The sequence below is a fragment of the Dendrobates tinctorius genome, unplaced genomic scaffold (assembly GCF_039654945.1).
Source record: "Dendrobates tinctorius isolate UK_male_01 unplaced genomic scaffold, ASM3965494v1 ptg000045l, whole genome shotgun sequence".
NCBI lineage: Eukaryota > Metazoa > Chordata > Amphibia > Anura > Dendrobatidae > Dendrobates > Dendrobates tinctorius.
This window is the reverse complement of record NW_027361713.1, coordinates 1,816,797-2,970,229: the sequence shown is the minus strand read 5'-3', so window position 1 is coordinate 2,970,229 and position 1,153,433 is coordinate 1,816,797. Positions and strand designations below refer to the sequence as shown.

Below are 1,153,433 nucleotides of genomic sequence, written 5' to 3'. Positions count from 1 at the left end.
AGAGTCCCTCCACAGCTGCTGATAGACGGCCCGACCAATCCAATCCACGGTGCGGCAAGAGTTTCAGCGCCACTCTTCCCCTGCAGCCGCGCGGCCGTGTCACTCACCGCGGTCTCCTGGCTTTCTTCACTTGTTGCGACCAGGACCGCGCTGAGCCCAGGGGACCCCTCCGCTAATGTCCGACTAGCCTGCCGGACACCAGAAGCTTTCTTCATCCTCCTCCCGCTGCATGGATCATCACGGAGCGGAGTCCTGCTTTGTTTATCTTCAGCCGGAGTTAGGCCTATACCGGACCCTCTCCCGGAGCTTCTTGGTCCTGCCGAGCGATCCTTCTCCACAGGAGCTGCTTTTTTCTTCTTGTATCTCCTTCTTGGCATGTTCACCTTGGTCTTTAGTGCAAATATTCCACGATTCAGCAATCTTTTGAAAGCTTAAGTTAGGGAAACGCAGGAGCTCCCGAGAAACAGGACCGCTCTGCTCCCCTGCAAGCCACGCCCCTCCATATGCTGCTCCATAGTTTATGCCCCCATATATTGCTGCTTCATAGTTCTGATATCACCGCTGGCTCAGGACCCCGGCACTGGCGATATTTACGATCCCTGCTCCATTGCTGCGCGTCGCTCTGCCAGGTCCCTCTGTCAGTGACGTTCAGGCAGAGGGCGCGGTGTGCACTAACTACGTCGTCGCGTCCTCTGACCTGAACATCACAGAGGACGCGGAGAGGACAGAGCAGCGCACAGCGATGGACCCGGGCCAGGTGAATATAGCTTATACTTACCCCCTCCTGGCGTGGTCTCTGCAGCCACGCTTATCCCGGTCTCAAGCTCCTTCCTTCAGCGGTCACGTGGTTCCGCTCATTAAAGTAAGAAATATGCGCATATTCATGACTTTAATGAGCGGTACCATGTGACCGCTGAAGGAAGGAGCCTGAGACCGGGAGAAGCAGGGGGGCTGCAGAGACCGCGCCAGGAGGGGGTAAGTATGACCTGACACCCCCCCTCCACCGCCGACTCGAGTATAAGCCGAGAGGGGGACTTTCAGCCCAAAAAAATGGACTGTAAATCTCGGCTTATACGCGAGTATATACGGTGTATATATATACAAATTTACACTGCACAGCAACACTCATCCTGTCCTGTATACTGGATGTAATCCTCAGTATCTGTATTATTCTGTATATATACTCTGCACAGTACCACTACTCCTGTCCTGTTGTCAGAGATGTGACATTGGACTTTAGATTCTCATTATTGGTTTATTATTTTCTACATTCCTATGGGAAAATAAAAATAAATCTAAAAAAAACTGTTTAAATGGAATCTGTCACCCCCTAGTCTAACCTTTTTATTACCTGTATGCCCATATTAATAGGTCATATACATCCCAGGGGGTGATAGATTCCCTTTAAATGGGTTAGCACTAGTGTTGAGCATTCCGATACCGCAAGTATCGGGTATCGGCCGATACTTGCTGTATCGGAATTCCGATACCGACTTCCGATATTTTTTCAATATCGGAATTCGGCATCGGAATCGGAAGTTCAAAATGATTGACAGCCTGACGTCATCATGATGCGCGGTGTGTGCGCATCATGATGCGCCGTCATTTCGGGCCTTCCGGGGGTCTCTGCCGGCCTGCCGGGGGGCTGTGTGGACTGCCCGGGGTCTGTACCGGCCTGCCGGGGGGCTGTGCCGGCCTGCCGGTGGTCTGTGCACCCTGTGGGGGTCTGTACCGGCCTGCCGGGGGGCTGTGCCGGCCTGCCGGTGGTCTGTGCACCCTGTGGGGGTCTGTACCGGCCTGCCGGGGGGCTGTGCCGGCCTGCCGGGGGGCTGTGCTGATGTCCGGGGGTCTGTGCAAGCATCGTCCGATGGGACAACAAGTCCCATCTGGCGATGCCTGCTACCATGACAGTGATTGACACATTAGCCAATGATGGGACAGTAGTAGTCCCATCATCCGGCTAATGTGTTAAATGTTAAAAAAAAAAAAAATACTACATACATACTACATACATACTACATGCATGCTACATACATACTACATGCTACATACATACTACATATATACTACATGCATGCTACATACATACTACATGCTACATACATACTACATATATACTACATGCATGCTACATACATACTGCATGCTACATACATACTACATGCTACATACATACTACATGCTACATACATACTACATATATACTACATACATACTACATACATGCTACATACTGCATGCTACATACATACTACATACATACTACATACATACTACATGCATGCTACATACATACTACATACATACTACATGCATGCTACATACATACTACATACATACTACATGCATACTACATGCATGCTACATACATACTACATGCTACATACATACCACATACATACTACATGCTACATACATACCACATACATACTACATACATACTACATGCTACATACATACTACATATATACTACATGCATGCTACATGCTACATACATACCACATACATACTACATGCATGCTACATGCTACATACATACTACATATATACTACATACATACTACATACATACTACATGCATGCTACATACATACTACATACATACTACATACATACTACATGCATGCTACATAAATACTACATGCATGCTACATGCATGCTACATACATACTACATGCTAGCTACATGCATGCTACATACATACTACATGCTACATACATACCACATACATACTACATACATACTACATGCTACATACATACTACATGCATGCTACATACATACTACATGCTACATACATACCACATACATACTACATACATACTACATGCTACATACATACTACATGCATGCTACATACATACTACATGCTACATACATACCACATACATACTACATACATGCTACATACATACTACATATATACTACATGCATGCTACATACATACTGCATGCTACATGCATGCTACATACATACTACATACATACTACATGCTACATACATACCACATATATACTACATACATACAATACATTCATACAATACATACATAGACATACAGTACATATAACATAGAGTAACATACTTACCAATACTTGTCACATTGTTCCCCGAAGCCATTGTCTTTTCCGGAATAAATATTAACATAACAAACCACAAAAATACTCACCCACGATCCGAAGCAGTCCACGAGTGTGTCCCACGACGATCTTGGGTAGAGAACTGCAGCATCAGATGATGCTGCCGTTCTCTACGGGCTGCAGGAATCCAATGACGGAAGGTAGGTATCCTTCCGCAATGTATTCCTCCGCCACTTAAAAAAAAAAAAGTCCCTAGTCTCACTTTATGCCATTGCTGCGTGGGAAATTCCCACACAGCAATGGCATAAAGTGAGACTAGGGACTTTTTTTTTTTTAAGTGGCGGAGGAATACAGTGCGGAAGGATACCTACCTTCCGTCATTGGATTCCTGCAGCCCGTAGAGAACGGCAGCAACAGCTGATGCTGCAGTTCTCTACCCAAGATCGTCGTGGGACACACTCGTGGACTGCTTCGGATCGTGGGTGAGTATTTTTGTGGTTTGTTATGTTAATATTTATTCCGGAAAAGACAATGGCTTCGGGGAACAATGTGACAAGTATTGGTAAGTATGTTACTCTATGTTATATGTACTGTATGTCTATGTATGTATTGTATGAATGTATTGTATGTATGTAGTATATATGTGGTATGTATGTAGCATGTAGTATGTATGTAGTATGTATGTAGCATGCATGTAGCATGCAGTATGTATGTAGCATGCATGTAGTATATATGTAGTATGTATGTAGTATGTATGTAGCATGTAGTATGTATGTAGCATGCATGTAGTATATATGTAGTATGTATGTAGCATGTAGTATGTATGTAGCATGCATGTAGTATATATGTGGTATGTATGTGGTATGTATGTAGCATGTAGTATGTATGTAGCATGCATGTAGTATGTATGTATGTATGTAGCATGCATGTAGTATATATGTAGTATGTATGTAGCATGTAGTATGTAGCATGCATGTAGTATATATGTAGTATGTATGTAGCATGTAGTATGTATGTAGCATGCATGTAGTATATATGTAGTATGTATGTAGCATGTAGTATGTATGTAGCATGCATGTAGTATATATGTAGTATGTATGTAGCATGTAGTATGTATGTAGCATGCATGTAGTATATATGTAGTATGTATGTAGCATGTAGTATGTATGTAGCATGCATGTAGTATATATGTAGTATGTATGTAGCATGTAGTATGTATGTAGCATGCATGTAGTATATATGTAGTATGTAGCATATAGTATGTATGTAGCATGCATGTAGTATGTATGTAGCATGCATGTAGTATGTATGTGGTATGTATGTAGCATGTAGTATGTATGTAGCATGCAAGTAGTATATATGTGTTATGTATGTAGCATGTAGCATGCATGTAGTATGTATGTAGTATGTATGTAGTATGTATGTAGCATGCATGTAGTATGTATGTAGTATATATGTGGTATGTATGTAGCATGTAGTATGTATGTAGCATGCAGTATGTATGTAGCATGCATGTAGTATATATGTAGTATGTATGTAGTATATATGTAGTATGTATGTTGCATGTAGTATTTATGTAGTATGAATGTAGCATGTATGTAGTATGTAGTATGAATGTAGCATGTATGTAGTATGCATGTTGTATGTATGTAGCATGTATGTAGCATGTAATTTTTTTTTTTTTATTTTTACATTCAACACATTAGCCGGATGATGGGACTACTACTGTCCCATCATTGGCTAATGTGTCAATCACTGTCATGGTAGCAGGCATCGCCCGATGGGACTTGTAGTCCCATCGGACGATGCCTGCACAGACCCCCGAAGCCTGCACAGCCCCCCGGCAGGCCGGCACAGCCCCCCGGCAGGCCGGCACAGCCCCCCGGAGCCTGCACAGACCACCGGCAGGCCGGCACAGCCCCCCGGAGCCTGCACAGACCACCGGCAGGCCGGCTCAGCCCCCCGGCAGGCCGGCACAGACCACCGGAGCCTGCACAGACCCCCTGGCAGGCCGGCACAGCCCCCCGAAAGGCCCGTACAGACCCCAGAGAGGCTGTACAAGGCAAAAACAGGGTTTTTCTTATTCCGATACCGGAAGTCCCATAGACTTGAATGGGACTTCCGGTATCGGAAATACCGATACTTTTTTTAAAGATCGGCCGATCCATTCCGATCCGATACTTTGAAGTATCGGACGGTATCGCTCAACTCTAGTTAGCACAAGTTTGGAAGTTATTTCCTTTCTTATGAAAAGGTGATGACTTTCTGTTCACTGCAGATCTGACCCCAGGGAACCCTACAATCCCGAGAAACGTAGCTTTGAAGATCAGTATGTAAATAGAGCTGTGTGGTCAATCATACCGGTGAAGGGCATGACTGGGTAAAGCAAAATTCGCTGGTTGGGTCTGTATGCCAGCACTGCTTGTTTGCCCCAGTCTGGCCGAAGGACTGTAGTGACTCCTTAACACAATATGATGCCTCCAGCTAAGGCCTCTTTCACACTTCAGTTTTTTACAATCAGTCACAATCCGCCAGGTTTTGAAAAAAACGGATCCTCAATTTTCTTTTGAGGATCCGTTTTTTTCCCCCATTGACTTCCATTAATGGCGGATTGTGACGGATTGCAGTCTGTTTCATCCGTTTTTTTTGAGGATCCGCCAAAAGTTGCTGTCCGTCACCATCCTCAAAGATTTGAAAACGGAGCTTGCAACGTTTTTTTTTTTGGCGGATCCTCCACTCATTTAACCCGAAATTCTATCTGGGTGCCGGACTCTCTCTCTCCAGGCTGCGATTCCATTAAAATTCTTCATTTTGCGGATCCGTCAAAAAAACGGACAGGTGGCATCCGTTGTCATCAGTACTAAAACGGATCCGCCATCCGTCCTTTTGGCGGATTTTGACTGATGCAAAAAACTGACGTGTGAAAGAGGCCTAATCTATAGTAGACGCCCCGCTAGCCATAATGTCCATACAGTTCACACTATGATCTCCCCTGCAAAGGTTTATGCCCACTAGTGTCTTTGATTTTTAGGATACAAAGACGGGGACATCGAGCCGTCTCCCCAAACTCATGCACCCCATAGCAGCCAGTCACTATGCCTCCATGTATCATTGTAGTGTCTGGTGACCGTATGTGAATTTATTTCACGGTTAAGTATAATGGTCGTCTTCGCTGTACTATACTGAGGACACTGAGTGCTAAATGGCTGACATCTGCTTGTCACCATCCTCATACGCAGGCATAACACAAATGTGCCTTTTGTGCTATCTCCTGTTTACCTAGAGGATAAGACCACACGTACATACACGCTGTGGGAGCAGGTCGTCACCACATGGCCATAGTCTGGGCGACAGCGCGGGAACAAGGGAGGAGGATGTCCCATTGTCAGGAGTAGCTCTGAGGTGATTTCCCGCGTCACCTGATGTGCGGCCTATGGAGGCGCCGTCACGTGTCCCACACGGCCCCTGATAATAATAGCAGGTTGGCGCGGAGGATTAGACGACGCCTTCCTTTCCTCCTTCAGATGACATCGCAGGACACAATCCCGCCCTCCAAGCCTTTAATCTTCTCCGCTACTATAAATATAGGTGCGGGGGAGGGGCAGGGGTAATTGTCCTTTCCTGCACAGATAGGGTAAGCATTGTGTTCTGCGGCTACTTAGCGCCGAGCTGGCGGTGTGGCATAATGGCGCATAGGACGATGCCGGGGGTTCCGTGCACTGGCCGCGGGTTCTGTGCTGGGAGCAATAGCTCGGTGGCGTGCACAGAGAGCTGGCTGCGGTATCGGGGGAGGGAAGCCCGACCCCTTGGCTGCATGGCGGTGCCTCTGTGCGGCGGGAGATGAATGGGTGCAGCTCGCGTGCTGAGCAATGGCTTCCTGGTGCCCAAACGAGGGACGTGATTGGGACTAGTCAGCTGAAGTAGCCGGCCACTTCTGTGGGGGTTCTAGGCCAGCCAGGTATTCGTGCTCTTCCTGCCCTGGGGGATGTTACATTACTAGCTATATGCCTAACAATAAATAGAGCAGGTGTCCTCAGCTACTTTGTAGCATTTTCTCCATTTTGAGATCTGTTGAGACATAGCTGTTTTGTGGAGGTCCAGGACTTCTGGTAGCTAGAGACCCCTCATCAGACTCACATGAAAGGGGTTATCTTTGGCTGTGTCTAACTTGCCAGCAGGTAGTTGCTGATTGCCTGATTTACCTCGCTGTTTCCTCTCACAGGACGATTCTCCAGCCTCATTTTCCCTTTATGGACTATACACAATATGTTCCAAAGTATCCACAGCTATCCCAAAGTACTGTGAATAGAGAGGCGGAAATTGGTTTCTTACTCGGCAATTTTTTTTCTGTTTTTTTTTTTACAGGTTTAATAACAAAAAATAAATATCACAATAATAACATACAATGCAGCGAGGCGCCCTGATGTGAATACACTTTAAAACGGCTACAAAAACTGTAAAACTGGCACAATAATGGGTATCAAAGTGGGCACCTAAGGGCGTTAATAAAAGGGTTAAGTGACTTTGGGCCACTGTTGTCACACTGCATATATATAGAACAGGGAGCCGCACATCAAACCCAGGTCTCCAGCCTAGTCCAAATTATTATTATTTATTTATATAGCACCATTAATTCCATGGTGCTGTACATAAGACGGGGGGGGGTACATACAAAGTTATAAACATACAAATGGGTTATGGGCATCAGAACTGGCATCAAAGTGGACAAACAGACCTTTTCCAAAAATTTGAATAAACCTGTTTATAAGGGGTTAAATGACTTGGGGCCAATGATATCACACTAAGAATACACAGTGATGCCCAGCATCAAACCCAGGTCTCTCCAGCCTGGCCTAAATGGGTTCTGGGCATTAGAACTGGCATCAAAGTGGGCAAGCAGCCAATTTTCACAGATTTAAATAAGTAAGCCTAAGTTCACACTTGCGTTTGGGTGCTCTGCGTATGGCTGCATACTTCCTCCCTTAAGTTCCGCCTACTTTCACATGCGTCCTGTTGTCTTTAACATTAGGTACGCAGGGACGTGCGTTGTATGTGGATGCGTCCGCATGCATCGTTTTGACGTGCCCACCGACCGCACGGGAATGCAACATGTTGCATGTTAAAGATAGGTACGCAGGATGCATGCGGAAGTAGGCGGAGCCATTGGGCCATTGATCTCACACTTAGGTCTGGATCACACATGAGAGGAATACGGCCGAGTCTCACATTTTAATACCCGGCACTCAGGAGCGGAGTTTACGGCTCCATGTATTGCTATGCGGCCGCACGCTCCGCTCCTGAGAGCCAAGTATTAACGTGAGATTCTGCCGTATTCCTCGCATGTGTGATCCCAGCCTAAAGCCCCGTCTCACATAGCGAGATCACTGAAGCGTCACCCATTTTGTGACGCGCCAGCGATCTCGCTACATGTGACGCAGCGGCGACTGGCCCCCCTGCTGGATATCACTGATCGTGCTCAAATGTCTTGGGCCATTTTTTCATCGTCAGCGTCCCGCTGGCCAACGCGCATCGCTGTGTTTTACCGCCGCCGAGCGACCTCGTTGGCAACGCAGAACTCAGGGACGCAGACGGGAATCGTCAGAAAAGCTGCTGTGTGACAAGGTACCAACGACCGCCGAGGTTGTTCTACAGATCGCTGGATGGTTGCTGCGTCGCTGAAGAGATCTGCCTGTTTGGCAGCTTACTAGCGACCATTTAGCGACGCACCAGCGATCCTTACCAGGTCGTATGGTTGTCGGGATCGCTGGTGCGTCGCTAAGTGAAACGGGACCTTAAGAATGCTCATCTGTGTGTTCTTGGTGTGAGATCAGTGGTCCAAAGTCATTTAACCCCTTAAAACCACCAGTTACTTATTCAAATCTGTGAAAATGGTCTGTCTGCACACTTTGATGCCAGTTCTGATGCCCAGAAACCATTTGGGCCAGGCTACAGGGACCTGTGTTTGATGCAGGGCATCACTATCTGTATATTCTTAGTGTGAGATCAGTGGCCCAAAGTCATTTAACCCCTTAAAAACACCAGTTACTTATTCAAATGGCCAAAATCGACTGCCCACTTTGATGCCAGTTCTGATGCCCAGAACCCATTTGGACCAGGCTGGAAAGACCTGGTTTTGATGTGGGGCTCCCTGTTCTATTTGTCTGCAGTGTGATATCAGTGGCCTAAAGTCATTTAACCCTTTCATTAACGCTCTTTGGTGCCCACGTTGATGCCCGTTTTTGCAGCTGTTTTTAAGTGTATTCACATTGATTTACAGTAGCCCTAGATTGGGCCCCATTTTTTACAAAGCAAATTGAAATATCCCTAAATGATATACCGTATATACTCATGTATAAGCCGACCTCCCCTAATTTTGCCACAAAAAACTGGGAAAACTTGACTCATGTATAAGCCGAGGGTTAATGGTGGTCCAATAAGATGCTCCATAGATAAAACCCCACATACTCTGCTGCACAAGGGTTAATGCTGGCCCAAGAAGATGCTCCATAAATACCCCCATATGCTGCTGCACAAGGGTTAATGCTGCCCCATAAGATGCTCCATAAATACCCCCATATTCTGCTGCACAAGGGTTAATGCTGCCCCGTAAGATGCTCCATAAATACCCCCCATATGCTGCTGCACAAGGATTAATACTGCCCCATAAGATGCTTCATAAATACCCCCATGTGCTGCTGCACAAGGGTTAATGCTGCCCCGTAAGGTGCTCCATAAATACCCCCCATATGCTGCTGCACAAGGGTTAATGCTGCCCCATAAGATGCTCCATAAATACCCCCCATATGCTGCTGCACAAGGGTTAATGCTGCCTTGTAAGATGCTCCATAAATACCCCCCATATGCTGCTGCACAAGGGTTAATGCTGCCCCATAAGATGCTCCATAAATACCCCCCATATACTGCCGCACAAGGGTTAATGCTGCCCCGTAAGAAGCTCCATAAATACCCCCCATATGCTGTTGCACAAGGGTTAATGCTGCCCCATAAGATGCTCTATAAATACCCCCCATAATATGCTGCTGCACAAGGGTTAATGCTGCCCCATAACGTCACAGCAGGAGGGCCCGGAGACACAGCGGTGCACGGCGATGGAACGGGGACAGGTGAATATTGCTCTGCCCCCGTCATACTCATCACCTCCTGGCGCATGATCTTCTCTGCAGCCCCGACTTCTCCCTTGGTTGTCTTCTTCCTTCAGCGGTCACATGGTACCGCTCATTAAACTCATGAATATGCGCATATTCATTAGTTTAATGAGCGGTACCACTTGACCGCTGAACGCAGGGAGAAGCCGGAGCTGCAGAGACGTGCCAGGAGAGGGTGAGTATGGTCTCTTACACCCCCGCTTCCCATTCCCCCGCCCACACCCGGTATATGACTCGCGTATAAGCCGAAAGGGGGACTTTCAGCCCAAAAAAATGGGCTGAAAATTTCGGCTTATACACGAGTATATACAGTAGATGTCGGCAGGGTTTCACCCACCCTACCCCCCCCCCCCCCCCCCAACTATTTGTTGCTCTTTCAAAATTCAGTTCAATCTGTGATTTTTGGCTCTGCATGCTACTATTTTTTGTTTTTTTTTAAATGAAACACAAGTCATGTGTAGACTTTCAGGTTCAATTAAAGGAATTGAGCAAAAATATCCTGTGAAATGTTTAGGAATTGCAGCCGTTTTTCTACAGTCTCCTCACATCAGAGGCTTAAAAGTACCGTAATTGGACAAATTACCTTTCTTATGAATGAAATGTTCATCTTAAATACTTTGTAGAGAAACCTTTGCCGGTAATGACTGCCTGAAGTCTGGAAGCCACGGATGTCATCAAATGCTGGGTTTCCTCTTTTGTGATGCTTTGCCAGGCATTTACTGCAGCTGACTTTAGTTGTTTGTGGGTCTTTCTGCCTCAAGCTTTTTCTTGGAGACCCTATCAGCAGGATATAGCCCTATAAATTAAAGGCATGGCAATAATGGCACTGTGATGCTCAATAATATGATCCCTGATGTGAAGGGATCTGCTTAATGGCTGCTGAATACTCATGAAGTTTTCAGAAAATGAGTAGTGATGGGTGAACCCGAACAGTTAAGTTACGGGGTCCATACCGAATACCTAATGTTCTGGCACGGATCCCGAACACTGACTTTTCCAGGAAATCCGTGTTACTTTTAGGGTGTGTTTCCATGGCCAGTAAACGCTGCAGGTTGGACGCTGTGTACATCTGCAGTGTTGAACGCGCAGAGGCCAGATGTTACAGCATAGTGGAGGGAATTTAATGAAATCCCATCTCCACTATGCGTACAGGGACGCCTCCGGCTTCCCTGCGTAACCAGACATGCGGCGCGTCTTTCCAGACTGCAGCATGTCTATTTATCTTGTGGAGTCACCTTTTCAGTGTATTGGATGCAGTGATTCCGCACGGTTCAATGAACATATGCGGAATCACCTGCGTTCAAAAGCCGGCAGCGCGTTGGATGGAGCGGACATGTGCTGCGTCCAAAGCGCTGCTGGATACTGACCACGAAAACATTCCCTTAGAGTTAGGCAGCCAGAACATCGGCTGTTTCCCATGCGGTCAGCTGCATGACAGCGCAAGAAACGCTGATTGGCGGTAAGTTAATTACTGCTAGTCAGAGATCTGCGGTTTCCACGCTGTCCGAAGACTGGGTGTGAGCCACTAACTGTGACCGGCGGTCACAGGTGTCGGCTGATGAATATGGCACTCATCATCCTACACCTGTTCTTGCTGATGGCAGTGAGAGTACTCAACAGCTGGCACCTGTGCAATAAAAAAAATGCTGTGGTTTCCCTCTGTATTGTATTTGGACAGGTGAGGAAATAAGGTGTTTGATTATTTTTACTTTAAGTAAATGGGTAAAAGGGTGAGGGGTTTGATTTCAAAGAAAAATATTTTTGTTGCCTTTATTACAATCTTACTATTGTGTTACTAACCTGTGAGCTTTAGGCCAGCGGCCATAAAATAGCGGACATCAACCCCACAACAGTAAGGTTGTTTCAGTTCACAGCGGCCCTGACCTCGTGCTAAGCGGGCACTGTCAATTGAGATAAACTTACAGACATAAAAAATAAAGCTTGTTACCCGAGTTTTTTTTTCTTTAATTATTTAAATAAAAAAAGCGTGTGGTCTCACCTATTTTTTATAACCAGCCAAGCTAAAGCAGACAGCTGTGAACTGGTATTCTGACTGGGAAAGGGTCATAGATATTGTCTCTCCTCAGCCTAAAAATAGAAGCCCACAGCTGCCGAAGAAAAGGAGTATCTACTAGATGTGCCAATTTTGGTGCTTTCCCAGCTCTCTTCACATGCCCTAGTGCGGTGGCAAGTGGGGTAATAGTTGTGGGGTTGATGTCAGCTGTTTTATGGCCGCTGACATCAAGCCCACAGGTTAATAATGAAGACGCATTTATAAGATGCCACCATTACTAACCCCGGTTTCTTATGTCACAAAGACGGAGACAAGTAAAGTCCTTTATTTGACATAAGCACTCCTCCTCTTCTTTACCCATTTATTCATCAAAGATTAAAATAAAAAGTCATGGTTAAGAGGTTCTGTGATTTTTTTTTTTTAAATGTATTTTTATTTCAATTAACGGACTTTACTTTGTCTTTATTTCATTAAACTATGGGTTATTAATGGGGGATTCTGATAGATTCCTCTCCATTACTGACTTACCCTACTTGCCACCGCACCAGGGCAAGTAGGAAGAGCTAGGCAAAGCGCAAGAATTTTCTGAGATGGCTGCGGGCTGCTATTTTTAGGCTGGCGAGGGCCAATATCCATGGCCCCTTCCTAGTCTTAGAATACCAGCTCCCAGCTGTCTGTTTTTAGCTTGTCTGCTTGTCAAAAATTATGGGGACCCCATGCATTTTTTTTTTACTATTTATTTAAATTAAAAAATGACATGTGGACCACTCTAATTAACCAGTCAATATAAAGCTGACATCTTTGGGTTGTAATTTTTTTAAGGCTCTGTGCCCACGTTGCGTTTTTTAAGCGTTTCCGCCGCGTTTTTCCCGCAGCGGAAACGCTTAAAAAACGCATCCCCATGGATTCCTATGGGATTCTGCAGTTGCTGTGTCCATGCTGCGGATTTTACAGCTACGGAATCGCATAGCGGTAAAATCCGCAGCATGTTCATTATTTCTGCGGAATCGCGGCGATTCCGTTGCCATAGGATTGCATTGAAACGCTCACTTTACGCATGTGGCTATGCCCACCATGCGTAAAGTGAGCCCTTCATCTGCGGATGGTACCCAGGGTCTGGAGGAGAGTTTCCTCCATGCCCTGGCTACCATAATCCTGTTAAAAATAGAATTAAAATAAAAAATCGGGATATACTCGCCCCCGGGAGTCCTCCCACGTCTCGGCCACGCTGCCAGCATCTTCCGTTCCCAGGGATGCATTGCTCGCATCACCTGAGATGATGTTGCGGTCTCGCAAGCATGACGTCACAAAGGTCCTTCGCGCAAAGCATCCCTGGGAACGGAACGTACCTTGAGCACCGCTGAGGAGATCGGGGGCTGTCAGAAGGTGAGAATAACAATATTTTTTATTTTTTTAAATTATTTTTAACATCCTATCTTTTACTACTGATGCTGCATAGGCAGCATCAATAGTAAAAAGTTGGTCACACTTGTCGAATTCCACATGCATTTTATCCGCAGCAGGGAGTTGGGGAAATGCTGCGGACATTTCCCCAGCATTTCTGCAATGTGGGCACTTAGCCTTAAAATGGATGCAATCAGCGAGAGCAACTGAAGGATGATGAGTAGTACTCTCATCAGGTGACGCCTGTGACCAGCTGTAACTTTTAACTCTAGTCAGAGCTGCTGGCCCACATGCTGATCTTGCTGTCTATCAGAACTGGTGCTTCCTGTGATGTCACACAGATCACAGCCTTGGAAATGATGGAAGTTAGTTCGGGTCCCCTATTCATTTGAATCTGGTTTGAGTACCATTCTGGTACTCGAACCAAAATTTTTTAAAATGTTTGACCGGACTCAAATATCCACAAGTTCACCCACCTCGAAAATTGACATCTTCTGTGCTACCATGTGCTTAGCAGTTGGACATGGGGGAAGAGTCTTCTCGTTCTCCACGCCCCTCCACCTCCTGTTTCTCATGCAACTCACTGGTTCAGTAACCTGCCTCCTTTTTAAAATTCCGTGCTGTCATCATTGTGTGGGCGTCGCATACCCAGTCGGAGCTGGCGTCCTGTGTGCAGGACTTCAATAAAATGAAACAGGTGGCAGCGCATATCGAGATTTCAGCTCTGCGTATGCTACCACTGTGCACGTGCTGCCCTTGTAGTCACAGCAACGCAGAATTTGAAAGAAAAAAAAAGAAAAAGGCAGGTCACTGAAAAATCAGTGACCTGCACAAAAAACAAAGGAGGCTGGTTGGGGGACCGAGAACGATAAGAATATTCTGCCCCTATGTCCCGCCCCAAAGCACACGTCATTTTCAGAAAACTTCATAAGGCCGGTTTCACATGTCAGTGTCTTCGGTACGTATAGTGACAGTCTTCTCACGTACTGTAGACACTGACACACGTAGTCCCATTCAAATGAATGGATCTATGCAGATGTCAGCGTGTTTTCACGGACTGGTGTCCATGTGCAAAACACGGAGACATGTCCATTTTAACACGGACACACGGCCCGCAACATGTGCTGCACACTGAGAACTGTTCACACAGTCCTCCGTGCTCATGAACCGCCGGGAAGAAGTCATTTACAGTCGGGAGCGCAGCTGTATTAGCAGCGCTCCGACTGTAAATGTATTAACCCCTGAGATGGATTTACGCCGCGGGACGTGACTGAGCCACCGGACAGGTAATGTATATACAGTATTTGCTTTATTATTTTCAACTTTTTTTTCAGAAGATCGAGGGCTTCACTAAGGAATTACCAGTGCAATAAAGATTATAAAAATGTGTGTGTTGTATTCTTTCATTAAAAGAATGTATTCTTATTGTGTGTGTGTGTGTGTGTGTGTGTTTATTTAACCCTTTATTTACTGTAAAAGAAAAAAGAGAAATTCCAGCGCCAGAAATGGAAAATTAAAAATCCATTTTATTGTGCCAATGTATATTAAAATTCCAGCAGGTACAGCATATCAGTCGGATGACTGCAGAACAACGCGTTTCGACGCCTCAAGTCTTAATCATGTACATGATTAAGACCTGAGGCATCGAAACGCGTTGTTCTGCAGTCATCCGACTGATATGCTGTACCTGCTGGAATTTTAATATACGGTACATTGGCACAATAAAATGGATTTTTAATTTTCCATTTCTGGCGCTGGAATTTCTCTTTTTTATTTTCCACTATTGATTGACTGCCTAGTCAAATCTGTGCGCAGGATTTGGATTCTACCAGCAAGGCAGTACGGTGAGCTGGATTATTTTCTCTCTTTTTTCTACCTTTATTTACTGTAGGATTAGTAATGGATAGGTGTCTTATTGACACCTCGCTATTACTAATCTGGGCTTAATGTCACCTTATAATAGAAAGGTGGCATTAACCCCTTTATTACCCCACTTGCCACAGCTACAGGGCAAGTGGGAAGAACGGGGCAAAGCTCCAGATTAGATGCATCTAATAGATGCGCCTTTTCTGTGCAGCTGGGGGGGGGGCCAAGATCAATGGCCCTTTATCAGCCTGAGAATATCAGCCCTCAGCTGTTGGCTTCAGTCAGGTTGGTTGTCAAAAATAGGGGGTACCTAATTTATTTAAATAATTTAAAAAAACAGCGTGGGGTTCCCTCTATTCTTCACAACCAACCTGGCTGAAGCTGACTGCTGAGGGATGCAGCCCCCAGCTGTAAGTTTTGTCTGGATGGTTCAGAGAATGAGGGGGACCCCACATCGGGTTTTCATTCATTCTGCTCTCCTGCCGGCAAAGCAGGAGAGGAGAATTACAGCCGCGGTCAGCACCAGACGCCGTGAACAGCGCTTACTGTAGCGCTTCTTCCCGGCGCCGTCCATGTGGTCCTGATGCGGCACGTGTGCCACACGTACACGGATAGCTCCGGTACTGGTTTTTCCGGTACTATCTGGACGTGTGAAACTGCCCTAAAGTGAGTATTTAGCAGCCACTGAGAGGATCGCTTCACATCAGGTATCCTATTAATCAGCATCACAGCTCCACTCCTTTTAGTTTATAGGGCTAAATCCTGCTGACAGGTTCTCTTATTTAAAATGCATGGTCAATGGTGTTGAGATCTGATGACTGACTCTGTCATTGCAGAATATTCCACTTCTTTGCCAGTAAATGCCTGGTTGTTTTTACAGAATATTTTTTGTTCCTTATCTATCTGTACTGTGCAGTGCCCTCTAATCAACCTTGATGCATTTGGTTGAATCTGAGCAGTTAGATCAATAAGCCCTAATGACCCCGTGATATTGGAAGCCATTCATTCCCTCATCACACTGACTTCACCATGTTTTACAGAGGATGTTGTGTGCTTTGGATTATGATCTGTTCCAATCCTTCTCCATACTTTCATCTTGCCTTCATCCTGCTTTCCCAGAACAGGGCTGAATTCTTCAGATTTTTATCTTTTGACAAAGTCTAATCTGCCCTTTATACCCTTATATTTTTAAGGCTGGGGTCACACTTGTGAGAAACTCACACAAGTCTCGCATCTCAATACCCGGACTTCCGCCAACATTCTGGACGGGAGTCTGTGGCTGCATAGAAATACATGCAGCTGCACACTCCGGTCCCGCCGGGTATTGAGACACGAGACTTGTCAGAGTTTCTCGCAAGTGTGACCCGGCCTAAAGGTATGTGCACACGTTGCAGATTTTGCTAAATCCGCAGGTAAAATGACCTGCGAATTTAGTGCGGATTTTCTGCAGATTTTGTGCGAATTTCACCTGCGTTTTTACACCTGCGGATTCCTATAATGGAGCAGGTGTAGAATGCTGTGGAATCCGCACAAAAAATTGACATGCTGCGGAAATGAACTTGCAGCGTTTCTGCTGCGGATTTTTCCGCAGCATGTGCACAGCGTTTATTTTACATAGGATATAATGGTACTGTACAATGCAGGAGAATCTGCTGCGGATTCGAAGTAGAATCCGCAACATGTGTACAGACCCTCAGGCTGATTATTGTTTTGCACCTTGTGGTGAACCCTCTGTATTTGCTTTCATGGAGAGTTCTCTTTATGGTAGACTTTGATACTGAAACATCTAATCCTGGAGAGTAGAGATGAGCGACTTTAGTCGGATCGGGTTTCATGAAACAAAATTTGTTTCGGATGAAACTGGTCCGACTAGGGCAAAAAAAGTCGGAGTTTCGTCCAAAACCTGACCTCAATGCAAGTTAATGGGGAATAAAAGTCGGCATTGAGTGGATGAATGTCATCCGCTCAATGCCGACTTTTATTTCCCATTGACTTGCATTGGGGTCGGATTTCGGACGAAACTCCAACTTTTTTTGCCCTAGTCGGACCAGTTTCATCTGAAACAAATTTTGTTTCATGAAACCCGAACCGACCAAAGTCGCTCAACTCTACTGGAGAGTGTTGTTCATTTTGGTAGATGTTGTGAAGTTTTTTTTTCTTGAGCATAGAAAGGATTCTGCAATCATCCCCTACTGTTGTTTTCCATGGACATGCATGCCTTTTTTTCTTAACCCCTTAACGACCAGAGGTATTTTTGTTTTTGCGTTTAAGTTTTTTACTCCCCTTCTTCCCAGAGCCATAACTTTTTAATTTTTTTTTGGTCAAAATGGCCATGTGAGGGCTTGTTTTTTGTGGGACAAGTTGTACTTTTGAACAACACCATTGGTTTTAACATAACTTGTACTGGAAAATGAGAAAAAAATTCCAAGTATTGTGAAATTGCAAAAAAGTGCAATTCCATGGTTGTTTTTTTTTTTTACCATGTTCACAAAATGGTAAAACCGACTTGACATTATGATTATCCAGGTCATTATGAGTTCACAGACACCAAACATGTCTAGGTTCTTGTTTAATTGGTGAAAAGAAATTCCAAAGTTTGTTTAAAAAGAAAAATACATTTTTCAATACCCGTAGCGTCTCTATTTTTCGTGATCCGGGGCTGACTGAGGGCTTATTAGCATGCTGAGCCGGTGTTTTTAACTATATCATTTTGGTGCAGATACAATCTTTTGATCACCTGTTATTTCATTTTAATGCAATGTTACAAAAAAAAAACAAACGCTCTAGCGTTTCAACTTTTTTTTTTCTCCTCTTCCGCCATGTAGCAATCGGGTTAATTCTTTTTTTCATATTGATGGGGTGATTCTGAACGTGACAATACCACATATGTGTATATTTGTTTTGTTTTGTTTTTTTTTGAATGGGGCGAAATGGGAGTGATTTGAACATTACATATATACAGTCATATGTTAAAGTTTGGGCACCCCTATTAATGTTATCCTTTTTTCTTTATAACAATTTTGGTTTTTGCAACCGCTATTTTAGTTTCATATATCTAATAACTGATGGACTCGGTTATATTTCTGGATTCAAATGAGGTTTATTGTACTAACAGAAAATGCGCAATCTGCATTTAAACAAAATTTGACCGGTGCAAAAGTATGGGCACCTCAACATAAAAGTGACATTAATATTTCGCAGATCCTCCTTTTGCAAAAATAACAGCCTCTAGTCGCTTCCTGTAGCTATTAATGAGTTCCTGGATCCTGGATGAAGGTATTTGTGACCATTCCTTTTTACAAAACAATTCCAGTTCAGTTAAGTTTGATGGTCGCTGAGCATGGACAGCCCGCTTCAAATCATCCCACAGATGTTCAATGATATTCAGGTCTGGGGACTGGGATGGCCATTCCAGAACATTGTAATTGTTCCTTTGCATGAATGCCTGAGTAGATTTGGAGCAGTGTTTTGGATCATTGTCTTGCTGAAATATCCATCCCCTGTGTAACTTCAACTTCGTCACTGATTCTTGCACATTATTGTCAAGAATCTGCTGATACTGAGTTGAATCCATGCGACCCTCAACTTTAACAAGATTCCCGGTGCTGGCATTGGCCACACAGCCCCAAAGCATGATGGAACCTCCACCAAATTTTACTGTGGGTAGCAAGTGTTTTTCTTGGAATGCTGTGTTTTTTAGCCTCCATGCATAACGCCTTTTTGTATGACCAAACAACTCAATCTTTGTTTCATCAGTCCACAGGACCTTCTTCCAAAATGTAACTGGCTTGTCCACATGTGCTTTTGCATACGTCAGGCGACTCTGTTTGTGGCGTACTTGCAGAAATGGCTTCTTTCGCATCACTCTCCCATACAGCTTCTCCTTGTGCAAAGTGCGCTGTATTGTTGACCGATGCACAGTGAATCCATCTGCAGCAAGATGATGCTGCAGGTCTTTGGAGGTGGTCTGTGGATTGTCCTTGACTGTTCTCACCATTCTTCTTCTCTGCCTTTCTGATATTTTTCTTGGCCTGCCACTTCTGGGCTTAACAGGAACTGTACCTGTGTTCTTCCATTTCCTTACTATGTTCCTCACAGTGGAAACTGACAGGTTAAATCTCTGAGACAACTTTTTGTATCCTTCCCCTGAAAAGCTATGTTGAATAATCTTTGTTTTCAGATCATTTGAGAGTTGTTTTGAGGAGCCCATGATGCCACTCTTCATAGGAGAATCAAATAGGAGAACTACTTGCAAGTGGCCACCTTAAATACCTTTTCTCATGATTTGATACACCTGGCTATGAAGTTCAAAGCTCAATGAGGTTATAAAACCAATTTAGTGCTTCAGGAAGTCAGTAAAAAGTAGTTAGGAGTGTTCAAATCAAGAAAATGATAAGGGTGTCCATACTTTTGCACCGGTCAAATTTTGTTTAAATGCAGATTGCACATTTTCTGTTAGTACAATAAACCTCATTTGAATCCAGAAATATAACTGAGTCCATCAGTTATTAGATATATGAAACTGAAATAGCTGTTGCAAAAAAACAAAATTGTTATAAAGAAAAAAGGTTAACATTAATAGGGGTGCCCAAACTTTAACATATGACTGTATTTTCTCAAAATACTACAGTACCATGGAGACTATTGAAGCATGCAAAATATAGAAATATACCGTTATTTTTCAGATTATAAGACGCACTTTTGTTCCACCACAATTTGGGGGGAAAGTGGGGGGTGCGTCTCATAATCCGAATCTGTGTGCTGCTGTGCTATAGAGTAGGGGGGGCGGCTCTGGCATGGTGTCAGGGGGCTGGGGTGGGCGGGCTGCAGAGACAGCGGGTGGTCAGTGCTCTCGTTCATTAGGCTCATGTAATATTCACTGCACCCGCTGTCCATCACTTCAATGCTGAAGCCGTGCCGAGTTGGTAGACGGGAGCGGCGCATATTGCATGTGCCTGCACTCTTCCACTCCCCCCGTCCCGTCACTATATTCACCTTCCGATGATGGCTCCTGCTTCCAGCTCCCCCTTGGCTCTTCCTGTGTCTATGCCGACATCCTCCTGCGAGGGAGCGCGGCAGCAGCTGCTCATTCAGGCACTTCATTGTAGCTTCAGGACCTTCCATGATGTGACCAATAGGACCTGCGGTCACGTGACTCAGAGTTCACTGCGAGTCACGTGACCGCAGGTCCTATTGGTCACGTGAAGGAAGGTCCTGAAGCTACAATGAAGTGCCTGAATGAGCAGCTGCTGCCGCGTGCCCTCGCAGGAGGAGGATGTCGACACAGGAAGAGCCACTGGGGAACTGGGAGCATGGAGCCATCATCGAAAGATGAATTAAGAGTTTGTTATTTTATCATGTGCTTGCCAACAAGGGAATATAGGGACGGGGGGCCCTGTGCATGCCAACGGAGGGGAATATAGGGACGGGGGGCCCTGTACATGCCAGCGGAGGGGAATATAGGGACGGGGGGCCCTGTGCATGCCAGCAGAGGGGAATATAGGGACGGGGGGCCCTTGTGCATGCCAGCAGAGGGGAATATAGGGACGGGAGGCCCTTGTGCATGCCAGCAGAGGGGAATCTAGGGACGGGGGGCCCTTGTGCATGCCAGCAGGGGGGAATATAGGGACGGGGGGCCCTTGTGCATGCCAGCAGGGGGGAATATAGGGACGGGGGGCCCGTGCGCATGCCAGCAGGGGGGAATATAGGGACGGGGCCGTGCGCATGCCAGCAGGGGTGAATATAGGGACGGGGGGCCGTGTGCATGCCAGCAGGAGGGCATATAGAGAGAGGGGGGCCATATCTGGGATGGGGGGACTATGTGCCAGCACAAGGGGGCAATGTGCCAGGGTGGGGGTTATATAGATACCAAGATGAGGGACATATATATGATTTGAAAGACGGGACACTGGCATTATAAGACACACCTCCATTTAACATAAAAACAATTTTTTTCTCTTTTTCTTCACCAAATTTGGGGGTGCATCTTATAATCAGGTGCGTCTTATAAAGCGAAAAATTCGGGTATACAGTGCCTTGCGAAAGTATTTGGCCCCCTGGAACTTTTCAACGTTTTTCCACATATCATGCTTCAAACATAAAGATACCAAATGTAAATTTTTGGTGAAGAATCAACAAGAGGGACACAATTGTGAAGTTGAATGAAATTTATTGGTTATTTTCAATTTTTGTGGAAATTCAAAAACTGAAAAGTGGGGCGTGCAATATTATTTGGCCCCTTTAACTTAATACTTTGTTGCGCCACCTTTTGCTGCGATTACAGCTGCAAGTCGCTTGGGGTATGTCTCTATCAGTTTTGTACATCGAGAGACTGAAATTCTTGCCTATTCTTCCTTGGCAAACAGCTCGAGCTCAGTGAGGTCTGATGGAGATCATTTGTGAACCGCTCTTCAGCTCTTTCCACAGATTCTTGATTGGATTCAGGTCTGGACTTTGACTTGGCCATTCTAACACCTGGATACATTTATTTGTGAACCATTCCATTGTAGATTTTGCTTTATGTTTTGGATCATTGTCTTGTTGGAAGACAAATCTCTGTCCCAGTCTCAGGTCTTTTGCAGACTCCAACAGGTTTTCTTCAACAATGGTCCTGTATTTGGCTCCATCAATCTTCCCATCAATTTTAACCATCTTCCCTGTCCCTGCTGAAGAAAAGCAGGCCCAAACCATGATGCTGCCACCACCATGTTTGACAGTGGTGATGGTGTGTTCAGGGTGAAGAGCTGTGTTGCCTTTATGCCAAACATATCGTTTTGTTGCCAAAAAGTTCGATTTTGGTTTAATCTGACCAGAGTACCTTCTTCCACATGTTTGGTGTGTCTCCCAGGTGGCTTGTTGCAAACTTTAAACATCACTTTTTATGGATATCTTTGAGAAATGGCTTTCTTCTTGCCACTCTTCCATAAACGCCAGATTTGTGCAGTGTACGACTGATTGTTGTCCTATGGACAGACTGTCCCACCTCAGCTGTAGATCTCTGCAGTCCATTCAGAGTGATCATGGGCCTCTTGGTTGCATCTCTGATCAGTCTTCTCCTTTTTTGAGATGAAAATTTAGAGGGACGGCTGGGCCTTGGTAGATTTGCAGTGGTATGATACTCCTTCCATTTCAATGGGATCGCTTGCACAGTGCTCCTTGGGATGTTTAAAGTTTTGGAAAACATTTTGTATCCAAATCTGGTTTTAAACTTCTCAACAACAGTATCATGGACCTGCCTGTTGTGTTCCTTGGTCTTCATGATACTCTCTGTGCTTCAAACAGAACCCTGTGCACACGGTGCGGATTCTGCTGTGGATCCTCAGCGGATTTGCAGCTGCGGATCTGCAGCAGAACTGCAGGTGATGTACAGTACCATTAAAGCCTATGTAAAAAAAAACCGCTGTGCACATGCTGCGTTTTTTTCTGCGCGGTTTTTGTGCGGGAAAAAAAAAGCAGCATGTGACTTATTTTGTGCGGTTTTGCTGCAGTTTTCCACCTGCTCCATTCTACAAATCCGCAGGTGGAAAACCGCACAAAAACCACAGTAAAACCACAAAAAAAGGAAGAAATCCGCAGGAAAAATGCAGGTCATTTGACCTGCGGATTTAGTAAAATCCGCGGGAGGATCCGCACTGTGTGCACATAGCCTGAGACTATCACAGAGCAGGTACATTTGTACGGAGACTTGATTGCACACAGGTGGATCATATTTATCATCATTAGTCATTTAGGACAACATTGGATCATTCAGAGATCCACAATGAACTTCTGGAGTGAGTTTGCTGCACTGAAAGTCAGGGCTGTGGAGTCGGTAAGCCAAACCTGCAACTCCGACTCCGACTCCTCAATTTCTCTTACACCGACTCCGACTCCAACTCCGACTCCACGACTCCGACTCCCACACATATTGCTTATATTTAAGTGAAAAATTTATTGTAGTACAATGTGAACCTCAGACATTTAATCATTTTTATGATCCCATAATCAAGATATTTAGATAGAACAGAATATATATTGGTGTACTACCCGGTTTTCATTCTTTTTGGTACAGATACGATATGGATAGACAGATATGGATAAATGGATAGAGCAGATTTCTAATCTGCTTTTGCTATTGAAAACATTATCTATGAGCTCAAAAACCTTTCAGGTGATGCAGTTTTTTAAAAAGATGATCAGCTTTTGCAGCTGAAAAACGTATCCTCAAAAAACACAGGAAAAACGCTGTGTGTGAATGTAGCCTTAGATCAGGAATAGAACAGCCATTTATAGGACATTTCATAACTTTCCCAAATTCCTATGAAAAAATATTCAGCACATCCTGCATTGAATTACTGTACCCAATTTATTATATATTTTAGGAGTCGGAGTCGGTCCATTTTATACCGACTCCGACTCCACCAAAATGAGCACCGACTCCCGACTCCACGACTCCGACTCCACAGCCCTGCTGAAAGTAAAGGGGCCGAATAATATTGCATGCCCCACTTTTCAGTTTTTGAATTTCCACAAAAATTTAAAATAACCAATAAATTTCGTTTAACTTCACAATTGTGTCCCACTTGTTGTTGATTCTTCACCAAAAAATTACATTTGGTATCTTTAGGTTTGAAGCATGATATGTGGGAAAAGGTTGAAAAGTTCCAGGGGGCCGAATACTTTCGCAAAGCACTGTATATACAGTATATTTCTATATTTTGCATGCTTCAATAGTCTCCATAGGAGACTAGAAGCTGCAGTATTTTGATGATACTCTGCTACACAAAAGTGCTGATCAGATCACCTGTGTGAAGCATAAATGCTCACTTGCCGGGCGGTGGTCATAGCAATCCGGTAATGACAACCGTAGAGGTCTACTGGAGATCTCTGGTTGTCATGCCGACTTATCGGTGACCTGCGATCATGTGTCTGGGTCACCGATGGGCGGGATATCCGACGCATTTCCGGTATGCGCAAGTTAAATGCCGCTGACAGAGATTGTCGGTGGCATTTATCTAGTTAACAGCCACCAGTGGATTGCAATTTGTGAGACACTTCCAGCGGGTGAGTGTTAAATCCTGCTGTCGGCGATTGTTAAATCCCGCTGTCGGTGATTGATAGCAGAATTTACCAGGATAACAGGCCTTGGTGCTCCACATGTGGCTGTTAAAGGCACTTGATGGCTGATTAAATCATCAAGTGCAGAGAAAAATGCAGGCTACGATGAACCTGCATCAAAGGCAGAGTTAAAACCTTTGACATGCGTATATGTCAATGGTCGTGAAAGGGTTGAAGGTTGTAGACAGTTATGTGACTGTTGGTAGACAGTGAAAACGTAGCCGCACACCTTGTTAAGGGCCTATCAGAAAACTTTGCAGACAGTTATTTTAGCTTTATAAAAACGATTTAGACGGAGCCAGACGCTGAGCTCAGTAATTTCTCTGCAGCACTGAAAACTTGATGCCCGCACTGCAACCAAACATAATTGGGGGCAGCGACGAAGATACAGCACTGGACCCAGGGTTCTTGCTGAGCTGTCAGGTAAAAATAAATGTTATTCAATTAAGGCTTTCGTTACATTCCAGTCTGTTGCAGATTGTGAGCATGAGTGAATCAAAGGCTAAAACTACTGTAAAAGGGACTTCTGCAGAGCAGACTGAGAAACGAGGTAGAGGTCGTCCTCGAAAAAAGCCACAGGTAAGTGCTACAGTGCAAGCTTTTATTTTTCTTCTTCCTCTGTCTAAAATAAAGAGGGGGGGGGAAACTGAACCACTTGTGACTACAGACTTAGGAATCCCCTCAGGGTACACACTGTGCGCTGAAGGGGTTCGCCAGTTTGTGCCGAAACCAGAGGGTATGTATGCGTTTTACATACTCCCGGTCAGAGCCAGACCATTGGACAGAGCCTCACTCCATTCACTTGCTGCTCATGGGCAAGCTGTGTAACTAGATGGGGCATAGTCTCGCTCAATACAAATGTATGGAGTGAGGCCTCGCTCACTGGACGTGCCTTATGGTTTCAGCTCCGTAACCGGCTAAACCCGCGGCACGCAGTGCATGCCCTGGGAGATTCCTAAGTCTGCAGTCACAGACTCGTCGATTTGGACAAGATAACCGCCTTAACACTCAGCCTGTTTTTTGCCCCTATGCTACCAAACTACAACTGTAAAGTATAAGTGATAACCTTTGACAGTAGGTTACGCTATTTTGTGTTGAGTCATTTAAAGAATTCAGGCTATTAGGACTCATTCCCATCAGTGTTAATACAATCGGTCCAATGTTCCTGAAAAGTTGGGCGTGTGCCATGCGATTTCTCACCTTGCATCAGTATGACATCCGCATGACACGCGTATACAATGCGATTTTTAACATCAGCTTTTACATAGAGTAATTCTGTTATTTAAAGACTTTGATAATACATATTTTTTGGTAGCGGGAGATGAGTGACCTAATTAGTACACTGTGTTTGTAACTTAATGTACATGTATTTCAATAAATCAATAAACTACAGGAAAAAATGGCGTTGGAGCTTTGCCTCTGCTGGTTAACAATATTTCTGGTGCCAACAGCTGGAGACTGATGTTTCTAGCCTGGAAAGGGGTTAATACACAGAGCTTCCCAGGCTATTAATATCAGCTCACAATTGTATACTTAGTTTTTACTGGTTATTAAAATAGGATCTCAGTTTAAGTGATAGCCAGCTTTGGCTGTTACAGCCAGGTGCGGTGCCTGCACTGCCCTGGCTGTTTATTCCTGGTAAACGTTGCGATCGCAGCATTTAGAAGGCTAGGAGAGGGAGTGAGCTTCCTCACCCACCCGATTGGCACCCCCGTGATGTAATCTTTGGCTGTTGATGATAGTCATGGCAACCAGAGGTTAAATGTATGGGGGTTTGCCAGCTACGATGGTCTGTTACGCCATGCTCTAAAGGGTATGTGCACACGTTGCGGATTTGTGTGCCGATCCGCAGCGGATATGGTCCTGCGGATCCTCTGCAGATTCGCTAGTGATGTACAGTACTATGTTATCCTATGGAGAAAAAAATCGCATGTCAATTCTTTGTGCGAGTTCTGCAGCGTTTTTACACCCATTTCATTATAGGAATACACAGTTGTAAAAACGCAGGTGAAATCCTCAGTAAAAATGCGGGTATTTAGACCTGCGGATTCTGCAGATTCCGCAAAGAAATCTGCAATGTGTGCACATACCCAAAAGTTGTTTTGTCAATGAAATGCATGACATGTGAATTGCAATGCATTACAACAGTGATCAAAGTAGTAAAAGTTTGAGTTCCATGGAGGGACTTGGGGTATGTTTCCACGGTCATTATAAACGCTGTGAATTCGACGTAGCGTACAGTCGCAGCGTCAAATCCGCAGCGTCCAGATGTTGCAGCATAGTGAAGAGGATTTTATGAAATCCCATCTCCACTATGTCCAAACGCGCAGGTGGCACACCCACGTATATGGACATGCGGCACGTCTTTATAGACGCAGCATGTCTATTTATCCTGCGGAGACGCTCCATCTCCGCAAGATAAATAGCACCGTTCTAAAAGTAGGATGCAGTGATTCCGCATGTGTTTAATTAACACATGTGGAATCGCCGCGCGTACAAAAGAGGGCAACGCTTTGGGCGGAGCTGCGTCCAAAGCGCTGCCAATACGCCCTGTTGGAAACATACCCTAAGTAAAATAGTTGTGTGTTGTTTTTTTAATAAAAAAATTACACCAAATTCCATTTATAAATGTGCATATTTATGTAAAGAAAAAAAATGAAAGTACACACTTGGTATTGCTTTGTTCAAAACAACCTGATCAATTAATCTGTCACATTTAACACCTTCAGTGAACACCGTAAAAGAAATAAAAAAAAATCCTCAATTGTTTTAATCAAAACCGAAATAAAGGTAGAGTAAAACGCTATCAAAAAGATGTATGGAAATAAAAAAAATGTAATTTTCTCCTGCAAAAATCAAACCTCTGATTCAGCTCAGTTATAGGAAAAAGAAAAAAAATACAGCTGTCAAAATAACGCCATGCAAAAACTTTTTTTTTTTTTCTTAGAAAAAAAAAAACTGTTGGTACTGACCCAAAGAATAGAGCAGTCATCACTTCTACCATATGGTGAAGGCATGAAAAAAACTATTCCTAACTTGCTAGGGTTTTTTTTTTTTTTTGCTAATGGTTTCCCAAAAATCAGAATAGAAAGTGATCAAAAGGTTATTTGCTGAAAAATGGTGCCAATGGTGACCGTCCAAAGAAAAATGGAGAAATTATAAAATTATAGCTGTCAAAATGTGGTCGAGCAATAGTTTGTGTGATGGTAGCAAATCCTAAAAAAAAATATGTATATATAGTTTTGTTGTAATTGTAGTGGCCTGAAAAATAAGTCTCTTTTATCACTTAAGGTACTGTCACACTTAGCGATGCACCAGCGATCCTGACCAGCGATATGACGCGGTCAGGATCGCTGGTACATCACTAACTGGTCGCTAGTGAGCTGCCACATAGGCAGATCTCACCAGCGACATCGCAGGGGTCGGGGGTCGCTACTTGCCTGTCAGACGAGGCGATCCTGACGTCCTCCCGCCCGCGTCCACGCGTCGCTCGTCTCCACAGCAGGAAGCCCAGCAGGAAGCTGACGACGAGAAACGGTCCAGGCCGTTCTCGCTTGATCAGCGATAACCAGCGGGGAGCCGGTCGGAGGTAAGTATCACACATAGCGATATCGCTAGCAATATCGCTATAACGTTACAAAAACCAGTGACGTTATAGCAATATTGCTAGCGATATCGCTTAGTGTGACAGGCCCTTTAAACCACAAGGTGTGTGTAAAAATAAAACAAATTTCTTAATCTGCCACTTAGAGGCAGAATGAACAATCGCAGTAAGGGCTCATACTCGCATGCGAGAAACCCGAACGGTCCTATCCGAGTGCCGGGTATTGATGAGCGAGACTCGTCCGAGTTTCTCGCATGTCAGTATGAGCCCTAAGGCTCATTTCATTCACATGTGGCCTGCTCTCTACGCTGACCACTTAAATCAGGTTTCGTTGAAAATCTCTTGAAATGTGCAATTCACACACAATCCCCAAGGTTCCAATGAATTTGGTGGGGTCTTTTTAAACTTCGTCTGGCTTATGACCCAGTGGTGTTTTGTCTCTAGGAGTGCACAAAAGCACAGTAGGCTACAGTTTTTGCACCTCTGAAAAGACTGACACCGCTAAAGAGGCCAAACACAGTAAGGCTGGGGTCACACTAACCCAGGGCTGTGGAGTCGGAGTCGTGGAGTCGGAGTCGGTGCTCATTTTGGTGGAGTCGGAGTTGGAGTCGGTATAAAATGGACCGACTCCTAAAATATATAATAAATTGGGTACAGTAATTCAATGCAGGATGTGCTGAATATTTTTTCATAGGAGTTTGGGAAAGTTATGAAATGTCCTATAAATGGCTGTTCTATTCCTGATCTAAGGCTACATTCACACACAGCGTTTTTCCTGTGTTTTTTGAGGATACGTTTTTCAGCTGCAAAAGCTGATCATCTTTTTAAAAAACCGCATCACCTGAAAGGTTTTTGAGCTCATAGATAATGTTTTCAATAGCAAAAGCAGATTAGAAATCTGCTCTATCTATCCATTTATCCATATCTGTCTATCCATATCGTATCTGTACCAAAAAGAATGAAAACCGGGTAGTACACCAATATATATTCTGTTCTATCTAAATATCTTGATTATTGGATCATAAAAATGATTAAATGTCTGAGGTTCACATTGTACTACAATAAATTTTTCATTTAAATATAAGCAATATGTGTGGGAGTCGGAGTCGTGGAGTTGGAGTCGGAGTCGGTGTAAGGGAAATTGAGGAGTCGGAGTCGCAGGTTTGGCTTACCGACTCCACAGCCCTGCACTAACCGACGCAAAATACGGTCAGTATTTTACATGCGTAATACGGATGAATGGCCCCTAAACATTGCTCCGTATGTCATCCGTGATCAAGGTGTGGTCGCGTATTTTGCGCATGTCAGCATCCGTATGTAATCCGTATGGCGAGATTTTCTCGCAGGCTTGCAAAATGGACATATAATGGAGCCCTATGACAGGGTTTCTAACAGAAACCAAAGAATAGATATAGACACATAGAATGCATATATATATATATATATATATATATATATATATATATATATATATATATATGTATTCTATGTGTCTATATCAATTCTTTCGTTTCTTTATTAAACCTGTCAGTGTGAGTTTACTGTATAGCGCACTGAATTGCCGCCTTTGCTAAAAGACACCGGGTGCGTATTTCTCGCAAGTCACATGTGTGGTCCGTGTGTAATCCGTATTTTTTTGCGCACCCATAGACTTGCATTGGCGTACTACGGCCGTAGTACGCTGACAATCGCAGCATGCTGCGATTAGCACTGACCGTAGAATACGCCCGAGAAATATACGGCTGGTGCGAGGGACCCCATAGAGAATCATTGGTCCGTGTCTAATGCGTGCTTTTAGCGCCTCTCACTCGGCCGTATTCCTCGCCAGTGTGACCCCGGCCTAACTCTGCTGCCTTGTTATAGTGAATGGATTTATTGGAGGTTTCATCTGAATCGTGTATTTCAGAGATTTATGTGGAAACCCTGATGTAAGTGCTCAATAAAGCACAGGATAAATGTGAACTGATTCAAAATTTTGTGTACCCTAGCGTTAGTTCAGCACACAAAAAACAAGTTCCCACTCAAGTACGTCAGCTGTTGGAGAAATATAGGAGTCCATGTTACTGGTAGCACAAAGGCTCTAGAAAGACTGTCTTCCACCAAAAGAAATCCAGCGACATTTCTTCTCCCAAATCAAATCACAAAATTACACCCCTCCCCTTTTTTGAGCCCCACAATGTGCCTAAGGCTGGGTTCACATTGCGATGTGGGCAATGCGCTGACGGCATCCGTGACATAGCGGCAGTAACGCTATGTAACAGAAGCGTTAACGCCCCCATTGCCCGCAATAATAGTACCGCATCCTAACACATGCCAAAATCGGCGTGCGTTAGCGATGATGCGTTACTTCATAACGCACCCTCGAACGCGGTCTGCAGCGTCCGAGGGTGTGTCGAGTCTAGCGCACAGCGAACGGACACGTTCGCTGTGCATAGACCTGTATGGGCTATTGCATGGTAACGAAAAGCTACCATGCGTTAGCGCATATGTTAGCACTAGGTCACAAAAGATGTCAAAAATGACATCTGCGTTAGCGCATCCGTTAAACGGATGCCCCTAACGCAATACGAACCTAGCCTAAACTGCATTTAGTGTCCACATGTTTCCCATTAAAACAGTGAGGAGAGGCCGCTTAATTTACTGGTATGTGGCGCCAGAAGCACAAACTGGGCACCATCATGGCATATTTGCAATTTTCACTCTGCAACTTCCACTGCAGGTCTGTTTCTGGAAAATGCCCATACTCAGTGGGGCTCTGCTCACCCATGGTTGTTAAAGGCACATGGTGACTGATTAAAGAGAACCTGTCAGCAGAATTTATCCCAATATACTAAAGGCATGGCTGTTATGATGAGTCACCGAAGGAGGAAAAAACAAAATGCCAGCTAAGTCCAGAAAAACCAGAGAGGTTGGCAGCTATCGGATTGCAGACCCCTGAACCTATCCACAACAACTAGCAGTAGCCGTGGGGGGTTCCTACGGTGCCCTAGACCCCTCGATCACAGCTGGAGAGCTACATAGCCTAAAGACAGAAAGGGGAAAAACTAAACTGCCCCAGAGCAGACCCCAAAGCAATAAGCAGCCCCCAACATATGACGGTGAAGCAAGATGAAAACACTAACACAGATAGAAAGATAGGTTGAGCAAATGATGGGGCCCAAGCTAACTACATAGGACAGGATAGGAAAGCTGCTGTCTGCCATCCGCAAAAACCCTATCAAAATGAGCCAACCGACTGAAAGGAAAAACAGGCCCTGAAGTCGCTAGGCTTCAAAAGACTATATCAGCACTCAGGTATATTCTGAAGACAGAGCAAAAGATCAACAGATCAGAGACAAAAATGGAATTCAGCTTACCCCCGGCCAGGGATGGCAGAACTCCCAAAAAACAAGGCAAAACAAAAACAAAACTGAAGAGTACAAAGCAGAGCAGAAAAACTTAGCTTTGAGACGCAGGAATCAGACTGGTCTCCAAGAATCCAGCAGGAAAATCACCAGCCAGGAAGAAGGGCGTCGGCAGCCTTATATCCAGTCCTCAATTCCAGCCACCCAGTCATCATCTAGCTGCCCAGGTGTTTGGTAATCAGCCTCACTACCTTCCTTCACCAGAGGAGGGAGTTCATCAGACCTCAATGATGAAGGGAAAAATGAACTCACAACACATGGCTGTAATGGCACTGTGATGCTGAGTAATATGATACCAGATGTGAAGGGATCCGCTCAGTGGCTGGTGAATACTCATCTTATGAAGTTTTCAGAAAATGACGTCTTCTGTGCTCTAGTGCACTGTGGGGTGGGTTGTGGGGCCCGTGTGGAGTGGGAGCCGGCATCCTGCATGCAGTACTCAGTCATCCTGAATTAATATTGTGAAGAAAGAGGGAGACACAGGCGCAATATAGGGTCTTATCCCACAAATAAAGTAAGCGGTTTGACAAAAAACTGCTCACCTGGTAGTAGGTATTCAAAGCAAGTATAGATAAGGGCTGCTGCAGATCCACAAGTCGGTCACTGACTATCTGAAACAGAGCTCTGCAAAAGAATACATGGATTTCGTCCGCACTGCCCAAATGATGAAATTCCAGAAGGTTATTAAAGTTTAACAGTGGTTTATTCTACGCGTTTCAAGGTTTTTTGCAACCTCTTCTTCAGGAAATACCACCAATCCTGAACTAATGACATACGTCATATGTCGTGAAGGGGCCAACAATGAAAATTAATGGCTAATAGGTCTTTGGGCTCCATTAGGATGCTGGAGTGCAAACTGTAGCAACCCTTGCACCTACTATTGTTAAGTTCCTAACCATGAGGCCCAAATTAAAGAGTGCTCTCTTGCCTCTTCTAGCCCCGTCAGACAGCATGACAGTTGACATGTTTCTTGCATTTGACTGGGAAGTGCAATTTTGATCGTGTACAGCTTCTAACATTTCTATTTGAATTGTGTATTGACCCAGTGTTTACCTTACTTAGGAGCCGCCTTCACATCAACCGACTAAACTGTCCTCCCAATCAGAGGCAGTGATTGATTCCAAGGAAAGCAGGGTAAGATCATTTGATGGTGTATCTTCTGAGTATACTATGTAATTATAAAATCCTCTTCGTTCAAGAGTGGAAGGATTTAATAGGGTTTAAACTGTAAGTGCAAGTAAGAAAAAAAAAAAACCTTTATAAAGGGATGTTAATGTTTCACTACAGTTGTCTGCCTTGTGCTGCACAGTCTAGTACAGAAAACTGCGCGCATCTGGGGTGGAGAACACCTGTAAAGTGAATCTGTCACGAGGGTCTTGCTACTTCATCTGTGAGCAGCATGATGTAGGGCTAGAGACCCTGGTTCCAGCGGTGTGGGACTTGCTAGGCTGCTTGCTGTCATTTTAATACTGTTTTATCTGCTGCAGATCTACTAGTTATCAAAATGTTGAGCTCTGTATAAGCCATCCCACACCACTGACAGCTTTCTGCCCATGTACTGTGTGGTTTGGCTGGGGTTATACAAAGTTGATGAATATGCTTGACTGCCTGACTGGTTTACTAGTCCTCTAGTGATAATCTACTGATTAGTGTAGTTCTTTTATAAAATCACTGTTTTAAACAGTTGAGTAAGTGACACATTGCTGGAATCGGGTCACTACATTATGCTGTTTTAAGATTAAAGGGAATCTGTCACCCTTTTTTTGAATGTGAGCTGCCGGCACCCCGATGTAACCTGAAAGATAAGAAAAAGGAGTTATATTTTCTATACTCCACTGGGAGGGAGGGGCGGTCCGGTCTTGGTCTAATGGGTGTTGCGGTCCGGCGCCTCCCTTCTTCATACAATGCCGTCCTCTTCTTTCCTTTCTGTCGTGGCTCCAGCGCCTGCGCACTGCAGGACTCTGCTCTGCCCTCAAGAGGGCAGAGCAGTGCGCCTGCGCAGGAGCCATGACAGGAAGGAAAGAAGAGGACGGCATCATATGAAGATGGGAGGCGTCGGACAGGACGGCGACACCCATCGGACTGGACCGGACGCCGGGGTGAGTATAATCTAACTCCTTTTTCTCATCTTTCAGGTTACATCAGGGGCTTATCTACAGCATTACAGAATGCTGTAGATAAGCCCCTGATGTCGGTGCCGGCAACTCCTATTCGAAAGAAGGGGTGACAAATTCTCTTTAAGTGGCAAATATCTGACAGATTCTCTTTAATGTAGAAAAGACTGAGTTATCTTTATTAAATAAGCACCTTTTTATCTATACTAGCACTTAACTAGATATTCTTTCCATGGGTGCTACTATCTATATTCCAATATGTTTGAGACAATCGTGTATATTGGACTCTTAATTTCTTGCTTTGCACTTTTTTTTTCTTCTAATAAAATGACTTTCGTTATTAATTGCCCTGCTATGCCTTCCTAGTTACTCTGATGTCTTATCTATTATGGGTTTCTTTTTATGCGCCTATGAACTAATCTTCAGGAGTTAATTAAATTCACTGCACACTCAAACTGACGCCACCTCTGACAGGCGCGGGAGCGCTTCCTTCTCTCAGCACACATCAGCCATTTATCTTGGTATTTCTTCTTGAGAGATTCTCCTCTCCTTCTGCACCCTATACAAACCTCCAATATTGGAATAAGCGATCATATGATAAAGGTTCGGGCTGAGCCGAAACGTCTTTTATTTATCTCGCTTCCACTGTGTGCTATATTCCTGTTTGGCTCCCACATATAATAAAATGAACACCTATTTGCATAAAGTCTGTTTGAGTGTGCAGTGAATTTAATTAACTTGTAATTAGGACCTACTGGTCCGTTGCACCTGCACCTCGTCTATATTTGACTAGAGTGCACGCTAACTACCCAGTTTATGGACTAATCTTTGTCAGGATAATCTGATGTTTTGAGTTTGCACTTTAATACATACTACTTACAAAAATTAGGGATATTTGACTTTCGGGCAAAATTTATGGAAAATGGATAAGTTTACGCTACAATGATGGTTTAAATAGATAGATGCAGTGGTGATTTCTTCATTAGAAACGATTTATTGAAACAAAAGCCAACAGTGGTGGGTATACTCCAACAAAAATATCAATGTCTCAGTAACTTGTGATGTGGCCTTGAGCATCAATTACAATTTGACTAGGATTCCTGCTGTTCCCAAGTTGAATTGTATGGTATCCCACTCTTGAAGGGCAGCCTTCAGGTTATTGAGGTTCTGGGATACAGAGTTACGAGCCTTTACATGGCGACTCAGCTGATCCCATAGTTTTCCTATGAGATTCAGGTCTGGAGAAGATGCAGGCCACTCCATTTGAGATACCCCAGTCTCCAGCAGCTGTTGGTTAATACAACCTCGATGAGCTGGAGCATTGTCATCCATGAAGATGAAGTTAGGCCTGTGTTCGTGCAGAGGCCCAATGAGTGGATTAATTATGTTCAAGTAGTGGGGGATTGTCCCTGTACCATTCACAACGTGAAGGTGAGTTCTGTATTGACTAGACACACCTGCTCAACGTTGTTGGTGGCCATCATTTCTTCACAGCGTGAACAGACTTTCATCAGTGAACAGATCTGAGGCCCACTGGTCCCTTGTCCAGCATAGATGCTACCTGCTGCCCCATGAAGATGATGCTTGTGCCTGGTGGTGTGCTTGGTTACCCTTACAGGTTGTCTTGCAAACAGACAACGCTGATATAAATGGTTTCGAATGATCTGACATGACACTTGGGTGCCTCTCACCTTTAAATGTGCATGCAGTTGTGGTGTTCATAATCCGGTTCCAAAGGGCATTGTTCACAATGAAACAGTCATCAGTCTGTGATGTGACCAAAGGATGTCCACTGATCTGCCTTTCTGTGACTCTTCCAGTCTCTCTGTATAGGCTCATTCACACGTCAGTATTTGGTCAGTATTTAGCATCAGTGTTTGTATGCCAAAGCCAGGAATGGAACTTACCGAGAAAAAAATATAATTGAAAGACTGACTCCTGTTCCTTATTTTGGAGACATTCCTGGTTTGGGCATACAAATACTGATGAAACACTGATCAAAAATACTGATGTGTGAAAGAGGCCTATCTCTGTTGCAACCTGCTGATGGCACTCTAGTTCAGTGCGCCCTTCCGTCTGAAAACATCCTGCTTGAAGCCTATCAAGCAGGTGCTGTTTATCAATTGTTAGGTGTTGTCTTGGTCTCATGATGTCAAAAACAGCATGATGTGAAGGACTATTAAAAACCTGAAATTTTTTGGGCGATTCCTGTATCAAACACCTATTGTGAATTTTACCATTCGATTCCTTGTTAGAAAAAAGCAGGTTGTGCATAAAGTACTGAAACATTAAACAATTTGACATATGCATTTGGAAGTTTAGATGTCACATTAAGTTAACCATAAAGTTGGATTGCATTTTAGGTTTATCCTGAAAGTTTGCCCTGAAAGCCAAATATGGCCACATTGAGTATTTGGTGAGTTTTTTACCTTAGTATTTGTAAGCCATAACCAGGAGTGGAACGGTCAGAGGTAAAGCATAATAGAAACACTTGCACCACTTCTGTATTTTTCACCCACTCCTGGTTTTGGCTTACAAAGGTAAAAAACTCACCAAATACGGATGTGTGCATGTGGCCTATCCCTAACTTTTGTGAGGTGTGTGTATTTTTTTTTTCAAACGGATGGCAGCAGTTCATGGCTTGGATTTCAGGCTATGTGCACACCTTGCGGAATTGCCTCGGGAATTCCGCAACTCCCTGCCGCGGGAAATATGCTAGAATTCCTCATGCGTAATTCCCGTAAAAAAATAGCGTTTTGCAAGCGTAATTAGCTTGCAGAATACTAGCGTTTTCCAAGCGATATGTAGCATCGCTTGGAAAAGTGACAGGTTGGTCACACTTGTCAAACATAGTGTTTGACTAGTATGACCAACTTTTTACTATTGAAGCTGCCTATGCAGCATCAATAGTAAAAAGATATAATGTTAAAAATAATAAAAAAAATAAAAAATGGCTGTTATGCTCACCTTCCGTCGTCCCCAGACCTCAGCGATGCTCCCGGCATCTTCTGGTCCCAGTGATGCCTTGTGACAATGACTTTTGATGGCGTAGCGGTCTCGCGAGACTATGTCATCTCGGGTCATTGTCGCAAGGCATCACTGGGACCGGAAGATGCCGGCAGCATCGCTGAGGCTTTGGGGACGCTGCGTGGGACGCCAGAAGTTGACAATAACGCCATTTTTTATTTTAATTCTTTTTTTTACAGGGATATGGTCCCTAGGGCCTGGAGGACAGTCTCCTCTCCTCCAGACCGTGGGTACCATCCGCACATTTTCCATAGCCACATGCGGAAAGTAAGCGGAACAATGCATTCCTATGTGCACGGAATTCCCATGATTCCGCACAAAGAATGAGCCTGCTGTGTATTTTTCCGGGATGCGATTTTTGCCGCGGAAAAGTACGCAGCATTAACACAGCATGTGCGGAATGCCATTGAATTCAATGGACTGCTTATTTTATGCATTTTTTTAAGTGTTTTCGCCGCGTTTTCACGGCAATAAAACGCATAAAATCCACGGGAATTCCGGACGTGTGTACACAGCCTCAATGTAGAGAAGGTAAATATGCTGTAACAGAATACAGTTTATAGAAATTCACCACTTATTCTTAAACAGCAGTCACTGGCAATATAATAATTTTAGGTAGCGAATTATGCAAAACACAAACATAAGTGATCGCATAGATTTTCTTCTAAGATGTCCCTGTTTGACCTCCACATCTAATGGTGAGAATAACCCTACTTTCTGGCACTAATGGTCATGGGTTGAGTTACTAATTTCTTTTTGTACAAGTAGACTAGTATTTGGCTTTTCTGCATTGGATTGCAGAATTGTGCACTTCATTGTCGGGCAACTGTGAATCGTTTTACATGATGCATAATTTCAAGCAACTAGTGTCTAAATGTTTAAAATCTGTGTGCAGGAGCCAAGTGGTTCTCCTACTACAAAGCGTCCACGTGGTCGTCCTAAAGGCAGTACAAAGAAGGGAAAGGCAAACCAACAAACTGCAAATAGTAAGGTGGGTATAAAACTAGGTGGATCACCACTTTATCCATGTATAGAACTTGCATGTCTTATCTCAGAACTTTTATTCAAAGGTCACTATTTTTTCAGACACTGCCACTGGATCACAAAGGGAAGGGTGGCCTGCAAGCTTCTACTGCCAGCAGGAGCTGATGTGTCACTTCCCTGTCTGCGAGACGCTGATCTGATGCCCTATCAGGGCAGGGAAAGCTTATGTTCCATCCTGGGTGTCAGGAAATATGAAGTTTTCTCTATCGCTTCATTGGGGGACACAGAGACCATGGGTGTATGCTGCTGCCACTAGGAGGCTGACACTATGCACAAAAAAAGGTTAGCTCCTCCTCCGCAGTGTACACCCCACCGACCGGCAGGAAATTCCTCAGTTTAGCTTAGTGTCAGTAGGAGGTGGACACGGGTCTTTCATTAGACCCATATCTACATCGATGTGCGTCGTTCCTTTTCAGGTTTCCGGAGGGATACAGTGTGAAGAGTCACAACTGTACTCCCACAAAGAGGCTATGAGTATGGCGTGTACTGCCACCCCGTGTCCTCATAGGTCTCCTTGCAGACCAGAAGCTCAGCACAGGTGCGTGCCAGCAACGGATGGTCCTTGCCCCCCGCCTCCCACCCACTCGCCCACCAGAGCCTGTCGGTCGGACGAGGCGCGGACACGGGAAAGATTACAGACAGCATTGGATAAAGAAGGTACCTTTTATGGAGCGGCGTAAAGGCAGCGCCGCAGGTTCTTATACGCTGCCCGCACGTCCCGACGGTCGCCACATTTCATCTAGGCCCAGGCTGCAGTGCGGGCATTGTCCCCCCACGCCTGTATTCATCGGGGGCTTCATCTTAGAGCACGGTTCTGGCGGCGTCTTTGTGGGTGGCCGCGGCAGCGTTGCGGGACTTCCGCGCCGCCCCGTGCTGACAGGCGGCCGCCGTCTCAAATTTACAGTAGTCCCGGCTTCATTTTGGGCCTTCGCGCTCGTCGCGGCCACGCCCCCCCGTTCACTCACATAGGCTGGCTGCGCTCCTGCCCGTTCCTAGGCTCTCCCACCGCCTCTCTTGACCTGTGGCTGGGTAGGGGGGCGGTTTCCCTTGGTTCAGGCGGCTAGCTCCGCCTTTCTTCTTGTCCCTCCTGAACCGCGCTTTTTCCTTCACCTCAGGCTGCCGCCATCTTTGCAGCCTGTCGGCCGGAGACGAAAAACGGATGTCAGTTACCCCCTGCTGGGGCCCTGCAATTTTCACGAGCCTGGTACATCGCTTTGGGGACACCGGACCGTGAGTAGTTCTGCAACTGCAGACTGACACCCTCCTCTGCCTTTCTGTCCCCCAACCTTCCGGCATTTCTTCAGGGTCCTTCTTTTCTTCCTTCATTATGCCTAACTCTAAGGCTGAGCGTGGCCATCCGCCGGCCCCCACGGGCTCTCTAGTCCAGTTCTTCGCATGCTCCTCTTGCAATCGCAAACTTCCCTCAGGTCAGCCTACTCCCCTCTGCCTGGACTGCAGCAATCCCATTCAGCATGACCCCGTCCAGGAGCCATCTATTGCGCCACGTGAAAGCGAACCCCCCATTCCTGGTTGGGCTTCGTCTCTTTCACAATCTGTGGCAGACTTCACCAGGGTGTCTCTGTCCCTAGTAGCCGTCCTTGATAAGTTTCCCCTGGACACCTCTTCAGGGTCCAGCAGGTCACATAAAGCTCCATCTGAGCCAGCCAGCAGAAGCCGCAAAAGGCCCAGACAGGATCTCCGGCCGGGATCCTCTCCTAGCCTCCCATCCCCACATAGTCCTTCCCAGCAGTCGACCTCCCGTGCCTCCTCACCCGAGTCAGGTGAAGCGTTCTCAGATGTGTCATCCGAAGAGATCTTAGAGCTGGTTTCGGACCAGGACGCGGACATGAAGGTTACGGTACAGAACCTCATTGCTGCGATTAACCACACCTTCGAAATCTCAGACTCCCGTGCGAAATCCTCAGAACAGGAGGTTTCGTTCAGACGGGCAGAAACACCTTCCAGGGTCTTCGCCTCCCACTCTGAGTTTGGCAAGATCCTTACCAGGGAAAGAGAGAAAATCCGACCAGGCGCTTTCAGAGAGGGAAGCGCCTCGGCGTGCTGTACCCGTTTGCCAAAGAACTTACCGACAACTGGTCTGCTTCCCCCTCGGTAGACGCACCCGTGTCCAGACTTTCTAACAACACGGTCCTCCCGATTTCAGGTGTGGCGTCACTAAAGGATTCTAATGATAGAATTATAGAATCTTTAGCAAAGTCAACATTCGAAGCGGCTGCAGCGGTGCTAAGCCCAGCCTTCTCTTCATCTTGGGTAGCGAAAGCCATAGCCACTTGGGCAGAGGATCTCCGCAAGGACATCCTAGATAAGGCCCAACCAGAGCAATTGGCCGAACTGGCCAACCAGATCTCCCATGCAGGTGATTATCTGCTCTCTGCCTCCTTGGATGCCGCGTCTTGCGCAGTTCAAGCATCAAGCAATGTGGTGGCAATCCGACGTACAATTTGGCTCAAGGCTTGGCAGGCGGATCTGTCTTCAAAAAAGTTCCTTACCAATCTGCCTTTTCAGGAAACGCGTCTCTTTGGATCCCAGCTGGACCAGATTATTAAGGACGCCACTGAAGGCACAAGTTCCCTCCTACCTCAGTCCAAGCCTCGCAGACCTCCGCTAAGACGTCAGTTTCGGACCTTTCGGACTTTCCGCTGCTTCAATACGGCAGACAACTTCTCTAACCAACAGAGAGCGCAGGCACGCCAGGATAGAAAGAAGGTGTCTTTCAGACCCACTCCCTCCTGGCAATCTCACTCCTCCCAGGGCAGATCCTCCAGGTCCAGATCTGGACGGTCTACATCAGCATGACTATCAACGAACTCCCGAGTGTCCTTCCCAATTGAGAGGTCGACTCATTTTCTTCAGAGACGTCTGGCTTGCCTCAGTAGAGGACGCTTGGGTCAGGGAAGTTGTATCATCAGGATACAAGATAGAGTTTGTTTCTCGTCCCCGGGATCGTTTCTTCGAAGATCCTGCCTTAGTTCCGGGGTTCTTTGCGTCCATTGCCTCTCTCCTCAGTTCCGGAGTGATTGTGCCCGTTCCGGAATCAGAACGTTTCACAGGGTTTTATTCAAACCTGTTTGTGGTGCCGAAAAAAGGCGGTACAGTTTGCCCCATCTTGGACCTCAAGTTTCTCAACAAGAGAGTCCGACTGCGTCATTTCCGAATGGAGTCTCTTCGGTCGGTAATCGCTTCCATGGAGACGCAGGAGTTCATGTGTTCAATAGACATTCAAGATGCCTATCTACATGTTCCCATATTCTCCGGGCATCAGAAATTCCTGCGTTTCGCGATTCGCCAGGAACATTACCAGTTCGTTGCACTGCCGTTCGGTCTCGCCACCGCACCCAGAGTATTTACAAAGATCATGGCGGTGTTGATGGCCTTGTTGAGACTCAGAGGTCTTGTTCTTTTTCCGTACCTCGACGACATTCTGATCAAAGCTCCATCCTTTCATCAAGCTCGCCAAAGTCTTACCATCGTCCTCGACATCCTGTCCAATTTCGAGTGGCTCATCAGCAAAAAGAAGTCCTGCCTTGTTCCGACACAACATCTTGTGTTTCTGGGTCTATAGTTCGACACTCGTCGATCGAGGGTTTTTCTCCCACAAGAGAAGATTGTCTCACTGCAGCGGGATGTACGATCGCTGCAGATCGTACATCCATCTCTCCGGACAACCATGAAAGTCCTGGGAAAGATGGTGGTGGCGATAGAGGCGGTTCCCTTTGCCCAATTTCACTCCAGACCTCTCCAACACGCCATCCTTTCTCGGTGGAACAGGCCTGTTCTTTCCCTGGATCGCCCATTTCGTCTTTCATACCGGGTCAAGAAGTCCCTCAATTGGTGGCTGACGTCTCCTCTCATCTCCCTAGGACGGTCATTCCTTCCCATTCACTGGCAGATTGTGACAACGGATGCCAGCCTCCTCGGCTGGGGGGCAGTATTCCGCAATCACACTGTTCAGGGTGAATGGTCGACTCAGGAGTCAGCCCTGCCGATCAACGTCCTCGAGATACGAGCGATTTATCTGTCTCTCGTTCACTGGGATAGACTTCTCAGGGGCCTGCCTATCCGGATTCAGACAGACAATGCCACAGCGGTGGCATATGTCAACCGCCAGGGGGGGGACACGGAGTGTCTCAGCCCTGGCAGAAGTGTCCAAGATTCTTCATTGGGCAGAGGTTTCAGTCCCGGCAATATCCGCGGTGCACATTCCCGGCGTGGACAACTGGGCCGCCGATTTTCTCAGCCGTGAGGGTCTCGCGGCGGGAGAGTGGTCCCTACATCCGGAGGTATTTCTTCAGCTTTGCCGTCGTTGGGGAAGCCGGGACGTAGATCTGCTAGCTTCTCGGTTTAACAGGAAAGTCCCACAGTTTGTATCCAGGGCTCAAGATCCTCTTGCAGTGGGCGCCGACGCTCTGGCCATTCCTTGGTCGCAGTTCGAGCTCCCCTACCTGTTCCCTCCCCTGCCTCTTCTTCCCAGGCTGTTGAAGAAAATCAAGGCGGAAGGAATTCCAGTCATCCTCATCGCCCCGAATTGGCCCAGAAGGTCTTGGTTTGCGGACATCGTCAACCTTCTCGCGGACGCCCCCTGGAAGCTTCCAGACAGGGCAGATCTGCTGTGAGGTCCGATTTGCCACCCCAATTCTCGGCCGCTCAATTTAACGGCGTGGCTGTTGAGACCGAGGTTTTGAAACGATCAGGCTTTTCGGATCGAGTTATTCATATCATGATCCAGGCCAGAAAGCCATCGTCTTCCAAAATTTATTACCGTACTTGGAAGGCCTATTTTGCTTGGTGCGAGGCCAACGACATTCCGCCCATGCGTTTTTCGCTCCCTTCTGTCCTGGCGTTTCTTCAGGCAGGGCTTGATCCAGGCCTTGCCCTCAGCTCTTTAAAAGGTCAGGTTTCGGCGCTGTCTATTTTATTTCAGAAGACGTTGGCCTCCTGTCCTCAGGTCAAAACCTTCCTTCAAGGAGTGGCTCATACGGCTCCTCCGTACCGAGCGCCCGTAGATTCTTGGGATCTTAATCTGGTTCTCGAGGTTCTGCAAGGTCCTCCCTTTGAACCTCTCAGGGAATTTTCCCTATCTCTCCTTTCATGGAAAGTAGCCTTCCTAGTAGCCATCACCTCCATTCAGCGCGTGTCGGAATTGGCGGCCCTCTCTTGCCGCTCTCGTTTCTTGGTACTCCACCAGGACAAGGTAGTTCTGCGGCCTCCGCCCTCTTTCCTTCCTAAAGTGGTGTCCACTTTCCACCTGAATGAGGATATTGTTCTCCCGTCCTTTTGTCCGTGTCCAACTCACCCTCTGGAGCGCTCCTTGAACAAGCTGGACTTGGTCAGGGCAATGAAGGTCTACCTAGCTAGGACGACTCCTTAGCGGAAGACAGACTCTCTTCATCATTCCAGATGGGGCGCGGAAAGGTCAGCCGGCCTCCAAAGCTACTATTGCTCACTGGATCAGCTCGGCAATTTTGGAGGCCTACCGGGTCAAACATCGATTGGCCCCTCCAGGAATTAGAGATCACTCTACCCGGGCAGTGGGTGCCTACTGGGCGGTGCGCCACAGAGCTTCCGCGCTGCAGCTTTGCAAAGCTGCAACCTGGTCATCGGTTCACACGTTTGTGAAATTCTACAAAGTCCACACCTACGCTTCGGCGGATGCCAGCCTAGGTAGAAGGATCCTGCAGGCAACGGTGGTGAGTCCGCTAGCCTGATGAAAGTTTGTTCTCCCTCCCCAGGGACTACTTTGGGACGTCCCATGGTCTCTGTGTCCCCCAATGAAGCGATAAAGAAAACAGGATTTTTGAGTTGCTTACCGTAAAATCTGTTTCTCGGAGCCTTCATTGGGGGACGCAGCACCCTCCCATGTTCTACAACTCCTGTTCTTATGTTTGTTGGTTATTTACAGTTGAGATGTCTGTTCTGTTTTTCAATCTATTCTGTTACTTCTCCAACTGCTTTCTCACTAACTGAGGAATTTCCTGCCGGTCGGTGGGGTGTACACTGCGGAGGAGGAGCTAACCTTTTTTTGTGCATAGTGTCAGCCTCCTAGTGGCAGCAGCATACACCCATGGTCTCTGTGTCCCCCATTGAAGGCTCCGAGAAACAGATTTTATGGTAAGCAACCCAAAAATCCTGTTTTTCCTATTATTTTAGTTACACATACAGATCCCTGGTGCTCCTACCTCAAGTTGGTTCGTGTATTCTAACACTGAGCCTCTCAAGCTGCAGCCCCCTCTGCCCCTCTCCCTCTTTCTTCCTGTTGGAATGGCACATAGCTGCAGTCTCTCTACCTGTGGGTATTTCAATGCCACTCCCCCCCACCCCACCCCTTGGGAATGTGGCTTATGACCAGCAAACTCGGGCTTTGTTTAAAAGCACATGGTTCATTGTATATTTAGGATCAACTACAGTAACACAGAATATTCATAGATGCAGGAAACTTATATTTTTAGAAACTGCGTGGTTAGAGCTATCCACAGGTGGGTTTTGAAGCTTTGGAGCCCACCAGAAATCGATAAGCGGGTATATGCTTCACAGTAATACCTAGATATATGATGCGTGGTCTTAAATGAAAGATAATTTTGTAAGAAGACATAATACTCCTGTCGTCACTCTGGGAGCCTCGCAGCCAGAATTATGGCACTTATAAGTTTGTTTTTTTTTAGTAACTTTCTAAAGGAGTATATTCTCTAGCTCCTCCCACCCAGTGATGTCAGCCAGGAAAAGACATATCTTGTCTTTTTGTAACATCTTTTATATTTTTGTAAACACTGCCTATCCTTTCTGAAGTAAATCTATAAATTTACTAGTTTTGTTTCTCCTTGCTCTATAACGTACCGCCACCACCTCCGCGCTAATTACGCTACCGTGTGGGTTGGCTCCTGACCTGATATTGAGTTTAATGTAGAACGAGGAGCTGGTGGCAGCACAGTGTTCTGGGGATTTGGGAGACTCTGGCAGTGACAGAATGGAGATTTTATGTGTGTATTACCCACCCTGGGTCTGGGGACATACCTACCACCCTCACTGCAGAGTGCCCAATAGCCAGTACATGGCAAGGCAGCCTTTCTGGCGACGACTTATCCTAGGTGTAGTTCCTTGACTGAGCTGAGGGTAAGGGGGGCCCCAGAGAGCTGCAAGTTCCAGAACTGAAGGTGGAAACAAAAGTTGTGGGTGGTTATAGAACCCACGACCACTAATAAATAGTTAATTTGTGACAATTATGGGATATAGTAAATCCTTGACAACTGGGGGCAATGCCACACCCCCAGTTCATGACACTGGGATGTAATTAAAAAAAGCAAACTAAAAAATAATCTAAAAAAAAAAATCACCAAGATGAAGAACAAAGGAACATTTTAAGGCAATAACTACAAATATTTATGTAAAAGGAAAAATAAACAAAAGTATACAATTAGTAATGCCACGTTCGGAACGACCTGACTTGTAAAACTGTCCCACTAGTTAACCCACTTCAGTGAACACCGGGGGAGAGAGAAAAAAGTAGCAAAAAGATTCCAACTTTTTCACCGTACCGTCGAATAAAAGCTATCAAAAAGTCAAGTTTAAATATGGTATAGCTGCAATACTTAAACCACCTTACAGCTCCGTTGATGCATAAAGTTATAGCTCTCAGAATAAAGTGGTGCAGAAACAATTGTTTCCTGTAAAATAGATCGTAAAGAGCCAAAACATAAAGTGGTATCGCGGAAATCATACTGCCCCGAAGAATAAAGCTGCCTTATTTTTACCACATGAATGGCTTGATAAAAATCATGTTCTCGAAAATGATACAAATAAAAATGTCATGTTTTCCTGCTAAAACAAGCTCCCGCATGACTACGTGACTTGTTCATTCCCAAAGATTGCAGTACGGTCCGGCTCAGATATATCATGCGCTCTACGCTGAGTGCTTACATCTGGGTTTCCATGTAAATCTCTGAAATACGTGATTCAGATGGAATCCCTGGCTGAAGATTCCCGATAAGACAGATATAGGCACTGGATTATGATCCAGTGGTGTCCCTCTTTTTAAGCATGCCCATAAGTGTGGTCGACCACTTTTGGACACTGCTAAACAGAGGCCGAACTGAGTCCAGTCACTCTGATGCCTCATTATAGTGAATGGATCTCTCGGGAGTTTCATTTAAATCGAGTCACTCTGAGACTTAGATGGAAACTCCAATGTAAGTGCCCAGCGTAGAGCGCCGTATAAATGTGATCCAAAATGTTATTTAATATAATCCCAGTAAAAGCTTCAACTCAGTCTACAAAAAAGTCCCCACTCGAATCCTTCATCTGTCAATGGAAATATAGGGGGATTCCATGTTGCTGGTAGTACAAAGGCTATGGAAAAGTGTTATGGCTCCTTGCCCCCAAAACAAATCCAGAGAATTTTGTGCTCCCAAATCCTAATGCCCCCCTCCCTTTTGAGCCCCACAGTGTGTGTAAACGAGAGACCACAGTTAGTGTCCGTATTTGGCATTTTTGTAGTGATGAGAGCCCACTTTAAGGCTAAGTGCACACGTTGCGGAACTCCTGCGGAAGTTACCGCGGGAATTCCGGAATTCCATTCCGCGGGAAGACCGCATTTTAAATTCCATCGATTTTCCCACGGAAAAACTAACAATTTGCAAGCGTAATTAGCTTGCAGAATGCTAGCGTTTTCCAAGCAATCTGTAGCATCGCTTAGAGAACTGATTGACAGGTGGGTCACACTCGTCAAACACAGTGTTTGACTAGTGTGACCAACCTTTTACTGTTGAGGCTGCCTATGCAGCATCAGTAGTAAAAAGATCTAATATTAAAAATAGTTAAAAAAAAATAAAGAATCGTGTTTTTTCTCACCTTCCGACGTCCCGCGCAGCGTTCCCGATCATTGCGATGCTCCCGTTCCCAGTAACGCCTTGCGAGACCTTTGATGATGTAGCGGTCTCGCGAAACTGTAGCGGTCTCGCGATACTGTAGCGGTCTCGCGAGACCGCTACGTCATCACAGTTCCTTGCCGCAAGGCATTACTGGGAACGGGAGTTGGCGGGAGCATTGGTAAGGCTGTGCGGGACGCCGGAAGGTGAATATAACCCGATTTTTTTTTTTTTTTTTTTTAAATTCTATTTTTTACAGGGATATGGTACCCAGAGCCTGGAGGAGAGTGTCCTCTCCTCCACCCCCTGGGTACCATCCACAAATGTTCTGCTTACTTTTCGTATGGTGGGCACAGCCACATGCGAAAAGTAAGCAGAACAATGCATTCCTATGTGGGCGGAATCGCCGTGATTCCGCAAAATTAATGAGCATGCTGCATATTTTTCCGCTATGCGATTCCACCGCGGGAAAATCCGCAGCATTTGCACAGCATTGTGGAATCTCATAGGATTGCATGGGATGCTGTTTTTTTGCGTTTTCGCAGCAAAATTGCGCATTGTGGTTATGAGCACCTTGAGGGGTGCAGTTTTTAGAATGGTGTCACTTTTGGGTATTTTCTATCATATAGACCCCTCAAAGTGGCTTCAAATGTGATGTGGTCCGTAAAAATAAAATGGTGTTGCAAAAATGAGAAATCGCTGGTCAATTTTTAACCCTTATAACTTCCTAACGAAAAAAAATTTTGGTTCCAAAATTGTGCTGATGTAAACATGTGGGAAATGTTACTTATCAAGTTTTTTGTGTGCCGTATCTCTGTGATTTAAGGGCATAAAAATTCAAAGTTGGAAAATTTGCGAAATTTTCAAAATTTTTGCCAAATTTCCATTTTTTTCACAAATAAACGCAAGTTATTTGAATGAAATTTTACCACTAACATGAAGTACAATATGTCACGAGAAAACTGTCAGAATCACCGGGATCCATGGAAGCGTTTCAGAGTTATTACCTCATAAAGGGACAGTGGTCAGAATTGTAAAAATTGGCCCGGTCATGAATGTGCAAACCACCCTTGGGGCTTACGGGGTTAAAGATTGCGGGGTGTCACACACTTCTCAGTACGTGACCTGGAGTGTGGCCTGCATGGATTAATTTATCTCCCATCTGTCAATGCAGCTCTCAACATCTGTTTTAGGCTATAAAGTGAGCATAAATCCCACCCTGACACATTCAAAACACCCTGATTTCTCAACTTGCTGCCACCACTCAAACACATGGGGTGAGGGGTCTCCAAAATTTTGCGGTCAGACAATCAAAGGGTTAAACACTCTGAAGGGCTATTGGTTTCTTTCAGAGCATACAAGGTCAAACTTATTAAAGATTTTAAGCTTTAATGTAAACATATACAGTGCTTACAATAAATATTTTAAAACCCCTTGCTGCCATTGGACGCAATAGTACATCCAATGGCAGTACCCCCACTTTGATGAGGGCTCCGGCGGTGAGCCCGCATCAAAGCCGGGACATGTCAACTGTTTTGAACAGCTGACATGTGCCTGCAATAGGCGCAGGTGGAATCGCGATCCACTCGCGTCTATTAACTAGTTAAATGCTGCTGCCAAACGCTGACAGCGGCATTTAGGCTGTGTGCACACGTTTTTTGTTGGGTTTTTTTGCGTGGCATTTTTCCGCAGTGGAATCGCCGTGAAAACGCATCCCATGCAATCCTATGGGATTCCGCAATGCTCTGCTAATGCGGATTTTTCCACTGCGGAACCGCATAGCGGAAGAATCCGCAGCATGCCCATTCTTTTTGCGGAATCGCGGCGATTCCGTACCCATAGGAATGCATTGATCCGCTTACTTTCCGCATGTGGCTATGCCCACCATGTGCAAAGCAAGCGGATCATGTGCGGATGGTACCCAGGGCCTGGGGGAGAGGAGACTGTCCTCCAGGCCCTGGGTACCATAATCCTGTAAAAAATAGAATAAAAAAAAAATATATAATCACCCTCCGTCGACCCCCGAAGTCCTTCCTGCCTGTCACCACACTCCCGGAATCTTCTGGTGCCAGTACTGCTTTGCACGAATGACCGCTGATGACGTCGCGCTTAGCATTACTGGGATCGGAAGATGCCGGGAGCGCCGCAGAGCAGATCGGGGGCCGTCGGAAGGTGAGAATAACAATATTTTTATTTTTTTTATTTTAACATCCTATATATCACATTTCCAAGCGATGCCTTTTGCTTGGAATGCACAAGCATTCGCAAAGCAAAAAACTCTTTGTTTTCCGTGGGAAAAACGCATGCGAATTCGCATGCGTTTTACCCGTGGCGGGAGGGCGGAAATGTTGCAGAAATTTCCGCAGCACTTCTACAACGTGGATACATAGCCTTAACAAGCGCTTCCGGCCGCCGGGCCGGAAATGCTTGCATCGCCGACCCCCGTCACATGATCGGGTTATGTGTTGGCATAACAACCAGAGGTGGTTGCTGCCGGATTGCTATGAGCGCCACCCGATGGTCGGCGCTTATAGTGATGCTGTAATTCTGCTACATATAGGCGATCTGCTCATCGCCTATATGTAGCAGAGCCAATTAAGTTGTGGCAGCTTCTAGTCTCCCATGGAGGATATTGAAGCATGCCAAAATTAAAAAAAAAGTTTTAAAAAGTATGAAAAAAATAAAGTTAAAATCACCCCCCCCTTTCGCCCCGTTCAAAATAAAACAACAACAAAAAAAATCACACATACATTAGGTATCGCCGCATTCAGAATCGCCCGATCTATCAATAACAAAAAGTGTTAACCCGATCGTTAAAACGGCGTAGCGGAAGAATCTAAATGCCAGAATTATGGGGTTTTTTGGCCGCCACAACATTGCATTAAAATTCAATAACGGATGATCAAAAGATCGTATCTGCACATAAATGGTATCCTTAAAAACATCAGCTCAGCATACAAAAAATAAGCCTTACGGGTATCGGAAAGTGGCGCAATTTTTTTTTTGTTTTGGGGCAAACTTTGGATTTTTTTTTCACCACTTAGATAAAAAAAGAACCTTGACATGTTTGGGGTCTATGAACTCGTAATGACCTGGAGATTCATAATGGCAGCTCAGTTTTAGCATTTAGTGAACATAGCAAAAAAGCCAAATAAAAAGCTTGAAGATTGCACTTTTTTTTGCAATTTCACTGCACTTGGAATTTGTTTCCCATTTTCGAGTACACGACATGCTAAAACCAATGAGGTCTTTCAAATGTACACATGACCATATTGATGGAAAAATAAAGTTATGGCTCTGGGAAGAAGGGGAGCGAAAAACAAAAACGCAAAACCGAAAAAAGCTACTGTCATTAAGGGGTTAAAATAAAAGGACACACAAATATGCAAAACAGTAAATTAATAAAATAAATAATTAATAAAATAAAAAGGGATAAATAACTAGACAGAAACATTATAAAAAGGTATCATCTGTTTTCCTGAGGGGAGGAGAAATTAATTATGGATCGTATCAGTCCTTGACCAGCCCTCACATGTGAACACTTCTTGGTGTATACCCAGCTTTTTATAGTCTGAACCTTAGGCTCATACATACAGCATTCCATTCCAGTGTCAGTTGAACTCCAACCAGAGTACACCTCATTCTACTTCATGTGCTTCTGATTAGGTGATCACCTGAACCAAATCCTATTTAACGAAGGAAAGTATAAAAAACCCTGCTGTGGTGTCCACAATCCTCTTGCAATAGGACAAGCTGGATGGCAAAACAAGTGCTAGTAATATCCCAAAAGTAATAGGAATGAAAAATAACTTTTAACCATTCCAAAGGAGTTGAAAAGAAAAGTCTTGAGTGAGGAAAGAAGGGCTCAATTCTGGCTTTACTAGCAGAGGGCAGGGCCGTTTTTAGGGGGGGACGGGGGTGCGATTGCCCGGGGCGCCACCCAAGCCAGGGGGCGCCTGCCCAGGGCCGCCATCAGGGCATGACAGCCCTTTCTGCTGTATGGGGCCCGATGAACAGCAGTACAGAAGGGGGCCCCACAGATCAGGGGCCCCGCTCCTGTGCTTACAGTCATCGGGCCCCAAGTGCTGCATGTCATGGGACGCCAGGCGGGCCCCAAGTGTGCGCTGCAGCCGGGCCTGCAGCGCACACATCCGACATCAGAGGTACAGAAGAGCTGAAGGATCAGTGGTGACGTCATCATTACCACAGTCCTTCACCATTGATCAGCCCGCCCCCTGATCACATGACAATGACGTCACCACTGGTCCTTTCAGCTCAGCAGCTCCAACTTCAACGCAGGAGCGCGGTCAGGTAAGAAAAAAGTTTTTATTTTATTTTATTATTGAAAGGGGCAATATGTTTCCCTGGCAGAATGGAGACTCGGGGGCAGGACTGGAGACATACAGGGGCAAATATGGAGAAATGGGGCAGAATGCAGACATGATGGGGCAGAATGCAGACATGATGGGGCAGAATGCAGACATGATGGGGCAGAATGCAAGACATGATGGGGGCAGAATGCAAGACATGATGGGGGCAGAATGCAGACATGATGGGGCAGAATGCAGATATGATGGGAGCAGAATGCAAGACATGGGGCAGAATGCAAGACATAATGGGGGCAGAATGCTGGACATGATGGGGGCAGAATGCAAGACATGATGGGGCAGAATGCAAGACATGATGGGGGCAGAATGCAAGACATGATGGGGGCAGAATGCTGGACATGATGGGGGCAGAATGCTGGACATGATGGGGACAGAATGCAAGACTTGATGGGGGCAGAATGCAGACATGATGGGAGCAGAATGCAAGACATGGGGCAGAATGCACGACATGATTGAGGCAGAATGCAAGACATGATGGTGCAGAATGCAGATATGATGGCAGAATGCAAGACATGATGGTGGCAGAATGCAAGACATGATGGGGCAGAACGCAGATATGATGGCAGAATGCATGACATGATGGTGGCAGAATGCAAGACATGATGGTGGCAGAATGCAGATATGATGGGGCAGAATGCAAGACATGATGGGGCAGAATGCAAGACATGATGGGGCAGAATGCAGATATGATGGCAGAATGCAAGACATGATGGGGCAGAATGCAGATATGATGGCAGAATGCAAGACATGATGGTGGCAGAATGCAAGACATGATGGTGGCAGAATGCAAGACATGATGGGGCAGAATGCAGATATGATGGCAGAATGCAAGACATGATGGGGGCAGAATGCAAGACATGATGGGGCAGAATGCAGATATGGCAGAATGCAAGACATGATGGTGGCAGAATGCAAGACATGATGGGTGCAGAATGCAAGACATGATGGGGGCAGAATGCAAGACATGGGGGCAGAATGCAAGACATGATGGGGGCAGAATGCAGATATAATGGGGGCAGAATGCAGACATGATGGGGCAGAATGCAAGACATGATGGGGCAGAATGCAAGACATGATGGGGGCAGAATGCAAGACATGATGGGGGCAAAATGCAAGACATGATGGGGACAGAATGCAAGACATGATGGGGACAGAATGCAAGACATGATGGGGACAGAATGCAAGACATGATGGGGGCAGAATGCAAGACATGATGGGGGCAGAATGCAAGACATGATGGGGGCAGAATGCAAGACATGATGGGGGCAGAATGCAAGACATGATGGGGGCAGAATGCAAGACATGATGGGGCAGAATGTAAGACATGATGGGGGCAGAATGCAAGACATGATGGGGGCAGATTGCAAGACATGATGGGGGCAGATTGCAAGACATGATGGGGGCAGAATGCAAGACATGATGGGGCAAAATGTAAGACATGATGGGGGCAGATTGCAAGACATGATGGGGGCAGATTGCAAGACATGATGGGGGCAGATTGCAAGACATGATGGGGGCAGATTGCAAGACATGATGGGGGCAGATTGCAAGACATGATGGGGGCAGATTGCAAGACATGATGGGGGCAGATTGCAAGACATGATGGGGGCAGAATGCAAGACATGGGGGCAGAATGCAAGACATGGGGGCAGAATGCAGACATGGGGGCAGAATGCAAGACATGGGGGCAGAAGGCAGACATGGGGGCAGAATGTGCCAGTAAGACAGGATGGGGCAGAATGTGACAGTGAGACACAGGAGGATGCAGAAAGTGAGACATGGGGCAGAATGCAAGACATGGGGGCAAAATGGGACAGTAAGACACAGCAGGGGGCAGAATGTGACAGTGAGACAGGAGGGGGCAGAATGCGAGACATGGGGGCAGAATGCGAGACATGGGGGCAGAATATGACAGTGAGACACAGGAGGGGGCAGAATGCGAGACATGGGGGCAGAATGCAAGACATGGGGGCAGAATGCAGACATGAGGGGGCAGGATGCAAGACATGGGGGCAGAATGCAGATATGATGGGGGCAGAATGCAGACATGGGGGCAGAATGTGCCAGTAAGACAGGATGGGGCAGAATGTGACAGTGAGACACAGGAGGGGGCAGAAAGTGAGACATGGGGGGCAGAATGCAAGACATGGGGGCAGAATGTGACAGTAAGACACAGCAGGGGGCAGAATGTGACAGTGAGACACAGGAGGGGGCAGAATGCGAGACACAGGAGGGGGCAGAATGCGAGACATGGGGGCAGAATGCGAGACATGGGGGCAGAATGTGAGACATGGGGGCAGAATGTGACAGTGAGACACAGGAGGGGGCAGAATGTGACAGTAATGACACAGGAGGGGGCAAAATGTGAGATATGGGGCAGAATGGACATGGGGCAGAATGTGACAGTAAGACACAGGAGGGGGCAGAATGTGACAGTGAGACACAGGAGGGGGTAGAATGTGACAGTAATGACACAGGAGGGGGCAGAATGTGAGACATTGGGGCAGAATGGACATGGGGCAGAATGTGACAGTAAGACACAGGAGGGGGCAGAATGTGACAGTGAGACACAAGAGGGGGCAGAATGTGACAGTAAGACACAGGAGGGGGCAGAATGTGACAGTGAGACGCAGGAGGGGGCAGAATGTGAGGCACAGGGGCAGAATGTGACAGTAAGACACAGGAAGGGGCAGAATGTGAAAGTAGGAGACAGGAGAGGGCAGAATGTGACAGTGAGACACAGGAGGGGCAGAATGTGACAGTGAGACACAGGAGGGGGCAGAATGTGACAGTAAGACAAAGGAGGGGCAGAATATGACAGTGAGACACAGGAGGGGGCAGAATGTGACAGTGAGGCACGGGGGCAGAATGTGACAGTAAGACACAGGAGGGGGCAGAATCTGAAAGTGAGACACAGGACGGGGCAGAATGTGAGACACGGGGCAGGATGGGAGACACATGGTGCAGGATCATGGGGCAGGATGGATACGATGTAGACGGGGCAGGATCGGGAGATTATATGGGGGCAGAATGGATACTCATGAGGGCAGGATGAGAGAGAATATGGCTGAAGTCAGGAATGAGACACACAGGGTCAGGATGGGGGATATTATTACCATAGGGGCTAATTAAGGGATATTATTACTTCAGTGATGTATTTATTTTATTTTTTTGAGGATACTGTGGGGCTTAGCCTGCTGTCTTTGTGTGTAATATCGGGGGGGGGGGGGGTGATGCCTTCGAGGATTGGATTGATGCAAAGGTAAGACACGTTTATCTAAGTTTATCTAAAGTATTCAGCATGTTAATGTTCGGGGGGGGGAGGGGGGCTCTTTTTCGATGTTTGCCCTGTTGGCAAAATTCCCTAGAAACTGCCCTGGCAGAGGGATACAGTGAGCATCATGTTGCCTCCATCACTAAAATTTCTAAGACGGCAGTCCATTAAAACAAGGTCAAGCAGCAGACATTGGGGACAACGAAGCTACAGATCGGCAGAGGGCGAAAACGACTCTCCACTGATCGGTATGACCGTCATCTTATTCGAATGTCGCTCTGCATCCGCAGGATGACATCGTGACCTACAAAAGGAATGGCAAATGGCAGCTGGGGAGACGTGCATGGCCAGAACAGTTCGTAACAGGCTCCTAGAGGCAGGGCTCAAGCCATGTAAAGGTAGAAAAAAGCCTTTGATCAATGAGAAACAAAGGAGAGCCAGGCTGAAGTTTGCCAAAGACCATAAGGATTGGACCATAGAGGACTGGAGTAAGGTAATCTTCTGAGTCTAATTTTCAGCTTTGCCCAACACCTGGTCATCTAATGGTTAGAAGGAGACTTGGAAAGGCATACAAGCCACAGTGTCTTGCACCCACTGTGAAATTTGGTAGAGGATCTGTAACGATCTGGGTATGCTTCAGCAAGGCTGGAATTGGGCAGGTTAATCTTTGCGAAGGACGTATGAATCAAGCCGCATACAAGGTTATCCTGGAAAAACAATTGATTCCTTCTGCTCAGGCAATGTTCCCCAACTCTGAGGACTGTTCTTTCCAGCAGGACAATGCGCCATGCCACACAGCTAGGTCAGTCAGTGTGTGGATGAAGGACCACCACATCAAATCCCTGTCATGGCCAGCCCAAACTCCAGACCTGAACCCCATTGAAAACCTCTGGAATGTAATCAAGAGGAAGATGAGTAGTCACAAGCCATCAAACAAAGAACTGCTTAATTTTTTATACCAGGATTGGCATAAGGTCACCCAAAAGCAGTGTGAAAGACTGGTAGAAAGCGTGCCAAGACGCATGAAAGCTGTATATAAAAATTGTGGTTATTCCACAAAACTGATTTCTGAACTCATCCGGAGTTAAAACGTTAGTATTGTTTCTAAATGATTTATGAACTTGTTTTTAGCAATATTTGAGGTCTGCAAAAAAAATTCTCTCTCTCCTCGGGCAGCGGTTCCTTTAAAAATCTTCATTCGGCGGATCCGTCAAAAAAAACGGTCCGGTGGCATCCGTTCACTTCAGTTTGCAACGGATCCGCTTTCCGCCGTTTTGGCAGATTTTAACTGACACAAAAAAAATGATGTGTGAAACAGGCCTTAACGAGTCAGTCGTTGTGTTCAACCTCTCTACTGCCTCCTAATGGTGTTAGCTCTGCTACTGCAGGTCCTCACTTACAGTGAGCTTCTGTTCTTCTCACTTTCTCGCCCTCTGGTGGTGGTACCTGGAATTACGTTCCAGGTACCTACGACACAGCTGACATTGATTTTTTTTTAATGGATAAGGTTAAAGATACTCTACTACCATTGATAAATTTAGTGAACACTCTGGGCTCTTTATAAACTGGGATAAGTCATCGCTTATGCCTCGTATACTGTAATCGATGGTCTGGAAACATCACCTTTACCAGTGGTGCCCAACTTTAAATATTTGGGAATTGTTATTCAAAAACCCTGCAGAAGGGACTGTTTCCCTTATTAGCTTATGTAAAACTTAAATTTTCTATGTGGGGGAAATGACTGTGATCTGGGCCAGAGCAGAGAAACCAATCCTGCCCCCTAAATTTAATTATATTGCAAAATAGCACTGTAATAGTCCCTAAGTTCTTTAAGGCTGTGTGCCCACGATGCGATTGTTAAGCGTTTTTGCCGCAATTTTCGGCATGAAAAAGCTGCGAAAATGTTTAAAAATCGTGTATAGAACGCCCCCCCATGCATTCCTATGGCATTCCGCACATGCTGTGCTAATGCTGCGCTTTTTTCCGCGGCAGAATCGCATCGCGGAGAAAATCGCAGCATGATCATTCTTTTGTGCGGAATCGCAAAGAATTGCCGCGATTCTGCACCCATAGGATGCATGAGAATCGCTTACTTCCCGCATGTGGCTATGCCCACCATGCGGGAAGTTAAGCGTCTCGTGCGGTTGGTACCCACGGTGTGGAGGAGAGGAGACTGTCCTCCAGGCCCTGGGTACCATACCCCTGTAAAAAAAAGAATAAAAAATCGGGGTATATTTACCTTCCGACGTCCCGCTCTGCATTCCCGGCCTAAGCGTTCCCAGTAATGCCTTGCGGCACGGTCCAGTGATGACGTAGTCTTGCGTGACTCTAGTGGCCTCGCGAGATCGCTATAGTAACGCGACACCAACGTCATCACAGGTCTCGCAAGGCATTACTGGGAACGCTGAGGCCCGGGAATGCAGCGCGGGACGTCGGAAGGTAAATATACCCTGATTTTTTATTTTTTTTCTATCATTTTTAACATTTTATCTTTTACTATTGATGCCGCATAGGCGGCCTCAATAGTAAAAAGCTGCTCACACTTGTCAAACACTATGTTTGACGAGTGTGACCAACCTGTCAATCACTTTCCAAGCGATGCTTCAAATCGCTTGGAAAGTGCTTGAGAAAATCGCGGCAAAATCGCGAACAGAATCGCGGTTAAATTATGCGGGGAAAAACCGTGCGATTTCTGGGAAGGAGTCCGGATTTCAGTGTGCGTTTTAACACGCAACGTGGGCACATAGCCTTAATGTCTTAAACGTGTGTTTATTTGGAGTAATTCCAAACCAAATCTTAAATTATCCACTCTAGAGACCAAAAAATGACTGTTCTACCTAATTTTTATTTGTACTATCTGACTTGTCAACTTGAGGCAATCCATAGCTGAATGCCTAATTTTTACTTACCAGAAAAACATTTGGCATGTGCGGCTGGAACTGACTGTTTACTAGACTTTTTGGAATTAAATGATTTATTACCCACGTGCCCCCAAACCACTGTCTTTACTTAAATTAGCTTCTTCACTCTGGAGACAGGCTAACTTTTTCTTCAAAGAGGAAGAGGACTAGAACTCTAGTGCCACCTATTGGAAGTAGCACGAGCCTTGTTACATGACTTAGGATAGAAGCCAAGCCAGAATCTCAATTTGCAGACCCTGTGTTTCGGGGTACTGCCCCTCATCAGTGCAAAGTGTGAGATCTGGTTTGGCTGTGTGAGAGGCGTCCCAGATGAGCATTGCGGCTTTAAGTCTCCTCACCTTGACATGCTTGGCATGTCATTCTCCATAAGGAGAAATTATACTTCTTGGATATCGGTCAGACGCCTCTCACACAGCCAAACCAGATCTTCTCCCACTTTGCACTGACGAGGGGCAGTACCACAAAACACAGTGTCTGAAAATTGAGATTCTGGCTTGGCTTCTATCCTAAGTCATGTAACAAGGCTCGTTAAAGGGTCAACATTGACTTCTAAGATTGCTACTTCCAATAGATGGCACTAGAGTTCTAGTCCTCTTCCTCTCTGAAGAGACAATTTGCATGGTTGGACATGAGACATGCACTTTTTTTTTTTTTCATTTTCCATCCTATATTGACATTGTATTCTTTAGTGAAAAACAATTGTCACAAATTACTTTGTAGCGTGCTGCAGTCTGAATGATTTGTGACTTTATACTTGTTTGAAAAATATTTAAGACCAATTTAAAAAATACACCTACCGTATTTAGCAAGTAAAATAAAGTAACAAAATATGGACATTTTGTGACAGCAGCAGTTCATGCACTCTAAGGCCTGTTTCACATTTCAGTTATTTGACGTCAGTCCAAATCCGCCAGGTTGTGAAAAAAACGGATCCGTCAGAGTTGTGACAAAAACAGATAACACTGGATCCGTTTTTGGACGGATCCGCTTTAGCAGTTAGTGACCGTCAGTCAAGATCCGCCACTAATGTAAGTCTATAGGGGAAGAAAACGGATCTGCCCCTTTTTTTGGCGGATCCGTTTTTTTTCGAAAATTGGCGGATTTTGACTGATGTCAAAAAACGGAAGTGTGAAAGAGGCCTAAGCTTTCAGGTTTATACAGGAAAGTCTGGAGAAAAACTTGAAAAGAATCAGGGAATGCTAGTCGTTTTGAGATTTGACGTATGGACAAAATGTGACTTTTTTTTTTTTTTTTTTAATCTTACCAACTGTAGCAGCTGTTGCTAAAATGAAAACTTACAATGCTGGCTACTGTAAGAAAAAGCAAGTCTGAACTTCCGCAAAGTATGTTTGGTAAAAGATATTCAGGGCGGCACGGTGGCTCAGTGGTTAGCACTGCAGCCTTGCAAGGCTGGGGTCCTAGGTTCAAATCCCACCAAGGACAGCATCTGTAAGGAGTTTGTATGTTCTCCCCATGTTTGTGTGGGCTTCCTCCCACATTCCAAAGATATACTGATAGGGAATCTAGATTTGGCCCCATCGGGGACAACGATGTGTGCAAACTGTAAAGCGCTGTGGAATATGTTAGTGCTATATAAAGATTATCATTATTTATTATAGTTCATCATTTTACTTGAGATACGACAGTGGTTTATTACTTTCCCCCAAAATCAAACCGGTCAGTCTGAAGCGCATGATGCACCATGACAATGCAGTGAGTAGTCGAGATGACCAAGCCACAGATGACATTGGATTATAATTCCACCAAAGGAGCAGTTGATAAACAAGATCAGCTAATAGCTATTTATACAAATAAAAGCAAAACCAATCTGTGAACAATGGTTTTATTTTAGAACGTTGATGTACAGTATCTGCCTGCAATGCATTTGTTTTATGCTGTGAAGTGAACCCCGATCCTAATGCCAATAAACTGCATAAACTGAGACTTCCTGCAAGAATTAGAAAAGTCAATTATTGAGCCGTCTATCATAGGAAGAAACCTAAAACCTCAGCGTGAAGGAGCAGCAGCCACAGTAAACAGTATCCAGCCTAAAAAAATGTAGCATTTGTCCATCTTCCTGTGATAAAAATGTGCTTTAGATAAATATTTACTACAGCATGTAATGTGAGTTATTTCTGTGCAGAATCTAAGAATGCATGAATATAGCAATAAGTGAATCTGTACAACACTTTGCTTTATTTTCTTTAGAAAACTTACCTTTTTTTTATTTTTCATTTGTTTTTGACCAATCATGTTCACATACTTAAATGCAGCTGGTATTCAAATAATACACTTAGAGTAGCCAAATTTCAAAATTAACAGACATTAGTAGGTCATATTGACCCAAACTGTACAAGTGTATAGCCAAGATGAATAGAACGACAGGTTTAAAAACTAAATCCAAATGTACTGTGTGACTTCAGTCTCTCTACTAATTGGAGGTTTGTGTTGTATTTCTTTTCCCTTCAGAAATCTGAAAGTGGGAAAAATAAAGCACCCAAAAAGCAGGTGAGTGTCTTTAAAGCACAGTAAGATTTTAAAAATTTATTTTAAAAAATTTGAATCTTTGTGTGCAGCTTCTATCTGTAGACATTTCTGTGTTAAAGAAGCACTCCAATAATTTAATGCTTTCACACATAATGCCTTCTCGTCATCAAAATTCTCTATTTACTTTTTAATATCACTTCTTACATCCCTCTCATTATATGAAGGTGGGCAAAATGAACCTTAGTGTGACAACCAAACACATACACTAATGTCTAGCCAGGATATTAGGCTTTGGTCCTGTACAGCTCACCAGATGTCAAAACCTGTTAACTCCCTCCTGGCAGACGACTTTTTTTCTTTTGCTTGCCCAATGGTGTCCTTGTCCTTCAGTATGTTCTCCCATGTAGCTAAATATCTTTATTCTAAATCGGATTAGAAGGTGGTACAAATTAAGAAACACTTGGTGTTGTCCCCTGACATCAGTGATGGGTAAAAGGACTTTGGCTAAAATTATAATGCCGCAGCTCTAGTCTTTTTCATAGTACCCCTATGGCAGCTGAATTTTTTATTTTGCGAGAGATTGACTTTATAGAACTCATTTGGGGACAAAGAACCTATTTTGGAGACCTTACAGTGGGGCAGGGACTCATTGCCACTGCAGAAATAACCAGGTGCCTAATGTCTGCCATTTATAAACCATTACTATCCTCACATCTAAAGAGGTTGTCCTGGCTTGGAGTTCTATGTCTGCAGTTCCTACATGACTTGTGAGTCCTCACAGCGCGCACTGTGTTCAGTCGGGATTCTCCAGGCCTTGGGAGTGTGCGGGTGCGTGGCTGCAAGTATGCGATTTGCATAGATGCAGTCACGTGTCGACTAAAGTGTGGCCTTTCTCAATACAAGTGAATTGAGGGAAGCCAGACATGTCTAGTTGGAATGTGGCCAAAACTATGCAAATCATGCTTCCAGTCACATGATCGCCAGATCCTGACTGTTTGCATTGTTTATGCTGTGAGGGATTCACAAGTCTGCCGTCTTATTGACAGACTTGAGCCCAAGCCTGGATAACCCCTTTTAAGAATTTTCTGTGGAGGCAAGGGCAAAGTGGCAAAGGGATGTGGAACACCTGTCTACACCTGTGGGTTAGTTCTTGAACTTAAATTCACTTGCAGTCAAGTTCACTGTCTGACACACAGACGCTCAGATATTTTCTCTACAGGGCTTATAAAACTCAGAATTACTCTGTAAGGGTATGTGCACACTAGTATTTTTGCGGAGTTTTTGGCACACAAACTAGCCAGAACCACCACATTTTTGAAATGTTGGAGAGCTTCTGCTCCAAAACCTATAAAGAAAAAAAAACCCTCTGTATTTGTACGTGCAGTAAAATAGTTAGCCCACATGTGCTCCGGAAAATAACTTTGTCTTGTCCACATGTGGGATCGTGTAAACATTGGGGCCTTTTGGAGCAGCGTTCTAGATTTGATTTAACCCCTTGGTGACAGCCAATTTGCTACTTAATGACCAGGCCAAACTTTACAATTTTGACCACTGTCACTTTTAGGTTATAACTCTGGAAAGCTATAATGGATCCCTCTGATTCCGAGACTGTTTTGTTCGTGACATATTGTACTTCATGTTAGTGGTAAAATTTATTCGATATGACTTGCGTTTATTTATGGAAAAAAAAGGAAATATGGTGAATATTTTTAAAATTTCACAACTTTATAACTTCTAATTTTTATATCCTTAAATCAGAGAGAGATGTCACACAAAATACCGTATATACGCGAGTATAAGCCGAGACCACTAATTTTGCCACAAAAAAGTGGGAAAACTTATTGACTCGAGTATAAGCCTAGGGTGGGAAATGCAGCAGCTACTGGTAAATTTCAAAAATTAAAAATAAATACTAATAAAAGTAAAACTAATTGAGACATCAGTAGGTTAAATGTTTTTGAATATCCATATTGAATCAGGAGCCCCATATAATGTTCCATACAGTTCATGATGGGCCCCATAAGGCTATGTGCACACGTAGTGAAAGGTGCTGCCGATTTTTCCACGCGGATTTGGAAAAATCCGCAGGTCAAAAGACCTGCGGATTAGCCTGCGGTTTAGCCCTGCCGTTTCACACCTCTACAATGGAGAAGGTGTGAAACCGCTGCGGATTCCACACAAAGAATTGACATGCTGCGGATTTGAACCCACAGCAAATCCGCGCTGAAAAATCTGCAGCATGTGCACACTGTTTTTCATTTTACCATTGAAAACAATGGTACTGTACAACACAGCTAAATCTGCGGCGGTTCCACAGAGCCAAAAACGCTAAGGATCCACAGCAGAATCCGCAACGTGTGCACATAGCCTTAGATGGTCCATACTAAAATATGCCCCATATAATGCTCCATAAAGGTTAATGATGGCCCCATAAGATGTTCCATATTAAAATATGCCCCATATAATGCTGCACAAAGGATAATGATGGTCCCATAAGATGCTCCGTACAAAAATATGCCCCATATAATGCTTCATAAAGGTTGATGAGCTTCATAAAGGTTGATGATAGCCCCATAAGATGCCCCATATAATACTGCGTAAAGGTTAATGATGGCCCCATAAGATGCTCCATATTAAAATGTGCCCCATATAATGCTGCTGCTAAAAGGTGCCAGTGTCCTGAGCAGGCGGGGACACTGTCGCACTATGGGGGCCAGGTGCCGGTGTTGCCGCTGGCTCGGCCCCAGCACTTGTGATATTCTCCTGTCCCCGTTCCACCGCTGCACGCCGCTGTGACTTCCATCTCTCTGCAGTGAATGTTCAGGCAGAGGGCATGCAATAACCATGTCATCGCGCCCTATGATCTGAACGTTACAGCCAGACAACTCGGAAGACAGAGCGCGGCGGTGGAACGGGGACAGGCAGTGGCGTAACAACAAAGTTATGGGCCCGGTGCGAACTTTGAAATGGGGGGGCCCCCCATGCCAAAATACACGCACATCTATTGCTCTGTACACCTCGTACGCGCACGGCTCTGCTCCGTACACCTCGTACGCGCACGGCTCTGCTCCGTACACCTCGTACGCGCACGGCTGTGTTCCGTACACCCTGTAAACCCCTCCTGACCCCACACATAAACTTACCGTCATCCAGCTAGCACCATGACAACCAGGTCAGCAGAGTCCTGCATACATGAGGCTCCTGATCATGTGACCCCTGACTCCTCCCCTCCTGTGACCTCATCACAGGTCCTGTGCTCAGCCATCGCACACAGCCACTCAATGCACAGAGCCGCACAACTAATGAGCAGCTTCAGCTCCGCGATCGGGCTCCTAAAAATTCCGGGCCCCGTCGCAGCTGCGACTCCTGCGACCGCGGTAGTCCCGCCCCTGGGGACAGGTGAATATCGCATGGCTCATCCTCCCCCAGTGCTACACACCCTCCTGGCGATGCACCTCAGTCCCTGCATCTCGGGCGCCGGCATCTCTCCCTGTCGTCTTTCCTGTGCTGAGCGGTCCGTGATACCGCTCATTAAAGTAATGAATATGCGTTCCACGCCTATGGGAGTGGAAACGCGTTCATATTCATTACTTTAATAAGTGGTACCACGTGACCGCACAGGAAGAGAGATTGCCGGCGCCCGAGATGCAGGGACTGATATGCAGCGATGACACCAGCAGAGTGAGTATGAGGTCTTCTGCTCCCCCACCCCCCCTCACCGTCGGCAATGACTCGTGTATAAGCCGAGAGGGGCGTTTTCAGCACAAAAAATGTGCAGAAACTCTTGGTTTATACAAGAGTATATGCGATAATAAATAACATTTCCCACATGTCTGCATCAGCTCAATTTTGGAAACAAAAATGTTTTTGTTTGGAAGTTATAAGGGTTAAAAGTTGACCAGCGATTTCTCATTTTTACAACAAAATTTATCAAACCGTTTTTTCTAGGGATCACCTCACATTTGAAGTCGCTTTGAGGGGGTGTACATGACAGAAAATACGCAAAAGTGACATCATTCAAAAAAACTGCACCCCTCAAGGTGCTCAAAACCACATTCAAGACCACTCTGAAAAAAGCCAAGTGTAACGCTCGCGCCCAGACTGGATGGCGCGAGCAAGGATTGTGGCCCCACTGTGCAATAAACCAGACTGCCCTGGAGGGTTGTGACTAAGCAGCTACCTTGGTGTTCACTGGAGACTCTAGTGGTGAGGTCAGGCATGTGCAGCAGGTAGCTGTCAGGTACCACTCCAGGGCTGTGTCTGGCAGTAGCAGCTGATCCCACAGGGGACAGAACACTAATGACAGGTGCGGGCAAGTACTGACTGGGCACGGCTGTCACTCTGGTAGGCTGGCGGGCACGGCTGTCACTCTGGCAGGTGGGCAGGCACGGCTATCACTCTGGCAGGTGGGCGGGCACGACTCAGACTGGAGGAACGGAACCGTTTCGGGTAGGGCAGGAACAAAGGCAGGTACGAATAGGATATGGGACCAGGTAGGAACCAGTTCAGACTAGAGGAACAAAGAACCGCAGGGTGCGAGACGGGAGCTGAGCAGAACCGCAGGGTGCGGGACAGGAGCTGAGCAGAGACGAAGGGTGTGGGACAGTAGCAGAGCAGAAGGAGAAGGAGTGGACACAAAGATGCACACAGCTGAGTAGGGAAGGCAGCAGACAAGGATACAAACAGGTACAGGAAAAGGACTTGGTTCAGATAAGGACAGACACGTGAACAAGTTCAGGATGAAGGATTCAGGCTTGGGTATATGGTCCCCAGGGTGGCAGGAACAAGACACAAAGCACAGAAACAGACCTGGGTTTACAGCCCCCAAGAAGGCAAAAACAGGACAGGACCTGGCAACTCAGTAGCAGAACCAGAGAATTTGTTGCTCAGGCATCTTCCTATTGGTGGAGATGCCTTAAGTACCCGTTACCTCTTGGCAATAGGCTGGGGACACATTAGGAATGTGCACACTTTCTCTATAAGACTCAGGAAGTGTAGGCCCGGCCACACTAAGCATACAGCCAGGAAGTATGCACACAGCAACCAAAGGACATGAGGTTCACGGCATGGAGCAGGCAGAGGACAGAACTCACAGCATGGCCCGGAGTGGTGAGTAAGATGATGTATCAGCCTGATGGGAGATGGGAAGCCATGCAGTGATGCCGGCAGGGATATTACACCAAGAAACGCCATCTGGAAAGTGCCAGAGCTTCACGACCTAACTCTTCCGAAACGTTTCCAGTGCTTGACGAACCAAAAAATCTTTGGTTACATCCTTCTAACCCATTAAGCTAAAGAAAATTGCCTATCCTGCTGAAACCAATGACAAACCTTTTTTCAAATGCTTTCCTGATCATAGAAAACACCTAAACCCGGTCAACCTCCTCAACTTGCTCCCGCCACTGACACTGCATTCAAGTGCCCGGCGAGAACAAATTCCTAACCAATTTCATGGCTCAACTGAAACCAGATGCCGCAACTGATAAGGCCAAACAAGTTTCTTGCTGCTCTGCATTCAGTGGCAGCTCCTGAAACCATTGCCATTGGAAGCAAGACAAAGCGCCGAATCTGTATACCAGGTGCATGGCCAGTACAAAACCAGACATTAAATTCTATGCACTTCAAAACCAGGTAACTCAATAAAGCAACCACTGTTGGCGATGCTACCAACATGTATTTATACTATGAACCAAGCTTCAGTGTTGCAAATAAAAACCATGCGCGTCCACTCGACTGCCTTATCAAAATGTACATGGAAATCTGACACAAACTCAGGGCTTATACTGTCATCAACCAACGAACCAGTTAGATGTGACGATGCATTAGCTTAAACTTTTTGGGCTTTTTATTAGGAACCACTCACAAGGGGGAACCTGCAAATCGCACCATCCTACCAAGCAACTTGTTCCTAACATGCCCATGCGTAACTGCCGACCATAAATTGTTTTACTGCATAGTACACAATTCAACCAAAGATGGGATCTTAAAACCCAAACTGAAACTCTTGCATAACAAACAAGCCACCTCCCTAACCAGATACTACATTTAAAAAATAAAAAAAGCATCTGATCTTATCTCACCTGAGACTTTGTTAAAGACTTGCTGACTTTGGTCTTTCGTTTCTTAAAACTTTTGGTGTGGCTGTGGGATCCCCCACCTCCGGAGCATTCATGCTTAAACATCCCTGTAGACTGTGAGCTCTCGCGGGCAGGGTCCTCTCTCCTTCTGTACTTGTGTGTCCCTTGTCTTAGGCTACTTTCACACATCAGGTTTTCGGCGTCAGGCGCGATCCGGCGTCGTGCCAGAGCGCCGGATCCGGCAAATATTTCGTAAAACCGGATGTGACGGATCCGTTTTTCTGCCGGATCTGTCTTGTTCTTGACAGACAAAACCGGATCCGTCTCATCCGGTTAATCCGGTTTTTGTTCCGTTTTTTGACGGATTATGCCGGATCCGGTTTTTAAAATTGACCCTTGTGGCCTTCCGAACGGGATTGGCTACTGAAAAACTATATATAGCGTGTTCCTACAGCCCTTCTTTGACAGGTTGTAGAGGAGAAAGTGCAGGTTGGAAAGAAGAGCAAGTTACTGGCGAAGATGGATGTTGTGATTGGAAATATTTTGAAGAATTTGGCGGATTTTACAGCGGAGGCGAATCGTTTGAGGGTGATTGTTCTGGAGAAGGAGAGAGCGAGACAGCAGCACATCAGGCATCGTAGACGACGTTTGTGGATCCACCCCATCACAGCCAAGAGAATGACGCGTGGGGTCTATTCTACACTCTGCATGGACCTTAGACGAAACCCGGATAAATTTTTTGGATATGTTCGGATGAAAATGGAAAATTTTGATTACTTGGTGGAGCGCATTGCACACCTCATAAGAAAAGCAGACACCTATTGCCGCTTCTCTGTTTCACCCGCAGAGCGTCTGATGGTGACTTTAAGGTAAGCCACATTTATTGGATATGCTCGCATCAGAGCACACTTTCACTGCAATCTTGTTGGTGGTAGTTTGTATCTACAAGTGTTATAGCTGAGTTTTGGTATGTAATGCTGTGATTTTAAACTAATTGATTGTTTTTTAATTCCCCACAGATTTCTTGCAACTGGAGAATCCCTTTCGTCACTGCATTTCCAGTACAGACTCGGGATTTCCACCATATCTGGAATAGTGAAGTACACATGCCGTGCACTGTGGGACTCCTTAGCTGAAGAGTTTTTATCAGAGCCCACAACAGAGAGGTGGATTGAAATTTCTGAAAAGTTTCAACAGATATGTCAGTTTCCGAACTGCTTGGGCGCTGTGGACGGGAAACATATCCGCATTGTAAAGCCAGCCGGATCGGGATCGGAATATTTCAATTACAAGAAATATTTTTCCATTGTCCTCATGGCCATCGCTGACGCGGAATACAAATTTATTGCTGTTGATATTCGGGCCTATGGCCGCTCCAATGACTCTCAAGTTTTCAAACTGTCTGCCATGGGGCGTAAACTGTATGGAAACACCTTCCAGTTCCCACCCCCTAGACCGCTGCCGCAAACATCTGGTCCACCTATGCCATTTGTCTGTGTAGGGGATGAAGCCTTCCAGCTGTCAGAACACCTTTTGAAACCGTACTCTAGCAGAGGATTGACAAGAACAAACGCATTTTTAATTACCGCCTCACAAGAGCAAGAAGAATGGTTGAATGTACCTTTGGTATTCTGACAGCCAAATGGCGGGTCCTATTGACTGCGATCAACCTCAAGACAGAAACTGTGAACGAGGTGATCAAAGCTTGCGTGGTACTCCACAATTTTGTTATCTGCAAGGAACCCATTTCCATTGAGGACACCTCTGAAGAAACCACCTTGCAAGATTACCATGTCATTACCACTAGAAGTTCTGTGACGGTTTCAGTAATGAGGGAAAATTTTGCACTATACTTTATGTCACCTCAAGGCAGAGTAAACTGGCAGGATGACAGAGTGTGAAAGATTTGTGCCCTTAACCAAACTTGTGTACCTTTTGTACCAACAGTATATACCTTTGCCAACCAAAGTTGGCTATCTTGTCATGGTCTTACTATTTTTACCTTTAGGCCACAGGTGTGTACCTGGTTGTGTTTTATGCAAAGTATTTCACCTTGTAACAAAAGTTGTGTACATTGTTAGGAAATCACCAACAATAAACACAACTTTTTAGGTGAAATACTTTGCTTCAAACACAACCAGGAACACAACTGTGGCAAAAAGGTAAAATGTACCCACAGTTATATACCTGGTTTTGAATACCTTTTTACCTTTGAAATACCCTGTATTTAACCTTTTGTTTAAACATAGTTCGCCGCAGAAAGAAATGACAGACAACCATTGTGAAACGATAATTTAACTTTTATTTAAAATATTTTTTTTTTGTAAAATGTTTTTAATGTGCAAAAAACTTTTTTAATAAAGGTTTTAAAAACAATAGCCATTTTTATTAAAAAACACATTACAAATCTGTGTAGTGTGGGGTGGAAATACTGCTGGAGGGGCTGCGGGACACTTCGACACTGGGAGTGTGGAGAGAGGACTGGGATCGTGGTGGGGAAGGAACAGTTAGAGGTGAAGGTGTGGAAAAAGCTACAGAATGGGTGGACATGTGGGAGGCAGAAGAGGTGGTGGGCGGTGGAGTGGAGGGTTGGGCAGGGACTGTAGGAGCAGATGATGTTGATGGCAAGTTGTATGGGGAAGGAGTTTGGTAGGGGGAAGGAGTTTGGTACGGGGCAGGTTGCTGGAAGTGGGGAGATGTCTGGTACTGGGGAGGTTGCTGGTACTGGGGAGGTTGCTGGTACTGGGGAGGTGGCTGGTGCTGGGGAGGTGGATAGTATGTAATAGGAGGGGGAGGATGGAAAGTGGCTGGAGGGGGTGCAGGTGGAGGAACTACTGTGGTGGGAGGAGGAGGTTGGGAGGTAACGTGCTCGAGAGCACCGTGGCATGAATGCATTACATGCATCTGCTGGGTAGGAGAGAGCGTTTCCATGCGCTCCACAACAGACCTGAAAAAGGTGTGGTTTGGCGAAGATCTTGCTTCTGAATGCATGGTTTGCAGAAGTGTCTTCACCTCCAGAATGCTGGAGTTGATCTGCTGAAAGCCTGCGGAGATTTGCTCGGACAAGACTTTTAGACAGTTCTGGAAAGATGCATTCAGATGAAAGAACTCTGGCGCATAAGTCTTTTCCTGACCCCTCTGCCGCTGCCGCCCAGTACCCGCAGGTGTACTAGAGGTGGCAGGGGCAGAAGGGTGGGGTAAAGGGAAAGCGATCTCCTCACCAGCAGCTTCATGTAATGTAGGCAGCCACGATGCTCCTGTGCTGGTGGATGGGACAGATGGGTCGAATGTGTGGGAAGGCTGGGAAGGTGCAGATGTACCGGGGCGGTCGAAGTGTCCCTCGGTGCCGGTCTCCTTAGGGATCGCCTCAGAAGGGTCCAATCGTGCAGGCTCCCGAGTGCTGCTCACCGTGCTGTGGAATAAAGAGAAAAAAAAACAATTAAAATAGTGACATGGTATGGCCCTGGCTGAAAAAAAAAAGTTACATAGAAACATTTTTTTTCACATGTGCTGTGTAATATTTACCTTCTGGTGACCATTGTTTCCTGGAGGAACGACAGGGCTTGTGCGTACTTGTACTTGCTCCTGCGCCCTCCAGATCCATTCGGGGCCCGCATCTCTTTATTGAACTCCTTCTTGAAACGATCCCTCACAGACCGCCACCGCTTCACAATTCTGTCCCCTGAAACGAGAAAGGAGTGGTTAGTATACAACATCAGTGTTTCCCAAACTCCAGTCCTCATGGTCCCCAGGGGTCATGTTTTCAGGATTTCCATAGTAAATGGAAATCCTGAACACATGATCCGTGGGGACCACGAGGACTGGAGTTCGGGAAACACTGGTTTACATCAAGCAACCGGTACTGTATATACTTACGCTCTTTAATCTGGGCCCGAGCATCGAGGTCCTCCCAGCGGTCCACAAGGAGCGAACAGATTTCCTCCCAGAGTCGTCGGGTAACGATCAGGTCAGCATGGCGGCGGTCAGCCATATTCCATAGCGGCTCCCTTTCTCTGACGAGATCGATGAGGTGGTCCACGTCAATCCCTCCATCCTCACCGTCAGGGCTGTTGAAGGCTGTTAAAGAAAAAGACAAAAATAACATAATTAGCCTCCACAAAAAAAATGAAATAAAAAGTGCAAAAAAAAAAAGGAAAAATATTTATACTTACACGCTGGTGACCGCCGCGTTGCTGTCGCCGACGACCCTGGGAGGCACTGCGAGGACCTCTTGGCCGAGCACCAGATTGGGAAGACTAGAGAAGAAAACAAAAAATGTTATGTCTTTGGATGTAGGCATTTGTTTGCTGTGTGTGGTCTGCAGAACATTGTTTTCTATGTGTTGTGTGTAGTGTGATGTTGTGTTTCTGCGTTTGATGCAAAAAACTTACCAATTGTGAGCCCACTCCAGGTGTCTGTCCACCCCTTCCTTCTTCTTCTGGGAGCTCCTCTTCATCTTGTGATTCCTGTTTTGAAATAAAAGGCAATGAATAGACATGTATTACAGAGATGATGGATTTTGGAAATAAAAACTTACCGTCAAACGCTGACGATGCGAGGGAGGGCTCCCAGAAGATGATGTGCTGTCTTCCTGTTGGCCACACTCCATGCCTGTGGGTGGTGTTACTGCTGCTGCCAGTGCTGCCACTGTTGCTGCTGCTGCATCTCTTGGGCGGCTGTTGAATAAAGAGAAACAAAGGGCCAATGAATATCTTGATATTCCATGGCCCTAGTTTGGAGGAATGGGGGATTTGATAATTACCATCTCTCATCTGCTGCTGGACTCCCCTCCTGTTGTTCAGCATGCTGCTCCATTTGGGGTGGTGGTGGTGCTGATGGTGCTGCTGCAGTGGTCTCCTGCCTTCTCCTGCGCCTGATTCCTGTCTTGGGTGGCATGTTGGGTGTGGCTGAAGGTCCCACTGTCATGCTTTTATATATGTGTCTTGTGGGCAGAGCTACTGAGCATGCTCAGACCAAAAAAACCGGATCCGGCGCATTGCGGCGCTCATAGGCTTTCATTGTGTGAAAAAGCCGGACGCGCCGGATCCGGCGTGTCCGGCTTTTTCGCCGGAGACAAAAAACGTTACAGTAGCCGTTTTTTCCAGCCGCCGGATTGCGACACATTGCCGGATCTGGCGAAAACCGGATGAAACGCATGGCCATCCGGCGCAAATGCAAGTCAATGGGGGGGAAACCGGATCCGACATTGCAATTTAACGTCTCCGTTCCTCTTAGTTTTTCTTTGTCTTGTCTGGCTTAATCCCACCAAGACTGAATTTATCAAACTGTAATGGGGATAAAATCTCCACATATATTCGCTTTTCCGGATTTTCTTCCTGCTTCAAATGAGCCTTCATCCGACTGTCAAAACAAACAAACAAACTTCTGGTATAACTCTGTCGTCCACGCGAACCAAATCTACCGTGATGCTCTAAGTAGACTTTGAAGGAGGATCCACTGAGACAATTGTTCCAACTTTGGGAACAGTGCCTTGAAAAACACCACTAGGACCTGCACCCGTCACTGGGGATAACCATCTGAAAAAATTCTCCTGCCATCGGCCAAACTCAAACCCATCACACCACCCTCGCCAGCACTTACCCTTGAACGAAGATCCTCAACATTCTTTTGAAATACACGCAAACCATGTCTTACCAGGCTGACTACATGGGATCCCTGAATCGGTCGTCACCTCAATCACTGCTCCTGCCTCGCTGCCCTAGGACACCCTCTCCTTCTGATGCAGACTCGGGGCCCAGGGATATCTCCAGGAGAAGCTGGCGTATTCAACTTGCAGCCTGATCTGGTCATGCTGGTGTGAGTATCTTGCCATCCAGGTAAAGGAGCAGGGACTTCAGTTGCACTCCTGGAACCACCCTGCTGCTCCTTGACCCTGGTGTGCTGCTTTCTATCACCACTGGCTCCTGGCCCTTCAGCTAGTACACTCCGGTCTGCTGCTCTGCATCCCCTCCACCGATACCTACCACAAATCTCCCAATGTCTCTTGCTGTTAGGTTGTGTGTGGATGCACAGGACCACTTCCAGGTTCATGTCCAGCTCACGGGATGTTCCAGAGTGCCTCTTGCACCGAACACAAATCGCAACCCATAAGAGGGACAGTGACATCTCTCAATCACCTCCCTGGTACCGTGCTGGCTGTGAAGGCAGAGGCCATGCTGGAGGGTCTCCGTTGGGACTCTGGATCCTGCTTCTTGAACGAGCAGTCGCAACGCAGCGGAGTCTTCAGTCACCTCGCTGACTCCTCCGGTTATCGTCCACTGCAGACATCTGTTCTGCCAAAGACCTCTTCTTTTGAAACAAGGCCTCAATCTTCACAGATGTAAGTCCACAATGTAAGTTCGTCATCCAGGTGTAGAATTCTTGTCCCTTTCGTAACCCTAACCCATATATCCCCCAATTAGACCCTCCCATTAACCAATCCAAAAAGACCCTTAAAACCCACCACCACCACCCATTCCTTATGTCCCTCACTTAAGTTCACCCCCCACAAATCACTCCCAAAAAAATGTAATCTCTTATATACCGAACAGGGCCTAGCATCCCTCCTAAGTCATGGAGCCCCCCCTAAGCCCTATGGTTGGGATGCAGTCCGTGCTATTACTAGACTATTAAGGCATTCTGGAGCAAAATATTGTGCCTGCCCAGTGCCAGAAAGTTTGGTCTGAATAATGGATCCTCCAACAGGATAATGACCCAGAACTCATAGCTAAAAACATCCAGGAATGACTAAGAGAAAAGCATTGGGCTATTCAGAACTGGCCTCTATGATCCCTGATCTAAATTCTATTGAATATCTGTAGAAGGAACTGAAACATGCAGCCTGGAGAAGAGGTGCCTTCAGACCTGAGAAGTGGAGTAGTTTAACTCGTGAACAGTTGGCTAAAATACCTCTGGACATATGTAGAAGTCTCATTGAGAGTTGCATAAATTGTGTGTTAACAATGATTGCATCAAAAGATTGTGCAAAATAAAAGGTTAAAGGGGTTGTCCATTCTTGGTATTTACATACTTCTGGCCACATTCAGACAGTGTCTTGCCTCTCTTAATACACTTACATTGAGTAATTTATGCACCAAACTAGTTGGCTTATGACCACATCTAGGCACACTACATACTTGTGGTCACATGCTTGTTGCTTCCGGCACCGAAGAATCCTTGTAGTGCATGTGCTGTGAGGATTCACTTTTTTGTTTTTCTACCACAATGCAGAAGCAATGTCTGTGTTTTTTTTCATTAGGTTTATGTTCAGTAAATTTAAATTGAAATTTGCTTTTGCCAGTTTCAAGAGATTTTAGTGACCATTGTGGGTTGTTCTTTAACAGAAGGGTACCAACAATTTTGTCCGTGTGTAAGGTATTGAGTTGCAACCAGACTCCAGGATCTGCATATTAACTCTTTTAGGAAAGATACTTGCCATTGTAGAATCCAAAACATTGGACATTTCTCTTATTGTTTCAAGCCAGGAAGTTGCATGCCTATCATTAGTTGGATCCTTCACCTCCCTCCAATGCAGGGCTAAAGAATAAAATGAACAACCTTATAGACCTAGACAGGCCCAGGAGTCACATCCTTCGTTTTGCTTTCCAACTGTCCTTTTGATTTACAGTACTCATACAGTTCTTAATATAAATGAGTACACCCCTCTTACTCTATCTCTTTGAACACTAAAGTTTCTAAAATTTTTTACAAGACTGAGTTCCATAAAACATGTTTAACCCATAACATGAAAATAAAATTAATATATTATAAAAGCTTACATTTTGCTCTAAATCTGTTGTTGCAAAATGAATACACCCTACAACTACTAAATATAGTGTTTAAATTACGTCTGTGATTATAAAGGACAGCATCATTGAGGAGTACTCATTTGTGCTGATCACTGTTTGACCAAACTTGATGCTAAGAGGTTAAATGAGTGATCCAAAGGCAAATTTATCTACCAACTCCCTATCTATATAGTCCTATTATCTCAGACTAGCTGTTGAACCTGTTCTACGCCCTGCTGGTGAGTATTTTTATTGGTACACTTCCAGCAAGATTTTTTCCAGACTATACAATTTGCTTATACAGTGTCTTCAATAAAAAGTTGTTGGAATAGTGCTGTATGCATACTCGCTGGCTCCTCTGCCATTTTATTAAAGTAATGTACTACAATGTCAACATAGGAGTGCGCATGCACAGTCATAGGGATAATGGCAATGGGCAGTGCATGCACACTGCTTTGTTGCCTTTGGAGTTTATTACTTTAACCTCTTCCTGACATTAGACGTACTATTCTGTCCCTGTGCCTTAGGACTTAATGCCCATGGACGGAATAGTATGTCATCACCTATCAGCCGCATGAAAACCTGGGATTGCAGCCGGCACTGGGACCGGAGCGTGCGGCTGCATAGAAATACAAGCGAGTATGAGCCCTGAAGCTCTGTATTCTGCTCCTTCGGCCAGGGTTTTTGTGATTGATACCATGTCGGAGGCTTTCCCCATTACAAATGGCACTAGGCAGGGGTGTCCTCTTTTCCCCATAGTGTTCATTTTAGCTTTAGAACCACTTGCCCAAGCAATTGGACAAAGCCCAGATATCTGGGACATAGAGGTGGGGAAACAATCTCATTGCATCACGTTGGATGCTGATGATGTGATATTGACGTTAGCACGCTCCATGGAGTCTTTGCCGGCAGCTCTAGAGATTATTGAAAAGTTTGGCCTCCTATCTTACTACAAAATTAATGAGAATAAATCTCAAATTTTACCCATTAACGTACTATTACCACAGTTGAAGCGCCTTAAGGCCACTATGAGGATGGACTGGCAGATGGAGAAAATGTTATACCTGGGAACGTTGGTAACATCATCCTCCAATAATTTGTACAAAGGCAACTACCTCCCCCTATTAGCAGATATTGAGAATGAGATTAGCAGACTTTGGAAATTTGAAGTCTCTTGGGTGGGTCGTATTGCACTGTTTAAGATGTTATCACTGCCCAAAATGTTGTATTTATTCTGCACGGTGCTGATATCACCTCCAAAGGTGTTTTTTTTCAACGCTCTCATAAGCTCCTGAATGCCATCATCTGGGGAGGAAAACTGCCTTGGTTGTCGAAACCTTTGTTACAATGCGCAAAACCAGTGGGGGGGGGTGAGACTCCCTAATGTGAATGATTACTATATAGCAACTCAATTCAGCCGGTTGAAGAACTGGTGGAATTACGATCCCCCAAGTAGGTGGTCCCAAATAGAGGTACAGTTTGCACCCTCACACGATCTCAAGGCAGTGCTATAGCCAGCTCTGGTTAACCCATGGAACGTGGGGCCCTCCTCCCACTGACTAAGCATTCCCTGTCAAATTGGCTTTAGGTTCACTCCTCCAGCCAGACACACATCCCTTCGTTGCCTATGGAGGCACCTTTAGAACTTCTGGAGGTATTATCAGAGGACCTTGACCTGTACCAGTGGAAGATAGGCGGGATCACTGTATTAAGCTATATAATTGAAGATCGCACTCTTACCCTTTGCCCAATTGCAAAATAGGTTTGGCTTGACTTTTGAAGGTCATTGCTCATATCTTCGGGTACAACACATTTTAAAGATATATCAAAATTTCCCATATAGGGTCAATAGTGATATTATTAGGGCCCTATCTTCCTCATTCCTGGATATGGGTTTGAGACCCCTTTATGATTCCTTGGGACACGAGCAGATTCATAAAATCTATGCCCTTCATATTTTGGGAAAAAGACCTCGGTAGAGCCATACCTGACCAGGACTGGTTAAAAGTAATTAAATTAGCAGGGCGGATGTTTGGTTGTGCGGCCCACTTTGAATCACACTTGAAGCTGATACTGCGCTGGTATTTTACTCCCTTGAAGCTCCATTCCATGTTTCCCAACACCTCACACCTTTGTTGGCAAAACTGTTATCAGGTGGGGTCCTTATATCATATATTTTGGGATTGTCCGCTTATAACTTGTTTGTGGGACCACACTTTTAGACTTGTATTACTTGTGGTGGGACAGATCATTCAGCCGACTCACGAGATGGCGCTCCTCTTAAACCTACATGCATTCTCCCCGTGATCTGGAGTAGGAACAGCTCATATTGTGTTAAGGTACTGTCACACTTAGCGATGTAATAATAATAATAATAATAATAATCTTTATTTATATAGCGCCAACATATTCCGCAGCGCTTTACAGTTTAACAGTTTCAAAACACAAGTCATAAGTAACAACGCTAACAATACAATAATTAAAGCAAAATAAGACGAAATAAGACGACCCTGCTCGTGAGAGCTTACAATCTACAATGAGGTGAGGGAGATACAGAGTACAGGTGTGTATTTACAATGGTGTATTTACAATGAAAGTCCAGCCATCTTGCGGGAGTGAAGGATGGATGGAGATAGTGAATGGGCTACACACGCACACTTACACAGAGAATGACTTTGATTAGTGAATGTGATAGGCCGCTCTGAACAGGTGTGTTTTGAGGGAGCGCCTAAAACTATGCAAATTGTGGATAGTCCTGATTTCTTGGGGTAGAGCATTCCAGAGGATAGGAGCAGCACGGGAGAAGTCTTGGAGTCGGGACCAGCACCCTGCTCCTTCCACCATATATCTCCCTCTGTGTCCCCCCCATAGACCAGCACACTGCTCTCCTGAAATACTCCGTGCTACTGTCACCCTGCTCCCAAAATCCTTGCTGTGTCTACTTATCAGTAACTTTGCAGTCACCATCAAAATGGCTGCTCACTGTGTTCCTAAATGTCATCCTCTCTTTTCTCTTAGCAAACACCCAGAAGGGGAGGAGAGGAGTGACACCACACCCATGTCAGCAGATTCCGCCCATAATTACTGCAGGGCAGTAATGTGAGCTAGTTGTATACTACGTTTTTGTGCCAAATTTCAGTAGCTGCTCCCCCTAGTGTTAAAAAGTAGAAATGCCAAACTTTTTAAAATTATATTTCATATTCTGCAAAATTAAAAACAAATGATATTTTTTAAGAAAATGTAAACATTAATTCTTTACATTTCTTCAATTGCTGAAAAAATTTTTTTTGGATGGCACCTTCCCTTTAAATGTCGTTGACTTCTGAACAGGCCGCTAGAGCCAACAGACTCTAAGGCCATTTTTTGCTCATGAATTGCCATGGCAAATATCAGGACCATACAATCATGACCTCAGGATGTCGATGGGGATAAAGCGGGAGAAGCCACACTCTTTTAGATATTTATATGATATAGTCATTATTGACAGCAGCATCTAAAGGGTTAAAGATATATGGACAATGACAACACTGATCGCGGCTGATGCAGCAAGTTGTCAGCTATAGTGTACAGCCAACAGCCGCTGGATTGTCACCTGTATGGAGAGGCTATTCTCTTACAGTCACATGTTAAAGTTTGGGCACCCCTATTAATGTTAACCTTCTTTCTCTACAACAACCCTGGCCCCTGCAACAGCCACCCCAGCCCCATACATCCAACAACCGATGTACCAGCGATCCCGACCAGCGATATGACGTGGTCAGGATCGCTGGTACATCGCTAAGTGGTCGCTAGTGAGCTGCCACATAGGCAGATCTCACTAGCGACATCGCTGGGGACGGGGATCGCTACTTACCTGTCACACCAGGTGATCCTGCGTCCTCCTGCCCGGCTCCACGAGTCGCTCGTCCTCACAGCAGGAAGCGCCGCAGGAAGCTGACGACGAGAAACAGTCCTGAACGTTCTCGCGTGATCAGCGATAACCAGCGGGGGAGCCGGTCGTAGGTAAGTATCAGACACAGAGATATCGCTAGCAATATCGCTATAACGTCACTAGTTATAGCGATATTGCTAGCGATATCTCTTAGTGTGACATGCCCTTTAGAAACAAGACTTCTATTAGCTAAATATTGGAAAACAGATGTTTTTCCTAAGAAAGAGGCCATAGCTCAAGCGGTTAATACCACGTTTATTTTTGAAAAAATGTTAGCCCACAAAAACAACGTCTTACAGAAGTTCACCAGGGATTGGCAGGCTTGGATAGCCATACAGTCAGCGAGTCATAGTTAACCAATCAAATAAAGGTCGGGAATGAGTCCTGGGGATGAGAGCGTTGAGACCGGTGCTCTTTGTTTACACTGCAATGGTTGTATAATTACGTATTTATGTTATATTGACCTGTGTTGCACATTTGTGCTAATGTTGCATTATAATTTCAATAAAAACTAATAAAAAAGCGATAGTCATGTGCCTGAAAATGTTACCAATAAAAACGTCAACTCGTCCCGCAAAAAAACAAGACCTCACATGACTATGGGCGCCAAAATATGGAAAAATTATAGTTCTCAAAATGTGATGCAAAAACTATTTTTTGCAATAAAAAGCGTCTTTTAGTGTGTGACAGCTGCCAAACATAAAAACCTGGTATAAAACCCGCTATAAATAGTAAATCAAACCCCCCTTTATCACCCCCTTATTTAGGGAAAAATAATAAAAGTATATTTCCATTTTCCCATTAGGGTTATGGTTGGGGTTGGGGCTAAAGTTAGGGTTGGGGCCAAAGTTAGAGGTGTGTTGGGATTAGGGTTGGAGTTAGAATTGGGGGGGTCTCCACTGTTTAGGCACATCAGGGACTCTCTCAATTCTAGCCAATTCTGCATTGAAAAAGTCAAACGGTGCTCCTTCCCTTCTGAGCTCTGCTATGTGCCCAAACCAATATCCGATAATTTGGGTGAAAATATTAAGTTTCCCAACCAATAATTACACTATCCTACAAAAAAAATCTTAGGAAACTATTAAAAAATAAACAATTCTTTATTTAATGACATATAACAAAACATACACATTAAAAATGGTACATGATTAGACAACACGTGGTACGTCCTTTTAAAACGTGGTATCAATTATACAGATTTTTTCAGGATACAATTATCCTCTCAGTCGTCCTTAATTCAAATATATTAACCTCTAGAAATTATCCACATTAATTAATAGAAGGAAAAACCATGTGCATTTTATAAATATCTCTAGTTATTTGCATAGTTTTATTAACAATTATTTGAGAAAATGCATCACATGGTTTTATATATATTCTTTATTGTTATACTGCCACCAAGTGGTGCAAAAAATACATTATCCTTCTAAAAATTCATGAATATCCAGCTTCATTTATTTATCATCCTCATATATGGATTGTCAAGAGCGCCGGGAACTACTCAATTGCATAAAAATAAAAAATCAATAAAGTGCATAGTGCAAAAATAGTTTGTGGAAAAGTGCATGCATAGTGCAAAAGTGCCAGGCAGTCTTCACCACACAGACATACATGAGCCTCAGAACGACATACCACAGGTTAAATGCTGAAGGACCACGTGTAGGAATCCCCTTAACGCGCGTTTCGCGTTCTTGCTTCTTCCGAAGGGGTCATGTGCCCAAAGAGTGGTTTTCCCCCACATATGGGGTATCTGCATACTCAGGACAAATTGCACAACAACTTTTGGGGTCCAATTTCTCCTGTTACCCTTGGGGAAAATAAATTGGGGGCAAAAAGATCATTTTTGTGAAAAAAAATGATTTTTTATTTTTATAGCTCTACATTATAAACTTCTGTGCTCACCACACATCTAGATAAGTTCCTTAGGGATCTACTTTCCAAAATGGTGTGACTTGTGGGGAGTTTCGACTGTTTAGGCACATCAGGGGCTCTCCAAACGCAACATGGCGTCCCATCTCAATTCCAGCCAATTTTGCATTGAAAAGTCAAACGGCGCTCCTTCCCTTCCAAGCTCTGCCATGCGCCCAAACAGTGGTTTACCTTCCTATATGGGGTATCAGCGTACTCGGGACAAATTGTACAACAACTTTTGGGGTCCAATTTCTCCTGTTACCGTTGGTAAAATAAAACAAATTGGATCTGAAGGAAATTTTTTTGTGAAAAAAAGTTAAATGTTCATTTTTTTTAATCCCTTTACCCCCAAGTGTGGTTTGCACATTCATGACCGGGCCAATTTTTACAATTCTGACCACTGTCTGTGAGGTCATAACTCTGGAATGATTCCTTGGATCCTGGTGATTCTGACATTGTTTTCTCGTGACATATTGTACATCATGTTAGTGGTAAAATTTCATTGATATAACTTGAATTTATTTGTGAAAAAAATGGAAATTTGGCGAAAATGTTGAAAGTTTTGCAGTTTTCCAGCTTTGCATTTTTATGCCCTTAAATCACAGAGATATGACACACAAAAAACTTAATAAATAACATTTCCCACATGTTTACTTTACCTCATTTGGGAAACAACATTTTTTTGTTAGAACGTTATAAGAGTTAATAGTTGACCAGCGATTTCTCATTTTTACAACCCCATTTTATTTTTAGGGACCACATCACATTTGAAGTCACTTTGAGGGGTCTATATGATAGAAAATACCCAAAAGTGACACCATTCTAAAACCTGCACCCCTCAAGGTGCTGAAAACCACATACAAGAAGTTTATTAACCCTTCAAGTGCTTCACAGTAATTTTTTGAATGTTTAAAAAAATGAACATTTAACTTTTTTTCACAAAAAAATTACTTCAGGTCCAATTTTTTTTATTTTACCAAGGGTAACAGGAGAAACTGGACTGCAAAAATTATTGTGCAATTTGTCCTGGGTACGCTGATACCTGATATGTCGGAGGGAACCTCTGTTTCAGCGCATGGCAGGGCTCTGAAGGGAAGGAGTGCAATTTGACTTTTTCACTGCAAAATTGGCTGGAATTCAGATTGGACGCCATATCACGTTTGGAGAGCCCCTCATGTGCCTAAACAGTGGAAACCCCACAAGTGACCCTATTTTGGAAACTAGACCCCCCCAAGGAACTTATCTAGCTGTGTGGTGAGAACTTTGAACCCCTAAGGGCTTCACAGAGGTTTATAATGTTCAGCCATACAATTAAAAAATCATATTCCACAAAAATGATCTTTTCACCCCCAAATTTTATTTTCCCAAGGGTAACAGGAGCCCAAAAGTTATTGTGCAATTTGTCCTGAGTACGCTGATACCCCATATGTGGGGGTAAACCACTATTTGGGCGCATGGCAGAGCTCGGAAGGGAAGCAGGGCCATTTGACTTTTTTGGCTCGAATTGAGATCGGACGCCATGCCACGTTTGGAAAGCCCCTGATGTGCTTAAACAGTGGAAACCCCCCACAACTGACACCATTTTGGAAACTAGACCCCCCCCCAAGGAACTTATCTAAATGTGTGGTGAGCACTTTGAACCCCCAAGTGCTTCACAGAAGTTTATAACGCCCGGGCGTGAAAATAAAAGAAATAATTTTTTTCCACAAAAATGATATTTTTGCCCCCAATTTTTTATTTTCCCAATGGTAACAGGAGAAATTGGACCCCAAAAGTTGTAGTGCAATTTGTCCTGAGTAGGCTGATACCCCATATGTTGGGGTAAACTACTGTTTGGGCGCGTGGCAGAGATTGGAAGGGAAGGAGGCACCGTTTGACTTTTTCAACCCAGAATTGGCTGGAATTGAGATCAGACGCCATGTTGCGTTTGGAGAGCACCTGATGTGCCTAAACAGTGGAAACCCCCGATTCTAACTCCAACCCTAACCCGAACACACCACTGACCCTACTCTCAGCCCTAACCCTAATGGGAAAATGGAAATAAATACATTTTTTTAAATTTTATTATTTTTCCCTAACTAAGAAAGTTATAAAGGGGGGTTTGATTTACTATTTTTAGCGGGTTTTTATGTTTGGCAGCTGTCATACGCTAAAAGTAAAGTGCTGCAGAATATGTCGGCGCTATAGAAATAAAATTTTATTATGTTTCGCCTTCTTTTTACTATCACACCCATACTACTCTATTTCTCCCTAACTCCTGCAATCCCTCCACCCAGTAAGGAACTTGTCATTTCCCCCTCCATCCTTCCCAGCCATCTCACCTCTTCGTCACAACTGTTCCTCCACATACAATCCTTTTTATCCAGGCACACACGGCCACATCATGTCCTATTCTGCTCCCACCTTCTAATGCTTTGTCTATTACTCCTCATTGCTGGCGACGTATCCCCAAATCCTGGCCCTCCTCAACACATCCCTACACTCACTTCTATCACCCTGCCACGATCCTCTACACGTCTTCACAACCATGATAACCATATACCCATTCATCCAGCCCCCACTCCCCCGGTCCCCCTACCTGGAACCCTATGGAACGCACGCTCTGTCTGCAATAAGCTATCATTTATCCATGACCTTTTTATCACCAACAAACTCTCCTTCCTTGCCATCACTGAAACCTGGCTCACTCCCTCTGACACAGCCTCTCCAGCTGCACTCTCCTGTGGTGGATTCCATCTCACACCCCTCGCCCCAGCAACAAATGTGGTGGAGGAGTTGGCTTGCTCCTGTCTGATACCTGCTCCTTCACCCCAATTCCTCTGCCACCCTCCGCAACGTTTCCCTCGTTCGAAGTGCACTCCGTGCGCATCTATTCCCCCTCCAACCTCCAACTGGCTGTCATCTACCGCCCCTGAGGAACTAGCCATCTCCACCTTTCTCGACCACTTCACCACCTGGCTACTCCATTTCCTTTCTGCTGACATCCCCACCATCATGGGCGACTTCAACATCCCCATAGACACTTCCACTCTGGCTGCCTCTAAACTTCTATCGCTCACGGCTTCCCTCGACCTCACTCTATGGTCCTCTGCGGCCACTCACAAAGATGGTCACACGCTGGACCTTATCTTCACCCGTCTCTGTTCCCTCACTAATCTCAATAACTCACCCCTCCCCCTGTCTGACCACAACCTACTGACATTCTCTTCCCTCTCCTACTGCACAATCCCCGCTCCATAAACTCGCTCACCCTCGCAAGAATCTCAAACACCTCAATTTACAGTCACTCTCTGAGTCCCTTCTCCCTCTTACAGACATAGCTTCCCTTCATGACACAGATGCTGCTGCCACTTTTTATAACACCACAATAACCGCAACACTTGATTCAGCTGCCCCCCTCACGCAGAGCAAAACACCAACAATCAACAGGCAGCCCTGGCTGACCAGCCTGACCAAAGAACTGAGACTGGTTTCCAGGGTCGCTGAGCGGAGATGGAAGAGAACCCATTCTACTGAGCACTTCAGCGCATACAATCAGTCCCTTGCCAGCTTTAAGTCCGCGCTCTCTGCCGCAAAGCAAACTTCCTTTGAATCTTTCATATCCTCCCTGTCTCACAACCTTAAACAGCTCTTCAACACTTTCAATTCTCTACTCCGTCCCACAGCACCTCCTCCCACTCCTCTCATTTCTGCTGAAGACTTTGCCTCCTTCTTTAAGCAGAAGATCAACACGATTAGACAAAACTTTGGCCTGCAGCCCCCAATGCCCCTCTTAGCCACTCAGCCCTGTTCTGCAAAAGCCAGCTTCTCCACCAGGACAGAAGATCAGCTCTCCACCCTTCTGTCAAGATCACACCTCACCACGTGTGCCCTCGACCCACTCCCGTGTCACCTCATCCCTAACTTGGCCACAGTCTTCATCCCATCTCTAACACACCTCTTCAACCTTTCACTTACAAATGGTGCCTTTTCCTCATCCTTCAAACATGCCTCAATCACACCCATCCTCAAAAAGCCCTCCCTTGACCCATCCTCTGTGTCTAACTATCGTCCAATATCTCTTCTCCCTTACGCCTCAAAACTACTGGAACAGCATGTATATCTTGAACTGTCCTCCCACCTCTCCTCCTGTTCCCTCTTTGACTGGTTACAATCTGGCTTCCGACCGCATCACTCAACTGAAACTGCCCTAACTCAAGTCACTAACGACTTACTAACCGCCAAGAGCAAGCAACACTACTCTTTCCTCCTCCTGGATCTGTCCTCTGCCTTCGACACCGTAGACCATTCCCATCTGCTACAGACTCTCTCATCTCTTGGCATCACAGACTTGGCCCTATCCTGGATCTCATCATACCTAACAGACCGAACATTTAGTGTCTCCCTCTCACACATCACCTCCTCACCTCGCCTCCGTCTGTCGGTGTTCCTCATGACGATGACACGCAGATCTACCTATCTGGACCCAACCTCGCCTCCTTACTGAAATTCCACAATGTCTGTCTGCTATCTCAGCCTTCTTCTCTGCTCGCTTTCTGAAACTGAACATGGACAAAACAGAACTCATCATCTTTCCCCCATCTCACTCTACCCCTCCACCAGACCTATCCATCAATGTCAGTGGCTGCTCTCTTTCCCCAGTCCCGCACGCTCGGTGCCTTGGGGTGATCCTCGACTCTGCGCTCTCTTTCAAACCACATATCCAAGCCCTCGCCGCCTCAAACTCAAAAATATTTCCCAGATCCGCTCATTCCTCAACCACGAAACCAAAAAAACACTAGTGCATGCTTTTATCATCTCTCGCCTTGACTACTGCAACCTCCTACTCTCTGGCCTCCTCTCTAGCACTCTGGCACCGCTCCAGTCCATCCTACACTCTGCTGCCCGACTAATCCACCTGTCTCCACGCTATTCCCCAGCCTCTCCCCTATGCCATGCCCTTCACTGGCTCCCTATTGCCCAGAGGCTCCAATTCAAAACCCTAACCATGACATACAAAGCTATCCACAACCTGTCTCCTCCATACATCTGTGACATGGTCTCTAGGTACCTACCCGCATGCAACCTTCGATCATCTCAAGATCTCCTTCTCTACTCCCCCTTATCTCTTCTCACAACCGCATACAAGACTTCTCCCGTGCTTCCCCCATACTCTGGAACTCTCTGCCACAACACATCAGATTCTCACCATCAACGGAAACCTTCAAGAAGAACCTGAAGACCCACCTGTTCTGACAAGCCTACAGCCTGCAATGATCCTCGGTCTACTGAACCACCGCACGACCTGCTCTACCCTTTCCTACTGTATCCTCACCCATCCCTGTAGACTGTGAGCCCTTGCGGGCAGGGTCCCCTCTCATGTACTTGTGTGTCCCTTGTCTTACACATGTTTATTATACTTGTCTATATTTCCCCTTTTCACGTAAAGCGCCATGGAATAAATGGCGCTATATAAATGCATAATAATTATTATCAAAGACGCTTTTTATTGTAAAAATAGTTTTTGCATCACCACATTTTGAGAGCTATAATTTTGCCGTATTTTGACCCATCGAGTCATGTGAGGTCTTATTTTTTGCGGAACGAGTTGACGTTTTTATTGATACCATTTTCGGGCACGTGATATTTTTTGATCGCTTTTTATTCCGATTTTTGGGACAAAAATGAACAAAAAACAGCATTTCATGAATTTCTTTTGGGGGGTGCGTTTTCACCGCTCTGCGTGTGGTAAAATTGATAAAGCGGTTTTATTCTTCGGGTCAGTGGGACAGTTTTATAGGGCGGGTCGTTATGGACGCGGCAATACTAAATATGTGTACTTTTATTGTTTTTGGGTTTTTTTGATTTCCAAAAAATGAATTTTAGGGAATATTTTTTTTTTCACTTTATTTTATTGTCCCGGGGGGGGGGACATCACTGTTGTGTCAGATCGCTGATCTGACAGTGTGGACAGCACTCTGTCAGAGCAGCGATCTGACAGGCACTGCTGCAGGCTTCCTCGTGCCTGCTCTCTGCAGGCACTGAGTAAGCCGCCTCCCTGTTGGCCCACGGTCATCTTGGATCCGGGGGCCTGCAGGGAAGGAGGCCCCCAGAGCAGCGCAGCACATCGCGCTGCGGGTCTCAGGGAAGCACGGAGGGACCCCCCTCCCTGCCGATGCTTCCCTAATCCCCTGGTACACTGCGATCATGTTTGATCGCAGTGTGCCAGGGGTTAACATACCGGGGGCAGTTCGTGACCGCCCCTAACACATAGTGCCGGGTGTCAGCTGTGATAATCAGCTGACATCCGGCCGGCAGCGCCGCTGATCGCTGAGACGTATTATCCCGTCCCTGGTCATAGGGGCCCTGGTATCGTGGATGGGATGGTGCATCTCATGTCAGAAAGGGTTTAAACATTCCAAAAATTCCTGTGAAGCACCTGAAGGGTTAATAAACGTCCTGAATGATTTTGAGCACCTTCAGGGGTGCAGTTTTTAGAATGGTGTCACTTTTGGGTATTTTCTATCACATTGACTCCTCAAAGTGACTTCAAATGTGTTGTGGTCCCTAAAAAAAAAATGTTGTAAAAATGAGAAATCGCTGGTCAACTTTTAACCCTTATATCTTCCTAACAAAAAACAAATGTTGGTTCCAAAATTGTGCTGATGTAAAGTAGACATGTAGGAAATGTTATTTATTAACTACCGTATTTTTCGCTTTATATGACGCTCCGGATTATAAGACGCACCCCAAATTTTGAGGAGAAAAATAGGAAAAAAACTTTATTTTTAATAAAATGGTGGTGCATCTTATAATCCATGCGTCTTATTGCTTTCCAGGGGTGGTGATGGAGGAGGCCGGAGTGGAACATTGCTGCTGGGATGAGGGGGTGTTTTGATGTGCAGCGTGCCGCTGCCGGTGTCTGTTACTGCCGCCGCCCTCTGTCCCCTGATGCTTGCCACCACCGCCACGCTCTGTCCCCCGGTGCCTGCTTGCCACCACCGCCGCACTCTGTCCCCCAGTGCTTGCCACCACCGCCACGCTGTCCCCCGGTGCCTGCTTGCCACCACCGCCGCGCTCTCCCCCGGTTCTTACCGCCACCACCGCGCTCTGTCCCCCCGGTGTTTGCCGCCATCGCCGCGCTCTGTCCCGTTCTGAGGGTACTTGCCGCGGCACTCTGTGCCCTGATGCTGCCGCTGCGCTGTCCGCCACCGCCGCGCTCCTGTCCCCCGGTGGTTTCTTCCGCCCCACCGCCGCCGCCGCGCTCTGTCCCGTTCAGCGTGGGGGGGTCTCTGTCGCTCCATGCCTGCTTTCTTCCTGGAAAATGGCCGCCGCGCATGCGCAGACGGACATCTCGGCACTGAAATCTCGGGAGATTTTCTCGTTTTTTTTGTAAAACCGGATCCAGCAAAATGCAATGCCGGATCCAGTTTTTCCCCATTGACTTGCATTAGCGCCGGATCGCGCCGGATGGCATTGCGTTTCATCCGTTTTTTGCCGAAAACGGCTACTGTAACGTTTTTTGTCTCCGGCGAAAAAGCCGGAAGCGCCGGATCCGACGCTTCCGGCTTTTTGCTACAATGAAAGTCTATGGGCGCCGGAATGCGCCGGATCCAGAAAAAGACGGATCCAGCTACCGGATCCGTTTTTTTAAGTCTGCGCATGCTCAGATCCAATTGGCCAGCCCCCAGGAAACAGATATAACCTGCTAGACGGATCCAGCAGAAAAACGGATCCGTTTCTACAGTTCTCCAAAATTTATGCCGGATCCGTTTTTTCTAAAAATAGCCGGATCCTGCCTGACGGCAAAAAACTGATGTGTGAAAGTAGCCTTACTCACCTTTCTCCCTGCAGCGCGTCGTCTGCGTTCATTGAAATTGGCGCCGGAGTTGGTGCAAGCGCCTATCGTTCCATATGGCACATTTTGTTGAAGACATTACAATTTTGTCTTCAACAAAATGGCGCTGAGATCGCGCTATACGCAGGCGCTGACTCTGGCATCACACTACTCCTCCACCCTCACTGGAGATTGTGGTAGGTATGTCCTCATGGTGCCGGAGATTGCAATATGCAGTCATCGCATACGCATACCGCGATCTACGGCAACACACTTTTCCATCCTCATCCTCCTCCCTCTCACCGCTTGGATTTGTCAGAGTCCAGCCACACTGCCCAGGTGCAGTCTATAGATGCTTTGGACAGCAAGTCGCATCCAGCACTATATTATAGATCTATTTATATAAAAATGAGTGTATATATGTGTGTGTGTATCAGCCACGCCCACTCCACATGGCAACCAATCACTAAACATCTTTGATTTCACCAGAGCTGTTTAAAAGAAGCTGAGCTTTGATTGGTTGTTATGAGCAACAGTTTTCCTTATAGGCAGTTGTGGTAACTGAGGCCTATTATTCTTATCATTTCTATGGGGTTCTGTAAAGCTGGAAATAACACAATTTATTACCGTGCCGACACAGACCGACATCTGACACAGACTGCAGGGGGAAGCCAGTATCACACAGGATAGGATTAGATACACAGCTCAGCAGGCAGTATCACACAGGATAGGATTAGATACACAGCTCAGCAGACTATCACACAGCAGAGGATTAGATACACAGCTCAGCAGACAACACAGGACAGGATTAGATACATGGCTCAGCAGACAGTAACACACAGGATAGGATTAGATACACGGCTCAGCAGACTATCACACAGGAGAGGATTAGATACATGGCTCAGCAGACTGTATCACACAGGAGAAGATTAGATACACTGCGCAGCAGACAGTAACACACAGGATAGGATTGGATACACTGCTCAGCAGACAGTGTCACACAGGATAAGAGTAGATACATGGTTCAGCAGACTGAATCACACAGGATAGGATTAGATACACAGCCCAGTATCACATATATGTGTGTGTGTGTATCAGCCACGCCCACTCCACATGGCAACCAATCACTAAACATCTTTGATTTCACCAGAGCTGTTTAAAAGATGCTGAGCTTTGATTGGTTGTTATGAGCAACAGTTTTCCTTATAGGTTGTTGTGGTAACTGAGGCCTATTATTCTTATCATTTCTATGGGGTTCTGTAAAGCTGGAAATAACACAATTTATTACCGTGCCTACACAGACCACCCTCTGACAGACTGCAGGGGGAGCCCAGTATCACACGGGAGAGGATTAGATACACGGCTCAGTAGACAGTGTCACACAGGAGAGGATTAGATACACGGCTCAGCAGAGTTTATAACACAGGAGAGGATTAGATACACGGCTCAGCAGACTATCACACAGGAGAGGATAAGATACACGGCTCAGCAGACAGTAACACACGATAGGATTAGATACACGGCTCAGCAGACTGAATCACACGAGAGAATTGGATACATGGCTCAGCAGACTATCACACAGGAGAGGATTAGATACACTGCTCAGCAGACAGTCACACAGGATAAGAGTAGATACACGGCTCAGCAGACTGAATCACACAGAATAGGGATTAGATACAAAGCCCAGTATCACACAGGATAGGATTAGATACACAGCTCAGCAGACTATCACACAGGAGAGGATTAGATACATGGACCAGCAGACAGTAACACACAGGATCGGATTAGATACATGACTCAGCAGACAGGTGTTACACAGGATAGGATTAGATACACAGCACACGGCTCAGCAGACATTGTTACACAGGATAGGATTAGATACACAACCCAGTATCACAAAGGATAGGATTAGATACACAGCTCAGCAGGCAGTATCACACAGGATAGGATTAGATACACAGCTCAGCAGACTATCACACAGCAGAGGATTAGATACACAGCTCAGCAGACAACACAGGACAGGATTAGATACATGGCTCAGCAGACAGTAACACAGGATAGGATTAGATACACGGCTCAGCAGACTGTATAACAGGAGAGGATTAGATACACGGCTCAGCAGACTATCACACAGGAGAGGATTAGATACATGGCTCAGCAGACTGTATCACACAGGAGAGGATTAGATACACTGCTCAGCAGACAGTAACACACAGGATAGGATTGGATACACTGCTCAGCAGACAGTGTCTCACAGGATAAGAGTAGATACATGGTTCAGCAGACTGAATCACACAGGATAGGATTAGATACACAGCCCAGTATCACATATATGTGTGTGTGTATCAGCCACGCCCACTCCACATGGCAACCAATCACTAAACATCTTTGATTTCACCAGAGCTGTTTAAAAGATGCTGAGCTTTGATTGGTTGTTATGAGCAACAGTTTTCCTTATAGGTTGTTGTGGTAACTGAGGCCTATTATTCTTATCATTTCTATGGGGTTCTGTAAAGCTGGAAATAACACAATTTATTACCGTGCCTACACAGACCACCCTCTGACAGACTGCAGGGGGAGCCCAGTATCACACGGGAGAGGATTAGATACACGGCTCAGTAGACAGTGTCACACAGGAGAGGATTAGATACACGGCTCAGCAGAGTTTATAACACAGGAGAGGATTAGATACACGGCTCAGCAGACTATCACACAGGAGAGGATAAGATACACGGCTCAGCAGACAGTAACACACGATAGGATTAGATACACGGCTCAGCAGACTGAATCACACGAGAGGATTGGATACATGGCTCAGCAGACTATCACACAGGAGAGGATTAGATACACTGCTCAGCAGACAGTCACACAGGATAAGAGTAGATACACGGCTCAGCAGACTGAATCACACAGAATAGGGATTAGATACAAAGCCCAGTATCACACAGGATAGGATTAGATACACAGCTCAGCAGACTATCACACAGGAGAGGATTAGATACATGGACCAGCAGACAGTAACACACAGGATCGGATTAGATACATGACTCAGCAGACAGGTGTTACACAGGATAGGATTAGATACACAGCACACGGCTCAGCAGACATTGTTACACAGGATAGGATTAGATACACAACCCAGTATCACAAAGGATAGGATTAGATACACAGCTCAGCAGACTGTATCACACAGGATAGGATTAGATACACGACTCAGCAGACAGTGTTACACAGGATAAGATTAGATACACAGCCCAGTATCACACAGGATAGGATTAGATACACAGCTCAGCAGACTATATCACACAGGATAGGATTAGATACACAGCTCAGCAACAGGACATGCCCCCTATTTTACATGATTTTATATATATATATATACAGTATATATATATATTATATATATATATATAATATATATATATTCCTCTTTCTATCCCCTTCTGCAGGCATCTATAATGGGTATTTAATTCTTTTCTTTGGTATACATAAATTCATGAAAAGCAAAATCAGTTTGAAAATGGTGCCCGGCCACACCTGTGCAGTAACAGCTATTGGCGATCTGATAGCTGCTATTGTGCAGGTGCCGGCAGAGCCATCCTGCTAGAGAAGAATAAATTTGCCTCCAAGATGGCGACGCCTGCTGTGGCATCTATCGGATCGTCGATGGATGCTATTGTGCGGGTGCAGCCGGCGCCATCTTTGTGGATACATATTTTTTTCTCTAGCAAGATGGTGCCTCCTGCGCAGTAGCATCTATCAGCAATCCGATAGATTCTATTGCTCCGGTGGCGCCATCTTGGACGAGGCAATTTTTTTTTCTGCCCAGATGGAGCCGCCTGTGCAGTAGCAGCTATGGGATCGCCGATAGCTGCTACTGTGCAGGCCCGTCCAGCGCTATTATCAAACATTTTTTTTCCACAAATTTATGGATATCATCAAAGAAAATCATTTTTATTTTCCTCATTTATATAGCGCCATTAATTCCACAGCGCTTTAAAGACATTATTGGCACTGTCCCCGATTGGGCTCACAGTCTAGATTCCCTATCAGTATGCCTTTGGTGTGTGGGAGGAAATCGGAAGCACTCGGAGGAAGCCACGCAAACACGGGGAGAACATACAAATTCCTTGCAGATGTTGTCCTTGGTGGGAGTTGAACCCAGGACCCCAGTGCTGCAAGGCTGCAGTGTGAGCCACTGTGCCGCCCATAATTTATTTAATATAACGGCGCCAGCCTGACTCTGTAGGTTACTGTGCACAATCCTGCTGACCGGTTCTCTTTAGTAACAATGAGGGAAGCTCTAGATTTAATTTATTGTCTCAAATCTCGATTATTAAAAGCGCTTTTGCATCCCCAGAAAGTCAGGGCCGAAATTCAGAATTATGGGATTCCGGGTAGCAGAGCCAAATCCTGCAGCCCTCTGTGACCCTTTGGGTAGTGTAAAGGAGATCTTGGCAGTAACCCATCACTGCCACATACTTTACTAAGCCATTAACATTATTAGAGCAGTTCTCTCATTAAGACACCGATCGACGTGGAGGAGAGAGAAGTGCAGGAGAATCTAGTTGGAACATGATGGCAGGTATGCAGATTGCATACTTGTGCTCATGTTACTGCCCGCTCGCATCGTCTGTACTAGTGAGTTGTTACATGGCACATTGCAGTGCACTTTCAGCTTCAGCCACATTTGAACACTGTCATTTTACTCCCAGTGAGAGCCATTCGAAACATCAAGCCGCTCTCATTTGGGCGCTGGGTTCCATTTATAGAAGGGTGAATGCCCTTTTGTGCCTTGTCTGACACGAAAACCCAATACTACTGTCTAAGGATATGTCAGTTTCCAAACATGAGCCACTGAGATTAAGTGGTGCTAGCCTAGACTAGATTGTTAAAATTCACTAAAACTGGCAATGTTAGTAAATCTGCCCCAATATAATAAAAAAAAGCAATAGCAGCCTCATCTAACTGATGAGCTTAATATTAAAGCGGCTTTCCCACCAACAAAAGTTAATTTTAATATATAGATCTTGGAATAATAACTTCCACAATTGAATGTGTTTACAATGCTCCTGTGCGGAGTTAATCTTATAAGGCTATGTGCAGACAATGCGGATTTGTTGCGTTTTGCAGCGTTTTCTTTCCGCATAGAAATGCTCCAAGAACGCAGTGGAATACTAAAGCAAGGTTAATCAATGACAATCCTGAAGTGTTGTGTACATGATCCGGAAATTTCCGTCCTGATTTGCAGCGTTTTTCTGTAGCATGTCAATTCTTTTTGCGGATCTGCAGCGTTTTTCACCCATTGATTTCAATTGAGTCAGTCAAATCTGCAGCAAACATACAGGTGTAAAAACATTTGCAGCAAAAAATGCTGCAGAATTGTCAAAGGAAATGATGTCAGAAGGAGAGTGTGTGAGCGGAGAATGTGTATACCCATGCGATGAATAGCCCATAGTGATTGTGCTTAGGCGTCGTCTGATGGGAATACTACTCCCATCTGGCTACGTCTTTTGTCACATATACGGAGACCGTATGAGCTGATGATTGGAGAATAGTGTCATTGTTGTCCGGCGCCTAAGATCAATTGTAAAAAAACAAACCTAAACATTGACATAATCACATACAATATACCTTATTTATCGTACTATAAAGACGCACTTTTTTCCTTCCAAAATGTGCAGGAAAATGGGGAGTGCGTCTTATAGTCCGGATGTACCGGCTGCGGTGGGGATATGGGGGAGCTGTTTCAGTGGAGCAGCGGGTCACAGAGTCAGGAGCCGGTGGCTCTGGCTATCTCCTGTGCCCATTGCTAAAGAGGAATGAATATTCACTATATTCCACACCCATGTGTGTGGAGGGCAATAAATATTCATTTCTTTTTGGCATCCTGGTATGTTTGGTCCCATCTTTATTCTGGTATGCATGGTCCCATCCTTTTCTTGGTATAATTGGTCCCATCCGTATTCTGGTATGCTTGGTCCCATCCTTATCCTGGTATGATTGGCCCCATCCCAGTCCTGGTAGGTATGCATGGCCCCATCAGAAAAGATTAAAAACGCAAACCATTACTGTTATGTAGGAGTCACCGAAGGAGGAAAAAACAAAAATACAAGCTAAGTCCAGAAAACCGGAGAGGTTGGTAGCTATCGGATTGCAGACCCCTGATCCTATCCACAACAACTAACAGTAGCCGTGGGGGGTTCCTACGATGCCCTAGAACCCTCGATCACAGCCGGAGAACTAAATAGGCCTAAAGAAAGAAAGGGGAAATCTAAACTGCCCCAGAGCAGACCCCAAAGCAATAGGCAGCCCCCAACATATAATGACGGTGAAGCAAGATGAAAACACTAACACAGATAGAAAGATAGGTTGAGCAAACGATGGGGCCCAAGCTAACTAAAAAGGACAGGATAGAAAAGCTGCTGTCTGCAATCCGTAAAAAACCCTACCAAAAAATGTCCCAACCGTCTGATAGGAAAAACAGGCCCTGAAGTCGCTTGGACTTCAAAAAGACTATATCAGCATTCAGGTAAATTCTGAAGACAGAGCAAAGAGACAAACTGATCAGAGACAAAAATGAAACTCAGCACACCCCCAACCGGGGATGGCTGAACTCCAAAAAACAAGGTAAACAAAACAAAACTAACAAGTTCAATAGCAGAGCAAAAACTTATCTTTGGGAAGCAGGAATCAGACTGGTCTCCAGGAATCCAGCAGAGAAATCACCAGCGACTCAGAAGGGCGTCGGCTGCCTTATATCCAGTCAGAATTTCCTGTTACCCAGTCATCATCTACCAGATCAGGTGTTTGGTAATCAGCTTCACTACCTTCCTTCACCAGAAGAGGGAGTTCATCAGGCATCGACGGTGAAGGGGAAAATGAACTCACAACATATTACACTTGCCTTCCTCTGCTCCCTCTCAGTATCCTGCTCCGTTGCCAGCAGCTCTTCAGCGATTCATTGCTTTTCAGTAGCGCTCAGTGTCAGCCGGAGCCTTCCTGCTGCAGCCGGCGGTCACATGTGCCGATACTTACGAGAAATGAATATTCTGAATATTCGTTTCTCTTAAGTATCAGCGGACGTGACCGCCAGTAGCAGCAGGAAGATGGTGGCTGACACTGCGCGCTACTGAAGAGCAATGAATACTCGCTGCTATCTGCGATGAACAGTCCCAGTGAGTATTCCGGCTGTATGCAGATGCCTCCGCATGCATCGTTTTGACAGTGCGGCGACCGCAGCAAAATGCAACACGTTGCGTTTGGCGCAGGGCGCCGCACCGTCAAAACGACGCATGCGGAGGTATCCGCATACATTATTATGGCCTGCGTACCCAATGCTAGAAATAGGGTACGCAGGCCACATGCCGATGTAGGCGGAGCTGAACAAAGGTATGGCAGTGGGTGGAGCTTCACGGAGGAAGTCCGCATCCCTCTGCAGCTCTGCCCTACACTAGTGTGAAACTAGCCTGATGTGTTTAAAAAAAAAAAAAAATCTTTTCTGATGGGACCATCCATACCAGGATGGGGCCTAGGCATACCAGAATAAGGATGGGACTGTCACGGAGTGACTGGCCCAGTGTGACAAGACCCAACGATTGGTCAGTCACCAAGCAACACAACGCTGATAGAATAGGGGAGAAGGAGGCCCTGACAATAGGAATCAGGGATGGTCACCTCCTGAGCTCCAACCTGAGCCTGTCCCTGATCTCGCTTAACACCCTATGCAGGTCCATCCCCCTGCCGACTTCAGGATACCTCGGCTGCCTTATATCCAGTCAGAATTTCCTGTTACCCAGTCATCATCTACCAGATAAGGTGTTTGGTAATCAGCCTCACTACCTTCCTTCACCAGAAGAGGGAGTTCATCAGACATCGACGGTGAAGGGGAAAATGAACTCACAACAGTACCTCCCCCTTGAGGAGGGGTCACCGAACCTTCATCCACGCCACCAGGGCGATCAGGGTGGGCCCGATGAAAGGCACGAACCAATCTTTCGGCATGAATATCAGATGCAGGGACCCAAGAATTATCCTGGCCATAACCCTTCCATTTACCAAATACTGGAGTCTCCGTCTAGCCAGGCGAGAATCCAGTATCTTCTCAACCTCATATTCCACATTACCTTCAACCAATACCGGGTCAGGAGGTGCCACCACAGGAATTACTGGCTCAACAAACCTCTTTAACAGAGACTTATGAAACACGTTATGGATCTTAAATGTAACAGGAAGAGCCAATCGAAAAGAGACTGGATTAAGAATCTCCAAAATCTTGTAAGGTCCAATAAATCTAGGTTTAAACTTTGGAGAAGCCACCTTCATAGCGATATTCTTTGATGACAACCAAACCATATCACCCACCTTAAACTGGGGACCAATGGTCCTATGCCGGTTGGAAAACCGCTGGGCCTTTTCCTGTGAGAGAGACAACTTATCCACCACTTGGTCACAGATCTGGTGCATTCTCTCCACCACAGTGTCAACACCTGGGCAGGCAGAAGGCTCCACCTGCCCTGAAGAGAATCGAGGATGAAACCCAAAGTTACAAAAAAAAGGTGACATCAAAGTGGCAGAACTAGCTCTATTATTTAAAGCAAATTCGACCAAGGGCAAAAATGAAACCCAATCATCCTGATCAGCAGAAATAAAACATCTCAAATACGACTCCAAAGTCTGGTTTGTTCTCTCCGTCTTCCCATTGGTCTGAGGGTGAAACGCAGAGGAGAAGGACAACTGAATTCCCAGCTTGGAACAGAAAGTCCTCCAAAATCTAGACACAAACTGAACTCCTCTGTCAGATACAATGTTCTCAGGAATCCCGTGCAAGCGAACCACCTGTTGCAAAAACAAGGGGACCAACTCTGAGGAAGATGGCAAATTAGGGAGTGGTACAAGATGGACCATCTTAGAGAATCTATCACAAATCACCCAAATAACAGTCATTCTCTGAGAGACAGGCATATCAGAGATAAAATCCATTGAAATATGGGTCCATGGCCTCCTGGGCACCGGCAAAGGCATCAACAACCCACTAGAGCGAGAACAAGGTTTAGACCGAGAGCAAGTCCCACAGGACTGCACAAAATTCCTGACATCACGAGACAAGGCGGGCTACCAAAAAGACCGACTCACCAAATCTCTAGTACCAAAAATACCTGGATGACCAGCCAATGCAGAGCAATGAACTTCAGACATCACTCTCTTCCTCCACTGGTCAGGAACATACAATTTTCCAATGGGACAACGCTCAGGTTTGTCCTCCAGAAACTCTTCCAGAGCACGTCTCAAATCGGGCGAGATGGCAGAAAGAACTACCCCCTCACCTAAGATGGTAGCAGGCTTGGTCACAACAGGAGAATCAGCAAAGAAACTCCTAGAGAGGGCGTCTGCCTTGTCATTCTTAGTGCCCGGAAGAAAAGAGACCACAAAATCAAAACGTGTGAAAAACAAGGCCCACCTAGCCTGTCTAGGATTCAAGCGTTTGGCTGACTCCAGGTAACTCAAATTCTTGTGGTAAGGACCACGACTTGATGTTTAGCTCCCTCCAACCAATGTCTCCACTCCTCAAATGCCCATTTCATGGCTAACAGTTCCCAAATCCCCACATCATAGTTACGTTCGGATGGGGAGAACTTTCGGGAAAAGAAAGCACAGGGATTCATTTTAGATGTTACAGGATCTTTTTGGGACAAAACAGCTCCTGCACCAATCTCAGAAGCGTCCACCTCTACCTGAAACGGGAGTGAGACATCAGGTTGCCGCAAAACCGGAGCAGAAGTGAACCTTCGCTTCAGCTCCTGAAAGGAAGAAACAGCCTCCTGAGACCAATTCAGCACATCAGCACCCTTCTTAGTCAAATCAGTCAATGGTTTGGCAATACCAGAAAAATTAGCTATAAATTTACGATAAAAATTAGCAAAACCCAAAAACTTCTGGAGGGCCTTCAAAGAAGTGGGCTGAACCCAATCATAAATGGCCTGTACCTTGGCCGAGTCCATTTCAATAGTTGACGGAGACAAAATAAATCCCAAAAATGAAATCCTCTGTACACCAAAAAGGCATTTCGATCCCTTGACATACAGGGAATTCTCCCTCAAAATCCGGAACACAGTCCGAACATGTTCCACATGAGAGTCCCAATCCTTGGAAAAGATCAAAATATCATCCAGATAGATGATCAAAAATTTATCCTCCAAGTCTCGGAAAATATCATTCGTGAAGCACTGGAAGACAGAAGGCATCACCAGGTACTCAAAATGTCCCTCCGGAGTATTAAACGCCGTCTTCCATTCATCCCCATGCTTAATGCGAATAAGATTATACGCCCCACTGAGGTCAAGCTTTGTAAACCAGCAAGCACCTTTAACTCTGGAGAATAGATCAGAAATCAGGGGTAACGGATACTGATATTTAACTGTAATTTTGTTGAGGGAACGATAGTCAATACAAGGCCTTAATGACCCATCTTTCTTAGCCACGAAAAAAAAACCAGCACCTAAGGGTGAAGTGGATGGTCTAATATGACCCTTCTCCAACGACTCCTTAATATAGGATCGCATAGCCTCGTGCTCGGGTACAGATAAATTGAAAAGTCGACCCTTGGGAAATTTACACCCAGGGCTCAGCTCAATTGCACAGTCATAACTCCTATGAGGAGGCAAAGACGCAGACTCATTCTCACTAAATACATCATAATAATCAGCCAAATAGTCAGGAACATCATGCGACTGGGGAGAGGTGGAGAAAACAGGAGCATCACTAAGGGCACACTGACAACCCCAACTCACCACAGACACAGATTTCCAATCCAAAACTGGATTATGGATTTGCAACCAGGGAAACCCCAGAACGATGGTATCATGCAAATTATGCAACACCAAAAATCTGCAATTCTCTTGATGGTCTGGGGCGACCCGCCTTACCACCTGGGTCCAAAACTGAGGTTTATTCTTCACCAAAGGAGTAGCATCAATACCCCTCAAAGGGATAGGCGTCCGCAGAGGTGTCGTAGGAAATCCACAACGTTTAGCAAAATCCAAGTCCATCAGGTTCACAGCTGCTCCGGAATCCACAAAAGCCTTAGCGGAAAATGTGGACAGGGAGCAGATCAGAGTAATTGCCAGAAGAAACTTAGGTTGAACACCACCCACAGCAAATGTGTGTGCAAAACGTTTCTCTCGTTTAGGGCAGACAGAAATAATATGCGAGGCATCACCACAGAAGAAACACAGCTTATTACGCCTTCTGAACTCCTGACGTTGCGCCCTAGACAAAACTATCACATTGCATAGGTTCAGACATTTGTTCAACAGGTGGCAACACCTCTCGTGCGGTCTTGCGTTCACGCAAACGCCTATCAACCTGAATGGCTAAGGACATAGAATCGTCAAGACCAGAGGGAACAGGAAATCCCACCATAGTATCTTTTACGGTTTCTGACACCCTTCCGAAAGAGAGCTGCCAAGGCACCATCATTCCAGGTAGTAAGGACCGCCCACTTTTGGAATTTTTGACAGTACAACTCTGCAGAATCCCGACCCTGGCTCAATGCCAACAGGGCCTTTTCAGCCTGATCAATAGCATTAGATTCATCATACAACAACCCCAAGGCTTGAAAAAATGCGTTCACATTAGTAAGAATAGGATCATCAGGTTTCAAAGAAAACGCCCAATCCTGGGGATCACCACGCAGCAAAGAGATGACAATTTTAACCTGCTGCGCGGAGCTCCCCGACGAGTTAGGCTTCAAGGCAAAAAATAATTTGCAATTCTTAAAATTCAAAAATTTAGACCGATCCCCAAAAAACACATCAGGAGTAGGGATCTTTGGTTCAGCAGCATGTGAATGAGCAAGATAGGCAGAAATTCCCCGCACTTCAGCAGTGAGCTGCTCCTCACGATCAGACAATTGCTTCATCTCCATTGAGAAAGAAAAAAAAATTACCCCTACGGCCTCAGAGACATAGAGGAAAAAATATACACAAAAAAAAAAAAAATTCTGACAAACACTTTTTTTTTTTTACAATTCTTTCCTGCTATTGAGTACCCTAGGATCTGCAGTATGGCTGGTGATTCTGTTATGAATGAGTCACCGAAGGAGGAAAAAACAAAAATACAAGCTAAGTCCAGAAAACCGGAGAGGTTGGTAGCTATCGGATTGCAGACCCCTGATCCTATCCACAACAACTAACAGTAGCCGTGGGGGGTTCCTACGATGTCCTAGACCCCTCGATCACAGCCGGAGAACTAAATAGGCCTAAAGAAAGGGGAAATCTAAACTGCCCCAGAGCAGACCCCAAAGCAATAGGCAGCCCCCAACATATAATCATGGTGAAGCAAGATGAAAACATTAACACAGATAGAAAGATAGGTTGAGCAAACGATGGGGCCCAAGCTAACTAAAAAGGACAGGATAGAAAAGCTGCTGTCTGCAATCCGTAAAAAACCCTACCAAAAAATGTCCCAACCGTCTGATAGGAAAAACAGGCCCTGAAGTCGCTAGGACTTCAAAAAGACTATATCAGCACTCAGGTAAATTCTGAAGACAGAGCAAAGAGACAAACTGATCAGAGACAAAAATGAAACTCAGCACACCCCCAACCGGGGATGGCTGAACTCCAAAAAACAAGGTAAATAAAACAAAACTAATAAGTTCAATAGCAGAGCAAAAAATGATCTTTGGGAAGAAGGAATCAGACTGGTCTCCAGGAATCCAGCAGAGAAATCACCAGCGACTCTTATATCCAGTCAGAATTTCCTGTTACCCAGTCATCATCTACCAGATCAGGTGTTTGGTAAGCAGCCTCACTACCTTCCTTCACCAGAAGAGGGAGTTCATCAGACATCGACGGTGAAGGGGAAAATGAACTCACAACACATTACACTTGCCTTCGTCTGCTCCCTCTCAGTGTCCTGCTCCGTTGCCAGCAGCTCTTCAGCTATTCATTGCTTTTCAGTAGCGTTCAGTGTCAGCCGGAGCCTTCCTGCTGCAGCTGGCGGTCACATGTGCCGATACTTACGAGAAATGAATGTTCTGAATATTCGTTTCTCTTAAGTATCAGCGGACGTGACCGCCAGTAGCAGCAGGAAGATGGTGGCTGACACTGCGCGCTATTGAAGAGCAATGAATACTCGCTGCTATCTGCGATGAACAGTCCCAGTGAGTATTCCGGCTGTATGCAGATGCCTCCGCATGCATCGTTTTGACAGTGCAGCGACCGCAGCAAAATGCAACACGTTGCGTTTGGCGCAGGTCGCCGCACCGTCAAAACGACGCATGCGGAGGTATCCGCATACATCATTATGGCCTGCGTACCCAATGCTAAAAATAGGGTACGCAGGCCACATGCCGATGTAGGCGGAGGTGAACAAAGGAGGTGTGGCAGTGGGTGGAGCTTCACGGAGGAAGTCCGCATCCCTCTGCAGCTCTGCCCTACACAAGTGTGAAACTAGCGTGATGTGTTTAAAAAAAGAAAAATCTTTTCTGATGGGACCATCCATACCAGGATGGGGCCTATGCATACCAGAATAAGGATGGGACTGTCACGGAGTGACTGACCCAGTGTGACACGACCCAACGATTGGTCAGTCACCAAGCAACACAACGCTGATAGAATAGGGGAGAAGGAGGCCCTGACAATAGGGAATCAGGGATGGTCACCTCCTGAGCTCCAACCTGAGCCTGTCCCTGATCTCGCTTAACACCCTATGCAGGTCCATCCCCCTGCCGACTTCAGGATACCTCGTCCCTATCACCTTCAACTGCCCTCGTTAGTGCACTGATCAGCATAGGACGCTAGCCTAGCCACTACTGATAAGAAACACAGAGGGAGGGGAACAAACAGAAGGGACAAGGTAACAAAAATACAGCACTTACTGCAGATATCACGAACAACAGGACTCTTAACACCAAATGTGGTAGACACCAGAGAGCTGCTCCTGCTAGGTTGGTCTCCAGAAAGGACCTGTATCACCAACAGTCAGCTGATGCATCAGATTACCTTTTAAAGGATGTGGGAATGGTCACCAAACATCAGCAAACCCAGCAGCAATGCAATTACACCAGCAGGTCAGCAAGGGAAAAAACTGACATTAACCCCCGATGGCCTGAAAGGAAAGAAAGTTTTAAACTGAGAGGAACCAGAGCAGCCACAAATCCAAACATGGATCGGGATTGGGCCAATCATAACAGGATAAGGATGGGATCATGCATACCAGAACCGAGATGGGGCCAATCATACCAGGATAAGGATGGGATCATGCATACCAGGACCGGGATCGGGCCAATCATACCAAGATAAGGATGGGACCTTGCATACCAGGACCAGGATGGGGACATGCATACCAGGACTTGGATGGAGGCCAATCATACCAGGTTAAGGATTGGGACCCTGCATACCAGTATAGGGATGAGGGTGATCATTCCTGCCAGGATAGGAATGAGAGGGCCATCCATAACAGGCTAGGGATGAGGAGGCATGCATGCCAAGATGGGGATGAGGGTCCATGCATACCAGGTTAGGAATGTGGGAGCAATGCATACCAGGATGGGGATGAGGGGGCCAGGCATACCAGGGTAGGAATGAGGGGGCCAGACATACGAGGATAGGGCTGATGGGGGCCAGGCATACCAGGTTAGGGATGAGGGGGTCGTATATCAGGATGGGGATGAGGGGACCTATATTTACCAGGATAGATGATATTAAGTACAGAATTGACCACTTTTTTTGCTTCAGGTTTTTGTTTTCCTAATTTCCTCCTCTAAAACCTAGTTGCGTCTTATGGTCCGAAAAATACGGTACATACTCACCGAATACCTAATCCCCAACGCCCGCGTCTCCTGCAATGAAAAATAATAAACCAACATATACCATATTTTTCAGACTATAAGACGCACCCAGGTTTTAGAGGTGGAAAATAGAGAAAAAAATATTTGAAGCAAAAATGGTAAAATATTTAATAAAATAAATAATACTATTATATGTGGTGTTATATATAATAGTATGTTATGTTGGAAGTTATGGGTAGAAGATGGTGCTGCGGGACCAGTGTGGTGTCTGTAAAGTACTCTATGAAGATGCTTGAGGGTGAGTATAAAAAGAATGGGGGCACAGGGCTTATATTTAAAGCACCACTCCAGCACTGAAAAATAACATTGGAGTGCTGCTTTAAGATTCCATGAGAGAACTATAACTCCAAGCATGTCCTGCTGATCCTATGGCATGCTGGGAGTTATAGTTCACCATAGGAGTGGCAGAGTGCTTTATGTGTTGTAATTACTACACTTTTAATACAGGCTGTGCTCACATAAATGCAGGTCCTGCAGCCAGCCAGCCATGCTTGAAAACCAAAATTATCTCTCTACAGCTCACAGGACCTATGGTGAGGTAATGAAGGGCTGGAGCATTACATGACCGCACAGCGCCCTTCCTCTTATTGCCTCATCACAGGTCCTGAAAGAGGAAGCTGCATTGTTTCTAGTGCGGTGTCTGCAGGTCCTGTGGTGACATAATGAAGAGGGAGGGCTCTGTGCTGTCATGTGATGCTCCAGCCCGCCCTCTTCATTACTTCACCACAGGTCCCCTATACGGGAACAATCAGCACAGCCCGCGCTGTGCTGTCAGGTATGCAACTGCGATCCCTCCTGTGGCACCCTGCTACTGCCACCTCCTTCTCCACTGGACCTACATCTCCCCAGCCGCAGCAGGAATCCGGCGCTGGGGAAACCTTGTGGGTCTGCTGTTTAAAAGAATCCCATACTTGATTGGCTCTGATACTTATAGGCGATGAGCAGATCGGCTATATGTAGCAGAATTACTGCATTGCTATGAGCGACGACCACCGTGTGGCGCTCATAGCAGTGCGGCATCAATAGCCATAGAGGTCTCCAGGAGATCTCTGGTTGTTATGCCAACGCATCGCTGACCCCCGATCACATGACAGTGGTCAGCGATGCGCGCATTTCCGGCCGCGCAGCCGGCAGCGCGTGTTAGATGCCGCTGTCTGCGTTTGACAGCGGCGTTTAACTAGTTAATAGGCGCAGGTGGATCGCGATTCCACCTGCGCCTATTGTGGGCACATGTCAGCTGTTCAAAACATCTGACATGTCCCAGCTCTGATGCAGGCTCACCACCGGAGCCTGTTGTGAGTTCATTTTCTGGTCCACCAGTTGAGTTCTGACAGGCTCCCTCTGGAGGTAGCAGGAGGTAGTGAGGCTGATTTAATCAGTAGAGATCTGCCACCTGATAATGAGGATGACGATTGGACCTCAGGAATCTCAGACTGGATTTAAGACAACCGACTCCCTATTCTGGTGCTGGTGATTCCTTCTGGCTTGTCAGGTCTTGGTTTTCAGCTCTGTTCCAGTCATCTAAAGCTAAGTTTTTCTGCTAATGTTCACACTTGATTTTGTTGGTCTATTCAGTTTTTTGTGTGGTCAGCCAGCCCCGTCTAGGGCTGTGCTGAATTTCCACTCTTATTTACCTGTATTTGCCAATTTGATTTTTGTCCCTTATTAGATTGGCCTCTTTTTGCTCTGTCTCAGAATATTTCAGAGTGCTGATATAGTGGGAGAAGTCTAGTGACTTCAGGGTTAATTTTGCTATCAGAAGTGTTCGACATTATTTTTGTAGGGTTTTTTGCAGATTGCAGACAGTGTCTTTCCTTTCCTATCCTTTCTAGTTAGTAACTTTGGGCCCCATCGTTTGCTCAGCCTATTTTCCTGCCTGTGTTTGTGCTTTCATCTTGTTTCACCATCAATACATGTGTGGGGGCTGTCTTTCCTTTGGGGTCTGCTCTGGGGCAGTTAGTTTTCCCCTTTTCTTGCTTCAGGCTTATGTTGTTCTCCGGCTGTGACGAAGTGTCTAGGATCTTCGTAGGAACGCTCCACGGCTGCTGCTAGTTGTGTGGTTAGGATCAGGGATCTGCAATCTGCATAGTTACCAACCTCTCTGGTTTTCTGTGACTTAGCTTGTTATGTTTTTTTCCCCTCGGTGACCCATTCATAACAGGAGCCCTCATCAAAGCAGGGGAGACGTCCAGTGACGGGCTATGCCCATCATTGAACGTTAAGGTATTTAATGGAGAATGAAAAAGGTTGAACAAGGAAATTACATGACATCACATATTTTTTTTAATATATATATATATATATATATATATACAGTGGGGCAAAAAAGTATTTAGTCAGTCAGCAATAGTGCAAGTTCCACCACTTAAAAAGATGAGAGGCGTCTGTAATTTACATCATAGGTAGACCTCAACTATGGGAGACAAACTGTGAAAAAAAAATCCAGAAAATCACATTGTCTGTTTTTTTTTCATTTTATTTGCATATTATGGTGGAAAATAAGTATTTGGTCAGAAACAAAATTTCATCTCAATACTTTGTGATATATCCTTTGTTGGCAATGACAGAGGTCAAACGTTTTCTGTAAGTCTTCACAAGGTTGCCACACACTGTTGTTGGTATGTTGGCCCATTCCTCCATGCAGATCTCCTCCAAAGCAGTGATGTTTTTGGCTTTTCGCTTGGCAACACGGACTTTCAACTCCCTCCAAAGGTTTTCTATAGGGTTGAGATCTGGAGACTGGCTAGGTCACTCCAGGACCTTGAAATGCTTCTTACGAAGCCACTCCTTCGTTGCCCTGGCGGTGTGCTTTGGATCATTGTCATGTTGAAAGACCCAGCCACGTTTCATCTTCAATGCCCTTGCTGATGGAAGGAGGTTTTCACTCAAAATCTCACGATACATGGCCCCATTCATTCTTTCATGTACCCGGATCAGTCGTCCTGGCCCCTTTGCAGAGAAACAGCCCCAAAGCATGATGTTTCCACCACCATGCTTTACAGTAGGTATGGTGTTTGATGGATGCAACTCAGTATTCTTTTTCCTCCAAACACGACAAGTTGTGTTTCTACCAAACAGTTCCAGTTTGGTTTCATCAGACCATAGGACATTCTCCCAAAACTCCTCTGGATCATCCAAATGCTCTCTAGCAAACTTCAGACGGGCCCGGACATGTACAGGCTTTAGCAGTGGGACACGTCTGGCACTGCAGGATCTGAGTCCATGGTGGCGTAGTGTGTTACTTATGGTAGGCCTTGTTACATTGGTCCCAGCTCTCTGCAGTTCATTCACTAGGTCCCCCCGCGTGGTTCTGGGATTTTTGCTCACCGTTCTTGTGATCATTCTGACCCCACGGGGTGGGATTTTGCGTGGAGCACCAGATCGAGGGAGATTATCAGTGGTCTTGTATGTCTTCCATTTTCTAATTATTGCTCCCACAGTTGATTTCTTCACTCCAAGCTGGTTGGCTATTGCAGATTCAGTCTTCCCAGCCTGGTGCAGGGCTACAATTTTGTTTCTGGTGTCCTTTGACAGCTGTTTGGTCTTCACCATATTGGAGTTTGGAGTCAGACTGTTTGAGGGTGTGCACAGGTGTCTTTTTATACTGATAACAAGTTTAAACAGGTGCCATTACTACAGGTAATGAGTGGAGGAAAGAGGAGACTCTTAAAGAAGAAGTTACAGGTCTGTGAGAGCCAGAAATCTTGATTGCTTGTTTCTGACCAAATACTTATTTTCCACCATAATATGCAAATAAAATGAAAAAAAAACAGACAATGTGATTTTCTGGATTTTTTTTTCTCAGTTTGTCTCCCATAGTTGAGGTCTACCTATGATGTAAATTACAGACGCCTCTCATCTTTTTAAGTGGTGGAACTTGCACTATTGCTGACTGACTAAATACTTTTTTGCCCCACTGTATATATATGATGTGACCCGTGGAAGCGCCTTCTCCGCTCGAAACGATCGTCGTTACTTCCTTTCATCACCCGTTCTCCCGTTAACATGCTTTTACAATAAAGCCTTGACTACTTACCCGGTGAGTACCATTCTTTCTACATTTTTGCAATATATATATATATTTTATTTAGCTCTTTATTTAACTATTGATTTACAAAACCGCATGAAAAGCCACATAAAAAATGCATAAAAACAATACGGATTTTCAACTGCGGTTTTCTGACAAGAGTTACAGAAACTTTACAGAAATTTATGCAAGCAAATCTGCAACGTGTGCATATAGTCTAAAAGTGCCTCTGCTGTGCACTGTGTAATTGATGTGTCTGACCGTACAGGAACATGGTCTGATCATACCACAGCATCGGGGTGGGGTGGGGGAGCAAGAGTATGCAGAAATAGGACAGCAGGGGATCGCAGTTAATTCTTTTTGTGATGTAAAAACTTTCCCTGCCTATTTATAAACAATGTTTTACTGCAAAGAGAATAATTTGTGATCCGATACTGTCTAGTCTGTAAAATTTTTTTGCTTTCTCTCCTACCCAGAGGATGTGGTATGCTCAGACCATGTCCCTGCATGGTTAGACACAGCCATTACACAATACACAGCAGGGGCACATTTATAACATTATCAGTTATATTAGTCAGAACAGGAACATTTTATTTAAAGGGAATCTGTCACCTCATTTTTGTCCTATGAGATGCGGCCACTGCTATCATTCTATAATGCTGTAGATAAGCCCCCGATGCACTGCAGTACTCTGCTCTGCCCTCAACAGGGCAGAGAATTACACCTGTGCAGGAGCCGCGACAGAAGCAAGGAGGAGTACGTCATCGCTAGAAGATGTGAGGCGTCGGACCCGGACCTGCGACACCCATCAGACCGGACCGCCCCCCCGGGTGAGTATAATATAACTTGTTTTTCTTATCTTTCAGGTTACATCGGGGGCTTATTTACAGCATTATAGTGGCGGTGGCCACATCTCATAGGGCAAAAATGAAGTGACAAATTCCCTTTAAACACATCCAATTGTGGAAGTTATTATTATTCTCAGATCTATTGATTAAAATAAACTTTTGTTTGTGGGAAAAGGATTTGCTATGACTGAAATGGACACCAGAAAATTCATTAAATCAATGACTGGCTTTGGTAACTTCTGGTCTTTACTGTACTTTGTTGTCTGAAATGCTACACGGGCCATAATGAAAATCTGAAAAGCAAGACTTTAAACATTTTTTTTATCTTCTCAGGCAGACGATGAAGATGAGGGGGGTACAGCAGAAGAGTCTTCAGAAGATCAGTGACCTCACTACTTTCACCTCATCCTGTATCAACCTCAGCTTCTAACTCAAGCCCACATTTTATAGTCAGACTCATCTGTGTGACCCACTAAACTACAGACAGGACAAAAGAACTTATGCCTCCTGCCACAATACTCAGGTCTTTATTAGTGCTGGCAGTTCTGCTGCCAACTGCTGTGCTGGTACGTTTTATTGAATTTCTGCCTTCATTTAAGTTACTGCCAGCATTAATATAATCTCTAGATCATCAATTCTCATAATAGGAGCATGCAGTAGTAATGTCCATGCACAAACAAAGGAATATTTTTGTTGTTACGTAAAGTATCAAACATCTTATATTTCATATTCAACTTCCTGTGCAACAATTGCTCACTTTATATCTATGAATTGTGTATTGACTTTGCATTTATTTATCCACAGCAAATGGTTCTCAGGCAAAGCCCATCTTTTCACCAATAACTTAGTGTAAATCCATATGTGCCTGGGTTTCCATGAAAGTGGTGTGGCTATGTATGGGAACACTCAGTGCGAACTGTTTAAATGGTGCTAATTTTGCCCATATCTTTGCGTTTTGCACTGCTTTGCTAGACATTCTGTTTCCAAAAACATTATTTTCGGGTCCTTTTTCTAAATTTATGGCTGACTTTAAAGTTGAGTGTGTTACATCATGTGTTATTGGATTAAAGTGCTGTCAATAGATGAAACTGTGTGTATGTGTAGATGAACAAATTTTTACTATAGCTACAAGGATCGTAAATGTTAACTAGTAGTGAATCATGCTGATTGACAGTCTGTGCTTTTGTGTTCTGTCTGCAAATACAATGTGCTAGATGTCTTACAAAATTTTTGATTTCTAGTCCTATCATACTCTGGCTAAATGTCCCAAATGTGGCAAGAACTCTTGAGGTCTGATCTGAATACTGCACTAGATTATCATGTTTAATTAAAGTTACAATAAAGTACACTTTTTTTGTAGTGCAAATGTCATCCTTATTTTATTCAACCCACAGTAATTGTTAGGTTATCAAGGCCATATTTTTATAACATTCATTGGGAGGCATATTTATAACTTCTAACTATTCCATAAGATTAGTAAATGTAGATAAGACAGCCAAAATGTGTAAAATTTTATAGTGGCATGCGGGTCTAAGATAACCTGAAAAGATGTCTGGAACAGAGATTCTCTTTTCCTGTCTTCCATTCTGTGTACAATTTAGCCATGCAGGTTTTCTTGAATTTGTGCAGCCTCACCAGCACCTTGTTCTGACACTGCCAAAATTGTTTTGGGAGTATTTTCAAAGTTATCCAGGAAACTGTTACCATCAACCTGCTGTGGATGTTTGCCTTCTTCTGTCATCTGCTTCCAACAGGCTCCTACTCAACAGAGTGGGTAAGTGAGAGTAGGTTCCACACAAGGTTTTTATGCAAGCATCTGCCTCATGGCTCCATCCGTTCTCTTGGGTAGCACCAATTATTTCCAGCCATGTTATGCTCTGGCTCATGTTCCTGAGCACCATGTGCACCCTTGTTTTGGGAGCAACTCCTCTCCTTCTGCCACTTTGGCACCTATAGTAACTACTATACTAAGAGACTGTCTATTTCAGATGCTCCCTTTTAACATCCTGCCATATCTGACAAACTGATTTTCCTATCAGACTTGGTTAATTACTGTTGTGGATAGTTAGTGCTGTACCTTTGTTGCTGTGAATCTCCCTCCCTTTATGGAATCCCAGAGGCTACATAATATGAGAGCAGTAAATCACAAAAAATTTGGCCTTGCTCCAGCTCTCTAGATGGTCAATTTATACATATAATATATTTGCAGATTAGGTCCGCCTACCTATTTAGGTCCACCTACCTATCTTTAACATTGGGAACGCAGGACACATGCAGAAGTAGGCGGACCTAATCAGAAGTGTGGAAGTAGGCGGAGCTTCAGGGATGAAGTACGCAGCCGTCCACAAAGCCCAGGTATGCAAGTGTAAACTTAAGCTTAGTAAGTCATGTTAATATCTGCAGCCCCTGAGGTGGTAGAATCCTGAGATAGGAGCTGTGGGGAAAGTGCACACATAAAGGGAATGTCATGTAAAAAAAAACATAACATCGAAAATAGAAGCTTCACATACAGCCACATATCAATTAAAATAGTAAATTTTATTAAACAAATTCATAAATATATTAAAAAAAAGGCAGAATACCACAGATACAGAAGAGTTTGGGGAGAGTTCACCCAGAGATATTAGTGATTTTCACAGGATAATTTATTTATATAATTGCCTTGTAATGTTTTCATTTCCTGTTCTGTCCAGATGTCACCGTATCCCAGAATTCCAAGCGGAGGAAGTTCACCGAACCTCCATATTGGGACACCCAAGTAATGGGTGTCTCAATATGGAAACTGCTGCTGGTACCAACCTATTGCGTGGTACCACCAGCAGAACACCGTCGCACCACACACACATACTCTATACGCCATACGCACCACACACTCTCACACACACACTGACATTCACTCTCACATTCACACACTCAGACTCACATTCACACTCTATACGCCGTACACAATACACTCACATTCACACACACTCAGACACTCACTCTCACACACTCACTCACACACTCGCTCTCTCTCTCACACTCTCTCACTCACAGTCACACACACACACTCATACACTGACACACTCACGCAACCTCTTGTGCGGTATCACCAGCAGACCACTGTAGCATTGCGCCTGCGTGAATTCTGCGCAGGCACAGTGAATCATTCTCTCACACTCTATCACACACTCACTCTCACAGTCACACACACCCTTACACTCATACTCACACTGACACACGCAGCTTCTTGTGCGATATCACCAGCAGAACACTGTCGCACTGCGCCTGCGTGAATTCTGCGCAGGCACAGTGAATCATTCGGCTGATCCCGGCGTCAGATGCGTGACATGTCTACAGGCAGAGAAAGCTGGTCACATTAAAGCGGTTTTCCCACGAACGAAAGTTAATTTTAAAAATTGTTTGTGTCTGACCGAGTACAGAGCATACCACATCTCCTGGGCAGGGGAGGAAGCAAAAAACAATACTGACATTACAGCAGGGGATCACAGAGGATTCATTTTGTGAGGTATATTTCACTGACTGTTTTCAAACATTATTTTACCTCACAAAATGTATCCTCTGTGATCTGCTGTAATGTCAGTATTGTCTTTTGCTTCCTCCCCTGCCCAGGACCTGTGGTATGTTCTACGGTCAGACACAGGAGTGAGAGAGACAGAGCACAGGGGGGACACAGCTCAAACGGGACAGCACATGAGGGGAGAACACAGCACAGGAAGGAGAGAGACAGCAGATAAGGGGGATAGCACATGGGGTAGACAGGTCAAAGAAGAGAGCACAGACGGGAGAAGTCAGCACATGGGGATAGAGAGAGTGGATAGGTGGGTGAGCACATGGGGGCGAGAGATTCTCAATGCTGCAAAGCCTGCCCCCATCGTGACATTTACCGAAATCCCGATGTGATAGCATCGGGCCTCCATCTAGTATTACATAAGTAGATACATAAATTATCTGTAACATATACAGCTCTGGCAGAAATTAAGAGACCACTGCAAAATTTTCAGTTTGTCTAATTTTTCTCTTTTATGGGTATATTTTTGAGTAAAATGTAAATTGCTCTTTTATTCTATAAACTACTGACATCATGTCTTCATATTTCCAAGCACTAAATTTTGTATTTATTTTCAGAAAATGAGAAATTGTCAAGATAACAAAAATATGCAGTGCATGCGGACCTCAAATAATGCTAAGAAAACAAGTTGATAATCCTTTAGAAGCAGCAGTACTAATGTTTTAACTCAGGAAGAGTTCAGAAATCAATATTTTGTGAAATAACCATGATTTTTAATCACAGCTTTCATGCGTCTTGGCATGCTTTCCAGTAGTTCACACTGCTTTTGGGTGACCTTATACCACTCCTGGTAAAAAATTTAAGCAGTTCTTCTGTTTGATGGCTTATGACTATCCATCTTCCTCTTGATTGAATTCCAGAGATTTTCAATTGGGTTCAGGTCTGGAGATTAGGCTGACCATTTCAGGGATTTGATATGATGGTCCTTCATCCACACATTGATTGACCTAGCTATGTGGAATGGCACATGGCAGGCACGGCACTAATTAAGGAACGTGTCTCTGACTGCGGATCCCCCATATAGGTAAAATGCAGCATTGTGGTTCGCCATCAACAGCTAGAAGGGGATAATTCTGTACTGTTAAGACCAGATGGAATTCAACTGACTGACATTGGTCTTGACATTTTTTTTGTCCGACTTGCAGGATGGAGTCGAGCAGGCCCTATTGCTGATGAATGGGGGTCGGAGTCCTGTCAAGGTTATACACATCTGTGGTGGAAGTTATAGAGAGGGGCAAGGGTTCGTAACCGCTCATTGGCCGGCTCGCTTGTCGGTCGCAGACAGGGCCTTCGGCGATGAGCCCATTGCGAAAAGTAATTGCCTTTCTCTGCTTTTGTAATTAATAAACTGTGACCGACCTGTTTCAACCCATCTAGGCCTATCCGTGTTTTCATTGCGGGACTGGTGGGAGGGGAGAAGGCACTGTTTGAGACACACGGGTCTCCACAGTCTGCAGGCATGGTACTAATTAAGGAACGTGTCTCTGACTGCGGAGCCCCCATATGGGTAATGTTAGAGGAAAATACTGGTCAGTGCCATTCCCCACCCTTCCACCACTCTCCAGCTGATGCACTAATTGGACGCCCAACTGACCACACCTACATGGGTTAAATTCAGGTATCGGGGTCAGTGACTTCCTCTTTCCCCTTGGTTGACCCCTGGAAGCTGGTGTTTTGTTGTCTCCTGAGAACCCCTGTACCCCCTGCAGCCATGTCTCACCCCATGATTGAGGCCCTGCGGCAGAGAGTAGCACAGGAAGAATGCAAGAAAAAACGGAATGCCTCACCGTGTCAATGTGCTTGGTAGTCTTGAATTTGCCAGCAGCGATCCAAAAAATTCCGTCTGATCGTCGGATCACAATGAGAGGGAAAAAAAAAAGTCGGATCACACAGCTGAATAATAAAAAACAATTCTTTATTTCACACCATCATAAAAATGTGTAGATATATCCACAAATAGATAAAAACAGTCACATTTTTACGCGTTTCTGGCTATCAGCCCTTAGTCATAGAATGTATGTAGCCAGAAACGCGTAATAATGTGACTGTTTTTATCCGACAACTTTTTTTTTTCCTCTCAGTAGCACAGGAAGGTGAGCACTGGCTTCAAGCCCTTATTACTGTGCCCTCTCATGACCCCCTAATAGTGCCTCTGCCTCCGTCCTCGCCTGCCTCTCCTGACCTCTCACTGTACCGTGCCGCACAATCCCCTGCTGCCTCCCGTCCTATCATGGTCTCCCCTAAGACTGGGTTACCCATGGCCGTCACCTCACCTGTGTCGCTCCCATTGTTTGGCCCACCTGTCAGCTGCCATTATAGGTGATCCGTCCTAATCCTCCAGTCCGCCCGCGGTCCAGTCCGACCGATCTGCGTGCTCTGCAGCAGCAACAAGCCAGCAGTAGTACTCTGAATGTAATCACACCAATCACTGATGCACCACAAATACCCCCAATGACCGCCCGAACAGAAGCCAATAAAGATTGTACATTAACCCCTGCCCTCCCTTACATAGCCCATAATATCGATTATAGTGACGGAGCGCGACCTCCCATATTACACAGCACACCTCTACCAGCTACGGCCCTTAGCACACTTAATGAAACCATTATTGCTGACATGACTGCCCCCAACATGCCTCACAGCAGCAGTTTGCCCAGGCATAGATGCCGCGGGACCTCCTACTCAGACGATTCCTGTCACCATTCCCGCTATACCTCTAAAAGAAGTTCATCACGCTACCACCGCAGACACAGCTCACATAGGAGCTGCCACAGATCTCGTTCCTCTAGTTGGCACTCCCCATCCACATCAGAGTGGTCCGACGCATCTGAGAGTCACGATAGGCGGGCTCGGGCACATGACAGACTGCAGATGTCACATGCTCCATCACTGGCTGCCAGCCGGAGTGACTCATCACCCAGGGACTCCAGCCAATCCAACCACCAGATCAACGCTGGAGTTCCTCTGTCAACGAGAGTCACTTGGGCTCAGGCATATGACAGGTTAGACGTCACATGCTCCATCACTGGCTGTCAGCCGGGGAGACCCATCCCAGGGCCTCCGGCCATGTCAGACCAGAATCAACAATACAGCGGGAGTCGGATTTCCTCCATAACCTGGAGTCACTCGGCCCAAGTCAGATTGCGGTGAGCACTTTTAATCCAGCGGACACCAAGCTGTACATTACACAGGAAACAACGAACTAGCATCAGCTATTAAGGCGCTAGTTCAACACTTGACTCGCCTATGCAGGCCAACCGACAGCAAAGCTACACTTCAGCTAGTGAGCTTACACAAAGATGTATTTTTCTGCAGAATTAGCCCACTAGGTGCACACATAGACGAAGAGACTAGACATAAAATATGGAATAATGACTACGTCGACATATGGTCGTTATTATCTTCTGACCAACAGACGGTAGATAAGGAAAGGAGGACAAGTGAACAGGTATACGATAGAACAGACCAAAAATAGCGCAAGCGATGAATAACTCGCTACAGGCATTTGCTGTCCTAGGTTGTGTTATGGGCCAGAAGCATCCAGAACGCTGCTCCAAATTATATATCAGGACCTGATATATTATTCATATAAATCCCATGGCGGTTATGCCTGGTGGCGGTATGACGAGGAGCTCCGCAGGTGGCTCACCCTACAACCCAATCTAGGCTGGGGAGCTAAAGCGACATGTGGCTGCGACAGAAGCAGCCCCCCTTTTTATCCACGACTACTTACTGCTCCACAGCCGCAGGTCAACACTGGTCGTGCAAAAACCCGGGGCCTGCTGGCTATTTAATGAGGGAAGCTGTTGATTCTACGTGGCGTGCAGATATAGGCATGACTGATCAGCCTGCGGGGGGACACCCAGCAGCAAGATCTACTTGTCAGGCAAACAGCGCCTATGCGGCAAAACCCCGGTGAGTGTAACCGCTATGGGACCCTGGTTAAACCTTTATCCCAATCAAGAAGCAGCACAACAATTACAATACGGCTTTTCATAGGATTTTTTATCCCTTTTAAATTCAGTAGAAACCCAACCCTGGCCAATAACCTAAAATCCGCTTGCGAATTCCCAGAAATATTGCATCAAAAAATTGAAAAGGAGGTTGAATTAAGAAGAATGGTGGGCCCCTTTCAATCGTTGCAGTTCCAAAATATTAGAATTTTGCCGTTAGACATTATTCCTAAAAAGGAACCCGGGAAATATCGTCTGATCTATCACCTGTTACACCCAAAAGGTGAATCAGTTAACGACGCTATTCCCCCAGAGGAGGCTTCCGTCACATACGTGTTACCTTCTCGCTAGGCAAGGTGGAAGTCCCGGAGTGGACCCTCTGGACCGCGGCACCGAGGGGCCCCGGACGAGCAACCAGGTGGAGCCGACCCCTATACAGGGATCGTTAGGCGCAGGTCCAGGGGTTCGAATGCCACGGTAGCCGGAACCAAGAGGGGCGGCTCGGAGTGCACTGAGGAGCTAGGCACGGGTAGGCAAACGAGTAGGACTGCAGGAACGGACCACGGACAGCAGGACGGAGGCTGGAGCACGAACAACAGGACGGAAGCTGGAGCACGGACAACAGGACGGAGGCTGGAGCACGGACAACAGGACGGAGGCTGGAGCACGGACAACAGGACGGAGGCTGGAGCACGGACAACAGGAAGACAAGCAGGGCTGCAGGGAGCACAAGGCAGAGAGGTTAAATTACGGGGCCCAGGGAGCTAATGGAACATTAACAATCAGGCGCCTCCACTAAGGGAGGGCGGCCTGATATAGGTAAGGACCCGCCCCCATTGGCATGGCGGTGCTATCCGGTCAGGGCACCGCCGGTGTATAGAACCTGTCAGGGAGAGCCGGCCGCGGCCTAGGACACATGCGCAGGAGTCACAGTGACGTCAGGCCGCGGACCGGTCAGGGAAGGACGCCACCGCTGGACAGAGGGACGCAGAGGTACCGGCTGGTGAGTATGGCGTGCGGCAGAGTGCGCGGTGGAGGCCGGGGCAGGGTGCGCGGCAGTGACAGTACCCTCCCCCTTAAGCCGCCCCTTACTGCGATTGGCAAAAAATCTAAGAATGTGGGGAGCGTTAATGTTCTCTCGGGGTTCCCAGGATCTCTCCTCAGGACTAAAACCCCTCCAGTCAATAAGGAAAAAGGTCCTACCTCTAACCTTTTTCATGGCGAGGATGTCTCTTACCTCGAAGGTGTCGTCAGAACCCACCGGCCGAGGAGCAGGACAAGGTGAGGGTTGGAACTGATTCAGCACCACAGGTTTCAGGAGAGAGACGTGGAAGGTGTTCGGGATACGGAGCTAAGCAGGCAACCTCAGCTTGTAGGCGACTGCGTTGACACGTTCCAGAATCTCAAAAGGACCAATGTACCGGGGACCCAGCTTGTAAGAGGGTAATTTTAGCCGGATATACCTGGAGGAGAGCCAGACTTTATCTCCGATGCGAAATGGTGGAGGATCTAACCTCCTTTTGTCTGCGTGTCTCTTCATCCGTTCACTGGCCCTTTTGAGGGCTGAGTTGGTCTCGGACCAGACCTCCGAAAATTCTTGGGATAAGACGTTGGCTGCAGGTACCTCGGAAACCGGGACTACTGGAAGGGGCATACTAGGATGCTTGCCAAATACCACGAAGAACGGAGATTTAGTAGTGGCCTCGCCGGCATGATTGTTGTAGGCGAACTCTGCCCAGGGAAGCAGGTCCACCCAGTCATTCTGGTAGACGTTGGAAAAATGACGAAGAAATGCGATCAGCGTCTGGTTAGTTCGCTCTACTTGCCCATTGGTCTGTGGATGGTAGGCCAAAGAGAAATCCAGGAATATATCCAGAAGCCGGCATAGCGCTCTCCAAAACTTGGATGTAGACTGAACTCTACGATCTGACACAATACGACAGGGTAGACCGTGAAGCCTAAAAATGTGATGGACGAAGACTTTGGCTAATTCGGGCGCAGAGGGGAGACCGGTCAGGGGGATAAAATGCGCCATTTTGGAAAAGCAATCCACTACCACTAGGATCACCGTGCAGCCGGAGGAGCGGGGCAAGTCGGTGATAAAGTCCATGGCGATGCTTTCCCAAGGAGACGTAGGCACCGGCAAAGGTAGCAGCAGACCAAACGGAGACCAACGTGAGATTTTATTCCAGGCGCAGGAGGAACAGGAGGCAACAAAGTCTGCTACATCTTGGCGGAGGGTTGGCAACCAATAGTGCCGGGAAACGAGAGCAAGGGTCTTCTGTACTCCGGCATGGCCAGCCAATTTGGAGGAATGCCCCCACTGCAGGACTCTACTTTTGGCACTCTCCGGCACGAGAGTCTTGCCCGGCGGTGGAGAAAGCAAACTCAACGGAGCCACGGTGATCATCTCCGTAGGCTCGATGATTTGAGACAGTTCCTCCTGAGTCTCAGACGGTTGGAAGGCTCGGGACAGGGCATCGGCTTTGGTGTTTTTGTCTCCAGGACGAAAATGTAGCTCAAAGTCGAAGCAAGCAAAAAACAAGGACCACCTGGCCTGTCGAGGATTAAGTCTCTGAGCAGTCTGCAGGTAAGCCAGGTTCTTGTGGTCCGAGTAAATAATAAACGGGTGGACAGCTCCCTCCAGAAGATGGCACCACTCCTGCAGAGCCAATTTGATGGCCAAGAGCTCCCGGTCGCCAATCGAGTAATTGCACTCCGAAGCGGAGAAGGCTTTGGAAAAGAATCCACAGGGACGTAGGTGTCACGTCGCCGTCAGACTCGGGGCCTGCTGTTCCGCCCTCAGCCACTAGGAGGCGACGGACTGTCACGCCACCCTCGGGCTCAGGGCCTGCTGTCCAGGCCTCGGCTACCAGGAGGCGCCGGACTGACATGTCGTTGTCGAATTCAGGGCCTGCTGTCCCGCCCTCAGCCACTATGAGGCGCCGTGGCTCGCGCCCGAGTGATGGTGGCAACAGTGAAAGGGCTTCTGCGCAGGCGTCTGGTGGACGCAGACTCCGCTCCTCTGTCAGTCATGAAGGGGTTGGTGCATCGTCATCAGGTCTGGTCCTGGGGGCGGTCCTGATGACATCATCAGCCCGGGAGCCTGTGAGGGATGACCTGATCCCTCAAATACCTTGGGACTGGGCTTGCAAGCCGCCGGATATATTCTTGGTTCCCCTGCGTGAATTGCTATAGCTGACTGACTCTGACCTTGGCCTGGACTTCTGACTCTGCTTCTGCCTAACGATTCTGTACCTCTGCTGCCCTCCTGGTTTATGACTCTGACCTTGGCCTGGACTTCTGACTCTGCTTCTGCCTAACGATTCCGTACCTCTGCTGCCCTCCTGGTTTATAACTCTGACCTTGGCCTGAATCTGACTCTGCTACTGTCTACTGTTTTTGTACCTTGCTGCCTGACTGGTTTAGACCCGGATACCACTACGTTTTTGTCTTGTTTTTGGAACACCTTTCTGGCGACCGTCCTGCTCTGGCCACTGCTCCTATTCAGACAGCGCCTCCTGGGCTCTGCTATAAATCCAGATCCCTGTATAGGGGTAAAGGGTATCAGTGTTTCTCGGGGTGTTGGCTGGCCGCAGCCCAGACCGCAGACGGACGCCACATTAGGCGACCAGAGGGGGTTTTCTGGGAGAGAACTGCCCCGGCGCCTGTTGAAGATGCATCCACTTCCAACACGAAGGGTTTGTTACTCTCCGGACGGGACAACACTGGAGCCATGGAGAAAGCCCGTTTTAACGAGTGGAAGGCCTCCTCGGCCTCCGATGGCCAGGAGTTAGAACTGACCCCCTTACGGGTAAGGGCGGAGATCGGCTTGGAGAGTGACGAGAAGTGCGGAATAAACTGTCTAATAGTTGGCGAATCCGAGGAATCGCTGGATAGCCTTTATGCCAACGGGACGGGGCCATTTGAGAATGGCAGACAGTTTCTCGGGATCCATCTGCAGCCCGGTGTCGGAGATATATCCTAGGAACGGTAGTGAGGTCTGCTCGAACAGGCATTTCTCCATCTTGGCATACAACCGATTCTCCCTGAGACGTTGCAAAACCAGACGAACAGTCCTCCTATGAGACGGAAGATCCGAGGAGAAGACAAGGATGTCGTCCAAGTACACCACGACACTGGAGTACAAGAGGTCTCAAAAGATCTCGTTAACGAATCCCTGAAATACAGCCGGGGCGTTGCATAGACCAAAGGGCATCACCAGGTACTCATAATGACCGTCTCGGGTGTTAAAGGCGGTCTTCCATTCATCACCGGCCCGGATACGGATAAGGTTGTAAGCTCCTCTGAGGTCCAACTTGGAGAAGATCCGTGAGGCGGTCAAACAGCTCCGGGATGAGAGGAAAAGGGTACCGATTCTTGATAGTGATGTTGTTGAGGACCCTATAGTCGATGCATGGGCGCAGCGAACCGTCCTTCTTCTTAACGAAGAAAAAACCGGCTCCCGTCGGCGGAGAGGAAGATTTCCGAATGAACCCTTTGGTGAGATTCTCCTGGACGTACTCGGACATAGCTGAGGTCTCTGCAGGAGACAGCGGGTAGATCCTACCCCTAGGAGGGGTGGAACCAGGGATTAAGTCGATTGGACAATCGAAAGGGTGGTGCGGTGGAAGGATCTCTGCCTCCTTTTTGTCAAAGACATCGGCATAGGACCAGTAGGCCGCAGGAAGCCCCGAGAGTCCCGGAGAGGGGCGTGCAGAGACGACAGGGCGAATGGAGCTCAGACACCGACCTTGACATGGATCACCCCAGCGCAAAACCTCCCCGGACGACCAGTCGAGGACCGGCTGATGAGTCCGAAGCCATGGAAGGCTAAGCAGAATAGCGTGAGACAAATCGGGTAACACGTAGAAGGCCACGCTCTCCCGATGGAGAGCACTGACTTGCAAGACAACCTCTTCCGTGACCATGGAAATGGGTTCCCGTAGTGGTCTGCCGTCAACGGAGGTGATCAAACGAGCATTCCTCAGGGCCACCAAGGGAATCCGGTATTTGTCCACCACTTCACGCCGGATGAAGTTGCCTGCCGAGCCCGAATCCACGTAGGCCACCTCGGACCCACGCCTCTCCCCTCAAAGCAAAAGAACAGATAACGTGAGTGGTTGAGAGGAATCACAATCACCTAGGGAGGCCTCTCTTACCTGGCCTAGGCGGAGGAGTTTCCCGTCCTCTCAAGGCAAGAACGGATAAAATGCGAGGCTCCTCCACAATAAAGACATAAACCTTGCGCCCGTCTCTCTCTCTGACGTGTCTCAGCTAACCGTACCCGGTCCACCTGCATGGGCTCGGGAGGAGGAGCGTGGGCAGAACTTGCTGGTCGTGGCGTAAAGGACCGATCAGAGGAGGGAGCTGGCCTGGTGGGTCTCCTATCCCTAGCAGACTCGCGCGCGCGCTCCTGGAAACGGAGGTCAATGCGGGTAGCCAGGGAGATGAGGTCCTCTAGCGTGGAGGAAGTACCCCGGCCCGCCAGTTCGTCCTTTATCCTGCCCGACAGCCCACGCCAAAAGGCTCCCACCAAATCCGCATTATTCCAACCCAATTCAGACGACATTGTGCGGAACCGGATGGCATACTGACCGACCGTCAGGGTGCCCTGGTGGAGGTTGAAAAGGGACTCGGTAAGAGAGGCTACCCGTCCTGGCTCATCAAATACCCTCCGAAAGGTATCCAAGAAAACCTGGATATTTAACACCACGGGATCATCCCTCTCCCAAAGAGGATTGACCCAAGACAGGGCCTCTCCCTCCAGATGGGACATGATAAAGGCCACCTTGGCCCTATCGGAGGGATACTGGAGGGGCAGAAGCTCGAAGTGCAGGCTACATTGGTTTAAGAACCCTCTACACTGCTTGGGGTCACCACTGAATCGGAGGGGTTTGGCAAGGCGAGAAGGAAACGGAGCGGGACCTGGGGGAGCGACAGCGGCCGCAGCGGCGGACTGAAGGGCCACCAAACGATTATCCACGGAAGCCATATAGGTCAAGATATGGGATTGAGCATCCCGCTGCTGACCCAGCTCCTGCTGGAGACTGGCCAGCTGGGCAGCATTCCCCGGATCGGCGGCCTGGAGAGCTGACAGACGTGACTCCATAGACTTCATTATGGACATGATCCGCCCCTGGTTCTCCCGTAGGAAGAGCAACTCTTTGAGCGGGAGCAGAGGTACCGGCGGGATCCATGGCCTGATTGTACTGTTACCTTCTCGCTAGGCAAGGTGGAAGTCCCGGAGTGGACCCTCTGGACCGTGGCACCGAGGGGCCCCGGAGGAGCAACCAGGTGGAACCGACCCCTATACAGGGATCGTTAGGCGCAGGTCCAGAGGTTCAAATGCCACGGTAGCCGGAACCAAGAGGGGCGGCTCGGAGTGCACTGAGGAGCTAGGCACGGGTAGGCAAACTGGAGTAGGACTGCAGGAACGGACCACGGACAGCAGGACGGAGGCTAGAGCACGGACAACAGGACGGAGGCTGGAGCACGGACAACAGGATGGAGGCTGGAGCATGGACAACAGGACGGAGGCTGGAGCACGGACAACAGGATGGAGGCTGGAGCACGGACAACAGGACGGAGGCTGGAGCACGGACAACAGGACGGAGGCTGGAGCACGGACAACAGGACGGAGGCTGGAGCACGGATAACAGGAAGGCAAGCAGGGCTGCAGGGAGCACAAGGCAGAGAGGTTAAACTACGGGGCCCAGGGAGCTAATGGAACATTAACAATCAAGCGCCTCCACTAAGGGAGGGCGGCCTGATATAGGTAAGGACCCGCCCCCATTGCCCCGGCAGTGCTATCCGGTCAGGGTACCGCCAGTGTATAGAACCTGTCAGGGAGAGCCGGCCGCGGCCTAGGACGCATGCGCAGGAGTCGCAGTGACGTCACAGGCCGCGGACCGGTCAGGGAAGGCCGCTGCCGCTGGAGAGAGTGACGCAGAGGTACCGGGTGGTGAGTATGGCGTGCGGCAGAGTGCGCGGTGGAGGCCGGGGCAGGGCGCGCGGCGGTGACCGTGACAATACGCGTCATTTGACAAGGCGGTAGAGTTAGTCTGCGCAGATGGGCACGGTGCCCTCCTAGCAAAATCTGACATAGAAGCAGCATTCCGCCTTTTACCCGTGCATCCCAACTGCTTCCACCTATAAAGGTTGCAAGGTGGACCAGCACTATTATTTTGACATGTGCTTGCCGATGGGATGCTCCATTTAGTCTCACTATTTCGAGCTATTCAGCACTTTCCTGGACTGGGTAGTCCAGTATGAAACAGGCAGCTCTGATTCACTACTTCGACGATTTTTTATTCATCGGCCCCAAAAATTCAAAACTCTCCTCCTTCCTTCTTGAAAAATTTAAATTTCTATCACGGCATTTCGGCGTAACGCTATCACCTGAAAAAAACAGTCGCACCTTGAAATGTATTGCCTTTCCTTGGCAACGAAATAGATAACAATTCGTAATTTTTCGCTTACCAGCTGAGAAAATACAGAAAACACTGCAGATGTTGGACGGTTTCTGTGAAGCTAAAAAAAATCACCTTCCAATAGATGCAGTCCTTGCTGGGTCTGCTAACATTCGCAAGCCAATTAATGCCAGTTGTCAGCCTTCTCTCACCGATTATCGTTGGCAGCAAAGGGCATTTCCCAGCCAGGACATAGGATTAGAATTACTCGCTCATTGAGGGCGGACTTACTAGTGTGAAAAACATTAATTCCTACAATGGCCATACCTGCGTCATGGCAAAAGTGATGACAAGCAAGGAACTAGGACTCGTGGTAGGAGGGCGTGTTAAAGAGGATTTTGCAGCAATATAAAAAAACCAATGGTCCAAAGTAAGCTGGTGACGCGATTCAGCCCTGTTAAGAATTTTACAATAGTATCATCAGTGGAGCTATGGGGTACTCAGAAAACACGAACATTCGATTTATATTGAAAAATCCTGGAACCGCAAAGAGATTAAACCATATGTCTTCTGCATCCCTGCCCATACTCGTGCTCTACTGTGCCTGAAACACAACATCTGGTGTCGCGCCAGATTAGTGTCGAACATAGACAATAATCTTGTTAACTCACTGTTATCTTCCGATTGGCAGGCCTTCAGAGACCTTCTCCCCAGTGCACAACCAGCAGGTATCCAGTGTCCTCCATCCCTATGGGACACAATGGCCAATCATTGATGCCATTAATACGCGCCTCAGTTACACCAGCTACCTGGCAGGTCTATGTTAAGGCATGGGACGAGTGGTGCGCTCTAATTCTAGTTAGGCCCATCGATAATTGTGACCGAGCAAGATGCGAGGTGTCTACAGAATTCTTGATTCGACTCAAAGAAAGAGGGGCGTCGGGTATATTAGCACAATGGCACTTATCCGGGAATAGCCTTTTTCTTCTAACCAATGGGGTGGGTGGACATTACTAAGTTCTTTTTCATCAAACAAGCCATTAAAGGCTGGAAAAGGCTTCAACGAGTCAGGAATGCCGTCGCCCCATTTCATTTAGATTATTGCATGGCATTATTTCAATATCCCCATCAGTATGCAAGTCACAATACGAGGTGATCCTCATATCAGCAGCTTTCGCTATCGCTTTTTTCGGTGCACTGTGCATTAGCAAGTTGTTGCTGAGGTCAAAGACGGCATCGGAAGGCAATTTGATCAATGAGGATATAGTCATATGCAACAACGCTCTGCACATTCGCATGCGTAAATCCAAGTGCGATCCTGCTGGTAGGGCACGTGTGTCCTAGTTAACTCATCAGATGGCCCAGTATGCCCGCTAAAAATAGTTAAACGCTCTGCGGTAATAAGGCATGCAAGCAGATTTTTTTCTCTCACATACAGACGGGTCCCCTCTTACGAAATATCAGTTTCAGGCAATTTTTGAGCAATGCTTAGAAAAAAGCAGTGCTAATCCGAAGGAGTACGGGACACATTCCTTTTGAATCGGGGAAGCCACCGAAGCAGCTAGGGCAGGAGTATCGGAGGCCGAAGTGCAGAGAATGGGTCGTTGGAAATCTGCATGTTTCGCCAGATGTACAGTTGTGGCCAAAAATATTGACACCCCTGCAATTCTGTCAGATAATACTCAGTTTCTTCCTGAAAATGACTGCAAACACAAATTCTTTGGTATTATCTTCATTTAATTTGTCTTAAATGAAAAAAACACAAAAGAGAATGAAGCAAAAAGCAAAACATTGATCATTTCACACAAAACTCCAAAAATGGTCCAGACAAAAGTATTGGCACCCTCAGCCTAATACTTGATTGCACAACCTTTAGCCAAAATAACTGCGACCAACCGCTTCCGGTAACCATCAAAGAGTTTCTTACAATGCTCTGCTGGAATTTTAGACCATTCTTCTTTGGCAATCTGCTCCAGGTCCCTGATATTTGAAGGGTGCCTTCTCCAAACTGCCATTTTTTGATCTCTCCACAGGTGTTCTATGGGATTCAGGTCTGGACTCATTGCTGGCCACCTTAGAAGTCTCCAGTGCTTTCTCTCAAACCATTTTCTAGTGCTTTTTGAAGTGTGTTTTGGGTCATTGTCCTACTGGAAGACCCATGACCTCTGAGGGAGACCCAGCTTTCTCACACTGGGCCCTACATTATGCTGCAAAATTTGTTGGTAGTCTTCAGACTTCATAATGTCATGCACACGGTCAAGCAGTCCAGTGCCAGAGGCAGCAAAGCAACCCCAAAACATCAGGGAACCTCCGCCATGTTTGACTGTAGGGACCGTGTTCTTTTCTTTGAATGCTTTTTTTCTCCTGTAAACTCTATGTTGATGCCTTTGCCCAAAAAGCTCTACTTTTGTATCATCTGACCAGAGAACATTCTTCCAAAACGTTTTAGGCTTTTTCAGGTAAGTTTTGGCAAACTCCAGCCTGGCTTTTTTATGTCTCGGGGTAAGATGTGGGGTCTTCCTGGGTCTCTTACCATACAGTCCCTTTTCATTCAGACGCCGACGGATAGTACGGGTTGACACTGTTGTACCCTCGGAATGCAGGGCAGCTTGAACTTGTTTGGATGTTAGTCGAGGTTCTTTATTCAACATCCGCAGAATCTTGCGTTGAAATCTCTTGTCAATTTTTCTTTTCTGTCCACATCTAGGGAGGTTAGCCACAGTGCCATGGGCTTTAAACTTCTTGGTGACACTGCGCACGGTAGACACAGGAACATTCAGGTCTTTGGAGAGGGACTTGTAGCCTTGAGATTGCTCATGCTTCCTCACAATTTGGTTTCTCAAGTCCTCACACAGCTCTTTGGTCTTCTTTCTTTTCTCTATGCTCAATGTGGTACATACAAGGACACAGGACAGAGGTTGAGTCAACTTTAATCCATGTCAACTGGCTGCAAGTGTGATTTAGTTATTGCCAACACGTGTTAGGTGCCACAGGTAAGTTACAGGTGCTGTTAATTACACAAATTAGAGAAGCATCACATGATTTTTCGAATAGTGCCAATACTTTTGTCCACCCTCTTTTTTTATGTTTGGTGTGGAATTATATCCAATTTGGCTTTAGGACAATTCTTTTTGTGTTTTTTCATTTAAGACAAATTAAATGAAGATAATAATACCAAAGAATTTGTGTTTGCAATCATTTTCAGGAAGAAACTGAGTATTATCTGACAGAATTGCAGGGGTGTCAATACTTTTGGCCACAACTGTTATGAGTGAGTCACCGTAGGAGGCAAAAACAGAAATGCTAGCTAAGTCCAGAAAACCAGAGAAGTTGGCAGCTATCGGATTGCAGACCCCTGAACCTATCAACACAACTAGCAGTAGCCGTGGGGGGTTCCTACGATGCCCTAGACCCCTCGATCACAGCCGGAGGACTATATAGCCTAAAGACAGAAAGGGAAATCTAAACTGCCCCAGAGCAGACCCCAAAGCAAAAGGCAGCCCCCAACATATGACGGTGAAGCAAGAAGAAAGACAGAAAGATAGACTGAGCAAAGACGGGGCCCAAGCTAACTAGATAGGAAAGGACAGGAAGGCTGCTGTCTGCAATCCGTGAAAAACCCTATGAAAATAAGAGCCAACAGACTGACAGTGAAAAAGGCCCTGAAGACGCTAGGCTTCAAAAAGGCTATGTCAGTACTCAGGAATATTCTGAAGACAGAGCAACAGGCGAAAGGAGATTCAGCTCACTCCAGCAGGGAATGGCAGAATCCAGAAAAGCAAGGCAAACAAAAACAAAACACAAATGCTAACAGGCAAAGCAGAAAACTTAGCTTTAGAGGAGCAGGAATCAGACTGGTCTCCTAGAAGTCCACAGAGAAATCACCCGCAGGGCAGAAGGGCGTCGGCAGCCTTATATCCAGTCCGTGACTCCACTCAGCCAGTCATCATCATTAGGCTCAGGTGCCTGATAATCAGGCTCATTACCTTCCTTTACCAGAATAGGGAGTTCACCAGACCTCAGTGACGAAGGGGAAAATGAACTCACAACAGTACCTCCCCCTTGAGGAGGGGTCACCGAACCCTCAACCACGCCACCAGGGCGATCAGGGTGAGCCCGATGAAAGGCACGCACCAATGTTTTGGCATGAATATCAGAGGCAGAGACCCAGGAATTATCCTCCTGACCATAACCCTTCCACTTAACCAAATACTAGAGTCTCCGTCTAGCCAGACGGGAATCCAGTATTTTCTCTACCTCATATTCCATGTTACCTTCAACCAATACAGGGTCCGGAGGTGCCACCCCAAGAACAACTGGTTCAACAAACCTCTTCAACAAGGACTTATGGAACACATTATGGATTTTAAATGTGACAGGAAGAGCCAAACGAAAAGAGACCGGATTAATTATCTCCAAAATCTTGTAAGGTCCAATAAATCTAGGCTTAAACTTAGGAGAAGCCACCTTCATAGCAATATTTTTTGATGATAACCACACCATATCACCAATCTTAAACTGGGGACCAATGGTCCTATGTCGATTGGAAAACCGCTGGGCCTTTTCCTGGGAGAGAGAGAAGTTATCCACCACTTGGTCCCAGATCTGGTGCATTCTCTCCACCACAGTGTCAACACCTGGGCAGGCAGAAGGCTCCACCTGCCCTGAAGAAAATCGAGGATGAAACCCAAAGTTACAAAAAAAAGGTGACATCAAAGTGGCAGAACTAGCTCTATTATTTAAAGCAAATTCGTCCAAGGGCAAAAATGAAACCCAATCATCCTGATCAGCGGAAATAAAACATCTCAAATACGACTCCAAGGTCTGGTTTGTTCTCTCTGTCTGCCCATTGGTCTGAGGGTGAAAAGCAGAGGAGAAGGACAACTGAATTCCCAGCTTGGAACAGAAAGTCCTCCAAAATCTAGACACAAACTGAACTCCTCTGTCAGATACAATGTTCTCAGGAATCCCGTGCAAGCGAACCACCTGCTGCAAAAACAGGGGCACCAACTCAGAGGAAAGCGGCAACTTAGGGAGTGGTACAAGATGAACCATCTTAGAGAACCTATCACAAATCACCCAAATAACAGTCATTCTTTGAGAGACCGGCATATCAGATGAAATACATAGAAATATGGGTCCATGGCCTCCTGGGGACCGGCAAAGGCATCAACAACCCACTAGGGCGAGAACAAGATTTAGACTGGGAGCAAGTTCCACAGGACTGCACAAAATTCCTGACATCATGAGACAAGGTGGGCCACCAAAAAGAGCGACTCACCAGATCTCTAGTTCCAAAAATACCTGGATGACCAGCCAAAGCAGAGCAATGAACTTCAGACATCACTCTCTTCTTCCATTGGTCAGGAACATACAACTTTCCACTGGGACAACGCTCCGGTTTGTCCTCCTGGAACTCTTGCAGAGCAAGTCTCAAATCGGGCGAGATGGCAGAAAGAACTACCCCTTCGCCTAAGATGGTAGCAGGCTTGGTCACCACAGGAGAATCAGCAAAGAAGCTCCTAGAGAGGGCGTCTGCCTTGACATTCTTAGTTCCAGGAAGAAAAGAGACCACAAAATCAAAACGTGTGAAAAACAAGGCCCACCTAGCCTGTCTAGGGTTCAAGCGTTTAGCCGACTCTAGGTAAATCAAATTCTTGTGGTCAGTGAGGACCACAACTTGATGTTTAGCTCCCTCCAACCAATGTCTCCACTCCTCAAATGCCCATTTCATGGCCAACAGTTCCCGATTCCCCACATCACAGTTACGTTCAGATGGAGAGAACTTTCGGGAAAAGAAAGCACAGGGATTCATTTTAGATGTTACAGGATCCTTTTGGGACAAAACAGCTCTTGCACCAATCTCAGAAGCATCCACCTCTACCTGGAACGGGAGTGAGACATCAGGTTGCCGCAAAACCGGGGCAAAAGTGAATCTTCGCTTCAGCTCCTGAAAGGAAGCAACAGCCTCAGGAGACCAATTCAACACATCAGCACCCTTCTTAGTCAGATCAGTCAATGGCTTGGCAATACTAGAAAATTTTGCTATAAATTTCCGATAAAAATTAGCAAAACCCAAAAACTTCTGGAGGGCCTTCAAAGAAGTGGGCTGAACCCAATCATAAATGGCCTGTACCTTGGCTGGGTCCATTTCAATAGTTGACGGAGACAAAATAAATCCCAAAAATGAAATCCTCTGTACTCCAAAAAGGCATTTCGATCCTTTGACATACAGGGAATTCTCCCTCAGGATCCAGAACACAGTCCGAATATGTTCCACATGAGAATCCCAATCCTTGGAGAAGATCAAAATATCATCCAGATAGATAATCAAAAATTTATCGACAAAGTCTCGGAAAATATCGTTCATGAAGCACTGGAAGACAGAAGGGGCATTAGTGAGCCCAAAAGGCATCACCAGGTACTCAAAATGTCCCTCCGGAGTATTAAACGCCGTCTTCCATTCATCCCCCTGCTTAATGCGGATAAGATTATACGCCCCCCTGAGGTTAAGCTTGGTAAACCAGCAAGCACCTCTAACTCTAGAGAATAGATCCGAAATCAGGGGTAACGGATACTGATATTTAATAGTAATTTTGTTGAGAGCACGATAATCAATACAAGGCCTTAAAGAACCATCCTTTTTGGCCACAAAAAAAAAAACCCAGCACCTAAGGGTGAAGAGGATGGTCTAATATGACCCTTCCCCCACGCCTCCTTAATATAGGATCGCATAGCCTCGTGCTCGGGTACAGATAAATTGAAGAGCCGACCCTTGGGAAATTTACACCCCGGGCTCAGTTCAATTGCAGTCATAACTCCTATGAGGAGGCAAAGATGCAGACTCATTCTCACTAAATACATCATAAAAGTCCGCCAAATAGTCAGGAACATCATGCGACTGAGGAGAGGTGGAAAAAAACGATGCCTCACTAAAGGCACACCGGCAACACCAACTCACCACAGACACAGATTTCCAATCCAAAACTGGATTATGAATTTGCAAAACCAGGGAAACCCCAGAACAACGGCATCATGCAGACCATGCAACACCAAAAATCTGCAATTTTCTTGATGGTCTGGGGCGACCCGCATGACCACCTGGGTCCAAAACTGAGGTTTATTTTTCGCCAAAGGAGTAGCATCAATCCCCCTCAAAGGGATAGGCGTCTGCAGAGGTGTCATCGGAAATCCACAACGTTTAGCAAAATCCAAGTCCATTAGGTTTAGCGCTGCTCCTGAATCCACAAAAGCCTTGGCGGAAAATGTGGACAGGGAGCAGATCAAAGTAATTGCCAGAAGAAACTTAGGTTGAACACCACCAACAGAAAACGTGTGTGCAAAGCGTTTCTCTCGTCTAGGACAAACAGAAATAATATGCGAGGCATCTCCACAGAAAAAACACAGCTTATTACGCCTTCTGAACTCCTGACGTTGCTCCCTAGACAAAACTCTATCACATTGCATAGGTTCAGACGTCTGTTCAACCGGTGGCAACACCTCTCGTGCAATCCTGCGTTCACGTAAACGCCGATCAACCTGAATGGCTAATGACATAGAATCGTCCAGACCAGAGGGAACAGGAAATCCCACCATAGTATCTTTTACGGCTTCTGACAAACCCTTCCGAAAGAGAGCAGCAAAGGCATTATCATTCCAGGTAGTAAGGACTGCCCACTTTCGGAACTTTTGACAGTACAACTCTGCAGAATCTCGACCCTGGTTCAATGCCAACAGGGTCTTTTCAGCCTGATCAATAGCATTAGGTTCGTCATACAACAACCCCAAGGCTTGAAAGAATGCATTCACATTAGTGAGAATAGGATCATCTGGTTTCAAAGAAAACGCCCAATCCTGGGGATCGCCACGCAGCAAAGAGATGACAATGTTAACCTGCTGCGCGGCGCTCCCTGACGAGTTAGGCTTCAAGGCAAAAAATAATTTACAATTATTTTTGAAACTAAAAAATTTAGATCGATCCCCAAAAAATACATCAGGTGTAGGGATCTTTGGTTCAACAGCATGCGAACGAGCATGGTAGGCGGAAATTCCCCGCACTTCCGCAGCGAGCTGCTCCACATGATCAGACAATTGCTTTATCTCCATTGAGAGAAAAAAAAAATTCCCCCTACGGCCTCAGAGATATAGAAGAAAGAATATACAGACTCTTTTTTTTTTTTTTTTTTTAAACACAATTCTTTCCTGCTATTGAGTACCCTAGGATCTGCGGTATGGCGGGTGATTCTGTTATGAGTGAGTCACCGTAGGAGGCAAAAACAGAAATGCTAGCTAAGTCCAGAAAACCAGAGAAGTTGGCAGCTATCGGATTGCAGACCCCTGAACCTATCAACACAACTAGCAGTAGCCGTGGGGGGTTCCTACGATGCCCTAGACCCCTCGATCACAGCCGGAGGACTATATAGCCTAAAGACAGAAGGGGAAATCTAAACTGCCCCAGAGCAGACCCCAAAGCATAAGGCAGCCCCCAACATATAATGACGGTGAAGCAAGAAGAAAGACAGAAAGATAGACTGAGCAAAGACGGGGCCCAAGCTAACTAGATAGGAAAGGACAGGAAGGCTGCTGTCTGCAATCCGTGAAAAACCCTATGAAAATAAGAGCCAACAGACTGACAATGAAAAAGGCCCTGAAGACGCTAGGCTTCAAAAAAGCTATGTCAGTACTCAGGAATATTCTGAAGACAGAGCAACAGGCAAAAGGAGATTCAGCTCACTCCAGCAGGGAATGGCAGAATCCAGAAAAGCAAGGCAAACAAAAACAAAACACAAATGCTAACAGGCAAAGCAGAAAACTTAGCTTTAGAGGAGCAGGAATCAGACTGGTCTCCTAGAAGTCCACAGAGAAATCACCCGCAGGGCAGAAGGGCGTCGGCAGCCTTATATCCAGTCCATGACTCCACTCAGCCAGTCATCATCATTAGGCTCAGGTGCCTGATAATCAGGCTCATTACCTTCCTTTACCAGAATAGGGAGTTCACCAGACCTCAGTGACGAAGGGGAAAATGAACTCACAACACACAACTGTGTAAGACCTGATTTGCTGAAGTAACACATCTTGTCTCTTACAGGCGTATGTAAGCCCACAGTCTATGTTTTAGGACATTCATATGTCTACTGGGTGGCTAAAAAGGACGAGCTTCAGCCATGGAGGAAAAAATCTAGGCTTCCTGGGGCTAGAGGTCACCTGGAGAGGTATCAGAAGGCTCCAATGGCAACAGATTTTTCAGGAACTAGTCATCATCGCTAAGAGGACCAAGGGGCCGGTGATATTAGTGTTACACGCTGATGGCAATGATTTGGGAAAACAAAAAAGCGCTGACCTCTGTACAGTGATGTCAACAGACATAGAGCGTTTCACATCTTTTACCGGAGATGATACTGGTGTGGTCGGAGATAATGCCATGAGCCATTTGGCATGGAGCAATGGACGCAAAAGCCATAGAGCGATCAAGAAGAAAGATCAATGCACAGATGGTGAAATTTGTGATGGGAAAATGCGGCATCGTGGTTCGCCACTACCAGCTGGAAGGAGATAATTTGCACTGTTAAGATCGGATGGAATTCACCTGATGGACATTGGTCTTGACATATTTTTGTCCGACTTGCAGGATGGAGTCGAGCAGGCCCTATTGCTGATGGGTGGGGGCGGAGTTCTGTGTAGGTTATACACATGATCCTCCGTGGTGGAAGTTGTAGAGAAGGGCAAAGGTTTATAACCGCTCATTGGCTGACTTGCTTGTCGGTCGTAGACAGGGCCTTCGGCGATGAGCCGGTTGCGAAATGTAATTGCCTTTCTCTGCTTTTGTAATTAATAAACTGACCGACCTGTTTCAACCCATCTAGGCCTATCCGTGTGTTCCATAGTTTCCCTTGGGATCAAAAAAGTGTATTGTATGGTATCGTATTACGGGACTGGTGAGAGGGGGAAGGCACTCTTTGAGACACACGGGTCTCCGCAGTCTGGCAGGTACGGTACTAATTAAGGAGCGTGCTTCTGACTGTGGAACCCCCATATGGATAACGTTAAAGGAAAATACTGGTCAGTGCCATTTACCCCCCTTCCACCACTCTCCAAGTTATGCACAAGTTGGGATGCACAACTGACCAATGGGATTATAGGGGAAGGGGCGTCCGGCACACCTACATGGGTTAAATTCAGGTGCCTGGGTCAGTGACTTCCTCTTTCCCCTTGGCTGACCCCTGGAAGCTGTTGTCCCACTCTAACTCCCTTTTATATTCAACTCTGTTTTATATTGCCATAATAAATGCAAAAAAATATGATATTAAGTCACAGTGGAAGTTGTAGAGAGGGACAAAGGTTTGTAACCGCTCATTGGCTGGCTCTCTTGTCGGTCGCAGACAGGGCCTTCAGCGATGAGCTCATTGCAAAATGATGTAATTGCCTTTCTCTGTTTTTGTAATTAATAAACTGTGACCTACCTGTTTCAACCCATCTAGGCCTGTGCATGTGTTCATTATGGGACTGGTGAGAGGGGGAAGGCTGTTGTGAGCTCATTTTCGGGTTTGCCTCTGGCTTCTGGTGAGGGTTATGGAGCTGGCTGTGCTGACAGAGGAGTAGTGAGTACTCTATCTGGACTCCCTCTGTTGGTGAAGGGAGGTAATGAAGCAGATCTAAATGGCAGAGACCGGCCACCTGAGGAAGAGGACTGTGATTGGACATCAGGAGTTTCTGATTGGATTTAAGGCAGCCGACTCCCTAGTTTCTTGCTGGTGATTTTTCCTGACTGTGGCTCCTGGTTTCCAGTTTGGTTCCTGCCTTCCTAAAGCTAAGTTTTCTCTGCTATTGTTCATATGAGTTTTTGTCTGGTTTACTTAGTTTTTGTGTTCAGCCAGTCCTGGCTGGGACTGGGCTGAAACCCCATTTTGTCTCTGATCAGTTGATCTCTTTTGCTCTGTCTTCAGAATATACCTGAGTGCTGATATAGTGATTTGAAGTCTAGAGACTTCAGGGCCTTTTTCTATCAGACGTGTTGGACATTCTTTTTGGCAGGGTTTTTGTGTGATTGCAGACAGCAGCTTTTCTTTCCTGTCCTTTCTAGTTAGCGAGGGCCCCATCGTTTGCTCAGCCTATCTTTCTACCTGTGTCTGTGTTTTCATCTTGTTTCACCGACAATACATTTTGGGGGCTGTCTATTGCTTCGGGGTCTGCTCTGGGGCAGTTTAGATTTTCCCTTTCTTTCTTTAGGCTTATTTAGTTCTCCGTCCGTGACGAGGCATCTAGGACCACTGTAGGCACGCTCCTCGGCTACTGCTAGTTGTTGTGGATAGGATCAGGGGTCTGCAATCCGCTAGTTTCCCACCTCTCCGGTTTCTGGGCTTAGCTTGCTTTTTGTTTTTTCCTCCTCGGTGACTCATTCATAACAGAAGGCACTGTTTAAGGCACACGGGTCTCCACAGTCTTGTTCTGCTGGAAAAAACAGTCCTCAGAGTTGTGGAACATTGCCTGAGCAGAAGGAATCAACTGTTTTTCCAGGATAACCTTGTATGCGGCTTGATTCATACATCATACGTCCTTTGCAAAGATTAACCTGCCCAATTCCAGCCTTGCTGAAACATCCTCAGATCATGACCGATCCTCCACTAAATTTCACAGTGAGTGCAAGACACTGTGGCTTGTATGCTTCTCCAGGTCTCTGTCTAACCATTAGATGACCAGGTGTTGGGCAAAGCTGAAAATGAGACTCATCAGAGAAGATTACCTTACTCCAGTCCTCTATCGTCCAATCCTTATGGTCTTTTTTTCAAACTTCAGCCTTGCTCTCCTTTGCTTCTCATTTATGAAAGGTTTTTTTCTAGCTTTACATGACTTGAACCCTGCCTCTAGGAGCCTGTTACGAACTGCCATTCCTTTTGTAGGTCACTTGATTTCATCCTGCGGCTGCCGAGTGACATTCGAATAAGATGACGGTGATCTCAGTCAGTGGAGAGTCGTTTTCGCCCTCTGTCGGTCTGTAGCTTTGTTGTCCCCAATGTCTGCTGCTTGACCTTGTTGTAATGGACTGCCGTCTTAGAAATTTTAACCCCTTTCCGACATATGACGTACTATCCCATCCATGTTCCCGGGCCTTAATGCCCATGGATGGGATAGTACGTCATACCAATCAGCCGCGATTATGGGGGGGGCACAGCTGATCGCGGCCGGGTGTCAGCTGATTTTCACAGACGGACCGCTCCTGACACTTTAACCCCCAGAACACTGCGATCAAACATGATCGCAGCATTCTGGGAGCAGACAGAGGGGCTGTCAGCCCCTCTTCCTTTGGATCGGAAACAACCTGGTGTCGTCATGGCGACATCCGGGTTACCAAAGCTCAGAGACTTCCTGTCATGATCAGTGCATGTCCGGAAGTCTCTTATGTCAGTGCACAGAAACTGCGGCGCTGACACCTTATATGGCATTCAGATGTGCATGCCATATAAGCGATCAGCCAGCACAAAATGAGTGTCCCATAGTGGGACACAGTGTAAAAGTATGGATGAAATTTAAAAAAAATCAAATAATTGTAAAGATATTTAAAAAAATAATAAAAATAAAAAAAAATCAATATTTATTCCATCATTAAATCAATTTTGAATAAAAAAATCTAAACAAAAGTACACATATTTAGTATCGCCACGTCCGTAACGACCCGACCTATAAAACTGTCCCACTAGTTAACCCCTTTAATGAACACCATTAAAAAACAAACAAACATTGCTTTATCGGGATTTGGATGTTTCGCCCCCAGCAGTTCGCCCCCGGGTACATTTGGCCCCCAGCATTTGGCCCCCAGGAGGTTTCGCCCCCGCATATTTCGCCCCCAGCAGTTCGCCCCCGGTTGTTTCGCCCCCAGCAGTTCGCCCCCGGATGTTTTGCCCCCGGATGTTTCGCCCCCAGCAGTTCGCCCCCGGATGTTTAGCCCCCAGCAGTTCACCAATGAATGTTTCGCCCCCAGCAGTTCGCCCCCGGATGTTTCGCCCCCAGCAGTTCGGCCCCCGGATGTTTCGCCCCCAGCAGTTCGCCCCCGAATGTTTCGCCCCAGCAGTTCGCCCCCGGATGTTTTGCCCCCAGCAGTTCGCCCCCGGATGTTTTGCCCCCAGCAGTTCGCCCCCGGATGTTTCGCCAACAGCAGTTCGACCCCGGATGTTTCGCCCCCAGCAGTTCGCCCCCGGATGTTTCGCCCGCAGCAGTTTGCCCCCGGATGTTTTGCCCCCAGCAGTTCGCCCCCGAATGTTTCGCCCCAGCAGTTCGCCCCCGGATGTTTTGCCCCCAGCAGTTCGCCCCCGGATGTTTTGCCCCCAGCAGTTCGCCCCCGGATGTTTCGCCAACAGCAGTTCGACCCCGGATGTTTCGCCCCCAGCAGTTCGCCACCGGATGTTTCGCCCGCAGCAGTTTGCCCCCAGATGTTTTGCCCCCAGCAGTTCGCCACCGGATGTTTCGCCCCAGATGTTTCGCCCCCAGCAGTTCTCCCCCAGCAGTTCGCCCCCAGATGTTTCGCCCCCCGAATGTTTCGCCCCCAGCGGTTCGCCCCCGGATGTTTTGCCCCCAGCAGTTTGCCCCCGAATGTTTCGCCCCCAGCAGTTTGCCCCCGGATGTTTCGCCCCCAGATGTTTCGCGCCTGGTTTTTTTGCCCCCAGCAGTTTGCCCCCAGATGTTTCACCTACAGCATTTTGTCCCTGGATGTGTCACCTCTATATAAGTTACTAGTGCGACCACACTTAGAATACTGTGTACAGTTCTGGTCTCCGGTGTATAAGAAAGACATAGCTGAACTGGAGCTGGTGCAGAGAAGAGCGACCAAGGTTATTAGGGAACTGGGGAGTCTGCAATACCAAGACAAGTTATTACACTTGGGGTTATTTAGTTTGGAGAATCGAAGGCTTAGGGGTGATCTTATTACAATGTATAAATATTTGTGGGGACAATACCAAGACCTTTCTAATGATCTTTTTACTCTTAGACCTGTGACGGGGACAAGGGGGCATCCTCTACGTCTGGAGAAAATAAGGTTTAAGCATAATAACAGACGCGGATTCTTTACTGTACGAGCAGTGAGACTATGGAACTCTCTGCCATATGATGTTGTAATGAGTGATTCCCTACTAAAATTTAAGAGTGGACTGGATGCCTTTCTTGAAAAGTATAATATTACAGGGTATATACACTAGTTTCCTTAGTGTTGCGTTGATCCAGGGAGCTAGTCTGATTGCCGTATGTGGAGTCGGGAAGGAATTTTTTTCCCCAATGTGAAGCTTACTGTTTGCCACATGGGTTTTTTTTTGCCTTCCTCTGGATCAACATGTTTGGGCAAGTTAGGATAGGATATGGGTTGAATTAGATGGACTTAAAGTCTCCCTTCAACCTTAATTACTATGTAAACCATCTGATGTTTTGCCCCTAGCATTTTGACCCCAGATGTTTCACCCTCAGCTTTTGGTGTCAACATGCAGGGAACAAAACATCTAGGGCTGAACATACCTGTGGGTAAAATATACAGGACCCCAATTGCTGGGGATTCTTGTGGCTGCCGTTTCAGCAGCTCTATTGGCTGGCCTTAAAGGAGTATTATCACCCTAGAACACAAAAAAACTGACATACTTACCTGTCACAGCTGCAGCTCCTTGGGTCCCGGAGTGCAGTCTAGCGGTTCCCCGTGAGGTCTTCTCCTGCTTCTGGCTGTCTTTTCATCTTGCCTGGATCACTGATCCATGAAGCATGAAGAATGCCGCAGCAGTGAGGCCGAATATCTCCTTTCCGCTCACTGACTTGATGTCACTCCTGCCCCATTCATCAGTCAATCCAGGGGGCAGGATGCCTCTCCTGTCACCAAAACACTGCTGCGCATGCGCAATGCCGCGATGAGATCAGACAGAAGAAGAGGACGCTGGGAAGAAGGCGAGGACTCGTGGTGGCCTCTGGATCCAGCATGGCGATCGCCAGCCCACACAGCCAGGAGAAGATCAGACAAAGATGAGCAGAAGAACCAGGAGGGGAAGATCAGCAGCATTCTTACCACAACATGATTGCTGAAAGTATGCTGCCCTATTTTGCTGTTCTGCATGAGAATACCCCCTTAATGCAGGCTATGTATGGAAGCAGCGGGACTGTTGACTGACTACAGGGTTAATCCCACCAACCATCTCTGCAGAACTGAGATATTGGCTTTGCTGAACTAAAGTGGTGGTTAACCAGCTTCTACAGAACCTCTTTATCAGGTCTTCAGAAGGGGGGTTTTGTGATTAGCCCTCACAGAACACTCTGCCAGTATACCAAAGAATGGAGCAGCAGATAAAAGTGGTATTCTCACTTCAGAATCCCTTTTTCTATTGATGCCCATTCCTCAGATTAGGCCAAGAATAGGGTCCAGTTGTATTCTGCATTGAACCAGCTGTTTATCAGCAGCTTTCAGCACCAACGACAAGGACAAGTGACTGGAAGCTGCAGCCATAGCTCTCCATGATTTCAGTGAGATCCAGGGAAGATGTGACAGCGCTTGGTAAAGAGCTGATCAAACCGTGACATGCCTTATACAGGGGCATGCACTGCTCTGTGCAGAGAAATGCATGTTCTGGAGGGGACTCGATTGTATGCATCTGGTCTTTCAGTAACAAACGGCCCTTTGGGGACAACCATTAAATTGGTGTGGCCCTTGGTGAATATGAGTTTGACACCCCTGATATAAGACAAGTGACCATCATTTTACTGTCATGTACTAGTGGTGTTACACTTAATGGCTTCTTTTTGTCATCCATTACATATCATACTATATCTAGTGATGAGCAAACCCGATCTGTAAAGTTCAGGTTTCGTATCGAACATTGCCTGCTCGGGTTCAACCACAGCGACCCAAAACAGGCAATGTTTGGAGTTTGCTCATCAGAAAATAAAAATCGCTTCTCTCCCCTTTGCCGTGGTCCCTACCTGTGTGGAGAGTCTTCTTGATCAAGGGAATCCCTAGCTAGGATTAATGAAAGGGATTCCCTCGGGAACGATGACAAATTCACACAATGTGGAAGTGCATGGAAGAGGACCGAAGAGGACCCTCCGCGTCTGTCGGTACCTCATAGAACCATAGGAAAAAGGATGATCACAAGGCAATTATTTGTGTGTATCAAAATATAATTTTTATTGAAACAAATTCATTAAAACCATACTGCCAAAACTGGGGAAGTAGGAGACTATAGATACACTCATTGCTCACAGTCACTCATTAATTCATAATTAACGCGCAAATCCAGGAAGAGACAGCTACCATGAAAACGAATAGACACAGGGACTGCCAGCAATATATTGCAGCTACGAGGGACAGAACTGAAAAAGCCCTAATAATAAACTACTACAAATATTAATATAGCCATAATTATATCGCAAGGTGTATAGGCCACATCACAGATTATGATCTAGATGTCCACCATAAAACAATGCCTCTTGCTTGGCAATAGCCCTCATACCCATAATTACAATAATACTCCGCAAATACAATCAGATAACGTGGTCACTTCTGGTCCGCGCGACTGGAAGTAACGCTTACCACCCGGATGTGACACATCACATCCGGGTGGTGAGTGTCATTTCCGGTCACGTGGTATACCACACTGTGGCTGGGAGATATAAATAATGGAGACACATGGTTGGTAGCAGGCCCCTTGAGAAAGGAGCTGAAACGTGCGTTGGGGCGGACGCACTAGTCCAGGAGGTAGCGGCACCCTGTATAAGAGATACCCAAAGGTAATTTTACCTGATTATATTAAAAACACACTCCCCTTGAAAAGGGAAATGCGAAAAGCACTATGGGGTACCGCCACTACTTAAGGTAATGTAGCAACACTTTCTTTTATATATCCTCCTTATACCTTAGCTTTCAAATCTCTAATATGTACTCTGGTCATTTCTGCCACATGGATTAACTTTTCTCTACCTGGAGTTGCATATTTTTTCTTGGACACTTAGGCTAGTTTCACCCTAGCATTACTGGGCGCAGCGCAGGGCCGCCGCTAAGCTCCTCCCCCGGCCGCGCCCCCTCCTGTCAGCTGCATGCGATCAGCATACCCTATACTTAGCGTTAGGTACGCTGGTCGTGCGCTGGTACACTTTTGCCCGTGCATCCGCCCTTTTTGCACTGCGCCAACGTGCGCCAAACGCACTGTGTTGCATTTTTGTGCGCTCGGTGCAGCGCAGAAAGGGCGGATGCACGACAGAGAATTTTGGGATGAATTCACAATAAATTTTCCTAAAGATAAAAGATGAAAGTAGCACACACCAACATAGCTAATGCAATGGGGCATAAAATGTAATATACGCTAATAGCAAAAAATAATAACCCCATAATTCTCATGGTGCTGTGGACTGGGAGGAGACCATTTGTCAAACAGACATATACAGGGGGGAGGAAGAAAGAAAAACTTCCTAACAACAAAAAGGTCAATTGATAAAATTGCTTTATTAGGATACAGGGCAAGGAACAATACAGATAAAAAATTGTATATAAGCTGGTAACTTGTCATAAGGTATAAAAAAGCACCAAAGTCCTCACATGTCACTGAAACATAACCCAAATAGGGGGGACAAAAAGAAAGGAAAAAACCAGACACAAGAATATTATGTCAGACATACAAAGTGTAGTATGGGGACATAGCCCACTCAGTATAACAAGTGATACCACCTAGATGCACTGCACAGAGTCATGTCACAAAAAATAAGTATGTCCTACATTACCTATTAAATGTCCGTGCACACAGACAAATGGGAGGACCAGGTACCCGCCCCGACGCGCGTTTCAGGAGCCTTCGTCAGGGGGCACTATGACAGAGTAATACTGGGTACTTTTTATAGTGCAGAGACGGGAAGAGCCCTTCAGTGTGCTGGGCGGAAGTCAATCGGCGCTGCCTGGGTAACCAGGGATCCACCCCCACGTACAGCAGATGAGCGGCCGTGACGTCCGGATGACGCTGGGCCCCACGTGACCGGACGCCCAAGGCTGCCATGCGCCGACCAGGAGGAGGATCCAGCTGGTCACACAAAGTAAACCGGGCATGCGCATGGAGAATATATGAGAGTAGACGCCATATTGATTGAGGGCAACAAGTCCCAAGTAACTGGAAAACAACAATAGCAGATCTAATAGATAACACTATGAATATATAATCCAAGATAACCCCAATTTGGATATTAATATCGAATACAGTGGAAAAGGCAAATGGTCCGTGAAACAATATTAATAGATAGACTAAATATGGCAGGCATACTAAAACGGACATGCGCTTAGAGAATATATGAGAGTGGATGCCATGTTACTTAGGGCAAAAAGTCCCAAGCAAATGGAAAAACAATAACAATCTAATACATGACACTGTGATAAAATAAATAAAATGTCAATATCATGTACAGTGAGAAGGGAAAAGATCCACGAAACAATGTTACTAGATATAATATACAGTGGGGCAAAAAAGTATTTAGTCAGTCAGCAATAGTGCAAGTTCCACCACTTAAAAAGATGAGAGGCGTCTGTAATTTACATCATAGGTAGACCTCAACTATGGGAGACAAACTGAGAAAAAAAAATCCAGAAAATCACATTGTCGGTTTTTTTTTTCATTTTATTTGCATATTATGGTGGAAAATAAGTATTTGGTCAGAAACAAGCAATCAAGATTTCTGGCTCTCACAGACCTGTAACTTCTTTAAGAGTCTCCTCTTTCCTCCACTCATTACCTGTAGTAATGGCACCTGTTTAAACTTGTTATCAGTATAAAAAGACACCTGTGCACACCCTCAAACAGTCTGACTCCAAACTCCACTATGGTGAAGACCAAAGAGCTGTCAAAGGACACCAGAAACAAAATTGTAGCCCTGCACCAGGCTGGGAAGACTGAATCTGCAATAGCCAACCAGCTTGGAGTGAAGAAATCAACTGTGGGAGCAATAATTAGAAAATGGAAGACATACAAGACCACTGATAATCTCCCTCGATCTGGTGCTCCACGCAAAATCCCACCCCGTGGGGTCAGAATGATCACAAGAACGGTGAGCAAAAATCCCAGAACCACGTGGGGGGACCTAGTGAATGAACTGCAGAGAGCTGGGACCAATGTAACAAGGCCTACCATAAGTAACACACTACGCCACCATGGACTCAGATCCTGCAGTGCCAGACGTGTCCCACTGCTTAAGCCTGTACATGTCCGGGCCCGTCTGAAGTTTGCTAGAGAGCATTTGGATGATCCAGAGGAGTTTTGGGAGAATGTCCTATGGTCTGATGAAACCAAACTGGAACTGTTTGGTAGAAACACAACTTGTCGTGTTTGGAGGAAAAAGAATACTGAGTTGCATCCATCAAACACCATACCTACTGTAAAGCATGGTGGTGGAAACATGCTTTGGGGCTGTTTCTCTGCAAAGGGGCCAGGACGACTGATCCGGGTACATGAAAGAATGAATGGGGCCATGTATCGTGAGATTTTGAGTGCAAACCTCCTTCCATCAGCAAGGGCATTGATGATGAAACGTGGCTGGGTCTTTCAACATGACAATGATCCAAAGCACACCGCCAGGGCAACGAAGGAGTGGCTTCGTAAGAAGCATTTCAAGGTCCTGGAGTGGCCTAGCCAGTCTCCAGATCTCAACCCTATCGAAAACCTTTGGAGGGAGTTAAAAGTCCGTGTTGCCAAGCGAAAAGCCAAAAACATCACTGCTCTAGAGGAGATCTGCATGGAGGAATGGGCCAACATACCAACAACAGTGTGTGGCAACCTTGTGAAGACTTACAGAAAACGTTTGACCTCTGTCATTGCCAACAAAGGATATATCACAAAGTATTGAGATGAAATTTTGTTTCTGACCAAATACTTATTTTCCACCATAATATGCAAATAAAATGAAAAAAACAACAGACAATGTGATTTTCTGGATTTTTTTTTCTCAGTTTGCCTCCCATAGTTGAGGTCTACCTATGATGTAAATTACAGACGCCTCTCATCTTTTTAAGTGGTGGAACTTGCACTTTTGCTGACTGACTAAATACTTTTTTGCCCCACTGTACATACCCATTACCCGCACTAAAGCAAAAATGCTAATGTTTTGTGGAGCTAGATGGTACCCTCTGGAATCAACCCGCAACTGTACCACAAATATATACTCAATATTACAAATATGTCTGAAGCGATCTTAATACATACAGCGGAGAAAAGTATATCTCCATAAGAGTATAAATATATATATATGACTATATGTACAGAACATTGAATATAACTAATTGGGATTGAATAAATGTCCAACAACCCATAATTATGGTTGATGGACCACAATATGATGTACTTTAGCAAACATAATGTCTAACAAAACAATCACTATATATATATAATATACAGTGGGGCAAAAAAGTATTTAGTCAGTCAGCAATAGTGCAAGTTCCACCACTTAAAAAGATGAGAGGCGTCTGTAATTTACATCATAGGTAGACCTCAACTATGGGAGACAAACTGAGAAAAAAAAATCCAGAAAATCACATTGTCGGTTTTTTTTTTCATTTTATTTGCATATTATGGTGGAAAATAAGTATTTGGTCAGAAACAAGCAATCAAGATTTCTGGCTCTCACAGACCTGTAACTTCTTTAAGAGTCTCCTCTTTCCTCCACTCATTACCTGTAGTAATGGCACCTGTTTAAACTTGTTATCAGTATAAAAAGACACCTGTGCACACCCTCAAACAGTCTGACTCCAAACTCCACTATGGTGAAGACCAAAGAGCTGTCAAAGGACACCAGAAACAAAATTGTAGCCCTGCACCAGGCTGGGAAGACTGAATCTGCAATAGCCAACCAGCTTGGAGTGAAGAAATCAACTGTGGGAGCAATAATTAGAAAATGGAAGACATACAAGACCACTGATAATCTCCCTCGATCTGGTGCTCCACGCAAAATCCCACCCCGTGGGGTCAGAATGATCACAAGAACGGTGAGCAAAAATCCCAGAACCACGTGGGGGGACCTAGTGAATGAACTGCAGAGAGCTGGGACCAATGTAACAAGGCCTACCATAAGTAACACACTACGCCACCATGGACTCAGATCCTGCAGTGCCAGACGTGTCCCACTGCTTAAGCCTGTACATGTCCGGGCCCGTCTGAAGTTTGCTAGAGAGCATTTGGATGATCCAGAGGAGTTTTGGGAGAATGTCCTATGGTCTGATGAAACCAAACTGGAACTGTTTGGTAGAAACACAACTTGTCGTGTTTGGAGGAAAAAGAATACTGAGTTGCATCCATCAAACACCATACCTACTGTAAAGCATGGTGGTGGAAACATGCTTTGGGGCTGTTTCTCTGCAAAGGGGCCAGGACGACTGATCCGGGTACATGAAAGAATGAATGGGGCCATGTATCGTGAGATTTTGAGTGCAAACCTCCTTCCATCAGCAAGGGCATTGATGATGAAACGTGGCTGGGTCTTTCAACATGACAATGATCCAAAGCACACCGCCAGGGCAACGAAGGAGTGGCTTCGTAAGAAGCATTTCAAGGTCCTGGAGTGGCCTAGCCAGTCTCCAGATCTCAACCCTATCGAAAACCTTTGGAGGGAGTTAAAAGTCCGTGTTGCCAAGCGAAAAGCCAAAAACATCACTGCTCTAGAGGAGATCTGCATGGAGGAATGGGCCAACATACCAACAACAGTGTGTGGCAACCTTGTGAAGACTTACAGAAAACGTTTGACCTCTGTCATTGCCAACAAAGGATATATCACAAAGTATTGAGATGAAATTTTGTTTCTGACCAAATACTTATTTTCCACCATAATATGCAAATAAAATGAAAAAAAAACAGACAATGTGATTTTCTGGATTTTTTTTTCTCAGTTTGCCTCCCATAGTTGAGGTCTACCTATGATGTAAATTACAGACGCCTCTCATCTTTTTAAGTGGTGGAACTTGCACTTTTGCTGACTGACTAAATACTTTTTTGCCCCACTGTACATATACGCTACGGTATTCATGATGTAAATACCTAATGTAAATGAGATTTTACATAGCTCATCTGACAAAACAAGGGTAATTAAAAGAAGGAAACCAAACATATCATGTAACATCTATATCAAACAGACATGTATCAAATCATAACAATCCGTAAGATATACCACTGTAACCCTATCTCATAAAACATACACAGTGTCTCATCATATCCATAGCATAAAGTTCGTCACATGACATTCTTCAATATGAAAATCCGAGGGATGAAATATGATCCTCTTCATCATAAATCCTCAAACACTCTGAAATCCACAGTACCCATCAATATAAATACAAAAAAGAGAAATTAAAAAAGGGGAAAATTAAAAACAAATGACAAGAGAGCAGCTTTTTACAGAAAATCATAGCATAGACACCTACTCCAAAAAAGGGGGCAAAACTCAAATTTTCATTCAACCCATGAGGGTGCACAGTTTTAAGAGTCCAGATCCACCTGGATTCGAGGCGCGCCAGTTTGGAGGACGTTCTACCACCCCTAATACCCGCATCGACCATATCAATACCTTTGAATCTAATCAGTTTACTGTCACTGTTATGAAACAATTTAAAATGACGTGGGATTGTTTTCAACGTGGATGCGTCCGTGTGGTCAGCTGCCACCTCAATGCCCAAAATGTGTTCACGTACACGCACCTTGAGTTGGCGCGATGTCAATCCCACATAGATGAGCCTACATGGGCAGGTGGCATAGTAAATCACGTGGCGGGTCTCACAAGTAATAGTTTTTTTAATACGAAAAACCTTGCCATTTGAGTCCACAAAAGTAGAGTCTCGATCGATGTTAGGGCAGGCGACGCAGTGACCACAGGGACGACATCCACGTCGATTAGGGGCAAAATCCAAGAATGTAGTCTTTGCCTCACCCACATATAGACTGTGGGTCAGATGATCCTTTAGATTTCTGGCTCCATGATATTGAATTAAAACCAGCGGACAAGGGGGGTAATGTGGTGATTTGGCCTAAGGCCATGTATGTAAAAGAAGCTTTGGGACAGCTGCACAATACAGTGTGCTACAAAAGACTAACATATAACCCCTTGTCCGCGTTCAATTCTCAACTGGATGATATCTTGACGCTATCAGTAGAAGCTAATGTTATCACCAAGGAATTGGCTGATGCATTAAAAGTCCCTGAACCGACCATCTCGACCTTTTACCTCCTCCCTAAAATTCATAAGGATGATAAGGTACCCCCAGGTAGACCAATCATTTCTGGTAGGGTCAACTTCCTGGAAAAAGTCAATCGATGGATTGACTTTCATCTTCAACCCCTTGTTGAGACCTTGCCTGTTATGAATGAGTCACCGTAGGAGGCAAAAACAGAAATACTAGCTAAGTCCAGAAAACCAGAGAAGTTGGCAGCTATCGGATTGCAGACCCCTGAACCTATCAACAACAACTAGCAGTAGCCGTGGGGGGTTCCTACGGTGCCCTAGACCCATCGATCACAGCCGGAGAACTAAATAGCCTAAAGACAGAAAGGGAAATCTAAACTGCCCCAGAGCAGACCCCAAAGCAATAGGCAGCCCCCAACATATAATGACGGTGAAGCAAGATGAAAAAACACTCACACAGATAGAAAGATAGGCTGAGCAAATGATAGGGCCCAAGCTAACTAAATAGGACAGGATAGAAAAGCTGCTGTCTGCAATCCGCCAAAACCCTATCAAAACAAGAGCCAACAGACTGATAGGGAAAAAAGCCTTAAAGACGCAAGGCTTCAAAAAGACTATATCAGTACTCAGGTATTTTCTGAAGACAGAGCAAAAAGAAATTCAGCTCACCCCAGCAGGGAATGGCAGAAATCCAGAAAAACAAGGCAAAACAAACCAAAACACAAATGCAAAAAGCAGAGCAGAAAACTTAGCTTTAGAGGAGCAGGAATCAGACTGGTCTCCTAGAATCCCTCTGAGATATCACCAGCAAGGCAGAAGGGCGTCGGCTGCCTTATATCCAGTCAGCAATTCCAGTCACCCAGTCATCATCATGCTCAGGTGCTTGGTAATCAGCCTCACTACCTTCCTTCACCAGAAGAGGGAGTTCATCAGACCTCAATGGTGAAGGGGAAAATGAACTCACAACAGTACCTCTCCCTTGAGGAGGGGTCACCGAACCCTCATCCACGCCACCAGGGCGATCAGTGTGAGCCCGATGAAAGGCACGCACCAATCTTTTGGCATGAATATCAGAGGCAGAGACCCAGGAATTATCCTCCTGACCATAACCCTTCCACTTAACCAAATACTGGAGTCTCCGTCTAGCCAGATGGGAATCCAGTATCTTCTCTACCTCATATTCCATGTTACCTTCAATCAATACAGGGTACGGAGGTGCCACCCCAGGAACAACTGGTTCAACAAACCTCTTCAACAAGGACTTATGAAACACATTATGGATTTTAAATGTGACAGGAAGAGCCAAACGAAAAGAGACCACAAAATCAAAACGTGTAAAAAACAAGGCCCAACTAGCCTGTCTAGGGTTCAAGCGTTTGGCCGACTCCAGGTAAATCAAATTCTTGTGGTCAGTGAGGACCACGACTTGATGTTTAGCTCTCTCCAACCAATGTCTCCACTCCTCAAATGCCCATTTCATGGCTAACAGTTCCCGATTCCCCACATCATAGTTACGTTCAGATGGAGAGAACTTTCGGGAAAAGAAAGCACAGGGATTCATTTTAGATGTTACAGGATCCTTTTGGGACAAAACAGCTCCTGCACCAATCTCAGAAGCGTCCACCTCTACCTGGAACGGGAGTGAGATATCAGGTTGCCGCAAAACCGGGCCAGAAGTGAATCTTCGCTTCAGCTCCTGAAAGGAAGAAACAGCCTCAGGAGACCAATTCAACACATCAGCACCCTTCTTAGTCAGATCAGTCAATGGCTTGGCAATACTAGAAAATTTTGCTATAAATTTCCGATAAAAATTAGCAAAACCCAAAAACTTCTTGAGGGCCTTCAAAGAAATGGGCTGAACCCAATCATAAATGGCCTGTACCTTGGCCGGGTCCATTTCAATAGTTGACGGAGACAAAATAAATCCCAAAAATGAAATCCTCTGTACCCCAAAAAGGCATTTCGATCCTTTGACATACAGGGAATTCTCCCTCAAGATCCGGAACACAGTCCGAACATGTTCCACATGAGAATCCCAATCCTTGGAGAAGATCAAAATATCATCCAGATAGATAATCAAAAATGTATCCACAAAGTCCCGGAAAATGTCGTTCATGAAGCACTGGAAGACAGAAGGGGCATTAGTGAGCCCAAAAGGCATCACCAGGTACTCAAAATGTCCCTCCGGAGTATTAAACGCCGTCATCCATTCATCCCCATGCTTAATGCGGATAAGATTATACGCCCCCCTGAGGTCAAGCTTGGTAAACCAGCAAGCACCTTTAACTCTGGAGAATAGATCCGAAATCAGGGGTAACAGATACGATATTTAATAGTAATTTTGTTGAGGGCACGATAATCAATACAAGGCCTTAATGAACCATCCTTTTTGGCCACGAACAAAAAAACGGCACCTAAGGGTGAAGAGGATGGTCTAATATGACCCTTCTCCAACGCCTCCTTAATATAGGATCGCATAGCCTCGTGCTTGGGTACAGATAAATTGAAGAGCCGACCCTTGGGAAATTTACACCCCGGGCTCAGTTCAATTGCACAGTCATAACTCCTATGAGGAGGCAAAGACGCAGACTCATTCTCACTAAATACATCATAAAAGTCCGCCAAATAGTCAGGAACATCATGCGACTGAGGAGAGGTGGAAAAAACCGGAGCCTCACTAAGGGCACACCGACAACCCCAACTCACCACAGACACAGATTTCCTATCCAAAACTGGATTATGAATTTGCAACCAGGGAAACCCCAGAACAATGGTATCATGCAAATTATGCAACACCAAAAATCTGCAATTTTCTTGATGGTCTGGGGCGACCCGCATTACCACCTGGGTCCAAAACTGAGGTTTATTTTTCGCCAAAGGAGTAGCATAAATCCCCCTCAAAGGGATAGGCGTCCGCAGAGGTGTCATCGGAAGTCCACAACGTTTAGCAAAAGCAAAGTCCATTAGGTTCAGGGCTGCTCCCGAATCCACAAAAGCCTTGGCGGAAAATGTGGACAGGGAGCAGATCAGAGTAATTGCCAGAAGAAACTTACGTTTAACACCACCCACAGAAAACGTGTGTGCACAACGTTTCTCTCGTTTAGGACAGACAGAAATAATATGCGAGGCATCTCCACAAAAAAAACACAGCTTATTACGCCTTCTGAACTCCTGACGTTGCTCCCTGGACAAAACTATCACATTGCATAGGTTCAGACACTTGTTCAACAGGTGGCAACACCTCTCGTGCAGTCCTGCGTTCACGTAAACGCCGATCAACCTGAATGGCTAAGGACATATAATCGTCAAGACCAGAGGGAACAGGAAATCCCACCATAGTATCTTTTACGGCTTCTGACAAACCCTTCCGAAAGAGAGCTGCCAAGGCATTATCATTCCAGGTAGTAAGGACCGCCCACTTTCGGAATTTTTGACAGTACAATTCTGCAGAATCTCGACCCTGGCTCAATGCCAACAGGGTCTTTTCAGCCTGATCAATAGCATTAGGTTCGTCATACAACAACCCCAAGGCTTGAAAAAATGCGTTCACATTAGTGAGAATAGGATCATCTGGTTTCAAAGAAAACGCCCAATCCTGGGGATCGCCACGCAGCAAAGAGATGACAATTTTAACCTGCTGCTCGGAGCTCCCTGACGAGTTAGGCTTTAAGGCAAAAAATAATTTACAATTATTTTTGAAATTCAAAAATTTAGACCGATCCCCAAAAAACATATCAGGAGTAGGGATCTTTGGTTCAGCAGCATGTGAATGAGCAAGGTAGGCGGAAATTCCCCACACTTCTGCAGCGAGCTGCTCCACACGATCAGACAATTGCTTTATCTCCATTGAGAGAAAAAAAAATTCTCCCTACGGCCTCAGAGATATAGAGGAAAAAATATACACACTCTTTTTTTTTTTCTTTTTTTTTTACTATTCTTTCCTGCTATAGAGTACCCTAGGATCTGCGGTATGGATGGTGATTGTGTTATGAATGAGTCACCGTAGGAGGCAAAAACAGAAATACTAGCTAAGTCCAGAAAACCAGAGAAGTTGGCAGCTATCGGATTGCAGACCCCTGAACCTATCAACAACAACTAGCAGGAGCCGTGGGGGGTTCCTACGGTGCCCTAGACCCCTCGATCACAGCCGGAGAACTAAATAGCCTAAAGACAGAAAGGGAAATCTAAACTGCCCCAGAGCAGACCCCAAAGCAATAGGCAGCCCCCAACATATAATGACGGTGAAGCAAGATGAAAAAACACTCACACAGATAGAAAGATAGGCTGAGCAAATGAAGGGGCCCAAGCTAACTAAATAGGACAGGATAGAAAAGCTACTGTCTGCAATTCGCCAAAACCCTATCAAAACAAGAGCCAACAGACTGATAGGGAAAAAAGCCCTGAAGACGTTAGGCTTCAAAAAGACTATATCAGTACTCAGGTATTTTCTGAAGACAGAGCAAAAAGAAATTCAGCTCACCCCAGCAGGGAATGGCAGAAATCCAGAAAAACAAGGCAAAACAAACCAAAACACAAATGCAAAAAGCAGAGCAGAAAACTTAGCTTTAGGGGAGCAGGAATCAGACTGGTCTCATAGAATCCCTCTGAGAAATCACCAGCTAGGCAGAAGGGCGTCGGCTGCCTTATATCCAGTCAGAAATTCCAGTCACCCAGTCATCATCATGCTCAGGTGCTTGGTAATCAGCCTCACTACCTTCCTTCACCAGAAGACGGAGTTCATCAGACCTCAATGGTGAAGGGGAAAATGAACTCACAACAATTGCCTCGTTCCTCAGGGACACTGGGGAGCTCCTCAAGAAGGTGGATGGTCTGAGTCTTGATGGCGACACGCTGTTGGCAACAGCTGATGTTGAGTCGCTATACACAAGCATCAGACACCAGGACGGGTTGAGAGCGGTACAATTTTTCTTGGATAAGTCCAGCCTGTCCCCTCAATTTGGTGAACTTATTTTGGAATTATTGGAATTTTCCTTAACGCATAATTTTTTTGGTTTTCAGGGGTCCTTCTTCCTGCAGCTCCAGGGTACAGCCATGGGGGCGTCCTTTGCGCCCTCATATGCCAACCTGTTCCTGGGGCTGTGGGAGAAGGACCTCTTCCTGTCAGATCATCAATTGTCAATGGACCGGGTCCTTTTGTGGACCCGCTTCATTGACGATATATTTTTGATCTGGCAGGGTTCATACTCTGATTTGGCTGGTTTGTTATCTGAGCTAAATAGGAATGATCTCAACATCCGGCTAACTTATTCATGGGATTCTAATAAAATTGAATTTCTTGATGTTCTTGTGAAGAAGGACACGACAGGGTTGCTGCAAACGGATATCTTTCGTAAACCCACGGCTACTAACTCTCTGTTATATGCTACGTCGTGCCACCCTCCACATGTTGTCAAGGCTGTTCCAGTGGGTCAGTTTCTTCGCCTTAGGCGAATTTGCTCTTCGGACTTTGATTTCGAGAGGCGTGCTGATTAACATTTTGATAGGTTTCTCTGTCGTGGCTATAGTCAGCATTCTCTTAAATGGGCATATAACAGAGCTAAATTCAGCTCGCGTGCTTCCCTTCTATATGGGAATAGACAGGGAGCCCTGTCGGCGAATTCACAACAGGTAAGATTCGTGACTAACTATAATTCTAAAGCCGACAGTATTCGTAGGGCCCTTTTAAAATCATGGCCCATTCTACAAGTGGACCCGATTATTTCTAAAATTCTACCTGAAAAGCCAGCTATGTCCTTCAGGAGAGCCAGAAATCTAAAGGATCATCTGACCCACAGTCTATATGTGGGTGAGGCAAAGACTACATTCCTGGATTTTGCCCCTAATCGACGTGGATGTCGTCCCTGTGGTCACTGCATCGCCTGCCCTAACATCGATCGAGACTCTACTTTTGTGGACTCAAATGGCAAGGTTTTTCGTATTAAAAAAACTATTACTTGTGAGACCCGCCACGTGATTTACTATGCCACCTGCCCATGTAGGCTCATCTATGTGGGATTGACATCGCACCAACTCAAGGTGCGTGTACGTGAACACATTTTGGGCATTGAGGCGGCAGCTGACCACACGGAGGCATCCACGTTGAAAACAATCCCACGTCATTTTAAATTGTTTCATAACAGTGACAGTAAACTGATTAGATTCAAAGGTATTGATATGGCCAATGCGGGTATTAGGGGTGGTAGAATGTCCTCCAGACTGGCGCGCCTCGAATCCAGGTGGATCTGGACTCTTAAAACTGTGCACCCTCATGGGTTGAATGAAAATTTGAGTTTTGCCCCTTTTTGGGAGTAGGTGTCTATGCTATGATTTTCTGTAAAAAGCTGCTCTCTTGTCATTTGTTTTTAATTTTCCCCTTTTTTAATTTCTCTTTTTAGTATTTATATTGATGGGTACTGTGGATTCCGGAGTGTTTGAGGATTTATGATGAAGAGGATCATATTTCATCCCTCGGATTTTCATATCGAAGAATGTCATGTGACGAACTTTATGCTATGGATACAGTCATATGTAAAAGTTTGGGCACCCCTATTAATGTTAACCTTTTTTCTTTATAACAATTTTGGTTTTTGCAACAGCTATTTTAGTTTCATATATCTAATAACTGATGGACTCAGTTATATTTCTGGATTCAAATGAGGTTTATTGTACTAACAGAAAATTGCCAATCTGCATTTTAATAAAATTTGACCGGTGCAAAAGTATGGGCACCTCAACATAAAAGTGACATTAATATTTCGTAGATCCTCCTTTTGCAAAAATAACAGCCTCTAGAGGCTTCCTGTAGCTATTAATGAGTTCCTGGATCCTAGATGAAGGTATTTGTGACCATTCCTGTTTACAAAACAATTCCAGTTCAGTTAAGTTTGATGGTCGCCGAGCATGGACAGCCCGCTTCAAATTATCCCACAGATGTTCAATGATATTCAGGTCTGGGGACTGGGATGGCCATTCCAGAACATTGTAATTATTCCTCTGCATGAATGCCTGAGTAGATTTGGAGCGGTGTTTTGGATCATTGTCTTGCTGAATTATCCATCCCCTGTGTAACTTCAACTTCGTCACTGATTCTTGCACATTATTGTCAAGAATCTGCTGATACTGAGTTGAATCCATGTGACCCTCAACTTTAACAAGATTCCCGGTGCCGGCATTGGCCACACAGCCCCAAAGCATGATGGAACCTGCACCAAATTTTACTTTGGGTAGCAAGTGTTTTTCTTGGAATGCTGTGTTTTTTAGCCTCCATGCATAACGCCTTTTTGTATGACCAAACAACTCAATCTTTGTTTCATTAGTCCACAGCACCTTCTTCAAAAATGTAACTGGCTTGTCCAAATGTGCTTTTGCATACCTCAGGCGACTCTGTTTGTGGCGTGCTTGTAGAAACGGCTTCTTTCGCATCACTCTCCCATACAGCTTCTTCTTGTGCAAAGTGCGCTGTATTGTTGACCGATGCACAGTGACACCATCTGCAGCAAGATGATGTTGCAGGTCTTTGGAGGTGGTCTGTGGATTGTCCTTGACTGTTCTCACCATTCTTCTTCTCTGCCATTCTGATATTTTTCTTGGCCTGCCACTTCTGGGCTTAACAAGGACTGTACCTGTGTTCTTCCATTTCCTTACTATGTTCCTCACAGTGGAAACTGACAGGTTAAATCTCTGAAACAACTTTTTGTATCCTTCCCCTGAAAAGCTATGTTGAATAATCTTTGTTTTCAGATCATTTGAGAGTTGTTTTGAGGAGCCCATGATGCCACTCTTCATAGGAGAATCAAAAAGGAGAACTACTTGCAAGTGGCCACCTTAAATACCTTTTCTCATGATTTGATACACGGCTATGAAGTTCAAAGCTCAATGAGGTTACAAAACCAATTTAGTGCTTCAGGAAGTCAGTAAAAAGTAGTTAGGAGTGTTCAAATCAAGAAAATGATAAGGGTGCCCATACTTTTGCACCGGTCAAATTTTGTTTAAATGCAGATTGCACATTTTCTGTTAGTACAATAAACCTCATTTGAATCCAGAAATATAACTGAGTCCATCAGTTATTAGATATATGAAACTGAAATAGCTGTTGCAAAAACCAAAATTGTTTTAAAGAAAAAAGGTTAACATTAATAAGGGTGCCCAAACTTTTACATATGACTGTATGATGAGACACTGTGTATGTTTTATGAGATAGGGTTACAGTGATATATCTTATGGATTGTTATGATTTGATACATGTCTGTTTGATATAGATGTTACATGATATGTTTGGTTTCCTTCTTTTAATTACCCTTGTTTTGTCAGATGAGCTATGTAAAATCTCTTTTACATTAGGTATTTACATCATGAATACTGTAGCGTATATATATATATATATATATATATATATACACTCACTGGCCACTTTATTAGGTACACCTGTCCAACTGTGTGTTAAGACTTAATTTCTAATCAGCCAATCACATGGCGGCAACTCAGTGCATTTAGGCATGTAGACATGGTCAAGACAATCTCCTGCAGTTCAAACCGAGCATCAGTATGGGGAAGAAAGGTGATTTGAGTGCCTTTGAACGTGGCATGATTGTTGGTGCCAGAAGGGCTGGTCTGAGAATTTCAGAAACTGCTGATCTACTGGGATTTTCACGCACAACCATCTCTAGGGTTTACAGAGAATGGTCCGAAAAAGAAAAAAAATCCAGTGAGCGGCAGTTCTGTGGCCGGAAATGCCTTGTTGATGCCAGAGGTCAGAGGAGAATGGGCAGACTGGTTCGAGCTGATAGAAAGGCAACAGTGACTCAAATTGCCACCCGTTACAACCAAGGTAGGCAGAAGAGCATCTCTGAACGCACAGTGCGTCGAACTTTGAGGCAGATGGGCTACAGCAGCAGAAGACCACACTGGGTACCACTCCTCTCAGCTAAGAACAGGAAACTGAGGCTACAATTTGCACAAGCTCATCGAAATTGGACAGTAGAAGATTGGAAAAACGTTGCCTGGTCTGATGAGTCTCGATTTCTGCTGAGACATTCGGATGGTAGGGTCAGAATTTGGCGTAAACAACATGAAAGCATGGATCCATCCTGCCTTGTATCAACGGTTCAGGGTGGTGGTGGTGGTGTCATGGTGTGGGGAATTTTTTCTGGGCACTCTTTGGGCCCCTTGGTACCAATTGAGCATCGTTGCAACGCCACAGCCTACCTGAGTATTGTTGTTGACCATGTCCATCCCTTTATGACCACAATGTACCCAACATCTGATGGCTACTTTCAGCAGGATAATGCGCCATGTCATAAAGCTCGAATCATCTCAGATTGGTTTCTTGAACATGACAATGAGTTTACTGTACTCAAATGGCCTCCTCAGTCACCAGATCTCAATCCAATAGAGCATCTTTGGGATGTGGTGGAACGGGAGATTCGCATCAGGGATGTGCAGCCGACAAATCTGCGCCAACTGTGTGATGCCATCATGTCAATATGGTCCAAAATCTCTGAGGAATGCTTCCAGCACCTTGTTGAATCTCTGCCACGAAGAATTGAGGCAGTTCTGAAGGCAAAAGGGGGTCCAACCCCTTACTAGCATGGTGTACCTAATAAAGTGGCCAGTGAGTGTATATATATATATATATATATATAGTGATTGTTTTGTTAGACATTATGTTTGCTAAAGTACATCATATTGTGGTCCATCAACCATAATTATGGGTTGTTGGACATTTATTCAATCCCAATTAGGTATATTCAATGTTCTGTACATATAGTCATATATATATATATATATATATATATATTTATACTCTTATGGAGATATACTTTTCTCCGTTGTATGTATTAAGATCGCTTCAGACATATTTGTAATATTGAGTATATATTTGTGGTACAGTTGCGGGTTGATTCCAGAGGGTACCATCTAGCTCCACAAAACATTAGCATTTTTGCTTTATTGTGGGTAATGGGTATATATTATATCTACTAACATTGTTTTGTGGATCTTTTCCCTTCTCACTGTACATGATATTGACATTTTATTTATTTTATCACAGTGTCATGTATTAGATTGTTATTGTTTTTCCATTTGCTTGGGACTTGTTGCTCCTAAGTAACATGGCATCCACTCTCATATATTCTCTATGCGCATGTCCGTTTTAGTATGCCTGCCATATTTAGTCTATCTATTAACCCCTTCACCCCCAAGGGTGGTTTGCACGTTCATGACCAGGCCAATTTTTACAATTCTGACCACTGTATCTTTATGAAGTCATAACTCTGGAATGCTTCCATGGATCCCGGTGATTCTGACATTGTTTTCTCATGACATATTGTACTTCATGTTAGTGGTAAAATTTCATTCAAATAACTTGCGTTTATTTGTGAAAAAAACGGAAATTTGGCAAAAATTTTGAAAATTTCGCAATTTTCCAACTTTGAATTTTTATGCCCTTAAATCACAGAGATATAGCACAAAAAAAACTTGATAACTAACATTTCCCACATGTTTACTTTACATCAGCACAATTTTGGAACCAAAATTTTTTTTTGTTAGGAAGTTATAAGGGTTAAAAGTTGACCAGCGATTTCTCATTTTTACAACACCATTTTATTTTTAGGACCACATCACATTTGAAGCCACTTTGAGGGGTCTATATGATAGAAAAACCCAAAAGTGACACCATTCTAAAAACTGCACCCCTTAAGGTGCTCAAAACCACATTCAAGAAGTTTATTAACCCTTTAGGTGCGTCACAGGAATTTTTTTGAATATTTAAGAAAAAATGAACATCTAACTTTTTTTCACAAAAAAAATACTTCAGGTTCAATTTTTTTTATTTTACCAAGGGTAACAGGAGAAATTGGACTGCAAAAGTTATTGTGCAATTTGTCCTGAGTACGCTGATACCTGATTTGTGGGGGGGAACGACTGTTTCGGCGCATGGCAGAGCTCAGAATGGAAGGAGCGCCGTTTGACTTTTTCTATGCAAAATTGGCTGGAATTCAGATCGGACGCCATGTCACGTTTGGAGAGTCCCTGATGTACCTAAACAGTGGACACCCCCTACATGTGACCCCATTTTGGAAACTAGACCCCCCAAGGAACTTATCTAGCTATGTGGTGAGAACTTTGAACCCATAAGGGCTTTACAAAAGTTTATAACGTACAGCGGTACAATTAAAAAATCATATTTTTTCCACAAAAATGATCTTTTCACCCCAATTTTTATTTTCCCAAGGGTAACAGGACCCTAAAATTTATTGTGCAATTTGTCCTGAGTATGCTGATACCCCACATGTGGGGGTAAACCACTATTTGGGCGCATGGCAGAGCTCGGAAGGGAAGCAGCGCCATTTGACGTTTTTGGCTGGAATTGAGATCGGACATCATGTCGCGATTGGAAAACCCCTGATGTACCAAAACAGTGGAAACCCCCCACAAATGACACCATTTTGGAAACTAGACCCCCTAAGGAACTTATCTAGATGTGTGGTGAGAACTTTGAACCCCCAAGGGCTTCACAGAAGTTTATAACATAAAGCCGTACAATTAAAAAATCATATTTTTTCCACAAAAATGATCTTTTCACCCTCAATTCTTATTTTTCCAAGGGTAACAGCACCCTAAAAGTTATTGTGCAATTTGTCCTGAGTACGCTGATACCCCAGATGTGGGGGTAAACCACTATTTGGGCCCATGGCAGAGCTCGGAAGGGAAGCAGTGCCATTTGACGTTTTTGGCTGGAATTGAGATCGGACACCATGTCGCGATTGGAAAACCCCTGATGTACCTAAACAGTGGAAACCCCCCACAAATGACACCATTTTGGAAACTAGACCCCCTAAGGAACTTATCTAGATGTGTGGTGAGAACTTTGAACCCCCAAGGGCTTCACAGAAGTTTATAACATAAAGCCTTACAATTAAAAAATCATATTTTTTCCACAAAAATGATCTTTTCACCCTCAATTCTTATTTTTCCAAGGGTAACAGCACCCTAAAAGTTATTGTGCAATTTGTCCTGAGTACGCTGATACCCCACATGTGGGGGTAAACCACTATTTGGGCGCATGGCAGAGCTCGGAAGGGAAGCAGCGCCATTTGACGTTTTTGGCTGGAATTGAGATCGGACACCATGTCGCGATTGGAATACCCCTGATGTACCTAAACAGTGGAAACCCCCACAAATGACACCATTTTGTAAACTAGACCCCCCAAGGAACTTATCTAGATGTGTGGTGAGCACTTTGAACCCCCCAGTGCTTCACAGAAGTTTATAACGCCCGGGCGTGAAAATAAATTCGTATTTTTTCCACAAACATGATCTTTTAGTCACCATTTTTTTTATTTTCCTAAGGGTAACAGGAGAAATTGGACCCCAAAAGTTGTTGTCCAATTTGTCCTGAGTATGCTGATACCCCATATGTGGGAGAAAACTACTGTATGGGCACGCGTCGGGGATCGGAAGGGAAGTAGTGACGTTTTGGAATGCAGACATTGATGGAATGGTCTGCGGGTGTCATGTTGCCTTTGGAGAGCCCCTAATGTACCTAAACAGTGGAAACCCCCCACAAATGACCCCATTTTGAAAACTAGACCCCCTAAGGAACTTATCTAGATGTGAGGTGAGCACTTTGAACCCCCAAGGGCTTCACAGAAGTTTATAATGCCAGGGCATGAAAATAAAAAAATCGTATTTTTTCCACAAACATGATCAATTATTCCCCAATTTTTTTATTTTCCCAAGGGTAACAGGAGAAATTGAACCCCAAAAGTTGTTGTCCAATTTGTCCTGAGTATGCTGATACCCCATATGTGGGAGAAAACTACTGTATGGACACACGTCAGGGCTCGGAAGGGAAGTAGTGACGTTTTGGAATGCAGACTTTGATGGAATGGTCTGCGGGTGTCATGTTGCCTTTGGAGAGCCCCTAATGTACCTAAACAGTGGAAACACCCACAAATGACCCCATTTTGGAAACTAGACCCCCTAAGGAACTTATCTAGATGTGTGGTGAGAACTTTGAACCCCCAAGGGCTTCACAGAAGTTTATAATGCCCGTGTATGAAAATAAAAAAATCGTATTTTTTCCACAAACATGATCAATTAGTCCCCAATTTTTTCATTTTCCCAAGGGTAACAGGAGAAATTGGACCGCAAAAGTTGTTGTCCAATTTGTCATGAGTACGCTGACACCCCATATGTGGGAGAAAGCTACTGTATGGACACACGTCGGGGCTCGGAAGGGAAGCAGTGCCATTTTGGAATGCAGACTTTGATGGAATGGTCTGCCGGTGTCATGTGCGTTTGGAGAGCCCATGATGTACCTAAACTATTGAAACTCCCCACAAGTGACCCCATTTTGGACACTAGACCCCCCACGGAACTTATCTAGATGTGTGGTGAGCACTTTGAACCCCCAAGTGCTTCACAGAAGTTTATAACGCTCGGACGTGAAAATAAAAAAATCATTTTTTTCCACAAAAATGATATTTTTGCCCCCAATTTTTTATTTTCCTAAGGGTAACAGGAGAAATTGGACCCCAAAAATTGTTTTGCAATTTGTCCTGAGTAGGCTGATACCCTACATGTGGGGGTAAAACACTGTTTGGGCGCATGGCAGAGCTTGGAAGGAAAGGAGCACCATATGTCTTTTTCAACTCAGAATTTGCTGGAATTGAGATCAGATGCAATGTTGCATTTGGAGAGCCCCTGATGTGCCCAAACAGTGGAAACCCCCAATTCTAACTCCAACCCGAACCCCAACACACCCCTAACCCTAATCTCAGCCCTAACCCTAGCCCTAACCCAAGCCCTAACCCTAGCCCTAACCCTAATGAAAAAATGGAAATAAATACATTTTTTTAATTTTATTATTTTTCCCTAACTAAGGGGGTGATAACGGGGGGTTTGATTTACTATTTATGGCGGTTTTTATTTTTGGCAGCTGTCGCACGCTAAAAGACGCTTTTTATTGTAAAAATAGTTTTTGCATCACCACATATTGAGAGCTATAATTTTTCCGTATTTTGACCCACCAAGTCATGTGAGGTCTTATTTTTTGCAGGACGAGTTGACGTTTTTATTGGTACCATTTTCGGGCACGTGACATTTTTTGATCGCTTTTTATTCCGATTTTTGGGACGCAAAATGAACAAAAACCAGCGTTTCATGAATTTCTTTTGGGGGAGTGCGTTTACACCGTTCCGCGTACGGTAAAATTGATAAAGCGTTTTTATTCTTTGGGTCAGTACGGTTACAGAGATACCTCATTTAGGTCGTTTTTTTATGTTTTGTCGGTTTTATGCAATGAAAACTATTTTATATAAAAAATAATTATTTTTGCATCGCTTTATTCTGCGAGCTATAACTTTTTTATTTTTTCGCTGATGATGCTGTGTGGTGGCTCGTTTTTTGCGGGACAAGATGACGTTTTCAGCGGTACCATGGATATTTATATGCGTCTTTTTGATCGCGCGTTATTACACTTTTTGTTTGGCGGTATGATAATAAATCATTATTTTTTGCTTCGTTTTTTATTTTTATTTTTTAAGGGGTTCGCTAAAGGGGTTAACTAATGGGACAGTTTTATAGGGCGGGTCGTTACGGACGCGGCGATACCTAATATGTGTACTTTTATTGTTTTGTTTTTTTTTTATTTTCAAAAAATGAATTTATTGGGGAATATTTTTTTTTTTTTTACTAATTAATTTGGCGATTTTTTTAAAATTATTTTTACACTTTTTTTTATTTTTTTTTTACTTTATTACATAGTCCCAGGTGGGACATCACTGTCCTGTGACAGATTGCTGATCTGTCACATCACAGATCACTGTGACAGATCAGCAATCTGTCACAGGCATTGAAGAAGACTTCCTCTTGCCTGCGCTTTGCAGGCACTGAGGAAGCCAGCTTCCTGCAGGCCCCCGAAGGCCCCCCGTTACCATCTTGGATTCGGGGGCCTGGAGGAAAGGAGCCCCCCACAGCAGCGCTGCACATTGCGCTGCCGTGGGGGGCTCAGGGAAGCACGGAGGGAGCCCCTTCCCTGCCGATGCTTCCCTTTAACTCCCGGTACACCGCGATCGTGTTTGATCGCGGTTTGCAAGGGGTTAACGTGTCGGGGGCGGTCCGTGACGCCCCTGACACATTGTGCCGGGTATCAGCTGTGATAATCAGCTGACACCCGGCCGCGATCAGCGGCACTCACCACGTGGGCGCCGCTAATCGCGGTAGACGTACTATCCCGTCCATGGGCATAGGGGCCCGGGTCCCATGGAAGGGATAGTACGTCGGATGTCAGGAAGGGGTTAATATTGTTTCACGGACCATTTGGCTTTTCCACTATATTCGATATTAATATCCCAATTTCCGTTATCTTGGATTATATATTCATAGTGTTATCTATTAGATCTGCTATTGTTGTTTTCCAGTTACTTGGGACTTGTTGCTCTCAATCAATATGGCGTCTGCTCTCATATATTCTCCATGCGCATGCCCGGTTTACTTTGTGTGACCAGCTGGATCCTCCTCCTGGTCGGCACATGGCAGTCTTGGGCGTCCGGTCACATGGGGCCCAGCGTCATCTGGACGTCACGGCCGCTCATCTGCTGTACGTGGGGGTGGATCCCTGGTTACCCAGGCAGTGCTGATTGACTTCCGCCCAGCACACTGAAGGGCTCTTCCGGTCTCTGCACTATAAAAAGTACCCAATATTACTCCGTCATAGCGCCCCCTGACGAAGGCTCCTGAAACGCGCGTCGGGTACCTGGTCCTCCCATTTGTCTGTGTGCACGGGCATTTAATAGGTAATGTAGGACATACTTATTTTTTGTGACATGACTCTGTGCAGTGCATCTAGATGGTATCACTGTTATACTGAGTGGGCTATGTCCCCATACTACACTTTGTATGTCTGACATAATATTCTTGTGTCTGGTTTTTTCCTTTCTTTTTGTCCCCCCTATTTGGGTTATGTTTCAGTGACATGTGAGGACTTTGGTGCTTTTTTATACCTTATGACAAGTTACCAGCTTATATACAATTTTTTATCTGTATTATTCCTTGCCCTGTATCCTAATAAAGCAATTTTATCAACTGACCTTTTTGTTGTTAGGAAGTTTTTCTTTCCTCCTCCCCCCTGAATAAATTTTCCTAATCAGAAGCATCCTTTGTTCATATCTCACATTAAAAACTCACATTTAGTTTCAGATTTTCTGATTTTATAACAAAAACATTAAATTGAAGCAAAATCTGGTGTGAAGGAGCTAAACAATAGTTTTTTCTACGACATGTATTGTCCCAGTGGAAAATGATATATTCCTGTTTAAAAATGCCTCCAAGATTCAAAAATGTCACATTTTCAAAGTCGTGAAAGGAATATCGGCGGCAGAAACTAGCAAAATGCAGAATTCCATGATAATAAAAGGTTTACATCAGGAAAAACAAGCAAACATGTAAGAAGTATTTGTGAATAAAGCATACTAACTCAACGGTTCATTAGGTCGGGGTCATATGCAGCGTAAATGTCTAAATCCCATCCACATGCTCATGAAAAAATGCACAGTTAAAAAAAATGACATGCAGTGCAGCAGTGGTGTACCTACCATGTAGGCAGGGGACGCCACTGCCCTCGGGCCGTCAGGGGCCTGCTGCCAAGGGGTGTAATGCGCCCATGAACAGCGGGCCCCCTGGATCTATCATGCTCTGGTATGTGCCTGTCTCCTCCTGAAGCATGGCAAAGATAAACTAATACTCACCGCCTGCTGCTGCGCTGCTTTCCTCTCTCTGCTTCGATGCAGATCCTGAGACGTGAGCGACCACATGATTGCATACATCATTCCATGTCCTGTATCAAAGCAGCGTGTGGCAGCAGGTGGTGAATATTACTTTACCTGCCATGTTCCGGTAAGTGACCGGCATCTACCGGGGCATGGTGTACCCTCTTCCCAGCACTAATTCAGCATTGGAACTTCATTTCAGGCTGTTGGCAGGGGGCATGGCTAAAGGGGCAGGGCAGAGGTTAGGAGACATGTTAATGAATCCTTAAGGTCCATTCACATGCACTAAGGAGTTGCAGCAGACAATCTGCAGCTAATTTATAGCAATAAATTCTACACTAAATTGACATCTAGTGATGTGGGTTTGATGCAACAACCTTGTCCTCTGGCTGTGATTGACAATGGCTGGATACCTGCAAATCATGGTTGGTGGCCAAGGTTACCACTCTGCTTATGAACATGGCAGACCACTGTATCTCAAAGGCAGGACTTCTACTTTGAAGCTGAGCAGAGAATCAGACTGCAACTAAAAAAGTGAGGCATAGTTGGAATCAGTAGGCCTCACCCTACATTACACTATCCTCAAAGTTTCCCTTTAAGGTAAAATAATCACATAGTATTCTATATCAGCACTTTGTAATAGATAATTTTTCACATTTGTGCAACATAAACTTTGCAATAATTCTATATAATGGAAATGTTAAATGCTCACCAGAGTCATGCAGAAGGAACTGCTGCTGGATACCATCAATATTGATCCCCTGGAACTCCTGGGGAATAAGAAGTTGATCAAGGGTTTGGGGCAACCTTGGGATATTGCCAAGTTGCCTTGCTAATCGTATTGCTCTCTTCAGTGATGCTTTCTTTGGGAGAAGTGCTACAACATTAGAATGGGCTCCTGAAATGACTTCTGTGAGAATCTGTGGTGGTGTCTCCTGTGTTGTCCTTGCCCTGGTGAGCGCCTCATTGACAAGTCGGATTGCTTCAGGTCTTGCTGCTTGTGCTGCGTGGTTGTGGGGATTGGTTACTTGCAAGTCAACCGTTTTTCACAGACCAGATGGAATGGACATCGTCAGCCGTCCGTTTGGAAAATACGTAAATGTGATTCTCGTAGACCAACTTCTTCTTCCCACGTTTGGATAGAACTGAATTCATACTTGTAGAAAGTGAATTGCTGTGGAAGCTGACTGATGTTTTCTGCTAGTACACCTCTCTCTTTGTAGAGATTTTAGATACTGCTATATTCTGATGTAAAGATGGAATAAGAGCTAGTCTAATGTAACTTGCAGGACACCTGACCTGAAAATTGTTACATCTGCAACAAAACTTGCAAAAAAGCAGCTCAGTGCTGGGTCAGGTAAAAGTTCACAAAATGTTTTGATTTTAGAGTGGTTTACATTCCCCACCTAAATCAGGCCTTATTCACACTACATTTTTTGAATCCATTTATTTTTTTCATGTTATGTTTATGTAACACAAAAACGTTTCAGAAACGTTTTGGAAAATGTCTTGTTAAAATTGCGGCAAAATGCTCTGACACTATAATGCAATCAATTGTGAGGTTTACAGATGGAAACAGTTGATTTAAAATGTCACAAAATTGCAGCACTCGGTACAGTACTTTTGGGACATGGGAATTGATGACGGACGGGAATTCATGAACCACATGGACAAACTGGCGAAACACCCAAACACAAAATTCTGGGGGCAAAACAGGGTACACACATCCGGGGCAAATTACCGGGGTGAACTGCTGGGGGCAAAACATCTGGGGGCGAACTTCCGGGGGTGAAACATCCGGGGGCGAAACATCCGGGGACGAACTGCTGGGGCGAAATATCCGGGGGTGAACTGTTGGGGGCGAAAAATCTGGGGGCGAAAAATCCAGGGGCGAACTGCTGGGGGCGAAACATCCAGGGGCGAACTGCTGGGGGCAAAACATCCGGGGGCGAAACATCCGGTGGGCGAACTGCTGGGGGTGAAACATCCAAGGGCAAACTGCTGGGGGCTAAACATCCAGGGGCGAACTGCTGGGGGCAAAAAATCCGGGGGTGAACTGCTGGGGGCGAACTGTTGGGGCGAAACATCCGGGGGCAAACTGCTGGGGGTGAAACATCCGGGGGAGAACTGCTGTGGGCGAACTGCTGGGGGCGAAATATCCGGGGACGAACTGCTGAGGGCGAAAAATCCGGGGGTGAACTGCTGGGGGCGAAACGTGCGGGGGCGAATACTCCTGGGGGCGAAATGATAGGGTGAAATGTACCTGGGGGCGAACTGCTGGGGGTGAACTGCTGGGGGCAAATTGCTGGGGGCGAAACTTCCTAAAACCGCTTTATCATCATACCGCCGAACAAAAAGTGGAATAACACAATCAAGAAGATGGATATAAATAAACGTGGTACCGCTGAAAACGGCATCTTGTCCTGCAAAAAACAAGCCACCAAATAGCTCCATCACTGGAAAAATAAAAAAGTTATAGCTCTCAGAATAAAGCGATGCAAAAATAATTATTCTTTCTATAAAATAGCTTTTATTGTATAAAAGCGCCAAAACATAAAAAAAATATATATGAGGTATCACTGTCATCGTATTGACCCCAAGAATAAAACTGCTTTATCAATTTTACCATGCACGGAATGGTATAAACGTTCCCCCAAAAGAAATTCATGAATTGCTGGTTTTTATACATTCTGCCTCCCACAAAATCCGAATAAAAAGCGATCAAAAAATGTCATGTGCCCGAAAATGGTATTAATAAAAATGTCAACTCATCCCGCAAAAAACAAGACCTCACTTGACTCACTCTGTGGGCCAATATATGGAAAAATTATAGCTCTCAAAATGTGGTGATGCAAAAACTTTTTTTGCAATAAAAAGCATCTTTTAGTGTTTGACTGCTGCCAAACATAAAAACCAGCTATGAATAGTAAAACAGACCCCCCTTTATCACCCACTTAGGGAAAAATAATAAAATTAAAAAAAATGTATTTATTTCCATTTTCCCATTAGGGTTGGGGCTAAAGATAGTGTTAGGGTTGGGATTAGGGCTAGTGGTGTGTTGGGGTTAGAGTTGGAGTTAGAAATGGGGGGTTTCCACTGTTTAGGCACATCAGGGGCTCTCCAAACGTGACATGCGTCTGATCTCAATTCCAGCCAATTCTGCGTCGAAAAAGTCAAACGGTGCTCTTTCCCTTCCAATCTCTGCCATGCGCCCAAACAGTGATTTACCCCCAGCATACAAAATTGCACAACAACTTTTGGGGTCCAATTTCTCCTGATAACCTTGGGAAAATAAAAAATTGGGAGGGAAAAGATCACTTTTGTGAAAAAAATAAGATTTTTTATTTTTACGGCTCTACATTATAAACTTCTGTGTAGCACTTTGGGGTTCAAAGTGCTCACCACACATCTAGATACGTTTGATAGGGGGTCTACTTTCCTAAATAGTGTCACTTGTGGGGGGTTTCCATTTTTAGGGACATCAGGGGCTCTCCAAACGCGACATGGCGTCCGATCTCAATTCCAGCCAATTTTGCATTGAAAAGTCAAACTGCGCTTTTTCCCTTCCGAGCTCTGCCGTGCGCCCAGACAGTGGTTTACTTGCATATAAGGGGTATCAGCGTAGGAGAGGGAGGACTGGGAGATTGCATCGCATCCAAATGGAAAACCACCCTGGGCTGAGTTCATTAATCCACAGATGGGTGCACGAATTCGCTGGTGAGTACAGCAGATATCCAAAAAGAGAAGAAAGTTCGTTCGGCACACCAGCATAAATGAGAAAACTTTATTAGGCTATTATGCCATTTTTAAAATGCAGAAAAACAACTGACGCGTTTCTGGTGCACAAAGGCACCCTTAGTCATAGGTAAATAAAAACAAAATGCATAGAAAAATATATACAGATTACAAACCAATCACAAAGCTTGCAATTAATTACAAAGAGTGGCAACACATGAAAGGAAGAGTGAGTGATTCCTTGCAACGATACAGATCACTCCAGGATTGAAGTTCCTAAGAAAAAAAAAAAAATTTAAATAAATAAATCATACAGTCAAACATATAATTAGTCGATATTAGATAGATCATACTTGAATTTTATACAACTGGAGAATTTAATTATTCATAGAAAACTTTTTTTTCTTTCTTTTTTCTCTCTCCTTTTCCTGCAATAATATAAATGGATATATCTAAAACTAGTTAGATTACTCCAAAATGATCTCCAATGGAAAATGGCTTTTCAGCACAGAAATAAATGGTTCCATGCGAAGGGTGTGAATGAGTGCCTACGAACAATATATAGAATTAGTCAGAATCAGAAGGAATTTTTTACACATCAAAAATAATTTATAGATACGCAGGAATAAATGGTTCCATGCAAGAGGTGTGAATGAGTGCCTACAAACAATATATAGAATAATTGACAATCAGATGGAGTTTTTTGCACATAAAATGGCTTTTCAGCTCAGAAATAAATGATTCCATACGAAGAGTGTGAATGAGTGCCTACGTACAATATATAGAATTAGTCACAATCAAAAAGAATTTTTTGGCACATGAAAAAAAAAACACCTTATAAATACGCAGGAATAAATGGCTCTATGCAAGAGGTGTGAATGAGTGCCTACAAACAATATATACAATTAGTGACAATCAGATGGAGTTTTTAGCACAGAAAAAGTAAGTTATAGACACATAGCAATCAATGGTGGAACTTTTCATGGAATTCATGCCGTTGGAGATTAAGCAGCATATGAAAAAACAATGCTTAATTCCCTTCAAAATCAATAAATGAATATAATAAATACATAATCCCTGGTAATATAAAAATAACTAATAAAGATAATATAGATAATATAAATATAACCATAATTAATAATAATAATAAATTTTATTTTTATAGCGCCGACATATTCCGCAGCACTTTACATTTCAGAGGGGATTTGTACAGACAATAGACATTACAGCATAACAATAATCACATACAGTAGATTATAACAAATACCAAGAGGAGTGAGGGCCCTGCTCGCAAGCTTACAGTCTATGAGGAAAGAGGTAGACACGAAAGGTGGGTGGTAACAGTTGCCCTGATTGTATGGACCAGCCATAATGTTAAGTGTGTAACAGTACAGACACAGAGGGCTAATGGATGCATAAAGCATGTGGGAACACGATGCTGGGAACCTGGTTATGGTAAAATTTTTGGCTCTGCCACACAGGGATAGGTTAGGTTAATGTGTTGAGGCGATAGGCCAGTCTGAATAAATGCGTTTTCAGGACACGCTTAAAATTGTGGGGACTGGGGACTAATCGTATTGACCTGGGAAGTGCATTCCAAAGAATTGGCGCGGCACGTGTAAAGTCTTGGAGACGGGAGTGGGAGGTTCTGACTATTGAGGATACTAACCTCAGGTCATCAGCAGAACGGAGGGCGCGGGTAGGGTGGTATACTGAAACAAGGGAGGAGATGTAGGGTGGTGCTGAGCCATGGAGGGCTTTGTGGGTGAGGGTAATAAGTTTATACTGAATTCTGGAGTGGATGGGTAGCCAGTGTAATGACTGGCACAAGGTAGAGGCATCGGTGTAACGATTGGTGAGGAATATGATCCTGGCTGCAGCATTCAAGACAGATTGGAGAGGGGAGAGTTTTGTAAGAGGGAGACCGATTAGAAGAGAGTTACAATAGTCGAGACGAGAATGAATAAGAGAAACAGTAAGAGTTTTTGCAGAGTCAAAAGTAAGAAAAGGTCGAATTAAATACTAATTAAATACTATAAAAAACATTCCGAAGTTACCTCTACTGAAAGTAGTTAATAACCATATAAAGAATTTCAACTACAATGCTGTAAGGATTCTCAAGTCAAATCATATATATATATCCCTTAAAAATGGTACTTTATTGTTTAAAAAACCACAAATGTGGTATACACCAGAAAAAACGTGACTAAAGATGAAAAACAAAAATTAAAGTGTTCAAACAAACAAGCCCATACTAAGGTGACACCTTGGAATCCCTCGTAAAGACTAAGCTGTATCCTGCCTATCCGCGGAGGTTGGCACCCTAGGGGGGAACGTTGTGGCGCCCCCGCTCAACGATGGCTGTCCCTAGGGGCCCTGATAAGCCCTACCGCCACTAGTGGTCCCTTCTACCCGATGCAAGATACGGGAACCCCTATCTCTAGACAGAGACCAAGCTGCTCTAAAGAGGACCCTGTGTCCCAAAGAAAAGAGGTTAAAATTAAATAGAACACATATGGCAATCGGTGGTCAGATTAGAGCAAGAGACATCATAATAGAAAAAAACAGTTTGTGAATAGTGCCTCAATCTCATGTAGAAGATCTCTTAATATATAGAAAAGGCACTGACTCTAATAAGTCATAACACACAGAACGGATAAAGGCTATATCCCATTGCTGTATAAATACAGAAAAATGCAGAACTGCCACAGCGATACTCATCTGCATTTTCTGCCACCTGCCAACAACCAGTTAACGCCTCAACGCGTTTCGCCTTATTAGGCTCATCAGGAGGCCCGATGCTGCGATATCTTGTGTCTCATAAAGGTGCAAATAGCTTACTGATACTCAGTGCAGCTCCCCTCTTTAAAGCCGCCGCGCAGAGCAAAAGCTCCGCCCACTCACGTTGCATGGCGTCTCTGAGCACCAATTGCCTCGACACCCATCCACTGTTGCTCCAATCAGCTAACCGGACTCTCCAGCAGCGTCATGGTGACCAATCCGATGTCCTCAGACAGAAAGTCTCCCAGCATTCACCAATCAGCAGAGCTGAAACTGTTTGCCACGTCTGACATACACGCAGCGTCACTGCTGGATCGCCAATCAGATGTCTGTGGATAAGCCATCTCACAGCGCTCTCAAAGCGCTGCGGCTTAGACTTGCTGTCCACTCCGAAGTGTATCACCCACATGTATAATACACTCTCCAAATAAATCCACAGTACAGCGCTATGTATGGCATATAGACCGATGCTCAGTAGTCTTAATATGTTTTTCTTTTTTCGGCATGATGATTAGCATGCAAGTACGCAAGTGTAAATCGCATCATAACCTTCAGCGGTGTGAACAGGAGTCAGTGGGCATGCCCCTCATTAAATGAATTGAACACTCTTTTATAATCAAAGTATATATACCTATAGGAAAAAAGCATTATAGCACATATATATAGATCCTATAGTTATTAATCTGATGTTAAATGATTTGCAAACATAGTTGGAGATAGTAATAAATATGCATCAATATATATATACAGCATCCCTAGCACACACCTGTTAAAAAATCACTGTGTATGCCAATGGAGCTGAAATTAATAAGAGCTGCTCAAATTCATTAGAGGGTGGATCTAGATACGGCAGTGAGGAGGGGAATTTTTTATATATATCCAATATTCCATGACAATGCATGGGGATCCCATTAAAAATGGGAAACACAAACAAAACCCAAAAGACCAATATCCTCAAAGCAGAACACATTATTCTACTGTGGCTCATAAGAAACAGGCAAACGACAGTTGCTCATTCAGTTGACCACCGATTGCCATATGTGTTCTATTTAATTTTAACCTCTTTTCTTTGGGACACAGGGTCCTCTTTAGAGCAGCTTGGTCTCTGTCTAGAGATAGGGGTTCCCGTATCTTGCATCGGGTAGAAGGGACCACTAGTGGCGGTAGGGCTTATCAGGGCCCCTAGGGACAGCCATCGTTGAGCGGGGGCGCCACAACGTTCCCCCCTAGGGTGCCAACCTCCGCGGATAGGCAGGATACAGCTTAGTCTTTACGAGGGATTCCAAGGTGTCACCTTAGTATGGGCTTGTTTGTTTGAACACTTTAATTTTTGTTTTTCATCTTTAGTCACGTTTTTTCTGGTGTATACCACATTTGTGGTTTTTTAAACAATAAAGTACCATTTTTAAGGGATATATATATATGATTTAATAACCATATAAAGACATCATTCTGTGCGGCGGTACTCAAAAACAAAAAAAAACACATGAAAATCATATTAAAATTATTACTACTAAAGAATGCTTGATAAACATATGAATGACATTAGGAAGTATAAGATAAATCCTATGCTTTACTACTATAACAAATTAAATGCACAAAAACTTAATGAAGATCACTTTGAACTTATTTTTGCTAGAAAGAACTAATAGGTACATGAGTTTCATTAATAAATATAGAACAAATTGTTCCTAAAAATCATACCATTTGGAGATTTAATGTCTAGTTTTAATATCCAAAAGACTTCACGTATATTTAATAGCTTATTTCTGTCACCACCTCGTGCAGGAGTTTTAACCTTTTCTAGACCATAGAAGGCAAATGAATCCATATTGCTATGATGAGCATGAACGAAGTGTTTTACCGCTCCTGAATAGGAAGCGTTTTTTGTTCTATATTTCTGATATGTTCAGCTATTCTTTTTTTATTTTGCGTATAGTACAGTCGATATACTGAATCTTGCATACTGTGCAACAAATGCAATAAACGACAAACTGGCTGTCACAATTAATGAAAGATGTAATTTGTTGGGAAAAGCCTTGGTATGAAAAAATAAATTTAGATTTGTCTATTGCATATGTCAAGTGACAAGTTTAAATTATTGGAGTTGAGATAAGAATGAAAAAGGGACAAATCTGTAGAATTACCTTTCCAAACAAACATCAGATCGTCCACATATCTACCGAACCAAAAAATGTCATCAAAGAATGGGTTAAGATCATGGAAAAGAAACTGTTCTTCCCACCAAGCCATATACAATATGGCTAAAGAAGGGGAGAAATTTAACCCCATAGGGGCACCCAAAATTTGAAGAAAAAATGATTTGTTAAACATAAAATAATTATGACTTAGTAGATATGTGGACGATCTGATGATGAATGATTTGAGTTCACTTGAATAATTACTGTGATTATCCATGTGATGTGACAAGGCCCGAATAGTAAGAGAATGAGGAATTGAGGAGTATAAGTTGGTTACATTACAGGTGAAAAAACTAAAATTATCCTGCCAAATTATCAAACGCATGGATCACAGATGAAGAATCTTTCAAATATCCTGGAATACGAAGGGTTAAAGGTTGCAAAAATTTGTCTACCCAGACACTCAAATTTTCGTTTAATGAACCAATACTAGAAATGATGGGACGAAGTGGAGGAGGGAATTGGTTTTTGTGGATTTTAGGTAATCCATGAAAAATAGGAATTATCGGATGGTCAGGTAACAGCCATTTGGCTATTTTTAAATTAAATATATTCATTTTAAGACCATCCTGTACCAAGTTGGTTAATTCACTGTGACAAAAGGAACGCCCAGCGCATCCCACCACTGCCACCAACTTGTGACGACGAGCGCAAAGCAAGCACCCTGTGCCACCAATATGCCACGATCCCACCACTGGCACGGGTATGTCAGCGGACGGAGGGATGCGACGCACTCCCAGCACACGGCTATCACAGGCACAGTGGGGGCTTATCTTAGTTATCCCGCCACTGGTACCATGTGACCAACATATACAGCAAGCTAATCTCGCTCTAACAATTTACCGCAGGGGGGTTATTTTGGATGCCCCACCACTGCTAACAACCTTCCAAGAACTGCGGGGATTTATGTATATCCCACTTTCTCAGTTCCACTTTGGAACTCGCAGCTCTCTGGCACCCCCCTTACCCTCAGGTCAGTCAGGGAACTGCACCTAGGATAATTAGTCACCAGATGGACTGCTTGTTGTGCACAGGTAATTAGACTACTGCAGTAAGGGAATTATCAATGCTTCGGCCTCTGCCTGACACTAATTCAGCAATATAAGACCCTTCCGTACTGCCAACTAGCCTAACCAACCACACACACCCCGCTGCCACCAGCCACGATTCACTTAATCAAAGAGTTAATTAAGAGGGTCCGTGGCAAACCCCCAAATTAGTAGCGATTATTTAACAAAGGCGCATAGTTCATTTCTTAGAGCATGAAGGCAGACTGATAATTTTATCATTTATTCCCAAAATGCGGGCAGTGATTACATAGATAAAAGTTGTTACAAAGTTGAGACATTAAATATGTATAATACAGTATAAAGCAACAAGGATTAAAACGAAGAGTAACACATTGTTATTGTTACCCAGGTTTCCCCTTTATTAGTTAAATTCGCCTTACTGGAGGTGGGGTTTCCAGACTACTGTATATATAACGTGTATTACCTAAATTCGCCAGTTGGAGGCGGTGTATCCAGCTGCACGTTTTATTATACAGTAGTCTAGAAACCCTGCCTCCAGTAAGGCGAATTTAAATAATAAAGGGGAAACCTGGGTAACAATGGTGGGCCCTGCAATAGGGAATAGGGACATGGAGACCTCCTGTACTCCCCTGAGCCAGTGTCCCTGCACTCCTAACGTTCCCTATGCCGGTTCCGCACCGGTGCGACGCACACATACCTCAAACCCTGACTCGCCCTGCACCTAAACCCTCACTAGGGAATTGGTCGGTGCGGAAACTAATCCCACCACTGCACTAAACACATAAGGGAAAATGACAATACAGGGGAACACCACTTAGCTTTGTTCTGTTGCGTACGCTCCTAGCAACAGAGCCCACCACCTGCGTGCATCTTCTCCTCCAACCGGATCCATCACCATAACCGGATCCATCACCCTAGTGCAGCCTTGGAGCAGAGTCCACCACCAGTTGCATCTGCCCAGTAAACAGTCCCAAAGATGAGTCCAGCTTCTGCCAAAAAGTCCAGCATGCTTGAGTCCAACTTTTCTGCCAATAAGTCCAGCATGCTTGAGTCCAGTTTTCAGCAACCAAGTCCAGCATGCTGAGTGCAACTCTCACCATAGTCGCCACTCCACCAAGCCATGCAAGCACCTCCTGCTGACACCATAAACTGCGACTCCACCACACCATGCCAGCCCTTCTTGCAGACCACATCGTTGGACTCCACTAATCCATGCCAGCACTCCTTGCAGACTCCAAAGCTGCCACTCATCCCCTCTGGTTGGGCTGCCAAGGACTCTTGCTCAGCTCCATCTTTCACCCAGGCTTCCTTGTAAATGACTATCACCAACAGTGATTGAACAGACCTGACACTCTTTTATAGAGCCTCACACCTGATTTGTAATTACGTGCACTTAACCAAGGAAACTAAAGTGCACTACCGCTCACCACCACCGGGGCAACTTAGAACAAACGACACCACAGTGCAATAATTCTAATGGCCACCGGGGGTAATCACACCACACTTTGGCACCCAGCCAAAGGAAAAAAAGTTCACTTGTGCATTTAACTGTCAGATCCAGCCTGGATCATGACACTCACACCCACTAACTCCTTACACAACCCACCTACACGCTTCCACACACTGCACGCGTAATCACAGTCCCACATAGTATGCCACACAGTCTCACATCCACCACATCCTTCCCTCGGGCACACAGCAGTTCTGGTCAGACCTTGTCTTTTCTGAACCTGTCGCATAGGCAAAATATTGTGCAAGGACATCCATACAATATCCCTTTGTCTATTAGACATCTCGTGCGTTCCCAAACTCTTCCATGCAACCGAAACTTCATTCCCTCTCAACCTCACAATATTACATTCCACATCATTCTTACGTATTATTTTCATCACATTCTTAGCCATTCTAAAATCATTCATCGGCACACTCAGCAAATCATGCTTCCTCACAAACTTCTCAATCACCTCATACCAGACCGGACACTTGAAAGCAACAGGCACTCTAGCATCCCTCTTCCTCCAACATAAGCCATATAATATCCAACCAGCAGAATAACTTGCCATATACGCTCCCTTATTTCCTTTATTCAGCAAAATAACAACAGTTTTGATATTCTGAAGCCCCAGAAAAATCTCAATGTTTGGTAAAGCCATGCCACCATGGTGACACGCCTTAAAAAGACTTTCTCTCTTAAGTTTCTCTATTTTACTGCTCCAGAAAAAAGTAAAAACTATGTTTTCCACTCTTTTTATTTTCCTACACGACGGTGGAAAAACTGTTGCAATAAAAAGCAAAATCGGAAGAATCACCGCTTTCATGACCAAAATCTTACCACTCAAGGTCAAGTCTCTCAGTCACCAAAAATTTTATTTACGCTCTAAGCGCAATCCACACTCCTCCCAGGTCTCCTTACCTTCCAAGTCCTTATTAAATAATACTCCCAGCACTTTGATAGCACCCTCCTCACACTTTACCCCCTCCATTTCAACCCTGTCATCCCCAAAACATTTAAAACTACATTTATTCTAATTCACTCTAAAGCCAGACGCACCACAGAAAAACTCCAGAAGCAACTTAACCCTACTTGTAGACGCAACACTTTCACTCACAGCCACAACATCATCCATATATCCAAGAACTTTCAGATGCTTTCCACCACTCCCAGGTACCAAAAAACCTTGCATCATTTTATCACGTCTCACCAAGCACAACAAAGGTTCAATCACACATACAAACAAGACAGGGTACATGGGACACCCCTGCCTTACACCAGACTTAATATCCACTTTCTCACTCCACCACCCATTAACAAGAAACTCACTTGACACACAATCATACAAAGACATTATCCCATTCACAAATTTTTGAGGAAATCCCATTCTCTCCAGAACTTTAAACAAAAACACATGTGAGACCCTATCAAACGCTTTCTCAAAATCAATTGACAGAACCATACACTTCCGTTTCCTTCCCATGCAGTCTCCAATCAAATCCCTTAATAACAATAAGTTATCACTCATACTTCTTCCAGGCACAGCACACACTTGATCCTTATCCACAACACTACCAATCACCTCACGCATACGATTCGCCAACAATTTGCTATAGATTTTGTAATCTGCATTCAACAATGTTATAGGTCTCCAATTCTCTAAACACTTTCTCTCACCTTCCTTATGCACAAGCACAACCTCCCCTCTTTCATTGATTCACACAACTTACCACTCTCCCACATATACTTACATATCGCAGTCAAATCAGCACCCAGAAAATCCCACGCCTTCACATAGAATTCTACCGGCAATCTGTCTTTACCTGGAGTCTTATTCTTTTTAGCACTCTTCATCACGTTTTCTACTTCTTCCATAATTACGTCCTGATTCAAAATATCACATTCTCCACTATCCAACTTGTTCTCTAACCCATTCAGCACATCTGAAACAAGACCAGAATCAATCCATTTTTTATCATATAACTTACTATAGAACCTATTCACCTCCTTTATCACATTCTCACCTGACACACACAAACCGTTCCTATCCAGGATTTTATCCATATCAACCTTTCTCCCATTCATTTTCTTAAAAAGAACCTCGTGCACTTTTCATCTTTCTCAAGATGTTCTATTTTGGTGTGATAGATGATTTCTTTCCCTTTTTCATCCATAACACTCTTTAATTCACTCTTTGTCTCAGCCAGCAGATCAGACACATCCATACCACTTTCTCCACACTTCCTTAACCAGTCTAAACGCTCATTTAAATCATTAAATCTACTCCGATAAATAGCAGCATTTTTATAGCCCAATTTTTTGAAGAATTTTTTGCAACACACTTTAACCCAGTCCCACCATTCCAGCACACACGCAAAATCCCTCTTACATACTCTCCACTCTTTATACTATATTTTTAATTCATTCATCACATCCTCATCTTCTAACAGTCTTACATTCAGCTTCCAAACCCCACCCCCATACACCTGGTCATCAATCGCACTAAACACATCTCTCAAACACTCATGATCAGAAAAAGGTACAGCATTTTGTTCAAAATTCATACACAACATATTTTTGGAAAACAACATTTTATCTATCCTGGATGCAATACCACCCCTATCAGCTTGGTACGTTGGTGGTGGTGGGATGTAAAATTTCAGAGCAGCATCTAGAAGGTCAAAATCAGAAATAAGATTGGAAAACATTTTACCAGTTATGTCACAATTCCCTTCTTTGACGTAATTAAAGTCTCCAACTAAAACTGTAGGCATTTTGCCCGGAAGAAACAAACTTAATTTTTCCAAAAGAGCCAGACGCACCTTTTTCCTGTCATGTCCTGATGGACAGTACACATTAATAATTCTAGCCCGCCACCCCTATAGCTAACATGTGCAATTATACATCTACCCACCTCTACCACCGTGTAGCTATCTAAACTAATCTCCCTGTTACCCATTAATATCCCTACACCATCATTCCTATTAACACATGAGCCAGACCATACATGCTGTCCGTAAGGCCAGTCCTTATCGCTTGGAGAGTCCACAATCCCACATTCCTGAAGACAAAAGATGTGAGTATTCATCTGTTTAATATAATCTAGAACGATTGCCCTCCTGAATTTGGATCTAATTTGCCTGACATTCAGGGGCGCAATGCCCCAACCAGCTTGGGGAGCCATACATGACTGTGTTATTTACATGACGACAAACACGCCACTTCTTCAGCCGTTTTTGTCTTCCATCTGGAACTGCAACTCCCTGAATCTGTTTACGTCTTCGGGAATGCCTAAAAAAGCATTGGTCTCAGGAGAGAAGACATTCTGAGGGTAATTACGTTCACTCACCGGACTTAAACCAACTTCACCGGGGTCTGCCCAATCTGTTCTGGGCTTCTTACAGGAAGTTCCAGGCTCCTCATCCTCAGAGGACCTTGCAAGAGTGAGGTCACCTTGATCTCTACAACTGGCCAACTCCTCCTCAGTAGCAAACCAAGATACACTGGGGGTATTGCCAAGTGTACTCTCCAACTCCCCCTCCCCACAGACATCAGACTGATGAGGGAGCTCACATTCAACATCAGCAAGTTCCAAAACTGCCACCTTTGGGCTGGGAGACTCCGTTTGGGGCAGGGCCTCCTCATGTGCATCCATGATTTCAGGTTCCTCATTAAGATCCGGGTCTGAAACCTGTGGAATGTCAACAACTGCAGCAGGGGGCGCAGCTGCCCCACCTGAAACGTCAGCGTAAGACCTAGGACTGATCCTGGCCTTACAGTCCCTATACTTATGGCCCTCCTCACCACAAGCATTACACATAACAGGATTTGTGCAGTCTTTTGCCATATGGCCAGAAGCATTGCAATTCCTGCAAGTTGGCATCTCCTTGCAACTATCCAGGGTATGCCGCAAATTTTTACACCTCCTGCAATACATCGGGGCATCTGGAAAGAACAAAAAAACCACACTATTTTTCCCAATTGAAAAATAAAGAGGGGGGTAATGGATGCCTCCCGGGCCTTGGGGATCCATCCCAAATCTCACAAAAAGTTTGTACTTCCCGGTCCAGAGCTATTCTCCATTCAGGACCCTGTGGGAGTACTGAACATAAATGCAATGTCTTTTCAAAAACAAAGCAATTTCCTCCAGGGAAACAAAAGGGTTGTGCATGAAAACTACAAGTGGGATATCTCCCTTAGAGTACAGCACAGTAAAGGTAAGACCTTCCAGCAAAGGATTTTCAACTCCATTTTTCAGGGCAGAGAACAAATTCTGGCAAGCCGCCATAGAAGATAGCACCAGTACATACCTGCCTTCTCTCCTAAACTCCTGCAGGCATATTATATCGGACTTCCGAATCTTCAGGATGTACTAAAACACCATGTTGACCAAATATCCCAGGGAAAAATGCAACTTCTTATCTTCAGCGATGTCAATCCTGAATCCATTTTTGACCCGGCTATCTCCGGTCCCAGAGAATTGAAGTTGGACTCACATCGTCCACAACTCCAAGGATCTCCTCCCCGAAACCTCCTGGCTATCTCCCAAAAGCAGTGACCAACTTAAGCCACCGAAGTGGCAATGCCGGAAGGCCAAGAGACAGCACTCAAGGTATTCAGGAAACTTTGTCCCTCATCAGTGCAAAATGTGAGATCTGGTTTGGCTGTGAGAGAGGCGTCTGACTGATATCCAAGAAGTATCATTTCTCCTTGCGGAGAATGACCTGCTAAGCATGTCGAGATGAGGAGAGCCGCAATGACCCTCTGGGAAATATGCTAATTATGCAAATTGTCTCTTCAGAGAGGAAGAGGACTAGAACTCTAGTGCCACCTATTGGAAGTAGCAATCCTAAAAGTCAATGTTGACTCTTTAACAAGCCTTGTTACATGACTTAGGATAAAAGCCAAGCCAGAATCTCAATTTGCAGACACTGTGTTTCGGGGTACTGCCCCTCGTCAGTGCAAAGTGTGAGATCTGGATTAGCTGTGAGAGAGCTCAGAGCACAGTAAAACAAGGTAAACATACACTAGTGAGCAAGAAGCTACAATTGGCACTAGTATGAGGCAGAGAGCGGGCTAAATAGTTAGGCGTTGGGTTCCTGTCGCTGCACAGCAGGAATCCTGAGTCTTGCATTCCGCAGTCTCCCATATCCCTCCTGCCGCAGAGGAGGCTGCTCAGCAGACTTGTCGATCCAGGCACTCTCCTCAGACCAGCTCTGTAGGTTTAGTTGCTGCTGCCACCTCTGGTCCAGTGATAGCAACGCATGCTGGTCAGCAGCGAGCTACTCCAGGGACTAAGTCCTTTTGGCCCACTGAGCATGCCCGTGGGATGAACTCTCATTGGAGATAGGAGGTCACATGCTCAGGTCCTTCTCCTGCTCGGATAGGACCATCTGGAAGGTCAGGAAGGTCCCTGAAGGATGCGGCTATAAAAGGTGCTAATATAGAGAAAGAGACCATGTAGAGTGAGAGTTGTATGCATGTCTCTGGTGAATGACTCATTGGAAACCCCTACCCTTGGTACGCATGTGTTGTGTAGCCTAGCCTGTTAGCGCCCAGGCTGAGGAGCAGGTAGGAGGCAGAGTCAGAGACTAGCATCAACGCCAAGTGGTAGCTTGGTCTGTACGTCACGGTTCTCTTGGTCGACACTCCACGGTCGCCAACGTCACTTACTGGCGTCCACAGTTGCAACGCCGCACGCTTAGTAGGTCTAGAGGGACTCTGACCCTGTGTCCTTGGAGCTGAGTTCTGTGACCTGATACTGAGCGTTTACCTTGCCAAGCTCTGTGAGCTTTAACAGGCTCCGGCATTTATGTTCAGCGGTAGTGCGGCTCTGTAAAGCAACAGAGTCCGCCTCTGTACACACCGGGTGACGTTAACCTGCATGTGTTCCCTTATTATACCGCCATATAGCGTTCACCATTACTAGCAGCAGTTTACCACCCCTGCACGGTGGACCCCAGGCTGCGATCGCACCTGTAACAACCCTGCTGGCGTCACTGCATGGCCTCCCATCCCCCGCACATCACCTTACTCACTGCTCTGGGTCATGCTGTGAATTCTGTCTGTTGCCAGTCCTGTGCTCTTTGCCTCTGCTCTCCTGTATGTTTCCTGGCTATGTGTGTATAGGGGGGCGATGCCAGAACTCTCTGGTTCTTATGCAGTCAGGGTGCACCTGTCTAATCTGTCCCTGACCAATCACCTAGAGCCCTTGACTATTTAGCTCCGCAACACCCACTGAAACATTGCCTGTGCAATGTCTAATCTCAGTTAGTATCTTGCTGCTGAGGAAGCCAGGCCCTATCCTCTGTATTTCCTCCTTCTCTGGAGGAATACGTCTTGCCTTGTACCTTGTCTGCCTGCCAGGAGGCTGAATATCCTGGCCCTTGAGTCTTGGCTCCAGTACCTTGTCTGTACTCTGTCCTACCTTAGTCTCCCTTTCTCCTTGTCTGTGGCTTCCTTCCCTGCTGTGTCTTTCCTTGTGTCCTCCCTGTCTGTGCATTTGCACCCTTGCAGCTCTGTCTGTGCATCTGCACCCTTGCAGCTCTGTCTGTGCATCTGCACCCTTGCAGCTCTGTCTGTGCATCTGCACCCTTGCAGCTCTGTCTGTGCATCTGCACCCTTGCAGCTCTGTCTGTGCATCTGCACCCTTGCAGTTCTGCCTGCTCAGCTCCCTAGCCGCTCTGTCTGCTCGGTTCCCTAGCCACTCTGCCTGCACGGCTCCCTAGCCGCTCTGCCTGCTCGGCTCCCTAGCCACTCTGCCTGCACGGCTCCCTAGCCGCTCTGCCTGCACGGCTCCCTAGCCACTGTGCCTGCCCGGCTCCCTTGCTCTGCCTGCTCGGCTCTCTTTCCGCCCAGCCTACTCCGCACTCCTGCAGCTCCGCCTACTCCACACTCCTGCCTATATCCATACCTGCACCTCCTGTGTGAACAGGTCCAAATCCTGTTCCAACATACACCACTCCCTCCTGCCTACACCTGCTGTGTGAACAGGTCCCTACCTGCCCCTTTTCATACCACGCCAGCCTGTCCGGTGTCTCCAAGCCATGCCCGCCTGTCCGGTGTCTCCAAGCCGTGACCGCCTGTCTGGTGTCTCCAAGCCGTGCCTGCCTGTCCGGTGTCTCCAAGCCGTGCCCGCCTGCCCTGTGTCTCCAAGCCGTGCCTGCCTGCCCTGTGTCTCCTAGCCACGCCTGCTTGCCCAGTGTCTCAGCCGTGCCTGTCGTGTCTACCTACCTGCCTGTCTATAGCTTCTGTCAAAGTGACTTGTCCCCGAGTAGGACCAGCAGCCACAGCCAGATACCACCCTGGAGTGGCACCCAACAGCTATCTGCCGCAGAAGCCTGACCTCACCATCAGAGGCTCCAGTGAAGACCGAGGTAGCTGTCGTAGTCACGCCCCTTCCAGGGTAGTCTGGTTTGTGCCACAGTGGGACCACAAACCCCCGGCTCGCTCCATTCAGCCAAGGCGCGAGCGTGACAGCACCTTATTACCATCTTTATTTGGTGCGTTCCGCCAGCCCAAACAGTAATTATTTATCCGAACAGGAGACACATGGATGAAGCTCAGGCAACACCCTATCTCTGATTGAAGAGCTAAACTGTAGTGATGAGCAAACGTGCTCGCCACTACTCATTACTCGCCCGAGTATCACTGTACTCGGTGAACTCGGTGAGCACCGAGCATTTCTGGAATTACTCTGTGGGAACTCAGGTCTCCACCCTGCATTTTTGGCGGTCTTTAGAGACCCAATCACCATGCAGGCACTGTAATGCCGCAGCCATCTTTGTTGTGGTCTTGAAGTGATTGGCTGGCCGCACAGCATCATCAGGGGTATAAGAGACCGGCCGCCGCCCTGCTCTGGATTGAGATAGTGTAGGGAGAGCTGCTGTCACAAGAGGGTCAGATTTGGGGAGTTATTAGTTAGTGTGGGGTCTACCATCCTAAACTACTCAAATCCAGCTAAACCAACAGTTCTTCTTAGGACTAACTCTGGAGTATATAGGTTGCAGTGTTAGGTAAGCAGGGGAGTGTAGGTCGCTCTATACATATCAGTGCAAGGCCTGCAGGCACTATATGTGTTTATATAGATACCATTGCACACATCAAGAGGGTCCATTTCTTTACTACCTGCTGCTGCTACCTATAGCATATATTGACCGTATATACCTAGACCCAGGTATAATTGGCTAGGAAATTTTTTTTTGCCAGGTTAATATAGATTATTTTATTGCAAAGCAATCCAGAGCTCTTTTTTTCTCCATTTGCTTTTTGACACTGCACAATTCAGCCAGATCCTTCTCCCAGCACAGCATGAAAATCCAGCTATTTTAAAGGAGTCCCAAAAATCACTTTTGAGTGAGCAGAGAAATCTTTCATTTTTATGTGGTACGGTAGAGTAGAAATTTTTTTCAGTGTCTTACACGATTTCTTGACACCATTTTGCTGAATCCCCAAAATAAATACATACAGGCCACATATTTTAGAGTGTGGTATATGTATGGCATGCCTCATACATCCGTGTGCTAAAAATTTGGGAATTTTAGGCCTAAATTCCATTTTTTTTGCTGTCAGTCACTCTAGTTATATACAGCACTATTTTGCATTTAAAAAAAAAACAGGCCACATATTTAGCAGTGTGGTATTTCCGTGCCAGGCCCCATATATCTGCGTGGTCCAAGTTTGGCCATTTTAGGACGGTATTCCACTGTTTTCCTGTGTCACTCTTGCTATATACAGCACTATTTTGCATTAAAAAAATACAGGCCACATATTTGGCATTGTGGTATCTCTGTGAAAGGCCTCATATATCTTTGTACTCTAAGTTTGGCATTTTAGGCCTGTATTCCAGTGTTTTCCTGTCAATCACTCTAGTTATATACAGCACTATTTTGCATTTAAAAAAACAAAACAGGCCACATATTTTGCAGTGTGGTATCTCCGTGTCAGGCCTCATATAACTGCATGCTCCAAGTTTGGGCATTTTAGGCTGATATTCCAGTGCTTTTCCTGTCTGTCACTCTAGTTATATACAGCACTATTTAGCATTTAAAAAAAAAAAAGAAACAGGCCAAATATTTGGCAGTGTGGTATCTCCATGACAGGCCTCATCTATCTGTGCAAAAAAAATTTTGGCCATTTTAGGCCTACATATTCTATTGCTTTTTCTGTCTGTTACGGTATTTATTAACACCAATTTGATAACCAAAAAAACATTTTTAACTACAGTCCAGATAGTTTAAAGTGTGGTTTTCCCACACACCTTCACATGCAAGTTTGCTCCCAATTCAGCCATTTGTAGTGAACGTGTGAAATATTCCAGTCCATTTACAATGGTCAAGGCGCGTGGCAAGGGACGGGGAAGTGGATGTGATGGTGATGGTGATTGTCGAGGCCAACGTCATGGGTAAGCTGAAATTGGGCCACAGAAAACACCCACACTTCTCGCTGGACCTTAGTGTCCGAAGTCCTAGGGGACCGAAGCAAGACAGCACTATTGAAGCCAGAGCAGTGTAAAAAGGTTGTTAGTTGGATAGCGGATAATACTTCCAGTTACATGGCCACAACCACCAGCACCCTGTCTTACACACGGTCAAGTCTGAGTAGCCATGAATCTGGATTGCATATTCATCACCCTGATCCTCCTTACTCCCACCATGCTGAGTGCATTGAGACAACTGATCACGCACTCGGACACTCTGAAGAGCTGTTCACTTTTCCATTTATAGTTTCGGGCCTCTCCCCGGTCCACTTGAAGCGGGGCAAGTTGAGATTCCATGTAGCGATGCCCAAATATTTGAGCAGCCGCAGTCCCAAGAAGTGGACGATGATGAGACACATTTGCTGGAAAGTCAGGAGGAGGACCAGGGTGCGGAAGTGGAAAATGAGGTGGTGGATGATATAGTAACTAACCCAACATGGCAGGAGGACATGCAGAGCGAAGACAGCAGCACATGGGTGGGAGGCAAAGCACCCCTTCAGGCAGGAAGAAGCCATGTGGTGGTTGCAGACAGAAGGCGGGCAACCATTCCCCGTAACACCAGCATGATGGAAGTAGCCAGTCCAACTGTTAGGTCTTCCCAAGTCTGGTTATTTTTTAAAGACTTTTTTAAAACGAAAAAATACAGGTCACATATTGAACAGTCTGGTATCGCTGGCAGACATCTGATGTATTTGTGGCCTACAAATTCTGGCAATTCAGACCTACATTCCACTGTATTTGCTGTCAGTTACCCTAGTTCTCTACACTATTTCTGGTAAAAATACAGGCCACATATTGAACAGTGTGATATCTCGGTAAAAATACTTCTGTTTCAAGTTGTTATGGCTGCTTCATGACTGTTTTAAATGCTCCAACTACTACCACCATCATCATCTTCTGCCTAGAGGCAGTCACTCCACAGATAGAAAGTCAGAGGAGCAGATGCTGAACGCTTGGGCGGTGTTGTACTCTGTCTCTGGATTACGAAGGCGAAATCTTCTAGATCAGTGGTCCCCAACCTTTTTTGCACCAGGGACCGGTTTCAAGCAAGACCATTCTTCCATGGCCCGGCAGGGCGGGGATGGAGGTGTGGCAGGGGCGGGGCTTTGGTCATAAGTGGGCGGGGCTATGGACACGGTTGTAGTGTAGCAGTGCATACTTATAATTAAATAACATTTATAATGTGACTCAACTCACCATAGGTTTTGAATAAGTGCTCCATCACCCCCTTCTCCCCATCATTGCCTTCACCCCATCATTCCCTTCTCCCCATCATTGCCTTCACCCCATCACTCCCTTCTCCCCATCATTGCCTTCACCCCATCACTGCCATCTCTCCATCATTGCCTTCACCCCATCACTGCCAGCTCTCCATCATTGCCTTCACCCCATCACTGCTGTCTCTCCATCATTGCCTTCACCCCATCACTGCCGTCTCTCCATCATTGCCTTCACCCCATCACTGCTGTCTCTCCATCATTGCCTTCACCCCATCACTGCTGTCTCTCCATCATTGCCTTCACCCCATCACTGCTGTCTCTCCATCATTGCCTTCACCCCATCACTCCCTTCTCCCCATCATTGCCTTCACCCCATCACTCCCTTCTGCCCATCATTGCCTTCACCCCATCACTCCCTTCTCCCCATCATTGCCTTCACCCCATCACTGCCATCTCTCCATCATTGCCTTCACCCCATCACTGCCATCTCTCCATCATTGCCTTCACCCCATCACTGCCATCTCTCCATCATTGCCTTCACCCCATCACTGCCGTCTCTCCATCATTGCCTTCACCCCATCACAGCTGTCTCTCCATCATTGCCTTCTCCCCATCACTCCCTTCTCCCCATCATTGCCTTCACCCCATCACTGCCATCTCCCCATCATTGCCTTCACCCCATCACTGCCGTCTCTCCATCACTCCCCTCATGGCCTTCTCCTCATGTCCCCATCTCCTCCAGGGCCAGGCTACACAAACACAGACCAACACACATACACACACACACAGACATACATACACAGACAGACAGACATACATACACACACACACACCACCTCTCTCCTCTCACCTGCCCGCCGCCCGCGCTTCCTCGCTCTGACACAGCAGCGGCCGCGCTCCTCTCTGTGTCAGTCAGAGACAGGAAGCGCGGGCGGCGGGAAGGAAGCTGGACGCAGTGGACGGGTCCTTGCAGCTCCGCTCCTGCTATTCCCTCTTGCAGGCAGCGGAGCTGCTTGATAGCTCCCTGGCCACCGCTAAGAACTGCTGCACGCCGCCACAGCCCCTGCTACGCCACTGACCTCCCCTGGCTCCCCTTGTGTCCGCGGACCGGCAAGGGCACTACAGTGGCCCGGTGCTGGGCCGCGGACCGGCGGTTGGGGACCCCTGTTCTAGATTAAATCATGACTGGGAGAGCCAGAGCAAGAGCACGTGGAAGAGCATGGGGCCAGGACTCACAACTACTGAAGCCTGGTGTTCCTGGGACGGATTCTGACAATCCATCACCAACTAATACTGAACTGATTGGACGATGACTTCAAAAAGGAGCCCCTGCATTTTCTATAACAGAAGCTAGAGATTTTGACATTTTGGCTGCATTTCAAGAGGTGTCAATTGGAGAGTGTGATGGTCATAGATGTGACTTCTACACCACCACCTGAGTTGCCACCTCTCCACCACCCTAGGCACCGCACCGCTGACCTTCTTCGGGGCGGCACGGTGGCTCAGTGGTTAGCGCTGGGTTCGAATCCCACCAAGGACAACATCTGCAAGGAGTTTGTATGTTCTCCCCGTGTTTGCGTGGGTTTCCTCCGGGTACTCCGGTTTCCTCCCACATTCCAAAGACATACTGATAGGGAATTTAGATTGTGAGACCCATCGGGGACAGTGATGATAATGTGTGCAAAACTGTAAAGTGCTGCAGAATTTGTTAGCGCTATATAAAAATAAAGATTATTATTCTGTCTCTTCCATATTATCCCATAGAATATAAGTCCGCAAGGACAAGGTCCTCTCCCCTCTGTACCAGTCTGTCATTGTAAATTTGTTGACTGTAAATGATATCTATTACTTTGTATGTAACCCCTTCTCATGTACAGCACCATGGAATTAATGGCACTATATAAATAAATAATAATAATGCTATGGGTGTTTCCACTAGACAATCCATCCAACATGTTATAGAATCAAGATCTTGCTTTTCTGACAAATCTGTTCAGCTGTGCACAAACTATGTCAAATTGGTAGCTAGACCCCAGTGGGTCTTAGCACAGTGTCATGTTGACTACAGTCTACAGTGTTATCTAGATCCCTAATCTCACCTATACTTTACCAGCATGATGAATTAATAGGAAAAACATGTGGTATTGATGGAGCTGTTGTTTTCTTGCCAAAGAAACTCAATAGCATCAATGAGGTGGTTAGCCGCACACGGAATGGAGAAATAGTAAAGATGACAATTAGTTTCACATTTGCGTTAAAACACACTTCACCAACTTGTTTTCACTTTTACAACATTACATTCCGAACCCTTGAAGAAAAAGATAAATATATTGTGAAGCAAATAGGTATGAGTAATTATTATTACCCAAATGATGTTACATAAGTCAGAACATACACAACCTATCAGTGGTGAAATGATTTACCACCGAAATTTTAAAGTATGAGACTAGTGTCATCTTGTGGATTGTTATGAGCCACAAAATCTTTCAAAGTGAAACTGTTCTGGATGTATTGTACAATTTTCTCTTGAAAATTGGAAGAACATGCCTTCTATGATGCTTGCATTAAAGAACTAATACCCCGAACAGTAGTTTTCGAAAGCAGTATAAATCACAAAGACATGTGAGTTTTTCGTCTACTGATAATACAGATGGGTGTACTGATCAGTCTGATGTAGACATAGAAGAACAGGCAGCGACTACTAGTTCTATCCTGACAAAAAACTTGGATTCACAGAACAAAGTATTGTCATCAAGAAAAAACGGAGGTGGGCAGGGCGAAAATATCGTAAGACGAAATTACTACACCAGGCACTACCAAAAGAGGAACAAACAGTTCTAAACCTGTCAGCCACAATTTATCAGATGCACAGGTGGAAGTTCTGGAGAAAGGACTGGCTTTTGTCCCAAATAAACAGTTTAATCTTTTTGACACAATTCTGGACATGAATAAATTTATCAGAGGTTTAACAACAAAGAAACATTTTTTTGATGAACAAGACTCTATTCATACTGTCCAAGATGAGATTCCACTTGTGAATGAATATTCAGAAAAAATTTTTTTCAGACCAGATTATTTTAAAAAATTTGTATGAAATGTCAGAAGAAGAAAAAAATTTTTTGGACATAAATGACCGTCTGTTTGGAAACAGGGTTCCCAATCCTACTTATTACCCAGTGCAGTCACGTAGCACAGTGATGGAGGAATTTCAAATAGTGGTGAAAAGTGAACTTACCAAATTGGCATTGGAAAATAAAAATCAGAACAATAAAAAAAACTTAACAAAAAAACAAAAAAATGCATTGGAGGAATTGAAGAAAAATTCTAATATTGTTATAAAAAATTCAGATAAAGGTGGATCTATTACTATACTGGATACTGGTCTTTATGAACAAGAAGTGCTTAAGTTGCTTCAAGACAGTGTTGTGTACAAGCCGTTAATAAAAGATCCTACAGAGGAGATAAGAGTTCTTTTAATGAAAATTTTGGAAGAAGGACATTTGAAGGGTTTTCTTACTAGTCAGCAATTGGAATTTATGAATCCACCTTTCCCCAAAATTCCTCTTTTCCATGCCTTGCCCAAGGTTCATAAGGGGGTTTTTCCCCCACCTATGCAGCCTATTGTACCTGGAATAGGGTCATTATTGGAGAATTTGGGGGATTGGTTGGATGCACGACTTCAACCACTAGTATTGAGATCACCCAGCTATATTAAGGATAGTAAGCATGTGTTACGTGTAATGAAGAACATTAAGTGGAATAGTAATTATACATGGGTTACTGCAGATATTGCTACACTGTATTCATCTATACCTCATCATCTAGCTATTCGTGCACTTCAGGATCAGTTGCTTAAATATACTAAATACAGTGTGGAATTGCAGCAATTTATTTTATCTGTAACTGAATTTTTGTTAAAAAACAACTACTTTATGTTTAAAAGGAAAAGCAATTTGTTCCTTCAATTACAAGGATGTGCGATGGGGGCGAAATTTTCCCCATCGCTTGCAAATATATTTGTTACTTGGTGGGAGGAAGAAAAAATTTATGGTCAGGAAAATATTTTTATGGATCATATAGAATTTTTTGGAAGATTCATTGATGATCTGATAATAATATGGAAGGGTGATCCAGATAATATAAAATAATTCATAAAATTCCTTAATATTAATAATCATAACTTAAAATTTACATATCATATGAATAAGGAACGAATTGCTTTTCTTGACATGATGTTGATTGGAAATGAAGCAGATTTTAGGGTTGAAGTATGTTTATATAGAAAACCACAATCAGGTTTTGTTGCATGCTAGCAGCAACCATCCCAAACACGTCATTAATAATCTCCCAGTAGGTGAATTTGTGCGTGCCAAGAGGTGCTGCACAACTGATTCATTTTACAGACAGGAATGTGAAGTAATTGACGAACGATTAAAGACTAGAGGTTATCGGAAGCATCAAATTAATAGGGGTAAAACTGTAGCAGAAAGAAAAACAAGAGATGATTATTTGGAAATAAAATCAAAATTTAGTAATTTTGAGGAGAAACCAGTTTTTATTACTAAATATAGTGATCAATTTAATCAAATAACGGAAATTATTAAATCAAATCTACCTATTTTACGGGTGGATCCAACTTTGAGAACTATATTGGATAAAGGCTGCAATTTTATTCCTAAAAAAGGAACTACAATTGCGAATATTTTGTCCCCCAGTGATCACAGTTTGCGTTTTTCATCAGAAAATAATTCAAGCTGGTTATCTGTCTCTGGTAGCTATCGTTGTGGAATAAGATCATGCGGTTTATGTAAATACATGTATAATACGTCTACATTTAAATCCACAGTTACAAAAAATGAATATGTCATAAATATGTTTGCCAACTGTAGTTCCACATATGTTATTTATTTAATAACATGTGAAACATGCTGTATTCAATATGTGGGCAACACCACACGTCCTCTTCGCAAAAGGATTTCTGAACATCTTTATGATTCATGTAATAAAACTACAAGGAGTCCCTCGGGAGCCTCTCAGCATTTTATTTCTGTACATGGAGGAGATGTCAGTACTTGTAGGGTTAATATAATAGAAACTGTCCCAAACCCCAAGAGGGGAGGTGGTAGAAAAAAACGAATTGCAGCGTAAAGAAGCAATGTGGATTTTTAAGTTAAAAACACGATATCCCGCAGGCATGAATTTAAAATCTGATCTTTTATATATATATAATTAAGATAATGTGGTGATTTCCTCCATGTTCAGATACTATGCTTTTTTTTTTTTTTTTTTTTTGTATGGTGGAGAAAATCCTCCCTTCCTGCTATTGTGGACCTCCGCCCATTTTGTTTCCCTCCCACTTTACTTCAGCCAGCTAGTGTATATAGGTATATGCTTATTTGTAAGATGTTAAGCTATGAGTAAGGACCCTCTAGTCCGAAACGTGTAAGCGTCTGTCACAATGGTGAACCATATGTTTTTTATGCTTCTATTCTGTTTTTAATCATTTTTTTGGAATAAAGTCTTTTGATTTTAACCATCCTTTGGTCGAAGTTGCTGGAACACCTCCTGAGTATTGTGAAGCAAATAGGTATGAGTAATTATTATTACCCAAATGATGTTACATAAGTCAGAACATACACAACCTATCAGTGGTGAAATGATTTACCACCGAAATTTTAAAGTATGAGACTAGTGTCATCTTGCGGATTGTTATGAGCCACAAAATCTTTCAAAGTGAAATTGTTCTGGATGTATTGTACAATTTTCTCTTGAAAATTGGAAGAACATGCCTTCTATGATGCTTGCATTAAAGAACTGATTGGCCAGATATGTACGGAGTCAAGATGACCAGGCTGCAGGTACCTGTGCTGCGCTGGGTCCGTAACTGTCAAGGCTGAGTCCCCTGTTTCCCAGGGAGGAAGGAGCAGGGGAGCGGGCAGGCCCCATTACCCAGGAAGAGGGGGCGTGTTTAGGCAGAGAACCTGGCCGGAAGCTGAGGGGTATAGTCAGCAAGCTACTCCCTCAGCATTTTCTCAAACTTTGCACTCCATGTGAGAGTACCCCACGCCTCAGGGCCAGGGTGATGGGAGGGTCTGAGAAAACTCTCTCCGAACTTTGGCAGTGTTCCACTGCCTCTGCTGGATTGGAGTTGTGTCTCTCTCACCTGTACTCCTTGCTTGGCCAATGAACTGTGACCTCTGCTGCCATCATTTTGATATGGGAATTTTTAAATAATTCCACACGAAGGGCCCTCTGTTCCTCCAACATTTTAGTACACCTGTCTGCCTCTGGAATAAGAAATATAAAGTTCTCCTTGTAGTGTGTTTCTAGAAGTGTCACCAATCAGTATTGCCCGTCACGCAAAATTTTGAGAACGTGAGGGTGACGGAAAAGGCAGCGTAACATAAACTCAGCCATGTGTTCAAGACTGCAAGCAGTCAATACTTCCGTGTCCTCACAAGAGGAAGACTGACCATGCTCTCCTACTCCTCCTTGTCCTCAGGCCTCTACGACTTTCGACTAACCTCAGTAATATCATTGTAAATGCATCATTGTAAATACAATATTGTAACTACACCCTTGTAGTTTTTATCTCCCCCACCTCATTGTACATTGTAAGGTGTCACGAGCAGGGTCATTTTATTTTGGTTTAATTATTGTATTATTGCTATCGTTGTTACTTAGGACTGTTGTGTTGGAAACTGTTAAACTGTAAATATGTTTGCGCTATATAAATAATTATAAATATTAATATTAGAACACAGAGAATCAGGTCATTGCCGCTCACCATCTTGGTGGATTCCTCAAAATTTTGGAGGATGGTACATATGTCTGACATCCATGTCGACGCCTGAGATCTTATGTGTGAAGTCAGAACTGAATACCGACAACCTTGTTGATGCTGTTAGACTAGTCATCAATTGCCCTCTTTTGCTCACAAATCCTTTCCAACATCTGCAGTGTAGAGTTCCAACGCCTGGGGACATCACACACCAGTCGGTGAGCCAGAAGCTGCAAGCGCTGCTGAAGCACAGCAAGGGCGGATGAAGCTGACGCTGACTTTCTAAAATGGGTACGCAGAACGTTGTACTTTTCCTAGCAGATCTGGCAGCTACATGTCACTTTTTTCCGAAAACGTTGACCAATGAGGTTAAGCGCATGAGCCAGGCATGGCACGTGTGTGAGCTCGACTCGTCATGGAGTAGCTACAAGGTTTCAGCAATTGTCACACACATACATGGCTCGCTGTGGGTTCAGTGGTCTCAGCCACAGATCTGCCTTCTCTTTCAGAGCTGTCCACAACTCTTCATCATTGAGCTGTTTGTCACCTAAGCATTTTAGCTTCAGCACATCCTGTTGCTGCTTTGATGAGGCAGTGCTGCAGTGCTTCCAGCTTGTGACTGATGTGCTACTTTTGGAGATGGAGGCTGAAGAGGAGGTGAAGGAGGAGAAGGAGGAGGTGCGGGAACTGTGGGAGCAACCCAGATTGACGTAGGGCCCGCAATACTCGGGGTTGGGAGGACGTGCACTGTTGTGAATTCGCTTTCTGGCCTCCCCCTGGTTATTACCGAAGGTAGAGGAGCTGGTCAGATTGACAGAGGGGTTGCGAGTTCTCTTTCTGGGCTCCCTCTGGTGGTTACCGGAGGTAATGGAGCTGATCTGATTGACAGAGGCTTGCCACCTGATAATGATGATGACAATTGGAGATCTGGGGTTTCAGATTGGGATTTAAGACAGCCGACTCCCTCTATCCCTGCTGGTGATTTGTTTCCTGTTCCTCCTGAGGTCTGATTTCTCCAGCTCTGGCCCTGCATGTTCAGCTAATTGGTTTATTTGCGATTCTGTTTGCATTTGATCTGGTTTTGTCTATTTCTTCTTGGTGCGGGTCAGCCAGCTCCGGCTGGGGCTGTGCTGAATCACCTCCCATATGTTACTGCTTGTGCCAGTTTGTTTTATCCCGTTAGATTGTTCTCTTTTTGCTCTGCATTCATAATATACTAGAGGGCTGATATAGTGGGGGGCGAAGTCGTGTGACTTCAGTGTTTTTTTGCATCAGACGTGTTGGACTTTTTGCAGGGTTTTTTGCGTGATTGCAGACAGTGTCTTTCCTTTCCTGTCCTGTCTAGTCAGTGTGGGCCCCATCATTTGCTCAGTCTATTTTCCTCCCTGTTTGTGTTTTCATCTTGTCTCACCGACAATATATGTTTGGGGGCTATCTATTCCTTTGGGGTCTGCTCTGGAGCAGTATAGATTTCCCCTTTCTTGCTTTAGGCTTAGTTAGCTCTCCGGCTGTGCCGAGGCGTCTAGGATCATCGTAGGTATGCTCCACGGCTACTGCTAGTTGTGTGGATAGGATCAGGGGTCTGCAATCTGCTTAGGTACCAACCTCTCTGGTTTTCTGTGGCTTAGCCTGGACCTGCTCTCCTCCTCGGTGACCCATTCATAACAGAATCACCAGCTTAACTGTAGACTCTAGGGTACTCCAAAGAAGAAAAGAATTTTAAAAAAAAAAGTGTCAGGATTTTTTTATATATATATTTTTTCCTCTATTTTTTCTGGGGCTGCAGGAGGAGATTTTGTTTTCTCTAAATAGAGACTAAGCAATTGTCTGAGCGTGTTGAGCAGCTCGCTGCTGAAGTGCGGGGAATTTCTGTCAGGAACACCACACTGCACTTGCTCACTGAGCCAGGGCGCGTGTCCTGAGTACAAAGACTGTGCACAAAGATACCTGCGGAGCGAGCAGCAGTGGTGACAATGCATGCTCCAGGACCTGAATCACGTGACTGCTGAGGGCGTGGCCTAAGCTCCACAGAGATAGGAGCTGCAGGGAAACTCCTAGAAGGGAAACTACAGGACAATGTTACCAAGGAGCATAGACAGAGACAGACACCAGATCAAGCCGGGTCAAAGCACGAGATAGCAGGACAGTACCAAAGGGCTTAGACAGAAAGAATAGTCAGGACGTAGCAATAGATCAGAAAACCAGAACAGGTATTAGACGGTACAATAGGGATAAACTGTAACGGAGTAACGATAGCCAAGCCAGGAGGTCAGAACCAGAAAAGACAATGGTACCAAAAACGAGAGACGGAGTACAGAGTGAAGGAACAAGCCGGGTCATACACGGGAAGCAAACAAACAATGCAGAGTACACACACACCAGGGGTCAGACACACCAGAATAGCAGTATAACTGACAGAGAATGCCAGTATGGAGTGAGCATAAATACCCCTCCCAGATCCAAAGAGAGGCCGGCAATGTTAACCCTGTCAGAACAGGACATTAACCATGTCCTAACCATGACAATTTCTGCCTATCTCGCTCAATCATCTGCTGTTGAACCAAAAATCCCTACTCCCGATGTGTTTTTGGGGATCGGTCTAAATTTTTGAATTTTAAGAATAATTGTAAACTATTTTTTGCTTTGAAACCTAACTCATCGGGGAGCTCTGTGCAGCAGGTTAAAATTGTCATCTCCCTGCTACGCGGCGATCCCCAGGATTGGGCTTTTTCTTTGACACCCGGAGATCCTATTCTGGCTAATGTGGACACGGTTTTTCAAGCCTTGGGGTTGTTGTATAATGAACCTAATGCTATTGATCAAGCTGAGAAAACCTTATTGGCATTGAACCAGGGTCAGAATTCCGCAGAGTTATATTGTCAAAAATTCCAAAAGTGGGGGGTCCTTACTAAATGGAATGACGATGCCCTAGCAGCTCTCTTTCGGAAGGGTTTGGCAGAAACCATAAAAGATGTTATGGTGGGTTTTCCTGTTCCCTCTGGTCTAGACGATTCTATGTCATTGGCCATTCAAATTGATCGGCGTTTACATGAACGTAAAACTACACGAGAGGCGTTTCCACCTTTCGAACGAACGTCTGAACCCATGCAATGTGATAGGGTTTTATCTAGGGCGCAACGTCAGGAGTTTAGAAGACGTAATAAGCTGTGTTTTTTCTGTGGAGATGCCTCTCATACTATTTCTGTCTGCCCTAAACGAGAAAAGCGTTTTGCTCACACATTTGCCGTGGGCAGTGTACAGCCTAAGTTTCTTTTGGCGATTACCCTGATCTGCTCCTTGTCTACATTTTCCGCTAAGGCTTTTGTAGATTCAGGAGCAGCTTTGAATCTAATGGATTTGGACTTTGCTAAATGTTGTGGTTTTCCCATGATACCCCCGTGGACCTCCTATCCCTTTGAGGGGTATTGATGCTACTCCTTTGGCGGAGAATAAACCCCAGTTTTGGACCCAGGTGATAATGCAGGTCACCCCGGACCACCGAGAAAACTGTACATTTTTGGTGTTGCACAATTTGCATGATACTATTGTTCTGGGTTTTCCTTGGTTGCAAACTCATAATCCTGTTTTGGATTGGAAATCTGTGTCTGTGGTGAGTTGGGGTTTTCAATGTGTTCTTAGTGACACTCCTGTTTTCTCTACCTCTCCCCAGTCTCATGATATTCCTGACTTTTTGGCTGATTTTTCTGATGTATTTAGTGAGAGTAAGTCTGCATCTTTGCCTCCTCATAGGAGTTATGACTGTGCAATTGAGTTAATGCCCGGGTGTAAATTTCCCAAGGGTCAGCTTTTCAATTTATCGGTACCCAAACATGATGCTATGCAATCTTATATCAAGGAGTCGCTGGAGAAGGGTCATATTAGACCATCCTCTTCACCTATAGGTGCTGGGTTTTTTTTTGTGGCCAAGAAAGATGGTTCATTAAGGCCATGTATTGACTATCGTTCCCTTAACAAAATCACTGTTAAATATCAGTACCCGTTACCCCTGATTTCTGATTTATTTTCCAGAGTTAAAAGTGCCTGCTGGTTTACCAAGCTTGACCTCAGGGGGGGTATAATCTTATTTGTATCAAGCACAGGGATAAATGGAAGACGTCGTTTAATACTCCGGAGGGACATTTTGAGTACCTGGTGATGCCTTTTGGGCTCACTAATGCCCCTTCTGTCTTCCAATCTTTTATGAACGATATTTTCCGGGACTTTGTGTATAAATTTTTTGACCATTTATCTTGATGATATTTTGATCTTTTCCAATGATTGGGATTCTCATGTGGAGCACGTCCAGACTGTGTTCCGGATTTTGAGGGAAAATTCTTTGTGTCATGATCCAAGGTGGATCTGGCAATTTAAATGGACAAAGTTGAACTTTTTTTCCTTTGGCTAGGTGCCAAAGTGATGTGATTGCCCCGGTGGCCATTAGAATTATTACACGTGGTATTTCATTCTAAGTTGCCCGGTGGTGGTGAAGGGTATCGCACCTTAATTTTAGGGTTAATGTGCACGCAATTACAAATCAGATGTTAGGCTCTATGAAAGGGAGCCAGGTGGGTTCAATCACTGTTGGTGATATTGATTGTGTGTTAGTCATTCACAAGGAAGCCTGGGTGAATGAAGGAGCTGAACATGAGTCCTGCGCAGCCCAGCCAGAGGGGACGAGTGGCAGCTAGGTGGTCTGCAAGAAGGGCTGGCATGGAGTGGTGGAGTCACAGTTTATGGTGTTTGCAGGAAGTGCTTGCATGGCTTGGTGGAGTGACGACTATGGAGAGAGTTGCACTCAGCATGCGGGACTTGGTTGCTGGGAGCTGGACTCAAGCATGCTGGACTTTTTGGGCCGGAGCTGATCTCATCTTTGGGACTCTGTTACTGGACAGCTGCATCTGGTGGTGGACTCTGCTCCAAGGCTGCACTATGGTGAAAGAACCAGACAGGTTATGGTGATGGATCCGGGTGGAGGAGAAGATGCACACAGGTGGTGGGCTCTGTTGCTAGGAGCGTACGCAACAGAGCAAAGCTAAGTGGTGTTTTCCCTGTTTTGTCATCTTTCCTCATGTGTGTTTTAGTGCAGTGGTGGGATTAGTTTCCGCACCGACCAATTTCCTAGTGAGGGTTTAGGTCGGGACGAGCTAGGGTTTTTAGGTTCCTGTTGCGCGCCTGGTGCGGAAGCGGCATAGAGAACATTAGGAGAGCAGGGACACTGGCTCAGGGGAGCTCAGGAGGTCTCCACTTCCCTATTCCCTATCGCAGGGCCCACCATTGTTATTATTTCCCAGGTTTCCCTTATTGATTAAATTCGCCTTACTGGAGGTGGGGTTTCCAGATTTACGTGTAATACCTAAATTCGCCTGTTGGAGGCGGCGTATCCAGCTGCACGTCTTATTATTTAAATTCGCCCCAGTGGAGGCGGTGTATCCAGGGTCACGTGTGTCATATGGGTTCGCCTAGCGGTACTCGCTGCGTCCAGACACACGTGACCGTGACATTATCACCAACCATATATTTTTTTTTCTCTGGTGAGCTTTGGCCATGTGGAGACCGCTGAGTAATTGCTGCCGAGCCTCACTGAGGTGAGTGGGGAGCGGCAAGGTGTTTAGAGCCGCTGCAGCAGCAGTTGTCAGGGTCTGGGGCCTCTGCTCAGGCAACCAGGAAATCAAAATAGCAGCTTTGGCAAATTGCGGGTCTGGCAAAAGCCCCCTAGAGTCGCTGCTGGGGAGCGGGACTTGTTCATACAGGTGGATGTAACGAGACAGGTGGGTGTAGTTGGTGATCCCCATAGTGCTGTCTGGGGTTCCCCGAGGTGAAGGTGTACGTCCCTGTAGTGAGCAGACTGGTGATAGTCCGCGGGGCTCACGCCAAATCTTCAAATATCACCGAAGTAACCGCCCCCTCCTGGTCGTGTGGAGGAAGGCGACCAGCGAGTGTATTTTTCCTCCATGTCCTTGCGGCTCTGGCAAAGTGCCCCCTAGAGTCGCTGCTGGGGAGCGGGACTTGTTCATACAGGTGGACATACCCAGACAGGTGGGTGGAGTTGGTGATCCCCATGGTGCTGTCTGGGGTTCCCCGAGGTGAAGGGGTACATCCCTGTAGTGAGCAGACTGGTGTTATAGTCCGCGGGGCTGACGCCAAATCTTCTGTACCACCGAAGAGGCCACCCCCTCCTGGTCGTTTGGAGGAAGGCGACCAGCGAGTATATATTTCCTCCATAGTGTGAGCGGCAGGTGTGCTGCGGGGGAGTAGGGACAAATCTCACCCCTCGCCATTAACCAAACCTAGGAGGTGCAGACCTCATGGTGAAAGGGTTGGAGGGTGGTGTCCCTTGGTGAATAGCAGGGGTGTGAGTGTGGACACAGGGGGACGCCTCTGTTGTCGAGTCCAGAATGAGTTCACCAAAATATGACAAATAAATGTGTGGCAATAAACGTTCAGGTCCGGACCTATGTGTGAACGAGCATGTATGGGTGGTCACCAAAAAACATCTTGTGGAAGTGTGTTGTGAAGTCTGATCAGCTCATAGCAAGCATACACATACATAAACTCGTTCCCCAGGTCGGCACTGTGGAGATGAGTGGTTCCTCCAAAACTAACATTTTTGCCAATACTAGCGGTGCGTTTGTCATTAACCTGAAGCGTCAGGTAGTGGTGGGGTGAAGTCAGGATCTGTGCGTCCCCGCTGTAGGTGTTTTCCTCATGAAGAGTGGTCTTGAGGGTCCAGAGGCCCCTCATTAAGGAGGGGGTACTGTCATGATCCAAGGTGGATCTGACAATTTAAATGGACAAAGTTGAACTTCTTTTCCTTTGGCTAGGTGCCAAAGTAATGTGATTGCCACTGGTGGCCATTAGAATTATTACACGTGGTGTTTCATTCTAAGCTGCCCAGTGGTGGTGAAGGGTATCGCACCTTAGTTTTAGGGTTAATGTGCACGCAAAAACAAATCAGGTGTTAGGCTCTATAAAAGGGAGCCAGGTGGGTTCAGTCACTGTTGGTGATATTGATTGTGTGTTAGTCATTCACATGGAAGCCTGGGTGAATGAAGGAGCTGAACATGAGTCCTGCGCAGCCCAGGCAGAGGGGAAGAGTGGCAGCTAGGTGGTCTGCAAGAAGGGCTGGCATGGCGTGGTGGAGTCACAGTTTATGGTGTTTGCAGGAAGTGCTTGCATGGCTTGGTGGAGTGACGACTATGGAGAGAGTTGCACTCAGCATGCGGGACTTGGTTGCTGGAAGCTGGACTCAAGCATGCTGGACTTTTTGGGCTGGAGCTGAACTCATCTTTGGGACTCTGTTACTGGACAGCTGCAACTGGTGGTGGACTCTGCTCCAAGGCTGCACTATGGAGAAGGATCCAGTTATGGTGATGGATCCGGGTGGAGGAGAAGATGCACACAGGTGGTGGGCTCTGTTGCTAGGAGCGTACGCAACAGAGCAAAGCTAAGTGGTGTTTCCCCTGTTTTGTCATCTTTCCTCATGTGTGTTTTAGTGCAGTGGTGGGATTAGTTTCCGCACCGACCAATTCCCTAGTGAGGGTTTAGGTCAGGGCGAGCTAGGGTTTTCAGGTTCCTGTTGCACGCCCGGTGCGGATCCGGCATAGGGAACGTTAGGAGTGCAGGGACACGGCTCATGGGAGCTCAGGAGGTCTCCACTTCCCTATTCCCTATCGCAGGGCCCACCATTGTTAATGTTTCCCAGGTTTCCCTTATTGTTTAAATTCGCCTTACTGGAGGCGGGGTTTCCAGACTTGTATATACGTGTAATGTCTAAATTCGCCAGTTGGAGGCGGTGTATCCAGCTGCTCGTGTTTATTATTTAAATTCTCCCCACTGGAGGCGGTGTATCCAGGGTCACATGCGTCACATGGGTTCGCCTTGCGGTACTCGCTGCGTCCAGACACACGTGACTGTGACACTCTGTATGTTAAGGAATCGAAGTGCCTTTTTGGTGTACAGAGGATTTCATTTTTGGGATTCATTTTGTCCCTGTCTGCTATTGAAATGGACCTGGCCAAGATAAAGGCCATTTATGATTGGGTTCAGCGCACTTCGTTAAAGGCTCTCCAGAAGTTTTTGGGTTGTGCCAATTTCTACCGTAAATTTATAAGTAATTTTTCTGGTATTGATAAACCACTGACTGATTTGACCAAAAAGGGCGCTGATGTGGTGAATTGGTCTCCAGAGGCAGTCTCGGCATTTCAGGAGCTTAAACGGAGATTCATTTCTGCTCCGATTCTGTGGCAACCTGACGTTTCACTCCCATTTCAAGTGGAGGTAGATTCTTCTGAGAATGGTGCAGGAGCTGTTATGTCCCAAAAAGATCCGGTGACTTCTAAGGTGAATCCCTGTGCCTTCTTTTCTCGAAAATTCTCCCCATCTGAGCGCAACTATGATGTGGGGAATCAGGAATTGTTGGCCATGAAATGGGCATTTGAATAGTGGAGACATTGGTTGGAGGGAGCTAGACATCAAGTTGTGGTCCTCACCGACCACAAAAATTTGATTTATCTTGAATCAGCCAAACACTTGAATCCTAGACAGGCTAGGTGGGCCTTGTTTTTCACGCGTTTTAATTTTGTGGTCTCTTTTCTTCCGGGCACTAAGAATGTTAAGGCGGACGCACTTTCTAGGAGTTTCTTTGCGGATTCTCTTGATGTGACCGAGCCTACTACCATTCAAAATGAGGGTGTAGTTCTTTCGGCTATTTCACCTGATTTGAGACGTGCCCTGGAGGAATTTCAGGAGTACAAACCTGAACGTTGCCCTATGGGAAAGTTGTATGACCAGTGGAGGAAGAAAGTAATGTCTGAAATTCATTGCTCCGCGTTGGCTGGTCATCCAGGTATTTTTGGTACCAGAGATTTGGTGAGTCGGTCTTTTTGGTGGCCTGCCTTATCTCGTGATGTCAGGAATTTTGTGCAGTCCTGTGGGACTTGTTCTCGGTCCAAGCCCTGTTTTCTTTCTAGTGGGCTGTTGATGCCCCTGCTATTGCCCTGGAGGCCATGGACCCATATCTCAATGGATTTTATTTCCGATCTTCCTGTCTCTCAGAGAATGACTGTTATCTGGGTGATTTGTGATAGATTTTCTAAGATGGGCCATCTTGTGCCACTCCCAAAGTTGCCATCTTCTTCTGAGTTGGTGCCCTTGTTTTTACAACAGGTGGTTCGGTTGCACAGGATTCCTGAGAACATTGTGTCGGACAGAGGAGTCCAGTTTGTTTCCAGATTTTGCAGAGCTTTTTGTTCCAAACTGGGAATTCAGTTATCTTTCTCCTCTGCATTTCATCCTCAGACCATTTGAGATGTTTCATATCTGCTGATCAGGATGACTGGGTCTCACTTTTGCCCTTGGCCGAATTCGCGCTAAACAGTAGAGCTAGTCCTGCCACTTTGATGTCGCCCTTTTTCTGTAACTTTGGGTTTCATCCTCGATTTTCTTCAGGGCAAGTGGAATCTTCGGCCTGCCCAAGTGTGGACTCTGTGGTAGAGAGAATGCAGCAGATTTGGGACCAAGTGGTGGATAAGTTGTCCCACTCTCAGGAAAAAGCCCAACGGTTTTCCAACCGGCATAGGATAATTGGTCCCCGGTTTAAAGTGGTTGATATGGTTTGGTTGTCTTCAAAGAATATTCCTATGAAGGTTGCGTCTCCAAAATTCAAGCCAAGATTCCCCCTGATGAAGAAGGCAGATTGGGCCTTTGAAACGCGTTGGTCAGCTTTTTGATCCTTGTGTTGCCCTGTACGGGCTGTGACGTCACACGCTCAGGTACTCTTGGGCGGCTGTTTCTAAGTGGGTATCCAGGGAAGCTTTCGGCCGAGTTTTCCCTGTTCTTACCTCGCAACATTCAATCTCCCGCCCCCCTTCTACTCTGTGCTAGCCAGTGTCTCTTGTCAGTTCGCTCCCTGTGCTGGGTCTCATTACAGCCTCATTGCCTTGGAGCGCTTCAGGCTTCAGGCCACTGCTAGCAGGGCTCACCCTCTTCAACTTTTACAAGCTGTCATTTGTACTGATAAGGAGCATGTCTGGCTCATTTAACTCCTTGCAGCGAGACACTTGCTGAGTGTCTTCTTATCACCATCCAAGATCAGCAGTCACGGCAGCCAATTTGTATTACATCTATCCATCTGCCTCCTATTGGTGAGTGACACGTTATACATATATGTTAATATTTTATATTGTAAGGTAGCGCTGTGATTCGGGTAGGGGATACTCGCTTGGCAGCCAATAAATCACATCCGGCACAGGTTTCTTAACATAACTCCAACAGTCCATGCGGTTTATTCAGGTATCATAAACGCACAGCAGCAACATAAAGTTCATATAATCAGCATAGCGTTCATGACAGAGCTTCCCTCTGTTAAGCCTGTGGTCACACAGGTTACGCAATGTCCAGTACTCAGGCTTTTCAGCCTCACAGATATATCCCCTGTCCGGGTTTACCTCATGGCTGCTTCACCACGCTGCAGATGTCCATTCCCTCCAAGGAACAATCAGGCACGTGCAGCCATTAAACACAGCATTAAATCACAGGTCCTTCAACCACTCATACACTGTTGTGAGTTCATTTTCCCCTTCACCGTTGATGTCTGATGAACTCCCTCTGCTGGTGAAGAGAGGTAGTGAAATTGATTGGGTTGGGAAGAACCTGTCATCTGAACAGGTGGAGCCTGATTGGACACCCGGAATCACTGAGTGGATATAAGGCAGCCGACGCCCTACAGGGGTGCTGGTGATCCTTTCTGCTCTGAGCTCTTGCAAACCAGTTCAGTACCTGTCTTCTGAAAGCTAAGTATTTGCTCTCTTATTTTTCCATGAGATATTGTCTGTTTACTTAGTGTTTGTGTTCTGCCTGCCCTTGTTGGTACAGGCTGAGCTCCATTTTTGTCTCTTGTCAAGTTGATCTTTTGCTCAGTCTTCAGAATATACCTGAGTGCTGATATAGTGATTTTGAAGTCTAGTGACTTCAGGGCCTCTTTTCTATCAGACGTGTTGGACATTATTTTGCCAGAATTTTTGCGGATTGCAGCCAGCATCTTTTCTGTCCTTTCCTATTTAGTTAGTTGGCCCCCATCGTTTGCTCAAACTGTCTTTCTGTCTGTGTTTGTGTTTTCATCTGCTTTTCACCGACAATACATGTTGGGGGCTGTCTATTGCTTTGGGGTCTGCTCTGGGGCAGTTTAGATTTCCCCTTTCTTTCTTTAGGCTTATTTAGTTCTCCGGCTGTGAACGAGGGGTCTAGGGCACCGTAGGAACCCCCCATGGCTACTGTTAGTTGTGTGAATAGGATCAGGGGTCTGCAATCCGATAGCTACCAACCTCTCCGGTTTTCTGGACTTAGCTTGTATTTTTGTTTTTTCCTCCTTCGATGACTCATTCATAACATACACACTTTATAATAGCGTTCGTAAGCACACCCCCTGGGTGGGTTTGTAGGTAACTGATCCAGCCCGTCTCACCAGCTACCTGGAGACTTCTCCCTGACACATTGGAATGAAAGATCAGCTCTGCTGATCAGCACATAAGCAAGCCTCCATCCCATTGTTCCTGTGGCATTGGCTGTGTATTTCTGCTTGCTTTCCAAGGACTGGGGTATGGACAACTGAACGCTGCGTTGGGGCAAGGACATGGACGTGCTTGTTAATGGTGCTAGTTGAGTTTGTGTGTAACTACAGATGCAGGGCAGGAGGCATCTTTGCATGCACCATGGACAGGAGATTGGCGTGCACGCACAATAGCGGAAGAAGCAGTGGTATCACCTTCAGACACTGTTCAGGGAGCCTGGTGTTCAACCAACAAAGTCAGGTGCTTAGCTGCCATGTGCCTGATCATGCTGGTGATGGTAAGGCTGGTAGTTTTGCTACCACTGCTGATGCGGGCATGGCCGGTGGTGCAAATGGCCTTTTTGGGGTTATCGGCAGAGTATTTAAAAACAACAAGACTGTTAGGGGGACATTCATTGTCTCCCTCTCCCACACCACCTCCTCACCTCGACACCTGTCTTTTGGTGTTCCCCAAGGCTCAGTTCTAGGACCCCTACTCTTCTCCATCTACACCTTCGGCCTGGGACAGCTGATGTAATGGCACATTTGCAATATCATCACTACGCCGATGACACGCAGATCTACCTATCTGTACCTGACATCACCTCCTTACTGACCAAAATCACATGTCTGCCCGCTATATCATCCTTCTTTTCTGCTTGCTTTCAAAAAGTGGACGTGGACAAATCAGAATACATCATCTTTCAAGCATCTCACGCTGAGTAGACATTAGAGCTGTGTATGCATCATTCAGTACCACTTTAGTAAGAGGGAAACTTTGCCCAAGAGAAAACGATTTTCCAGACATTCACAGCCTTTTTTGCACATTTTTTGCAGCTGTGATCTTCATCTTCTTAGTGTCGATGTGGTAAATTTCAAAGTCATCATCAATACTATCATCGTCTATATCTTGTAAAGAGGAAATCCGGTGTTTCCAAGGGTCGTGATTATGTACGTTTAGTGGCAATCCTTTAACAGTGTTTGTTACACTAGGACAAATAACTGTCAACTGGGACATTTGGATATTATTGGTAATATGTATAGGTGAAGATGAAGAAGCTTGTGCCACGGGTGTGTTTATAGTTACGGACGGTGCACTCCTCTTTTAACTTAGTTTTTCACGAGCATCCATCAGTTTGTTTGGTTTTCCTCCAACACTGATCTGCTTTCTCTAATTCAGCATCTCGCGAACATGTTGTACTTTACCCTTTACACTTACACAGACACGTGCGTCTTTGGCAACATATTTTGGACAGGCATTTTTTAGGCCGAGTCTCACACGCACATCTGTTACACCAATCTTCTGACAGGCATGAAACCCATTCTGGTAATTGATGGTGGCTAAACGTCGAATCATTGTAGGCTGTATCCTGGATCTCATACCTTCCATAGCCACTGCTGTTATTAATCATGTACGTTCCCATTCCTGTCATCACCATGCACCTTTTCCTGATCACTTCAACCAACGATTCATCTGCCATATTTTTACTAAAAGCCTGCACCTTCCCAGCAGCAATTGTGTAGAAAACCACGTTACAGTTTTGCAAGGTGTTTATGATGCCCCCCAAAAAAAAAAAACTTACACACTATGTTGATAGGTCCCCCCTAGGGGGAAATGTTTGTCAGCCCATACACTTAGTATATGGGCATTCCAAGTTTCTTCCAAGGGGGATTGTAATGTGTGCACAAAAGGGCCACACCATGCATTCACTTCATGGACAAACTTTATGGTAATAAAAAATAAAATAATAATGGAAACTTTTGTTTCATGTGGCCATCCAGTACGTGGTTTCAAAGGCTTATTGGGGTGCATATGACTTGGCAGCAGGGCAGGCCTTGCTGTCAATGCATAAGAAAAGAGTATTGGAGTACGAAATTAATAAGGTGAAGTGGATTTTCCTGGGCCCATCCAATATGCGGGTTCATAGGCTTATTGGGGTGCATATGACTTCTTAGCAGACCAGGCCTTACAGTCAATGCATAAGGAAAGAGTAGTGGAGTACAAAATGAATAATATGAATTTGATTTTCCTGTGCTCTTCCAGTACCGGTGTCCAAAGGCTTATTGGTGTGCATATGACTTGGCAGCAGGGCAGGCCTTGCAGTCTATGCATAAGAAAAAAGTATGGGAATACAAAATGAATAATGTGAAGTGGATTTACCAGTATGTGGCTTCAAAAGCTTATTGGGGTGCATGTAACGTTGGGGCAGGCCAGGCTTTGCATTCAATGCAACATTTTTCAGGAAGCACTCCTGTACCTCTCGTGAAAGGGGTATCGGGGTGCATTGTAATTCTTGGCAGCCCATCCATTCACTGCATAGGCAATAACAGCATAGGAGACCACTGTTTAGTAATGGCCCTTTAAGAAGATTAATGCCACCTGATGCCCCTCTAAAAATAGGCTCTGTGACTTTAAGAGTCCCTCCTTCATAAATGAAAGAAGATGTGTCTGCTCATGTGTCACACACCATATGGTTAGCTAGGGTTGTTAAATGTTATAATGATATTTCCCAGTGAATGCATTTGTATTGGTTGAAAGCAATGCTAAAGATGCAAAACGCCTCAAAAACGCTGTGTGTGAACATAGCCCAAGTGGTGGAGGAACATTTTTGTTTTGGGTTAATTATTTTGGCTTAGATAAAAGTCATTAACCTGAAAAGGATGTTCCTTAACATATTTCTCAGCAAAATCCATTTTGGTTTAGTTTTTGTAGGTTTTTGGGTTCGCCCAGGGCCATATTTCCCATTAGGCTCTCATGGGCTTGTGCCTGGGGCGGGACTCAGCAATTTTTTTTTCCCCTGTCGGTCCATCCCTCCTCCCCCCTCCTCCCTCCTCTCCCTCCCTCAATGACATCATACTCACCTCCTGCCAGGCTCCTCCAGTGGTACCTGCAGCTCCGATGATCTCTGGCGCCGCTATGCTTCCTGACTGTGCGGGGTCTCGTGGTACCGCTCATTACAGTAATGAATATGAATGCCACGCCACTCTCATAGACTCAGAGAGCCATGCATACAGGGGGGGAGAGGATGATCCCAGAGCCATGCATACAGGGGGGTGAGCCCAAAGCCATGCATACAGGGGGAGGGGTGAGCCTGGAGTCATGCATACAGGGGGGAGAGGATGAGCCCAGAGCCATGCATGCAGGGGGGAGAGGATGATCCCAGAGCCATGCATACAGGGGGAGATGATGATCCCGGAGCCATGCATACAGGGGGAGAGGATAATCCCGCAGCCATGCATACAGGGGGGAGAGGATGTTCCCGGAGCCATGCATACGTAGGGGGAGAGGATGATCCCGGAGCCATGCATACAGGCGGGGGAGAGGATGAGCCCAGAGTCATGCATACAGGATGGGAGGATGATCCCGGAGCCATGCATACGGGGGGAGAGGATCATCCCGGAGCCATGCATACAGGGGGGAGAGGATGATCCCAGAGCCATGCATACAGGGAGGGAGAGAGGATGAGCCCGGAGCCATGCATACAGGGGGGGAGAGGATGAGCCCGGAGCCATGCATACAGGGGGGGAGAGAGGATAAGCCTGGAGCCATGCATACAGGGGGGGAGGGGATGAGCCCAGAGCCATGCATACAGGGGGGAGAGGATGAGCCCGGAGCCATGCATACAGGGGGGGAGAGGATGATCCCGGAGCCATGCATACAGGGGGGAGGATGAGCCCAGAGCCATGCATACAGGGGGAGGGGAGAGGATGATCCCGGAGCCATGCATACGGGGGGGAGAGGATGAGCCCGGAGCCATGCATACAGGGGGGGAGAGTATGAGCCCAGAGCCATGCATACGGGGGGAGGAGAGGATGAGCCCGGAGCCATGCATACGGGGGGGAGAGGATGAGCCCAGAGCCATGCATACGGGGGGGGACCGGAGTGTGTGGTTGCATGAATTTCTACGTAGCTGACCGCTCTGGTCCCGAGTGCCAGCGGCAGTGCCGTGTATTGAGGTGCGAGACTCGTGCGAGTTTGTCGCAAGGGTGACCCCGGCCTAATGCAGATTTTATGTGTGTGTTTCTTTATTTAACTCTCTATGTACCATTTTATTATAAATATTACTAAACATCGGGCTTGGTATTATCTTGGTATTAGATATATACAGTGCCTTGCGAAAGTATTCGGCCCCCTGGAACTTTTCCCACATATTATGCTTCAAACATAAAAAGACCAAATGTAAATTTTTGGTGAAGAATCAACAAAAAGTGGGACACAATTGTGAAGTTGAACTAAATTTATTGGTTACCGTATTTTCCGGCGTATAAGACGACCGGGCGTATAAGACGACCCCCCAACTTTTCCAGTTAAAATAGAAAATCTTCTTAAAAGTTGGGGGGTCTTCTTATATGCAGTGTGTCATCCTATATGCCGGATCTGGAGCAATCTGCATATGGCGGGGGAGTGGTCCCGATTACGAAGGGAGGGTGTAAGTGGAGTTATCATCCCCCTTTTACCTCATTGGTGGCAGCAGTGCTTTCTGCGGGTCTCTGTGCTGGGGATCGGCGGCTCCTCCATCTGCAGTGTGGCGGCTCTGTGCTGGGGGTCGGCAGCGGAGGTGGCTCCTCTTTGTCCAGCGTGGGGGCTCTGTGCTGGGGGTGGCTGCGGCGGCTCTTGGGGCAGAATCGGGGCTCCTCTGGCATTTCCCCAAAGCCCGGAGACCCAGGCAGCTCCATTGCTGTGATGCGGTGGCCTCCGGGAAAATGGCCGCCGGAGCACATGTATGCTGATTCAGATCTCATCTCCCGAGATCTTGGGGCGAGATCTGAATCTGAGCATGCGTGGGCTTCGGCGGCCATTTTCCAGGAGGCCTCCGCATCGCAGCCATGGAGCTGCCTTGGGTGTTGTGAGTTTATTCTCTGGTTCACCAGTTGTGAGTTCTCCTTCCAGACTCCCTCTGGTGGTAACAGGAGGTAGTGAGGCTGATTTGATCGGTGGAGATCTGCCACCTGAGAATGAGGATGACGATTGGATCTCAGGAGTCTCAGATTGGATTTAAGACAGCCGACGCCCTATTCAGTTGCTGGAGATTCCTTCTGGCTGTTCAGCTCTTGGTTTTCAGCTTTGTTCCAGTCATCTAAAGCTAAGTTTTTCTGCTAATATTCACACTTGATTTTCATAGAATCATAGAATCGTAGAGTTGGAAGGGACCTCCTGGGCCATCTTGTCCAACCCTATGCTCAAAGCAGGATTCGCCAAATCATCCCAGTCAGATGTCTGTCCAGCCTCTGTTTGAAGACTTCCATTGAAAGAGAACTCACCACTTCTCGTGGCAGCTTGTTCCACTCATTGATCACTCTAACTGTCAAAACGTTTTTTCTAATATCTAATCTGTGTCTCCTCCCATTCAGTTTCATTCCATTGCTTCTAGTCTTTCCTTGTCCAAATGAGAATAAAGTTGATCCTTCTACAATGTGACAGCCCTTTAGATATTTGTAGACAGCTATTAAGTCTCCTCTCAGTCTTCTCTTTTGCAAACTAAACAATCCCAAAACCTGCAACCTTTCCTCATAAGACAGGGTTTGCAGACCGGTCACCATTCTGGTTGCTCTTTTCTGAACTTGCTCCAGTTTGTTGATGTCTTTTTTAAAATGTGGTGCCCAAAACTGGACACAATATTCCAGATGAGGTCTGACCAAAGAGGAGTAGAGGGAAATAATGACTTCACGAGATCTAGACTGTATGCTTCTGTCAATACATCCTAAAATTGCATTTGCCTTTTTTGCTGCTGCATCACACTGTTGACTCATATTCAGTCTGTGATCTATTAGTATGCCCAAGTCTTTTTCACATGTGCTGTTGCTTAGCCCTATTCCTCCCATTCTGTATATGCCTTTTTCATTTTTATTGCCCAGATTTTGTTGGTCTATTCAGTTTTTTGGTGTGGTCAGCCAGCCCCGGCTGGGGGCTGTGCTGAATTTCCACTCTTATTTATTAGTATTTTTCCAATTTTCTTTTTGTCCCTAGTTTGGTCTCTTTTTGCTCTGTCTCAGAATATTTCAGAGTGCTGATATAGTGGGAGAAGTCTAGTGACTTCAGGGTTAATTTTGCTATCAGAAGTGTTGGACATTATTTTTGTAAGGTTTTTTGCAGGTTGCAGACAGTGTCTTTCCTTTCCTCTCATTTGCTCAGCCTATTTTCCTGCCTGTGTTTGTGCCTTCATCTTGTTTCACCGTCAATACATGTGTGGGGGCTATATATTCTTTTGGGGTCTGCTCTGGGGCAGTTAGTTTTCCCCTTTTCATGCTTCAGGCTTATTTAGTCCTCCGGCTGTGACGAAGCGTCTAGGAACATCGTAGGTACGCTCCACGGCTGCTGCTAGTTGTGTGGTAGGATCAGGGATCTGCAATCTGCATAGTTACCAACCTCTCTGGTTTTCTGTGACTTAGCTTGTTTTGCCTTTTTCTCCTCGGTGACACTTTCATAACACCTGACCTTGGCATGCCCCTCTGCATGCGCAGGACTCTGTCTTGTATATTGAACCTGACCCTGGCATGCCCCTTGGCACGCACAGGACTTTGTCTTGTACCTTGGCGTGTCTCTACACACGTACCCTGTCTTGTTTGTTGAACTCTAAACCCTGGCGTGTCCCCTACACACGCACCTTGCCTTGCACCTTGCTTTGAACCCTGGCGTGTCCCCTACACATGCACCTTGTCTTGCACCTTGCTTTGAACCCTGGCATGTCCCCTACACACGCACCCTGCCTTGCACCTTGTCCTGTACCCTGGTGTGCCCCTAGCATGCACCCTGCCTGGAATCCTGCCTTCGACCTCGGCATGTTCCCTAACACGCACCATGTCTGGAGATCTGTCGAGCCTCCTTGCCTGAACCTTGGTTTGCCTGCCGGATACCCGGAACCTGCTGATCGCTGCCAGAGATTGTAAGCCTGATGACTGCGGCCTGATGTCCGGAGCTGATGTCCGCAGCCTGATGCCCTGATCATGTCAATCATGGCCAGCTGTCTGGAGTCCGATGCCATTGTGCCTTTGCCTGTACCCAGGCGTGCCACCTGGTACATACCATGCTATGGACCTTGGCGTGCCCACGCAAGCACTTTACCGTGTTTGCTTGTTCTCACCTTTGCACTGAATGTTATCCTGAAGTTGTCTTAATGAAGATACCTTGAACTTACGTCTTGTCTTGTTTTGCTTCCTGGTTCCCTGGTAGTCAGACACTCACATAGTGTCCCCCTGAGCCGGCCGTCTGGTCCCAGCAGTCGTGGTGGCTCACCCCCTTGGTCTTGCCCCTGACACTCCCTGTATAAGGGGTGGTTTCTCACAAGGTCAGCTCGCCCTCGGTGGGTGGGTGCCACGACCCAGAGGGTCCACTCAAAAAATCGACTCAGCAGAAGCTGAGTCCGTCACACTCTGCTTGTCTCAGCTTTAGACGAATCTTTCGTTCGGTGAAGGAGGATCTCGCTCTGTCTGCTTTGGCCTCGACATGAGCGACAGCAGTGAGCTCTGCTATTGACTACCTGCCAGAACTTGCTCGTGACCTCATTTTGAGTGAGGCATGCAAAACAGAAGCCGCGGAGACACCATCACGTGTTTCTCAACGCAAGCAATGACCAGCCAGGTCTTTGCCCGGGAAGGAACAACCACGGGAAGGGCAGTCTCCAATGAAGGAAACCACCTATGCCAAAACATGGTATCCATCCACATACAGCTGTTTCGGGGTATTGCCCCTCATCAGTGTGGAGTAGGAAACTGGCTGGTAGGAGCAATGCCTAGTAAAAAGACTATGAAGAGGAGGATGAATGAACTCATGGACATCAACATCCGACACTGCGGAGACACCATCACGTGTTTCTCAACGCAGTGATTCTAGAGCACTGCCCCCATCCCTTATGGGAAATATGTAAAACATGCAAAACAGAAGCCGCGGAGACACCATCACGTGTTTCTCAACGCAAGCAATGACCAAGGAACAACCACGGGAAGGGCAGTCTCCAATGAAGGAAACCACCTATGCCAAAACATGGTACACAGCTGTATGTGTATGGATACCATGTTTTGGCATAGGTGGTTTCCTTCATTGGAGACTGCCCTTCCCGTGGTTGTTCCTTCCGGGCAAAGACCTGGCTGGTCATTGCTTGCGTTGAGAAACACGTGATGGTGTCTCCGCGGCTTCTGTTTTGCATGTTTTACATATTTCCCATAAGGGATGGGGGCAGTGCTCTAGAATCACTGCGTTGAGAAACACGTGATGGTGTCTCCGCAGTGTCGGATGTTGATCTCCATGAGTTCATTCATCCTCCTCTTCATTTTGAGTGAGGATGTGCTGTTTCGAGACATTGTGCTCTTAGCTGCGTACTGCTGAGTATACTGGCGGGAAACAGTCTATGCGTGGCGGGCTTCCGCATGACTGGAAAGATGTAGCTCACGTGTGAAATCGGCCTCAGAATCAGTGGTATGCATTGAAGCGTTCCAGAGTTATGACCTCCTAAAGTGACGGTGGTCAAAATTGGCCTGGTCGGGAAGGTGAAAACAGGCTTTGTGAAGGGGTCAAAGTGCTATGAAAATTTTAATCTGCATTGATTTTTTCAAACCGAGCAAATTTAAAGACAAATATTGGCTGAGAAGTTCTGAAATAGGGTAAGGGTACCGTTACACCTAGCGATGCACCAGCGATCCCGACTAGCGATATGACGCAGTCAGGATCGCTGGTGCATCGCTAGGTGGTCGCTAGTGAGCTGCCACTCAGGCAGATCTCACCAGCGTCATCGCTGGGGACGGGGATCGCTACTTAACTGTCAGACGCCGCGATCCTGCGTCCTCCCGCCCGGCTCCACGCGTCGCTCGTCGTCACAGCAGGAAGTGCCGCAGGATGTGACCAACGAGGAATGGTCCAGGAGCTTCTCGCGTGACCAGCGATAACCAGCGGGGGAGCGGGTCGGAGGTAAGTATCACATGCAGCGATATCGCTAGCAATATCGCTGCAACGTCACAAAATCGGTGACTTTACAGCGATATTGCTAGCGATATCGCAGTGTGTAACGGGGGCTTAAGTCTTATTTATTTATCTTAACAGTGTTGTCAAAGATTAGGACAGCCCCTTCTTAACTACTTAATTTCCCCTTGTAATTAAAGGGAACCTGTGCTCAGTAACCTACAGACACTGTCAGGGTGGCGCCTTTATACTGATCAATGCCACTGGATATCTGATGATGTGTTGCCCTCTTTATGCACTGAAGATGGCACGTTCCCTGAGTTTTTCCAGCAAGATGGTGCACCACCACATTATGGGTGTCAGGTCCGAGCATTCCTACAATGAATCTGACCCCTTAGTCTAGCATTTCTTCTATGGTGTTACGATCAGTGTGTCAAGAGTGGGAGAAGAAGATTGCATTGACAATCCAACACAATGAGCAGCACTTTGAACACATTTTATAAGTGGTCATAAACTTGTAAATAAATCATGAAAGAATAAAGCTACGTTAAAACCAAGCACATCAGTTTTCCTTGTGAAATTCTCAATAAGTTTGATGTGTCACATGACCCTCTTCCCATTGAAAAAAAATAAAGTTGGATCCAAAATGGCTGACTTCAAAATGGCAGCCATGGTCATCACCCATCTTGAAAAGTTTCTCCCTCCCATATACTAATGTGCCACAAACAGGAAGTTGATATCACCAACCATTCCCATTTTATTTAGGTGTATCCATATAAACGGTCAACCCTGTATATTGAGAAAAACACCATTTACTCTTCTCCTGTACCTGTGTTGTTCCAGTGATATTAGCACAGGGTCTCCCGTGGATCAAAACTTGAGATATCCAGCTCAACAAACTAGTGAAAAAACTTCTTTATTCGCTAAAAAGTGAATTAAGTGAATCATGATTAAGGGTGTATAGCCACCTGAAACCCGTCGATGTCGCATATCATATAACTGACAACACTGATGTTGTTTTACCCTCTGCCGAGCACTTTTTGGTGAATAATAAGTTTTTTCACTAGCTCACTGAGCTGGCCTGAAGCATCTCCGGAATTGTCTCCTATTTAGCACATGATTAATCAGTAATTACACATGCAGCTGTCAGCAGTAGACCTTGATGGTTTAAATACCAAATAGCATTCAGTTAGACTGAATATCCCTTAACCTCATTGATAGTATGCCGAGGTATGGAAATGCATTTATATCTGCGTGTAGCAATATTGAATAAATTGAGATACTTTGAAAATTTTATTTCCATTTTTCATAATTGTCATGTTATTAACATGTCTATCAAGCTTATGATTTCATCATTCAATTACTTTTTCTTCTTACTCTTGCAATTTCAATGTTGAGGAGTGTAGTTAAACTTTCCTCTCTATATGAGGATGACCTCCATAAATTAAATGTCCTTGGAAAGATAATCATTGCTATTTTGGGAAGCATTTTTACATATAACCCGAGTGTACATTTTATAATGATTAAAAAAAGATTATATATGATTGGCATTCTGAAATATGAGATGTTCATGAATGCTGAGCACTATTTTACCTGGGCATTATCAAATTTAAGTGTAAATATATCTTATACTAAAAGTCCTGATAAATGAGGAAACAATAAATGCATGAATGTTATGATCAGTACATGTCTCTATAGATCTCCTGTAGCAGAGGATGCAGTGACGCGCTGGATTCTGTACGTTTTATACTCTGTACAAGCTCTGCATGCTCAGTCACCAGTTGACGCAGATCAGCCATCTTGTGTAAGAGTTTTGGAAACAGAAAAGGAGCAGCTGGGTGAGATGTCTGAAGATGACGCCTGAGAGCACTTAGAATTCTTTCTTGGATGTCTTCTACTTGGGATGGGCTCATGAGGCCTGGGCGGTCTAGATGCAAATATTGAAAAAAATTATTAGGACTTCTTGTAAAAATAAATAAATAATTAAATAAATTTAAAAAAAGCAATAATCAGAGGAAAAGTAAATAATGCAGATATTAGTTAAATGAGCATAGCTGCTATGTGAATTAGATTAATAGAATAGATGGCAGTGTAAGCTATATCTTGTAATAAATCATTGGGAGAAGAAAGGGTTTTATATAAGGGCCGTCACCAGCACTCAGATGACTACTAAACACTTTTCACCCTTAAGCTACCTTCCTCCAATGAGCTTCTGGTGAGTTTTTGGTGTTGCAGATTCTCTGCACGTTTCTGCACATATTATGTAAATTAGGTTACATGTGTTTTTTCCTTGCGTTTTTTTAGTGCATTATTTTTACATATATTGTTAATAGTGTTTTTGATGTTCTGCTTTTGTCTCTTATTGGCATGTCATGTTGTAAATAAAGCTGCTTTGCTTTGATACTTCCTGTATCTTTGCTTAAACTTTAATGATACAGTCATGTGTGGATTACATGTATATTTGATGGGACGTACTAAAAAGAATGAAGAAAATAAAATAAATGAAAAGAGTGAACATATTACTGTATATTGCGGATTACAATACGCACTGAAATATAAGACGCCCCCCAAATTTTGGGGAGAAAAATAAAACATTTTTTTAAATAAAATGGTGGTGCATGTTTGTCCGCTTTTATGGTAGCTTACCAGGGGGGCTTTGGTGGAGTAGTGTCCCTGGAGGCATGGACGATGCTGCAGAAAGCTGGTGGCAGGTGTGAGTCAATGCTGTGTGCACCTGGCAGGGAGGCAGGGGTGTTCGGTGGCGCGAGGTTGCTCTGCGCTTTCAGAAAATGTCAGCAGACCCCACACTTCCCAATTTGTTTCACTGCGGTGCAATTTAGAAAAATGTCTGCCGGAGGTGCCGCATGCACAAATTGAGATCTCGGGAGCCGAACACCCCCTCCGCCAAGCCCAGCGCCCATAGCATCGCCCCACTCATCCCGCCGCTGCCAGCTTCCTTTAGCACCAACCCTGCCTCCCAGGACTCCGTTTCACAGCAGCTGCCTCCCCCAAAACTGATCAGTTACATTTGGATCATAAAACACAGCCCAACTTTCACCCAAATTTTTTTGGGGAAAAAAGTGAATCTTAAAATCCGAAAAATAAATAAAAGTAATTTATTGGTCGAAAAATATGCTGAGGCATAATAGATTCCTTATGCATCTTATATATGAAATGAACATGGAAATATATAGATTAGAGGGGAAAGAACACATATTCTATATAAACAGCTGTATATTGTATGTCTTGTGCTTGTCAGGTGGGGGATGAACATGAAATATATGTAGATAATAGGGCAATGAACGTATTCCTTATAAACAGGTGAATGTTATATTCCCTGTGCTTCTTAGATGAGGAATGAACATGGAATAAATTAAGATAATAGGAATATAAATATATATTCCATATAAACACACTAAAAGTTAAATCATGGTAGTGATTAATAACAAGACCTTGTTGTGAAAAAAGCTAAGGCGAAAGGCGCATCACAAGGGGTCCTTTCCCGGTACCCATAGTAATAGTCTACCATGGGTAAGCTGTCTTGTTGTTTTACTAATGTGACTTAACTTGGGATGTGGCACAGTAAGTGTATGGATATTCACACCTGTTACTAATAAGATTAGCCCACATTAATAATCTTTATTTTTATATAGCGCTAACATATTTCGCAGCGCTTTACAGTTTGCATGCATTATCATCACTGTCCCCGATGGGGCTCACAATCTAAATTCCCTATTAGTATGTCTTTGGAATGTGGGAGGAAACCGGAGTACCCGGAGGAAACCCACACAAACATGGGGAGAACATACAAACTCCTTGCAGATGTTGTCCTTGGTGGGATTCGAACCCAGGACCCCAGCGCTGAGCCACCGTGCCGCCCACATTGATGCATATTGATTTTGTACAGTGTGATTTTCAACTTCACACCATTTTCGTGATTCCATCTAGCCTGTTGGGTAAACTAATTAACACATTAGGTATTAATTATTCAAGGGATATATACTGCTCAAAAAAATAAAGGGAACACTTAAAAATAAGATGGGCCTGGACATGTACTGGCTTAAGCAGGGGCACACGTTTGGCACTGCAGGATCTGAGTCCCTGGCGGCGTAGTGTGTTACTGATGGTAACCTTTGCTACGGTGGTCCCAGCTATATGCAGGTCATTCACTACGTCCCCCCTTGTGGTTCTGGGATTTTTGCTCACCGTTCTTGCGATCATTTTGACCCCACGGGGTGAGATCTTGGGTGGAACCCCAGATCGAGGGAGATTATCTGTGGTCTTGAATGTATTCCATTTTCTTATTGTTGCTCCCACAGTTGATTTCATCACACCAAGCTGCTTGCCAAATCTGATTCAGTCTTCCCAGCCTGGTGCAGGGCTACAATATTGCTTCTGGTGTCCTTCGACAACTCTTTGGTCTTCACCGTAAGGGAGTTTAGAGTGTGACTGTTTGAGGTTGTGGACAGGTATCTTTTATATTGATAACAAGTTCAAACAGGTGCCATTACTACAGGTAATGAGTGGAGGACAGAGGAGCCTCTTAAAGAAGAAGTTACAGGTCTGTGAGAGCCAGAAATCTTGCATGTTTTTAGGTGACCAAATACTTATTTTCTCCCATAATTTGAAAAATAAATCTTGCCAAATCAGACAAGGTGATTTTCTGGATTTGTTTTCTCATTTTGACTCATAGTTGCGGTCTACCAAAGATGTCAATTACAGGCCTTTCATCTTTTTAAGTAGGAGAACTTACACAATTGGTGGCTGAATAAATACTTTTTTCCCCACTGTATAGCTATGTTTGGTGGAATAAAGTGACAATAAAGGTTGTCTGATTGTTCAGCGATCTACCATCCCTGTGAGGTCTGTCACACACCCCATCACAAAAGTTATTAGTAAATAAGCTAGCCATTGGTTTTTGCCATCTCCCTCTCCTGACGGACTTTCACAAAGTGTGATCAGTAAGTAGTCAATGTAATGTAAATGTAACAATTGAAAACACTTTGCACATTTCATATTCATTCACCACCTAACAAGCCCAAGGAATATAATATACACCTGTTTATATGGGATATGTATTCATTCCCCTGTAAGCTACATGTATTTCATGTTCATTCCATATCTAAGATGCCCAATAAACCTATTATAAGTTTTCATATTTTTGGACCAGTAAGTTATTATGTTTATTCTTTTTATTTAATCATTTTCTTCATACTTTTAATATTTGATGAATTTCCACAGCGGAAATGCACTACTAATGCATGTGGGGCTTTTACCTGTGGATTTCCCACAATTAGTGCAAGTCTATGGGAAAAATCTGCACATAGAGTACCCACAAGAAAAACTGACATGTTGCGGATTTGAAACATGCACCACAGGTGACTTTATGCTGAGTAATAAAGAATCACAGTGGACAGGAAATTTCTACAAAGCCTCAGACTTTTTTAGGTGGTATTGAACTGATTTAAGACAAACTTGATAGTGGAACTAAATTTAACTCTAGAAAACCTTGTTTTATAATTGAGTGAATGATGCCATCTGTCAGAAGCATCTGTGACAGTAACCAAGAAAAAGAAAATATCTGTTTATATCTGTTAAACAGGCATAGTTTTTTTTAACATGGGAGCCTCTGGATGATGTCTGTGTCACTTTGGAAACAGTTATTTAGTTTATATTAAAAAAAGAGTAAACATTAATTTCTATGGGTGATAAGAAAGCAGCTTAGCTCATCAGATTTCAGCTTTTTCTAGGATTCCCACACCAGTTGGAGCCTTGTCAGAGTTATGAAAGGAGGAACAGGGAATAACACTTTCAATATTGTGTCATAGAGAAAAAATTAAAATCCATAAGACATCTCCAGAGAAGAGATGACTTGTCACATTAAACATATAGGGAAGAGCGGAAACTAGTTATAGCCAGGGAAAAGAAAACTAGTTGTAAAACCTTTGAAGCAGCAATCCCCTGCAGTGCAGAATCAAGGTAATTAAACAGGAGAATTGTGCTGGAAAGGGGGCAGCAAGACTGACATTTGTTTAGGAATACGGAAGGAACATCCTGGGTTCAATGGCAGTGTTCCAGCCTTTGTGTCTCCATTGCCCAGATATGAATATTTTGGTTTTGTATTGATGCAATACTTATGGTATATAGACTTCCGGCATTGAAGAGAAGGGACAGATGTGACACATTCATTCACATCGCCGTGGGACCACCAGAACTCCTGCAACTTAATAACTGCCCGCTAGATGATGCAAACAGGTCATATTTAGTCTATATAGAAAGGTAAAATCATGATAAAAAATATGATGACGATATTTCTCTGCTGGAATCCCCAGGGGCGAAGATATCTTGTAAGCTGGGGAGCTCATAAAATTCTGAAGGGGCGAGCACATTTCACAAACAGTCCATGACATCATCAAGCATTTTAGAGGTGCGAAATTAAAATGCAGAAATTTGGTTTGGGTCTTTGTCTTTCTGAGAAGACAGTTTTCTGTGTGAGTGTACATTTTACAACTCAGAAGTGCATCCCTCTGCTAAGTTCTGAGCCATTTCTGTCACTAGATTTAGTAGTTTTCTTTTGTTATTCCTTTTAATTTTATGTAATGCTGTATGTATCGTTTTGTTTGTTCCCATTTTGTATCTTGTATTTTTTTTATAAACACTGCCTCTCTTTCTGAATTAAATATAAAATGTAATAGCTTTGTTCCTCTTGCTCTTTAAACTGCACCCCTGAAGTCATATGCTACCTGTAATGGGTGTCCAATCGCCCTTTATAAACGATTGGTGGTGGCAGCGAGTGGCTCCTTTTGTTATTGTGGAGCTGGCAGGGACTGTATGGAGTATATATATTCCATGCGTTCGAATTGGAGGAGTATACATATTACAGGTTCAACATTTTTTAAATGAGGAAAATGATCCTGTATCACATATCTATGAGTGGCAAAAGTATGTGAACCTCTAAGTTTAGCAAATAATTTGAAGGTGAAATTAAAATCTTGTGTTTTCAATGAATGGGTTGACAATCAGGTGTGAATGCTCATACCAATATATTTAATGAAAAGAGATCTATCCAGTCTGAGCTTCACAACACATTAGGTTTGTCCCATGATACACTTCTCCTAAGGCTCTCAGAGATCTCCTTTGTGGAAGAGCTGTAGATGCTCATCAGGCTGGAAAAAGTTATAAATTCATTTCTAAATAGTTTCAGTTTGGATTGTTGGAGTCCAAATAGGATATGTGCAAATGGAAGGAATTCAAAACCACTTTTAAGCTACACAGGGGTGGCTGACCAACAAAGATCATTCTAAGACCCAGCTTTATAATATTTCTGTGATAACATAGTAACAAAAAGTAATTTCTTAGCATCTAAAGGCCTCTTTTACATTAGAATCCTTCTGCAGGTGGACTCAATGAGTATTGCAATAAAAAAGCCACTGCTCTTCAAGAAGAAAATTATTGCATAGCTGCAGTTTGGATCACCAGGACAAGCAAGAAGGCTATTGAAACAATGTTTTGTGGATGGAAAAGACCAAAATAGAGCTTTCTGGTTTGAATAACAAGTGTCATATTTAGAAAACAGAAAATAGTGCTTTAGAGTAGTAGTCCCCAACTTTACCGACCATGAGAGCCCCATTGAACTCTGACAGAGGGTCACCAGGCATATTCAGTTCTAAGAGAAAGTTGCAAACCCCATACAGCTCCTGCCTTCTTCACAGTAGTGGCAACCAAAGACTCCACTATGGGCATAATGATAACCAAAGATTTTCCGACAAAAATCACAGTGAAGCAGTACACAAAGATCATGGAGATCCAACAATACTCCCATTCAGTATTCTCACATCAAGCAACCCCAACACACTGTTGTATCCAGTTTCAAGTATGGTATCATCCTGTCTGCAGCTCGCCATACTTAAATTTACTCTAAACCCCTAAGACCAATATATGTGCATCCCAATCTGCTTTTCTGTGCAGGGCTACTCACAAAATCACCATCTTTAGATGTGCTCTTCATACCTGCTTGCTAGACTAATGCACCAACATGGTAGACAGCAGCGAGCCATAACACATGTGGCTCCCAAGCTACAGGTTGGGGACCTCTGCTCTACAGCATAAAAACCTCATACAATCTTGTGAAATATGGTGGTATCTTGGTTTGGGCCTGTTTCGCTACATCTAAGCCAGAACAGCTTGCCATCATTAATAGAACAATAAAATCTACATTCTAATAGCAAATTATAAAAAGGAAACATCATTATTTATGTTCATGAGCTGAATCTGAAGATAACATAGTTCATGCAGCAAGACAACAACCCAAAGCACACAAGCTGCCCTACAAAAAGAATAGTCAAAGAAGATTAAAGTTACAATTTTGGAATGGCTAAATTAAAGTCCTGACTTTAATCCAATAGAAATGTTGTGGTAGGACATGAAGTGAACAGTTCACGAAAGAATTTTAGTTCCTTTCTCCCTGTAAAACAGCTTCAGCTCTGGTATGTTAGTATTTTTTCTCCCAAGTCAATGTGCAGGTCTATCCTCTAATTATCCAGAATATCTAATGCAGCAATAACTGATTTTAAATAGTTACACCATATATTTAAAGCAAAGGTTCATATACTTTTTCCACTCAAACATGTGATTGTATAATTTTTATCACTTAAAAAATGACAATAATTCTAATTTTTTTGCCTTATCTTGTTTGATTTTTTCTTATATCTTGTGTGAAAATCTGATAAAGTGAAAATACAATAGCTTTAGGTCAAATTTATTCAAAAATATAGAAAATTCTGAAAGTCTGAAAAACTTTAAAACACCACTGTAAATATAGGATGATAAGTGTCTTGAGGCGGTACTAGCTATGAGATCCGTAGCTATCAATAATAAGAATAGGGATCCTGTGCTCCCAGTTGAAGCAGTGCTGCAGTCATGCAGAATTCAATGTCTGTGAAACTGACAAAGATAGCTAAATACCAGCGGTGGTCACTGGTCACCAAAGTTAAAAAATGCTATACTCTGAAGACAGGTATTTCTGTAATTGAGTTTGTTAATCTCATTAGTATTCTGTTGTAAAGGAGAGACCATATAGGGTGACAAGCAACATGCAGCTGGAACTAAGTTCAAGGGTGGTGGTCAATTGCCACATGATTTTGAAAGAAAACCATGTGGCCATGGGTCACTGGAGTGTGGCAGAGTTTTGTTTACATGCAACTAGCAACAATGTGAAATTGTATAGGCATGTTGGACATTTTGTACCCTGACAGTTGAAGTAGGTAGTCTGTCAACTTTTGCTTACTTTTAGGCAATTTAGATATTAATCATAAAATCCCTAGGGTACTAATATAAGTCACTGTTGATCTAAAGGGGGCTTTACACATAGCGATATCGCTAGCGATATCGCTAAAGCGTCACCGATTTTGTGATGCAGCAGCGATATCACTAGCGATATCGCTACATGTGATACTTACCTCCGACCGGCTCCCCCGCTGGCTATCGCTGATCACGCGAGATCGTCCACGTCCATTTCTCGTCGTCGGCTTCCTGCTGACGCCGACGAGTGAGCTATGGACACGGGCGGAAGACGGCGGTCATCGCTTCATCTGAAAGGTAAGTACGACCGCCGAGCACCGCTACATCGCTGGTGAGATCTGCCTGTGTGGCAGCTCGTGGTCGGGATTGCTGGTGCATCGCTAAATGTAAAGGGGCCTTTAGACATAGTTGGCTGGATTAGTGCATGGTTGATTTAGTCCTCTAAGTGCAAAAAAGCATTATATTAGCCATCAATCATTTTTAGAGAATTACAGTCAGATCTATCTACATGGATATTATTTTGAGTCAGTATATCAAAATAGTATATCAAAATATAGAGGGACATTTAAGACAGGAGACAACTGCAATTACTGTTAGTAGAAAATGTGATATGGAAAATAACCTTTTAATCAGCAATTACCTAGATTTAGACTTTAGCTTTTATGTAATATTATTTTGCGATGCAAAGGTTAGGAAAGAAGGCATTATAAGGCAAAGATTTAAAGTGATACAAAAAGGCATGAACAAATGTTGATAAGTCTCTAACCACCACAAAGGATGATAGCAGCCACAAAGAGCGCCAGGTCACTGTCGTTAAGTTCCAGTGCATTGAACTTAGAGGCAAAGTTGAACTTGGGTTCCATGATGTGACAGAAGGGAAGGCGAAGGCTGCGTAAAAATTCCCGAGTGACGAAGCCATGACCCCCAGCTACTAGTAGCCCATCTTTGTTCATGAGTGAGGCAAGCATGCAAAATATTGCTTCGTGGACTCCATATTTAAGTAGTGTGACCTGATCATTGAGGTAGAGTGTACTGAAACCTGGAATGCTCTTGGCAAAGTCAGTAAGTGCTCGAACAGTCTCCACAGAAGTGCACTGACATCGGTAATATACATGAACTCCAATCTCTGTTCCAGGAGGGTCCTGTGTTGGCAGTTGGTCCCAAACCGTTCCTTTTTCTGCCTCCCATAAGGTTTCCATGTCGTATATCACAAAGGGCTAAAGGAAAAGGATGATGCAAAGGATATTGCATTAAGTCATTGAACATCTTTCTGCTCAACATAAATTTTGACGTTGAAATGTATGATTAACACTCATTTGACAAAAAGCGATTCCAAACAAACTCACCATACATATCCAAACTAAAGCTGGAGTCACACATAGCGACTTACCAGCGATCCCGACAACGATATCAACATGTCAGGATCGCTGGTAAGTCGCTAGTCGCTATGTGATCATTGGTGAGCTGTCAAACCGACAGCTTCACCAGCGATTAGCACAGTGACGCCGCGCGCGCGGCATCGCTGTGTTCGTTAGCGCTGATGCCATATTCATGTCAAAAATAGAATTAAAATAAGAAATATTGTTATTCTCACCTTCCGGCGTCCCGTGCAGTCTTCCCGCCTCTCTCCACGCTCCGGTCCCAGTAATCCTTTGTGAGAATTACCGCGATGATGTCTGTTCTTGCGGGATCACGAAGTCTCGCGGTCATTCTTGCAAAGGATTACTGGGACTGGGAGCATGGAGAGAGGTGGGAAGACTGCACGGGACGCCGGAAGGTGAGAATAACAATATTTTTTATTTTTTTTATTATTTTACAGCTGATTGCTGGTCTCCCGCCTGTCACACACAGCGATGCGTGCTGGCCAGCGGGAGATCAGCGACGAAAAAAATGTCCTGAAGTTTCTTGCAGCGATCAGCGATACCGGCAGGGGGGCCGGTCGCTGATCGCTGTCACACACAGCGATCTCGCTGGTGAGATCGCTGTTGTGTCACAAAAGTTGTGACTCAGCAGCGATCTCGCTAGCGAGATTGCTATGTGTGACGGGGCCCTAAGTGTGCATGTGTTCTTAGTGGGAAGAGATAAGTAAACGTCTGCTAGAGGTGACTGCAGTGGATTATCTATCTGGAGAATATCAAATCGGTATGCTAAAATCCAACATGCATCCCCCAAACAGATGTCAGCTGATCATGAAATACAAGATTTGCAGAACTCCAAAAAGTGGTTTAAAGTTAGCAGTTTAATTATGAATAACCACCATATACTTTGAACTAGCTTGGAGTGCTGTGGATCTCCTTATACTTTATAGATTGTGAATATCATGTGCAGCTGGACCATATACTGCTTTGCAACCAATTATTGATGTTTGCTGATCACTTCCCAGTGAAAAGCATGTTAAAGGAGGGCAGGGCAAGTCATACACATTAGGTGATTGACGGGTTTTATTCACCTAAGTCTAATATGTATGGTAACCATTATTATGGGTTCTGTATTATTGCAAGCCCAATCAAAAGGTAATTCACTTAATCATCTGCTTTAAAGTTTGTAGTTGGATATTTACATAATTTGTCAGTATAATAAATAATTTCATTTTTAATTAACAACTTTTATATTGATTAGCAGTTTACTTTGTTTTTTTTTGCATTGCCACTTGGCCAGTATTATCACTTTCCTCACCGAAATGCTACTCTTTCCACTCAGAATATCCCGTGCCTTTTTCTTTGTCATGGTGAATGTATTCATATAAGAAGAGTGGATTCTCTCGGAAAGAGCCACCAAGTCAGACACTGGAGAATCTGTGTCTTCCATGAAAGGCTGTACAAGACGTCTCCTTTCCGCTTCTGGCATTCGACCAAACCTAATTGCTGAAGGGGTTTAAAGTAAAAAAAAGTAAAGAACTTTTTTTACCCATTGGTAAAAGTCAGTTAAAATCTAGAAGATTGGCATGTCTTTAAGAAGTTTTAACCAATTGTGTTAGCTAATAAATACATTATATAAATTTGACCATCTCCAGTAGTGAATACCTTTTTATTGCTGGCTGAAATAATAAAAAATAAAATAAAAAAAAAATAGAAGGAGTGTTAAAGTTTTATTGTACTCTGGCTGAAATCTGGTCCCACTTTAAGGACATGCCTTATTTGATGTAGAATTACATTAATCCATAGAAAAAAAGCTATTCCTGCTCTGAAGAAGTGTTTTATACTTTGGGGGAAATCTTGCTATTCTTAAAGCAAATCTGCCCTTGCATCATGCTGCTCTCAGATGGGGCAGCAAGATCCAAGGCACCAGATGTTCTCCTAGTTTTTTAAGGGGGAATTACCAATGTGAGACATGTATGTAACCAACACAGGACAATAGAACTGAAGTGTATCTCATAACAAACACGTTAGAAGCTGCAGCTCTACAGCTCTGCTGTATTGCAGCAATATTGCAACACTGGTTGCCTGTATGATGGATACTAAAACACTGAGAGGACACCTGCAGATTGTAGAACTGTGTAAGATTCTAAGCACAGAACAGCCATTACACATCACACTGGTATCTCCCACACTGGTCAACAAAAAAATCGTCAGCAAAGGAAATATGTCTGTTTTCTGGAGTTTGATGTGCCAATTCCAAAAATATGCTTAGTTTTGCTCTATCACATAAAATTTCTGAGATAGAAGTATTTGTGTTATTAAGTTATTTCTGCATTTTCAATGTATGTTGTTTTTCCTGTTATTCCCATTTCTTTGCTTGTCTTACTTAATTGTGAAATTTCTTACAGTGACAACATCAGTAAAGGTTTAAGGCCATGTGCACACGATGCAGATATCCTGCGGATCCGCAGCGGATTTTTCCACGCAGAAACGCTGCATATCCACATTGTGATGTACAGTAGCATGTTAGCCAATTGAAAAAAAAAAACGCTGTGCAGACGCTGCGGATTTTTCCTCACGGTTTTCTTGTGGTTCAAAATATGCAGCATGTCACTTCTTTTGTGCGGTTTTCCACCTGCTCCATTCTCCAAATCCGCAGGGGAAAACCGCAAGAAAACAGGAAGAAATCCACAGGAAAAATGCAGGTCATTTGACCTGCGGATTTCTTCAATTCTGTGTGGAAAAATCTGCAGGGCTAAAAAGTACGTCTGCACTTAGCCTTAGTGAGTTTTATGGGAAGGAGTATTGACAGTGCAGTCAACCAATGACTGCTTCTTGGAAAGTCACATGTTATGGGGAGGAGCTAACTGTTATGAGACGGTAAGATTTGAGTCAGTCAGAAAAGTATGGTGATGGCAGCAAGGACTGGCATGTGAGACTCTGACAGGAGACAGGCCTCTACAGGCATCTGAGCCCTGCCACTGGGAGATAAAAGGGAAAGCAGCAGAAAACAGCCATTGTGAGAGGATTTTCACTGCATTTCTGGGAGTGCAAGTCACCTCAGAGGGAAGAAAACAGCTCAGCCACTGAGGTGTAACTGAGGGTCTCCACAGAGAGAGAACCTGAAAGCAGCCAATATCACACTGAGAATCTGCCTGTCTGCAAATGTTCATCTGTAAAGGTACTGTCACACTTAGCGATGTACCAGCGATCCTGACCAGCGATATGTCGCGGTCAGGATCGCTGGTACATCGCTAAGTGGTCGCTAGTGAGCTGCCACACAGGCAGATCTCACCAGCGACATCGCTAGGGACGGGGGTCGCTACTTACCTGTCCCACTAGGCGATCCTGCGTCCTCCCGCCCGGCTCCACGCTCGTCTCTCCACAGGAAGCGCTGCAGGAAGCTGACGACGAGAAAGAGTCCTGGACGTTCTAGCGCGATCAGCGATAACCAGCGGGGGAGCGGGTCGTAAGTAAGTATCAGACACAGAGATATCACTAGCAATATCGCTATAGCGTCACAAGTTATAGCGATATTGCTAGTGATATCGCTTAAGGGGGTTTTACACTAAGCGATATCGCTAGCAATATCGCTAAAACGTCACTGGTTTTGTGATGTTATAGCGATATTGCTAGCGATATCGCTATGTGTGATACTTACCAACGACCGGCTCCCCCGCTGTTCATCGCTGATCGCGCGAGAATGTCCGGCTCCATTTCTCGTCGGGCGCTTCCTGCTGAGACTTCCTGCTGTGACGTGGACGCGGGCGGGAGGACGTCAGGATCGCTGTGTGTGAAAGGTGAGTATCGTGCGCTGCGTCGCTGCTGCATCGCTGTGAGATCTTTCTGTATGAAAGCTCACTAGCGATCATTTAGCGATGCACCAGCGATCCTGACCGGGTCGGATCGCTGGTCGGATCGCTGGTGCATCGCTAAATGTAAAAGGGCCATTAGTGTGACAGTACCTTTAGAAATAGGCTGACCCGTTTACCTCACAACTGTATATAGTTATCTACCAGATTACCTCCAGTATAATCAGTTCTAAATACAAGCTGCCTCTGTCATCTCTGGGAAAATATACATATAGTCGGTCGGCTCATCACATTCTTTTTTAGTTTGTAACCACTAATGAGCTGAACTTAGGGTACCGTTACACTTAGCGATGCACCAGCGATCCCGTCGATATGGATCGCTGGTGCATCGCTAAGTGGTCGCTAGTGAGCTGCCACGCAGGCAGATCTCACCAGCGACATAGCAGGGTCGGGGGTCGCTACTTACCTGTCAGATGCGGCGATCCTGACGTCCTCCCGCCCGCGTCCACGCGTCGCTCGTCGGCGCCACAGGAAGCGCCCGACGAGAAATGGTGCAGGACGTTCTCGCGTGACCAGCGATGAGCAGTGGGGGAGCCGGTCGGAGGTAAGTATCAGACATAGCGATATCGCTAGCAATATCGCTGCTACGTCACAAAATCGGTGACGTTACAGCGTTATTGCTAGCGATATCGCTATGTGTAACGGGGGCTTTACTCTACTGTTTGATCTGATTTAAAGGAGAAAAATGCCCCGACAGTGTATCAATCATCCGAACAGATTCTGCTATGTGTGTGGTTCTTTTACACCAAAAGACCAAGTACGTTCAATCACTCCTGATAATAAAAAGTGTACCAGATGTACTTTATGTGTCCACTTGGTGATCAAGACAAAAGCTGTGCCCCTCATGTGATATGCTCAAGTTCAAATGATCTTCGTGTCTGGTTGAATAGGAGGAAAGTGGCTATGCCATTTGCTGTCCCCATGATTTGGAGAGAACCCAAAAATCATAGTGATGACTCCTACTTTTGTTTTGTCAAACTGAAGAGCTTTTCTACAAAGAACAAACATAAAATTAATTACCATGAATGTGAATCTGTGCTAAGGCCAGTTCCACATAATGGTACTTTGCCAGTTCCTGTTCCACCATTGTCTGAATTGAATGAAAATCAAGTAGAATATGTAGACTATGGAGCTGAAGCTATTGGAAAAGACATGGAGACCTCAAATCAAGATGAGTATGTACCTGATGGAGCAGCCAGAAGGCTTTACTCAGCATGAATTAAATGATCTCATCAGAGACCTTTCATTGTCAAAAGATAAAGAGAGATCAGGGTGCAATATCAATTGTCAATATCATGGGTAAATAGTATGGTACAACACCTAGTCTGGATGACAGACTGTAAATAAGGGAGAGAAGAGACTAAGCAAATGATGGTGTGCACACCTAACATGAAATAATCATAAAATCGGGTAACTTATATTAAAGATTTTCAACACACACAAGAAATTGGGTTAAAAACATATGACAACATGGGAGACAAATCACACTCCTGCACAAAAAATGACCATGTGGGACAACAAGTAAATAAATAAATAAATATAGCTCCACAAATCAATAGGTTAGGCACAAAAAACATAAATAAACCCCGGTACACAGGTATAATATGGACGGATCAGAATCACTAGGTAATAAGGAGTACTCCTCAAAACATATGAACCATGTAAAGAGTGGCAATTCTGATCAGCCAGAAAATGAGAATATTCTGGAGTATTTATTTATTTACTTGTTGTCCCACATGGTTATTTTGTGTGCAGGAATGTGATTTGTCTCCCATGCTGTCATATGTTTTTAAGTGATTTTAAACCAATTTATTGTGTGTGTTGAAAATCTTTAATAAAACTTACCCGATTTTATGATTATTTCATGTTAGGTGTGCACACCATCATTTGTTTGGTCTCTTCTCTCCTTTATTTACTGATAAAAGATAAAGCTGAACTTCTTGCATCTAGGTTGAAACAGAAGAATCTTCTTCATGATGATGTCAAAGTGTGTTATTACTGAAACAGAAGTAACGCCTTAACACAATTTTTCACAGTTGATGGACCAATGGTTTACTGTAACAATGTGAATGGCCTCTTTGAAGAACTGAATCAATTTTGTTGCAGATTTGCGATTGTTTATTGACTCATCCCAGAGAAGTTTGAAAGCAGTGTTGCTTCACAAATATGAAACCATCAAATCCTATTGCTCACTCATGTCATCTAAAGGAAAGTTATGAAAATCTGCCAGTTGTATTGGATGCTATATAAAATAAGCATCATCAATGGAATATCTGTGGAGATTTGAAAGTTATTGGTCTGCTAATGGGAATGTAAGGAGGTTTCACAAAATATTGTTGCTTCTTGTGTTTATGGGACAGTAGAAATACAGTATAGCATTATGTTCATTGTGATTGGGGACAGAGAAACATCTATGCTCCAGGTAGAGACAATGTTCAACATAATCCTTTAGTTGCTCCAGCAAAAATCTTTCTTCCTCCACTTCATATAAAGTTGGGATTGATTAAAAACTTTGTGAAAGAAATGGCACAGACAAATTCACAAGGTTCAAGTACATTTCACAGAAATTCTCCAGCATTTCACCAGCAAAACTGAAGGAAGGGGTACTTGTTGGTCCTCAGATCAGAGAGCTTATGAGAGATGATGTGTCTGATGGAACTCTAAATGATAAGGAACTGAGATGTAGAAAAAACTTCAAGTGGATCTGTGAAAACTTCTTAGGGTATGTTCGCTCTGGGCATTTTTGCTTTGTATTTTGCTGAGTTTTTATGCTAGTTTCAGCTGCTTTTCACAGTACCAGTAGAGTTGAGCAAAACGGGTCGGTCAAATTGATAAGTCGCCGACTTTCGCTAAAGTCAGGTTTCGCCGATCGAAACCCGACCATAGCGTGAGGTCGGCCATGAGGTCGCCGACCCACGTGCTAAAGTCGCGTTTCCCATGATGCTTCCAGCGCCTTTTCTCAGCCAATCATCAAGGACGCACACTGTGGGCAACGCGATGACATCGGAAGCGGCCACCACCATCTTAGAGAAGGGCATTCGTGTGATTGGCTTGCTTTGTGTGGCGTCACAGTGGCTATAAAAGCCCTGACCGCCGACCGCCATTTTGCTTCTGCCGATCTTAGCATAGGGAGAGGTTGCTGCTGCTGATTATCAATAGGGAGAGCATTAGGCAACAAAGAAAAAAAACTGTGCTTCTTCTGATAGCGATTTCAACTGTACAGTTAGTGTGCGGTGACAGGGGAGGATTTTTGTGTGTGCAGCAGCGCTGGTGGTTATTAGGCTGCCTTATAAGGCTACCTGATAGCTACATTGCTGTGTGCACACTGCTGTGCAGACTGCTTTTTTAAAAGGAAAAAAACTTTTATTCTGATTTTCTGCACAGTTGGAGAGCGTTAATTTTTTCACACACCGTATAGAGGTGTACGCTCCTCACACACTACCGTGTATCGGCTGGTATCACGGACATATACATGCTATCTGTGTGTGACTCCGTAAAAAAATAGACAGAGATTTTAAATTTTCCATACATACACCGTATAGAGCTGTCCACTTCTCAAACAGTATTGTATATCTGCTGTTTGTATTGCGGTCAAATCTATACAGAGACAGCGTGTGTGTGTGAGTGCGTAAATACATAAAAGGACATTTCCATTTTTCCATACACCGTATAGAGCTGTCCGCTTCTCTAACAGTATCGTATATCTGCTGTTGACTCCGTCAAAAAATAGACGGAGATTTAAAATTTTCCATACATACATCGCATAGAGCTGTCCGCTTCTCAAAGAGTATCATATATCTGGCATTTGTCTTACTGTCAAATCTATACAGAGACAACGTGTGTGTGACTCCATAAAAAAATAGACAGAGATTTAAAATTTTCCATACATACACCGTATAGAGCTGTACGCTCCTCACACACTACCGTGTACCGGCTGGTATCACGGACAAATACATGCTATCTGGGTGTGACTCCGAAAAAAATAGACGGAGATTTTCATTTTTCTATACATACACCATATAGAGCTGTCCGCTTCTGATACAGTACCGTATATCTGCTGGTTGGATCACAGTCAAATACATACTGGGAGAGTGTCTGTGACTAAGGAAATATATATATGGAGATTTAAATTTTTACCTACACCTTATACAGCTGTACGCTCCTCATACAGTACCATATATCTGCTGGTATTTTTGTTACATTTTCACAAACATGAGGAAGTATGGTGGAAGAGGCCGCGAACGTGGGCGGGGGGCAGCTGGTACTGATGGTGGTGGTGATGCATCTGCTGGTTATGCCAAAAGAACAATAGCAGCTAAAGCAGGAGTTGTTGAGCCTGCGTCATCGTCTGGCACAAGAAGGCCTGTAAGGTTCCCTTTTCTGGGAGTAGGAAAACCACTTTTAAAGCCGGAGCATCAGGAACAGGTTTTGGCTTACATTGCCGATACAGCCACCAGCTCTATTACCTCCTCTTCTGAACTTTCAAAACCTGCAAGCACTGAGTCATCAGTGCAGGGTTCTGGTCAGGAAAAACACCTTTCCTTGTGTCCTTCACCCCCACCAAAAGTGAAGGATGCGGCAGCCCACACTTTAGATTACTCCATGGAGCTCTTTTCACATACCATGCCTGGGTTATCCAGTCAAATCCTGAATTTCCCAGTCCAAGATGGATCTGACATGGAGTGCACTGATGCACAGCCACTGCTAGATGATTCTGCTGATACACTGACCCACAGCACTACATTGCCCTCGCAGTCTACTGAGCCAGAATCTGACCCTGATGAAACTCAGGTGCCCCTTCCCGCATACTATACCACCTTACACGTTGACACAAAGGAAGGTGTAGATGAAATTGAAGAGGAAGTGATGGATGACCCAGTTGTTGACCCGGATTGGCATCCATTGGGGGAAGAGGGTGCTGCTGGCAATAGCTCAGATGAGGAGAAGGATGCGCAACAGGCATCGACATCGCAGCAGCAGTTATCTAGCAGGCCCATAGCTGTCCAAAAACGTGGAACAAAAACCAAATGAGGTGCAGGACAGCTTGGCCACACGGTCAAATTAGCACAGTGTGCAAGCCCTGAAAAGTTATACCATAGTAAGAAGAGTGCAGTGTGGCACTTCTTTGTCCAAAATCCTACTGATGAGGCAAAGGTTATCTTTAAAAAGTGAGGAAGGACCTTTAGCCGAGGGAAAAATCTCAGAAATTTGAATACCAGTTGCATGTTTAGACATTTAACCACCATGCACTTGCAAGCGTGGACGGACTACAAAACCTCAGGTACCACATGTGCACCTGCTCCGACTGAAGGTAGCTAGCAATGCTCCATCACTTCCCCCACTGTAAGTCCACCGGCACCACCAGCAATAAATGTTGAGGTGTCGTCGCAAGGCCAAAGCAGTCAGGGAATCACAATGGTTTTGCAGCGAAACACTGAATCTAGGCCATCACCACCAACACCATCACCAACCCCCTCTCAGTCCGTCCGGTCCACCTCTAGTTCCCCCATATGCAGCTCTCAACTCCAGCTCACCCTACCAGACACTCTGAGTAGGACAAGAAAGTACTCATCCTCTCATCCGCGTATACTGGCTTTGAACGCCTACATTGCCAAACTGATCTCATTAGAGATGATGCCCTTCCGTTTGGTTGAAAGCGAAGCTTTCCGAAAGCTCAAGGCCTACACTGTTCTACGCTATGACCTACCCAGTCATCACTTCTTTTCTCGAAAAGCCATCCCTGCCCTCCACCTGCATGTGAAACACTGCATTGTCCATGCACTCAAACAATCAGTGAGTGGAAAGGTGCACCTCACAACAGATGCATGGTCCAGTAGGCATGGCCAGGGCTGTTACGTGCCATCACTGCACACTGGGTTAATGTGGTGGATGCAGGCTCCACAGGGGACAGCGGTGGTGGAACAGTGCTGCCTAGCACACGATATAGGAAACAGTTGGCTGTAGGTGTTCAACCCTCCTCCTCCAGAAGCGAAAGCTCGTCCACAGAGCACAGTCGCACGAGCACTCCATCCGCAGCTGCCAGTGTTGCACACAAGGTGTCCCACTATCGAACAGCTAGTGGTAAGCGGCACAGCAGGCTGTTTTAAAGATGATCCCTTTGGGCGACAACAGACACACCGCGGAGGTACTGGCTGAATACTTGCAGCGACAAACTGAGTCATGGCTGGGCAGTCTACATCTTGAGCCAGGCAAGGTAGTCAGTGATAGCGGCCAGAACTTTGTGGCAGCCATAGCCCTTGCAAAACTCACACACATACCTTGCCTGGCTCACACTTTGAACCTGGTGGTGCAGTGCTTCCTAAATAATTATCCGGAAATAGCAGCCCTGCTCCAAAAGGTGCGAAGACTCTGCTCGCACATCCTTCGCTCGCCCGTACACTCCAGTCATATGCAGAAGCTGCAGCGATTGCACCACCTCCCCAAGCACCACCAAATCATAGATGTTGCAACAAGGTGGAACGCCACCCTTCACATGGTTGAGAGGCTGTGCAAACAGAGGCAGGCTGTAATGCATTTGTGGGAGGATACACGGGCAGCCAGTTTGAGGGCAGACATGGAGTTGTTGGGTGTGCAGTGGTCAAAGCTGAAAGACCTCTGTAAAGTCCTTCAGTGTTTTGAGGAATGCACATGGCTGGTAAGCGCAGATGACAACATCATAAGCATGAGCATCCCACTTATGCATCTGCTCATGCAAAGTTTGACACACATTAAGGATCAGGCGTCTGCAGTGGAGGAGGAACAGGAGGAGGAGGAGGAGAGAAGCCTTGATGACAGTCAGCCATTGTCTGGTCAGGGAACTGTCCTGGATGAAGTGGAGGAGGAAGAGGAAGAGGAGGAGGAGGATGAGGGGGATGATTATTTTGGGGAGGAGGATGCTTCTCTGGGGGCAAGAGAAAATGTTGGCGTGGCAAGGTCAGGTACAGGGTTTGTGCATGACTGGAGGGATGTGGATTTGCCAGAAAGTGCTCCTCCATCCACCACTGCCAGTGCATCATTGACACCTGGAACATTGGCCCACATGTGTGATTATGCTTTGGGGATCCTAAAAAGGGACCCCTGCATTGCCAAAATTATGAAGGATGATGACTACTGGTTGGCCAGCATCCTCGATCCACGCTATAAAGGCAAATTACACAACATCATGTCACAGGAGAACCTAGAGATAATATTGGTTAACAAGCAAGCAACTCTGGTGAACCGTTTGTTTGAGGCATTCCCAGCACACAGCAGCGGTGCTGGTTCTCCCACGAGCCAAAGTGGGCAAAATGGAAGAGGTGTTCGTGGTGCACACAGCCAAAGTGGCGTTGAAGACAGGGGTTTCATGACCATTTTGTGGACTGATTTCTCAAGTACCGCTCACACGATTGGTAATACTGCATCGATTGCAAGTGACAGGAGACAGCAGTTGTCAACTATGGTTACAAACTACTTTTCCCATATCGATGTTCTCCCTCACAGGTCATTCCCCTTTGACTATTGGGCCTGTAAACTGGACACCTGGCCTGAATTGGCACAATATGCCTTACAGGAGCTCGCTTGCCCTGCTGCTAGTGGGCTATCTGAAAGTCTTCAGTGCTGCTGGATCAATTCCTGACAGAAAAAAGGACCCGTCTGTCGACCCAAAATGTTGATGATCTAACCTTCATTAAAATGAACCATGCATGGGTTTCAAAGGATTTTGTCCCACCTTCCCCTGATGACACATAGGTTGCCAGAAATTTGGCCTCCTCTTCCTCGGACTTGTCAAATTCCTCCATTTGCAGCTGCTGAATGTACAGCCTACACATCAAGATATGCCATTTTTTAAACCTCCCTAACTGGGCTGCCCCCCAAGGGCTGGAGTCACCACCTGGCACACCCAGGCAAGTGCCGTTGCTCTGAACAGGTGGGTGGGCCCACTCTTGGCCGACGGCACTGGCACAGGGCCCCTCATAGTACAATACAGTGTCTCTGATGGTGAGGGGGCCCACTCACCGTCAGACACACCGGCGTACTATGAGGGGCCCTGTGCCAGTACCATCGCCCAGAAGTGGGCCCCCCCTGCTTGCTCATGGCCACAGCACTTGCAAGTTGCAATACTTACCTTTCCCTGCTCCACCGCTGTGTAGTCTGGGCCATTAAATCCTTCACAGGGACGGCCACTACAAATTTGGTGAACTGATCGATAATGGTTAAGATGTAGCTATGGCCTGTCCTGCTGGCCTCTACCTTCAGATGATCAATGGCTACCATTTGTAATGGACGTCAACTCACAATCGGATGCAGTAGTGCTTTATGATCAGCTTTCACAGTTTTCCCAGTCACAGATGTGTGACATTCCTGCCACCATTTTTCAATGTCTCCTCTCATGCCAATCCAATAGAATCACCTACAGCCTGTGGCTTCTGTCTTGTGCACTCCAAAGTGACCAGACACATCATGATAGGCAGTGAGGACCATGTCTACATCTCTCCCTGTGATCACAATTTGATGGAGACGAGTAACAGTGATAGGATCCACGCTACTGCGATACAGCAATCCTTTCTTCACAAATAACGATTTTCGCTATCTCCACAGACAAAGTAATTGAGGGTCAGAATCACCTCTGTGAAATCTACCGGGAGGTTTTCCCGTGATCACTAATTCCCAAATTTCTGCAAACACTTGACTTTCCGTCTGTACTTGTATCCATCTAGTTTCCAGTAACGGAGAGTCTGGACTGTCTTACTGAGACTGAAATATATACGAAGATTTAAAAGTACCCCAACAATGTATACTGGTGTACGCTTCAAATACATTTCCCTTTTTCTACTTTTTATATTCTGGTGTAATCCATAATGAGCCTGTGAGTGTCTGTGTCTGACTACGGAAATATGGACGGAAATTTACAATTACCCCTAGACTGGATACACCAGGTATCTGCTGATACAGTACCTTTGATCTAAATTTTTTATTACGGTATAATCCATACTGAGTGAGCATGTGTGGTTTCCTCCTTCTATATATACGGAGATAAAAATTTTACCCTATACTATATACAGCTTCTATCTTGTTATACAGTACCTTTGTTCGACATTAGTATTACGGTCAAATCCATACTGAGTGAGCGTCTGAGGGTGACTACGGGAATATCTATATGGAGATTTAAATTGTACCCTATTATGTATATACTTGCTATCTTGTTGTCCAGTACTTTTCTTTCAACATTTTGTATTATGGTCAAATCCAGACTGAGTGAGCGTCTGAGGGTGACTTTGGAAATATATACCGAGATTTCAAATTTGCCCAACACTGTATACAGCTCTACGCTTCTGGTACAGTACCCTTTTTTGCTATTTTGATTCTGGTTTAATCCATAATGAGCCTGTGAACGTCTGTCTGTTACTCTGGAAATATAGTTGGAGATTAAAGATTACACCAACACTGTATACAGCTGTACGCTTGTGATACATTACCCATTTACTGCTTTTCATATTCTTATCTAATCCATACTGGGCCTGAGAGCATTTGTGTCTGGCTCCTGAAATATATATGGAGATTCAGAATGTTTAAACTATACTATATATACCTTGTATCTGGTGATACTGAACCCTTTTTCAACTTTTTATATTATTGTGTAATCCATACTGAGCCTGTGAGCGCCTATGTATGACTCATGAAATATATACAGAGATTTACAATTATCCCTAGAAGCTGTACGCTTCTGATACAGTACCATATATCTGCTGGTATTTTGGGTACATTTTCACAAAAATTAGTAAGTATGGTGGAAGAGGCCATTGACGTGGGCGTGGGGGACCAGCTGGTACTGATGGTGGCGGTGGTGCATCTGCTGGTAGTGCCAAAAGCACAATAGCAGCTAAGGCAGGAGGTGTTGAGCCTGCATCATGGTCTGGCTCCGGAAGGCCTGTAAGGCTCCCTTTTCTGGGAATAGCTAAACTGCTTTTAAAGCCGGAGCATCAGGAACTGGTTTTGCCTTACATTGCTGAAACAGCCTCCAGCTCTATCGCCTCCTCTTCTGAAGTTTCAAAAAATGCAAGCACTGAGTCGTCAGTGCAGGCTTCTGGTATGGAGCAACCCCTTTCCTTGGGTCCTTCACCCACACCAAAAGTGAAGGATGCGGCAGGCCATATTTCAGATTACTCCATGGAGCTCTTTTCACATACCATGCTCGGGTTCATTCTAAATGGGGCACATTATATATGGAGCATTATTTGGGCCCATCATACACTGGAGCATCATCCATGAGGCCCATCATATACTGGAGCATTCCAAATGGGGGACATCAGACACTGGAGCAGCATTTACAGGGCCCATTATACACTGGAGCATTAGAAATGGGGCACATTATATATGGAGCATTATTTGGGCCCATAAGACACTGGAGCATCATCCATGAGGCCCATCATATACTGGAGCATTCCAAATGGGGGACATCAGACACTGGAGCAGCATTTACGGGGCCCATTATACACTGGAGCATTAGAAATAGGGCTCATTATATATGGAGCATTATTTGGGCCCATAAGACACTGGAGCATCATCCATGGGGCACATCATATACTGGAGCATTCTAAATGGGGCAGATCAGACACTGGAGCAGCATCTATGGGGCCCATTATACACTGCAGCATTAGAAATGGGGCCCATTATATATGGAGCATTATTTGGGCCCATAACACAATGGAGCATCATCCATGGGGCCCATCATATACTGGAGCATTCTAAATGGGGCAGATTATATATGGAGCATTACTTGGGCCCATCATACATTGGAGCATCATCCATGAGGCCCATCATATACTGGAGCATTCCAAATGGGGGACATCAGTCACTGGAGCAGCATTTACAGGGCCCATTATACACTGGAGCATTAGAAATGGGGCTCATTATATATGGAGCATTATTTTGGCCCATCATACACTGGAGCATCATCCACGGAGACCATCATATACTTTAGCATTATATGGAGCTCATCATATACTGTATGGAACATTATATGGGACCAGTTATTCTGCATGGAGAAATATATGGGGCTCATTATTCTGTATGGCGCACCATGTGGTGGCCATAATACTGTATGGAGTAATATACTGTCCGTTTATTGAGCTATTGTAGAATTTAAAATAGATATCAGTCATGTCATGTAAGAAGTGAAGTATTTTTCATTGTACTATACCTATATTTCTGTGCCGTATCGGAGCATCATGAATTGTGGCATGTGTTAAAGGGTCGCACTGACACTCTTTGACCCGGGGCAGACGAAAACCTGAAGCCAGCCCTACCCCCCCACAACTTTAGCCAAATAACCCCCAGTTTTCAATGCGTAACAGCTTAAGCAATAAGAATTGATGTTGTTGGCATTGAAATGGGCACTGTAGGTGTGTTTACTGTCCTCCACTCCCTGCCGACTTTGCTTCCCCATTGACTTGCATTGGGTTTCGTGTTTCAGTCGGACCTCCGACTTTTCACTATAGTCGGCCGATTTCGTTCGAGTCGACTTTTGAGAAAGTCGGGTTTCATGAAACCCGACTCGACCCTAAAAAAGGTAAAGTCGCTCATCTCTACCTATGAGATTTTAGAAATCTCATGCACACACATTTTTTTTGTGTGATCAGGATTTTGTGCTTTGCTGCGTTTTTTGGACATAGAGCATGTCACTTCTTTCAGTGTGTTTGCTGCGTTTTTGCAGCGTTTTTCACTCATTGGCTTGAATGGGTGTTGAAAAAAATGCTGCCAAAACGCAGGTATCATCATTTGCTGCTTTTTATCTGCAGGAAGTGATCTCACAGCCAACAGCTTGGGGTGTGGTTAGTGAAATGTCCATAGTGACAGTGAGGTAATGTCAGGCAGTAGTGAGGTGTTAAGAGCTATTGTGAGGTAGTGTCTTGTAGTAGTGAGGTGTTAAGAGCTATTGTGAGGTAGGGTCTGGTAGTAGTGAGGTGTTAAGAGCTATTGTGAGGTAGTGTCTGGTAGTGAGGTGTCCTGATAGTGAGGTATTGTGAGGGAGTGTTTGGTAGTAGCCATGTCCCTGGTGTTGTTGTCAGTGTGTCAAGAGTGGGAGAAGAGGGTTGCATTGACAATCCAACACAATGGGCAGCACTTTGAACACATTTTATAAGTGGTCATAAACTTGCAAATAACTCATGAAAGAATAAAGTTACGTTAAAACCAAGCACACCACTGTTTTTTCTTGTGAAATTTTCAATAAGTTTGATGTGTCACATGACCCTCTTCCCAATGAAAAAAATAAAGTTGGATCCAAAATGGCTGACTTCAAAATGGCCACAATGGTCACCACCCGTCTTGAAAAGTCCCCCCCCATATACTAATGTGCCGCAAACAGGAAGTTGCTATCACCAACCATTCCCTTTTTTATTTAGGTGTATCCATGTAAATGGCCCACCCTGTACTGACAGATTCCTTTTAAAGAGTTTTTCCCATTAGACAACTGATATTCAACTGATGAAGGGGTTATCCACACTTGGAGGTTCAACTTTGCAGTCACTCTATGCGACAGTAGACTTATGAATCCTCACAGCACTCGCTCCCAGTGCCGGTACCAGACGTGACCGAAAGTATGCGATCTGCATACATGCAGTCACGTGCCAACTAGACCTGCACGACCTCACTCAATAAAAGAAAATTGAGGCGAGACATGTTTAGATGGTATGTGACTGGAAGTATTCATATTGCATACTAGTGTTCACCTTGGCAGAGCTCACTGTGCTTGCTGTGAGGGTTCACAAGTCTGCAGCCCTTTAAGATTTTATGGTTGGACATACAAATGGTTTAACTGTCTACCACATGGAAATAAAGGAATTGGTATAATGAAAGTCATAATTCCCTAACTTTTTTTCTATTGACAAATGTCATCTGGGGAAGCTGTTAAGTGAACATACACGTAAAATTGTGATCCAATCCTGTCAGATAGTTACCGTTACTTTCTTCACACTTCACAACTGCATTTTTTCTTTACTGACATGACCATAAGGTAAAAAGCTAAAAAATACTCTTGTTGCCTACCATTGTGGGACATTCCCAGGTTCAGGCACTTATTGAAGCGACAATATTGACATTTATTTCGATTTTTCTTTTGTATTTTGCAGTTGCGGTCACAATGTTCATACTGGAGCCTCATCCGCAGAGTCCGTCGAAAAAAGCCCTGTACAAATGAGAATTATATTCATCTGATTCATACAATTATTAAAGATGAATTTACTAAATTAAAAACTAAACTCTTCACAAAAGGGAATCAGTGTAAAAATAATTATTTATCCAAAAATAAAAGACCTAAAAAAAATCACGCAATGTACAACAGTTAGAAAAGTTATCATATCACAAAAATGACATGATATCACAGTATAAACAGCCTAGGATTAGAAGTATAAAGTGCAGGTGTGTTAAGGCAATATCAATTGGCATAGTACAAACATGTTAAAAAGAGTAACAACGTTACAAAGCATGTTCTCCCTTACTCCTCATCTAGTCGCGTCACCTCTGGAAACCATACGTTGTTCTGGTTTACATGTTTCCACTCTCAAACGTAATAAAGACAACAACATTTGTCCATTTCTACATCTAATCCTAAGGCCACTGTAAGAGAATGGTCAGTCATAATATACTGAGCGGCCATGTTGTCTTTAGCAGCCATTTTGTTGAAAGTTAGAGAAGATTCAACTTTTACAAAAGAGCTGATAAAATGTATTAAATGGAGGATGGAAAATGAGATCATGTCTCCTAGCAACCTCAGCCGATGTGCGTAGAGGAAGATTGGATCAATCAATAGGATCACAGGTCACCAAATATATGGCCAGTATGCTTATACGTGATAGTGTGGTAGCGAAGTGTAGAGTAGTTAAAATGTCAGGATGTAAGAATTTAGGGACCTAGACTGGAGACAATGATAAGATTTTAGGACAGTAGCCATAGATACCAATGACTTATGGGTTTTAGTGTTGCTTGAAGAAATGTTAATTAATATCTTCGTATTATGTCATTATATTCTCTGTTCTAAACCACGTTTCTGTAGATTACCATGAAAACGACTTAGAATTATATTGTTAACGCCTTTCTGCGGCAAAATGCAGCTTTCTTTGTTCTGATAATGTATAAGAAGCCCCTGTTACTGTCGATCGGGGCCATTCCATCGCCATCATGCCACTGTGCCTCACCATGGCCAGGGCACAGAGCCTTATCATCGCCAGACTTCCTAGCGAATCTCTGCCTGTCTGAATTCCTGTTTTTGCCCGCATATTCCAACTCCTCTGTTATTCTGTATCTGTTTTGCCGTGTATCTCCGAATAAACCTTCAACCTCAGCTTGATAAGAGATCGTCTGTGGAACTTCTTCCCGACTCTTCCAGCTCTCAATAGAACTTTTTCTTACAAGTGGCGATTGCCAGCCAGGAGGAGCAGCTCTGGAGAGCTGCCTCCAGAAGAACCACCGGAAGAAGCCGCAGATGAGGGCTTGGAGGTGGGAAGAGAAAGAGAAAAAATAAAAGAAACGCGTGTGGCCACACGTGAAACCGATCAAAGTAAGCCAGCCTGAAGGAGAACCTCTCGTGATCGCTCCGAGACCGCCTGCCCGATTTTTTTTTATAAGAAAACCACGGACAAAGAAAAAGACTATAAAAAGATGAGTAACTAAGAAGAAGCTATCTACAAGGACGTGAGAATTTTTTTGTGCCCGGTAGCAAGAAGCTTTAAAAGGGCGTGGGGAGACGCCTGGCAAGCTAACGAGTGAGGCTGGAATCACGGCTGCACCTCTTTTGATATCTGGTCGACCCAGCCTGCAGGAGGTCTTCCATTCGAGAGAGGTGTGAGTATCTAACTTTGCTTAAATTGCATTTGTTGATACTAGAACAGAGTAAAACTCGTCCTTGTAGACCACTGTAAATATGGAGTGGTTACGGAAGCAGGCAGAGAAATATGCTGGCACACCCCAGCTGGAGGGGGTTAATGTGGAAACCACGTGGTTAAATTGTATGCGTTGGTTTACCACAGAGAACAGGGAACTAGATAGGAAAAAATTTGCTAGGTTAAGCTAATAGCCAAGTAGTGGCTTTGTGTAAGACAGTCATAACCTTTGATCAGGCTCTTGATAAATAGTCTACACAACAATATGTTAACATGATCACCCGGGGAGGGGCAGCGTATAGGGAGAGATCAGAAAAGCTCAGTGAGGTGCTGGAGCTAGCACGGAAGCACAGAGAGGAGGGGTGCGAGCAGCAGCAGCAGCTGAGAGCAGTTATGTCACAGATGGACACTGAAGCTTCAAGACACAGTGCTGATGTAAATACAGTTGTAGAATGGAGAAGAGTTAGGAGAATGAGTAAAGTAGTACATAACAAGATATAGTGTCCCAACAGCTCCAGCTTATGCAGACACAGTTGAGGAAAGATATATTGTCCCGACAGCTTCAGCACATGCAGACCCTAGGTTAGGTGTGATGCTGCTTCAACCCCGAGAGAAAAAAATCCCAGGCCAAATGTTCCTGGTCCATCTTAAATTTATTAAAAAAATGTTGCCTAATTGGGAGGAAAGTAAGTGAGTGTTTTGTTAGGACGATGCAATCCGAGGTGAGGGGTGATGAGTCTAATGTTTTTGCATACCATTCACCTCGGGGTGTATCTGCTGATTCGGGGAGGCCAGGGGTTTCGGGGGGGTATGGCCAGGTACCGAGAATGGGCAGGTCCCGTTCGGCAGAGCCCCCAAGGGATCCCATGAGAGGCCCCCCCCTTGTGTTATTTTTGTGGACATCTGGGACATGTTAGACGTTTTTGTCCCAGCCTTGTGCCAGGGATTGTTCCCCGAAACCCCGGGCACCATTTAACCCCCAACAGACCCGGGAGTTCTCTAGACCACCTTTCGGCATTAGACCTCCGTATCCAGCAGTGAATGACCCTAGGCAGTATCAGCAGTACAACGGTCTTCAAATGGTTAACCCAGTCTCACAGGAGCCTTCTGCTCCTGCTCCCTCCCCAATAGCTTTTACTCATCTGCACCAGGAGATCCAAGCTATTCAGGGAGGGGTCACTCCTCCTTGTCGCTATGCTCCGCTGATTAAGGAGCTGCGGGAACATGAGGACCGGACCCTGACTAAGGATCTCTTTGGGGCGGAGGTGGCAGCTGTTGGACGGAAGCCGAGTCCAGATGGGGATGATGGATTTTTCGGGCTTCCCACGGCAGGTAACACTGATTGATGGAGTGCTCCCCCTGTTCCCCTTACCCTCCTTGCCCCCCTTTCCCTGGGCAGGGACGGTAGACCTTATGTCAGAGGGAGAATGGAGGGGCTGCCTTGTGAAGACATCCTCATCGATACAGGAGCCTCAGTTTCAATAACACGACACAAATTGCAGTCACCCCCTGGACTGCCTGAGACTACCATTTTGGGTAGAATTTGGGGGCTCCTGTATTGAGGCAGTAAAAAGTCGTCCAGTAAACCTGAGATTTCAGGACACAGGGGGATCGAAGCAAAGGGGTCTTCGATGTGCTTTTTGGGTAAACCCACAGTTACGGTACACTATTTTGGGAACTGATGTTTTGGGAGCAATGGGAATTGTTGTTGATTTATGTAACAAAGTCTTGTGGCGGAACAAAGAAGCCACTATCTGTTCTGTAATTGTCCCTGTGGAGGAGGAGGAGGAGGAGAGTCATAAATTACCCATTGCTAGTTTCGGAGTATGTGCTGGTGAAAATGTTGAAAATGCTGACAATAATGCTTTAAAGAATGAATTGAAGCAAAAGTTCCCTGAATTGTGGATCTCAAAGAAAACTGATTGTGGGTTAATGCAAACTCAGGTTAAAATTGATGGTGAAAAACTGCCACCTTTCCAGCGTCAGTACCGTATTCCGGAGGACGCAATCCCTTACATAAGGGTAGCAGTCAGTGAATTGGAGAAACAAGGTGTTGTTGTGAAAGGTAATTCTCCATGTAACAGTCTTATTCTACCTGTAAAAAAGGAAGATGGCAGTTTTCGAATGGTAGTAGACCTGAGACTTGTAAATAAGTACACTCCCTCAGCTGCTCACCTTGTTGCATCTGTCCCTGAAGTTATGTCGCAGCTGAGGAGTGATTGTAAGGTATTTTCTTGTTTGGATATTGCAAATGGCTTTTTCTCAGTACCCCTAACACCTGAATCTGCACTCCGCTTCGCACGCGGTTGCCCATGGGATTTCACAGTTCTCCTGTGTATTTCCATCAGGCATTGGCTCAGATGTTAGAATCCCTTGGTTACGGAGACAAAGTCTTACAGCATGGGGATGATTTATTGATTCAAACTGTCGATGAATGTGAACACAGAGAAACCCTTGAAAATGTTTGTCAGGCTTTACAAGAGGCAGGACTCAAAATGAGTCTAGATAAAGTACAATTGATGAAATCAGAGGTTAAATTTCTGGGTGTGTCTGTCTCAGCAGAAGGAATGAAGCCCATGCATGATAGGGTTAAAGCTATTCAAGCTGTTCCCCTACCAACTAATATTACTGAACTCAGAAAATTTTTGGGTCTTATTAATTTTTCCAGAGAATTCATTGAAGATTTTGCTTATTTGGCTAAACCACTGTATGATTTATTGAAAAATGTTGATAATGACTTTGACCTTGTTAATGTAGAGGGAACCGCCTTACAGGCTTTTGAGGGATTGAAGCGCGCCCTTACGGCAGCTGCTGCATTGATTAACCCTGACCCTTCCCAGCCTTTCTACATTCAGACTCACACCGGTGATATCTCTATTTCTTCTGTGCTCCTACAAAAATGGCCCAAAGAAAGCCCAGAGGTGTCTAGTCAGTTGTATGCCCTAGGTTATTACTCCAGGTTGCTGACCCCCGTGGAAAAAGGATTCACTCAGTGCATGAAGCACCTACTGGGCGTGCACTGGACTATGAATCAAGTGAAGCATATAGTGGGATTTGCTCCTTTAATTCTACAAACCCTGCATGTCACTTTAAAAACTTTGCTGAAGGGAAAAGCTTCAGGTATTAATTCACAGAGAATGGCCCAATGGATCATTGATTTTGAGACTAGAGACTTACAAATCGAAGTGGGTGAGAAATATCACTTAGCCCAGATGATGCAATATGCAGGAAAAAGTCACGATTGTCAAATTGAACAGGCTAATGTTACTCCCTCTCCCTTCCGAGCAGACTTTCAAGAGGGAATCCCCTGTGCCTATATCGACGGAGCTCGCTATTGGCATGAGGGGCATTACGTCACAGGCTTCGCAGTGTGGTTTCCAGCTAAGCCATTGCTGCTGCAGTATAAACTCCCTGGTCATTGCTCCGCTCAAAGAGCTGAGTTGGAAGCAGCTCTACAGGTCATTCTCGTGTGTCCAGAGCCAATGAATATCTTCAGTAATAGCGCATATGTCGTGTCGTCACTCACTCTATATCTTAATGTATGGGCCCTTAGGGGGATGGTTGATTCTCAGAACAAGCCCTTGCAGCATGCAGATATTCTAAAACAAATTGAGCAACGGGGTAAAGAATTTCCAAAATTATGGTCCTTCTTCAAAATTAAAGGACACCAGAGGCTAATTCCTGACCCTCACATCCTTGGCAATGCATATGTAGATCACGCAGCCAGGGAAGCTGCACTCACAGGCGAGGACAAATATCCCCAAGAAGTCATCGCTGCAATTACTAAAAAAACCCCGAGAGCCCCCCCTTGTTTATTCTTCTCTTCAAGATCTCGTAAAAGCACAGGAGAAGGATGGAGACTCATCTCTGTTCAATTCCCTTGAGTCCCTGCCCATTGAGGGGGAGTGCTTGTACTACAAATGGGTTAATGATAGACTAGTGCTTTACATCCCAACAACAATGGTTAAGTCTTTGCTCAAATTTTCAAGCTAAAAAGGTGATTAAAATGGTTCATATCAATCAGTGTAGACTTCTTAATTATTTTACTGAGATTTCTGGTAAGGACTGATACTCCACTCTTTTTTTTCTATTTTCTCCAGGTCCGCTGAAGATTTTCATATTCGACTCCTGGGACCATGAACCTATTGGATGATCAGGAGAAGATGTTTCACACTATACAGTGGGACTCTGATAGTGTGAGAGGGGGAGAAGATCAGGGAAATCCATAAGACAAAGAATGAGAAGAAAAAGACCAAAAGAATTGACTATTGTGCAACTTATTTTTTCGGGACTATTTGTGCAACTTATTTTTTCGGGACTATTTGAATTATTTTTTTTATTATGTGTTTGTTCTATTTTTAGGGACATTTGCCTTACACACACACGTGCATAAAGTGCTGAATTACCTCAATATTCTTATTTTCAGTAATTCACCCATGAATATTACAGTACTGTATGTTGTACTCCGGATAGAGTACAAGAGGGGGACTTGTAAGAGAATGGTCAGTCATAATATACTGAGCGGCCATGTTGTCTTTAGCAGCCATTTTGTTGAAAGTTAGAGAAGATTCAACTTTTACAAAAGAGCTGATAAAATGTATTAAATGGAGGATGGAAAATGAGATCATGTCTCCTAGCAACCTCAGCCGATGTGCGTAGAGGAAGATTGGATCAATCAATAGGATCACAGGTCACCAAATATATGGCCAGTATGCTTATACGTGATAGTGTGGTAGCGAAGTGTAGAGTAGTTAAAATGTCAGGATGTAAGAATTTAGGGACCTAGACTGGAGACAATGATAAGATTTTAGGAAAGTAGCCATAGATACCAATGACTTATGGGTTTTAGTGTTGCTTGAAGAAATGTTAATTAATATCTTCGTATTATGTCATTATATTCTCTGTTCTAAACCACGTTTCTGTAGATTACCATGAAAACGCCTTAGAATTATAATGTTAACGCCTTTCTGCGGCAAAATGCAGCTTTCTTTGTTCTGATAATGTATAAGAAGCCCCTGTTACTGTCGATCGGGGCCATTCCATTGCCATCATGCCACTGTGCCTCACCATGGCCAGGGCACAGAGCCTTATCATCGCCAGACTTCCTAGCGAATCTCTGCCTGTCTGAATTCCTGTTTTTGCCCGCATATTCCAACTCCTCTGTTATTCTGTATCTGTTTTGCCGTGTATCTCCAAATAAACCTTCAACCTCAGCTTGATAAAAGATCGTCTGTGGAACTTCTTCCCGACTCTTCCAGCTCTCAATAGAACTTTTTCTTACAGCCACCTTCACACATCTGTTTTTTTATGTCGTATGCGGTCCGATTTTGAAGGACTGCAAATACGGACACACGCATACCCATTGTATTCAATCCTGGTGCGCCCTTGTCAGGTTTTTTCACACAGAACATGTGTTCATGTGAAAAACCCATAGAAATGTCCATTTATTCACGCACCACAAACGGAATGCGTGCTGCACATGTGCACACTGATGACACACGGATCACATCCGTGTGACACGTACTGGTGCCTAGAAAAAAGCAGTTCAGTTATCATTCCCAAGCAGCACGTGCTGAATTAAACTCATCATTGTTGCCTGGTCTCCCTGCAATCAGAGAGACCAGGTGATGTTGATGAGACTTGTAGTCAGCACATGCCACCCTGGGAACAATGCTAACTAAAAGTCTAATCATTGTCACCTGGTCTCCCTGCGATTAGCACTACCAGGCGACACTGATGAGACTTGAAGCCAGCACCTGCTGCGTAGCCTGTATTTGTAAGGAGACAGACCGGACCTCGGGTACCTGCATGCTGGGTCAGAAACTAGGAAGGCTGCATCCTCTGTTCCCAGGGGGAAGCCTGAGTGGGGCGGACCATCCTCTGCTGCATGAAGGAAGCATCAGTGAGACCGAGCTTCCTGCTGACAGGAGGGGATGGGGAGAGCCAGAAAAGGGCGCACAGCAGCAGAGAGGTAAAACGAGAAAGCGCGTGAAGGACGGAGGTTTTGGCACCAGGGCACAGCAGTGCGCAGAGCGGTGAGTGGCATGCTCTGCCTTCCCTTCCCTCAGAGAGTACCGGCGCTGTAGCAGGCGGTATAGAGAGTGCCCCGTCACCTGCAGAGCCAACTGTGTACAGTAGCACGCCGGAGACACTGCTGCGGAGCCGTGCAAAGCGGAGCAAAGCAGGGCTGAATACCCCGGGCAGAACCGTGCAGAACTGAGCCGTGTACATCGAGCTGAGATGTGCACACCGAGTAGAGCTGAGCCAGCCATGCAGCAGCCAGAGAGAGAAGTGCCAAGTCCTGAGAACATCAGCAGTGTGCAAGCTAGTGCCAGTTGTCGCCCGCCGCCAACAACGGGGACCAGAGAAAAAGGGACGTACAGCATGAGTCCATTGACTGTCAGAAAGCAAGGCACAGAATGCTCCGTGTCCGTGAGTATAACACACGTGCCCCATATGAGTGACCGAGGACAGGACAGACCCTTGTACCCTGACCATGCCGTTAAACAACTCCTGGGCCACGTGGGGCTCATACCGGATCGTGACCCCTTTTACCGTCAGCCACTTTGGGCTCGCTTCACTGAGACTGTAAGGAGAGTTGTGCAGGAGTCTCGTCGAGCTTAGACAGTAGTCGTGGCCCTTACATTTGTAGGAAACTACAGAATATGGACTAGGGGCAGTGGAAGGTACCGGAGACTGACCACTCTCACCAGAAGATGGGGGTATTGTCGTCTGTTTGACCCCATTAATGAGGACACTGTGTCGGCCGTTGCCAGCACCATTGAGCTCGCAGCAGGAGCTCAAGTATTAGGACTTCCTTATACGTTTGCTAATATTTGAAACGTATTGTACTGCGCACGGCAGGGCTTGGAACAGAAGGAGCGCCGTTTGACTTTTTCAATGCAGAATTGGCTGGAATTGAGATCGGTCGCCATGTTGCGTTTGGAGAGCCCTTAATGTGCCTAAACAGTGGAAACCCCCATCAAATGACAACATTTTGGATACTAGACTCATTAAGGAACTTATCTAGGTGTGTGGTAAGCACTTTGAACCTCCAAGTGCTTCATAGAAGTTTATAATGTAGAGCCATGAAAATAAAAAATCTAATTTTTTACACAAAAATGACTTTTCATCCCCAAATTTTTATTTTCACAAGGGTAACTGGAGAAATTAGATCCCCAAAGTTGTTGTGCTATTTGTCCTAGGTACGCCGATACCCCATATGTGGGGATAAACCACTGTTTGGGCGCACGGCAGAGCTTGGAAGGGAAAGAGCACCATTTGACTTTTTCAATGCAGAATTGGCTGGAAATGAGATTGAACGCCATGCGGAGAGCCCGTGATGTGCCTAAACAGTGGAAACCCCCCATAAGTGACACCATTTTGGAAACTACACCCCTTAAGGAACTTACCTAGATGTGTGGAGAGCACTTTGAACCCCCAAGTGATTCACAGAAGCTTATAACGCAGAGCCGTGAAAATAAAAAAGCATACTTTTTTCCTCAAAAATGATTTTTTAGCCTGCTATTTTTTATTTTTTACAAGCGTACCAGGAGAAATTGGACCACAAAAGTTGCTGTGCAATTTGTCCTGAGTACGCTGCTACCCCATATGTGGGGGAACCACTGTTTGAGCGCATGGCAGAGCTCAGAAGGGAAGGAGCGCTGTTTTAAAATGCAGACTTTGATGGAATGGTCTGAGGGCGTCATGTTGCATTTGCAGAGCGCCTGATGTGCCTAAACAGTAGAAACCCCCCACAAGTGACCCCATTTTGGAAACTAGACCCCCTCCAAGGAGCTTATCTAGATGTGTGGCGACCACTTTGAACCCCCAAGTGCTTCACGGAAGTTTATAAAGTAGAGCCATAAAAATAAAAAATCATATTTTTTCCACAAATATGTTTTCATCCCCAAATTTTTACTTTCACAAGGGTAACAGGAGAAACTGGACCCCAAAAGTTGTTGTCCAATTTGTCCTGAGTACCCTGGTACCCCATATGTGGGGGGAACTACTGTTGGGGCACACGTCGGGGCTTGAAAGGGAAGTAGTGATGTTTTGGAATGCAGACTTTGATGGAATGGTCTGCGGGCATCATGTTGCGTTCGCAGAGCCCATGATGTGCTTAAGCAGTAGAACCCCCCACATGTGACCCCATTTTGGAAACTAGACCCCCAAAAGGAGCTTATAATAATAAAATAAAAATGACCCTAACCTTAATCCCAACCCTAATCCCATCCCTAACTCAATCTCTAACTCTAATTCCAACTCTAACCCTAACCTTAATTACAACCCTAACCCTAATTCCAACCCTAATCCTAATTCCAACCCTAACCCTAATTCCAACCCTAACCCCAACAAATATTCTATCCTTTGCCTCCAAACATTTTATTTCCCAACATCACAGGAATACTGCGTCTTTGAGTATTATCGGCATAGAAAGACTGATGATATTACCAAGAGGTGGAGACATTAAGAGACTGCTGAGAACACGGGAGGCATTTTGGATTTTCTGTCTTGGAACTTGTTCTCCTGCAGGTCTTAATGCCCGTAGGGAGATAATGTACCATTATTAATGTGCAGCCTTTACATGTTTTTTTTTTTTATTGTTTTTGTCAATTTATTATTTTCCGAATATTTGTAAATTTGTTTCTTTATGCTTTATATTGGATTTTTCACATTTGGTGTTAATTATTATGTCGCGTCATTTGTGTCAATTATTTTTATTGGGTGGTTTTGGGTATAAAGTCACTTTGTACTCTGTGCCATGCATCTTTAAGAAAGAACACTGTCTGTGTTCGAAACGCGTAGCGCTGCTACCATCATTCATGTGTACTGTTTTTAATATGATTCTTTTTTAAATAATAAAAAAAATTATTTGGATCAATTGGGAAGCTGGAGCAAATTTTTTTTTTTTCATTTCTGACACATGAGACTGCATGAGCCCCGTGCTTCCACACACCACAGGCTGCTTCAGGTGAGCTGGTTTTTCCCTTTTCACATCTTATAGTAATGTCCCCATACTGGTCCCATCTTTAGGAATGTCCCAATCTTTGTCTCATCTTATAGAAAGGTTACCATCCTTGTGCTCTTTTTGCAACAATGTCCCCCATTCTGCTGCTCTTTGCATACACAATAAAAAAAAAAATTATTCTCTCCTGATTTTGCTCCCTTCGCAAACAATGTTCTCTTCCTCCTCAGTCAGGGTGCTTAGAAATAACGTCAGCTTGCTGGGCACGATTGCCTCAGGGGCCTGTTTACTGCACAGCCAATCCTCAGGGCCTGCATGTGGCTCGCAGGCAGCGCATTTGACACCCCTGCTCCTTACTATACTATATGGTAATTGCTTTTTGTGTCCTCTACTGAACCTTGGACTGCGCAAGGATACTTATTCTCATACCTTGAGAGTAGCTGATATGTTTGTATCCTTATTCCCTGTATATTAAATTATACTAGGGATTTTCATTTACCAACTATGTATATATACTTTCTTGCTTATCCCATTTGGGTATTCCTCTATTTGAGCCTTAACTGTGCACCTCACTTATTATTTTTTGTCACTATATATATATATATATATATATATATTTTATTTTTTTTTTGTCACTATATATATATATATATATATATACACACACATACATACACTAGCTGAAGAGCCCGGCGCTGCCCGGGCATAGTAACTAACTATGGTTAGTTATAACAAATTATGATGATTATATATATATATATATATATATATATATATATAGAGCTGAGTGTAGAGCCCTGCCCATTCCGCATAGCCACATTCACTATAATATCCCACATCATCCCATCAGCCAGAACTACCAGACTACTATCCATAATATCCTACATCATCCCATCAGCCAGAGCCAATGGACTATTACCCCTAATATCCCACATCATCCCATCAGCCAAAGCCACCGGACAACTACTACTAATATCCCAGATCATCCCGTCAGCCAGAGCTGCCAGACTACTACCCATAATATCCCACATCGTCCCATCAGCCAGAGCCACCGGACTACTACCACTGGTATCCCACATCATCCCATCAGCCAGAGCTACCAGACTACTACCCATTATATCCCACATCATCCCGTCAGCCAGAGCCACCGGACTACTACTCCTAATATCCCACATCATCCCATCAGCCAGGGCCACCAGACAACTACCACTAATATCCCACATCATCCCGTCAGCCTGGAGTCAGAACCAGAGCGCTGAGTGGTACGGTCCTAACTTCCATACTGAGGATCCCTTTAAAAGAGGCCTGGCGTCAGAACCAAAGCGCTGAGTGGATTTGCCCTGACTTCCATACCAAAGATCCCTTTAATAGAAGCCTGGGTTGAGAATCAGAGCGCTGAGGGATTTACCCTAACTTCCATACCGGAGATCCTTTTAAGAGAGGCCTGGGGTCAGTACCAAAGCGCAGAGTGTATTTGCCCTGACTTGCATACCAATGATCACTTTAATAGAACCCTGGGGTCAGAATCAGAACTCCGAGGGATTTGCCCTTACTTCCATACAGGAGATCCCTTTAAGAGAGCCTGGGGTCAGTACCAGAGCATTTGAAGGCAATTGCTGTGATTTCCATACTGGGGATCCCTTTAAGAGAGGCCTGGGGTCAGAATTAAAGCGCTGGATGGATTTGCCCTGACTTCCATACTGGAGATCCCTTTAAGAAGGGCCTGGGGTCAGTACCAAAGCGCAGAGTGGATTTGCCCTAAATTCCATACCAATGATCCCTTTAAGAGACCCTGGGGTCAGAACCACAGAGCTGAGTGGAACGGTCCTAACTTCCATACCGGGGATCCCTTTAAGAGAGGCCTGGGGTCAAAACCAAAGCGCTGGATGGATTTGCTTTGACTTCCATACCAATGGAAAAACAAAAACAAGCTAAGCTCCAGAAAACCAGAGAGGTTGGTAACTAAGCGGATTGCAGACCCCTGATCCTATGCACACAACTAGCAGTAGCCGTGGAGCGTACCTACGATGATCCTAGATGCCTCGTCACAGCCGGAGAACTAAATAAGCCTAAAGCAAGAAAAGGGGAAATCTAAACTGCCCCAGAGCAGACCCCAAAGCAATAGACAGCTCCCAAACATGTATTGTCGATGAGACAAGATGAAAACACAAACACAGATAGAAAAATAGGCTGAGCAAACGATGGGGCCCACACTAACTAGAAAGGACAGGCAAGGAAAGATGCTGTCTGCAATCACGCACAAAACCCTGCCAAAAAATGTCCAACACTTTCTGATAAAAAAAACCCTGAAGTCGCTAGACTTCAACTCCCTATATCAGCACTCTGGTATATTCTGAAGACAGAGCAAACAGACAAAAAGAAAACTGGCATAAACAGAGACATAAGAATGGAAATTCAGCACAGCCCCAGCAGGGGCTGGCTGACAACAAAAACTGAGTAAACCAGACCAAATCTCATGTGAAAAAATAGCAGAGCACACTTAGCTTGAGAAGGCAGGAACAGAACTGGAAACCAGAACCTCAGGGCAGGAAAAAATCACCAGCACAAAATTAGGGAGTCGGCTGTCTTAAATCCAGTCAGAGACTCCTGATGTCCAATCACAGTCCTCCTCCTCAGGTGGCAGGTCTCTGCCATTTAGATCAGCTTCATTACCTGCTGTCACCACCAGAGGGAGCCCGGATGGAGAACTCACGACTCCTCTGTCAACACAGCCAGCTCCACCACCCTCACCAGAAGCCAGAGGTAAACCAGAAAATGAGTTTGCAACACCAATGATCCCTTTAAGAGGGAAGATGTGCCTACGGGATGGAGGATGTGTGATGTGTATATAGGCACAAGAGGGGGGGTTTCATTTCTGTCATGTGCTCTCTGCTCCTTTCAGGGGGGCAGACAATAGCTGGGAGCTTATGTTCCCAGGGATGCTTGATTTCTCCCACCATGTCAGTGTCTGCTGAGGTGTTGTCAAGTGGGAAAACTGTTGGTCATAGCAGCCAATCACAGCTCAGCTTCTTTTAACCAGCTCTGGTGAAATGAGAGATGCTTAGTGATTGTTTGCAAGGAAAACTGTTGGTCATAGCAACCAACCACAGCTCAGCTTCTTTTGAAACAGCTCTAGTGAAATGAAAGATGCTTTGTGATTGGTGACACACACATTCACATATATATATATATATATATATATATATATCTCAAGAAAAAAGGGCAGCACTACCAAAATAATACAGCAGGTGCAAAACCTATTCAGCAGTGTCCAAACAGCCAAAATGACAAAAGGAAAAAAATAGGCAGCACTCAAATTAAATGTGAAAAAAGTGGATACTTTACTGATCCTCAGATGGCAACGTTTCAACGGTGACCCGTCTTTGTCAAGTGATGGGTCACCGTTGAAACGTTGCCATCTGAGGATCAGTAAAGTATCCACTTTTTCACATTTAATTTGAGTGCTGCCTATTTTTTTTCCATATATATATATATATATATATACACTCACTGGCCACTTTATTAGGTACACCATGCTAGTAAGGGGTTGGACCCCTTTTGCCTTCAGAACTGCCTCAATTCTTCGTGGCAGAGATTCAACAAGGTGCTGGAAGCATTCCTCAGAGATTTTGGACCATATTGACATGATGGCATCACACAGTTGGCGCAGATTTGTCGGCTGCACATCCCTGATGCGAATCTCCCGTTCCACCACATCCCAAAGATGCTCTATTGGATTGAGATCTGGTGACTGAGGAGGCCATTTGAGTACAGTAAACTCATTGTCATGTTCAAGAAACCAATCTGAGATGATTCGAGCTTTATGACATGGCGCATTATCCTGCTGAAAGTAGCCATCAGATGTTGGGTACATTGTGGTCATAAAGGGATGGACATGGTCAGCAACAATACTCAGGTAGGCTGTGGCGTTGCAACGATGCTCAATTGGTACCAAGGGGCCCAAAGAGTGCCCAGAAAAAATTCCCCACACCATGACACCACCACCACCAGCCTGAACCGTTGATACAAGGCAGGATGGATCCATGCTTTCATGTTGTTTACGCCAAATTCTGACCCTACCATCCGAATGTCGCAGCAGAAATCGAGACTCATCAGACCAGGCAACGTTTTTCCAATCTTCTACTGTCCAATTTCGATGAGCTTGTGCAAATTGTAGCCTCAGTTTCCTGTTCTTAGCTGAGAGGAGTGGTACCCAGTGTGGTCTTCTGCTGCTGTAGCCCATCTGCCTCAAAGTTCGACGCACTGTGCGTTCAGAGATGCTCTTCTGCCTACCTTGGTTGTAACGGGTGGCAATTTGAGTCACTGTTGCCTTTCTATCAGCTCGAACCAGTCTGCCCATTCTCCTCTGACCTCTGGCATCAACATGGCATTTCCGGCCACAGAACTGCCGCTCACTGGATTTTTTTTCTTTTTCGGACCATTCTCTGTAAACCCTAGAGATGGTTGTGCGTGAAAATCCCAGTAGATCAGCAGTTTCTGAAATTCTCAGACCAGCCCTTCTGGCACCAACAATCATGCCACGTTCAAAGGCACTCAAATCACCTTTCTTCCCCATACTGATGCTCGGTTTGAACTGCAGGAGATTGTCTTGACCATGTCTACATGCCTAAATGCACTGAGTTGCCGCCATGTGATTGGCTGATTAGAAATTAAGTCTTAACACACAGTTGGACAGGTGTACCTAATAAAGTGGCCAGTGAGTGTATATATATATATATATATATATATATATATATATATACACACTCTGGCAAAAATTAAGAGACCACTGCAAAATTTTCAGCTTGTCTGATTTTTCTCTTTATAACATGTCTTCAAATTTCCAAGCACTACATTTTGTATTTATTTTCAGAAAATGAGAAATGGTCAAAGTAACAAAAAAATGCAGTGCTTGAAGACCTCAAATAATGCTAAGAAAACAAGATCATAATCATTTAGAAACAACAATACTAATGTTTGAACTCTGGAAGAGATCAGAAATCAATATTTTGTGGAATAACCATGATTTTTCGTCACAGCTTTCATGCATCTTAGCATGCTTTCTACCAGTCTTTCACACTGCTTTTGGGTGACCTTATGCCACTCCTGGTACAAAACTTTAAGCAGTTCTTTGTTTGATGGCTTGTGACTATCCATCTTCCTCTTGATTACATTCCAGAGATTTTCAATGGGGTTCAGGTCTGGAGATTGGGCTGGGCATGACAGGGATTTGATGTGGTGGTCCTTCATCCACACATTGATTGACCTACCTGTGTGGCATGGCGCATTGTCCTGCTGGAAAAAACAGTCCTCGGAGTTGGGGAACATTGCCTGAGCAGAGGGAATCAACTGTTTTTCCAGGATAACCTTGTATATGGCTTGATACATACGTCCTTCGCAAAGATCAACCTGCCCAATTACAGCCTTGCTGAAGCATCCCCAGATCATCACCGATCCTCCACCAAATTTCACAGTGGATGCAAGACACTGTGGCTTGTACGCCTCTCCAGATCTCCGTCTAACCATTATACGACAAGGTGTTGGGCAAAGCTGAAAATTAGATGCATCAGAGAAGATTACCTTACTCCAGTCCTCTATGGTCCAATCCTTATGGCCTTTGGCAAACTTCAGCCTGGCTCTCCTTTGCTTCTCATTAATGAAAGGCTTATTTCTAACTTTACATGACTTGAGCCCTGCCTCTAGGAGCCTGTACGAACTGTTCTTGCCGTGCACTTCACCCAGCTGCCATTTGCCCTTCCTTTTGTAGGTCACTTAATGTCATCGTGCGGTTGCTGAGTGACTTTCGAATAAGATGACGGTCATTCTGGTCAGTGAAGAGTCGTTTTCTCCCTCTGCTGGTCTGTAGCTTTGTTGTTCCCAATGTCTGCTGCTGGACCTTGTGGGAATGGACTGTGGTCTTAGAAATTTTAAGGATGGAGGCAAAATGACGCTCACTGTATCCCTCTGCTAGTAAAGCCAGAATTGAGCCCTTCTTGTCCTCACTCAAGACTTTTCTTTTCAACTCCTTTGGCATGGTAAAAAGTTATTTTTCACGCCTATTACTTTTGGGATATTACTACCACTTGTTTTGCCATCCAGTTTGCCGTACGGCAAGAGGATTGTGAACACCACAATAGGGTTATTTATACTTTCCTTCATTAAATAAGATTTGGTCCAGGTGATCACCTAATAGTAGAATGAGGTGTACTCCTGTTGGATTCTAACTGACACCGGAATGGAATGGCTGTCAGACATGTATAGAAGCTGATTTTTATAAAACTGTGCAGTGGTCTCCTAATTTTTAAATATATACATATATATATATATATATATATACAGTCATATGTTAAAGTTTGGGCACCCCTATTAATGGTAACCTTTTTTCTTTATAACAATTTTGTTTTTTGCAACAGCTATTTCAGTTTCATATATCTAATAACTGATGGACTCAGTTATATTTCTGGATTCAAATGAGGTTTATTCTACTAACAGAAAATGTGCAATCTGCATTTAAACAAAATTTGACAGGTGCAAAAGTATGGGCACCCTTATCATTTTCTTGATTTGAACACTCCTAACTACTTTTTACTGACTTCCTGAAGCACTAAATTGGTTTTGTAACCTCATTGAGCTTTGAACTTCATAGCCAGGTGTATCAAATCATGAGAAAAGGTATTTAAGGTGGCCACTTGCAAGTAGTTCTCCTATTTGATTCTCGTATGAAGAGTGGCATCATGGGCTCCTCAAAACAACTCTCAAATTATCTGAAAACAAAGATTACTCAACATAGCTTTTCAGGGGAAGGATACAAAAAGTTGTCTCAGAGATTTAACCTGTCAGTTTCCACTGTGAGGAACATAGTAAGGAAATGGAAGAACACAGGTACAGTTCTTGTTAAGCCCAGAAGTGTCAGGCCAAGAAAAATATCAGAAAGGCAGAGAAGAAGAATGGTGAGAACAGTCAAGGACAATCCACAGACCACCTCCAAAGACCTGCAGCATCATCTTGCTGCAGATGGTGTCACTGTGCATCGGTCAACAATACAGCGCACTTTGCACAAGGAGAAGCTGTATGGGAGAGTGATGCGAAAGAATCCGTTTCTGCAAGCACGCCACAAACAGAGTCGCCTGAGGTATGCAAAAGCACATATGGACAAGCCAGTTACATTTTGGAAGAAGGTCCTGTGGACTGATGAAACAAAGATTGAGTTGTTTGGTCATACAAAAAGGCGTTATGCATGGAGGCTAAAAAACACAGCATTCCAAGAAAAACACTTGCTACCCAAAGTAAAATTTGGTGGAGGTTCCATCATGCTTTGGGGCTGTGTGGCCAATGCTGGCACCGGGAATCTTATTAAAGTTGAGGGTCGCATGGATTCAACTCAGTATCAGCAGATTCTTGACAATAATGTGCAAGAATCAGTGACAAAGTTGAAGTTATGCAGGGGATGGATATTTCAGCAAGACAATGATCCAAATCACCGCTCCAAATCTACTCAGGCATTCATGCAGAGGAACAATTACAATGTTCTGGAATGGCCATCCCAGTCCCCAGACCTGAATATCATTGAACATCTGTGGGATGATTTGAAGCAGGCTGTCCATGCTCGGCGACCATCAAACTTAACTGAACTGGAATTGTTTTGTAAACAGGAATGGTCACAAATACCTTCATCCAGGAACTCATTAATAGCTACAGGAAGCGACTAGAGGCTGTTATTTTTGCAAAAGGAGGATCTACGAAATATTAATGTCACTTTTATGTTGAGGTGCCCATACTTTTGCACCGGTCAAATTTTGTTAAAATGCAGATTGCACATTTTCTGTACAATAAACCTCATTTGAATCCAGAAATATAACTGAGTCTATCAGTTATTAGATATATGAAACTGAAATAGTTGTTGCAAAAACCAAAATTGTTATAAAGAAAAAAGGTTAACATTAATAGGGGTGCCCAAACTTTAACATATGACTATATATATATATATATATATATATATATATATATTAGATTAGACAGGTTGCTGTTTTGCAATTTTTTAAAATATTTTTCCCCAAAAAATTATATTTTTTATTTTTTGGAGGTTGTGACTTCATAATTTTGTAGGTAATATGATATATCCCTCGGTGACCCCATACATTATAGAGGGAGGAATTATACTATACAGGGTGCCACAGACATTATTACTATTTAAGGCTGGTTTCACATTTGCGTTTTTTAGCGCTGGAAAAAAACGCATATGTGCGCATGCGTTTTTTCCCCTATATTTAACATGGGTGCGCATACCTGCGCGCTTGTAAGCGCATGTATGCGACTTTCATGCGCTGCGTTTTTTTGGGGTGTGCGTTTGGATTTTCCAGACGCAGCATGTTGCATTTTTTGGCCCTGCAAAAAAGCGCATGCACACATATGCGCACGTTTTGCGCTAAAAATGGCCATTATAGCCTATGGATGCGCATATGTGCGCACTGGCATGCTCATGTATGCGTTTTTTTGCATATGTGTTTTTTTTTTTTAACCATGGAATTTAGGGGTTTGGGTTAGAGTTAGGGTTAGTTAAGGGGGTTTAGGGTTAGGGTTAGGGTCAGGGTCAGGGTTAGGGTTGGGGTTTGGGTCAGGGTTAGGGTTAAGTATGGTTTGGTTAAGGGTTAGGGTCAGGGTTAGGGTCAGGATTAGGGTTAAGTATGGTTTGGTTAAGGGTTAGGGTCAGGGTTAGGGTTAGGGTTAGGGTCAGGGTTAGGGTTAGGGTTAGGGTCAGGGTTAGGGTTAGGGTCAGGGTTAGGGTTAAGTATGGTTTTGTTAAGGGTTAGGGTCAGGGTTAGGGTCAGGATTAGGGTTAAGTATGGTTTGGTTAAGGGTTAGGGTCAGGGTTAGGGTTAGGGTTAGGGTTATGGTCAGGGTTAGGGTTAGGGTTATGGTCAGGGTTAGGGTTAGGGTCAGGGTTAGGGTTAAGTATGGTTTTGTTAAGGGTTAGGGTCAGGGTTAGGGTTAGGGTTAGGGTCAGGGTTAGGGTTAGGGTTAGGGTCAGGGTTAGGGTTAGGGTCAGGGTTAGGGTTAGGGTTAGGGTCAGGGTTAGGGTTAGGGTTAGTTAGGGTTTAGGGTTTGGGTTAGGGTTAAGTATGATTTGGTTAAGGGTTAGGGTCAGGGTTAGGGTTAGGGTTAGGGTTAGGGTCAGGGTTAGGGTTAGGGTTAGGGTCAGGGTTAGGGTTAGTAAAGTCATGGTTTGGGTTAGTGTGAGGGGCCACCTAATGTTGGAAAAAAACGCAAACGCGGTAAAAACGCACTAAAAACGCATACAAACGCATAAAAACGCTGCGTTTTTTTCATGCATGCTCATAAAAATGCTTGAAAAAAACGCAGCAGTTGTATGCTTTTGTATGCGTTTTTTCAATGCGTTTTTTTGCGGGAAAAACGCGCTGCAAAAAAAAGCAAGTGTGAAACTAGCCTAAGGCCCCAAAAAGGATATTATACGAGTACTGTCTGTAAGCCACAATGGGGGCCAATAAACTATATAGGGGGCCACATATAGTATAATGTCCCCCTCTGTGGTCCTCCATTCAGGAATATGTCCATTCTGTCAATCCCATAAAGTATAATGTACCCCACTGTGCTCCCCATACAGTATAATGTCCCTTTACAGTTGGTACGGAAAGTATTCAGACCCCTTTAAAATTTTCACTCTTTGTTTCATTGCAGCCATTTGGTAAATTCAAAAAAGTTCATTTTTTTCTCATTAATGTTCACTCTGCACCCCATCTTGACTGAAAAAACAGAAATGTAGCAATTTTTGCAAATTTATTAAAAAAGAAAAACTGAAATATCACATGGTGATAAGTATTCAGACCTTTTGCTCAGACACTCATATTTAAGTCATATGCTGTCCATTTCCTTGTGATCCTCCTTGAGATGGTTCTGCTCCTTCATTGGAGTCCAGCTATGTTTACTTAAACTTACAGGACTTGATTTGTAAAGGAATACACCTGTCTGTATAAGACCTCACAGGTCACAGTGCATGTCAGACCAAATGAGAATCATAAAGTCAAAGGAATTGGCCAAAGGACCTCAGAGACAAAATTGTGGCAAAGCACACATCTAGCCAAGGTTACAAAAGAAGTTCTGCAGTACTCAAGGTCCCTAACAGCACAGTGGCCTCCATAATCCTTAAATGGAAGAAGTTTGGGAGCACCTGAAGTCTTTCTAGACCTGGTCGTCCGGCCGAACTGAGCAATCATGGGAGAGGTAAAGAAGAACCCCAAGATCACTGTGGTTGAACTCCACAGATGGAGTAGGAAGATGGGAAAGTTCCACAAAGTCAACTATCACTGCAGCCCTTCACCAGTCGGGCCTTTATGGCAGAGTGAACAAACAAAAACAAAAAAAACAAACAAAAACAAAAAACGCCACTTGGCAAGTGAAAAGGTTTTAAATACTAGAGTAGGGACTGTCCCACAAGGGTTGCCGTGACGTGGCGGGATGGCTTGTACATTATTTTGATCAAAATTATGTTTACTAAATACCCTTATTATTATTACCTTTATGCATTATTTGCAGTATACTTTTTAGTTCAGGATATTTTTGTTTTCTCTGGTTAATGGTCATGTGCTAATATGCACTTACATTGTGCATACACATTAACTTACTTTTCTCAGTTCAGATTTGTTTTTTATTCTTTATGGCAGAGTGGCCCGACGGAAGGCTCTCTTCAGTGCAGGACATATGAAAGCCCGCATAGAGTTTGCTAAAAAACACATAAAGGACTCTCAGACTATGAGAAATAAGATTCTCTGGTCTGTTGAGACGAAGATAGAACTTTTTGGTGATAATTCTAACCGGTATTTGTTGTGAAAACCAGGGACTGCTCATCACCTGCCCAACACAATTCCCACAGTGAAACATGGTAGCGGCAGCATCAGGCTATGGAGGTGTTTTTCTGCTGCAGGGCAGGACAACTGGCTGCAATTGAAGGAAACATGAATGTGGCCAAGTACAGAGATATCCTGGATGAAAACCTCTTCCAGAGTGCTCTGGACCCCAGACTTGGCCGAAGGTTCACCTTCCAACAAGATAATGACCCTAAGCATAAAGCTAAAATAACAAAGGAGTGGCTTCAGAACAACTCTGTGACCATTCTTGCCTGGTCAAGCCAGAACCCTGACCTAAACCCAATTGAGCATCTCTGGAGACCTGAAAATGGCTGTCCACCAACGTTCACCATCCAACCTGACAGAACTGGAGAGGATCTACAAGGAACAATGGAAGTTTGCCTCATCACAGACCATAATGTTCTGTGTAAACTTAGGGTTCTGTTCCAATTTTTGTTTTGCCCATTCTGCAAATTCAGCACGTCAATCTGGGTTATCCTCGTTGAGATGCTGCAGCAGCTGGATTTTGTAAGGGTGCCATTTGTGAGTAGCTAATATCCGCTGAAGGGATGTTCGACTGATGTCAGATCGGTGCGCTGAATTTGCAGAATGGGCAAAGCAAAAATTGGAACAGGACCCTCAGTTTACACAGAACATTATGTTTAGTGAGAAGGCAAACTTTTTTGGGTGGGTCATTTATATAGATACACCTAAATAAAATGAGAATGGTGACAGTTTTCTTGCGTAGGGTGTCTTGCATTGAAATCTGCTGCAATGACCCGGGTACTGCATTCACCAGACATCAACAAAATTTCTATCTGCTCCTCATGTGTTAACCTCTGCGACATGTTAATGACTGTAAACAAAGAGAAACTTGTAAATTACTCATGAAAGAATAAAGTTATGTTAAAACCAAGCACACCATTGTTTTTCTTGTGAAATTCTCAATAAGTCTGATGTGTCACATGACCCTCTTCCAATTGGAAAAAATAAAGTTGGATCCAAAATGGCCAACTTCAAAATGGCCGCCGTGGTCACCACCCATCTTGAAAAGTTTTCCCCCTCCTATATATTAATGTGCCACAAACAGGATGTTGATATCACCAACCATTCCCAATTTATTTAGGTGAATCCATATAAATGCCCCCCCCCTGTATTGCTGCTGTTTCAATTAAGTCTTTCCTTTCTCACTTTGCTTTCATCTCTATCTCCTATAGCTCTTACTGTGCTGGTTTTCTCCATCTCTTCTCTGGCTATCACTGTGCTGTCATGTGTAAATTCTAGCTCTCCTCTGTGGAAGCTCATAGTAGAATATAGAGTTGAGATTTCTGTTTAGGGCTGGCATCTCACAAGTCATTGCACTAAGGCAGAAGTAGCAGCTTGTAAACTCCTAGCAGACTGCTCAGGTTTGGTACTTCGCCATTAACAGATCCTTTTTTTCTGTGGGATGTTCCCATTCAGATAGATAACATTCACCCCGGCTGTAATGTGATAAAAATAAAAAATAATCTGTGCTGTTTTGTCCTTAACCAAAGGCCACAGGCTACGCAACTGACAGCCAATCAGTGACCACTGCGACCCTGAATGGGCAATCCCATCTACAGCGGCAGGGCTCACTGTTTGCCTGGCAATGGCTGCATTACTTGCATCACGTCGACAACATGGCAGACACTGGGAGCAGTGGTGGAGACTCATCGGAGGTCCCAGGTAAACTGAGGACAGCGCAATTTGTTAATTTAACAAACTGCAGCCCGAGGTGACTAATACATGAAAAGCAATGACTCCTTAAGACTAGAGACTATCTGCATGTAGATAACATAGGTACTGTATTTTTCAGACTATAAAAAAGCACCGGACCTTAAGATGCACCCCAAATTTTTGGAAGGAAAATAGGAAAAAATACTTTTTAATAAAATGGTGGCGCGTCTTATAGTCCGCTATTATGATAGCTTTCCGGAGGTGGCTGCAGTGGAGCGGGGCCCCAGGAAGCAGGTTCGCTGCTGCAGGAAGCTGTCCGCAGGAGTGGAGCGATGCTGTGGGAACTGGGCTGTGAGACGAGGGGGTGTTCGGCAGTGCAAGGCTGCAACGGACTCTGGTCTTACAGAAAATGTCAGCGGAGAACCCGTACTTACCATCATTTTCACTGCAGTGGACTTTGTGAAAATGGACATCTCTGGTGGCACATGCGCAGACTGAGATTTTGGGAGCCGAGATCTCCATATGCAAATAAGCCACCACCCACCTCCTGGTAAAATACATTTGGATTATAAAACGCAGCCCCATTTTCATCTCCAAATTCTGGGGAAAAAAGAGCGTCTTATAATCCAAAAAATATGGTATGTTCTACGAAACCAGTCAAGACATTATAAGGAGCAAAAGAGCTACTAGTCATGCATTTATTTAATATTTTGATGAAATAAGTACACTTTAAATCCAAAAAATTATTGTTATGGAAGGTTATGGTAAGGACAATCTGTGTGCTTTCAGTTATCCTTGTACACTGCTCAAAAAAATAAAGGGAACACTAAAATACGACATCCTATATATCACTGAATGAAATATTCCAGTTGCAAATCTTTATTCATTATATAGTGGAATGCGTTGAGAACAATAAATCATAAAAATGATCAATGTAAATCCAAATTAACCCCTTCCTTACATTGGACGTACTATTCCGTCCATGTGGCCTGGGACTTAAGTGGATGGAATAGTACGTCACACGCGATCAGTGACGCTCACGATCGCGGCCAGGTGTCAACTGATTATCACAGCTGACACCCGGCACTATGTGTCAGGGGTGGTCACCGACCGCCCCCGGCACATTAACCCCTGGCACACTACGATCAAACATGATAGCAGTGCACTGGGGCAGAGGGAAGAATCGCGCAGTAAGGGGGCTCCCTGCGTGCTTCCCTGAGCCCCTCGGAACAGCACGATGTGATCACGCTGTTCCCAGGGCCTGCTCCCTGCAGGCCCCCGGATCCAATATGGCCGCGAGAGCCTTCGGAGTCCTGCAGGGAGGCGGCTTTCTCAGTGCCTGCTGAGAGCAGGCGCTGAGAAAGCCTCCAGCAGTGTATGTCAGATCACTGATCTGGCACAGTGCATTGCAAAGTGTCAGATCAGCTATCTGACACTTTACAGTGATGTCCCCACCTAGGACAAAGTAATAAAGTAAAAAAAAAAAACAAGCAAAAAAAAAATAAGTGTAAAAATATTTTTTTTAAAATTCCTAAATAAATAATAAAAAAAATATTCCCTAATAAATTCTTTTATTTGTAAATAAAAAAATAAATAAAAGTATACATATTTAGTATTGCCATATCTGTAACGACCTGCCCTATAAAACTGTCCCACTAATTAACCCCTTTAGTGAACCCCTTAAAAAAAAAACAAGGCAATAAACAATGCTTTATCATCATACCGCCGATCAAAAATTGCAATAACGCGCGATCAAAAAGACAGATATAAATTAACATGGCACCGCTGAAAACGTCATCTTGTCCCGCAAAAAGCGAGCCATGATACAGCGTCATCAGGAAAAAAATTAAAAAGTTATATCTCGCAGAATAAAGCAATGCAAAATAATTACTTTTTATATAAAATTGTTTTTATTGTATAAAAGTGCCAAAACATAAAAAAATGATATAAATGAGGCATCGCTGTAATCGTACTGACCCGAAAAATAAAACTGCTTTATCAATTTTACCACACGAGGAATGGTATAAACACCTCCCCCTCAAAAGAAAGTCATGAAATGCTGGTTTTTGTTCATTCTGCGTCCCAAAAATTGGAATAAAAAGCGATCAAAAAATGTCACGTGCCCGAAAATGGTACCAATAAAAGCATCAACTCGTCCTGCAAAAAATAAGAACTCACAAGACTCTGTGGGTCAAAATATGGAAAAATTAGCGCTTTCGTGGTGATGCAAAGACTATTTTTACAATAAAAAGCATCTTTTAGCGTGTGACAGCTGCCAAACATAAAAATCCGCCACAAATAGTAAATCAAACCCCCCTTTATCACTCCCTTAGTTAGGGAAAAATAATAACATAAATAAAAATGTATTTCTTTCCATTTTTTAATTAGGGTTAGGGTTAGGGCTAGAGATAGGGTTAGGGCAGAGATTAGGGTTAGGGGGTGTGTTGGGGTTAGGGTTGGAGTTAGAATTGGGGTGTTTACACTGTTTAGGCACATCAGGGTCTCTCCAAACAATGCTCCTTCTCTTCCAAGCTCTGCCATGCACCCAAACAGTGGTTTACCCCCACATACGGGGTATCAGCCTACTCAGGACAAATTGCACAACAACTTTGGGGTCCAATTTCTCCTGTTACCCTTGTGAAAATAAAAAATTGGGGGCAAAAATATCATTTTTGTGGAAAAAAATGATTTTTTTTATTTTTATGGCTCTACGTTATAAACTTCTGTAAAGCACTTGGGGGTTCAAAGTGCTCACCACACATCTAGGTAAGTTCCTTGGGGTGTCTAGTTTCCAAAATGGGTTCACTTGTGGGGGGTTCCTACAGTTTAGGCACATCAGGGGTTCTCCAAATGTGACATGACACCGGCAGGCCATTCCATCAAACTATGCAATCCAAAACGTCACTACTTCCCTTCCGAGCTCCGACGTGTGCCCATACAGTAGCTTTCTCCCATATATGGGGTACCAGCATACTCAGGACAAATTGGACAACAACATTTGGGGTCTAATTTCTCATGTTACCCTTGGGAAAAAAAAATTGGGGACTAAAAGATCATGTTTGTGGAAAAAATATGATTTTTTTTATTTTCATGCCCGGGCGTTATAAACTTCTGTGAAGCACTTGGGGGTTCAAAGTGCTCACCACACATCTAGATAAGCTCCATGGGGGTCTAGTTTCCAAAATGGGGTCACTTGTGGGGGGTTTCCACAGTTTAGGCACATAAGGGGTTCCCCAAACGCTACATGAGACCCGCAAACCATTCCATCAAAGTCTGCATTCCAAAACGTCACTACTTCCCTTCCGAACCCCGACGTGGTGCCCATACAGTAGTTTTCTCCCACATATGATGTATCAGCGTACTCAAGACAATTTGTACAACAACTTTTGGGGTCAAATTTCTCCTGTTACCCTTGGGAAAATAAAAAAATTGGGGACTAAAAGATCATGTTTGTGCAAAAAATATGATTTTTTAATTTTAAAGCTGTACGTTATAAAATGATGTGACGCCCACGGGGGTTCAAAGCTCTCACTACACATCGAGATAAGTTCCTTGGGGGGTCTAATTTCCAAAGTGGTGTCATTTGTGGGGGGTTTCCACTGTTTAAGCACATCAGAGGCTCTCCAAATGCGATATGGAGTCAAGCCAATTCTGTGTTGAAAAAGTCAAACGGCGCTCATTCCCTTCCGAGCTCTGCCATGCGCCCAAACAGTGGTTTACCCCCACATATGGGGTATCGGCGTTCTCAGAACAAATTGCACATTAACTTTTGGTGTCCTTTTGGGGGTGAAAAGATCATTTTTGTGGAAAAAATATGATTTTTTTAATTGTACGGATGTACGTTATAAACTTCTGTGAAGCCCTTGGGGGTTCAAAGTGCTCACCACATATCTAGATAAGTTCCTTGGGGGATCTAGTTTCCAAAATGGGGGGTTTCCACTGTTTAGGCATATCAGGGGATCTCCAAATGTGACATGGCGTCCAATCTCAATTCCTGCCAATTTTGCGTTGAAAAAGTCAAATGGCGCTCCTTCCTTTTCAAGCTCTGCCATGCACCGAAACAGTGGCCCCCCCACATATCAGGTATCAGCGTACTCAGGACAAATTGCGCAATGACTTTTGCAGTCCAATATCTCCTGTTACCCTTGGTAAAAAAAAATGAACCTGAAGTAATCTTTTTGTGAAAAAAAGTTAAATGTTAATTTTTTTTTCAAAAAATTCCTGTGAAGCACCTGAAGAGTTAATAAATTTCTTGAATGTGGTTTTCAGTACCGTCAGGGGTGCAGTTTTTAGAATGGCATCACTTTTGGGTATTTTTTATCATATAGACCCCTCAAAGTGACTTCAAATATGATGTGGTCTCTAAAAAAAATGGTGTAGTAAAAATGAGAAATCGATGGTCAACTTTTAACCCTTATAACTTCCTAACCACAAAAAAATTTGGTTCCAAAATTGTGCTGATGTAAAGTAGACATGTGAGAAATGTTATTTAGTAACTATTTTGTGTCACATAACTCTCTGGTAGAGTTGAGCGAAATGTGTCGGTCAAATTCAAAAGTCACCGACTTTCGCTAAAGTCGGGTTTCGCCGATCGATATGGGAAATATTACTTAGGGTGGTTTCACATTAGCGCTTTTTAAGCGCACGCACGGCCGGGGGTAGCTCTGCCCCCGAGCCGGCTCTCTGCCCAGCGTGCCCGCCCCTTGCTTGTAGCGCCGCCTCCTAGCGCACAGCGGCGCTTGCAATCGGCGCACCCTATCTTTAGCATAGGGTGCACAGATCGTGCGCAGGCCGTGCGCTAGTTGCGCTTTGACCTGCGCTGCGCACTTTTGACGGTGCGCCGTGCGCGCCAAAATCCGAAAAGTTTGATTTTGGCGCGCACGGCCGTGCGTGCGCTTAAAAAGCGCTAATGTGAAACCACCCTTATTAAGTTATTTTGTGTGCCATATCTCTGATTTAAGGGCATAAAAATTCAAAGTTGGAAAATTGAGAAATTTACAAAATTTTCCCCAAATTTCTGTTTTTTTTCACAAATAAACACAAGTTATATGAATTAAATTTTACCACTAACATGAAGTACAATATGTCATGAGAATACAATGTCAGAATCACCGGGATCCATGGAAGTGTTCCAGAGTTATTACCTCATAAAGGGACAGTGGTCAGAATTGTAAAAATTGGCCCGGTCATTAATGTACAAACCACACTAGGAGTAAAGGGGTTAATATCCCATGAAGGTCTGGATTTGGAATGATACTCAAAATCAAAGTGGAAAATCAAATTACAGATTGATCCAACTTCAGTGGACATGCCTCAAGACAAGGAAATTATGCTCAATAGTGTGTGTGGCCTCTCCACGTGCCTGTATGACCTCCCTACAACGCCTGGGCATGGTCCTGATGAGGTGGTAGATGTTCTCCTGAGGGATCTCTTCCAAGACCTGGACTAAAGTATCCTCCAGCTCCTGGACAGTCTGTAGCGCAACGTGACATTGGTGGATGGAGCGAGACATGATGCTCAATCGGATTCAGGTCTGGGAAACGGGCGGGCCAGTCCATAGCTTCCATGCCTTCATCTTGCAGAAACTGCTGACACATTCCAGCCACATGTGATCTAGTATTGTCCTGCATTAGGAGGAACCCAGGGCCAACCGCACCAGGATATGATCTTACAAGGGGTCTGAGGATTTCATCTCGGTACCTAATGGCAGTCAGGCTACCTCTGGCGAGCACATGGAGGATTGTGCGGCCCTCCAAAGAAATGCCACCCCACACCATTACTGATCCACTGCCAAACCGGTTATGCTGAAGGATGTAGCAGGCAGCAGATCGCTCTCCACGGCGTCTCCAGACTCTGTCACATCTGCTCAGTGTGAACCTGCTTTCATCTGTGAAGAGCACAGAGCGCCAGTGGCGAATTTGCCAATCCTGGTGTTCTGTGGCAAATGCCAAGTGTCCTGCACGGTGTTGGTCTGTGAGCACAACCCCCATCTGTGGACATTGGGCATTCAGACCATCCTCATGGAGTCGGTTTCTGACCGTTTGTGCAGACACATGCACATTTGTGGCCTGCTGGAGGTCATTTTACAGGACTCTGGCAGTGCTCCTCCTGTTCCTCCTTGCACAATGGCTGATGTGGCATTCCTGCTGCTGGGTTGTTGCCCTCCTATGGCCCTCTCCACGTCTCCTGGTAGCGCCTCCAGCCTCTTGCCTCTACACTGATAGACACAGCAAACCTTCTTGCCACAGCTTGTATTGATGTGCCATCCTAGATGAGCTGCACTACCTGAGCCACTTGTGTGGGTTGTAGAGTCCGTCTCATGCTACCACGAGTGTGAAAGCACAACCAACATTCAAAAGTGACCAAAGCATCAGCCAGAAAGCATTGGTACTGAGATGTGGTCTGTGGTCCCCACCTGCAGAACCACTCCTTTATTGAGTGTGTCTTGATAATTGCCAATAATTTCCATCTGTTGTCTATTCCATTTGCACAACAGCACTGATTGTCAATCAGTGTTGCTTCCTACGTGGACAGTTTGATTTCACAGAAGTTTGATTTACTTGGAGTTATATTCTGTTGTTTAAGTGTTTCCTTTATTTTTTTGAGCAGTGTATTTACTAAGACCAGGACACCTGACATGCAGATCTAATGTTTTAAATTGCTTCTTAGTGGTATAAACAAACTGCTTTTAGCTGTGTGAAAGGAATACAAGCACATCCATCCGTGGTTAAAAAAAAAAAATAAATCCACTTTATTAGTGGTTCATTAAAATATCAAAGAAGGAAAAAAATAGGAGAAAGATACATTTTAAAACTGACCTGTTTCTGGCAAATAACCGCCCTTAATCATAGCATGATAAGAATGGAATCAACAGGAAGTTTAAATAAGGATATGTAACCAATCATAGGCCAAAACAGAACAGCCAATTATGAACATTTTATACCATAGAAATTATCATACAAATTGGGAGAAAAACTTATAACTTAAATTATTTGAGAATATGATGGATATGTGCGCAAAAGTTATAAGATGAATTGATGTTTAAATTAGAGAATTACCGTACACACTCGAGTGTAAGCCGACCTGATTATAAGCCGAGGCACCTAATTTTGTCACAAAAAACTGGGAAAACTTATTGACTCGAGTATAAGCCTAGGGTGGAAAATGCAGCAGCTACTGGTAAATTTCAAAAATAAAAATAGATACCAATAAAAGTAAAATTAATTGAGACATCAGTAGGTTAAATGTTTTTGAATATCCATGTTGAGTCAGGAGCCCCATATAATGCTCCATACAGTTCATGATGGCCCCATAAGATGCTCCATACAAAATACACCACATATAATGCTCCATAAAGTTCATGATGGGCCCCATAAGATGCTCCATACAAAATGTGCCCCATATAATGCTGCACAAAGGTTAATAATGGCCCCATAAGATGCTCCATAGAATAATATGCCCCATAAGCTGCTCCATAAAGGTTGATGACCCCATAAGATGCCCTATATAATGCATAAAGGTTATGGCCCCATAAGATGCTCCATAGAATATGCCCCATATGCTGCTCCATAAAGGTTATGGCCCCATAAGATGCTCCATAGAATATGCCCCATATGCTGCTCCATATATCTTGATGGCCCCATAAGATGCTCCATAGAATATTTCCCATATGCTGCTCCATAAAGGTTATGGCCCCATAAGATGCTACATAGAATATGTCCCACATGCTGCTGCATAAAGTTTGATGGCCCCATAATATGGCCCATATGATGCTGCTGCTGTGAATAAAAAAATGACATACTCACCTCTCGTTGCTGGGGGCCAGGTGCCGGTGTCCTGAACAGGCGGGGACACTGGCGCGCTATGGGGGCCAGGTGCCGGTTTCACCGCTGGCTCAGGGCCCCGGCATCTGTGATATTCACCTGTCCCCGTTCCACCGCTGCTCTGTCTTCCTGGTCTCTGCATTGATTGTTCAGACAGAGGGCGCGCACTAACTACGTCATCGCACCCTCTGATCTGAACGTCACAGCCAGAGGATGCGGAGGACAGAGCGGCGTGAGGTAGTGGAACGGGGAGAGGTGAATATCGCATATGCTCCCCCAGTCCTCCCCATCATACTCACCCCCTCCTGGTGCGGTCTCTGTGGTCCCTGCTTCTCCGACGGTCTCCAGCAGCTCCTTTCAGTGTTCAGCTGTCACGTGGTACCGCTCATTAAAGTAATGAATATGGAGCATATTCATTACTTTAATGAGCGGTACCACGTGACCACTGAACACAGGAAGAGCTGAGGCGCCGGAGACATCTGAGAAGCAGGGGCTGCAGAGACTGTGCCAGGAGGGGTGTGCATGATCTGACAGCTGTGCTACCCCTCCCCGCCAACCCCCGGGACAATGACTTGAGTATAAGACGAGAAGGGCACCTTCAGCCTTAAAAAAAGAGCTGAAAATCCCAGCTTATACTCGAGTATATAAGATAAAGGGAGTATCTCACCACTTGGACAATTTTTATAAATTTCTATGGGAATAAAATGGTTAAACCAGTCTTACCTGTATGCTTCATAACTGCAGTGTAGATCTTGAGAAATTCATTTATAATGCTATATGCTAATGATTTCTTCCAGGCTCCAGGGCGTCACGGTGACCGTAGTTGAGACAGTCCTAACTCTAATATTAAAAACCTTACATGCTGCTTGCACACCAGTTTATATCCCGGTTCATACCTTTTGGGTTTTTTTTCTGTCTGTTTGCATCATGTGCATATAAAGGTGTGACCTGTCTTTCTTTTGAGCTGGGCAGTATTGATGTGGTCTCCCTTGACTGTGTGTCCACTAGCTGGGCTCAGTTAGGGTCCCGTTTCACATAGCGATGCAGCAGCAATCCCGACAACAATACGACCTGGTGAGGATCGCTGGTGCGTCGCTACATGGTCGCTAGTAAGCTGCCAAACAGGCAGATCTCTTCAACGACGCAGCAACGATACAGCGATCTGTATAACGACTTCGGCGGTCGTTGGTACCTTGTCACACAGCAGCTTATCTGACAACTTACGCTTGCATCCCTGAGTTCTGCGTCGCCAACGAGGTCGCTCATCGGCGTCAAACACAGCGATGCATGCTGGCCAGCGGGATGCCAGAAAAATTAAAAAATAGCCCAGGACATTCGAGCACGATCAGCGATATGCAATGGGGGGGCGGTCGCCGCTATGTGTCACACCGTAGCGAGATCGCTGGCGAGGTCGTTGTTGCGTCACAAAATCGGTGACTTTTCAGCGATCTTGCTAACAATCTTATTATGTGAGACGGGGCCTTTACTCTCAGCCATTATCTACATGCACGTCCCTTGACAAACGGTAAGGTTTTTAAAATTAGAGTTAGGACTGTCCCAACTATGGTCGCCATGACGAGGCAGGATGGCTTTTGCATTTTTTTGATCAAAAAACATGTTAACTAAGTATCGTATATTATTTTCATGCACTATGCAACTTATTTATTTAATGCAGGGTATTTAATCATTATGTTTCTGTGTGTTTTTTTCCGGGGCATGTGGTGCCTAGATTAAATCACTGCCTCCTGACAATTATAATGGTACCCCCTCCCATAAGCATCTGGCCTGTTTGTCGTTGTAATCCCACGCATGCGTTATGCATGCCCGCGGTTACGCGAGCCCTGTTCGCCCTCCTATAGGCAGTGTCGGCATTGATCTTCTGCACAGAGTCACGGTGAGTCACGGCGCAGAAGCAAAGACTTGCCTGGCAGAAGTTCAATGCAGACACTGCCCATATGAGGGCGGACAGAGTTCGCGAAATCGCACGCGTACATAACGCATGCGCGTGATTACAGCCTGAACAGGTCAATGTGACACTGATGGGAGGGGAGTACCAATATAGTGAAGTCAGGAGGCAGTGATTACTTCCAGGCACCGCACACCCCGGAGTCTGGATGAAATCATTACCATATAACATTATAAGGGTCCCGTTACTCTAAACGACGCACCAGTGATCCCGACAGCGATACGACCTGGTCAGGATCGCTGGTGCGTCGCTACATGATTGCTGGTGAACTCTCAAGCAGACAGACTCAGCAGCGATCAGGACCAGCGAGGACACTGGTAACCAGGATAAATAGCGGGTAACTAAGCGCGTGCGTCGCTTAGTTACCCGCTGTTTACCCTGGATACCAGCGTGCTCGCGCTGGGAGCTGGTATCCAAGGTAAACAGCAGGAACTAAGTGCGCCCTTTCTCCAAGTCTTTTTAGAGAACGCCCCTCTAGGGCCTCTTTCAGACATCAGTTTTTTAGAATCAGTGGCAATCCGTCAAAGTGTGCAAAAAACTTATCCTGCGCAGATTGTAAAAAACTGATGCACCGCATCAGGTTTTTGTTACGGATCCGTCGCAGCAGCTGTAGGAATTTTAAAGGAATAGAACTGTGGAGAGAGAGATATTCCAGAATGGAAAAGTGCACATACCCTTAAAAAAATGGAATCCTTCGCAGGATTCCGTCTTTTGACGTACAGAGACGGATCCTGCGCCCATAGGCTACCATTATAGCCAACGATGGACGGCGCTGGATCCGTCACTGTCCGACTTTTCGACGTAGACAAAAAAGTTACTTTATCTGTCGTCTCCGGCCGACGGACAAAGACTTTCCGACGGATGAAACGTGCGGCCATCCGTTGCAATCCGTCGCTAATACAAGTCTATGCGAAAAAAACAGATCCAGCGGCATCAAAAAATGACGGATTGTGACTGATGGCAAAAAACTGATGTGTGAAAGAGGCCTATTGTGTGCACACGCTGCGGATTCTGCTGCGGATCCACAGCGGTTTTGGTCCTGCGGATCCGCAGCAGTTTCTGCTGTGGTTTACAGTACCATATTATCCTATAGGAAATGGAAACCACAATGCAGACGGTGCAGATTTTTACACGCGAATTTGCTGTGGTTTCCAATCCGCAGAAAGAATTGACATGTCAATTCTTTCTGCGGATTCTGCTACGGTTTACCATCTCCTCCATTATAGAGGTGATAAACCGCAGGGCAAAACCACAGGCTAATCCGCAAATAAATCGCAGGTCTTTTGACCTGCGGATTTACCTTCGGATTTTGCTAAATCCGCGCAGATCAATCCGCAGCAGAATAATCAGTGTGTGCACACACCCTAACATTACCTGGCTTTCCCAAAAACTATTTTTTAAATGTGCCAGCAACATTTGTAATATCGGCTGTTTGGCTATAAATAAGAACATTTCATTTACATTACCTACTGGTGCCAGCCATATGATTGAGGTTTTCATCAATTGTGACTCGCACCACATTGTTTACTGCATTGAATGCACCATATGCCAGGTGCGATATGTGGGATGCACCATTCGTAAACTCAAAAGGTGCATCGCTGAGCTTAAGGCCCGTTATGCATACGATGTCTCAGCGATCCCACCAACGATCCGACATGATGAGATCGCTGGGACATCGTTAGGCTGATCGCTGGTGAGCTGTCACAAGACAACCCCTCCAGCGATCAGGACCAGTGACGCTGGACGCTGGTTTCTAATGTAAACATCTGGTATCCAGGAGCCGCGCAACTCCTGGATACCCGCTGTTTACCATGGAAACCAGCGTGTACGCCGGTTTCCAATGTAAACAGCGGGTATTCAGGAGCTGCAGCTCCTGGATACCGGATGTTTACATTAGAAACCAGCGTCCAGCGTCACTGATCGCTGGTCTCTCGCTGCCACACGCAGCTATGCGCGCTGGCCAGCGGGAGACCAGCGATCAAAAAACGGCCCAGGCCAATGCTGCACGATCAGCGATAACCGGCAGGGGGGCGGTTCGCTGATCCCCGTCACACACAGCGATCTCTGTTGTGAGTTCATTCTCTGGTTCACCAGTTGTGAGTTCTCCTTCCAGACTCCCTCTGGTGGTGACAGAAGGTAGTGAGGTTGATTTGATCGGTGGAGATCTGCCACCTGAGAATGGGGATAACGATTGGACCTCAGGAGTCTCAGATTGGATTTAAGACAGCCGACGCATTATTCTGTTGCTGGTGATTCCTTCTGGCTTTTCAGCTCTTGGTTTTCAGCTCTTTTCCAGTCATCTAAAGCTAAGTTTTTTCTGCTAATGTTCACACTTGATTTTGTTGGTCTATTCAGTTTTTTGTGTGGTCAGCCAGCCCCGGCTGGGGGCCGTGCTGAATTTCCACTCTTATTTATCTGTATTTGCCAATTTGCTTTTTGTCCCTTAATAGTTTGGCCTCTTTTTGCTCTGTCTCAGAATATTTCAGAGTGCTGATATAGTGGGAGAAGTCTAGTGACTTCGGGGTTAATTTTGCTATCAGAAGTGTTGAACATTATTTTTGTAGGATTTTTTGCAGGTTGCAGGCAGTGTCTTTCCCTTTCCTTTCTAGTTAGTTTGGGCCCCATCGTTTGCTCAGCCTATTTTCCTGCCTGTGTTTGTGCTTTCATCTTGTTTCACCGTCAATACATGTGTGGGGGCTGTCTTTCCTTTGGGGTCTGCTCTGGGGCAGTTAGTTTTCCCCTTTTCTAGCTTTAGGCTTATTTAGCCCTCCGGCCGTGACGAGGCGTCTAGGATCATTGTAGGTACGCTCCATGGCTACTGCTAGTTGTTGTGGTAGGATCAGGGATCTGCAATCTGCATAGTTACCAACCTCTCTGGTTTTCTGTGACTTAGCTTGTTTTGCTTTTTTCTCCTCGGTGACCCATTCATAACAGATCTCGCTGGCGAGATCTCTGATGCGTCACAAAGTCAGCTATCTCGTTATGTGTGATGGGGCCTTTACTGTTGACTCCATTCTTATCATGCTATGATTAACCGAGGTTATCCTACAGAAACGTGACAGTTTTAAAATCTTATCTTTCTCCTACTTTTTCTTTCTTTGATATTTTAATAAACCACTAAGAAAATGGATTATTATTTTTTTTTACCAACAGACTGATGTGCTTGGATTCCTTTTACTTACCTATTTGTGCTGACTGCTGGCTGAATTTGGCACCCCTTGTTGGACACATACAGCACGGACAGTATTAATCAGCAGTGCTGATAAGCTTTTTTCTTCCTTATGCCCCCGTTACACATAGCGATATCGCTAGCAATATCGCTGTAATGTCACTGATTTTGTGACGCACCAGCGATATTGCTAGCGATATTGCTATGTCTGATACTTACCTCCGACCGGCTCCCCCGCTGCTCATCGCTGGTCGCGCAAGAACATAATGGACCATTTCTCGTCGGGCGCTTCCTGCTGGGCTTCCTGTGGCGCCGACGAGCGACGTGTGGACGCGGGCGGGAGGACGTCAGGATCGAGGCGTCTGACAGGTAAGTAGCGACTCCCGACCCCTGCTATGTCGCTGGTGAGATCTGCCTGTGTGGCAGCTCACTAGCTACCACTTAGCGATGCACCAGCAATCCATATCGTTGTCAGGATTGCTGGTGCATCTCTAAGTTAACGGTACCCTTATTTTTAGCTTCCATCAAGTGCCCATGAATCACTGTTTTACTTATTTTCAGAAGTTTTTTTTTATGATTTTGATCTCCTGAAGTCAAATCTGACAAAGATTTTCAGTTGGCTCTTGCTTCTATGATATGAAAGAGTTTTCCTTTTACTGCTCCATAAAATTAATGCATAAAAAATTCAGTACTTTAAGCATTATTTTTGCAAATATAAAAATATAGAATATTCTGTAATGACAATGTTCTGATACTTATTTAGAAGAAACCACAACTATTTAAATAACTATAACATATCTAAACACTAATGTAAATTATAAACAGCTACAGAAATTGCACTACACAATCCACATTCAGTGACAACTCTTTTTAGCTTGTTTCTTGTACTCCTGTATTGGATCATCTCTTACAGTTGTCCAACTGTAATCTGCAAGCATTGATGGATTCAATTTTCCCTGATATCTTTTCTCCATAGCCACAATATCTTGGTGAAATCTCTCACCGTGCTCGTTGCTCACTGCTCTGCAATTTGGTGGAAAATAGTCTAGATGTGAATGTAAGAAATGGATCTTTAAGGACATGTTACAGCCAAGATCCTTAAATGTTTTGAGGATATTTTCCACCCACTCTTCATATTTATCTGCTCTTGAGTTTCCCACAAAGTTATTTACCACTAATGTGAATGCTACCCATGCAGGCTTTCCCATGCCCAGCAACAAATGGAGACATTCCTCATCTTGAAGAAGCTTACGAATCTGAGGTCCAATAAGGACGTTCACGTGGTGAGCGCCGCTGATCGCGGTCGGGTGTCAGTTGATTATCACAGCTGACACCCGGCTCTATGCGTTAGGGGTGGTCACGGACCGCCCCCGACACGTTAACCCCTGGCACACTGCGATCAAACACAATCGCAGTGTACCGGGGGTTTAGGGAAGCATCAGCAGGGAGGGGGCTCCCTCCGTGCTTCCCTGAGACCCCCGCAGCAGCGCAATGTGCAGCGCTGTTGCGGGGGCCTCTTTCCCTGCAGGTCCCCGGATCGAAAAAGGCAGCGGGGACCTTCAGGGGCCTGCAGGGAGGCGGCTTCCTCATGCCTGCAAAGCGCCGACATGAGGAAGCCTGCAGCACTGCCTTTGACTGATCGCTGATCTGTCACAGCGATCTGTGATGTGACAGATCAGGGATCTGTCACATGACCGTTATGTCCCCCGTGGGACATTGTAATAAAGTAAAAAAACAAAAAGTGTAAAAATAATATATAAAAAAAAATCGCTAAATAAATTAAAAAAAATATATATTCCCTATTTTTTGGAAATAAAAAAAAAAACAATAAAAGTACACATATTTAGTATCGCCGCGTCCGTAACGACCCGCCCTATAAAACTGTCCATTAGTTAACCCCTTTAGCAAACCCCTTAAAAAATAAAAATAAAAAACAAAGCAAAAAATAATGCTTTATTATCATACCGCCGAACAAAAAGTGCAATAACGCGCAGTCAAAAAGACGGATATAAATAACCATGGTACCGCTGAAAACGTCATCTTGTCCCGCAAAAAACGAGCCACAATATAGCATCATCAGTGAAAAAATATACAGCTCGCAGAATAAGGCGATGCAAAAATAATTATTTTTTATATAAAATTGTTTTTATTGCATAAAAGCGCCAAAACATAAAAAAAGTCATAAATGAGGTATCGCTGTAACCGTAGTGACCCGAAGAATAAAACTGCCTTATCAATTTTACCACACGCGGAACGGTGTAAACGCACCCCCCAAAAGAAATTTTTGAAATGCTGGTTTTTGTTCATTTTGCGTCCCAAAAATCGGAATAAAAAGCGATCAGAAAAAGTCACGTTCCCGAAAATGGTACCAATAAAAACGTCAACTCGTCCCGCAAAAAGTAAGACCTCACATGACTCGGTGGGTTAAAATATGGAAAAATTATAGCTCTCAAAATGTGGTGATGCAAAAACTATTTTTACAATAAAAAGCGTCTTTTAGTGTATGACAGCTGCCAAACATAAAAACCCGCCATATATAGTAAATCAAACCCCCCTTTATCACCCCCTTAGTTAGGGAAAAATAATAAAATGTAAAAAAATTATTTATTTCCATTTTCCCATTAGGGTTAGGGTTAGGGCTAGGGTTAGGGCTAGGGTTAGGGCTGAGATTAGGGTTAGGGGTGTGTTGGGGTTAGGGTTGGACTTAGAATTGGGGGGTTTCCACTGTTTGGGCACATCAGGTGCTCTCCAAATGCAACATGGCGTCTGATCTCAATTCCAGCCAATTCTGAAAAAGTCAGACGTGCTCCTTTCCCTTCCGAGCTCTGCTATGCTCCCAAACAGTGTTTTACCCCCACATAAGGGGTGTCAGCCTACTCAGGACAAATTGGACAACAACTTTTGGGGTCCAATTTCTCCTGCTGCCCTTGGGACAATAAAAAATTGGGGAGTAAAAGATCATGTTTGTGGAAAAAATATGATTTTTTTTATTTTCACGCCCGGGCGTTATAAACTTATGTGAAGCCCTTGGGGGTTCAAAGTGCTCACCACACATCTAGATAAGTTCCTTAGGGGGTCTAGTTTCCAAAATGGGGTCACTTGTGGGGGTTTCCACTGTTTAGGTACATTAGGGGCTCTCCAAAGGCAACATGACACCTGCAGACCATTACATCAAAGTCTGCATTCCAAAACGTCACTACTTCCCTTCCGAGCCCCGACGTGTGTCCATACAGTAGTTTTCTCCCACATATGGGGTATCAGCGTACTCAGGACAAATTGGACAACAACTTTTGGGCTCCAATTTCTCCTGTTACCCTTGGGAAAATAAAAAAATTGGGGACTAAAAGATCATGTCTGTGGAAAAAATATGATTTTTTTTATTTTCACGCCCGGGCGTTATAAACTTCTGTGAAGCCCTTGGGGGTTCAAAATGCTCACAACACATCTAGATGAGTTCCTTGGGGGGTATAGTTTCCAAAATGGTGTCATATGTAGGGGGTTTCCACTGTTTAGGCACATCAGGGGCTTTCCAAACGCGGCATGGCATCCAATCCCAATTCCAGCCAAAAAAATCAAATGGCGATGCCTCCCTTCCGAGCTCTGCTATGCGCCCAAATATATATAAGAAAATTCTGGTGAACATTATGGGTGAAGACAATCGATATGAAGATAGAGGTATCCTAGGTAACCACCCAAATTCAGGACAAATATGGACAACTGCATAGTGGATAGCAACAACTTTATTAGACATGTAACAAATAATACCAGACAGACTGCAAAAATTCTCCCCAGTACCATAACAGGAGATAGGCAGATGCCACTACTCTCGCCTGTTCGCAATAGTAAAACCGTCAGGGAAGCACAGAGTCATCATAAACTTGAAACCCTTAAACCAAGTAGTAAAGTACAGATGATTCAAAATGGAGTCGGTCAAGTCAGCAATCCCTCATAGGTTAGAATTGGGTTATGGCCACAATAGACCTGAGGGACGCCTACTATCATGTCCCGATTCATCTAGACCACAGGAAATTCCTCAGGTTTGCAGTTTTCCAGGGTCACCAGGTCAACCACTACCAATTCAATGTCCTGCCGTTCGGGATATCCTCAGCCCCTCGGGTGTTTACCAAGATAATGGCAGAGGCAATGATCTTCATTCGCCAGCAGGGGTTTTGATTGTCCCGTTCCCTAGACGACCTTCTATTTGTGGCTCCATCCATAGCTCGCCTGAACCAGGACGCATAGAGGTCCCTGGAGATTTTACAGTCCTTGGGTTGGATCCCAAACTTAGAAAAATCAGACCTTCACCCTTCACCAAGGAAGAAGTTCTTTGGGATACTCCTGGACTCAGAAAAGAGAACATCTTTTCTACCCAGGGTGCGACAGCTAGACCTTGTTCAAAGGATTTCCAGGTTCAGGGATCAGAGAGCACCAACCCTGAGGGACTCAATGTCCATCCTAGGTTCACTTACAGCGTGCATCCAAGCTGTCTCCTGGGCTCAAGCCCATACTCGGATTCTTCAGTCCTATGTACTCCGGTGTTCAAAGAAGTGTCGGAATACACTGACCAAGAGAACCCCCCTTCCGGGTCATGCGAAGGCTTCTCTCCTATGGTGGCTGGACTACCAGAATCTCCAGCGGGTGTCAGCTGGGATGAGCTCCCCCTAAAAATCATCACCACAGATGCCAGTCAGAGAGGCTGGGGTGCTATAGTGGAGAAATCACACTTCAAGGGGGTATGGACTCCAGACGTCAGAGCCAGCTCCTCAAATGTGAGAGAACGGAAAGCAGTAGAGGAGGCGTTGAAAGCAGCATCAACCCTTGTCTGAAATCATCATGTACGTATCTGCTCAGACAGTGTGACTACAGTGGCCTACCTCCGACACCAAGGAGGCACGAAATACTTCAACCTAAAATAAGTAGCAGCAAGAATTTTTTCCTGGGCAGAGAAACATCTGTTGTCCTTATCAGCAGTACATCTAAGGGCATCGGACAATGCAGAGGCGGACTTCCTCAGCAGGAAGGATGTTTATCCTGGGGAATGGTGCCTAGACCAAACAGTATTTTTGTCTCTGGTGTCAAGGTGGGGAAATCCCGATGTGGACCTTTTTGCCAGCAGCCAAAACGCGAAGGTGGAAACATTTTTTTCCCTCAGTCCTATCGACAGAGCATGGGGAGTGGATGCCCTCTCCCATCCTTGGCAGTTTGGGCTGGCTTATGCCTTCCCACCGATTCTTATGATAGTGAGAACACTGCAGAAGATACGGGCAGAGCAAGTCACTACAATCCTGGTGGCTCCCATGTGGCCAGGGAGAAGCTGGTACGGAGCTCTACGGAACATGGCTCAGGAAGGCCCAATACTTCTGCCCCAGAGGGTCGGCCTCCTTCACCAAGGCCCTTTACTGCACACAGACCCGCATAAGATGAACCTTGCAGCCTGGTTACTGTAGCCGGAATTCTAAAGGCTAAAGGCCTTTCCGAGAAAGTGATTCAAACGCTACAGAAAAGTAGAAAACCAGTGACTAACGCCATTTACGGAAAGGTTTGGAGAAAAATTTCATCTTGGTGTTCCCCAGATACTACAAACCCCTTCCATCCTACTATCACACAGATCTTAGAGTTTCTTCAAGATGGCTTAGATCTAGGACTCACACCTAGTACACTGAAGGTTCAGGTGTCAGCACTCAGTTCATTTTACGATCAAGATCTGGCGAGCCATCGATGGATCAAACGATTCATGACCTCAGCAACTAGAATCCGTCCTAGACTCCGTAGTCATGTCCCTCCCTGGGACTTGAACCTAGTTCTTAAAGGCATAACCAAGGAGCCGTTTGAGCCTCTGTCATCCATGACTCTAAAAAGCCTAACACTGAAAACTGTGTTTTTGGTAGCAATTACTACCGCAAGGTGCATAGGAGAATTACAGGCCCTGTCAATACAAGAGCCATACTTGACCATCACAGAGGATAGCATCATCCTAAGATTAGATCCGTCCTTTGTGCCTAAGGTAGTCTCGAACTTTCATAGGTTCCAGGACATTGTATTGCCTTCCTTCTGTCCAAACCCCTCCAACGCGAAATAAGAAGTCTTCTACACCATCGATGTCTGTAGGGTAGTTCTCTTCTACCTCCAGAAGACAGAAAGTTGAAAGATTGACCAGAATTTATTCATTCAATTTCCCGGTCGGAATAAAGGCAAAAAGGAGGCAAGAAATACAATTGCAAATTGGATCAGGCAAGCTATTAGCCTCACATACTCGTCACAGAATGTTCCTCCTCCTACATCTCTGAAAGCCCACGCTACTCGTTCAGTATCAACATCATGAGCAGGAAGAGGGGACGCATCTTCTGAGCAGATATGCAGACCCGCCACCTGGTCGTCTGTCCATACATTCACCAGACACTATAGACTAAATTTCAACAGGGATTTAACGTTTGGCAGACCTGTTCTGCAGGCTGTTGTCCCTCCCTAAGAAATTAGTTGTTGGTATTTCTCCGATATGGCTGTGGTGGAAGGTGACTAGAGAAAATAGATGCTGGCCCCCTATTTGACTGGTATTCCAGTCCTTCAGAACAAAAAGTCAAACTCGTTTATTATATAGAGTCATTACAAACAGATTGATCTATTTCAAGTGTTTATTTCTGTTAATGTTGATGATTATGGCTTACAGCCAATGAAATCCCAAAAGTCATTATCTCAGTAAATTAGAATACTTTATAACACCAGCTTGAAAAATTATTTTAGCATCAGAAATGTTGGCCTACTGAAATGTATGTTCAGTAAATGCACTCAATACTTGGTCAGGGCTCCTTTTGCATCAATTACTGCATCAATGTGGTGTGACATGGAGGCGGTCAGCCTGTGGCACTGATGAGGTGTTAAGGAAACCCAGGTTGCTTTGATAGTAGCTTTCAGCTCATCAGCATTGTTGGGGGTCTGGTGTCTCTCATCCTCCTCTCTTAACAATACCTTATTGGACAGGTGCCAAGTCTAATTTTGTGAGAAGCACCTGTGTGTGTGTATATATATATATATATATATATATATATATAATATACACACACAGTATATATGTATATTTTGAGGTCGTGCACTCACGTGGAGGCCCACAGAGGTAGGAAAAAATGGGACCACAGTCTCTTTAATCCTCATTGGTTTATTGTAAGGCAGCATAAAGCAACTCGTGGGGAAAACAAACTCAGCCTTTCTGGCTAAAACAGGAACAAAATAACAAAAGAAAGCAAAATGGTGCAACACAGTCCATATGTTGCGGGTGGCACCCCGCTCTGGAGCTGCACAGATTCAGTCTGCGCTCGACAATGCACAAAGCCTCTGGAGACTCCTCTATCCAGGCTAGCTGACCCCACACTGCCTGTAAAGCTCAGTTATTTAAACCAAAGCCTGTGTCTTTCCCCATTATGTGATTGATCACATGATCATGGCCTCACGCAGGTCCTGGTAGGTCTGCCAGGGGATATAAAGTGGACCTTCTCCCACCCTCTCTATGAAGGTTCATATAAAACCAGCCCTTTTAATGCAACTTATCTCCTCACAACATGAAGTGTGCTGGAGAAAAATGCTCTAGTTTCATATCACTGACGCTGTTAGGTGCAGTGACACATATGTCCCCTCTCTCACCTTACCAGTGACCCTGTCACATATTCTCCTCCTCTGTCCAAAGTCGGGGGTTTTGGCACCTTCACTCGCTAGGCAGGTGAGTCTGGACAGGACATCTGCATTCCTTTGCAACTTTCCTGGCTTATTATCTACGTGAAAAGTGAACTCTTGGAGGCCCAAAAACCATCCCGTCACCCGATCATTCTTACCCTTCTTTTCCTTCAACCACCTCAGAGGGGCATGGTCAGATACCAGCTTAAACCTACGGTCTAGCAGGTAGTACCTCAGGGTATCCACAGCCCATGTTATGGCTAAGCACTCCTTTTCGACGATGGCATAGTTTCTTTCACATGAAGAGAGCTTCCGGCTCAGATACAGAATGGGATGCTCCTCCCCATTCACCTCCTGAGACAGCACAGCTCCCAAGCCGACTTCTGATGCTTCTGTCTGGACGATGAACTCGTTGCTGAAGTTTGGTGCGACCAGAACTGGATGCTTACATAGAGCCTGCTTCAGCTCCTGGAATGCCATCTCAGTCTCTTCCGGCCAGTTAATTAACGTCGACCTTGTGCCTTGAAGGAGGTCCATCAATGATGTGGCAATCATGGCGTACCTTGGGATAAACCACCGGTAGTAAGCCACAATTCCAAAAAACGCTCTAATTCACTTCTTGGAAAGGGGTTGTGGCCATTTCTGTATCGCCTCAATTTTGTTTATCTGGGGCTTGAACTCTCCCCTCCTTATGACATAGCCCAGGTATTTGGCCTCTTCCTTTCCGATGGCACATTTCTTTGGGTTGATGTTGAACCCCGCATTCCTCAATGAATCCAGAACAGCCTGTACATTTGGTAGATGACTACCCCAGTCCGGGCTGAAGACTACAATGTCATCCAGGTAGGCGGCGCCTTACCTCTTATTTGGAGCCAGGACTCGATCCATAGCCCTCTGAAAGGTTTCTGTATCGGAAACACCTATCATGCGTCGAGAAAGCCGTCTTCTCCTTAGCACTCTGGGACATGGGGATCTGCCAGTATCCCTTCGTCAAGTCGAGGGTTGTAATGAACCTTGTGGTTCCCAGTCTCTCAATGAGTTCGTCTACCTGAGGCATCGGAAACGCATCACATTTGGAGGCCTCATTCAGTTTGCGGTAATCATTGCAGAATTGCCACTCATCGTTGGGTTTCTTCACGAGGACGATTGGACTCGACCATCCGCTTTTTGACTCCTCGATCACCTAACATCCTCTTCACCTCATTGTATATTACCTCCCAACGTGCTTCGGGAATTCTATTGGAATTCTATAGGGCTTGAGGTTCACCCTAACATGTGTCTATGTCAACACATCATGCTCGGTCACCTGCATATATATGCCCTGGCAACTCAGAAAACAGGTCACGGTTCTGCTGCAACAGTTCCTGACACTGTTGTCTCTGGGCCGGTGTGAGAGTCTCTACAACAGTGATGTCATCCACTATGGCTTGGCGACTGGCTCCTAGGCAAAAGGTTTCCAGCGGCTCTCGATCTCGCCATGGCTTGAGCAAGTTCAAGTGGTATATTTGGTGTTGCTTCCTTCGGCCTGCTGGTGTACCTTATAATTCACTTCGCTCAGTTTCTCCACCACCTCCTATGGGCCTTTCCACTTGGCTAGGAATTTACTCTCTTCTGTGGGAATAAACAGAAGCATGCGGTCCCCAAGCTGGAACTGCCTCACTCTCGCTGACCGGTTGTACACCCTTGCTTGGGCTTCCCGCGCCTGCAGAAGATGCTCCTTCACGATTGGCATCACCTTCGCAATCCTCTGCTGTAACTGGGCTACATGCTCTATGTTGTTCTGGTATGGCGTGACCTCAGCTTCCCAGGTTTCCTTGGCAATGTCCAAGAGCCATTTCGGATGTCGACTATACAGGAACTCGAACACTGAGAAGCCAGTAGAAGCTTGTGGCACTTCTCTGATTGAGAAGAGCAGGAACAGAAGCACATAGTCCCAGTCTTGGCCATCCTTATACGATATGATACGATACGATACACTTTATTGATCCCGAGGTATTATGGTATCACAGCAGCGTTACAACAGCAATAAAAACAAAACATTAAGAACAGCATTACTACATTACAAACAGCATTACATAGAGTAATTACCAGACACAGATCTTGCACATGACTAACCCCAATATGTAACAAGCAAAGGTACACATATCTCTGATCATTTCCATTAGTGTGCCAGCCCTAGCTCATAGCCATCTTTCACCCTTAGTGAATTATTATACATCCCCATAGCAGTAGGCACAAACGATTTCCTGAATTTCTCCTTCTTGCACTTTAGTAGGATTAGACGGCTACTGAATGTGCTCTTCTGATTCAAGAACAGCCCATATAGTGAGTGTGTATTATTGTGCATTATAGCCCTACACTTCTTCTGAATCCTATCCTCCAGGACCTCCTCAAAAGAGTCAAAATGGAGGCCAACAGCTGCACTTGCCTTCTTGATAAGTTTGTTGAGCTTATTAGCGTCAGCTAATCGCACACCGCTGCCCCAGCAGATGATAGCAAAAGAGATGGCGCTTGCTACAACAGACTGGTAGAACATTTCCAGCATTTTACAGCACACATTGACCGACCTGAGCTTCCGCAGAAAGTACAGTCTGCTCATTCCCTTCTTTTGAACCTTCTCTGTATGACACCTCCAATCAAGTTTGCTGTCAAGGTGAACCCCCAAATATTTGTAGCTCTCAACCCTCTCCACCTCCTGGCCAGCAATAGTGATCAGTAAGTAATCATCATTTCTCCATCTATAACTCACCACCATCTCCTTGGTTTTCTTTACATTTAGTTCTAGGCAGTTAGTCTGGCACCAATCCACGAAGTCAGAAACCACCCTTCTATATTCCTCCTCTCCCCAGTCCCCCACAATACCTTCTACATTCACTGAGTCATCTGAGAATTTTTGGAGGTGACAGAGATCGGATTTATACTGAAAGTCAGCTGTATACAATGTGAAGAGGAAGGGTGACATCACTGTACCCTGAGGGGCTCCCACCCTGCTCCATACTCTGCCAGATACCACCTCCCCCATCCTTACAAACTGCGGCCTGTCCGTCATGTCAGTTAGTCGCTTATCCAGTTCACCATCCCCTCATCCACTGCCATATCAGTCAACTTCCTGATTAGTTTTATTGTCACTGGTTGTTTGCTGACAGCAGGTTGGTAAGATGGAGACAATAGTATGAGATTGTGGTCGGATTTCCCCAGGGGGGGCAATGCAGATGATGAATAGGTGTCTTTAACATTTGCATAGAGGAGATCCAATATACTGCTGTCCCTTTGTGACGTCTGCCTGCGGTCTGGACTGCAGCCAGACAGCACCCCGAGAAACACTGATACCCTTTACCCCTATACAGGGATCTGGATTTATAGCAGAGCCCAGGAGGCACTGTCTGAATAGGAGCAATGACCAGAGCAGGACGGTCGCCAGAAAGGTGTTCCAATACAGGACACAGAGGCAATGATATCCGAGACTAAACCAGTCAGGCAGCAACGGTACAAAAACAGTAGACAGTAGCAGAGTCAGATTCCAGGCCGAAGCCAGAGTCATAAACCAGGAGAGTCGCAGAGGTACAGAATCGTTAGGCAGAAGCAGAGTCAGAATCCAGGCCGAAGTCAGAGTCATAAACCAGGAGAGTCGCAGAGGTACAGAATCGTTAGGCAGAAGCAGAGTCAGAATCCAGGCCGAAGTCAGAGTCATAAACCAGGAGAGTCGCAGAGGTACAGAATCGTTAGGCAGAAGCAGAGTCAGAAGTCCAGGCAAAAGTCAGAGTCAGTCAACAGCAATTCACACAGTAACACGCAGGGGAACCAAGAATATATCCGGCGGCTTGCAAGCCCAGTCCAAAGGTATTTGAGGGATCAGGTCATCCCTCACAGGCTCCCGGGCTGATGATGTCATCAGGACCGCCCCCAGGACCAGACCTGATGACGATGCACCAACCCCTTCATGACTGACAGAGGAGCGGAGTCTGTGTCCACTAGACGCCTGCGCAGAAGCCCTTTCACTGTTGCCGCCATTACTCGGGCGCGAGCCACGGCGCCTCACAGTGGGTGAGGGTGGAACAGCAGGCCCCGAATTCGACGAAGACATGTCAGTCCGGCGCCTCCTGGTAGCCGAGGCCTGGACAGCAGGCCCCGAGCCCGAGGGCGGCGTGACAGTCCGTCGCCTCCTAGTGGCTGAGGGCGGAACAGCAGGCCCCGAGTCTGACGGTGACGTGACACCCTTGTTGCACAATTAACATATTGATAGAACTTTGGAAGAGCCTTTGAGATCATGACTCTGTTAAAATCCACAGAGATTAATAATAACAAGTTTGGGTGCTTTGTCTGAAGGTGAGCCAAGACCCCCAGCAATACTTCCCTAGCTGCCTCTTGGCTAGCAGATGGAGGTATATACATGATTATTGCAATACAAATGGAGAATTCTCTAGGTAAATAGTAAGGCCTGAGGCCAACTGCTAAAAGTTCAACGTTTTGACAGCAATGACTTTCCTTAACAGTTATGTGCCGCTGATTACAAAATCTGTTATTAATATATAATATAACCCCCCACCCTTATATTTACCACACCTAGCCTTGTCTCTATCAGCCTGAACCATTTGAAACCCTGGAATCGAGACACTTGAATCAGGAACGTCCCCATGTAACCAGGTTTCTGTAAAGCACATAAGACTGCATTCCTTGAACTCCGTCTGGGTTTTACACAGAGCTAGCAGTTCATCTGTTTTATTCCCCAGCGAGCGCACATTGCCCATGATGATTGATGGTACTGTGGCGCCCCCAGGAGTATGGTCGCCACAGTGGCATTACCTTCCTCCTAGGGAGTGTGATGTCATGCTTGGAAGCAATAAAGGGTCTCTCTGTCAGGCAAATACAACACACAGCACAGTTCCCACTCCAGGCCAGCAGAGGGAGCTCTGAACCAAAATTGGGGGAAGAGCTGCTCTCTGGGGGCCAGGAAGGGGAAGTTTAGTTCAATTCGTGTGAGGAGGGAAAAGTGTGTGGACGTGGAAAGAAGAGCTGGAGGATTGAGCAGAGTTCGGGCTCACTCCTAGCGTAGCGCATGTTCCGGAGTCCGGTCTCCGAGGCTGTATGGATACTGATGGTCCTGCAGCAGAAACCGGAGGAATAAGCAGCTGTAAATGCTCTGTTCCCAACTAAGACTCAGAGGCACAACAGCAATGTGTGAGCCAGAAGAAGGAGGCTACAGCTGTCTGCCATACGAGGGGGTTCTAAAAGAGAGCAAGCAAGGGGAACTTCAGTGTAACTCAGTACTGCAAGTACCTCAGACAAGTGCTAGAAAGGAGACTACACAACCCATCTGGATAGAGAGATTCCTAAGTTGCTTCCAGGCTGATCAACCCCTGTTCCATCTGTAATCTGGGTCCTGGACTGCACTTACAAAGCAAAGTAAAGGTAACGGAAACTGCAGCCTGTTGTGTCATTGCCTTCTTCCTGCAACCCCTTCAGCACTACTACATCTCTGTGCCTAACACTGCACCCTCTTCCTCAACACCTATTTCTACTGCCCTGGGACTACAGCTCTACCTGTGGGGAGCTATTACATCTTGCTGCCTTATACCATCTGTCCCAGAGGATCTGCCTGCAGTGTCGGCTTAGCCCCTTCATTGCCGAGCACCACAGGTGGCATCACGTATCATCCATTTATAAACTTTAACCAGCCACGCTTAACCCCTTTTACATGGACGCCCAGGGCCACGGATCGGGTCACCGCTACTGTGATGCTTCCCTCTGAGATACCGGCCCGGTACCGAGTACCCCACTGCCCTGTCGGGCGATCCATTTTGGCGTCACGAACAGGATTTAAGAAGCCCGGTGTCCCCGGGTCCTGTGTGCCAGAGACTTTGTGTATGCCATAGGTCTATTGCGCCATTGCCGCCATATTGCGTGCGCAGGAAGCAAAAGGGGTGGGCCGTCATGGGCGGAGTCAGCCAGAGAGCGCGAAAAGTGAAGTGCTGCGTGGGAAGAGACCAGCGCGCAGGAAGTGAAAGCAGAGGCCTGCAGTCCCGGCATCCCCCCGATCATCCAGCCTGCGGAACGGTAACCGGTAAGCCAGCACATCCCAGGGCCTGGCCAACGTTAACTAGGGGGGAGGAGAATGTCAGAGGCAAGAGAAGATGCAGCAGTGAACGCCACCGCACCCCCCACAGCGCTGCAAGATGCAGGGGCCAGTGCAGCTGCGGCCCCAATGGTACCGCAGAATCCAGCGGCCAGCGCCGCTTCCAGAGCGCAGCAGGAACAAGCTCCCATCACAGCAGTCCCCATAATGCCGCTGTCCATGCCCTATATACCGGGAGCAGCCTGGTTACCGCAATACTCAGGGGAGTCACATACCCTGAGTGAATTTAAAGAGAGACTGTGCAGTTTGTTTGAGGTGTATCCTCTGTCTGAAAGCCAGAAAGTGAACATCCTTATTGGGCAGCTAACTGGTGCAGCGCAAAGGGAAGTAAAAGTCTGGCAGGACACTGATAAAGAGACTTAAAAAGATTCTGGCTAAGCTAAAGGCCCCGTCACACATAGCGATCTCGCTAGCGAGATCGCTGCTGAGTCACAATTTTTGTGACACAACAGCGATCTCACCAGCGAGATCGCTGTGTGTGACAGCGATCAGTGACCGGCCCCCCTGCCGGTATCGCTGATAGCTGCAGGAAAGGCCAGGACTTTTTTTGGGTCGCTGGTCTCCCGCTGGCCACCACGCATCGCTGCGTGTGACAGGCGGGAGACCAGTGATCTGCTGGTAACTAATGTACACATCGGGTATCCAAGGGATGTGCGTCCCTGAGATACCCGATGTGTACGTTAGTTACCAGCGCGCTGATGCAGGGAGCAGGTAACAAAAGTACACATCGGGTATCTAGGGACGCACGTCCCTTGGATACCCGATGTGTACGTTAGTTACCAGCTTCCTGCATCAGCGCGCTGGTTACTAACGTACACAGCGTCGCCGGGCGCTGGGCGTCGCTGTGCTGATCGCTGGTGAAGCTGTCTGTTTGACAGCTCACCAGCGATCACATAGTGATTCACCAGCGATCCTGACACATTGATATCGTTGTAAGGATCGCTGGTGAGTCGCTATGTGTGACTCCAGCCTAAGAAGCACCTTTGACACTGCAGCTGAAATAAAAATGAGATTCTTTGGGTGTAAGCAGAGAGCGCAGGACAGTATACGGGACTATGCTCTTAACCTGCAGGAGGCGCTGCGAGCCATAAAGCAGATTGACCCAGACAGTGTGAAAGATGGAGACAGACTGTTAAAGGAGCAGTTTATTGAGGGACTCCTATCCAGTACCCGCAGAGCACAGCTGCGCATCATAGCCCTACAAAACCCTGACCTAGACTTTGAAGACTTTAAAGACAGGGCTATCTGGGTGCTGCATGAACCAAATGTCAGCCGTCCAGCGCCCCCTAGGCGCCCAGCGATCACATACCACCAAGAAGCAGCATCTTTCCCACCCAGTCCTGTGGGGGCTGATGCACAGACTCTGGATAATGATCCAGCTACAGAACTGCACCTTCAGGTCCAAGAGCTGGCCAAAAGTATGGCTGCACTTGCCAAAACTGTGCAGTCCATGCAGGTGTCCTCAAAGGAGAAGATCCAGCTGGCCTCCAGTCCAGGGGATGTCCCGTGGATACAGAAGAAGTGGATCCCGCCACTCCGAGGGAGAGACAACGATCACTATGACCAGAATGGACGTCCCATCTGTTGTCGCTGCTGCAAGGCAGGCCACATCGCAAGATTCTGCCACCCTGGGGCAGAGGGCCAACCCCCAGGAGTAGGACCACAAGGCCCAAAGAACTGGCGAGCCAAGTATGTTGGAGGGCGACCGGTCCTCCCAGTGGTGATTGACGGCATCCCCATGAATGCTTTGCTGGACACTGGCTCTCAGGTGACAACTATGCCATATATCCTTTACAAGCGGTATTGGGCGGACTCTGAACTTACTCGCGGCCCAAGTGATAAACTGACAGTAGTTGCCAGCAATGGTCAGTCTTTGCCGCAAGTAGGATGTAAAGAGATTACCATTAAAGTGGGGCGAGTAGAGTTAAAATCTCAAGGTCTAATAGTTGTAGACATTGATGGACGAGAATGTAACCCAATGATGACCTTAGGTACTAATGTGATTGAAAATTGTCTTGCCGAGGTTATTATTTTGTTGCAACAGGTAGCCGAGACTGCAGGTTCCAGTGAACAACGAGTCCTGCAGAAGGAGATCAAGGCCCTGATGCAAAGACAGCAGGTAGAACTGTCTGGCGGAGAAATTGGCAGCGTCAGAGTGAGTGATTCTTTCCTCATTGCCATACCCCCCCAGATGTGAAATGTTAATTTGGTGTCGGGCAGCCATCGGCCTCAGAGTAAAGGATTACCAAGCATTGGTAGAGCCAGTGTACTCTGATAGCCGGCCCACTGTCCTGACAGCCAAAGGGGTAGTTGATGTCCACAAAGGGAGAGTACCTGTACGCCTTTTGAATTGTGGGGAAGAGGAGGCCACATTACCTCGGTATGCCACAGTTGCTAAGCTGCTTACCGTCAGTAACAACGCAATACAGGAAGCAAAGCCCTTGGTCTCATCCGACCAGGCAGGGGACAATGGCTCTGTAAAGCAGCTGGAGGAGTGGTGTCAGCAACTGCAGGTGGGAACTGACTCCACCCCTTCATACCAAAAGAGTGGGGTTTACCGAGTGACTCAGGAGTATGAACGGGAATTCAGTAAACACCCCCTAGACTTTGGAAAGGTAAAAGGGGTTCAACACCATATCCCCACTGGAGATCATCCACCCATTAAAGAAAGGTACCAACCTATACCCCCAACACAATATCAATGTGCCAAAAGTATGTTGCAGGAAATGAAGGAAGCTGGGGTGATCAGAGATAGTTGTAGCCCCTGGGCAGCCCCAATAGTCTTTGTGAAAAAGAAAGATGGTACCATGAGAATGTGTGTTGATTACCGAAAAATGAACAGCATTACACATAAAGATGCCTGCCCATTACCCAGAATTGAGGAGTCATTAGCCGCACTTAAAACTGCTAACTATTTTTCCACCTTAGATCCAACTAGTGGGTATTGGCAGGTTCCCGTGGCAGAGGCAGACAAGGAGAAAACAGCGTTTACTACACCAATGGGTCTCTGCGAGTTCAACTACATGCCGTTCGGGCTCTGCACCGCACCAGGGACATTCCAATGGCTAATGGAATGCTGTCTTGGACACAAGAACTTTGAGACAGTCCTGTTGTACCTTCATGATGTCATTGTTTTCTCCAAGACTTATGAAGACCATCTGAAGCACCTGCCTGAGGTGTTTGAAGCCTTGTCCAACTTTGGCCTGAAAGTGAAGCCTTCCAAATGCCACCTCCTGAAGCCCAAGGTACAGTACATCGGTCATGTAGTGAGTGCAGAAGGTGTGGGACCAGATCCTGACAAAGTTACTGTCATCCAGGACTGGTAGAAGCCCAGCAACCTCCATGAAGTACGTCAATTCCTCGGGTTGGTAGGCTACTACCGAAGGTTCATCAAAGGCTTCACTGAGATAGCCACCCCTATGCAAAATCGTCTGGTGGGCCAGCCCAAGAAAGCCAGGAAGAAGAGTCCTACATTTGAATGGAATGAGGAACTGGAGAGGTCCTTCACTCGACTGAAGATGGCTCTCACAGGAGATGAAGTTCTGGCCTACCCAGATTATGACCAACCATTTGTTCTGTATACTGATGCCAGCAACGTGGGACTGGGAGTAGTACTGTCACAGGTACAGAATGGCAAAGAAAGAGTGATCTCCTACGCCAGCAGGAAGCTTCGTCCTACTGAAAGGAAGCCTGACAACTACAGTTCCTTCAAACTGGAGTTCCTCGCCATAGTCTGGGCTGTGACTGAATGATTCAAGCATTACCTAGCTTCAGCCAAGTTTACCATCTTCACGGACAACAACCCGTTGACTCATTTGGAAACGTGGAGATCTTTGACGCAGGTTACGGGCTCACGTATTTTGGCCAAAATATCAGCTAATACTCCACATTTTTTGTAAATGTGTTTTTTGCACTTTTTTCAGGGTGCAGTTGGACCCATTTGGTCTTGTAAACTGCGGTGTCTGTCCCCATGGCATGCATTTTGATAGTGCTGGGCCAGCCCGCCTGAGCTAATAGAAGGGTGTCACTACTAGGCTGGCCTGGATGCTGTGCGGGCCATGGTGTGAACAGCGCCGCATACAAGTTTTTTGTGCATCAATATACCAGGCAACCGCCCCCTCCATTCATTGGTAGGCTGCGAGCGGGTGTTTTCATCGGTATTTTTGCACCTGTGTTATCTTAATTATATGGGTCCACTGCATCCTGATAGTGCATTTGTCTGGAGGCCTGTACGGGTAAACCTTGTTGCTTCATTGCTATTTTCTGTTATTGGAGGATTTTTAAGTCCTCTTTCTGTGCCGTGCTGTATTAGTATTTAGTATTTAGTGTTAGGTACCCGTAAACGTGGAGATCTTTGACGCAGGTTACGGGCTCACGTATTTTGGCCAAAATATCAGCTAATACTCCACATTTTTTGTAAATGTGCTTTTTGCACTTTTTTCAGGGTGCAGTTGGACCCATTTGGTCTTGTAAACTGCGGTGTCTGTCCCCATGGCATGCATTTTGATAGTGCTGGGCCAGCCCGCCTGAGCTAATAGAAGGGTGTCACTACTAGGCTGGCCTAGATGCTGTGCGGGCCATGGTGTGAACAGCGCCGCATACAAGTTTTTTGTGCATCAATATACCAGGCAACCGCCCCCTCCATTCATTGGTAGGCTGCGAGCGGGTGTTTTCATCGCTATTTTTGCACCTGTGTTATCTTAATTATATGGGTCCACTGCATCCTGATAGTGCATTTGTCTGGAGGCCTGTACGGGTAAACCTTGTTGCTTCATTGCTATTTTCTGTTATTGGAGGATTTTTAAGTCCTCTTTCTGTGCCGTGCTGTATTAGTATTTAGTATTTAGTGTTAGGTACCCGTAAACGTGGAGCTCTTTGACGCAGGTTACGGGCTCACGTATTTTGGCTAAAATATCAGCTAATACTCCACATTTTTTGTAAATGTGTTTTTTGCACTTTTTTCAGGGTGCAGTTGGACCCATTTGGTCTTGTAAACTGCGGTGTCTGTCCCCATGTCATGCATTTTGATAGTGCTGGGCCAGCCCGCCTGAGCTAATAGAAGGGTGTCACTACTAGGCTGGCCTGGATGCTGTGAGGGCCATGGTGTGAACAGCGCCGCATACAAGTTTTTTGTGCATCAATATACCAGGCAACCGCCCCCTCCATTCATTGGTAGGCTGCGAGCGGGTGTTTTCATCGGTATTTTTGCACCTGTGTTATCTTAATTATATGGGTCCACTGCATCCTGATAGTGCATTTGTCTGGAGGCCTGTACGGGTAAACCTTGTTGCTTCATTGCTATTCCCTCACTTGGAAACTGCCAAACTAGGTGCGCTGGAGCAGCGATGGATGGCCCGGCTGTCTAACTATGAATTCACCATCAAGTACCGAGCAGGGCACAAGAATGCTAATGCTGATGCGCTGTCCAGAATGCCCAATCTGCCAGATGTAGGAGAAGACCCTGAGGCACTCGAAGAAATAGAGTTACCTGCCTTCCACCGGCCAATTGCGGCCCAACGTGCCCAAGGAGTGAGGAAACAGACGGTCTATCGTGAAAGAGGCCACCCTAAATCCATTGCCTCATCATGACTGGGCAGAAACACAGGATAGTGACCCCACAGTCCGCCTGGTAACGGAGCTACTGTCACAAGCTGACTCATACCCAGGTCCAGATGCTCCTGAGGAAACCCAGCAGTTGTGGAAGGAAAGAGGCAGGCTGTTCCTCTATGAGGGAAAGCTGTGCCAGAGGAGTATCAATGCCCGCTCTCATGAGTTGGTCTGGCAGGTGGTAGTCCCAAAGAGGGAGGCATCAATGGTCTTGGAAGCATACCACAATGGAGCTGGACACTTCGGATGGAAGAAGTTGGAGGCCTTGCTCCAGGAGAGATTCTATTGGGCTGGTATGAGGAAGGTAATTGAAAATTGGTGCCGGGAGTGTGGACAATGCAACCTGCGCAGGAAGGACCGTAACAACCAGCGAGCTCATTTGCAGCCAATAATAACCAAACAACCACTTGAGATGGTCACCCTGGACCATGTGAAGCTGGTCCCAAGCCGTTCAGGCTACGCTTATGCTCTTACCATCGTTGACCACTTCTCGAGATTCCTGGTAGTCGTGCCTGTCAAGGATCAAACAGCCAGGACAGCAGCCAGAGCATTCCAACAGCACTTTTGTCGACCACACGGATATCCCGAGCTAGTGCTTACAGATCAAGGTCCAGCCTTTGAGGCAGAAGTGTTCCAGGAATTCTGTAACTTGTATGGTTGCAAGAAGATCAGGACAACACCGTACCATCCACAGACCAATGGCATGTGTGAAAAGATGAATCAGGTGGTAATCGATCTACTGAAGACCTTGCCTTTGGAAGAGAGGAATCTGTGGCCAGAGAAGTTGCCAGATCTGGAGACCTCTACAATCACATTCCTGTGAATTCCACCAACTGCACTCCAGCCTACCTAACGAGAGCAAGACCTGACAAGCTGCCTATTGATTTTGATATGGGAGTCCTTACACCTGAGGTGACATCACCAGATGCTGACTGGGACACAGAGAGGCAGCAGCAATACCGAAGAGTACAAGAGTTTGTAGAAAAGAGTCTAGCTCAGGCGAGCCAAAAACAAGAAAAGAACTACAATCAACATGCACCTGCATTTCCCTTGTCACCAGGAGAACAAGTCCTAAAGAGGAAACAGGAGGATGCATAAATTGGATGACCAATGGGAAGCTGAACCCTACACCGTCTTACCAAGTTTACTTTTCAAGTTTATGTGCCTACAGAGACTCTGTAAGAACCCTTTTCGAAGATCTTATTTTGTTTTGATGGACAATTGGACCACAAGACTATGTGTGGTCAAAACTCTACTTGTACATAGTTTACCAATTGCTCAGGAAATGGGCCATGGACATTGACGCATGGACTAATCGTCATCAGGACTATTTTTGAGCTTTGGGTTTTTGTAATTTTTCATTTTTGAAATCTTGTTACATTTACAATTGCTCATTTGTTAATATGTTCTGCATGTTTTCTTCAGTCCGGGAGAACTGAATTGCACTAGGGGGGAATGTGGCGGCCCCAGGAGTATGGTTGCCTGGTTGCCACAGTGGCATTACCTTCCTCCTAGGGAGTGTGATGTCATGCTTGGAAGCAATAAAGGGTCTCTCTGTCAGGTAAATACAACACACAGCACAGTTCCCACTCCAGGCCAGCAGAGGGAGCTCTGAACCAAAATTGGGGGAAGAGCTGCTCTCTGGGGCCAGGAAGGGGAAGTTTAGTTCAGTTCGTGTGAGGAGGGAAAAGTGTGTGGACGTGGAAAGAAGAGCTGGAGGATTGAGCAGAGTTCGGGCTCACTCCTAGCGTAGCGCATGTTCCGGAGTCCGGTCTCCGAGGCTGTATGGATACTGATGGTCCTGCAGCAGAAACCGGAGGAATAAGCAGCTGTAAATGCTCTGTTCTCAACTAAGACTCGGAGGCACAACAGCAATGTGTGAGCCAGAAGAAGGAGGCTACAGCTGTCTGCCATACGAGGGGGTTCTAAAAGAGAGCAAGCAAGGGGAACTTCAGTGCAACTCAGTACTGCAAGTACCTCAGACAAGCGCTAGAAAGGAGACTACACAACCCATCTGCATAGAGAGATTCCTAAGTTGCTTCCAGGCTGATCAACTCCTGCTCCATCTGTAATCTGGGTCCTGGACTGCACTTACAAAGCAAAGTAAAGGTAACGGAAACTGCAGCCTGTTGTGTCATTGCCTTCTTCCTGCAACCCCTTCAGCACTGCTACATCTCAGTGCCTAACACTGCACCCTCTTCCTCAACACCTATTACTAGAGTTGAGCGAAACTTGTTGGTCAAATTCATAAGTCGCCGACTTTCGCTAAAGTCGGGTTTCATGAAACGAAACCCGACCATAGCGTGAGGTCGGCCACGAGGTCAACGACCAGAGCGCCAAAGTCGCGCTTCAAATTATGCTTCCAGCGCCCTTTTTCAGCCAATGATGGACGCACACTGTGGGCAACATGATGACATGGGCATCGGTCACCACCATCTTTGAGAAGGGCATGCAAGTGATTGGATTGCTTTGTGTGGCGTCACAGGGGCTATAAAAGGTCGTGCACGCCACCGCCATCTTACTTCTGCCGATCTTAGCATAGGGAGAGGTTGCTGCTGCCATACTTGGACTGAGAGCATCTTTGTCAGCCTCCTAAAATCTCTAGGGAGCTTCCAATTCTCCCCAATACTATATACACACCTTGTGCATGGTCATACACCTGACTATTTCAGCCTGTTCAATTGAGGTGTAATCTATAGTGGGCCTGAGATAATAGTTCAGCCTCCTAAAATCTCTAGGGAGCTTCCAATTCTCCCCAATACTATATACACACCTTGTGCATGGTCATACACCTGCCTATTTCAGCCTGTTCAATTGAGGTGTAATCTATAGTGGGCCTGAGATAATAGTTCAGCCTCCTAAAATCTCTAGGGAGCTTCCAATTCTCCCCAATACTATATACACACCTTGTGCATGGTCATACACCTGCCTATTTCAGCCTGTTCAATTGAGGTGTAATCTATAGTGGGCCTGAGATAATAGTTCAGCCTCCTAAAATCTCTAGGGAGATTCAAGTTCTCCACAATACTATATACACCTTGTACCTTGATTTACAGTACCATATAGCTGGTGGTATTTTGGGTACATTTTTCCAAAAATGAGGAAGTATGGTGGAAGAGGCCGTGGAAGTGGGCGGGGGTTGCCAGCTGGTACTGATGGTGGTGGTGCATCTGCTGGTAGTGGCAAAAGCACAATAGCACCTAAGGCAGGAGGTGTTGAGCCTGCGTCATGGTCTGGTTCCACAAGGCCTCGAAGGCTCCCTTTTCTGGGAGTAGGTAAACCGCTTTTAAAGCCGGAGCTTCAGGAACAAGTTTTGGCTTACATTGCTGACACAGCCTCCAGCTCTATCGCCTCCTCTTCTGAAGTTTCAAAAAATAAAAGCACTGAGTCGTCAGTGGAGGCTCCTGGTCAGGAACAACACCTTTCCTTGTGTCCTTCACCCCTACCAAAAGTGAAGGATGCGGCAAGCCACACTACAGATTACTCCATGGAGCTCTTTTCACATACCATGCCTGGGTTATCAAGTCAAATCGTGAATTCCCCAGTCCAAGATGAATCTGACATGGAGTGCACTGATGCACAGCCACTGCTAGATTTTTCTGCTGGTACATTCACTCAGAGCACTATATTGTCCTCGCAGTGTACTGAGCCAGAATCTGACCCTGATGAAACTCAGGTGCCCCTTCCTGCATACTATTCCACCTTACACGGTGACACAGAGGAAGGTGCACATGAAATTGAAGAGGAGGTGATGGATGACCCAGTTGTTGACCCAGATTGGCATCCACTGGGGGAAGAGGGTGCCGCTGCCAATAGCTCAGAAGAGGAGGAGGAGGATCCGCAGCAGGCATCGACATCGCAACAGCTGTTATCTGGCAGGCCCGTAGCAGTCCAAAAACGGTTTACAAAAACCCAAAGAGTTGCAGGACAGCTTGGCCAGATGGTCAAATTAGCACAGCGTGCAAGGCCTCAAAATGTCTTCCATAGTAGGAAGAGTGCAGTGTGGCACTTTTTTGAACAAAATCCTAATGATCAGGCAAAGGTTATCTGTAAGAAGTGCGCAAAGACCTTTAGCCGAGGGAAAAATCTGAGAAATTTGAATACCAGTTGCATGCTTAGACATTTAACCACCATGCACTTGCAAGCGTGGACGGACTACCAAACCTCACGTACCACATGTGCACCTGCTCCGAATGACGGTAGTCAGCAACTCTACATCACTTCCCCCACTGTAAGCCCACCGGTTAGCACACCACCAGCAGCAAATGTTGAGGTGTCATCGCAAGGCCAAAGCAGTCAGGGAATCACAATGTTATTGCTACGAAAGACTGAATCTAGGCCATCAGCAAGATCACAAACACCATCACCAACCCTCTCTCAGTCCGCCATGTCCACCGCTAGTTCCACCATATGCAGCTCTCAAGTCCAGCTCACCCTACCAGGACTCTCAATAGGACAAGAAAGTACTCATCCTCACATCCGCGTACACAGTGTTTGAACGCCCACATTGCCAAACTAATCTCGTTAGAGATGATGCCTTACCGGTTGGTTGAAAGCGAATCTTTCCGCGAGCTCATGGCCTACGCAGTACCACGCTATGACCTACCCAGTGGGCACTTCTTTTCTCAAAAAGCCATCCCAGCCCTCCACCTGCATGTGAAAGACCGCATTGTCCATGTACTCAAGCAATCAGTGAGTGGAAAGGTGCACCTCACAACAGATGCATGGTCCAGTAGGCATGGCTAGGGCCGTTATGTGTCCATCACTGCGCACTGGGTTAATGTGGTGGATGCAGGGTCCACAGGGGACAGCAGCAGTGGGACAGTGCTGCCTAGCCCACTGTATAGGAAACAGTTGGCTGTAGGCGTTTGACCCTCCTCCTCCAGAAGCGAAAGCTCGTCCACAGAGAGCAGTCACACGAGCACTCCATCCGCAGCTGCCAGTGTTGCACACGAGGTGTCCCACTATAGAACAGCTAGTGGTAAGCGTCAGCAGGCTGTGTTGAAGATGATGTGTTTGGGCGACAACAGACCCACCGCGGAGGTACTAGCCGACTACTTGCAGCGACAAACTGAGTCATGGCTGGGCAGTCTACATCTTGAGGAAGGCAAGGTAGTTAGTGATAACGGCCGGAATTTTGTTTCAACCATAGCCCTTTCAAAACTCAGACACATACCTTGCCTGGCTCACACCTTGAACCTGGTGGTGCAGGGCTTCCTCAATAATTATCCAGAGTTAACAGCCCTGCTCTATAAGGTGCGAAGACTGTGCTCGCACATCTGCCGGTCGCCCGTACACTCCAGTCGTATGCAGAAGCTGCAGTGATTGCTCCACCTCCCCAAGCACTACCTAATTATCGACATTGCAACAAGGTTGAACTCCACCCTGTACATGGTTCAGAGGCTGTGCGAACAGAGGCAGGTTGTAATGCATTTGTGGGAGGATACACAGGCAGGCAGTTTGAAGGCAGACATGGAGTTGTCTGGTGTGCAGTGGTCAAAGCTGAAAGACCTCTGTAAAGTCCTTCAGTGTAGGTTGCCCGAAAAATGGATCGCTTTTTTCCAATTACTCCATTTTCAGCTGCTGAATGTCCAACATCAACATATGCCATTTTTTCAACGAACCGAACCGAACTCGAACACTAGCGGGGTGGCTCAACACTACTCCTGATATATAGACGTACATTTTTAATGTTTAAACTATGCTATATATACCTGGTATCTGGTGATACTGTACCCTTTCTGCCAGGAAGTCCTCCTCCACCCACCACTCTAAGTGTATCATTGACACCTGGAACATTGGCCCACATGTGTGATTATTTCTTGCGGATCTTCTTTTTATATTGTGGTGTGATCCATCCTGAGCATGTGAGAGTCCTGCAATTTATATGTAGATTTAAAAATTACCCCAACACTGTATACAGCTCTACGCTTGTGATATATTACCCATTTACTGCTTTTTATATTCTGGTCTAATCCAAACCGACCAAGTGAGAGTCTGTTTCTGACTGTGGAAATAAATACTGAGCTTGACAATGACCCCTACACTGTGTACAGCTGTACGCTTCAGATGCATTACTGTTTTTTGGCTTTTTATATTGTATTGTAATCCATACTGAGCCTGAGAGCGTCTGTGTCTGCCTCCTGAAATATATATGGAGATTTGGAATGTTTAAACTATACTATATATACCTGTATCTGATGATACTGTGCCCTTTTTCTACTTTTTATATTCTTGTCTAATCCATACTGAGACTGTGAGCGTCTCTGTGTGACTCTTGAAATATATAGGGAGATTGACAATTATCCTTTGACTGTTTAGAGCTGTACACTTGTGATACAGTACCATATATCTGATGTTATTTTGGGTACATTTTCTCCAAAATTTGAAAGTATGGTGGAAGAGGCCGTGGACGTGGACATGGGGAGGCCAGCTGGTACTGATGGTGGTGGTGCATCTGCTGGTAGTGGCAAAAGCACAATAGCAGCTAAAGCAGGAGGTGTTGAGCCTGCATCATGGTCTGGCTCCAGAACGCCTGGAAGGCTACATTTTCTGGGAGTAGGTTAACCGCTTTTAAAGCCGGAGCATCAGGAACTGGTTTTGGCTTACATTGCCGAAACAGATTCCAGCAAATATGCCCTCCTCTTCTGAAGTTTCGAAAAATGCAAGCACTGAGTCATCAAGTGCTGGCTCCTGGTCAGGAAGAACCCCTTTCCTTGTGTCCTTCACCCCCACCAAAAGTGAATGATGCAGCAGGCCACACTTCACATTAGTCCTTGTAGCTCTTTCCCACATACCATGCCTGGGTTATCAAGTCAAATCGTGAATTCCTCAGTCCAAGATGAATCTGACATCGAGTGTGGGTGGCCAGCCAGGGCAGTGGGGTTAATCGGTACCGGGCCAGTGTCTCAGAGGGATGTGTCACGGTGGTGGTGACCCGGTCCGTGGGCATGGGCGTCCATGCAAAGGGGTGAATAACGTCTATAAGTGAATGATACGTGACGCCACCTGTGGTTTCTGATCAGATTGACCAGCGCTGCAGTGTCACTTCTCTGGGACAGATGTTGTGGTGCAGCTAAGATGTAGAAGCCCTGCACAGGTAGGGCCGTAGTCGCAGGGCAGATGAAAGAGTTGGTAGATGGTGTGCAGTGCAGGATGTAGCAGAGCCATGCGCCAGGCGCAGGAGAAAGATGACAGACACAGTCGTGCAGTTCCTTTACCTGTACTTGGTAAGTGCCGTACAAGACCCAGAGTACAGATGGAGAAGGAGTTGGTCAGCCTGGAAGCAATTTAGGAATTCTCTCTCTGCAGATAGGTAGTGTGGCCTCCGTTCTAGCGCTTATCTGAGGTACTCGCAGTACTGAGTTCAATTAAGTTCCCCCTGTTGACTCTCTTTTGAAACTTTCTCGTATGGCAGGCAGCCTTAGCCTTTTCCTTCTGGCTCACACAAGTCGCTGCTGGGGCCTCAAAGCCTTAGTTGGGAACAGAGCATTTACAGCTGCTACTTCCTCCGGTTTCTGCTGCAGGACCGTCAGTGTCCCTACTGTTATGATCTCAGTGCGGGTTTGACTCGCACACGTGGGGTTAATGTCTGGAACCAGTGCTGATGACTGGCATTTCTGGGGTTAAAGGTTGTGATCCCAGTACAGGCTTACATGCACACCTGGGGCTATGATTGTGGCCTGGTTCTTGGAGAGGCTTCTTATAGCCTCAGGACGCTCCCATCCCCGTCAGTTAGACTTTCGCCCTTGGCATTGTGTGGTGACCCCTGAGTGTGTTTGTGCTGTGTTCTGGTTGCTTGATTCTCTGTGTACGACTTGGTCTGTTCTCTGGATATTGCTTTGGATTCTGCTTGGTACCTTCTATGCCTGTTTGATTTTGACTTCTGCTTGGCCCTGTCTATCCGTTCTGTCTCATCCCTGGTACTTTACTGATATCTCTGTGTATGACCTCCGTTTTGCCTGACTCTGAGTATTTCTGTACAGTGTCCTGCCATCTCTGAAAGTAGGATGCTAAGCCCCGCCCCCTTGCAGTCACATGACTGTAGGTCCTGTGACTGCTTGCTAAACTTCAGTGTCCACAGGTCCTGTGTATCTGTACTTTCCGGCTGTACCTGACCCCGGGCCCCCCTACAGTGCGGGTGAGTCCCTGCTCAGCGGAGGCTGCACGCCGGCGTTGACAGGATCCTGACACCTACAAGCTCGGAGACCGGAATCCAGACCATGCGCTCCAGCTAGGAGTGAGCCTTAACTCTGATCATCCTCCAGCTCCCCTTCTCACATCCAAACACTTCCCCTTCCCTTCACAGACTGCCCTAACTTCCCTCCTCCCGACCACAGAGAGCAGCTCCTCAGCAGTCAGGTTCAGAACTCTACCTGCTGGCCTGGAGTGGGAACTGTGTTGTGTGTTGGTTTAACTGCTAGAGAGATCCTTCGTTGCTCCCAAGCATGACATCACACTCCCTAGGAGGAAGGTAATTCCATTGTGGCGACCGTACTCCTGGGGGTGCCACAAGTGCACTAATGCCCAGCCACTGCTAGATGATTCTGCTGTTACATTGATCCAGACCACTACATTCCCCTCACACTCTACACAGCAAGAATCTGACCCTGATGAAACTCAGGTTCCCCTTCCTGCATACTATACCACCTTACACGGTGACAAAGAAGAAGATGCAGATGAAAGTGCAGGTTCCTTGAGCAGGTGGGGGGGCATACTCATGGGCGACGGTGCTGGTACAGGGCCCCTTATAGTACGCAAAAGTGTCTCTGCCGGTGGGAGGCCGTACTATGAGGGGCCCTGTGCCAGAGCCATCGCCAACGAGTGGGCCCCCCCTGCTTGCTCTGGATCACAGCACTTACAAAGTTGAAATACTTACCTCTCCCTGCTCCACCGCCGTGACGTCTTCCGCGTTTTCTGACAGTGACATTCTGGTCAGAGAGCGCAATGACATCTCGTCTGCCTAAACAGTCCAACTGCAGAGAGATGTAAGATGGGGACGACGAGGAGTCCCGACTAGTACAGGGATTCCCTAGCGAGGAGACTTATTTAATTGTTTTAAAGGTTGGGAGCAATTTTTGGGGAGCACTATACTCTGGAGAATGATATATGGGGCCCACCATACACTGGAGCATTCCAAAGGTGGACATCAGACACTGGAGCAGCATTTACAGGGCCCATTATACACTGGAGCATTATAAATGGGGCCCATTATATATGGAGCATTATTTGGGCCCATAAGACAGTGGAGCATCATCCATGGGGACCAACATATGCTGTAGCATTATGTGGAGCTCATCATATACTGTGTCGAACATTATATGGGACCAATGATTCTGTAAGGAGAAATATATGGGCCTCATTACTCTGTATGGCGCACTATGCGGTGGCCATAATACTGTATGGAGTAATATACTGTCCGTTTTTGGAGCTATTGGAGAATTTAAAATGGATATCAGTCATGTGATGTAAGAAGTGAAGCATTTTTCATTGTACTATACCGCTATTTCTCTGCCATATCAGAGGATCATGAATTGTGGCATGTGTTAAAGGAGCCTAAAGGAGCCCAGTGACATTCTTTGGCCCTGGGCCCACGAAAATCTGGAGCCAGCCCTACCCCCCCACAACTTTAGCCAAATAAACCCCAGTTTTCAATGCCTAACTATTATTATAAAGTAAATTAAGGTTGACAAGCTTAAGTAATAAGAATTGATGTTTTTGGCATTAAAATGGGCACTGTAGGTGTGTTTCCTATCCTCCACTCACTGCCGACTTTTTTTCCCCATTGACTTGCATTGGGTTTCGTGTTTCAGTCGGCCTTCGACTTTTCACGATAATCGGCTGATTTCGTTCGACCTGACTTTTGCGAAAGTCGGGTTTCATGAAACTCGACTCGACCCGAACAAAGGCAAAGTCGCTTATCTCTACCTATTACTGCTGCCCTTGGACTACAGCTCTACCTGTGGGGAGCTATTACATCTTGCTGCCTTATACCATCTGTCCCAGAGAATCTGCCTGCAGCGTCGGCTTAACCCCTTCATTGCCGAGCACCACAGGTGGCGTCACGTATCATCCACTTATAAACTTTAACCAGCCACGCTTAACCCCTTTTACATGGACGCCCAGGGCCACGGACCGGGTCACCGCTACTGTGACACTTCCCTCTGAGATACCGGCCCGGTACCGAGTACCCCACTGCCCTGTCGGGTGATCCAGTACTGCTGGTTTAAACCTTCTTCTCCTGGACTTCACCTTTTTTCCTGCTCTGCAGCCTCTGAAAGGTCTCCACACTTCACGAGGAACCTGTGGTATGGCCACAGCTGGAGAAGGCTTCAACCTGCTCAGCTCCAGAAGTCGATCTCTTGAATACACAACACATTTAGTGGTGGGCTTAGGGACTGCCAACAGATCAGTGACCCTGTCCTTCGCTCCAGTCCTCACCGTGACTGACTGTGTCCATTTTCCACCTCTGTACACAGTTGGCTGCTTCCGTAACGAACAAGGTAGAAGCTGTGTGTATTGTGGAACTATAGCTGACAGTGGCTGTATTAGATTCATGTCCATTGGTTCTAATAACTGCGCATCACATGTATCCATTTAGGAGTTGCATGTACCTGTGAGGGTGATGTACGTAGTAGTGGCAGATCCTGGTGCCGATCCAGAGCTGTGCGTCCAAGGACACCTTCCCTCAATGGTCCGTCATACAGGAACAGTGGGATCCGCAGGGTGTAAAATATTTATAGTGCAATCAGCAGGGTGTAAAACATCCAGGGTGTAAAACATCCATCAATCCAAGGTTAAAGTTAGGGGTCCATCAAAGTTCCCAGGGTCCAAAAGAAAGTCCAACAGAAACAAACAAACAAACTGAGTAGCTGCTGCTGCAATGGGCTGCCAGTAGCATGGCGCCAGTATTATCTCCTCTATCCCTCCATGTTGCAGAGAGCAGACAGGCACGTCTACTCTCTCTGGAGTCTAGAGGACTGTGCTGCCTGGGGCCCCTTGCGCTGCCTGGGACCCCGTTCGCTGTCTCTGCACCCGTGTGCTGACTGGGGCCCCTGTGCTCTGCCTGGGCCCCATGTGCTGCCAGGGGCCCCGTGTGCTGCCTGGGGCCCTGTGCGCTTCCTGGGGCCCCTGTATGCTGCCTGCGGCCCTGTGTACTGTCTGGGGCCAACATGTGCTGTCTGGGGCCCCTTGTGCTGCCTGGGGCCCCGTTCGCTGTCTCTGCCCCCCATGTGCTACCTGGGGCCCTGTGTGCTGCCTGGGGCCCTGTGCACTTCCTGGGGCACCACGTGTGCTGCCTGGGGACCCATGTGCTGCCTGTGGCCCCTGTGATCTGCCTGGTGCCCCATGTGCTGCCTGGGGCATCGAGTGTTCTGCCTGGGGCCCCTGTGCGCTGCCTGGGGCTCCTGTGTGCTGCTTGGGGCCCCGTGTGCTGCCTAGGGCCCCTGTGCAGTGCCTGGGGCCCTGTTCGCTGTCTCTGCCCCCCATGTGCTGCCTGGGGCCCCTGTGCTCTGTCTGGGGCCCCATGCACTGTCTGGGGACCCCTTGTGCTGCCTAGGGCCCCGTGTTCTGCCTGGGGCCCCTGTGTGCTACCTGGGGCCTCGTGTGCTGCCTGGGGCATCGAGTGTTCTGCCTGGGGGCCCCTGTGCACTGCCTGGGGCTCCTGTGTGCTGCTTGAGGCCCCGTGTGCTGCCTAGGGCCCCTGTGCAGTGCCTGGGGCCCTGTTCGCTGTCTCTGCCCCCCATGTGCTGCCTGGGGCCCCTGTGCTCTGTCTGGAGCCCCATGCACTGCCTGGGGACCCCGTGTGCTGCCTAGGGCCCCATGTTCTGCCTGGGGCCCCTGTGTGCTCCCTGGGGCCCCTGTGTGCTGCCTGGGGCCCCGTGTGCTGGCTGTGGCCCCTGTGATCTGCCTGGGGACCCATGTGCAGCCTGTGGCCCCTGTGATCTGCCTGGGGCCCCATGTGCTGCCTGTGGCCCCTGTGATCTGCCTGGGACCCCATGTGCTGCCTGGGGAGCCGTGTTCTGCCTGGGGCCCCTGTGCGCTGCCTGGGGCTCCTGTGTGCTGCTTGGGACCCCGTGTGCTGCCTGGGGCCCCGTGTGCTGCCTGTTGCCCCTGTGATCTGCCTGGGGCCCCATGTGCTGCCTGGGGCACCTGTTCTCTGCCTGGGGACCCGTGTACTGCCTGGAGCCATGTGTGCAGCCTGGGGCCTTGTGCGCTTCCTGGGGCAACTCAGTGTGCTTTCTGGGGCCCCCGTGCACTGCCTGGGGCCCTGTGCGCTTCCTGGGGCCCCGTGTGCTGCCTGGGAAACCCGTTGCTGCCTGGGGCCCTGTGTGCTGCCTGGGTCCCCCGTGTGCTGCCTAGGACCCCGTTCACTGTCTCTGCCCCCCGTGTGCTGCCTGAGGCCACGTGTACTTCCTGATCTACAGCAGCTGGGGTAGATTCTGACACGGAGGGGTATAATCTGGCCTAGGTCAATTTATACCCCGGGGTATAGTTTGACCTAGGCCAGAATATACCCGGGGTATAATCTGGCCTAGGCCACTTTAACCCCGGGTATATTCTAGGCGGGGGGGTTAATCTGGCCTGTTACACCAGTAACACTCCGGCCAATAGAACCTCTGCATTATTCGTTCCTGAGTTTTCTCAACCCCAAGATGTCCCCCAAAAACATGGGAATGGGCCATGTCTAACACCCTCCGTCGGTAGCGACCTGGAACCAAAAGGTGCTCCACTATCTCCCCTCTACTCAGTCTGGTTACCCGATATAGTAACTCGGCATTCACGGCAAAAAGGGGGGAACCTGGTGTCAGCCCCCGGCTCTTGAGCAACCCCATCAAATAAAGACACATTTTCGAATGCATTCTTTAGGGTAACATCCTGCATCTGAGAAGAGCCAAATTTTCACCAGAAAGCCCCAGATGAGGAACCTCAGCCTCACTGACCTCCGCCTCATCCTCGTCACCCACCATGACACGTAAGGGCTGTGACAGGAATTGAGCAGGGTTGGTCCGGCTTCTGTCTGAGTCACTTATCATTGCAGCCTTCCCACACAAGTCCCAAAACAGGCTGAAGTCCCGGCCGATTATCACGGGGTATAGTAAGTCTTTCATAACCCCAACCTAATAGGACTCAGTGCCACAGTTGGTTTTTATACAGATTCTGGCAATGGGGTAGTCCATGGCATCACCATGGATACAGCGGATGCCCATGTGCTTCCCTGGAATCAGCTGGTGGGGGAGTGTAGACCTTATGAGGGTTATCAAACTCCCCGAGTCCAATAATCCTGATGCCAGCGCCTCGTCTATGGTCACAGGACATGACGGAGGTCCCAGGCCGATGGTCCACACTGCAAGCAAGGTAAGTGAATCATGCACAGCGCTGGCCTAGACTGCAGTCCATCTGCTCAGAAGACAAAGGACAACGGGCAGCGACGTGTCCAGGATGTGACACCGCCAACAGATCAAGTCCTTACCCAGCAGTCTTTTGCACCCCTTCAATGGGACCTTGGGACTTTGGACCTCCCCCAGTGGTGGCTCTATTATCCCTCTTTTGGGACTCAGGCTCCCAGTATGGAGATGCACCACCCCTCGGCTTCTGTAGGGATCTCTTGACCACCTGGTATCTTTCTACTAGGCCAACCAGGTCATCCGCATTCGGAGGATCCCCCTGGCCCACACATGTCTGTACTAACCTAGGAAGGGAATGGATAAACCTGTCCATTACAACTCACTCCACCATCCGGGCTGGGGTGGAGGACTCCGGCTGTAACCATTTCTGTGTGGGGAGGTTGACCTGACAGAGGCACTGAGAAGAAAAAAGGGTGCCATATTGAGTATGACCATTAGAGGGCAGTGGGGAACACAGAAGAGAGTGGTTGCATAACTGCCACAGGTCAAGTTCACACTCATTGGTCAAAGGTGACTGTCAGGTGACAGTGGGCGGAGCTACTTAGGCTGGGATTATAAAGGCTGGGAGAAGCTTCCAGAAAGTCAGTCAGCCAGGGGAGCTCACTAGTAAGGAGGGTCTGCTACACATTGGAAAGCCCTCAGAGAGCACCAGACAGTAGAGACGGTCACGGGGGGTGACCAGGAACACAGAAGCATCAGAGGGAGACAGTCTAGGCGAATTAAGGGACAGTGTACTCTGATCGGGGAAACGCTGTGGTGGAAGTGCCTAGGGCAGCCACAGTGAGGAGAACCGCAGAGGACACCACGACGGTGACACAGACAGAAAAAGAAGGTACCCGGGTCTGTGTGAAAAGGGATTGCCAAAAGTCCTGTCAAGGTTTGTGGAAGTCATCAAGGAAGTTGGTGAATGAAACACGGACCTGTTGAATGCACTTTCCTGTCTCAGTCTCCAGTCTGTTTGCGTCAAGAAGTGGGTCACCTCCCAGCCCTGTTGGATCAACACACCTTCCCCGCCTATCAGTATCAGCAGCACCACCTAATTATCTCATCCTCACCACACCTAAATTTGCACCAGGCGGAGCAAGTCGAACAGTTGATTATCACCGCAATACGACCAGTGATGAACCCTTTGGGCTCGGAGAGACATAGTCAACCCTCAGCGTGCCAGGATCTCAGTTTTCAGCTTGACATATTCCCGGGCATCTTGTAAGGCCAGGTCATAATAATAAGCCTTCTGGGGCTTGCCGAGTGGATAGAGGGCCAACACCTCTGCCCATTAGTCTGGCGGCAGTCTCTCATGCTCCGCCACCCGCTCAAAAACAGTCAGAAATGCCTCTACATCATCACTCAAGGTCATTTTCTGCATTGCTCATCTTACCGCCTTCCGGATGTGCATGTCGTCACCTGGACTTCTGGGCTGGGCTTCCGGTCTTGCCCGAACTGCCTCGGCAAGCAACTCGATCTGCTGTTGCTGTCTGAACTGGTTCTGATGCTGCAGCTGCTGCTGCAGTTGCTGGATGAGCAACTTACTCGCCTCCTGATGGGCCAGTTGTTGTTGCTGCTACACGCTCACCAGATGCTTGAAGAGGTTCTCCATTTTCTGAAGTTTTGAAAACTTTTTAATGATTGGTCAATAAAGTATCTTTTAAGGATTGATTTTTTTGTATATGAGCCGTTGAATAATTAATCCAGAATTATATTTATTTAGAATTTTTGTGAGGTTCTCCATTTTGCCTGATGCTGTCCTCTGGCTTGTGGCCACCTTTACCTAGGACATGCGGTTTTGACCACGGCTGCTACTGGCGTTTCTGGAACGATGCCCGCAATCAAAACAAAACTTGTGGTTGTGCATTCACATGACGGGACACAGTGGTAGGAAAAAATGGGAACAACGTCTCTTTATTCCTCGTTGGTTTATTGTAAGGCAGCATAAACCAACTCATGGGGAAAACAAACTCAGCCTTTCTGGCTAAGGCTGGCGTCACACTAGAGAGGAATACGGACGAGTGAGAGGCGTTAAAAAAATGCATTGCACACGGACCAATAATTCTCTATGGGGTAGCTCCCATCAGCCGTATTTTTCTTGTGTATATTTTACGGTCCGTGCCAATCGTAGCATGCTGCGATTGTCAGGGTACTACGGCCGTAGTACGCCAATGCAAGTCTATGGGTGCGCTTAAAATACGCATTACACACGGACCACACGTGTGACTTGCGAGAAATACGCACCCGGTGTCTTTTAGAAAAGCTGGCAATTCAGTGCGCTATACAGTAAAATCACACTGACAGGTTTAATAAAGAAACGAAAGAATAGATCTAGACACATAGAATACATATATATATGTATATACATGTCATTGAGACACATATATATTTATATTTCACCGAGTTCTTCATAGCAGAATAGCCGCTAATTCAATTGCCGGCTTCTGTCAAATCATACCCCAACCCGACATGAAATGACACATGGTTTACATACAGTAAACCATTTCATTTCATGTTTTCTTTATATGTCCCTGACTAATAATTAGATGAGGGTTTGTGTGCCAAATTTGGGAGGTGTAAGTGTTAATTTAAGGGGTTAATTCGTTGCAAAAATGCATGTGCTCCCGCTGTAATTAGTCAACCAGAGAGGTAAAGCAGGTGAGTGAGGGCAGATTTTAATAGCCATGAGAGAGACCATTGTTTATGCTCCCCCCCCCCCGGCTACAAGAATCTGCCCCCAGACACCCCAGAAATGGCGCATCTATAAGATGTGCCAATTCTGGCACTTATCCTCTCTATTCCCATTGCCCTGTAGCAGTGGCGAATAGGTTAATATAACAAAGGGTTAATGTCACCATTCGACTGTAAGGTGACATTAAGCCGATTAATAAAGGAGAGGTGTCAATAAGACACCGATCCATTATTATCCCTATACTCAGTGATGTCAGCGGGAGTCCCCGGCTGATCTGTGAATGAACTAATGACCGTGGGAAAAAGTAAGAAACTTTCCCACGGTAATTAGTTCATCTACAGGCAGCCATCGAGGCTGCGCAGAGCTGAATAAATTCATTTTGTAATAGATTACAGTGAGGCTGGTCGCATTAGCATCGGTCCTCATTGTAAACTATTTAACCTCTTCTGATAGATTGCAGCGTGGGACATGACTGAACAGTGGAGAGGTAAGGATATTGGTGATTTTTTTATGTTATTTTTGTTGCAGGTTATGGTTTTATTTTGGATTACCAGACTAATAAAAACTTGTCAAAAACTTGGTGTATTTATTTCATTAGACTTTTTAATTAATGTATGTGTGTGGTTTTTAACCCTTTCTTAGTATAGGGTTAATAAAGGATTGGTGTCTTATTGACACCTCTCCATTATTAACCGGCTTAATGTCACCTTACAATCGAATGGTGACAGTAACCCTTTTGTTATATTAACCCATTCGCCACCGCTACAGGGCAATGGGAATAGAGAGGATAAGTGCCAGAATTGGCGCATCTTATAGATGCGCCATTTCTGGGGTGTCTGGGGGCAGATTTTTGTAGCCGGGGTGGGGGGGCAAAAACAATGGTCTCTCTCATGGCTATTAAAATCTGCCCTCACTCACCTGCTTTACCTCTCTGGTTGACAAATTACAGCGGGAGCACACGCATTTTTTTACAACGAATTAACCCCTTAAATTATCACCTACACCCAAATTTGGCACACAAACCCTCATCTAATTTAATAATTTGTTCAGTCAGGGACATATTAAAAAAAAAACTTGAAATGAAATGGTTTACTGTATGTAAACCATATGTCATTTCATGTCGGGTTGGGGAATGATTTAACAGAAGCCGGCAATTGAATTAGCGGCTATTCTGCTATGAAGAACTCTGTGAAATATAAATATATATATATGTGTCTCAATGACATGTATATGTATATATATATATATATATATATATATGTGCATTCTATGTGTATATATCTATTCTTTCGTTTGGATTTGAAAACCTGTCATTGGGCTCCATTATATGTCCGTTTTACAAGCCTGCAAGAAAAAAACGGTATACGGATGCCATACGGATTACATACGGATGCCATACGGATTACATACGGATGTTTACATGAGAAAAATATGCGGCCACACCCTGGCAACGGATGACATACGGAGCACTATTTGGGGTATCGGGCCGATCCAATCCGATTCGATATTTTCTGAATATCGGATGGTATCGCTCAACACTAGTTATAGTTTATTTGAATAGTTTGTGACGCCACCCGTGGTGTTTGGCAAGGGAGATGTTAAGCCAATGCTGCATGCAGATCCGCTGGGACTGATGGTGTGTTGTAGCAAAGATGGTGTATCTCCCCACAGGTGGAGCTGTAGTCCCAGGGCAGTGTAGGTGCAATGGACGAGGAGAGGCGCAGAATGGTATATATGCTGTCACCCAGATGTAGCGGTGCTGGAGGTGTTAGCGACGAATGAATGGAGGACACCAGGGCTTGTAGTTTCAAAGCTTTACTCACAGTTCTTGGTAACCACTGGTGCCCGCCTCCGTGCCGTGTCCTTCGGGGTAGAGACTCAATCAACCTCCCGGGCAAGTCAGGGTTCTCCTCTCCAACACTCCGCCAACATGTGCCTTTCCTGAACGACTCCTCTATTGCGCCTTTTAGTGTGAAGAACTCCAGTACCGTGGTTCTCTGAAGTTCCTCCTGTCAGATGCTAGAACCTTACTTGTATGACAGACAGCTGTAGCCTTTTCAGGGACCTCCTGGATCCCGGCTCTCTATCCGTGTTGCTGTTGTGTCCAAAGTCTTAGATGGGAGCAGTGCATTTACAGCCAACTACTCCACCGGTGTCTGCTGCAGAACCATAAGTGTCCATACAACCTCGGGGACCGGGCCCCGGCCTTGCGCTGAGAACCTATAGGCAGGGTTCCTCTTCCAACCCACAACTCCTCTCTGTTCTCCTACTCCTTCGGTCCATGCTGTTCCTTCTCTCTCTTATGGAAGCTTAGGTTGCAGTTCTACGTCTTTCTCCTTCTCTTCTCTTTCCCATGCCAGCTGGCTCAGATCACTGAGGCAGCTGCAGCACTCTTTCTAAACTGAACTCAAACTGAACTCAAAACTGAACTTCAGAACTGAACTCCTCTCGCCTGACCTCCTGTCAGACTGACCCGCAATTCTAAACCTTCCCACTCTTTTATATGGATCTCTACTCCACCCACCTCCCAGCACATCTTGTGTTTCGAAGCAAGGAATCACCAGAGGTGCTCTGCTACCCTCTAAGCATGAGCCGCAATGTGATCAGTGCTGAACTATCCTATGTGTGGGATGCAGGTGTTGGAGTGTGGAAAGGAGTTCCCAACTTACCTACCTGGTGGGGCACTACACCTTAGGAGAAGGTGCAGTACCTCTGTGGCGACTGAGCCTCAGGGGCGCCACATATACAGAGTGATCTATTTCAAGTGTTTATTTATGTTAATGTTGATGATTATGGCTTACAGCCAATGAAAACCCAAAAGTCATTATCTCAGTAATTTAGAATACTTTACAACACCAGCTTGAATAATGATTTTACAATCCGAAATGTTTGCCTACTGAAATGTATGTTCAGTAAATGCACTCAATACTTGGTCAGGGCTACTTTTGCATCAATTACTGCATCAATGCGGCGTGGCATGGAGGTGATCAGCCGGTGGCACTTCTGAGGTGTTATGGAAGCCCAGGTTGCTTTGATAGCAGCCTTCAGCTCGTCCGCATTGTTAGGTCTGGTGCCTCTCATCTTCCAATTGACAATATCCCATAGATTCTCTATGAGGTTAAAGTCAGGCGAATTTGCTGGACAATCAAGCACTGTTGTTTTTAAACCAGGTATTGGTACTTTTGGAAGTGTGGACAGGTGCCAAGTCCTGCTGGAAAATGAAATTTCCATCTCCATAAAACTTGGCGGCAGAGGGAAGCATGAAGTGCTCTAAAATTTCCTGGTAGACGGCTGTGCTGACTTTGGTCTTGATAAAACACAGTGGAGCTACACCAGCAGATGACATGGCTCCCCAAACCATCATTGACTGTGGAAACCTAATACTAGACATCAAGCAGCTTGGATTGTGTGCCTCTCCACTCTTCCTCCAGACTCTGGGACCTTGATTTCCAAATGAAATGCAAACTTTATTTTCATCTGAAAACAACACCTTGGACCACTGAGCAACAGTCCAGTTCTTTTTCTCCATGGCCCAGGTAAGACGCTCCTGAGTGGCTCGACACAAGGAATGTGACACTTGTAGCCCATGTCCTGGATACGTATGTGTGTGGTGGCTCTTGAAGCAATGACTCCAGCTGCAGTCAACTCCTTGTGAATCTCCCCAAAATTTTTGAATTGCCTTTTCTTAACAATCCTTTCAAGGCTGTCGTTATCCCGGTTGCTCGTGCACCTTTTTCTACCACACTTTTTCCTTCCATTCAACTGTCCATTAATATGCTTTTGTGGCTTACACTACTTGTGGAGTGTGTGAATAACTGCCTTCTGGACATCTGTCAAGTCAGCAGTCTTCCCCATGAATGTGGAGCCTACTGAAACAGACTAATGTACCTTTTTAAATGCTTAGGAAGCCTTTGCAGGTGTTTTTTGTTAATTATTCTAATTTCTGAGATAATGACTTTTGGTTTTCACTGGATGTAAGCCATATTCATCAACATTAACAGAAATACATACTTGAAATAGATCACTCTGTTTGTAATGACTCTATATAATATATGAGTTTCACTTTTTGTATTGAAGAACTTAAATAAAATAACTTTTTGATGATATTCTAATTTTGTGAGAAGCACCTGTATATATCTATAGAGAGAGATATTGAGCTAATAACAAAAATTTCCTTCTCATCCCCCAATGGGGGTGGTCTTTTTTGCTCTTTCTCATTCTTAAGTCCTCTACCAGAGGCCTGGATGTTTGAGGGTTCGGTACAGAATCTTAGTTGTTCTCAGCATTGCACTTTTCTGAAGAGAGAGTTCAAATGTTGCTCCTGAGATTTGTTGTCATGATCCAGGTTGGATGATGACAGTTAAAAGAAAATGTAACCTTTTTTTTCCTTAGGCTGTGTGCTTAAGTTTGGTTTTGCCCACGGTGGCCATTAGGATTATTACACAGTGGTGTCTTTTGTTCTAGTTTGCCCCCGGTGGTGGTTAGCGTTATTACATGGGAATCACTAACAGGTGTGATTCCTCTGGCTTAACTATAAAGGTGTGTCATGTGCTCTCACTGGGGTTGGTGATAGTGTTCATTTCCAGCCATCCTTGGTGGAGGAAGGAGCTGGAGAGAGTTACTGGCAGCACAGTCAGATCCCTGTGTGGAAAGGAGTCAGAGGGGATTTCCTTGCAGCTCTGGCAGAGCTTGGTGGCAGCTATTCAGGAAGAAGACTGCATTCTGGTGGTGGACTCTGTTGCTGGGAGCAGGAGCAACGGAGCAAAGCTAAGTGGTGTTTCCCTGTTTGAGCCTTTCCTTTAGGTGTGTTTCAGTGCAATGGTGGGTCTAGTCTCTGCACCGGCCATTTCACTAGAAAGGGGTAGGTGCAGGGTGAGCTAGGGTTTAAAGGTATCCTGAGCGGCGCCCGGTGCGGAACCGGCCTAGGGATTGGTAGGAGTGTAGAGACACTGACTCAGGGGAGTGCAGGAGGTCTCCACGTCCCCGTTCCCAATCGCAGGGCCACCATTGTAATTATTTCCCTGGTTTTTCCCCTTATTATTTAAATTCGCCCTGCTGGAGGTGGTGTATCCAGTTTCACGTGTATTTCTGAAATTAGCCTGCTGGAAGCGGTGTGTCCAGCTGCACGTCTTATTATTTAAATTCACCCTACTGGAGGCGGTGTATCCAGGGTCGCGTGTGTCATATAAATTCGCCCTACTGGAGGCGGTGTGTCCAGTCACACGTTGACCATTACATCTGTTGTAGCCATTTTCCCAACTTTGGTGTCACTGCTCCAAGTACTCCTATCACCACTCGAATCACTGTTGCCTTCACCTTCCACATCTTCTCCAGTTCTCCTTTGAGGCCCTGGTATTTCTCCTGCTTCTCAAATTCCTTATTTCTGATGTTGCTGTCACTTGGTACTGCCACATCTATTATCATTGCTGTCTTCTGATCCTTGTCTACTATCACAATGTCTGGTTGGTTAGCCAACAACTTCTTATCCATCTGGATCTTGAAGTCCCACAGGATTTTAGCCTTTTCATTCTCCACCACTTTCTCTGGGGTGCCCCACCTGAAATTAGGGGGACTTAGTCCTTACGCTGTGCAGATGTTCCTCTATACAATTCCCGTTCAGTATATGCTGTTCCTGCTTGCATTTTGCATCCCACCACTATGTGTTGGACTGTTTCTGAGGTTTCTTTACATAGTCTGCACCTTGGGTCTTGTCTTGTCTGGTATATTCCTGCTTCTATGGATCTGGTACTTAGTGCTTGCTCTTGAGTCACTATGATTAAGTGCCTCTGTGCTGTCTCGGTGTCCAGTTTTCTCCAGCCATTGGTAGGATTTCTACATGTCAGTCACTTCCATTATGTGTCGATGGTACATCTCATGCAGCGGCTTGTCTTGCCATGGTGCTTTATGTTCTTGTTCTTCCTTCCAGATCTGTTGTTGCTGCTGCCTTAGGCATCTTTTGGTGCCATTTTTCTGATGCATTCTTGGATACTTCTTGTTTCATCCGTGATGGTGGCTTGGATGCTTCTCAAGCCTCGACCACCCTCCTTTCTGTTGGTATACAATCTTTGCATGCTAGACTGGTGGAGATCTCTATGCATTGTGAGGAGCTTTCGTGTCTTCACATCTGCAGCTTCCATCTTTTCTTTTGGCCAGCACACTATGCCAGCAGGGTATCTGATAACTGGAAAGGCATATGTAAAGGAGCAGATTTTATTCTGCCCATTGTGCTGGCTCTTTGGGACCTGTCTTACCCTTTGATGGTATTTGGATGGTGCCGTTTCCTTGCCTCCTCTTCATGGTAACCGTGTCCCTGTAGGATGCGGAGGTACTTGTAGTATGTCTGTACATCTGCTATGTGCCCTGCTGGTAATTCCACTCCATCAGTCTTGACTACCTTGCCTCTCTTGATTACCAACTGGCTGTACTTCTCCAGTCTGAAGGACATCCCAATGTCTTTGCTGTAGATCCTTGTGTCACGGCCCCCACCTCGCGCCCTGTCACGGCCCCGTCGCACGCGCTCCTACGTACCTGCCTGCACCGCAGCCTTCCTCCCTCCAGCGCCGGCGGCGGCGTCCTCATCTGACCGGTCCGCGGCCTGTGACGTCTCTGCGACTCCTGCGCCATAGGCCGCGGCCGGCTCTCCCCGCCTGATCTTCTACTCTGGCAGTGCCCTGACCCGGTAGCACCGCCGGACCAATGGGGGCAGATCCTCACCTATATCAGGCCGCCCTCCCTTAGGGGAGGTGCCTGATCGTTGTTGTATCTTCAGCCTTAGGCCCCCGTGCCTTGTCTGTGCACGGCTCCTGCTCTCATCCCTCTGTGCTTCCTTGCAGCCCTGCTTCATTCCTGCCAGCCTGTGCCTTCCCGTGCCTGTTCCTTGCAGTCCTGCTTTGTTCCTGCCAGCCTCTGCCTTCCTGTACCTGTTCCAGCAGTCCTGCTCCGTTCCTACCTGCCTGTGCCTTCCTGTACCTGTTCCAGCAGTCCTGCTCCGGACATACCTGCCTGTGCCTTCCCGTTCCTGTTCCAGCAGTCCTGCCCCGGTCCTGCCTGCCTGTGCCTTCCCGTGCCTGTTCCAGCAGTTCTGCTCCGGTCCTGCCAGCCTGTGCCTGCCTGTACCTGTTCCAGCAGTCCTGCTCCGGTCCTGCCAGCCTGTGCCTTCCTGTACCTGCTCCGGCAGTCCTACTCCACTCCGCCTGCCTGTGCCTGGTGTCTGCAGTCCGGTTCCGGTCCTGTTTACCTGCGTTTCAGCCTCCTGCCTATCTCACTCCAGTCCAGTCTGAGCAGCCCCTCTTGGTTCTTGTTTGATAAGCCAGGATGGGTAGCCTCTCTGACTGAGTCGCTGTTCAACCTCCACCAGGGTGCTCTGAGTGTTGGTCAGTATGCCATTCGGTTCCGCACGCTGTCCTCAGAATTAGGTTGGAATAATGCGGCACTGGTAGGAGCCTTTTGGCGTGGGTTATCGAGTAGGATAAAGGATGAATTGGCGGGTCGGGATACTCCCACCACTCTCGAGGACCTCATCTCCCTAGCTACTCGCATAGACCTCCGGGTTCAGGAGCGCGCACGGGAATCAGCTAGGGATAGGAGACCCACCAGGCCAGTCCCATCCGCGAATCGGTCCTTTAGTCCACGACCAGCAGGGTCCGCTCATGCCCCTCCTCCCGAGCCCATGCACGTTGACCGCATCAGGTTGGCTGAGTCATGTCAGAGAGAGAGACGGGCGCAAGGTCTGTGTCTCTATTGTGGAGGAGCATCGCATTTCATCCGTTCTTGTCCAGAGAGACCGGGAAACTCTTCCACCTAAGCCAGGTAAGAGAGGCCTCCCTAGGTGTTAATGATTCCTCTCAAGCCCTCACGATCTCTGTTCTTTTGCTTTCAGGGGAGAGGCGTGGGTCCGAGGTGGCTTACGTGGATTTGGGCTCGGCAGGTAACGTCATCCGGCGTGAAGAGGTTGACAAATACCGGATTCCCGTGGTTACCCTGAAGAACCCCCAATTTATTGCTTCCGTTGACGGCATACCCTTACTGGAACCCATCACCATGGTAACCGAGGAGGTTGTGCTGCAAGTTGGCGCTCTCCACCGGGAGAGAGAGGCTTTCTACGTGCTACTCGCGTTGTCTCACGCCATCCTTCTTGGCCTCCCAAGGCTCTGGACTCATCAGCCTGTCCTCGACTGGTGCCGGGGCTGTGTTATCTCAGAAAACCGCCTCTGGTCGCCTGCGTCCTTGTGGATTCTTCTCCAAAGCCTTCTCCTCATCCGAGTGCAATTACTCGATTGGCGACCGTGAACTCTTGGCCATCAAGTTGGCATTGGAGGAGTGGCGTCATCTTCTGGAAGGAGCTGTCCATCCGTTTGTTATCTACTCGGACCACAAGAACCAGCCTACCTTCAGTCCACCCAGAGACTCAACCCTCGGCAGGCCAGGTGGTCCTTGATCTTCGCTCGCTTCGATTTTGAGCTCCACTTTCGCCCTGGACACAGAAACACCAAGGCCGATGCCTTATCCAGAGTCTTCCAACCGTCCGAGGTAGGGGAGGAACCGTCTCACATCATCGAACTCATGAAGATTATCACCGTGGCACTGCTGAGTTTGCTTTCTCCACCTCCTGGCAAGACCCTCGTGCCTGACAGTGCCAAAAGAAGAGTTCTACCTTGGGGGCATTCCTCCAAATTGGCAGGCCATGCTGGAATTCAGAAGACTCTTGCCCTCATATATCGGCACTATTGGTGGCCAGCTCTCCGCCAGGATGTGTCAGACTTCGTTGACTCCTGTCCCTCCTGCACTAGGAATAAAATAAGTCATGTCAGACTAACTTAATTTCCTTCTATGACGGTATCACTGATTGGGTGGATCAAGGAAATGCTGTAGATATAGTATATCTTGACTTCAGCAAAGCATTTGACAAAGTCTCTCATACAATCCTTATTGAAAAAATGACTAAGTATGGAATGGACAAGGCAACTGTTAGGTGGATTCATAACTGGCTTAGTGATCGGACCCAAAGAGTGGTCGTAAATGGCTGCACATCCAGTTGGAAGAATGTCTCAAGTGGGGTACCACAGGGCTCTGTCCTGGGCCCTGTATTGTTCAACATCTTTATCAACGATTTAGATGAAGGAATTGAGGGTAAACTGATTAAATTTGCTGATGACACAAAGCTAGGAGGGATAGCTAATACTAGAGAAGAGAGAGAGAGGATTCAAAAAGATTTAAATAAACTGGAGAAGTGGGCAGCAACTAACAGAATGGTTTTTAACAGGGAGAAATGCAAAGTACTACATCTGGGCAATAAAAATGAAAAAAGCATATATAGAATGGGAGGAATAGGGCTAAGTGACAGCACATGTGAAAAAGACTTGGGTATACTAATAGATCACAGACTGAATATGAGTCAACAGTGTGATGCAGCAGCAAAAAAGGCAAATGCAATTCTAGGATGTATTAACAGAAGCATACAGTCTAGATCACGTGAAGTCATTATTTCCCTCTACTCCTCTTTGGTCAGACCTCATCTGGAATATTGTGTCCAGTTTTGGGCACCACATTTTAAAAAAGACATCAACAAACTGGAGCAAGTTCAGAAAAGAGCGACCAGAATGGTGACCGGTCTGCAAACCCTGTCTTATGAGGAAAGGTTGCAGGATTTGGGAATGTTTAGTTTGCAAAAGAGAAGACTGAGAGGAGACTTAATAGCTGTCTACAAATATCTAAAGGGCTGTCACATTGTAGAAGGATCAACTTTATTCTCATTTGCACAAGGAAAGACTAGAAGCAATGGGATGAAACTGAATGGGAAGAGACACAGATTAGATATTAGAAAAAACTTTTTGACAGTTAGAGTGATCAATGAGTGGAACAGGCTGCCACGAGAAGTGGTGAGTTCTCCTTCAATGGAAGTCTTCAAACAGAGGCTGGACAGACATCTGACTGGGATGATTTAGCGAATCCTGCTTTGAGCAGGGGGTTGGACCAGATGGCCCAGGAGGTCCCTTCCAACTCTACGATTCTATGATTCTATGAAATACCTCATCGGTCTCTGTTTGGTCTGCTGCTCCCTCTGCCGGCTCCTACGTTGCCCTGGGAGAATATTGCCATGGACTTTATCACCGATTTGCACCGCTCTTCCGGTTGTACGGTGATTCTAGTAGTGGTGGACCGCTTTTCCAAAATGGCACACTTTATTCCTCTGAATGGTCTCCCCTCTGCCCCCGGATTAGCCAAGATCTTCATCCATCAGATTTTTAGGCTTCACGGGCTACCGCAACGTATCATATCTGACCGTGGAGTCCAGTTTACTTCCAAGTTTTGGAGAGCCCTTTGCAAACTCCTGGATATATCCCTAGATTTCTCATCCGCCTACCACCCGCAGACCAACGGACAAGTTGAGCGAACTAACCAGACGTTGACGGGATACCTTTGCCACTTCTCCAATGCCCACCAGGACGACTGGGTTGACCTGCTTCCCTGGGCGGAATTCGCCTACAATAATCATGCCGGCGAATCCTCTACCAAGTCGCCGTTATTTGTGGTGTTTGGCAGACATCGCAACATACCTCTTCCTGTAGCTCTGGCCTCTGAGGTACCTGCCGCCAACTCTTTGTCCCAAGAATTTTCTGGGATCTGGTCCGAGACCACCACGGCACTCAAGAGGGCTAGTGAGCGGATGAGAAATCATGCGGACAAGAGGAGGTTAGATCCTCTGCTGTTTCACATCGGGGATAAAGTCTGGCTCTCGTCCAGGTATATCCGGTTAAAGTTACCCTCTTACAAGCTGGGTCCTCGCGACATCGGTCCTTTTGAGATCCTGGAACGTGTCAATGAAGTCGCCTACAAGCTGAGGTTGCCTGCTTCGCTCCGCATCCCGAACACCTTCCACGTCTCTCTCCTGAAACCTGTGGTACTCAATCAGTTCCATCCCTCACTCTGTCCTGCTCCTCGACCAGTGGGTTCCGACAACGCCTTCCAGGTACGAGATATTCTCGCCATGAAAAGGGTCAGAGGGAGAACCTTTTTCCTGATTGACTGGAAGGGTTTTGGTCCTGAGGAAAGATCCTGGGAGCCTCGGGAGAACATCAATGCTCCCCGCATTCTCAGGAGATTTTTTGCCAATCGCAGTAGAGGGCGGCTTAAGGGGGAGGGTACTGTCACGGCCCCCACCTCGCGCCCTGTCACGGCCCCCGTCGCACGCGCTCCTACGTACCTGCCTGCATCACAGCCTTCCTTCCTCCAGCGCCGGCGGCGGCATCCTCATCTGACTGGTCCACGGCCTGTGACGACTCTGCGACTCCTGCGCATGCGCCATAGGCCGCGGCCGGCTCTCCCCGCCTGATCTTCTACTCCGGCGGTGCCCTGACCCGGTAGCACTGCCGGACCAATGGGGGCAGATCCTCACCTATATCAGGCCGTCCTCCCTTATGGGAGGCGCCTGATCGCTGTTGTATCTTCAGCCTTAGGCCCCCATGCCTTGCCTGTGCACAGCTCCTGCTCTCACTCCTCTGTGCTTCCTTGCAGCCCTGCTTCGTTCCTGCCAGCCTGTGCCTTCCCGTGCCTGTTCATTGCAGTCCTGCTTCGTTCCTGCCAGCCTCTGCCTTCCTGTACCTGTTCCAGCAGTCCTGCTCCGGTCCTACCTGCCTGTGCCTTCCTGTACCTGTTCCAGCAGTCCTGCTCCGGCCCTACCTGCCTGTGCCTTCCCGTTCCTTTTCCAGCAGTCCTGCCCCGGTCCTGCCTGCCTGTGCCTTCCCGTGCCTGTTCCAGCAGTCCTGCTCCTGTCCTGCCAGGCTGTGCCTGCCTGTACCTGTTCCAGCAGTCCTGCTCAGGTCCTGCCAGCTTGTGCCTTCCAGTACCTGCTCCGGCAGTCCTACTCCACTCCGCCTGCCTGTGCCTGGTTTCTGCAGTCTGGTTCCAGTCCTGTTTACCCGCGTTTCAGCCTCCTGTCTATCTCACTCCAGTCCAGTCCGAGCCACCCCTCTTGGTTCCGGCTACCGTGGTATTCGAACCCCTGGGCTTGCGCCTAACGCTCCCTGTATAGGGGGCGGTTCCACCAGGTTGCTCGTCCGGGGTGCCTCGGTGCCACGGTCCAGAGGGTCCACTCCGGGAAAACCCCTAGTCAAGCGCCTCGCTAACACCTTGTCAGGTGGACCAGTGAATTTATGTCTTATTCGTTTTTCACATACAGCTTGATGTCATCCATGTAGAGATACAAGTTCAAGAGAGGAAGCACCATCAGCCACCTCGATGGCGCTTCCACTCTTGAACTTGTATCCATAGCCAGACTCTAATTATATGGCTGAGGTGGTTCAAGCCTATGCAGAACAGTAATGAGGACAATGTATCACCTTGGTATATGCCGGATTTTGATGGTCACTTGTGATAGTTGTCTTGAGTTGACTTCCAATGTTCTCCATAGCCCCATTGAGTTTCTAAGGAAGGTTCTTAACTTTCTGTTGACATTGTAGAGAGCCAACAGATCCATGCGTGTTGCATTGAGTAATAGGCTTTCCTTTAGTCAATCCAGGCTGTGCTGAGATTAGTCTGTCTGGATCTCGAGGATTGAGCGACTGCTCTATCTATTAGGAGCTTGTGTTGATCCCACTGCCTTTCTGAGCTGGATTCATGTACTGGTTCATTTGATTCTGTAGCTTGGTGGCATGGTGGCTCAGTGGTTAGCACTGCAGCCTTGCAGCGCTGGGGTCCTGGGTTAAAATCCCACCAAGGACAACATCTGTAAGGAGTTTGTATGTTCGCCCTGTCTTTACGTGGGTTCCTCTGGGTACTCTGGATTCCTCCCACATTCCAAAGACATACTGATAGGGTGTTTAGATTGTGAGCTCCATGGGGGACAGTGCCAATAATGTCTGTAAAGCGCTGTGGAATAAATGGTGCTATATAAATGAGTAAAATAAATAAATAAAATTATGCCTGACAGGAGTTTCCATGTTGTTGTAATGCAGGTTATTGGGCAGTGGTTGGATTGAACTGTTCCTTTATGAAGATCCTTCAAGATCAGCACTGTTCTTCCTTGTGTTAGCCAAGATGGGTGGTGGCCTGCTTCAAGCAGTTGGTTCATCTGCTTTGGCATGCGTTCATGTACTGTTATTTTCTTTATCCAGTAGGTGTGGATCATGTCTTGGCCAGGTGCTGTCCAGCTCTTCATGTTCTTGACCTGTCTGCTTCTGTAAGGGCGGTTGCTGTGTTTCATTCTTGCACATTGCACTGGTGTTGTGAATTTTTTTCTCCTTCTCCCATTTCTTCCTCCAGTATTGTTCAGTCTCTATTGGTGGAGTTGCTACCTTTCTGTAGTTGAGAGTACACCTTGGATGGTTCTCAGCTCTTGCAGTGAGCCCTTATTTAGCAGCCTATAGGGTTGCTTCAGTTGGGGTCAGGCCATGTACTTGTCCAGCTTGGTCTTATTATTGATCTTTACATCGTTCTGTATTTCTGTTAGTTGGCTGACTTCCCTACGTGTCACCTTGATCTTTGTTTCCAGTCTTCTTTTCCAAGAGGGACACATACTTGTGGTTGTATACCCAAGCATTTGCTGAGGCAGTAGCATAGATAAGTTTATTAGTTTGAGTTATGGTGGTAGGTACGGATCCAAGTACTCTATTGGCATCTTCTTTGCTGAGCCTTGTTCTTGTTGTTCTTCCAGGTTGATTTGCAGTGCAGTTAATCCATCAAGTTGTGATAATAACTTTCTCAGTCTGCTCTTATAGACCAAATGAGATCATCAGATCCCATTTATCATCAGATTGTCCCAGTCCCTCAACATCTTACACGGACCTTGTTAATCTGGGCAACGTCCAAGCCGGCATGACGTTCTTTGTTCGTGACACTCTCATGTTTATTGAGGTAGTGTTAGTCGTCTTGCACAAGGACCACTACTGGCATATATAATTTCCAACAGGGCAGAGCCAGGATTTAAACCCTAGTCTCCCATGTCATAGGCTGTGCACTTAACCATTACACTATACCAGCCATATATATCTGTATTTCAGCCACATTGAAACGTTTGCAGAAATGCTTTTCAGCAGCTAAAATGATTTACTTACTGTGCTACGTTTGAATTTTAGCTTGTGAATTTTACTGCTGAGCAAGCTAAAATCTACTTTGAGATTTTGAAACATAATAGGCCTGCTATTCATTTGAAAATGCCATTTAAGTTTATTTTTTTGTAAATGGTTTCAACAATTATGCTACATCTAAACATGCCTCCTAGAGATGCCTCTGAGAGTATGAAAGCTGTATGTCTTACCTTACAGCCTTCACATGCATGCACCCCATAATGGAAGCCTGAAGCTTTGTCTCCACAGATCTTGCAGTCCACATTATGCACAGTTTGTTGATGCAGCGGAGAACCAGAAAGTCGCTCATATGAAGAGGGAGCTCTAAGTGGAATTTCTGCAATATTAAGAAGGCACTTGATGTTAAATGATTTTTTTCATAAAATTACAAAGATGTGACCAAGGATGAGTGTAAGTGAATGAATATTTTTTTTCTCTAAAGACATATACATCTTATTTTACATGCATTATATGGCATATAGAGAACTATTTATTTTCTTTAAGATTTCTCAAGTTTCCTCATGTAACAATGTTGAATCGTTTTTTATTAATTGAAAGGGAACCTGCCAAATTCACTAATGCTATTAACCTGCAAATAGAGGGTTAATCTGCAGGTTAATAGCATTATGAACCCTGTACTAAAAGTGCAGCACTTGGTGAAAATGAACTTTATTCCTTCTGGGAGCTGCCGACTTTCAGTCATAGAGGTGTGCCGCTGCAGCTTCCGTCACTGGACTATACACTGGGTGCAGAATTATTAGGCAAATTAGTATTTTGATCACATCATCCATTTTATACATGTTGTCCTACTCCAAGCTGTATAGGCTTGAAAGCCAACTGCCACTTATGTAAATCAGGTGATTTGCATCTCTGTAATGAGGAGGGGTGTGGTCTAATGACATCAACACCCTATATAAGGTGTGCTTAATTATTAGGCAACTTCCTTTCCTTTGGCAAAATGGGTCCGAAGAAAGATTTGACGGACTTTGAAAAGTCAAAAATTGTGAGATGTCTTGCAGAGGGATGCAGCAGTCTTGAAATTGGCAAACTTTTGAAGCGTGATCACCGAACAATCAAGTGTTTCATGGCAAATATCCAACAGGGTCACAAGAAGCGTGTTGATAAATAACTGCCCATGAATTGAGGAAAATCAAGCGTGAAACTGCCAAGATGCCATTTGCCACCAGTTTTGCCATATTTCAGAGCTGCAACGTTACTGGAGTATCAAAAAGCTCAAGGTGTGCCATACTCAGGGACATAGCCAAGCTAAGGAAGGCTGAAAAACGACCACCTCTGAACCTCATAGAGAACCTGTGGTCCATCATAAAATGTGAGATCTACAGGGAGTGAAAACATTACACCTCTCCGAACAGTGTCTGGGAGGCTGAGGCAGATAAAGCAACTGACAGAATCTATGGATAGAAGGCTTTTGAGTGTCATCGTAAAGAAAGGTGGCTATATTGGTCACTGATTTTTTTATTTTGTTTTTGAATGTCAGAAATGTTTATTTCTAAATTTTGTGTTGCTCTATTGGTTTACATGGTGAAAAGAAACAAGTGAGATGGGGATATATTTGGTTTTTATTAAGTTGCCAAATAATTCTGCACTGTAATAGTTACCTGCACAAACAGATATCCTCCTAAGATCTAAAAAACCCCACTCCAACTTCCAAAAATATTAAGCTTTGATATCTATGAGTCTTTTGGGTTGATTGAGAACATAGCTGTTATTCAATAATAAAAAGAATCCTCTCAAATACAACTTGCCTAATAATTCTGCACATGGTGTACTGTGAGCAGTTGCACACCCCAACACTTTGAACAACAGCTGGCTCTACAGTGCATCAGTGCACAGGAGTCCATTCCTGAGATAATTTTATTCACTTTCCATATTTTTCATGTACACCGCCACCCTCCCAACTAAGTTACGCACACCAAAAGCCACAACATTTTTGCAACATTTCTTATAGTTTTATGCCAGAATTCTTGCAAAACAGAGGAAATGGAACTTACAATGTCAAATTTTGCCTCTACTGCAATTAATAAAATAATGCATAGCTATGTACTCCCTTCTATTCGTTTATACGTTTATTTATTTACTAGAAGCAATAGTCAGAAATTACACTTGGTCTCAAAAAATTGTGTGACTTTTGAAGATTTTACTACACTTTTAACTACGGTCCTGCAGATAAGTGTATAGTTGAACACAATATCATAGTTTAACATAAGAGCATCATTTGGTGTTTTTCTTACTAGATTCCATAGTTTTTTTTTCTCCTTTTATCTGTATGGTTTATCCCCATTTAACATGTGTTGCATGGACAATGCTACCAGGTGTGCATCTTGTGAGATGTATGTGTTAGCAGGTTGCAGGATGAAGTGACAGACAGGAGGGAGAGCAAGGGTTAACAAGATGTAACAGTTTAATAGAACAAGGTATTCACTCCTTGCAGGGAGGTTAATGGTTAAAGGAGGGATAATAGGGAAAGCAAATGTAAAGCAATAGCAGCCCAATGAAGGAACTTATCATGTCCAGTATGCTCCTCTGCAGCAGATGATCCCACAGGGGAGTTGTAGAACCGGCAGCGGCCGGGGGGATGTCCTCAGATGGGGTCCTTTAAACGATGGTCCATCTTCTGGCGGCAGCGGTCGGTCTCCGGTACCTTCCGCTGAGACCCTAGTCCATAAGCATGTGCAGCCGAAGTAAACAAGGCCGTGGTACTCCCAGAGTCAACCGTAAATGGCCGGGAAGCAAGTGGCAGGGAAGGCCGCAAGAGTCTATCCGGTACTCCTCGTCCTTCTCTCCTCTGCACATGCGCGGTACTCACAGTCACTGAGCGCATGGTACCCCTGTCCCTGGTAACTACTAAGTGCATGGCACTTCTCTCCATGGTGGTCCCGCTGGAGGCGATGGGTACCAACCAACACAGCCTGTCGCGGCACAGGTACACAGGTACACAGCCTGGCTCGGTACAGGTACCCATGGCCCGGACTTCATCTTTATATATGCATGCCTTGAACAGCTGTTTGAGGATGAATTTATCTGTACTCGATGTCAGCGAGTTACATGTATAGAAGCCCAGGTTATGGATCTAAATGTGCAGCTTGCAACATTCAGAAGCATTGCAAACCTGGAGAGGAGTTTAGAGCTCACTGAAGTTGCTCTAGCTGGGGTCAGTGATGTGGAGGTGGGGAAGAACAGGACTCAGAAGAACGTAGCTGGGTAGCAGTTCCCGTACAAGAAGGAGTAGGGTGAAAAGTGCCAGGGAGGATAAGTCTTGATTTTACACAACATGTAATGACCAGAGGTCCTAATAAGATCCAGTGGGTAACAAACTGAGGCTGAGACGGAAATACCAAAACTCCCTTTACTGGGATAGGAATTGAAATGAAATTCAAGATTATCTGAAACAGTCAGAGATTTCCCAACTATTTACACTCAATCAGCCAAGGCTGAAATCAATGTGCCAATCCCAAAATCTCCAAACTGACTATAACTTATCAAATACTAACAATATGAATATATATATATATATATATATATATACACTCACTGGCCACTTTATTAGGTACACCATGCTAGTAAGGGGTTGGACCCCCTTTTGCCTTCAGAACTGCCTCAATTCTTCGTGGCAGAGATTCAACAAGGTGCTGGAAGCATTCCTCAGAGATTTTGGACCATATTGACATGATGGCATCACACAGTTGGCGCAGATTTGTCGGCTGCACATCCCTGATGCGAATCTCCCGTTCCACCACATCCCAAAGATGCTCTATTGGATTGAGATCTGGTGACTGAGGAGGCCATTTGATTACAGTAAACTCATTGTCATGTTCAAGAAACCAATCTGAGATGATTCGAGCTTTATGACATGGCGCATTATCCTGCTGAAAGTAGCCATCAGATGTTGGGTACATTGTGGTCATAAAGGGATGGACATGGTCAGCAACAATACTCAGGTAGGCTGTGGCGTTGCAACGATGCTCAATTGGTACCAAGGGGCCCAAAGAGTGCCCAGAAAAAATTCCCCACACCATGACACCACCACCACCAGCCTGAACCGTTGATACAAGGCAGGATGGATCCATGCTTTCATGTTGTTTACGCCAAATTCTGACCCTACCATCCCAATGTCGCAGCAGAAATCGAGACTCATCAGACCAGGCAACGTTTTTCCAATCTTCTACTGTCCAATTTCGATGAGCTTGTGCAAATTGTAGCCTCAGTTTCCTGTTCTTAGCTGAGAGGAGTGGTACCCAGTGTGGTCTTCTGCTGCTGTAGCCCATCTGCCTCAAAGTTCGACGCACTGTGCGTTCAGAGATGCTCTTCTGCCTACCTTGGTTGTAACGGGTGGCAATTTGAGTCACTGTTGCCTTTCTATCAGCTCGAACCAGTCTGCCCATTCTCCTCTGACCTCTGGCATCAACATGGCATTTCCAGCCACAGAACTGCCGCTCACTGGATTTTTTTTCTTTTTCGGAACATTCTCTGTAAACCCTAGAGATGGTTGTGCGTGAAAATCCCAGTAGATCAGCAGTTTCTGAAATTCTCAGACCAGCCCTTCTGGCACCAACAATCATGCCACGTTCAAAGGCACTCAAATCACCTTTCTTCCCCATACTGATGCTCGGTTTGAACTGCAGGAGATTGTCTTGACCATGTCTACATGCCTAAATGCACTGAGTTGCCGCCATGTGATTGGCTGATTAGAAATTAAGTCTTAACACACAGTTGGACAGGTGTACCTAATAAAGTGGCCAGTGAGTGTATATATATATATATATATACATATATATATATATAACAACTGTTCCTAAACAGTTAAACTAGGGACACCTGGGTATCTATTACTATGGTCCCATTGACCTGAGAGGAGTCTTTACTCAGGTATATATCTTGCATTGGCTGCAGCCAGTTCCAGAATCTTCGGTGCCAAACAGTTAAAGCAAAACAAAGCTCTGTGTCTTGTCGGCCGTTGCCGAGCCTACACACCGGGGACTTACAGTTCTGAAACCTCCACATATGATCTGGGATAGCACTTCAATGGGGCTTGTGGGGATCCCTCTCTATATGGATGATACAGGATACCGTCTCTCCTCTAACAGTCACCAGCAGCTTCCTCTGGGAGCAAACCGCCTAAATCTGCACAGAAAGGACGTCCTCAGTCCCCCCTCAGCTCAGCAGAGCATGGATTTCACGGAGCTCCACAGTCACACAGCTCTCAGAAATGCTCTGTCCTTGTTTCACAGCAGTATCACTGGTTCACAAGCAGAAGGGGTTAACACACTCACAATAACGCTGGCAGCAAACAGTCTTTACAGAATCCAGACTTCTCATCTCTCATGAGCTGTCTCACGCTGCGTCTCACATGGCAATCCCTCAGCTTCTGGAAGTTTCATCTCATAGCGTTCGAGACAGCAGACACTAGGCCCCACCCCCCAGCACACACAGCTTCAAGGGCAGTACCTGCTCTTAGCATCAACAGACAAACCTCGTAGGGTCCTAGTGCTTTCCTGATGTTATCACATTTCATCCTCTTACATGCCACCCCACTAGAGGTTGGCGTCCCCGACATACCTTCCCACTCAAAATCATCCTGAGCATAACGCTGGGGCGGCATTCCCGCAGTAGATCGAGTAGTTCTCCTGAGACCTACTCCCACAGGCTCCGTCCCAGAGGGAGTGGGAGCCTCTTCCATGACATCATCCGGAGGAAATAATGAGGTTGCTTTCTCCTGAGGTGCGGCACCCTGTGACACAACTCCCAGGTCAAGTAACTGATTTAACTCTCCCTCCTCAGCAGGACATACCACATTCTCCCCGCGCTCTCCACATGGGGACAGATTGATCACAAGAGGCAAGCAAGCAAGTGCGGGAGAAAGCACACCATCAAATTCAAGATCACTAGGAGTACCCATCCCTTGTGATGCGGCCTCTGGCTCTGTGGGAATGGGAAATGAATTTTCAAAACAGCACCATTGTAGCATGTTACGGTGCAGATTACGGGTTGGCCCCCCTGTCCTCACCGGCTCAACCTCATAGACTGGAATCTCAGGGTTCACTTGATTTTTAATCAGGTACGGAGTTTCCTCCCACTGGTCACTCAGCTTCCCTGACCGTCTTTTGGCTCTCACCAATACTCTATCCCTCGGATAAAACAGCTCTGTTTGAATGGGTCGCGTGTCCCTATGGGCCACCTGACGAAGGTGATCACCCACCACAGGGTCGGACTGGCCCACTGGAGAACCGGAGGATTCGCCAGTGGGCCCAGGCATAGGCAGCTGCTGGCATAATGGCCAGCAGCTGCATAGGGCCCCCACTGCTCCAGGGGCCCCCAGCCAGTGAGCAGCTGCTATTGGGCCCCCCAGTGCCAGTGAAGCAGCAGCGGGTGACAGGAAGTAGAAGCCCATGGGCGTGGAAAGGGGTGAATATTAATTTCACTTTAACAGCGGGCTGTGTTTGACACAGTCTGCAAAGTGAACAGAAGTCACGTGTGTCAGCATTGTGCATACTGACTGCTCTCCCCTAGCAGTGACAGAAAAAGCCATGAGAACACAAGTGCACTCTGTTACTTACAGTGTGCCGCAGTCTGCAGCAGCCAAGCATATCAGCTGTTATCAGTGATAATGGGAGGAGCCACAAGCAGGACGTCCTCCCAGTGTGACATCACCATTACTCCCAGCTCTGGTGCTCAGAGCTTCTCAAGAGAGCAGTGTGGGTGTCACTGATAGCAGCTGACATGTTTGGCTGCTGCAGACTGTGGCACACTGTAAGTAACAGAGCACTCTTCCGTTCTCATGAATTTTTATGTCACTCACCACTCTTCCCTGCAGGAGAGTGGAGCAGCTCTTGATAAGGCTAACACTGATTGGCCACAGCGCAGCCAATCAGTGTTAGCTTTGTTTGTGTCCTCTTCTCCGTGGCCTTACAGCACAGCTCAGGCTGTCATCTATAATGCACAGTCCACTCCCCCACAGTGTAAGCAGCAAAGGAAGATAGAGGACTCCCTGCTACAGCTACAAAAGGTTGAACAAGGGCCCCCTTCCAGCCTAAAAGTAAGTGTTAATAGAGGGCCTTTAGTCTGGGGTGATAGAGGGGGAGGGGCTAAGTTACTTATGGATAAATGAGGGCCTCATTACTTCATCTCTCTTTCACTCCTGACTGACTGCACCCCCTCCCTCTATATCACCCCTGACTGCACCCCATCGCCCTGGAATCACTCGAACTGCACCCTCCCCGAATCACCCCTGACTGAGCCCTCTCCCACTATATGACCCCTGAGTGAACCCCTTCCCTTGTATCACCCCCTGACTGCACCCCCTCCCCTGTATCACCCCTGCTGAACCCCCCTCTCCACAGAATCACCCTGACTGAGCCCCTCGCCCCCTGTACCACCCCTGACTGCACCCCCTCCTCCTGTGTCACCTCTGACTGCGCCACCTCCCCCTGTATCACCCTGACTGTGTGGCACCCCAGGAGTCCGGTTGCCACAATGGCCTTGCCTCCCTCCAGGGGGGAGTGATGTCATGCCTAGAAGCAAAGAAGGAATCCCCTTATCAGGTAGTTCCAGCATATAATACAGTTCCTGCTCCAAGCCAGCAGGGGGAGCTGTAAACCCAACTTCAGAGGAGCAGCTCTCTCTGGTCAGGAGGAGGAAGTTAGTAGAGTTAGAGCCTGAACAAGGTTGAGAGAGGATGTTTGGAGAGGAGCTGGGGATAGGAGCTCCATCTGAGCTCACCCCAGGCTTGAGCGCCAGTGACCGGGTACCGGAACCCGAGGCTGTGTGGGTACTAAAGCCCTGGCAGCAGAATCCGGAGGGCAGAAGACCGCAGATCCTCTGTCCCCTACTGATACTCAATGACACAGCAGCACGTGTGAGCCGGAGATGCCAGACAGGAGCGACCCCTGAAGCAGGCTCCAGCTGCCTGTCATGCGAGTGGAGTTCTACCTAAGCATCCGACAGAAAGAGGGACTTGAATAGAGTATACAGCAGCAAGTGCCTCGGAGAATAGCGCTAGAAAGGAGGCCTCATAACCCACCTTATTAAGGAAATTCCCAAATTGCTTCCAGGCTGATCGGCTCCAGAACCATCTGTAACCTGAGCCCCAGACTGTACCTTCACTGCTCAGTAAAAGGTAAAGGAAACTGCACCCTGCTGTGTCTTCTGAATCATTCCTGCGTCACCTGCCCAGCACCACACTCACTACCAACAGCACCTTTAATACCCTAACTGCCCTGGGATACAGCTCTACCCGTGAAGAGCTTAACTATCTTTGCTGCCCCATCACCATCTCAGAGGATCTGCATTAAAGCGTCAGTCCCCTGACCAAATACCATGAGTGGCGTTATGAACACTTTATTACAAACTTTATTATCCCTTTCATCATCAACCCCCTTTTTATTGGACGCCCAGGGCCACGGACTGGGTCACTGACTGACTGTGTTCCCATCCCCTGCATCACCCCTGACTGAACCCCTCTCCCCCTTTATCACCCCTGACTAAAACTTTTCTTCCCCTACTACTAACAAAATGAGGCCCTTCATAAAATGTTATGGCTGTATAGGTGGCAGAGAGATTTCTGTAAAAAGTGTATGGGGGATGTGAGGGAAAGCTCTTTCGATATTACTCCCAATGTCATACATAAGTGATCTAGGACCCCCACCACTAGAAGAGGGGGTATTCACATAATATATTTGCTGCAGAAATCAAACAGCAAATTAACAGCAGAAATAGCCACATAGACATTGTGCATTGTGCAGATATTGTGCAGATATTGCTGCGTTTACTACTATGTAATGTCAAAGGAGGCATGAGGAAGACTGTGAGAAATGTGCATCGGGGCTGCAGGCTGGGACTTACTCTACTTACTCTACTATTGTCATGTGAGTTTTAATTAGGTTTGGTAACTCTTGATTCATTGCTCAATTTGCACATTATGCATTGGGGCACTTTTTCATAGGAATACTATATTCTCATTATGCACTATAGCACTTTCCATACAGGATCACTGCATTTTAAGCGCCATCTTACTCAAGTATGATACCTCTATAGGCCTATTGGTTTGCTTATGCATATTAATCCTTTTTCTAATTTTTTCTTATTTTTGCATGCTTTACATTCTTTCTTACTTATATGCATATGAGGTGTTTTACTTGCTATTTAGTGCTCTCTTCCTCCATCAAGATTGGTTAGCAGACCATAGTTTTTTCTTCCATGTGAGATTGAATATCACAGATGTACTCTTATTTATTTCTCTATTGTACTGCCATGGTAGCTTTACTCTGAATTAATATGGATGTTATATGTGAGTAATTAATAAACTTTATACGTCTGTTCAAAAAACTCTTTGACCTCTTCTGTGTTTTTACACCCAGTGAGGCCTTTTTGTGATATTGAAACTTGGAGTTTTTCCAATTTAATGTAATTGACACCTATCTAGGGAAATTTTTGTGCTTAAGTGTACTACCTTATGTTATGCCCTGATATTAGTGTGTTATATCTCACAATTGGTGGTCTTGCATTTATTTCTATATAGCTACATAGTGGGCCCCAAGAATTATTTTCTCTGGTGGGCCCAAGGTGCTCCAGTCCGACGCTGGCCCACCACCTGATGCACCACCCTCAATCGCCGCCGGTGCTCTTGTACAAATTCGGATGCAGTCCGAGGGGGACTGGAGGAGGGATTCTGCATGCTCAAATCCTCAATGTCTCTGCCGGGCCTCCCAAACATCAGCATATGTGGTTCACATGCGCTCACATGCCCCATTACCCTGAAGGTGATAAGACCTTATTCTCGACTGTTTGATACCATACAGCTGGTGCAGCTCCTTTATCAGCATTCCTTGGAAGCATGCCCCTTGATCCAAGTGTATTCTCTGCGGACACCCAAACACTTGGAGGAAATGTCGACACACGGCCTCAGCCGCCGACTTTGCCATTTGGTCTCTTGTCGGCACCACTACAGCATACTTGGTAAAGTGATCTGTCATTGCCAGGCAATAGGAGTACCCAGACGTAGAGTACCCTATCAAAACATAGTCAATCATGAGTAGCTCTAACGGAGCGGAAGTCTTAATAGACTGTGTGGGAGCCTGCTACTCAGGGCTTTTACTGAGCCCACAAACCAGACACTGCTGACACGCATCTGCCACCATCCCTCCCAACTCAGGGCAATAGAGGACTCGCTGTAACCACTGAAGTGTCTTTTCACTTCCAAAGTGGGCTCCCTTCTCATGCGTCTCACGAACGACCACTAAACCCATCCATCTAGGAATTACCAGTTGGTACCGCTGCTGTTGCTCGGATGGAAGGTACACCTTACGATACAAAAGGCCTTGCTCCACAAACAATTACATGTAGTCCCACTGTCGCAGTAGTTTCATTCCTTCAGTGGACAGCTGAGCTTTGTCCTCTGCATGGGGCCAGACCCCATTTTGTACCCAATGGCGCACAAGTGCAATGTCTGGGCACTCGTCCTGGTCTTTTTTGCCCAATTTGAGATCGTTTTACCCAGGACTCAAGGCATCCCTGATGCCACCCCACTTGAGTGTGCCACACTTCAGAAAATAGGTACCTGCCCCAAGGCCGGAGTTCCAGTGTCTTCAAGTTGGTCATCAACATTTTCCCCCGAGGACTCAAGGGGTACCCTTGACAATGCATCTGCATTTCCATTTTCTTGACCAGAGCGAAACTTAATGCGATAGTTAAGTTTGGCAAGGCAGGCGACCCATCGCTGCTCCAATGCTCCCAGTTTTGCATTCTCTAAGTGAACCAGTGAGTTGTTATCTGTCATTACTAGCCCCTCAGCTCCTGTTAGATACTCGGCAAAGCATTCTGTCATTGCCCACCCCAGAGCCAGTAATTCCAGCTGGAATGAGCTGTAGTTAGCCGGATTACTCTTGCGGTCTCTTAAAGACCTGCTGCCATAGGCAATCACTCGCTCCCGACCATCATACACTTGTGGTAGTACCGCCCCCAACCCATGAAGGCTACCATCTGTGTACAACTGAAAAGGGGTGTCAAACCAGGCATATGCCAACAACGGGGAACTCGTTAGGGCGGTTTTCACTTTATCAAATGCCTTTTTCTGCTGGGGTCCCCATTGAATGGGGCGGTTTCGAGGACCCAGTGCTTTCCCTCTTAAAAGTTCATTCAGGGGACCCACCACTTGTGAGAATTTAGGCACAAATTGCCAATAGTACCCCGATAAGCCTAAGAAGGCTCACACCTCTCGCAGGTCAGTGGGTGGTAGACACTCTTATACAGCTTTCACCTTACTGGCCGCAGTTAGCACCCTGTCCAGGGTCAGCCATATCCCAAGTACTCAATCTGGCTCTGGAACAGTTGACTTTTTATGGCTTTATTTTCAGGCCATAGCTACTGAGCCGCCGGAGTACAGCTTCTCAAGATGATCTTCAAATGAGGTCCCAAACACCACGATGTCAACTTGATATATCAGGACTGAGTCAAAATTCAGATCAGCTAAGCAATGTTCCATCAGACTTTTGAAGGTCTCCGGTGTGTTAGTGAGTCCGAATGGCATCCGGTTGAATTCAAAGAGGCCCATCGGTAAGGCAAACGCCGTTTTGGCTAGATCTTTTTCGGCCATTGGTACCTGCCAGTAACCACTTGCCAAATCCAACGTCAAGAAATACTTGGCCCGCCCCAATGCCGACAGGGATTCTTCAATACGAGGTAAAGGATATCCGTCCCATACCATGTAGGCATTCAATTTTCAATAGTCCACCCAAAATCGAAGGGTCCCATCCTTCTTTCGGACCAAGACTACGGGAGCCACCCAGGGCTCTGGCTCTCTCTGATCACTTGATTGTCAAGCATACTGGCCACCATGCCTTCACCTCTTGATAGAGCGCTGGAGGAATTTAACGATATTGTTCCCTAATAGGAGGAGTATCCCCGGTGGGAATCTCATGCTCAATCGTCCGGGCATATCCAAAGTTCTCTGTCATGGTTAGGACATGGTTAATGTCCTGTTCTCACAGGGTTAACGTTTGCCAGCCTCTCTTTGGATCTGGGAGGGGTATTTATACTCACTCCAGACTAGCATTCTCTGTCAGCTATACTGTTATTCTGGCTGTGTGTCTGACCAACCCCCCTGGTGTGCGTCTATTCTGCATTGCTTGTTTGATTCCCGTGTATGACCCGGCCTGTTCCCTCTCTCTGTCCTCCGTCTCTCATTTTGGTACTATTGTCTTCTCCGGTTCTGACCTCCTGGCTTGGCTATTGTTACTCCATTGCAGTTTGTCCCTATTGTACCATCCATTGCCCGTTCTGGTTTTCTGATCTATTGCTACGTCCTGACTATTCGCTCTGTCTAACCCTTTTGTACTGTCCTGCTATCTCGTGCTTTGACCCGGCTTGATCTGGTTTCTGTCTCTGTCTATGCCCCTTGGTAACATTGTCCTGTAGTTACCTTTCTAGGAGTTTCCCTGCAGCTCCTAGCTCTGTGGAGCTTAGGCCACGCCCCCAGCAGTCACGTGCTTCAGGTCCTGGAGCATGCATGGTCACCGCTGCTGCCCGCTCCACAGGTATCTTTGAGCACTGTTTTTGTACTCAGGACACGCGCACTGGCTCAGTGAGCTAGTGCAGTGCGGTGTTCTTGACATTATAGCTGACCATTTCAGTTTTTTTCTCTGAAGAAAAAAAAAAAGTGTGTTATCCTCATGGATCCCATACAAGCTTTGACTGATCAGGTCAAGCACCTGACTCAAATGTTCCATAAACTTAATGTGGAACAGCGCACAATGGCTCATACCCAGCAACAGTTGATCGATACTGTGCAGGGGGCTGTCACTGCAGGGGCTTCTAGTGCTGGGGATAGAGATGTGTCATTGGCATCCCCCAAATCTCTGATCAAATTGCCAGACCCTTTCTGGGTTAAAAGGGAGTTCAGGTCTTTCAGAGAAGGATACAAGCTTTTTTTTTCTCTGAGACCCCGTTCCTCCGGGGATGAGTTCCAGAGGGTGGGGGTCATCATTTCTCTACTTCGGGGGGCTCCACAGGCATGGGCTTTCTCTCTCTCTTCCTCTGCTCCTGAACGTATGTCTGTGAATTTGTTCTTTGAGGCTCTGGGGCACATTTGTGATGAGCCAGATAGAGTGCGTCTGGCAGGGGATATGTTGATGAGTGTGACACAGGGGAGGCACTTTGCTGAATGGTTCTGCTCAGAGTTTAGACGTTGGACCGCCGAAGTATCCTGGAACGACTCCGCCCTGAGGGGGTTGTTCCGCAGGGGTCTGTCTGACCGTCTGCAGGACGCTCTGGCATTACATCCTCCCCCTGATACCCTGGAGGATGCCATGATGCAGGCAGTCCGTATGGACCGGAGACTCTGTGCTAGAGGAATGATGTAACAAGAGTCTCCCTTGTGCCCCAAATTGTGTGACACTGCACCTGTATCTGAGCCCATGGAGGTTGGGTCAGTCTTGGTTAAAGAGAAAGAGAGAAGGCACCATAGAGACAACCTACTATGCTTTTACTGTGGAGCCTCTGGACATTGGAAAAGGAATTGCCCCTCCTGCCCTTCTTCAGAGAAACCATCAGAGAAATGACTAAGTCTGGGCAACAATCGAGGAGGTTGTCCAGACTCCCAGGTACATTTTTTCTCATGTACAAAGATGGTGCTCCAGGTTGAATTGGAACTTGCTGGCGGTCCTGTTATGACCACCGCCTTTGTTGACTGCGGTTCCTCCATTAATCTGATTGATGCCCAAGTTGAGACTTAATAAGATAGGGACAGTCAGGTTAAAATACCCTTTTAAAATTGTGGCTGTTGATTCATCCCCTCTTACCCAGGATGGGATTTGCTTTATGCCTGAAGTTTTTTCTATGAAAATGGGTTCCACTCATGTGGAGAAGTTAAGTTGTTTTATTATGAATAATTTGCCTGCAGGACTGGTATTGGGGATGCCCTGGTTGCAACCCCACAATCCTCTCATTGATTGGGTGAAGGGGGAGATCATCAGATGGGGATGTAATGATAATGGCCTGTTGTTATGAATAAGTCAACGGAGGAGGAAAAAACAAAAATGCAAGCTAAGTCCAGAAAACCGGAGAGGATTCCAGACCCCTGATCCTATTCACAACAACTAACAGTAGCCATGGAGCGTTCCTATGGTGGTCCCAGACGCCTCTTCACAGCCGGAGAACTAAATAAGCCTAAAGAAAGAAAGGGGAAATCTAAACTGCCCCAGAGCAGACCCCAAAGCAATAGACAGCCCCCAACAAGTATTGTCGGTGAAAACAGATGAAAACACAAACACAGACAGAAAGACAGGCAGAGCAAACGATGGGGCCCAACCAACTAGATAGGAAAGGACAGAAAAGATGCTGGCTGCAATCCACAAAAACCCTACCAAAAATGTCTCAACACGTCTGATAAGAAAAACGGCCCTAAAGTCACTAGACTTCAAAATCCCAATATCAGCACTCCGATACATTCCGAAGACAGCGCAAAAGAGATTTAACCGATCAGGGACAAAAATGGAAATTCAGCAGAGCCCCAGCCGGGGCTGGCAGAACACAAAACTAAGCAAATCAGACAAAATCTCATGGAACAATAACAGAGCAAAACTTAGCTTTAGAAGACAGGAACTGAACTGGAGGCCAGAGCTCAGAGCAGAGAAATCACCAGCAACCCTACAGGGCATCGGCTGCCTTATATCCACTCAGAGATTCCGGATGTCCAATCGCCATCCACCTGTTCAGGTGACAGGTTTCTTCCATCCAAATCAGTTTCACCACCTCCTTTCACCAGCAGAGGGAGTTCATCGGACATCAAAGGTGAACGAGAAAATGAGCTCCCAACAGTCTGTGTTGTAACCCTGTTCCTTTTGTCAATCCGATAAGATCTGTATCTGTGTTGTCTGTCGGTCTGGAGGGTATTCCGGAGTAACTGAGAGACTTTGAAGACGTATTTTCCGAAAGCGAGGCTGAGGCACTCCCACCACATAGACCATTTGATTGTGCTTTTGATTTAGTACCTGGAGCCAAATTACCCAAGGATCATTTGTTTAATTTGTCCGGGCCTGAGCGCCAAGCTATGAAAGAGTACATCAAAGAAAACTTTCGCAAGGGGCATATTGAGCCCTCGGTCTCACCCGTGGCAGCGGGGTTTTTCTTTGTAAAGAAAAAAGATGGTGGGTTGCCTCGACTTTCGGTAACTGACCAAAATAACTGTTAAGAACACGTACCCTCTCCCGTTGATTCCGGATCTATGCAACCAACTCACTGGGGCCAAATGGCTTTCTAAGCTCGATCTACGAGGGCTTATAACCTGATAAAGATCCGGGAGGGGGACGAATGGAAAACAGCGTTCCTGACAACTGAGGGGCTGTTTGAAAATCTGGTTATGCCCTTCGGCCTCACTAACGCTCCTCCTGTTTTTCAGAACTTCATTAATGTTGTTTTTTCTGACTTGATTGGGCGTTATGTAGTCATCTACTTTGATGACATCTTGATATACTCTGAGGACAGTCAGTCACACTTACACCATTTACGTACAGTTCTTATGAGACTCCGGGAGAACCATTTGTATGCTAAGCTGGAGAAATGCTCATTTTTTATGCAAGAACTATCTTTTCTGGGTGTAATTGTATCCGGGGAGGGATTCCGCATGGATTCAGGGAAGGTTCAGGCCATTACCGATTGGGTGCAGCCTCATGACCTGAAGGGGTTGCAGCGATTTCTGGGCTTCGCTAATTATTATAGGAAGTTCATTAAAGGGTTCTCGCAGGTGGTGAAACCCTTGACGGACCTCACTCTTAAAGGGGCAGATGTAAAAAATTGGTCCGTGGCCGCAAAAAATTCCTTTCTTACACTAAAGAAGTGTTTTGCCACAACCACTGTGTTGGTACAACCCGATTCGTCAAGACCTTTTATCGTCGAATCGACGCTTCGGAGGTGGGGCAGTATTGTCACAGGGCCCCTCTACCCTGACTAACCTCGAACCCTGTGCCTTTTTCTCTAAGAAGTTCTCTTCGGCAGAGAGAAACTGTGATGTCGGTAACAGGGAATTGTTAGCGGTTAAATTGGCCTTCAAAGAATGGAGGCATTTTTTGGAGGGGGACGCTCATCCCATTACGGTCATCACTGATCATAAAAACCTGGCCTATTACGAGTCTCCTAAGAGATTGACCCCCAGACAGGCTCGGTGGGCACTTTTTTTTTCTCGATTTCATTTTACCATAACGTTCCGACCAGGGTCTAAAAATGTAAAGGCAGATGCCTTATCCCAAAGTTTTGATTCTGTGTCCCCTCCAGAACCTCCTTCCTCCATTCTTCATCCGGGAGTGGTTGTAGCTGAAATCTCCTGAGTTACAGAGAGAGATTCTGGAAGCACAAGCACAAGCTCCCAGAAATAAACCCCCAGGTAAATTGTTTGTACCCAAACAATTCCGTCTCAGACGCCTTCAAGAATTTCATGATTCTGTGTTAAGTGTACACCCTGGTATTGCAGCTACCCGGCGGGTAGTAGCTAGGGGTTTTTGGTGGCCCTCTATGGGTACTGATATAAAAAGGTTTGTATATTCTTGTGGGGTGTGCGCGTGCTCTAAAAGCTCTCAGGTCTGGCCGGCCAGGGAATTGGTGCCTTTGCCAATTCCGGATAAACCATGGACACACCTGTCCATGGACTTTATCACTAATCTTCCATCTTCCAAGGGCAACTCACTGGTATAGGTAGTGGTTGATAGATTTTCTAAGCAAGCTCACTTTGTGCCATTACCTGCGTTACCATCTGCTGAAACCTTGGCCCGCTTTTTTATGCAGCACATTGTTCGATTGCATGGAGTGCCCGTGAACGTGGTGTCGGACAGGGGTGTGCAATTTGTAGCCAGGTTTTGGAGAGCGTTTTGTATGAAGTTGGGGGTCACGTTGTCATTCTCCGCTGCCTATCACCCGGAATCCAATGGACAGACTGAACGCATCAACCAGTCGTTGGAGCAGATTCTGAGATGCCTGGCCTCCTCCAGACAGGAAGACTGGTATGAGGTATTGCCCATGGCAGAATTTGCATTCAACTGTCGTATTAATCAGTCTACCGGAAAGTCTCCCTTTCAGGTCAATTATGGCTTCGTTCCGCAGTTTGGGGAATTTTCCCGTATGGATTCGGATTGCCCTGGTGCCGAGGGGATGGTACAACAGTTGAAAACCCTCTGGAGGGAGGTGCAGGGGAACATCTCCAAAGCCCAGAAGAAGTATAAACATTTTGCGGACAGGAGGAGGGGGTTGGGTCCTGCGTTAACAGTGGGGGAAAAAGTCTGGTAGTCTACCCGTAACATCAAACTTAAAATACCCTCTGCGAAGTTAGGCCCAAAATTTATTGGCCCATACAAGATTGTAGAGGTGATCAACCCGGTGGCATACAGATTACAGTTGCCCACCTCCTTCAAAATATCTAACGTCTTCCACAGGTCCCTATTAAAACCTGTGGGGACAGTTAGAGAAGATCCCTCATCTGTGGCTCCACCAGTGTTGGTAGAGGGTCAACTGGAGTACGAGGTAGGGCGCATCATTGATTCACGGTGGGTGCGCCGGAGACTTCAGTACCTTATTCATTGGAAGGGATATTCCATGGAGGATCGGTCATGGGTTCCGGCCAGTTGGTGCATGCTGATCGACTGGTGCGGGTTTTTCATGCCAGATACCCTGAGAAACCTGGGGTCCAGTGGCCCCCCATTAAGAGGGGGGTACTGTCATGGTTAGGACATGGTTAATGTCCTGTTCTCACAGGGTTAACTTTTGCCTGCCTCTCTTTGGATCTGGGAGGGGTATTTATACTCACTCCAGACTAGCATTCTCTGTCAGCTATACTGTTATTCTGGCTGTGTGTCTGACAGACCCCCCTGGTGTGCGTGTATTCTGCATTGCTTGTTTGATTCCCGTGTATGACCCGGCCTGTTCCCTCACTCTGTCCTCCGTCTCTCGTTTTGGTACTATTGTCTTCTCCGGTTCAGACCTCCTGGCTTGGCTATTGTTACTCCGTTGCAGTTTGTCCCTATTGTACCGTCCTTTGCCCGTTCTGGTTTTCTGATCTATTGCTACGTCCTGACTATTTGCTCTGTCTAACCCTTTGGTACTGTCCTGCTATCTTGTGCTTTGACCCGGCTTGATCTGGTTTCTGTCTCTGTCTATGCCCCTTGGTAACATTGTCCTGTAGTTACCTTTCTAGGAGTTTCCCTGCAGCTCCTAGCTCTGTGGAGCTTAGGCCACGCCCCCAGCAGTCACGTGCTTCAGGTCCTGGAGCATGCATCGTCACCGCTGCTGCCCGCTCCACAGGTATCTTTGAGCACTGTTTTTGTACTCAGGACACGCGCACTGGCTCAGCGAGCAAGTGCAGTGCGGTGTTCCTGACATTCTCCCGATGTCGCAAGAAGGTCTCTTGATGCTCCCACAAAACTTTCTCCAACTGCACGGAGGTCAGTCTCTCCTGATCCACTCCCATCTGATCCATGATGACATGACCATTCCAATCTTCGGTAGGGGTTTCGGTCCGGTCTACCTCGACCCCATATATCCAGGATGACTGTTGGTCTGAATGCAGTTCAAATCCTGCTGTCACGTGTACCTGTCCTGTGTGACACGACCCGCAGGTCGGTAACTAAAACAACAAGACAAAAGGGGAACACTGGGGAAACAGTTACAATGGTGGGCCCTGCAATAGGGAACGGGGAAGTGGAGACCTCCTGCACTCTCCTGAGGCAGTGTCCCTAAACACTCCTAACGTTCCCTATACAGGCTCTTCACCTGTTGCCGAGCAGGATACCTGAATCCCTCACTATCCCTGCACCTATCCCTCGCTAGGGAACTGGACAGTGCGGACACTGGTCCCACCGCTGCACTAATACACACGAAGGAAAAAGGTAAAAACACCAAAACTTATCTTTCTCTGCTGCAGTCACCAGGCAGCAGAGTGCAGCACCAGATCAGCTTTCAGCAGTGGCTCGACACCTCAGAGCCAGCTGTTACTTTCACCATCTTTCTCTGCTGCAGTCACCAGGCAGCAGAGTTCATCACCGGAAAAACTTTCAGCAGTGGCTTGACACCTCAGAGCCAGCTGCCACCTTCACCAGGTGTCAGCAGTGGCTCAACACCTCAGAGCCAGCTGCTCATTTCACCGTGGTTGGAATCCAAAAAGAACCTGCTATCACCAACACTTGCTGATACACCATGTGACCTTATATAGCAAAGGAGGAGTGGTCACATCAGCAGGGAAACCAAAACAGACATGTAATAACACCTATGGCCACCAGGGGCAAAAACCCATATTAAGCTCCCAGGCCTGAAAGGAAAAAAAAGGTTTAACTGAGGGAATCCCGAATCTGACACAGATCCAAGAATTGGACTGTGACACCTGCCTTGTCAGATACGTTCCCCGCCGGCACAAACATTTCAGCCAGAATGGTCCCAGCGGGAATTGTAACAGCCTCATCTAGAACACTTATGCATTTGACTGCCACCCGTCCATTCTTCACAATCACCAGAGTCCGGGCCATGTGTACCTTGGCAAATGAGAACTTCTCTGGGGCAGGCTCGAGTAGTACTTCAAGCCCATTCAATCTCCACGCAGCCCCCCACCAGCAGCATTAATAGTTCGTCTTGTCTGGGTGCCAGCACGATTGTGGTCCGCGATGACACTCGAACCAGGCCCACCCGGCCCACTAGGATTGCACTCTTCAGTAGGTCACAGCTCAGCACTAGACGGTGTGACATTCTCTGTGTGGGTCGGTGGCTTGTAGCACGGGTCCAGTTTCGGGGTCCTTCACTGGCATACATCTGGTGGTTCAAATCTCGCAGCACGTTCATTCCGAGCGTCACCTCCATTCCTGTTCTAAGGGGGTTGTCCACCAGCACTATCCCTTTCTGACCCAGCTCCTGACCAAAGATTTTCAGCTGCATCCACACGATCCCTTAAATGTCAGTTGGCCATTGTTAGCAGCGGTAAATCGAATCACCCGGCCATCTTCCGGTACCACTAGTTGACTGAAGTATTTCTCATACACTTCTAAAGGCATTATGGTACATTCGGATCCTGTGTCGATCAAACACCTCATCTTCCTCCCTTTATACTCTGCTTCCAACACTGGACTGCATGCAAAAAAATCTTGTTCATCCCATCGAGGGCTTTGTGGGGGGTGGGCCGCTGCTGCTCACCCTCTCATGGCAGCGTTTGGAAGTTTAAAGCCGGCAAAGGGGCCTCTGGGGCTGCAGGCGTCCGAAAGTAATGAGAGATGTGTCCCCGGCATCCACACTTCCAGCAGGTGACTGCTCCTCATGGATGAAGACTTGACTCATTCAAGGAGGGCAACCTGGCCGCCTGCGGAACCACTGTTCCACGGGACACGGCAGATTGCCCAGCTCTAAGTTTGGACACCTCCAGCTTCAGCTCAGCACGCAGAGCTTGTACCACATTTACCAGCCCTTCCTCTCCTGACACTGACGACTGGTTTCCCTCCAGCTGTGCAATGTTCACTGACCCCTCGGCCAAAAGGGCAGACTCCTCCTCCCTTTCCACCGCAGCTCAATAAATCTGCCAGAAAGATAGTTCCAGCGCAGACCGGGCCATCTCCATCAGTTTGTCTCAGAGAAGTCTATTGACTAACCCGGTGATGAATTAATCCCGGAGCAAGCAGTCTACCTCTCGAAACGCCACCGTAGACCCTGGGTCTAGTCGCTGCACCTCATTCAATGTCTCCTGCAAGATATTAGAGTTCTGCATCAGAGACTCACATTCCTTTTGGGGGTGATTAAAGAACAATGGTCCGAAGCTGGGCCACATGAGATCAGCCTCCCGTATTCCCCTCTAACAGTTCCAAAATCTTTTCTAGCGTAACTCTCTTGGATTCTGGACATACCTTCACCATTCGCCTAGCGTCACCCTCTAGTGCATTTAATGCCAGCTCGACGCGTAATGCAGGGGCCAGATTACACATACTGAATAGAAAAAATGATTCAGCTCACCCCTTATAATAGTGTCCTCACAGCCATGAAAAGGTGTAATCCGAGCAAGGAAGCGTCTCTGCTTGACGTTGAGTACTTGTAGATAAGAAAAAGGGATCCAGCTCAGTGTAATCGCCAGTGTATACTGAAGGAAGGGATGTCTTAAGTAACTGGACGCGTTTCGAACACATATAGTGTTCTTAGTCCTCAGTTTCACAATGAGCAGTCTTGCAAAAGTTAAAATACACCCCAAACAGGTGGGGAACAAATGAAAATAATTGCTCCACAATAGAAAGTTAACACTTGAATGGCAAAACAGAAGAAACCAGAATACAGACATATTACACTTAAATTGCACCAATGCATAATATATACAAACAACAAATCAATCAATAGTGCAACATAATTTCTCTCTTCAGATTCAAACCCAAAGGTACTTGAGTATTTAATAAATAAATCCAAAAAGCTTCCCTATCCCGGAGTTTCTTTTCTCTATCTCCACCACGTATGTTACTATGCACCTGTTCTATTGCATAAACACTAAAATGTGCAATTTGTCTGTTATGTACATTTACAAAATGATTAGAGGCATTAGATATGTGGCGAGTTGTGGGCTGGATAATATCATAAAGATGCTCCCTAATTCTATCTTTTAGTTTTCTGATCGTGGAGCCCACATATAGTAATCTGCACACTGAACACTCTATTATGTATTGAACTCCATGAAGAAAAAAGGTCGCAGTCATCGGGATAATTATATTGCTGCTTTATTGACACATATATAACATGTCAGGTCGGGTTCGTGACAAAAAGAGTGCGAATTAGCTGACAACGGCCGTTTCGCGCTGCCTGAGCGCTTCTACGGGTTAATGAGTAGGAGGAAATGACGGCTTCATATGCTGATCACATCCTACTACCACAGCTGTTGTCTAAGTGACAAGTGATATAAAAACATGAGAAATGCATAAGATAAATTAAAAAATATATGAGAGACATACATATTCAACACCACATTGTCTAAAGAGATTAATAACCGTTATACTACTCCCTAATTGTTTAGTGCGAATATATTCCAATTTGCACTAAAAAACATTTACTTAAGATTCTCATCGAAAATTGACTGCATCCAGAAAGAGAATTCATCTTCTACTTCTGTGCAATCCCATACCTACTAAAATATTCGCTTATAAATGCTATCACTTTATTAACATAACTCCAACTAAGTTCAGCATATCATATTCAATTAAATAATACATCTTAAATCTTGTCAGGATTTTTCCAATATCAAATTTGATACAAAATTTATAAGAAAGGATGCTCCCTCCACATCTAATAAACTGTTGCTGAGAAACGATTACCAAATCGTATTCATTAATGCTTCCATGTGTACATGTATTTCCAATATTATTTTATACCAACTGGAAATCAACGGAAAAGGAAAGGTATAAAATTCTTCCAACAAACTAGTGGACAATAGACAAATAGACAAATATATGTCAGCTCTCTTAGGACAAAACACTCCCAAGACGTTATGCCTAAACCATCATTATAAGAAGATAGTCATATCAATTCTATCATTAAAACCTAAAGGGCCAGTCGCTTGTGTATTCAGAATCCATTTGGATTCCCTTCTTAACAAGATTTTATTGAGATTCCCCCCTTGTGGTGGTAACGTTACTTTTTCAATTCCCGCAAAGGAAAGAACTCCAGGATCCATTCCGTGAACATTCCTAACGTGGCTAATTAAGCGTGGAACGCCTTTCCCTGTCCTTATAGATTTAAAATGTTCCCGGAATCTAACGTACAGGGGGCGTATTGTTTTACCTACATAGAAAAAACGGCATGTACAGAAAATCACATAGACTACGTGATCTGTTTTACATGTGATGAAATATGTCACTGTATGTGTGACTGCACCTATCTGCAATGTCCGGTCAATACAATGGTATCTACAGTACTGACAATGCCCACACCTATAATTACCCTGTACCAAAATATCCCTAGTCTTAGTGCTGCTTTTGCACGAAATGAGAGGTCCTCTTGATACTACATCCAATAGGTCTCTATCTTGTTCCAAAATGTGCCAATTTTTTCTAATTGCCGATCTTATTTGCCGATCCATAGGACCATAGCGAAAACAAAAAGTGAATCTTTTTTCTTTTTTGTTCTGTCTATATTGCTGTAACATTGTACTATCTTGTTTATCTTTAATTTGAGATTTAACTTTATTTAGAGTGGTGTCCAACAATCTGTCCGGTTATCCTCATTGTTTTAATCTGTTGTACAGTTCTCTAGATTGTTTTTCAAAACCTTCTTTGGTATTATTTAAACGCTGCACTCTCAAAAATTGACTATAAGGTAACGCATTAACTGTGTGTGAGGGGTGAAAGCTGTCATATCGTAATATAGAACTAGTTGCCAACGGTTTCCTATACATTGATGTACAAATACTATCATCTTTAACTTCCAATTGTACATCAAGAAACTCTAAACTCGTACCCCCAAATATATATATGTGAAAGCCATATTCATTTGGTTCACTTCATTTAGATAGGTGACGAACTCCTCAAAAATTTCCTTTGTACCTTCCCAAATTATGAACACATCGTCCACATATCTGAGTTATAGTCTGATATGTCTAAGAAAAATTTTTGCATTATAAACATATCGCTCTTCAAAGGCTCCCAAAAACAGGTTCGCAAATGTACATGATACTGGCGTACCCATCGCTGTACCCACATTCTGACGGTACCACGTCGAATAGAATGTAAACGCATTATGGGTTAATATGAAGTTCAAGGCTTCACACACAAAGTCGACAAAACGCCATTCTTTTCCTGTAGTATAAAGTATCTCCCTTATGGTGTCAACGCCCAATTGTTGGGGAATTCTCGTGTAGAGACTCTCTACATCTGTAGATGTTAACATAAAACCTGATTGCCAACTAAAATCTTGTATTACTTGCAAAAAGGAATTGGTGTCTTTTATGTATGAAGGAATTTGATTTAATAACTGTCGTAACAGCCAGTCCGCATATTGAGAAAGTGGCTCTGTTACTGACCGTATCCCTGATACAATTAGACGTCCCGGAGGACAGGACAAAGATTTGTGTATCTTAGGGATAAGGTACCAATGGGGACGCGTGGGGAATTCTGGAAACAGTTTTTCTGCTTTCTTCTCAGAAATAACATTACTCATGACATATTTTCTGAGTAAAGATCTCAATTCTGTTATATACTTAGGGATGGGATCTGCCTTCAATTTCGTATATGTTATACTGTCAGATAACTGTCGATGTGCCTCTGCCAAATACATCTCCCTAGATAATAAAACCGTATTACCTCCTTTATCTGATGGTCTCACTACTGTATCTGTCCATTCCCTAATTTCTCTCATGGCTTGTCTTTCTGTCACCGTCAAATTTGAAGGAATCTCTGGATATAACAGCGATTCTACATCCTTTATAACTTGCATCTCAAACACATCAATAGGATTTCCAGGGGAAATTGGAGGCATATACTGCGATGACACCCCCCTTGTGAAAGGACTTTGTGTCTCCTGTACATTGTGACCCCCAATTTTATCAGATTTTGTAATCTTCAACAAAAGAGCGGCATCTTTATGGACATCTGACAATGTCCCTTTTCCAGCCATGAATCCAAGAGGACCCACCCCACACTGCTCTTCACCTGTCAAGACTATATCATGAGAAGAACTTGTTAGAAAATGTTTATGCAAATGTATTTTCCTAATGGACTTAAACAGATCAATTTTAAATTCTGTCAAATTAAACGTATGTGGTATACAATAATTAAGACCTTTCGCTAATAATGCCTGATGTGAATCTTTAAGGACATGTTCAGTTAAATTAATTATATTAAAAGACGGAATGTCCATTAATGCCTCGATCTCCACGAGACCTGCTTTCTCTTGCAATTCCGCCCGAACTGCCTTCCTCCTTCCTCGTCTGATTCTCCGCCTAAAGGGAAACTTGATCCAGGTACATTGGCGTCATGGGGTGATTGCTGATCTCGTGGGGCTGTGGACTGATTACTTCCCTCCCTCACACTTGAATCAGAGTCTGTGGTTAAATAATCTTTCTTAACCGGAGTTTGTTTTTTTTTTGTCTGATGAAAATACTTATACTTCCCTTTACCGAACTGTCCAGTATTCGTATTAAAGCGTTGTTTGTTCCAGTTAAATATCTGGCCACTGGCAAAATCAATCTTGTCTCGTAAAAATTTATCGCGTTTCCTTGATTTAATTTCTGCTTGTATCGGTAACAGTTTACTGTCCATCCTTTTATTAAACATAAGCCATTGGTTCTCCGTCAACCTCGATTTTAATTCTTCTTGTGATTTAGTCAGCTCATCTTTGACTGTGTCATAATTGCTCAAATTAGTAGCCAAAACCAGTTGCAGCAAATCCTGTGAGCATTTAAGGAGAATCTTCTCCCACTCAAGGCGAAAAGAAGCATTATCATGAAAGTTAGAGATATCTTTCCACACCCTCAATCCTCGGGGCACTCGTCCACAATCACTGTAGGACTTCAATGAATTATTTGTCCAAAACACTTTAATCTCCCTTTCAGCCAAATTCATTAACTTAAATTCCAAGGCTTTAGTGCTAAGAGTATGCACCTCATCACAAGTTTCACACTCTTTAAAATAATTTTCCACATTTACCCGACCCGCCTGTAGGCTGTTTCCAGGTGTAATTGCTTCTGTTTCCATGTTCGCCAACACGGCTACATATAATTACCAACAGCCCTCAAAATAACCCAACCAGTCTTGAAAACAAGTGTGCTCAGTCCAGAAACAAGTCCAATACCAAATGCTCAAAATGAGAGAAAGCGGACGGCACCGCTGTTACAATACCTTCACTGGCGGTTTGAGGCTGACAGGAGGAATACACGGAGACTCCTGGGTGCTGGACCATGTAGCAGTCAAATCTTGAACTCCATGAAGAAAAAAGGTCGCACTCATCGGGATAATTATATTGCTGCTTTATTGACACATATATAATATGTCAGGTCGGGATCGTGACAAAAAGAGTGCGAATTAGCTGACAACGGCCGTTTCGCGCTGCCTGAGCGCTTCTACGGGTCAATGAGTAGGAGGAAATGACGGCTTCATATGCTGATCACATCCTACTACCGCACCACCTACCACAGCTGTTGTCTAAGTGACAAGTGATATAAAAACATGAGAAATGCATAAGATAAATTAAAAAATATATGAGAGACATACATATTTAACACCACATTGTCTAAAGAGATTACTAACCGTTATACTACTCCCTAATTGTTTAGTGCGAATATATTCCAATTTGCACTAAAAAACATTTACTTAATATAAATGAAGGGAGTTATATTATAGGAAAGATTCTCATCGAAAATTGACTGCATCCAGAAAGAGAATTCATCTAATACTTCTGTGAAATCCCATACCTACTAAAATCCATACCTACTAAGATCGGCAATTAGAAAAAATTGGCACATTTTGGAACAAGATAGAGACCTATTGGATGTAGTATCAAGAGGACCTCTCATTTCGTGCAAACGCAGCACTAGGATTAGGGATATTTTGGTACAGAATAGATTTATGACGAAACGGGACACGTGGCTTAGTAGAGGAATTCCTGAGGGTAATTATAGGTGTGGGCATTGTCAGTACTGTAGATACCATTGTATTGACCGGACATTGCAGATAGGTGCAGTCACACATACAGTGACGTATTTCATCACATGTAAAACAGATCACGTAGTCTGTGTGATTTTCTGTACATGCCGTTTTTTCTATGTAGGTAAAACAATACACCCACTGTACGTTAGATTCCGGGAACATTTTAAATCTATAAGGACAGGGAAAGGCGTTCCACGCTTAATTAGCCACGTTAGGAATGTTCACAGAATGGATCCTGGAGTTCTTTCCTTTGCGGAAATTGAAAAAGTAACGTTACCCCCACAAGGGGGGAATCTCAATAAAATCTAGTTAAGAAGGGAATCCAAATGGATTCTGAATACACAAGCGACTGGCCCTTTAGGTTTTAATGATAGAATTGATATGGCTATCTACTTATAATGATGGTTTAGGCATAACGTCTTGGGTGTGTTTTGTCCTAAGAGAGCTGACATTTATTTGTCTATTGTCCACTAGTTTGTTGGAAGAATTTTATACCTTTCCTTTTCCGTTGATTTCCAGTTGGTATAAAATAATATTGGAAATACATGTACACATGGAAGCGTTAATGAATACGATTTGGTAATCGTTTCTCAGCAACAGTTTATTAGATGTGGAGCGAGCATCCTTTCTTATAAATTTTGCATCAAATTTGATATTGGATAAATCCTGACAAGATTTAAGATGTATTATTTAATTGAATTTGATATGCCGAACTTAGTTGGAGTTATGTTAATAAAGTGATAGCATTTGTAAGCGAATATTTTAGTAGGTATGGAATTGCACAGAAGTGTAAGATGAATTCTCTTTCTGGATGCAGTCAATTTTCAATGAGAATCTTTCCTATAATATAACTAACTTCATTTATATTAAGTAAATGAAAATTTGTTGTACAATTTCTCCTGAATACGCCGATACCCCATATGTGGGGGTAAACCACTTTTTCAGCACACGGCAGAGCTCACAAGGGATGGAGCGCCGTTTGACTTTTTCAACGCAGAATTGTCTGGAATTGAGATCGGATGCCATGTTGCGTTCGGAGAGCCCTTAATGTGCCTAAACAGTGGAAACCTAAAACAAGTGACCCCATTTTGGAAACTAGACCCATTAAGGAACTTATGTAGAGGTGTGGTGAGCACTTTGAACCTTCAAGTGCTTCACAGAAGTTTTTAACGTAGAGCCGTGAAAATAAGAAATCCATTTTTATTCCACAAAAATGATGTTTTCGCCCCCAAATTTTTATTTTTACAAGGGTAACAGGAGAAATCATACCCCCACACAGTTATTGTGCGATTTGTCCTGAGTAGGCTGATACCCCTTATGTGGGGGGAACCACTGTTTGGGCGCATCGGAGAGCTTGGAAGGGAAGGAGTGCCATTTTGGAATGCAGACTTTGATGGAATGGTCTGCAGGCATCATGTTGCGTTTGTAGAGTCCCTGGTGGGCCTAAACAGTGGAAACCCCCCACAAGTGACCCCATTTTGGAAATTAGACCCCCTAAGGAACTTATCTAGATGTGTGGTGAGCACTTTGAACCCCCAATTCGCTTCACAGAAGTTTATAAACACAGAGCCGTGAAAATAAAAAGTCTTTTTATTTCCACAAAAGTGATTTTTTAGACCCAATTTTTAGACCCTCAAAGTTGGTAAATAGTAAATTCTTGCTCCAACCCTACCCCCAACACACCCCTAACCCTAATCCCAACCCTAACCCTAATCTCAACCCTAATCCCAAATCCTAATTCTAACCCTATTCCTAGTTCGCCCTAACCCTAATTCAAACCCTAGCCCTAACCCGAGCCCTAGCCCTAACCCTAGCCCTAACCATAGTCCAACCCTAACCCTAGCCCTAACCCTAGTCCTAAACCTAACCCTGACCCTAACCCTAACCCAACCCTAACCCTAGCCCAACCCTAACCCTAACTCTAGCCCAACCCTAACTCTAGCCCAACCCTAACCCTAGCCCTAACCCTAATGGAAAACTGAAAAAAAAAATATTTTCTTTATTTCGTTATGTTGGCCTAACTAAGGGGGTGATAAACGGGGGGATTATGTACTATTTTGTTTATTTTGATCACGATGATAGTTTATCATCGTGATCAAAATGAACGAATGGAATCTGCCAGCCGGAGCCTGCAGATTCCCGGCGGGCGCACTGCGCATGCGCCCACCATTTTCTCTGGATCAAAGATGGCGGTGCCCACTGGAGGACGCCGGCGGGACGCGGGACCACCGGGAGGGGACCCTGGACAATGGAGAGGTACCGGGTGGAATCAGGGACCCTAGTTCTCTCTCCTCTGATGTGTGATCACGTCAGAGGAAACAGAAATTTAATGCACAATCGTGGCTTTTTTTTTTTGCGATCGCCGTTATAGGGTTAATAACGGCGATCGCAAAAGCGGGGTTGGTAAAAACCGACCGATTCATGATCTCTGGGGTCTCGGCTACCCCCGGCAGCCGAGACCCCGGAGAAAATCCGACACTGGGGGGCGCTATTCACTTTCTCCACGGCGTCGTGAATTAGCGGCGCTGTGGTTTTAGTACAGTTAAATACCGCCGTTAAAAGGCGTATCGGCGGTTGCTAAGGGGTTAAAAAAAAGCTGTAGTAGACAACCAAGTAAAGGAATTTTTTGTCTGAACAGCACCATAAAGGCTGGGAGATAATGAGTTGGCTAAAGTCGGAGCACGCCTAGATACAATCCTGATACCATCCTTTAATATAGTATCCATAATATCATCGTCTCTCAAAATGTTTAAATTTCGATAAACTATGTCAGAAATTGACTTAAAATGAGTGCTGTATGTGAGAGCCAAAACCGGCTGTTCTGAACGAAAATAAGTGTTATTACTTTTAGTTTGAATCTGACAATTAGGATTTGGTTCAACAGTCGGTGTGATAAGTTCAGCTCTCGATTTTTTATCAACTATGTTGAAGGCACAATTTACAGTCCAATCAGGATTTTTCCTATTTTTAAGACATTTTCCAATATTTCTTTTTTCACTATCAAAAGTTGCATTGTTGCTACAATTTCTTTTTGCTCTAATGACCTCACGCACTGGAATTGAATGAATCGTATGTGGTGGGTGGAAACTATGTGCGTGAAGTATGGTGTCTCCTGCGGTCTATTTGCGATAAGTGCAACTACTGATGGTATTAAAAGGAGTACCAGTCAAGCACAAATCCAAAAAATTAATACGTTTTTTGTCAAATGTATGGGTAAATTTGAGATTGAAAGGATTATTATTAATGTAAACTTGGAATAATTTTAAAGAAACTAAATCACCTTGCCACACTAGTAGCAGGTCATCAATGTACCTAGAGTACCATTTAATGTTAATAAAAAATGGATTATCTGTGCAAAAAAATATACTGTTCCTCCCACCACGCCATGACTAAATTCGCTACCGACGGGGAAAATTTAGCTCCCATTGAAACTCCGTTTTTCTGGAGAAAATTTTTTTTATCAAACAAAAAAAAGGTTGTGAGATAAAAGAAAAGCAAGAACTGAAATGATGTACATCTGTAACTCATAATTATATGAACTATATTTGTGTAAATGAAACTGAACAGCATGCAAGGCAATGTGGAATGGATGTATATAAGGCAACTATGTGGGGAAGGTGACTTGACGGACAGACGTGACTGGTAGTAGGAGGGGACGGTTTGTGCACAAGAGACGGAGATTGACAGGATAGAAGGATGACAGCTGGGAAAGGTGGATAGGAGAGTGCAGTACCTAGAAATGACCACAAGATGGCAGGGGGGAGTAGCTTAGGACTCAACATCTGTTTATGGCTTGAGAAATGCTTAGTCATGGGGGGCGGGGAGATAGGAACCAGGAATTCCTGGTGAGAGAGGGGATAAATAGAACAGGATAGGGTTCCAGGCAGGCTAGTCCAGGGAGGAGCTCGGTAGAAGACGGTGAAGAGAGAAGAGCTCGACCAGGGGACGGACAGCAAAGAGACAGTCGGGGGGGTGGCCTTGACCCGACGGACCGCAGGATAGCAGAGGCCCCGGGGGTACTGATTGGACGACGACCTCAGGCATGTGAAGCGCTGGCGGTAGATTGGTCTAGGACAGCCCCAGCGAAAGATTCGCGAGGGACGTTACTTCGACTGGAGCAAAGGTGCAGGTACCCGGGCCTGGAGACAGAGAACTGTAAAGAGGCTGCGGTGCTCGGCTGTGGTCGTCAGGAGGACGTCAAATAAATCCGGAATTGTTACTATTGAAATCTGTCTCCACCTCGTCCTTGCATCGCCTGGTGTCTGTGTCATCCGGACAGGGTAAGCAGTGGTCCACCCCCCCAATCCGGCCCCCTACCACAACTACATCACAAGTTAACCATGACCATTCAGAGTCCCAAATAACCCTGTTGAACATGTTTAATACATCTTTCGAATCCTTCAGGTAACCAGGAGTTCTTTGGACTAATGGCTGTAAAATTGTGTTTAGCCATTCTCCTAAATGTTCACTGAAGGATCCTATCCCCGATACAATGGGACGCATAGGGGGTGGGAAAATGTTTTTGTGCGTTTTTGGCAATGCGTGTAAAATCGGAATGACTGGATTTGATATATGCAAATATTCAGCTTGTTTTTCAGTGAGAAAACCCTGACTGAGTCCCTCATCGATTATACATTTACACACACAATGAAAAACATGCGCTACTGACGGGGAAAATTTAGCTCCCACTGAAACTCCGTTTTTCTGGAGAAAAAATGTTTTATCAAACAAAAAAAAGTTGTGAGATACATATAATTTGTCAAAAGATGAACAAAATGCTTTAATTAAACTTAAAACAAATACCGACATCATCATCAAGATGTCGGACAAAGGTGGATCTGTAGTGGTTCGCAATAAATCTGATTATGCAAATGCCATCCACAACATGCTATCAGATAGCGATATTTATCATTTTCTTGAACGGATCCCTCAGTAGAATTTTCAATAATGTGTAAATGTATAATCGATGAGGGACTCAGCCAAAAACGCACAAAAACATTTTCCCACCCCCCATGAGTCCCATTGTATCGGGGATAGGATCCTTCAGTGAACATTTAGGAGAATGAATAGACACAATTTTACAGCCATTAGTCCAAAGAACTTCTGGTTACCTGAAGGATTTGAAAGATGTGTTAAACATGTTCAATGGGGTTATTTAGGACTCTGAATGGTCATGGTTAACTTGTGATGTAGTTGCCTTATATACGTCCATTCCACATAGGATTGCCTTGCATGCTGTTCAGTTTCATTTACACAAATATAGTTCATATAATTATGAGTTACAGATGTACATCATTCCAGTTCTTGCTTTTCTTTTATCTCACAACCTTTTTTTGCTTGATAAAAAAAATTTTCTCCAGAAAAACGGAGTTTCAATGGGAGCTAAATTTTCCCCGTCGGTAGCGAATTTAGTCATGGCGTAGTGGGAGGAACAGTATATTTTTTGCACAGATAATCCATTTTTTATTAACATTAAATGGTACTCTAGGTACATTGATGACCTGCTACTAGTGTGGCAAGGTGATTTAGTTTCTTTAAAATTATTCCAAGTTTACATTAATAATAATCCTTTCAATCTGAAATTTACCCATACATTTGACAAAAAAAGTATTAATTTTTTGGATTTGTGCTTGACTGGTACTCCTTTTAATACCATCAGTAGTTGCACTTATCGCAAATAGATGGCAGGAAACACCATACTTCACGCACATAGTTTCCACCCACCACATATGATTCATTCAATTCCAGTGCATGAGGTCATTAGAGCAAAAAGAAATTGTAGCGACCATGGAACTTTTGATAGTGAAAAAAGAAATATTGGAAAACGTCTTAAAAATAGGAAATATCCTGATTGGACTGTAAATTGTGCCTTCAACATAGTTGATAAAAAATCGAGAGCTGAACTTATCACACCGACTGTTGAACCAAATCCTAATTGTCAGATTCAAACTAAAAGTAATAACACTTATTTTCGTTCAGAACAGCCGGTTTTGGCTCTCACATACAGCACTCATTTTAAGTCAATTTCTGACATAGTTTATCGAAATTTAAACATTTTGAGAGACGATGATATTATGGATACTATATTAAAGGATGGTATCAGGATTGCGTGCTCCGACTTTAGCCAACTCATTATCTCCCAGCCTTTATGGTGCTGTTCAGACAAAAAATTCCTCTACTTGGTTGTCCACTACAGGGTTTTTTTAAATGTGGGCAATCTCCCTGCAAAACATGTTTACGCTCCAAAAAAACATCAGTTTTTTCTTGTTCAAAAAACCAAAAAAAGTTTAAAATAAAGAGCTTTATACTCAGATTATGTGGTATACATAATAGAGTGTTCAGTGTGCAGATTACTATATGTGGGCTCCACGATCGGAAAACTAAAAGATAGAATTAGGGAGCATCTTTATGATATTATCCAGCCCACAACTCGCCACATATCTAATGCCTCTAATCATTTTGTAAATGTACATAACAGACAAATTGCACATTTTAGTGTTTATGCAATAGAACAGGTGCATAGTAACATACGTGGTGGAGATAGAGAAAAGAAACTCCGGGATAGGGAAGCTTTTTGGATATGTTTATTAAATACTCGAGTACCTTTGGGTTTGAATTCGAAGAGAGAAATTATGTTGCACTATTGATTGATTTGTTGTTTGTATATATTATGCATTGGTGCAATTTAAGTGTAATATGTCTGTATTCTGGTTTCTTCTGTTTTGCCATTCAAGTGTTAACTTCCTATTGTACAGCAATTATTTTCATTTGTTCCCCACCTGTTTGGGGTGTATTTTAACTTTTGCAAGACTGCTCATTGTGAAACTGAGGACTAAGAGCACTATATGTGTTCGAAACGCGTCCAATTACTTAAGACATCCCTTGCTTCAGTATGCACTGGCTATTAAGTAGCTTACTTTTTAATTTGTTTTCAATAAAGACTTTGGATTTTATTTCCTGAGCTGGATCCCTTTTTCTTATCTACCAGATTACACATACGCAGAATACTCAGAACCCTCTCAGCCCAATGTTACGCCCGTCGTATTTTGGCATGTGCTGAAGTAAAGCTCCTACCGGTACATACCCTCTCAGAGTTGCTGCGGCTGCCAGAGGATCTGCAACCACCGAGGGGGAGGCTGGTGCAGCGGGGCCATTTCTATCCTCGCCTCCATCCATGACAAACACTGGATCCTGCCGACTATGCCAAAAATGTAATGACCAGAGGCCCTAATAAGATCCAGAGGGTCACAAACTAAGGCGGAGATGGAAATATTAAAACACCCTTTACTGGAATATGAATTGAAATGAAATTCAAGATTATCTGAAACAGTCTGAGATTTCCCAATTATTTACACTCAATCTAGCCAAGGCTGAAATCAATGTGCCAATTCCAAAATCTCCAAATTATGTGTATTACACTGAAGTGACAAAATAATTTTACATAACCACTAGGATAAACAAAGTCTTATAGTGAACTATCTGAAAAGCAAGTGTAAATTTGATGGAGCGGTCTTATGGGAGCCTCTGGGATGGCACACTGACTATAACTTATCAAATACCAACAATATGAATATGTATGTAAATATAACAACTGTTCCTAAACAGTTAATCTAGGGACTAGGGATACCTGGGTATCTATTATTATGGTACCGTTAAACTAAGATGAGTCGCTACTCAGGTATATATCTTGCATCAGCTGCAGTTAGTCCCAAAATCTTCGGCGCCAAACAGTTACAGCAAAACAAAGCTCTGTGTCTTGTCGGCCGTTGCCGAGTCCACATGCCGGGGATTTACAGTTCTGAAGCCTCCAGATACGATCCAAGATAGCACTTCAATAGGGCTTGTGGGAATCCCTCTCAATATGGATGATACAGGATACGTCTCTCCTCTAACAGTCACCAGCAGCTTTCTCTGGGAGTAGAAAGGACATCCTCAGTCCCCCCTCAGCTCAGCAGAGCAGGGATTCCACGGAGCTCCACAGTCACACAGCTCTCAGAAATGCTCTGTCCTTGTTCCACAGCAGAACCACCAATTCACAAGCAGAAGGGGTTAACACTCTCACAAAAATGCTGGCAACAATCTTTACAGAGTCCAGACTTCTCACTTCTCATGAGCTGCCTCACGCTGCCACTCACATGGAAGTCTCTCAGCTTCTGGAAGTTTAATCTCCTGATGTTATCACAGTTCACCCTCTAAAGCCCCCTTCACACATAGCGAGATCGCTAGCGATATCGCTAAAGCGTCACCGATTTTGTGATGCAACAGCGATATCGCTAGCTATATCGCTACATGTGACACTTACCTCCGACCCGACTCCCCGCTGGATATCGCTGATCGTGCGAAGTTGGCCTGGTCCATTTCTCGTCACCGGCTTCCTGCTGGCACTGACGAGCGACTCCATGGACGCAGGCGGAAGACGTGACCCTCGCTGCGTGTGACAGGTAAGTGACGACCGCCGACTGCTGCTGCATCGCTAGTGAGATCTGCCTGTTTGGCAGCTCACTAGCGACCATTTAGCGATGCACCAGTGATCCTGACCGGGTCGTATCGTTGTCAGGATCGCTGGTGCATCGCTAAATGTAACGGGACCTTTACACAACCTAGTAACTATGCTAGTTTGGCTGATATTAGGAATGCAAGCCCAGGACTGGGATCACTACAGCAGGATGTAGCTCCTCAGTAGCCAGGAAAATGAATGCTGAAGGAAAGAGGGAGATAGGAGTGCAACAAAGAACACAACAGATGTTGGTGTTAGGGGACTCTATAACTAGGCGGATAGAGAGGGTCTTCTGCAGCTAAGACCGTGAATGTCGAACAGTGTGTTGCCTGCCGGGTGTTCAGGTTCGGCATATTGTGGATCGGATAGACAGATTGCTGTGTGGAGCTGGGGAAAACTCAATGGTCATGGTACACATCGGTACCAATGACAAAGTTAGAGGGAGGTGTAAATTCTTTAGAAAGGATTACAGGAAACTAGGAGAGAAGCTGTAGTCCAGGACCTCTAATATGGTGTTTTCAGAAATACTGCCAGTGCCACGATCGTCACTAGAAAGACAGCGGGAGCTTAGGGAGATAAATAAGTGGCTTAGAGATTTGTGCAGAAAGGAAGAGTTTGGGATCATGGAGAACTGGGCCGACTTCTCTATTGGCTACAATCTCTACGCTAGGGATGGGGTGCACGAAAATGGGGAGGGTGCAGCTGTGCTGGGGAAAAAAATGGTCAGACAGATGGAGGATCTTTTAAACTAGGATATGGGGGGTGGGAGGATAGTTGTGCTAATAAGAGGATAGATAGAGTAGACAGAGAGTGAGACAGTAAGGATCAATGAGGATTTAGGAGGGTTGGGACAGGCAAGGGAAGTAGGTAGGCTGGTAGGAATAATGTGATAATAGTATTAAATGTCTGCTGTCAAATGCAAAAAGTCTTGCAAGCCAAATGAATGAATTGACGATTCTTATGTAAGCCACAGATTACAATGTGGTGGGAATTATGGAAACCTGGATGGATGAGAGAGATGACTGAGTGACAAGCGTAGGGGATTACACTACATTATAAAAGGACAGGTAAGACAAAAAGATAGAAAGGTGGGTATTTTTATTAAATCCAACTTAAGACTTGTGCACAGTGACAACATTGGTGGGAGTAGTAACAATGTACAGTCAAGTATGGGTTATTGTACTTGGGGATAGCAATAATGGAAAGCTGTTAATTGAAGTTTGCTATAAGCCTCCTAATATACCTGAACTGGTAGAGGATGAAATGCTGCAACAAATTAAAATGGCAGCATATAATAATGTGGTCCTTATTAAGGGGAATTTTAACTATCCAGACATTCAATGGGACATGGAATCTTCAGGTTGTGCTAAAAGCTACAAGTTCTTATCCACATTTCAAGACAATTGCCTCTCACATGGTAAATTAACCAACCAGGGGAGGTAAGCTACTGGATCTGGTTTCTCAAATAGATCAGATACAATTTCAGATCTACAGGGAGATTTTGGGATACAGTGACCATAATATGGTAAGTTTCAATGTAATATTTAATAGAACATTTCAAAGGGGAAATGCAAAAACCTTGAACTTGAGGAAAGCTGATTTCAACAAATTAAGGGAGGAGCTTCATCGTGTAGACTGGGACCATGTCCTGATACCACTGAACATAAATGGGACATGTTTAAAGATATACTACTAGAATTCTGTAGAAAACTTATACCCTCTGTTAAAAAAATGTCCAGGAATTAAAAGAAACCATTATGGATAAATAAGACATTACAAAGTTTTGTAAGACCAAAACAAAGGGCATTCAAAATCTTGACGGCCAAAAATACAGAACTAGCAATTTAGGAGTATAAAAATCTCAATAAGTAGTGTAAAAAAGAAATCAAGCTAACAAAGTTATCTACTGAAACATAAATCACCAGCGACATTAAAACAAATCACAAAAATTTTAATAAATACATCAATGGCAAAGATAAAAGGGGGGGATCTGCCCCTTAAAAGATAATGCCAATAATTATAGAGGAAAAGGCTGAGATATTAAACAGGCACTTTTCATCCATGTTCACCAATGAACTGACTGTTCCAGGGATTATTCAACAAGGCAAAAATCAAAGTTCACCATCTGAGATAACTAGTTTTGCCCAGTTCTGACATAGTGGGTAGAGCTGACTGGGGTTAAGGGTGTGTAAACCCCCCTTAATGACAAGCGGCAGCTCTCCTAATGCCACAAATCTTATTCCAGTTCTCATCTAGACTAAGGTTAGTGCCGAGATGTTAGCCTCTTTCAGAGATATCAGAGTGAGGCCGGGGTCACACTAGAGAGGAATACGGACTAGTGAGAGGCGTTAAAAGCACGCATTACACACGGACAAATGATTCTCTGTGAGGTAGCTCCCAACAGCCGTATATTTCTTGCCCATATTGTACGGTCCGTGCCAATTGCAGCATGCTGCGATTGTCAGCGTACTACGCCCGTAGTACGCCAATGCAAGTCTATGGGTGCGCAAAAAATACGGATTACACACGGACCACACGTGTGACTTGCGAGAAATACGCAGGTCTTTTGGCAGGTGACGGGAAATGGGCCAATCCATGATCAGGAAGCTTAGAGATGCTAATTAGCTCAAAAAGCGCTCCAGACATCCAGGAAGTACGCCTCCACGGAGTCCTGCAGGGTCATGGCGCCATATTTCCTCAATCTGGAGATGCTGATTGTACTAGTGCAGGAGCGACCGGAAATCAGGGACCAAAGTGATGCCCATTATGCCAACTGGGCAAGAACGGAGGCGTCATGGAGGCACATATGTTGCCAGATGTTCCACGATTTTGGTGATCGGCCACGTGAGGAGCAGCAGCAAATGAGGAAGTACAACCCAAAAAGTGTTTAAAATTACCTCACATCAAAAAAGGCATTTAGAATCAGCCCCCCCCCCTTCCTGTGCTTGGACTTTTGTCTCATGAGGCGGGTAGATTTTTATGTGACCCATGGTTTTACAGTGACATAATTTGGCCCAGGCCACAAGCTCCTCATCCTCCTAGCCAACCAAGTTATTAAGTGTAGTTACTTGATACCTGAACTATTGTGACCCTGTATATCTGGCCTGGATGCCCCAATTATATATACCACCCTGGGTAGAAAGCACACCCTAGAAGGCCACATGCCTAGGCTACTGGTAGCAAATTTGACCTAGCAAATATGTGAAATTGAGAATATTTCCTGTCACATTGCAGTGGAAGATGTGATGAGATCCGTGACCAATACAGTTGGGAACGTCAGCAGCGGGCCAGGAGTGGTGATGCGGGCCACACAAAGCAAAAATATATTTATTATGATCGCCTCTCCTTCTTCGCTCCTATTCTGGGTCTGAGACCGTAAGTAGATACCTCACACCACATTACACAGATACTTTACAGGGCCAAAAAAATGTATTTATTTTTGGCTCTGTTCTATTTCATAACAGAACTCAGTCCAACCTTATGGAGAGAGAAACTGGCTAAGATACCGAGCCCATCATAGATCCTGGGTCTGTAGGGGAAGAGGTGGCTGGCCCATCTTCTCCCCCTCCAAGAAGCATGGGTGAAGATTCCTCTCAGGATAACCCAGTGCCTGCATCACAAACCCCACCACCAGGACCACATCCACAAGCAGGACCGTCTGCTGCTGCACCATCAGCCATACAGGAGGAGCAGAGCAACATCAGCAGCAGCCCAACTGCCCAGATCCGGGGCTCCCCACAGTCTGCTGGACCATCCCGGCGAGGAAGAAGAAGGCGCCATATCCCTGCCCAAGATACCCGTACCAATGTTGACACAGGGGTACTGAACTATCTGGCTAGAGTCAATAATGATGATGGCGAGGAGGCATACTCACGCAGCCTGGCCCTTTATCTTCGTGCCCTTTCCCATGAGGTGAGGCTACGTATTCAAGGATGTTTTCAGATCCTGCTTGATGCAAGCACACACCCCAATACCCCATATGAGTTATTTGAATATCTGGAGAGGTGGCAGCTTTCACCCAGGAATCTGATGCGCCTTAGACACCCCACACACATGCTTGCTAAAGCAGGCTGAGAATCCTCAAATACGTGGGCCTACAGCTCACCCCCTTCCTCCCCCTACCCAACCTTTCCAACAGCAGCCACATATGCCTGACTCTAGCCAACCTCACCAATATGGCCACTTGTTCCCACGCAGTGTTGGAGGCTGGTCCCAACCTGGTTGGGGACGACATGGCTATTTTGGTGGGTATGAGACATGGGCCTACCAGCCCCAACAAGAGGCCCCTCTCCAGTATCACTCTGGCCAGTACCACCCACAATCACAGGAGGCAGTACACTACTGACATCATGGGCAACAGTGTGCCCCCACACAGGGCGATCGCCAAGTTGGGCAAAGTAGCCAGCAGCAAACACAGGCTGGTCTTCCGCCTTCTCCTCCCTCGACCTACCAAAATTTATAATGTTGCCATTTGGTATTGCCTAATGGTTTTGTGGTTGTTTTGTTTGTCAGAAAATGTTATTTGTACCCAATTTTCACATCTGCACTAAGGCCAATTTGGCCCATTGCCACATTTATCATAAGGCAATAATATGTTTTTCTTAAAAAAAAAAAAAAAAAGAAAGGCAAAAGTAAACATTTGTCTACTACATTTTACGTCTGTCTCAATTCTAAAAAAAAAGGTGTCAGCATACAAACATACGCTTACCAATGCAATTAAACAGTCATAGAATCATAAGGGGTTTAAATATATATATTTAGACAGACACAAACCAAAAAATTATAACATAGACACAGCATGCTTTTGCCAAGACGTTTCCCCCTCAGGTGACATAAAGTAATTTGTGAAAATTTCACGCACTTTGAGCCCAGAGAGCGGTCTACGTTGAGGGTTGATAGGTGGTCTCGCCCTACGTACATTGTCCGACCCACGCACAACACCAGCAGAGGAGGAACAATCATGTATCCTGGTTGAAGTTATGAAGAACCACACAGGCTTTAACAACTTCATTAACATTTTGTTCACTCAGCTGAATGGCAGACTGGAGTACCCACCATTTGGCACAAAGAATGCCAAAGGAACACTCCACCAGCCGCCGAGCACTTGATAGGCGCAAGTTAAAAATTCTGCGCCAGTGGTCCAGGTTGCGCCGGGGATATGGCCTCATGACATTGCGCGATAACTGAAACGCCTCATCTGCCACAAGGACATAAGGGACTGATTCTTGAGTGGAGCCTGGTAGCTGGCGTGGTGGTAGATCCAACTGGTTGGTGCGTAGCCGCCGACCCATAATGGAAGTATTGAAGACTCGAGACTCTCCCGTCCTTCCATAGGCCCCAATGTCAACAATTATAAACTTGTATTGAGGGTCGGCCAGAGCCAACAATACAGCAGAAAAGTATTGTTTATAATTGAAGAATTGGGAACCAGAGTTCGGCGGCTTACGCACCCGGATATGTTTGCCATCAAGGGCCCCAATACAATTAGGAAACTGGCATTCCTCCTCAAAGTCCCTTGATATCCTCAACCAGTCTTCCATCCTGGGCTCGGGCATGATGAGTTGATGTAGTCATGACCATATTTCATTACATGTCGACCTGACTATGCCAGAAATGGTAGATCTTCCAATGAGAAACTCATGGTGGAGGGCGGCATAAGACAGGCCAGTGGACAGGAAGCTGAAGAACAACAGAAATGGAACATTTTAGAATGCACAAATTAACAAAACACCAGGTACATACATACCAAACTTGTTATTGATTCAGATCTACTAACACACATATATTTGGTCGCACAATGACTACATGATATTCAGTACATATTACATATAACATTCTGGTCTGTAAGTTTAAATATATCTGGAATAAGATGAGAGCATTAAACTTAGTCCAAAAAGCAAAAAATACATACTTTGGGCAACACATCTTGAACATAGAGAATGTGGTTGTGTAGTACATACCGTAATGTCAGTAGAAGTCGCTCCTCTGCAGATATAGCTTTGCGCATCCTTGTGTCCTGTAAGGTTATCCCAGGTCGCACTGTCTCCAAGAGTAGGTCAAATGTTGCAAGGCTCATGCGACAGTATTGGTAAAAAATTTTCCGGATGCTCCCGCAGAGAAGAATAGAGGCGGTGAAAATGACCTCTTGTGAGTCGTTGCCTCAAAAGTGAATGGACCCACATGCGTCTCCTCCTCCGCGGATCCACTATCACTGGGTATGGTTGACCAAAGCGGTGTGACAAAAGCCAGTTTAAGAGTACCTGCTCAGTTGTGTTGAAACTCAGACTGTCTGCCATGTTGCACATACAACACCAACACATCTAGTCAAGACAAGGTCACAAATGGACAGAATAGAGGCAGCCACCTGTTCCTGAGCCAGTAAACAGGGTGCAGGCTAATGATTTAAATAGTTTGCAGGCCTCAAAACCATTAAATGTCCATTTTGCAAGCCTGCGAGAAAATCTCGCCATACGGATTACATACGGATGCTGACATGTGCAAAATACGCGACCACACCTTGCTTACGGATAACATGCGGAGCACTATTTAGGGGTCATTCATCCGTATTACGCATGTAAAATACGGACCGTATTTTGCATCGGTTAGTGTGACCCCGGCCTAATTAAGAGTCATGTGCCTCTTAGTGAATCAGGAGAATCTGACTCCAGAAGTTGTACATAATGATCTTGATGAATCGGAGCCTATGGGGGGCAATTCATTAAGGTACTTACACCAGATTTCTGGCATAAACATCTTAATAAGTTGCAATATTTTTGTGCAAGTCTGCAATTGTGCAAAAATATTGCGACTTTTGGCATCCACATGGTAGTCCCAGACAGCTATGCTACAATATAATGCACCCCCATGGTCCTGCATACAATATAATGCAACCACCATGGTCCTTCATACAATATACTGAACTCCCCATAGTCTTCCATGCAATATAATGCACTTCCCATGGTCCTCCATACAATATAATGCAACCCCCATGGTCCTTCATACATTATAATGCATTCCTCATGATCCTCCATACAATATAATGCAACCCCCATGGTCCTTCATACAATATACTGAACTCCCCATAGTCTTCCATGCAATATAATGCACTCCCCATGGTTCTCCATACAATATAATTCCCCCCATAGTTCTCCTTACTCTATTATGGCCAACAGTCACAGATTTAAAAATAAATACAACACTGACATCTTCTCCTTCCACCAGATGCTCCTGTCTCCTGAGAGTGTGCTGTGAAGCAACGCACATCTCAGAACAGCGAGCGCGCTGTAATAACATCACCATGCCCCCTGCTCAGACACGTCAGACCACAAGGCAGAAGAATGGGGTTCGAACATCTGTTGAAGCTCCCGCCTCATTAATCATTGCTCATGGTGACGGCCGGAGAGGGGGCCCATTGCGGGTGCTGATGGTTGGAGAGGGGTCCCACTGCGGGCACTGACACCGGACCCCAGTTCATGGACCTCATAGCAGTCGAGTGGCCTGTCGCCATTGGTGGTACACCACTGGCTACAGGTTGAGGAGCCCTGTGCTATGGTATCAGGGTAAATTTATATTCTATTTATGGTCTGTGGGTACAATAATTAATTTCATTGTGCAGTGTATCAGATTATCTGGTTGTCATCTATGGCATTGTTCATCCTGAGATTGCAAATTGAGCTCTCACCTCTGGACAGGCAGATAGGGGGGAGGGGTAATATAGCAAAGCTGAAAGTGTCACACACTGAGAAACCTAATATGGTGAGGGGCATATTTTATCTCTAGTATGCTGCTTTCTTCTTAAGATTGGGCAGCTCATATAGGGAGAAGATGTATAGTCCCCAGTGAAAAGTAACTAATATCAACCACTTGGACTTGAAAAAAAAAGCTAATTCATTATTGTGCCAATATTTTGCTTCCTAATTAGAGATGGGCAAGCGTTAAAATGCTTGGGCGCTCATTACTCGAATCAAGCACTTCCTAATACTTGTATGCTCATTTCGAGTAACGAGTATAATAGGAGTCAATGGGAAGGCCAAGCTTTTTTCTGGCAGACTCCCAGATCGCTGCTGAGAACAATGGTGTCACACTTTTACTCGACTTTAGGACGGTTTTGACACGTCAATGTATTTCCGGTACCGGAAAAAACAGTACTGGAGATATCCAGGGAAGAAGCGCTACAGTAAGCGCTGTTTCCCGGCAGCAGATGCTGAAGACGGCTCTCATCATTTTCCCCTGCTCTGCCGGCGTTCAGCGCGAGCAGAGGAGAATGATGAGAGTTAGATTAAAGTCCGAAAGATGACAGCAGGTGGGGGCTTTTGGGACAATTACTCCCATCATCGGACACTGGCTGCCGCTGCTCGCGAGAGTGAGGTCATCTCCGGTCTAAGCCGCAAGGCATTACTGGGACCGCGAGGCCGGGCGCGTGCAAAGGAGATCGGACGCCGTCGGAAGGTGAGTATAAACTTTTTTTTAATTTTAATTCTATTTTTTACAGATTAAGCGCTGCTCCCGATTGAGCGCTGCGCCCGACTGCGCCTGCCGCTGATTGGTCATGGCCTGGCGGCCGCGACCTGTCAGCGGCAGGCACAGCTTACCGTTACAAACAGCTGCACCTGACGCTGATTGGTCGCGGTCTGGCGGCCATGACCAATCAACGCAGCGGGATTTCGGTTACAGACAGACACCATAAGACGATTATATATATAGATATAAAGCTGAGTGTATAGCCCCTACCACTCCCTTCAGCCAGAGCCAACGGACTACTACCACTAATATCCCACATCATCCCATCAGAGCCACTGGACTACTACCCTTAATATCCCACATTATCCTGTCAGCCAGAGCCACCGGACTACTACCACTAATATCCCACATCATCCTGTCAGCCAGAGCCACCGGACTACTACCACTAATATCTCACATCATCCCATCAGAGCCACTGGACTACTACTCCTAATATCCCACATCAGCCAGAGCCACCGGACTACTACCCCTAATATCCAAACATTATCCCGTCAGCCAGAGCCACCAGACTACTACCACTAATATCCCACATCATCCTGTCAGCCAGAGCCACCGGACTACTACCCCTAATATCCCACATCATCCCGTCAGAGCCACTGGACCACTACCCCTAATATCCCACATCATCCCATCAGCCAGAGCCACCGGACTACTACCCCTAATATCACACATCATCCCGTCAGCCAGAGCCACCGGACTACTACCCCTAATATCCCACATCATCCTGTCAGAGCCACAGGACTACTACCACTAATATCCCACATCATCCCATCAGAGCCACCGGATAACTACCCCTAATATCCCACATCATCCTGTCAGAGTCACTGGACTACTACCTCTAATATCCCACATCATCCTGTCAGCCAGAGCCACCGGACTACTACCCCTAATATCCCACATCATCCTGTCAGCCAGAGCTACAGGACTACTACCCATAATATCTCACATCATCCGGTCAGAGCCACCAGACTACTACTCCTAATATGCCACATCATCCCGTCAGCCTGGCGTCAGAACCAGAGGGCTGATTGGAACGGTCCTATCTTCCATACTGGGGATCCCTTTAAGACAGGCCTGGGGTCAGAACCAGAGCGCTGAGTGGATTTGCCCTGACTTCCATACTAATGATCCCTTTAATAGAAGCCTGGGGTCAGAATCAGAACACTGAGGGATTTGCCCTAATTTCCACACCGGAGATCCCTTTAAGAGAGGTCTGGTGTCAGTACCAGAGTGCAGAGTGTATTTGCCCTCACTTCCACACTGGAGATTCCTTTAAGAGAGGCCTGGGGTCAGAACCAGAGCGCTGAATGGATTTGCCCTCACTTCCATACCTGGGATCCCTTTAAGAGGTTCCTTGGGTCAGAACCAGAGTGCAGAGTGGAATTGCCCTGACTTCCATACCAATGATCCCTTTAATAGAATTCTGGGGTCAGAATCAGAGCACTGAGAGATTTGCCCTAACTTCCATACCGGAGATCCCTTTAAGATGGAAGATGTGCCTATGGGATGGAGGATGTGTGATGGGTATATGGGCAGGGAGGGGGTGATTCATTTCTGTCATATGCTCGCTGCTCCTTTCTGGGGGGCAGACAATGGCTGGGAGCTTATGTTCCCGGGGATGCTAGATTTCTCCCACCCGGTCACTGTCTGCTGAGGTCTTGTGGAGTGGGAAAACTATTGCTCATAGCAACCAATCACAGTTCAGCTTCTTTTAAACAGCTCTGGTGAAATAAAAGATGCTTAGTGATTGGGTGGTGCTATGTGGAGTGGGCATGGCTGATACACACATACATACTGTGATGCAGTGACCCTTGTGACAGCTAGGGGGCGCTGTATGGGTCATGCACACAGGCATATCCATTGTGGTAATGGAGATAGGATAAACGTCAGGATGGTAAATGACCGTTATGTATCCCAGGGTGGGTGGCCCTGGAATGGAAGCTTGAACGTGTGTTGATCAGGGATTGGAGAAGCAGGAAGCTCATCTGCATATTTCCGGTGCATTCTGGGAAGAGGAGAAGAGTCGCCTTAAGATGATCGATCGCTGGGACTTGCCGGGTCTCACTGTTTGAGGACATCGCAAAACCAGGTATTGGAGAAGCAGGAAGCTCATCTGCATATTTCTGGTGCATTCTGGGAAGAGGAGAAGAGTCGCCTTAAGCTGATCGATCGCTGGGACTTGCTGGGTCTCGCTGTTTGAGGACATTGCAAAACCAGGGATTGGAGAAGCAGGAAGCTCATCTGCTTATTTCCGGTGCATTCTGGGAAGAGGAGAAGTCACCTTAAGCTGATCGATCGCTGGGACTTGCCGGGTCTCGCTGTTTGAGGCCATCGCAAAACCGTGCGCCACCCATCATAGCCTGCATCAGCAATATGGAAGAGAAGAAAATCCACATGGTCACCTGCAACACATGCTACATGTTTACGGATGTTCCGGCCCAAAAACTCAACTTTAACTGTCAGAAGTGCAAACTTGTTGCCCTCTTAGAGGAAAAGGTGCAGGGACTAGAAGAAAGAATAGCAACATTGAAGGTAATTAAAGAACATGAGGACTTCTTGGATGAAGCAGAAGCAACCATTCAGGATTTGGGAAGTGAGAAAAACTTCAGAGCACATACAGAGGCTGAAAAGTGGAGCATGTGACGAAAAGAAGCAAACGGATCAAGTGGTCATCACCACCCACATAGCTTAGCAACCAATATGAAGCCCTCATGCTGGAGAACGAAAATGGCACAGCTCAGGATGATACTGTATCTACAAGAGAAGACGCACTATCAACAAAAGTTACTCTGTCAACAAAAGCGGAAACAAATGACACTCAAAAACACTCACGAGCAACAAGCAGTGCGTCCGGAAAGAAAAGAAGAGTGGTAGTTGTGGGCGACTCACTACTAAGGGGCACGGAGGCAACTATCTGCAGGCCGGACATAACCGCACGAGAAGTATGCTGCCTCCCAGGAGCAAAAATCAAGGATGTGGCCAACAGGATACCAACTATCCTCAAATCCAAGGACGACTACCCTTTCCTACTGATACATGTAGGCACAAACGACATAACAAGAAATGACCTACCAACTATCTGCGAAGACTTTGAAATTCTGGGGAAGAAAATAAAGGAATGGAACGTACAGGTTGTTTTCTCATCAATCCTCCCATTCAATGGCCATGGCATCAGAAGATGGAATAGGATACTAGAGGTGAACAACTGGCTCCGATGGTGGTGCAGGCAGCAAGGATTTGGATTCTTGGACCATGGCGTGAATTACCTCTACGATGGACTTCTCGCAAGAGATGGGATACACCTCACAAAACCCGGGAAACACGCATTCGCCAGAAGACTTGCCACACTCATCAGGAGGGCTTTAAACTAGAAGAGGGGATGGGAGGAAAAACAGCAGACAAGAACATGCAGCAGAAGGTCAAACTAATCAAGGATAATAGATGTGGTAAAGAGGACCCAAGACGGTACTCAGAAGGAAGCTAAGAAAAATGAAGCAAAACTTCTTTCCTGCATGCTGACCAACGCAAGAAGCCTGACCAATAAGATTGAAGATCTGGAGTTGGTAATGTATGAGGAAAAATACGACACAGTAGGAATAACTGAGACATGGTTAGACGACAGCTATGACTGGGCGGCTAACTTGCAAGGATATGATTTGTTTAGGAGGGATTGTAAAAAAAGGATCTAATCCTTACAAACAGGGAGGAAATGGTTGAGGAGGTAAAAGTGTCTGGGACCCTAGGAGATAGCGACCATGCTATTTTAGAATTTTGGATAACTAGAGGAGGAAGACCTGTGAAGACTCAGACGTCAAGGTTACATTTCAGAAAGGCAGATTTTAAGGGATTCAGAAAGAGAATTGGAGGGATCCAATGGCTGGATATCCTTAAAGACAAAAATGTCGAGGAAGGATGGGAAATCTTGAAAAATGAAATTCTCAAAGCACAATTGTTAACAATTCCGAAAAGAGGGAAGAATAGGAAGCATTTAAGGAAACCAGGATGGATGAACACAGAACTTAAGCACATGCTAAAAAGGAAGAAAAAAATGTTTATAAAATGGAAAGAGGGAGGCATATCTAAAGAAGAATATAATGCCGTCTACAGAACCTGCAGAGCACAAATCAGATTAGCTGAAGCTGACAATGAATTGAGGCTTGCAAGAGATGTCAAAAGCAATAATAAAGGATTTTGGGGATATGTCAAAAGTAAAAGAAAAGTCAAAGATGCTATAGGATTTTTACATGATGAAAATGATGAAATGGTAAGACAGGATGTTGAGAAGGCCGAACTTTTAAATTCCTATTTTGCATCTGTTTTCTCTCAGAAAGGAAATGTAACATCAACTGTTCTTCACTGTCCTATTAAGGGAATAGAAGAATCCAGGATATCTATAAACAGAAAGATAGTGAGGAAACACTTAGCTAACCTAAATGAATTCAAGTCTCCTGGTCCAGATGAATTACACCCCAGAGTACTGAAGGAGATAGCAGAAGAAATTTTTGAACCCCTCTCCATAATCTTTGAAAATTCTTGGAGAATAGGAGAAGTCCCAGAAGACTGGAGAAGAGCAAATGTTGTTCCTATCTTCAAAAAGGGGAAGAAGGTGGACCCAGGCAACTATAGGCCAGTGAGTCTGACTTCTATACCAGGAAAGATCTTGGAACAAATTATTAAACAACATGTATGTCAGTACCTGGATAAGAATGAAGTGATTAAACAGAGTCAGCATGGGTTTGTAACTAATAAGTCATGTCAGACTAACTTAATTTCCTTCTATGACGGTATCACTGATTGGGTGGATCAAGGAAATGCTGTAGATATAGTATATCTTGACTTCAGCAAAGCATTTGACAAAGTATCTCATACAATCCTTATTGAAAAAATGACTAAGTATGGAATGTACAAGGCAACTGTTAGGTGGATTCATAACTGGCTTAGTGATCGGACCCAAAGAGTGGTCGTAAATGGCTGCACATCCAGTTGGAAAAATGTCTCAAGTGGGGTACCACAGGGCCCTGTATTGTTCAACATCTTTATCAACGATTTAGATGAAGAAATTGAGGGTAAACTGATTAAATTTGCTGATGACACAAAGCTAGGAGGGATAGCTAATACTAGAGAAGAGAGAGAGGATTCAAAAAGATATAAATAAACTGGAGCAGTGGGCAGCAACTAACAGAATGGTTTTTAACGGAAAAATGCAAAGTACTACATCTGGGCAATAAAAATGAAAAAAGCATATACAGAATGGGAGGAATAGGGCTAAGCAACAGCACATGTGAAAAAGACTTGGGTATACTAATAGATCACAGACTGAATATGAGTCAACAGTGTGATGCAGCAGCAAAAAAGGCAAATGCAATTCTAGGATGTATTAACAGAAGCATACAGTCTAGATCACGTGAAGTCATTATTTCCCTCTACTCCTCTTTGGTCAGACCTCATCTTGAATATTGTGTCCAGTTTTGGGCACCACATTTTAAAAAAGACATCAACAAACTGGAGCAAGTTCAGAAAAGAGCGACCAGAATGGTGACCGGTCTGCAAACCCTGTCTTATGAGGAAAGGTTGCAGGATTTGGGAATGTTTAGTTTGCAAAAGAGAAGACTGAGAGGAGACTTAATAGCTGTCTACAAATATCTAAAGGGCTGTCACATTGTAGAAGGATCATCTTTATTCTCATTTGCACAAGGAAAGACTAGAAGCAATGGGATGAAACTGAATGGGAGGAGACACAGATTAGATATTAGAAAAAACTTTTTGACAGTTAGAGTGATCAATGAGTGGAACAGGCTGCCACGAGAAGTGGTGAGTTCTCCTTCAATGGAAGTCTTCCAACAGAGGCTGGACAGACATCTGACGGATGATTTAGCGAATCCTGCTTTGAGCAGGGGGTTGGACCAGATGGCCCAGGAGGTCCCTTCCAACTCTATGATTCTATGATTCTATGAAAGGGGGTGGAGTCTGTCTATATATAAAGTCCACTTTAAAGCCCACACTAAGAGAAGATATACAAGAGGGAAATGAAGAGATGGAGTCTCTATGGGTGGAGATACAAGGAGAGAAAAGTAATAAAATCCTCATAGGGATTTGTTATAAGCCACCAAATATAACAGAAGCCACTGAAAATGTATTATTGAAACAAATAGACAAAGCAGCAAATCACAATGAGGCGATTATTATGGGGGACTTCAACTACCCCGACATAGACTGGGAAACTGAAACCTGCGTATCTCAGAAAGGAAACCAATTTCTGTCAGTAACCAAGGATAATTATCTGTCACAACTTGTGCAGGGCCCAACTAGAGGGACAGCCCTTCTTGATTTAATTTTAAGCAACACGCCAGATAGAATAACAGAAGTACGAGTCGATGGGCACCTAGGGAACAGTGACCACAATATAATACAATTCCACTTGTCCTTCAGCAAGGTGCCCTGGAAGGAGGTTACGAAAACGCTGAATTTCAGGAAAGCAAAGTTTGATCAGCTTAGAGCGGACCTTCACTGAATTGATTGGGACAATGTCCTCAAAAATAGGAGCACAGAAAATAAATGGGAAATACTTAAATCAGTTTTACACACCCACTGCGAGCTAGCCATACCGTACAGAAATAAAAGGGCTAGGAACAGGAGAACACCAATGTGGCTAAATAAGGATGTAAAAAGGGCAATAAATAACAAGAACAAGGCATTTAGGAAGCTAAAACAAGAAGGCAATGAAGAAGCATTAAAAAGTTATAGAGAAAAAAATAAAATGTGTAAAAAAATAAATACATTTAGCAAAAGTGGAAACTGAGAGACTCATTGCTAAGGAAAGTAAAACAAACCTCAAACTATTCTTTAATTATATAAACAGTAAAAAGATTAAAATTGATGGTGTCTGCCATTTAAAGAACAATGAGGGTGAAATCATAGAGAGCGATGTGGGAAAAAGAAATGTTTTAAACACTTTTTTCTCAACAGTGTTCACACAGGAAAAGGATTTGCCAGGGGAAATGCAGAGTGATAATGTAAACTCCCCATTAAGTATTACCTGCCTAACCCAGGAAGAAGTGCAGAACCGCCTTAGTAAGATTAAAATTGACAAATCACCAAGCCCTGATGGCATTCACCCTCGGGTATTAAGGGAGTTAAGTAATGTGATAGACAGGCCTCTATTCCTTATATTTAAAGACTCTATAGAAACAGGGTCTGTTCCTTTTGATTGGCGGCAAGCAAATGTGGTACCAATATTCAAAAAGGGGTGTAAAAGGGAACCTGGAAACTATAGGCCGGTAAACTTAACATCTGTTGTGGGTAAAATTTTTGAAGGGTTTCTAAGGGATACCATTATGGAATATCTCAATGTTAATAAATGGTTAACTCCATATCAACATGGATTTATGAAGGATCACTCCTGTCAGACTAACCTGATCAGCTTCTATGAGGATGTAAGCTCTCAAATGGACCAAGGAGAATCATTGGATGTCATGCATCTCGACTTCTCTAAAGCATTTGACACTGTCCCACATAAAAGATTGGTAAGTAAGATGAGAAAGATTGGGCTAGGGGAAAATGTGTGTAGATGGGTAGGTAGCTGGCTTAGTGATAGGAAACAAAGAGTGGTTATTAATGGGGCATAGTCCGATTGGGCCAGGGTTACTAGTGGGGTACTACAGGGTTCTGTATTGGGCCCTCTACTATTTAATATATTTATTAATGATCAAGTGGATGGCTTACACAGTAAAATATCAGTATTTGCAGATGATACTCAACTATGTAAGGTAATTAACACAAAGGAGGACAGTTTGCAACTACAGACAGATGTGAGTAAATTGGAGAATTGGGCTGAAAAATGGCAAATGAGGTTTAACACAGATAAGTGTAAGGCTATGCACATGGGAAGGAGAAACAGATGCTATAATTACTTACTAAATGGGAAACTGCTGGGGAAATCAGACATGGAAAAAGACTTAGGCATCTTAGTCAATAAGGAGCTAAATTTGAGTGCCCAGTGTCAGGGAGCTGCCACCAAAGCAAATAGGGTCATTTGATGCATTAGAAGAGGTCTGGGGACACGAGATGAAAACATAATTCTCCCTCTGTACAAATCACTCGTCAGACCACACTTGGAGTATTGTGTGCAATTTTAGACGCCGGTGCTCAAGAAAGACATTACTGAACTTGAAAGGGTTCAAAGGCGGGCTACTAAAATGATAAATGGAGTTGGTTCACTACAATACCCAGAAAGGTTATCAAAATTAGGTCTATTTACTCTAGAAAAGAGAAGACTTAGGGGAGACTTAATATATATGTACAAGTATATCAGAGGGCTATACAGAGATCTCTCCAATGAACTGTTTGTACCAAGGACTGTGACAAGAACAAGGGGGCATTCTCTTCGATTGGAGGAAAGACAATTTCTTCACCAGCATAGAAGAGGGTTCTTCACGGTAAGAGCAGTGAGGCTCTGGAATTCTCTTCCTGAGGAAGTGGTGATGGCCAACTCACTGAATGAATTTAAGAAAGGAATGGATACTTTTCTTGTGAGTAATAGTATAGAAGGTTACGAATAACAGAATATTATAGGTAGATGATTGACCTAGCTTAGGAGAAGGAATTTTTTTCCCTATGGAGAAAATTGGCTTCTACTCTGTGGGTTTTTTGCCTTCTCCAGGATCAACACTTTCAGAACAGCTGCACTAAAAATAGGCTGAACTAGATGGACATAAGGTCTTCCTTCAGCCTTCAAAACTATGTTATGTTACTATGTTATGTTATCAGCAGAGGTACTGCTGAGGTTTTGTTACAGTGTATCAGGGAAAGCTTCCAGGTGGCTTGATGATACGGGTGGAACCAGTCACCTACAAACCCACCTAGGGGCGTGTGTCTGAACACCCATAGTAAGCCTGTATATGTGTGTGTATGGCTGGGTGTCTGGAAAGGACCTGCGATGAGGTCATAGCCATGTGATCCGTATCTCACCGGTGGGTGTGACTACGGACCATATAAGGTGACCAGGGTAGGTCACATGGGGGAGAGTGCTTGGATCTGATTGGTCCGTGTGGAAGGTCTCGGAAGGCCGACGTGCTGGAAGGTGTGCTGCCTTCCTGAAGAGCACGTGCTGAGGCCGCTGACTAGGTGAGGCCTGTGTGTAATGGCCTGTGTGTATCGGCCAGTCCCCAGGAGGGAATGGACGTCCGGAGTGAGAGGCAACCAAGAGGTAACCCCAGACAGAGGGAATTAACTGAGAGACTGTAGAGCCTGATTGCTGGACATAGCACAGCCTGTGTGAACACAGGGCTAAGGGAGCGGAGCTCCACTATGAACATTCGTTTGGTCTGGTGTAAGACTGTTATCGTTTCTTCATGCTGCTATGGTTTATGCCGTGTACAATAAACCGTATGGACTATGTTAGTGAAAAGCCTGTGCCGGACCTGGTTTATCTGCAGCCAAGTGAGTGTCCCCCAATACACTCAGTGAGCGCTACCTTACAATACACACATACATTCATTTTTATATAGATAGATAGACAGACAGACAGACAGACAGACAGACAGACAGACAGACAGATAGATAGATAGATAGATAGATAGATAGATAGATAGATAGATAGATTAAGTATACCCAAGAAAATAAAATACCCTATGGATGAGCAAAATAATACAGATTCATTTTTTAACACGTTTTTTAAGGGTTATATATCAACAAAACATACTCCAGACCATGAAATAGTCTATAGATGAGGAATATAATACCATTACATTTTTTTAACATTTTTTGAGGCTTATATAGCAACAAAATCTATCCAAGAACATGTAAAAGTCTATGGATGAGCAATATATTAGACCAATCAATAAGTTTTTGAAGCTTATATACCACTAAAATCTTCCCAAGAATATGTAAAAGTCTATGGATTAGAGCTAAATTACTGATTAATTTTTTAACAAGTTTTTTTGAAGCTTATATAGCAACAAAATGTATCCAAGAAAATGTAATTGTTAGAATCTGTTTAGTTTGTGACTATCCGCCATTTTCTTGTGGTGTTCTGGCTGCTGGTCTTTTTCCTCTGGTGCTGGGTTTGTCTTGGGTCAGGTGATTGTATCACTCTTTATTACCCAGCAGCTTTCTCCAGTCCTTGCTGGACAACAGTGTTAATTCCGCTTGAGTTTTGGCTTGGTGCTTTGCCTTCTGTGTGTGTAATTTGTGCAGTGCTGGGACCTCTGGTTCCACTATTCTTTCTTTCTGTATTCCGTTGGTTTCTGCAGCCTTCTCTGTGCTATCTATTAGGAGGTCACCCATTTTTGTGCCCAGTCCTTAGATCTTTCAGGGACTCCCTTCCCCCATCTATAGGTCTTCGCTTGAGATTAACCTAGGATCGTCGGTGGGTCTATTCGCAGGGAATGGGTCACCCACTCCATCTTAGGGTATCAGCCTAGTCATAGCGCAGAGTCAGTTTACCCCCTTCTACCCTAGTCCTGTGTTGCAGATTCGTATCAATAATATCCTATGAATGAGCAATATACAAGTGCTTCACACTAAATTGGAATATCATCAAAAAGTTATTTCTGTTTATGTTGAGGATTATGGCTTACAGCCAATGAAAACCCAAAAGTCATTATCTCAGTAAATTAGAATAATTAACAAAAAACACCTGCAAAGGCTTCCTAAGCGTTTAAAAAGGTCCCTTAGTCTGTTTCAGTAGGCTCCACAATCCTGGGGAAGACTGCTGATCTGACAGATGTCCAGAAGGCAGTCACTGACAAACTCCACAAGGAGAGTAAGCCACAAAAGGTCATTGCTAAAGAATCTGGCTGTTCACAGAGTGCTGTATCCAAGCATATTAATGGAAGGTTGAGTGGAAGGAAAAAGTGTGGTAGAAAAAGGTGCACAAGCAACCAGGATAACTGCAGTGATGGTTTGGGGAGCCATGTCATCTGTTGGTGTAGGTCCACTGTGTTTTATCAAGACCAAAGTCAGCGCAGCTGTCTACTAGGAAATTTTAGAGCATTTCATGCTTCCCTCTGCCGACAAGCTTTTTGGAGATGGAAATTTCATTTTCCAGCAGGACTTGGCACCTGTCCACACTGCCAAAAGTACCAATACCTGGTGTAATGATCAACGTGTGACTGGACACACCGCTTCCAGCAGGGCGAATTTATATGACACACGCGACCCTGGATACACCGCCTCCAGTAAGTCAAATTTAAATAATAAGACGTGCAGTCGGATACACCGCCTCCAGCAGGCGAATTTCAGAAATACACGTGAAACCGGATACACCGCCTCCAGCAGGGCGAATTTAAATAATAAGGGGAAAAACCAGGGAAACAATTACAATGGTGGGCCCTGAGATAGGGAACGGGGACGTGGAGACCTCCTGCACTCCCCTGAGTCAGTGTCTCTACTCTCCTACCGATCCCTAGGCCGATTCCGCACTGGGCGCCGATCTGGATACCTTTAAACCCTAGCTCACCCTGCACCTACCCCTTTCTAGTGAAATGGCCGGTGCAGAGACTAATCCCACCACTGCACTGAAACACATAAAGGAAAGGCACGAACAGGGAAACACCACTTAGCTTTGCTCTGTTGCTCTTGCTCCCAGCAACAGAGTCCACCACCAGAATGCAGCTTTCCTCCTGAATAGCTGCCACCAAGCTCTGTCAGAGCTGCAAGGAAATCCCCTCTGACTCCTTTCCACACAGGGATCTGACTGTGCTGCAAGGAACTCTCTCCAGCTCCTTTCTCCACAAAGGATGGTTGGAAATGAACACTATCACCAACAACAGTGAGAGCACATGACACACCTTTTTAGTTAAGCCAGAGGAATCACACCTGTTAGTGATTCCCGTGTAATAACGCTAACCACCACCGGGGGCAAACTAGAACAAAAGACACCACTGTGTAATAATCCTAATGGCCACCGGGGGCAAAACCAAACTTAAGCACACAGCTTAAGGAAAAAAAAGGTTACATGTGCTTTTAACTGTCATCATCTAACCTGGATCATGACACCTGGTTTAAAAACAACAGTATCACTGTGTTTGATTGGCCAGAAAACTCGCCTGACCTTAACCCCATAGAGAATCTATGGGGTATTGTCAAAAAGAAGATGAGAGACACCATACTCAACAATGCAGACAAGCTATCAAAGCTTCCATAACACCTCAGCAGTGCCACAGGCTGATCGCCTCCATGCCACGCCGCCATGGTGGTGATGGTGCGCATGACGCCATGGCCATCTGAGTCCCGCCTGTGTTGGGGCATCTTTACGCCCTGCGTCCTGTGTCTGGGGTTTATCCTCTGTGCAGACGCAGTGTGCGTGATGCCTTCCTCCACACGTAGGACCTTTTGGTTGCGGTGCGCATGCGTTGCTGGAGTCACCCAATCAGGACTGATGGGAACCTTACAAGAATGGGGCGAAGCTCAAAGATTCGTTCAGGCCATTGGGTGTTACTGTGTCCAAAAGGAAGATCCATCTAGTTTCTATTTGGGTGAGGAGTTTTTTGTTGTCCTCGCCCCTGATGCTAAGGTTGAGAGCATCAATCCCCCTCACCTTGAATAATTTGGCATCACAATTGTGTTGTGCCTTAAAATGGTGGGGGATCGCCTTTAGATCTGTTGTATCAGTCGCCGTTCTAGCCGCGCCAATGTCCCGCACAGGTTCCCATACCCTGATCCTCAGCTCTCTGGTGGTAAGACCAATGTATATCTTGGGGCATGGGCAAGTTGCATAGTATATAACGTTGGAAGTCCCACAAGATATACGTTGTCTGATGGTAAAATCCCTAGATCCATCTGCAGAGGAAAAGGTAGAGCAGTGCAAGACATTGGCACAGGACAGACAATGGCCGCAGGGAAAGAAGCCAGGCTGAGGAGCAGTGGTACCAAAAGGGTTACTAGGAGATGGAACATAATGACTCCTAACCAAGAAATCCCCAAGATTTTTGGATCTTCTGGATGTCATAGAGGACAGTACTCAGGGATGGATCAGACTCCAGGATGAGCCATTGTTTTTTAAGAATGGCACGCATACCGTGCCACTCATGGTTAAAGGTAGAAATAAACCTTATAGGTCCATCATGATCCACCTTAGTCCTTCTCTTGGTGGAATTTAGTAGGTGATTTCGAGGAGTCTTTCTTGCACGATCATACCCAGTTTTCACACACCTGCGGCTATAGCTGCGTGCATGAAAACGGTCCTTGAGATCCAAGGCCTGTGCCTCAAATCTGATGTCAGAGGAACAGATTCACCGCATCCTATGGAACTGTCCAATGGGGACGGCCCTTATGGAGGCTGGATCGTGAGCTGAGGACGCATGTAATAAAAAATTAACTGACGTTGGTTTCCTGAAGACATCCGTCTGGATGCACCGGTCCGAGTCGATCTCCAGAAGGACGTCCAGGAAATCAATCGTAGTGTCATTGGAGGTGTAAGTAAGCCTAATGTTAAGATTATTTTTGTTAAGCGTCCTCATGAACTCATCGAGCTGGCGAGCCCCCCCATCCCACAACAACAGGATGTCATCGATATAGCGATACCAGCACAGCACATGGCAAGCGGACTGAGGGCCCCCGTCACCAAAAATAGATCTCTCCCAGGCACCTAGGAAGAGATTGGCGTACGAGGGCGCACAGGCCACGCCCATGACTGTGCCGCGCCAATGCAGGTAAAAGGTGTCTTTAAAGACAAAAAAGTTGTGGGTGAGGATGTAATTCACCAGCTCGATGATCAGCTCACACAAAGGGCTGTCCAGGTCGGAGGCCCCCAGGAAGAGGCGAACTGCATCCAGGCCCTGGGAATGATCAATGCAAGTGTACAGGCTCTCTACATCAGCCATGACAAAAAGTGTGAGGGTCCACAAGGACACTATCGACGCGTGCCAAGACATCCGTGGTGTCACGGATATAGGAGGGTAAGGTCTCCAACAGGGGTTTTAAGTAAAAATCGATGAATTGACATACCAAGTCAGAAATACCTCCAATACCCGACACTATAGGACGTCCTGGTGGGTTGAGGGCGTCCTTGTGGACCATAGGTAATAAATAGAAGGTTGGAGCCCTGTGGGATCTGACCATTAGGCCATCAAAGATCTTTTTTTAAATTATATTACTTTCAACAGCCCTAATCAAAATTATATGGAGCTCCTGCAGGAAAGAAGACATAGGGTTGAAAGACAGTTTAGAATATGCATTGGGGTCTCTGAGTTGGCGGAAGACCTCCTTCTCACATTTTACGCTAGGCCAAATAACTATGTTCCCCCTTATCAGCTGGTTTTATCACGACGTCCCTCCAAGATTGTAACTGTCCAATGACTTGGCGTTGTATGTGTGTCAAATTATCAAATTTGCGCCTCGTTGATAGTTTTCTAAAGTCATCGCTAGCGATGAGTGAGTACTGAAGTATTCGGACTCGCTATACTCGTACCTAGTATACCCTAATACTTGGGTATTCGGTACGAATAGCGAGTCCAATGAAAGTCAATGGAAAATGCGAGTAATTGTCTGCTGGACCCTACAAAGCGGTCTGGGGGCTCAGGAAAAGGCTAAAAAATGTTTAAATGTTAAAAAATGTATGCTGTAAACAAATGTATATAAAATGGGGGCACCTGGTCAGGGGCTGCACGATTGTTTTTACACCACTGCTTCACTAGAATGCACAAACACTATTTGAAGCCCTGTGTTTTTTTGCTGGAAGAGCAGGACTCGTACGCCACTTTCGCTGTGCCAGTGATATATCAGAAGTGCCGTAAGAGCGACTGATGATGGAGGCGATCTTCTGACAGCTAAGTGTGTAAGTGGTGTAAGGAGAGCAATCTGCCCTAAGGACTGTGCTATTGTTAACGCAGGAAGAAGCCACCCATCATCATCATCATTACAATGGATTCACAATAATAAAGCTTGGACTACTGTCCTTGTTGTGCCACTACCCAATGTGTAGGCATAGATATAGTGTCTTCAAAACATTAGCCCTAGGGGCTGTATCATGGTTGATGAAGGAAGCAAGGCAGGTCTGAAGAGCCAAACAATTATGATAAAGCCAGGACTACTAGCATAGCGGTGGCCGTGCCCAGTGTCCAGGCATAGCCATAGTGTCTCCAAAAATTAGCCCTAGGGGCTGTATCATAGTTGATGAAGGAAGCAAGACAGGTCTGAAGGGTCAATCAATTGTGTTGAAGCTAGGACTACTAGCATAGAGGTGGCCATGCCCAGTGTCCAGGCATAGCAATAGTGTCTCCAAAAATTAGCCCTAGGGGCTGTATCATGGTTGATGAAGGAAGCAAGGCAGGTCTGAAGCGCCAAACAATTATACTGAAGCTAGGACTACTAGCATAGAGGTGGCAGTGCCCAGTAGCCAGGCATAGCCATAGTGTATCCAAAAATTAGCCCATGGGGCATGATACCATGGTTGATGAAGAAAGAAGGGTCTCACTCTCATCCCAAGTGCCTCCGATGGGAAATATTAATTTACATAACATTGGTTTTAGCTTATTGGCCATGAGGTACATGAGTCAGAAGCAGGTTTTGAAAACATGTGTAAGAAGAAGAAAAAGGGCTTGTATGGGAAGGGATGGATGTGATCACCAATTTTAAAAAAAAAAATGTGTTGGGTGACTTTAGGTTGGGATACTGTCATCTGGAGGGCTTAAATACTGTTGCGAAATCCAGTCCTTGTTAAATTTTATCAGAGTCAGCCTGTCTGCATTCTCTGTTGTCAACCGTGTGCGTATATCTGTGATGATTGCCCCAGCGGCACTGAAAACACGCTCTGACATCACACTAGCAGCAGGGCAGGCCAGCACCTCCAAGGCATAGAACAGTGTTTCTCAACTCCAGTCCTCAAGACCCACCAACAGGTCAAGTTTTCAGGATATCCTTAGCATTGCACAGGTGATTTCAACACCTGCTCAAGCATTAATTCCATCACCTGTGCAATACTAAGGAAATTCTGAAAACATGACCTGTTGGTGGGTCTTGAGGACTGGAGTTGAGAAACACTGGCATAGAAGGAGAGGTCAGGCCAACTCTGCAGCTTGGAAACACAGTAATTAAACGGTACAGAAGCGTCAGGAAGGACGCAGGTATGGTCACTTAGATAGTCGTTGACCATCTTGTTCAACTTCTCCCTCCTTGACATTGCTACTGTTCCAGCTATTCCTTGGTGATGAGCCGGTTTATTGAAGATAGCCCAGTTTGTGGGCATTTTACCACCACCTCTTTTGGACCTGCTTGGTGTATCTCTCCCCATTAATGCATGCTGTTGCACAGAGCTGGTATCTTTGCTAGCAGAGGTGTCTGAGGGTGCTGTTGCCATCAAATGATCGACAACGGTCTTCTTGAAGGGTTCCACTGTGAAACCCCTTGGTGACTGCAACAGTAGCAAAGGAAATTTGTCCTTGTACCGTGGATATAGAAAGGTGGCCAACCAGTATAGGTTGCTATTGAAAATGTGGATTACGCGAGGGTCTTGGTACAGACAGTCAGATATGAAGTGTGCCATGTGTGCCAAGCTGCAAAGAGGCAAATGTTCTGTGACCCCTGAAGGAGGAACAATACCCATCCTCACCTCACACTGACTCTCCTCCTCCACCTCCTCCTCTTCAGCCCACCCATGCTGGACAGACATGTACTATTCGCTGTGAACACAGCACTGGAGCAGCACAAAAAAACTGCCCTGAGGTTTAAGGCAAGAATACGCACCCCAGACACCACACAAGACAGCGGTGCTGGCTGCGTGTCAGTTGTGCAGTACCGTGCGTACTATTCGCTGTGAACACAGCACCGCAACTGCACAAAAAAACTGCCCTGAGGTTTAAGGCAAGAATACGCAGCCCAGACACCAAACAAGACAGCGGTGCTGGCTGCGTGTCAGTTGTGCAGTACTGTGCGTGCGTATTATTTGCTGTGAACACAGCACCGCAACAGCACAAAAAAACTGCCCTGAGGTTTAAGGCAAGAATACTCAGTCCAGACACCACACAAGACAGCAGTGCTGGCTGCGTGTCAGTTGTACAGTACTGTGCGTGCGTCCTATTCGCTGTGAACATAGCAGAGCAACTGCACAAAAAACCTGCCCTGCAGGGGTAAATGTGACCAAAAAAAAAGCTGGGAAAACGGTCACTACTTAGTCCCACCCTGACCTTATACTTTCAGCTCTGAAAAGAGCTTTTGGGTTTCACAGAGGATCTCTGGCTGATTTGAACCAAAAAATACAACTCTCCCTAGCAGTTGCTCACACTCTCCCTACACTAGCTGTGTTCTGCATGCAATGTGCAAAAAATGGCAGCGGCAGGGCTTAGTGCCAGGCTATGATGACTCATAGGACGCTGGGCGGTCAGCCAATCATAATAACGCCGCCCACAACCAAGAAGGGTGCGGCATTACTGTGATTGGCAACTGCTGGGCGGGAGAACCAAATAGCGAGGCGAGTAGTGAAATACTCGCTATTTTCCGAGTACCGCATTACTCGCCGAGTACCGAGTACCCACGAATATGCTCGCTCATCCCTAGTCATCGCTGACCAACTTGGTAAAAATTTCCACATTGGAACTTAGATACAAGGGGGGAACCTAGTTGACCTAGTCAAAACATGAGAAGGGAATCACTTGTTGGTGGCATTTCTTATTCTTCAAGGAGGTCCTCCAAATCACGAAACGCCTGTCTTTCAACCTCAGTCGTGGATTCTGGTGTTTGTTTCCTGCTGTGGAGTTTCCTTAGAACCAATTTACGTGAAAACAGGTGAAGGTCCTTTAGGGCTGTGAAATAATTAAAGTGATTAGTAGGTACAAACATCAGTCCCTTAGCCAGGAATTCCAACTGTGGGGCAGAGAGTATGTGGGAGGAAAGGACTGAGAACTAGCCTGGGGATTATTGGCACCAGAAGTCTTGTTTTTGGTGAACTGCCTAGTCGCAATCCTTTTATTGGAGGGCTCCGCAGTCGACTTGCCTCCAAATTGGGGCTTAGTAGATGCCATATCTTCCTCAAAGGTTGATATATTAGATCGTGTAGATGTGGATCTAGAGCGTGAATATGACCCGTTTCTGCTATGTATGTTGTCTGTTACTTTGTATCAGCCCATATGTTTGCCACATTACTGACTACTATATGATATGACCAGGGGCACTATATGAAGTTTTTGGGCACTCAGTGTTAGGTTTCTCTGCATTTTCACTGGTTTTGTTTATATTCGCTATTGTTGTTAGTATTTACTAAATAAAAATTGACTTTTTTACTCAACTTTTGAGGACACTATTTGGGTCTTTCTTTCTCCTGTCCACAATTTATTATTGGAGCTGGTGCTTTTTTGTCTGGATTTGGGATGTAACTTTACTCTGCCCTTCCAGTCATTTATGATGTTTGTGGGACTCTGTATTTTATGTTTGTGAGCAGTATGTAAGAAATGGAAAATTTGTGCTCTGTATCCACGCTGCTAGGTGATTTAGAAACATCAAATGCTAGAGATAATGTAAAAAAAAGTTTTTGTTTTTTCTTTCTACGAAGTGTAGTGCACTTCTTTAGGAAACAAGATGTTTTTTAAAATTATCTACGGGAAAGTCTGGGAAAACTGCACAAATGTCAAACATCGTTGCTCACTCTTCAGCGCATCGCACGCCAGTTGCTGCTGCAATACTGCCAGAGTGGCAGCAGCTGTAACCAACTTGCGGAAATAGGCGCAGACACGTTGTACCTTGACCAGAAACTCTGACAAATCTGGGTAGGTTTTCAGAAACCACTAAACTACCAAGTTTAGCACATGTGCCAAGCATGGTACGTGTGTGAGATTGCCAAGCATCACAGTCGCCACAGGGTTAAACTCATTATCATACATGAACGTGCTTGGTTGGAGGTTCAGCGGCATAAACCACTTATCTGTCTTGGATGTTATTTAAGTAATTATGTTGTGGTTTACGGTTTGTCTCATAGACACATTAACTTCAGCAGAGCCTGTTGCCGCTTCACTGATGCAATGCTGCAGAGCTTCCGGATGAAATAGCACAATGGAAATGGAGGATGAGCAGGAGGAGGAGGGGTGCAGGAACTGCTGTAGGAGATGAAGGAAACCTTGGTAGTAGTAGGGCCTGCAATCCTCGGCGTCGGTGGCACAGGTGCCATGCCAGGGTGTGACTCTGCCCCAGACTCCACAATGTTTACACACTGTGCCATCAGGGACATGTAACATCCCTGGCCACGCGCTTGTCCATGTGTTGGTCATTAAGTTAACAATCCCAGTAAGTGTGTTGTTAAGGGCATTGGTGATATTCCTGGATACGTGCTGGTGCACGGCGGGGATCCACACAGTGGTGTCACCCAGTGCCACTAATCATGGTCTAAGACATTCGGCCCACCGAGTCTGGTGCTCAGAAGTCATGTGCCTGATCGTGCTAGTGATTAGGTTCTTAGTGGTCAGGCCCCTGCTTATCTTGGCATGGCACAGTTTATAAATGGACTTTTTGATTGTCTCTGAACTCTCTTTAAAAATGTCTCAGACTGGGGAACACCTAACTCTTTGACGGAGAAATTCAGGAGTGTCAGTGCTATGCGGAACAGTTGCCTGCCTTCTCTCTATGGTCACCCCACTGCCTCTTCCTGTCTGTTTCGGTGCTGTTGATCGTTCCTCTTCGCGCTGCTGGCCTCTCTCTCCATGCCAGCTTCCCAGGTTGGGTTGATGACTTTGTCATCCACCAACTCGTCTTCCACCTCACACCCTGGTCCTCCTGACTTTGTGACTTAACAAAAACAAGACATAGCAGCAACTGTGTCTCATAATCATCTTCCTCCTTAACCAAAATTTGCCATTCCCCACTGTCAACTTCTTGTGGCCATGACTGCTCAAAGTTTTGTGCATCATTAAACAGTATGTCCTCCTGTCTCTCTTGGAACATGCAGGTTGAAATGCCACAATCAAGAAATGTTATTGTAAAGAGTTCCTTGGAGTGTCCTAGTGTGAGATCACTAGTGTCCTTAGACTTGACATGGTGGGAGAAAGGAAGATCAGGGTGAGGATTAAGTGATCCAAACAGTAGACTGGTGAGACTGGACCATGTGGAAGAATGGGTAGTACTGTCAAGCCTGCTGGAAGTAGTATCTGCTATTCAACCACCTGTTCTCACTGTTCTAGCTTCTTAAGTGGTGTACCTTGCTATCCTGCAAATTGGGACAGGAAACTGTGTTATAAATGGGCATGTTTCTTGTGCTACAGCAACAGGTGTAGTTGCACCTACCCCATGTCCTTGGCATCTGCGTGCACCATCATCAGCACTTCCACTTCTCCATTCTGTAATGCATGCCTTACGCATTTTGCAAATGCTAGTAGTGATGACTGAATAGCATTAATGCTTGGGTTTTCCCGAGCATGCTCGGGTGTCCTCCAAGTATTTTGGCGTGCTCGGAGATTTAGTTTTCGTCGTCTCAGCTGCATGATTTGCGATTGTTAGACAGGCTGAATACATGTGAGGAATGCCTGTTTGTTAGCGAATTCCCACATGTATTCAGCTTGTCCAGTAGCCATAAATCATGCAGCTGAGACGACAAAAACTAAATCTCCGAGCACGCCAAAATACTCGGAGACCACCCGAGCATGCTCAGGGAAACCCGAGCAACGAGTATACTCGCTCATCACTAATTGCTAGGTCTCTTGAAACCAAGTTTATTTTTAATAAAATTAAAAAAAAGTCAAAGAGGTTTTTGAGAGTTTATTACCACTGTAAGGTAACAGAAAGAATGCAAAAGGGCATGGATGACAATATAATTCAATCCAGAAAAATGTTTCAAAATCAAAACCTTTTTTGGAGTGATATATGCCACAGAAATGTACCACAAATCATGTAATAATGTATGGGTGAGAAATTTAGCCAAGCAAAATGTTGAAACTCTTTTTTGGAGTGTTATATATCACAAAAATATAACCCAGACCACATAATACTGTATAGCTGAGAAATGTAAGCTTGCAAAACTTGTTAACACTTTCTTTCAGTTTTATAGATCACAGGAAATGTCCCCCAGACCATGGAATCCTGTATAGATGAGAAATATATTCCAGCCAATTTTTTTAAAAGCTTTTTTTGTAGTGTTAGATAATATCACAGAAATTTACCACAAATCACAGAATAGTGCATAAGTGAGATGCAATCCAGCTAATTTTTTAATGCTTTTTTGGAGTGCTAGATATCACAGAACTGTATGGCTGAGAACTTTAACCCCTTTCTGACATCCAATGTCTATCTAACCAGGGATGGATTATTACGTCATTTTGATCGCCCGCGCACACAGATGGTGTGCGGCTGATCACTGCCAGTTGTCAGCTGATTCTGACAGCTGACACCCGGCAGTAAGTGCCAGGAGTAGTCACGCACCACTCCCGGACCTTTAACCCTCAAAATGCTACGATCGAACTCGATAGCAGAATTCCAAGAGCCAGCAGAGGGCTGACAGCTCCTCTGCCTTTGGATCGTAGACCCTGCGGCGTGACGTGGGGTCACTATCGTTGCCATGGTGACCCCAGGTCACCAGAGCTAGGAAAGTGGATGATCATGCAACGTGCATGATCAGTAACTTTCTCTGTCAGTGCAGAGCTGACAGTTTATACAGCATGGGGAAGCTGATGCATCCCCATGCTGTACAAGCGATCAGCCTGCAAATAATGTTTGTCCCATAGCGGGACAAAGTAAAAAAAGTTTAAAAAAATTTAAATAATTTTAAAAATATTTTTAAAAAAATGAAAATAATAAAAAAAAGAAAAGATATTTTATCTATAAATAAATATTTGTATGAAAAAATATAAACAATAAAAGTACACATATTTGGTATCACCGACCTATAAAACTGTCCCACTAGTTAACCCCTTTAGTGAACACAATAAAAAAATAAAAAACAAGGCAAAAAACAAAGCTTTATCATCATACCACCGAACAAAAAGTGGAATAAAACACAATAAAAAAATATAAATAAACATGGTCCTGCTGAAAACATCATCTTGTCCCACAAAAAACAAGCTGCCGTAGAGCTTCATCAGTGAAAAAAATAAAAAAGTTATAGCTCTCAGAATAAAGCGATGCAAAAAATTATTTTTCCTATAAAATAGTTTTTATTGTGTAAAAGCACCAAAACATAAAAAAAGATATAAATGAGGTATCGCTGTAATTGTACTGACCCGAAGAAAAAAACTGCCTTATAAATCTTACCACATACGGAACGGCATAAACCTACCCCCCCCCCCCAAAAAGAATTCCTGAATTGCTGTTTTTTGTTCATTCTGCCTCCCAAAAATCGGAATAGAAAGCAATCAAAAAATATAATGTGCCCGAAAATGGTACCAATAAAAACGACAACCCGTCCTTCAAAAAACAAGCCCTCACATGACTCTGTGAGCCAAAATATGGAACAATTATAGCTCTCAAAATGTGGTGATGCAAAAACTATTTTTTGCAATAAAAAGCATTTTTTAATAAGTGACAGCAGTCAAACATAAAAACCCGATATAAATCTGGTATAGCTGTAAATGCACCGACCTGAAGAATAAAGTCGCCTAATCACTCATACCGCTTAAGGAATGGCGTAAACAATCAAACCAATTATTCACCTTTTGTTGCTTTTTTCCTTCTGCCTCTCAAAGATCACAGTAAGGCTTGGCTCTCATTTATCCTGAGCTCTGCGCTGAGTGCTTATATTGGGGTCTCCATGTAAATCTCTGAAACACGTCATTCAGATGGAACCTCTGGCAGAAGATTCCCTAAAATGAGGCAGATGGAGGTACTGTGGACACTGTCTGACCTGTGATCCAGCGGTGTCCGTCTTTTTAGGATTGCATAAAAGTGCCGTTGGCCACAGTTTTGTGCACTTCTGAAAAGAAGGACACTGCTGAACAGAGGCCAGACAGAGTCCAGAATAATTCTGCTGCCTAATTGTAGTGAATGGATCCCTCAGCGTAGAGTGCCGGATAAATGTAATCCCAAATGTTATGTAAAATGTTCCCAATAAAAGCTTCAAGTCAATCCACAAAAAAAAGCAAGCCCCACTCAGGTCCGTCATCTGTTAACGAAACTATAGGGGACTTCCATGTAAATGGTAGCATAAAGGCTCTGGAAAAGCGAAATGTCTCCTTGTAAGGGGGTGAAGTGCAGGAAGAGCCGGGGGAGGGCTGCCTCCTCTGCTCCATGCCTGGAACCATTGAGCAGGGCAGCAGGTTCCCCGGGGGACAGAGAATGGGCTGAGCACAGGAAGCCAGCAGCGCAGAGAGCGGGAAAACAGCACAAAGCAGCCTGGGCAGCAGACGGGGGAGGACGCTGACGCAGACTGGGGGAGAGACAGAGCTCCCGGTCACAGAGTAAAGACCGGGGTACCACGCACAGAGACGGCAGACCGTGAGTACATGAGACTTTGTACTGCGGAGACTGCACAGGTGTGCCCTGACCCCTGTGGGAAGACTGAGACCCGCAGAGAAGCGGAGGCCTGTATAGAGACTGAGGCCAGAGCAGAGACTGTAGCCCGTGACTATATGAAGCTGGAATCTGCAGTGACAGATGTGTGTCCTGACCCCCGTGTGAAGTCTGTGTCCAGTGCAAAGACGGCAGCTAGTGCAAAGACAGCAGCTATTGTGGAGACAGAAGCACGTGTAGAGTCAGTGATCCGTGCTGAGAGATCTAACAGGGGACAGTGTGTTGATGAAGTAGGGGCCCGGATTGGGGGGTGGTCCACTGCTTACCACGACCAGACGATGCAAAGACGAGACGGAGGCAGATTCCAATTTGTAACAGGTCCGAGTTTATTGGCCGTCCTCCAGACGACCGTAGCCATACACCGCAGCACGTTTACAGCTCTCCGTTTCCAGGCCCGGGTACCTTCACATTTCCTTCAGTCATGATGACGTCCCTCGCGGATCTTTCGCTGGGGCTGTCCTAGACCAATCTACCGCCAGCGCTTCACCTGCCCGAGGTTGTCATTCAATCGGTACCCCCAGGGCCTCGTCTGTCCTGCAGTCCGTTGTGTCAGGGCCATCCCCCTGATTGTCTCTTCCTGTCAGTCCCCTGGTCGAGTTCTTCCACCGTTCTCAGTCTTCTGTCCTGAGTCTTCTCCTCCTGAGCTCCTCCCGGGACTAGCCTAGCCTGGAACCCTAACCTGTCCTAATTATCCCCTCTCTCACTGGGAATTTCCCTCCTGGGTTCCTATCTCCCTGCCCCCCATGACTAAGCAGTTTCTATAGCCGTAAGCTGATGTCAAGTCCTGAACTACACTCCCCCCTGCCATCTTGTGGTCAAATCCGGTACTGCAGTCCCTTTTCTGTCTTTCCCTGTTGTTACCTTTCTGTCATTGCCAATCTCCGTCTGTAGTGCACAAATCGTCCCCTCCTACTTCCAGTCAAGTCTGTCCGTCAAGTCACCTTCGCCACATTGTTTCCCCTGGGAGAGACTGTGTGCTGTGACAAGATGGTTCCCTGCAAAGAGATTGTGTGCTGCGATAAGACTTATCCCTGCAAGGAGACTGCGCCCAGTGACAGGGCTGTGACCTGCTTAGAGAGACTATACCACGTACAAAGTTCCGGTGACCCTTGTGTTAATGCAGAGCCCCTGATTCCGGTGGGAAAGCACCGCTGTGGAGTTGGAAAGAAGGACTTGGAGCATAGGGGATATCGTTTGTCTCATGCCCCTCTGGCTCCCGCAGCAACCCCACATATTTTGGCTGGACAGTGTTAAAGGAACAGGATACAGAGTACTTCAGACTACAAGCGCTGCTGGTGATTCGGTGATTTTGGCTGCTTGCCTAAATTGTTTTGATATTATATCAAGACTTCACCGTTATTTTGCCTGTATTATTCCCTGTAAATAAACCTCCCCTTTAACTGTTGGTCCATCTGTTCCGTGGTGACATACTCATCCCTGTATCCTTTTACACTTGGCGTAGTCGGCAGGATGTCACACAATGGAGCGGAAGGGGTGGACCAAGCAGTCAGGGAAGGCCCCAGTATTAGCATTCCACTGGGAGCCATGTTGAATAAGATGTCAAGGTTTAATGGGAGCAATGTGATGTGGGGCTGGATGGAGCGTATCCGGGGAATGATGCGAATGCATCCCATGACACCAGCCCTGGAGGCAGAGATAGCATTGATGACATTAGAGGGGGAGGCACGGGATTCTGTCATACATCGGTCCCCCTGGGAGAGAGATACCCTGGACAAAGTATTACGGATACTTGAGGAGACGCATGGGGACCCCACTGACGTCGGGGAGCTGCGCATGCTACTGTTTTGCCGGGTACAAAGAGAGGGGGAGACCATGACGCAGTTTATGAATGCCCTGCAGGAACTCCATACTACCATCATACGGAAGGACAGCGTAGGTGTAGGGCCAATTGACGTTGTGCTGCGAGACCAACTGGTGACGGGCTTGGGAGATGTGTTGATGAAGCAGGCCCTGCAAGAGTGCATGCGGGTAAAGCCAGACATGACTTTCTCTCAGGTTGGGAGTGAGGCGCGCACGCGTGAGCAGGAGCAGGGAGTGATAGCACTAGGGGGGGAAGGTATGGAGCAGGGAGGTAGCTTCCCTCAATGGGTGGAAGACTTGAAAGAAGAGATTAAGTGGGTCCGCGAGGAAATGGCTGAATATAAGAGAGCCCCTGCTGTAGAGACCGCCCCCACAATGTGAGACTAGTGGCGCTCAGCGAAGAAGACCATCTACATGCTACAACTGCGGAGTACTCAGCCCGAATGAAGAAGAGATGGCATGGACTCAGGATTCCCGGCTGAAGATAAGAAGAATCTGGAAGGAGACAGAGAGTCTGGGGAAGCCCTTACTGCTGTCTTGTGGACCAGCGGCATGTCCCGAGGGAACGTGTGGAAGCAGACATAGAAAGATAGAGAAGTGCGGAGCATGAAGAAGACTTCAGCGGCGGCTCAGGAGCATAACCATGTGTCCGGGAGTGAAGAGCAACCACCCATGAGAGACGCTTCCCACCAAGGTCGACGATCCAGACCAAAGCGCCCACCAGACAGATGCAGACGTGAGTGCTGAGTGTGCAGAAGAGTGGGACACCTGTCCAGAAATTGCCCTACCCGAGAAAGAAGGTGGGAGAGATCCGCTTACCCCTTCGAGGGTCCTGCTAATTGGAGGGAGCGTCGCCCCTGGAAGGAATGGTACAGCGGGAGATAGAGAGCCCCACTCAGAGCAAGACAGTGTTATGATGTCGGGCGCCGAGAAGAGGTGGAGAGGATGTCAACTGTCCACGAACAAATGTCTGTACTGCCCTGAAACGTGGAGGTGGGATTAGTGGAGCCCCGACCTGGGTCTAGAGGTCACAACGGTGAAGTTCGACCCGAAGAGGAGGAAGAAAAGATTGCCCAAGTGGTCCATCGAGATGAGTTACTATCAGGCCCGCCACAAGCTACTAGCAAAGGAGAAGAGGAGACAAGAGTTTCTGAGATACACGTTTCTGTGCTTCTGGTCAATGAGAAGATAGAACAGCTGAGTGAGACAGGGAGTGTGGCTGAGAAGCCCTGGGAAGTGACACCCGCAGAGCCCGGCGCGGATGATGAAGGTTCCACCTTGCATGGTCTTGTTCCTCTCGGTCCAAGTTTAGAAGATAGTGCCCCTGTCAAAAAGAGGGGAGCTGTGTATAAGAGTCACTCGTACTTAGCTTCCAGACCAAGGGACCCGAGCAAGGAACCCCTGAGGCTGAATCGTCTAGTCAGGCGGCTGCCAGCAGCAAGGCAAAAAAGAGGAGGAAAAAGAAGGAGAATAAGTCAAGTTCTTCCGAAGTATTCTCCTCTGTGGCTGATGAGGACGAAGACGAGGATATCTTCAACTGGCCTCACTTGAAGGATTTAAAGCCAGAAGAAAGAGAAGAGTTGCAAAGAATGTGGTCAGTTGTCCATTCTCGGCAGAACATGGTGGAGTACAAAGAACCCTCGTCCGTGGAATGGCAACCTAAAAGAGAGGAAGAATGTAAGGGGGTGAAGTGCAGGAAGAGTCGGGGGAGGGCTGCCACCTCTGCTCCATGCCCGTAACGATTGAGCAGGCCAGCAGGTTCCCTGGGGGACAGAGAATGGGCTGAGCACATGAAACCAGCAGAGCAGAGAGCAGGAAAACAGCACACGCTTTCCTCAGAGCAGCCTGGGCAGCAGACGGGGAAGGACGCTGATGCAGAGTGGGGGAGAGACAGAGCTCCCGGTCACAGAGTAAAGATCGGGGTACAGCGCACAGAGACGGCAGACCATGAGTACGTGAGACTGTGTACTGTGGAGACTGCAAAGGTGCGCCCTGACCCCTGTGGACAGACTGAGACCCGCAGAGAAGCGGAGGCCTGTATAGAGACTGAGGCCAGAGCAGAGACTGTAGCCCGTGACTATATGAAGCTGGAGTCTGCAGTGACAGATGAGGTGTGTCCTGACCCCCGTGTGAAGTCTGTGTCCAGTGCAAAGATGGCAGCTAGTGCAAAGACAGCAGCTATTGTGGAGACAGCAGCACATGTAGAGTCAGTGATCCGTGCTGAGAGATCTAACAGGGGATGGAGTGTTGTTTCCCCTGGAAGAGACTGTGTGCTGTGACAAGACGCTTCCCTGCAAAGAGACTGTGTGCTGCGATAAGACTTATCCCTGCAAGGAGACTGCGCCCAGTGACAGGGCTGCGATCTGCTTAGAGAGACTATACCACATACAAAGTTCCGGTGACCCTTGTGTTAATGCAGAGCCCCTGATTCCGGTGGGAAAGCACCGCTGTGGAGTTGGAAAGAAGGACTTGGAGCATAGGGGATATCGTTTGTCTCATGCCCCTCTGGCTCCCGCAGCAACCCCACATATTTCGGCTGGACATTGTTAAAGGCACAGGATACAGAGTACTTCAGACTACAAGCGCTGCTGGTGATTCGGCACCAACGTTGGAGAAAAGTGACCCCTCCAATCAAGACCTCTGCAGACTGATAAGTTCCCCATAGGAAAATTACCTTTATTGCTGTTTAATACTGTTCATGCTTTTTGGCTGCTTGCCTAAGGCTACTTTCACACTAGCGTTTTTTTGCGGTGCGTTTTTTGCTCACACAAACACATGAAAAAAACGCATCATGCGTTTGTGTGCATTTTTTTGCAGGTTTTGGTGCGTTTTTTTTAAAAAAGCATGCGTTTTTTTGTGCATAGGTGCGCACGTATGCACACCCATAGACTATAATGGGTGTTTTGCTGTAAAAACAACGCATTGCGTGCGCATGCGTTTTTTTGGGGCAAGTCGAACGCACAATAAATGCAACAGGATGCATTTTGTGTGCCCGAGTGCACACTACAAAAAAACGCATGTGCATACAAACGCGTACAAATGCATGTGTATGCGCACCTATGCGCACCCATGTAAAAGATAGGGGAAAAAAACGCATGCGTTTTTTTTCGCTAAAAAACAGCGCAAAAAACGCAAGTGTGAAACCAGCCTAACTTGTTTTCATATTATATCAAGACTTCACTGTTATTTTGCCTGTATTATTCCCTGTAAATAAACCTCCCCCCTAACTGTTGGTCCCGTCTGTTTCGTGGTGACATACTCATCCCTGCACCCTTTTACATCCTCACCCGCCAAAAAAAATTTAGCAAATTCTCCGCTCCCAAATACAAATGCCCCTCTCCCTTCTGAGCCCCACAGTGTACCTAAACCACATTTAGCGTCCTCGTTTGGCATTTCTGTAGCGATGAGAGCCTGCCTAATATACGGGTGTGTGTTTCCCAAACTATGAGCCAAGCACCACAACATACTGGTCACTACAGCGTACTTGTGACTACCATGGCTGTTTCCAATTTTCTCAGTAACATCGACTGCTGCTTGTTTCTGGAAGACACCCATGGAATCAAAATCATCACTACACGTGGATAAATTCCCAAAGGGGTATAATTTCCAAAAATAGGATCACTTGGGAGGAATGAATCTGCTCTTCTATCACTTAGGGACTCTGTATATGGAGTCCGCATACTATTCTAGGAAAATCTGCACTCCAAGAGACAAATAGCGCTCTGTTCCTCCTGAGTCTCTCTGTATGGCTAAGGCCTCTTTCACACATCAGGTTTTCTGCTTCAGGCGCGATCCGGCGCTTTTGACTAAAACCGGATCCGTCGAAATGCAATGCCGGATCCGGTTTCCCCCCCATTGACTTGCATTAGAGCCGGATCGAGCCGGATGGCCATGCGTTTCATCCGATTTTCTCCGGATCCGGCAATGTGACGCGATCCGGCGTCTGGAAAAAACGGTGACTATAACGTTTTTTGTATCCGTCGAAAAAGCCGGACACGCCGGATCCGGCGTGTCCGGCTTTTTCATACAATGAAAGCCTATGAGCGCCGCAATGCGCCGGATCCGGCGACAGCCGGATCCAGCGGCCGGATCCGGTTTTTTTGGTCTGAGCATGCTCAGTAGCTCTGCCCACAGGACATATATAAAAGCAAGACAATGGGACCCTCAGCCACACCCAACATGCCACCCAAGCCAAGAACCAGGAGCAGGAGAAGGCAGCAGACATCTGCAGCAGCAGCACCATCAGCACCACCCCAAATGGAGCAGCATGCTGAACAACGGGAGGGGAGTCCAGCAGCAGATGAGAGACGGTAATTATCAAATCCCTCATTCCTCCAAACTAGGGCTATGGAATATCAAGATATTCATTGGCCCTTTGTTTCTCTTTATTCAACAGCCGCCCAATAGATGCAGCAGCAGCAGCAATGGCAGCAGCAGAAACACCACCCACAGCCATGGAGTCTGGCCATGAGGAAGACAGCACATCTTCTGGGAGCCCTCCCTCGCATCGTCAGCGTTTGACGGTAAGTTTTTATTTCCAAAATCCATCATCTCTGTAATATATGTGTATTCATTGCCTTTTATTTCAAAACAGGAATCACAAGATGAAGAGGAGCTCCCAGAAGAAGAAGGAAGGGGTGGACAGACACTTGGAGTGGGCTCACAATTGGTAAGTTTTTTGCATCAAACGCAGAAACACAACATCACACTACACACAACACATAGAAAACAATGTTCTGCAGACCACACACAGCAAACAAATGCCTACATCCAAAGACATAACATTTTTTGTTTTCTTCTCTAGTCTTCCCAATCTGGTGCTCGGCCAAGAGGTCCTCGCAGTGCCTCCCAGGGTCGTCGGCGACAGCAACGCTGCGGTCACCAGCGTGTAAGTATAAATATTTTTGCTTTGTTTTTTTTGCACTTTTTATTTCATTTCTTTTGTGGAGGCTAATTATGTTATTTTTGTCTTTTTCTTTAACAGCCTTCACAGCGTGCTCCCGACTCTGACGGTGAGGATGGAGGGATTGATGTCGACCGCCTCATCGATCTCGTCAGAGAAAGGGAGCCGCTCTGGAATATGGCTGACCGACGCCACGCTGACCTGATCATTACCCGACGACTCTGGGAGGAAATCTGTTCGCTCCTTGTGGACCGCTGGGAGGACCTCGAAGCTCGGGCCCAGATTAAAGAGCGTAAGTATATACAGTACCGGTTGCTTGATTTAAACCTGTGTTTCCCGAACTCCAGTCCTCGTGGTCCCCACGGATCATGTGTTCAGGATTTCTATTTACTTTGGAAATCCTGAAAACATGACCCCTGGGGACCATGAGGACTGGAGTTTGGGAAACACTGATGTTGTATACTAACCACTTTGTCCTTTCTCGTTTCAGGGGAGAGAACTGTGAAGCGGTGGCGGTCTGTGAGGGATCGTTTCAAGAAGGAGTTCAATAAAGAGATGCGGGCCCCGAGTGGATCTGGAGGACGCAGGAGCAAGTACAAGTACGCACGAGCCCTGTCGTTCCTCCGGGAGACAATGCTCACCAGAAGGTAAATATTACACACCACATGTGACAAAAAAATGTTTAGATGTAACTTTTTTTTTTCAGCCAGGGCCATACCATGTCACTATTTTAATTGTTTTTTTTTTCTCTTTATTCCACAGCACGGTGAGCAGCACTCGGGAGCCTGCACGATTGGACCCTTCTGAGGCGATCCCTGAGGAGACCGGCACCGAGGGAGACTTCGACCGCCCCGGTACATCTGCACCTTCCCAGCCTTCCCACACATTCGACCCATCAGTCCCATCCACCAGCACAGGAGCATCGTGGCCGCCTACATTACATGAAGCTGCTGGTGAGGAGATCGCTTTCCCTTTACCCCACCCTTCTGCCCCTGCCACCTCTAGTACACCTGCGGGTACTGGGCGGCAGCGGCAGAGGGGTCAGGAAAAGACTTATGCGCCAGAGTTCTTGCATCTGAATGCATCTTTCCAGAACTGTCTAAAAGTCTTGTCAGAGCAAATCTCCGCAGGCTATCAGCAGATCAACTCCAGCATTCTGGAGGTGAAGACACTTCTGCAAACCATGCATTCAGAAGCAAGATCTTCGCCAAACCACACCTTTTTCAGGTCTGTTGTGGAGCGCATGGAAACGCTCTCTCCTGCCCAGCAGATGCATGTAATGCATTCATGCCACGCTGCTCTCCAGCAAGTTACCTCCCAACCTCCTCCTCCCACCACAGTAGTTCCTCCACCTGCACCCCCTCCAGCCACTTTCCATCCTCCCCCTCCTATTACATCTACACCCCCTCCAGCCACTTTCCATCCTCCCCCTCCTATTACATCTACACCCCCTCCAGCCACTTTCCATCCTCCCCCTCCTATTACATACCATCCACCTCCCCAGCACCATCCACCTCCCCAGCACCATCCACCTCCCCAGCACCATCAACCTCCACAGCACCAGCAACCTCCCCAGTACCAGCAACCTCCCCAGTACCAGCAACCTCCCCAGTACCAGCAACCTCCCCAGTACCTGCAAACTCCCCAGTACCAGCAACCTCCCCAGTACCAGACATCTCCCCACTTCCAGCAACCTGCCCCGTACCAGACATCTCCCCACTTCCAGCAACCTGCCCCGTACCAGACATCTCCCCACTTCCAGCAACCTGCCCCGTACCAGACATCTCCCCACTTCCAGCAACCTGCCCCGTACCAAACTCCTTCCTCATACAACTTGCCATCAACATCATCTGCTCCTACAGTCCCTGCCCAACCCTCCACTCCACCACCCACCACCTCTTCTGCTTCCCACATGTCCACCCATTCTGTAGTTTTTTCCACACCTTCACCTCTAACTGTTCCTTCCCCACCACGATCCCAGTCCTCTCTCCACACTCCCAGTGTCGAAGTGTCCCGCAGCCCCTACAGCAGTATTTCCACCACACACTACACAGATTTATAATGTGTGTATTTAAATAAAAATGACCAGTTTTATGGTTTCAGTTTTATAGTTTCAAAGCTTTATTAAACAAGTTTATTAAAATTTTAAAAAAGTTTACTAAAAAAAACATTTTTCAATAAAAGTTAAATTATTTTACACTGGTTGTCTGTCATTTCTTTCTGCGGCGAAAAAGGTTAAATACAGGGTATTTAAAAGGTGAAATGGTATTCAAAACTAGGTATATAACTGTGGGTAAATTTTAGCTTTTTGCCACAGTTGTGTTCCTGGTTGTGTTTGAAGCAAAGTATTTCACCTAAAAAGTTGTGTTTATTGTTGGTGATTTCCTAACAATGTACACAACTTTTGTTAAAAGGTGAAATACTTTGCATAAAACACAACCAGGTACACACCTGTGGCCTAAAGCTAAAAATAGAGACCATGACAAGATAGCCAACTTTGGTTGGCAAAGGTATATACTGTTGGTACAGAAGGTACACAAGTTTGGTTGGGCACAAATCTTTCACACTCTGTCATCCTGCCAGTGTACTCTGCCTTGAGGTGACATAAAGTATAGTGCAAAATTGTCCCTCATTACTGAAACCGTCACAGAACTTCTAGTGGTAATGTCATGGTAATCTTGCAAGGTGGTTTCTTCAGAGGTGTCCTCAATGGAAATGGGTTCCTTGCAGATAACAAAATTGTGGAGTACCACGCACGCTTTGATCACCTCGTCCACAGTTTCTGTCTTGAGGTTGATCGCAGTCAATAGGACCCGCCATTTGGCTGTCAGAATACCAAAGGTACATTCAACCATTCTTCTTGCTCTTGTGAGGCAGTAATTAAAAATGTGTTTTGGTCTTGTCAATCCTCTGCTAGAGTACGGTTTCAAAAGGTGTTCTGACAGCTGGAAGGCTTCATCCCCTACACAGACAAATGGCATAGGTGGACCAGATGTTTGCGGCAGCGGTCTAGGTGGTGGGAACTGGAAGGTGTTTCCATACAGTTTACGCCCCATGGCAGACAGTTTGAAAACTTGAGAGTCATTGGAGCGGCCATAGGCCCCAATATCAACCGCAATAAATTTGTATTCCGCGTCAGCGATGGCCATGAGGACAATTGAAAAATATTTCTTGTAATTGAAATATTCCGATCCCGATCCAGCTGGCTTTACAATGCGGATATGTTTCCCGTCCACAGCGCCCAAGCAGTTGGGAAACTGACATATCTGTTGAAACTTGTCAGCAATTTCAATCCACCTCTCTGTTGTGGGCTCTGGTAAAAACTCTTCAGCTAAGGAGTCCCACAGTGCACGGCATGTGTACTTCACTATTCCAGATATGGTGGAAATCCCGAGTCTGTACTGGAAATGCAGTGACGAAAGGGATTCTCCAGTTGCAAGAAATCTGTGGGGAATTAAAAAACAATAAATTAGTTTTAAATCACAGCATTACATACCAAAACTGAGCTATAACACTTGGAGATACAAACTACCACCAACAAGATTGCAGTGAAAGTGTGCTCTGATGCGATCACATCCAATAAATGTGGCTTACCTTAAAGTCACCATCAGACGCTCTGTGGGTGAAACAGAGAAGCGGCAACAGGTGTCCGCTTTTCTTATGAGGTGTGCAAAGCGCTCCACCAAGTAATCAAAATTCTCCATTTTCATCCTAACATATCCAAAAAATTTATCCGGGTTTCGTCGAAGGTCCATGCAGAGTGTAGAATAGACCCCACGCGTCATTCTCTTGGCTGTGATGGGGTGGATCCACAAACGTCGTCTACGATGCCTGATGCGCTGCTGTCTCGCTCTCTCCTTCTCCAGAACAATCACCCTCAAACGATTCGCCTCCGCTATAAAATCCGCCAAATTCTTCAAAATATTTCCAATGACAACATCCATCTTCGCCAATAACTTGCTCTTCTCTCCAACCTGCACTTTCTCCTCTACAACCTGTCAAAGAAGGGCTGTAGGAACATGGTATATATAGTTTTCCAGTAGCCAATCCCGTTCGGAAGGCCACAAGGGTCAATTTTAAAAACCGGATCCGGCGTAATCCGTCGAAAAACGGATAGAAAAACGGATGAACCGGATGAGACGGATCCGGTTTTGTCTGTCAAGAAAAAGACGGATCCGGCAGAAAAACGGATCCGTCACATCCGGTTTTACTAAACATTTGCCGGATCCAGCGTTCCGGCACGACGCCGGATCGCGCCTGACGCCGAAAACCTGAAGTGTGAAAGTAGCCTAAGAAGTACTGTGCAACCACGTACATGTTATTTCTACATTGAGCAGAAATTGTGGAAACATTTTTGGTGCCATTTTTTCCCATTTCTCCTTGTGAAAATGTAAAATCTAGGGCTAAAACAATTGTTTTGTGATAAAAATGTAATTATTTTTTCTTCACAGCCCAATTGTGTAACATTGACATGTTGGTGTCAATATGATTAATTCATCAAGAGGTGTATTTTGTAAAATGGGGCCACTTATGGTGGAGTTCTGCAGTTCTTGCACCTCAGGGGCTCTCCCAGTGGGTCATGGCACCTGCAAACCATAACAATTAAATCTGTGCTATAATATGGTGTACCTTCCCCTCTGAGCTTTGCACTGTACCACAGAACCAAAAACAAATAAAGTGAGGTCAAGGAAATTGAGCAAAAACCATGTGGAGAAAAAAAGACCCCTAAAATATAGCTTTTATTCAATGTGGTCTTAAAAATATTGCATGTTTAGACTAGTATACAGTATAATAAATCAATCAAACCATAGTGTATCCATTAATAGGGAAAAAAATGAAGAAAAAAAAAAGTGACAAAAATGGGATAATAGGGAAGAGGAGTTATCCATGAAGAAAAAAATAAATCACAGTATGTGGGCTAATATGCCCTAAGATTTCCTAATAGTTGCCTTACCTAGCAGTGGAGATTGGCACTCTAAGTTTCCACGGTATGGCGCCCCCACTCCTCCATGGCTATCCCTAAAATCCCTAGTGTATCCTAAACCTAATCTGTAGTTAAAAAAAATTATAGATGATTGAGCAATCTAGGACATCACTAATTACAAATGTTTCAACTTCTATCAATATCCAAACACAGTATATCAGAGGGGAAAAAAAGGGGAACTCTCCACTATTTATTCATTAAGGCTATGTGCCCACATATGCAGAAATTTCCTGAGAAAAACCAGACTCCTTCCCAGGAAATCCGCAATTTTTTATTCCCGTTTTTTTCCGGAGCATCCTAATACAATGAAATCCACAGATTTTCTGCAAAATTAATGAACATGCTGCGTTTTTTTCCGTAATGCGCTTTTTTTGCGGAAAAAAAACGCATCATGGGCACAAAAAATGCATGTAAAAGATAAAGATAAAACTTGGGGATATATCCTCATACTCGATTTAGTAGTTTAAATACTTGATGTTAGCTCTAAATTACTCGAGTGGGCTATGGTCACCGATCAGTAATCCACTAAATCACAGACAAATTGGTTTCAATTAACATGTCCCTAGAACATCCAAGTAAAAAGAAAATGGCCCAGAAAACATTGCATTCCAATATAGTGTTAAGGACCGCTCTCTAATCGGATCAAAAGAAGCATGCACACTTCACAATGCAACAGTAATCAGCTTTCCTATCAGCACATATGTAGACAATGCCAGCATATATAGCCCTGCTGGAGGCAAAAAGGCAGACAATGCTGGCATGCATAGTTCATATTGAAAACAGGAAGGATGGTACTCATCTGTAAAGTGTGGTACGCATGTTAGTCACAAAAAGCCCAGTGCATCACAAAAAGTCCCGTTTGCAGTGTTTCAATGCGTTTCCCCCCAGAAGCACTGGGGTTCATCAGGGGATTGCTGACCACAGATAATAGTGTGAGCTAGGTATGATACTTACCGCTGCTTTTTGAAGAAAAAGGGCCGTCTACCGGATCAGACTGAGGCCCCAAGAGTGCGTTCCATGATCCGGAAGTGACGTCATGGTGGAACACATCATGCGTTTCACACTGGGGTCCCAACAGGGCGGACTGGCCATCTGGCAATTTTGGCAAATGCCAGAATGGCCTGTCTGGTCGTGGACTGCCTTGTATGCTACATTGTTATCATAATCTGCATCCTGAAGATGCCAATACTGTTAACAGTTGTTACAGCACAAAGTTGCCGGCTTCGTCACTTGCCCCAGCAGGCTGCTGGTGTCCTTTCTGGCTGCGACCTGCCGAACGTCGGCGGTGCAATAATGTCACTGCATTGCACCACCAGCATCCACTACGAGAATAGATAGAAGAGGAGTCAGACGCTGCCGAGGATGAGATGTCTGAATTAGGTGAGTATAGGGATTTTTTTTAATCTTTGAGTGGTTGTGGGGGGCCATCACACTATATAGGGCACTGTGAGTTGGACCATCATAGTATATAAGGGGCTGTGGGATGGAACACCAAAGTAAATGAGAAGACTGTGAGGTGGACCATCATATTATGTAGAGGGCTACGAGGTGAACCATCATACTACATAGGAACTGTGAGGTGTACCATCATAATATATAAATAGGTGTGGGTTGTACTGTAACGGGGACCAGGGGGGTGGTCGTGGCAGAGGGTGGAAATAGTGGAACACCCTGGCTCTCCATCACATAAATACATTGTCCCTTTGGTTGTGCATTTGTTGGTTCACTTTCTTGCACATAAGAGTCCTCTCCAGTCTGCTGAGGGTTTCCTTTCCCACCAAATACCTTGCAAAGACAGGCAGAGTCTAGAACCAGTTTTAAACAAACAACTTTACTCAGTTCTTGTCTCAGCTCATCCAGATTAGTCATAGGTACAACACAGGATCCTTCACAAATCATAGCCTTTCCTTTCCCTGTGCTGTCACTTACGCCTCCAGGAATATCGCCACGGTCATACCGTCGTCTCCGGTACCGCAGCATTCTGTCTGGCCAGTCTAACTACCTTCAGGAGTTCCCTGTCTGTTTCGCCCCGACAATTTAGGCATCTTCCCACGTAGTTTACTGCAACCATGTTGAAGCTGCCTTGTATTCCTTCTCCTTCCAAGTGATTGTTACTCCTAGGCCCTGGACGAGCTGGGCTCCTTTACTTAAAAGTTGTATGGCACAACTGCCCTGTCCAGGCTCCCAGGCCCAACTACTCAAATGCAGGAAGCTCTCTATACCTTACACCAGTTGGCCCCTCCTAATTATAGTGGTTTGAAAAAACCACTATATTGTAATCCGAACGCTGCTAACTTATTCTTCTTATTATTATTATAGTGGTTTGAAAAAACCACTATATTGTAATCCGAACGCTGCTAACTTATTCTTCTTCTTATTATTCAGTTGATTTCCGCAATTAATGCGGCCCGAACCGCTACACGCACAGACTCCGTTGAGGTGTCGTTTCGAAGCCAGCGTCAATGAGAGGTGTGCTAAGTATTTTTCGTGTCGATCGGATTTGTAGTTTTTGCGCAATTTGCGTTTGAAAATTTTTTTTCCCGTCATTGGAATGCACTGTCTCCAATGCATTTGAATGGGGAAATTTTGCTATAGACAAAACATGCCCTGAGGCGATTGAAATGGCAGTTAAGCTCATTGATATGCGCAGGCAGACCCAGTTACTATGCCAACGCCTACGAACGTCACATGACCTCTCCAAGACAGAGCTTCTGCCATATAATATCAGCTCTTAAAGCAAAACCCACAGCACAAATGCAAATCTAGCTTCATCACATGACGTATGCCCCTGAGAGAGAATGTGCGCCAAAGTGGATTTAGAAGCCCAGTGAGCCACCTCTTAAAGGGCTGACGCGCCAAAGTGATTCTTAAAGAGCCGGCGCACCAAAATGAGTCTTAAAGGGCCGGCGCGCCAAATCGAAAGCTGAGTGACCCAAGGCTCCAAATCGGAGGCTGATAGACCCTGGCCTACAAAAAGGAGGCTGAGCCACCCTGGCATCCAAATTGGACCCAGAATGGCCCCGCCCACCAAATCAGACCCAGAGTGGCCCCGCCCACCAAATCAGACCCAGAGTGGCCCCACCCACCAAATTGGACCCTGAGGGGCCCCACCCACAAAATTGGACCCTGAGGGGCCCCGGCCACAAAATCGGACCCTGAGGGGCCCCAGCCACAAAATCGGACCCTGAAGGGATCCGGCCACAAAATCAGACCCTGAGGGGCCCCGGCCACAACATCGGACCCTGAGGGGCCCCACCCACAAAATCGGACCCTGAGGGGCCCCGGCCAAAAAACTGGACCCTGAGGGGCCCCACCCACAAAATTGGACCTGAGGGACCCCGGCCACAAATTCGGACCCTGAGGGACTCCGGCCACAACATCGGACCCTGAGGGGCCCCACCCACAAAATTGGACCCTGAGGGGCCCCGGCCAAAAAACTGGACCCTGAGGGGCCCCGGCCACAAATTCGGACCCTGAGGGGCTCCGGCCACAAAATCGGATCCTGAGGGGCCCCAACCACAAAATTGGACCCTGAGGGGCCCCGGCCACAAAATCGGACCCTGAGGGGCCCAACCCACAAATTCGGACCCTGAGGGGCTCCGGCCACAAAATCGGATCCTGAGGGGCCCCAACCACAAAATCGGACCCTGAGGGGCCCCGGCCACAAAATCGGACCCTGAGGGGCCCAACCCACAAAATCGGACCCTGAGGGGCCCCAACCACAAAATCGGACCCTGAGAGGCACCGGCCACAAAATCGGACCCTGAGGGGCCCCGGCCACAAAATCGGACCCTGAGGGGCCCAACCCACAAAATCAGACTCAGTGTCCCCACCCTCCAAATTGGACTCTGAAGTGCCCCGCCCCAAAATCGGACCCAGAGTGGCCCCGCCCACCAAATCAGACCCAGAGTGGCCCGGCCCACCAAATCGGACCCTGAGGGGCCCCGCCCACCAAATCGGACCCTGAGGGGCCCCGCCCACCAAATCAGACCCTGAAGGGCCCCGCCCACCAAATCGGACCCTCAGGGGCTCCGCCCACCAATTCAGAACCTGAGGGGCCCTGCCTACTAAATCGGATTCTGAAAGGACCCAACCACAAAATCGGACCCTGAGGGGCCCCACCCACAAAATCGGACCCTGAGGGGCCCCGCTGACCAAATTGAACTCTAAGGGGCCCCACTCACCAAATCGGACCCTGAGTGGCCCCGCCCACCAAATTGGTCCCTGAGTGGCCCCGCCCACCAAATTGGACCCTGAGTGGCCCCGGCCACAAAATCGGACCCTGAGTGGCCCCGGCCACAAAATCGGACCCTGAGGGGCCCCACCCACAAAATTGGACCCTGAGGGGCCCCACCCACAAAATTGGACCCTGAGGGGCCCCGGCCAAAAAACTGGACCCTGAGGGGCCCCACCCACAAAATTGGACCTGAGGGGCCCTGGCCACAAATTCGGACCCTGAGGGGCTCCGGCCACAAAATCGGATCCTGAGGGGCCCCAACCACAAAATCGGACCCTGAGGGGCCCCGGCCACAAAATCGGACCCTGAGGGGCCCAACCCACAAAATCAGACTCAGTGTCCCCGCCCTCCAAATTGGACTCTGAAGTGCCCCGCCCACCAGATCGGACCCAGAGTGGCCCCGCCCACCAAATCAGACCCAGAGTGGCCCCGCCCACCAAATCGGACCCAGAGTGGCCCCGCCCACCAAATCGGACCCTGAGGGGCCCCACCCACCAAATCAGACCCTGAAGGGCCCTGCCCACCAAATCAGACCCTGAGGGGCCCCACCCACCAAATTGGACCCTGAGGGCCCCCGCCCACCAAATCAGACCCTGAGGGCCCCCACCCACCAAATCGGACCCTGAGGGGCCCCGCCCACCAAATCGGACCCTGAGGGCCCCCGCCCACCAAATCAGACCCTGAGGGCCCCCGCCCACCAAATCGGACCCTGAGGGGCCCCGCCCACCAAATCGGACCCTGAGGGGCCCCACCCACCAAATCGGACCCAGAGTGGTCCCGCCCACCAAATCAGACCCTAAGGAGTCCCACCCACAAAATCGGACTCTGAGGGGCCCCTGCCACAAAATCAGACCCTGAGGGGCCCCAACAAAATCGGACCCTGAGAGGCCTCGGCCAGAAAATCGGACCCAGAGGGGCCCCGCCCACCAAATATAGACCCAGAGGGGCCCCGCCCACCAAATTGGACCCAGAGGGGCCCCACCCACCAAATCAGACCCTGTGGTGCCCCGCCCATCAAATCGGACCCTGTGGTGCCCCACCCACCAAATCGAACTCTGAGGGGCCCCGCCCACCAAATCGGACCCAGAGGGGTCCCACCCGCCAAATCAGACCCTGAGGGGCCGTGCCCACCAAACCGGACCCTGAGGGGCCTCGCCCACCAAATCGGCCCACCAATTCAAGCCCTGAGGATGGGCTGAATCGGATCCTGAGGGGCCCCACCCACCAAATCAGACCCTGAGGGGCCCCACAGGCCAAAGTGGCCCCTGAGAGGCACCCACAGGTAAAACGGATACTGAGTTGAAAGTCGTGCAGGGGCAGCAGGCAAGTCTCTCTTAAAGTCGCAGCCCGGGCACCATTTCAAACCACTATCTGTACTTCCTTCAGGAAATACACATCTAGTTATAGTGGTTTGAAAAAAACACTATATTGTAATCCGAACGCTGCTAACTTATTCTTCTTCTTATTATTAAGTTGATTTCCGCAATTAATGCGGCCCGAACCGCTACACGCACAGACTCCGTTGAGGTGTCGTTTCGAAGCCAGCGTCCACGAGAGGTGTGCTAAGTATTTTTCGTGTCGATCGGATTTGTAGTTTTTGCGCAATTTGCGTTTGAAAATTTTTTTTCCCGTCATTGGAATGCACTGTCTCCAATGCTTTTCAATAGGAAATGGCAAAACGTGCCCTGAGGCGATTGAAATGACAGTTGAGCTCATTGATATGCGCAGGCAGACCCAGTTACTATGCCAACGCCTACGAATGTCACATGACATCTCCAGAACAGAGATTCTGCCACATAATATCAGCTCTTAAAGTGAAACCCACAGCACAAATGCAAATCTAGCTTCATCACATGACACATGCCCCTGAGACAGAATGTGTGCGCCAAAGTGGATTTAAAAGAAGCCCAGTGAGCTAAACTAGCTCTTAAAGGGCCAACGCGCCAAAGTGATTGTTAAAGGGCCAGCGCACCCAAATGAGTCTTAAAGGGCCGACACACCAAATCGGAGACTGAGCCACCCTGGCCTCCAAATCGGAGGCTGAGCCACCCCGGCCTCCAAACCGGACGCTGAGCCACCCCGGCCTCCAAATCGGAGGCTGATCCACCCCGGCCTCCAATTCGGAGGCTGATCGACCCCGGCCTCCAAATCGGAGGCTGAGCCACCCCGGCCTCCAAATCGGAGGCTGAGCCACCCCGGCCTCCAAATCGGAGGCTAATCCACCCCGGCCTCCAAATCGGAGGCTAATCCACCCCGGCCTCCAAATCGGAGGCTGAGCCACCCCGGCCTCCAAATCGGAGGCTGAGCCACCCCGGCCTCCAAATCGGAGGCTGATCGACCCCCGGCCTCCAAATCGGAGGCTGAGCCACCCCGGCCTCCAAATCGGAGGCTGAGACACCCCGGCCTCCAAATCGGAGGCTGAGCGACCCCGGCCTCCAAATCGGAGGCTGAGCCACCCCGGCCTCCAAATCGGAGGCTGAGCCATCTCGGCCTCCAAATCGGTGGCTGATCCACCCCGGCCTCCAAATCGGAGGCTGAGCCACCCCGGCCTCCAAATCGGAGGCTGAGCCACCCCGGCCTCCAAATCGGAGGCTGAGCCACCCCGGCCTCCAAATCGGAGGCTGAGCCACCCCGGCCTCCAAATCGGAGTCTGAGCCACCCCGGCCTCCAAATCGGAGGCTGAGCCACCCCGGCCTCCAAATCGGAGGCTGAGCCACCCCGGCCTCCAAATCGGAGGCTGAGCCACCCCGGCCTCCAAATCGGAGGCTGATCGACCCCCGGCCTCCAAATCGGAGGCTGAGCCACCCCGGCCTCCAAATCGGAGGCTCAATGACCCCGGCCTCCAAATCGGAAGCTCATCGACCCCTGCCTCCAAATCGGAGGCTCTTTGACCTCGGCCTCCAAATCGGAAGCTCAACGACCCCGGCCTCCAAATTGGAGGCTGAGCGACCCCAGCCTCCAAATCTTACCCAGAGTGGCCCCACCCACCAAATCAGACCCAGAGAGGCCCTGCCCACCAAATCGGACCCTGAGGGGCCCCACCCACCAAATCGGACCCCGAGGGGCCCCGCCCACCAATTCGGACCCCGAGGGGCCCCGCCCACCAATTCTGACCCCGAAGGGCCCCGCCCACCAAATCGGACCCCGAGGCGCCCCGCCCACCAAATCGGACCCCGAGGGATCCCGCCCACCAAATCAGACCCCGAGGGTCCCCGCCAGCCAAATTGGACGCTGACGGCCCCGCCCACCAAATCGGACTCTGATAGATCCCGCCCACCAAATCAGACCCTGAGGGGCCCAGCTCACCAAATCGGACCCAGAGTGGCCCCGCCCACCAAATCGGACCCAGATTGGCCCCGCCCACCAAATTGTACCCTGAGGGGCCCCACCCACAAAATCAAATCCTAAGGGGCCCCACCCACAAAATTGGACCCTGAGGGGCCCCGGCCACAAAATTGGACCCTGAGGGGCCCCACCCACAAAATCGGACCCTGAGGGGATCCGGCCACAACATCGGACCCTGAGTGGCCCCACTCACAAAATCGGACCCTGAGGGGCCCTACCCACAAAATCGGACCCTGAGGGGCCCTACCCACAAAATCGGACCCTGAGAGCCCCAACCACAAAATCGGACCCTGACGGGCCCCGGCCACAAAATCGGACCCTGAGGGGCCCCGGCCACAAAATTGGACCCTGAGGGACCCCACCTACAAAATTGAACCCTGAGTGGCCCCTACCACAAAATCGGATCCTGAGGGGCCTCACCCACAAAATCGGACCCTGAGGGGCCCCACCCACAAAATTGGACCCTCAGGGGCCCCGGCAACAAAATCGGACCCTGAGGGACCCCGGCCACAAAATCACATCCTGAGGGGCCCCAACCACAAAATCGGACCCTGAGAGGCTCCGGCCGCAAAATCGGACCCTGAGGGGCCCCAACCACAAAATCGGACCCTGTGAGGCACCGGCCACAAAATCGGACCCTGAGGGGCCCCACCCACAAATCCAGACCCTGAGGGGACCCGGCCACAAAATCGGACCCTGAGGGGCCCCGCCCACCAAATCGGACCCCGAGGGTCCCCGCCCACCAAATCGGACCCCGAGGGGCCCCGCCCACCAAATTGGACCCTGAGGGGCCCCGCTCGCCAAATCGGACCCTGAGGGGCCCCGCTCGCCAAATCGGACCCTGAGGGGCCCCGGCCACAAAATCGGACCCTGAGGGGCCCCACCCACAAAATTGGACCCGAGGGGCCCCGGCCACAAGATTGGACCCGAGGGGCCCCAACCACCAAATCAGACCCTGAGGGGCCCCGGCCACAAAATCGGACCCTTAGGGGCCCCACCCACCAAATCAGCCCCTGAGGGGACCCGGCCACCAAATCAGACCCTGAGGGGCCCCACCCACCAAATCTGACCCTGAGGCCAAAGTGGCCCCTGAGAGGCACCCACAGTTAAAACGGATCCTGAGTTGAAAGTCTTGCAGGTGCAGCAGGCAAGTCTCTCTTAAAGGGGCAGCCTGGGCAGCATTTCAAACCACTATCTGTACTTCCTTCAGGAAATACACATCTAGTATTACAATTATAATGCGCCAATCACAAGTTATTCAGTTGATTTCCGCAATTAATGCGGCCCGAACCGCTACACGCATAGACTCCGTTGAGGTGTCGTTTCGAAGCCAGTGTCCACTAGAGGTGTGCTAAGTATTTTTCGTGTCGATTGAATTTGTAGTTTCTGTGCAATTTGTCTCAATGCTTTTCAATGGGAAACTTAAAACGTGCCCTGAGGCGATTGAAATGGCAGTAAAGCTCATTGATATGCGCAGGCACACCCAGTTACTATGCCAACGCCTATGAACGTCACATGACGCCCCCAGGACAGAGCTTCTGCCACATAATATCAGCTCTTAAAGCAAAACCCACAGCACAAATGCAAATCTAGCTTCATCACATGAAGCATGCCCCTGAGAGAGAATGTGCGCCAAAGTGTGCCCCCCGCCCACCAAATCGGACCCTGAGGGGCCCCGCCCACCAAATCGGACCCTGAGGTGCCCCGCCCACCAAATTGGACCCTGATGGGCCCCGCCCACCAAATCGGACCCTGATGGGCCCCGCCCACCAAATAGTACCCTGAGTGATCCCGCCCACCAAATCGGACCCTGAGGGGCCCCGCCCACCAAATTGGACCCTGAGGGGCCCCGCCCGCCAAATCGGACCCTGAGGGGCCCCGCCCGCCAAATCGGACCCTGAGGGGCCCCACCCACCAAATCATACTCAGAGATCCCGCCCACCAAATCAGACCCTGAGGGGCCCCGCTCACCAAATCGGACCCTAAGTGGCCCCGCTCACCAAATCGGACCCTGAGGAGCCCCGCCCAACAAATCAGACCCTGAGGGGCCCCACCCACCAAATCGGACCCTGAGGGTCCCCACTGACCAAATTGAACCCTGAGGGCCCCGCTCACCAAATTGAACTCTGAGGGGCCCCGCTCACCAAATTGGACCCTGAGGGGCCCCACCCACCAAATCGGACCCTTAGGGGCCCCGCCCACCAAATCGGTCCCTGAGTGGCCCTGCCCACCAAATCGGACCCTGAGGGGCCCCGCACACCAAATCAGATTCTGAACGGCCCCAACCACAAAATCGGACCCAGAGGGGCCCCGGACACAAAATCAGACCCTGAGGGGCCCCAACCACAAAGTCGGACACTGAGGAGCCCCACCCACCAAATTGGACCCTGATCGGCCCCGCCCACCAAATCGGACCCAGGGGACCCCACCCACAAAATCGGACCCTGAGGTGCCCCAGCCACCAAATCGGACACAGAGGGGCCCCAACCACAAAATTGGACCCTGAGGGGCCCCACCCACAAAATCGGACCCTGAGGGGTTCCGGCCACAAAATCGGACCCTGATGGGCCTCGGCCACAAAATCGGACCCTGAGGGGCCCCAACCACCAAATCGGACCCTGAGGGGCCCCGGCCACAAAATCGGACCCTGAGGGGCCCCACCCACCAAATCAAACCCTGAGGGGCCCCGGCCACCAAATCAGACCCTGAGGGGCCCCACCCACCAAATCGGACCCTGAGGGGTCCCGGCCACAAAATCGGACCCTGAGAGGCCCCACCCACAAAATCGGGCCCTGAGGGGTTCCGGCCACAAAATCGGACCCTGATGGGCCCCGTCCACAAAATCGGACCCTGAGGGGCCCCAACCACCAAATCGGACCCTGAGGGGCCCCGGCCACAAAATCAGACCCTGAGGGGCCCCACCCACCAAATCGGACCCTGAGGGGCCCCGGCCACAAAATCGGACCCAGAGAGGCCCCACCCACAAAATCGGCCCCTGAGGGGCCCCACCCACAAAATCAGACACTGAGGCCAAAGTGGCCCCTGAGAGGCACCCACAGTTAAAACGGATCCTGAGTTGAAAGTCTTGCAGGGGCAGCAGGCAAGTCTCTCTTAAAGGGGCAGCCCGGGCACCATTTCAAACCACTATCTGTACTTCCTTCAGGAAATACATATCTAGTGTTAATTTTGTTATCTTTATTCGGTTGATTTCCGCAATTAATGAGGCCCGAACCGCTACACGCACAGACTCCGTTGAGGCGTCGTTTCGAAGCCAGCATTCACAAGTGGTGTGCTAAGTATTTTTCGTGTCGATCGGATTTGTAGCTGTTGCGCAATATGCATTTGAAATTTTTTTTATTATCATTGGAATGCATTGTCTCAATGCATTGCCATAGGAATACATGGGGCAGGTGTGAGGCGATTCAAATTTGAGGATCAGTTGCAGCAGTTAAGCTTATTGATATGCGCAGGCAGACCCAGTTACTATGCCAACGCCTACGAACTTTACATGACCCCACCAGGACTCAGTTTCTGTCACATAATATCAGCTCTTAAAGCGAAACCCAATGCACAAATGCAAATCGAGCATCATCACATGACGCATGCCCCTGAGAGAGAATGTTCGCCAAAGTGGATTTAGAAACCCATTGTGCCAAACTGTCTCTTAAAGGGCTGATGCGCCAAAGTGATTCTTAAAGGCCGGTGCACCAAAATGAGTCTTTAAGGGCCGGCACGCCAAATCGAAAGATGGGTGACCCGAGGCTCCAAAACGGAGGCTGATTGACCCCGGCCTTCAAATCGGACCCAGAGGGGCCCCGCCCGCCAAATCGGACCCCGAGGGGCCCTCCCACCAAATCGGACCAAGAGTGGCCCCGCCCACCAAATCGGACCCTGAGGGGCCCCGCCCACTAAAACGGACCCTGGGGCCCGCTCACCAAAACAGACCGTGAGGGGCCCCGCCCACCAAATCGGACTCTGAGGGGCCCCAACTACAAAATCGGACTCTGAGGGGCCCCGGCCACCAAATCGGACCCAGAGTGGCCCTGCCCACCAAATCGGACCCAGAGTGGCCCGCCCACCAAATCGGACCCAGAGTGGCCCCGCCCACCCAATCTGACCCAGAGTGGCCCCGCCCACCAAATAGAACCCAGAGAGGCCCCGCCCACCCAATCAGACCCTGAGGGGCCCCACCCACCAAATCGGACTCTGAGGGGCCCTGCCCACCAAACCGAACCCTGAGGGGGCCCGGCCACAAAATTGGACCCAGAGGTGCCCTGCCCACCAAATTGGACCCATAGGGGTTCCGCCCACAAAATCGGACCCTAAAGGGCCCCACTCACAAAATCGGACCGAGAGGCCCCGGCCACATAATCTGACCCTGAGGGATCCCGTCCACCGTTTCAAGCCCCGAGGAGCCCAGGTCACCAAACTGGATCCTGAGGGGCCCCACCCACCAAATCAGACCCTGAGGGGCCCCACAAGCCAACGTGACCCCTGAGAGACCCCACAGTTAAAACGGATCCTGAGTTGAAAGTCTTGCAGGGCAGCAGGCAAGTCTCTCATAAAGGGGCAGCCCGGGCACCATTTCAGAGCACTATCTGTACTTCCTTCAGGAAATACACATCTAGTATTATTATTATTATTATTCAGTTGATTTCCGCAATTAATGCGGCCCGAACCGCTACACGCACAGACTCCATTGAGGCGTTGTTTCGAAGCCAGCATCCACGAGTGGTGACCTAAGTATTTTTCGTGTCGTTTGGATTTGTAGTTTTTGCGCTATTTACGTTTGAAAAACATTTTCCTCAATGCATTTCAATGGGAAAATTTTGCCATAGGAATACATTGGGCAGTTGTGAGGCGATACAAATGGCAGTTAAGCTCATTGATATGCGCAGGCAGATCCAGTTACTATGCCAATGCCTACGAACTTTACATGACCCCATAGGGTCGGCGCACCAAAATGAGTCTTAAAGGGCCGGCGCTCCAAGTCGAAAGCTTAGTGACTCCTGGCTCCAAATCGGAGGCTGATTGACAACGGCCTACAAATCGGACCTAGAGTGGGCCCTCCCACTAACTCGGACTCTGTGGGGCCCCGCCCACCAAATCGAACCCAGAGTGGCACCGCCCACCAAATCGCACTCACAGTGGCCTCGCCCACCAAATCGGACTCTGAGGGGCCCCGCCCAACAAATCGGACTCTGAGGGGCCCCACTCACAAAATTGGACTCAGTGAGGCCCTGCCCACCAAACCGGACCCTGAGAGGCCCCGCCCACCAAATCGGACACTGTGGGCCCCGCCCACTAAATCGGACCCAGATTGGCCCCGCCCACCAAATCGGACCCTAAGGGGCCCCGCCCACAAAATCGGACCCTGAGGGGCCCCACCCTCAAAATCGGACCCTGAGGGGCCCCACCCACAAAATCGGACCCTAAGGGGTCCCACCCACAAAATCGGACCCTGAGGGGCCCCGGCCACAAAATCGGACCCTGAGGGGCCCCGGCCACAAAATCGGACCCTGAGGGGCCCCGCTCGCCAAATCGGACCCTGAGGGGCCCCGCCAGCCAAATCGGACCCTGAGGGGCCCCAGCCACAAAATCGGACCCCTGAGTGGCCCCACCCACCAAATCGGACCCTGAGGGGCCCCACCCACAAAATCAGACCCTATGGGGCCCCACCTACCAAATCGGACCCAGAGGGTCCCCGATCACCAAATTAAACTCTGAGGGTCCCCGCTCACCAAATCGGACCAAGAGGGGCCCCACCCACCAAATCGGATTCTGAGAGGCCCCAACCACAAAATCGGACCCTGAGGGGCCCCTCACAAAATCGGACCCTGAGGGGCCCCTCACAAAATCGGACCCTGAGGGGCCCCACCCACAAAATCAGACCCTGAGGGGCCCCACCCACAAAATCAGACCCTAAGGGGCCCCAACTACAAAATCGGACTCTGAGGGGCCCCGGCCACCAAATCGGACCCAGAGTGGCCCTGCCCACCAAATCGGACCCAGAGTGGCCCGCCCACCAAATCGGACCCAGAGTGGCCCCGCCCACCCAATCTGACCCAGAGTGGCCCCGCCCACCAAATAGAACCCAGAGAGGCCCCGCCCACCCAATCAGACCCTGAGGGGCCCCACCCACCAAATCGGACTCTGAGGGGCCCTGCCCACCAAACCGAACCCTGAGGGGGCCCGGCCACAAAATCGGACCCAGAGGTGCCCTGCCCACCAAATTGGACCCATAGGGGCTCCGCCCACAAAATCAGACCCTAAAGGGCCCCACTCACAAAATCGGACCGAGAGGCCCCGGCCACATAATCTGACCCTGAGGGATCCCGTCCACCGTTTCAAGCCCCGAGGAGCCCAGGTCACCAAACTGGATCCTGAGGGGCCCCACCCACCAAATCAGACCCTGAGGGGCCCCACAAGCCAACGTGACCCCTGAGAGACCCCACAGTTAAAACGGATCCTGAGTTGAAAGTCTTGCAGGGCAGCAGGCAAGTCTCTCATAAAGGGGCAGCCCGGGCACCATTTCAGAGCACTATCTGTACTTCCTTCAGGAAATACACATCTAGTATTATTATTATTATTATTCAGTTGATTTCCGCAATTAATGCGGCCCGAACCGCTACACGCACAGACTCCATTGAGGCGTTGTCTCGAAGCCAGCATCCACGAGTGGTGACCTAAGTATTTTTTGTGTCGTTTGGATTTGTAGTTTTTGCGCTATTTACGTTTGAAAAACATTTTCCTCAATGCATTTCAATGGGAAAATTTTGCCATAGGAATACATTGGGCAGTTGTGAGGCGATACAAATGGCAGTTAAGCTCATTGATATGCGCAGGCAGATCCAGTTACTATGCCAATGCCTACGAACTTTACATGACCCCATAGGGTCGGCGCACCAAAATGAGTCTTAAAGGGCCGGCGCTCCAAGTCGAAAGCTTAGTGACTCCTGGCTCCAAATCGGAGGCTGATTGACAACGGCCTACAAATCGGACCTAGAGTGGGCCCTCCCACTAAATCGGACTCTGTGGGGCCCCGCCCACCAAATCGAACCCAGAGTGGCACCGCCCACCAAATCGCACTCACAGTGGCCTCGCCCACCAAATCGGACCCTAAGGGGCCCCGCCCACAAAATCGGACCCTGAGGGGCCCCACCCTCAAAATCGGACCCTGAGGGGCCCCACCCACAAAATCGGACCCTAAGGGGTCCCACCCACAAAATCGGACCCTGAGGGGCCCCGGCCACAAAATCGGACCCTGAGGGGCCCCGGCCACAAAATCGGACCCTGAGGGGCCCCGCTCGCCAAATCGGACCCTGAGGGGCCCCGCCAGCCAAATCGGACCCTGAGGGGCCCCAGCCACAAAATCGGACCCCTGAGTGGCCCCACCCACCAAATCGGACCCTGAGGGGCCCCACCCACAAAATCAGACCCTGAGGGGCCCCACCTACCAAATCGGACCCAGAGGGGCCCCACCCACAAAATCGGACCAAGAGGGGCCCCGCCCACCAAATCAGATTCTGAGAGGCCCCAACCACAAAATCGGACCCTGAGGGGCCCCTCACAAAATCGGACCCTGAGGGGCCCCTCACAAAATCGGACCCTGAGGGGCCCCACCCACAAAATCAGACCCTGAGGGGCCCCACCCACAAAATCAGACCCTAAGGGGCCCCACCCACAAAATCAGACCCTGAGGGGACCCACCCACAAAATTGGACTCAGAGAGGCCCTGCCCACCAAACCGGACCCTGAGAGGCCCCGCCCACCAAATCGGACCCTGTGGGCCCCGCCCACTAAATCGGACCCAGATTGGCCCCGCCCACCAAATCGGACCCTAAGGGGCCCCGCCCACAAAATCGGACCCTGAGGGGCCCCACCCTCAAAATCGGACCCTGAGGGGCCCCACCCACAAAATTGGACCCTAAGGGGTCCCACCCACAAAATCGGACACTGAGGGGCCCCGGCCACAAAATCGGACCCTGAGGGGCCCCGCTCGCCAAATCGGACCCTGAGGGGCCCCACCCACCAAATCAGACCCTGAGGGGCCCCACCCACCAAATCGGACCCTGAGGGGCTCCACCCACAAAATCAGACCCTGAAGGGCCCCGGCCACAAAATCGGACCCTGAGGGGACCCACCCTCCAAATCGGACCCTGATGGTCCCCGGCCACAAAATCCGACCCTGAGGGGCCCCACCCATAAAATCGGACCCTGAGGGGCCCCAGCCACAAAATCGGGCCCTGAGGGGCCCCGGCCACAAAATCGGACCCTGAGGGGCCGCAACCACAAAATCGGACCCTGAGGGGCCCCACCCACCAAATCGGACCCTGAGGTGCCTCGGCCACCAAATTGGACCATGAGGGGCCTCCCCACCAAATCGGACCCTGAGGAGCCCCACCTAAAAATTGGACCCTGAGGGGCCCCACCCACAAAATCGGACCCTTAGGCCAAAGTGGCCCCTGAGAGGCACTCACAGTTAAAACGGATCCTGAGTTGAAAGTCTTGCAGGGACGGCAGGCAAGTCTCTCTTAAAGGGGCAGCCCGGGCACCATTTCAAACCACTATCTGTACTTCCTTCAGGAAATACACATCTAGTATTATTATTATTATTCAGTTGATTTTCCGCAATTAATGCTGCCCGAACCACTACACGCACAGACTCCGCTGAGGTGTCGTTTCGAAGCCAGCATCCACGAGAGGTGTGCTAAGTATTTTTTGTGTTGATCGGATTCGTAGTTTTTGCGCAATTTGCATTAAAAAAAATTTTTCCCGTCATTGGAATGCATTGTCCCAATGCATTTGAATGGGGAAATTTTGCCATAGACAAAACATGCCCTGAGGCGATTGAAATGGCAGTTAAGCTCATTGATATGCGCAGGCACACCCAGTTACTATGCCAACGCCTACGAATGTCACATGACGCCCCAAGGACAGAGCTTCTGCCACATAATATCAGCTCTTAAAGCGAAACCCACAGCACAAATGCAAATCTAGCTTCATCACATGACGCATGCCCCTGAAAGAGAATGTGCGCCAAAGTGTATTTAGAAGCCCAGTGAGCCAAACTGGCTCTTAAAGGGCCGAAGCGCCAAAGTGATTCTTAAAGGGCCGACACGCCAAATCGAAAGCTGAGTGACCCCAAGCTCCAAATCGGAGGCTGATCCACCTTGGCCTCCAAATCGGACCCAGAGTGGCCCCGCCCACCAAAAACGGACCCAGAGTGGCACAGCCCACCAAATCGGACACTGAGGGGCCCCGCCCACCAAATCAGACTCAGAGTGGCCCCACCCACCAAATCGGACCCTGAGGAGCTCCGTCCACCAAATCGGACCCAGAGTGACCCCGCCCACCAAATCGGACCATGAAAGGGACCCGCCCACCAAATCGGACCCTGAGGGGCCCCGCCCACCAAATCGGACCCTGAGGGGCACTGCCCACTAAATCGGACCGAGAGACGACGCCCACCAAATCAGACCCTGAGGAGCCCCGCCCACCAAATCAGACCCCGAGGGGCCCCGCCCACCAAGTCAGACCCTGAGGGGCCCCGCCCACCAAATCGGACCCAGAGTGGCCCCGCCCACCAAAATGGACCCAGGGGGCCCCACCCACAAAATCGGACCCTGAGGGGCCCCGGCCACAAAATCGGACCCTGAGGGGCCCCGGCCACGAAATCGGACCCTGAGGGGCCCCGGCCTCAAAATCGTACCCTGAGGGGCCCCACCCACAAAATCGGACCATGAGGGTCCCCACCCACAAAATCGGACCCTGAGGGGCCCCACCCATAAAATCGGACCCTGAGGGGACCCACCCACAAAATCGGACCCTGAGGGGCCTCACCCACAAAATCGGACCCTGAGGGGCCACACCCACAAAATCAGACCCTGAGGGGCCCCACCCACAAAATTGGACCCTGAGGAATCCCAGCCACTAATTCAAATCCTGAGGATCCCAGGACACCGAATTGGATCCTGAGGGGCCCCACCACCAAATCAGACCCTGAGGCCAAAGTGGCCTCTGAGAGGCACCCACATTTAAAACATATCCTGAGTTGAAAGTCTTGCAGGGGCAGCAGGCAAGTCTCTCTTAAAGGGGTAGCCCAGGCACCATTTCAAACCACTATCTGTACTTCCTTCAGGAAATACACATCTAGTTATAGTGGTTTGAAAAAACCACTATATTGTAATCCGAACGCTGCTAACTTATTCTTCTTCTTCTTATTATTATTATTAAGTTGATTTCCGCAATTAATGCGGCCCGAACCGCTACACGCACAGACTCCGTTGAGGTGTCGTTTCGAAGCCAGCGTCCATGAGAAGTGTGCTAAGTATTTTTCGTGTCGATCGGATTTGTAGTTTTTGCGCAATTTGTGTTTGAAATTTGTTTTCCCGTCATTGGAATGCATGTCTCAATGCTTTTCAAGGGGCAACTTAAAACGTGCCCTGAGGCAATTCAAATGGCAGTAAAGCTCATTGATATGCACAGGCACACCCATTTACTATGCCAACGCCTACGAACGTCACATGACGCCCCCAGGACAGAGCTTCTGGCACATAATATCAGCTCTTAAAGCGAAACCCACAGCACAAATGCAAATCTAGCCTCATCACATGAATCATGCCCCTGAGAGAGAATGTGCGCCAAAGTGGATTTAGAAGCCCAGTGAGCCACCCTGTCTATAAAACGGCCGACGCGCCAAAGTGATTCTTAAAGGGCCAGTGCACCAAATCGAAAACTGAGTGACCCCAGGCTCCAAATCGGAGGCTTAGCCACCCCGACCTCCAAATTGGAGGCTGATCGACCCTGGCCTCCAAATCGGAGGCTGAGCCACCCTGGCCTCCAAATCGGAGGCTGATCGACCCTGGCCTACAAATCGGAGGCTGAGCCACCCTGGCCTCCAAATCGGACCCAGAGTGGCCCCGTCCACCAAATCAGACTCAGTGTCCCCGACCACCAAATCGGACCCAGAGTGGCCCCGCCCACCAAATCGGACCCTGAGGGGCCTCGCCCACTAAATCAGACTCAGAGTAGCCCCACTCAAGAAATCGGCCCCACCCACCAAATCGGCCCCCGAGTGGCCCCGCCCACCAAATTGGCCCCCAAGTGGCCCTGCCCACCAAATCGGCTCCCGAGTGGCCCTGCCCACCAAATCGGCCTCCGAGTGGCCCCGCCCACCAAATCGACCCCTGAATGGCCCCGCCCACCAAATCGGCCCCCGAGTGGCCTTGCCCACCAATTCGGCCCCCGAGTGGCCCCGCCCACCAAAACGGACCCAGAGTGGTCCCGCCCACCAAATTGGACCCAGAGGGACTCCGCCCACAAAATCAGACCCTAAGGGGCCCCACCCACAAAATCGGACCGAGGGGCCCCAGCCACAAAATCAGACCCTGAGGGGCCCCAACAAAATCAGACCCTGAGGGGCCTCGGCCACAAAATCGGACCCTGATGGGCTCCAGTCACAAAATCGGACCCTGAGGGGCCCCGGCCACAAAATCAGACCCTGAGGGGCCCCAACCACAAAATTGTACCCTGAGGGGTCCCCACCACAAAATCGGACCCTGAGGGGCCCAACCCACAAAATCGGACTCTGAGGGGCCCCAGCCAGAAAATCAGACCCTGAGGGGCCCCGCCCACCAAATCAGACCCAGAGCGGCCCCACCCACAAAATCGGAACCTGAGGGGCCCCAACCACAAAAATGGACCCTGAGGGGCCCTACCCACAAAATCAGACCCTGAGGGGATCCGGCCACAAAATCAGACCCTGAGGGGCCCCGGCCACAAAATCGGACCCTGAGGGGCCCCACTCACAAAATCGGACCCCGAGGGGCCCACCCACAAAATCGGACCCAGAGGGGCCACACCCACAAAATCAGACCCTGAGGGGCCACACCCACAAAATCGGACCCTGAGGGGCCCCGCCCACCAAATCAGACCCAGAGTGGCCCCACCCACAAAATCGGGCCCAGAGGGGCCACACCCACAAAATCAGACCCTGAGGGGCCACACCCACAAAATCGGACCCTGAGGGGCCCCGCCCACCAAATCAGACCCAGAGTGGCCCCACCCACAAAATCGGAACCTGAGGGGCCCCAACCACAAAATCGGACCCTGAGGAGCTCCGGCCACAAAATCGGGCCCTCCCACCCACAAAATTGGACCCTGAGGGGCCCCGGCCACAAAATCGGACACTGAGGGGCCCCACCAACAAAATCGGACCCTGAGGGGATCCGGCCACAAAATCAGAATCTGAGTGGCCCCGGCCACAAAATCGGACTCTGAGGGGCCCCATTCACAAAATCGAACCATGAGGGGCCACACCCACAAAATCAGACCCTGAGGGGCCACACCCACAAAATCAGACCCTGAGGGGCCACACCCACAAAATAGGAGCCTGAGGGGCCACACCCACAAAATAGGAGCCTGAGAGATCCCGGCCAACAATTCAAGCCCTGAGGAGCCCAGGCCAAGGAATCAGATCCTGAGGGGCCCCACCCACCAAATCAGACCCTGAGGCCAAAGTGGCCCCTGAGAGGCACATACAGTTAAAACGGATCCTGAGTTGAAAGTCTTGCAGGGGCAGCAGGCAAGTCTCTCTTAAAGGGGCAGCCCGGGCACCATTTCAAACCACTATCTGTACTTCCTTCAGGAAATACACATCTAGTATTAATGTTGTAATCCGACCGCTGCTAACTCATTCTTATTATTCAGTTGATTTCCGCAATTAATGCGGCCCGAACCGCTACACGCACAGACTCCCTTGAGGTGTCGTTTCGAAGCCAGCGTCCACGAGAGGTGTGCTAAGTAATTTTCGTGTCGATTGGATTTGTAGTTTTTGCGCAATTTGCATTAGAAAATTTTTTTCCCCGTCTTTTGAATGTATTGTCTCAATGCTTTTCCATGGGGAAATTTTGCCTTAGAGAAAATATGCCCTGAGGCGATTCAAATGGCAGTTTAGCTCATTGATATGCGCAGGCAGACCCAGTTACTATGCCAACGCCAAAGAACTTCACATGACCCCGTCAGGACACAGTTTCTGGCGATAATATCAGCTCTTAAAGCGAAACCCACAGCACAAATGCAAATCTAGCTTCATCACATGACGCGTGCCCCTGAGAGAGAATGTACGCCAAAGTGAATTTAGAAGCCCAGTGCGCCAAACTAGCTCTTAAACAGCCAACGCGCCTAAGTGAATCTTAAAGGGCCGGCGCACCAAAATGAGCCTTAAAGGGCCGGCGCGTCAAATCGAATGCTGAGTGACCCCAGGCTCCAAATCGGAGGCTGATCAACCCTGGCCTACAAATCGGAGGCTGAGCTACCCAGGCCAACAAATCGGCCCCGGAGTGGCCCCGCCCACCAAATCGGACCCAGAGAGGCCCCGCCCACCAAATTGGACCTGAGGGGCCCCGCTCACCAAATCAGACCCAGAGTGGCCCCGCCTACCAAATTGTACCCTGAAGGGCCCCGCCCATCAAATTGGACCCAGAGTGGCCCCGCCCACCACATCAGACCCTGAGGGGTCCCACCCACCAAATCTGACCCCAAGGGGCCCCGCCCACCTAATCAGACCCAGAGTGGCCCCGCCCACCAAATCAGGCCATGAGGGGCGCCGCCCACCAAATCAGACCCTCATGGGCCCCGCCTGCCAAATCATACCCTGAAGAGTCCCGCTCACCAAATCGGACCCTGAGAGGCCCCATCTACCAAATCGGAACCAGAGGAGCCCCGCCCACGAAATTGGACATGTGGGGCCCCACTCACCAAATCGGACCCTGTGGGGCCCCGCCCACCAAATTGGACCCAGAGTGGCCCCTCCCACCAAATCAGACCCTGTGAGGCCCCGCCCATCAAATCGGACCCTGTGGTGCCCCACCCACCAAATCAAACTTTTAGGGGCCCCGCCCACCCAGAGGGGTTCCACCCGCCAAATCAGACCCTGAGGGGCCGTGCCCACCAAACCGGACCCTGAGAGTCCTCGCCCACCAAATCGGCCCACCAATTAAAGCCCTGAGGAGCCCAGTCCACTGAATCAGATCCTGAGGGGCCCCACCCACCAAATCAGACCCTGAGGGGCCCCACAGGCCAAAGTGGCCCCTGAGAGGCACCCACAGGTAAAACGGATACTGAGTTGAAAGTCGTGCAGGGGCAGCAGGCAAGTCTCTCTTAAAGTGGCAGCCCGGGCACCATTTCAAACCACTATCTGTACTTCCTTCAGGAAATACACATCTAGTATTAATGTTGTAATCCGACCGCTGCTAACTTATTCTTATTATTCAGTTGATTTCCGCAATTAATGCGGCCCGAACCTCTACACGCACAGACTCCGCTGAGGTGTCGTTTCGAAGCCAGCGTCCACGAGAGGTGTGCTAAGTATTTTTTGTGTTGATCGGATTCGTAGTTTTTGCGCAATTTGCATTAGAATTTTTTTTTCCCGTCATTGGAATGCATTGTCCCAATGCATTTGAATGGGGAAATTTTGCCATAGACAAAACATGCCCTGAGGCGATTGAAATGGCAGTTAAGCTCATTGATATGCGCAGGCACACCCAGTTACTATGCCAACGCCTACGAACGTCACATGACGCCCCAAGGACAGAGCTTCTGCCACATAATATCAGCTCTTAAAGCGAAACCCACAGCACAAATGCAAATCTAGCTTCATCACATGACGCATGCCCCTGAAAGAGAATGTGCGCCAAAGTGTATTTAGAAGCCCAGTGAGCCAAACTGGCTCTTAAAGGTCCGAAGCGCCAAAGTGATTCTTAAAGGGCCGACACGCCAAATCGAAAGCTGAGTGACCCCAAGCTCCAAATCGGAGGCTGAGCCACCTTGGCCTCCAAATCGGACCCAGAGTGGCCCCGCCCACCAAAAACGGACCCAGAGTGGCACAGCCCACCAAATCGGACACTGAGGGGCCCCGCCCACCAAATCAGACTCAGAGTGGCCCCACCCACCAAATCGGACCCTGAGGAGCTCCGTCCACCAAATCGGACCCAGAGTGACCCCGCCCACCAAATCGGACCATGAAAGGGACCCGCCCACCAAATCGGACCCTGAGGGGCCCCGCCCACCAAATCGGACCCTGAGGGGCACTGCCCACTAAATCGGACCGAGAGACCACGCCCACCAAATCAGACCCTGAGGAGCCCCGCCCACCAAATCAGACCCCGAGGGGCCCCGCCCACCAAGTCAGACCCTGAGGGGCCCCGCCCACCAAATCGGACCCAGAGTGGCCCCGCCCACCAAAATGGACCCAGGGGGCCCCACCCACAAAATCGGACCCTGAGGGGCCCCGGCCACAAAATCGGACCCTGAGGGGCCCCGGCCACGAAATCGGACCCTGAGGGGCCCCGGCCTCAAAATCGTACCCTGAGGGGCCCCACCCACAAAATCGGACCATGAGGGTCCCCACCCACAAAATCGGACCCTGAGGGGCCCCACCCATAAAATCGGACCCTGAGGGGACCCACCCACAAAATCGGACCCTGAGGGGCCTCACCCACAAAATCGGACCCTGAGGGGCCACACCCACAAAATCAGACCCTGAGGGGCCCCACCCACAAAATTGGACCCTGAGGAATCCCAGCCACTAATTCAAATCCTGAGGATCCCAGGACACCGAATTGGATCCTGAGGGGCCCCACCACCAAATCAGACCCTGAGGCCAAAGTGGCCTCTGAGAGGCACCCACATTTAAAACATATCCTGAGTTGAAAGTCTTGCAGGGGCAGCAGGCAAGTCTCTCTTAAAGGGGTAGCCCAGGCACCATTTCAAACCACTATCTGTACTTCCTTCAGGAAATACACATCTAGTATTAATGTTGTAATCCGACCGCTGCTAACTTATTCTTATTATTCAGTTGATTTCCGCAATTAATGCGGCCCGAACCTCTACACGCACAGACTCCGTTGAGGTGTCGTTTCGAAGCCAGCATCCATGAGAGGTGTGCTAAGTAATTTTCGTGTCGATTGGATTTGTAGTTTTTGCGCAATTTGCATTAGAAATTTTTTTTTCCCGTCATTTGAATGTATTGTCTCAATGCTTTTCAATGGGGAAATTTTGCCTTAGAGAAAACATGCCCTGAGGCGATTCAAATGGCAGTTTAGCTCATTGATATGCGCAGGCAGACCCAGTTACTATGCCAGCGCCAAAGAACTTCACATGACCCCAGCAGGACACAGTTTCTGGCGATAATATCAGCTCTTAAAGCGAAACCCACAGCACAAATGCAAATCTAGCTTCATCACATGACGCGTGCCCCTGAGAGAGAATGTACGCCAAAGTGAATTTAGAAGCCCAGTGCGCCAAACTAGCTCTCAAACAGCCGACTCGCCTAAGTGAATCTTAAAGGGCCGGCGCACCAAAATGAGCCTTAAAGGGCTGGCGCGCCAAATCGAATGCTGAGTGACCCCAGGCTCCAAATCGGAGGCTGATCGAACCTGGCCTACAAATCGGAGGCTGAGCCACCCAGGCCAACAAATTGGCCCCGGAGTGGCCCCGCCCTCCAAATCAGACCCAGAGAGGCCCCGCCCACCAAATTGGACCCTGAGGGGCCCCGCTCACCAAATCAGACCCGTAGTGGCCCCGCCCTCCAAATCGGACCCAGAGTGGCCCGCCCACCAAATTGAACCCTGAGGGGCCCCTCCCCCCAAATCAGACTCAGAGTGGTCCCGCCTACCAAATTGTACCCTGAAGGGCCCCGCCCACCAAATTGGACCTAGAGTGGCCCCGCCCACCAAATCAGACCCTGAGGGGTCCCACCCACCAAATCTGACCCTAAGGGGCCCCACCCACCTAATCAGACCCAGAGTGGCCCCGCCCACCAAATCAGGCCATGAGGGGCACCGCCCACCAAATCAGACCCTCATGGGCCCCGCCTGCCAAATCATACCCTGAAGAGCCCCACCCACCAAATCGGATCCTGAGGGGACCCGCCCACCAAATCGGACCCTGAGAGGCCCCGTCTACCAAATCGGAACCAGAGGAGCTCTGCCCACGAAATTGGACCCTGTGGGGCCCCACTCACCAAATCGGACCATGTGGTGCCCCACCCACCAAATCGAACTCTGAGGGGCCCCGCCCACCAAATCGGACCCAGAGGGGTCCCACCCGCCAAATCAGACCCTGAGGGGCGGTGCCCACCAAACCGGACCCTGAGGGGCCTCGCCCACCAAATCGGCCCACCAATTCAAGCCCTGAGGAGCCCAGTCCACTGAATCGGATCCTGAGGGGCCCCACCCACCAAATCAGACCCTGAGGGGCCCCACAGGCCAAAGTGGCCCCTGAGAGGCACCCACAGGTAAAACGGATACTGAGTTGAAAGTCGTGCAGGGGCAGCAGGCAAGTCTCTCTTAAAGTCGCAGCCCGGGCACCATTTCAAACCACTATCTGTACTTCCTTCAGGAAATACACATCTAGTATTACAATTATAATGCGCCAATCACAAGTTATTCAGTTGATTTCCGCAATTAATGCGGCCCGAACCGCTACAGGCACAGACTCCGTTGAGGTGTCGTTTCGAAGCCAACGTCCACGAGAGGTGTGCTAAGTATTTTTCGTGTCGATCGGATTTGTAGTTTCTGTGCAATTTGCGTTTGAAAATTTTTTTTCCCGTCATTGGAATGCACTGTCTCAATGCTTTTCAATGGGAAACTTAAAACGTGCCCTGAGGCGATTGAAATGGCAGTTAAGCTCATTGATATGCGCAGGCACACCCAGTTACTATGCCAACGCCTACGAACGTCATATGACGTCCCCAGGACAGAGCTTCTGCCACATAATATCAGCTCTTAAAGCGAAATCCACAGCACAAATGCAAATCTAGCTTCATCACATGACACATGCCCCTGAGAGAGAATGTCCGCCAAAGTTGATTTAGAAGAAGCCCAGTGAGCCAAACTAGCTCTTAAAGGGCCGACGCGCCAAAGTGATTGTTAAAAGGCCGGCGCACCGAAATGAGTCTTAAAGGGCCGACACGCCAAATCGAAAGCTGAGTGACCCCAGGCTCCAAATCGGAGGCTGAGCCACCCCAGGCTCCAAATCGGAGGCTGATCGACCCCAGACTCCAAATCGGAGGCTGATCGACCCCGGCTTCCAAATCGGAGGCTGATCGACCCCGGCCTCCAAATCGGAGGCTGATCGACCCCGGCCTCCAAATCGGAGGCTGATCGACCCCGGCCTCCAAATCGGAGCCTGAGCGACCCTGGCCTCCAAACCGGAGGCTGATCGACCACTGCCTCCAAATCGGAGCCTGAGCGACGCCGGCCTCCAATTCGGAGCCTGAGCGACCCCGGCCTCCAAATCGGAGGCTGAGCCACCCCGGCCTCCAAATCGGAGGCTGAGCCACCCCGGCCTCCAAATCGGAGGCTGAGCCACCCCGGCCTCCAAATCGGAGGCTGAGCCACCCCGGCCTCCAAATCGGAGGCTGAGCCACCCCGGCCTCCAAATCGGAGGCTGAGACACTCCGGCCTCCAAATCGGAGGCTGAGCCAAACCGTCCTCCAGATCGGAAGCTGATCGACCCTGGGGTCCAAATCGGAGGCTGAGCGACCCCGGCCTCCAAATCGGAGGCTGAGTCACTCCGGCCTCCAAATCGGAGGCTGAGCCAAACCGTCCTCCAGATCGGAAGCTGATCGACCCTGGGGTCCAAATCGGAGGCTCAACGACCCCGGCCTCCAAATCGGAGGCTCAACGACCCCGGCCTCCAAATCGGAGGCTCAACGACCCCGGCCTCCAAATCGGAGGCTCGACGACCCCGGCCTCCAAATCGGAAGCTCATCGACCCCGGCCTCCAAATCGGAGGCTCTTTGACCTCGGCCCCAGCCTCCAAATCTTACCCAGAGTGACCCCACCCACCAAATCAAACCCAGAGAGGCCCTGCCCACCAAACCGGACCCTGAGGGGCCCCGCCCACCAAATCGGACCCAGAGTGGCCCCGCCCACCAAATCGGACCCTGAGAGGTCCCGCCCACCAAATTGGACCCAGAGTGGTCCTGCCCACCAAATCGGACCCAGAGTGGTCCCGCCCACCAAATCATACCCTAAGGGGCCCCGCCCAACAAAACGGACCCAGAGTGGCCCCACCCACCAAATCGGACCCAGAGTGGCCCCACCCACCAAATCGGACCCAGAGTGGCCCCACCCACCAAATCGGACCCAGAGTGGCCCCACCCACAAAATTGGACCCTGAGGGGCCCTGGCCACAAAATCGGACCCTGAGGGGCCCCACCCACAAAATCGGACCCTGAGGGGATCCGGCCACAAAATCAGACCCTGAGGGGCCCCACCCACAAAATCGGACCCTGAGGGGCCCCACCCACAAAATCGGAGCCTGAGGGATCCCCGCCAACAATTCAAGCCCTGAGGAGCCCAGGCCAAGGAATCAGATCCTGAGGCGCCCCACCCACCAAATCAGACCCTGAGGCCAAAGTGGCCCCTGAGAGGCACTCACAGTTAAAACGGATCCTGAGTTGAAAGTCTTGCAGAGGCAGCAGGCAAGTCTCTCTTAAAGGGGCAGCCCGGGCACCATTTCAAACCACTATCTGTACTTCCTTCAGGAAATACACATCTAGTTATTATTATTAAGTTGATTTCCGCAATTAATGCGGCCCGAACCGCTACACGCACAGACTCCGTTGAGGTGTCGTTTCGAAGCCAGCGTCCATGAGAGGTGTGCTAAGTATTTTTCGTGTCGATCGGATTTGTAGTTTTTGCGCAATTTGCGTTTGAAAATTTTTTTTCCCGTCATTGGAATGCACTGTCTCCAATGCTTTTCAATGGGTAATGGCAAAACGTGCCCTGAGGCGATTGAAATGACAGTTGAGCTCATTGATATGCGCAGGCAGACCCAGTTACTATGCCAACGCCTACGAACTTCACTTGAACCCCAGCACAGAGCCTCTGCCACATAATATCAGCTCTTAAAGCGAAACCCACAGCACAAATGCAAATCTAGCTTCATCACATGACACATGCCCCTGAGAGAGAATGTGTGCGCCAAAGTGGATTTAAAAGAAGCCCAGTCAGCCAAACTAGCTCTTAAAGGGCCAACGCGCCAAAGTGATTGTTAAAGGGCCAGCGCACCCAAATGAGTCTTAAAGGGCCGACACACCAAATCGGAGACTGAGCCACCCCGGCCTCCAAATCGGAGGCTGAGCCACCCCGGCCTCCAAATCGGAGGCTGAGCCACCCCGGCCTCCAAATCGGAGGTTTTTTGACCTCGGCCTCCAAATCGGAAGCTCAACGACCCCGGCCTCCAAATTGGAGGCTGAGCGACCCCAGCCTCCAAATCTTACCCAGAGTGGCCCCGCCCACCAAATCGGACCCTGTGGGGCCCCGCCCACCAAATCGGACCCTGAGAGGCCCCGCCCACCAAATCGGACCCAGAGTGGTCCCGCCCACCAAATTGGACCCAGAGTGGTCCCGCCCACCAAATTGGACCCAGAGGGGCTCCGCCCACAAAATCAGACCCAGAGGGGCCCCTGCCACAAAATCAGACCCTGAGGGGCCGCGGCCACAAAATCGGACCCTGAGGGGCCCCAGTCACAAAATCAGACCCTGAGGGGCCCCAGTCACAAAATCAGACCCTGAGGGGCCCCTGCCACAAAATCAGACCCTGAAGGGCCCCTGCCACAAAATCGGACCCTGAGGGTGCCCAGCCACAAAATCCGACCCTGCGGGGCCCCACCCACAAAGTCGGATACTGAGGGGCCCCAACCACAAAATCTGAACCTGAGGGGCCCCACCCACAAAATCGGACCCTGAGGGTCCCCACCCACAAAATCAGACCCTGAGGGGCCCCACCCACAAAATCAGACCCTGAGGGGCCCCACCCACAAAATCAGACCCTGAGGGGCCCCACCCACAAAATCAGACCCTGAGGGGCCCCACCCACAAAATCAGACCCTGAGGGGGCCCGGCCACAAAATTAGGCCCTGAGGGGACCCACCCACAAAATCGGACCCTGAGGGGACCCACCCACAAAATCGGACCCTGAGGGGACCCACCCACAAAATCGGACCCTGAGGGTCCACACCCACAAAATCGGACCCTGAGGGTCCACACCCACAAAATCGGACCCTGAGGGTCCACACCCACAAAATTGGACCCTGAGGGATCCCGGCCACCAATTCAAACCCTGAGGAGCCCAGGCCACCGAATCGGATCCTGAGGGGCTCCACCCACCAAATCAGACCCTGAGGCCAAAGTGGCCCCTGAGAGGCACCCACACTTAAAATGGATCCTGAGTTGAAAGTCTTGCAGGGGCAGCAGGCAAGTCTCTCTTAAAGGTGCAGCCCAGGCACCATTTCAAACCACTATCTGTACTTCCTTCAGGAAATACACATCTAGTTATAGTGGTTTGAAAAAAACACTATATTGTAATCCGAACGCTGCTAACTTATTCTTCTTCTTATTATTCAGTTGATTTCCGCAATTAATGCGGCCCGAACCGCTACACGCACAGACTCCGTTGAGGTGTCGTTTCGAAGCCAGCGTCCATGAGAGGTGTGCTAAGTATTTTTCGTGTCGATCGGATTTGTAGTTTTTGCGCAATTTGCGTTTGAAAATTTTTTTTCCCGTCATTGGAATGCACTGTCTCCAATGCATTTGAATGGGGAAATTTTGCTATAGACAAAAAATGCCCTGAGGCGATTGAAATGGCAGTTAAGCTCATTGATATGCGCAGGCAGACCCAGTTACTATGCCAACGCCTACGAACGTCACATGACCTCTCCAAGACAGAGCTTCTGCCATATAATATCAGCTCTTAAAGCAAAACCCACAGCACAAATGCAAATCTAGCTTCATCACATGACGTATGCCCCTGAGAGAGAATGTGCGCCAAAGTGGATTTAGAAGCCCAGTGAGCCACCCTGGCTCTTAAAGGGCCGACGCGCCAAAGTGATTCTTAAAGAGCCGGCGCACCAAAATGAGTCTTAAAGGGCCGGCGCGCCAAATCGAAAGCTGAGTGACCCAAGGCTCCAAATCGGAGGCTGATAGACCCTGGCCTACAAAAAGGAGGCTGAGCCACCCTGGCATCCAAATTGGACCCAGAATGGCCCCGCCCACCAAATCAGACCCAGAGTGGCCCCGCCCACCAAATCAGACCCAGAGTGGCCCCACCCACCAAATTGAACCCTGAGGGGCCCCACCCACAAAATCGGACCCTGAGGGGCCCCGGCCACAAAATCGGACCCTGAGGGGCCCCAGCCACAAAATCGGACCCTGAGGGGATCCGGCCACAAAATCAGACCCTGAGGGGCCCCGGCCACAACATCGGACCCTGAGGGGCCCCACCCACAAAATCGGACCCTGAGGGGCCCCAACCACAAAATTGGACCCTGAGGGGCCCCGGCCACAAAATCGGACCCTCACGGACCCCGGCCACAAAATCGGACCCTGAGGGGATCCGGCCACAAAATCAGACCCTGAGGGGCCCCGGCCACAACATCGGACCCTGAGGGGCTCCACCCACAAAATCGGACCCTGAGGGGCCCCGCCTACAAAATTGAACCCTGAGGGGCCCCACCCACAAAATCGGATCCTGAGGGGCCCCAACCACAATATCGGACCCTGAGGGGCCCCACCCACAAAATCAGACCCTGAGGGCCCCGGTCACAAAATTGGATCCTGAGGGGCCCCAACCACAAAATCGAACCCTGAGGGGCCCCAACCACAAAATCGAACCCTAAGGGGCCCCACCCACAAGATTGGACCCTGAGGGGCCCCACCCACAAAATTGGACCCTGAGGGGCCCCGGCCAAAAAACTGGACCCTGAGGGGCCCCACCCACAAAATTGGACCTGAGGGTCCCCGGCCACAAATTCGGACCCTGAGGGGCTCCGGCCACAAAATCGGATCCTGAGGGGCCCCAACCACAAAATCGGACCCTGAGGGACCCCGGCCACAAAATCGGACCCTGAGGGGCCCAACCCACAAAATCGGACCCTGAGGGGCTCCAACCACAAAATCGGACCCTGAGAGGCACCGGCCACAAAATCGGACCCTGATGGGCCCCGGACACAAAATCAGACCCTGAGGGGCCCCGGCCACAAAATCGGACCCTGAGGGGCCCAACCCGCAAAATCAGACTCAGTGTCCCCACCCTCCAAATTGGACTCTGAAGTGCCCCGCCCCAAAATCAGACCCAGAGTGGCCCCGCCCACCAAATCAGACCCAGAGTGGCCCGGCCCACCAAATCGGACCCTGAGGGGCCCCGCCCACCAAATCGGACCCTGAGGGGCCCCGCCCACCAAATCAGACCCTGAAGGGCCCCGCCCACCAAATCGGACCCTGAGGGGCTCCGCCCACCAATTCAGAACCTGAGGGGCCCCGCCTACTAAATCGGATTCTGAAAGGACCCAACCACAAAATCGGACCCTGAGGGGCCCCACCCACAAAATCGGACCCTGAGGGGCCCCGCTGACCAAATTGAACTCTAAGGGGCCCCACTCACCAAATCGGACCCTGAGTGGCCCCGCCCACCAAATTGGTCCCTGAGTGGCCCCGCCCACCAAATTGGACCCTGAGTGGCCCCGGCCACAAAATCGGACCCTGAGGGGCCCCACCCACAAAATTGGACCCTGAGGGGCCCCACCCACAAAATTGGACCCTGAGGGGCCCCAGCCAAAAAACTGGACCCTGAGGGGCCCCACCCACAAAATTGGACCTGAGGGGCCCCGGCCACAAATTCGGACCCTGAGGGGCTCCGGCCACAAAATCGGATCCTGAGGGGCCCCAACCACAAAATCGGACCCTGAGGGGGCCCGGCCACAAAATCGGACCCTGAGGGGCCCAACCCACAAAATCAGACTCAGTGTCCCCGCCCTCCAAATTGGACTCTGAAGTGCCCCGCCCACCAGATCGGACCCAGAGTGGCCCCGCCCACCAAATCAGACCCAGAGTGGCCCCGCCCACCAAATCGGACCCAGAGTGGCCCCGCCCACCAAATCGGACCCTGAGGGGCCCCGCCCACCAAATCAGACCCTGAAGGGCCCCGCCCACCAAATCGGACCCTGAGGGCCCCCGCCCACCAAATCAGACCCTGAGGGCCCCCGCCCACCAAATCGGACCCTGAGGGGCCCCGCCCACCAAATCGGACCCTGAGGGCCCCCGCCCACCAAATCAGACCCTGAGGGCCCCCGCCCACCAAATCGGACCCTGAGGGGCCCCGCCCACCAAATTGGACCCTGAGGGGCCTCACCCACCAAATCGGACCCAGAGTGGTCCCGCCCACCAAATCAGACCCTAAGGAGTCCCACCCACAAAATCGGACTCTGAGGGGCCCCTGCCACAAAATCAGACCCTGAGGGGCCCCAACAAAATCGGACCCTGAGAGGCCTCGGCCAGAAAATCGGACCCAGAGGGGCCCCGCCCACCAAATATAGACCCAGAGGGTCCCCGCCCACCAAATTGGACCCAGAGGGGCCCCACCCACCAAATCAGACCCTGTGGTGCCCCGCCCATCAAATCGGACCCTGTGGTGCCCCACCCACCAAATCGAACTCTGAGGGGCCCCGCCCACCAAATCGGACCCAGAGGGGTCCCACCCGCCAAATCAGACCCTGAGGGGCCGTGCCCACCAAACCGGACCCTGAGGGGCCTCGCCCACCAAATCGGCCCACCAATTCAAGCCCTGAGGATGGGCTGAATCGGATCCTGAGGGGCCCCACCCACCAAATCAGACCCTGAGGGGCCCCACAGGCCAAAGTGGCCCCTGAGAGGCACCCACAGGTAAAACGGATACTGAGTTGAAAGTCGTGCAGGGGCAGCAGGCAAGTCTCTCTTAAAGTCGCAGCCCGGGCACCATTTCAAACCACTATCTGTACTTCCTTCAGGAAATACACATCTAGTTCTTCTTCTTCTTATTATTATTATTAAGTTGATTTCCGCAATTAATACAGCCCGAACCGCTACACGCACAGACGCCGTTGAGGTGTTGTTTCGAAGCCAGCGTCCACGAGAGGTGTGCTAAGTATTTTTCGTGTCGATCGGATTTGTAGTTTTTGCGCAATTTGCGTTTGAAATTTTTTTTTCCCGTCATTGGAATGCACTGTCTCCAATGCTTTTCAATGGGTAATGGCAAAACGTGCCCTGAGGCGATTGAAATGGCAGTTGAGCTCATTGATATGGGCAGGCAGACCCAGTTACTATGCCAACGCCTACGAACGTCACATGACATCCCAAGGACAGAGCTTCTGCCACATAATATCAGCTCTTAAAGTGAAACCCACAGCACAAATGCAAATCTAGCTTCATCACATGACACATGCCCCTGAGAGAGAATGTGCGACAAAGTGGATTTAGAAGCCCAGTGAGCCACCCTGGCTCTTAAAGGGCCGACGTGCCACAGTGATTCTTAAAGGGCCAGCACACCGAAAGGAGTCTTAAAGGGCCGGCGCGCCAAATCGAAAGCTGAGTGACCCCAGCCTCCAAAACGGAGGCTGAGCCACCCCGACCTCCAAATCGGAGGCTGAACCACCCCGGCCTCCAAATCGGAGGCTGAGCCACCCCGGCCTCCAAATCGGACCCAGTGTGGCCCCGCTCAAAAAATCAGACCCAGAGTAGCACAGCCCACCAAATCGGATCCTGAGTGGCCCCGCCCACCAAATCGGACCCTGAAGGGCCCCGTCCACCAAATCGAACCCTGAGGAGCCCCGCCCACCAAATCAGACCCTGAGAAGCTCCGCCCACCAAATCGGACCCAGAGTGACCCCGCCCACCAAATCGGACCCTGAAGGGCCCCGCCCATCAAATCGGACCCTGAGGGGCCCCGCCCACCAAATCGGACCCTGAGGGGCCCCGCCCACCAAATCATATCCTGAGGAGCCCCGCCCACCAAATCGGACCCAGATTGACCCCGCCCACCAAACCGGACCCTAAGGGGCCCCACCCACAAAATCGGACCCTGAGTGGGCCTGGCCACAAAATCAGACCCTGAGGGGCCCCAACCACATAATCGGACCCTGAGAGACCCCGGCCACAAAATCGAACCTAGAGGGGCCCCCGTCCACAAAATCAGATCCTGAAGGGCCCCAACCACAAAATCGGACCCTGAGAGGCTCCGGCCGCAAAATCGGACCCTAAGGGGCCCCAACCACAAAATCGGACCCTGAGAGGCACCGGCCACAAAATCGGACCCTGAGGGGCCCCGGACACAAAATCGGACCCTGAGGGGCCCCGGCCACAAAATCGGACCCTGAGGGGCCCAACCCACAAAATCAGACCCTGAGGGGCCCCGCCCACCAAATTAGACCCTGAGGGGCCCCACCCTCAAAATCGGACCCTGAGGGGCCCCAGCCACAAAATCAGACCCTGAGGGGCCCCAGCCACAAAATCGGACTCTGAGGGGCCCCACCCACAAAATCAGACCCTGAGGGTCCCCACCCACAAATCCAGACCCTGAGGGGACCCGGCCACAAAATCGGACCCTGAGGGGCCCCGCCCACCAAATCGGACCCTGAAAGGCCCCAACCACAAAATCGGACCCTGAGGGGCCCCGCTGACCAAATTGAACTCTGAGGGGCCCCGCCCGCCAAAATGGGACCCAGAGTGGCCCGCCTACCAAATCAGACCTAGAGTGGCCCCGCTCACCAAATCGGACCCCGAGGGGCCCCACCCACCAAATCGGACCCCGAGGGTCCCCGCTCTCCAAATCGGACCCCGAGGGGCCCCACCCACCAAATCGGACCCCGAGGGATCAGCCCACCAAATCGGACCCCAAGGGTCCCCGCCCACCAAATTGGACCCCGGGGGGCCCCGCCCACCAAATCGGACTCTAATAGATCCCGCCCACCAAATCAGACCCTGAGGGGCCCCGCTCACCAAATCGGACCCTGAGGGGCCCCGCTCACCAAATCGGACCCTGAGGGGCCCCGCTCACCAAATCGGACCCTGAGGGTCCCCACCCACCAAATCGGACCCTGAGGGGCCCCGGCCACAAAATCGGACCCTGAGGGGCCCCACCCACAAAATCGGACCCTGAGGGGCCCCGGCCACAAGATTGGACCCTCAGGGGCCCCAACCACCAAATCAGACCCTGAGGGGCCCCGGCCACAAAATCGGACCCTTAGGGGCCCCACCCACCAAATCAGCCCCTGAGGGGACCCGGCCACCAAATCGGACCCTGAGGGGCCCCACCCACCAAATCGGACCCTGAGGTGCCCCACCCACAAAATCGGGCCCTGAGGGCCCCACCCACAAAATCGGACCCTGAGGCCAAAGTGGCCCCTGAGAGGCACCCACAGTTAAAACGGATCCTGAGTTGAAAGTCTTGCAGGTGCAGCAGGCAAGTCTCTCTTAAAGGGGCAGCCTGGGCAGCATTTCAAACCACTATCTGTACTTCCTTCAGGAAATACACATCTAGTTAACTAATTCCTATCCTATTGCTATTTTATATTATTGTGCCCCCTCTAGTGGGCTACTCTGAATACTACACTTTCCCTACACAATAACATATGTATATTGCGTTACGCAGCATCGCAACCTTATAATACACATAACATTTAACAGTCATATACAATATAGCAGCATTATAGAGTTCACAGTATAACGTATTAAATATACCAGCTTGTCAGGGACGTAAAAACACGGGCGAGGGAGAGTGGGCACAACTAGTCCTTGTACACCCCTTACAGTACCATCATACTATATAGGAGGTGTTGTCAAGGGGACCATCATACTATATAGGGGGCTGTTGGAGGGATCATCATACTATATGGGGGGCTATGATGTGGACCATCATACTATATAGGGGGCTATGAGGTGAAACATCATAACATATGGGGTGGTACCATCATACTATATAGGAACTTTGAAGTGTACCATCCTACTATATGGGAGTGTTGGGAGACCATCATACTATATAGGGGGCTGTTGGAGGGCCCATCATACTTTATGGGGGACTGTGAGGTGGATCATCATACTATACAGGGTGCTATGACGGGACCATTATTCTATGTAGGGGCCTGTGGGGGGACCGTCATACAGTATTTTGGCTATGTGTATCTCAGTAGTGCATGACAGATCTTTCATACGGTGTGAGGTAGCTGTTAGGAGGATCAGCTTACTGTGTAGGGTGGTTGTGGTGGACATCATACTGTGTGGGGTGGCTGTAGTGGACATTATCCTTCTGGAGGTCTATGAAGTACATTATACTATGTTGGGGGCTGTGGTGACCATCATGCTGTATGGGATGGTTATGGAGGGCATCATACTGTACATGGGCTGTGGGGTCCTCATACTGTCTGGGGGGCTTTGGTGGACAACATACTGTGTGGGGGTCTGTGGTGCCAATCCTACTGTATATTGGGGGCTATGATGGATACCATACTGTATGGAAGGCTGTAGTGGCAATCTTATTGTGTGCTGTGCAGTGGGACATCATACTTTGTGTAAGATTTGTGGGACAATCATACAGTGTGGGGTCAACACACTTTATGGGGGCATGATATTCTACAGGGGTCATGAATGGGGTATCATAGTGAGTGAGACCACGCAAGGGCTCCAGTAGGAACAAAATACCTGTCTAAGTGCTGCAATACACTTCCTTCTACGTTTCTTAAAATGTTGGGAGATATGCACTTCTTTACTGTGACATGATAGGACTTTTTCTAAGGGGCGCCTGTTTTACGCCCCTGCTCAGGAGCATTATTACCATATAGAGGCGCTGAGGGTCATTATGACTAGGAGGCACAATGGGGGATTGTTATCATTTTGGGGAAGCAAAAAGTCATTATTATCATCATATATATATATATATATATATATATATATATAAAAATGAGTGTATGTATGTGTGCATGTATCGGCCACGCCTAATCCACATAGCAACCAATCAATAAGCATCTTTAATTTCACCAGAGCTGTTTAAAAGAAGTTGAGTTGTGATTGCTATGAGCAACAGTTTTCCTTGTAGACAGTTGTGGTAACTGAGGCCAATTATTCTTATAATTTCTATGGTATAATTGTCCTTCTGTGAAGCTGCAAATAACACAATTTATTACCATGCTGACACAGACCACCCTCTGACACAGACTGCAGGGGGAGCCCAGTATCACACAGGATAGGATTAGATACACAGCCAGTATCACACAGGATAGGATTAGATACACAGCTCAGCAGACTGTATCACACAGGATAAGGTTAGATACACAGCTCAGCAAACTGTATCACACAGGATAGGATTAGATACACAGCTCAGCAGACAGTTTCACACAGGATAGGATTAGATACACGGCTCAGCAGACTGTATCATACAGGATAGGATTAGATACACAGCTCAGTATCACACAGAATAGGATTAGATACACAGCTCAGCAGACAGTATCACACAGGTTAGGATTAGATACACGGCTCAGCAGACAGTATCACACAGGATAGGATTAGATACACGGCTCAGCAGACTGTATCACATAGGATAGGTTAGATACACAGCTCAGAAGTCAGTAACACAGGATAGGATTAGATAAATGGCTCAGCAGACAGTATCCAATGACCTGGGGGCGGCGTACTGCACCAGAGTATCCTAGAGAGCAGGTGAGCGGGCACCAACCAAATAAATGCTCATGCAGGGATCACCACATGCAAGTTAACTAGACAATTGTACAAAAAAGAGAAAGGGACTATGCATAAATGTGGGATCACCACGCCAAAACCAAGTATTTATAAAAATATAATTTTTATTATGAAATACAAAAAGCAGCAAGGAAGCAGTAAAAAACACCACACATAAAAACAATTAAAAAAATCTGATCAACATGTAGACCGCTGGCTGCAGAATGTAAAGGCACCAATATCGAATAATAACATTCTCAATATCATAACATCTAATACAGACAATATGATGGAGATGAAAACAACACACTGATGACTGGCCAGTTCAATAAGATCCTATACCAACATGTAAAGTGCATAGCACATAACCCAGAATATCAATCAAACCTTCCTGAAAGGAGCCCTGTAATGCTTGAAAAATATATCTAATATGAGGAATATGAATAACAGATGTAACTCCTCATAGAATAAAGTCAGTAGCCCAAAAAAAGTGGAGGAGGGCTAGTAATGTATGGCAATTGAAGATCCCAAACAGGCATAAAATACATCACCCAAAGGCACAGTCAGTAAGTCCAGTCAAAGGTCGCCCCAGCGTCTGTGTATTGTGCCAGCAGCCACCGCGGTATACAAGGACCCACGCGTTCCGACACCGCTAGGTGTCTTTCTCAAGGTGAGTGCTATTACAGCCTCTAAGCGCCGCTTATTTAAGTCAGAGAAATCACAAATAAATCCAAACCAGGTGACGGCTGGCGGCGTACAGGGAGAATCATGAAGGCGGATGTGACCTAACAGCTTGATACGTATCTATTGCGCAGGCGCCGTCGCGCGGCAACCAGAGCGTATAGGTTGAAGTCTCATGAGACTAGAGTATCCCGCGCGTGCAGGGAGAATCATGAAGGCGGATGTGACCTCACAGGTTGACACATATCTATTGCGCAGGCGCCGTCGCGTGGCAACCAAAGCATATAGGTTGAAGTCTCATGAGACTGGAGTCTCCCACGCCTGCGCAGTACGGTCAAACGGATAACCACAACCAATCTTGTGAGCGCTATCAGCGTCCATCAAGGGTCAACGTCTCATAAGATTAGCGAATCACACGCATGCGCAATTCATCCCTTAGATGGCCATGATGAGAGGGCAAGCAAAGTATCAAACATACATATGCGTAAACACCCTTGCAGCATGATGAGTAAATGTTAAAATAGTACACATTCAAAACCTGTGGGGGATGTGTATCCCACAGAAACACACTGCAGCAAGATGGGCACTAAGTTAATTATTTATGGGTAATAGCATTTATAAGTGTAACAGCAATTTATTGAAACACAGGAACCCACACCTGTTTGGTGAAGCACACGCATGCACACTCCCCCACAAGAATGTTTATCAAGACAATAAAGACAAGTATTATTCCATCAGCCAGATCCGCATTTGAAGTGGACTGAACCATACAAGCAACATAAGTAATAGTAGCTAGGCACCAATCAGGGTGTATACTAGTTGGCCCTAGATCAGGGTGTCAAGAAAGACACACATAGTGCACCGGTGCTACTGTATCAAAGGGGCAGCGCTTAATGAGATGTTCACCTAGATCTATACACTCAAAAAGGTAGTGGTCAAAAACGCCACACCAAGATGTCATATAGAACAGCAACAGTATGGAGCGCATTAGAGTTGATCTAAAACGACGGAAGACCGAACATCGTTATAATGACAAAAACGGAAAATCCCAAAGAAAAAAAGGGGGGGGGGGGGAAAGCAGCCACGTTATAATGCAGTCCTCATGATTTTTTCTCTCATAAGATTTTCTTTTTTCACAGGGTGAATTGTAGCATCATGGCAAGGGAGTATTGCTAGAAGACAGCCACATAAAGGAGAATTGAAAATCCAAAACCCGAGAGCAGTCACAGGCTCCAGTATAAGGGAAATCCCGGACCTAAAACCTGGGGGAGGAAGAACAAAAAAAGGGCGGCAGAAAAAGTTAGTAAATGAGATGCAACAGCCCAATCTATAGTTTCTTATAGAAGCCATTATACAGCAGCTCCTCGTTAAGACCACGTGGTGAAAGGCAATCCAGGTCATATATCCATCTCGCTTCCCGCCGGAGGAGTTCTTCTGAGATGTTACCCCCCCTAATGTTAACACGAACCCCATCCAGACCCATAACCCTAAGGGAGTCAGGGGAGCCACCATGGTTGTCAAGAAAATGGGTGGCCACAGAGGTCAGCGGTTTCCCCTTACCTCTGTCAGCCCTTGCTGTCATAATATTTGAGAGATGCTGCTGTGTCCTGCGTCGTAGTTCCTGCGTTGTCTGCCCCACATACAATTTCTTGCATCCGCAAACCAGGGCGTAGACCATGTTGCGAGAACGGCAGTTGAAATACGCCTTCGGCTGTATCTGTGAGGGCAGACAAAGCGCCGACAAAAATCTGTTAGTCAAAATTCGAGGACAGATGGAACAGTCCCCACATGGAAACGTACCCCTAGTGTCATTACCAGTACGAATCTTGGTAATTGGGCGTCTGAAATGGCTATTGGATAGAATATCCTTAAGGTTCTGCGCCCTTCTAGCCACCACACTTGGGCGTTCATCTATAAAGCGACGTAACTTAGAGTCACTCAACAGGATGCCCCAATTGTTCCCAAGAATTTGGTAAACATCATTCCACTGATTGTGGAATCTCGTGATGAGACTAACTCGATTGCGCCCTCCCCTTACCCGTGGATTGAGGAATTCCTCCCTGGGTCTGTTCCTGGAAAACTCAAAGGCCCCAGATACAATCCTCCTTGGATACCCTCTCTCACGAAATCTGTTGGATAATTGTCGTGATTCCCTCAAAAAATCTTCCGTACAGCTGCAATTTCTCCTAATGCGAATAAATTGTCCTTTCGGGATTCCCTTGCGTAAATGTGCAGGGTGAAAACTCTCAAAGTGTAATACGTTATTAGTTGCCGTTGTTTTACGGAACAGCGTTGTAGTAATGCGATTTTGGCACACTCCAATCCTAAGATCCAAAAAATCCACCGAGCTGGAAGAGAAGGTGCAGGTAAGCCTGATGTTCCAACAATTCTCATTTAGCGTTGCTATAAAATCCATTAACTGGGTTTCAGATCCCAGCCAGATGATAACAATGTCATCTATATACCTAAACCACTTGAAGACCCATTTAGAAAAGCCATCTTGTTGATAAACGTGTGTCTCCTCCGACCAACCCAAAAAGAGGTTGGCATAGGAGGGCGCACACTTAGCCCCCATGGCTGTCCCAGATATTTGCCTAAAGAAAGCCCTGTCAAAAACAAAATAGTTTTTTTCGAGGACAAACTTTAGGAGCTCCAGAATGAACGTGTCATGACCTCTGTCACCCGTAGTGTGTTGATTTAAAAAATAAGAGGCGGCCTCCATACCAAGATTGTGACTGATATTCGTGTAAAGCGCCTCCACATCAAGGGTGACCAGAATGGTACCATCGGGGATTTCCAGATCCTTCAAAAGCAATAACAAATGAGTGGTATCTCTGACGAAGGACTCCAACCGTTGGGCCATGGGCTGCAGAAAGAAGTCAAGAAAAGCACAAGGTTTCTCATATAAACCCCCCAGCCCAGAGACTATGGGTCTGCCCGGAGGCTCTATAATCGATTTATGTACCTTGGGTAACAAATAAAAAGTTGGTACAACCGGGTGATTTGTAGTTAGAAAATCTAGCTCTTTTTTGTTGATAATACCATTCAGGAATGCCCTAGAAAGTAATCTATCTAGCTGACCTTTAAAAATAGTGGTTGGATCTGAGGGTAAGATTAAATAATACTGAGCATTACCAAGCTGACGGCGGACTTCCAGGCAATACATGTCTTTAGGCCAAAGAACGATGTTACCGCCTTTGTCAGCTTCCTTAATTTCGAAGGAATCATTGTTTTTCAAGCTCTTTAATGCCAGTTTTTCCCCTCTACTCAAATTGTTGTGACGAAACTTATCAATCCTAAGTCTCTTAATGTCCCCACATGTCTTGTCGAAAAATATCTGAATTGTTGGGACTAGAGAAAAGCTCGGGGAAGCTTGAGATGGCAATTTACCGGTAAATCTCTTACGCCCAGTACCAGCCTCATTTTCTGCCAACAAATCTAACAAGTCACGTAATACTTGTCTGTCCTGTTCAGGTAATTCCTCAATAAGAGAGGGTTGTTGGTACAACATTTTGAACATCAATTGACGACAAAAAAGATATAGATCCTTTGTGAGCTCAAACTTATCCAAACAATTCATGGGTGAAAAGGAGAGACCCTTGGACAGAAGTTTGGTTTCTATTTCTGATAATGCATATGAAGATAGATTAATTGCAATCCCACCCCATCTGATAAAGGGCTAGAGTGGGAGGTGACCTCTAATAGCGTCTCCTGTTGTTGAGTCTCGTCTCCCTCCTCGAGTTCGGAGACCAAACTCGTGAGTTCCTGTTTCTTTTGGACCGCTGTCTTAGGTTTCCTTCTCCCCCTTCTAGACTGCTTTCTCTGTCGCTTGTGTCGGTAGATAAAAAATCACTATTTTGTGTAGTTGCACCTAAATTGGTGGTAACATTACTGTCATTATTAGCGGTCATTGGTGTCCGAAACCTCACATTGCCCTGATGGGTCCATTTAAAGACCCGTTGTCTGTCAGAGTCTAGTTTGTCTCGTTGGAATTTATTCTTTTTGCCTCTAATAATATCCTTCTCATACCGATCAACCACTTCCTTAAGTTGATTCCTAAATGGATCAACCAACGTTTTCTTGTCAAAGACGTCAAGTTTGAGTTCCTTATCCCTAATCTCATCCTTGATCCTAGACAACAAAGCTTTATCCTGCTCAATCAGCATATCAATTATTATATAAGAGCATTTCTTCAGGCCTGTTTCCCACGTCAGTGTAAACTCATAATCAACTTCCCAAGCCGGGAAGATTTGGACTCTCAGTCCACGTGGGATAAGGCCTAGTCTCTTATATTCTTCCAAGCTCTTAATGTTCCACCAAATTTTGGTCAATTTCTTGTGTAAACCCAACAAATCAGAAGACAGACTCTGAAAACCCGTATCAATAACCGTATTGGAGGTCATGACCCCACCGTCTCCACCAAAAATTTCCCTGACTTGTTCCTGCCAAGCCGCCTCTCTGGCATTTAGATCCATCAAAAGAATAATAATAACAGGGTGTGCCACCGCTCTATGGAAACCTCATGAAAAATGAGTACAACAAGCTAATTAGAGAGCAGGTGAGCGGGCACCAACCAAATAAATGCTCATGCAGGGATCACCACATGCAAGTTAACTAGACAATTGTACAAAAAAGAGAAAGGGACTATGCATAAATGTGGGATCACCACGCCAAAACCAAGTATTTATAAAAATATAATTTTTATTATGAAATACAAAAAGCAGCAAGGAAGCAGCAAAAAACACCACACATAAAAACAATTAAAAAAATCTGATCAACATGTAGACCGCTGGCTGCAGAATGTAAAGGCACCAATATCGAATAATAACGTTCTCAATATCATAACATATAATACAGACAATATGATGGAGACGAAAACAACACACTGATGACTGGCCAGTTCAATAAGATCCTATACCAACATGTAAAGTGCATAGCACATAACCCAGAATATCAATCAAACCTTCCTGAAAGGAGCCCTGTAATGCTTGAAAAATATATCTAATATGCGGAATATGAATAACAGATGTAACTCCCCATAGAATAAAGTCAGTAGCCCAAAAAAAGTGGAGGAGGGCTAGTAATGTATGGCAATTGAAGATCCCAAACAGGCATAAAATACATCACCCAAAGGCACAGTCAGTAAGTCCAGTCAAAGGTCGCCCCAGCGTCTGTGTATTGTGCCAGCAGCCACCGCGGTATACAAGGACCCACGCGTTCCGACACCGCTAGGTGTCTTTCTACAGCCTCTAAGCGCCGCTTATTTAAGTCAGAGAAATCACAAATAAATCCAAACCAGGTGACGGCTGGCGGCGTACAGGGAGAATCATGAAGGCGGATGTGACCTAACAGCTTGATACGCATCTATTGCGCAGGCGCCGTCGCGCGGCAACCAGAGCGTATAGGTTGAAGTCTCATGAGACTAGAGTATCCCGCGCGTGCAGGGAGAATCATGAAGGCGGATGTGACCTCACAGGTTGACACATATCTATTGCGCAGGCGCCGTCGCGTGGCAACCAAAGCATATAGGTTGAAGTCTCATGAGACTGGAGTCTCCCGCGCCTGCGCAGTACGGTCAAACGGATAACCGGTGCACTATGTGTGTCTTTCTTGACACCCTGATCTAGGGCCAACTAGTATACACCCTGATTGGTGCCTAGCTACTATTACTTATGTTGCTTGTATGGTTCAGTCCACTTCAAATGCGGATCTGGCTGATGGAATAATACTTGTCTTTATTGTCTTGATAAACATTCTTGTGGGGGAGTGTGCATGCGTGTGCTTCACCAAACAGGTGTGGGTTCCTGTGTTTCAATAAATTGCTGTTACACTTATAAATGCTATTACCCATAAATAATTAACTTAGTGCCCATCTTGCTGCAGTGTGTTTCTGTGGGATACACATCCCCCACAGGTTTTGAATGTGTACTATTTTAACATTTACTCATCATGCTGCAAGGGTGTTTACGCATATGTATGTTTGATACTTTGCTTGCCCTCTCATCATGGCCATCTAAGGGTTGAATTGCGCATGCGTGTGATTCGCTAATCTTATGAGACGTTGACCCTTGATGGACGCTGATAGCGCTCACAAGATTGGTTGTGGTTATCCGTTTGACCGTACTGCGCAGGCGCGGGAGACTCCAGTCTCATGAGACTTCAACCTATATGCTTTGGTTGCCACGCGACGGCGCCTGCGCAATAGATATGTGTCAACCTGTGAGGTCACATCCGCCTTCATGATTCTCCCTGCACGCGCGGGATACTCTAGTCTCATGAGACTTCAACCTATACGCTCTGGTTGCCGCGCGACGGCGCCTGCGCAATAGATACGTATCAAGCTGTTAGGTCACATCCGCCTTCATGATTCTCCCTGTACGCCGCCAGCCGTCACCTGGTTTGGATTTATTTGTGATTTCTCTGACTTAAATAAGCGGCGCTTAGAGGCTGTAATAGCACTCACCTTGAGAAAGACACCTAGCGGTGTCGGAACGCGTGGGTCCTTGTATACCGCGGTGGCTGCTGGCACAATACACAGACGCTGGGGCAACCTTTGACTGGACTTACTGACTGTGCCTTTGGGTGATGTATTTTATGCCTGTTTGGGATCTTCAATTGCCATACATTACTAGCCCTCCTCCACTTTTTTTGGGCTACTGACTTTATTCTATGGGGAGTTACATCTGTTATTCATATTCCTCATATTAGATACATTTTTCAACCATTACAGGGCTCCTTTCAGGAAGGTTTGATTGATATTCTGGGTTATGTGCTATGCACTTTACATGTTGGTATAGGATCTTATTGAACTGGCCAGTCATCAGTGTGTTGTTTTCGTCTCCATCATATTGTCTGTATTATATGTTATGATATTGAGAACGTTATTATTCGATATTGGTGCCTTTACATTCTGCAGCCAGCGGTCTACATGTTGATCAGATTTTTTTAATTGTTTTTATGTGTGGTGTTTTTTGCTGCTTCCTTGCTGCTTTTTGTATTTCATAATAAAAATTATATTTTTATAAATACTTGGTTTTGGCGTGGTGATCCCACATTTATGCATAGTCCCTTTCTCTTTTTTGTACAATTGTCTAGTTAACTTGCATGTGGTGATCCCTGAATGAGCATTTATTTGGTTGGTGCCCGCTCACCTGCTCTCTAATTAGCTTGTTGTACTCATTTTTCATGAGGTTTCCATAGAGCGGTGGCACACCCTGTTATTATTATTCTTTTGATGGATCTAAATGCCAGAGAGGCGGCTTGGCAGGAACAAGTCAGGGAAATTTTTGGTGGAGACGGTGGGGTCATGACCTCCAATACGGTTATTGATACGGGTTTTCAGAGTCTGTCTTCTGATTTGTTGGGTTTACACAAGAAATTGACCAAAATTTGGTGGAACATTAAGAGCTTGGAAGAATATAAGAGACTAGGCCTTATCCCACGTGGACTGAGAGTCCAAATCTTCCCGGCTTGGGAAGTTGATCATGAGTTTAAACTGACGTGGGAAACAGGCCTGAAGAAATGCTCTTATATAATAATTGATATGCTGATTGAGCAGGATAAAGCTTTGTTGTCTAGGATCAAGGATGAGATTAGGGATAAGGAACTCAAACTTGACGTCTTTGACAAGAAAACGTTGGTTGATCCATTTAGGAATCAACTTAAGGAAGTGGTTGATCAGTATGAGAAGGACATTATTAGAGGCAAAAAGAATAAATTCCAACGAGACAAACTAGACTCTGACAGACAACGGGTCTTTAAATGGACCCATCAGGGCAATGTGAGGTTTCGGACACCAATGACCGCTAATAATGACAGTAATGTTACCACCAATTTAGGTGCAACTACACAAAATAGTGATTTTTTATCTACCGACACAAGCGACAGAGAAAGCAGTCTAGAAGGGGGAGAAGGAAACCTAAGACAGCGGTCCAAAAGAAACAGGAACTCACGAGTTTGGTCTCCGAACTCGAGGAGGGAGACGAGACTCAACAACAGGAGACGCTATTAGAGGTCACCTCCCACTCTAGCCCTTTATCAGATGGGGTGGGATTGCAGATAATTAATCTATCTTCATATGCATTATCAGAAATAGAAACCAAACTTCTGTCCAAGGGTCTCTCCTTTTCACCCATGAATTGTTTGGATAAGTTTGAGCTCACAAAGGATCTATATCTTTTTTGTCGTCAATTGATGTTCAAAATGTTGTACCAACAACCCTCTCTTATTGAGGAATTACCTGAACAGGACAGACAAGTATTACGTGACTTGTTAGATTTGTTGGCAGAAAATGAGGCTGGTACTGGGCGTAAGAGATTTACCGGTAAATTGCCATCTCAAGCTTCCCCGAGCTTTTCTCTAGTCCCAACAATTCAGATATTTTTCGACAAGACATGTGGGGACATTAAGAGACTTAGGATTGATAAGTTTCGTCACAACAATTTGAGTAGAGGGGAAAAACTGGCATTAAAGAGCTTGAAAAACAATGATTCCTTCGAAATTAAGGAAGCTGACAAAGGCGGTAACATCGTTCTTTGGCCTAAAGACATGTATTGCCTGGAAGTCCGCCGTCAGCTTGGTAATGCTCAGTATTATTTAATCTTACCCTCAGATCCAACCACTATTTTTAAAGGTCAGCTAGATAGATTACTTTCTAGGGCATTCCTGAATGGTATTATCAACAAAAAAGAGCTAGATTTTCTAACTACAAATCACCCGGTTGTACCAACTTTTTATTTGTTACCCAAGGTACATAAATCGATTATCGAGCCTCCGGGCAGACCCATTGTCTCTGGGCTGGGGGGTTTATATGAGAAACCTTGTGCTTATCTTGACTTCTTTCTGCAGCCCATGGCCCAACGGTTGGAGTCCTTCGTCAGAGATACCACTCATTTGTTATTGCTTTTGAAGGATCTGGAAATCCCCGATGGTACCATTCTGGTCACCCTTGATGTGGAGGCGCTTTACACGAATATCAGTCACAATCTTGGTATGGAGGCCGTCTCTTATTTTTTAAATCAACACACTACGGGTGACAGAGGTCATGACACGTTCATTCTGGAGCTCCTAAAGTTTGTCCTCGAAAAAAACTATTTTGTTTTTGACAGGGCTTTCTTTAGGCAAATATCTGGGACAGCCATGGGGGCTAAGTGTGCGCCCTCCTATGCCAACCTCTTTTTGGGTTGGTGGGAGGAGACACACGTTTATCAACAAGATGGCTTTTCTAAATGGGTCTTCAAGTGGTTTAGGTATATAGATGACATTGTTATCATCTGGCTGGGATCTGAAACCCAGTTAATGGATTTTATAGCAACGCTAAATGAGAATTGTTGGAACATCAGGCTTACCTGCACCTTCTCTTCCAGCTCGGTGGATTTTTTGGATCTTAGGATTGGAGTGTGCCAAAATCGCATTACTACAACGCTGTTCCGTAAAACAACGGCAACTAATAACGTATTACACTTTGAGAGTTTTCACCCTGCACATTTACGCAAGGGAATCCCGAAAGGACAATTTATTCGCATTAGGAGAAATTGCAGCTGTACGGAAGATTTTTTGAGGGAATCACGACAATTATCCAACAGATTTCGTGAGAGAGGGTATCCAAGGAGGATTGTATCTGGGGCCTTTGAGTTTTCCAGGAACAGACCCAGGGAGGAATTCCTCAATCCACGGGTAAGGGGAGTGCGCAATCGAGTTAGTCTCATCACGAGATTCCACAATCAGTGGAATGATGTTTACCAAATTCTTGGGAACAATTGGGGCATCCTGTTGAGTGACTCTAAGTTACGTCGCTTTATAGATGAACGCCCAAGTGTGGTGGCTAGAAGGGCGCAGAACCTTAAGGATATTCTGTCCAATAGCCATTTCAGACGCCCAATTACCAAGATTCGTACTGGTAATGACACTAGGGGTACGTTTCCATGTGGGGACTGTTCCATCTGTCCTCGAATTTTGACTAACAGATTTTTGTCGGCGCTTTGTCTGCCCTCACAGATACAGCCGAAGGCGTATTTCAACTGCCGTTCTTGCAACATGGTCTACACCCTGGTTTGCGGATGCAAGAAATTGTATGTGGGGCAGACAACGCAGGAACTACGACGCAGGACACAGCAGCATCTCTCGAATATTATGACAGCAAGGGCTGACAGAGGTAAGGGGAAACCGCTGACCTCTGTGGCCACCCATTTTCTTGACAACCATGGTGGCTCCCCTGACTCCCTTAGGGTTATGGGTCTGGAGGGGGTTCGTGTTAACATTAGGGGGGGTAACATCTCAGAAGAACTCCTCCGGCGGGAAGCGAGATGGATATATGACCTGGATTGCCTTTCACCACGTGGTCTTAACGAGGAGCTGCTGTATAATGGCTTCTATAAGAAACTATAGATTGGGCTGTTGCATCTCATTTACTAACTTTTTCTGCCGCCCTTTTTTTGTTCTTCCTCCCCCAGGTTTTAGGTCCGGGATTTCCCTTATACTGGAGCCTGTGACTGCTCTCGGGTTTTGGATTTTCAATTCTCCTTTATGTGGCTGTCTTCTAGCAATACTCCCTTGCCATGATGCTACAATTCACCCTGTGAAAAAAGAAAATCTTATGAGAGAAAAAATCATGAGGACTGCATTATAACGTGGCTGCTTCCCCCCCCCCCCCCTTTTTTTCTTTGGGATTTTCCGTTTTTGTCATTATAACGATGTTCGGTCTTCCGTCGTTTTAGATCAATTCTAATGCGCTCCATACTGTTGCTGTTCTATATGACATCTTGGTGTGGCGTTTTTGACCACTACCTTTTTGAGTGTATAGATCTAGGTGAACATCTCATTAAGCGCTGCCCCTTTGATACAGTAGCACCGGTGCACTATGTGTGTCTTTCTTGACACCCTGATCTAGGGCCAACTAGTATACACCCTGATTGGTGCCTAGCTACTATTACTTATGTTGCTTGTATGGTTCAGTCCACTTCAAATGCGGATCTGGCTGATGGAATAATACTTGTCTTTATTGTCTTGATAAACATTCTTGTGGGGGAGTGTGCATGCGTGTGCTTCACCAAACAGGTGTGGGTTCCTGTGTTTCAATAAATTGCTGTTACACTTATAAATGCTATTACCCATAAATAATTAACTTAGTGCCCATCTTGCTGCAGTGTGTTTCTGTGGGATACACATCCCCCACAGGTTTTGAGTGTGTACTATTTTAACATTTACTCATCATGCTGGAAGGGTGTTTACGCATATGTATGTTTGATACTTTGCTTGCCCTCTCATCATGGCCATCTAAGGGTTGAATTGCGCATGCGTGTGATGGACGCTGATAGCGCTCACAAGATTGGTTGTGGTTATCCGTTTGACCGTACTGCGCAGGCGCGGGAGACTCCAGTCTCATGAGACTTCAACCTATATGCTTTGGTTGCCACGTGACGGCGCCTGCGCAATAGATATGTGTCAACCTGTGAGGTCACATCCGCCTTCATGATTCTCCCTGCACGCGCGGGATACTCTAGTCTCATGAGACTTCAACCTATACGCTCTGGTTGCCGCGCGACGGCGCCTGCGCAATAGATACGTATCAAGCTGTTAGGTCACATCCGCCTTCATGATTCTCCCTGTACGCCGCCAGCCGTCACCTGGTTTGGATTTATTTGTGATTTCTCTGACTTAAATAAGCGGCGCTTAGAGGCTGTAATAGCACTCACCTTGAGAAAGACACCTAGCAGTGTCGGAACGCGTGGGTCCTTGTATACCGCGGTGGCTGCTGGCACAATACACAGACGCTGGGGCGACCTTTGACTGGACTTACTGACTGTGCCTTTGGGTGATGTATTTTATGCCTGTTTGGGATCTTCAATTGCCATACATTACTAGCCCTCCTCCACTTTTTTTGGGCTACTGACTTTATTCTATGGGGAGTTACATCTGTTATTCATATTCCTCATATTAGATATATTTTTCAAGCATTACAGGGCTCCTTTCAGGAAGGTTTGATTGATATTCTGGGTTATGTGCTATGCACTTTACATGTTGGTATAGGATCTTATTGAACTGGCCAGTCATCAGTGTGTTGTTTTCATCTCCATCATATTGTCTGTATTATATGTTATGATATTGAGAACGTTATTATTCGATATTGGTGCCTTTACATTCTGCAGCCAGCGGTCTACATGTTGATCAGATTTTTTTAATTGTTTTTATGTGTGGTGTTTTTTGCTGCTTCCTTGCTGCTTTTTGTATTTCATAATAAAAATTATATTTTTATAAATACTTGGTTTTGGCGTGGTGATCCCACATTTATGCATAGTCCTTTTCTCTTTTTTGTGCACCAGAGTATCCTGCAACCTTGTAGACAGACCCTGTATAAAATGTCTCCTAAGAGCAGGGTTATTCCACTGCGTGTCAGTGGCCCACCTCCGGAACTCTGAGCAGTACTCCTCAGCCGGCCAGACCCCTACTTTACGCAGTTGGGATTCCGCCAGGGAGACGCCATCAGGATCTCCATATACAGTACAAATGCCAATGCAGCAAAAAACTCATCCACTGACCGCAGAGATGGTGAATCGGCTGGCAGGGAGAAGGCCCAGGATTGGGGATCACCCTTAAAAAGGGATATGATGATTCCCACCCGTTATTCCTCACTCCATGCTGACCGAGGGCGGAGCCTGATGTACAACTGGCAGGCCTCCTGAAAAACCAAAAATGTATCTCTTCCTCCTGAAAACCTGTCAGGAAGAGATACCTTGGGTTCTGGTTGAGGCTGCACCTGAGCCAAGGCTCTGAACCCCACCAACTGCTGCAGCTGCTGCACCACCTCACCACGCAGCACCCTAAGTTCATTAGTGAGGATCTGAAGCAGTTGGGCAAAGACCTGCATTTGTGCCATGGCTCACCAGAAAAAAAAATGGGCAGGTTGGTGATAATGTCATGGAGTGACTGGTCCAATCAGTGTGACACGAACCACCAATCGGTCGGTCACTAAATGGGAAAACGAAAAACACATCAGGAAACACTTTAACAACGGTGGGCCCTGCGATAGGGAACTTGGAAATGGACACCTCCTGCACTCACCTGAGGATGTGCCCTGCTCTTTCTAACATCCCTATATGGGCGTTTTCAACCCGTCACCGAGCAGGATACCTAAACCCTCACTTGCCCTGCTCCTATCCCTAAATAGGGAATTGGCAAGTGAAGACACTGCTCCCACCGCTGCACTAAGACAACACAAGGTAAGGTAAAACAAATACCACAGGGAATAGGAAACACAAAAACATCACTTAGCTTTCTCTGCTGTAATGCACCGCACAGCAGAGTAAGACGCCAGATCACAGCATTCAGCTGGAGCACCACTGCACCAGCAACCTTCTGTCTTCAGCACGGTTGGTATCCAAAAGGACCTGTATCACCAACAATCAGCTGATGCATCAACTTGTGCTAGTTGCATTGAGTTCTTGTTCTCCATAGCCACATTGAGTTTCTGAGGAAGGTTCTTAATTTCCTGTTGACATTGTAGAGAGCCAACAGATCCATGTGTGTGGCATTGAGTCATAGGCTGGGTGGTGGCCTTCTTCTAGCAGTTGGTTCATCTGCTTTGCCATGCGTTCATGTACCGCTGTTAATTTCTTTAGCCAATAGGTGTGGATCATGTCTGGGCCAGGTGCTGCCGAGCTCTGTATGTTCATGACCCACTGTTGGATGTCTGCTTCTGTAATGGTGACTGGTTATTGTGCTAGGTGGTTGCTGTGTTTCATTCTCAGATCTTGCAGCCACATTGCACTGGTGTTGTGTGTTTTCTCCTTCTCCCATATGTCCCTCCAGTATTTTTCAGTCTCTGCTATTGGTGGAGTTGCTGCTTTTGTGCTGTTGTTCTGTAGTTGGGAGTACATTTTGGATGGTTCTTTGGAGAGGAGAATAGGTCATTTATCTTCTTGGCCTGGTTGTCACCTTTTCCAAGTGAAAAGCACATAGTTCTGTTGTTCTTGCTGGTTGTATAGCATGATTGCTGAGGCAGTAGCATAGATCAGTTTATTTATCATCAGATTGGACCTTGTTAATCCAGGTGACATCCAAGCCGGCAAGACTCTCTTTGTTCGTGACACTTTCATGTTTATTGAGGTAGGTCCAAGCAGGGGCGTATCTGGGGGGGGCAGCCGGGGCAGTTACCCTGGGCACAGCCGGCAGGGGGCGCAGTCCGGGCCGCCTAATGCAGCGGTCCGCAGTGTCCTCCCTGGCGGCTGCGTTCTGCAGCCCCCCCCTGGCCTGAGAGTCGGCGGTTCTCTGTGTCAGCTGTCAAGCTGACAGCTGGCGCAGAGAAGGTGCGCGTGCCGGCTCCCAGGGAACAATTGACAATTGCAGCTCTGACCGCCGGGCCAGAGCGACGTCAGCAGCGTGACATGTCATGTGATCACGCTGCTGACGTCACTCCCCGGCGCCCAGAGTGAACGCTCAGCGCTGGTGGTAAGTGTGCTCCAATATGGAGCTGAAGAAACCACCGAAGATGGGGGGTGTTAATGTGTGGCGATGGGGGTTAATGAGTGGGGATGGGGTTAATGCGTGGGGGGGTTAATGAGTGGAGACAAGGTTAATGTGGGGATGGGGATTAATGTGTGGGGGGGTTAAAGAGTGGGGACGGGGTTAATGTGTGGGGGTTAATGAGTGGGGATGGGGGTTAATGTGTGGGGATGGGGTTAATGGGGGGGTTAATGAGTGGGGATGGGGTTAATGTGTAGTGGGGTTAATAAGTGGGGATGGGGGTTACTGTGTGGGGGGTAAAGAGTGGGGATGGGGTTAATATGTGGGGGGTTAATGAGTGGGGATGGGGTTAATGTGTGGCGGGTTAATGTGTGGCGGGTTAATGAGTGGGGATGGGGGTTAATGTGTGGCAGGTTAATGAGTGGGGATGGGGGTTATTGAGTGGGGATGGAATTAATTTGTGGAGGGTTAATGAGTTGGGGATGGAATTAATGTGTGGGGGGTTAATGAGTGGGGATGGGAGTTAATGTGTGGGGGATTTGGAGTGGTGGGTACATAATGTGTTAGGGGATTTGGGAGTATGGACGGGGGGGTTAATGAGTGGGGATGGAATTAATGAGTGGGGATGGGGGTTATTGTTTGGGGGTTAATGAGTAGGGATGGGGTTAATATATGGGGGATTTGGAGTGGGGGTACATAATGTGTGGGGGGGATTTGGGAGTGGAGATGGGGGTTATTTAATGTGTGGGGGATTTGGAGTGGGGGTACATAATGTGTGGGGGGGATTTGGGAGTGGGGATGGGGGGTTATTCAATGTGTGTGAGGGATTTGGAGTGTGGATGGGGGGTATTTAATGTGTCTGAGGGATTTGGAGTGTGGATGGGGGGTTATTTAATGTGTGTGAGGGATTTGGAGTGGGGATGGGGGGATTTAATGTGTTTGGGGAGATTTGAGGACACAGAGTATGCATGAGGAAACAGTATGGGGGTTTGGTGCAGACAGTATGGGGAGCGAACGGGTTAATGTATGTGGACACAGTATGGGGAGTCAGGGGTATGTGTGAGCAGACAGTATAGAGAGTGAGGGGGTAAATATGTGAGGAGACAGTATGGTGAACAGGTGGGATGTTAGAGGAGACAGTATGAGGAAGGAGGGGAATAGTGTGAGGTGACAGTATATTGCAGATATTTGTATTTAGGGGCATTATAATGACACTTCTATCTTTAAGGGGATCGTGTGGAGATTTGCTGGAGAAGAGGCCGCTGTGGATGAGAAAACTCATCATGGGGTTTGGACAAGAAGAAGAAAAGGAGAACGACTCCAGAAATGTCATCTATAAGGTACCTGGATGTAAATGTTATTTGTGACACTGACTTGTTTTCATGTTTTTATTTGTTAGGAGCATTAAAGGGGTTGTCCAGGTTTGTACGGAGTCTGCAGTCATTCTATGTGACTGCAGACTTCTGAATTCTCACAGTGCTCACTGAACGCTGTCAGGATTCTCTCGTGCCGGTAATATACATACATGCGGTCACATGCTGACTAGACATGTGTGGCCTCACTCAATGAAAATGAACGGAGCGAGGCCGGACACGTCTAGTCGATATGTGGCCAGAAGTATATAAATCACATACTTGTGCTGACATGACTGTATATCGGCAAGGGAGAATCCTAAATGTGTGCAGTGCATTCGTTGTGAGAATTCAGAAGCTGCAATGTCAGGATTCAGCTCTTCAGGTTCCAGTAGTCATCACATGGACACTTCACTCATATGCGATTTTCATACTTGACAATGAGCTTCTCTTCCTGCTTTCAGTTTTTTACTGAACATTGAGAGCATTAGGGAGAGCAGCTCATGGGTACATGGCTAAGTGTGCATGTCGCATATGTACTTGGTGTGGGGGGAGGCGCCGAACCAAATTCTTGCCCCGGGTGCCAGGAAGGCTAGATACGCCTCTGGGTCCAAGAACCACTACTGGTATATATTATTACGTAATGCAGAGCCAGGATATGAACCCCTATAATAGCCACGAATTGAGCAGAAATGGATATATAAAAGCGCAAAAACGTCCAAAATAGAAAAACGTCCAAAAAAGAAGGACAATGAGTGACCACAATGCAATACTCAAAAATACATAAAAATGCATAAATACATTTATTGTCCTTCTTTTTTGGACGTTTTTCTTTTTTGGATGTTTTAGCACTTTTATATATCCATTTCTGCTCAATTCGTGGAATTGAACTCTCATGTTCCATTCATCAGCAGCTTGTATTATAACACTTATTCCTCGCCTTCCATTTTGATGCCTCCCCGTCTGTCAGCATATGGGCAGTGCGGTTGTGTCTGACCTCAAGGGGCCCCGTCTGTGTCGGGCATATACCGCCGTGTCCAGTGCTGAAGACAAGGTGGGCATTTTTGCAGCGCTGCAGCTTGCTACTTAGATATAAGCTGTAGGAAAAGAGAGCGCAATAGGGTCTTATCCGGGTAAACCCTTGAGAGAAACTCAGGCAATTATACTCACCCTTTGCAGGAGAGATTCAGGCACGTAAGATCAAAGGTCAGCTTTCTGCACGTCCAAAGGTCCACTCAGTGACCGCCAAAACATTAGTTTTAAAAGGAATAAATTTATGGACTTTTGTGCGTTGCTTGACAAATTACCACATCAGAGTTGTATTGATGGATTAACCATTTAATTCCAATGCGTTTCGAAGTATACAGCACTCCTTCTTCAGGGATAGACATATATCATAAGACTGCCGGGCAAAGAATAATTTACGTTTCGTCTTGGTGTCAGTGTATTGAGCATATAACCTTTGAGCGGTCAGCCATTCTACCCTATTACTGTTAGTTTGTTCCGATATATAGGCTGCCTCCGAGTCTTTCAGACGTAGCTCCATCTCGCCATCCTCCTCCGATGTCACCCGCTAAATGTGAGAGATCGTTCAGTATAAACAACACCGTAAGTAGGCTTTAAGAGCATCCCAAAATACATTAATATTTCGGGGTTCGGGATGGGACGAGACGAAGCAACGTAGCTGATCTATCGTTCTATCAGGGGATGTTATCAACTTCAGCCAAAAAGGATTCAGCTTCCATGTTATCCTATTAGTCAATGGCCCATATTTAAGCTTGAGAATAACTGGACTATGATCCGATATCCCCCTATTTCCAAGTTTAATATCATCCACCCACGCCGCCAGACTGCTGGACCCAAATATATAATCTATGCGAGACATAGAGCGTTTAGTGGAGGAATGACAAGTATACTCCCTTGTCTCTGGATGGCGCACTCTCCATAGATCCAGCCACCCACTACCTGCCATGAATTGTGACAGTTGGGATGTACCCGGGGGGGACTCCACCCTGTATTCCATATTCCATCGCCCAGTCTCAATTTATCAAGATGGCTATTCATAACCAAATTAAAATCTCCCATACAGATAACACGTGCGTCTGGGTAATTTAAAGCAAAGCTCAATACCTTCTGAATAATTGATATATTGGCCGGAGGGGGATTAGGAATACAAAGAATGACATATTTCACATAGACCGGACATTCAGCGTCTCCCACTCACACACCACCTCCTCACCTCGCCCCCTATCTGTCGGAGTCCCACAAGGTTCAGTCCTTGGGCCCCTGCTGTTCTCTATTTACACCTTTGGCCTGGGACAGCTCATAGAATCTCATGGCTTTCAGTATCATCTTTATGCTGATGACACACAGATCTACATCTCTGGACCAGATATCACCTCCCTACTAACCAGAATCCCTCAATGTCTGTCCACTATTTCATCCTTCTTCTCCACTAGATATCTGAAACTCAACATGGACAAAACAGAATTCATCATCTTTCCCCCATCTCACGTGACCCCCCCTATGAACCTATCAATTACAGTAAATGACTGCCCACTCTCCCCAGTCCCACAAGCTCGCTGCCTCGGAGTAATCCTTGACGCTGATCTCTCCTTCAAACCACATATCCAAACCCTTTCCACTTCCTGCTGACTTCAACTCAAAAATATTTCACGCATCCGTTCATTCCTCACCCAAGAATCTGCAAAAACCCTAGTCCATGCCCTCATCATCTCTCGCCTTGACTACTGCAACCTCATGCTCTGTGGCCTCCCCTCAAACACTCTCGCACCCCTCCAATCTATTCTAAACTCTGCTGCCCGACTAATCCACCTGTCCCCCCGCTATTCCCCAGCTTCTCCCCTCTGTCAATCCCTTCACTGGCTCCCAATTGCCCAGAGACTCCATTACAAAACCCTAACCATGACATACAAAGCCATCCACAACTTGTCTCCTCCATACATCTGTGACCTCGTCTCCCGGTACTTTCCTGCACGCAACCTCCGATCCTCACAAGATCTCCTTCTCTACTCCCGTCTTATCTCCTCTTCCCACAATCGCATACAAGATTTCTCTCGCGCATCACCCCTACTCTGGAACTCTCTACCACAACATATCAGACTCTCACCTACCATCGAAACCTTCAAAAAGAGCCTGAAGACCCACCTCTTCCGACAAGCCTATAACCTGCAGTAACCACCGATCGACCAAACCGCTGCACGACCAGCTCTACCCTCGCCTACTGTATTATCACCCATCCCTTGAAGATTGTGAGCCCTCGCGGGCAGGGTCCTCTCTCCTCCTGTACCAGTTATGACTTGTATTGTTTAAGATTATTGTACTTGTTTTTATGTATACCGCTCCTCACATGTAAAGCGCCATGGAATAAATGGCGCTAGAACAATAAATAATAATAATAATAATATTTCTGAGAGTTAATCAGCGCATGAACGAACACAAATCGTCCCTCGGGGTCCCTCCTGGCCTCCCTGACCTCCCACCGAACATCCTTATGAATTAGCAGCGAGACTCCCCTTGAGTAGCTAGTGTGAAAAGCATGTACAAACCATTGTACCCACGGTTTCTGTACCCACCGAACCGTATCTCTGGTCAGGTGTGTCTCTACCAGAGCCACAATGTGAGGACGGTAGTGTCTAATTTGTGAGAACACCTTAATTTTTTTTCGAGGGGTTTTTATGCCTCCTACATTTCAGGTCATACAAATCAGTTCAGAACCCATTCCCGTCTATCTGGATATGATGCATAATGGTGCCCGATCCAAGTGCATAGATCCCAGGCAAATAGCAGAATTTGACGTCGGCTGCGGCCTCCATCTAAACAACTATAAAAATTAAAACTTTTGAAACAGTGAAAGCAAAACAGAAACCTAGTAACATAGGCGTACAGTCTTACGCCCCCATTAAAAGATAAACAAGGGGATACCATCACTGAGTACAGAGTCCGGTATAGCTGGTATCTGGGAACTCGCCGAGAGAGCTCCAATTAGACCGTCGATTGGAAGGATCTGAAGTAACAGCCGCCACATTAGGGTTCTTTCGTAGGGGACCCCTTATAGGACCGCAGCCACTCAGTCGCCTCCGCTGGATCTGTAAAAAATATGGAGGAACCTCCATGAACAACCCGGAGCCGGGCCAGATATAACATCGAATACACAATGTTCCTGTCTCTGAGTCGCCTCTTGACCTCGACGAACTGCGCCCGCTGCTTCTGCAGTTCCATGGAGAAATCCGGAAAGATGGAAACAACAGCATTGTTGAACTTAATAGGACTTTTCAGGCGTGCAAGATGCAGAATGGTATCTCTGTCCTTACAATTGAGCAGGCATGCCAGCAACGGTCGAGGTGGGGCCCCCGGAGGCAAGGGTCTTGTAGGGACCCTGTGAGCTCTTTCAACAGCGAACATTGAGGAGAATTCGTCCCCCAGGGAGGTCTTAAGCCAATCCTCCAGAAACTGCTCAGGATGCTGACCTTCCAAGCGCTCAGGTAGTCCAACAATACGGATATTATTCCGGCGCATTCTATTTTCCAAATCGTCCGCCTTCTGCTTCCAAGCATTCATGGAGCCTGCCACCTTCGTTAATGTAGCCTCCATAGGTGTAATGGTATCTTCCACCTTGGACACCCTCGCCTCCACCTCCGTAATACATCCCTTCATGGCCTGCATATCCTGACTGAGTCTTCCCACCTCCGTATAAACATCCTCAATTTTCTCCATCAGGGACGTCCTGGTCAATGAGATAGCCTGCATCAATTGCTCAGATGCTTGTTTAAGCGTCAATTCCTCCTGTTCCGTCTCCTCTTCACCCCCAGAATGGCGATTTTTGCGCTGAACTTGAGAGGATGTGCTCTTATTGTATCGCGCACTTTCAGCGGGGTCAGGTCTAGCAAACTCCTTCAATTTTTCCGCTGCCACTCCTGACCCTTTTAGCCGGCTCATGATTGTCTGCAGTATGGTCTGATGAGACAACTGAAACGTACGGTCCAGGTATTACCCACTACAGGTGGGAATCACAGTCAGGCTGGTAATCATAGATTAGACTACAAAGGGATGCCTGATAGATTATAGGGACGGCAGCCAGGTACAGTTCAAATCTTTATGGCCCAGGGAGGGGGGGGGGCCCCGCAGAGGCAGCTGCAGTGGGGGAGGGCGCACAGAGCCTCTCTTAGTAATGGCGCCGGCCGGCACAGTGAGCGGATAGTGGGAGATGGATACCACGCGGGGCCTGTTTTTCTAGGGCACTCACCGCACGCTCCCTCAGATAATCAGCCGGTTTCTTCACTGCCCGGCGGCGGTGCAGCAATGGGAGCCGGCGCTGCAGCTCTCAGCAGCTGAGCTGCGCGCCCAAGATGGGGAACCGTGTGGAACCAGCCGCCCGCTCTTATCTTGCCTGCCGCCCGCTCCCAGAAGCCGTCTCCCGACCTGCCATGGAGTTCCCAGGGGGTCCCGGTGTCCAAAGAGGTCTGGTCAGCTAAGTGAGTCGCCAGAAAGGGGTCCAGGGACCAGGATTCAACAGGATAATGAGGAGCTCTCCTTATTAGCGTCCTCTCCCATTCACGGCATAGTCACGCCCCTCAAGCAAGGAAACTTTACACAACATCGCCATCTATTGTCAGATCAGCATAAAGTCCTCCTTTACATGAACGAAGAAGTCCTTAACTGTTGCCTATGCCAACACTCCCCAGTGTGGCTCCAGCCTTCTGGAACAAACACACATGGCAGCTCTCTCTGGGGCTTCAGGCTAAAGGCTTCCTACCTCCAAACAGGCCAGACAGAAAAAAAACAATTAATCCCTCCAACCACACCCTTGAGGTGGAGATATGGTGAGTAGGCATCCCGCCCATCTCTTACTCCTACTCACCATGAAACCCTGACCCTGAAAACGACTGATTTACTCTCAGCACATATCATGCTGCAGGGAAGCTTATGGGTTTCACATCACGCAGGATAACAACCTTTGCGACAAATATCTCCCTTCACATACAGCACCAGTGAACCTGTCACAAAAGTATATATATACACTACCGTTCAAAAGTTTAGGGTCACTTAGAAATTTCCTTATTTTGGAAAGAAAATCACAGTTTTTTCCAATGAAGCTAACATTAAATGATTCAGAAATATGCTCGATACATTGTTAATGTGGTAAATGACTATTCTAGCTGCAAAAGTCTGCAATATCTTCATAGGTGTATAGAGGCCCATTTCCAACAACCATCACTCCAGTGTTCTTATGGTACTTTGTGTTTGCTAACTGTGTAAGAAGGCTAATGAATGGTTAGAATACCTTTGAAAACCCTTGTGCAAGTATGTTAGCACAGCTGAAAACAGTTTACTGATTAGAGAAGTTATAAACATTACCTTCCTTTGAGCTAGTTGAAAATCTGGAGCATTACATTTGCTGGTTCCATTAAACTCTCAAAATAGCCAGAAAAAAAGAACTTTCATGTGAAACTCGACAGTCTATTCTTGTTCTGAGAAATGAAGGCTATTCCATGCGAGAAATTGCCAAGAAACTTAAGATTTCCTACAACGGTGTGTACTACTCCCTTCAGAGGAGAGCAAAAACAGGCTCTAACCAGAGTAGAAAGAGAAGTGGGAGGCCCCGCTGCACCACTGAGCAACAAAACAAGTACATTAGTTTGAGAAATCGACGCCTCACAGATCCTCAACTGGCAGCTTCATTAAATAGTACACGCAAAACGCCAGTGTCAAAGTCTACAGTGAAGAGGCGACTCCGGGATGCTGGCCTTCAGGGCAGAGTGGCAAAGAAAAAGCCATATCTGAGACTGGCTAATAAAAGGAAAAGATTAATATGGGGAAAAGAACACAGACATTGGACAGAAGAAGATTGGTAAAAAGTGTTATCGATATATACACTGTAATTTGTAGGTTTAGAAGCTTGGATTAGCACCATCTTTTTCACACCACCAGATGACAGCAACACATAAAATATTTTTGATCTTCAATAGTTCAATGATGCCTGCGAGTTGTTACCTTCGAGGGTCTATTGATGACTGGGTGACGATACTTATAACCATACTTATAATTTTTACTGTCTTCGCACTTTATGCGTGTACATCAACTACCCATTCTGATTGTTTTAATAAGGACCGCAAGTTATTGCCTTCAAGGGTCTATGGATGAGTCCTTATACCGTTTTTTTTTTCATGGCTTTGTACTGTGTGCAGAGCCTTTATGAGTGTAGAAATGCCACATCTACACTTTCTTAATTTTTTTTATGAGGCACTACAGTTGGTGCTTTCATGAATGACCCTGATTGTAATTTTTGGCATACCACAACTACACTTTGTTCACAATATTTCAATGAGATACTACAGTTGGTGCCGTCAAGGGTGTATGAAAGACCCTGCTGTAATTTATTGCAGGATTTCCACTTAATGCAAAGCCTTTATGAGGCTAGGAGTACCACTACATGACAATTTGTACAGAATGAGTATGAGGCCCTCATCTATCTCTAAAGCGCGGTGTATCTGAGTCCCTCTTTCTTCATATTTTTGGCAATTCTTGCTTCCTTCATAAATTACACTGAAATTTCCATTTTTTTAATAAAAATTTCACTTTTGGTTTACTTAAATTATTATTTTTTTAAACTTTTTTTAAGTTTTGCCTTATATACAAGATTTTGAATGTTTTATTGTCAGTCCTTAAAGTAGAGTAAAAGTGTGACTCCATTGTTCGCAGCAGCGATCTGGGAGTCAGAGATGCTTCCCAACGGTGTTCTCCTTCCATTCACCACTTTTTCCACCCATTTCAACATTTTTACTGCCACCCAGATCTCCTTGTAGGGTCTGCCAGAAAAATACTCGGATTTCCCATTGAGTCCCATTATCTCGTTACTCGAAATGAGTATCCAAGCATTAGCAATTGTTCAGTTCGAGTAATGAGCATCCGAGCATTTTAGTGCTAGCTCATTTCTACAGAAAATGCTAACAGAATGTTGTAGTGAATCCAGCACTATTTGGCTCATATGATAAGGATGCCTTGAATTGCACCCTGGTCACTAGAATACACATCATAAGATGGTCATGATGCATACAAAAAATGATTTTCATTATACTACTTGGAAAACCCCAAATACTATATTCCCAAGTGAAGAATAGAAATAACCAATAGTCACCTCCCTCACTGGCACCATTCCAGCAATGATGGCGTAGGGTCTCTCAGAGTCCACGTGACATTGTTAAGACATGCAGTACTACAGTCAATGAGTGGTCGCTAATGGGCTGTTTCACTCATGATTCCTTCAGACGAACCTTGGACGTACGGTGTGAGTACTGCAACCCATTAGCGACTGCCACTAATTATTATGCAATGTAAGCTCTGTAGCCAATTGTTAGGCATCAGATTCCTGGCACTGCACAGCAGGAATCCAGAGCCAGACATCCTGCAGTCTCCCATTCTCCTCCAACCGCTCGGCAATCACAGCGAACCAGACATTCTCCTCAGACTCGTTCTGCGAGCCTGGATGTTGCTGCCACCTCCGGTGCAGCAATGGTAGCGCAACCTGCTTTGCAGGGAACCGCTCCAGAGGCTAAGTCCTCGTGCCGTGCTACTGGGCATGCCCGCAACGTGCCCTCTCACTGGAGAGCAGGGGTCACATGTGCAGGTCCTGTGTCGGATCTGATTGGTCCTTCCTAAAGTATTGGAAGTTCCTGGAAGTGCATGGCTATAAAAGCCCCGCATGGCGGCTCGGCCATGCGCTAGTGTAGCATATTATTCTGTGTGTGTATGGTGATGGATGCATGGACTGGTGTCTGACTCATTATGAAACCCCTACCCTCTGATATTACGAGTGGTGACTGAGTGTGCATAGTCAGCTCCAGGGTTGTGGCAAGCTACACGCCACTTGCTCCTCGCCTACACTAGCGTCCGTCGGCGCCCGATTCTCGGCGCCGACGCTTGCGGCCTTAGCTGCCGCTGCGCTGCAATATCAGCAAATATTGGTGTTCGCGGCTGCGACGCCACACGCCGGCTCCTGTGACGTTAACAGGGCCAGCGTCTTTGCATATATTTTTGCCAAGCGACTCTGAACAGAGCCGCTCCTAGCGTTCGGGTGACGTTAACCCGTGCGCACTACGGCACCTTCTGGTGCATCTGCCATTGTCCAGCAGCGGTCTAGTCACCTACCGCACGGTGGACCCCGGGCGGCGAACGCACCTCCTATTATTTATATTCGGTGCGTTCCGCCGTCCCTAACACCAATATTATCATTAGAATGGCGCTGATGCAGGCTTGCCCATTTACTATTTTTATTCTACAGTTGGGAGAATAGTTGTCCAAGTAGTGGGAAACCAAATGATGCCTACAATTATCATATTTACAGACATATTTAACCTTTAATTTGTATAAAGGAAATTCAAATTATTGTTTAAATCATCATCTACTAATCAGTAAATTTGTCTAAAAACACATTACACCAAGTGCTCTTCTATATCAAAGTGATTGAAACTTTTCCTGCTAGCTTTATCTGCAGTAAACTTCTTAAAGTGACACAGTCACATGCAATCCTGGATTGCACAGTTGTTGTGACTGCTGTCCACTAACCACAAATTCACACTCACTTGGTTTTCGCTAAGCAAGCACTGACATAGGGATACAAAAGAACAAAAAAGCAAAATTAGGCTAAAGGAGGTAAATGAACAATTACTTACCGTCTTTCATCTGTATGCTCTGTGACAGGATTTTTGATTCCTGATTTAAAGAACCCCACCACCTCCTTCCTGCTGTAACACTTCCTGTGACTCAGAAGAAATCACAGCAGGCTGCTGGAATGTAAGTGATGTGGGGGCTGAGTGTGGAAAGCATTCCTTGCAAACTCTTTGACCCCTTCCCCTCACCCAGGCTTCTACTCTTTCTGTACACTTTACTCTTAACCTCTTCAGTCTGTTGCTTTGCATAACCGGACATTGTACATTGCATAAAAATACAGAATTATTACTTTTAACAAACTAAGACGTAAAATAAAGTCTTGCTTCAATCAAGTGACATAACTATAAGAGAAGATAATGTAGAAATCGCAAGAACGCGGGATGTCGCCACCGGCAGTAGACAGATCAAGAGTTACAAGATGGTATTAACAACAAATACACTCCACGCAGGGAGTAGCAGGGCACAGAGGGGTAGTAATAGGACAAAGCACGGGATAGAGTTTGGACGGAGTAGAACTGGTAGCATGACAGGGGTGGTAAGGGACGAACGAGAGTTCAGTAAGACAGAGTTTAAACTTATCGGCATGTAGTCTTCAGACGGGAGGAGGTTCTTGGTTCCAACGGTGGCACCAACAACAGCAACGCAGATCGTCTTGTCGGAGTCTCTGAGTGACAGGCAGTTTTCCTGTGCCTTATAATATCTGGCACGAGAGTACCACTGCAGGGGGTCTGTCAGGATGCTCGGCACCCACAAGATACTCTGTCGTTTCAGCAGTGGCAGCACTCGTTCCTCCACTCAGCTTTCCCTCGCGGGCTCTACTTGTTTTCCCGCACAGTACTCTATATCTGCCCACTTTCCTCAAGTCAGTTACATGACCCAGTCTGTCCTGCACTATTAGATTCCCCCCCTGCAACAACGGTGACAGTCCTGACAGTTCCGGTAAAGGCGTGCAAAAGGCACCCCAGCTCCGGCACTTCTCCTTACATTCTCCCCCCTTTTAGCTCGCCATTCCACAGGCAAGAGTTTCTCTATTTCACGCTGGCATTCTTCCAAAACTTGGACTATCTGTTGCCATACAAATTGATCTTGATTGTAGTGAACAGGGGGTATGCCTGCGGTGGAGCGTTCGGAGCGCTGTAAAGTAGAAGAAGCAGTAGATCCTCTGGGTACACCTGGTTCAGTTTGTTCTTGAGGACTGGTGGACGTGTTTCCCCCGGCCAGGCTTTCAATGTCAGTCTCTTCCTCCTCATCTGTTACAAGGATGGCTGCAGCTTCACTTGAGGTATCTGACAACTCTTGCACTGGGTTAGAATCCCTTGACTCACAGGGTCGTAGCATGTTCCTGTGTACAATGTGAGTGGGAACTCCATCTATCCCTTCAAGCTGGATTTCGTATACTGGCCCCTTGGCATCTACTCTTCGCTTCACCCGACAGAAGTGTTTCTCCCACCGGGTCGCCAATTTGTTTTGAGTGTGTTTTCCCCTTACCAGAACATGATCTCCGGCACGCAGAGCTGTCCCTCGCAGTGGAGCGGTTCAAGGATGTTCCAGCTCCTGAAGCTTGGTCTGCACCAGACGATGTAGGGTCTGTAACCAATAGCTATGTTCATGAACCCAGGAAGACATGTGGTGCCCCTGAGGGTTCAGTCGCCACAGAGGTACTGCACCTCCTCCTGAGGTGTGGTACCCCACTATCCAGGTAAGGTGGAGACACCTGGCACACTCCAACACTCGCATCCCACACACACACCAGTAGTGTAGCAGAGCAAGCTTTTTGGAACACGAAGAGTGCTGGGAGGTGGGTGGAGCTTAGACTGCACAAGAGAGCGGGAGAATATTAGGAAAAGGTCAGTCTGTGAATGAAGATCCCCTGAGAGGGATAAAGTGAAGGAAGTGCTGCAGCAGACTCCTGTGACCTGGAGCTGCTGGCACAGGAAAGAGCCATAGAAAGCCTGATTCTTCAGAAGGAAGATAGTTTAGTACGGAGCATAAGGAGAAGAAGAGAACTAAGGACTAGGGTCAGAGCAGAGCCCTTCCTCAAGTTTGAAGCGCATGACCAGGGTACGGTCCCCGAGGTTGTATGGATACTAATGTTCCTGCAGCAGAAACCGGAGCAATAGAAGTCGTCACCACTTTATTCCCATCTAAGACTTGGGGGCACAACAGCAACGTGGGTGAGCCGGGACATGATAGCAAGGAGTCCCCGAAGCAGGCTACAGCTGTCTGCCATACAAGTAGAGTTCTAAGTAACATCAAGAAGGGGGAACTTGAGTTTAATACGCAACTACAAGTACTTCAGAATAGGCGCTAGTGTGGAGACGTTCAGAGAAGGCACATGTTGGAGGAGTGCTGGAAAGGTGTACTTTACCTTGCCTGGGAGTTGGCTAAGCCCCTGACCTGGAGGACACGGCACCGAAGCGGGCATCTATGTGCACCAGACTGTGAGTAAAGCCTTGGAACTACATGCCCTTGTGTCCTCCACATATTCTTGCGCTTTACACCCGGCTCTGCTACATCTACTTCTTTACACCATCTACCCACTTGCCAACCTCATCTACTCTGCCCTGGGACTACAGCTCCACCTGTGGGGAGCTTCAACATCATTGCTGCACCACATCATCTGTCCCAGAGAAGCAACCCTGCAGCGCTGGTCAAACTGACCAGAAACCACAGGTGGCGTCACGAATAATTTCAACAACTTTATCCCCATCACTCTACCCCCTTTTACATTGACCGCCTGAGGCCACGGACCGGGTCACTGCCACTGCGACATCTCCCATTGAAGTCAACGGGCCCGGTACCGAGTACCCCACGGCCTCTGGGGCGAGTCAGACACCCCCATCCATGGGTAGTCCTCCTCAGGCTCCAGCTCCAATTCAGTGATTCCTTTCCCTGTACGACCAAACAGGAGAGAGTAAAGGGTATAACCAGTGGCACTATGTCTTCTGTTATTATAGACCCACACCAACTCAGCTACATATTCGGGCCACCAGGCCTTCCTGTCCTCTTCCAAAATTCTTAACATCTGTATTAGTGTACGGATAAATTGCTCACAAGATCCATTCCCTTGGGGATGATAAGGTGCCGTCCGAGACTTTTCGATCCGGTATAGACTGTGAAGTTCTTCCATCACTTTCCAAAGGAAGCAGGCTCCCTGATCTGAATGTATGCATTTCGGACACCCGTACACCTCAATGAAGTTCTTACAGATGGCATAGGCACAACTGCAAACTTCAAGAAATGATCTATCATCACTAAGTAGTGTTCATACCCTTGATGTGCTGTGCCAATGGTGAGATAGTTTATCATCAGAAGTTCCAATGGAGCAGATGTCACTATGGCTTGCGTAGGAGCCCTCTGTTCGGGTGGCTTAGCCAATTCACAGGCTCGACAACGTCGGCAAGCCTCTTCCACGGCTGACTTAAGCTGGGGGTGATAAAGCAGGCGCTGCAGCCACTGATAGGTTTTCTCCGGCCTGAGGTGAGCTCCTCGCTCATGTGCCTCTGTAGCCACCTGGGATAATATCTTTTTAGGAATCACCGTCTGCCAGATACTCACCAGTTCCTATGATAGCAGTGCTCTCCAGTATAGGATTCCATCACTTAACTGCTAATTTTCCCAGTGGCACAGCATCTGTAGACCACTAGGGGACAGAGATTCCATCTCTTTTTGACTGGGAAACTGCTCAGAAGACACCCATCACCTGAGTAAAGCCAATTCTTCATCTTCCTGTTGCACCTGGACCCACTCGTCCCAGGACTGGTCCAATAGACAGGCTTGGTCCGTTGTCTGGGTTTGCTCCCACGTGGCTGCCACCATCCTAGCAGAGTCTTGAAACACTGGAACCTCTTCAGCTTCCAAGTCTTCATCATGGTTGTGTCCAGGCTTCCCATTGTTCACTTAGAACAGGGCATCAGCATGGGTATTCTCTGCCCCTCTTTTATAGGTAATCTTGTAATGGAACTTCGCCATCCGAGCCAACCAGCGCTGCTCCAGGGCCCACAACTTTGCTTTCTCCAAATGAGCCAGAGGATTATTGTCCGTGCGCACATGAACTTCAGACCCAGACAGATATTCAGCAAATTTCTCTGTCATGGCCCAGACCAATGCCAACAGCTCCAGGTTTCACGAACTATAGTTGTCTGGATTCCTTTCCGAATCATGTAAAGAACGTCTAGCATAGGCGGTCACGCGCTCTTCTCCCTTCTGAATCTGAGACAACACGGCCCCAAGTCCGTGCAAACTTCCATCCGTGTTCAGAATGAACGGCTGCGTAAAATCAGCATAGGCCAACACAGGTGCCTCCATCAGAGCCCGTTTCAGAGCTTGAAATGCCTCTTCTTGTCTCTTTCCCCACTCTACGGCTCAGTACCCCTTTCAACAGCTCCTGCAACGGGTTCGCAATATGGGTGAACTTCTTGACAAAATGCCTGAAATATCCTGTGCGTACCAGAAAAGCTCTCACATCCTTCGAGGTCTTCGAGGTAGGCCTCACTCCCACTGTGGAGACAACATGCCCCAGGTACTCAATCTGAGTGCGGAACAGATGACACTTCTGGGGCTTCACTTTTAGCCCATGTTGTTGTAGGTGACTCAGCACTTGTTCTAGCCTCCGTAGATGCTCTTCAAATGAGGGAGCAAAGACGATGATGTCATCCAGATAAATCAGGCTGGCCTCAAAGTTCAAATCCCCTAAACATCTCTCCATGAGCTGCTGAAACGTGCCAGGAGCATTGGCCAGTCCAACTGGCATCCGATTAAACTTGAATAATCCAATAGGAAGTATGAAGGCCGTTTTAGCTTGATCCTGTTCAGACATGGGCATTTGACAGCAGCCACTCTCGAGGTCTAGAGTGGAGAAATATTTAGCATTCCCCAAAGCAGAAAGGGACTCTTCAATCCTTGGCAACGGGTACGAATCTCGCACCATACAGGCGTTGAGCTTGCGATAGTCGACACAGAAACGTAGCGTTCCATCTTTCTTTCGGACCAGCACAATGGGGGCAGCCCAGGGGCTTTGGCTTTCTCAAATCACCCATCTGCAGCATCTGAGATAACATCCCCTTCACGTCCTGATACATTTGAGGAGGAATTTGATGGTAATGTTCTCTGATAGGCATGGCGTTTCCAGTGGGTATCTCATGCGTAATTGCTGTGGTGCATCCAAAATCATCTTCATGCTTTGCAAACACCTCCTGATAGTTCCCTAGCAGTGTCTCCACCTGTTTAATCTGCTGAGGTGCATGGTCAATCAGCTCGGCTCTCATTTGATCTAAAATACGACGTCCCTCCTGCAAATGAAGCGGATCAGGTGATAACGTTGTTTCCACGGTCACCATCCAGGGATCCCCTTGTTTGATGGAATGCTGTATGGCCTGGGGCGGACCAATTATTCTGGCATGCACATGACCTGGGCCACCTCACACCTGTGCGGTAAAGTGACGTCCTTCTCCCCCAGATTTACACAGCATACGAGCACTGTTCTGTCCTGTACTGTAGCCAAAGTTCTTGCCACCAGGATTCCTGTTAGCAGCTGATTGGGATTGCTCAGGTCAATCTGGACCTCTACTCCATCCAGAGGGACACAGGCCTGAACGGGGAGAGTCAGCACTGTTTGACCAGCGGTAAGACTCTGTTTGAAGCAGAGCTTGGGCCACTCTTATCAGCTGTTGAAAGATCTGTTATCTTTGCGGCATTTGGGTACTCCATTGTCTCAAAAATCTTTCGGCGGACTCATCATTAAGAAGGTTTCCAAACTCCTTCAGTACATTCATGCCCAACGTGACGGTGTGCGCTTTATGTACTTCTCCAGCCGTCAGCACCCCTTTTTGCCCCAAGTCCTTAGAGCACAGATCACAATATTCATCCATACTACCCCGGCAACCGGGATGGGCAACTGATTGGCCGCCATGAGCCTAATCACTGGTCCCCATGCAGGCCGCAATGCCACAGTAAAGTGGCGGCGGAAATATACTTCGGGCATAGTGGTCACTTGGGAGCCCATGTCAGCTAAACAACGTATGGCTCACCCGTCCATCTCCGCCCAGACCAGGGGGCACGTGGACACCATACTGGTGGGACTTCTAGTGCTCCTTCTAGACAAAACGGGCTCTGGGCGGCATCCACTAAGCTCGGAGCCAGCTAGTTTAACGGACGGCACTGAAGGGTTCTTCCCCTCCGCATACACCACCGAGATACATGTCCTAATTCTCCACAATTGTAACACACAGGGAGTCCTCTGCGGCACATTCTCATCTCTCTCCTGGGAGCGGGACCTGTTCGGCTTTCAGGTAGGCTGACAGCTACGGCAGGGGTTTTCTTTGTGTATCTGCTGTATCTCTTTGCGCAAATCTTCTGCCCATTGGGGCACAGCAAATGCAGTGGCGGACACCTCTCCACTCCAGACCTTCCCACCGGAAACATCACCCCCTGCTCTTGCTCACGTGAGCGCGCCTCACTTCCTATCTCTAAGAAAGTCATACTGGGTTTGACTCTTAGGTGCTCTTGCAAGGCTTGCTTTAACAGAACGTCACGCAATCACGTCACCAACTGGTCCTGCAACACTGTGTCTATAGTGCCTACACCTACTCCTTCTTTGCAAGCAATAGCAGTGTGAAGCTCCTGCAGTGCATTCATAAACTGAGTCAACGTCTCCCCCTCTCTTTGAATATATCTGAACAGACACATGCGCAACTCTCCCACGTCAGTCGGGTCCCCGTGCGTCTCCTCGAGTATCAGTAGGACCTTATCTAACGTGTATCTCGCCTGGGGGGTCAAAGCATGGCAGAGTCCCGGGCCTCCCCATCTAGAGCCATCATAGCCACTTCTGCTTCAAGGGCTGGAGTCATGGGATGCATCTGCATCATCCCCTTTATACGTTCAGTCCAACTCCAGAGCATGGTATTGCTCCTGGTGAATTTGGGGAGGTTGTTCAACATAGCCCCCAGGGAGATGGTGGATTTGGGGCCCCTCTACAACTGCTTGATCTGCCGCCTCCACACCATTGTGTGACATCCTGCCCACTACGCCAAGTGTAGAAATCTCAGGAACGCGCGATGTCACCACGGACAGGATCCAGATCGAGAGTCACCAGATTTTATTAACAACAAATATACTCAGTGTCGCATCTTTATTTGCTTCATCGAGTTTATTGAACTCCTGTACGGATGTTGAAAATGGGATATGCTAGAAAGACTGATTGTTGGAAGAGTGGAATGCCCAATGTGGATCTGATACAAATGACCTGGAACTGTCCCCTGTTACGTAGGTTTTGGGGGGATGTGACTGATTTACTTAATACTGTCTATCAATGTCAAATGGTATTAGACCTCAAAATGGTTTTCCTGGGTCGGGTGGAGAATTTGCCGCTCTCGGAGGGACACCTGCAGGTAGGTTCACAAATATATCAGGCTTGTAAGAGACTGGATTGTACCCACAATCACAGAAGTTACTGATGCAGTTAATAATAATATAGATATGGAGAAATATGTGTACCAAAAGAGAAGAACAATTAAGAAATGGGAGGATATGTGGGCGCCTTGGTAAGACACACCCGGGTTGGCTCCTTCTAGATAAACATGGATGAGAGCGTTGAGGAGGATATAACCGGAAAACTCTGGCTGTGATAGACCAAATGCATTGGGAGAGAAGAGAGTTTTTTGTCGGGTGAGGGTGGGGGGGTAAGATGGGAGGGATTTTTGTGGGGTTCTATTGTGTTTATGTTTTTTCAGTTTTTGAAAATGTTTAATAAAAAATTACCTGATAAAAAAACAACAAATATTTTCCACGCAGGGAGCAGCAGGGCACGGAGGGGTAATAATAGGACAAAGGACGGGAAAGGGAGTTTGGACGGGGTAGAACTGGGAGTATGACAGGGTTGGTAAGGAACGAGCGAGAGTTCAGTAAGAAAGAAAAAAAAAACCCAAAAGGATAGGACCAAGGTAAAGGAGAAAACAAGAGGAACTGCTACCTTGGATCTAATCCTTATAAACAGGGAGGAAATGGTTGAGGAGGTAAAAGTGGCTGGGACCCTAGGAGGTAGCGACCATGCTATTTTAGAATTTTGGATAACTAGAGGCGGAAGACCTGTGAAGACTCAGACGTCAAGGTTAGATTTCAGAAAGGCAGATTTTAAGGGATTCAGAAAGAGAATTGGAGGGATCCAATGGCTGGATATCCTTAAAGACAAAAATGTCCAGGAAGGATGGGAAATCTTGAAAAATGAAATTCTCAAAGCACAGTTGTTAACAATTCCGAAAAGAGGGAAGAATAGGAAGCATTTAAGGAAACCAGGATGGATGAACACAGAACTTAAGCACATGCTAAAAAGGAAGCAAAAAATGTTTATAAAATGGAAAGAAGGAGGCATATCTAAAGAAGAATATAATGCTGTCTGCAGAACCTGCAAGGCACAAATCAGATTATCTAAAGCTGAAAATGAATTGAGGCTTGCAAGAGATGTCAAAAGCAATAATAAAGGATTTTGGGGATATGTCAAAAGTAAAAGAAAAGTCAAAGATGCTATAGGATTTTTACAGGATGAAAATGATGAAATGGTAAGACAGGATGTTGAGAAGGCTGAACTTTTAAATTCCTATTTTGCATCTGTTTTCTCTCAGAAAGGAAATGTAACATCAACTGTTATTCACTGTCCTATTAAGGGAATAGAAGAATCCAGGATATCTATAAACAGAAAGATAGTGAGGAAACACTTAGCTAACCTAAATGTATTCAAGTCTCCAGGTCCAGATGAATTATACCCCAGAGTACTGAAGGAGATAGCAGAAGAAATTTTTGAACCCCTCTCCATAATCTTTGAAAATTCTTGGAGAACAGGAGAAGTGCCAGAAGACTGGAGAAGAGCAAATGTTGTTCCTATCTTCAAAAAGGGGAAGAAGGTGGACCCAGGCAACTATAGGCCGGTGAGTCTGACTTCTATACCAGGAAAGATCTTTGAACAAATTATTAAACAACATGTATGTCAATACCTGGATAAGAATGAAGTGATTAAACAGAGTCAGCATGGGTTTGTAACTAATAAGTCATGTCAGACTAATTTAATTTCCTTCTATGATGGTATTACTGATTGGGTGGATCAAGGAAATGCTGTAGATATAGTATATCTTGACTTCAGCAAAGCATTTGACAAAGTCTCTCATACAATCCTTATTGAAAAAATGACTAAGTATGGAATGGACAAGGCAACTGTTAGGTGGATTCATAACTGGCTTAGTGATCGGACCCAAAGAGTGGTCGTAAATGGCTGCACATCCAGTTGGAAGAATGTCTCAAGTGGGGTACCACAGGGCTCTGTCCTGGGCCCTGTATTGTTCAACATCTTTATCAACGATTTAGATGAAGGAATTGAGGGTAAACTGATTAAATTTGCTGATGACACAAAGCTAGGAGGGATAGCTAATACTAGAGAAGAGAGAGAGAGGATTCAAAAAGATTTAAATAAACTGGAGAAGTGGGCAGCAACTAACAGAATGGTTTTTAACAGGGAGAAATGCAAAGTACTACATCTGGGCAATAAAAATGAAAAAAGCATATATAGAATGGGAGGAATAGGGCTAAGTGACAGCACATGTGAAAAAGACTTGGGTATACTAATAGATCACAGACTGAATATGAGTCAACAGTGTGATGCAGCAGCAAAAAAGGCAAATGCAATTCTAGGATGTATTAACAGAAGCATACAGTCTAGATCACGTGAAGTAATTATTTCCCTCTACTCCTCTTTGGTCAGACCTCATCTGGAATATTGTGTCCAATTTTGGGCACCACATTTTAAAAAAGACATCAACAAACTGGAGCAAGTTCAGAAAAGAGCGACCAGAATGGTGACCGGTCTGCAAACCCTGTCTTATGAGGAAAGGTTGCAGGATTTGGGAATGTTTAGTTTGCAAAAGAGAAGACTGAGAGGAGACTTAATAGCTGTCTACAAATATCTAAAGGGCTGTCACATTGTAGAAGGATCAACTTTATTCTCATTTGCACAAGGAAAGACTAGAAGCAATGGGATGAAGCTGAATGGGAGGAGACACAGATTAGATATTAGAAAAAACTTTTTGACAGTTAGAGTGATCAATGAGTGGAACAGGCTGCCACGAGAAGTGGTGAGTTCTCCTTCAATGGAAGTCTTCAAACAGAGGCTGGACAGACATCTAACTGGGATGATTTAGCGAATCCTGCTTTGAGCAGGGGGTTGGACCAGATGGCCCAGGAGGTCCCTTCCAACTCTACGATTCTATGATTCTATGATTCTAAGGAGCAGTACAAAAATTGTATCAATTTTATTCAGCAGTTCAAAAAGTACTGGCCATAATGATACATAAGTAAAAGTATATATAGATATATCAAACAGTGCATATACTGTATATCAAAGACCAACCTGGCTAAAGTGTGGGTAGAGAGACTGCTAAACTTTATTGCCAGTCTACATATCTTTTTGCAAACTTCTAAGTAGGTCCATTTATTTGGTCCACATATATTGCACTAGTGCACTTTATACTTGCCATTATTCATTTATTTGAGAGATATTTGTTTGCTCACTTGTGTGTGTGTGTATATATATATATATATTTTATGTAGGTCTTTTATGACCACATATATTATTCACATTGTGGTGTAGTGACCACTGTGTCCGCTAGAGGGCGCTGTGTGGGTGTCCTAGGACAGGCGTATAAGCATTTCCAGTGCCCTGATAGGTGTAGGATGCTGAATGATCGTAATGTATCTCAAGGTGGGTGGCCTTGAGATGAAGACTTGTGTATGTGTTGATCAGCAGTGATACTGCTGAGGTTTCGTGCCAATGGGTTAGGGAGAGCTGCCTACAAATCTACCCAGGGGTATGGCTAGAACGCCATAGTAAAGAATGCTTGTAGGACTTGTGATGAGGTCGTAGCCATGTGACCCGGTGGGCGTGGCTACGGACCATATAAGGTGGCCAGGGTAGGTCAAATGAGTGAATGCTGGGACCCAGTTGGTCCGTATGAAAGGTCTCGTCTGGGCTGACGTGAGACCGACTGAAGGAAGATGGGTCTGCCTTCCTGTACACGTTATACGTGTGTGTGAGAGTTCCCTGGAGGGAATGAATGTCTGCACTGAGAAGCAGCCATAAGGTAAACCCGGACAGGGGATATAACTCTGAGACTAGAGAGCCTGTGTACTGGACCTTGCACAACCTGTGTGACCACAGGATAAGCAGAGTGAAGCTCTGTCATGGACGCTATGCTGTTTATATGAACTTTCTGTTGCTGTGGGTTTATGATGCCTAATAAACCGCATGGACTGTTGGAGTTATGTTATGAAACCTATGCCGGATGTGATTTATTGGCTGCCAAGCAAGTGTCCCCTATCTGAATAACAAGCGCTACCTTAAAATTGGTGGAGAATGCTATGGGCAGTGTTGTAGCCTTGTTGCTAGGAGCAACGGAAGAGGACTGCAAAATTCGGTTGTTAAGGGCAACGGTTTCCAAAGGCACATAGTGCAATGCTGGCAACGCTGAGCCAGGAGGGCTGACGGTCTAGAAAGCCGTGTGATATACTGACCGGGGTCATTGGAAAAGACTTATAGGACATCTCTGCGGTAGAGGGGTCCGAGAACCTGCGTGGCCAGCTGATGACAGTTGTGAAAGCCGTGTGATGTGCTGACCGGGGTCAGAGAAAGAGACTATGGATTGTGATAGTGCCTCCGTGGATATGAGGTACCCGAGGACCTGTGTGGCCGACACAGGTAACGGACAGGTGTTCGTGTTGTACTGACCTGGGTCAGTGAGAAAGACTGTGTACCTGGAGGGTTCAGTGAGCAAGGTCCTGGAGGGTCAGTGTTGGGAGCTTCTGGGAGAAAAATCGGATCCCTGGAGCACGTGGTATGACCTTGGACCTGGTGAGGCTGGTGTTTTGGGAAACCCTGGGAGGAGGGTCGGCTCCCTGAATAGCATCCGGTGCGCCCTGTGTGTTGGACTGTCTCAGGAGAGGAGACGGACATCCTGAAGAGCACACAGACAGGACACGTGAGTTTTGTGTTGCATGTGTGTTTTTTTTCTTTTCCCTTTCAAGTCAGCCTGCGGTGGCTCAGTGGGGGTCAAGAAGGTGACAAGCGGCTTGCTGTAACTCGGCGGGGTTACCAAGGTGGCAAGCGGCTTGCTGTAGCTTGGCAGGGTTACGAAGGGGACAAGCGCGTTCCTGTAACTCAGTGGGGTTACGAAGGTGACACCAGCAGCTGTGTGTGAACAGCAGCCAGAGGTGTCAGAGATCAGTGACAGCAGGAGCTGTGGTGGTGCCAGCAAGGACTTGTGTGGTATCGTAAAGAGACATAAACTGTGTTGTGTGAACTGTGGTCTAAGAAGACCTGTAGAACGGACATGGGAAAATCCAGAAAGGAGGTGGTGGCCCAAATCAGGGTGGTAGCCCAAAAGGGGGTGGAGTCCCAGAGGGGGGCGGTGACCCAAATCGGGGTGGTTCAGGAAATGGTAGCACTGGTTGCCTCAGTGGGTATGTCTGGGGAACCGCAGTGTGTGTGTATGACTTTTGAAGAATCGGGGACAGTCTTTCCGGATAATGATGGGCTGAAGGTGTGTACCGTGATGTTGCACCGAGAAGGAGTCTCTGGACGGTTGGACCCAAAGAGTCAAGTGACTCTGACAGGAACTCCTCTCGTTTTCTCTCTGACCGACAAAAACGTCAGGATTCGCTGTAAACACGGGGTCACGGTGGACTATGCAGTAGCCAGAGTAATGTTTGAGGGGACGAAAGGTGGTGAGTGTCAAGGGGGCGGGATTCCACGTGACTTAGTGTATGCCTTGGAGAGGGGCCGGGACTTTGTTTTGTTTGATGACGTATGGTCGGATGATGGAGACGTTTCTAATGTTGGGCTTGCAGACATTGAGATGGTGACACCTCCTAAAGTGGACAGGTCAAATGTAGAAGTGACCAGAAGAAGGAGTATGTCTGCCCAACTGACGGACCTGACGTCTCATGACATGACTGATGTTGACTTGATTGATAAGACGGCTGAAGTATTCTCACGGTTAGTGGGTAACTGGAAGGATTACTCGACAGATCGGGGTGACTCAGACTCTGGGGGTGACTATGGCTCTGAGAGAGACGGAGCACAGAATAGAAGAGCTAGAGAAAGAAGTCTCTGAGCTCAAAGGTCACCTGTCAACGTGGCAAAACGTGAACAAGACCCTTAGGGTACGAGGCTGAGAGACCTTAGTTCCTGTGAGATGCTGAATGGGTCAGACTCAGGCCAGACAGTAGGCGCTATTAAGACTTATGACCGCACCAACCCGGGAGAGCCGGTCAGTGAGAGAAAGGAGTGTGGTGACTAAACAGTGTCTGATGACGCAGACAGACTGTGACTGGAGGGCCAAAGATCAGGGCCGATATTCTGACCGCTGGGGGCGGGGGAGGCCTAACGTAGAGATGAGGCCAGATGACAGACGAAGTGCCCGGTCTCGAGATCCCGGGGTAATGTTGTGTGTTCAACCCCACAAGTTTGAACAGAGGGGGGAGGTATGTGGTGTAGTGACCACTGTGTCTGCTAGGGGGCGCTGTGTGGGTGTCCCAGGACAGGCATATAAGCATTTCCAGTGTCCTGATAGGTGTACGATGCTGAATGATCGTAATGTATCTCAAGGTGGGTGGCCTTGAGATGAAAACTTGTGTATGTGTTGATCAGCAGTGATACTGCTGAGGTTTTGTGCCAATGGGTTAGGGAGAGCTACCTACAAATCCACCCAGGGGTGTGGCTAGAACGCCATAGTAAAGAATGTATGAATGCTTGTAGGACTTGTGATGAGGTCATAGCCATGTGACCCGGTGGGCGTGGCTACGGACCATATAAGGTGGCCAGGGTAGGTCAAATGAGTGAATGCTGGGACCCAGTTGGTCCGTATGAAAGGTCTCGTCTGGGCTGACGTGAGACCGACTGAAGGAAGATGGGTCTGCCTTCCTGTACACGTTATACGTGTGTGTGAGAGTTCCCTGGAGGGAATGAATGCACTGAGAAGCAGCCATGAGCTAAACCCGGACAGGGGATATAACTCTGAGACTAGAGAGCCTGTGTACTGGACCTTGCTCAACCTGTGTGACCACAGGATAAGCAGAGTGAAGCTCTGTCATGGACGCTATGCTGTTTATATGAACTTTCTGTTGCTGTGGGTTTATGATGCCTAATAAACCGCATGGACTGTTGGAGTTATGTTAAGAAACCTATGCCGGATGTGATTTATTGGCTGCCAAGCGAGTGTCCCCTATCTGAATAACAAGCGCTACCTTACAATATATATACTGTATATATATATATATATATATATATATATATATATATATATACACATTTTATTGCACTTTATATCTGGCTGTTACTTCCATTTGTATTTTTTACACTGGTGGTTCATTATATATATGGCTTATTATTAATGTATAATTGTTATGGTCATATGTGATGTATATGGATTTTATTAGTCAATTTATACCGACCTGTTTTTAGTGTGGCATCTAGGTGTCACTGATTCCCTCACTAACAATTGCTGTATTATATATTAATTTTATATTTAGTTTGTAATAATAACATTTATACAATTTTTGTACTGCTCCTTGGTCCTATTCTTTTAGGTTTTGTTGTATCATTATGGATGAGCTATTGCTTGTTTCGCCTTTTTTTGGGATTATTTCAGTAAGAAAGAATTTAAACTTATCGGCATGTAGTCTTCAGATGGGAGGAGGTTCAGGGTTCCAACGGTGGCACCGACAACAGCGGCGCAGGTCATCTCGTCGCAGTCTGAGTGATGGGCAGTTTTCCCATGCCTTATGATATCTGGCATGGTACTGAGTCCAACGTGAGATGCCCCTTGAACAAGCCTTTGCTCTGCGGCATATCACAGTTCTTGCTTATCAAGAATTGGCCCTGACTGGCGTCTCTCTTGGAGTTTGGTCAATGGTCCGGTCAGTGACTTCAGTTCGGAAGCTGTCAGGGAGGAGGTCTGTCTGCGGCTCGCCTATCAACCGAGAGTACCGCTGCAGGGGGTCTGCCAGGGTGCTTGGCACCCACGAGATACTCTGTCTTCTCAGCAGTGGCAGCACTCGATCCGCCACTCAGCTTTCCCACGCGGGCGCCGCTTGTTTTCCCGCACAGTGCGCTATATCTGCCCGCATTCCTCAAGTCAGTCACATGACACGGTCTGTCCTGCATTTTTAATCTCCCCCCAGCAACACGGGTGACAGTCCCAGCAGTTCCGGCATTGGCGTGCAAAAGGAACCCCGGCTCCAGCACTTCTCCTTACATACTTGTCAACACTAAAGGGAGAAATGCAACCGGTCAAAGCGTACCACGCATACCACGAAAGGGGGGTGAGGGGACCATGCATACCACGAAAGGAGGGTGAGGGGACCATGCATACCAGGATTGGGGGGTGAGGGGACCATGCATACCAGGAAAGGCGGGTGAGGGGACCATGCATACCAGGAAAGGGGGGTGAGGGGACCATGCATACCAGGAAAGGGGGGTGAGGGGACCATGCATACCAGGATTGGGGGGTGAGAGGACCATGCATACCAGGAAGAGGGAGTGAGGGGACCATGCATACCACGAAAGGGGAGTGAGGGGACCATGCATACCACGAAAGGGGGGTGAGCGGACCATGTATGCCAGGATTGGGGGGTGAGAGGACCATGCATACCACGAAAGGGGAGTGAGCGGACCATGCATACCACGAAAGGAGGGTAAGGGAACCATGCATACCACGAAGAGGGAGTGAGGGGACCATGCGTATCACAAAAGGGGGGTGAGGGGACCATGCATACCATGAAAGGGGGGTGAGGGGACCATGCATACCATGAAAGGCGAGTGAGAGGACCATGCATACCACAAAAGGGGGGTGAGGGGACCATGCATACAACGAAAGGGGAGTGAGGGGACCATGCATACCATGAAAGGGGGGGTGAGGGGACCATGCATACCACGAAAGAGGGCTGAGAGGACCATGCATACCACAAAAGGGGGGTGAGCGGACCATGTATACCAGGATTGGGGGGTGAGAGGACCGTGCATACCAGGATTGGGGGGTGAGAGGACCATGCATACCAGGATTGGGGGGTGAGGGGTAGCATGGATACCAGGATTGGGGGGTGAGGGGACCATGCATACCAGGATTGGGGGGTGAAGGGACCATGCATACCACGAAAGGGGATTGAGGGGACCATGCATACCATGAAAGGAGGGTGAGGGACCATGCATACCACGAAAGGGGGGTGAGGGGAGCATGCATACCACGAAAGGAGGGTGAGGGGACCATGCATACCACGAAAAGCGGTGAGGGGACCATGCATACCACAAAAGCAGGGTGAGGGGACCATGCATACCACGAAAGGGGAGTGAGGCGACCATGCACACCATGAAAGGGGAGTGAGGGGACCATGCATACCACGAAAGAAGGGTGAGGAGACCATGCATACCACGAAAAGAGGGTGAGGGGACCATGCATACCATGAAAGGGGAGTGAGGGGACCATGCATACCACGAAAGGGGAGTGAAGGGACCATGCATACCACGAAAGGGGGGTGAGGGGACCATGCATACCACGAAAGGGGTTTGAGGGGACCATGCATACCAGGATTGGGGGGTGAGGGAACCATGCATACTAGGATTGGGGGGTGAGGGGACCATGCATACCAGGATTGGGGGGTGAGAATACCATGCATACCAGGATAGGGGGAGTGAGAGGACCATGCATACCAGGATAGCAGGGTGAGAGGACCATGCATACCAGGATAGGGGGGGTGAGAGGACCATGCATACCAGGATGCGGGAGTGAGAGGACCATGCACACCACGAAAGGGGAGTGAGGGGCCCATGCATACCACGAAAGAAGGGTGAGGAGACCATCATGCATACCACGAAAAGAGGGTGAGGGGACCATGCATACCATGAAAGGGGAGTGAGGGGACCATGCATACCACGAAAGGGAGGTGAGGGGACCATGCATACCACGAAAGGGGTGTGAGGGGACCATGCATACCACGAAAGGGGGGTGAGGGGACCATGTATACCAGGATTGGGGGGTGAGGGGACCATGCATACCAGGATTGGGGGGTGAGAATACCATGCATACCAGGATAGGGGGAGTGAGAGGACCATGTATACCAGGATAGCGGGGTGAGAGGACCATGCATACCAGGATAGGTGGGGGTGAGAGGACCATGCATACCAGGATAGGGGGGTGAGAGGACCATGCATACCAGGACAGGGGGGTGAGAGGACCATGCATACCAGGATACGGGAGTTAGAGGACCATGCATTCCAGGATAGGGGGGTGAGGGGCCCATGCATACCAGTATTGGGGGTTGAGGGGGGCCATGCATACCAGCACAGGGGGGTGAGGGGACCATACATCGCAGGATAGGGATAAGGGGGTACCATGCATACCAGTATTGGGGGGTGAGGGGACCATGCATACCAGGATGAGGAATAGGGTGCCATGCTTACCAGGATTGGGGGGGGGTGTGGGTGCCATGCCCAGGATAGGAGGGGGGCAGCACATACCAGGATGGGAGACCATATACCAATAAAAATGCTCACCACCCTGGCGTAGAACGGATTCATAGCTAGTATATATATATATATATATATATATATATACAGCATACTATATATATATATATATATATATATATATATATACACTGCGGCTGGCCTATATGGGCTATACACTGCGGTCGCAGTATGTATGCACATAGTGGTATCACCTACAGTACATAACATATATACACATCACTAGCAGTTTCACCTATATAATGTATATCCACTGCTGTACATGCATTATTTACTGTAGGTGATACAGTGATTATATACAGCAGTATCACCTATATATTGTACATACATTATATAGATGAAACTGCAAATGCTGTATATACATAAAAAAGCTTTTATCTTGATACTCACCTGAGATGGGGGGGATGAGGTGGGTCCACTGTCCAGTTAGTGTCGGAGGTGCTGAGGACTTGGAGCGGAAGCCGGTCGGGAATTGGTGAGGAGAGTCCGTGTTCTCTGTCTTTGTCGTGTGGTACTGGCCTGCGTCAGACAGAGTAAGGCTCAGGTGGGCGTCCTGTGCGTGCCACGGCGGCGGCCTTTTCAAAGTTCTGCACGGGCCCTGTGTGCGCGCGCTCTTCTGCTTGCCTGCACTGATGAGGCCCTCGCTCACGCAGGCCGACGTGTCACTTGTCGGCTCGTGCACCGAGAAAACGCGCACCAGGGCCTGTGCAGAAGATTTAAAGGGTCGGCGGCCCATTTTGTATCTCAGAGCCGCCAACCCAGCAGGCATCTGCCACCTGGGCAGATAGCCAATCCGGGCCTGCTTTGCAGGTGTTTTGTGGTGCCCCTGAGGCTTCAGTCGCCACAGAGGTACTGCACCTTCCCGTAAGGTGTAGTGCCCCACCATCCGGGTAAGGTGGGAACTCCTGACCATGCTCCACACCTGCACCCCACACACAGGATAGTTCAGCAGGGACCCATCCATGCTTTATGCTGGAAAGGTCATAGGGTGCCTTTTGTGGTCCCTGGCTTTGTAACACGAGAGGTGCTGGGGAGGCGGGTGGAGTTAGATATAAAAGAGAGGGAAGGTGTAGGATTTCAAGTCAGTCTGACAGAAGGTCAGTCTGGGGTGAGTCCCAGAGAGAGAGCAGGCTGACAGCAGGTCAGCCTGGGAGGAGCTCAAGGCGGAGGGAGGCAGTCAGTCGGGAGAGGCTGAGGACTGGTCTTAATGGAACGAGCTCCTCAGGGAAGGAAGAGAAGGAGAAAGAGACGTAGACTGAAGACTGAAGACTAGTGTTGAGCATTCCGATACCGCAAGTATCGGGTATCGGCCGATATTAGCGGTATCGGAATTCCGATACTGACTTCCGATACTTTTGTCATATCGGATACCGGAATCGGAAGTTCCCATCATGCTATGAGCCTGCTTGCTTTGATTAAGCCAATGGGAATCCTCCGAAGTGTGGGCACATCCTGTTAGGCATGTAGGCATGTTAACTATTGGCATGGCTGTAATTGGCTGCCGAAATGATGTCATGATGCACTATAAAAGCCACCGCAGCCGCCATTTCTGGTTCACTCTGCTGTGAATTCAGTTAGGGACAGGCTGCTGTAGAAGACTGTGAGGGACAGTTAGAAATAGCGATTCCACCAAACATCTAGTGCTTTACCCAGGCTACATAAACCACCACTGTAGCCTTCTTTGCCCTAGCAGCAGTGTTCACAGCTGTCTGCAAGGGCTGTGTGAGTGCAGCTCACGCTGTGGAGTGGGTCCTGCAGCCACGTCAGGTTGTAGGCTGCCCAGCGTGCCTCACTGCTGCCTCATACATCTTTTAATTTTTGAGCTGCATTTTTTACATAATTTCAATCTAGTGTGCTTCCATCCGTATCCATATACGTTGGTTGCAAACACTAGTAGTAGACAGCGGAGCCTTTCTGCAGCCTTTCAGTGCTAGTGTCCACTTTGCTGCACTGTTCACGGCTGTCTGAGAGGTCTCTGACTGTGTGTGAGTGCAGCTCACGCTGAGTAGTGTGTCCTGCAGCTACGTCTGGTTGTAGGACGCTCAGCGTGCGTCAGTGCCTCACACATATTTTTATTTGAGTGCAGCTCATTTTTTCTTCTATTAGTGTGCATCCATCCGTCTCCATCTACGGTGGTTGCAAACACTATATAGGAGTACACAGCGGAGCCTTTCTGCAGCCTGTCAGTGCCAGTGCCCACTTAGCTGCACTGTTCACAGCTGTCTGAGAGGTCTCTGACTGTGTGTGAGTGCAGCTCACGCTGAGTAGAGTGTCCTGCAGCTATGTCTGGTTGTAGGACGCTCAACGTGCGTCACTGCCTCACACATATTTGTCTTTGAGTGCAGCTCATTTTTTCTTCTCCTATTAGTGTGCATCCATCCGTATCCATCAACATTGGTTGGTTGCAAACACTATATAGGAGTAGATAGAGGAGCCTTTTTTTCTGGCTTGTGCCCTGCCGGCGCAGCCAGATTAGTATTACCCAATTTTTTTGGAGCCTCATCTTTTGCATTGTAGGTTACCTGCCTGCATTGTAATAGCTCCAAAAAGCTAGTATCACCACGATAGTTGCTGATACTATCAGTTTCAATTCTTTGTTCACATACTTTGAGTTTGTTTCCAACAAAGAAACCACAAAAAAAAGTTCACCAAACACTACATTTGGAACTTATGTAGGCCACATCAGCTCCTATTAAAGTGTAGTCCACACACACACACTTCATAAAATTAGTGTTTCTTGCACCTGTAACCAGCTGTTCAGGAATAAGCACACTAAGGCCCCCCTTTGTTCTTTTCTGCCTATCTTAAGCAGTCTGGCAAGAGGAAGAAGGCAGGGAGTAAGGCACGTGGGCGTGGGCGTGGGCGTGGAGTTTCAGCAGAGAGAGGACGTGGGGATTCTGCAGGGAGAGGACGTGGGGATTCTGGGCCTGCTGCGGGCACCAGTGGATCAGCATCCCCCAGTTTTAGCAGGCAACAGTCCTTTATGCGCAGCTTTGTAGGACCTCAACGTACCCCACTGCTGCGGGAGGAACAAATTGAAGCCGTTGTCGGATGGATGGCAGCTAACGCATCGACTTCAATTACTTCCACAGCCTCTCAGGACCAGAGCACCGAACAGCAACCATCTGTCTCTTCACCACCTGCCAAAGTGCCCAGGCAGTCAGAGACATGGACAGGAGCCATCACAGTCTCTACTTCTGTTCTCGGAATCTGTTGGCTTGGAAAGAGGGGGCCAGCCAAGCAGCATTCCTGAATGTGAAGAAGAGGGAGTATGCAGTGATGCGCAACTTCTTTGTCCCTCTGAATCTGAAGAGGCGAGTGGGCCAGTGCCTATGGTCAGCACACCTCAGTACGCATCAGATGATGACGAGACTCAGTTGCCACTTTCTGGTGCGTACGGTGCTGGCGAGACAACCCCGGAGAAGCAGCTGTTTGAAGAGGGGAGGGAAGATGATGAGGTCCTTGACCCATCATGGCGTGAGGAACAGGAAGGTGGTGGGAGCAGCTCGGAGGAAGAGATTCCCCTACCGGCCAAAACAGGAGGCAGAGGGAGGGGGAAGACTTGGTTGCCTGTACCCTCCACTTCGGCACCCGTTAGGAGCATTCCTCATTCCAAAGGCAAAACGGGCGCTCCCAAGACTTGTAGTGCGTGGTCCTTTTTTGACACAGTTGCAGATGACATTTGCTTTGTCAAATGCAAGCTGTGTCATCAGAAAGTCAAAAGAGGGAGAAATGTCAGCAACCTCAATACCACAAATATGTGGAAACATGTGCGCACCAAGCACGAGTTGGAGTTGCAGAGACACCCTGAAGACGTAGGCCAACGTACAGCACCACCTACCACCTCTTCAGTTCGTGTTGGGGCCTCTTCCTCCAGCTCACACACTGCTGGTTCGGCTTCCTCACAGGATCGCCAAGGAAGAACCTCTGCCACTGTTGTCCGGAGACCCTGTCAGATTCCACCCATAGCAGCACGTTCCCATCCATCACAGCCATCGGTAGCACAGGCATGGGATAAAAGGCGCCCTTACTCGGCAAACCATCCCCGAGCACAGTCTCTGAATGCTGGCATTGCCAAACTTCTGGCAGTTGAAATGCTGTCATTCAGGCTGGTGGACACTGACACCTTCCGGGACTTAATGGCATTGGCAGTCCCCCAATACAACGTGCCCAGCCGCTTTTATTTCAGCAGGCGAGCCGTCCCTGCCCTGCAGAAACATGTTGAGGGCAAAATAAAACATGGCTACTAAACGCCGTTAGTAGCAAGGTCCACCTGACCACCGATGCGTGGACCAGTAACCAAGGACAGGGACGATACCTTTCCCTCACTGCCCACTGGGTCAATGTTGTGGAGCCGGGTACAGATCTGGAGAGTGGCGCTGTACGTGTTCTTCCAACGCCACGGATTGCAGGACTCCAGTCTGTACACATAGACTCCTCCTCCTACTCAAGTTCCTCAGAAACAGCAGAGCAGGAGCCTGTTACGACCGATATGAGCACAGCCGTGGCCAAACGTCAACAGGCCATACTGAAATTAATTTCTTTGGGGAATCGAAGCCACACAGCGCAGGAGCTCTGGAATGCTATCAAGCAGGAGAGCGATGTGTGGTTTGGGCCAGCGAATCTCCAGCCGGGCTTGGTAGTGTGTGACAATGGCCGAAATCTGGTGGCAGCTCTTGGCCTAGGCAACCTCACACACATCCCATGTCTGGCACATGTGCTTAACTTGGTCGTGCAGAGCTTTCTGAGGGACTATCCGGATCTTGATGCACTGTTGCACAAGGTCCGCATAGAGTGCGCTCACTTGCGGCGTTCCAGCACGGCAAGATCGCGCCTCGCTGCTCTGCAGCGACGATTTGGCCTTCCGGAACATCGCATCATATGTGACCTACCCACCCGGTGGAATTCAACGTTACATATGTTGGAGCGGTTGTGTGAGCAGCAGGCAGCAGTCATGGAGTACCAGCTGCATCAGGCGCAAACAAGTCGCACTGTGCGCCGTTCACACTTCAGCACCATTGAGTGGGCCTCTATGAAGGACATCTGCCTCGTTTTGCGTGCCTTCGATGAATCCACGCGGATGGCGAGTGCAGATGATGCACTAGTCAGCATGACTGTCCCCCTTATCTGCCTGCTTCAACAAACACTGCAAGCACTAAGGGATGAGATTTCGGAAGAGATGGAGGATGAGGAGTCCCAAATGCCATCTGCTTCTGGACAGTGTGCGCTACGTGTTTCCTCACAAAGGCCTAGGCAGGGGACACTTTGTGAGGAGGATGAGGAGGAGTCGATGGAGGAGGAAGACATCTCTCCAGAGGAGGGAGGTACACAAACCTCTACTCAGTATGTACAGCGAGGGTGGGGTGATGCAGAGCAGGCCGAGGTCACGCCTCAAACAGGGGACAGCGGTTCTTTGGCAGTTGGGAGTCTGCAGCACATGGTTGATTTCATGCTGCAGTGCCTGAGAAACGACCGCCGCATCGCCCACATTCTCGTCTCGGCTGATTATTGGGTGTACATCCTCCTAGATCCTCGCTACCGGGACAGCGTACAAAGGCTCATACCAACGTTGAACCGGGAGCGTAAACTGCGGGAGTACGAAGAGTCACTGGTGCAGTCCATAATGTTTTCCATTCCACCCGACAGCATTGTTGCTAGTGCTTTACAAAGCAGCTCTGTGCGTCGAGGCAGTGGAGGAAACTGCACAAAGAGGGAGCAGAGGCAGCGCCGCAGCACAAGGCAAGACCACTATGGCCCAAATGTGGCAAAGTTTTGTGTGTCCACCACAATTGTCTACACCATCAGCGACGCCTCGAGTCAGCAGGAGGCAACGCTTCCGTCAGATGGTGTCAGACTACATGTCTTGCCCTGTCACTGTACTCCCAGATGGCTCTTCCCCCTTCAAGTTTTGGGTCTCTAAGCTGGATACATGGCCAGAGCTTAGCCAGTATGCATTGGAGGTGCTGGCTTGCCCTGCTGCCAGTGTATTATCGGAACGCGTCTTTAGTGCCGCAGGTGGTGTACTAACAGACCGTCGCACGCGACTATCTTCCGATAATGTTGACCGGCTGACTTTTCTGAAAATGAACAAGGCCTGGATCTCCAAAGACTTTGCCATTCCTCTTACAGACTAAATTAGTGGTTGGCAACTGTATCCAGGTCTGCTGGTGTGTTCATTTTTCTACCACCTGAACTATAATCCCTGTGCTTCAACACAGCCAGTTGTCGCTCAGATGTGTCGTCTGCACAGAGAAACACATTAGCTCCTGTGTTAGTGGGGTTCAGTAACGCCAGCTGATCCCTGCTGTGTGGACGGCAAAGTCACCAGCTCCATCAACATTCAAACCACTACTGATTTTTAACCGTGCCCAACTTAGGTCTCTGGCTCCACTGTCTCTACTATTTCCCCTGGCCTCCAACCCCGCCATCTACATCTCTGAAGTGGCGTCAGCACAATCTACACTTGTTCCTGTGTTCCTGTGGCTCAGTCCCATCAGTTTATCCCCTGATGTGTGTCCGGCAAGGTCTCCTGCTCTGTCCACATTCCCATAACCAGTAGTGGGAATGAGGACAGAGCTGGCGAACTTGCCGGACAAACATCAGGGGATCAACTGACGGGACTGAGCACCAGTAACACAGGAACAAGTGTAGATTGTGCTGACGCCACTTCAGAGATGTAGCTGGCGGGGTTGGAGGCCAGGGTAAATAGTAGAGACAGTAGAGCCAGAGGCCTAAGTGGAGCATGGTTAGAATCAGTAGTAGTCAACAACCTCCATAAAAACCGCTGCCCATTGGCCTCTGCATGCGGCATGCGTAATCCTGGGCTCCAACAGCGTCAGTTGGTGTTCAGAAGTGTCATCTCCACAGAGCCAAACACATTCGTTCAAGTGTTAGTGGGGTTCAGCACTGCCAGCTGTTCCCCTGCTGTGGAGATGGCAAGTCTCCTGCTGCCTACACCTGCCAAAATCCAGTAGGCCCCAGCCTGCTCCACGCCTGATCCTGGGCTCCAACAGCGTCAGTTGGTGTTCAGAAGTGTCGTCTCCACAGAGCCAAACACATTCATTTAAGTGTTAGTGGGGTTCAGCACTGCCAGCTGTTCCCCTGCTGTGGAGATGGCAAGTCTCCTGCTGCCTACACCTGCCAAAATCCAGTAGGCCCCAGCCTGCTCCACGCCTGATCCTGGGCTCCAACAGCGTCAGTTGGTGTTCAGAAGTGTCATCTCCACAGAGCCAAACACATTCGTTCAAGTGTTAGTGGGGTTCAGCACTGCCAGCTGTTCCCCTGCTGTGGAGATGGCAAGTCTCCTGCTGCCTACACCTGCCAAAATCCAGTAGGCCCCAGCCTGCTCCACACCTGATCCTGGGCTCCAACTCCTGGGCTCCAACAGCGTCAGTTGGTGTTCAGAAGTGTCGTCTCCACAGAGCCAAACACATTCGTTCAAGTGTTAGTGGGGTTCAGCACTGCCAGCTGTTCCCCTGCTGTGGAGATGGCAAGTCTCTTGCTGCCTACACCAGCCAAAATCCAGTAGGACCCAGCCTGCTCCACGCCTGATCCTGGGCTCCAACAGCGTCAGTTGGTGTTCAGAAGTGTCATCTCCACAGAGCCAAACACATTCGTTCAAGTGATAGTGGGGTTCAGCACTGCCAGCTGTTCCCCTGCTGTGGAGATGGCAGTCTCTCCTGCTGTCTCCGCATTCCAAAGACAGTAGGCCTCTGCCTACACCCTCCTATTTCCTGGGCTTCAACACAGCCAGTTGTAGCTCGGAAGTGCCGTCCACATGGAAAGAGACACTTGCTGCCGTGTCTCAGTGGGGTTCAGTAACGCCAGCTGTTCCCCTGCTGTGTGGATGGCAGTCTCTCCTGCTGTCTCCGCATTCCAAAGACAGTAGGCCTCTGCCTACACCCTCCTATTTCCTGGGCTTCAACACAGCCAGTTGTAGCTCGGAAGTGCCATCCACACGGAAAGAGACACTTGCTGCCGTGTCTCAGTGGGGTTCAGTAACGCTAGCTGATCCCCTGCTGTGTGGATGGCAGTCTCTCCTGCTGTCTCCGCATTCCAAAGACAGTAGGCCTCTGCCTACACCCTCCTATTTCCTGGGCTTCAACACAGCCAGTTGTAGCTCGGAAGTGCCGTCCACACGGAAAGAGACACTTGCTCCCGTGTCTCAGTGGGGTTCAGTAACGCTAGCTGATCCCCTGCTGTGTGGATGGCAGTCTCTCCTGCTGTCTCCGCATTCCAAAGACAGTAGGCCTCTGCCTACACCCTCCTATTTCCTGGGCTTCAACACAGCCAGTTGTAGCTCGGAAGTGCCATCCACACGGAAAGAGACACTTGCTCCCGTGTCTCAGTGGGGTTCAGTAACGCTAGCTGATCCCCTGCTGTGTGGATGGCAGTCTCTCCTGCTGTCTCCGCATTCCAAAGACAGTAGGCCTCTGCCTACACCCTCCTATTTCCTGGGCTTCAACACAGCCAGTTGTAGCTCGGAAGTGCCGTCCACACGGAAAGAAACACAGTGTCAGCTGTTCCCCTGCTGTTTTGATGGCAATCTGTCCTGCTGCCTCCCAATTGACAGCACATCAGGCCTCAGCCTGCTAAGTGCTTGTCCCTGGGTTCCAACATCGCCAGTTGCTGCTCATAACTGACTTTGGCACGGGTACTCCCTCCTGCCCAGCTTGGTTCCAGCCCTGCCTGCTGTTTCCGGGAAGTGTCAATGTCAGTTTGCCACCCCAAGTTGCCATGTCGTGTTGCGGTTGGGTTAGCCGAGGCTAGGGTGCCAGCAGTTTAGGTGCTTCCTATGTGGACTGCGGGTTCTGGTAAGAAAGGCTTGTTCCGTAGTGCCAGTAGGACAAGCACCCCCTGTAGGACTGTGTGATTCGGTAACTGCGGCCAGCTTGCGGCATGCCAACTTTGCTTTTCATGGGTAACTTCAGCTGCCCCTCCGGGTTCCAGCACCGTCAGCTGGTTCTCGGCAGAGCCTTTGGCCTAGGTGCCTCCATCTCGGTATCCGAGTTCCGGCAACGTCTGCTGGTCCTTGGTAGTGCTTTGTAGCACAGGTACCTCCTGCTTAGTAACCGGGTTCCAGCACCATCAGCTGGTCCTCGGTTGTGCCATTGGCTCTTATTCCTTCTGCTGCCCCTCCGGGTGCCAGCACTGTCAGCTGGTCCTCGCTATTTCCATTTGCTCTTGCAGCTTATGCTACCCATCCGGGTTCCAGCACCGTCAGCTGGTTCTCGGCAGAGCCTTTGGCCTAGGTGCCTCCATATCGGTATCCGAGTTCCGGCAACGTCTGCTGGTCCTTGGTAGTGCTTTGTAGCACAGGTACCTCCTGCTTAGTAACCGTGTTCCAGCACCGTCAGCTGGTCCTCGGTTGTGCCATTGGCTCTTATTCCTTCTGCTGCCCCTCCGGGTGCCAGCACTGTCAGCTGGTCCTCGCTATTTCCATTTGCTCTTGCAGCTTATGCTACCCATCCGGGTTCCAGCACCGTCAGCTGGTTCTCGGCAAAGCCTTTGGCCTAGGTGCCTCCATCTCGGTATCCGAGTTCCGGCAACGTCTGCTGGTCCTTGGTAGTGCTTTGTAGCACAGGTACCTCCTGCTTAGTAACCGGGTTCCAGCACCGTCAGCTGGTCCTCGGTAGTGCCATTGGCTCTTGTTCCTTCTGCTGCCCCTCCGGGTGCCAGTACCGTCAGCTGGTTCAAGAGGACAAAGAACAGGAAGACAACCACCAAGATGCAGAACAACAAGAGAGAGAAGACAAAGAAGCATAAAAAAACAAAGCAGAAGAACATTAAGCATAAGACTAATACTCTGAGCAAATGATATTATCTTATTTATAAGTAGAAGAAGACTAAGCAGTGTATGGGGGTGAGTCCGTTCCTCCTCGTGGTGCCCCTGGAAAAGGCCTGCTGCTGCAGGCCAAACTGAACGCGGACAAATCCTGTTGTAAATCTTTTGTGACAGGCAGAACGGAAGGTGTAAACTTCTAACTTTTCTAGATAACAACTACAGGAATGCCTGACACAAATAAGAATATGATGAAGAAGAATAGGAAGAAGATGAAGAAGTTGAATATGTAGAATAATAATTGTTGAATAAGAAGAATATGAAGAATGTAAGAAAAGGAAGAAGAAGAAGAATGTAAAAAAAGGAAGTAGAAGAATTTAAAAAAAGGAAGAAGAAGAAGAATGTAAAAAAAGGAATAAGAAGAAGAATGTAAAAAAAGGAAGTAGAAGAATGTAAAAAAAGGAAGAAGAAGAAGAAGAAGAAGAATGTAAAAAAAGGAATAAGAAGAAGAAGAAGAAGAAGGTAAAAAAAGGAAGAAGAATAAGAAAGAAGAAGAAAGAAGAAAGAAGAAGAAGACATACATGTCTGGAAAAATATAAATGAGGCTAACATAGTCAATATCTTTGTAACTCCTAACGTCTTTAAAAAAAAAGTTTAATTCCTGCTATTCCATTTGATTGGGCTAAACCTCTATGGCTTTAATGTCTCCTCCACCTCCCACAATACATTCTACATTATTCTTAGTTGTTTTTCTTCATGTAGAATTAACCTACAAGGAAAGAAAGGGTTTTTTTTAATTCCGATATTTTGGCCCCATTGACCTGCATTGGTTCCCGGTATCGGAATCGGCGATACCGATACTTTTTTTTAAGATCGGCCGATCCATTCCGATCCGATATTTTCAAGTATCGGCTGGTATCGCTCAACTCTACTGAAGACTACAGATTCCATAAGAGAGAGATAGAACAGAACGGAACGAAGGAGAATAGAAGGACGGTGGGAAGCAGGTTGAGAAAGAGAGAGAACCCTTCCAGTCCAGAGAGCGCAAAGGCCGGGGCCCGGTCCCCGAGGTTGATTGGAACTTTATGTCCGGCAACAGACACCGGAGGAGTAGTGAGCCGCTAACGCCTTGCTCCCATCATAGACTTGGGACACAACAGCAACTGAATAGAGAGCCGGGACGTAGTGAGGAGTCCCCGAGCAGGCTACAGCTGTCTGTCATACAAGTAAAGACTAGGAACACCTAGAGAGTGGCATTCCAGGGTAACTAAGTACTGGAGTGCTTCGCACCTAAAGGCGCATTGGAGGAGTCGTTCAGTAAGGTACATGTTGGCGGAGTGTGGAAGGGAGAATCCTATCCTGACTGGAGGTTGGCTGGAGCCCTGACCTGGAGAACACAGTACGGAGGCAGGCAGTTGTGTGAACTGCAAACAGTGAGTAAAGCTTTGGAACCGCATACTCTGTTGTCCTCCAGTTATTCCAGCACCACAACACCTGGGCACCAGCCTCCATACCATTCTGCGCCTCTCCTCATCCATTGCACCTACACTGCCCTGGGACTACAGCTCCACCTGTGGGGAGCAATACCATCTCTGCTGCACCACACCATCAGTCCCAGCGGATCTGTATGCAGCGTTGGCTTACCATCTTACTTGCCAAACACCACGGGTGGCGTCACGATCTACCTAATAAACTTTACCATTAACATCACCGCCATTGATATTGGGCGCCCAGGGCCACGGACCGGGTCACCGCTGCTGTGACACATTCCCGCCTTGACACCGGCCCGGTACCGAGTACCCCGCTGCCCTGGGTGAAGCCCGCGGGGGCGACCCAGTTTTCTGTTAATTGTTCTAATTTACTGGGATAATGACTTTTGGGTTTTTATCGTCTGTAAGCCATAATCATCAACATTAACAGAAATAAACACTTGAAATAGATCACTCTGTAATGACTCTAAATAATATGAGTTTCACTTTTTGTATTGAAGAACTGAAATAAATTAACTTTTTGATGCTATTCTAGTTTTGTGAGAAGCACCTGTACAATACGCAGACATGCACAGACACACAGACCTGCACACAGATGCAGACCTATACACATACTGTACAATAAACTGCCAAGCCCATACATATGACATGCACACATTCGGTATGCAGACATGTACAGTGGGGGAAATAATTATTTGATCCCTTGCTGATTTTGTAAGTCTGCCCACTGACAAAGACATGAACAGTCTATAATTTTAAGGGTAGGTTAGTTTTAACATTGAGAGATAGAATATTAAAAAAAATAAAGAAAATCACAAAGTATGAAGTATATACATTTATTTGCATTTTGCAGTGAGACATAAGTATTTGATCCCTCTGGCAAAACAAGACTTAATACTTTGTGGCAAAACCCTTGTTGGCAAGCACAGCAGTCAGACGTTTTTTGTAGTTGATGATGAGTTTTGCGCACATGTCAGGAGGAATTTTGGTCCACTCCTCTTTGCAGATCATCTGTAAATCGTTAAGATTTTGAGGCTGTCGTTTGGCAACTCAGAGCTTCAACTCCCTCCAAAAGTTTCTATGGGATTAAGGTCTGGAAACTGGCTAGGCCACTCCTTAATGTGCTTCTTTTTGAGCCACTCCTTTGTTGCCTTAGCTGTATGTTTTGAGTCATTGTCTTGTCAGAAGACTCAGCCATGACCCATTTGTATGTCCTGGTGGAGGGAAGGAGGTTGTCACTCAGGATTTTATGCTACATGGCTCCATCCATTCTCCCATTGATGAAGTTAAGTAGTCCTGTGCCCATAGCAGAGAAAAACACACCCGAAACAAAATGCTTCCACCTCCATGCTTGACAGTGGGGACAGTGTTCTTTGGGTCATAGGCAGCATTTCTCTTCCTCCAAACATGGTGAGTTAATGCTAAAGAGCTCAATTTTTGTCTCATCTGACCACAGCATCTTCACACAATCACTCACAGAATCATCCAGTCCAGATGTTCATTGGCAAACTTCAGTCGGGCCTGCTCATGTGTCTTCTTGAGCAGGGGGACCTTGTGGGCACTGCTGGATTTTAAACCTTTATGGCGTAATGTGTTACCAATGGTTTTCTTGGTGACTGTGGTCCCAGCTGCCTTGAGATCATTAACAAGCTCCCCCCGTTTAGTTTTATGCTGATCTCTCACCTTCCTCATGATCAAAGGTACCCCACAAGGTGAGATTTGCATGGTGCCCCAGATCAATGTCGATTGACAATCATTTTGTATTTCTTCCATTTTCTTACTATTGCACTTACAGTTGTCTCCTTCTCACCCAGCGCCTTACGTATGGTTTTGTAGCCCACAGTGCCGGTTTTAGGCAAAGTGCGACCCTAGGCAAAGTTTAAAATGGGGCCCCAAATGCTAACATATTGCACATCACAGCATTTCTGTTGTAGTTCCATATGCTGAGTTCAGGCCACTAAATGAGTGTGATCGACAATACTGAAGTCGTTCAACACTTGTTTCCCAGCCTCTTTCCACCGTCTGAGAAAGAATAATGGGGAGAGAACTATCACTAATGGATCACTAATAGATCACCATACAGTATCATGTTATCAGCAGCACATCTACAGTTTACACCGGCGATGTGCTGCTGAGAACAATGATTTTTCTTCCGGCATAAACAATCCAATCACTCGATGAATATGCAGCATTTTGATTGTTTTGTATAATACACCCCATAGGCCTCCACATAGTATAATGTGCACCACAGTCCTCCATATTGTAAAATGCACACCCCATAGTCATCCATATAGTATAATACACTCTCCATAGTCCTCCATATAGTATAATACGCTCCCTATAGTCCTCCATATATTAAAATACACTCCTCAGTCCTCCATATAGTATAATACACTCCTCATAGTCCTTCATATAGTATAACACACTCTCTATAGTCCTCCATATAGTATCATACACTCCTCATAGTCCTCCATATATTAAAATAGACTGCTCAGTCCTCCAAATAGTTTATTACACTCCTCATAGTGCTCCATATAGTATAATGCACCGCCATAGTCATCCATGTAGTACAATTCACTTCCCATAGTATAATGCACCCCATAGTTCTCCATACCGAAGAAGGTTGATGCATCTAGGTTCCTGGCAAAATTTCCCGGTCTGGAACATAAATGGTCTGGAAGCTAGAAGAACAAGAGCAGATACTGTCTTGGATGGCTGATAAGGTCTCAACGAAATGTTCTAGCAGCACCCAATCATCCATGACAAAACAGTCTACTGTCCATACAGAGAACGCTGGGTCATCCTATTCTCAACCTGTTCCTAGTTCATCACCCTGTCAGGAGTCAGAGGAAACATTTGACCCCAACCTTGGTCACTTGGAGGATCTGTTTGATCCATTTCCTTTTGTTGCCTCTGGCCTCTCACCGCTCAACATTGAAGAGAAACATGAGGAGGTATCGTCTGTTGATGATGGCCAAATATTTGAAACCCCACGGCCAGAAGAAAGCCACTTTCAACCACATGATATACTGGGTGAAGAGGTGGAGGCTGATGGTGATGACACACAGTTGCCATCTGGCCAGTCGCCAATATCAACAAGGAAGGAGGATGACATGGACGACGAGGTGGTCGATGATGAGACCACCAATCCGATCTGGACCGTTGGCATGCATAGCCAGCACAGCAGCACAGAGGAAGAAGGTGGATACATAGCACCAACAAAGGCACCAAGGGCTACCGGTTTGAGCAGAGTGCGAAGTGTATCAACTGTTGCCTAGAGCAATCCCTCTGTGCCCCAAGTCAAGGCAAGGGTGCGTTCAGCCGCTGTCTGGAAATTTTTTCCGATAGTCCTTCTGAACCAAATGTTGTCATCTGCAGCATCTGCCATACAAAGCTGAGCAGAGGCCAGGGCAAAGGCAACCAAAGCACCACCAGTATGGGGAAACACATGGCAGCCAAGCACCCTAGTCGGTGGGCTGAACAACAGGTTACCAAATCAGTGTCTGCGACTGCGGGTCAAACCACTGCCACGTAGCCTGTGATACGTCCTTTCCAATCTGCTGGGCAGGAAGCAGGTGATCATCATACCTCTTGCTCATTAGCTGCGGTTGCACAGACACAGGCCACAGCAAGCTCATACACTTGTTTGTCCCAGGAAAGCATCCAATTGTCCGTGACCCAGATGTATGAAAGGAGGCGTAAATACCAAACCACGCACCCACAAGCACAAATACTGAAAGCGCACATTGCAAAGTTGCTAGCTGTGGAGATGTTTCAGTTTAGGCTTGTGGGGACCCAGTCTTTCCATGATCTTTTGGCTGTGGCTGGCCCACGATACTCGGTTCCCAACCGGCACTATTTTTCCCGCTGTGCAGTCCCCGTGTTACACCAGCATGTCTTAAACAATCTAAAGTGTGCTCTCAACAACGCCGTAACTGGGAAGGTCCACCTTACTACAGACACGTGGACAAGTACTTGTGGCCAGGGACAATACATCTCTGTCACGGCACACTGGCTCAACCTGGTGGAGGGTGGGACAAAGTCTCAAACTGGACCATCACATATCCTACCCACGCCACGAATAGCGAGCCCAACCTCAATCAGGGTTTCCGCCTCATCATATACGTCCAGTCTCCCCTCTTCCTCCTCCACCTCGTCATCCTATGCTGAATTACCCTCCACATCACTCCCAAGTTCCACATCACTCCCAAGTTGGGAGCTGTGCAGCAGCGCATTGGCAAAGCGGCAATGCGCTCTGCTGAAGCTGATCTGCTTAGGTGAAACACCATACACTGCAGCAGAGCTGTGGCAAGGACTAAAACAACAGACCAATCAGTGGCTCTCCCCACTGCAACTCCAACCTGGTCTGGTTGTCTGCGACAATGGGCATAACCTGGTGGCGGCTGTAAAGCTCGGGAAGCTGGTACACGTGCCATGCATGGCTCACGTGCTGAACCTAGTGATGCAGAAATTTATAAAAACATACCCTGGCTACCCACTTGAGAAGGTGCGCCGTATTTGCGTCCATTTCCGCCATTCCTCAACCGCTGTTGCCGGTCTTGCAGCGCTTCAAAATCAATTTAATTTGCCAAACCACAGACTCATTTTCAACCTGTCAACACGGTGGAAATCAACATATCATATGTTGGCAAGGGTAAGTGAGCAGCAGAGGGCACTTGCTGAATACCAGCTTAAACATGCCCGTCAACAGTGGATGCTCATTAGATGCAATTTATACAAATGAGCAATTTGGGTCAATTTACCCACTGATCATTTAACTATACCTCTTGAAGGTGCACCCCAGTCTACACGGCTGGTTTCTATCCCAACATATTGCAGTGTGTTCACACTGAGCAGTCGGTACTTGATGAAGGTTCACTTTGGGACTGAAACGTTGTTGGTTTTGGACTGCATTAAAATTTTCATAATCATCAAAAGTTGAGTGGCAAGTTTTCTCTTGATACTGTCTGGCCTGAGTCTGACCCATTCAGCGTCTCACAGGAACTAAGGTCTTTCAGCCTCGTACGGCCCATCAAACTGCCACTTGCTGACATTCTTCGGCCACCTGCCATGCTACTACTTGGAGGAACCCGTCGGGTCCTTACATCTCGGGTTGAAGGCGGCCGCCACCTGGTGTTCCGTACCTCTTTATTGATCCGCCAACGGTTCAGCCTCAACTGCTCAATCTCTTGCAGGTACCCCACTCGATACTCCAAGAGCATCTGAAAGTTTCTCAGGCTTTCCACCGAGACAACCACCATGATGGGAATCCTACCCTCTTCAATGGATACCTGGTCTTCATCATCAGGAGGGATCCTCACCCTCACCACACCGGAGATATTCACAAGGTCTTGCATTACCTTCCCGAATCTTCCAGTGATTCTCCCAATCAGACCTTTGGGTACCGGAACTACATCTTTCTGCAAACCCAGCCAATCCATAGCCTCCCTTGCTAACTCTAGGTATCGAGTAGCTTTCACATTACTCCACCTGACCAACTGTTTGGCGTGAAGACATTGCAGATGCATGTTTTTCAGGACAGCTACCCGCTTTGCTGTGTCTTCCCTGGCTGATACTATCACCAACTGCCGAGTCTCAGGTCTCTAGTGCACCTTACACGCCTTGACCGCCTCTTTAAAAGCCTCATGCACACCTTCCTCAGCACAGGCTTCTTGTATGTCCTCGGGCACGTCAATCACAGACTTGCTCTCTTCCTGGCCAGGAGGCTCTGGCTTTGCCATGGACACTTCCCTCACTACAGTTGACCCGACCGGGTGACTGTCTTCTTCAGTTCTTAGCTCCCCAACTTCACGAGATCTCTGTTGTGAGTTCATTCTCCCCTTCACCTTTGATGTCTGATGAACTCCTTCTGCTGGTGAAGAGAGGTAGTGAAATTGATTGGGATGGGAAGAACCTGTCATCTGAACAGGCGGAGTGTGATTGGACATCTGGAGTTTCTGGGTGGATATAAGGCAGCCGACGCCCTGCAGGGCTGCTGGTGATCCTTTCTGCTCTGAGCTCTTGCATCCAGCTTAGTTCCTGTCTACTAAAAGCTAAGTTTTTTCCCTGCTATTATTCCATGAGATTTTGTCTGGTTTCCTTAGTGTTTGTATTCCGCCAGTCCTGGTTGAGACTGGCTGAATTCCATTTTTGTCTCTGATCAGTTGATCTCTTTGCTCTGTTTTCAGAATATACCCGAGTGCTGATATAGTGATTTTGAAGTCTAGCGACTTCAGGGCCTTTTTCCCTATCAGACGGTTGGGACATTTTTGGTAGGGTTTTTTGCGGATTGCAGCCAGCATCTTTTCTGTCCTGTCCTATCTAGTTAGTTGGGCCCCTTCGCTTGCTCAGCCTATCTTTCTGTCTGTGTTTATGTTTTCATCTGTTTTTCACCGACAATACATGTTGGGGGCTGTCTATTGCTTTGGGGTCTGCTCTGGGGCAGTTTAGATTTCCCCTTTCCTTCTTTAGGCTTATGTAGTTCTCCGGCTGTGACGAGGGGTCTAGGGCACCGTAGGAACCCCCCACGGCTACTGTTAGTTGTGGTGCATAGGATCAGGGGTCTGCAATCCGATAGCTACCAACCTCTCCGGTTTTCTGGACTTAGCTTGTATTTTTGTTTTCTCCTCCTCCGGTGACTCATTCATAGCAGAATCACCAGCCATACTGCAGATTCTAGGGTGCTCAATAGCAGGAAAGAATTGTAAAAAAAAAAAAAAAAAAAAAAAGTGTCAGAATTTTTTTTTTTTTTTTTTGTGTATATTTTTTCCTCTATTTCTCTGAGGCCGTAGGGGGAATTTTTTCTCAATGGAGATTAAGCAATTGTCTGATCGTGTGGAGCAGCTTACTGCTGAAGTGCGGGGAATTTCCGCCTATCTTGCTCATTCGCATGCTGCTGAACCAAAGATCCCTACTCCTGATGTGTTTTTTGGGGATCGGTCTAAATTTCTGAATTTTAAGAATAATTGTAAATTATGTTTTGCCTTGAAGCCTAACTCATCGGGGACCTCCACGCAGCAGGTTAAAATTGTCATCTCTTTGCTGCGCGGCGATCCCCAGGATTGGGCGTTTTCTTTGAAACCTGATGATCCTATTCTGACTGATGTGAATGCATTTTTTCAGGCCTTGGGGTTGTTGTATGATGAACCTAATGCTTTTGATCAGGCTGAAAAGGCCCTGTTGGCATTGAGCCAGGGTCAGGATTCTGCAGAGTTGTACTGTCAAAGATTCCAAAAGTGGGCGGTCCTTACTACCTGGAATGATGGTGCCTTGGCAGCTCTCTTTTGGAAGGGTTTGTCAGAAACCATAAAAGATACTATGGTGGGATTTCCTGTTCCCTCTGGTCTTGACGATTCTATGTCATTAGCCAATCAGGTTGATCGGCGTTTGCGTGAACGCAAAACTGCATGAGAGGTGTTGCCACCTGTTGAACAAATGTCTGAACCTATGCAATGTGATAGAGTTTTGTCTAGGGCGCAACGTCAGGAGTTCAGAAGGCGTAATAAGCTGTGTTTTTTCTGTGGAGATGCCTCTCATATTATTTCTGTCTGCCCTAAACGAGAGAAACATTTTGTACACACATTTGCTGTGGGTGGTGTTTAACCTAAGTTTCTTCTGGCAATTACTCAGATCTGCTCCCTGTCCACATTTTCCGCTAAGGCTTTTGTGGATTCGGGAGCAGCTCTGAACCTGATGGACTTGGATTTTGCTAAATGTTGTGGGTTTCCTATGACACCTCTGCGGACGCCTATCCCTTTGAGGGGTATTGATGCTACTCCTTTGGCGAAGAATAAACCTCAGTTTTGGACCCAGGTGGTAATGCGGGTCGCCCCAGACCAGCAAGAAAATTGCAGATTTTTGGTGTTGCATAATTTGCATGATACCATCGTTCTGGGGTTTCCCTGGTTGCAAATCCATAATCCAGTTTTGGATTGGAAATCTGTGTCTGTGGTGAGTTGGGGTTGCCGGTGTGTCCTTAGTGACGCTCCTATTTTCTCCACCTCTCCCCAGTCGCATGATGTTTCTGACTATTTGGCTGATTTTTATGATGGATTTAGTGAGAATGAGTCTGTGTCTTTGCCTCCTCATAGGAGTTATGACTGTGCAATTGAGCTGAGCCCTGGGTGTAAATTTCCCAAGGGTCGACTTTTCAATTTATCTGTACCCGAGCACGAGGCTATGCGATCCTATATTATGGAGTCGTTGGAGAAGGGTCATATTAGACCATCCTCTTCACCTTTAGGTGCTGTTTTTTTTTTTGTGGCCAAGAACGATGGTTCATTAAGGACTTGTATTGACTATCGTTCCCTCAACAAAATTACTGTTAAATATCAGTATCCGTTACCCCTGATTTCTGATCTATTCTCCAGAGTTAAAGGTGCTTGCTGGTTTACCAAGCTTGACCTCAGGGGGGGGCGTATAATCTTATTCGCAATAAGCAGGGGGATGAATGGAAGACGGCGTTTAATTCTCCGGAGGGACATTTTGAGTACCTGGTGATGCCTTTTGGGCTCACTAATGCCCCTTCTGTCTTCCAGTGCTTCATGAATGATATTTTCCGAGACTTTGTGGATACATTTTTGATCATCTATCTGGATGATATTTTGATCTTTTCCAAGGATTGGGACTCTCATGTGGAACATGTTCGGACTGTGTTCCGAATATTGAGGGAGAACTCCCTGTATGTCAAGGGATCGAAATGCCTTTTTGGTGTACAGAGGATTTCATTTTTGGGATTTATTTTGTCTCCGTCAACTATTGAAATGGACCCGGCCAAGGTACAGGCCATTTATGATTGGATCCAGCCCACTTCTTTGAAGGCCCTCCAGAAGTTTTTGGGTTTTGCTAATTTTTATCGTAAATTTATAGCTAATTTTTCTGGTATTGCCAAACCATTGACTGATTTGACTAAGAAGGGGGCTGATGTGCTGAATTGGTCTCCGGAGGCTGTTTCTTCTTTTCAGGAGCTGAAGCAAAGGTTCACTTCTGCTCTGGTTTTGCGGCAACCTGATGTCTCACTCCCGTTTCAGGTAGAGATGGACGCTTCTGAGATTGGTGCAGGAGCTGTTTTGTCCCAAAAAGATCCTGTAACATCTAAAATGAATCCCTATGCTTTCTTTTCCCGAAAGTTCTCCCCATCCGAACGTAACTATGATATGGGGAATCGGGAACTGTTAGCCATGAAGTGGGCATTTGAGGAGTGGAGACATTGGTTGGAGGGAGATAAACATCAAGTCGTGGTCCTTACTGACCACAAGAATTTGATTGACCTGGAGTCGGCCAAACGCTTGAATCCTAGACAGGCTAGGTGGGCCTTGTTTTTCACACGCTTTGATTTTGTGGTCTCTTTTCTTCTGGGCACTAAGAATGTCAAGGCAGACGCCCTCTCTAGGAGTTTCTTTGCTGATTCTCCTATTGTGACCAAGCCTGCTACCATCTTAGGTGAGGGGGTAGTTCTTTCTGCCATCTCGCCCGATTTGAGACGTGTTCTGGAAGAGTTTCAGGAGGACAAACCTGAGCGTTGTCCCATTGGAAAATTGTATGTTCCTGACCAGTGGAGGAAGAGAGTGATGTCTGAAGTTCATTGCTCCGTATTGGCTGGTCATCCAGGTATTTTTGGTACTAGAGATTTGGTGAGTCTGTCTTTTTGGTGGCCCGCCTTGTCTCGTGATGTCAGGAATTTTGTGCAGTCCTGTGCGACTTGCTCCCGGTCTAAACCTTGTCCTCGCTCTAGTGGGTTGTTGATGCCTTTGCCGGTGCCCAGGAGGCCATGGACCCATATTTCAATGGATTTTATCTCGGATATGCCTGTCTCTCAGAGAATGACTGTTATTTGGGTGATTTGTGATAGATTCTCTAAGATGGTCCATCTTGTACCACTCCCTAAGCTGCCATCTTCCTCAGAGTTGGTGCCCTTGTTTTTGCAACAGGTGGTTCGCTTGCACGGGATTCCTGAGAACATTGTATCTGACAGAGGAGTTCAGTTTGTTTCTAGATTTTGGAGGACTTTCTGTTCCAAGCTGGGAATTCAGTTGTCCTTCTCCTCTGCGTTTCACCCTCAGACCAATGGGCAGACGGAGAGAACAAACCAGACTTTGGAGTCATATTTGAGATGTTTTATTTCTGCTGATCAGGATGATTGGGTTTCATTTTTGCCCTTGGCCGAGTTTGCTTTAAATAATAGAGCTAGTTCTGCCACTTTGATGTCACCTTTTTTTTGTAACTTTGGGTTTCATCCTCGATTCTCTTCAGGGCAGGTGGAGTCTTCTGCCTGCCCAGGTGTTGACACTGTGGTGGAGAGAATGCACCAGATTTGGGACCAAGTGGTGGATAAGTTGTCTCTCTCCCAGGAAAAGGCCCAGCGATTTTCCAACCGGCATAGGACCATTGGTCCCCGGTTTAAGGTGGGTGATATGGTTTGGTTGTCATCAAAGAATATCTCTATGAAGGTGGCTTCTCCAAAGTTTAAACCTAGATTTATTGGACCTTACAAGATTTTGGAGATTCTTAATCCGGTCTCTTTTCGATTGGCTCTTCCTGTTACATTCAAGATCCATAACGTGTTTCATAAGTCTCTGTTAAAGAGGTTTGTTGAGCCAGTAGTTCCTGTGGTGGCACCTCCTGACCCTGTATTGGTTGAAGGTAATGTGGAATATGAGGTTGAGAAGATACTGGACTCTCGTCTGGCTAGACGGAAACTCCAGTATTTGGCTAAATGGAAGGGTTATGGCCAGGAGGATAATTCTTGGGTCCCTGCATCCGATATTCATGCCGAAAGATTGGTTCGTGCTTTTCATCGGGCCCATCCTGATCGCCCTGGTGACGTGGATGAGGGTTCAGTGACCCCTCCTCAAGGGGGAGGTACTGTTGTGAGTTCATTCTCCCCTTCACCTCTGATGTCTGATGAACTCCCTCTGCTGGTGAAGAGAGGTAGTGAAATTGATTGGGATGGGAAGAACCTGTCATCTGAACAGGCGGAGTGTGATTGGACATCTGGAGTTTCTGGGTGGATATCAGGCAGCCGACGTCCTGCAGGGCTGCTGGTGATCCTTTCTGCTCTGAGCTCTTGCATCCAGCTTAGTTCCTGTCTACTAAAAGCTAAGTTTTTTCCCTGCTATTATTCCATGAGATTTTGTCTGGTTTCCTTAGTGTTTGCATTCAGCCAGTCCTGGTTGGGACTGGCTGAATTCCATTTTTGTCTCTGATCAGTTGATCTCTTTGCTCTGTTTTCAGAATATACCTGAGTGCTGATATAGTGATTTTGAAGTCTTGCGACTTCAGGGCCCTTTTCCCTATCAGACGGTTGGGACATTTTTGGTAGGGTTTTTTGCGGATTGCAGCCAGCATCTTTTCTGTCCTGTCCTATCTAGTTAGTTGGGCCCCATCGTTTGCTCAGCCTATCTTTCTGTCTGTGTTTGTATTTTCATCTGTTTTTCACCGACAATACATGTTGGGGGCTGTCTATTGCTTTGGGGTCTGCTCTTGAGCAGTTTAGATTTCCCCTTTCCTTCTTTAGGCTTATGTAGTTCTCCGGCTGTGACGAGGGGTCTAGGGCACCGTAGGAACCCCCCACGGCTACTGTTAGTTGTGGTGCATAGGATCAGGGGTCTGCAATCCGATAGCTACCAACCTCTCCGGTTTTCTGGACTTAGCTTGTATTTTTGTTTTCTCCTCCTCCGGTGACTCATTCATAACAGATCTCATCTCTTCACGACCATCTGTCAAGACGGGAACCGGCAGCTCCGTCCTACCACCAGTTGGACCCGGCCGCTGTACATCTTCCTCCCGCTTCTTCTCCCGCAGAAGACCTCTTACAGTTTCTGTTAGTACTCCTACTTCTTCTCTGAGGGACTTATTCAGACCTTGCCACGATGCCAGGTGACCTTTGAGCTCGGAGACTTCTTTCTCTAGCTCTTCTAGTCTGTGCTCCTTTTCTCTCTCAGAGTCACAGTCACCCCTAGAGTCTGAGTCACGCCAATCATCCAGGAGAACCCTCCAGTTACCCTCTGGCCGTGTGTCCACTCCAGTCGTCTCATCTCCCAGCCAACCATCCATCATGTCACGAGACGTCAGGTCCGTAAGTTGGGCAGATGTACCCCGTCTTCTGGTCACTTCTACAACTGACCTGTCCACCTTAGCAGGCGTCACCGTCACAATGTCTGCTAACCCAACAGTAGGAACGTATCCATCCTCCTGCCATATATCATCAAACAAGACAAAGTCCCAGCCCCTCTCAAAGGGATGCACTAAGTTTGGTGGCATACTACCACCTTGGCACTCAACCCCCTTTGTCATTTCCATCATGACTCTGTCCACCGTATAGTTCACAATGACCCCATGGTCGCAGCGAACTCTGACGTTTTTCTCAGTCAGAGATAAAACGAACGGAGTTCCTGTCAGAGTCACCTGACTCTTTGAGTCCAGCCTACCAGAGACTCCTTCCCGGTGCAGCATCACGGTACACACTTGTGGCCCGTTGTTATCTGGAAAATACATGCCGCACTCCTCAAAAGATATTCACACACACTGCGGTTTCCCAGACATGTCCACTGAGGTACCCAGTGCTGCCCCTTTTGATAACTCGGCCCCTTTCTGGACCACCCCGATTTGGGTCACCGCCCCCTTTTGATATTTCCCCATGTCCATTCTACAGGTCTTCTTAGACCACAGTTCACACAACACAGTTTATGTCTCTTTTATGATACCACACAAGTCCTTGCTGGCACCACCACAGCTCCTGCTGTCACCGATCTCCGACACCACCGGCTGCCGTTCACACAGCTGCTGGTGTCACCTTCGTAACCCCGCCGAGTTAAGGAAAGCCGCTTGTCCCCTTCGTAACCCCGCCGAGTTACAGCAAGCTGCTTGTCACCTTCGTAACCCCGCTGAGTTACAGCAAGCCGCTTGTCACCTTCTTGACCCCCACTGAGCCACTGCAGGCTGACTTGAAAGGGAAAAGAAAAAAAACATACATGCAACACAAAACTCACGTGTCCTGTCTGTGTGCTCTTCAGGACATCCATCTCCTCTCCTGAGACCGTCAAACACACAGGGCGCACAGAGTGCTATTCAGGGAGCCGACCCTCCTCCCAGGGTTTCCCAACACACCGGCCTCACCAGGTCCAGGGGCTCGGCGGCTGCTATTCAGGACATCCGTCTCTGCCTGAGACTGTCCAACACTTACGCCTCACCAGGTCCAAGGTCATACCACGTGCTCCAGGGATCCGATTCTTCTCTCATAACCTCCCAACACTGACCCTCCAGGACCTTGCTCACTGAACGCTCCAGGTACACAGTCTTTCTCACTGACCCAGGTCAGTACAACACGAACACCTGTCCATTACCTGTATCGGCCACACAGGTCCTCGGGTACCTCATATCCACAGAGGCACCCTATCACAATCCACAGTCTCTTTCTCTGACCCCGGTCAGCATATCCCACGGTATTCACGACCGTCACCTGCTGGCCGTGCAGGTTCTCGGACCCTTCTACCGCAGAAGTGTCCTATAAGTCTCTTCCACTGACTCCGGTCAGCATATCACACGGCTTTCAAGACCTTCAGCCCTCCTGGCTCAGTGTTGCCAGCACTGTAACATGTGCTTTTGGAAACCGTTGCCTGTTATGAAGTGAGTCACCGTAGGAGGCAAAAACAGAAATACTAGCTAAGTCCAGAAAACCAGAGAAGTTGGCAGCTATCGGATTGCAGACCCCTGAACCTATCAACAACAACTAGCAGTAGCCGTGGGGGGTTCCTACAGTGCCCTAGACCCCTCGATCACAGCCGGAGAACTACATAGCCTAAAGACAGAAAAGGAAATCTAAACTGCCCCAGAGCAGACCCCAAAGCAATAGGCAGCCCCCAACATATAATGACGGTGAAGCAAGATGAAAAAACACTCACACAGATAGAAAGATAGGCTGAGCAAATGATGGGGCCCAAGCTAACTAGATAGGACAGGATAGAAAAAGCTGCTGTCTGTAATCCGCCAAAACCCTATCAAAACAAGAGCCAACAGCTGATAGGGAAAAAAAGCCCTGAAGACGCTAGGCTTCAAAAAGACTATATCAGTACTCAGGTATTTTCTGAAGACAGAGCAAAAAGGAATTCAGATCACCCCAGCAGGGAATGGCAGAAATCAAGGAAAACAATGCAAAACAAAACCACCTTGAGATACATTATGATCATTCTGCATCCTACACCTATCAGGACACTGGAAATGCTTATACACCTGTCCTGGGACACCCACACAGCGCCCCCTAGCGGACACAGTGGTCACTACACCACACACTGTATACTTCCTGTAATTTGTGTTAGCTGTGTGATCATCTGCCCAATACTTACCTATGTCGTTTGTATTCTTTATAGTTTTACCAAATGTTTTATACTCTTCACCAATAAACAAGTTAGACTACAGAAAACAGTCTGCTTATTTTGGAAGATAGAAGGTGGTTTATCCTGTATGGTGGATTGCACACCATGTCAGCGTGTATGAAGGCAGAACAGTAAAACAGATGCTAGACGCCTGTGATAGTAAATACGACTTAAGGAGCCGCTTGTACCCACGCCGCACTGCCTGCGGATACTGCAGCGACCGCCATACAGTCACAAGTACAGAGAGTGCAGCCCGCCAACAAGTGCTACATCTTTCCCGCCACACTGAAGCCCGCCAAGCATAGACTCAGTTTCCTGCCAGTATATTCAGCAGTACGCAGCTGAGCTCACAATGTCTCGACACAGCACATCCTCACTCAAAACGAGGTCACGAGCAAGTTCTGGCAGGTCATCAATAGCAGAGCTCGCTGCTGTCGCTCGTGCCGAGGCTGAGGCAGCCAAGGCAAGATCCTCCTTTGCTGAACGAGAGATGCATCTAAAGCTGAGACAAGCAGATCAAGATATGGAAACTGCACGTCTGCAAACCAAAACCGCATGTCTGCAAGCAGAGAGAGAGGCTGAAACCGCACATCTGCAAGCAGAAACCGCACGTCTGCAAGCAGAGAGAGAGGCCGAAACCGCATGCCTGCATGCAAAACTAGAAAGACTTGCTGCAGATATAGAGACAGTAGCTGCAATAGCTAAGGCTGAGTGTTTGGAAGCTATGAAGAATCCTGATTCTGAGAGACGCAGCAGCATTCTCGAACCAGATCTAGAGCAGCAAGATCCAGCGCAGCGCATAGCAGAATACGTCCGTCAACATTCCAGCGTGGATGACAGCCCTGACGCATCATGTCGATCAGCCCATGACAATTACCAGCGATCCAAATCCGAACCTCACTACCATAGGCGAGGAGACGTCCAGCACAGAGATGTCATTCCACTGAGAAGGTACAGCTCCCATCCTGCCTTAAAGAGACACCTTCTTCACCGACAAGGTACCGCACAGACTATCCAGAGTCAGAAGCATCTTACAGGTATGGTAATACACCACACACTTGACATGACTATAATACACTGGCTTGTGCCAGCACTGACCGAACCACCATGGATTTTGTAAAGTTCATGTCAGGAACACCGCACTGAACTTGCTCACTGAGCCAGTGCGCGTGTCCTGAGTAAAGCGAACAGTGCTCAAAGATACATGTGGAGCGGGCAGCAGCCGAGTAGATGCGCACTTCAGAGCCGCAGGACCTGAAGCACGTGACTGCTAGGGGCGTGGCCTAAACTCCACAGAGCTAGGAGCTGCAAGATAACTCCTAGCAGGGTAACTGCGAGACAAAGTTACCGGGGGGCATAGACAGGGAGAATAGTCAAGACGTAGCCAGTGAGTCACACACAGAGATAGCTGCAAAGGTACAAGAGGGGCGAGCAGAGAGTAGTCAGGTCACAGGCAATGAGTCATACACAGAGATAATAACGCAGTACAGAATCAAGAGGCAAACTCACAACGGGAAAGAGAACCGGGTCAGAACCATATAAACAAGCTATAGCAACAAACAGGCACACAGGGGTCAGTACACTAGGCCAAAGGCAAAAGTATAACTGGCAGGGATTGAAGCTTCCCAGGGGTTTAAGAAGCTCTCCCAGAACCAGAAAGAGGCCACAATCATTTACCCCAGGTGTGCAGGTCAAATCCTGCACCGAGCTCCAGACATTAACCCCAGACATTAACCCCAGGTGTGCAGCTCAAAAACCTGCACTGGGATCATGACAGTACCCCCCTCTCAACGGGGGGCCTCTGGACCCCCAGGCTTCCCCGGGTACTTGGCATGGAAAGCCCGAACCAGGCGATCTGCATGTACCGAGCGAGCAGGGACCCATGAGCGCTCCTCTGGTCCATATCCCTTCCAGTGGACCAGGTACTGCAAAGAGCGGCGCACACGCCGAGAGTCCACAATATGTCCGACCTCATACTCCAATTAACCCTCCACCAGCACTGGAGGAATAACAGACTCAGAGTTCTCTTTGACAGATCCTGCGGGTTTCAACAGAGATTTATGGAACACATTAGATATTTTTAAGGAGGCGGGGAGATGCAACCTATATGCCACTGGGTTGACTATCTCCATAATCTCGTACGGACCAATGAACTTTGGTCCCAACTTAGCTGATGGTACCTTTAAGTTGATGTTACGTGTGGAGAGCCAAACCTTCTCTCCCACCTGAAACATGTCTCCCGAGGCTCTCTTTTTGTCCGCAAAATATTTGTATCTCCCCTGGGCCCAAGAGATATTACACCGGACTTCAGCCAAGAGGTTTTTTAACCGTTGAACGTACCCCTCTGCCCCTGGACAACCGGAATCCACCCGAGAAAACTCCCCAAAATGCGGATTAAACCCATAGTTAATCAGGAATGGGGACATGTTGGTGGACTGACTCACCTGGTTGTTAAAAGCGAATTCAGCCAACGGTAACGCATCACACCAATCCTCCTATCTGGCGGAGGTCAGACACCTGAGAATTTGTTCCAGGGATTGATTGGTGCTTCTGTCTGACCATTACTCTCCGGGTGATATGCCGACGAGAAGGAGAATGAGATGCCCAATTTCATACAGAACGCCCTCCAAAATTTGGCCACAAACTGCACACCTCTGTCAGACACAACATTCAGGGGTACCCCATGCAATCGGACCACATGCTGCACAAACAACCTTGACAATGTTTCTGCTGAAGGTAATGATGCCAAGGGAATGAAATGGGCCTGTTTAGAAAACCTATCCACCACCACCCAGATCACGGTATTGCCCCTGGAAGGTGGAAGGCCGGTAATAAAATCCATGGAAAGATGAGTCAATGGCCTATCAGGAACCGGTAAAGGTATGAGTTCCCCAGCCGGTCGGTTATGCGAGCTTTTGGAACGGGCACACATGCCACAAGCAGAAACAAATTCCTTGATATCGGACCTTAATGAAGGCCACCAAAAATCCCTGGCTACTGCCTCTCTAGTGGCCGTGATACCTGGATGAGCACTCAGCCTAGACTCATGAAACTCCTGCAGAAGTCTAGGCCACAATGAATCTGGAACAAACAGTTTATCCTCTGGCCTGGTTGCCGGAGCTAGGGCCTGAGCCCTTAGAATTTCTTGTTCTAACTCAGTTGAGACCCCCGCCACTACCACCCCTGGGGGAAGAATGGAGGACGGCGGCTCAGGGGGAGACACTGGATCAAAACTTCTGGACAGGGCATCTGCTTTAACATTTTTGGACCCCGGTCGAAAAGTAATGGAGAACTGAAATCATGAAAATAAAGTGACCAATGGGCTTGTCTAGGAGTAAGCCACTTAGCAGATTCAAGGTACGCCAAATTTTTGTGATCCGTGACAACCATGATAGGGTGAGCCGCCCCTTCTAAAAAGTGCCTCCATTCCTCAAACGCCAGCTTGACCGCAAGAAGTTCCCTATTGCCTACATCATGGTTTTTCTCAGCTAAAGAGAACTTCTTGGAGAAGAAAGCACAGGGTTTGAGATTGGTAAGTGTGGCCGGACCCTGGGACAGCACAGCCCCCACCCCCACTTCAGAAGCATCCACCTCCACAATGAATGGTTTGGACGGGTCAGGTTGTACCAACACCGGGGCAGACATGAAACATTTCTTAATCACTGAGAAGGATTCCTTAGCGAGTACAGACCAATTTTTTACATCAGCGCCCTTCTGGGTAAGATCCGTGAGTGGTTTAACCACTTGTGAGAAACCTTTAATGAATCTCCGGTAATAATTCGCAAATCCTAAGAAGCGCTGGAGCCCCTTGAGATCTCGAGGCTGAGCCCAGTCAGAGATCGCTAGCACCTTCTTAGGATCCATACAAAACCCCTCACAGGACACAATCAACCCCAAAAAAGACAGCTCCTGTACAAAAAAACGAACATTTTTCCAATTTAGCGAACAATTGGTTCTCCCTGAGTCTCTGGAGAACTGTCTTTAGATGTTGCAAGTGAGATTGACTGTCCGGGGAATACACCAAAATATCATCCAAATAAATAATAACAAAACGGCCTATCAGATCAGAAAACACAACATTGATGACATTTTGGAAAATAGCGGGTGCATTAGTTAACCTAAACGGCATTACCAGGTTCTCAAAGAATCCTTCTGATGTGAGGAATGCCGTTTTCCACTCGTCCCCTTCCCGAACCCTTGTCAGATTGTATGCCCCCCGCAGATCTAACTTGGAGAACCATTGGGCCCCAGCTAACTGGTTACATAAGTCTGGGATGAGGGGAAGCGGGTAAGAGTTCCTAACCGTTTTTTTGTTCAGTTCCCGAAAGTCGAGGCACAGCCGCAAACCACCATCTTTTTTCTTCACAAAAAAGAACCCTGTTGCCACAGGTGACACAGAAGGCCTGATATGCCCTTTGCGGAGGCTCTCAGCTATGTACTCTTTCATGGCTTGGCGCTCAGGCCCAGACAAATTGAACAATCGAGCCTTACGCAACTTGGCTCCGGGTACTAAATCAATGGCACAATCGTAGGGTCTATGTGGTGGCAGCGCCTCAGCCTCACTTTCGGAAAAAACGTCTTCGAAATCCTTCAGGTACTCCGGAATACCTTCCAGACCGACAGACGACACAGACACGGATTTAACAGCGTTAAGAAGATGTCCCAGGTTACCACATTTATTATTGCATCCCCATTGAGTGATTTCCCTTGTAACCCAATCAATGATAGGATTATGGCATTGAAGCCAAGGCATCCCCAGTACCAGTCCTGCAGGCAAGTTATCTAGCACAAGACAACTTAGTTTTTCCACATGAGTGGAACCCACTTTTAGAGAAAAAAGTTCAGACCTGCAACAGATACCGTCTTGGGTAAGAGGAGACGAGTCAATTGCCACAAGTTTAACAGGATCGTGACACCTGACTGTCCCTATCTTATTAAGAGTCATAACCTTGGTATCAATCAGGTTCACAGCAGAACCGCAGTCAATAAAAGCAGTAGTCTGAACAGGACCATAACCAAGTTCCAGTTCCACCTGCAGCACCATTTTTGCACATGAGGAAAATTGTACCTGAAGGTCTGGGTAGCCTCCTCGACTACTACCCAGACCTAGTCGTTTCCCACCATCTTGGAGGATGACGGACAGGAGGGGCAGTCCTTCTTCCAATGTCCAGATTTCCCACAATAGAAGCACAACTGCTTTTCCCGGCGGCGTCTTCTTTCCTTTCCCTCACAGGTGACAGCGCTCACCTCCATAGCCATAGGAAGAGTCCGGGTCTCATCTCCACTGAAGAATAATGGTGTTTCCCGTTGCATAATGCCTCTAGCCCGCAGCCTGCGATCCATGTGAACCGCTTGGATCATGGCATCCTCCAGGGAGTCAGGCAGAGGATGAAGTGCCAAAGCATCCTTCAGACGTTCACACAGGCCTCTGTGGAACAGCCCCCGAAGGGCGGCATCACTCCAGAAAATCTCGGCTGCCCAACGTCTGAATTCAGTAAAGAACCATTCGGCCGAGTGATCCCCCTGACAGACACTCATCACCTTGTCCTCAGCCAACCGCACTCTATCAGGCTCATCATAAATAAGCCCTAAGGCTTCAAAAAACGCATCCACAGACATTCTCTCAGGGGCAGAAGAGGAAACCGAAAATGCCCAGGCTTCTGGGGACCCCCTAAGCAGGGACATCACCACCCCCACCCTCTGTTTCTCATCCCCAGAGGAGCGGGGTCTAAAGAGAAAAAGAGCTTACAGCCCTCCTTAAATGCCCTGAAATCATCCTTGTTACCAGAAAATGCATCTGGCAATTTAACCGGGGATTCGGATGAGACTAAAATGACATCTCTATTCCCCACCTGCTGGAAGCCTGCGGAAAGCACCCCCTGAACTGAGTCCTCTACTCGCCGTTGGGACTGGGCCAGAGCTTGGTGTTCCAAACTAAGCTTCTGCAGTGACTGAGTCAAGCATTTCACCTGCTCAGATAAAGCACACATTGGGTCCATGCTGCAGAAGTTAGGAGAGAAAAAAAAATTGTAGGCCAGTTATAATGTCAGGAACACCGCACTGAACTTGGTCACTGAGCCAGTGTGCGTGTCCTAAGTAAAGCGAACAGTGCTCAAAGATACCTGTGGAGCGGGCAGCAGCCGAGTAGATGCGCACTTCAGAGCCGCAGGACCTGAAGCACGTGACTGCTAGGGGCATGGCCTAAACTCAACAGAGCTAGGAGCTGCAAGATAACTCCTAGCAGGGTAACTGCGAGACAAAGTTACCAGGGGGCATAGACACGGAGAATAGTCAAGATGTAGCCAGTGAGTCACACATAGAGATAGCTGCAAAGGTACAAGAGGGGCGAGCAGAGAGTAGTCAGGTCACAGGCAATGAGTCATACACAGAGATAATAACGTAGTACAGAATCAGCAGGCAAACTCACAACGGGAAACAGAACCGGGTCAGAACCACATAAACAAGCTATAGCAACAAACAGGCACACAGGGGTCAGCACACTAGGCCAAAGGCAAAAGTATAACTGGCAGGGATTGAAGCTTCCCAGGGGTTTAAGAAGCTCTCCCAGAACCAGAAAGAGGCCACAATCATTAACCCCAGGTGTGCAGGTCAAAACCTGCACCGAGCTCCAGACATTAACCCCAGGTATGCAGCTCAAAAACCTGCACTGGGATCATGACAGTTCACTGACAAACCCGAGAACTATAGGTCATGGCGAGCCTCGCTCCAGAACGCCATTCTTGGCCTGGACCTTTCCTGTAGTGAGGAGTTAGATCTCTTGGTAAAGTGGCTCGGAAGTGAGATGGTCGAACATGCCAAAAGACTGAGAGACATTAATGTAAAGCATCCCTGCATAGGTCTACGTAAAGTGTGGGAAAGACTTGATGAATGCTATGGGACAGTAGAAGTCATAGAGAGTGCTTTATATAAAGCAATTGATGATTTTCCTAAGATAGGACCTAAAGGTTATCAAAAGGTTAGAGAACTGAGTGATTTATTGATTGAGTTACAGGTTGCCTAAAAGGAAGGAGACTTGCCCGGATTGGCATTCAATAGTACAGAAACTTCCTTACAACCTACAAGAAAAGTGGATTACAAGTGGTTCACGGTATAAACAAAATCATAATGTATTATTCCCTCCTTTCATTGTATTTGTTGATTTTGTCACCAAGCAATCTAGGATTAGAAATTACCCTAGTTTTGACTTTACTCTGTCGTGTTCCACTGCCCCCCTGTGTCAAACCCAGCGGGACACCCGTGGCAGTCCACGAAACTAACATTGTTTCCACAGGCCTTCCTCACAATGTGAATAAACCCCCTCCGGATGAGAGAAAGCCTCAGGATATCAGTAAACATTGTCCTCTACACAAGAAACCTCATCCTCTACTAAAATGCAGAGTCTTCAGGGTGAAGTCTTTAGAGGATCGCAAAGTTTTCTTCAAAGAGAACAATATCTGCTTCAAGTGTTGTGCCACAACCTCTCACTTCGCCAGGAACTGTGAAGCTAGCGTGAAATGTGCAGAATGCAGCAGCACGGATCACAATACAGCCAGGCACCCTGGATCAACTCCACGAGTGTTGTCACAAGCAGAGGAGCACGATGAGAAGCAGAAAGACACCAACGAAGACACCCCTGAGGTCAGCTCTAAATGTATGGAGATCTGTAAGGGACTCACAGGAGGAAGGTCCTGTTCAAAAATCTGTCTTGTCCGAGTCTATCCTGCAGGCCGCAAGGACGAAGCCCTCAAGATATACGCAATCTGGGATGACCAAAGTAACAGGTCCCTAGCCAGGTCCATCTTCTTTGACAACTTCAGCATTGTAGGCCCTGGTTCTCCCTACACCCTAAGGACGTGTTCAGGTACCGTTGAGACGGCAGGGAGAAAAGCTACTGCATACAAGGTGGAGTCCATATATGGCCAAACCTGCCTATCGTTACCGAGCATTCTGGAGTGCAACCAGATTCCTGACAACAGGTCAGAATTTCCTTCACGGGAGATGGTGACACATCACCCCCATCTAAAGCGTATAGCCCACCTGACACCTGAGATGGATCCAGGAACCCCAATAGCTCTACTTCTGGGAAGAGATATACTACAAGTCCACGAGGCTAGGAGAATGTATAAACGGCTCCAGGAACGCTCCGTACGCGCAGAGGCACGACCTTGGATGGGTCATCATAGGAGACGTCTGCCTAGGAGGAGCACACAAGCCGGCCTTAGTCAACAGCATGCTTACCAATACTCTTGAAAATGGACGTCCGTCTCTCTTCCAGCCATGTAAGAGTAGCTTCCTAGTAAAAGAGTTGCCACACAATGCTCCTCTACCTTGTCCGTTAGCTGATCCTTCCTGTGAAGACCACACATGTGACGGCGACCAAGATCACATAGGGTGCACAGTTTTCCACAGAACAAGAGAGGACAACAAGGTAGCAATGTCCATAGAAGACAGACTGTTTTTGGACATCATGGATCGAGAGATGGTAAGAGATGAGTCAAAGAGTTGGATGGCCCCTCTACCATTTAAACCCCAGAGGCAACGCTTACCCATCAACAGAGAACCTGTCTACGGTCGATTTGTCTCCCTCAAACGCAAATTTCAGAAGGCACCTGAAATGAGAGAGCAATTCTTTGCCTTCATGGAGAAAATACTTCAGAATGGCCATGCAGAAATTGCACCTGTACTTCAAGATTCCGAGGAATGTTGGTACCTACCCATTTTTGGTGTGTATCATCCTAAGAAACCTGTTCAGATAAGAGTAGTATTTGACTCAAGCGTCAGATATGAAGGTGTCTCGCTAAACGATGTCTTTTTGTCCTGCCCAGACCTCAACAACAGACTTCTAGGAGTACTTCTTCGCTTCCGCAAAGATGCAGTGGCATTCATGGCTGACATACAACAGATGTTTCATTGCTTCCTTGTCAAAAAAGAACATAGGAACTATTTGAGGTTTTTCTGGTACCGCGATAATGACCCCTACAAAGACATTGTGGAGTATCGGATGAAAGTACACATCTTCGGGAACGGCCCTTTCCCTGCTGCCGCCATCTATGGTCTTAGACATTCAGCCAGAGAGGGCGAAGCAAAGTATGGGTCGGATGTTAGATCGTTTGTGGAGAAGGATTTCTACGTGGACGATTGCTTGAAATCCACACCCACAGATGAATCAGCAGTCTCCTAAAGAGGACACAAGAAATGCTCGCTTTGTCCAATCTGAGGTTGCAAAAAATTGCTTTCAACAGCCGAAAAATGATGGCAGCTTTTCCCTCTCAAGATTGCTCAACTGATCTAAAAGACTTGGATTTAGACACAGACTCCCTTCCCATGCAACGGAGCCTTGGTTTGCTCTGGGATTTGAAGAGAGATGCATTTACCTTTCAGATCAACAAAGAAAAAGCTTTCACATGTAGAGGTGTCCTGTCCGTGATAAACAGCCTGTACAATCCTCTAGGATTTGCAACCCCTGTAACTATCCAAGGTAAAATTATGTTGAGAGACTTCACCCAAGAGATGTCTCAATGGGATGACCCACTTCCCATGGAGAAGAGAGATTTGTGGGTAAGATGGAAGAAATCTTTAGAAGCCTTGTCAGTTGTCTACGTGGCAAGACCATACGCTTCCGTGCCATCAGCAGAAATCAAGACGCAAAGGCTCTGTATCTTCTGCGATGCCTCAACCAAAGCGATTGCAGCAGTAGCGTATCTGAAAACAACTGATATCAAGGAACAATGCCATGTAAGGCTTGTTTTGAGCTGGGCAAAACTAGCGCCAGTCCAGGAGCACACAATAACCAGACTGGAACTCTGTACGGCTGTGCTAGCAGTAGAGTTAGCTGAACTTATCTCGACAGAGATTGACCTGGAAATCAAGGACGTTGAGTTCTACTTAGACAGCAAGGTAGTACTTAGGTACATTTGCAACAAAACTTGATGCTTTTATGTTTACTAACAGCATTCGGGTGCTATGGATCAGGAGGTCCACTTGCCCTTAACAGTGGCGCTATATGTCCCCACACCACAATCCTGCTGTCCACGCAACTATATCTGTTGAATCTAGACACCTTAAGGACACAACCTGGTTTACAGGTCCTGCATTCCAATACCGTTCAACGCCTTACAGTGATGAATCAGACACCTTTGAACTGGTAGATCCAGATGCAGATGAAGAAATCCGACCTCAGGTATCTGCTCTAAGTATGGTGACTTCAGACAATCACCTCAAATCCCACCATTTCAGCAGGTTTTCAACCTGGAACTCGCTTGTTCGTGCCATTGCTTGCTTAATTCATGTGGCTCAGTCTTTCAAGTCAACATCACCCACCAGTCAGAAGTCTTGTAAAGGTTGGCACCACTGCAAGCACGCCTTTACCACTCCAAACCTGGAAAATGAAGTGGCATCAGTTGATGCCAAGCGGAGAGTGTTCTGCCCTCTGAATATAGGGCAAATATGTTGCTGTGTTATGAATGAGTCACCGGAGGAGGAAAAAACAAAAATACAAGCTAAGTCCAGAAAACCGGAGAGGTTGGTAGCTAGCGGATTGCAGACCCCTGATCCTATTCACAACAACTAACAGTAGCCATGGGGTGTTCCTACGGTGGTCCTAGACACCTCGTTCACAGCCGGAGAACTAAATAAACCTAAAGAAAGAAAGGGGAAATCTAAACTGCCCCAGAGCAGACCCCAAAGCAATAGACAGCCCCCAACATGTAATGATGGTGAAAACAGATGAAAACACAAACACAGACAGAAAGATAGGCTGAGCAAACGATGGGGCCCTCACAACTAGATAGGACAGGAAAGAAAAGCAACTGTCTGCAATCACGCGAAAACCCTGCCAAAAATAATGTCCAACACGTCTGATAGAAAAGGCCCTGAAGTCACTAGACTTCAAAATCACTATATCAGCACTCAGGTATATTCTGAAAACAGAGCAAAGAGATCAACTGATCAGAGACAAAAATGGAGTTCAGCCAGTCCCAACCAGGGCTGGCTGAACACAAACACTAAGTAAACCAGACAAAATCTCATGGAACAATAGCAGAGCAAAAAGTTAGCTTTAGTAGACAGGATTAAACTGGAGGCCAGAGCTCAGAGCAGAGAGGATAACCAGCAACCCAGCAGGGCGTCGGCGGCCTTATATCCACTCAGAGATTCCGGATGTCCAATCACACTCCACCTGTTCAGATGACAGGTTTTTCCCATCCAAATCAATTTCACTACCTCCTTTCACCAGTAGAGGGAGTTCATCGGACATCAAAGGTGAAGGAGAAAATGAGCTCATAACAGTGCTGGTTTAGTTAGCACCATCTAGTGGTGGCTGAATTTATAGCTGTGTCTTAAATAGCATTTACAGCCTGTGTCTTTAACAGAGTGTTGCACTATGAGATTGAAGCAATGCATTGTGGGAATGAAGCAATGTATTCTGGGATAAAGAAGATGCCGTTTTCTTCTGTGTATTTCATAGGACGCACGTTGTTTACTTGTCCTCTTGTAACTCCCTACTTGAGTTTGTTATCCAGGTAAAGCATATTGGGTAATATTAACATCTTTTCTTGCAATGCAGTGTTACAGAGATGTTATTAACTGTATGGTAGTCAGAGCTCAGCAGATGTAATTAGACACCTGTGTGTTTCTATGTAAAGTTTGCATCACACTATGTACTTCCTGTATTTGTGTTAGCTGTGATCATCTGCAAAATATTTACCCATGTTGTTTGTATTCTTTATAGTTTGCATGTTCTATATTTTTCATCAATAAACAAGTTAGACTACAGAGAACAGTCTGCTTATTTTGGAAGATAGAAGGTGGTTTATGCTGTAAGCTAGAGTGCACACCGTGTCAGCGTGTATGAAGGCAGAACAATTACGGTATACTAAGTACGAGTATAGTGAGTCCGAATACTTCAGTACTCGCTCATTCCTAAGTATAATCTAAGGCTATGTGCCCACGTATGCAGAAATTTCCTGAGCAAAACCTGATTCCTTCCCAGGAAATCCGCATTTTTATTTTTCGCGTTGTTGTTGTGTTTTTTTGTGCATTTTTTCCGGACCATCCACATTCTCATTGAATATAGTTGGAAATGCGTTTTTGCCACAAAATTAATGAACATGCTGCGTTTTTTTCCGCAATGCGTTTTTTATGCGGAAAAAAACGCATCATGTGCACAAAAATTGCAGAATGCATTATAAGAATGGGATGCTTAATGTATGCATTTATTAAGCGTTTTTGCATGGAAAAAATGCTTAAAAAACGCAAAAAAACGCTTACGTGGGACACAGCATAACTCTTTTTTCTTTCAGGTTACATCGGGGGCTTATCTACAGCATTACGGAATGCTGTAGATAAGGCCTGTTTCACACATCCGTTTTTTCCCTTCAGTCAAAATCCGCCAAATTTTTTAAAAAACGGATCCACCAAAAAAGGGGCGGATCCGATTTTTCCCCCATAGACTTACATTATTGGCGGATGTTGAGTGACGGTCGTCCGTGCCACCCGTTTTTTTTACGGATCCGCCAAGATTTTAGCGGCTCCCAGGCGGATGAAACGGACCCTGCAATGTTTTTTTGCTTTGGCGGTCCGCTAATTTCAGCATTAACCCATAAATGCCGCCCCGGGAGCCGATAAAATCTCTCTCATCGCGCTCTAACTCACCCGTCCCTCCCGCGATATCCCTCTCCTGATCGTGCTCCACCTCCCGCGATATCCCTCTCCCGATTACGCTCCACCTCACGCGATATCCCTCTCCCGATCGCGCTGCACCTCCCACGATATCCCTCTCCCGATCATGCTCCACCTCCCGCGATATCCCTCTCCTGATCGCGCTACTCCAGCTCCCACGATGTCCCTCTCCCGGTCGCGCTCCACCTCACGCGATATCCCTCTCCCGATCACGCTCCACCTCCTGCGATATCCCTCTCCCGATCGCGCTCCACCTCCCGCGATATCCCTCTCCCGATCGCACTCCACCTCCCGCGATATCCCTCTCCCGATCGCGCTACTCCAGCTTCCGCGATGTCCCTCTCCCGGTCGCGCTCCACCTCACGTGATATCCCTCTCCCGATCGCGCTCCACCTCCCGCGATATCCCTCTCCCGATTGCGTTACTCCAGCTCCCGCAATGTCCCTCTCCCGGTCGCACTCCACCTCCCGCGATATCCCTCTCCCGATCACGCTCCACCTCCCGCGATATCCCTCTCCCGATCGCGCTCCACCTCCCGCGATATCCCTCTCCCGATCGCACTCCACCTCCCGCGATATCCCTCTCCCGATCGCGCTACTCCAGCTCCCGCGATGTCCCTCTCCCGGTCGCGCTCCACCTCACGTGATATCCCTCTCCCGATCGCGCTCCACCTCCCGCGATATCCCTCTCCCGATTGCGTTACTCCAGCTCCCGCAATGTCCCTCTCCCGGTCGCACTCCACCTCACGTGATATCCCTCTCCCGATCACGCTCCACCTCCCGCGATATCCCTCTCCCGATCGCGCTCCCCCTCCCGCGATATCCCTCTTCCGATCGCGCTCCACCTCCAGCGATATCCATCTCCCGATCGCGCTCCACCTCCCGCGATATCCCTCTCCCGATCGCGCTCCACCTCCCGCGATATCCCTCTCCCGATCGCGCTCCACTTCCCGCGATATCCCTCTCCCGATCGCGTTCCACCTCTCGCGATATCCCTCTTCCGATCGCGCTACTCCAGCTCCTGCGATGTCCCTCTCCTGATCGCGCTCCACCTCACGTGATATCCCTCTCCCGATCACGCTCCACCTCCCGCGATATCCCTCTCCCGATCGCGCTCCCCCTCCCGCGATATCCCTCTCCCGATCGCGCTCCACCTCCCGCGATATCCCTCTCCCGATCGCGCTCCACCTTCCGCGATATCCCTCTCCCGATCGCGCTCCACCTCCCGCGATATCCCTCTCCCGATCGCGCTCCACCTCCCGCGATATCCCTCTCCCGATCGCGCTCCACCTCCCGCGATATCCCTCTTCCGATCGCGCTACTCCAGCTTCCGCGATGTCCCTCTCCCGATCGCGCTCCACCTCCCGCGATATCCCTCTCCCGATCGCGCTACTCCAGCTCCTGCGATGTCCCTCTCCCGATCGCGCTCCACCTCCCGCGATATCCCTCTCCCGATCACGCTCCACCTCCCGCGATATCCCTCTCCTGATCGCGCTCCACCTCCCGCGATATCCCTCTCCCGATCGCGCTCCACCTCCCGCGATATCCCTCTCCCGATCGCGCTCCACCTCCCGCGATATCCCTCTTCCGATCGCGCAACTCCAGCTCCCGCGATGTCCCTCTCCCGATCGCGCTCCACCTCCCGCGATATCCCTCTCCCGATCGCGCTACTCCAGCTCCTGCGATGTCCCTCTCCCGATCGCGCTCCACCTCCCGCGATATCCCTCTCCCGATCACGCTCCATCTCCCGCGATATCCCTCTCCCGATCGCGCTCCACCTCCCGCGATATCCCTCTCCCGATCGCGCTGCACCTCCCGCGATATCCCTCTCCCGATCACGCTACACCTCCCGCGATATCCCTCTCCTGATCGCGCTCCACCTCCCGCGATATCCCTCTCCCGATCGCACTTCTCCAGCTCCCGCGATGTCCCTCTCCCAGTCGCGCTCCACCTCACGCGATATCCCTCTTCCGATCGCGCTACTCCAGCTCCCGCGATGTCCCTCTCCCGATCGCGCTCCACCTCCCGCGATATCCCTCTCCCGATCGCGCTACTCCAGCTCCTGCGATGTCCCTCACCCGATCGCGCTCCACCTCCCGCGATATCCCTCTCCCGATCACGCTCCACCTCCCGCGATATCCCTCTCCCGATCGCGCTCCACCTCCCGCGATATCCCTCTCCCGATCGCGCTCCACCTCCCGCGATATCCCTCTCCCGATCGCGCTCCACCTCCCGCGATATCCCTCTCCCGATCGCACTACTCCAGCTCCCGCGATGTCCCTCTCCCAGTCGCGCTCCACCTCACGCGATCTACATGCAATTCGCAAACGCCGCGGTCGCTTTAAATTTGGCCACATCGCTTCTCCCACGGATCCTTCATCCTACGTGCTCCGCTCACATCCATCCATCACGGATCAGCTGGTTTCAACCTTTGGCGGATTTCAACTGACCGCCGATGGCGGAGGTATGAAACAGGCCTAATCCCCTGATGGCGGTGGCCGCAGCTTATAGGCCAAAAATGGGGTGACAGATTCCCTTTAAAGGGGCCACTGAGATTATTTCGCCTGACGCCACAAAAACCTGGAGCCGGCCTTGATGACATCTACTACATGATCTGTACTCAGTTATCTGCATTTGGTATCTACAGTATCTGTTGTTCCTAGTTATCACTGTTATTACTGATATTACATAGGACTGCAGGTGACATATACTACATTATCTGTAAAGTTTTCACTGTGGAGTCACATTTTGTGTTTGTGGAGGGGGGTAGTCTGTAAGCTATATCCCTCAGGGCTACCGTCTGTTGTGACCATAGCAACACCCCTGCTGTGTGTATTCCGCATATCCGAGAGGCCAGAGAATCCTGCGCTCAGTGCGCTGGTACAAGCGAAAGTTTCAACAAACTTTATTGCACCCAGTCTGTGTGACAGTCTGTGAACACTAGAGCAGCGGGCATGCGTGTCACGGCATTACGTTGTCTGTACACAGACTATGGAATGTACGCGTGACGTCCTGACGTTCGCCTCGGAAGTGGCGGTGGGGGCGTGGTTGCCGGGGTGACGGCGGGATGGGGAAAGAGCAGGAGCTCCTAGAAGCCTCTCGTACCGGTAACCGGGCAGCGGTAGAGAGGTTGTTAGGGGGGAAGAGACTGAGTGGTGCCGGTGCTGGTGCAGCTTCTGGGGGCGGGACTGGAGCAAGTGGAGGAGGGTCTGGCAGTCACCCACTAAGTAGTCTGCTCAGGTAAGGTGCTCCTGCTTACTGTAACATGGGGGCTCCGTGTGGCGACTGTGGGGATGGCGCATTCATGTCAGTGCCTGCCCTCGCCCTGTCTGGGTGATCACATAGGCAGGCACGTAGTGGTGCAGGCACAAGGACCATGTCGGTGCTTCCCATCATTTAGGCTGTGCTCCTAGACTTCTGCATGGGGTTTGTGGAAGCTGGTGTACATGTTGTAGAGACAGCACATAGAATGTCAGACCCGCTTGTCTGTCATGGAAATGTTTCCCTTACTAGTATGGGTAAAGCGCTGGCACCTATGGTGGGTGCCAGGGGGTCCAGTGCGACTTGCCATTTGATGTGCACTACACGTAAGCTGTAACATTGTTCTAATCAGCTGTCTCGCCATACTTATGTCGGAAACCAGATTGTGACTTGTTAGGGGGAACCTGTCAGCAGGATTGTGCACAGTAACCGCTACAGTGTCAGGTTGGCGCCGTTATACTGATCGCTCACTGATCTGTCTCCTAGTTTACATATTGAAAAAAACAAACCAAAACCTCTTATGCAGTCAGGTGCCAGATGGTGCTGTATCAGCTATCAGTGATCGCCGTTGCACATGCGCCGGCGGCACCATCTTGGAAGAATTTTTTTTTTTTTTTTCCCCCCCTCTAGCAAAATGGCGCCGCCGGCGCAATAGCAACTATTGGCGATCACTGGTAGCTGCTACAGCAGGTGCCATTTCAAATGGATTTTTTAAATTTCAAACATATTACTTATATACACAGTACACATGCGATTATGCTGCAGCGCAGGTGCCATGGCTGGCGCATGTCTGCCGAAGGTTTTTTTTTTGTGTATATATATATATATATATATATATATATAGAATTGAGAGTCCTCAGTGATTGATACATTTTAATGGCTAACTGAAAAGATGGTAACACATGGCAAGCTTTTGTGACTACTCGGGTCTCTTCATCAGGCTTTGACTAATACAAAATCTGAAGAATCACCTATATATGCACAACACAGCACAGAGAAAATGCAATAGATGAGACAAGTGACATGAAGCAGAATTATCATTATGGGATAGGGAGAAACCTAAATATTGGACCAGTCCATAGATAAGGAGTCTGGATGTTTTACTGTCCTCTGATTGGGGTATCCTAATGTGTTGTGATGCCCCCACAAGGTCTTAGGAGCAAATTCCTTAATTGATGTAAAAATACATAAATCCTTGCGACATATTCCTTCCAGCACTGAGAGTGTCAAAGGTCATCATAAATTTATACTCCCAGACCCTCCTGTCTCTCTGAGACTTGAAGTTACTTTTCAATACCAGTAATTTCTACTGGCTAACACAGTACAAAGATATACATCTTTCCTGTGTGTGTGTGTGTATATATATATATATATATATATATATATATATAATGCATTTTGTAAACTAGGGGGCAGGTCAGTGAGGGAACAGTGACCTGTCAGCAGGCTGCCTTATGAATGCCTAATCGGAGCACCACATGAAGACCCCCCCACAGGCCACCCTAAAGCATGAACATACCTACAAACTGTAAATAAAGATTACACAACAACCACAAAACGGATTTCATCAACCAAGGTATCATTGTAATCGGTGTAACGGCGCCAACCTGACGCTGTGTGTAGGTTGCTGTGCACAATCCGTTTATCCCCTTTCCGACATCGGGCGTAAAATTTACACCGATGTCGGACTCCATCCCTTTGATGTGGTTTCCGACGGTGAGCCCACATCTTTCCTGGCACATATCAGCTGTGTTGAACAGCTGACATGCTGGGAATAACCGCGGGTGGATTCGCTCTCCACGCGCGGCTTTTAACCTGTTAAATGCTGCTGTGAGACTGACAGCGGCATTTAACCTATGCTTCCGGCCATCAGGACGGAAATCCGCCTATCGGTGACCCCCGTCACGTGATCGCAGGTCACCAATAGGTTGACATGACAACCAGAGGTCTCCTAGAGACCTCTATGGTTGTCACTGCTGGATTGCTAAACGGTGTTCAGAGAAAAAAAGTCAAAGCACCGGAATTAATTTTTTTTGGTTGCCGCAACATTGCAATAACAGCCAATCAAAAGAGCGTATCTGCACCAAAATGGCATAATTAAAAACGTCAGCCTGGCGCACAAAAAATAAACCCTCACCCAACCCCATATCACGAAAAATGGAGACGCTACGGGTCTCGGAAAATGCTGCAATTTTTTTGTAACAAAGTTTGGATTTTTTTTCACCACTTAGATAAAAAAAAAAAGCCTAGACATGTTTAGTGTCTATGAACTCGTAATGACCTGGAGAATCATAATGGCAGGTCAGTTTTAGCATTTACTGAACCTAGTAAAAAAGCAAAACAAAAAACAAGTGTGGGATTGCACTTTTTTGCAATTTCACCACACTTGGAATTTTTTTCCTGTTTTTCAGTACACGATTTGTTAAAACCTGTGATGTCGTTCAAAAGGACAACTCGTTCCGCAAAAAGCAAACCCTCACATAGCCATATTGACAGAAAAATAAAAAAGTTATAGCTCTGGGAAGAATGGGAGCAAAAAAAAACCCAGAAAAAGCTCTGGTCATGAAGGGGATGAAAAGACTGTCACTCCAGTACAGGGATGGCGTGCAAAATGGTGACTTGCTTCTAGATAGAAGTGTGATATCTATAGATGCAAAAGATTTATCAAACACTGTGAGACACTTTGGTAAATTTGGAGAAATAACGGCAATGCACGCGGTAACCAGCTGGAAGGGTCCTTGCTCTCCTCTAATACTGCAGATGGAACATTGCCTGTGCTTACAGCTTTGGAGAGCACAACTCAGGCCAGTGGTTCTATAGCGCTGCAGGTCCGAACGGCCATTCTTCAGGAGTGCGCTACCCTCAGAAAGCAGAAACAAGATGGAACAGCACACTTATAAATAATTTTTAAAATTCCACTCCCCCTCCATATTTGGTATCAATATCTGTTAACCCCTTCACATCTGGGCCATTTTCCGTTTTTTTCATTTTCGTCTTTATCTTCAAAAGCCACAACTTTATTTTTCTGTGTAGGGCTTTTTTTTAGCTGGACAAGTTGTACTGTTGGTTTTGAATGGCACCATTCTTTTTATTATGTGTTATGTTGAAATTGCGAAAAGAGTGCAATTCCAGAAATATTCACTATGCAGTAATACTGACCTGGCAACGTGATTTTCCAGGTTAGTACAATTACACAGATATAAAACATTTATATATTTTTTTTAAAGTGAAGGGAAAAAATTGGGACTTTGTAAAAAAAAATAAAAAAAAATAAAAAATGGCGACATAAGCACTTTTTTTCCCAAGACCCATAGCACTTTCAAATTTCTGGACATAGGGCTGGGCGATGGCTTATTTTTTGCAACATGAGTTGAAGTTTTTATTGATATAATTTTGGGGTAGATACAATGTTTTTATTGCAAGTTTGCAGCTGCCAAAAACAACCCTTTAGGCCTGTTTCACATTTCAGTTATTTGACGTCAGTCAAAAACCGCCAGGTTGTGAAAAAACGGATCCGTTTCTGTTGTGGCATAAACGGATGCCACCGGATCCGCTTTATCAGTTTAGGAGTGAAATTTAAAGGAACACGAGAGAGAGCTTTTTTTCCGCCAGAACGGAATTTGGGGTTAAATTTCTGGCAAGGAAATTTCTTCCGGGCATGCTCGGTGTGAAAAAGCGGATCCGTTGCCAGATTCCGTCAAAAAACGGTTGGCAATGGATCCGCCACCCATAGGCAACCATTATAATGAATGGCGGATAGTGACGGATCCGTTGATATCTGCGATTTTGACGTAGACAAAAAAACATTGTCCGGCCACTGAAGTCAGCGGACGCCAAAATTTTGGCGGATCCATCAAATGCAGAACGGCGGATTTTGACTGACGTCAAATAACTGAAGTGTGAAACAGGCCTTAAGGCTAAGTCCACACTGGGCATTTTTTATGCATTTTTATGCTAATTTTCAGCTGCGTTTTACAGTACCGGCAAAGCCTATGATATTTCAGAAATCTCATGCACACACTTTTTTTCATCAGTATTTTGTACTTTGCATGATTTTTTGGACATTTTTTGTCACTTCTTTCAGCGGATTTTCAGTGATTTTCACCCATTGACTTGAATCTAGCATGTCAAAAGAGCAGCAAAAAATGCACCAAAAGCGCAAGGAAAACGGGCTTTTTTTTTTTTCCCCGCAGCTTCTTTCCTGCCAAGAGATCAGGTTTTGCTGCTGAAAAAAAATGCGTACTGTTTACTTGCCCTAATTCTGACATTTTAATATTTTTTTCTCATTATGCCTTTTACTGATCAATTAATTTAATTTATATTTTGAGCAGACTTTTATGAACGCAGTGATAACAAATGTTTGTTTTTTTTTAATTTTCAGTGGGGAAAAAGGGAGGTGATTTGAGATTTTTTTTAAAAAATATTTTTCTCACTTTTTACTGTATTAGTCCTCTCAGGGTCATTCCATACTTGTGTTAGGGCTCATACTCATTTGCGAGAAGCATAGTGTGAGGGTACATACTCATTTGCGAGAAATTCCGCCAAGTGCAATCCGATAAAAATTTGGATTTCACTCTGACCAATGTTATTCAATGGGTGACATCTCATCTGCAATTTTTTTTTTTCTCAGCTGAAATCGGACTGAGAAAAAAACTGCAACATGCTGCATATCTCAGACGAGACTCGCCAATGCAAGTCAATGGTCGTGAGAAAAAAAATCGCACAGCACTCACACCATGCGAGTGCTGTCCGATTTTTATGCACTGGTGTCCTTTGAAAAGCCGACAATTCATGTGTGGTGTACAGTAAAATCACACTGACAGCTCACAAAACATTATATACACACACTGCTCAAAAAAATAAAGGGGAAACTCTAATAACACATCCTAGATCTGAATGAATGAAATATTCTCATTGAATACTTTGTTCTTTACAATGTTGAATGTACTGACAACAAAATCACACAAAAATCATCGATGGAAATCAAATTTATTAACCAATGGAGGCCTGGATTTGGAGTCACACACAAAATTAAAGTGGAATGTAATGTCCTTAACCCCTTCACCCCCAAGGGTGATTTGCACGTTCATGACCGGGCCAATTTTTACAATTCTGATCACTGTACCTTTATGAGGTCATAACTCTGGAACGCTTCCATGGATCCCGGTGATTCTGACATTGTTTTCTCGTGACATATTGTACTTCATGTTAGTGGTAAAATTTCATTCAAATAACTTGCGTTTATTTGTGAGAAAAATGGAAATTTGGCGAAAATTTTGAAAATTTCGCAATTTTCCAACTTTGAATTTTTATGCCCTTAAATCACAGAGATATGGCACCAAAAAAACTTGATAACTAACATTTCCCACATGTTTACTTTACATCAGCACAATTTTGGAACCAAAATTTTTTTCTGTTAGGAAGTTATAAGGGTTAAAAGTTGACCAGCGATTTCTCATTTTTACAACACCATTTTATTTTTACGGACCACATCACATTTGAAGCCACTTTGAGGGGTCTATATGATAGAAAATACCCAAAAGTGACACCATTCTAAAAACTGCACCCCTTAAGGTGCTCAAAACCACATTCAAGAAGTTTATTAACCCTCTCATACAATCCTTATTGAAAAAATGACTAAGTATGGAATGGACAAGGCAACTGTTAGGTGGATTCATAGCTGGCTTAGTGATCGGACCCAAAGAGTGGTCGTAAATGGCTGCACATCCAGTTGGAAGAATGTCTCAAGTGGGGTACCACAGGGCTCTGTCCTGGGCCCTGTATTGTTCAACATCTTTATCAACGATTTAGATGAAGGAATTGAGGGTAAACTGATTAAATTTGCTGATGACACAAAGCTAGGAGGGATAGCTAATACTAGAGAAGAGATAGAGAGGATTCAAAAAGATTTAAATAAACTGGAGAAGTGGACAGTAACTAACAGAATGGTTTTTAACAGGGAGAAATGCAAAGTACTACATCTGGGCAATAAAAATGAAAAAAGCATATATAGAATGGGAGGAATAGGGCTAAGTGACAGCACATGTGAAAAAGACTTGGGTATACTAATAGATCACAGACTGAATATGAGTCAACAGTGTGATGCAGCAGCAAAAAAGGCAAATGCAGTTCTAGGATGTATTAACAGAAGCATACAGTCTAGATCACGTGAAGTCATTATTTCCCTCTACTCCTCTTTGGTCAGACCTCATCTGGAATATTGTGTCCAGTTTTGGGCCCCACATTTTAAAAAAGACATCAACAAACTGGAGCAAGTTCAGAAAAGAGCGACCAGAATGGTGACCGGTCTGCAAACCCTGTCTTATGAGGAAAGGTTGCAGGATTTGGGAATGTTTAGTTTGCAAAAGAGAAGACTGAGAGGAGACTTAATTGCTGTCTACAAATATCTAAAGGGCTGTCACATTGTAGAAGGCTCAACTTTATTCTCATTTGCACAAGGAAAGACTAGAAGCAATGGGATGAAACTGAATGGGAGGAGACACAGATTAGATATTAGAAAAAACTTTTTGACAGTTAGAGTGATCAATGAGTGGAACAGGGTGCCACGAGAAGTGGTGAGTTCTCCTTCAATGGAAGTCTTCAAACAGAGGCTGGACAGACATCTGACTGGGATGATTTAGCGAATCCTGCTTTGAGCAGGGGGTTGGACCAGATGGCCCAGGAGGTCCCTTCCAACTCTACGATTCTATGATTCTATGATTAACCCTTTAGGTGAGTCACAGGAATTTTTTTGAATATTTAAAAAAAAAATGAACATCTAACTTTTCTTCACAAAAAAAGTACTTCAGGTTCAATTTTTTTTATTTTACCAAGGGTAACAGGAGAAATTGGACCCCAAAAGTTATTGTGCAATTTGTCCTGAGTACGCTGATCCCTGATATGTGGGGGGGAACGACTGTTTCGGCGCATGGCAGAGCTCAGAATGGAAGGAGCGCCGTTTGACTTTTTCAATGCAAAATTGGCTGGAATTCAGATCGGACGCCATGTCACGTTTGGAGAGTCCCTGATGTACCTAAACAGTGGAAACCCCCTACAAGTGACCCCATTTTGGAAACTAGACCACCCAAGGAACTTATCTAGATGTGTGGTGAGAACTTTGAACCCCCAAGGGCTTCACAGAAGTTTATAACATAAAGCCGTACAATTAAAAAATCATATTTTTTCCACAAAAATGATCGTTTCACCCTCAATTCTTATTTTTCCAAGGGTAACAGGACCCTAAAAGTTATTGTGCAATTTGTCCTGAGTACGCTGATACCCCACATGTGGGGGTAAACCACTATTTGGGCGCATGGCAGAGCTCGGAAGGGAAGCAGCGCCATTTGACGTTTTTGGCTGGAATTGAGATCGGACACCATGTCGCGATTGGAAAACCCCTGATGTACCTAAACAGTGGAAACCCCCCACAAATGACCCCATTTTGGAAACAAGACCCCCTAAGGAACTTATCTAGATGTGTGGTGAGCACTTTGAACCCCCAAGGGCTTCACAGAAGTTTATAATGCCCGGGCATGAAAATAAAAAAATCATATTTTTTCCACAAACATGATGAATTAGTCCCCAATTTTTTCATTTTCCCAAGGGTAACAGGAGAAATTGGACCCCAAAAGTTGTTGCCCAATTTGCCATGAGTACGCTGACACCCCATATGTGGGAGAAAACTACTGTAAAATTGATAGAGCGGTTTTATTCTTCGGGTCAGTACAGTTACAGCGATACCTCATTTAGGTTGTTTTTTTATGTTTTGTCGGTTTTATGCAATGAAAACTATTTTATATAAACAATAATTATTTTTGCATCGCTTTATTCTGCGAGCTATAACTTTATTTTTTTGCTGACGATGCTGTATGGCGGCTCGTTTTTTGCGGGACAAGATGAGGTTTTCAGCGGTACCATGGATATTTATATGCGTCTTTTTGATCGCGCGTTATTACACTTTTTGTTTGGCGGTATGATAAATAATTTTTTGCTTCGTTTTTTATTTTTATTTTTTAAGGGGTTCGCTAAAGGGGTTAACTAATGGGACAGTTTTATAGGGTGGGTCGTTACGGAAGCGGCGATACCTAATATGTGTACTTTTATTGTTTTTTTTTTTTTTTTTTTTTTTTTTCAAAAAATGGATTTATTTGGGGGAATATTTTTTTTTTTTTTTTTAAATTATTTTAACACTTTATTTTTATTTTTTTTTTACTTTATTAAATAGTCCCAGGTGGGACATCACTGTTCTGTGACAGATCGCTGATCTGTCACATCACAGATCACTGTGACAGATCAGCGATCTGTCACAGGCAGTGCACAAGGCTTCCTCATGCCTGCGCTTTGCAGGCACTGAGGAAGCCAGCTTCCTGCAGGCCCCCGAAGGCCCCCGTCGCCATCTTGGATTCGGGGGCCTGCAGGAAAGGAGCCCCCGGCAGCAGCGCTGCACATTGTGCTGCCGTGGGGGGCTCAGGGAAGCACGGAGGGAGCCCCCTCCCTGCCGATGCTTCCCTTTAACTCCCGGTACACCGCGATCATGTTTGATCGAGGTGTGCAAGGGGTTAACGTGTCGGGGGCGGTCCGTGACCGCCCCTGACACATTGTGCTGGGTGTCAGCTGTGATAATCAGCTGACACCCGGCCGCAATCAGCGGCGCTCACCACGTGGGCGCCGCTGATCGTGGTAGACGTACTATCCCGTCCATGGGCATAGGGTCCCATGGACGGGATAGTACGTCGGATGTCAGGAAGGGGTTAAAACAAGTCAAAATGAGGCTCAGTATTGTGTGTGGCCTCCAGGTACTTTTATGACCTCCCTACTGTACAACTCCTGGGCATGCTCCTGATGAGGCGGCGGATGGTCTCCTGAGGGATCTCCTAGATCTGGACTAAAGCATCTGCCAACTCACGGACAATCTGTGGTGCAATGTGACGGTGGATGGAGCGAGACATGATGTGCTCAATCGGATTCAGGTCTGGGGAACGGGCAGGTCCAGTCCATAGCTTCAATGCTTTCATCTTGCAGGAACTGCTGACACACTCCAGCCACATGAGGTCTGGCATTGTTCCGAATTAGGAGGAACCCAGGGCCAACCGCACCAGCATATGGCCTCACAACGGGTCTGAGGATCTCATCTCAGTACCTAATAGCAGTCTGGCTACCTCTGGCGAGCATATGGAGGGCTGTGCCGCGGTCCTCCAAAGAAATGCCACCCCACACCATTACTGACCCATTGCCAAACCGGTCATGCTGAAGGATGTTGCAGGCAGCAGATCGCTCTCCACGGCGTTTTCAGACTCTGTCATGTCTGTCACATGTGCTCTGTGTGAACCTGCTTTCATCTGTGAAGAGCACAGGGCGCCAGTGGCAAATTTGCCAATCCTGGTGTTCTGTGGCAAATGTCAAGCGTCCTGCTTGGTGTTGGGCTGTGAGCACAACCCCTATCTGTGGATGTCGGGCCCTCAGACCACCCTCATGGAGTCGGTTTCTAACTGTTTGTGCAGACACATGCACATTTGTGGACTGCTGGAGGTCATTTTGCAAGGCTCTGGCAGTGCTCCTCCTGTTCCTCCTTGCACAAAGGTGGAGGTAGCGGTCCTGCTGCTGGCTTGTTGGCCCCCTCCATGTCTCCTGGTGTACTGGCCTCTCTCCTAGTAGTGCCTCCAGCCTCTGGACACTACGCTGACAGACACAGCAAACCTTCTTGCCACAGCTCGCATTGATGTGCCATCCTGGATGAGCTGCACTACCTGAGTCACTTGTGTGGGTTGTATAGTCCGTCTCATGCTTCCACGAGTGTGAAAGCACAACCAATATTCAAAAGTGACCAAAACATCAGCCAGAAAGCATTGGTGCTGAGATGTGGTCTGTGGTCCCCACCTTCGGAACCACTACTTTAGCAGTGTATGTGTATATATACACACAATCAGTGACACACATATACGGTATATGTGCTATGAAGACACTGAGCTTGAACTGCCATGACCTCATCACTGGCATTTTCCCACGGTCCTGCGGTCACAGCAGTTCAGCCCGGCAGCGAGAACAGCTTCAGTGACAAGCGGTGATGGATTGCATAAGCATGTTCTGTTAAAAATCGCACAGAAATTACATGGCATTCGTTTTTTCGGTCCAGAAATCGGACTGTTTTTTTTTTCTTCTCGCATATGTGTATGTACCCTAAAGCTCAGAAGGGAATGAGCACCATAATTTGGTGCCGATTTTGCTATTATGGTTTCCAGGTTCCATGACTCACTGGGAGATCCACTGAGGTGCCAGAACAGCAGAACCCCCCTAGAGGTCACCCAATTTTACAAATTACTCCTCTTAATGAATTCATCTAAGGGTGCAGTAATCATATTGACTAGTGATGAGTGAACATGTACGCCACTACTTGTCTCGTTACTCACCCGAGTATTAGTGTACTCGGATGACTCGGCAAGCAGCAAGCATTTCCGGGATTGCTCGGTGGGAGCTCTGGTCTCCACCCAGCAATTTTGGCAGACTTTAGAGACCCAATCACGCTGCAGGGATTGTCTGCTAGGCCGCAGCCATCTTTGTTGTGGTCGTGCAGTGATTGGCTGGCCGCACAGCCTCATCAGGGGTATAAGAGACTGGACACCACCCTGCTCGGCACATTCACGTCCGGAATCAGAGAGAGTCGGGAGAGCTGCAGCCGATATAGGTTCAGAATTGGTGCTTTATTAGTTAGTGTGGGGTCTGCCATCCTATATCCTCAAATCCAGCTAAACCAACAGTCCTTCTAAGGACTAATTCTGGAGTATATAGGTTCCAGTGTTAGGCAGGCAGGGTAGTGTGCGTCGCTCTATACACATCAGTGCAAGGCCTGCAGGCACTGTATATGTGTATATAGAGCATTGCATACATCAAGAGGATCCATTCCCTTCCTGTGTTCTGGTGCTGCTGCTGTTACCTGTGGGCTATATTAGTCATACTGTATATAGCTAGCACCAGGTGCAATTGGAATACAGGCCACACATTTTTTGATGTGGTATCTCCATGCAGCTCATATCTGTGTGTGCTCAAACGTTGACCAGTTTACGGCTGTTTTATTTTTTTTGGCTAGATGTGACTTTTGTTTAAATACAGCAGTATTTAGCCCTCAAAATAAAAAAAACACACCACACATTCATTGTATTGGTATCTCCGTGCCAGCTCATATCTGTGCGTGTAGAAATTTTGGCCAGTTTATGGCTGTTTTTTTTGCCTTTTTTTTCCTGACTGTCATTATTTTTTTAAATACGGCATTATTTAGTTAAAAAAAAAAAAAAATACAGGCCACACATTGTTTGGTGTGGTGTGTCGTGACAGCTCATATCTGTGTGTGCAGCAATTTAGGCGAGTTTGCGGCTTATTTTTCTGTTTTTCCTGGCTCTCATTTTTGTCAAAATACAGTATTATTTAGGCAAAAAAAACATACAGGCCACACATTGTTTGGTGTGCTCTGTCTGTGCTATCTCCTATCTGTGTGTGCTCAAAGTTTGGCCAGTTTACGGCTTATTTCTTTTTGGCCTGGCTGTCATTGTTGCTATATCCAGCAGTCTTTTGTATCCAAAAAATAAAAAAAATTAAGGAATACAGTCTGTTATCTCAGGCTAAGGCCTGGTGTATCTGTGTTGAAAAAATCTTCGCTTTGCAGGCCTACTTACGACATCTAATTTTTCTCCAAAGACATCCATTTGTAGGCAGCTTTTCACATATTTCATTAGTCCATTTAAAATGGGCAAGGGATGGGGAAGTGGACATGATGGTGCATGCAGAGGACGAGGCCGTGGCCAAGCTGACATTGGGCCACAGCAAAGACCCACATCTTCGCGCTCGAAATTCCTGTCCCAGTTTCTAAGGGACCGCATCACACCACTATTGAAGCCAGAGCAGTGTGAAACGGTTGTTGGTTGGATAGCGGATAATGCTTCCAGTCACTTAGCCACCACCACCATGTCTTCAACATGGTCAAGTCTGAGCAGCCGTGAGTGTGGACCGGATATTACTAACCCTGATCCTCCTTCCTTTCACCATGCTGAGTGCCCTGAGACAACAGATCCCACACTCGGACACTCCAAAGAGCTGTTCAGTTTCTCATTTGCAGATTCTGGCCTCTCGCCTGCTCCACTTGAAGCATGGCAAGATGATATTCCATGTAGCGATGGCCAAATCTTTGAGCAGCCACGGTCACAAGAGGTGGATTATGATGAGAACCAATTGCCGGAAAGTCAGGAGGAGGAGCAGTGTGGTAGCTGCAGACAGAAGGCGTGCATCCGTTCCTCGTAACACCAACAGGCCGGAAGTTGGAAGTCTAACTGTGATCAAAATAGAATGAAAAGTAAATAAACCCCCCGTTTATCACCCCCATAGGCAGGATGAACTAATAAAATAAAGAAATTATTTTTATTTTTCCATGAGGGTTAGGGTTGCAAAGAGGGTTAGGGTTGCAAAGAGGGTTAGGGTTGCAAAGAGGGTTAGGGTTGCAAAGAGGGTTAGGGTTGCAAAGAGGGTTAGGGTTGCAAAGAGGGTTAGGGTTGGAAAGAGGCTGAGGGTTGGAAAGAGGCTGAGGGTTGGAAAGAGGCTGAGGGTTGGAAAGAGGCTGAGGGTTGGAAAGAGGGTTAGGGTTGGAAAGAGGGTTAGGGTTGGAAAGAGGCTAAGGCTTGTGGTTAGGGTTAAGGTTGGGATTAAGGTTAGGGATGTGGTTAGAGATGTGTTGGGGTTAGGGTTGAAGTTAGAATTGTGGGGTTTCCACTGTTTAGGCACATCAGGGGGTCTCCAAACGCGACATGGTGCAACCATTGATTCCAGCCAATTTTGCATTCAAAAAGTTAAACTGTGCTCCCTCCCTTCCAAGCCCCGACGTGTGCCCAAGCAGTGGTTTACCCCAACATATGGGGTATCAGCGTACTCAGGAAAAATTGCACAACAACTTTGGGGGTCTAATTTCTCCTGGTACCCTTGGGAAAATAAAAAATTGGGGGCTAAAAAACTATTTTTGTGTAAATTTTTTTTTTTTAATTTTCACGTCTCTGCGTTATAAACTTCTGTGAAGCACTTGGGGGTTCAAAGTGCTCACCAGGCATCTAGATAAGTTCCTTGGGGGGTCTAGTTTCCAAAATGGGGTCACTTGTGGGGGGTTTCTATTGTTTAGGCTCATCAGGGGCTCTGCAAACGTAACGACGACAGCAGACCATTCCATCAAAGTCTGCATTTCAAAACGTCACTACTTCCTTCCGAGCCCTTAGGTGTGCCCAAACAATGGTTTCCCCCCATATATGGGGCACCAGCGTACTCAGGACAAACTGGACAACAACTTTTGGGGTCCAATTTATCCTGCTACCCTTGTGAAAATAAAAAATTGCTGGCTGAAAATCATTTTTTTGAGGAAAAAAATTATTTTTTATTTTCACGAATCTGCGTTATAAACTTCTGTGAAGCACTTGGGGGTTCAAGGTGCTCAACACACATCTAGATAAGCTCCTTGGGGGGTCTAGTTTCCAAAATGGGGTCACTTGTGGGTGGGTTCCACAGTTTAGGTACATCAGGGGCTCTGCAAATGTTACATGATGCCCGCAGACCATTCCATCAAAGTCAGCATTTCATAATGTCACTACTTCCCTTCCGAACCCCGACGTGGGCCCATACAGTAGTTTTCTCCCACATATGGGGTATCCGTTCTCAGGACAAATTGGACAACAACTTTTGGGGTCCAATTTCTCCTGCTACCCTTGTGAAAATAAAAAATTGCGCACTAAAAAATAATTTTTTGAGGAAAAAAAAAATTTTATTCACGGCTCTGCGTTATAAACTTTTGTGAAGCACTTGGGGGTTCACAGTGCTCACTATGCATTTAGATAAGTTCCTTAGGGGTCTAGTTTCCAAAATGGGGTCATTTGTGGGGGAGCTCCAATGTTTAGACACACAGGGGCTCTCCAAACATGACATGGTGTCCACTAACGATTAGAAGTAATTTGCATTTCAAAAATTCAAATGGCGCTCCTTCCCTTCTGAGCCCTGCCGTGTGCCCAAACAGTGGTTCCCCCCCACATATGGGGTACCAGCGTACTCAGGACAAACTGGACAACAACTTTTGAGGTCCAATTTCTCCTGTTAGCCTTGTGAAAATTAAAAAGTGTGCTAAAAATCATTTTTGAGGAAAAAAAATATTTTTTTTATTTTCACTGCTCTGTGTTATAAACTTTTGTGAAGCACTTGGGGGATCAAAGTGCTCACTACACATCTAGATTAGTTCCTTAGGGGGTCTAGTTTCCAAAATGGGGTCACTTGTGGGGGAGCTCCAATGTTTAGGTGCACAGGGGCTCTCCAAACGCGACATGGTGTCCGATAACGATTAGAGCTAATTTTCCATTCAAAAAGTCAAATGGTGATCCTTCCCTTCCGGACCCTGCCGTGCACTCAAACAGTGGTTTATGACTACATATGAGGTATCGGTGTACTCAGGAGAAATTGCTCAACAAATTTTAGGATCAATTTTATCCTGTTGCCAATGTGAAAATGAAAAAACTGAGGCTAAAAGAAAATTTTTGTGAAAAGTACTTATTTATTTATTTTTTTTACAGATCAATTTGTGAAGTACCTGGGGGTTCAAAGTGATCACTATGCATCTAGAGAAGTTCCTTGGGGGGGTCTAGTTTCCAAAATCGGGTCACTTGTGGAGGAGCTCCAATGTTTATGCACACAGGGGCTCTCCAAACGTGACATGGCAACTGCTAAATATTCCAGCATATTTTCCATTCAAAAAGTCAAATGGCGCTCCTTCCCTTCTGAGCCCTGCCGTGCGCCCAAACAGTGGTTTATGACCACTTATGAGGTATCGGTGTACTCAGGAGAAATTGCCCAACAAATTTTAGGATCCATTTTATCCTGTTGCCCATGTGAAAATTTTTGTTGGAAAAACTAAAATGTCCATTTTTTCTTTCCACGTTGCTTTAGTTCCTGTGAAGCACCTGAAGGGTTAATAATCTTCTTGAATGTAGCTTGAGGGGTGCGGTTTTTAGAATGGTGTCACTTTTGGGTATTTTCTGCCATATAGACCCCTCAAAGTGACTTCAAATGTGAGGTGGTCCCTAAAAAAAAAAAAAAAAAAAAAAAGTTTTGTAAATTTTATTGTAAAAATGAGAAATCGCTGGTCAACTTTTAACCCTTATAACTTCCTAACAAAAAAATATTTTGTTTCCAAAATTGTGCTGATGTAAAGTAGACATGTGAGAAATGTTATTTAGTAACTTTTGTGTCACATAACTCTCTGGTTTAACGGAATAAAAATTCAAAATTTGAAAATTGCGAAATTTTCTAAATTTTCGCCAAATTTGATTTTTTCACAAATAAACGAAAAAATTATCGACCTAAATTTACCACTAGCATGAAGCCCAATATGTCACGAAAAAACAGTCTCAGAATCGCTAGGATCCGTTGAAGCGTTCCTGAGTTATTACCTCATAAAGGGACACTGTTCAGAATTGCAAAAAATGGCCTGGTCATTAAGGTCAAAATAGGCTTGGTCATGAAGGGGTTAATGTAATCAATTTTGGTGTAGATAACTTCTATGAGGGAGACTGCATGTTCCTTCTTTCCTGGTAATAAACTGTAATAATAATAAATGCTCTTTTTATCTGTTCAGTATTTTTTGGAAAGGATGTCAGATCATCTGTTGTATCTCCAATATTTACTACACAGCAGAACGGAACAGTTATGGAAAATTGAGCATATTTTAGAACATCTTCACATTCTTGCAGTTGTCTCTCTTATTTCCGGAATACATAGTAGCAGCTAGTTTTAACATTACTTACCTATATATACTGGTCAAGAACATTGTCATGATTATCCATAGTACTCAATAGGTTAAGCTTAAGTTTTTCTAGAAAGGCTGAATAAAGATATGATTGCTGGTAATAGTGTAGTGCGAATATACAAATGGCTATTTTGAGTCCATATTGAAATATACAGAATGCATTCAGACAATTACATGGCTGCATGCATTTCTGGTCAAACATTTGCAGATGTGACAGACAATGCTCACAGTGGCACAATCTTGAGAACTTTTTATTCACTTCACAAACAGTTCTAAGCTTCTATACATTTGTTTGTTATTGTAAAACATTAAGATCTACTTAACCTCTGTCTGTGGTGGTTTTATCTAAATCCTTGTGGCTTTTATATTCTAAAGGGCCTGTCACACTAAGCGATATCGCTAGCAATATCGCTATAACGTCACTGGTTTTGTGACGTTATAGCAATATTGCTAGCGATATCGCTATGTCTGATACTTACCTCCGACCGGCTCCCCCGCTGGTTATTGCTGATCGCGCGAGGGTTTATGGCCCCTTGTCTGATGACTCCATGATATTTGTTTCATCTGACCTTGAAAGCTGGCCACTTAAAGGGCTGGGTGAAACTAGAGTTACTACATAGTGTAAATCACTATATAAGGCCAGAGAAACATGACTAAGGCCTGTTTCACACATCAGATTTTTCAAATCAGTCAAAATCCGCCAAAAAGTGAAAATGGCGGATCCGCTAAAATGTGTAAAAACTGATGCAAGCAGATGGTACGGATCCGTTTTTTGACGGATCCGCTAGACTGATTTTTGTACGGATCCGTCAAAAACTGGATCCGTTCCATCCGCTGGCATCCGTTTTTGCCATCTGTTGGATCCGTTTTCTGACGGATCCGTTTTTCCACACCTCCAAAATGGGATGCTCCCAAATATGATTGGCTCTTGGAAAATGCTCCCAAATGTGATTGGACACTGGAAACTAGGGAAAACTATATCTATGGTGTTGTAAAGCATTATCTTTGAAAGATTGTAGAGCTAGTGGCAGCGATGGAAGGAGTTATTGCAAGTATTAACAGCTTCTGTGTGGAATTTGATCTTCACTGCAATCGGTTGGCAATTATTGCTCTCCAGAGGGAGAAAAGAAGACTGCAAATCCTGCGTTGGAGAAGGAAGAGACGACGGCAGTGGATTCATCCGATAAATGCACAGAGGATTACCCTTGGCGTGTTTTCTACACTGTATCTTGAATTGAGGGATAATCCGGACAAGTTCTTCGACTATGTGCGCATGAGACAGGACCTGTTTGAGATATTGGTGGAGCGCAAATCCGGAGAAGGGATACCTACATGCACTTTTCTATTTCACCGGCGGAGCGTTTGATGGTGACCCTTCGGTAAGTAATCTATTTTTTTAAATGTTTCAGATTCTGCAGACTTTTATTGTTATGTTATGGCTTGTAGTATGCATAAATTTTACTTTTTCCCCTTTTTTTTTACCAGATTCCTGGCAACTGGAGAATCCTTCACCTCCCTCCATTACCAGTTCCGGCTTGGGATTTCAACAATATCTGGAATTGTCCTACAGACCTGCCGGGCGTTGTGGGATTGTCTACATGAGGAATACATCCCACAGCCAACACAGGAGAGGTGGCTGGAGATTGCGGACAACTTTGAACAAATCTGCCAGTTTCCAAATTGCGTTGGTGCTGTGGATGGGAAGCATATTAGGATTGTGAAACCCATTGGATCTGGATCAGAATTTTTCAAATACAAGAAATTCTTTCCAATTGTACTTATGGCCATTGCAGATGTCAACTGCAAATTTATTGCTGTGGACATTGGTGCGTATGGTCGTTCAAATGATTCTCAGGTCTTGGGCCGTCGTTTGTATGGAGACAATTTTGATTTCCCACCTCCAAGACCACTCCCTGGAACAATAGGCCCACCAATGCCATTTGTGTGTGTTTGTGATGATGCATTTCAGCTGTCCAAACATCTTCTCAAGCCATATATGGTAGCCATGGATTGACACACGGGAAAGAAATATTTAACTATCGATTGACCAGAGCGCGAAGAGTGGTGGAGTGCGCTTTTGGGATTTTAACTGCAAAATGAAGAGTGCTGTTGACGGCCATAAAAATGAAAACTGGCACTGTGGATGAGGTGGTGAAGGCGTGTGTTATCCTGCACAACTTTGTACTTTCAAAGGAACCTGTTTCCATGGAAGAAAATGTTTGTGAAACCACCTTGTGGGATTATCAGCAGACAAGTGTTCGGAGTACTTGGTCAGTGTCAAGAATGAGGGACACATTTGCAGACTATTTTCTGTCACCAGAAGGAAGATTGGAGTGGCAAGATGACAAGGTATAATTTTTTTTTTTTTACCAAGGTTCCTTTTTTGGATAAGAAAAACTTTAGTAATTTTTCCTTTTTTAGTTTTTATACCTTTATGCAAATGTTTTTCCTTTTTTAGTTTTGATACCTTTACAAAAATTTTGGGTAATATCAGTGTTGTGTTTTATTACCTGTACACCAGTGTAATTTACCAAGTGTTGTGTATTTGTATCTCTACACCACCGGTGTACTTTGAAATGTTACCATGTGTTGTGTATTTGTATCTGTACACCACCGGTGTACTTTCAACCTTTTTCCAAGAACTTAAGAAAAAAAGAAAAATACACAATAAAATTAGTTTGAAACAGAAACATGTTTATTTTTCAATTTTTTTTCAAAATTATAAAATGTTTTATTATTTTTGAGAACCTTTTTTTTTTTTTTTTCTTCAGAAAACTGTTTATTTTTTTAAAAATAAAATTAAATGTATAACATTACAGATGCCGATTAGTGTTTGGTGGAGATATCAGCGGAGGGGTTAACAGGGTTGACCACATCGAGGGGGGGTGGAGGACTGGGAAGGGAGTTGCTGAGGATCAGAAGTGGAAGGGGGGTTGAAAACATGAGGTTGGGACGGGAGTTGATGGACAGAGGAGGTTTGTGGGAACATTGAAGGTGTGTGTGGGGGTGGGTATGGTGAGGGCATTGGGGTATAATGCAATGGGGAAGGAAGGTACTGGGAAGAATGGAATGGGGAACTAGAGAAAGGAGAGGGAGTGGTAGGATGATGGATGGTGGTAGGATGATGGATGGTGGTAGGATGATGGATGGTGGAGGGATGGATGGACGGTGGAAGGATGGATGGACTGTGGAAGGATGGACAGAGGGAGGATGTGATGGAATAGGTGCATGGGTAGAATGGGATGCTTCGGAGAGTACAGCCACTAGAGCATTGTGACAGGCTTGCATCACATGCATCTGCTGGTGAGTACTTAAACCTTCCATTTGCCGGACAACTGACTGAAAAAAAATGTCTCGGCATCTGGTTTGACTCTGCATTCATCCTTTCCATGTAGCTTCTGAGTTCCATGATACTTTGATTGATCATGTTCAACCCAAAAGCTAACTGTTGTCCATAAGTGTGGAAACCATTCTGGACGGATGAGTTCAGACTCAAACAGTCAGACAAGGTCATCCTTTCTTGACCTCTCAGACGCTGCCGACCAGAACCAAAAGTTGGTCGAGGTGTTGCGGCAGTGTCAGAGGGGTGGGGTAAAGGGTACTGTAAGTTGTCACCAGCAGTTTCATGTGATGAAGTCTGCCCTGCTGCTGCAGTGCTGGTGGAGGGGATAGAGGGACGAGACAAGAGGGAAGGTAGAGAGGGGTCGGATACCTCGATGTGGTCACCGGTGGCGGTCTCCGAAGGGATCCCTCCAGAGGGAGGCAACTCAGAAGCAGGCTCCCGAGTGCTGCAGATGGTGCAAAAAAAGAGAAAAAAAATATATATTAAGATATTTATATTTCATTTAACATTGCTGAAAAAAAAAATAGGTTAAACATGTAAACATTTGTACTACAGAAATGGTGTGTGGAATATTTACCTTCTGCTCACCATCGTTGACCGGAGGAACGCCAGGGCTCTGTAATGTTTATACGGGGTGCTCCTGCGTCCTCCCTATCCACTCGGGGCCTGCATCTCCTTGTTGAAGTCCCTCTTGAAGCAATCCCTGAGCGACCGCCACCGTATGATAACCCTGTCACCTGTGAAGGAAAAAAAAAAAAAGTGGTTAGTATTCAACACTTCACATGCTGGAATATAAGTTACTGAAATTGGAATATTTACGCACAAAATCCCTGGCCCTCGCATCGAGCTCCTCCCAGTTCTCTACAACCTCCGAACACACCTCATCCCATAGCCGTCGGGTGGTTGGTCGGCATGTAAGCGGTTTGCTATGTTCCACAGGGGCTCCTGTGGTTGGACAACCTCAATGAGGAGGTCGACATCAATAACAGCCTCTTCCACATGTCGTTGTGGAGCACGCTGTGAAACCTGTGAAGAAAATAAAATTTAAAAAAAAAATGATTGCATTCAAACACATGAGGTTCATTAATTAATCACCCAATTAAAGTGTTAGGCTGTGTGCACACGCTGCGGATTAGGTGCGGATTCATCCGCGCGGATTTTGTAAAATCCGCAGGTCAAAATACCTGCGGTTTTACCTGCGGATTGCTCTGCGGTTTTGCCCTGCGGTTTTTCATCTCAATGGAGGAGATGGCAAACCGCAGGGGAATCCGCAGAAAGAATTGACATGTCAATTCTTTCTGCGGATTGAAAACCGCAGATAATCTGCGCGGAAAATTCCGCACCGTCTGCATTGCGGTTTTTGATTCCCATAGGGAATAATGGTACTGTACACCGCAGCAAAAACTGCTGCGGGTCCGCAGCGGCCAAAACCGCTGCGGAACCGCTGCAAAATACGCAGCGTGTGCACACAGCCTTACCGCTCGCCGACCACCAGATGCAGCACCTCGACGACACTGGGATGTCCTGGGAGTCGCGCTAGTGCGGGCACCGGATTCTGAAGACTGTGGGGAAAAAATTTTTTTTTAGGGTTGTATGGATACGTAGTTATTGTGTGTGCTGTGATGAATGTTTGTGTTGGGTGTAGCATTATGTATGTATGTGTTTTTTTTATCTGCTAAACTTACACTCTGCGCACCCCCTCCTTGCATTTCTCCACCCTGCATATCTCCTCCTGGAAGCTCCTCAGATTCAGCTTCCTGTGAAAACATAATACATGCATATAAGGTTAAAAAAGAAAAAGAAAAAAAAGAATAAAAAAAATAAAATTTTTACCTCAGTTCGCTGATGCTGTGATGGGGAGCTCCCAGAAGAAGACATATTAAACTGCTGCGGTTTTGCTGGCGGGTCTGCTGCAGCGTTGCTGGCGGTTCTGCTGCAACCTTGCTGGCGGGTCTGCTGCGGAATTGCTGACGGTTCTGCTGCAACCTTGCTGGCTGGATCTGTAAGTATAAAGACACTTGTTTAGCTACTATACAAAGGATTAAATAAGCTTTCAGGCCTTTATACTTGGAAAACTGAAGTGTTTCCTAGGATGCTCTGCTGCAACCTTGCTGGCGGTTCTGCTGCAACCTTGCTGGCAAGTATAAAGAGAATTTTAGTAACATAAAAAAAAAATTCTTCATTGGTATTAATGTGTGTAATTCCCTGAAACTCTCACTGAGAGTATACCCAAGTGTTTGCATGTGTGTAATTCCCTGAAACTCTCACTGAGAGTATACCCAAGTGTTTGCATGTGTGTAATTCCCTGAAACTCTCACTGAGAGTATACCCAAGTGTTTGCATGTGTGTAATTCACTGAAACTCTCACTGAGAGTATACCCAAATGTGTTTGCATGTGTGTAATTCCCTGAAACTCTCACTGAGTATACCCAAGTGTTTGCATGTGTTAATTCCCTTACAATCTCTCACTTGAGAGTATAACCACACTTGTATACCAAAAACCAACACTTAATGTAACCTTTTTTACATGTATACCCATACTTAATTTTACCTGGTTTTAAAATAATACAACGGACAGTTTTTAAAAAGTTTTTATTAAATTTTTTTTTTATATATATTTTTTTCACAAGTAGGAGCTACTCTGCTCATTATTTTAAATACCACAATAAATGAAAAAAAAAAACAGTAATATTCAACAGAAACACCACATACAACACCACAGTTACACCACATACAATACACAACACAATTGCAAATATGGAAATAAAATTACAGTACTATGAAAATAAAATTCAGTACACATGCAACAGAAAAACAAAGTATGAAAAAACAGGCATAATAAAAAATATACACACGCACAGACATGCAACACTTGGAGGCCACGAACATACATGCAGGAAAGTAGACCACACACACACACACACACACACACACACACACACACACACACACACACACACACACACACGCAGACAAGCCACAGACATGCCCCACACAAATAGTTTAATACTCACACAATTGCAGGCTTTGCTAGCAGGCCTCTCCGTCCTGGCTTGGTGCTGGGCAGCTGGGCAGGTGCTGTCAGGCCTCTAGCTCCAGGAGTCTTGCAGCTGGGGGTCTTGCTGCTGGGCAGGTTTTATAGCGAAGCTGGGGGTCTTGCTGCTGGGCAGGTGCTGTCTGTCTGTCTGGCTCTGTCTCTTCAGTCTGGCTGGTGACGGATGTCTGGGCCCAATGATTAATTAGCCCACTTTATATAGTTTTTGGACTGTCTGGAAAAGTATCTTTTTTTCTGAGCATGCTCAGTGCGATTTAGCGGATTCCGCAAAATAGCGGATCCCGGTGGATCCGCCGCCCATAGGCGCCCATTCTACCGCATAGCGGACGGCGACGGATACGCCGTCTCCCGCCATTTTGACGGCGCCAAAAAACGTTGCAAAGTCCGTTCACCTCAGACAGAATCCGCCAGGAATCTGGAGGATCCGCCGAATAGCGGAAGTAACTGACGACCATCCGCCAAAATCCGCCACATTCTACAAACAGTTCTGCACTTTTAAAAACCGTGTCAAAACTACATCTGTCAACAGATATCCACTGTTTATAAGTTATATTATCTACCATAGCCTCTTCAAAATAACTTAATATTTTTTCTTTGAGAGCCAATACTGAAGGACATTTTTTGCAAATATTGAGATAACAACTCCAACTCTTTTCTGGACACAATATTTGAGACAGACATACTTTGTAATCGCCAAGGTTGGACTCGCCAATCTGAATATCTTTCAGCTTACCCCCTTCAATCATGAGCTTAGTGTTCTGGTGTGTTGTACATACGCATACTGAGTGTGTACCACTACCACCAGCCAGAACACAATTCTTCGGTCGCAGGTCAGCAAATTTTGAAAATCCTATTTTGGCAGAAGTGGAATTTTTTTCTTTAAAAAGTTCATAGGTTTCTTTCAAATTGGTAAGAAGCAGCCTCTTCTGGACAGAAGTTTTCTTACCGTTCACTTTTATAGACACACAATCTTTCTTGCCAGGCATAATTCGGCTCACTTCATCACTATTGTAAAAATCTTTCACTTTACCCACTATAGCTTCATCTAATGTTTTGCCTGGTTTAGGATCAGGACAAGACATGAAACCTTTTAGTTCAACTAGAGATTTGGCTTTTCTAGTCATTCTATTGCTAACGTTAAATTCATTTTCTATTCTTTTGCATGTCCAACTCTTCGGTAGTGTAGTCAGTATCATGAACTGTTCACTTCTGCTGTGGGTGGATTTAAATTTATCTTTAACCCCTTCCTGACATGAGACGTACTATCCTCCCAGTGGATGGCCATGGAACAAGGAGGTGGAATAAGATTCTGCAGGTGAACAACTGGCTACGTCGATGGTGCCGTCAGCAACGATTTGGATTTCTGGATCACGGAGTGAACTACTTATACGATGGACTACTTGCTAGAGATGGGGTGCACCTTACGAAGACTGGTAAGCATGTATTTGGAAGTCGCCTTGCTACACTTGTAAGGAGAGCTTTAAACTAGAACAACATGGGAAGGGAAGCAAAAGACCAGAAAAAGCCATACACCTGACAAATGCTATTGAGAACTCTGCTATTAGAAGTGGAAAGGAAGAACAAAGACGAAAGAATCTAATTAATAAAAATATTGGAGAAAGAGAAACCAATCACAAACTAAAATGTTTCTATACTAATGCACAAAGCATGGGCAACAAACAAGGAGAATTGGAACTACTAACACAGGAAAAGAAATATGATGTCATTGGAATCACTGAAACTTGGTGGGACAATACACATGATTGGAATACAAGACTAGAAGGATACAACTTATTTGCAAGAAACAGACTTGATAAACGAGGAGGTGGTGTCGCATTGTATGTTAGAAACGCGTATATCTGCACAGAGATTGAAGCTTCAGAGACTGGGAGTTATGTGGAAACTGTTTGGGTAAGAATACAAGGACAGAACAATGGAAAGGACACCATTGTAGGCATTTACTACAGGCCGCCTGTGCAAGCTGAAGCTATGGATGAACTCTTTATGCATCAAATGGCCAAGTTCTCCAAAAAATATGACATAGTTGTCATGGGAGATTTCAACTATCCAGACATTTGTTGGGAATCTCTCTCAGGCAAAACTAACAGGTCAAGGAAATTCTTATCCTCTCTTGCTGACAACCTTATCTTCCAAAAGGTAAGGGAGAAAACAAGGGGAACTGCTACCTTGGATCTAATCCTTATAAACAGGGAGGAAATGGTTGAGGAGGTAAAAGTGGCTGGGACCCTAGGAGGTAGCGACCATGCTATTTTAGAATTTTGGATAACTAGAGGCCGAAGACCTGTGAAGACTCAGACGTCAAGGTTAGATTTCAGAAAGGCAGATTTTAAGGGATTCAGAAAGAGAATTGGAGGGATCCAATGGCTGGATATCCTTAAAGACAAAAATGTCCAGGAAGGATGGGAAATCTTGAAAAATGAAATTCTCAAAGCACAGTTGTTAACAATTCCGAAAAGAGGGAAGAATAGGAAGCAGTTAAGGAAACCAGGATGGATGAACACAGAACTTAAGCACATGCTAAAAAGGAAGAAAAAAATGTTTATAAAATGGAAAGAGGGAGGCATATCTAAAGAAGAATATAATGCTGTCTGCAGAACCTGCAAGGCACAAATCAGATTAGCTAAAGCTGAAAATGAATTGAGGCTTGCAAGAGATGTCAAAAGCAATAATAAAGGATTTTGGGGATATGTCAAAAGTAAAAGAAAAGTCAAAGATGCTATAGGATTTTTACAGGATGAAAATGATGAAATGGTAAGACAGGATGTTGAGAAGGCTGAACTTTTAAATTCCTATTTTGCATCTGTTTTCTCTCAGAAAGGAAATGTAACATCAACTGTTATTCACTGTCCTATTAAGGGAATAGAAGAATCCAGGATATCTATAAACAGAAAGATAGTGAGGAAACACTTAGCTAGCCTAAATGAATTCAAGTCTCCAGGTCCAGATGAATTACACCCCAGAGTACTGAAGGAGATAGCAGAAGAAATTTTTGAACCCCTCTCTATAATCTTTGAAAATTCTTGGAGAACAGGAGAAGTGCCAGAAGACTGGAGAAGAGCAAATGTTGTTCCTATCTTCAAAAAGGGGAAGAAGGTGGACCCAGGTAACTATAGGCCGGTGAGTCTGACTTCTATACCAGGAAAGATCTTTGAACAAATTATTAAACAACATGTATGTCAATACCTGGATAAGAATGAAGTGATTAAACAGAGTCAGCATGGGTTTTTAACTAATAAGTCATGTCAGACTAACTTAATTTCCTTCTATGACGGTATCACTGATTGGGTGGATCAAGGAAATGCTGTAGATATAGTATATCTTGACTTCAGCAAAGCATTTGACAAAGTCTCTCATACAATCCTTATTGAAAAAATGATTAAGTATGGAATGGACAAGGCAACTGTTAGGTGGATTCATAACTGGCTTAGTGATCGGACCCAAAGAGTGGTCGTAAATGGCTGCACATCCAGTTGGAAGAATGTCTCAAGTGGGGTACCACAGGGCTCTGTCCTGGGCCCTGTATTGTTCAACATCTTTATCAACGATTTAGATGAAGGAATTGAGGGTAAACTGATTAAATTTGCTGATGACACAAAGCTAGGAGGGATAGCTAATACTAGAGAAGAGAGAGAGAGGATTCAAAAAGATTTAAATAAACTGGAGAAGTGGGCAGCAACTAACAGAATGGTTTTTAACAGGGAGAAATGCAAAGTACTACATCTGGGCAATAAAAATGGAAAAAGCATATATAGAATGGGAGGAATAGGGCTAAGTGACAGCACATGTGAAAAAGACTTGGGTATACTAATAGATCACAGACTGAATATGAGTCAACAGTGTGCTGCAGCAGCAAAAAAGGCAAATGCAATTCTAGGATGTATTAACAGAAGCATACAGTCTAGATCACGTGAAGTCATTATTTCCCTCTACTCCTCTTTGGTCAGACCTCATCTGGAATATTGTGTCCAGTTTTGGGCACCACATTTTAAAAAAGACATCAACAAACTGGAGCAAGTTCAGAAAAGAGCGACCAGAATGGTGACCGGTCTGCAAACCCTGTCTTATGAGGAAAGGTTGCAGGATTTGGGAATGTTTAGTTTGCAAAAGAGAAGACTGAGAGGAGACTTAATAGCTGTCTACAAATATCTAAAGGGCTGTCACATTGTAGAAGGATCAACTTTATTCTCATTTGCACAAGGAAAGACTAGAAGCAATGGGATGAAACTGAATGGGAGGAGACACAGATTAGATATTAGAAAAAACTTTTTGACAGAGTGATCAATGAGTGGAACAGGCTGCCACGAGAAGTGGTGAGTTCTCCTTCAATGGAAGTCTTCAAACAGAGGCTGGACAGACATCTGACTGGGATGATTTAGCGAATCCTGCTTTGAGCAGGGGGTTGGACCAGATGGCCCAGGAGGTCCCTTCCAACTCTACGATTCTATGATTCTATGATCCCGTCCATGGGACCCGGGCCCCTATGCCCATAGACGGGATAGTACGTCTACCGCGATCAGCGGCGCCCACGTGGTGAGCGCCGCTGATCGCGGCCGGGTGTCAGCTGATTATCACAGCTGACACCCGGCACAATGTGTCAGGGGCGGTCACGGACCGCCCCCCAACACGTTAACCCCTTGCACACCGCGATCAAACATGATCGCGGTGTACCGTGAGTTAAAGGGAAGCATCGGCAGGGAGGGGGCTCCCTCCGTGCTTCCCTGAGCCCCCCACGGCAGTGCAATGTGCAGCGCTGCTGCCGGGGGCTCCTTTCCTGCAGGCCCCCGAAGCCAAGATGGCGACGGGGGCCTGCAGGAAGCTGGCTTCCTCAGTGCCTGCAAAGCGCAGGCATGAGGAAGCCTTCTGCAGTGCCTGTGACAGATTGCTGATCTTTCACAGTGATCTGTGATGTGACAGATCAGCGATCTGTCACAGGACAGTGATGTCCCACCTGGGACTATTTAATAAAGTAAAAAAAAAAATAAAAGTGTTAAAATAAATAAAAAAAAATCGCCAAATAAATTAGAAAAAAAAAAAAAATATTCCCCCAAATAAAGCCATTTTTTAGAAATAAAAATAAAAAACAATAAAAGTACACATATTAGGTATTGCCGCGTCCGTAACGACCCGCCCTATAAAACTGTCCCATTAGTTAACCACTTTAGCGAACCCCTTAAAAAATAATAAAAAACGAAGCAAAAAATAATGATTTATTATCATACTGCCAAACAAAAAGTGTAATAACGCGCGATCAAAAAGACGCATGTAAATATCCATGGTACCGCTGAAAACGTCATCTTGTCCCGCAAATAACGAGCCGCCAAACAGCATCATCCGCAAAAAAATAAAAGTTATAGCTCGCAGAATAAAGCGATGCAAAAGTAATTATTTTTTATATAAAATAGTTTTCATTGCATAAAAGCGCCAAAACATAAAAAACGACCTAAATAAGGTATCTCTGTAAGCGTACTGACCCGAAGAATAAAACCGCTTTATCAATTTTATCGCACGCGGAACGGTGTAAACGCACCCCCCCAAAAGAAATTCATGAAACGCTGGTTTTTGTTCATTCTGCGTCCCAAAAATCGGAATAAAAAGCGATCAAAAAATGTCACGTGCCCGAAAATGGTACCAATAAAAATGTCAACTCGTCCCGCAAAAAATAAGACCTCACATGACTCGGTGGGTCAAAATACGGAAAAATTAGAGCTCTCAATATGTGGTGATACAAAAACTATTTTTACAATAAAAAGCGTCTTTTAGCGTGTGACAGCCGCCAAACATAAAAACCGCCATAAATAGTAAATCAAACCCCCCGTTATCACCCCCTTAGTTAGGGAAAAATAATAAAATAAAAAAAATGTATTTATTTCCATTTTTCCATTAGGGTTAGGGCTAGGGCTGAGATTAGGGTTAGGGGTGTGTTGGGGTTCGGGTTGGAGTTAGAATTGGGGGTTTCCACAGTTTGGGCACATCAGGGGCTCTTCAAATGCAACATGGCGTCTGATCTCAATTCCAGCCAATTCTGAGTTGAAAAAGTCAAATGGTGCTCCTTCCCTTCCAAGCTCTGCCATGCGCCCAAACAGTGTTTTACCCCCACATGTAGGGTATCAGCCTACTCAGGTCAAATTGCAAAACAATTTTTGGGGTCCAATTTCTCCTGTTACCCTTAGGAAAATAAAAAATTGGGGGCAAAAATATCATTTTTGTGGAAAAAAATGATTTTTTTATTTTCACGCCCGAGCGTTATAAACTTCTGTGAAGCACTTGGGGGTTCAAAGTGCTCACCACACATCTAGATAAGTTCCATGGGGGGCCTAGTGTCGAAAATGGGGTCACTTGTGGGGAGTTTCAATAGTTTAGGTACATCAGGGGCTCTCCAAACGCACATGACACCCGCAGACCATTCCATCAAAGTCTGCATTCCAAAATGTCACTGCTTCCCTTCCGAGCCCCGACGTGTGTCCATACAGTAGTTTTCTCCCACATATTGGGTGTCGGCGTACTCATGACAAATTGGACAACAACTTTTGGGGTCCAATTTCTCCTGTTACCCTTGGGAAAATAAAAAAATTGGGGACTAATTGATCATGTTTGTGGAAAAAATACGATTTTTTTATTTTCATGCCCGGGCATTATAAACTTCTGTGAAGCCTTTGGGGGTTCAAAGTGCTCACCTCACATCTAGATAAGTTCCTTAGGGGGTCTAGTTTTCAATATGGGGTCATTTGTGGGGGTTTTCCACTGTTTAGGTACATTAGGGGCTCTCCAAAGGCAACATGACACCCGCAGACCATTCCATCAAAGTCTGCATTCCAAAACGTCACTACTTCCCTTCCGAGCCCCGTCGTGTGCCCATACAGTAGTTTTCTCCCACATATGGGGTATCGGCATACTCAGGACAAATTGGACAACTACTTTTGGGGTCCAATTTCTCCTGGTACCCTTGGGAAAATAAAAAAATGGTGACTAAATGATCATGTTTGTGGAAAAAATACGATTTTTTTATTTTCACGCCCGGGCGTTATAAACGTCTGTGAAGCACTTGGGGGTTCAAAGTGCTCACCACACATCTAGATAAGTTCCTTGGGGGGTCTAGTTTACAAAATGGTGTTATTTGTGGGGGGTTTCCATTGTTTAGGTACATCAGGGGCTCTCCAAACGCGACATGGCGTCCGATCTCAATTCCAGCCAAAAGCGTGAAATGGCGCTGCTTCCCTTCCGAGCTCTGTCATGCTCCCAAATAGTGGTTTACCCCCACATATGGGGTATCAGCGTACTCAGGACAAATTGCACAATAACTTTTAGGGTCCTGTTACCCTTGGGAAAATAAAAATTGGGGTGAAAAGATCATTTTTGTGGAAAAAATATGATTTTTTAATTGTACCGCTGTACGTTATAAACTTCTGTAAAGCCCTTGTTGGTTCAAAGTTCTCACCACATATCTAGATAAGTTCCTTGGGGGGTCTAGTTTCCAAAATGGGGTCACTTGTAGGGGGTTTCCACTGTTTAGGTACATCAGGGACTCTCCAAACGTGACATGGCGTCCGATCTGAATTCCAGCCAATTTTGTATTGAAAAAGTCAAACGGCGCTCCTTCCATTCTGAGCTCTGCCATGCGCCGAAACAGTCGTTCCCCCCACATATCAGGTATCAGCGTACTCAGGACAAATTGCACAATAACTTTTGCATTCCAATTTCTCCTGTTACCCTTGGTAAAATAAAAAAAATTGAACCTGAAGTATTTTTTTTGTGAAAAAAAGTTAATGTTCATTTTTTTTAAATATTCAAAAAAATTCCTGTGACGCACCTAAAGGGTTAATAAACTTCTTGAATGTGGTTTTGAGCACCTTAAGGGGTGCAGTTTTTAGAATGGTGTCACTTTTGGGTATTTTCTATCATATAGACCCCTCAAAGTGACCTCAAATGTGATGTGGTCCTAAAAATAAAATGGTGTTGTAAAAATGAGAAATCGCTGGTCAACTTTTAACCCTTATAACTTCCTAACAAAAAAAAATTTTGGTTCCAAAATTGTGCTGATGTAAAGTAAACATGTGGGAAATGTTAGTTATCAAGTTTTTTGTGTGCTGTATCTCTGTGATTTAAGGGCATAAAAATTCAAAGTTGGAAAATTGCGAAATTTTCAAAATTTTCGCCAAATTTCCGTTTTTCTCACAAATAAACGCAAGTTATATGAATTAAATTTTACCACTAACATGAAGTACAATATGTCACGAGAAAACAATGTCAGAATCACCGGGATCCACGGAAGCGTTCCAGAGTTATGACCTCATAAAGGTACAGTGGTCAGAATTGTAAAAATTGGCCCGGTCATGAACGTGCAAACCACCCTTGGGGGTGAAGGGGTTAAGCTGCAGAATGATCTCTGAATCAGTGCCATTTTTTCCTTCACCTTCTACTGTTTCACCTGCCAGCTCAAGGGTCAATTTTTTTGTAACTTTATCTAATTTTTTTTGGCAATAACCTGGATAATGGATTCTTTTTTTTGCAATGGGTGATTCTTCAATGTTAGAAAGTGATTTATTCAAATACTCTATTGTGAAATCAGGATTGATAAAATCCCCTGTGTTGGAAGTTACAGGTACTTCGAAATTTCCTGCCTGCTGAGCATTTTTCTCTTTTGCAAGTTGCTTTCTACAACTGTCACAAATTTTCATGCCTGCATTGATTGATGGATTTATATGAAACATCCAATCTTGTACCGGCCTAAGATTTTTTTCTTGTTGTGTCCAGTTTTTTCAACAGGATTGCAACAGCATATATTATAAAATGCTGTTCTTTGAGAAGTAGCAGCCATTGCTGTGTGAGAAAAATACAGTTAATATTATGTAAGGAAGATGGGTAATAAAAATAAAGATTTACAGTACACTTGAGATATAACTGTGTTATGTGAGGTAGCGCTGTCATTCAGGGTTGGGGGACACTCGCTTGGCAGCGAATAATCACATCCGGCACAGGTTTCCATAAAGCAATATCACAGTCCATGAGGTTTATTCATTATCATAAACCAATCACGATATGCAACAGTCTTACAGCAGACAGCAGGGTATCTTCACACTGGAGCTCTGCTCCCCTATAGCCCTCCTAGTCACACAGGCTGTGCTTCATCTAGCCAGCAGGCTATACAGTCTCTCAGTTGTAGTCCCGTCTCCGGGTTACCTTGCATGCTGCTTTACACTGCTAACGTTCATTCCCTCTCCCTGGGAACTGTCAGGCACACATCGCCATTAGTCACAGCGTCCACACGTGCTGTTAGTGAAGAGATCCTTCTCCTCGCGGGACTTTCCAAACTGGACCAATCAGGTCCCAGCATTCACCCCTTGTGACCAGACCTCAGGTACCTTATATGGTCCATAACCACACCCACAGGTGATCACATGACTTTGACCTCACACAAGGTCCTATTGCACACACAGCCACACACAGGCTTCCCTGACACATTGTAACGGAACGTACTACTCAGCAGTACCTCTGCTGATCATTATGATCTTTCAGTATCCTACACCTATCAGGGTAATGGAAATGCTTATACTGCTGTCCTGGGACACCCACACAGCGCCTCCTAGCGGACACTGCACCACATACCTCCCCCCTATGTTCAAACCTGTGGGGTTGAACACACAGCATAACCCCCGGCTCTCGAGACTGGGCACTCACTACACCTTGCCCACCAGGTCGAGAGAACCGTCTCCATTTGTCATATGGCCTCATCTCTAGGTTAGGCCTCCCCCGCTCCCAGCGGTCATAATACCGGTCATTGTCTTTGACCCTCCCGTCACGGTTTGTCTGCATCATCAGACACACTCTAGTCTCCACCTGTCTGCAGTACGCTTCGTCACCTGATCTTTCGCTCACTGACCGTCTCTCTCGGTTGGTGCGGTCATAAGTCTTAGTAGAGCCTGCTGTCTGGTCTGAGTCTGACTCAGTCAGCGTCTCACAGGAACTATGGTCTTTCAACGTCATCCTGCCAGTCAAACTACCCCTTGCTGACACTCTTCTGCCATCTGCCCTGTCACTTCTTGGAGGAACCGTTCGGGTCCTTACATCTTGGGTTGGAGGCGGCCGCCACCTGGTATTTTGTATTTCTTTATTAATTCGCCGACGGTCCAGCCTCAACTGCTCAATTTCTTGCAGGTACTCCACTCGATACTCCACGAGCATCCGAAAGTCTCTCAGGCTCTCCACGGAGCCAACCACCATGATTGAAATTCTATCCACTTCCCTGGATACCTGGTCATCATCAGGAGGGATCCTCACCCTCACCACACCGGAGATATTCACAAGGTCTTGCATTACCTTCCCGGACCTTCCAATGATTCTCCCAATCAGAGCTTTGGGTACCGGGACCACATCTTTCCTCAAACCCAACCGATCCATAGCCTCTCTTGCTATCTCTAGGCGTCGAGCAGCCTTCATATTACTCTGCCTAACCAATTGTTTGACACGTAGACACTGCAAGTGGATCTCTTTCAGGACAGCTACTCGGTTTGATGTATCTTCCCTGGCTGATACTATCACCAATTGCCGAGTCTCAGGTGCCCAGTGTACCTCACACGCTTTGACCGCCTCTTTGAAAGCCTCATGTACCCCTTCCTTCGCACAGGCTTCTTGCATGTCTTTGGGTACCTCGATCACAGATTTGAAGGTCGAGGTCTTGCTCTCTTCCTGGACAGAAGACTCTGGCTTTAGCACGGACACTTCCCTCACTACAGTTGACCCGACCGGGTAACTGTCTTTGGCTCTTTGCTCACCAACTTCAGGAGATTTTATCTCTTCACGAGCCTTTGCCAAGATAGGTACCGGCAGTTCCGTCTTGTTATCACTCGGACCCAGCTGCTGCACATCTCCGTCCAAGCTCTTCTCCCGCAGAAGACCTTCTACTTCTCCTCTGAGTTCCTCAATCTCTTCCTTAAGGCTCTTGTTCACACTTTGCCAGGTGGACAGGTGACCTCTGAGCTCCAAGACTTCTTTCTCGAGCCCCTCCACCTTGTGCTCGGCCAATTGTCTCAAGATTCTTTCTTGTTTGACATGTTCTTCCACTGTCTCTTTTATTAGTTGTATCTCCTGATCTTGTTCTCTTTTGGCCAGCACGTGTCGCACCACTAATTCTTTAACTATATCGTCAAAGGGTACCACTGAGTCAGTCCTATCAGTCAAGTGAACCCCCCGGTTACCCTCTGACTGTGTTTCTATTCCAGTTATCCTCTCGATCAGGTTACCACCAGTCCTGTCATGAGTTTCAGTCAGCACATCATTAGATTCTGTCCTAGTGGTGGCTACTGGCAACAACACGTCACAGTCACACCACACCATACGGTGAACCCCCAAGACACTCTCTATCCGTGTGTCAGCTCCGCTCTTTTTGTTTACCACACCATTTTCATTCACACTGTGGTACGCTTCAGGTGACGTCAGTTCAGTAAATTCGTCTGACGCAATTCTTTCTCCGGTCGCCCTTACGTCTAGGCTGTCCACGTTAGGAGGCGTCAGCGTCTTAGTGTCTGCTAGCACTACCGTAGAAACGTCTCTATCCTCCTGCCCCACATCTTTAAACATGACAAAGTCCCGGCGCCTCTCAAAGGTATGCACTAAGTTTGGTGGCATACTACCACTTTGGCGCTCCCCTTTGTCATCTCAATTAGGACTCTGTCCACCTTTAAATTCACGATGACCCCGTGGAGGCAGCGAACTCTGACGTTTTTCTCGGTCAGAGTTAAAACGAGCGGAGTTCCTGTGAGAGTCACCTGACTCTGAGTCCAGCCTACCAGGGACTCCTTCCCGATGCAGCATCACAGTACACACCTGCGGCCCATCGTCACTATCCGGAAAGGATATCCCACATTCTGACCAAGTCATACACACACACTGCGATACTCCAGACATACCCACTGAGTCATCTAGTGCTGTCATTTCTTCAAACTTGGCCCTTTTCTGGACCACCACCCCACTTTGGGTTGCTGCCCCCTCCCGGGACTCCACCCCTTTTTGGGTTACCGCGCCAATTTGGGACTCCACCCCCTTTTGTGCTACTACCCCGATTTGGGTCACCGCTCCCTTTTGGGACTCCACCCCCTTTCGAGATCTCCCCATGTCTGTTATACCGGTCTTCTCAGACCACAGTTCACACCACACAGTTTGTGTCTCTTACGATACCACACAAGTCTTTGTTGGCACCACCACAGCTCCTGCTGTCACCGATCACCGGCACCACCGGCTGCTGTTCACACACAGCTGCTGGTGTCACTGCAGCTCCTGCTGCGCCGTCTTCGTGGACCCGCCGATCCACCGGAAGCCGCTTGTCCCCTTCGTAACCCCGCCGGGTTACCGGAAGCCGCTTGTCACCCTCGAAGATAAAAGAAACCACAAAAGCGCGCCCATAGGGCCTTACCAGTGCAGGTGTAATGGGTATAAAGAAATAATACAGGGTACTCACCCTTAATAGTTGTGTAAACTACTGTATCCGCTTAGTCACATGTAATAAAGCTGCAGCAGGATGGTGTAGACAGACAGCGTCTGCTACTAATAATGAAAGAGGAGATCCCAAAAACGGAAAAACACCAGGTCCCTGTGCTGCGAGATCTTCGTGACCCCACTGAGCCACAGCAAGCACCGTCAGGTTTTTTGCAGAGAAAAAAGAAAAAACACATGCACGGAAAAACTCCAAAAAAATCTCACGTATCCTGTCAGTGCGCTATCCAGGACGTACCGTCTCCGCCTGAGACCATCCAACACACAGGGCACTCCGGGTGCTATTCAGGGAGCCGACCCTCCTCCCAGGGTCTCCCAACACACTGGCTTCACCAGGTCCAAGGTCATATCACGTGTTCCAGGGATCCAATTCCTCTCCCAGAACCTCCCAACACTGACCCTCCAGGACCTTGCTCACTGATCCAGGTCAGTACAACAACGAACACCTGTCCGTTACCTGTGTCGGCCACACAGGTCCTCGGGTACCTCTTATCCGCAGAGGCACCCTAGCAATCACCAGTCTCTTTCACTGAGCTGCTGTCAGTATACGGCTTTCACAACAGGCAGCCCTCCTGGCTCAGCGTTGCCAGCACTGCAACATGTGCTGTTGGAACCGCAGCCCTTAGCAACAAAGTTTTTTTTTTTTTTTTTTTTGGCAGTCCTTTTCCGTTGCCCCCATCAACAAGGCTACTGTATTGCCCGCATTCTCCACCATTTGTGAGGTAGCGCTGTCATTCAGGGTTGGGGGACACTCGCTTGGCAGCGAATAATCACATCCGGCACAGGTTTCCATAAAGCAATATCACAGTCCATGAGGTTTATTCATTATCATAAACCAATCACGATATGCAACAGTCTTACAGCAGACAGCAGGGTATCTTCACACTGGAGCTCTGCTCCCCTATAGCCCTCCTAGTCACACAGGCTGTGCTTCATCTAGCCAGCAGGCTATACAGTCTCTCAGTTGTAGTCCCGTCTCCGGGTTACCTTGCATGCTGCTTTACACTGCTAACGTTCATTCCCTCTCCCGGGGAACGGTCAGGCACACATCGCCATTAGTCACAGCGTCCACACGTGCTGTTAGTGAAGAGATCCTTCTCCTCGCGGGACCTTCCAAATTGGACCAATCAGGTTCCAGCATTCACCCCCTGTGACCAGACCTCAGGTACCTGATATGGTCCATAACCACACCCACAGGTGATCACATGACTTTGTCCTCACACAAGGTCCTATTGCACACACAGCCACACACAGGCTTCCCTGACACATTGTAACGGAACGTACTACTCAGCAGTACCTCTGCTGATCATTATGATCTTTCAGTATCCTACACCTATCAGGGTAATGGAAATGCTTATACTGCTGTCCTGGGACACCCACACAGCGCCTCCTAGCGGACACTGCACGACAGTTACTATAAAGTGAGTATTAGGGCTAATGCACACACAGCTTTGTCTGTCTGCGGATAAACGCTGCGGTTTTGACACATTTTTCTACCTTGTTTTCACTATATCTGCATTAGTCTTTTTAATCGCTAGTGAAAACGATGGCAGCTTTTTATATAAATATTAATAAAGGCATTTATTGCAGATCAAAAAGTAGTGCAAGCAGTGATTTACTCACTCTGTGTTTCAAAAAAACACTCCATGTGTTAACCCCATTGAAATCAATCAGGCATTTTTCTGAACGATGATCACTCAGAATAGCGCTGTGTGTGTATTGGCCCTTAATAAGAAAAGCATTAAACTATTAATATAAGTTTACTCAAACTTTAAACACACTCACCAATATTGTAGCACACAGACTCCCTTGATGCCCTAGAGACTATTGTCTGTTCAAGAGTGAACATGTCAGGACATGAAAGCTCTGTCTTACTTCCTGACTCTGCAGTGGGCAGATACTCAACATGACTGACAGCTGCTGGCCTGTCATTTGCTCTGCATTCACTGTCTACCCCTGTTCATTCTCAGGTTGAGCCCTATCAAAGCTTTCTCTGTCCTCTCCTGCAGGGCTGTGGAGTCGGAGTCGTGGAGTCGGAGTCGGTGCTCATTTTGGTGGAGTCGGAGTTGGAGTCGGTATAAAATGGACCGACTCCGACTCCTAAAATATATAATAAATTGGGTACAGTAATTCAATGCAGGATGTGCTGAATATTTTTTCATAGGAGTTTGGGAAAGTTATGAAATGTCCTATAAATGGCTGTTATATTCCTGATCTAAGGCTACATTCACACACAGCGTTTTTCCTGTGTTTTTTGAGGATACGTTTTTCAGCTGCAAAAGCTGATCATCTTTTTAAAAAACTGCATCACCTGAAAGGTTTTTGAGCTCATAGATAATGTTTTCAATAGCAAAAGCAGATTAGAAATCTGCTCTATCTATCCATTTATCCATATCTGTCTATCCATATCGTATCTGTACCAAAAAGAATGAAAACCGGGTAGTACACCAATATATATTCTGTTCTATCTAAATATCTTGATTATTGGATCATAAAAATGATTAAATGTCTGAGGTTCACATTGTACTACAATAAATTTTTCACTTAAATATAAGCAATATGTGTGGGAGTCGGAGTCGGAGTTGGAGTCGGAGTCGGTGTAAGGGAAATTGAGGAGTCAGAGTCACAGGTTTGGCTTACCGACTCCACAACCCTGCTCTCCTGCTTCTAAGTTGTAACATAATAAAAAATACAGTAATATCTAAAAATCATGGATTATTTGGTAAATATAGACCCCACACTTCTAGACCACAGGCTGAACAGATCTGAATTCCAGATTTTGGAATTGACACTGTATAGTTTAATTTTTTAAAATATGATCCCATCATGATCCCAACTTGAATTTTGGTACAGATGTGGCTAGGAGCATAGCAGGTACATGTGCAGTTTTTGATATTTCTAAATTAAACATTTTTTTCAGAAATGTGTTTTAAACTTTTGCGTTTGCATTCGCATGGTTAAAATATTAACAAAGATACTCTTGTGACATATCTGGTCAAAGCTTGTACAGTTCTGGGTAGACTGGCGTTTATTTTGTTTGTCTATCTTTTTTCTAGCCTGAGTTATGAGGAGAAATGTTAAGGCAGGCAACACCGAAATTTGCACTTTTTCTGAACTTTGAAAATCAATAAAAAATAAAAAAAAACTAGAATTTTTTTCCTTCACATTTTGCATTCTCTGACACACTATTACCAAATAACAAAATCTCAAAAGAATTAAAAATATAGAGGTAAAAATCATTGGTTCACTTGACATGGAATGACCCGATACAATTCAAAGTACTTGTTCTCACCCACAAAGCTATCCACAGTGCGGCACCCCCTTACATCTCCTCCCTCATTTCTGTCTATCGGCCTAACCGACCACTGCGCTCTGCAAATGACTTTCGACTAACCTCTGCCCTAATCCGTACCTCCCACTCCCGACTCCAAGACTTCTCCCGTGCTGCGCCAATCCTCTGGAATGCTCTACCCCAAGATATTAGGACCATCCACAATTTGCATAGTTTTAGGCACTCGCTCAAAACACATTTGTTCAGAGCGGCCTATCACATTCAGTAATCAAAGTCATTTTATGCTTGTGTGTGTGTAGCCCATTCACTATCTCCATCTATCCCCCACCCCCTGAAGATGGCTGGACCATCATTGTAAATACATCATTGTAAATACAAACCTGTGCTTTGTATCGCCCCCACCTCATTGTAGGTTGTAAGCTCCCACGAGCAGGGTAATCTTATTTCGCTTTAATTATTGTATTGTTAACGTTATTACTTATGACTGTTGTGTTTGAAACTGTTCAACTGTAAAGCGCTGCGGAATATGTTGGCGCTATGTAAATAAAGATTATTATTTATTATTATAATGCTCGCCTCATGTCTGAGCTTGGCCTGTCCCAGTGACGCCATTTTGGTCTGAGTTCACAAGAATTACGGGCAGCTAACTGCTCCTACCCCCCCAGGGCCTGTAAGCATATTGAAGAAAACAGGATTTAGTGCTCCAATGTTGAATAGCAAGGCTTTTTAGTATGATAATGAGATAAGGCCAAAACAGAACTTCAAAGCTTGAGTTGGAGCCATGCCAGCATGGGGAAGGAAGGTGCCTGGGGGATTCAATTAGAATATACCTGCCAGCTGGACATAGAAATACACATCCATTGTCTCTCCCAGCCTCTCCGACTCCATCCTAGGATCATGGATCATAAACACACCTTTCGAGTTATAGACTCATAAAAAATATCCGCATGACCCTGAGGAAATCGCACATCTGGCAGTGCGACTCCTGAGTCGGTGAGGGCTCTGGGACCTGAGATATAGAGATTGGCCCTCCACAGCGACCCAATGGGGCCATGTTTGCTCTCGACACGACAGGCAAAACAAACCGCATTCACTGGTACCTCTTGTGTCCTGATCCGTTCATCCTGGAGGAAGTTACCCCCTTTCTTAGATATTGGGATTAAGTTCTGCAGGGAACTAAAGGGTGGAGATTATTAGCCCACCCTCTGACACAGTGGGGAGGCACCCAGCATGCTTAAGAACTGGGGAGCACATGGCAGACAGTCTCACACAGAAGAACCAGATGATGATCTAAGAAGGAACTGGGGACAGACCTTCCAAGGGAGCAGCGGCTCCCACTTTGGGGTCTGTCCGGCAACTAAGATTCTTGTACCTGTTGACTGCAGAGCTCCCGGCATCCACATGCAACCTACAACCTGGTAAATTGACCTCCAGCTCAATAACTCTAAGGCTATGTGCACACGGTGCGGATTGGTATGCGGATTTTTCAGCGCGGATTTTGCAATATCCGCAGGTAAATCCGCAGGTCAAAAGACCTGTGGTTTACCTGCGGATTAGCCTGTGGTTTTGCTCTGCGGTTTATCACCTCCACAATAGAGGAGATGGCAAACCGCAGCGGAATCCGCAGAAAAGAATGACCTGTGAATTCTTTCTGCGGATTTGAAACCGCAGCAAAAACCGCGCATAGGCTAACAATGGTACTGTACATCACCTGCAGTTCTGCTGCGGATCCGCAGCAGAATCCGCACCGTGTGCACATAGCCTAAGTCTTGTACAATTATTGTTATATTTTTACTCTGACTGCAAATCCACTGTAATTCCGTTGTATAGCTTACTGTTAGAGTTGAGCGACTTTGGTCGGATCGGGTTTCGTGAAACCCGAATGAAACAAAATAAGTTTCAGATGAAACTCGTCCGACTAGAGCAAAACAAAGTCGGAGTTTCGTCCGACTTTTATTTCCCATTGACTTGCATTGGGGTCGGGTTTCGGACGAAACTCCGACTTTGTTTTGCTCTAGTCGGACGAGTTTCATCTGAAACTTATTTTGTTTCATTCGGGTTTCACGAAACCCGATCCGACCAAAGTCGCTCAACTCTACTTACTGTATATTTCTGTAATTATCTAGTGCGCCCTTAAGGCAATTAAACCATAAAATTAATCTTGGGTTGATGCTTTTACTCTGATTACGGATCTTAGAATACCCAGCGGGTAACAGGACATCCTCCCCGGCGGCCATTTGCTCTAGGTGCAGTTCCCTTACTGACCTGAGAGACAAAGGGGGCGCCAGAGAGCTGTGCCTGTATAGTTACGTCACATTGGTGACGTGGGAGGAATCGTTCTTTCCTCCACAGCGTATTTTTCCGCGATGCAATTTTGCAGTGGCTTCACAATGTATACAGCACCATCCGAGGTAAGCCATATCTCGCGACAGCCGCTGACCTAAGCACTACCAGGTCACATCCTCCGCAAACATTATGTACGATATATCAAACTGCAGGTATGAAGCATTGCAGCACTGGAGTATATTGGGCAGAGATGTGATCTCTTTTAATATTTTGCTAAGGATCTCTGTTGATTAAAACAATTATAATAAACTTCAAAACTTTTAATGTTTACATACATTTTCTAAACCTAACTTGGATTAGGACTAAAACTAGAGTTCAGACCAAGGTTAGAGCGAAGATTAAGACTATGACAAGGTTTAGGACTAACATAAGGACTATGGTTAATAACCGGTTGAGGGTTAGGATTAGGCCGGGTTCTTATTAGCGTATGGCTGCAGATGATTCTCTCATGTGAGAGCATCAGATGCGATATGCTAATGACACTCGGCTCCTGCTCTGCCGTGTGTATTAGACGAGTGTCAGTGCTCTGTTCTCCGATCCGCTCACATTACAGAATTGGAGCACAGCTGCGGAGGAGATGGAGAAAGTAATTTCTCCATCTCCTCTGCTCCTGGTGTCGGCGGGAATCACAGTGCACTTGCGTGATAGTCGAGTGCAGTGCGATGTTCCACACGCACCCTTTGACTTATATGGGTGCGTGAGCAATCCTATTCTCGGGTGCAATCGCAGCATGCTGCATGCCGTATCGGCATGAGAAAATAATTGCAGATGTAAGCTGCCCCATTTAGAAACATTGGAGCGAGTGCAATCCAATTTTTTTTATCGGATTGCACTCTTCCGAATAGATCGCAAGTGGAAATCAGCCCTTAGGACTGGGATGAGGACTAAGACTAAGGCTAGGATGAGGGTTATGATTAAGGCTCATACACTCGTGCGAGTCTTTCTCATGAACACCCAGCACTGCCGCCGGCATTCGGACCGGAGCGTGCGGCTGCATAGACATACATGTAGCCGCACGCTTCGGTCTGAGTGAGCCCTAAGGGTTACAATGAGGGAGAGAGGGTTGAGCCCCCGTACACATTAGACTAACATCAACCAGTATTGGTGGGATTGACTGGCAGTTTTATGTGTATGGGACCTGAGAATGCTGATTTTTCGCAAGCTTAAAAATCATTTCACCTGATGAACATTTTTTTAACTTTTCGTCGGGAGACTGGTGCTGGTTTCAAGATTGTTGATTTGCAAACAAGCGTTCCTTGGAATTCTTGCTCCAGATTATCGGCTAGTCTAAATGAGTTCTTTGGTAGATGACAATTATTTTGCTCTCCCTAACACCTGCATCGGATGCTATGACATTGTGTGCATGTATTTTTTTAATGGATAAAAAGAATTTCTTCATACAACAGACATGGTGCGAATTATAAAATCTGCACTGCATGTCAATTTCTAAGTGATAAAAAAAGCTTGCAATGGGTACACATTGGGTCAGAATACCAACGGACAAGTGCATGATTGGACTGTGACACTTGGATGTATGACCACTGGGCTGCAAGAAAAAAAGACGGACGGCACCGTCAGTACTGCTGAAATCCTATGCTTCCGGTATTGTACCGTGCTGTAGGCTTCACCTCATGACCTCGGGTGCTTGTCCAAGAAAACACAGGTAATAAATCCTCCAAAGAAAAGCAGGTCAATTAGTCAGGTCATGGGAGGAGAAAATATCCCGTCACCCTATCACATCCTTTCACTAATTGACCCGTGTAAGCGCTAGTCAGCGTGAAACGGCCGTCGTTAAGTTTCTGCCCACTCCCGTCCTCACTCCCCTGGCCAGCATGCTTTTTTATTGTCAATAAAGAGCAGAATTTCTTCAAAAGACCGGTGAGTGCTTTCTGCTTTTCTTCGGAACATGGATGTATGAATGTGGCATAATTGCATTTTCACGCATAGCGCTTGTACTTGTCTATGGAGCCATTCACTCTTTCGGGATTTTTTGCGGACTGAGTGGTTCGTGGAAAGTTGCGGAGACGTCCTATTTTAATCAGCGTGTCGGATCTAAATCGACAATGCAAGTCTAATGGTTTGTGAAAAAATCTGAGTGCGGTCTGATTTTCACAGCCTGTCACATAGGAGATGGGTTTTTTCCACGTATAGTTAAACGGATGGAACTCGGATCAAATTCTGATCAAAATAATCACTGTTTTCCTCATACATGAGAACTGGAGTATTGTTCAGAGGTGAAATAAAGAGCGCACATCATTTAAAAAATAAAATGTATTGCTGGAATAAGGTAGGCAACTATTTGGCAATGATGCGACACATGACCCAATAACAGAAAGGAAGTTTCTGTCACATGTCTTCTTTTACACCCTCCCACATTCTCCTTTATTCACTATGACGTGAAGGGGACACAAGCGAACCAGAGAATATATAGTTGTTTTTTTTTCTTCAAGTTATCCATTTTAAACATTCTCTATAACAATTTATACCTGTTTAGGAGCTTTTAACAGGAAAGTGTGTCAAGGCACAACCCTTTTAATTTGTGTACATGTGTTTTGCCCCTTGTCAGTGCAAAGCAGATGAACAGGTGCCAAGTTTGTATAAGGAGACGTACAGGCTTGCAATGCTCCCCTGGGAATGTAAATGTGCAAATAACCTTTTCTTTAAAGGGAGTCTGTCATCCTTTTTTTGCCCTATTAGCTGCCGGCATTGACATCAGGTGCTTATCTACAGCATTCTGTAGAATGTGCTGAATATTTTTTCATAGGAATTTGGGAAAGTTATGAAATGTCCTATAAATGACTGTTCTATTCCTGATCTAAGGCTACATTCACACAGAGCGTTTTTGCTGCATTTTTGAGGATACGTTTTTCAGCTGCAAAAGCAGATCAGCTTTTTAAAAAAACGCATCACCTGAAAGGTTTTTGAGCTCATAGATCATGTTTTCAATAGCAAAAGCAGATTAGATTATTTATCCATATCTGTCTATCCATATCTTATCTGTACCAAAAAGAATGAAAGCCGGGTAGCAGACAGACTAACACTCTTTTTTTATTTTTATTTTTTTTTAGCACCAGTCAGGTACACCTCATAGCTGCCCAAAAGGACGCCCAGGACAGGCATTGCTCATCTTCAGTAACACATCAACATCAATTGATAGTTGGAATAAATAGACCGCATTCATCACCACATCTTCTTAAGGTGTAGGCTTTATTTTCAAGTGTAGGGGTGTGCAGTATGAGGTTCTGCAGCAGCTGAGGTGTGCAGTATGAGGTTCTGCCCCCCCCCCAGGTTTGATCCTGGCTACGCCCATGGTGTGAATGTAGCCTGAGGATCTAGGCTTTGTCTTAGCTGAGATAAGTCAGTGCTGCACTCCAGCACCAGTGAAGCTCCTCTACAAACAAGGGTACAAAGTAAACACTATCGGAAAGAAGGAAGGCCTGCACTCATCTCAGAAGAATTGCTAGAGTGATCTATGCCTCTTTTAATGCATCCCATTATTTTATTTGCCTTTGCAGCAGCTGCCTGACACTGGCCACTAAATGTGAGTTTGTCGTCCACCCATACACCCAGGTCTTTTTCAGTGACAATTTTTCCCAGTGTTTTACAATTAAGCACATAATTATACATCTTGTTCGTTCTACCCAAGTGCATGACCTTACATTTATCCCCATTAAAGCTCATTTGCCATTTATCAGCCCAAGCTTCTAGTTTACATAAATCCTCTTGTAATATAAAATTGTCCTCTGTATTGATTACCCTGCAGAGTTGTGTCATCTGCAAATATTGAAATTTTACTCTCTATGCCCCCTACAAGGTCATTAATAAATATGTTAAAAAGAAGCGGGCCCAAAACTGACCCCTGTGGTACCCCACTGCTAACCGTGACCCAGTCCGAGTGTGCTCCATTAATAACCACCCTTGGTTTCCTATCCCTTAGCCAGCTCTTAACCCACCTACACATATTTTCCCCTATCCCCATTGTTCTCATTTTATGTATCAACCTTTTGTGTGGCACCGTATCAAAAGCTTTTGAAAAGTCCATGTACACCACGTCCACTGCATTCCCTTGGTCCAGTCCTGAACTTACCTCTTCGTAAAAGCTTATCAGACTAGTCTGAGGAACGGTCCCTTGTAAACCCATGTTGATATTGGGTTATGAGGTTATTCTCCAGATACTCCAGTATAGTATCTCTTAGAAAACCCTCCAGGATTTTACCCACAGTTGAGGTTATACTTGCTGGCCTATACTTTCCAAGTTCAGTTTTTGTCCCCTTTTTGAATATTGGCACCACATTTTCTATACGCCAGTCCTGTGGTACAGACCCTGTTATTATGGAATCTTTAAAGATTAAAAATAATGGTCTATCTATGACTGTGCTTAATTCCTGCAGTACTCGGGGGTGTATCCCATCCGGGCCCGGGGATTTGTCAATTTTAGTGATTTTTAGACGCCGCCGTACTTTCTGCTGGGTTAAGCAGGTGACATTTAATGGAGAATTTTTATCCGTGATCATGTTATCCGTCATGGGATTTTCTTGTGTAAATACTGTTGAGTCATTTAGCATATTGGCTTTTTCCTCATCCACCATTTCACCGACTATTTTTAAGGGGGCCAACACTATCATTTTTTAGCTTCTTACTATTTATGTAGTTAAAGAATATTTTGGGATTATTTTTACTTTCTCTGGCAATGAGTCTCTCTGTCTCAATCTTTGCTGTCTTGATTTGCATTATTAGGCAACTTAACAAAAACCAAATATATATCCATCTCACTTGTTTATTTTCACCAGGTAAACCAATATAACAACGCAAAATTTAGAAATAAACATTTCGGTCATTCAAAAAAAATAAAAAAAAGTGACCAATATAGCCACCTTTCTTTACGATGACACTCAAAAGCCTTCCATCCATAGATTGTCAGTTGCTTGATCTGTTTACGATCAACATTGCGTGCAGAAGCCATCACAGCTTCCCAGACAATGTTCCGAGAGGTGTACTGTTTTCCCACCTTGTAGATCTCACATTTTATGAGGGACCACAGGTTCTCTATGGGGTTCAGAACAGGTGAACAAGGGGGCCATGTCGTTATTTTCTCTTCTTTTAGACCTTTACCGGCCAGCCACGCTGTGGAGTATTTGGATGCATGTGATGGAGCATTGTCCTGCATGAAAATCATGTTTTTCTTGAACGATACCGACTTCTTCCTGTACCACTGCTTGAAGAAGCTGTCTTCCAGAAACTGGCAGTCGGTCTGGGAGTTGAGCTTCACTCCATCCCCAACCCTTGCTGGCATCTGAGTTGGAGTGGAGCTCTCTACCCTTTACTGATCCAGCCTCGGGCCCATCCATCTGGCCCATCAAGAGTCACTCTCATTTCATCAGTCCATAAAACCTGAGAAAAATCAGTCTTAAGATATTTCTTGGCCCAGTCTTGACGTTTTATCTTATGTTTCTTGTTGAAAGGTGGTCGTTTTTCAGCCTTCCTTAGCTTGGCTATGTCCCCGAGTATGGCACACCTTGTGCTTTTTGATACTCCAGTAACGTTGTAGCTCTGAAATATGGCAAAACTGGTGGCAAATGGCTTCCTGGCAGCTTGACGCTTAATTTTCCTCAATTCATGGGCAGTTATTTTGCGCCTTTTTTTTTTAATCAAACACGCGTCTTGCGACCCTCTTGGCTATTTGCCATGAAACGCTTGATTGTTCGGTGATCACGCTTCAAAAGTTTGGCAATTTCAAGACTGCTGCCTCCCTTTGCAAGGCATCACCTTATATAGGGTGTTGATGTCATTAGACCACACCCCTCCTTATTACAGAGATGCAAATCACCTGATTTACATAATTGGCAGTTGGCTTTCAAGCCTATACAGCTTGCAGTAGGACAACATGTATAAAAAGGATGATGTGATCAAAATACTCATTTGCGTAATAATTCTGCACACAGTGTACATATAGGCGATCTGTCCATCCTATGGAGGCTATTGAAGCATGCCAAAAGAAAAAAAAAAAAAAAGTTTTTAAAAATTAAAAAAAATTAAAAAAAAGATAAGTTCAACTCACCCCTCTTTCGCCTCAATCAAAATAAAAAAAAAAAATCAAACCTACACATTTGGTATCGCCGCGTTCAGAATCGCCCGATCTATCAATAAAAAAAAGGATTAACCCGATCGCTAAACGGCGTAGTGAGAAAAAAAATTAAAACCTCAGAAATACATTTTTTTTAATCGCTGCGACATTGCATTAAAATGTAATAATGGGCGATCAAAAGAATGTATCTGCAAAAATGTGGTATCAAGAAAAAAATCAGCTCGGCATGCAAAACATTAGCCCTCACCCGACCCAAGATCACAAAAAAATGGAGACACTACGGGTCTCGGAAAATGGCGCAATTGTTTTGTTTTTTTTTAGCAAATTTTGGAATTTTTTTTTTCACCACTTAGATAAAAGAGAACCTAGACATGTTTGGTGTCTATGAACTCGTAATGACCTGGAGAATCATAATGGCAGGTCAGTTTTAGCATTTAGTGAACCTAGCAAAAAAGCCAAACAAAAACCAAGTGTGGGATTGCACTTTTTTTGCAATTTCACCGCACTTGGAATTTTTTTCCGGTTTTCGAATACACTACATGGTAAAACCAATGGTGTTTTTCAAAAGTACAACTCATTCCGCAAAAAATAAGCCGTCACATGGCCATAATGACGAAAAAAAAAATTATGGCTCTAGAAAGCAGGGGAGCAAAAACGAAAACGGAAAAAATCGAAAAAAGCTCTGGGAGTTAACAGATATAAACATTTGAAATAGATCACTCTGTTTGTAATGACTCTATATGAGTTTCACTTTTCGTGTTGAAGAACTGAAATAAATTAACTTTTTGATGATATTCTAATTTTGAGAAGCACCCGTATTTACAAAAATACTTATCTAAAAGATTTAAATCAATGGGCAAACTATACATTGCAGTGGACAACCTCTTAAAGAGTGATCACTCTACTTGCGGCATGGCCATAATCCTCCCCTGACCACAACGCCATTGACAATCTTTGAAGTGTCCTCAAGCAAAAGATGTATGAGGGTGGGAGACAGTTCACATCAAAACAGACGCTTTGGAGACAATTATGACATCCTGCTGAGAACTTCAAGCTGAAACTATCCAAAAACTAGTTCAATGGATCCAAGAATTGGGAAGGTGTTATCAATGAAGGGGTCCTATGTTAATATGTAACATGAAGATGTTTTTGAGTGAAAAAGCTTTTGATTTCAGTAAATGTGACCTCTTAATTACAGTTGAGCTAATATATTCGCATTCGGTCGCTGAATATGAATCCACCATATTCATGCCATATTGGTACCCTATTCGTGCCGAATTTGTTTGATCGGTTTCGAACATATTCGTCCATTACTACTCCTATTGACTCCAATGACATTTGACTGTGTTCGGCAAATATTGCAAAAACAATATTCACTGCCGATCGTAATCAGAAACGAATTTTGAAAAATTTGCTCAACTCTACTCTTAATGCTTCTAATTCATCAAATAACCATTTTCAATTCTTTACAACCTATACAATGCTTGGAAACTGTATTGTGCATAACAATTTAGAACTGTGCATTTTGAGTTTTTTCGGTATATAAAAATACTTTTATCATTAGGAGGTTTGTCCAATAAAATGTAATTTATACTCTACCGGTTAATGATTTCAACATTGTTCTGATGTATTTGCATAAACCGTTAAGGAAAATCAAAGAAAAACGGTATTTGCATAATAATTTGGATTACGGTGTATATGTTAAAATATAATTTCCTTGTTTTGTTAAATTTATAGTAACACATTATTTTTTCCTTATTTCCCAGTATCTGGCGTGGACCCAATGTGAATTGTGTTGACAGCTCAGGATATACTCCTTTACATCATGCTGCCCTAAATGGGCACAAGTGAGTACGCAATGTCTACCGTCTCCATGTTCTAAAACAAGGAAGGGAAATTGGGCCCGTTGGCCATTTACGGGCAGAATTCGGGAACTGTAGGTAATGGCTTGCTGGCCCCATTTTTCCAGCCAATAGCCGTTAAATTCTTTCCTAGACTACACGCACACACATTGTTAACTACTGAATGTCCTGACGCTGGCCACTGCCAGCACCATGTTGATTTTTGTCGGTTGAGGTAGCATGCTTTGCTCACCCGTAACTCTTACTTTATTTATGCAACAGTTGCAGTGTCTCTTGTGTGATATATTCAGCAGTCATTGGTTCTCCTGTGATGCAGTCTACAGTGTGTGTCTCTTATTTGATGTATACAGTGTCTGAGTGTATTCTATGTAATCCGTGTATACTATACTATACTATACGCACATACGTCAGTTGCAGATAGCTCCTCTGTGATACATACAGAAGTGTCTTTGTATCTTTTTTGATGTATACAGCAGAGTATTTCCGTGCATCTATCCTATGTGATGTATGCAGAGTCTTGGTGTATCCTATGTGATGTTTAAAGCAGTCGCCGCGTCATCTATATGATGTACAGTCGTGGCCAAAAGTGTTGGCCCCCTTGAACTGTGGAGAAAAAAGGCAAATTTGACATAATTTCACACAAAACCCCAAAATGGGCCGGACAAAATTGTTAGCACCTTTTCAAAATTGTGGATAAACAACTTTAATTCATGTGATGCTCATTCAAACTCACCTGTGGCAAATAACAGGTGTGGGCAACATGAAAATCATACCTGAAAAGGAGGGAAGTTGACTCAATCTTTGTATTGTGTGTCTGTGTGCTGCACTAAGCATGGACAACAGAAAGGGGAGAAAAGAGAACAGAAAAAATGCAGGGAAAAACGGAATGCCTCACCGTGTCAATGTGCTTGGTTTGAGACCGTGAAGAAGGTGGCAGTTGTCACTGCCGAAACGCATAGTCTGTTCAGCATTATGTCTGCATCTTGTTACTGATCTCTGGATTTTTTAAACTATCTGCAATAAAAATTCTTGGATTCTATTATATCACCTGAAGTTTCCGCTTGCTGGACTTTTCTGCCTTGATTTCTACATTGTTGGACTTGTTCCCAGTCTTGGTCCGTGCAACACAGAGGAAACAGGAATTTGCCATCCAGAGCTCGGAGGTTAGCTGGTCCAGGTGTTGTTTTGCTATATATATATATATATATATATACTAGATTAAGGCCCGATGCTATCGCATCGAGAGGATAGTGACACACCTCTTGCCATGTTAACCCTCAATACACACACACCTCCTCAACATACACTCCTCTCACCTTTCACCATCTCCACTCACATCCACTCACTCTTTCACTCCACATACGACCCTTTCTCTCACTCCGTCTCTCATACTCACACTGTCATCGTCACTGCTCCATGATCCCCGACATCCTCTTCCGCCGGCGCCATCCTGGATCCCGACGTTGTCCACGCCGGCGACATGTTCTTGCGGCCATGCCATCTTGAGTATTCTGAAATCCTGCGAGTGGACATTAGTGGAGATAGTGAAAGGTGAGAGGAGTGTGTGTTGAGGAGTGGTGTGTTGAGGGTTAACATGGCAAGAGGTGTGCTGTGACGTCACCGGTTACAACTGGACGGAAGTTGGTACAACCCGGAAGCTGCTTAGCGCATTTATTATAGTAGATTAACGCCCGATGCTATCGCATCAGGAGGATAGTGACACACCTCTTGCCATGTGAACCCTCAACACACAGTCCTCCTCAACACACCACACCGCCTCAACACACACTCCTCTCACCTTTCACCATCTCCACTCACGTCCACTCACTCTTTCACTCCACATACGACCCTTTCTCTCACTCCGTCTCTCATACTCACACCGTCATCGTCGCTGCTCCACGATCCCCGACATCTTCCGCCGGCGCCATCCTGGATCCCGACATTGTCCACGCCGGCAACATGTTCTTGCGGCCATGCCATCTTAAGTATTCTGAAATCCTGCGAGTGGACATTAGTGGAGATAGTGAAAGGTGAGAGGAGTGTGTGTTGAGGAGTGGTGTGTTGAGGGTTAACATGGCAAGAGGTGTGCTGTGACGTCACCAGTTACAACTGGACGGAAGTTGTTACAACCCGGAAGCTGCTTAGCGCATTTATTATAGTAGATTAAGGCCCGATGCTATCGCATCGAGAGGATAGTGACACACCTCTTGCCATGTTAACCCTCAATACACACACCTCCTCAACACACCACACCGCCTCAACACACACTCCTCTCACCTTTCACCATCTCCACTCACGTCCACTCTTTCACTCCACATACGACCCTTTCTCTCATTCCGTCTCTCATACTCACACCGTCATCGTCGCTGCTCCACGATACCCGACATCATCTTCCGCCAGCGCCATCCTGGATCCCGACATTGTCCACGCCGGCGACATGTTCTTGCGGCCATGCCATCTTGAGTATTCTGAAATCCTGCGAGTGGACATTAGTGGAGATAGTGAAAGGTGAGAGGAGTGTGTGTTGAGGAGTGGTGTGTTGAGGGTTAACATGGCAAGAGGTGTGCTGTGACGTCACCAGTTACAACTGGACGGAAGTTGTTACAACCTGGAAGCTGCTTAGCGCATTTATTATAGTAGATTAAGGCCCGATGCTATCGCATCGGGAGGATAGTGACACACCTCTTGCCATGTGAACCCTCAACACACACTCCTCCTGAACACACCACACCGCCTCAACACACACTCCTCTCACCTTTCACCATCTCCACTCACGTCCACTCACTCTTTCACTCCACATACGACCCTTTCTCTCACTCCGTCTCTCATACTCACACCGTCATCATCGCTGCTCCACGTTCCCCGACATCTTCTTCCACCGGCGCCATCCTTGATCCCGACGTTGTCCACGCCGGCGACATGTTCTTGCGGCCACGCCATCTTGAGTATTCTCAAATCCTGCGAGTGGACATTAGTGGAGATAGTGAAAGGTGAGAGGAGTGTGTGTTGAGGAGTGGTGTGTTGAGGGTTAACATGGCAAGAGGTGTGCTGTGACGTCACCAGTTACAACTGGACGGAAGTTGTTACAACCTGGAAGCTGCTTAGCGCATTTATTATAGTAGATTAAGGCCCGATGCTATCGCATCGAGAGGATAGTGACACACCTCTTGCCATGTTAACCCTCAATACACACACCTCCTCAACACACCACACCGCCTCAACACACACTCTTCTCACCTTTCACCATCTCCACTCACGTCCACTCACTCTTTCACTCCACATACGACCCTTTCTCTCATTCCGTCTCTCATACTCACACCGTCATCGTCGCTGCTCCACGATCCCCGACATCATCTTCCGCCAGCGCCATCCTGGATCCCGACATTGTCCACGCCGGCGACATGTTCTTGCGGCCATGCCATCTTGAGTATTCTGAAATCCTGCGAGTGGACATTAGTGGAGATAGTGAAAGGTGAGAGGAGTGTGTGTTGAGGAGTGGTGTGTTGAGGGTTAACATGGCAAGAGGTGTGCTGTGACGTCACCAGTTACAACTGGACGGAAGTTGTTACAACCTGGAAGCTGCTTAGCGCATTTATTATAGTAGATTAAGGCCCGATGCTATCGCATCGGGAGGATAGTGACACACCTCTTGCCATGTGAACCCTCAACACACACTCCTCCTGAACACACCACACCGCCTCAACACACACTCCTCTCACCTTTCACCATCTCCACTCACGTCCACTCACTCTTTCACTCCACATACGACCCTTTCTCTCACTCCGTCTCTCATACTCACACCGTCATCATCGCTGCTCCACGTTCCCCGACATCTTCTTCCACCGGCGCCATCCTTGATCCCGACGTTGTCCACGCCGGCGACATGTTCTTGCGGCCACGCCATCTTGAGTATTCTCAAATCCTGCGAGTGGAGATAGTGAAAGGTGAGAGGAGTGTGTGTTGAGGAGTGGTGTGTTGAGGGTTAACATGGCAAGAGGTGTGCTGTGACGTCACCAGTTACAACTGGACGGAAGTTGTTACAACCTGGAAGCTGCTTAGCGCATTTATTATAGTAGATTAAGGCCCGATGCTATCGCATCGGGAGGATAGTGACACATCTCTTGCCATGTGAACCCTCAACACACACTCCTCCTGAACACACCACACCGCCTCAACACACACTCCTCTCACCTTTCACCATCTCCACTCACATCCACTCACTCTTTCACTCCACATACGACTCTTTCTCTCACTCAGTCTCTCATACTCACACCGTCATCATCGCTGCTCCACGATCCCCGACATCTTCTTCCACCGGCGCCATCCTAAATCCCGACGTTGTCCACGCCGGCGACATGTTCTTGCGGCCACGCCATCTTGAGTATTCTAAAATCCTGCGACTGGACGTTAGTGGAGATAGTGAAAGGTGACAGGAGTGTGTGTTGAGGAGGAGTGGTGTGTTGAGGGTTAACATGGCAAGAGGTGTGCTGTGACATCACCAGTTACAACTGGACGGAAGTTGTTACAACCCGGAAGCTGCTTAGCGCATTTATTATAGTAGATAGATGTATCACACCTATGTTTTTATGTGGATAAGATATTTACATAGTGAGCCTCAAGAAGGACAGTATTACTGATGTATGTAAAGTGCTATTGAAATAATAGTACTCTATTAATAAATAAAAAATTAATTATTATTACCTAAGTTATGTAGGTATGTGTTAGCTATGTAGTTGAAATCTACGTATGTTTGCCTAAATTTTTTTTGTTTTTGCCTTTTTTTTTTAAATCTATATATACCTATACCTATGTATATTTTTATGGATTTAAATATGTCTATGACATATATGTGAAAGAGATAATTAGTGTAAGATATATCTATCTGCTTAAAATATTTATATATATATAACATATATCAAGCTATGTATAGAAGTCTTAGAAGTCTATTATCTATATCTATTTGGAATGTAACTATTATTTATATATCTATATATCTATCAATTCCAGGACCAACTTAAATAGTTTAAAGTAAGACATTTTTGTAAACGACATTTCTAGTGAAGATTTTTGGGCTATTAGGTAGCAATTGTCCTTGAAGTGGTGTATCCACCACTTTGACCCTAACGTTGCTGCGTTGCTTTACTCGGGAGAATGCAACATACAATTGTCCATGGGCAAATACAGGTTCGGGCAAAAAAATTCCAACTCGATTGAGGGTCTGTCCTTGGGATTTGTTAATGGTCATAGCAAAAGCAGATTTTAGAGGAAACTGTCGACGTTTTAATTTAAAAGGTAACCCAGTTTCTGAAGGACACAAATCGATGCGTGGAATAAACACAATGTCTCCTTCAGCTGAGCCAGTAATCACTTTAGCCTGTATGATGTTGCGGAGTAAGGCAATGACAATGAGGCGAGTGCCATTGCAGAGACCTTTCTTGGTGTTTAGGTTTCTTAATAGCATCACAATGGTGCCAATTTTAAGTTTTAAGAGATGTGATGGCATTCCTGATGGTGTCAGAGAGTTTAAAAATTCAACTGGGTAGTTTTCACATTCCTCTGCCTCATCAGCATCGACAGAATCATCACTTGTATATCTATAATAATAAATGCCCTAAGCAGCTTCCGGTTGTAACAACTTCCGTCCAGTTGTAACCGGTGACGTCACCACACACACGCACATGTTAACCCTCAACACACCACACCGCCTCAACACACACTCCTCTCACCTTTCTCCTCCACTCACGTCCACTCACTCTTTCACTCCACATACGTTCCTTTCTCTAACTCCGTTTCTCATACTCACACCGTCATCGTCGCTGCCCCGACATCTTCCTCCGCTGCCGCGATCCTGGATCCAGACGTTCTCCAGGCCGCCGACATGTTCTTGCGGCGACGCCATCTTGGATTTCGTGAAATCCTGCGAGATTCAAGATGGCGTCGCCGCAAGAACATGTCGCTGGCGTGGACGACTCGGGATCCTAAAAGATGGCGTCTGCTAAATCTCGCGAGATTACGCCGACGCCATTTTGGATCCCGATGTCGTCCACGCCGGCGACATGTTCTTGCGGCGACGCCATTTTGGATCGGCGAAATCCCGCGATAGTCAAGATGGCGTCGTCGCAAGAACATGTCGCCGACGAGGATGACGTCGGGATCCAAAATGGCGTCGGCGAAAACTCGCGAGATTTCGCCGACACCATTTTGGATCCTGACGTCGTCCACGCCGGCGACATGTTCTTCCGGTGACGCTATCTTGACTATCGCAGGATTTCACGATACTCAAGATGGCGTCGCCGCAAGAACATGTCGCCGGCGTGGACAACGTCTGGATCCAGGATGGCGCCGGCGGAAGATGATGTCGGGGATCGTGGAGCAGCGGCGATGACGGCGTGAGTATGAGAGACGGAGTGAGAGAAGGGGTCGTATGTGGAGTGAAAGAGTGAGTGGAGATGGTGAAAGGTGAGAGGAGTGTGTGTTGAGGAGTGTGTGTGTTGAGGGTTAACATGGCAAGAGGTGTGATGCTATCGCATCCTCCCGATGCGATAGCATCGGGTCATAATCTAGTACAGTATAATCACCACTAATGCGATCCATTACTTTACAGTTCAGAAAATCGACGTCATCATTTTTCTGACATAGTATAGCATGTGATGCAGCAGTGTTGAGGCTTTGTTGGTCATTAACATCAATGCAAGTATGGTCTCCAAAGATTTCGGTTACTATAGAGCCAGTGCAAAGCACGTCTGGAGGAATTTCAATGACATCCTCTCCAAGGTTATGTTCATTAGACAGCTCACCATTTCCAAATTTAAGCAACCAAGTGCTGTATTCAGGATCAGTGGAGCGCATGTTGTTAATTAGTGGTAGTCTGGTAAAATGTTGCCAATGTTCTGAATATTTAATGCAGGAATCTACAATGTCTATTCTTGTTCCATGAGCGATGACGGGAAGACATTGTCTGAAGACTCCTCCAAGAACAATAACTTTACCTCCAAATGGTGTTTTATTTTTTTCAGCAACATTTGTTGTCATGATGTCACGTAGAAGTCTATCTATCACATTCAATGCATGTTTTTGGACTATAGTGCACTCATCAATAATAAAAAGTTTTGTACTCTGTAAATGTTTTCCTGCATTTGTATCATTTTTAATCCTGGAAACAGATGTTTCGTTGATCGGAATAGGTATGCCATATAGAGAGTGGATTGTTCGGCCTCCTTGTATCAAGTTAGATGCTATTCCTGTAGTTGCTGCAGGTGACACAATTTCTCCTTGTCCTCTTAAATGATGTGTAAGTAGATGGTATAGGTAGGTCTTTCCACTGCCACCAGGTCCATCGAGAAAAAAGCACTTTGGTATTAAACTGGTATTTTGTAAAGCTTCAGTAATGACATCATAGGCAAAAAGTTGCTCCTGATTAAGAGTTTCTTTCATCTCTGCAGCTTTTTTTAACTCATAATCCTTATCATATTGTTTAAGGAGTTGTTTAATATTTTTTGCTGGGCGTGGTAAATTATAACCAGCAAAAGTTTTTCCATGGACTATGAGGACATCTTGGACATCTTTCATAGCATATCCTTCACAATCGATACACTCTTCAGTGTTGCTGTGGTATGTATGACAATAGTCTTGTAAAAAATGGTCCTTAAATTCATTCCACAATTCAAGTGGATTACTGGGGGGGCCAAAATTACAGATATAAGCAAACATGTCTCTAAGTTGGGAAGGCATGTTAAGAATGCAAGCATCTGTTAAAGTATGTCTCCAGATGCTATCATCGAATAATAATCCAAGTGCTAACGCAGCATCCTTAAAGGTTTCATGCATAACTCCATTGACGGTTTTAATGCTGTCAAAACTGGTAGCAGCTTTTACATGCAGTAACAACAAACGTAAATAATAGCGTTCTTGGTCTTTCACATTAACAGTATACATTCTTCCAATAACTGTGAGACCCCCTCGTTTTCTTTGTTCCCATGTGCCTTGTTTCCAAACGTAGTGTTCTGGAATTTCGCGGTAGAAATAGTTATGTGCATTGTGGTCGATCTTATTAAGGTTGAAATACGCCATAAGTGTAGAATTGGAATTGAGCTTTTGATGGATGTTGTCTGCAGAGTCATTCTCATGAAAATAGAGTGGTTGAGAATTAGGCAGATGTACGGCTAGGCGAATGATGGCATGAGATTGTTTATGCATAGGAAAAGCAAATATCCGCCATGCAGCCTCAGGTGCACTAACATATCTGGTATCCGTAAATTGGTGTGTTTCATCATGTTGGATGTTATTTTGGGAAATTTCAAGGTTGGCTTTGTCATGTCCTTTGTAAACGTATTTAAATAAATATTTTACACTTTGAATGGAAGCACATATTTCTACATTAATATGGCACTTGTATTTGGTGAGTAAAAATGGGTTATATGGAACTACCCATGAATTGTCAATCGTCTTAGAATGGTGTTCATATGTTTTGCCAATGGGTCTGCGGTAAGTGGGATAGCCATCCTTTTCTTTGATGGTATATGGTTGGTTTTGTTTTGGGAAACCTTTGCTACACTTTCCAAGATCCTTACAGGGAGAATTAGGATTGTGTTCTCCACAGGGACCATGAATCATGTGTTGAAGAACAATGTTATGGAGCTGAGGGTAGATTGTTTCATCAGGTATTTCAGCCCAGACTATATTGTCTATGTCCGCCTCAGTCCGTAATTTAGACAGGCTGTCAAGAATAATTAAAATATGAGCGTGTGGGAGACCACGCTTCTGAAATTCAATGACATGGACCATTGCAGTGACGTTTCCAAATAATCCACTGCTAATGTCTTTTAAGAGGGATTCCAGTTTAATTTTAAAGACACGTGCAACCAAGTCTGGTCTGTGTTCAACACGCTGCCACGGTTCTAAATGTGTAGTAATCTCATTCCACTTAGGATTACATGTCATGGTGATAAATAGATCTGGTCGACCATACTTTGTAACAATAGCCATAGCATCCTGGTAGCGCTGCTGCATGTTTCTTGGACTGCCTTCAAAAGAAGATGGTAAAATGACGGTTTTCCCAATAGGGATGCCCTTTTGAACCGATTTTTTGAGTAGATGTTCTTGAAGGAGGCAGTAATCCTCCACTTTTAAATCTTTTTGGTGTTTGCGGATGTAATGTAGGCGATTAGCTTCGATTTTGACATAAGCATCTACTAAATATTGCTGTGTTAGCTTACCACCATTGAGGAGTGGATTAAAGTAATTTCTGACAGATAACATATAGCAATAGTATTGGATTTGAGTGATCCTCCTCGAACTTTTGCCTTGTTGTTTGAGTCCATCATGCCATCCTTGGTCTCCATAAGGGAAAAATATTGGATAGAGGAGGGCATCCAAATTGCTATGGAGAATACTAATTTGTTGTGTTTTTGGAGCTAAAGGGTTATGGGGATCAGGTTTTAAATGAATTAATATGTCTCTATTGAAAGGTGGCTCACCATTGTCATTTTGAAACACGACTGCTACTTCACTGACAGTGGGATTATTGTAGCGTCGAGGGTCTTGAGTACGATCTTGTTTAATAGCCATAGTGATGTTTGGCATGACAGTTCCGTTTTGTAGAGATTTAATTTTTTCTTGTTCTTCCACATCACGTAACATTTGATAAGCTTCCACAAAAGGATTAATAGTTTGGATTTGAAGGGCAATAATGTTCATCAATGTAGGATGACATTTTTGATTTTCTTTACATCGTAAGCGTTGTTCGTTTGCGGTAGTGGTATCGAGAATGTAAAGTTGGGCAAATGTGCGTTGCTGGTCATCTGAGGGATGTAGTGTTCCAGTTCTATGATAGATCTGGCCATGTATGCGGAAACAGTATGGGCCATATCCAGGAGGTGGTGAAATATTTGCACCCATGGAGACAAAAGCAAAGGAACTGTTAATACTTCGAATATTATCCATGAAATTTTTGCTAAATTCACTTTGTGTAAAGACATCAGGATATTGTAGTATGGGTACATGGACTTTACCCTTCTGACAGCAGAGCGTAAAGTTGTTATCAGAAGGTATCTCTGCTACAAAATGCAAAGCTTCGCAATGCTCACATACATGGGTCATGTCACCACAGCTGTGTTCGGTAATACTATTTTCATCATTAGTGAAAATGTGAGGTTGTAGTAGAAGTGCATGTCCAACCGATGGGGTGCGCCTAGTTTTGAGACCAACTTATATTTGTCTTGGTTGCACTTTCTGCGGGCTAACTGCAGCTTGTATGCGAAGAAACTGTGCGTTGGTATTGACTAATGGTGGTATTGATAGGGCAGAAACAGATTGCTGATTAGTTATGTCAGTGAACGGCATATAGGATGAAGTGTGGCAGTAACTTGTTCCACATGCTGATGTGGAAGCATCCTGAGTCTACTAATAATGATGAGGAAGAAGCAGTCTGTTGTTGGCGGTGATGGCGTGTAGAGGCTTCTTCAGCCAATGTAATAGATTTAGAGTTAGGGGATTCGTGTGTGAGACGACGGCGTTTATAAGCCTTAATCTTGTCAAGTCGATGCTGTTTTTCCTCAGGAGTCTCATTAGCACGGCGTTGTTTTTGTCGTAGTGCTAAAGCTGCTTTCCTTTCACTGGCATTGCCATACTGTGCATCGGTATTGAATGGTGGTATTGATAGGGCAGAAACAGATTGCTGATTAGTTATGTCAGTGAACGGCATATGGGATGAAGTGTAGCAGTAAATTGTTCCACATGCTGATGTGGAAGCATCCTGTTGTGAGTCTAATATTAATGATGAGGAAGAGGCCGTCTGTTGTCGGCGGTGACGGCGTGCAGAGGCTTCTTCAGCCAATCTTATGGATTTAGAGTTAGGGGATTCGTGTGTGAGGCGACGGCGTTTATAAGCCTTAATCTTCTCAAGGCGATGGTGTTTTTCCTCAGGAGTCTCATTAGCACGGCGTTGTTTTTGTCGTAGTGCAAAGCTGCTTTCCTTTCACTGGCATTGGCATACTTTTTGTTATGACTCATGTTGGCACAGGTAAAGGAGTCTATTTGGCAGTTATCTGGCAGTGAAGAAGGCGTCCTGGAGTATTGTAGAGTAAACAGATACTAATTGACCCTGTAATTACCCAGCAGTAGTTATGAAGTGGTAGTGGCAAATTGGCCCTGTAGTTAGACACCGGCAGAGGAGCAAGGCAGCAGTAGTTATGGCGGTAGAGGCAAATTGGCCCTGTAATTAGACACTGGCAGAGGAGCAAGGCAGCAGTAGTTATGGCGGTAGAGGCAAATTGGCCCTGTAATTAGACACCGGCAGAGGAGCAAGGCAGCAGTAGTTATGGCGGTAGAGGCAAATTGGCCCTGTAATTAGACACCGGCAGAGGAGCAAGGCAGCAGTAGTTATGGCGGTAGAGGCAAATTGGCCCTGTAATTAGACACAGGCAGTGAACAGTCAGAGGAGCAAGGCAGCAGTACTTATGGCGGTAGAGGCAAATTGGCCCTGTAATTAGACACCGGCAGAGGAGCAAGGCAGCAGTAGTTATGGCGGTATTGGCAAATTGGCCCTGTAATTAGACACCAGCAGAGGAGCAATGCAGCAGTAGTTATGGCGGTAGAGGCAAATTGGCCCTGTAATTAGACACCGGCAGAGGAGCAAGGCAGCAGTAGTTATGGCGGTATTGGCAAATTGGCCCTGTAATTAGACACCAGCAGAGGAGCAATGCAGCAGTAGTTATGGCGGTAGAGGCAAATTGGCCCTGTAATTAGACACCAGCAGAGGAGCAATGCAGCAGTAGTTATGGCGGTAGAGGCAAATTGGCCCTGTAATTAGACACCAGCAGAGGAGCAATGCAGCAGTAGTTATGGCGGTAGAGGCAAATTGGCCCTGTAATTAGACACCGGCAGAGGAGCAAGGCAGCAGTAGTTATGGCGGTATTGGCAAATTGGCCCTGTAATTAGACACCAGCAGAGGAGCAATGCAGCAGTAGTTATGGCGGTAGAGGCAAATTGGCCCTGTAATTAGACACCGGCAGAGGAGCAAGGCAGCAGTAGTTATGGCGGTAGAGGCAAATTAGCCCTTTAATTAGACACCGGCAGAGGAGCAAGGCAGCAGTAGTTATGGCGGTAGAGGCAAATTGGCCTTGTAATTAGACACCGGCAGTAAACAGGTAGATGACCAAAGCAGCAGTAGTTATGGCGATAGAGGCAAATTGGCCCTGTAATTAGACACAGGCAGAGGACAAAGGCAGCAGTAGTTATGGCAGTATAGGCAAATTGGCCCTGTAATTAGACACCGGCAGAGGACAAAGGCAGTAGTTATGGCGGTAGAGGCAAATTGGCCCTGTAATTAGACACCGGCAGAGGAGCAAGGCAGCAGTAGTTATGGCGGTAGAGGCAAATTGGCCTTGTAATTAGACACCGACAGTAAACAGGCAGATGACCAAAGCAGCAGTAGTTATGGCGATAGAGGCAAATTGGCCCTGTAATTAGACACTGGCAGAGGACAAAGGCAGCAGTAGTTATGGCAGTATAGGCAAATTGGCCCTGTAATTAGACACCGGCAGAGGACAAAGGCAGTAGTTATGGCGGTATAGGCAAATTGGTCCTGTAATTAGACACCGGCAGAGGAGCAAGGCAGCAGTAGTTATGGCTGTAGAGGCAAATTAGCCCTGTAATTAGACACCGGCAGAGTAGCAAGGCAGCAGTAGTTATGGCAGTACAGGAAAATTGGTCCAGTAATTAGACACCGGCAGTAAACAGGCATAGGACCAAGGCAGCAGTTGTTATGGTGGTACAGGCAATGCCAAGCGTCCGCACAGCAAGTCGGCGTGAGGTAAATGACGCAATTTCACGAATGCAAGATGGCGTCGGCGAAATCTCGCGAGATTTCGCCGACGTCGTTAACACCTCTTGCCATGTTAACCCTCAACACACCACACCGCCTCAACACACACTCCTCTCACCTTTCACCTCCACTCATGTCCACTCACTCTTTCACTCCACATACGTTCCTTTCTCTCACTCCGTTTCTCATACTCACACCGTCATCGTCGCTGCCCCGACATCTTCCTCCGCCGCCGCGATCCAGGATCCAGACGTTCTCCAGGCCGCCGACATGTTCTTGTGGGACGCCATCTTGGATTTCGTGAAATCCCGCGATATTCAAGATAGCGTCGCCGCAACAACATGTCGCTGGCGTGGACGACATCGGGATCCAAAAAGATGGCGTCGGCGAAATCTCGCGAGATTACGCCGACGCCATTTTGGATCCCGATGTCGCCCACGCCAGCGACATATTCTTGCGGGACGCCATCTTGGATGTCGTGAAGTCCCGCGATATTCAAGATGGCGTCGCTGCAACAACTTGTCGGCGGCCTGGAGAACGTCTGGATCCTGGATCACGGCGGCGGAGGATGACGGTGTGAGTATGAGAAACGGAGTGAGAGAAAGGAACGTATGTGGAGTGAAAGAGTGAGTGGAGGTGAAAGGTGAGAGGAGTGTGTGTTGAGGCGGTGTGGTGTGTTGAGGGTTAACATGTGCGTGTGTGTGTGGTGACGTCACCGGTTACAACTGGACGGAAGTTGTTACAACCGGAAGCTGGTTAGGGCATTTATTATTATAGATATATATATATATATTATTGGAAATTACAAAAAGAAAATAGGCCTCTGCATAAGTTTGAGCACCCTCAGAGATTTGTGTGCTCAGATAACTTTGACCTAGGCTTGTTCAATATTGTTAGGAAAGGTCAAGTGATGCAGTTGTCACAGCTTTATAAAAACCCAGCCTCCTATAACCTTTTGCCAAAAATCAGCAGTCATGGGTTCTTCTAAGCCGCTGCCTAGCACTCTGAAATTATTGGAGGTCCACAAAGCAGGAGGTGGTTATAAGAAGCTAGCAAAGCGTTTTCAAGGTGCCCTTTCCTCAGTTCAAAATGTAATTAGAAAATGGCAGTCAACACGAACAGTGGAGGTCAAGATAAAGTCTGGAAGATCAAGCAAAATTTTAGAGAGCTGCTTATAGGATTGCTAGAGAAGCAAATCAGAACCCCCTCTTGACTGCAAAAGACCTTCAGAAAGATTTAGAAGACTGAGTTGTCGTACACTGTTCCACTGTTAAGAGACACCTGCACAAATATGGCTTTTGTGGAAGAGTCGTCAGAAGAAAACTTCTCCTGCGACCTCACCATAAAATTCAGCATCAGAAGTATGCAAAAGAACATCTAAACAAGCCTGGTGGATTTTGGAAACAAATCCTGTGGACTGATGAAGTTAAGGGCTAGATGGAATAATGAATTCAATGAAATTTCAACAAGTTCTTGATGCAAACATAACACAAATGGATAATGATCCAAAACCCACGTCAACAATAGGCTACCTGTAAAGGCGCAATCTGAAGATTCTACAATCCCCCTCACAATCCCCTGATCTGAAGATCATTGAAATAGTGTGGTTAGAATTCAAAATAGCAGTGCATGCAAGAGGACCCAATAATCTCACAGAACTGAACTAATTTTCCAAGGAAGATTGGATGAAAAATCCCTCAAACAAGAATTGAAAAACTCTCGGCTGGCTAGATAAAGTGTTTACAAGCTGTGATACTTGCTAAAGGGGGTGCTACCAGGTTCAAACCATGCAGGGTGCCCAATCTCATGCATTGGCCCATTTACCTTTTTATTATCTTTAAAATGTAAAAAATTGTACCTAAAATGCTAAGTAAATGTCTCATCCTTAACTTTAGGCCTTTAGAGATTTTTATTTTATCTTCAACTTATTTAACTGTTCACAATAACAGTATTTTTAACTTGGGGTGCCCAAACTTTTAGATGCCAATGTAAGTGAAGCCCAAATGCTGTCTCAGTTGTGTATGCTTCACTGGGTCTTGGCTGGGCATACAGAACACATCAATTCCTGTTTGACATAGGGCTGTGGTCAAATCCCTTATGCTCTAGTTGTAATGTACACTCAGGAAATTTAGTGCACATGGTGTGGTCTTGCCCAAATTTGGATCTCCTTGGAAAGGCGCAATGGCAATTATAAACAAGGTTTACTTTATAAATAGTGTTAAAACTGCAAATATACCATTGTAGCGCCCACATGGTAGTGCTCAGTATATTATGCCCAGCTCGTGCTTCTTGAGTCACGCACCCATAATTTAAGGTGGCTCCTATCACTACAGAAATGCGAAACATGTTGACGCTAAATGTAGTCTAGCCACACTGAGGCTCAGAAGGGAGAAGGAGCATTTGGATTTGTGCATGCAGAATTTGCTGGATCTCTTTCGAGGAAGAGGTGTATGCCCATATTAATAGGTCATATATGTCCCAGTGGGTGAGTCATTCCCTTTAAAAAAGCACTCTAACCCCCCCCCCCCCCACAATTCATGTACCGGAGTAATGTTTTTCAACGTATGTGCACTGATATCCTATATAGGGCAGAGCAAGGGAACCTGCATGGACCTGCGATGCTAGTGCACTGGTGCGATGTTTCATTGCTCTAGCCAAAAATTCAGACCGGAAAAAATTGCAAAGCACTTCAGGAAACAAAACATCGGTGAGAAGGAACAATTCCTTAAGCGTCATTCTGCACAAAGGAACAGAGTGGGAATGGAGAACACACAATGCATTGCCCTTAAAGGGAACTTGTCACCAGAAAAAAACGCTGCTATCCTGCAGATATATAGCTAATCTGCAGGGTAATGTCTTTCTGAGCTTGCAAGTAGCCAAACTTTGCCAGGAAAAAATGAACTGTAGGCAGCGTTTTTGCACCAAATCCTCAATGTATTGCCCAACCAATGTTAATCAATGGGAATCCAAAATTGCTGTGCACATGCTGCGGAAAATTCAGCGCGGATTCGCAGCGTTTTATTTTCCACAGCATGTCAATTCTTTTTGCTGATCTGCAGCGTTTCTGCACCCATTGACTTACCTTGAATCAGTCAAATCTGCAGCTAAACCGCAGGTGTAAAAAAGGTATGCGGATTTGCGTGCAAAAAACGCTGTGGAAAGGAAGGAGGAGGAGTGTGTGGGTGGAGACTATGTCTCTGTGAGTACCCAGGCATCATCTGATGGAACTACTACTCGCATCAGGCTATGTCTGCTACAGTGCCAGCATGAGCCGATGATGGGACAGTAGTCCCATCGTCCAGCGACTGTGTTAAATTGTGAAACAAAAAGCATTCATACTCACCAAACACCTAATTCCCCGATGCCCTCAATCTCCTGCAAAAAAAATAAAATAAACCAACACAAATACTCCCTGGTCTGCCGTAATCCTAAATAACAAGTGTCCCACGATGATCTCGTGTAGAACAGTCACATTGGGAGATGTGACTTTTCTACACGGCTCTGGTGATACAGTGACAGGAGGTATTCTCCCGCAGTGTATCAGTGTGCCGCTGTCAGAGGTCACCTGAGTTCATGTTGTCATCTGCGGCACCACTGCGTGAGAAAGTTCTCACACAGTGGTACTGCCGTAAAGTGAGTGCACGAACTCCGGTGACCTCTCAGTGATCCACTGCAGAAGCGATTATCTCCTGTCTGTGTCACCGGAGCTGTGTAGAGCAGTTACATATCCCGATGTGACTGTTCGACATGTGAGATCGTCGTGGGACACTCGTTATTTAGGACTACGTTGGACAGTAAGTATTTTTGTTGGTTTATTTTATTTTTGTTACAGGAGATCGAGGGATTCGGGGATTAGGCGATGCAGTAAGTATGATTAATTAAGATGAATAAAGGACTTTATTCTGGCTGTGTGTTTTTTTTACCATACAACTATAGGATTAGTAATGGGGGCGTCTTATTGACGCCTCTCCATTACTAATCCGGGGGCTTGATGTCACAAGACAATACGCAGGTGACATCAACCCTACAAATATTACCCTACTTGCCACCGCTACAGGGCAAGTGTGAAGAGCGAAGGCTAAGTGCCAGAATTGGCGTATCTATAAAATGCGCCATTTCTGGGGTGGCTGAGAGCTGATGTTTTTAGCCTGGGGGACAAAATCCATGGCCCCTTCACAGGCTATTAACATCAGCCCGCAGCTGTCTGCCTAGCCTTTGCTGGTTTGATTTTATAGGGGGACCCCATGTCAATTTTTTGGGGGGGTTCCCCTGTAAACTAGCCAGTAAAGGCTAAGCAAACACCTGTGAGCTGATATTAATAGCCTGGGAACCTTTATGGCTAATTTCTCCTTCCCAGAATATTAACATCAGCCGTCGGCTTTCACGCAATTTTAAAAAAAAATATTTTTTTTTTAAATGATCAGTGTTTCACTCACTATATGGCAGTATATGCGCTCTATATGACAGTATATAAGCAGTATGTGTTCACTATTTGGCAGTATATGAGCACTATATGGCAGTATATGAGCACCATTTGGTGGTATTTGAGCACTATATGGCAGTCTGTGAGCACTATATGCTGATATGGTGGTATAGCAAAGTATAGAGGATGTGTGTGTGTGTGTATATGTATGTATGTGTGTGTGTGTGTGTGTGTATATATATATATATATATATATATATATATATATATATATATATATATATATATATATATATATATATACACACACACTAGCTGAAGAGCCCGGCGTTGCCTGGGCATAGTAACCAACTGTGGTTAGTTATAACAAATTATAATGATTATATTGCACGTAAAAAGATGCATCTAATCCTATCTTGTGTGATACTGACTGCTGAGCCGTGTATCTAATCCTATTCTGTGATACTGTCTGCTGAGCCGTGTATCTAATACTATTCTGTGTGATACTGTGTGCTGAGCTGCGTATCTAATCCTATCCTGTGTGATACTGTCTGCTGAGCCGTGTATCTAATCCTATCCTGTGTGATACTGACTGCTGAGCTGTGTATCTAATCCTATCCTGTGTGATACTGCCTGCTGAGCCATGTGTCTAATCCTATCCTGTGTGATACTGACTGCTGAGCTGTGCATCTATTCCTATCCTGTGTGATACTGTGCTTCCCCTGCAGTCTGTGTCAGAGGGTGGTCTGTGTTGGCACGGTAATAAATTGTGTTATTTCCAGCTTTACAGAAGGACGATAACACCATAGAAATGATAAGACTAATAGGCCTCAGTTACCACAACTGTCTACAAAGAAAACTGTTGCTGATAGCAACCAATCACAGCTCATTTTTCATCTTTTAAACAGCTCTGGGACAGCGTGGCGAGTTTTGAGTGGCGACTTTTGTGTTTCGGCTTTTACGTGGCGAGGTTCGTGTATGTGTGGTGAAATGTGTGCTGAGGGTGGTATGTGTTGAAGCACGTGGTAGTGTGTGGCACATTTTGTGTGTGTTCATATCCCCGTGTGTGGTGAGTATCCCATGTCAGGGATGTATATACCTTAGCAACTGTACGGTATATACTCTTTGGCGCCATCGCTCTCATTCTTTAAGTCCCCCTTGTTCACATTTGGCAGCTGTCAATTTGCCTCCAATACTTTTCCTTTCACTTTTTCCCCATTATGTAGATAGGGTTAAAATTGTTTTGTGAATTGGTACGCGCGGGTTTAAATTTTCGCCTCACATCATAGCCTATGACACTCTCGGGGTCCAGATGTGTGACTGTGCCAAATTTTGTGGCTGTAGCTGCGATGGTGCGGATGCCAATTCCGGACATACATACACTGTTCCAAATTACTATGCAAATATATCCTCATATTTTCTCTAAATTACCTATATGAATTGCAGTCATTGTTATTTTCCAGTCATCTAATATTCTAGTATAATTGCAATGTTTTTGAACAAACTGCCTATGAAAACAGTATATTTTTAAAAATAAGAAACACTAAAAATGCATGTTCCAAATTATTATGCACAGCAGAGTTTTCAACCTTTTTATTTTTATTTTGAACAAAAAAAATGGTCAATTGTGATATTATAAGCATTATCAGCTTATTACAAAATGAAATCAAACAGTTTTCAAGTCAAAACTTTATTCTAGGTGATGTTACATTTGCACATAGGACCCCTTGTTCGAAAGAAGCTTCTGAACTCTCTCGTCCACTGAATTTGTCAGTTTTTGGATGGTTTCTGCTTCAATTGTTTTGCATGTGGACAGAATACCCTCCCAGAGGTGTTGCTTAGATGTGAACTGCCTCCCGCCATCATAGACACTCCTTTTGATAATGCTTCAGAGGTTCTCAATGGGGTTGAGGTCAGGGGAAGATGGGGGCCACACCATAAGTTTGTCCTCTTTTATGCCCATAGCAGCCAGAGATGCAGATGTGTTATTTGCAGCATGAGACTGTGCATTATCATGCATGAAAATGATCTTGCTGCGGAAAGCACGGTTCTTCCTCTTGAACCATGGCAGGAAGTGCTGTTTTAGAAACTCCACATAGATTATGGAGTTCATCTTTACCCCTTCAGGGATCCTAAAGGGGCCGGCAATCTCTCTCCCCATGATTCCAGCCCAAAACATTACTCCACCTCCTCCTTGTTGGCGCCTTAGCCGTGTTTTCATGGGGTGTCCATCAACCAGCCATCCTCCACTCCATCCATCTGGACCATCGAGCGTTGCACGGCACTCATCGGTGAACAAAACAGTTTGGAAGTCCGTTTTCATGTATCGTTTGGCCCACTGGAGCCGTTTCTGCTTGTGTGCAGTGGATAGAGGTGGTTGACAGGATGGCTTACGCACAGCTGCTAACCTCTGAAGGACCCTGCATCTTGTTGTTCGGAGGACGTTGGAGGCACCAGCAGCTTCAAAAACTTGTCTGCTGCTATGACAAGGCATTTTTGCAGCTGCTCTTTTAACCTGACGCAATTGCCTGTTGGAAAGAGTCCTCAATTTTTCCTTATCAGCACGCACACGTGTGTGCTAGGAATCAGCTACATACTTCTTGATTGTGCGATGATCACGATGAAGTGTCTTGGCAATGTTGATTGTAGTCATGCCTTGACCTAAATACTCCACAATTTGTTGCTTCTCAGCAGCCGACACATCCTTTTTCTTTCCCATTTTGGCAAAAAATGTAGGCTGCTTAATAATGTGGAATAGCCTTCTTAAGTAGTCTTGCCTTTATTTGGACACACCTGCCAAACTAATTTGCACAGGTATCTGCAATTGCTTTCAGTGATATAAAGAGCCCTGACACATCACCATCAATGAGTTTAAATGACAAACAAAAAAATTCTAACCTTAAAACTCCTAAACTCTTTTTGCATAATAATTTGGAACACAGCTTACATACACACCCACATTGAGCTTTATACATTAGATATATATATAATATATACCGCGTGTGTGTGTGTGTGTGCGTGTGTGTGTGTGTGTGTGTATATATATATATATATATATATATATATATATATATATATATATATATATATATATATTATACCGTATTTTTCTGACCATAAGACGCACTTTTTTTCTACAGCTGTGGAGTCGGAGTCGGAGTTAGTTTTGGCTGGAGTCGGTAGAAATGTACCGACTCCGACTCCAGCTTTAAAAAAAATGTATTAATATTTCATAATTGAACTTTCACATGAATTTTATAAATGTTACTCAAATATATATGTTCTATCAAACTATGAACAACAGTGCTAAGCAGTTCTGCTGGAGATAGAGACATTTCTTACTTCTTGTGTGTCACTGTTCTCCACTGCCCTTATCTAATCTTATACTTGGTTAACCTCATGCTGCCCCAACCCCCCTACTTACAATGTATGAAACTGAAAGTGAAAATGTGTTGCAAATTCTTAGTAGTAAAGCTCCTCCTCTAGACTAGATCATACTAGGTGTGCATCTTCCAAGCATCTCACAGCTGCCTGCTACTCAGAAGAGGAAGACTGTAAGAAGTATTATCCTTTCAACAAACTTTGCATCAGTTAACTGTGAGTACATGCGGAATAATAACAGTATTACTGACCACTATATCAGTTGTACGACCTGGCAATAATTTTGTACAATTGTTTTTAGGAAAAACAATTGTCATTTGGATTGTGAATGCAGAATTAAAAACCTGAGAATGTCAAAGAAGCATCACATTAAATCAGCTGTATTTGAACATTTCATCATCACTCAAGATAGAAAACATTATGTCTGTCAGTGTATGACAAATGATCCAGACGAAAACAAATGCTGTGAAGCCAAGATGAGTGCATATTCAGGCAAAGATAAAAATGCTCCTACCAGAGCTTCTAATCTAAAGAGACATTTACAGCGCTTTCATCCAGAAGTACTGAAAGCAGTGGATGAGAAAGACTGCATCCAAACCAATGAACCAGTGCCCAGCTCTTCCAGCCAAACAAAGGAGCAGAGAACTTTGCAGCCATCAGTTGCAAGATATTTTGTCAGTGACAAAGTTACTGTGACAATGACAGTAGATACATTTAAAAAACAGATCATAGAGCTTGTTGTAAAGGATAGTGTGCCTATTTCATTATTTTCACGACCAGCTTTTATGTGTCTGAATGGGGAAATGGCCCGCAAGCTTGGTGTTTCTCTGGAGAGAGAGAGTATTAGAAAATTAGTAATCGAAGAAGCTTTTAAACAAAAGGAAGAACTTAAAAAAACTCTCAAGGGACGCTTTCTGTTTCTTAAAATGGATGCCTGCACTCGTCACAGAGTGAACTATTTTGCCATCAATGTCCGATTTGTTTGTGACAAAAATGAAATAGTTACCAAGACATTGGCAGTAAAAGACACCAAAGCTCATCACACCAGTGAGTTTCTCCAGGTCTTGGTGGAAAAGGTTCTGCAAGACTATGAACTTAAAAAAGAGCAAGTACTTTCTGTCGTAACTGACAATGCTTCAAATATGATAAGTACTATTAAGCTAATGAATGAGAGTAATGATGGTGACCAGCAGCTAGAAGAACATTCTGGGTCCACAGACACAGAAATGTTTGAAATAGAGGAACACAGTATTGTAACTGAGGAGCAAACTGAAGTTGCTTCAGATGAACAGCAACATGATAGTTTAGATAATCTTGTTGAAACTGTGTCAATATGTTCTTTCATTCATCACATGCGCTGTGTTGTGCATATGCTACAGCTGGCTATAAGAGACAGTCTGCAAGAAGGACATGCTGCTGCACTGATTGGCAAGGTGAGAAAATTGGCTACTGTTGCCAGAACCCCTAAAGTTGACTCAATTTTGAAGAGACGTGCTGGAAAAGGGGCAATTATTGATCAAGCCACACGATGGGGCAGTACTTACTTAATGATTTAGCGCTTGGTTGAACTGAAAACCTTTCTTGTAGACATGGCTAACCCTCAACTGACGCTAAATGAAAGTCAGTGGAATCAGGTGACTGAGCTGGAAAAATTGCTAGAGCACCCATTTACAGTGACTAAAAAATTACAAGCAGAGGACTTAACTCCAGGTATTTTCTTAAAGGAGTGGAAGAACCTGATGTTTTGCCTGTCCCAAAGAGGAGGGTTAATTGCAAGTGGCATTGCTACATCAATGAAACGGAGAGAGGAGCTACTATTACAAAATAACATTCTTTTGGCAGCTGTTTATGTAGACCCAATGCATCGGATTCTTCTAGATGATCAACAGCTAAGTAAAGGAAAAGAAGCTCTGTTTGAAATAGCAGTAAGGATGAAAGGGTTGCAGAACAGTCAGGAGGAACAAGAAGAATTTGGTCATCCTGCCACATCTTCACCCTCATCATCAACTGATGAAGAATTTAATTTCGAAAAATATTTGGATCACAAGGACCGTGCAAAGCGTTCCCGCATAGAAGAAGAGTCATCCCCATCAAGGAACACAGCCAGTACATTTCAGCAGAATTTTTCATGTGCACTAAAAGAAATTGAGAAATTTGACCGTTCATCAAAAATAACAGTGCAACAAGCGATTCCTCTGTATCCTGACATTGTCAGAGATGTTGCCCGAGTGGTTACTGCTTTGCCACCAACACGAGTTAGTGTAGAGAGGTTGTTCTCTGCTCTCAAAATAATTAGATCAGATTTGAGGGCATCCATGAAGGAGGATCTGACAGAGGCAATACTTTTTCTGAGGACAAATTTATAGATTTCTTATTAACTGCATAAAAGTGTTTATTGCATATTTACTTACAGTTTAGAAAAGTTTATAAAAGTTATTTGCTATATTCTAATTGTATTCTAATAAATGTAGTTTTTGCTCTAAGTGGTCTGATTACTTATATGATGGTGAGAAACTGAATAAGCACGATGTTTAATATTTTACAACAGTAAATTTGTTGTTATGAATTGGCCATTTATGAAGGAGTCGGAGCCGGAGTCGGAGCCTGATAAAATCCAGGAGTCGGAGTCGCAACTGTGGCTTACCGACTCCACAGCCCTGCTTTTTTTCCCCAAAAATTTTGGGGGAAAGTGGGGGGTGCGTCTTATGGTCGCAATACACGGTACTAACCTGGTGGCAGCGGGCGGGGCTCTGCGGTGCCGTGGTGGCAGCGGGCGGCGCTCTGCGGTGCGGTGGTGGCAGCGGGCTGTGCTCCGGTGCAGGGGCGGCGGCTCCGCCGGCATTTCTTCGCAGCACTTCCCTTGCTGGCCGCCGCCATGTTGCGGTGGCCTCCGGGAGCATGGACGCCGGGAATATGGCCGCCGGTCCGGGGACGGCGCATGCGCAGCTTCAGATCTCGTCCCGAGATCTCGGGGGACGAGATTCAAATCTCGGCAACGAGATCTCGTCCCCCGAGATCTCGGGACGAGATCTGAAGCTGTGCCGTCCCCGGACCGGCGGCCATCTTTCCGGTGTCCGTGCTCCCGGATGCCACCTACCGTTTTGGCATCATAATCTTCGAACATGTTATAAACATGCAAACCGTGACATATGGTAATGTTTTGTAGTTGATTATTTGTGTTATGTGATGTGTATGTAAATTAACTGTTTGTTTTGCAGAATTGTAAGAACATTGATGAGAACTTGATACCAATGGCAAACCTCTCGGATTTTCAAAGAGGCCAAATTGTTGGTGCTCGTATGGCAGGCGCTAGTGTAACAGAAAGTGCCTGAATGCTTGGCGTTTCAAGAGGTACTGTCTCCAAAGTAATGACTGCGTTTGAAAGAGAAGGAAAAACGTCTGCAGCAAAGCACAGGTCCGGACGAAAGTCATAGGTGACTGAGAGACCGTCGGACTCTAAAGCGAATTGTGAGAGAGAGGATCGCAAGACCACAGCTCCGAAAATCACTGCTGAGCTCAATGAACACCTACAGAACCCAGTTTCCACGAAAAATATTCGTCGGGAGCTGCACAAATCTGGATTCCACGGAAGAGCTGCAATTCGAAAACTGCTCCTCTCAATGACAAATGTTTCCAAGCGTTTAGAGTGGTGTAGAAACCTCCAGAATAGGTCCCTCGAGCAGTGGAAACATGTGATATTCTCAGACGAATCATCATTTACCCTATTTCCGACCTCCGGCCGAGTGTACGTTTGGAGACAGCCGAAAGAAGCATTCCGTCCAGACTGCCTTCACCCAACCGTAAAACATGGCGGAGGTTCTGTGATGATCTGGGGTGCTATTTCGTGGAGATCCGCCGGGCCAATGATATCCCTTCATGGAAGAATTAACAGCCGTGATTATTTAGGCATTTTGGGCGACTAAGTGCATCCTATGGTTCAAGCACTGTTCCCAGAGGGGAACACCATCTTTCAGGATGATACTGCACCAATTCATACAGCTAGAATCGTTAAAGCATGGTGCGAGGAACATTGTAATGAAGTTAAGCATCTCATCTGGCCCCCAAAATCCCCAGACCTCAACATTATTGAGCATTTATGTCCGATTTTAGAGATTCAAGTTAGACGTTGATTTCCAATATACACACACACACACACACACACACACACACACACACACACACACACACGCGCGTACATACACATATATACACATATATATATACACTCACTGGCCACTTTATTAGGTACACCTGTCCAACTGTGTGTTAAGACTTAATTTCTAATCAGCCAATCACATGGCGGCAACTCAGTGCATTTAGGCATGTAGACATGGTCAAGACAATCTCCTGCAGTTCAAACCGAGCATCAGTATGGGGAAGAAAGGTGATTTGAGTGCCTTTGAACGTGGCATGATTGTTGGTGCCAGAAGGGCTGGTCTGAGTATTTCAGAAACTGCTGATCTACTGGGATTTTCACGCACAACCATCTCTAGGGTTTACAGAGAATGGTCCGAAAAAGAAAAAAAATCCAGTGAGCGGCAGTTCTGTGGCCGGAAATGCCTTGTTGATGCCAGAGGTCAGAGGAGAATGGGCAGACTGGTTCGAGCTGATAGAAAGGCAACAGTGACTCAAATTGCCACCCGTTACAACCAAGGTAGGCAGAAGAGCATCTCTGAACGCACAGTGCGTCGAACTTTGAGGCAGATGGGCTACAGCAGCAGAAGACCACACCGGGTACCACTCCTCTCAGCTAAGAACAGGAAACTGAGGCTACAATTTGCACAAGCTCATCGAAATTGGACAGTAGAAGATTGGAAAAACGTTGCCTGGTCTGATGAGTCTCGATTTCTGCTGCGACATTCGGATGGTAGGGTCAGAATTTGGCGTAAACAACATGAAAGCATGGATCCATCCTGCCTTGTATCAACGGTTCAGGCTGGTGGTGGTGGTGTCATGGTGTGGGGAATTTTTTCTTGGCACTCTTTGGCCCCCTTGGTACCAATTGAGCATCGTTGCAACGCCACAGCCTACCTGAGTATTGTTGCTGACCATGTCCATCCCTTTATGACAACAATGTACCCAACATCTGATGGCTACTTTCAGCAGGATAATGCGCCATGTCATAAAGCTCGAATCATCTCAGATTGGTTTCTTGAACATGACAATGAGTTCACTGTACTCAAATGGCCTCCTCAGTCACCAGATCTCAATCCAATAGAGCATCTTTGGGATGTGGTGGAACGGGAGATTCGCATCAGGGATGTGCAGCCGACAAATCTGCGCCAACTGTGTGATGCCATCATGTCAATATGGTCCAAAATCTCTGAGGAATGCTTCCAGCACCTTGTTGAATCTCTGCCACGAAGAATTGAGGCAGTTCTGAAGGCAAAAGGGGGTCCAACCCGTTACTAGCATGGTGTACCTAATAAAGTGGCCAGTGTGTGTATGTGTATATATATATATATATATATATATACATATATATATATATACACATATATATACAGTGCCTCGTGAAAGAATTCGGCCCCCTGGAATTTTTCAACCTTTTCCCACATTTCAGATCACTTGTGAACAGCAGTTTTCAGTTCTTTCCACAGATTCTCGATTGGATTCAGGTCTAGAATTTGGCTTGGCCATTCTAACACCTGGGATACGTTTATTTGTGAACCATTCCATTGTAGATTTTGCTTTATGTTTTGGATCATTGTCTTGTTGGAAGACAAATCTTCGTCCCAGTCTCAGGTCTTTTGCTGACTCCAACCAGGGCTGTGGAGTCGGTAAGCCACAGTTGCGACTCCGACTCCTGGATTTTATCAGGCTCCGGCTCCGACTCCGCTCCGACTCCTTCATAAATGGCCAATTCATAACAACAAATTTACTGCTGTAAAATATTAAACATCGTGCTTATTCAGTTTCTCACCATCATATAAGTAATCAGACCACTTAGAGCAAAAACTACATTTATTAGAATACAATTAGAATATAGCAAATAACTTTTATAAACTTTTCTAAACTGTAAGTAAATATGCAATAAACACTTTTATGCAGTTAATAAGAAGAAATCTATAAATTTGTCCTCAGAAAAAGTATTGCCTCTGTCAGATCCTCCTTCATGGATGCCCTCAAATCTGATCTAATTATTTTGAGAGCAGAGAACAACCTCTCTACACTAACTCGTGTTGGTGGCAAAGCAGTAACTACTCGGGCAACATCTCTGACAATGTCAGGATACAGAGGAATCGCTTGTTGCACTGTTATTTTTGATGAACGGTCAAATTTCTCAATTTCTTTTAGTGCACATGAAAAATTCTGCTGAAATGTACTGGCTGTGTTCCTTGATGGGGATGACTCTTCTATGCAGGAACGCTTTGCACGGTCCTTGTGATCCAAATATTTTTCGAAATTAAATTCTTCATCAGTTGATGATGAGGGTGAAGATGTGGCAGGACGACCAAATTCTTCTTGTTCCTCCTGACTGTTCTGCAACCCTTTCATCCTTACTGCTATTTCAAACAGAGCTTCTTTTCCTTTTACTTAGCTGTTGATCATCTAGAAGAATCCGATGCATTGGGTCTACATAAACAGCTGCCAAAAGAATGTTATTTTGTAATAGTAGCTCCTCTCTCCGTTTCATTGATGTAGCAATGCCACTTGCAATTAACCCTCCTCTTTGGGACAGGCAAAACATCAGGTTCTTCCACTCCTTTAAGAAAATACCTGGAGTTAAGTCCTCTGCTTGTAATTTTTTAGTCACTGTAAATGGGTGCTCTAGCAATTTTTCCAGCTCAGTCACCTGATTCCACTGACTTTCATTTAGCGTCAGTTGAGGGTTAGCCATGTCTACAAGAAAGGTTTTCAGTTCAACCAAGCGCTGAATCATTAAGTAAGTACTGCCCCATCGTGTGGCTTGATCAATAATTGCCCCTTTTCCAGCACGTCTCTTCAAAATTGAGTCAACTTTAGGGGTTCTGGCAACAGTAGCCAATTTTCTCACCTTGCCAATCAGTGCAGCAGCATGTCCTTCTTGCAGACTGTCTCTTATAGCCAGCTGTAGCGTATGCACAACACAGCGCATGTGATGAATGAAAGAACATATTGACACAGTTTCAACAAGATCATCTAAACTATCATGTTGCTGTTCATCTGAAGCAACTTCAGTTTGCTCCTCAGTTACAATACTGTGTTCCTCTATTTCAAACATTTCTGTGTCTGTGGACCCAGAATGTTCTTCTAGCTGCTGGTCACCATCATTACTCTCATTCATTAGCTTAATAGTACTTATCATATTTGAAGCATTGTCAGTTACGACAGAAAGTACTTGCTCTTTTTTAAGTTCATAGTCTTGCAGAACCTTTTCCACCAAGACCTGGAGAAACTCACTGGTGTGATGAGCTTTGGTGTCTTTTACTGCCAATGTCTTGGTAACTATTTCATTTTTGTCACAAACAAATCGGACATTGATGGCAAAATAGTTCACTCTGTGACGTGTGCAGGCATCCATTTTAAGAAACAGAAAGCGTCCCTTGAGAGTTTTTTTTAAGTTCTTCCTTTTGTTTAAAAGCTTCTTCGATTACTAATTTTCTAATACTCTCTCTCTCCAGAGAAACACCAAGCTTGCGGGCCATTTCCCCATTCAGACACATAAAAGCTGGTCGTGAAAATAATGAAATAGGCACACTATCCTTTACAACAAGCTCTATGATCTGTTTTTTAAATGTATCTACTGTCATTGTCACAGTAACTTTGTCACTGACAAAATATCTTGCAACTGATGGCTGCAAAGTTCTCTGCTCCTTTGTTTGGCTGGAAGAGCTGGGCATTGGTTTGGATGCAGTCTTTCTCATCCACTGCTTTCAGTACTTCTGGATGAAAGCGCTGTAAATGTCTCTTTAGATTAGAAGCTCTGGTAGAAGCATTTTTATCTTTGCCTGAATATGCACTCATCTTGGCTTCACAGCATTTGTTTTCGTCTGGATCATTTGTCATACACTGACAGACATAATGTTTTCTATCTTGAGTGATGGTGAAATGTTCAAATACAGCTGATTTAATGTGATGCTTCTTTGACATTCTCAGGTTTTTAATTCTGCATTCACAATCCAAATGACAATTGTTTTTCCTAAAAACAATTGTACAAAATTATTGCCAGGTCGTACAACTGATATAGTGGTCAGTAATACTGTTATTATTCCTCATGTACTCACAGTTAACTGATGTAAAGTTTGTTGAAAGGATAATACTTCTTACAGTCTTCCTCTTCTGAGTAGCAGGCAGCTGTGAGATGCTTGGAAGACGCACACCTAGTATGATCTAGTCTAGAGGAGGAGCTTTACTACTAAGAATTTGCAACACATTTTCACTTTCAGTTTCATACATTGTAAGTAGGGGGGTTGGGGCAGCATGAGGTTAACCAAGTATAAGATTAGATAAGGGCAGTGGAGAACAGTGACACACAAGAAGTAAGAAATGTCTCTATCTCCAGCAGAACTGCTTATCACTGTTGTTCATAGTTTGATAGAACATATATATTTGAGTAACATTTATAAAATTCATATGAAAGTTCCATTATGAAATATTAATACATTTTTTTTAAAGCTGGAGTCGGAGTCGGTACATTTCTACCGACTCCGACTCCAACCAAAAATAACTCCGACTCCGACTTCACAGCCCTGACTCCAACAGCTTTTCTTCAAGAAAGATCCTGTATTTCGCTCCATCCATCTTCCCATCAATTTTAACCATCTTCCTTGTCCCTGCTGAAGAAAAGCAGGCCCAAACCGTGATGCTGCCACCACCATGTTTGACAGTGGAGATGGTGTGTTCAGGGTGATGAGTTGTGTTGCCTTGACGCCAAACATATCATGTGGCATTGTTGCCAAAAAGTTTGATTTTGGTTTCACCTGACCAGAGCACCTTCTTACACATGTTTGGTGTGTCTCGCAGGTGGCTTGTTGCAAACTTTAAATTACACTTCTTATGGATATCTTTGAGAAATTGCTTTTTTCTTGCCACTCTTCCATAATGTCCAGATTTGTGCAGTGTACGACTGATTGTTGTCCTTTGGACAGACTGTCCCACCTCAGCTGTAGATCTCTGCAGTTCATCCAGAGTGATCATGGGCCTCTTGGCTGCATCTCTGATCAGTCTTCTCCTTGTTTGAGATGAAAGTTTAGAGGGACTGCAGGGTCTTGGTAGATTTGCAGTGGTATGATACTCCTTCCATTTTAATAAGATTGCTTGTACAGTGCTCCTTATTTAAAGTTTTTGGAAAACACTTTGTATCCAAATCCAGCTTTAAACTTCTCCATAACAGTATCACGGACCTGCCTGTTGTGTTCCTTGGTCTTCATGATGCTCTCTGTGCTTCAAACAGAACCCTGAGACTATCACAGAGCAGGTGCATTTATACGGAGACTTGATTACACACAGGTGGATTATATTTATCATCACTAGTCATTTAGGACAACATTGGATCATTCAGAGATCCACAATGAACTTCTGGAGTGAGTTTGCTGCACTGAAAGTAAAGGGTCCGAATAATATTTCACGCTCCACTTTTCAATTTTTGACCCCCCCACAAAAATTTAAAATAACCAATAAATTTCATTCCACTTTACAATTGTGTCCCACTTGTTGTTGATTCTCCACCAAAAATGTACATTTGGTATCTTTGTTTGAAGCATGATATGTGGGAAAAGGTTGAAAAGTTCCAGTGCGCCGAACACTTTTGCATGGCACTGTGTGTGTGTGTGTGTGTGTGTGTGTGTGTGTGTATATATATATATATATATATATATATATATATATATATATATATATATATATATACACTAGATGGTGGCCCGATTCTAATGCATCGGGTATTCTAGAATATATATGCAGTTTATTTTTGAAGATTTAATAATAATGCAATAATGCACCCCCCAATCCTGATATGCATGGTTCTCTCACCCCCAATCCTGATATGCATGCTACCCCTCAATCCCCTATCCTGGTATGCATGGTCCCCTCACCCACCTTTGCTGGTATGCATGGTCCTCTCACACTCCAATCCTGGTATGTATGCTCACCTTCACCCCCCCTTTATGTATGTATATATATATATGTGTGTGTGTATATATATATATATATATATATGTGTATATATATATATATATATATATATATATATATATATATATATATATATACACTAGATGGTGGCCCGATTCTAATGCATCGGGTATTCTAGAATATATATGCAGTTTATTTTTGAAGATTTAATAATAATGCAATAATGCACCCCCCAATCCTGATATGCATGGTTCTCTCACCCCCAATCCTGATATGCATGCTACCCCTCAATCCCCTATCCTGGTATGCATGGTCAACTGACCCCCCAATCCTGGAATGCATGGTCCTCTCACCCCCCAATCCTGGTTTGCATGGTCCTCTCACCCCTCTTTCCTGGTATGCATGGTCCTCTTACCCCCCTTTCGGGGTATGCATGGTCCCCTCACCCCCCACTCCTGGTATGCATGGTCCTCTCACCCCCCAATCCTGGTATGCATGGTCCCCTCACCCCTCTTTCCTGGTATGCATGGTTCTCTTACCCCCCTTTCGGGGTATGCATGGTCCCCTCACCCCCCAATCCTGGTATGCATGGTCCCCTCACCCCCCAATCCTGGTATGCATGGTCCCCTCACCCCCCTTTCTTGGTATGCATGGTCCCCTCACCCCCCTTTCTTGGTATGCATGGTCCCCTCACCCACCTTTGCTGGTATGCATGGTCCTCTCACACTCCAATCCTGGTATGTATGCTCACCTTCACCCCCCCCTTTCCTGGTATGTATGGTCCTTTCACCCCCCAATCCTGGTATGCATGGTATCCTCACCCCCTTTCCTGGTATGCATGGTCCCCTCACCCCCTTTCTTGGTATGCATGGTCCTCTCACACCCCAATCCTGGTATGCATGGTATCCTCACCCCCCTTTTCTGGTATGCATGGTCTCCTCACCCCCTATCCTGCTATGCATGGTCCCCTCACCCCCAATCCTGGTATGCATGGTCCTCTTACCCCCCTTTTGGGGTATGCATGGTCCCCTCACCCCCCAGTCCTGGTATGCATGGTCCCCTCACCCCCCAATCCTGGTGTGCATGGTCTCCTCACCCCCTTTCTTGGTATGCATGGTCCTCTCACACCCCAATCCTGGTATGTATGCTCACAGTCACCCCCCAATCCTGGTATGCATGGTATCCTCACCCCCCTTTTCTGGTATGCATGGTCTCCTCACCCCCTATCCTGGTATGCATGGTCCCCTCACCCCCAATCCTGGTATGCATGGTCCTCTTACCCCCCTTTTGGGGTATGCATGGTCCCCTCACCCCCCAATCCTGTTATGCATGGTCCCCTCACCCCCAATCCTGATATGCATGGTCCCCTCACCCCCCTTTCTTGTTATGCATGGTCCCCTCACCCCCCTTTCTTGGTATGCATGGTCCCCTCACCCCCCTTTCTTGGTATGCATGGTCCCCTCACCCCCGTTTCGTGGTATGCATGGTCTCCTCACCCCCCTTTCGTGGTATGCATGGTCCCCTTACCCACCAATCCTGGTATGCATGGTCCTCTCACCCCCCAATCCTGGTATGCATGGTCCCCTCACCCCCCAATCCTCGTATGCATGGTCCCCTCCCTCCCCTTTCTTGGTATGCATGATCCCCCTCACCCCCCAATCCTGGTATGCATGGTCCCCTCACCCCCCAATCCTGGTATGCATGGTCCCCTCACCCCCCAATCCTGGTATGCATGGTCCCCTCACCCCCCTTTCTTGGTATGCATGGTCCCCTCACCCCCCTTTCTTGGTATGCATGGTCCCCTCACCCACCTTTGCTGGTATGCATGGTCCTCTCACACTCCAATCCTGGTATGTATGCTCACCTTCACCCCCCCTTTCCTGGTATGTATGGTCCTCTCACCCCCCAATCCTGGTATGCATGGTATCCTCACCCCCTTTCCTGGTATGCATGGTCCCTTCACCCCCTTTCTTGGTATGCATGGTCCTCTCACACCCCAATCCTGGTATGCATGGTATCCTCACCCCCCTTTTCTGGTATGCATGGTCTCCTCACCCCCTATCCTGCTATGCATGGTCCCCTCACCCCCAATCCTGGTATGCATGGTCCTCTTACCCCCCTTTTGGGGTATGCATGGTCCCCTCACCCCCCAGTCCTGGTATGCATGGTCCCCTCACCCCCCAATCCTGGTGTGCATGGTCTCCTCACCCCCTTTCTTGGTATGCATGGTCCTCTCACACCCCAATCCTGGTATGTATGCTCATAGTCACCCCCCAATCCTGGTATGCATGGTATCCTCACCCCCCTTTTCTGGTATGCATGGTCTCCTCACCCCCTATCCTGGTATGCATGGTCCCCTCACCCCCAATCCTGGTATGCATGGTCCTCTTACCCCCCTTTTGGGGTATGCATGGTCCCCTCACCCCCCCAATCCTGTTATGCATGGTCCCCTCACCCCCAATCCTGATATGCATGGACACCTCACCCCCCTTTCTTGTTATGCATGGTCCCCTCACCCCCCAATCCTCGTATGCATGGTCCCCTCCCTCCCCTTTCTTGGTATGCATGATCCCCCTCACCCCCCAATCCTGGTATGCATGGTCCCCTCACCCCCCAATCCTGGTATGCATGGTCCCCTCACCCCCCAATCCTGGTGTGCATGGTCTCCTCACCCCCTTTCTTGGTATGCATGGTCCTCTCACACCCCAATCCTGGTATGTATGCTCACAGTCACCCCCCAGTCCTGGTATGCATGGTCCCCTCACCCCCCAGTCCTGGTATGCATGGTCCCCTCACCCCCCAGTCCTGGTATGCATGGTCCCCTCACCCCCCAGTCCTGGTATGCATGGTCCCCTCACCCCCCAATCCTGGTATGCATGGTATCCTCACCACCCTTTTCTGGTATGCATGGTCTCCTCACCCCCCAATCCTGGTATGCTTAGTCCTCTTACCCCCTTTTGGAGTATGCATGGTCCCCTCACCCCCCAGTCCTGGTATGCATGATCCTCTCAACCTCCAATCCTGGTATGCATGGTCCCCTCACCCCCAATCCTGATATGCATGGTCCCCTCACCCCCAATCCTGATATGCATGGTCCCCCTCACCCCCCTTTCGTAGTATGCATGGTCCCCTCACCCCCCTTTCGTGGTATGCATGGTCCCCTCACCCCCCTTTCGTGGTATGCATGGTCCCCTCACCCCCCCTATCCTGGTATGCATGGTCCCCTCACTCCCCTTTCTTGGTATACATGGTCCCCTCACCCCCCCTTTCTTGGTATGCATGGTCCCCTCACCCCCCTATCCTGGTATGCATGGTCCCCTCACTCCCCTTTCTTGGTATACATGGTCCCCTCACCCCCCCAATCCTGGTATGCATGGTCCTCTCAACCCCCTATCCTGGTATGCATGGTCCTCTCAACCCCCTATCCTGGTATGCATGGTCCCCTCACCCCCCAATCCTGGTATGCATGGTCCCCTCACCCCCCAATCCTGGTATGCATGGTCCCCTCACCCCCCAATCCTGGTATGCATGGTCCCCTCACCCCCCAATCCTGGTATGCATGGTCCCCTCACCCCCCAATCCTGGTATGCATGGTCCCCTCACCCCCCAATCCTGGTATGCATGGTCCCCTCACCCCCCAATCCTGGTATGCATGGTCCCCTCACCCCCCAATCCTGGTATGTATGGTCCCCTCACCCCCCAATCCTGGTGTGCATGGTCTCCTCACCCCCTTTCTTGGTATGCATGGTCCTCTCACACCCCAATCCTGGTATGTATGCTCACAGTCACCCCCCAATCCTGGTATGCATGGTCTCCTCACCCCCCAATCCTGGTATGCATGGTCTCCTCACCCCCTATCCTGGTATGCATGGTCCTCTTACCCCCCTTTTGGGGTATGCATGGTCTCCTCACCCCCCAGTCCTGGTATGCATGATCCTCTCACCCCCCAATCCTGTTATGCATGGTCCCCTCACCCCCAATCCTGATATGCATGGTCCCCTCACCCCCAATCCTGATATGCATGGTCCCCTCACCCCCCTTTCTTGGTATGCATGGTCCCCTCACTCCCCTTTCTTGGCATGCATGGTCCCCTCACTCCCCTTTCTTGGTATGCATGGTCCCCTCACTCCCCTTTCTTGGTATGCATGGTCCCCTCACTCCCCTTTCTTGGTATGCATGGTCCCCTCACCCCCCAATCCTGGTATGCATGGTCCCCTCACCCCCCAATCCTGGTGTGCATGGTCTCCTCACCCCCCTTTTCTGGTATGCATGGTCCCCTCACCCCCCAGTCCTGGTATGCATGCATGGTCCCCTCACCCCCCAATCCTGGTATGCATGGTCCCCTCACCCCACCAATCCTGGTATGCATGGTCCCCTCACCCCCCCAATCTTGGTATGCATGGTCCCCTCACCCCCCCAATCCTGGTATGCATTGTCCCCTCACCCCCCCAATCCTGGTATGCATGGTCCCCTCACCCCCCCAATCCTGGTATGCATAGTCCCCTCACCCCCCCAATCCTGGTATGCATGGTCCCCTCACCCCCCCAATCCTGGTATGCATGGTCCCCTCACCCCCCCAATCCTGGTATGCATGGTCCCCTCACCCCCCCAATCCTGGTATGCATGGTCCCCTCACCCCCCCAATCCTGGTATGCATGGTCCCCTCACCCCCCCAATCCTGGTATGCATGGTCCCCTCACCCCCCCAATCCTGGTATGCATGGTCCCCTCACCCCCCCAATCCTGGTATGCATGGTCCCCTCACCCCCCCAATCCTGGTATGCATGGTCCCCTCACCCCCCCAATCCTGGTATGCATGGTCCCCTCACCCCCCCAATCCTGGTATGCATGGTCCCCTCACTTCCCCAATCCTGGTATGCATGGTCCCCTCACCCCCCCAATCCTGGTATGCATGGTCCCCTCACCCCCCAATCCTGGTATGCATGGTTCCCTCACCCCCCCAATCCTGGTATGCATGGTTCCCTCACCCCCTTTCCTGGTATGCATGGTCCCCTCACCCCCCAATCCTGGTATGCATGGTTCCCTCACCCCCCTTTCAGTGTAGCAGCGACCAATTAGCAGTGCGGCCCTCTGTCCGCGACCAATCACTGCCGCGGCCCTGTAAAAATATTTAAAAAGAAAGTTATTCTCGCCTTCCGACGGCCTCCTGTCTTCTTTCCAGTAATGCTTTGCGGCTTAGATCGAAACACTGCAGAGGGAAATAAAGTTCATTTTCTCCCCACAGCTTTCGGCTCTAAGGGCATTGGGCAGGTTAATAACGCTTTTAACCTGCAGATTAACCCCATATCTGCAGGATAGTAGCATTTTTTTCTGGTGACAGGTTCCCTTTAACAAAAAAAAAAAAAGCTTTTCTGTAGTACAAATGTAAACTTATACAACTTTATAATATACTGTTTCTACACCATTTTTATTAAATGAGGATATTATTATGTTAATGGACTGTTAAAAGGTATATACTTGATGGGAATCTATCACCCATTTTTTGTGATATCAGGTAAAAATATCACTCAATTGTGCGTCCCATAAGTATTCTAGTAGCCCCTGACCCCCCACATTTGATGCAAAAATACCTTTTTAATCTGGCTTTCGATGTATGCAAATAGCTGTGGTCCGTCCGATGGGAGGGGCTTATTCTCCTTTACTCCCCCTTCCTGTCTTGCCCTGCGCACTTGTTTCTTCTTATTACTGCGTTCACGTAGGGTTTCCACTCGTGCGCATTGAAAATGGCCCTCGTGCGTGCGCAGTATGCTTTGCTGTGAGCAAAGCATAAATTTAGTATTGCGCATGCTCCGGTATTTTGCATCACTTTCTATGCCCCGGAAGTCTTCCAAGGCAAGCTATCCGTTCCTGGACGCCGGAAATCTTTCTGAAGCCCTGCACATTACACTGGAAGCTTCGGGATAACAAACCGGTTTGTTATGATAAGCACATGTTGCGGATTTGCCTGTGGAATGTTCTGTGCAGATTCTTCCTTTCTTGGCAGAAAACGCAGTTGAAAATCCATGAGGATTTGATGCGTTTTTAGTGCGGATTTAATGTGGGTTTTCATGCGTTTTTTCATGTGGATTTGTATGCGTTTTTGTAAGCTAAAAATTTTTTTTATTTGTTAAATAATATATAGTGATGTCATTTCTTGTCCAACCTCTTCTTTTACATACTCAATTGAAGACCATAATATCACATACAGTGTTCAAATATAACATTTACACACAAAAAACATAAGTGAATATATACTGTATATATGCTAGCTATTGAACCCGTTCTACACCCGGGTGGCGAGCATTTTTATTGGTATATGGTCTCCCATCCTGGTATGTGCTGCCCACCTCCCATCCTGGTATGCATGGTACCCCTCATCCCTATAATGGTATGCATGGCCCCCTCATCCCTATTCTGATTGCCTTCTTCTTGCGTCGCATGTGCGCAGTCTATAAAGGCTTCTGACAGAGTGACGCTTACAGCGTTATATATATATATATATATATATATATATGATAATGCCAAGCCCGATGCGTCGTAATGAACGCAATAAAATGCTTCATAAAGAGTTAAAGAAACCAGAGCATTCAGCTGCATAGAAAAACATGCAGCCGCACACTCCGTTCCCGAGTGCCAGTGGCAGTGCCATGTATTGAGGTGCAAGTGTGACCCCGGCCTTAAACGCAATATCTGTTTAATTTAAAAAAAAAAAATGGCGGGGGCTCCCGCATAATTTTCAAAAACCACAACATGGAAAGCCAGCGACTATGGGCAGATATTTATAGCCTGGGAAGGGGGTAATACCCATGGGTCTTCCCAGGCCATTAATATCAGCTCACAGCTGTATATTTAGCCTTTACTGGCTATTAAAATAGGGGACCCCCACAAAAAATGACATGAGGTTCCCTTATAATTGATAACCAGAAAAGGCTATGCAGACACCGGCGGGCTGATATTAATAGCCTAGCAAGGGGCCATGGATATTGCTTCCCCCCGGCTAAAAACACCAGCTCTCAGCCGCCCCAGAAATAGTGCATCTCTTAGATGTGCCAGTTTCGGCACTTAGCCTCTCTCTTCCCACTTGCCCTGTAGCGGAGGCAAGTGGGTTAATAGTTGTGGGGTTGATGTCAACTTTGTATTGTAAGGTGACATCAAGCCCATTGCTTAGTAATGGAGAGGTGTCAATAAGACACATATCCATTACTAATCCAATTGTTGCATATTAAATAAAGACAAAGCCAGAATAAAATATTTTAATGAAATGAAACACAACACAGTTTGGCATATTTATTATAGGCCTATTCCATGTGACGCCCTCAATCACCTGTAAAAAAAAAAAAAAAAATAATAAACCAACACAAATACTTTCCTTGTTCCGATGTAATCCATTTAATAACTAGTGTCCCACGACTATCTCCCGTTTAGAGCTGTCACATCGGAAGATGCTGTCTGCAGAACCTGCAGGGTACAGATCAGATTAGCTAAAGCTGAAAATGAATTGAGGCTTGCAAGAGATGTCAAAAGCAATAATAAAGGATTTTGGGGATATGTCAAAAGTAAAAGAAAAGTCAAAGATGCCATAGGATTTTTACAGAATGAAAATGATGAAATGGTAAGACAGGATGCTGAGAAGGCTGAACTTTTAAATTCCTATTTTGCATCTGTTTTCTCTGAGAAAGGAAATGTAACATCAACTGTTCTTCAGTGTCCTATTAAGGGAATAGAAGAATCCAGGATATCTATAAACGGAAAGATAGTGAGGAAACACTTAGCTAACCTAAATGAATTCAAGTCTCCAGGTCCAGATGAATTACACCCCAGAGTACTGAAGGAGATAGAAGAAATTTTTGAACCCCTCTCCATAATCTTTGAAAATTCTTGGAGAACAGGAGAAGTGCCAGAAGACAGGAGAAGAGCAAATGTTGTTCCTATCTTCAAAAAGGGGAAGAAGGTGGACCCAGACAACTATAGGCCGGTGAGTCTGACTTCTATACCAGGAAAGATCTTTGAACAAATTATTAAACAACATGTATGTCAGTACCTGGATAAGAATGAAGTGATTAAACAGAGTCAGCATGGGTTTGCAACTAATAAGTCATGTCAGACTAACTTAATTTCCTTCTATGACGGAATCACTGATTGGGTGGATCAAGGAAATGCTGTAGATATAGTATATCTTGACTTCAGCAAAGCATTTGACAAAGTCTCTCATACAATCCTTATTGAAAAAATGACTAAGTATGGAATGTACAAGGCAACTGTTAGGTGGATTCATAACTGGCTTAGTGATCGGACCCAAAGAGTGGTCGCAAATGGCTGCACATCCAGTTGGAAGAATGTCTCAAGTGGGGTACCACAGGGCTCTGTCCTGGGCCCTGTATTGTTCAACATCTTTATCAACGATTTAGATGAAGGAATTGAGGGTAAACTGATTAAATTTGCTGATGACACAAAGTTAGGAGGGATAGCTAATACTAGAGAAGAGAGAGAGAAGATTCAAAAAGATATAAATAAATTGGAGATGTGGGCAGCAACTAACAGAATGGTTTTTAACAGGGAGAAATGCAAAGTACTACATCTGGGCAATAAAAATGAAAAAAGCATATACAGAATGGGAGGAATAGGGCTAAGTGACAGCACATGTGAAAAAGACTTGGGTATACTAATAGATCACAGACTGAATATGAGTCAACAGTGTGCTGCAGCAGCAAAAAAGGCAAATGCAATTCTAGGATGTATTAACAGAAGCATACAGTCTAGATCACGTGAAGTCATTATTTCCCTCTACTCCTCTTTGGTCAGACCTCATCTGGAATATTGTGTCCAGTTTTGGGCACCACATTTTAAAAAAGACATCAACAAACTGGAGCAAGTTCAGAAAAGAGCGACCAGAATGGTGACCGGTCTGCAAACCCTGTCTTATGAGGAAAGGTTGCAGGATTTGGGAATGTTTAGTTTGCAAAAGAGAAGACTGAGAGGAGACTTAATAGCTGTCTATAAATATCTAAAGGGCTGTCACATTGTAGAAGGATCAACTTTATTCTCATTTGCACAAGGAAAGACTAGAAGCAATGGGATGAAACTGAATGGGAGGAGACACAGATTAGATATTAGAAAAAACTTTTTGACAGCGTGATCAATGAGTGGAACAGGCTGCCACGAGAAGTGGTGAGTTCTCCTTCAATGGAAGTCTTCAAACAGAGGCTGGACAGACATCTGACTGGGATGATTTAGCGAATCCTGCTTTGAGCAGGGGGTTGGACCAGATGGCCCAGGAGGTCCCTTCCAACTCTACGATTCTATGAGATCGTCGTGGGACACTCGTTTATTAAATGGATCACATCGGAAAAGGGAGTATATTGTTGGTTTATTATTATTATTTTTTTTACAGTGATCGAGGGCATCGGGGATTCGCTGTTTGGGAACAATGTGTACTGCATGTGTATATGTAAATGTTTTTTTTTTTTTTTTTTTTTTACTGTTCAACACAGCAGCCGTATGATGGGAATACTATCCCATCATCGGCTAATGCTGTCACTTTTCTGTGACCGCAGCCATAGCCGGATGGGACTAGTAGTTCCATCAGCTGATGCCTGCCTACACACAGACAGCAGCGCACACACCCGCAGACCCCCCCAGATACACAGCCTCCACACACACGTCCGCCCACACACACTTCCTCCTGCCTTTCTGCAGTTTTTTTTGCATGCACATCCGCAGCAAATCCACAAATCTTTTTACACCTGCAGTTTTGTTGTGGATTTGACAGACTCAGTGAAAGTGAATGGGTGCAGAAATGTTGCAGATCCGCACAGATTTTTCCGCAGCATGTGCACACCAATTCTGAATTCCCATAGATTAACATTGGTTGTGCAATACATTGCGGATTTGGTGCAATTTCGCACGTCGAAAAACGCTGAGGATGCGAAACGAGTACACATACCCTAAAACATTTTTGGAAAAAATGACTATTCTAAACAAATATGCAAATTGCCTCCTCCGAGAGAAAGAGGACTTGAACTCTATAGCGCCATCTGTTGGTAGTTGCGATCCTATCAGTTACAATCAAGCCTTTAACGAGTCTTGTAATATGACTTAGGATAAAAGCCAAATCAGAATCGCAATTTGCAGACAGTGTTTCAGGCTATTGGCCCTCGTCAGTGCAAAGTATGAGATTTGATTTGGCTAGGTGAGAGGCTCTGAACTGAGGTCTAAGGGGTAAGGTTTCTCCTTGTGAGGAGGCTTATTCGCCGTGCAATGCTCCTCTGGGAAATTTAATATGCAAATTGCCTCCTCAGAGAGAAAGAGGACTTGAACTCTATAGCGCCATTTGTTGGTAGTAGCCAAGTCACAATCAACCCATTAACGAGTTATTCTTAATAAAAGCGCTTTACACACATTTTTGGCACATTTTTGGCACTTTCCCCATTGGGACTCACAATTTGATTCCCTATCAGTATGTCTTTGGAATGTGGGAGGAAACCGGAGAACCGGGGGAAACCCATGCAAACACAGGTAGAACAAACAAACTTCTTGCAGATGTTGTCCTTGGTGGGATTTGTACCCAGGACCCCAGCGCTGCAAGGCTGCAGTGCTAACCACTGAGCCACCATGCTGCACTTAATTGAGTTGAATTAGTCTGGGATAGTTAATCTAAGACATTAGCAGTGCATTTTGTAGGTTGGGTACTGTGTACTTTTACACATTGTGTGGGCCCTTGAGTTGGTCAGGTATTGTTCAATCTCACAAATTGGTCAGGCTAAGGCTATGTTCACACGTTGCTTTTTTTTCTGCAGCCAAAGCCTGATCTCTTGGCAGTAGAAAGGCTGCAGACAAAAAGCAGGTATTGCTGCTTTTCTTCATGAGTTCATGAAAAAAATACATAATTACTAATGTAACAGCGGGGTGGACGTTGAATTGGTCTGGAATAGTTTACCTAAGATATTAACAGTGCATTTTGTAGGGTGGACTTTTGTTTCCTCTCACACTTTGGTCAGGGCCGTTGATTTGGTCAGGCATTGTTCAATTTCACACATTTGGTCAGGCCATTTACACATTGGTTAGTTTTACACATTGGTTGGCCATTGAATTACTCATGCAATTGTTTATTTTAACTTATCACTAATTTAATTAGTTAATTTACTTAATTATTAGTTATTTTATTAATTGGCTCAGTGGTTAGCACTGCAGCGCTGGGGTCCTGGGTTCAAATCCCACCAAGGACAGCATCTGCAAGGAGTTTGTATGTTCTCCCCGTGTTTGCGTGGGTTTCCTCGGGGTTCTCCAGTTTCCTCCCACATTCCAAAGACATACTGATAGGGATTCTAGACTGTGTTCCCCAGTGGGGACAGCGATGATAATGTCTGTAAAGCGCAGTGGAATTAATGGCGCTATATAAGTGAGTAAAACAAATTTATTTAAATTGCATTAATCCCAATTACCATTCTCATGTGAGGAGACCAAAATATTTTGATTTAAACTCACAAAAATAAATGGGTTTCACATCCTGCTGTACCTGATTTTTTTTTCACTAAAAAAGTCGCAAAAATGGATTGCAATGTAATTTGCTGCACTTTTGCTCCTTTTTTGCACTTGTTCATTGATTTCTATTAGTGAAAAAAGCACTGCAAAAACTCTGAAAGAAGTGACATGCTGCAGTTAACAATGTGAAGATTTCTGAAAACTCATACAGTAGCTTTAGCTGGCACTTTACAAAACAGCTTTTGGTTTGTATAAAAAATGCTGCAAAAATTCAATGTGTGAACCTAGCCTTAGTTTACAATGCGACCTGGATGTATGGATATGTTAACTACCTTGGATGTATGGATACGTTATGGCTATTTTGCGCACATAGAGGCTGTGCGCACTCGTGATTGAATCAGGGTGTCAGCTGTTTCTGACAGCTGACACCCAGTACTCGGTGCAGGAGCGGGTCTTGCACCGTTCCCAGCACTTTAACTCCTTAAATACTGTGATCGATATCCAGTGCAATTATTTAGCAGGCAAGCGGAGGGAGCTCTCTGATCGGCCAACCGTTGCCATGGTAACCCGATGTCATGTCTGGTCACAAGAGCTAGGAAACTTGCTTCCACCATGCTCAGTGCATGGTGTAGCAAGTTTGAATGTCAGTGCAGTGCTGACAGATTGTAAAGCATAGCAAAGCTCATGCTTTGCTGTGCTTTATAGGTGATCAGACTGGAAAAAGTGAAAGTCCCATAGTGGAATAAAGTAAAAAAGTGATTTTTTTTTTTTTTTTTGAAAAATATAAAAAAGAAAGCACAGAATAATAAAAAAATTAAAATATAATGTACCCATAAATATTTTTATGGGAAAAAAGTACACATACCGTATTTTTCGGACTATAAGACACATCGGACCATAAGACACACCCCAAATTTTGAGGTGGAAAACAGCAAAATAAAAAGTTTTTTTTATAAGGTGAGGGTCCGTCCTGTCGTCCAGCTTTAAGGTATCATAACCTGAGGGCTGGTGGTGGTAGCGCGGGGGTCACAGGAGGCATGGTCTCTTTCTCAGGAAGCCGTCAGCGGCAGAAGTGGGGCAATGCTGCAGTCCCAGGGTATCTCAGCGGTGCGTTGCTGCGGGTCCATTGTCGGCGGTGAGGCAGATCAGAGTGCGTTGCATGGAGCAGGGTCCCTTCCTCAGGATGCTGGTGGCAGAAATGTGGCCATGCTGTAGCTCGGTGTCCACGGTGAGCATAGTCGAGTGCATCATTGGTTTCTTGGCAGCCATTTTCCTGAAGCTGAGGGCCGCTGAGATCTCAATCTTCTCATGCACATCCTCCGGCGGCCATTTTCCTGAAGTCCACAGCCTCAGGAAAATGGAGCACAAGAGGCCCCGCTGACATCTCAATCCGCGCACGCACCGCCTCTGGCGGCTCACGGCTTCAGGAAGATGGCCTCGGGGAAACCAGTGATGTACTCCGTATCGCTCACCACCGACACCGAGCTTCAGCATCGCCACACTTCTAGCACCGCCGGTTCCTTGAAGAAGGAACGCTGCTACTTCACTGCCGCAAACCCCCCCGGTAAGCCTGCTATCGGACTGTAAGACGCATCCCCCATTTTCCTCCCAAATTTTTTGGGAAAAAGTGTGTCTTGTAGTACGAAAAATGTGGTATTTGGTATTGCTATGTCTGGAATGATCTGACCTATAAAACTGTCCCACTATTTAACCCCTTTAGTGAAAAATGGAGGCAAAAAACAAAGCTTAGTCATCATGTCACCGAAAATAAAATGGAATAAAACGCAATCAAAAAGATGATTGTAACTAAAAATGGTGTAGCTGAAAACATCATCGTCTCGCAAAACACAAGCCATCATACATCTCCATCAGCGGAAAAATAAGTTATAGTAATCAGAATATAGCGATGCAAAAATATATATATATTTTTTGGCTATAAAAGTTTTTTGTTGTGTGTAAAAGCACCAAAACAAAAAAAAAACTATGAATGTGGTATCACTGTAATCCTACTGACCCGAAGAATAAAAATGCGTTATCAATTTTACCATACGCAAACAGCATGAAAAAAATCCACAAAACATTTCCTGAATTGCTAGTTTTTGATCATTCTGCCTCCCAAAAATCGGAATAGAAAGCGATTAAAAAATGTCAAATGTCATGTGTTTGAAAATGGTATCAATAAAAATGTCAGCTCTTCCTGCAAAAAACAAGCCATAACATGACTCTGTGGGCCAAAATGTGGACAAATTTTAGCTCTCAAAATGTGGCAATGAAAAAAACTGTTTTTTGCAAAAATAGCATCTTTTAGTGTGTGATAGAAGCGAAACCACAAAAAAAGAAATCTGGTATTGCTGTAATCAGACCGATCCGAAGAGTAGAGTCATCTAATCATTTAAGCCGCATGAGGAAAAGCGTAAAAAATAAATAAAAACAATTCTTCACCTTCTGTTTTGTTCATTCTGCCTCCCAAAGATCGCCGTAAGGCTCGGTTCACGTATCCTGTGCTGAGCGCTCACACCGATGTTTCCATGTAAATCTCTGAAATATTTGATTCAGACGGAACCCCCGGTGGAAGATTCCTTATAATGGGGCAGATGGAGGCACTGTGGATGCTCCCTTCTGAGCCCCACAGTGTGCTAAAGCACATTTAATAACATTCACATGTTTGGCATTTCTGTAGTGATGAGAGCCCGCCGAATTTACGAGTGCGAGTCTCCAGAAGCACGAGTGTACTGGTCACTACAATGGCAGTTTGCTATTTTTACTCAGCAACATCCACTACTGCTTGTTTCTGGGAAACACCCATGGAGTCGAAATCGTCACTACTATAGTCACTACACCTTTAGATAAATTCCCAGAGGGGTATAATTTCTTAAATCTGATTGCTTGAGAGGGGAATTCTGCTCTTCTAGCACTTGGGGGCTCTGTATATGGAATCTGCAAATTATTTTAGGAGAATCTGCTTTCCAGGCTGCAAATAGCACTCTGTCCCTCCAGAGTCTCGCTGTGTGACTAAGCAGTACAGTACAGCTAAATCTAGGGTATTTCTGAATTTATCAGAAACTGAGACAATTTTTGTTGCTATGTTTACCCATTTCCTAGTGTGAAAATGTAAAATCTGTGGCTAAAACAAAATTTTGGTGGTAAAAATGTAATTTTTTTTATCTTCACTGCCAATGGTATAAAATCCTGTGACGCCCCTGTCCTGTCGATATGATCGATCTAGAGTAAATCATTGAGAGGTTTAGTTTGTAAAATGATTATATGGCTAAGGCCCCTTTCACACATCAGTTTTTTTTTGCTATGCCTGGCTGAAAAAAAATCTGCCCCCCAGCCACCCCAGGAAAGGCACATCTAACTTAGTAACATAGTAATTAAGGTTGAAGGAAGACTTTAAGTCCATCTCGTTCAACCCATATCCTGTCCTACCTTGCCCTAACATGTTGTTCCAGAGGAAGGCAAAAAAAACCCATGTGGCAAACAGTAAGCTTCACATTGGGGAAAAAAATTCCTTCCCGACTCCACATACGGCAATCAGACTAGCTCCCTGGATCAACGCAATATTAAGGAAACTAGTGTATATACCCTGTAATATTATACTTTTCAAGAAAGGCATCCAGGCCCTTCTTCAATTTTAGTAGGCTCTTATGCTATGTAGAACTTTATGAACTATAAATATGTATACATGTATATGTCTCAATGACGTGTGTATACATATATACACACCCACACATTCAGGGTGGTCCAAAAGTAGGTAGACAGTATGTGTAATAGGTTTATGAAGGGGGAGATTTATCAGACATGGTGTAAAGTGAAACTGACTCAGTTGCCCTTAGCAACCAATATCAGATTCCACTTTTCATTCTTCACAGACACTTTGGAAAATAAAAGATGGAATCTGATTGATTGCTAAGGACAACTGAGTCAGTTTTGCAGATCCAGTTTTCACAGATAAATCTCCCCCAAATCTGTTTTCTTTTCAGATCATTCAGATAACCCATAATGGCAAATCATTTAAATACAGATAAAAGAAAATGAATTTTAAGAGAATTGGAAATCTCAAAATGCTGAAACAGTTACAGCAAATTGGGTTGAAACATTTGGTACTCAAGCCCCAAAGACACAAACCATTTACCGCATTTGCGACAAATTCAATGCCACTGGCTCAATGCTTAATGCTCCAAAAACTGGTCAACCCAAAACAGCCTGTACAGAAAATAATAAACAACTTGTTGCTGAAACATTTGTTCAGAGTCCAAAAACGTCCTCCTGAAGAGTCTCATTAGAATTGGGAATTTCATGAGCTTCCATCATGCGAATCCTGAAATCTGTTGGGTGGAAAGCTTATCATCCACATCTAATTCATGGTTTATTGGACGATGATCCAGACAGGCGGCTGAAATTTAGTGAGATTATGCTTAACGAAACTGAAGAAAATCCAGCAATTTTAGATAACATTATGTGGAGTGATGAAGCTTCTTTCAAATTATCTGGCCATATTTAACAGACAGTTGTATTTACTGGTATAATGAGAACATGCATTTAACGTTAGAGCAACAACTAAATGTGGTCAAACTGTAAAGCGCTGCGGATTATGTTAGCACTATATAAAAAATATTATTAAAAGAGCCTGGTGTCAGTGTTTGGGGTGGTATTTCAAGTTTTGGTGTTTTTGGACCATTTTGATTTGATGGAATAGTCACAGGAGATAAGTATCTCAAAATTCTAATGAATCAAGTTCCCCAGTTACAGCAACAGCCTAATTCAAATGACCTTTATTTCCAACAAGATGGTGCCCCTCCACATTGTTCAAGAGTAGTCCGCGAGTATCTTGATGAAACATTTCCTAATAAATGGATTGGCCGAAGAGGCCCACTTGATTGGCCGGCACGTTCACCAGACTTGACCCCAGTGGATTTTTTTCTTTTTGGGGTGTACTCAAGGACAAAGTTTGTAGTCAAAAACCAAAAAGTGTCAGTGATTTGAAAAATTACATAAGAGATGCATTTCAAGAAATTAATACCCAAAGAGACTTGTGCAAAAATGTATGTCGAAGCGTAAGAGGCAGACTTCAAAGCTGTGCAAATTGTGATAGAAAACAGTTTGAGCACCTGCGTGGATAAAATGTAAGGGCTTTTGTATTATTGTTCAGAATAAAATTTAATTGTCAATGTTATGCTTGTGTCAGTAAATATAATTTTATATGTAAATCAAAATAAATGTTATTATTTTCTGTCTACCTATCCACCTACTTTTGGACCACCGTGTGTGTGTGTGTGTATGTATATGTGTGTGTATGTATATGTGTGTGTGTGTGTGTGTGTGTGTATATATATATATATATATATACACACACATATACACAGTGGGGCAAAAAAGTATTTAGTCAGTCAGCAATAGTGCAAGTTCCACCACTTAAAAAGATGAGGCGTCTGTAATTTACATCATAGGTAGACCTCAACTATGGGAGACAAACTGAGGAAAAAAAAATCCAGAAAATCACATTGTCTGTTTTTTTTTTTTCATTTTATTTGCATATTATGGTGGAAAATCAGTATTTGGTCAGAAACAAAATTTCATCTCAATACTTTGTGATATATCCTTTGTTGGCAATGACAGAGGTCAAACGTTTTCTGTAAGTCTTCACAAGGTTGCCACACACTGTTGTTGGTATGTTGGCCCATTCCTCCATGCAGATCTCCTCTAGAGCAGTGATGTTTTTGGCTTTTCGCTTGGCAACACGGACTTTCAACTCCCTCCAAAGGTTTTCTATAGGGTTGAGATCTGGAGACTGGCTAGGCCACTCCAGGACCTTGAAATGCTTCTTACGAAGCCACTCCTTCGTTGCCCTGGCGGTGTGCTTTGGATCATTGTCATGTAGAACTCAGTATTCTTTTTCCTCCAAACACGACAAGTTGTGTTTCTACCAAACAGTTCCAGTTTGGTTTCATCAGACCATAGGACATTCTCCCAAAACTCCTCTGGATCATCCAAATGCTCTCTAGCAAACTTCAGACGGGCCCGGACATGTACAGGCTTAAGCAGTGGGACACGTCTGGCACTGCAGGATCTGAGTCCATGGTGGCGTAGTGTGTTACTTATGGTAGGCCTTGTTACATTGGTCCCAGCTCTCTGCAGTTCATTCACTAGGTCCCCCCGCGTGGTTCTGGGATTTTTGCTCACCGTTCTTGTGATCATTCTGACCCCACGGGGTGGGATTTTGCGTGGAGCACCAGATCGAGGGAGATTATCAGTGGTCTTGTATGTCTTCCATTTTCTAATTATTGCTCCCACAGTTGATTTCTTCACTCCAAGCTGGTTGGCTATTGCAGATTCAGTCTTCCCAGTCTGGTGCAGGGCTACAATTTTGTTTCTGGTGTCCTTTGACAGCTCTTTGGTCTTCACCATAGTGGAGTTTGGAGTCAGTCTGTTTGAGGGTGTGCACAGGTGTCTTTTTATACTGATAACAAGTTTAAACAGGTGCCATTACTACAGGTAATGAGTGGAGGAAAGAGGAGACTCTTAAAGAAGTAGTTACAGGTCTGTGAGAGCCAGAAATCTTGATTGCTTGTTTCTGACCAAATACTTATTTTCCACCATAATATGCAAATAAAATGAAAAAAAAACAGACAATGTGATTTTCTGGATTTTTTTTTCTCAGTTTGTCTCCCATAGTTGAGGTGTACCTATGATGTAAATTACAGACGCCTCTCATCTTTTTAAGTGGTGGAACTTGCACTATTGCTGACTGACTAAATACTTTTTTGCCCCACTGTGTATATATATATATATATATTCTTTTTTTGTTTGTGTTTTAGCCTGTCATTGGGATCCATTATTTGTCCATTTTGCAAGCCAGTGAGAAAATCTCGCCATACGGAGGTCACACGGATGCTTAGATGCGAGAAATCGCATCCTGGCATTACAATCGGATGACATAGGGATCACAAAACTTTGGTTAAAATAGAAAAAAAAATCATGGTTTAAAAAACGGATCCGTCGCATCAGTTTTTCACAATCTGCGACGGATCCATTGATCCGTCGAGCCAACGGATTGTGACTGACGGCAAAAAACTGATGTGTGAAAGGGGCCTAAGCAGTACTGTTGAGCCACTTAGGCTGAGTTCACACGTGGCGTTTTATTCGCGTTTCCGCGGTGGTTTTAACCGCGCGATTTTGCCGCGAAAAATAAGCATCCCATGCATTCCTATGGGATTCCGCAATGCTGTGCTAATGCTGCGGTTTTTACCGCGGTGGAATCGCTTCGCGGTAAAAACCGCAGCATGCTCATTAATTTGCGGAATCGCGGCGATCCCGCACCAATAGGAATGCATTGTTCTGCTTACTTCCCGCATGAGGCTGTGCACACCATGCGGAAAGTAAGCAGAACATTTGCGGATGGTACCCACGGTCCGGAGGAGAGGAGACTGTCCTCCGGGCTTTGGGTACCATATCCCTGTAAAAAATAGAATTTAAAAATAAAAAATGGTGTTATTCTTACCTTCCGGCGTCCCGCGCATCCGTTCCCAGTAATCCTTTGCGAAAATACCAGCGATGGCGTCCGTTCTCGCGGGATCGCGAAGTCTCGCGGTCATTCGCGCGACGTCATCGCGAATTACCGCGAGACATCGCGATCCCGCGAGAACAGACGCCATCGCTGGTATTTTCGCAAAGGATTACTGGGAACGGATGCGCGGGACGCCGGAAGGTAAGAATAACACCATTTTTTATTATTTTTTACATTCTATCTTTTACTACTGATGTTGCATAGGCAGCCTCAGTAGTAAAAAGTTGGTCACACTCGTCAAACACTATGTTTGACGAGTGTGACCAACCTGTCAATCCGTTCTCCAAGTGATGCTACAGATCGCTTGGAAAACGCTGGCATTTTGCAAGCTAAATACGCTTGCAAAATGCTAGTTTTTCCGCGGGAAAATCGCGGGAATTTAAAATGCGATTTTCCCGCGGACTGGAATTCCGGAATTCTTGCGGTAATTTCCGCGAGAGTTCCGGTACGTGTGCACTTAGCCTTATAGGGTATTTCCACATTCAGCAGAAATTGTGGAACATTTTTATCCTTTTCCTAGTGTGAAAATGTAATATATGGGGCTAAACCAACATTTTAGTAATAAAAATGTAATTGTTTCTTTATTGCCCAATGGTATAAAATTCTGTGACCCACCCGTGGTGACAATATGATCACTGCACACATAGATGAATTCATTGAGAGGTGTAGTTTGTAAAATGGGTCACTTATGGGGGGTTCTGCTGATTTGGCACCTCAGGGGCTCCTCCAATGTGACATGGCACCCACAAACCATTCCAGCAAAATCTGAAATCCAAAATGGCGCTTCTTCCCTTCTGAGCTTTGCACTGTGCCTTTTAAAAGTAGTTTTCAACGTTAGAAGTATCTGAGTACTCAGGACAAATTGCACAACAAAGTTTGGTTCCATTTGTTACCCTTGTGAAAGTAAAAAAAATGATAAAATATTTTTCCATTCTACATGACGGCACCACGAGAGAGGGGATCCGCCCTGCGAGGACAGGAAACCTTCAAGATAAAAGGGCCGGCTCCTCTCTCCGCATCAGTTGGTTTCCTGTCCTCGATGGAGAACCCTCAAGATGAAAACTTCTTGAAGAAAGAAGAGGATGCCTGGTCCTGGGTCGGGTGATTAATGGCAGGCACCGGTCTGCTACGCCCGTCGCCAGGTACCGGTAGTTGCCTCGGGGGCCATATATTCCTATGCCCCCCCCGAGCGAGTGCATGGCCACAGCCTGTGAGGCAGATTGCCCGGGTGAAGTTGGATGCCTTGGAGACCACATGCGGTGTACCCTCCCAGATGTTGATATACCCCGTAAAAAGTCCACGGAGGCCACTTTCAGTGTTCCCTCCCTGTCGACGTACAGTGGCCATGAAGCCCGTGGGGCACATCGGTGTCCGGGCCGAAGTAATGCTCCTTGGAGGCCACATATATGTACCCTCCCTGTTGAGGCCAGACACCAGACCCCGCGGATGTGAACCCTGGAAGCAAGTACCTCTGATCAGTGGTGGCCAAGGTGACGTCTATATTTCTTCAGGTGACAGCAGTCGGCAGGGGTCCTGAGGAAGCCGGTATGAGGGCGCAGGTGTCATTGCAGCCGATGGCGTGGGAACGCCGCGAGAGTCCCGGGCGCGCACCAGAAGGGATGCCGGGTATGCGCTGCTGAGGGGGACATTCGTGCACAGGGTCGGCAATGACGCGTTCACTGTGAGCGCGCATGGCGGGGCCAGAGCTGTGGGAGGCCAGGTACGCCCACCTAGCGGCGGAAGTAGTTGGCAACCCGGAAGTGCAGCGCGACACCCGGCAGGCTGCAGGGACAGCGCCCACTGCAAGTGGCCACATGACAGGTGTGCCAATTAATTAGTAAAAAAAAAAAAAAAAAAAAAGAGTGCTGCTATTTAAAGCAGCAGGAAGTGCTTGCAGGCGTCCCCACACCATTATTAGGTTGGATGTGACTGCTCTCAGCACAAAGCAGCAGCTAAGCAGTTTATAGAATGGAGAGCCCTTCGCCAGAGCACTTACAACCGCGCCAGGAGGCGAAGGAGAGGCGGTCACGCTCGGAGAAGAGCCAGACACGCCACAGCAGCAGTGGGAGCCGCTCGGGCAACGAACGGGCGGATCGTCGCCACAAGAAGGAGGGGTCCCTAGTCTCTTTGGGAGACATTGAGAAGACCAGTCAGCCTCCAGATCAGGTACCCGTTCTGTGAAGCGTCCGAGTGGTGAGTGAGCTTCGAGAAAGTCCAGCACTCTAATGTCTGTTTTCTTTCTCTCTCTCGTCTCCTCTCTCCCCTCTTTTAGATACATTGGCGAGGTGGAGTATAGGAGGTCCCTAAGAAGAGTAGGGAAAAAACTAAAAAGAATGTCCTTTATGCAGTAGTCCCTTAAGGCCCTTTTACATTTAGCGATGCACCAGCGATCCAACCAGCGATCCGACCCGGTCAGGATCGCTGGTGCATCGCTAAATGATCGCTAGTGAGCTTTCATACAGAAAGATCTCACAGCGATGCAGCAGCGACGCAGCGCACGATACTTACCATTCACACACAGCGATCCTGCGTCCTCCCGCCCGCCTCCACGCGTCGCTGGACGTCACAGCAGGAAGCCCAGCAGGAAGCAGACGACGAGAAATGGAGCCGGACATTCTCGCGCGATCAGCGATGAGCAGCGGGGGAGCCGGTCGCTGGTAAGTATCACACATAGCGATATCACTAGCAATGTCGCTATAACGTCACAAAACCAGTGACGTTTTAGCGATATTGCTAGCGATATTGCTTAGTGTAAAACCCCCTTTAGGAGCATCCTGGAATAAAAGATTGTGCCAGGATTGTATTAACAAGACAGTAGCGGAAGAGACACCCTCATTCTCTGACAGTCTGAGATCCCTAATTCAAACAGATTTGCAAATCAGTGAGGGCATTACAATCAGCGGATACGGGTAGCAAAACTAGAGATAGATCCAGCCCCTCAGTGGTCTCTCAGGGGGACTCCACAGGGTCAGAGGAGGACTCAGATAAAACCCGCTATTCAGCTAGTAGTTCTGACGAGGAAGACGCATTCCCAGTAGAAGCTACAGATAAGTTTATAAAAGCAATCCGGTCTACAATGGGGCTGGTAGATGAGCGAGCAAAAAAGACAGCTCAGGAACTCATGTTTAGTGGAATACAAAAGAAAAAACGTAGAGCCTTCCCTATTAATGAACAACTGGAAGGACTCCTAAAACGGGAAAGGGAAAAAACAAAGAAGAAGTCCCAGATAATCAATTCCCTAAAAAGGAGGTACCCCTTTGAGGAAGAGGCATCCTCGTCCTGGGATAGAGCTCCAAAAATTGATGTAGCGATATCAAAAGTCGCCAGGAAATCCTCCCTACCCTTTGAGGATTTAGGTTCTCTAAAAGAAAATATGGACTGAAAGACAGACAATTGTCTGGGAGGCCTCGGCTGGGGCACTAGGGCCTGCCATCGCTGCCACTTGTGTGGCTAGGTCCCTGAAAATATGGGTGGACAACCTGGAAGACCAGCTAGAGCAAGGAGTCCCCAGGGAATCTATTCTGGAAGCATTGCCGGCCATCAGAGCAGCGGCACTCTTTCTCGCTGAGGCTTCAGCAGATTCAGCCAGGCTAGCAGCAAAGTTAGCGGCCTTAACCAATGTAGGACGCCGGGCAGTATGGCTCAAATGCTGGCCGGGGGACTCTCAGGCAAAGATCCTCCCAGCCTGGGAGAGGATCTCATCCAGTACCTGGATCCGACAAATAGTAGGATCGGGTCTGGAATTAAGATTCCACCAGTGGCCGCCACGAAGATACATGCAGACTCCAGTACAGTCGTCACCAGAAAAACAAGAAAGTCTGGAAGGAGAAGTATTATCACTTCTAGAAAAACATGTCCTGGAGGAAATTCCAGAAAAAGAGAAGGAAGGTTTTTTACTCTCCCCTATTTCTTATAAAAAAGCCAGACAATTACTGGAGGACAATTATAAATTTGAAAGGCCTCAACAAATATCTGATAGTTCCATCATTCAAGATGGAAACGATAAGGTCAGTGGTGAAGCTCCTCTATCCTCAGTGCTACATGGCAGTCCTGGATCTCAAGGATGCTTACTATCATGTCCCGATCCGGCAACAAGACCGCAAATATCTGAGTGGTGGTCCGGATAAGGTCTCAGTGGCGTCACTTTCAATACAGGGCTCTGCCCTTTGGTGTAGCGATAGCCCCCCAAGTCTTCACAAAATTAATTGCAGAGGTCACAGCGCATCTCAGGGAAAAAGACACTCTGGTGATACCATATCTGGATGACTTTTTGATAGTGGGAAGAAATTTCTCTCACTGTCAAGAACAAGTCAAAATAGTGATGGAGACACTACAGACCCTGGGTTGGCAACTGAACCTCAAAAAATCCAAACTGGTACCAGCAATGATCCAGAATTTTTTGGGCTTAACAATGGACTTGGTGGTACAGGAGTGTCGCCTCCCAGAGGAGAAAAAAGAGATCAAAAATCTAATCATGGCAACATTAAAAATAACAGAAATGACTCTGAGAAGGGCCATGTCAGTGTTGGGGTCCCTAACTTCCTGCACACCAGCAGTAAAATGGGCCCAGTTTCACACAAGAGAACTTCAGTGGTGTGTTCTACAAAACGACCTGAGGCTTCAGGGGCAGTTAGAGCAGAAGCTCACCCTCCTGGACCTTGTACTCCAGTCACTCAAGTGGTGGTTACAGATAGAGTCCTCTCCAAGAGGAGTGCCCTGGACATACACGGCCTCCAGAGTAGTCACAACGGACGCCAGTCCTTGGGGCTGGGGAGCCCATCTAGACAAACTATGGCTCCAGGATCCCTTAGTCCAGGAGGAAAGAAATCTATCCTCAAACGAGTGGGAGCTACTAGCCATCGAAAGGGCGCTGGAAGGATTGTTGACACACCTAAGAGGACATCATGTGAGAGTCCTTTCAGAGAACCGTACAGCAGTCGCATATGTGAACCACCAGGGGGGCACCCATTCTCAGTCCTTGATGCGAATAGCAAAAAGGATCATGACTCTAGCAGAACACCAGTTCCTTTCATTATCGGCCCTGCATATTCGAGGCGTAAACAACCTGAAGGCAGACTTTCTGAGCAGGAACCACCTGAGGCAAGGAGAATGGTGCCTAAAAGAGTCCATTTTTCAACGGATTGTGCATATGTGGGGGAAACTCATCATAGATCTCTTCGCCTCAAAAACCAACAAGAAGTTTAAAAAATTCTGCTCCCTAAGTCCAGCAAACAGGCCGTTGGCAGTAGATGCCTTCAGGATATAGTGGACATCAGGTCTCATGTACGCCTTCCCTCCAATATGCCTTATTCCAGCAGTTCTGAGGAAGATCAGGGAGTAATTATGATAGCTCCCTTTTGGCCGAAAAGACCGTGGTTCTACTGGCTGAGAGTGATGTCGGTGACGGACCCATGGGTGCTCCCAGAGGACCACGACCTGCTAACACAGGGTCCCTTCAATCACCCTCCGAAGTCCAGGCTGCATTTGACAGCCTGGAATTTGAAAGGTCACTGTTGGAGAAAAAAGGTTTCTCAGTGGGGTTAATATCCACCTTACTCAGTAGCAGAAAACCAGTGACTGCAAAAATTTATGTTAGGATATGGAGGAAATTTTTATCTACCTCAGGCCCGATACGGGAGGGAGAAGTACCGATAGGAACAGTACTGGAGTTTTTGCAGAAGGGTTTAGAGTTGGGGTTAGTTGTCAGCACCCTCAAAGTTCACGTTTCAGCCCTGGCAGCCTTATTCAACTATGATCTGGCAAACAATAGTTGGGTGGCCAGGTTTATCCAGGCCTGTACTAGAGCTGACTCTATCCCGTCTCCTATGCCTCCTCTCTGGGATCTAAATTTAGTTCTATCATCTCTGACAGAAAGTCCATTTGAACCACTAAACGCAACATCAGATAAAGTGTTAACTCACATCGGCCCGTAGGGTTGGGGACTTACCCGCCATACACTCAGATCATGGACGATAGAGTTGTGTTAAAATTAGACCCAGCATACCTTCCTAAGGTAGTGTCGAAATTCCACAGGGCTCAGGAGATAGTCTTACCATCCTTTTGTCCTAACCCCGGTAACCAGAAGGAGGAGAGACTTCATTTCTTAGACGTTAGATGTATCCTACAGTATTTTAGAGATGACAAAACCTTGGAGAAAACAGAGGGCCTTATTTGTCTCATACCAGGGGGCAAGAAAAGTCCTTATAGCCGCTAAGCAGACTATAGCTAGATGGGTGAGAGAGGCCATCACGCTAGCGTATAGTAGTGCAGGCAGGGCTGTTCCAGAGGGCCTAAAAGCCCACTTCACGAGGGCCATGGCGACGTCCTTGGCGGAGAGAGCTGACGCCTCCATCGACCAAGTCTGTAAGGCGGCCACTTGGTCCTCTCCGTCTACCTTTTTCGAACATTACAGATTAGACCTATCTGCTACCTCTGATCTCACGTTCGGGAGAAGATTGTTACAAGCAGTGATCCCTCCCTAAAGAGAATACAAATCTCTGTAACTCTCTCATGGTGCCATCATGTAGAATGGAAAAACAGGGGTATTACATACCTGGTAATGTGTTTTTTCATGAGACATGACGACACCCTTATATTCCCTCCCTATTGATCACGTCATTAGTTGGGTGCATTATTAGCATTATACAGTCCCTTGGTGTTGGAAATTTAGTAGTGTAATGGATGTATTATTTATGTGTACACTAACCTGCGGAGTTCCTCTCGTGCTCTGTAAAACAACTGATGCGGAGAGAGGAGCCGCCTCTTTTATCTTGAAGGTTTCCTGTCCTCGCTGGGCGGATCCCCTCTCTCATGGTGCCATCATGTCTAATGAAAAAACACATTACCAGGTATGTAATACCCGTGTTTTTGTGGGAAAAATTAGATTTTTTTTCTATTTTTACGGCTCTGCATTATAAACTTATGTGAAGAACCTGGGGGTTCATGGTTTTCACTACACATCTAGATAAGTACCCTGAGGGGTCTACTTCCCAAAATGGTGATAAGGTACTGTCACACTTAGTGATGCACCAGCGATATGACACGGTCAGGATCGCTGGTGCATCGCTAAGTGGTCGCTAGTGAGCTGCCACACAGGCAGATCTCACCAGCGACATAGCAGGGGTCGGGGGTCGCTACTTACCTGTCAGGTGAGGCGATCCTGACGTCCTCCCACTCGCATCCACGCGTCGCTTGTTGGCGCCACAGGAAGCCCAGCAGGAAGCTGACGACGAAAAATGGCCCAGGACGTTCTTGCGCGATCAGCGGGGGAGGCGGTCGGAGGCAAGTATCAGACATAGCGATATCGCTAGCAATATCGCTGCTGCGTCACAAAATCAGTGACGTCATAGCGATATTGCTAGCGATATCGCTTAGTGTGACAGGCCCTTTACTTGTAGTGGGTTTCCACTGTTTAGGCACATCAAGGACTCTCCAAATGCGACATGGTTCCGCTAAATGTTCAGCAAATTTTGCATTCAAAAAGTTAAATGGCGCTCCTTCCCCTCCTATCCCTGCCATGTGCCCAAACAGTGGTTTTCCCCCACATATGTGATATCTGCATGCTCAGGAGAAATTGCACAACAAATTTTGGGGTCCATTTTTTCCTGTTACCCTTGTGAAATTAAAAAAAAACCTGGGTCTAAAGTTAATTTTTGTGAAAAAGTTAAATGTTCACTTTTGTCCTTCCACATTCTAAAATTCCAGTGAAGCACCTGTGAATAAACTTCTTGAATGTGGTTTTGAACACCTTAAAGGGTGCGGTTTTTAGAATGGTGTCACTTTTGGGTATTTTCTGTCATATAGGCGCCTCAAAGTCACTTCAAATGTGAGGTGGTCCCTAAAAAAAAAAAAGGGGTTTGTAAATTTTGTTGGAAAAATGAGAAATCGCTGGTCAACTTTAACCCTGTTAACTTCCTAACAAAAATAATGTTTCAATAAGTGTGCTGATATAAAGTAGACATGTGGGAAGTATTATTTATTTGACAAGTCTCTGATTTAAGGGCATACAAATTTTAAAATTGCTAAATTTTTGCCAAGTTTACGTTGTGTTTTTTTCACAAACGCAAGCCACATTTAAGACATTTTACCACTATCATGAAGAACAATGTCTCAAAAAAAAATAAAAAAATCTCAGAATCAGTGGGATCCATTGAAGCGTTCTGGAATTTTTACCTCATAAATGTACAGTGGTCAGATTTGTAAAATTCGGCCAGGTCAGGAAAGTGCAAACAACCAGGGGGGTGAGGGGTGGAATGGGGTTAACGCACATCACTAATTTAATTAAAGGGAAGGTGCTGCATTTTTTTTTGTTTAAAAATGATTACTTATATAAACACTTATTTTTAATACAAAATTAAATATTTTATCTTTTAATATAGTTTTTTAATTATTATTTTTGCAGCCACTGGGCGCTGCCATTTTGCTTTGCAGGAGTGTAAGAGACCCTCACACTCTGCAAATATGGCTGCCCTGGGCATAGGAGACCGCAGTCGCCTGCCTACCCTATCTAATCCTCTCCTGTGTGAACTGTCTGCTGAGCTTTGTATCTAATCCTTTCCTGTGTGATACTGCCTGGTGAGCTGTGTATCTAATCCTCTCCTGTGTGATACTGTCTCCTGAGCTTTGTATTTAATCCTATCCTGTGTGATACTGCTGAGCTGTGTATCTAATCCTCTCCTGTGTGATACTGTATGCAGAGCCGTGTATCTAATCCTATCCTGTGACACTGTATGCTGAGCTGTGTATTTAATCCTCTCCTGTGTGATACTGTATGCAGAGCCGTGTATCTAATCCCATCCTTTGTGATACTGTGCCGAGCTGTGTATCTAATTCTCTCCTGTGTGAAACGGTCTCCTGAGCCGTGTATCTAATTCTATCCTGTGATACTGTATGCTGAGCTGTGTATCTAATCCTCCCATGTGTGGTATTATGTGTGAACTATATGGCGTCATTATGTGAAAACTATATGGCGGTATTATGTGAGAACTATATTGGCGGTATTAGGTGTGATCTATATGGCGGTATTTGGTGTGAACTATATGGCGGTATTAGGTGTGAACTATATGGCGGTATTAGGTTTGATCTATATGGCGGTATTATGTGAGAACTATATGGGCAGTTTTATTTGTGAACTATATGGCGGTATTATGTGTGATCTATATGGTGGTATGTGTGATCTATATGGCGGTGTTATGTGAGATCTATATATTGGTATTGTGTGATCTATATGGTGGCATTATGTGAAAACTATGGCAGTATTTTCTGCAGAAAGAGGACCCATTCTAGGGTGGTTCTGGCTGAGCACCTGCACAAGGGTCTGAGGTAATAGAGCGGGCAGCATGACCTCCAATTAGGTGCAGTCAGGGGAGGGCTGGTGAGGCAGCTGAAGAGAGGGGTCTATTTTTTATTGTTACTACAGTCATGGCCAAAAGTTTTGAGAATGACACAAATATTATATTTTCACATGATCTGCTGCCCTCTGGTTTTTATGTGTGTTTGTCAGATGTTTTTATCACATACTGAAATATAATTGCAATCATATTATGAGTAACAAAAGGTTATATTGACAGTTAGAATGAGTTAATGCAGCAAGTCAATATTTGCAGTGTTGACCCTTCTTCTTCAGGACCTCTGTAATTCTCCCTGGCATGCTCTCAATCAACTTCTGGATCAAATCCTGACTGATTCTTGCAAAATCAATGCTTTTATTTTGTCTGAATTTGAAGGCTTTTGTTTGTCCACCCGTCTCTTGATGATTGACCACAAGTTCTCAATGGGATTAAGATCTGGGGAGTTTTCAGGCCATGGTCCCAAAATCTCCATATTTTGTTCCCTGAGCCATTTAGTTATCACCTTTGCTTTATGGCAAGGTGCTCCATCATGTTGAAAAAGGCATTGTTGATCACCAAACTGCTCTTGGATGGTTGGGAGAAGTTGCTCTTAGAGGACATTCTGATACCATTCTTTATTCATGGCTGTGTTTTTAGGCAAGACTGAGAGAGAGCCCATTCCCTTGGCTGAGAAGCAACCCCACACATGAATGGTTTCAGGATGCTTGACAGTTGGCATGAGGCAAGACTGGTGGTAGCGCTCACCTGGTATTCTCCGAATAAGCCGTTTTCCAGATGTCCCAAACAATCGAAAAGGGGATTCATCAGAGAAAATTACTTAACCCCAGTCCTCAGCAGTCCACTCCCTATACCTCTTGCAGAATATCAGTCTGTCCATGATGTTTTTTCTGGAGAGAAGTGGCTTCTTTGCTGCCCTCCTTGAGACCAGGCCTTGCTCCAAGAGTCTCCGCCTCACAGTGCGTGCAGATGCACTCACACCTGCCTGCTGCCATTCCTGAGCAAGCTCTGCACTGCTGGTAGCCCGATCCCGCAGCTGAAACACTTTTAAGAGACGGTCCTGGCGCTTGCTGGTCTTTCTTGGGCGCCCTGGAGCCTTTTTGGCAACAAGGGAACCTCTCTCCTTGAAGTTCTTGATGATGCGATAGATTGTTGACTGAGGTGCAATCTTTCTAGCTGCGATACTCTTCCCTGTTAGTCCATTTTTGTGCAGTGCAATGATGACTGCACGTGTTTCTTTAGAGATAACCATGGTTAACAGAAGAGAAACAATGATGCCAAGCACCAGCCTCCTTTTAAAGTGTCCAGTGGTGTCATTCTTACTTAATCATGACAGATTGATCTCCAGCCCTGTCCTCATCAACACCCACACCTGTGTTAATGGAGCAATCACTGAAACGATGTTAGCTGGTCCTTTTAAGGCAGGGCTGCAATGATGTTGAAATGTGTTTTGGGGGATAAAGTTAATTTTCTAGGCAAATATTGACTTTGCAAGTAATTGCTGTTAAGCTGATCACTCTTTATAACATTCTGGAGTATATGCAAATTGCCATTAGAAAAAATGAAGCAGTAGACTTTGTAAAAATTAATATTTGTGTCATTCTCAAAACTTTTGGCCATGACTGTATATGGCTACATTTCCCCCATCCTGCTTCCCAGCATCACCCCGCACTGCACCTGTTGCCTCACTTTCACACATCGCCAGGACAGGATGGAGAAGACAGGATCTGAGGAGGGGAATGGGGTCTTTGCGTGCAAAGTCTGGATCAGAACAGGCCATCAATCAGCAGAAATGTTTCCCGGATTTCTGTGGAGCAGACAAGCAGACGGTCCATCCCTGTGTATAAAAGACAGCGCTCTATGTACAATCCCTGGTTGCCCCCCAATAGACCAGCACACTGCTCTCCTAAAATACTCTGTGTTGTCACCCTGCTCCCTTCACCATATATCTCCCAGAATCCTTGCTGCCTGCCATCCTCGGTGACTCTACTTGTCAGTATAACTCTGCAGTCACCAGCAAAATGGCTGCTCACTGTGTTCCTAAATCTCATCCTGTTAGAATCTGTTCAGATTGTGACTACCCGCCATTTGCTTTTAGTGTTCTGGCTGCTGGTCTTTTTCCCCTGGTGCTGGTTTGTCTTGGGTCAGATGATTGTATCACCCTTTATTAACCTGCACCTGTCTTCCATTCCTTGCTGGACATCAGTGTTAATCTGCTTGAAGTCTAGCTTGGAGCCTTGCTTTGCCTTCTGTGTGTTCTGTGTGTTTAATTAGTGCAGTGCTGGGACCTCTGGTTCTGCTAGTCTTAGTTTCTGTTTTCAGTTTTTCTGCAGCCTTCTCTTTGTTTTCCTTTTGTACCCAGTCCGATCCCCTTCCCTCATCTATAGGTCTTTGCTTGAGATTAGCCTAGGGTCTTCGGTGGGTCTATTCGCTAGGAATGGGTCGCCCACTCCATCGTAGGGTATCCGCCTAGTCTCAGTGCAGGGTCAGTTTTCCCCCCTCCTACCCTAGTCCTGTGCTGCAGTATCATAACAGATTGTCCAGCCCCAGAAAGTATAAAAAAATAAAAACCCCTCCCGGATTTCTGCAATATGAGGAGCGTTCAGGATCTTGCTCAACGCCTGCAACAGTTAACATTGGAAGTTTCCGGCTTACAACAGCACGTGAGTAATTGCCCAGGGGTCCGCCCTAAAGAGCCTAAGGTGAGTTTGCCTGAATGTTTTTCTGGTAAACGGCAGGAATTTTTTTTCATTCAAAAATGCATGTTTACTTTAATATTCGGCTTAGACCCGGGTCTTCAGGAGCTGAATTACAGCGTGTGGGGATTATTATGTCCTTATTGCGAGGGGAGCCGCAAGTTTGGGCATTTTCATTGTGTCCAGATGACCCTTGTTTGGTGTCAGTAGAAACGTTTTTTTTCTGCTATGGGGTTAATATATGACGATCCAGATCGGGTCGCTACAGCCGAGGCTGAACTCAGATGGCTGAAACAGGGTTCTGGTGATGCTGAGGGATATTGTACCCAGTTCAGATGATGGTCTGCAGAAGTCAGCTGGAACAATCCAGCATTCAAAAGTCAGTTTTTAGCAGGTCTCAATTACAGGGTTAAAGACTTACTCATTGCATACCCTGCACCTGCTACACTTGAGGCTGCCATGCAGTTGGCCATCAGGGTGGATAGAAGATTGAAGATAGAAGATTTTTTCCCCCCACCTACCCTAGTCCTGTGCTGCAGTATCGTAATACATCCTCGCTTATGTCTTAGCAAACACCCAGAAAGGGAGGAGAGGAGTGACATCACACCCATGTCAGCAGACTCCGCCCATATTTACTGCAGGGCAGTAATGTGAGCTAGTTATACACTAGGATTTTGTCAAATTTCAAGAGCAAACCAAAGAACTAGCAGTCAAAAAGTCCCATAAAAAAGAAATTTATTAGATAATGCTTTATAAAAACATGGACAATAAGGTGCATGGAATGCAGGGTGGTAGAAAACGTGCACACATGGCATACAAAGACTGGATGTCCACCCACACAGCCCCACAACAGCTGAAGAGAGGGGTCTAATTTTCCGGGTCTTTCTGCTCCCATAGCTCCCAGGCAATATGCCATGCTGAAGACTCTTCAGTTGCCGGGTTTGATATGAGCACTTGCTCTTTGATTGTCCTCATGTTATATGTCACTGAAATGCTCTTTACTGCCGGACCTGATATATTTACCCTATGACTATATGGATGGGTACGCACCTCAATTATGGTCTAGGATTTCTCTTTAGGGCTGCCTGCCTTAGTGGGGTCCTCTACCTCACAGGAGCCTCCGGCCTGCAGGGGCCGCTCTCAGTCCAGGCAGACCCGGGGGGGAAACGAACCCACACGGCGTCTCCCGGTCCATCCGGTGCCTCGGCATCCGTGAGCTCTGCTTCTCGCTCCCCGTCACCAGCAGTCGATAAGCGAGCAAGGCTCGGACTACGACTCGGACGAACCCCTTGACCTAGATACGCCGGGTGGTCAGGAAACGGTTGACAGTCTCATAGAAGCAGTCAACCAGACGCTGGGGATTGAGGAAGATTCCACTCTGGCTTTGGACCATAAGCTGTCAGTTAAGCGAGTCAAGCGTCCCCATAGAGTATTTTGCACTCACCCTGAATTTGAGAACATAGTGCAACGACACAGAGAACGGCCAGACAGGCGTTTCTCGGGCCAGAAGGCACTCTCGAGGCGAGGTATCCTTTTGCCCTGGATCTCCGTAAAAAGTGGACGGAATCCCCAACGGTGGATCCACCTGTGTCGCGCTTGGCTACAAAAAATCTATCCGTACCTAGTGGTTATTCTATTAAGGATCCCACTGATCGTCTCATAGAGAACTTGGCTCTCTGTGTTTGAAGCATCGGGATCAGCGCTCTCCCTCGTTCGCAGGAACGTGGGTAGCCAAGGCCATAATTTCTTGGTCAGAATCATTGAAATAGAGCCTTGCAAGACATAGACCTACCAGCTGAAGTATCAGAAATTGCAAATCAGATAGCCATGGTGGGGGACTACTTGATCAATGCATCTTTAGATGCGGCCAACTGCGCAGCAGTTGCGGCCGCAAATGCAATCTCCATTAGGAGAGCTCTATGGTTAAGGACATGGCGGGCCGATTCATCCTCAAAAAAGTCCTTGACAGCGCTACCATACCAGTGTGGCCGCCTATTCGGAGAGAAGTGAGATCAGTTTATCTCCGACTCCACAGGAGGCAAGAGCGGTTTTCATCTCAACAATCCTGCAATCTAGTTTCCCAACTCTTAAACAGCTCTTGCGGGCTTGATGGTAATAAGGTCTGCCCCATTGTCCGGTGTATGGTTGAGATGTTCACATCAGAGATGTGCCTTGAAAGAAGATTATCGAGTTCAGAGGAATGACACTCTTTGTGTAAGGCTCGCAATTTGGAGAACAAGTGATGTCGCAACTGAGCATATTGCAGAATATGGGAGGGGTCAAGTCCTCACCTGGAAAAATCTTGTCTGCCGTCATCCATCTGTTTTCTTGAGTCTGCATCAAGTCCCCCAAAGTTCTGACTCCCTTGTCTCTCCAGATTTTAAACAGAGCGTTATCTTTTTCTTGACAGAAGTCAGGGTGCCCCCAGGGTGTCAGATATTTAGATATCCTCCATGACATGCCTAGTTTGCATCTTATGGCCTTCCAAGCCCCCCTAGTATCCCTAAAGATCACTGAGTTTCTCATTTTCGGGTCTAATGTCCCGCTTGAGGAGTGCAATTTCGCTGTGAGGTCCCAAGGTTTGCACCAATCAGCCTCCAATGTATAAGCCGAATGTTTACTAGTGTGTCTTAGCCAATCAAAAATGTATCTAGTGATGCAGGCCAGATTATACCCTCTGATGTTGGGCAATGCTATCCCTTCCTTCATCCCTCAGTAGCATCAATGTGCGTCTGCAAATTCTACTTTTTCTCCCTCTCCATAGAAAGTCAGAAAAGGCCTTATTGAGCTTGTTTACAGCTACGTGTTTTAAAAGGAGGGGCAATGTTTGTAGGGGATATAACAAATGAGAAAAGCTGATCATTTTGATCAAATAGTTCCTACCCAAGAGCGACAAGTGGCAGGTCTTTCCATCTTTTTAATTCTTGTGTAATTTTATTTATAATGAGGGCATAATTAAGTCTATAGATATCCCTTGTGTCTTTTCCCAGAAAAATCCCCAGATATTTTATCGCCTTGCTTGTTATTGGTATACCATGTATGAAGGCATGTCCCCGTTCTAGCTGGCCAATTCCTTGAGGCCTATGGGTAAGGAACAAAGCCTCGCATTTAGTTTTATCAAGCCTAAACCCTGATATCTCTCCAAAGGTATCCAACTCCCTCATCAATCCAGGAAGATCTCTACTTGGGTCTGCCATATAAAGGATAATGTCCGCAAAGAAACTAGATTTTATCTCTTTCGCCCACTTTAATCCCCTTGAAGCTTGGGCCCGCATTAAAAAACCTGGCAAGTGGTTCAATGGCTAAATTAAACAGTAGTGGCGAAAGGGGGCAGCCCTGTCTCGTGCCTCTTCCCAAAGGTGGTATGTCGGACTAGAACCCCGGTGTATGGACTCTGGCTTTGGGATTAGTGTAGATTGAGGACAGGAAGTTTCTGAATCCCCCCTGCACACCAAACTTGTCCAGCACCTGCTCCAGCCATGGCCACCCCACACTATCAAACGCTTTTTCTGCATCTAACATGACCATGGCTGGAGCTCTTTCCTGATGTTCTCCCAGCCTCACCACCTCCAGCACTATCATTGAGCATCTTATGTTCCCCACCGCCGATTTCCCCCTCACAAATCCCGCTTGTTCAGGTCCCAATAATTTAGGAAGAATCCCCACCAGTCTATCTGCCATAATGTTTGCCAGAATTTTTAGATACTGATTAATCAATGAAATAGGGCGAAAGTTGGCCGGGTTATCCGTGGGTTTATCGCCCTTAGGGATGAGTTTAATATATGCTGTGTTCATATGGTCAGAAATGGCTCGACCCCCTAAGAAATCATTGTATAGATTCTTTAAGTGCGGGCAATCTGTTGCTTCAAAATTTTATAGAGGCTGGCATCAAACCCATCTGGACCAAGGGCCTTATGAATATTCACATCCCCGATAACCCCAGAAATCTCTTCCTCCGTTATGTCCCTGTTTAGCTCTGATAGGTCAGTTTCAGAGTTCAGCGGGAGTTCCATACTCTCCAGCCATCTCCATCCCTGCTGTTGATCAGACCGTCGTGGTTCGTACAGAGAAGCGTAAAATCTCCCCAGAATGCTGTTTATTTCTCGTGGATTAGTTGTTATGGAATCATCCTGTCGTTTAAGTGCTGCTATTTGGGTTCCTGGGCGTCTACCTTTGGCTAGATTGGCCATCATGCGTCCCGCTTTGTCTCCAAACCTATGGAACTCAGCATCCTTCAAAGACCTCCCCATCATCTCCTTCTTTCTGGACCACGTGTCAAATTCTAATTCGCTTCCAGCCAAGCTCTTTTATCAACCTCAAAAGGGTGCTCTTTGAACTTATTGTACGCTTGTCTGACAGTTATTCTTGGCTTTAAATATTGGTCGGTCACTCTCCTCTTTATCACTAAGGTGTGTGCTATGATTTTACCTCTGAGAATGGCTTTATCCGCCTCCCAGAGTAGAGCATGATCTGTTGTAGATGGTGGTTTTTCCCCTTTCTTTTTTTAAATTAATCAGATATTGCATTTAAGGCTGGGGTCACACTTGCAAGAAACTCGCACAAGTCTTGCACCTCAATACCCCACACTGCCACCGGCACTCACGACCGGAGTGTGCGGCTGCATGTATTTCTATGCAGCTGAATGCCCTGATCAGAGTACTGGGTACTGAGGTGCGAGACTCATGCAAGTTTCTCCCAAGTGTGACCCCGGCCTAACACACATTTTGTGTGTGTATCTTTATTTAACTCTTCATGTACCATTTTATTATGTTCACTAATAAACATGGGGCTTGGTATTATATATAAATATATCTTTCTATCTATATATATATCGATATACAGCTCTAGCAAAAATTAAGAGACCACTGCACAGTTTTATAAAATCAGCTTCTCTACATGTCTGACAGCCATTCCATTCCAGTGTCAGTTGAATTCCAACCAGAGTACACTTCATTCTACTTAATGTGCTTCTGATTAGGTGATCACCTGAACCAAATTTTAATTAATGAAGGCAAGTATAAAAACCCTGCTGTGGTGTTCACAATCCTCTTGCAATAGGGCAAGCTGGATGGCAAAACAAGTACTAATAATATCCCTGAAGTAATAGGAATGCAAAAATAACCTTTAACCATGCCAAAGAAGTTGAAAAGAAAAGTCTTGAGTGAGGAAAAGAAGAGCTCAATTCTGGCTTTACTAGCAGAGGGTTGCAGTGAGCGTCATGTTGCCTCCATCCTTGAAATTTCTAAGACGGCAGACCATTACAACAAGGTCAAGCAGCAGACATTGGGGACAGCAAAGCTACAGACCGGCAGAGGGCGAAAACGACTCCACTGACCGGGATGACAGTCATCTTATTAGAATGTCACTCAGCAACCTCAGGATGACATCAAGTGACCTACAAAAGGAATGGCAAATGGCCGCTGGAGTGAAGTGCACGACAAGAACAGTTCATAACAGGCTCCTAGAGGCAGGGCGTAAGTCATGTAAAGGTAGAAAAAAGCCTTTCACCAATGAGAAGCAAAGGTGAACCAGGCTGAAGTTTGCCAAAGACCATAAGGATTGGACTATAGAGGACTGGAGTAAGGTAATCTTCTCTGATGAGTCTAATTTTCAGCTTTGCCCAACACCTTTTCGTCTATTGGTTAGACGGATACCTGGAGAGGCGTACAAGCCACCGTGTCTTGCACCCACTGTGAAATTTGGTGGAGGATCGGTGATGATCTAGGGATGCTTTAGCAAAGCTGCAATTGGGCAGGTTAATCTTTGCGAAGGATGTATGAATCAAGCCGCATACAAGGTTATCCTGGAAAAATAGTTGATTCCTTCTGCTCAGGCAATGTTAACAACTCTGAGGACTGGTTTTTCCAGCAGGACAATGCACCATGCCACACAGCTAGGTCAATCAATGTGTGGATGAAGGAAATATCAGACAAACTGAAAATTTTGCAGTGGTCTCTTAATTTCTTAATTTTTGCCAGAGTGAGAGATATCGATATATATACACTTACATTTGTCTTGTGTGTGTAACCATTATATTTGAACATGGTATGTAATAAGATTATGGTCTTCAATGAAGAATGTAAGACGAGATTGGACAAAAGTGTGTGACGGATGTCACAGAGGAAGGGGGTGTCGACTTCGCTCACCTCCGGTGAGGGGAGAGAAGGGCCTAGCAGGGGTCGATTCTCTGGCGCCACCACTTGCCCCAGGTCAGTCAGGAAACTGCACCAAGGGCAATTAGTTGCCGGAAAGGCTTGCCTTATAGGTGCCAGTTATTGAGGCTCTCCCAGGGGGTGGGGATATATATCACCAGTCCAGCCTGGGGAATATATATATAAACCTCCTGACCATCACTGCTAGAGTTCCTCACTAACAGAGTACGGTATTCTGCAACCAGTTCCTCCTTCAAAATGAGCCCTGTCCGACAACAGGCTTATAGCAAGTCAGAAACCATCCCGGGTAGTAGCGTATAGTATAACCAACCGAGCATGCTGACATGGGGATTCTTGAATCGAGATAAAAGAGCAGCCCAAGATTAATTTTATATTTAACTAGCTGAAGAGCCCGGCGTTGCCTGGGCATAGTAACCAACTGTGGTTTAGTTATAACAAATTATAAATATATTGCACATAAAAACCGTGCATCTAATCCTATCCTGTGTGATACTGACTGCTGAGCCGTGATTCAGTGAGGTGTTATGGTTCTTTTAGTGTGACTAGTTTCGAACTCTCTTCCTTCATTCCTGCCTTTATATTATATTTTATGCTGCATATATATTGGCCTCATGTCATTTATGGAATGTCTATGGTATATTTTGTAGCGCTGTAGAGGAATTGTGACTATATGCAATTATATGCCTATGTGTTACGGATATTGGTATAAAGGGGACTATTGTTCATTGCTTTATACTGTATAAAACATTTATGGATAAGTTCCCTACTCTATTTCCTTATTTGCAGTGGCTAACAATTGTGATGATGGAAATGTGATCATTGGACCACAGTGCAAGTACATTATATTGAATACTGTGGTTCCTCTAGACAACTACACTAAGAATATTCACCAATTTCTAGAGGCCTCATACTCATTTCTAGGCAGATAAATATCTGCGAGTATTTTTCTGTGTCTTCGTGTTTTTTGTGTTTTTTTTGTTTTGAGTTTTTGAGTTTTTTTCACAGGGGTGTTTTGTCACATTTTGAGCCGTGTATCTAATACTATTCTGTGTGATACTGTGTGCTGAGCTGCGTATCTAATCCTATCCTGTGTGATACTGTCTGCTGAGCCGTGTATCTATTCCTATCCTGTGTGATACTGACTACTGAGCTGTGTATACAGTGGGGCAAAAAAGTATTTAGTCAGTCAGCAATAGTGCAAGTTCCACCACTTAAAAAGATGAGAGGCGTCTGTAATTTACATCATAGGTACACCTCAACTATGGGAGACAAACTGAGAAAAAAAAATCCAGAAAATCACATTGTCTGTTTTTTTTTCATTTTATTTGCATATTATGGTGGAAAATAAGTATTTGGTCAGAAACAAGCAATCAAGATTTCTGGCTCTCACAGACCTGTAACTTCTTCTTTAAGAGTCTCCTCTTTCCTCCACTCATTACCTGTAGTAATGGCACCTGTTTAAACTTGTTATCAGTATAAAAAGACACCTATGCACACCCTCAAACAGTCTGACTCCAAACTCCACTATGGTGAAGACCAAAGAGCTGTCAAAGGACACCAGAAACAAAATTGTAGCCCTGCACCAGGCTGGGAAGACTGAATCTGCAATAGCCAACCAGCTTGGAGTGAAGAAATCAACTGTGGGAGCAATAATTAGAAAATGGAAGACATACAAGACCACTGATAATCTCCCTCGATCTGGTGCTCCACGCAAAATCCCACCCCGTCGGGTCAGAATGATCACAAGAACGGTGAGCAAAAATCCCAGAACCATGCGGGGGGACCTAGTGAATGAACTGCAGAGAGCTGGGACCAATGTAACAAGGCCTACCATAAGTAACACACTACGCCACCATGGACTCAGATCCTGCAGTGCCAGACGTGTCCCACTGCTTAAGCCTGGGCCCGTCTGAAGTTTGCTAGAGAGCATTTGGATGATCCAGAGGAGTTTTGGGAGAATGTCCTATGGTCTGATGAAACCAAACTGGAACTGTTTGGTAGAAACACAACTTGTCGTGTTTGGAGGAAAAAGAATACTGAGTTGCATCCATCAATCACCATACCTACTGGAAAGCATGGTGGTGGAAACATCATGCTTTGGGGCTGTTTCTCTGCAAAGGGGCCAGGACGACTGATCCGGGTACATGAAAGAATGAATGGGGCCATGTATCGTGAGATTTTGAGTGCAAACCTCCTTCCATCAGCAAGGGCATTGAAGATGAAACGTGGCTGGGTCTTTCAACATGACAATGATCCAAAGCACACTGCCAGGGCAACGAAGGAGTGGCTTCGTAAGAAGCATTTCAAGGTCCTGGAGTGGCCTAGCCAGTCTCCAGATCTCAACCCTATAGAAAACCTTTGGAGGGAGTTGAAAGTCCGTGTTGCCAAGCGAAAAGCCAAAAACATCACTGCTCTAGAGGAGATCTGCATGGAGGAATGGGCCAACATACCAACAACAGTGTGTGGCAACCTTGTGAAGACTTACAGAAAACGTTTGACCTCTGTCATTGCCAACAAAGAATATATCACAAAGTATTGAGATGAAATTTTGTTTCTGACCAAATACTTATTTTCCACCATAATATGCAAATAAAATGAAAAAAAACAGACAATGTGATTTTCTGGATTTTTTTTTCTCAGTTTGTCTCCCATAGTTGAGGTCTACCTATGATGTAAATTACAGACGCCTCTCATCTTTTTAAGTGGTGGAACTTGCACTATTGCTGACTGACTAAATACTTTTTTGCCCCACTGTATAATCCTATCCTGTGTGATAGTCTGCTCAGCTGTGTATCTAATCCTATCCTGTGATAGTCTGCTGACCCGTGTATGTAATCCTTTCCTGTGTGATACTGACTGCTGAGCCGTGTATCTATTCCTATCCTGTGTGATACTGACTACTGAGCTGTGTATCTAATCCTATCCTGTGTGATAGTCTGCTCAGCTGTGCATCTAATCCTATCCTGTGTGATAGTCTGCTGAACCGTGTATGTAATCCTATCCTGTGTGATACTGACTGCTGAGCTGTGTATCTAATCCTATCCTGTGTGATACTGCCTGCTGAGCCATGTGTCTAATCCTATCCTGTGTGATACTGACTGCTGAGCCGTGTATCTAATCCTATCCTGTGTGATACTGGGCTCCCCCTGCAGTCTGTGTCAGAGGGTGGTCTGTGTTGGCATGGTAATAAATTGTGTTATTTCCAGCTTTACAGAAGGACGATAACACCATAGAAATGATAAGAATAATAGGCCTCAGTTACCACAACTGTCTACAAAGAAAACTGTTGCTGATAGCAACCAATCACAGCTCATTTTTCATCTTTTAAACAGCTCTGGGACAGCGTGGCGAGTTTTGAGTGGCAACTTTTGTGTTTCGACTTTTATGTGGCGAGGTTAGTGTATGTGTGGTGAAATGTGTGCTGAGGGTGGTATATGTATTGAAGCACGTGGTAGTGTGTGGTGCATTTTGTGTGTTCATATCCCCGTGTGTGGTGAGTATCCCATGTCAGGGTCCCACCTTAGCAACTGTATGGTATATACTCTTTGGCGCCATCGCTCACATTCTTTAAGTCCACCTTGTTCACATCTGACAGCTGTTAATTTGCCTCCAACAATTTTCCTTTCACTTTTTCCCCATTATGTAGATAGGGGCTAAATTGTTTGGTGAATTGGAATGCGCAGGGTTAAAATTTTGCCTCACAACATAGCCTATGACGCTCTCGGGGTCCAGACGTGTGACTGTGCCAAATTTTGTGGCTGTAGCTGCGACGGTTCGGATGCCAATCCCGGACATACATACATACATACATACTGTACACACCCACATTGAGCGTTATGTATTAGCTTGCCAAAAAAGGTGCGCTAGAAATATACAGGAATATATATACAGAACAATCTACAAGTATACAGTCAGGAGTGCAGTACAAAGGTAGGGTATTGATAGGTTGCAATTACCATGTTATGTAGCGTGTGACCACAGGTAGGCACTGATGGATCACAGGTCCAAATCTTAGGTACGTGGTTTTCCTGGCTGCGTCTTGTAACGGACCCTCCTGCCAGTAGAAAAACCCAGTCCAAAATGAGGGTCTGCCATATATCTCTTGGGCTGTTCCCTCCCTCACTCTGCTGCCACCCCTGGGCTGGGCTGCCTCCCTCCTCCCATGTCTGAGAATATGATTTTCTGTCCAGAACCGTGGATGTTCATAACTTTCCGCCCGAAGTTTTGAATGAGTCGGTGGTGCCACTACTGGATTCCGCTGGATTTTATCTGCGCATAGAGGCTAAATATTCTTACCGTATGTAATTCCTGTTAGCTATGTTATTATAACTCAATAATTCAGAGTGCAACAGGTGGCTGCCGGGCACAGACGTATGACTGAAGGAATGCCGATTCCGATTATGTGCTCGGCTAGTCTCAGAGATATTGCATTCTGTTATTATCGTTCATTTTCCAGATTCAATACCTCAGAACCTTGCTGTGACTTAAAGTGCCACAAGATCTCCATGTGCTTGGCCAGACAAAGGGAGCTAGCTAGTTGTAGCTGCAGGAGAGTTCGTACCCTTGTGCTAATTGGTGGGGACCCGAGCTTCAAAGCGCTTGTTCTTGGAGTTAATTAAGGAAAACATTGCATTGCCTTTTATGGCCTGGGGAAACGCAATGGTGGGGGTACCTTCCAGATATGGACCTATATTCCAAAATGGATTCTCCCTCGTCCGTCACAAAATGACATCTCAATTCTTTTTTTTTTGTTAAATAATATATCTTTATTTAGCTTACAAAAACGCATGAAAATCCACATCAAATCCACGCAGATATTCAACTGCATTTTCTGCCAAGAGGAGGAATCTGCACAGAAAATTCCACAGGCAAATCCGCAACATGTACACATACCCTAAGTCTTCACAAGGTTGACACACACTGTTGGTGGTATGTTGGCCCATTCCTCCATGCAGCTCATCTCTAGAGCAGTGATGTGTTGTGCCTGTCGCTGGGCATGTCGGATTATCAAATCCCTCCAAAGGTTTTCTATGAGGTTGAGATGTGGAGACTGGCTAGGCCACTCCAGGACCTTCATATGCTTTTTACGCGTTGCCCTGGCAGTGTGCTTGGGATCATTTTCATGCTGAAAGACCCATCCATGTTTCATCTTCAATGCCCTTGCTGATGGAAAGAGGTTTGCACTCTAAATCTCACAATACATGGCCCCATTCATTTTTTAATGTACTCGGATCAGTCGTCCTGGTTCCTTTGCAGAGAAACATCCCAAAAGCAGGATGTTGCCAAACCCATGCTTCAAAGTAGGTATGGTGTTCTTTGGATGCCACTCAGCATTCTGTCTCCTCCAAACACGAGTTTTGTTTCTACCAAACCGTTTTACTTTGGTTTCATCAGACCATATGACATTCTCCCAATACTCTTCTGGATAATCCAAATGCTCTCTAGCAATTTTCAGACAGACCTGGACTTGTACTGGCTTAAGCAGGGGGACACGTCTGGCACTGCAGGATCGGAGTCCCTGGCGGCGTATTGTGTTACTGATGGAAGCCTTTGTTACAGTGGTCCCATCTCTATGCAGATCATTCACTACGTCCCTCTGTGTGGTTTCTGGGATTTTTGCTTACCATTATTGTGATCATTGGGACCCCACGGGGTGAGATATTGCGTGGAACCCCAAATCGAGGGAGAGTATCAGTATCTCTTCCATTTTCTTATTATTGCTCCCACAGTTGATTTCATCACCCCAAGCTGCTTGCCTAATGCAGATTCAGTATTCCCAGCCTGGTGTAGTGCTACAATTTTGTTTCTGGTGTCCTTCGACAGCTCTTTGGTCTTCACCATAGTGGAGTTTGGCGTATGACTGAGGTTGTAGACAGGTGTCTTTTATATTGATAGCAAGTTCAAACAGGTGCCATTACTAACGATAATGAGTGGAGGACAGAGGAGCCTCTTAAAATTACAGGTCTGTGTGAGTCAGAAATCTTGCATGTTTTAGGTGACCAAATACTGTATTTTTCCGATTATTGGACTCTCCGGATTATAAGACGCACCCCAAATTTTGAGGGAAAAAAATAGGATTTTTTTAAAAAAATAAAATGATGGTGCCTCTTATAATACATGCGTCTTATTGCTTACCGGGGGTGGTGGCTGCAGTGAAGCGGGGTCCCAGGGTCGCTGCTGGAGGAGGCAAGAGTGGGGTGATGCTACTGATCGCAGGCTGGGATGAGGGGGTGTCCTATGTGCAGTGCGCCGCTGCAGGTGTCTGGTGCTGCAAGTGTCCAGTGCTGCTGGGGTGCCTGGCAGTGCTACTGGGGTCTTCAGTGCTGCGGGGGGGCTCTGCCGACATTTTGTGAAAGGCCAGAGGCCCTCGCAGTTCCGTGGTTTCCTGTGCCGTGGACTCCGGTAGCACCGCCGGGAACCCCCTCATCCCAGCCTGCATCAATGGTACCGTAAGGTATATATGCATTATAAGACGCATCTCCCCCCCCCCCACACAATAGAAAGCTATAGCCTCAACAAAAAGCTTTTCAGGTCTCTACAATAAGAGACATGCCAATCCTCTGAGTACCTATCCCCCCTCCTATTTTAATTACATCTTGTGGGCATTTGACTTTATTATGATATTTCTATCTCACCCTCATGGGTGTGCAGCCTTTAGGTACTCAGAGGATTGGCATGTCTCTTATTGTAGAGACCTGAAAAGCTTTTTGTTGAGGCTATAGCTTTCTATTGTGTGGTATATCTACACCTATGGCAACTGCATTTATTCTTTTGACAACTGTCATATTCTCAGATATTTGATTCATCATCACCCTTATGGGTTTATTGCCTTTAGGTATTTAGAGTATTGGTATATTTTTTAACACTGTTGTTTTTCAAGTCATAGTGTTTTATTGTGTGGTGTATTTATATATTTTGGGCAACTGCAACCATGCTCTAAGGCTATTTATGATTATTGTACCTTGTTACATCATACTTATTGTGTTTTTTGTACTGTATGTTTTCAGATAGACTGAGAGCTGCAAATTACGCATTGGGGTTTATATCTTGGTCTGCGCATACATGTGTATACATGTGTATATTATACCATTTTATAAGTCTCTGCCCATATTCATTGGAGGGGGGTATGTATCAGGTCTTCATTTAAAGACCTGTTATTTTTGAGTGTCATTTCAGGCCAAATCCTTTTTTTGGCTTTTTTTAATCAGTTTTTGTCACTTGTGTGTCCTTTCTATATGTTTTCAATAAAAATTGATTATTAGTATATAATTTGTATTTATTTTGGGTTTTTTGCGTCCATATTGCACACTTTTTTCTTTCATTGAGGTCTTAGTTTCCAGCTCAGTCCCTGCATGCTCAGCTAAGTGTTCTTTTGCTATTGTTCACATTTGATCTGGTTTTGTCTATTTCACTTTTGTGTGGTCAGCCAGCTCCGTCTGGGGCTGTGCTGAATCTCCATCCATATTTTACTGCTTGTGCCAGTTTGTTTTTGTCCCTTATTAGATTGGCCTCTTTTTGCTCTGCTTTCAGAATATATCAGAGTGCTGATATAGTGGGCGAAGTTGTGCGACTTCAGTATTTTTCTATCAGACGTGTTGGACATTTTTTGCAGGGTTTTTTTGCCTGATTGCAGACAGTGTCTTTCCTGTCTAGTTAGTGTGGGCCCCATCGTTTGCTCAGTCTATTTCCCTACCTGCGTTTGTGTTTTCATCTTGTCTTACCGACAATATATGTTTGGGGGCTATCTATTCCTTTGGGGTCTGCTCTGGGGCAGTTTAGATTTCCCCTTTCTTGCTTTAGGCTTATTTAGCTCTCCGGCTGTGTCGAGGCATCTAGGATCATCGTAGGTACGCTCCACGGCTACTGCTAGTTGTGTGGATAGGATCGGGTCTGCAATCCGCTTAGTTACCAACCTCTCTGGTTCTCTGTGGCTTAGCTTGGTCTTGCTCTCCTCCTCGGTGACCCAATCATAACAGGGAAGCCAATTAATTGGGGCTGTGTAGAGAGAGAAGAGAAGGGGGCCAAGGACTGAGCCCTGAGGTACCCCGACAGCGAGAGGAAGAGGAGATGACGTGAAGCCAGAGAACAAAACACTGAAGGAGCGGTCAGAAAGATAGGAAGAGAACCAGAAGAGAGCAGTGCCCTTAATGCCTAGTGAATGGAGCCTAGAGAGGAGGAGATGATGGTCAACAGTGTCGAAAGCTGCAGATAGGTCGAGAAGAATGAGTAGAGAGTGGTGTCCATTACGTTTTGCTGTCAGAAGGTCATTGGTCACTTTGAATGCAGTTTCAGTCGAATGTAGGGGGCAGAAGCCGAACTGTGAAGGGTCTAGAAGGGAGTGAGTGGAGAGGTAACAGTTAAGGTGGAAGTAAACTAACCGCTCCAAAAGTTTAGAGATGAAGGGGAGAATGGAGACTTGTCTGTAGTTGTTTGTGCGGGATGGGTCGAGAGCGGTTTTCTTAAGTAATGGAGTAACGATGGAGTGTTTGAAGGAGGATGGGAAAATGCCCGAGGAGAGGGAGAGATTAAAGATTGCAGTTAGGTGAGTTGTGACAACTGGAGGAGATATGAGGAAATGGGGTTGGTAGTGCATGTGGTCGGAAGAGAGGAGTCTGGAGACTTCTTCTGTGATGGGATCAAAAGTGGAAAGTGAGCCAGGGGAGATGCAAGAAGGGTTGGGAGTCACAGCACTTGGTGGTTGGGAGCAGATTTCCTGATGGATATTATCTTTTTTTTCTGTAAAGTGGGAGGCCAGGTCATCAGCACAAATGTCTGTGATTGGGGCTTGTGCTTTCGGCCTGAGGAAGGAGTGAAAGGTGTCAAAAAGTTTCTTGGGGTTGTTGACTAGTGAGATGATCAGGGTGGTGAAGTAGGTTTGTTTGGCGAGGTGAAGGGCAGCTTATAGGTTCTTAGCATAAATTTGAAGTGGATTAAATCTTCTGGTGTGGGGGCTTTTCTCCATAAGCGTTCAGCACTCCCAGAGCATAGCTGGAGAAGTTGCGTTTGCGATGTGAGCAGGGCTGTCTTACTCTGTGCTTGGAGGTTCTGAGTGTAAGGGGAGCTACTTGGTCAAGGGTGCATCTAAGAGTGTCGTTGTAGTGATGAACAGCCAGATCAGGACAGGAAAAAGAGGAGATTGGGGACAGTGATGAGTGTAGGGAGTCTGAAAGTGTCTGAGGGTTAATGGCTTGTAGATTTCTGACTGTGTGGTAGGTAGGCGTGAGCTGGGGTGGGCGAGGATTTGCGAGCATGAAGGAGAGATTGTTGTGGTCAGAGAGTGGAAGCGGTGAGTTATTTAGGTGTGAGATTGAACAGAGCCGGACAAAGACAAGATCAAGGGTGTTACAGTCCTTGTGTGTCTCAGAGGTTGAAAGCTGTGAGAGGCCTAGAGAGGTGGTTAGTGATAGAAGCTGGGATGCAGATGTGGAAGTAGGGCTGTTAATGGGGATGTTGAAGTCTCCCAGGATGAAGAGTTGGTAGTTCTGAGGCCATGAAGTGCGGTAGCCAGGCCGAGAAATGGTCAAGGAAGTGGGTGGGTGAGCCTGGGGGCCGGTATATGACTGCTACTCTGAGGGAGAGGGGACGGAAGAGCCTGATGGTGTGGACCTCAAAAGAAGGGAATATGAGTGATGGAACTGGGGGGATGACCTGGAAAGTGCATTGTGGGGAAAGGAGTATGCCGACTCCACCACCATGTCTGTTTGTGGGTCTTGGGAAATGGGAGAATTGTAAGCCACCATAGGAAATGGCAGCAGGAGAGAGTGTCAGAATCCTGAATCCAGGTTTCAGTGAGGGCCAACAGTGTTATGAATGAGTCACCGTAGGAGGCAAAAACAGAAATACTAGCTAAGTCCAGAAAACCAGAGAAGTTGGCAGCTATCGGATTGCAGACCCCTGAACCTAACAACAACAACTAACAGTAGCCATGGGGGTTCCTACGGTGCCCTAGACCCCTCGATCACAGCCGGAGAACTACATAGCCTAAAGACAGAAAGGGAAATGTAAACTGCCCCAGAGCAGACCCCAAAGCAATAGGCAGCCCCCAACATATAATGACGGTGAAGCAAGATGAAAAAACACTCACACAGATACAAAGATAGGCTGAGCAAATGATGGGGCCCAAGCTGACTAAATAGGACAGGATAGAAAAGCTGCTGTCTGCAATCCGCCAAAACCCTCTCAAAACAAGAGCCAACAGACTGATGGGGAAAAAAGCCCTGAAGACGCTAGGCTTCAAAAAGACTATATCAGTACTCAGGTATTTTCTGAAGACAGAGCAAAAACGAATTCAGCTCACCCAGCAGGGGAAGGCAGAAATCCAGAAAAACAAGGCAAAACAAAACCAAAACACAAATGCAAAAAGCAGAGCAGAAAACTTAGCTTTTGAAGAGCAGGAATCAGACTGGTCTGTTAGAATCCCTCAGAGAAATCACCCGCAAGGCAGAAGGGCGTCGGCTGCCTTATATCCAGTCAGCAATTCCAGTCACCCAGTCATCATCATTCTGCTCAGGTGCTTTGTAATCAGCCTCACTACCTTCCTTCACCAGAATCGGGCGTTCATCAGACCTCAATGGTGAAGGGGAAAATGAATTCACAACACAACAGATTACTAGAGTTGTTCAGAAAGTAGTTGTGCAGGAAAGGAAGCTTGTTACACACAGACCGTGGATTCCAGAGGGCATAATTAAAAGATGGAGATGAGGGAGTGCAAGTAATATTAATAAGATTATGGTTTCGATATGAAGTAGGGTAGGGGTTGAGATTAGGGGATGGTGACCCAGGGTTGGGGGAGATTTCCCCTGAAATCAGTAGGAGTAGGAAGATAGAGCAAATAGTTGTTGGAATTGTAAGTAGTTTTTTTCTGCGATGTGTTTGGGCAAGATGGGCTGAGGTTTCTCAAGAAGGTGAGGAGTGCATGGGAGAGGGAAGTAAAGAGTGGTTGATGTGTATGAGTGGTGATGGAGGGGGGATGGGGTGGTGAATGTGGATGGCAAGGTAGCACAGGAGGATAGAAATAAAGCACATGGTTAAAGGGGAGAGCAAAGTATGGGTTACCTGAATCCTGCCCTGATTAACTGCCATGGATAACTGCCGTTTTCTTGATGCTTCGCTTCTGTGATGCTTTGTTTATGGGATACTTGCGTGTTGCACCCCCACAAAACGTGCTTCCCCCTAGGAACTACTAAATATAGCACAGCCCCCTGAGGAAGCCCACGCGAAACGCACGTTGGGCCTGCATTGTGTGACCAGTTACAAGGATCCATTTGGGTGAGAGTATTTCCATTGTATTAGACTTTTATTTGGAGGTTCAGTTTGGGTATACATGCTTTAATGATAATAAGGAATAGGTGTCCCTTAGTACACCCCGAGCGGCATTGATATCTCTTTATATCCTTATATATCTTTTACCATTGTCTAATATTGTGGTTATATTGTATGAGTTACTCTTATTTGATACTATGTTATTTTATACTATCTCAATATCCCTGATCCATACACTTATGTAATTGTGTCGGACATTATGTCCTATGTCCTTTACATTGTTAGTTTGTCTTGATAATATTTTATCATGTCATAATATTCATGAATACATTTAATAAATTTAATATTTTTTATACTGAAGGTGCTTTTTGTACTCCTTGGTTTTCTTTTTTGTTTGCAATCAATAATCGGAGTATACCTTTTATTTTATTTGTAGTAATTATTTTAACCCCTTGTTTTCTGGAATTTTTGTATTTTTAAATATATAGGCCACACTACAGGGTCAGGAGAGAGGGATTGTGGGGGCTGGTTTGGGATAATTTGGCAGCTGAGGCCAGCAGACCAGGGGGTGGTTAGATGATCAAAGGCACTAGACCAGGCTGCATCTATATGCTATAGCACCTTCCACCTGATAAGATCTAGAGAGGCCCCAGTCACGGATATAAAGCAGTAAGTATTACATACAGTGCAACAAATGAATTGCACTTTGCTTTAGCAAGCACATTAACATTGCAAAATGGTAAAGCAGCAGAAGACAGACAGCAAGCAGAAGTATGGACTTGTACCATTAAGGCTCCTTGCTAACAGTGAATGGAGTGAATACATGCAGGGTGGATCAGTTGATTACCTGTGTGAAGGACTGATGAGATGAGTGACTCTTGACAAACTAGATGAATTGGCACTTGGCTGGCTCAGTAATGGTCCAAATCTCCATTTCAACTAAGATACCAGTAATGTGGAGGTGGGGTACTTATTATCTTTTTTGGAGGAAGAGGACTTTTAATTGAACTTTAAATTGTTGTTTGTTTTAGTGTTCTTGTTGGTTCCCTTAGAGGACTTGAACCTGCTATCATCTGATCACTTGTCTTGTATACAGCATTGCTACCGTACTGCTGTGTATAGTGAAAATCACAGTCTGAAGATGGCTTTCACAGGAGAACTGTCATGACGAACACTGAGGTCGTCAGCAGACCCCCACTGTCATGGCAACTCATCAGTGACCCGCAATGACATCAGAGGCACGCTGATGGGTGCATAGAATGACGCGCCACCTTTTTGGCATGCATTAGTTGCTGCTTTCAAAGATTGACAGCGACATTTAGCAGATTCACAGTGCTCCACTGCACCCACCACTGTTAGAGGCAGATGACTGAATAATTCAAATTAACTCACGAGCCAAGCCCACATCAAAATCAGGGACTTGACATGTGACATACCTATATGTAATGTATGTCGTGAAGGGGTTGAATGGGAGATCTATGCTGAAGGAAAACGGTACATCTCTCTGAGCAATGTCTAGAAGCCTGTGATTGGTGCCGAAAAGGTGATCATCAACTGATCTAGAAACTGATAAACTTGGATGGAAGGCTTATCGCATGAAAAGAAGGGGGGCTATATTGGACACTGATTTATTTTCTCAAATGTCAGAAATGTACCTTATTTTTCGGACTATAAGACACACCAGACCACAAGAAGCACATAGGTAAATATGGTCAATTCTGTACTTAATTTCCCCTATTCTGGTATTTATGCCTTGTTCACATGGCCCCTTCAGCCCTTATGCCTTGTTCACATGGCCCCTTCAGCCCTATACTGGTAGGAATGGTCCTCCTCATCTTTATCCTGGTGCGCAGTGCCCCCATCTCTGTCCTGGTATGCAGGGCTCCATCCTTATCCTGGTATGATTGGCCCCCATCTCTGGCTCAATACACAGGCTCTCCATGCATGTGTTGTGACTGTGACACAGCTGCGACACATGCCGCTGTGGAGCTGAACAGCTGGTCAGCCGGCGTGCTCCATGTATCTGGGGTCCCACTGTAGCTTATTCAGTAAGCGCTATAGCTTGCTGAATAAGCAGGGACCCGATCACATTCACATTCATTTTTTTTTTTTTCCTCAAGGGTAGCGGGAAAAAGTACCATACGTTTGTTGTGCAATTTCTCCTGAGTACACAGATACCCAAAATGTGGAGGAAAACTAGTTTGGGTGCACGGCAGGGTTCGGAAGGGGTTCTGGCAGCAATAGCCAGCTTCACTTTGCCAATCAGAGTTCCAGCATATCCTTCTTGCAGACTATCTCTTATTGTCAGCTGCAGCATATGCACAACATCTCCAACATCCTGAATCTGAAGTTTTCTTCTAGCTGCTGTTCGCAGTTCATTAATCTCATTCATCAGATTAATTGTACTTGTCATATGTGAAGCTTCGTCAATACCAATAGCAAGAACATGTTATTTTTTGAGTTCATAACCTTGCAGAACTTTTTCCACTAAGGCTTGGAGAACTGTTTTCTTGTTCATGCTAGCCATTCTTGAGATGAGTGCAGGGTTGCAGGCATTCCTTATCAGTGCCTTTTTGCTATGATTTGTAGAGGAGCTTTACTACTGAGCATGTACATAAAGTGCAGCACAGATTCATCTCAACTAAAATAGAGATCCATAGATTAGGAATAGACGTTTATAGGACATTTCATAACTTTCCCAGATTCTTATGAAAAAGTATTCAGCACATAGTGCATTTAAATACTGTACCCAGTTTATTGTATATTTTCGGAGTCGGTCCATTTTATACCGACTCTGACCACCAAAATGGCACCGGCTCAGACTTCACAGCCCTACCCACAAGTGACCCCATTTTAAAAACTAGACCAGTCAAGGAACTTATCTAGATGTTTGGTGGGTTCCTTGAACCACCAGGTGCTTCATAGAAGATTATAATGTTGAGTGGTAAAAAAAAAAATCAAATTTATTCGGACTCCCATGACAGCACCACGAGAGGGGATCCACCCTTCAGGAACAGGAAACCTACAGATACAAAAGGGTGGCACCTCTCCCACGCATCAGTTTGGTTTCCTGGCGATGGTGTGTACAGCAGGGAGCGGCGTCCGGAGGATATCCGCCTCCAGGGAAGAGATCAGCCGCCACCGGTGAGTATGCCCCCGGGGGTCTCCCTGCTCCGGGGGCGCGGTTGCTGTGGTCGGGGGGGCCGGCGTGGCTGCATGGTACCGGGGAGCACTGTGGAAGGAACGCCCGGGCGTCCTGCGGGACTTCCGGTTACGCAGTCGCGGTGACGTCGGGGGCGGAGCCTGGGGGCGCTTCCGGGTCGGCGGCGCCACTGCACAGGCGCGAAGACTCCAAGATGGCGGCGTCCATCGGAATAGGTGCCGGTAAGTGCCGAGTCACCGGCCGATAGCGGCGCCAGCTGGGGAGGGGGGCCCAATCAAAAGGGGAGGGCACGGCATATCTACTGTTCGGAGGAGGGATATATAAGCAGGGCCCAAAAGGGGTTCCATGCTTTTGGCCACATTAGGCTACTTTCACACTAGCGTCGTGTGACGTACGTCGCAATGCGTCGGGCCGACGTACCGACGCACGTTGTGAAAGATTTGGACAACGGGGGCAGCGGATGCAGTTTTTCAACGCATCCGCTGCCCCATTGTAATGTCCAGGGAGGAGGGGGCGGAGTTTCGGCCACGCACGCGCGGTCGAAAATGGCGGACACGACGCACAAAAAAAGTTACATGTAACGTTTTTGTGTGCGTCGCGGCCGCCAAGACACGACGCATCCGTCGCACGATAGATGCGACGTGTGGCCATACATCGCAATGTGTCGCTAATGCAGGTCTATGGAGAAAAAACGCATCCTCCGGGCAACTTTGCAGGATGCGTTTATTCTCCAAAATGGCGCATTGCGACGTACGTCACACCACGCTAGTGTGAAAGTAGCCTTATTGCATGCAGTAATGGAGAGTGAACGAGAGCGGCAGCAGCGACAATCACTGCCGCCCCTAGAGGACCTTCGGCAGGTCAAACAAAAGAGAGTCCCGGAACAGTAAGGAGCGTGCGGGGCGAAGTGACCAATCCAGTCATAAAAGCTCCTCCAAACAGACAGGAGCATCGACTGAGAAAGATCCCCCTCATTCTCCGGTACTTAATTGCTGCACTGGTTAGTGATCTACGTGAATGTTCCCTCAGTGACGGGACCTCCCTCTATGTTTTACTTTCAGGGGAAGAAATCCACGAGTAAAACAAAACACAGAGAATGCGCACTTTGTGCATGCCCATTACCGGACTCATGCCCCAAAAGGTTGGGTCCCCCCTGTATCCAGCAGACAGTGGTCAAAGAATCGCCCATAATAGCTGCAATCTTAAGGGACTTAGTCAGGGCAGAGATGAGAGAAACCCTGAAATCCCTGTCCCAACCAGAGAGCTTAAGGGGTGGGGACCCTGTGGAGTCAGATTCCTCGGTAGAATGTAGGAGGAGTAAGGACTCCCCTGTCTCATCCCCCTCATCCTCCTCGGAGGAAGAGGATTCTGGCCAGTTTTGTCTGCCGCTAGACCGGGTGGACAAGCTGGTAAAAGCGGTGAGAGGAACAATGGAAGTGGAGGAGCCTAAACCTCAATTATCCATGCAGGATGTCATGTTCAGGGGGCTGGAGCAGAGAAAGCGAAGGGTCTTCCCCTTGAACGAAACGATTCAAGATCTAATCGGTAGAGAATGGAAAAAAACAGATAAGAGGGGTTCGCTACCACCAGCCCTCAAACGTAGATACCCCTTCGATGATCCGGCAGTGAACGCTTGGGACAAGGCCTCTAAATTAGATGCGGCAAACGCATCAAAAAGATCCTCACTACCTTTTGAGGACACAGGGACCCTTAAATATCTTCTAGATAGGAAGGCAGATACCTTCCTTAAAGGTACCTGGGAGATGGCAGCCGGTTCTTTAAGACCAGCAGTAACCTCAACATGTACGGCCAGGTCCATGATGATCTGGTTAGACCAGTTGGAGTCTCACTTGAAACAAGGGACGCCTAGACAGACAATTCTTAGTGCCCTACCAGTAATCCAGGAGGCCGCAGCCTTCCTAGCGGACACCTCTGCTGATGGGGTGAGAATGGCCGCCAGTGCAGCAAGACTCTCTAATGCGGCTCGTAGAGCCCTGTGGCTAAAGTGCTGGCAGGGAGACATTCAATCCAGGTCAAAGCTCTGCACTATCCCGTGCGAAGGGGAATATTTGTTCGGAGCAGTCCTGAATGAGTTGCTTGAGAAAGCCGGGGACGATAAGAAAAAGTTCCCTAATCTGTGGTCCGCATCCTATCGACGTCCGTTCAATAGAAGGCGATTCGGTCAGGGGAGAAGGCGCAATCCTTCACCTAATAGAGACCGTCCCAGATGGGAGGATAGAAGAGGAGGTACGGGCTTCATGTTCAGGCGTTCGTCAAGAGAGCGAAAGAAACCGGGCCAATGACTAGCAATTCCCGTAGGGGGTGGACGGTTAGCCTTCCGCCCAGTCTGGTTGCAGATCACCAACAGTGCCTGGTACGGAACGTGATATCCACCGGTCTCAAGCTGGAGTTCAGTTATGTTCCACGGGATACCTTTAAATCAACTCCCTTAAGATCTTCGCCACTTGAACAAGCTGCTTTAGAAGCAGAAATCTTGAGTCTGTGCCTTAAAAAGGTCCTGGTGGAGGTTCTGGAATCTGAGAGAGGTAGAGGTTTCTACTCTCCCCTGTTCCTGATCCAAAAGCCAGATAAATCATTTAGAACCATTATTAATTTAACGTATATACTCGAGTATAAGCCGATCCGAGTATAAGCTGACCCCCCTAATTTTGCCACAAAAAACTGTGAAAACATATTGACTCGAGTATAAGCCTAGGATGGGAAATGCTCCATAGATTATTCCCCCATATGGTGTCCCCAGAAGAAGCTCCATAGATAATTCCCCCATATGCTGACCCCATAAGAAGCTCCTTAGATTATTCTCCCATATGCTGACCCCATAAGAAGCTCCTTAGATTATTCCCCCATGTGCTGCCGCTGCTGCTGCTGCATGTGAAAATAAAAAAACTGACATACCTCTCCGTCGCTGGGTGTCAGATACTCACCTGTCCTGCGTCCATGGCTGCTCACCGGTATCTGCCACGTCATCGGTCAGTGACGTTCAGACTGCAGAGGCCGCGGCGCGCACTAATCACGTCACCGTGCCCTCTGCTGTCTGAAGTCACTGACCATTGACAGACAGCCGCAAGCAGCGATGGACGCAGGACAGGTGAGTATCGCTATACTTACCCGTCCTGACGCTGTCTCTTGAGCCCCCAGCTTCTCCGCGCTCTCTTCCTGCATTCAGCGGTCATGTGATACCGCTCATTAAAACTCATGAATATGCGCATATTCATGAGTTTTAATGAGCGGTACCACGTGACCGCTGAAGGCAGGAAGAGAGAGCGCGGAGAAGCTGGGGGCTCAAGAGACAGCGTCAGGACAGGTAAGTATGACCTGACACCCCCTCCCCCTCCGACCCCCCGGTGTATATGACTCGAATATAAGCCGAGAGGGGGACTTTCAGCCCAAAAAATGGGCTGAAAATCTCGGCTTATATTCGAGTATATACGGTACGTTACCTCAATGAATTTTTGGTTAATCGCACCTTTTAAGATGGAATCCATCACTTCAGCAATAAAGATGTTGATTGAAGGGTGTTTTATGGCAGTTGTGGATTTGAAAGACGCGTACTATCATGTGCCTATCCACGCAGACTTCCAGCAGTTTCAGAGTGGCGGTTTCAATGGACGGTCTAATCCGTCATTTTCAGGTAAGTGCTCTTCCTTTTGGTCTCTCAGCAGCGCCCCGGGTATTTACGAAGATAGTGGCCGAGGTCATGGCTCATTTGCGGGAGGCTGATAACTTGATTGTCCCGTACTTAGACAATTTTTTGATTGTGGGGAATTCGGTGGACCATTGTCTATCCCAGATAGAGCAGGCTAAATCCAGACTAGAGAGCCTCAGATGGATAATAAATTACGAGAAATCCCCTAAGAGTCCAAAAGTTCCTAGGCTTACTGTTAAATTCAGAAACCCAGCAGTGTCTTCTGCCATCAGATAAGCTAGAACACATACAACAGCAGTACTTCGGGAAATTGATAAATCCTCCATGACCCTCAGGCAAGCCATGTCTCTGTTAGGCTCTCTGACCTCATGTATCCCAGCAGTCAGGTGGGCACAATTTCACACTAGATCCCTTCAGAGAGATGTCATAGTTAGCAACAGGGCCTTAGAGGGGTCTCTACAGGGTCAGGTATCTTTGAACCCTTTGACTCTTACATCTCTTAGATGGTGGCTTGATGACAATAACTTATCCTCAGGGGTGCCCTGGGTGACGCAGATAACCCGCATAATAACCACAGATGGTAGCCCCTTGGGTTGGGGGGCCCATATGGGGGACATAGTGGTGCAGGGACATTGGGACTCCGAAACTGAAACCTCATCTAACCAGAGGGAACTGTTGGCGATTGAGTTGGCAGCTAAAAAAAACTCATTATGTACCTACAGGGTCATCATGTGAGGATCCTCTCGGACAACCAGGTAGCCGTAGCCTATATCAACCATCAAGGGGGAACACGCTCTGAGGCCCTGATGCGGATAACGGAACGTCTATTTTAGATAGCCGAGGAAAATTTTCAATCTTTAACTGCGCTCCATATCAGAGGGAAAGACAACATGAAGGCAGACTTTCTAAGCCGCAGGTCCCTAAGGCAAGGAGAATGGGCTTTAAACACGGACATTTACAACCAGATTGTCCGCAAATGGGGTCAGCCGGAGGTAGACCTCTTTGCCAGCAAAGAAAACAGAAAGGAAAAAACATTCTGCTCTCTGAACCCCAGGGAAAATCCACTGGCAGTGTACGCCTTCCTGATAAAATGGGACTTCTCTCTGGCATATGCCTTTCCACCATTAAGCCTCTTACCTCTGCTGGTAAGAAAGATCAGGGAAGATCGAGCAAAGGGTCATTTTAATTGCCCCATTCTGGCCCAGAAGGACCTGGTTCGCACGGTTGAGGACCATGTCAGTATGCGATCCCTGGGTACTGCCGAACCTTCCGGATCTCCTCTACCACAGAGGCCAGTCAACCATCCACAAGTAGCGGGACTCCATTTGACGGCGTGGTTTTTGAGAGGGCACTGTTGAAGAATAGAGGTTTCTCCAAAAATTTAATTGACACCCTCCTGAAAAGCAGGATGCAAACTACTAAAAATATCTATGCTAGAACCTGGAGGCGATTCCTGTCCACCTCTGAGATTATTATCAGGGATTGGAATAACCACAAAACAGATTCTAGAATTCCTCCAGAGGGGTCTCGAATTGGGTCTTTCCACAAGTACCTTAAATGTACAGGTTTCAGCCTTGGGGGCCCTATTTACCTGTGATATTGCCAGCAACTATTCGGTGGCTAGATTCATCAAAGTGGCTACTAGATCTAGACCCATACACAGGGATAAATGTATACCATGGGACTTAAATTTAGTCCTTACAGCTATGACAGAGAAGCCCTTCGAACCTCTAGATTTGGCCTCGCTAAAGGGTATATCCCTTAAGACAGCTTTTTTGGTAGCAGTAACATCCGCACGTAGAATAAGTGATATACAGGCACTTTCCAGGTTGCCCCTTTATACAGAGTTCTTACAGGATAGAGTAATCCTAAAACCGGACCCGGCATACTTGCCCAAGGTAGCATCACACTTTCACAGGACACAAGAGATAGTTCTCCCTTCCTTCCTCCCTAATCCTACCAACCCTAAAGAGCAGAAGCTTCATGCGTTAGATGTTAAATGATGCCTACTAAAATATCAGCTACTGATCCTTGGAGGAAAGAGAACGCATTGTTTTATCCTTCCAAGGTCCTAAGAAAAGGCTTAGGGTATCAAAACGCACGTTAGCAAAGTGGATTAGGGAGGCTATCTCTCTTGCCTACACAGCAGTTGGCGGTCCGGCTCCACAGAATGAGGGCGCATTCCACTCGTGCCATGGCGTCGTCTTGGGCAGAGAAATCTGGAGTGTCAATTGACCAGATATGTAAGGCGGCCACCTGGTCATCTCCTTCCACCTTTTTTAACCACTATCTGTTAGATATGGGTGCCTCCTCGGATCTCACCTTTGGGCTAAGGGTGCTGCAGGCTGTAGTCCCTCCCTAAGTTAGTTTACATCTCTGTAATTCTCTCGTGGTACTGTCATGGGAATCCGAATAAAGTATTAAGTTACGTAACGGTATTTTTCAGAAGCCCATGACAGCACCCTTAGTTCCCTCCCTTGTTAACGTATAGGGGTGCACCCCTTTTAGAAGATTGTTTCACAGATTTACCTTATGTGGGAGATTGTGTATATATAGGATATATATATATATATATATATATATATATATATATATATATTTTATATATGCTGTGCCACTAACCATGGTAGCCTCTCAAGCTCTGTAAACCGACTGATGCGTGGGAGAGGTGCTGCCCTTTTGTATCTGTAGGTTTCCTGTTCTGAAGGGAGGATCCCCTCTCGTGGTGCTGTCATGGGCTTCCGAAAAATACCGTTACCGGTACGTAACTTAATACTTTTCCCCACAAAAATGTTTTCTAGTCCCAAATTTTTTATTTTCACAAGGGATTCTGGGGAAAATTTACCCCCAAATTTGTGCAATTTCTCCCAAGTATACCAATACCCCACATGTGGTCGAAAACTACTTTTGAGGCACAGTGCAAAGCTCAGAAGGGAAGAAGCGTCATATTGGAGTTCATATTTTGCTGGCTGAGGGTGTCATGTCACATTGGTAGAACCCCTGAGATGCCACAACAGCCAAACTCCCCATAAGTGACCCCATTTTACAAACCACATCTCAAAAAATTCATCTAGGGGAGCAGTGATCATATTGACACCACAGGTGAGTCACAGAATTTTATACCATTGGGCAGTGAATAAAAAATAATTACAGCTGTTGTGCAATTTCTCCTGAGCATGCCGATAACCCATATGTGGGGAAAACCACTGTTTGGGCACATGGCAGGGATCGGAGGGGAAGGAGCGCCATTTAATTTTTTGAATGCAAAATTTGCTGGAACACTTGGGGGACGCCATGTCGCGTTTGGATAACTCATGATGTGACTAAACAGTGAACACCCCCCACATGTGGCACCATTTTTGAAACTAGACCACTCGAGGAACTTATCTAGATGTGTGGTGAAAAACATGAACCCCCCAGGTGCTTCAGAGAAGTTTATAATGCAGAGTTGTAAAGAGAAAAAAACATCTAATTTTTTCCACAAAAATGTTACTTTATCCTTTTTTTTTTTTTTGTTATTTTCACAAGGGTAACAGAAGAAAATGTAATCCAAAATTTGTTGTGCAATTTCTCCTGTGTACTCAGATACTCCATACGTGGTTGAAAACTACGCTTAAGGCCCATTGCAAAGCTCAGAAGGGAAGAAACGCCATATTGAAATTCAGATTTTGCTGGACTGGTTTGAGGGTGTCATGCCAGAACAGCTGAACCCCCCCCATAAGTGACCCCATTTTCCAAACTACACCTCTCAATGAATTCATCTAGGGGTGCAGTAATCATATGGACACCACAGAATTTTATACCATTGGGCAGTGAAAAAAAAATAATTATATTTTTACTACCAAAATTTTGGTTTAGTCCCATATTTTACATTTTCGTAGTAGAAAAAGGATAAAAATCTCCCACAATTTCTGCTGAATGTGGAAATACCCAATATGTGGCTGCACAGTACATTGCCATACGTTGAAACCCTGGAGTTATGGAGCCCTATTTTCATCCTGGAGTACAGATAGTTTGCAGACTCCATATACATATACCCTGAGTGCTAGAATAGCAGAACCCCCCTCGAGTGAGCTCATTTTGAAAATTACATCATTTTGGGAATTTATCTACAGGCATAGTGATGATTTTGACTCCATGGTAGCTTTCCAGAAACAAGCAGCAGTGGCTGCTGCGGACACCGCCGAATCACAGGCCAGACGGCGTACGCAGTGACTCCATATGCTTCATTATAGGGAATCTTTCGCCGGGAGTTCTGTCTGAATTACATATTTCAGAGATTTATATGGAACCCCCGGTGTAAGCGCTCAGAGTAGAGCGCAGAATAAATGTGAGCTGGGCCTTACTGCGATGTTTAGAAGGCAAAATGATAAAGAATCAACAGCAGGTGAATTTTTTTCTTTAAAGAAAAAAGTAGGACTCACTGTCCCTGATGTAGTCCTTTTATTCAAAAGCAATTAAAACATGGCAGTGGGTGAAATGTGCAGAGACAAGATCGAACTACCCCCGTTTCGCGTTGCATGTGCTTTCACAGGTTCAAAGGTGAGGAGGAATTGCCTGGGATCCTACTTAAATTATGAATCAACCCACCTATTTGCGTCAAAGTGGTTCGACAGGACACCACCTCTTCTCCTGTCCAGATAGACAAAGGACAAAATATAATTAAAAATATTCCCACAATAATAGAAGACATACAATCCGACAACTTTATAAAAATACTGTTTTTTCAAATTTATCATTAAAACCTATCGAGCCTTGTGCCCATGACTGCATGATCCACCTGGCCTCTCTCTCTAACAAACGTCTATGTAGGTCCCTGCATATTTCTCCCGCTGCCATGTTTTAATTGTTTTTGAATAAGGCCAGGTTCACATAGCAATATGTTAGTCCGTTCAAAGCATGCGGTAAACGGACTGCGCTAACGCTACTCTTTTTTTTCTGATCGCGTTATGCGATCATGTTAGCACAGCTGCTCTATCTGCGCTAGCCATCATGGACCCTCGAACGCTGCAGACCGCGTCCGAGGGTCCGTCACAGCATGATCAATGAGTGGAACAGGCTGCCACGAGAGGTGGTGAGTTCTCCTTCAATAGAAGTCTTCAAACAGAGGCTGGACAGACATCTGTCTGGGATGATTTAGCGAATCCTGCTTTGAGCAGGGGGTTGGACCAGATGACCCAGGAGGTCCCTTCTAACTCTATGATTCTATGACGGCACATCGCTAACGCATGCCGAATATGACTTGTGTTAGCGATGCACTATATTATGGCAGTCTATGGCAGCGTTAACGGATGTGTTACATTGCGTTAATGTCGCTTTGTAACGCAATCCGTTAAACGGACTTTCATAACGCTATGTGAACCTAGCCTAAAGGACCACATCCGGAATAGTGAGTGCTACCTTTTTCTTTTTTCTTGAACATTTCGTTTCACTTTCTTCTGGCCAAGCACCCGAGTTCGTCTTTGTCTGGAGTTCCATAATGATGATTTGCAAGGCATACCCGTAGTAATGTATTGGCTCTGGTACTGGGCTCAATTTCCTTTGTTGTCTTATTTATTTTTTACGCTGTTCCTCGTGTGGTATATGTGATTAGACGACTTTAATCTTTGGGTCTGTGCGATTACAGCGATACCAGATTTTTATCTGTTTGGCTGCTGTCACACACTAAAATACTCTATTAGAGATGAGCGACTTTTCCTTTTTTCGGGTCGAGTCTGGTTTCATGAAACCCGACTTTATAAAAAGTCGGGTCAAACGAAATTGGCTGACTATAGGGAAAAGTCGGGGTCCGACTGAAACACGAAACCCAATGCAAGTCAATGGGGAAGCAAAGTCGGCAGGGAGTGGAGGACAGTAAACATACCTACAGTGCCCATTTCAATGCCAACGACATCAATTCTTATTACTTAAGCTTGGCAACCTTAATTTACTTGCTCCATATATAATTGGCCCCATTTCTAATGCTCCAGTGTATAATTGGCCCCATAAATGCTGCTCCTGTGTCTGATGTCCCCCATTTGGAATGCTCCAGTATATGGTGGGCCAAATGGATGATGCTCCAGTGTATGATGGGCCCCATATATCATTCTCCAGTGTGTATTGCTCCCCAAAAAATGGTCCCAACATTTAAAAAATTAAATACCTCTACTCGCTGGGCACTGCTCTACTCTGGACTCCTCAGCATTGCCATTATAAAGCTCTCTGCACTTATACTGTTTTAGTTGAGGGCATACAGACGTGATGTCATCGTGCTCTGTAACCTGAATGTCACTGTCTGGAAAGGCGGAAGACGTCACGGCGGTGGAGCAGGGAGAGGTAAGTATTTCAAGTGCTGTGGCCCTGAGCAAGCATGGGGGGGCCCACTCATGGGCGACGGCACTGGCACAGGGCCCCTCATAGTACGACGGTATGTCTGATGGCGAGTGGGCCCTCCCACTGGCAGAGACACTTTTGCGTACTGTGAGGGGCCCTGTGCCACTGCCGTCGCCCACGACTAGGACCCCCACCTGCTCAGGGAACCGGCACTTTAATCTGCATCTTTCTCTGAGTCACCGTGTAAGGTGGTATAGTATGCGGGAAGGGGCACCTGAGTTTCATCAGTGTCACATTCTGGCTCTGTAGAGTGCTAGGGGAATGTAGTCCTGTGGGTCAATGTACCAGTAGAATCATCTAGCAGTGGCTGTGCATCAGTGCACTCCATCTCCAATTCATGTTTGACTGGGGAATTCAGATTTTCACTTGATAACACAGGCAAAGCCTGTGAAAAGAGCTCCATGTAATCTGAAGTGTGGGGTGAAGGAGACCAGGAGGAGGTGGTTCCTGACCAGAAGCCTGCACTGACGACTCAGTGCTTGGATTTTTTTAAACCAAAAGAGGAGGCGATAGAGCTGGAGGCTTTTTCGGCAATATAAGTCAAATCCAGTTCCTGATGCTCTGGCTTTAAAAACAGTTTACCTACTCCCAGAAAAGGGAGCCTTAAAGGCCTTCTTGTGCCAGCTGATGACGCAGGCTCAACACCTCCTGCCTTAGCTGCTATTGTGCTTTTGGCAATACCAGCAGATGCACCACCATCAGTACCAGCTGTCCCCCCCAAAACTCACATCCGCGGCCTCTTCCACCATACGTAATTTTTGTGAAAATGGACTAAAAATACCAGCAGATATATGGTACTGTTTCAGAAGCGGACAGCTCTATACAGTCTAGGGATAATTGTAAATCTCCATATATATTTCATGAGTCAGACACAGATGGTGACAGGCTCAGTATGGATTAGACAATAATATAAAAATTTGCAAAAGGGTACAGTATCACTAGATACAAGGTATATTTAGTATAAACATACTGAATCTCTTTATACATTTCAGGAGGCAAACACAGAGGCTCTCAGGCCCAGTATGGATCCGACAACAATATAGAAAATTGAGAAAGGGTACGGTTTGCACAGAGGTACTGCACCTCATCCAAAGGTGTGGTATCCCACCCTCAGGTAAGGAGGGTTCACCACTCAGGACTCTAACGCTGCACTCAACACACACACACGTTAGTCAGTGCTTTCTAGGTGTACCCGGCGGGAGGATGGCCTCATCCCAGACTGACTAGGAAAGGGTATTGGGGGTTAGTGTGGAAGGTAGGTGTAGTGGGAATAGCTTAGGTAGTGGAGTGATTGTGTGCATCCAATCAGAGCGCAAGCTGACAGTTGATGGGTGGAGCTAGTCTGAGGTAAATGGATCTTTCTAGAGACTTGTCATTCAGTGACAGGACAGAGTAAGAGCAGGATTGATGTGAGAGGGCTGAGGGTCAGAGAAGAGAGAATAATCTTGTCCAAGCTCCTAGATTGGAAGGAAGGGGTCCTTGGGGCACGGGAAGTGCAATAAGCCACCTGTGAAGCCCGTTCCTGGAGAAGGAAGGTCCAGGCTTCATTGGGGAAGGTGGCTCCTGAAGGTAGTGGAGAAATACAGGGCTCAGTTAGAAAGACGGAGGCTGAGATAACTTTAAGTGCCTCAGTCGCAGCCGCATTCAATAATCAAAAAGGCAGCAGTTGGAATAAAGGACCCCGGAGCATGACCCACGTCGCCCGGTGTGATCCGTGGCTGCCGGCTTGGGACACTGTTTGCAAAGGCCCACAGCAGGAAGGAAGGGATAGATCAGCTCAGAGACACGGCCTAGAAAGGATACATAAGGAGGAGTCTTGAACAGGTGTTCCTGATCTACCTTTGAGTTTGCCGGACCCCTCCCTCGGATGACACAGTACCAATCGGGTCATCTTGTGCACAAAACTTTTTAGGAAATACTCAGAAACTGCACCCAACTGCGTGGGTGCAGTTGGGTGCAACTAGCCTGCTACACACGCTACACTCACCATCACCGTCAACGGCTCACAAACACCTTCTCAACTGCCCTGGGATACAGCTCTGCCCGTTGAGAGCTTCATCATCTTGTCTGCTTTAACACTGGCACAAAGGATCTGCATTGCAGCATCGGCTACCCTAGCCGAGTACCACGGGTGGCGTCACGATCCCTTTTTCCAAATTAATTATCATACCATCTTCCCCCTCATCTGAACTGTCATCTTTATTGGACACCCAGGGCCACGGACCGGGTCCCAATCATCACGTGACATACTTCCCCCTTAAAAGAGCCCGAAAGGCCCGGTACTGAGTAACCCCCAACCCTGCACGGCGTTTCATTTTAAGATATATTGTATAGTTTCAACATTATAAATCTATGTATATATTTGAGGAGGCAGACACAGACGCTGTCATGGCCAGTATGGATTCGACAACAAACTAAAAAGTAGAAAAAGGGTACAGTATCACCAGATCAAAGGTATAGGTAGTATAGTTTCAACATTCAAAATCTCTGTATTTATTTCAGGAGGCAGACACAGACGCTCTGAGGCCCAGTATGGATTACACAACAATATAAAAAGCAGTAAAAGGGGAATGGATCCAAAGCGTACTGCTGTATACAGTATTGGGGTCATTTGGCGATCTACAAATATATTTCAAGAGTAACACACAGCCTCTCACAGGCTCAGTATGGATCACACCATAATATAAAAAGAAGATCCGCAAGAAATAATCACACATGTGCCAATGTTCCAGGTGTCAATGATGCACTTTGAGTGGTGGGTGGAGGATGAATTTTGGTCACAAAGGGTACTGGATCAACAGATACAAGATATATAGTCTACTTAAAATACAAAAAAATTTCCGTATGTATTTCAGGAGGCAGACACATATGCTCACACGCTCAGTATGGATTTGACAATAATGTAACAAGTTGAAAAAGGGTACAGTATAACCAGATACAAGGTATATATAGTATAGTTTAAACATTCTAAATCTCCATAGACATTTCATGAGGCAGACACAGACGCTCTCAGTCCCAGTATGCATTAGCCAAGAATATAAAAAGTATTAAAAGGTTACTGTATGACCAGATACAAGGTACATATAGTATTGTGTAAACATTATAAATCTCATTTTTTTCAGGAGGCAGACACAGATGCTCTCAGGGTCAGTATGGATTACACAATATAAAAAGCAGTAAAAGGGTAATGGATCAGAAGCGTACAGCTGCATACAGTGTTGGGGTAATTGTAAATATCAGTATATATTTCCAGAGTCAGAAACACTCTCACTGGCCCAGTATGGATTAGACCACTATATAAAAAGCAGTAAATGGGTAGGTATCACAAGCGTACAGCTGTATACAGTGATGGGTTAATCTTAAATCTACACATATATTTCTGGAGTTACAGACAGACGTTCACAGGCTCAGTATGGATTACACAAGAATATAAAAACTTGAAAAAGGGTGATGATTTACAATCGGTCAGCTGCATACAGTGTTGGTCATTTTAAATCTCCTTATATTTTACCAGAGTAAGACACACACAGGCTCAGTTTGGATTACACCCGAATATAAAAATGAGAAAAAGGGAAATGTATTTGAAACGTACACCAGTGTACAATGTTGGAGTACTTTGAAATCTTCGTTTATATTTCAGTGTCAGTCTGCCTGTCCAGACTCTCTGCTAGAGGAAGGTAGATGGCTAAAAGTACAGACATAAAGTCGAATGATTTTAGATGTTTTTGAATTTGTAATCACGGGAAAACCTCCCGGGAGAATTCGCAGAGGCGATGCTGACCCTCAATAACTTTTAACTGTGGATACAGCTAAAGCGCAAATTAGTGAAGAAAGGGTTGCTGTATCGCAGTTGCATCGATCCCATCACCGTAACTCGTCTCCATCAAATTGCGATCACAGGGAGAGCTGTAGACATGGTCCTCACTGCCTATCATGATTTGTCTGGTCACTTTGGAGTGCAAAACACACAAGCCACAGGCCGTAGGGGATTCTGTTGGATTGCCATGAGAGGAGACATTGAATAAAGGTGGCAGGAATGTCACACGTCTGTGAAAAATGTGAAAGGAGATCATAAAGCACCATTGCATCCGATTGGGAGTTGATGTCCATTACAAATGGTAGCCATTGGTAATCTGAAGGTAGAGGCCAGCAGGACAGGACATAGCTACATCTTAACCATCATCGATCAGTACACCAAATTTGTAGTGGCCGTCCCTGTGTCAGATTTAACTGGCCAAACTACACAGCGGTGGAGCAGGGAAAGGTAAGTATTGCAACTTGCAAGTGCTGTGGCCATGAGCAAGCAGGGGGGACCCACTCGTGGGCGCCGGTACTGGCACAGGGCCCCTCATAGTACGCCAGTGTGTCTGACGGCGAGTGGGTCCCACCGTCAGAGACACTTGTACTATGCGAGGCCCTGTGCCAGTGCCGTCGCCCAAGGGTTGGGCCACACACCTGTTCAGGGCAACAGCACTTGCCTGGGTGCGGCAGTTGTTGACCCCTTGGTGGGGGGGCAGCCCATTTCTTGGTTTAAAAAATGGCATATGTTGATAGGCTGGACTGTTCCCTGACCAGACAGTGGCTGACTGTTCCTTCCTCCTCCTCCTCCTCCTGTTGCTCCTCAGCTGCAGACGCCTGATCCTTGATGTGCGTCAAAGTTTGCATGAGCAGACGCATAAGTGGGATGCTCATGCTTATGATGGCGTCGTCTGCGCTTACCAGTTGTGTGCATTCCTCAAAAAACACTGAAGGACTTTACAGAGGTCTTTCAGCTTTGACCACTGCACACCTGACAATTCCATGTCTGCCCTCAAACTGCCTGCCCGTGTATCCTCCCACTAATGCATTACAGCATGCCTCTGTTCGCACAGCCTCTCAACCATGTATGGTGGAGTTCCATCTTGTAGCAACGTCTATGATTAGGCGGTGCTTGGGGAGGTTGAGTGATCGCTGCAGCTTCTGCATACGACTGGAGTGGACGTTTGAGCAACGGATGTGAGAGCACAGTCTTCGCACCTTATGGAGCAGGGCCGTTAACTCCGGATAATTATTTAGGAAGCACTGCACCACCAGGTTCAAGGTGTGAGCCAGGCAAGGTATGTGTGTGAGTTTTGAAAGGGCTATGGCTGCCACAAAATTCCGCCCATTATCACGGACTACCTTGCCTAGCTCAAGATGTAGACTGCCCAGCCATGACTCAGTTTGTCGATGCAAGTACTCGGCCAGTACCTCCGCGGTGTGTCTACTGTCGTGCAAACACATCATTTTTAAAACGGCCCGCTGCCGCTTACTACTAGCTGTTCGATAGTGGGACACCTCGTGTGCAACACTGACAGATGTGGATGGAGTGCTCATGCGACTGCGCTCTGTTGACAAACTTTCGCTTCTGGAGGAGGAGGAGGGTCGAACGCCTACACCCAACTGTTTCCTATACCGTGGGCTAGGCAGCACTGTTCCACCGCCGCTGTCCCCTGTGGAGTCAGCATCCACCACATTAACCCAGTGCGCAGTGATTGACACGTAACGGCCATGGCCATGCCTACTGGTCCATGCATCTGTTGTGAGGTGCACCTTTCCACTCACTGATTGTTTTAGTGCATGGACAATGCGGTCTTTCACATGCCTGTGGAGTGCAGGGATGGCTTTTCGAGAAAAGTGCCGACTGGGTAGGTCATAGCATGGGACAGCGTAGGCAGTGAGTTCTCGGAAAGCTTCACTTTCTACCAAACGGAAGGGCATCATCTCTAATTAGATCAGTTTGGCAATGTAGGCGTTCAAAGCCAGTGTACGCAGATGAGAGGATGAGTACTTTCTTGTCCTACTCAGTGTCTGGTAGGGTGAGCTGGACTTGAGAGTTGCATATGGGGGAACTAGCATTGGACATGACGGACTGAGAAGGGTTTGGTGATGGTGAGGGTGTTGATGGCCTAGATTCAATGTTTCCTCGCGAAAATATTGTGTTTGCGTGCCTGGTTTGGCCTAGCGACGACACCTCAAAATTTCTTGATGGTGGTGTGCTTAGCGGTGGCCTTACAGTGGGGGAAGCAATGGAGCGTTGCCGGCTAACTTCAGTCGGAGCAGGTGCACATGTGCTACCTGACGTTTTGTAGTCCGTCCATGCTTGCAAGTGCATATTGGTTAAATGTCTAAGCGTGCAACTGGTATTCAAATTTCTTAGATTTTTCCCTCTGCTAAAGGTGCTTCGGCACTTCCTACAGATAACCTTTGCGTCATCAGTAGGATTTTTTATTCAAAAAAGTGCCACACTGCACTCTTCCTACTATGGTACAAATTTTCAGGGCTTGCACGCTGTGCTAATTTTACCGTCTGGCCAAGCTGTCCTGCAACTCTTTTAGTTTTCTTGCCAAGTTTTTTGACAGCTACGGGCCTGCCGGATAACCGCTGCTGCGATGACGATGCCTGCTGCGGATCCTTCTCCTGTTCTGACCTATTGTCACCAGCACCCTGTGTCTCCAATGGATGCCAATCCGGGTCAACGACTGGGTCATCCATGACCTCGTCTTCAATGTCATCTGCACTTTCCTCTGTACCTTCCTCTGTGGCACCGTGTAAGGTAGTATAGTATGCGGGAAGGGGCACCTGAGTTTCATCAGGGTCTGATTCGGGCTCAGTAGACTGCGAGGGCAATGTAGTGCTGTGGGTGAATGTACCAGCAGATTCGTCTAGCAGTGGCTGTGCATCAGTGCACTCCATGTCAGATTCATCTTGGACTGGGGAATTCAGGATTTGACTTGATAACCCAGGAATGGTATGTGAAAAGAGCTCCATGGAGTAATCTGAAGTGTCTGCTGCAGCATCCTTCACTTTTGGTGTGGGTGAAGGACACAACGAAAGGTGTTGTTCCTGACCAGAGGCCTGCACTGAAGACTGTGCTTGCAGTTTTTGTAACTTCAGAAGAGGAGGTAATAGAGCTGGAGGCTGTTTCGGCACTGTAAGCCAAAACCTGTTCCTGATGCTCCGGCTTTAAAAGCGGTTTACCTACTCCCAGAAAAGGGAACCTTAAAGGCCTTCTTGTGCCAGACGATGACGCTGGCTCAACACCTCCTGCCTTAGCTGCTATTGTGCTTTTGCCAGAACCAGCCAATGCACCTCCACCATCAGTACCAGCTGCGCCCCCACGTCCGCGGCCACTTCCACCAGACTTCCTCATGTTTGGGAAAATGTACCAAAAATACCAGCAGAGAATTGGTACTGTATGAGTAGCGTACAGCTGTGTAAGGTGTATGTAAGAAGTGAAATCTCTGTGTATATTTTGTGAGTCACAGACGCTCACCCAGTATGTATTTCACCATAATCCAACAAGCAGTTATACGGTACTGTATCAGAGGTGTACAGCTGTATACATTGTTGGTGAAACTGTCAATCTCCGTATATGTATTTTCGGAAAGTCACACACACGCTGACTCTGTGTAGATGTGACCGTAATAAGAACACCAGATATCCGATACTGTTTGACAATCGGACTGCTCAACACGGTGTATAGAGAAATGGAAATGTCCGTATATGTATTTATGGAGTGTCACACACACGCTGACTCTGTGTAGATGTGACCATAATAAGAACACCAGATATCCGGTACTGTTTGATAATCGGACACCTCCATACGGTGTATGTATGTAAAAATGTTAATCTCCGTGTATTTTTTTACGGAGTCACACACATATAGCATGTATTTGTCCGTGATACCAGCTGGTACACGGTTGTGTGTGAGGAGCGTACACCTCTATACGGTGTGTGGAAAAAATCTACGCTCAGTATCTACTGTGCAGAAAAAAGGAATAAAAGGATTTTTGCTTTTAAAAAAGCAGTCTGCACAGCAGTGTACAAATAGCAATGCGGCTATCAGGGAGCCTATAAGGCAGCCTAATCACCAACAGAGCTGCTGCACAAAAAAGTGTGAAAAAAATGAAGGATTGGTAACTGTGCAGAAAAAAGGAATAAAAATATTTTTGCTTTTAAAAAAGCCCTCTGCACAGCAGTGTGCAAACAGCAATGCAGCTATCAGGGAGACTTATAAGGCAGCCTAATAACCAACAGAGCTGCTGCACACAAATATATCCTCCCCTGTCACTGCACACTATACAGTTGTGTTTTACAGTGACATTCGCTATCAGCACAAGCAATTTTTTTACTTTTTCCCTGCCTAAACACTCTCCCTATTGAGCACGATCAGTAGCATCCTCTCCCTATGCTAAGATCGGCAGAAGTAAGATGGCGGTCGGCGGTCACTGCCTTTTATAGGCACTGTGACGCTACACAAAGCCAGCCAATCACTTGCATGCCCTTCTCTAACATGGTGGGGGCCGCTGCCGACGTAATCGCGTTGCCCACAGTGTGCGTCCTTCATGATTGGCTGAAAATAGACGCTGGAAGTATTTTGGGAAACACGACTTTGGCGCTCAAGTCGGCGACCTCATGGCCGACCTCACGTTATGGTCTGGTTTTGATCGGCGAAACACGACTTTAGCAAAAGTCGTCGGATTCTGAATTTGGCCGACCCGTTTCGCTCAACTCTACTCTTTATATTTTCATATTTTTTTATGGCTATAATTTTTTCAGATTTCGTCTGACAGTCATGTGAAGGCTTTTTTTTTGCGGGTTGAGTTGACATTTTTATTAGTACTATTCTCCGTCACTACATTTTTTGAGCGCTCTCTGTTCCAATTTTTAGGAGGCAAAGTGAACAAGAACCAGCAATTCAAGAATTATTTTTTTTTTTTATGCCGTTTCATGTGTGGTAAGATTGATAAGGCAACTTTATTATTCGGGTCATTACGATTACTGCGATACCACATATATATAAATATATATACAGTGCCTACAAGTAGTATTCAACCCCCTGCAGATTTAGCAGGTTTGATAAGATGCAAATAAGTTAGAGCCTTCAAACTTCACACAAGAGCAGGATTTATTAACAGATGCATAAATCTTACAAACCAAAAAGTTATGTTGCTCAGTTAAATTTTAATAAATTTTAAACATACAAGTGTGGGTCAATTATTATTCAACCCCTGGGTTTAATATTTTGTGGAATAACCCTTGTTTGCAATAACAGCTAATAATCGTCTTTTATAAGACCTGATCAGGCCGGCACAGGTCTCTGGAGTTATCTTGGCCCACTCCTCCATGCAGATCTTCTCCAAGTTATCTAGGTTCTTTGGGTGTCTCATGTGGACTTTAATCTTGAGCTCCTTCCACAAGTTTTCAATTGGGTTAAGGTCAGGAGACTGACTAGGCCACTCCAACACCTTGATTTTTTGCCTCTTGAACCAGGCCTTGGTTTTCTTGGCTGTGTGCTTTGGGTCGTTGTCTTGTTGGAAGATGAAATGACGACCCATCTTAAGATCCTTGATGGAGGAGCGGAGGTTCTTGGCCAAAATCTCCAGGTAGGCTGTGCTATCCATCTTCCCATGGATGCGGACCAGATGGCCAGGCCCCTTGGCTGAGAAACAGCCCCACAGCATGATGCTGCCACCACCATGCTTGACTGTAGGGATGGTATTCTTGGGGTCGTATGCAGTGCCATCCAGTCTCCAAACGTCACGTGTGTGGTTGGCACCAAAGATCTCGATCTTGGTCTCATCAGACTAGAGAACCTTGAACCAGTCTGTCTCAGAGTCCTCCAAGTGATCATGAGTAAACTGTAGACGAGCCTTGACATGACGCTTTGAAAGTAAAGGTACCTTACGGGCTCGTCTGGAACGGAGACCATTGCGGTGGAGTACGTTACTTATGGTATTGACTGAAACCAATGTCCCCACTGCCATGAGATCTTCCCGGAGCTCCTTCCTTGTCCTTGGGTTAGCCTTGACTCTTCGGACAAGCCTGGCCTCGGCACTGGAGGAAACTTTCAAAGGCTGTCCAGGCCGTGGAAGGCTAACAGTAGTTCCATAAGCCTTCCACTTCCGGATGATGCTCCCAACAGTGGAGACAGGTAGACCCAACTCCTTGGAAAGGGTTTTGTACCCCTTGCCAGCCTTGTGACCCTCCACGATCTTGTCTCTGATGGCCTTGGAATGCTCCTTTGTCTTTCCCATGTTGACCATGTATGAGTGCTGTTCACAAGTTTGGGGAGGGTCTTAAATAGTCAGAAAAGGCTGGAAAAAGAGATAATTAATCCAAACATGTGAAGCTCATTGTTCTTTGTGCCTGAAATACTTCTTAATACTTTAGGGGAACCAAACAGAATTCTGGTGGTTTGAGGGGTTGAATAATAAATGACCCTCTGAATAAACTTTTCACAATTTAAAAAAAAATTAAACAAAGAAATAACATTCTCTTTTGCTGCAGTGCATTTCACACTTCCAGGCTGATCTACAGTCCAAATGTCACAATGCCAAGTTAATTCCAAATGTGTAAACCTGCTAAATCTGCAGGGGGTTGAATACTACTTGTAGGCACTGTGTGTGTGTGTGTATATATATATATATATATATAATATATAATTTTATCTTTGTGCACGCTTACACAGTATCCATTATTTTGTAGAAAAATCATTTTTTGCATCACTTTACTCTGAGAGCTATAACTTTTTTTTATTTTTCCGCTGACAAGATGACCTTTTCAGAGATATCATTTTTATTTGGTCTTTTTGATCACGTTTTATTGCACTTTTTGATTGGCCCTATGATGATAAAGCATAATTTTGTCTTTTTTTTTTTTTTTTCCTTTGGCGTTCGCTGAGGGGTAAACTGGTGGGACAGTTCTATAATTCGGGTCATTCCAGATGTGGCGATACTAAATGTGTACTCTTTTAAATAAAAACATTTTGTTTGGGTACTATATACCGTATTTTTCGGACTATAAGACGCACCGGACCATAAGACGCACCCCAATTTTCAGAAGGAAAATAGGTAAAAAAATAATAATGTGTCAAATGGGGGTCTGTCTTAGAGTCCGAATTCAGCTTACCTGGGAAGGGATCCGGCACAGGTGGAGGAGTGGTCACAGGGGTCATTCAGTGGTCCAGGCTCGTGCGGTGGCGGCTCTGTGCTGGAGCACCTGGGCTGTACTGGGGCAGCTGGGCTGGGCTGTGCTGGGGCAGGTGGGCTGGGCTGGGGCAGCTGTGCTGTGCTGGGGCAGGTGGGCTCTGTGGGGTGAGGGTGGCGGCTCTCTGTGCTCCGGTGCAGGGGCGGCGGCTCCGCCGGCATTTCCTCGCAGCCCGGAGGCCCCCGCACATCCCTTGCTGGCCGCTACCATGTTGCGGTGGCCTCCGGGAGCATGGCCGCCGGTCCGGGGACGGCGCATGCGCAGGTTCAGATCTCGTCCCGAGATCCCGGGGGACGAGATTCAAATCTCGGCAACGAGATCTCGTCTCCCGAGATCTCGGGACGAGATCTGAACCTGCGCATGCGCCGTCCCCGAACTGGCGGCCATCTTTCCGGAGGCCACCGCAACATGCTCCCAGAGGCCACCGCAACATGGCGGCGGAGGCCAGCAAGGGATGTGCGGGGGCCTCCGGGCTGCGATGAAATGCCGGCGGAGCCGCCGCCCCTGCATCGGAGCACAGAGAGCCGTTACCCCTGCATCGGAGCACAGCCCGCTGCCACCACCGCACTACAGAGCCCCGCGGCACCCGCACCAGGAACATTGCGACCATAAAACGCACACCCCACTTCCCCCAAAATTTTGGGGGAAAAAAGTGCGTCTTAAGGTCCGAAAAATACGGTGTACAAGTTTTTATTTTTATTTTTTTTTTATTTTATTTACATAGCAATAGCAACATAAGGGCAATTTCACGTTTTATACTCTGATCACGTATAAAGCACAGCAATGCACAAGCATTGCTGTGCTTTATGAACTGTCACTTCTGCTCTCACACAGCTTGCTCTAAGCATGGCTTAACAAGCTTGCTAGCTCTGGTGACCGGGATTTCATCATGACAACATTGGGTCACCATGGCAATGATCGGATCGCGGGGGGGCTGATTGGAGGGCAGATGTATCACTCGCTGCCTGACTTCTAAATGCTCTGATTTGATATTGATCGCAGCATTTAGCAGGTTAAACCCCTGGCAGCGAGTGCTTGGTGTTAGCTGTCACATCAGCTGAACACCCGGTGGTGATCATGCGCGCAAAATCGCCTGGACGTATCCATATGTCCAAAGTCGTTAAGTGCGTTCTGACCTAGACATATGGATATGTCCAAGATTGTGGAAGGGTTAATTGCCATTTCTTAATTACATTTCAAACGGCGGAAATGGCAACTTGAAAACGCTTTGCTATCTTCTTATAGCCTTCTCCTGATTTGTGGCCTCCACCATTTTCATTTTCAGAGTGCTAGGCAGCTGCACAGAAGAACCAAGGCTGCTGGTTTTTGGCACAAGATTAGAGGAGTCTGAGTTTTATAAAGCTGGGAAATTTGCATCACCAGGCCTTTCCTAGCGATAATAATGAACAAGTAATAATCCTAACTTGTTTAATTAGGGTCTGAAACCTTGGTCACATTTATCTGAGCACAGAAATCCCCAAATCTTTTTTCCTTTTTGTAACATTTAAAATATAAAAAATGACAACATATACAGTACAGACCAAAAGTTTGGACACACCTCATTCAAAGAGTTTTCTTTATTTTCATGACTATGAAAATTGTAGATTCACTCTGAAGGCATCAAAACTATGAATTAACACGTGTGGAATTATATAATTAACAAAAAAGTGTGAAACAACTGAAAATACTGTATGTCTTGTATTCTAGGTTCTTCAAAGTAGCCATCTTTTCCTTTGATTGCTGCTTTGCACACTCTTAGCATTCTCTTGATGAGCTTCAAGAGGTAGTCACAGGAAATGGTTTTCACTTGACAGGTGTGCCCTGTCAGGTTTAATCAGTGGTATTTCTTGCCTTATAAATGGGGTTGGGACCATCAGTTGTGTTGTGCAGAAGTGTGGTGGATACACAGCTGATAATCCTTCTGAATAGACTGTTAGCTGCTTTTTTCTTGCCATAATACAAATTCTAAGTAAAGAAAAACGAGTGGCCATTATTACTTTAAGAAATGAAGGTCAGTCAGTCCAAAAAATTGGGAAAACTTTGAAAGTGTCCCCAAGTGCAGTGGCAAAAACCATCAAGCGCTACATAGAAACTGGCTCACATGAGGACCGCCCCAGGAAAGGAATACCAAGAGTCACCTCTGCTGCCGAGGATAAGTTCATCCGAGTGACCAGCCTCAGAAATCGCAGGTTAACAGCAGCTCAGATTAGAGACCAGGTCAATGCCACACAGAGTTCTAGCAACAGACACATCTCTACAACAACTGTTAAGAGGAGACTTTGTACAGCAGGCCTTCATGGTAAAATAGCTGCTAGGAAACCACTGCTAAGGACAAGCAGAAGAGACTTGTTTGGGCTAAAGAACACAAGGAATGGACATTAGATCAGTGGAAATCTGTGCTTTGGTCTGATGAGTCCAAATTTGACATCTTTGGTTCCAACCACCGTGTCGTTGTGCAACGCAGAACAGGTGAACGGATGGACTCTACATGCCTGGTTCCCACCGTGAGGCATGGAGGAGGAGGTGTGATGGTGTGGGGGTGCTTTGCTGGTGACACTGTTGGGGATTTATTCAAAATTGAAGGCATACTGAACCAACATGGCTACCACAGCATCTTGCAGCGGCATGCTATCCATCCGGTTTGCATTTAGTTGGACCATCATTTATTTTTCAACAGGACAATGACCCCAAACACACCTCCAGGCTGTGTAAGGGCTATTTGACCAAGAAGGAGAGTGATGGGGTGCTACGCCAGATGACCTGGCCTCCACAGACACTAGACCTGAACCCAATCGAGATGGTTTGGGGTGAGCTGGACCACAGAGTGAAGGCAAAAGGGCCAACAAGTGCTAAGCATCTCTGGGAACTCCTTCAAGACTGTTGGAAGACCATTTCCGGTGACTACCTCTTGAAGCTCATCAAGAGAATGCCAAGAGTGTGCAAAGCAGTAATCAAAGCAAAAGGTGGCTACTTTGAAGAACCTACAGTGGTGTTCAAAAGTCCTGCATAGGATAAATTGATTTTTCAAGTTTTAAACGTTTTCTGTCGAATATCTTCAATGCTAATATGACATATTATATATGGTTTTGTTCAGAATACAATTTTGCATTCTCTCCCTGTAATATTTTTAGCTTTTGAAGCAGTTTTGCCTGAAATTATTGCAACAATATGGGAATTGAAATCTGGTGGGCCCAGAAAGTCAGCTAAAAGGGAGGATAGAGTACTGATAAGAACATCCCTTGCCAATCGAAAGCTCACCTCTCCTCCGCTTCTGCGAGAATGGCAAGAAAAGTGCAGTATTGAGGTAGCAACATCAACTGTTAGGAAGAGATGTTTGGAAGCAGGATTGAGAGGGTGCAAGGCCCGAAAGAAGCCATTGATGACAGCCATACAAAGACAAAGGTGAAAACTGTGGGCATTGAAATATTTAAAATGGAGGAAGGAGGGAAAACGTGCTATTTAGTGATGAAAGCACTTTTTGCATTTTAGGAAATTATAGCAAGTCTTATGTGAGAAGGTTCCCACATGAAGAGTACAAGCCAGAGTGTTTGAGCTTCTCTGTGAAACATCCGATGAAAGTAATGGTCTGGGACTGTATGGCAGCCAATGGTGTTGGAAGGCTTCATATTGTGGAGGGTATGGTTAATGCAAAAAAATACATAGACATCCTTAATAAGAAAATGCTGCCTTCTGCTCAACACCTGTTTTCAGGGGATTATATCTTCCAGGATGATAATGCTCCTTGTCACAGAGCTAAGACAGTAACGGAATGGAAAAAAAAGAACAAGGTGGCTACTATTGACTGGCCAGCTCAGTCCCCGGACCTCAATCCAATTGAAAATTTGTGGCACATGGTATCATTAGAGATATCTAGAAAACAGCCAAGGACCAAGAGTGAGTTGATTGAGGCTCTGATACAGGCCTGGAACCACATCATCACTCGTGAACATCTGCAGAAGCTTGTTCACTCAATGCCACAGAGATGCAAGCTGGTGCGCAAGAGCAAAGGCTGGCCAATAAAGTATTAGAAGCTAAAGATGCACTCAAAAGGCTCTTTTCAGGACTCTGAATTAAATAAAAAATAATCAATCTTAAAAAGTAAAATTTAAGTCTGTGTGAACTTGCATTGGAAGTGAACGAACTTAGAAACCTGTTTACCATTCTACACACTGTACTGGTGTAGGTATGGTTATGCTGTAAAAAAAAATTATCAAAAATGCGCATACCATAACAATTTATACACTTGGGACATTCAAAAATGAGTATGGCATACAATGAGGGATTACAAAAACATATATGTTCCACCAGTTTCACTGTAGAGATGCAGAAGTATGAAACATATAGTTTTCTTCACGCCTATGCAGGACTTTTGAACAACACTGTAGAATATAAGACATTTTCAGCTGTTTCACACTTTTTTGTTAATTATATAATTCCACATGTGTTAATTCATAGTTTTGATGCCTTCAGAGTGAATCTACAATTTTCATAGTTATGAAAATAAAGAAAACTCTTTGAATGAGGTGTGTCCAAACTTTTGGTCTGTACTGTATATCTTTTTTTTTATCCTGACAACCCTTTAATATGTGAGAATTTAGAGATTTTTGCATGAGTCCAAATTTTTCAGACTGCAAGTTGTCAATAAGTTTGTACCCTGTAGTGAGGCGGGTAAGGCCTGTTTCAAACTTGCGTTATTTTTGTTCAGTTGCAATCCGTGAAAGATGTGAAAATCGGATCCGTTTCCGTTGTGACACCAACGTATGCCACGTACCGTTTTTTTGACGGATCCGCTGAAGTCGGAAATTTAAAGGAACCGCGTCCAGGAAGAGAGAGATTGAGATTGATTTTATTTTTTCCCACGGCCTTTCCGGAATGGTTTTCAGGGTTAAAATCCCTGCCAGCGCGAGTCTGCCGGGCATGCGCAATACAAAATAGCGGACTGTCGGTCTGAAAAAACGTTTCAGAGTCTGTCTCCGTCCGGGAGCCGATAAAATTCTGACGGATCCATCAAAAAAACGGGTGAGACGGACGACCGTCAGTCAAAATCCGCTGCTAATGTAAATCTATGGGGGGAAAAAAACGGATCCGCCAAAAAAGGGGCGGATCTGTTTTTTCCAAAAAGTGATGGATTTTGACTGACGTCAAAAAAACGGAAATGTGAAACAGGCCTAAGGAGTTTCAAGATGCACTGCAAAAATGTTACCATTTACTACCATGTCATTTGATGCAATATGCAATAAGGTGAAAATGCAGAGCAATCTGCAGGCATCATGTTATGCAGCCTCATATATAGCTTTGTGAGAAAAGATTCTGTATAACAAGTCTCTTCATTATTTAACCCTGTGCTTTTTCTGGACTTTTCAGTCCAGTGGGCTGACCTATCAGTGATAGTCATCTATATCTATGCAAACTTATACAAAGACAGCTGCCAATTACTGATAGGACCGCCCACTAGACTGAAAATCCAAGAAAGTGCAGAGGTTTTAATGATTAAAACACAAGTTTTCCAGAATTTTCTCTTTCAAAGCTATATATCAATCTGCTTAGCTCCCCCTATTCTATAACGTGGTTCCAGCAGATTGGTCTGCATTGTAATGGTTCCCTTTAAAGGAATTTTCCACCACTAGGACAACCCCTTCTTGAACAAAATGTTTGGCCTCGATTACATGAAAAAACACCTATGCTTACTTCCTGTGCTGGTGCCGTTCCAGCGGTGTCCACACTCGCAGTCCCGGAGCTGTCTTGGTCGGCGCTGGCGTCACTGTGTCCGCCTTCATACGGATTGAGCATGAACAGGAAATCAGGGCTTCAGCTGATCCCTGGCTTCCTCTTCATGTTCAGTCCTTATCAAGATCGAGACAGTGACGCCAGCGCTGATTGGTGGCCGGGCACCAAGTGTCACAACACCTCAAGACTGCTCCAGGAACGCAAGTGCGGATGTTGCTGGAATGGCACCAGCACAAGAGGTGAATAGTTTTATTTTATCGGGGCCAAACATTTAGTACAAGGAAGGCTTGTTCTAAACCTTTAATGCTCGATCAAATTGCCATTATATACATTTTGCTGCATGTATACTAATGATTTGTCTCTGTATTCCTTTAGGGAAGTGGTAGAAGTTCTATTGAGGAATGAAGCTGTCACCAACATTGCAGATTGTAAAGGATGTTTTCCATTGCATCTAGCTGCGTGGAAAGGAGATGCCCACATTGTACGTCTACTAATTCATCATGGACCTTCACTTGCTAAAGTCAATGAGCAGGTATATCAAAATAATTCATTTACTTTTATGGTCAAACAATGTTTTATTGTAAGTCTTTCTTCTGCTTTACTATGATTACACTGTCATGGTCACGTGTGTCTGTATGCAGCGAGTACCGCAAGGCGAACCCATATGACACACGTGACCCTGGATACACCGCCTCCAGTTGGGCGAATTTAAATAATACGACGTGCAGCTGGATACACCACCTCCAACTGGCGAATTTAGGTATTACAAGTATACATACAGTAGTCTGGAAACCCCGCCTCCAGTAAGGCAAATTTAAATAATAAAGGGGAACCTGGGTAACATTAACAATGGTGGGCCCTGCAATAGGGAATAGGGAAGTGGAGACCTCCTGTACTCCCCTGAGCCAGTGACCCTGCACTCCTAACGTTCCCTATGCCGGTTCCGCACCGGGCGACGCACAGGAACCTAAAAACCCTAGCTCGCCCTGAACCTAAACCCTCTCTAGGGAATTGGTCGGTGCGGAAACTAATCCCACCACTGCACTAAACACACATGAGGGAAAATGACAATACAGGGGAAACACCACTTAGCTTTGCTCTGTTGCGTACGCTCCTAGCAACAGAGCCCACCACCTGTGTGCATCTTCTCCTCCACCCGGATCCATCACCATAACTGGATCCTTCTCCATAGTGCAGCCTTGGAGCAGAGTCCACCACCAGTTGCAGCTGTCCAGTAACAGAGTCCCAAAGATGAGTTCAGCTCCTGCCCAAAAAGTCAAGCATGCTTGAGTCCAGCTCTCAGCAACCAAGTCCCGCATGCTGAGTGCAACTCTCTCCATAGTCGTCACTCCACCAAGCCATGCAAGCACTTCCTGCCGACACCATAAACTGTGACTCCACCACGCCATGCCAGCCCTTCCTGCAGACCACATAGCTGCCACTCGTCCCCTCTGGCTGGGCTGCGCAGGACTCATGTTCAGCTCCTTCCTCACCCAGGCTTGCTTCACAAATGACGAACACAATATCACCAACAGTGATTGAACACACCAGGCTCCCTTTTATAGAGGCTAACACCTGATTTGTAATTAAGTGCACATTAAACCAAAGAAACCAAAGTGCACTACCACTCGCCACCACCGGGGCAACTTAGAATGAACGACACCAACGTGTAATAATTCTAATGGCCACCGGGGGCAATCAACCCACTTTGGCACCAAGCCAAAGGAATAAAAAAAAGTTCAATTTGTGCATTTAAGCTGTCAGATCCAGCCTGGATCATGACATAAACGTTGTGTATTTGCTGCATTTTTTTCTGCAGGTAAAACCTGCTCTGTTGGTAAAAATTTGATGAAAGTTTTGAAAAGTTCGCAATTTTCAATTGTTTATGCCCTTAACACAGTTGGTTATACCACTAAAAAAAGTAATACTTTCCAGATGTCTACTTTACATCAGTGTAATTTTTTTAAAACCTTTTTTTTTTTTTTTTTTTATTAGAAATGTAGAAGGGTTAAAGTTCATCAGCAATTTTTCATCTTTCCAAAAAAATATACAAAACCTATTCTATTAAGGACCACTTAAAGGAGGTGTACGGGACTTTATGGAAAAAAAAAAATGTGCCTAATCACTAAGAGGCAGGTAATGTAGCAAATGAAGCGTCATAAAAAATGAAGTAAAAAAAACAAAAAAAAAGTGTTGTTATGGAAGGATAGGGAATTTTAAATCCAAGTATATTAGAATATACGGTAGTTTAAATTGTGGCACTAAATAACATATTTTCCGGTGTATAAGACAACTTTTTAACCCCTGAGAATCTGCTTAAAAGTCGGGGGGTCGTCTTATACGACGAGTGCATGTGGAGGGAGTGATCCCGATGAACAAGGGAGGGTGTAAATGGTGTTGTCCCCCTTTTACCTCATTGGTGGCAGTGGTGTGGCGGCTCCTCCTTCAGCAATGTGGCGGCTCTGTGCTGGGGGTCGGCGGCGGCTCCTCTTTGTTCAGCGTGGGGGCATTGTGCTGGGGGGCGGCTGCGGAGGCTCTCTGTCCAGCGTCGGGGCTCCTCCGGCATTTCCCCAAAGTCTGGAGGCCCAGGCAGCTCCATTGCTGCGATGTGGTGGCCTCCGGGAAAATGGCCGCCGGAGCCCACGCATGCTCAGATTCAGATCTCATCCCGAGATCTCGGGAGACGGGATCTGAATCTGAGCATACACAGGCTCCGGCGGCCATTTTCAGGGAGGCCACCGCATCGCAGCAATGGAGCTGCCTAGGCCTCCAGGCCTTGGGGAAATGCCGGAGGAGCCCCGACGCTGGACAGAGAGCCTCCGCAGCCGCCCCCCAGCACAGCGCCCCCACGCTGGACAAAGAGGAGCCGCCGCCGATCCCCAGCACAAAGCCGCCACAGTGCAGATGGAGTAGCCACCGATCCCCAGCACATAGACCCGCAGACAGCACCGCTGCCACCAATGAGGTAAAAGGGGGATGATAACTCCACGTACACCCTCCCTTTGTCATCGGGACCACTCCCCCGCACCCGGCATGACACATGGCATATAAGAAGACCCCCGACTTTTAAGAAAATTTTCTATTTTAGCTGGAAAAGTTGGGGGGGTCGTCTTATACGCCGGAAAATACGGTACATTGGAATGTAGGCGGAAACTCTGACTTCGGACCACTCATTTAAACCAGATCGTCATATCACACAAAATAGTTAATAAATAACATTTGCCATATGTCTACGTTGGCATAATTTAGCAGCGATTTATCAGGTTTTTTTCATGGATGCAAATCCAATCTTTTACGACTTATTTAAATTTGATGGAACTTTAAGTGGCCTGTATATTGGAAAGCCCCAGAAGTGATTCTATTTTAAAATCTGCTGTCAGGAAATGTATTAGCCCTTCAGATGCTACCCAAGAATTAAGGTAAAGTGAATTGAAGAAATTAATCATTTTTCCACTAAAAGAATGCTTTAGTTGCATTAGGAAAAATGGACCGTAAAATGTATTACGCAAAATCTGACAAACATGGTGATATCCCATATGAGGTAAAAAACTGCAGTTTGAATACATAGCAAAAGTAAGAAGGGAAAAAAGCACTATTTTGTATGTGGAGCGTAATTTGGCTAAAATAAATTGAAGACACCTTGACTCATTTGCAGCGCTTTTGAGGTACCAAAACAGCAGTAAAACACACAGACACTCCATTTTGGAAACTGACTCTCTTCCTACTCTTGACACACTGATAGCAACACTGCAGAGGAATTGCTAGCACAAGCTTCCAGTATCCATTGTTTCAGATGCTGTACATCTCGTATCTTCACAGCATAGACAATTGCCTTCAGATGACCTCAAAGATAAGTCTAAGGGGGTCAGATCGGGAGACCTTGGTGGCCATTCAACTGGCCCACGATGACCAATCTTCTTTCCAGGAAACTGTTCATGTAGGAATCCTTGAACCTGACATCCATAATTGATGGTATGGTGTGGTATATGGGGTACAGAGATAGTGGGGACATTCTTCATCAATGGAAACCTCAATGCCACTGGATATCTGAAATTGCTACATGATGATGTGTTGCCCTCTTTATGCACTGAAGATGGCACGTCACGTTCCCTGAGTTTTTCCAGCAACATGGTGCACCACCACATTATGGGTGTCAGGTTCGAGCATTCCTACAAGGAATCTGACCCACTTAGACTAGCATTTCTTCTGCGTTGTTGCGATCAGTGTGTCAAGAGTGGGACAAGAGGGTTGCAATGACAATCCAACACAATGGGCAGCACTTTGAACACATTTTATAAGTGGTCATAATCTTGTAAATAACTCATGAAGGAATAAAGTTACGTTAAAACCAAGCACACCATTATTTTTATTGTGAAATTCTCAAGTTTAATGTCACATGACCCTCTTCCCTTTGGAAAAAATAAAGTTGGATCCAAAATGGCTGACTTCAAAATGGCCACCATGGTCACCACCCATCTTGAAAAGTTTCCCCCCTCCCATATACTAATGTGTCACAAACAGGAAGTTGATATCACCAACCATTCCCATTTTATTTGGGTGTATCCATATAAATGCCCCCCAACTATACAGCTCTGGCAAAAAAAATGAGACCACTTTCAAATGTTCAGTTTGTCTGATCTGATTCTTCTCTTTATAGGTATATTTTTGAGTAAAATGTAAATTGTTCTTTTATTCTATAAACTTCTAACAACGTGTATCCGAATTTCCAAGCAAAAATTTTTCTATTTTTTTGCTGACAAAGAAAAATGGTCAAAATTAAAAAGAAAAAACCCCAGTGCTTTCAGACCTCAAGTAATGCAAAGAAAACAAGTTCATAAACATTTAGAAACAACAATACTAATGTTGTAACTCAGGAAGAGTTCAGAAATCAATTTTTTGTGGAATAGTCATGATTTTTAATCATAGCTTTCATGTGTCTTGGCATGCTTGCCCACCAGTCTTTCACACTTCTTCCGGTGCAAAAATTTAAGCAGTTCTTCTTTGATGGCTTGTGACTATCCATCTTCCTCTTGATTACATTCCAGAGGTTTTCAGTGGGGTTCAGGTCTGGAGAATGGGCTGCTCATGGCAGGGTTTTGATGTGGTGGTCGCTTACCGTTTTTTTCGGACTATAAGACGCACCCCAAATTTTCAGAAGGAAAATAGGGGAAAAAATGTGTCAAATGAGGGTTCGTCTTACAGTCTGAATTCAGCTTACCAGGGAAGGGATCCGTCACAGGTGTCGTTCGGTGTTCCAGGCTGGTGCGGTGGCCTGTAGGAAATTTCGTCCCAAGCTGGGGCAGGGGCACTGTGCTGGGGCAGGGGTGCTGGGGAAGGGGGGCTGTCCTTGGGCACGGGCTGTGACGCTGTGCTGGGGCGCTGTGCTCTGGTGCAGGGGCGACGGCTCCGCCGGCATTTCCTCAATGCCAGGAAGCCCGCGCACATCCGTTGCTGCCATGTTGTAGTGGCCTCCGGGAACATGGACACCGGGAAGATGGCTGTCAGTCGGAGGACGGTGCATGCTCAGGTTCAGATCTCGTGACGAGATCTCGTTGCCGAGATTTGAATCTCGTCTCCCGAGATCTTGGGACGAGATCTGTACCTGAGCATGCGCCGTCCCTGGACCGGCAACCATCTTCCCGATGTCTGTTCCCAGAGGCCACCGCAAAATGGCAGCAACGGATGTGCGGGTGCCTCCGGGCTTTGAGGAAATGTCGGCGGAGCCCCCCATGGAGAACGGAGAGCCGCTGCCCCTGCGCCTGAGCATAGCCCGCTGCCACCACACAGAGCCCCACTGCATCGGCACCAGCCACAGAAGTGAGTATATTGTGACCATAAGAGGCACCCCCCACTTTCCCCCAAAATTTTTTGGGGAAAAAGTGCGTCTTATGGTCCGAAAAATACGGTAATTTTTGCCAGAGCTGTATATCTATATGTATATATCTATTCTAACCTGTCACGCTGTGATTTTACTACACACGGCACATGAATTGCCAGCTTTTATTCTATCTTTTACCGAATGTTACCGACTTTTTTAGATTTTAAGAAAAATACTCACGTTATCGATCACGAATCTGAATGTACCATATTCATGCCAAATTTATGTTTGACGATCGTTTTCCGAACATTCGCTCATCTCTAATCATAACTACAAAATTATCTTGTTTTTCCCACTGAGAGCATTCTTTTTTCAACTGGCTATCACGGTACCAAACCCTTTATCTTTCACCTTAACATCCACGCCAAGCTTGTTTTTTCTGCTGTATTGCCAGTCTAATTTCAATATGTTGTTCCCATCATATACTTCTGGAGACAGTCACCCCATATATTGTTAGTTACGCTCTCCCGAATACAATAATGCTAAACATGTGGCCGCTTATTGTGGTTTAGGCACAGTGGGGCTCAGAAAGAGGGGGCATTTAGATTTTGGTGGGCAGAATTCCCTGAAATTTATTTGAGGGTGGTGGGAGCTATTTCTCTTTTTGAAAGCCATTTCTTCCAGTAATGTAGGAATCCCATATATTTCCAGTGACAGATGACAGACCTGAGTGGGTTTTTTGTACGGGGTAAGTTAAGGTTTTTGTTGGTAACATTTTGGGGTTCATAACATTTTTTGAGACAGATGAGAAGTAACTTTGGAATCTGGTGTTTGTTCTGGTGGTATCTATCTTATTTTTAGTCGTACACACAACTGTGGTAGTCCACACTTGTGTGCTAAAAAGATGCCTAAAATGATGGGACACCACCAGAACAGAGACCATACTGAGTCCTTAAGTGACTATTTTCCTTATTATAGTGAGTATTTTTCTTTTCTGAATTGCAATTTTTGGGAATTTACATGGAAACCCTGATGTAAGCGCTCGGCGGAGAGCATCAGATACAGTGCTGTGCAAATTAATTGGGACAAAGCTTTTTTTTTTTTTTTTTTTTTTTTTTTTTATATAAAGTAAAACCGCAAATTGGTTAGGCCTGTTTCAAACTTCAGTTTTTTTGCGTCAGTTAAAATCCGCCAAAAAGGCGGAAAGCGGATCCGTTCCTAACTGATGTGAACGGAAGCCACCGGATCCGTTTTTTTTACGGTTCCGCTGAATGAAGAATTTTGAAGGAACCGCTGCCCGGAGAGAGAGGGGGGGGGGAGAGGGGGGTGTTTTTTTTTTCTCTCTCCGCCAGAAATGATTTCAGGGTTAAATTTCCTCCTGACTTCGTTCCTCCGGGCATGCGCTCTATAAAAATGCGGATCCTGCAGTAGAAAAAACGTTACATGGTCCTTCCAGGCATCTCGGTGGACGAAAAAAATTGACGGATCCGCAAAAAAACGGATCCAATGGATGGCCATCCGTCAAGATCTGCCGGTAATGCAAGTCAATGGGGAAAAAAACGGACCCGCCAAAAAATGGCGGATCCGTTTTTTTGCAAAAACGGCGGATTTTGACTGATGGTCAAAAATGGAAGTGTGAAACAGGCCTTACCAGTCAGTGATTCAAACCAGTTTTAACTGCTTTAAACAGGTGTGAGTGCCTGTTCAAAGCAGTTAAAACTGGTTTGAATCACTGACTGGTAACTAACTTACGATTTTACTTAAAAAAAAAAAAAAAAAAAAAATGCTTTGTCCCAATTAATTTGCACAGCACTGTATATGTGAGCTGAGCCTTATTCGGATATTTGTGACTCAGAATGAACAAATAAATAGCTGTCCAAGAATAGTTTTTATATTTAGGTTTATGCCTTTTATCATGTGGTAGAAGTGATAAGATGGCTTTATTCTTCTTGTCAGTGTGATTACAGTGATATCAGATTTATGTTGGGTTTTGCGACTATCACACACTAAAAATACTTTTTTTTTTTTCTAAAACAGTGTTTCTTTGTCACTATGATCTGAATGCTATAACTTTTTTTTTTTTTTTTTTTTTTTGCACAGAACTGTATGAGGTCTTATTTTTTGCTTGACGAGTTGAAAATTCTTAAGGTACCATTTTGGGGTATATAACATTTTTTATCACTTATTTTTCAAACGCAGAACGAACCAAAACCAGTAATTCACTTATTATTTTTATTTTTTTGTGTGGTAATAATAAGACCAATATATTCTTTGAGTCAGTAAAATTACAGCAATATCAGATTTATAAAGTTTTTTATGCTGTGCTACTTTTACACACTAAACAATATTTTACAAAAATGAAACAATCCCCATCAAAATGTGTATCCTCTGTCTTAATACGCGTACATTGCAGTCATCATACTATATAACACTGTGTACTTACAATTGCTCATTTTGTCATTCTACACTAACCTAATTCTTATGTTTTCCATTAGGTCTATGATATCATGTGATTAGAGACAGACTAGCAGAATCCTTCTAAGCTCTATGTAGAAACAAGAGATTAATTTTCCCGTCTCCCATGATGGCACACATGAGAGAGGGGATCCGCCCAGTCAGGACAGGAACCCTACTGAAATAAAAGGACGGTACCTCTCCATCACTTCAGTTGGATTTCCTGTCCTGACAGGGACCCCTGTGCTGAAGACTGCAGTGTCAGAAAGCACACCTGCCCACCCCCGTGCCAGCGTAGAAGAACAGGCAGAGCCTGTGCGCTGGGCTTCAGGGGTGGAAGAGCTGTCCGCGGGTCCCCCGGGGGCTTTGCGTCCGTGCGGGCGTAGGTGCAGCATGGCGGGGGTCCGTGGGCTCCTCCATGTCTGCCGCGCTGCCCTCCTCCCTCTGTTGACATCCAGGAGTCCAGGAGGGGCAGGCGCTTCCGGGTCCCGCCCCTCTGACGTCACACGCAAGGCACGCTGGGAATGGGCGGGCCCGCGTGACGTCGGGGGCAGGCGCCGGATCCACGATGGTGGCGCCCATGGAAAAAACGCCGGCCGGTAACCCATCCCAGCGGCGTGGCAGGGGGGAGGAGGGGCTGTCAATGGGTACCGGAGGAGGCGAGGAGAGCAGTGGATCCCTCATAAAGGAGGGATGACCACAGAAGACTCACTCGTGCCCAGAGCTTCGTAATGGAAGTGGGGCAAGAAGAGCAGCAGCCTTTTCTGCAGGAGCTCTCGCCAGATGCCTGTAGAGCCACCAGCATGCCAGGAGTAGCCGCTTGAGTGGTCGGAGCGGCAGTCGTGCTGTCCGGCAAGACCCTTCGACGTCCAGAAAGAACAGCACACATGCATCTGATCAGCCTCCGAAATCTGTACCCTTGATTGACAGCGGTGGTGAGTGATCTACGTGAATGTCACCCTTATGGCAACCGGGTTCCATATTTCTGTTTGATCACTAGGGATCGAGGAAGTCTAGCGGCAAATCAGAGAACAGAGAATGTGCCCTATGCAAAAAAAAAACGCTGGTAGTCGAGTGGCAGAAAAATCTCTGCGCTGGTTGTATAAATAAAACCATACCGGATGAGACCCCTGATTTGGTCACTAGCCTTAGGGCTATAATACAAGAGGAGGTAAAAGGCTCCTTAAAGGCAGTCCTTAAAAAAACGGATAAAAGAAGCCACAAAAGGGATTTTGGTTCAGAGGCCTCTCTAGTGCAGGAAGGTCGGGAAGGATCCCTGTTCCCCTCTGACTCCTCTTCCTCTATTCAGTCCTCAGAATCCTCCTCGGACAGCGATATAGGGAGCCGTCCCTGTTTTCCAACAGAGGACATAGAAAAGCTGGTCAAAGCTGTCAGGTCTACAATGGGCCTTAAGGAGGAAAAAACACCTAAGTCATTGGAGGATGTTATGTTCGGAGGGCTAGAAGAGAAAACGCACCTTCCCTGTCAATGACTAGATAAAGGCTTTAATTGACAGGGAATGGAAAAAGCCAGAGAGGTCGGGTACCTTGCCTTCTACATCAAAGAGGAGGTACCCATTTGAGGAGAAAGACTCTGAAACTTGAGAAAAGACCCGAAAATTGATGGTGCCGTGGCTAGGTCCTCAAAAAAATTATCTATACTATTAGAAGACTCTGGCGTGCGGAAAGACCCGCTTGATAAAAAAGCAGATGGCTTCTTGAAGCATATCTGGGAAGCATCAGCAGGGGGGTTAAAACCGGCAATAGCTGGTACTTGTACCGCCCGTGCCCTCATAGTCTGGCTACAACAAATAGAAGACCAAATTAGGGATAAAGTTCCTAGGAACGAAATACTATTAAACCTGACATTGGTACACGGAGCAGCGGCTTTCCTAGTGGATGCCTCGGCAGATTCCGCAAGGTTAACAGCTAGAGCGGCAGGCTTGTTCAGTGCAGCAAGACGAGCCCTGTGGCTTAAAGGGTGTCCGGGGGATTTGCCATCCAAACATACTCTGTGACGGTCAATTCCTTTTCAGCAAAAAACTGGATGAAATTTTGGAGCACACAGGGGATAGGAAAAAAAGCTTTCCCCGATTTCCTGGAGAGTCCAAAAAAACGTCGTTTCGGAGAAGATTTAACAGGGGTCGTCCACCGGGAGACAGGAAAAATTGTGACTTTAAAGAAAAGAGAGGATTGGGCTACATGTTTAAAGGGCCCTCCACGTCCTCCAAAAAATCTCCCCAATGACATCAAGTCAGAGGTAGGGGGGCAGGCTTTTTCTCTTCCTTTCTGCCTGGGCAAACATCTTCCCCAGTTCGTGGGTCCTAAGTATAATCAAGGATGGTTTAAAAATAAAATTCATCCGTCCGCCCAGGCAAACCTTTATAATGACACCCCGAAGAAAAGCCCAGGAGGAACAACTGGCCCTGGAGACGGAGGTCCTGGGACTAGTGCAGAAGCAAGTCCTATAGGAAGTCCTAGCTCAGGAAGATGGAAGGTGGTTTTAATCCCCCCTCTTTTTGATACAAAAAACAGACGGCTCTTGGAGGACCATAGTCAATCTGAGAAGGCTCAGTCAGTGAGTAGACAATTGCTCATTCAAAATGGAGTCAATACGGCCATAAAAATCTTGTTCCAGCACTGCTTCATGACAGTGATAGACTTAAAAGATGCCTACTATCATATCCCACTCCATCGGGAGTATCGGAAGTACTTGAGAGTAGCACTCTATGTCCAAGGTCTTATCAAACACTATCAATACACAGCCCTTCCGTTCGGCCTGTCTACAGCCCCCAGAGTGTTCACCAAAGTGATGGCTGAAGTAATGTCATTTCTTCGTTCCCGGAACCATAATGAAGAAAGGGTGCACTACTATCATGTCATCATTAACCAATAGAGTGCCATACCTAGCCTATGACAATGAAGCAACAAAAGGGGAAGACTAAGCTAATAATGCTATGCACATCTCAATAATTAAATAGAAACCTTTATTTCATATCGGACACAATAAATTTAAAAACATTTAAAATGTGCAAAAAAACAAGAACCTGAACACCCCCCAAAAAACACAGGTGAGATAAACCTGAAATATGTTGAACCAAACTGGACTATAAAGCTGCCCATAAGCAAGTACAAAGCAAGCACATGTTATATAATACAGCATAAAATTGTAACATACAAACAACATAAGATAGTAAAACAGAGCTGATACCAATCATCTAGTTAATCAATATGGAGAGAAAACATACCTCCTGATTGCCCTAGTACATGTGGAGCTGACCACAAGAAAGAAATTGCCTAATGCAATAAGCGGCCAAAGGTGATAAAGTCATGGCTAAAGGTACAAAGTTGCAATAAATGCATAAATAGGTAAGAGTAACCAGACCATATCAGAGCAGCAAAGGTCTCAGAGGGGATAAGAAGAGGTGATGATAGGCAGGCCAGCCTATATCTCCATGACATGTGCCTGCTTTGTAGTTGCTTATGGGCAGCTTTATAGTCCAGTTTGGTTCAACATACTTCAGGTTTATCTCACCTGTGTTTTTTGGGGGGTGTTCAGGTTCTTGGTTTTTTGCACATTTTAAATGATTTTAAATTTATTGTGTCCGATATGAAATAAAGGTTTCTATTTAATTATTGAGATGTGCATATCATTGTTAGCTTAGTCTTTTTCTTCCCCCTTTGTTGCTTCTTCGTTCCCGGGGCATAGTGATCATCCCATACCTGGACGACCTCCTTGTGGTAAGAAGGTCGGAGACCCACTTCACTCAGCAAGTAAAGGAAGTGACGTCAACTCTAATAGAATTTGGATGGATAGTAAACCTTCCCATATCAAAATTAACACCAGTAAAGGTGCAATCCTTCCTAAGGTTAATACTGGACTCCGAGTGACAGCTCTGCCTCCTACCAGAGAACAAAGTGGCCAAGATAAGGGGCCGAACTTGCACAGTAATACATAGGCCGGCTATGACACTGAGGAACGCAATCAATGTCCCTTTTAGGCTCGTTGACATCATGTATACCCGTGGTAGGGTGGGCAGAGTTCTACCTGAGACAACTGCAGTGGATAGTTCTGTCAGCACAGAAACAATTGAAAGGACGTTTAGAAGGAGAGCTATATCTCTCCACGGCTGTGAGAGATTCCCTACTCTGGTGGACGGTAGAGGAGCATCTAACAGCCGGTGTCCTGTGGCAAAAACCAGTTGAGGACATCATTACAACCGGCGCGTGTGCTACAGGGTGGGGAGCACACCTGAGATCCCACTCAATATAAGGAACCTGGTCCTCGCTAGAAAGGGATCATGGTTCAAATGTAAAAGAACTGTGGCCAGTGGAGAAGGCCGTGAAACATTTTCTCCCCTTACTTCGGGGCCGCCACACTCGAATCATGACGGACAATCGCGCAGTGGTAGCTTATGTCAACCGCCAGGGGGAACAAGATCCCGTGGCCTCATGGAAATATGAAACCTACTGTTCCAGTTAGCAGAACAACATTTGTTATCCATCACGGCACTGCATATAAGGGGCGTCGAAAATATACAGACTTCCTGAGTCGCAGACACCTGAGACAGGGGCAATTGTCCCTAAACCCCTAGGTTTTCCAACAAATAGCACAGGCTTGAGGCAAACCAGAGATGGACCTGTTTGTCACACAACAGAAAAGTCAGAAAGTTCTGCTCACTAAATCCAAAAGAACATCCGTTTGCATTAGATGCCCCACAAATAACCTGGAAGTTCTCCCTGGCCTACGCATTCCCACCTATAACGATTCCGATAGTAGTCCGGAAAATCAGGGAAGACCGAGCGAGAGTAATTCTCATAGCTCCGTTCTGGCCGAGGAGGTTCTCTTTTCTGAGGCTCATGTCAGTAACAGATCCATGGATCTTACCAAAGGTTCCAGACCTGCTTTCCCAGGGACCAGTGGTCCACTCTCAGGTGAAGGGCTTCCATCTGGCAGCCTGGAATTTGAGAGGGCGCTACTGGGTCACCAGGGATTCTCAGCAGGGTTAGTCTCCACCCTGTTGAAGAGTAGGAAACCTGTAACATCCAGAATCTACGGTAAAATGTTGAAAAAGTTCCTTGACTTCTTTGAGGAACCTTTAAGAGATGTATCTCCAGTGGGACCTATCCTAGAGTTTCTACAGGCGGGTTAGCAACCAGCACCCTGAAAGTCCAAGTCTCAGCTCTGGGGTCCCTATACAACTGCAACCTAGCGTCCAATAGGTGGGTGTCCCGTTTCATAAAATCTTGTAGTAGGTCTAGGCCAGTCCTCATGCCAAATATACCACCCAGGGACCTGAATCTAGTCTTGGAGGCTTTAACCACAGACCCCTTTGAGCCAGTACAGGAGTTGTCACCAAAGCTACTCACACGTGAAACAGTATTACTAGTAGCCTTAACATCGGCCCGTAGAGTGAGCGACCTACAAGCTCTGTCTGTATGCCCTCCATACACTCAAATTTTTGATGACAGAGTGGTTCTAAGACCAGGTCCGGCCTATCTCCCCAAGGTGGTCCTCAAGTTCCATAGAATTCAGGAGATCTCCTTGCCATCGTTTTGTTTTAATCCTAGAAACCCTGGGGAGCAAAAGTTTCATACGTTGGATGTAAGGAGGGCCATACTACAACATATGTCAGTGACTAGTCAGTGGAGGAAAGATCAGTTCCTGTTTGTAGCCTTTCAGGGTAGTAGAAAAAGATATGGGGTAGCTAAAAGTACCATTGCCAGATGGATAAGGGAGGCCATTATGTTATCCTACTCTGCAAGTCGCGCTGCGGTTCCAGAAGGCATCAAGGCTCACTCCACCAGAGCCGTGGCTACCTCCTGGGCAGAGAAGGCTGAGGTATCGATTGAGCAGATTTGTAGAGCCGCTACTTGGTCCTCACTTCAACCTTTTTCGAGCACTACCGACTTGATCTATCTTCCTCTACTGACCTAACCTTAGGTAGAAGGGTGCTACAAGCGGTGGTCCCTCCCTAAGGTCTTATTCTACAAAAGTCTCTCGTGTGCCGTCATGGGAGAAGGGAAAACACCAAGGTTAGTTACCGGTAGCCGGTTTTTCCGGAGCCCATGACTGCACCTGTATATTCGACCCCTTATCACTCCTTTGGTGTGCACTATAGTTTGGGTGCTTTTTTATTTAAATATAATGTGGTGATAGTTTCACCATGTGTACTAACCCGGGTGGCCTCTCATGCTCTGTAAACCAACTTTCAGCAGAGTTCCTGTCCTGACTGGGCAAATCCCCTCTCTCGTGTGCCGTCATGGGCTCCGGAAAAAACGACTACCGGTAAGTAACCTTGGTGTTTTCCCTGCATGAGTCATAAGTCTCTGCAAAAATCAGTGACGGGGGAGGATAAAGCAGCTAGGTAAGGAGGTGAAAAGGGTGCACCTTCCAGACCAGGCCATTTTTTAAAATTCTGACTAGTGTCACGTTGTGTGGTAATAACTCTGGAACGCTTTAATGGATCCTGGTGATTCTGAGATTTTCTCATGACATATTGTACTTCAAGATATTGGTAACATTTGATCTATATGAGTTGTGTTTGTGAAAATATCGGAAATTTAGTGAAAATTTGGAAAATGTTGCAATTTTCAATTTGCAATTTGCCCTTAACTCAGATTTGTCACACAAAATAGTAAATAACATTTCCCACATGTCTACTTTACATCAGCACAATTTTTTAAACATTTTTTTTGTTAGAAAGTTATAAGGCTGTGTTCAGACACAGCGTTTTTTTAGCGGTTTTTTTAAGCGGTTTTGACTATAAAACCGCTAAAAATAAGCTTCCCATTAATTTCTATGCATTTTGCACTTTTTGTGCATATTGATACGTTTTTTACCGCGAAAAAACGCATCTCGGTAAAAAACGCAGCATGCTCATTAATTTTGCAGATTTTTCCGCGTTTCTGGCTTGTTCAATGCGTTCTGAAAACGCGCCGAAAAAACGCATCAAAAACACGACGAAAACGCGCGGAAAACGCGAAGACAAAAAGGCGCGGTTTCTGGGAAGGGAGTCAGGTTTTTTGAGCAGAAATTTTCTGCTATGTGTGCACTTAGCCTAAAGGTTAAAAGCGGAGTATAACACAAAAAAACAAAACCATTTAAAATTATATTTTATTAAACATCATTAAAAAAAGCAATTTTGTGCCAAAACACAGTTACAAACACAACAATGTAAAAATAGACTGGCCTGTAAGTGGAACTTTTTCTTCAGTAACTTCAAATGTTATGCCAGAATCATTATCACTGTAACGCTGCACACACAGAGAAATATATTCACTAGAAAGAGGGGTGTGGGAGAGGGAATGTGGTTGTTGTTTGGGGCAGGGTAGGGATAAAGTTCTCTCCTATACTTCACCTCTACCTATACCGCTGAGATGGGCACCCTGTAAGATCGACAGTGATGCCCCCCCCTCCTCGTCTGATATCCCTAATGTTCTCTAACCTCTGTATTCAATTTAAACACAAAAATATCAGTCTAGGATGGTCGGATACCAGGGGATGATAGTCTCAATAATGAAAATCACCTTATAACCATTTATTCCAAACTCACCACCATTAACCCCTTAACTATGGCCAATGCGCCTTTTAACGATGGCAGTTAAGGGTACTTAAGCACTGCTTTTTAACGGCGCTGAGAAATAATTGTATAGTGCCCCCAGAGTCGGAATTACTCCATGGTCTCGACCACCTGGGGCAGCTGAGAGCCCAAGAACATGATTCTGGTCGGTTTTTACTGACCCCAGTGTCGTGACCACAAAATATAGTCAGATTTCCCATTTAATTTTTCTCTGTGATCGTACATCAGAGGAGAGAGAAAAGGGGTCCCCCAATCCCCCCCCCCCATGTCTCCAAAGTCCCTGGACCCTCCTGCATCCCCTGGTCCTGTCCCCTGGCGTTCTCTCCCTGGAGGAAAATGGCGGGTGCATGCGCACCGAGATCTGCCGGCCCCGGGCAATAATAGGAAATATTTCCTATTGGTTCATTTTGATCACTGTGATAGACCCTATAACAGTGATCAAAATAGAAAAAAATAGTAAATCAAACCCCCCTTTATCACCCCCTTAGTTAGGTAGAAATGATAAAATTAAAAAAATGCATTTCCATTTTTCCATTGGGGTTGGGCTAAAGTCGGGGTTGGGCTAAAGTCGGGGTTAGGGGTCGGGGTTAGGGGTGTGTTGGGATTAGGGCTATGGTTAGGAGTGTGTTGGGGTTATGGTTAGTGGTGTGTTGGGATTAGGGCTATGGTTAGGAGTGTGTTGGAGTTATGGTTAGGGGTGTGTTGGGCTTAGGCTTATTGTTATGGGTTAGGCTTATGTTTAGGGGTTATGGTTGTGTTTAGGGGTTATAGGGTTATGGTTCGGGGTGTGTTGGGGTTAGGGTTGGATTTAAAAATTGAGGGGGTTCCACTGTATAGGTAGATCGGAGACGCAGTACAGAGACTGAAGGTAACCCTGAAGGATATGCAGAGTTCCCAAGCAGAGACTGGAGTATCTGTCCATACAACCACAACAAGCCATACACGCCATAGAAATGGCCTTTATGGAAAAAACAGAAAAACAGTGGGCAGAAAAAAACCTTTATTTAAACAAATTTTAAGGCTCGTTTTGGGTTTGTCAAAAGACATGTGGAAGACTCCCCAAATTTATGGAGGAAGGTGCTGTAGTCAGATGACATCTAAATGTAACTTTTTGGTCACTAAGGTAAACTTTTGCGCCAAACCAACACATCTCATCTCCCCAAGAACACCATCCCCACAGTTAAACATGGTGGTGGCAGCCTCATGCTGTGGGAATGTTTTTCGACAGCAAAGACAGGGAAAGTGGTTCAAGTTGAGGGGGAAGATGGATAGTGCGAAATACAAGGATATTCTAAAGCAAAACCTGTTCCTGTTTCAGTTTGTCAGTGATTTGAGACTGGGACCGAGGTTCACATTCGAATAAGACAATAACCCAAAGCATACTGCTTAAGCAACACTCGAATGGTTTAAGGGTCAATGTGTAAAAGTTTGGTAACTGCCTAATCAAAACCTAGACCTTTAATCCATTTGAGCATTTGTGGTCAGACTTGAGGATTGCTGTTCACCAGTGGAAACCATCTAACTTGAAGGAGCTGGGGTTGTTTTGCCTTGAGGAATATGCAAAAATCTCAGTGGAAAGATGTGGAAAGCTCAGAGACTTGTCCAAAGTGATTTGCAGCTGTATTTGCTGCAAAAGGAGGCTCTATAAAGTACTGACTTTAGGGGTTAATAGTTATCCACACTGAAGTTTTCATTTGTTTTGTCCTATTTGTTGTTTACTTCACAATAAAATGAAAATCAAATGTTCACACATCAACTGATGCAAACCACTCAAAATAAACAGTGAAATTCCAGGTTGTGAGGTCGCAAAACACGAAAAATGCCACGGGTGTTGAATACTTTCGCAAGCCACTGTACATCTTACGAATTAGATTCATGAGATCTTTTCTTGGAGGAAAACGCTGCAGGATAGATGTACAGATCTGCAATAATTGTTACTGTTTCAGGGGTCTGAATATATTGCAAACACTTTTTCTTGCCCCTGATGAAGTCACAGCAGTGACGATATGCGTCGGGCTGTAGAAAGGAGAAAAGACATGCACTCTTGCTTAGGAGGTGCTGACTGAACGTGGAATTACTCCACTAATCGTGAACCAGAGGAAAAACAGTCGCACTCAGGATTTCATGTAATTTGCAGAAAAAGGATTTATCACAATCACCAAATTAAGAAAACTGCTTCACCGCAATTGGGCTTATAATGGGATTTCAGCACCTTATAAGCCCATAATGGGATTTCAATATTTATCAATTCTACACTAGTCTACCCTTCCTTGTAGCTCTATTATAAAGTTTGATAAAGACCAGGGACATGGTCGAAACGTTACCTTATGGAAAGCTTGCATTTTCTACTGCGGTGAAGCAATTTTCTTTATTTGGTGATTGAAATAAATCCTTTTTCTGCAAATTACATGAAATCCTGAGTGCGACTGTTTATACTTTGATATGCGTCGGGCTGACAGGAGACAGTCTTTGCCTTGCACCTTAATGACTGCATAATATGCATGTTGTTCTGTGAGCATGCCTAACCTAATCACAGCATTTGGTTGGTAATGTATCTTATAGGTCAATGCTTTATGGGGCTATTGGGAGAGGCCCCATTTGACCTGAGTTCATACTCTGCATTCCAAATTGCTTGTTAACAATTATTTAGTGTATGGATCATTATATTAGGCGCCTAAATTAGGGTATAATTATTTGAATATTTTTGATGTATATTTAATTGCACTATATACAATCCTTCTACCTTGTATTTGGTGCCAATCCTCATTATTTCCAACTGATTTAGGCATGTGACTTTCTCCCAGACCTACAAGCTTTGATATTTCTATACAGAGACATGGTTATTTTTAGTATGTACTTACAATATCTTGAAATATGGGAATTTCATGTATTACTTATAGGTGACAATAGGCTAACCGTTGCTTCTGCATGTAACAGTTACACATTTTGTAACTATTCTTGTATTTTAAATGCTTTTAAAAAATATTTCTATTTGTGGTTTTGTGTGTACCAATAAAATTTGTCATTTTTCTTGGTGATCCCTGTTTCCATATATGTCTCTGTCTTCAGGACAGGACTGTCGACAGGACGGCTGCTTCTTTTCCACTCCACTCTGTGCAGGACTTCGTCATTCTGATTGAAAGACTGTTTCCCACTGCCTAACTGGGGAAGCCAGCTGTCAATCAAAATGATGTCTGAAGCCACGTCCCGTCAACAGAGCAGAGTGGAAAATAAGCTGCGGCTCATTCCACGTGATGTCAGCAGAGGCAGCTTAATCCCTTGACGGAGCAGTCTATGTCCGCCCTGTGTTAGGGAAGAATGGCTCTGGGCATAACAAGCAAGTAGATGACAACTACCTGCTTGTTCATGCTTAGTTATATTTTCACTTTTTTCCACAAAGTCCCGAATTTACCCTTTAACCCCTTTCTGTCATCCGATGTACTATCCCGTCCACGGTACCCGGGCCCCTATGACTGTGGACGGGATAGTACGTTGAGTCGCGGTGATCGCATTAAAATTCCGACGCCATCTCACCTTATAGAAGATGGCGTCGGCCTCCCGTGCTGCGATCCCGCTCCCCCGGCATCCAGAGCGCTGTGATTGGCTGTTCAATTTTGAACAGCCAAGCGCAGCGTTTCTCATTGTTTCAGCCAATCAGCTTGGCTGAAACAATGATGTCCTAGGCTAGGATCGGAGTACCGATATACTCAATCCTAGAGCCGGTGCCTGGCAATGCCAGGCTCCGGCAAAAAGCCCCAGGATTGGCGCGATCACCGATTTAATCGATCGCGCCAATCGCAGGGCACAGCGGCGCTATATCACTGCTGTGTCCTGCCAGTACCGGCCCGGATCGGTGCTGTATTAGCACCGATCCTAGGCCGGAGCCTGGTGCAGGGCTTGCAGGAGCTGGTTGGTGCAATCGTTTAGATAGGCGATCACGCCAACCACAGGGCACAGCTACGGTCACGCTGTGACCGCTCTGTGCCCTGCTGGTGACCTGGCCATGACCTGCCTAGGAAAGGGAGCTGTGAGCTCCGATCCTAGACAGTTGCCATGGTCACCAGGCAGAGCAGGGATTGGTGGGATCGATGTAATCATTCGGTCCCACTAATGACAGGTCACAGCAGCGATGTGACCGCTCTGACCTGCCCCTGACCTGTCTGACATCTCTGCAGGGGTCCTCACTATTAGCTGTTTTCCATAGCTCCCTTTGCGCCACCTCCGAACACAAATCCCGCAGCTGCAAAACTTGGATAAGTGACACAGGTCACTTATCAAAGCTTGTGCCTGCCGTTTTTCATTTTTTTCACCCCCCTTTGTGCCACCTAACTACAACCCTAACTGATCCCTGCCCAATCTCTCTTCAGCCACCCCAATCCTCCCATCCCCCTTCCCCCTATTTTTGCCCTCCTCCACCCCCCTTTTGCGCCGCCTCCATGCGCTGCCGCCGAGCGTTGATCGGTGACGCAGTTCACCGATCAACACTCGTGCTCGCTTTTTTTCCTTAGCCCCAATCTATCTTCATCCCCCCAATCCCCCCCATCCTCCTCTTTTTACCCCCCTCCACCCCTCTTTTGCGCCGCCTCCATGCGCAGCCTCCGAGCGTTGATCGGTGACGCAGTTCACTGATCAACACTCGTGCTCGCTTTTTTTTCCTTAGCCCCCTTTGCGCCACCTTCGTACACACATCCCGCAGCCGCAAAACTTGGATAAGTGACACACGTCACTTATTAAAGCTTGTGCCTGCTGTTTTTTTTTTTTCACCCCCCTTTATGCCACCTAACTACAACCCTAACTGTTGATCCCTGCCCAATCTCTCTTCATCCACCTCAACCCCCCCATCCTCCCTTTTTTACTGCCCTCCACCCCCCTTTGCGCAGCCGCCGAGCGTTGATTGGTGACGCAGTTCATCGATCAACACTCGTGCTCCCTTTTTTTTCCTCAGCCCCCTTAGCACCAACTCCGCACACACATCCCCCAGCTGCCAAACTTGGATAAGTGACACAGTTCACTTATCAGAGTTTGTGCCTGCCGTTTTCCTTTTTTTTTTTTTTTCAACCGCCACCCCCGTGCGCACATCCAGCAGCCTAATTTTGATAAGTGACACTTATCAGAGCTAGGGCCTGCTGTTTAGACTTTTCTCCACAGCTTTTTCTTTACAGAAAGTTTACACCAATCACTACCCCCACACATACAGTTTTCAATAAAGTGTACACCCAAGCAGCATATTTACACAAAAATGTCATCAAATTCATCCCAACAGCGCTATTCAATGGAGGAAGCATATGCTATACTTGCCTTCGACACTGATAGCGAGGATGACGATCCCACTTTTCTTTTTTTTTTTTCGGATTCTTAATAGTCTTCCTCTTCCCCCTCCTCATCTTCCTCCTCGGGTCCTGCGGAACCGCCATGCAGACGCTCCAGGACAGAAGATGAGGCTGCACCCACCATGCCCGCAGCTGACCCAGTGCTCCCCATATGGACCTCGCCCCCCCGAAAATTACGAGCCACTGATTCCTGATTTTGTGGCAGAATCCGGAATCGAGTTTGACACCACCGGCCTCACAAAAATTGACTTTTTCAAAGTCTTCTTCTCTGAGGATTTTGTTAACCTCATGGTGGAGCAAACTAATTTGTACGCTCGTCAATATTCGGAGCAAAAACCGCGTTCATCATTTTCAAACTGGTCTCCTGTAGATGCAGTTGAAATGATGCAGTTTTGGGGCCTGGTCCTCCATATGGGGATCCTGAAGAAGCCCGAACTTCGGCAATATTGGAGGGTTGATATTTTATATAACACTCCAGTGTTCCGAATGGTCATGGCTCGGACGCGTTTTGAGGCCATCCACAAATTTCTGCATTATACTGATGATGCACAGTGTCCCGCACGAGATGACCCCAACTTTGACCGTCTTTTCAAAGTTCGGCCGGTCATCGAACACTTCAACAAAAACTTTGCTGAGGTGTACGTGCCCCAAAGGGACATCTGCGTGGATGAGTCCTTGGTTCACTTCAAGGGAAGGCTGCGATTCCGTCATTACCTGCCTAGAAAGAAGTCCAGGTACGGAATCTATAAGCTGTGTGAGAGTACCTCAGAGAACACCCACAGGTTTAGAGTGTACGAAGGGAAGGACACCCGGATTGAAACCCCCTGAGTGTCCTCCTTTCCTAGGAGTGAGTGGGAAAATTGTGTGGGATTTGGTGCACCCACTGCTGGATAAAGGTTATCACCTCTACACTGATAACTTTTATACCAGCGCCCCACTCTACAAATCCCTCTCTGAGCGAGGTACCACAGCCTGCGGTACTGTCCGCAAAAATCAGAGAGGCCTACTGAAGATGCTACTTGGTCAGATGCTCCGAAAAGGTGCCCAATGTAGCGACCACCTGCTGGTGGTCAAGTACAAGGACAAGAGAGATGTCAATCCTCTTGACCACCATGCATGGTGATGGCAGTACCCTCTGCACTGTACGGGGTACCTCTACACAGGTCCGTAAACCGACGTGTAGTGGGGTACAAAAAAAACATGGGGGGGGCGTTGATCTCGCCGATCAACTCCTCCAACCGTACAATGCATTGAGGAAGGCCAAGGTGTGGTATAAAAAGGTGGCCATGCACATCGTCCAAATGGCTATGCTCAACGCATTCCTGCTGTCACAATGTGCATGCCACACAGATACGTCGTACCTTCATTTCCAGGAGGTAGTGGTTAAGGCCCTGATGTTTGGCGCTCAGGAAAGAGCGGGCCCCAGTACTTCTGGAACTGAAGGTGCTCGTATTGTACCAGGTCAGCATTTTCCGGGGGTGGTCCCTCCAACCCCAAGAAAAGGTAAGCCGCAAAAAAGGTGTCGAGTGTGTTACAAAAAAGGAATACGCAGGGACACCATTTACCTATGTGACACCTGCCCCAAAAAACCTGGCCTATGTATGAAGGAATGCTTCAAATTGTACCACACGTCCATGCACTAATAATTTACAATAGATTAGTTGGGGGCACATCTAGATTTGTTCTTTGGGGGTCTAGTATCCAAAATGATGTCACGTGCGTTTTTTTCCTGTTTAGGCACATCAGGGGCTCTGCAAACGGAACATGACGCCAGCAGACCATCAAAGTCTGCATTCCAAAACGTCACTACTTCCATTTCGAGCCCCGACGTGTGCCTAAACAGTTTTTTCCCACATGTGGGGTACCAGAGTACTCAGGACAAATTGGACAATGACTTTTGGGATCCAATTTCTCCTTTTACTCTTGGGAAAATTAAAAATTGGGGACTAAATGATCATTTTTGTGGGAACATAAGAGGATTTTATATTTTCACGCCCAGGCATTATAAACTTTAGCAAAACACTGGGGGGTTCAAAGTGCTCACCACACATCTAGATGAGTTCCTTAGGGGGTGTAGTTTCCAAAATGGGGTCACCTATGGGGGGTTTCTACTGTTTAGGCACATCAAGGGCTCTGCAAACGGAACATGACGCCCGCAGACCATTCAATCAAAGTCTGCATTCCAAAATGTCATTACTTCCCTTTTGAGCCCCGACGTGTGCCCAAACAGTAGTTTTCTCCCACATGTGGGGTAATAGCATCATCGCCGCCTACTAGCGCACGTCCAGCGCACCCCATGCTAAAGATAGGGTGCGCAGATCGCATGCGGCCGTGTGCGATAGTAGGCGGCGATGACCGGGTGGGGCGGGCAGGGGGCGGGGCTTAGCGGCGCCATGCGCTGCATGGAAAATACGCTAGTGTGAAACTAGCCTAAAAGATCATTTTTGTGACTAAAAAGTTAAATGTTCATTTTTTCCTTCCACGTTGCTTTAGTTCCTGTGAAGCACCTGAAGGGTTAATAATGTTCTTGAATGTAGTTTTGCGTAGCTTGAGGGGTGCAGTTTTTAGAATGGTGTCACTTTTGGGTATTTTCTGCCATATAGACCCCTCAAAGTGACTTCAGATGTGAGGTGGTCCCTAAAAAAAAATGGTTTTGTTGTAAAAATGAGAAATCGCTGGTCAACTTTTAACCCTTATAACTTCCTGACGGAAAAAATTTTGTTTCCCAAATTGTGCTAATATAACGTAAACATGTGGAAAATGTTATTTAGTGACTTTTTTGTGCCACATATTTCTCTGTTTTAACCCCTTCCTGACATCAGACGTACTATCCCGTCCATGGGACCCAGGCCCCCTATGCCCATGGACGGGATAGTACGTCTACCGCGATCAGCGGCGCCCACGTGGTGAGCGCCGCTGATCGCGGCCGGGTGTCAGCTGATTATCACAGCTGACACCCGGCACTATGTCAGGGGCGGTCACGGACCGCCCCCGACACGTTAACCCCTTGCACACCGCAATCAAACATGATCGCGGTGTACCGGGGGTTAAAGGGAAGCATCGGTAGGGAGGGGGCTCCCTCTGTGCTTCCCTGAGCCCCCCACGGCAGTGCAATGTGCAGCGCTGCTGCGGGGGTCTCTTTCCCTACAGGCCCCCCGAATCCAAGATGGCGACGGGGGCCTTCGGGGGCCTGTAGGGAGCTGACTTCCTCAGTGCCTGCAAAGCGCAGGCATGAGGAAGTCTGCAGAACTGCCTGTGACAGATTGCTGATCTGTCACAGTGATCTGTGATGTGACAGATCAGCAATCTGTCACAGGACAGTGATGTCCCACCTGGGACTATGTAATAAAGTAAAAAAAAAAAAAAAAAAAAGTGTTGAAATAATTTAAAAAAAAATCGCCAAATTAGAAAAAAAAAAAATATTCCCCTAATAAATCCATTTTTTTTAAATAAAAAAACCCAAAACAATAAAAGTACACATATTAGGTATCGCCGCGTCCGTAACGACCTGCCCTATAAAGCTAGCCCATTAGTTAACCCCTTTAGCGAACCCCTTAAAAAATAAAAATAAAAAACGAAGCAAAAAATGATTTATCATACCGCCAAACAAAAAGTGCAATAACGCGCGATCAAAATACGCATATAAATATCCATGGTACCGCTGAAAACGTCATCTTGTCCCGCAAAAAACGAGCCGCCATACAGCATCATCAGCGAAAAAATAAAAAAGTTATAGCTTGCAGAATAAAGCGATACAAAAAGAATTATTTTTTATATAAAATAGTTTTCATTGCATAAAACCAACAAAACATAAAAAAAGACCTAAATGAGGTATCGCTGTAACAGTACTGACCCGAAGAATAAAACCGCTTTATCAATTTTACCGCACGCGGAACGGTGTAAACGCACCCCCCAAAAGATATTCATGAAACGCTGGTTTTTGTTCATTCTGCGTCCCAAAAATCGGAATAAAAAGCGATCAAAAAATGTCACGTGCCCGAAAATGGTACCAATAAAAACGTCAACTTGTCCCGCAAAAAATAAGACCTCATATGACTCAGTGAGTCAAAATACGGAAAAATTATAGCTCTCAATATGTGGTGATGCAAAAACTATTTTTACAATAAAAAGCGTCTTTTAGCGTGCGACAGCCGCCAAAAATAAATACCGCCATAAATAGTAAATCAAACCCCCCGTTATCACCCCCTTAGTAAGGGAAAAATAATAAAATTAAAAGAAAATGTATTTATTTCCATTTTCCCATTAGGTTTAGGGCTAGGGCTAGAGTTAGGGCCAGGGTTAGGGCTGAGATTAGGGTTACGGGTGTGTAGGCGTTAGGGTTGGAGTTAGAATTGGGGGTTTCCACTGTTTGGGCACATCAGGTGCTCTCCAAATGCAACATGGCGTCTGATCTCAATTCCAGCCAATTCTGCGTTGAAAAAGTCAAATGGTGCTCCTTCCCTTCCAAGCTCTGCCATGCGCCCAAACAGTGTTTTACCCCCACATGTAGGGTATCAGCCTACTCAGGACAAATTGCAAAACAACTTTTGGGGTCCAATTTCTCCTGTTACCGTTAGGAAAATAAAAAATTGGGGGCAAAAATATCATTTTTGTGGAAAAAAATGAGTTTTTTTATTTTCACGCCCGGGCGTTATAAACTTCTGTGAAGCACTTGGGGGTTCAAAGTGCTCACCACACATCTAGATAAGTTCCGTGGGGGGTCTAGTGTCCAAAATGTGGTCACCTGTGGGGAGTTTCAATAGTTTAGGTAGATCAGGGGCTCTCCAAACGCACATGACACCCGCAGACCATTCCATCAAAGTCTGCATTCCAAAACGTCACTACTTCCCTTCCGAGCCCCGACGTGTGCCCATACAGTAGTTTTCTCCCACAATTGGGGTGTCAGCGTACTCAGGACAAATTGGACAACAACTTTTGGGGTTCAATTTCTCCTGTTACCCTTGGGAAAATAAAAAAAATTGGGGACTAATTGATCATGTTTGTGGAAAAAATACGATTTTTTTATTTTCATGCCCCGGCATTATAAACTTCTGTGAAGCCCTTGGGGGTTCAAAGTGCTAACCACACATCTAGATAAGTTCCGTGGGGGGTCTAGTGTCCAAAATGGGGTCACTTGTGGGGGTTTTCCACTGTTTAGGTACATTAGGGGCTCTCCAAAGACAACATGACACCCGCAGACCATTCCATCAAAGTCTGCATTCCAAAATGTCACTACTTCCCTTCCGAGCCCCGACATCTGCCCATACAGAAGTTTTCTCCCACATATGGGGTATCAGCGTACTCAGGACAAATTGGACAACAACTTTTGGGGTCCAATTTCTCCTGGTACCCTTGGGAAAATAAAAAAAAATTGGTGACTAAAAGATCATGTTTGTGGAAAAAATACGAATTTTTTATTTTCACGCCCGGGCGTTATAAACTTCTGTGAAGTACTGGAGGGGTCAAAGTGCTCACCACACATCTAGATAAGTTCCTTGGGGGTCTAGTTTCTAAAATGGTGTCATTTGTGGGGGGTTTCCACTGTTTTGGTACATCAGGGGCTTTCCAAACGCGACATGGTGTCAGATCTCAATTCCAGCCAAAAACGTCAAATGGTGCTGCTTCCCTTCCGAGCCCTGCCATGCACCCAAATAGTGGTTTACCCCCACATGTGGGGTATCAGCGTACTCAGGACAAATTGCACAATAACTTTTAGGGTCCTGTTACCCTTGGAAAAATAAGAATTGAGGGTGAAAAGATCATTTTTTTGGAAAAAAAAGATTTTTTAATTGTACCGCTGTACGTTATAAACTTCTGTGAAGCCCTTGTGGGTTCCAAGTTCTCACCACATATATAGATAAGTTCCTTGGGGGGTCTAGTTTCCAAAATGGGGTCACTTGTGGGGGGTTTCCACTGTTTAGGTACATCAGGGGCTCTCCAAACGTGACATGGCGTCCGATCTGAATTCCAGCCAATTTTGCATTGAAAAAGTCAAACGGCGCTCCTTCCCTTCTGAGCTCTGCCATGCGCCGAAACAGTGGTTCCCCCCAACATATATGAGGTATCAGCGTACTCAAGACAAATTGCACAATAACTTTTGCAGTCCAATTTGTCCTGTTACCCTTGGTAAAATAAAAAAAAATTGAACCTGAAATATTTTTTTTGTGAAAAAAAGTTAGATATTCATTTTTTTTTTAAATATTCAAAAAATTCCTGTGACGCACCTAAAGGGTTAATAAACTTCTTGAATGTGGTTTTGAGCACCTTGAGGGGTGCAGTTTTTAGAATGGTGTCACTTTTGGGTATTTTCTATCATATAGACCCCTCAAAGTGGCTTGAAATGTGATGTGGTCCGTAAAAATAAAATGGTGTTGCAAAAATGAGAAATCGCTGGTCAATTTTTAACCCTTATAACTTCCTAACAAAAAAAATTTTGGTTCCAAAATTGTGCTGATGTAAAGTAAACATGTGGGAAATGTTACTTATTAAGTTTTTTTGTGTGCCGTATCTCTGTGATTTAAGGGCATAATAATTCAAAGTTGGAAAATTGCAAAATTTTCGCCAAATTTCCATTTTTTTCACAAATAAACGCAAGTTATTTGAATGAAATTTTACCACTAACATGAAGTACAATATGTCACGAGAAAACATTGTCAGAATCACCGGGATCCATAGAAGCGTTCCAGAGTTATGACCTCATAAAGGGACAGTGGTCAGAATTGTAAAAATTGGTCATGAACGTACAAACCATCCTTGGGGGTGAAGGGGTTAAGGGCATAAAAATTCAAAGTTTGAACATTGCAAAATTTCCGCCATATTTGTTGTTTTCGTAAATAAACGCAAGTTATAGCGAAAAACTGTTACCACTAAAGTGAAGTACAATATGTCGCAAGAAAACAATCTCAGAATCGCCTAGATCCGTTGAAGCGTTCCAGAGTTATGACCTCATGAAGGGACTGTGGTCAGAATTGTAAAAAATGGCCCAGTCATTAACGTGCAAACCACCCTTGGGGTAAAGGGGTTAATTGGCATGTAAGGCCTCTGATATGGAGCTGTGCCTTCTGCCTTTGGGCAGTATTGTTCAGCTGGCTTTTATTAGCACCTCTTTAGTAATGAGAATGTATGCAGTCAGTCATTCTGCACACAAATAACAAAGAAGCTTTACATTACTATTACTTAAACATGAAATTTAAGTTTTTGAAAACAAATTTTATAAATCAACAAATGAAAAATCATAAAAACTTCAACCTTTTTAGAAAGAAAAAAGAAAAAACCGAACATGTTCATGCGTTTTTACACTGAACACAATAATAAGACACATGCCCTTTACACAGATATTTTGAACATCCAGCACATGTCAGATTAGTCTTATTGTCACAGGAAGATGGACAGAAGCTACATCTCTTCCTTTTTTTGCTGGTAGCTGTGCTGGTGGAGGCCGTGGATGTGGAGTCTCTTTCTTGAGCATGCTGGACACTTTTTACAATGGCTGTTGCTCCATCACTTCTGGGGGTCACTTTTCTGCTCTCAATATATGGCCTCACCAGGGATTTTCCCAATTCCTCAAGAAATAATCTTCTTTTATGCAGCTTATTCTGGTTCCAATCGGGGTCGATTTCTCTCCATAACACAAATGCATTGTATGCAGAAACGTCCAGTATGTTATAAAATAAAATCATTGGCCACCGATTGGTTTTGCGTTTGCATGTATATGTTGATATTGCTTGGTCTAATGTATCAACTGCTCCCTTTGTGACATTATAATCCAAAATAATGTCAGGCTTTCTGTCTTCTCTATCACTTACGGCATTGTCATGGTGCATTGTGCTCATTAGAATTACCTGTTTGTTTTTTTTGGAACATAAGAAACAACAGTTGTATTTCCAGAAAAATAAAAAGTAGAACTGAACACCTCTCTTGCTAAGGATACCTTGCGGTAGTTCAGGTTTGTTTTTTCTCATAGTACCCAGCATGGTAAGTTGTTTTTTCTTCAACATCTGGCCTAGTTGATAGGATGTAAAAAAGTTGTCACATGTGACATTTTGTCCTTTTAGTCCATGAGTCAAATCGAGAACAACACGCATACCCTGATTTTTTTCCGGTCTCTCATCAGGGGTTTTTCCTGTATACACTTGAACATTTAGAGCATATGAACTTTTGCTGTCGCAAAGTGTCCAGATCTTGATGCCATATTTTGCTGGCTTACTTGGTATATATTGTCTGAATGGGCACCTACCTTGGAATGCCACCAGTTGCTCATCAACAGTTACAGTTTCACCACTATTATACAATTTTGGTAGAATCTCTACCCATTGATTCCAAACATTTCTAATAGGGGCTAGTTTATCTTTAGCTCTTCTTTCCATTCTATCTGTTTTAGAATCAAACCGCAGTACTCTAGAAATTTCATGAAACCTTTCTCCTCTCTCAGAAACAGACTAGATAATGACTTTCTTACTGATAAGAACAGTGAAACCACCACCATTTTGAGATGAAGTACACATAAAAAAACATAACTTTTGCAGTCAGAAATAATCAGAGACCTGTAGAACAGTATAAAATGCTATCGGGTCATATTGACCCGAACAGTACAAGTGTAACAATCAGCGTGTAGCAAAAAGTAAACAAAAAAAAAAAAATGTAGAGCTCCACAAATGAGAAGTCAAGGAACCACTAGTTTCAAATCCTCATTAAAAAAAATCTGCAGGGTCTCAAAAATCATTTCGGGTCATATTGACCCGAACAGTACAGCAGGGTTAAATATTAAGAAGGAAAAGAAAGTAAAGAAAAAAATTCACACAACTATTTTTCCAAATAATCCATTAACCCCCGGAGCGTTTTCAGTTTTGCATTATCATTTTTCGCTCCCCTTCTTCCCAGAGCCATAACTTTTTTTTATTTTTCTGTCAATATAACCATGTGAGGGCTTGTTTTTTGTGAGACCAGTTGCACTTTTGAGCAACACCATTGGTTTTACCATGTCATGTACTAGAAAACGGGAAAAAAATTCCAAGTGCGTTGAAATTGCAAAAATAAAGTGCAATCCCTCACTATTTTTTTTTTTTGTTGACTTTTTTACTAGGTTCACTAAATGTTAAAACTGAGTTCATAGACACCAAACATGTCTAGGTGCTTTTTTTATCTAAGTGGTGAAAAAACAATTCCAAACTTTGCTATAAAAAGCAAAAAACAAAAAAAAACAAATTGCTCCATCTTCCATTACCCGTAGCATTTCTATTTTTCGTGATCTCTGGTTGGGTGAGGATTTTTTATGTGCCGAGCTGAGGTTTTTAATACCATTTTGGTGCAGATACGATCTTGTGATCGCCCGTTATTTCATTTTAATGCAATGTCATGGCAACCAAAAAATCTATTTTATGGAGTTTTGACTTTTTTCTTGCTACATTGTTTAGCGATCAGGTTAATGCTCTTTTTCATTGATAGATCGGGCGATTCTGAACGCGGCAATACCAAAAATGTGTATATTTGATTTTTTTTTATTGTTTTAGTTTTAATGGGGGAGAAAGGGGGGTGATTTAATTTTTTTTAACATTTTTAAAAACATTTCCTTTTTACTTTTGGCATGCTTCCATAGTCTCTATGGGAGACTAGAAGCTGCCACAACCCGATCGCCTCTGCTATATAGAGGCGATAATCAGATCGCCTTTATGTAGTAGATTTACTCACTTTCTATGAGCGCTGACCAACAGGTAACGCTCACAGCAAGCCGGCACTGACAACCATAGAGGTCTCCAGGAGACCTCTGGCTGTCATGCCAACAAATCGGTGACCCGCGATCATGTGACGGGGGTCACCGGTGGGCAGATTTCTGGCGCGATTGCCGAAGGTGCTTGTTAAATGCCGTTGTCCGCATTTGACAGCGGCATTTAACTTAATAGCCACTGGTGGATCGCGATTTCACCCACGGCTATTGTGGGCCTATGTCAGCTGTTCAAAACAGCTGATATGTGCCAGGAAAGATGTGGGCTCACCACCGGAGCCCACATCAAAGAGGGAGTCCGACATCAGCGTAAATGTACGCCCGTTGTCGGAAAGGGGCTAATAATGCTTAATTTAAAAAAAAGTATGCACAATTATGTTAACTCTCATAGTAAATTCAGTGTTTTGTTTGATTTTTTTTTTAAATGCCATAATTTTTTTTACATGCCATAATTATTTTTTTTCCAAAAGCGCAGAACACATTCTGGTGCCAAAAAGCAAATTAAAAAATGATCAGTGTGTCATAATGGCCTGTGAACTCATCCAACAATGACATCAGTATGGCTACCAGAAGATAACATAATATTATTGAAAATAACACTATAATTCTGATATTACTTGACTTATGCCATACTGCAGAGTAAGTTTACGGGCTTGCTCACACTGCTGTATAAATCGCATGAGTACAATGCGAGAACACAGGGCTCACCCTCCAAGTTTTTTCTCAGCTCGGATCGGACTGAGAAAAAAATTCTGTCTTTGTGAATCCAATCACATTCGACAACGCAAGTAAATTAGTGCGAGAAAAAAAATCACAGTCCATGCGTGTGATGTCCGATTTTTATGCAAACAACTTGCAGGAAACTCAACATTTCATCAGCCAAATGCAGTCAATTCACAGCCCGAACTATAATCAGTGCTTTTGTGTATAGTTTTCTGTACTTGTATTTAGCTAATTAAATAAATTTTAAAAAGTGGCGTGCGATTCCTCATTTTTTATAACCAGCTGAGGAAAAGTAGACAGCTATGGGCTTTTGTTATTATTCTGGGAAGGGGGCCAGTATTCATGGAGCTTTCCAGCCTATTAATTGCTAGTTATTAAAAGGGGGACCCAAAAAAAAAATATAATGGATCCTCCCTATTTTTAATAACCAGCAAAGGCTAAGCAGGCAGCTATCAGCTGATATTAATAGACTGGAAAGGGGTCATGGATATTGACCTCTTCCCAGACTAATTGCACCAGCCCTCAGTCACCCAGAAATGGCACATCAGTTAAATTCGTGAATTTTGGCTCTTAGCCTCGGCTCTTCCCGATTGCACTGGTGCGGTGGAAATTGGGATACTGCTTGTAGGTTTGATGTTAGCTGTGTAATGTCTGCTGACATTAAGCCCAGATGTTAGTAATGGAGCGGTGTCTGTCAGATACCCCCATTACTAACCCTGTAAAAGAATAAACACAAAGTCCTTTAATTGTAAAAATCACTCCCTCACAATTACTTTGTTTACGCATTTACTGTATATACTCGTGTATAAGCCAGTCCCCCTAATTTTGTCACAAAAAACTGGGAAAACTTATTGACTCGTGTATAAGCCTAGGGTGCACAGTGAGTGGCCCCAGATAATGCTGCACAGTGTGTTGTGGCCCCAGATAATGCTGCACAGTGTGTTGTGGCCCCAGATAATGCTGCACAGTGTGTTGTGGCCCCAGATAATGCTGCACAGTGTGTTGTGGCCCCAGATAATGCTGCACAGTGTGTTGTGGCCCCAGATAATGCTGCGCAGTGTGTTGTGGCCCCAGATAAGGCTGCACAGTGTTTTGTGGCCCCAGATAATGCTGCACAGTGTTTTGTGGCCCCAGATAATGCTGCACAGTGTGTTGTGGCCCCAGATAATGCTGCACAGTGTGTTGTGGCCCCAGATAATGCTGCACAGTGAGTGGCGAAAAGAAAAAACCAAGAAACAGGCAGAGATGCTTACCTGTATGGACAGGCCTCAATACAAATGCACTAACAGGGTGCAGCGGACCCAAGTGAAATAGCAACTGCACAGGTGCAATAATACCTAATGAAACAGCCAGCCTACAATCAGGGATTGGCCGTGTGGCACACCAGTTCAAAAAAGATAAAATCCATATGTGGCAATGTTCACACAGGGAATGCAGAGCATATGGTTCACAGCCTCTTAGTAACACCATATAGAGGGGCTGCCCAGTGCCAACTATAATGCATCCCGTGTGAACAGAGGCCACAGTTTACAGAACCACTTGGGCCCGACTGCACCCTGAAAAAATATAAAGTGCAAAAAAAAACAAACATATCAATATATGTAAGGTATTGGTTGATATTATGGCCATAATACAGAATATTGGAGGATTTTTTTTTCCTCTTTCTGTGGTTTTCATGTTAGAGTAGGACTGGCAAGTCTAAGGAACTTTGACGTAGTTTGCCAGCTTCCGTATTATGGCCATAATATCATCCAATGCCTTACATATATTGTTTCTTACTCCACACTGATCAGGGGCAATACCCTGAAACAGCTGTCTGTGGATGGATACCATGTTTTGGCATAGGTGGTTTCCTTCATTGGAGACTGCCCTTCCCGTGGTTGTTCCCTCCCGCGGAAAGACCTGGCTAGTCATTGCTTGCGTTGAGAAGCATGTGATGGTGTCTCTGCTGCTTGTGTTTTGCATATTTTTACATATTTCCTATGAGGGATGGGGGCATTGCTCTAGAATCACTGCGTTGAGAAACGTGATTGTGTCTCCGCAGTGTTGGATGTTGATCTCCATGAGTTCATTCATCATTTTTCACAGTCTTCCACTAGGCATTGCTCCTTCTGGCCAGTTTCCTACTCCACACTGATGAGGGGTAATACCCTGAAACAGCTGTCTGTGGATGGATACCAAGTTTTGGCATAGGTGGTTTCCTTCATTGGAGACTGCCCTTCCCGTGGTTTTCCTTCCCGGGGAAAGACCTGGCTAGTCATTGCTTGCGTTGAGAAATATGTGATGGTGCCTCCGCGGCTTGTGTTTTGCATATTTTTACATATTTCCCATAAGGGATGAGGGCATTGCTCTAGAATCACTGCGTTGAGAAACGTGATGGTGTCTCCGCAGTGTTGGATGTTGATCTCCATGAGTTCATTCATCCTCATTTTTCACAGCTTATTTAATATAAGCCTGCAGCTGTCTGCTTTTCCTCAGCAGGTTATAAAAAAAAAAAAAAGGATCCCACACCATTTTTTTAATTTAATAGGTTAATTGAGGCTAAACACACTTTAGTGCCACGTGAAAAGAACTAGAGGGTGCAATCTTATGATATGTAGGGGGCTTGTGATACCGTATTTTGCGGATTATAAGGTGCACCCCAAATTTTAAGGAGAAAAATAGGAAGAAAAACTTTTTAATAAAATGATGGTGCTTCTTATAATCCATGCGTCTTATTTCTTACTGGGGGTGGTGGCTGCGGTGAGGCGGGGTCACAGGGTCGCTGCTGGAGGAGGCAAGAGTGGGAGCGTTGCTGCAGGCCGCAGGCTTGGATGAGGGGGTGTTAGGATGTGATCTCCATCTGCGCATGCGCCGCCCCCAGCAGCCATTTTCCTGGAGTCCACCGCATAGGAAACCATGGAACTGCGGGGGGCTCTGGCCTTTCACAAAATGTCGGCAGAGCCCCCGCAGCAGCACCGGACACTCGCAATGGCGCGCCGCACATCTTTGCCTGCAGCAACGCTCCACTCGTTCCTCCTCCAGCCAGGACCCTGCTCCACTGCGACCGGTAAGGTATATCCGCAATATAAGACGTACCCCCATTTTCCCTCCAAATTTGGGGGAAAAAACTGCGTCTTATAATCTGAAAAATACTGTATCTACAGGACATCTAACCAATTTATTTTATCTTTCTGTTGTGTGTGTGTGTGTGTATATATATATATATATCTGTATGGAAGATTGGTTTATTAGTTTGTAAACTAGCTGTGACATATAGAATTACAGTAAGTAAAAGCTAATGTTAAAAACACATTACAAATGGATTTCATACACATGTCATACGGATGCTAGGTGAGAACAATTGCATTGTACTCTCATGACACTGCAGAATATTCAGTTTGTCTGATTTTTCTCTTTATAGGTATATTTTTCAGTCAAATATAAATTTCTCTATTACTTTATAAACTACTGACAACATGTCTTCAAATTTCCAAGCACTAAATTTTGTATTTATTTTCAGAAAACGAGAAATGGTCAGAATAACAAAAAAAAAATGCAGTGCTTGCAGACCTCAAATAATGCTAAGAAAGCAAGTTCATAATCATTTAGAACAACAACTACTAATATTTTAACTCCGAAAGAGTTCAGAAATCAATATTTTGTGGAATAACCTTGATTTTTAATCACAGCTTTCATGCGTCTTGGCATACTTTCCACCAGTCTTTCACACTGCTTTTGGGTGACCTTATGCCACTCCTGGTACAGAAATTTAAGCAGTTCTTCATTGTTTGATGGCTTGTGACTATCCATCTTTCTCTTGATTACATTCCAGAGGTTTTCAGTGGCGTTCAGGCCTGGAGATTGGGTTGGCCATGACAGGGATTTGATTTGGTGGTCTTTCATCTACACATTGATTGACCTAGCTGTGTGACACGGTGCATTGTCCTGCTGGAAAAAACAGTCCTCAGAGTTGGGGTACATTGCCTGAGCAGAAGGAATCAACTCTTTTTCCAGGATAACCTTGATTGCGGCTTGATTCATACGTCCTTTGCGAAGATTAACCTGCCCAATTACAGCCTTGTTGAAGCATCCTCAGATCATCACCGATCCTCCACCAAATTTCACAGTGGGTGCAAGACACTGTGGCTTGTACGCCTCTCCAGGTTTCCGTTTAACCATTAGATGACCAGGTGTTGGGGAAAGCTGAAAATTAGACTCATCAGATATTACCTTACTCCATGCCTCTTTGGTCCAGTCCTTATGGTCTTTGGCAAACTTCACCCTGGCTCTCCTTTGCTTCTCATTGATTAAATGCTTTTTTCCACCTTTGCATAACTTGAGCCCTGCCTCTAGGAGCCTGTTATGAACTGTTCTTGCCATGCACTTCACCTCAGCTGCCATTTGCTGTTCCTTTTGTAGGTCACTTGATGTCATCCTGCAGTTGCTGAGTGACATTCTAATAAGCTGATCATCATCCCAGTCAGTGAAGAGTTGTTTTTGCCCTCTGCTGGTCTGTAGCTTTTTTGTCCCCAATGTCTGCTGCTTGACCTTGTTGTAATGGTCTGCCATCTTAGAAATTTTAAGGATGGAGGCAACATGACGCTCACTGTTTCCCTCTGCTAGTAAAGCCAGAATTTGAGCCCTTCTTTTCCTCACTCAAGATTTTTCTTTTCAACTCCTTTGGCATGATTAAAAGTGATTTTTTTCATTCCTATAAATTTTACCATATTACTAGCACTTGTTTTGTCATGCAGCTTCTCCTTTTGCAAGAGCAGGGTTTTTATACGTTCCTTCGTTAAATAAGATTTGGTTCAGGTGATCACCTAATCAGAAGCACATTAAGTAGAATGAGGTGTACGCTGGTTGGATTTCAGCTGACACTGGAATGGAATGGCTGTCAGTGTCAGACATGTAGAGAAGCTGATTTTTATACCACTCTGCTGTGGTCTCTTAATGTTTTATATAATATATACACACTATTTTGATTCCAGCCTTAAAGTTAGGTTCGCACACACCCGATGCCCTTTGCTGACTGGGTTTCCGTCGGAATCCTGTTTTTTTTAGTGATTACGAAGGAAACCGCAGTGAGGTGTACAGCAGAGACCACCATATGTTTGTGAACAGGACCTAACCTAACATGTTAATTCTGCTGCCGTGAAAAATGAAACCCAAATGTTTTTTTTCTCTCCCCTCAAAAGTGTACAGCATTAAGATTCATTATTGTATTTTCCCTTTATTTTTTTGTTTTGTTTTTGATGTTTCTCTCCTGTGTTTAATTTGTGTTTAATTCTTCTTGTAATATGTGCCTTTTTAAATCTGTTATATGTATATGCCGTTTTTTTTTTTTTTTTTGTGCGCTACTGTTGGAGTTTACAGACGTTTTCGCCTAATTCATCATTTGCGACTTTTCAAAAAGTCAAACACACATTTTTGTAATGTTTTAATGTTTGCCAGATATTATTGTGATTTTTTTTCACCATATTTCAAAATGCGCACCTTTAAAAGGGCTTAAGGATAAAAACTTTTTTTTTAGGCTAGTTTCACACTAGCGTTTATGAGCGCAGCGACGGCCTGCGCACGGCCGCCGCTAAGCCCTGCCGCGCCCCGCCGGTAGCTCCGCCCACCAGCGCATGACGCTGCATGCGCCCTGCGTCCCCTATCTTTATCACAGGGGGCACAGGCCGTGCGCAGTATGCGTTTGGCGGCGCATGCGTCCTTTTGACGGTGCGCCGACCTGCGCCAAACGCAACCTGCTGCAGTTTGGTTGCGTCGGCGCACCGTCAAAAAGGCGCATGCGCCGCCAAACGCATACTACGCACGGCCTGCGCCCCCTGTGATAAAGATAGGGGACGCAGGGCGCATGCAGCGTCATGCGTCGGTGGGCGGAGCTACCGGCAGGGGGCGGGGCTTAGCGGCGGCCGTGCGCAGGCCGTCGCTGCGCTCATAAACGCTAGTGTGAAACTAGCCTTATTTTGTAGAAAATTCATGAATCACTTGCATCATTTTGAAGTTTTTTTTTTTTTTTTTAAATCGTCATAAAAAAAACTACAAGACAAAGAAAAGTGACATAAACTGCCCCACAAATGATCAATCTAGGCTTAAATGGTGTCTTTAAAGTGCAACTTGTATTACAACTTTATATGGATAATTTTGGAAAAAATAGTAATGATATGACCAAAAGAACACTCTGGATTCACAGATCTGTTGCTCAGTACTGCTTTATGATGATTTACATGCTACTGCATAGGGTGTGCTGCATAGACACCGAAGAGCAGGAATCCAAAAGGTCTCTGTGCTGTGTATGGGGAAACATCATAGCAGCCAGTTTCTACACAGTTGCACAAGTACAAGAAATTGATGAAAAATGCAGAATTCAAGTCATATATTGGCCAGAAATATTGTTGCTCCTAATCTGCTAACACATGAAAAATTAACTAAAAACACTTGCACAGTTTTAAAGTCCAAAATAACCTTTGTTTTAAAGGGCTGAATATTTGATCAGTCTGTAATCAGTGTGTCTTATTTTTATTTTGAAACTAGCTGAAGAGCCCGGCGCTGCCCGGGCATAGTAACTAACTATGGTTAGTTATAACAAATTATAATGATTGTATCTATCAATCAATATCTATCTATATAGCTGAGTGTAGATCCCCGCCCATTCCGCATAGCCACATTCACTATGATATCCCACACCATCCTGTCAGCCAGAGATACCGGACTACTACCCCTAATATCCCACATCATCCCGTCAGCCAGAGCCATCGAACTACTACCCCTAATATCCCACATCATCCCGTCAGCCAGAGCCACCGGACAACTACCACTAATATCCCACATCATCCCGTCACAGCCCCCGGACTACTACCACTAATATTCCACATCATCCTGTCAGAGCCACTGGAGACAGTATGGTGAACAGGGGGATGTGAGAAGAGACAGTATGACGATGGAGGGGAATAGTGTGAGAAGAGAATATAGGGGGAGAAAGTGAGTGGACACTAAATAGAGACTGAGTAGTGGGGGGCGTAGCAAGGGGGGACAGTGTAAGGGTACATCCAGGAAGGGACAGTATACCAAGGAGGGGAGAGTGTGATGATCGGGTACAGTATAGAGAAAGGGCCCTATAGGGAGGACATAGTGTGAGACGAGAGTGTGAAAAGGGGTCCCAGTCTGGAAAGGAGGGGGGCAGTGTGAAGAGCATGTACCTTAAGAGGGATCGCGTGGGGTCATATTTTGTGCAGACAATATAATGAGGGGCAATTATTTATTCAGGGGCTAAGCGTAGGGCAGATATTTTTGTGTAAATCAAGTTTATTGAAATAATTATACAATACAGAATCCAGGCTTATTGTAAGGTACATAAGAAAACATATAATCCACATCAGCATGAGATTATCAACTGTAGGATATAAGTGATAGCTGTATCATTTTTAATGTAATAAAACTTGCTAAACTGACAACAATCAATATATTGATGGGTTTATAGAGCAGTCAATAAAAGGATATTGACATGTTTAGAATGTTTGCGAAAGAAAGTTATTTATACAGCCTTAACAAGAAAATGAAGAGAAAGTAAACAGGAGGGAATGAAGAAAAGAGAGGGGAGGGGATTAAATGGTCATAAAAAATAGGAGTTACAAATTAGAAATGGGATTGAGGCATTCCCTAGACCCGGAAGGCCATAGATCCTCCGATCTCTCCGATGGGAGTCAAGATCCAGGAACACCATCCAGGAACCCAGGGTGCCTCGAATACCATCCAGTCAAATCAAAGGGGTGTTCATGTATTGAAGAGAATCATCAGTGTCCCGATACCCATACTTCCAACCCAGGGGTCTCTCTAAAAACTAGCCAGGGAGCCCAAGTGTTATAGACTCTGTCTGTGTCGCCAACTATTTGGCCTATCATTTGCTCCATTCTATAGATATCGTTAAGCTCAGAACGAGAAGGTGACTTTACCTGTTTCCAATATCTGGGGATCAAGTTTCTGACAGCTGTAAGGAAATGTCTAAGAAGACCTTTTTTGAATTTGGAAACTGAGATATCACTCAAGGACAATAATGCAACTTCCATTGTGGGTCTAATATTGATAATAGACAATCTCTTGTGTAGGTCAAAAACTGCTGACCACAAGATTTTGATGGGCGGACAGTGCCACTATATATGAGTAAATGTGCCCACCTCATTTAGGCATCTCCAACAAGTACCCGTGACTAATGGGAATATAGAGTGGACAGCTGAAGGACATCTATACCATCTTGCAAGAATCTTGTAGCTCCTCTCCTGTGATGTAGAACATAGTGGAGATCTAAACGTAAAGCGAAGGATCTTCAATCTGTCTTCGTACGATAAAGATCTTCCCAGGTCAGTCTCCCATTTAGAGAAGAATGGAGGAAAATCATGGAGAGGGGTTTGTCCCTCTTGAAAGAGTTTATACAACAGCGATACGGTATGATCTGGAGGGCTCTTAGACAGGCAGAGGGTCTCAAAGGGTGTTAATGCTCTAAAAAGATTAGTCCGATTTGCCAATTTTATTATAAAACTTCTCAATTGTTCAAAAAGAACCAGGAACCCGCCGGTGGTTCCTCGTCTGGAAAAATATCCTGTAACGACTTCATTCCTGATCGAGTCACATAGTCATAGACTATAGGGTGAGAGCTTTTATCTTTATTTAAAAAAAATGTTCCTACATAGTCCCGCCAGAAAGTATGGGATTATCGTAGATGGGAGTTAAAGGGCCAGGAGATGAAGAGATCTTTAGGGTTCGGCCTCCTGGAAAAGCCGCCATGTTGCTGGTGAGAAAGGGTAGAAGTATGTTGCTCTCACCATCCTTTATTGGGGACCAAATGATTATTTGGGAGTCACAGCCATTAAGGTCCTTTTCCAATCCTACCCATTTTGTATGTCCTTTACTATGGAATAGGTCCAAAATACATGCTCCAATCGAAGCTTGACTATATAAAGAAAAATTTGGCAGACCCACTCGTTTTTGGCCAGCTTAACAAAAAATAGGAAATGCGAGCTCGGTTATGTGACCATATGAATCTAGTGATTGCTCTTTTGAGGCGTGAGAAGAAGGAAGCAGGTAGGTACATAGGGATTGCTTGGAAATAGTACAGGAGACTGGGCAATATGTCCATCTTTATCACATTAACTTAACCCAATCAAGAAAGCTGTAATCTATGCCATCATTCTAGGTCTGACTCAGCTTTGTGTAAGACAACCATGAAATGGGCATCATATAATTGCGACGTCTTGGCTGTGATCTTGACTCCCAAGTAAGTTAGAGAGTCAAAGCGCCAGTGAAAAGGAAATGAGGCACTCGGCTGCTCTATCATAGGTGGTTTCAGGGATATGTTTAGGATCTCGGATTTATGGGAATTGATTTTAAAGTTACTTAGATGACCAAATCTATGTAGCTCTTGAATAATATTTGGAAGGATTGTAATCGGGAATGAGATATATAGGAGAACATCATCTGCGAAAAGTGCCAATTTGTGTTCACCTGATTGCAATTTTGGACCTTTAATTGACGGATTATTGCGAATTGCGGCTGCTAAATGCTCCATCGTTCGTATGTAGAGTAAGGGCGAAAGGGGGCAGCCCTGCCTTGTACCGTTCGGAATAGGGAAAATATTTGATAATGCACCATTGGCTTTAACTTGTGCACTTGTATACAGATGTGTACAGATGTATACAGGGCAGAGATCCTACGGAGCATGTTTTCCCTTAAACCCAGTTCCTCTAATGTCTGGAACATGAACTCCCAGTGCAGATTGTCGAAGGCCTTCTCGGCGTCAATAGACAGTATGTACACGGGGTCCCCCCCATGGCCATATCTATCAGAGAAATGGGCCGTATGGTATTGTCCCTGGCTTCTCGTCCTGGAACGAACCCCACCTGGTCCTGATTGATCAGGCTCGGCAACAGTGGACACAATCTCTTTGCAATCATTTTTGCGTACAGTTTAATATCTAGGTTTATCAGAGAGATTGGTCGGTAGCTGCTACACATAGGGCAGATATTTTTATTCAGGAGCATTATAATGACACTACTATCTTTAAGGACATCATGTGGAGATTTACAGCAGAAGACCTGAGAAGATGGAATTCTGCAGTCATCCTATGTGACTGCAGACTTCTGAATTCTGATAGTGTTCACTGAACGCTGTTAGGATTCTCTTGTGCCGGTGATTTACATACATGCGGTCACGTGCTGACTCTAGACATGTGTGGCCTCACTCAATGAAAATGAACGGAGCAAGGCCGGACACGTCTAGTCAGAATGTGGCCATAGATATATAAATCACATGCTTGTGCTGACATGACCGTGTACTCTTTCCACCAGTATGGGAGAATCCTAAAAGTGTGCAGTGCATTCGTTGTGAGAATTCAGAAGCTGCAATGTCTGGATTCAGCTCTGCAGGTTCCAGTAGTCATCACACGGACACTTCACTCATATGCGATTTTCATACTTATGGTCCTGTGACAACGAGCTTCTCTTCCTGCCTCTCTGTTTTTCACTGAACATTGAGAGCATTAGGGAGAGCAGTTTGTCGGTACATGACTAAATGTGCAAACTGCATATGTTCTTTGGGCAGGCCGCCAAACTGAATTCTTGCCCCGGTGCCAGAAAACCTAGACCAGTAACGTCACTAGCCTTCATTCTGAATCCCTATCTCTTTAAATTATGGCACTAAATAGATGGGGATTTAGAAAGGAATGTAAATTGACTTCGGACCACTCCTTTATAGGGAATAATAACTTTTTTTCATCATTGGGCAAATATTTCTCCTGCTGCTCTGAGGGGTTAATAAGAGCCCTGGGATTTTCTTTCCTGCTGTCACATGGACATACAAAAGCTAAGTCAGAAATTACTTATTGGCCAGCTGACTTCAGTGAGCAAAGGATTTTCTCCATAACCTGTGCATAGTTTACAGTCTAGAGAGGGGAAGAAGCTTCGCTTTATAGCAGAGGTATTCCCTTTTATTGGAATCCCACCAGTAATAACGACAACTGAAAAATGATCTCTACAGAGCAGAAGGTTTTACAAATATTTAGGTTAGAAAACCATGTAAATTTTATCACAGATATTTGTTGAACAGCACAGTTTTGGTAAAAAAAAAAAAAAAATTAAACCATTCACATTATTATGGCTTGAGTTTCCAATTAAACATATTAGGTTAAGTTTTGGTTGGAGGCTTCTGTTTCATTAAAGGTTAATTTTTATTGGGGTCAACCCTCCTTAGTCGTTCATATGGGCATACAGGTTATATAAAGTTGAATAAAATAATAACTTTGTGTCTGCGATACGATGAATGTTTTTTTTTTTTAAAAAATCCACTTTTTTTTTTTTAATTTGTAAATTGTCTGTTAAGATCTTTGCACCAGACACAGATCTCCCTGAGAATCTGCTTACAGAGCTTATTTTAAATGAGAAGGCGCTGCCAGGCGTTTAGATACAGATTGGAATAAGTGTGGTAAATATCTACGCTGCTGAATCACTCAAATTCCAGAGATTATTAGTACATGTGGCTTTATTATTCTACGCGTTTCAGCGTTCAAGACTCCTTCAGGAAACACCACAGGAACCAATGGAGTCTTGAACTCTGAAACGCGTAGAATAATAAAGCCACATGTGCTAATAATCTATGAAATTTGATTCAGCAGCGCTGATATTTACCACACTTATCCCAATCTGCATCTAAATGACTGGTCTTTCCTGGACTGATGGAACTGCTGCAGCGAATCCTTTCAATGCTTCACTTGACTATATCTGGTGAGTGCAATCCTATGGATTAACCTTCTCAGATAAGACACTAATTGCGCTCTTTCCTTCAACAGTGTTTATAAGGCGTTACCAGTGTGAGACATGTAATGACTGACAATTTGTTCTCAAAATCACATATCGCTTTCCAGTAAGATTAGAACAAATACAGTACAGCAGTGTTAGCACAGCAGAAGTGATCTTTGTCCCATTAAAAACACATTTGCACTGCAGATGTCCTCCTAGTACTTCAGTTTCCATCTTAGAGTCAGTCAGTGGGAGATGGGATTGTGACAGCATAGCAAATGTTTTTGTAATGATGTAAGCTTTGTTCTGTGGTAGCTCTGACCGCACACATTAGAGAAAACTGTCAGTTATTACTTGTCTCACACCAGTAACGCCAACTTTCATTTAAAATAAGCTCTGGAGGCAGATTCTCATCCAGATCAGTGTCTGGCCCATAGATCTTTGCACAGAAGAAAGGTGTGCATATCTGGTATAAGACATATGATCGCAAATCTCAAAGTATTTTATTATATGACGTACATGCCCATATAGAATACTTAGAAGGATTTATCCTGCTGACAGATTCCATTTAATTACTGCACTTTTCATTCTTCATCTCAATCTTTACTCGCTTTTATTAAAGGGAGTCTGGCAATGTAAAAAGACAGTTCAAACTAATCACTTCACCTTCTGGGTACATAGCCTTAATTAAAATCATACCTTTAGAACGATTTTGCCAGAAAACGTTATTCATTAAAATATTTTATTGAGGTGCACTCTTGGTGTGGCCGGGCAGCTCATTGCACCTTCCCAACTGCTTGTTTTGCAGCGATCCCACTTCCTCTTCCTTAATTGACAGGTCTAGCAATACAGAAGGCTAGAGGGCAGACATGGAAAACAAGTGGGTGTAAAGGTGCATTAAACTGCTCTGCTTGGTTATGCCAAGGATTACAAATTGCCTTATGAGCTTATTTCTATAAAGAACTGTTTCTGGTAAACAGAGCAAAGGATTAAGACTCTAGAAATTTGATTTTTATTATGTCTATGTTCCCTACAAGGCGTAACGCTTGTTGTGAAAGTCATTTTGTGCTGACAGACTCCATTTAAAGTGTTACTGAAAAATTTATTTTAATTGCTTGTTTCATTTCCTGAGATGTTGAAGTTCATCTATTTGTTTTTTTTTAGCACTTGTTTTATTTTATCCTCTTCCTTTCCTTATTTTATTTTTATTTTTTAGAATGGCCCAGAAGTGAAAAAGTATGGCCCCTTCCATCCCTATGTGAATGCCAAGGTGTGTACACCGCTTTCCTGGAAACATTGTGCGTGTGTTATGTTAATCCATTTTATATGTGTACCCTGTAGTTTCAGGATTTGAATCATACTTAAAAATTACCTAATATCAAGAGTTGAAAATGTGTAAATTTAGGGTTTCCACTTTTTATTCTCGTCACTATAATTTACTCCTTCACAACAAATGATGTACACTTGCATCATATATCGTGTTCCTGACTTTGATGTGGGATCAAGCAATTGCAGCTTCAAGTCCCCTAAAGGGCCTATAAAGTACAGTAAAAAGTATGTAAAAAGAGCAAGTTCAAATCACACACTATTTGCTACCTTAAAAATAAAACAAAAAAAATACACATTCGGTATTTGTGTGTTTTAAAAAGTCCGATCTATCAAAAAAGAAAAAAATTAATCTGATAGACAGCGTAACAAAAAAAACAATCTGAACCCCATAATTACCATATATATTCAAGTATAAGCCAAGGCACCTAATTTTGTCACCGGAAACTGGGTAAGCTTATTGACTCGAGTATAAGCCGGGTATGCATTGTCCCCTTATCCCTGTCCTGCTATGCGTGGTTTCCCCCCCCGTCCTGTCCTGGTATGGGGCTTACCCATCCTGTCCTGCTGTGTGTGGCTTACCCCGTCTTGTCCTGCTATGTGTGGCTCCCCCTGTTGTATACATGGCTCCCCTGGTCCCGTCGTTGTATGCATGGCTCATCCCCCCCCCCCCCCCCGTCCCATCGTTGTAGGAATGGCTCACCTTCCCCCCATCCTACTCACCCTCCTCACACCGTCGCTGCATCTCCGTTGTCTCGGCGTGGCAGCTCTCCTGTGCTGAGCGGTCACGTGATACCGCTCATTAAGGTAATATGCGCTCCACGCCTATGGGAGTGGAGACGTGTACATATTCATCACCTTAATGAACGATACCACGTGACCACTCAGCACAGGAAGAGCTGCTGGCGCCGGGACAACGGAGATGCAGCGACGGCGCAGGTGGGTGAGTGAGAGGGTGAGTATAATGTCTTCTAGAAGCCTGCAGCTGCAGATTTCATTGTGCTACAGCCGCCCCCTCCCCCGCCGACCTTCTGGGCAGTGACTTGTGTATAAGCCGAAGGGGGGGGGGTCTTTTCAGCACACAAAAAATGTGCTGAAAATCTCGGCTTATACTTGAGTATATACGGTATGGTTTTTTTTTTTTGCCTCTGCAACATTGCAATTAAATGCAATATGAGGAGGTCAAACCATCGTATCTACCCCAACATGGTATCCGTAAAAACATCAGCTCAGGGTGCAAAAAACAAGCTTACACACAGCTCCATATCACAAAAATTGAAAGCTTTATGGATCTCGACAATGGAGATGCAAACAATTTTATTTTAACGAATTTTCTAATTTTTTTTTTTTTTACCACTAAAGAAACACTCCCATCAAAACTTTTGTCCTCTTAATATAATGCAATCATAGTATAGCACTGTGTACTAACAATTGCTAATTTTGCCTTTCTACCCAGTTAATAATTCTGTTTTTCCAGGACGTCCGTCCTAACAGCACCACCAGGAGGTTGTCCTTCTTATCCTTGATAGGGACAGGTACACAGAAGAGGTTAAATAGCCCCTCCCCACCAACACCCTTCAGTGTTTTTCCTGTCCCTATCAGGGACAGACGCAGAGGAGCGCAGCGGTGCGTGTACCTGTGGGCCGGCGTGAGACGTCGGGACCCGGTGGCAGGAGCTACTGGCAAGCGGTGCCCTCTCAGAGGGTTTTCCGGCGGAGGCACGATCCCTGCCGCAGCAGCGCTGAGACCTCCGGAGGTCCCTCAGCGCTGGGGTCGAGCTGGCTGCTCCCCGTCGGCTCGCATCCCTTCGGAGGGCTCTGCCCACAGCAGCTGCAGGATGCCGGTGCCTCGTGTCCCGGTGATGACTTCCGAGGGTGGGGCCAGGACATGGCGGCGCCCAGCGTGACGCGACTCAAGCAGACGAGGGATCCCACCAGGTCCGGCGTCGCATAGATTCTGGCGCCCTGTACATGGAGGGGCGTCAGAAAAGGGCGGAGATACGGACCCGCACAGATATCGACCCCCACAGATCCGCGCACCGGGACGGTGCGCAGCAGCCGCATCAGCAGCAGCTGGGCTCGGAAGGAGGATGAATCAGATGTCTTGAAGCCGGGTAAGGCGACGACTTAAGATATACTGACGGACAGCACACTGACTCAGTAGAGATGGAAGGTGGTAGCTGTCCAGACATCCAGTCCCTAGAGCCAGATCCGGACCATGTGAGTAAAGGGGTAGTAGGGTCCCATACAGGTCTCCATACACAGACACAGAGGACCCTCTTTCCTATATATTTTGCAAGGAGGCACCTAAGCAATCCACCTCGACCACCAGGAAAAACCTAGAAAATGCCCCCTATGCTCGGCCAGGCTCCCGTCAGGACATACAAAAAAGTTATGTGAGGACTGTATATCAGGACTCCTAAGACAAGAACAGTCCCCTCTCCTGGACAATGAGAGATCTATGATACGAGAGAAGGTGCAGTCCACAGCCGCAGCACTGGTACCGGGACGGCAGAGAAACATCATTAAACAAAAACTTGAGACTCTCCGAGGAAGGAAAGCAATCCCTTTCCTGGTGGACAAACACACACAACCTCGGAAAAGGAAGACCCTGAAGACTGTTGCCATGTACAAACATCACTACCAATGCCAGTCTCAGAGGCTGGGGGGCTCACATGGAACGTCGATACCTCCAGGGGACATGGGGCCCATCAGTACGCAACCGGTCCTCAAATTACAGAGAGCTCAGAGTCTGGGAGGCGCTTCAAACATGCCAAGAAGAACTGAAGGGTCACAATGTCAGGATCTTCTCGGACAACTCAACTACATTTGCCTTCCTTCAACATCAGGGAGGTCCCAGATACCGTTACCTTCAGGACCTAGCACACGAAATCTTTCGCTGGGCAGAACGGACAATAACCTCAGTTACTGCAGTCCACCTGAAAGGATCCAGAAATCAGGTAGCAGACTTCCTGAGCAGAGAGAAGATCCAATCTTCAGAGTCGTCACTAAGTGAGGATGTCTTCACACAGCTATCCCAATGCTTGGGGACACTAGAGATCGACTTACTCGCCACAAGGAAGAATTCAAAAACAAATTATTTTCGCTCAACCCGGCAGACAACCCAACAGGAGTAGATGTGTTGGCGCAGGAATGGAACATGGAGCTCGCTTACGCCTTCCTGCCACTCCGTCTTATACAAAGAGTCTTAAGAAAGATCCAGGAAAGCAGAGCATTAGTAATATTGATTGTTCCTTACTGGCCCAAAAGAAGCTGGTTCTCCTTACTAAAATGGATGGCGTGAGAAGATCCGATACTATTACCGGCGAGACGGGACCTGTTAACGCAAGGACCCTTGGTTCATCAGAGACAAGAAATGCTGCAACTATTGGCCTGGATACTGAGGCGAAGATCCTAAAATCAAAAGGACTCTCTGACTCAGTAATATCTACTATGCGGAATAGTAGAAAGCCTGTAACCTCAGCCATATACCAAAAAATGTAAGGGGCCAGTATCAGTAACCCAGGGTCCAAATATCCCACAGATTCTCGACTTTCTCCAGGCGGGCTTTGACAAAGCACTAAGGCCTAGTACGCTGAAAGTACAGGTGTCAGCCTTAGGCTCATACTTCGACTTCCCCCTAGCCAATCATCCCTGGGTAGTAAGGTTCATAAAAGCCACTCAGCGGATGAGACCCACAATCCATAGCTCGATACCACCTTGGGATCTCAGCTTGGTCCTAATTGAGCTGCGCAAAGACCCATATGAACCACTAGAGCAGGCCCTCTTAAAAACCCTAGTTTTTGTAGCAATAACTACTGCTAGACACATAGGGGAGATCCAGGCCCTGTCTATAGAGCATCCATATTTGAAGATCCAGGAAGACTGCAGTCTTAAAATTAAATCCAGGCTTTCTTCCCAAGGTGGTTACAGACTTCCACCGGAGTCAAGAAATAGTACTACCGGCTTTCTGCCAGAATTACAACAATGAGAAAGAAAGCTCTCTCCACCTCTTGGAAGTTAAGAGCTGTCTTCCAATACTTAGATTTTACAAAAGACTGGAGAGTAGACTCTATCCTCTTCATCCAGATGGCAGGCAAAAACAAAGGGAAGAAGGCATCAAAAGCTACCCTAGCTAGATGGTTGAAATCAACTATCAGTGCAGCATATGTTTCGGCGGGAGAGACTCCGCCAGAAAACCTTAGAGTCCATTCTCTAAGAGCAATTTCTGCCTCATGGGCAGAGAGCGTGGGAGCATCTATGGACCAGATATGCAAGGCTGCAACCTGGTCTAAATTTAATACCTTTTGCAAACATAAGTTAAATGTTATGGCAAATCCTCAGACAGCCTTTGGGAGGAAAGTCCACCAGGCTGTAATCCCGCCCTAGTTGGAGTAATTTGGTAATTCTCCTGGTTGTGCTGTCAGGAGGGATGTCCTGGAAAGTAGGAATTAGTCCTACCGGTAATGGTATTTCCAGGAGTCCATCATGACAGCACCCCTTGTATACCCTCCCTTGAATTTCTGATATGTGATGTAACGTGTGTTAGGAAGTTCAATAAAATTGCGTTGCATCCATCCTGCTGTGGAACTTAGAAAATCACTGAAGGGTGTTGGTGGGGAGGGGCTATTTAACCTCTTCTGTGTTCCTGTCCCTATCAAAGATAAGAAGGACAACCTCCTGGTGTTGCTGTCATGATGGACTTCTGGAAATACCATTACCGGTAGGACTAATTCCTACTTTCATTAGGTCTATGGCATCACATGAGGCTAACTGGAAAAAACCCTTTAACCCCTTAATGTCCAATGACGGACACAGTCCATCATCAGACATCTCCCCTGCTTTGATGAGGGCTCCGGCGCTGAGCCCGCATCAAAGCCGGGACATGTCAGCTGTTATGAACAGCTGACATGTGCCCGCAATAGGCGCGAGCGGAATCGCCTTCTGCCCGCGCCTATTAACTAGATAAATATTTAAATAGCATTTCCAGCCGCCGGGCCGGAAATTACGTCATCACCGACTCCCGTCACGTGATCGGGGGTCGGCGTCATGTTGCCTGGACAACCAGAGGTCTCTATGAGACCTCTATGGTTGTTCCAGGCATATGGCTTTCAGCGCCACCCGGTGGTCGGCGCTGAAAGCACAGCAGTAAATCTTCTACATATGGGTGATCTGCTCATCGCCCATATGTAGCAGAGCCGATCGGGTTGCGCAGGCTTCTAGACTCCTATGGAGGCTATTGAAGCATGCCAAAAGTAAAAAAAAAAAAAAAAAAAAAAAAAAAAGTTTAAAAATAAATTTTTTTTTAAAAACCTAAAAGTTCAAATCGCCCCAATCAAAATAAAACAGTAAAAAAAAATCCCACATACACATATTAGGTATCGCCGCGTTCAGAATCACCTGATCTATCAATAAAAAAAAAGCATTAACCCGATCGCTAAACAGCGTAGCGAGAAAAAAGTTCGAAACGCCAGAATTAGGTTTTTTTGGTCGCCAAGACATTACATTAAAATGCAATAACGGGCGATCAAAAGAATGGATCTGCTCAAAAGTATCATTAAAAACATCAGCCTGGCACTGAAAAAATAAGCCCTCATCCGACCCCAGATCATGAAAAATGGAGACGCTACGGGTCTCGGAAAATTGTGCAAATTTCGCAACTTTTTTTTTTTTTTTTTTTTTTTTAAGCAAACTTTGGAATATTTTTTCACCACTTAATTAAAAGAGGACATAGACATGTTTAGTGTCTATGAACTCGTAATGTGAAAAATGAGGATGAATGAACTCATGGAGATCAACATCCAACACTGCGGAGACACCATCACAGGTTTCTCAAAGCAGTGATTCTAGGGCAATGCCCCCACCCTTATAGAAATATGTAAATATATGCAAAACACAAGCCGCGGAGACACTATCACATGTTTCTCAGCGCAAGCAATGACTAGCCAGGTCTTTCCCCGGGAGGGAACAACCACGGGAAGGGCAGTCTCCAATGAAGGAAACCACCTATGCCAAAACATGGTATCCATCCACAGACAGCTTTTTCGGGGTATTGCCCCTCATCAGTGTGGAGTAGGAAACTGGCCAGTAGGAGCAATGCCTAGTAGAAGACTGAAAAATGAGGATGAATGAACTCATGGAGATCAACATCCAACACTGCGGAGACACCATCACATGTTTCTCAACGCAGTGATTCTAGAGCAATGCCCCCACCCTTATGGGAAATATGTATATAGTGTATATAGCACAATTATAGGAATCACTTTTAAGTATCCTGCGAATATCATTCAAAGGGTTTCTTACCTTGAATTGAATGCTTTTTTGAGGTACTGTGCAAATTTTTTTGAGGAGTTGTACCAATTAGAATTTTTTGAAGGCTCCATTAGCCATTAAGATTTTTTTTGAGGTTGTATATCTTTCCCGGTTATTCCAGTACTAAATGGTCAGGGTAGATCATTAAATTCCTTACCATTAATGTTTCTACTCCTCTAGTAGTTTAATCCTATTTTATGCACTATAGCACTTTCAATTTTGGTCAGTTATTTTATACTTACCCAATAAAAGTTATGTTTTAAAGGGTTTTTTTCAGTTAGCGTATGGCATCACATGATTAAAAACTGACTAGCTGAATTCTTCTAAGCTCTATATAGAAATAGGAAATCCATTTTCTCTGCATGACTCCTGAGTCACTTAAAAAGACCCTGGAAGGAGGGAGCAGCTGGATCAGTAGTTGGAAGGGAATGATTTCTGCAGGTAAAAGTCTTCCTGTTTCTACATAGAACAGAGATAAAAGAATAATTTACTGGGTAGAAAGGCAAAATGATCAATTGTAACTACAAAGTGCTATATAATATGATGACTGCAATATATTAAAATGATAATATATATTATGGGGAGTTTTTCCTTTAACCCCTTAGTGCCTGAGTCAATTTTGACCTTAGTGACCAGGCCAAATTTAAGAAATCTGACCAGTGTCACTTTAAGTGGTAATAACTTTGGAACCCTTCAACGTATCCGATTCATTCTGAAATTTTTTTGTGACATACTGTGCTTCGTAGTGATGAGCAAGTATATTTGTTACTCAAGATTTCCCGAGGATGCTCGGATGATCTCGGAGTATTTGGATGTGCACAGAGATTTAGTTTCTGTCGCCGCAGCTGCATGATTTGCGGCTGCTAGTCAGCATTAATACATGTGAGGATTGCCTGTTAGGAAATCCCCACATGTATTCAGGCTGTCTGGCAGCCGCAAATCATGCAGCTGCGACGACAGAAACTAAATCTCCCAGCACATTCAAATACTCGAACACCCGAGCATGCTCGGGAAATCTCGAGTAACGACTATACTCGCTCATCACTAGTACTTAGTGGTAATTTTTGGTCGATACGATTTGCATATTTTTTATGAAAATATTTAAAATGTGGCAAAAAAGTGAGTTTTTATGCCCTTAAATCAGATGGTTATACCACACAAAATAGTTAATAACATTTACCACATGTCTACTTTACATCTGGATCATTTTTTAAACATTTTTTGTTGGAATGTTGGAGAGGTTAAAAGTTTAGCAACATTTTCTCATTTTTTTCAATAAATATACAAAACCTGTTTATTTAGATTTCTATCCAAATTTAAATGGACTTTGAGGGGCCTAAGGTGTGGAAAATAAGTACCGGTATTTGATACAATGCCGATATTGCAAGTTTTCCTACCTGCAAATAATGGAGAGGTCTGTCATTTTCATTGTAGGTCCACTTCAACTGTGAGTGATGGGATCTAAAAATAAAAAACAAGAAATCACATTGTATGATTTTTAAATAATTAAATTGCATTTTATTGCATGAAAGAACTATTTTATCACCTACCTACGACAATAGTCAACAAGCTTGGTGAGAAAGCAACAACTGTTGGCACAATTATTATAAAATGGAAGAAACACAAGATGACTGTCTATCTTCCTTGGTCTGGGGCTCCATGCATGACCTCACCTCATGTGGTAAGGATGATTAGGAGAAAGGTGAGGAATCAGCCCAGAACTACATGGAACTGACCTGGTGAATGACCTGAAGAAAGCTGGGATCACAATCTCAAACCTTACCATTAGTAACACAATACACTGTCATGGATTAAAGTCCTGCAGGTCCCCTTGCTCACTTCCGCACATGTCCAGGCCCAATTAAAGTTCGCCATTGACTATCTGGATGATCCAAATGAAGCATGGGACGAGGTCATGTGGTCAGATGAGACCAAAATAGAACTTTTTGGTATCAACTCCACTCGCTGTATATGGAGGATGAGTTCAACCCCAAGAACACCATCCCAGCCGTGAAGCATGGTGGGGAGAAATATCATACTTTGTGGGTGCTTTTCTGCAAAGAGGACAGGACGACTGCACCGTATTGAAGGGAGGATGGATGGGGTTATGTATCGCAAGATTTTGGCCAGCAGTCTCCTTCCCTTTGTAAGAGCATTGAAGATGGGCCGTGGCTGGATCTTCCATCATGACAATGATGTGAAACACACACCCAGGGAAAGCAAGGGGTGTCTCCGTAAGAAGCATTCCAATGTCCTGCAGTGGCCTAGCCAGTTTCCAGACTTGAACTCAATAGGAAAACTTTGAATGGAGCTGAAACTCATTTTTGCCAAGTCACAGCCCCAAAACCTGAAAGATCTAGAGAAGTGGGCCAAAACCCCTGCTGAAGTGTGTGCAGACTTGGTTAAGAACTACAAGAATTGTCTGACCTCTAATTGGAAACAAATGTTTCTGGACCAAATATTAAGTTCTGTTTTTCTATTGTATCAAATATTTATTTCATACAATAAAATGCAAATTAATTATGTCAAAATCATACTATGTAATTTTCGGGATTTTATTTTTTTGCAATTCTATCTCACAGTTGAAGTGCACCTACAATAAAAATTACAGACTTCTCCATTCTTTGTACATGAGAAAACGTGCAAAATCAGCAGTGTATCAGATACTTATTTTTCACTTTTGCAAGCGGTAACACCAAAAAGTGGACCCCACAGTTTGTTTCCCACATTCTTACAAGTGCGGCGATACCCCACATGTAGTCAAAAAGTTCTGTTTGGACAAATGTCAGGGCTTGGAATGGAAGAGCAATATAGGAATTTTGGAACATAAATTTGACTGTCACATTTGCAGGGCCACTTAGGTGACTAAACAGCACAACCCCCCACACGTGACCGCATTTTGGAAACTACACCCCTCAAGGATTTCATCCATGGGTATAGTGAGCATTTTAAACCCATAGGTACTACACAGAATGTGATAACTTGAGGTCGTCATATTGAAAAAGTGATTTTTTTTTTTTCACAAAAATCTTGCTTTAGCCCCAATTTTCTCAGTTTTTGCAAAAAAGAAACCCCAAAAGGTGGATGCCACAGTGTGTAACCCATTTTCTTACGAGCACTGCGATAGCACGCATGTAGCCAAAAAGTTCTGTTTGGACAAAATGCAGGGCATGGAAAACAAAGGGCACAATTTGAATTTTGGAACACAAATTTGTCTCTATTTGGAATAGATTGTCATGTATGCTGAGCCTGTGTGGTTAGAACAGAAAATTATAAATTACACTCTCTAATATATTTATCTAGGGAGGTAGTGAATAGTTTGATACTATCATTTTTATGCAGTTGATACAACAGAAATTTGAAAATTAAAATTTGCATTTAATTCACTGACACTCAAATTTTATTGCACTAGTTATTAGTAGTAATTGTCAGTATACACGTGTTTCCCTTGATGAAGAATTGGCGTCATTAGTTCCCAGACAGTTTTATATGGGATGCCAGTTATCCAAGGGCAATTTGGTGGGTTTATTTGGTGGTCCCTACCTTCATAACCTCATTTTGTAAAATTTTATGCCGTTTTTTCCTCGCTTGGAGGTGGTTTTTTGATGGAATAAGACGGTTCTTGAAACTAATGAGGTATTCGTCGACTGCAACTTTTTACTGTGGGGTCTGTGAAGTTATATATTAATCTAGTAGGAGGGAAATTAGGGGTCTCAATTTAAGGCAATCATAGTTGGGGTCATTTCATGGGAGGGCTTGGAAATTGTCAATAAAATGAAGAATTATCATTAGACCTTCATAACTTGATCAGGTCATGACTGCTGCAAATACAGTGTTTATGTGGACAGATTCTACAGTGCCTACAAGTAGTATTCAACCCCCTGCAGATTTAGCAGGTTTGATAAGATGCAAATAAGTTAGAGCCTTCAAACTTCACACAAGAGCAGGATTTATTAACAGATGCATAAATCTTACAAACCAAAAAGTTATGTTGCTCAGTGAAATTTTAATAAATTTTAAACATAAAAGTGTGGGTCAATTATTATTCAACCCCTAGGTTTAATATTTTGTGGAATAACCCTTGTTTGCAATTACAGCTAATAATCGTCTTTTAAAAGACCTGATCAGGCCGGCACAGGCCTCTGGAGTTATCTTGGCCCACTCCTCCATGCAGATCTTCTCCAAGTTATCTAGGTTCTTTGGGTGTCTCATGTGGACTTTAATCTTGAGCTCCTTCCACAAGTTTTCAATTGGGTTAAGGTCAGGAGACTGACTAGGCCACTCCAACACCTTGATTTTTTGCCTCTTGAACCAGGCCTTGGTTTTCTTGGCTGTGTACTTTGGGTCGTTGTCTTGTTGGCAGATGAAATGACGACCCATCTTAAGATCCTTGATGGAGGAGCGGAGGTTCTTGGCCAAAATCTCCAGGTAGGCCGTGCTATCCATCTTCCCATGGATGCGGACCAGATGGCCAGGCCCCTTGGCTGAGAAACAGCCCCACAGCATGATGCTGCCACCACCATGCTTGACTGTAGGGATGGTATTCTTGGGGTCGTATGCAGTGCCATCCAGTCTCCAAACGTCACGTGTGTGTTTGGCACCAAAGATCTCGATCTTGGTCTCATCAGACCAGAGAACCTTGAACCAGTCTGTCTCAGAGTCCTCCAAGTGATCATGAGTAAACTGTAGACGAGCCTTGACATGACGCTTTGAAAGTAAAGGTACCTTACGGGCTCGTCTGGAACGGAGACCATTGCGGTGGAGTACGTTACTTATGGTATTGACTGAAACCAATGTCCCCACTGCCATGAGATCTTCCCGGAGCTCCTTGTTGTCCTTGGGTTAGCCTTGACTCTTCGGACAAGCCTGGCCTCGGCACGGGAGGAAACTTTCAAAGGCTGTCCAGGCCGTGGAAGGCTAACAGTAGTTCCATAAGCCTTCCACTTCCGGATGATGCTCCCAACAGTGGAGACAGGTAGGCCCAACTCCTTGGAAAGGGTTTTGTACCCCTTGCCAGCCTTGTGACCCTCCACAATCTTGTCTCTGATGGCTGATGGCCTTGGAATGCTCCTTTGTCTTTCCCATGTTGACCATGTATGAGTGCTGTTCACAAGTTTGGGGAGGGTCTTAAATAGTCAGAAAAGGCTGGAAAAAGAGATAATTAATCCAAACATGTGAAGCTCATTGTTCTTTGTGCCTGAAATACTTCTTAATACTTTAGGGGAACCAAACAGAATTCTGGTGGTTTGAGGGGTTGAATAATAAATGACCCTCTGATTAAACTTTTCACAATTTAAAAAAAAATTAAACAAAGAAATAACATTCTTTTTTGCTGCAGTGCATTTCACACTTCCAGGCTGATCTACAGTCTAAATGTCACAATGCCAAGTTAATTCCGAATGTGTAAACCTGCTAAATCTGCAGGGGGTTGAATACTACTTGTAGGCACAGTATATCTCAGTAGGAACGATGAGTGGATTTTTTTTGTTTTGTTTTTTAATACTAAACACATGTTGAGGGTGAGGCCCAACATTTTTTTTTTTTTTTTTTAATTTTCTGGGACATTCGTGGGCATCCAAGAACAGGATTGAAAGGATGTGGGTTTTTGGGAACTGTATTGGTCGAGCAAATTGGTTTGGTGGACAATTAACCCCTTTCCGACATCGGGCGTACATTTACGCTGATGTCGGACTCCCTCCGGCTGTTTTGAACAGCTGACATGAGCCCGCAATAGCCGCTGATGGAATCTCGATCCACCCGCGGCTATTAACCAGTTAAATGCTGCGTCAAACGCTGACAGCGGCATTTAACAAGCACTTCCGGCAGTTGCGCCGAAAATACACACACCGGTGACCCCCGTCACGTGATCGTGTGTCACCGGTGTGTTGGCATGACAACCTGAGGTCTCCTGGAGACCTCTTTGGTTGTCAGTGCCAGCTTGCTGTGAGCACCACCCAGTGGTCGGCTCTCATAGCAAGTGAGTAAATCTGCGATAGAGGCGATCTAATCATCGCCTCTGTAGCAGAGCCGATCGGGTTCTGGCACCTTCTAGTCTCCCATGGAGACTATTGAAGCATGCCAAAAGTAAAAAGAAAATGTAATTGAAATAATATATAAAAGTTCAAATCACCCCCTCTTTCGCCCCATTCAAAATAAAACAATAAAAATAAAATCAAACATTCAGAATCGCCCGATTTATCAATAAAAAAAGGATTAACCTGATTGCTAAACGGCGTAGTGAGAAAAAAAGTCAAAATGCCAGAATTATATTTTTTTGGTCGCCGTGACATTGCATTAAAATTCAATAACGGGCGATCAAAAGATCGTATCTGCAACAAAATGGTATCAATAAAAATGTCAGCTTGGCATGCAAAAAACAAGCCCTCACCAACCCGAGATCACGTAAAATGGAGACACTATGAGTATCGGAATATGGCACAATTTTTTTTGCAAAGTTTGGAATTTTTTTTTACCACTTATATAAAAAAGATTAAATACAAAATACCCCAAACACTGGTAAATATAATCAAAAGCTCAACTCACTGAAAGTGTAATAACAATAAAATCTCATAAATGAGCTATTAAGCACAACAAGAGATCAAAATGGAGTTTTTCAAGCTGAATATAATTTATTTAGAATAATAAGACCATAAATGCTAAATGCAAGTTACAGCAGACATAAACACAATATAATTAAACCAGCACCTTGACAGTTTAAAAAGATTTTTTTCTGTACAAAACATGCAGTTTTTTTCCACAAATAAAGTACACAATGAACAGCAAACTCCCTATTTAAATAATATGTATACACAAATAGGGTGTTACATACAATCAGTGCCCAGGGTAGGGTACTGAATACAAAGTGCATAAGTGCTTTGTACTAATAAACCTGATAAGCGTTAAGTGTAAACAAAGTAAAGACTGCCTATACAAAATCCAAAATGGAATACAAGGGCTGCATTATAGAGTAACACTTACATGTAATGTGAATGCCGCTGTCAAACCTGCCGCCCCTACGCGCTTACGCCGCAGCTTCCTCAGAAGGCGTGGTTTACAAGTGCCCGTATCTAGTATATATAGTGCGGTCAATCAATGAACCGCTTTCCCTAGTAAAGGACGTAAATTTCAGGACCTGCGCTGTAGCGCCCACGATGACGTCAATGGTATCCAGATCTAAAAGTCCACAACATTACCGGCGCATGCGCTGTAGAGTCCCCACTATAAACAGGGAGTCTATCATCAGCGCTCATCGGCATGCAAGCGGCTTGAGCTGCATGGCAGACAGAGACAGCCACACACCGGACTGAGCACATCAGAAGGCTCCTAGGGAGGACAAAACTGGGCATGCGCACATGTGAGGACAAGTATAAACATGAAAATGAAATGACATGGAAGCAAAATTATGAAGAATACTAAACCTCTATTCAAAGTGCTGACCAGTGTTGGAGATGTGAGAGGATGAAACAATAATAATACTAACATAATTTTGCAATGTGTATAATCCGTAAAGGTGAATGTGCATGACATAAAGTGCATAACGGTATACATATGTGTGTATTATAAACACTAGAGTTGAGCGACTTTTGGTTTTTTAGGGTCGCGTTTCGTTTCGTGAAACCCGACTTTTCCAAAAGTCGGGTCGAGCAAGATCGTCCGATTATAGGGAAAAGTCGGGGTCGTCCCGAAACACGAAACCCAATTTAAGTCAATGGGGAATAAAAGTCGGCAGTGAGAGGAGGACAGGAAACACACCTACAGTGCCCATTTGAATGCCAAAAGCATCAATTCTTCTTACTTAAGCTTGTCAACCTTAATTAACTTCATAATACAAGTTACGCACTGAAAAATGGGGGTTATTTGGCTAAATTTGTGGGGGGGGAGGGCTGGCTGCAGGTTTTCATGTGCCCTGGGCGAAAGAGCGCCCCTTTAACACATACCACAACTCATCATGCTCCGATACGGCAGAGAAATAGCGGTATAGTACAATGAAAAATACCTCACTTTTTACATCTCATGACGAGGCCCATCTGTTTCTCCATACAAAATCATTGGTCCCATATAATGTTTGAAACAGTATATGATGAGCTCCACATAATGCTACAGTATATGTTGGTCCCCATGGATGAAGCTCCACTGTCTTATGGGCCCAAATAATGCTCCAAACATAATGGGCCCCATTTCTAATGCTCTAGTGTATAATGGGCCCTGTAAATGCTGCTCCAGTGTCTGATGTCCACCTTTGGAATGTTCCAGTGTATGGTGGGCCCCATCTATCATTCTCCAGAGTATAGTGCTCCCCAAAAATTGCTGTCCCAACATTGAGAACAATCAAATAAGTCTCCTCGCTAGGGAATCCCTGTACTTGTCTGGACAGGTGCTGTAGCTTGCTTAACAGCTCGCCAGCCGTTCTCACGCCCAGTATGGATTGCACGTGATTGCACAAAGGTTAGAAAGGGTACCGTATCCCTGGATAACATGTATGGATAGCGTACACATTCAAAATATATGTCTATACAGCATGAGGCAGGCTCAGACGGTGTTAGGCCCAGTATGGATTGCACGTCATTGCACAAAGGTTAGAAAGGGTACCGTATCCCCGGATAACATGTATGGATAGCGTACACATTCAAAATATATGTCTATACAGCATGAGGCAGGCTCAGACGGTGTTAGGCCCAGTATGGATTGCACGTCATTGCACAAAGGTTAGAAAGGGTACCGTATCCCCGGATAACATGTATGGATAGCGTACACATTCAAAATATATGTCTATACAGCATGAGGCAGGCTCAGACGGTGTTAGGCCCAGTATGGATTGCACGTCATTGCACAAAGGTTAGAAAGGGTACCGTATCCCTGGATAACATGTATGGATAGCGTACACATTCAAAATATATGTCTCAGGAGGCAGGCTCAGACGGTGTCAGGCACAGTATGGATTTGACGGCCCAGATTACACAGCGGAGGAGCAGGGAGAGGTAAAGATTGCAAATGCTGGGGCCCTGGCCAAGCAAGGGGGGCCCACTCGTGGGCGTCGGTACTGGCACTGGGCCCCTCATAGTACAGCGGTGTGTCTGACGGCGGGTGTGCACCACCACCGTCAGAGACACTTGATTGCACTATGAGGGACCCTGTGCCAGTGCCCGCGCCCAAGAGTCGGCCTACCCACCTGTCCAGGGCAACGGCACTCGCACGGTGTCGTGCGGTAGGTGGTGACCCCGGCCATGGGGGGGGAGGCAGCACAGTTATGGAGTTTTAGAAAGTGGCATATGTTGATGTTGGACATTCAGCTGATGCAAAAGGCGAGATAGGTGAAGTACCAGGAAGAGGTGGACCAAAGCAAGCCATTTTTCTGTCACCCTATGTGTCATCAGGGGAAGGTGGGACAAAATCCTTGGAAACCCATGCGTGGTTCCTTTTAATGAAGGTTAGATCATCCACATTTTGGGTTGACAGACGGGTCATTTTTTCTGTCAGGATTGATCCAGCTGCACTGAAGACTCTTTCCGATAGCACACTTGCAGCTGGGCAAGCGAGCTCCTGTAAGGCATATTGGGCCAATTCAGGCCAGGTGTCCAGTTTAGCGGCCCAATAGTCAAAGGGGAATGACCTGTGTGGGAGAACATCGATATGGGAGGAAAAGTAGTTTGTAACCATAGTTGACAACTGCTGTCTCCTGTCACTTTCCATCGATGCAGTATTACCAGTTTTGTGAGCGGTATTTGAAAAATCAGTCCACAACATTGTCATGAAACCCCTGTCTCCAACGCCACTTCTGCTGTGTGCACCACGAACACCTCTGCCAAGCTGCCCCCCGGCCCGTACGGCTCTTGTGAGAACCATCACCGCTGCTGTGTGCTGGGAATGCCTCAAGCAACCGATTTACCAGAGTTTCTTGTTTATTAGCCAATATTAGGTCAATGTTCTCCTGTGGCATGATGTTTTGTAATTTGCCTTTATAGCGTGGATCCAGGATGCTGGCCAACCAGTAGTCGTCATCGTTCATCATTTTGGCAATGCGGGGGTCCCTTTTTAGGATCCGCAAGGCATAATCTGACATGTGGGCCAATGTTCCCGGTGTCAATGATGCACTGCGAGTGCTGGGTGGAGGAGCACTTTCTGGCAAATCCACATCCCTCCAGTCACGCACAAACCCTGTACCAGACCTTGCCACGCCAACATTTTCACTTGCCCCACGAGATGCATCCTCCTCCCCTAAGTAATCATCCCCATCATCCTCCTCCTCTTCTTCCTCCACCTCGTCCAGGAGAGGTCCCTGAGCAGACAATGGCTGAATGTCATCAAGGATTCCCTCCTCCTCTTCCTCCTCATCAACATTGGCTGCAGACGCCTGCTCCTTAAGGTGCGTCAAAGTTTGCATGAGCAGACGCATAAGTGGGATGCTCATGCTTAGGATGGCGTCGTCTGCGCTTACCAGCCGTGTGCATTCCTCAAAACACTGAAGGACTTTACAAAGGTCTTTCAGCTTCGACCACTGCACGCCTGTCAACTCCATGTCTGCTCTCAAAGTGCCTGGCCGTGTATCCTCCCACAAATGCATTATGGCCTGCCTCTGCTCGCACAGCCGCTCCACCATGTGCAGGGTGGAGTTCCACCTTGTTGCAATGTCGATAATGAGGCGGTGGTTGGGAAGGTGGAGCAATCGCTGCAGCTTCTGCATACGAACGGAGTGTACAGGCGACCGGCGGATGTGCGCGCACAGTCTTCGCACCTTCTGGAGCAGGGCTGTTAACTCCGGATAATTTTTGAGGAAGCACTACAACACCAGGTTCAAGGTGTGAGCCAAGCAAGGTATGTGGCTGAGTTTTGAAAGGGCTATGGCTGCCACAAAATTACGGCCGTTATCACTAACTACCTTGCCTGCCTCAAGATGTACACTGCCCAGCCATGACTCAGTTTGTCGCTTCAAGTACTCGGCCAGCACCTCGGCGGTGTGTCTGTCGCCCAAACACATCATCTGCAACACAGCCTGCTGACGCTTTCCACTAGCTGCTCGATAGGGGGACACATCGTGTGCAACAGTGGCAGCTGCAGATGGAGTGCTCGTACGACTGCGCTCTGTGGATGAGCTTTCGCTTCTGGAGGAGGAGGAGGAGGGTCGAACGCCTACAGCCAACTGTTTCCTATACCGTGGGCTAGGCAGCACTGTCCCACCACCGATGTCCCCTGTGGACCCTGCATCCACCACATTAACCCAGTGCGCAGTGATGGACACGTAACGGCCCTGGCCATGCCGACTGGACCATTCATCAGTTGTGAGGTGCACCTTTCCGCTCACTGACTGCTTGAGTGCATGGACAATGCGGTCTTTCACATGATGGTGGAGGGCTGGGATGGCTTTGCGAGAGAAGAAGTGGCGACTGGGTAGGTCATAGCGTGGTACTGCATAGGCCATGAGTTCGCGGAAAGCTATGCTTTCCACCAACCGAAAGGGCATCATCTCAAACGAGATTAGTTTGGCAATGTGGGCGTTCAAACCCAGTGTACGCGGATGAGAGACTGAGTACTTTCTTGACCTACTCATAGTGTCTGGGAGGGTGAGCTGGACTTGAGAGCTGCATATGGTGGAAGTAGCGGTGGACAGGGCGGACTGAGAGAGGGTTGATGATGGTGATGGAGTTGGTGTTCTTTCTGATGGCCTAGAATCAGTCTTTCGTTGATATAACAGTGGGATTCCCTGACTGCTGTGGCCTTGCAACGACACCTCAACATTTGCTGCTGTGCTAACCGGTGGGCTTACAGTGGGGGAAACAATGTAGCGTTGCTGACTACCTTCGTTGTGATCAGTTGCACATGTGGCACTTGAGGTTTGGTGTTGTGTCCACGCTTGCAAGTGCATGCTGGTTAAATGTCTAAGCATGCAACTGATTCAAATTTTTCAGATTTTTCCCTCGGCTAAAGGTCTTTGCGCACTTCTTACAGATAACCTTGGCCTGATCATGAGGATTTTGTTCAAAAAAGTGCCACACTGCACTCTTCCTACTTTGGCAGACATTTTGCGGCCTAGCACGCTGTGATCTTTTGACCCTCTGGACAAGCTGTCCAGCAACTCTTTTGATGTTTGGAACCTGTCTTTGGAGTGCTCCGGGCCTGCCAGATAACAGCTGTTGCGATGTCGATGTCTGCTGTGGATGCTCCTCATCTGAGCTATTGGAAGCAGCACCCTCTTCCCCCAATGGATGCCAATCTGGGTCAACAACTGGGTCATCCATCACCTCCTCTTCTATGTCATGTGCACCTTCCTCTGTGTCACCGTGTATGGTGGTATAGTGTGCGGGAAGGGGCACCTGAGTCTCATCAGGGTCAGAATCTGGCTCTGTACACTGCGAGGACAATGTAGTGCTCTGAGTGAATGTACCAGCAGAATCATCCATCAGCGGCTGTGCATCAGTGCACTCCATGTCAGATTCATCTTGGCCTGGGTAATTCACCATTTCACTTGATAATCCAGGCATGGTATGTGAAAACAGCTCCATGGAGTAATCAGTAGTATGGCCTGCGTCATCCTTCAATCTTGGTTGGGGTGAAGGACACAAGGAAAGGTGTGGTTCATGAACATGAGCCTCCAATGACGACTCAGTGCTTTTACTTTTTACAACTGAAGAAGAGGAGGCGATAGAGCTGGAGGCTGAGTCAGCAATGTAAGACAAAACTTTTTCCTGATGCTCTGCCTTTAAAAGCGGTTTGCCAACTCCTAGAAAACTAAGCGTTCGAGGCCTTATGTAGCCAGACGATGACGCAGGGTCAGCACCTCCTGCATTCGGTCCTATTTTGCTCTTGCCACTACCATCAGATCCACCACCAACACCATCATTACCAGCTGCCAACCCCCGCCCAATTCCACGGCCTCTTCCACCAGCCTTCCTCATTTTTGGTAGAAATGTAGACAAAATCCAACAAACTATATAGTAATGTAAAACAAGGTGTCTATAGGACAGGGGAGTTTTAGAATTTCTGCACACACTTGTGGACAGTGGACACTTGTGGATTGTGTAAGGCCCAATGAATATCTGAGCGCTATGTGACAGGCTCGATGGCACAGCTGTGACAAAAGTGACTAGAGGATAAGGGAGATTGGATTGCTTTTAAAAAAGCAGTTTGCGGAGCAGTGGGTAAACAGCAATGCCAGCCTGTCAGGAAGCCTTAGAAGGCAGCCCAACAACCAACACCACTGATACACCACAATATAGCCTCCCCTTGCACTGCACACACAGTGACTTGTGTGTTGTGCAGGCCAAATCGCTAGCAGCAGAAGCAGTTTTTTTGTCTTCTTCCCTGCCTAACGCTCTCCCTACAGAATCAGCAGCAACCTCTCCCTATACTACTCTGGGTAAGATTTGGAGGCCGGGGTCGATCAGCCTCCGATTTGGAGGCCGGGGTCGATCAGCCTCCTGTTTGGAGGCCGGGGTGGCTCAGCCTCCGGTTTGGAGGCCGGGGTGGCTCAGCCTCCGGTTTGGAGGCCGGGGTGGCTCAGCCTCCGGTTTGGAGGCCGGGGTGGCTCAGCCTCCGGTTTGGAGGCCGGGGTGGCTCAGCCTCCGGTTTGGAGGCCGGGGTGGCTCAGCCTCCGGTTTGGAGGCCGGGGTGGCTCAGCCTCCGGTTTGGAGGCCGGGGTGGCTCAGCCTCCGGTTTGGAGGCCGGGGTGGCTCAGCCTCCGGTTTGGAGGCCGGGGTGGCTCAGCCTCCGGTTTGGAGGCCGGGGTGGCTCAGCCTCCGGTTTGGAGGCCGGGGTGGCTCATACTCCGGTTTGGAGGCCGGGGTGGCTCAGCCTCCGGTTTGGAGGCCGGGGTGGCTCAGCCTCCGGTTTGGCGCGTTGGCCCTTTAAGAGCTAGTTTGGCGCACACATTCTCTCTCAGGGGCATGTGTCATGTGATGAAGCTAGATTTGCATTTGTGCTGTGAGTTTCGCTTTAAGAGCTGATATTATGTGGCAGAGGCTCTGTGCTGGGGTTCAAGTGAAGTTCGTAGGCGTTGGCATAGTAACTGGGTCTGCCTGCGCATATCAATGAGCTCAACTGTTATTTCAATCGCCTCAGGGCACGTTTTGCCATTTCCCATTGAAAAGCATTGGAGACAGTGCATTCCAATGACGGGAAAAAAAATTTTCAAACGCAAATTGCGCAAAAACTACAAATCCGATCGACACGAAAAATACTTAGCACACCTCTCATGGACGCTGGCTTCGAAACGACACCTCAACGGAGTCTGTGCGTGTAGCGGTTCGGGCCGCATTAATTGCGGAAATCAACTTAATAATAATAATAATAAGAAGAAGAATAAGTTAGCAGCGTTCGGATTACAATATAGTGGTTTTTTCAAACCACTATAATAAGTTAGCAGCGTTCGGATTACATGATCGTGCTTTCTTCACTATAGGGCTGTGTGCACACGATGCAGATTTGCAGCGGATTTTACCGCACAGAAACGTTGCATATCCGCATTGTGATGTACAGTAGCCTTAAAATCAATGAAAAAAAAAACCGCTGTGCAGACGCTGCGAATTTTTCCGCGCGGTTTTCCTGCAGTACAAAATCCGCAGCATGTTACTACTTTTGTGCGGTTTTCCATCTCCCCTGTCACCAAATCCGCAGGGGGAAAACCGCATGAAAAATGGAAGAAATCCGCAGGAAAAATGTAGGTAATTTGACCTGCGGATTTCTTCCATTCTGCGCAGAAAAATCTGCAGGGCCAAAAAGTACATCTGGCCTAATAAGTTAGCAGCGTTTGGATTACATGATAGTGTTTTCTTCAAAGCACTATAATAAGTTAGCAGCGTTCGGATTACACGATAGTGCTTTCTTCAAAGCACTATAATAATTTAGCAGCTTTCGGATTACATGATAGTGCTTTCTTCAAAGCACTATAATAAAATATAAGAAATCGGATTACAATATGTTGCTTGAACCTAGAGGCTCAAGCACCAATAATAATGGTAGCTCTGTTAGGCTGCGTGCACACGCTGCGGATTCCGCTGCGTTTCCGCAGCGTTTTTGGCCGTTGCGGACCCGCAGCAGTTTTAGCTGCGGTGTACAGTACCATTCAAATGAATGGGAATAAAAAACCGCTGTGCCGACGCTGCGGAAAAATCCGCGCGGATTTGCTGCGGTTTTGAATCCGCAGAAAGAATTGCATGTCAATTCTTTCTGCGGAAACCGCTGCGGGTTCTTATCTCCACCATTGTGGAGATAGTGAATCCGCAGGACCAAACCGCAGGCAAAACCGCAGATAATCCGCAGGTCTTTGGACCTGCGGATTATCTGCGGTTTTTGCAAAATCCGTGCGGATTAATCCGCAGCGGATTCCGCAGCGTGTGCACGTACCCTTAGGGTACGTGCACACGTAGTTTTTAGTCTCTGCGGATTTTGTAGAGAAAACCGCAGGAAATCCGCAGGACAAAGTGCTGCGGTTTTTCTGCGGTTTATCTGCGGATTATCTGCGTTTTTTCTGCGGTTTTGCCCTGCGGTTTTACACCTCATAATGGATGAGGTGTAAAACCGCAGCGTTTCTGCACCAAACAATTGACATGCTGCGGATTGTAAACCGCAGCAAAACCGCTCGGAAAAAAACGCAGCATGTGCACAGCTTTTTTTTTATTTCCATAGGAAATAAAGGTACTGTACAACGCAGCAAAATCTGCTGCGTTTCTGCAGAGCCAAAAACGCTGCGGAAACGCAGCAGAATCCGCAGCGTGTGCACATACCCTAAGTGTTCAAGTATTTGTTTATTAGTGCTGCTATCCTCAAACAATTGTGTGCAGTCAAAGTAAACATCTAGCACATAACAAAGGCTGTCAACATATTCACTTAATTTTACATCAAAATATATATATATTTTATGTCAAGATGCTACCCAAGTAGAAATGTAGACCCCCCTACACTTCCTAGTAATAAGTGTCACTGAGGTTTAAACAGGAAATTTGACCAGTTTGAGCATGTTAAGCTGCCTCCATCATGGAGTAGTGGCTGCGGAGCTGAATAACTTTAATTTTTTCTATTTCCCGTATCCTTTGCACGGATATTAGCTTGTATAGTTAGGTTATAATTTGTGATGAGCCCAATAGGTTACCATAGATTTGTCGCTGGGGCTTATACTTTGTTCCCTGCAATACATTGACCAATCATAAGCATGCGGTGTCATGCTGGAAAAAATATGCCTGAAAGGGATAATCCCATCTTCAAGTTCCTATCCCAATGTTAAGTAGTTGTAGTAGTAGTAATAATAATAATAATAATGTTCGCAAATACCTCCTGTTAGAACTAAAGTATAGTTCTTCTGATAAGCTATGTCACTTTCTCTGAGCCTTCTTCTGAGGCTCATGGCAAAGCATGATTTCGTGGAAAACAGCTGTCATCCATTAATGTCTCCATAGTCTTGGTTTTTATGGTTTTACGCCATAAGAAACCACAAAAATTGTCCCAGTTTAGGAAATTACACCAGTTGGAATTCATATGGGGTTCACCATTTTGAATCAATGGTGTTTTTTCAGAAATATGCACACATTGGATGATGTTACAGAGTGAAAATTGTAAATATGCCATTGTAATGTCCATGGTGGCCAGCTTGTGCTTCTTGAGATAAGCACCTCGTAAATAAAGTGTGTGCTCTTCATTACAGCTGTGCCAATTGTTCTGTCCCCACATGAGGCGAATGGAGGTGGAGTTGATTGGGGCTGGGAGAGATTCCTACCTTCCGTTTCCTCAATGCAGAGCAGACAGGACCATTGTTGCTGTTTTGCTGTTCATGCGTCCGGAGAGATGATACACACCAAGGATTGTGAAGTCCCAGACTAGTTTATTTGGAGATCTGGACATACAGCATATGATTGGTAATGCAGTAGGTTCTCCAAACATGCAGATGTAACAACCAAGGTGACAAAGCAATGTGTGTGCAGCAAGTTGGTCAAAAAACTGATGCCTTTCACAGCTCGGTACAGGAGCGTCTCTCCCGGGTGAAAATGAAACTAAGAATGGCAAAAAGCAGGAAGAGAAGGAGTGGCTCTGACCCGGAAGTGGAAGGCATGTACTAGAATTAATTAGCTGCAGGCTGCTGTACAGAAAAAGACCAGCAGGTGGCAGCAGACCAAATGCAAGACTGTACACAAAGAATGGTAATTACACACAATCTATATAAAGCATATAAGAATAACTTTAGACGGAACAGCACACTCCCAGTCTGAAATTCTGTAAGGGATTTCACTATATTGTATTTTGTTTTTAAGTAAAGTTCAATAACCTGGAAAACAAACACAAATATGCATGCAATAATAACTTCAAAACCAGGTTGATGACAGTTCCTGAGACAATCCAAAGAAAACCGGAGAAGCCGAATTAGGCCAAACTGTCTCCGACCCAACTGTAATCCAGTGGACGAAGTACTAGGGCAGTGTTCTGTTCATGGTTCATCCCACTGGAATGTCCTCAATTGGTAGTGATTTATTGCAGACGTGCCAGCCGTGACTGTCTTTGTCTCCACGTGAGCTGTGATAAGATCTTGCAATGTGGACTAACCTTGCTATAGTCTTGACAAGTTTCATCCAATTGGAGAAGCGTTCGAAGCGCTGGCAACCGAGGCTGGAGGTTGTTTTAGAGCACTGACCTCGGAGCGGACTTCTGGATCGCCATCCGGATCCTGGATGTTGAAGACTTCCTGGACACATTCACTTCCCTTCTGTTCCAGCAGAAACTTAGGACCTGAAAGCCAAGAAGAATTTGCAAAGGACCTTATAGATATAGGTCTAGTGGCTTGCTCAGCTGGGTTAAGTTCAGATGGGATATAGTGCAATTGTTCAGGCTTGGAAGTCCTCCTTATTCTCTCGAAGCGGTTACTGACGTACACGTAGAAGTGCCTTGTTTGGTTGTAGATGTAACCTAGAAGTGCCTTGTTTGGTTGTAGATGTAACCTAAGACAACCTTACTGTCACTGTAGTATTGTACGTCGTCTATGTTGGTGTCCAGCTCGTTCTGTATAAAGTCTGCGAGTTCTACTGCAAGCACGGTTGCACAGAGTTCAAGCCTGGGAATAGTGTGATCAGGCTTGGGAGCCAACTTAGCCTTGCCGAAGACGAACCCAACGTAATCTTGATTGTCAGGTCCCATCACCTTCAGATAGGCAACTGCTGCAATGACCTCCATGGATGCATCCGAGAACACATGGAGTTCGTTCCTAGTGCTAGCAGCAAGTGAGGTTCTGGCGTAGCATCTTGGTATATGGATTTCATCCAAGGCACACAAAGACTGCTTCCAGGTTTCCCATTTTGGTTCCTTATCAGGAGGGAGTGGGGCATCCCAGTCCTTGACGGTTTCGGAAAGCTGTCTCAGAAGGGATTTACCTTGTATGGTAATTGGTGCTACGAACCCCAGTGGGTCGTACAAGCTGTTCACCACTGACAGGACTCCACGTTTAGTGAATGGTTTGTCTGCACAGTTGATTGGCAAACTGAAGTTGTCGACTGACAGGTTCCACCTCAAGCCTAAGGCTGGTTTCACACTTGCATTTTTTTGCGCTGTTTTTTAGCGCAAAAAAAGCACGCTTTTTTCCCCCCTATCTTTTACATGGGTGCGCATACACATGTGTTTGTACGCGTTTGTATGCGCATGTGTTTTTTTGTAGTGTGCGCTCGGGCGCACAAAATGCATCCTGTTGCATTTTTTGTGCGTCCGACTTGCCCCCAAAAAATGCATGCGCACGCAATGCGTTTTTTTTTTTTTACAGCCAAACACCCATTATAGTCTGTGGGAGTGCATGGTAATGCGCACGTATGCACTAAAAAAGCATGTGTTTTTAAAAAAAAACGCACCCAAACCCACAAAAAAGCGTACACAAACGCATGATGCGTTTTTTATGTGCGTTTGCCCTGCGCACAGTGCGCAGCGCAAAAACACGCAATTGTGAAAGTAGCCTAAGCTCTGCACAGGCGTATAGTCTGGTCCCAGGTCTATGTCCTTGAATTCTGGTGCGTGGTCACTTGAATCAAAGGCTCTCCTGACAGCCTAGCTGTTTGAAGCAATTTTGTGCAATCTAAGCTTAGCTTTGTACAGCATACCTTGGGTCCTCTTGAGTAGATCGATAGCCGCTTTTTCTGTGGGTAGAGATTTTAGTCCATCATCTACATAGAAGCCTTTCTCTACAAAGTCTCTGGCATCTGTTCCATATTCGGTCTCTCCTTGAGCGGTTCTCCACAGGCCATAGGATGCCACTGCGGGGGAAGGGCTGTTCCCAAATACGTGCACCCTCATGCGATACTCCACCATCTCTTAGCTGGGGTCATTGTCCTTGTACCACAGGAACCTGAGGAAATTACTATGGTCCTCTCTGACTATGAAACAGTGGAACATCTGTTCAATATCGGCCGTGATGTCAATGGGCTCTTTCCGGAACCTCATCAACACTCCTACTAGGTTGTTTGTAAGATTAGGACCCGTGAGGAGGACATCGTTGAGAGATAAGTCTTGATGTTTGGCGCTTGAATCAAAGTTAACTCTAATTTGCTTAGGTTTCCGTGGGTGATATACTCCGAATGATGGTAGGTACCAGCACTCCTCGTTTTCCTCTAAGGGAGGCGCTGGCTCCGCATGGTTGTTCCGGAATGTCTTGCTCATAAAGGTGACAATGTGTTCTTTCATCTCCGGTTTGTTGCTAAGTGTGCGCTGGAGAGAGTTAAATCTGGACAAGGCTTGTTCACGATTGTTAGGGAGTCTTACCCTGGTAGCTCGGAAGGGTAGGGGAAAAACCCAGTGATTAGTATCGTCCTTAAGCAACTCATTGTCCATTACCCTGACAAATTCCTTGTCTTCCATTGACGGGGCTACCTTGTTGTCATCCTTACTTGTATGAAACACCGATCTTCCCAAGTCGTCTGCATAGGGACAAAGAATGACATCAGGCAGCTGTATGGGATCTGGAGGCTTCTCTTTCACCTCATAGTGATGAGGGTATGGTTTGCAGAAAGTAGCTCATACGTTTCAGCATACATAGGTCTTAAAGGAATCGACTCTTGTTCGGTCCAAGCACATATTTCCTATGAATACCCACCCCAAGTTGAGTCTCTGTGCGTAGGGGGCATAGTCAGGACCATTTGCACTGTTGGCGGACCTTATGTATCCTTAAATTGTCTCTGCCGTGCAGAAGTAGGGTTTCAGCATCTGAGTCCATAGGTGGGATAGCACTGACTAGGTGCCTTAGGTGTGGTTGGTGGAACGCAGCTTCCGGGGTAGGGATCTCATCCCTTTGGTCGGGTATTTGATCGCATTTGATTAGCGTAGGTAAGGGTATTTCTACGCCTCCGTTGACAGGAGAAGCAATGAAACCTTGTGCCCCTCTGCCGTTAGTCTCTATGCGGCCTGAGCAAGTGTTCAGAGTATAGGGCGTTGCTGGTCCCTTGATTCCAAAGGCTTCAAAGAACTTGGGTCCAGCAAGGGATCGATTGCTCTGATCGTCAATGATGGCATACATTTTTACTGCCTTCTCTTGTTGCCCTTCTGGATAAACTCTGATTAGGCATATCCTGGCACAGCATTTTTTCACTTTGGCTCTCCCCATATACCTCTGAGCATGAGCAGGAGACAGCCGTGGTAGACTTGGCGTTATTCTGTGGCTCCCAGCCATGGCTTGTAGCCGGACTAGAGGTAACTGCGACTGCTGAATCGCTGGTGGCTGAGGTTGGATGCAAAGCTGATGGGTGTTTGTCACTATGACACTCTTCACACTTAATGGCAGAATTGCAGTCCTTGGCCATGTGTTCTAATGAGGCGCAGCACTTGAAATATACCCCAAGTTCGCTGAGGATTTTCTTGCGCTCCTGCATGGTTTTGGACATGAAGCCTCTACATTTGTTCAATGAGTGTTTTTTTGTGAATGGGACACTCACGATTGAAAGATTTATCCCTTGACGGAATAGTGTACTGCTTATCGGCAGTTACTGCGGGTGGTGGCAGGTTAGTCTTTCTGACGCTTAAACTATTTCTCGAGTCCTTGCATCTATGTGTGACGCTTTCATCCCTTGATGACGGTGTTGCTGGAGCTGTAGTGTTAGACTCCAGGAAGTCTAGGCTAGGGTCGTTGCTCATTTGGCCCTGTTCGTCGACAAACTTGCAGAACTGATTGAACGGAGGAAAGGTGACATCATGTGATCTTTTGTACCTGAAAAAGCATACTGCCCACTTCTCTTGCAGACTATGTGGCAGCTTTGAGACGATTGGGTTCACCCCATGGGCAGTGTCCAGTTAGCATAATCCAGACAGATGAGGGTCTTTTTCTGCAAGTTCCAGCTTCATAAGCAGATCACTTAAGTCCAGAAGCTTGTGGGCTTCCTTAAGGTTGATTCTTGGAACGTTCTGCAGTCTCTTGAATAGGGACTTTTCTATTGCTTCAGCGCTGCCATAGGTTCTTTCGAGTCTCAGCCAGGCAGCAGCGAGACCTGCTTCAGCTTGCCCCACGTAGACTCTTGATACAGTTTGTGGAGTCAGGACCCAACCATTTTACCATGAGGTCGAGCTCCCGTTCTGCAGATAGGTTGAAATCAGCAATGGTGTCCTTGATGGTTGCTTTCCAGGCTCTGTAGTTCTCTGCACAGTCGTCAAACTTTGAGAGGCTAGTGCTGATTAGATCTTTGCTCACATAAACCTGGCAAACTCAGACATGTCTGATCCTTCACTCCTTGTTAAAGTGTTAGCTTGTGTTGCCCCTCGGGTGTTTAAACTGTGTGGCGTGGAAGGGTGAATTGTTCCCGGGTAGAATGATGTTGCTGCGGGGTTGAGCAGTGGTTTAATCTCTGGAGATTTCGATGACTGTGGCTTGAATTGTGGAAATGGACTGTAATGTGTCTTGTGGTCATCTTCTGATTGCTGCTCCTGAGGGGACACATTATGGCGTTGGTCTTGGGTCCCTGCAGATGCTGTGGGTAACACTGGCACCGTAAGTTGGGCTGACTTGGACGTTTCCACATTGTTGGGCTGCACGTCGCTGGAAAAGGTGTGTGCCGCAGATATCTGTTTCTGCACGTAATCACTGGTACGGACGGCTAGGTCCTGTTCTTCCAGTGGTGGTAGGCAAAGGATTTGCTTCAATGCTTGCTCAAGTATTTTTACTTCAGCTAGCGCGATTTCTTCCTCCATTCTTGTTTGAAGAATCTTTGCTTGAGCCTCTGCTTCTGCTTTCTTGGCTTCTTCCTCTGCTTCTGCTTTCTTGGCTTCTGCTTTCTTGGCTTCTGCCTCTGCTTCTGCTTTCTTGGCTTCTGCCTCTGCTTCGGCTTTCTTGGCTACTGCCTCTGCTTCTGCCTTCTTTTCTGTAAAGGAACGTCTTAGTTTGGATCGCTCTGTGTTTAAACGGGCCTCTAAGATTCTGTCGCTGAGGGCTGAAGTTCTTGAGCAGGATGATTTGTATGACCGAGAAGAGTGTCTGGATGAGCCTGACCTGTGGGATCTTGATTCTTGCAGATGAGCAATACGGAGCTCTGCTTTATCTTTGGTGTCTTGCACAGCGGCGTCCCTTTCTCTTTCTGTGGAATCTACTTTGCTTAATTCTGATGAGGCTTCATCAATATTAGAGTCTTTTAGGAAGGCAACGTATGTTGCGGATAGTCTCTAGCCGTTTTATAGTGTCCTGTAGACTCGCTGCATCATTTTTGTGGCGTTGGATGCTTGACATGAGGGAGGTGACTTGTTCCCATAGGTCGTCCAGGTTGTCATTGAACTCATCCATTGTATTGATAGTTTTCGACAGCCTTTATGGTTGGTTTGACAGAGCGTTTTGGTCGTGAGTCTTGGTCTGTTTCTGAAGATGGCTCTGTTTCCCCCTCTTCATAATGAACAGTATTGGGTAGTATTTGTTCTGTTTCAGCAGTGGGAGACTGTGCAGGGTCTTTTTCGGCCATTTTGATTTAAGGAGCACTGTCTCTTTAAGAAACTGAACTTTTGAATTGGGGGCTGGAAATCGCAGTGCAGCTTAGTTAAGGCGTCCTGATAAGATTCCCAAGCTGTTTTTGGAGAATTGTTGGGTTTTGCAGTCCGACAATCTGCAGCGATGTGGTATAATATACAGAGAGTCTCTATGCACAGTACGTCTGGGGTGACGCTGCAGAGTTTCTTAGCAGAGCAGTGCTGCAGTATGTGAACGGGCAGACGGGTTAGGATATAAGGGTGATTTTTTGCCGGGCTTCATGGCAGTTTTTTGACTGTTCTGTCCCCACATGAGGCGAATGGAGGTGTAGTTGATTGGGGCTGGGAGAGATTCCTACCTTCCGTTTCCTCAATGCAGAGCAGACAGGACCATTGTTGCTGTTTTGCTGTTCATGCGTCTGGAGAGATGATACAGTCATGGCCAAAAGTTTTAAGAATGACACAAATATTATATTTTCACATGATCTGCTGCCCTCTGGTTTTTGTGTGTTTCTCAGATATTTTTATGACATACAGAAATATAATTGCAACAATATTATGAGTAACAAAAGGTTATATTGATAGTTAGAATGAGTTAATGCAGCAAGTCAATATTTGCAGTGTTGACCCTTCTTCTTCAGGACCTCTGTAATTCTCCATGGTATGCTCTCAATCAACTTCTGGATCAAATCCTGACTGATAGCAGTCCATTCTTGCAAAATCAATGCTTTTATTTTGTCTGAATTTGAAGGTATTTGTTTGTCCACCCGTCTCTTGATGATTGACCACAAGTTCTCAATGGGATTAAGATCTGGGGAGTTTCCAGGCCATGGTCCCAAAATCTCTGTTTTGTTCCCTGAGCCATTTAGTTATCACCTTTGCTTTATGGCAAGGTGCTCCATCATGTTGAAAAAGGCATTGTTGATCGCCAAACTGCTCTTGGACGGTTGGGAGAAGTTGCTCTTGGAGGACATTCTGGTACCATTCTTTATTCATGGCTGTGTTTTTAGGCAAGACTGAGAGAGAGCCCATTCCCTTGGCTGAGAAGCAACCCCACACATGAATGGTTTCAGGATGCTTGACAGTTGGCATGAGACAAGACTGGTGGTAGCGCTCACCTCATCTTCTCCGAATAAGCCGTTTTCCAGATGTCCCAAACAATCGAAAAGGGGATTCATCTGAGAAAATGACTTTACCCCAGTCCTCATCAGTCCACTCCCTGTACCTCTTGCAGAAATATCAGTCTGTCCATGATGTTTTTTCTGGAGAGAAGTGGCTTCTTTGCTGCCCTCCTTGAGACCAGGCCTTGCTCCAAGAGTCTCCACCTCACAGTGCGTGCAGATGCACTCACACCTGCCTGCTGCCATTCCTGAGCAAGCTCTGCACTGCTGGTAGCCCGATCCCGCAGCTGAAACACTTTTAAGAGACGGTCCTGGCGCTTGCTGGTCTTTCTTGGGCGCCCTGGAGCCTTTTTGGCAACAAGGGAACCTCTCTCCTTGAAGTTCTTGATGATGCGATAGATTGTTGACTGAGGTGCAATCTTTCTAGCTGCGATACTCTTCCCTGTTAGTCCATTTTTGTGCAGTGCAATGATGACTGCACGTGTTTCTTTAGAGATAACCATGGTTAACAGAAGAGAAACAATGATGCCAAGCACCAGCCTCCTTTTAAAGTGTCCAGTGGTGTCATTCTTACTTAATCATGACAGATTGATCTCCAGCCCTGTCCTCATCAACACCCACACCTGTGTTAATGGAGCAATCACTGAAATGATGTTAGCTGGTCCTTTTAAGGCAGGGCTGCAATGATGTTAAAATGTGTTTTGGAGGATAAAGTTCATTTTCTAGGCAAATATTGACTTTGCAAGTAATTGCTGTTAAGCTGATCACTCTTTATAACATTCTGGAGTATATGCAAATTGCCATTAGAAAAAATGAAGCAGTAGACTTTGTAAGAATTAATATTTGTGTCATTCTCAAAACTTTTGGCCATGACTGTACACACCAAGGATTGTGAAGTCCCAGACTAGTTTATTTGGAGATCTGGACATACAGCATATGATTGGTAATGCAGTAGGTTCTCCAGACGTGCAGATGTAACAACCAAGGTGACAGAGCAATGTGTGTGCAGTGCAGCAAGGTGTGCAGCAAGTTGGTCAAAAAACTGATGCCTTTCACAGCTCGGTACAGGAGCATCTCTCCCGGGTGAAAATGAAACTAAGAATGGCCGAAAGCAGGAAGAGAAGCAGTGAACTGACCCGGAAGTGGAAGGCATGTACTAGAATTAATTAGCTGCAGGCTGCTGTACAGAAAAAGACCAGCAGGTGGCAGCAGACTAAATGCAAGACTGTACACAAAGAATGGTAATATAACACAATCTATATAAAGCATATAAGAATACCTTTAGACGGAACAGCACACCAATATGGGGATGAGCTAACAGCACGGCTCAGAAGGGAGAGCGCGATTTGGCCTTGAAAGTTGTTATTTTTCTGTTTTTTGCAGGGAGAGCCTTTGCGCTTTCCAGAGCCTCTGAGCTATCAAAAACATGGAATGCTCCTATATTTCTGTTGACAGATGATGGACCTGAGTTTGAGCTTGTTTATTGCAGGATGTTTTTATGAATACGATTTTGATGTAGCTAGGGTCACATTTGTCCTGTGCTCTACACTGTCCACTTGAGTGAGGGTTTGTGTCTAAATCCATGTAAAACATGGTTTAATCCCTTTCTGACATCAGATGTACTATCCCGTCCATGGGACCCGGGCCCCTATGCCCATGGACGGGATAGTACGTCTAGCGCGATCAGCGGCGTCCACGTGGTAAGCGCCGCTGATCGCGGCCGGGTGTCAGCTGATTATTACAGCTGACACCCGGCACTATGTGTCAGGAGCGGTCACGGACCGCCCCCGACACGTTAACCCCTTGCACACTGCGATCAAACACGATCGCGGTGTACCGGGGGTTAAAGGGAAGCATCGGCAGGGAGGGGGCTCCCTCCGTGCTTCCCTGAGCCCCCCACAGCAGCGCAATGTGCAGCGCTGCTGCCGGGGGCTCTTTCCCTGCAGGCCCCCGGATCCAAGATGGCGACGGGGACCTTCGGGGGCCTGCAGGGAGCTGGCTTCCTTAGTGCCTGCAAAGCGCAGGCATGAGGAAGCCTTCTGCACTGCCTGTGATAGATTGCTAATCTGTCACAGTGATTTGTGATGTGACAGATCAGTGATCTGTCACAGGACAGTGATGTCCCCCCTGGGACAACCTAATAGAGTTAAAAAAAAAAAAAAAAAAAAGTGTAAAGATAATTTTAAAAAATCGCTAAATAAATTTAAAAAAAAAAAAAACCCCTAATAAATTCATTTTTTGGAAATAAAAAAAAAGTACACGTTTGGTATCGCCGCGTCCGTAACGACCTGCCCTATAAAACTGTCCCATTAGTTAACCCCTTTAGCGAACCCCTTAAAAAATAAAAATAAAAAAAGAAGCAAAAAAAAAGTGCAATAACGCGCGATCAAAAAGACGCATATAAATATCCATGGTACCGCTGAAAACGTCATCTTGTCCCGCAAAAAACAAGCTGCCACATAGCATGATCAGAGAAAAAATAAAGCTATAGCTCGCAGAATAAAGCGATGCAAAAATAATTATTTTTTATATAAAATTGTTTTTTTTGCATAAAAGCGCCAAAACATAAAGGCATAAATGAGGTATCGCTGTAACCATACTGACCCGAAGAATAAAACCGCTTTATCAATTTTACCGCACACGGAACGGTGTAAACGCACCCCCCCAAAAGAAATTCATGAAACGCTGGTTTTTGTTCATTCTGCGTCCCAAAAATCGGAATAAAAAGCGATCAAAAAATGTCACGTGCCCGAACATGATACCAATAAAAACGTCAACTCGTCCCGCAAAAAATAAGACCTCACATGACTCAGTGGGTCAAAATACGGAAAAATTATAGCTCTCAATATGTGGTGATGCAAAAACTATTTTTACAATAAAAAGCGTCTTTTAGCGAGTGACAGCTGCCAAGCATAAAAACCGCCATAAATAGTAAATCAAACCCCCCGTTATCACCCCCATAGTTAGCGAAAAATAATAAAATAAAAAAATGTATTTATTTCCATTTTCCCATTAGGGTTAGGGCTAGGGTTGGGGCTGAGATTAGGGTTAGGGGTGTGTTGGGGTTAGGGTTGGAGTTAGAATTGGGGGGTTTCCACTGTTTGGGCACATCAGGTGCTCTCCAAACGCAACATGGCGTCTGATCTCAATTCCAGACAATACTGTGTTGAAAAAGTCAAATGGTGCTCCTTCCCTTCCAAGCTCTGCCATGCGCCCAAACAGTGTTTTACCCCCACATATGGGGTATCAGCCTACTCAGGATAAATTGCAAAACAACTTTTGGCGTCCTATTTCTCCTGTTCCCCTTAGGAAAATAAAAAATTGGGGGCAAAAATATCATTTTTGTGGGAAAAAATGATTTTTTTTATTTTCACGCCCGGGTGTTATAAACTTCTGTGAAGCTCTTGGGGGTTCACAGTGCTCACCACACATCTAGATAAATTCCGTGGGGGGTCTAGTTTCCAAAATGGGGTCACTTGTGGGGAGTTTTCACTGTTTAGGTACATTAGGAGCTCTCCAAAGGCAACATGACACCCGCAGAGCATTCCATCAAAGTCTGCATTCCAAAACGTCACTACTTCCCTTCCGAGCCCCGACATGGGCCCATACAGTAGTTTTCTCCCACATATGGGGTATCAGGGTACTCAGGACAAATTGGCAACAACTTTTGGGGTCCATTTTCTTCTGGTACCCTTGGGAAAAAAAAAAAAAAATGGGGACTAAATGATCATGTTTGTGGAAAAAATACGATTTTTTTATTTTCACGCCCGGGCGTAATAAACTTCTGTGAAGCACTGGGGAAGTTCAAAGTGCTCACCACACATCTAGATAAGTTCCTTAGGGGGTCTAGTTTCCAAATGGGGTCACTTGTGGGGGGATTCCACTGTTTAGGTACATCAGGGGCTTTCCAAACGCGACATGGTGTCCGATCTCAATTCCAGCCAAAAAAGTCAAATGGCGCTGTTTCCCTTCTGAGCTCTGCCATGCGCCCAAATAGTGGTTTACCCCCACATGTGGGGTATCAGCATACTCAGGACAAATTGCACAATAACTTTTAGGGTCTTATTACCCTTGGGAAAGTAAGAATTGAGGGTGAAAAGATAATTTTTGTGGAAAATAATGATTTTATAATTGTACGGCTGTACGTTATAAACTTCTGTGAAGCCCTTGTGGGTTCAAAGTTCTCACCACATATCTAGATAAGTTCCTTGGGGGATCTAGTTTCCAAAATGGGGTCAATTGTGGGGGGTTTCCACTGTTTAGGTACAGCAGGGGCTCTCCAAACGTCACATGGCGTCCGATCAGAATTCCAGCCAATTTTGCATTGAAAAAGTCAAACGGCGCTCCTTCCCTTCTGAGCTCTGGCATGCGCCGAAACAGTGGTTCCCCCCCACATATCAGGTATCTGCGTACTCAGGACAAATTGCACAATAACTTTTCCAGTCCAATTTCTCCTTTTACCCTTGGTAAAATGAAAAAAAATTGAACCTGAATTATTTTTTTAGTGAAAAAAAGTTAAATGTTCATTTTTTTTTTTAAATATTCAAAAAATTCCTGTGAAGCATCTGAAGGGTTAATAAACTTCTTGAATGTGGTTTTGAGCGCCTTGAGGGGTGCAGTTTTTAGAATGGTGTCACTTTTGGGTATTTTCTATCATATAGACCCCTCAAAGTTGCTTCAAATGTGATGTGGTCCGCAAAAATAAAATGGTGTTGTAAAAATGAGAAATCACTGGTCAACTTTTAACCCTTATAACTTCCTAACAAAAAAAAAAATTTTGGTTCCAAAATTGTGCTGATGTAAAGTAAACATGTGGGAAATGTTACTTATCAAGTTTTTTGTGTGCCGTATCTCTGTGATTTAAGGGCATAAAAATTCAAAGTTGGAAAATTGCGAAATTTTCGCTAAATTTCCGTTTTTTTTCACAAATAAACGTAAGTTATATGAATGAAATTTTACCACTAACATGAAGTACAATATGTCACGAGAAAACAGTGTCTGAATCAGTGGGATCCATGGAAGCATTTCAGAGTTATTACCTCATAAAGGGACAGTGGTCAGAATTGTAAAAATTGGCCCGGTCATGAACGTAAAAACCACCCTTGGGGGGTGAAGGGGTTAAGGAGAACTCCTGACAGAACCATTCAATGTAATGATGCTGTTGAAGTCTCTTTGGACTCGGAATGCATGGCTTCCATCAGCATCATTATAGTGAATGGTTTCATCTGAATCCTGTTTTTAGACAGAAACCTTGACATAGGTGCTTCTCACAAAATTAGAATATCAGCAAAAAGTTAATTTATTTCAGTTCTTCAATACAAAAAGTGAAACTCATATACAGTGGGGGAAATAAGTATTTAGTCAAGGGGACCTTACGGGCACTGCAGGATTTTTAAACCTTACGGCGCAATGTGTTACCAATGGTTTTCTTGATGACTGTGGTCCCAGCTGCCTTGAGATCATTAACAAGTTCCACCCATGTAGTTTTAAGCTGATCTCTCACCTTCCTCATGATCAAGGATACCCCACGAGGTGAGATTTTGCATGGTGCCCCAGATCAATGTCGACTGACAGTCATTTTGTATTTCTTCCATTTTCTTACTATTGCACCAACAATTGTCTCCTTCTCACCCAGTGTCTTACATATGGTTTTGTAGCCCATTCCAGCTTTTCGCAGGATCTTGTCTCTGTCATCCATATAAAGCTCTTTCGTCTTGCCCATGTTGTAGAGGTTAGAGTTTGATAGAGTCTGTGGACAAGAATCTTTTATAAAGGTGACTATGTAAGACAGCTGTTTATAATGCAGGTATCTAGTTGATTAGGAGCGTCTAACTGGTCTGTAGTAGCCAGAACTCTTAATGGTTATTAGAGGATCAAACACTGTATATACTCGCGTATAAGCCGAGATTTTCAGCCCATTTTTTGGGGCTGAAAGTCCCCCTCTCAGCTTATACGCGAGTCATATAGCCAGGGGGTAGGTGGGGGAGGGGAGCGGGGGGAGTGGCACATCATACTGACCCCCCTGGTGCAGTCTCTGCAGCCCCCCTGCTTGTCCCACGGTCTCCTTTCCTTCCTACAGCGGTCACATGGTACCGCTCATTAAAGTCATGAATATGCGCATATTTATGACTTTAATGAGCTGTACCACATGACTGCTGAAGGAAGGCAGACCGTGGGAGAACAGGGCTGCAGAGACGCGCCAGAGGGAGGTAAGTATATGCATATTCACCTGTCCCGGTTCCAACGCTGCTCGCCGCTTTCTGCCCGCCGGGCCCCTCTGTCAGTGACGTTCAGACAGCGGCGAGCAGCGTTGGAACTGGGACAGGTGAATATCTCAGGTGCCGAGTCCTGAGCCAATGGTGACACCTGTCCCCCATAGCGCGCCAGTGTCCGCCTGCTCAGCACACCGGCACCTGGCCCCCAGGGACAAGAGGTAAGTATGTCTTTTTTTTTTTTTTTAAATACCTGCAGTAGCAGCAACTTATGGGGGCATATTCAATGGAGCATCTCATGGGGGCAGCATATGGGGACATACTCGATGGGTCAGCATATTGGGGCATATTCAGTGGAGCATCTTATGGGGGCAGCATATGGGGGCATATTCAATGGAGCATCTTATGGGGGCAGCATATGGGGGCATATTCAATGGAGCATCTTATAGGGGTAGCATATGGGGGCATGTTCAGTGGAGCATCTTATGGGAGCAGCATATGGGGGAATATTCAATGGAGCATCTTATGGGGGCAGCATATGGGGGCAAATTCAGTGGAGCATCTTATTGGGGCAGCATATGGGGGCATATTCAATGGAGCATCTTATGGGGGAGCATCTTATGGGGGCAGCATATAGGGGCATATTAAATGGAGCATCAATGGAGCATCTTATGTGGGCAGCACATAGGGGCACATTCAATGGAGCATCTTATGGAGGCATATTCTATGGAGCACCTTATGGGGGAAGCATATAGGGGCATATTCAATGGAGCATCTTAGGGTATGTGCACACGCTGCGGATTCTGCTGGGGATCCGCAGCGGATTTGGCCCTGCGGATCCGCAGCAGTTTCTGCTGCGTTGTACAGTACCTTTATTTTCTATGGAAAATGAAAACCGTAGCACACATGCTGCAGATTTTTCCGCGCGGATTTGCTGTGGTTTCAAATCCTCAGCATGTCACTTATTTGTGCGGAGTCCGCAGCGGTTTTGCACCTGCTCCATTGTCCAGGTGTCAAACCGCAGGGGAAAACCACAGGCTAATCCGCAGATGGCCAAATCCGCGTGGAAAAATCCGCAGCACAATCCGCAACGTGTGCACTTACCCTTATGGGGGCATATTCAGTGGAGCATCTTATGGTGGCAGCATATGAGGGTATATTCAATGGAGCATCTTATGGGTGGATATTCCATGGAGCATCTTATGGGGGTAGCATATGGGGGCATATTCAATGGAGCATCTTATGGGGGCATATTCTATGGAGCATCTTATGGGGCAGCATGAGGCATTATCTATGGAGCATCTTATGGGGCCATTATTAACCTTTGTGCAGCATTATATGGGGCGTATTTTGTATGGAGCATCTTATGGGGCCATCATGAACTGTATGGAGCATTATATGGGGCTCCTGATTCAATATGGATATTCAAAAACATTTACCCAATGATGTCTCAATTAATTTTACTTTTATTGGTATCTATTTTTATTTTTGAGATTTACCAGTAACTGCTGCATTTCCCACCCTAGGCTTATACGTGAGTCAATAAGTTTTCCCAGTTTTTTGTGGCAAAATTAAGGAGGTCGGCTTATACTCTGGTCGGCTTATACACGAGTATATACGGTACTTACTTCTCACTGCAAAATGCAAATAAATGTATATAATTTATACAATGTGATTTTCTGGATTTTATTTTTGATATTCTATCTCTCAATGTTAAAATTAACCTACCCTTAACCCCTTTGCGACATACGCCATACTACTATGGTGCATGTCGCATCTTTCCCTTTGAAGTGGGCTCCGGTGGTGAGCCCACCTCAAAGCCAGGACATGTCAGCTGTTTTGAACAGCTGACATGGGCTCGCAATAGGCGCAGGTGGAATCGCGATCCACCCCGTGCCTATTAACTAGTTAAATGCCACTGTCAAGCTCTGACAGCGACATTTAATAAGCAATTCCGGCCATCGGGCCGGAAATACCCACACCACTGACCCCGTCACGTGATTGGGGGTCATCGGTGCGTCGGCATAACAACCAGAGGTCTCCTTGAGACCTCTATCGTTGTTGATGCCGGATTGCTATGAGCGCCACCCGGTGGTCGGTGCTGATAGCAATGCAGTAATTCAGCTACATACAGGCAATCTGAGCATCGCCTCTATGTAGCAGAGCCAATCAGGCTATTGGCAGCTCCTAGCCTCCCATGGAGCCTACTGAAGCATGCCAAATATAAAAAAAAATTAAAAATATAAAAAAATACAAAAGTTCAAATCACCCCCCTTTTGCCCCATTCAAAATAAAACAATAAAGAAAAAATCAAGCATACACATATTTGGTATCACCGCGTTCAGAATCGCCCGATCTATGAATAAAAAAAGGATTAACCTGATCGCTAAATGGCGTAGCGAGAAAAAAGTTCAAAACGCTAGAATTACGATTTTTTGGTCACCTCAACATTGCGTTAAAATGCAATAACGGGCAATCAAAAGAACGTATCTGCACCAAAATGGTATAATTAAAAATGTCATCTCAGCATGCAAAAAATAAGCCCTCACCCAACCCGAGATCACGAAAATGGAGACGCTACGGGTATCGGAAAATGGCGCAATTTTTTTTTTTTTTTAACAAAAGTTTTGAATTTTTTTCCACCACTTAGATAAAAATGAACCTAGGCATGTTTAGTGTCTATGAACTCGTAATGACCTGGAGAATCATAATTGCAAGTCAGTTTTAGCATTTAGTGAACATGTTGGAAAAAAACAAGAGTGGGATTGCACTTTTTTTGCAATTTCATCGCACTTGGAATTTCCCATTTTGAGTACACTATATGGTAAAACCAATGATGTCGATCAAAAGTACAACTTGTCCCACAAAAAACGAGCCCTCATATGGCCATATTGAGGAAAAAATAAAAATTATGGCTCTGGGAAGAAGGGGAGCGAAAAACAAACGCAAAAACGAAAATGGACTCCGGCGCGAAGGGGTTAAAATTATAGACTCTTCATGTCTGTCAGTGGGCAAACTTACAAAGTCAGCGAGGGATCAAATACTTATTTCCCCCCAAATATTACGTAGAGTCATTACCAATAGGGTGATTTATTTCAAGTGTTTATTTCTGTTAATGTTGATTATGGCTTACAGCCAATGAAAACCCAAAAGTCGTCATCTCAATAAATTGAAATACCATTTTTTTCTGACTATAAGACGCACCTAGGTTTTAGAGGAGGAAATTAGGAAAAACAATTGAGCAAAAAATGTGGTCAATTCTGTACTTATCCCCTATCCTGGTATATATGGTCCTCTCATCCCCATCCTGGTATGCATGGCCCCCATCATCCCTATCCTGGTATGCATGGCCCCCCTCATCCCTATCCTGGAATGCATGGCCCCCCTCATCCCTATCCTGGTATGCATGGCCCCCTCATCTCTACCCTGGTATGCATGGCCCCCCTCATCCCTACCCTGGTATGCATGGCTCCCTCATCCCTACCCTGGTATGCATGGCTCCCTCATCCCTACCCTGGTATGCATGGCTCCCTCATCCCTATCCTGGTGTGCATGGCCCTTATCCCCATGCTGATATGCATGCCCCTTATCCATATCCTGGTAGGAATGGTCCACTTCATCCCTATCCTGGCAAGGATGGTCCCTGTCATCCCTATCTTGGTAGGAATGGTCCCCCTCATCCCTTTCCTGGTAGGAATGGCCCCCCTCATCCCTTTCCTGGTAGGACTGGCCCCCCCTCATCCCTTTCCTGGTAGGAATGGCCCCCCTCATCCCTAACCTGGTAGAAATGGTCCCCCTCATCCCTACTCTGGTATGCAGGGCCCCCATCTCGTCCTACTATGCATGGCCTCATCCCTACCCTGATGCATGGCCCCCCTCATCCCTACCCTGGTATGCATGGCCCCCCTCATCCCTACCCTGGTATGCATGGCCCCCTCATCCCTACTCTGGTATGCATTGCTCCCTCATCCCTATCCTGGTGTGCATGGCCCTTATCCCCATGCTGATATGCATGCCCCTTATCCCTATCCTGGTAGGATTGGTCCACTTCATCCCTATCCTGGCAAGGATGGTCCCTGTCATCCCTATCTTGGTAGGAATGGTCCCCCTCATCCCTTTCCTGGTAGGAATGGTCCCCCTCATCCCTTTCCTGGTAGGAATGGCCCCCTCATCCCTAACCTGGTAGAAATGGTCCCCCTCATCCCTATCTTGGCAAGAATGATTGCCCTCATCCCTATCATGGTACGAAAGATCGCCCTCGTCCCTATCCTGGTATGCAGGGCCCCCATCTCGTCCTAGTATGCATGGCTCTCATCATCCCTACCCTGGTATGCATGGCCCCCCTCATCCCTACCCTGGTATGCATGGCCCCTCTCATCCCTACCCTGGTATGCATGGTCCACCTCATCCCTATCCTGCTATGCATGGTCCACCTCATCCCTATCCTGCTATGCATGGTCCACCTCATCCCTATCCTGGCAAGAATGATCACCCTCATCTCTATCATGGCACAAATGATCGCCCTCATCTCTATCCTGGTATGCAGGGCCCCATCTCGTCCTAGTATGCATGGCCCCAACCCTATCCTGGTACGATTGGCCCCATCCCAGTACTGATTTTCATGGTCCCATCCTTATCCTGGTATGATTGGCCCCCCCACCCCCATCCTGGTATGCATGACCCCATCAGAAAACATTAAAAAAACAAACCATTACACTTACCTTCCCGGCGCTCCCTTGCAGCGTCCTGTTCCGATGCTAGCAACTGCTTTATGCTTGTAAGCAGTGCATGGCAGGGACGTCAAGCAGTGCTTGCAAGCCGAAGGGCAGCTGCAGGAATACTCAATGCTCTGTACGCCGGGACTGTGTTCGCGCAAAGCAGTGAGTATTCATTGCTCTCTAGCGAGCACAGTGTCAGCCGGACACTTCCTGCTGCTGCCGGCTGTCACGTGTGCGATACTTAAGAGAAATGAATATTCATGGAATGGGGTGACTCGGCTGACACACTGCTCTCTGCACACAGAGTCCTGGCGTGCCGAGCATTATTGAGTATTCCAGCAGCTGCACTTTGGCTTGCAAGTAGCGCATGACGTCCCTGCCATGCGCTGCTTGCAAGCATTAAGTAGCTGCTGGAATACTCAACACTGTTTTTTTTTTTTTTAATGTTTTCTGATTGGGCCATGCATACCAGGATGGCGGTGGGGGCCAATCATACCAGGATGCCATTCAAGAGAAATGTATATTAATTGCCCTCCACGCACATAGGCGTAGAATGCAGTGAATATTCATTTCTCTTTACCAGCGGGCACACTGAAAATGAGAAGTATTGGCCTACTGAAATGTATGTTCAGTAAATGCACTCAATACTTGGTCGGAGCTCCTTTAGCATCAATTATTGCATCAATGCGGCGTGGCATGGAGGCGAACAGTGTGTGGCACTGCTGAGGTGTTATAGAAGCCCAGGTTGCTTTGATAGCAGCCTTCAGCTCCTCTGCATTGTTGGGTCTGGTGTTTTTCATCTTCAAGACAATACCTCATAGATTCTCTATGGGGTTAAGGTCAGGCGAGTTTTCTGGCCAGTCAAGCACAGTGATACCGTTATTTTTAAACTAGGTTTTGGTACTTTTGGCAGTGTGGACAGGTGCCAAGTCCTGATGGAGAATGCAATTTCCATCTCCAAAAAGCTTGTCGGTAGAGAGAAGCATGAAGTGTTCTAATATTTCCTGGTAGACTGTTACTGTGCACAATTCTGCTGACAGGATCCCTTTAACAACGCTCGTTCACAATTGATTATCTTTCCAGTGCAAATGCAGCTTAACACAAATTCTGGTTTTCACAAAGTTTAATTCTTCAAATTTTATAGTAACAATTTGCATTAACTAGATTGTTAAGAAGATTGAGGAGATGAATTGATAAAAATTTGCCTTTTTATTCTATGTCATGAAAATTAACTTAATCACAAAACCTCAATTTCACCTGATTTTCAACTTTGCCGCAAAATGACTTGCTTACATCATACCACTAATCTCCTCTAGCTCAGGAGAAATTGTTAGGGATGATAAGTCATCTGATGTCATACTGATTGAATTATAATAGCAGACTGGTTGCTTTACACTGGGGGTGGGTCTGTGCTTTAAAGCGATGTCTTATTTTGTTATGTATGGTTACCTTCAAAGAAAACATTTAATCATCATGGTTTGATATCAAAAGGGCTTTACGGGCATGGACATTGCTGCTTGTAAGATTTACCGGATTACCAAGAACGTCAAAGGAAGAGTTCAGCTTCTCTGAAGAAGGCTTCGAGAATGCATAAGAAAATACAGCTAGTGCCAGGACCACCTTCTAATGAGGTTTCAGCTATGGGATTGGTTCTACATCAGCGCTGTGCTTGCTCAGGAATGGCAGCAGGCAATTGTCTGCATGCTCAGTGAGTCAAAGGCTTTTGGAAACTGGCTAGTTGTCACAAAGGGCAGAAAAGAAGCTATTTCTCTCCAAGAAAAACCTCAATGCTGGACTGACATTCTGTAGGAAGTACAGGGATTAGAGTCTAGAGGCCGGGTGTAAAATATTTCCTCCAATAAAGCCTCCTTCATATTATTCGTGATATCTGGAATCATAATAATTGTCTAGAGAAAAAACGGTGAACGCTACCACAGTGAAGCATCCTTAGATCAATAATTTGGGGTTACTTTCCATCCAAGGGAGTGCAGATGGTTCACTTGCTGAAGAACGCTGCACTGAATAATTACTGGTATTTAAACATCCTCCAAGAGAAATTTCTCTCAACAATCCTGGAGCAATTTGGTGATGAACAATGCTTCTGCCAGCATTGTGGTGCAACATAACACAAGGTGTTTTGCCCTCTTAATAGGGCAAAGAATGTTTTATGATGTGCTGGGTTAATTATAACACCATCTAGTGGTGGCTGAATTTATAGCAGTGTCTTCAATAGCATTATAAAGCCTGTGACTTTAACAGAAGCAATGCACATGGGATTAAAGCAGTGCTTTGTGGGAAGGAAGCAATGTATTCTGGGATTAAGAAGGGCCATTTTGCTTCTGTGGATCTCATAGGATGCACATGTTATTTTGTCCCCCTGTGTAACCTTTGTTTTTCCTGCAACTTCTCTACTTGAGTCACTACCCGGCTAAAGCATATCTGGTAGGCTTAATCTTTCTTGCAATGCAGTGATTCAGAGAGGTGTTATTTACTGTCTAGCAGCCAAGAGATGTCATTAACCCTTTAGTTGCCAGTTCTCAGTAAATGTAATCATAAACTATTGTATTCCTATGTAATGTTTGCATCTCAATCTACACTTCTGTGATTGTGTTAGCTGTGATCATCTGCCCAATACTTATGTATGTTATTTGTATTCCTTGTAGTTTTACCGCGCATGTTCTATACTCTTCACAAATAAACAAGTTAGACTACAGAGAACAGTCTGCTTATTTTGGAAGACAGAGCTGTGGTTTATACTGTATGCTGGATTGCACATCGTGTCAGCGTGCCTGAAGGCAGAATACAAGGCAAACATTATAGCTAATTCGCTCGGTGTGCCAAACATTGAAATATGGGCTCATGGCCAGGAATCTCCTGAGCAGAGGCGTAGCAGTGTGACCGGGCCTGTGCACCTACTTTAGCTGGATGTGTGCCCTCGGGGGACATATACACCCGGGAGGAGCCCACTATTGTCTATATCCCAGAAAGGGGTCCAGGATTGTATGTATGTATGTGTGTGTATCACCAACCAATCACAAAGCATCTTTCATTTCACCAGAGCTGTTTAAAAGAAGCTGAGCTGTGATTGGTTGCTATGAGCAACAGCATGTGTGTATCAGCCACGCCCACTCCACATAGCCCCAACCAATCACTAAGCATCTTTCATTTCTCCACAGCTGTTTAAAAGATGCTGAGCTGTGATTGGTTGCTATGAGCAACAGTTTTCCTTGTAGTCAGTTGTGGTAACTGAGGCTTTTTATTCTATGGTGTTATTGCCCTTCTGTAAAGCTGGAAATTACACAATTTATTACTGTGTCAACACAGACCACACCCTGTCACAAACTGCAGGGGGAGCCCAGAATCAGGAGCTTCTCTTTGTCTGCCATGAAGCATCTCATTAACTTAAAAATTCAAACACAGATTTAAAAAAAACCCACAAGACTGATTTCTCCAACCCAAGGTATCGTTTTAATCGGTTTAACAGTGCCATCCTGAAAATGTTGGCTCTGACGGGATGATCTGTGATATTAGGGATAGTAGTCCGGTGGCTCTGACAGGATGATGTGGGATATTAGGAGCAGTAGTCCGGTAGCTCTGCTGACGGGATGATGTGGGATATTAGGGGTAGTAGTCCAGTGGCTTTGGCTGACGGGATGATGTGGGATATTAGTGGTAGTAGTCTGGTGGCTCTGGCTGAAGGGATGATGTTGGATATTAGGGGTAGTAGTCCAGTGGCTCTGACGAGATGATGTGGAATATTAGGGGTAGTAGTCCGGTGGCTCTGGCTGAAGGGATGATGTGGGATATTAGGGGTAGTTGTCCGATGGCTCTGGCTGACGGGAGGATGTGGGATATTAGGGGTAGTGGTCCGGCGGCTGTGACGGGATGATGTGAGATATTAGTGGTAGTAGTCCGGTGGCTCTGGGTGACGGGACGATGTGGGATATTAGGGGTAGTAGTCCGGTAGCTCTGGCTGACGGGATGGTGTGGGATATTATAGTGAATGTGGCTATGCGGAGTGGATGGGGCTCTACTGTCAGATTTATATACGAGTGTGTATGTGTATGTATATATATATACACTCACTGGCCACTTTATTAGGTACACCATGCTAGTAACGGGTTGGACCCCCTTTTGCCTTCAGAACTGCCTCAATTCTTCGTGGCAGAGATTCAACAAGGTGCTGGAAGCATTCCTCAGAGATTTTGGACCATATTGACATGATGGCATCACACAGTTGGCGCAGATTTGTCGGCTGCACATCCCTGATGCGAATCTCCCGTTCCACCACATCCCAAAGATGCTCTATTGGATTGAGATCTGGTGACTGAGGAGGCCATTTGAGTACAGTGAACTCATTGTCATGTTCAAGAAACCAATCTGAGATGATTCGAGCTTTATGACATGGCACATTATCCTGCTGAAAGTAGCCATCAGATGCCTGTTCTTAGCTGAGAGGAGTGGTACCCAGTGTGGTCTTCTGCTGCTGTAGCCCATCTGCCTCAAAGTTCGACGCACTGTCCGTTCAGAGATGCTCTTCTGCCTACCTTGGTTGTAACGGGTGGCAATTTGAGTCACTGTTGCCTTTCTATCAGCTCGAACCAGTATGCCCATTCTCCTCTGACCTCTGGCATCAACAAGGCATTTCCGGCCACAGAACTGCCGCTCACTGGATTTTTTTTCTTTTTCGGACCATTCTCTGTAAACCCTAGAGATGGTTGTGCGTGAAAATCCCAGTAGATCAGCAGTTTCTGAAATACTCAGACCAGCCCTTCTGGCACCAACAATCATGCCACGTTCAAAGGCACTCAAATCACCTTTCTTCCCCATACTGATGCTCGGTTTGAACTGCAGGAGATTGTCTTGACCATGTCTACATGCCTAAATGCACTGAGTTGCCGCCATGTGATTGGCTGATTAGAAATTAAGTCTTAACACACAGTTGGACAGGTGTACCTAATAAAGTGGCCAGTGAGTGTATATATATATATATATATATATATATATATATATATATATACACACACATAATATATATACATATAATATATATACATACACATAATATATATACATATAATATATATAACATAATCATTATAATTTGTTATAACTAACCGTAGTCACCATGACTGGTCCCTGGATGGAGGATAGTATAATGAAAAAAAATTTGGTTTCAAAGTGAAAAATCTATGCAAAGCTTTATATAAATATGGTATAAATGTAATCGTACTAAGAAAAAGCAAAAAACCAGAGGGCACTACCAATAATGACCACACACATTTAGAAATGCAACCAACAAGAGAAAGAAGTGTGAATAATGGACGCGATCAATGGGGTTGACCGCATCCATTATACACACTTCTTTCTCTTGTTGGTTGCAACTGTAATCGTACTGACTCAAAGAATGAAGCTGTCTTATCACTTTTATCACACCGTGATTATCATTAAAAATAAATCAATTCCTGAACTGATGGGGGTTTTTTATCCTGAAAATTGGAATAGAAAGCGATCAAAAAAATGTTGTGCGTCTGAAAATGGTACCAATAAAAAAACTCGTCCCGCAAAAATCATGCCCTCACATGACTGTTGGCAGAAATAAAGATAAATTATAGATCTCAAAATATGGCAAAGCAAAAACTTTTGTGTGTGTATTAGGCTACTTTCACACATCAGGTTTTCGGCGTCAGGCGCGTTCCGGCGTCGTGCCGGAGCGCCGGATCCGGCAAATGTTTAGTAAAACCGGATGTGACGGATCCGGTTTTCTGCCGGATCCGTCTTGCGCTTGACAGCCAAAACCTGATCCGTCTCATCCGGTTCATCCTGTTTTCGATCCGTTTTTCGACGGATTACGCCGGATCCGGTTTTTAAAATCGCCCCTTGTGGCCTTCCGAAAGGGATTGGCTACTGAAAAACTATATATAGCGTGTTCCTACAGCCCTTCTTTGACAGGTTGTAGAGGAGAAAGTGCAGGTTGGAGAGAAGAGCAAGTTACTGGCGAAGATGGATGTTGTGATTGGAAATATTTTGAAGAATTTGGCGGATTTTACAGCGGAGGCGAATCGTTTGAGGGTGATTGTTCAGGAGAAGGAGAGAGCGAGACAGCAGCGCATCAGGCATCGTAGACGACGTTTGTGGATCCACCCCATCACAGCCAAGAGAATGACGCGTGGGGTCTATTCTACACTCTGCATGGACCTTAGACGAAACCCGGATAAATTTTTTGGATATGTTCGGATGAAAATGGAGAATTTTGATTACTTGGTGGAGCGCATTGCACACCTCATAAGAAAATCGGACACCTATTGCCGCTTCTCTGTTTCACCCGCAGAGCGTCTGATGGTGACTTTAAGGTAAGCCACATTTATTGGATATGCTCGCATCAGAGCACACTTTCACTGCAATCTTGTTGGTGGTAGTTTGCAGCTCCAAGTGTTATAGCTGACTTTTGGTATGTAATGCTGTGATTTTAAACTAATTGATTGTTTTTTAATTCCCCACAGATTTCTTGCAACTGGAGAATCCCTTTCATCACTGCATTTCCAGTACAGACTCGGGATTTCCACCATATCTGGAATAGTGAAGTACACATGCCGTGCACTGTGGGACTCCTTAGCTGAAGAGTTTTTACCAGAGCCCACAACAGAGAGGTGGATTGAAATTTCAGAAAAGTTTCAACAGATATGTCAGTTTCCCAACTGCTTGGGCGCTGTGGACGGGAAACATATCCGCATTGTAAAGCCAGCCGGATCGGGATCGGAATATTTCAATTACAAGAAATATTTTTCAATTGTCCTCATGGCCATCGCTGACGCGGAATACAAATTTATTGCTGTTGATATTGGGGCCTATGGCCGCTCCAATGACTCTCAAGTTTTCAAACTGTCTGCCATGGGGCGTAAACTGTATGGAAACACCTTCCAGTTCCCACCCCCTAGACTGCTGCCGCAAACATCTGGTCCACCTATGCCATCTGTCTGTGTAGGGGATGAAGCCTTCCAGCTGTCAGAACACCTTTTGAAACCGTACGGTAGCAGAGGATTGTCAAGAACAAAACGCATTTTTAATTACCGCCTCACAAGAGCAAGAAGAATGGTTGAATGTACCTTTGGTATTCTGACAGCCAAATGGCGGGTCCTATTGAGTGCGATCAACCTCAAGACAGAAACTGTGGACGAGGTGATCAAAGCTTGCGTGGTACTCCACAATTTTGTTATCTGCAAGGAACCCATTTCCATTGAGGACACCTCTGAAGAAACCACCTTGCAAGATTACCATGACATTACCACTAGAAGTTCTGTGATGGTTTCAGTAATGAGGGACAATTTTGCACTATACTTTGTCACCTCAAGGCAGAGTACACTGGCAGGATGACAGAGTGTGAAAGATTTGTGCCCTTAACCAAACTTGTGTACCTTCTGTACCAACAGTATATGCCTTTGCCAACCAAAGTTGGCTATCTTGTCATGGTCTTACTATTTTTACCTTTAGGCCACAGGTGTGTACCTGGTTGTGTTTTATGCAAAGTATTTCACCTTTTAACAAAAGTTGTGTACATTGTTAGGAAATCACCAACAATAAACACAACTTTTTAGGTGAAATACTTTGCTTCAAACACAACTAGGAACACAACTGTGGCAAAAAGCTAAAATTTACCCACAGTTATATACCTGGTTTTGAATACTTTTTTACCTTTGAAATACCCTGTATTTAACCTTTTTTTTAAACATAGTTCGCCGCAGAAAGAAATGACAGACAACCATTGTGAAACGATAATTTAACTTTTATTTAAAATATTTTTTTTTTTGTAAAATGTTTTTAAAGTGCAAAAAATGTTTGTAATAAAGGTTTTAAACCCAATGGGCATTTTTATTATAAAACACACATTACAAATCTGTGTAGTGTGGGGTGGAAATACTGCTGGAGGGGCTGCGGGACACTTCGACACTGGGTGTGTGGAGAGAGGACTGGGATTGTGGTGGGGAAGGAACAGTTAGAGGTGAAGGTGTGGAAAAAGCTTCAGAATGGGTGGACATGTGGGAGGCAGAAGAGGTGGTGGGCGGTGGAGTGGAGGGTTGGGCAGGGACTGTAGGAGCAGATGATGTTGATGGAAAGTTGTATGGGGAAGGAGTTTGGTACGGGGCAGGTTGCTGGAAGTGGGGAGGTTGCTGGTACTGGGGAGGTTGCTGGTACTGGGGAGGTTGCTGGTATTGGGGAGGTTGCTGGTACTGGGGAGGTGGCTGGTATGTAATAGGAGGGGGAGGATGGAAAGTGGCTGGAGGGGGTGCAGGTGGAGGAACTACTGGGGTGGGAGGAGGAGGTTGAGAGGTAACGTGCTGTAGAGCACCGTGGCACGAATGCATTACATGCATCTGCTGGGTATGAGAGAGCGTTGCCATGCGCTCCACAACAGACCTGAAAAAGGTGTGGTTTGGTGAAGATCTTCTGAATGCATGGTTTGCAGAAGTGTCTTCACCTCCAGAATGCTGGAGTTGATCTGCTGAAAGCCTGCGGAGATTTGCTCTGACAAGACTTTTAGACAGTTCTGGAAAGATGCATTCAGATGCAAGAACTCTGGCGCATAAGTCTTTTCCTGACCCCTCTGCCGCTGCCGCCCAGTACCCGCAGGTGTACTAGTGGTGGCAGGGGCAGAAGGGTGGGGTAAAGGGAAAGCGATCTCCTCACCAGCAGCTTCATGTAATGTAGGCGGCCACGATGCTCCTGTGCTGGTGGATGGGACAGATGGGTCGAATGTGTGGGAAGGCTGGGAAGGTGCAGATGTACCGGGGCGGTCGAAGTGTCCCTCGGTGCCGGTCTCCTCAGGGATCGCCTCAGAAGGGTCCAATCGTGCAGGCTCCCGAGTGCTGCTCACCATGCTGTGGAATAAAGAGAAAAAAAACAATTAAAATAGTGACATGGCATGGCCCTGGCTGAAAAAAATTGTTACATCTAAACATTTTTTTTTTCACATGTGGTGTGTAATATTTACCTTCTGGTGACCATTGTATCCCGGAGAAACGACAGGGCTCGTGCGTACTTGTACTTGCTCCTGCGTCCTCCAGATCCACTCGGGGCCCGCATCTCTTTATTGAACTCCTTCTTGAAACGATCCCTCACAGACCGCCACCGCTTCACAATTCTGTCCCCTGAAACGAGAAAGGACAAAGTGGTTAGTATACAACATCAGTGTTTCCCAAACTCCAGTCCTCATGGTCCCCAGGGGTCATGTTTTCAGGATTTGCATAGTAAATAGAAATCCTGAACACATGATCCGTGGGGACCACAAGGACTGGAGTTCGGGAAACACTGGTTTACATCAAGCAACCGGTACTATATATACTTACGCTCTGCCCTAGCATCGAGGTCCTCCCAGCGGGCCACAAGGAGCGAACAGATTTCCTCCCAGAGCCGTCAGGTAACAATCAGGTCAGCATGGCAGCGGTCAGCCATATTCCATAGCGGCTCCCTTTCTCTGACGAGATCGATGAGGTGGTCCACATCTATTCCTCCATCCTCACCGTCTGAGTCGGGAGCACGCTGTGAAGGCTGTTAAAGTAAAAGAGAAAAATAGCAAAATTAGTCACCACACTTAAGACATGAAATAAAAAGTGTACCAAAATTTCACTTAAATATTATACTTACACGCTGGTGACCGCCGCGTTGCTGTCGCCGACGACCCTGGGAGGCACTGCGAGGACCTCTTGGCCGAGCACCAGATTGGGAAGACTAGAGAAGAAAAGAAAAAAATTTGTTTGGATGTAGGAATTTGTTTGCTGTGTGTGGTCTGCAGAACATTGTTTTCTATGTGTTGTGTGTAGTGTGATGTTGTGTTTCTGCGTTTGATGCAAAAAACTTACCAATTGTGAGCCCACTACAGGTGTCTGTCCACCCCTTCCTTCTTCTTCTGGAAGCTCCTCTTCAGCTTGTGAATCCTGTTTTGAAATAAAAGGCAATGAATAGACATATATTCCAGAGATGATGGATTTTGGAAATAAAAACTTACCGTCAAACGCTGACAATGCGAGGGAGGGCTCCCAGAAGAAGATGTACTGTCCTCTTGCTGGCCAGACTCCATGGCTGTGGGTGGTGCTGTTGCTGCTGCCAGTGCTGCCACTGCTGCTGCTGCTGAATCTCTTGGGCGGCTGTTGAATAAAGAGAAACAAAGGGCCAATGAATATCTTGATATTCCATGGCCCTAGTTTTGAGGAATGGGGGATTTGATAATTACCTTCTCTCATCTGCTGCTGGACTCCCCTCCCGTTGTTCAGCATGCTGCTCCATTTGGGGTGGTGGTGGTGGTGGTGCTGATGGTGCTGCAGTGGTCTCCTGCCTTCTCCTGCGCCTGGTTGCTGTCTTGGGTGGCATGTTGGGTGTGGCTGAGGGTCCCACTGTCATGCTTTTATATATGTGGCTTATGGGCAGAGCTACTGAGCATGCTCAGACCCAAAAAAATGGATCCGGCTACAGTCGGATCCGGCGCATTGCGGCGCTCATAGGCTTTCATTGTGTGAAAAAGCCGGACACGCCGGATCCGGCGTGTCCGGCTTTTTCGCCGGAGACAAAAAACGTTACGGTAGCCGTTTTTTCCAGACGCCGGATTGCGATACATTGCCGGATCCGGCGAAAACCGGATGAAACGCATGGCCATCCGGCCCGATCCGGCGCTAATGCAATTCAATTTTTGTCAAAAGTGCCGGATCGCGCCTGACGGCGAAAACCTGATGTGTGAAAGAGGCCTAAAAGCGCTTTTTTTTTTTTTTCTTTTAAGTATGACAGCAGCCCAACATTGAAAACCGATATACCTCTAGTATTGCTGTAATTGCACCGACCCAAAGAATAAAGTGATCTAATTACTTAAACTGAATGTAAAATGGCATTAAAAAAATGAAAAAAAATTCTTCACCTGCCATTGATTTGTACATTCTGCCTCCCAAAGATAAGGCTCGGAGCACATTTATCCTGCGATCTGCATTGAGCACTTACACTGGGGTTTCAATGAAAATTTCTGAAATACATAATTCAGAAGGATCCCCCGGGCATCAGATTCCCTATAATGAGGCATATAAAGTCACTGGCCTATTATCCAGCAGTGTCCGTCTTTTTAAGTGTACATAAAAGCCCAGAGTAACTTTGCTGCCTCTTTGGACAGTCTCCTCTCATCCAGACCGTGGGTACCATCCGCACATGATCCGCTCACTTTGCGCATGGTGGGCATAGCCACATGCGGAAAGTAAGTGGATCTCATGCATTCCTATGTGTGCGGAATCGTGATTCTTTGCGGAATCGTGGCGATTCGGGAAAAATGAGCCTGCTGTGTTTTTTTTCCGCCGCGGAAAAAAACGCAGCATTAGCACAGCATGTGCGGAATGCCATAGGAATGCATGGGGTGCGTTCTGTATGCGTTTTCGCAGCGAAAAACGCGGCAAAAACGCATACAATCCGCAACATGGGTACACAGCCTAACAGTTAAATCTGCCCCATATTCTGTCACTCCTTCCCTTCTGAGTTTTGCACTGTGCCTGAAAAATAGTTCCCGATTATATGTAGGGTATTGGTGCTGTGGGGAATAGATAGCTCAGCTGGGATCTTTGCTTTGGCACAAGCGTGTGGCTATGAAGTCACTTCACCAGACTAGCAGGTTCCACATGAATTTGGACATGGCATATTTATTGTGCACACTTGTTATTCAATGTTACACATGCGAAACATGAAATAAAACATCTAAGGCCGTCTGGCCACTAACTAACAATAGCAGGCTAACTACAAAATAAACCTATATAACAGCAAACAAGTCCATGTAATCTTACTGTGTCAGCTCCCAGCTCAGCAGACGAGATAGACTGAGAGATCCCAGCTCCTCCTGATTATATCAGCTGGACCAGTCAGGAAACCAAAACCTGGATTGAATAAGTGGAGGGGGAACTACCAGTCCTTTCCATGCTGATCACTAAGGAAACCAGGACTGGATTACAGTGAAATAAACTGGCTTCATCATCAGTACAGGGAGACATATGAAATGAAACGGGGAGAAATATACCTGTTTTCTAGTACCTCTCCCCTTGGCACCTCACACACCCCCCTCCTCTGTTCGAGCCCGTGGGGTCGGACACGACGAGTCACCAAGCAGTGCGTTCTAGACAACGCATCTGCATTTCTGTGCGCTGTGCCCACCCTGTGCTCAACGGAAAATTTCAACCCTTGTAGTGCTAAGAACCAGCGTGTCACCCGCGCATTGCCTTCTTTTGCCCGGGACATCCACGTTAGGGGCGAATGGTCCGTCACTAGTCTAAACTGGCGACCTAGTAAATAATAGCGCAAGGTGCACAGGGCCCATTTCACAGCCAGGGCTTCCCGCTCAACTACACTGTAGTTCTTTTCTGCTCTCGTAAGCTTTCTGCTTAGATAGGCCACTGGGTGTACCTCGCCATTTACTTCTTGAGACAAAACCGCGCCGAGGCCCACCCCAGAGGCGTCCGTTTGGACAATAAACTCCCGTTTAAAGTCTGGTGCAACCAACACTGGTTGGTCACAGAGGACTGTTTTCAATCGCTGAAAGGCCTCCTCTGCTTCTGCGTTCCACTTTATTGTGACAGATTTCGACCCCTTAGTAAGATCTGTGAGAGGAGCTGCGATGGTCGCAAAATGTTTGATGAACCGCCTATAATAACCAACGATCCCTAAAAAAGCTCCAACCTGTATTTTGGTTACCGGTCGTGGCCAACTTTGAATAGCGTCCACTTTATTGGCTTGAGGCTTCACGACGCCTCTCCCTATGCTATATCCCAGATAGCGAGCCTCTTCCAATCCCAACGTACATTTCTTGGGATTGGCGGTCAACCCAGCTGTTTTTAGGGAGTCTAAGACGGCTTGTACTTTTGACAAATGCGTGTCCCAGTCATCGCTAAAGATAATGATGTCGTCCAAGTACGCGGATGCATACTGGCCATGGGGTTTTAGGACAATATCCATTAGACGTTGGAAGGTGGCTGCGGCACCATGCAACCCAAATGGCATATCTCGGTACTGGAATAATCCCTGGGGCATAACAAAGGCAGTTTTCTCTTTGGCTGATTCCGTGAAGGAAATCTGCCAATAACCTTTTGTTAAGTCAATAGTGGATATGTACCTGGCCGAACCCAGTCTCTCTATCAGTTCATCGACTCTTGGCATCGGGTAGGCATCGAATTTCGATACTTCATTTACTTTCCGAAAATCGTTACAAAATCGGATAGTCCCATCGGGTTTGGGCACCAGTACGATAGGGCTAGCCCAATCGCTCCGGGACTCCTCAATGACCCCGAGCTCTAACATCTTCTTCACTTCCTGGGCAATGGCTTGTCTCCGAGCCTCCGGAATTCGATATGGTTTTAGCCGTACCCGCGCCTGTGGATCAGTAACAATGTCATGTTTAATTAGGTGAGTCCGGCCAGGAAGTTCCGAGAAAATATCTGCGTTCCTCTGTATGAACTCCCTGGTCTCTCGTTTTTGGCTTTCGGATGGCATGTCTGCAATACCCACTTCTGGCGGAGCTACCTGGGGGTCCTTTACCTTAGAAGGTGGTGCCCCTCGAGGCCCATCCTCAAGGGCAGCTCCTGTCACCAGACTCTCCCTGTCCCGCCAGGCCTTAAGCAAGTTTATGTGGTATATTTGTTCGGGCTTCCTCTTGTTTGGTTGGTGTATCTTATAATTTACTTCACCTACTCGTTCCAGCATTTCGTATGGTCCCTGCCATTTCGCAAGAAATTTATTCTCTACGGTAGGCACCAATACCAACACCCTGTCTCCGGGTTGAAAGACTCGTGTTTTTGCCGCTCGGTTGTATACCGTGCTTTGAGCATGTTGTGCGCGCTCTAAACCCTCTTTAACTATTGGCATAACTGCTGCAATTCGGTCCTGCATAAGTGTTATGTGTTCAATTACACTGCGATAAGGAGTCACCTCTTGTTCCCAAGTCTCCTTGGCAATATCTAACAGGCCTCTAGGACACCGCCCATAAACCAACTCAAAAGGTGAAAAGCCTGTGGAGGATTGGGGTACCTCACGTATAGCGAACAGGAGGTATGGTAGTAGGGCATCCCAATCTCTCCCGTCCTTATCCACCACCCTTTTCAACATTCCCTTTAAGGTTTTGTTAAAGTGCTCCACCAAACCGTCAGTCTGAGGGTGATATACTGAGGTACGCAAATGGGAGATTTTTAGTAGTTTACATAAATCCTTAAGTATACGAGACATAAAGGGGGTCCCTTGATCCTTAAGTATCTCTTTCGGAATGCCGGTGCGGGAAAACATATTAACCAGCTCCTTTGAAATTGATTTTGCATTGGCATTCCGCAAGGGCACTGCTTCGGGATAACGCGTGGCGTAATCCAATACTACCAAAATGTACTGATGACCCCTGGCAGATTTAACTAATGGACCGACTATATCCATTGCTATCCTCTCGAAGGGCACCTCTATTATTGGTAAGGGCACTAAGGGGCTTCTAAAATGTGACATAGGTGCGGTCAATTGACACGTAGGACATGACCGACAGTACTGGGTCACGTCTCCCACTAGACCCGGCCAAAAGAAACGTTGCAGAATACGGTGTTTTGTCTTTTCTACTGCCAGGTGTCCTCCCAAGGGATGTTTATGTGCCAACTCCAAAACTACCTGGCGAAAGGACTTAGGTACCACTAGTTGTTTTACCACCACCCCTCGCACCTTGTCTATGTGATACAACATATCCTGCTGCACCGCCACGTGTGGGAACTCGTTTTGAGCCCCTGGATACAATGGTCTTCCCTCAGAGACCTTTATGTTTTCCCACGCCCTTGCTAGAGTAGGATCCTGGTGCTGAGCGGTCCCGAACTTACCACGGGCCACCTCAAGATCAGGCATTTCTAAAACTTCCTCTAGCTGGTCTGCTTCGCCTGCATACACAGCCAGAGGAGAGTCCGCAGATTCTAGTACTTCCTCTGAGATGGGTTCTCCGTCGTCTTGCTGGAATGGTTCAGGGGCTAGCTCCGGAGTACCGTCTTCAACTAGAGGGTTCATGCCACTTTTGAAGTTCCACAAGTCCCAAACTAAGGGAAAGTCTCTCCCCAGGATTACACTGTGTCCCATAGACTTTATGACTGCCGCCTGATGTCTTTTGGTCCCTACTGGCGTGGCAAGAGTAACCCAGGCAGTGGGGTAGTTCTTAGTATCCCCATGGATGCAACTAATGCCCACGGTTAAGTTCGTTAGGGCGCTAGAGTCCACCAAACTGGCATGTACCAAAGCTACTTGACTGCCGGAATCCAAGACGGCATTCACACTATAACCGTCAACCTCGACGTGGCACACGTGTTGTTCATTTCCTGTGAGGGTCTCCGCCACACAGACTGACTGCACATATAACGAAAGACGCCTCATAGCGTTACAGTCCATTGGCTCTGTAGTCATTGGGCAGTTAGCTGCTACATGGCCAAGCCCGCGACATCGCCAACATTGTATAGGCCCTTGTCTCCTCGATGGAGATCCCAGACGAGGTCTGCTGGCTTGATGTGAGCCCGTACCACCTCCATAGTCCTTTGTAGGTCTGCTACCCTTCATTATGACGTTCTCTTCTTTTGAAGATGAAGTAGGTTTCGCAGGATTCTCCAGCGATTTCTTGGGGAGCCAGTGGGGTGCTAACGTCTCTTGGAGTAGGCTTTCAGAAGCGTTGTAGCGTTCGACCATATTCACCAACTGGTCAGCGGTAGTTGGGTCACCCTGTCCAACCCACCTCTGGATCTTAGCGGGTAAGGACCGCAGGTACTTGTCTAGAACAACACGCTCCACCATCTGTGCGGACGTCAAAGCCTCTGGTTGCAGCCATTTTTTTACTAGATGGATGAGATCATGCATTTGTGAGCGGGCTGGCTGATGCTCCACAAAATTCCATAAATGCACCCTCTGTGCACGTACATACGTGTTTACTCCCAGCCTTGCCAGGATTTCACCTTTGAGTTTGATATAGTCCATAGCATCCGCTCCACTCAGATCGTAATAGGCTTTTTGTGGATCTCCGCTCAGAAATGCAGCAACTACCTCAGCCCATCTGTCCAGTGGTAAGTGCTCACGTTCTGCAATACGTTCAAACACAGTGAGGTATGCTTCCACATCATCGTCTGCGGTCATTTTAAGCAAAGTCTTCTGTACGGCTTTCTGCGCACTAGCAGCGCTTTGTGCACGGTCTCCCTCATCTCGGGGTTGCCGAAACAAGGCCTGTTTTATTGCCTCCAACTGCTCTTGCTGCATCTGGTGTTGCTGCTCCAGAGCCTTCTGGAAGCAAGTATTAGTCTGCTGTTGTTGCACATTTGCTTGCAATAACTGCTTCACTAGTTCCTCCATATTACTGGACTCTGGGCTCTTCAAAAGTGCAGAAGCTTTCAGCCAGGACATACACAGCGTTTTCTCTGCAGTCACAGTCCAGCAGCCACAAGTGCCCGCATTCGAAACACCATTTGTGGGGAATAGATAGCTCAGCTGGGATCTTTGCTTTGGCACAAGCGTGTGGCTATGAAGTCACTTCACCAGACTAGCAGGTTCCACATGAATATGGACATGGCATATTTATTGTGCACACTTGTTACTCAATGTTACACATGCCAAACATGAAATAAAACATCTAAGGCCGTCTGGCCACTAACTAACAATAGCAGGCTAACTACAAAATAAACCTATATAACAGCAAACAAGTCCATGTAATCTTACTGTGTCAGCTCCCAGCTCAGCAGACGAGATAGACTGAGAGATCCCAGCTCCTCCTGATTATATCAGCTGGACCAGTCAGGAAACCAAAACCTGGATTGAATAAGTGGAGGGGGAACTACCAGTCCTTTCCATGCTGATCACTAAGGAAACCAGGACTGGATTACAGTGAAATAAACTGGCTTCATCATCAGTACAGGGAGACATATGAAATGAAACGGGGAGAAATATACCTGTTTTCTAGTACCTCTCCCCTTGGCATCTCACAGTGCATTCAGGACAAATTACACAACAAACTATGATGTCCATTTTTTCCTATTTGCCCTTAAAAAATTAAGCCTAAAACATCATTTTATTGGTAAAAATGTAATTATTCTGTCTTCACCACCCAATGGTATAAATTTCTGTGAGGCACTTATTGTATCAAGATGCTCAATGCACCTCTAGATGAATTCACTGATTGTTGTTGTTTGTGAAATGGGGTCACTTATGGGAGATTTCTGCTGTTCTAGCACCTCAAGGGCTCTGCCAATTTTTCATGGCACCCTAAAAGGTAGTTTTCGACCACATATGGGGTATTGGCATACTGTGGAGAAATTGTGTGACAAATTTACTGTAGACATGTGAAAAATGTTATTTATTATCTATTTTGTGTGGTATATTGTAATTATTTGATTTAATAGCAAAAAAAAATATCTAAATTTGAAAATTTCGAAATTTAATTTTTTTTGGTCAAATTTTCAGTATGTTCATTTTACACAAATCGTATCGACCTAAGTTTACCCTTAACATGAAGTAGAACATATCATGAAAAAAAAAGTCTCTGAATCACTAGGATATGTTGAAGCAGTCCAAAGTTATTACCAAATAGAGTGAGATTTGGAAAATTTGACCTGGTCAGAAAGGTGAAACTGGTTCTGTGCTGAAGGGGTTAAAAGCAATCATGATTCACTTTTACAAGCAGAGTAGTGCAAGGCTGTGGAGTCAGGGATCAAAGTTTCTGATTCCAACGCATCTATTTTTTCCACACTTAATAAATGGCCCATAATTAGTAATATTAAGGGTGTGTGCACGTGCTGCGGAATGCTCTGTGGATTTTACTGCGTGGATTTAGTAAAATCCGCAGGTAAATCCGCAGGTCAGAAGACCTGCAGTTTATCTGCGGATTAGCCTGCGGGTTTGCCCTGCGGTTTATCATCTCTACAATGGAGCAGATGGCAAACCGCAGCGGAATCCGCAGAAAGAATTGACATGTCAATTCTTTCTGCGGATTTGAAACCGCAGCAAATCCGCACGGAAAATTCCGCAGCATCTGCACTGAGGTTTTCATTTTACATAGAAAATAAAGGTACAGTACAATGCAGCAGAAACTGCTGCGGATCCGCAGGGCCAAATCCGCAGCGGATCCGCAGCATGTGCACACACCCTAACTTTCCTCTAGTAAAATAGTAACACAACTGTTTTTAGAAATGGATATCATAGATTGATAGAACATACAATTCATTAACATTTCTAAACGTGCAAACTTCCTATGAAAGTGAATTGACCAATAATAATTACTGCTAATAATTTATTTAATTTGGAGTTGGTACATTTCTACTACACCATAAGGTGCAACTCCATAGCCCTTGGTGCAGGTGACCTGCTCCTTTTTTTGGCATTCTATCAGTAAAAATCTAAATTGAACCCGCTGCTAAACATGGGGTGTCTATGCAATGGATGAGTGTTGGGCGGACTTTTGCAATAACATAAAAGTTGCAACTAGTACCCAGTTTTGTTTTTGTTGGTATTTACAGGAAATAATTTAAGGAATAACGTGTATGAAAATGTGTTACACCTGTTGTTAGACTAACCCACCAATGTATTATTCTACAGAATAATGATAATGAAACTGCCCTGCACTGTGCTGCACAATATGGACACACTGAGGTTGTTCGGGTTTTACTGGAGGAATTGACTGACCCTACAATGCGAAACCACAAGATGGAGACACCCCTGGATTTGGCAGCACTGTATGGCCGCTTGGAAGTGGTGAAGCTCCTACTCAATGCCCACCCTAACTTGCTGAGCTGCCACACACGGAAGCACACTCCTCTTCATCTGGCTGCTCGCAATGGCCACAGAGCAGTTGTCAGAGTTTTGCTGGATGCTGCTATGGATATCAACTACATGGTATAATCGTACATATATTCTCATAACTTTATGTACTGTATGTTTATATAACATTTTCTTAACATGTAAATTAAAAATGTTCCTTTCCTACATTTTTATTCAGTAACTTTGATTTTAATTTGTTTTTTTGTTTTTTTTCTTTCCTATTTTCAGACAGAAAAAGGAAGTGCATTACATGAAGCTGCATTGTTCGGGAAGGCTGATGTTGTTCAAGTGCTTCTAGATGCAGGTGATGAATTATTTATATTAATAACGTATTTATCATGTGATGCACTGGTGTTCTGCCAAGTTTTTAAAGGGGTCGGATACGGCTTTAAAGAAGGCGATTAATTTTATTATAATAAATTATTACAGAAAATAGGAAATAGTGTGATATTGCGTACACTTTTGCGTAATGTAAATCGCAAAGGTAAAGTACTTACATTGCACACTACACAGGAAAAACTTCACCTGGAGTAGCACATCATCTGTCCAGGAAGCAAAACGGCGAAGACCGAGAAATTCCTGGGATCCACACTGTGGTGTCAAGGGCATCCCCTTTTTAGTCCACAGGTTAACAGGGCTTCTGTCTTAGCTGAAGTCTTCCCCAACTTATATCTTGGTTAGAAACAAATGCTTGCTTAACCAAGTATTACAGAAGTCCTAACAAGTTCTATTTGTCCGATATAGTATCCTTCTGGCGGAGTGGCCAACTCTTCAAACGTCAATCAACATCGGACAAATACATCACCGGGACAAATATGCAAAAGGCTCTCCTGGTACCAAACGTTTTACCATACTATGAACACAACATTTCTCACTAAACATGGATAACGAAACTATGCAGTAATTGGATGATACTATAAGCATACGCTTTCCCACTACAGATTGATAAAGTAGCTATGCGGTCCACATGTTGGGAAAATTACAGGAAATACAAGGCTAATATAAGCTGAACTGTTAATGTCTAATATCTTAAGGCTATGTACCCACGTTGCAGAGATGCTGCTAAAATTTCTGCAGCATTTCCGCAACTCTCGCCTTTGGAAAAACGCATGGAATTCTCATGCGTTTTTCCCGCGGAAAACAGGCGTTTTTCCCGCGATTTTCTCATGCGGAATTCAAGCGCATTCCAAGCGATTTGAAGCATCGCTTGGAATGTGATTGACAGGTTGGTCACACTCGTCAAACATAGTGTTTGACGAGTGTGACCAACTTTTTACTATTGAGGCTGCCTATGTAGCTTAAATAGTAAAAGATAAAATGTTAAAAATAATTAGATGGGCATTTTCTGAAGGAAATACATGGTGCTTGAACAGCGCTGCCAGCTTTACAGCAGTGTATCAGGTGTTGACTGTAAGAAAGTAAAGTGAGAATATGAATGTTGTGTATAGCGATGGCACAACCTGGGATGGGTTGTATATGAAGCCAATGGGGGTGATGTAGTGATGTGACCATCATATAATATTGGGTGCAGGCTAAAGGACCTGTGTGAGGTCACCGCCATTTGCTTCAAGTGGACGCTGGGACCAACAATGATGAAATAAACGGGGTCCGAACACTTGTGAAGAATAGGCAGACTGTCCTAGACAGAGTCTGTATGTAAGAAATTGTGGGTGCTCAGTTTGATTTATTGATTTCACTAGAAATTCTGATTGCAACGAATAATCTCTCTAGCAGCAAGTTCTCACAGGTAGACTCTGCTAAAGTAAAGTCTGTCTGCTTTCGGCAGATTTTAATAGGGACGGCCATAATGGAAACAAGCTATATTTATGTAGCTAATGAAGTCACATTTAGGGCTAGTACACACAGTCAGAATAAATAATCGGTCGAATTCGGATGTAAAAATCGGACTGTGTGTACTAGCCCTTATAAGGCAGTGTATAAGTGTACACACACTACAGTATGATTACGAAGGTTCCCGAAACGCACGTCGGGGCCGGCACCGGACCTTTCATTTTGCCTGCTTGCACTTGCACATATTTGGTATGTAGGACGTTTATTACCTATTACATGGTTATCCTCAGTGCACTTTTTGTGCTACTATTGTTCAATTGAATGTGCTATGCCTTGTCATTGTATGGGTAATGAGGGATATATGTTTCTACCCCCCTTATATGGGTTATATTGAAGCAGTATGCAGGGGCGGGCATTGGACCTCTCACTTTACCTGTGTGCAATTGCACATTTGTTGATATGTGGGACGTACTCATTGCCCTTAGTGCTTCTTAGTGCTATCACTATTCAATTGAATATGCTATGTTTTGTCATATGAAATGAGGGTTATATTTTTCTGTCCCCCTTATATATGGGTTATATTGAAGCAGCATATGTAGATCACGGTGCCTTTCTGTAACAAGCTATCAGCTATAACTTCTAATCTGTATTGTTCCTTGCCCTGTGTCCAATAAAGCAATTTTATATATTTTGACCTTTATTGTCGTTTTGGAAGGTTTTTATCTTCCCTCTCCTCTTATGATTACTTACATATAGCTTTAAAATCAAAGGAAAGCGAATTAGAATGTTTTATGCCAAGTCAGAGAACAGGAAGCCTGTGCTAGTACTGCACCACACACACCAGATGCTCTTACGCTTCATGCCCCTTTGACAATATGAAGTAAAAACACAAACAACTTTGTAAATTGTAAATGGGTGGTGGTGGCCACAGCTTTTAGTAAATCAGAAACTCTCACATTTTAAAAATTAAAACCTTTGAAATGGAACAGGAAGCAGGGTACCACACAGACTTTTGGCGTGCACTAGTGCCTTCCCATATAATTTTATCCACTCCGTTAAAATATACAGTCAGCTGTGACTTAATAACAATATATCAAGAATAAACACCCAAAATGAAACAACATGTAAACTATATATATATATATTTATTTATTTATTTATTTATTTTATTTTTTTTTTTTTCTTTTGTATATTATCCTATATTCTTTATATAATATATACTTTTTTTTTTTTTTTTTATAAAGGGAGGGTTACAATAAAATCCATAAATACAGAGTTCATAACAATACATGGGTTGGAGGGCAGGACAGAAAACACACCTGGTAGGAAGAGAAGAATTCTTATGCTGTACACGCTATATCCAATGTCGGGAGCGGTGTCAAAGGACGTGACAAGATCTGATTAGTCCTTAAGGGTACTCTGTTGTGGTGCGAATCATCTTAGGTTGGTAAAAGCCAGAGCAACTGGCATAGTACAGCCCCTCACAAGCCACTTTGGCATGGCGTGTCCCCTCAACAGCCACTATGATGTCGGGGCCTTTCAGGAGCCAGTCTGCCATGCAAGGCCTCTCAGGGGCCACTTTAGTATGTGAAACCCAAGACCCACTATGTGCGGGCCTCCTCAGGAGCCAGTCTGGATCCCAGGGCCCCTCAGAAACCACTTTGGTGCCAATGAACCTCAGGAGCAAGTCTGGCATGCATGTCCCTGCCCCAGGTAGCCATTTTGGCCCCTTGGTAGCCACTTTGATGTGTGGTGCCCCTTGTTAGCCACTTTGGCCCCTTAGTAGCCATTTTGGCATGCAGGAATCTTTGGTAGCCACTTTGGTGCACACAGCCCCTCGGTAGCCACTTTGGCACGTTCGGCACCTCGGTACCACTTTGGCCACTTAGTAGCCACTTTCGCACATTCGGCACCTCGGTACCACTTTGGCCACTTAGTAGCCACTTTGGCACATTCGGCACCTCGGTAGCCACTTTAGCTACTTGGTAGCCACTTTAGCACATTTGGCACCTCGGTAGCCACTTTGGCACATTCGGCACCTCGGTAGCCACTTTGGCTACTTGGTAGCCACTTTAGCACATTTGGCACCTCGGTAGCCACTTCGTAGCCACTTTGGCACATTCGACACCTCAGTAGCCACTTGGTAGCCACTTTGGCACATTCGGCACCTCTGTAGCCACTTTGGCCACTTGGTAGCCACTTCGGCACCTTGGTAGCCACTTTGGCCACTTGGTAGCCACTTTAGCACATTTGGCACCTTAGTAGCCACTTTGGCCACTTGGTAGCCAATTTGGCACATTAGGCACCTTGGTAGCCACTTTGGCCACTTGGTAGCCACTTTGGCACATTCGGCACCTCGGTAGCCACTTTGGCCACTTGGTAGCCGCTTTGGCACATTCGGCACCTCTGTAGGCACTTTGGCCACTTGGTAGCCGCTTTGGCACATTCGGCACCTCTGTACCACTTTGGCCACTTGGTAGCCACTTTGGCCACTTGGTAGCCACTTTAGCACATTTGGCACCTCTGTAGCCACTTTGGCCACTTGGTAGCCACTTTGGCACATTCGGCACCTCTGTAGGCACTTTGGCCACTTGGTAGCCACTTTGGCACATTCGGCACCTCTGTTCCACTTTGGCCACTTGGTAGCCACTTTAGCACATTTGGCACCTCGGTAGCCACTTGGTAGCCACTTTGGCACATTCGGCACCTCGGTAGCCACTTTGGCTACTTGGTAGCCACTTTAGCACATTTGGCACCTCGGTAGCCACTTCGTAGCCACTTTGGCACATTCGGCACCTCTGTAGCCACTTGGTAGCCACTTTGTCACATTCGACACCTCAGTAGCCACTTGGTAGCCACTTTGGCACATTCGGCACCTCTGTAGCCACTTTGGCCACTTGGTAGCCACTTCGGCACCTCGGTAGCCACTTTGGCCACTTGGTAGCCACTTTGGCACATTCGGCACTTCAGTAGCCACTTTGGCCACTTGGTAGCCACTTTGGCACATTTGGCACCTCTGTAGGCACTTTGGCCACTTGGTAACCACTTTGGCACATTCGGCACCTCTGTACCACTTTGGCCACTTGGTAGCCACTTTAGCACATTTGGCACCTCTGTAGCCACTTTGGCCACTTGGTAGCCACTTTAGCACATTTGGCACCTCGGTGGCCACTTAGTAGCCACTTTGGCACATTCGGCACCTCTGTAGCCACTTTGGCACATTCGGCACGTCGGTAGCCACTTTGGCCACTTGGGAGCCACTTTGGCACATTCGGCACCTCGGGAGCCACTTTGGCCACTTGGTAACCACTTTGGCACATTCGGCACCTTTGCAGCCACTTTGGCAAATTCGACACCTCAGTAGCCACTTGGTAATCACTTTGGCACATTCGGCTCCTCGGTAGCCACTTGGTAGCCACTTTGGCACATTCGGCCCCTCGGTAGCCACTTTGGCACATTCGGCACCTCGGTAGCCACTTTGGCCACTTGGTAGCCACTTTGGCCATGTTGACACATGCTGCCACTTTGCCTCGGGGGCCACTTTGGCGCTCCAGGCCCCTCAGGGGCCACTTTGGCACACTGGGCTTCTAAAGCCACTTTGGCGTCTGACTGCAGTGATGGCGAACCTTGGCACTCCAGCTGTTGGAGAACTACAACTCCCAGCATGCCTCAACTGCTGCCTCAACTACTGCAGGTTGCAAGGGCATGCTGGGAGTTGTAGTTTTACAACAGCTGGAGTGCCAATGTTAGCCATCACTGAGTGGGGCTTTTCAGAAGCCATTGGCGCGCTGCACCTTTAAGACCTGGAATCAGCGATCTGTCAGCTTCTATTAGCTAATACGGGTCACGTGTGGAAGCTGCATTTGCATAGCTGCCATCTTTGTAAGGTCACTGCACCTGCGCTGTGGCTTCAATCCATGTCAGTTGGGGGTCATGGAAAGGTCGCCATTAATTCCTATGGGAAAATTTTAGCTTAAAAGGGTTTTTTGTTTTTTTTTAAACTACAAATCGGATCGACTCCAAAAATACATAGCACACCTGTCCCCACCGAGGGCTTCTAAACGCCGCCTGAATGGGGTCTCTGCGCTGAGTGGTTCGGGCCGCATTAATTGCAGAAAACGCGGAGAAGAAGTCGAATAACAACTAGATGTGTATTTCCTGAAGGAAGTACAGATAGTGCTTTGAAATGGTGCCTGGGCTGCCCCTTTGAGAGACTTGCCTGCTGCCCCTGCAAGACTTTCAACTCAGGATCCGTTTTAACTGTGGGTGCCTCTCAGGGGCCTCTTTGACCTGTGATTTGGAGGCCGGGGTGGCTCAGCCTTTGATTTAAATGCCGGGGTGGCTCAGCCTCCGATTTGGAGGCCGGGGTGGCTCAGCCTCCGATTTGGAGGCCGGGGTGGCTCAGCCTCCGATTTGGAGGCCGGGGTGGCTCAGCCTCCGATTTGGAGGCCGGGGTGGCTCAGCCTCCGATTTGGAGGCCGGGGTGGCTCAGCCTCCGATTTGGAGGCCGGGGTGGCTCAGCCTCCGATTTGGAGGCCGGGGTGGCTCAGCCTCCGACTTGGTGCACCTGCCCTTTAAGAGCCAGTTTGGCACACTGGGCTTCTACATCCACTTTGGCGCACATTCTCTCTCAGGGGCATGCGTCATGTGATGAAGCTAGATTTGCATTTGTGCTTTGGGTTTCGCTTTAAGAGCTGATATTATCTGGCAGAAACTGTGTCCTGGTGGGGTCATGTAAAGTTCGTAGGCGTTGGCATAGTAACTGGGTCTGCCTGCGCATATCAATGAGCTTAACTGCCGCAACTGGTCCTCAAATTTGAATCGCCTCACGACTGCCCCATGTATTGCTATGGCAAAATGTTCCCACTGAAATGCATTGAGACAATGCATTCCAATGACGGGGAAAAAATTTTTCAAACGCAAATTGCGCCAAAACTACAAATCCGATAGACACGAAAAATACTTAGCACACCACTCATGGACGCTGGCTTCGAAACGACGCCTCAACGGAGTCTGTGCGTGTAGCGGTTCGGGCCGCATTAATTGCGGAAATCAACTGAATAACTAGATGTGTATTTCCTGAAGGAAGTACAGATAGTGCTTTGAAATGGTGCCTGGGCTGCCCCTTTAAGAGAGACTTGCCTGCTGCCCCTGCAAGACTTTCAACTCGGGATCCGTTTTAACTGTGGGTGCCTCCCAGGGGCCACCTTGGCCTGTGAGGCCCCTCAGGGTCCTATTTTGGTGGGTGGGGCCCCTCAGGGTCCGATTTGGTGGCCTGGGCTCCTCAGGGCTTGAATTGGTGGGCGGGGCCACTCTGGGTCTGATTTTGTGGGTGGGGCCCCTCAGGGTCTGATTTTGTGGGTGGGTTTGTCTGCGCATATCAATGAGCTTAACTGCCGCAACTGGTCCTCAAATTTGAATCGCCTCACGACTGCCCCATGTATTCCTATGGCAAAATGTTCCTATTGAAATGCATTGAGCCAATGCATTTTAATGTCGGGAAAAATAAATTTCAAACGCAAATTGCGCAAAAACTACAAATCCTATCAACAAGAAAAATACTTAGCACACCACTTGTGGACGCTGGCTTCGAAACGACGGCTCAACGGAGTCTGTGCGTGTAGCGGTTCGGGCCGCATTAATTGCGGAAATCAATTCAATAATAATAATTAGCCCAAAACATTGCAGAACATACCAATTTTTATCCCAGTGGATCACAAAAGATCCCAGTGGATTCCATAAGTTAGTTTGCTTGGAGATCCCAGTGGATCCCATAAGTTAAAGTATCCCAGTGGATCCCATAAGTTAAATTATCCCGGTGGATCCCAGTGAATTCCATAAGTTAGTTTCCCTGGAGATCCCAGTGGATCCCATAAGTAAGGTTTCCCTGGAGATCCCAGTGGATCCCATAAGTAAAATTATCCCGGTGGATCCCAGTGAATTCCATAAGTTAAAGTTTCCCTGGAGATCCTAGTGGATCCCATAAGTTGGCTTCCCTGGAGATCCCTGTGGATCCCATAAGTTAAATTATCCCAGTGGATCCCATAAGTTAAATTATCCCGGTGGATCCCAGTGAATTCCATAAGTTAGTTTCCCTGGAGATCCCAGTGGATCCCATAAGTTAGCTTCCCTGGAGATCCCAGTGGATCCCATAAGTAAAGTTTCCCTGGAGATCCCAGTGGATCCCATAAGTTAAAGTATCCCAGTGGATCCCATAAGTTAAAGTATCCCGGTGGATCCCATAAGTTAAATTATCCCGGTGGATCCCAGTGAATTCCATAAGTTAGCTTCCCTGGAGATCCCAGTGGATCCCATAAGTTAAAGTATCACAGTGGATCCCCATGGATCCCATAAGTTAAATTATCCCGGGGGATCACAGTGGATCCCATAAGTTAAAGTTTCCCTGGAGATCCCAGTGGATCCCATAAGTTAAAGTTTCCCTGGAGATCCCAGTGGATCCCATAAGTTAAAGTATCCCGGTGGATCCCATAAGTTAAATTATCCCGGTGGATCCCAGTGAATTCCATAAGTTAGCTTCCCTGGAGATCCCAGTGGATCCCATAAGTTAAAGTATCACAGTGGATCCCCATGGATCCCATAAGTTAAATTATCCCGGGGGATCCCAGTGGATCCCATAAGTTAAAGTTTCCCTGGAGATCCCAGTGGATCCCATAAGTTAAAGTTTCCCTGGAGATCCCAGTGGATCCCATAAGTTAAAGTATCTCGGGGGATCACAGTGGATCCCTAACCCTAGTGGATCCCAAGAGATCCCAGTGGAACCTTAACCCTAGATGTGTATTTCCTGAAGGAAGTACAGATAGTGCTTTGAAATGGTGCCTGGGCTGCCCCTTTAAGAGAGACTTGCCTGCTGCCCTGCAAGACTTTCAACTCAGGATCCGTTTTAACTGTGGGTGCCTCTCGGGCCACTTTGGCCTGTGGGGCCCCTCAGGGTCTGATTTGGTGGGTGGGGCCCCTCAGAATCCGATTCAGTGACCTGGGCTCCTCAGGGCTTGAATTGGTGGGCGAGGCCACTCTGGGTCTGATTTTGTGGGTGGGGGCCCTCAGGGTCCGATTTGGTGGGCGGGGCCCCACAGGGTTCTATTTGGGGGGTGACCCACAGGGTCCGATATGGTGGGCGGGGCGACTCTGGGTCCGATTTGGTGGGTGGAGCCCCACAGGGTCCAATTTGGTGGAAAGGGAACCACAGGGTCCAATTTTGTGGGCGGGGCCCCATAGGATCCGATTTTGTGTGCGGGGCCCCTCAGGATCCAATTTTGTGTGCGGGGCCCCTCAGGATCCGATTTGGTGGGTGAGGCCCCTCAGGGTCTGATTTGGTGGGTGGGGCCCCTCAGGATCCAATTTGGTGGGCGGGGCCCCTCAGGGTCCGATTTGGTGGACGGGGCCCCTCAGGGTCCGATTTGGTGGACGGGGCCCCTCTGGGTCTGATTTGGTGGGCGGGGCCCCTCTGGGTCCGATTTGGTGGACGGGGCCCCTCTGGGTCTGATTTTGTGGGTGGGGCCCCTCAGGGTCTGATTTTGTGGGTGGGGCCCCTCAGGGTCCGATTTGGTGGGCGGTGCCCCACAGGGTTCTATTTGGGGGGTGACCCACAGGGTCCGATATGGTGGGCGGGGCGACTCTGGGTCCGATTTGGTGGGTGGAGCCCCACAGGGTCCAATTTGGTGGGAAGGGAACCACAGGGTCCAATTTTGTGGGCGGGGCCCCATAGGATCCGATTTTGTGTGCGGGGCCCCTCAGGATCCAATTTTGTGTGCGGGGCCCCTCAGGATCCGATTTGGTGGGCGGGGCCCCTCAGGGTCTGATTTGGTGGGCGGGGCCCCTCAGGATCCGATTTGGTGGGCGGGGCCCCTCAGGGTCCGATTTGGTGGACGGGGCCCCTCTGGGTCTGATTTGGTGGGCGGGGCCCCTCTGGGTCCAATTTGGTGGACGGGGCCCCTCTGGGTCCAATTTGGTGGACGGGGCCCCTCTGGGTCTGATTTGGTGGGTGGGAACCCTCAGGATCCGATGCAGTGGCCTGGGCTCCTCAGGGCTTCAATTGGTGGACGCGATCTGATTTGGTGGGTGGGGCCCCTCAGGGTCTGATTTGGTGGGCGGGGCCCCTCTGAGTCTGATTTAGTGGTCGGGGCCACTCTGGGTCAGATTTGGTGGGCGAGGCCAGTCTGGGTCCGATTTGGTGGTCGGGTCCCCTCAGGGTCCGATTTGGTGGTCGGGTCCCCTCAGGGTCCGATTTGGTGGTCGGGGCCCCTCAGGGTCCGATTTGGTGGTCGGGGCCCCTCAGGGTCCGATTTGGTGGTCAGGGGGCCCCTCAGGGTCTGATTCGGTGGTCGGGGGGCCCCTCAGGGTCCGATTCGGTGGACGGGGGGCCGCTCAGGGTCCGATTCGGTGGACGGGGGGGCCCCTCGGAAGGTAAGAATAACACCATTTTTATTATTTTTTAAATTTTATCTTTTACTACTGATGCTGCATAGGCGGCCTCAGTAGTAAAAAGTTGGTCACACTTGTCAAACACTATGTTTGACGAGTGTGACCAACCTGTCAATCAGTTCTCCAAGCGATGCTACAGATCGCTTGGAAAACGCTAGCATTTTGCAAGCTAATTACGCTTGCAAAATGCTAGTTTTTCTGCGGGAAAATCGAGGGAATTTAAAATGCGATTTTCCAGCGGAATGGAATTCCGGAACTCTCGCGGCAATTTCCGCGAGAGTTCCGCTACGTGTGAACCCAGCCTAATAAGAGGTAGCAGCATTCGGATTACAATATAGTGGTTTTTTCAAACCACTATAATAAGTTAGCAGCGTTCGAATTACAAGATGGTGCTTTTTTCAAAGCACTATAATAAGTTAGCAGCGTTCGGATTGCAAGATAGTGCTTTCTTCAAAGCACTATAACTAGATGTGTATTTCCTGAAGGAAGTACAGATAGTGCTTTGAAATGGTGCTCGGGCTGCCCCTTTAAGAGAGACCTGCTGCCCCTGCAAGAATTTCAACTCAGGATCCGTTTTAACTGTGAGTGCCTCTCAAGGGCCACTTTGGCCTGTGCGGCCCCTCAGGGTCTGATTTGGTGGGTGGGGCCCCTCATCTGATTCGGTGGCCTGGGCTCCTCAGGTCTTGAATTGGTGGACGGGATCCCTCAGGGTCCGATTTCGTAGCCGGGGCCTCTCAGGGTCCGATTTTGTGGCCGAGGCCCCTCAGGGTCCGATTTTGTGGGTGTTGCCCCTCAGGGTCCGATTTTGTGGGTGGGTCCCCTTAGGGTCTGATTTTATGGGCGGAGCCCCTCTGGGTCCGATTTGGTGGGTGGGGCCCCTCAGGGTCCGGTTTGGTGGGAGGGGCCACTCTGGGTCTGATTTGGTGGGCGGGGCCACTCTGGGTCTGATTTGGTGGGTGGGGCCCCTCAGGGTCCGGTTTGGTGGGAGGGGCCACTCTGGGTCTGATTTGGTGGGCGGGGCCACTCTGGGTCTGATTTGGAGGGCGGGGCCACTCTGGGTCTGATTTGGTGGGCGGGGCCACTCTGGGTCTGATTTGGTGGGCGAGGCCACTCTGGGTCTGATTTGGTGGGCGGGGGCACTCTGGGTCCGATTTGGTGGGCGGGGCCACTCTGGGTCCGATTTGGTGGGCGGGGCCACTGGGTCCGATTTGGTGGGCGGGGCCACTGTGGGTCCGATGTAGTGGGCGGGAACCCCTCTGGGTCTGGCTTGGTGGGCGGGGCCACTCTGGGTCCGGTTTGGTGGGCGGGGCCCATTCTCGGGGGCATGCGTCATGTGATGAATCTAGATTTGCATTTGTGCTTTGGGTTTCGCTTTAAGAGCTGATATCTGGCAGAAACTGTGTCCTGGTGGGGTCATGTAAAGTTCGTAGGCGTTGGCATAGTAACTGGGTCTGACTGCGCATATCAATGAGCTTAACTGCCATTTGAATCGCCTCACGACTGCCCCATGTATTCCCATGGAAAAATTTTCCCATTGAAATGCATTGAGACAATGCATTCCAATGACAGGAACATTTTTTTTCAAACGCAAATTGCGCAAAAACTACAAATCCGATCGACACTAAAAATACTTAGCACACCACTCATTGACGCTGGCTTCGAAACGACGCCTCAACGGAGTTTGTGCGTGTAGCGGTTCGGGCCGCATTAATTGCGGAAATCAACTGAATAATAGAAGAAGAATAAGTTAGCAGCGTTCGGATTACACGATAGTGCTTTCTTCAAAGCACTATAATAAGTTAGCAGCGTTCGGATTACATGATAGTGCTTTCTTCAAAGCACTATAAATATAAGAAATCAGATTACAATATGTTGCTTGAACCTAGAGGTTCAAGCAACAATAATTAAAAAAAAAAAAAATTGTGATATTCACACTTTCCGGCGTCCCGCGCAGCGTCCCCAGGCCTCAGCAATGCTCCCGTCCCCAGCGATGCCTTGCGATAATGACCTTTGATGACATAGCGGTCTCGCAAGACCTACGTCATCACAGGTCCTTGCCGCAAGGCATTACTGGGAACGGGAGTTGGCGGGAGCATTGGTAAGGCTGCGCGGGACGCCAGAAGGTGAGTATAACCCGAATTTTTTATTTTTTATTCTTTTTTTTACAGGGATATGGTACCCAGGGCCTGGAGGACAGTCTCCTCTCCTCCAGACTGTGGGTACCATCCGCACATGATCCGCGCACTTTGCGCATGGTGGGCATAGCCACATGCGGAAAGTAAGCGGATCAATGCATTCCTATGTGTGCAGAATAGAGGCGATTCCGCAAAAATAATGAGCTTGCTGCGTTTTTTTTCTGCTATGTGATTCCGCTGCGGAAAAAATCGCAGCATTAGCACAGCATGTGCGGAATGCCATAGGAATGCATGGGGGGTGCATTCTGTATGCGTTTTCGCGTCGAAAAACGTGTCAAAAACGCATACTAAGGGGGCGTGGCCTAGCGCGGATGTGAGTGGACGCTAGGCAGAGGAGCTCCGCCGTCAGCTTTATGAAATATCCTTAATCAGGCCGTTCTAACACTGACCTGGGCACATCTATTGGCACAGTGAGTGCCCAAGAGTCGGGAGGAGACGCCGGGAGTGCAGAGGAGCGCCGAGATGGGGAGAAGGAGGCAGAAAGATATCGGGGAGGATGGCAGCGTGACTTCACAAGATGGCGCCGGGAAAGTGGAGGAGGCGCGGAGACAATCTGAGAGCTTTGGTAAAAGGTCACAGATCCTTCAGAAGCTGCAGCGCTTTGCAAGAGAGGAGGAGGGGGACACCGAAGAAGGTATAGTGCTGGAGGGAGAGGGGATGAGCGATGAAGCCGCAGGAGATGCTGATAGCAGGAGAAGAGGGGGAGGGGAGGTCGCTGCCCCTGGGTGTGTGTCTGAGGAGGAGGACAGTGGAGCTGATGATGAGACCAGTGAGAGAGAGCCAACCTTGAAAGATGCCTTTATGGTGGTGTCGTTCTGCAAGAGGACACTGACTAGGTTGAATAGCCGGGTTGATAAGATTAAAGAAGAAATCACTGGCATTAAGGAGGCACTGAACAAAGCAGATACCAGGATGGGTGCTGTGGAAGAGAGAGTGAGCACCACTGAGGACTCTGTAAACAAAATGCAGAAAACTCAGACCCAGCATGCCCAAAAGATATCAGAAGTGCACTTAAAGCAGGACGATTTGGAAAATAGATCAAGGAGGAACAATCTCAGATTTGTGGGCTTTCCGGAAAAAGCAGAGGGCAACGACCCCACCGACTTTATTGAGCAATGGATCCTATCCAAGATCGACAGAGACACGCTTTCCAGGGTGTTCGCGGTGGAGAGAGCACACCGTGTCCCCCTACGACCCCTCCCGCCGGGTAGTGCCCCCCGTACTATGCTGGCCAGGATACTGAATTGCAGAGATAGAGAGACTATCCTCCGGGAAGCCAGGAAGCTGCAGGACCTCACGTTTAATGGAAGCCGTATTGAAATATATCCGGACTATTCAGCAGAGGTCCAGAAAATGCGGATGAAATTTGGCGAGGTCAAGAGAGGAATGAGAGCGCTGGGAGTGAAGTATTCTATGATGTATCCTGCTAAACTGAGAGTAGCAGCGTTGGGGTCTGTTCAGTTCTTCCCGACCCCAGAAGAAGCCGTCAAATGGATGGAGAACAATCGTTCCAAGCTGGGAGCAGAGAGAGACGGAGAAGGATGAAGTAGTGACTCTCGGACATATATCCTTTTTTCTTTTTGATGTTGTGCCCCGAGACACCTGGTTTTTCAGAAATATTTTTAGGGGTGTTGATCCCCGGGTGTTTTTTGATGATTATTGCACTATCCTTGTTAGAAAATGTTATGCGGCCTGATGAGTATTGATGAGTATTTTTGTTTTTGATGGAGGGAGTGATGGACGCCAAACGAAGGAGACTCAGTGGCTTTACATGGGTTTGAAGTAATCGGGTGCTGGCTGTACCCTCTCTCGTTGGAAAGAGAGAATCAGCTAGATTGGGATGGAGGGGAGGGGGGGGGAGTGGAGGGGGACAGGGGGGGTCTTGTTATGGGGGAGTTCATTTACTGCAATGTAATATAGTGACCACAGGAGACCGGTTATATTTTATATTTTTAGGACATAATGAGTGGTGATGCAAAAATTCTAAGTTGGAACGTACGGGGAGTATCAGATCCAAATAAAAGAGCGGCAGTTATGGCAGAAATTAGAAAGCATAACCCAGCTATTGCATGTCTATTAGAAACTCAGTTGATTAAAGGAAAGGAAAATTGGTTGGAGAAAAAATGGGTCTCTCGGGCCTATCACTCTATGTATTCGGCTTACGCAAGGGGAGTATCTGTACTGATACACTCTCATACTCATTATGAAGAAATTGATTCTTACATAGATAAGGACGGACAGTTTGTTTCTCTGCGTTGTCGAATTTCTGGAATATGCATAATTGTGGTGGCCCTCTATATCCCACCCCCATATTCGAAAAAGAAACTGCAGGAGGTTTTTGAGTGGATTGGGGGGAGAGGGGATTGTCCAGTGCTAATATTAGGAGACGTTAATAATGTTATGAATGAGTATTGGGATCGGGCGGGCAATGGGGGAAATTGCCCTAGGAAAGACAAGATGACTCCATTTGGGACATATGTTAGCGAAATGGATATGATAGACTTATGGAGAGTACGTAATGAGGGGAAGAAATGCTTTTCGTGTTATTCGTCTTCGTATCACACTTTATCACGCATAGATTTAGCACTAGGTAATAGGGGCATGGACAGAATGGTTGGGACGGTGGAATACTTACAAAGACTTATCTCCGATCACAGGGCAGTTGAGGTTAGTCTGAGATTGGGAATGGGGAAAGGGAGGAGAGCAGGGGGGACAATTCATCTGGAATGGCTCAAATGTTTAAACATGGGAACTATTAAAAAAGATATTGTTGAGTTCTTTCAGTTAAACGAAGGCACTGCGGATCCATTCATAGTATGGGACGCCATGAAAGCTTACTTGCGGGGACTATTCATACGAGATATCTCGAGGCAGAAGACACGAACGAGGCAGGTAAACCAAGAGGCAGCAGATAGGCTCAGCAGGGCAGAGGAAGAAATGATAGTTAGACCCAATGCCGACACCCAAAACGCATTAAAAGAAGCACAAGAAGAAGTAAATAAGTTATATTTACAAGGGATAGATAAGAAAATGGCATTCCGAAAAGCATTGTTCTATGAAGAGGGGGAAAAGGTGGGACACTTATTATCAGTGATTACTGCAGCGCAGAAAAAACCCTCACAAATATATAAAATTGTCACTAAAGATGGGGCAGTTCACAAGGACACCGCCGGGATATTGGAATGTTTTAAGGAATACTATGTAGAATTGTATACTTCGGAATTGAGGGCCTCGGATCTGGAGATGGATAGATACTTACAAGAGAGAGTTACCTAAGTTAGATGATATTGATAAACAAAACTTGGAAGAATTATTTACTGTGGAAGAGATAGAGAAGGCTATCCTATCATTAACAAATGACAGGTCACCTGGATCTGACGGGATCCCGGGAGAAGTGTACAAAGAATTAATAGGAATTGTAGCGCCTAAACTTAAGCATGTACTTGAGGTGGCAGCAGAGAAGGGGGTATTGCCAAGATCTATGAGGGAGGCTGTAATCGTGGTGATTCCTAAGGAAGGGAAAGATGCCTCATCCGTAGAATCCTATAGACCAATCTCGTTATTGACATCAGATGTTAAAATACTAGCCAAAATGTTGGCGATAAGAATGTCTAGAGTTGTTCCAAAATTGATACATCCAGACCAATCAGGGTTCTTACAAAATAGATCTACCGCCATTAACCTGCGAAGACTGTTTTTAAATATTCAAATCCCAGCAGATAATAGGGGGGAAAGGGTGGTGGCCTCACTGGACGCACGGAAAGCATTTGACAGGGTAGAGTGGAATTATTTATGGGCAGTATTGAAATGTATGGGATTTGGACACAGATTTATCTCCTGGGTTAAGTTACTGTATGTAGACCCGAAAGGATATATTAGGATTAATGGGGAGACCTCGGAGGCATTTGGGTTGTTCAGAGGAACTCGTCAGGGATGTCCATTGTCACCGTTATTGTTTGCTGTGGCGATGGAACCGTTAGCGATTAAAATTCGTAACTCCAAAGAAATACAAGGCTTTAGATATGGGGAATTGGAGGAAAAGATCGCCCTATACGCGGATGATATACTCCTGTTCTTAAAAGACGGCGGAGAAGCACTGACTGAGGGAAATTTGGATTCTTTTCCGGATTGAGAATTAATTGGGACAAGTCATGTATCATGGGGATTGATAGAGAGTTGGGATGTCGAGATGTGGGGGAGGCAGTTGGACACTTGAAGGTAGTTAAGGAGTTTAAATACCTCGGAATATGGGTATCTATGCCTGTATCTAGATTTCACGAACTAAACTTGGACCCATTACTAGTTAAATTCAAAGTTAAGATGACAGCATGGTGTAAACTAGTACTATCAATAGTGGGGAGGACGAATCTAATTAAAATGATAATGATGCCTCAGTTGATGTATGTCCTCCATAATGCCCCGGTTTGGATCCCAAAGAAAAAATTTTACAAAATTAATACCATTTTTAGAGAATTGATCTGGGGGAAAAAACAAGCAAAAATTAAATTGGAAATACTGCAAAGGGGGAAGGAAGAGGGTGGGTTGGCGGCGCCAAATCCATGGATATACTTTGTAGCAACGCAGGGGCAGCACTTTAGGGGCTGGCGAGAGGAGGGGAACTTGAGCGTTATGGGGGAAATTTTGGCCCAAATGACCAACAAGAGAACATTGGTACAGGGTCTGGAAGCAGGAAGCTTCGGGAGATTTGGGAAGGACATACCCACATTTGGACTAATGCACAAAATATGGCAGCATATCAAACTTCTTAGAAGAGTTGAGGAACTGACGATATACACACCTATCTGGGATAATGTGAACCTATCGGAACTATATAAACTGAAGGACTATATCGATTGGGAGAGGAGAGGTTTGCAATATGTGTGGCAACTATTGGAGGGGTCCGAGATCAAGCCTTTTTCTGTCCTAAAAGAAGAGTTTGGACTCTCACGTAGTGGGGAATTTCGATATTTCGGTCTCAGGCATGCATTTCAAGCGCAGAAACAGACAACGAATATGACGGTACAGAGGGATGTGGTGTTGGACTATGTGTGTGCGTCCGGGGGTACGAGAGGCGTTATCTCTACCATCTATAGAGATTTATTATACTCTTACTTGGCTGGGTTTCCTCTAACAGTAAAATCTAAATGGGAGAGAGAAGTGGGAGAAATAGTAGATGAAACATGGGAGACTATTTTAGAGTACATACCTAAACTCTCTTTGAGTGAGCCAGGTAGGATATCGCAACTATATATCGTACATAGAACATATAAGACCCCAGAACTTATGAGGAAAATGGGTTTGAAGGACAATGCGGAGTGTCCAAGATGTGGGTATGAACCTGCGGGAATGCTTCATATGCTCTGGTCTTGTCCAAGACTCTCGTCATATTGGGAGGAGGTTATAGGGCTTGTTGAGAAGATATACAGATGTGAAATAGGAAGGGACCCAATAACGTGTGTGTTGGGGTACGTGGAGGAGGTGTCGGTGGGGAGTGCCTATAAGTCCATCATAGCAAAACTCTTATATATTGCCCGTAAGCTGATCGCACAAAAATGGATCGATGCTGAACCCCCAACGATTGGGGAGTTTGTCACTCGTGTGAATAACGTAATCCGATTGGAAGAGAGAATTTATAGAAGACGACATACAGAGGCACACTTTGAAAAAATCTGGGCCATGTGGTTACAGTGGAGACAATCACATTGAGAAAGTCTGTATTGCAGTTGGGAAGGGGGGGGAGGGAGGAGGTTGGGTTTGTTTTTCTTCTCTTTTATGACGGGGAGGAAATTGAATGTCGTGTATTTTTTCTGTATGCAATGGAGATGATTTGAAAGCTTTGCCTAAATGTAATTATAACGACATTTGAATATAATAAAAAATCTTTGGTTAAAAAAAAAACGCATACTATCTGAAACGTGGGTACACAGCCTAAAGGTTTCTTAAAGACAGGATACCAATATGGATTTTACCACCACAACTGGAAAACCCAAAAAAGCAACTTCAGTGCACTTGAAATGTAAAAATAGTTCACTTTTACAATTGCTTTTTCATTTTTTTATTGATCATGTTCACTACATGGCAAAGCTGACCGGACAATATCATCTCAGTGCAATTACGCAGATACCAAACATGCATAGTTTTTTAAAGCTGTGAAAAAATTGTACATTTGTCAAGAGAAAAAAAAAAGCTTTGCTTGTGTCACCATTTTCAGGGACCCATGATGCGTAAAATTTCAGGATGTAGTTCTCTGTGATTTGCTATTTTTGGCATCCTGAGCTGACGCTTTACTCATATCATTTTAGGTTAGATAGGATGATTTTATTGCCTCTTATTGCATTTTATTGTAGTGTTAAGGCAGCCAAAAAAAGTAATTCTTACGGTTTTATTTTTTTCTCATTACACCATTTACTGATCTGATTAATTTACTTCATATTTTTTTATAATTTAATAGATCAAACTTTCGCGAACGCAGCAATACTAATAATGTGTTTTTGTTTTTTATTTTAAATCGTGGCCAAAGGGGTGTGATTTGAACTTTTGACTTTTATTTCGTATTTTTAAAACATTTCTCTTTCACTTTTTACATATTAAATAATCTCATTAGGGGACTGGAAGCTGCTACCGTCTGTAAAGCCCCCGTCACACATAGCGATCTCGCTAGCGTGATCGCTGCTGAGTCACAAGTTTTGTGGTCTCCCGCTGGCCAGCACGCATCGCTGAGCATGTTAATACCCCATATGTGGGGGAAATCTACTGTTAGGGGCTCGGAAGGGAAAGAGCCCATTTGACTTTTTGAATGTAAAATTTGATGGAATAATTAGAGGACACCATGTCATATTTCAAGAGCCCCTGATGTGCCTAAACAGTGGAAACCCCCACACAAGTGACACCATTTTGGATGCTAGACCCCTTAGGGAACTTATCTAGTTCTGTATTGAGCACCTAGAACCCACAGGTGCTTCACAGAAAGTTATATCGTAGAGCCGTGGATATAAAAAAAATCAAATTTTTCCCAAATAAGTCTTATTTAGCTCCATATTTGGAATTTTCACAAGGGTAACAGGAGAAATTGCTTCATACAATTTCTTGTGCGATTTCTCCTGAGTACGCCGATACCCCATATGTGGGGGGGGAAACCACTGTTTCGGCACAAGACAGGGCTTTTTATTTTGAGAGCTATAATTTTTTTCATATCTTGGCCTCCACAGTCTTGTGGTTTTTGTGGGACGAGCTGACATTTTTTTGATCACTTTCTATTCCGATTTTTGGGAGACAGAATGAACAAAAACCAGCAATTCAGGAATTTTTTTTTTATATATATACCATTCCGCATGTGGTAAAACTGATAAGGCAGCTTTATTCTTCGGGTCAGTACGATTACAGCGATACCTCATTTATATAATTTTTTTATGTTTTGACTCTTTTACACAATAAAAACTATTTTATAGAAAAAAATAATTATTTTTGCATCGCTTTATTCTTAGAGCTATAACTCCTTTACTTTTTTGCTGATGATCCTATATGGCGGCTTGTTTTTTGCGGGACAAGATGACATTTTCAGCAGTACCATTTTTATTTACAGCAGTCTTTTTTTATCGCAGTTTATTACACTTTTTGTATGGCAGTATGATGATAAAGCATTGTTTTTTGCCTCGTTTTTTTTTTTTTTTTTTTTTCCGTGTTCACTGGAGGGGTTAACTAGTGGGACAGTTTTATAGAGCGGGTCGCTGCGATTGCGGCGATGCCAAATGTGTACTTTTATTGTTTGTTTTTTATTTACATGTATTTATTGGTACATTTTTTTTTCCTCCTCTTTGGGGATTTAAAAAAAAATATTTTTACACATAATATTTTTTTTTTAACTTTATCACATTGTCCCAGTATGGGATATTACTATATAATGGCAGATCGCTGAGTATTAGATCAGTGATCTGACAGGCAGGGAAGGAAGCTCTCAGGTCCTGCTCTCAGAAGGCGCTGAGAAGCCACCTCCCGGAAAGACCTCCTGGCCATCTTGGTGCTGGGGGTCTCCATCAACACCATCAGAATAACGCGATGCTTCTCTATGCCGCTGTCACTACTGGCAGCGGCATCAGAGGGGTTAAATGCCCACAATTGGTGCTAGCAGCGATCGTGGGCATTGCTGCAGGGTGTCAGCTGTCACATACAGCTGACACCCACACCTGATCACCACGGCGCTCTGCAGGAGGCAGATGTGATCATGTCGCCGTAATAGTACTGCTGCGGGCAGAAATGCAGTTCCTTCAGCAGTGCTAGTACGGCGAGGGTAGTGAAGGGGTTAAAATAAAGCTGAAGGTGTAACCTTAATTCACATCTGCTGTTTCATATCTATTGTACTAGTGTACAGATAATAAATTACATATTAGATATGTGGGTGTATGTATGCAATATTACGTATAAATGTACATCTATAGCTCTAAGTACACACAGAGCTATGCATTGTGTGTGTGTGTGTGTGTGTGTGTGTGTGTGTATATGTGTGTATCTACGGTGTATATATATTAAAAAGAATAATAAAGAAAACTTGGCACTCAACTTCTAGAATATTTTTTTGTTTTTTAATGCAGCCAGAAAATAGATGTTTCGGCTGACCAACAGTGGATACTGGGTCACTGATGTCTGCACGGCACCCCCACCCACCCAGGTACTATTTGATTCAGGCTCCATGCCCAGCGCCTAGTGCATGACCAGGCACATTTAAAGTGACTATGATGGTGTCACTTCTACTATCACACTGAATGCTATTAACTACTATACTGCAGTCTGTTACTGATTAAATCCAGTGAGGCCGAAACGTCTATTATTTTCTGGCTGCATTAAAAAATCCAAAAAATATTCTAGAAGTTGAGTGCCAAGTTTTCTTTATTATTCATGTATGGTGTGGGGCCCTACTTGAGTACCTTCTGAAGTTGTGCATACAGTGTTTTTCCTTTACTTATATATTAAAAAGACACATGCATGTTTTTCTCAATATCTGACACGAAATTAGAATAAACATTTCCCATTTTAGGTCAGTTAAGATTGCCATAATTATTAATATTTGCCAAATGCCAGAATAATGAGAGAATGTTTTAAGGCATTTTTATTACTGCAGTCAAAGTTTACATACGCTAATATTACTATGCCTTTAAACCGTTCTGGACTGCCCATATGATGAGGTTGTGTGTTTAGAAGTTTCTGATTTTGGCAACATCTCAGTTAATTAGAGACACACCTGTAAAAAAAATTTAATGCGCACCTGAAACACACTGCTTCTTTGTGTAGCATCATGGGAAAGTCTCAAGAAATCAGCCAAGATATCAGGAAGAGAATTGTGGACTAGCACAAGTCTGGCTCATCTTTGGGTACAATTTCAAGATGATTGAATGTACCTCGTTCATCTGTACAGACAATTATACGCAAGTACAAACAAGACGAGAATGTCCAGCTGTCATACCGCTCAGGAAGGAGAAGGGTTCTGTGTTTGAGAGATGAACGTGATTTGGTCTGACGTGTATATCAACCCAAGGACAAAATCAAAAGATCTTGTGAAGATGATGATGGACATAGACTGAACATAGATTGAAAGGCCACTCTTCCAGAAAAAAACCATTTATCCAAAACAAACACAAAAAAGCCAGATTAATGTTTGAAAATGCACACAGGAACAAAGACCTTAATTTTGGAAGCATGTCCTAGGATCTGATGAAACTAAAATGGAATTTTTTAAGCATAATGACCATCTATACGCTTGGAGGAAAAAGGGAGCGGCTTGGAAGCCTAAGAACACCATGTGGAGACGGGGGGGGTGTTGGCGGGCGCCCTGGTCCGCTAGCCACAATCATATGGACCAAGGATCGTCCAGCCGTACTCCTGCTCTCCTTTTAACATGGGCATAACGCTACTCAGACAACACAGATTGAGGGTAAAACAGTGTGGCAATACTTTATTGAACCACAAAAACAGGAAGATAACATGTAGAACAGTCCCAGCAAAAAATATCCCAAAATGGTGAAAATTAGAGTCCAACCCTTCCGCTGACTCTCCAGGATAATTGCAGCTGTTACTTCAGAGCTTCCAGGGTCGACTACACCACCTGTGGCATGCACAGAGAGGGGGTAACACGAAAAGTGTAGGAAGATTACAGTCCATTCAGATACAAAGGCCATTTGACTGGAGTTTCACAACCTGGCTTCATGTTTCAGGGTTGATTACCCAACCTGTGCAAGCACACAGAGAAGAGGTAATGAGAAGATTAGGAAGATGACAGTCCAATTGACCCAGGGGTCACAATCTGGCTTCTCCGAACATCTCCATGGAGCCAGGCGACCAGTGGGTCCCAATCCTGGTTTTCTCCAAACGTAGAGTTGAGAAACTTTGGTCGGATCGGGTTTCATGAAACAAAAATTTGTTTCAGATGAAACTGGTCCGACTAGGGCAAAAAAAGTCGGAGTTTCATCCAAAACGCGACCCCAATGCAAGTCAATGGGAAATAAAAGTCGGCATTGAGCGGATGTCTGTATCAATCTGAAATTTGGTAAAAATTTTGAAAATTTTGCAATTTTCAAACTTTTAATTTTTGTGCCCTTAAATCATAATAACATAGTTATTAAGGTTGAAGGGAGACTTTAAGTCCATCTAGTTCAACCCATATCCTGTCCTAACCTGCCCTAACATGTTGATCCAGAGGAAGGCAAAAAAACCCATGTGGCAAACAGTAAGCTTCACATTGGGGAAAAAAATTCCTTCCCGACTCCACATACCGCAATCAGACTAGCTCCCTGGATCAACGCTAGGAAACTAGTGTATATACCCTGTAATATTATACTTTTCAAGAAAGGCATCCAGTCCCTTCTTAAATTTTAGTAGGGAATCACTCATTACAACATCATATGGCAGAGAGTTCCATAGTCTCACTGCTCTTAAAGTAAAGAATCCGCGTCTGTGAGTATGCTTAAACCTTCTTTCCTCCAGACGTAGAGGATGCCCCCTTGTCCCCGTCACAGGTCTAAGAGTAAATAGATCATTAGAAAGGTCTTGGTATTGTCCCCGCATATATTTATACATTGTAATAAGATCACCCCTAAGCCTTCGATTCTCCAAACTAAATAACCCCAAGTGTAATAACCTATCTTGGTATTGCAGACCCCCTAGTTCCCAAATAACCTTGGTCGCTCTTCTCTGCACCCGCTCCAGTTCAGCTATGTCTTTCTTATACACCGGAGACCAGAACTGTACACAGTATTCTAAGTGTGGTCGCACTAGTGACTTATATAGAGGTAAAATTATGTTCTCCTCATGAGCATCTATGCCTCTCTTAATGCATCCCATTATTTTATTTGCCTTTGCAGCAGCTGCCTGACAACTGGCCGCTAAATGTGAGTTTGTCGTCCTCCCATACACCCAGGTCTTTTTCAGTGACTGTTTTGCCCAGTGTTTTACAATTAAGCACATAATTATACATCTTGTTTGTTCTACCCAAGTGCATGACCTTACATTTATCCCCATTAAAGCTCATTTGCCATTTATCAGCCCAAGCGTCTAGTTTACATAAATCCTCCTGTAATATAAAATTGTCCTCCTCTGTATTGATTACCCTGCAGAGTTTAGTGTCATCTGCAAATATTGAAATTCTACTCTATGCCCCCTACAAGGTCATTAATAAATATGGTAAAAAGAAGCGGGCCAAAAACTGACCCCTGTGGTACCCCACTGCTAACCGTGACCCAGTCTGAGTGTGCTCCATTAATAACTACCCTTTGTTTCCTATCCCTGAGCCAGCTCTTAACCCACCTACACATATTTTCCACTATCCCCATTGTTCTCATTTTATGTATCAACCTTTTGTGTGGCACCGTATCAAAAGCTTTTGAAAAGTCCATGCACACCACGTCCACTGCATTCCCTTGGTCCAGTCCGGAACTTACCTCTTCATAAAAGCTTATCAGATTAGTCTGACAGGAACGGTCCCTTGTAAACCCATGTTGATATTGGGTCATAAGGTTATTCTTCTTCAGATACTCCAGTATAGTGTCTCTTAGAAAACCCTCCAGGATTTTACCCACAGTTGAGGTTAAACTTACTGGCCTATAATTTCCAAGTTCAGTTTTTGTCCCCTTTTTGAATATTGGCACCACATTTGCTATACGCCAGTCCTGTGGTACAGACCCTGTTATTATGGAATCTTTAAAGATTAAAAATAATGGTCTATGACGGTGCTTAATTCCTGCAGTACTCGGGGGTGTATCCCATCCGGGCCCGGGGATTTGTCAATTTTAGTGATTTTAAGACGCCGCCGTACTTCCTGCTGGGTTAAGCAGGTGACATTTAACAGAGAAATTTTATCCCTGATCATATTATCCGTCATGGGATTTTCTTGTGTAAATACTGTTGAAAAAAAGTCATTTAGCATATTGGCTTTTTGCTCATCCACCATTTCACCCAGACTATTTTTAAGGGGTGCCAACACTATCATTTTTTAGTTTCTTACTATTTATGTAGTTAAAGAATATTTTGGGATTATTTTTACTTTCTCTGGCAATGAGTCTCTCTGTCTCAATCTTTGCTGTCTTGATTTGCTTTTTACAGAATTTATTTAATCTTCTGTATTTAGTTAATGCTTCATCACTACCTACTTGCTTTAATTCTCTAAATGCTTTATTTTTGTCAATTATTGCACCCCTTACAGCTCTATTTAGCCATAGTGGTTTCCTCCTATTTCTAGCATGTCTATTCCCATATGGTATATATTGTGCACAGGTCCTATTCAGGATGCTAATAAACGTCTCCCATTTTCTTTGTGTATTTTTATGTCTCAGGATATCGTCCCAGTTAATTGCACCAAGATCATCTCTCATCCGTTGGAAATTTGCCTTCCTGAAGTTTAGTGTCCTTGTAACCCCTCTACTACACATCTTTTTAAAGGTTACATGAAAACGTATTAATTTGTGATCACTATTACCCAAGTGACCCTCAACCCTTACATTTGATATGCGGTCTGGCCTGTTGGTTAATATTAGGTCTAGCAGTGCCCCCCCTCTTGTTGGGTCCTGAACCAGTTGTGAAAGGTAATTGTCTCTCATAGTTGTCAAAAACCTATTACCTTTGCTGGAACTGCAGGTTTCGGTTCCCCAATGTAAATCAGAGAGTCATATCGCTCAAAATAGTTAATAAATAACATTTGCCACGTCTACTTTACATCAGCACTATTTTGGATACATAATTTTTCTTTAGTTAGGATGTTATAAGGGTTAAAAATTGACCAGTGGCTTCTTATTTTTCCTGCAAAATTTACAAAACCATTTTGTGGAAGGAAAAAATAAACATTTTACTTTTTTCACAAAAAAATTACTTTGGAACCAAACTTTTTTTTTTTTTATTTTCGCAAGGGTCTCACAAGAAAATGGACTACAAAATTTGTTGTGCAATTTCTCCTGAGTACACCGATACCCCCGTTCGTGGGGGAAAGCCACTGTGTGGGCATATGGCAGGGCTCAGAAGGGAGGGAGTACCGTTTGATTTTTTTGAATGCAAAATTGGCTGGAATCAGTGGCTGGTGCCATGTTGCGTTTGGAAACCCCCTGATGTACCTAAACAGTGGAAACCCACAATTCTAACTCCAGCCGTAACCCCAACACACCCCTAACCCTAATCCCAACCATAACCCTAACCACAACCCTAACCCCAGCACTACAATCACAAACCGTAGTAACAAATACTAATGAAATGTATGTAAACTTTTGACTTTGCAGTAAATAATAAAAATGCCGTAAAACATTCTCTCTCATTATTCTGGCATTTTAAAAATATTAACCCCTTAATGACTGCCAGTATGTCTTTTTACTGACCTGATATATAAGACTAGGATCCCCATATAGGTGACAATCCAGCAGATGTCAGCTGTCCACTATAGCTGACAACTTGCTGCATTAGTCACAATCCGTGTTGGCATGGTCCATATCTGTTTAACTCCTTAGATGCTGCTGTCAGTAGTGACACTATATATATATATATATATATATATATACGCCTTATCATGTCTGTCTGTAACCGAAATCGAGGGTTGCTGATTGGTCGCGGCCGCCAGGCCCCCACCAATCAGCGACAGGCGCGGCTGTTTGTAACGGTAATTAGCGGAAGGCGCAGCGCTCAATTGGGCACAGGCCTTAATCTGTAAAAAAGAGAATTAAAATAAAAAAGGTTATTCTCACCTTCCGACGGCCTCCTGTCTTCTTTCTACGCGCCCGGCCTCGCATTCCCAGTAATGCTTTGCGGCTTAGACCGCTGATGACGTTACTCTCGCGAGAGCGAGAAAGAAGATCGACGTCACTCTCGCGAGAGCAAGAAAGAAGACCGACGTCATCAGCGGTCTAAGCCACAAAGCATTACTGGGAACGCGAGGCCGGGCGCATGGAAAGAAGACAGGAGGCCGTCGGAAGGTGAGAGCAACTTTTTTTATTTTTTAATATTATTTTTTTACATGCTAGAGGGCCGCGGCAGTGATTGGTCGCGGCTACAGGGCCGCGTGGCTGATTGGTCACGGCTACACGGAAGGAGGGGTGAGGGGACCATGCATAGCAGGAAAGGGGGGTGAGGGGACCATGCATACCAGGATTGGGGTGTGAGGGGACCATGCATACCAGGATTGGGGGTGAGGGGACCATTCATACCAGGAAAGGGGGGTGAGGGGACCATGCATACCAGGATTTGGGGGAGAGGGGACCATGCATACCAGGATTGGGGTGTGAGAGGACCATGCATATCAACAAAAGGGCGTGAGGGGACCATGCATACCAAGAAAGGGTGGTGAGGGGACCATGCATACCAGGATAGGGGGGTGAGGAGACCATGCATACCAGGAAAGGGGGGGTGAGGTTACCATGCATACCAGGATTGGGGGGTGAGGGGACCATGCATACCAGGAAAGGGGGGTGACGGTGAGCATACATACCAGGATTTGGGGGGTGAGAGGATCATGCATACCAGCAAAGGGGGGTGAGGGGACCATGCGTACCCCGAAAGGGGGTAAGAGGACCATGCATACCAGGAAAGAGAGGTGAGAGGACCATGCATACCAGGATGGGGTGAGGGGACCATGCATACCAGGATTGGGGGGTGAGAGGACCATGCATTCCTGGATTGGGGGGTGAGGGGACCATGCATATCAGGAAAGGGGGGTGAGGGGACCATGCATACCAGGAAAGGGGGGTGAGGGGACCATGCATACCAGGATAAGGGGGTGAGGAGACCATGCATACCAGGAAAGGGGGGGGTGAGGGGACCATGCGTACCAGGATTGGGGGGTGAGAGGACCATGCATACCAGGAAAGGGGGGTGATGGTGAGCATACATATCAGGATTGGGGTGTGAGAGGACCATGCATACCAAGAAAGGGGGGTGAGGGGACCATGCATACCAAGAAAGGGGGGTGAGGGGACCATGCATACCAAGAAAGGGGGGTGAGGGGGACCATGCATACCAAGAAAGGGGGGTGAGGGGACCATGCATACCAGGATTTGGGGGTGAGGGGATCATGCATACCATGATTGGGGAGTGAGAGGACCATGCATACCAGGAAAGGGGGGTGATGGTGAGCATACATATCAGGATTGGGGTGTGAGAGGACCATGCATACCAAGAAAGGGAGGTGAGGGGACCATGCATACCAAGAAAGGGGGGTGAGGGGACCATGCATACCAAGAAAGGGGGGGTGAGGGGGACCATGCATACCAAGAAAGGAGGGTGAGGGGACCATGCATACCAAGAAAGGGGGGGTGAGGGGGACCATGCATACCAAGAAAGGAGGGTGAGGGGACCATGCATACCAGGTTTTGGGGGTGAGGGGACCATGCATACCATGATTGGGGGGTGAGAGGACCATGCATACCAGGAAAGGGGGGTGATGGTGAGCATACATATCAGGATTGGGGTGTGAGAGGACCATGCATACCAAGAAAGGGAGGTGAGGGGACCATGCATAAAAAGAAAGGGGGGTGAGGGGACCATGCATACCAGGATAGGGGGGTGAGGGGACCATGCATACCAGGATAGGGGGGTGAGAGGACCATGCATACCAGGACTGGGGGGTAAGAGGACCATGCATTCCAGGATTGGGGGGTGAGGAGACCATGCATATCAGGAAAGGGGGGTGAGGGGACCATGCATATCAGGAAAGGGGGGTGTGGGCACCATGCATACCAGGATAGGGGGGTGAGGAGACCATGCATACCAGGAAAGGGGGGGTGAGGGGACCATGCATACCAGGATAGGGGGGTGAGAGGACCATGCATACCAAGAAAGGGGGGTGAGGGGACCATGCATACCAAGAAAGGGGGGTGAGGGGACCATGCATACCAGGATAGGGGGGTGAGGGGACCATGCATATCAGGATTGGGGGGGTGAGAGGACAATGCATACCAGGACTGGGGGGTGAGGGGACCATGCATACCCTCGAAAGGGGGGTAAGATGACCATGCATTACAGGATTGGGGGGTGAGGAGACCATTCCAGGATTAGGGGGTGAGGTGACCATGCATTTCAGGAAAGAGGGAGAGGGGACCATGCATATCAGGAAAGGGGGGTGAGGGGATCATGCATACCAGGAAAGGGGGGGTTAGTATACCATGCATACCAGGATTGGGGTGTGAGAGGATCATGCATACCAGCAAAGGGGGGTGAGGGGACCATGCGTACCCCGAAAGGGGGTAAGAGGACCATGCATACCATGAAAGATAGATGAGAGGACCATGCATACCAGGATTGGGGGGTGAGAGGACCATGCATTCCAGGATTGGGGGGTGAGGGGACCATGCATCCCCCGAAAGGGGAGTAAGAGGACCATGCATACCAGGAAAGAGAGGTGAGAGGACCATGCATACCAGGATTGGGGGGTGAGAGGACCATGCATACCAGGATAGGGGGTTGAGGAGTAGCATGCATATCAGCATTGGGGGTGAGAGAACCATACATATCAGGATTGGGGGTGAGAGAACCATACATATCAGGATTGGGGGGTGCATTATTGCATTATTATTAAATCTTCAAAAATAAACTCCATACATATTCTAGAATACCCGATGCGTTAGAATCTGGCCACCATCTAGTGTCATATGAATGGTAAACTGAGTGTGGGGGGTTCTTATTTATCCCCATCAGCACCCTGAGATCATAATCGTGTGGTCCTGCTGTTTGCCATGGCAATTCACTGCGAAATAGCAGGCCTAGAGTCTGTCGGCTGTTGAAAGATGTTCAGACGTTAGCGACTTTTAGGTGGTAAAAAAACACGTTTTCCTTCCTGTCATGTCACTTTGCATTAATTCCTGAAAAGCACCTGAAAGTTTCATAAACTACATGACAAGTTTTCAGTATGTCAGGAGGTGCTGTTTTTAAAATTGTATCAGTTTTGGGTGTTTTCCAATATGTAGGACTCCTAAAGTCACTTCAAACCTGGATAGGTCCCTAAAAAAATTTTTTTTGTAAATTCGCTTGAAAAAAATGAAAATCACTGCTACATTTTTAAACCTGCTAAAATGTTAACAAAATAAAATAACATTTTTCAAATGGTGCTGATATAAAGCAGACATAAGAGAAATGTTATTTATTAATGTTTTGCTATGGGATGACTATCTGGATTAAAGGGATAATCATTCAGAGTTTGAAAATTGCTTTTTTTTTTTTTTTTTTTTTTTTTTAACAGTTGTGCCATATTCTTATTTTTTTTTTTTTAGAAATAAACGCAAAACATAATCTAAATTTACCATTGTCATAAAGTATAATTTGTCACGAAAAGATATTCTCAAAATCACTGGGACATGTTGAAATGTTCCAGAGTTTATTACCACTTAGAGTGACACTGGTCAGATTTAAAAAATTTGGCCTCGTCACTAAGAGGTTAATAATTATAGAAATCCTAACTGACCTAAAATGGAAAAGGCTTATTCTGATTTCCTGTCAGATATTGAGAAAATCACATGTGTCTTTTTATGTAGTGTATGTTGTAAACTTCTGGTTTCAGCTGTGTATATATGTATGTATTTGTATGTATACTACCGTTGAAAAATTTAGGGTCACTTAGAAATTTCCTGATTTTTGAAAGAAAAGCACAGTTTTTGCCAATGAAGCTAACATTAAATGATTCAGAAATACATTCTATACATTGTTAATGTGGTAAATGCCTACTCTAGCTGCAAACGTCTGGTTTGTAATGCAATATCTACATAGGTGTATAGAAGCCCATTTCCAACAACCATCACTCCAGTGTTCTTATGGTACTTTGTGTTTGCTTACTGTGTAAGAAGGCTAATGGATGGTTAGAATACCCTTGAAAACCCTTTTGCAAGTATGTTATCACCGCTAAAAACATTTTGGCTGATTAGAGAAGCTATAAACCTTACCTTCCTGTGAGCTAGTTGAGCATCTGGAGCATTACATTTGTTGGTTCCATTAACTCTCAAAATGGCCAGAAAAAAAGAACTTTCATGTGAAACTCGACAGTCTATTCTTGTTCTTAGAAATGAAGGCTATTCCTTGCGAGAAATTGCCAAGAAACTGAAGGTTTCCTATAACGGTGTGTACTTCTCCCTTCAGAAGAGAGCACAAACAGGCTCTAACCAGAGTAGAAAGAGAAGTGGGAGGCCCCGCTGCACAACTGAGCAGCAAGACAAGTACATTAGAGTCTGTAGTTTGAGAAATTGACGCCTCACAGGTCCTCAACTGGCAGCTTCATTAATTAGTACAGGCAAAACACCAGTGTCAACGTCTACAGTGAAGAGGCGACTCTGGGATGCTGGCCTTCAGGGCAGAGTGGCAAAGAAAAAGCCATATCTGAGACTGGCTAATAAAAGGAAAAGATTAATATGGGGAAAAGAACACAGACATTGGACAGAGGAAGATTGGTAAAAAGTGTTATGGACAGAAGAATCCACGTTGAGGTGTTTGGATCACACAGAAGAACATTTGTGAGACACAGAACAACTGAAGAAATGCTGGAAGAATGCCTGACGCCATCTGTCAAGCATGGTGGAGGTAATGTGATGGGGTTGCTTTGGTGCTGGTAAAGTGGGAGATTTGTACAAGGTAAAAGGGATTTTGAATTAGGAAGGCTATAACTCCATTTTGCAACCCCATGCCATACCTTGTGGACATAGCTTGATTGGAGCCAATTTCATCCTACAACAGGACAATGACCCAAAGCACACCTCCAAATTATGCAAGAACTATTTAGGGAAGAAGCAGGCAGCTGGTATTCTACCTGTAATGGAGTGGCCAGCGCAGTCTGCAGATTTCAACCCCATTGAGCTGTTGTGGGAGCAGCTTGACTGTATGGTTCGTAAAAAGTGCCCATCAAGCCAAACCAACTTGTGGGAGGGGCTTCTGTAAGCATGGGCTGAAATTTCTCCAGATTACCAAATTAACTGCTAGAATGCCAAAGGTCTGCAATGCTGTAATCGCTGCAAAGGGAGCATTCTTTGACGAAAGCAAAATTTGAAGGCGAAAATTATTATTTCAAATAAAAATCTTTTTTCCGAACTTTGTCAATGTCTGGACTAGATTTTAAATTCATTTGGCAACTCATTCGATTAATAAAAGTATGAGTTTTCATGGAAAACCCAATTGTCTGGGTGACCCCAAACTTTTGAACGGTAGTGTGTATATATACTGTATGTGTGTGTGTGTGTGTATATGTGTGTGTATGTATATATATATATATATATATATATATATATATATATTATTCACATATATACGTATATATACACTACCGTTAGTGTGTGTGTTTATATATATATATATATATATATATATATATTTACTGTATGTATATATTATACTTCATACACAGCTCTGGCAAAAATTAAGAGACCACTGCAAAATTTTCAGGTTGTCTGATTTTTCTCTTATAGGTAAATTTTTGAGTAAAATGTAAATTTCTTTTATTCTATAAACTACTGACATGTCTTCAAATTTCGAAACACTAAATTTTGTATTTATTTTCTGAAAATGAGAAATGGTCATAATAACAAGAAAATGCAGTGATTGCAGACCTCAAATAATGCTAAGAAAACAAGTTCATAATCATTTAGAAACAACAATACAAATATTTTAACTCAGGAAGAGTTCACAAATCAATATTTTGTGGAATAACCATGATTTTTAATCACCGCTTTCATGCGTCTTGGCGTGTTTTCCACCAGTCTTTCACACTGCTTTTGGGTGACTTTATGCCACTCCTGGTAAAAAAATTTAAGCAGTTCTTCTTTGATTGATGGCTTGTGACTATTCATCTTCCTCTTGATTACATTCCAGAGGTTTTCAATGGGGTTCAGGTCTGGAGATTGGGCTGGCCATGACAGGGATTTGATGTGGTGGTCCTTCATCCGCGCATTGATTGACCTTGCTGTGTGGCATGGCGCAATGTCCTGCTGGAAAAAACAGTCCAGAGTCGGGGGAACATTGCTTGAGCAGAAGGAATCAACTGTTTTTTCAGTTTAACCTTATATGCGGCTTGATTCATACGTCCTTCGCAAAGATTAAAGGTAATCTGTCACCACTTTTTTGGCATATTATGTAAAAATATCATTCAATTTAGTGTCAGGTCTGCATTATGCAAGTACTTTTTGTACCCCCAAGTAGACTCCCCACCAATGATACATAAATGCCGTTTTCATTCCTCCGGCGGTGTATGTAAATATGCTTGGTTCAGTCCGATGGGCAGGGCTTATTGTCCGTCCCTCCCCCCCTCCTTGCTTGCTGTACGCATTCCTTTCTGGTAATTCCTGCACTTGCGTAGTTACCGCGCGTGCGCATTCAAATGGTCCCCTCGCTCGTGCGGAGTATGCTTTGCCCAGCTGTGGGCAAAGCCGAAAAACAGTATTGCGCATGTGCTGGCATACGCGATTGCGTTCTATGGCCTGGAACTATACTTGTATACTTCCAGGCCATAGAAAGTCATGGCGTATAGTGGCACATGCGCTATAATGATTTTATGCTTTGCCCATAGTTGGGCAAGGGATACTGTGCACGTGCGAGAGACCATTTGAATGCACACGTGCAGTAACTGTATGCTGTCTGTAATATTCACAGAAACGGATACGTACAGCAAGACGAGAGGGGGTGGAGACAGACAATAAGCTCCGCCCAACGGACCAGACCGAGCATATTAACATACACCGCAGGAGGAATAAAAACGTTATTTATGTACTGTATTATTGGTGGGGAGTCAAGGGGTATAAAAAGTACTTGTATAATGCAGAGCTGACACTGAATTGATGATATTTTTACATGATATGCCAAAAAAGTGGTGACAGATTCCCTTCAACCTGCCAGATCATCACCGATCCTCCACCAAATTTCACAGTGGGTGCAAGACACTGTGGATTGCACGCCTCCCAAGACGACCAGATGTTGGGCAAAGCTGAAAATTAGACTCATCAGAGAAGATTACCTTACTCCAGTCCTCTATGGTCCAATCTTTATGGTCTTTGACAAACTTCAGCCTGGCTCTCCTTTGCTTCTCATTGATGAAAGGCTTTTTTCTACCTTTACATGACTGGAGCCCTGCCTGTAGGAGCCTATGACAAACTGTTCTTGCCGTGCTCTTCACCCCATAAGATGACTGTCCTCCCGATCAGTGGAGAGTCGTTTTCGTCCTCTGCCGGTCTGTAGCTTTGTTGTCTCTGTCTGCTGCTTGACCTTGACCTTGGTGTAATGGACTGCCGTCTTAGAAATTTTAAGGTTGGCGGCAACATGACGCTCACTGTATTCCTCTGCTAGTAAAGCCAGAATTGAGCCCTTCTTTCCTCACTCAAGACTTTTCTTTTCAACTCCTTTGGCATGGCTAAAAGTTATTTTTTCATTCCTATTACTTTTGGGATATTACTAGCACTTGTTTTGCCATCCAGATTCTCCTATTGCAAGAGGATTATGAACACCACAGCAGGGTTTTATATACTTCCTTTGTTAAATAAGATTTGGATCAGGAGATCTAATCAGAAGCACATTAAGTAGAATGAGGTGTACTCTGGTTGGAATTCAACTGGGAATGGAATGGCTGTCGGACATGTAGAGAAGCTGATTTTTATAAAACTGTGCAGTGGTCTCTTAATTTTTGCCAGAGCTCTGTGTGTGTATATGTGTATATATATATATATATATATATATATATATATATATATATATATATATATATATATATATATATATATACACTCACTGGCCACTTTATTAGGTACACCATGCTAGTAACGGGTTGGACCCCCTTTTGCCTTCAGAACTGCCTCAATTCTTCGTGGCAGAGATTCAACAAGGTGCTGGAAGCATTCCTCAGAGATTTTGGACCATATTGACATGATGGCATCACACAGTTGGCGCAGATTTGTCGGCTGCACATCCCTGATGCGAATCTCCCGTTCCACCACATCCCAAAGATGCTCTATTGGATTGAGATCTGGTGACTGAGGAGGCCATTTGAGTACAGTGAACTCATTGTCATGTTCAAGAAACCAATCTGAGATGAATCGAACTTTATGACATGGCGCATTATCCTGCTGAAAGTAGCCATCAGATGCCTGTTCTTAGCTGAGAGGAGTGGTACCCAGTGTGGTCTTCTGCTGCTGTAGCCCATCTGCCTCAAAGTTCGACGCACTGTGCGTTCAGAGATGCTCTTCTGCCTACCTTGGTTGTAACGGGTGGCAATTTGAGTCACTGTTGCCTTTCTATCAGCTCGAACCAGTATGCCCATTCTCCTCTGACCTCTGGCATCAACAAGGCATTTCCGGCCACAGAACTGCCGCTCACTGGATTTTTTTTCTTTTTCGGACCATTCTCTGTAAACCCTAGAGATGGTTGTGCGTGAAAATCCCAGTAGATCAGCAGTTTCTGAAATACTCAGACCAGCCCTTCTGGCACCAACAATCATGCCACGTTCAAAGGCACTCAAATCACCTTTCTTCCCCATACTGATGCTCGGTTTGAACTGCAGGAGATTGTCTTGACCATGTCTACATGCCTAAATGCACTGAGTTGCCGCCATGTGATTGGCTGATTAGAAATTAAGTCTTAACACACAGTTGGACAGGTGTACCTAATAAAGTGGCCAGTGAGTGTGTATATATATATATATATATATATATATATATATATATATATATATATATATATATAGTGGGGAAAAAAGTATTTAGTCAGTCAGCAATTGTGCAAGTTCCACCACTTAACAAGATGAGAGGCGTCTGTAATTTACATCATAGGTAGACCTCAACTATGGGAGACAAACTGAGAAAAAAAAATCCAGAAAATCACATTGTCTGGTTTTTTTTTCATTTTATTTGCATATTATGGTGGAAAATAAGTATTTGGTCAGAAACAAGCAAACAAGATTTCTGGCTCTCACAGACCTGTAACTTCTTCTTTAAGAGTCTCCTCTTTCCTCCACTCATTACCTGTAGAATTGGCACCTGTTTAAACTTGTTATCAGTATAAAAAGACACCTGTGCACACCCTCAAACAGTCTGACTCCAAACTCCACTATGGTGAAGACCAAAGAGCTGTCAAAGGACACCAGAAACAAAATTGTAGCCCTGCACCAGGCTGGGAAGACTGAATCTGCAATAGCCAACCAGCTTGGAGTGAAGAAATCAACTGTGGGAGCAATAATTAGAAAATGGAAGACATACAAGACCACTGATAATCTCCCTCGATCTGGTGCTCCACGCAAAATCCCACCCCGTGGGGTCAGAATGATCACAAGAACGGTGAGCAAAAATCCCAGAACCACGCGGGGGGACCTAGTGAATGAACTGCAGAGAGCTGGGACCAATGTAACAAGGCCTACCATAAGTAACACACTACGCCACCATGGACTCAGATCCTGCAGTGCCAGATGTGTCCCACTGCTTAAGCCTGTACATGTCCGGGCCCGTCTGAAGTTTGCTAGAGAGCATTTGGATGATCCAGAGGAGTTTTGGGAGAATGTCCTATGGTCTGATGAAACCAAACTGGAACTGTTTGGTAGAAACACAACTTGTCGTGTTTGGAGGAAAAAGAATACTGAGTTGCATCCATCAAACACCATACCTACTGTAAAGCATGGTGGTGGAAACATCATGCTTTGGGGCTGTTTCTCTGCAAAGGGGCCAGGACGACTGATCCGGGTACATGAAAGAATGAATGGGGCCATGTATCGTGAGATTTTGAGTGCAAACCTCCTTCCATCAGCAAGGGCATTGAAGATGAAACGTGGCTGGGTCTTTCAACATGACAATGATCCAAAGCACACCGCCAGGGCAACGAAGGAGTGGCTTCGTAAGAAGCATTTCAAGGTCCTGGAGTGGCCTAGCCAGTCTCCAGATCTCAACCCTATCGAAAACCTTTGGAGGGAGTTGAAAGTCCGTGTTGCCAAGCGAAAAGCCAAAAACATCACTGCTCTAGAGGAGATCTGCATGGAGGAATGGGCCAACATACCAACAACAGTGTGTGGCAACCTTGTGAAGACTTACAGAAAACGTTTGACCTCTGTCATTGCCAACAAAGGATATATCACAAAGTATTGAGATGAAATTTTGTTTCTGACCAAATACTTATTTTCCACCATAATATGCAAATAAAATGAAAAAAAAAACAATGTGATTTTCTGGATTTTTTTTTTCTCAGTTTGTCTCCCATAGTTGAGGTCTACCTATGATGTAAATTACAGACGCCTCTCATCTTTTTAAGTGGTGGAACTTGCACTATTGCTGACTGACTAAATACTTTTTTTCCCCACTGTGTGTATGTATATATATTATATATATATATATATGTATATATATATATATATATATATATTTGTGGCCAAAAGTATTAACACCCCTGCAATTCTGTCAGATAATACTCAGTTTCTTCCTGAAAATGATTGCAATCACAAATTCTTTGGTATTATCTTCATTTAATTTGTCTTAAATGAAAAAACACAAAAGAGAATGAAGCAAAACATTGATCATTTCACACAAAACTCCAAAAAATGGGCCAGAGAAAAGTATTGGCACCCTCAGCCTAATACTTGGTTGCACAACCTTTAGCCAAAATAACTGCGACCAACCGCTTCCGGTAACCATCAATGAGTTTCTTACAATGCTCTGCTGGAATTTTAGACCATTCTTCTTTGGCAAACTGCTCCAGGTCCCTGATATTTGAAGGGTGCCTTCTCCAAACTGCCATTTTTAGATCTCTCCACAGGTGTTCTATGGGATTCAGGTCTGGACTCATTGTTGGCCACCTTAGAAGTCTCCAGTGCTTTCTCTCAAACCATTTTCTAGTGCTTTTTGTAGTGTGTTTTGGGTCATTGTCCTGCTGGAAGACACATGACCTCTGAGGGAGACCCAGCTTTCTCACACTGGGCCCTACATTATGCTGCAAAATTTGTTGGTAGTCTTCAGACTTCATAATGCCATGCACACGGTCAAGCAGTCCAGTGCCAGAGGCAGCAAATCAACCCCAATACATCAGGGAACCTGACTGTAGGGACCGTGTTTTTTTTTTCTTTGAATGCCTCTTTTTTTTTTTCTCCTGTAAACTCTATGTTGATGCCTTTGCCCAAAAAGCTCTACTTTTGTCTCATCTGACCAGAGAACATTCTTCCAAAACGTTTTAGGCTTTTTCAGGTAAGTTTTGGCAAACTCCAGCCTGGCTTTTTTATGTCTCGGGGTAAGAAGTGGGGTCTTCCTGGGTCTCCTAGCATACAGTCCCTTTTCATTCAGATGCCGACGGATAGTATGGGTTGACACTGTTGTACCCTCGGACTGCAGGGCAGCTTGAACTTGTTTGGATGTTAGTCGAGGTTCTTTATCCAACATCTGCACAATCTTGCGTTGAAATCTCTTGTCAATTTTTCTTTTCCGTCCACATCTAGGGAGGTTAGCCACAGTGCCATGGGCTTTAAACTTCTTGACACTGCGCACGGTAGACACAGGAACATTCAGGTCTTTGGAGATGGCCTTGTAGCCTTGAGATTGCTCATGCTTCCTCACAATTTGGTTTCTCAAGTCCTCAGACAGTTCTTTGGTCTTCTTTCTTTTCTCCATGCTCAATGTGGTACACACAAGGACACAGGACAGAGGTTGAGTCAACTTTAATCCATGTCAACTGGCTGTAAGTGTGATTTAGTTATTGCCAACAACTGTTCGGTTCCACAGGTAAGTTACAGGTGCTGTTAATTACACAAATTAGAGAAGCATCACATGATTTTTCGAACAGTGCCAATACTTTTGTCCACCCTCTTTTTTATGTTTGGTGTGGAATTATATCCAATTTGGCTTTAGGACAATTCTTTTTGTTTTTTCATTTAAGACAAATTAAATGAAGATAATAATAACAAAGAATTTGTGTTTGCAATCATTTTCAAGAAGAAACTGAGTATTATCTGACAGAATTGCAGGGGTGTCAATACTTTCGGCCTCAACTGTATGTATATAATATATAGCATATGTGCAGTATGTATGGTCATGACCAAAATTGTTATACACCTATGAAATTACTCCAGAAAATGAAGTAATTCTCCCAGAAAATTATTGCAGTTACGCATGTTTTCTTGTATACGTTTTATTTCCTTTTGTGTGTTGAAACAACGCAAAGATAAATAAAAAAAAAAAACAAATTGGACATATTTTCACACTAATCCTAATGTGAGTAAACAACTTTCTATCAAGCAGTGTAATGTTCGGTCAAACTCATGGGTGGCAAGTAACAGGTGTGAGCAATTTGAATATCACATCTGAAATCAGATAAAAAGGAGAGAAGTTAACTCAAAGTTTGCATTGTGTGTCTGTGTGTGCCCCACTAATCATGGAGAACAGAAAAAGTAAAAGACAACGGTGAGGATTGGAGAATCAAAACTTGAAAAATATCAACAATCTCAAGGTTATAAATCCATCTCTAGAGATCTTGGTTTTCTTTTGTCTATGATGCGCAACATAATCAGGAAATTTACAACCCATGGTATTGTAGCTAATCTCCCTGGACATGGATGGCAGCAGAGAAAAATTAATGAAAGGTTGCATTGCAGGATAGTCCGATGGTGGATTATTCGCCCCAATCAATTTCCAAAGAAATTCAAACTATCCTGCAGGCTCGGCGTGCATCAGTGTCAATACTAACTGTCCGTTGACATTTGAATAAAATGAAAGTGTATTGCAGGAGATCCAAGAGTACCCCGCTGCTGATAAAGACATAAAAATGCTGAGCTGTAGTTTGCCAAAAAGTATGTGAGATAGCCAAAATCCTTCTGGGGAAAAAGTGTCCTGTGGACAGATGAGATCAAGCTAGTTTTGTTTTTTTTTTTTTTTTTTTTTATGTAGCACACAATACTACTGTTTACTGAGAAATGAATGAGGCCTACATAGAAAAGAACACAGTACCTAGAGTCAAATACGGTGGAGGTTCAAAGATGTTTTGGTTTTTTTTTGCTGCCTCTGGCACTGGGTGTCTGTTTTCAAGGCATCATGAAATCTGAAGATTACCAAAGGATTTTGGGTAACAATGTAGGGCCCAGTGTCTTTAAAGCTGGTTTTGCGTCCTAGGTCATGGGTCTTCCAGTAGGACAATGACCCCAAACCTAATACAAAGCGCTGGAGAGTTCTAAAGTGGTCAGAAATGAGTCTGGATCTAAATCCCATTGAACACCTGTCGAGAGATCTTAAAATTGCTGTTGTGAGAAGACCCCTTTAAATATGAGAGACCTGGAGAAGTTTGCAAAAGAAAAGTACCGTGCATACTCAATTTTAAGCCGACCCGAGTATAAGCCGAGGCCCCTAATTTTGCCGTGGAAAACTGGGTAAGCTTAATGACTCGAATATAAGCCGGTTGTACATTGTCCCCTCATCCCTATCCTGCTCTGTGTGGCTCTCCCCCCTCCCAGTACCCGTGGCTCGGCTCCCCCTTCTATGTATGGCTCAGTTCCCTGTGCAGCCCCCGTCCTCCTCTATGCAGCCCCCGACCTCCTCTGTGCAGCCCCCGTCGCCCTCTGTGCAGCCCCCGTCGCCCTCTGTGCAGCCCCCGTCGCCCTCTGTGCAGCCCCCGTCGCCCTCTGTGCAGCCCCCGTCGTCCTCTGTGCCGCCCTCGTCGTCCTCTGTGCAGCCCCCGTCGTCCTCTGTGCAGCCCCCGTCGTCCTCTGTGCAATCCCCGTCGTCCTGTGTGCAGCCCCCGACCTCCTCTGCGCAGTCCCCGTCCTCCTTCATACTCACCCTGCTGTGCCGTCACTGAATGTCCCTGAATCCTCTGTTGTCCAGCGCTGACCGCTCTTCTTGCCTTCAGCGGTCACATGGTACCGCTCATTAAGCTCATGAATATGCTTCCACGCCCATGGGCGTCCATATTCATGAGCTTAATGAGTGGTACCATATGACCGCTGAAGGCAAGAAGAAGCTGTCAGTGCTGGGACAAGGAGGATGCAGGGGAAGTTCAGGAAGGCACGGGAGAGGTGAGTATGACTTCCCAGCCACCGGCTCTTGCCGTTGCTCCCTCTCCCCCGCCTAGTCACTCGTGTATAAGCCGAGGGGGCATTTTCAGCACAAAAAATGTGCTGAAAATCTCGGCTTATACACGAGTATATACGGTAGTCCATAATTCTGAGAAGTGTAAGAAGCTTGATGGTTATAGGAAGTGATTTATTGCAGTTATTTATTACAAAGGTTGTGCAATCAAACATTAAGTTGAGGGTGCCAACAATTTTGTCCAGCTATTTTTGGAGTTTTGTGTTTTTTTTTTCAATACACACTAAGGAACTAACGTGTATAACAAAACATGTACGGTATATCTGCAATCATTTTCTCAAACAATTTTAAAGGTGCCAACACTTTCGGCTGTGTATGTATTGTATATGTGGATATATATTGTATTATACTTTCCAAAAGGGATAAATGAAGCCATTATGAAAATCACAGGATCAATAGTCATGATAATATGTGAGTGATGAAAGAATGGAAACATTTTTTTTTTTAAACGTCTCATTTATATTTACATATGAGCGCTGCGCCCTTACAAACATGGGTACGCTATCAATGTTTGTGTCACTGGTTGTCTGAGGATGTTCTACCATGCTGAATGCACTTGGACAGAAAAACATCAAAATCTGCTGCTTGCAGCTCCTTTTGCAATGGCCGACCAATGATGTCCAGATGTGCTCGTAGAGGATGAAGGCCATGATAGCTCGTTTAATGCACACAGGCTGCCTAAAGTAGCATGAAACAGGCAGCCTGATATTTCCATGTTAAAAACACCAGCTCCTGTGACTATGTGGCTAAATGGCACCATTGCTGGTTACAAGACCAAAGCAGTGTAATGCTGAGTTAGTGTACCTAGAATGAAGACTAGAGGGGTCCGGCAATCATATGTTTATGCCACCTCACGTAATGCAACTCTACCCTGGAATTTGTGACGTTCCCCCGTGAATTCATCTTCATGTCTTGAACACATGATCTCCATACAAATCTCAAGCTATTAGAGCATCCAAGACAAAAGCAAAACTCAATGCTAGGTGGATAAACCTCCACTACAGTTTGTTGACATCTTGCTCTGCACCATAATTGCCTTTAAGAACGGTGGCATGAGGTCAAAGAAACACATGGAGCTGGATGTCTAGCTCGCAGCCCAATGTTCATGCAAATGCCTTTTGATGATGTGGCATAATTTACGGTAACCAGAAGCTAAGGCTGTGTGCACACGGTGCGTTTTTTGGTGTTTTCGTGGCTTTTCTGCACAGAAATGGTCCAAAAACACTAGGGAAATCCTTATGCCAGCTAATTCAATGAGAATCCTGAAGTGCTATGCACATGATCACTAATTTTCCTTTGATTATTTGCAGTGCGTTTTTTTTTCTACAGTCTGTGTCAATTCTTTGTGCAGATTTTTAGCATTTTTCATCCATTTACTTCAGTTGAGTAAGTCACATCCGCAGAAAAAGCGTGGGTATAAAAATGTTTGCGGATTTGCTGAGTTTTTGCTTGCGATTTTACAGACTTCCTATGGTGTTTTAGACAGCATGAGAAACAGACGCAGCAATTCTGATTGGCATTGTTACCGTCGGTCAGAGCTCTGCAGGGTCAATAAGTGAGATAGCAGCTTAACCCTGCAGCTGTGACTTTGACCCGTGGAACCTAACTTACCGCAGGTCACCGACATTGGCTGATGAGACTTCTAGTTCCATCAGGCAATGTCTGCTGTCACTGATAAGTGACAGCAGGTGCCGCTGATGGGAGAATTAGTCTCTAGTCAACCGATGCCTGTGCTCAAACTTGAAAAAAACCATTTAAAATAATTACATTTTCAAATAAAAAAAATTGTACTCGTCTAACACCAAATCACTAATGCCCTTGTCACCTATAAAAAAAAAACATAAAAAAACATATACTCACCTTAACACCCAATCCCCAATGCCCATGTCTCATGTAAACAATCAAAAATAATAAACAACCATACTGTCCTGTCTGGTGTAGTCCATATAATCCGTAGTGTCTCACTGCAAACTCACTTGTAGAACAGGTGCATCATCGCAGCTCTGAATTCCCGTGAGAGAGGTCACATGAGCTCATCAGCTGATGAACTCCGGTGAACTTTGTCCCTGCAGCTCATGACATTAACCCCTTAACGACCGCCGATACGCCTTTTAACGGCGGTAATTAAGGGTACTTAAACCACAGCGCCGTTAATTCACGGCGCTGTGATTTAAGTGAATAGCGCCCCCCAGTGTCAGATTTTCTCCGGGGTCTCGGCTGCCAGGGGTAGCCGAGACCCCAGAGAACATGAATCGGTCGGTTTTTACCGACCCCCGCTTTTGCGATCGCCGTTATTAACCCTATAACGGCGACCGCAAAAAAAAAAAAGCCGCGATTTTACATTTAATTTTTCTTTCCTCTGATGTGATCGCACATCAGAGGATAGAGAAATAGGGTCCCCGATCCCCCCGGTCCCCTCCCGGTACCTCTCCCTTGTCCTCCGTCCCCTCCCGGTGGTCCCGCGCCCGCCGGCGTCATCCGATGGGCGCCGCCATCTTGAAAATGGCGGGCGCATGCGTAGTGCGCCCGCCGGGAATCTGCTGGCTCCGGCAGATTCCATTCATTATTTTGATCACTATGATAAACGATCATAGTGATCAAAATAATAAAAATAGTACATAACCCCCCCGTTTATCACCCCCTTATATAGGCACACATAATGAAATAAAAAAAAATATATTTTTTTTCAGTTTTCCATAAGGGTTAGGGTTAGGGTTCGGCTAGGGTTAGGGTTCGGCTAGGGTTAGGGTTAGGCTAGGGTTAGGGTTAGGTTAGGGTTAGGCTAGGGTTAGGGTTAGGTTAGGGTTAGGCTAGGGTTAGGGTTAGGCTAGGGTTAGGCTGAATATGCTGAATATTTTTTCATAGGAGTTTGGGAAAGTTATGAAATGTCCTATAAATGGCTGTTCTATTCCTGATCTAAGGCTACATTCACACACAGCGTTTTTCCTGTGTTTTTTGAGGATACGTTTTTCAGCTGCAAAAGCTGATCATCTTTTTAAAAAACCGCATCACCTGAAAGGTTTTTGAGCTCATAGATAATGTTTTCAATAGCAAAAGCAGATTAGAAATCTGCTCTATCTATCCATTTATCCATATCTGTCTATCCATATCATATCTGTACCAAAAAGAATGAAAACCGGGTAGTACACCAATATATATTCTGTTCTATCTAAATATCTTGATTATTGGATCATAAAAATGATTAAATGTCTGAGGTTCACATTGTACTACAATAAATTTTTCACTTAAATATAAGCAATATGTGTGGGAGTCGGAGTTGGAGTCGGTGTAAGGGAAATTGAGGAGTCGGAGTCGCAGGTTTGGCTTACCGACTCCACAGCCCTGGTGAAAAGATCATTTTTGTGGAAAAAAAAATGGATTTCTTATTTTCACGGCTCTACGTTATAAACTTCTGTGAAGCACTTGAAGGTTCAAAGTGCTCACCACACATCTAGATACAGTAAGTTCCTTCATGGGTCTAGTTTCCAAAATGGAGTCACTTGTTGGGGGTTTCCACTGTTTAGGCCCATCAGGGGCTCTGCAAACGCAACATGATGCCCGCAGACCATTCCATCAAAGTCTGCATTCCAAAATGGCACTCCTTCCCTTCCAAGCTCTCCCATGCACCCAAACAGTGGTTCCTCCCCACATATGGGGTATCAGCGTACTCAGGACAAATCGCATAATAACTGTGGGGGTATGATTTCTCCTGTTACCCTTGTAAAAATAAAAATTTGGGGGCGAAAAGATCATTTTTGTGGAAAAAAAAAAATGGATTTCTTATTTTCACGGCTCTACGTTATAAACTTCTGTGAAGCACTTGAAGGTTCAAAGTGCTCACCACACATCTAGATAAGTTCCTTAATGGGTCTAGTTTCCAAAATGGGGTCACTTGTTGGAGTTTTCCACTGTTTAGGCACATTAAGGGCTCTCCGAACGCAACATGGCATCCGATCTTAATTCCAGCCAATTCTGCGTTGAATAAGTCAAACGGTGCTCCATCCCTTGCGAGCTCTGCCGTGTGCTGAAAAAGGGGTTTACCCCCACATATGGGGTATCGGCGTATTCAGGAGAAATTGTACAACAAATTTTGTGGTTGATTTTCTCTTTTAACACTTGTGAAAATAAAAAAAATTGGTTCTGAAGTAATTTTTTTCCAAAAAAAAAGTTAAATGTTAATTTTTTCCATCCACATTGCTTTCGTTCCTGTGAAGCACTTAAAGGGTTAATAAACTTCTTGAATGTGGTTTTGAGCACCTTGAGGGGTCTAGTTTTTAGAATGGTGCCACTTTTGGGTATTTTCTGTCATGTACACCCCTCAAAATGACTTTAAATTTGATGTGGTCCCCAAAAAAAATGGCTTTGTAAATTTTGTTGTAAAAATGAGAAATCGCTGGTCAACTTTTAACCCTTATAACTTCCTAACAAAAAAAAATTTTGCATCCAAAATTGTGCTGATGTAAAGTAGACATGTGGGAAATGTTATTTATCTCTCTGATTTAAGGGCATAAAAATTTAAAGTTTTAAAATTGCAAAATTTTAAAATTTTTTGCCATATTTCTGTTTTTTTCATAAATAAACACAAGACTTATCGAAGAAATTTTACCACTAACATGAAGTACAATATGTCACGAAAAAACAATCTCAGAATCAGCAGGATCCATTAAAGCGTTCCAGAGTTATAACCTCATAAAGGGACAGTGGTCAGAATTGTAAAAATTGGCCTGGTCATTAAGCTGCAAACTGGCTCTGTCGCTAAGGGGTTAATTTGGTTTAATTTAGATTCAATAAAGGAGTCTGTGTCATTATTTAACCCCTTTCTGCCATATGATGTTCTATCCCATCCATGTACCCTGGGACTTAATACCCAAAGACGGGATAGTACGTCATAGCGATCAGCGGGGTGAGCTGATTATCACAGCTGACACCCGGCGCTATGTGTCAGAGGCGGTCACGGACCGCCCCCGGCACGTTATCCCCTGGTACACTGCGATCAAACACGATACCAGTGTACCGGGGGTTTAGGGAAGCATCGGCAGGGAGTGGGCTCCCTCCGTGCTTCCCTGAGCCCCCCGGAGCTCTGGGGGGTTCAAAGTGCTCACCTCACATCTAGATAAGTTCCTTAGGGGGTCTAGTTTCCAAAATGGGGTCACTTGTGGGGGGGTTCCACTGTTTAGGTACATCAGGGGCTCTCCAAAGGCAACATGACACCCGCAGAGCATTCCATCAAAGTCTGCATTCCAAAACGTCACTACTTCCCTTCCGAGCCCCGACGTGTGCCCATACAGTAGTTTTCTCCCACATATGGGGTATCAGCGTACTTAAGACAAACTGGGCAACAACTTGTGGGGTCCATTTTCTCCTGTTACCCTTGGGAAAATAAAAAAACTGGGGACTAAAAGATCATGTTTGTGGAAAAAATTTGAGTTTTTTTATTTTCACGCCCGGGCGTTATAAACTTCTGTGAAGCCCTTGGGGGTTCAAAGTGCTCACCACACATCTAGATAAGTTCCTTGGGGGGTCTAGTTTCCAAAACGGTGTCATTTGTGGGGGATTTCCACTGTTTTGGCACATCAGGGGCTTTCCAAACACGGCATGGCGTCCAATTCCAGCCAAAAAGTCAAATGGCGCTGCTTCCCTTCCGAGCTCTTTCATGCGCCCAAATGGTGATTTACCCACATGTGGTGTATCAGCGTACTCAGGAAAAATTGCACAATAACTATTCGGGTCCTGTTACCCTTGGAAAAATAAAAATTGAGGGTGAAAAGATCATTTTTGTGGAAAAAAAATGATTTTTTAATTGTATGACTGTACGTTATAAACTTCTGTGAAACCCTTGTGGGTTCAAAGTTCTCACCACATATCTAGATAAGTTCCTTGGGGGGGTCTAGTTTCCAAAATGGGGTCACTTGTGGGGGGTTTCCACTGTTTAGTCCCTCAGTGGCTCTCCAAACGTGACATGGCGTCCGATCTGAATTCCAGCCAATTTTGCATTGAAAAAGTCAAACGGCGCTCCTTCCCTTCTGAGCTCTGCCATGCGCCGAAGCAGTGGTTCCTCCCCACATATCTGTTATCAGCGTACTCAGGACAAATTGCACAATAACTTTTGCAGTCCAATTTCTCCTGTTACCCTTGGTAAAATAAAAAAAAATTGGACCTGAAGTAATTTTTTTGTGAAAAAAATTTAAATGTTCATTTTTTTTTAAACATTTAAAAAATTCCTGTGAAGCACCTGAAGAGTTAATTAACTTCTTGAATGTGGTTTTGAGCATCTTGAGGGGTGCAGTTTTTAGAATGGTGTCACTTTTGGGCATTTTCTATCATATAGACCCCTCAAAGTGACTTCAAGCCCCGCTCTTTTCGTCCGCAGCCCCGCTCTTTTCGTCCACAGCCCCGCTCTTTTCGTCCACAGCCCCGCTCTTTTCGTCCACAGCCCCGCTCTTTTCGTCCACAGCCCCGCTCTTTTCGTCCACAGCCCCGCTCTTTTCGTCCACAGCCCCTCTCTCTTCGTCCACAGCCCCGCTCTCTTCGTCCACAGCCCCGCTCTCTTCGTCCACAGCCCCGCTCTCTTCGTCCACAGCCCCGCTCTCTTCGTCCACAGCCCCGCTCTCTTCGTCCACAGCCCCGCTCTCTTCGTCCACAGCCCCGCTCTCTTCGTCCACAGCCCCGCTCTCTTCGTCCACAGCCCCGCTCTCTTCGTCCACAGCCCCGCTCTCTTCGTCCACAGCCCCGCTCTCTTCGTCCACAGCCCCGCTCTCTTCGTCCACAGCCCCGCTCTCTTCGTCCACAGCCCCGCTCTCTTCGTCCACAGCCCCGCTCTCTTCGTCCACAGCCCCGCTCTCTTCGTCCACAGCCCCGCTCTCTTCGTCCACAGCCCCGCTCTCTTCGTCCACAGCCCCGCTCTCTTCGTCCACAGCCCCGCTCTCTTCGTCCACAGCCCCGCTCTCTTCGTCCACAGCCCCGCTCTCTTCGTCCACAGCCCCGCTCTCTTCGTCCACAGCCCCGCTCTCTTCGTCCACAGCCCCGCTCTCTTCGTCCACAGCCCCGCTCTCTTCGTCCACAGCCCCGCTCTCTTCGTCCACAGCCCCGCTCTCTTCGTCCACAGCCCCGCTCTCTTCGTCCCCAGCCCCGCTCTCTTCGTCCCCAGCCCCGCTCTCTTCGTCCCCAGCCCCGCTCTCTTCGTCCCCAGCCCCGCTCTCTTCGTCCCCAGCCCCGCTCTCTTCGTCCCCAGCCCCGCTCTCTTCGTCCCCAGCCCCGCTCTCTTCGTCCCCAGCCCCGCTCTCTTCGTCCCCAGCCCCGCTCTCTTCGTCCCCAGCCCCGCTCTCTTCGTCCACAGCCCCGCTCTCTTCGTCCACAGCCCCGCTCTCTTCGTCCACAGCCCCGCTCTCTTCGTCCACAGCCCCGCTCTCTTCGTCCACAGCCCCGCTCTCTTCGTCCACAGCCCCGCTCTCTTCGTCCACAGCCCCGCTCTCTTCGTCCACAGCCCCGCTCTCTTCGTCCACAGCCCCGCTCTCTTCGTCCACAGCCCCGCTCTCTTCGTCCACAGCCCCGCTCTCTTCGTCCACAGCCCCGCTCTCTTCGTCCACAGCCCCGCTCTCTTCGTCCACAGCCCCGCTCTCTTCGTCCACAGCCCCGCTCTCTTCGTCCACAGCCCCGCTCTCTTCGTCCACAGCCCCGCTCTCTTCGTCCACAGCCCCGCTCTCTTCGTCCACAGCCCCGCTCTCTTCGTCCACAGCCCCGCTCTCTTCGTCCACAGCCCCGCTCTCTTCGTCCACAGCCCCGCTCTCTTCGTCCACAGCCCCGCTCTCTTCGTCCACAGCCCCGCTCTCTTCGTCCACAGCCCCGCTCTCTTCGTCCACAGCCCCGCTCTCTTCGTCCACAGCCCCGCTCTCTTCGTCCACAGCCCCGCTCTCTCCGTCCACAGCCCCGCTCTCTCCGTCCACAGCCCCGCTCTCTTCGTCCACAGCCCCGCTCTTCCGCTCTCTCCTTCCACAGCCCCGCTCTCTTTGTCCACAGCCCCGCTCTTCCGCTCTCTCCTTCCACAGCCCCGCTCTTCCGCTCTCTCCTTCCACAGCCCCGCTCTTCCGCTCTCTCCTTCCACAGCCCCGGTCTCTTTGTCCACAGCCCCGCTCTTCCGCTCTCTCCTTCCACAGCCCCGGTCTCTTTGTCCACAGCCCCGCTCTTCCGCTCTCTCCTTCCACAGCCCCGGTCTCTTTGTCCACAGCCCCGCTCTTTTCGTCCACAGCCCCGCTCTTTTCGTCCACAGCCCCGCTCTTTTCGTCCTCAGACTCGCTCTTCCGCTCTCTCCTTCCACAGCCCCGCTCTTCCGCTCTCTCCTTCCACAGCCCCGCTCTCTTTGTCCACAGCCCCGCTCTTCCGCTCTCTCCTTCCACAGCCCCGCTCTCTTTGTCCACAGCCCCGCTCTTCCGCTCTCTCCTTCCACAGCCCCGCTCTCTCCTTCCACAGCCCCGCTCTCTCCTTCCACAGCCCCGCTCTCTTCGTCCACAGCCCCGCTCTCTTCGTCCACAGCCCCGCTCTCTTCGTCCACAGCCCCGCTCTCTTCGTCCACAGCCCCGCTCTCTTCGTCCACAGCCCCGCTCTCTTCGTCCACAGCCCCGCTCTCTTCGTCCACAGCCCCGCTCTCTTCGTCCACAGCCCCGCTCTCTTCGTCCACAGCCCCGCTCTCTTCGTCCACAGCCCCGCTCTCTTCGTCCACAGCCCCGCTCTCTTCGTCCACAGCCCCGCTCTCTTCGTCCACAGCCCCGCTCTCTTCGTCCACAGCCCCGCTCTCTTCGTCCACAGCCCCGCTCTCTTCGTCCACAGCCCCGCTCTCTTCGTCCACAGCCCCGCTCTTTTCGTCCACAGCCCCGCTCTTTTCGTCCACAGCCCCGCTCTTTTCGTCCACAGCCCCGCTCTTTTCGTCCACAGCCTCGCTCTTCCGCTCTCTCCTTCCACAGCCCCGCTCTCTTTGTCCACAGCCCCGCTCTTCCGCTCTCTCCTTCCACAGCCCCGCTCTCTTCCACAACCCCGCTCTTTTCGTCCACAGCCCCGCTCTTCCGCTCTCTCCTTCCACAGCCCCGGTCTCTTTGTCCACAGCCCCGCTCTTCCGCTCTCTCCTTCCACAGCCCCGGTCTCTTTGTCCACAGCCCCGCTCTTCCGCTCTCCTTCCACAGCCCCGGTCTCTTTGTCCACAGCCCCGGTCTCTTTGTCCACAGCCCCGGTCTCTTTGTCCACAGCCCCGGTCTCTTTGTCCACAGCCCCGGTCTCTTTGTCCACAGCCCCGGTCTCTTTGTCCACAGCCCCGGTCTCTTTGTCCACAGCCCCGGTCTCTTTGTCCACAGCCCCGGTCTCTTTGTCCACAGCCCCGGTCTCTTTGTCCACAGCCCCGGTCTCTTTGTCCACAGCCCCGGTCTCTTTGTCCACAGCCCCGGTCTCTTTGTCCACAGCCCCGCTCTTTTCGTCCACAGCCCCGCTCTTTTCGTCCACAGCCCCGCTCTTTTCGTCCACAGCCCCGCTCTTTTCGTCCACAGCCCCGCTCTTTTCGTCCACAGCCCCGCTCTTTTCGTCCACAGCCCCGCTCTTTTCGTCCACAGCCTCGCTCTTCCGCTCTCTCCTTCCACAGCCCCGCTCTCTTTGTCCACAGCCCTGCTCTTCCGCTCTCTCCTTCCACAGCCCCGCTCTCTTCGTCCACAGCCCCGCTCTCTTCGTCCACAGCCCCGCTCTCTTCGTCCACAGCCCCGCTCTCTTCGTCCACAGCCCCGATCTCTTCGTCCACAGCCCCGCTCTCTTCGTCCACAGCCCCGCTCTCTTCGTCCACAGCCCCGCTCTCTTCGTCCACAGCCCCGCTCTCTTCGTCCACAGCCCCGCTCTCTCCTTCCACAGCCCCGCTCTCTTCGTCCACAGCCCCGCTCTTCCGCTCTCTCCTTCCACAGCCCCGGTCTCTTTGTCCACAGCCCCGCTCTTCCGCTCTCTCCTTCCACAGCCCCGGTCTCTTTGTCCACAGCCCCGCTCTTCCGCTCTCTCCTTCCACAGCCCCGGTCTCTTTGTCCACAGCCCCGCTCTTCCGCTCTCTCCTTCCACAGCCCCGGTCTCTTTGTCCACAGCCCCGCTCTTCCGCTCTCTCCTTCCACAGCCCCGGTCTCTGTGTCCACAGCCCCGCTCTTCCGCTCTCTCCTTCCACAGCCCCGGTCTCTTTGTCCACAGCCCCGCTCTTCCGCTCTCTCCTTCCACAGCCCCGGTCTCTTCGTCCATAGCCCTGCTCTTCCGCTCTCTCCTTCCACAGCCCCGGTCTCTTCGTCCATAGCCCCGCTCTTCCGCTCTCTCCTTCCACAGCCCCGTTCTCTTTGTCCACAGCCCCGCTCTTCCGCTCTCTATTTCCACAGCCCCGGTCTCTTTGTCCACAGCCCCGCTCTTCCGCTCTCTCCTTCCACAGCCCCGGTCTCTTTGTCCACAGCCCCGCTCTTCCGCTCTCTCCTTCCACAGCCCCGGTCTCTTCGTCCATAGCCCTGCTCTTCCGCTCTCTCCTTCCACAGCCCCGGTCTCTTCGTCCATAGCCCCGCTCTTCCGCTCTCTCCTTCCACAGCCCCGTTCTCTTTGTCCACAGCCCCGCTCTTCCGCTCTCTATTTCCACAGCCCCGGTCTCTTTGTCCACAGCCCCGCTCTTCCGCTCTCTCCTTCCACAGCCCCGGTCTCTTTGTCCACAGCCCCGGTCTCTTTGTCCACAGCCCCGGTCTCTTTGTCCACAGCCCCGCTCTTCCGCTCTCTCCTTCCACAGCCCCGGTCTCTTTGTCCACAGCCCCGCTCTTCCGCTCTCTCCTTACACAGCCCTGGTCTCTTCGTCCACAGCCCCGCTCTTCCGCTCTCTCCTTCCACAGCCCCGGTCTCTTTGTCCACAGCCCCGCTCTTCCGCTCTCTCCTTCCACAGCCCCGGTCTCTTTGTCCACAGCCCCGCTCTTCCGCTCTCTCCTTCCACAGCCTCGGTCTCTTTGTCCACAGCCCCGCTCTTCCGCTCTCTCCTTCCACAGCCCCGGTCTCTTTGTCCACAGCCCCGCTCTTCCGCTCTCTCCTTCCACAGCCCCGGTCTCTTTGTCCACAGCCCCGGTCTCTTTGTCCACAGCCCCGGTCTCTTTGTCCACAGCCCCGCTCTTCCGCTCTCTCCTTCCACAGCCCCGGTCTCTTTGTCCACAGCCCCGCTCTTCCGCTCTCTCCTTACACAGCCCTGGTCTCTTCGTCCACAGCCCCGCTCTTCCGCTCTCTCCTTCCACAGCCCCGGTCTCTTTGTCCACAGCCCCGCTCTTCCGCTCTCTCCTTCCACAGCCCCGGTCTCTTTGTCCACAGCCCCGCTCTTCCGCTCTCTCCTTCCACAGCCTCGGTCTCTTTGTCCACAGCCCCGCTCTTCCGCTCTCTCCTTCCACAGCCCCGGTCTCTTTGTCCACAGCCCCGCTCTTCCGCTCTCTCCTTCCACAGCCCCGGTCTCTTCGTCCATAGCCCCGCTCTTCCGCTCTCTCCTTCCACAGCCCCGGTCTCTTTGTCCACAGCCCCGCTCTTCCGCTCTCTCTTTCCACAGCCCCGGTCTCTTTGTCCACAGCCCCGCTCTTCCGCAGCCCCCCTCTCTTCGTCCATAGCCCTGCTCTTCCGCTCTCTCCTTACACAGCCCCGGTCTCTTCGTCCACAGCCCCGCTCTCCTTCCACAGCCCCGGTCTCTTTGTCCACAGCCCCGCTCTTCCGCTCTCTCCTTCCACAGCCCCGGTCTCTTCGTCCACAGCCCCGCTCTTCCGCTCTCTCCTTCCACAGCCCCGGTCTTTTCGTCCACAGCCCCACTCTTCCGCTCTCCTTCCACAGCCCCGGTCTCTTCGTCCACAGCCCCGCTCTTCCGCTCTCTCCTTCCACAGCCCCGGTCTCTTCTTCAGCCCCGCTGTCTTCCTTCCTCCACTGCCCCGCTCTCCATTCACCACACGCGGTGACGCCTGGACCAGGAGAGAGAGGTGCGCAGATTGTTCATTCAGCTGGAGTGGGCGGAGCTAGAGTGGAGTTGCAGCGCATGTGATTGGGCAGCATGCAGGGGGCGTGTCCTAGCGTCGGTAGGTGGAATTGCAGCGTGTGTGATTGGGCGGCCTGCGGGGGGCGTGGCCTAGTGCTGTAGTAGGCCGCAGTAGAAGCTGGGGACTAAATTTAGGCCAGGAAGCTGCAGGGGAGAGGGGGGATAGTGCAGTTGGCGGCAGGGAGGGCCGGCTGAGCCAGGACAGGGCTGGGAGGGTGCCGGCACTATTCGGCCCCTGCCCTGAAGACTGTCTTCCTCACATCCCTGCTCTCCATGCACTGTCCTGCTGTATCTGTCCTCAGCCCTGCTCTCCAACCGCGTCCCACTCTATTTCGTGATTGGTTGGTGTCCCACTCTGCTGCTTCGTGATTGGTTGGTGATACACACACGCACACATTCAGATTTATATATAGAGATAAAGGACTGTATTTTTTTTTTTTTTTATAATATGACTATGGGGTTAGTAATGGTTGCATCTTATAGACACCTCGCCATTACTAATCTTTGTGCTTAACAAGGCAAAGATGATATCGACCCCCCAACTATCACCCCCACTTGTCACTGCAACAGGTCAAGTGGGAACAGCAAGACTAAGCTCCAGATTTGGTGCCTCTTATTGATGTGCCATTTGTGGGGTGGCTGAGAGCTGATGTTTTTAGTCTGGGAGGGGCCAATAAGAATGGCCCCTTCATAGGCTCTTAATATCAGCCTGTAGCTGTCTGCCTAGTCCTTGCTGGTTATATTTTAGAGGGGATCCCTGTAAACTAGCCAGTAAAGGCTAAGTAATCAGCGGTGTCCTGATTTTAATAGTCTGTGAACCTTTATGGGTATTGGCTCTTTCCCATAATATTAACATCAGCCCTCAGGCATCAACTTTCCCTCTGCTGCTTATGAAAATTGCGAGGGAGCCCATGCAATTTTTTTTTTTGTTTGTTTTTATTATATATTAAGAATTATAGCGGTGCACGCTGATTTCTGCCAATTGCTGTTTGGTTAGAACCTCTGTAGGTTCATTCTGTCAATGCTTTTACATAGGCTGGTGACTGTGTGTGTTTCTGTGTGTGTATTTAACTCTTTACTTACCGATTTAGTAATGAGGTTGTCTGGCTGACACCTCTTCATTACTAAACCTAGAGCTTGGTGTCAGTGACAGCTGCTGACACAAATCCCTCCTCCCATTATCGAAGGTGTTGAACCAATAAATTACATCACAAAACATTTTTTTTTTTTTAATATCGTTATTTAGCTAAAAAAAAAAATTGCTACACAAAATGCTTACAAAAAAAACCTCAACAAACATGCACATTTTTGTCACAGCATTTTTGCTGCAAAGAGATGCAGAAACCTTGCAGAAATTCCTGCAAGCAAATACTCAACATGCGCACATACTCTGACAGTGCAGCGTTACATTGATTTGCTAATGGAACATTTGTGCAAAGTATCCCAGGAGCCATTTTTCAACACGACAACGCCTGGCTGCATGTTGCTAGTGCCTACATGGCTGGAAGTGCTATCATAGCCTGCAGGGTCTTTGAACTTTTCTCCCATAGAGCACATCTGTGACATCGTTGGTTAACAATTGCGAATGAAGCTGCCAGCAGCGTATCTTGATGATTTTCTTGCTAAAGCGCTTTCAGTGTTGCAAAAGTTTCCTAAGACAACCATTAAAGACCTCGCTGATTAAGTGTGCATGGTGCTCAAAATTGTTTCTGAAACATCTTCGGATGTTTTGAAAATTGTTTCCATTTTTCCATTATTTGTAGCTCATTAACATGCCAAATATCGTCTGCTTATCATAATTTCTCATTCTTGGTCTCACAACCTTAATGATGTGTGTGTGTATATATGTGCGTATACATATTATGTTCATTGTATTCCCATAATTCAATTGAATTTATTTTTCATGACAGGAATTGATATCAGCATAACAGACAACAAAGGGATGACTGCATTGGACATTGTACAGGAGTTGCCATCTCAGAAGAGCCAACAGATAGCTTCACTTATCCAAGGTAAGTCAGCTGTTCCACATACTTGCACATGGAAGTATATTCTGTTTAGAGTTGCAATGTTAGTTTTAATTTTAAAGGGGCTTTCCCACGATCAAAATTAATTTTCATTAACAGTTTAATAAATAGATCCTGGAATAATAAGTTTCACGATTGGATGTGTTAAAAAAATGTTCCTGTGCTGAGATAATCTTATAAATGTGTGCCCCTGCTGTGTACTGTGTAATGGCTGTGTCTGACCGTAGAGGAACATGGTCTGGTCATACCACATCTCCAGGGCAGGGGAGAATACAGACATTAGTGCATGGAGTCACAAATGATTCTTTCTATGAGAAAAATTTTTAAACATTTCTTAAAGGGAACCTGTCACCCCCCCCCGGGCGTTTTTAAGTTAAATAGCACTAAGGCTGCATTCTGTGAAGGTGGCTCTTCTTTTTCTGACCCCTAGTAACGCTGAAATATCGACTTTTATAAATAGGTTCTCATACCTGTAATGCGTCTCATAGGTATGGTGTGTCCCCCTGTATCAACCGTCTGCCAGCCGTCCATCATGCCTCTGTCCTGTGTCTGGGCGTCGCCTCCTCCTGTGTAGTGTGCCTGTGCTGTGACAACTCTAGCTGCGCCTTCCCCCATCCCTCTCCTCCTCTTTCTTTTTCCTCCGATGCTGTGTCATGGAAGTATTGCGTTCCGGCAGGTCGGGTGACCGGGGTCACTGAAAGGTCACCCGACCCGCAGGCACAAGACCCTTTGTACTTCACCCCGGGGGGGTGGCTTAACCCCCCCCCGTGGCTACGATCGCTCTGATTGGCTGTTAAAAGTGAAACAGCCAATCAGAGCGATTTGTAATATTTCACCAATGAAATTTGGTGAAATATTACAATCCAGCCATGGCCAATGCTGCAATAGCATCTGACATGGCTGTAGGCCGAGATCCGCCCCCCCCCCCAACACACACACACCGATTGGCAGGGGGCAATCGGCCCCCGTCACCAACGGACGGCGGCGATCTGCCGCTGCCGTCACCATCTGCAACCATCGGAATTTGCCGGCTGCAGATTCATTTTTTCCTTTTGATCAATGTGATAAACTCTCACAGTGGTCAAAATGGAAAAAAAAGGAAATACACCCTCCCTTCATCACCCCCATAGGTAGGCACAAATAATAAAATTAAAAAAAAATTTATTTTTACATTAGGGTTAGAATTAGGATTATAGATATGGTTAGGGTTAAAAATAGGGTTAGTGTTGGAATTAGGGTTAGGGTTGGAATTAGGGTTAGAGATAGGGTTGGAATTAGGGTTAGGGTTGGAGTTAGGGTTAGAATTAGGGTTAGGGGTGGAATTAGGGTTGGGGCTAGGGTTGTGGTTAGGGTTATGATCAGGGTTGGAATTAGGGTTAGGGGTGCGTTGGGGTTAGGGTTGGAGATAGAATTGAGGGGTTTCCACTGTTTAGGCACATCATGTCTCCAAACGCGACATGGCGCCACCATTTATTCCAGCCAATTTAGCGTTCAAAAAGTCAAACCGTGCTCCCTCCATTCCGATCCCCGACGTGTGCCCAAACAGTGGTTTATCCCCACATATGGGGTATCAGCGTACTCAGGAAAAATTGCACAACAATTTTTGGGGTCCAATTTATCCTGTTACTCTTGTGAAAATAAAAAATTGTGGGCTAAAAAGCATTTTTTGAGGGAAAAAAATGATTTTTTAATTTCACTGCTCTGCGTTATAAACTTCTGTGAAGCACTTGGGGGTTCAAAGTGCTCACCACACATTTAGATAAGTTCCTTGGGGAGTCTAGTTTCCAAAATGGGGTCACTTGTGGGTGGAGTTTCTACTGTTTAGGCACATCAGGGGCTCTGCAAACGTACATGACGCCCGCAGACCATTCCATCAAAGTCGACATTTCAAAACGTCACTACTTCCCTTCCGATCCCCGACGTGTGCCCGAACAGTGGTTCCCCCCCACATATGGGGTACCAGCGTACTCAGGACAAACTGTACAACAACTTATGGGGTCCAATTTCTCCTGTTACTTTTGTGAAAATAAAATTATTTTCATTTTCACGGCTGTGCGTTATACACTTCTGTGAAGCACCTGGGGGTTCAAAGTGCTCACTATGTATCTAGATAAGTTCCTTAGGGGGTCTAGTTTCCAAAATGGGATCATTTTTGGGGAAGCTCCAAAGTTTAGGCACACAGGGGCTCTCCAAACACGACATTGTGTCCGCTAACGATTGGAGCTAATTTTCCATACAAAAAGTCAAATGGCGCTCCTTCCTTTCTGAGCCCTGCCGTGCGCCCAAACAGTGGTTCCCCCCCCACTTATGGGGTACCACCGTACTCAGGACAGACTGGTCAACAACTTTTGGGGTCCAATTTATCCTGTTACCCTTGAGAAAATAAAAAATAGCGGGCTTAAAAAATCATTTTTGAGGAAAAAAAATTATTTTTTATTTTCATGGCTCTGCGGTTATAAACTTCTGTGAAGCACTTGGGGGTTCAAAGTGCTCACTACACATCTAGATAAGCTCCTTGGGGGGGTCTAGTTTCCAAAATGGGGTCACTTGTGGGGGTTTCTACTGTTTAGGCACATCAGGGGCTCTTCAAATGCAACATGACGCCCGCAGAAAATTCCATCAGAGTCTGCATTCCAAAATGGCGCTCCTTCCCTTCTGAGCTCTCCCATGCGCCCAAACAGTGGTTCCCCCCACATATGGGGTATCTATGTACTCAGGACAAATTGCACAACAACTTTTGTGGTCCATTTTCTCCTGTTAGCCTTGTGAAAATAAAAAATAGCGGGCTAAAAAATCATTTTTGAGGAAAATAATTATTTTTTATTTTCACTGCTCTGCGCTATAAACTTCTGTGAAGCACTTCGGGGTTTAAAGTGCCCACTACACATCTAGATAAACTCCTTGGGGGGTCTAGTTTCCAAAATGGGGTCACTTATGGGGGAGCTCCAATGTTTAGGCACACAGGAACTCTCCAAACGTGACATGGTGTCCGCTAACGATTGGAGCTAATTTTCCAATCAAAAAGTCAAATGGTGCTCCTTCCCTTCTGGGCCCTGCTGTGCACCCAAACAGTGGTTTGTGACCACATATGAGGTATCTGTGTACTCAGGAGAAATTGCCCAACAAATTTTTAGGATCCATTTTATCCTGTTACCCATGTGGAAATGACAAAAACTGAGGCTAAAAGAAAATTTTTGTGAAAAAAGTCCTTTTTTCTATGGATCAATTTGTGAAGAACCTGGGGGTTCAAAGTGCTCACTATGCATCTAGATAAGTTCCTTGGAGGGTCTAGTTTCCAAAATGGGGTCACTTGTGGGGGAGCTCCAATGTTTAGGCACACAGCGACTCTCCAAACGCGGCATGGCAATCGCTAAATATTGCAGCATATTTTCCTTTCAAAAAGTCAAATGGCGCTCCTTCCCTACTGAGCCCTGCCGTGCGCCCAAATGGTGGTTTATGACCACATATGAGGTATCCGTGTACTCAGGAGAAATTGCCCAACAAATTTTAGTATCCATTTTATCCTGTTACCCATGTGAAAATGAAATAATTGATGCTAAAAGAAAATTTTTGTTGGAAAAATTAAAATGTTCATTTTTTTCCTTCCACGTTGCTTTAGTTCCTGTGAAGCGCCTGAAGGGTTAATAATCTTCTTGAATGTAGTTTTGAGTAGCTTGAGGGGTGCAGTTTTTAGAATGGTGTCACTTTTAGGTATTTTCTGACATATTAACCCCTCAAAGTGACTTCAGATGTGAGGTGTTCCCTAAAAAAAATGGTTTTGTAAATTTTGTTGTAAAAATGAGAAATCGCTGGTCAACTTTTAACCCTTATAACTTCCTAACAAAAAAAAATTTTGATTCCAAAATTGTGCTGATGTTAAATGTTATTTATTAACTATTTTGTGTCACATAACTCTCTGGTTTAGCAGAATAAAAATTAAAAATTTGAAAATTGCTAAATTTTCAAAATTTTCGCCAAATTTCCAGTTTTTTTCCCCACAAATAAACGCAAAAATTATCGACCTAAGTTTACCACTAACCTGAAGCCCAATATGTCACGAAAAAACAATCTCAGAATCGCTAGGATGCGTTAAAGCGTTCCTGAGTTATTACCTCATAAAGGGACGCTGGTCAGAATTGCAAAAAATGGCCAGGTCATTAAGGTCAAAATTGGCTGGGTCATGAAGGGGTTAAAGTATCACTCTGTTTATCCTCTTACTATATTGCAGTCATCATATTATATAGCACTATGCACTTACAATTGCTCATTTTGCCTTTCTACCCAGCTAATTCTTCTGTTTTCCATTAGGTCTATGATATCACATGATTAAAAGCTCTATGTAGAAATAAGAGGTCAATTTTCTCTGTATGAGTTATAAGTCCCTGCTGAAGTGAGGAATAATTTTTGCAGGGACAAGAGGCTTCCTTTTTCTACATAGGGCAGAAAAATTTGCTGAATAGAAATACAAAATCACAGTGCTATGTAATATGATTACAATCAGCATCGGAGACACCCCCGCAGCACCACTAGACACCCCCTTATCCCAGCCTGCGGCCTGAGCGACGGTATCAGTAAGGTATATCCCCATTATAAGACACCCCTCCCCCCATTTTCCCCCAAAATTTGAGGGCAGAAGTGCGTCTTATAATCCGAAAAATGTGGTATATATTTTCCAATAAATATAATGGATTACTATGGTGACAGTTACAACTGTGTGAAAATGTTATGTCTTTATCCAAGTCTATTCATATACAAAAGTGATGTTTACCTGGCCTTCACCAATAAACTGTTTTAAAGTAATGCTCCCTTGTTTCTATATAGGGAATATTGTATTTTTTTATTTTCTGTTATGTCTTTTTTCATTCGAGGTATTTTTATGTTATAAAGGGGTTGTCCTGTCTAAAATGAAAAGTCTGCAGTCACTCTGTGTGACTGCAGACTTTTGAATTCAACAGCGCACTTACTATGCACTATGCACTATCCAAGATTCGCTGGTTTCTGAGCCTGGAACGGCGGTGACGTATGCAATATGTACAGTGCATTGCGAAAGTATTCTCCCCTTTTGGCTTTTTACCTATTTTGTTACGTTGCAGCCTGTGTTTAAATATTTTTAGAATCTGATTTGTGTGTGATGCATCAGCACTAAATAGTTGAAGTTGGCGATGTGAGAAAAATATATACATAAATTACATTTATGGGATCAAATAGCTAAAAATTGGCATGTGCATATGTATTCACTCCTTTTGCTGTGAAGCCCCTAAAAATTTCTGGTGTAATAAATTACCTTCATAAGTAATAATAAATAATAATCTTTATTTTTATATAGCGCTAACAAATTCCGCAGCGCTTTACAGTTTTGCACACGTTAGCATCGCTGTCCCTGAAGGCTCACAATCTAAATCCCTATAAGTCACATACTTGGGGAAAGAAAGTCCACCTGTGTGTAATCTAAGGCTGTGTTCACACACAGCGTTTTTTTAGCGGTTTTCCCAATAAAACCGATATAAAACCGCTAAAAATAAGCTTCCCATTCATTTCTATGCGCATATTGATGTGTTTTTTCCCGCGAAAAAACGCTTCGCGGTAAAAACCGCAGCATGCTCATTAATTTCGCCGATTTTTCCGCGTTTCTGGCTATTTCTATGCGTTTTGAAAACGCGCGGAAAAAACGCATAAAAACCGCGCATTTTTTGCGCAAAAAAGCGTGCGGTTTCTGGGAAGGGAGTCAGGTTTTCCAGCAGAAATTTTCTGCTACGTGTGCACTTAGCCTAAGTGTTACATGGTCTCTCAGTATATACACACCTTTTCCGAAGGCCACAGTGGCTGTAACCAGGGCTGTGGAGTCGGTGCTCATTTTGGTGGAGTCGGAGTTGGAGTCGGTATAAAATGGACCGACTCCGACTCCTAAAATATATAATAAATTGGGTACAGTAATTCAATGCAGGATGTGCTGAATATTTTTTTTATAGGAGTTTGGGAAAGTTATGAAATGTCCTATAAATGACTGTTCTATTCCTGATCTAAGGCTACATTCACGCACAGCGTTTTTCCTGTGTTTTTTGAGGATACGTTTTTCAGCTGCAAAAGCTGATCATCTTTTTAAAAAACTGCATCACCTGAAAGGTTTTTGAGCTCATAGATAATGTTTTCAATAGCAAAAGCAGATTAGAAATCTGCTCTATCTATATATCCATTTATCCATATCTGTCTATCCATATCGTATCTGTACCAAAAAGAATGAAAACCGGGTAGTACACCAATATATATTCTGTTCTATCTAAATATCTTGATTATTGGATCATAAAAATGATTAAATGTCTGAGGTTCACATTGTACTACAATAAATTTTTCACTTAAATATAAGCAATATGTGTGGGAGTCGGAGTCGTGGAGTCGGAGTCGGAGTTGGAGTCGGAGTCGGTGTAAGGGAAATTGAGGAGTCGGAGTCACAGGTTTGGCTTACCGACTCCACAGCCCTGGCTGTAACACCATTAAGCAAGAGGCACCACTAATCAAACAACACAATGAAGACCAAAGAGATATCAAAACAGGGACAAAGGTGTTGAGAAGTACAAACAGAGGTTGGGTTCTTATCTGTGAGGATCCTCTAGAGCACCATGAAATCCATTATCATTATATTCATTATCAATTGGGAAGAAAATGGTACTAAAACAAAACAAGCCTGCTAAGAGAGGGCTGGCTACCAAAACTCTCGGCCCGGGCAAAGAGTGCATTAATCAGAGAGGCAGCACAGAGACCAAAGGTAACTCTGAAGGAGCTGCATAGTTCCGAAGCAGAGACTGGAGTACCTGTCCATGCAGCCACAATAAGCTGTACACGCAATAGGATGACGTGGTCTTTATGGAATTGGCAGAAATAGAGCCTTTACTTACACAAATTGTAAGGCTCATTTTGAATTTGCCAAAAGGCATGTGGAAGACACCCCAAATGTATGGCAGAAGGTGCTGTGGTCAGATGAGACCCAAATTGATCGTCTTGACCACCAAGGTAAACGCTTTGTCTGGCGCCAAACTAACAAAGCTCATCATGATGAGCACCATCCCCACAATGAAACATTGTGGTAGCATCATGCTGTTGAGATGTTTCTCGGCAGCAGAGACAGGGACACCTTCCAACAAGACAATGACCCAAAGCATACTGCTAAAGCAAGACTTGAGTAGTCTAAGGTAAACGTGTAAATGTTTTGGAGTGGCCTAGACCAAGCCGAGACCTTAATCCAATTGAGAATCTGTTGTTAGACTTGACGATTGCTGTTCACCAGAGAAAACCATCTAACTTGAAGGAACAGGAGCAGTTTTGCCTTGAGAAATGGGCAAGATGTGGAAAGCTCATAGAGACTTATCCAATGCAACTTGCAGCTGTAATTCCTGCAATAGGAGGCTCTACAAAATACAGACTTTAGGGGGTAAAAAGTTATGTACACTGCAGTTTTAAGTTATTTTGTCCTGTTTGTTGTTTGCTTCACAATAGAGAGAAAACCAAATGTTCACAGTTGTAGACATGTTCTTTACATGAAACTGATTAAAAAAAACTGTGACATACAGGTTGTGAGGTAGCAAAACACAAAAAAGGGCTGAATACCTTTTGTAAGCCACTGTATTTCTTTAGTTAGACAGCATGAATTAAACAAGTTTGCAGTAAACTTGCTTTTATCTTGCATAGTTTATAGCTTGTTGGATGTGTGTGTGCACAGTTGTTTCCTGGAATATAAGGATTTAAAGGGGTTGTCTGATAGGTATAATGCCTTCTATATAACTCTCTTGCAAAACCACTTTAATTCCAAAGATTCCAGTCAGCTTTTCAGCCCTTTGTTTTCTATATAGCCTTTAGCTGCTCACCTCCCTCCCCATCACTGTCAGCTATTAACAGAGCTGCTCTTATCAACCCTATGTAATCACAATCCCAGGCCATCTGCATGGTCAGTTTCCAGAGCAGTTCTACTCATGGCTCTCATGTTCCTGAGCCGTTGGCTTGTTTAAACGCACGGTTATCACTAAATTAAATATAGTGATAAATAACACTGAAAGATAAGTGGCGAGCATTGGTATATTGATGTTTAGGGGAAAATATATATATCTCAAATATCATAGACAAAATCTTAAATGTATAGCCCCCAAAAATTAATACCATGGACATAAATAGGACCGATTGTCAAACAAACATGTACCTGAGGAGGGGGAAAAAAAACAGACAACCACAGGTCCAAGTAAAAAACTAAAATTGCTTCATTAGTAGACAGGCAAGGATTAGTATGTATAAATAAGACTGTAGACTCAAGAATGACCGCAACAGAATGAAACTGACCAGAACGGTCACTCCCCCCTCCCCCGCAACAACCATGAAGTTAGGAGACTGCAGGCCTATGTGCTGCTTAAGAAACAATTGAGAATATCCCTTTAATATTGCCTTTTGTATTGTTTCTTTAAGGCCACCATTCAGTGAGACCAGCATCAAGAGAACCAGAAATGGAACCCGCACCATTACCTAGTACATCTATTTGTACTGATGCTCAAGGGGGTAACGTAATATTTAAGCTAATCTATTTGTTTAGATCTCCAACTGACCTGCTCCATCTTTATCTGGTCTCTGCCAGTTATCTCACCCCCAGATACAGGACAGGCTTCTTTTACACGTGCTTTGCCAATAGATTTCTATGGGGCTGCAAAAACGGCCCGCAAAAATTTGTCAGTACTCCGTATGGCCGTGAGGGCCGTGCTTACGACCATGAAAAAATATCGAGCCTGCTCCATATTTTTCACGGCTTACGGACATGGCAAAAACAACGGAAGCTTGCCCAATGTGTTGTGTTTTTCAGTACACCATGAAGACCGTATTTGCGGAACGCCTTATTTTTTTTTTTTTTTTTTCAATTTTATTTACAATTTCCTTTTTTTTTTTTTTTTTTTTTTTTCTTTCTACTTTTTAAAAGCTATTTCCAACCAGAAAAATGTCGATCCGAGAAGATTTTTGCAGCCCGTTTTTGCGGAAGACTGTGAAAATTGCAGCAATACGGCCCGCAAAAAAATACTGCAAGTGTGAAAAAAGCCATAGGAGGAGAAAGGGGCATGGCTGATTTTCTAAGACAAACAGAGGGTTTGTCTTCATTGTGAATAAGCATTACTAGGGACACTGTGCATATGAAGAGTGGTCTGCCTATGTAAACAGTATATTAAACAACTGCTGATCAGTACTTATCGGTGGTCGTTTACTACTGTGAATCTTCAGAATGTAAACAAACCTTTGGGAAGTAATGTTTGAGCTTAATGTAGGCATCTAAGTGGTTAAACATTATCATTGGATGCCAAGTCTGGTCATTACTGTTACACATGTACTGTCAGTATGAAATCCGCTCCATACAATTGCACTCGACATAGGTTAGATGGGGTTAAATAAAAAACGGAAATTATTGTAATTCCAAAATGGCATGTAGCCAACTACACCCAGGTTAAATATTACAAATACAATAATCAAAAGCACACTGCGTTTTTTAGTTTCTTATGTACATATTTATTTTTTTTAAAAAAAACAAAAAAAATATCTAGTCCAAGGTGTTTTCTTTACCAAATTCTCTCCTTTTTTAGGTGGTATGCAAAGAGCGTTGCTGAATTTGCATTTGGATTTAGATAGCATATCCCAGTCGGAATCTCCATATGAAGCTCTGTACAATGCCTCCTCATGTCATTCTTTAGATAGCATATGTAGTGGGCGCTCTTCTGACAGGGATTCCCTGTGCCGCGAAAACACAAAAACACGACATGTAAGTGAATTTGCACTTAGTTGTTTATATTCATTTTTATTAGGTGAACCTTTTGATTGTAATTATTATTTATATTCCTTTTTTTCTTTTACAGAAGGAAAGGCCACCGCCTCCTGCTAAGCCGCCACCTGAAGATGAAGAAGCGTTAGAGAGGAAACAGAGCGTAGGTGTTGTTCTGGAAGTATGTCTGGTTTATATAAAGTTGAATTGGCTGGCCAGGTTCTAAAAACCCCATAAACTGTCATTTCTTATCATATTTCACCTGTTTTAGGCCTCCTGCTGCCTGTAGAACCAGTATGAGTAACCAAGACATATGGGCTTTCATAGGAGACATGGAGAATCATGTAGAAACATCTCTATATATAAAACTGAATGTGTGTGTATCACCAACCAATCACAAAGCATCTTCCATTTCACCAGAGCTGTTCAAAAGAAGCTGAGCTATGATTGGTTGCTATGAGCAACAGTTTTCCTTGCAACCAGTCACTTAGCATCTCTCATTTCAGCAGAGCTGGTTAAAAGAAGCTGAGCTGTGATTGGTTGCTATGAGCAAGTTTTCCCACTTGACAACACCTCAGCAGACACTGACATGGTGGGAGAAATCTAGCATCCCTGGGAACATAAGCTCCCATCCATTGTCTGCCCCCCAAAAAGGAGCACAGAGCACATGACATAAATGAATCCCCCCCCCCTCCTGTGCCCATATACACATCACACATCCTCCATCATATAGGCACATCTTCCCTCTTAAAGGGATCATTGGTATGGAAGTCGGAGCAAATCCATCCAGCGCTTTGGTTTTGACCCCAGGCCTCTCTTAGAGGGATCCCCGGTATGGAAGTGAGGGCAAATCCACTCTGCGCTCTGGTTCTGACCCAAGGCCCCTATTAAAGGGATCCCCGATATGGAAGTGAGGGCAAATCCACTCTGCGCTCTGGTTCTGACCCAAGGCCCCTCTTAAAGGGATCCCCGATATGAAAGTGAGAGCAAATCCACTCTGCGCTTTGGTACTGACCACAGCCTTCTTTTAAAGGGATCTCCGGTATGGAGTTATGGTAAATCCCTCAGCGCTCTGATTCTCACCCCAGGCTTCTATTAAAGGGATCATTGGTATGGAAGACAGGGCAATTCCACTCAGTGTTCTGGTTCTGACCCCAGGCTCTCTTAACCCCTTCACGACCTATGACACAGCGTATGCGTCATGAAAGTCGGTGCCAATCCGACCCATGACGCATACCCTGTGTCACGACTTCAAAGCCCCCCTGCGGGTCGGGTGACCAGGGTCAATGAAAGGTCACCTGACCCGCAGATACAGGGGGCTTTGTAATTCACCACAGGGGGCGTGGCTTTGCCCCCACGTGGCTACGATCGCTCTGATTGGCTGTTAAAAGTGAAACAGCCAATCAGAGCAATAGTAATATTTCATCAATGAAAATTACGGGTTAGGGTTGGAATTAGGGTTAGGGTTGGAATTAGGGTTAGGCTTGTGGTTAGGGTTATGGTTAGGGTTGGGATTAGGGTTAGGGGTGTCTTGGGGTTAGGGCTAGGGCTGTGGTTAGGAGTGTGTTAGGGTTAGAATTAATGGGTTTCCACTGTTTAGGCAGATTAGGGGGTCTCCAAACGCGACATGGTGCAACCATTGATTCCAGCCAATTTTGCGTTCAAAAAGTCAGACGGTGCTCCCTCCCTTCCAAGCCCCGACGTGTGCCCAAACAATGGTTTACCCCAACATATGGGGTATCAGCGTACTCAGGAAAAATTGCACACCAACTTTTGGGGACTAATTTCTCCTGTTACCCTTTAATTTCTCCTGTTACCCTTGGGAAAATAAAAAATTGGGGGCTAAAAAAATATTTTTGTGGGGAAAAAAATGATTTTTTAATTTTCACGTCTCTGCATTATAAACTTCTGTGAAACACTTGGGGTTCAAAGTGCTCACAACACATCTACATAAGTTCCTTGGAAGGTCTAGTTTCCAAAATGGGGTCACTTGTCGGGGGTTTCCACTGTTTAGGCACATCAGGGGCTCTGCAAACGTAATGACGACCGCAGACTATTCCATCAAAGTCTGCATTTCAAAACATCACTACTTCCGTTCCGAGCCCTGACGTGTGCCCAAACAATGGTTCCTCCCCACATATGGGGTACCAGTGTACTCAGGATAAACTGGACAACAACTTTTGGGGTCCAATTTCTCCTGTTACCCTTGTGAAAATAAAAAATTGCGAGCTAAAAAATCATTTTTTGAGGGAAAAAAATGATTTTTTATTTTCATGGCTCTGCGTTATAATCTTCTGTGAAGCACTTGGGGGTTCAAGGTGCTCACCACACATCTAGGCAAGTTCCTTATGGGGTCTAGTTTCCAAAATGGGGTCACTTGTGGGGGGTTTCCACAGTTTAGGTACATCAAGGGCTCTGCAAATGTAACATGATGCCCGCAGACCATTCCCTCAAAGTGAGCATTTCAAAATGTCACTACTTCCCTTCCGAGCCCTGACGTCTGCCCAATCAGTGGTCATACCCCACATATGGGGTACCAGCGTACTCGGGACAAACTGGACAACAATTTTTGGGGTCCAATTTATCCTGTTACCCTTGTGAGAAAAAAAATTGCGGGCTAAAAATCATTTTTTTTTGAGGAAAAAAAATTATTTTTTATTTTCACTGCTCTACGTTATAAATTTTTGTGAAGCACTTGGGGGTTCAAAGTGCTCACTACACATCTAGATAAGTTCCATAAGGGGTCTAGTTTCCAAAATGGGGTCACTTGTGGGGGAGCTCCAATGTTTAGGCACACAGGGGCTCTCCAAACGCGACATGGTGTCCAATAACGATTGGAGCTAATTTTCCATTCAAAAAGTCAAATGGTGCTCCTCCCCTTCCAGGCCCTGCCCTGCACCCAAACAGTGGTTTATGACCACATATGAGGTATTGGTGTGCTCAGGAGAAATTGCCCAACAAATTTTAGGATCTATTTTATCCTGTTGCCCATGTGAAAATGAAAAAACTGAGGCTAAAAGATAATTTTTGTGAAAAAAAAGTATTTTTTTTTTTTTTTATGGATCAATTTGTGAAGCACCTGGGGGTTCAAAGTGATCACTATGCATCTAGATAAGTTCCTTGTGGGGTCTAGTTTCCAAAATGGGGTCACTTGTGGGGGGTTTCCACTGTTTAGGTACATCAGGGGCTCTCCAAACGTGACATGGCAAGCGCTAAATATTACAGCATATTTTCCATTCAAAAAGTCAAATGTGCTCCTTCCCTTCTGAGCCCTGCCGTGCGCCCAAACAGTGGTTTTTGACCACATATGAGGTATCGGTGTACACAGGAGAAATTGCCCAACAAATTTTAGGATCCCTTTTATCCTGTTGCCCATGTGAAAATGAAAAAAATGATGCTAAAAGAAAATTTGTGTTGGAAAAATTAAAATGTCCATTTTTTCCTGCCACGTTGCTTTAGTTCCTGTGAAGCACCTGAAGGGTTAATAATCTTCTAGAATGTAGTTTTGAATAGCTTGAGGGGTGCAGTTTTTAGAATGGTGTCACTTTTGGGTATTTTCTGCCATATAGACCCCTCAAAGTGACTTCAAATGTGAGGTGGTCCCTAAAAAAAAATGATTTTGTAAATTTTGTTGTAAAAATGAGAAATCGCTGGTCAACTTTTAATAACCCTTATAACTTCCTAACAAAAAAAATTTGTTTCCAAAATTGTGCTGATGTAAAGTAGACTAAATAGTTATTTAGTAACTATTTTTTGTCACATAGCTCTCTGGTTTAATAGAATAAAAATTCAAAATTTGAAAATTGCGAAATTTTCGCCAAATTTCTGATTTTTTCACAAATAAACGCAAAAATTATCGACCAAAATTTACCACTAACATGAAGTCCAATATGTCACGAAAAAACAATCTCAGATTCGCTGGGATGCGTTGAAGCGTTCCAGAGTTATTACCTCATAAAGAGACACTGGTCAGAATTGCAAAAAATGGCCAGGTCATTAAGGTCAAAATAGGCTGGGTCATGAAGGGGTTAAAGGGATCCTCGGTATGGAAGTCAGGCAATTCCCTTCAAATGCTCTGGTACTGACCCCAGGCTCTCTTAAAGGGATCTCCTGTGTGGAAGTTAGGGCAAATCCCTTAGCGCTCTGATTCTGACCCCAGGGTTTTATTAAAGGGATCATTGGTATGCAAGTCAGGGCAAATCCACTCAGCGCTCTGGTTCTGACCCAAGGCCCCTCTTAAAGGGATCCCCCATATGGAAGTGAGGGCAAATCCACTCTGCGCTTTGGTACTGACCCCATGCTTCTTTTAAAGGGCTCTCCGGTATGGAGTTATGGTAAATCCCTCAGCGCTATGATTCTCACCCCAAGCTTCTATTAAAGGGATCATTGGTATGGAAGTCAGGGCAATTCCACTCAGTGTTCTGGTTCTGACCCCAGGCTCTCTTAAAAAGATCTTCTGTATGGAAGTTAGGGCAAATCTCTCAGCGCTCTGATTCTGACCCCAGGGTTCTATTAAAGGGATCATTGGTATGCAAGTCAGGTCAAGGCAAATCCACTCAGCGCTCTGGTTCTGACCCAAGGCCTCTCTTAAAGGGATCTCTGGTATGGAAATTAGGACCGTTCCACTTAGCGCTCTGGTTCTGAACCCAGGCTGACGGGATGATGTGGGATATTGGGGGTAGTAGTCCGAAGGCTCTGGCTGACGGGATAATGTGGGATATTGTGACGACTCCTGGAGTGGACCCTCTGGGTCAAGGCACCAACCCTCCCAGGGCGAACTGGCCTAGTGAGGACCACCCCCTATACAGGGAGTGTCACGGGCAAGCCCCAGGGGGTAAGGTATCACGACTGCTGGCATCAGGTGGCCGGCTCACAGGAGACACAAGTGAGTGTGTCTGCAGGAACGTGCATGGCGGTTACACGAGAGCACGTATGGTGTGCACAGACAAGCACGCCTGGGAGCTAGCAAAGCAGGGCGCGTTCTAAGGAGCACGCCTGAGTACAGAGTTAAACGGATCGCGTGCAGAGAAGCACGCCAGAGTGCAACGCTAGGCAGAAGGTGTGCCAGGAGGCACAACTGAGCATAGAGCAAAGTGTAGTATCAGAGCGTGTGCCAGGAGGCACAACCGAGCAGAGGACAGAATCAGAGCGAGTGCCAGGAGGCACAACTGAGTGCAAGGCAGAGGACAGAATCAGAGTGTGTGCCAGGAGGCACAACTGAGTGTGAGGCAGAGGAGCCGAATACAGCGCACAGCCAGGCAAGGTCAAGGCAGACCAAGCCAGGAAGCACAACAATAATCAGGCATCTCCCATAGGAAGAGGTAGCCTGATCTAGCACATGATCACTAGGACTTCCGGGTCAAGTCCTCCAATACCATAGAGAGAACAAGCCTGGAGACAGAGCAGAGGAGAGCGTGCGTGCGCACTGGAACATAGTGCAACCACGGAGCTAGGAGCAAGGCGTGCGCACCCGACGAGACCCTCGGAGCGGCTGCGGCTCCGAAAGTGGTGAGGACGAACCCGGGGTCCCACCCCCAGGTGGGAGCGGTGTGTCAGGCGGCGTGACAGATATTAGTGGTAGTTGTCCGGTGGCTCTGGCTGACGGAATGATGTGGGATATTAGGGGTAGTAGTCCAGTGGCTCTGGCTGACGGGATGATGTGGAATATTAGGGGTAGTAGTCCGGTGGCTCTGACTGACGGGATGATGTGGGATATTAGGGGTAGTAGTCCGGTGGCTCTGGCTGATGGGACGATGTGGGATATTATAAGTAGTAGTCCGGTGGCTCTGGCTGACGGCATGATGTTGGATATTAGTGGTAGGTGTCCGGTGGCTCTGACTGACGGGATGATGTGGGATATTAGGGGTTGTAGTCTGGTGGCTCTTGCTGACGGGATAATGTGGGATATTAGGGGTAGTAGTCCGGTGGATCTGGCTGACGGGACGATGTGGGATATTAGGAGTAGTAGTCCGGTGGCTTTGGCTGATGGGACGATGTGGAATATTAGGGTTAGTAGTCCGGTAGCTCTGGCTGACGGGATGATGTGGGATATTATAGTGAATGTGGGTATGCGGAGTGGTCGGGGCTCTACAATTTATATAGAGAGATATATATATATATATATACAGTGCCTACAAGTAGTATTCAACCCCCTGCAGATTTAGCAGGTTTACACATTCGGAATTAACGTGGCATTGTGACATTTGGACTGTAGATCAGCCTGGAAGTGTGAAATGCACTGCAGCAAAAAAGAATGTTATTTCTTTGTTTAATTTTTTTGTAAATTGTGAAAAGTTTATTCAGAGGGTCATTTATTATTCAACCCCTCAAACCACCAGAATTCTGTTTGGTTCCCCTAAAGTATTAAGAAGTATTTCAGGCACAAAGAACAATGAGCTTCACATGTTTGGATTAATTATCTCTTTTTCCAGCCTTTTCTGACTATTTAAGACCCTCCCCAAACTTGTGAACAGCACTCATACATGGTCAACATGGGAAAGACAAAGGAGCATTCCAAGGCCATCAGAGACAAGATCGTGGAGGGTCACAAGGCTGGCAAGGGGTACAAAACCCTTTCCAAGGAATTGGGCCTACCTGTCTCCACTGTTGGGAGCATCATCCGGAAGTGGAAGGCTTATGGAACTACTGTTAGCCTTCCACGGCCTGGACAGCCTTTGAAAGTTTCCTCCCGTGCCGAGGCCAGGCTTGTCCGAAGAGTCAAGGCTAACCCAAGGACAACAAGGAAGGAGCTCCGGGAAGATCTCATGGCAGTGGGGACATTGGTTTCAGTCAATACCATAAGTAACGTACTCCACCGCAATGGTCTCCGTTCCAGACGAGCCCGTAAGGTACCTTTACTTTCAAAGCGTCATGTCAAGGCTCGTCTACAGTTTGCTCATGATCACTTGGAGGACTCTGAGACAGGCTGGTTCAAGGTTCTCTGGTCTGATGAGACCAAGATCGAGATCTTTGATGCCAACCACACACGTGACGTTTGGAGACTGGATGGCACTGCATACGACCCCAAGAATACCATCCCTACAGTCAAACATGGTGGTGGCAGCATCATGCTGTGGGGCTGTTTCTCAGCCAAGGGGCCTGGCCATCTGGTCCGCATCCATGGGAAGATGGATAGCACGGCCTACCTGGAGATTTTGGCCAAGAACCTCCGCTCCTCCATCAAGTATCTTAAGATGGGTCGTCATTTCATCTTCCAACAAGACAACGGCCCAAAGCACACAGCCAAGAAAACCAAGGCCTGGTTCAAGAGGGAAAAAATCAAGGTGTTGGAGTGGCCTAGTCAGTCTCCTGACCTTAACCCAATTGAAAACTTGTGGAAGGAGCTCAAGATTAAAGTCCACATGAGACACCCAAAGAACCTAGATAACTTGGAGAAGATCTGCATGGAGGAGTGGGCCAAGATAACTCCAGAGACCTGTGCCGGCCTGATCAGGTCTTATAAAAGACGATTATTAGCTGTAATTGCAAACAAGGGTTATTCCACAAAATATTAAACCTAGGGGTTGAATAATAATTGACCCACACTTTTATGTTTAAAATTTATTAAAAATTAACTGAGCAACATAACTTTTTGGTTTGTAAGATTTATGCATCTGTTAATAAATCCTGCTCTTGTGTGAAGTTTGAAGGCTCTAACTTATTTGCATCTTATCAAACCTGCTAAATCTGCAGGGGGTTGAATACTACTTGTAGGCACTGTGTATATATATATATATAATCATTATAATTTGTTATAACTAACCGTAGTTAGTTACTATGCCTGGGCAGCGCCGGGCTATTCAGCTAGTATATTAATATTGTCAGAGTACATAAGGTGCAAATATAATGTCATAAACCTCCCAGTGGAGAAAAAATAAATGCAGTAGAAAGTGCTAGTGCAAAGTACGTCTATATTGTACTATGGGAATAAAAGTAATAATTAGCTAAACATTGCCAAGCATAGTGATTAAAGACAAATAACCCAAATTGAAAATAACTATAAATATGAGGTAGAAATGTAAGATTCTAGTGCAAAATACCTCTATTAAACTAGAAGTATTACATCGAATAAAGTCATGACATATAAATCATTAAGAGAAGGAAGATAAAGACATATGACAACTTTGCAATGGTACAGACACTCATATGCTAGTCCCCAACCCATGTTTCACCCTTTTTCCTCAGGGAGGCGTGTGGAACCAGAATGTAAACAGAGAGCTCCATGTCTATAGCACTTAAGTTGGCGAGATTCCCAGGATTTTTACTCATACCCCACTTTCCCAGCTGTTTCCTTCTGCACTTGAACGGAAATAATTTAGTGCATGTTCAGATAAAGGAGATTTCTGAATCTGCACATGCTCTGAAAGCGTTTTGCGGCAGTGTGGAGGAAGAGAAAGCAAGGTAAATGATCAACTTACAGCTTCTGTGACATGACTGCTGTCAGGCGGCAATGATGAAGTGGCCCCTCTTGTACTATGTGTGCGCTGCTGACTCCTTCATAGTTGGCGTGCATGTGCAGCACTGCAGTTTGGGTTCAGGCAGTGCTCGCTCTGGCCAAGCATGCACTATCAAGCAGAGTCAAGGAGCTGCTCAATATGCAAATCGAAGGGAGCGGAACGGTGCACCAAACTCTTGGCCACATCGGGGTGCAGAGGAGCCTCTTCATTTGCATGTGGAATATAAAGCATTTTCAAACTAATTAAAAAAATAAAATGTATTCTGTTAAAATTACCTTTCTCCTTCGCCTCATTGGGGGACACTAGGCCGCTGGCAGAAGCCCCGCCCTCGTGACACGTGTACTTCCGGCAGACCCGCCCCCGGAGCCTCGGGGGTGCAAATTTAGTCCCCGGCTTCAGCCGGCGCTAGGCCTCGAGCAGGAGCTCGGCCCATAGGAAGTCACCGGCGGTACCTTCTCAACCTGCCGGACCGCCCACACGCCGAGGCGCACTTTTTGGAAAAGTGTGCAGCGGTTCAGCAGGCTGGACGCCTAAAGGGGATCCAGGACTGGGCACAGGACTGCGGTAAGTGCTACCCCCAATGGAGGAAGGCCACCCTCTGTTTTTTTTTTGCCAGAGGCTAAGCAGTAGAACCCCGCAGGCATATCACTTAGCAGGGCCATCATGTACAGAGCAGCTAAGACGCATACGTTTCTGTATGCTGCGTGCACCTTCTATCGGTCCGCCTTCCCACATGCAAAAATCTGTATCCCACGGACCGTCTCATAGAGAGCCTGGCTCACTCAGTGTTTGACGCGTCGGGTTCAGTCTCTCCCTCTTTCACAGCAACTTGGAATCATTAAACAGAGCCTTGCAGGGTATGGACCTGCCTGCGGAGGTAGCAAATATTGCTAATCAGATTGCATTGGCCGCAGACTACTTGATTAATGCGTCTTTGGATGCGGCTAGCTGCGCAGTGCTCGCTGCCGCAAATGCAGTTTCTATTAAGAGGGGCTCTGTGGTTGAGAACGTGGCATGCACATTCAACCTCCAAGAAGTCCTTAACTTCCTTACCTTATCAGAGCGGCCGCCTATTTGGGTGCTACCGGCCATTCTAGGCTGAGCGTGGCTGCATTCGCCTATTTGGTGAAAGGTTGGACCAGCTTATCTCCGACTCCATAGGGGGCAGGAGCAGTTTTCTCCCTCAATAAAGGGTTAAACAGCGTTTTCGTCACCTGCTTCAGACACGGTTTCGGTCCTTTCGCAACCCAGGGTGGGCTTCAGCAACCAACCCTGCCTTTGCAGGCCGCCCCAACCAGGACAGGGATCATCAAGTCTCATATAGAACAACCCATTGGAGAGAATGTGATACTATCAGCCCAGATCAAGAGGACCTAGGTCCGAAGGATCTTCAGCCAAATGACTTGTGGCAAGTTCTGGGCGACACCAGTAGAGTTGGCGGTCGCCTACTCTGGTTTCACTATGTCTGGCTATCAGTCGTGCGCGACACATGGGTAAGGGGCTGGTACCCTCGGGGTACAAGTTAGACTTTGTCACACAGCCCCAAGATGATTTTTTTGCTTTTTCGCCCTTCCAAAATGGAATCCCGGGCACAGGCCCTGTTCAAGGCCATAGAATTGCTCCGGCAACACAGTGGTCAGCCCCGTACCGGAAGAAAAAAGTTGAGTTTCTTTTCCAACCTGTTCACGGCCCCCGAAAGGGACGGGGCTGTCACGCCCAATCTGGACCTTACGCTTCTGAACAGTTTTGTCAGGGTCAGACATTTCCGGATGGAGTCTCTCCGCTCGGTCATAGCTGCCATAGAACAGGGAGAATATTTGGCCTCTATCGACATCAGAAATTTCTACGCTTCGCTATCAACGGCCTACACTTTCAGCTTCGCAGCTCTCCCCTTCGGGCTACCTACCACCCCCAAAGTGTTCACAGGGGTCAGGGCGGTCGTCATAGCCATCCTGCACTCCCGGGGCATAGTCGTCTTGCCTCATTTGGATGACCTCTTGATCAGGGGCCCTTCATATCGAGCATGCGAGGAGAGCGTCAACGCTAGATACTCTTGCCCGCTTAGGGTGGTTGGTCAACCTGAAGAAATCATCCCCGGTTCCAGCTCAGAGGAGTTCCCTTTTTAAGGATGATCTTCGGCACCTCCCGAGGGTTGGTTGCTGTGCCCACTATGCGAAAAGTTAGCAGAACATTTGCGGATGGTACCCACGGTCCGGAGGAGAGGAGACTGTCCTCCGGGCTGTGGGTACCATATCCCTGTAAAAAATAGAATTAAAATAAAAAATATTGTTATTCTCACCTTCCGGCGTCCCGCGCAGCCTTCCCGCCTCTCTCCACGCTCCCGGCATCTTCCGGTCCCAGTAATCCTTTGCAAGAATGACCGCGATGACGTCGCTGTTTTGCTGGAGTGCGACGTCTCGCTGTCACTCGTGATGACGTCGCGGGAACGTGACGTCTCGCGGTCATTTGCGCAAAGGATTACTGGGAACGGAAGATGCCGGGAGAGAGGCGGGAAGGCTGCGCGGGATGCTGGAAGGTGAGAATAACAATATTTTTTATTTTTTTTATTATTTTTTACATCCTATCTTTTACTACTGATGCTGCATAGGCAGTATCAGTAGCAAAAAGTTGGTTACACTTGTCAAACACTATGTTTGACGAGTGTGACCATCCTGTCAATCAGTTCTCCAAGCGATGCTACAGATCACTTGGAAAACGCTAGCATTCTGCAAGCTAATTACGCTTGCAAATCGCTAGTTTTCCCGCGGGAAAATCGCGGGAATTTAAAATGCGATTTTCCCACGGAATGCAATTCCGGAATTCTCGCGGTAACTTCTGCGGGAATTCCGTAACATGTAAACTTAGCCTAAAAGCTGCGATTGTCCGATTGCTTGTGCTACACAGAGCAGTGCTGAAGCAGAAATGCTCACTTGTTATGAGCGCCGCCCGCTGGCGGTCATGAGGTTAGTGATGCTCTTCTGCTGCAATCCTGTTAAATGCTGCTGTCAGATATTGTGATCAAGATTCCACCCGCAGCTGTTGAAATCAGCTGACGTGCCGGAAAAGTTGTGGGCTCAGCGTCAGAGCCCACATCAAAGGGGGAGTCCAGACATGCGTTCTTGTACGGCACATGTCGTGAAGGGGTTAAAGCGCCACTCCAGTGGTGCAATAAAAAACGGTAGAATGTTGCTTTGAAGAAGTGGGGTAAGAGGCTGGAGAGAGACATGAGCACTAAAAATGCAAGCTACATGTGACATAATGGCTATATTCCCTGTCTCCTCATAGAAGAGGAGAGGAAATTTAGAGGCTATATGGATTTTAGTGTTCATGGTGCAAAATTAGAACAGTGACATATTTTTTGCTTAGTTACCTCAAAGTGCAGTTATACTTCTTATTCCTTGTTTTATGAAAATTATTTTCCACATTTTAAACCGCTGAGACAGAACTTGTAAAGTATGTATCTATTCCATACCCTAATAACACTAGGCTTGTAGATGAGCTCCTGAATTCTTAATGAGCCCCCTCAGCAAGAATGTTATCCCCTAAACCTTTTTCCAGTCGTGTGACAATGGTTTGTGTGCACCCGAAGATAATTTCATAATGTAAGACTATGGGGACTTTAAATATTGGCCATAATAGATGTATATGCAATGTGCAAAACAACATGTTCACATTAATAAATGTCCAAAAATGTTTACCAGACCAGTACTCTGATGGCTTTTCCGGTGTCACACTGCCCCCATGCCTTCTGTCTTGCACATTCAGCAGTTTCCAGGGGATATAGCTGCAAATAAACTCTGAAGAACATGGTCATATTTTCTTTTTTTTCCATAGATACAACTGTATGGGGGCTTTTTTTGTGTGGAGCGAGTTGTTTCACAAATTGGTACAATTTTCAAATACATATAATTTAGTCATTAGCCATTATTAGTTTTATTTGGAGGGGATGAGATTAACAAAAATAAAAATAAATTTCCACAATTTTGGGGGAGTTTGGTTGTAGCAGTTTAACCACTTAGATGCTGTAATGAGTTTGGGGAGTTGTTAACGTGAATGGATGGACCAGTATGTCCAGGTGATCGCCTATTACGCATAAGAGCTCCGCTACTGTAATAGCCAGCGCCAGCACCCTTCCTGCCTGTTTCACCCACTGGACCACGCCATATAGATGGATGTAAGTGGGCAGGGCTGCCACTAGGAATTTTGGGGCCCCATACTGGGAAAATTTTCAGGGCCCCCTTTAGACCGCCCAGGCTCCACCCCTCGAACTGTCTACAGCCCCACCGCTCTCTCTTGGAAAAACTCCACTTCTCACCAATCACGCATTACCAGTTTCCATCACCAGATTACACATATAGCCATCAGCTTTTGTTTTCGCTAAAGATTTTTTTAAGCCAGCACCACAACAAGGTAGACTGTTTTGGATGAGCTCTACTCTATCCTATTAATCATTTGTTAAAATATCCAATACAATTTTGGTATATTTATTTTTCAATTTTTAATATGACCAATAATATCACATACAAGGGACAAATACCACCACACCATGACCAGACACCATATTTCCACCACATAGTGACCTATAATACCAAATACCGCCACATCATGTCCAGACCACATATTACCACCACAGTGACCAAATAATATCACATACAAGGGACAAATACCACCCCACCATGTTCAGATCACATATTACCACCACATGGTGACTAAATAACAGCACATACAAGGAACAAATACCACCACACCATTGTCGGACACCATATTACCACCACATAGTGACCTATAATACCACATACAAGGAACAAATACCACCACACCATGTTCAGACCAGATATTACCACCACAGTGACCGAATAATATCACAAAACAAGGAAAAAATACCACCACACCATGGCCAGACAACATATTACCACCACATATTGAGTGAATACTACAATACTGATTATTAATAAAAAAACACAATACTTATATCACTATAAGTGCCATTATACACAAGAGATCTGTACTTAGTATGCAGTGTCTGTGTACAAGTAATATAGTTTTGAACATAGTAACATAGTTTTGAAGGCTGAAGGAAGACCTTATGTCCATCTAGTTCAGCCTATTTTTAGTGCAGCTGTTCTGCATTGTTGATCCTGGGGAAGGCAAAAAAAAAACCACACAGAGTAGAAGCCAATTTTCTCCATAGGGAAAAAAAATTCTTCCTCTAAGCTGGGGAAATAGAAAATAGAAATAGAAGACTTCCGGCACAGGAATTCTTTTTCAGTAAAAATTCTTTATTTAAACATCTTCAGCGATAAAAAACAACATCATGGAGACACCCTCCCCCCTCATAGGCCTAACGCGTTTCAGACCCAGTAAAAACAGTCCTTCCTCAAAGGCATACAAACATTGAGTGAACAGTTCCTTATATTTATTGCAACAACACATGTAATTAATTAGAAAGGACTAACTCCCCAATTAACCCCATATTGACCAGAAGGAAATTAGTCCTTTATCTACATGAAATTACAATGTCATGAAAATGCATTAGATAATAAGTATATACATATTTAACACATGCGTACGTTGTATGAAGATATTTCATATGAATAGGATTAGTTGAGAACCTGTTCTCGCAAATTAGCAAAGCCGAGCTTGTATTCAAACAAAAAAACAAGGAAAACAAACCCACATATTGATGGAAAAAAAAACAGCGATATTTTTACACCGAATGTTAATGATACACAAGGCATTCATCATATGCACAAAAAATAGATGTTGACAGAATACTGCAATGATACGGCAGAACGATCTAGTAAAAATATAGAAGATCACTTTTATAATTAAGGCCTTCTGGAGAATGTGCATTCAAAGCTAATATCCAATATGCCTCCCGACAAGGGAGTGCACGTTCCCAGTCACCTCCTCTGATTGATTTAGTTACTCTCTCAATTCCTTTAACCTTTAAACTCCGTAAATTGCCTTTGCAAAAAATGTTTAGATAACCTTGAAATAAACCAATTGCAATAGTAACGGTAATAAAAGCAAAATAAACGTCCCTACTTTCTCAACCTCGTATAGTTAAAATTATAAGGCTATTGTTAAGTTAATACACAAGTATTTGCCAATGTTATCAAGATCCTGTTTAATTTAAAATTCTTTCATCAGGATTTAGATGTGTCCCAAGAAAAGCAAAAAAAATCTGGGGCATTATCTGTTTCCATTGCTATGTACTTCCAGTTCTCATAAACCTATCTGGTTAACATATACTGGGTGTTTTAAGTGTGGTGAGAGAACCTGCGGATTGTGTCAGTATATAGACAGGACAGATAAATATGTTAACAATACCACTTTAAGGCTATGTGCCCACGTAGCGTTTTAAAACGCACAATGAAAACCGGACTCCTTCCCAGAAATTGCGCGTTTTTTTCCGCGCGATTTCACCGCGATTCTGTTCGCGATTTTGTTGCGATTTTCTCAAGCACTTTCCAAGCGATTTGAAGCATCGCTTGGAAAGTGACTGACAGGTTGGTCACACTCGTCAAACATAGTGTTTGACAAGTGTGAGCAGCTTTTTACTATTGAGGCCGCCTATGCGGCATCAATAGTAAAAGATAAAATGTTAAAAATGATAAAAAAAAATAAAAAATCGGGGTATATTTACCTTCCGACGTCCCGCGCTGCCATCCCGTGCCACAGCGTTCCCAGTAATGCCTTGCGAGACCTGTGTCTCGCGTTACTATAGCGATCTCGCGAGACCACGTCATCACAGGACCTTGCCGCAAGGCATTACTGGGAACGCTGTGGCCCGGGAATGCAGCGCGGGACGTCGGAAGGTAAATATACCCCGATTTTTTATTTTTTATTCTTTTTTTTACAGGGGTATTGTACCCAGGGCCTGGAGGACAGTCTCCTCTCCACACCGTGGGTACCAACCGCACATGAGACGCTTAACTTCCCGCATGGTGGGCATAGCCACATGCGGGAAGTAAGCGATTCTCATGCATTCCTATGGGTGCAGAATCGCGGCAATTCTTTGCGATTCCGCACAAAAGAATGATCATGCTGCGATTTTTTCCGCGATGCGATTCCGCCGCGGAAAAAAGCACAGCATTAGCACAGCATGTGCGGAATGCCATAGGAATGCATGGGGTGCGTCATGTACAAGATTTTTAAACGTTTTCGCTCCGAAAATCGCGGCAAAAACGCTTAAAAATCGCGTCGTGGGCACACAGCCTAAAGGAATATAAGATTAAAACCTATATTAACTGCAATACCACGCATGTTGTCTACATGGCAACGTGTGTGGCATGCGACAAATATTATATAGGCTGCACTACAAGGAGTCTTAAGAAAAGGATAAGCGAGCACATTACTGCCGCAAATCCTGGAACTGCTGCAAGCCATAGAAATATTTCAGGGTTCTCTAAACATTTTTTGGAAACGCACAAAAGGAATTTACGGAGTTTAAAGGTTTATCTTCCGCCCGCGTCCATGCGTCGCTCGTCGGCGCCAGCAGGAAGCCGGTGATGAGAAAATGGAACATCCCGTTCTCGTGCGATCAGTGTTATCCAGCGGGGGGGGGCAGTTGGAGGTAAGTGTCACATGTAGCGAGATCGCTAGCGATATCGTTGTTGTCACAATCTGTGACACTTTAGCGATATCACTAGTGATATCACTGTGTAGGAGGCCCTTTACTCATTGCCCCTTCCCTGTGGCCTTGTCTCCCTCTTGCTACTTCCTGCTTTCTGTGTATGCATCCCTGTTCTTAAAGGGGCAGCGCACACATTATGCTACATGCTCTCAGCCTGTTTCTGAGTGGTATTTAGCATAAGTAGTACACTTGCAAGATGGCTTTGGAAAGTTTAAAGGGGTATTCCCATCTCCAAGATCTTATCCCAGTATGCAGTAAGTGTAATGATAATATTAGCAAATACTTCTACTTAGAAATGTAGAATAGTTCTGATTCGCTGTGTCGCTTAGAGCTCATTCCCACTTGCGATGAAATCGGACGAATGCATTACGATAAAAAATCGTATTGCATTCGGACCAATGTTATTGTATCATTGTGTGTTCATTTGTGTTTTTTTTTTCTGGACCGGATCACAATCGGGCTGGAAAAAAATCGCAGCATGCTGCTATTGTAATCAGAAATTGGATCGCATCCTGCAATGGAAGTCAATGGGTCCGAGAAAAAAATCACACAGCACTCGGATTCAGATTTTTACACACCGATCTCCTTTGAAAAGCCGACAATTTATGTGCTACGTACAGTAAAATCACACTGACAGGTTAGAATAGATATATACAAATAGAATACATAGATATATAGATATCAGTGACACACACATATACAGGGTGGTCCAAAAGTAGGTGGACAGAAAGTAACATTTAGGCTGTGTGCCCACGTAGCGTTTTTTTAAGCGTTTTTGATGCGTTTTTCGGTGTCAAACCACATCAAAAACGCTTAAAAGAATCATCCCATTTATTTTAATGCATTTTGGCCTTATTGTGCCAATGGATGCCTTTTTTACCGCTAAGGAAACGCTTAGCGGTAAAAAACGCAGCATGTTCATTAATTTCCGCTTAGGTCCGCGTTTTTGGCTATTTCCAATAGTCCAAAAGATGCGCCGAAAAAAAGAGCGTTTTTTTGTGCAAAAATCGCGCAAAAAAAACTCGCGTTTTCTGGGAAGGAGACCCGTTTCCTGAGCATTTAAAAACGCTACTGTGGGCACATAGCCTTATTTTGATTTATATATAAAATTATATTTACTAACACAAACATAACACAATACTCTTTTAAAATCCATTTTATTTGATCTGTATTTAAATTATTTGCCATTATGGGTTATCTGAATTATCTGAAAAGAACCCGATTTGGGGGAGATTTATCTGTGAAAACTGGATCTGTGAAACTGACTCAGTTGCCCTTAGCAACCAATCAGATTCCACCTTTCATTTTCCAAAGAGTCTGTGAAGAATGAAAAGTGGAATCTGATTGGTTGCTAAGGGCAACTGAGTCAGTTTAACTTTACACCATGTTTGATAAATCTCCCCCTTTATAACCCTATTAGGCATACTGTCCACCTACCTTTGGACCACCCTGTATATTTCTGTATGTATGTATGTATGCATATATATATATATATATATATATATATATATATATATATATTAATTACATAGAAGAAAAGCTGGCAATTCATCTGCCGTGTACTGTAAAATCACAGCGTGACAGGTTATAATAGATAAAATAGATATATATATATGCACATAGAATACATAGATATGTAGATGTCAGTGACACACATATATATCTAAATACTAGCTGAAGAGCCCGGCACTGCCCGGGCATAGTAACTAACTGTGGTTAGTTATAGCAAATTATAATTATCCTCCATCCCATAGTCCCGTGCCCATATACCCATCATACATATCCACAATCCCATAGGCCCGTGCCCATATACCCATCATACATATCCTCCACCCCATAGTCGAGTGCCTATATACCCATCACACATCCTCCATCCCATCGTCCCATGCCCATATACCCATCATACATATTCGCCATCCCATAGTCGAGTGCCCATATACCCATCACACATCCTTCATCTCATAGTCCCATGCCCATATACCCATCATACATATCCTCCATCCCATAGTCCCGTGCCCATATACCCATCATACATATCCGTCATCCCATAGTCCCGTGCCCATATACCCATCATACATATCCTCCTTCCCATAGACCAGTGCCCATATACCCATCACACATCCTCCATCCCATAGTCCCGTGCCCATATACCCATCATACATATCCTCCATCCCATAGTCCCGTGCCCATATACCCGTCATACATATCCTCCATCCCATAGTCCAGTGCCCATATACCCATCACACAGCCTCCATCCCATAGTCAACCATTATGACATCATAATGAGCGGCGGGGTTTGCAACCTATGATGACATAAGCGCCGCCATGGCAACCATTAAGACATAATGAGGGTGGGGCTTGATACACACACACTTTTTCCCCATTATGTAGATGGGGCAAAATTGTTTGGTGAATTGGAAGGCGCGGTGTTAAAATTTCGCCTCACAGCATAGCCTAGGACACTCTCGGGGTCCAGACGTGTGACTCTGCCAAATTTTGTGGCTGTAGCTGCGATGGTGCGGATGCAAATCCCGGACATACATACACACACTTGAGCTTTATATGTTAGATTACATAGAACAAAAGCGGGCCATTCAGTAGCAGTTTACTGTTTAGTCAATGCAGGAGCCAACAGAATAGATGAGATGGATTACATACAGTAAATAGAATAAGTAGAAATACAGATGTCAGTGACAAAGACAATTAGTACAGTGTGTGTGCAGCTCACTGTACATGTATTTAATAAAAGATTTTTCTGAAAAAATGGCGTGACCTCCTGCTTAATTTTGTTAACCAGCAGAGGGAAAGCCGGGGCTGGGGGCAGATGTTTATAGCCTGGGAAGGGGGTAATACCCTTGGAGCTGTATAATTAGCCTTTACTGGCTATTAAAATGGGGGATCCCCTCAAAAAATGACTTGGAGGTCCTCCTATAATAATCAGCAAAGGCTTTGCAGAAAGCTGCAGGCTGATATAAATAGCCTAGGAAGGGGCCAAGGATACTGCTCCCCCAGGCTACAAACATCAGCTCTCAGCTGCCCCAGAAAAGGCGCATCTATAAGACTTGCCAATTCTGGCTCTTAGCTTCGCTCTTCCCACTTGCCCTGTAGCGGTGGCAAGTGGGGTGATAGTTGGTGGGTCGATGTCACCTTTGTATTGTAAGGTGAGATCAAGCCCAGAGGTTAGTAATGGAGAGGAGTCAATAAGACACCCCCATTACTAACCCCTTAGTCCTATTTTATAAAAACAGACACCCAGAATAAAATCCATTAATTGAAAGAATGGCACAGACTCCTTTAATAAATCTTTAATTAAACCATATGACTTCTCCAATTCCACAGATGACATTGTCTCCTGCAAAAGAGTTAAAATTACAAACAACAATATTCCTCACCTTTCTGCAGAGAAGATAATCCAATTGTCCCACGACGAGTCTAGCTCTGCTACATCCAGATGGCATGCTGTATGGTTGCATGATGCGACTATACAGCCTGTCATCCAGCAGAGACACTGAGCAGCGTGTACTCAGTGTCTCCTTGTGTACTATTACCTGTGGGATGGCACCGCGAACGCGAGAAAGTTCTTATGCTCACGGTGCCGTCAGAAAGGTCCTGAGAGTTCACAGCCAATGAACTCACTTCACCTATCTGAAGTCAGTGTGAGCGTCGTGGGAAATATTCCCACCACGCTCAAGCAGTCAGTGGTATCTTTATATCTAACTATTCTGTATGTACAGTATATATCCTATTGTAACCTGTCACGCTGTGACCTTAATGTACGCGGCAGATAATTGCTGGCTTTTCACCTCTATCATATATATATATATATATTCATATATATATATACATATATATATATATATATATATATATATATACACGCATGTGTGCGTATATATATTAACCCCTTTCTGACATCAGACGTACCATGGGACCCGGGCCCCTATGCCCTTGGACGGGATAGTACGTCTAGCGCGATCAGCGGCGCCCACGTGATCGCCGCTAATCGCGGCCGGATGTCAGCTGATTATCACAGCTGACACCCGGCACTATGTGTCAGGCGCGGTCACGGACCGCCCCCGACACGTTAACCCCTTGCACACCGCGATCAAACACGATCACGGTGTACCGGGGGTTAAAGGGAAGCATTGGCAGGGAGGGGGCTCCCTCCGTGCTTCCCTGAGCCCCCCACAGCAGCGCAATGTGCAGCGCTGCTGCGGGGGGCTCTTTCCCTGCAGGTCCCCGGATCCAAGATGGTGACGGGGGCCTGCAGGGAGCTGGTTTCCTCAGTGCCTGCAAAGCACAGGCAAGGAGGAAACCTGCACACTGCCTGTGACAGATTGCTGATCTGTCACAGTGATGTGACAGATCAGCGATCTGTCACAGGAAAGTGATGTCCCCCCTGGGACAACCTAATAAAGTTAAAAAAAAAAAAAAAAAAAGTGTAAAAATAATTTTTAAAAAATCGCTAAATAAAAAAAAATATATATTCCCTAATAATTTCATTTTTTGGAAATAAAAAAACCAAACAAAAGTACACATATTTGGTATCGCCGCGTCCGTAACGACCTGCCAAATAAAACTCCCATTAGTTAACCCCTTTAGTGAACCCCTTAAAAAATAAAAAAAACGAAGCAAAAAATAATAATTTATCATACCGCCGAACAAAAAGTGCAATAACGCGCGATCAAAAAGACGCATATAAATATCCATGGTACCACTGAAAACGTCATCTTGTCCCGCAAAAAACGAGCCGCCAAACAGCATCATCAGAGAAAAAATAAAGTTATAGCTCGCAGAATAAAGCGATGCTAAAATAATTTTTTTAGATAAAATTGTTTTTATTGCATAAAAGCGCCAAAACATAGAAAAATTACATAAACGAGGTATCGCTGTAACCGTACTGACCCGAAGAATAAAACCGCTTTATCAATTTTACCGCACGCGGAACGGTGTAAACGCACCCCCCAAAAGAAATTCATGAAACGCTGGTTTTTGTTCATTCTGTGTCCCAAAAATCGGAATAAAAAGCGATCAAAAAATGTCACGTGCCTGAAAATGATACCAATAAAAATGTCAACTTGTCCCGCAAAAAATAAGACCTCACATGACTCAGTGGGTCAAAATACGGAAAAATTATAGCTCTCAATATGTGGTGATGCAAAAACTATTTTTACAATAAAAAGCGTCTTTTAGCGTGTGACAGCTGCCAAAAAATAAAAACCGCCATAAATAGTAAATCAACCCCCCCCCCGTTATCACCCCCTTAGTTAGGGAAAAATAATAAAATTTAAAAAATGTATTTATTTTCATTGTCCCATTAGGGTTAGGGCTGAGATTAGGGTTAGGGATGTGTTGGGGGTTAGGGTTGGAGTTAGAATTAGGGGGTTTCCACTGTTTGGGCACATCAGGTGCTCTCCAAACGCAACATGGCGTCTGATCTCAATTCCAGCCAATTCTGCGTTGAAAAAGTCAAATGGTGCTCCTTCCCTTCCAAGCTCTGCCATGCGCCCAGTGTTTTAGCCCCACATATGGGGTATCAGCCTACTTAGGACAAATTGCAAAACAACTTTTGGGGTCCTATTTCTCCTGTTGCCCTTAGGAAAATAAAAAATTGAGGGCAAAAATATCATTTTTGTGGGAAAAAAATGATTTTTTTATTTTCACGCCCGGGCATTATAAACTTCTGTGAAGCCCTTGGGGGTTCAAAGTGCTCACCACACATCTAGATAAGTTCCTTAGGGGGTCTAGTTTCCAAAATGGGGTCACTTGTGGGGGTATTCCACTGTTTAGGTACATCAGGGGCTTTCCAAACGCGACATGGTGTCCGATCTCAATTCCAGCCAAAAAATGGCGCTGCTTCCCTTCCGAGCTCTGCCATGCGCCCAAATAGTTGTTTACCCCCACATATGGGGTATCAGCGTACTCAGGACAAATTGGGGGTTCCTTGGGGGATCTAGTTTCCAAAATGGGGTCACTTGTGGGGGGTTTCCACTGTTTAGGTACATCAGGTCACTTGTGGGGGTATTCCACTGTTTAGGTACATCAGGGGCTCTCCAAGCGTGACATGGCGTCCGATCAGAATTCCAGCCAATTTTGCATTGAAAAAGTCAAACGGCGCTCCTTCCCTTCTGAGCTCTGCCATGCGCTGAAACAGTGGTTACCCCCCCACATATCAGGTATCAGCGTACTCAGGACAAATTGCACAATAACTTTTCCCGTCCAATTTCTCCTTTTACCCTTGGTAAAATAAAAAAAAATTGAACCTGAATTATTTTTTTTGTGAAAAAAAGTTAAATGTTCATTTTTTTTTTTTTTAAATATTCAAAAAATTCCTGTGAAGCATCTGAAGGGTTAATAAACTTCTTGAATGTGGTTTTGAGCACCTTGAGGGGTGCAGTTTTTAGAATGGTGTCACTTTTTGGTATTTTCTATCATATAGACCCCTCAAAGTGGCTTCAAATGTGATATGGTCCGTAAAAATAAAATGTTGTTGTAAAAAAATCGCTGGTCAACTTTTAACCCTTATAACTTTCTAACAAAAGAAAATTTTGGTTCCAAAATTGTGCTGATGTAAAGTAAACATGTGGGAAATGTTACTTATTAAGTTTTCTCTTTCCCCCATGACGGCACCACGAAGAGAGAGGGATCCGCCCTCAGGGACAGGAAACCTACAGATGAAAAAGGCGGTACCTCTCTCCCACATCAGTTGGTTTCCTGTCCCTGATGGGGAACCTACAGCACGTACCTGCAGTCGACGCGGGATGCCGGGGACCGAACCAGTCTGGTAATAGGCAGCGGGGCTCCGTGCCTCGGCTGGGTCGAGGCCTCGCGCAGGCTTCCCCTGTAGCACCACCTCCGGGTTCGGCGGGCCTTGAGGGTGAGTGGGGAGAGGCAGTGAAGATCCGAGGACGAAGCCTGCCGATCCCAAGAAAGAGAAAAAAAAAAAAAAGGGGTTTGCGGCCTTCTTTAAGTGAGTGGCAGCGGTCACTCAGGGAGAGCCCCCCCGCCGAGCGCCAGACCCAGAGCGTGCGGAGGATGGCGGCAGCCACCGGGACCGCAAAAGGTACAGGGGGCGGGACCTCGGAGCGGCCTGGAGGGGGTGACGGCGGCCACCGGGAGCCGCGAGGTATAAGCCCGCAGTGCTTGCAGCGATGGGGGTGGCGGCGGTCACCGGGGGCTGCTGGAGAGAACGGAGGGCGCAGGACGCCGGTATCGGGGGTGCGCGCACGTGCACAGCAGCTTCCTTAAAAAAGGAGGCGCAATGCACTGCTGGGAAATCTCCCAGTGCGCATGCGCCGACGGTCACTTCCGGCGGGGCCTCGGGCAGCGGAGAGGAGGCGCCAAATTCAAATTAAAAAAAAAAAAAAATTTATTTAAAGCCCTACTAAAAGAGGAAAAAGGCGATCACTATGAGTGGAAAGCCTCAGAAAGAGAAGGAGACGCGGCGGCGGTCCCCGTAGCAGGGGCGGCGGAAGTCACAAGAGCAGCGCCAGCGTGACTCCTCCCTGCAGCGCGGCAGCAGTGGTCATACAGGATCACGGCGCAGCCAAAGCTCCACCATGGCGGCACAGCCAGAAGTGGATTCAGCGGTGGAAATAATCCCTACGCCCGAGACGGTATCTCTCGTTCCACAAGGGGGTGAGTGATCTCCGTGAGCGCCCGCTCGCTAATATGCGATTATTAATTTTTTCTTTTCAGGGGCGCAAGTGCACAGCAAAATCCAAGCACATGGTATGTGCTATATGCATGGAGGAGCTGCCCCCTACATGGCAGAAAAAGCTCTGTGCGGCTTGCATAGAGCAGACGATACAGGAGTAATCCCCGAGGTTTGCTTCAGACCTTAAAACACTGATAAGGACCCAGGTAGAGGATGCCCTCAAGGGCGTTAGAACCACTAAGAAAAAACGTAGATCCAGGCATAGATCTCCAGAGTCCAGTATTAGTGAGTCAGGGAGTGAATCATTTAACTTGAGTTATTCATCATCCTCCCAGTCATCATCATCATCATCCTCAGAAGGGGGACGCAGCTGCTTCCCTATTGAGGAGACGGACGCAATGGTAAAAGCCGTGAGGACAACTATGGGGCTGGTAGATGAACGCCCTAAAAAAACAGCGGAAGAGTTAATGTTCAGTGAACTGGAACAAAAAAAACGGAGAGTTTTCCCGGTGAATGAGAAAATCCACTCTCTAATCAAACGAGAATGGAAAAAGCCAGACAAGAAAGCCCACCTAACACCCAAGAGGAAATACCCTTTTGATGATCCGGCCTGCTCCCTATGGAGTAAAGCACCTAAACTGGATGTGACGGTTGCAAAGGCTTCTAAAAAATTTGCCCTGCCCTTCGAAGTTATGGGTACCCTGAAGGACCCAATGGATAAAAAGGCAGAAAACTTTTTGAAAAACGCTTGGGAAGCGGTAGGAGAGGGACTAAAGGCAGCCATAGCAGCCACATGCACGGCACGTGCCTTAATGGTTTGGTTAGACCACTTAGATTCCCAAATAAAAAAAAAAATCCCAAGGGAAACAATACAAAGGTCAGTTTCTGTAATGAAGGGAGCAGCAGCCTTCCTGGTGGATGCGTCACTAGACTAAACTAGGTTGGCGGCCAGAGCAGCCTCCTTCTCAAATGCCGCGAGACGCGACTTATGGCTAAAATGCTGGCCGGGGGATCTGCAGACTAAAACCAAATTGTGCGCAATCCCATGTGAGGGAGAGTTCTTATTTGGCCCAACGTTAGACGACATCTTGGAGAAGGCGGGCGGGGGACAACAAAAAATCCTTTTCCGGTTTCTCTAATCAGTCATACAAACGGCCTTTTCGGAACAGAAGATTTATGCGGCGAAGACCCCCAAAAGGGAACAGAGAAGGTTGGGAGGATAAAAGAAATAAGAACAAAGGCTTTATGTTCAACAAGCCCCCGATAACAAAAAGCCACAATGAAGGTGCTCCCCGGGTCGGGGGAAGATTGTCCTACTTCTTCCAGGCCTGGGAAAAAATATCTGCGAGCCCGTGGATTCTGAACATAATAAAAGAAGGACTGAGACTAAAATTCAATACCCTCCCCAACCATTTTTTTGTGATAACGCCCCAAAGGACATCACACGAGCAGCTGGCTCTGCAACAAGAGGTCACGAACCTAAGGGAAAAGGGGGTACTACAAAAAGTCCCCTACCAGGACAGCGGCAAAGACTTCTACTCCCCTCTCTTTCTCCGCAGAAAGCCAGACGGAACATACAGGGCCATAATAAATCTAAAGAGACTGAACAAGTTCCTGGAAATTCAGCGTTTCAAGATAGAAACAATTAAATCTTGTGTAAAATTGCTTCCCCCATCATGCTTCATGGCTGTATTAGACCTTAGAGATGCATACTACCATGTACCTATTCACAGAGAGCACAGGAAATACCTTAGGGTGGCCGTGACAATCCAGGGGGAGATAAAACATTATCAGTTCAGAGCTCTCCCCTTCGGGCTAGCTATTGCCCCAAGAGTATTTACAAAGATAATGTCGGAATTAATGGCCCACATAAGAGAGCAAAACATCCTGATAGTCCCATACCTGGACGATCTCTTAGTAGTAGGCGTCACCTTTCACCACTGCAAACAACAGTTGGACATGGTCATGGGATCTCTAGTGAATCTAGGATGGATGCTGAATTTGCCAAAATCCAGACTCGTACCAAGTCATATACAGGAATACTTGGGAATGATACTGGACTCAACCGAACAAAAATGTTATCTTCCACAGGCGAAGATTCAAAAGATGACACAGATGGTGTCACAAATGATAGCTACCCCAGTAACTACCCTGAGAAAGGCAATGTCTCTATTGGGGTCTATGACAGCCTGCATGCCAGCAGTACAGTGGGCACAAAGCCACACGCAAATCTCACAGTGGGAAATATTAGACGCAGACGTTTCCCTACACGGGAATTTAGACAGGCGGTTAAATATCTCACCAAACACAATACACTTCTTAGCGTGGTGGACAGACCCAGCCAATCTAACCAAGGGGGTCCCTTGGGCGTTACCAACGACAAAAATCTTAACCACAGATGCAAGGGTGCACATCTAAGCCAGGTAGCGCAAGGGCCCTGGGCTCAAAAAAGAGAGTCAGTTTCCTCAAACATGAAGGAGCTGCTGGCAGTGAGACTAGCTCTCGTTCATTTTCTAGACTCACTTTGCTCCCAACACACAAGAGTCTTCTCAGACAACCAGGTAGTGGTAGCGTATCTAAACCACCGGGGGGCACCAGGTCTCGAGCACTGATGGAAGTAGCAAAATCCATCTTTCACCTAGCGGAACACAATCTGGAATCCCTGACAGCCCTCCACATAAAAGGGTCGGAAAACCGAACAGCAGACTTCTTGAGTAGAACACGCCTTAAGCAGGGGGAGTGGGAACTAAGCCAGTCAGTCTTCAACCAGATTGTGAACCTCTGGGGCCGGCCAGAAATAGACTTATTTGCAAACAGTCAGAACCGGAAATTGGAAACCTACTGCTCAATAGATCCCCGGGGTGGCCCAGTAGCTCTAGATGCCTTCACGGTTCCCTGGGATTATCATCTGGCTTACGCTTTCCCTCCAATATCTCTCATCCCCTTAGTACTGAGGAAAATACGGGGGGACAAAGCGACGGTAGTAGTAATAGCGCCCTTCTGGCCCCGGAGGATATGGTTCCCCTGGCTGAGAAAAATGTCCGTCACAGACCCTTGGGTTCTACCAGAAACCCCGGACCTTCTATCCCAGGGACCAGTGTATCACCCCCATATAAAAAACCTACACATGACAGCTTGGCTTTTGAGAGGGAACTCCTAAGCAATAGGGGCTTCTCGTCAAACTTGATAACCACGTTACTACAAGGTAGAAAGCCAGTAGCCACTATGACATATGGGAAGGTGTGGAAAAAATTACTATCAATTTCAGATTCTGACCCAACGGGAGAGATCCCAATAAGGGAAATTCTGGAATTCCTACAGAAAGGGTTGGAAAAGGGACTAGCTACAAGCACCCTGAAAGTACAGGTGGCAGCCTTAGGGACTTTGTATAATCATGACTTAGCCGGAAATCGGTGGGTTAGGAGATTCATGAGGGACACAAGTAGATCTAGGCCGATCCCCCTGCGTACCTCCCCCCCCCCCCCTTGGGATCTAAACCTGGTATTGAACACACTAACCAAATCTCCCTTCGAACCCTTGGCGGAGGCTCCCTTAAAAATATTGTCCTTTAAGACCTGCCTCCTCGTAACCTTAACTTCTGCCCGCCGCATTAGTGATATACAAGCCTTGTCTTCCCACTCACCCTTCACGCAAGTTCTGGATGATAGGGTAATTCTTAGAACCGACCCAGCATATCTCCCCAAGGTGTCTTCACAGTTTCATAGGACCCAAGAAATCTCCCTACCCTCCTTCTGTCCCAATCCCAAAAACAAAACAGAAGAGGTATGGCACACTTTAGATGTAAAAAGATGCCTGGTCCAGTATATAACAACCACGAGGGAGTTTAGGAAGGATAGGGCTCTGTTTGTCTGTTTTCAGGGTCCTCGGAAGGGTCAAAAAGCATCGAAGGCCACGCTGGCAAGGTGGATAAGAGAAGCCATCACCCTATCCTACTCCTCCTGCGGGGCAGCCATCCCAGAGGACATAAGGGCCCATTCAACCAGGGCAGTGGCATCATCCTGGGCGGAGAAAGCCAGCGCGTCAATAGACCAGATATGTAGAGCCGCCACTTGGTCTTCCCCCTCTACATTTTTCAAACATTACCGTCTAGACTTGACCTCCTCTTCAGATCTCACCTTTGGGAAAAGGGTTCTGGAGGCGGTGGTCCCTCCCTAGATGTACAATCTTTGTAATTCTCTCCGTGGTGCCGTCATGGGGGAAAGAGAAAATCATAGTTACTTACCGATAACGGTATTTCTCTGATCCCATGACGGCACCCATACATCCCCTCCCTTTCACACACAGGTGTGCACATTAGAGTGAGTTAGTTAGCTTTGATACTTAGCCACACGGTGCCTCTATTAAGCTTAACTTATAATTTGATTAATTGTGGATTTTTTTATAACCATTTGAGTTTCAGCTGAAAGTTCTGTGTAATGATCTGTAAACCAACTGATGTGGGAGAGAGGTACCGCCTTTTTTCATCTGTAGGTTTCCTGTCCCTGAGGGCGGATCCCTCTCTCTCCGTGGTGCCGTCATGGGATCAGAGAAATACCGTTATCGGTAAGTTAACTACGATTTTTTGTGTGCCGTATCTCTGTGATTTAAGGGCATAAAAATTCAAAGTTGGAAAATTGCGAAATTTTCGCCAAATTTCCGTTTTTTTCACAAATGAATGTAAGTTATATGAATGAAATTTTACCACTAACCTGAAGTACGATATGTCACGAGAAAACAATGTCAGAATCACCGGGATCCATGGAAGCGCTTCAGAGTTATTACCTCATAAAGGGGCAGTGGTCCGAATTGTAAAAATTGGCCCGGTCATGAACGTGCAAACCACCCTTGGGGGTGAAGGGGTTAATATATAATAAAAATATATATATATATATATATATATATATATATATATATATATATATATATATATACACACACACACAGTACAGTCCAAAAGTTTGGACGCACCTTCTCATTCAAAGAGTTTTCTTTATGTTCATGACTATGAATATTGTAGATTCACTCTGAAGGCATCAAAACTATGAATTAACACATGTATAGTTAACAAAAAAGTGTGAAACAACTGAAAATACTGTATGTCTTATATTCTAGGTTCTTCAAAGTAGCCACCTTTTGCTTTGATTACTGCTTTGCACACTCTTGGCATTCTCTTGATGAGCTTCATGAGGTAGTCACCAGAAATGGTCTTCCAACAGTCTTGAAGGAGTTCCCAGAGATGCTTAGCACTTGTTGGCCCTTTTGCCTTCACTCTGCGGTCCAGCTCACCCCAAACCATCTCGATTGGGTTCAGGTCTGGTGACTGTGAAGGCCAGGTCATCTGGCATAGCACCCCATCACTCTCCTTCTTGGTCAAATAGCCCTTACACAGCCTGGAGGTGTGTTTGAAGTCATTGTCCTGTTGAAAAATAAATGTTGGTCCAACTAAACGCAAACTGGATGGAATAGCATGCCGCTGCAAGATGCTGTGGTAGCCATGCTGGTCCAGTATGCCTTCAATTTTGAAAAAATCCCCACCAGCAAAGCACCCCCACACCATCACACCACCTCCTCCATGCTTCACGGTGGGAACCAGGCATGTAGAGTCCATCCGTTCACCTTTTCTGCGGTGCACCAAGACACGGTATTTGGAACCAAAGATCTCAAATTTGGACTCATCAGACCAAAGCACAGATTTCCACTGGTCTAATGTCCATTCCTTGGGTTCTTTAGGTCAAACAAGTCTCTTCTGCTTGTTGCCTGTCCTTAGCAGTGGTCTCCTAGCAGCTATTTTACCATGAAGGCCTGCTGCACAAAGTCTCCTCTTAACAGTTGTTGTAGAGATGTGTCTGCTGCTAGAACTCTGTGTGGCATTGACCTGGTCTCTAATCTGAGCTGCTGTTTACCTGCGATTTCTGAGGCTGGTGACTCAGATGAACTTATCCTCCGCAGCAGAGGTGACTCTTGGTCTTCATTTCCTGGGCTGTCTTCCTTTCCTGGGCGGTCCTCATTTGAGCCAGTTTCTTTGTAGCGCTTGATGGTTTTTGCCTCTGCACTTGGGGACACTTTCAAAGTTTTTAACATATTTATTAATGACCTTGTAGGGGGCATAGAGAGTAGAATTTCAATATTTACAGATGATACAAAACTCTGCAGGGTAATCAGTACAGAGGAGGACAATTTTATATTACAGGAGGATTTATGTAAACTAGAAGCTTGGGCTGATAAATGGCAAATGAGCTTTAATGGGGATAAATGTAAGGTCATGCACTTGGGAAGAACAAACAAGATGTATAATTATGTGCTTAATTGTAAAACACTGGGCAAAACTGTCACTGAAAAAGACCTGGGTGTATGGGTGGACGACAAACTCACATTTAGTGGCCCGTGTCAGGCAGCTGCTGCAAAGGCAAATAAAATAATGGGATGCATTAAAAGAGGCATAGATGCTCATGAGGAGAACATAATTTTACCTCTATATAAGTCACTAGTGCGACCACACTTAGAATACTGTGTACAGATCTGGTCTCCGGTGTATAAGAAAGACATAACTGAACTGGATCGGGTGCAGAGAAGAGCGACCAAGGTTATTAGGGAACTAGGGGGTCTTCAATACCAAGACGGGTTATTACACTTGGGGTTATTTAGTTTGGAAAATCGAAGGCTTAGGGGTGATAAGTTACAATGTATAAATATATGCTGGGACAGTACAAAGATCTTTCTAATTATCTTTTTACTCTTAGACCAGTGACGGGGACAAGGGGGCATCCTCTACGTCTGGAGGAAAGAAGGTTTAAGCTTACTCACAGACACAGATTCTTTACTGTAAGAGCAGTGAGACTATGGAACTCTCTGCCATATGATGTTGTAATGAGTGATTCCCTACTAAAATTTAAGAAGGGACTGGATGCCTTTCTTGAAAAGTATAATATTACAGGGTATATTCATTAGTTTCCTTAATATTGCGTTGATCCAGGGACCTAGTCTGATTGCCGTATGTGGAGTCGGTAAGGCATTTTTTTTCCCAATGTGAAGCTTACTGTTTGCCACATGGGTTTTTTTTGCCTTCCTCTGGATCAACATGTTAGGGTAAGTTAGGATAGGATATGGGTTGAACTAGATGGACTTAGTCTTCCTTCAACCTTAATAACTATGTTACTATATACAGTATACAGTACTAGCTGAAGAGCCCGGAGCTGCCCGGGCATAGTAACTAACTGTGGTTAGTTAGAGCAAATTATAATTATCCTCCATCCCATAGTCCCGTGCCCATATACCCATCATACATATCCACGATCCCGTAGGCCCGTGCCCATATACCCATCATACATATCCTCCATCCCATAGTCAAGTGCCCATATACCCATCACACATCCTCATCCTCCATCCCATAGTCCCATGCCCATATACCCATCACACATCCTCCATCCCATAGTCCCATGCCCATATACCCATCATACATATTCGCCATCCCATAGTCGAGTGCCCATATACCCATCACACATCCTTCATCTCATAGTCCCATACCCATATACCCATCATACATATCCTCCATCCCATAGTCCCGTGCCCATATACCCATCATACATATCCGCCATCCCATAGTCCCGTGCCCATATACCCGTCATACATATCCTCCATTCCATAGTCCAGTGCCCATATACCCGTCATACATATCCTCCATCCCATAGTCCAGTGTCCATATACCCATCACACATCCTCCATCCCATAGTCAACCATTATGACATAGTGAGTGGCGGGGCTTGCAACCTATGATGACATCAGCATCGCCATGGCAACCATTATGACATCATGAGGGGCGGGGCTTGATACACACACTTTTTCCCAATTATGTAGATAGGGCAAAATTGTTTGGTGAATTGGAACGCGCGGGGTTAAAATTTCGCTTCACAGCATAGCCTAGGACACTCTCGGGGTCCAGACGTGTGACTGTGCCAAATTTTGTGGCTGTAGCTGCGACGGTGCGGATGCCAATCCAGGACATACATACATGCACACACTTGAGCTTTATATATTAGATGAGCCCATACACAGTCCCCTCTTATATACATTTTGAGTCCTCACATACAGTTATAGCCAAAAGAGTTGGCACCCTTGAAATTGTTCCATAAATTGTAGTATTTCTCCCAGAAAATTATTATAATTACACTTGTTTATTTCCATTGTGTGTATTGTAACATCACAAAAAAAAGGAAAAAAAAAGGCAAATTGGACATAACTTCACATAAAACACCAAAAATGGCTGGACGAAATTGTTGGCACCCTCAATTTAATATTTGGTTTCACACTCTTTGGAATAACTGCAATCAGTCACTTCCTATATCCATCAACAAGCTGCTTATACCACTCAACTGGAATTTTGGGCCACTCTCCTTTTGTTGCTATCCATTTCTGGGTGCTTCTTGAGGTATGTTTAGAGTCACTGTCCTGCTGGAAGACCTATGACCTAGGATGCAAACCTAGCTTTCTATCAGGTAATTTATTATTAAACATTTTCAAAAACTGAAAAAACAGGTAATCACATACAGGATAATTCCCAATAGACCACCACAAAAATCCCTCTGATCTCTCCCCCCACCCGACAAAAAAACTCTCTTCTCTCTCGATGCATTTCGTCTCTCACAGCTACAGTTTTCAGGTTATATCCTCCTCAACGCTCTCATCCATGTTAATCTAGAAGGTGCCAACCCGGGCGTGTCCAACCAAGGTGCCCACATATCCTCCCATTTCTTAATTGATCTTCTCTTTTGATACACATATTTCTCCATATCTATATTATTATTATTAACTGCATCTGTAACTTCCGTGATTGTGGGTACAGAAGACCCCCTCCAGTGAGCCGCCACTCTCTTACGTGCTTGATATAATATTCGGGAGACTGCCAGCTGGTGTCCCTCTGAGAGCGGCAAAGTCTCCACCCCACCCAGGAGAGACATTTTGGGGTCTAGTACCATTTGACATTGATAGACAGTATTCAGTAAATCAGTCACATCTCACCAAAACCTACGTAACTGGGGACAGTTCCAAATCATGTGTTTCAGATCCGCATTGGGCATTCCACACTTCCAACAATCAGCCTCTCTAGCATAGCCCATGTTCAACAGCTGTACAGGAGTTTGATAAACTCGATGAAGCAAATAAAGATGTGACACTCTCTGTGCCTCGCTAACCGAGACTTTCATGACTTTTTGCAATGCATTTTCCCATTCATCTTCTGTTAAATCACCTACTCTTCAGTGCCTCCAAGCTTGCCACTCTTTTCCAACATTGCTGCATATATCATGCATATAATACCTCTTGATCCTCCTCCCATCACTACTCTATCCAACAGCGGGGTTTCGGCAGGGTTACCTAGTGGGGTGAGTCGCTGTTGTGTTTCACAAGCATGTCTCAGCTGGAGATATTGAAAAAATCTTGCATTAGGAATGGAAAATGTCTAAGATCCTCAAAAGATCTAAACACCCCTTCGCAAATAAAGCTGTGATATTAGTTTAATCCCTCTCCTCTCCCATAACTCAAAAGCCTCTAACTTATTTAGCTCTGTACATGTCAAGTTTCTCTAGATCAGGGAATGCCCCGTGACTCCCTGTATACCCAATATTTCTTTGGCCATGTTCCATACCTTAGCCTTGCACTTCATTGTTGGACTATTGATAGCTCGACCTTGACGGAACCGCCCTGAGTCTAGTGCCTGCCCCAGTAAGTTCTTTCCCACTATGCATGTAAGCATACATCCCGAGGCAGTTCGCATGAAGGAATCCTCTTCCCCCCCATCCTCTAAAATGCTGCAACTGCAATGCAAGATAATACAGAAATGGGTCAGGAACCGCTAAGCCCCCCAGTTCTTTAGATCTACGCAAAACCTCCAACCGAATTCTAGAAACACTCCTCTTCCAGATAAGCTCTCTAAACACTCTTTTTATCTGATAAAAGACTCAACCAGGAATCCAAATGGGTGCACTATGGAGGACATACAATGCTTGTAGCATGAGAACCATTTTTACTAGGTTTGCCCTTCCCACCATACTCATTGGTAGCCTGCACCTGTCCTTTACTTTTTGATGAAATTTAGCAAGTAGCGGGGTAATATTTAAATGCTCAAAATCTTGTCTATTATGCCCAATATGAATTCCCAAGTATTTTAACTCTTTGACTATATTTAAGCATCCGTCCGGCCCATTAGGATGTGCTCCACTATTGCCAATGCCATCCAGTGCACGTCTTGCCGCATGTATGAAATCCTTGAACAGCCGGTCGAGGGTGCATACTGCTGTGCGAGATGTGAGCACGTTGTGCATTTGGAAGCCCAGCTACTGGATCTAAATGTGCAGCTGGCAACACTGAGATCCATAGACATTATGGAAAGGAGTCTTCTGCTCACTGAGCAGATGCTCAATGGGATAGATGAGGGGGGGATGATAGGTTGGAGCTGCAGGACAATGAAGCAGCTAGCTGGGTGACAGTTAGAAGGTGGGGTAGAGGGAAGAGCACCAGGGAGGCTAGTCCTGATCTGGCACATCCCATTAAGTTTGCTAAGTTGGCAGATGAGGGGAGTGTTAGTGCAGGAGTATCACTTCTGCAGCAAGGCATGTCCTCTGAAAGCCGGAGGAGTGTCTGCTCCAGTAAGGGGGGAGATATGAGAGCAGGGCAGACCAGACAGGTTCTGGTAGTGGGAGACTCAATTATTAGGGGAACAGATAGGGCAATCTGTCACAAACACAGGGATCGTCGAACGGTGTGCTGCCTACCTGACGCTCGAGTCCGACACATCGTTGATCGGGTTGACAGATTACTGGGAGGGGCTGGTGAGGATCCAGCAGTCATGGTGCACATTGGTACAAAAAACAAAGTTAGAGGTAGGTGGAAGGTCCTTAAAGATGATTTCAGGGAATTAGGCTGTAAGCTTAAAGCAAGGACCTCCAAGGTGGTATTTTCGGAAATACTTCCTGTACCACGTTCCACGCCAGAGAGGCAACAGGAGATTAATGAGGTTAATAAGTGGGTCAGGACTCAGGAATTGGTGTAGGAAGGAGGGGTTTGGGTTCCTGCAGAACTGGGCCGACTTCTCAGTTGGCTACAGGTTCTACGCTAGGGACGGGCTGCACCTCAATGGGGAGGGTGCAGCTGTGCTGGGGGAGAAAATGGCTAGAAGGTTGGAGGAGTGTTTAAACTAGGGACGGGGGGTAGGGTATTCCTTTTATAGGAAAGGGGAAGACAGTGCAGACCTAGGCACAAATAATGAAATTGGGTGTGGCATGGGGGTGGGGTTAGAGCAGTTAATAATTTAAGAAATAATAGAGGTACAGAGAGATACATAAAGTGCATGTATACTAATGCCTGAAGCCTCGCCAACAAGATGGAGGAATTGGAGTTAATGTTGTTGGAACATAATTATGACATGGTGGGGATATCTGAGACATGGCTGGACGAGAGCCATGACTGGGCAGTTAATTTACAGGGCTATAGTCTGTACAGAAATGACTGAACAAATAAGCGAGGGGGAGGCGTGTGTTTATATGTAAAATCATCCTTAAAACCCATCCTTCATGAAAATATATATGAATCTAATGAAAATGTAGAGTCCCTGTGGGTAGAGATAAGGGGAGGGGGAAAAATAATAAATTACTGATAGGGGTTTGTTATAAGTCTCCAAAAATAATGGAAGCAACAGAGAATATCCTCATAAAGCAAATAGATGAAGCTGCGACTCAAGGAGAAGTCATTGCCAGAGAAAATAAAAATAATCCCAAAATATTCTTTAACTACATCAATAGTAAGAAGCTAAAAAATGATAGTGTTGGTCCCCTTAAAAATAGTCTGGGTGAAATGGTGGATGAGGAAAAAGCCAATATGCTAAATGACTTTTTTTCAACAGTATATACACAAGAAAATCCCATGACGGATAACCTGATCAGGGATAAAAATTCTCCATTAGGCCATTTTCACACTTCAGGCTTTCGGTATCCGGCATGGTGCGGCGAAAAACCGGACTGCCGGATCCGGCGCCTGTTACGACCAGATCCGGCTTTTTCCCCGTGCTGTTTCATTGGTGCCGCATTGCTCCGGATGGCAATGCGGCGCGTCCGTTTCTTTCCGGATCCGGAGAAAATAGCCGGTCCGGCGTCGGGAAAAAACGTTGCATGCAACGTTTTTTCCCTACGCCGGACCGGTTTTTCGCACTGCGCATGCCCGGAAACCTTCTCTGCCAGGAATATATCCGGCAGAAAGAACGATCCGGTGTCTGCGTTTGCGGCCGGATCCGGTAGTCCGGTTTTTCGCCGCACCATGCCGGATACTGAAAGCCTGAAGTGTGAAAGCGGCCTTAAATGTCACCTGCTTAACCCAGCAGGAAGTACGGCGGCATCTAAAAATCACTAAAATTGACAAATCCCCGGGCCCGGATGGGATACACCCCCGAGTACTGCAGGACTTAAGCACCGTCATAGACCATTATTTTTAATCTTTAAAGATTCCATAATAACAGAGTCTGTACCACAGGACTGGCGAATAGCAAATGTGGTGCCAATATTGAAAAAGGGGACAAAAACTGAACTTGGAAATTATAGGCCAGTAAGTTTAATCTCAACTGTAGGTAAAATCCTGGAGGATTTTTTAAGAGATACTATACTGGAGTATCTGGAGAAGAATAACCTCATGACCCAATATCAACATGGGTTTACAAGGGACCGTTCCTGTCAGACTAATCTGATAAGCTTTTATGAAGAGGTAAGTTCAGGACTGGACCAAGGGAATGCAGTGGACGTAGTGTACATGGACTTTTCAAAAGCTTTTGATACGGTGCCACACAAAAGGTTGATACATAAAATGAGAACAATGGGGATAGGGGAAAATATGTGTAGGTGGGTTAAGAGCTGGCTCAGGGATAGGAAATAAAGAGTGGTTATTAATGGAGCACACTCGGACTGGGTCACGGTTAGCAGTGGTGTACCACAGGGGTCAGTTTTGGGCCCGCTTCTTTTTAACATATTTATTAATGACCTTGTAATGGGCATAGAGAGTAGAATTTCAATATTTGCAGATGACTCTAAACTCTGCAGGGTAATCAATACAGAGAAGGACAATTTTATATTACAGGAGGATTTATGTAAACTAGAAGCTTGGGCTGATAAATGGCAAATGAGCTTTTTTAATGGGGATAAATGTAAGGTCATGCACTTGGGTAGAACAAACAAGATGTATAAATTATGTGCTTAATTGTAAAACACTGGGCAAAACTGTCACTGAAAAAGACCTGGGTGTATGGGTGGACGACAAACTCACATTTAGTGGCCAGTGTCAGGCAGCTGCTGCAAAGGCAAATAAAATAATGGGATGCATTAAAAGAGGCATAGATGCTCATGAGGAGAACATAATTTTACCTCTATATAAGTCACTAGTGCGACCACACTTAGAATACTGTGTACAGTTCTGGTCTCCGGTGTATAAGAAAGACATAGCTGAACTGGATCGGGTGCAGAGAAGAGCAACCAAGGTTATTAGGGAACTAGGGGGTCTGCAATACCAAGACAGGTTATTACACTTGGGGTTATTTTGAGTTGGAGAATCGAAGGCTTAGGGGTGATCTTATTACAATGTATAAATATACGCGGGGACAGTACAAAGACCTTTCTAATGATCTTTTTACTCTTAGACCTGTGACGGGGACAAGGGGGCATCCTCTATGTCTGGAGGAAAGAAGGTTTAAGCATACTCACAGACACAGATTCTTTACTGTAAGAGCAGTGAGACTATGGAACTCTGCCATATGATGTTGTAATGAGTGATTCCCTACTAAAATTTAAGAAGGGACTGGATGCTTTTCTTGAAAAGTATAATATTACAGGGTATATACACTAGTTTCCTTAATATTGCGTTGATCCAGGGAGCTAGTCTGATTGCCGTATGTGGAGTCGGGAAGGAATTTTTTTCCCCAATGTGAAGCTTACTGTTTGCCACATGGGTTTTTTTTGCCTTCCTCTGGATCAACATGTTAGGGCAAGTTAGGATAAGATATGGGTTGAACTAGATGGACTTAAAGTCTTCCTTCAACCTTAATAACTATGTTGCTATGATCCCAAGGAGTTCTCGGGGGACTCTTTCACCGGCATAATTGAAGATTTTCTCCCAGTTAATACATAGACCAGAGATCGCTGCGAAGGATTCAAAGACTTTCATTGCCACCCTCAGAGAAGATGGCCAATCTCCCAGAAACAAGAGCATATCATCAGCATACAACGCTATTTTTTCTTGTTAAGACTCCTATTCAAACCCCTTGATTTCAGGTGTCGCCCGAATTACTACTGTAGCCAAGGGCTCAATTGCCAGAGCAAACAGTAGGGGAGACAGGGGGCACCCCTGTCTGGTCCCTCTGTGTAAGTTAATTGTATTTGAATTCTCCCCATTTACTCTAATTTTGGCCTCTGAACTCAAATACAGCAGCTGTATCCAGGCAATAACATTTTTACGGAAACCCATCTTGGCTAATATAGCCCACAGATATGGCCATTCGACGCTGTCAAATGCTTTGGCAGTGTCCAAAGATGTAACTGCTCTAGGTTCCTTTCCTTTTTATGGCATCTGTAAATTTAAATACAACCGACGGATATTAATTGCAGTCGATTTCTCTGGCATAAAACCAGTTTGATCTGGATGAATAATACTAGATATTACTCTAGACAGCCGCATCGCCAGAATCTTTGCTAAAATCTTGACATCAACGTTTAAAAGGGTGATAGGTCGGCATGACTCTGGAAGACAAGGATCCTTATCAGCCTTGGGGATCACCACTATGATTGCTTCATTCAAGTGCCCATCTTCCCTAGCCGCCTCAAACACCTTCAACAGCTGTGGAAGCATTATATTTGAGTACTGTTTATATACCTCCACAGGCAGCCCATCAGACCCTGGTGTCTTAAGCCCCCTTCACACATAGTGAGATCGCTAGCGATATCGCTAAAGCGTCACCGATTTTGTGACGCAACAGCGATATCGCTAGCAATCTCGCTACATGTGACACTTACCTCCGACCCGGCTCCCCGCTGGATATCGCTGATTGCACGAGATCGTCCTGGTCCATTTCTTGTCATTGACTTCCTGCTGGCGCCGACGAGCGAGTCCATGGACGCGGGCGGAAGACGTCACCCTCGCTGCTTGTGACAGGTAAGTGCCAACCGCTGCTGCATCACTGGTGAGATCTGCCTGTTTGGCAGCTCACTAGCGACCATTTAGCGATGCACCAGCGATCCTGACCGGGTCGTATCGTTGTCGGGATCGCTGGTGCATCGCTGAATATAACGGAACCTTTATTCCCTGCCATAGAATCTAGAGCCTCCTCTAATTCCTCCAGACTAATTGGTGCCTTCAGCCAAACAGCTTCCGATTCCGACAGAGTAGGCAGACTAGTAGTCCCCAAAAAGCTACTGATCAACTCATCAGAGAACCCCCCTTGCGAATTATATAATGTCTCAAAAAACTTGCTAAAAGTTACTAGAATTGCCCCAGAAGATCTTTCTAGTTCCCCGTTTTTATATTTTATCTCCGCTACCATTGCAGGGCCAGATTGAATCTTGATCAGGGTAGCTGGCAGATGTCCAGTTCCCTCTCCCTCCCCGAAATAAACCTGTCGCCGGAAATTTCATTTATCTGCAGCTTTCAAAAGCTTATGTTGGGCTGATCGTTTTTCCGCATCCTTTAATGCGTTAAAATGTATATCAGACCGAGTTTTCAATTATTGCAGTTCTGCAGAAATAACTTCCTTCTGTAGGAGTTCCCCATTTTCTCCTGACTTAGTTTTAACTCTATTCACTTTACGAGATCAACAATCCTCTCAAGTAGGCTTTAGATGCATCCTATATTATTTCCCTGGGGGCCTTACCCTCATTAATAGCAAAAAATTCCTTTAGCAAGTGAGGGATCCTAGCACCTGCCTGAATAATAGGTAACCAGAATGCATTAAACAACCATGGTGCCCGTTCCCCTCTTCCACCATTTTCCCAGTTAAATGTCACCAATACAGGGGAGTGATCCGACAAGGCTCTAGGTTGATACTCGACTCCTCTGGACAGTCGAACTGCCTGTGGGTTATCAGTATCATATCAATCCTGGACAGCGAGCCATGAGAAAGGGACATGCATGAGTACAATCTTGTCCGTGGATTATCTTGTCGCCATAAATCCACCAGCTCCAACTCATCCAACAGTCCCCCAAAAGATGGCTGATCTCTCAATGGTCCCCCTGACCCCTGCGATCGATCTAATGTGTTATCCAGTATATTGTTAAAATCACCCAGTATTATCGTCGGGACTCCCGGATGTCTCTACAAACCGGACTCTCCTTCAACACTGTTCCAGAATACGGAGGAGGGACATAAAGAGCTACAATCAAACATTCAATCTGCCCCTCAAACATACAAACCGACCATCCACGTCTATTTTGGAATCAGATTCACAGAACGTAGTATTTTTTCTAAACCGCGCACTCATTCCCCTAGAATAAGTGGAAAAGGTGGAATGAAAAAAACGCCCAACCCATCGAGAACGCAAAGATTGAAGTCTATCCTTTGTCATTTGCGTTTCCTGCAAACATATCACCGCCTGCGAATATCTTCCGCCTGCGAAGATTTTACATAATCAAGCACTGCTTTACGCTTAGTCGGCTCATTCAGACCCCGGACATTCCATGTCACTATTTTAAGGTTTCGGGCCATAGTACCTACTTATGAGACATAATAGCAATAGAGCAGCGTGAGGAAGCATTTCACGCATATAACCTAGCCGCAATAACCCCATACATCAAGAGACAATTGAGAGAAAATAGAAGCCATTCCCTACATGCCCACCTCCCCGTCCCAACCAGTTCAATACCCCATTTAAACATAATACTGGAGGCCGGGGGTCTTTTTCTCCGCTTAGCGCGAGAGTCCAGACCATTAACCATCAGGTCTCCAGAAAAGGGGGAGAATTGTTAGCTTATCACCGCCAGCAATCAGGAGTTACAAAAAAAAGAAAAACAAATCCTCTCCATACCGCAATCCCAGTTTGCTCCACATATTGCCGGAGTCTTCGTTATCCAAATATTTTCGCATATTTTATGGACGTAATACAAAATGGAGAGAAGAAAAAAATTTAAAACAAGAAAAGGAAGGATTAAGCAAAAAATTTCCTTTCCTAGCCTGCGTGCACCACCAGAGCGGACTTAAAGTGTACAACAGGGGAGAAGGGGAGTTCCATCACTTCTCTGCCAACAGTCAATCCAGAGGGAGGTATCTCGAAAAGACTCCCAAAAGGCATTTAGCGCAGATCCATTATTATGAAGTAGTTTATACATCAAGGATAAACACACTCAAGTCTCCGAATGACTTAATGTTTTCTCATTCTTATCCAGCCAGTCCCGTGCATCCTTTGGAGATTCGAAGAAATGGGTAGCTTCCATAGCAGCCACTCGCAGCTTGACCGGATACAGCATTGAGTAAGGCACCTTTAAGGATCACAACCGGCGTTTAACATCTTGAAATTGCCATCTCTTATTTTGAACTTCAATGGAGAAATCCGGATACAAAGAAATTTGAGCTTCTCTCAAGATGGCGTCTCTATCCATATAATGAAATATTTGGATCAACACAGTGCGTGGCTGTGCCCCAGGCGGCTGAGGTTTAGTGGGGACCCTATGGGCTCTTTCTATTGCAAACAATGGAGACAGAACATTATTCCCAAACAATTTACTATTCCAGTCCTCAAAGTATTCCACAGCTCTATTTCCTTCTGCCTTCTCAGGGACCCCCTCTATACGCACATTATAACGGTGCATCAGACAAACCCAACTTTCTGACATTAGACACTACATTGCGACTTAAAATCCTTTGGTAATCTTCAGATTTCAAGATGCCTTGCACACAGTCAAGACACCCAGTGCCAGGGGCAGCAAAACAACCCCAAAACATCTTTGAACCTTTCCATTATGTGACTGTGGGTACCATGTTCTTTTCTTTGTAGGCCTCATTCTGTTTCTGATAAACTGTAGAATGATGTACTTTAGTAAAAAGCTCTGTCTTGGTCTTTGCTATCCACAAGATGCTGTCCCAAAAGATTTTGGCAAAATACAGTCTAGCTTTTTTATGTCTCTGTGTCTGCAGTGGGGACCTCTTGGGTCTCCTGACATAGTGTTTCATTTTATGCAAATGTTGAAGGATAGCTCGCGCTCACACTGATGCCCCCTAAGCCTGCAGGGCAGCTTGACTTTCTTTGGAACTTGATTGAGGCGGCTTATCCACCTTCCAGATTATCCTGCGTTCCAAGCTTTCATCAATATTTCTCTGCTGTCCACATCTTGGAAGATTAGCTACAGTGCCATGGGTTGTAAACTTCTTGATTATGTTGCGCACCATGGACAAAGGAACATAAAGATCACTGGAGATGGACTTGTACCCTTGAGATAGTTGAAATTGTTCAACAATTTGGCTCTGAAGTCCTCAGACAGTTCTCTTCTCTTTTTGTTCTCCATGCTTAGTGTGGCACACACAGTTCAAAGATTAAGTCAACTTTTCCCCTTTTATCTGGTTTCAGGTTTGATTTTCATATTGTCCACACCCATTACTTCCAAAAGGTGAGTTTGCGCTAGCATCACATGCTTGAAACATAGTTGTTCACCCTCAATTTTGGAAAGGTGCCAACAATTTTAAATTGCCTGTTTTTGTTTGTTGTGTGAAATTATGCCTTTTTTTCATTTTTTTGTTTCAATACACTCAAAGGAAGTAAACATGCCTATAACAAAACATGTAATTGCAATAGTTTTCTGGGAGAAATACTTTTTTCAAAAGCAATTTCAAGGCTGCCAACACTTTCGGCCATGACTATAGCTCCCTATATACAGTATTAGCTCTCACACAGCCTATCTACACTTCGCCCTCACATAGCCTCCTTTATACAGTATGAGCCCCCCACATAGCCTTCTTTATACAGTATGAGCCCCCCACATAGCCGCCTTTATACAGTATTAGCCCCCATATAGCCTCCTTTATACAGTATGAGCCCCCACATAGCCCCCTTAATACAGTATGAGCCTCCACATAGCCTCCTTTATACAGCATGAGCCCCACTTAGCCTCCTATATACGGTATGAGCCCAGACATATTCTATATACAGGATGACAATTTTTTTTTGCTGTTTTTGCTGCTTTTTTGCACTTTCTTCTCTTTATGGGTGAAAAAATCCTTTGGAAATGCAGCAGTTATCCAATTCAGTCAGTAAAATCAAACCAAGTGTGTTTAATGAGCATTTGTTCGTACTGTAAACATCCAGGTTTTAATTTGCATAAAAACGCAGCTGAATTGGGATGTAAGATTAAGCAGAGAATTGGACGTGACACCTTATTAATAATAACTATCAAATATTGATCAAATCAAATACTCTAGATTATATAGTTGGACAAGTCCAAAAAATTGAATGGCAAACCATTCGGAACTGAAAGCAAAGAAAACCGCAGGACATGGAAATGTGAATAACACAATAAAAAGGGGAGGAAAGGACAAAATAGTATAATAAAAAGCCTTTATTTAAGTGAATCACAAAACTGGTGTAATATGCAAGAGTGCCCGCACAAAGACAGATAAAATCTATTCCACAAAACATAAATATAGAAACATGACAAAAATTAAAAACTGACAAAACAGGTACTGCCAAAAGTAATCATAGAATAATACCTAGAAAAACACATACAATAAAAATTGGGACGTAGTAGACATATGTAGCAGGGCTGAGCTGTGTCATTGAATCCATACTATCTTCAGCTTGTGTCACAAAGCAGACTAATAAAACTTAGTCTTCCTTAAAAAAAAAAAAAATAAATAAAAATCCATGTTTTGTCCCCCAAAGTGTGTGCTGCACTTTTTCACTCATTCTGCACTGATATTGGAGCCTGATGTTTTGGGAGGTGAGGATGTTCATGTCAGCTCGGCCAGTGAATGTGTCTATGATATGAGTTGAAGTGAAGAGCATTGGATCAGAGGAGTCTCGGACAGACTGAACAATCTGCTTTCTTCTCTGCCCAGAACTAATTAAGTAGTGCAGTGTCCGGCAGAGAGAGTGAACTCGTTGTACAATGTTCTTAGTCACTGAGGAAGGAGCAGTTTTCTGAGTGGGCACCCAGATCACTGAGGAAGGTTACTACCCTGTGGGCGAGGAGAAGCTGCCTCCTGACTATAAGGCTATGTTCACACATTGCGTTTTTGCAGCGTTTTTCCCCGCAGGCAAAACCTGCTCTCTTGGCAGTAAAGAAGTTGCTTACAAAAAGCAGCTTTTGCTGTCTTTTGCCACATCTTTGTTGTCTTTTGTGCATGTTGATAAAGTTTAGTGGCCCAAAAAAGCATGATTTAACTTCCTTAGGTTTTTGAGCCAAAAGCTGATAGCTGTGTTTTTGCTGCGTTTTTGCACTTACTCATTGTTTCCTATGGGTGAAAAAATGCTGCAAACATGCTGAAAGAAGTGTCATGCTGCTGTTTTCATAAACACAGCAGTTTTCTAATTCAGTCAGGAAAATAAAACCATTGTGTGTGCCTAAGATTTCTGTAATCTCATAGACACTGCTGGTACTGTAAAACGCAGCTTAAACTTTGTATTCAAAACGTGAGATGTTTATAGCTTGGGAAGCGGGTAATACCCATGGAGCTTCCTAGGCTATTGATATCAGCTCACAGCTGTATACTTAACACTTACTGGCTATTAAAATGGGGGACCCCCCAAAAAATGATGTAGGGTCCCCCTATAATTAATAACCAGCAAAGGCTAAGCATACAGCTGTGGGCTGATATTAATAGCCTAGGAAGGGGCCATTGATACGCCACCCCTCTCCTAAAGTTAAAATATCCGCTCTCACCCACCCCTGAAAAGGCGCATCTTATTTAATAAGTTAAAACAAAAAACAACAATATTCCTCACTATTACGCATAGATGATGAAAATCCATTTATCCCACGACGATTCTAGCTCTGCTTCATCTAGATGGCTCTGTCCTCCGCATACTCTGGCTGTGACGTTCAGGTCAGAGGGCGCGATGACGTGGTTAGTGCGCGCCCCCTGCTGAACAGTCACTGACAGAGGACCCGGAAGATAGAGGCGTGCGGCGGTGGAACGAGGACAGATGAATATCGCAGGTGCCAGAGCCTTGAAAGAGTGGTGACACCGAAACCTGGCCCCCATAGCGCGCCGGTGTCCCCGCCTGCTCAGGACACTGGCACCTGGCCCCCAGCGACGAGAGGTGAGTATGTAATTTTTTTTTATTTGCAGCAGCATATGGAGCCTCTTCTATGGAGCATCTTATGGGGCCATAACCTTTATGGAGCATCTTATGCGGCCATTACTTTTATGGAGCCGCATATGAGGCATATTCCATGGAGCATCTTATGGGGCCATAACCTTTATGGAGCAGCATATCTTATGGGGCCTATTCTATGGAGCATCTTATGGGGCCATAACCTTTATGGAGCATCTTATGGGGCATATGTTTTTGGAGCATTTTATGGGGCCATAACCTTTATGGAGCAGCATATGGGGCATATTATTCTGTGGATCATCTTATGGGACCATTATTAACCTTTGTGCAGCATTATATGGACGTATTTTGTATGCAGCATCTTATGGGGCTATCATGAACTGTATGGAGCATTATATGGGGCTCCTGATTCAATATGGATATTCAAAAACATTTATCCTACTGATGTCGCAATTAATTTTACTTTTATTGCTATCTATTTTTATTTTTGAAATTTACCAGTAGCTGCTGCATTTTCCACCCTAGGCTAATACTCGAGTCATTAAGTTTTCCCAGTTCTTTGTGGCAAAATTAGGGGCCTTGGCTTATACTCAGGTCAGCTTATACTCAAGTATATATGGTTTATATATATATATATATATATTTATATATATAGATATAGATACCGCATATACTCATGTATAAGCTTTAGGTTTTTATATTTTCCCTTCCAATGTTTTTTGTTTTACATTATTGTTTATCATTTGCTCTTTTGTATTTAACATGAGGGCTCTATTCAAGAAAACAGTTTCACTGATTCTTTTTTTTTTTTTATAAGATATTCTACATTATATACCATATATACTCGTGCATAAGCCGACCCCCCCTAATTTTGCCACAAAAAACTGGGAAAACTTATTGACGCGCGTATAATCCTAGGGTTAAATGGTAGTCCAAGAAGATGCTCCATAGATAAAACCCCCCCATATGCTGCTGCACAAGGGTTAATGTTGCCCCATAAATACCCCCCATATGCTGCTCCACAAGGATTAATGATGCCCCATAAATACCCCCATATGCTGCTGCACAAGGTTTAATGCTGCCCCATAAATACCCCCCATATGCTGCTCCACAAGGGTTAATGCTGGCCCAAGAAGATGCTCCATAAATACCCCCATATGCTGCTGCACAAGGGTTAATGCTGCCCCATAAATGCCCCCCATATGTTGCTCCACAAGGGTTAATGCTGCCCCATAAGATGTTCCATAAATAACCCTTATTTGCTGCTGCTACAATAAAAAAAGACATACTCACCTCTCCATCGCTGGGGGCCAGGTGCCGGTGTCCTGAGCCCCTGGCAGTGGCGATATTCACCTGTCCCCGTTCCAAGCCGTGCACCGCTCCCAGATCTCTGCATTGACAGCAGAGGGCGCACACTGACTATGTCATCGCGCCCTCTGCCAACACAGCAGAGGGACCCGGAGACAGCAGTGCACGTCTTGGAACGGGGACAGGTGAATATCACTCTGCCCCCATCATACTCACCCCTCCTAGCACAAGGTCTTCTCTGCAGCGGCAGCCCCTGCATCTCCATCTGCCGTCTGCTTCCTGCATTCAGCGGTCACGTGGTACGGCTCATTAAACTCATAAGTATGCGCATATTCATGAGTTTAATGAGCGGTACCACGTGACCGCTGAATGCAGTAAGCAGACAGAGGGAGACGCAAGGGCTGCAGAGAAGTGCCAGGAGAGGTGAGTATGGTCTCTGACACCCCCGCTCCACCGGTATATGACTTGCGTATAAGCCGAGAGGGGGGACTTTCAGCTGGGCTGAAAATCTCGGCTTATACACGAGTATATACGTTATATAGATATATATTTCTCCAACACGCTCAATGTCTGCTGAGGTGTTGTGAAGTGGGAAAACTGTTGCTCATAGCAACCAGTCACAGCTCAGCTTCTTTTAAACAGCTCTGGTGAAATGAAAGATGCTTCGTCATAGGTTGGTGATACAGACATACATTCAATTATATATATATTTTTTTCCCACTCCACAACACCTCAGCAGACACTGACTGGGTGGGAGAAATCTAGCATCCCTGGAAACATAAGCTCCCAGCCATTGTCTGTCCCCCAGAAAGGAACAGAGAGCACATAACAGAAATGAATCACCCCCTCCCATGCCCATATACACATCACACATCCTCCATCCCATAGGCACATCTTCCCTCTTAAAGGGATCTCCAGTATGGAGGTTAGGGCAATTGCCTTCATATGCTCTGGTACTGTCTCCAGGCTCTCTTAATGGGATCTCCTGTATGGAAGTTAGGGCAAATCCCTCAGCGCTCTGATTCTGACCCCCGGATTCTATTAAAGGGATCATTGGTATGCAAGTCAGGACAAATCCACTCAGCGCTCTGGTTCTGATCCCAGGCTCTCTTAAAGGGATCCCCGGTATGGAAGTGAGGGAAATTCCTCTCAGCGCTCTGGTTCTGACCCCAGGCCCCTCTTAAAGGCATCCCCAGTATGGAAGTGAGGGCAAATCCACTCTAGGCTTTGGTACTGACCCCAAGCTTCACTTAAAGGGATCTCCGGTATGGAAGTTAGGGTAAATCCTTCAGCGCTCTGATTCTCACCCCAGGCTTCTATTAAAGGGATCATTGGTATGAAAGTCAGGGCAATTCCACTCAGCGCTCTGGTTCTGACGCCAGGCCTCTCTTAAAGGGATCCCCGGTGTGGAAGTTAGGACCGTTCCGCTCAGCGCTCTGGTTATGACCCCAGGCTGACGGGATGATGTGGGATATTAGGGGTAGTAGTCCGGTGGCTCTGGCTGATGGGATGATGTGGGATATTAGGGGTAGTAGTCCAGTGGCTCTGACAGAATGGTGTGGGATATTAAGGGTAGTAGTCAGGTGGCTCTGACGGAATGATGAGGATATTAGTGGTAGTAGTCCGGCGACTGTGACAGGATGGTGTGGGATATTGGAGGCAGTAGTCCGGTGGCTTTTGACTGGATGATGTAAGATATTAGTGGTAGTAGTCTGGCAGCTGACACGGGATGATGTGGGATATTAGTGATAGTTGTCCGGTGGCGCTGGCTGACAGGATGATGTGGGATATTAGGGGTAGTAGTCCGTGGCTTTGACGGGATGATGTGGGATATTGGGGGTAGTGGTCCGGTGGCTCTGACGGGATGATGTGGGATATTAGTGGTAGTAGTCCGGTGGCTCTTGCTGATGGGATGATGTGCGATATTAGGGGTAGTAGTCCAGTGTCTCTGGCTGACTGGACGATGTGGGATATTAGGGGTAGTAGTCCGGTAGCTCTAGCTGACGGGATGATGTGGGATATTATAAAGAATGTGGCTATGCGGAGTGGACGGGGCTATACACTCAGCTTTTTATATATCTGTATATAGATATATATATTTATCTGTGCGTGTGTGTGTATATATATATATATATATATATATATATATATATATATATATAAAATCATTATATATATATTCATTATATTTTGTTATAACTAACCGTAGTTAGTTACTATGCCTGGGCAACGCCGGGCTCTTCAGCTAGTATATATATGTATGTGTGTGTATATATATATATATATATATATATATATAGTGTGTGTGTCACTGACATCTATCTATTCTATGTGTATATACTGTATGTAATCCATCTAGTCAATATGTCAGCTCCCGCTGTGATTTAACTGTAGGCGGCAGATGAATTGCCGGCTTTTCATCTATCTTTCTATCTGTCACTGGCCTCTTTATATCTATCTATTCTATGTGTATGTATCTATTCTGTTCCGACCTGTCACGCTGTGATTTTACTGTACGCGGCAGATGAATTGTCGGCTTTTCAAAGGAGATCGCTGTGTAAAAATCGGACAACACTCGCATGGTCAGAGTGCTCTTCGATTTTTTTTTTTCTTACACCCATTGACTTCTATGGCGGGATGCGATCCGATTCCTGATTACAATCGCAGGATCCTGCAATTTTTGCTGTCTGATTGTGATCTGATCAGAGCTGGAAAAAAACCCCCACAGATGAACAATGATAGGATAACATTGGTCCGAATGCAATCCTATTTTTAATCAGATTACATTCGTCCAATGTCGTCGCAAATGGGAAGGAACCCTTACCTGTGAAAATGAGAATTTTTGGTAGAAAAAATGTAATGTTTGATTTTCACTATCCAATATTATAAAATTGTGAAGCGTTTTGTAGGTTTTTAATATGCTTACCACAACCCTAGCTGAGTTCCTTGAGTGGTGGTGTTTCTGAAATGGGGTCTATTGTGAGGGGTTTCTGCTGTTTTGGTATGTCAGGGACTCTTCAAATGGGATATGGTGGCAGCAATGTATTCCAGTCCAAATTGTGCTCCAAAGTTCAAATAGCACGTCTTCACGTCCGAGCACTGCCGTGTGCACAATAGACTGTGTGGTCCATTTTTTCCTGTTACCCTTGTGAAAATGAAAAATTTGGTGTTAAAGTAACATTTTTGTGGAAAATAACCAATTCTTCATTTTTGCCTCTACGTTGTTTTAATTTCCGTGAAGTACTTAAAGCGTAGTAAACTTTCTAAGTGTGATTTTGAATACCTGGGAGGGTGCAGTTTTTATAATGGGGTCACTTCTGATTGTTTTCTTACATATAGGACGTTAAGGACCCTAAAAGTCACTTGAAATATGAAGTTTTCCCTAATAAAATTGGATTTGTAAATTTTGTTGGATGAATGAAAACTTGCTGCTAAAATTTTTAACCCTTCAGTTCTAACAAAGAAAGTTTAAAAAATTATGCTTATATAAAGTAGATGTGATAAATGTTATTTCTTATCTATTTTAGTGATATGACTCTCTGTTTTAAGAGCGTAAAAATTAAATGTTCAAACATGGCGAATTTTTTTGGGAACTGTTTTTAAAGCAAGGTATGGTTTTGGGCCTTCTAACACCTAGGCCCTTTACAGTCATTTCAAAATGTAATAGTTACTAAAAAAAAAAATGGGTTATTTCATTGAAGAAAAAAATGCTATTAAATTTTAAGCCATTTAACATCCTAACAAAATGGTGTTCCAAATATGATGATAATATATATTATATAGACCCTATGGTAAATGTTGTCTATTAACTTTTGTTTGGTTTAATCTGGTTTAATGACATAAAATGTAACATTTTAGAAATTGCAACATTTTTTGATATGTTTAGGAAAAAAACCTGATATTTTCAGAAACCTATGTAAATTGTAATTACATTTCCCACTAATAAGGTACAATGTGTCATGAAAAAACAGTCTGACTTCCTGAGATGTGGTGAAGCATTCCACACTCGTGACACCCCTTGGATTTGATCAGTCTGGCTTAGTCAGCAAGGTTAATGCTCGCTGTGATGGGAGTGAACGAAATGGTGCTATTTACAAAAAAAAACAACCATTTTCTTCCGCTTCCCTTATATTGCTTTGTTGTTACAAAATTAAGTCATGACTCTTGGTAGGCAAGGATGAAAAAGCTAAAAATGGCCTGATTCTTAAAGGGGTATTTCCATTTTAGAAAATCTGTCAGTTAAATGAAAATATTCTGTACTTCTCGAGTTCTCCAATTCCCATTAACTTCTACAGGAATTTTGGAAGCCATGTTACACAGTAGCACTTGGCTGCTTCTCTACTCCTGATCTCTGCACACACACAATGTTTCCATCTCAGCCATGAATAGCTGACATGAGAATACCCCTTTCAAGTATTATGGCAGATTATCCTTGGCCTGATGTTTTTGTTTGTAGAGATGCCCATACAACTATGGTACTTCCTTACTCACATAGTGTACAGTGGAGGTGTTTCAAATGACTTTTTAAATGAGTGATCTTTTTAGGTTCTGAAGCTGGTTTATAAAGAGAAGCTCTTCTGCACACCATATATGACTTTTCATACTCTTGCTGACCATCATTGTTATACTAATGTGCACCTTTACAGTCATAATGGTTTCCAGATCTTCCTGAATCGGCCTCTGTCCTTGGCTGTATATTAAGACAATGTGCATGAACTGATAACTTTAGATGTGCCGTTTTTTTCTTTAAAAGGTCCATAGTAAAATGCATATTAGTCTGGAGGAAGAGAACCCATACGAGCTTCTGCTCACTGCTGAGACCAAAAGGCCCGATGATCAAGGTAAAGTTTAAATACTGAAAGACCAATAGATAAGCATATGAGAATTGGTGCAAATAAAACAAAAGGTGTCTATCACTTCTCATTTACGCTTGACCTGCCGTATTTTTCGGAGTGTAAGAAGCACTTTCCCATAAGATGCACCCCAGATTTAGACAGCAGAAAATAGAAAAAATGTTTTTCCTATAAATTAATATTTCCCTGCTGGTGTAAAGTGGAGGGGTCATTATCACTCACTTTAATATCCCAGGGTAGAGTAGGGAGGCAATAAATCTATTGTTAGTGTCTCTCTGCCGTGTGCATTATACAATGAGCTGGCTCCAGTGTATAATTGAGATGCAACCCTGTCTAATAATGGAGTTCACTGTAGGAACTACTGCCTCGCTGTTTATCGTAGCTGACAATCATTAATAAGATCCTACCTCTCGCTAATTAAATTATATAAGGGACCTTGGCAAGAGTTTCCCTAAGCTATGGACGGTAATACTATGTTACTTGCATACTGGGACTTTAGTGGCTCACAGTTGCATAGCAGATAATAAATTGATCAGCAATGCAACAGTGCTCCAATAGACATTCAGTCTAAATATTGAGTATATGATGCCTCTTAATTAATCTTAATTATTCTAAGCTCAAAAAAGTCATTCTATATAAAATAAAAGCTATATTTTAATCACACACATATTCCCTCGTTCCTTTCCCTACATGATATACCCATATTGACACACACAGCTCTGTTGCATGCACATTTACATACATATACACACACAGTATCACATCTTTCAGTTACACGTTTACGCATACACACTTTACATTACCACATCTTTCAAATCAAATAGTTTTTATTGAAGAAAATAAGATAATACATACACAGGCATGTATAAATATATCAGCAATATTAGTTTTCTTACATTTTTAGTAATACAAGAAAATCCCCCCTTAGAAACTAAGAAAACCCTCCCCTATCCCCCACCTCGTCACGCTTACACGATCCTTGTCCATATAATACACTGCCACACACATTTCTATAAACCAACCACGTAGTGAGATAAACTCAGTAATCACCAAACACCTAAGAATATTCACTAATGATTCATATAAAACCTACTCAAAGTGAATAAACAAGTATTGAGACTTTAAAATAATTTTATTCATATCAATATTTAAAAGGAGAACCAGCAAAGACTAGACATAATAAAGTACCATAGTATGAGGAGATGATAATAGCATAACATATATAGGGGCCATGATTAGATAAAATGACCATACATAATCCTGAAATAGTCTGTATAAAGTGCAATAATAAACAGACCAAAGTCTGAAATAAAGTGCAAAAAAGTACAACAAGGATTACAAATACCAGTTATCAATGGCTCCCTAGGATCTCCAGCTCCAACGCACGTTTCGCCTATTGAGAGAGAGTGTTGTGTATGTCCCAGAATGGAAATCTCAACTGCGGATCCGCAAAAATAATTGACATGGTGCGGAAAATAAACCACAGCAAATCTGTGCGTAATTTTCCGCAGCATGTGCACAGCGGATTTGGTTTTCCATAGGTTTACATGGTACTGTAAACCACATGGAAACTGCTGCGGATCCCCAAGGCCAAATCCGCGCCGGATCCACAGCCAAATCCGCAACGTATGCACACACCCTATCTCCTCCCCAGAAGCACAAGGGACAAAGTTTGGAGCAAATCTGCACAGACAAGCCGCACTAGAATCCGCAAGGAATCCGCTAGAAATCAGCATGCGTTTTACCCTGCGTTTTCTGCCAGGAGATGCGGATTCTCTGCAGAAAAATCCGCACCCAAGTCTGCAACGTGTGCACATTCCATAAGGACTCCACAAATGGCGCTCAAAAACTATTGAGAGAATCTGAGCCCCAATTGGGCACTGCTTCCCTTCTAAGCCATGCCATTTGCCCAAACAGTGTATGGCCATGCAAGGGCATTGCTGCACTAGGGAAAAATTGCGTAATAATTTAAAAGGTTTTGTTTTTTTAATTCATGTTAAAAATGAAACATTTCATGCTAAATCTACTTATTATTGTAGCATATAATTTTATTTTCATACAGCCCAATGTTAAAGGAATCCGTGACACAAGTATAATGTAAAAATGCTAACTACACCTCTCGTGGAATTACCTGGAGGTGTAATTTCCAAAAAGACATCACATTGGGGGGTTTTCTGTATTCTGGCACTTCTGGGCTCTGTCTGTTAGCACCACCCACAAACTATTCCAGCCAAATTTGCACTCAAAAAGCCAAAGGGGCTTCTTCATTTTCGAGCTGTGCCATGTGCCAAAACAGTAGCTTATCTCCACTTTTGGGTATGACCATGTTCAATAGAAATTGTATGATAAATAGTGGGGTCTATTTTCTCTTTTTACCGCTTGTGAAAATGGGAAATTTGGAAACAAAACAATCTTTTTTTTTTTTTTTTTTTTTTTTTCTTAACTGCCCAGTGTCCTAAAATCATGTGACATATCTGTGGGGTAAAATTGCTCACTATACATCTAGATGAATTCTGTGATGGGTGTAGTTTCCAAAATCGGGTACATTTTGATGGTTTTCTGCTGCTCTAGCACCTTTGGTGGGACTTACACATGTCAAAATTGAAAAATCTTGCTTGGTCATGGAGGGGTTAATGTCTTCAATGGCAACTGTTCATCTTGCTAAATAAAGATTGTCCATTATGTATCAGATTTGAAATGTTTGTATTGGCTACAGACATCTCACTGGTTAAATGGCGCAGACGTTGAGATCTATAGGACTGAACCCTGCAATCTCTATCAGACCTTTAGGCTTTGGATAGAGCGGCAGTAAACATGAGCTCCACTCCAATAGGGGACTTAAACCCCAATATTCTGATTGAGGAGGATCATGGCCTTTTTTTATCCTTCATATTACTACATTTATGTAGCTAAAGATGCATGATACTAACTAAAAATGATTGTTTTGTACAGGATTGCTGCACTTACAAGGGGATGTTGGTAACTCTCAGCCTCAGGTAAGACTATTTATATTAATTTCATGTTTTAGAATATATTTATAGTATCAGCTTTAAAGTCATTGTTAACATACACCACTCTTTTGTAAAATTAACTTAAGGTTCGGGCACGACTGTCAACATTTCCACAAGATCCATGCCGCCCTGCGAACCGCCGCGGTTCTTCTGATCTGTCCAGTGGCCATTCTGAAGGAGAGTCTCATGGCTCAGAAAGGCTGAACAGTAAGATCTCATTATTAAACATATCCTCAAAGTCATCTTCTATTTAGCTTTTCTCCATATTTACAAAATGTCAAAGCTCAGGGTTGAACAATAGTAGTTACTGTTAAGCAGTTGACACTCGTTCTGCTGCTGACTGTGTCTTAGGAGGATTGGAATTTTCGATTTGCACAAGTTCTAATCTTTCTGTCAGCAACGCTGCGTCCCTGTAAGATGGCTTGTTTTTCTTGTTTATCTTGATTAGTAACTGTCTATAATGTGTTTCCTCAATAGTTTGTCTTTTTTTTCTTGCTTTTTAGTTATATGCTTCTGACTTTTCAGGTGGCCAACGGAGGAACAGTTCAGGGGGTTGGAGTTTAGCCTCAGGTGACAGTTCTGATTCACACATGCTTCAGCACTTCTCTGGACTTCTGCATGGTTCTTCTCCAGTTTGTGAAGTTCGAGATCCTCCTGTTCCCTGTGACCTTCCCTGTGCAGACAGTGGAAGAAACGGTGCTGCCTCACACATGGAGTTGCCTCTTCGCCGCAGTTTGTCCAAATCTGACTCAGACCTGTTAACCTGTTCCCCCCCAGCTACTGGTGATGGAGATGACTGGAATCGCAGTGAGTCCTTCAGCAATTGCACCACTGGGGGCAGCAAGAAAAGACTAGAAAAGTCTCCTTCCTTCACATCTGAATGGGATGAGGTCAGTAAGGGTTATGGGGAGGCATTTAAATGAAGTGTGAGTAGATTGTAATATGACGGTCTTTTAACAACAGAAATTCACCTGTGGTTTATAAAGAACATACAATGTTTCTACTACCGTTCTAACAAAATCTTGATTAGATTATCTGTCTGAAATGAACACTAAACTGTTTTAATTTCATTGCATATGGGGGTTATTTGTGTAGATAGCTCTAACAATACTGCTTTTCCATCAGAACCACCAATTGGTCACAGAATGTCTACCCCAAAATTACGTAAGGACAGTCAGCTGGGTCCTGTTGGTACTTGGGGTGTCTGCTTGGTTATACGACTTCTTAGAGTGCTGCCGCATCTTGTATTTTGGTGATGGAGATTGAACCTGTATGTGGAAATGGCTTTATCATGGGTTTCTGGGCAACCATCTTCTCTGCTCTGCTGTCATTGAACTATCTGCTGATAATTGGGCATGTTGGTGTAGGCATATACATAAGGATTCCTGCTTTGCTTGCATTATTCTGTGGCATCGTGTAGAAATACTATCAACATTTATGTCAATGTGTAAAAATCCAAGTTTTGTTTTTCTATTGCATTGTCTAGTACTGCCCTAATTCTTTTTAGAACGTCTTAAATGTTTATAAAAGTGTGTGTACTGAAATCTAGTACACTTGCCGCTTTCTCTAAACCCATTGTTGCTTCCTGGGCTAGTTTGCGAATTACTTAAAACAAATGAGCGCTACTCAATGTTCGAATTTTGGAGCAGATTTTCAGCAATGGTTTGCCTGGAATAAAAAGCATTTATTCTCTCAGGCATTTCATGCTTAACACTAGACATGTCCTCTACCAATCTCTGCATACCCTATTTTCTCTGGTGGCTGACCAGTGAGAACCAAGAGAAGCATTGCCATGTTTGTCTGTTGGGTACAGAGGATTTTTGTTTTGTTTATTTCATTTTTTTTGTTAAGTTAATCCCTTAACGACCGCCGATACGCCTTTTAACAACAGCAGTTAAGGGTACTTATCCTCAGCGCCTCTTTTTAACGACCCTAAGAAATAAGGTTATAGCACCCCCAGGGTTGGAAATTCTCCGGAGTCTTGGCTACCAGGGGTAGCTGAGACCCTGGAGAACATGATTCAGGTCGGTTTTTACTGACCCCAGTGTTGCAATCACCGTTATTCACAGAATAACTGTGACCGCAAAAAAGTCATATTTCCCATTTAATTTCTCTCTCCTCTGATATGATCTAGCACATCAGAGGAGAGAGAAATGTGGTCCCCCAAGCCCCCCAGCTACCTCAGGTGTCGCTTGACCCTCCTGCATCCCCCGGTTCTGTCCCCTGGCCGTCGGCGTCTTCTTCCGGGAAGAAAATGGCTGGCACATGCGCAGTGCACCCACCAAGATCTGTCGGCTGGCAAAAAATAGGTATTAGACCTACCGGTAATGATGTTTCCAGGAGTCCATCCTGACAGCACCATGGAGGACGTCCTCCTCCTCCTTACAGGGACAGGAAGCACACGAGAGGTTAAAGGTCACGTCCCACCTCCTCTCCCTCAGTGATTTAACAAGTACCGCAAGGTGGATGATGTTAGTAACAGTTTAATGAAACAATCATATTACAGCATATGACATATCAAAATACAACATAGCATAACATAACAGGGAGGGAAGTACCCGTGCTGTCAGGATGGACTCCTGGAAACATCATTACCGGTAGATCTAATACCTATTTTCCAGGACGTCCACCTGACAGCACCATGGAGAGTACCAAAGCACCTCCTCAGGGTGGGATTACCGCCTGGAGAACTTTTCTTCCGAATGCGGTCTGCTGACCAGCCAACACGTCAAGCTTGTAGTGCTTGCAGAATGTATTCAGATTGGCCCAGGTTGCTGCTCTACAGATTTGGTCAACCGAGGCCCCCGCCCGTTCGGCCCATGAGGCTGATACCGCCCTCGTAGAGTGGGCTTTTATGGACCCTGGCGGGCTAAGGCCTTCGGCTTGGTAGGCGTCAGAGATTACTGAGGTAATCCAGCGCGCGATAGACGCCTTAGAGGCCTTCTTCCCCTTATTTTTACCCCCAAAAAGGATGAACAAGTTTGGGTCAATGCGCCAGCTATTGGTGGCTTCTAGATAGTCTAGCACCGCGCGCCTCACATCCAGCGAGTGAAGACGCTGTTCTATTTTATTACGGGGATTGTCGCAGAACGATGGTAACACTACCTCCTGGTTTAGATTCTTTGAGGAGACTACCTTCGGGGTAAATGCCGGGTCTAACCTTAGGATTATACTATCCCCTCTTATCTGTAGATATGGGTCCTTAGTGGACAGGGCCTGGATCTCCCCTATCCTTTTGGCCGTGGTAATGGCTACTAGGAAGGCCGTTCTACGGGTGAGGGCAGAGATGGTTATTTTCTCCCCTAGAGCATAGTGGTCTGTACAGAGGGACCTGAGTACCAGACCCAGATCCCACGGCGGGGTGAGCTGCCTAATCGTGGGATGCAGGCGCTGCGTGGCCTTTATAAATCTTATTACCCAGGGATGAGCAGCTAGCTGGTAATCGAAGAAGGCGCTTAAGGCTGAAACCTGGACTTTTAGCGTGCTAGGCTTAAGGCCTTTATTAAAACCTGCCTGCAAAAAACTTAGTATGCTAGGGAGGTCAGGGGTGCCTGCCACGAGATCGGACCTGCCACCCTCCAGACAGAATCTTTTCCATATCTTCCTATAGATTGCGGATGTCACCGGTTTCCTACTGGCCAGTAGGGTGGATATGACCTGGTCCAACAATCCCTTTGTCTTCAGGATGTCCCTCTCAGGATCCAGGCCGATAGATGAAGTCTTGCTGGGTTTGGATGGTAGATCGGGCCCTGGTGGATGATGTCCTTCCACAGGGGTAGCTCGACCGGATTTCCGACTGCCATGGCTCCTAGAAGGGGAAACTAGCTTCTCTTCGGCCAGTATGGAGCGATCAACATCACTCATGCGTGGTCCTCGCGTATTTTCCTGAGCACTGCCGGTATAAGGGCCAGTGGCGGGAATGCGTAGGAGAGGGATTCTCCCCAGGTCTGACTCAGGGCATCCACGCCTTCTGGGTGGTCCGTCGGATTCAGGGAATAGAATCTGGGGACCTTCGAATTCTTTCGGCTTGCAAAGAGATCTATACTGGGGGTCCCCCAACGCTGACAAAGATGGTTGAAGATCTCTTCGTTCAGTTCCCATTCTGTCGGGCGAATCCGTTGTCTGCTCAAGTAGTCTGCTACTTCGTTCTGGGAACCCTCTAGGTGTACTGCGGTCACTGATCGGACTGTTCTTTCTGCCCAAGCAAATATTTTTCCTGCTAGGTCCTGTAGTGGTTGATGTCTGGGCCCTCCCTGGTGCTTCAGGAATGCCACTGTCGTCATATTGTCGGATAGTATACGGACATGACGATTCTCTAGTATCGACTGGTTCCGCCGTAGCGCTTCCCAGACCGCGTAGAGTTCTCTGAAATTGGAGGATCTGGTCTTGATGTCTACTGGCCATCTCCCCTGGAAGATTTTCCCTTCTATGTGGGCTCCCCAACCCCACACACTGGCATCCGTGGTGACTACCACGTATGGAGAGGCTGTCCAAAATACGCCCACCTGAAGGTTTCTGGACCGTGTCCACCACCGAAGGGACTCTCTTACTCGTTCTGGCAGCCTTAGGGGTCTGTCTAGCGACTTCTGTCCCACCTCGCAAGGATCTCTTTCTGCAGTGATCTTGAGTGGAATTGGGCCCATCGGACGCACTGGATGCAGGCCGTCATGAGGCCCAGGACCTCCATTGCCTCTCTTATGGAGCACTGACGTCTCAACAGGTCTCTGGTTTTGGTCTGAATAGTCCTCTGCTTCTGTTCGGGTAGCCAGGATATTCTGTCGGTTGAGTCTAGGAGGACCCCGAGAAATATTTTCCTGGTTTCTGGCCTGATGTTCGACTTCTCCCAATTGATCACCCATCCAAGGAACTCCATTACCGTAGTTGCTCGGTTTCTGTCGCGAACGAGCGCTTCCCTGGATCTTGCCACCAGTAGGAAGTCGTCTAAATAGGGTATGATCACGATACCCTGATCTCTCAGGTAGGCCACTACTTCTCCCACCAGCTTTGTAAAGATTCTGGGAGCTGAGGCCAACCCGAATGGAAGACACGAACTGGAAGTGGCAGGTCCGGGTTGGTAAACTGACCGCAAACCTTAGCAGTCTCTGGGATGAGGGATGGATAGGGACCTGGTAGTAGGCCTTCTTTAGGTCTAGGGTGCACATGACGGAGTCCCGATCTATCAGGAGGGTTGCGAATCGGACCGATTCCATCCGGAATCTCTTGTACTTGACCCAGGCATTTAGTGGTTTCAGGTTTATGATGGTACGGGCCTCGCCAGATGGTTTTGTGATCGAGAACAGGGACGAATAGTACCCTTTCCCTCTTTCTGACGGGGGAACTGGTACTATGACCTTTGATTTTACCATGTCCTGTAGATCCGTCCACATTGCGGAGTCCTCCAGGACGACAGTGGGGGTAATATATCTTTCGGGGGGAGGTGAATAAAGCTCTATATTGTAGCCCTCCGCGATGGTTCTGAGGACCCACTGATTGTGGGTGACTCGGGACCAGTTTGCTGCGAAGTGGCGAAGTCTCCCCCCAATACCTATGGCGTCATTGCCTCCTCGATCTAGAGGTTGATGTGAATGGAGGACCTCTGTCCCTCCCGGTCTGGCTGAAGGAGCCCTTATAGGAGCCTCTACTGGACCTTGCCCGACCCCTGAACTCGGTCTGCCTCCTAGAAAAGGAGCCTCTCCGAAAGGACTGGGGTTGTCTGGGTTTTTCCTCCGGGAATCCCTTCTTTTTATAGGACACCAGCTCTAGAATGTTATCTAGGGCTGGCCCGAATACCCTCAGGCCCGAGAAGGGGATGGCGCATAGCTTAGTTTTTGAAGCGTTGTCCCCCGAACAGGATTTGAGCCAGACTGCTCTTCGGGCCGCGTTGGAGAGGGAGCTGTTTCTGGCTGCAAATCTTACCGATTCGGCCGACGTATCTGATAGGAACGCCGTAGCCGATTTCATGAGCGGAAGGGATGCTAGGATGTCTGATCTAGGGGTCTTGTTGGTTAGGTGTTCTTCCAACTGCCCCATCCACAAAAACATAGACCTGGCCACCGAGGTGGCTGCTATGTTGGCCCTAATAAGAGCCGCCGACGTCTCCCATGCTCTTTTTAATAAGACGTCTAACTTTCTATCCAACGGGTCTCGAAGACCTGATGAGTCCTCGAATGGGATAGCCGTCTTTTTGGTAACTTTAGCGACTGGGACATCTATTTTAGGAATTTCTTCCCATGCCCGGGTTTCCTCAGGATCAAAAGGCAGTCTGCTTCTAAAGTCTCGGGAGAGTGTCAGTCGACGCTCTGCCTCCTTCCACTCCTCCTGGACCATCGTTTTGATGTGTTCACTTACAGGGAACACTACCTGTCTCCGGGCCACCAGTCCTCCGAACATTAAGTCCTGCCTGGACTGTGGTTTAGGGACCTCCTCTATCTGCATAGTATTTCTGACTGCTTGGACCAACTCGTCCGTGTCCTCCAGTCTGAATAGGTATTTCCTGCTCTGATCTTGTCTATCCCCCCGGATTTCGCCTTCTTCCTGATCCGAATCCCGGAATTCGGACTCCTCACTAGGGCTTTCTTCCGACTCTGGGTCCGCTTCCCACCTTGGACGTTTGCGACTCGGCCCTGGGCTGGGGGACTGACGCCGTGCGAGGCTGGATGTAGAGGCCCGAACTTCCTCCCTTATCAGCGATCTCATTTCGGCTAGGAGGGATGGCTGTTCCTCGCCTACGACCCTTGAGGTACAGGGTCCGCATAGGGTCTTGTCAGCTTTACCCTGCATACTGGGCATCTGACCGATTTGGAGGTGGCCTTTGCCGGGTCCTTCGCCCCCGAGGGGGATTCTGTCGGGGCTCCCTTCTCCTAATAATACAGAAGGGGCACCTACTCAGATCTGGGTTGGGGTAATGGGTGGGAGAGGGTGGTCTGCGCTATGCGCACTTACCCCTCCGCCTGCTGGAGCGACCCCTTCCATCCTGGCGCGGTCCGCAGGGCGCTATGGACCTCCGAAACGTGCTCCCTGGATCTCCAGAAGCGCGCTCTGTGCCTTAGGAGCGCGCGCTGTGGACCCCAGAGGCGAGCGCTGTGTGGCTTCAGTGGCGAGCGCTGTGGCTTCCGTAGCGAGCGCTGTCTGGCCTCAGCAGCGAGCGCTATGTGGCTTCAGAAGCGCGTTCTGGGATTCAAAGGCCGGTGTCTGACGTCACCGGATGTGACGCGCGGCCTCTCGCGCTAGGCCGCCTCCTCCACTTCCTGCTCTGCGCGTGACTATGGCGGCCTCCTCCGGCCAGCCGCCGTGGGGAGCCAACCCCCATCCATATGCGGCGGACTGCCACTCCGGCCTCTTCGCCTGCTATGGCGGACTGCGGAGGCCTCATTCCTGCCTCCCAGCGCCGGCTGCGCCAGTCGTCCGTCGGTGCCCGCCCGGCCAGCCGCCTGCGGGGAGCCGACCATCACCTGCCGTGGCGGTGAGTTTTTGGAGCCGAGAGCCTCTCATAGGGAGGAACGGCTCCCTCCAGGAGCGTCGTCCTGCTCCTGGCCTTTGGGGCAGAGGGACTCCCCACTGGAGAGTTTCGGCCCCGGGACCTCTTGACAGGGGAAGGCTTGGACTAGCCGTACGATCCCCTGAGCCCCTCCGGTAAGCTTCTCGTGTGTCCCTCCGTGCAGGGACAGGAAAAACACTGAGGGAGAGGAGGTGGGACGTGACCTTTAACCTCTCGTGTGCTTCCTGTCCCTGTAAGGAGGAGGAGGACGTCCTCCAGGGTGCTGTCAGGTGGACGTCCTGGAAATAGGAGATTTCTCCTATTAGTTCATTTTGATCACTGTGATAGACCCTATTTCATTGAAGACCCTATCACAGTGATCAAAATAAAAAAAATAGTAACTAAATAAAAATAAAATAAATAAAAATAGTATCTCAAACCCCTTTTATCACCCCCTTAGTTAGGTAAAAATAAAATTAAAAAATATATTTTTTTCCATTTTTCCGTTAGGGTTGGGCTAGGGTGGGGTTATAGCTAGGGGTTAGGGTTATGATTGAAGTTATGGTTGGGGTTACAGTTGGGGTTATAGTTAGGGTTGGGACTAGGGTTAAAGCTAGGGTTGGGGTTAGGGTGGTGTTGCTGTTAGGGTTGTGTTTAGGGGGCTATGGATAGGGTTGGGATTTGGGTTAGGGATGTGTTGGGGTTAGGGTTGGTGTTAAGGATGTGTTAGGGTTGGAGTTAGTATTGGGGGTTTCCACTGTTTAGGTACATCAGGAGGTCTCCAAACACGACAAGGCATCCGCTATTTATTCTAGCCTATTTGCATTCCACAAGTCAAACAATGCTCCCTCCCTTCTGAGCCCTACCATATGCCCAAACAGTGGATTTCCCCCACATACGGGGTATCGGCGTACTCAGGAGAAATTGCACAACAAATTTTGTGGTCCATTTTCTCCTGAAACCCTTATGAAAATAAAAAAGTTTGGTTCCAAAGTAAATTTTTTGTGAAAAAAGTAAAATGTTCAAATGTTCATTTTTTCCTTCCACATTGCTTTAGTTCTCATGAAGCACCTTTTGACCCCCCCATACGCGCGTCAAATGTGATGTGGTCCCTAAAAAAATAGTTTAGTAAATTTTGTTGTAAAAATGAGAACTCGCTGGTCAACTTTTAACCCTAATAACGCCCTAACAAAAAAATTGTTTCCAAAATTGTGCTGATGTAAAGTATACAGGTGGGAAATGTCCTTTATTAACTATTTTGTGTGATATGACTCTGATATAAGGGCACAAAATTTAAAAGTTTGAAAATTGCCAAATTTCTGAAATTTTTGCCAAATTTCTGTTATTTTTTCATAAATAAACGCAAGTCATAATGAAGAAATTTTACCACTAACACGAAGTACAATATGTCACGAAAAAACAGCCACGGAATCAGCGGGATCCGTTGAAGTGTTCCAGAGCTATTACCTCATAAAGTGACAGTGGTCAGAATTGTAAAAATTGGCTCTGTCATTAAGTACCAAATTTGCTCTGTCACTAAGGGGTTAAACCTCTTGTGGCTTTCTTTATTTTGTCTTTTTTTTTCTTTAATTCTGGAATTTGCCATGAATCCCAGGGTATTCCACAGCAATATCTGCAACCGTTGGGGTTGGTTTCTGATCTTACCTTTCCAATTGAATTAAATTTAAAAACCTAAACCATTGGTCAAATTCTATGCTAAAAACTTTTGGCCCGCACAGAAAAGTTTTGTTTGTTTTTTTTTTTGTTTGTTTGTTTTTTTACAGAAAGTGTTGTACTGTAAATATGGCCTCTCAGTCATTGTTGTCTATAAAACATTGTTTAATCCTTGCCCCTATTTTTCATTTTTTACAGATTGATAAGATAATGAGTTCAATCGGGCAGGGCATAGAATTCTCTCAGGAGCAACAGGTCATGGCAGGTAACAGAATATAATAAAACCAGAATGTTTAATAACATACTTACAGCTTCCCTTTCACTAGTAATATTCTCCTCCCTACATCCACAGTTTCCAGAGTGCCTTGTCAGAGTGTAGCCCAGTGGTTGGTATCTCTGGGTCTTCCACAGTATGAGAGCAAGTTTGTGTTGAACGGCTTTGACGATGTCCGTTTTCTGGTGAGTTGTTGTATTTAAGGAGTAGTACGATGTGTGAAATGTTTTATTAGACACTTTTGGAGAGGTAATAAAGGATATTATGGTTTAAGCAATTAAATATTTTGTGATGGAGCACCCAGAAATCACACTTTAAACGCCTGTGACTTGCTGATAAATGGATTTTCCCAGAAATAGTCTTTAACGAGAATCTGTCACCAGGTTTTTGCTACCTCATATGAGATCAGCATAATGTTGGAAAGGAGACACTGATTCCATAGTTATAGCGCCCAGTAAACTATCAGAGTTCTCAGATGTGTCATGAAACAGATGAGACAGCTAACTCTGCCCACATCAACATCCCAGCACTGATAATCCCCTTACCTTCATTGTAAGTAAACAGTACACAGCCTGATAAATTACACTTTCCTGAAATCTGTGTTTTAACCCCTACACCTGTCCTCAGATTACATAGCAAGAAAACTGCTGACAGATTCCCTTTCAGTTACTATTGGCTACAGTGCTGCTCACCATTATTGGCACACCTTAATTTTATTCATAGACTGTACAATATCTTCTGAAATATATGGCGAGGTACCAAAGTTATAGGCTCAGGATTTTTTAATTAGTGGTGCAAAGTAATACAACAATAAAACATTGTTTTTCAACGTAGATATTGTAATTTCAAAGAATAAAGGCAATTAAGGCACCCCTAATTAATACTTGATTGCATACACTTTGGCATTGATGACAACCTCCAAACAGTTCTTGTAGCCATCTATAAGCTTCTTGCACTTCTCAGCTGGTATTTTCTACCACTCTTCTTTTGCAGTTTGTTCAAGCTCTTTAATGTTCTTTTTCCCAATGGCAGATTTCAGCTCACCCCAAAGATTTTCAATGGGATTGAGGACAGGACTCATTACTAGCCATTTTAAAACAGTCCATTTTTTCTGTTACAACCATTCCTGTGTACTTTTGGATGTGTGCTTTGGGTCAGTGTCTTGCTGGAGGACCCATGATCTTCAATTCAAAGTTTTTTTACACTGGGTAGGACATTTCGCTCTAAAATTTCTTGATAAATCTCTGATTTCGTGATTCCTGTGTTACGGTTAAGACCTCCAGTAGCAGACGCAGCAAAGCAAACCCACAGCATTATGGATCCTCCACCATGCTTAACTGTGTTGGTAGGGTGTTCTTTTTCTTATAAGGTTCATTGTGCCGTCTCAAAACAAACTGTTGCTTTACATTGTCAGAAAGCTCTATTTTTATTTTCTCTGTGTACAGAATATTTTCCCAGAAGGATTGTGGTTTTTCAAGGTACTCTTTGCCAAAGATCAGTCATTCCTTTTTGTCTTTTAATCAGCAATGGTTTCTTCCTTGGCTTTCACCCTTAAAGCTCTGCTTGGTTTAGTGTACGGCGTAAGGTACTTGTGGGAAACCCTGAGCCCAGACTGTTTCAGGTTGGTCTTCAGGTCTTTGGATGTTTGACATGGTGTTTTTTCCACCATTCGGATCAACCTACGAAGACATCTCTTGTCAATGTTCCTCTTTTGCCCACGTCCAGGGAGGTTCTTGATGGATCCATGCTTGGAAAACTTCTTAATAACACTGCGCACTGTTTAAACTGGGATACCAAGGTCTTTAGCGATGACCTTATACCCTTTGGAAGTCTTGTGTTTATTAGTAATAGCAGTTCTGATGTCCTCACAACAAGCTTTAGGTTTTTATATTTTTCCCTTCCAATGTTTTTTGTTTTACATTATTATCATTTGCTCTTTTGTATTTAACATGAGGGCTCTATACAATAAAACAGTTTAACTAATTCATTTTTTTATAAGATATTCTACATTATATACCGTATATACTCGTGTATATGCCGACCCATGCATAAGCCGACCCCCCCCCCCCCCTAATTTTGCCACAAAAAACTGGGAAAACTTATTGACTCGCGTATAAGCCTAGGGTTAAATGGTGGTCCAAGAAGAAGAAGATGCTCCACAGATAAAACTCCCCCATATGCTGCTGCACAAGGGTTAATGCTGGCCCAAAAAGACGCTCCATAAATACCCCCCATATGCTGCTGCACAAGGGTTAATGCTGCCCCATAAGATGCTCCATAAATACCCCCCATATGCTGCTGCACAAGGGTTAATGCTACCTCATAAGATGCACCATAAATACCCCCCATATTCTGCTGCACAAGGGTTAATGCTGCCCCATAAGATGCTCCATAAATACCCCATAATATGCTGCTGCACAAGGGTTAATGCTGACCCATAAGAAGCTCCATAAATACCCCCCTAATATGCTGCTGCACATGGGTTAATGCTGCCCCATAAGATGCTCCATAAATACCCCCCATAATATGCTTCTGCACAAGGGTTAATGCTGCCTCATAAGATGCTCCATAAATACCCCCATATGCTGCTGCAAAAGGGTTAACGCTGCCCCATAAGATGCTCCATAAATACCCCCATAATATGCTGCTGCACAAGGGTTAATGCTGACCCATAAGAAGCTCCATAAATACCCCCGTATGCTGCTGCACAAGGGTTAATGATGCCCCGTAAGATGCTCCAGAAATACCCCCCATAATAGGCTTCTGCACAAGGGTTAATGCTGCCGTATAAGATGCTCCATAAATACCCCCCATATGCTGCTGCACAAGGGTTAATGCTGCACCATAAGATGCTCCATAAATACCCCCCATAATATGCTGCTGCACAAGGGTTAATGCTGCCCCGTAAGATGCTCCATAAATACCCCCCATATGCTGATGCACAAGGGTTAATGCTGCCTCATAAGATGCTCCATAAATACCCCCCATGATATGCTGCTGCACAAGGGTTAATGCTGCCCCATAAGATGCTCCATAAATACCCCCCATATGCTGCTGCAATAAAAAAAAGTCGTAGTTACTCACCGGTTAACTGTATTTTTCGGAGTCCATGACAGCACCACCTGAGAGGGGATCCGCCCTCCAGGAACAGGAAATTCCTCAGATACATAAGGGCGGCACCTCTCCCACGCATCAGTTAGTTTACGGAGCACAAAGAGGACCGCCAAGGTTAATAGCATAATTTATGTACAATACTCTATACAATTATTTATTACCAGTGTACATATAAGAGGTAGAAGTGCACACCCAAATTTAAACTAAAGGGAGGGAATATACGGGTGCTGTTATGGACTCCGAAAAATACCGTTAACCGGTGAGTAACTACGACTTTATTCGGTCGTCCATGACAGCACCACCTGAGAGAATTACAGAGAGTAATAATTACTTTAGGGAGGGACTACAGCCTGCAGAACCCTGACACCAAAGGAGAGGTCTGAGGAAGCACCCAGGTCTAGTCTATAATGGTTGTAAAAGGTGCTCGGAGAGGATCAAATAGCTGCCTTACATATTTGGTCGATCGAGACTTCCGATCTCTCTGCCCACGAGGTTGCCTTGGCCCTGGTAGAATGCGCCCTCAGCTTTCCAGGAGCCGATCTGCCCTTTGAAGTGTATGCTAACGAAATGGCCTCCCTAATCCACCTCGCTAGAGAGCTTTTTGAAGCCCTAAGGCCCTTCTTAGTGCCCTGATAGGAGATAAACAAGGCATTATCTTTTTTCCAGGGGAGGAGACATCTCCTAACGTCTAGAGTGTGTAGTTTCCTTTCCTTTTCGTTCGTGGGATTAGGGAGGAAGGATGGAAGGACTATCTCCTGTGTTCTATGGAAACTGGAGGCTACTTTAGGCAGGTATGCTGGATCAGATGTAAGAATTACCCTGTCGTCCCTCAATTGTATGTAAGGAGGAAGTCTGGATAACGCCTGGATGTCACTTACTCTACGGGCTGATGTCAACGCTACCAGAAGAGCCACTTTAACCCCTTCACGACCTTTGACGCCACGTAGGCATCATGAAAAGTCGTGCCAAAACGACCCATGACGCCTATGTGGCGTCATGAATTTATTGCCCCCCTGCGGGTCGGGTGACCAGGGTCACTGAAAGGTCACCCGACCCGCACACAGAGGACACCTTAGAGTTAACCACAGGGGGCGTGGCTTAGCCCCCACGTGCCTACGATTGCTCTGATTGGCTGTTAAAAGTGAAACTGCCAGTCAGAGCAATTGTAATCTTTCATCAATGAAATTTGATGAAATATTACAAATCCAGCCATGGCCGATGCTGAAATAGTATCGGGCATGGCTGGAGACACTGAACCGACCCCCCCCCCCAACTGACTGTCAAAATCTGCTCCCCCACCTTCCCTCCGATCACCCCCTCTCACCCTGCACGGTGGCTCCGAAGTCCCTCTGGCTGTCCCGGATGTCCCGCAGTGATCAAAATAAAAAAAAGTAAATCACCGCCCCCCCTTATCACCCCCATAGGTAGGAATATATGATAAAATAAAGAAAATATTTTTATTTTTCCATTAGGGTTAGGGCTAGTGTTATGGTTAGGGTTGGGGTTAGGGTTAGAATTAGGGTTAGGCTTAGAATTGGGGTTAGGGTTGGAATTACGGTTAGGGTTGGGATTAGGGTGAGGGGTGGGTTGGGGTTGGGATTACGGTTAGGCTTGTGGTTAGGGTTAGAGTTGGGATTAGGGTTAGGGGTGTGTTGGGGTTAGGGTTGTGGTTAGGGTTATGATTAGGGTTGGGATTAGCAGGGGTGGGATTCAGCGGGTTCTCCACGGTTCGGTGGAACCGGTTGTTAAAAAAGCAGCAGATTCCCTGAACCGGGGAGATTCAGAGCCGTGATTCGGTTCTGAGGACTATACAGGGGCCGGAGCTGCAGCCAGCACAGTGCGGGGATCGCCGCGTCACATCCACAGGGAGCATAGAGCTCACCTCCAGCCCAGCCTCAGGAAGCAAGAACCCGGAACTACAGCTACCGTATATCACGTATATCAGCGTGTGGTGCTGTGAGGACGCGGTCAGGTGCTCAGGTACACGTCGTGACGGAACACGCTGAGTCTGGAGGGGACAGTGGAGTCTCTGGGACAGAGAGGTCTGGGGGAGAGAGAGAAGTCCAGAGGGACAGAAGGGACAGAGGACTAGCTTGGGTCAGATGAGTCCAGAGGGGACTGAGGAGTCTGAGGGAGAGAAAGGAGTCCAGTGGGGACAGAGGAGTCTGGGGTGGACAGAGGAGTACAGAGGGGACAGAGGAGTCTGGGGTGGACAGAGGAGTACAGAGGGGACACAGGAGTCTGGGGTGGACAGAGGAGTACAGAGGGGACACAGAAGTCTGGGGTGGACAGAGGAGAACAGAGGAGTCTGGGGTAGACACAGGAGTTTGGGGTGGACAGAGGAGTACAGAGGGGACACAGGAGTTTGGGGTGGACAGAGGAGTACAAAGGGGACAGAGAAGTACAGAGGGGACACAGGATTCTGGGGTGGACAGAGGAGTACAGAGGGGACACAGGAGTCTGGGGTGGACAGAGGGGACAGAGGAGTCTGGGGTGGACAGAGGACCTGTGCCTGCCTATTGGGGACCTGTGCAGCACTGTGCTGCCTATTGGGGACCTGTGCAGCACTGTGCTGCCTATTGGGGAACCTGTGCAGCACTGTGCTGCCTATTGGGGAACCTGTGCAGCACTGTGCTGCCTATTGGGGAACCTGTGCAGCACTGTGCTGCCTATTGGGGAACCTGTGCAGCACTGTGCTGCCTATTGGGGAACCTGTGCAGCACTGTGCTGCCTATTGGGGAACCTGTGCAGCACTGTGCTGCCTATTGGGGAACCTGTGCAGCACTGTGCTGCCTATTGGGGAACCTGTGCAGCACTGTGCTGCCTATTGGGGACTTGTGCAGCACTGTGCTGCCTATTGGGGACCTGTGCAGCACTGTGCTGCCTATTGGGGACCTGTGCTGCCTATTGGGGACCTGTGCTGCCTATTGGGGACCCGTGCTGCCTATTGGGGACCCGTGCTGCCTATTGGGGACCCGTGCTGCCTATTGGGGACCCGTGCTGCCTATTGGGGACCTGTGCTGCCTATAGGGAACAGCTCCTTGACTGCGCCCCTACTTGTATATGTTTGAGGAAAAGGTGAGTGTAAATGGGTGTGGCTTAATGGGTGTGGCTTAAAACGGGTGTGGTTTTCCTACAAACACAGAACCTGTTGTTAAAAATTTGAATCCCACCACTGGGGATTAGGGTTAGGGGTGTGTTGGGGTTAGGGTTAGGGTTTTTTTTATTTTCATGGCTCTGCTTTAGAAACTTCTGTGAAGCACTTGGGGGTTCAAAGCGCTCACCACACATCTAGATTAGTTCCTTGGGTGGTCTAGTTTCCAAAATGGGGTCACTTGAGGGTGTATTCCACTGTTTAGGTACATCAGGGGCTCTGCAAACGTAACATGACACCCGCAGACCTTTCCATTAAGTCGGCATTTCAAAACATCACTACTTCCTGTCATGATCTCAGTGCGGGTTTGACTCGCACACGTGGGGTTAATGTCTGGAACCAGTGCTGATGACTGGCATTTCTGGGGTTAAAGGTTGTGATCCCAGTGCAGGCTTACCTGCACACCTGGGGCTGTGATTGTGGCCTCTCCCTGGTTCTGGGAGAGGCTTCTTATAGCCTCAGGACGCTCCCATCCCCGTCAGTTATACTTTCGCCCTTGGCATTGTGTGGTGACCCCTGAGTGTGTTTGTGCTGTGTTCTGGTTGCTTGACTCTCTGTGTACGACTCGGTCTGTTCTCTGGATATTGCTTTGGATTCTGCTTGGTACCTTCTGTGTCTGTTTGGTTTTGACTTCTGCTTGGCCCTGATTATCCGTTCTGTCTCATCCCTGGTACTTTACTGATATCTTTGTGTATGATCTCCGTTTTGCCTGACTGAGTATTTCTGTATAGTGTCCTGCCATCTCTGAAAGCAGGACGCTAAGCCCCGCCCCCTTGCAGTCACAGGACAGTAGGTCCTGTGACTGCTTGCTAAACTTCAGCGTCCACAGGTCCTGTGTATCTGTACTTTCCGGCTATACCTGACCCCGGGCCCCCCTACAGTGCGGGTGAGTCCCTGCTCAGTGGAGGCTGCACGCCGGCGCTGACAGGATCCTGACATTATAACTGACCGTTAAGTTTTTGGGTTTTTTTTTTTTTTCTTTCTCGCTGAGAAATATGGATCCCATACAATCTCTTGCTGAGCAAATGAAAAAACTGAGTCAGATGTTTCAGGGTTTATCTCTGGAGCAGCAAGCTCTGGCTCGTTCTCAGCAGCAGGTTTCTGAGACAGTGCGGGGGGCTTTAGCTGCTGGGACTCTGGGGGCTGGGGCGAGTGATTTTGTTTTGGTGTCCCCAGAACCACCTGTTAAACTGCCTGATTTCTTTTCTGGGAACAAAAAGGAGTTCAGGGTCTTCATGGAGAGGTGCAAACTCTTCTTTAGTTTGAGGCCACGTTCCTCTGGGGATGAAAGTCAGAAGGTTGGGGTCATTATGTCTCTGTTAAGAGGGTCCCCACAAGCTTGGGCTTTCTCCCTTCCTCTCACTGCCCCTGAGAGTATGTCTGTGAATGCGTTTTTTGAGGCCCTCGGGCACATATATGATGAGCCGGACCAAGTGCGATTGGCAGAGGACATGGTGATGAGTGTCTGTCAGGGGAAACACTCGGCTGAGTGGTTTTGTACAAAATTCCGCCGCTGGGCCGCAGAGGTCTCTTGGGACAACGCCGCACTCCGAGGACTCTTTCGCAGAGGCTTGTCCGAGCGGTTACAGGATGCCTTGGCATTACATCCCCCACCTAACTCACTCGAGGACGCCATGACCCAGGCCGTCCGGATGGACCGCAGGCTGCGGGCCAGGGGGGTGATGCAGGCGGAGTCTCCATTGTTCCCTAGTGGAAAAGAGACTGTTTCTGTGCCCATGGTCGTAGGGGCTCTCTCCCTGAAGGAAAAGGAGAGAACGCCGGAGAGAAAAGCAGTTATGCTTCTACTGTGGTAAATCGGGACATTGGAAAAGGGAGTGTCCTGATTGTCCATCCTCAACCCGGTCGACGGGAAGCGACTAGGTCTGGGTAGTCAGCGGGGAGACTACTCAGACTCTCAGGTACCCTTTTCCTTGTTTTCTAAGGTGTTGCTTCATGTGGAATTGTTAGTGGACGATTGTTGTTTTCCCTCTACAGCTTTCGTGGACTGCGGATCATCCATCAATCTCATTGACTCCCAATTGCTCACACGCTGTAAGATAGGGACAGTTAGACTTAAGGATCCGATCAAAGTGGTGGCCATTGACTCCTCCCCCCTCACTAAAGAGGGAATTCTCTTTATGTCTGACTTGTTTTCGCTCAAAGTGGGCGCTACCCATGTGGAAAAATTAAGTTGTTTGGTTCTGGACAATCTACCAGCAGGATTGGTGTTGGGCATGCCCTGGTTACAACGCCATAACCCAGTCATTAACTGGAAAACGGGGGAGATTGTTCAGTGGGGGTTTAATGATTCGATGTTATGTGATAAGTCTGCACTATTGGTTGAACCTGTTAAATTTGTATCTGTGTCATCTGTCGAGCTGGAAGGTATTCCGGAGTACCTGAAAGAATTCGAAGATGTGTTCTCTGAAAGCAAGGCCGAGACGTTGCCGCCACATAGACCCTTTGACTGAGCTATCGAGTTAGTCCCGGGGGCTAAATTGCCTAAAGCCCGTCTGTTTAATTTATTTGTCCATGAATGATTACATTGCTGAGAGTCTTCGCAAAGGACACATACGTCCCTCAATCTCACCTGTGGCGGCAGGGGTTTTTTTTGTAAAGAAAAAAGATTGCGTTTTACGTCCCTGCCTCGATTTTCGTGAGCTCAACAAGATTACTGTACGAAATACGTACCCCCTTCCGTTGATTCCCGATTTGTGTAACCAACTTTCAGGGGCAAAATGGTTCTCCAAACTGTATCTTCAGGGGGCATATAATTTGATAAGGGTCCGGGAGGGGGATGAATGGAAAACCGCGTTCCTCACGACCGAGGGACTGTTTGAAAATTTAGTCATGCTGTTTGGTCTTACCAATGCCCCAGCCATATTTCAGAATTTCATCAATGTGGTATTCTCGGATCTTATTGGTCGTTTTGTTGTTATTTACTTAGACGATATTCTGATATACTCTCCCGACAGTCAATCTCATCTGAATCATGTACGAACAGTTCTCCAAAGACTGAGAGAAAATCATCTGTATGCCAAATTGGAGAAATGTGTGTTTTTTGTTCAAGAATTTTTTTGGGGGGATTAATTGTGTCCTGTGAGGGTTTTCGCATGGACCCCAAGAAGGTGCAGGCCATTGCGGATTGGGTGCAACCCCGAGACCTTAAGGGTCTTCAGCGCTTCTTGGGGTTTGCCAATTACGGTATTACCGCAAATTTATTTGGGGGTTTTCACAGGTGGTCAAACCACTCACAGATCTTACTTGTAAAGGTACGGATGTGAGAAACTGGTCCTCGCTCACAAAAGAGGCCTTTGCGACCCTGAAAAGAAGCTTTATGTCTGCTCCCGTATTAGTACAGCCAGATCCGTCCAAACCATTCGTCGTGGAAGTGGACGCCTCGGAGGTGGGGGTGGGGGCGGGGGCGGTGTTGTCCCAAGGGCTTGCCACTCTAACCAACCTCAGGCCATGTGCTTTCTTTTCCAAGAAGTTCTCTGCTGCGGAAAGAAATTACAACGTAGGCAATAGAGAGCTTCTTGCGGTCAAACTGGCGTTTGAAGAATGGAGGCACTTTTTGGAGGGGGCCAGTCACCTGGTTAGGGTGATCACGGATCACAAAAATTTGTCATACATTGAGTCTGCTAAAAGACTTAATGCCCAGACAGGCCAGTTGGTCACTTTTTTTTTCCCCGTTTTCAGTTTCCGATTACATTTCGTCCAGGGTCTAAGAATGTCAAGGCTGACGCCTTATCGCGCAGTTTTCAGCCGGTATCGCCCCCTGAGCCACCATCCCCAATTCTTCAACCTGGAGTTGTGATAGCAGAGGTCTCGTCTGAATTGGAACGGGAGATTCAGGGGGCCCAGTCGCAGGCCCCGGCGGCCAAGCCGGAGGGGAAGTTGTTTGTCCCAGAGCAACTTCGCCTGAAACTCTTGCAGGAGTTCCATGAATCCAAGCTGAGTGCTCACCCTGGTATTTCAGCCACGCGTCTGGCGGTGGCTAGGATCCTTTGGTGGCCTACCCTTGGTTTGGACACAAAAAAAATTAATTGCTGGTTGTGGGGTCTGCGCTCGTTCTAAAAGCTCTCATAGCCGGCCGGCAGGGGAGCTGATGCCCTTGGCAGTGCCCGAAAGACCATGGACTCACTTATCCATGGATTTTGTTACCAATCTCCCTCCATCTAAGGGTAATACAGTGGTATGGGTAGTGGTGGACAGGTTTTCTAAGCAAGCTCATTTTGTACCACTGTCCGCACTACCGTCAGCTGAGACGTTGTCCAGGCTGTTTGTGCAGCATGTCGTCCGGTTGCATGGGGTACCCCTGAATGTGGTGTCTGATCGTGGTTTGTGGCTAAGTTTTGGCATGCTTTCTGCAAAAAATTAGGGATGTCTCTGTCCTTTTCGTCTGCATACCATCCTGAGAGCAATGGTCAGACGGAGCGCACTAACCAGTCCCTGGAACAGATCCTCAGGTGGCTAACCTCTGCTAGACAGAATGACTGGTGCGATGCACTGCCGTTGGCTGAATTTGCCTTCAATAGTCGGGTGAGTCAATCCACGGGTATGACTCCTTCTTTGATCAATTATGGGTTCAGTCCTCATTTTGGTGAGTTTTCTCGTCTCGACTCGGGGTGTCCCAGGGCTGAGGGCTCTGTTCAGTGATTACAGAATACGTGGGCAGAAGTTCAGCGGAGTATATCTAGGTCTCAGCGCAGGTATAAGTTTTTCGCGGACAGGAAACGAACACCAGGGCCCACGTTTCAGGTTGGAGACAAGGTTTGGCTGTCCACGCGAAACATTAAGTTGAAGGTTCCTTCAGCCAAGTTGGGTCCCAAATTCATTGGTCCATACAAGATTGTGGAAAAAATCAATCCAGTGGCGTATAGGCTGTGCCTTCCACCCTCTTTCAAGATCCCTAACGTCTTCCACAAATCTCTACTGAAACCTTTTGAAGCAGTCCGGGGAGACTCCGAGTCCGCTGCTCCTCCTGTTTTGGTCGAGGGGCAAGTGGAGTACGAGGTTGGTCATGTCGTAGATTCCAGGTTGGTATGGCAGTCGGTACAGTACCTGGTTCATTGGTAGGGACCGGAAGACAGGTCCTGGGTACCGGCCCGGTTGATGCATGCTAATCGCCTGGTGCGGGCTTTCCATGCTAAGTACCCGGGCAAGCCTGGGGGTCCAGAGGCCCCCGTTGAGAGGGGGGTACTGTCATGATCTCAGTGCGGTTTTGACTCACACACTTGGGGTTAATGTCTGGAACCAGGGCTGATGACTGGCATTTCTGGGGTTAAAGGTTGTGATCCCAGTGCAGGCTTACCTGCACACCTGGGGCTATGATTGTGGCCTCTCCCTGGTTCTGGGAGAGGCTTCTTATAGCCTCAGGACGCTCCCATCCCCGTCACTTATACTTTCGCCCTTGGCATTGTGTGGTGACCCCTGAGTGTGTTTGTGCTGTGTTCTGGTTGCTTGATTCTCTGTGTACAACTCGGTCTGTTCTCTGGATATTGCTTTGGATTCTGCTTGGTACCTTCTGTGTCTGGTTTTTACTTCTGCTTGGCCCTGACTATCCGTTCTGTCTCATCCCTGGTACTTTACTGATATCTTTGTGTATGACCTCCGTTTTGCCTCTCTGAGTATTTCTATATAGTGTCCCGCCATCTCTGAAAGCAGGACGCTAAGCCCCGCCCCCTTGTCGTCACATGACCGTAGGTCCTGTGTATCTACTTTCCGGCTGTACCTGACCCCGGGCCCCCCTACAGTACGGGTGAGTCCCTGCTCAGCGGAGGCTGCATGCCGGCGCTGACAGGATCCTGACACTTCCCTTCCGAGCCCCAACGTGTTCCCAAACAGTGGTCCCCCCCACATATGGGGTACCAGCATACTCTGGACAACAACTTTTGGGGTCCAATTTATCCTGTTACCATTGTGAAAATAAAAAATAGCGGGCTAAAAAATCATTTTTGAGCAAAAGAAATTGATTTTTTTATTTTCACTGCTCTGCATTATAAACTTCTGTGAAGCACTTGGGGGTTCAAAGTGCTCACAACACATCTAGATAAGTTCCTTCGGGGGTCTAGTTTCCAAAATGGGGTCAATTGTGGGGGAGTTCCAATGTTTAGGCACACAGGGGCTCTCCAAACGCAACATGGTGTCCGCTAACGATTGGAGCTAATTTTCCAATCAAAAAGTCAAATGGCGCTCCTTCCCTTCCGGGCCCTGCCGTGCGCCCAAACAGTGGTTTATGACCACATATGAGGTATTGGTGTGCTCAGGAGAAATTGCCCAACAAATTTTAGGATCCATTTTATCCTGTTGCCCATGTGAAAATCAAAAAACTGAGGCTAAATAAAATTTATGTGAAAAAAATTACTTTTTTTTTTTTTTTTACGGATCAATTTGTGAAGCACCTGGGGGTTCAAAGTGCTCACTATGCATCTAGATAAGTTCCTTGAAGGGTCTAGTTTCCAAAATAGGGTCACTTGTGGGGGAGCTCCAATGTTTAGGCGCACAGTGGCTCTCCAAACGCGACATGGCAACCGCTAAATATTCAAGCATATTTTCCATTCAAAAAGTCAAATGGCGCTCCTTCCCTTCTGAGCCCTGCCGTGCACCCAAACAGTGGTTTATGACCACATATGAGGTATCAGTGTACTCAGGAGAAATTGCCCAACAAAATTTAGGATCCATTTTATCCTATTACCCATGTGAAAATGAAAAAATTGATAAAAGAAAATTTATATTGGAAAAATTAAAATGTCCATTTTTTCCCTCCACGTTGCTTTAGTTCCTGTGAAGCACCTGAAGGGTTAATAATCTTCTTGAATGTAGTTTTGAGTAGCTTGAGGGGTGCAGTTTTTAGAATGGTGTCACTTTTGGGTATTTTCTGCCATATAGACTCCTCAAAGTGACTTCAAATGTGAGGTGGTCCCTAAAAAAAATGGTTTTGTAAATTTTGTTGTAAAAATGAGAAATCGCTGGTCAACTTTTAACCCTTACAACTTCCTAACAAAGTTGTGCTGATGTAAAGTAGACATGTGGAAAATGTTATTTATTAACTATTTTGTGTCAGATAACTCTCTGGTTTAACAGAATAAATATTAAAAATTTGAAAATTGCGAAATTTTCAAAATTTTCGCCAAATTTCCGTTTTTTTCACAAATAAATGCAAAAATTATCGACCTAAATTTACCACTAACATGAAGCCCAATATGTCACGAAAAAACAATCTCGGAATCGCTAGGATACGTTGAGTTATCACCTCATAAAGGGACACTGGTCAGAATTGCAAAAAATGGCCAGGTCATTAAAGTCAAAATTGGCTTGGTCATGAAGGGGTTAAGAGACAGATTTTTTTTTTTTTGTAGAGTCTGATGAGAGAGGTTCAAACGGGGCCTCTGTCATGGCCGTGAGGACAAGGTTCAGATCCCATGGCATAAATTTATTTCTTACCACTGGTCTGGACCTGCCTGTTGCCTTAATAAATCTATTGATCCAATACTTACTGGCGATGTTGCAGTTAAAAAGGGCCCCTAAGGCTGACACCTGTACTTTAAGCGTGCTGGTGGAAAGCCCGATGTCATGACATCTTTGCAGGAATTCTAGGATCTGCGCTATCGGCGCGGACTGGCCAGCTACTACCCCTGAAACTTGAAGGAATCTTTTCCAGATCCTAACGTAAATTTTGGTTGCAATTGGTTTTCTGCTCTTAAGCAGGGTGTTAATTAGGGCTGGGGATAAAACCTTTCTCCTTTAGTAGTGACCGTTCAAAATCCACGCCGTCAAATGTAGGCCAGCCACCTGAGGATGGTAAACTGGGCCCTGGGATAGGAGATCTGGGATGTCTGGTAGGACCCATGGGTCGGACACCGACATGGTCCTGAGGCATGAGAACCATGCCCTCCTGGGCCAAAACGGGGCGATAACTATAATCCTCGCCTTGTCCTTCCTGACTTTCCTCATCACCAAGGGTAGAAGGGACAGGGGAGGGAAGGCATATGCTAGCCTGAAGTCCCATTTGACCAGAAGAGCATCTACTGCCAGCGGCTTTTCTCTGGGATTTAGAGAGCAAAACTGAGGCACCTTCCTGTTCTCTCTGGTGGCGAAGAGGTCCTCTTCTGGCTGCCCCCATTTTTGTACGATCAGGTCGAAGATGGAGGTTTTTAAGGACCATTCCCTTTGTCTTAGAAGGTTGCGGCTTAGGAAGTCCGCCGTTGTGTTTTCTCTTCCTTTTATGTGCAGAGCTGTTAAAGACAGAAGATGTTGCTCTGCCAATTGGAACAGCTGCTCTGCTACCTTCATCAGGGGTCTGAAACGAGTCCCACCTTGGTGATTGATGTAAGCGATGGTGACCTGATTGTCGGAGAATATTCGAACATGGGTGACCCTGTAGATACACAAGAAGGTTTTTAACTGCCCACTCTACGGCTTTTAGCTCTTTCAGGTTGGAGGACATTTCCAACTGATGGTAATCCCATACGTCCTCGATTAAGACCCCCCCCCCCCATGTGGGCCCCCCAAATAGTAGGGCTTGTGACTGTGGTGACTACCCGGGTTACGTTATATTCCCAGGGCACCCCTCTGGCTAGATTGTTTTCCTCTAGCCACCAATCAAGGGATTTTATAGTATGTTGGGATAAAGTCAACTGGCCTTCTAGGTAACCCCCCCAGGATTTTTTGATGAAATAAAACCTCGCCCTGTAGCACCCTTGTATGGAACCGGGCCCATCGAACCGTGGGGATGGAGGACAAGAGAGAACCTAGGAGGGACATTGCCTTCCTAAGAGACATGGTGGGGTTATTGGAGGCGTTCAAGACCTGATGATGTAGGCAAACTAATTTTTCGAGTGGAAGACGACAGTCCTGATTCTGCGAATCTAGGATTAGGCCCAAGAACTGCTGAACTTTCATGGGCTGTAGACGGGACTTCTTAATGTTTAGTAGCTACCCTAACCGTTCCAGCGCTGATTTTGCTTTTTGCAATTGATCCCGACAATGGTCTGCTGTTCTGCCTACAATAAGGAAGTCATCCAGGTAGGGGATTACCAGGATATCTGCTTCTCGTAGATGGGCCATAACCTCCGCTATAACTTTAGTGAACACTCGGGGGGCGACTGCAATACCAAAGGGAAGGACGACATATTGGAAATGCTGTACCGACCCCTCTAAATGAACCGCTACTCTGAGGAAACGCTGATGAGACGTATGGATGGGTATATGGTAGTAGGTGTCTTTTAAATCCAACACCACCATAAAGAAGTTTTCAAACAGTAACTTTATTGTGGAATTAATCGTTTCCATTTTAAATGGCCGAATGATCAGGTATCTATTGAGTGCCTTCAGGTTGATTATGGTCCTGTAAGAGCTATCCGGCTTACGGACCAAAAATAGAGGGGAGTAGAAGCCTTCGCCCTTCTCTGCCTCTGGTACCTTTATCAGTACCTTTTTATGGCATAGGTCACGGATTTCGGTCTCTAGGGCAGTCTGTTCCGACAGGGAAGACCTGAGCGAGGTGACCTTAAAACTGTTCCGCGGGGCACAGGAAAATTCTAGCCTTAGACCTGAGGCTACCAACACCAGGATCCAGTTACTGTTTGAGATCAGTGACCAGGCTTGGTAGAAGGCCGATAGTCTACCTCCCACCGGAGCCGCTAGTCATTGGGGAGGTTTCTTGGTCTCACGGGATGCTTCCTGGCGTCCCCCTCCAAACATAAACCTGGTACCTTTTTTCTTTTTATCTTCCCATCTGCCCCGGTCTCTGGATGATCTTCTACGAAAAAATCTCTTCCTAGCGAAGGGACGTCTATAGGAAGGGGTTGGCAGGGAAGGGAAATTCTTTTTATTGTCGCCGGCTTTCTCCAGCAGTTCATCTAGGACTGGACCGAATAGATATTCTCCCTCACATGGGATGGAGCAAATCCGGGATCTGTCATGGATATTTCCGGGCCAACACTTTAGCTATATAGCCCTTCGGACTGCATTTGATAGACCTGTGCCTTGGCCGCCATTCTTGCAGAATCTGCGGAAGCGTCTGCTAAAAAGGCTGCAGCATTCTGCGTTGGAGCCGCGCGCGCGTCTGAGAGGGCGGCTAGTCGACTGGAACTGACTGCGCACTTCCGGTTTGCTGAGGAGTCCGACCCTGAGAAACTTGCTCTCTTTCTTTTCTCGGATGACTCCACTGGGGATACGGATTTTAGAGCTTTAACTTCCGTCCTGATAATTTCCCTTAGACTCTTAGCGAAGTCAGGGGTTTCTTCCGCCACCTGTAGGAGTGGGGAAAGGTAAGGAAGTATGTATGGTAATCTTTTGGGAATACTCCCTTTTTTTTTTTTTTTTCCCTACCGTCTGCCGTATACATGACTGACACAGTTTTTTAGGGTAGGCATCTGGCAAGGGACAATTGCAAAGGGCGCACTCCCTGTTTTTCGCTTTATCAGCGCACTTCTTCCCCTACAGGAGAAAAAAAAATATAAGGGGAACACTGCATCAGGGCACATTCACGAAGATCTCTTACCCTGAGCAGAAGGCGTAGGCAAAGGTTCACGGGGGGGGGGGTACGTTCCTGCTCTCGGTCCAGCTGGGCCACGGGAGCTTCTGGCTCATCCATTGCCCATTGCTGCACCTGGGCCAAAGCAGCCCCTGCAGCGATTCTGTGGCCTTTTATACTTAACCCCCCCCCCCCCCCGCACCACCACCAGAAATCCGGGTTAGCAGGTATCATGGCCAGGGGCATAGTTCCCCTCCATTCCCCCTCCCGAGACGTCCATGGACCCCACCACCCTGTGCCTCGCCCCCACGCTGCACCTGGCGACGCACACAGGAGAAAAGCCGGCCGGCATTTGACTTCGGTCTGGCGCCACCGCCCCCGCCGACCGCGTCACTTCCGGCCTCCGTGAACGCGCGGGGGCGCGCAGACCGCCAGCGACACGGCACCGCCCGACCAGGCACAGTGCTCCCTGTCCGTCACCAAGCCACAGCAGCCAGCCCCAGACCGCAACCTGGACCGCGGGGAGACCGCACAAGGAGGGCCAGGAATCGGCGTCCGGGGGGGAGACTCTACGTACCTGCCGGCCCTGGAGTCGGGCATCCTCCGGACCCCGCTCCCACCTGCTCCGCACACAGTTGTGGAGCCCTGCCTGGGCTCACCGTAGGCGCTTTCAGGGGACCCCGCACTGCCCGAGGTAGGAGACCCCCCCCCGCTACCTGAGTCGGACAGCTGGCCTGGGGATTCCTCGTCCATAATAGTGAGATCTGTAGGGAATCCTGTCCTCCAGGAACAGGAAACCAACTGATGCGTGGGAGAGGTGCCGCCCTTATGTATCTAGGATTTCCTGATCCTGGAGGGCGGATCCCCCCTCTCAGGTGGTGCTGTCATGGACGACCGAATAAAAAGACATACTCACTTCTCTGTCGCTGGGGCCAGGTGCTGGTGTCCTGAGCCCCCGACACCGGCAATATTTACCGGTTCCTGTTCCTTCGCCATCCACCGCTGTGTCTCCCGGGTTTCTGCAGTGACAGCAGAGGGCACACACTGACTACGTCATCGCGCCCTCTGCCGTCACAGCAGGAGGACCCGGAGACACAGTGGTGCACGGCGATGGAACGAGGGACAGGTGAATATTGCTCTGCCCCTGTCATATTCACCCATCCTGGCGCACGGTCTTCTCTGCAGCCCCCGCTTCTCCCTCTGCCATCTGCTTCCTGCATTCAGCTGGTCAGGTGTTACCGCTCATTAAACTCATAAATATGCGCATATTCATTAGTTTAATGAGCGGTACCAGGTGACCGCTGAACGCAGGAAGCAGACGGCAGAGGGAGAAGCAGGGGCTGCTGAGAAGTGCCAGGAGGGGTGAGTATGATCTCTGACCCCCCGCCCACCCCCCGGTATATGACTCACGTATAAGCCGGAAGGGTGACTCTCAGCCTAAAAAAAAATGGACTGAAAAGCTCGGCTTATACACGATTATATACGGTACTTAAAATTCATGGGTGCCAATAACGATAAGCAGGACTGTATTTATAATAATTGTTCGCAAACTGACACTTTTTGTTTTTGTCTAAGTGAATAATGTGAGATTTTTAATGCTTCTAAATGAAACTCAAGACTGAAAAATCAAGATTTCAGATCTGAAGGTTTTATTTGCCATGGTAGTGCCTGTCATGACATACCCTGCCTTATTGTTGTTGCTCAAAACTTACAGAGCAGAAGCAATTTGGACCGATCTTCTGGCCAACAGACCAGGAGAGGCAATGCAATTAACATTTGAAAAATATATAGTCTGCAAACAACCAACAACAGACTACCATTGCAACATAAACATTAGAAAAAAACAGTTATACTCTTTTGGATTAGACATATTTATAATTGATCATTTGATGATTACTTTGTTAAATATGTTGCAGTCTTCTTTTTGCTTTAATTTATTCTTTTCATGCAGGCAGATAATATTCTAGAAGACCAGGACCTTGTAGATATTGGGATCCTGGACCAACAACATCGTAAACGACTTCTTCAAGCAGCTCATACCTTACCAAAGGTAAGACACAGACGTTTTATTTGTAGAAATCCACCAATTCCTATACATTCTTCAGAACGTTGTCCATTATAGTTAGATGAATTTTTTCTATATTTTTGTTTTTATTTTTTTTCTAATTTTGAGTCCAGAATATCAGCTTTGAAAATACACAAAGATCATTATTATTTGGGGTACAGCTTTCGTTTGGAGTCGGGGATCAGTATGAAAGCTGTTCTTGGTTGTGCCGATGTGAGTGGAGTGGAACTGGAAGGGGTGAAATTATGTCAGGAGCAAAGTTCACATGACACAAATTTGCCATAAACACATTGTTTGTAGATTTTTCTGAAAATTTGCTGTAATTGGAAGCTGAACTTCAAATTCTTGTATTCTCATTCAGATCTACATGCAGAATATCACCAATGCAATTAAATAGGAGCTAATTTGGAGATACAAAATCCCTAATAAATTTGTATTGCAAGCAGAATTTCAACAGATTCTTTCAAGGTTCAGATGTAAAATCCACTTTTAAGTCTTGCCAAAATGTGGATTATGTCAAAATTGCCTCATTAACAACTCTCCCTGAGGTGTAACTGGATGAGGAAGTTGTTTAACCAAGACATATGCAATGTGTGCCAGGGGGCAGAGAACAAGCCATTTTGTCTTGGCCAGACTATTTAGTTTCACGGTGCTAAAGCAGCAAACTAAATATGTACTTTGGATAAGGGAAATGTATGGCATATCTCTATGCAGACAGACCTGTCATTAGTGTCTATGCAGCCCATCAATGTTTACATGAGATGTGCTGCCGGAAACAACGATTTAATGGGCCGCATAAACGATTCAGATAACTTGCTCTCCAGCTTATCTGCAGCATGTTTAGGCGGATCTGGTTTTGAGTGTTTTAGGAACGATCATTTGGTTGAATTAAGTATGAAAAGATCTTGTTTCCAGATGAGGGTGGAGCCAGTATTTAAAGCTTTTAATTCATATACTATGGTACATTTACCTAGGTTGAAGCTACATATGTACAGTCAAGTACAACCTTCTCGCATCAGTTATAAATCATTCAATGCTAACATTTTTATCAAATATATTGTCCTTAGATATTCTTGTAGCTCTATAGAACAACTCATTGTTTTTTGTCCCTTAGCCAATTCTTTACCCACGTTCATAAGTTCCTCCAGTCTCTGCATCTCTAGTTTGTCGTGTTTATTCAGTCATTTAATGATTTTCTCCTTTTTTGTAATTTGCACTCATCCTCTAGGTAGAAATACATATGACACTTCAAGATTGACAGTTGTGTAGCATGATGTGGAAAGTTACAGTATTTTAATATCATTAATGGTTTTGCCTTTTAAATGTTTTTTTTCTAGCCATTCCCACTTTCATGGGACATGTCTGTAGCCGCATGGCTGCATACTCTGTCCCTTCAGCAGTATGCTTCCAGCTTTCTTAGCAGTGGTTATACCTCTATGGAAACGCTTCGCAGTTTATGGGAACTTGAGATCGTAAATGTGAGTTGTCTTCTATCCTCATTATGACTAGTGACTAGACATCTTAGCTTTCCACCTTCTGTTGGGTTCCAGCCAAACGTCTCCATTTTCACAGTTTTTTACTTTTATTTTTGCTCTGCATTCAACATATAAAATAAAGACTGAATTAGGCTGGTTTCACACTTGCGTTTTTTCGCGCTGGATTTTAGCGCTAAAAAACGCATGCGTTTTTTTTCCCTATATTTTGCATGGGATGCGCTTATGTGCGCATACACATGCGTTTGTATGCGTTTTTCCGCGCATGCGTTTTTTTGCGGTATGCGCTCGGGCGCACAAAATGCATCCTGTTGCATTTTTTGGGCGTCCGACTTGCCTCAAAAAAACGCATGCGCGCGCAATGCGTTTTTTTACAGCAAGACACCCATTATAAGTCTATGGGTGCGCATATGTGCGCATTGGCATGCTTATGTATGCGTTTTTTTGCGCATGCGTTTTTTTTTTTTACCATTAGTTGGACAATGGAATTTAGGGGTTTGGGTTAGAGTTAGGGTTAGTTAAGGGGGTTTAGGGCTAGGGTTAGGGTTAGCTAGGGTTTAGGGTTAGGGTTTGGGTTAGGGTTAGTAGGCTTTGGTTAAGGGTTAGGGTTAGTATGGTTTGGTTAAGGGTTAGGGTCAGGGTTAGGGTTAGGATCAGGGTATGGTTTGGTTAAGGGTTAGGGTTAAGGTTAGGGTCAGGGTTAGGGTTAAGGGTCAGGGTTAGGGTTAGGATTAGTAAAGTCATGGTTTGGGTTAGTGTGAGGGGCCACCTAATGTTGGAAAAAAAACGCAAACGCGGTAAAAACGCACTAAAAACGCATACAAACGCATAAAAACGCTGCTTTTTTTTCATGCATGCTCATAAAAATGCTTGAAAAAGCGCAGCATTTGTATGCGTTTTTTCGCGGGAAAAACGCGCTGCAAAAAAAAAAGCAAGTGTGAAAGTAGCCTAAGTGTTTGTTATTCCACCCTTTAATCTTAAAACACCACTCCATGTTTTTTTTTTATTTTACTGCTGGAGTAGTACTTTAAATGTAAGACCTGTACCCCCTTTGTTATACCCACTTTCCACTGCCTTTATAGGTTTCCACACTGCTCCGTCTCCTGTGAAAATTAACCTGCCGGTGCACTCCAGTGTCTGCTGAAGCACGTCGGAGGTCACTTTTCAATACAGATCTATGAGAGCCTCGTTCTTGCTCTCATAGAGTACTATTGAGAGGTTGAGAGCGGAGTTTCTGACTTCTGGCTGTCAGAAGCTGCGCTCACAAAATGGCTGAAAACCGGGAAAGACACCCAAGGGTGAGCATATCGCTGGGGGGCTAGTAGCTTACTCTTCAAGCACCACTTCAGTGCTGAAAAAAAAATGCTGGACTGGTGCTTTAATGATTCAAGAAAGAGCAGATGATTTCAGCTCTTCATAAAGACCAAAGATTAAATGGTCTGTACACTACTAAAAAAGTTTCCAAAAGTTCCAATTATAGTTCTTCAAATTTATATATATTTATATTTTTTGGCACAGCCAGCTCACCACTTTGAAGAAAGCCAGGAATAAGTAAAGCCTGCGGTTGAAGTTCACACGGAAAACGGATTGGGATAAATCCTTACATGTAAAAGGAATAGTATGGTTTCTCCAGCGATCAGTCCAATGGTGGGGGAAAATATAACTTTTATTTTTCCATTAAAAAGGTTCCACGTTTCTTCAGTAACAATTTTGCATATAGTCAATCCCTTTTGGACGACATGTTTCGTCACTAAATGTGTCTTCTTCCAGGTCCAAGTGAGGAATGAATCAAAACCGATTATATAGTATGAAGCCAGGGAAAAACACCACTGAATTTCTGGGTGTTACCCTTTCTAGAAACTGGCTGGTGTGTATAGGAGATTCCAAGTGGATTTAGTTCAGCCAAATTAACCCTATAAACAGCAGTAACCCTTTGCGGTGTTGTTCCATCGCCAAGGACTTCACCAACATGAAAGAAACAAATAATTAAAATCAATTTTAAAAACAAATAAAATCAATCGATACCTTTAAGATACAGAAATTTGTATGAAACATTCAGATATTCTACAGCACAAGAATAGTTAATATTGGAATTATTTGATACTGGATCAATTACTGTTACTGTGAAACCACTATTAAAGTATCACCATTTATGTTTAATATTGCGTTATCAAGTCCATGCGGCTATTCAAACCGCACGGTACTCGAGCTTCCAGTAAAAAAAATCCACTTACTTTCCCTTGCCAGGATTTTTTCATGTAAATTGCCCCCCCTAGTGGGCTTGGACACTTTCTCTATTCCTTTGAAGGAGAAAGATTTTAGATCTCCATTATGTTTGTTAGCAAAATGCCGTGAGACTGCAGTTACCTGCCAGCGGTAAATTAACTGCATCGGACAAGTGTTTACGGATACGTTTTCAGAGGCCATGTATCCATCTATTCCCCATAATATAGCTCTTAAATGTTTATCCTTCTATCTCAGGAAATATAGCAGCTATTCGGAGGTTCTATGTAATTTTTTACTTGAAGCAATGACATTTCTCTTGAGCCATAATTATTGCATGTTTGACAAATAGGTATTTTTTGCAGATCAGCGGTGTGAGTATGGGGGCAAAATTTTCCCCTTCACTCGATAATATTGTAATGGCAACCTAGGAAGAGAACTTTATCTACATATCTTCAAATCCATTCGGAGCAAATCTGGTGTGGATGGGAAGATACTGTATATTGATGATCTGGTCTTTGTTTTGAAAGATATGGAGGATGATGCCCAATTTTTCCTTGAATATTTAAACAACAATGATTACAGTCTTCAATTTACTGTTTTTTCTGAGAAGTAACATCTTGATTAGATGTAACATTTGTTGCTAATATTGGGGAAAATAGGGTATTGGTACTTCCTTACCGAAAACCAACTGCTTCAAACAGTATACTGGCAGCTACATCTTGCCATCCCCCACATGTCATCAGAAACTTACCTGTTGGTGAGCTCATCAGGATTAAACACAATAGTTCTGATGACTCTACATATATAAGTGAGAGTAAAAAAGTTTGTAGCAGATTCCAAAATCGTGGTTACCCCAAGTGATGTTTGGAAAGAGCCCAATCTATTGTTGGTAACATCAGCAGAGATTCTTTACTTCAACATAAATGTAAGGAAAATAAAACCAAAAATATCATTACATTCACCACGGGGTACAGCCCACAATTCAATCAGATCTCTAACATCATACGGAAATATTTACCTGTTTTACAACAAGATATAATTCTCAGAAAGATCTTGGACAATTACACAGTCCGATTTGTGACACAAAGAGCGACTACATTAAAAAAACCTTTTGTCTCCTAGTTTATTTGTGGAGTTAGAACGAGATCAAAAGAAAAACTGTCTCAGTACCGTTGGTTTCCACAAATGTGGAGCTAATGTGTGCAAATGTTGCCAATATGCCACAGAAGATAAAAAATTTGTCTCCTTTAAAAATAAGAGTTTCCAATGCGCAGTTTTATAAATTGTAATACGGATAATGTCATTTATCTAATTCAATGTAACATCTGTCAACTTCAGTATGTAGGTTGTACTATGAACCCTCTGAAAACGTATCCGTAAACATTTGTCCGATGCGGTTAATTTACCGCTGGCAGGTTACTCTGCAGTCTCACGGCATTTTGCTAACAAACATAATGGAGATCTAAAATCTTTCTCCTTCAAAGGAATAGAGAAAGTGTCCAAGCCCACTAGGGGGGGGGGCAATTTACATGAAAAAATCCTGGCAAGGGAAAGTACCGTATTTTTCGGACTATAAGACGCACCGGACCATAAGATGCACCCCAATTTTCAGAAGGAAAATAGGGAAAAAAATAATAATGTGTCAAATGGGGGTCCGTCTTACAGTCCGAATTCAGCTTACCTGGGAAGGGATCCGGCACAGGTGGAGAAGTAGTCACAGGGGTCATTCAGTGGTCCAGGCTCGTGCGGTGGTGGCGGCTCTGTGCTGGGGCTGGGGCGGGTGGGCTGTGCAGGGGCAGCTGTGCTGGGGCAGGGGGAGCTGTGGCAGGGGCAGCTGTGCTGGGGCAGGTGGGCAGGGGCAGCTGTGCTGGGGCAGGGGGAGCTGTGGCAGGGGCAGCTGTGCTGGGGCAGGTGGGCAGGGGGAGCTGTGGCAGGGGCAGCTGTGGCAGGGGCAGCTGTGGCAGGGGCAGCTGTGGCAGGGGCAGCTGTGGCAGGGACAGATGGGCTCTGCGGTGGTGGCAGCGGGCGGCGTGGTGCGGTGGTGGCAGCGGGCTGTGCTCCGGTGCAGGGGCGGCGGCTCCGCCGGCGTTTCTTCGCAGCCCGGAGGCCCCCGCACAAGCTGCGCATGCGCCGTCCCCGGACCGGTGGCCATCTTGCCGGCGTCCATGCTCCCGGAGGCCACCGCAACATGGCGGCGCCCAGCAAGGGGTGTGCGGGGGCCTCCGGGCTGCAAAGAAACGCCGGCGGAGCCGCCGCCCCTGCATCGGAGCACAGCCCGCTGCCACCACCGCGCCGCCCACTGCCACCACCGCACCGCAGAGCCTCGCCTGCTGCCACCAGCACACCAGGTACCGTGCATTGCGATCATAAGATGCACCCCCCACTTTTCCCCAAAATTTTGGGGGAAAAAAGTGCGTCTTATGGTCCGAAAAATACGGTAAGTGGATTTTTTTTACTGGAAACTCGAGTACTGTGCGGTTTGAATAGCCGTATGGACTTGATAACGCAATATTAAACATAAATGGTGATACTGTAATAGTGGTTTCACAGTAACAGTAATTAAAAGTTCAAATAACAGTATCAAATAATTCCAATATTAACTATTCTTGTGCTAAGGAATATCTGAATGTTTCATACAAATTTCTGTATCTTAAAGTATCGATTGATTTTATTTGTTTTTAATATTGATTTTAATTATTTGTTTTTTTTTCATGTTGGTGAAGTCCTTGGGGATGGATCAAGACCGCAAAGGGTTACTGCTGTTTATAGGGTTAATTTGGCTGAACTAAATCCACTTGGAATCTCCTATACACACCAGCCAGTTTCTAGAAATGGTAACACCCAGAAATTCAGTGGTGTTTTTCCCTGGCTTCATACTATATAATCGGTTTTGATTCATTCCTCACTTGGACCTGAAAGAAGACACATTTAGTGTCGAAACATATCGTCCAAAAGGGATTGACTATATGCAAAATTGATACTGAAGAAACATGGAACCTTTTTAATGGAAAAATAAAAGTTATATTTTACCCCACCATTGGACTGATCGCTGGTGAAACCATACTATTTCATATATATATATATATATATATATATATATATATATATATATATATATATATATATATATATATATATATATATATATATACAGTGCCTACAAGTAGTATTCAACCCCCTGCAGATTTAGCAGGTTTGATAAGATGCAAATAAGTTAGAGCCTTCAAACTTCACACAAAAGCAGGATTTATTAACAGATGCATAAATCTTACAAACCAAAAAGTTATGTTGCTCAGTTAAATTTTAATAAATTTTAAACATACAAGTGTGGGTCAATTATTATTCAACCCCTCGGTTTAATATTTTGTGGAATAACCCTTGTTTGCAATTACAGCTAATAATCGTCTTTTATAAGACCTGATCAGGTCGGCACAGGTCTCTGGAGTTATCTTGGCCCACTCCTCCATGCAGATCTTCTCCAAGTTATCTAGGTTCTTTGGGTGTCTCATGTGGACTTTAATCTTGAGCTCCTTCCACAAGTTTTCAATTGGGTTAAGGTCAGGAGACTGACTAGGCCACTCCAACACCTTGATTTTTTCCCTCTTGAACCAGGCCTTGGTTTTCTTGGCTGTGTGCTTTGGGTCGTTGTCTTGTTGGAAGATGAAATGACGACCCATCTTAAGATCCTTGATGGAGGAGCGGAGGTTCTTGGCCAAAATCTCCAGGTAGGCCGTGCTATCCATCTTCCCATGGATGCGGACCAGATGGCCAGGCCCCTTGGCTGAGAAACAGCCCCACAGCATGATGCTGCCACCACCATGCTTGACTGTAGGGATGGTATTCTTGGGGTCGTATGCAGTGCCATCCAGTCTCCAAACGTCACGTGTGTGGTTGGCATCAAAGATCTCGATCTTGGCCTCATCAGACCAGAGAACCTTGAACCAGTCTGTCTCAGAGTCTTCCAAGTGATCATGAGCAAACTGTAGGCGAGCCTTGACATGACGCTTTGAAAGTAAAGGTACCTTACGGGCTCGTCTGGAACGGAGACCATTGCGGTGGAGTACGTTACTTATGGTATTGACTGAAACCAATGTCCCCACTGCCATGAGATCTTCCCGGAGCTCCTTCCTTGTTGTCCTTGGGTTAGCCTTGACTCTGGACAAGCCTGGCCTCGGCACGGGAGGAAACTTTCAAAGGCTGTCCAGGCCGTGGAAGGCTAACAGTAGTTCCATAAGCCTTCCACTTCCGGATGATGCTCCCAACAGTGGAGACAGGTAGGCCCAACTCCTTGGAAAGGGTTTTGTACCCCTTGCCAGCCTTGTGACCCTCCACGATCTTGTCTCTGATGGCCTTGGAATGCTCCTTTGTCTTTCCCATGTTGACCATGTATGAGTGCTGTTCACAAGTTTGGGGAGGGTCTTAAATAGTCAGAAAAGGCTGGAAAAAGAGATAATTAATCCAAACATGTGAAGCTCATTGTTCTTTGTGCCTGAAATACTTCTTAATACTTTAGGGGAACCAAACAGAATTCTGGTGGTTTGAGGGGTTGAATAATAAATGACCCTCTGAATAAACTTTTCACAATTTAAAAAAAAATTAAACAAAGAAATAACATTCTTTTTTGCTGCAGTGCATTTCACACTTCCAGGCTGATCTACAGTCCAAATGTCACAATGCCAAGTTAATTCCGAATGTGTAAACCTGCTAAATCTGCAGGGGGTTGAATACTACTTGTAGGCACTGTATAATATTGTAAGGTAGCGCTATTATTCGGGTAGTGGATACTCGCTCAGCAGCCACGAAACCAGATCCAGCACGGGTTTTCCATAAGCAATCATAGTCCATGCGGTTTATTATACAGCATAAACCAATGCAAGCAACATAAACTTCATAACATCAGCATAACGACCATGACAGAGTTCAGCTCTGTAATCCCTATGGTCACACAGGTTAGGCATACACGGGCTCTTCAGCCTCAGTTATCTCACCCACGTCAGGGTCTCCTCATGATTCCTTCACCATGCTTCAGACGTCCATTCCCTCCAGGGAATCATCAGGCACGTGCAGCCATTCAACACAGCGTTCCTTGCTGTCAGGAAGACAGCCACATATCTCTCAGACAGGACCTTCCAAAACGGATCAACCAGGTCCAAGCATTCACTTCATGTGACCTACCCTGGCCACCTTATACGCCCACCGGGTCACATGGCTATGACCTCACCACAGGTCCTTGAACCATTCAGACATCCTTTACAATAGCGTTCTTACCCATCCCCTGGGTGGATTTGTAGGTAACTGGTCCCTGACACATTCAACCAGCACCTCAGCAGTACCACTGCTGATCACCACACACACAAGTCTCTATCTCAAGACCACCCACCTTGAGATACATAATGGTCATTCAGTATTCTGCCATTCATCCACTCTCCTGGGACATCCACACAGCGCCCCCTAGCGGACACAGTGGTCACTACACCACATAATATATATAAAGTGTGTGTGTGTGTATATATATATATATATATATATATATATATATATATATATATATATATATATATAATGTATGTTTTCCGTACTCCTGAGAGTGTTTTCCTTGGTCTTCTAACTTACTGCTGTGATGGGTGGCGTCAGGTGTATAAATAGTCAGGAAACGGTTTCTTTAAGCTTGGACACCTGACATTTTGCTGGAAGTGGAAGGCTTTGGGGACGCAGTTAAGTCTTGCTAGATTGGCTGGGATGAAGGTATGTGTTTGTTTTCTTGTTTGTTTTTTGTTATAGTGGTAGACAGCCTTTATCAGTTAGGGTATGTGCAGACTATCAGTAACGATGCGGGTTGGACACTGCGTTACTTGTGCAGCGTCTAGGTGCTTCAGCATAGTGGATGGGATTTCAAGAAATCCCATTCCCACTATGCGCCCAAAGACACCGGCAGCTCACCTATGGAGACGGACATGTGGTGCGTCTCTCCAGACCACAGCATGTCAATTTCACCCATGTATTGTATGCAGTGATTCTGCATGGTTTAGTGAACACATGCAGATTCACCTGCGTTCAATAGAAGGCAGCGCTTTGGAAGCATCGACTATGCGCTGCATCCAAAGAGCTGCCAGTTCCGGATCGTCGACACATACCCTGACAGACCTGATCAAGGAAAAAATATTTCCTTTTTCACGATTAAAAGGACGTTCATAATTTAAAATAAGAATTAGTTAACTGTTGAAGCTGCCGTATCGCCAGTGCTACTTATCCCTTGCTCACATCACAAGTCTGCAGCAGTGACGTCCTGTATACAACGGGTATATGTGACCATCCCTGGGCTTTGCTTTGGTGCAGAGTTGGAGGCATGACATTGCTGAGGCTTATGCAGTGTTCACGTGTTGTATGAGGGATGTCACATCGGAGAAAAACCTCTGCTATTTGATGCATATTTTGTTCAAATCTTCATCAGCTTGTTCTCCACTTTTCACACAACTCCATTAAGCTTTTCACCCCTTCAATTGTTTTTTTTTTAATTAGGTGTTGAAAGTAAATTTATTGGGCCATCGAAAAAGAATATTGGCATCACTGGCAGAGAGACCTTGTGAGGATCCTCCACAGAAGCCACCTCGATACTCTCGGGTGAGCAAGATGTTTTAGTACAGATCACATAAGCTAAGCATTTGTGTCATCACCATGAAAATGCGTGACTTTGATGATGTCACAGGTTTCCCACTGTTGTTTGGAGAAAAACAGCATGCTGGGAGAATAAGATGTCCTTCCAGAATTCCTCTGTATGCACATTACTGCAAAAAGGAGGCAAATATCTGGGATCTGCATATGAAAAAATGCTTGCAGCAGACTGATAATGTCAGCACATCTTTTGCCAGGCAGCAGGGTAATAAGTGTTAAAAAAAAAAAAACAAAAAAAAAAACCCTTGGTCATGAGGACAGTCTCTTTAATGACGTATTGCAACTATGAATAATATATTGGTCACATTTACTTTACCTATTAACATAAGACTGGTAAAAAATATATTGTGCTCAAGAGCTTTTGAGTAAAGTAGTTCTATTGATCCTTTCCCAACATATGATGTACATGAATGTCATAATGGGGAAGGTGTTCCCGCAGTATGACATACAGGTACATCATGGTGAACATGCGAGCACAGGAGCTCTGGCCGTACCATGACCACCAGGGGCTCGTCTTCCCATCCCTGGCTGTTTTAACCCTCTAGATGTTGCAGTCAATAGCGTCGTCTTGAAGGCTGATAGTCATGCGATTGTGTGGTGCTGATGGTTGTCATGGCATGTAAGTCAGAGAATAACCTCTGGCTCTACCTGGTGTGGTGGCTGGTTGTTGAAACCTTAGTAAAACAACAAAGAAAAATGCGATAGAAAGTACAAAAACATTTTTAAAAAGTTTCATTGCTAAAAATGCATTTGTCCTGTAAAAAAATAAGTTTGGATGCTTTCACGTTGCATTTTGGCACCCATTTGTTGGTCCCATCAACGGGATTCGGGCATATGCCTGTTCAAGTTCAACCTTTCTCCACCAATTGTACGTTTTTCACTAACTTATCTATATTGTCATTGATGCGTTTCAATCTGGGATCCCAGTTCTGCAAAGCAGCAGTGCAAACCACTGAGCCATTGTGTTGCCTATAGTAACATCTGCCTAAAAGCCCTTTTAGAGATGAGACCAATGTCGGATGGACCTGCCAATATTGGCCGACAGTCTAATGTGTGTGGTGATGCCGGCCTGCCAACTTGTGATCGGGGGAGATGTCAGTCATGCATGTATGATTTCGGACTGCCGATTGCATTGTTTTCCTGGAGATAAGCCGCCAGTCGACATGTCAGTTGTCAGCTTTTTAATAGGGAACACAGGAGCATTTGAGCAAGTGCCATTGTGCATGGGAAAGTCGGCTAAGATGGCTATCAGCCAAAGCATCGTTCGGCTGACTGCAATTTAATGTTTATTGCCATTTTAAACGCTCTAAAAACACTGAAGCAGCAAACCAGTGAAAACCAAAATTTGTGTCAGTTTCAACACTTTTGCTCACAACTGTACACCGAAAGCTGTTGGTGAGTGGTGTGGGCAGGGTTAAACAGCCCAGCATTCAGAAAACAGTGATTTTATCAAAATGACAGCATGCAGACCAGTAAGTGACACATATCTGAAATCAGGATCTCTGTTCCTACATCAAACTACTCTCAGATGGGGAACAAAAACCTGCTGGTGTACTTTAAAAAAAAAAAAAAAGTACTTTTTCAGGGTGTCTCCATTGTTTTTGCATGTTAGCGGCTCTTCAAATTCAACATGGCATTCATAACCTATGCCAGCCAAAATTGTGTCCCAAAAGTCAGAGTGCTCCTTCCCTTCAAACCCCTGCCATGTGCCCAAATTGTGGTTTCCAACCACATATTGAGCATCGTTGAACTGAAGAGAAATTTCACAAGAAATTGTGGGGTCCGTTTTCTTGTTAGACTTGCAAAAATGAAAACTTACAGGCCAAAGTAACATATTCATCTAAAATACGTAATTTTTTGCTTTTCCGTTCCACTGTGCATTCCTTAATGTGAAGTACCTAAAGGTTGCAGATATGAAAACCTTGAGGTGCTGTTTGAAAAATAGGCTTTTGAGTGGGGGGTTTCTGACATATTGGCTCTCCAACATCACTTCAAAAGTGAAGTGGTCCGTAAAGGAAACAGGTTTTGTAAAAGTTGTTGAAAATGAAGTGTTGTACATTTTCAGAACATTTCATATAATTTCATAAACACAAATAATGTTTACGTAAATTTTAACCATGTACATAATGTGTCATGAAAAACTCACAGAATCCCTAGTGTATGTAGGAGCATTCCAATGGTATTGCCAAATAAAGTAACACAGATTGAAAAATGGGGCCTGGTCAGGAAGGGATTAAAAAAGTGGAAAATATTTTTGGCACATTTTTTGAGCTTTTTCAACTATATAAAAGTAAAAAAAAACTAAGTTAAATCAGTATTTTCATTTATCACATTAAAGCCCCAGTTCAGTTTCAATAAAAGAAACACACATTTTTTTGCTAAAGAATTGAATGTAAAAAAGTCAAATTTTGCTGTAAACATTCAAGCTTAAATCTGGAAAGGGTTAAAGGGAATCTGTCACCCCATTTTAGCCCTATAAGCTGCGGCCACCGCCATCAGGGCGTATTAGATTATACTCACCCGGGCATCCGGTCCAGTGGGTGTCGCGGTCCGGTCTGGCGCCCCCCATCTTCATATGATAATGTCCTCCTGCTTGCTTCTCCTTCAGCTCCTGCGCAGGTGTACTTTAATTGCCCTATTGAGGGCAGAGTAAAGTACTGCAGTGCGCAGGCGCCGGACCTCTCTGACCTTTCCCGGCGCCTGCGCACTGCAGTACTTTACTCTTCCCTCAATAGGGCAGATAAAGTATGCCTGCGCAGGAGCCAAGGGAGAAGCAAGGAGGAGGATATTATCGTATGAAGATGGGAGGCGCCGGACCGCGACAGCCCCCCCCCCCCCCCCCCGGTGAGTATAATCTAACTAGTTTTTTTTATCTTTCAGGTTACATCAGGGGCTTATCTACAGCATTATAGAATGCTATAGATAAGCACCTGATGGCGGTGCCGGCAGCTGACAGGGCTAAAATGGGGTCACAGATTCCCTTGATTTTCTGTATGTCCCAACTGCACAGGACATATGGTGAACAAGATACAGAGTGACAGTGAGTCCCACTGATCCATTACTGTCACCTACCCCTTCAGTTTTAATCCTACCTTGTCAGCTGATCTGATGTGTTCTACTTGTATTCCTGCAGTTTCATGATATCCTCCCAGGATCTATGCCTTCCATTTCATCAGAAGAGCACGAGATTAGGCCTGAATCTGCAAGAAGTAGATCAGAAAGCAGAGAGCGCCACAAGGTTCCAACATCTGTGAAGGAGGTTTGTTTGGGTTTATTTTCATTAGATTTTATTTGTCAGCTGTGGATGTTTTAGGTCCGTATTTTTTTTTTTAGATACTATAATTAATTTTAATCTTATGTGTTCAAAGTAGCTTGCCTAATTACTATGGGAGACAGCATGTGAAATTGGAGACATGTTAATATCCAAGAAGTATAATTTCTCCTTGCAGAGATTGACATGATAAGCATTGCAGAGATGAGGAGACTTAAAGCCGCAATGCACCTCTGGAAAATATGCAAATTGTCTCTTGAGAGCGGAAGAGAACTAGAACTCAAGTGCCACCTATTGGAAGTAGCAATCCTAAAAGTCAATGTCTACCCTTTAACAAGCTTGTTACATGACTTAGGATAAAAGCCAAACCAGAATCTCAATTTTTCCATTCTACATTCTCGGCACCACGAGAGAGGGGATCCGCCCAATGATGACAGGAAACCTTCAAGATAAAAGGGGCGGCTCCTCTCTCCGCATCAGTTGGTTTCCTGTCGTCGATGGGGAACCCTCAAGATGAAGACCTCTTGAAGATTCTTGAAGAAAGAAGAGGATGCCTGGGCCTGGGTCGAGTGATTACTGGCAGGCACTGGTCTGCTACACCCGTCACCAGGTACCGGTAGTCTCCTCGGGGGCCATATATTCCTATGTCCCCCCCGAGCGACTGCATGGTCACAGCCTGTGAGGCAGATGCCCGGGTGAAGTCTGGACCTCGGAGACCACGATATGTGTACCCTCCCTGTTGACAGACATGCCCCATAGATGTCCACGGAGGCCACTTTGTGCTCCCTCCCTGTTGACAACCAGTGGCCATGCAGCCCGTGAGGCACATCGGTGCCCGGGCAGATGAAAGTCTCCTCGGAGGACCCTTTGGGGATCCCTCCCTGTCGAGCACAGGTCTGTCACCGGGGCTGCCCAGAAGAAGAGTACCTGCACAATGTGGAGGCTTCCGCAGACGTTCAGGTCCATGGGGGCCGCAGGTATGAGGACAGCAGCAGTAGGTGTCATGGCGATAGCAGCATGGGAATGCTGCGGTGACCTGGGCGTGTACCGGAAGGGGAAAGGCCGGGCACGCGCAGCTATTGGGGACACTTGAATTCGGGCAGCGGTTGGATCTGGGAGCACGCACCGGAGGCAGCAGCAGGCAGCGCGCGATCCAGCAGTAAAATCCGGGTACACGCAGTGGCGTGTTCTCCCAGGGAACCTACGGAGAGGCCGGGAGCGCACACCGAAAGTTAATGAGGCGTGACCCGTAAGTAGAGTCTGCAACAACCGGGAGGCAGCAGCAGAGCAGAGAGCGCGCACAGGAACAAGCGGTACGGCCACATGACAGTGGGCGAGCAGCGGATACTGTCCGGGTGCGCGCAGACACAATTTTCAAGCTGGCATAAGGAGCGCGCACTGAAGGTGCTCCAGAAACAGAAGCGCAGCAGCCTCAGGACAGTATGTCGGCAGTGCTGGGGGCGCGCGCGCAAATATCCCCAGGCCGGGTAATATTCTGGGGTGTCTACTGTGGCTTAGCGGAATGAGAGGCTAATCTTAAAGCACATGCTCAAGTGTTCGAACACAGACACATGGCACTACTAGCACTAGATAATACAGCATAACTACAGTGGAAGCCGCTCGGACAGCATACAGGAGGATCGTCATGGTATTTAAAAGGAGGGGTCCACAGTCCCGATGGGAGACGTGTACAGACCAGTCAGCCTCCAGATCCAGTACCCGTCCTGTGAAGCGTCCGAGTGGTGAGTGAGCTTCGAGAAAGTCCAGTACGATAATGTCTGTTCTCTATCTCTCTTGTCTCCTCTCTCCCCTCTTTTTACAGACATTGGTGGGGTAGAGCGTTGGAGGTCCCTAAAAAAGGGGTAGATCTAAAGCTAGGAATATTCCTTCTACAAAAAAGTCCCTTAGGAATAAGAGGTGGTGTCAGGCCTGTATTCATAAAACAGAAGCGGAGGAGACACCCTCTTGCTGAGAGCCGGAGATCCCTGTCCCAGTCAAAGGGCTTTTGCAGTCTAACGGATAGCAAAATAAAGGCCAGCCCTCATTTGGTCTCACGGGAGGACTCCGTAGGGATCAGAGGAGGACTCAGCTAAATCTCGTTACTGAGAAAGTAGCATTCCTAGTAGAGGATACAGTACGGACAAGCTTATTAAAGCAGTCCGGCTGACCATGGGGCTGGTAGATAGGAAAGCCATAGAACTCATGTTCGACAGCTTGTTATAAGGAAAACGTAGAGCCTTCCCTATTTACTAACAGTGGCAAGGACTCATTAAAAGGGAATGGGAAAAACCAGAGAGGTAGTCCCAGAGAATCAATTCCCTGAAAAAGAAATATCCGCTTGAGGAAGACACATCTTCATCCTGGGATGAGGCTTCAAAAATAGGCGTAGCAATCTCAAAGGTCGCCAGAAAGTCCTCTCTGCTCCTTAAATGATGTAGGTTCCCTGAAAGAACCTCTGACAGAAAGACAGATAATTGTCTTAAAACAACCTGGGAGGCCTCAGCTGAAACACTAAGGGTACCGTTACACATAGCAATGCACCAGCGATCCCATCAACGATATGGATCGCTGGTGCATCGCTAAGTGGTCGCTAGTGAGCTGCCACACAGGCAGATCTCACCAGCGATATAGCGGGGGTCGGGGGTCGCTACTTACCTGTCAGACGCGGCGATCCTGATGTCCTCCCGCCCGCGTCCACGCTCGACAGCGCCACAGGAAGCGCCCGACGAGGAATGGTCCAGGGAGTTCTCGCACGACCAACGATGAGCAGCGGGGTTGCTGGTCGGAGGTAAGTATCACATGCAGCGATATCACTAGCAATATCGCTGCAACGTCACAAAATCGGTGACTTTACAGCGATATTGCAAGCGATATCGCAGTGTGTAACGGGGGCTTTAGACTGGCCATCGTGGCCACTGGTGTGGTTAGATCCCTTAAGATATGGATCAATAACCTAGAGCTAGAGTTAAGAGTCCCCAGGGAGACTGTCCTAGAGGCAATACCGGCCATAAGAGCAGTGGCAGTATTCCGAGCTGAGACTTCAGCAGGATTCAGCAAGGCTATACAGCAAAATTAGCAACTTTGGCTAATATAGAAGGCCGTGCAGGATGGCTTAAATGCTGGCCGGGGGACACACAGGCAAAGATGGAACTCTGCTCTTTACCGTGTGAGAAATATTTCCTATTTTGGTCAGACATTGGATGATATATGAGGAAAAACAGACAACAAAAAAAGAAACTTTTCCCAGAAAACAGCCATGTCATGCCTTTTTCGGCGCTCCTTTTGGAAGGGCCGGAAGTCCAGGGGATGGCAATATAAGGTTCGAGACAGAAACAACTCTGACTAACGATCCAAAGGTGGGAGAGGCTTCTACCTTAGCGAACCCTCCAGGACACCAAAAAACCCTTCCAGTGACAAGCCTCCTCAGTTGCACTTACTCCCAGCTTGAGAGCGGACATCATCCAGCATGATCTGGCAAATTGTGGGTCAGGTCTGGAGTTAAGGTTCCACCACTGGCTTCCACGAGGACATATGCAGTCTTCTCGAGAAAGGCAGGCTGGAAAGGAAAGCAATCTCACTCCTAGACAAACATGTCCTGGAAGGGTTTCCGATAGTAGGATAGGAGTTTTACTCCCCCTATTTCAAAAAAAAAAAAAAAACATATAATTCCTGGAGGACAATCCTAAATCAGGGAAAACCTCAACAGGTATCTGTTAATCCCGTCTTCCAAGGTGGAGACAATAAGGTCAGCAGTGGAACTCCTTCTTCCTCAGGGTTATATAGCAATCCTGGGCCTCAAGAACGTTTATCACCACGTTTTGACCGGCAATAAGACCGCAAATCTAACAGACTGGCAGTCAAGATGAGGTCTCAGTGGCCTCACTTTGAATACGGGAACCTTCCCTTTGGAGTAGCAATAGCCCATGATTTTTCACAAAGATTAATTGTAGAAGTCACAGCGCACCTCAGAGAAAAGATACTTGGGTGATACCATATCTGGACAACTTCTTGATGGTGGGAAGAAGTCTCCCTTACTACCAAGAACAAGTCAGGATAGTGATGGAAACACTACAGACTCTGGGGTGGCAGTTGAACCTCAAAAAATTCAAACTGGAACCGGAAAAAAGAGCCAGAAATGGCTCTGTGAAGGACCATGTCTGTATTGGGGTCCCTCACCTCCTGCATACCAGCAGTGAAATGGGCCCAGTTCCACACAAGGGAACCATAAGGGTGTGTGCTACAGAACACCCGGGAACTTCAGGGACGGTTAGAGCAGAAGCTCACCCTCCAGACTCTGTACTCCAGACACTCAGGTGGCGGTTACAGATAGTCATCTCCGAGAGGAGTACCCGGCACACGCACACACAACCTCCAAGGTGGTCACAACGGATGCCAGTATTTGTGGGGGGAAGCCCACCTAGACACATTATGGCTCCAGGATCCCTAGGCGAAAAAGACTAATAATATGAGAATTAGAAAACAGTATGTGAACATACAAATCCCCTTTTAAAAGACAATTTATTATGATAAATGTTTAAAAAAACACCTTCCCAGTGAAAAATCGGCCAATGCCAAAATATGAAAAAAAACCTAATCTAGAGTGCTGCACAGCCCTAAAATAAGGCCTAACTGATACCTTCCTAACCGTGGAGGTTGGCACCCTAAAAGTACGATATTGGCGCCCCCACTCAACGAGGACTATCCCTCGCTTCCCTATTAATCCCTGATAACACAGAAGGGAAAACAATATTCAAATAGTGCAGGGATGAAAGGATCAGAATGCCCTAGAACTAGTGCAGAATCCCAGACAAATGTCACAAATTGACAATAAAAATACATAATACCCACATCATGAAAACATTTGACCCAAAATATGCTTCCAAGGCATGATAACAAATGGTCCCACTAAGGGGGTATACACATTCAGATATACTTGGTATACAACATATAGTCACTTATCATGTCTGTAGAGAACCCTCAACGCATTTCCCCGCCGTGGCGGTTCATCAGGAGGTATAGCTGATACTGTTACTGATGCTGTTGCCACTTCATGTCTGATATCACAATTTTGCTTGATGGCAACCAGGATCAGAAAAAGGCGGATTTAAATAACCACCTTAATTATAATAAGCACCCCCCACTAATACTGGTGGCCAAATCAATGAACCCCTCTCCATAATCTTTGAAAATTCTTGGAGAACAGAAGTGCCAGAAGACTGGAGAAGAGCAAATGTTGTTCCTATCTTCAAAAAGGGGAAGAAGGTGGACCCAGGCAACTATAGGCCGGTGAGTCTGACTTCTATACCAGGAAAGATCTTTGAACAAATTATTAAACAACATGTATGTCAATACCTGGATAAGAATGAAGTGATTAAACAGAGTCAGCATGGGTTTGTAACTAATAAGTCATGTCAGACTAACTTAATTTCCTTCTATGACGGTATCACTGATTGGGTGGATCAAGGAAATGCTGTAGATATAGTATATCTTGACTTCAGCAAAGCATTTGACAAAGTCTCTCATACAATCCTTATTGAAAAAATGACTAAGTATGGAATGGACAAGGCAACTGTTAGGTGGATTCATAACTGGCTTAGTGATCGGACCCAAAGAGTGGTCGTAAATGGCTGCACATCCAGTTGGAAGAATGTCTCAAGTGGGGTACCACAGGGCTCTGTCCTGGGCCCTGTATTGTTCAACATCTTTATCAACGATTTAGATGAAGGAATTGAGGGTAAACTGATTAAATTTGCTGATGACACAAAGCTAGGAGGGATAGCTAATACTAGAGAAGGGAGAGAGAGGATTCAAAAAGATTTAAATAAACTGGAGAAGTGGGCAGCAACTAACAGAATGGTTTTTAACAGGGAAAAATGCAAAATACTACATCTGGGCAATAAAAATGAAAAAAGCATATATAGAATGGGAGGAATAGGGCTAAGTAACAGCACATGTGAAAAAGACTTGGGTATACTAATAGATCACAGACTGAATATGAGTCAACAGTGTGATGCAGCAGCAAAAAAGGCAAATGCAATTCTAGGATGTATTAACAGAAGCATACAGTCTAGATCACGTGAAGTCATTATTTCCCTCTACTCCTCTTTGGTCAGACCTCATCTGGAGTATTGTGTCCAGTTTTGGGCACCACATTTTAAAAAAGACATCAACAAACTGGAGCAAGTTCAGAAAAGAGCGACCAGAATGGTGACCGGTCTGCAAACCCTGTCTTATGAGGAAAGGTTGCAGGATTTGGGAATGTTTACTTTGCAAAAGAAAAGACTGAGAGGAGACTTAATAGCTGTCTACAAATATCTAAAGGGCTGTCACATTGTAGAAGGATCAACTTTATTCTCATTTGCACAAGGAAAGACTAGAAGCAATGGGATGAAACTGAATGGGAGGAGACACAGATTAGATATTAGAAAAAACTTTTTGACAGTTAGAGTGATCAATGAGTGGAACAGGCTGCCACAAGAAGTGGTGAGTTCTCCTTCAATGGAAGTCTTCAAACAGAGGCTGGACAGACATCTGACTGGGATGATTTAGCGAATCCTGCTTTGAGCAGGGGGTTGGACCAGATGGCCCAGGAGGTCCCTTCCAACTCTACGATTCTATGATTCTATGAAAGACACATATAACTAAACCCAAATATGCACATGCTTCAATTCAGCTAAGCGCTACAATCGGTATATACCTAATGATCCAGGTTCCGCCTCTGTACTCAGTATAAATGCCAGTGGACAGTCGCTAGCGTGCGCTCCACACTGGAGCACATTCAAGATGGCGCGGGACCTTCCGGTTAGGTTGACATCTCATGCGCTTCAATGCAGGTACCCGCGGGAAAAAGCTGACGTGTGTCCCACAATGGAGCGCACCCAAAATGGCGCGGGACCTTCCGGTAGAATGACATAATATCCGCTTAGTCGTCACCATGGAGCCTAATCGCTATCCGGGACTCATTGTGTGCTTTAAAACGGCGCATCAGAATAACATAAGAACATACAGTCCCCTATAGATAACCCTGAACGGCAGCATTAGAATAAGAAAAATCAAAAAAGGGCAGAAGAAATACTGATAACACAAGGCACCTGCCATATACATAACCAAAGTCCCAGGAAAGATTGAGGCCAATATTTTACCCCACCATATCCCAGAGGTATTTCCTTCCTCAAGGGTTCTGGGTGATGGCTCGTCCACCTCAACAGACTGTTCGTGTCGGTTGGTTTACTATAAGTACATGTGCTGATGCCTCCATCAGCCTTCTTAGAGATAGTCAAATCAAGAAAGTTAATACTTGTAGTGCGGCATTCAGATGTAAACCTCAGTCCCACCACATTCTTATTGATGCATTCAATGAAGCAGAAAAAATCCGCCTCTGGGCCAGACCAGGTTACAGTCCGTCTCTCCAGATGGAATGAATGAATACGTGCCTGGTAATGTTTTTTCATGAGACATGACGGCACCACGAGAGAGGGGATCCGCCCAATGAGGACAGGGAACCTTCAAGATAAAAGGGGCGGCTCCTCTCTCCGCATCAGTTGTTTTACAGAGCACGAGAGGAACTCCGCAGGTTAGTGTACATATAAATAATATATCCTTTACACTACTAAATTTCCGACACCCAAGGGAGTGTATAATGCTAATAATGCATCCCACTAATGATGTGATCAATAGGGAGGGTATATAAGGGTGCCGTCATGTCTCATGAAAAAACACTTTACCAGGTATGTAATACCCGTGTTTTTCCATTCTGCATGCCGGCACCACGAGAGAGTTACAGAGATTTGTATTCTCTGGGGAGGGATCACTGCTTTTAACACTCTTCTCCCGAATGTGAGATCAGAGGTAGCAAATAGGTCTAACCTATAATGTCTGACAAAGGTAGACGGAGCCGACCAAGTGGCTGCCTTACAGATTTGGTAAATGGGAGCATCTGCTCTCTCCGATCATGACGTCGTCATGGCCCTCGTGGAGTGGGCTTTTATACCTTCTGGGATAGCCCTGCCTACACTGCTATGTGTTAGCATAATGGCTTTTTTTTTTCATCTAGCTATAGTCTGTTTAGAGGTTTTTAAGGCCCTTCCTTGCCCCTTGGAATGAGACAGATACGGCCCTCTGTTTTCTCCAAGGTCCCGTTATCTCTAAATACTGCAGGATACATCTGCTCACATCTAGGCAATGATGCCTCTCCTCCTTCTGGTAGTTCGGGTTAGAACAAAAGGATGACAAGATTATCTCCTGAGCCCTATGAAATTTTGATACCATCTTGGGAAGGTGTGCTGGATCTAATTTTAACACAACTCTATTGCCCATGGCCTGAGTGTAGGGAGGGTCTGTTGAAAATGCGAGTAAATCCTCAACCTACGGCTGATGTGAGTGCCACTAATAAGGCTGTCTTTAAAGTTAACACTTTATCTGATGTTGTGTTTAGTGGTTCAAACGGACTCTGTCAGAGATGATAGGACCAAATTTAGATCCCAAGGAGGAGGAGTAGGGGCGGGACAGAGTCAGCTCTAGTACAGGCCCGGATAAACCTGGTCACCCACCTATTTTTTGCCAGGTTGCAGTTGAATAAGGCTGCCAGGGCTGAGATGTGTACTTTGAGGGTACTGACAGCTAACTCCAATCTTAAACCTTTCTGCAGACACTGTGTTTGCAGACACTGTGTTTTGGGGTACTGCCCCTCGTCAGTGCAAAGTGTGAGATCTGGTTTGGCTGTGTGAGAGGCGTCTGACCGATATCCAAGAAGTATCATTTCTCCTTGCGGAGATTGATATGCTTAAACATGCCGAGATGATGCCAGCAGCTCCTGCGGCCATGCCATCACGTGTCCCCGCTCATTAAGGGAATGAATAGTCACCTTTCTCCACACCTATGGGAGTGGAGAGAGGTGAATATTCATAACTCTTAACCCCTTTCTGACATCAGACGTACTATCCCGTCCACGGTACCCGGGTCCGTATGACCGGGGACGGGATAGTACGTCATAGCGATCAGCGGCGCTCCCAGCCCGGTGTCAGCTGATTATCAGCTGACACCCGACACTATGTGTCAGGGGCGGTCGTGGACTACCCCCGACACATTAACCCCTGGCACACTGCGATCAAACCTTATCAGGGGATTGGGTAAGAATCTTCCCTGAGACCCCTGGAGCAGCGCGATTCACAGCACCATGTGAACCAATAAAGAAAAACAAAAGGTGAGCCTAATGAAAGACAAATAATTAAGTCAGGCATACAGTTATTTGAATTGCCAAATACCTGACCATCAATGTGAAGAGCAAAAGACCCCTGCGCCTGCAGGTGCACAAGGACAAAGCGAACTGAATATGAAAAAATGAATGCAGTGCCGAGAGCAGCTATGAAGTGGGGAAGTGGGGGGGAGCAAAGCCCCTCGCGTATCGTTACTCTCTGTGTGGTTTCTTCAGGGGAGGATGTGCGCTCCATCCTTTGTCCTTGTGCACCTGCAGGCACAGGGGTCTTTTGCTCTTCACATTTGATGGTCAGGTATTTGGCATTTCAAATAACTGTATGCCTGACTTAATTATTTGTCTTTCATTAGGCTCACCGTTTGTTTTTCTTTATTGGTTCACATGGTGCTGTGAATAGCTTTCTATATACATTGGTTACTCAGGCCTCCTCATTTTTTAGACAAAAACCTGTGTCCTGTGATCATATTATATGCAGTATTGAAGGTCTTCAGAGGTTGTCTACCTGATAATTGTTATTGTGTGGGGATTGTTTTTGATGTGGGAAAGTCATTGCATCATCATTCCATGACTTGACTTGATTTGCACTTTGCATTTTTTAACTGTTTTTAATGTTTTTTGTGCGGTTTCATGTGTGTGTTGGAATCTATAAATAAAATTTGATATTTTTTCTATATATTGTGGAGTTCCCATATCTAGATATATTGCTTTCCGTTTTCTTGCCTATTGTTCTTGAATAATATTTAATATTTGTATCTAAAGGAAGTCACTAATTGTGTATTATACATAATTGATAAGTGTCCAGTTCTCCCATTTTCACTTACCTTCATTATTTGCTATAACCCTGTATTTTTTTATTCGTTTGTAAAAAATTATTTGGCTTTTTGGGAGGATTTTATGAGAATAGTCCTCAAATACATCTTTTGTGCCTATGCCCTGTTATACCCTCATACCCTCCCCACTCTCTGGTGGGTCTTTTTTGAGGTATGATATTGTTGTAAGGGTCAGCCTACGTGGAGCGGGGGCACTAGAACAACGTAGGGTGAAAAAGCTCCGCTGTTAGGCAGGGATATCTTCAAATAGGGACTTATTATTGAATTCAAAAGTATGATAAGCATTTTTTGTGCCTGTTTTTTTAAAAAAAAATTTTAACGCGCTGCAGAAGGGACTGAAAGGAAAGACAGTCAGGGGGGTTGCCCTGACAGGATAGCCGCAGGACAGAATACGCCCAGGGGTACCAGGACTCGGACAGGCGAAGCGCTGTGATGGTAGGCCTAGGGCAGCCACAGCGATAGAACCGCGAGGGACGTCTCTTTAGGAGAAAGGAGAAAAAGTGCAAGGTACCCGGGCCTGTGTGTACTGAAGCTGTCGTGTTGCTGTGGTCGTTGGGAGTAAAGGAGGAAATCGGTAAACGAGGGGAAAAGTCCTGATGAGAGAATTTGCATATTCCCAGTGCTTTCTGGGATAAGTGAGGAGTCTCCGCGAGCTCAACGATCACTGGATTTTGGCCGTTGCAGCTGAAAAGAGGAAATCCGTAAACCGCGCGAAAAACCAAATTTTGGCTCATTTTTCATTGCTTTGAAATCTCTTTAACAATAACAATATGGAAGAGGTCAAGAGCCATTCGGTGAGCCGCATTTGTTGCTACATATTCACAGACTTACCAGTGGAAAAGCCAAACTTAACTTGCCACAAATGCAAGCTTGTGTCCCTGTTGGAGGAAAAGTTGCAAAATCTTGGAGAGGTTAGCTACACTGAAGATCATTAAGGAAGGTGAAGAATTCTTAGAGCAGAATTATATCTACATGTTACAGAAAGAGAAAAAATTCGAAGTGCACCTGAAGAAACAGAGGAATGGTAACATGTGACCCAGAGAAGCAGAAGGATCGGGAGGCAGTCAGCACCTACACTGCTAAGGAACGAGAACTAGGCTCTTACGTAGGAGAACGATGAAGAAATACATCAGGGTAAGACTTTGCCCACAAACAGCAACCTTGTAGACCTTCAGAATCCTCCTGGATGGAGAAAGAAAAATGTTGTGAAGAGGAAACGGAGAGTGGTGGTCATGGGGGATTCCCTGTTGAGAGGAACAGTGGCCACTATCTGCAGACCGGACATAACCTCAAGAGAAATGTGCTGTCTTCCAGGTGCAAAAATTAAAGATGTCTGACAGGATATCATGACTCTTCAGACCTACAGACGACCACCCATTCCTGCTAATACATGTGGGGACAAATGACACAGCAAGAAGCGACCTGGAAACCATCTGCAGTAACTTTGAAAACTTAGGTAAGAAAGTGAAAGAACCGGGAGTCAGGTGGTCTTCTCTTCCATCCTCCCAGTGGATGGCCATGGAACAAGGAGGTGGAATAAGATTCTGCAGGTGAACAACTGGCTACGTCAATGGTGCGCCAGCAAGGATTTGGATTTCTGGATCACGGAGTGAATGACCTATACGATGGACTACTTGCTAGAGATGGGGTGCACCTTACGAAGACAGGAAAACTTGTATTTGGAAGTCGCCTTGCTACACTCATCAGGAGAGCTTTTAAACTAGAACAATGTGGGAAGGGAAGTAAAAGGCCAGAAAAAGCCATACACCTGACAAATGCTATTGAGAACTCTGCTAATAGAAGTGGGAAAAAAAGAACAAAGACAAAAAAATCTAAATAATAAAAATATTGGAGAAAGAGAAGCCAAACACAAACTAAAATGTTTCTATACTAATGCACAAAGCGTGGGCTACAAACAAGGAGAATTGGAACTACTAACGCAGGAAAAGAAATATGATGTCATTGGAATCACTGAAACTTCGTGGAATACAAGGCAAGAAGGATACAACTTATTTGCAAGAAACAGACTTGATAAACGAGGAGGAGGTGTTGCATTGTATGTTAGAAACGCATATATCTGCACAGAGATTGAAGCTTCAGAGACTGGGAGTTCTGTGGAAACTGTTTGGGTAATAATACAAGGACAGAACAATGGAAAGGACACCGTTGTAGGCATTTACTACAGACCGCCTGTGCAAGCTGAAGATATTGATGAACTCTTTATGCATCAAATGGCCAAGTTCTCCAAAAAATATGACATAGTTGCCATGGGAGATTTCAACTATCCGGACATTTTTTGGGAATCTCTCTCAGGCAAAACTAACAGGTCAAGGAAATCCATATACTCTCTTGCTGACAACGTTAACTTCCAAAAGGTAGGGGAGAAAACAAGGGGAACTGCTACCTTGGATCTAATCCTTATAAACAGGGAGGAAATGGTTGAGGAGGTAAAAGTGGCTGGGACCTTAGGAGGTAGCGACCATGCTATTTTAGTATTTTGGATAACTAGAAAAGGAAGACCTTGTATTTCCAAGTTTTTAACCCTAAGGCTGGAGTCACACACAACGATTAAAAAATCAGTCCGATTTTTCCGGTACGAAATCGCACAAAGATTTCTTGTCCTGGGATCCATCTGTCATACGAATTTCCGGCGATGAATCGATTTTATTCGCATCTAAGCATCAAATTGACTTCCAATGCCAATGCCTGATGCTCTTTCCTGTGACCTGGAGAAGTCTTGCGATTTTATCGCAAGTCACGCTTGTGGTCCGTTTGTAATCCGATTTTTAATCGCACCCATAGACTTGCATTGGCAAGTCCGATCCGAAAAGCAGTGACAATCGCAGCATGCTGCGATTGTCTCGGTCCAAGGAAACTTTCCGAAAAAAAATCGGATATTGGGAGCTGCCCCATAGAATAACATTGGGATGAATGCAATGCGATTTTTTTTATCGCATTGCATTCATCCGATTTTTTCGCTAGTGTGACTCCAGCCTAAGGTTCGGATACGGCTTTAAAGAAGGCTACTGCCGGCTACCACAGACAAACCTTAATGTTCTTACAATAACAAACATAGAAACTTAGAACTATTTGTGGAGTGAAATGGTTTTAGGTAATCTCAAGATTGTGTAACTGTCAGTATTGTCTGCCACATCAGAAATGCAGCTAATGGTCTGATAAACTCACCACAGACAGAGGTTAAATAAACCTTAATGTTTTACAATGACACACAGCAAACATAGATTCTCAAGTTTGTCACTGTAACCATTATCTTGTCAGTAACTGTTTGACTAAAAATGCAGCTCTGTCCTGGTCTGAATGCATTCTGTATATTTCAATATATGGACTCAAAATAGCCATTTTTATATTCGCACTACAGACCTGTGAAGACTCATACGTCAAGATTAGATTTCAGAAAGGCAGATTTTAAGGGATTCAGAAAGAGAATTGGAGGCATCAAATGGCTGGATATCCTTAAGGACAAAAATGTCCAGGAAGGATGGGAAATCTTGAAAAGTGAAATTCTCAAAGCACAATTATTAACAATTCCGAAAAGAGGGAAGAATAGGAAGCATTTAAGGAAACCAGGATGGATGAACACATGAACACAGAACTTAAGCACATGCTAAAAAGGAAGAAAGAAATGTTTATAAACTGGAAAGAGGGAGGCATATCTAAAGAAGAATATAATGCTGTCTGCAGAACCTGCAGGGCACGAATCAGATTACTAAAGCTGACAATGAAATGAGGCTTGCAAGAGACGTCAAAAGCAATAATAAAGGATTTGGGGGATATGTCAAAAGTAAAAGAAAAGTCAAAGATAGGATTTTTACAGGATGAAAATGATGAAATGGTGTAACACAGGATGTTGAGGCTGAACTTTTAAATTCATATTTTGCATTTGTTTTCTCTCAGAAAGGAAATGTAACATCAACTGTTCTTCACTGTCCTATTAAGGGAATAGAAGAATCCAGGATATCTATAAACAGAAAGTTAGTGAGGAAACACTTAGCTAACCTAAATGAATTCAAGTCTCCAGGTCCAGATGAATTACACCCCAGAGTACTGAAGAAGATAGCAGAAGAAATTTTTGAACCCCTCTTCATAATCTTTGAAAATTCTTGGAGAACTGGAGAAGTCCCAGAAGACTGGAGAAGGGCAAATGTTGTTCCTATCTTCAAAAACGGGAAAAAGGTGGACCCAGGCAACAACAGACTGGTGAGTCTGACTTCTATACCAGGAAAGATATTTGAACAAATTATTAAACAACATGTATGTAAGTACCTGGATAAAAATGAAGTGATTGAACAGAGTCAGCATGGGTTTGCAACTAATAAGTCATGTCAGACTAATTTAATTTCCTTCTATGACAGAATCACTGATTGGGTGGATCAGGGAAATGCTGTAGATATAGTATATCTTGACTTCAGCAAAGCATTTGACAAAGTATCTCACACAATCCTTATTGAAAAAATGGCTAAGTATGGAATGGACAAGGCAACTGTTAGGTGGATTCATAACTGGCTTAGTGATCGGACCCAAAGAGTGGTCGTAAATGGCTGGACATCCAGTTGGAAGAATGTCTCAAGTGGGGTACCACAGGGCTCTGTCCTTGGCCCTGTATTGTTCAACATCTTTATCAACGATTTAGATGAAGGAATTGAGGGTAAACTGATTAAATTTGCTGATGACACAAAGCTAGGAGGGATAACTAATACTAGAGAAGAGAGAGAGGATTCAAAAAGATATAAATAAACTGGAGCAGTGGCCAGCAAATAACAGAATGGTTTTTAACAGGGAAAAATGCAAAGTACTACATCTGGGCAATAAAAATGAAAAAGCATATACAGAATGGGAGGAATAGGGCTAAACAACAGCACCTGTGAAAAAGACTTGGGTATACTAATAGATCACAGACTGAATGAGTCAACAGTGTGATGCAGCAGCAAAAAAGGCAAATGCAATTCTAGGATGTATTAACAGAAGCATACAGTCTAGATCACGTGAAGTCATTATTGCCCTCTACTCCTCTTTGGTCAGACCTCATTTGGAATACTGTGTCCAGTTTTGGGCGCCACATTTTAAAAAAGACATCAACAAACTGGAGCAAGTTCAGAAAAGAGCGACCAGACCAGAATGGTGACCCGTATGCAAACCCTGTCTTATGAGGAAAGGTTACAGGATTTGGGAATGTTTAGCTTGCAAAGAGAAGACCAAGAGGAGACTTAATAGCTGTCTACAAATATCTCAAGGGCTGTCACATTGTAGAAGGATCATCTTTACTCTCATTTGCATAAGGAAAGACTAGAAGCAATGGGATGAAACTGAATGGGAGGAGACACAGATTAGATATTAGAAAAAACTTTTTGACAGAGTGATCAATGAGTGGAACAGGCTGCCACGAGAGGTGGTGAGTTCTCCTTCAATATAAGTCTTCAAACAGAGGCTGGACAGAATCTGTCTGAGATGATTTAGCGAATCCTGCTTTGAGCAGGGGGTTGGACCAGATGGCCCAGGAGGTCCCTTCCAACTCTGATTCTAACGTACACCGGTTTCTGTCTCCAGTCTGTTCGCGGCGAAAAAGAGACCACCCCCGGTCGGCTCACGTTACACTTTGACCCCCAACTTTGTAATTTTCAAAAGTGGCAATAGTACAATATGTTAAACAGTTTCTGCTGAGTAAACCAATTCCCCATATATGGTTGAAAACTACTTTTGTGGCACAGTGCAAAGCTCAAAAGGGAAGAAGCGCCATATTGGAGTTCAGATTTTGCTGCACTGGTTTGAGGGTACCATGTTGCATTGGCAGAACCCTTGAGGTGCCAGAACAGCCGAACCCCCCAGAAGTGACACCATTTTTAAAACTACACCTCTCAACTAATCTGTGGGTGCAGTGAGCATATTGACACCACAGGTGTGTCACAGAATTTTAAACCATTGGGCAGTGATGAAAAAAATTACATTTTTTACCACAAAATAAAATAGCTTCAGATTTTACATTTTCACAATGGAAAATGGGCAAAAATGGTTCCAAAATGTGTCCCACAATTTTCGCTGAATGTGGCAATACCTCATATGTGGCTGTACAGTACTACTTCGCTATACAGCAAGACTCGGGAGGGACAGAGTGATATTTGCCTCTCGGGAGAACAAATTACCGTAGAATAATTAGCGGACTGCATATACACAGGCCCTAAGTGCCAGAAAAGCATAAATCCCCATCCCTCCAAGTGACCCCATTTTGGAAATTATACCCCTTTGGGAATTTATCTACAGATGCAGTGATGCTTCTGAAGTCATACACCCGTAACCTAAGCAGATTCGCTTTGCTATAGAAATGCAATACATATGGACACTGAATGTGGTTTAGGCACATACTGGGGCTCAGAAAGGATGGAGCTTTTCTTTTGGAGGGCGACGATCTATAGCGCTTTTCCGGAGTCTTTGTGCTACCAGTAACGTGGAAGCCCCCTATATTTTTGTTAACAGATGACGGACCTGAGTGGGTACTTGCTTTTCTTGTGGATTGAGTTGAAGCTTTTGTTAGGAACATTTTACATAACATTTGGGATCATATTTCTCCAGCGCGCTACGCTGAGCAATTACTTTGGGGTTTCCATTTAAGTCTCCGAATTACTTAATTCATATAACACCCCTAAGGGATCCTTTTACTATAATGTGGTAGCAGAGTTACTCTGGACTCTGTCTGTCCTCTGTTCAGCATTGTCCTTCTTTTTAAAAATGCATGGCAGACAGCCTTTCTGTGCGCAACTAAAAATACAGACACCGCCGGATCATAGGTGTCTGCCTCTTCCCCCGAGGGATCCATCACTATAATGAGATAGCAGAGTTACTCGGGACTCAGTCTGGCCTCTGTTCAGCTGTTTTTTTTTCAGAAATGCTTGAAACTGCTGCCAATGGCACTTTTATGCAATCCTAAAAAGACAGACTCCGCCGGATTACAGGTCAGATGGTGTCCACAGTGCCTCCATCTACCTCATTATAGGGAATCTTCCGTTGAGGGTTCCATCTGAATCACGTGTTTCAGAGATTTACACATAAACTCCGGTGTAAGCGCATAGTGCAGGATAAATGTTCGCCGAGCCTTACTGCTATCTTTGAGAGACGGAATGAACAAATCAACAGCAGGTGAATAATTGGTGTTTATTTTTTACGCCGTTCCTCGTGTGGTATAACTGATTAGACAACTTTATTCTTCCGGTCGGTGCGATTACAGTGATACCAGATTTATATCAGGTTTTTATGTTTGGCTGCTGTCACACACTAAAAGACGCTTTTTCTTGCACAAAAAAACTGTTTTTGCATCGCCTTATTTTATAGCTATAATTTTTCCAGATTTTGGCCCACAGAGTCATATGAGGAGTTGCTGTTTGCAGGACGAGTTGAAGTTTTTTATTGGTACCATTGTGGACACGTGACATTTCTTGATAGCTTTCTATTCCGATTTTTTGAAGGCAGGATGAACCAAAAACAATTCAGGAATTGTTTTGAGTTTTTTTTTTTTTAATGCCATTCACTGTGTGGTAAAATTGATAAGGCTGCTTTATTCTTCGGGTCAGTATGATTACAGCGATACCACATTTATATAAATTTCAATGTTTTGAGATTTTACACAATAAAAACTAGTTTTTGAAAAAATGATTATTTTTGCATTACTTTTTATTTCTTTTTTCCGTGACTAGATGTTGTTTTCAGAGATACTACGGTATTTTTATTTCCATTTAACTTTTTAATTGCGTTTTATTCCTCTTTTTGTTTGGTTGTCTGATGAAAAAGCAGTTATTTTTCTACTTTTTTAATTTTTGTTTACAATGTTCACTGAACAGGTTAGCTAGTGGAAGTTTTATAGGTCGGGTAGTTCTGACTGCAGCAGTACCAAATATGTTTACTTTTTTCTTTACATAAATATACGTGTATATTGGTTTAATTTTTTTATTTTATTTTTTTACATAGTTCTAAAAAAAATTTTTTTTTTTTTTGTCTGTTTGGTACTTCAGTTTCATTTTTCTGACCACTGGTCTCATGCATTGCAATACACATGCATTGCAATTCATGAGACCTGTCAGCTTTATGCTATCAGATCGCCTGATAGACCCTGCTGCTGGTTGGGTCTATCAGGCTTGCTGTAGCTGGCAGACCCAGTGGTCATCATGTGACATCCTGATACCATGACAACGCTTGTGATTACTGGGGCTTGCCAGAGAGGTAAGAAAAAGAACCCACTCCCTCTCACAGTCATCTAAATGCTGCATCTATAAGGTTACAAAGGGTTAACATCAGTGGGACCTGAGCCAATCAGGTCCCGATGATGTCACTGGTCAGAGCTACTGCTCTGCACTGGAATCACAGCGCTTGCAGGACTCAAGGGTGAGATCGCCAACCATAGAGGTACATTAGGGTTGTACAAAAGCCCAGTAAGCGCCAACCTTTGTCCACAGTGGGCGGTCAGAATGCGATTAATAACAGTTATTAGTCAAGATGGTTGACCACTGAATACATCTGATATGAATCAAGGAAAGTACACATAATAAAATATAACATTTAATTGTGCCAATTTTAAAAAGGTCACAACACAAAAATTCTAAAAACACCAATAATTTCCTAGTCACAGTATTTTACTATAATTACATTAAGTCTTCAGGGGAGTACAGATGCATGAGAAAGAAACTATCATATCTGGATTTGCATTCCCTTGTCCATCACTAGCTGTGTACTAGATGATAATGGCACAGCGTCAATCAAATCCTTAAATACCTGCACCTTGGAACTGGATCAAGATTCACCTGGTTCCGTCACACAAAGCATTATGCACCATCTTCTTGCTGAAATTACTGGCACGCACGCTGTTCCTCCGTTAGCTACCTTGGTGGAAGGCATCGGCCATGTTTCAGCTCCCTGGGTAGATACCCAATCGTTCGATGATACGCTCCTAGGCTTTTGGTCATTGGCAAAGACAGCGCATACGGTGTCAGCTGGCTTGCAATGCAGAGATCCTTGGCTTCATCATAGCGCACGTGATCTCCTGTGAGCCACCCTGTGGGGCCGTGTCATCTATCTTGTGCTTTTAGTCAGCCAACATCAGTATTTGAACGGTGCGTCAGTGCTCCAACCTATCTCTTCACCTGCATAACGCCCAGCAGGGTGGTAGCAGGAGACACACGTTGGAGCTCCAGCCCTTAATACAATAATACATTATCCATATACATTTTCCTTATTCTGCCAGCTTCCAAGAGTATGGCCCCAAAATGTTTTCCACTTTTATATATTGAGTGGAAAATGTTTACTCTTTCACTTATGGAAAAGGTGATTTTTGGGGTCTATACATAAGTTGTAAGTATGCAGTATTACCTTAGAAAAAATAAGTCCAGCGCTGTAAGTCCATAAAATCCATTTTTCTTTTATTCCACAACTTCAAATGGCATAAAAACAATTAAGTCATAGTCCAGACATTAAAAACAAACTCGTTTCAACACAAAAAAGGGGCTTAATCATTGATTAGTCAATGCGCTGGACTTTTTTTTTCTAAGTTCTGAAAACTTGCCGCACAGCAGGATCCGCGTGCTCCCGGAAGAGGTGAGCAGACACTAAACTTTTTTGTATATTTTTATGCAGTATTACCCTTACAAATATCAGCCAATATTTAGCTGCTCATTCAAGCCAGTAGGATGTACCATATTAAAATGAGTAATGCATCTGTTCTCACTTTTGAGGATAATTTTATCCCAGTCTCCACCTCTTACTGGTTTGGAGATTTTCTCTATCACCATAAAGAAGACCGCTGTCTTTTTCTCGTTTTGCCCTGGGGGTATCTTTTATGCTCTGTCGCCCAGGTGTTTTCTGGCTCTTCGTTTAAACTCTGTTCTAGTTTTCCCGATTTATTCAAGACCATAATCACGTGGCCCTTTATACAATGCCTTTTGTACAGCAGTTTATAAAATCTGATTTGTAAATTCCTCTTAGTGTTTTCTATAAAGGTTTTTCCTGTAGCGATGTATGGGATAACTACACATTTCCCACGTTTATAACACTCTTCAGTGTTGAAGTCGAGCCACGTTTTCTTGTTCGGTGTGACGAAGTGGCCTACGGACAAGTCTATCCCTTAAAGACCTGTCATGTTTGTATGTGACCCGTGGATATGAATGAAGATTTCCTCTGATATTCATATCCACTTTAAGTATGGTCCAATGTTTAGCGAGAATGGATCTCCTCTCGTTTTCTCCATTTGAATAGGTGGTAATGAATCTGGTCAGAGTGTCTAATTAAGGTCTACTAGCTGGGGGCAACAAATCCATCCTATCACTTGATTTAGCTTCCTTGAAGGCCTTTTTAGTACTTTTTTTCCAGGTCACCACCTGACAGCACCCTGGAGGACGTCCTTCTCATCCGTAGTGGGACAGGAAACCACGAGAGTTTAAAAGGATCCTCCCCCTACCATCCCTCAGTGTTTTTCCTGTCCCACTGCGGATAGGAACGACGAGAGGAATATCCGACCGTTCCATGCAGATGGTCAGGATCGGGGGCCCCCAGCCTTTTCCCTTCCTACCTGGAGAGATCTGCAGCTGACACCCGACAGAGGGTCCCTCAGCTAATCCGGTTTAGCGCTGCTCCCGGATGTAGAGTCGTTTCCTCCTGACGGGGGCTCTCGACTCTGGACGCCACCACCGCCTCTGGGAGCCCACAAGCGGCTCACCGACAGTGGCCGCACCTTCCCCCGCCTGCCCCGGAGAACTCGGGAGTCGCCATGCCGGGAGTCAGAGGCATGCAGCAACAGGCGCGCGACATAGACCGAGGGCGCCGCAGCAGTCGCCCCCATCCAGACGCGCAGGCCGGGGCGCGCATCACAGAAGGGGCGCGTTACTTCCAGCAGGAGCAGGGTGCGGGCCGGGGGGAGCGTCATCAGCGGGGATGCGTCACTTCCGGTCGCGTCATCGGCCGATGACGCGTCACTTCCGGTTGCGTCATCGGCCGGGGGACGCGTTACTTCTGGTCGTGTCGCCGAAAAAGCCCTCTGACAGCGCCTGCCCGCTACCACAAACAGCAGCGGCATAGGCCCACCAGGAAGTGGGCAGGCGTCCTTAGGAACGGATCAACAGCGCAGCAAAGTTGTACTCAGGCTCTGCTCCGGGGGGCCAGGGAGGAGACCCGTCACCACTTACAGGTCTGTGTCTCCACAGTGGCCAACAGACAGCGGCGATCTCCACCATTACCTATGGAGGACCAGGCTAAGACGGAGACGGGAGCAGAAAGTCAGGGTCACGGGGGAGCCTCCACCTCTGAGAGAAAAGACCCTAAGCGGAAGGGTAAGAAGTGTCCGGTTTGCTCTAAGAAGCTTAAGGACACGTGGCAAAAGACCCTCTGTGACGCATGTGCAAAGCGTATAGTGGGAGAGGAGCAGGCTACTTTCATGTCTAACATGAGAGCGATAATCAGAGAGGAAGTACAGGCCTCGGTATCTGGTCTAGCGACTTCTCAGACCCCGCAGGTGAATCCCCAGTTATCCAGGAAGAGACAGAGGGAATCGGATACGTTGTCTGAAGACATTCTGTCCGAGTCAGATGCAGAGGAGGAGGAGATCAGAGAGCACCGGGAAAGGGGAAGGAAATATCTGTTTTCGTCTGGGGATACAGACGAACTATTGGGGGCGGTACGGCAAACTATGCAGATCGAGGAACCCCCTCCTTCCCTCTCAATTCAGGACGAAATGTTTGGAGGGTTGCGCTCCCAGACTTCAATGGTCTTCCCAGTAAATACCCACATACGGGCAATGATACTGGAGGAATGGGTCGAGGCAGAAAAAAGGTTAACTGTTATGATTGAGTCACCGTAGGAGGCAAAAACAGAACTGCTAGCTAAGTCCAGAAAACCAGAGAGGTTGGCAGCTATCGGGTTGCAGACCCCTGATCCTATCACAACAACTAACAGTAGCCGTGGGGGGTTCCTACGGTGCCCTAGACCCCTCGATCACAGCCGGAGAATTAAATAGGCCTAAAGAAAGAAAGGGGAAATCTAAACTGCCCCAGAGCAGACCCCAAAGCAATAGGCAGCCCCCAACATATAATGACGGTGAAGCAAGATGAAAACACTAACACAGACAGAAAAATAGACTGAGCAAAGACGGGGCCCAAACTACCTAGATAGGAAAGGACAGGAAGGCTACTGTCTGCAATCCGTGAAAAACCCCATGAAAATAAGAGCCAACAGACTGACAGTGAAAAAGGCCCTGAAGACGCTAGGCTTCAAAAAAGCTATGTCAGTACTCAGGAATATTCTGAAGACAGAGCAACCGGCAAAAGGAGATTCAGCTCATCCCAGCAGGGAATGGCAGAATCCAGAAAAGCAAGGAAAACAAAAACAAAACATAAATGCAAACAGGCAAAGCAGAAAACTTAGCTTTAGGGAAGCAGGAATCAGACTGGTGTCCTAGAAGTCCACAGAGAAATCACCCGCAGGGCAGAAGGGCGTCGGCAGCCTTATATCCAGTCAGTGACTCCACTCAGCCAGTCATCCTCATTAGTCTCAGGTGCCTGATAATCAGGCTCATTACCTTCCTTTACCAGAATAGGGAGTTCACCAGACCTCAGTGACGAAGGGGAAAATGAACTCGCAACAGTACCTCCCCCTTGAGGAGGGTTCACCGAACCCTCAACCACGCCACCAGGGCGATCAGGGTGAGCCCGGTGAAAGGCACGCACCAATCTTTTGGCATGAATATCAGAGGCAAAGACCCAGGAATTATCCTCCTGACCATAACCCTTCCACTTAACCAAATACTGGAGTCTCCGTCTAGCCAGACGGGAATCCAGTATTTTCTCTACCTCATATTCCATGTTACCTTCAACCAATACAGGGTCTGGAGGTGCCACCCCAGGAACAACTGGTTCAACAAACCTCTTCAACAAGGACTTATGGAACACATGGATTTTAAATGTGACAGGAAGAGCCAAACGAAAAGAGACCGGATTAATAATCTCCAAAATCTTGTAAGGTCCAATAAATCTAGGCTTAAACTTAGGAGAAGCCACCTTCATAGCAATATTTTTTGATGATAACCACACCATATCACCAATCTTAAACTGGGGACCAATGGACCTATGTCGATTTGGAAAACCGCTGGGCCTTTTCCTGGGAGAGAGATAACTTATCCACCACTTGGTCCCAGATCTGGTGCATTCTCTCCACCACAGTGTCAACACCTGGGCAGGCAGAAGGATCCACCTGCCCTGAAGAAAATCGAGGCTGAAACCCAAAGTTACAAAAAAAAGGTGACATCAAAGTGGCAGAACTAGCTCTATTATTTAAAGCAAATTCGGCCAAGGGCAAAAATGAAACCCAATCATCCTGATCAGCGGAAATAAAACATCTCAAATACGACTCCAAGGTCTGGTTTGTTCTCTCTGTCTGCCCATTGGTCTGAGGGTGAAAAGCAGAGGAGAAGGACAACTGAATTCCCAGCTTGGAACAGAAAGTCCTCCAAAATCTAGACACAAACTGAACTCCTCTGTCAGATACAATGTTCTCAGGAATCCCGTGCAAGCGAACTACCTGTTGCAAAAACAGGGGCACCAACTCAGAGGAAGATGGCAACTTAGGGAGTGGTACAAGATGAACCATCTTAGAGAACCTATCACAAATCACCCAAATAACAGTCATTCTTTGAGAGACCGGCATATCAGAGATGAAATACATTGAAATATGGGTCCATGGCCTCCTGGGGACCGGCAAAGGCATCAACAACCCACTAGAGCGAGAACAAGATTTAGACCGGGAGCAAGTCCCACAGGACTGCACAAAATTCCTGACATCATGAGACAAGGTGGGCCACCAAAAAGAGCGACTCACCAGATCTCTAGTACCAAAAATACCTGGATGACCAGCCAATGCAGAGCAATGAACTTCAGACATCACTCTCTTCTTCCACTGGTCAGGAACATACAACTTTCCACTGGGACAGCGCTCAGGTTTGTCCTCCTGGAACTCTTGCAGAGCAAGTCTCAAATCGGGCGAGATGGCAGAAAGAACTACCCCTTCGCCTAAGATGGTAGCAGGCTTGGTCACCACAGGAGAATCAGCAAAGAAACTCCTAGAGAGGGCGTCTGCCTTGACATTCTTAGTTCCAGGAAGAAAAGAGACCATAAAATCAAAACGTGTATGTCATGATCCAGGACGGGATTTCGCTTTGACCCGTCCTGGTTATACTATGGGTTAATTGTGCTGCCTCTCTCTGGCAGCAGGAGGCTATTTAGTGCTCACTGGACCTGGGTCCGGTGTCAGTTATACTCCTGCCCTCGGCTGAGTTAAGTGACCTCTTGTATACGTGTGCCTTGTGCCTGATATCTTGCTTGCTTGTTCGGTTGTGATCTGGTTCTGTCCCTGTTACGAGTTCTGCCTGACCCTCTTGTACTGCACTACCTCTCGTGTATGACTCTCTGCTTGTGACCCGACTCCTCTCTGCTCGTCCACTTTGTACCACGTCGCCCTCTTGTGTATGACCTTTGGCTCTGTCTGACTACCCGTCTGTTTGTCCCTCCTGTACCTCGTTTGCCCGTACTGCTGTGACCTCTGTTTTGCCTGACTGAGTTGTTGTATGGTGTCCTGTCCTATCTGAATACAGGACGCTAAGCCCCGCCCCCTTGCAGTCACATGACCATAGGTCCCGTGCAAGCTTACTCATTTTCAGTGTCCGCAGGTCCTATGCCTCTTTACTTTCCAGCGCTGACTGGACCCTGACACTATTAGCCTGAAGCACGCATGGTCACCGCTGCTGCCCTGCTCCCCAGGTAACTTTTAGCACTGCTTCTGTACTCAGGACACGCGCACTGGCTCTATGAGCAAGTGCAGTGCGGTGTCTCTGACAGTGTAAAAAAACAAGGCCCACCTAGCCTGTCTAGGGTTCAAGCGTTTAGCCGACTCTAGGTAAATCAAATTCTTGTGGTCAGTGAGGACCACAACTTGATGTTTAGCTCCCTCCAACCAATGTCTCCACTCCTCAAATGCCCATTTCATGACCAACAGTTCCCGATTCCCCACATCATAGTTACGTTCAGATGGAGAGAACGTTCGGGAAAAGAAAGCACAGGGATTTATTTTAGATGCTACAGGATCCTTTTGGGACAAAACAGCTCCTGCACCAATCTCAGAAGCATCCACCTCTACCTGGAACGGGAGTGAGACATCAGGTTGCCGCAAAACCGGGGCGGAGGTAAATCTTCGCTTCCGCTCCTGAAAGGAAGCAACAGCCTCCGGAGACCAATTCAACACATCAGCACCCTTCTTAGTCAGATCAGTCAATGGCTTGGCAATACTAGAAAATTTTGCTATAAATGTCCGATAAAAATTAGCAAAACCCAAAAACTTCTGGAGGGCCTTCAAAGAAGTGGGCTGAACCCAATCATAAATGGCCTGTACCTTGGCCGGGTCCATTTCAGTAGTTGACGGAGACAAAATAAATCCCAAAAATGAAATCCTCTGTACTCCAAAAAGGCATTTCGATCCTTTGACATACAGGGAATTCTCCCTCAAGATCCGGAACACAGTCCGAATATATGTTCCACATGAGAATCCCAATCCTTGGAGAAGATCAAAATATCATCCAGATAGATAATCAAAAATTTATCGACAAAGTCTCGGAAAATATCGTTCATGAAGCACTGGAAGACAGAAGGGGTATTAGTGAGCCCAAAAGGCATCACCAGGTACTCAAAATGTCCCTCCGGAGTATTAAACGCCGTCTTCCATTCATCCCCCTGCTTAATGCGGATAAGATTATACGCCCCCCTGAGGTCAAGCTTGATAAACCAGCAAGCACCTCTAACTCTAGAGAATAGATCCGAAATCAGGGGTAACGGATACTGATATTTAATAGTAATTTTATTGAGGGCACGATAATCAATACAAGGCCTTAAAGAACCATCCTTTTTGGCCACAAAAAAAAAACTAGCACCTAAGGGTGAAGAGGATGGTCTAATATGACCCTTCTCCAACGCCTCCTTAATATAGGACCGCATAGCCTCGTGCTCGGGTACCGATAAATTGAAGAGCCGACCCTTGGGAAATTTACACCCCGGGCTTAGTTCAATAGCACAGTCATAACTCCTATGAGGAGGCAAGGACGCAGACTCATTCTCACTAAATACATCATAAAAGTCCGCCAAATAGTCAGGAACATCATGCGACTGAGGAGAGGTGGAAAAAAACGAAGCCTCACTAAAGGCACACCGACAACCCCAACTCACCACAGACACAGACTTCCAATCCAAAACTGGATTATGAATTTGCAACCAGGGAAACCCCAGAACAACGACATCATGCAGACCATGCAACACCAAAAATCTGCAATTTTCTTGATGGTCTGGGGCGACCCGCATGACCACCTGGGTCCAAAACTGAGGTTTATTTTTAGCCAAAGGAGTAGCATCAATCCCCCTCAAAGGGATAGGCGTCTGCAGAGGTGTCATCGGAAATCCACAACGTTTAGCAAAATCCAAGTCCATTAGGTTTAGCGCTGCTCCCGAATCCACAAAAGCCTTGGCGGAAAATGTGGACAGGGAGCAGATCAGAGTAATTGCCAGAAGAAACTTGTGTGTGCAAAGCGTTTCTCTCGTTTAGGACAAACAGAAATAATATGCGAGGCATCTCCACAGAAAAAACACAGCTTATTACGCCTTCTGAACTCCTGACGTTGCGCCTTAGACAAAACTCTATTACATTGCATAGGTTCAGACGTCTGTTCAACCGGTGGCAACACCTCTCGTGCAATCCTGCGTTCATGTAAACGCCGATCAACCTGAATGGCTAATGACATAGAATCGTCCAGACCAGAGGGAACAGGAAATCCCACCATAGTATCTTTTACGGCTTCTGACAAACCCTTCCGAAAGAGAGCAGCCAAGGCATTATCATTCCAGGTAGTAAGGACTGCCCACTTTCGGAACTTTTGACAGTACAACTCTGCAGAATCTCGACCCTGGTTTAATGCCAACAGGGTCTTTTCAGCCTGATCAATAGCATTAGGTTCGTCATACTGTACAACAACCCCAAAGCTTGAAAGAATGCGTTCACATTAGTCAGAATAGGATCATCTGGTTTCAAAGAAAACGCCCAATCCTGGGGATCGCCATGCAGCAAAGAGATGACAATTTTAACCTGCTGCGCGGAGCTCCCTGACGAGTTAGGCTTCAAGGCAAAAAATAATTTACAATTATTTTTGAAACTCAAAAATTTAGATCGATCCCCAAAAAATACATCAGGTGTAGGGATCTTTGGTTCAACAGCATGCGAACGAGCAAGGTAGGCGGAAATTCCCAGCACTTCCGCAGCGAGCTGCTCCACACGATCAGACAATTGCTTTATCTCCATTGAGAGAGAAAAAAATTCCCCCTACGGCCTCAGAGATATAGAGGAAAGAATATACACACACTTTTTTTTTTTTAAACACAATTCTTTCCTGCTATTGAGTACCCTTGGATCTGCGGTATGGCGGGTGATTCTGTTATGATTGAGTCACCGTAGGAGGCAAAAACAGAACTGCTAGCTAAGTCCAGAAAACCAGAGAGGTTGGCAGCTATCGGATTGCAGACCCCTGATCCTATCACAACAACTAACAGTAGCCGTGGGGGGTTCCTACGATGCCCTAGACTCCTTGATCACAGCCGGAGAATTAAATAGGCCTAAAGAAAGGGGAAATCTAAACTGCCCCAGAGCAGACCCCAAAGCAATAGGCAGCCCCCAACATATAATGACGGTGAAGCAAGATGAAAACACTAACACAGACAGAAAGATAGACTGAGCAAAGACGGGGCCCAAACTACCTAGATAGGAAAGGACAGGAAGGCTGCTGTCTGCAATCCATGAAAAACCCTGTGAAAATAAGAGCCAACAGACTGACAGTGAAAAAGGCCCTGAAGACGCTAGGCTTCAAAAAAGCTATGTCAGTACTCAGGAATATTCTGAAGACAGAGCAACCGGCAAAAGGAGATTCAGCTCATCCCAGCAGGGAATGGCAGAATCCAGAAAAGCAAGGAAAACAAAAACAAAACATAAATGCAAACAGGCAAAGCAGAAAACTTAGCTTTAGGGAAGCAGGAATCAGACTGGTGTCCTAGAAGTCCACAGAGAAATCACCCGCAGGGCAGAAGGGCGTCGGCAGCCTTATATCCATCAGTGACTCCACTCAGCCAGTCATCCTCATTAGTCTCAGGTGCCTGATAATCAGGCTCATTACCTTCCTTTACCAGAATAGGGAGTTCACCAGACCTCAGTGACGAAGGGGAAAATGAACTCACAACAGTTAACTATCCCTAGAGACTTTAGGTTGCGTCTGCCGTTTGACCTGGAAGAGGTCAAAGTCTGGGAGGAGGTCCCCAAGATAGACATCCCCGTAGCAAAGGTGTCAAAGAAGACGGCAATTCCGTTCGAGGATTCCTCAAGCTTGAAGGAACCCCTAGATCGGAAGGCAGATGGGCTCTTAAAAAGGGCCTGGGTAAGCTCAGCAGCGGTCATAAAAACGAATATAGCTGCAACATTAGTAGCACGCTCTATGCATCTATGGATAGATGACCTGGAGGAGCATCTGTCAGATAGAACCCCGAGGGAAACGATTCTGAAGTCCCTCCCTTTAGTTAAGTAAGCTACAGGGTTTTTGGCCGACGCCTCGGCAGAATCGGTTAGGTTCACGGCCAGGAGCCAGGCCTTGTCCAACACAGCCAAAAGGGCTATCTGGCTTAAAAGTTGGGGTGGGCGACATGCAATCAAAAAATAAACTGTGCTCAATTCCCTTCTCGGGGGGCAGGGTCTTCGGGCCCGTGCTCGATGACATCCTGGAAAAAGCATCAGATGAAAAAAAGGGGTTCCCTGATAAGAAGCGTAAGAGATACCAGCCCTTTCGTAGACCCCGTTACGACCAGAGAACGGACTACAGGGGGAAGGGCAAGTCGGGTCGGTGGAGCTACCCCAAATGAGGCGAGGGTAGAAATAGGAACAGAGATAACATCTTTTCCGGCCCTGGGTCCAGCTCCTGAAAAAATGACGCCACCAGAGTAGGGGGGCGATTGCTCAAGTTTGAGGGAGAATGTCAGAAAATTACCCCCAGCCCCTGGGTACTACAGGTCATTTCTCAGGGGTACAAGATAGAATTCAACTCCCTGCCCCCGAACAGGTTCTTAGTCACCAATTCGTGTCTCGGTTCCGCTTCCCCCATGTGGTTGGACATTCAGGATCTCCTACTCATGGGAGCGATTACTCCGGTTCCCACCCAGGAAGAAAGCAGAGGACACTACTCAAGCCTCTTCGCAATAAAAAAAAAACCCTCGGGGGAAAACAGAACCATAATAAACCTCAAACCCCTAAACAAATGGGTAACATACAGACGCTTCAAAATGGAATCAATAATATCTACGATTCCACTCCTGGGGAAGGGGGCAGTAATGTGCACGTTAGATCTAAAAAACGCGTATTATCATGTCCCTATCCACCCGGATCACCAAAAGTACCTCAGAGTCGTGGTCGAAAGGGACGGCATAATTTACCATTATCAGTTTCGCTGCCTACCCTTCGGCCTTGCGTCAGCCCCGAAAGTCTACACAAAGATAATGATAGAGGTAGTAGCCTACCTAAGGGACCGGAACATCTTGGTGGTCCCGTATCTAGACGACTTCCTAATTATAGCCGATTCGGCAGCCCAGCTCAGGACCGACTGTCAGTCCTTGATCTCCACGCTGCAGAGTTTAGGATGGATCGTAAATTGGTCAAAGTCAGATCTTGTACCCAAGCCCAAAATAAAATTCTTGGGGGTCATGCTAGACTCAGAAAGAAGAATGTCTTATCTACCAACCGAAAAGCAGACCATGATGCCGAAGAGGATACGGCAATTCTCAAAGAATCGGGTATCGATCAGGGACGCAATGAGAGTCCTGGGGCTGATGACTTCATGCATTACCTATGTCAGATGGAGTCAGTTCCACTCCCACGACCTGTAACGCACAGTCCTAGCGTCCTGGGACAGAAGGCAGAGCTCACTGGACAGCAAGATACTGTTGACCCCCCCCCCCCGAGCCAGAAGATCGCTATTGTGGTGGACCATTCCGAGAAACCTAAAGAGGGGTGTCTCATGGGTTCAGTCTCCGGAGGTTGTAGTAACAACGGATGCGAGTCTGTTCGGCTGGGGCGGACATGTCGCAGGGAGGTACTACCAGGGGCGATGGAGTCCGGAGGACAGCAACAGGTCCTCCAACGTCAGAGAATTACATGCAGTCTGGAATGTACTGCTCGTCGCCGGGTCTCACGTGAAGAACAAACACAAAATTATGTCAAACAATACCACAACAGTGGCCTGTCTCTGTCACCAGGGCGGACCAAGACACCCAACACTTCAGGGCTTTGCGGATCAGATTTTCAGATGGGCAGAAAAGGAGGTCCTCTCAATCTCGGCCGTGCATCTGGAGGGCTCCCGGAACCAGATCGCAGACTTCCTCAACAGGAAAAGGATAACTGCGACAGACTGGGAGCTCAACGAAGAAGTGTTCAGCAGCCTGTGCGATCGTTGGGGACAACCGACAATAGACCTGTTCGCCGACAAATGGAATGCAAAGCTCAGGACCTTTTACTCCCTGAACCCTCTGGGAGATCTGGCGGGAATAGATGCCCTATCACAATCCAGGAGCAGGGGCCTGTTGTACGCTTTCCTGCCCCTAGCCCTCATTTCACGGGTCCTCAGAAAAATCTGCGAGGACAGAGCCAGGGTCATACTGGTGGTTCCCTACTGGCCAAGAAGAAGTTGGTTTCCCCTACTCAGGAAATTAGCGGACGAGGAACCCATTCTCCTGCCAAGAAGAAAAGACCTCCTACATCAGGGCCCGGTCCTACATCAAAGACCGGAGGCTTTCCAGTTTTCAGCCTGGATCCTGAACGGCAGGTCCTAAGAGAAAGGGGTCTATCGGACGAAGTCATTTCTACTTTACAAGCCAGTAGGAAACCCGTGACCGCGGCGATATATAACAAGATCTGGAAGAAGTTCTGCAGTTTTTGTGGAGAGGCGACAGTCGGAACTGACCAGCCCAACATCCCGAAGATAGTTGATTTCTTGCAGGAAGGATTCAGAAAGGGCCTTAGGCCCAGCACTCTGAGAGTGCAGATAGCAGCCTTGAGCGTGTTCTATGACACAGCTCTATCATCACACCCATGGGTAGCACGGTTCTCGAGAGCGGTGAAAAGGCTTAAACCCCTAATTAGGAAGGGCATACCACCCTGGGACCTTAACCTAGTCCTCAATACACTATGCAAACAGCCATATCAGCTAGGGGCAGAGATAAATATCGGTAATCTCGCTCTCAAAACAGCCTTTCTAGTGGCAGTCACCTCAGCCAAAAGGTTAGAACTGCAGGCCTTATCAACCCAAGACCCCTATTTACAGGTGTTTAGTGACCGTTTAGTTCTAAGACTCGACCCGGCTTTCCTGCCCAAAGTTATCTCAAACTCTAACATGAACCAGGAAGTAGTACTCCCTTCCTTTTTCCAGTCTCCCAAGAATAGCAGGGAAAAGACCTACCATAATTTGGACGTAAGGGAAACTGTACTCAGGTACCTGGACGCAACCAGACCCTGGAGGCAGGATAGCAACCTCTTCAATACAGAGGTCCCAACAAGAGGAAGAAGGCGTCAAAATCAACAATAGCAAGGTGGATTAGATCCACTATTAGCATAGCATACAGATCACAGGGTCAGATTCCCCCAGGGAACCTTAGAGCCCACTCAACAAGGGCCATGTCCGCTTCATGGGCAGAAAAGGGGGGAGCCTCGGCAGAACAGCTCTGCAGGGCAGCGTCTTGGACCAGTCTTAGTACTTTCTCCAAGCACTATAAACTAGACATAGCATCCACACAGCTTACTTTTGGGAGAAAGGTACTCCAGGCAGTGATCTCGCCCTAGGACCAATATACTTTGGTACTACTCCAGGGTGCTATCAGGTGACCTGGAAAACGGTAATTAGACCTACCGGTAATTGTGTTTCCAGGAATCCATCCTGACAGCACTGTTAGATCCCTCCCGATAATACTTTCCATACAACTGTGATGTAACGTGTATGAAGAATGTTGTTTGAATAAAGTCTATATTTGCATCCATCCTGAGGTGTTACTTTGTGAAATCACTGAGGAATGGTAGGGGGAGGATCCTTTTAAACTCTCATGGTTTCCTGTCCCACTACGGATGAGAAGGACGTCCTCCAGGGTGCTGTCAGGATGGATTCCTGGAAACACAATTACCGGTAGGTCTAATTACCGTTCTTTGGGTACCCTCTCTGAAGGAAACGATCCCTCAGATCCTTAGCGTGCATCTCAAAGGTTTCTTAGTTGGTGCAGTTTCTTTGCACTCTTAGGTGTTGCCCCTTTGGAACTCCTCTCTTGAGTGGGAGGGGATGGTTATACTCCCATCTCAAGAGTGAACTCCCGGCAGTGAATTTTCAGTAAACTAATGTTGCCAGATCCTCTCTTGTTATTTTTTTTAATAGATGCATCAAAAGAGGGCAGTGTGGTTTGATTGTATTCAAAGGTATAATGTAAACCAATGATGTAAATGTTCAAACTAGTAAACCAATGATGTAAATGTTCAAACTATTAACAAATTCACTGAATTCTCCTGCATCTGTATCCTACCAGACAAGGAAGACATTATCGACGTATCGACTCGAGAGGTTAATTTTCTCTTTGTACCTCATTCAGGAATGTGAAAACCACAGTTTTCCCCCACCAGCCCAGTATAGAGTTTAGACTGAGGGTCAGAGAACACTTGGGCAACATAGAGCATAAAAGAGATACCCCCTGGTAAAACACCAACACCTGCCTGTCTAAAAGTAAAAACAAATGGTGCATCCTACTGGCTTGAATGAACAGCTAAATTTTGGCTGTTATTTGTAAAGGTAATACTGTATACTTAAAGTTTATGTATTGACCCCAAACAGTCACATTTTCCATCTTTATATAGATCTGTCTTTTTTAAACCTGAACTAGCTTATTTCCCCTATAAGAATGTACAGTATGCAAGGATTTTCTGGTGTAGACTATTTGTCCCTCCCCTGCATACATAATGTGACCTGACATGCTCCCAGAATTGGGGCCATGGCACTGGGCCACCTATGTTTAAAGGCTAAGAATAATAGTTGATACACCTTGGCATACATATGCATATTTCGGGACCATGAGGGTAGTTTTGTACATGGCACCCTGATATATGGGACACCCCTACTCATATATGGACCATCAGCTTGAATGCGTGTAATATGTACAAATACTTTACCGCACAGAGAGGACCTCATAGGGGATATATACTGAGATGACACTTCATGTATTCTCAGACTGATGAATGTCTGCGCTATGTATGCGACTAATGGGAACAATACGCACCTTTGCATTTCTCCAGAATAGTGGTTATCCCCCTCAGAGATCACCTAAAAGCCATAAGTGAAAGAGTAAACTTTTTCCACTCGATATATAAGAAAAAAGTGTAAACATTTTGGGGAATACTCTCAGACGCTGGCTTAATAAGGAAAATACACATGGATATTTTGTTATTGTATTACGGGAAGAGCCCCAAATTGTCTCCTGCTACTGCCCCTATGGGAGTTAAGCAGGTGAATAGATAGGATGGAGCACTGACGCACCTTGCAAAAACTGATGTCAGCTGACTAAAAGCATGTGATGGATGACACGGCCCCACTGGGCAGCTCACAGGAGATCACGTGTGCTATGATGATGCCAAGGATCTCTGCATTGCGAGCCAGCTGACACCGCATGTGCTAGCTCTGCAGATAACCAAACCCCTAGGGGCGTACCATCGAGCGATTGGGCGTCTACCCAGGAAATTCAAACATGGCCGATGCATTCCACTGAGGTAACTAACAGAGGAACAGCATGTGAGGCAGTAATATCGGCAAGAAAATGGTGCATAATGAGATACATGTGTTTTGTGTGACAGGACCAGGTGATTCGTGATCCAATTCCAAACGCAGGTATTTAACGATTTGATTTGTTACTCTGTGCCATCATCATCTAGTACACAGCTAGTGATGGACAAGGGAATGTAAATCCAGATATGATAGTTTATTTTGCATACATCTGTACTCCCCTGAAGACTTACTGAAGGAGAAGCACATGGTGAGGCACGTATGACTTTATAGGGCAATATGTCCACTAGGGTAAGCTGTGGACTGTCCTTGTAGGGGCAGGAGTCTTGGGGTCCAAGGGCTGACTAGTGAGAAATAGGGCATAATAGGGCCAAGTCTGGACCTTCTTTCCCATCTATACCAGAAGACCACCTGCTGGGCTGATATTTGGTTTAAGGATATTCTCCCCAAAAAGAATTTTGTGAGACCGTTCTAATTTATATATTTTGTATTGCGTATCCAGCAGTGGTTTAGAGGCACTGATTCTGCTTGATTCATTTAAAAATGCCTTTTTGGTTTGTTGCCCATTGTTGTAAGCTGATTGGTTTTAATAAGATTCTTACTTGACTTTGTTCTCCACCACTGTGATGTAATTATATAGTCAAATACTGTGACTAGGAAATTATTGGTGTTTTTAGAATTTTTGTGTTGTGACCTTTTTAAAATAGGCATAATTAAAAGTTATATTTTATTATCTATACTTTCCTTGCTGTTTAATAATTGATTTAGTGGCGCATATCGGAGTCTGGTTAGCTATCTTGGGTCCTTTTTTCCGCTGTTGTATCTAGTGTCCAGCTTGCTTTTTAACACTGAAGAAAAGAATGCCTAATTACCTGGAGAGAGGAGTTCTGGACGCCTGTTCTAGCACTCAGTGGGGACTCCAGTGATCACACATTTAGCACCTATCTACAGTGCCAATAAATATGTTTCATAAGCCAATCCCTTTAATGTTGATATAAGAGAAATGATGGCTTGTAGACATTACATGCAATCACACTTTTTTTTACAGACTGAGCTTCTTCATTGCTTTTCTGAAATTATAAAGTTACAGTTAATGTTTATGATTCAATATCTTTTTATTGAAGTTATAATTAACAATTGATGTTTCAGCATACATCAAAATCAAATTCAGGTTGTGCAACAGGTACAATCAACAAAATGTAAGTACAGTGGGGCAAAAAAGTATTTAGTCAGTCAGCAATAGTGCAAGTTCCACCACTTAAAAAGATGAGGCGTCTGTAATTTACATCATAGGTAGACCTCAACTATGGGAGACAAACTGAGAAAAAAAAATCCAGAAAATCACATTGTCTGTTTTTTTTTTTCATTTTATTTGCATATTACGGTGGAAAATAAGTATTTGGTCAGAAACAAAATTTCATCTCAATACTTTGTGATACATCCTTTGTTGGCAATGACACAGGTCAAACGTTTTCTGTAAGTCTTCACAAGGTTGCCACACACTGTTTTTGGTATGTTGGCCCATTCCTCCATGCAGATCTCCTCTAGAGCAGTGATGTTTTTGGCTTTTCGCTTGGCAACACGGACTTTCAACTCCCTCCAAAGGTTTTCTATAGGGTTGAGATCTGGAGACTGGCTAGGCCACTCCAGGACCTTGAAATGCTTCTTACGAAGCCACTCCTTCGTTGCCCTGGCGGTGTGCTTTGGATCATTGTCATGTTGAAAGACCCAGCCACGTTTCATCTTCAATGCCCTTGCTGATGGAAGGAGGTTTGCACTCAAAATCTCACGATACATGGCCCCATTCATTCTTTCATGTACCCGGATCAGTCGTCCTGGCCCCTTTGCAGAGAAACAGCCCCAAAGCATGATGTTTCCACCACCATGCTTTACAGTAGGTATGGTGTTTGATGGATGCAACTCAGTATTCTTTTTCCTCCAAACACGACAAGTTGTGTTTCTACCAAACAGTTCCAGTTTGGTTTCATCAGACCATAGGACATTCTCCCAAAACTCCTCTGGATCATCCAAATGCTCTCTAGCAAACTTCAGACGGGCCCGGACATGTACAGGCTTAAGCAGTGGGACACGTCTGGCACTGCAGGATCTGAGTCCATGGTGGCATAGTGTGTTACTTATGGTAGGCCTTGTTACATTGGTCCCAGCTCTCTGCAGTTCATTCACTAGGTCCCCCCGCATGGTTCTGGGATTTTTGCTCACCGTTCTTGTGATCATTCTGACCCCACGGGGTGGGATTTTGCGTGGAGCACCAGATCGAGGGAGATTATCAGTGGTCTTGTATGTCTTCCATTTTCTAATTATTGCTCCCACAGTTGATTTCTTCACTCCAAGCTGGTTGGCGATTGCAGATTCAGTCTTCCCAGCCTGGTGCAGGGCTACAATTTTGTTTCTGGTGTCCTTTGACAGCTCTTTGGTCTTCACCATAGTGGAGTTTGGAGTCAGACTGTTTGAGGGTGTGCACAGGTGTCTTTTTATACTGATAACAAGTTTAAACAGGTGCCATTACTACAGGTAATGAGTGTAGGAAAGAGGAGACTCTTAAGAAGTTACAGGTCTGTGAGAGCCAGAAATGTTGATTGCTTGTTTCTGACCAAATACTTATTTTCCACCATAACATGCAAATAAAATGGAAAAAAAAACAGACAATGTGATTTTCTGGATTTTTTTTTCTCAGTTTGTCTCCCATAGTTGAGGTCTACCTATGATGTAAATTACAGACGCCTCTCATCTTTTTAAGTGGTGGAACTTGCACTATTGCTGACTGACTAAATACTTTTTTGCCCCACTGTATATTAACCAGAATATACTTATTTGGAAAAGGAAAGTATAGTGCAACAAATAGTATTGAAACGTCATATCATGTTATGTTAAAAAATTGTTGTATTCAAATGATGAAACACAATAGGGAAGAATCAGGGGGAATACAAAGGCCAACACAGGAAGAAGGTATAGGGAGGGGAATTTTGCATATTCTGAGTGTGATATCAATGGTTCAAAATCACTAGAATGAAAATGTTAGTCAAGTGCTAAATTCAGATGAATTTCTGAATGATGTCCAAGGTACCAAGCACTCATATATTCCTATGAGTCCAAGTTCAGCCAACTGTCAGAAACTGAGCTCTTCCATATGAATAAGGTTATCTACTTCCTCAACCCTTTCCAATTTAGAAGGAATGGTGATTGATCTCCAATGTCTGGGGATAATCTGTCTCATTGCAGCTAAAAAATACTCTAAATAGTCCCTTTTTAATGGTAGAAATAGGGAATATTGATAGTAAAGCTGTTTCAGGAGAGTTCAGGAAGTTATTGCTGAATAATTTATGGAAGAGATCAAACAATCCTATCCACAATTTGTATATTTGGGGGGCAAGACTACCAAATATGGGTTATGTTACCTACAGTGGAGTCACATCTCCAACACTTATTTGTTATATTAGGATGCATGTGATGAATGCGGTCTGGTGTCCTGTACCATCTGGAGACTATCTTGTAATTAGTTTGCTGGATGTGACATGAAATAGATAATTTGTGAGTTAGAATGAACGATTTATGCCAATCAGAATTACATATGTTTTTACCTGGCTCCTTCCCCCATTGGTCTTGATGGGGAACACGGATCCCCAGCACCTCTTCCCTCTTCTCCTCCCAATACAGATTTTTTTCAAAATCAGTTAAAGGTCTGATCCACGCTTCATGGATGGTAATTGTATGATATCGACTATGGATACGGCGGTACTCCATCCAAGCCTGACCAGATGAACGCCCTGGTGTAATAAGACTCTCTAAGAGTTTTAAGCCACCCGGGGAGACAACCTGTCTCATCTGGGACAATGGATTATCTAGTGTGCCTAACAAATGGAAATCACTATCATCCTGAGGCTTACAGGGTACAGGAGACAATAGACCTGGAGCAGATGCTATTTTATATTTATTAATTATTTTGTACCAGATGATTAAAAGAACACGATATAGAGGTGTTAGTGGAGCTTTAATGGATCTAAAAGTATATCTGCCTCAAAATAGTTTACCAATTGGAACGGGATTTAAGTGTTCCTCCTTAGTAGGCTTTATGATGATATGCAAAATGCTATTTAATATTGATTCTCTACAGTATGCCACATAATCTGGGACACCCATGCCCCCCAAAGTTTTAGGTCTTGTCAAAACCATGTATGATAATCTAGGTTTGGATGCCCCAAAATAAATTTAAAAAAAATTGCCTTAATCTTCCAAAGAAAAACTTTGGGTAAATTATAAGGAATAGTTTGGAACAGATAAATTATACTAGGTAAATTGTCCATCTTCAGAATGTTAATTCTGCCAAACCAGGAGACCAAGAGCCTGGACCACTGTGGTAGATCTTTCTCCGGGTAATGCAATAGTGGCACAAAATTAAGTGAGTTGATCTGTGAGGTATCTACTGGAATTGTAATACCTAAATATTTGATGTGGTCCTTTCTCCTTTTAAATGGAAATGTGGAGCTGAGGTGTGAGGCATGTTCAAGTTAAGGATGTCTGACTTAAGGCCCCGTTACACATAACGATGTCCCAGCGATCCCACCAACGATCCGACATGGATGGGATCGCTGGGACATAGTTGGGCTGATCGCTGGTAAACTGTCACATAGACAGCCCCTCCAGCAATCAGGACCAGCGAGCAAGCTGGTTTCTAATGTAAACATCGGGTATCCAGGTGCCGCGGCTCTTGGATACCCGCTGTTTACCTTGGAAACCAGCGTGTATGCCAGTTTCCAAGGTAAACAGCGGGTATCCAAGAGCCGCATCTCCTGGATACCCGATATCTACATTATAAACCAGCGTCGCTGATCGCTGGTCTCTCGCTGCCACACGCAGCGATGCATGCTGTCCAGCGGGAGACCAGCGATCAAAAAATGGCCCAGGTCGATCAAGCACGATTAGCGATACCCGTTAGGGGGGGCTGGTCGCTGTTCCCCGTCACACACAGCGATCTCGCTAGCGAGATCGCTGTGTGTGATGGGGCCTTTAGAAATATTTACCTTAAGTTTTGAGAGTAGAGAGACTTGCTGATATAGTTAATGTTTATTGGTTTAATTACTGCTTCTTGTTGTTCACCCGTTCTTATTTCCCATTTCTTTGTGCAGGAAGAAACTAAATTAACTTTGCGACCTCCTAGTTTGGCAACTCCTTATGCTCCTTTACAAAACTGGCAGCATCAACCAGAAAAGTTAATATTTGATTCGTGTAGTTATGAAGCTAGTGTAAGTATTATTTAGGATGTTTTATGTGTAAAAAAAATTAAAACAAATTTATTTATTTTTTTTACATCTTGATTATTCTGAAATTGGACGAAATACCCATTTCCGTGGAAAAAAAAATGACATTCTTAGTGATGTGGCATTGCTCCCTTCTCCTTTGAGATGCATAAAACACCAGTATTTGGAATTTAACCAGTATTGGTTTGTTGTATTCCCTCGTGGTCATTTACTGTAGGTAAAGGACATCTTTTTTTGTAGTATATTAAACAGATATGTGGAACATGATTTTAGACACTTGCTACTATACACTTAATACAGGTTCTCATCTTGAACTTGTTCAGGCAGCATTCCTCATAGACTGCACAGCTCTCCTGCCCACAATATGGCTGCTGATAGAGGAGCATGTCACCACACCTGTCCATCATCCTACTCCACGGAAAAGCTGTTTTTTAATTGGAGGAAGCTTATGAATTGGTCTGGTCACATGCTCAGGCAGGATTTCTGTATGGTCTTTGAGAATCATGCAAAAACAAATGCCACAAAAAATATGCCCATCACACTTAAGGCCCCGTCACACTAAGCGATCTCGCTAGCGACCGACCCCCCTGCTGGTTATCGCTGATCGTGCTCGAGCGGCCTGGGCCGTTTTTCGATCGCTGGTCTCCCGCTGCCCAGCGCGCATCGCTGCGTGTGGCAGCGAGAGACCAGTGATCATCGACGCTGGTTGCTAATGTAAACGTCGGGTATCCAAGGTAAACAGCGGGTATCCAGGAGTCACGTGGCTCCTGGATACCCAACGTTTACATTAGCAACCAGCGTCGCTGCCGCTGGGCTGTCTAACGATGTCCCAGCGATCCCATCATATCGGATCGTTGGTGGAATCACTGGGACATCGTTTAGTGTGACGGGGCCTTTACCTAAACAAATTTATTAGCTGCTGTGAGCTCTCTAATCAATCACATTCAGTGCAGCTCATAAGATTTGGCGGTCACAAGATTGATGAGCAAGATGTTAAATCTTTAAAGGGAACCTGTCAGCAGGATTGTGCACAGTAACCTACACTCAATGTCATATTGGCACCATTATACTGATTGATTGATGAATTCTGTCTTATGGTTGTTTAATCTTTATTTTCAGTTTTGAGTTAATGTTATGCTCGTGCTCTGATTAGGTATTTTATGGCTTCTGACAGGTCACCGATCAAAAAATATACCGGTATATACAGTTAGGTCCATATATATTTGGACAGAGACAACATTTTTCTAATTTTGGTTCTAGACATTACCACAATGAATTTTAAACAAAACAATTCAGATGCAGTTGAAGTTCAGACTTTCAGCTTGGGTTGAGATCAGGTGACTGACTTGGCCATTCAAGAATATTCCACTTCTTTGCTTAAATTAACTCCTGGGTTGCTTTGGCTTTATGTTTTGGGTCATTGTCCATCTGTAGTATGAAACGACGACCTATCAGTTTGGCTGTATTTGGCTGGATCTGAGCACACAGTATGGCTCTGAATACCTCAGAATTCATTCGGCTGCTTCTGTCCTGTGTCACATCATCAATAAACACTAGTGACCCAGTGCCACTGCATGCCCAAGCCATCACACTGCCTCTGCCGTGTTTTACAGATGATGTGGTATGCTTTGGATCATAAGCTGTACCACGCCTTCGCCATGCTTTTCTCTTTCCATCATTCTGGTAGAGGTTGATCTTGGTTTCATCTGTCCAAAGAATGTTCTTCCAGAACAGTGCTGGCTTTTTTAAGATGTTTTTTTTAGCAAAGTCCAGTCTAGCCTTTTTATTCTTGATGCTTATGAGTGGCTGGCACCGTGCAGTGAAACCTCTGTATTTACTTTCATGCAGTCTTCTCTTTATGGTAGATTTGGATATTGATACGCCTACTTCCTGGAGAGTGTTGTTCACTTGGTTGGCTGTTGTGAAGGGGTTTCTCTTCACCATGGAGATTATTCTGCGATCATCCACCACTGCTGTCTTCCGTGGGCTCCCAGGTCTTTTTGCATTGATGAGTTCACCAGTGCTTTCTTTCTTTCTTTCTCAGGATGTACCAAATTGTAGATTTTGCCACTCCTAATGTTGTAGCAATTTCTCAGATGGGTTTTTTCTGTTTTTGCAGATTAAGGATGGCTTGTTTCACCTGGAGAGCTCCTTTGACCGCATGTTTCCTTCATAGCAAAACCTTCCACATGCAAGCACCACACCTCAAATCAACTCCAGGCCTTTTATCTGCTTAATTGAGAATGACATAACAAAGGGATTGCCCACACCTGTCCATGAAATAGCCTTGGAGTCAATTGTCCAATTACTTTTGGTCCCTTTAAAAACAGGGTGGCACATGTTAAGGAGCTGAAACTCCTAAACCCTTCATCCAATTTTAATGTGGATACCCTCAAATGAAAGCTGAAAGTCTGAACTTCAACTGCATCTGAATTGTTTTGTTTAAAATTCATTGTGGTAATCTCTAGAACCAAAATTAGAAAAATGTTGTCTCTGTCCAAATATATATGGACTTAACTGTATCTTGGAGAAAAAAAAAAGCACCTTCTGCAGGCAGGCGCCTGTGCTTCACCATGATCACATGTGAATGAGCATTTAATCCTTTTTTTGATGCTATAAATAAATTCATTAAAAAAAGCCTCAAAATTCTGCCGGCCACGCCAGCACAGTAGCAGCTATATTACTGCACAGGCGCCTGCAGCGCTATCTTGCTAGAGAAAAATAAATTGTCTCCACCAAGATGATGCCGACTGCACCTGCGCAGTAGCATTTTGAGACACTTTTTCTTTTTTTTCTTTTTTTTTTATGAATGTATTTACAGCCTCAAATAAAAGAATTCCATGCACATTATACATGCGATCATGCTGCAGCACAGGCGCTGCTGCAGGTGATTTTCTCCATCACCTCATTGGGGGACACAGGACTGTGGTGTATGCTACTGCCGCCAGGAGGCTGACACTAAGTGAATGAAAAAAGGTTAGCTCCTCCGCAGTATACACCCTCTCCTCGGTTGCAGGCGAAACCAGTTTTTGCTTAGTGTCCGTTGGAGGCATACGCCTTGTTTTTTCCCCAGACTCTATTTTTTTTTTTTTTTTTTTTTTTCCCATGAAGATGAGACGGGGCGACGGACCCTTATAGCGCTAAAATTGTGTGACAGATTTCCTTTCCTTTCCAAATAATTCACCACCAATTTCATCCTTTGCAATACAAAGAATCAGGTCAGTGGTAAAGGTGCGACTTACATAGTAGTAAATGCAGCAATATCTGCACAATGTCTGTGTGGATGTTTTTGCTGTTAATTTGCTGTTTGATTTCTGCAGCAAATACATTGTGAATGCACCCTCTTCTAGTGGTGGAGGGTCCTAAATCACTTATATCTGACATTGGAGTAATATCAAAAGAGTTTTCCCTCACATCCCCCATACACTTTTTACAGAAATCTCTCTGCTACATATAAGACCATAACGTTTTATGAAGAGCCTCATTTTGTTAGTAGTAGGGAAAGAAAAGTTTTAGTCAGGGGTGATAAAGGGAGAGAGGGGCTCAATCAGGGTAATACAGGGGGAGGTGGCGCAGTCAGGGGTGATAAAGGAGGAGAGGGGCTCAATCAGGGTGATACAGGGGAGGTGGTGCAGTCAGTCAGGGGTAATACAGTGAGAGAGGGGCTCAGTCAGGATGATATAGAGGGAGGTGGCGCAGTCAGGGTGATACAGGGGGAGGTGGCGCAGTCAGGATGATAAAGGGGGAGAGGGGCTCAGTCAGGGTGATACAGGGGGAGGTGGCGCAGTCAGGGTGATACAGAGGGAGGTGGTGCAGTCAGGGTGATACAGGGGGAGGTGGCGCAGTCAGGGTGATACAGGGGGAGGTGGCGCAGTCTGGGTGATAAAGGGGAAGGTGGCGCAGTCTGGGTGATAAAGGGGAAGGTGGCGCAGTCAGGGTGATACAGGGGGAGGTGGCGCAGTCAGGGTGATACAGGGGGAGGTGGCGCAGTCAGGGTGATACAGGGGGAGGTGGCGCAGTCAGGGTGATACAGAGGGAGGTGGCGCAGTCTGGGTGATACAGGGGGAGGTGGCGCAGTCAGGGTGATACAGGGGGAGGTGGCGCAGTCAGGGTGATACAGGGGGAGGTGGCGCAGTCAGGGTGATACAGGGGGAGGTGGCGCAGTCAGGGTGATACAGGGGGAGGTGGCGCAGTCAGGGTGATACAGAGGGAGGTGGCGCAGTCAGGGTGATACAGAGGGAGGTGGCGCAGTCAGGGTGATAGAGGGAGGTGGCGCAGTCAGGGTGACACAGGGGTGAGGGGGTGCAGTCAGGGGTGATTCCGGGGCGAGGGTACAGTCAGGGTGATTCCGGGGCGAGGGGGTGCAGTCAGGGGTGATTCCGGGGGAGGGGGTACAGTCAGAGGTGATTCTGGGGCGAGGGAGTGCAGTCAGGGGTGATTCCGGGGCGAGGGAGTGCAGTCGGGTGATTCCGGGGCGAGGGGGTGCAGTCAGGGGTGATAGAGTGAGGGGTGCAGTCAGGAGTGAACGGAGAGATGAGGTAATGGGGCCCTGATTATCCCTAAGTAACTTAGCCCCTCCCCCTCTCTCCCCCCAGACTAAAGGCCCCCCATTTACACTTACTTTTAGGCTGGCAGGGGGCCCTCCTTCAACCATTTCAGCTGTAGTAGGGAGTCCTCTATTTCCCTCTGCTGCTTACACTGTGGGGGAGGGGCGTTATAGATGACAGCAGCTCATTATCTGAGCTGTGCTGTATAGCTGGGGTGAAGAGGACACAAACTTAAGCTAACACTGATTAGCTGTGCTGCAGCCAATCAGTGTTAGCCTTGCCAAGAGCTGCTCCACTCTCTGCTTGCTCATTGCAGGGGAGAGCAGTAACACAAAAAGTCATCAGGACACGAGCGCTTACTACTTACAAATAGTGTTCCCCAGTCTGCAGCAGCTGAACATGTGATGCCCGCCTGCACTGCTCTCTGAGCAGTGAGCACGGAGCTGGGAGTAGTCATGGTGATGTCACACTGGGAGGAGTCTTGATCTGGGCTCCTCCCACAGAGCAGTGAATATTAATTTTTCTTTAGTAGCGGGGACCGCAGAAGGTGGCTCCTGCTTCCTGGCACCCCCTGCTGCTCTGCTGGCACTGGGGGGCCCCCATAGCAGCTGCCCACTGGCTGGGGGCCCCTGGAGCAGTGGGGGCCCTAGACAACTGCTGGCCAGTATGCTAGCAGCTGCCTATGCTTGGGCCCACTGGAGAATCCTCCGGTTCTCCGGTGGGCCAGTCCGACCCTGGGGGCCGCTCTCACTCCAGGCAGACGCGGAGGAAACGAACCCAAACAGCGTCTCCCGGTCCATCCGGTGCTTTGGCATCCATAAGCTCTGCCTCTCGCTCGCCTTCACCAGTAGTCGATAACGAGCAAAGCTCGGATTACGACTTGGACGAACCGCTTGATTTGGGTACTCCAGAGTACCGGGAAACAATTGACAGTCTCATTGAGGCCGTCAACCAGACTCTTAGGATGGAAGATGATTCCACCTTGTCCTCAGGTCATAAGGTGTCATTTAAGCGAGTAAAGCAGCCTCATAGAGTATTTAGCTCTCACCCCGAATTTGAGGACATAGTGCAACAACACAGAACGGCCAGACAAGCGTTTCTCAGGCCAGAAGGCGCTCGAAGCAAGGTACCCGTTCTCCCCTGATCGCCGTAAAAAATGGGCAGAATCCCAACGGTAGATCTGCCCGTGTCACGCTTGTCCTCTAAAACCCTGTTTATCCATACCTAGTGGTTCCTCTATCAAGGATCCCACTGACCGTCTCATAGAGAGGATGGCTCGCTCAGTTTTTGAGGCATCAGGTTCAGAACTCTCCCCCTCGTTCGCGGCAACTTGGGTAGCAAAAGCCATGATTGGTCAGAGTCATTGAACAGAGCCTTGCAGGGTATGGACCTACCAGCAGAGGTATCAGAGATCCCAAATCAAATCACGTTGGCCGGAGACTACTCAATTAATGCATCTTTTGATGCAGCCAACTACGCAGCACTCGCTGCCGCAAATGCGATCTCCATTAGGAGGGCACTATGGTTGAGGACATGGCGAGCAGACTCAACCTCCAAGAAATCCCTGACTTCCTTGCCTTATCAGTGCGGTCGCCTATTCGGAGAGAAGTTGAATCAGCTCATCTCTGACTCCACGGGGGGGGAAGCAGTTTTCTCCCTCAGCAAAGGGTCAAACAGCCGTTTCGTCACCAACTTCAGGCACGGTTTTGGTCCTTTCGCAACCCCGGGTGGGCTGCAGCGAACAATCCCGCCGCTTCAGGTCATCCCAGCCAGGACAGGGATTGGCAGGTCTCATATAGAACTAACCCGTTGGGGAGAATGCGTTCCCACCAGCCCAGATCAAGGGGACCTACAGTTGTGGCCAAAAGTATTGACACCCCTGCAATTCTGTTAGATAATACTCAGTTTCCTCCTGAAAATGATTGCAAACACAAATTCTTTGGTATTATCTTCATTTAATTTGTCTTAAATGAAAAAACACAATAGAGAATGAAGCAAAAAGCAAAACATTGATCATTTCACACAAAACTCCAAAAATGGGCCAGACAAAAGTATTGGCACCCTCAGACTAATACTTGGTTGCACAACCTTTAGCCAAAATAACTGCGACCAACCGCTTATGGTAACCATCAATGAGTTTCTTACAATGCTCTGCTGGAATTTTAGACCATTCTTCTTTGGGAAACTGCTCCAGGTCCCTGATATTTGAAGGGTGCCTTCTCCAAACTGCCATTTTTAGATCTCTCCACAGGTGTTCTATGGGATTCAGGTCTGGACTCATTGCTGGCCACCTTAGGCTAGTTTCACACTTGCTTTTTTTTGCAGCGCGTTTTTCCCGCAAAAAAACGCATTAAAAAAACGCATACAAATGCATACAAACGCTGCGTTTTTTTCCAGCATTTTAATGCGCATGCAGGAAAAAAACGCAGCGTTTTTGCGCGTTTGTATGCGTTTTTTGTGCGTTTGCGTTTTTTTACAGATTTTGGAAAAACCCCACAAAAAAGAAAATACAACCATTCAACAACACACAAGACCAATGGGACTTCATTGTGGGTGTGGTATGTTAATATATATAGACCTTGTCTACAGTATTCTTCACATTTGCTTGATTCTTCTCGTGACCATGGATCTGCGCTGGAAGAGTTTTCACTTCAACTTGGATTTGGACATCGCGATGGCTCAGGCGTATGCAGTTGCTTGCCATGAACAAAGGAAGAGAGAGAGGCAGCGAAGACGGCGGCGTATGTGGATACATCCGATTGTTGAACTCCGGGAGAGCCGTGGGGCATACCACACCCTCTACAGCGAGCTACGTGCAAACCCGGAGAAATTTAATGATTATATCCGGATGTCCCACGAAAGTTTCATGGATTTGCTTGCTCGTGTCCAACAATCCATCCGGAGACAGGACACACAGCTCCGTCTTGCGATTCCTCCTGAAGAACGGCTACTGGTGACATTACGGTATGTTTTAAAAACAAAGGGGTGTGGTCTGATGTTTTTTTTTGGAAATTTAGTATTCAAAACCTTGGGTAATTAGTTTTCGTGAATGTACTAATATCTTATTTTATAGTTTTTAAAAATAATATACATAAATATTAATTTTACTTCTTTGTCTGTTCACAGATTCCTGGCGACTGGAGAAACCCTATCCTCACTACACTTCCAGTACCGTATTGGAATCTCTACCTTGTCTGGAATTGTTGCTGACACCTGCCGGGCTCTCTGGAATGTTCTTTGCCCAGAATTTATGCCCCTGCCCACCGCTGAAAAGTGGATGGAAATTGCTGATAAATTCTGGACAGTATGCAATTTTCCCAACTGTTTGGGAGCTGTTGATGGGAAACACATACGGATCATCAAACCCCAAAGAACGGGATCTGAGTACTATAATTACAAAAAGTACTTTTCAATAGTACTCATTGCAATTGCGGATGCCGGATGTATGTTTGTAGCAGTGGACATTGGAGCATTTGGCCGTGGTAATGACTCGCAGGCTTTTAAAAACTCAGACATGGGCCGGAGGTTGTATGGCAACCAATTTAATTTCCCTATGCCACGGCCTCTTCCTCACACCGAAGCTCCGCCACTGCCCTTTGTAATGGTTGGCGATGAGGCTTTTCAAATGTGCGGAAACTTACTGAAACCCTACTCCAGCCGGGACTTGGACCACACCAAAAAAATATTTAATTACAGGCTGACCAGGGCCAGAAGAACTGTCGAGTGTGCTTTTGGGATTCTTGTTTCCAGATGGCGAATTCTGGGCACGGCCATTAATCTTAAACTTGAAACAGTCGATGAGGTGGTGAAGGCCTGTGTGGTTCTACATAACTTTGTGATGGCTAAAGAGCACCCGACCTTTGAACTGGACGATGATGCTCCTAACCCATTGCCTGAATTCACTCAGCACACTCTCAGGTCATCCGTTGAAGTTGGCCAAATGAGGGACAAATTTGCGGCCTACTTTATTTCTGATGTAGGACGGGTGCACTGGCAAGATGAAATGGTGTAATGTTGTTGTTTATGGTAATAAAAATCCTTATTTGATACCATTACTGAGTGCACTATATTTTTTAAACTCCAATTAATTAAAAAACTTCCCATGTATAACTGAATTTTTTTATGTTCACACACCTGGGCAGGTAAATACACATATGAGTTAAAATTCAGCATTGCTAGTCTGCGTGAAATATATTGGAATGAGCAAAGCTGCAGGCCATGAATCATGAAACCATTTTTTTTTCAATCGAAAATTGTGCAACTAGTTTAAAACAAAGTATGTGATTTTCTCAAAACACAACCCTCAAAACCCAACCCCAATGAAAGTCCATGGGGAATACAAGTAAGTTACACTAGGCCTTGGAATGACTATACTAGGCCGTGGTATTTCAAATATGAGTATATTAGGCCTTGTGCCTACTAGTATATTCATATGTGAAATACCACGGCCTAGTATAGTCATAACAAGGCCACAAGGCCTACTCGATTTTGGCAAACTAGTATCTTGTTTAAACTTGACAAGTTTCAACAGTTTGAAAATAGATTCTAGTTGGTAAAACTAGAGTTATTACACTAGGCCTTGTAATGACTATACTAGGCCGTGGTATTTCAAATATGAGTATAGTAGGCCTTGGGGCTAGTAGTATAGTAATATGTGAAATACCACGGCCTAGTATAGTCATACCAAGGCCTACTGTAATAACTCGATTTTTAACAACTAGCATCTTGTTTCACAAAAAACAAACTGGTGAAACTAGAAAGAAACTTATTTTTTTAGACAAGTTTCAACAGTTTGTTTTTCATGAAACCAGATTCTATTTGGTAAAAATAAAGTTATTACACTAGGCCTTGGAATGAATATACTAGGCCGTGGTATTTCAAATATGAGTATAGTAGGCCTTGGTGCTAGTAGTATAGTAATATGTGAAATACCACGGCCTAGTATAGTCATACCAAGGCCTACTGTAATAACTCGATTTTTAACAACTAGCATCTTGTTTCACAAAAAACAAACTGGTGAAACTAGAAAGAAACTTATTTTTTAGACAAGTTTCAACAGTTTGTTTTTCATGAAACCAGATTCTATTTGGTAAAAATAGAGTTATTACACTAGGCCTTGGAATGAATATACTAGGCCGTGGTATTTCAAATATGAGTATAGTAGGCCTTGGTGCTAGTAGTATAGTAATATGTGAAATACCACGGCCTAGTATAGTCATACCAAGGCCTACTGTAATAACTCGATTTTTAACAACTAGCATCTTGTTTCACAAAAAACAAACTGGTGAAACTAGAAAGAAACTTATTTTTTAGACAAGTTTCAACATTTTGTTTTTCATGAAACCAGATTATATTTGGTAAAACTAGAGTTATTACACTAGGCCTTGTAATGACTATACTAGGCCGTGGTATTTCAAATATGAGTATAGTAGGCCTTGGGGCTAGTAGTATAGTAATATGTGAAATACCACGGCCTAGTATAGTCATACCAAGGCCTACTGTAATAACTCGATTTTTAACAACTAGCATCTTGTTTCACAAAAAACAAACTGGTGAAACTAGAAAGAAACTTATTTTTTAGACAAGTTTCCACAGTTTGTTTTTCATGAAACCAGATTCTATTTGGTAAAACTAGAGTTATTACACTAGGCCTTGTAATGACTATACTAGGCCGTGGTATTTCAAATATGAGTATAGTAGGCCTTGGGGCTAGTAGTATAGTAATATGTGAAATACCACGGCCTAGTATAGTCATACCAAGGCCTACTGTAATAACTCGATTTTTAACAACTAGCATCTTGTTTCACAAAAAACAAACTGGTGAAACTAGAAAGAAACTTATTTTTTAGACAAGTTTCCACAGTTTGTTTTTCATGAAACCAGATTCTATTTGGTAAAACTAGAGTTATTACACTAGGCCTTGGAATGACTATACTAGTCCATGTTATTTCACATATGACTATACTAGCCCTTGAGTTTGTTTTTAACATGTATTTACCCATCAGTGTGTGTGAGCGGCGCAAACAACATTAATGAAACTTATTAATGGTGAACCACAAATGTAAATTTATTTTTTATCACAAAAAATTATTTTTTACGGCGTTTGGGGGCAGATGGTTTCAATTTGGGGGTGTGCAGGGAATATGCAACACTTGCAGTTGAAGACGGTGTTTGAGGGGAAGGGGCAACAAAACTTGTGGGGGAAGGTAGTCCAGTTAAGGGAATTAAAGTAGGAACACTTGTAGGAGAGGAAATCTGTTCAGGTACATTAGTTGTAATGGCATGTCGCCGTAGGCTTGTGTGCCTGGACCGACTTTGGCCCAATGCCCGCCTTGATTGATTTCGCCTTGAACTAGGGGCAAATATGGAATGCAGGTCCCCCGTCTGCTGGTATGGCTGCTGCTGCTGAGGTGGCGGCTGCTGCTGAGGTGGCGGCTGCTGCTGAGGTGGCGGCTGCTGCTGAGGTGGCGGCGGCTGCTGCTGAGGTGGCGGCGGCTGCTGCTGAGGTGGCTGCTGCTGCTGAGGTGGCTGCTGCTGCTGAGGTGGCGGCTGCTGCTGAGGTGGCGGCTGCTGCTGAGGTGGTTGCTGCTGCTGCTGAGGTGGCGGCTGCTGCTGAGGTGGCTGCTGCTGAGGTGGCTGCTGCTGCTGAGGTGGCTGCTGCTGCTCTTCGTTGTCAGTGCTCGTCCTTGCAGGAGGACTGGTGGCGGCAGTGATGGTCCAGGTTTGCAGAGTGGTGGTGGCAGGGCTACTACATGTTGTTGTAGCGGCAGGGCTGTTCCATGTTTGCCTAGTGGTGGCTGAGCTCCACGCATGCATGGGATTGGCGGTGGTGCTCCAGACAGGAGCAGCGCTTGCCATGGTGGTGTCGGTGAAGTGACCAGCTGCACTCAGACTTGTGGTGGTGTAACGGTGGGTGTCCTGGCTTTGAAGAGAGGTGTCCGTGCAGTGGTATGCAGCACAAGTCGGTAGTGAGGTGAAGCGAGTCAATGGTGGCACAGGTGGAAAGGACACCACTGACTGCTGACCGTACCGATTATGCTGCATAGCCTGCAAGAAAGCATTGTTGCAGGCCTGCAGCACATTCAGCTGTTGATCAGGACTAAGGTGTTCCGCCATGCCCTTTTCAATCTTACTAAAAAAATGGTGTGCTGGTCTGTTGAGGTCGGCCTCCAGACGGTCAAGGCGCTGTTCTACAGAATTGAAGCGGTGTTCAAAGTGGTTAAAACCACGTTCCATCAGTGCAAAACCGCTTTCAACTCTGTCGGACAGTGACTTGAGGCTGGAATTAAATGTCTCGCTCAAATGCATAAACTCGGGCAAGACATTCCTGTCCAAGGCCCTCTGCCGCTGGCGGGTAGTGCCCGCATAACCAGTGGCAGAGACCTGGGACAGGGGAACACCTGATGGCCCAGCTTCCTGGTCACCAGCTGTGTGTGTGTGGGACCTGCAAGGTGCTTCCTGGCTGTCGGATGGCTGGGACGGGTCAGAGGACGTCCGAGGAAGGACCGCTCCAGGGCCAGGTTGCAGGGTGCTGCTCCAGGTGCTGTGGAAGAAAGGAAAATCATTACTACCATGCCTTTACAAGAAGCATCAGCTGTGGATTAGAAAAACACAGATTAATAAAAATAAAAACCCAAAATGTATAATACTTACGATCTTGTGGCAAGGACCGGTCTTAGGAACTGCAACGCGTGATAGTGACGGTATCTAGTTCTGGTCCTTGACGCAGATCCACTGCGAACCTGGCCCTCAGCACGAACATCACTGTTGAAGCGGTCCTTGATCGAACGCCAACGTGTTCGGACTTTGTCCACTGTTGATAAAAAAAAACAGTGCCGTCAAGGACAACAGTCACTGCGTCACAATGTAGCAATACAATACTCAAAGCAGTCACTGTAGACCACGATGACACTGTTGGGTTTCCTGCTAGAATACGCCTAGCACGAAACCCAACAGTGCCGTCAAGGACAACAGTCACTGCGGCACAATGTAGCAATACAATACTCAAAGCAGTCACTGTAGACCCCGATGACACTGTTGGGTTTCCTGCTCGAATACACCTAGCACGAAACCCAACAGTGCCGTCAAGGACAACAGTCACTGCGGCACAATGTAGCAATACAATACTCAAAGCAGTCACTGTAGACCCCGATTACACTGTTGGGTTTCCTGCTAGAATACGCCTAGCACGAAACCCAACAGTGCCGTCAAGGACAACAGTCACTGCGGCACAATGTAGCAATACAATACTCAAAGCAGTCACTGTAGACCCCGATGACACTGTTGGGTTTCCTGCTCGAATACACCTAGCACGAAACCCAACAGTGCCGTCAAGGACAACAGTCACTGCGGCACAATGTAGCAATACAATACTCAAAGCAGTCACTGTAGACCCCGATGACACTGTTGGGTTTCCTGCTCGAATACACCTAGCACGAAACCCAACAGTGCCGTCAAGGACAACAGTCACTGCGTCACAATGTAGCAATACAATACTCAAAGCAGTCAGTGTAGACCCCGATGACACTGTTGGGTTTCCTGCTAGAATACGCCTAGCACGAAACCCAACAGTGCCGTCAAGGACAACAGTCACTGCGGCACAATGTAGCAATACAATACTCAAAGCAGTCACTGTAGACCCCGATTACACTGTTGGGTTTCCTGCTAGAATACGCCTAGCACGAAACCCAACAGTGCCGTCAAGGACAACAGTCACTGCGGCACAATGTAGCAATACAATACTCAAAGCAGTCACTGTAGACCACGATGACACTGTTGGGTTTCCTGCTAGAATACGCCTAGCACGAAACCCAACAGTGCCGTCAAGGACAACAGTCACTGCTTTACAATGTAGCAATACAATACTCAAAGCAGTCACTGTAGACCCCGATTACACTGTTGGGTTTCCTGCTAGAATACGCCTAGCACGAAACCCAACAGTGCCGTCAAGGACAACAGTCACTGCGGCACAATACAGAGCAGGGAAATACTCACTAAACGCCTTTTTGGCGGATGCTGTGGCGCTGTCCCAGCCATCCATCAACGCTGCGGCCACCTCATTCCATAGCCGCCGGGTCACCACATTGTCCTTGTACAGCCGGTCACGGCTGTCCCACAACGGCGAACGCTCCTGGACCAGGCTGATGAGCTGCTCATTATCCAGGTAGACGTCTTCATCCCGTTGTGGAACCTAGACAAAACACATTCATTAGAATAATCAAATTTAAATTGACTAAAAAGTTACAAAAAAAGAAACAAAAAAAAGAGTAAAAATAGAAGATAAAAAAAAAATAAAGAACATTACAAATCATTTGATACTTACATTCCGTATCACCACCGGGACTTGGCTTCGCTGCTCCTGCTCTTCGCCCTCACTATTCCCGTCCACAGATGATGATGACGATGTCTGAAAGTTGAAAAAAACGTAAGAGATTTGGAGAAGCAGCAGATATACTTACCAGATGCACGAAAATAATCACCTCACGGTCTGCTTGCGCCAATTCCTGCCGCGATGGGGAATACTCAGATTCTGAAGACATACTGCATGTAAAAATAATAAAAATCATTAGTACATACATAATTTAAAAGGACAGGCATATAATGTAATATACTCACATTCTTTGCTGATATAATGGGTTCTTGGTTGAATGTCTGCTCTTCAATCTGTCTAGTGTAGTAGTGGCAGAGTTTTGGCAGGCACCTCCTTTATATAGACTTTTTTTTTTTGACTTTAGAAGATTCTAACTAGGATAAAAAGTGGACACCACCCAAAAAACGCAGCGCTAAAAAATCGCATACCTGCGCATGCCAGTGCGCACGTATGCGCATCCATAGGCTATAATGGCCATTTTTAGCGCAAAACGTGCGCATACGTGCGCATGCGATTTTTTCAAGGGCCAAAAAATGCAACATGCAGCGTCTGGAAAATACCAACGCACACCCCAAAAAAACGCAGCGCATGAAAATCGCATACATGCGCTTACAAGCGCGCAGGTATGCGCACCCATGTTAAATATAGGGGAAAAATCGCATGCGCACGTATGCGTTTTTTTCCAGCGCTAAAAAACGCAAATGTGAAACCAGCCTTAGAAGTCTCCAGTGCTTTCTCTCAAACCATTTTCTAGTGCTTTTTGAAGTGTGTTTTGGGTCATTGTCCTGCTGGAAGACCCATGACCTCTGAGGGAGACTCAGCTTTCTCACACTGGGCCCTACATTATGCTGCAAAATTTGTTGGTAGTCTTCAGACTTCATAATGCCATGCACACGGTCAAGCAGTCCAGTGCCAGAGGCAGCAAAGCAACCCCAAAACATCAGGGAACCTCCTCTATGTTTGACTGTAGGGACCGTGTTTTTTTCTTTGAATGCCTCTTTTTTCTCCTGTAAACTCTATATTGATGCCTTTTCCCAAAAAGCTCTACTTTTGTCTCATCTGACCAGAGAACATTCTTCCAAAACGTTTTAGGCTTTTTCAGGTAAGTTTTGGCAAACTCCAGCCTGGCTTTTTTATGTCTCGGGGTAAGAAGTGGGGTCTTCCTGGGTCTACTACCATACAGTCCCTTTTCATTCAAACGCCGACGGATAGTACGGGTTAACACTGTTGTACCCTCTGACTGCAGGGCAGCTTGAACTTGTTTGGATGTTAGTCGAGGTTCTTTATCCAACATCCGCACAATCTTGCGTTGAAATCTCTTGTCAATTTTTCTTTTCCGTCCACATCTAGGGAGGTTAGCCACAGTGCCATGGGCTTTAAACTTCTTGATGACACTGCGCACGGTAGACACCGGAACGTTCAGGTCTTTGGAGATGGACTTGTAGCCTTGAGATTGCTCATGCTTCCTCACAATTTGGTTTCTCAAGTCCTCAGACAGTTCTTTGGTCTTCTTTCTTTTCTCCATGCTCAATGTGGTACACACAAGGACACAGGACAGAGGTTGAGTCAACTTTAATCCATGTCAACTGGCTGCAAGTGTGATTTAGTTATTGCCAACACCTGTTAGGTGCCACAGGTAAGTTACAGGTGCTGTTAATTACACAAATTAGAGAAGCATCACATGATTTTTCGAACAGTGCCAATACTTTTGTCCACCCTCTTTTTTATGTTTGGTGTGGAATTATATCCAATTTGGCTTTAGGACAATTGTTTTTGTGTTTTTTTTCATTCAAGACAAATTAAATGAAGATAATAATACCAAAGAATTTGTGTTTGCAATCATTTTCTGGAAGAAACTGAGTATTATCTGACAGAATTGCAGGGGTGTCAATACTTTTGGCCACAACTGTAGGTACCAGAGATCTTCAGCCAAATGACTCGAGGCAATTTCAGGGCGACACCAGCAAGGTAGGCGGTTGCCTACTTCGGTTTCGCCATGCCTGGCTCTCTGTCACACACAACACATGGGTAAGAGAGCTGGTGTCCTCAGGGTACAAGGTAGAACTTGTCAATTACCCCCAAAAATGATGTTTTTTTCTTTCCCTTCCTCCCAAGGTAGTTGCCCGGGCAAGAGCTTTACTCAAGGCCATCAAAATGCTCCAGCACAACTGAGTCATTGTTCCCGTACCGGAGAACGAAAAATTTCAGGGGTTCTACTCCAACCTGTTCACGGTCCCCAAAAAAGACAGAGCCGTGAGGCCCATTCTGGACCTAAAGCTCCTGAAGAAATTTATCAGGATCAGACATTTTCCGGATGGAGTGTCTCCGTTCAGTCATATCTGCCATCGGGTGGGGAGAATATTTGACCTCTATTGACATCCAAGACACCTACTTACACATCCCCATTTTTCCCCCACACCAAAGGTTTCTGCGCTTCGCCATCAACGGCCTACATTTTCAGTTTGCAGCACTGCCCTTCGGGCTGGCCACGGCTTCCGGGGTGTTCACAAAGGTCACGACGGTCGTCATGGCCATCCCGGGGCGTAGTCGTCTTTCCTTATTTAGACGACCTCTTGATCAAGGGCCCTTCATTTCGGGCATGCGAGGAGAGTGTCAGCATCACGCTAGATACTCTTTCCCGCTTAGGGTGGTTGGTCAATCTGAAGAAATCATCCCCTATTCCACCTCAGAGAATTTCCTTCTTAGGAATGATCTTCGACACTTCCCGAGGGTTGGTGATTCTCCCTCAGGACATGGACCTAGCTCTCCGGCAGGGAGTCCGGATACTTTGCCAACCAGTGCCTCATACCATCCGTTTCTGCATTAGGGTCCTAGGAATAATGGTGGCAGCAATGGAAGCGGTTCCGTTTGCCCAGCTTCGTCTTCGCCTCCTGCAGCATGCCCTATTGTCAACCTGGGACAAAAATCCATTCTCTCTCGATCGCCATTGCCAGTTGTCCACGCAGGTCAGACAGGCACTCGGGTGGTGGACAACCAGTTCCTCCCTTCTCCAGGGCAAACCTTTTCCCCAGACCATTGACTGGTGGTCACAACAGACGCCAGCCGCCTCCGGCTGGGGAGCGGTTTTTCGCCATCAGACGACCCAGGGACGATGGTTGCCGCAGAAGGCACGCCTCCCGATCAACTTGTTAGAAATACGGGAGATCCGGCTAGCTCTGCAACAGTTTAATCACCTTTTAGCAGGCCGCCCTGTCTGGATTCAATCAGACAATGCAAAGGCTGTGGCTTACATAAATCATCAGGGGGCACCCATACGCGAGGTAGGACACGTTCTTCACTGGGCCGAGAGAAGCCACATCCCGGGCATAGAGAACTGGGCGGCAGACTTCCTCAGCCGGCAGGGTCTCGCATCCGAGGAATGGTCCCTACACCCCGAGGTCTTCCGGCAAATTTTCCAGTGTTGGGGAACGCCAGATGTGCACCTGATGGCCTCCAGGGTGAATGCCAAGGTGCCCACGTATGTCGCTCGGTCCCGGGACCCGCAGGCAATTGCCATGGATGCGTTGGTTCTGACAATAAACCAGTTTCGCCTCCCATGCTTATTTCCCCCGCTGCCACTACTTCCGAGAGTCAAGAAGATCAAGGCAGAAGGGGTTCAAGTGATTCTTCTGGCCCCAGATTAGCCTCGTCGGGCGTAGTACGCAGACCTAGTGCAGCTACTCGCCGACGTTCCCTGGCGCCTGCCAGAATGCCCAGACCTACTTTCCCAGGGCCCAATCTACCACCCGAACTCAGGGGCCCTGTGTTTGACGGCTTGGCCATTGAATCTTGGATTCTAACCCAGGCTGGGTTCGGCCGCAATGTGGCTACTACAATGGTTAGCGCCAGGAAGCCTGCCTCAGCACATATTTACCACCACACCTGGAAGGTTTTCTTCACATGGTGTCGGGACCACGGTTGTTCTCCACTGAGATTCTCTATTCCCAACATCTTGGCCTTTCTCCAGTCTGGCCTAGACTCAGGTTTGGCCCCAAGTTCCCTCAGGAGACAAATATTGACTTATCCATCCTGTTCCAGCGCAAGATCGCTACCAATCTGCAGGTAAAGACTTTCATCCAGGGAGTCTCCCACTTGGTACCTCCCTATAGGGCGCCCCTGGATGCCTGGGACCTTAACCTGGTCCTAAGTGTTCTGCAGGAAGCTCCATTTGAACCGCTACAGGATGTCTCTTTGTCATACCTTTCCTGGAAGGTAGTATTTCTTGTGGCTATAACTTCAATTAGACGGGTCTCGGAGCTGGCGGCTCTATCCTGCCAAGCCCCGTTTCTGATTTTCCATTAGGTGGTTCTCAGACCAGCTCCTCCTTTTCTGCCGAAGGTCGTTTCCTCGTTTCACATTAATGAGGATATTGTCTTGCCCTCTCTTTGTCCAGCACCGGTACACCGTGTGGAAAAGGCTCTTCATACGTTGGACCTGGTGAGAGCTCTCAGGAGGTACGTGTCACGGACGGCACCCTTTCGTCAGACAGACACGCTGTTCGTGCTCCCCGAGGGGCGCATGAAGGGACTTGCTGCCTCAAGATCGACCATAGTCGGGAGTGAGATATTGGTCCTATTGAGGACAATTTATTGTCAGAAATATTAGAAAGAGTTCCCGGACTCTCTCTGGGAGAAGCCCATCGTTGTGACATTTATATGTAATTCATCAAGTTTATCGCATTCCCAAGTTTTTGCTTGATTTTGGAGTTAGACCCGATCCTCTTTGTCCAAGGTATCGAACAAACACAGCCACCCTACTGCACATGTTATGGTCGTGTCCAAATCTTGAAGCGTTCTGGAGTGGAGTAATAGGGATAAGTAATAGAGTATATTCGGTTGAGCTGAGCAGAACCCCCTTTGTATGTATCCTAGGGTATATAGAAGACTTGCCAACAGAAGAGGTCGGGAAGTTAGCTGTATCTAGAATGCTTTTTATCGCCAGAAAATTGATAGCCCAGTATTGGATCTCCCACCAAACCCCCTCAATTGCAGAATATGTAATAAAAATTAACTGGTTAGTTAATTTGGAAAGAGGTATATATCGCAAGAGAGATTCTATTTCCAAATTTGAAAAAATATGGGCTTGTTGGATTGATCATTCTGGTCTTACATCGAGAGAGCTGACCAGGTTCAGGTTGGGTCTATCCTGATACAGCGATATAAAGGTGGAACAAGATTTGACTCTGACAGAGATTATTACATTATAATTTGATTTGGCTTACAATAAGGAGACTTCAGATATGTAGCTCTTTAACTAAGACTTATATTAACCTGTTGTTGTTATCTTCCTTTGTACTATTGTAACAATTTTGGGAGCGGCACTATATGTAATCAGCTATACCATTTTACCATTAAAATATTGTTTGCATTGGGGTTTTAAACTGGGGGAAGGGGGGAGCGGGGTTAGAGGTGTATGTACCTCTATTGCGGGTTGTTGTTTTCTTCTTTGTTTTTCCTTTTTGTATTAAAAATTTTAATAAAAATTAATTAAAAAAAAGATCGACCATAGCCAGGTGGATTCGTTTGACTATTCAGGAGTCTTACCGCATCAGAGGCGCACCGGTTCCAGCAGTGATCAGAACGCACTCTACTCGGGCAGTGGGCGCCTCTTGGGCTCTTTGGCACCAGGCATCGGCGGAACAGGTTTGCAAGGCAGCAACCTGGTTCAGCCTGCACACATTCGCCAAGCACTACAATATCCATACTCGGGCTTCAGCAGACGCGAGCCTGGGTAGAAGGATTCTCCAAGCAGCGGTGGTGGACCTTTAAGACAGGAGGTGCATGTAGCTTGGATCGGTGAGTCGTCTCCCCACCCAGGGACTGCTTTAGGACGTCCCACAGTCCTGTGTCCCCCAATGAGGCGAAGGCGAAACATGGACTTTTGTGATAACTCACCGTAAAATCCTTTTCTCCAAGACGCTCATTGGGGGACACAGCAACCACCCTGTTAGCCAATTGGCTCTTTTTGTTTTGTTTATTAATATGTATTTTTGATACTAGGTTTGTTTTCTAGACATGTTGTTACCTGCATTAAGGTTGATTTGGTCTTTGTGATCTCCTACTGCTATAACACCAAACTGGTTTCGCCTGCAACCAAGGCGAGGGTCTATACTGCGGAGGAGGAGCTAACCTTTTTTTCATTCACTTAGTGTCAGCCTCCTGGTGGCAGCAGCATACACCACAGTCCTGTTTCCCCCCAATGAGCATCTCGGAGAAAAGGATTTTACGGTGAGTTATCACAGAAAAACATGTGTTTTCCAATATAACATTCATTATGTAAACTAGGGGGCAGGTAAGTGAGCGATCAGTGACCTGTCAGAAGCCATCCAGATGAAAACCTTTATCTCTAGCACCACATGAAGACCCCCCCCCCCCCCACAGGCCTACCCTGTAACACGAGCATATCATTAACTCAAAACTGAAAATAAAGATTACACAACAACCACAAGATGGAACAAAATTATGTCTTGAATTGATAATTGATAATTTTTTTTTTTAATGCGTTAACATCTCCCCATCTTTTGAACAGTATTTAGGATCTATGTTAATTAAAGATTTGCGAGGGACAGAATCCACCCAGGACGCCTGTGCAAAAATGAGGGTAAGCTTTAATTGAGATTATACATAAAATGTCTTCCTTTGTATTGCAGAAATGCCGTGTTTAATAATGTAATAAATATACTTGCAGAAGTCCACGGAGCATATGAAGAAAATTCCAAGGATTACCCTTTCTATAAGTTACAAAGGCGTAAAGTTCATTGATGCTTCTAATCAGGTTAGAGGATAATAAATATTGTATCTAGCTGCTATAAAGAGAAAAAAAAATACCAGAACCTTCTTTTATTAATGTCAGACCCTTCATTTATTTATTACGATACAAAGAATCCAAAATGTTTGGGTTGATGAGCCTTCGTATAGCCCCAGAAGTTTACACATTGCCACCAGAAGAGTTGTATAGGCTGCATCTATAGAATCAGTGATTCTGTGCAATTTTCCAATTTGTAATCTATTTTCTAACAGAACACCACATCGTTATATATCATTGTTTCTTTAGCGTTTGTATTAGGCATCGCCTCATCTTCGTCTGCGCAGCATTTTATAGAAGCTTTTGTTAACAACATACAGTCCAGCATCATTAAAGAAGCTGAATTCTTCCTAGAACTAGAAAGTTCTACTTAATAAAGCAGTCAGTGTATGTAGATAGATTTGTCTTTATTTACCTAATATGTAATTATGCATATAGTTTCTTTGACTGATATTCTAATTCTGAGGCTGCACAAGCTACAGAGGAAGTTTTTTAGTTGATCTTTCATGAGAGTACTTTCTTCACTGTCCTCCATAGCGGACTTTGTGTGCTACCAGCTGCTATGGCTTTCCATACGAGTCAAAAGGTTGGACAAAAGAATAGCACTGTCTGTTAACTGTTCTCTTGGAATTGCCATACAGTGCCTTGCAAAAGTATTCGACCCCCTGGAACTTTTCAACCTTTTCCCCACATATCATGCTTCAAACATAGATACCAAATGTAAATTTTTGGTGAAGAATCAACAACAAGTAGAACACAATTGTGAAGTTGAAAGAAATTTATTGGTTATTTCAAATTTTTGTGGAAATTCAAAAACTGAAAAGTGGGGCGTGCAATATTATTCCGCCCCTTTAACTTAATACTTTGTTGCGCCACCTTTTGCTGCGATTACAGCTACAAGTCGCTTGGGGTATGTCTATCAGTTTTGTACATTGAGAGACTGAAATTCTTGCCCATTCTTCCTTGGCAAACAGCTTGAGCTCAGTGAGGTTTCATGGAGATCGTTTATGAACAGCAGTTTTCAGCTCTTTCCACAGATTCTCAATTGGATTCAGGTCTGGACTTTGACTTGGCCATTCTAACACCTGTATACGTTTATTTGTGAACCATTCCATTGTAGATTTGGCTTTATGTTTGGGATCATTGTCTTGTTGGAAGACAAATCTCCGTCCCAGTCTCAGGTCTTTTGCAGACTTCAACAGGTTTTCTTCAACAATGGTCCTGTATTTGGCCCCATCCATCTTCCCATCAATTTTAACCATCTTCCCTGTCCCTGCTGAAGAAAAGTAGCCCCAAACCATGATGCTGCCACCACCATGTTTGACAGTGGGGATGGTGTGTTCAGGGTGATAAGCTGTGTTGCCTTTACGCCAGACATATCGTTTGGCATTGTTGCCAAAAAGTTTGATTTTTAGTTTCATCTGACCAGAGCACCTTCTTCCACATGTTTGGTGTGTCTCCCAGGTGGCTTGTTGCAAACTTTAAACGACACTTTTTATGGATATCTTCTTGCCACTCTTCCATAAAGGCCAGATTTGTGAAGTGTACGACTGATTGTTGTCCTATGGACAGACTGTCCCACCTCATTTGTAGATCTCTGCAATTCATCCAGAGTGATCATGGGCCTCTTGGCTGCATCTCTGGTCAGTTTTCTCCTTGTTTGAGATGACAGTTTAGAGGGACGGCCGGGTCTTGGTAGATTTGCAGTGGTATTATACTCCTTCCATTTCAATATGATTGCTTGCACAGTGCTCCTTAGGATGTTTAAAGTTTTGGAAATCATTTTGCATCCAAATCCAGCTTTAAACTTCACAACAGTATCACGGACCTGCCTGTTGTGTTCCTTGGTCTTCATAATGCTCTCTATGCATCAAACAGAACCCTGAGACTATCACAAAGCAGGTGCATTTATACAGAGACTTGATTACACACAGGTGGATTATAACTATCATCATTAGTCATTTAGGACAACATTGGATCTTTCAGAGATCCACAATGAACTTCTGGAGTGATTTTGCTGCACTGAAAGTAAAGGGGCCGAATAATATTGCACGCCCCACTTTTCAGTATTATAATTTCCACAAAAATTTAAAATAACCAATAAATTTCGTTCAACTTCACAATTGTGTTCCACTTGTTGTTGATTCTTCACCAAAAATTTACATTTGGTAAAGACATACTAATATAGGGAGTTTAAATTGTAAGCCCCATCGGGGACAGTGATGATAATGTGTGCAAACTGTAAAGCGCTGCGGAATATGTTCGCACTATATAAAAATAAAGATTATTATTATTTATGTTTGAAGCATGATATGTGGGAAAAGGTTAAAAAGTTCCAGGGGGCCGAATACTTTGGCAAGGCACTGTATTTGTTGATACTCCGAGCAATTTTGGTTAGAATAAAACTAATAACTAATGAGAGAAAGGGCTTTAGTTCTGATGCATGTATGAAGGCAATCTTCACTCTAGCAAATATGGAAGTATTTCATCAAAGAAAATGAGCCATTTCTTCACCCATTTGAATGAGCATTTTCTCATGAGCATTTTTCCTATAATTGCACTTCCTTTTTTACATCATAATAGAACATGCCAGCAGTGGCTCTTATCTGCTGATCAATGTCTAGTGTTTGCTTCCGCTAAATGAACTCCTTAAATGCTGTGGTCAATAGCGACTTCGGCATGCGACTTGTCCAGCAAAGAAAACCCTCATACACTTGCATCTTAGTTACATAAGTTGAAAAAAGACCTAGTTCCATCAAGTACATCAATGAAAAGATAAAAAATAGCTCCTTAAATGCTAGGATAAAAAAAAATATCAAGATTTGTGTGTGTATGACGTGGTGCAGGGTGGTAACCGTGAGTGAGGTACTTGTCTCTTATGCCTGATACATGAAGATTTGGGTCCTGGCTGGGTCTATGGGCTTAGCCTATGGTGGTGCTATGCCCTTGTAGGCCACATGATGCTGGGGACTTCAGCTGGCCAGATGGGGGTCCTGGCTGGGACAGATGGAACAAAATAGTTAAGAAATAACATTTCCCACATGTCTACTTCACATCAGCACAATTTTGGAAGCATTTTTTTTTTCTGTTAGGACGTTATAAGGGTTAAAAGCTGACCAGTGATTTTTCATTTTTTCAGCAAATTGTTTTAGGGTCCACATCACATTTGAAGTTACTTTTTGAGGGGTCTTTATGAAAGAAAATATCCAAAAGTGACACCATTCTAAACACTGCACCCCTCAAGGTATTCAAAACCACATTCAGGCTATGTGCCCACATATGCAGAAATTTCCTGAGAAAAACCAGACTTCTTCCCAGGAAATCCGCAATTTTTTTACTCGCGTTTTTATCGCATTTTTTTGCTCGTTTTTTATGCGGATTTTTAACGTTTTTTTCCGGAGCATCCTAATACTATGAAATCTGCAGATTTTCAGCAAAAAGAATGAACATATTTCATTATAATGATAGGATGCTTAATGTATGCGTTTTTTAAGCATTTTTGCCCCGGAAAAATGCAACAAAAACGCGAAAAAAACATGAAAAATCCTGAACGTGTGAACACAGCCTCAAGAAGTTTATTAACCCTTCAGGTGCTTCACAGGAATTTTTGGAATGTGAAAGTAAAAATAAACATTTACTTTTCTTTCACGAAAATTTTCATTTTGACACAATTTTTTTACTTTCACAAAGGTAACAGGAGAAAATGGACCATACATTTTGTTTTGCAATTTCTTCTGAGCATGTTGTTGTAGCTGTTTGCGTTCTGACTCAGTCAGGCATGCCAGACACCAGTGAGGCCAAATTAGGAGGTTACGCCCTTAATTGACAAGCTCACTTGGAGACAAAGGAGACTGCACACAGGTCGTGGGCAAATCACTATCTTACTAATATTCAGGATTGAGAGTCCTCAGTAGTTGATACCTTTTAATGGCTAACTGAAAAGATGGTAACACATTGCAAGCTTTCGAGACTACTCAGGTCTCTTCATCAGGCTAGACTAATACAAAATCAGATTTTGTATTAGTCTAGCCTGATGAAGAGACCTGAGTAGTCTCGAAAGCTTGCAATGTTTTACCATCTTTTCAGTTAGCCATTAAAAGGTATCAACTACTGAGGACTCTCAATCCTGAATATTTTTCTATCTACTGGCTAACACGGTACAAAGATATACATCTTTCCTGTATCTTACTAATGTAACTCAATGTAATTCATGTAGCGCCCCCCCTCCCCCATTACCCAGAGTCACATTTTATTTACCATATACCCAGAACATGTTGCTGACTATTGAGAACATAAAAGATAAGAAGTGCGGTCTCCTTGAGTCGGAGTCTACCAGACTTCTGACATGACTAAACACATTCTAAACACATTCCAGCAAACTCTAGCAATTAAAGGCAAAACATTAACCCTTCTATATCTGCAGATACCCCATATGTGGGGGGAAATCTACTGTTTGAACGCACAGCAGGGCTCAGAAGGGAAGGAGCGCCGTTTCACTTTTTGAATGTAAAATATGCTGGAATAATTAGCAGTTGCCATGTCCCGTTTGGAGAGCCTCTGATGTGCCTAAACAGTGGAAACCCCCAACATGTGACATTTTGGAAACTAGACCCCTTAGGGAACATATCTAGTTCTGTATTGAGCACCTTGAACCCACAGGAGCTTCACAGACGTTTATAGTGTAGAACTGTGGAAATTTAAAAAAAAAAATCAAATTTTTCCCAAATAAGTCTTTTTTAGCTCCATACTTTGCATTTTCATAAGGGTAACAGGAGAAATTACTCTACAATTTGTTGTGCAATTTCTCCTGAGCACGACGATACCCCATATGTGTGGGAATACTACTGTTTGGGCGCACGGCAGGGCTTGGAAGGAAAGGAGCGCCATTTGACTTTTGGAATGCAAAATTTGATGGAATAATTAGCAGACATTTTTCCCACAAAAATCTTTATTAGCTACAAATTTTGTATTTTCACAAGGGCAAAAGGAGAAAATGGACCCCAAAGTTTGTTGTGCAATTTCTCCTGAGTTCTTCAATACCCCATATGTGGTCGAAAACTACTTTTGAGGCCTAGTGCAAAGCTCAGAGGGGAAATAATGCCATATTACAGTGCAGTTTTTGCTGCACTTGTTTGAGGGTGCCATTTTTCATTGACAGGGCCCCTGAGGTGCCCGAACAGCAGAACCCCCCATAAATGACCCCATTTCATGAATTAAACCTCTCAATAAATTCATCTAGGGGTGCAGTGATTATATTGACACCACATGTGTGTCACAAACTTTTATACCATTGGGCAGTGAAGAAATAATAATTTTACATTTTTACCACCAAGATTTTGTGTTAGCCCCAAGTTTTACATTTTCACACTGGGAAATGGGTAAAAATGGCACGAGAATTTGTCCCACAATTTCTGCTGAATGTAGAAATACCCTATATGTGGCTGTACAGTACTAGTTTGCCATACGGAGTGACTCGGGAGGGACAAAGCGCTATTTGCCTCCAGGAGTGCAGATTTTCCTTGACAAGATTGTGGATTCCATTTAAAGAGCCCCTAAGTGCTAGAAAAGCAGAATCGTCCCTCAAGTGACCCCATTTTGGAAATTATAACTCTTTGGGAATGTATCTACATATGTAGTGACGATTTTGACATGGGTGTTATCCAGAAACAAGCAGCAGTGGATGTTGCTGAGTGAAAATTGCAAACTGCCATTGTAGTGACCAGTACGCTGTAGTGCTCGTACATTGTACCCAGCTCATGTTTCTGGGAACACGCACCTGTAAACTAGGCAGGCTCTCATCACTTCAGAAATACCAAACATGTGGATGCTATATGTTGTTTAGGCACACTGGGGCTCAGAAGGGAGGGGGGCATTTGGATTTGGGAGTGGAGAATTTGCTGAAATTCTTTTGAGGGCGAGAAGCTTTTCCATAGCCTCTGTGCTACCAGTAACATGGAAGCCCCTATATTTTCCGTTAACAGATGACCGATGACAGACCTGTGTGAGGACTTGCTTTTTATGTGGATTGAGTTGAAGCTTTTATTGGGAACATTTTACATAACGTTTTGGGTTAGCATCAATCGTGAGTGTTGTGATTACAGTGATACCAGATTTATAGCAGGTTTTTATGCTTGGGCAGCTGTCACACACTAAAAGACGCTTTTTATTGCGAAAACTAGTTTTTGCATCCCCATATTTTGAGAGCTATAATTTTTTTATATTTCGGCCGACAAAGTAATGTGAGGGCTTGGTTTTTGCGGACTAGCGGACGTTTCTATTGGTACCATTTTGGAGCACATGACATCTTTTGATCGCTTTCTATTCCGATTTTTGTGAAAGAGATCGCTAATCTGACACTGCACTGCAGAATATCAGATCAGCGATCTGACAGGCAAGGAAGGAAGCATGTCGGCACCTGCTCTCAGCAGGCGCTTACAAGCCACCTCTCCCTGCAGGACCCAGAAGGACCCTACAGCCATTTTGGAGACGGGAGTCTCCATGGAGACCCCCAGAACAACGTGATCACATTGCGATGTTCTGATGGAGGCGCCCAGGGAGCCCCCTCCCTGCGTGATTAGTCTCTCTGCCGCTGTCACTACTGACAACGGCATCACAGGGGTTAAATGCCCACGATCGGAGTTAGCAGCAATCGTGGGCATTGCTGCGGGGTGTCAGCTGTCACACACAGCTGACACCCGCACACGATTGCCGTGCCGCCATACCAGTACTGCTCGGGGCAGAAATGCAGTTCCCGCAGAACAGTATTAGTACGGCGTAGGTTGTGAAGGGGTTAGAAAGGTTCCCTAGACTGTTTCAGTAGGCTCCACAATCATGGGGAAGACTGATGACTTGAGAGATGTCCAGAAGGCAGTTATTGACACACTCCACAAGGAGGGTAAGCCACAAAAGGTCTTTGCTAAAGAAGCTGGCTGTTCACAGAGTGCTGTATCCAAGCATATTAATGGAAAGTTGAGTCAAAGGAAAAAGTGTGGTAGAAAAAAATGCACAAGCAACCTGGATAACCACAGCCTTGACAGGATTGTTAAGAAAAGGTCATTCAAAAATTTGGGTGAAATTCACAAGGAGAGTGGAATGTTGCTTAAGTCATTGATTCAAGAGCCACCACACACAGACGTATCCAGGACATGGGCTACAAGTGTCACATTCCTTGTGTCAAGCCACTCATGACCAATGGACAATTCCAGAAGCGTCTTACCTGGGCCAAGGAGAAAAAGAACTGAACTGTTGCTCAGTGGTCCAAGGTGTTGTTTTCAGATGAAAGTATATTTGGCATTTCATTTGGAAATCAAGGTCCCAGAGTCTAGAGGAAGACTGGAGAGGCCACAATCCAAGCTGCTTGAGGTCTAGTGTGAAGTTTCCACAATCAGTGATGGTTTGGTGAGTCATGTCATCTGCTGGTGTAGGTCCACTGTGTTTTATCAAGACTATAGTCAGCACAGCCGTCTACCAGGAAATCTTAGAGCACCTCATGCTTCCTTTTGCCAAGAAGCTTTTTGGAGATGGAAATTTCATTTTGCCTGACCTTAACCCCATAGAGAGTCTATGGGGTATTGTCAAGAGGAAGATGAGACACCAGACACATTAATGCAGACAAGCTGAAGGCTGCTATCAAATTAACCTGGGCTTCCATAACACCTCAGCAGTGCCACAGGCTGATCGCCTCCATGCCATGTTGCATTGATGCAGTAATTGATGCAAAAGGAGCCCCGACCAAGTTTTGAGTGTATTCACTGAGCATACGTTTCAGTAGTTAAATGTCCACTTAGAAGATTACTCACCAAATATATCGGCTCATGACTGTGCTTCTTTCTCGTCAAGTGATACCTCACACTTATACAACCCTTGGCAAAAATTATGGAATCACCGGCCTTGGAGGATGTTAATTCATTTGTTTAATTTTGTAGAAAAAAAGCAGATCACGGACATGGCACAAAATGAGGGGAAGATAGCCAACTAAACCCACTAGGATGCCCTACTTATCTCTGGACATCTGGAAAAATCGTCCCTAGATATCGTTGTGAACTGACAAGTCCATTTTTACAAAAAGGCTACGATCTGTTTGTAGACCATTACTACACATGCATACCCCTATTTAAAAGTCTGGTTGAACATAACATGTATAAGGGTAAGAAACATATTTTTATCCTCAGCTCAATCTACACAGATTCCACAAGGACTGTTATAGAACCAGGATCCTCTAGAAATAGGATCCATTGCGAAAACCTGTGTCAGTCATTGAATACAACAAATACATGGGGGGGTGGACCTTGCAGACCAGGTTGTACAGCCATTCCAGGGATCAAGTAAATTATATACCTGGTATAAAAAGTTAGGGTATGTGAGCACGATCAGGAATGTCTCAATGTTTGTTCAGGATTTGGCGCAGCTGAAATCTGCACCAAATCTGCATCTGAGGTCACTGACAGGTCACCTGCGTTTGGGATGCCTTTTTCTGCGTGCGTTTTTTGATCCGTTTTTTTCATTGCATGCGTTTTTTTTGTCACTTGAAATAAAGCTAATTGAAAGTTGGCTTCTAGGAAGGGAAAAAAAGTGATTTCCTGTTTGCAGATATATTGGGGTACGTGCACACAGTCAGTAAACGCTGCGGGTTGGACGCTGCGTCCATCCACAGCGTCCAAACCACAGCGGCCAGATGTTACAGCATAGTGGATGGGATTTCAAGAAACCCCATACGCACTATGCGTGCACCAGTGCCCGCGGCTCACACGCAGAGGCGGGCATGCGTTGCGTCTTTCCAGACCGCAGCATGTCAGTTTATGTAGCTGAGACGCTCAAGTCTCCGCTGCGTAAATTACCTATAGACTTTCATTAGAGGTGGTAATACCGAATTATCTTCTAAGTCACATGCGTATTAAGTGCGGGAACGCAGCTTACTACACATGTGTACCAATTTAAATAATGGTGAATTTTGTGACACAGCCAGAAGTACATGACACAAGAAGTGGAGGAAAGCACAGAGAGAGGTCCCCTCCCTTTTTAATAAATAATAATTAAAAAAAATAGTGTGGGGTCCCCTATATTTGTTAACCAGCCAGAGTAAAGCAGACTACTTGGACTGGTATTTCAGACTGGTAAGAATCCAATATCCATGAATAGAAGAATACCAGGCCGCAGCGGTCTGCTTACCTTGGATGGTTAGCAAAAATAGTGGGATCCCCTCCAAGAAAATTAGTGTGGGGTCCCCCTATTTTTGTTTACCAGCCAAGGAAAAAGCAGACAGCTGCAGCCTGGTATTCTCAGGCTGGTGAGCCCTCACCAGCCTAAAAAATAGCAGCCCACAGCCGCCCAACAAATGGCACATCCAAAGATGCGCCAGTTGTGGCACTTTACCCGGCTCTTCCCACTTTCCCTGTAGCGGTGGCAAGTGGGGTTCATATTTGTGGCGTTGATGACACCTTTGTATTGTCAGAAGATATGCATACTGTCCCACGACGAGTCCAGCTATGCTACATCTAGATGCCATTGGCTGAACGGTGGCATTATGCCACCATTCAGCCTGACATCCAGAACACAGCTGAGCTTGAAGATAACTCTGTCCCTGGCGGTCACGTGCATTGCAGTTCTCGCGATCAGCTGATCGTGAGAACTTGGCTAGTGATCGGAGATAACCCCATCCCCAGCGATCACGTGCACTGCTGTTCTCGCGATCAGCTGATCGCGAGAACTGCAGTGTACGTGTACTTCTGGCTAAAATAAGGTATACCATTATTTAAATTAGTACACTTGCATAGTAAGCTGGGTTCCCGCACTTAATACGCAGGTGACTAGGAAGATGATGTGTTTTTTTTTATCACATCTAATGAAAGCGTATGGGTAATTTACGCAGCGGAGATTGAGTGTCTCCGCTACCTAAATTGACATGCTGTGGTCTGGAAAGATGCGCCGTATGTCCGTTTCAGCAGGTGATCCACAGGCATTTGTGCACGCATAGTGGGCATGGGATTTCTTGAAATCCCATCCACTATGCTGTAACATCTGGTCATTGGACGTTGCGGATGTATGCAGTGTCCAACTCGCAGCATTTACTGACTATGGGAACATACCGTAAGTCATTTACTTGTTTAAGGTGATCACATACAGTTGAAACCCGAATTTTACATACACTATATAAAAATACACACATGCATGTTTTTCTCAGTATCTGACATGAAATCAGAATAAACCTTTCCCGTTTTAGGTCGGTTATGATTATCATAATTATTAATATTTGACAATTGCCAGAATAATGAGAGAGAGAATGTTTTAAGGCATTTTTATTACTTACTTACAAGTCAAAAGTTTACATATGTTTCATTAGTATTTGTTACCATTGCCCTTAAACTGAGTGACTTGGGTCAAACGTTTGGGATATCCCTCCACAAGCTTCTCACTATGGTTGGTCGGAATTTGGGTCCATTACTCCTGACAACTGGTGTAATTGATCCAGGTTGGTAGGTCACCTTGCTCTCACCTGTCTTTTCAGTTTTGATAGGAAAGAGGCGTGATATCCACTATTATTGCCTATAATGCCTATCATTACAAGCCTTATGCCTCACTGACTGCCTTAAAATCTTCCACACGAAACCATGTTTTTAAACGGTATTAATTTATCCCATTTTTTCATTCACGTATATGGTTTATTTAGTGACTGACACCTTTGAGTAGCAATCGCTTAATAATTTTCCGGAGTGGATGTCTCCAGAGACACAAGCTGGGCACAATATTTTGGGCACTAAAATGGCATATTTTCAATTTTTGCTCTAAAACATCCACTGCGTGCTTGTTTCTGGAAATCATCCATGGAGTGAAAATGGTAACTACACCAATAGATGAATTACCAGAAGGCTGTCCTTTCAAAAAATGGGGTCACTGAAAAGTGTCAGAACAGCAGAATCCCCCTTGAAGTGAAACTGCACCCCACTGGGAATTCATGTATGGGTGTACTGACTATTTTTGCTCCTTGATACACTTGAGTAGAGCTCGCTTAACATTTTCCAATTTAACTATCTTCCCATGTAAAAATGTAAAATCTGGAATTAAACTAAATTTTAATGGTAAAAATGTAATTATTTTTTCTTTACCACTCAATGGTATAAATTTCTATGCTCACTGCACCACAGGATGAATTCATTCAGGAGAGTAGGTTGTAAAATGGAGTCACATATGGGGAGATCTGCTGTTTTTTCGGTAACACAGAGGCTCTGACAATGTGACATGTCACACACAAACCATTCCAGCAATATATGATCTCCAGTAAGGGCGCTCCTTCCCACCTGAGTTTTGCCCTGTGGCTGAGATGTAGTTTCCGACAACATATGCGGTATTGGCGTGCTCAGGAGAATTTGCACAATTGACTGTCGGGTCCATTTTCTTCTTTTACCTTTGTGGAAATGAGAAATTTGAGGCTTAATCAACTTTTTCATGATAAAAACATATTTCATTTTCACGTCCCAGTATCTTTAAATTCTGTTATTCACCTGCGGTATCAAGATGGTCATCACAATCACACCAGCAGGTGGATTCCTCAAGGGGTATAGTTTCCAAAATGGGTCCGTTGTGTGGGGGATTTCCAATGTTTTGGCACATCAGGTGCTCTCCAAATGCGGCATGGCGTCCGCTCTCTATTCTAGCCAATTTTGTGCGCCTTCCCTTTCGATACCTGCCATGCGCCCAAACAGTAGTTTTCCATCACATTATGGGGTATCTGCGTACTCAGGACAAATTGCACAACAAATGCATTTCCTTCTGTTACCCTTGTGAAAATACAAAATTTGGGGCTAAAGTAACATTTTTATGGGAAAAAATAACATTTTCATTTTGCCTTCCACATTCCTTTAGTTCCTGTGAAGCACCTGAAGGGTTAATAAACTTATTGAATGGGGTTTGAACAGTTTGAGGGGTGCAGTTTTCTATAATGATGTCACTTTTGGATATTTGCTGTTATATAGGTCCCCCAAAGTCACTTCAAATGTGATGTAGTCCCTAAACAAATTGGTTTTGTAGATTTTGTGGGAGAAATGAGAAATCGCTGGTCAACTTTTAACCCTTCTAACTTCCTAACAAAAAAAAAATTGTTTCAGAAATTGTGCTGATGTAAAGTAGACACATGGGAAATGTAATTTATTAACTATTTTGTGCGATATGACTCTCTGGTTTAAGGGCATAAAAATTAAAAGTTTGAAAATTGTGAAATTTTTGCCAATTTTCTGCTTTTTACAGAAATAAAAGCAAGTCTTATTGAAAAAAATTTACCACTATCTTGAAGTACAATATGTCACAAAAAACATTCTCAGAATCACTGAGATCCATTAAATCGTTTCAGAATTTTTTTCTCATAAAATTAAAATGACACTGGTCAGAAGTGAAAAAATTGGCCTGGTCATGAAGGTGTATACAGGCTCTGGCATGAATGGGTTAAGTTGGTGCAAGCTATGTACAATAGATAGAGGATGCATAGCTTCACTAACATTTCTTTTACAATAAAGGAGCACCTTCTCTACTTCGTCCAAGCATACTTGTTTCTGCTTCAAGTTCCTCTGTCTTCACCACATCCCAGCACAGTACTACTGTCCAATAAGTGAGAGTCCTATTCTCAAACCACAGTTCTGCATCCTTATTTCCTGTTGGGGGATTTAGTTTGCCACTATAACCAGTAATTAGCCTCCCTACTTGCTGACGCCATTGAACTCATGCTCGTTGCACGCTCTTCATCTTATGTTTCCTGTTCCTTCCTGGCCCGTTATCTCTGAGTTGTAAATTCAGGGCTTTACTGCTAGGCCTCTCTGGTGCCTTACTCTGTCCTTTGGTCACTTTCCTTCCTCTTTTCCATATATCACTATCCATTATCTCAGACTCCACTCACATCAGGGACACCCACATCATGCTTCTGGGGCACTCTGGGCTTGTCCCAAACATTAATTCTAAGTCCAAGTTCACATATTTAGTATTTGGTCACTATTTTACCTCCGTGTTTGTAAGCCAAAACCAGGAGTGGGTGAAAAATGCAATGTGGTGACATGTTTCTATTATACTTTACTCTGATTGTTCCACTCCTTTTTTCGCTTACAAATACTGACATAAAATACTGACCAAATACTGATCGTGTGAACATAGCCTAACTCTCCCTACTGTTGGGCAGAACACAACACTATCACGAGCATGTCAATTATGAGGGACCTTAAAGTGAATCTGTTTTTGCCACCAATTCGCATAGCAGCATCATGTAGGAGCACAGACCCCAGATTCCAGCAATCTTACACAGTTGCTTTTTGCAGGTGTAATAATCTCCCTGTTTTATCAGTTTCTAAATAGTTCCAGAATCGCATATCGAAACATTTAATCAGCATACCAACTCCACTTAGTTGTCAAAAACTAATGGCAAAATAGGTGTCCAAAAATCTATTTTACGGTAACTTACCATTTTTATTAGAAATAAATTAGAAAACATAGAAAGATAGTTTGAAACTTGATCACGGATATTATAGTTATGTAAAGGAACTGCATGAATAAAACGTTTTTAGGGGTTAAAAGTATATAATGAAATATGCTATTTATCAGACTGCAATGTCTATCTTAACAGATGACATTTAATTACTGTAACATGCATTCAAATATGTTCATCATATTAACCATGCAATATATAGGAGCTTATTAAACATAACGCTAACACATGCAGAAATATTCAGAAACCGTTTGTACCCATATTGAATGCAGGTGGCACACCACACCACGTCCTCTGGGGGAAGATGTCCCTTATGAAAGTTACCCATTATGTGACAGATGCACTTAAAATTTGTTCTTGATTTCCTGGTGTATAAATTAAATTGCTAATTTAAAATTGTTTAGAAAAGTGAACCATTCTATTTTTATTATCCTTTTTTATTTTTTTTTAATTTACAAAACTGCTCATTTGTTGACACCAGTGACTTAGACCCTGTACAGTCAAATAGTGTAATGGAAATCTACTGTATATTGCATCCATGTGGTAAACATTGCTTCCATCCCACGGTCTTCAATAGAGATAGGCGAACCCATGGTTGTTTGGGCTTAGCAGAACATTTAAAAAATGTTTATTGTGAGTACCAGAACGATACCCAAAATTGTTCCCCATTCAGATGAATGGGGGACTGAACATCCATTGTTTCCCATGCTGTCAGCTGCTTGACAGCACAGGAGACTCCAGATCTGATTGGCGGTAGGATCATTACCGCCGGTCACAGCTCTGCGGTTCCAGTGCAGTCAAATGAAAGGTTATTGCCGGTCACCGCATATGAGCCAGCAGCTCTGACCGGCGGTAGAAAGGTTACCGCCGGTCTCAGGCGTCAGCAGATGAGTACTGCTATCATCCTACACTTGCTTTCGCTGATAGCAGCGAGAGCAGGTGAGGCTGATGAGAGTATTCATCAGCCAGAGCCTGTGCAATAAATAAAACAATGGCTTGGGTTCACCTCTATTTTTTGATAACCAGTGCAGGTAAAGCTGACAGCTGCGGGATGCAGTCCCCAGCTGTCATCTTTTTATTGGCTTGTTATAGAAAAAAAAGAGGGGTCACCACACTGTATTTTTTAATTATTTAAATAAATTTAAAAAAAACGGTGGTGGCTCCCCCACATTTTTGACAACCTGCCAAGCTAAAGCAGACAGCTGAGGCCTGGTATCCTCAGACTGGGAAGGAGCCATGGAGACTAAAAATAGCAGCATGCAGCTGTCCCAGAAAAGGCACATCTACTAGATGCGCCAACATTGGCGTTTCGCCCGACTCTTCCCACTTGCCCTGTAGTGGTGGCAAGTGGGGTTGTCAGCTGTTTTATAGCTGCTGACATCAAGCTCACAGGTTCGTAATGGAGAGGCATCTTTAAGACGCCCCCATTACTAACCCCATAGTAAGATTGCAAAAGAGACAACCAGAATAAAGTTCTTTATTTTAAATTGAACTCCTCACCCTCTTTTACCCAGTTATTTAAAAAAATAAAAAAGGAAAGTTATACTTGCCTTTCCGACAAGAAGATAATCCACTGATGCCTTTGTTCCCTGTAAAAGACAAAATAAATAATAAAACACCATATTTCTCACCTGTCTGACGAGAAGATAATCCATACTGTCCCACAAACGATCCAGACCATTTGAAGAGCAGTCACATCAGTGATGTGACTGCTCTCTACACCAGCCGAAACACACTGAGCAGAGCATGAGAAGTGCTGCCTCCCTGTTCCCAGCAGTAGATTATCTTCTCATTGGACAGGTGAGTATAACTTTTTACATTTGTTATTTTTTTTTTTTTAAATAAATTAGTAAAAGGGTGGGGAGTTTTATATCAAATAAAGGACTTTATTCGGACTGTATCTTTATTATAATCTTACAAGGGTTTGTAATGTTTTATAGACACTTCCATTACTAACCTGTGGGTTTGATGTCAGAAGCCTTAAAACAGCTACAACAACCCCACAACTATTACCACACTTGCCCACCACATCAGGACAAGTGGGAAGAGCCGGGCAAAGCAACAGTATTGGCGCATCTAATAGATGCGTCTTTTCTGGGGCAGCTGCAATCTTTTATTTTTAGGCCGGGGAGGGCTAATATCCATGGCCCCTTCTCATTCTGAGAATACCAGCCCCTAGCTGTCTGTTTTACTTGGCTAGTTATCAAAAATGGGGGGGACCCCACACCTTTTTTATTATTTATTTAAATAATTAATAAAAATACAGTGTCTTGGCACATATCAAATAAAATTTAACCTGTTGACCATTAAATGCTGTGGATCACATAAATGTGTGCGCTGTGGGTCATATCATGCTTAATTTGTTGGTTTTCTGCTCCTGATACTTTCGTGAAGCCATACCAGAGACAATAGTTTACGGCAGTGGTGAAAGAGCAGGGTGTAAGTTTACTTAAAGGAGTATTGTCATCTCCAAGATCCTATCGCAGTATGTAGTAGGTGTAATGCTAATAATAGCAAATACCTTCAATTAGAAATGAAGTATAGTTCTTCTGATTCACGATGTCGCTCATCATGTGCGAGAGCAATGCAGTAGCTTAGATATCCATGGTTAAGACCACTCATATCGTGACAGTAAGTTGCTAGTGGTCGTAACCATGGATACTTAAGCTACTGTAATGCCCTGCACATGGTAAGCAACATGGCAAATCAGAAGAATTATACCACATTTCTAATTTTAGGTATTTGCTAATATTATTATTATTAGACCTACTGCATATTGGGATAGGATCTTGGAGCTGGGAATACCCCTGTAAACTCTTGAACACTGAGTGTAATATACTGGATTTCCAGTGAAAATGCTACCTTGCTTATCTCGTTCAAACTAACTGCTGCATGTCTTCCAATCTATTTAGAATGTAATTGCAGAACATGAGATTCGGAACATATCTTGTGCAGCTCAAGACCCGGAAGACCTATGTGCTTTTGCCTATATTACAAAGGATCTTCAGACCAGCCACCATTACTGCCATGTTTTCGGCACTGCTGATGTGGTAAGATAAAAGTTAACTATTGCTCTTTTATCCTGTAAGATAAAGTGATTTCTTAAAATGTATCTGACACATGAGATACTGGAGAGGAGAAACCTCACCACTGTCTTTTCACTTAATATATGATATGAACTTTTATTCACAGCTTGTGTCTTTATGGCTTTTACTAGCAACACCTTGGACAAAATTCTTCTTTGCTCTGGGGGTCACAAATTTCTTTCTGTAAACTAAAACCTGTAGCATTCCAAATTAGATGCAATAAAGGTGGGTGTTCATTCACCTGGGTACATGCAGTCATGTCAAAAAGGGCTCTTGCCTTTGAAATTGTTCTAGAAAATGAAGTATTACTCCCAAAAAATGACTGCAATCACACGTTTTGTTTTACTCGTTTATTTCCTTTGTATGTACTGGAACAACACAAAAAAACAGTTAAAAAAAACAAATTGGCATAATTTCACACAAGACCACAAAAATGGACCGTACAAAATTGTTGGCACCATTACAAAATTGGGGCTAAACAACTTTGTTTCAAGCATGTGATGCTCGTTCAAACTCACCTGGGGCAAGTGACAGGTGTGGGCAATATGAAAATCACATCTGAAATCAGATAAAAAAGGGAGAAATTGACTCAGTCTTTGCATTGTGTGTCTATGTGTGCGACACTCTGCATGGAAAACAGAAAGAGAACTGTCTGAGGACTTGAGAACTAAAATTGTTGAACAATAGCAGCAATATCAAGGTTAAAAGTCCATCTCCAGAGATCTTTATATTTGTCCATGGTGCGTAACATAATCTAGAAAGTTACATCCCATGGCACTGTAGCTAATGTCCCTGGACGTAGCTGGCAGAGAAAAATTGTTGAAAGATTGCAATGCAGGATAGTCTGGATGGTGCATATGCAGCCCCAATCAAGTTCAAAAGAAATTCAAGCTGTCCTGCAGGCTCAGGGTGCATCAGGGTCAGTGCGAACTATCCATCGACATTTGAATGAAATGAAACGCTATGGCAGGAGACCCAGGTGCAGGCTCAGGGTGCATCAGGGTCATTGCGAACTATCCATCGACATTTGAATGAAATGAAACGCTATGGCAGGAGACCCAGGTGCAGGCTCAGGGTGCATCAGGGTCAGTGCGAACTATCCATCGACATTTGAATGAAATGAAACGTTATGGCGGAGACCCAGGTGGACCCCATTGCTGACACAGAGACATAAAAAGCTAGACTGCATTTTCCCAAAATGTACGTGAGTAAACCAAAATCCTTCTGGGAAAGCGTATTATGGACAGATGAGACGAAGATAGAGCTTCTTGGTAAAGCACATCATTTTAGAACACCATACCTACAGTCAAATATGTTGGAGGTTTAAAGATATTTTGGGGTCATATTGCTGTTTTTGGCCCAGGGTGCCTTAACTATGTGGAAGGCATCATGTAATCCGAGAGATCTGTAGTGGCTGGAGATTTCTGAAGTGGCCAGAAATGAGTCTGGATCTAAATCTCATTGAACACCTGTGGAGAGATCTTAACATTGCTGTTGGAAGAAGGCACCCTTCAAATTTGAGAGATTTGGAGAAGCTTGTTGATGGATATAGGAAGCTATTGATTACAGTAATTTATTCCAAAGGGTGTGCAGCCAAATATTCAGTTGAGGGCGCCAACAAATTTGTCTGGCCTATTTTTGGGGTTTTGTGTGAAATTATGTCCAATTTGTCTTTTTTCGCCTTTCTTATATTGTTCCAATACACAGAAAGGAGATAAATTTGTCCAACAATACATGTATAATTGCAAGAATTTTCTGGGAGAAATGCTTTATTTTCTGTAACCATTTCAAGGATGCAAACACTTTCAGCCATGACTTTATCTCTAGATCATCAACAGGCTGAAAGACTTTGTCGGTAATGTTTCTACTGTTAACCTGGCACAGCAATGATCCCAGTCATTTAACCATAGTCAATAATAACACCATCTAAATTGTTTGATAATTGGAGGAAACTCCTTCTTTCAGCCCATTGACTGATGCAATTTAAGCACTGATGTGTTAAAGGACTATCTCCAAGATCCTATCCCAATATGTAGTAGGTGCAATAATTATAGTATTAGCAATTAGAAATGTAGTATAGTTTTTCTGATTCGCTATGTCTCTTTGCTTGTGTGTAGGCATTGCACGACCTAGCGATTCAGAACAACTATACTACTTTTCTAATTGGAGCTATTTGCTAATATTTATTGTTGTTATTATTGCACCTACTACATATTGGGATATAATCTTGGAGATGGGAATAACCCTTTAACCTTCTATTGCCTATCTGGACATCTATGCTTCCTGTCCTCGACACACTAGAGTAGCGGAAAATACCTGGAACAGGACCGATCATTAATCGATAAAATGTATCAAGTATGGCTTTCTTTCTTAAGAGGGTTGTCCTATGGACAAAGTACACTTTACTCACTATATCTTGAAGCAAAAATAAGCTCCACACACACACACACACATATATATATATATATATATATATATATATATATATATATATATATATATATATATATATATATATATATATACACACACACACACACACACACACACACACACACACACACACACACACACACACACACACACACACACACACCTGTTCTGAGATCTTATAAAAGTGTCCCTGCTGTGTACTATGCAATGTCTGTGTCTGACCATACAGGAACATGGTCTAATCATACCACATCCTGCCAGGGGAGGACAAAAAAAAGGGTATACAGACATCAGTGCATGGGGTCACGAGATTATTTCTTGTTCATGTATTACCTCAAAGAAAGAATCTGCTGCGATGCCCGGCTGTAATTTCTGTATAATCTTTTTGGTTCCTCCCATGCCCAGGAGCTGTGGTATGATCCGACCATGTTCCTGTACGGTCAGATACAGCCATTATACAGTATGCAGCAGGGACACATTTATAAGATTATCTACACAGGGACATTTTATTTAACCCCTTCACGACATGCGCCGTACACGTATTGCACATGTCCTGTCCCTCCCTTTGATGTGGGTTCCCGCACTGAGCCCACATCTTTCCCAGTACATGTCAGCTGTTTTGAACACATGACATGTGCCCCTAACAACCGCGTGTGGAATCGCGATCCACACGCGGCTGTTAACTCATTAAATGCCGCTGTCAATCTCTGACAGCAGCATTTAATGTGATCGCGCCGGATGCATGTCTCTAATCCCGCCCATCGGTGACCCAGTTTCATGATAACGGGACACCGATGGGTCGGCATGACAACCAGAGGTCTGCAGCAGACCTCTATGGTTGTCATAGCCAGATTGCTGTGAGCTCCACCCTGTAGTCGGCGCTCATAGCAAGTGAGCATTCCTTCTACACACAGGCCATCTGAATTATATTAAAAAAAAATATATATAAAAGTTCAAATCACCCCCATTCACCCCATTCAAAATAAAATAATTAAAAAATATACACATATTTGGTATCGCCGAGTTCACAATCGCCTGATCTATCAAGCTATAAAAATAATTAATCCGATTGGTAAATGGCGTAGTGAAAAAAAGTCAAACGCCAGAATTCCCTTTTTTTTGTCGCCACAACATTACATTAAGATGCAATAACAGGTGATCAAAAGATCTTGTATACACCAAAATGGTAACATTAAAAATATCCGCTCAGCACGCAAAAAATAATCCCTCACCCAGCCCCAGATTACGAAAAATGGAGACGCTACTGGTCTCTGAAAATGACACCATTTTTTTTTTTTATAACAAACTTTGGATTTTTTTTTCACGATTTAAATCGGGCGTGGAACCTCCAGCCTGCAGGTCCCCGGAGTCCGCAATGCTCGGGCAGCAGCCGTATCCTGCCAGCCTTTTAACCCCCAAGTGTACGGTATGCAGAACGCTGCCTGCACATGAATGATGATGTCATCGGGGTGGGAGGGGTTAGCACCCAATGCGCTCTGGTCCTCCTGTCCCAGAAGAGGAGCTGCTGCCAGAGGGTCCAGTCATCTCTGTGCCGGCAGCTCTGTGCCTGTCAGCTAGTGATTTCTGTGCCGCAAGCTCTGTGCCAGTCTGCTTGTGATTTCTGTGCCCGCAGCACTGTGCCTTTCTGCTGGTGATCTGTGCCCCCCTACTTTATCCCCCCTGTGATTTCTGTGCCCTCCAGCTATGTGCCCCAATTCGATCTCTGTGCCCCCTTGTGATTTATGTGCCCCCATCTATATGACCCCCTGTGATCTCTGTGGGCCCAGCTATGTGCCTCTCCTGTGATCTCTGTGCTCCATAGCTATATGTCACCCTGTGATCCATGTGTCCCCCAGCTATGTGCCCCCTGTGATCTCTCTGCCCCCTCAGCTATGTACACCCTGTGATTTCTGTGCCCCCCTGTGATCTCTGCCCCCAGCTATGTACCCCCCTGTGATTACTGTGCCCTCCAGCTATATGCCCCCTGTGATATCTGTGCCCCCCAGCTATGTGCACACCTGTGATCGCTGTGGCTCCCAGCTTTGCGCCCCCCTGTGATCTATGTGATCCCTGTGTCCCCCTGCGATCTGTGTGATTCCTGTGCCCCCCTGCTATGTACCCCCTGTGATATTTGTGCTCCAATGTAATCTCTGTGCCCCCAGCTATGTGCCTACCTGTGATCTTTGTGCCCTCCCCCTGCGATTTCTGCACCCCACCTCTGTGATCTTTGTGCCACCCCCCAGTGATCTGTGCCCCCCAGTTATGTGCCCTCTGTGATCTTTGTGCCCCCCATTTGATCTTCATACCAACCCCCTCTACTGTAATTTATATGACCCCAGAGTCTCCTGTGATGCAAAAACAGCAGTCTCAATGTTTCCTATGTTATGTATGTACAGCAGTCATAGTGTCTCCTATGTGATGTATATACAGCAATCCCAGCGTCTCCTGTGTGATGTATGTACAGTAGTCCCAGCGTCTCCTGTGTGATGTATATACAGTAGTCCCAGCGTCTCCTATGTGATGTATATGATTTACAAAACTTATTATGACAAAAATTTGACTGCTCTCCTGGCCGGCACAATCCTGGAAATACAACTGTGAGCAGCAACATGATCAGTATCACCTAACATCACAGCTGCGCCAAAGAGAAGCAGCTCCAGACTCACATTAAGGGTACCGTTACACCTAGCGACTCACCAGCGATCCCGACCAGCGATATGACGCGGTCAGGATCGCTGGTGCATCGCTAGGTGGTCGCTAGTGAGCTGCCACACCGGCAGATCTCACGAGCGACATCGCTGGGGACGGGGGTCGCTACTTACCTGTCAGACGCGGCGATCCTGTGTCCTCCCGCCCGGCTCCACGCGTCGCTCGTCGTCACAGCAGGAAGCGCCGCAGGAAGTGGCCGACGAGAAATGATCCAGCAGCTTCTCGCGTGATCACCGATAACCAGCGGGGGAGCCGGTCGGAGGTAAGTATCACATGCAGCGATATCGCTAGCAATCGCTGCAACGTCACAAAATCGGTGACTTTACAGCGATATTGCTAGCGATATTGCAGTGTGTAACGGGGGCTTTAGAGTTAGTTACCGTAATTAATTGTTTGACTAAATATACTGGGGTAATTTTCAAGGTGATCATTTTTGTGTGGCCCCCGAATGATGGTAGAAATTTTCAAATGGCCCCCGCCTGGAAAAAGGTTTCCCACCCCTGATTTAAGTAAAAAAAACAATTTATACGTGTTTGGTATCTACAAAGTCGTAATGACCTGGATAATCATAATGGCAGGTCAGTTTTAGCATTTGATGAACATGGTAAACAAATATTCAAAAAACAGTTGTGGAATTGCACTTTTTTTGCAATTTCACCGCACTTGGAGTTTTTTTCCCGTTTTTGATTACACGACATGGTAAAACCAATGGTGTATTTCAGAAGCGCAACTCATCCCGCAAAAACAAGCCTTCACATGGCCATATTGGTGGAAAAATACAAAAGTTATGGCTCTGGGAAGAAGGGGAGCGAAAAACAAAAACACAGAAAAGGTCTGTGGCGTGAAGGGGTTAAACACGTCCAATTGTGGAACTTATTATTATTCCTAGATCTATTGATTAAAATTAACTTTATTTGTGAGAAAATCCATTTAAGCGTTATTAATGTGCCTTAGGGGTTACAAAAGAATTAACCCATGATAAATTGTATGGTAAATAGTCAAAAGTTTACTCTGTGAGTGACAACAATATGTTTCCCTTTCTACAGAACCAGGCCTATGAAATAATTCTTACTCTAGGTCAGGCTTTTGAGGTTGCATATCAACTGGCAATACAGGCACAAAAATCTCGTCATCCTGATGCCATCTCTCGACCCTCAAAACCCATTCCTAAGCCCCGTGGCAGTATAAGGCGACAGCACGTGAGTAATGTATAATTGCTTTTATGCTTATGAGACAAAGGGTTACAGCTTGAGATAACACTTCTATATAGTGGAAAATATCAAAATTTAGGCATAGTTCATCATATTAAAGCATGGGTGGGCAATTACTTTTCCCAAGGGGCCACATGAGACCATGACACTAGGCTAAAATTAATTATGCTCGTTATTAATGTTAACATATTAATTATAAGTATTGAGTAGAATTAAGTATGCTGACATACCCCTATATACAACATGAGCCCCCACAAAGTTTTCTATATACAGTATAAGCCCCTACATAGCTACGTATGTACAGTATGAGTCCTCACATATCCCCCTGTATGCAGTGTGAACCCTCACATAGCCCCCTGTATGCAGTGTGAGCCCCCACATAGTTTCTCTATATACAGTATAAGCCCTCACATAGCCACCTATGTACAGTATGAGTCCTCACATATCCCCCTGTATGCAGTGTGAGCCCCCACATAGTTTCTCTATATACAGTATAAGCCCTCACATAGCCACCTATGTACAGTATGAGTCCTCACATATCCCCCTGTATGCAGTGTGAGCCCCCACATAGTTTCTCTATATACAGTATAAGCCCTCACATAGCCACATATGTACAGTATGAGTCCTCACATATCCCCCTGTATGCAGTGTGAGCCCCCACATAGTTTCTCTATATACAGTATAAGCCCTCACATAGCCACCTATGTACAGTATGAGTCCTCACATATCCCCTTGTATGCAGTGTGAGCCCCCACATAGTTTCTCTATATACAGTATAAGCCCTCACATAGCCACCTATGTACATATAAATATCTCATAGGTGTATGAAAGAAAAAATAAAAACACATACTCACCTCGCTTCCGTTCCCTTGGTGCTCTGCTCCTGTTTCCAGTGCACTGATTCTCAGTAACAGAAGAGTGATGAAGTGATGTTATCCTGTCACCTAGCTCACATTCTGATTGGTGGATGCACCGCTGTCTGTATCCTGAGAATGCAGCTAACGGTGACAGTGAAAAGCAGCGGACTGGCAGCAGAGCGCTTGGTGTGGCCCATCATGGACCACTGTTTTCAGCCCTTTGGCTGTCTTTGTCCGCTGGCCAGACTGGAAGAGCCAGAGAGCTGCACTTTGCCCAGCTCTGTATTAAAGCATTACTTTTAACATATATGATTGAAGGTGTTATGGAATGTGTTTCTAATTTGTATGCAGCTATTTTTTAACATATAGTTATACAGTATACATCAGCTTTTTTTTTGCATACAAGGATATTGAAAATGGTAGCTCCTAGCAACTAAGTCATCATATGAAAAGCAGTGGCTACAAGCCATGAATCTTCCTGCTTTCTACATCTGCAGCAGTAAAGAACATGCAGAAAGGCTTTCAGATTACCACTCCATGCGATTGGGCAGTGAACAGGAGTGTCATTATCTGATCATTAACCTGGTTTAAATACTGTTTGTAATGCGGGCTTAAAGGGGTATTCCCATCTCCAAGATCCTGTCCCAATATGTTGTAGATGTAATAATAATAGCAAATACTTCCGATTAGAAATGAAGTATAGTTCTTCAGATTTGTTATGTCGCTCACCCCATGTGCAGGGCTTTGCAGTAGCTTAGGTATCCATGGTTATGACTAGAGTTGAGCGATACCGTCCGATACTTCAAAGTATCGGATCGGAATGGATCAGCCGATCTTTAAAAAAAGTATCGGTATCGCCGATTCCGATACCGGAAGTCCCATTCAAGTCTATGGGACTTCCGGTATCGGAATAAGAAAAACCCTGTTTTTGCCTTGTACAGCCTCTCTGGGGTCTGTACGGGCCTTTCGGGGGGCTGTGCCGGCCTGCCAGGGGGTCTGTGCAGGCTCCGGTGGTCTGTGCCGGCCTGCCGGGGGGCTGTGCCGGCCTGCCGGTGGTCTGTGCAGGCTCCGGTGGGCTGTGCCGGCCTGCCGGGGGGCTGTGCCGGCCTGCCGGTGGTCTGTGCAGGCTCCGGGGGGCTGTGCCGGCCTGCCGGGGGGCTGTGCCGGCCTGCCGGTGGTCTGTGCAGGCTTCGGGGGTCTGTGCAGGCATCGTCCGATGGGACTACAAGTCCCATCGGGCGATGCCTGCTACCATGACAGTGATTGACACATTAGCCAATGATGGGACAGTAGTAGTCCCATCATCCGGCTAATGTGTTAAATGTTAAAAAAAAAAAAATACTACATGCATGCTACATACACTCACTGGCCACTTTATTAGGTACACCATGCTAGTAAGGGGTTGGACCCCCTTTTGCCTTCAGAACTGCCTCAATTCTTCGTGGCAGAGATTCAACAAGGTGCTGGAAGCATTCCTCAGAGATTTTGGACCATATTGACATGATGGCATCACACAGTTGGCGCAGATTTGTCGGCTGCACATCCCTGATGCGAATCTCCCGTTCCACCACATCCCAAAGATGCTCTATTGGATTGAGATCTGGTGACTGAGGAGGCCATTTGAGTACAGTGAACTCATTGTCATGTTCAAGAAACCAATCTGAGATGATTCGAGCTTTATGACATGGCGCATTATCCTGCTGAAAGTAGCCATCAGATGTTGGGTACATTGTGGTCATAAAGGGATGGACATGGTCAGCAACAATACTCAGGTAGGCTGTGGCGTTGCAACGATGCTCAATTGGTACCAAGGGGCCCAAAGAGTGCCCAGAAAAAATTCCCCACACCATGACACCACCACCACCAGCCTGAACCGTTGATACAAGGCAGGATGGATCCATGCTTTCATGTTGTTTACGCCAAATTCTGACCCTACCATCCGAATGTCGCAGCAGAAATCGAGACTCATCAGACCAGGCAACGTTTTTCCAATCTTCTACTGTCCAATTTCGATGAGCTTGTGCAAATTGTAGCCTCAGTTTCCTGTTCTTAGCTGAGAGGAGTGGTACCCAGTGTGGTCTTCTGCTGCTGTAGCCCATCTGCCTCAAAGTTCGACGCACTGTGCGTTCAGAGATGCTCTTCTGCCTACCTTGGTTGTAACGGGTGGCAATTTGAGTCACTGTTGCCTTTCTATCAGCTCGAACCAGTCTGCCCATTCTCCTCTGACCTCTGGCATCAACATGGCATTTCCGGCCACAGAACTGCCGCTCACTGGATTTTTTTTCTTTTTCGGACCATTCTCTGTAAACCCTAGAGATGGTTGTGCGTGAAAATCCCAGTAGATCAGCAGTTTCTGAAATACTCAGACCAGCCCTTCTGGCACCAACAATCATGCCACGTTCAAAGGCACTCAAATCACCTTTCTTCCCCATACTGATGCTCGGTTTGAACTGCAGGAGATTGTCTTGACCATGTCTACATGCCTAAATGCACTGAGTTGCCGCCATGTGATTGGCTGATTAGAAATTAAGTCTTAACACACAGTTGGACAGGTGTACCTAATAAAGTGGCCAGTGAGTGTACATACTACATGCTACATACATACTACATGCTACATACATACTACATGCTACATACATACTACATATATACTACATGCATGCTACATACATACTACATGCATGCTACATACATACTACATGCTACATACATACTACATGCTACATATATACTACATATATACTACATACATGCTACATACATACTGCATGCTACATACATACTACATACTTACTGCATGCTACATACATACTACATACATACTACATACATACTACATGCATGCTACATGCATGCTACATACATACTGCATGCTACATACATACTACATACATACTACATACATACTACATGCTATATGCATGCTACATACATGCTACATACATGCTACATGCATGCTACATACATACTACATGCTACATACATACCACATACATACTACATACATACTACATGCATGCTACATACATACTACATACATACTACATACATACTACATGCATGCTACATGCATGCTACATACATACTACATGCTACATACATACCACATACATACTACATACATACTACATGCTACATACATACTACATATATACTACATGCATGCTACATACATACTGCATGCTACATGCATGCTACATACATACTACACACATACTACATGCTACATACATACCACATATATACTACATACATACTACATACAATACATTCATACAATAAATTCCCACGCAGCAATGGCATAAAGTGAGACTAGGGACTTTTTTTTTTTTAAGTGGCGGAGGAATACAGTGCGGAAGGATACCTACCTTCCGTCATTGGATTCCTGCAGCCCGTAGAGAACGGCAGCATCATCTGATGCTGCAGTTCTCTACCCAAGATCGTCGTGGGACACACTCGTGGACTGCTTCGGATCGTGGGTGAGTATTTTTGTGGTTTGTTATGTTAATATTTATTCCGGAAAAGACAATGGCTTCGGGGAACAATGTGACAAGTATTGGTAAGTATGTTACTCTATGTTATATGTACTGTATGTCTATGTATGTATTGTATGAATGTATTGTATGTATGTAGTATATATGTGGTATGTATGTAGCATGTAGTATGTAGTATGTATGTAGCATGCATGTAGCATGCAGTATGTATGTAGCATGCATGTAGTATATATGTAGTATGTATGTAGCGTTGCATGTAGTATGTATGTAGCATGTAGCATGTATGTAGTATGTATGTAGTATGTATGTGGTATGTATGTAGCATGTAGTATGTATGTAGCATGCATGTAGCATGCATGTAGTATGTATGTAGCATGCATGTAGTATGTATGTAGCATGCATGTAGTATGTATGTAGTATGTATGTAGTATGTATGTAGCATGTAGCATGTATGTAGTATGTATGTGGTATGTATGTAGCATGTAGTATGTATGTAGCATGTATGTAGTATGTATGTGGTATGTATGTAGCATGTAGTATGTATGTAGCATGCATGTAGCATGCATGTAGTATGTATGTAGCATGCATGTAGTATATATGTAGTATGTATGTAGCATGTAGTATGTATGTAGTATGTATGTAGTATGTATGTGGTATGTATGTAGCATGTAGTATGTATGTAGCATGCATGTAGCATGCATGTAGTATGTATGTAGCATGCATGTAGTATGTATGTAGTATGTATGTAGCATGCATGTAGTATGTATGTAGTATGTATGTAGTATGTATGTAGTATGTATGTAGCATGTATGTAGCATGTATGTAGCATGTATGTAGCATGTATGTAGCATGTATGTAGTATATATGTAGTATGTATGTAGCATGTAGTATGTATGTAGCATGCATGTAGTATATATGTAGTATGTATGTAGCATGTAGTATGTATGTAGCATGCATGTAGTATATATGTAGTATGTATGTAGCATGTAGTATGTATGTAGCATGCATGTAGTATATATGTAGTATGTATGTAGCATGTAGTATGTATGTAGTATGTATGTAGTATTTTTTTTTTTTTTTTTTTTTTTTTTTTTTTTACATTTAACACATTAGCCGGATGATGGGACTACTACTGTCCCATCATTGGCTAATGTGTCAATCACTGTCATGGTAGCAGGCATCGCCAGATGGGACTTGTAGTCCCATCGGACGATGCTTGCACAGACCCCCGGACATCAGCACAGCCCCCCGGCAGGCCGGCACAGCCCCCCGGCAGGCCGGCACAGCCCCCCGGCAGGCCGGTACAGACCCCCACAGGGTGCACAGACCACCGGCAGGCCGGCACAGCCCCCCGGCAGGCCGGTACAGACCCCCACAGGGTGCACAGACCACCGGCAGGCCGGCACAGCCCCCCGGCAGGCCGGTACCGACCCCGGGCAGTCCACACAGCCCCCCGGCAGGCCGGCAGAGACCCCCGGAAGGCCCGAAATGACGGCGCATCATGATGCGCACACACCGCGCATCATGATGACGTCAGGCCGTCAATCAACTTTGAACTTCCGATTCCGATGCCGAATTCCGATATTGAAAAAATATCGGAAGTCGGTATCGGAATTCCGATACAGCAAGTATCGGCCGATACCCGATACTTGCGGTATCGGAATGCTCAACACTAGTTATGACCACTAACTGCTAACTAATCACTGAGTGGTCGTAACCATGGACACCTAAGCAGTTGACAGGTTTAAAGGCATCTTTAGTTGAACAGCATGTACTTATGGTCAGGGCTGTGGAGTCGGAGTTAGTTTTGGTTGGAGTCGGTAGAAATGTACCGACTCTGACTCCAGCTTTAAAAAAAATGTAATAATATTTCATAATTGAACTTTCATATGAATTTTATAAATGTTACTCAAATATATATGTTCTATCAAACTATGAACAACAGTGATAAGCAGTTCTGCTGGAGAGAGAGACATTTCTTACTTCTTGTGTGTCACTGTTCTCCACTGCCCTTATCTAATCTTATACTTGGTTAACCTCATGCTGCCCCAACCCCCCTACTTACAATGTATGAAACTGAAAGTGAAAATGTGTTGCAAATTCTTAGTAGTAAAGCTCCTCCTCTAGACTAGATCATACTAGGTGTGCGTCTTCCAAGCATCTCACAGCTGCCTGCTACTCAGAAGAGGAAGACTGTAAGAAGTATTATCCTTTCAACAAACTTTGCATCAGTTAACTGTGAGTACATGAGGAATAATAACAGTATTACTGACCACTATATCAGTTGTACGACCTGGCAATAATTTTCTACAATTGTTTTTAGGAAAAACAATTGTCATTTGGATTGTGAATGCAGAATTAAAAACCTGAGAATGTCAAAGAAGCATCACATTAAATCAGCTGTATTTGAACATTTCACCATCACTCAAGATAGAAAACATTATGTCTGTCAGTGTATGACAAATGATCCAGATGAAAACAAATGCTGTGAAGCCAAGATGAGTGCATATTCAGGCAAAGATAAAAATGCTCCTACCAGAGCTTCTAATCTAAAGAGACATTTACAGCGCTTTCATCCAGAAGTACTGAAAGCAGTGGATGAGAAAGACTGCATCCAAACCAATGAACCAGTGCCCAGCTCTTCCAGCCAAACAAAGGAGCAGAGAACTTTGGAGCCATCAGTTGCAAGATATTTTGTCAGTGACAAAGTTACTGTGACAATGACAGTAGATACATTTAAAAAACAGATCATAGAGCTTGTTGTAAAGGATAGTGTGCCTATTTCATTATTTTCACGACCAGCTTTTATGTGTCTGAATGGGGAAATGGCCCGCAAGCTTGGTGTTTCTCTGGAGAGAGAGAGTATTAGAAAATTAGTAATCGAAGAAGCTTTTAAACAAAAGGAAGAACTTAAAAAAACTCTCAAGGGACGCTTTCTGTTTCTTAAAATGGATGCCTGCACACGTCACAGAGTGAACTATTTTGCAATCAATGTCCGATTTGTTTGTGACAAAAATGAAATAGTTACCAAGACATTGGCAGTAAAAGACACCAAAGCTCATCACATCAGTGAGTTTCTCCAGGTCTTGGTGGAAAAGGTTCTGCAAGACTATGAACTTAAAAAAGAGCAAGTTCTTTCTGTCGTAACTGACAATGCTTCAAATATGATAAGTACTATTAAGCTAATGAATGAGAGTAATGATGGTGACCAGCAGCTAGAAGAACATTCTGGGTCCACAGACACAGAAATGTTTGAAATAGAGGAACACAGTATTGTAACTGAGGAGCAAACTGAAGTTGCTTCAGATGAACAGCAACATGATAGTTTAGATGATCTTGTTGAAACTGTGTCAATATGTTCTTTCATTCATCACATGCGCTGTGTTGTGCATACGCTACAGCTGGCTATAAGAGACAGTCTGCAAGAAGGACATGCTGCTGCACTGATTGGCAAGGTGAGAAAATTAGCTACTGTTGCCAGAACCCCTAAAGTTGACTCAATTTTGAAGAGACGTGCTGGAAAAGGGGCAATTATTGATCAAGCCACACGATGGGGCAGTACTTACTTAATGATTCAGCGCTTGGTTGAACTGAAAACCTTTCTTGTAGACATGGCTAACCCTCAACTGACGCTAAATGAAAGTCAGTGGAATCAGGTGACTGAGCTGGAAAAATTGCTAGAGCACCCATTTACAGTGACTAAAAAATTACAAGCAGAGGACTTAACTCCAGGTATTTTCTTAAAGGAGTGGAAGAACCTGATGTTTCGCCTGTCCCAAAGAGGAGGGTTAATTGCAAGTGGCATTGCTACATCAATGAAATGGAGAGAGGAGCTACTATTACAAAATAACATTCTTTTGGCAGCTGTTTATGTAGACCCAATGCATCGGATTCTTCTAGATGATCAACAGCTAAGTAAAGGAAAAGAAGCTCTGTTTGAAATAGCAGTAAGGATGAAAGGGTTGCAGAACAGTCAGGAGGAACAAGAAGAATTTGGTCGTCCTGCCACATCTTCACCCTCATCATCAACTGATGAAGAATTTAATTTCGAAAAATATTTGGATCACAAGGACCGTGCAAAGCGTTCCCACATAGAAGAAGAGTCATCCCCATCAAGGAACACAGCCAGTACATTTCAGCAGAATTTTTCATGTGCACTAAAAGAAATTGAGAAATTTGACCGTTCATCAAAAATAACAGTGCAACAAGCGATTCCTCTGTATCCTGACATTGTCAGAGATGTTGCCCGAGTGGTTACTGCTTTGCCACGAACACAAGTTAGTGTAGAGAGGTTGTTCTCTGCTCTCAAAATAATTAGATCAGATTTGAGGGCATCCATGAAGGAGGATCTGACAGAGGCAATACTTTTTCTGAGGACAAATTTATAGATTTCTTCTTATTAACTGCATAAAAGTGTTTATTGCATATTTACTTACAGTTTATAAAAGTTTATAAAACTTATTTTCTATATTCTAATTGTATTCTAATAAATGTAGTTTTTGCTCTAAGTGGTCTGATTACTTGTATGATGGTGATAAACTGAATAAGCATGATGTTTAATATTTTACAACAGTAAATTTGTTGTTATGAATTGGCCATTTATGAAGGAGCCGGAGTCTGAGTCGGAGCCTGATAAAATCCAGGAGTCAGTGTCGCAACTGTGGCTTACCGACTCCACAGCCCTGCTTATGGTCTACCAGGTTGTAATTGTCGATGTATAGTGATCATTGTTACTGAAGATTTGAGAAAGGGTAAATCATTAAGCAATCTTGCTACATAAGCGTGGTAAATTGTTCTCTGGTATTCACATTTAAGTTGGGAATGGCCATTTCTTACTAAAAATCATGCATATCTTCCTCAACCTTCACCGTCTTAACATTCTCCCTTGGGTACACTTTAAAACTTTCTTACGCCCTACTGGTTTAGAGATTGAAAAACCTCAGAAAGCATGTGCCAGTTTGCCTGAAAAGAGAAAAACTATCACCCTAGTGGTGATCAGATGCGATTTTCGGTAAGACAAACATTATATGCATTCACATATTTAAAAAAAAAAAAACTGGTTCACACATCTTGTGGAAAATAAGGATTGTCTCTTCTGGAGACTGAATAGTTTTTTTTCCATCATACATGACTGCACCACGAGAGAGGGGATCCGCCCTTCAAGGACAGGGAACCTTCAAGATAAAATGGGCGGCTCCTCTCTCCGCATCAGTTGTTTTACAAAGCACGAGAGGAACTCTGCAGATTAGTGTACATATAAATACATCCTTTACACTACTAATTACCAACACCCAAGGGAGTTTATAATGCTAATAATGCACCGAACTAATAACGTGATCAATAGGGAGGGAATATAAGGGTGCCATCATGTCTCATGAAAAAACACATTACCAGGTATGTAATACCTGTGTTTTTCGATTATACATGACGGCACCACGAGAGAGTTAGAGATTTGTAGTCTCTTAGGGCGGGATCACTCTTCTCCCGAAAGTGAGATCAGAGGTAGCAGATAGGTCTAACCTATAATGTTTGAAATATATATATATATATATACACTCACTGGCCACTTTATTAGGTACACCATGCTAGTAAGGGGTTGGACCCCCTTTTGCCTTCAGAACTGCCTCAATTCTTCGTGGCAGAGATTCAACAAGGTGCTGGAAGCATTCCTCAGAGATTTTGGACCATATTGACATGATGGCATCACACAGTTGGCGCAGATTTGTCGGCTGCACATCCCTGATGCGAATCTCCCGTTCCACCACATCCCAAAGATGCTCTATTGGATTGAGATCTGGTGACTGAGGAGGCCATTTGAGTACAGTAAACTCATTGTCATGTTCAAGAAACCAATCTGAGATGATTCGAGCTTTATGACATGGCGCATTATCCTGCTGAAAGTAGCTATCAGATGTTGGGTACATTGTGGTCATAAAGGGATGGACATGGTCAGCAACAATACTCAGGTAGGCTGTGGCGTTGCAACGATGCTCAATTGGTACCAAGGGGCCCAAAGAGTGCCCAGAAAAAATTCCCCACACCATGACACCACCACCACCAGCCTGAACCGTTGATACAAGGCAGGATGGATCCATGCTTTCATGTTGTTTACGCCAAATTCTGACCCTACCATCCGAATGTCGCAGCAGAAATCGAGACTCATCAGACCAGGCAACGTTTTTCCAATCTTCTACTGTCCAATTTCGATGAGCTTGTGCAAATTGTAGCCTCAGTTTCCTGTTCTTAGCTGAGAGGAGTGGTACCCAGTGTGGTCTTCTGCTGCTGTAGCCCATCTGCCTCAAAGTTCGACGCACTGTGCGTTCAGAGATGCTCTTCTGCCTACCTTGGTTGTAACGGGTGGCAATTTGAGTCACTGTTGCCTTTCTATCAGCGCGAACCAGTCTGCCCATTCTCCTCTGACCTCTGGCATCAACATGGCATTTCCGGCCACAGAACTGCCGCTCACTGGATTTTTTTTCTTTTTCGGACCATTCTCTGTAAACCCTAGAGATGGTTGTGCGTGAAAATCCCAGGAGATCAGCAGTTTCTGAAATTCTCAGACCAGCCCTTCTGGCACCAACAATCATGCCACGTTCAAAGGCACTCAAATCACCTTTCTTCCCCATACTGATGCTCGGTTTGAACTGCAGGAGATTGTCTTGACCATGTCTACATGCCTAAATGCACTGAGTTGCCGCCATGTGATTGGCTGATTAGAAATTAAGTCTTAACACACAGTTGGACAGGTGTACCTAATAAAGTGGCCAGTGAGTGTATATATATATATATATATATATATATATATATATATATATATAGAGAGAGAGAGAGCGAGAGAGACAACACTATTAATCGATCATAAATAATTTGCATAATAACACTCAGCGTCAACCACCTTTAATACAGATTAGCGATCATTGACTACCACTCTCTGGATATGGCCCCTTAGGGTGTGTGCACACGTTGCGGATTCTGCCCCTAATTTTTCCGCACAAAATCCGCAGCTCTTGGCAGAAAACACATGTGCGTTTTTGATGCATTTTTGCCGTGGTTTCAATGCGTTTTTGCCACGGATTTGATGCGGTTTTTCAGTGTGGTTTTGCCTGCGGATTTGTATGTGTTTTTGTAAGCTAAATAAAGATGTTATTTAACAAAAAAAAAGATTTGTGATGTCATTTTTGTCCAACCTCCTCATTTACATTGGTCCAACCCACACTCCATTACACACACAGATAGACAGAAAGATAGACAAAGATAGATATATAGAAGGATAGATAGAAGGATGGATAGATAGATCTGTCCATATATCTATCTATAGAAATATCCATAGATAAATCTATAGATTTAGCCATAGATATATCTATAAATATATAGCCATATAAATGTAAAAAATAAATTGCTCTCATGCAATTTTCTGCACCAGAGGGGGAAAGCCGACGGCCGGGGGCCAATATTTGTAGCCTGGGAAGGGGGTAATACCCATGGCCCCTTCCCAGGCTATGAATATCAGCCCGCAGCTGTCTGCATAGCCTTTACTGGCTATTAAAATAGGGGGACCCCCCAAAAAAATGACATGGGGTCCCCCTATATTTTATAGCCAGAAAGGCTACGCAGACAGCTGCGGGCTGGTATTCATAGCCTAGGAAGGGGCCATGAATATAGCCCCCCTCGGCTACAAATACCAGCCCGCATCCGCCCCAGAAATGGCGCATCTATAACATGCGCCAATTCTGGCACTTAGCCCCTCTCTTCGCTCTCCCGTGTAGCGGTGGGATATGGGGTAATGAGGGGTTAATGTCACCTTGCTATTGTAAGGTGACATTAAGCCCGGTTAATAATGGAGAGGCATCAATAAGATGCTTATCCATTATTAATCTTATAATAATAAATGGTTAAAAAAAACACACATAAGAATAAGTATTTTAATGAAATAACACACAATGTGGATTTCATATTTTTATTGCCCTCCCAGATCCAAGCGAAGCCCTCTGTCTCCTGTAATAAAAAGTAAAAAAAAAAAAAGTATACTCCCTGTCCAACGCAGTCCAATTCATAACGAGTGTCCCACGACGATCTCCCCTATAGAACAGTGTCACTGCTCTATTGGGCCTCCCAGTGATGAACTGACAGGAGACAATGCTTCCTGCAGTCCATCACTGAGGTTACCTGAGTTCAGGGTCTCACTTTACAGCAATGCTGCATGAGAATTAGGGTTACGGGACCTCTTTCCCGGCGGAGGGATACCTTTGCCTGTCATTTTATCGCGGGAGCCCCTGGAGAGCGGTCGCATCAGCTGATGTGGCAGCTCTCCACGGTAGATCGTCGTGGGACCCTCATTATTATCTGGACTACGACGGAAAGATAAGTATAGGTTGGTTTATTATTTTATCTTTATTACAGGAGATCGAGGGCATCGGGGAATTAGGTGAATATGGTGAGTATGTACTCTGTTACGTGTTGTATGTTATATGTATGTTATATGTTCTGTATGTGTTTTTTTTTTTTTCATGCAACACAGTAGCCGGATGATGGAACTACTACTGTCCAATCATTGGCTAATGTGTCACTCACTGACAGTGTAGCAGGCATAGGCCGATGGGACTTGTAGTCCCATCGGACGATGCCTGTATACACACACACACCACCGCAGAGCCCACCACACAGGCCTGATGGCCCCCCCACACAGGCCCGATGACTCCCCCACACAGGCCCGATGACTCCCCCGCACAGGCCCGATGACTCCCCCGCACAGGCCCGATGACTCCCCCGCACAGGCCCGATGACTCCCCCGCACAGGCCCGATGACTCCCCCGCACAGGCCCGATGACTCCCCCGCACAGGCCCGATGACTCCCCCGCACAGGCCCGATGACCCCCCGCACAGGCCCGATGACCCCCCGCACAGGCCCGATGACCCCCCGCACAGGCCCGATGACCCCCCGCACAGGCCCGATGACCCCCCGCTCAGGCCCGATGACCCCCCGCTCAGGCCGATCACCCCCGCACAGGCCCGATCACCCCCCACACACACACACAGGCCCGATCACCCCCCCCCCCCCGCACAGGCCCGATCACCCCCCCCCCCCCGCACAGGCCCGATCACCCCCCCCCGCACAGGCCCGATCACCCCCCCCGCACAGGCCCGATCACTCCCACCACACACAGGCCCGATCACCCCCCCCGCACAGGCCCGATCACCCCCCGCATAGACTCGATGACCCCCGCAGAGGCCCGATGACCCCCGCAGAGGCCCGATGACCCCTCCTCACACACACATAGGCCCATAGACACATAAAGTCACCGCTCACACACCATACACCCACATAGTCACTGCCCACACACCATACACGCACACAGTCACCGTCCACACTCCGCCCACACTCTTCCTCCTCCCGATCTGCAGCGTTTTACCTGCAGCAAAACCGCAGATCTTTTTTAGACCTGCAGATGTGCCCGACTCAATGCAAGTCAATGGGTGCAGAAACGCTGCAGATCCGCACAAAGAATTGACGTGCTGCGGAAATGAACCCGCAGCATTTCCGCGCAGATTTTTCCACAGCATGTGCACAGCATTTTTCATTTTACATAGGATAACATGGTACTGTACAACGCAGGAGATTCTGCTGTGGACCCGCAGGGCCAAATCCGCGGCAGATCCGCAGTAGAATCCGCAACGTGTGCACACACCCTTAGCCATTTTTCAGTCTAGCTATAATTTTTTCTTTTTAAACAAAAAGACTTTTACTCATTATCAATATAAAAAACAATGTTGCATAGTACAAAAATATTATAACCACTCACTTTACACAAATTGGTGCCATCTAACCATTTCTGTTCCCATTTAAAGGGAAGGTGCCGTGTTTTTTCATAATTTAATGTAAAAAAGAAAAAAGTATAAAAAGATATTATCCCCTAAGCTTCACTCAGTGGTGTGTATGGTTTGTTTTTTTTACTATATTAATGCAGCCACTGGGGGCTGCCATCTTACCTTTCTGGCTGCTGAACGACACTTTCCATGCTCATTTACTGCAGTCCCTGGGCATAAGACATAACGGTCGGCTCCCGACCCCTATCTCTATCATTGCAGCAGCATCAGGAGTGAACTGGGCACGCCTCTGTGAGCAGCTCAATTCACAGCTGTAGGTGTGGCCAGGCGCCATCTTATTAGAGCCCAGTGATTTCCTTTTAGCTCCATTTACACTCTGTTGCAAGCACTGTTATCACTGATGCTGTACTGTTCCATCATAAGGGCTTGGATGTTCACTCTGCACATACCAGCTGCAGGAGAAGACCCAGGACAAGCTCCTGGAGACCGAGCTGCTCTTTCCAAAACACCCGACCAGCTGCTGCCCCTGCAAAACATAGGAGGAGCTGCTCCTTGCTGTTTCAAAACACTTGGCAATCTGCTGGACATCTAATCCTCTCCTGTGTGATACTGACTGCTGAGCCGTGTATCTAATCCTATCCTGTGTGATACTGACTGCTGAGCTGTGTATCTAATCCTATCCCGTGTGATACTGTCTGCTGAACCGTGTATCTAATCCTCTCTTGTGTGATACTGTCTGCTGAGCCTTGTATCTAATCCTATCCTGTGTGATACTGACTGCTGAGCTGTATATCTAAACCTATCCTGTGTGATACTGACTGCTGAGCTGCGTATCTAATGCTATCCTGTGGGATACTCTCTGCTGAGCCGTGTAGCTAATCCTATCCCGTGTGATACTGTCTGCTGAGCCATGTATCTAATCCTATCCTGTGTGATACTGTGCTGAGCCGTGTATCTAATCCTATCCTGTATGATAGTCTGCTGATCCGTGTATCTAATCCTCTCCTGTGTGATACTGTCTGCTGATCCGTGTATCTAATCCTATCCCGTGTGATACTGTCTGCTGAGCCGTGTATCTAATCCTATCCTGTGTGATAGTCTGCTGAGCCGTGTATCTAATGCTATCCTGTGTGATACTGACTGCTGAGCCGTGTATCTAATCCTATCCTGTGTGATACTGACAGCTGAGCCGTGCATCTAATACTATTCTGTGTGATACTGTCTGCTGAGCCATGTATCTAATCCTATCCTGTGTGATACTGTCTGCTGAGCCGTGTATCTAATCCTATCCTGTGTGATACTGTCTGCTGATGCGTGTATCTAATCCTATCGTGTGATAGTCTGCTGAGCCGTGTATCTAATCCTATCCTGTGATACTGACAGCTGAGCCGTGTATCTAATCCTCTCCTGTGTGATACTGTCTGCTGAGCCGTGTATCTAATCCTATCCTGTATGATAGTCTGCTGATCCGTGTATCTAATCCTATCCTGTGTGATAGTCTGCTGAGCCGTGTATCTAATCCTATCCTGTGTGATACTGTCTGCTGAGCTGTGTATCTAATCCTATCCTGTGTGATACTGACTGCTGAGCTGTGTATCTAATCCTATCCCGTGTGATAGTCTGCTGAGCCGTGTATCTAATCCTATCCAGTGTGATACTGTCTGCTGAGCCGTGTATCTAATCCTATTCTGTGTGATACTGTCTGCTGAGCTGTGTATCTAATCCTATCCTGTGTGATGCAGTCTGCTGAGCCGTGTATCTAATCCTATCCCGTGTGATACTGCTCTCCTGAAATACTGTGTGCTGCTGTCACCCTGCTGGTTTTATGTGTGATCTACATTGTGGTATTGTGTGAAGTATATGGCGGTATTATGTGTGAAGTATATGGTGGTATTATGTGAGAACACTATGGCAGTATTATCTGCTAAAAGGGGACCCATTCTAGGGTGGTTCTGGCTGAGCACCTGCACACGGGTCAGGGGTAATAGTTAGGTGCAGTCAGGGGAGGGCTGGTGAGGCAGCTGAAGAGAGAGGTCTCATTTTTATCGTTACTGAATGGCTCCATTTCCCTCCAGCCTGCTTCCCAGCATCACCCCGGACTGCGCCTGTCGCCTCGCTTTCACACATCGCCAGGACAGGATCTGAGGAGGGGAATGGGGTCTTTGCATGCAAAGTCTGGGTCAGAACAGGCCATCAATCAGCAGAAATGTTTCCTGGATTTCTGTGGTGCTGTCACCCTACTCCTCCCCCATATATCTCCCTCTGTGCCCCCCATAGACCAGCACACTGCTCTCCTGAAATACTCTGTGCTGCTGTCACCCTGCTCCCAGAATCCTTGCTGCCTGCCATCCTCAGTGACCGAAGACCCCATTCCTCTCCTCAGATCCTGTCCTGGCGATGTGTGAAAGTGAGGCGACAGGGGCCTGATGTATGGTGGAAGGAGCAGGGTGACAGCAGCACAGAGTATTTCAGGAGAGCAGTGTGCTGGTCTATGGGGGGCACCCTGTTCAGTGCCAGGGATTGTACATAGAGCGCTGTGTTTTATACACATGGATGGACGGTCTGCTTGTCTGCTCCACAGAAATCCAGGAAACATTTCTTCTGATTGATGGCCTGTTCTGATCCAGACTTTACGTGCAAAGACAGTCAGTAACTTTGCAGGCCCCATCAAAATGGCTGCTCACTGTGTTCCTAGATGTCATCCTCTCTTTTCCCTTAGCAAACACCCAGAAGGGGAGGAGAGGAGTGACATCACACCCATGTCAGAAGATTCCGCCCATAATTACTGCAGTGGAGTAATGTGAGCTAGTTGTACACTAGGTTTTTGTGCCAAATTTCAGTAGCTGCTCCCCCTAGTGTTAACAAGTGGAAATGCCAAACTTTTTAAAATTATTTTTCACATTTTGCAAAATTAAAAATAAATGTTAATATGTTTTAAGAACATGTAAACAAATTCTTTACATTTTTTCAATTGCTGAAAAAAAAATTTTTGGATGGCACCTTCCCTTTAAGATCTTTTTATTTGCTTTTTTTCTCCAGCCTTTGTAAAGCTGGGGCTGTCTTTCTCATGTATAATTGACAAAGCATATTGCATAACATATATATGGTGTGTTTCCCACATCAGATAGAACCTTCAGAATGTGAACAGTCTGTCATCTCTCATGGAAGTGTACCTTGGACAGTGGATCCCAAACCATAGTACAGTGCTGAAATAAAGTGAGTATTTTAGTGATTATTGTTATATGTGTCTTTATGAAAAAGGCTTGCACTGTATTGCTCATATGAGTAAGCAATTTGTTACTGTTATGTGTAGCCCAAGCTACAGGCAGCATGAATCAAGCACAGCCAAGTATGTTTTGTTCTCAAACGCTGCTTTGTTCTGAAACCAAACTTTGAAAGGTCCTGATTCACCAAAGGTGTGCGCCTCTGAATGAGGCAGAAGAAAAGCAAAGGGATAACTAATAATTATTTACAAAACTGCCTAAGGCAAAAGAATCCCTTGATTATTAAAGAAATACTAAACTAAATACTAAAAGCACAAGATACAATTGGCATAAACAATGTTTGAATTACTAACTGGGATTACTAACTATCAGAATGTATCCCTATAGGAGAGTTTTATTGCTATATAGTACAGCTGCAGTCCTACACTATATTATTAAACAGCTATTGAGGTATGCTATCACTCATGCTAACTTATGAGATTGTCAGCTATCTGCCTCCCTGACATGTTTCACCACACTGGCATCATAAGGGGTATGAGGCTAATAGCTGACAAACAGACATACATATACCTTTGAAAGGTTGGATTGTGACCTCCTTGAGAATACCAGCCATACCTAATGATCCTTACAATAGTTAGTCTAGATATCCAATAGGAAGTGGTGGGAGTCATTAGGTATCTATATCCGATAGAGCTGTTATGTATATTAACATTGGTGGGTCAGCGAGTCGACTATATTGCTTCCCCTGATGTGTATATCATGGTGCCTTGTCCAATGTCTGCTGTGTCAACTTTTGACCATGCTCTGTTTTAAGGGAACCTGTCAGCAGGATTGTGCACTGTGACCTACAAACATTGAATATATGTACTGTATATACTACAAGAAATTTAAAAAAAAACATCTGCAGGCATATGCAGCATAATCACGTTTAATGTGAAGCTAATAACTGTGCTTGAGGTTTTCCTGAGGCGTATAAACAAAACAAAACATTTTAAAATGGCGCCTGTGGAGCCTGCGCAGTAGCAGCTATCAGTGTATATAGAGGCGATCGCCAATAGATGCTACTGCGCAGGTGGGGCACCATCTTGAAGGAGGACTTTTTTTTCTTTAGCAAGATGGTGCCGCTGTTTTTTTGTCTTTTGTTTTTTTTCAGTATGTACATATATTCATTATGTAAACTAGCGGGCAGGTCAGTGAGGGATCAGTGACCTGTCAGAATCCATCAGTATGAATAGCTAATCAGAGCACCACATAAAGGACCCCCCCCACAGGTCACCCCGGAGCACAAAAATCTCATTAACTCAAAGCTAGAAATAAACATTACACAACAACCACAAGACGGATTTCATCAACCAAGGCATCATTCTAATCAGTATAACGACACCGACCTGACACTGTGTAGGTTACTGTGCACAATCCTGCTGACAGGTTCCCTTTTAGTGGAGGGAAGGACCTACCTGAGCTGGAAGACAGTGCTTGGGAGGAAGTGATGGACTCACTTTGGTCAGCTCTGTAAGTGTGAGGGTCATGCTAAAACAGCTTAGGTTCACACTTCAGGTATATTACACCACAGAGATAGGGTGTGTAAAATCAGTGTGCCCCCGATGTAACCTGAAAGGTATGAAAAACAAGTTACATTATACTCACCAGGGGGCAGGTGCGATGGGTGTCGTGGTCCGGTCCGGCACCTCCCATCTTCATACGATGCCGTCCTCCTTCTTACTTCTGCCGCGGCTCTGGCGCAGGCGTACTTTCTCTGCCCTTTTGAGGGCAGAGTAAAGTACTGCAGTGGGCAGGCGCCGGGAAAGGTCAGTGAGGTCCTGCGCACTGCAGTATTTTACTCTGCCCTCAACAGGGCAGCTAAAGTACGGCTGTGCTGGAGCCGCGACAGAAGTAAGAAGGAGGACGTCATCTCTAGAAGATGAGAGGTGTCGGAACGGACCGCGACACCCATCGGACCGGACCGGATGCGGGGGTGAGTATAATCTAATTTGTTTTTCTTATCTTTCAGGTTACATCGGGGACTTATCTACAGCATTACAGAATGCTGTAGATAAGCCCCTGATGGCGGTGCCAGCAGCTGATAGGGCTTAAATGGGGTGACAGATTCCCTTTAAACCAGGGTTCCCCAACTCCAGTACTCAAGGCCCACCAACAGATCATGTTTTCAGGATTTCCTTTGTATTGCACAGGTGAAGCAATTATCACCTGAGCAAAACTAAGGAAATCCTGAAAACATGTTCTGTTGGTGGGCCTTGAGGACTGGAGTTGGGGAACTCTGCTTTAAACTGATAGGACTTGATTTGTAAAGACACACACCTGTCTATATAAGACCTCACAGTGCATGTCAGACCAAATGAGAATCATGAGGTTAAAGGAACTGGCCAAGGAGCTCAGGGACAGAATTGTGGCAAGGGACAGATCTGGCCAAGGTTACAAAAGAATTTCTGCAGTACTCAAGGTTCCTAAGAACACAGTGGCCTCCATAATCCTTAAATGGAAGAAGTTTGGGATCACCAGAAGTCTTCCTAAACCTGGCCGTCCAGCCAAACTGAGCAATCGTGGGAGAAGAGATTTTGTGAGAGTGGTAAAAAAGAACCCCAAGATCACTGTGGCTGAGCTCTAGAGATGCAGTAGAGAGATGGGAGAAAGTTCCACAAAGTCAACTATCACTGCAGGCCTCCATCAGTCGGGCCTTTATGGCAGAGTGGCCTGACGGAAGTCTCTCTTCAGTGCAATACATATGAAAGCCCGCATAGGGTTTGCTAATAAACACATGAAGGACTCCCAGACTATGAGAAATAAGATTCTTTGGTCTGATGAGACAAAGAACTTTCTGTAATAATTCTAAGCGGGTCTGATTAGACGAAGATAGAACTTTCTGTGATAATTCTAAGCGGTATGTTTAGAGAAAACCAGGCATTGTGCATCACCTGCCCAATACAATGCCAACAGTGAAACAAGGTGGAGGCAGCATCAAGCTATAGGGGTGTTTTTCAGCTGCAGGGACAGGTCGACTGGTTGCCATTGAAGGAAACATGAATGCGGCCAAGTACAGAGATATCCTGGATGAAAACCTCTTCCAGAGTGCTCTGGACCCCTCAGACTTGGCCAATGGTTCACCTTCTAACAAGACAATGACCCTAAGCACACCGCTAAAATAACAAAGGAGTGGCTTCAGAACAACTCTGTGACCATTCTTGACTGGCCCAGCCAGAGCCCTGACCTAAACCCAATTGAGCACCTCTGGAGAGACCTGAAAATGGCTGCCCACCAACGTTCACCATCCATCCTGACGAAACTGGAGAGGATATGCAAGGAAGAATGGCAGAGGATCCCCAAATCCAGGTGTGAAAAACTTGTTGCATCATTCCCAAGAAGACTCATGGCTGTACTGGCTCAAAGGGTGCTTCTACGCAATACTGAACAAAGGATCTGAATACTTATGACCATGTGATATTTCAGTTTTTCTTTAATAAATTTGCAAAATTTCTACATTTCTGTTTTTTATTTTTAGATTCTGTCTTTCACAATTGAAGTCTACCTAGGATAAAAATTACAGACCCCTCCATTCTTTGTAGGTTGGGAATACTTATATTCTCACTGTATCTGCTATCCTGAGCATTTGTCTATTGTGGAACAATCCCTTTAAGGCCAAAAATAGATCACCTCTATTCTTCATGTTATCCCCTATCCTCCGGATAAGGGGAGATACTTGTAATTTGGCAATAATTCTTTAATAAATTTTGTAAGATGTTTTATGTATCAAGTAACGTGTTTATTGAAAAAAAGTGAGTATTATAAGCAAAGTCTCATGTAGGCTTTGTTCTGTAAAAAAAAAAAAAAATGTATCATTGTGATGTGTGCTAGCTTTAAATTCTTAACTTTTCTTGCAGTTCTGATCAGCACACTGCAGTCAAAGGACAGACCTTTGCAGTTCTTCTGTTTTTCTCTGGTAACAGAACTTCTGAGAAAAGTATAAAAATGTGGAGCCCCAACTGACCAAGGAAATGAAGGTCTACCATTCTCATGATTCAGAACTAAGAAATGGGTTCAAAAGTGATCAGAATAATCCTCATTTCCTGTACTGAAGAAGAACTTTAGAGGAGTAAGGAAAAAATGTTATGTGACGCTGTTCCTCTAAAACGACTAAAGTAGCGTTCTCTGCAGCTCTGAGACTGCTCTCTGTCCCATACCTATTTCTTTTACCAGGTGGTATCGGTGCAACCACTCTTGATCACAATGTAGCACTTTTTTAGGGCGAGGGTACCAGTTCAGGACATGACCATTGAAGGCAATGTGAGATATATTGTGTTTGTCTCTTCCTTAATTAAGTAAAATAGCCTAATAAACAATTGTCTACCTTTTAACTTTTTTTTTTTTTTTTTTACTCCTAATTAAGTATATTTTCACAATGGAAATTTATTGCAGCATACAAATTACTTTATATGTTAAAGGGCTGGTCCGATGCCTAAAATATATTTTCAAAATATCTATCTTTTAAAGTCTAACCACTTTTTAAATTATCTTTATTATGAAATATGCTATCCTTTTTCCTATCTAGCTAATCCATAAATGGTTTTTTTTTCGTTTACCGCACTTTTTGTGACGTTTCATTTGAGAAGTCTCTCCAAATGGACATGACATGCTTTCCTGCAGCATCTATTGCCCCTCCTGGAACAGGATGTCATCACAGGGCAGCGCTGCAGTTACTTACGACAGGTTTTTGCATTGCCACCCTCTGAAGGTGTCCTTTATTCATTGGAACAGAAGCTATGGGTGAGTTGAGTGCTGCTTCTGTCCCCACCTCTTCATCTTGTAACTGTGAAACAAGCTGTCATCACGTGACAGCGATAGAGGCAGTCAATGACACCAGCGCTGCCCTGCAGCTGGTAGCACTGCCCTCAAATGAATTGTCATCAGGGGAGGCGCTTGTGTCACCGCATCCTGATGATGATGAGAGTAGTGCTAGAAGCTGTGAGACAGCACTGGTGTCACTCATTGCCTTTTTCTCCTCCCCTTTGACTATGCCTTGCTTCAGTTAGAAGATGCAGTGGCAGAGATGGAAGCAGAGTGCGGGCACTGCACTCAACTCTCACACAGCTTTTCATCATGTATCCATGAAATCTTCAGAGGATAGTGATGTAAGAAAGTGTGGTAAGTATTTGCAGCTCTGCCCACTGATGATATGACCTGTTCCAGGAGGGGCAATGGACGGTGCAGGGAAGTGAGTGCGGCCCCAGTCTTCTGTGAGGTCACGTTTGATACTTTTCCCAAGCAAAACAAGTGAAGTAAGAAACCCATTTCTGAATTAGCAGGATAGGTAGAAGTTTAGGGGATTTTATAATAATGGCGACGGGGTGTTGATAGATATTTAGAAAAGGCATTTTAGATACCGGACCAGTGTTTGTCATAGTGTTTGAAATTGGTTCTTACGAAAATATTTTAATAATCAGTAGGCAGGCTTTCAATTAGGGAGGATATGTTGAGGCTGATATTGAGGTTGATACCATGAAGAATTGCTCATTGCCTTAAGTCCTTTAAACATATGCATGATACTTCTTATTCAGTCTGTTAAATGTAAGGAGTTTTGCATACTGCTGCATTAGGTATTGCTAGGAGTATGTTTTCATCATATTAGGTTACTCATTAAGTGTATGCTAAATTGCCAAACATCATTTCTAACAGTGCCCTTCGGTCAGGTTACCAGTTATCATGCCATCATCCTATTTTTTTTTTTAAAGAGAATTTTTTATATATTTTTATGGGAAGAGCAAATAAAAAAAAATCAGACGGTACATTCACCTACCATTATTACGTTGTATGTGAGCATTTATCTTTGGAACTGTGCTTAAAAAAATCTCTATGTGTGTGTGTGTATGTATATATATATATATATATATATATATATATATATATATATATATTATAATCTCTGCTCTTCCAACCTGTTGACTTGATTGCTCCCAAACAGAGTTTAACTCTGGAAGAGTTTTGTGGTTTTTGCCCACTGTAGGGGTAGTCAGTCTATCTGGCACTGTTTTTGTGCCATTACCACACTAACATTTTTAGTCTGTACTAGTATAAAGCTGCTATATATAATCCTGTATTTATCTTTGTAGTGTATGATTGGTATTTTTGAGTTGAATCTGATATACTGATATGCATTTTATGAGCGGTACAATCGACCCTGTTCCCTAATTATGTGGATTCTAGTCCTTTAGCGATTAAATTAGTGGCTGGCTCTTCTAAAGAAGTAAGAGATGGTGTTTCTAAATAGCACACACTATTGTCTCTCCAGACAAGTTGGACCACATGAAACAGAATTTTTCAGCATGTTAATATTGGACAAACTGGACATCCTGACTATCAGTTTCCTGTACAAGGGGAGCACTGCTGTATGATGAGGCTGGATTCTTCCATTGAATATATGCTGCGCTGTATAATAATCTTTACACTAACACAATGAACTGTACAACTCTTACAGGTACTGGGAAGTGCTCCTACATAGAACATGTCACCCTACATAATGCCATGATCGAGATTCACTGTCAAAAGATTTTTATCCGTTTACCTATCAAAGGAAATAAATAGGAGACTTGTAAGGGTATTGGCACACATTGCGGAATCTGCTGTGGATTTTTCCGAGCGGATTTGTCTAAATCTGCAGGTAAATCCGCAGATCAAAAGACCTGCGGTTTATCTGCGGATTAGCCTGCGGTTTTCCCCTGCGGTTTGACACCTGTCATGGAGCAGGTGCCAAACCGCTGCGGAATCCGCACAAAAAAGTGACATGCTGCGGATTTAAAACAGCAGCAAATCTGCGCGGAAAATTCTGCACCATGGGCACTGCGGTTTTCATTTTACATAGATTAAAAGGGTACTGTACAATGCAGCAGAAACTGCTGCGGATCCGCAGGGCCAGTTCCGCTGCGGATCCGCAGCAGAATCCGCAACGTGTGCACACACCCTAAGTTTTTGTTGCCGACTGTGACTGGCCCAAACATGTTTTATAGTTCAACAGGAAAAATATCTTAGAGCAAAAACATACAGAGACGCCACCTCTCTAGATCTCAAGTTTCTAGGCATTGTAGGCTTTTCTCTGGTTCCAATGGTATGTTTTCCCACACATTTTGGTAAATGTTTACTTAGCATGAAAAGAGGCAATTTGAAAAAGTTTACATTTTATTGTGTCACTTGCCTCTAATATGTAGGAATATACTAATCCAATCTTTGTTTCTGGGTTGCTTTTTCAATAAGGACTTCATGTGAATTTAACATTTTTACTAAAGATATGTGCTTGCTGTAAAGTGGAACTGTAATATTTTCACTAGCAGCGCAATATGTATAAACTGTAGAATGTTTCATTGTGGGTTGGGACTTTCACCTCCATTTGTTATAAATTCTAAATTGGATCTGATTAACCTCATTTTCTGTATTTGTATTTAGAACAAACCTTCCCCTTTCTGTCTGAAAGGTTGGCAAGATGCTGTATATCTATGCACTATGAAAATTGTGCAAGCATTGACTTCAGGCTGTTTGGAAGTTAAATGCTGAGCACTCACTGCCTTTACTACTGCTTGTGTTAAGAATTTGTCAGAAAGAGTTGCCGTTCCACACCTAAAACAATGTTTATATAAATTGACACAGATAGGCAACGTCAAGCAATACGAAGTATTGGCCCTGCTATGTACAACTAATAAAGTCCAAAAAGGGTCAGATGGGTGCTAAAGACCCTTAAGTGCTAAGTTCCATTAAATAGGAAAGAAGCATTGAAAAACGCCATGTTGTCTTAATTTTTTATTGTACAACATACTTTAACATGAACTTCATTATACTTTAGGAATTTTGAAACTGTCATTAGAGGATTTCAGTATGTATAACATTTCTTTAATCTAGCACCCAGTAATGCAGTACTCATTCCAGGCACATAATAAAATCACAAAACTGAATTGGACCTTAAGTAATTTTTTTCTTTTAAAGTTGTGGGTATTCATTGATGTTTTTTGCTCCAAATACTTTAAAATGCACTCGGGCATCATGAATTTTGCGCAAAATAAAAAATGCTTTTAAATGTTGCTTCTAATTTTTTTAACTTTTTTAATACAAATTAATATTTTGCTAAAACAGCACAAAATTTGTGCAAAACCTCCAGGTGTAACTATAATTACTCTGGGGAGGGACTAGACTACATTTGTGCAAAAATGTTGTTTTTTATGAATTGGATAAAATATTGAAAAATGTCACAAATTAAAATAATTTTGGTTCCAATGAAAAAGTGAAAACCACCAACCTAGACAAATGGGCACATAATTTCTTGAAAGTCAGTATTTTTTTCTTTTCAAATCATTGAGGTTAATTTGTGACAGTTTAAAAAAATGAAATAAATTAATTTGTCATAAGGTTGCTTAAGTGAAAAGTGTGTAATGCAGAAAAAATCCTCAACTATCAACCTGGTCACCATGGCTTTCTAATATTTGGAAAATATTGTACCTCTATACTATAGTTAGTTTTACATTGAGAAGAATAAAACAGACTGAATCCATATGAATAGAACCATAAGCTTTATTCACACTGTGTTTGAAAACCTGGCTCCTTTCCAAATGTGGCACTTGGATCCTGAAACGAACAAGAAGGGAACCAAAATGAATTGTAATGGCACCCATTTCCATCACATTATAGAGTTCGATGCACATATCACACGTTTTGCACCTTTTTATAATTTTTTTTTTTGGCAATCTGCACTGGTATTTTGGCAAGTCTTAATCAAAAAATGGACTTTGAAAACACCCCTAGTGGTAAATTTCACCCAATGACCATATGAGTATTTTTCCTTTTTACTTGGATTTTTTACCACTTATGATTAAAAATGACAAGAAGGTACAAAAGTATTCCAGCAGATTCACAAGCTGGGTATTTTTCTTATTTCTTGCCGTATTGAGGCATATTGAAGTAATTGCTACAAGATGCTCATGATACTTTCTACAAGACCTCATTCTGGACTACTTGCCTAGTCTATTGACAGCAGTTGCTCTTCACTTATCAACATTGAAATTTCAACATCAAGAAGGAATTGTCCTTAAATTATGAAAATCATAGAATCTATAGACCTGTTAATAATATGCAAATTATGAAAAATTGAAATATAATTTTCAAAGGGACTCAAACTACGGTAATCAATATCTGGTATGACCACCACACACAGAAGTAGACACAATTACTCACCTTGGCATGATATCAATGAGGTTGTTAGTAGTTGTCTTAGGAATGTTCTGCCATGCCGAATGCTTTGAGGCACACAATTATCAAGATCTGCTGCTGACAGCTCCCTTTGCAATTGCAAAATAATACACTGCTCTAAAACCTAAATGGAACACCGAAACATCATAATGTAACTCCAAGTCAATCACACTTCTATTAAATCAATCTGTCCAGTTATGAAGCCACACCAATTGTGATTTAAATTCTCCTGCTGTTGGCTGTTGTGCAAATGGAGCAGACAAGTAAAATTTATAGGCCATTATCAAGACAACCCCTATAAAGGAATAGTTCTGCAGGGGGCTACAGCAGACCATTTCTCTGTTCTCATCCTTTTTGGCTGTTGTTTTGGTCATTTTTGCATTTTGTCATTGCTCTCACCCCTCGAGGAACTGCACAGTAGCATGTCGCAGTGTCTACAACTCACAGAAGTTGCACAGGTAGTGCAGCTCATTCAAGGTGGCACATCAATGCGAGCTGTGGGAAGAAGGGTAGCTGTGTCTGTCAACAGAGGCCAGAGCATGGAGCAGGTAAATGGAGACAGGCCAGTGCACCAGGAAACATGGAGGTGGCCATAGGAAAGAAATAACCCAGCACCAGGACTGCTACCTCCTCCTTTCTGCAAGGAGGAGTGGTGCCAGAACCCTGCAAAATGACCTCCAGCAGGTCACTAACATCCATGTGTCTGCTCAAACTCTCAGAAAAAGACTCCTTGAGGGTGGTATGAGGGCCCGACGTTCACAAATGGGTGTTATGCTTACAGCCCAACACCGTGCAGAGCGATTGGCATTTGCCAGAGAACACCCAAGATTGGCAGATTCGACATTGGCGCCCTGTGCTTTTCATGGAAGAAAGCAGGTTCACCCTGAGCACATTCGACATCTGCAGACGCCATGGAGAACATTCTGCTGTCTGCCACATCCTCCAGCATGACCCAGGCTTGGCAGTGGATCAGTAATGGTGTGAGGAGGAAATTCTTTGGAGGGCCGCACAGCCTTCAGTGTGCTAGCCAGAGGTACCCTTACTGCCATTAGGTACTGGGATGAGATGCTCAGACCCATTGTGAGACCTTATGCAGGTGCAGAGGGCCCTAGGTTCCTTCTGATGCATGGAAATGCTAGGCCTCATGTGGCTCAAGTGTGCCAGCAGTTCCTGCATGATAAAGGCATTCCTGGTGTGGACTGACCTGCCTGTTCCCCAGACATGAATCCAATCAATCAAATCTGGAACATCATGTCTCGTTCCATCCACCAACACCACGTTGCACCATAGACTGTGCAGGAGATGACTTATGCTTTCATTCAGGTCTGGGAGGAGATCCCTCAGGAGAACATCTGCCGCCTCATCAGGAGCATGTCCATGCAATGTAAGGAGGTCATACAGTACATAAAGGCCACACACACGACTGAGCATCGTTTCCTTGTCTTTAGGCATTTCCACGTACGTTGAATCAACCTGTAATTTGATTTTTCACTTTAATTTTGAGTATCATTCCAAATCCAGGCCTCCATATGATATTAAATTTGCTTTACATTGATTATTTTTATGTTTTATTGTTCTCAACGCCTTCCACTATGAATATACATTTGCAACTGGAATATTTCCTTCATTGATATCTAGGCTGTGGTATTTTAGTGTTGTCATTTGTATGACATTGGGCTGTGAGCCAGACCACCGTGGACCTCACGTCACCAATCTCAAGTCATGCTGCAGAACAAAATTGCAGTAGAGACTGTAATAAAGGTCTGTCCTTTTCAACCATGAGTCACATTTTTTTTTCTTAATGCAATGATAGCTGGAGATTGGTCCAGAGACCAAGTGGGCAATGCCATGAAGAGGCCTTCATGACAGAATGTGATGTGTCCCAGGAGCAGGTTTCCCTCAACACGACAATGCCATGCTGAATGTTGTTCGTCCTGTGGGAAGCCTGCACTGGCTAAATGGTGCTACCATGTCTCATTAAGCATATCTGGCACATCATTAGTTGACAATTACAAATGAAGCTAACAGCAGCGGATCTTGATGATTTGTTTGCCCAAGTGCATTTAGAGTGGCAGAACATTCCTCACACAACCAATAATGACCCCATTGATAGCATGCCAAGGCAGGTAAGTACGTGTTTTTCTGCAAGTGGCATTGATAAGCACAGGTGTTTTGAAAATTTTATTTCCATTATATCATCATTCGTATGTCATTAACATGTCTATCGATTCTGTGATTTCCATCATTTCATGACTTTTTCATCTTGGTGTTGCAATTTATACTTCAATGTTATACTTTGATTAAAAGGTAAAAGTAATTTCTTGTGTAGATTTAAATGGGTTTTTGAGCTGAATATTTTTTTTTTTTAAAGGAGCTTAGAAGGATTGAAAATAAACAAAATACTACTCATTGTTGATTACCAACAGGGTATATTCTAATAAATAGCCAGTCCCCGCTGGTTTCTTTTTATTGGTCATGTTTCAACACACCAGAAATGCCTCAGCCAGTGATTAGCCAACAAGCATTTTATGGCATTTGTGACCTAGAGACAAGCTCACCTTGAGTATGGCTTTTAAAATCTTGGCACAGAAGAAGCCTGCCTGATGTGGAACAACATAGATCAATGTAAAGATTCCTCCAGCAATATTCCAGATTAAAAAAAACAGCTTTATTCCTACAGAATTAAAATATAGACCTCATCAAGTGCATCCAAGTGTGGCATATTTTCCAAATAAAATAAAATGCACCATTTGGATATACTTGAGGATGTATAACTTTTTATTCTGTTCAAATAAAGCTTACTATTTTTTTATCTGATTAACGGTTGAAGGATTCCTTACTTTGATCAATTTTAAGCCATTTCCAGTTTGTCAAAACAGGACCATGAAGAACATTCTAACAATGACTAGTTAAGGGCTAGAATTCAACCTGCTGGGAATTGACAGTTGTGAGTATCTTCTCTCATTATTTTGAACCAGTCTGACCCTTTTTAAAAGGAATATCATTGGCTCAACAACCCCTTTAACGTAGAAGCCATTGCGTGCATTTGTGTAGAGTGATCTAATAAAAGATTTGATCACATTAAAAGGGCCTACAATGTTTTTAAATGTCATTTGCATTAATTTTGTAGTAGATTTCAATTTAAGTTTTAACAAATTGTAAAAGTGGACATTTTTGGTACATCTGCAAAAAAACTAAGCAAGGAGAAGTAAAATATTTGTGGTCTTGACAAACCATTACAAGTGAATGTGGATTAATATTCTGCTTTTTCCTGGTCATCTCAATTTATAATACAGATGGCTGGCTAATTTAGGAGTTAAACTGTTCTTTTGAACCTTACATACTTTTATGAATAAATGTTAAAAAAATGTATAAATCGATGCATACTTATTGTCAATGTTATTGTCCACGTTTAATTTAGATTATTGATCAAATAATGCATATAAGGTCAAGGATAGGCAAGATGATTCATACGGTTAGTGACATTTATATTTTCACATAAATGAGCAACAGGAAAACAAGGTAGAACCAATATATTCCTGATTAATGAATTGTGATTAATGAACTATATTTTGTTATACAAACATGTTATCCAACCAGATACCTTGTATTTCTAAATCCTGTTAAGTCTTTATGCTCCATCATCTTTTGTTTGTTAAATATTACTTGTGTGTATGGCAAGATCTTCCAACCCTACATTTACAGAAAGTTGTTTCCTAATAAGAAATCTCAAAACACAGATTAGGTGAGAGGTCCTTATTGCAGATCCATAGGTTTTCATCTTGCCAGTATGTACGGAAAATCATCAACTGTTTGTTTATAAAGGGTACTTCTCTATTGAATGACTGTTATTGTAAGAGAACATTTCCATGGGGCAGAAATATTCTGCAGCTTGCTTGTCTGATTATACTAGAGTGACATCTCATCTGGAATGATCCCAATATTTAACCTTTGTACTAAGATACTTGAATGGTTTGTGTGACGAAGGCTGATCAATTTCCTTCTTTGTATTGAACAAAATATTGGTGGCCTCAAGCAGCCTCCAGCATGAGCATCCTGCTGTGTGAGGAGCCACTGTAAATAATGCCAGCCTTTCTCAAAAGGCCTTTTGGTATTTTCTTATGTGTACAACCTTAGATCAATTAATAAATGAAAAATGTTTTAGGACCAAAATGCATTGGACTTTTTTTTTTTCTTTAAAATGTTTTAAATGATTTAGTGAGATGACATGCAATAGTATAAAAGACTGTAATAGTGGCATGTTATTATCAGGCAGGTATAAACAAATGATATTCAATTCTTGATATCAGCCACAAAAGTTAGGATCCATCAGCAACATGCTGTAGGGATGGGTCTATACAATTTGAGGACCAATTGCTGCATATTTAAAAAAAAGTGCAGCAAAGTCATTGTCACTGTTCAATTCTAACCAGGATCAATTTATGTGGTAATAATTCTGGAATGCTACAACGAATCCCGGTGAATCTGAGATTAGTTTTTTCATGACATATATCGAACCTCATGTTGGAGGTAAAACTTGTTCAATATGACTTGGGGTTTGGTTGTGAAAATATTGAAAATTTGATGAAATTTTCACAATTTTCAAATGTTTCATTATCTAGAGGCGTGGTGAGCACCTTGAATCCACAGGTGTTTCACAGAATTTTATATCATTGAGCCATACAAATGAAAATTCCACAAACATATTACTTTATCATCTAATATTTCATTTTCACAAGGGTGAAAGCAGGAGAAAATAGATCATACAATTTGGTGTGCAATTTGTCTTGAGTACACCATATGTGGTGGAAAACTACTGTTTGGGCGCACAACAAGGCTTAGCAGGAAAGGAGCATTGGTTAAATTCTAGAGCGCAATTTTGGCTGGAACAGACTCAGAATGGCCTTGACATGCCAAATCAGTGAAAACCCACACAAGTGAACCCATTTTATAAACTACACCTCTTGTAGGAATTCATCTAGGGGTGTAGTGAGCATTTTAAACCCTCAAGCAATTTACAGAATTGTAAACATTTGGTTGACTCAATGGAAAATTAAATTTTTTTTCCAGTAAAATGTCACTTTTGCTTCACAACCCTCTGGGAATTTATCTACAGATGTAATGACGATTTTGACCACATGGGTGTTTGCCAGAAACAAGCAGCAGTGAAAATTGCAAATCTGCCCTTATGTTGTAGTGCACATACATTGTTCTTCTGGAGACATTGACCTGTAAATTAAGCTGGCTATCCTCACTGCAGAAATGCCAAACATCTGCTAACTGGGATTTAGGCAGATTGTGGGGCTCAGAAGGGACGGGGGCATTTGGATTTGGGACCGCAGAATTCGCTGGATTTCTTTTGGGGGAAGGGGGAGCCATAGCGCTTTTCCAGAGCCTTTGTAATACCAGTAACGTGGAATCCCTCTATATTTCCATTGACAGATGACAGCCCTGAGTGAGGACTTTTTTTTTTGTGAATTGAGCTGAAGCTTTTATTTGGAACATTTTGCATTACATTTTGGTTTCCATTTATCCTACGCTGAGCACTTGACATCAGGGTTACCATGTAAATTTCCGAATGATGTGATTCAGATGAAACCCAGAGGGTTCCATTCACTATAATGAGGCAGAAAAGTTACTTTGCACTCTGTCTGGCCTCTATTTAGTGTTGTCATTCCTTTCAGAAGTACACAACTGTGGTCAACCACGGTTTTGTATACTGTGTAGGGGGGTGGTCTCCAAGGGATACAGTGGGCCGTAGACAAAGATCACAACCAGACACTTTGTCGATGAAGTATTGCTTTACTGACAATGGAGCCTGATTTTCTCCGGAAGCACAAGGGAAAACACAGAAAAGCTACACAGACACCTAGTCAGTCTACTAGGACCCCTGTGCAGCACAACCTATAGGCCCAGAGTGTTATATTAAATACACTATAATTTGCCTGACCTGTGGTAGCCGAGGAGTTAATCAAAGACAACAATGCAATTAGATGAGTACAATTGGCCAGCACAGCTGTTTACAAACTTAACAATTCTCTAACCCACCCTTTCTCTCCACCCACAGATAATTCTCCAAGGGTGAGTACTGGTAAGATTAAATGTATAGAAATCTCACTAATACTGTGAGAATCTAGTTCAAGTTCATACTGTCCTGCTAAGAAACAATACTTCTGCCTGAGAATCTACGTTTGGCGCCAAACTCTTTTTAGGTCCATGTGCATGCTCCCACCAAGATCAATGTGGCAGGGCCTGAGCTCAGGACTTACCGACCTTGAACAACCTGGTCGCTGAGGAGGCTGGCTGATCATCATTCAGCCGTTAGCTGGCAGGCAGAGGAGTGAATGATGGAATTGTCACACAAAGAGTGGATTATCCTGGTAGACTAGCTGGAGTCTCTCCACGTCACAGCAGATGATTTGGGGGAAAATCAGACTCTGCATCTAACAGTAGTTGTCCCCCACAAGGAATTCTCTCTCTCTAACAGACTTTACAGGAACAAGTACACTCTTTTAAAATACTTTTACCAGAACTACAAGGATGGCAGCGGTTCTCCCTCACGCCCATCATCATCCTGTTAGCTCTGACCTAGTACTGAGAAAACATGAGGTCTACAATAGAATCTAATCGAGTCAACAGTCACCACTTGAGTCTGATACTGCAAGCCTATTCACCACCATCTCACATTGCACCCCGCTACAGGTTAGCATCCCTGACACACCCTCCCAGATGAAATCATCATACGCGTAGTGTTGAGTGGTATACCCATGGTGGCCTGAGCGGTTCTTCGCAAGAATAGAGCTGGTTGCTCTGCCTGTGCATTGTCGGGGGCAGCCACAGGTTGGATCAGGGTAGACGTCTCTTCCTGCACATCATCCATTCTCTTTGGGGGGGGCAAAATTACAACAGACGAGCACTCAGTCTCCAGGATAGCTGTGACAGACCACCACCATCTATGGGCAGGTCCGCTCTTGGCTTAGGTGTCACCTCAACGACCATTGGTTCATCAAACTGGCACTGTTGCAGCATTTTGCGATGAAGATTCCTAGTCTGCTCCCCAGCTACCAACGGTTCCACCTAGTACATAGGGGTATTGGACCCCGGTCTCCTTTTCAATACATATTGTACCACCTCCCACTTGTCATCTAACTTCCAAGACCGCATTTTGGCCCTAACCAGTACTCTTTCCCCTAAGCAAATACTTCCTTCTGCATTGGTCTCGGGTCATGATGTGCCATCTGTTTCAACCGGTCACCCACCACTCTGTGCACCGTTCTCAGGCGCCGCTGGTGCTCCTGGGCTGTCATGCTAGTGGTTCGATGAGGGTCAGCCATGGGATCAGGCAATTGCATGCATTCAATCTCACCTACATACCCCCTCCCAACCCAGCATGTGGGGCGAGTACCCTGTTGTGCTGTGCACTTGATTGTTATAGGCCCACATCAGTTCAGGCAGGTACACTTTTTGATCATTGTCCAGGGTTCCCAGGATTTGAAGGAGGATACGGTTGAAATGTTCAAATACACCAATGCCTTATGGATGATAGGATGTTGTCCTAGATTGTTCAATACCATACAGGCAATAGAGTTCCTTCATTAAAGGGGTTGTCCAGTCAAAACCGATCAGTCTGCAGTCAGACTTATGAATCCCCCCATTGGATGCCCTGTGCGCTGTGGGGATTCGCCAGTCTCGGACCTGGGAACGGATGGTATGTATGAATCACACATACCACAGGCCAATGTGCTCCGCCTCATTACATACACGTGTATTGAGCCAAGGCTGCCCCCTAACCAATGATGTGGATGGCCAGTGAGTGTGTCCAACTAGAGGGCATGGCCTCGCTCCACACAAGTGTATGGTGAGTGAGGCCACGCCCATTGGCTGAGGGTATATATAACTCGTATATATCTGTTCCCCAGTCTAAAACCAGCAAATTCATCAGGCTGCAGACTTCCTGCTTATTGGTTTTGACCGAACAACCCCTTTAAGGCGCACTGGAAACATGCTTATCAGAATTAATCCACCGTGGATACCAAACCACTTGAATGAAGTGATGAAATATCGCCTCAGCAGCTGATTCTTCAGTCTGGTCTCTTTTAGCTCCCAAAATGAGCCCCTCTGTCATGAGCCTCTCAAGCTGCTACTAGACCCAATGTCATGGGGATTACAATCTTTTGGCGGTGCTGCAACGCCAACCGTAACTAGATCTTATGACACAAGAGGCCCTTAACCCCTTCGCGCCAGAGCCCATTTTCGTTTTTGCGTTTGTTTTTCGTTGTCCTTCCCAGAGCCATAGCTTTTATTTTTCCATAAATATGGCCATATAAGGGCTTGTTTTTTGCGGGACAAGTTGTACTTTGAACGACACCACTAATCGGCGGTTTTCCGGCCCGATGGGCGGAAGCACGCATTGAATGCCGCTGTCAGTTTGACAGCGGCATTTAATGGGTTAATAGCCATGAGTGGATTGTTCAAAACAGCTATGTCCCAGGAAAGATGTGTGCTCACCGCCGGAGCCCACATCCAAAGCGAGAGAAGCGACATGGGCAATACTGGTATTGTGCATGTCGCAAAGGGGTTTTTCACATTTAGTTTATCCCTTTGATGCAGCAGGTTTTACCCCTCCAAAGACAGTCCTCACTCCACTGGCTGGGGCCAAAGGTTGACCTGGACCCAATGCTTTTCCAAGCACTGGACAACTCAGAGGCCATCCCACTTGGATTTACCATGTTCTAGAAGTCAGATAGTTGGGTAAGGTCGGGGGGTCTGAATGTCCTCGAGTTCATAATAGATACGCCTAGCTGCCGGTCCCATTGGAACCCGGGATAATCCGTATGTTTCCATTTTCCTTTCCTGACTGAAACTTCATGCGCTAGTTAAACTTAAACAGCTATGCCATCCATCTCTGTTCTAGTGTCCCCAGTTTGACGTTTTCCAAGCAGACTAACGGAATGTTGTCAGTCATTACTACCACTTAAGCCCCCGTTAGGTACTCTGCAAATCATTCAGTCATGGCCCAAACCAAAGCCAATAAGCTCTAGGCTGAATGAACTATAGTTTGCGGAATTACACTCCATCTCTCTTAGGAACAGCTTCCATAGGCGACCACTCTCTCCCTTCCTTCTTGAACCTGCAACAACACTGCTCCCAGACCATGCAGGCTTCCATTGGTGTAGAGCAGGAACATTATATCAAACTGGGCATAAGCAGAGTTGGTGCCCTGGCTAGGGCAGCTTTCACATTCTCAAAGACATCCTGTTGTTGAGGATCCCACTGAATAGGACAATTCTTTGGCTATTGAGACGTGCCTCTTAGCACCTTGTTCAAGGGACCGACCAGATGGGTGAACTTGGGGATAAACCGTTTGTAATATCCGCCAGTCCCAAAAAGGCTCTTGCCTCTCACAACGTTTTCAACTGAGGCCACTTCTGGACAACCTCAACCTTGCTGGCAGCTGGCTTTGCTCCTTCGGGAGTTGTCATCACATGACCCAGGTATTCTATATGGTCTCTGAACAGTTGACATTTCTTGGGCTTGATCAACAGTCTAGGATCTCAAAGGAGCTGCCGTAGTTTCTGCAGATTATCCTCGAACAACATTCTGAACACCACCACATTGTCCAGGTAGAGTAGATCAACGAATGGAAAAGAATGAATCAATTAGCCAGCTCACCTACAGCCACAGCAGGTGCACAGAACTTGGTCCTGATCAGACGTGATAAGCAGTGCAAATAAGCATTTAGTCGTTCCAGCTCCTTTGGTGAAATCCAGTCTTTATTCCATGTTAAAATAACTGATACTTCAAAATCATACTTGGACAAGGGGAAACATCGACGTGTTTCGTTCACAGCAGCGATCTTTAACAAAGCTAAATCCCTTTAGTTCTCACAAAGTTTTAAAATACATGTGAACTAATGAAATGATCACATCAAATCACATGACACATGTCAAGTCCTGCATATGACATGCAACATATACATAAATTACAAAATTGCAACGTGAACAAACTATAAAGTCAATTGTGCAGTGAATAATTCAAATCGATAAGTTAAAATGATAAAATTAAAAAAAGTGCTTTGAAATTAGTAATGGAACATGAACTCATTGCGTTTTTTGAGACCTTTTGAAACTCTCGTGCCCAGATTGTAGATCCAGAAGCCTCACGTGTAATGAGACATCTGACGTATCCCCTTCGCAAAGGCTTGGTGATTTGTTCTATGCTGCATATGTTGAGTGATGAAAGGTTTCATGAGTGGTAAGTAATAAAGTGCTTTGCTACTACAGATATGTTATGCTTTGTATTTGTCATATATGAGATGTCATATGGATGCTCAGATATGCATGTTTTTAAGTTTACGTGAGGTGCAGCCGATGTATGCTTTATTGCATTTAGAGCAATCAATTTTATGTACAATTAGTTAAATTACAATTAATGAATTGTTTTATATTAAAATTAAGAGAATTATCATTATTAAATGTTTTAGAGTTCGTAGCCTGTTTGAGATTCCTACAATTGATGTTCCCACACATCACATTAACATTCTAACCAGTTTTTTTTTAACCCCTTTCCAACGTCAGGCGTAATAGTACGCAGATGTTGAACTCTCTGCGCTAAGCCCACATCTTTCCATGAACATGTCAGCTGTGTCGAACAGCTGACATGTGCCAGGAATAGCCGCGGGTGGAATCGCAATCCACCCACGGCTATTAACTAGTAAAATGCTGCTGTCAAACTCTAACAGCAGCATTTAACTTGTGCTTCCGGCCATAGGGCCAGAAACCCGCCCACTGGTGATCGCGGGTTAGGCCTCTTTCACACATCCGTTTTTTGCCATCAGTCGCAGTCCAGCAGTTTTGGGGAAAAAAACTGATCCATCGCAGATTGTGAAAAACTGATGCGACGGATCCGTTTTTCACTGGATCCGACTGCCCTACCTGGTAATAATAATTGGAGCATGCTCAGTTTAAAAAAACGGAATCCATCATTGGATTCCGTCATTTGACGGACAGCGACGGATCCTGCGCCCATAGGCTTCATTATAGCCAACGACGGACGGCACTGGATCCGTCGCTGTCCGACTTTTCAACGGAGACAAAAAACATTACTTTGTCCGTCGCCTCCGCCCGACGGACACAAAATTTCAGACGGATCCAGTGAACGACGGACGAAACGTGAGGCCATCCGTTGCTAATACAAGTCTATGAGAAAAAAACGGATCCAGCATCATCAGTCGCTGGATCCGTTTTTTCTAAAAACGACAGATTGTGACTGATGGCAAAAAACTGATGTGTGAAAGAGGCCTTACCGGTTCATTGGCATGACAGCCAGAGATTTCCTGGAGACCTCTATTGTCAGTGCCAACTTGCTGTGAGCGCTACCCAGTGGTTGGCGCTCATAGCAAGTGGATAATTCTGCTATACAGAGGCAATCTGATCATCGCTTCTATGTAGCAGAGCCAGTCAGGTTGTGGCAGCTTCTAGTCTCTCATGAAGACTATTAAAGCATGCCAAAAGCAAAAAAAAAAAAAGTTTTTAAAAATATAAAAAAAATAAAAGTTAAAATCACCCCCCTTTCGCCCCTTTCAAAATAAAACAGTAAAAAAATCAAACATATATTTGGTATTGCCGCATTCAGAATCGCCCGATCTATCAATAAAAAAGGATTAACCTGATCACTAAATGGCGTAGCGAGAAAAAAAGTCAAAATGCCATAATTACATTTTTATAGTCACCGCAACATTGCATTAAAATGCAATAATGGGCGACCAAAAGATCATATCTGCACCAAAATGGTATTAAAAATGTCAGCTCGGCACACAAAAAATCCTCACCCAACCCGAGATCACGAAAAATAGAGACGCTACGGGTATCGGAAAAAGGCGCAATTTTTTTTTTTTTTTTTTTTTTTTTTACAAATATTGGATTTTTTTTTTCACCACTTAAATAAAAAATAACCTCAACATGTTTGGTGTCTATGAACTAGTAATGACCTTGAGAATCATGTCAGGTCAGTTTTAGCATTTAGTGAACCTAGTAAAAAAAAAAAAAAAGCCAAGCAAAAAAACAAGTGTGGGATTGCACTTTTTTGCAATTTCACTGCACTTGGAATTTTTTTCCTGTTTTCTAGTACACAACCTAGTAAAACCAATGGCGTCATTCAAAAGTACAATTCGTCCCGCAAAAAACAAGCCCTCACATGGCCATATTGATGGAAAATAAAAAAGTTATGGCTCTGAGAAGGATAGCAAAAAATGAAAATGAAAAAACGAAAAAAGCTCCAGTCATGAAGGGGTTAAAGGAACATGCTTAGAGATATTTTATTGTCAAGAGTGGGTGTCTTCCTTGCAATCATATTACATCCGGACTGTAAGACTGAGGCGAGAGTTTGATCCTCATGTAAAATGGGTAAAAATGTATTAATGATGTTTGATTTTTATAGAATTGTGGACTGTATTGTAGGCAAATAAAGTTTTTGTCTAAATTACTGATCTGGATTTGTCTTTTCTTTTGTTTCATGTTTGGGGGAACTAAGATCTTCATTTCTTTGTGTCACAATATTTAGTGCTCTATTCAATGTCCAATTAGCTTTTTGCCTGTCTTTTAATTTCCTAGAGGATTGACTTCATTCTGTGTGTAAATCCCCATCATTGCTGCAATTCCTCTAATACCTTGTGAATTCCCAACACGGATCGATCTGATTGTATGTTTTGGGTGGCTTCTGGTGGCATGTAGTATTGTATTGCCATTTGATGGTTTACAATGTGTTATTGTAGATATTAGTTGGTATACCACACAGGTCCAAATCCCAAAAGGATATTTGTGTAGAATCATGTTTGATTAAACCTTATGCTATAATTCTTGGAATTCAAAAACCACATGAAGTCTGGTATGGTGGATACATCACCACCCCAAATGATGAGACTATAGTTGATATATCTACCATACCAGACAAGTGATGGCACAAATACATTAGATGCAGAGAACATAAATTCAAATTCCTAAAAATAACCAGGTTGGCTAGCGATGGTGAAAATTTTGCACCAATCCGCATATCTGATTTTTGTAAATAATGCTCCTGATCAAAAGAAAACAAAAGTTGTTAAAAACTAGGTAACTTGTAAAGTAAAATCAATGAGATCCTGAGAATAATTACTGAATTTGGATAAATGAAAATTAAGAGCTAGCATTGCTAAGGTATGTGGTGTGCAAGCGTACAAAGAAATCACAACATAACCAAGTGTATCTACACAGCCACATTTTTGAGAAAAAAACTCTTAGTATATCGTGAATCTTTGATGTACCCTGGAATTCTGTGTACCAATGGTTGCCATAATGAATCAAGCCATGCACAGAGATGTTCATTGGCTGATCCTTTGCCTGAGACAATTGTTTCATAGGAGGGAATACCATCTATTTTATGAAATTCGGGTAATCCATGCAATATAGCAGGAATAGGATATTGGACATCTAAGACTTCAGCTTGTTTTTTAGCTAGCACAACCAGTGCCACGCCATCCTTAAAAAAATTGGCTATCTCACTTTTAACCCCTTTACCCCCAAGGGTGGTTTGCATGTTAATGACCAGGCCAATTTTTACAATTCTGACCATTGTCCCTTTAAGAGGTAATAACTCTGGATCCTGGTGATTCTGACACTGTTTTATCGTGACATATTGAACTTCATGATAGTGGTAAAATTTCTTTGATATGACTTGCATTTATTTGTGGGAAAAAATGAAAATTTTGAAAATTTCTCAATTTTCCAACTTTTAATTTTTATGCCCTTAATTCACAGAGAGAGGTCACATAAAATACTTAATAAATAACATATTCCACATGTTTACTTTACATCAGCACAATTTTGGAACCAAAGTTTTTTTTTTGTTAGGATGTTATAAGGGTTAAAAGTTGAACAGCGAATTTCATTTTTGCAATGACATTTTTTTTAGGGACCACATCACATTTGAAGTCACTTTGAGGGGTCTACAGTTGTGGCCAAAAGTATTGACACCACTGGAATTCTGTCAGATAATCAGTTTCTTCCTGAAAATGATTGCAAAAACAAATTCTTTGTTATTATCTTCATTTAATTTGTCTTAAATGAAAAAACACAAAAAGAATTGTCCTAAAGCAAAGATTGGATATAATTCCAAACCAAACATAAAAAAGAGGGTGGACAAAAGTATTGTCACTGTTCGAAAAATCGTGTGATGCTTCTTTAATTTGTGTAATTAACAGCACCTGTAACTTACCTGTGGCACCTAACAGGTGTTGGCAATAACTAAATCACACTTGCAGCCAGTTGACATGGATTAAAGTTGAGTCAACCTCTGTCCTGTGTCCTTGTGTGTACCACATTGAGCGTGGAGAAAAGAAAGCAGGAAAGAAGACCAAAGAACTGTCTGAGGACTTGAGAAACCAAATTGTGAGGAAGCATGAGCAATCTCAAGGCTACAAGTCCATCTCCAAAGACCTGAATGTTCCTGTGTCTACCGTGCGCAGTGTCATGAAGAAGTTTAAAGCCCATGGCACTGTGGCTAACCTCCCTAGATGTGGACGGAAAAGAAAAATTGACAAGAGATTTCAACGCAAGATTGTGCGGATGTTGGACAAAGAACCTCGACTAACATCCAAACAAGTTCAAGCTGCCCTGCAGTCCGAGGGTACAACAGTGTCAACCCGTACTATCTGTCGGCGTCTGAATGAAAAGGGACTGTATGGTAGGAGACCCAGGAAGACCCCACTTCTTACCCCGAGACATAAAAAAGCCAGGCTGGAGTTTGCCAAAACTTACCTGAAAAAGCCTAAAACGTTTTGGAAGAATGTTCTCTGGTCAGATGAGACAAAAGTAGAGCTTTTTGGGTAAAGGCATCAACATAGAGTTTACAGGAGAAAAAAAGAGGCATTCAAAGAAAAGAACACGGTCCCTACAGTCAAACATGGCGGAGGTTCCCTGATGTTTTGGGGTTGCTTTGCTGCCTCTGGCACTGGACTGCTTGACCGTGTGCATGGCATTATGAAGTCTGAAGACTGCCAACAAATTTTGCAGCATAATGTAGGGCCTAGTGTGAGAAAGCTTGGTCTCCCTCAGAGGTCATGGGCCTTCCAGCAGGACAATAACCCAAAACACACTTCAAAAAGCACTAGAAAATGGTTTGAAAGAAAGCACTGGAGACTTCTAAGGTGGCCAGTCATGAGTCCAGACCTGAATCCCATAGAACACCTGTGGAGAGATCTAAAAACGGCAGTTTGGAGAAGGCACCCTTCAAATATCAGGGACCTGGAGCAGTTTGCCAAAGAAGAATGGTCTAAAATTCCAGCAGAGCATTGTAAGAAACTCAATGATAGTTACCTGAAGCGGTTGGTCGCAGTTATTTTGGCTAAAGGTTGTGCAACCAAGTATTAGGCTGAGGGTGCCAATACTTTTCTCTGGCCCATTTTTGGAGTTGTGTGAAATGATCAATGTTTTGCTTTTTGCTTCTTTCTCTTTTGTGTTTTTTCATTTAAGACAAATTAAGTGATGATAATAATACCAAAGAATTTGTGATTGCAATCATTTTCAGGAAGAAACTGAGTATTATCTCACAGAATTGCAAGGGTGTCAATACTTTTGGCCACAACTGTATATGATAGAAAATACCCAAAAGTGAAACCATTCTAAAAACTGCACCCCTGAAGGTGCTCAAAACCACATTCAAGAAGTTTATTAACTCTTCAGCTGCATCACAGGAATTTTTGGAATGTTTAAAAAAGAACATTTAACTTTTTTCACAAAAAATTTACTTCAGATCCAATTTTTTTATTTTACCAAGGGTATCGGGAGAAATTCTACCCCAAAAGTTGTTGTATAATTTGTCCTGAGTACGCTGATACCCCATAATTGCAGGTAAACCACTGTTTGGGTGCATGGCAGAGCTCAGGAGGGAAGGAGCGCCGTTTGACTTTTAAATGCAATATTGGCTGGAATTGAGATTGGAAGCCATGTCGCATTTGGAGAACCCCTGATGTGCCTAAGCAGTGGCAACCCCCCCACAAGTGACACCATTTTTGGAGACTAGACCCCCTAAGGAACCTATCTAGATGTGTGGTGAGCACTTTGAACCCCCAAGTGCTACACAGAAGTTAATAACAAAACAAAATCTCCAATCAAACATATTTGAAAAAATCTCATTATGTGCAAATGCACAAATAGCACCCAAAGTTGTGCCTGGTATCATGATCCCGCTTCTTCCTTCCTCTGCAGCGTGATTTGTTGCTATGTTACAGCTAGGCATCTTCTGTTCTATGTGACGTCACGCTGTTGGCAGACGGAGCGGATATGGTGTTCATTGGACCTGTGTGCGTGCGCTGTTCACACTTCTTTCTATTGGTCTGTCTTATTCATACGAGTATTGTGATTGGGTATTTAATGAGGCAATGCACTGATGTTGGCCACACCCCCCGAGGAAGCAGACTGACCGTGAAACACGTGTTGGGGTCTTCTGACCGGCGCAACCAGACGTCTATCATGATGGGCATGTTTGTGAGGCATTAAATCTCCTTGTTTGTCCCGGGCAAGTGTGCAATTTTGCATTGTACCTCATGTATGTTGCCCGCTATGATCTCCTGGCCATGATTGCCTCATAAGTGAGGCTTGTTGTTACTTACCATTGTGCTGCTACTATATATTGATTCACACCTGCAGAGATCTTTGTGGTCGGCATTACATGTGGTCCATCTAAGCGCTTTATGATATATATGCCTGCTATGGGTTACCTTCTTAAGCCTCAACCTGTTACACATGTATGACCTGGTTTGCTGTCGATCAGTTTCTTATTGTTCTGGGTATATTTGATACCAGCTATTGTCCTCATTTGACTTTATCTGTGCCTTACAATGTCCTGTCCCCCTTTTATGCCTTTTGGGTATTTAATAAAATTGTAAGTTTTTCATGTAGCTTTGGACTGTTGTTCTCCTTTTTTCAACAGAAGTTTATAACGTAGAGCCGTAAAAATAAAACTATTTTTTTCACAAAAAATGATCTTTTCAATTTTTTATTTTCATAAGGGTAACATGAGAAATTGGACCCCAAATGTTGTTATGCAATTTGTCCTAAGTACGCCGATACCCCATATGTGGGGGTAAATCACTGTTTGGGCACACAGCACAGCTCGGAAGGGAAGGAGCACCGTTTGACTTTTTCAATGCAGAATTGGCTGGAATTGAGATCGGATGCCATGTCGCGTTTCGAAAGCCCCTGATGTGCCTGAACAGTGGAAACCCCCCAATTCTAACTCCAACCTTAACCCCAGCACACCCCTAACCATAGCCCTAACCACAAACCTAACACACCCCTAACCCTATTTCCAACCCAAACCCTAACCTCAACCCTACCTTTAGCCCCAACCCTAACTTTAGCCCAAATTCACTTTAGCCTAACTTTATCCCTAATGGGAAAATGGAAATAAATACATTTTTTTTCCCCCTTAAGGGGGTGATAAAGGAGGGTTTGATTTACTATTTTTTTTATTTTGATCACTGTGATAGGGTTTATCACAGTGATCAAAATGAACCAATAGGAAAAAATCTCCTAGTGTTGCCGGGTGCCGGCCAGCAGATCTCGGCAGGAGCACTGCGCATGCTCCCACCATTCTCTCCCAGAAGAGGAAGCCGATGGCCCGAGGGACTTCAGGGGGGGCCTGCAGGGACAACGGAGGTACTGGGGGGGTGATCGAGGGACCCTATTTCTATCTCCTCTGATGTGCGATCACATCAGAGGAGAGAGAAATTAAATGGAAAATCGGCTGACTTTTTTTTGCGGTCACCATTATACCGTTAATAATGGCAATCGCAACACCGGGTCGGTAAAATCCGACCCGAATCATGTTCTCTGGGGTCTTGGCTACCCCTGGCAACTGAGACCCCGGAGAAATTACGACGCTGGGGGGCGCTATAACCTTAAACCTCAGCACCGTTAAAAAGCAGCGCTGTGGTTTAAGTACCCTTAACTGCCTCCGTTAAAAGGCGTATTGGCATTCGTTAAGGGGTTAAATGTAACTCATCAATATCCCATGTTTGTGTCGATCGCCAGCAGAGCAGGGGAGAATGACGAGAGCCGTGTTCAGCACCCGGCACCGGGGGAACAGCGCTTACTGCAATGCTTCTTCCCTGGCGCCCGTCTGTGTGGTACTGATGCGGCACACGTCTGCCGCAAGTATTACACAAAAGATGGGTATTTGTGTGCACTCTGTCTAAATCGAGGCGAGGTGCTGATGGAACAGACTAGAGAGCCCACTACAAATTAAGTCAATTTTCACCACACACTCAAATTGATTGCTTGCGAAAATGTGAATATTTATTGTAGAAAAAAATATTTTGAACAAAATAGTGGGAGCGAAAATGAAATATTAAGCAACTGAAAACACCAACGTTTCGACCCGTTCCGGGTCTTTATCATAGAGTCACTAGGAACCAAACAAAAAACATGTCAGAACAGAGTTATACAATTATAACGAGGAGAGAATCACATTTATGATCTATTATGTGAAAACTTTACACGGCAAAAAATATAGAGATATCCAAACAATACAAAAACGAATATGGGTATTGCAACAATAAAGGTAGGATAATGTAGATTAGGTATCAAATGATAAACTTTCTAATCATGTCTAATTACTCCCAAAAATGCCACAAAATCACTGTAAATAATGCTCTTGTACCAAACAATGAAAACCTTAGATCCTGCTATGTATTAAAGTCAAGATCAAAACAGAGCATTTCAATCGTAAAAAAATTTTCTTTTATTGAATCAAATATCAAAGTTAAAAAGACTTTTAGGTTCACAGAAAGAGTAGAAGAAAAAAGGAACAAATGACTCCCATTTAAATACAAATTGCTGCATGGTATTGGACCCTATAGCTAACAATCATGAAAATTTAATAAACTCTTTAGATCTGCCAGTGTATTCTGATGCAGTCCCATAATTAAAGTGTCTGCTGTCTTAAATAAAACATGCCAAGTACACTCCATACACAGCTGTTGTTAAATAGGCTGAAAGTAACCAAAGTTTTATACCAGCCACAATCATACAACCTCAGCTCTCCTGATAGTTGAATAGGCTATATCTTTATGAAAGTTGCTGCCTACTGCGATCTAAATACAGAGCATGTATAACAACCAATTTCTGCTAAAGTTACAGAGGCCATTACCTGGATTCTAGCAGCGTTCAGTATAAGTCCCGTGGGAGGCACGTCCCTCTACCCCGACGCGCACGTTTTGCCCAGCTTCCTCGGGGGGGCGTGTCTAGGCTGTGGGTGTGCTGGGTTAAAATATGAGTCTCAGCCAATCAGGGGGAATCTTTCTCTAAAGCTTAGCCAATGAGCAGGGGTCTTTCATCAAATGCAACCCGGGATGGCTATGACGGCGCATGCGTCGATTACGCGCCACTCCTAATAGAAAATATACATACAGCTGCGGTGGCTAGACCCATGTTCTCCACTAACCACCTCGTGGAAGGAGATGAGCGCCACCAGCATTTGAGACCACGGCTCGTATGTCCGGAGTGCGCCGGTCTGCGCACATCCATCCACAAGGCTGCTCATATTTAAGGCCCAAATAACTAAATAGTGGGAACAAAATAGCACTCAATTCCTCATCAGGCAAACGTGAAACTTAGATGTGCCCCACGCTCACCTGCTATATTCAAATGACACAAAATTCTCCAACTAGTGCCCGTAAATATAATGATTATTAGCTATGATTAAATAGTTTTATAATCTGATCGAGTTCTCTTAGTATGCACAGGAGAAAGAACCCCTAACCATTATAACCATCAGCATAATATAAACTGACATGTATAAAGATCAGTAACTCAGATCGAAAAACATGTAAACAGTGCAATCATATCCCTTTAGAACTTGATTTTGTGGAAACCCTTACCCAGGATTTCCCACCCCTCAATATGTGTTATCAGTAGCATGTAAACTGTCCCTAAAACACCAGAGCGAAGCAGACACCAAGGGATTCCCTGTAATGTAGGGCACAAAATAGTCGCCTTGCCATGAACAAGATGAGGTTCATAACCGCATTTCACGATCAGTGGATTGAATGTAGGGATAAAAAGCATTGGAAAGTTCTCTCAAGTGATCCAACTCTAAATACAGTTTTGGATCCATATCCCTCTATGGTGGCCAAACGTTCACGTGCGTTACGTGATTGTCTTGTACATAGCCATTTCGAGTCTAATAAGAAGACAAAGCACATGACTTGTGAAGATCCTGTTTTTTTTCAAAAATGGTTTCAACCAGGGACAGTTTACGTGCTACTGATAACACATATTGAGGGGTGGGAAATCCTTGGTAAGGGTTTCCACAAAATCAAGTTCTAAAGGGATATGATTGCACTGTTAATGAATGATTAGTGTAATTGTTAGTTTTGTCTGAGAACGAACTTGAATAAGAGTGGGAGGGAAGGGATGACACACTCACCCAGTGAGATCGAGGATCAACGTGTCTGTAAGGTAAACATAGAAAAAGGTTAGACAAAATTTGCAAGCGCCAATCAATCTCCCTGTTCAGACCTTTTGGTGCCAAGGTTTCAAGTGTGTGAATCCAGTATGTTTCTCTGGTTTTTAGGAGTTTGATATGGTTGCGCCCTCTCCTGGGGCTTGGAACATGTTCGATAACCTGAAATTTTAATTGTGCTATAATGTGTCTGCATTTTGAAAAATGAACAGGTAGTGGTAACCATGTTTTTCTGCAACGTATGGTTGATTTATGACTGGCAATACGATCTTTGACATGTTTCCCCGACAAAGAGAAGGCCACATGGGCATTTGATGACATAGATAACAAAGTTAGAGTCACAGGTATAATATCCCCAAATTGGGGTATGTTTTCCCAGTTATGGGGTGAATGACACTGTCAGATTTGATGATATTGGAGCTGGCAGCGCCAGTAGCGTAGCTATCGGGGGAGCAGAGGGAGCAGTCGCCCCGGGCCCCGCGCTCTGAGGGGCCCACCTGGACCTACGCTATGTAACTATCTGCGTGCACAGTGCGCCGATACAATTGCATTCTGTAGCAGAGCAGGGAGAATCGATCTCCCTACTCTGCCGCCCGGCCGCTATAGGCCCCGAGCAGGCGTGGGGGGCTCGGTGCCAGCAGTGGACCCCCCGCCCTTCATTGCAGGGTCAGCTGTATCGGCATCTAGCCCATACAGCTGACCGCAGTGCTGAGAGAGGGAGCGAGCGCTCCTCCCATCCCCCTCTCCCTGACAGCGGGCGCGATGACGTCACTGCCCGGCGCCCGCTGTTAGGAGATGAGCGGGAGAGCAGGGAGCAGCACAGGAGCTGGGAGAAAGAGAGGTGAGTATTAGATTTATTTTTGTAACTGGGTGAATTATAATAGGCTGCCTATAGGGGTAAAGAGGCTGACTATGGGGGTATGTTATAATACAGAGGCTGTCTATGAGGGTACAGAGGCTGCCTATGGGGGTACGTTATAATACAGAGGCTGCCTATGGGGGTACGTTATAATGCAGAGGCTGCCTATTGGGGTACAGAGGCTGCCTATGGGGGTATGTTATAATACAGAGGCTGCCTATGGGGGTACAGAGAGGCTGCCTATGGGGGTAAGTTATAATACAGAGGCTGCCTATGCGGGTACGTTATAATACAGAGGCTGCCTATGCGGGTATGTTATAATACAGAGGCTGCCTATGGGGTACATTATAATACAGAGGCTGCCTATGGGGGTACATTATAATAGAGGCCGCCTATGCGGGTACATTATAATACAGTGGCTGCCTATGGGGGTACAGAGGCTGCCTATGGGGGTACAGAGGCTGCCTATGGGGGTACAATATAATACAGAGGCTGCCTATGGGGGTACAGAGGCTGACTATGGTGGTACATTATAATACAGAGGCTGCCTATGGGGGGTACGTTATAATACAGAGGCTGCCTATGGGGGTACAGAGGCTACCTATGGGGGTACGTTATAATACAGAGGCTGCCTATGGGGGTACAGAAAGGCTGCCTATGGGGGTACGTTATAATACAGAGGCTGCCTATGGGGGTACAGATAGGCTGCCTATGCGGGTACGTTATAATACAGAGGTTGCCTATGCGGGTACGTTATAATACAGAGGCTGCCTATGGGGGTACGTTATAATACAGAGGCTGCCTATGGGGGTACAGAGGCTGCCTATGCGGGTACGTTATAATACAGAGGCTGCCTATGCGGGTACGTTATAATACAGAGGCTGCCTATGCGGGTACGTTATAATACAGAGGCTGCCTATGCGGGTACAGAGGCTGCCTATGGGGGTACGTTATAATACAGAGGCTGCCTATGGGGGTACAGAGGCTGCCTATGCGGGTACGTTATAATACAGAGGCTGCCTATGGGGGTACAGAGGCTGCCTATGGGGGTACGTTATAATACAGAGGCTGCCTATGGGGGTACAGATAGGCTGCCTATGCGGGTACGTTATAATACAGAGGCTGCCTATGCGGGTACGTTATAATACAGAGGCTTCCTATGCGGGTACGTTATAATACAGAGGCTGCCTATGGGGGTACAGAGGCTGCCTATGGGGGTGCATTATAATACAGAGGCTGCCTATGGGGGTACATTATACTACAGAGGCTGTCTATGGGGGTATGTTATAATACAGAGACTGCCTATGGGGGTGCAGAGGCTGCCTATGGGGGTGCAGAGGCTGCCTATGGGGGTGCAGAGGCTGCCTATGGGGGTACAGAGGCTGCCTATGGGGGTACATTATAATACAGAGGCTGCCTATGGGGGAACGTTATAATACAGAGGCTGCCTATGGGGGAACAGAGGCTGCCTATGGGGGTGCATTATAATACAGAGGCTGCCTATGGGGGTACAGAGGCTGTCTATGAGGGTACAGAGAGGCTGCCTATGGGGGTACGTTATAATACAGAGGCTGCCTATGGGGGTACAGAGAGGCTGCCTATGGGGGTACGTTATAATACAGAGGCTGCCTATGGGGGTACAGAGAGGCTGCCTATGGGGGTACGTTATAATACAGAGGCTGCCTATGGGGGTAAGTTATAATACAGAGGCTGCCTATGGGGGTACAGATATAACGTACCCGCATAGGCAGCCTAATACAGATGATGGCTATTGGGGTACATGATAATACAGAGGCTGCCTATGGGGTGCATTATAATATAGAGGCTGCCTATGGGGGTGCATTATAATACAGAGGCTGCCTATGGGGTGCATTATAATACAGAGGCTGCCTATGGGGGGGTACATTATAATAAAGAGCAGGGGTGGGCAATTAATTTTGCCATGGGGCCGCATTAGAAAATGGGATGGTGTCAGAGGGCTGGACTAATATAAACTCAGTTATACCCAATACTTTATATGTATATAATATATAGTATATATATGCTATCTTTTCATAAACAAACAGTATGTTAAACAATGCAAAGATTTACAATACAATGAAAATATGGAGGACCTAATTACATCTTTATTTAACCCCTTAACGACCGCCGATACACCTTTTAACGGCGGTAATTAAGGGTACTAAAACCACAGCGCAGTTAATTCACGGCGCTGTGATTTAAGTGAATAGCGCCCCCCAGTGTCGGATTTTCTCCGGGGTCTCGGCTGCCAGGGGTAGCCGAGACCCCAGAGAACATGAATCGGTCGGTTTTTACCGACCCCCGCTTTTGCGATCGCCATTATTAACCCTATAACGGCAACCGCAAAAAAAAAAAGCCGCGATTTTACATTTAATTTCTCTCTCCTCTGATGTCATCGCACATCGGAGAGAGAAATAGGGTCCCCGATCCCCCCCCGGTACCTCTCCGTGGCCCTCCGTCCCCTCCCGGTGGTCCCACGTCCCGCCGGCATCCTCCGATGGGCGCCGCTATCTTGAAAATGGCGGGCGCGTGCGCAGTGCGCCCGCCGGGAATCTGCCAGCTCCAGCTGCCAGATTCCATTCATTATTTTGATCACTATGATAAACGATCATAGTGATCAAAATAAAAAAAATAGTACATAACCCCCCCGTTTATCACTCCCTTATATAGGCCAATATAATGAAATAAAGAAAATATTTTATTGTAGGGTTAGGGCTAGGGTTGGGTTAGGGTTAGGGTAGGGTTAGGGTTAGGGTTGGGCTAGGGTTAGGGTTGGGCTAGGGTTAGGGTTGGGCTAGGGTTAGGGCTCGGGTCACGACTAGGGTTAGAATTAGGGTTAGGGCGAACTAGAATTAGGGTTAGAATTAGGATTAGGGATTAGGGTTGGGATTAAGGTTGGGGTTAGGGGTGTGTTGGGGTTAGGGTTGGAGCAAGAATTGAGGGGTTTCCACTATTTGCCAACTTTGGGGGTCTAAAAAATCACTTTTGTGGAAATAAAAAAAGACTTTATTTTCACGGCTCTGTGTTTATAAACTTTTCTGAAGCGCTTGGGGGTTCAAAGTGCTCACCACACATTTAGATAAGTTCATTAGGGGGTCTAATTTCCAAAATGGGGTCACTTGTGGGGGGTTTCCACTGTTTAGGCCCATCAGGGGCTCTGCAAGCGCAACATGATGCCCGCAGACCATTCCATCAAAGTCTGCATTCCAAAATGGCACTCCTTCCCTTCCGAGCTCTCCCATGCGCCCAAACAGTGGTTCCCCCCCACATATGGGGTATCGGCGTACTCAGGACAAATCGCATAACAACTGTGCGGGTATGATTTCTCCTGTTACCCTTGTAAAAATAAAAATTTGGGGGCGAAAAGATCATTTTTGTGGGAAAAAAATGGATTTTTTATTTTCACGGCTCTACGTTATAAACTTCTGTGAAGCACTTGAAGGTTCAAAGTGCTCACCACACATCTAGATAAGTTCCTTATTGGGTCTAGTTTCCAAAATGGGGTCACTTGTGGGGGGTTTCCACTGTTTAGGCCCATCAGGGGCTCTGCAAGCGCAGCATGATGTCCGCAGACCATTCCATCAAAGTCTGCATTCCAAAATGGCACTCCTTCCCTTCCGAGCTCTCCCATGCGCCCAAACAGTGGTTCCCCCCCACATATGGGGTATCGGCGTACTCAGGACAAATCGCATAACAACTGTGCGGGTATGATTTCTCCTGTTACCCTTGTAAAAAATAAAAATTTTGGGGCGAAAAGATCATCTTTGTGGAATTAAATAGATTTCTTATTTTCACGGCTCTACGTTATAAACTTCTGTGAAGCCCTTGGGGGTTCAAAGTGCTCACCACACATCTAGATAAGTTCCTTAATGGGTCTAGTTTCCAAAATGGGGTCACTTGTTGGAGGTTTCCACTGTTTAGGCACATTAAGGGCTCTCCAAACGCTACATGGCATCCGATCTCAATTCCAGCCAATTCTGCGTTGAAAAAGTCAAACGGCGCTCCATCCCTTGCGAGCTCTTCCGTGTGCTGAAATAGTGGTTTACCCCCACATATAGGGTATCGGCGTATTCAGGAGAAATTGTACAACAAATTTTGTGGTTGATTTTCTCTTTTAACACTTGTGAAAATAAAAAAAATTGGTTCTGAAGTAAATTTTTTGCAAAAAAAAGTTAAATATTAATTTTTTCCTTCCACATTGCTTTAGTTCCTGTGAAGCACTTAAAGGGTTAATAAACTTCTTGAATGTGGTTTTGAGCACCTTGAGGGGTCTAGTGTTTAGAATGGTGCCACTTTTGGGTATTTTCTGTCATGTACACCCCTCAAAATGACTTTAAATATGATGTGGTCCCTAAAAAAAATGGTTTTGTAAATTTTGTAAAAATGAGAAATCGCTGGTCAACTTTTAACCCTTATAACTTCCTAACAAAAAAAAATTTTGCTTCCAAAATTGTTCTGATGTAAAGTAGACATGTGGGAAATGTTATTTATTAAGAAATTTGTGTGACACATCTCTCTGATTTGAGGGCATAAAAATTTAAAGTTTTAAAATTGCAAAATTTTCAAAATTTTCGCCATATTTCCATTTTTTTCATAAATAAACACAAGACTTATCGAGGAAATTTTACCACTAATATGAAGTACAATATGTCACGAAAAAACAGTCTTAGAATCAGGGGGATCCATTAAAGCGTTCCAGAGTTATAACCTCATAAAGGGACAGTGGTCAGAATTGTAAAAATTGGCCTGGTCATTAAGCTGCAAACTGGCTCTGTCGCTAAGGGGTTAATGAGGAGATGATGAACTGCAACCAGCTTGTGATTGTTCACTTTAATTGTTAACTTTAACCCCTTCACCCCCAAGGGTGGTTTGCACGATCATGACCGGGCCAATTTTTACAATTCTGACCACTGTACCTTTATGAGGTCATAACTCTGGAACGCTTCCATGGATCCCGGTGATTCTGACATTGTTTTCTCGTGACATATTGTACTTCATGCTAGTGGTAATATTTCATTCAAATAACTTGCGTTTATTTGTGAGAAAAACGGAAATTTGGCGAAAATTTTGAAAATTTCGCAATTTTCCAACTTTGAATTTTTATGCCCTTAAATCACAGAGATATGGCACACAAAAAACTTGATAACTAACATTTCCCACATGTTTACTTTACATCAGCACAATTTTGGAACCAAAATTTTTTTTTGTTAGGAAGTTATAAGGGTTAAAAGTTGACCAGCGATTTCTCATTTTTACACCATTTCATTTTTACGGACCACATCACATTTGAAGCCACTTTGAGGGGTCTATATGATAGAAAATACCCAAAAGTGACACCATTCTAAAAACTGCACCCCTTAAGGTGCTCAAAACCACATTCAAGAAGTTTATTAACCCTTTAGGTGCGTCACAGGAATTTTTTTGAATATTTAAAAAAAAAATGAACATCTAACTTTTTTTCACAAAAAAAGTACTTCAGGTTCAATTTTTTTTATTTTACCAAGGGTAACAGGAGAAATTGGACTGCAAAAGTTATTGTGCAATTTGTCCTGAATACGCTGATACCTGATATGTGGGGGGGAACGACTGTTTCGGCGCATGGCAGAGCTCAGAATGGAAGGAGCGCCGTTAGACTTTTTCAATGCAAAATTGTCTGGAATTCAAATCGGACGCCATGTCACGTTTGGAGAGTCCCTGATGTACCTAAACAGTGGAAACCCCCTACAAGTGACCCCATTTTGGAAACTAGACCCCCCAAGGAACTTATCTAGATATGTGGTGAGAACTTTCAACCGACAAGGGCTTTACAGAAGTTTATAACGTACAGCGGTACAATTAAAAAATCATATTTTTTCCACAAAAATGATCTCTTCACCCCAATTTTTATTTTCCCAAGGGTAATAGGACCCTAAAAGTTATTGTGCAATTTGTCCTGAGTACGCTGATACCCCACATGTGGGGGTAAACCACTATTTGGGCGCATGGCAGAGCTCGGAAGGGAAGCAGCGCCATTTGACGTTTTTGGCTGGAATTGAGATCGGACACCATGTCGCGATTGGAAAACCCCTGATGTACCAAAACAGTGGAAACCCCCCACAAATGACACCATTTTGGAAACTAGACCCCCTAAGGAACTTATCTAGATGTGTGGTGAGAACTTTGAACCCCCAAGGGCTTCACAGAAGTTTATAACATAAAGCCGTACAATTAAAAAATCATATTTTTTCCACAAAAATGATCTTTTCACCCTCAATTCTTATTTTTCCAAGGGTAACAGGACCCTAAAAGTTATTGTGCAATTTGTCCTGAGTACGCTGATACCCCACATGTGGGGGTAAACCACTATTTGGGCGTATGGCAGAGCTCGGAAGGGAAGCAGCGCCATTTGACGTTTTTGGCTGGAATTGAGATCGGACACCATGTCGCGATTGGAAAACCCCTGATGTACCTAAACAGTGGAAACCCCCCACAAATGACACCATTTTGGAAACGAGACCCCCTAAGGAACTTATCTAGATGTGTGGTGAGCACTTTGAACCCCCAATGGCTTCACAGAAGTTTATAATGCCCGGGCATGAAAATAAAAAAATCGTATTTTTTCCACAAACATGATCAATTAGTCCCCAATTTTTTTATTTTTCCAAGGGTAACAGGAGAAATTGAACCCCAAAAGTTGTTGTCCAATTTGTCCTGAGTACGCTGACGCCCCATATGTGGGAGAAAACTACTGTATGGACACACGTCGGGGCTCGGAAGGGAAGTAGTGACGTTTTGGAATGCAGACTTTGAGGGAATGCTCTGCGGGTGTCATGTTGCATTTGGAGAGCCCCTAATGTACCTAAACAGTGGAAACCCCCCCACAAATGACCCCATTTTGGAAACGAGACCCCCTAAGGAACTTATCTAGATGTGTGGTGAAAATAAAAAAATCATTTTTTTCCACAAAAATGATATTTTTGCCCCCAATTTTTTATTTTCCTAAGGGTAACAGGAGAAATTGGACCCCAAAAATTGTTTTGCAATTTGTCCTGAGTAGGCTGATACCCTACATGTGGGGGTAAAACACTGTTTGGGCGCATGTCAGAGCTTGGAAGGGAAGGAGCACCATTTGACTTTTTCAACTCAGAATTGGCTGGAATTGAAATCAGACGCCATGTTGCATTTGGAGAGCCCCTGATGTGCCCAAACAGTGGAAACCCCCAATTCTAACTCCAACCCGAACCCCAACACACCCCTAACCCTAATCTCAGCCCTAGCCCTAGCCCTAACCCTAATGGAAAAATGGAAAGAAATACATTTTTTTTATTTTATTATTTTTCCCTAACTAAGGGGGTGATAACGGGGGGGGGGTTTGATTTACTATTTATGGCGGTTTTTATGTTTGGCGGTTGTCGCACGCTAAAAGACGCTTTTTATTGTAAAAATATTTTTTGCATCACCACATATTGAGAGCTGCGAAAAGGAGGCTCGTTTTTTGCGGGACAAGATGACGTTTTCAGCGGTACCATGGATATTTATATGCGTCTTTTTGATCGCGCGTTATTACACTTTTTGTTTGGCGGTATGATAATAAATCATTATTTTTTGCTTCGTTTTTTATTTTTATTTTTTAAGGGGTTCGCTAAAGGGGTTAACTAATGGGACAGTTTTATAGGGCGGGTCGTTACGGACGCGGCGATACCTAATATGTGTACTTTTATTTTATTTTTTATTTTTTTATTTTTTTCAAAAAATGGATTTATTTGGGGGAATATTTTTTTTTTTGTAATTTATTTGGCGATTTTTTTTTAAATTGTTTTAACACTTTATTTTTATTTTTTTTTCACTTTATTAAATAGTCCCAGGTGGGACATCACTGTTCTGTGACAGATCGCTGGCACTTTGCAGGCACTGAGGAAGCCAGCTTCCTGCAGGCCCCCGAAGGCCCCCGTCGCCATCTTGGATTCGGGGGCCTGCAGGAAAGGAGCCCCTGGCAGCAGCGCTGCACATAGCGCTGCCGTGGGGGGCTCAGGGAAGCACGGAGGGGAGCCCCCTCCCTGCCGATGCTTCCCTTTAACTCCCGGTACACCGCGATCATGTTTGATCGCGGTGTGCAAGGGGTTAACGTGTCGGGGGCGGTCCGTGACCGCCCCTGACACATTGTGCCGGGTGTCAGCTGTGATAATCAGCTGACACCCGGCCGCGATCAGCGGCGCTCACCACGTGGGCGCCGCTGATGGCGGTAGACGTACTATCCCGTCCATGGGCATAGGGGCCCGGGTCCCATGGACGGGATAGTACGTCTGATGTCAGGAAGGTGTTAACAGTGTTTGGAAAAAACTCTGCATTCTGCATCAATCTTTCTTTTTTTAGCCGACATATTTAAGGGCTAGAACAGCTAACCTTGCCTAATTCTTCCAGTGGAAGTCTCTACCCAAGTTTCAGAAGAACGTGGCTGCTGCAGGGGACAGGGGAGGAAGCAAGTGGTATCTGTGTACCACTCCTGTACTGCTCACAGGGGCTTTATTAGGCGCTGACCACTCTACCCAGAGTCCCAGACCCTGGCCTGACGTAAACACCCAGTCCAGACCCAGGCTAAAGTAATTGATGCTAGCCTTACGTTGCACCACAGTGTCACTGGTCTGCTTGCAGCAGTATAGATCACTCCACGCCCGCACGTTTTAGCACAGAGTTGGAGGCGTGGTGTGATGTATACTGCTGCAAGCAGACGCCACCAACGGCATCTACGCAGCCCTCTCTCAGACCACGCCCCCATCCAGCCTCGACCAGTCAGCGCCGCAGGTCTGGTGTGTGGGCGGTGCGCTGGAGGCAATGTTTCTGTGCCGCTCTCAGGAGGTCGGGGTCCGCTCCGCTCACAGTTGCATCTGCCGGGACTCCTCTGCTTCCTGCTTTCCTCATGGGGCTGCCTATGGGGGTGCATTATAATATAGAGGCTGCCTATGGGGTGCCTTATAATACAGAGGCTGCCTATGGGGGTGCATTATAATATAGAGGCTGCCTATGGGGTACATTCTAATACAGAGGCTGCCTATGGGGTGCATTATAATACAGAGGCTGCCTATGGGGGTGCATTATAATACAGAGGCTGCCTATGGGGGTGCATTATAATATAGAGGCTGCCTATGGGGGTGCATTATAATATAGAGGCTGCCTATGGGGGTGCATTATAATATAGAGGCTGCCTATGGGGGTGCATTATAATATAGAGGCTGCCTATGGGGTGCATTATAATACAGAGGCTGCCTATGGGGGTGCATTATAATACAGAGTCTGCCTATGGGGGTGCATTATAATACAGAGGCTGCCTATGGGGTGCATTATAATACAGAGGCTGCCTATGGGGGTGAATTATAATATAGAGGCTGCCTATGGGGGTGCATTATAATACAGAGGCTGCCTATGGGGGTGCATTATAATACAGAGGCTGCCTATGGGGGTGCATTATAATATAGAGGCTGCCTATGGGGGTGCATTATAATACAGAGGCTGCCTATGGGGGTGCATTATAATACAGAGGCTGCCTATGGGGGTGCATTATAATACAGAGGCTGCCTATGGGGTGCATTATAATACAGAGGCTGCCTATGGGGGTGCATTATAATACAGAGGCTGCCTATGGGGGTACATTATACTATAGACTCAGCCTATGGGGAGTGCATTATACTATAGACTCTGCCAATGGGGGTGCATTATAATATAGAGGCTGCCTATGGGGGTGCATTATAATATAGAGGCTGCCTATGGGGGTGCATTATAATACAGAGGCTGCCTATGGGGGTGCATTATAATACAGAGACTGCCTATGGGGTGCATTATAATACAGAGGCTGCCTATGGGGGGTGCATTATAATACAGAGGCTACCTATGGGGGTGCATTATAATACAGAGGCTGCCTATGGGGGTGCATTATAATACACAGGCTGCCTATGTGGGTGCATTATAATACAGAGACTGCCTATGGGGGTGCATTATAATATAGAGGCTACCTATGGGGGTGCATTATAATAGAGGCTGCCTATGGAGGTACATTATACTATAGACTCAGCCTATGGGGAGTGCATTATATTATAGACTCTGCCAATGGGGGTGCATTATAATATAGAGGCTGCCTATGGGGGTGCATTATACTATATTGAGGACTATCTGGTGTATTATACTATATCAGGGGTCCCCAACCTGTAGCTTGGGAGCCACATGTGGCTCACAGTCCCATGAATTGTGGCTCAGGACTGTCTGCCAGCTTGATGCATTAGGTCCAGGTCTAACAAACAGGTATGAAGAGTACATCTCAAAATAGTGATTTACGTGAGTAGCCCTGCACAGAAGAGCAGATATGGATACACATATACTGTCTTGGAGTTTAGAGATGTTTTAGGTATGATACACTGAAAGATGATGCTACCTGTTAGAGGAGGTGCTCAAAGCTGGATGTGACAGTGTGTTGGGAGTCCTTGATGGGAGAATACTGAATTGGGGTATTGTGGGAACCCCTGGATCTCAGTGTACGGCTTTGGAGTGATTTCTGTGGAAAAGCTTTGGTTATGATTATACCTGTAATGGGGGTTTTGGTTGACACTACTTTGAAGGAGATGGGAGCTGGATGTGGCTCTCTCTCAGTGCTGTCAGTGCTGAATGTGGCTCGCTCCCCTCTCTCAGTGCTGAATGTGGCTCGTGCCCCTCTCTCAGTGCTGAATGTGGCTCTCAAGGTCAGAAAGGTTGGAGACCACTGTGCTATATGGATGCTATCTAGGGGGCCATCATACAGTGTGGGGACATTATACTGTGTATAAGAGAGCATCATACTGTGTACAGGGGAGCTGTACAGGGGGGAGACTGGGACATTACTAAATGTAACGTGGGCACTTATTATAGGGGAACTTGGGTTACTGTGACTGTCAAAGGGGCACACAGGGCACTATTACTTTCTAGGGGACAAAATGTGGGCACTGTTTTCTAGGGCACTTGCACCCGGCATCACTATATTCTAGAGGTTTGCTTTAAAATTTATAGGTCACACAGAACCACACAGTAAGTGCAGTAACAGGGACACATACGGCAGCAGCGGCTCAGTATTGGGGTATCAGCAGGATGAGCGGTTTGTGCAGGTTGAGAATAGTCCAATTGGTGACAGTGCTGAAAATCTGAGAAGTGAAATGTGTCTTTCTTGCTTTCTCTGTAGCCGAGTCCTGGCTGGAGGAGTCGTCATGTCGGTCTGGGCAAGATGGAAAAGACGTGAAAAGTGAACGATTCCATCAGAAAGAACGTCAGCGGTAAAACATTATCTGTAACTCTGCTGTAATCTATTATATGTTCTGTAGGACTGGTATTATTTACCTCTGACCATATGGCGGTAATATCAATATTGGTATTTTTATATATAGATTATTTTTGGCAACAGCGCGGTCATCTGTTGAGGTTCTCTGGTTAGGGGCCCACTCAGAAGTTTCGCCCCCCCCTGAACCAAAACCCTAGCTACGCCTCTGGGCAGAGCAGTTTAGGCATGGAAAAGTGCCATAACGGCAGGTGCTTAAGAATCGCTGAGTAGTTGTAGGTTGTGTGCTCCCAATGTCTGCCCGGACTAATTTGTCTCTAATATTTGGTGGCCTTTAGCTGCACATGAGTGTGGATGATTTGAAGCATTCAATGCTGAGGTACGCACTGGAGAAAAGTGGCCAGTGTTTTCTGATAACTGAATGGACTTTTGACATGAGAGGGTGGTAGGTATGTACGAATGGTGCCATCTTTGGTCTGCATGGGTAGAGATTGGAGAGTCATGGTTTTAATTTTTTCTTTCTAGTAATTTCAGTGGCTGAGTCATATCTTCTAGTCAAGTTTGAAGTATATTGGGATCTGTCACTATTCTGGATACTTTTTTTTTTTTTTTAAGATCTATTTATAACTGTCTGCAAACAAGGTAAGAATCAGTAACATACATAGCATATAAAGACAAAGAAGGACATAACAATATCCAGAAAGTGTAGCTTGAAAGACTCAAAGGAAAATGGGGTTATTCAGTATAACAGTCAGTCTCGACCCCAACTCCCCCCATCCCCCCCCCAGGCACGTCTGAAACCCTGCAGGTTTAATCAGGTAAACCTAATAGGTGTGTTACCAGATATAAGCTTTCTAATATACCAATCGGTGAATTGAAAGCAACCATGTAATGCTTGACGCACCGATAGTGGCTGCAGATCAATAAAGGAAGACCATGTGAGGAAAAAACGTTCCGTATGACTTTCTTTATGAAGTATGGACTCAATCCAATCCATTTTAAACAAATATGTTACCTTCGAAAAAATTAGATTTAGTGAAGGGGTTGCATCCTGTGCCCACAAATGCAGAATACTCTTGCGGGTAGCCGCTGCCCAAATAGTTAAAACACGTTGTTGCTGAGCAGAGAGTCCGAGTCGTTCATCCCGTGGAAGAATATTAAATAACGCCCATTCTGGAGATAGTGTAAGATGAATGTTGAAGGTGCCAAGGTACTGTCACACTTAGCGATGCACCAGCGATCCCGACCAGCGATATGACACGGTCAGGATCGCTGGTGCATCGCTAAGTGGTCGCTAGTGAGCTGCCACACAGGCAGATCTCACCAGCGACATAGCAGGGGTCGGGGGTCGCTACTTACCTGTCAGACGGGGCGATCCTGACGTCCTCCCGCCCGTGTCCACGTGTCGCTCGTCGGCGCCAAAGGAAGCCCAGCAGGAAGCTGACGACGAGAAACGGCCCAGGACGTTCTCGCGCGATCAGCGATAACCAGCGGGGGAGCGGTCGGAGGTAAGTATCACACACAGCAATATCGCTAGCAAGGGGATTTGGAAAGTAGTTTTTCTAGTTTATGCGACACAGCCGGGAAAAAGAGCAATCATTTTAAGGGATTATGGTTTGGATAGTAACGTGGAATGTTAAGGGACTCAGATCTCCACAGGAACGAAATATGATTTTACATCATATTAAGAAGCTTAAAACTGATATTGATTTATTGCAGGAGACACACTTGCGGAAAGAAGATTTCTTCCGTATGAACAAGATGTGGGTGGGAAAGGTGTATGGGTCGGCATCACAAGGTAGGAAGGCAGGAGTGCTCACTCTGATCAATAAGAACTTGGCAAACACGGTGGAGTCACAAGAATAAGATGAGGAAGGAAGATACCTACATATCAAAATCGTAGGTACTCAGGGCACTTTTAGCATCCACAATGTTTACGCTCCCAACACGGAACAAAATAATTTTTTGAAAACATAACAAACAGGATATTACTTGATGGAGAAGTGTGTAAAATGGTGGGTGGTGATTTCAACACTGTAGTCTCCAAGAAAGAAGACAGGAGAAGCCAGGGGAAACAGGGGAGGCATACGGAGGGACCTTTAAAAGCGATGTTGGAAACCACAACCCTACACGACTGCTGGAGAATGTATCACCCACAAGAGACAGAGTTTACGCACTACTCACACCCACATGATTTGTGGTCACGGATTGATCTTCTTTTGACAAGTGAGACTTTGATGCAGAGGGTGGAAGGGATTGACATAGAAAACATTTTGATTTCAGACCATAGTCCAGTGGTAGCAAGTGCAGCTGACAAAGCTCAGAGAGGACAGGACTAAATTTGGCGATTCCCGACTTTCTTGGAGACAGACGAAAACTTTCACAGGATATTGAGAGAGTGGTGGTTGGAGTACACACTGACAAATCAGGAACATAGAGGAGAGATAGGGTTGTTTTGGGAGACGGCCAAGGCAGTACTGAGGGGGAAAGTGATGGGATACACGACGAAGGCAAAACGACAGGCACAAGTAAAATTTCAAGAAGCCAGTCGGTTAGTTAGAGAAACATATATGGTCTTTCTGTAAAAACCATCAAGGGTGACAAAAGCAAAGCGGATGGAGGCGAAGGGAGACTTTGAAATCTGGGCGGAAAGAAAAGAAAATATGTACAGTACGCAACAGGAGGCTGAGTTGACGTGCTACGGAAATAAGGCAGGGAAATTAATGGCAAACTTGGCAAGGGGAAGGCAACCAATGACTCATATAACGACATTGAGAAATGCTTTGGGAAACAATACAACAGATCCAAAGGAAATAAGATATCCTGGGAGACTTCTATGCAGATCTATACAAAGAGGAGGGGTTAATGAGGAGGGGGGAAGGAGAGGAATGGTTAAGGGGAACACAAATGACCAGGTTTACGGAGGAGCATCTACAGATATTGAATAGGGAGGTGACGGAGGAAGAAATAGAGGAAGTCATAGGAAAGATGAGGTCAACGAAAGCTCCGGGACCAGACAGGTTCAATGGCAGTTTCTTCAAGATTTTAAAGGAACAAATTTCACCTGTATTGAAGGAGTTATTTAATTAGATATTAGGGGGAGAGCGAGTATCGGCCACCCTTAACACAGCAACATTAAGCTCATCCCTAAAGCAGGAAAGGACCTAGAGGACCCAACTAGTTATAGGCCTATCTCGTTAATCAACCAGGATCTGAAAGTTTTGGCAAAGTTGATGGCTAATAGATTGACATCGATATTGCCAGAGATTATAGATCTCCCCCAGGCGGGATTTGTCAAGGGGTGCTCAGCAGTGACGAACATCAGGAAAGTAATGTTGGCAGTTGACATAGCTAAGCGGAGAGGGGGAGAAACTCCAGCCTTGATCACCTTTGATGCGGAAAAAGCATTTGACAATGTGAGGTGGTCATGGCTGGAACAGGTGTTAAATCATCTGGGTTTGCATGGCGCCTTTAGAAATTTTGTGCAGGTGCTGTACGCAAATCATTAAGCTAGGGTGAACACCCCAGGATTCTTATCAAGAACGTTTCCTTTGTTAAAGGGAACCAGGCAGGGTTGCCCGATGTCACCTTTGTTATTCAATTTAGCTATCGAACCATTGGCTAGACGTTTGAACCGTGGACGATGGTTTGAAGGGATTAAAGTGGGGGGCAGAGCACTGTGTTCGGCATTGTTTGCTGATATTGTCCTGTTTATGAGTAGGCCCAAAACACAACTGATTGAAGTCATAGCACAAATTGAGGGGTTCGGGAAACTGGCAGGATTCAGACTTAACAAAAATAAATGTCAAATACTCTTTTTTGGGAGAAAAAAGAGCCGAGAGAGAGGCTCAATATGTGACATTCGTATTGCCAGAAACACAATTAAATACTTGGGAGTGCTGGTGGGAAGGGATCCAAAAGCTTTATATTCCTTAAATTATTCCCCACTAATCGAACGTATAGAGAAAGAACTGCAGGGATGGGCTAATCTTCCGCTGACCCTTTTGGGAAGAAATCATCTGATAAAAATGATGAGCTTCTCTAGGTTCCTTTACCCCATGCAGACAATCCTATTACTTCTCAAACATACAGACGTAAAAAGATTGACAAAGGCATTCTCTCACTTTTTGTGGAGGGAAAGAGACCGAGGATTAGCGCTAATAAGCTAATGCTACCAACGGAGAGGGGGGGATCAAACTACCAAATATTAGAGGCTATAACCTGGCTTGCGTTTTGAGACATGCAGTTGACTGGATTAGACAAACAAGTAGACTGACTGGACTTTAGAAGCCGAATTCTGTAGGCCATGGGACCTGAGATCAATATTACATACAACCAAATTTACCACCCAATATTAAACACTCATTGATATGTAGGGACACAGTGACGACCTGGAAGGCGGTTAGAAAAAAGTTTGGGCTAGCATGGAATATTTCAAAATTCATTAACATCTGGGCAAGCCCAGATTTCCGACAGGGGAGGGAAAATGACCTGTTTATAGAGTGGAGGGAGAAGGGGATAAGGACTTTAAGGGACTTGATACATGATACAGAGCAGAGATGGATGACGTGTAGGGAAATAAGAGAGAAATATGACTTGCGCCCATTCCAGACTCTCCAGTATGAACAGTTAAAGCAAGGGATAATAAGGAAATTACTCAACGTAAACAATGAATATGAGGTAAACCACTTGGACACGATTTTATTAAAGGACATTCATGAGATTACCGTTTCGGGTCTCTATAGGGACTTGAGAGAAGCATTAGTTCCCGACATACCAGGGAAAATTTTAGAGGGATGGGCAAAGCAGTTGGGAGACCAATAAGGGGAAGAAAATATCTTGAAAGGGTGGATGGAGATGAGGAGGAAGATAGTAAATGAAATCTTGAGAGACACTCAATACAGACTTATACATAGGGCCATATATGGTTTCAATTTTTTGAATATTAGACAAGACAAACTGGTGAAATGTCCGAAATGTGGTACGGAAAGAACGGACTTATACCATGGGATTTAGCAGTGCGGAAAAATTGAGGGATTTTGGAAGCAAGTTCAGGGGTTGGTTCGAACAATCTGGAATAGAAACTTGGAGCTGGAACCAATGGCTTGGCTATTCCATTATCATCATCAGGAGGGAGGGGACAAAGGAGGGGGTACAATACCATCTCTCTCCCACGATATAGTCATGATAAGTAAAAGGGCAATTCTCAAGAAATGGTTGGTGAGAGAAATTCCCTCGAGAGAAGAGGTGATAAGCCAGCTGAAAAAACGCTCGTGGTGGAGAGGAGCAAGGAAAGATCGACAGCAATTTTTTTCAGTAAATGGAGAAAGTTCATAAGTGGTATATGCTCAGGAGAAGAAATAAGGCAAATAATGTTAACATTTGTATCTACTGAATGGTATATGAAGGAAGATCTGTTAGGATCCCTAGGTAAGCTGAAATTATAGGGGGAGGTTCCGAGGCCGAGTCGCATGGGGAGTGGGAGGGATAGGGTTGTTAAGTAAGTTTGGATTTTAAGCCCCCGTTACACACTGCGAGATCGCTAGCGATATCGCTAAAGCGTCACCGATTTTGTGACGCAACAGCATCATCGTTAGCGATCTTGCTAAGTGTGACACACAGAAACGACCGGCTCCCTGCTGCGATGTCGCTGATCGTGTGCGAACATTCAGGATCCTTTTTTGATCGCTGGTGTCACGCAGAGCAGCATGCATGGCTGTGTTTGACGCCCCTTTTCAACGACGAGTGACTTCGTTGGCGATTCCGAACTCAGCAACGTAGGCGTGATTAAATGATTTGGTAGTAACACCCCCTTAGCGCCAATTGGTTGCCGCAATAGCGACCTCATAATAAATGACTGTGTAACGTCGCACTCAGTCCATTGATCGTCAGCGTTGTGTAGCTGGTATTCCTGTAGCGGTGCCGTGCGAGTCACAACAGCGTTCATAGCCCCAGTTGGAGTCACTACTGCGTGTTTTCATTGTCTTCTCAGAATTTCCTGGATTTTGCTGTCTTTGCAAGGTAGGTTCTGATAGGGGTCTCATTTTAGGATCTGTTTTTTTTATTTTTATTCCACAGACATCTTTTCCTGTTTTTTTTTTATGGTGGGCAGCCATTTAATTTTCCTAACCGCACCTGCTATTCTTTGTTTGAATGGGTTTTCTTTTTTTTTTTTGAGTATGAGCCGCCATTTTGCTTTTCCAGCCGCGCCCGTCCCTGCCATTGTTCTTTGGTTTCATTGTTTTTTTTTTTGTATGGCCAGCCATTTTAAATTTTCAGCCGCACCCTTTCCTCCGCCATTGGACTTTTTCTTGTTATGATTTCCCATTAATAATTATTTTAACTATTTGTTATATGTAATGTTATCATTTCAACATGTGGTGTTACGTTCATTTTTTGTTGTTGGTTGTCCTATTTTCTAAACTTTAACGTTTATTTTGCAGTATACACAGCATGAATATGAACACCGCGGAGCGTGTGATTGTTGCTGCTGCGTTACTGATGGAGGGAGATCGGCAGCAAGAGGAACTGATGCAACAGAGGCGATCCAAATGAAAGCGTCGCTTGTGGACCCGAGAATGGCTGCAGCAGAGGGATAAATTCTCACATATGCAATTGGTACGAGAGTTGAAGGAGAAGAATCCACAGGAATTCCCTAACTATCTTCGTATGTCAGAGGAATCCTTCAAACTCTTACTGGAGACTGTAAAGCCGCTAATTGAACGTCAGGACACAGTTATGCGTGCTGCTGTCCCGGCTGACGAAAGATTGGCAGTGACGCTGCAAGACTTACAATTTTCTGCTGCAGTTTCGAGGTCTTTGCTCAGCAGTCTAATACCGGAAGCATGCAAGGCAATAGTACAAGGTCTACGTAGCTACATGCCTTTTCCAAAGACGGAGGCAGAATGGCAAAAAATATCATCTGACTTTGAGTTCATTTGGCAGTTCCCTAATTGTGGTGGGGCGTTGGATGGAAAACATGTACGGATCACGCAACCACCAAACAGCGGATCTTATTATTACAACTACAAGGGCTATTTCAGCATAATCCTGATGGCCCTTGTAAATGCAAATTATGAGGTTTTAAACGTTGATGTTGGCATGAATGGGAGAGTTTCGGATGGTGGAGTTCTTGAGCACACAATTTTTGGTGAGCGCTTGACTAACGGTGACCTGCACTTGCCTCCCAACAGTCACACAAGAGGCAACCTAAATTTTGTTTTTGTGGGCGATGACGCATTCCCCCTGCATTCAAACCTTGTTAAACCATACCCGCAAAAAAGCCTGACGCCGGAAAGAATATTTAACTACCGTTTGTCTCGGGCACGACGTGTTGTCGAGAATGCCTTTGGCATCATGGCCAACCGATTCAGAGTGTTCCACACACCCATAAACTTGAAGCTAGAATCCATTGACGCTGTGGTGTTGGCATGTTGCATTCTGCATAATTTCCTAAGACGCCGTGATGCTGTTGCGTACACTCCGCCAGGATTTGTGGACACAGCTGACCAAACCAACGGTGAAGTGGTGCTCGGCGACTGGAGGGAAAATGATCCCGCAATTGCTGGATTACAACCAGTTATATATGGCAGAACAAGGGATGATGCCAAGGACTGCAGAGAAAAATACTGTACATATTTTAATGGACCTGGTGCTGTACCTTGGCAGCATCTGATCTAGTGGCCTAAAGATGACTGTTTTTTTTTTTTTTTTTCAATCTCATTACTTGTAATTCTGTTATTTGTTTTCAAAAATTTTTATTGCTTTACGTTAAATAAAAGCTATTTTTCACTGTCAGAACGCTTTTTGGTTCTTTCATACATAAAGGTCGGGATGGGCAAAGGGGAGTTCTGTATATTTAAAAATATGACTGGTGTTGGTAAAGTGACTTAACCCGTGTTGGAAGACCCCTCTAAACTTTAAATAAAGAAATGTTAACCAAAATATTCTTAACCTTCATAACACAATTTAAAAAAAAAAAAGGATTACTATTCGGTTGACTAAAAAGTGTAATTTTAGTAACATTTTAAAATTTGATCGCAGTAACATCACGTTGTAACTGAAATGTGTGCGACGCCTCTGTAACGACGCCCAGTCGTGCATCTCAAAGTATAGACGGCAATATTTTGGCGCAGTTGCGTCATCGTCCCCCACCCACCCGAAACAGACGCAGCTGCGTCACCACTGGCGACCGCACGCCGTGATGACGTCACGTCGCCCTGGTGGGCATCTTACATGCGACGTCGCGCACAATTACAGATGCTAAATATGGCGTCCAGGCGAGCTACACCTTGGGGTGATGTGGAGGTTCGGTACCTCATTACCCAGATAGATGCAAGGGACTATGACTGTGTCCATCATACCACCCATCCTATGCGGCACAAGAAAAAGGTGCTGCGTAGGATCAAAAAGGGCCTATCAGCAGTTTGGAATAGAAAGGACACCTACGCAAATCCGAGAGAAAATAGCGGATCTGCGTTACCGCTCGAGGGACAGAATTGCCAGCATCCGGCAACATAATGTACGAACTCGTGGTGAGTGGTCTTTGGCCTTTTTTTTTTTTTTTTTTTTTTGTTTCTAAAGCTGAACATATGGGTAAATGTGCACCATGGTGTCACCAGTGGTAAGCATTACTAAAATGCATAGCCCAAATGTGAAATGTGTAATGTGCAATGTTAGTAAAACTAGGAGAACACACTCAAAAGCAATTACTGCCATGAGAAGTACTATCCTGTCCATGTGCCCTGGGACATTATTCACGTGGACGGGATAGTACGTAATAGCGAACAACAGCGCACACGTGGTGAGCGACGCTGATCGCGGCCTGGGTGTCAGCTGATTTTCACTGTAGACACCCGGTGCGATGTGACAGGGGCGTTGACGGACCGCCCCCTGACACGTTAACCCCTTGCACACTGCGATAAAATACAATCGCTGTGTATCGGTGGTTAAAAGGGAGGCATCAGCAGGGAAGGGGCTCCATCCGTGGTTCCGTGAGCCCCCCACGCCAGCGCAATGTGCAGCGCAGGTATGAGGATGCCCAGTGCACTGCCTGTGAAAGATCGCTGATCAGTGGGTAAATAAAATTTGTAATAATGAATATTATTGATCCAAATGTGTACTTATAAGTAAAAAATTTTGTTCCTTACCATGTAGGACCACCCTCTCCAGCTACTACTACATCTCCCCAAGCACCACCGGCAGCAAGGACTCCATCACCACCGTCCACGCCTGCACCACCATCCCCACGTGGTACATCTCCAATGGCCACCCCATCTCCTGTCCTAACCCCGCCTCAAAATTTACCCTCAACCTTTTCCTCCCCCGATGCTGTCTTTTCCCCAGCATCACTCTGGGATACAGCTGGTGTATCATCCTACGGTAAATATAGTGAATAATGTAAATGCTCCACGGATGTTTGAAATTATATTTTGATATTGAAAGGATGATGGCCTGTTGTCGTAATTTTTTTTTTCTTATTTTTTGTATCATTTCATAGCCGCTGAAGCCCAAGGTTCGGGGTGGGCAATTAGCACCACCTCTGAAGAAAGTGGGGAGCCACCAAACCGTAAGTGTTTCAACACAAAACTAGTACCTGTTGTTCCATATTTTTACAGAGTAAGCAATAACTTCAACTCTTGCCTCAACAGAATTGAACACCCTTGTGCATGACCTTGTGGCCTCGCACCAGAGGATGGTTGATGCCATAACAGCAGCAACACAGCAGCACAGGGTGATGCTGGGGAGGTTGGTGGCGTATTTGGAGCAGGGCCGCCGAGAATAATATTTTTGTTTGTTTGTTTGTTTTGTGCTTTTTTTTAACTGTTGGTCTGTTTAACCCAAAAGGTGAAAAAAGTTTTATAAAAACATTCTGATTCTAAATTCCCTCAGCAGTGTTTACTTTTCAACAAAAAAAAAGGTTGTGCTTACATGCACAGTTGATGGAAGTTACATACATAAACACTTCCCGTAACTCATGAATTGTACCAGAACCATGAAAGTGTACAGGGAGAGAGTAAAAGTAGACCACAATTAAGTAACAATAAAAAATTTTATTAACATAACGCAAAATTAACAACATTAACGGTGGACACTTTTTTTAGAAACAAAAAGAATAACTTAACAAAACAACACACTGTTCACAAGTGTTGATAATATGGGTCTGAGTCTGGAAAACGTTGCCTTGGTGGAGTGTAAAAGAAATTTTGCGACGATCCATTACTATGATTTGGTGTATTGTCTATACCCCTCCGCATAGCTGACTCCAGTGGTTCCTGAGTGTGTGGCAAGGCGTAAAACGGTTGAGGATGTCTGTCTATAAGGGCTGTTGTGTCACACAGTTTCCTCGTTGCCGCTCTGCTCAATGCTTCCATAATTATCCTCTCAGCGTGAACACGCTGACTTTCTTCCAGAGTTTTAATTTTGTCATTTACGTAATGTGCAATACCGGTTATTACCGGTTGTGTTTGCTGGAGTGTTAAAACTTTTTTAGCTATTTCTATGAATTCTGGTGTATCTGTGCTGGGGGACTTTCTTTTTCTTGATGCACACTGCAGTCGCCAAGGTAAAACCGAAAGGGCAGTTTCGTTGTTTTCCTCCTCCCTGGGCATAGTCGGGCTGTTGTTTTCCGGACAGTCTGCAGTTGATGACAAGGCTTCATTGGGCACCTGCAGTAAAAGAAAAGAACATTAACGCAAAGAAATAAAGTTTTTTTTAAACCATGCTAAAAAATGCAATATCTATTGTACACACAACACTAACACTATATAGGTGGAAGGAAAAAAAGTACTTACATCTCCTGTGGGTGAATGTGACTCGATCAGTGGCTCTTCTGCCAACATTGATGCCATGCTTCTTGGTACCTCCTGGTCTCTAGTGAAGTACAATAAGTCATAGTACCAAAGCTTAGGTACATAAACATCCTCTGTTCCAGCACCAGATTTTAAGCTTTTTTCCACCTTGTTTAGTTCCTTCTTAAAAACGGTGCGGAGGCCTTGAATTTTTTTTTTTACTACTGCTTCATCAACAGTCTCTGTAGGGTTGTGACTTCTAAACAGCTCAATGAGCTGCTCGTATGCCTCCCTTTTTTTATTCCTGTTGCTATAATCTGTAGATTTTATTTTCCACAGACACGGCAGGGTGCGATACTTCTCGATAAGTTCGCGGATGAATTCTTGCTTGTCTGCAGACATCTGTAAAATAAAAAATATTGTTATATAAGGTTATTGAAATATTACAAAAGGAAAAAAAGAAGCGCAAACATTGAATGGCAGTGAAGAACATATAAAAGGCTGAACTATAGGAAAAAGCAAAATGGCGGTGTCGGGCGCGGCCTAGCAAAAACTTCGGAGGAGCGTGCCAGTGCAATGCCAGAACAATAGGAGAAAATAAAAAGATGGAGCATACATGAAAACGCTGCCAGTAAACTAAAATGGCGGTGTCGGGCGCGGCCTAACAAAAACTACGGAGGAGCGTGCCAGTGCAATGCCAGAACAATAGGAGAAAATAAAAAGATAGAGCATACATGAAAACGCTGCCAGTAAACTAAAATGGCGGTGTCGGGCGCGGCCTAACAAAAACTACAGAGGAGCATGCCAGTGCAATGCCAGAACAATAGGAGAAAATAAAAAGATGGAGCATACATGAAAACGCTGCCAGTAAACTAAAATGGCGATGTCGGGGGCGGCCTAACAAAAACTTCGGAAGAGTGCAATGCCAGAACAATAGGAGAAAAGGAAAAGATGGTCCATAAATCAAAAAGCTTCCAAACATCAAAAATGGCGGGTGTGGGCGCGGCAGCCAAAATAGAATGGGTGACAAAGAATAACAAAAGGGTGAATACATTAGCGATAAATTTAATAAATAAAATAGATATATGTACATATGTACATTTAATATAAAAACAGCAATCAATGCTTACCTTGAAATACAGTCCAAATTTCCAGAAAAACAAGAGAAAATAAACGCAGTTGCGTCCCCGATGGTGTCAATTGGAAGGCTAAAACAAAGCTAACAACTCAATAGCGCTCTGTGCTCAGGAACAAATGATGGAAAGCGCAAATAAGTTTGATTTTTAAATTGTGGTCGCAGTAGTGGCCGCCAATCGGACCATTGGGGCGTTGTGAAATACATCACCCAATGAGAACAATGATAGCGCAGCTGTGGCCACCAATCGGAGCGGAGGGGCGTGGAAAGCTAGCGCTGAAGGTCGCCTACACAAAGTCTGAATCGTTACTATGGACAGCGTGTGACACGGTACAAACGATCACGGTGTTCGTTTGTAAAATCGCTGATGCGTCGTTATGTAGATCGTGCAATATGACTGCTTACTAGCGATGCACAAACGATCTTGGCCAGGTCGTATCGTTGTCGTAATCGCTGGTGCGTCGCAACGTGTAACGGTACTCTAAGACATAAGAAACTGTTGAAGTATGGGAGAAGAAAAACAGGAAGGAAGAATATATAAGGAGGAGGTGGTGAAAAAGGCAAATTGGAAGGATTATGTGAATGCATTGAGATTCCTTGATAACTATTACGACATTTGATATATTTTTGTATGCTAATACTTATCCTTTTTATTCTATAATTTGTATATTTTATGTAAGAAAATCAATAAAAAGTTGGTTTAAAAAAAAAAAAAAAAAGGGGCCGCAAGGAGGAAAACAATTTCTTCTTTTTCTGAGACACATAAGAGATATGTTCTCTGAGCTCTGTTTTAGCGGTAACCCAGAATAAACTGATGTCTTCTAAGTGTTCCAAGTTATCCTCCATGTATGTCTCCCACCAGCCAGCCAAACATTTTTTGAAATCATCCGACGTATAAAGATATGAGGGAAACTGCCAACAAAAGGAGAGAGTTTTCCTTGTGGGAAGGTCTAGGGTAAGTAGGACAGGAGAGTGATTTGAAATAACCATTGGAAGAATCTCAACCGATTTTAAAGATGAAAAACGAAGGGTAGATGTTAGCCAGTAATTAATGCGAGTGTGTACGTCGTGAACCCTAGAGTAAAACGTATATTCTTTTTCCGTAGGATGGCAGCATCTCCAGGAATCCAATAAGTCAAGCCTATCTAATAAGATGGGAATCATTCCAACTGGGGAGAGTGATGCAGGCGGTGTTAACTAAAAAGATATCATGAAGAGCATTTAAATCCCCACCTAATAATAGTAGGATGCCAGCTATGGATGACTTCTACAAGCTTAGAAAAAAAGGAAGGGCTAGCCGCATTAGGTCCGTAAACATTAATAAAGCAGTATTCCCTCTGCTCAGCAAGGATCCTAATCAGCAAATATTGTCCCGCCTTGTCTCTTACCACATCTTGAAAGGAGTATTCAAGGTCTCTATGGAACAGGACGGCAACCCCACATTTCTTCTTTGAAAAAGAAGCCTCTATGCAGTCCGAGTAATGCTTGTTACGGAGCGGAGGATGTTTTCCACGAATCCAGAGAGTTTCCTGCAAAAACACAATGTGTGGGCATATACGGGTAACATGGTCTAAAAGTTTCCTGCGCTTCACCGGAGTATTGAGCCCAGCCACGTTCCAAGATAACAATTTGAGAGAATCTACGTTAATGTGAGGAGCTACAGTATTAGAGTCAGCCATATTAGCCTATGCCACATTGAGGCCATGAAAGAGTAATATCAGAGAAGAAACAACTGGGCAAATAACTGTCCCGCAAGCAAACCCTGAGTCAAGTTTTGTGATGCAACAGCGATCTCACCAGCGAGATCGCTGTGTGTGACAGCCATCAGCAACCGGCCCCCCTGCCGGGTATCGCTGATCGTTCATGAAAGGTCAGGACTTTTTTTGGGTCGTTGATCTCCCACTGGCCAGCACGCATCGCTGCGTGTGGCAGGCGGGAGAGCAACGACCAGAGATCAGCTAGCTGGTAACCAAGGTAAACGTCGGGGTTCTAAGCGGCGCGCGATGCTTAGAAACCCGATGTGTACCTTAGTTACCAGCACGCTGATGCAGGGAGCTGGTAACCAAGGTACACATCGGGTTTAAGTGCCGTGCACTGCTTAGAAACCCGATGTGTACCTTGGTTACCAGCTCCCCTGCATCAGTGCGCTGGTAACTAACATACACAGCGACGCACCCGCTTGGCGTCGCTGGTGCTGATCGCTGGTGAAGCTGCCTGTTTGACAGCTCACTAGCGATCATGTAGCAACACATCAGCGATCCTGACAAGTTCATATTGTTGTCGGGATCGCTGGTGAGTCGCTATGTGTGACGGGGCCCTAACACCCAGAAAAACAAACAAAAAACCGTGCCTAGGGAGGAAGAGCCCACCCCCCGTATGTATGTATGTATGTATGTATGTATGTTCTCCCCGTGTTTGCGTGGGTTTCCTCCGGGCACTCCGGTTTCCTCCCACACTCCAAAGACATACTGATAGGGAATTTAGATTGTGAGCCCCATCGGGGACAGTGATGAAAATGTGTGCGGAATATGTTAGCGCTATATAAAAATAAAGATTATTATTATTAATCCTGCAGGTATATATAAACAGATGTAACATGGCTATCAACTAGAAAAAAAAATTACAAAAACCATGTAATTGAGATCAAGTGGCCAGAGAAGAGGCTCGGGAGGAGTGCTTCACTCCCTCCATGGCTTCATTAGGGTCAACAAAAAACATAGTCTTTCCTCGGAGTTCCACCGTCAGACAAGCCGGGTAGAGAAGGGCAAAACGGGAGCCTCTGTCATGCAGAAGTTTATAAACAGGAGCAAAGGCGCGGCGCTTAGCCGCCACCATGGCAGAATAATCTTGAAACATAAGAAGAGAGTGTCCCTCATATTTCAAAGCAGACATAGCCCGAAATGCCTGAAACATTAGCATTTTGTCCTGAACAATTAAGTAACTTAAAAATAACAGGGCAAGGGCAGGCACTGGATTCTGGAATTGGAGGTCCAGAATCCAATTGTGGGCTCGTTTGACTATCATGGAGCCAGGTCGGTCAGGCAAATTAAGTGCTCATGGGAGCCAGGAGGAAGTAAAGTGGTGGAGGTCCTTTACCGATTCGGGAACGTCGATGACGCGGAGATTGTTTCGGCGGCTCTGGTTTTCCAGATGATCAAATTTGTCTTGGAGCTGCTTTATCACATGGTCCTTATCTTTAAGCTGAGCAGCATAGGACTGTACAGGACTCCAAATCAGTGATCCGCTGTTCTGCTGCCAAAAATTTGGTGGAATGGTCAGACAACTGGGATGTGATTTAGTCCAGTGATGATTGAAAGGAAAGAAGTCTTGCATCTACTTTTGACATAAGTTGCTTTGTGATAGTCAGCAATGGATTGTAGGGATTCTTTAGACATGACGGGAGTTAGAATCTGGTGATTCAGGAGAAGATTTGGTGGTCTGTGCCCTGGTTTTAGTAGCCTTGGAGCCACTGGTATTTACAAATTTTTCCATGTAGATGGAGAGAGATAGAAAATGAATAGAAATGCCCTTGTAAGGAGAGGGGAGACGTCTCAGTCGAGATTTAAGTGCAAGAACCTACATAACTAAGTACCGTATTTTTCGGACTATAAGATGCACCGGACCATAAGACGCACCCCAATTTTCAGAAGGAAAATAGGGAAAAAAATAATGTCAAATGGGGGTCCATCTTACAGTCCGAATTCAGCTTACCTGGGAAGGGATCCGGCACAGGTGGAGAAGTAGTCACAGGGGTCATTCAGTGGTCCAGGCTCGTGCGGTGGTGGCGGCTCTGTGCTGGGGCAGCTGCGCTGGGGCTGGGGCGGGTGGGCTGTGCAGGGGCAGCTGTGGCAGGGGCAGGTGGGCAGGGGCAGCTGTGCTGGGGCAGGGGGAGCTGTGGCAGGGGCAGCTGTGCTGGGGCAGGTGGGCAGGGGCAGCTGTGCTGGGGCAGGGGGAGCTGTGGCAGGGGCAGCTGTGGCTGGGGCAGCTGTGCTGTGGCAGGGGCAGCTGTGGCAGGGGCAGCTGTGGCAGGGGCAGCTGGGCTCTGCGGTGGTGGCAGCGGGTGGCGCGGTGCGGTGGTGGCAGCGGGCTGTGCTCCGGTGCAGGGGCGGCGGCTCCGCCGGCGTTTCTTCGCAGCCCGGAGGCCCCCGCACACCCCTTGCTGGGAGCCGCCATGTTGCGGTGGCCTCCGGGAGCATGGACGCTGGCAAGATGGCCGCCGGTTCGGGGACGGCACATGCGCAGCTTCAGATCTTGTGCCGAGACCTCGGGGGACGAGATTCAAATCTCGGCAACGAGATCTCGTCCCCCGAGATCTGAAGCTGCGCATGCGCCATCCCCGGACCGGAGGCCATCTTGCCGGCGTCCATGCTCCCGGAGGCCACCGCAACATGGCGCCCAGCAAGGGGTGTGTGGGGGCCTCCGGGCTGCGAAGAAACGCCGGCAGAGCCGCCACCCCTGCACCGGAGCACAGCCCGCTGCCACCACCGCACCGCAGAGCCTCGCCCGCTGCCACCAGCACACCAGGTACCGTGCATTGCGACCATAAGACGCACCCCCCAATTTCCCCCAAAATTTTGGGGGAAAAAAGTGCGTCTTATGGTCCGAAAAATACGGTAGTTTAGGTAGGACATCACGGAGATTTGGTCCTGACTAGATCCAAGATGGTTTAAGAGATATGGACCACTCCGAAGATCATAAAGGTAAACAGGCTGAAAAGGGTCTCCAGTTGGGCCGGTATCCACAGCGGTTTAGAAGACGAGCCCTTGAGAGGTGTCTGTGTATAAAAGAGAGCACTGAGTGCCACTCAGCAGTGGTATCCGGAGTGATAGTATATTGCAGCCTGTATCAGTGCGTTATTTTAGTTATGAGCAGTAGATGGCAGCAGAGCTCCAACTTAACTGGTATGTTGGATGAAATAGTAAATCCGGGATCAGGTGGCTTTTGGAGTAGTCTCCAGCTTTATATGTGTCCCCTTGGGGGGAGGGGGTGTGTGCGGGGTCAAGAAAGTTCTGTCCCAGTAGCTGCCCCCCCACCAAAGGTAACCAGTGCCACGAATAATAGGTCCATGCCTGGTTCCTCTCAAAGCCCCTCACTCACAATTATTGGCATTTATTCGGTCGTCCATGACAGCACCACCTGAGAGAGGGGATCCGCCCTTTAGGAACAGGAAACCTACAGATACAAAAGGGTGGCACCTCTCCCACGCATCAGTTGGTTTCCTGTTCCTAGAGGACAGGACTCTACAGATCGTCCGTCATGGAGTCGTCGTTGAGTACCCAGGCTGGCTGACCGACTCAGGTAGCGAGGGGGTCTCCTACCTCGGTCAGTGCGGGGTCCCTGGAGGCGCCACGGTGGGGCCGGGTAGGTCACCACGGCAGTGGACGGAGCAGGTGGAGCAGGGGTCCGGTGGATGCCGTCTCCAAAAACGCCAGCACCTTGTATGTATGCCCCGGTCCTGCTGCGCTTCCCCAGGCCCGGTCCTCCCGGTCAGTGCTGGCCCCTGGCGGGCTCATGGCGGCGTGCGCAGGGGGGCAGTGGGGCATTCCGGGCAGGAGGCGCTGTGCGGCTCCTTTGCGCGCGCTCCCGCAGGGCTCTGATGAGCGGCGGAAGTGACGCGGCGGAAGGGGCGGAGCGATAGCGCCGATACCGGAAGTCGGGTGCCGGCCGGCCTCCGGCGCGCGCCGCGGGTGCATGCCTGTCCGGGGGTCGCGCGGCGACCCGGGTAAGGCGAGGGGGGCCGGAGCATGGGGGAGGGAGCGCGGAAAGCCGGGTGGGTGGTGCTATGGCAGGATACCTGCTGACCCGGACACCAGGAGGCCATATAAGGCAGATGGGGATGCCGCTGGGGTGCTTCTGAAGGCCCCAGCAATGGATACAACGGAAGCCCCCTTGGACCAGCAGGACGAGGCACAGGAGAGCCCGCAAAAACAGGCCACGACAAAACCGCATGCGAGTGGCCAGCAGAAAAAACAGAGACGAACTAGCGACCAGAGCCGCGAAAGTTCCTCCAGAAAGGACCCCCCTGCCTCCCTCCGTGATCCGGTACCTGCTTCATCTGCATGGGTAAGAGATCTCCGTGAATGTACCCTGATGCAATGTACCCTGATGCAGTGTTCCCTTATGTTTTTTTTCAGGGGAAGAAGGCTACGGGAAAACAGAAGCACAGGGAATGTGCCCTCTGTAGTTCCCCCCTACCAGATGGCCACCCTAAAAAATTATGCCAACCATGCATTCGGCAAACGGTAGGGGTTATTAAAGACAGAGAGTCCAGGGGTAGATTGTCAGGCCCTTATACTCTCCCCCGTTTATGCAGGTAGCGGAAGAGACACCTGACTTCATTTCGAACCTGAGAGAGATGATCAGGGCAGAAATGAAAGTCTTACCTCAAAGAGAACCTTCTAGGAGAAGAGAGGCTAGTGGTTCAGGCTCGGAGACCTCAGTCGCCCCTGGGAAAGGCGATAATTCCTCGGACTCCTCGGCCTCCTCGTCGTCTTCCTCGGATGAAGACTCTAGCCGGTTCTGCTTCCCCTTAGACCAGATGGACAGATTAGTGAAAGCAATACGGTCCACCATGGGGGTAGCGGACAAAAAACGGGAACTCTCAGCACAGGACATAATGTTCGGGGGTCTAGACCCCAAAAAACGCAGAGCTTTTCCATTAAACGATAAGGTTCAGAACCTAATTGACAGAGAATGGAAGAGACCGGAAAAAAGGGGCTCCATGCCACCAGCCTTTAAGCGGAGATACCCCTTTGATAACCCGGTAGTAAACAGATGGGATAAAGCCCCGAAACTAAACGCAGCAGTAGCCAAAGCATCTAAAAAATCCGCCATACCATTTGACAATATGGCCTCCTTGAAAGATCCGCTAGATAAAAAAGCGGATTCTTTTCTTAAAGGGACATGGGAGATGTCAGCAGGCGCGTTAAGACCAGCGGTAGCTGCCACCTGTACAGCCAGATCCATGATGGTCTGGCTAGATCAGCTGGATTCCGAGCTAAAAGACGGAGCTTCAAGATCATCTATTCGGAAAAGTTTGCCGATCATTCAGAATGCCGCGGTGTTTTTAGCCGATGCTTCTGCAGACTCTGCAAGAATGGCGGCTAAAGCCGCGGGTCTATCTAATGCAGCGCGAAGAGCGCTCTGGTTAAAATGTTGGCCAGGAGATATTCAAGCCCGGTCCCGTCTCTGTTCCATTCCCTGCGAGGGGGAGTACCTATTCGGCCCCATCTTGGACGAATTGTTAGAGAAAGCTGGAGATGACAAAACGAAATTTCCCAGTCTCCCGAACCCCTCGTACAGACGTCCCTTTACCAGAAAAGGTTTTTTCCGGAGAAGGCCGTCCAGAGATCAGGGCAGATGGGAGGAGAAAAAAAGGAGAGGTACAGGATTCATGTTTGGAGGGGGGCGCCAGGAAGGTCCAGCTCGGGATACGAAAAAGACGCCCCAATGACTAGTTACCCCGGTAGGAGGGAGACTAGCTGCCTTCTACCCATCCTGGTCTCTGATCTCTAATAGCAGCTGGATATTGGGGATAATAGCCGTGGGACTACGACTAGAGTTTTCTAGGGTTCCCCTTGATCAATTTAAAATCACCCCACTCAGGTCGTCTGCTTCAGAACAAGCTGCCCTGGAGGCCGAGGTTCATGACCTGTGCGCCAAGAAAGTCCTGATAGAGGTTCCAGAGGGAGAATGGGGGAAGGGATTCTACTCCCCTCTGTTCCTGGTCCGCAAACCAGACAGCTCCTTTAGGACAATAATAAACCTTAAGGCCCTCAACAAGTTTTTGGTCATACGTCCTTTTAAAATGGAAACAATTAAATCTGCAATAAAATTGCTGTTCCAAAACTGCTTTATGGTGGTGTTAGATCTAAAAGACGCATACTACCATATACCCATCCATGCAGGCCATCAGCGGTTTCTCAGAGTGGCGGTTCAGTTGGATGGGTCAATTCGACATTTCCGATATGCGGCCCTCCACTTTGGAGTGGCAGTCGCTCCCCAAGTGTTTACTAAAGTAATAGCGGAGGTCATGGCCCATCTACGTGAATCGAACATTCTGGTGATCCCCTACCTGGACGATTTTCTTATTGTAGGTAAAACGGCGAATCATTGTTTACAACAGCTACAAGAGGCAATGTCTGCCCTAGAACGGTTAGGATGGTTGCTGAACGTCAAAAAGTCTCGGTTGCAACCAATGAAAGTCCAACAATTCTTGGGCCTAACCCTGGATTCTGAAAAACAGGAATGCCGTCTGCCTCCGGAGAAGCTTGTTCGCCTCCATTATCAGATCCTGAACGCCTCCAATAACCCCACCATGTCCCTCAGGAAAGCCATGTCCCTTCTAGGCTCTCTTTCGGCCTGTATCCCGGCAGTCCAGTGGGCCCAGTTTCATGCAAGGAAACTACAGAGCGAGGTCCTTGGGGGTTACTTGGAGGGTCAGCTAACCTTGTCCCGTAACACAAGGAAGTCCCTAGAGTGGTGGTTAGACAAGGATAACTTGTCTAAAGGGGTGCCCTGGGAGTATAACGTAACCCGCATAGTCACCACGGATGCTAGTCCTTACGGTTGGGGAGCTCATATGGGTGAAATATTAGTCCAGGACCAATGGCAACATGATCAGTAGGAATGTCATCTAACCTAAAAGAATTGACAGCAGTAGAACAGGCGGCTAAAAAGCTCCTTGTGTATCTACAGGGCCATCACGTGCGAGTGTTCTCCGACAATCAGGTCGCCGTGGCATATATCAATCACCAAGGCGGGACCCGTTCCAGACCCCTGATGATTGTAGCAGAGCGGTTGTTCCATCTAGCAGAACAATACTTTCTATCTTTAACAGCGTTGCATATAAAAGGAAGAGACAACATCACGGCAGACTTTTTAAGCCGCAATCAGCTAAAGCAAGGGGAATGGTCCCTAAACACCTCCATATTCAATCTGATTGTTCAAAAGTGGGGATATCCAGAGGTAGACCTCTTCGCCACCAGAGACAACAGGCAATTGAAACAATTCTGCTCCCTAAATCCCAGAGAGAATCCTCTGACGGTAGATGCCTTCCTGATAAAGTGGGACTTCAAACTAGCCTACGCCTTCCCTCCCCTATCTCTTCTACCCCTGGTGATGAGGAAAATCAGGAAAGACAGAGCGAGGGTTATAGTCATCGCTCCATTTTGGCCCAGGAGAGCAAGGTTCTCATGCCTCAGGACCATGTCGGTGTCCGATCCTTGGGTTCTGCCGGACATCCCGGATCTCCTGTCCCAGGGCCCAGTCTTCCATCCTCAGGTGGCTGGCCTTCATCTGACGGCGTGGAGTTTGAACGGTCATTATTAGAAGAGAAGGGCTTCTCCGCAGACCTAATTAACACCCTACTTAAGAGTAGAAAAATCATTACCACAAAAATTTGTCAGAATTTGGAAGAAATTCCTTCAAAACTCAGGAGTAGTCGCTGGGGATTCAGCGCCTATAATGCAGATATTAGAGTTCCTACAAAAAGGTCTGGACATGGGGCTCTCTACCAGTACCCTTAAAGTACAAGTGTCAGCCTTGGGGGCTCTGTTTAGCTGTAACATCGCTGGTAATTATTGGGTAAGCAGGTTCATTAAGGCGGCAGGTAGATCCAGGCCAATAATGAAGGATAGGTTCATGCCGTGGGACTTGAACCTAGTCCTCACTGCTATGACAGAGACCCCATTCGAACCTATCTCGTCGGCTTCCCTAAAAAACCTGTCCCTCAAGGTAGCCTTCCTGGTAGCTCTAACATCAGCCCGCAGAATAAGCGATATCCAGGCTTTATCTAGGTGTCCTCCTTATTTACAGTTCAAAGAGGATAGGGTAATACTTAGACCTGATCCAGCGTACTTGCCGAAGGTAGTTTCTAGTTTCCATAGGACACAGGAAATAGTTCTTCCATCCTTCCTCCCTAATCCAACTAACGAGAAGGAAAAGAAACTACACACCCTGGATGTCAGGAGAGGCCTCATAGAATATCTGACAGTCACCGATCCCTGGAAGAAAGATAATGCCCTATTTATCTCTCATCAAGGCCCCAGAAAAGGTTGTAGAGCATCAAAAAATACACTAGCCAGATGGATTAGAGAGGCGATTTCAATAGTATACACCTCAAAGGGCAGGTCGCCACCCGGGAAGCTGAGGGCGCATTCCACCAGAGCCATGGCGACCTCATGGGCCGAAAGATCAGAAGTCTCCATTGACCAGATTTGTAAGGCGGCTACTTGGTCCTCTCCGAGCACCTTTTATAGTCATTATAGGCTAGACCTGGGTGCTTCCACAGACCTCTCTTTTGGTATAAGGGTGCTGCAGGCTGTAGTCCCTCCCTAAAGCTGATATTACTCTCTGTAAATCTCTCAGGTGGTGCTGTCATGGACGACCGAATAAAGTCTTAGTTACTCACCGGTTAACGGTATTTTTCGGAGTCCATGACAGCACCCGTATATTCCCTCCCTTTTAGTTTAATTGGGGTGTGCACGTCTATTTCTTGTATATGCTCACTGGTGGTAAAAGTTTATAATTGTAAAGAATACTATACATAAATCATGCATTAACCTTGGAAGTCCTCTTGTGCTCTGTAATCCAACTGATGCGTGGGAGAGGTGCCACCCTTTTGTATCTGTAGGTTTCCTGTTCCTAAAGGGCGGATCCCCTCTCTCAGGTGGTGCTGTCATGGACTCCGAAAAATACCGTTAACCGGTGAGTAACTAAGACTTTCTTAACAAGCTCCTCTGGCCACTATTGGGGAGAGGCAACAGCACTGCTCAGCTACAGTAGAGGAAGTTTCCTGCAGTGTTCTTCCAAGGCCCCAGGCTGCTCGGTGATTCTGCAGCATATGGGGAATTCCCCTGTTGTATAACTGCACAGGCGGAGAAGAAACGCAGCTCCTGGCAATCACACAGAACCCGATCAGCAATCTTCCCTCTCTCCCTCCCCGGGTGCAACAAGCATCAGCAGGTAAGACAGCAGATGGGTAGGGAGAGGTCTGGTCCTGAGTGTATCTTACTGCCAACAGGGTCTTCACCACTTATGCAGCGGGGTGGTCCCCCTGTGATGAATGATGGTGGCAGGCCTCCCTAAATGCTATGTGCTGGAGGCTCCTAGAAGTTCACTCACCCCTTAGCCGGGCCTCCGCTGTAGATCTGTCACAGGTGAATGGAGGGGAAGGAGTGCAGGGACCATACCCAGCCACAGGAGAAACTTTTTCCAGCAGGGGGACCATGATTCAGGCCCTGTAGTGAGCCGCAGATTGAAGAGGCTTTGCAGGTAATCTCAGGCTGGAGAAGTTGGTTTAAAACTGCTGCTTTCTGGTCCCCCAGGCACTGAGCACCCACCAGAACAGAGCAGGATGGTTAGTGAAGCACTATTAAGGATGGTTAGCACGGATTGACTCTTCTGGGTGTGAAGTTCCCTCGTGTGTCTGATCCCGTGGCGGCCATCTTGGAACCCTGAATTCTCTTTTGAACTGTGAACGAGGAAGACTGTCTTTGATAGCTCTTGGATTACTACTGGAATAGTGTAATAGGCTATTACAGTCAGCAGGTTTGACGAATAGGTCCGTAGTAAGCTTACCATACTTGTCTTTGTGTACCATAGTGTCCAGAAAGGAGATCGGGTCCTGGTTCTGGTGTATAGTGTATTAAAGTTCAAGGTGGATGGAATTCAGGTATAGATAGAATATTTGTACATGAAACAAGAGGGGATTATAGGGAGAAAAATGGGAAGCGCAAGCTTCTAAGTGTAGTAATTAGTTTCCAAAGGTATAAACTCAGAGTGAATACACTCACCTATTTGGTGTCTTGAGATACTGCATGTAGATCCAGTCCTTGGATCACTCCATTCCTCTTTCCATTCAGTTTGCTGCAAAGATCTGGGAACTAGTGAGAGCACTGGACAGTGCTTTCATAAGCAATAACACTTGGTGAATGTTTTTCCCAGCAACATGCGCTCCTGAAGGCTGATGATGGGACCTGATATTTAGATTCAAGGATGATTTTTATTTTTAATTCAAACTAATACAACCGGTTTCGACTTCTAAGAGTCTTCCTCAGGTATAATGTCAAGCATATAAACGGATCTGTCTGAACACATTTTATAGCAGATCTCCCTGCATGTGGTTTCAGCCCCCACCCAAAACTACATGCAGGGAGATCTGCTATAAAATGTGTTTAGACAGATCCATTTATATGCTGACATTATACCTGAGGAAGACTCTTAAAAGTCGAAAACGGTTGTATTAGTTTGAATTACAATTACATTCATCCTTGAATCTAAATATCGGGTTCCATCATCATCCTTCAGGAGCGCATATTGCTGTGAAAAAATATTCACCATAGAATATTTGTAATGAATGTGATGTCCCTGTCCGGATGAAGAAAATATCATCTATATAGCGATTGTAGCCCATAACATGATGTTTGAACAGGTCATTTGTAAAGACATATTGTTCCTCAAAGGAGTTCATAAACTCATCAGCATAAGCCAGTGCGAAGTTCACGCCCATGGCAGTACCATGTGACTGTATATAGAATGTATCTTCATATAGGCAGAAATTTTCATACAGAATTAGCCTAAGGAGGTCTAGGCATAGTTGGATGGAATTGTCGGACAGGTTGGAAGTCCATAGAAGGGATTTGAAGGCCATGATACTTATGTCATGAGGAATAGAAGTCTAAATATTGTTGATGTCTAGAGTTACAAGTAAGGCCTGTTTCACACTTCAGTTTTTGTCCATCAGTCAAGATCCGCCGTTTTGCAAAAAAACGGATCCGCTATTTTGTTTGGCGGATCCGTTTTTTTCCCATTGAGTTGCATTACCGGCGGATCTTGACGGACGGCCATCCGTTGGATCTGTTTTTTGGGGGATCCGCCAAAATTTTGCCGTCCGCCGACATGCCCGAACGGAGCATGTAACGTTTTTTCGGGCGGCAGGATCCGCACTTCACACTGCACATGCCCGAAAGACTTCACTCAGCCTGAAATATAACCCTAAAGTCTGTTCTGGCGCCTGAAAAAACATCTCTCTCTCTCTCCCCCTCCCCTCCCTGGGCTGCGGTTCCTTTAAAATTCTTCATTCATCGGATCCGGCAAAAAACGGTCCGGTGGCATCCGTTCACATCAGTTAGCAACGGATCCAATTTCCGCCATTTTGGCGGATTTTAACTGACACAAAAAAACTGAAGTGTGAAACAGGCCTAAGCCATCAGATGGTGTGGAGTTGAGACCTTTAATGACATCGAAAAAATGCCCGGTGTCAAGTAAGAAAGATTTAGTGGTCCTGACCAGTGGTGGTAAAAAATTTTTCTAAGAAAATAGATAATGGGGAAAGAATTGAGTCTGTGGATGCAACTATGGGTCTGCCGGGAGGGTTGGTTAATAATTTGCGAATTTTAGGTAAAATGTAAAAAACTGATGTTATGGGGGTGTGGATTAATGAGAAATGTGGCAGTCTTTTGATCAATGGCGTTATTGTCGAGGTATGGCTAGTTTGACACTAGCGTATTTTCCATGCAGCGCACAGCGCCGCTAAGGCTAGTTTCACACTAGCGTTTATTCGATGCAGCGCACGGCGCCGCTAAGCCCCGCCCCCTGCTGGCTCCCTGCCCGCCCCATCCGGTCATCGCCGCCTACTATCGCACATGGACGCTTGTGATCTGCGCATCCTATCTTTAGCATAGGGTGCGAAGATCGTGCGCTGGCCGTGCGCTAGTAGGATTTTGGCGTGCGCTGCGCACTTTTGAAGGTGCGCCGTGCGTGCCGAAATGCAACATGCTGCGTTCGGCGCGCACGGGCGCACCTTCAAAAGTGCGCAGCGCACGCCAAAATCCTTCTAGCGCACGGCCAGTGCACGATCTGCGCACCCTATGCTAAAGATAGGGTGCGCAGATTGCAAGCGTCCATGTGCGATAGTAGGCGGCGATGACCGGATGGGGCGGACAGGGAGCCGGCAGGGGGTGGGGCTTAGCGGCGCCGTGCGCTGCGTCAAATAAACGCTAGTGTGAAACTAGCCTAAGCCCCGCCCCCTGCCGGCTCCCTGCCCGCCCCATCCGGTCATCGCCGCCTACTATCGCACACGGCCGCATGCGATCTGCGCACCCTCTCTTTAGCATGGCCGCACACGGGCACACTTTTGAAGGTGTGCCCGTGTGCGCCGAACGCACCATGTTGCATTTTGGCGCGCTCGGCGCACCTTCAAAAGTGCGCAGCGCACGCTAAAATCCTACTAAGTGCACGGCCAGTGCACGGTCTGCGCACCCTATGCTAAAGATAGGGTGCGCAGATCGCATGCGGCTGTGTGCGTTAGGCGGCGATGACCGGATGGGGCGGGCAGGGAGCCAGTAGGGGGCGGGGCTTTGCGGCGCCATGCGCTGCATGGAAAATACGCTAGTGTGAAACTAGCCTATGTCCTAATGAGTTTCTTAATTTTATTAGTGATGCTGGACAAAGGGTCCCTGGGAATGATCCTGTAGGTCTGAGTCAGATAATTGGCACTGTACCTCGTTGGAATATGTTGAGCGGTCCATTACCATGTTGGCACCACCCTTATCTGCTGGTTTGATAATGATAAACTTGTTATTTCTAAAGCCCCCTTTACATTTAGCGATGCACCAGCGATCCCGACAACGATGCGACCCGGTCAGGATCGCTGGTGCATCGCTAAATGGTCGCTAGTGAGCTGCCAAACAGACATCTCTCAGCGATGCAGCAGCGGTCGTTACTTACCTTTCAGACGCGGCGATGATGACGTCCTCCCGCCCGCGTCCACGCGTCGCTCGTCGGCGCCAGCAGGAAGCCGCTGACGAGAAATGGACATGAACGATCTCGCGCGATCAGCAATAGCCAGAGGGGGAGCCGGTCGGAGGTAAGTATCACATGTAGCGATATCGCTAGCAATATCGCTGCTGCGTCACAAAATCAGTGACGCTTTAGCGATATTGCTAGCGATATCGCTATGTGTAAAACCCCCTTAAGTGAGGTGAGACCCTGTTTCTCCGTAAATGTGAGATTGGGGCGAGTTGGAAAAAAGCCAAGGCGTTGTTGGTGAGACAGATCTTTCACCTCTCGATCAACTAAGGTAATGAAAGTCTCTGTGGCATGATAGGATGAAGGTGGAAAGAATGTGCTAGGATTACGTAAACCAATTGAAGCAATGGAGAGCTTAGAAACAGATGTCTCCCGTGGCAGACACTCTGTTGTCAGAGGTCTTGGGCATAGTACCAAAACGAGTCTTTAATCTGATGGCGCAATAAAAGCGCTGTAGGTCCTTGTCCAGCTGGAAAGCATCCTGTCACGTTGACCCGTCCTGTGTGACGCGACCCGCAGGCCGGTAACTATAACAACAAGACGCGACACTTGATACTGTCCTGTGTGACACGCCCCGCAGGCCAGTAACTAAAACAACAAGACACGGGGAAAGGAGGAACAGTTACAACGGTAGGCCCTGCGATAGGGAAAGGGGACATGGAGTCCTCCTGCACTCCCCTGAGTCAGTGTCCCTAACGCTCCTAGCGTTCCCTATGCCGGTTCCGCACCGGGCGCCGATCAGGAACTTGTCGCCCAAGCACACCCTACACCTATCCCTTGCTAGGGAGCTGGGTGGCGCAGGCACTGGCCCCACCGCTGCACCAATACACACTAAGGAAAAACACAAACAGGGAAACACCACTTAGCTTTACTCTGTTGCACTTGCTCCTGGCAACAGAGTCCACCACCAGAATGCAGCTCTCCTCTTGAATCACTGCCACCAAGCTCTGTCAGAGCTACAAGAAATCCTCTGACTCCTTCCACACCAGGGCTAAGACAGTGCTGCAAGGAATGATCTCCAACTCCTTCCTCCACCAAGGATGGTTGAAATGAACACTATCACCAACACTGATTGCAACACCTGTGACTTTTTTTTATAGCGGAGCCAGAGCAATCACACCTGCATTATAATCATGTGCACTTAACTAAAGAAACAAGAGTGCAATGACGCTCACCACCACCGGGGGCAAACTTAGAACAAAAGACACCACAGTGCAATAATCCTAATGGTCACCGGGGGCAAAAACCAAACTTAAGCACAGCTTAAGAAAAAAAAAGGTTACCTGTGCTTTTCATCAGTCCTGATCCAGCATGGATCATGACAGTACCCTCTCCTTAATGAGGGGCCTCTGGACCCTCAAGACCGCTCCTCATCAGGGTCCCACCTACAGTGGGAACTCCCAGACCCAGAGTTCACCCCCAGCAACTACCTGCACGTCAGGTTGATGACAAACGAGCCCGCTGGTATTGGCAACATTTCTGGAGACACCACACATCTCCGAAGCGCTGACCTGGGGAGCGAGTTGTGTATGTGTATGTTTGGTATGAGCTGGTAACACTCCACAACACACTTCCACTGGATGTTTTTTGGTGGCCACCCATACACGCTCGTTCACACACAGGTCCGGACCTGAACGTTTATTGCCACTCGTTCGTTTGTCACCATTTGGAGAACTCTTTCTGGGATTGACAACAGAGGCGTCCCCCTGTGTCACCACACTCACACCCCCGCACTTCACCAAGGGGTACACCCCCCTCCAACCCCTTCCACCACAAGGTCTGCGCCTCCCAGGGTTGGCCAATGGCGAGGGTTGAGACTTGCCCCTACTCTCCTGCAGCACATCTGCTGCTCTCACCGGAGAGGAAGGGGTCCGTTGAAGAGAGACGGCAGAGACAGTAGTTCTTAGGCAGCAGCCCTCACATGAGTGCCCCCAGCTGACCACTTCCCTCGCCCGCCAATCTATTACTGGGTTGTGTCTTTTCAGCCAAAGGAGGCCTAAAACAATAGGTACTGGCATTCCCTCCAAGACGTAGCATGACAAGGACTCCTTATGATGTCCTATACGCAGATGGATATTCTCTACGACTTGGGTCAAGCTCCCCTGGCTCAGTGGAACAGAGTTTATGGCCTGGATGCTTATAGGCTGGGCTAGCGTCCTACACCTCAGACCATGAGTCTGGACAAAGCGAGCATCCACCAGACTGACTCCTGCTCCGCTGTCCACAAGCACCGGTATCACCTCCGGTACTCCGCCAGCCAAGATCTCTGCTGACATGGTACCTTGGGAGGGCAAAATGGAGGAAATGTATACTCCCTGGTCGCCTCCCTCCAAGCGACCAGGAGAATGCGGCTTCTCAGATGGCACAGATAATTTGGCACGCAATGGGCAAGCCTTCAGGACATGACCAGTCTGCCCACAGTACAAACATGCCGACACCACTCCCCGAACCTTAGACAGCTCCGAATACAAACTAGCTCCTCCAACTTGCATAGGTTCGTCAGGAGACTTGGCATGAACTGGGCAGGCTCTTATAAAATGGCCAGGCTTCCTACAGGAAAAGCACACCCCTCCACCACGACGAGCCGCAGACACCCCTTTTTTTGTATCAACAACACTGGGCTGTCTGGGTTCCTCCGTCCGCACTGGTGGGTCCTCCTCCCTAGCGAGGACATCAGGGGGCACTTTTTGTATATGTCTTTCCCTAAGGCATCTATCCACCCAGATGGCAAGGGACATGGTGGCCTCCAGCGAACTGGGGGTGGCGTACTGCACCAGAGTATCCTGTAACTTTGGAGACAAGCCCTGTACAAATTGACTCCTAAGTGCAGGGTCATTCCACTGAGTGCTAGTGGCCCTTCTCCTAAACTCTGAGCAGTACTCCTCAGCAACCCGGGCTCCCTGTTTTACACCTACGGATTCAGGATTCCGCCAGGGCGACGCCATCAGGATCCCCATACACAAGCGCCAAAGCCGCAAAAAACTCGTCCAAGGACACCAATGATGGAGAATCGTCTGGTAGGGAGAAGGCCCAGGATTGGGGATCCCCTTCAAGAAGGGACATAATGATTCCCACCCGTTGCTCTTCACTCCCTGATGAACAAGGGCGCAGCCTGAAATACAATTTACAAGCTTGTTGAAACACCAAGAATTGATCTCTCCCTCCAGAAAATCTGTCAGGGAGGGATATCTTGGGTTCTGGCTGAGCCTGTTCCTGAACCAAGCCTCCAGAGCCCACCAACAGCCGCATCTGCCGCACCAACCCTCCGCGCAGCCCCCTAATCTCATTAGTAAGGATCTGCAGCATTTGGGCAAAGGGCTGAACTGGGTCCATAGCTCAGCAGAAAAAAAAAAGTTAATGGTTGGTGATAATGTCACTTTGACCCGTCCTGTGTGACGCGACCCGCAAGGCCGGTAACCAAAACAACAAGACGCGGCACGTGATACTGTCCTGTGTGACACGGCCCACAGGAAGGTAACTAAAACAACTAGACACGGGGAAAGGGGGAACAGTTACAATGGTGGGCCCTGTGATAGGGAAAGGGGACATGGAGACCTCCTGCACTCCCATGAGTCAGTGTCCCTAACGTTCACTATGCCGGTTCCGCACCGGGCGCCGATTAGGAACCTGTCGCCCTAGTACACCCTACACCTATCCCTTGCTAGGGAGCTAGGTGGTGCAGGCACTGGCCCCACCGCTGCACTAATACACACTAAGGAAAAACACAAACAGGGAAACACCACTTAGCTTTACTCTGTTGCACTTGCTCCTGGCAACAGAGTCCACCACCAGAATGCAGCTCTCCTCCTGAATCACTGCCACCAAGCTCTGTCAGAGCTACAAGAAATCATCTGACTCCTTCCACACCAGGGCTAAGACAGTGCTGCAAGGAACGATCTCCAGCTCCTTCCTCCATCAAGGATGGTTGAAATGAACACTATCACCAACACTGATTGCAACACCTGTGACTCTTTTATAGCAGAGCCAGAGCAATCACACCTGCATTATAATCATGTGCACTTAACTAAAGAAACAAGAGTGCAATGACGCTCACCACCACCGGGGGGGGCAAACTTAGAACAAAAGACACCACAGTGCAATAATCCTAATGGCCACCTGCAGTAAAAACCAAACTTAAGCACAGCTTAAGAAAAAAAGGTTACCTGTGCTTTTTATCAGTCCTGATCCAGCAAGGATCATGACACATCCCTGATGGGGGTTGGACAGAAGGATAACCCCTTCTGAAGAACTGATAATTCCGCAGGGGAGAGTGTGTGTCCCGAGATGTTAATCACCAAGTTGGATGGCTTACCTGGGAACGTGTGGCCATTCTTTCTCCTTGACCGTCTGGTAGGTCAGTGTGGTGGTGACCTCCCCTGAGGTTGTTGGCTAAAAAACACTGTTGGTTGGAACCGGTGGATGAATCGCTGCCGGTGCTGAAGGATCCATATGTATGCTGTCTTGGTTGTCTGCGCCAGGGGCTGGTGCCAGAGGATTCGTTCCATTTGTAGATTGTTATTTGCGTAATCGTCAGTGTCCCGTTTAAACTTGAGTCATTTTCTTTCCTGTAAAGATTTCTGATGTTCAATGAGAATTTTGTCAGTCTTTTCTTTGAGATTGGCTCATTCGGTAGAGGATAAGGTTGCGGTGAGTTGAGTTTCTATTGCCTGGATGTTCTGTTTGATGTTCACGATCACCTTCTGAAGATATTCGACTGTGAGGATGATAATGTGAAGTGGACATTTATTAAGTTTTGTTGTATTTTTCACAGAATTCCTGATTGTCAGAAAATAAAGTAGGGCGCAGGTTACTGCTGAGGCCCCTGGTGATTTTACTTTGTCTATGATACTCAGCCAGAGAGATGTAATGGAGATTGTAAGATACCAGTTTGTCTTTCTTTCTTGTAGTCCCTCGTTCTCAAATCTTGTAATGGAGTCTTCAAAAACTCATTAGAGTTACTTACTTGAGATAGGATGCTATTACTAGTTGTAATATCGTAGGCAAAGGTATCAGTTGACATGGGGAGGGACAGGTGCATACACCAAGAAAAAATCAATAAAGAAGGGTATTAGTGTGCACTCTGTCTAAATCGAGGCGAGGTGGCGGCTGGAACGGACTAGAGAGCCCACTACAAAATAACAGTCAATTTTCACCTCACACTCAAATTAATTACTTGTGAAAATGTGAATATTGTAGAAAAAAAATATTTTGAACAAAATAGTGGGAGCGAAAATGAAATATAAAGCTACTGAAAACACCAACGTTTCGACCCGTACCGGGTCTTATTCATAGTCGCTAGGAAACAAAAAACATGTCAGAACAGAGTTATACAATTATAACAAGGAGAGAATCACATTCATGATCTATTATGTGAAAACTATTTACAGTGCAAAACATATAGCGATATCTATCCAAAAAATACAAAACGAATATGGGTATTGCAACAATAAAGTCAGGATAATCATGTAGTAAAAGAGGGTGAGAAGAGATAGACATATGTTTAGTCATGAATTACCTTGGTCCAGAGAGTTTCAGGGATAAGTAATGCAGAAAGCCACTATACATACCAAACATCCAAGGTAAACACTTGCTGCCTATTTGGTCTTTTCCTATTTCCCTTCCCCATCACTCCTTACAAACATGTGCTGATGTACTTACATTATCACATTTCAGATCTCTGGCTCCTTCTACAGCCACCATCCCTAGGTACTCGATTACACTTTGCAGTATACTTATGAACATGACTGGGGCTCCTTATAACATAATTACCATTATTTGCAGACACTGTGGACCTATGGGGAATCTGATCCCTGCATTCTGCATTACTTATCACTTACACTCTCTGGACCAAGGTAATTCATGACTAAACATACATCTTATCTCTTCTCACCCTCTCTTTTACTACATGATTAGTAAGTTTATCATTTGATACCTGATCTACATTATCCTACCTTTATTGTTGCAATACCCATTTTCGTTTTGTATTGTTTGGATATCTCTATATTTTTTGCCCTGTAAATAGTTTTCACATAATAAATCATGAATGTGATTCTCTCCTCGTTATAATTGTATAACTCTGTTCTGACATGTTTTTTTGTTTGTTTCCTAGTGACTCTATGAATAAGAACCGGTACGGGTCGAAACATTGGTGTTTTCAGTTGCTTTATATTTGATTTTCGCTCCCACTATTTTGATAAAAATATTTTTTTCTACCATAAACACATTTTTGCAAGTAATCAATTTGAGTGTGAGGTGAAAATTGACTGTTAATTAGCAAGTAATACACACACGGACACTGACATCTCCGGTACCGGAAATATCAGGATGTGTGAAAGAGGCCTTACAGTGGGTTTTTATGTTTGGCAGCTGTCATACACTAAAAGACGCTTTTTATTGTAAAAATACTTTTTGCATCACCACATTTTGAGAGCTATAATTTTTCCATATTTTGACCCACCGAATCATGTGAGGTCTTCTTTTTGGCTGGACGAGTTGACATTTTTATTGGTACCATTTTCGGGCACATGACCTTTTTTTGATCGCTTTTTATTCCAATTTTTGGGACGCAGGATGAACAAAAACCAGCATTTCATGACTTTCTTTTGGGGGGGTGTTTACACGATTCCGCGTGTGGTAAAATTGATAAAGCTGTTTTATTCTTCGGGTCAGTACGGTTACAGCAATACCTCATTTATGTCTTTTTTTTACGTTTTGGCGCTTTTATACAATAAAAACAAATTTTATATAAAAAATTATTTTTGCATCGCTTTATTCTGCGAGCTATAACTTTTTTATTTCACTGATGACGCTGTATAGCAGCTCGTTTTTTGCGGGACAAGATGACGTTTTCAGCGGTACCATGGTTATTTATATCCGTCTTTTTGATTGCGCGTTATTGCACTTTTTGTTTGGCGGTATGATAATAAAGCGTTGTTTTTTGTTTTGTTTTTTATTTTTTAAGGGGTTCGCTAAAGGAGTTAACTAATGGGACAGTTTTATAGGGCGGGTTGTTACGAACGCGGTGATACTAAATATGTGTACTTTTATTGTTTTTTTATTTCCAAAAAATGAATTTATTAGGGAATATTTTTTTTTTATTTAGCAATTTTTTATATTTTTTTTATTTATTTTTAATTTATTACATTGTCCCAGTGGGGGACATCACTGTCATGTGTCAGATCACTGATCTGACACGTCACACAGCGTGGTGACAGATCAGCGATCTGACAGGCACTGCAGAAGGCGTCCTCAAGCCTGCGCTCTGCAGGCACTGAGGAAGCCACCTCCCTGCAGGCCCCCATGGCCATATTGGATCTGGGGACCTGCAGGGAAGGAGGCCCCAAGAGCAGTGCAGCTCATCGCACTGCGCTGGGGGTCTCAGGGAAGCACGGAGGGAGCCCCCTCCATGTCGATGCTTCTCTAAACCCCCGGTACACTGCAATCGTATTTGATTGCAGTGTGCCGGGGACAAGATGACGTTTTGCAAAGAAATGGTTAATCTTAGTTCTCTAACCCAAGTCTGTAACCCATGACACCATTTTAATTATCATCTGTCTATGTGGTTGAATACTCTTGCCAGTGGTCAGCACCAAATTCCCCTCTTCTATATTTGAATGATGTCTAAATATGTCGAGGCCAAATATCATCTTGGCCAAATGCACTAACAGGATATGGTTCCACAAATTGTTAAATTGACCTAAAGGAAATGCCAAAACCCCCCATGTTCCTGCCACATCTAATTAAAGTTATCTCATATCCTAGGATATAGTTGACATATCGTTATATAACTTATTCTTTCTGCCTATTATTGTGTAAACTCTTTTTCATTTTGCCAATTGTTACACAATGTTATGGAATTGTCCATATTTGTTCATTTCCTCTTCTGATGGCCTATAAAGGATCTAACCTGACCCCCCTAATAAAGGAGATTTACTTGATAGACAAGCTACCTGTGTCTCTCGTTTTATTTGTCCCAATCCTAGGTACCTAAGCAAAAGCTCCTCCTGAGCTCTACCTGTGGAGACATAGAAATCCCTTCTTCGACAACTTGGAGGCCTTCAGCGGGATATAATATTCCCCTTCGACTTTCATCTCAGACTGAACAATTGACCGCCTCTATCCTGAACAGAAAACCAGATCCCGGGTAAGTGAGTAGATTTGTTACTCACAGTTTTCTCTCTGGGAAAAGAGGCTATCTGGAGTCAGTCTGTGGGGATTTCTAACGGGAAAAGCCCTCCGGTAAAAAAGGTATATATATTATTTGTTATCTCTTGATTGTCTGTTTGTTTAAGTGCTCTTAAGTGTTTTGTTTCAGGATGAAGTGCGATGATTTTCCATTTGTTTTGTCTGCATCTATAACAAGGGTTCCTGTCTCTGTTTGCAATTATGTCAGTGTTTGTTAATACTGAAAATATTTCAATCAAATTGTCTTGATCCTGCTCTGCTATACTTGGTTTATGCTTGTTCTAACTTTTATTCTTCTTTTGTTTGTTGATGCCTTGTCAGATGTTAATTAATAAGTAGTACTGATAATGCTGTGCTGAACTGTTCTGATTATACTACGGTCCTGATATACTGCTCATTCTGTGTTGTGGGGTACTAAGCAGTGCTGTTGATGTATGGAGACTAAGGGTACCGTTACACCTAGCGATGCACCAGCGATCCCGACTAGCGATATGACGCGGTCAGGATCGCTGGTGCATCGCTAGGTGGTCGCTAGTGAGCTGCCACACAGGCAGATCTCACCAGCGACATAGCGGTGGTCGGGGATCGCTACTTACCTGTCAGACGCGGCGATCCTGACGTCCTCCCGCTCACGTCCACGCGTCACTCATCGGTGCCACAGGAAGCCCAGCAGGAAGTGGCGGACAAGGAATGGTCCAGGAGCTTCTCGCGCGATCAGCGATAACCAGCGGGGGAGCCGGTCGGAGGTAAGTATCACATGCAGCAATATCGCTGCAACGTCACAAAATCGGTGACTTTACAGCGATATTGCTAGCGATATCGCAGTGTGTAACGGGGGCTTAAATGATGTGTGCTCAATGTATAAATAGCCTTTTCATTACTCAAAGCAGTGAGTAAGATAAAACTCTCCGGTTAGTTGCTACTTGGGAAAAAAACTTATAGGAAGGTCCCGGGTGGGAGTTTGTAGTGAAGAGGGAAAATCACGTGAAGAAAATCTATGTGAATATAAATGGAAATGTTTTTTGTATGCAACCCGGTACTCAGGACGCTAATTAGAGGATATAGTGAACCAAGCAAGAGTTTCTACAAATAGATGTGATTTATGTTTTTGTCCATTGGCACTAGAGCATTTTTGATAAGATGTGGGGAGTGAGGGAGTACACAAGTACTGCGGATATGGATGTGATTGAAATGTCAGACAAATGCTTACCATGTGTCTACCATATGCTGTGTGATAAGCGTCTGTGTTCAGTTCACCAGTATAGACGCAGAAGTATATTCTTGTCATATGGATTGTTCAAAAGCTGGGTAGATGTATTGGACTCTAGATGGTATAATGCCAAGGTGGCAAGATAATATCACGCACGAATATTATCTTATTGAACTCAGAGTGGATTCAGGAATAGACCTTGCATATTCAGAGTCTGGTAAGGACTCCGTTCCAGATGTATGAGGAGTATATAGCACTTGTGTTTGGAACTGTGTTGTTGACAGTAATCTGTCTAATTGGGAGAGTATGTATGAGCATTAGGACAGAACAGAGAGCTGCGGTTCAGGTTATTGGTTTGATAGTAGGATTGCTGGCTATTGTAGTAGACCAGTGGGATTCCGCTTTTACATAACAGGGCTGAAGACAGGGGTCGCTACCCTTGACAGCTGTTATTGGTGCCAGGCACGCCAGGTCAGGACAGACTACGGATCCGAGATATAAGATAAAGGACCTGGTGCTTCATGGGCAGAATTATAAAGCAGTTAACAATACCGCTGACAATTCTTGAAAAGGCAGGAATGCCAAGGAATGGATGTTTGGATGCTGAGAGATACGATAAGTGTCTAAGTAAGGAGCATGCTGTATGGATTGGAAAATGTGACTATGGTGTGCAAGTTGCAGTGTGGATCGGAACCTCTGAATGAGATGGTCTGTTTTAATACTAAGAATGATGAATGTGATGAAGTATGTCAGGCAATTTGCAGCGTCTCCACACACAGGCTGCTCCCCCTTCACAAGATCAGTCTGTGTTTCCACAGCTCCCTCCGCCCCTGTAGTAGCGGGGGATGAGACTAGCCCCCCTTAAGCAGCCCAAAGAAGAGCGAAGCTGTGTGCTGACAGGAGATTTCTTCTGTGTCTGCAGTCTTAACATCTGTATAATACTATACTTGCCTGGCTCGTGTAGCCTTATCTCCACCCCATCTCTGGTAGACCCTGGTGATATACCATCAGCCAGGGGTCCCATAGGTGCCAAACATGGGGGGGGGGGACTGATCCCCATGTCTCCACAGATGCAAACTAGCTGACTTGTATATGATGCTTTATACTTATTACCCTTGGGTTGCCACAGGTGTTCACAGACAGTTTCTCCACTCCGGTAAGGAACAGCCCCAAGCAATTACTACAGAGGGGAGAAATGAGGAAACATTGTACATTTCACTTGCAGACAACCCTTACACCTCATAACTATGATTTGAAAAATCCCAGAGAAGCTAGATTTGTAAAAATATGTTACTGACAGGATTGAAGGAAGATCTGAGAACAGAAGTGATGAGAATACGGCCAGAATGTATATACAATCCCTTCCCATGTTTAGGGGATAGAGGACCAGATTAACAATAGGAAAGTAAAGCAGCAGCGGAAGGCAACTCCTGTTAGGCTGGGTTCACACGTAGCGGAACTCTCGTGGAAATTACCGCGAGAGTTCTGGAATTCCATTCCGCGGGAAAATCGCATTTTAAATTCCCACCATTTTCCCGCTAAAAAACTAGCATTTTGCAAGCGTAATTAGCTTGCAGAATTGCTAGCGTTTTCCAAGCGATCTGTAGCATCGCTTGGAGAACTGATTGACAGGTTGGTCACACTCGTCAAACATAGTGTTTGACGAGTGTGACCAACTTTTTACTATTGAGGCCGCCTATGCGGCCTCAATAGTAAAAGATAGCATGTAAATAATAATAAAAAAAAATATTGTTATTCTCACCTTCCGATGTCCCGCGCAGCCTTCCCGCCTCTCTCCACGCTCCCAGTCATCCTTTGCGACAATTACCGCGATGACGTCCGTTCTCGCGGTCATTCACGATGACGTCGCGCGAATGACCGCGAGACTTCGCGATCCCGCGAGAACGGACGTCATCACTCGCAAAGGCTTACTGGGACAGGGAGCGTGGAGAGAGGCGGGAAGGCTGCGCGGGACGTCGGAAGGTGAGAATAACAATATTTTTTATTTTAAATTCTATTTTTTTACAGGGATATGGTACCCAAAGCCCGGAGGACAGTCTCATCTCCTCCGGACCGTGGGTACCATCCGCAAATGTTCTGCTTACTTTTTGCATGGTGTGCACAGCCACATGCAGAAAGTAAGCAGAACAATGCATTCCTATGGGTGCGGGATCGCCGCAATTCCGCGAAATTAATGAGCATACTGCGTTTTTTACCGCAAAGCAATTCCTCCGCGGTAAAAAATGCAGCATTAGCACAGCATTGCGGAATCCCATAGGAATGCATGGGATGCTTATTTTTCGCGGCAAAATCGCGTGGTAAAAACCGCCGCGGAAACGCGAAAAAAAACGCCATGTGTGAACTCAGCCTTATGGTGAATATACCTCCGGATGCATTTAATAATGCTGTGAAAACTGTGGTGCAGTCGTCAGGTATACATCACAGGGGAACAGGGGGAGAGAAGAAAAGGAAAGATGGGATAACAGACTCAGAGAAGTGTAAACAAAAATATCAGTTCCCCCATGGGATGGTCCAATCACTAATCACATAATTAAAACTTCCTCCTGGGAAACAATTAAAATGCCTGATTGATAGGGGGTGAGCCCTACTATAATATATAAGAAAAGGATATGCCACAATGATTCAGGACAGGGAAAATGGTACAGGGATTAGGAGCAGGTGGAATAGTTCATCCCTTGTATGAAACAGAACCCATGAATGTGTGAATAGCACGCACCCAGAGGCGTAGCTAGAGCTTTTGCCGCCCGGGGCTGTTCCCGAATTTGGCGCCCCCCGGGTGGTGAATGGCCTGCTCGGATGTGGGGTCTGGAAAGGAATAAAATGGCCCCGCTTGGGAGGGGGTACCGGCCTGGGCGGTTACTGGTTAGGGATGTTAATGATTAATCACACAGACATTCTAACACACTGCCTGCTCCCAGGCAGCACAGACATTAATGTGCAGGCTCAGCTCCGCCTCCTCTGCCCCTGGCCGCAGTATAAGTTACACTTACACAGGCTGCCTGCTGTGTGTGTGACACTGACGAAGGAAGCCGCCCGCAGGGAGAGCTCAGCAGCTGACTGAGCATGGAGGGAGGCTGGGGAGAGGCAGAGCGTCCTCCTCCCAAATGGTGAGTGACCCACATGCGCCTCGGCCGCCTCCACGCTTCTCTCCCACAGCACAGAGAGGAGGAATTTCTGCTCCTGCCGTGCTGCGCCGCCCCCACACACGTGCCGCCTGGGGCGGCCCGCCCCCCCCTTCCTACGCCACTGCACGTACCACAGACTTGTGTGCCCAATTGCTAGTCTTAGATAAATGTCCTCTAAGCTTGACAGGTGCTGATATCCTGAGTGCTATGAATACAGTTCTTAAGTTTGGAAGAAAGGCATTACTGTTACAGGCCCGTTGTCTGAAGCGACCCTCTCACAATGATGTTGCTAATTTAGCTAGATGATGAGAAAAACTGCAACTGACCAAGATGAGGACATTTGGCAAATATTCGATCAGGTACCACCTGCAGTCTGGGGAAAGGATAAGACAGACGTTGGTTTAGGATATTACCAGTATCCATCAAAATGAAACCAGGAACCGTACCGATGCGTATTAGGCTACGTGCACACGCTGCGGAATGTGGTGCGGATTTGGCCACGCGGATATTTTTAAAATCCGCAGGTAAATCTGCAGGTCAAAAGACCTGTGGTTTTACCTGTGGATTGCTCTGCGGTTTTGCCCTGCGGTTTTTCATCTCCACAATGGAGGAGATGGCAAACAGCTGTGGATTCCGCAGAAAGAATTGATATGTCAATTCTTTCTGCGGTTTCAAAACCGCAGAAAAACCGCGCGGAAAAATCCGCACCGTCTACACTGCGTTTTTTTATTCCCAAAGGGAATAATGGTACTGTACACCTCAGCAAAAACTGCTGCGGACCCGCAGCAGCCAAATCTGCTGCGGAACCGCAGCAGAATCCGCAGCGTGTGCACACACCATAAGACGATATCCCCTGAGCAGTGATCAAACAGGTACTGTATGTCTAATGGAAACAGCTTCCTTGTTAATATTTTTGTACCATGAAGTATGTAAGGTGTCAAGAGGTAACCTGCCAATAGCAAAGGAAAAAGTTGTTTTCTTAGGTAATTGCATTTCACTTCAGCTGAAACACATAACACCAGAAGAAAAAGCTATAAGCCAAGCAATGGAGCTCACTTCCATCTGCCACTGAGTATATTGCTGGGGCTGACCAACTACTGTAGAGAATGGATTCCCTCTGCATCACAAATGATACAGCCTCTCTTTGATGTGTTGTCATTGTGGTACAACAAGGCCACAGCCATACCAACTGACCCCGGAAGCAAAAGAGGGGTTCAAGAACCTGAAGGAAGCCATTCTCTCAGCCTCGGCTCTAGGAATCCCAAATTATGACCTCCACTTCCATTTGCATTGTCATGAATTGGGGGGGACATGCTAAGGGTATACTGTATTTTTTACATGGCTACTTGCCAGTGTACAAGAGATACCAATCCCTAATGTAGATCCAGAGTTTTATGTAGATGTGTCAAAGAATTTACCAAGATGAAGTACCTTATACAGGTTATTCAGTGGTTGATCAACATAAGGTGGTACAAAGTAAAGCTTTACCTTCTGGGATGTCTGCTCGGGGAAGCTGAATTGAAAGCACTCTCTGAGGCATATATAATGGAGGAGCATTTACTGATAGTGCCACGCATTCGGTATTTTCCATGATTGCAGTCCCTTATGGAAGAGCAGAAAGTTTGTTGGTTCCTCTGGTAAGCCCATTAAAAATGCAGAATTGGTGGCTCAGCTCCTCAGAGCATTGGAGCTGCCTAAAAAAGTTGCTATAGTGAAAGTGCAAGCTCAGGGGGCGTGGCCTGGACCTCATGTAGGGAGGACGTGGAGTGAGAGAGCTCCTGCCCGGATCCGACAATAAATCCTGATTACCGGCACTGCTGACGAGTCCCACTGACCTGGAGGGCTGCAATATCTCCCTGGGCGTTTAGACAGCGGAGGATCCTTGGGCCATGTCGAACCGCAGCAGTAAAAAAGATAAGGAGACGCCAGGGCGCGCCTCTGCTACATCCAGGATGGCACCAGCAAACAACAAGTCGGCTGGTAGTGGAGCGATGGGAGCTGCTGGCAGGCTGGAACGATATGCAAGGGTGCCTCCTGCTGCTGCTCGATCGCCCAGTGCACAGACTGAGGCAGACGCTGGATGCAGCGTGGAGCTGGAGGATCATCTCTCCAGGGAGGGAACAGTGAGTAAACTGGGCCCCCCTTCAGCCCAACATGTGCAGACACAGGGGCCTGTGCTGGAGGAGGAAGGAGTGGGGGATGGGGAGCAGCCGGAGTCTGTGACTGCTGAGCCCACACTGGGAGAAATCCTCGCAGCAATTAACTCCTGCAATACCACACTGGCCACTCTAAGTAATCAAATGGAGATTGTCACCAAGGACATGGCCTGTATTAAACAAGAGCTGCGAGGGGTGACTGCCAGGGTGGGGGAACTGGAGGAGCGTGTTGGTGCGACGGAGGATAAATTGCCACCAATAACACGGGAGCTGGGAAAAGCCACGCAAAATATTACAATACTGCTGAACAAGGTGGATGATTTAGAGAACCGCTCCCGTAGAAGTAATCTGCGACTGGTGGGGGTTCCGGAGAGGACGGAGGGGACTGACTCACTTGGCTTTTTTGAAAAATGGCTAATGGACACCTTTGGTAAAGATGTTTTGTCCCCATTCTTTACTATTGAGAGAGCACACAGGGTCCCTACGCGTGCCCCCCCGCCGGGAGCACCCCCGCGTCCCATCTTGCTTAAGCTCCTACACTTTAAAGATAGAGATGCTATCCTGCGCAGATCCAGAGACATTAAGGAACTTGCTATTAATGGGAGGAAAGTCTCCATTTTCCCTGATTTTTCCCTGGAGGTGCAGCGTAAAAGGGCGCAATTTATTGAGATTAAAAAACGCCTACGTGACTTACAGGTGACATATTCCATGATGTACCCTGCTAGACTGCGGATTGATGTGAATGGAGAAACGCACTTTTTTGATACGGCGGGAATGGCGCTGTCCTGGCTGGATATTAATGAGAGGTCCATGAGGAGGAAGAATACTTGAAGTTCTCCCTTTTTTCGCCACCAGGTGTTGTTACTCCTTTTTGTCTAGGACGCTATGCTGGTATAATTACTACTGTTCATTCCATTTCGGATTCAGGGCGGGAGCTGACCGGATTGCTGTGGACACTCGTTACAGTGACAAGCTGTGGACCCTTCTCCCTGCATGGACTCTGGGCGAGTTTTCTAGCCCTGATTCTCTCTATTTGAGAGAAATGTGCAAGTTACACTTGTGTTTGGGGGTAGGGGCGCTGTGCACTGGTGTGCAGTGCTCCCTCTCCCTCCTTTGTTTTTTTCGTTTGTTGTTGTATTCCCTAATTGTTCTGTGGGATGTGATGTGCGTCAGCCGTGTCGCCCAATTCATTGTACTGAGGGATGGTGGAGATTGCCTCTCTCCCTCAGGAGTGGAGTATGTTCCGATTTCTCATTTTTTAGTCTGCTCTTATGGCGATATCACTTAATATTGTAGTGTGGAATGTTAGGGGGCTCGGGGATGCAAATAAGAGATGTGCTATATTTACTAATATGCAGAAATTTCTCCCGGCTATCCTGTGTATGTCTGAGACCCACATGGTGAAAGATAATATTCATTGGCTAAGAAAGGGATGGGTTTCACATGAATATCATTCCACGTACTCGACCCATGCGCGGGGTGTCAGTGTGCTGGTGCACAGGTCCATCCCCTTCTCATGTACTAAATCAGTGGTTGACCCTGGGGGCAGATTTGTATGTTTGCTTTGCACGTTATACGGTATACAATTTATTTTGGTTGCCATATACATCCCCCCGCCCTATTCAGTCGAACCAGTAAAAAGAATCTTGTCTATTTTGGGTTCCTTTCCCCCTTCGCCGACTCTTCTAATAGGAGATTTTAATACATATTTGCATCCCTATTTGGATAAGTTGCATTCGGGAAACATATCAGAGGATGCAGCCTCAACCTCATTTGCTAGAACGTTAGTGGAGCTGGGTATGGTAGATCTTTGGCGTGTCCAAAACCCCACAGCCAGACAGTTTTCCTGCTACTCTAGCTCCCACCACGCTATGTCACGGATAGACCTGGCCATTGGGAATACACTCATGACCCCATATGTACGAGGGGTGGCCTACCTGCCTAGAAGTGTATCTGATCACTCGCCGCTACATGTCACACTTTCATGGGGACACCCCCTCACCCTATCTAGACCTATCTGGAAGCTTAATCCCTTCTGGATCCAGCTTATAGGGGGATCTTTGCATGATGCCATTCTAGAATATTTTCAACTTAATGAGTACTCTGCATCATCACACATAGTCTGGGATTCCATGAAAGCCTATGTCAGGGGCTTATATATTAGAGAAATATGCACACGGAAAAGCCAAAATAGACGCTACACCCAGAGTCTGATCCAGGAGGTGTCTGTTGCGGAGGCTGCGGTGATACTCAACCCGACAGAGGAAACTAAAAAAGCTTTGGAGAAGGCACAGGGGTCGCTCAGGGAAAACCTCATGTCGGCGGCAGCAAATAAACGTTATTTCCTCAAACAAAAATATTTTATAGAGGGGGAGGGAGTAGGACATTTATTGGCCACGGTCATTAGAGCACAGGACGGATCTTCATATATCAATAGGCTAAAAACGGACTCGGGTGGTCCTGTGACAGACAGTGCGGACATAGTGAGTGAGATAAGGAGGTATTATATGCGACTATACACATCAGATTGCAGTCTCACGGAGACTGAGATTGAGCAGTACCTGGATGCTCTCTCTCTCCCTGCATTGGCTGATAGCGATAGGGATTCATTGGATCGGGACATCCTGTTGGAGGAGTTGGAGGAGGCGCTTGGTCAGATGCAAAATGAAAAGGCTCCAGGAATGGATGGCCTGCCTGGCGAGTTTTACAAAACCTATGCACCCTTACTGCTACCTAAGCTACTTAAGGTATTTGAAGAGGCTGAAAGGCAGAGGGTCCTCCCGCCATCTATGAGGGAAGCTTTGATAGTTTTAATATTAAAGCCCGGAAAGGATCCAGAGGTTCCGGATTCATATCGCCCGATTTCCCTATTATCAACAGATGTTAAATTATTGGCCAAGGTACTCGCCAATAGGATGTCCCGAGTTATCTCATCTGTTATACAGAAGGATCAGTCGGGATTTATCCCAGGCAGAGCCACATCTATGAACCTTAGGAAACTATACTTGGGGATTCAACATAGTTCTGGGGAGTTGGGGGGAAGAGCAATTTTGTCCTTAGACACCGCTAAGGCGTTCGATAGTTTGGAGTGGGGTTTTTTGTGGGCGGTACTTCGGAAAATGGGCTTTGGACACAGATTTATAAATTGGGTGAGGCTGTTGTATGGCTCGCCGGTGGCGAAGGTTGGGGCTAATGGCAGGGTCTCTGAGTCTTTTCCTCTTGGGAGAGGTACTAGACAGGGGTGCCCGCTCTCGCCCTTGCTATTTGCTACTGCGGTGGAGCCATTGGCAGTTGCAATTCGGAAGTCCAGAGAAATAATGGGATTCAGATGTGGAACTGTGGAGTTGAGGATATCATTGTACGCGGATGATTTACTTCTATATTTAGATAAGGTACATTCCTCGATTTTGCCGGCAATGGAGGTCATTCGAGAATTTGGGCTGAGGTCTGGTCTTCGGATTAATTGGTCCAAATCAGCTTTAATGCCGATAGACCCTCTCCCGGCGGATTTCTCAGATTTGCAGATACCGGTCCCTGTAGTTCGGAGGTTTAGGTATCTGGGTATAATTGTTAGTCCTGCCCCGAAGGATTTTCGGGCTCTGAATCTGGAGCCCCTGTTGCAGCGATTTAGAGCAAAAGTACATACTTGGTGTCGCCTGCCGTTGTCGAATATTGGTAGATCTAACTTAATCAAAATGGTAATGATGCCACAATTATTATATTTGATACATAATTCTCCGGTGTGGATCTGTAGGGACTTTTTTGCAAAAATAAATACATTATTCCGGGAATTAATTTGGAAGAAAAAACAGGCTAGGATTCGCTTGGAGATACTGCAGCGAGGGAAGGAGGAGGGAGGATTGGCGGTGCCAAACCCATTCATATACTTTATAGCCTCCCAGATGCAACATCTTAAGGGTTGGGGTAGAGACGGGGCGTGTGACAATGGTGGTGATATTGTGAGGGAAGGATCGGTATGGAAATATCCAGGGTGCCGGTTGGAGGTGGGAAGACGGCAGATAAATGGGGCACGATACCCCACGTTGGCTATGATTTTCAAGGTGTGGGATAGGGGTAAGTCTCTTTTGAAGATAAATGGGCCTACGGAATTGTGGCCATTGTGGCGAAATCCGGATTTGCAAGAGATCAAAAAGCTGGTGGGGTTCGGAAGATGGGAAGATAAAGGGATTTATCTGGTGTCACAAATTTTGCAAAATAATACTCTTAAGAGTTTTGAACAATTGAGAACAGAATTTCACCTCCCGCACGTCTTCTTTTATCAGTACTTACAGCTAAGACATGCATTGGAAAAACAGAGAAGGACAAATCCGGTGATAGTGACACATAATCAAACACTACATATGCTACTTACATCTGAGTCTTCTAGGGGACTTATCTCTGAATTATATAAAAGATTATTACCTGCCCATCTGGAGACATATCCACTGACTGCTGCTAAGAATAAGTGGGAACGGGACGTTGGCCCCCTGACGGAGGACCAGTGGTCCGATATTCTAGAACAGGTCCCTAAAATGGCGGTTTCTGAGTGCCAGCGGCTTTCGCAAATATATCTCATTCACAGGGTATATAAAACACCCAGCTTATTATTTAAAATGGGACTTAGGCCCAATACACAATGTGTTAGGTGTGGGCAGGATGATGCCCACTTGATGCATGTTATGTGGGAGTGCGGGCACATTGGGGATTTCTGGAGGCAGACCCTGGGACTCATAGCCCAAGTATACCATATCACAATACGACCGTCACCTCGTCTATGTTTGTTGAATTTGTGGGAGGAGGGGGTTGACCCGGACTCTGCAGTGGCCCTGGGAATAGCACGCATCCTGTATCAGGCAAGAAAGATACTTGCATATCATTGGTTGGATCCTATGCCACCAACATTGTCAGAGCTTAAAAATAAACTAAATAATGTCATCAGATTGGAAAGGGGGGCTTATTTAAAAAGAAATGCATTAAGAAAGTTTTACAAAATTTGGCAGCCATGGATGGAGTCACCGGGTCTCCCCTCGGGCGCACTGGTACGGGATGCGATGTTGGACCAGTTGCTGTTGTGCTTGCGATGAGGGGATGCTTGGGGGGTGAAAATAAAGTCTAGTGCCCTTTGTGGCGAAGTAGATTTTGAGTGGCGCGGTGGGAGGGAGCTGGGGTGGATTGGACCTGATATCCGTGGGGGGCGGGGGGGGGCGAAATATGATGCGGAGTGGCGCGGCTGGCGGGGATGGTTTTCCCGCTGAAATGAGGCACTGATGTATAATTTTGATTTTTGTTTATTTGTGGAGCCATGTTGTTTATAGGCTCAATTTTATGCAAATATCTGTGTTTTGAGATTTCTTCTTTTTATTTATTCTTACACAGGAAGAGTTTTACCCTTTAAATAATATTTGCTCTCAATGTAAATTTTACTAGCTATATAAGATGTCATATTCTTTCTGTATTGATTCCTGAATGTTTAATAAAAAAGATCTGATTCAAAAAAAGAAAGTGCAAGCTCACACTAAAAAGCGTACTAAGGAAGCCGAAGGTAATAACCGAGCTGATATTGCAGCCAAGGCTGCTGCTTTGTTCCCGCAGGAACATACACTGTACAGGTGTCGGGGGAGGTGGACCTTCAATTACTCCAGAGCCTGCAAGAACACGCCTCTGAACCAGAAAAGGAAGAATGGCAAAGGCACACAGGTGCAAAGAAAGAAGATGGATTGTGGAGAGCGGACGGTAAGTATTGCTTGCCTAGGGCATTGTTCCCTATGGTATGCTCCCTCTCCCACAGATTAACACGCCAATCCAAGGATGGAATGGTAAGCCAGGTAAAAGCAAGTTGGGTTGCACCAGGGTTCCATTATGCTGCTGCAAAATTTGTACAGGCATGTGTAATCTGTGCATGCCATAATGTAGGAAAATGGTGAAGGTGCCACCAAAGTGCACCCCCAGGCCATTTTACCCTTTTCAGCGACTGCAGATTGATTTCATTCAGCTTCCAAGAGTAGGGACCTATGAATACGTGCTGGTATGTGTGGATATTTTCTCCAATTGGCCAGAGGCATGGCCCTGTGCTCATACAAATGCACGCACTGTGGTTAAAAAGCTACTTTCAGACGTAGTTTGCAGATTTGGAGTACCAGAGGTAATTGAAAGTGACCGAGGTAGTCATTTCACTTCAGAGGTGTGCCAAGGAATCACCCGAGCCTTAGGGATGGAGCAATCATTTCATACTCCCTATCATCCTCTGAGCAGTGGCAGGGTGGAAAGGTTAAATGGTACACTAAAATTGAAAATTCAAAAAGCGATTGCAGAAACAGGTAAAAACCATGGACTGAGTGTCTTCCCATTGCATTGTACACAGTTAGGGTTATTCCCAACAAAAAGACAAGTTTAAGTCAATATGAGGTAATGTTTGGAAGCCCTCCCAAGACAGGATTGTACTTTCCTCAGCAGATGCAGGCCTCTCATTCAAATATGATGGCCTATGTGGGTGCATTACAACAGGTATTGCAGCAAATTCATACACATGTTTTCAGTTCCCTTCCAGATCCATCCTCCTTATCAGGCTCGCATGACCTTAAGCCTGGAGATTGGGCGGTAACGCGAAAGCACCTGAGGAAAAGTCTAGATCCTCACTTTGAGTGACCCTATCAAGTCCAGCTGATCACGCCCACATCTGTTAAGCTAGAAGGAAAGTCTGTCTGGATTCCCGTATCTCACTGCAAGAAATTTCACAAGAACTAAAGGAGAATGGAATTTAGGAAGTACTATCCATTCTTGCTTCTCACTGTGATTATTCAATGTAAAAAACATAATGATGTCTTTGAACCATGGGATAGTGATGTGTCAAAACAATGGGCTAATAAATTTGTCCAGTACCATAATTACATTGCCCAGGCCCAAAATCTATCCAATTGTTGGATTTGTTCACATGCCCCAATTGCTGTAAAAACTATGCCATATTTTGCAACTCCATTGACCGAGAGAGAGCCAGTTCATGTAGATGAAGAAACTAGAGAAGGTCAGTATGGAGATGGAGCTGCTGAGATGTCTATAAGTATAAATACTGACCCAGAATGCCAGTCATTACGATATTATAGGGCAGTCACTACAGATTTAGACGACTCTTGGTGTCTTTACACTACCACTACCCGGTTAGTTTCAGTAGCAATAGCTTTCCTTAATGAATTTCAGTTTATAAACATAGTATGTGGGAGCAATGCATATAGGTGGATTCCTAAAGGAGCTGAAGGTGCATGTACACTGGCTAGATTAGAGCCAGCCACCTGGGTATGGAATGAGAATGACTTCCCTTATAAAAACATCCCTAGCCACATGATAGCAAAACGTAGTGCACCCTCTCCCCATCCACCCAAACATTTAATGCACACTCTATGGTATCTTAAAACTGGGATGGTCCTCACTGGTCCTCTGGGAGTCATGTTCAGAACTCTAAGAAATGCTCAGATGATAGAGGAATTAGGTGATATCTTTGATAATGTGACTATTTATTTGATGCCATTAATGTAGAATCTGCATATATGAGACAGCTCATTGTTATAACTAACCAACACTCTATGGTGCTCGACTATCTCACAGCATCTCAAGGGGGATTCTATCAGGTGGTGGGACCCGCATGCTGTCATTATATAGATCCGTCCGGTCTGATGAGAGTCACTCATGACATAGAACAAGCTAGGCTGATAAAGGAAGGAATTCGGAAAGTTAATTCACTAGATGACCTGCCCCTCCCTGAATGGCTCGCATGGTTAAATCCTTTGAATTTGCTTAAAGGAATAGGTGGATGAATAACGGGTGTGATTCATTTCCTAATTCAAGCAGTTTTTGTGATATTGATCATTGCAGTGATGATAAAGTTATTTGTTATGGTTATAAAGTTCTCAGTTCTAATTGTAAATATTTTCCAGGTAAACCTAAAGCTAGAATCAATACTGACTCTGATATAAAGCAAACCCAAGTGATGAGTACCCTGATAACTGGACTTTACTGTGAATGTATATTCTGCAACAAGCAAACTTCAGTAGACCTGGCTGATTGTATGCATTGTGGAAAACCACTGGTCTGAATAAAGACAAAAGCTCTACAAAGAACTACAACAATGAAGATTTATATGCATCATGGATTTTAAATGATTAACACTTACTAATAAATAAAAATATAAAATATATATACTAATATATTAAAATACATGTTACAGTGTATTACAGTGAGTATGTATTCACTATATCTTATTAAACACAAGACAGACATTACTCCCCTAATAAAACCTGTACTCCTCTCAGATAGGGCAAATCAGTAGAAGTGAAATAGGGAAAGGAGGTCTGATTCTCAAGTATAATCTGAATGGATACACAGCAGGACTGGTGCCCCATGATATATATAGGACAAGCCGTGTATTTTGTGAAGTAGGGTTATCTTGCAGGCCTCGGAAAAAGGCAGGGTGAGATACAGGTAGAAGGTAGACAGAATGATAAAAAGAGGGGAGTCTTCAAACAAATGGTTAATCTTAGTTCTCTAAAGTCTAGAAAAATATCAGAAAAACAAGTCTGTAACCCATGACACCATTTTAATTGTTATCATCTGTCTACGTGGTTGAATACTTTTGCCAGTGGTCAGCACCAAATTCCCCTCTTCTATATTTGAATGATGTCTAAATATGTCGAGGCCAAATATCTTCTTGGCCAAATGCACTAACAGGATATGGTTCCACGAATTGTTAAATTGACCTAAAGGAAATGCCAAAACCCCCCCATGTTCCCGCCACATCTAACTAAACTTATCTCATATCCTAGGATATAGTTGACATATCGTTATATAACTTATTTTTTCTGCCAATTATTGTGTAAACTCTTCTTCATTTTGCCAATTGTTACACAATGTTATGGAATTGTCCATATTTGTTCATTTCCTCTTCTGATGGGCTATAAAGGATCTAACCTGACCCCCCTAATAAAGGAGATTTTCTTGATAGACAAGCTACCTGTGTCTCAATTTGTCCCAATCCTAGGTACCTAGGCAAAAGCTCCTCCTGAGCTCTACCTGAGGAGACATGGAAATCCCTTCTCTGACAGTTTTCAGCGGTACCATGGTTATTTATATCCGTTTTTTGCTCGCGTGTTATTGCACTTTTTGTTTGGCGGTATGATAGTAAAGCGTTGTTTTTTGCTTTGTTTTTTATTTTTTAAGGGGTTCGCTAAAGGGGTTAACTAATGGGACAGTTTTATAGGGCGGGTTGTTACGAACGCAGCGATACTAAATGTGTACTTTTATTGTTTTTTTATTTCCAAAAAATGAATTTATTAGGGAATATTTTTTTTATTTATTCAGCATTTTTTTATAATTTAAAAAAAAATTTATTACATTGTCCGGGGGGGGGGGGACATCACTTTCATGTGTCAGATCTCTGATCTGACACGTCACACAGCGCTGTGACAGATCAGCGATCTGACAGGCACTGCACAAGGCTTCCTCATGCCTGCGCTCTGCAGGCACTGAGGAAGCCGCCTCCCTGCAGGTCCCCACGGCCATATTGGATCTGGGGACATGCAGGGAAGGAGGCCACCAGAGCAATGCAGCTTATCGCACTGTGCTGGGGGTCTCAGGGAAGCACGGAGGGAGCCCCCTCCATGCCAATGCTTCTCTAAACCCCTGGTACAATGCAATCGTGTTTGATCGCAGTGTGCGGGGGCGGTCCGTGACCGACCCTGACACATAATGCCAGGTGTCAGCTGTGATAATCAGCTGACACCCAGCCGCGATCAGCGGCGCTCCCCCTGAGAGCGCCGCTGATCGCTATGACGTACTATGCTGTCCATGGGCATTAAGTCCCAGGGCACATGGATGGGATAGTACGTCCAATGTCAGAAAGGGGATAAATATTTATACAATTTTTTTTAAAAATTTTACTTCAAGAACTTTTCTTTTTTTCATAAATCTTGCTATTATGTGCCACTAAAAACATCCACTGTGTTTATTTGAGCAATATTACCTTTTATCATTCTCTTGCAGCACACTTTCAGTGCTGGCTCCAGCTCTCATGGGGTTAATCAACAACTTCCTTTCTCCTGACTACTTGTGCTCTAATGCTACAAGTTCCATGATGCATTGCACTGCTGGCTTACATGCAACAACCACATCCAAACCCCTCCCTCCTGTATCTTCAATCTGAAGCATCTTATTGTAAGGGTATGTGCACACATTGTGTGGAGTCTGCAGCAGATTCTCCTGCAGTGTACAGTACCATAATTTCAATGTAAAACAAAAAACGCTGTGCACATGCTGCAGAAAAATCAGCAGTATAAACACTGTTGATTAATTTCTGCAGCATGTCAATTTCTTGTGCAGATTCCGCAGGTGAAATCCGCACAAAATCTGCACAAAATCTGCAGTGAATCCGCAGCATAAGGCGGAGTGCACACATTGTGGATGCTCCCGCGGATTTTTCCGCACAAAATACGCAGCTCTTGGCAGAAAATGCATGTGTGTTTTTTATGCGGTTTTGCCTGTGGATCTGTAATGCATTTTGTAAGCTAAATAAAGATGTTGTTTAACAAAAAAAAAAAAGATTTGTGATGTCATTTCTGTCCAACCTCCTCAATTACATTGGTCCAACCCACACTCCATTACACACATGGATGGATGGATTGACGGATAGATAGATGGAAGGAACGATACAAGGAAGGATAGATAGATAGATGGAAGGATAGATGGATGGAAGGATAGATAGAAGGATAGGTGAGGTTGAAACATTGCACCACTTGGCGCTGGATTAACCCCTTCACCCCCAAGGGTGGTTTGCACGTTCATGACCGAGCCAATTTTTACAATTCTGACCACTGTCCCTTTATGAGGTTATAACTCTGGAACGCTTCAACGGATCTAGGCGATTCTGAGATTGTTTTCTTGTGACATATTGTACTTCACTTTAGTGGTAAAAAATTTTCGCTATAACTTGCGTTTATTTATGAAAAAAACAGAAATATGGCGAAAATTTTGAAAATTTTGCAATTTTCAAACTTTGAATTTGTATAGTTACTAAATAACATTTCCCACATGTCTACTTTACATCAGCACAATTTGGGAAACAACATTTTTTTTTGTTAGGAAGTTATAAGGGTTAAAATTTGACCAGCGATTTCTAATTTTTACAACAAAACTTACAAAACCATTTTTTTTAGGGATCACCTCACTTTTGAAGTCACTTTGAGGGGTCTATATGGCAGAAAATACCCAAAAGTGACACCATTCTAAAAACTGCACCCCTGAAGCTACTCAAAACTACATTCAAGAAGATTATTAACCCTTCAGGTGCTTCACAGGAGCAGAAGCAACGTGGAAGGAAAAAATGAACATTTAACTTTTTAGTCACAAAAATAATATTTTAGCAACAATTTTTTTATTTTCCCAAGGGTAACAGAAGAAATTGGACCCCTAAAGTTGTTGTCAAATTTGTCCTGAGTACGCTGATAGACAATATGTGGGGGGGAACCACTGTTTGGGCCCATGGCAGGGCTCAGAAGGGAAGGAGCCCCGTTTGACTTTTTCAACCTAAAATTGGCTGGAATTGAGATCGGACGCCATGTCGCATTTGACAAGTGTCTGATGTGCCTAAACAGTGGAAACCCCCACAAGTGACCCCATTTTGGAAACTAGACCCCCTAAGGAACTTATCTAGATGTGTGGTGAGCACTTTGAACCCCCAAGTGTTTCACTAAAGATTATAATGCCCAGGCGTGAAAATATAAAATCCTGTTTTGTTCCCACATAAATGATCATTTAGTCCCCAATTTTTAATTTTCCCAAGAGTAACAGGAGAAATTGGACACCAAAAGTTGTTGTCCAATTTGTCCTGGGTACTCTGGTACCCCACATGTGGGAAAAAACTGTTTAGGCACACGTCGGGGCTCGAAAGGGAAGTAGTGTTGTTTTGGAATGCAGACTTTGATGGTCTGCTGCCATCATGTTCCATTTGCAGAGTCCCTGATGTGCCTAAACAGGAAAAAACCCACATATGACATCATTTTGGATACTAGACCCCCAAAGAACAAATCTAGATGTGCCCCCAACTAATCTAATGTAAATTAGTAGTGCATGGAGGTGTGGTACAATTTGAAGCAATCCTTCATGCACAGGCCAGGTTTTTCGGGGCAGGTGTCGCATTGATAAGTGGTGTCCCTGCGTATTCCTTTTTTGTAACACACTCAACACCTTTTTTGCGGCTTACCTTTTCTTGGGGTTGGCGGGACCACCCCCGGAAAATGCTGACCTGGGACAATACGAGCACCTTCAGTTCCTGAAGTACTGGGGCCCGCTCCTTCCTGAGTGCCAAACATCAGGGCCTTAACCACTACCTCCTGGAACTGAAGGTACGTCGTATCGCTGGGGCATGCACATTGTGACAGCAGGAATGCATTGAGCATTGCCATTTGGACGATGTGCACGGCCAGCTTTTTGTACCACGCCTTGGCCTTCCTCAATGCATTGTACGGTTGGAGGAGTTGATCGGAGAGATCAACTCCCCCTTGTTTTTGTTGTACCCCACTACACATGTCGGTTTGCGGACCTGTGTAGAAGTACCCCGTACAGTGCAGAGGGTACTGCCATCACCGTGTATGGTGGTCAATAGATGGACATCTCTCTTGTACTTGACCACCAGCAGGTGGTCGCTACATTGGGCTCTGCTCTCACCTTTTCGGAGCATCTGCCCAAGTAGGGTCTTCGGGAGGCCTCTCTGATTTTTGCGGACAGTACCGCAGGCTGCGGTACGTCGCTCAGAGAGGGATTTGTAGAGTGGGGCGCTGGTATAAAAGTTATCAGTGTAGAGGTGATAACCTTTATCCAGCAGTGGGTGCACCAAATCCCACACAATTTTCCCACTCACTCCCAGGAAAGGAGGACACTCAGGGGGTTCAATCCGGGTGTCCTTCCCTTCGTAAACTCTAAACTTGTGGGTGTACCCTGAGGTACTCTCACACAACTTATAGAGTTTGATTCCGTACCTGGCCCTCTTACTGGGCAGGTATTGACGGAATCACAGCCTTCCCTTGAAGTGAACCAAGGACTCATCCACGCAGATGTCCCTTTGGGGCACGTACACTTTAGCAAACTTTTTGTTGAAGTGTTCGATGACCGGCCGAACTTTGAACAGACGGTCAAAGTTGGGGTCATCTTGTGCGGGACACTGTGCATTATCAGTATAATGCAGAAACTTGTGGATGGCCTCAAAACGCGTCCGGGCCATGACCATTCGGAACACTGGAGTGTTGTATAAAATATCAACACTCCAATATTGCCGAATTTCCGGCTTCTTCAGTATCTCCATATGGAGGACCAGGCCCCAAAACTGCGTTATTTCAACTTGCGTCTACAGGAGGCCAGTTTGAAAATGTTGAACGCGGGTTTTGCTCCAAAAATTGACGAGCGTACAAATTAGTTTGCTCCACCATGAGGTTAACAAAATCCTCAGAGAAAAAGACTTTCAAAAAGTTAATTTCTGTGAGGCCGGTGGTGTCAAACTTGATTCCTGATTCTGCCACAAAATCAGGAATCAGTGTCTCGTAATTTTTGGGGGGCGAGGTCCATACGGGGAGCACTGGGTCAGCTGCGGGCATGGTGGGCGCTGCCTCATCTTCTGTCCTGGAGCGTCTGCGTGGCGGTTCTGCAGGACCCGATGAGGAAGATGAGGAGGGGGAAGAGGAAGAAAAAGAGGATGAAGAATCTGAAAAATAAAGAAAAGTCGAATCGTCATCCAAATCGCTATCAGTGTCGGAGGCAAGTTTAGCATATGCCTCCTCCATTGAATAGCGCTGTTGGGATGAATTTGATGACATTTTTGTGTAAATATGGTGCTTGGGTGTACACTTTATTGAAAACTGTATGTGTACGTGAGGGGGGGGAGTGATTGGTGTAAACTTTCTGTAAAGAAAAAGCTGTGGAAAAAAGTCAAACAGCAGGCCCTAGCTGATAAGTGTCACTTATCAAAACTAGGCTGCTGGATGTGCGCACGGGGTGGCGCAAGGGGGGGTGGAAAAAAAAGGAAAACGGCAGGCACAAACTCTGATAAGTGAACTGTGTCACTTATCCAAGTTTCGCAGCTGCGGGATATGTGTACGGAGGGGCTAAGGAAAAAAAAGCGAGCTCGAGTGTTGATCGGTGAACTGCGTCACCAATCAACGCTCGGTGGCTGCGCACGGGGGTGGAGGGGGGTAAAAATAGGGGGATGGGGGATTGGGGTGGATGAAGAGAGATTGGGCAGGGATCAACAGTTAGGGTTGTAGTTAGGTGGCACAAAGGGGGTGAAAAAAATGAAAAACGGCAGGCACAAGCTTGGATAAGTGACGTGTGTCACTTATCCAACTTTTGCGGCTGCGGGATGTGTGTACAGAAGTGGCGCAAAGGGGGCTAAGGAAAAAAAGCGAGCTCGAGTGTTGATCGGTGAACTGCGTCACCAATCAACGCTCAGCGGCTGCGCACGGAAGTGGCGCAAAAGTGGGGTGGAGGGGGGTAAGAGCAGGGGTGGAGGGGGGATGGGGGGATGAAGATAGATTGGTCAGGGGATCAATTAACACTTACAGTTGTAGTTTTCTTTCTTCTGCAGGGATTGTGATGCTACAAGCTGTGGCACCAGAATACCCAGCACAGGAGCTCTTGCTGCGTCCGACCTCTCTGCAGGATTCCTCAGCTAGAGTGAGGACCCCTGCAGACAGGTCAGAGGCAGGTCAGGGGCAGGTCACAGAGCGGTCACATTGCTGCTGTGACCTGTCATTGGTGGGATCGAATGATTACATTGATCCCACCAATCCCTGATCTGCCTGGTGACCATGGCAACTGCCTAGAATCGGAGCTCACAGCTCCGATTACTAGGCAGGTAATGCTCAGGTCACCAGCAGGGCACAGAGCGGTCACATGGTGACAGCAGCTGTGCCCTGTGGTTGGCGCGAACGCCGATCTAATCGATCGCGCCAGCCAACTCCTGCAGGCCCTGCTGGGCCTGCATCAGGCTTCAGCCTAGGATCTGTGCTAATATTGCGATATAGCGCCGCTGTGCACTGCGATCGGCGCGATCGATCAGATCACTCGATCGATCAGATTGGCGATCGCGCCAATCCGAGTGCTTTTACATCAGTACTCGATCCCAGCCTAGGACATCATTGTTTCAGCCAATGAGAAACGCTGCGATTGGCTCTTCAGAATTGAACAGCCAATCACAGCGCTCTGGATGCCGGAGGGGCGGGATCGCAGCCCGGGATGACGACGCTATCTTTTGTAAGATGAGATGACGTCGGAATTTTAATGCGATCACCGCGACTTTAGTCGCAGTATCGCATTAAAGGGCCCGACGTACTATCCCGTCCACGGTCATATGGGCCCGGGTACCGTGGACGGGATAGTACGTCGGATGTCAGGAAGGGGTTAAAGTCCACAATTTTCCCTTTAACTGGAGTGCTGCCTGTTTTTCTTCTATTTATATTTTTGCATTGGACAACCGCATTATTCAGGACTATTGCACCCAAAATCTACTCGTTTGTGCTGCTATCTGTTTTTTCTATTTAGATAGAAGGATAGATATATGGATAGATAGATCAAAGGATAGATAGATAGATGGATGGAAGGATAGATAGATAGGGCTTATTAGATGCACCAATTCTGGTACTTTGTCCGGCTCTTCCCACTTGCTCTGGTGGGGTGGCAAGTGGGGTAATAGCTGAGGGTCTTGATGTCACCTTCGTATGGTCAGGTGACATCAAGCCCAGAGGTTAGTAATGGAGAGGCGTCTATAAGATGCCCCCATTACTAATACCAATAGTCACATTTTTTTTTTATACAAACACCACCAGAATAAAGTCATTTAATTGAAAGAATGAGACAGACCCCTGTAATGAACCTAAATTAAACCATACTCATGCCCTCACCCATTCCACTGAAGCCAGTGGAAAAATAAAACAACAACAACAACCAAATCTCTCACCTGTCTGTTGTTCTGTCCCACGCCGTAATCCATGTCTGGGGATAAACCATTTTCAACCAGGATGGTGCCAAGATGCGACCATCTAGGCTGAGAACCACTGAGGAATGAGCTACTGCGAGTGAGGTCTCTGTGATCAGTAGTGACGTCATCGCGGTATCCACTGGTCATTAAAGCTGCACGCACAGCCAGGCCCCTGAACTGTTGGTGGTACCTTGTTGAAATCAGCGCTGCACCGTGAGACTTTTTCTTACTGTGCTAGCTGTGATCTCAAGATCACCACAGTTCATAGGCCCTGCTGGGAACGCAGCCTCATTGACCAACGGTAACCTCAATGAGGTCACCACTGCTTACTGATACTACTCTCACAGCAGCTCGTACCTCAGTGCTACCTTGGCACCGTCAAGGTTGAAAACTGTTTATTTCCAGACATTGATTACGATGTGGGACAGAATCAGGACAGGTGAGAGATATGGTTGGTTTTTATTTTTGTTTTTTTACAGGAGATGAAGGCTTCAATGGAATGGGTGTTACTTGAGTATATCTGTTTATTTTTAAATAAACAAGGAAAAGTGTGTTTTTGTTTTTATTTCAAATAAAGGACTTTATTCTGGTTATGTGCTTATTTACAATATAGCTAAAGGATTACTAATGGAGAGGCGTCTTGAAGACGCCTCTCCATAACTAAGCCGTGGACTTGATATCACTGGACAATACAAAGGTTTCAGAGACTGCAATAATGCAAGATCAGTTCAGCACACTAAAAACTACACCATCGCCTTCTCTGCCCAGTCTGCGACAGGGGTGGAAAAGTCACTGGAGATCCATAACTTGTTCATCTGGATAAAAGTTAGGTGGTTTATACTTTTAGGGGACAGCCAGATGTGCTTATCCATCAGTACACCTCCAGCAGCGCTGAAGACACATTCTGTGAGAAAGCTGGTTGTCAGGTATGACAAAACGGCCAAGACGTGACAGGCGAGTTCAGGCCACTTTTCCATTTTGAAAGCAGAAACGCGGAAGGGTCCAAACTCCCCTTGATGACATTGATATTGAGCGCCAGATACTCCTGCACCATCCTCTATAGTCATTCACGTGTCAGACTTGTACTCTGTTCCGCTGGTAAGAACAACCAAACAAAACTAAAACTGAGAGACCGTTAAAAAATATTTTCAAAATAGCAGGACATAAAAATAGGTAAAAAAATGCCTTTATTGCAACAGTAAAAGGGATGTGGTGGCACAAAAAATGAATTGCATATTGAAAAGAGAGATCATGAACACAGCAATTATTATTGCAATGCCTCATAAAGAGAGAAGAATATACAACCATGTATACATACAGTATATACGGTGCAAAATGCTAGCAGCAAGGAAATATTTAATTTTCTTGGTAGCAATATATGGAGTTTATCTAAAAGTGATCACGCTACACGTTAGACTTGGAACCTTATACGTCACATAAATCTCACATCAATTGACAACGCATGTGACCTTCAGAAAAATTGAGATCTGCAATAATCATTATGCCTGTATAAGGGATATATTATCCATCACTGTAAGAAGTTGTAATTATACATCTATTTTTACCTGTATAGGCGATAAGGCAATAGAGTTAATGCAATCACATCTATTGGGCATCTATCTGATACTTAGTACTATATGCATCTTGAATGTGTCAGAACAATATTGAGAGAAAACAAACCAGGAAGGATGATGTGCTGTGTTTGGGGGGTAGCGTCCTTGAGTGGAACGTGAGCTTAAATACCCACCACAGCCAATGAGCAGAGAACGGACATGTGCGGCGCATCACACTCCCACGAGAACCCTAAAGTTTCAACGGTGGCCCAGTCATGCAGCAGAGGTATCACCAGGCATGCAACGCGTCACATGACTGGATCATCCAGGCAATGTGGAGAGGCTGTCGCAGGGGGAATCCAGGACTTGGGGAGAGCGTGCGCACATCCGTCGCCGGTAAATATATAGAGGATACAAACTAATGCAACACATATGTCTCATGTATCTCACATTTGGTGCAGTATATAGGATGATGTATGTTTAGAATGGATCGATCTATGTTGGAAAGAGGTGCCAACAGTGTAATTGGTGTATAATACTTCTCGTGGAAGTGTGATGTGCCGCACATGTCTGTTCCCTGCTCTTTGAGTATTTAATCTCACATTCCTCACAAGAAAGCTACCTCCTGACGAAGGTCTGGTCCAAAACGTGCATCGGGGTTTGGTGCCACACAGCCCAGACACAGCACATCATTCTTCCTGGTTTGTTTTCTCCCAATATTGTTCTGACACATTGAAGATGCATATGGTAATACATACTAAGTAGCATATATCTACCCAGTAGATGTGATTGCATTAAATCTCTATGTTGCCTTATCTCCTATACGGATAAAACTTGGTGCATAATTACGACCCTTTATAGTGATCGATACATATCCCTTATACAGGCATAATGATTATATAATTACAAATCTCCCATTTCTAATGGTCACACGTGTTGCCAATTGATATGTGAGATTTATGTGACATATACTGTTCTAAGTCTAACTTGATCACTCTTGGAGGAACCACATATATTGATACCTAGAAAATTATATACATCCTTGCTTGCTGCTAGCATTTTGCACCTTATATATGTATACATTCTTCTTGTGTATATATATTCTCTATGTGGTATTGTATTAAATTGTGTTTATGATCCCTCTTTTTGATATATAATTCATTTTTTTTGTGGGCGCCTTCTGTGCCACCATATGCCCTTTTACTGTTGCAATAAAGGCATTTTTTTATCTATTTTTGGTCCTGCTATTTTGAAAATACAGTTTAACCCTTTCTCGGCTTTAGTTTTGTTTGGTTGTTCTTGTCACAATCTGAGTTGTTTTCACTCACATCCATATCCATATATGACATCGATAAGCTTTTACCGTTATATACATACTCAGAATTTGTTAGGTGTCTATTTGATCCTTGTACAGTTTTGTCTAATCGATTTTCACTGTGTTTTGCACAGGTTTTGTTTTTGTCCAAGAACATGGACCTCAAGGCCAGGGATCTAGCCTCACAAGGTCAAATTGACCAAGTATTTGCATGTGGTGGTTCAAGTACATCTGATTCCAGTGTGTCCCAGTTTAATACTATGTGTATTCATTTTGAAAATGTACTACAAAGAACAAGGTTCTGGTGAAATAAAGCATTTTTGGAGAATTATTTATTGAATCAACTGATTCCCATTTGGTTAAGGGTCAGAGCAATTCCATCCTTTCCAGCTGACAATGACTTTGTCAGTAGTTGGGAAAAGAAATGTAATGAAACATACAGGAAATTCATGGATTTACTCATTAACCTCAATCTGAAGAATTTCATGGAGATCAATAAAGCACTTGATGACGTATCAGAAGGCTAAGACTGATTTAACCATTGAAGGACTACAAACAATAAATGCTCAAATTGATAAAGGCTATGGATGGCTGGGTGAAAGGTATACAAGAGGTCCAGATGATTAAACTGACTAGAGCAAAAAGATTTTGCCGCAAAACTTATATATAATTGGAGGAAACATGGTATTCCCAATTCTATAGACATAAAACGACAAAATGGCATAAACAAAAACAGTGATCGGACCCCATCTATGTCATCAAACATATCAATAAGTGACTTATCCTAAACCTTCTCATCTTTATCGACTTCTAATAAAGGCACTCCTAAACGTAGACGTGAACCTCGCTTCATTCCAAATAAACACTACTATGGACATTCACCGCAAGTCCCAAAGAACAACTTAAAGGTAATCAACCTAAGTTCTCACCAACTATCCGAAGTGGACATTTCTATTTAGAAAAGGGCAGCATGGGTGGCTCAGTGGTTAGCAGGGCCGCCATCAGGGCATTACTGCCCTAACTGGCGTATGGGGCCCAGTGGGCAGAGGGGGCCCGCATCGGGCCTGGTCTCCTCTGCTCACCGGCCCCTACCGGCAGGTAGACCGGGCCCTGGCTAGCGGCGCTGCGGGCGGCAGCTAAACACTATTGACATGCGGGCCCAGCGGCCTGCACGTCAATAGTTAACAGCTGCCAGCCTCCAATTGTCAGTGTCAGTCACCGGCTAGAGCGCGCTGCAGCGTGGAGGGACAGCGGCGATCCGGGGGGCTCGGGGGCAGAATGCTGAATATGGGGCAGAATGCTGAACATGGGGCAGAATGCTGAACATGGGGCAGAATGCTGAACATGGGGCAGAATGCTGAACATGGGGCAGAATGCTGGAGACTGGGGCAGAATGGAGATACGGGGCATGATTGGAGACAGATCGCACAGGATCATGGGGCAGGATGGATACGATGGAGATCATATGGGGGCAGAATGGATACTCATGAAGGCGGGATGGAAGAACATATGGCTAAAGCCAGAAATGAGACACACGGGGGTCAGGATGGGGGATATTATTACCAAAGGGGCTAATTAAGGGATATTATTACTGCAGTGATGTATTTAATTTTTTGAGGATACTGTTTTAAATGGGGGGCGGTTCTGTTACTGTGCAGAGCGACACTGTCGCCTTTTTTTCTTCATGTGGTGTAATGTAGAAGTTGTGAAAAAATAAGTAATGTGTTCTGCAAGCGGAGCTCTAGATAACTGTGTTATTTCCTGCAGAGACGAGTCCTGGCTGGAAGACGTGATGGCGATCTGTGCTGGATGAATGAAAAGCAAGGATGAAGGACTTCACCTAGAGACGTCACTGGCGAGTTAGTGTGTTACCTGTACACTGACACTATACATTGTATACTCTATATACAGAGGTCCTGTGTATAATGTCACCAGTGATCACTGTTACCTGTACATTATATACAGGGCTCCTGTGTATAATGTCATTGATCACTATATTACCTTCACACAGACACTGCATACTAAGTACAGATCTCCTGTGTATAATGCCACTTATGGTGATAGTATTATTTTTTTTATCAATGATCAGTATTGTAGTATTCATTCACTATGTGGTGGTAATAT

At 45.5% G+C, this 1,153,433-nt stretch overlaps 3 protein-coding genes across 9 annotated transcripts; 2 read left to right on the top strand and 1 right to left on the bottom strand.

Annotated features, from left to right (window-relative positions):
* Positions 1-6,561: 6,561 nt before the first annotated feature.
* HMGA1 (high mobility group AT-hook 1) lies at positions 6,562-108,384 on the top strand. 3 transcript variants are annotated; one of them, XM_073575597.1, is made up of 6 exons: positions 6,562-6,716; positions 24,958-25,051; positions 32,699-32,770; positions 37,673-37,768; positions 59,753-59,791; positions 107,352-108,384. In XM_073575597.1, the coding sequence occupies exons 2-6, from the start codon at positions 24,971-24,973 to the stop codon at positions 107,403-107,405; spliced, it is 342 nt and encodes a 113-aa protein (XP_073431698.1). In that variant the 5' UTR covers positions 6,562-6,716; positions 24,958-24,970; the 3' UTR covers positions 107,406-108,384. The 3 variants fall into 3 exon arrangements, with proteins under 3 accessions (XP_073431698.1, XP_073431697.1, XP_073431699.1); XM_073575596.1 differs by lacking the exon at positions 24,958-25,051 and adding an exon at positions 25,096-25,207 and having other exon boundaries at positions 6,563-6,716; XM_073575598.1 differs by lacking the exons at positions 24,958-25,051; positions 107,352-108,384 and adding exons at positions 25,096-25,207; positions 63,719-68,223 and having other exon boundaries at positions 6,563-6,716.
* Positions 108,385-212,312: 103,928 nt separating this feature from the next.
* On the bottom strand, positions 212,313-467,172 carry PPARD (peroxisome proliferator activated receptor delta). The gene is made up of 6 exons (XM_073575595.1): positions 466,570-467,172; positions 324,657-324,802; positions 238,597-238,735; positions 223,017-223,204; positions 221,107-221,557; positions 212,313-212,967 (listed from the first exon to the last, which is right to left on the bottom strand). Exons 1-6 carry the CDS (start codon positions 466,577-466,579, stop codon positions 212,720-212,722), a joined length of 1,182 nt encoding a protein of 393 aa, XP_073431696.1. The 5' UTR covers positions 466,580-467,172; the 3' UTR covers positions 212,313-212,719.
* A 58,228-nt stretch (positions 467,173-525,400) lies between these two features.
* On the top strand, positions 525,401-1,062,522 carry ANKS1A (ankyrin repeat and sterile alpha motif domain containing 1A). Of its 5 annotated transcripts, XM_073575594.1 has the most exons (28): positions 525,402-525,687; positions 573,917-573,997; positions 683,535-683,691; positions 727,778-727,831; positions 787,731-788,027; positions 788,181-788,256; positions 842,854-842,955; positions 851,419-851,508; positions 852,573-852,748; positions 852,843-852,929; positions 903,843-903,930; positions 906,895-906,938; positions 907,040-907,160; positions 907,479-907,523; positions 907,731-907,843; positions 916,303-916,369; positions 916,457-916,563; positions 935,078-935,176; positions 936,529-936,669; positions 945,430-945,531; positions 948,716-948,841; positions 987,956-988,072; positions 1,008,533-1,008,604; positions 1,008,692-1,008,778; positions 1,025,183-1,025,320; positions 1,031,545-1,031,697; positions 1,049,010-1,049,101; positions 1,053,006-1,062,522. In XM_073575594.1, the coding sequence occupies exons 1-27, from the start codon at positions 525,515-525,517 to the stop codon at positions 1,049,082-1,049,084; spliced, it is 2,988 nt and encodes a 995-aa protein (XP_073431695.1). In that variant the 5' UTR covers positions 525,402-525,514; the 3' UTR covers positions 1,049,085-1,049,101; positions 1,053,006-1,062,522. The 5 variants fall into 5 exon arrangements, with proteins under 5 accessions (XP_073431694.1, XP_073431695.1, XP_073431690.1 ...); XM_073575589.1 differs by having other exon boundaries at positions 907,479-907,843; XM_073575590.1 differs by having other exon boundaries at positions 525,403-525,687; positions 852,843-852,911; positions 907,479-907,843.
* Positions 1,062,523-1,153,433: the final 90,911 nt, after the last annotated feature.

Excerpts from the sequence above, each read along its gene's own strand:
- HMGA1 (XM_073575596.1), top strand. The coding sequence starts at position 25,115 with ATGAGTGAATCAAAGGCTAAAACTACTGTAAAAGGGACTTCTGCAGAG. Across the intron at positions 32,771-37,672 it reads TTGATTCCAAGGAAAGCAGG|GAGCCAAGTGGTTCTCCTAC; the intron begins GTAAGATCATTT and ends ATCTGTGTGCAG. Across the intron at positions 59,792-107,351 it reads ATAAAGCACCCAAAAAGCAG|GCAGACGATGAAGATGAGGG; the intron begins GTGAGTGTCTTT and ends TTATCTTCTCAG.
- PPARD (XM_073575595.1), bottom strand. Across the intron at positions 223,205-238,596 it reads CCTGGGAATGTCCCACAATG|CAATTAGGTTTGGTCGAATG; the intron begins GTAGGCAACAAG and ends AAACCCCTTCAG. Across the intron at positions 212,968-221,106 it reads TGCTATCATCCTTTGTGGTG|ACCGCCCAGGCCTCATGAGC; the intron begins GTTAGAGACTTA and ends ATTTGCATCTAG.
- ANKS1A (XM_073575589.1), top strand. The coding sequence starts at position 525,515 with ATGGGGAAAGAGCAGGAGCTCCTAGAAGCCTCTCGTACCGGTAACCGG. Across the intron at positions 525,688-573,916 it reads CCACTAAGTAGTCTGCTCAG|TATCTGGCGTGGACCCAATG; the intron begins GTAAGGTGCTCC and ends CTTATTTCCCAG. Across the intron at positions 907,161-907,478 it reads TGGCTCAGAAAGGCTGAACA|GTGGCCAACGGAGGAACAGT; the intron begins GTAAGATCTCAT and ends CTGACTTTTCAG.